Consider the following 1,153,433-nt stretch of genomic DNA (forward strand, 5'->3'; position numbering starts at 1 on the left):
CTAGTTTTGAGGGCGTCCAGAGGCATATTGGAGGGGTTTTTATAAAATTGTCCAGGGTAAACCCAGACCTATTTTCGTATCCGGGTATATTCGATTTATTGGAAATAAACAGAATGTAATAAACCTTAGTCAAAATTCGAGAAATACGGACCGGACAGTAGGTAGTTTCTTCGTTTACTGAAAACCCAGAGGCAAGCAGGCTTAAAATTACACGCTCTGCTATACACATACAGAATATTCGAAACTTGTCGAAAAAAATAAAGGAATAATATTCTAACCGGTGTATAAAACAACAACTGACTGAGTTGACTGTTTTCATTCGATTGCTTCCACCCACTGCCTTAAAAGAATGAATTAATAATTCAGCAGACGTGTAAAACTACGATGAAGGAGTCGTTTGTTTTCCACTAACGTAATTAATCGATTTTTGTCATTCGGTTCTTCTCATCACTAACGTCACCATCAGCGCCACTGTCCGGAGTATCAAAATGTGGGGCGGCAGGTTGATAATAATAATAAATCATATTATAGGTAATAGGAAATATTAGAATATTGCTCGCCATCTTTTACGAGAGCCTTAAAACTATTTCTGTGGTCAGCTAGAAAGCAATGGAGAACATACTGACCATAGTTTCCAGTCTGCAAGTCCACATTCTTCTTCAGCCCACTGAAAGAAATGTTTCTATTCTATATTTAACTAAGCAGTATCAGGGACTATGATTATAAATGAAGAGTTCTAATTGATAGATATATTTGATCAACTTTCACCCGCACAATACAGTAATATTCCTGCCTCCATCCTAAACAGCACGACGAGCAGTTCAAAGGTGACCTCTGCGGTAAGTTACCATTAAAAGGTCTTTCGCCCTGACTTCTGATAATCAAAGTAACAAAAGTCGAAAATAACTGTCACCACTTGCCACGCGGATTTGTTAACATGACGGGCGGCACACAAACAGTTCAATAAAATGGCTCTGAGCACTATGCGATTTAACTTCCGAGGTCATCAGTCGCCTAGAACTTAGAACTAATTAAACCTAACTAACCTAAGGACATCACACACATCCATGACCGAGGCAGGATTCGAACCTGCGACCGTAGCGGTCACGCGGTTCCTGACTGAAGCGCCTTTAACCGCACTGCCACACCGGCCGGCACACAAACAGTTACTTCAGCGAAATCTAAGCGGTACAGGAAGGTGTACAGTCGTCGCGAGTTCACTTCCTATTTGTACCGAAAACGTGTTCAGTTGCAGTCTGGCTGTGACGTCATCCGATGCATCGCGTACTCCAGCATCTGACTGACGTGGGCCATAAGGTAGCTAGGTGAGAAGTGAAGTCTTGCCTCTCAGGCCGTATTTGTACACGGGCACAGCGGACGGTCAAGGGAACATCTGCTGTTATCCCCTCTATGCCCACGGTAGTAGCCTCTAAACGGCCGCTTTCTCTGACACATAATATTTTATAACACTGTTGTGTATTAATTCAGAATCTTCGTAATTGTTGTATGAATGTAGATGAGTTGGTTAAAATCACGGAAAAAGTTTTAGTTCGCCTGCATTTAAACTTTGCGGTCTAGAATTGTTAGAAAGTGACAGACAGTAGAACATGACCTCTGAAGTACAACTTTAAGAGACCAGTATTTTGTTATTATTTACATCCAGGCCTTCAAACTGGTTACAGCTCTATTATTTAATAGGTTTCATCACATGCTCTAGCATTGATATAACAGAAACTTAATTACTAAAATAAGGATGTTTTTGTTGCAAATTCAATTTTCAATAAATTTCTCGAAAACTATCAGAGGTAGCTTATTGGGGTAACTTAGTTACAATTTTATGTTGTACTGAAGATTCATACAAATTTTCAGATATCTAAGTCTAATATTTACCGCCTTCAATTTTTCTTAAAAATGTTGATTCTGACCAAAATATTGCTTTAATCACATTGAGACTTGTACCAGTTCATCTGATAAATCTTAGATTTAGCAATTTCAACATTAATACACTGAAGCATGTGTCGACAACGCTTGGGAAAGCAACTTTAATTTTTAATTTCATTCTTAATTTATGGTATAATACTTGTATGCTACACACAGATGCGTTATGGTGACGTGGCGCAACTAGCAGTGATCCACTCGCTCGCCTCTGTATCTCTCAAATGATATAGCCCTTGTTTCGCCACAAACAGCAACTCAAGACAGCATCAGGACCATGCCTATAGTCACCAAGAAGAGCCAAACTCTAAAGTCATCAGTCACGCCGACCGGGGTGGCGAGCGGTTCTGGGCACTACAGTCTGGAACCGCGCCACCGGTACGGTCGCAGGTTCGAATCCTGCCTCGGCATCGATGTGTGTGATGTCCTTACGTTAGTTAGGCTTAAGTAGTTCTAAGTTATACGGGACTGATGACCTCAGAAGTTAAGTCCCAGAGCCATTTGAACCATTTCATCAGTCACTGGATTCAAATAAGACCAGAACTGAACTTAGATTTTTTTTTTTTAAATTGAACATTGTACATCGACATACACTACCTTCTATACTAAACTAGTCTAATATTTCCTTTACTACATAAACTATTGTAAACTGTTGCCCATCTTGTGTTCCTGATTATTTTTGCCACAGAGTTCCCCAGGCCTATGTGGCACTGTGACGGTGCTGTATAGTTCCTGCGTCCGAGAAAGCTTCCACACAACAGTAACTACATTAGGTTGAACGGAGCTCTCTTCCAGACACCTACATATGTTAAGCATCCATTTATTATTTCAACATCACACCCAATTCTGAGGCATGAAGGGATCACCAATTTAGTATTGGAGGGCAGTGCGGAGGGTAAAAATCGTAGAGGGAGACCAAGAGATTAATACACTAAACAGATTCAGAAGGAAGTAGGTTGCAGTAGGTACTGGGAGATGAAGACGTTTGTACAGGATAGTGTAGCATGGAGAGCTGCATCAAACCAGTCTCTGGACTGAAGACCACAACAACAACAACCCTAAAATAAACCATTCGGATAGCCACACGCGCCCACCGTTTCCAGAATTCGGGGCAGAGTACTGTCCCCACAGCGAATGAGTCTGGTGATTAACGATGAGGGCTCATCCTGGGTGTGGTTTTAGGAAGTTTGCCAAATCAGGCTAAGTGAATACTGTTTTGGTACTCACGTCCTGCCTCAGTTGCACAGTTAGGAAACTTTTCGAAAACGTTCACACACTTTCGCATGGAATAACACCTGACGCAGGCCGATGGAGTAGACCAAACAAGTCGTCAGATCAAAACTGATTTTTTGCCAGATCCGTAGATGATCTTATTTTCACATTCGCTGAATGTTTAAAGCACAGCTTCGGCTAGTTTTGGATTCGTTTCATTTCAGTTTGTGTACGAACTGCGATGAAGCACTGTTTGCTTTAAGAGTTATTCGTCTCTACTGACACCTTGTTAGCTGAATTTAGTAAACCTGTATTCGAGGAAGACCACTTAGTACGTGAATGGAATAGGTAATAAAATGATGTGAGCGCTCTGGTTTTCTGGGCGTGTTTCATTATTGGCGTATTTCCAGTTCCTCATTCGGGCAGCTTCCTAATGAACAGGGTCGGCGGTTTCCATTTAAACAAGGTCTGTAGTCCAGCACTTAGGTTACCAAAATATCATCAGCATCAAATCCACCACGGCTGCGAAGCGCTGAGAGAAATTGCGTTCCATGGAATATCAGTACGCGCTCTATAGAACAATGTGCGTCAGGAATCGAATTCACAATCGCCTATAAATAGCGGCGCCGCATTAGCAATAGTTCACAGTTTGGTTGGAGTCCATCCAGCTAGCAGGCCTTCAAACAATAGCAGAACGGGCATCATTTGCACAGGACGATAATTCCATCATCCTCATAATGTGCTTATTTACATAACCCCGGAAGTACACAATACGGTAAGAAAATGGATAACGTTAATACCATGTAGCCTCCGACAGGTACTACGCAATGACTTGTTAATATGTAATTTCTGTCGTCTTCTAATCTCGAGGTCAATAAACCTAAGCTCTGAGTCCGCATGTTGCTATTCATCTTAACGTATTACATAGACAAATAATGATGCAATAAACCGGCTGCAGTCCATCGCAATAGTTTGGTCTCAGAGTTCATTTGTGCTAAAGAATCTGTCTTCCATTCATCAAGTAAGAAGTCAAAACATGTCTCCGTATATAACATGTATTATCTAAACAAAGTGCTCATACACTGTCACTATTATGAAGAGCGATCCGTCGTGTTTTTCCAATGGTGCCGTCCTGACTTAGTTTGACAATCACAAAAAATGAAGTATTGAAAGTCTAGCGACCTGCCGCAAAGCTAAATCACACCAAACTGTCTGTTGTATTCCTTATATATATATATATATATATATATATATATATATATACAGCTGGATATATTTCGTAAACCACATCAAATATTGATGAATCGATTCCACTGACCGAACTTGAGGAGAGGGGCTAGTGTAATTAGTTAATACAAACCATAAAAAACTGCACGGAAGTATGTTTTTTAACACAAACCTACGGTTTTTTTAAATGGAACCCCGATAGTTTTGTGAGCGCATCTGAACATATAAACAAATACGTAATCAGTGCCGTTTGTTGCATTGTGAAATGTTAATTACATCCGGAGATATTGTAACCTAAAGTTGACGCTTGAGTACCACTCCTCCGCTGTTCGATCGTGTGTATCGGAGAGCACCGATTTACGTAGGGATCCAAAGGGAACGGTGATGGACCTTAGGTACAGAAGAGACTGGAAGAGCACATTACGTCCACATGCTAACACCTTTTTATTGGTCTTTTTCACTGACGCACATGTACATTACCATGAGGGGTGAGGTACACGTACACACGTGGTTTCCGTTTTCAATTACGGAGTGGAATAGAGTGTGTCCCGACATGTCAGGCCAATAGATGTTCAACGTGGTGTTGTTTATTAATGTCGTAGCGACAAAGTTTTAGTTCAATGTTCCTGTTAGCCTTCCTTCTGCCATCTTAGCAACATAAAACAATTGTAATTTTCACGAAAATTAAGACGGTAGTGATATAACGTGTAAAATGTCTCTTCTGAAAGGAATTCTTGTACTGATTTCAAAACATTTTGTATAGTTTAGTATTACGATTTATATTTCATTAATATTAATTCATCTCGGGCGCTTAGGTTACAGATGTGTAAGTAAAACGTGATCTTCCGTTCTCTAACAACAGTTGAGTTATCATATGTTTTGAAAGCAATCGTTTAACCGAAATCAGTACGACATCAAAATTTCTCTCGTTGATGCTTGACACAATTTTTGAAGTATTTAAAAACAAATTTTAAAAAAATATTTTTAAATTTTAACTCCCGCTTTCACCAGATGACGGTATATTGGACGTGATTGGTGGGGAGTGGCTACAGGGCAATGTTCAACGGTAGGCCATGTTATAAATAGTGTATGTGAGTACTTCCTTGTCTCATTCAAAAAGCTGGTTGTTTACAAGCTCAGTTGGTGGGGGGGGGGGGGTAGATTATATGAGCTCTTATCATATTATTTTTTGTGCAGATTGCCTGAGGATGCACCGATAAGTGGTGCGAAACCGGTCGCAGATTTAATAAAAATCATTGATACATCCATTGCGGAATTTTGTTTGGAAACATGTCGAAGTTCGGCTGTGGTTGCCTGCCCTACAAAACATCATTTTTGAAGCAGCCAAAAGAATAGATACGCAGTTGAACCTACTGTCATCTTAGTCATAGTCGAACATCAGGTCATGGCAGAAAAATATGAGGTGATGGACATAATTGGCTTCAACATACGAAACGTGGATATCTTCCCCAAACCCTAAAATACCACTTAATAGGAATCATATGGTATCTACAGAATTAGCAAGTAGTCTGGCGGTGTAAAAAAAAAAAAAAAAAAAAAGCCACATGTGTTTTGTGTCAAAATACTGAATCCTTCATCATTCTAAACCCAACCCTATATCCTTACCCCAAGAATATCAGTCCAAGACAGAGTCTTGCAGGACATAGAACAGCTGCCAAACCTCGGCAGCTATCTTTCAGCAAACGTAAATGTTGTTGCTGAAATACAACACCACCTGAGATGTGTCAGTGCGGCCTTTGCTCGTCTTAGGGTAAAGGTACTTGATAATCACAAAGCCAGCATTAAGACGAAGCTCTATGAATACCGAGCTTCTATTATACCATCTCTCATATACGGATGCAAAGCATGGATTACTCACAGAAGGCAGATAGGATGTCTGGAATAGTGCCATCAGCACGGCCTGGGCAGGATCCTAAGGGTGAAATTGTGAGATCGGAGCACTAACATCAGTGTTGTAGAGGAAACAAGCTTTAATAGTCTTGAAACCATAATCATCAAGCATCATCTCCGTTGAACGAGGCACATTGTTGTGCCTAAATCCCGTCTACCACAACAAATTATGTATTCCCAAATAAGGATGGTCAAAGAGAACTAGAAAGATCACAGAAAAGATACAAATCGGTATTAAAAGACAACATGAATATATCAGATAACTTCCGGGAATTCAGCCAGGTAACACTTTCAGCGACCGCCGATATTTCGGTGGGAGAACACCCCGCCATTTTCAAGGCAAACTGCAACGGACAGGTGGCGTACATGCAAGTTTGAAACCTCGTTTCTCGGACTGAAGCAGGAAAGATAACACACACAATGAACACTAGTGCCACCAAAGATGACCAAAGTCAGAGCTACCGATAGTGAGACTATGAATTCGGAGGTGAGGTAGCATTCACTCTGTCCCTCTGTTTTTTGACAAGGGAGAGAGGTTTTAGGTATGCATGTACGCCGCCTGTCCGTTGCAGTTTGCCTTGAAAATGGCGGGGTGTTGTCCCGCAGAAATATCGGCGGTCGCTGACAGTGTTACCTGGCTGAATTCCCGGAAGTTATTTGAAAGTTGTATACGCCAGGAGAAACTCAGGTCTCACAACATGAAAGTACTTCAAACTGGAACTGGCAAGTCGGCCGGAGTGGCCGATCGGTTCTAGGCGCTTCAGTAGGGAGCCGCGCGACCGCTGCGGTCGCAGGTTCGAATCCTGCCTCGAGCATGGATGTGTGTGATGTCCTTAGGTTGGTTATGTTTAAGTAGTTCTAAGTTCTAGGGGACTGATGACCTCAGAAGTTAAGTCCCATAGTGCTCAGAGCCATTTGAAACCTCTTTTTTTTTTTTTTTTTTTTTTTTTTTTTTTTTTTGGAACTGGTAACTAGGAGGAAACTACTGCACTTAATTCTCCAGTCACAGAGTCTGGAAAGAAATTCAGCACTTCGAACAACTGAGGTGCGGAACAGAAACTGAAAAGTTGAGAGCTTGAAACAACGGGAACTCTTAAAGGTAAGCAACGCTATGCAGTCAGCCCCCAAGAGAATAAACGTTTGTCAACTATATGTAAAAATTTTGAACTAGAGGACTGACCTCTACAATCACATAGGATCGCATAGGGACTGAGTTTCGAAAAGAGAAATCATACTTATCAGAGAATGGTAGCTCAATCTCAAGTATACAAAATAGAAGTTAAGTAATAACGATATAGATTACGCTCCAAGAGGCTGTTGGTACTGGTTTTGATTATACTTTAATAATCGATAATTAATCATCGGAGTATATCACAACGAAGATGTGAAGTCACATGGCAGGGATTCGAACCACACTCCTCATAGCTGTGAAGCCAGTGCGCGGAATTTAAAAGTAACGACGCAACCAGGCGCACTGCACAGTATCACGGTGAATATTTCTGACCCAATTCCTGCAGTGGGACGGTCGCCGTTTAAAGGAGAAAAGCGCCGGGAAAGGCGCCTGAATATTCAAGCAGCACCCGCACAGGCGGACGACGCTCGCGACGCCACTCACAGTCCCGTTACCCCCCCCCCCCGCCCACCCCCACGATGTTTCACTCCCTCCCTCCCTCGCTTCCTGTCTCCTTTTCATCCTCCGCTGCTCCTCCGAAGGACGAGTCATTTTTAAAAGGGTTGTACCGTTCGGCGGTGCGCGCCTACTCGGCCCACGCGCACCTTTCAGCTCGTCCATCTCCGCCGCTGCGGTAATTTGCATTTCTATGACGCGAGCGTCCGGCTCCTCGTGCCGTAGTGCACCGCTGCTGGGTCCGCGAAGGAAGAAGAGCAAGAAGCGCGCCGCGGCCGGGAGAAACGCCGCGGGCCACTCCCCGCCCCCCTAGCCGTGCTGGCGCGCTCTTCGTCCGCCTCTCTCTCTCTCTCTCTCTCTCTCTTCCTCCGCCTCCCTGTCGAGCATCCGACGCCGACGCTTAAGTGTCGAGAGGTACATTATTCACCGGGCCCGCCAGCGCGGGGCGCGCCTCTGTCGCGCGACAGACACCGTGCGCCGGGCCGGGCCGGGCCGGGCCGGCGGTATCGGGCCAACGCAGCGGCGGCGGCGGCTGGAGCAGATGCCGGCGTCGGAGGCGTCGCCACGGCGCGTGCGCCGACACCCCGGCGTCGGCGGCGGCGGCCGCGTCGGCGTCGGCGCCCCGCTCCGATGACGTCAGAGCGCGTCGCGGTGCCCGCTCGCTCGCCGCCGGGCTGTGTGCGCGGCTGCTGCGATCGCTAGCGCGGCGGCGGCTACTGGTCCGACTGGACGCGCCCGGGCGATGCTGCTGGCGTCTGCGGCGCCGCTGGGGAGGCGAGGGGCGGCGCTGCTGCCGCCCCCGTGCCGCAGAGCCGACTCGGCCGCCTCCGGTGGCCGCGCCACGCGCTGACGTCTCGGCCGGATGCTGTGACCCACTTAACGCGGCGGCGTGACGGACCCCTCCGCGAGTGCGTCGACGAGATTCGCCTCTCCATATGTTACGACGCGCGCTCGGCGCCCTCCGAATCTTGCGTTCGCGCGTCAGGACACGACTCCTGATAGACTGCTCAGAACACTCCTCTACTCAGGACTGCCCTTTTCTGGACTAAATGTGTACTTGTGCTAACAATGACAAAGTTTCTCTTTCACTTGATAAAAAACCCTGGAAGATCGTTTCTATCCGCAGTGCGTGTCCCGCGAGTGACTTTCGGAGCTTCCTGCGGCCCTCGAAGTGGTCAGACCATACTTGTCCGTCGTTAGTCGTGAGAAAATATGTGGTAGTATATCTGTGAGACCGCAAATGTACGTTAATCGTCAAAGGTGATTGGTTCGGATGGAATTTCATACGGAATCGAAGATCTGCAGACTCTAGAGTTCTAGAAAATGAGTGGCAGAAGTGGTTGGGATGGACTTCTGTTGGCCCTCGCGCTTGTTTCTTCGACAGGCCTACTGGCAAAAGAGAGTAAGTAGCCTTCTAATTTATCTATCCATAGACCTGCGCAGAAAATGAAATTTTCGTTTCGTTCAGCAAATGCCTACCATTACGCTCAACGAACCTGTTGTTAGATCGCTTACACCTGTGCGGGAATGATCAAATTTTCATTACAGTTTCTTAGAAGATATTGACAAACGCTGACAAGTTTTCGTAGATTTAGTAACGAGGAATTCTTTACTTTGCCTTTTGCCTTTCTTTTTTCACGTCTTTTAAACAGAACAGATAAGTGAGCGGTAACCGCTGCTACAAAGAGAAACAGCTTTTGAGAGTCACGCAGCCAGCCTTACGGACCTGTTGTAAGAGTTGCTGCAAATGAAAGGCGTTGCTAATCCTGCCTCGGATCGTGTTGGTGTCTCAAGTCAATTAAAATATTTTCACATTATTTTTAGTATGATACGGAGGTAATTGGTGGCTACTAATTAATATAATTCTTGTGTTTCCACATACGCTGAATACCTATCTGCCCAGTTCAGTAGTTTCACAGTTTATATTCCGCCACATACACGGCCATATAAACTACTCTATCAGTTACTGCTTAAAGAGCTGCAAGAAGCGAAAAACTGGCCAAGATTGCGGATGTGATATCGAAGTCACTGCTTCTCACACCTTTTCCATATTTTCCCTATTTATTCTCTCTATTTTGTCACTGCACCCGTTGCTTTGTCCGTACCTGTAACTCTCTGACTACCCCCCCCCCCCCCCTCTATCTCTCTTACGTCCCTGTCTCTCTGACATACACACACACGCGCGCACATATATACTGTCTCTCTCTCTCTCTCTCTCTCTCTCTCTCTCTCTCTCTCTCTCTCACACACACACACACACACACACACACACACACACAAAGAGAGAGAGAGAGAGAGAGAGAGAGAGAGAGAGAGAGAGAGAGATAAGCACATATTGTTATGGATTGAGGATATCAGTCGCAGGTTAGAGAAGATAGAAGAGGATATAATCTATACAGATGCAGGAAGATGAAGAGACAGGCAAGGTAATAACTTGGTTCATGAGTGTGTGTGCACATATATGTGGATGGGGTGAGAAGGGGGTGGAGGGGTCTAGAAGCAGAGGGGAAAGGGATAGCTAGACTGAGAGTGGCGGGGGAGGGGATGAGGGAGAGAGTAGAAGTGGAAGAGGAAACCAAGAGAATGAGCATAAGGCACAGGGCAGGGTGTTAGGAAAAGGAGACAGAGTGAGGAGTAGCAGAGAAAAACAACTATCATGTTGAGGGATAATGACGCTGTTCACTCCTCGAGAGGAAATATTAGTAGCGGTAGGTTTCGGAGCAAGTTTTTCTACTTACCTCGCAACTCACTTTATAGGTGATTACCTTTACCTTTAAGTAAGTTTTAAACTACGTTATCAAATTCATGTATGCCGATCACGTAGGTGAAAATATCGCCTCTTATGTTGTCAAACTAGACACTTTTTATAAAATTTGGCTGTCAGTAACAAACCAGATTCCTTTCAAGAACGTACAAAAACGCCGAAGAAAACTACAGTTATAGTGTTCATGTTGAAAATACCCTGCTTAGGATTGTGCACACACGCATAGCACAGCAAACAGCCTGGAATAAGGTGTTTTCACGTAACGCAACAGTTGACAAAGGCATCCAGTAAAGCGAAATATATCCGTATTGTCGATGGGGTAAAGTAACGACCCTGGAATATCCGCAGACTTGTAGCTGCTCCGCCCCGCGTCGTTTTGTCGGGAACAGCAGCAGAAAGAAATGCACGGAGCGTGTGCTCGCCTCAGACATTACGCAGCCACTCGCCGAGTTTCTGCGGTCTCCTTCCGGCCGCGGAGTTAACCCTAATACTTCCACGTTGCGGAATTAAATTCCCTCTCAAGTTCTGCAGCCAGGGGCTGGCGGGAGTTTTGTTTGTGTTTCGTTACTGCTCCGTAAGAGCTCTTTAGCTAGTTCGCTCTTTGGATTTCACCTGGCCCCGTTTCTGAGCCGTATGATTTCCTCAGACACTGGTTGAAGGAAAAAGGAGAAGCCATTGGAACAAAATTAAGGGCATTTCTTTATAAAACGAAAACAGTTACAGTGAAACTAACTGATTAAAATGCAAGCACAAGTGAATAAAGTTCACCTGATTCAATTTGTATTGTGGTATTCTTCGCTGCAACACTTTTAATTACTCCAGTCTCTGTCTTCTTACTTCCGACTCTGTAAATACATGGAATTGAAGCATGCTGGTATTACTTCCACTCAGTATTCTTCATTCCAAGTCGTCTGAAATTTTTCTTCGCTGATTGGGCAACAAAGAACACGAGTCAAAATGTTTCATATAGCTCACGGATTAACGGACAAGTGAAACGAATTGACAGGTTACTTTCTAACGATCAATTCCCGCACTAATATGAATTTGTCGAGGGAATTCTCGAAAGTACTTAACAATAAAGTTCGTTGCAATTAAAATTCATTGGAAAGACAGTTTACTGTCAGTTTTCAGCCAGCGTGATAAATAAGAACGAATAGTAAGAAAATAATTTTTCGATTGAGTCGTGTTTGAAACCAATGAGAGGCATCCGCTAGGGATTATTTCTCGTTTTTGCGGCATCACGCCTTACTATCTGTCTATGTTATTTACGATAGTAGCTTAATCTAGCGCATAGTTACAAAACTGCCGCACTATTAGGAGCTTTTTGGTGCCGACCTAGGTCCACAAAGCAGATCAGGGTTGTCCTGCAGTTCCCTTACAGAGATTTGATCTTGAGTAACATATTATACATTGCGGAACCGTATTCTTCATTCCGCACGGAACACTAAATCATTATCAGGGAACTTCAATGAAATCCAGTTCCGCCAGAATGTGACTGGATGTCACAAACAATATCTCTGGCAATATGGCGCCTTATACGACACTTTTCACAGTTTGCTTCAGTTGGATGAATGAACTGACACGTCGCGAGAAATCAAAGGTGTTATCCGGAGAGTACTGGATCGGTTATCTAAAAGACTTCAGTTGAAATTTACGAGTAGAGATAGTGTCTGCAGCGCGGATCTCAACCTGTGAATCGAAACTCATGCACCATGTCTAACGAAATCCTTATTGATTCTGTTGCAACGGTGCAAAAAAAGTTCTGGGTGCTAGTGTGTTCGATATCTGACTGGTAACAAAACTGAGACAAAAGGGGTAAGAATAAACTTCTTAGTTATACTGTTCTTTGACAAAATGGACAGAGATGGTTTATGCAGACTACAAATATAAAACGTTACGCTGACCCCGCTAACACTGGTGTGGGTTCTCGAACACAAATTAACCGTCAAACTAATGATACTGCTTAAGGCTATCTGCCCTCAGTTGAAAAGGGTTTTTAAACTACTGGAAATAATAGATCACTGTGTGCAGCTGCGGAAGTCTGCAGCAACATTCGCCGTAATTCTAATGTCATGGGCGTATCAGAAGCTGCTAGGGGAAAAAGGGGGTAGGCGCCGGGGGTCGGGGGGGGGGGGGGGTGGAGAGAAAGAGGTATGGACTAACCCATCTTAGTCTCATGCTGAGTAACAAAATATATTTGAGATATCATTCGCAAGTGCTCTGGGTACACTTGCTACATGATGTGTAATGATTACATAGAAAGTGATACTAAATTTTTATGTCGCTCTTATTCGGTAGCAGAATGTTGGTTTGTTTTGAGAAGAATTTTTTCCTTTCTTTTTTTTCTGTGGGGGGAGGAGGGGCGTGGCAGCTTTAACCGGGTGCGATATTGCTTGCGTTTTCGCTCTTCTCTACACTATTATCAAGTTCCACCACAATAAGTTGACATAGATAGTTTCTTGTACATGTTAACGAAACTCGCATCATACACTGCCAAACGAAATAGACGATCAGAACATTTCAAAGGTATGATGGCTATTTGTTTGAGTGAAGGTCGGTGATACTCTAGGGATCCCGTTTCATTTTTCTTTCTTTAATTTGAGGCTCCCGGTATCCTTGTACTATAAGTGCCTGCCATGTTTCAACACATTCCACTAAAACCTTTTTTTGCATGCTCTAAGCAATTCGGATACGCCCGCGTGTTGACTGTCTAGCGACGAATGTCGTGGAGTTAAACATCCAACGTAGAACGGGGTTTCCAAACAATTCGTTGAAACGTTTTACTCCGTTGGAGTGCGTCGCAAAATTTTGTTAATCGAGAAGACGTACGAAGCGTTTCACTTTTTAATGCTTGTTATAATAATTTATGATCTATTTCGAGAGAGCGTGCACTAGCTAGCGCCTGTAACAGTGTCCAAATGTCATTTCCGTTTGTCGGTAATCTGACCGGTGGTAAAAGTCTGGAAAACTGCTTACCTTACTCTTTCCCCTTAGTGAATACAACACTAAGGACAATCTGGTCAATTACTCAGTTACAGTATACACACGGCCTAAGTATGTAATAAATATTTTACTTCACCTTTATGGTGGAGAGACGTGTTATTTATGAGAGGAAAGCAGAATACGTTATTCATATCTTCGATAGTGGCAAAATAGTTGTGGTTTTTATCGTATAGTGGAGACTTCCATGGCCCCTGACATTTGAGTTACAACTTCATGTCTGAGAGGCCGTGGTTGATATACTATAGAACGATTTCTCGATGATTCGTCTTCGACTGCGAAAGGCATCTTTGGAGAATGACGAATTAGTTCCCCAATTGCTGGTTCACAATGATTTTATTAGGTCGTTATGTACAAACGACGATTCTCGTTTCGGCAGGTTCCGTGCCTATGAATTGTAAATTTGTTCTAAAGAGATGTGTGACACTGGAATTGATTGTGCTGTGATACGAACGTAAGTGCAAACGGAAAGGTGTAAAAGGTGATCAACAGCGCGGGAACTGTGAAATAATCTCAGTAGACACTCCAAGACAGTTTGCTGTGACATATAAAAACGTAAATATCTACAAAAGTAGAGTAGGCCATTTAACATAAACTTTATAACCCTAGACGAAAATATTGCTTATTGTATATTGCAGGATTACTTGCAAATGGCAAACTGTCGAAAACTAGATTATATACTTAAAGAGCTAATAAAATCATTCTGCAGCTGAAAACGAGAAAATACTTAATGTGTCATTCACTGACCTAAGGCGTAGTGCGTGTCCATCTGAAAACAATTTTTTGCGTCAGGGAGTACCCTAGTTTTATGTATCGATCTCGGTTTCTCAGTCCGGAACTTCCGGCGTTTACGATAACATGTTGTAAGTCATAGAAATTTACAAAATGAGTGGAAAGTGATTAATATACCACATTTTAAATATTTCCCTTGAAACCACATTTCCCGCTTTTCGTCAGCAAGTGCTTTCATCATTTAAGCCTTTCCAGATGGATTCAAATTTTCAGTGTTACATGTATTTACCGTAAATATTCGCTGAATATATTTTCAACGGTAAAGAAGTGCTTTCCTCCCATCGAATAATATATTTTACTGTGGCGGCAGTAAGACCCGACATTCTGTGAATCTCTCTCCCTCTCTCTTGTGCTATTCCAAAGTTACTGGAAATAATTTGAGCATACTTTCGGAGAACCTTCAGGTACTCAAATGTGGCATTTAGAATTTTAGTTCGTCCATGAAAAATGCTCGGTTGATATAACTATTGATTAAAGCAAACAGTAACGCACGAGGACAGGTCCGAATCCCACTTCTGATACAAATTTTCAAAAGTAAAATTTTTATTATCTTTACGAACGTCCAATGTTGACGAACACGTTTCTTTAGATTGAATAGTACGTTATTTGCAATAAGATTTTACGTGGAGTAGATGTGAAAGGAAATAGAAGCTCATATACGTTATACGTCGACCTGAAACTTCTTGAGTGGAGGACTAGGAATCGAAATAGCGACCATTGCCTTTTGCAGGTACTACTCACGAGCCATGCTTGCAGCACCAGTATCCCTCACGTCCGACCATCACGCAGACAAGGTAATGGCGGAACTTAAGCTATGAGCGTGGGTCGTGGGTCGTGCTTGGTTAGCTCGCTCGGTTTTAGCCGATACAGGAACTTGGTCGGAAGGCTAGCTGTCTGCTGTGACAAAAAGAAAAACACTGACGAAAAAAATGTCGGTACAGCAGCTACCATCAAACATCAGAGGTCCAGGTTCGATTACTGTATCGGTACATACTTTTATTCTTTGCGAATTTTCGAATCAGCACAGACTCTGCTGCAAAGTATAAATTTATTTATTTATTTCAATTTAGTCACTGATACTGAAAACAATGTAGAAATTAATCATCGCAGAGAATACTTTGACCCTCATTTTGAGTCACAAAATACATAATTTCATTAACTATTAAATAGCGTTTTGGAATTAGGAGAAAGTCCTCACATGCTTCATGCGTGTTAGAAAGCTACAAAGAATAGGACCACATAATTTGATTAGTAAGAAAAGAAGGGTCAGGGAAATGGTCATCCAACTATAGTGGAAGACGCTGAAACAGAATCTTTGTTTAACTACGGAAAGAAATATATGACTTTGCTCAGTCATAAATATTGCTTCAGTTACATTGAGCAAAGAAAATTTAAAGACTAACAATGAGACGTTTATCAAGGACGCACAGTTGAGAAGAAATTAATCATCACTGTCTTCACCTCAAGCACTAGGCTTCTTTTTTGTTTTGCCATCTCTTTCTCGGTCTGCCTTGACTTCTTCTCCCAACCGGCTTAAGTCTTCTTATCGGGAGGCGTAATAGTTCTTCAGTCATTCTTTCGAATGTTGATTCCAGTTCTCTTACTTTATTGAATTTTATTGATTACGTTAATTATCTTCAGTTCTTCCCCAATATCCGAATTTAGAAATCTGCCACCACTTGAGCATCCCTTATTGCCCTTAGCAACCTCATTACTGTGGCTCGTATGTGACTTTCCTGACATTTATATATTACTCACGATTCACTTCGGGAGGCAAACACTGAAACTGCCATTATCTTGTAAAATTTCTATATTGTTTGTATCGTCGTTTTATTTTTTAGACATCTGTCTATTGTTCCACAAATATTCCCAAACTCTGCCCATTTCTTCTTTCGTCTTCGTCATACACAAATGTGACGTCAGAGCTAAATATTTAAAATGTTTGACTTGTTTCATTGTTTTACTGTTGATCACAATTTCTGTTTGTACAGTACATTTTCCTTTGAAAGCCATTGAATTTGCCTTCTTTTTTGAAATCGTTAAATGGTACTCTTCCCAAAGTATTCTACCCAAACTTTACGTAACCCTTTCTACGTCTCTTCACTATCGGCCAGCGGTGTGGTGTCGTCTGCGTATAAATAACAATTCAAGCAGGAATTACTCGTAATCTTAATTCCCCCTTTAAGAAATTCTTCCATTCCCGAACTGCGTCATCTAAATAACCATTAAGAGTGCGGATAAAATGCTACACATTTGTCTTTCTCCTTTGTTTGTGGTTATGGGCCGTGTTAGAGTGGAGTTTATATCCAAAATTATATTCATGTGTCTGTACAGACTTTTCAAAACGTCTATTAGGTCTTATGATCACACACTTTTTCTCAAAAATCTCCACAGTTTTCTACCAATATTACCGAATGCCTTAATAAAATGAATAAACGATGAATGGGTTTCCCTATTACACGCCGGCCGGAGTGGCCGAGCGGTTCTAGGCGCTACAGTCTGGAACCGCGAGACAGCTACGGTCGCAGGCTGGAATCCTGCCTCGCGCATGGGTGTGTGTCATGTCCTTAAGTTAGTTAGGTTTAAGTAGTTCTAAGTTCTAGGGGACTGATGACTCAGAAGTTAAGTCCCATAGTGCTCAGAGGCATTTGAAACATTTGAACCCTATTACACTCACTCTGTTTATCGATTATTTGTTTTTATTATACGTTGATCCGCCAGAACATTACGATCAACCTACTGTCGATATAAACCTGTCCAGTCGATAACGGCGTCCCCCGGCGAGGAATGACTGCTAGTCAGACACTTGAACGGCGCATGCAGTAGCAATGAGCGTACTGTTTGTGTGTAGAGTGCGGACGGCGTGCATTCCATCTGAGTTCGACCGAGGGCAGATCGTGATGGCTCGGAAGCTCGGCTCGAGCATCGCGGAAACTGCACGATCTGTTCAAAATGGTTCAAATGGCTCTGAGCACTGTGCGACATCTCAGGTCATCAGTCGCCTAGAACTTACGAGGTGCATTCAAGTTCTAAGGCCGCCGATTTTTTTTCCTAATTAACTACTCACCCGAAATCGATGAAACTGGCGTTACTTATCGACGTAATTGCCCTGCAGACGTACACATTTTTCATAGCGCTGACGCCATGATTCTATGGCAGCGGCGTAGGCTTCTTTAGGAGTCTGTTTTGACCACTGGAAAATCGCTGAGGCAATAGCAGCACGGCTGGTGAATGTGCGGCCACGGAGAGTGTCTTTCATTGTTGCAAAAAGCCAAAAGTCACTAGGAGCCAGGAGAGGTGAGTAGGGAGCATGAGGAATCACGTCAAAGTTGTTATCATGAAGAAACTGTTGCGTAACGTTAGCTCGATGTGCAGGTGCGTTGTCTTGGTGAAACAGCACACGCACAGCCCTTCCCGGACGTTTTTGTTGCAGTGCAGGAAGGAATTTGTTCTTCAAAACATTTTCGTAGGATGCACCTGTTACCGTAGTGCCTATTGGAACGCAATGGGTAAGGATTACGCCCTCGCTGTCCCAGAACATGGACACCATCATTTTTTCAGCACTGGCGGTTCCCCGAAATTTTTTTGGTGGCGGTGAATCTGTGTGCTTCCATTGAGCTGACTGGCGCTTTGTTTCTGGATTGAAAAATGGCATCCACTTCTCATCCATTGTCACAACCGACGAAAAGAAAGTCCCATTCATGCTGTCGTTGCGCGTCAACATTGCTTGGCAACATGCCACACGAGCAGCCATGTGGTCGTCCGTCAGCATTCGTGGCACCCACCTGGATGACACTTTTCGCATTTTCAGGTCCTCATGCAGGATTGTGTGCACAGAACCCACAGAAATGCCAACTCTGGAGGCGATCTGTTCAACAGTCATTCGGCGATCCCCCAAAACACTACTCTCCACTTTCTCGATCATGTCGTCAGACCGGCTTTTGCGAGCCCGAGGTTGTTTCGGTTTGTTGTCACACGATGTTCTGCCTTCATCAAACTGTCGCACCCACGAACGCACTTTCAGCACATCCATAACTCCATCACCACATGTCTCCTTCGACAGTCGATGAATTTCAATTGGTTTGACACATCGCAAATTCAGAAAACTAATGATTGCACGCTGTTCAAGTAAGGAAAACGTCGCCATTTTAAGTATTTAAAACAGTTCTTATTCTCGCCCCTGGCGGTAAAATTCCATCTGCCGTACGGTGCTGCCAGCTCTGGGTCGTATTGACAATGAACGCGGCCTCATTTTAAAACAATGCGCATGTTTCTATCTCTTTCCAGTCAGGAGAAAAAAAATCGGAGGCCTTAGAACTTGAATGCACCTCGTAGAATTAATTAAACCTAACCAACCTAAGGACATCACACACATCCATGCCCGAGGCAGGATTCGAACCTGCGACCGTAGCGGTCACGCGGTTCCAGACTGAAGCGCCCAGATCCGCACGGCCACACCGAACGGCGCACGATTTGTCGAGGTTTCGAGGATTGCTGTGGTGGGCGCCTGCAAGACGTGGCGAATCCTACTGGTAAAACTTGACTGGTGGCGAACTGTGGCAGAACTAACATCAGACTTTAATGATCGGCAGAGCACAAGAGTGTCTGAACACACACAGTGCACCGAACACCCCTAACGATGGGCCTCCGCAGCCGACGAGCCATGAATGTGCCAACATCGACAACCACGGCAGAAATCGCAACGAGACCATCGGCACTGGACGTTGGCGCAGTGGCAGAGCATTTCAAGATGTGATGAATCTCAATACCTTTCCTCAGGGGCACTGCTCCTTGACACCTGTAGAGCGAGACAGAGACAAGCTGGCGGCGGTTCCATTGTCCTGAGGGGAACATTGACGTGGGCACCCATGAGTGAAGTGGAGCTCGTGCAAGGCACCATGACGGCAATGGAGTATCTTACGCTGGTTGCAGACCACGTACACCTCTTCACGACGTTCTTGTTTCCCGACGGCAGTGGCATTTTTCAATAAGGTAATGCGCCACAGCTGCAAAATACTGACACGAATTCGTTACAGACGAATGGAAAAACTAGTAGAAGCCGACCTCGGGGAAGATCAGTTTGGATTCCGTAGAAATACTGGAACACGTGAGGCAATACTGACCTTACGACTTGTCTTAGAAGATAGATTAAGGAAAGGCAAACCTACGTTGCTAGCATTTGTAGACTTTAGAAAGACTTTGACAATGTTGACTGGAATACTCTCTTTCAAATTCTGAAAGTGGCAGGGGTAAAATAGAGGGAGCGAAAGGCTATTTATAATTTGTACAGTAACCAGATGGCAGTTATAAGAGTCGAGGGACATGAAAGGGAAGCAGTTGTTGACAAGGGAGTAATACAGGGTTGTAGCCTCTCCCCGATGTTATTCAATCTGTATATTGAGCAAGCAGTAAAGGAAACAAAAGAAAAATTCGGAGTAGATATTAAAATCCATGGAGAGGAAATAAAAACTTTGAGGTCCGCCGATGACATTGTAATTCTGTCAGAGACAGTAAAGGACTTGGAAGAGCAGTTGAACGGAATGGATAGCGTCTTGAAAGGAGGATATAGGATGAACATCAACAAAAGCAAAACGAGGATAATGGAATGTAATCGTATTAAGTCGGGTGATGCTGAGGAAATTAGATTAGGAAATGAGACACTTAAAGTAGTAAAGGAGTTTTGCTATTTGGGGAGCAAAATAACTGATGTTGGTCGAAGTAGAGAGGATATAAAATGTAGACTGGCAATGGGAATGAAAGCGTTTCTGAAGAAGAGAAATTTGTTAACTTCGAGTATAGATTTAAGTGTCAGGAAGTCATTTCTGAAAGTATTTGTATGGAGTGTAGCCATGTATGGAAGTGAAACATGGACGATAAATAGTTTGGACAAGAAAAGAATAGAAGCTTTCGAAATGTGGTGCTACAGAAGAATGCCGAAGATTAGATGGGTAGATCACATAACTAATGAGGAAGTATTGAATAGGACTGGGGAAAAGAGAAGTTTGTGGCACAACTTGAGCAGAAGAAGGGATCGGTTGGTAGGACATGTTCTGAGGCATCGAGGGATCGCCAATTTAGTATTGGAGGGCAGCGTGGAGGTTAAAAATCGTAGTGGGAGACCAAGAGATGAATACACTAAGCAGATTCAGAAGGATGTAGGTTGCAGTAAGTACTGGGAGATGAAGAAGCTTGCACAGGATAGAGTAGCATGGAGAGCTGCATCAAACCAGTCTCCGGACTGAAGACCACAACAACAACAACAACAACAATGCGCCCCGTTACAAAGACAGAAGTGTGATGGAGTGGTTCGAGGAACCCAGGGGCGAGTTTCAGTCGATGTGTTGGCCCCACAACTCGCCAGACCGGAACGTGATCTAACACGTTTGGGATGTGACTGAACGTGGCCTCAGAGCTCATCAACCCCTTCACGGAATTTACTGGACTTATGATTCTTGTGTCCAGATGTGGTGCCAGTTCCCTCTAGCGACGTACAATGGCCTAATTGCGTCAATTCCCTGCCTCTGTTATTTGTGCCAAAGGGAGACATACCGGCTGTTGGATAGGCGGTCATAATGTTCTGGCGGATCAGTGTAAACACTGCATCTTTTGTCGACCTGTCTGTCCGAAATCCCATTCATTCTTACCGTAATAAACTCCCAGCTATATGTTTGACCTCCTGTTCACTATTCTTGCATATACTTCGTAAGCGATGTCCAGTACGCTGATTTCTCTATATGCTCACTGCTATAGCGATTTCCTTTTTTAAACTGTGATATCACCTTTACTTGTGACCGTATTGTTGTTTTATGAAAAATATTTTTACAATAGCGGGATTCCAGTTATCCTTTTCAAAGTGTCAGGTACAATTAAATTACATTGGTATTCTAGAGAACGGGTGGCATATATTTGGAATCAAAATATAATGAGCCACGAAGAGACAGCTTTAATTCAGGTAGAGTGTTAGTATAATATAGAATTTATGGCGCATTACAATCAGTCATCAAAAGCACAGAAATCAAGTGTTGTGCTCTGAAAATTAAAATATTGCAAAAACAAAACAAAGGCCATTCGGACCTTTATTAAGCTTGAATAGAATAAATTCGCTAAGACAAATGTTATTAAACTCAGTGATGACAGTAGCAGAGACGCAGATGATTTAAATTCATATAATTATCTCTGAATTCAACGAATTCTTCCTAACATTAGCTAAGAACGAAGGGGCAAAAAACTCGACCATGGAAAGCAAGTCCATTACAGTTACGTGTATAGGCATTTCGTACTCCTATACTCGGTAACGGTTTGGCAAAAATAATTTGGATGCTGTATCGTATTAACTCTTCGTGGTCTGGTGGTACATCAATACGTGTACAAAAATCGTATGCTAGCTTCGTAACACCGCCCATTTCCTTTGTTAATAGCGGATGAGTTACAGTGATTTTTTTAATACAGTAAAGCAGTAGTAGCTCCTAAGTATAAAAGAAGAAATTTAGTAACTAACCTCTACTTGTAGTTTCATCTAACTGTTTCTTGTCATCTCAAAAGCTTTAGAAGAGATAGCTTGCAGCTGAATATTGAACTACGAAAACGCCACATGGGAATTTTATGTTATTGTGGCCTTCCATAGCGTAGATCATTAAATTCATCTAGAAAAACTACAACGATAAGGTGTCATAGGCATTCCGCTTGCTCAGTTGATGTATTATCACAATGAAGCGGAAGGCCACATAAACAACTGATTAAACAGGAATGAGACAATACTTGAAGCGGCGAAACTTTGAATATGGTGACACCCAAAGTTTACTGTTAATCCCAGTCCTGCTCTTTTATGCTAATTCCCAAATAATCATGTTTTCCTATTACATTAGAATACTAATAAAGGACACAAAGAAGTCCATCACAGCCAGAAAAATAACGGAAAAGGCTTGCAGCTGGTTCACAGAAAACAATTTAACCATTAAAATTTTACAGGATATTCAAAATAGTTCAAGGACTGGAAGTACAAGTGAAGGGGTTCAGATAAATAATGTTCCATGTAATCCTAAATATCCAAATCGATAATAAACTGAGGAGGAATCAGTATGTTAATACAGTAACGAAAAAGCCAATTCTATTTGTCAATTACTTACAGATATCATTTATTGTATCATTATATTGACCTGCAGACTGTGTAGTGTCTATTTTTATTTAATACTATCCTTTGGAAGAATCTGGAATAACTGAGCGTAGGTCAAAAAAATATTTACTCTGCAGAAGCGCAAAATGAGAATATTGTGTCAGTTTATGCCAAATGAAGTACAAAGGTCTCCTCAGAAACCTAGAAAATCTTGCTCTTAACGCTTAAAAACAAATACCCCCCAATAGAATTTGTAGTTTTTTTAAAAAAATGGATAAAGGTGAACTGAGAAAAACCACAAGAAAATAATAGAAGTAAAAATAATTTCTGTTAAGTCTGTGGATCCTTAAATAGGGTTGTAATCAGGTTTTACAAACTTGTCTATCTCAGGTTGCGGAAATACAGAATAACATATTCCACACAGCTTGTTTCATTCTCTATAAATTTGCTTCCATGTTCGTTTTACGTACACAGAATGACTAATGGCTCAGTCAACAGGTGGATGTTTGAGTGTTTAAATCGGTTTGCGTTTTAGTGTTCTAATGTAGACATGATGTTTTCTGTAATTGCCGTTTGTGTAAAGCATAATCTGGAAACACTTACGCAGCTCAATAGTATGGAGTTGAGAACGGCTAACGTAGACGAGAGCGGGTAACCACATAAGAAATCACATCCAGGCTGACCACCAGAAACGATTCGGAACCATCCTGTTGCAAGACAGGAGTCAGAGCCACGATTCGACGATCTTGCGACTTTTCTGCATGACGATGACAGCTCGTTAACAGTTTTCTTGTTGGGAAGGGACATAAAACGAGTTTTAAGGTTATTATGTAAGTGGTGCATGTAACATACAGTGTGTGTACGTTTGGTTGCCTAAAATTGTCTCTGCAATGGAATTCTCCCGCCTTTGAAATGAAAAAAAAATGGTTCAAATGGTTCTGAGCACTATGCGACTTAACTTCTGAGGTCATCAGTCGCCTAGAACATAGAACTAATTAAACCTAACTAACCTAAGGACATCACACACATCCATGCCCGAGGCAGGATTCTAACCTGCGACCGTAGCGATCGCTTGGCTCCAGACTATAGCGCCTAGAACCGCACGGCCACTCCGGCCGACATTTGGAATGATTAAAACTATCCTACCACTGACAACCTGCACCTAGGGAATTCCATAAAACGAAGTATCGTGTTGTGCTTATATTTCACTTTAGTTTAGCACATCAAACCAATCATTCCTGGTACGATACTACAGAATCACAACTTTATACCGTAAATCTTTTATTCTCAAACAACATGCGAAGTGCAAAACATTGTATAATTAAGAGATAACATGTCGGGTTCTACCCTACATGTAATATCCAGCGTGGCAGATCATATCCCTTCCACTTCCACGTCCCCTTCCCCCCCTCCCCCCCTCCCCCCCCCCCTACCCCGAAATCTTATTAGACGCAAAGTTGGGTGAGGAACAAAAGATCTTCACCTTGACTTGCACTTTGAAAAAACACATCAGAGGGCTAGCAAATAGAACTCGACGCTTTTACTATGCGTGTTTCCTTATCCGCCGAACCGGAATTATTCCGTATTGAAGTACAGACAACACTTGCACTGCGTCAGTGATGAACTCGTTGGGGTGTTGGCCGCTATGCAGTTGATGTACATGGCTTACGGGCAATTCTCTAGCCGGTCGCGGTGGCCGTGCGGTTCTAGGCGCTCCAGTCCCGAGCCGCGCTGCTGCTACGGTCGCAGGTTCGAATCCTGCCTCGGGCATGGGCGTGTGTGATGTCCTTAGGTTAGTTAGGTTTAAGTAGTTCTAAGTTCTAGGGGACTAATGACCACAGCAGTTGAGTCCCATAGTGCTCAGAGCCATTTTTTTGCAATTCTCTGCCTAAACAGTAGACGCAATATGCCCCCTGCGAACTCCCAGGACTGAAATTACCACGGTACAAGACAGAACAAAAAATAAAGATTTCTGTTTGGTCATTAACCGGGAAAATATAATGAACTGAAGTATTCCCCGATGAAGAAGCACTTCAATGTGTGCCAGACTCCCTAGAGAGCTGAAGAATCGTCACTGGAGTAAACAGAATAACATCTCTGTTCACAGATAAATGACTTCATTTACTTTATCTGTCGCAAACAACACTTCTCAGAATTTAGCGACCAGTTTCTCTGCTGTGGTTCTCACAAGTGTGGCCTCTAGTTCAATCCCCAGAGAGAAGTGTCTTCCATCGATCCCTGTAAAGAAGTTTGCGCACAGGCGACATACCCCAGCGGCCGTTACAGAAACATAACCTCTTACTACATGGGTCATGAATCTGCCATCCAGTCACATGAAGCCGACTTCCCTTTTAGAAGATTTTTTGTTAGTTTCCATGTCCACGTCTGCATACTTAGCACTCCGCCAGTCAAATAGGCGCCTCTGATTTTCAGCAGGATGCGTGCCCTGCCGCTTTCCAAGAGAAAACTCTTCACAGATCAGTTTGAGACCGTCGTTTGTGATCCCTCGCATTCCTTTTGCCGCGATACTCTTTCTCCAGGTAAGATATTCAGGATTATTTCCTTGCGACCAGAGTGCAACCTCCTGCCCACGATGTCCTTGCTGCGGAGGTTCTGAAGCCTCCAGCATTGTATACCACCTCCTCACTCTGCTCTCTCTCAGTGCATTAATGTTTGCCCCTGCACAGCACAAGTCTCTTCCCAGCCGCCATTTAGCCAATAGCGGCTTCAACGGAACGCGTGGCCCACCTCACCCTTCCTGTCATTGCTCAGCTCTGATTTACACCCAGACATGCAGTGCTACAGAAATTGTTAGTACATGCTGCTAGCCAGTATCAGTCAATGGAATGGTTAATAGTACGATTGTGCATCGTAAACGATAATCTAATGTCAGTACAAATCGAAGATAATGTACAGAATATTAAATGTATGGTGGCAAAATATTACTTACTTACAAGCTGTGTGGATCACAGGAAGAAGGAAGATTAACAATTAAGATATCGTCGATAACAAAGTTATCTGAATTGGAACACAGGTTCGGATTGGGAAATGGTATCAAAGAAATTTTTAAATGTTCTGTTGGTAGGCGCCGTAGAAGTATTCACTGTAAGCACTTTAGGGATACCACGGAAAACTCAAATGTAAATGGCCAAATGGGGCTTTGTACCGGTCATCCCAAATGTATGTCCAATATTAATTGCGTTCCATCGCTCAGTACATGCAAATACAGATAACAGATGTCAACTGTGACTGTTGGTTGTAGGAGCATGACAAATGTTTATTATGTCCATGATGACTAATTTGCTCTTAGGGCTCCTTTTATATACAGTTATACTAGTAATTAGGGTTAATAAATGCTACGCGGTAAAATAGAAGTCTTATTTAGACCATACACGTTTCGCTTTACTTCAAAGCATTTTCAGTGGCCACTATGACAATTTGGGTTTATTTACAGATCTTTTTCCCAAGAGCCGGCTGGAGTGGCCGAGTGGATCTAGGCGCTACAGTCGGGAACCGCGCGACCGCTACGGTCGCAGGTTCGAATCCTACCTCGGGCATGGATGTGTGTGATGTCCTTAGGTTAGTTAGGTTTAAGTAGTTCTAAGTTCTAGGGGACTGATGACCTCAGAAGTTAAGTCCCATAGTGCGCAGAGCCATTTGCACCATTTTTTTCCAAGATCTTAAATAATTCTCACGATTTGCATCACTACTAATTTTTTTTTTTTGTCGTCAGTCTACTGACTGGTTTTATGCGGCCCGCCACGAGTCCTTTCCTGTGCTAACCTCTTCATCTCAGAGTAGCACTTGCAATCTACGTCCTCAATTATTTGCTTGACGTATTCCAATCTCTGTCTTCCTCTACAGTTTTTGCCCTCTACAGCTCCCTCTAGTACCATGGAAGTCATTCCCTCATGTCTTCGCAGATGTCCTATCATCCTGTCCCTTGTCCTTATCAGCGTTTTCCACATATTCCTTTCCTCTCCGATTCTGCGTCGAACCTCCTCATTCCTTACCTTATCAGTCCACATACTACTAATTAAGCAGACTTAAATTGTGGTGTCACCGCCAGACACCACACTTGCTAGGTGGTAGCCTTTAAATCGGCCGCGGTCCGTTAGTATACGTCGGACCCGCGTGTCGCCACTATCAGTGATTGCAGACCGAGCGCCGCCACACGGCAGGTCTAGAGAGACTTCCTAGCTCTCGCCCCAGTGGTACAGCCGACTTTGCTAGCGATGGTTCACTGACAAATTACGCTCTCATTTGCCGAGACGATAGTTAGCATAGCCTTCAGCTACGTTATTTGCTACGACCTAGCAAGGCGCCATTACCAGTTACTATTGATGCTGTAAAACATGTACCGTCAAGAGCGATGTTCACCAATTATGGATTAAAGTTAAGTATTCCAGAAGATACGTACGTTTTTTGCTAGTCTCAATTCCTTGTCCTGTTCCAGACCTCACGCCAGCCTGCGTGAGCTTAAACGCGTGCCTTTCGGCTTCCTCATAGTGGGTTGGCTGTCTTGCCAATCCACAACATAAATCACAATCAGTACTGCCCTCCTAATGTTCTTACAAACATATATTTTTATGTCATTGCTCTTCACCGACAGTCGATATAATTCAGTCTGGATATTGCGCAGAGGCACTTTCACCTCGTCTGCTTCATTTTGGTGCTATGAAGTGCGATCAGTTTCTGTTGGTTTCTTGCGGCTGCAGAAACCGTCTACTATTCCTCGTGTATATATGTAAGTGTGCATGTGTCTGTTTGTGTTTGTGTGTGTGTCTTTGTTTCCTGTGGCTGTGGAAAGGTCTGCTCCCTTGTACGCCTTACGAACCAATGTTGGATTTCGGAATCTTTCACCACTACGTAATCCAATCTTCTTGCGTCTCTGGGCCTTTTCCATGTACACCACTTCCTCTTCTGATTTATGAACAGCGTGTTCCTAGCTGAAATTTATTGCAGAACATTATTATTTCTCCTCTCTACTTCCTACTACCAAGCCCACAATGTATCACAATTTTTATACCAATCTTTATACTACTTATCTGTAGTGCACCATGATTATTAGATTGTTTTCTCCCTTTACATACCGAATTCCACAATCAAAAGTCTCATAGTTCTTCTCAGACTTTTCGTCTTATGCTTTCGACGTTGGCATTGTTGCTATTGTTGTTGGCTTCGTTTTGATGTCAAATTTATGAAAACAAGCCTATTACCGAACAGTTGACCATTCTCTCTACCCTACCTTTCTGTTCACGACGAATCACCTTATACAACTGTCTGCCGTCGTTAATATTATCCTGATCCTGACCAGAAATCCTTATCGTCGTTCAATTTGATTTCCTGACTATCTCCAGATAGAGCCATTCGACTCTCCGGGTCATAGAACATCACTCTTTTATCATTTTCCTCATGGTCACCTCCTCCTTGGCAGTCTTCATCCGGAGGTCCTTTGACGATTTCTCCTTCCGCCTTCTTGTGTCACGTGAGGGGAAGAGCTTGTGCTAACACTATGCCACTCCTTCTTCCTATTTGACAAGGCGGTTGCAGGAAGACGGTGACTTCCTATACCAGGATTCAAACCACCTGTGCTGATGGTTCTTTTAAAAAAATTGAACCAAGTGGCTGGATCCGAGCCCCGGACGTTTTTATTCTTAGTCAAGGACTCTGTCCCTAGACCATAAGGTACCTGTACTCTAATCGTCATACATAACGTTAAGCACTATGAAATGACTGAAATACTTTACCGATCGTCAGCCACAGGCGCACAGAGAAATAAACGTAGGGAAAATAACAACAAGCAGTGCTTTACTGTACCCGAATTTTCGGTCACTTGAAGATGTTCTTTCACAATAAAACTGTTTGTCACCTAATGAAAATACCTGAAATACACCTGCGGTGGTTTTTATTGACATTTATATAGTTTAGATGTAAAAACACAAAATTATGAAGAGTACTAATGCTTGCTCTGCTCCGTGGCTCAGCAAAGTACCACATTTTATTCCTAATTCGACTGTTGGTTCTCCTCCTCCTACCTCTAACGAACATTTGAGAAGTTCCGACATAAGTACATGTACAGAGAACAAAAAGTAGATTTGCGCAGAAGTGATAAACCTATGATTTCACCGAGTCCTCTTAAGCAAGCATATTCTCGCTAATTCTTAGTCTGCGACGCCATAGTTCTGACTCTTGCGTAACGAGGGACTGTTTTGCAGAACTTCGAAGGCTGAGTTCGTTTCACTCCAGGCATGACGTAAGAGGACCGACGTTATGATGTAACTGACTGTTTCGCTTAGGTCACTGTTTCCGTAATTCGTTTTGCTTTTCATTATTGGACCAATAAACATGTTTGTTTCGCCACCTCACGTAATGTTTACAAGACAAAGGCGTTAAAGTAGTAACAAATTGACCCAAGTTTGGTCCGTCTTGCGTGCTAGTATAGCATAATTGTAATAATACTGCTTGCAAGTAAGGACGTAGAAGACAAGTGCTATCCAGCAAGTTGGATTTAGGTATCAGAGATGTTCAGTTACCGAGGTTGTTACTTATAATTCAAAAGAAGCGTCATGACAGAAAATACACTGATGCCCATTTTGTGAGAGGTAGTTAAGGTAGTTCTTTACAATTTAGATACACTGGTGCTGAAAGAAATATTTAATTCTAGACAGAATAATGATAGACTTACCAATACAGCTGATATGTTTGTCGTACCACTAAACAGAATACTATGCCTAGGCAGAAACATGCTGGAATATGTATGAGCAGCTACATGAGCCAAACTAACATTGCTTCGAAGTCGATCCCATATGCTTCGGAAAAACCATATGTTATTCCACCTTTACGCCATGGGTGTTACCGAGGGATACGATTCATAAGTTACGCACTCCGTATCTTGTACGAGACCCTCAGATTTTACTATGAACTGACTAACAAAAACGATTGATAATGTATTTGCTCTTGACCAAACCTATTGTCAGAAAGATAGCTCATGTTTCTGAAACAGAACTAGTCATGTGCTTCTTAGGACGGTACGTTTATGAATAGGCATGAATCAATAATGGAGTTTTATATGCTTTAGCAGCAATAAAAGCAGGGAGTTATCGGTTTGACAAAATCTGAGAGGGAAGAAGATGAATAACGAAGCAGCACTCTTAAATATTCAATTATTTCATGTCACACTCTCGTGCTGTTTTACGCTACATGCTGCATTAATCACAACGTAGGAGAGTTTTCTCGCTAACAAAAGTACAGCTTTGAGTAAATTCAAGCTTTGTCGCCGTATCTGTATGTTTCACCGTATACATTGCGCATTTGCGCATTGGGTCTACACACAAATCATTTTAAGAGGCACATTATCTGATGAAGTTCAGCATCTAATAGATAAACGGTTCATACTCTAGTTTCCAATTCTGCTATCAATTAGGTATCAACTATATTTTGCCGGTAATTTTCACCCCAATAGTATCAAGTACTGATTTTCCTTAACCTCAGAACGTAACACAATCTGCGGTCATATACACTGCCCGACAAAAGAAGCGAAGCACCTGGAAGACACGATCGCTGGTCAATGGAGTTTCATTTCAGCAGCGTGCGTACCCAGTTCTATATTACTGTACACCTCGTGGGAGAAACTAACAACAGCAGTGGTTACGTTTGGGTTTTTCCTATACCCATGTTGTGATTCGGCAAGCAATTCGTGTTTTGAGAAGAAAGCTATGAACTTTTTCAATTAATTTACTGAAGGTGGGAATTACTATATAAACTGAAGCTTCTTCCATTCTTCACTTCTTATGGATGTGCTGAATTACACTTACTTTTAAGGCACTTGCATATGTCTTTTCACTAATACTGCAATTAGTTAGAAAGGTAAGGGGTTTTATGATTTCATTGGCACATATACACTCCTGGAAATGGAAAAAAGAACACATTGACACCGGTGTGTCAGACCCACCATACTTGCTCCGGACACTGCGAGAGGGCTGTACAAGCAATGATCACACGCACGGCACAGCGGACACACCAGGAACCACGGTGTTGGCCGTCGAATGGCGCTAGCTGCGCAGCATTTGTGCACCGCCGCCGTCAGTGTCAGCCAGTTTTCCGTGGCATACGGAGCTCCATCGCAGTCTTTAACACTGGTAGCATGCCGCGACAGCGTGGACGTGAACCGTATGTGCAGTTGACGGACTTTGAGCGAGGGCGTATAGTGGGCATGCGGGAGGCCGGGTGGACGTACCGCCGAATCGCTCAACACGTGGGGCGTGAGGTCTCCACAGTACATCGATGTTGTCGCCAGTGGTCGGCGGAAGGTGCACGTGCCCGTCGACCTGGGACCGGACCGCAGCGACGCACAGATGCACGCCAAGACCGTAGGATCCTACGCAGTGCCGTAGGGGACCGCACCGCCACTTCCCAGCAAATTAGGGACACTGTTGCTCCTGGGGTATCGGCGAGGACCATTCGCAACCGTCTCCATGAAGCTGGGCTACGGTCCCGCACACCGTTAGGCCGTCTTCCACTCACGCCCCAACATCGTGCAGCCCGCCTCCAGTGGTGTCGCGACAGGCGTGAATGGAGGGACGAATGGAGACGTGTCGTCTTCAGCGATGAGAGTCGCTTCTGCCTTGGTGCCAATGATGGTCGTATGCGTGTTTGGCGCCGTGCAGGTGAGCGCCACAATCAGGACTGCATACGACCGAGGCACACAGGGCCAACACCCGGCATCATGGTGTGGGGAGCGATCTCCTACACTGGCCGTACACCACTGGTGATCGTCGAGGGGACACTGAATAGTGCACGGTACATCCAAACCGTCATCGAACCCATCGTTCTACCATTCCTAGACCGGCAAGGGAACTTGCTGTTCCAACAGGACAATGCACGTCCGCATGTATCCCGTGCCACCCAACGTGCTCTAGAAGGTGTAAGTCAACTACCCTCGCCAGCAAGATCTCCGGATCTGTCCCCCATTGAGCATGTTTGGGACTGGATGAAGCGTCGTCTCACGCGGTCTGCACGTCCAGCACGAACGCTGGTCCAACTGAGGCGCCAGGATGAAATGGCATGGCAAGCCGTTCCACAGGACTACATCCAGCATCTCTACGATCGTCTCCATGGGAGAATAGCAGCCTGCATTGCTGCGAAAGGTGGATATACACTGTACTAGTGCCGACATTGTGCATGCTCTGTTGCCTGTGTCTATGTGCCTGTGGTTCTGTCAGTGTGATCATGTGATGTATCTGACCCCAGGAATGTGTCAATAAAGTTTCCTCTTCCTGGGACAATGAATTCACGGTGTTCTTATTTCAATTTCCAGGAGTGTATTTCACACAATACTCGAGGTAAGTTCTATTTTTTACCTTTCGTATTAGGTGGAATACCTCCTGTTGTCTCATCTCCACAAATTCTACTCCTGCGTAGTTCGTAATATTATTCGGAGTGTCTGGCTGTGTATGTGTCACCGGAGAAAATTGGCCGCAAGGAGAGAGAAATTGCTTGTGGAACGAATTACGTGTTGAGTTTTCAGCTTTCATTAAATGGCCTTAATTGCTTATGATGCGTGGCTCTCCTTACACCTGGCTGGAGGTTGTACGATGTCTGTTGGTTACTCATGTTGGGTGAATATTCTACTGCATCGTTGGCGAGTCAGAGAAGCCGGTGGTCCAACGGCTACAAGGACATGTAATGGACATAAACCCTACGTGGAAGGACGAGTAGGAAACTTGTCAAAACGATGCCACAGAATGACACCTTCACTCGACCGATAATCCGAGAAAATCTCATCATCGAGATTCGCCAAGAAAGCCTGCATACCCATATATGTAGCATTGCTTCTTTATTTATAAGGTCAATGCCAAATATTGTATATTCTGCAGTAATTAGGCAAGACGGAAGTTGCAATCTGGTATTACTTTCCATATGGCAGTTTATAAGTATCCAGGTTAGTTCTTTGAAATAGCACCAGTAATCAGAATGCCTTATCTTGGGTTCCACAACATTAATCCATTTGCTTTTTGATCCTTTAGCTTTATATATGTTGTTCCACCTCTCGTCTGCTAGCTTAGTTTAAAAGGTGCTAACACCAGTAATACTCAGACTCTGCTTTTTCTCAAATACTTTAGTCTTTTTCTTTACAGCAAAGCTTAACTACGCTATGAAATGACAACAGTGACAACTGTAATGGAAATCAGTACTTCCGTAGTTTACATTGTGTTTCACATTGCTGTTGATCCTCGCACAACCTGTTTTACTAGAGTTCGACCCTGTTACCCCAGCGTCAGAGCTTAATGTATTTGCGGAATTGTGTCAATTTACTGTACCTGTCAGTTTCATGTATGTTATACTACAGGAGTTTATGGCAATACTTAAGTCACCGAATTTACTAAGGTCAGTGGGGCCTGTGTGCTTAATTGGCGTGTTAAGTGCATCAAGACAGTATAGTACATAGCAAATTATTTATTCATTTATTTACGCATTTATTCTACCTGCCAAGATTAGGGCCTTTAGTCCCTCTCCTACACCTAACCAGGCATACTCAGATTGAACAAATTTCAGTTTGTACAGAATATGATGGACATACCACGTGTTATACAGTATTAATGTTAAAGAAAAAATACATTATAATAGTAGTACAAGGATAATTATAAAAATCAAAAAAATTATTATAACATTCAAGAATAATAATAATAGTAATGACTATGTATATGAAAGTACACACATTTTTCTTTTATGAATGTCAGTCCTATTGCTAGTTGGGAATTTTCTCGTTATGTTCCTGCAGCTTGTGAGTTTTTCACATCGGGCAGAGATACAAGACGATAGAATGGGGTGAAAGAGATATAGAAGAGGTATCTAGGTTAGAGGAAGAGAAATAGAATGGTAAAATTCGAAGCTATGATGGAGAGCAGAAAGAAAGAGGTCAGAGGGGCACAAGAATGGTGGCTATACCGTCCCTAAAATGTAAGTTTTGAGTTCCCTATTGAATGTTGAGTGTTTCTGGATAAGACGCAGATCATAGGGGAGCGCGTTCCATAGTCGTATGGCTGAGATGGAGAATGACACGGAGAAAGATTTTGTGTTATGTAAAGGTACAGCCGAGTTGCTAGACGTATCCGATCTGGTATTGCGGTTGTGGAATGATGATAAGTGTTTAATGTGAGAAGATAAGTATTGGGGGCACCAGTGCCTAAGAAATCGATGAAGTAAGCACATCGTGTGGAGATCACGTACCTTATGTGGGCGTATCCAACCTAGCTGGGAGTGTGAAGGACTGATATGATCATACAACCGTATATTGCATTCATCACTAGCTCGAGGCATCTCGAATTTTCGATATTTGTGCTGTGTTGAACTACATCAGAGTAGTAAAGATTAGGCAAGACTAGTGTTTGCACTAATTTTTGTTTAACATGGGTTGGAAATATTTTTTCTAAATTTTGGGATTGCATGTATGGAGGAGAGCGATTTTCGGCAAGCTGTGACTGTTTGTTCTTCCCAGTTTAGGTGTTCACCCAAGATTATTCCAAAGTCTTTTTTTTTTTTTTTTTTTTTTTTTTTTTTTTTTTTTTTTTTATGGTAGTTGGGAACCATTGAGGAGTATTTGAGGGACTGTCTCGCCAGCCGGCCGGTGTGGCCGTGCGGTTAAAGGCGCTTCAGTCTGGAACCGCGTGACCGCTACGGTCGCAGGTTCGAATCCTGCCTCGGCCATGGATGTGTGTGATGTCCTTAGGTTAGTCAGGTTTAATTAGTTCTAAGTTCTAGGCGACTGATGACCTCAGAAGTTAAGTCGCATAGTGCTCAGAGCCATTTGAACCATTTTGAATCTGTTTCGCCAAAGTACCGGCTGATTAACTTTGCATGAGATATAAGAATAACCTGGGATTTCTAAGGGTTTAGTTTCAGACCTAGGTTCTGTGCCCATCGAGAAACAAAGCAAAGATCTGCGTTCATACTCGCTACTGTGTCAGCAATGTTCTTGGGGCTTGCACTTATGTACAGTTGGATGTCGTCGGCATGTAGATGGTAGTTGCAGGAGTGAATCACTGAATAAATATCAATAATGTACAGTGAGAAGAGTAATGGACCAAAGACGGAGCCTTGGGGAACTCTAGAGCGCACGTTTTTCCATGACGACTTCTCCGACACACAAATGACTTTTGACTTCTGTTTTTGAGGTAGCTGTCGATCCAGTGTATTGCGCTGTTTGAGAAATTCAGCTGTTTCATTTTAATTAGTAATATATCAAAGTCGACTGTATCAAAAGCCTTGCTAAAGTAAAGCAGTGTTAGGATGGTGGCTTCACGTCTGTCCATAGCATGTTTAATGTTATCAGTTATTTTGATTAATGCAGTTGCTGTACTATGGTGCTTTCGGAAGCCTGACTGACATTTATCATGGGTGTTATGAGTTGTGAGGTAATCTGTCAGCTGTTCATGGACGATGTACTCTATGGCTTTAGATATTGCAGGTAGTATGCTGATCGGCCTGTAGTCACCAGGCGATTTTGAGTTGTCAGTCTTGGATATAGGTTTAATTAGGGTATAGGTTTAATTTTGTGGACAATATATTCCAATAATTTTATATTTATCTAATTCACTTGAGTGACCGTATATATCGGGCAAAACACCAGCCATTTCAGATGCTCCTTCTTTACGGAATTTCTACAGAAAGCAGATTCTTTCTATGTATAAGGGGCGTTCCCAAAGAAGCGAGCCGGAGGCATAATTACAGAAACCAGTACCTGTATTTTAGAAGTATTGACCCTGGCTGTTGAGATACTAGTCCCAGTGTGACACAAGGCGGTGAATGGCTGTGTCATAAAATTCCCGGGGCTGTGATGTTAGCCATTTCCGCACGTACAGCTGGACGTCGTTGTCCGCGGTGAATCGGAAAGGTTATGCAGACGTTCTTCCATGACCGAGATGGCCGCTTTCTGATTCACTTCCTGCAGCATGGGACAACAGTGGATGCCATGGGCTACTCGCAAACCTTGATCACCCTTCGCCAAACTATCAAATCAAAACGACCAGGCAATCTCACCGGTGGGATTATTCTGCTCCACGACAACGCAAAGCCTCATATGGCCAACACAGTCGCTGCACTCCTGCATAAATTCAAATGGAAGGTTCTTGACCACCCTCCATACAGTCTATACCTCTCTCCCTGTGATTAGGCCATTTTTGGTCACCTTAAAAAGGCTCTGAGAGGCAAACGATTCAACTCGGACGACGACGTCCAGCTGTGTGTGCGGAACTAGCTAACATCACAGCCCCGAGAATTTTATAAGACAGCAATTCACCGCCTTGTGTCACTGTGAGACAAGTGTCTCAACAGCCAGTGTAAATACTTCTAACATACAGGTACTGGTTTCAGTAATTATGCCTCCAGCTCGTTTCTTTTTGAATGCCCCTTATAATATGTTGAAACAAATATAGCCGCCCTTCGTGTCTTGGCCTGTAGTAATTATGTGCTAGTATGTAGCCATCTAATCTGTAATGTACGGATTCATTGACATACTCGTGTGGGACTAGCATTATCAGCACCATACATAATTTAAATTGGACTTCATTGTGGGCCTTCATTTAGCTGGTTGGCCGAATCGTACAGTATCCATATCTGTGAGGCTTACGGATGTGACAGTGGCCCGATGCTGGACTGATTACGAACGAGAGTGCAGGCATAGGGCCTGCTCCTCATTGAAATTCCACCACGTACGACCACCGGACGGGATGACCACCATACTGTGCACCATGCTCATCGTATCCCCTTTGCATCCACATCTGCTACGTAAGAAGAGGTAATGGTCTTCTTCCAACTTACATGTCAACTAGCAACATTGGTCGGAGGGTGGGCTAGGGAATAACCATTCCACGTGGAGACTGCTGTTAACACCACGATACAAATGCCTGCGTTGAGAGTTAGGCTGTGACTGGGAAGTATCGACTGCTGACGAATGACGTCATATTGTATTCATCGATGAATGGCGACTCTGTACTTCTCCAGATGATCATCGTCGGCAAATATGGCGGCAACCTGGGAAGATGACCCACTTCCGAAGTTCTTAGGAGAGGACAGCCGTGGCATTTCTGGTGTCATGGTGTAAGGAGCCACTGGGTATGACTTCACTTTACGGATGGTAGTGATGAGGGAACTCTGAAGGCACAGTGGTACTTCACGCACTTTCTACGTCCTCATACGTTACCTCTCATGCGATTGTATCATGGCGACATTTTCAGCAGAACAATATTCGTCGACATGGGCCTCTATGAACCATGTCATGTTGAGGCACTCCCTTGGTCAACATGATCCCCAAATCGGTCTCAGACAGAACAAGTGTGGGACCACACTGGACCTAAAACCCGTTACAGCACCAGAATCCACGATATCAGGGATCAAATACTGGTTTTAGGACACCCTGTCCCAGGAGCGGACACAGGTGGTTCTCGATATCCTTCCCACTCGAATCCACTCATGCATCCAAGCCAGACAGGGTGCTAACTGGGCTCACACAGCTAAGTTGTTTGTAATTTTGACTCAGAAATAACATCACAAGTGCTTTTAATCGGCAGTATTTAATTTCGTTTCCTCCGAATGTCAGGCAATGTACATAGAAGCCACCTTTTATTTTTAGTAACAAGGTTAGTGCTGTTCTCAATTCTCGCATCTGAAAGCAAGCCAATACTTATGTCTGACTCACACAACGCTCACTCGCAAAGACACACTACATCCGTATGACGTAGAATTATGGCCATTTGGTATTTGACGGCTATTTTACGTGAGCACAGGATAGCCTCTGTACTATAGTGATCTACGTGAATTTTAACGTAACAGAGATCTCACACTTGACACACATTTCATTTAATATTGATGTACACAATATATGCCACCGATAAGGAGCAGTGTTTTATGAGCATTGTTTTTTGAATCAGATCATTCTGCGCAGGAAAATACCATTTAACAAATACTAGACAGTGCAGAAAAGTTGCGCGTCCGCAATTTTTATGTGAAATCTTCAATATTTTTAAATTAAAGAAACGTTATTAACATTCTGCATCTTTATTCTGCATGTCTAAATACTTTTTTCTCAACATGCTCATCCTAGCGACAAACATGATTTTTCCAACGGGAGACCAGTTTCTTGATACCGTCACTGTAGAATGTTTCACTTTGGTGACGAAGCCATAACCTCACCTCTTCTTGCACCGCTTCAAGGCTACCAAAGTAATGTTCTCGAACGTGCTCTTTAAGTTTGGGAAACAGATGGGAATCGAATGGTGCCAAGGGGAAACTGTATGGAAGAGGATCCAAGGCGCCGGATTGCTGCCAATGTCGCAGCACTGGCGTATGGTCTTGCATTGATTGACATATTGAAGAAGAGAGTGGACGAATTCTTAGAATTCGAGACTCCTTAAGAGCACGCCTTAATTCACGCACCGACGCAGGAATGTTACACTCCGCCGTGTTACAATCTGAAATTCTGAGCCCTGTAGCGGCAAATGACTGCCAATATGTAGTCAAGAAGAAGAAAGATGTAGAATGGTAATAAACTTTGTTTTGTTCAAAAAGCTTTCAAACTTTTCATATAAAAGATCACAGCCCTTGCTTTTCAGCGCGCACTCGTACTTGATTTTCACATTCACAGCCTTTTCGCCGGCCGGAGTGGCCGTGCGGTTCTAGGTGCTACAGTTTGGAACCGCGTGGCCGCTGCAGTCGCAGGTTCGACTCCTGCCTCGGCCATGGATGTGTGTGCTGTCCTTAGGTTAGTTAGGTTTAAGTAGTTCTAAGTTCTAGGGGACTGATGACCAAAGCAGTTAAGTCCCATAGTGCTCAGAGCCATTTGAACCATTTGAACCAGCCTTTTCACCGACGATTTTTCGTTCGATTTCGCGATGTAAGTAACAACTTCTCGTACAATATGTACCCTCAGGTGAAACTGCCATGATTTAATTCCAAGTGCTCGACTCCTAGTCCGCGCCAGTGTAACTCAAACTGCTTCTAACGCACTGAATATTTTAACATGTTCCCTGAAGTGAATTGACGTAAAGATTGGCCCCAGTGATTTTTCCTACTGCTTAAAAATATATCCTCTAGTTTTAGAAGATTTTAAATCTTTTAGCGAAGTTTCTGTTGCCTGTGACCCATGTTCACCTGTTGAAATACACCAATTGGTCCGAAGGCCACGTAATTAATCTCATATTTATGCTGTGCAAAGGAAGATCAGCCCAGAAGCCAATAATCTGATGGTGAGCGACATCATGGAGTCTGTTGCAGAATTTCCCTGTAAGACATCTCGAAATTAACATCAGTTTCTTCGAGTCAGAGTATGATTCACCCATTGTAAATATCATGCACTGAACTTATATTGTGAGAACTTACTCGATGAGAAACTATAGAATAATATTTCCATCGCGTACAAAAAGTGAAAACTGCCTTTCCTTGAGATTTTTCTTGCGAAGACAGAACAGCTGTCACTTTGTAATTTATATGCGCAGAAAAGATAACATACAAGTCAAACCAGCACCAAGTGCTCCATCCTACCCAAGTATATAAATCATTGTGTCATATCGGAGAGAGTGTAGTTAAACATTTTCTACCTGATAAATGGCCTTAAGTTCCTAATAAAGATACCAACAATTTTGTTACAATTTTAATATAATGTTAGATGAGGTGTAATGTATTTCTCTAGTGGACTTGAAATAAAAAAAAGTCATCTAGTTGGCTTTTAATGACGCCATGAGCATAGCGAGAATATGGTTACCACTGAAATCGCCAAAATCAGAATGGACGCGGAACATCAAACAAGATTGTACCACCATCATGACCAAGTTCATTGCTTTTCTGTGATTAGCCGTATTTTACGCTCGTTTGATGCTACCATGCGTATCATCTACTGTATAGATGACCGCTAACCATTATGTTCTAGAGCTTCCTTCTTATCATGCTTTGGCGCAAAAATACTATTTAAGTATCAAACTAATAAAACTAGTAGCAGAAAGATCTGACTATCTTATAACTGTGTAATTTCATGATAATAAGAGACACATAAATGTGTTAACTACTATTACATCTTTTCTCTTATTCTACGGTATTGTATTTAAACAGCAAGGTATAGTGTGCTTGATTACTTATAGCTCCATCACGCATTTTTCAGTCTTTCAAGTCGAAATGCATGTTACTCATTTGCCAGTGAAGCATCCACATAATTTCTTTGTATAGCTTGAACTAAAGATTAACAGAGCATGAATAACCATTTTGCTATCACTTAGAACTAATAGTAAATATGTTTCCTGAAAGCCGAGCTGTGACAGAGAATACGTTATTACGCTTTCTGATTAAGATTAACAACGCCTGTGGATGTAATTACATGTCACTGAACCGAGAGCAATCACTTTGTGTGCGACGTTCCTCAAAGTGAGATATTCTGCTATTTGATTCTGGCAAAGCGATAATAAATTTCCGCGTCCACACATTCGTAATATCTTCTTTTCCATTTCAAACCAAATATACTGACTGTGCAAAGCGTAAGTAATCGTTGTCTAGTTTTCAGTTCTATGGAAAGAAAGGAAAATATTCTGAAGTAAATCAGATTTACTAAAATTTGAAATATATCTATTCCGAAAAGCTTCAGCGGTATATTGCTATGGATTACTGTACACAGATTTCCGAAATCGGGTTTCAGTTTTCGAGATACTGTGGCTTTATTAGTTAAGAAAATATATTTAAATTTTGTCGTTATACACAAAAGGCTCTAACATTTTGTTAGACTTTTTTTTTTGAGTTATTAGCCTTCTGACTGATTTGATATGACCTGCTATGAATTCTTCACCTGTGGCAACCTTTTTTCATCTCAGAGCGGCAATTCAAACTTACGTTCCCAATTATTTGCTGGATGTATTCCTAACTCTGTCTTCCTCTACATTTTTTGCCCTCTACAGCCCTCTCTAGTAGAATGGAAGTTATTCCAAGATGTCTTAACAGATATCGTACTATCCTGTCCCTTCTTCTTGTCAGTGTTTCCCATTATTCCTTTCCTCATCGATAATGTAGTTAACGTTCTCATTCCTTACCTTAGCAGTCCACCTAATTTTCAACATTATTTTGTAGCACTATACCTTACAGACCTAGAGTCCCTTCTGTTATGGCTTTTCCTCAGTCCATGTCTCACTGCCGTACAATGCTATGCTCGAAACATACATTGTCAGAAATTTCCTCCTCTGATTAATACCTAGGTAAGATACTAGCTTACTTCTCTTGCCCAGTTATGACCGCATTTCCCATTACTAGTCTGCTTTTTATGTCCTCCTAGCTCCGTCCGTCATGGGTTATTTTGATGTCAACTTAAAGCGCAGTTCTTTAACTTCATCTTCTTTGTGATCCACAATTCTCATGTTAAGTTTCTCGCTGTTCTTGTTTCTTCTATTTCTAATTACTTTTGTCTATCCTCAATTTACTCTCAATTCATAATCTGTACTCTTTAGATTATTCATTCCATTCAACACATCGTGTAATTTTCCTTCACTTTCACTGAGGATAGCAATGTCATCAGTGACTTTTAGCATGGATATCCTTTCTCCCTGAATTTTATCCGTCTTGACTCTTTCTTTTACTTCCATCATTCTTTCACGATGTACAGACTGAACAGTAGTGGTGAACTATTACAACCTGCCTTACATCCTCTTTAATTCGAGCACTTCGTTCTTGGTCCTCTACTTTTATTGTCCCCTCTTGATTCTGCTACATGTTGTATATTACCCGTGTTTCCCTATAGCTTACTCCTATATTTCCCTGAACCATTTTATATTGTTGAACGCTTTTTCCAGATCGACAGATCCTATGAAACTGAATTTTCTTTTCCATTCTTCTGTATATTATTCATGTCGGAAACTTGAAAACATGAGTTGTTAAGCAGACTGTGTGATAATTCTCGCACTTGTAGGCCCATGCTATCTTCGGAATTGTGTTTTTCCGCAAGTCTAGTGGTAAGTCGCCAGTTCCACACATCAACGTCAATAGCCGTTTTGTTGCCACTTCCCCCAAAATATTATATAAATTCGGATGAAATGTTATCTATTCCTCTTGTCTTATTTGATCTTTAGTCGTTCAAAGCTGTTTTAAATTCTGATTCTTATATTGGTTCCCCTATTTTTCCCTGTCGATTATAGTTACTCCTGTCGCATCAGACATATCTTCCCCCTCATAGAGGTCTTCAGTGTACTCTTTCCACTTATCCTCTCCCTCTCCTACGTGTTTAACAATGGATATCCCACAGCACTATTAATGTTACCACCCTTGCATTTAAATTCACATAAGGTTGTTTTGACTTTTATATATGCAGAATCCGTCCTTCCGACAATCCTTTAATTTTCGATTCCCTACATTTTTCATGCAACCATTTTGTCTTAGCTTCCCTACAATTCCTATTTATTTCTTTCTTAAGTGACTTATGTTTCTGTATTCCTGAACTTCCCTGAAGATTTTTGTACGTCCTTCTTTCTCGAACAACTGAAGTGTTTCCCCTGTTATCCACGGTTTCCTCGCAGTTACCATCGTTGTACCTACTGTTCTTTGTCCAAGCTGTGTCATTGCCCTGTTCAGAGATGTCCATTCCTGCCCAACAGAACTGTCTGTTGAGCTGTTCACCATCGCAGCATCTATTGGCTCGGAGAACGTCAAGCGCACGTCTTCATCGCTTAGTATTTACGTATCACATTTCTTTGCGCTTTGATTCTTCCTGACTTGTCTCTTCAGCCTTTTCTTCATCATTACTAAATTGTGATCTGAGCCTGTATCTGCTCCTGGGTAAGCCTTGCAATCCAATATCTAAATCGGAATCTCTGCCTGACGGTGACGTCATCTAACGGATCTTTCCCTATCTCCCGGCCTTTTTCAATTATATTTTCTCGTCTCGTGATTCTTGACCAGAGTTTTTGATCTCTCTAACTGATATTTGTTGCAGAACTCTGTTAGTTGTTCTCCTCACTTATTACTATTAACAACACCATATTCTCCCTTTCTTCTACTCCTTCCCCGAAAACCAGATTCCAATCCCCCTTGTCTGTCAGATTTTCATCTCCCTTTGCTTACTGAATTATGCTTTCAGTATCCTGATATACTTCCTTTGTCTCTTTATAGCCAGTTTGCGACATCGCCATCTATACCTGAACTAATGTTGTCGGTATTTGTTTGTTGTCAATTTTGACGAAAAGGACGCAATCACTAAACTCATCACAGTAATTCACTTGGTGCCCTATGTTCTTACTCACAATGGATCCTACACCCGTTATACCATTTGCTGCTGCTGTTGATATTACCCTATACTCGTCTGACCAGTTATCCTTGTCTTCTTTCCACTTCACTGACCCTCACTATTTCTAGTTTGAGCCATAGCATCCCTCTTTTCATATTTTCTAGCTTCTCTACCGCTTTCAATCGTCTGACATTACGCGTCCCAACTCGTAGAGGATGTTGACTTTTAGTTGGCTATTAAACCGTTTCCTCGCGGTACGGTAATTGAATACAGAGAAAAGAGTAATGACATAATATATTGTGAGATCTGTTGTAGAAATACGTAGAAATGATATGATGCTTAGTATGTAAAGAAGTATATCATGTAAAGTCTCTCGCAATGGACAGTGTAAATTGCGTGTGGAATGTAGTATTTTCGTCACCGTCTCTGCTGCTCTTAATGAGATGTTTACCTGAAATCCAGGGTCTCCTAAACTAGTGTAGCAATTTATGAGACTAGAATCATTCTCAAAAACATTTTACAGCAAGGATCGGAGCTATTCTATGTCCAATAATTAATCATTTACCACTGTACTTACATTTAAATTAGACGAATATCTAAAATACAAAAAATGATCATGGATAGTTGAAATACAAATCTGCGTCTGCAGCAATGCATATAGATTATTTAGTCATCTTTAACAAGCATAATAAATGAGTTATTTGCCTCTGGAACCTCTCAAAGATAAGTGAAATATGTAAGACAAGTGCTGCTACTGGTGAAAGGTAATGCTGAAAATCAGAAAACTGCAGGCCTATTTCTGTAGTGTCGTCACTTAAAATTAATACAATATTTTGTGAAAGATAGATTAATGGATCACTTTCATAAATACAACATTGTAAATGCATCACAATTTGGGGTCCACTGCTGAATTTACAAAAGACTTTTGATACTGTTAACCATTTGTTTAGTAATGGTAAAGGCAACAGAACGGCAGTTGTGACTTTACATAATGGACGCAAGCCTGAAGAAAAATCAAGGCCTCCCTTTTTGTATTTGTTGACCATGAAAGAGCGTTCGACAATGTGAAATGTTGCTAGACAAAAAACGAAGTTGTTGGATTATAAATGGCTTTAGACAGGGAAAGAGTCTTTCGCCCCTACTGTTGAATCTGTTCATTGGAGAAACAATGATGGAAATAAAATTATTGTTCAAGAGTGGAATTAAATGTATGGGTGAACAATGTCTGGGTGAACAATGACAAGACGGACACCTCATTGAAAGCGAAGAAGACGTACATGATCTTCCGATTGGAATGAACAGTTAAATGTGTACAGAATATGGACTGAGAGTAAATCGAAAACGACGAATGTAATAAGAAGGAGAAGAAATTAGAGCAGCGAGAAACTTAGCATCAGCATTAGAGATCAATGAAGTTAAAGAATTTTGCTGCTTTGGAGGCAAAATAGCCCCTGACGGACAAAGAAAGAAAAACATAAAAAGCAGACAAGCACTGACAAAGAGAGCATTCTTGGACAAGAGAAATCTAGTGGTACCTAGCATAGGCCTCAATATGAGAAAGAAGTTTCTGAGAACGTGCGTTTGGAGCACAGCATTGTATGTTAGTGAAATGTGGGCTATGGGAAAACTGGAAAATAGGACACTCGAAGCATTTGAGATGTGGTACTACTCAAGAATGTTGAATATTAGGTGGACTGACAAGGTAACGGATGAGAAGGTTCTCCGTAAAGTAGGCGAAGAACAGGACACACGAAAAACTATGACGTGAATAAGGAGCAGGATACCTGCTAAGGATCAAGGAATAACCTCCACTGTACTAGAGGGAGCTGTAGAGGGTAAAAATTGTAGACGAAGACAGGGACTGGAATATATCAAATAAATTATTCAGGACTTAGGATGCAAGTGCCACTCTAAACTGAAGAAGTTGGCACAGGAGAGTTATTCGTGACGGGTGACATCAAGCCAGTCAGAAGACTGATGACACAAATGTGAAATAAAGGGAAATAGCGTAAGTTTGTGCTAAGTAAGCTAGAATGATCAGGATTAAGAAATGTAGGTAATGATTGGTTCATAGTACTCGCAAAAAGTAGGGTAGAAAGAGTGTAGATGACACCAGGCTCTGACATGGCCATTTAGTGCAACATCTATCAGTGCCAAAACACATTAATAGAAAAGTACCTCATGGTAGCGTATTTTTTCTGTACGTAAATAAAGTTGCCAATAGTGTTTCCCATCGCGATAAATTCTCTTTGCGGTTCACAATAATTCTATCATTACAGAAAAATTAAAGCAACTGTGTGAATGAATATTCATTGTCAGCAGAAGTTGTTTGAAAACATAAACTTACTTGCAAACGCAATGTCATTAGCGTTTAATGCCGCATATTATCAGTGTATATACATACAATCAGTTGCCATGTACGAAATTATATTTTGGACAAGTGCACAATATATGACCACAATTTCCAAGAGACAGTAAAAGGCCAAATTAGTAATTAACCAAAACTGTAATCAAGTTCATTGTAAAGTTCTGTTAAAAACATTAGCTATTTTAACCGAACCTGATGAATACAGCTGCTAGCGTTATGTAACAGAAAAAGACTTTACAATTACTGCAATAACAGCTCTATCTATGACCATGAATATTACCTACATTTGGAGCGAGATTTTACTGTCTAGGAGTGAAGGGGTGTGTTCAATTAATTGACAAAGTGGAGTTGAATATCATTTATAGAAACTTTCTTTTGAGGTAGACTCTATAATCTTGAAGCCTACAGTAGATAGTCAGTCGAGACTGCGGGACAACCAGATTGGAAGTCAACGCAGGAAACCACCGACCCCAGTAATGGCCACAGATACTTTCCCGTAACGGAGTTCGGTATAAGAACCATTGCCCAATCACAATGTCATCATCTCGTAAATCCCGCAAGCTACACAATACTGGAGGTGAGTATTGAAAGATAAAACAAGTTCAAATTCAACATGTCCTTAAGAATTTTATGTTTAAAATTTAGTAAATACAGTATTAATAAAATTGTACAGACTTACAGAACTCTCTGAAACCCACAAATTCTTATAATTAATAAAAAGTTTCAAAAGTATTTCCAAAGCTGAAATCAAAATAGAGTTGATGTTAGTGAAGTATATAAGATTCTTTAGGAGTTGTACCTCGCGTAAGTTATTTGGACCATAGGACACAAAATAGTGGCCATTTGAAAAAAAATAGCGTTTTTGCCATCCATTTTTCGACTTCGTCGGCCAAGTAGAAATATTTACAGTTGATGGATCGAAATTAAAGTGGTACAACTCCTACAACTCGTAGACAATTTAGTTAGCTTAGTCGGAAACAAAGAATCATGCCAATCGGTTCAGTAAATTTGAAGTTACCACACCGCGCGATAAAAAGAAGTCATTTCGAGAAAAACGCGTTTGAAGTTTGACTGCATATAAATGCAATATTATGCAACTTACGTTAAATCTGCTAGTCCGGGTACATAAGTTCCTCTTCCTCATAGAGGGCGTTCTGCTCGATCTGGGCCATCCTGCGCTTCTCTAGAGCCGCTCGTACGGCCGGTGACAAGCGGTTTTCAGCCGCTAGAATCCGGTGGTCGTTCGAATGCTTGGCGAACTGCGTCGAATAGAGTCCGAGGGTGAAATCCATCGTTGACATGGTCTTCAGAATTGCTGAGTACCCTTCGTTGAAGCTGCTCACTGACAGGAAAGTTGCAATCTCCACAGTCTTCGCACCAGAATGCAGACGCTTGGGGGCTAACTTCTAAACACACGAGCTCAAACTTTCATTTGAATTTTGTGTGTTCCCTCCCACGCACCTGTACAATAACTCATCCTCCGAAGGAAAAAAACCGGTGCGTGAAATAGGTCGATTTGAGGCAGGTGCATTTTTTTGTTCAACCGCGAATAACAAACATTTCCGTTCTGTATTCGGAAAAACCGTTCCAGGGGTGGATTCTAAACACTTTTATGGATCCCAAAATGCAACTTAAAAAATCGAGTTTTTGAACCAAAAGATAGAAAACCTCCCTTAACTCTACTTTTATCAGCCTTTCGCCGTAAAATAATTAAAGGCGAGTGAATCTGTCAATTCGTCCCCGTCGACGAGAATAACTCCACAGTAACAATTTATGCCGTACGTACCAACTACTGAACCCTGGTCACCAACCACCACCAGACACAATAAACATCACAAAGAACTACTAGTGTCCAATGTACCATCTTAGCTGTACAGAGTTCATTGCTACGTTTTAGAATTAGGGGGGAGGGGGGCATCCTATCGGGCGCAAAAAGAAATTTCTGTACTAGCGCTTGTAATTACGAATTAAATACTATACTGACAGCTAGTATAGAAAGACCTCACAGACTGCGCTTTATCGCCGGCCGGAGTGGCCGTGCGCTTCTAGGATCTACAGTCTGGAACCGAGCGACCGCTCCGGTCGCAGGTTCGAATCCTGTCTCGGGCATGGATGTGTGTGATGTCCTTAGGTTAGTTAGGTTTAATTAGTTCTAAGTTCTAGGCGACTGATGACCTCAGAAGTTAAGTCGCATAGTGCTCAGAGCCATTTGAATCATTTGAACTGCGCTTTATCACGCTAACTAAGTCATTTTTTTTCCTGCTTATGCTTGATGTGGCAGACTGTGAATACAATCTCTGGTAATTTTCAGTCGAATTCATACTGTGAACAATACTTTCATAACGACTACCGCTAGCGTTGAGAGCCTTCCCCTTTTATAGAGTGAGCGGTGACTAAACTAGGTGTCTCAACAAGAATCCTAAACACGAGCATTATTAAATCTTGCACAATCAGCACACATGCGTAAAATGTTTATTACGTTTCTACAAATAAGGCCTAAAACGTCGTTTAAGAATACCCTTACAGCAGTCAACGCAGGGACTGAAAGAGAGACAACGAACAGCCCACGACTTATTGCTGACTCAACCAAGACAAACAGAATAAGAAGCTATTCTCTACGACACCGCCGGGACACACAACTTTAGCCGCACTCCACGCGAGCACATCGCCATTAGACTCAGACGATAGTGCCCTCGTTCCATGCCCATAGACGGTGAACGTGGCACACCACTACAGCTATAAAACTGCCGTAGGGTACCGTGGACTACAATAACCAAGCGCAAACTACCGTAGCTTTCCTAGTGGATTTTGTCAGATAAGATCATACCTGCATTACCTGTATCTTAGGTGCATAACATACCTATCATTGGCATTGCATTCTTTACGTAAGCATCCAGTTTCATACTAGATTATCTTAAAAACCGGAAGCACTGAACCGCCTAGAAACTGAGTGAGGATATGGAAAGGGGCGGGTAAACTACGGAATATTTTTCTTCTACATAGTTATCCTTCTGCCTGTTACGTAAGAATAAACAGTATTTCAAGCAAAACTGAAGTTCTCAATGTTTAATTCCGGTTTTATTCAAAACTTGTTGATTTGTAACGTGAAATAAAAAAAAAAACATAAGGAAAACGATACAAGTTTATCATACAGCGCTACATAAAGCAACTTCCTTAACAAAAAAGTAAAATAAAAAAGACTCAAAACAAAAACAAATAAACATCGCTTCAGTGCTTCGTCGAACTTCTATAAAACGTGATTCTGTTATTCATAAACAACTTTAGAATTTGTCAGTTTTGTGACCGCGTGGTTTGAGGCGTCATGTCACGGATCGCGCGGCCCCTCCAGCCGGGGCTTCGAGTCCTCCCTCGGGCATGAGTGTGTGTTTTGTTCTCAGCATAAGCTAGTTTAAGTAGTATGTAAGTTTAGGGGCATGACCGCAGCAGTTTGTTCCCTTAGGAATTCAAAAACACTTGAACATTTACAATTTGTCAGTAACAATAGAGCACACTTGCCTTTGATCATGATGAAGAAAGTTCTGTTGACTACAAATTAGCAACGACATTTATATTTATTTTTTATGTTTGTGCATGTTAACTGCAGTTACATCAAAAGTAATTTCTTTGGTTACATAAAATCGTAGAAGTTACGTGGTCAATTATTTCTTTTACTTATAAAATTCGATTTATATTGTGTAAGGTATAAAATATCCAATGAACTAATACTGAACGATGTGCGGTTCTAACCACGTGCAAAACAAGCAAGAAGAACAACAGCAAAAAAGAGTAGTCGTCGGCTCCCATTTTCTCTCTTACACATCCATTTACGTTCCTTTCCTTAGCAATGCCACCAGTGATTCGGATTATAATACTGCTGAATATGTCACTTATGTAGCGTAGAAAAACTACTGGACCGTACTTTCGGTAGAGCTCTACTCTACCCACCACACAAAGTCTGGAGTTAATTTGTGATGACTGCTTTACAAATGATTTGGCAAAATTTCAGTCCTGGTCACTGCTCACGCAATAGCACCTCGTCTCACTATAAGATTCATTCTACAAGCCAGTAGTGAACAGTCGCCAGAACAGCAAAGGATAGAGCCTTCTACTGACAGAAACGATGGAACAAGTTCCAACAGCACGTGCTTGCTGCACACTAAACAGTTAATAGCAGACCTAAAGTGTAACACCAACTAGTTTAACTCAATAAAGGAACTGTCTCTTTTCAATAACAGGGTTCCTCCACATGGCATCAACAACCCCGCACACTATTGCAATATAATTCCTTCAAAGCGATAACTCAGACAAGTGATATGGAAGTTACGATTGCAAAACTTTGCCGACGAGCCGTGTGGTCACGGACACCAACCATTAACACGTGGCCCTACTATTCCCGAGCCACCCAACGCTACTTCTTCAATCAAACCAGAAGATCTAAGAGTTACCATGTCAAACAGCCGACACACGGCTCCTGACCTCCACCGTATACCGCGTGTCCGCCACAGAGGGCGTTCAAACGACAGCCTACAGGCTAGTGGCCAAGCAGAGGCGCGAATTCAGATCGCCAGAACGATGGACAACCTTCACACCGTGACCTTAACTTTATCAAGAGTAAGTACATTTAAAATCGAAAACAGGGTTTTCTATAACGAAAAAAACTGGACTACAAATACCCTAAGCAGATTAAACAAATTACGAAAACATATACAAAAGGCAGTTAAAAAGTACGATATTGTCCCCAAAGGGCGACTGAACTAGCAGTGATCAAAGCCACGAGGATGCAGAAGAATATAGAAACCACTGCATCAAACACACATAAGGCTTATCCACAGGACATGTGGCTTCTGACTGGAGAATTCTCACGATGATCTTTCTATTGGCAAAGATTCCTGATTAGCTCCTCACTCGGATCACCAGAAGAGTGTTGCCAAGGAGCAGGTGGTCACGAGAAAAAGACTTAATAGACAACTAAACGGTAGTCTTCTACGATCGGTGGCGTCAAATTTCAGATGTCTGAATATTTTAAGCTAGAAAACACGAGAAGCGAAGTGCAACATCTCAGTCTAGATATACAGTCTGTTAAGTAAGAGCGTGGTCGGCATTACATAAAGGTGGTAACAGATACCAGCTTAGTTCTTCCACATCCCAATAGAGGGAACCTTGGCCCTTCGTGAAGTGTCCATAAAGCGTTCCTTGGCTTTGAATTCTTGACTTATATACACAAAAAGATACATGAGAGCAGCTTACGCGTCCCGTTTCGAGGCTGTGTTTCTGTGTAGCCACACGAATTGTGCAAAAATGAGTCACGCCGTGGTGTCTAAATATATGGGGAAATGAAAGTCATTTGTAAAAAAGTGGGTAACACGTTATAATTTAGTTAAAGACGTGGATAGTCCGCAGCTCGTGGTCGTGCGGTAGCGTTCCCGCGCCCGCGATCCCGGGTTCCCGGCTTCGATTCCCGTCGGGGTCAGTGATTTTTTCTGCCCCGTGATGACTGGGTGTTGTGTGCTGTCCTTAGGTTAGTTAGGTTTAAGTAGTTGTAAGTTCTAGGGGACTGATGACCATAGATGTTAAGTCCCATAGTGCTCAGAGCCATTTGAAAAACGTGGATAACTTTGGCCATGCGCTGCACTCGCATCGCTTCTTGTGTACCTCAGGCAAAATTTCAAATTAAACTAATGTTTTATGGACGTTGCACAGGGGACCAAGTTTCTCTGTGTTCCCCTGTGAAAGAACTAAGGCGATATCTTTTACCATCTGTGTGTAATGCTGATCAGGCTCTTGCCTAATAGAACGTAGTGGGGGATCAGTGAAGTTAAATGGAAAGAAGAGAAGCATTTCTGGTCAAACGAATATAGGATAATACCAACAGCAGCAGAAAATGTATTGAAGGGAGTAGGATTCGTTATGACAGTAGGACAGAGAGTGAGTTACCAAGAACCGTTCAGTCACAGTATTGTTCTCATCACAATCGACAGCAAGCAACGCCGACTACAGCAGTTCAGGTATACATGCCGACGCAGCAAGCGGAAGATGAAGACACAGAGAAAGTAAATGAGAATATTGACCGGGTAATTCAGAACGTAAAGGAAGAAGAAAATCTAATAATTATTGGGAATAGGAAACCAAATCTAGGAGAAAGAGAAAGGGTTACAAAAGATTTTGGGCTCTGTTCTAGCCTAGGAATGAGAGGTGAAAAAAGCTAAGTTCTGCAATAAATTTCAGCTAGTACTAACGAATACTCAGTTCGAGAATCACAAAAGGTGGATGTATACATGGAAAAGGCAATGATACATGACAAGCCTCCAGCTGAATTACATCATAATTGGACGGAAATTCCGAAACCAGAAATTGGACAGTACGGAGAACCCAGGGCTTGGATCACAATTTAGTAATGTTGAAGACCAGACTGATTTTTAAAAGTACAGAACGAGAAAATCACCGTGGAAGGAAGTGGGGCACTGAAGTACTCAGGAACGATGAAACCCGTTTGAGTACCAGTTGAAGTAGCGCAGTGGCTAACACAAATGGTTCGCATTCGGGAGGGCGACTATTCAAACCCGTGTCCGGCTCCCCGGATTTAGGTTTTCCGTGATTTCCCTAAATCGCATAAGGTACATGCCGGGATGATGTCTTTGAAAGAGCGCGAACGCTTTCCTTCTCCATCATTCCCATATCCGAGCTTATGCTCCGTCTCTGACCGATGTCGACGGGACTTTAATCTCCTCTACCTCCTCCTCCCCCTCCCCACCCCTTGCTCCTCTTCCTCCTCCCACGTTTTAACTTCTCTGAAGACGTGGATACAGTGTTAAGAAGTACAATAACAGTCAGTTCAACTGAAGAGGAGCACCCGTCTCTAAACAGAGAAATCACAGATGTTGGAAAGACATAGGAACTACGAAGGTAACTGCGAAGAAACCTTTGATAACTGAAGAAATAACTCACTTGATTTACGAAAGAAGTAACTACGAAAACTTCAGGCAATTACAGGAACACAGTGATGGGCATCACTTAGGAATGAAATATATAGGAAGAGCAGGGAATTCAAGACGAATTGTTTTTGCAGGAAAATAGTGAAGAAATCATCAAAAGGAATGACTCGGCATATAGAAAAATCAAAATAGTCTTCGGTGAAATGAAAAGCAAGGGTGGAAAAATTAAGACTGCAGTGGCAATCCCACTGTGAAACCCAGAGGAGAGAGCGAATAGGTGGAAAGAGTGCATTCAAGGCCTCTGTGAGTGACAGGAACTATCGGATGACGTGGTAGAAGAAGACAGTGGGTCGATATGGAAGAGGCCGGGGATCTAGTATTACAGTCAGAATTTCAAGGAGCTTTGAAAGCTTTTAAGACCTAATAAGGCAGAAAAGATAGATAACATTCCATCGGAGTATCTAAAATGAATGGGGGAAGTGGTAACAAAATGATACTAAAGTTGGTGTGCAGAATCTTTGAGACTAAAGAAATACCATGGATGCTCTAGAATCGAAGCATTCGCGATGTGGTGCTGCAGAGGAATTCTGAAAATTAAGTGGGCTGATAAGGCAAGGAATGAGGATCTTTCTTCACAGAATCGGTGATGGAAGAAACATACGGAAATCACTGACCAAGAAGAAACAACAGGATGAACAACATGTGATAAGAAATCGGAGAATAGCTTCCATGGTAGTAGATGTAGTTGCAGAAGGTAAAAACTATAGAGGAAGACAGAGATTGGAATACATACAACAAATAATTGAGAAGTGAGAACTGAGAACTGGCAAACGAATGAAAAGTGCTACTCTGAGAATATTAAAATTTCCCGACAGAAGTCACTATTTTATACTCTGCATCAGCTATATTTAGTTATTGTTTTTGTAGTCATACTTGGATTAGATTAGATTAATACTCGTTCCATGGAACATGTATACGATATTTCGTAATGATGTGGAACGAGTCAAATTTTCCAATACATGACATAATTAAGTTAATTTAACAACATACTTAAGTTAATATAACAACTTTTTCATTTTTTATTTTTTTTATTTTTTTTATTTTTAATTTTTTAATTTTTTTTAATTTATATCTAATAATTCCTCTATGGAGTAGAAGGAGTTGTCATTCAGAAATTCTTTTACTTTCTTACATACTTGTCGGTTATCTGTCAGACGTTTGATACTATTTGGTAAGTGACCAAAGACTTTAGTGCCAGTATAATTCACCCCTTTCTGTGCCAAAGTTAGATTTAATCTTGAATAGTGAAGATCATCCTTTCTCCTAGTATTGTAGTTATGCACACTGCTATTACTTTTGAATTGGGTTTGGTTGTTAATAACAAATTTCATAAGAGAGTATATATACTGAGAAGCTACTGTGAATATCCCTAGATCCTTAAATAAATGTCTGCAGGATGATCTTGGGTGGACTCCAGCTATTATTCTGATTACACGCTTTTGTGCAATAAATACTTTATTCCTCAGCGATAAATTACCCCAAAATATGATTCCATATGAAATCAACGAGTGAAAATAGGCATAGTAAGCTAATTTACTAAGATGTTTATCACCAAAATTTGCAATGACAATTATCGCATAAGTAGCTGAACTCAAACGTTTCAGCAGATCATCAATGTGTTTCTTCCAATTTAATCTCTCATCAGTGGCCACACCTAAAAATTTGGAATATTCTACCTTAGCTATATGCTTCTGATTAAGGTCTATATTTATTAATGGCGTCATACCATTCCCTGTACAGAACTTATGTACTGTGTCTTATCAAAATTCAGTGAGAGTCCGTTTACAAGGAACCACTTAGTAATTTTCTGAAAGACAGTATTGACAATTTCATTAGCTAATTCTTGTTTGTCAGGTGTGATTACTATACTTGTATCATCAGCAAAGAGAACTAACTTTGCCTCTTCATGAATATAGAATGGCAAGTCATTAATATATATTAAGAACAACAAAGGACCCAAGACTGACCCTTGTGGAACCCCATTCTTGATAGTTCCCCAGTTTGAGGAATGTGCTGATCTTTGCATATTATGAGAACTACTTATTTCAACTTTCTGCACTCTTCCAGTTAAGTATTAATTAAACCATTTGTGCACTGTCCCACTCATGCCACAATACTTGAGTTATCTAGCAGAATTTCATGATTTACACAATCAAAAGCCTTTGAGAGATCACAAAAAATCCCAATGGGTGGTGTTCGGTTATTCAGATCATTCAAAATTTGATTGGTGAAAGCATATATGGCATTTTCTGTTGAAAAACCTTTCTGGAAACCAAACTGACATTTTGTTAGTACTTCATTGTTACAGATATGTGAAGCTACTCTTGAATACATTACTTTCTCAAAAATTTTGGATAAAGCTGTTAGAATGGAGATTGGACGGTAATTGTTGACATCAGATCTATCCCCCTTTTTATGCAAAGGTATAACAATAGCATATTTCAGTCTATCAGGGAAAATGCCCTGTTCCAGAGAGCTATTACACAGGTGGCTCAGAATCTTATTTATCTGTTGAGAACAAGCTTTTAGTACTTTGCTGGAAATGCCATCAATAAATTTGGGAAGAACAGAGGTCTTTTAACAGTATTTGATAAAAGTAAAAAGACAGTCTTGATCGCATATACATCTACATTACAAATGGTGACTGGTTTAAATCTGTTTTAGATCATCATCAGACAACACACTGTAATAAGAGTAAAACCAGAGACCTAGAACGACCTATACAACAGATGTCTAACTTAAATCTAAAAACGGCATCAGTAATTAATTGAAGATATACCTAAAGGCGGCAGGTGGCGACGATGACACGAAACAGTAACCATATGTGAGGGGCACGGATTTCGACCGCTCGTTACCGTAAGAAAGGTATGGGTTAAGCAGAGGGGACTCCGCCCCCTGTCTTTTGGCTGATGTCAATATCAGCCAATGAAATACAATATACAGAGAAGTATGACAATAGTACTGCACTTACGTGATTAAAATACAAAGTATCAGTACAAACGGTGCACAAAATCGTGGAGGGGGAATATTATGTCCCGCTTATCTGCTAAAATTTCTATAACTATTACATACACAGCTTCTGCGTCATTACAGAAAAGAATGTAGTGGAAATGAAATGACTGTCTTAATTGAAATAACTCTCAAAGTATAATTTACATAATGTTATCTGGAAATAATTCTTTATATATAGATTTAGGCCCCTAATAATTAATAATGAGTGTTTCAGTTTTGACAATATAAAAACTATCAGCTTCCTGTCTATGTGTAATTACCGATTCAACTATCGATAGCAAAATTAGAAAAAAGAAAAATGAAAAAGGAATTTAGCTTACATGGCAACTAAAGAATAATTGCAGTGGTTTGACCGTAAAGTGGTATTTTACTCATTTAAGTTAATAATTGTGATTACTAATTTTCGTGGTTGAAGACTGATGTTGTCAAGTGGATAAATATGGAAAATTACGTTATTTTGTCAGAAAAGCAGTGTGTTGGTGATCAAATATATCCACGTTTGTCTTTAGATGTAGAATATATAATTTAAACATTAAAAGTAACTCAAGCCGAAATTTATACGTAAACAAACATTGCAATTGAAGTAAGAGAGTTCTGAGGAGGCAAACTTCATTACAGTATGCATCTGTACTAAAGGAAAAGTCACACGAAGCGGTAAAAAGTCTAATTGCTGAGATATATCACTACAGTGTAGAAAAAATGAATCCGCGATAGTGCAGGCAAAAAAACTGTATCTGGCATAGTACAGGCTTAGTGCAGGTACCACATCACTGCGCCTAAGCATTCAGGTGTTCTATTAATCGGCTATCTATAATCCATTTTTTCGTTCAAAATTCAAGCGTAAAGTCGAATTTCATACGGATTCTATTCTATAAATTTATCTTGCTGTGCAGAGTAAACCTCCGACGGATCACTCATAAAATTCCTTTCCAAAACAGCTGTCAAGTGTACTCAAAGTCCAGGCTCCCAAAAGAATTCAGTCACAAATTTAAAGTCTACAATTACCGTTCCAAACGAAAAGTTTCGAATTTCAGACGACAACAGACTTAAATATTTCAACTTCAACGAACAAAGTTCCTTCACCACTTGCGACGAAAATTTCCAAGTCTAAACAGCCATCTCACCGCCATCGCAGCAAAATCCCTACCCGACGCTATCTTACTAAGGCTGTGTCAAGATTTCCACGTGTGCAACGCGCGCCAGACGTAAACTAATGCGGTCTGCTGCCCAGGTCCGCGATTTATATGGTAATGCTTAAATAGCCAATCAACCCCCGACTGGTGACAATGGATAATGTAGGAACGCTCCGTCGAGCGTAAATCATCTCATTATCGATACCCATTTATTTACAGTTTGCAACTGCTATTCCGGCTAAAGAGTAGAATGCGGTAATGTGTGTAGCCGTTCATAGACAATCTGGAAGTTTTCATGCGGTACTGTGCCGGAAAAAAATACATATTTTTCATTAACATCATAGGGTTATTTTACCTCCTAGCAAGTGCGCATCATTTACTCGTATTAAGTATTTCCCAGTTATTGTATGTAACAAAACACCACACCTTCCCAGTTTAAAAATTTATGTCATGGATTTATGGACACAGTACTTAGACAACAGATCCAATTTCACAGAACCACTGTTAACAGTATATCAACCTCCTTGAGTTTTATCGTTTCTTGCTGCCACTTTGATTTTACAAACTGAAGTTATTCGGCTTTTTCTACTCTTCTACGTCTAAACATGTTGTTGAGGTGTTCTACCATATTTTTCCTTTCTCTCTAAGCTGAGGGCAAGTTTATATATGGTTTATGCTGCTTCTGTAACTACATAATCACTGTAGAATTCTCGATTGATTTGTTTCCCCGTTTTTTCATATATAACTGTTGTGGGCACTTTAGTTAACTGAAACGGTAAACTGATTACACCTATATTTAAGTATGTACTTATGTGTCCTTGCTCCAACAGTAATTTGTGGTGGTACAACTAGTATTTTTGATCAAGTACCGTTTTAGCCCCTATATCTCGTCCACTCCCAATTTTCTGCTTTGATTGCATGAGAATCATGCTCACCAACATTTTTTTTTTGTCACTCTGAGGGGTTTCTTACCACCATTAGCAACGTTCCACTCTGCAGCTAAGGGTAACTCTTCATCAGCAGTTAGAAGGCTAACATCATTGCCTTTTTATTTCGCTGATATAAGTTTCTTTTACTAAACGCAATGTCTGTATTTTTGGGGCTATTTTTCTTTAGTCTTGAAGTGTCTCTCATCTCATTTACGTTGCTTCATTTCTCTTTTTCTACCGACACTGACTAGTATTTATCATACTCAAAGCTATTCGTCGTCGGCAGTACTCATAATTTCCAATGTCTGTCTCTATCTTCACTTTATCTGGTAAATAATTAATTCTAGTAATCTTTGTTTTACTGTACACCGATGCTCATGTGATAACTTTTAGCCAAAGTCGCTAAGTTGTCTGTTTCCGAATACTTTTATATATTTATTTTTATTTCAGCCCACTCGATTGTTACGTGAATTTATATACAATTCTAAATACGCTTTTTAGTTTAGTATTCTTATTCCAAATCCGTTTTTAATTGCACCTGCGTTATCAGGTACAAATATAACTTCATTTCTCATGTTGTTGGATGACATTATTTATTGATGAATCCGATTCGAAACAGTGTCAGGAAACCAAGTAACGATGGGCTTTAATTCAGACAGCGTTATTTACCGTTTCACTAGCCACAAGTACTGATGTTTTGCAGGCAGAGTTGACTTGCGGAGTACTGTATCAATGACACAAAGCGTCAAACCAATGATATTTTTACCTGACGTCGCTGCTTTCTTTCTTCTTTCGTTTCTCCCTCTTTGGGGTACACTGGATCAATCATTTCTTTGTGCGTTGTTCTTTTCTTAGGGCCCAGTGTTTCTTCATTCTTTCTGATCTTCTTCTCCTTTCTTCTTCCGAGATGAAGGGTTTGGACTTTTGTGTGGATTTGTCTTGGAACCTTATGTTTTCATCTTTAGTAATTAATTTAGCAGTTCGATCAATAAGTGAATTTTCTGAAATCTTTAATTCCACTAGGTCTTTCACAGTTTCTTTAAACCAGTTGAGCTTCGTTTTTCGGTTACGGAAGAAGTCAAAGATTTGTTTAGTTAATCTGTTGGAATTCATTCTGAGAAGATTACCATAAAAATTTATTCTCCTTTTTCGCATAGAATCTGAAAGTTTTTCAATTTTCTTGTAGAGAGTTTCATTTTTGATGTACATAATTTTATTGTCTTGAAATTTTGGCCTAATGATTTTTCTTAAAATTTTTCTTTCCTTTACCTCAAGTTTCTCCATTTGGCCTTTGAAACTCATGTTAAGTGTTTCTGCTGCATACAGTGCTTCTGGCTTAATCACTGTCTTGTAATGTGTAATTTTGGACCCCCATAAAAGGGATTTTTTGTTGTATGTATTTTTTGTTAGTTGGAAGGCCAATTCAAGTTTTTTTCTGGATTCCATTGCTTTGCTTTCCACAGCTTTCCAACTAATCCATTCTCCGAGATATCTGAATTCTTTTACTATTTCAATCTTCTTTTCTTGAACTTTGAGGTATTTACATGAGTGTTTTATGTTTGTCATTATCTTATTTTTTTCGGAGGAGATATGAAGACCAATTTTAGCTGCTTGTTTCTTTAGTTCAAGGATTTGCTCCCGTGCTTCTTCCATTGTTTCAGCAAACAGGGCCATATCATCTGCAAAAGCAATGCTATTTACTTTAATGTTCTTCTTTTTGCAACCCAGTGTTATACCACTCTTAATATTTGTGTTCCATTCTCTGACTACTTTCTCAAGCGCACAATTGAACGGCAACGGTGAGAGCCCATCGCCCTGTCGCACTCCCGTTTTTATTTCAAAGGGTTCCGATAGTTCGCACATAAATTTAACTTTCGACAATGTATTTGTCGCTGCATTTAACGCCCACACTATCATTTCTCTACGTCTCACTTATGAGAACTACAAGTAACACAATAATCGTGAAGTGTCATTTATACAACTGCTTCCATCATGTGATAACCTCTCCGTATACCTCACGAAGTACGCCTTAAATGTAAGAGTGCACTGCGATAACGATAAAATTTTGGGTTGACATGTTTGCTAGAATTAGGAAAACGGTTGGATGAACTCAGAAGCAAGGAGGCACTTTATGTTAAACGTTTGCGAAACATTCTTCTGCCATCATGATGAATTTGTATCGTGATCAGCCCATTCCCTCCATTATGAATAATCATTGTGAAAATTGAAGAGCACATATTCCACTGATGTAAGAGACGACTGCCGACTGCAACAGAGATGAAATTATAGGTTGCGGTTCCAGAGATAATAGTACAGTGAAACCAGAGGATGAATTAGCAATCTTCTTATCGCACCGCTACACACTTTTCCGCGTCAATCTCTCTGAAACAGTCAGGTCTTGTCTCCATCCATGCCAGTAAAAATGCTTCGATGGAAATGAGTTTAATGTAATCAACAACACCGAAGTTTGGCTGCCGGTGATTACTGAAGAGTAACCTGCTTTTGTCAGTGACGACGTCATTTTGATCGAATGACCAGTCCACTTCTGGAGAACCGTCAAAAATCGTAAATCTACCAAAGTATTACAAAAAATGAAAATGGCATAAAGCTCATCTGTAGTTCAAGTAATGTTAACGCCACATACTCTGAGACCATTAATTAAAAACTAAAGCGCTCTCCAAGCTATTACGCCATGTCACTTGTTGAAATTTACATTGACTCTGTCTCATAGGTCTTATTTAACGAGATTATCCCGCGGTAGTGGGAAAGACTGTAGGTCACTAAGTTTGTAGAGAAGCATGAAGTAGAGGTACATTTACATACCAGTGTCCCTAATAGCGGTCTAATGCAGCTCATTCTAAAATTATTTCAATGAATCGCAGTGGGTTCAGCAGTAACCACTAGTATAAAACACAGCTTAGTTTCTAAAATCCTGAAAGGCATTCGGTACTGTACTAATATCTATAGTAACAAAATTTGTACGTCAATGACAATTTATGTATGTCATAGAATAGCGGCATGATGCCGCTACTCTTTTCAATTAACATAGATAATTTGTGAAACTTAATGCCTTATTAATAACTTAATTCATCAATAAGGACATCGTCAAATCAAAGTTTGACTGTCGCGTACGCGAGGAAAGTAATATTTTTTATATTTCAGCATGAGTCCTACCAACCAATCCCTTCTTTTAGTCGAGTTGTGCCATGACGATCAGTTCTCTGCGATTAGATTCACTGATTACTCAAACTACCATTCTAATCTTCAGCATTCTCCTGTAGGATCATACTTCAAAATCACCTGATCTCTCATTGTTTACGCTGATTATCTTCTATTTGGCAGTTCCACATAAGGCTACCTTCCAGACAATTAATTTAAGAAAATTTTTACTAACACTTAAATCTATATTCGATATTAAAATACTTCTCTTTCGAAGAAAACATTTTCTTCCGATTGCACTGGATACTCTATTTATTTGTTCACCAGTTAGGCTGCTGTCCAAATAGCAAAACTCGTCTACGACATTTAGTGTCCAATTGCCCCACCTAATTTACACAACATGGCCTGATTTAATTCGACTACATTTCTTTGGCCTTTCCCTCTCTAAATATCTCTTTTGTCAATATTTGCTCAATGTACAGATTGAGTAATATGGGGGGAGGGGGGCGGGCATGAGGGATGTGGACTAGATTCGTGTCCTTCCTCAACTACTCTCTCCCTCTGACGACCTTCGAGTATTATAGCTGCAGTCTGGTTTCTGTATTTGTTTTGGTTGTCTTTACATTCTCTGTGTTTTAACGACTTACAGGCATTTCAAAGGATGTATTCCAGCTTCTGACGAACATTTTTGCTTATAGATAGGCTAAGGACCACGTTTAAGCCAGAATATTGCTTTGTCCTCTCTACAGGACTCCGTATATTCATGTTGCTTCTTTCATCTTTTCAGCTGTTCATTTCTTTTCCTTAGTGTCCCTGCCTCTAGATCACAGTGTTCCAGGTTCGATTCTAGGGCAGGTCGGGGATTTTCTCCGGCTGGGGACTGGGTGTTTGTGTTGTCGTCATCATTTCATCATCATTCAGGGAATGGCGAGATTGAAAGTGCAAATATTAGGGCTTTGTACAGGCGCTGATAATCAAGCTTCTGAACGCCCCACAAACCAAAATCATCATCATCGTCATTTCATTTCCTGTGTATCTGGTATTGTTTTGCCTTGGAAATATCACCAGCTCTTAATTTGATTTTTATATTTTTCACTGTCTTAAATTTCTTGCTTAATTATAGCAGTTCCTTCTAGGTTCTCAAGCACTTCCTGAAGCCATTTAAGATTTTTTTAATGTTGTAAAATTTGTCCACATCTGTCTCTACATGCGTGTATACTTAGGTTACGTGTTTTATCTGTCATTCTACATCCTAGTTACTGTCTTTTAATGAAGAATTTTCTTATTTCCATCGAATATGTATGCTAATGAATGTTCCGCAGTAATATTTAACTTTTATCTAGTTGTGAACCGACTTTCTACGCCAATATGAGACACTTAAGACTAAGCACAGTCCACACAACATTTTCAAAGATATGTTACGATTTGAAAATAATTGACCTGTACGAAGAGGCAAAATATAATACCTAATGATTTACTAAATGTTTTAGACTCTAAAGGTATGAGTACAGATCCCTAAACCCACCGTCTCACTGACCTAACGACATATCTTTATACCTTTAGTTTAAAGCATTCAGTATATTATCGCATAATATTAACTTATATACATATTACACATTTCTTATACAATCCTATGACCCAAAACAAACTGAAGCTCTTCAGTGGTGTATTTTTCGTGCAGTTATATAATCTTCAGACAGTGACGTATGTCTCGAAATTAAAGAATTTTTACAGTTTGAAGTTCCCGCTGGTTTTGTGAGGACTTTTCGTTCAATCTTGAGCTGTCTACAAAGCCGGAAGCTGATACAAAACAAAATATAAAATAAGTAAATTGTGGAACATCATCGATTCATATTTCAGTTTCAAATATGCCTACGTCACTCGAAGTACAGATGGAATATTTCATAAATATCAAATCGTTTTATATTACAAACAAATTTTACGGAGTAAAAGTTTAGTCTATCGGTCGCAATCTTGCTCCGAAGGACTATTTTTCCCCTACACTAGGCTAAATGACTTCTGCTAGATATTAAATTTTTTTCTGGACTGGTGTTAGTTCCCTACGTATGACGAATTTTGACTATTAATGCAGGTCTCGGGTAATCCATTGAGCACAGTGGGAAAACAGCTCGACATGAAGTACTCGAGTAATGATAATTGAAACCACCAGCAGTATTGTAATCCAACATCGTTTATTCGAAACGTGTTACCAGTTTGGACGACAAACAACACAGTAGAGTGCAGCGGGGCCAGAACCAATTGGATCCCGTATCATCCTACAGTAACAAATGGCTCTGAGCACTATGGGACTTACCTTCTGAGGTCATCAGTCCTCTAGAAATTAGGACTACTTAAACCTAACGTCTAGAACCGCTTGGCCACCCTGGCCGGCATCAGTAACAAGCCCACCGATTTTCAGACCACTGATAGATTTATTACTAACACGAATATATTTAATCCAGTTGATTTTGACACCGCTGTACTCAACTTTGTTGATTGCACATGCTATTGTAACATTCTTCACAGGTCGTACTGTTTCTATTTGAAGACTTCGTTAGTCTTTGTCATCGTGTTTCGTACGTCGATTGTAGATTACGCTCGGGGGCCTAAATCTAACGAATTTTGACATCGAAACTGATAGCACGTTTTGATTAAACGACGTTGGACTACAGCATAGCTGTTGGTTTCGGTTATCATTATTCAGGCGTTAGCACGTGTGACCTTCTACACTGCACCCGTGTCGGTTCCCTCGCGGACAGTGAGTAAGGAGAGCCGGTGCCCTGTCGCCCGGCTGATACGTGCAGAAGGGCCAGCCAGCCCTGCGTAGCGGCGACTCGCCCTGCTTTACGAGGCCCTTAAAGCGGCCGGACAAATTATGGCCCCCAGTGCGCGGGGTCGCCGCCGTGGCCCCTTTTGTATTCGCGCCTGTTGGGCCATCAGTTTTCCTTATCACCCCATCTCGGCTCTCTCCTGAGCCCCCGACCTCCGAAGACTTATGCAAGCTTCCGATCTGACCCGCTTCCACCTCAGCCGGCCGTACGCACACCGTAGATTGCTGTACCTGTAAAACGCGGTCCACGCAATTTGTCGCTACCTCGGGCTGAACAAAGGGCCTTTAGAGAGATGCTGCGAAATAGAAGTTACACCTACCATTCCGATATTGCAGTTGGAAATCTAATATCGCTCTCTTCCTTAACTAGAGACACGATAACAACTGCCACAACTTCCTCTCCTGTGGCAATATCCTTATTACAGAGGAGCATACACCTACTATATATTTCAGTCTATGCCTTCTGCCACGGTTTTGCTCTCTAAAACTGAAGTACGATGAATATTATTATTTGATGTGTCAACATATGGCTCTCCCCGCTAGCCAAAGTTTTCTCCACATTCGTTACACCGACAGTTTCGTGGAGAACCTTCTTTTATCTTACGTCGATTTCCCACGTAATTTTCGGTATTATTCTCTAGCATCGTATCTCAAACGTTGCGATTTCCTTCTTTTACGGATTTTACGCAGGCCATAATCGACTACTTTACAGTAATACGCTCCAAATTTATGTTTTCGGAAATATCTTCCTTAAATTAATTCCTACGTAGATTACATTCACAATGCTGCTCCCTTTGCCTGTGCCAGATAATGATATTATATTCCTTTGTTTCGTCCGTCATACATTATTGTGCATCCAAGCATAATTCCCTCACTTGCTGTACTACATGGTCCGCAATTTTCTTCTTCTTCCTCTTCCTCCTTTCTTCCTAGGCTGAATCCTGTTTCCTTCAGTACGCCCAAGTCTAGCTCGAGGTTTTCAGTCTATATTTTCCTTGAATGTTGAATGTTCAACCTATTTTTTTTTTCAGAGGAAGTACTGCGGAACATTAAATAAGAAGACACCAGCTGATAAACCAATGACTTTATTTGACGAGTTTCGGATAGAGCTCATCTTCAGAATGTCACGGACTTCTAGATGATAACATATATAAAGATAACATGTAATAAACAAAATTGCTTTGGCGGATTCAACTTGTTTCTTTGTTGTTTGTTTGTCACGTTGTGTTACGTTGTGTCACGTAGCTGATCAGCAAGACGTTCACGATAATCTCAAGGTGGGTTCCAACAGAAACCCGACAAATAAAGTCATTGGTTTACTAGCTGATGGCTTCTTATTTAGTGATCAGTACAACAATTCTGCAGTACGCCTATTGATTTGCTATAAGGTCGCCATTACGTCACAATTACAAATCATATTTCTTTTAGCAGCCGGTGATTTATTCCTTAAGTTTTTCGCAATATGCCGCTCATCCATCTTGTATATATGTTCGTTCCATTCATGATTTCTCTTACGTACCGACTCATTAATGGAGGCCAATTCACTTTCATCCCTAATGCTTTCACTTCTCCACCTATTGTCTTCCCTGCAACCGTCTGTGGAATTTCCGTTTCGGTGGTTTCCAGTTCTTGATGTTTCTGCTCTTAAATCAGCTCTGTGTGACATATTTGATCTGTTTGTTGTATTGTAGATTCTTGCTCTTGCATCTTTTCCTAGATATTACTTTTACCAAATTGTATCATATAAACACCTTTCCACTTTGTCTGCTTAACTACGTTTTCACTAACCACCTTTTCGACATTTCTGTTGCTGTACAATTCAGTACCAAGGTATTTAAATATAATTTACCTGTTTAATAATTTTTCTCCTACTTTCAGCTTGCATGGAATTTGGATACACATAATAAAAGTTCAAGCATTCGTTTCTTTCAGTGGATATCACCATATTTAGATTTTTGACTGCCACGTTAAATTCACGTGAAAGTTTCCACAGTTTATCTTCACCGTCTGCTAGCAGAACTGCATCGTCAGCATAAAAGTGATTTATATTTCTTCGTAGCATGTTCTATAACCATTACCAGAAAATAGCTCCTTTCCCAACTCGTTCGTGGCTATACTACAATGTATCTGGCTCAAGGGATTTCTAATAACCACTGTTAAGTGCCATACAGCTACTTAACTTGTGACCAATCACCGCTTGGATGCTGTTCTTGGAACAATTATCTTAATTTTCTTTATAAAGTTGGAAAGAATAGCCCGACTATAGAGCAGATTTATCACATCTGATAAATAAATTCTGCATTTCATTGCAACAAAGATAAGCTGCTCTGTTATATTCAATATTATTCTCTACAACCTTACTAAGAATGAATACCGCATCTGTACTTGATTTAGTGATCTAATACCATACTGCCCCTCTGCGAGGGTTATAAAGTTTCTTATTTTATTTCCTATTTTTCATGTGTTTAAGAGCTAAGTTCAGTAAGTCTATCCTTTTGTAACTGGACTAGTCTTTCTTATCTCCTTTCTTGTACGTGAGAGTTGTGATACAAATTCTCCATTCATTTGGAATTTTGTTACGAATTGTAACACTGTTAACTAACGTCGTTAATTGTTACTTGGTATCCTCCAAAGTCTAGTAAATCATTTGGAATCTTTCCTTCCCCTGGGGATTTTCTATTTGTTATCAGACTTACAACTACTTCTGTCTCTGCATGTGGAGCTGTAACACCATTGTATACTTACACTCCTGGAAATTGAAATAAGAACACCGTGAATTCATTGTCCCAGCAAGGGGAAACTTTATTGACACATTCCTGGGGTCAGATACATCACATGATCACACTGACAGAACCACAGGCACATAGACACAGGCAACAGAGCATGCACAATGTCGGCACTAGTACAGTATATATCCACCTTTCGCAGCAATGCAGGCTGCTATTCTCCCATGGAGACGATCGTAGAGATGCTGGATGTAGTCCTGTGGAACGGCTTGCCATGCCATTTCCACCTGGCGCCTCAGTTGGACCAGCGTTCGTGATGCACGTGCAGACCGCGTGAGACGACGCTTCATCCATTCCCAAACATGCTCGATGGGGGACAGATCCGGAGATCTTGCTGGCCAGGGTAGTTGACTTACACCTTCTAGAGCACGTTGGGTGGCACGGGATACATGCGGACGTACATTGTCCTGTTGGAACAGCAAGTTCCCTTGCCGGTCTAGGAATGGTAGAACGATGGGTTCGATGACGGTTTGGATGTACCGTGCACTATTCAGTGTCCCCTCGACGATCACCAGTGGTGTACGGCCAGTGTAGGAGATCGCTCCCCACACCATGATGCCGGGTGTTGGCCCTGTGTGCCTCGGTCGTATGCAGTCCTGATTGTGGCGCTCACCTGCACGGCGCCAGACACGCATACGACCATCATTGGCACCATGGCAGAAGCGACTCTCATCGCTGAAGACGACACGTCTCCATTCGTCCCTCCATTCACGCCTGTCGCGACACCACTGGAGGCGGGCTGCACGATGTTGGGGCGTGAGCGGAAGACGGCCTAACGGTGTGCGGGACCGTAGCCCAGCTTCATGGAGACGGTTGCGAATGGTCCTCGCCGATACCCCAGGAGCAACAGTGTCCCTAATGTGCTGGGAAGTGGCGGTGCGGTCCCCTACGGCACTGCGTAGGATCCTACGGTCTTGGCGTGCATCCGTGCGTCGCTGCGGTCCGGTCCCAGGTCGACGGGCACGTGCACCTTCCGCCGACCACTGGCGACAACATCGATGTACTGTGGAGACCTCACACCCCACGTGTTGAGCAATTCGGCGGGACGTCCACCCGGCCTCCCGCATGCCCACTGTACGCCCTCGCTCAAAGTCCGTCAACTGCACATACGGTTCACGTCCACGCTGTCGCGGCATGCTACCAGTGTTAAAGACTGTGATGGAGCTCCGTATGCCACGGCAAACTGGCTGACACTGACCGCGGCGGTGCACAAATGCTGCGCAGCTAGCGCCATTCGACGGCCAACACCGCGGTACCTGGTGTGACCGCTGTGCCGTGCGTGTGATCATTGCTTGTACAGCCCTCTCGCAGTGTCCGGAGCAAGTATGGTGGGTCTGACACACCGGTGTCAATGTGTTCTTTTTTCCATTTCCAGGAGTGTATATGCTGATCACTTATATCTTTCCGTTTATTCAAAGTTTTTTTCTTATCTTTAAGGAACTCGGTTAGATGTACAGCTCGTGATTCCTCATTTATTTCGTTCACTTTCTGAATTTCATTTAATATTTTCCTCTGTTGTATGAGTCTGCGAATTTTGATGTCCTGACCTTTGATGTTTGGTTGATCGCTAATCTCATATATGATACTTCCCATTTCTTTCGATTTTCTGAGATTTAGGCTCATTCCATATTTTGTGCTTATTAAACTACTCATTATATTCGACAGAAAATTCTTGCACAAGTTCGCTGAGGATACCACTGACGTCAGCGAATCCTGTTATTGGTAAACGTACACTCTGAATACTAATTCCTTTCCTCAACATTTCTTATACTTCGTCATTACTTTTGAAACGTAAATGTTGAACTGTAAGGGAATTATATTCCAGCGTTGCCTTTCAGCTGTTTTAATCCTCTTGGTCGTCTATATTTACGTGTATTGTCGCTTCACGGACCTTGTACATATTGTACGAGAGCGTGATGAAAAGTAATGCCTCCTAATTTCTTATGTGATAAATCTAACACCTGTTTAAATAAAACAAACGTTATTGTTAACATTCCATAAACAAATATTATTAACATTCTCTTTCCTTAACACACACACACACACACACACACACACACACACACACATATATATATATATATATATATATAAGGCTCATCGGCCATTTGACCATCTTCTTCTTCTGTGAGGATGCACAAACAGTGCCCGAACTCTTACGCGAATCGGCAAAAAGCCGAGAGTAGTGAGTATAATGAGCAGGGGCACTATGAATATAGTGCGGGACAACAATTTGGAAATGTGGGCCAGAGATAAGTCCCTGCAGTCGCACAATCCTCTGTGTCCTCGGCGGCTCAGATGGATAGAGCGTCTGCCATGTAACCAGGAGATACCTGGTTCGTGTCCCTGACGGGGCACACATTTTCAACTGTCCCCCTTGACGTATATCAACGCCTGTATGCAGCTACTGAAATTCATTTCATTGTAATCTCCATGTTTATATATCTGCAGCCCTCTACCGGTAGACGGCTTCGAAGTACAGCATGTAATATGGCAGTATGTAACGTAACTATGCTGGTGGGTGAGAAACCGAGTACTGTAACCGAGTTTCAAATTCGGTAAGTTAGTTCACACACGAATCACCGCCTCCTTCAGCATTACAATGCCAAACCACACCCGCGTGCTGCGATATCTTAAACAATCCTTGGGTTCACTGTTACCGACCAACCCTCATGCGTTTCCGACTTGCCCCTTTCAGATTTTCGTCTGTTTCCAGAACTTAAAGAGAACTTCACTTTGATAGTTGTCAAGTGGTGCAGGCAGAGGTGATGTTGTGGATTTGTCAACAAAGACATTCTACAGTGACGGTAACAACAAAATGTACTCTCCTTGGGAGAAATGTGTTCGTCGCCAGGGGGAATTTGATGAGAAATAAACATGTAGGCACGAAGTATGAAGTTGTAGAATGTTAATAATATTTACTTAATACAAAAAATTCGGAGTCAGTTTTTTGAGTACCACTGGTACGTCACATATCTTTCCATGAACCTTACACCTATATTTTATGACAACTTTAATCATCTCTCACAATTTTACACTAGAGAATTAACAGATTTTATGAACGTGTCTTGTTATTTCAGAAGTCCTCCACCTTTTCGCCAAAGCTAAACTGAACGTCTTCTAACTGATATTCAGTTTTCCTTGTAATTTTTAGCATAATTTTTGTCAGCCACAAGGATGCGTTTGTTGTGAAGCGGTTTGTGCAACATTCCTCGCATTTATAAACCGTAGATATATCCAAGATCATGTCGATTCTTTCAGAAAGACTGTAAATACCATCTTTTAATACGAAAACATAGCACAAATGGCTGGATATGAACTACCACTGTGTATGGTATTCAAAGTATTTTACCTTTTGAGCCAGTCCAATGAAATGTATATTGACAGCTCTTGAGAAATAGGTCAGTCATTCGGTACCACCATCACCATCTAATTTGCAAATTAGGTCTGCCGTCTTGTTCAGGCCGAGCAGTCTGGCTCTTCCTTAATCATCCCAAACACCTTTCGCGTATCGATTGTTATAGAATAGATCTTCAGTTCTGGTGTCTTCTATATCTACATGACTACTCTGCAATTTACATTTAATTGCTTGGCCATGCTTGCTTTGAAACCACAATCATACTATCTCTTTACCATTCCTCTCCCGAACAGCGCGCGGGAAAAACGAACACCTAAACCTATCTGTTCGAGCTCTGATTTCTCTTATTTTATTTTGATGATCATTCCTACCTATGTAGGTTGGGCTCAACAAAATATTTTCGCATTCGGAAGAGAAAGTTGGTGACTGAAATTTCGTAAATAGATTTCGCCGCGACGAAAAACGTCTTTGCTGTAATGACTTCCATCCCAATTCGCGTATCATATCTGCCACACTGTCTCCCTAGTACGTGATAATACAAAACGAGCGGCCCTTTTTTGTAACCTTTCGATGTCCTCCGTCCATCCCACCTGGTAAGGATCCCACACTGCGCAGCAATATTCTAACAGAGGACGAACGAGTGTAGTGTAAGCTTTCTCTTTAGTGGACTTGTTATATCTTCTAAGTGTCCTGCCAGTGAAACGCAACCTTTGGCTCGCCTTCCCCACAATATTATCTATGTGGTCTTTCCAAATGAAGTTGTTCGTAATTTTAACACCCAGGTACTTAGTTGAACTGACAGCCTTGAGAAGTGTACTATTTATCGAGTAATCGAATTCCAACGGATTTATTTTGGAACTCATGTGGATCACCTCACACTTTTCGTTAATTAGCGTCAACTGCCACCTGCCACACCATTCAGCAATCTTTTCTAAATCGCTTTGCAACTGATACTGGTCTTCGGATGACCTTACTAGACGGTAGAAACTTCGTCCATTCTGGCAAATCAATCGATTCAGAAACATTATTTCTGTTTCCTAAATGTGATTGATAACGATGGGCTTTCGGACGGAACTGGGTCTGGCTTCTTCCATTTTGTTGAATATTTTCAGTACTTTCTCTGAGCGGCAGTTTTTCGAAAGTGGTCTCCCGATTGTGCCATTCATCGGTGAGAAAACAAAATTTCCACTAAATCAATCGCTCGTATCCATATGCGACATTGTAACATTAAAATTCAAGCTTCATTCAACAAATGTTGGTGTAGTGATGAAACTTATGTTAATGCTATAGCTTCTGCTTTAATTCGTAAGGGTGGTGACAGATTTCAAAAGGAGTCAGAAAAGAAGTTCGTGAGCACTAAAGCTCTTTTCAGAAGTTCTAGAGCAGCTCCTCAGATCATTAAAATGACAAAATGAAGTACCTTCCTTTGGATGATGAGATTGTACTGAGTACCTGTTGTGCACATAACTCTTAATATCGAATGCCAGGAAACATGTTGCCTGGTCGGACGAGTCACGTTTCAAATTGTGGACATGTACGGGTATGGAGATGATCTCACGAATCCATTGACACTGCATGTCAGCAGTAGACTGTTCAAGCTGGTGGAGGATCTGTAATGGTGTGGGGCTTGTGCAGTTGGACTGATATGGACCCCTGGTATGTCCAGATGCGACTCTGACGGGTGTCACGTACGTAAGCATTCTGTCTGATAACCTGCTTCCATCCAGTCTCTGCGTAATATTGAAAATTGACGGCCGAAAGGCGTTTAGTTTGACATCCTGCATCCACTCGTGTCCACTGTACGTTCCGACGGACATGGGCAATTCCAGCAGTACAGTGCGACACTCCATACGTGTCTCCAGTGGCTCGAGGAAGACTCTTCTAAGTTTACACACTTTCGCTGGCCACCAAACTCCCCAGACATGAACATTATTGAGCGTATCTGGGATGCCTTGCAACGTGCTGTTCAGAAGAGATCCCCATCCCGTTAGTCTTACGTATTTATGGAGAGCCCTGCAGGATTCATTGGGTCAGTTCCCACGAGCATTATTTCAAACATTAGTCGAGTCCATGCCAGGTCATGTTGCGGCACTTCTGTGTTCTCGTGGGGGACCTGCACGATATTAGGCAGCTGTACCAGTTTCTTTAGTTCTTCAGTGTAAATCCTTATGTCATTCATCATTATTGTTTTTATTATTACTATCAATATTACTATTAGTGTCAACTATTACTATTATTATTATATTACTGTTAATATTATTGTAACTATTATTACTGTGTTTTTACGAAATCTTTGATAAGTGTTGTTCCTGGTAAGAATACAGATATACTACTCCATAAACTTAACGTCATAATCTGGTTAGGCTAAATAAGCAGGCAATAACAGTTGATAATGATATAATATAAGATGTTGGGACAAAGCATTTAAGAAAGAGCAGAATATCAGATAAGGAACACAGCAGTCATTCTAGACTAGGTAGGAAAGTCTTAAAGGAAGGACTGAAGAGTAAAGACATATATGGATATGCCATGTAAAACTAATTGAAGGATGTTGTACACAAAAGTATAATAAGTTATCTTCCAATAGCGAAGATAACATTACCCAGGTCAAGAAAGAGGTGGAAAGACCAAAGAAAGCTAATAACCTCTTTCAGGAGAGGCGTACAAGAAGTAATAGGCAAAAACGGAACAACTGAGAAAAGACGAGGAAGCAACATGATGTTTCACTTGTTTGTATAAAAAAAAATATAAAAAGCAACGATTACATTTGGTCGAAATATAAATACTAAATTCAACGGTGTTTCTTGCACAGAGGGGGAAATAATCACCATCGTAAAAATACTCTTTTGACGGAAAGATCTTCAGGATGCGAAATGTGGAGCAACGATGTACACTCCTGGAAATGGAAAAAAGAACACATTGACACCGGTGTGTCAGACCCACCATACTTGCTCCTGATACTGCGAGAGGGCTGTACAAGCAATGATCACACGCACGGCACAGCGGACACACCAGGAACCGCGGTGTTGGCCGTCGAATGGCGCTAGCTGCGCAGCATTTGTGCACCGCCGCCGTCAGTGTCAGCCAGTTTGCAGTGGCATACGGAGCTCCATCGCAGTCTTTAACACTGGTAGCATGCCGCGACAGCGTGGACGTGAACTGTATGTGCAGTTGACGGACTTTGAGCGAGGGCGTATAAGGGCATGCGGGAGGCCGGGTGGACGTACCGCCGAATTGCTCAACACGTGGGGCGTGAGGTCTCCACAGTACATCGATGTTGTCGCCAGTGGTCGGCGGAAGGTGCACGTGCCCGTCGACCTGGGACCGGACCGCAGCGACGCACGGATGCACGCCAAGACCGTAGGATCCTACGCTGTGCCGTAGGGGACCGCACCGCCACTTCCCAGCACATTAGGGACACTGTTGCTCCTGGGGTATCGGCGAGGACCATTCGCAACCGTCTCCATGAAGCTGGGCTACGGTCCCGCACACCGTTAGGCCGTCTTCCGCTCACGCCCCAACATCGTGCAGCCCGCCTCCAGTGGTGTCGCGACAGGCGTGAATGGAGGGACGAATGGAGACGTGTCGTCTTCAGCGATGAGAGTCGCTTCTGCCTTGGTGCCAATGATGGTCGTATGCGTGTTTGGCGCCGTGCAGGTGAGCGCCACAATCAGGACTGCATACGACCGAGGCACACAGGGCCAACACCCGGCATCATGGTGTGGGGAGCGATCTCCTACACTGGCCGTACACCACTGGTGATCGTCGAGGGGACGCTGAATAGTGCACGGTACATCCAAACCGTCATCGAACCCATCGTTCTACCATTCCTAGACCGGCAAGGGAACCTGCTGTTCCAACAGGACAATGCACGTCCGCATGTATCCCGTGCCACCCAACGTGCTCTAGAAGGTGTAAGACAACTACCCTGGCCAGCAAGATCTCCGGATCTGTCCCCCATTGAGCATGTTTGGGACTGGATGAAGCGTCGTCTCACGCGGTCTGCACGTCCAGCACGAACGCTGGTCCAACTGAGGCGCCAGGTGGAAATGGCATGGCAAGCCGTTCCACAGGACTACATCCAGCATCTCTACGATCGTCTCCATGAGAGAATAGCAGCCTGCATTGCTGCGAAAGGTGGATATACACTGTACTAGTGCCGACATTGTGCATGCTCTGTTGCCTGTGTCTATGTGCCTGTGGTTCTGTCAGTGTGATCATGTGATGTATCTGACCCCAGGAATGTGTCAATAAAGTTTCCCCTTCTTGGGACAATGAATTCACGGTGTTCTTATTTCAATTTCCAGGAGTGTATAATCCAGCTTTACCTCTAATTTTCGTAGCAGTCGGTTTGTTCTCTGCTGTTGGTGGAAGGCCAGCTTCGAGAATACAGATATACTACTCCATAAAAATCACGCTCACCGAAGACAGTATATCAAGAGAGGTAGAAGGATGACGTAATTTAAGCGGCAAATATGTATAAAGTGCGCGACTGGAGCGATTAACTCCGTGGGTATTCTGTGTGACTCCTGTAATCAACTTCAGCAGTAATATGCTGCCGCTCTGATCCCACATGTCTTGGACACGTCAGAATCGCATTAAAACACGAAGTTATCCGGAATACTAAATACAATAAAACAAAATTAATCTGCAACATTTAACTTTTTTGTAGAAACAATTACGCAATACTTTAGGCCTCACTTTGCTGAAATTCGACTGCGCTCCAACCAAGTAAGAAATATTTGCTGCAAACGTACAATGTAAAATATTTTTATCTGACCACATATAATTTATCCTCACCTTCAAATTCTCTTTATTAATTAAAAAACTGCTCATACATATTGCCTCAGCCTTCAATTGGATGGAAGCTGAAAATTAAGGTCATGGGTCAACGTGCAGCATTTTACTAAACATTAGTAGAAGTATTAGTTTTGTCCGTTTTTAAACGGTTGTTAGACCTCTCATTGCATGGCAGTTTAATAACGGACATATTACTAATATTTTCATCCGTTCACAAAATTAAAGATTTAGTTTGGTCCGGGTGTAACAGCTACTAGGCCATGGCCTTATCTTCACTTGATAATTTCCGGATACCTTCTAAATACTGTCCCAGCTATTCTAGATAATGAAATATAGAAAAAAATTATACTTACAGCACCAGCAATCGGAAGATTATTCTATTTAAGGTGTACTGTTAAAGTTATTATTGCACAACACGACCTGCCAAGGTTCGCGGGAATCTCTAAAACAACGTTCGAAGTTATTATTATATGCTGTTAAAATTGGAGAATGTTCCTCTTTCATTTTAACAACGCACGACCGTCCTAAAAGCATCTACTGCAAGGGTTTATAATTTTTGTTTCTATAAAAGTGTTTCTAAGTTGCTTTACATTCGTATTTGCTGCCACAGCAGTAAACAAACTACTCTTTTCTTTCGATATTCCGCTGTCTTGTATTTGGACAACAAACACGCAGGGTAAGCCAATAGTAGCCGACGTTTCTTCACAACAGAACATGGCTTTCAGTTAAGCGGTGCGTCATAAATCTGTTATGTGCATTGCAAATGTACTGTGCTGATGATGAGCAAATTACGGGTTTGTTGATAGACAATTTGCCGATGACGCACAGTTCAGTCTGCTTGTTTGCATGTCCCACATATCTGTGGAGAACATAAGTTTTTCAGCAACATATAGGTTCGTTTTCCTCTTTAACCGTATTACGCTCATGGTACGTCTATCTGAAAAACCGTGTACAGTTCTGATTTTGTTATCGACTTTGCTGAAACTATCGACTTTCTTCATTCATTTTAATGGGAATTAAATACAAATAATAATTTCGTTCGCATTTTTTTAGAACAAGACCTGTTTACTTGCAATCCAGATGCTGTTCGCATGAGGCTTATTATGGTCGCTTATTCACTTATTACAAGACCCATTGGACGTTTGTCACTATTGCACCTCCTGTATCTTAGTGCGCTGCATATTATAAGCCAGTTGCTTATTAACGGAACCAGTAATCTAAATATATCTGTTGTACCCCTGATTGAGCGCTTCGCTGAAGCACTTATATTCCCAGCTGCGCCACACAGCATACCATACCTGGCTATGACGAATTATTCTGATTTTGGACTGGACGTATCTTTATCAAGAGACAAAGAGATGGAGGAGGCTAGTCACTATAGAGCAACTCCGATGCTACCTTGGGATTATTTCCTTAAGAAGGATTCATCATCATTGTGTGAGTACCACACATTCAGGTATCACTTGACTTGTACAACTTGCTGTCTTGCATACAAATTCAGTTAGACTGTTCGTGTCCTCTTAAACCTAAATGGACTTCTCCAAACGTAATTACCATTAGTATCATTATAGGGCATTCGACATTCAGTGCTGGATAAAAGCCTCCGCCAAACTTTTCAGTTACGCTCATCAGTGTTACACACCCATGCTGTATTCACGTGTTGTGTAACGTCATCAAACAACGTGGTATAAGCTCATCGTTATTATAACTGAAAAAAACACCGTTTGGATGAGAATCTCTCTCACTAATTAGTACCGATTTCGATAACCCGCCAGTTCTGATCGAGACTGTATTTGTTCACTGATTACAACAAATAAGATCACGAATCTTGAGACATAGTGGCTATTAAGAGACACGACCAACGTTCTGATCGTTTCATACGTTTTGGAGTCCATTACTGAACTTCCTTCCCGCCATCCATTCACTTAGAAATACATCTTGCTACCACGTATTTAATTTTCATTAGGTAAAATTTACGCCTTCCACTACAGATGATTCCTTTAGTGGCTTGTTTGCGTTCCTTTAGCTGCCAATAATTCTCAACATGCGTTTGTTCACTGTTAATCGAGCAATCCTCAGCTTTTCAATGGATTTCGCTATCAAAAGTCATAATCGTTAATACGCTCTGATTATATTATTTTCAGGCACATCACAAAACTAAATTTGAAAATCATATTCTATTTCCAAAAGCATTTTAGACTAGATTCGCTGTACACTGGTGAAATGGTCGTACGGGAAAATCCCCACTTCATCGCTACTTCGGAGATGCTGTGTCCCATAGCTCGTGCGTCGACTATAACACCACATTCAAACTCACTTACATACTGATAACCTTCCATTCTAGCAGTAGTAACCGATCTACCAACTGCGTCAGACAATTGTGATCTTATATAGCCACTGCCGACCGCAGCGCCGTATTCTGCCTGTTTACCTAAAGGTATCTCTCTATTTGAATCCGCATGCCTATATCAGTTTCTTTGGCGCGTCAGTGTTTATATACTACGTAAGGACTTATGTAAACATAATTATATAAGTATAGTATGTAAACATATTTGTTGTGTGGAAAACTATTATTCTTTCATCACCATTTTATTCGGTGTTCTGTATATGATCCCATAGATATAATTCAATACATTTTTTCCGGTTTTTTATAGTTAATTATTTTGTCATTCTGCCAGTTTCTCATATTTACGTACGCTACTTTATCCGTACAGCGAAAAACTTGTCCTCTTGATAAGGAATGTTCCCCATAGACCTGTTTCACTTTTCAGAGGTCACAGTCCAGGAGTCCCCAGGTTTAACACAAATATCGATGGCATAACGTTGCTCTAAATTCTGTTATTCCGTTTACGTAACACAAGCAAAAGAAACATAACTTCACTGACAGCGCTCTCAGAAATCACATGATGACTGTAGGGAGTTGAAACTCAGACTGCCGGCCGTGGTGGCCAAGCGGTTCTAGACACTACAGTCTGGAACCGCGCGACCGCTAAGGTCGCAGGTTCGAATCCTGCTTCGGGCATGGATGTGTGTGATGTCCTCAGGTTAGTTAGGTTTAAGTAGTTACAAATTCTAGGGGACTGATGACCTTAGAAGTTAAGTCACATAGTGCTCAGAGCCATTTGAAACTCGGACTAAGTATCTGGAAGCGATGAGCACACCCATCTGCATAAGTAGAACAACACAGCATTGCCAGGTCTCTCGCCGTGTTGCCAGTTTCATTACATTGCTCACACACCTCCTATTTGTGTAGGTACATTCAGCGGCATATATGTTTCTTTTTTTTTTTTCTTGTCATCAGTCTTCTGACTGGTTTGATGCGGCCCAGCACGAATTCCTCTCCTGTGCTAACCTCTTCATCTCAGAGCAGCACTTGCAACCTACTTCCTCCACTGTTTGATGGATGTATACCAGTCTCTGTCTTCTTCTACAGTTTTTGCCCTCCACAGCTCCCTCTAGTACCATGGAAGTAATTCCCTGATGTCTTAACAGATGTCCTATTATCCTGTCCTTTATCCTTATCAGTGTTTTCCACATTTCCCTTTCCTTTCCGATTCTGCGCAGAACCTCCTCAGTCCTTACCTTAGTCCACCTAATTTTTAACATTCGTCTGTAACACCACATCTCAAATGCTTCGATTCTCTTCTGTAACGGATTTTCGTCTGTGTTTCACTATCATACAATGATATACTCCAGACGTACATTCTCAGATATTTCTTCCTCAAATTAAGACCGACATTTGATATTAGTATACTTCTCTTGACCAGGAATGCCCTTTTTGCCATTGCTACGCTGCTTTTGATGTCCCCCTTGCTCCGAGTGCCATTGATTATTATACTGCCTAGGTAGCAGAATTCCATAACTTCATCTACTTCGTGACCATCAACCCTGATGTTAAGTTTCTTGCTGTTCTCATTTCTACTACATCTCTTTGCCGCCGTCGTTCTTAGATTTAGTCTCAATTCATGCTCTGTACTCATTAGCTCCTCATTCCGATCAGCAGATCATTTAAATCTTCTTAAGTGGCTCCCGAAAGGCTCAAAATCATGAAAAGTTCAATTTTTTCCTTTTTTGCGTTTTCTGAATCTGCAGACTATTACCTTCTAATATATATATAATTTAGTCAATTCCGAAGACTACAACTATTTTTAAATTTTTTTTGAAATCTGTTTTACATGGGCGTGACCCATTGTGGCGCTGTTAAACTGCTGTCAAATAGTGTTATTATTAATTTCCGTGTACATCAGGTACATTTTAGTGATGTGAGATAAAGTATGTGTTGTAGCTAACCTGTGGTGGTTCAATATATATTGCTGGTGTGATTGTCGGTTGTTTCATGTTTATTTACTCTGTCGTTATCTCGAAAATATTCGTAATTAATTCTGTTTCTTGAGTCTCTGTTTTGTTGAAGTATTATAATGAGTAAAAGTAAAGTTATTAGAAATAAATATTAGAAAAAAATACACGAAGTGTCGACGAAATGAACAAGGCTGTTTGGGCTCTTTTTTTCATACTTCTTCAACCGATGAAAATCCCCAACATGGCTTGTGTCCCAAAGAAGAAGACAGTTGGTGTAAATATAACAAAGGATTGCTAACTGGTAAGTGTACACTCATAAGCATAGTCTGCCTCATGCAATAATGGAGGGGATAAAACCTTTTTTCAGAGACTTAGCAGCACCTGAACTGTTGAAAAAGTGTATTCACGGAAAAACTCAAAACCCCAATGAAAGTGTAAATAGTGTTATATGGTCGAAAATCCCCAAGACTGTATTTGTTGGAATAGAAACACATCACTTTGGTGTGTATGATGCTGTTGCGACTTTCAATGATGGCACCTTTGTAAGGTGCAAGGTATTTAGAAATATGGGAATGAAGATAGGTTCTAACATGGTACGAGCGATGCTTGCCTTAGACAAGGAACGCCTTCGGGCTGCAGACAGGGCTGTAAAGAGTCTAGAAATACAAGCAAGAGTAAACAGGAGGAGGAACAAGAGGAAGCTGGAGGAGGAGTTTGCAGAGGATGAAGATAATCCATCCTATGGACCTGGAATGCACTAAAAAGTTAATCCAATCTTTGTCGCTCGATTCCCAAAACTTTTATTTTCTCATACTAATTACATGTTTTCTAAGGATCTTCCAAACATATTTGTTTCAAACTTTCAGTAAATGTTACACAGTACCTTCTGCATAATTTAACACAGCCTTTTTCCTAAAAACTGTATATTTTTGAATATATAAATAAAAAAATTGCAAAAAAAATGTTGTGAATTTTCATTACAATTGAAAAAAAATCATCTTTAATAACTGAACTAAAATTTTGTAAAATCCCTGTGTTAAGTTGTAGCCCATATTCCAATAAATATTCTGTAAAAAGTTCAACTTTCTACCTCAAATACTTTGTGAGGAAAGATGTAATTTATAAGCGTTATTTTAACATTGCAAGTATAGGGCGTTCCGGAGCCCCTTAACTTTCACTCAGCATAGCAATGTCATCAGCGAATACTATCATTGATATCCTTTCATCTTGAATGTTAATTCCACTCCCGAACCTTTCATCTATTTCCATCACTACTACCTCGATGTACAAAAAAAAAAAAAAAATGGTTCAAATGGCTCTGAGCACTATGGCACTTAACTTCTAAGGTCATCAGTCCCCTAGAACTTAGAACAACTTAAACCTAACATCACACACAATCATGCCCGAGACCGGATTCAGACTGAAGCAACTAGAACCGTACGGCCACACAGCCCGGCCTCGATTTACAGGTTGAACAGCGGGGGCGAAAGGCTACAACCTTGCCTTACAATCTTTTTAATACGAGAACTTCGTTCTTGGTCATCCACTCATATTATTCCCTCTTTGCTGTAGTACATATTGAATATGAATAGCTTACCCCAACTTTTTTGGAATTTTGAACATCTTGCTCCATTTTACACTGTAGAATGCTTTTTACATGTCGACAAATCCTATGAACGTGTATTGGCAGCGCGGAGTGGCCGAGTGGCTAGGGGCGCCATGTCATTGATTGCGCGGCCGCTTCCGCCGGAGGTTCGAGTTCTTCCTCGGGTAAGGGTGTGTGTGTTGTTCGTAGCATAAGTTAGTTTAAGTAGTGTGTAAGTCTAGGGACCGATGACCACGGCAGTTTGGTCCTATACGAATTCACACACATTTGAATGTGTCTTTGTTTTTCTTTAGTCTTGCTTCCATTATTAACCGCGACGTCAGAATTCAGAATTGCCTCTCTCGTGCCTTTACCTTTCCTGATGCCGAACTGATCGTCATCAAGCACATCCTCAATTTTCTTTTCCATTCTTCTGTATATTATTCTTGCAAGCAACTTGGATGCAAGAGCTGTTAAGCGGAATGTGCAATAATTCTCGCACTTGACAGCTCTTGCCGTCTTCGGAATTGTGTGGATGATGCTTTTCCGGAAGTAAGATGGTATGTCGCCAGACTCATACATTCTAAACACCAACGTGAATAGTCGTTTTGTTGCCACTTCCACAATGATTTTAGAAATTCTGATGGAATGTTATCTACCCCTTCTGCCTTAATTGATCTTCAGTCCTCCAAAGCTCTTTTAAATTCTGATTCTAATACTGGACCCTCTATCTCTTATAAATCGACTCCTGTTACTTCTTCTATCACATCGGACAAATTTTCCCCTCAAAAGGGCTTTCAATTTATTCTTTCCACCTATCCGCTCTCTCCTCAGCATTTAACTGTGGAATTCTCGTTTCACTCTTAAAGTTATCACCCTTGCTTTTAATGTCACCGAAATTTGTTTTGACTTTCCTGTATGCTGAGTATGTCCTTCCAACAACCATTTCTTTTTCGAAGACTTCACTTTTTCCTGTAGCCATTTGATATTAGCTTCCCTGCACTTCCTATTTATTTCATTCCTCAGCGACGTGTATCTCTGTATTCCTGAACTTCACGGAACATTTTTGTGCTTCCTCCTTTCATCGATCAATTGAAGTATATCTTCTGTTACCCTGGTTTCCTAACAGTTACCTTCTTTGTACCTACGTTTTCCTTCCCAGCTTCTGTGATGGCCCTTTTTAGAGATGTCCGTTCCTCTTCAACTGTACTGCCTACTGAGCTATTCCTTATTGCTGTATTTATAGCCTTAGAGAAGTTCAACCGTATCTTCTCATTCCTTAGTACGTCCGTATCCCACCTCTTTGCTTATTGATTCTTCCTGACTAATGTTTTAAAATTCAGCCTACTCTTCATCAGTACTATACTGTGATCTGAGTCTATATCTGCCTTTCAGTCCAGTATCTGATTTCGGAATCTCCGTCTTACTATGTTGTAATCTAACTGAAATCTTCCCGTATCACCCGGCCTTTTGCAAGTATACCTCCTCCTCTCGTGATTCTTGAACAGAGTATTCGCTATAACTAGCTGAAACTTGTTACATAACTCAATTAGTCTTTCTCCTGTCTCATTCCTTATCCCAAGCCTATATTACCCTGTAACCTTTTCTTCTACTCGTTCCCCAATAACTGTATTTCAGTCCCCCCTGACTATTAGATTTTCATCCCCCTTGGATACTGTATAATCCTTTCAATATCCTCATACCCTTTCTCTATCTCTTCGTCTTCAGCTTGCGACGTCGGCATGTATACCTGAACTATCGTTGTCTGTGTTGGTTTCCTGTCGGTTCTGATAAGAACAACCCTGCACTGAACTATTCACAGTAAAACACTCTCTGCCCTACTATCCTATTCATAACGAAACCCACTCCAGTTATATCATTTTTTGCTGCTGTTGATATTACTTTACACTCATCTGAACAGAAATCCTTGTATTCTTTCCATATTCACTTCACTGACCCCTGCTATATCTAGATTGAGACTTTGGACTTCCCCAATTTAGATTTTCTATTTTTCCTACAACGTTCAAGCTTCTGACGTTCCACGCCCTGACTCGTAGAACGTTATCCTTTCGTTGATTATTTAATCTTTTTCTCATGGTAACCTCCCCCTTGGCAGTCCCCTCCCTGAGATCCTAATGGGGGACTAGTCCCGAATCTTTGCCAATGGAGAGATCATCATGACACTTTTTCAATTACAGGCCACATGTCCTGTGGATACACGTTATGTATCATTAAAGCAGTGGTTTCCATTGTCTTCTGCATCCTCATACTGTTGATCATTGCTGATTCTTTCGTACCCCTAGGATAAGAGAGTGCCCTGAACCTCTGTCCGCTCCTCCGCCCTCTTTGACAAGGCTGTTGGCAGAATGAGGGTGACTTCTTACACCGGAAGTCTTCGGCCGCCAATGCCGATTATTAATCAAAATTTAAGGAGCGCTGAAATTCAAACCCGGGATTTAAGACGTTTTCATTATAAACGAAAGGCGCTACTCCTAGATCACTGATCTTACTCCTAGCTAGATATTGTCAGTGAAATACGTTGCGTATAGAGTTAATAGCAAATAAGTAATAGATTTGAATGTCATGCAGGATGCGACAATTTTTTTCACACTCTGAGTATTTATGATGTCATATCTCCTAAAATATTTGTCTGACCATGAATTCTTCTGTAGGTGAATTTTTGTGGCGCATGTGGATACAGCCTGCGAAATTTATTGCTCATAGAGCTAGTAGAGCAGAAGTAATACATTTAAACGTCATGCATGATTCCTTATATTTGACTTCTTGTGGTCCGAAACGGATCCAGCATCGAAGCTCGCTAAAATAAGCGCGTCAGTTTGTGTGCCCTTTCCTTCGAAATCCACACCCTGAACAGGACTAAAAACTTGGAAACATTGTTCAGAAAAACGCAGTAAAAACAGGAAACCAGCCATACTAGTTTAATGACGCTCTCTCTGTCTTGCTGTTCGTTTTTGAGACCACTGTAACGGTGGGGCAGGTAGGCGTTGTTTTGGATGCACGCCGTTGCTTCTTTGCCAGACGAGCAACTTTTCGAATACCAAGCGAGTCACGTTTATCCGATTTCTCAACCCCTCGCTTCTTTCTATCGGGAACTGACGGTGCATGCATCGGAAGCGAATGTTCCATCGATTTCAAGCAACACGTTCTCCGCAAATTCCGCTCAGGAAACAAGAAACCATATTCACAACATTTCTCTCCTCACTGAAAGTGGGAATATTATATAGTTCAGTATCCTTAAACTATCACGGTTTAAGAGACTGAGTACTGATTCTGTTGCACAGTTACCTGGAGTGAATAGGTAGAAAATAGAGGAACCATCCCACATAGCCGTACTACGACAGCAAACCTCGTTTTCTAAAATCCAGGAACAGTTCAGCACCGGTTTGGAGCACGACGTAACGTGTAAGTGTAATGGATATTGACCAGTAGCAGGTGTGCTCAGAGCCTTTTGCTTTTTCAAGTAGTAAGATCGCAACGAGAGAAAAAAATGACAGTGTGTAATACCCCCCTTTCTTCGTGATACCATCTATTGTCCACATTAAACAATGTCAAATCCAAGTAATTAATAAGCAAAGTGTTTTATGAACATTTGAGAGGAGTGAAGATCACAATAATCTTTCAAGCCTACTTACCTTGTCTTGTTGAGATAGCTCCAGATCTAGGGGTCTGATTCTTGAAGCTGAAAATCTCACATCAGGTCCTCACAGCTGGGTTGAACTAAATAAATTTGAAGATTGTCGTTGCAGCATTTTCTACGTAAATATATTTTCTCACATTTTACTATATCATACAGTATGTTGATTTTTCACATTAGCAAAGCCGAAATTACATTGTTCGCACAAAAATACGTCAGATCACGTAAGTGGCCAGTTTACGACTCTGACACTCTGCGGAAACAACAATATTGCAAAGAGTTTACAATTTTTATTAACGAAGGAATTTATATTTGTTTCCGTCACATTGTTAATTACCATTATTATTTCATAAATGAATCCTGAAACAAACATAGTAAACAGTACATGATTGCGTAATTAATAAGAGAAATTTTGAGTGTGCTAATAATTCGTAATTTCAAAAGTTTTTAAAAAAATAATTGAATCTGTACATCCAGAACTAGTACTTAGCGATTGTAACATCGAAACTAAAATATTTTGTGATGTAATTCCCTTTCATAAATTTCAGCCTGAGATAAACATATCGTTTATGATTGTTTTCAGAAAGCAACTGGGATAGTATCGACCTCTAGAAAATCCGAAAAATAGTACTGGTATCGACAACTACTGCTGAGGGAAAGCAATGCTATATGATGATGTCCCGTTACAAGCGTGTAGTAGAAACGTATTCATCGTTGTCAGTATGTCGCAAGAACTGACTGCCGTAAGTCTGACAACGAATTTGGTGAGTTTTTAATGACACAGCTAGAATCTATGGATTAAACAGTGACTCCGTAAAAATCAACCACCCGAATAACAGATTGGCATTTTATTTCTCGACACCCCAGAAGCTGTACATAAAAAGATGACGGTGTGTACTAGCTGCCATAAACACTGCGATACGCTCTCTCACTGTGTTTCCGTAATTAACGTGCTTGTGAAATGTTGCAACATGTGTGCGACTGGATGAAAAACGTTCTATGTAGGGGAATTCAGTGAGTCATTTGTGTCCGATAAATATGAAAATGGCAAGGTAGGAAATGCGTTTTTACCTCTCTAAAGTTTCTGCAGACGACATAATGTGCGGGAATGTAAGCTCTTACGATAATTTTAACGAAATCCGCAAAGACCTTCGGGTTAAAACGTGTCGTTTCCTAGAAAACTTGTAAGCCTACTTGCACGTAAATACATGATTAGTTTGAGGGCTTCCGAGTAAATATAACTCAGAATTCCTTTCTTCTTGGAAGGCACCGGTGTACCACAGTATGTGTTTAACTTGGGATACAAAGCTGTGTAGGACTCTTGCGACATTTATGTAAGCGCGTATTTCTTCAGCGCGTTATAATCGCTAATTACAAAAGTTCACATGTTGTTAAAACTTCAATTATTCACGCGTTTTGTGCATAACCGATCATCAGAATACCAGATAAAAGGATTGAAAGGAGTACCGCGTTATTTCATTTCGGTCTTAAAATTGGTGTACGAATTTTAGAATTGAAATGATATATACAGTACGCTGTATTAAGTTCTTTCGTTTGAAATTCTGATGATGGGATATTCCGGAAACGCGTAATTGAAAGAAGTTTAACATGAAGGACACTGTCTCGGTCCGGCACACAGTTTTAATCTGCCAGGAAGTTTCATATCAGCGCACATTCCGCTGTAGAGTGAAAATCCCATTCTGGAAACATCCCCCAGGCTGTGGCTAAGCCATGTCTCCGCAGTATCCTTCCTTCCAGGAGTGCTAGTTCTGCAAGGTTCGCAGGAGAGCTTCTGTGAAGTTTGGAAGGTAGGAGACGAGGTACTGGAGGAATTAAAGCTGTGACGACGGGGCGTGAGTCGTGCTTGGGTAGCTCAGTTGGTAGAGCACTTGCCCGCGAAAGGCAAAGGACCTGAGTTCGAGTCTTGGTCCGGAACACAGTTTTAATCTGCTAGGAAGTTTCATATCAGCGCACACTCCGCTGTAGAGTGAAAATCTTATTCTATGAAGGACACTGTTGTTATTAGTGGCCAAAGTGTCTTGAAAAAAAATTTGGGCAAATGCTAGTACGTCTCACGCACCGAGATTTCCACACAAATTTAAACATGCACATTAGATAGTTCATCCATCCCGGGAATAGAGAATTTCGATGATTTCTCCCTCTTATCGATATGGAAACTGCCGAAATATGTAATATGAACGGCTACATTTTTGACTTCATTGACGTAGAAGCTTAAATTTTGTACACCGCAAAATAATCGTAGACCTTAACGTGTGACACCCATTTCAAACATTGACGTAGAAGCTTAAATGTCGTACACCGAAAAAGGATCGTAGACCTTAACATGTGACACAAAAAATGGTTCAAATGGCTCTGAGCACTATGGGACTTATCATTTGAGGTCCCCTAGAACTTAGAACTACTTAAACCTAACTAACCTATGGACATCATACACATCCATGCCCGAGGCAGGATTCGAACCTGCGACCGTAGCGGTCGCGCGGTTCCCCACTGAAGCGCCTAGAACCGCTCGGTCACACCGGCCGGCCACGTGACACACATTTCCAACTCATACGTTTACTCGTTCCTGAGAGGAAGGGGTCTTAACAGAGGAACAGACAGACAGACAGAAAGGCGAAAAATAAATGAGAACATTTTTTCCGTATGCGGCACTTTCAAATTAACGATTGCCATTTTTTGTTTTACTTTTATTGTGAAACTTTGGTTCTTGCGAAATTTCACGGTTGTAGGTCAACTAGAAGTATCCTATAGGTTTTGATGAGTGAGATTACGAGCATCAAAGTATGTGAGATAAATGGCCGTATCTTTTGATAACATTGACGTAGACGCTTTGTTTGCACCGTTAAGCGACCACAGACAACAGTATGTGGCGCAAATTTCAACTTAATTCTCCTACCTGTTCCTAAGAAAAAAAGCCGGACAGGCGGACAAACAGACGGATATTAAAGTGATCCTTTAAGGGATCCGTTTTTACCAACCGGGATACAGAATACTACAAAAATTCTCAGTATTCAACGCAGGATAAAACGATGGCAGATGTTCTGCATATGCATAAATGATCTGTCAGATTACGTTTGTTGCTCTACGAGGATGGTTGCAGGAGACGCATTTCAGAAAAGGGGAAATGATATCGTTAGTAAATTGTTTCGACGTACACAGATATATGCAGATGATCAGCATCTAGCAAAAAGATTGGCAGCTAGCTATAAACATGGGCAGTAGCAGTGCAGATACTTCAGATAGCAACGTTAAGGACTGGCTGAAACGGGCTACACAGGTACACATGCGGGAGACAGTGGCTCTCTAGTATCGCGGCGAGTGCGGAATAAACAACGCCCAACTCAACAATAGCATCCATTATTACTTCATGTGCACCACGCAGAACGTCGACGGTGCTGGTGCTGGTCGTGGCTCGTGACATACTCTGAGATGGCGTCAGCTGGTGGCAGGAAATTGAGGCAATGCGCGTGGTCAGTTAGGTGGTGTAAGGTCAAGCAGTGAGGCATCTAGTACTGCCCCTCCTTCGTGGCGCTTACGGGAACAGCGAAGGTCCTAGGAGGTTGGATGGAGTTTTAAGTCGATGGTAGACACTGCGCGACCTCGCTACAGAGGATCTAGATTGACGCCCAAACTGTCAGAGCCAGATTAGCGGCTTCACCTAGGCGCTGACGCTGATCGATGAGGTTGGGGTAGCTTAGCGATACGTTTGAACACTGACTGGTGCGGAGACTCTGTCGGTCGGAGACTCAACTTGGCAGTGCTGCTGAGATGGGAGCATTTGTGCTCCATCTGGCCAAGTGTGTTGCGACAGGAAGGTAGGCTCTCTCATGCATTTGACTAAGGAAATACCGGTATGTGCAAGGACGTACCCAGAGGGGGTCAAGGAAGTCTGGACCCCCCCTATCACGTAAATGAAGTTACACATGACCTAGCTGCATGAAGTGAAATTGAAAGGTAGTTTGATTTTCAATCATACCACAAAGGTGAGGTACGCACTACCGATATTCAGTAAGTCCAACTGTAGATTTTAACGGTCTATACATTCATAGCATTATCATCTAAGGCACGCTCCTATTTTAGCTAACAGCAATCTTTGGCCTAGCTTGAGTTCTGTTCTTGTTATGTTAATCAGTTCAGTTCTTTCTTGCCGTTGAATTTAATGTAAGATGTGCTGCCGTTTATTTTTTTTTCTTTATTGTGATTTCATTTCCCTGCCCAATATGGTCGGGGGAGGGCTGTCAGTGGCACAATCCGCCGCTCTTCAGCTGAGTGACATGACAACTAAGACGAGAATGTTACAGATAAGGCGATAAAAATGGGGGACATAAAACAGAGCAAGAGCAGATAATGGAGGAAAAAGTACACAGACATGGAGGCATTCATGGGGGAATTTGTGCTTTGTGTCCTTGTGATACTTTTTAATTATGGATAAGTTTGGAGCAAGAAACAAGAGGACTAAACGAAAACCGATTTGGTTTTGTTCGCTAGCATTATGTTAACTTAAAAATATGTACGCGCTACTATAATACCCTCATTATGAGGGCTGCACGGAAAGATATGCACCGCATCTTTTTTCACAGCCGAAAATAATGTTACGAATGCGAAACGTTATATATGTATTATTTGAGCGTGCCAAGATTCCGTTACTTCTGACAGGTAACGTAGCTGCAGGTCGGTTTCAAAATGGTGTCCTTAGGTGATGTAAGTTACAAGCAAGGTCCTGTCATTGAATTTCTCACTGCAGAGAAAGGAACTTAGGGAAACATTTACAAACGCTTGTGCAGGGTCTATGGAGCATCTGCTGTCGACAGAAGTACGCTTAGTCACTGGGCATGGAGGGTGAGGTCATCAGAGGGTGTTTCGGCGGAGCTCCACGATTTTCAGCGGTGGGGCAGACCATCCACGGCTCTCACACCTGACTCACCTGACCTAGCCCCATCGAACATCTACGTGTTTGGGCCATTAAAGGACGCCATTCGTGGAAGACATTTTGAGGACCATGAGGAGCCGATCCGCACAGAGAAGCATTGGTTCTGTCAATAGGACAAGGATTGGTACTGACAGATAATAGACGCCCTTGTTTCGCACTGGACGAAGGTCATAGAATGGTATGGAGATTACGTGGAAAAATTGGGAGTGTAGATGAAACACCACTCTTTCGAGTGTGTAATTCTCATTGTGTTCAGTAAAGAATTGTTGAAGAAGAAATGCGGTGCACTACTTTCTGGGCAATCCTCATATCTATCTACAACAGTTTAATGTTAATACTGGTGTCGTTAACTGGAGCCTGGAAAACTTCAATGTTGCAATATTTCCGTGTTTCAAAAGGCATCGATAAATATTGGATTTTTCTTCCAAACATCCTGTTGATCAACAAGTATATTGCCCAAACGGCGATGGTTGCAAATTTGCTGACTAGTCATCATTAGTAGCCCAAATCCCAGAATATCACCGAATCTGACCAACTGGGTGGTATTCAGTTAGGAAAACCAGTTCCTATACGAATCGATGGGGGTGAGCTTGTGGAGAGTGGAAGGGGTGCGAGATAACAGAACATTCAATATTTCGCTGTATCTAAACAATTTTTTCAATGGGCTGATTCAATTCATTCGAGCCTATTGCGCCCTGCGCCCCTCCCTCCCTCTTTCGTCCAAAATCTATTTACAGTCTTGTAATACTATAATAACAGAGGAGAGCAATTCCATGTGCAATTAAATCTTGAAAGGCGAGTACGATGTACATTCAAGCACTATCAGATGACTTGATGATCATTTGCTTGAGGCCTTATTCCCGCAGCAATATGGGGTCAGCCCTTTTACTATTGATTTGGCAGTGTTAGTAGCAAAGCGTGGCAGGATGCCCTTCCTGCCGCCTACCCGAACCGCCTGGGACGAAAGTGGTGTACACCAGCTCGCTGGCGTAAAGTGTAGGCCATGGAATAGTGCGAACGTGTTTGAAATGTCTGCGAGACGAGTAACTGAGGCGGAACGTGGGGACCAGCCCAATATTCTCCTAGTGCGATGTGGAAAACCACCTAAAAACTACACCAGGCGGGCCGGCATACCAGCCCTCGTCATTAATCCGCCAGGCGGATTCGATCTGGGGCCAACGCGCCTACCATAGTCCAGGAAGCACCGCATTAGCGCTCTCAGCTACCCTGGCGGGTCTGTCAGATGACTAAATATGCAAAATTATAGGAAAAACGTGCAATGTCAGGATTCAGTCTTTTTGTTGTGATGAATTTTATTTTATCTTATTTTAAGGCAATGTGCAGCAACCAGTTTTTCCAAATTCTCCGCCGCCTGCGGGTAGCTCTGCTTGTTGAGCACCTCAGCAAGTAATCCCTGATTTCGGGTGGCGAGAGGTTTAGAACCCATCCACTGGTATATTTGAAAATGGTTTTCTGCTGTTTCCCATTTTCTGTTCAGGCAAATGCCTGGGTTGGTTCCTTACTACAGGCCACAATCAATTCATTTCTTTCCTGACAGATTCCAATTTCCTTAAAGATACCGCCCCTCTGCTTCAATGAAAAGAGCTATACGGAAGGCGAGCCGAGTGCCTCTTCGGAGACTCCTGGAACTAAAAGCCATGTGATAAATAAATAATAATCCAAATTCTCCTCTTTTAGACTCATGCATTTGCCTGCCAGGACATTCTTTAAGCCAGTCAATTATCTCTCTTACATTGCAAGAAGTGACAGATTATTACTTATATGAGGAAATTTGAGAATGTGTAAGGTTGAATAGTTCCAGATCCTTCGCATTCTCATCAACAAAATCATTGTAGCTTCTTTGTTGAGCAGAGGTCTCTTCATTAAAAATGTCCTGAGGATACAATCTCTGTGTCCCAAAAAAATTAACGCTCATGCGTTCTTGGTCACTTCCTCAGCTTAAATCTAGACTTAAAGAAGAAGAGTGTAAACTAACCTTCGAGGGTGAAGGGAGATTGGAGCATGATTGCTTCCTTAAGGTTTACCAAAATACAGCACTCCAAAGTAACGGGGTTGGTGAAAACTCCGAGATCATTTTCGAAAAAAATTTAACGTTTTTGATAGAGAATAACAGAAAGAATAAAAGACATGGGTCTTTTTAACGTTCCTTTTAGGAAATCGCCATCCCCTCCCCTTTTGGAAAAATCCTTGCTATGTCCTCGTGATGTGTTGCACGATTTAGCGACACGGTTAACCACAGTTGACAGAACACAGCATTTCAGAGTGCTGCGAGTGCATTACTGCAGTGCCCAGCTAAAGTATTGCATGGATGCGAAGACCGTCTGAAAGTTCATGTCTCAACAAAACAATTATGTAAACTGCTTAAATATAAGAAAAGGCTCTATTTAATTTTGGATATACGATCGGCAGTCCGTCACGGTAACCAGGCAATATTCAAGGGCATGGAGAGGCCTGTCTTTGGTGCGATTTCAGTTGGGAATATATCCATCTACGGACTGCGAGTCAATGTAGTTTCTTCAGCATCCACGTATATATAAGCTTATGAAATGAGACTGGAGTGTCGTTTACATATTCTGGAGAGTGCAATCTATTTTACTCTTCATATTAAGGGAGATATTAGGGTATTCATAGGTGGGAAAAGTTATTGGATAGTGATACACACATATAAAAATGGTGGTAGTATTGCGTACACAAGGTACACAAGGTACACAAGGTATAAAAGGGCAGATCATTTGCGGAGCCGTCATTTGTACTCAGGTGAACATGTGAAAACGTTTCCCAAGTGATTATGGCCGCACGATTGAAACTGACAGACCTTGAACCCGGAATAGGAGCTAGACGAAGGGGATAATCCATTTTCGAAATTGTTAGGGTGTCCAATATTCCCAGAGTCACAGTCTTAAGAGAATACCATTCAGGGCTTACCTTTCACCACGGAAAACGCAGTGGTCGACGGCCTTCACTTAACGGCTGACAGCTGTGGCGTTTTCGTAGACTTGTCTGTGCTATCAGACAAGCAAAATTGCGTGTAATAACCTCAGAACTCAATGTAGGACGTACAGCGAATGTATTCGCTATGACATTGTGCAGAAATTTGTCGTTAAGGGGCTGTGGCACCAGACGAGCCACGCAAGTGTCATTGCTAAAATCACGACATCGCCTGCAGCGTCTCTCTTGGGATCGTGACTCCATCGTTTGGACTCTAGCCGACTGGAAGTCGTTGCCTGGTCATGAGTCCCAGCTCCAGTTGGTTAGAGCTGATGGTAGGACTAGACTGCGGCGTAGACCGCACGAAGTCATGGACCCACATTGTCAACGAGGCACTGTGCAAGCTGATGGTGGTTGCTCACTAATGGTGTTGGCTGTGTTTACATACACTCCTGGAAATAGAAAAAAGAACGCATTGACACTGGTGTGTCAGACCCACCATACTTGCTCCGGACACTGCGAGAGGGCTGTACAAGCAATGATCACACGCACGGCACAGCGGACACACCAGGAACCGCGGTGTTGGCCGTCGAATGGCGCTAGCTGCGCAGCATTTGTGCACCACCGCCGTCAGTGTCAGCCAGTTTGCCGTGGCATACGGAGCTCCATCGCAGTCTTTAACACTGGTAGCATGCCGCGACAGCGTGGACGTGAACCGTATGTGCAGCTGACGGACTTTGAGCGAGGGCGTATAGTGGGCATGCGGGAGGCCAGGTGGACGTACCGCCGAATTGCTCAACACGTGGGGCGTGAGGTCTCCACAGTACATCGGTGTTGTCGCCAGTGGTCGACGGAAGGTGCACGTGCCCGTCGACCTGGGACCGGACCGCAGCGACGCACGGATGCACGCCAAGACCGTAGGATCCTACGCAGTGCCGTAGGGGACCGCACCGCCACTTCCCAGCAAATTAGGGACACTGTTGCTCATGGGGTATTGGCGAGGACCATTCGCAACCGTCTCCATGAAGCTGGGCTACGGTCCCGCACACCGTTAGGCCGTCATCCGCTCACGCCCCAACATCGTGCAGCCCGCCTCCAGTGGTGTCGCGACAGGCGTGAATGGAGGGACGAATGGAGACGTGTCGTCTTCAGCGATGAGAGTCGCTTCTGCCTTGGTGCCAATGATGGTCGTATGCGTGTTTGGCGCCGTGCAGGTGAGCGCCACAATCAGGACTGCATACGACCGAGACACACAGGGCCAACACCCGACATCATGGTGTGGGGAGCGATCTCCTACACTGGCCGTACACCACTGGTGATCGTCGAGGGGACACTGCATAGTGCACGGTACATCCAAACCGTCATCGAACCCATCGTTCTACCATTCCTAGACCGGCCAGGAAACTTGCTGTTCCAACAGGACAATGCACGTCCGCATGTATCCCGTGCCACCCAACGTGCTCTAGAAGGTGTAAGTCAACTACCCTGGCCAGCAAGATCTCCGGATCTGTCCCCCATTGAGCATGTTTGGGACTGGATGAAGCGTCGTCTCCCGCGGTCTGCACGTCCAGCACGAACGCTGGTCCAACTGAGGCGCCAGGTGGAAATGGCACGGCAAGCCGTTCCACAGGACTACATCCAGCATCTCTACGATCGTCTCCATGGGAGTATAGCAGCCTGCATTGCTGCGAAAGGTGGATATACACTGTACTAGTGCCGACATTGTGCATGCTCTGTTGCCTGTGTCTATGTACCTGTGGTTCTGTCAGTGTGATCATGTGATGTATCTGACCCCAGGAATGTGTCAATAAAGTTTCCCCTTCCTGGGACAATGAATTCACGGTGTTCTTATTTCAATTTCCAGGAGTGTAGAATTCATTGGGTGCTCTGGTCCAGCTGAACCGATCATTGACTGCCAATGGTCATGTTCGGCTATTTGGAGGCTATTTGCAGCCATTCATGGACTTAATGTTCCCAAACATCCATGTCATGTCACAGGCAATTGGTTTGAGAAACATTCTGGACAATTCGACTGAATCACTTGGGTACCCAGACCTCCCTACCTGAATTCGATCGAACATTAATGGGACACAATCGAGAGGTCACTTTGTGCATAACACTTTCGCAATAATGGACTTCTGTAGAGGCCGCATGGCTCAGTATTTTGGATGGGACTTCAAACGACTTGATGAGTCCTTACCGTGTCGAGTTTCTCCGCTACGCCGGACAATACGAGGACCGACACGATATTATTAGGTATCCAATCAGTTTTGTTACCTGCGTGCATATGAAGATGAGATGCAGGGCATGATACTGAGACAAGAATTGACGTGACACTGAAAGACCTGAGTCGGAACAAGGACCTTGGAGTAGGCGACATTCCGAAAGAACTACTAATGTCTTTCCGAGAGCCAGCCATGACAAAACCATTCCGTTTGATGTACGAGATGTAATGTTCAAGATGTATGAGAGAGGCGAAATGCCTTCACACTTCAAGAAAAGTGTAATAATTCCTATTCCACAGAAAAATGGTGCTGACAGGTACGAATATTACCAAACTATCAGATTAGTAAGTCATGGTTTCAAAATGCTAACACGAATTCTTTACAGAAGAATGGTAAAACGAGTAGAAGCCGACCTCTGGGAAGATCACCAGACAGCCGTTAAGACTCAAACAGCATGAAAAGGAAGCAGTGGTTGAGCAGGCAATAAGACAGCTTTGCAGCTTATCTCCTGTGTTATTCAGTCTGTACATCAAACAATCAGTAAAACAAACCGAAGAAAAATTTCGGATAGTAATTAATGCTCAGAGAGAAGAATAACAGACTTTGAGTTTTCCGATGTCACTGAAATACTGTTAGAAACAGCAAAGGAGTTGGAACAGCAGTTGAACGGAATGGGCAGTCTCTTGAAAGGAGGATATAAAATGAACATCAACAAAAGCGAAACAAGGATAATGGAAAGTAGCGGAATAAAATCAGGTGATGATAAGGGAATAAGATTACGAAACGAGACGCTTAAAGGGATTGATGCGTTTTGGTATTTAAACAGTATAATAACTGTATAATAACTGATGATGGGCGAAGTAGTGGCAATATAAAACGTAGACTGGAAACTCCAAGAAAATCATTTCTGAAGAGCAGAAATTTGTTAACATCCAATATAGGTTTCAGTATTAGGAAGTTTTATCGGAAAGTATTTGTATGAACTGTAACTATGTATGAAAGTGGAACATGCACAATAAATAGTTTACAGGAGACGAGAATAGAAGCTTTTGAGATTGAAACGTCCCCTTTGAAAAATTATACTAGACTGTGCTTAACCTGACACATAATATTTTTAGCGCAACGCAATCTGACTTTCAATAATCCCTACAAAACAATGGCCCTGACTAACATTAACCTATACCTTTCACAAATCACTTACCTCACAAAAATCTTCGTTACTGGAACTACTGCAATACAGCGAGCGCCACTACTGCCAGCTAAATAAAAGATTCAAACTACGGAAGGCACTAACTACTGATAGGGATAGTTAGCAAATGAAATATTTTAATAGAGAACAAACAATGTATTTACCTTAATATCATCAAAAGTCATAATATATGTAATTTCAAAACTTCGCCATTTCCTTCCACACATCCACTACTGCTGGCGGCTCACCTCTAACTGCGCAACGCTACGCGCTGTTCACATCCAGCTGCCGCTGCCCAACACTACAATGGCAGACAACAATGCAAACTAGCCACAGACTGCACACAGCACAGCCAGTGATTTTCATACAGAGCGCTACGTAACGTTGCCAATAAGAAAACATAAACAGCCTACTTACAAGATGTGGTGCTTCAGAAGAATGCTTAATGTTTAAGGGGTGGATAGCTTGACTAATGAGGAGTTACTAAATAGAAATGGGAGACAAGACATTTGTGGCGCAACTTGACTAAAAGGAGGGATCGGCTGATAGGGCACATTCTGAGTCATCAAGGGATCACCAGTTTAGTATTGGAGGGAAGTGTAGGGAGTAAAAATCGTAGAGGCATGCTAAGAGATGAATACAGTAATTACATTCGGAGGGATGTAGGCAGTAGTAGTTGTTCGGAAATACTCGCACAGGATAGAACTGCTCGGAGAGTTGCGTCAAACCAGTGTTCTGACTGACGACCACAACAGCTATAATATTAAGGGGAACTCAGTATGGGACATATGGTAACAAGCATCATCTCAATGGTATATCAACATAGAAAAGTGTTTTGTGTACTTGGAATATCCACCTCGTGATACTTTCACACACTTTTCAGCAGTGAGACTTCTCGTTAGTTGTTAATTATCTGGAAAATAATTTTAGAATACTGTTCACTTACCTGTCAGACACTGTGTATTGTTTGAAACAGATGGGTGCAATTATGTGTGCCGCACTAGTATCACACCAAACTTACGCTTTTATAACATGCAGAGGCTTTTAACGGAACTTTCGAGGATTTCCAGAACTCTATCACAGATTTTTCAGCAAGTCCACGTACGCTGAAAAAACGGAAATGCTTAACCCGAAAAGCAAATCGGAATTTCAGGATCTACCTTTCCATCATGCACAGACCGCAACAGACAGTTGCAGTACTCACGTCAAGATGTAGTATGTGGAACGGCCAGTCAATACACCTCCCTTACTTTATAACTTTCAGTTTGTGTCCGACTCTGGGAGCATTTGCTCCTGACACACCAGTGTCAAGCGTAATTGGTACTGCTACTTCTTTCCATCGCCGCTCCTATCTCGTCTCGTCCAGCTAAAAACCGATACTCCACCTGCCAATGTCCGGAAAAAGTGCGTAAGCGCCGCCGCCGATCGTATCCAGCATTCCTGGAATTGGTTCGCTCTTCGTCGTACGTGAAGGACGCTGTGTTTAAGAGGAAAACAACGTACTACTCAAAGTAGCGATATCGCTTGAACTTCGCAACATTTCATTCACTGCTTTCTAAGCGGTAAGTAATAACACACGTTTTTAGATCACCATTAAATATAATAAATCTAAAAATGCTACATGGCGCTCCGACAAAGAGACGACTGGGCCTTAGACATCGAGTAAGACCTATTAGTTTACGTTCGGCAACTACACTACTTTAGGAAAGAAATTCGGGCAAGCGCGTTATATTTCACAGAAATCGAGAGATTGACTGCTAAAAAGGAAAATTATAGTTCTCAAATCATTATCAACTTTTTGTTAAATTACGTTCTTATAACTGATTTCATTAACATCTTAAGTTATTCTTATTCTGTGATACCTTTCGTGACATGTGCTCTTATCTGGTACTAATAAGACTATGAATGTGTCCCAGAGCCGAAATCGAACCTTGTAGTAATAGTACAAGTATTAGCAGCAGTGTAAAAACCTGGATCACGTTTACAAGCATTTTAGTCTTTTTCCTCTGATCAATCCTCTGGCATCCATAGCATCCCTGATATCTCGATCTTAGCTCTTTCTAGGTTGCCAACACTTCCTTCTTTCCTTTGGAGTCCACTGCCTGGTCATCGCCTATCGTCCATCCTTTCTAGATCTCCATAACATTTTAGGTATTTCATGTGTATGGTGTCTATTACTGATTTATAGACACCCATGGCTCCTTTTATGTTGGTATTTGGTACATGGTCCAGCTTAGATATTCCACAACTTCGCTTGCCTCCAAATGCACGAGAACGTGCGGAAGTAACTTATTTTTTTTTTTTTATGACGATTGTTTACCTCTCATGTTTTTGTGTTGCGAAGTTTTCAGCCACGAACTTTATATAGGCCTTTTGGGACTTTTAGTTGTTTTATTATTTCAAACGGCTGAGCTCAGTAGTCGCACGGCCTATTTGCACTGCCCTGTTTACTCGTTGGCAAACCCTGCGTTGCCCAGGTGTGTATTTATTCCCACCTTCTGTTAAACCATCATCTCCTCTCTTCTCTCTCCGTCCATCTCCGTCCCCCAATTTCTCTATGTGTCTCCCCTTTACCCCTCTCCCCTTCTCCTCCTCTTCTCTCTATCCACCTCCTTCTCCTCCCTCTCTCTACCTGTCCCCTCGCTCTTTATCCTCCTCTCCTCCCTCCTTTCTTTATTCATCCCCTCTGTCCCTATTCATCACCTCCACCCCTTCCTGTCTCTGACCATCTCCCTCATCCCCTCTCCCCGTCAGCCTCCACCACCTCCACTCGCTTTCTATCTCCTCCTGCCCCTCTCTCTGTCCATTTCCTCCTGCCCCTCTTTCTATCCATCACCTACTCCTCCCTCTCTATGATTTTTCTCCTCTCCTCTCTCCATCTCCTACCTCTCCCTCACTCTACTTTCTCCTCCTGCCCTCTAGTTCCATTTCCTCCAATCTGTCTCTTTGTCAAGCTTTACCTCTCCTCTCTGTCCATCCCTCCTCTCCCTCGCTCTGTCTACCACCTCCTCTCCCTGATCATCTCCTCCACCTTTTGTGTCCTTCTTCTCCTCTCGACTCTCTCTATCCATCTCCTCCTCTCCATTTCTCTGTCCATGTCCTCGTGCATCTCGGTCTGTTCATCTCCTGCTCCTCTATCTCTCTGCCTGTCTCTTCCTCTCCCTGTGACTTCCATCTCGTTCTCTTTGCTTTCTCTGTCCATTTCCTCCTCTCTCCTCTCTCTATTGTTTCCCCCCTCCCCTATCTCTGCCTATCTCCTCCTCCTCATATCTACGCCTATCCCCTCCTTTCCCCTCGCTTTCTTTCCATCTCCTCGTCCTCCTCTCTCCACGTTATCACACTCATCCCCAATAGGAGTCTGGTGGTTCTTGCCGCTACAGTATTTCTTTCCAGACTGTAAGTAAAACAGATTTGATTCAAATGGTTCAAGGGATTTAGGATTAGCTTTTTACCCACGATTTTGATCTTACACGCACATATTACTTACTTTTTACACATTTTCAACACATTTAAAGCATATTTATACTCATATTTCACCTGCAGGAGTATTTCTAACAAATTTGGCCCTGCTGCTTTAACTTCACGCAGCTTAATGTTTTTTACGTCCTGTCTCCTGAACTATGTGCTGCACAATGGTATAATTTCGTGCGTGCGTCCAGTGGTATTTCTGCTTACTGTGTGCGAAATGTGAGTAAAAGAAGTAGTAACGAAGCAGTTTCTCACGCATTTGAGTGTTTGTAACGTCATATCTGCTGAACTATGTGTCGCAAAATGATATTTTTCTAGGTACATTCAGTGGCACATGTGGATGCCGTGTGTCAATTGTGTTGCGAATCGATTTAGTAGCAAAGAAGTAAGAAGTTAAAACGTCACGCATCATGTGACAGTTTTCCACGCATCCGAGTACAACACATCATATATCCTGAAAAATGGTACGTTTTTGCAAGTATATTCAGAGGCGAATGTCGACAATGTCTGCAAAAAGTTTTCCGAATAGAGTTAGCAGCAATGAAGCAATAAATTTAAACGTCATACCTTATGTGGCTGTTTTACGAAATGAACAGCGAAAATGTAGTAAACGTCAAACTTCTTTCCATTCATCACTTTGTGGACCCCATCAGCGAAACAAAATTCCGATAGGTTTGAAATTATTGTAAACTTCGTTCCACGTCTCTAAGTGTCCTAATTCTTAAATACTGGATCACTAAATTACACGAATCCACCCGTAGTGGGCTACACTGTTTTTTCATACCTACCTCCGTTTAATAGGTCGGTGGTTTAAACCCCACTGCGATTCCAGACAGTAAAAGATACGTGTACCACTTTTAGTTAGAATCGGTCCATTGGTTTAGGAGGAGAGTGGGTCATGTGTACATGGTTATATACGTACATACATCTTTATAACTTGTATAGATATCATCTTCACTTTTTCCGTTGGCTGATGTAATACACCTTAGATAAGTAAAAAGACCTCTATGGTACTGTTGCCAGCCTTCAGATACTCGATTTTTCCCCAGCAGTTGTGCGGTCTCCCCTACCAAATTCCTCTTTTAACTTCCGAAACACGTACTTAGTATCACTCTGGTTATGCTGCGATGAATTGGTCATGAGCAAAGGTACTCCCGTTCCTTCACATTTCCTTCTCCAGGATTTAAATGTTTCCTTCTCATAGATTACAACAAATGGTTTTTAACTAACACTTGACACAAAAATATGACGAAACGACATAACCATAGGTCCGGACGTTCTGCCACTTTCTAGGCGGGTGCCAGTTTAAGGTACGCTGGAAATTTTGACCCAATAGCTTCCATCTGGAACTGCCAGGTAGTTCCGTCATGTTTTGATGACAATGTACAGCGATGGGATCACCACTATCTCCGGGATTTGCGTCTTTCTTCATGGAGCACTTTGGACAGCAGGCTTTGTACTATGTGGCGTTTCGTCCGCCTTGTGCTTCCTGAGGTACGCTGATATGGCCTTACCGTGAAAATATACTGCAGCAATTCATCAAACTGGTGTCAATTCCAACATTAAATTTGTTATCGAGATGGAGAAGGGTGAAAATCTACTATTCTTAGATATTTTAGTGAGTCATTCAGCATACAAGAAACCAACGTAAGCTAAGAGATACTTTAAACCCAATAGTTTTCACCGCCCGATACACAAAAAAGCGGTCCTGAACATGTCAGTACACAGTTCGAAGATTATTTCTGACGTCGACTACCTAAAATCATAACTGCTGCATTTAAGACGCCTTTTCGGAAAGATAGGTTACAGCCAGGGAGACAATGCAAAAGCTTACAGTTGCCACTGACGAAGGACACATTTCTAAACAGGCTTTTCTGCCATACTATGGGGCAACGAGAATGAGATCATTGATCCAGGCTGCCCCAAGATACGAGCTACGCTACACCGTGTTAAAGACGACATAGCTCGTCGTGTGCAGGATGTGAATGGTGTTCCTTGCGAATGCGGGAGATTCTACACTGAATAGCCAAAGAAGCTTCTGTAGGCATGCGTATTCAAATACAGATATATGTAAACCAGCAGAATATGGCGCTGCGGTCGGCAACGCCCATATAAGACAACAAAAGTCTGGCGCAGTTGTTAGATCGGTTACTACTGCTACAGTGGCAGGTTACCAAGATTTAATTGTTTGAACGAGGTGTTAAAGTCGGTGCTCGAGGGATGGGAGACAGCGAGGTAGCGATAAGGAGGGGAGCATTTCACGAGTGTACCGTGAATATCAGGAATCTGGTAAGACATCCAATCACCGACATCACTGCGCCCGGAAAAAGATCCTGCAAGAACGGGACCAACGACGACTAAAGAGAATAGTTCTACGTGACGTAAGTGCAATCCTTCCCCAAATTGCTACCGTTTGCAATGCAGGGCCATCAGCAAGTGTCAGTTTGAGACCAATTCAACGAAACATCATCGATATGGGCTTTCGCAGCCGAAGGCCCATTCGTGTACATTTGATGACTGGAAGATACAGAGCTTTGCGCCTCTTCTGGGCCCGTCAAAACCGACATTCGACTGTTGATGACAGGAAACACGTTGCCTGGTTGGACGAGTCTCATTTGAAATTGTTTCGAGCTAGTGGACGTGTACGGGTATGGAGATAACCTCATGAATCCTTGGACCCTGCATGCCAGCAGGGGACTGTTCAAGTTGGTGGAGGCTTTGTAGTGGTGTTGGGTGTGTGCAGTTGGAGTGATATGGGACCCCTGATACGTCTAGATACGACTCTGACAGGTGACACTTACCTAAGCACCCTGTCTGATCACCTGCATCCATTCATGTCCGTTGTGCATTCCGGTGGATCTGGGCAATTCAAGCAGGACAATGCGACATCCATCACGTCCAGAAATGCTACAGAGTGGCTCCAGGAAAACTGTTCTGAGTTTAAGCGCTACGGATGGTCACCAAACTCCCCAGACACAGCACATCTGGGATGCCTTGCAACGTGCTCTTCAGAAGAGATCTCCAGCCACTCGTACTCCTAGGGATTTATGGACAGCTCTGCAGGATTCATGATGTCAGTTTTCTCCAGCGTTACTTCAGAAATTAGTTGAGTTCATGCCACGTCGTGCTGCAGCACTTCTGCATGCTCGCGGAGGCATACACACGATATAGGCAGGGGTACCAGTTTCTTAGGCTCTTCTGTGTATATACGTCAAAAAAGTCGCACTGTCGCGGAACGCTGTACTGATCACAAGAAACATATTAAACCTAGGGAGTTTAACAGGTAGACCATAACTCAAAACTGCCTGGAAGATGGACGCTAAATAAATTTTGAAAATCAGGAATTATTTCTCATACGTCAACTTATGGGGTTTCTGTTGTAAAGAGGAGGTCAAGATTTGTAAAACTAGCAACAATTAGAGGAAGGCCAGGGGCTATACTTGTTAGTAGGGTATAGGGGCCAGATTATGAATACCGGAAAAAAATCAAAGATTGCCTAAATAATTTAGGGGAACCACAGACACTTTTAAATCAGGATAGTCGGATGCAATTTGGAACCTCTAACCTTCCGACCAGAAGGCTAGTTTTATTTTTATTCATTTACACGTCTAGTTCCGTACGACCAAATTGAGGATCACATCTCCAACGTCATGGAACGTGTCAGTACATGAAACTACAACATAAAAGTAATAAAAGATAAAAATAAAACGTTTAAGAAACCGGAAAAAGTCAATCCGTAAGTTAAGTGAACGCAGTTAACAATGACACAAGAACGAGCTTAATTTGTGAAGTAACTCCTCGACAGAATAGAAGGAGTAACCCACGAGGAAACTCTTCAGTATCGATTTGAAAGCACGTGGATTACTGCTAAAATTTTTGAATCCTAATGGTAGATTATTGAAATGGATGTCACAGTGAACTGCACACATTTCTGCACAAGAGTTAAGGTAGTCCGATCCAAATGCAGGTTTGATTTCTGCCGAGTATTAACTGAGTGAAAGCTGCTTATTCTTGGGAATAAGCTAATATTGTTAACAAGAAATGACATTAAGGAACATACACATTTAAAAGCCAATGTCAAAATACCCAGCCTCGTGAACAGGGGTCGACAAGATGTTGGTGAACTTGCAGGAAGGCAGGAGTGGCAGTTTCAAACGTGGTGCCAGCACTTGTGGCACGTGACGTCACTGGTCCCTCAGCTGCGAGCTGCGCAACTCGCTTTCTCCGTATGCATCGTTTCGGCCCTCTATCGTTGGTGCCACAAACGGCTACCGTGGGAATATAAACTATATAATCATGCAGGCTCATGCAACCAGTACATTTTACTTCTGATGACGATGGAATATATAGCCGTGGAAAACTGGAATATTTTGTTCGAAACGACGCAGCTTGAGATTAAAGAAGATTTCATTTTGTCAAAACATTGTTTTGTGGTAACGTATCATAGGCATTAAGCGAATCGACGAAGACGAAAAGGTAGTCTGTCCTTTTGGAAATACTCTATTAGATTCAGTAATGTGAATACTGTCTCTATAAAAGAGGGTCCTGGCTAAAGCCATTCAGTTCCTCAGATATTTCAATCTCCATGTGTGTTATTTACTTTACGATTCTCCCATCTGTATCTCCCATATAATCGTCCTAATGATTTTATCATGACCCGGCAATTTCCTGCTCTGCCTACTTTCTTCCTTATAGAATAAAGTAATAACAGATCTTTTCTATTTCGTTGTAAAAATACAGCAACCAGCCACTTTTTAATGCGTTTTATTCATGCCAATATGCATTTCGGGTTTGCACCCAACTTCAGCTGGCAAATTACATGGATCTTCAGTTACTACAGTAGTACAATCTCGACAGCAGTTTGGATGCTGCAGCAGGACTGTGCAAAAACAACGATTCCAATCATTTACTTCAATTTCGCGAGTTTAAAGTTACGCACTATCAGTTGTTCATTTTACTTACATTCTCCTCTCCTTGTTTTTTCTTGGCTTTTCTTCTTTCTTGCAACAACACAAACACTTTTTATCCCATATTTTACACAGGCGCACTGTGTTATCCGCCATGTTGTCGACTGACAGTTTTTGTTTACATACAAATGGTTTATCTATGGACAGAGTTATATATTTTTTTTTCGAAAGTTTTGAGGTTATAAGATAAGCTACTGTTTTCTAAACATTGACTTGGGTGACAGACGTATTCTAAGTACAATGTATACTATTTCTTTTGTATTGAAGATAATAAAGTAACATAACACATTTATACAACACAGTAATTCGTACATTTACAATATAACAAAGATAGAATTAAGATTTTTATGTTTTATACTATTACATGCATTTGTTAGGTTTATATTAGATTATGTTATTACTTGATTGTGCTTAGTGAGTGGTTTGATAAGTAGAGTGTGGAAGTTTTTCAGAAATATTCGGTTTGGTAGCTCTGTATGGTCGTTAAGTATGTCAGAAGGGGATGCATGTTTATGTGAATAAATTTCGATTTCTTCTAGGAGGTTCATTCTTTTTCCTTTGTTGGCTAAGTGGAGAACTTGTAGGTTATGGGATATGTCTGTTACTTGATGTTCTTCTTCTGCTACATGTTGGGCGAATGTGGATTTATTTAAGTTTTTTAAACGAAGAGCATCCATGTGTTCTCGAAACCGTATGCTGAAGTTTCTCCCTGTTTGGCCTATGTATGTTTTTGGACAAGAGTTGCAGTTAAGTTTGTATATTCCTGATTGATTGTACGGTTTGGTATTATTTTTAATGTTATGGATAGCTTTGTCCTTTATTTTGTTATTTGTATAGTAGCTGATTATGATATCTGTTCCTCGGAACAGCTTTGCTATTTTATATGACAGCTTTCCTACAAATTGGCAAGCTTACATATTTTTCTTTTGGCTGTGTTGTGGCATTCTTTAATGTTGTTTTGTTATTGTATTTGTTTATGTGGGGATTTATCTTAGAGTTTAGTTCATCTATTAATTTTGGATTGTAACCATTATTGTAAGCAATTGCTTTGATGGTGTTTAGTTCTTCTATTTGGTCAGCTGGTTCTATTGGTATTTTGTGCATTCTGTTTAGCATTGCTCTGTATGAAGCCGTCTTATGTTTATCCGGGTGGCAGGATGATTTATTAATTGTGTTATCTGTGTATGTTGGTTTCCTGTATACTTGAAATTTGTGTTTGTTGTTGGAGCTACTTATGCAGAGATCCAGAAAATTTAAACCTACTTCTGTCTGGTGTTCTACAGTGAAGAAGATGTTCTGATGCATTTTATTCATTTCTTTTGCAAGGTTATCAATTTCTTCTGCTGTGCCATCAAATAAGATTATTATATCATCAACATACCTTTTGTAATAAATTATCTTGTTTACTATCTGGGGGTTTTCTTTAAAAAATTTACATTCTAAGTTATTGATGAAAATATCTGCAAGCAAACTGGCAAGGCAGCTACCCATAGCCAGGCCCTATTTCTGCTGGTACATTTTGTTATTAAAAGAAAAATAGTTGTGTGATAGTACTAGTGTTAATAGATCAATGAATTCATATATTTCTGGTAATGCCAAATTTTTATGTTTAAGTAAATTGTTTTTAATTATTTCTATTGTTTCTTTGACCGGTATGTTTGTGTAGAGGTTTGTGATGTCAAGTGATGCGAACCTAGCAGTATCAGGAATCTGAATTTCCTTTAGACAATTAATAAGTTCATAACTGTTCTTTACTGAGTATGTCTCTTCAAATTTGAATGTGTTGTTAAGGATCTCATTCAGTTTCTTGCTGATTTTATAAGTTGGGCTGCTCCGAGAATTAACAATTGGACATATCAGACAGTTAACTTTATGGGTCTTGGGTTGTGCTCGTAGTCGTGGTGCATAAGGGTTCATAACAGTGCATTCATGTATATCTTTTGTATTTAAGAGGAAATCACTTTTTTTCATCATATTTTTAAGTTTGTTCTGTAACTTAAGAGTGGGATCAGACTGAATTTCTACTATATTATTGTTACTGAAAAATTCAATGGTTTTTCTTACATATTCACTTTCATACATTACAACCATAGCATTGCTTTTATCTGCTTTTACTACTAAAGCTTTATTGTCGCTTAGTTTCATATTAACACTTTTAAGTATTGTAGTGTTATGGTGCTTTATACTATTATTATTATTTGCTTTCTCTATTTGTTTGGTGATAAAATTGTTAACTTTGTGGCCTATGGCAATCTGATCATTCTGAGTTAGTTTTGCAGTATCGCAGGCTATTTTGGTGCCTACTATTAATTCTTTAAAATTATTTTCAGTCAGAGTTGGGGTGATATTATGTTGAAGCCCTTTATTCAGCAAACTTACTTCTTTATCACTGAAGATGATGTTTGTTGAATTTACTAGACGTTTGGAGAATTTATGCTTAGTGGAAGGTACATTGTCATTCACCTTTGGAATTTGTGACATAAGCTTTTTCAACTTATTGTTATGCCTACATCTGACTTTATGCTGTTCTTTCATAGCTATTATACTGACAAAATCTAATGCATGGTTGAATTGTGTGGGAGTAAGTTGTTTACCTAGCTCTAAATGTAATCTATATAACTGGTGGTTTAAAAACTGCTTCGTTCTGTGTTGGTTTCGGATATCAGATTGGAGCCATATAATTTCACTTCTTTCTTTAGCTATTTTCGCTGCTTTGCTTTGACTGTTGATGTTCACTTTGACATATTTTGGAGTTACATTCGCACTTAAACACTTTTTATTGAACTTGATACTAAGAGTTGTTCTTTGTAACTTAATTTTGTACTTTCTGAAGTCATGTAAAGCTCTTAGTACCTGGCTAGGTAGTGTCAATAACAATTTGTCCATTATATTTGGACTGTTGAGCTCCGTGGCCGTGGATAATGATATTTCGTTGTAAAAATACAGCAACCAGCCATTTTTTAATGCGTTTTATTCATGCCAATATGCATTTCGGGTTTGCACCCATCTTCAGCTGGCAAATTACATGGATTTTCAGTTACTACAGTAGTACAATCTCGACAGCAGTTTGGATGCTGCAGCAGGCCTGTGCAAAAGCAACGATTCCAATCATTTACTTCAATTTCGCGAGTTTAAAGTTACGCACTATCAGTTGTTCATTTTACTTACATTCTCCTCTCCTTGTTTTTTCTTGGCTTTTCTTCTTTCTTGCAACAACACAAACACTTTTTATCCCATATTTTACACAGGCGCACTGTGTTATCCGCCATGTTGTCGACTGACAGTTTTTGTTTACATACAAATGGTTTATCTATGGACAGAGTTATATATTTTTTTTTCGAAAGTTTTGAGGTTATAAGATAAGCTACTGTTTTCTAAACATTGACTTGGGTGACAGACGTATTCTAAGTACAATGTATACTAATTTTTTTTGTGTTGAAGATAATAAAGTAACGGAACAGCTTAGCTATTTTATATGACAGCTTTCCTACAGATGGCAAGCTTACATATTTTTCTTTTGGCTGTTTTGTGGCATTCTTTAATGTTGTTTTGTTATTGTATTTGTTTATGTGGGGATTTATCTTAGAGTTTAGTTCATCTACAGATAACACAATTAATAAATCATCCTGCCACCCGGATAAACATAAGACGGCTTCATACAGAGCAATGCTAAACAGAATGCACAAAATACCAATAGAAACAGCTGACCAAATAGAAGAACTAAACACCATCAAACAATTGCTTACAATAATGGTTACATTCAAAATTAATAGATGAACCCCTAGAAGAAATCGAAATTTATTCACATAAACATGCATCCCCTTCTGACATACTTAACGACCAAACAGAGCTACTAAACCGAATTTTTCTGAAAAACTTCCACACTCTACTTATCAAACCACTCACTAAGCACAATAAAAAAATAACATAATCTAATATAAAACTAACAAATGCATGTAATTGTGTAAAACATAAAAATCTTAATTCTATCTTTGTTATATTGTAAATGTACGAATTACTGTGTTGTATAAATGTGTTATGTTACTTTATTATCTTCAATACAAAAAAAATAGTATACATTGTACTTAGAATACGTCTATCACCCAAGTCAATGTTTAGAAAACAGTAGCTTATCTTATTACCTCAAAACTTTCGAAAAAAAATATAACTCTGTCCATAGATAAACCATTTGTATGTAAACAAAAACTGTCAGTCGACAACATGGCGGATAACGCAGTGCGCCTGTGTAAAATATGGGATAAAAAGTGTTTGTGTTGTTGCAAGAAAGAAGAAAAGCCAAGAAAAAACAAGGAGAGGAGAATGTAAGTAAAATGATCAACTGATAGTGCGTAACTTTAAACTCGCGAAATTGAAGTAAATGATTGGAATCGTTGCTTTTGCACAGGCCTGCTGCAGCATCCAAACTGCTGTCGAGATTGTACTACTGTAGTAACTGAAGATCCATGTAATTTGCCAGCTGAAGATGGGTGCAAACCCAAAATGCATATTGGCATGAATAAAACGCATTAAAAAGTGGCTGGTTGCTGTATTTTTACAACGAAATATCATTATCCACGGCCACGGAGCTCAACAGTCCAAATATAATGGAAAAATTGTTATTGACACTACCTAGCCAGGTACTAAGAGCTTTACATGACTCCAGAAAGTACAAAATTAAGTTAGAAAGAACAATTCTTAGTATCAAGTTCAATAAAAAGTGTTTAAGTGCGAATGTAACTCCAAAATATGTCAAAGTGAACATCAACAGTCAAAGCAAAGCAGCGAAAATAGCTAAAGAAAGAAGTGAAATTATATGGCTCCAATCTGAAATCCGAAACCAACACAGAAAGAAGCAGTTTTTAAACCACCAGTTATATAGATTACATTTAGAGCTAGGTAAACAACTTACTCCCACACAATTCAACCATGCATTAGATTTTGTCAGTATAATAGCTATGAAAGAACAGCATAAAGTCAGATGTAGGCATAACAATAAGTTGAAAAAGCTTGTGTCACAAATTCCAAAGGTGAATGACAATGTACCTTCCACTAAGCATAAATTCTCCAAACGTCTAGTAAATTCAACAAACATCATCTTCAGTGATAAAGAAATAAGTTTGCTGAATAAAGGGCTTCAACATAATATCACCCCACCTCTGACTGAAAATAATATTAAAGAATTAATAGTAGGCACCAAAATAGCCTGCGATACTGCAAAACTAACTCAGAATGATCAGATTGCCATAGGCCACAAAGTTAACAATTTTATCACCAAACAAATAGAGAAAACAAATAATAATAATAGTATAAAGCACCATGACACTACAATACTTAAAAGTGTTAATAAGAAACTAAGCGACAATAAAGCTTTAGTAGTAAAAGCAGATAAAAGCAATGCTATGGTTGTAATGTATGAAAGTGAATATGTAAGAAAAACCATTGAATTTTTCAGTAACAATAATATAGTAGAAATTCAGTCTGATCCCACTCTTAAGTTACAGAACAAACTTAAAAATATGATGAAAAAAGTGGTTTCCTCTTAAATACAAAAGATATACATGAATGCACTGTTATGAACCCTTATGCACCACGACTATGAGCACAACCCAAGACCCATAAAGTTAACTGTCCCATACGTCCAATTGTTAATTCTCGGAGCAGCCCAACTTATAAGATCAGCAAGAAACTGAATGAGATCCTTAGCAACACATTCAAATTTGAAGAGACATACTCAGTAAAGAACAGTTATGAACTTATTAATTGTCTAAAGGAAATTCAGATTCCTGATACTGCTAGGTTCGCATCACTTGACATCACAAACCTCTACACAAACATACCGGTCAAAGAAACAATAGAAATAATTAAAAACAATTTACTTAAACATAAAAATTTGGCATTACCAGAAATATATGAATTCATTGATCTATTAACACTAGTACTATCACACAACTATTTTTCTTTTAATAACAAAATGTACCAGCAGAAATAGGGCCTGGCTATGGGTAGCTGCCTTGCCAGTTTGCTTGCAGATATTTTCATCAATAACTTAGAATGTAAATTTTTTAAAGAAAACCCCCAGATAGTAAACAAGATAATTTATTACAAAAGGTATGTTGATGATATAATAATCTTATTTGATGGCACAGCAGAAGAAATTGATAACCTTGCAAAAGAAATGAATAAAATGCATCAGAACATCTTCTTCACTGTAGAACACCAGACAGAAGTAGGTTTAAATTTTCTGGATCTCTGCATAAGTAGCTCCAACAACAAACACAAATTTCAAGTATACAGGAAACCAACATACACAGATAACACAATTAATAAATCATCCTGCCACCCGGATAAACATAAGACGGCTTCATACAGAGCAATGCTAAACAGAATGCACAAAATACCACTAGAACCAGCTGACCAAATAGAAGAACTAAACACCACCAAAGCAATTGCTTACAATAATGGTTACAATCCAAAATTAATAGATGAACTAAACTCTAAGATAAATCCCCACATAAACAAATACAATAACAAAACAACATTAAAGAATGCCACAACACAGCCAAAAGAAAAATATGTCAGCTTGCCATTTGTAGGAAAGCTGTCATATAAAATAGCAAAGCTGTTCCGAGGAACAGATATCAAAATCAGCTACTATACAAATAACATAATAAAGGACAAAGCTATCCATAACATTAAAAATAATACCAAACCGTACAATCAATCAGGAATATACAAACTTAACTGCAACTCTTGTCCAAAAACATACATAGGCCAAACAGGGAGAAACTTCAGCATACGGTTTCGAGAACACATGGATGCTCTTCGTTTAAAAAACTTAAATAAATCCACATTCGCCCAACATGTAGCAGAAGAAGAACATCAAGTAACAGACATATCCCATAACCTACAGGTTCTCCACCTAGCCAACAAAGGAAAAAGAATGAACCTCCTAGAAGAAATCGAAATTTATTCACATAAACATGCATCCCCTTCTGACATACTTAACGACCAAACAGAGCTACCAAACCGAATATTTCTGAAAAACTTCCACACTCTACTTATCAAACCACTCACTAAGCACAATCAAGTAATAACATAATCTAATATAAACCTAACAAATGCATGTAATAGTATAAAACATAAAAATCTTAATTCTAACTTTGTTATATTGTAAATGTACGAATTACTGTGTTGTATAAATGTGTTATGTTACTTTATTATCTTCAATACAAAAAAAATAGTGTACATTGTACTTAGAATACGTCTGTCACCCAAGTCAATGTTTAGAAAACAGTAGCTTATCTTATAACCTCAAAACTTTCGAAAAAAAAATATATAACTCTGTCTATAGATAAACCATTTGTATGTAAACAAAAACTGTCAGTCGACAACATGGCGGATAACGCAGTGCGCCTGTGTAAAATATGTGATAAAAAGTGTTTGTGCTGTTGCAAGAAAGAAGAAAAGCCAAGAAAAAACAAGGAGAGGAGAATGTAAGTAAAATGATCAACTGATAGTGCGTAACTTTAAACTCGCGAAATTGAAGTAAATGATTGGAATCGTTGCCTTTGCACAGGCCTGCTGCAGCATCCAAACAGCTGTCGAGATTGTACTACTGTAGTAACTGAAGATCCATGTAATTTGCCAGCTGAAGATGGGTGCAAACCCGAAATGCATATTGGCATGAATAAAACGCATTAAAAAGTGGCTGGTTGCTGTATTTTTACAACGAAATATAATTATCCACGGCCATGGAGCTCAACAGTCCAAATATAATGGACAAATTGTTATGATTTTTTCTATTTCACGGATATCGACTCCTCTTCCTATCATTTATTATACAACTGGAGGAAGATGTCATCATAACCTGAGGACCTGCCTTTATTAGCTATGTATTTATTCCACCCAGACATGGTGGTTTCCTATTTTTCATATGCTTCACAACGTCACAAATTTCATACGAGGTTATTTGCTATGTACATGATCATGGAGAAGATAAAGAAACTCAAACCAGGAATGTTACATTTGACGGAGGAGACAAACATTTATTAAGCTGTAACCACAAAAAAATAAGTAAAAGATTTTGTTCATACCTATAGTTCAAGGGCAGATTATTTCAACACAGATAAAAAGTCAGTCGTCAGCTGCACAAAACCTTTATTTGGTATAAACGTGTTTTCACACGTGTAGATCTACTTTAACAAAGAAAGAATATGTAATCAACCGTGGCCTAGTAGATACTAAGAATAACTTTGCCTGAATTAATTTACAGGAACCACAGACACTTTTAAATCAGGATAGTCGGATGCAATTTGGAACCTCTAACCTTCCGACCAGAAGGCTAGTTTTATTTTTATTCATTTACACGTCTAGTTCCGTACGACCAAATTGAGGATCAAATCTCCAACGTCATGGAACGTGTCAGTACATGAAACTACAACATGAAAGTAATAAAAGATAAAAATAAAACGTTTAAGAAACCGGAAAAAGTCAAACCATAAGTTTAAGTGTACGCAGTTAACAATGACACAAGAACGAGCTTAATTTGTGAAGTAACTCCTCGACAGAATAGAAGGAGTAACCCATGAGGAAACTCTTCAGTATCGATTTGAAAGCACGTGGATTACTGCTAAAATTTTTGAATCCTAGTGGTAGATTATTGAAATGGATGTCGCAGTAAACTGCACACATTTCTGCACAAGAGTTAAGGTAGTCCGATCCAAATGCAGGTTTGATTTCTGCCTGTTCCTATCATTTATTATACAATTGGAGGAAGATGTCATCATAACCTGAGGACCTGCCTTTATTAGCTATGTATTTATTCCAACCAGACATGGTGGTTTCCTATTTTTCATATGCTTCACAACTTCACAAATTTCATACGATGTTATCTGCTATGTACATGATCATGGAGAAGATAAAGAAACTTAAACCAGGAATGTTACATTTGACGGAGGAGACCAACATTCATCAAGCTGTAACCACAAAAAAATAAGTAAAAGATTTTGTTCATACCTATAGTTCTAGGGCAGATTATTTCAACACAGATAAAAAGTCAGTCGTTAGCTGCACAAAACCTTTATTTGGTATAAACGTGTTTTCACACGTGTAGATCTACTTTAACAAAGATGGAATATGTAATCAACCGTGGCCTAGTAGATACTAGGAATAACTTTGCCTGAATTAATTTAGAGGAACCAAAGCTGCTTATTCTTGCGAATAAGCTAATATTGTTAACAAGAAATAACATTAAGGAACATACATATTTAAAAGCCAATGTCAAAATACCCAGCCTCGTGAACAGGGGTCGACAAGAGGTTCGTGAACTTACACCACTTATTGCCCGAAACGCCCGTTTCTGAGCCAAAACCATCCTTTTAGAATGGGAAGAGTTACCCCAAAACATAATACCGTACGACCTAGGCGAATGAAAATAAGCAAAGTAGAGTAATTTTCGTGTCGAACGATCACTCACTTCTGATACCGTTCGAATAGTAAAAATTGTAGCATTAGGTCTTTGAACAAGATCCTGAACGTGGGCTTTCCACGACAGTTTACTATCTATCTGAACACCTAGAAAACTGAACTGTTCAGTTTCACTAATCGTATGCCCATTCTGTAAAATTAAAATGTCAGGTTTTGTTGAATCGTGTGTCAGAAACTGTAAAAACTGAGTCTTACTGTGATTTAAGGTTAGTTTATTTTCTACAAGCCATGAAGTTAAGTCATGAACTGCACTATTTGAAAACGAGCCAATATTGCACACAAAATCCTTTACTACCAAGCTAGTGTCATCAGCAAACAGAAATATTTCACAGTTACCCATAATACTAGAGGTCATATCATTTATATAAATAAGGAACATGAGTGGTCCCAACACTGATCCCTGGTGCACCCCCCCCCCCACTTGACCATACCCCACTCAGACCCCACATCACAACCATGCTCAACACTGTGAATAATGACCTTTTGCTGCCTGTTGCTAAAATAAGAGGTGAACCAATTGTGAGCCAATCTTCGTATTCCATAATGGTCCAACTTCTGGAGAAATATTTTTTGATCAACACAATGAAACGCCTTAGTTAAATATGCCTAGCGATCGAAACCTTTCGTTTAACCCACCCAGTAACTCACAGAGAAAAGAGAATATTGCACTTCCAGTTGTTAATCGACTGCTAAAGACGAACTGTACATTTTGTAGCAAATCGTGTGATATAAATGATCTGTTATTCTTGCATACCATACACAGCCTTTTCAATAACTTTAGCAAATACTGATAGCATAGAAATAGGTCTAAAATTGTCTATATTATCCCTTTCTCCCTTTTAAGAAACCGCTACTTCATTCGGTGTAGCCATAGTACACAGTAATGTTTTCCAAAGAAGTTATTACTCAGCGTTTGACATTCGAGGAGTTATAAAACCCCCTCCATTCATTGTCACCGCCTACTATCAGGGGTCTGGAAATGGTCAAGTTACAAACTAGTGCCACACTGCTCGTTGAATCCTTTTTCCCGAAAAAAAAAACACTACCCGACCTCACAGTACCACTTCCTTAAGCTCCTCTTAATTACCTTTTACGCGTCAAGCAATCTGTCTTGAATATCTTGTAGCACTAAAACTCCTAGAAAAGATGATAAATGGCTTACACACACGCTATGGGCTTTTATCAAGGCGAAACTTTCACTCGTCATCCTAATTCTTGCTGGGAGTAATCCACCAGGAAGTTTTCCCATATATTTATTAGTCTTACAGCAACCTGTTTTTAGAAACACAACTGTCAAGTGATGTATGCCCCGTTAACCACCACTTAGGGCTAGCACGAGCCTGCTTACCTTATACTACGTAAATAGGGGAATTATTGTGTGGTACACATCGAGCTGCATCTGCAGCCGATAATATTTACTGTTTCGGCATATGAGAAGTATTCGGAACATTTGCTGCATGCCGGACGCGGTATTGCAGCGGCCTACATGGAATTCGTATTCAGGAAGAACTATCAAGAAATTCTACATAGGCCAATGGAAATTATTTTAAGATAACAGAAAGCTTTATTTACTAAACTCACAGTCTATTTCCTACGAAATTCTTACTCAATTAATTTTGTGTTCTGCTTTAGAGGCATCCTATACGACGAGTCTTGGGGTTCTATCCATCTTTCTTCCTTTTCTTAATTCACATATGCTCGACTTGCACTATGATCGTGTCTTTAAGAGAGCGAGGTCTCGAAATAAAAGACAGGTTTTACCTTTTCATAACTAACCAATCTTTCAGCTTCGTTTGCACTCCAATTCGTCGAATATTCTGTCGAGCATTTCATTTTGACGTTCATTTATTAAAAAAAAACCTGTGTTCATCTAATCTACGTATTTCTAAGATTCTGTTCCAGTGTGTAATTAACAGTTACCGTATGGTTCTTGATACGCCTAATTAACTTTTATAATGTTTCTATTCAGAAAGAAGTCGTAATGATTTGTTCAGTGTACCGAAAGTCTTAAACAATGCAGATGGCAATACCTATGAGGTATTTTCTTCGATAATGAAAGGTGGCAACGGCATCTCTGTGGATATTAGAGTGATCTAGTGATGGTTGTGCATAATGGTTATGCTTAACAAATACAAACGAATTCGCGATTTACATGGTTCTTGAGATCAGTCTAAACAAACTAACCTGTATAAGAACGGAATTTAAGCCTTTAAAATAACAGATGTACCAGCTGCAACATTGCAACTTAAGTACATTATAATTATTCTTAGTCCAGGAAAATTCATTTATTTTTCATCTAGGCGAAGTTGGTGGTAGTTGTCCTTCACGAAATTACTTAATAACTTAGTCTGAAGTGTTTGACTTACAATAATATACTTATATAATTAATTACACTGAACAGACTAAATCATTCTCAGGCGCATCATGTGTTAATAGTGATTCACTCCTCCACACGCCCTCTATACTACTGTGACACTAACAATTGTAGGTTACTAGTCTGCAGGACGTGACAGCCTAAGGACAACTTTCTGCAGTAGCACCGACTTACCCAGAAGTACTGCAGGTCATGGGTCGCCAGATGTAGTATACCGTCTCGTATGTTTTTAGATGATGTGCATATTAAAACTATCTTTATCTCAATTATTTTCTAGGGGGCGTGAGGGGGTGGCTTGTCACAGTAGTGTATCTATGTAGTTCTGAACGAGTCTGCATACATTTGTGACATCATGGGAGCTGGTCAGTTTCCCGCTCAAGAAATCACAGTCCCCAACCCCTCTTATTTCTGACGTCATAACTCTTGTCACCACGTAACACACGCCAAGCATTGCCCCCTTCCCCTTCTCTACCCTCTCCTACTACTCATTGACGCCCTCCTTTCCCCTTTCCCCTCTCCAGCCAATCTCAGCGTAGTCTTAAAATGAAGCAGCCAATCGGAAATTAATTTCAATAAATGAATAAAATAAATTTTAAAAAGTGGGCGGAAATAGCGTAGTTGCGCTTTCTCCCCACACGGCCCAATGGACGGAATTGACTAGAGGTGTTGGAACCCTTGTTGAGACCTATGCGTCCGGACTCATTCTTGTGCATTGCTTAGTCACAGAATGTACACACGTAACGATATCATTCCATAACTTTTTGGCTGTGTTAAGACAGGGTGAACTCATGATCCAAGCCATAATCCTAAGTTCACTGCTGTTTCGATAAATCATTCTGCAGCAGTTACAGAGCGATAACATGTCGTACTGTCCTGATGAAGCGTAGTAATTTCATTAGCATTTTCTACCACCAGAATGCATTCAAATATTCTTCAAGCATTACCTCATACATAAATACATACATACAGTAATCCTTGTTCCATTGGTCATGAATACGACATTTCGTAATGATGTGGAACGTGTCACTTTAACAAAAGTTTTCTTTACACAAAATAATTAATATCTTTCTTTTTTATTTTCTTTACTTTTTATTTTCTTTTTCTTTTTCTTTTAGCTTTATTTGTATACGGTTACTACTTCATATCTAAGAATTCATCTACTGAGTAGAAGGAGTTCTTATTCAGGAATTCTTTTAATTTTCTTTTAAACGTTGGTTGGCTATCTGTCAGACTTTTAATACTATTTGGCAAGTGAATAAAGATTTTTGTGACAGCGTCATTCACCCCTTTCTGTGCCAAAATGAGATTTAATACAGAATAGCGAAGATCATGCTTTCTTCTAGTGTTGTAGCTATGCACTTCGCTGTTATTTTTGAATTAGGAAGGGTTATTAATGACAAATTTCATAAGTGAACATACGTATCGCAAAGGTAGTGGGAATATCACGAGTTCCTTAAATAAATGTCTGTAATGTGATCTTGGGTGGGATCCAGCTATTATTCTGATTACAAGCTTTTGTGCAATGAATACTTTCTATCTTAGTGACGAATTACCTCAAAATATCATATAATAGGAAAGCAGTGAATGGAAATAGGCATAGTAGGCTAATTTACTGATATGTTTATCCCCTAAATTTGCAATGAACCCAATAGCATTAGTAGCTGAACCTAACCGTTTCAGCAGTTCATCAATGTGTTCCTTCCAATTTAATTTCCCATCAATGCACACACCCAGAAATTTTGAGTGTTCTGCTTAGCAGCAGACTTCTGTTTTTTAGTCTACATTTATCAATGGTGTTATGCCGTTTACTGTACAGAATTACATAAACTGTATTTTCTCAAAATTTAGTGAGAGTCCAGACAACCATTTAATAACGTCACACGAGGTTGGGTCAGCCAGAGAAATCTGCGGTTGCTGAATACTGCCTTGACACGGGACACGGCATGAATTATGAAGAAACCAAGATCCTCTCGCATGCTTCCACATACTGGGACTCCATCATCAAAGAGGCGGCCGAAATACGTATAAGCAGTGACCTAATGAACAGAGACACAGGGTTTCACCTGAGCAACGCCTGGGAGCCAGCCTTGGCGGCACTAAGGATTCGTCAGCCGCACATTAGCAACCGCACCGAGTCAACGCAGATGGGAAGCCTCAGCGCAGATGCTTAATTCGCGCGCCAACACCTCGCGCACGCGAACGGGGTCCGTCGCTCCCGGCCGCATTTTCCCGCGCCGCGGCGCGCTTCCGCAGACCGCGACCCGTTTCTCCAGCAGAGCGCCCTGGTAGTCGACACTGTCTACGATTGGTTTTCGATGACGTTATGCCCCGCTGGCGCTTGCGCTGTTCCAGAAAGCCAGCATATAAATTGGCGAGCTTCTCAGCAACGCGACAGTAGCACCTGAAGATGGCGGGCAGTTGCCTCGCTGAAATATTGTGCGGTTTCTAAATTATTATCCGGCGTAATTCCCGGGAACCTAACAAGCATTTAATAAACTTCTGAAAGAGATTATTTACAATTTCCTGAGATGATTCCTGTATGTTTCGTGTGATTATTATACTTGTACTATCAGTAGAAAGAACTACCTTTGCATTTTCGTAAATATAGAGTCGCAAGTCGTTAATATATATTAAGAACAATAAAGGACCCAAGACTGAACCCTGTGGGACAACAATTCATCATACCCACCAGTAAGAGGACTCTGCTGATATTTGTAGACTATCTGTACTGTTAACTTCACCCTTCTCCATTGTTCCAGTTAAGTATGAATCAAACCAATTGTGCACTGTCCCATTCATACCACAATATTAAAGCTTATCTAGAAGAATTTCATGATACACATCCAAAAGCCTTTGAGAGATCACAAAATATCCAGATGGGTGATAATCGGTTATTAAATGTGAATAATAGTGAAAGCATATACAGCATTTTCTGTTGAAAAGCCTTTTTGAAAACCAAACTGACATTTTGTTAGTACTTAGTTTTTACAAATATGTGATGCTACTCATGAATACATTACTTTTTCAAGAATTTTGGATAGAGCTGTCAGAAGTGAGATTGGGCGGTAGTTGTTAGTATTAGATCTATCCCCCTTTTTATGCAATGATTTAACAATAGCGTATTTCAGTCTATCTGGAAAAATAGCCTGTTTCAATGGGCTACTAAATATGTAGCTGAGAATCCTACTTATTTGTTCGGAACAAGCTTTCAGTAGTCTCATTTACTGTACCAGTCACTGATCCCTACTGCCGGACAGTGAAGCCTAAATGCGACAATTTTTAATACTGTGCAGACGATGACAGCCTTATCTATGTCCCACTTGGCCACAATGTTCTTCACACACAGGTTCCTTAGCTTCAAGAAGCATACGCTGCACTCTCACGTACCCACTAGCTCGATACAACTGAAACTGGGATTCATCGCGCCACCCTACAAACCGATGTGTATCATTCATCAGTGACGATCTTCGTGGGCACCTTTCAGTCGTTATTTGCCGCTGTGTCAGCAAAGGTCACATCAGCTGTTGGTTACCGAACGTTAGGGGGCGAAGTTTAATCCACAACATCCTGCTTTAACAAACTGCTGGTGCCCCACAAGCAAATCGGTGGTGATCTGGCTAACAGTAGTTGATCGACTGGTGTCGCTCTGCAGAGGCCTCAAGCACTAGTGGTCGTCTTGTGTGTTGGTTTGCTCGTGTGCAGACATTTTCTCTGCTATAATGAAGACACGTAGTTCATACGGATGACTTCAGAAGCCTCCGATATGCGGTTATCCATGATCGTGTACCCAATACTACCGCACGTGCTTAACACGCGACAAATTGCCATGTTCACTACACTCTTTTCTCTAACCGGCATCATAATGATCCCGGTCTTCAGATCAAGCAAGGGAGCAATCCTTCCCATGACTACAATTGCTACTTTTTTGCTTTTTTCAATTGTCTGTTTGCTTGACCGGCTTTGACATTTACCTAATTCCCAACAGCACTTAGCCGATGGCCTCGTCAATACATAGTAGGATAGTCCATCACATAGAGTCTCCAGCAAATACTATTAGAGTCCTCCAGCAGGAGACTTGAAGTGACGAATGACCTTAGTACGTATTGACGAAGTCATCCACCATGGGCTATTGAGAATCACATAAATGTCCAAACTGGCCTAACCAGCATACAGTATACCTGAGGATTGACTGTCAGCCTCCATAGATTAAATTAATTGCTCTCAAATGGACTATACCAATAATAAGGCAGATTCGAACAGACAAGAAATAGTTCTCTACAAGTTCAGTGTGTCTTTTTAGACACAGTAGATTTTAAGTTGAATGCATCGTGATTTACAGGAATAACCTTGCGGTCTCTTTTTGTTAAATGGTTGGTATTACTTTACTGGAGAGGAGGTTAGAAGGAGGAGCATTTGGCTGATGAAATTCTGTTCGCACAAAGAGCTGTGGAAACATTTGTCAGTACTGACAGACAAGGCTAGTTCTGGTGTTATAAATGATGGAACGAGTGTTACAGCTAGCTTAGAGACGACTGTTCCGTCGCGACGTTCACCCGCCTCATTGGCACACAGCGGGCTTCAGTTTGAAGCTTTTCTTGTTTCAGAGATTTCTTCTATCCTCACATCCCTGGCGGCTGCTAAAATCCACGTTTCCAGTGACATACAACGTGTCATTAGGAATGCAGTGCCGTGACAGTTGAAGAACGCCCGTGCTTTGCGATTATTAACGACCTTCATAAGCTCCCAGCTCGAGAACCATGTGTTTAACAAACCTAAAGACTGACTTCACAGGTATTTTCCCCATAAGGCACACACACGCATATTAAATAAAGACTGTAGTTTTCAGTATCTGATAGTACGTTAAAGTGTGCTCAGAACTATCCGAACACTCTTAATATTTTGCGCCATGTTAAACCAAAAATTACGTAAAGCAGGACTTTCCTTCGTACATGTTCGATCGAAGTCTCATTTATTTTCCACATCTAAATGGTTGTCAAGTGTCACAAGGCAGGCAGGCATAGACAAGAATAAACTTACTGACTGAGCATTTTGCTTGTTCCGACAAGACTCATAGCCGACTGGACATACTGAAAAACACCTGTGGCCACAACAGCATAAAGCGCACTTGTCGATGAGAGTAAACAATATCATTACGACGTCAAAACCTCATCTCACATCAAAGTCAGTCAAACATTCATTATTATCCACATCTATGTTGCTTATCGAGTACCACAATGTTCTTCCCACATGTAAAGTAACTGCAAAAATTTGTCATCAATGCAAAATGAAGTGCAGTGTTTACGTCAGTATAGTAATGTTAATATCCGCATTACACATTTCCTTCAATCGCTGCCTAAAACATGACTATGAACTCTAAAGTAAGTACAGCAATCATATTTCCATACCTTAATAGTTACAAATAACATGCTAAACTAAAATGGGACATAACAAGTTAGCCTAAAAAATAGTGTCATGGAAGTGTCCTGATCAGGCTTCTAACATTAGCCGTCTTTCTATGAGTGACACTACACAGTGAAACTAAATATTTCCTGAACTAAATTTTCTGTAGGGCTTATCAAGACTTACAATGGTATTGCTCCATCTGACATACAGAAATGGTGGTGATGTTTCATTTTGGGAAAATGTTATTGGTGGTTGATAGAATATACAGTCATCACCTAATGTTTTTACAAGTTATTGTGTAACGTTTCACCAACAACCCAGCGATGAAGGAGACCGTGTTATTTATGTAATTTATTATTCTGATCAGGAATTATTGGTTTTTATTACAAATGATTGGGTCTACAGGGTGTTACAAAAAGGTACGGCCAAACTTTCAGTAAACATTCCTCACACACAAAGAAAGAAAAGATGTTAAGTGGACATGTGCCCGGAAACGCTTAATTTCCATGTTATGTTTCAGCCGGCGTAAGTGGCTGCCTGCGGTGCGAGTCATTGTCTGTCTCTTTGTTGGCGTGTGTCGTTATTGGGATTTAGAGTTCTAACTTCTACAAATTCACCTTGTCGAGAGGGCCCTGCCCTGTTTGAATCCTGCCAGTTCTGATGGAATTCAGGTCTGTCGTTTTGTCGGTAGTTTACGTAGTTTCTTGTTTGTCGGTCATGTGGTGGAGAATTTCTCCCAGAATCGTAACTGCGTGGTGGACCATTGCATCAGAAGTTATTCTGTCTCCCTTGATAATAATTGGTTTGGTTCCCATATTGTCTGTTTCTATGGCTATCTCTGTCATGTTCATTACTACAGAAATGCGATCTTTCTCTGTAACTATTATTCTGCCAACGGTTGTCATACGAGTGGTGTGTGTTTCGGTCACGATTTACGTTGTAAGAATAGCCTTGTCGTGTCCAGTTATTGTTTCTGTCGTCACGTAATTGTGATGGATGTTATGTGTAATTACTGTTTTCCTGTTTTCGCATTCCGCAATTGTCAGTGTCAATTTCCAATTCTTGTTAACAGTCCCTGAAATGCTTCAATGTCGTCTTTGTAACGTCCTGCCAAAATAAAATGTCGTAAATGTTCAGGCAATTTGATTAAGCAAATGCAGATGAGTTCTGAGGGGCTGTATGGGTTTGACAGGTACTGATTCTTGTGCAACATGTCTTCAAAATATTTCACAAGAATGGAAAATTCAGATTGTTCGAAATGTTTCATAATTATGATGCTATGTTTTACTCGGTCTTGTGTAGTTTGAGACCAATATGCTGAGAGGAAGGCATGGTAAAATTCTCCTTCACTGTGACAATCGTGAATGACAGATCGCATTCTTACAGCTGGTTCATTCTCTAAATAGCCACACATAAATTCTAATCTGTGCTCTAATGACCAGCTGGGAGGAAAACAATGAGAGAATTGAAGGAGCCACGCTTGTGGATGAATGTCGTTGCCAGAATTCTTAAATGTGTTAAATTTACGTGTAGTAATGAACAGCTTATAGTCAAAATCATCGTGTCGGCGAGTCGCATATCGGTCATTGTTACGTCGTGTCGGCGGCTCCATCTCAAAATTCGGTGCACCTTGCCAATTTCTTTCATAGCTTCCGAAATGCGCTGTGTTATTGTTTTGTGGCTGTTCCATATATCTATGTCCCTCTTCCCGTATTGGAGCACGAGTGTCCTCTGAAATATGTAATTTTTGTATTACTTGTGTCTACTGATCTTGTGCTTCCCGGATTTCTCTTTTGTGTCGCGTATTAATTTTATTCTGATTTTTTTTTAATTTCTTAATTTGTTCATACTCTTCTGTGTCAGTGAGGGCTACGGGTCTTGTGTCATTCAGATCATCATCTACCTTTGCAGGTAAGTTAGTGAACTGATTCGAAAGTTCGGCTACTTTCTCCGGTAGTGTAATTATTTCTTCAATGTGTTTTTCTGAACCCAGTTTCAGAATGTCCATTTGTGTTGAAATCGTATCTACTGTGTCCTTTAAGTTTTCCTGAGTTTTTGCAAGTTGCATCGGTAGATGCTACTGAGTCAATCTTAGCTTGCAAGGTCTTATGATTTTCTTGAACAATAGTCTGCAGTTCTTTTATGACTGCTTGGTGATTCTGTAATGTATTTTCATGCCGCGAAAAATAGGTTGGAAATGCTCACAAATTTGCGTTTTTACGTCATTACAGACTTTTTGACATTTCGATTCGATTTTATGTAACTCAGTAGTTAAATCTTCACGTGTTTTTTCAAGCATATGTTCCACTGAGTCTAACTTTTGAAGCTTTTGTTCCACTGTGTCTAACTGTTGCTGTGTTTGTCTCTGGTGTTGTTCCATTGTGTCTAACTTTAGAAGATTTTGTTCCATTTGTTTCTGATTTTGTTCAAGCGTTGTGTCTAACTTTGGTAGCCTTTGTCCCATTTGTTGCATTAACTGTAATAACAATGTACTGGAGTCTGAAACATGTTCCTCAGTGCTTTTCGGCAGTGAAGTTGCACCGGCAACATTCACATTTTAACAAGCAGAAAATGTGTCTTGACCTATTTGAGAAAACGGTGAGGATCCAAAACCTGAATCTGCAGTATTTGCAAGTTTGTGTTCTGTCATTCCCAATTCCTGAGGCGGGCTGTTGCCGACCAATCGATCGATAATGCTTCCCTGTTCACTAATTGTTTCACTGTCTACACCATTGTTTGCCGCCATCTCCATTTCCCTATGCACAATTCCCAAATTACTATGTTGAACATTAGTTAATTCATTACACGGTGGCGCTAACACACTGCTTTCGTCTTCACTGTCATTTCTCAGTTTACTTTGCAGCCTAGTATTACGTTTTTCACGCGCCATAATTGTCACAATATTTCACACGATAACACAGAAAAGGACAGTTAGAATAGAAAAAATAAGAAAACACATTAACATAGCACTGAAAATAATATCTAGTTAATCGCAAGCGCAGCTGCTAAATAATTGGTGCAAATCTACATGCATGCCACAACTGTTTTACTATACAACAATGAAAGACTCCAACTACAAAGGAGATTCTCTCTACAATTACGCGCTAGCAATAAACAAAAACTACACTAATTACACAAACTACAAGAAAAAATCAGAAGATTCCAGTGAGGTATCCTCGGCTAAGGGTCGACATATGAAACGTCCCCTTTGAAAAATTATACATGACTGTGCTTAAACTGACACACAATATTTTTTAGCGCAACGCAATCGACTTTCAATAGTCCCTACAAAAGAATGGCCCTGACTAACATTAACCTATACGTTTCACAAATCACTTACCGCACCAAAAATCTTCGTTACTCAAACTACTGCAATACAGCGAGCGCCACTACTGCCAGATTAATATTGTTCGAAAGTCATATTATATATATCAGTCCAATATATCCAATATTACATATTTACTGTCTCTGTCCAGATCATCCGTTGTGAAAACTCCGCCATCTCACTCCCCACATCCACCACTGCTGGCGGCTCACCTCCAACTGCGCAACGCTATGCACTGTTAACAGCCAACTGCTCAACACTACAATGGCGAACAACAATGCAAACTAGCCACAGACTGCACACAGCACAGACAGTGATTTTCATACAGAGCGCTACGTGGTGTTTCCAATACAAAAACCTAAACAGCCTCCTTACATCTTTTCATTTCAGATTTTCTAATAAGCTATGTTTCACTTTTATACTGTACTGCACTCCAAATGTACGTTGTCAGAAAATTCTATCTTGGGGCCGATGTCTGATACTAGTAGACTTCTGTTGACCAGAAATACCTTCTTTGCCTCCACTAATCTGAGTTTTGTATCCTCGTGACTTGTTCGTCATGTGTTATTCTGCTTCCAAGGTAGCAGAATTTGTTCACTTCATCCACTTCACGAGCCTCAGTTTCGATATGAAGTTTGTCGCTGTTCCATTTATACCACTCCTCTTTACTTTCATCTTTCTTCGATTTCCTCTCAGCCCATAGTGCGTGTGACCATTCATTCCGTCTGACCCACCCTCCAGTTCTTCCTGAGTTTCACTGAGGATAGAAATAGCATCAGTGAATCTTATGATAGATCTCATTTCACTTTGAATTTTAATCTCACTCCAGATTCTTTCTTTTATCTCTGTCATTGCTTCTAGTGTGTTCAGAGTCAACATTACTGATAAAAGACCTACAACCGTATATTATACCCTTTTTAATGCGAGCACTTCATTCCCAATTGATTTCTGTACATGCTGTATATTAACATAGCTAACTTCACTTTTGTCATTACACATTAGTATTTTGCATTTCAGAAGTTTATTACGATTTATGTATATGTTTTTAGGGAAAATTCTAATCATTGGTATAGACAAAACCAGAGCTTCTGACCTCTGCAGCCGGGCGAAAACTAGAGATTTCTTTGACTTCCCTGTGCATATTGCTATTACATCTTCACATTCCACTGACAACAGCATCTGGGGCCACAGTGCTGCGTTCACGCTAGCGCTTTGGGACCATGTGAGTCATATTTCATACGGCATCAGAGCCACAACAGCAAGAGAGAGAGAAAGGGAGAAGAGATGTAGCGCGGGAGGGAGGGAGTGAGGAGGGAGACCGTGGTATTAGGACGCCAGCTTACAAGGGATGCTGCAGGCTTCGCCAACGGTGTGTGTATTTCTTCCAGGACGGGCGCAAAGGCTGGACAAGGGTGGCTGTTTGAAAATATTCTCTTTGAAAATACTCTCCTATCACTTGGTCAAGAATACTTGCTGCACTTTTTTACGACCCTCTCCTCTAGTAATTTATCGAACGATAAAAATTTATAAAGTTGAGAAATGTTTTGAGTTGAGTTTAAATGAAGTACGCTACTTTAGCAATAGCATCGATAGTGAAGTACAACCAAAATGAGTAAGAAAGAAAGTCGCACAATAAAAATTCAATTTCTCAACTGTGCCCTATTGCTGCTCGACGAAAACGTGGCTCGACGAAAGAATAATTTTGGGTCTACAGAGATTGATCCAAAGTGTGGTTAAAATGTTTACATTTGTCCATTTGTGGCCTTCACTTTCAGGTTTCCACGTTGCCTGCAAAAAAAAAAAAAAATGGTTCAAATGGCTCTGAGCACTATGGGACTGTGCCCTATTGCTGCTCGACGAAAACGTGCTCGACGAAAGAACAATTTTGGGTCTACAGAGATTGATCCAAAGTGTGGTTAAAATGCTTACATTTGTCCATTTGTTGCCTTCACTTTCAGGTTTCCACGTTGCCTGCAAAAAAAAAAAAAATGGTTCAAATGGCTCTGAGCACTATGGGACTTAACTTCTAAGGTCATCAGTCCCCTAGAACTTAGGACTACTTAAACCTAACTAACCTAAGGACATCACACACATCCATGCCCGAGGAAGGATTCGAACCTGCGACCGTAGCGGTCGCGTGGTTCCGGACTGTAGCGCCTAGAACCGCTCAGCCACCCCGGCCGGCCGTTGGCTGCAAACTTTCAACTTTTTAGTTATAGTGAGTCACTGTAGTTCCACAAATCAAAACTTAGACGTTTTCCTCAAAACAAGATTTATGTAAGTGAAAGAACGTGTTAATACGTTGATACATTCTCATCTTTCATCATACAGAATCATCTGAATTCACTCACACATACAAAATCATGAAATATCAACTGTCCACATGGCAGTATGCGACAACACCTACACCGACTCCCGCCAATATACGATTTAAACTAATAACTGCGAAGGACAAAGAATGTATTTTATACCGCAAATGTTTCCAAAAGTTATCTGAAATGTTTATAATTAAAAGTTTCTTATGATGATGTCTGTAAATGGAAGTAACATTAAATAAACGAATTTCGAAATAAACCCAATTTATGTAAAATAACAAAATTATTTGAAAAATACTAAAACTCATATTATTCGTGATATTATCCGATAAGAAATGTGAAGTATCCTACAGTAAATTTATGAAGTGTGTCGGTGATCCTCTTCTGAGGCATGCCGACAAGTTCTGTACGTAGCGAAAGATGATCCACAGATCAGTTCCATCACAACTTAATACTGTCGTTCCGTCTCTTCTGGCTTAGTACACGAAACAAAATACGATGGAAGATCAGTTTGTAAGATGGAAGTATATGCATTAACTATAAATCAAGCAGAGGCTACCGAGTGAAATAAAGTGTTTTTATCAGAGACATTATGAGCGAGGTTGGTTCTTGTTTTTCTGTGACTGAAATGTCGACGTGACAACATGTTTATGACTGAATACTACACACAGGATGGGCATTAATAAAACCGACGAACTGCAAGGACGGATTCCTGATTGGAAATGGGGGAAAGAAGGTCCTAGGCACCTGTGTCCGGAAATGGAGACAGTGCGTGAAACGTTAACAAATCGATCGTCCCGGATCACAGTACAGAGCTGCATCGCGTCCAGATGCTCAAAGTAGCCCCCATGGGATGCAGATTGATTCGTACAGTGGTGCTGCTTCTCGACCGTTTCCATCTACCTAGCCGCACACAAACATCATCTCGGCTTGTTCACGACACGAATACAGGACCATAACGCTGCTTACAGTACTCAACCTGCAACACGCAAGGAATACACGGCATTTGGTCAGAGGAACTTCCGTTTGTCAGCGCCATCTACCGTGGCATCTGTGCATTTTGTGATAGACGTTCAAAGGATCTTATTTCCTCCATTTCCAGTCAAATGGTTCAAATGGCTCTGAGCACTATGGGACTCAACTGCTGAGGTCATAAGTCCCCTAGAACTTAGAACTAGTTAAACCTAACTAACCTAAGGACATCACAAACTTCCATGCCCGAGGCAGGATTCGAACCTGCGACCGTAGCGGTCTTGCCGTTCCAGACTGCAGCGCCTTTAACCGCACGGCCACTTCTGCCGGCCCATTTCCAGTCAGGGATCCGTCCCTGCAGTTCGTCGGTGTAATTGATGTTAACCCTGTATATTGCTTATATGGCCATAGCACTATTAAGCATTATTCACTTGACGTAAAGCATATCTATATGCTATGAAATATGTTCAAATGTATGTGAAATCTCATGAGACTTAACTGCTAAGGTCATCAGTCCCTAAGCTTACACACTACTTAACCTAAAGGACAAACACACACACCCATGCCCGAGGGAGGACTCGAACCTCCGCCGGGACTAGCTGCACAGTCCATGACTGCAGCACTTTAGACCGCTCGGCTCATCCCGCGCGGCTATGAAATATTAAAATTCCCTCCTACCTTAACCTCTTCTAAAATTCTGTTCGTTGTTGCTTCAGTAGCAGCCGCGTAAATTCAACTATTGCTGCAGAGTAGACCTCTTCCCAGCACTTGACAGACTCCATTCGGTACTACCGCGATTCCCATGTCGCTCCTGCTTCAAATTTGTCTGACGATAGTCTATAGACGGAAAGTCCTCAAAACTATAAGTACACGCGATTGAGCCTGTTTTCTACAGTCATCATATAGCCATCTATGAAACTGCTCAGACAATACATCTACAATTATCATCATCTTCATCATAAAAGCAACGAAGTCGTATTTTACATCTGACTCCGTTAATATCGCCTGGAAAACTTTATTCGAAGCAGATCACGTGGAAGCTGCTCCTGTCGTTCTTGAAAAGTAGAATTTCTCGTCTTGAGGCGTGGTATCGTAGCTTTAGGCATACTTTTTTTTAATCACTTCGCACTCGACTGAAAAGTGTGCATATGCTAAATCAAGACGTGTTTACTGTATACAAACTATTGTGTCTGCGCCTACGTAAATAACGGAAGGGTTAAAATAACATGTTTATAGAACCACGGATTCACATCTGGTGTTTAGACTGTGAGCGTGCAATTCTGTCATTCTGCACAACGGATTAATATGAGATGTACCCTTTACCCTGTGGCACCTGCAAGATGAAGTTTCCACCACCAGACCGTCACTCCTAACATTCTAAAGAGAAATGTCTGAAAAACTTTCAGCAATAAATATCTTCTGCAGTCGTCCGCTGTAAGCAAATGCCACAAAAGTTCACAAAATTTCTTACGTAACTAGTGGGATACTTGGGTGCTGGAGTAGCGCTAGTTAATGTAAGAAAAACATGAAACTAACGAAAATTATTATTTATTTTGCAAAAATTCTGATATATCACAATGGCACTTTCAGTTATGAACTGAACGGGTTCTTTTCAGTATGTGAAGTTACCTCTTAATAATAAGATTCGCTAATGATATTTCTATACAAAGTTTAAGATTGCTATTGACTTGTCAGCATGGCTGAGAGCCGAGCCTACTCACCTTGAATAATTATCCATTAGAATGTTGCTAGGTACGGTCGAGGCTGTCGCATGTGAAATGCAGTGAAGTGTATTGTTGTGGAGGGGGGCTCGCAAGAGCTGTAGCGCACAATACCGTAAGCTGCGATGACTGCTGTCTGCGCCGCTCGCTGTTGACAAATAATATAACTGTCGTTCTATCTGGATGACACTTGCCAATCAAACTCTCCCTACACCTTGATGAAGTCAAGGACTTAAATGGTTCAAATGGATCTGGGCACTATGGGACTTAATATCTGAGGTCATCAGTCTCCTAGAACTTAGAATTACTTAAACCTAACTAACCTAAGGACATCACACACATCCATGCCCAAGGCAGGATTCGAACTTGCGACCGTAGCGGTCGCGCGGTTCGAGGCTGTAGCACCTAGAACCGCTCGGCCACTCCAGCCCGCTGAAGTACTCCTATTCGCCCCTAGTCAAACTATTGGCGTGGTACACCAGTCAGATAACCAGTCCACCGCGACGCCACTCAAAAATTCGCTCGCAGGCGTTTAACTATAACTCTGTCTGTTCACACTGCACAATCAGTGTGGCGGCCAACACAGTGAACAATGCTTAATCGCAAGGACTCAATATAGAGTCGCACTCTGATGCGCTCTCGGCACAGGTGCTCTCCCAGTGAAGTACTGAAGAGAGACTTGTTCCTCGCTCTTTGAGTACACGTATGAGCGCACACGCTCTCATTATGTGTTCTCACTCCTAGAGTGACAACAGAACGGCCCTTCTCCATGCCAGACGTGAAGGGGTATATCTTTCGGTCTCTTCCATTACTCCTTCAGCTCAAGGCGTCAGGAATATCGTCTGCCAATCAGCATTGCTCTTATCAAACGGGAGAATGACGTTTCATTTAAGGTGACCAATCTGGAAATCTGTAGCATCGGCGTTTGGCGTTTGCTGTCTCTCTGTGAAAACCTCTGAAACTGTGGGCTATGTTTGTAAAGAATGCATACGCTGGGCGCTCACACAATGTAGCAGAATTTTCTTTTAAGCCGAACATGGGGTCGTTCTCCCCATTCACTCGGGCAAACGCTGTCCGCTCCACGGGCGGTCGCTGTCTGACATAGATAGGCTGAATCGTCCTCTGAAGGGACCGGCCTCTCGGCGTGCGGTCCGCCTCTCCCGAGCTAAAAGCTCTTGTGACCGTCATGTCTTGAATGTGTGTGTGTACGCCAGCCTCAAGTATCTCAACCCCGGTGTGCACTTGTTTCTTGCATATCGTTTACATGAATTCCTACAACATTGGCTTTATCTTATCGAGTTTGGGTTTGAATGAGGCATCTTGATGTGCGGAATATGATTGTGCAGGCGGAATATGTAAGTAATGAAGGTCAGGACACCACAACATCTTACAAGACATAAAACACTGTGACTTCACAGTAACTGAAAGAACGTAACTTTAACACGATAAATAGTAAAATGCAAGCAACACAGTAGAATTACAGTCGATCAGAAACACCTACTGCCGTTTAGAGCAGGAACACTAAACACTAATACAAACACAACTAGCATACTTCTACTGTGGCTAGTTATATCGACAATACCTGACAGCAGAAGGCACAAGAGATACTTATGGATGTAAAAAGAAATGTTTTATCAATAGCGAGTGAGGAGAGATTTTCAGAAAGACTGAATCAGTTACGAAGTTGGGGTAATGAGGAAGTTTTGGTGAGTTAGGATGCTGACTGGAATAGATTCAGGGAGGTATTACTGTGATTATGTCTTTCAAAGCTGCAGACGTTATTCATTTCTGTGATATAATCAGGGAGATCATTCAGGTTCGGGTTTCTGCTATAGTAAAGGACTTAGAAAGGGCGGCTAAGTGGTGGAATTTGTTAGAAAAGATTTATCTGTGATGGAAACGTGTATTTCTACTATCAATGTGGCAGAAATACACTTGTTCATCAGAGATAAATCCTTCCTGATACATTCAGGTCAGAGCATTAAGCTCAAGGAGACACGTGGGGAACTTCTTACGCTGTGTGATGCTAAACGAGACTGTGTGGAAATACTAAAGTTAATCAACAAGTCTGGTACTAAAATGAGCTTTAAATAAGACATAGAAAACACCATGTTTTGCTATGTTACTAGACGTAGTTCGCTGCAAATTCTATGGGACTGCTATTGTGCCAGATTTGGGAATCGTAGGACAAATCTTCATGAGGAGGTTGATCGAATGTCATCAATGCTTACTAAATTTCAATACCATTGAATCAAAAGTTATTTTCTTTCAATGAGCTTTCTAGAGACGTTCAAACTTAAAACGATAAAGAGAGTTAGGCTCCATTACTGTCTCTCTATTTAGCTAGATCATCTCACACATGCCAGAAAGTGTTAGCGTCAAGTCCCCGCGAAGCCCTTATAGCGCCGTTCTTCGCCGACTCTTAATTACATCGCCGTTGCTGTTAGAGAGGGGCATACAACCACGAAACTTTTGAGTCAGCGATACTGTAAACAAAAGCAGTGTATTTGCAGTTCATACAGGATAATGTTTCTCACTCATTATCAATTGGTGTTTCAAATAAAGTGTTGTCAGGCCGGTAATGTACTCTTCGCTTGTAACCAGACGTTTCAGTCATTTCAAAAGTGTAATAAAGCTTTAATTTCCATCTTCAAGAAATCTGTTCTACTTTTATACTTATAAGGTTGGTGCATAAGTTCGTAGCGTTTTTGTTTTGAATGTTAGTATTCCGATTGCAGCGGGGTTTATTTATAGAACGTCATTTTTTATTTACGGATCAATGTTGTTACTTGAGTTTGCATTTTGTCATTTGGAGTTACTAAGTGAAGCTGTGAACGCTAGAAAATGAAGTGACAAGTGGAAAAATCGTTACAGTTCCGTCACATTCTTCTGTTTGAGTTCAGTATAGAGGCGACAGCAGCGGAAGGAACCAGAAACATTTGCGCCGTATGGGAATAATGCTACAGGATAGCGCGCTGCAAGAAAATAGTTTTCTCGTTTTAAGGAGAATCGTTTTAACGGTAGTGGCTCTTCACGTTCAGAAGTCCTTCATGGATTGATGGAGATAGTTTAAAAGCATTAATCTACAGTTATCCACGTCAGTGTCATCGAGAACTAGCAAATGTGATGAACTGTAATATTTCCCACATCGCGTGACATTTGCATCCAATAGGGAAGACTCATAAGTCGGATGTATGGCTACCGCATGCTCTAAGCAAAAATCACAAAATACCAGCGGGTGGCCTATGTGTACCTGTGCTTGCTCCTCATCAACTGGCTCGCGAACTACACAGACCATTCCTATCCCGTATGGTTAACGTTGTCAACAACTGAGACATGTGCAGGAGCAATCCAAGAACAACGACCAAGAAGACTGCGTGGAGTGATGCTGCACCACGATAACGCTGTCAGCATTCTGGTACACTCAGAAAAAACACTGCACAGCAGTTGGGTTGGGAAGTAGTTCCGCTCCCACGTTATTCACCTGATGATGTGCTCATAACGATCTTCCTTAGAAGGATGAAAATGTGCTCCGAACTTCTTCGCCTCAAAAGCAAGTGATTTCTACAGTTGCCGAGTCGAAAAGTTAGCCCAGCTCAGACAGACGGTTGTAAATAAAAAAAAAATTTTGTTATGTGTACCTGCTGTGTTTGTTAAACATGCGGAAAAACGCTACCAACTTATGCACCACCCTAGTATAACGGTGTATATGGTTTTCGTGTTGCTGTCGAAAGTATACTCCTACATCTTCATCTATACAGGGTGATTATAATTAATGTTCTACTTTCAAAACGCTGTAGAAATAACACCTGGTCAAAATGACGTCAAATTGCAAAGGAATACTATCGGAGAAAGGAAACAAAAGAAAAATTCGGAGTAGGTATTAAAATCCGTGGAGAAGAAATAAAAACCTTGAGGTTCGCCGATGACATTGTAATTCTGTCAGAGACAGCAAAGGACTTGGAAGAGCAGTTGAACGGAATGGACAGTGTCTTGAAAGGAGGATATAAGATGAACATCAACAAAAGCAAAACGAGGATAATGGAATGTAGTCGAATTAAGTCGTGTGATGCTGAGGGAATTAGATTAGGAAATGAGACACTTAAAGTAGTAAAGGAGTTTTGCTATTTGGGGAGCAAAATAACTGATGATGGTCGAAGTAGAGAGGATATAAAATGTAGACTGGCAATGGCAAGGAAAGCGTTGCTGAAGAAGAGAAATTTGTTAACATCGAGTATAGATTTAAGTGTCAGGAAGTCGTTTCTGAAAGTACACTCCTGGAAATGGAAAAAAGAACACATTGACACCGGTGTGTCATACCCACCATACTTGCTCCGGACACTGCGAGAGGGCTGTACAAGCAATGATCACACGCACGGCACAGCGGACACACCAGGAACCGCGGTGTTGGCCGTCGAATGGCGCTAGCTGCGCAGCATTTGTGCACCGCCGCCGTCAGTGTCAGCCAGTTTGCCGTGGCATACGGAGCTCCATCGCAGTCTTTAACACTGGTAGCATGCCGCGACAGCGTGGACGTGAACCGTATGTGCAGTTGACGAACTTTGAGCGAGGGCGTATAGTGGCCATGCGGGAGGCCGGGTGGACGTACCGCCGAATTGCTCAACACTTGGGGCGTGAGGTCTCCACAGTACATCGATGTTGTCGCCAGTGGTCGGCGGAAGGTGCACGTGCCCGTCGACCTGGGACCGGACCGCAGCGACGCACGGATGCACGCCAAGACCGTAGGATCCTACGCAGTGCCGTAGGGGACCACACCGCCACTTCCCAGCAAATTAGGGACACTGTTGCTCCTGGGGTATCGGCGAGGACCATTCGCAACCGTCTCCATGAAGCTGGGCTACGGTCCCGCACACCGTTAGGCCGTCTTTCGCTCACGCCCCAACATCGTGCAGCCCGCCTCCAGTGGTGTCGTGACAGGCGTGAATGGAGGGACGAATGGAGACGTGTCGTCTTCAGCGATGAGAGTCGCTTCTGCCTTGGTGCCAATGATGGTCGTATGCGTGTTTGGCGCCGTGCAGGTGAGCGCCACAATCAGGACTGCGTACGACCGAGGCACACAGGGCCAAGACCCGGCATCATGGTGTGGGGAGCGATCTCCTACACTGGCCGTACACCACTGGTGATCGTCGAGGGGACACTGAATAGTGCACGGTACATCCAAACCGTCATCGAACCCATCGTTCTACCATTCCTAGACCGGCAAGGGAACTTGCTGTTCCAACAGGACAATGCACGTCCGCATGTATCCCGTGCCACCCAACGTGCTCTAGAAGGTGTAAGTCAACTACCCTGGCCAGCAAGATCTCCGGATCTGTCCCCCATAGAGCATGTTTGGGACTGGATGAAGCGTCGTCTCACGCGGTCTGCACGTCCAGCACGAACGCTGGTCCAAATGAGGCGCCAGGTGGAAATGGCATGGCAAGCCGTTCCACAGGACTACATCCAGCATCTCTACGATCGTCTCCATGGGAGAATAGCAGCCTGCATTGCTGCGAAAGGTGGATATACACTGTACTAGTGCCGACATTGTGCATGCTCTGTTGCCTGTGTCTATGTGCCTGTGGTTCTGTCAGTGTGATCATGTGATGTATCTGACCACAGGAATGTGTCAATAAAGTTTCCCCTTCCTGGGGCAATGAATTCACGGTGTTCTTATTTCAATTTCCAGGAGTGTATTTGTATGTGTGGAAGTGAAACATGGACGATAAATAGTTTGGACAAGAAGAGAATAAAAGCTTTCCAAATGTGGTGCTACAGAAGAATGCTGAAGATTAGATGGGTAGATCGCATAACTAATGAGGAAGGATTGAATAGGGTAGGGGAGAAGGGACGTTTGTGGTACAACTTGACTAGAAGAAGGGTTCGGTTGGTAGGACATGTTCTGAGGCATCAATCGATCACCAATTTAGTATTGGAGGGCAGCGTGGAGGGTAAGAATCGTAGAGGGAGACCACGAGATGAATACACTAAGCAGATTCAGAAGGATGTAGCTTGCAGTACGCACTGGGAGATGAAGAAGCTTGCACAGTATAGAGTAGCAGGGAGAGCTGCATCAAACCAGTCTCATTACTGAAGACCACAACAACAACAACAGAGTCATATATCTAAGGTCGTGACAAACAGATTGATACCGGACACTTATAGTCAATCAAGTCGGAAACAATCTCCTATTGAATTTTTTCTTCAGGCAGTGGTCAACAGCTCAAGTGTGTTTCACAAAAGACATAGCTGTACTGGGTTCTTTAAAGTATTACCGGTCTCAGTTACAAACCATCGTCAGGTACCCGTATCATCGTTATTAGAACAAGAGTCGCAAATATACAGGGTGACAATTATTGAACTATAAGAGATAAAATTGTCATAACTTCTGAAGTGTTTACGTCAGGACTCTCATACTGCCGGGTGTCATGATGGGAATTAGTATGCGCATGCATGGTTTGGTTTAGCGACGAAGCCCACTATCATTTGGGTGGGCTCGTCAATAAGCAAAAGTGGCGCATTTGGGGGAATAAAAATCCGCATTTCGACATCGAGAAGTCGCTTCACCCTCGACGAGTGGCTGTGCGGTGTGCAATGTCCAGTCACCGAATTATCTGCGCGATATTCCTTGATGGCATGTGACTACCGAACGGTACGTGATGGTTTTGGAAGACGTTTTCATTCCCGTTATCTAATGTGAGCCTGATTACGACAAGATGTGGTTCATACAAGACGGAGCTCGACCCTGTTAAAGCAGGAGAGTGTTTGATGTCCTGGAGGAGCACTTTGCGGATCGCATTCTGGGGGTGGGGTACCAACTGGCCTCTGGCATGGGCCTCGATTGGCCGCCATATTTTCCTGGTCCCAACACATGCGATTCCTTTTTGTCGGGCTTTATTAAAGACAAGATGTACAGCAATAACCCCCCAAACTATTGCTGAGCTGCAAACACCCATTCAGGAGTTCATCGACAGCATCGATGTTCCGATACATCAGCGGGTCATGCAGAATTTCGCTCTTCGTCTGCACCATATCATCGTCAATGACGGCAGGCATATGGAACAAGTCATAACCTAAATCTGAATATCTGTAGTGATGTTTACATGTTGAATAAAGTGTGTGCTCTCCGTAGTATGTAACTAATTTACGTTTTTTTTCATGTAGTTCACCCATTAACTGCAGTCAGTTCACCTGTATCATCGTATTCTTCAGTTGTCACTGTTGTTTTTTTTCTGGGTAGCGTAAATAATGAAGAACTGGTTGACTGTATTTTAGTAATATACTTCCGAACATATTACTTTCAATCCTATCTTAAAGATAAATGTATTCGTAAGATAAGCGTTTCATTTTCGTAGTTATAGAAATTTGCAGACTTTTTCTCTCAATTCCTCACAAACTGTGATGAAGGTGCCGTGTTTCTGTCCGGAAGTTAACATAGGCTGAAGCCAGAGTTTTCGTTGACGTCGGTGGCGTCTGTATTTTCCTTCCAGTAACAGAGCAAAAAGCAACACCTTGTCAGAACCCATTTCGTAACTGGCTCCCATAAGCAAAAAGACCTCTATTGTTATATATCTTCTGCCGCGCGGTTCAGTCGCGTGGCCGGACATTCAACTGCGCGACTCAGACGAGCGATTGTCGTACGTTGCAGCGATTGAACAACGAGGCTGAATGGCACGACGAAGTCGTCATTGTGAAAGCAGCCTTAACGTTTGAATATAAGATAGGTAAAACGGTGACTGAACAAGTGGATAATTCAAATGACCTTTACGAAACGACCCGAACAAAAACTGATCTACATATAAATTTGAATCGACTTAGGTACTGCTCTAGCCATCGTATGATGTGTGGTGGAGGGTAACCTGTTCCACTGAAAGCCATTTCCTTTCCTGTTACCCTCGCAAATGGAGTGAGGGAAAAACAAATATCTATATGAACCCTAATTTCTCGTACCTTACCTTCATGGTCCTTACGTGCGATATATGTTGATGGCAGTAGAATAGTTTGGCAGTCAGCTTTAAATGCCTGTTCTCAAAATTTTCTCAACAGTGTTTCTCGAAAACAACGTGCCTTCCGTCCAGGGATTCCCATTTGGGTACCCGAAGCATCTCCGTAACGGACCTATCGGTAACAAATCTAGCAGCTCGCTTCTGAACTGCTTCAATGACTTCCTTCATACCGACCCCGTACGGATTCAAAACACTCGAGCAGTACTCAAGCATAGGTCGCACCAGCGTCCTATGTGTGACCTCCTTTACTGATGAACCACTCTTTCCTACAATTCTCACAACAAAACGAAGTCGAACATTCGCGTTCCCTACCACGCTTCTCACATACTCATTCCATCTCATTGGAACGTTACGCCCAGATATTTGAACCACCGGGCTGGGTCAAACAGGCATTAGTAATACTGTATCCGAAAATTACAGATTTGTTCTTCCTACTGATCTGCATTAACTTACTTTCTTCTACATTTAGGACTAGCAGCGGTTCTAAGGCTTCCACTCAGTCCCTTGTTGACCAGTCTGATGCACCAGTTGATGATTGCAAAATAAAAGACATAGTTTTAAATTTCACCTTCAAGAAATCGATCACACAGGAGTTTCGTACAAACACACCGTCATTAGACAATCGGGCACACTCCCGAATGGACGACAAAGTAAGAAGCATCCCTAGCGTAGAGAAACAACTGAAAGATTTGAAAGTAAATAAATAACCAGATCCGGATGGAATCCCAGTTCGATTTTACTGAGAGTACTCTACGAGACTGACACCTTAACTAGCTTGCATTTATCACGAATCTCTTGCCCAGCACAAAGTCCCACCGGCCGCTGTGGCCGAGCGGTTCTAGGCGCTTCAGTCTGGAATCGCGCGACCGCTACGGTCGCCGGTTCTAATCATGCCTCGGGCATGGATGTGTGTGATGTCCTTAGCTTAGTGAGGTATAAGTAGTTCTAAGTTCTAGTGGACTAATGACATCAGATGTTAAGTCTCATAGTGCTCAGAGTCATTTGAACCATTTGAATAACACTGATTAATTACTTCAGCCACAGTTGAGAAATGGTTCAGCTGGTTGTGATGGGTTTCAGTTTTCAGATCTTTAATGGTCGTACCATGTCACATGCTTCACAGCATATTTCTCTCGCAGTATAAAAATCCAGTACACCGACTCCTTCGTATTCGTTCAAGGTAACCAATCGCGCCCTAACCAATCTGTAAAGGGCACTGTTGGTCCAGATTATCCCACTCCTCAATGGCGACTCGGCGTAGATCCCTCAGAGTAGCTGGTGGGTCACGTCGTCCATAAACAGCCCTTTTCAATCTATCCCTACCATGTTCGATAGGTTTCATGTCTGCAGAATATGCTTGCCACACTAGTCGAGCGTTGTCGTTATCGTGAAGGAAGTCATTCAAATATGTGCACGATTGTCGTCCATGAACGCGAATGCCTCGCCAATATGCTTCCGATATGGTTGCACAATCGGTCGGAGGATAGCATTCACGTATCATACAGCCGTTAAGGGGCCTTCCATGTCCACCAGCGAAGTACGTCGGCCCTACACAATGCCACCCAAAAACGGCAGGGAACCTCCACTATGCCACACTCACTGGACAGTGTGTCTAAGGTGTTAAGCCTAACTGTGTTGCCTCCAGACACGTCTCCGACGATTGTCTGGTTGAAGGCACATGCGAGAACGTGATTCCAATCCTGAGCGGTCCATTCAGCATGTTGGTGGGCCCATCTGTACCGCACTGCATGGTGTTGTGGATGCAAAGCTAGATCGCGCCATGGGCGTCGGGAGTGAAGTTGCGCATCATGCAGCCTATTGTGCACAGTTGGAGTCTTAACATGACGTCCTGTGGCTACACGAAATGTATCGTTCAACATGGTGGCGTTGCTGTCAGGGTTCCTCCTACCGAAAATCCGTAGGTAGGGGTCATCCACTGCAGTAGTAGCCCTTGGGTGGCCTGAGCGAGGCGTCATCGACAGTTCCTGTCTCTCTGTATCTCCTCCATGTCCTACGAACATCACTTTGGTTCACTCCGAGACGCCTGGACCCTTCCCTCGTTGAGAGCCCTTTCTGGCACAAAGTAACAATGCGGACACGGTCTAACCGGGTATTGACCGTCTAGGCATGGTTGAACTACAGACAACACGAGCTTTGTACCTCCTTCCTGGTGGAATGACTGGAACTGATTGGCTGTCGGAGCCCCTCCGTCTAATAGGCGCTGCTCATACATGGTTGTTTACATCATTGGGTGGGTTTAGTAACATCTCTGAACTGTCAAAGGGACTGTGTCTGTGATACCGTATCCACAGTCTACGTCTATCTTCAGAAGTTCTTGAAATCGGGGTGTTGAAGAACTTTTTCCATGTGTGTACAAAGACGAGATTTAATACCGAATTCTAGTCAAAATCATCCGAACCATTTCGCATTTGGGACTGAAATAAATAATGCTTCTTGGTAAGTAACGTTTGAGAGGCTTCTTGGTCTCGTCGTTAGTACAAGGACTTCGTATGTTACCGTCACGCAATGTGAGGATAATGAAGTATATTATCCCTGCCTCATTGAACGGGTAGATAAAGACATGAATGTGTACGTAATAGAGATTTCATATTTGCTTACTGCGGTGTTGCTAAGTAAACCTATAGTGCAGTCAGATTCACGAATCTTTTTATCTTCAAATGATTCTTATTTTGAAAAGCTGAATTTACTTGCGTTTTAGATATTGGGGAATTCATTTATTGTTTAATAGAGTTCGTTTTTTTACGGTTAGTTGAATATTTAAAATCCACAATGTAAAGAATTACATTATTCGCCTGAAAGTGGACATTTTTCCTTTGTTAATCGTTCATTAGTCTTTAGCATAGCGAGTTCCATCTCAGAGAGCGGTCTCCAGTTGCTTCTGCTGAAGAGCTGCTAATGAACTTCATATATTAATTATAAACTTGTTTGATTTTCAAAGTATTGTCGGTAACTGGAACATTAATGAGGCTTTAATACATTTGGAAATGAAACTGTAGCGGCTTTTGATTAAGTTAATGTCAGCATACTCATTTCGACTGCGATACGGAAGCTGTGTAAACACAAATAACGAGAAGCAACGTATTCCCGAACATTTAATATACCAGATGACAAATACCACTGTGGTATCCTCAAGTGAGGCTTAACGTCGGAATACGGTTTACATTTCTGTGTGGACTCACACGACAATACCTTCAAGATGCATCGCTGATGTTACTTCCCATGACTCCACCGTAGGGCACTCTCGGTGCATTACGTGTTCCCAACTCTACCCATGTGAGAGAACGTCCGGCATTTCTGGGAATCATCGATTTTCTGGTGCAAGTGTTACGGCGTGGGAAGTCATACGTCGAATGGGCGTTCTGACCTCAAAATCTTTGAACACGATACACTCATCGTTGAACATTATCGTGACACTGTACTCTTTCACCATATACGTCTGTTTAAATTCGCATTCTACCCCAACAAAATTTTTATGGACGACAATGTGCTCCCACATCGAGCAGCACAGGTGAAGGAGCATTGGAACTAGAGTATATTCGGCCAATGGATTTTCCTGTCCCTTCCCCGACTTACATTCCATCGAGCACTTGAGTGCATTGGGCAGACGTAGTACGTCCATATGCACCAACGACCATCAAGCCAATCGCACTGATGCAACGTCCTACAACCATAACTCCATTCCAACCGTGTAGCCAACATGGTAGCACGTTGTAGAGCATGCTTTGCCATCCGTGGTGATCACACACCCTATTAGGAACCATGTCCCACCTTTTGTAATGCCCAGCGGACTGACCTGAATGGCGGTCATGATAGTGTAATATATGGAGATGATATCTGTTCTTTCTGACATGTCCGAAACAACAGATACCATCAAATTCCCTGGCAGATTAAAACTGTGTACTGGACCGAGACACGAACTCGGAACCGCACACTCCGCTACAGAGTGAAAATCTCATTCTGGAAACGTACCTCGGGATGTGGCTTAGTCATGTCTCCGCAATATCCTTTCTTTCAGGAGTGCTAGTCCTGCAAGGATCGTAATAGAGTCTCCCTAAAGTTTGGAAGATAGGAGACGAGGTACTGGCGGAAGTAAATCTGTGAGGACGGGGCGTGAGTCGTGATTGGGTAGCTTAGATGGTAGAGCACTTTCCTGCGAAAGGCAAAGGACCCGAATTCGAGTCTCGATCCGGCACAGAGTTTTAACCTCCCAGGAAGTTTCATATCAGCGCACACTCCGTTGAAGAGTGAAAATCCCATTCTGGAAACTGATACTATCTCCTTATACACACCTGGAAATGGAAAAAAGAACACATTGACACCGGTGTGTCAGACCCACCATACTTGCTCCGGACACTGCGAGAGGGCTGTACAAGCAATGATCACACGCACGTCACAGCGGACACACTAGGAACCGCGATGTTGGCCGTCGAATGGCGCTAGCTGCGCAGCATTTGTGCACCGCCGCCGTCAGTGTCAGCCAGTTTGCCGTGGCATACGGAGCTCCATCACAGTCTTTAACACTGGTAGCATGCCGCGACAGCGTGGACGTGAACCGTATGTGCAGTTGACGAACTTTGAGCGAGGGCGTATAGTGGCCATGCGGGAGGCCGGGTGGACGTACCGCCGAATTGCTCAACACTTGGGGCGTGAGGTCTCCACAGTACATCGATGTTGTCGCCAGTGGTCGGCGGAAGGTGCACGTGCCCGTCGACCTGGGACCGGACCGCAGCGACGCACGGATGCACGCCAAGACCGTAGGATCCTACGCAGTGCCGTAGGGGACCGCACCGCCACTTCCCAGCAAATTAGGGACACTGTTGCTCCTGTGGTATCGGCGAGGACCATTCGCAACCGTCTCCATGAAGCTGGGCTACGGTCCCGCACACCGTTAGGCCGTCTTCCGCTCACGCCCCAACATCGTGCAGCCCGTCTCCAGTGGTGTCGCGACAGGCGTGAATAGAGGGACGAATGGAGACGTGTCGTCTTCAGCGATGAGAGTCGCTTCTGCCTTGGTGCCAATGATGGTCGTATGCGTGTTTGGCGCCGTGCAGGTGAGCGCCACAATCAGGACTGCATACGACCGAGGCACACAGGGCCAACACCCGGCACCATGGTGTGGGGAGCGATCTCCTACACTGGCCGTACACCACTGGTGATCGTCGAGGGGACACTGAATAGTGCACGGTACATCGAAACCGACATCGAACCCATCGTTCTACCATTCCTAGACCGGCAAGGGAACTTGCTGTTCCAACAGGACAATGCACGTCCGCATGTATCCCATGCCACCCAACGTGCTCTAGAAGGTGTAAGTCAACTACCCTGGCCAGCAAGATCTCCGGATCTGTCCCCCATTGAGCATGTTTGGGACTGGATGAAGCGTCGTCTCACGCGGTCTGCACGTCCAGCACGAACGCTGGTCCAACTGAGGCGCCAGGTGGAAATGGCATGGCAAGCCGTTCCACAGGACTACATCCAGCATCTGTACGATCGTCTCCATGGGAGAATAGCAGCCTGCATTGCTGCGAAAGGTGGATATACACTGTACTAGTGCCGACATTGTGCATGCTCTGTTGCCTGTGTCTATGTGCCTGTGGTTCTGTCAGTGTGATCATGTGATGTATCTGACCCCAGGAATGTGTCAATAAAGTTTCCCCTTCCTGGGACAATGAATTCACGGTGTTCTTATTTCAATTTCCAGGAGTGTAGTTAAGGCTAACCGGCCGTTGACCTTCTTCTTCTGTGCGGATGCACACGCATTCGAATGGCTCTGAGTACTATGGGACTTAACATCTGAGGTCATCAGTCCCCTAGAACTTAGAACTACTTAAACGTAACTAACTTAAGGATAGCACACTCATCCATGCATAAGGTAGGATTCGAACCTGCGCCGTAGCGTTCGCGCGGTACCAGACTGAAGCGCCTAGAACCGCTCGGCCACTGTGGCCGGCGCATAAGCTTTGCCCGAACTCTTACGGGACTCGCTAAGATTGTCTGCCGGGAGTAATGAGTGTAGTGGGCAGGGGCACTACGAATGTAGTGTGTGAACGTAAAGTTGGGAATGTGGGTCTGACGGGGAGCGTGCAATGGATAAATCCCTGCAGTCGTACTATCCTCTGTGCCCTCGGTGGCTCAGATGGATAGAGCGTCCACCATGTAAGCAGGAGATCCCGGGTTAGAGTCCCGGTCGGGGCACACATTTTCAACTGTCCACGTTGATGTATAACAACTCCTGTCGGCTGCTTAGGGTCTTGATTTAATTATTAGTTCAATATTGTCTATAAATAAAAGTGTTATTTCTGTTAGTTTCATTATTTCTTTCAGTTCCTCTGTCAGGTACTGGATATGAAACTTCCTGGCAGATTAAAACTGTGTGCCCGACCGAGACTCGAACTCGGGACCTTTGCCTTTCGCGGGCAAGTGCTCTACCAACTGAGCTACCGAAGCACGACTCACGCCCGGTACTCACAGCTTTACTTCGGCCAGTACCTCGTCTCCTACCTTCCAATTTTTACAGGAGCTCTCCTGCGAAACTTGCAGAACTAGCACTCCTGAAAGAAAGGATATTGCGGAGACATGGCTTAGCCACAGCCTGGGGGATGTTTCCAGAATGAGATTTTCACTCTGCAGCGGAGTGTGCGCTGATATGAAACTTCCTGGCAGATTAAAACTGTGTGCCCGACTGAGACTCGAACTCGGGACCTTTGCCTTTACTTTCTGTAAAGTTTGGAAGGTAGGAGACGAGGTACTGGCAGAAGTACAGCTGTGAGTACCGGGCGTGAGTCGTGTTTCGGTAGCTCAGTTGGTAGAGCACTTGCCCGCGAAAGGCAAAGGTCCCGAGTTCGAGTCTCGGTCGGGCACACAGTTTTAATCTGCCAGGAAGTTTTATATCAGCGCACACTCCGCTGCAGAGTGAAAATCTCATTCTGGAATCATCCCCCAGGCTGTGGCTAAGCCATGTCTCCGCAATATCCTTTCTTTCAGGAGTGCTAGTTCTGCAAGTTTCGCAGGAGAGCTTCTGTAAAGTTTGGAAGATAGGAGACGAGGTACTGGCAGAAGTAAAGCTGTGAGTACCGGGCGTGAGTCGTGCTTCGGTAGCTCAGTTGGTAGAGCACTTGCCCGCGAAAGGCAAAGGTCCCGAGTTCGAGTCTCGGTCGGGCACACAGTTTTAATCTGCCAGGAAGTTTCATATCAGCGCACACTCCGCTGCAGAGTGAAAATCTCATTCAGGTACTGGATAGATTACACAAAGGTCTCGAACGCTAGGCATTTTTTTTAATTTTAACTAAGGCATTTGAGTGTGTTGATCACAAAAGATTGCTCCAGAAGTTGGGTGATTATGGAATACGGGAAGTAGCGCACAATTGGTTCACCTCTTGCTTTAACAACAGACAGCAAAAGGTCATTATCACAGTGTTGAGAATGGCTGCGACGTAGGGTCTCGGTAGGGCACAGTCAAATGAGGCCGTCCCAGGGATTAGTGTTGGGGCCACTCCTCTTCCTTATTTATATAAATGATATGCCCTCCAGTATTGCAGGTAATTCGGAAATATTTCTCTTTGCTGATGACACTACTTTGTAGTAAAGGATATTGTGTCCAACATTGGCTCTGTTTCAAATAGTGCAGTTCATGACATAAGTTCATGGCTTGTAGAAAATAAACTAACGCTAAATCGCAGTAAGACTCAGTTTTTACAGTTTCAAACACAACTCAGCAAAACCCGACGTTTTACTTTCACAGATCGGGCCCATTATTAGTGAAACTAAATAGCTCGAATCTATAGTGTTCAGATAGATAGTAAACTGTCATGGGAAGCTCAGGTTCAGGATCTTGTTCAAAAAGTTAGTGCTGCCATTTTTACTATTCGAACGGTATCCGAAGTAAGCGATCGTTCGACACGAAAATTAGTCAACTCCGTTTATTTTAATTCTCTTATGTCATACGGTATTATGTTTTGGGGTAATTCTTCCTTTCTCCAAGGACATTCTTGGCTCAGAAACGGGCTGTCCGGGCAATAAGTGATGTTAAGTTAGCGGACCTCTTGTCAACCCCTGTTCACTAGTCTAAGTATTCTGACAATGGCCTCTCAATATACTGTCGCTTCTTGTTAACAATATCAGCTTTTTCCCAAGAATTATCAGTTTTCACTCACTTAATACTAGGCAGAAATCCACTCTGCATTTGGATCGCTCTTGCTTAACTCTTGCGCAGTATACTGCTGCATCAATTTTCAAAAACTACCACTAGAATACACGCTCTTTCAAATCGAAACTGAAGTGTTTCCTGATGTGTCATTCCTTCTGTACTGTAGAGGAATTCCTTGAAAAATAAAACTGATTGCATTTGCTTACTCTTATGGCCTGACCTTTTCTGGTTTCATAAACATTTTCTTTTATCTATTCTTACTTTGTGTTCTAATTTTGTGTACTGACGCGTTCCATGACCATGGAGATTTGCTCCTCAGTTTGGTCATAAGGAAACAGACGTGTAAATAAACCAATAGCAACAAATTACATTGTGGGCTATTCTCGTATTGTAGCAGCACTTCCTATATACGGTCCAAGTTTCACCGTGCTTGTTTACTTTGCAGTAACAAATCAGGCAAAGTTACTTTTGCATACCGGTGTAGTATGGCTTACAAAAGTGAGCTTAAAGCGTTATACAAGGAAATGCTAAGATTTGAATAGAAACTATTTGCAGAAAAGAAACAAAACCCTATAGATACACATGTAAGCTTACGAATTTTTTTTTGGGTCCAACCCAAGACGTGTATCTGAAATTACTTAAGACTTGAATTGCTTGTATTTTTCCACTGCAGAATATACCAAATCAGAATTTGAGCATTATCACCAGACATTTCATAGAAATTTAAAAGTTTGACTTGGATTCCCTCCTAGAGAGTCAAGTATCTCAGAACAATTGGCACAGCTTTCACTGTATTTCTATTTGACTTACCCATCGTTAGAGTTGGAAAACTTACGTCTTCCAACGAACGTAACGCATCAAATATAAATGGCGAAACAACGTGAACAATAACCACCTCGGTTTTGGTTATAGCAGGTGGTAATGTTGAATCAAATAACTGCTTAAGCCATTTTAGTGTTCAGTCTGATGTTTTGAAACCGAGTTTTAGTCAAGCAGTGTGGTGTAACAATGCAGCCTCATTAGCAGCACACTACTCTTGAAACACACAGTACTCACCTTCGGATTTAAATAAAAACCTGATGTATTGTAAACAAGTAGTGTTAATAGCAGTGCTATGTTTAGCTGTTTCCATGTCGCCTTTAAAGTTACTCTTCCCTTAATGGGCAGCTGAGAAGTATGTAGTACATATTGTACTTCAAATATATTCAGTATCCCTGTCATTACACAGTTTCAAAAATTTGTGTCCAAGTTGGAGGTTAACGTAACTGACACTCATACAAATTCGTAGGCTTCCATATCCGGTGTCATTTTGGGCAAAAATTACGGGTACTGGGCCGCGTCAACGTAAACTACTAAAGCAACTAAACTGCCAACGTTTCGACAGACTGCTGCGGTCCTCTTCAGGACGATTCACCTGAACCGACTTCAAGAGTATGTTTTAGTATAAGTATTTAACAATGGCGTTTACAATGACTTGGCTCAATACCCAAATTTTTTTATCCAAAAATACATTCCTTCTTTTTTTCCATTGCAACAGTAAGAGACAAAAACCAGTAGAAATGAAATGATCAAAAACCTGTAGACCAGTTACTTCACACAAGGAAAGAGCTTAAACACATTGCCCCCGTTTTACCGCCAGATGACTAAGTGAAAACTCGTGCGGAATTGATAGTCACGCCTCTCCATTGACGTCAGGGCTTGCTCCAGCGTCGATCGAGAGAGGTGCGGCAGTAACAGAATGATTAAAAACGCAATTTCCAACACCCACGTCTAAAATTAAAAGAAAAATAAACACCCGTCAGTCATAAAATTCTCAAACACTGGATTTCGTAGAATCCCGGACATTACCACTGACAGCACTAAAGAACCAGGGCTGTCTGGTATAATCGCGGACTAATGGTAAGCCTACATAGAGGCACTGGAACCCCAATCATACCGCATACATGATTAAATTTTTAAATTGGTAAGAGGCTTCTAAAGAAAAGGTACGATACAAGTTTAATATGATTGAAATGACTCTGAGCACTGTGGGACTTAACATCTGAGGTCATCAGCCCCTAGAACTTAGAACTACTTAAACCTAATTAACCTAAGAACATTACACACATCTATGCCCGAGGAAGGATTCGAACCTGCGACCGTAGCGGTCGATCAGTTCCAGACTGAAGCGCCTAGAACTGCTCGGCCACACCGCACAGCGACACAAGTTTACATGACTTCATCAGAAAATGTAGGTCATTACTCGAATACTGAAAGATGGTTACACAATTTCCCATTGTGCATCACTGTCATTCCACGTAGCGAAAATATTTCGGTCTAAGTTTTGGTGATAGCGTTTGACGTGTACAAGACACAGTTTGATGTTAAAAATTTTACCGAGCGTTGAAAAGAACCTTTGGTATTGCGCACATTTTATTCTGTCTCTCAGTTATGATACATGATGCGTGACATCAAATTCCCAAGTTCTAGCCTCGTAATCGCTTCTGTAATTCAAAACTTGAGGTCCGTCTTTTGCTTTTCACGAAGTATCTCTCTCGCTGTGACTGAACTTTACCACGACGTCATAAACCAAATGTATGGATAATTATTACTGAACTGTCCTGTCACGACGGATACGAGATAAATTCTAATTGTTTTTCTTAAATAAAACCATCCTCACCGCTTTCACTGATTTCGTCACGATTTTAACGTTTGAAGTATTGCATAAAATTGGGGACTGTCAATTTAAATAGGCCGAAATGGTTTTTCTGTAAGAAAGCTGTTGTAACCAGTTCTGAAAAATAAGGACACCACGTCGTCAAAACAACGTGTACTGGACTAATCAGCACTTTAGACGTATATTTACCAGGTTTCCATTGGATGTGAAATAGCAGTAGCGTAATAAATACAAAGAAATTGCCCAGTAATAGAACATCAAGCTACATCACAGCGAAAACACTTAATAAAATGCTGTTTCACAAGCACAACCTAAACATTTCCTAAATGTATATCGAATTGGAGCATCAAGGACACTTCGGAACCTATTTACATAGTATCCATTATTATCAGATTACATCACACTCTCAGAGAAATGACAGACAGATTTCACTACAAGGAAGGAAGGAAGGAAGAAAAGAAGATGGGATTTAACATCCTGTCGACATAGAGGTCATGAGAAACTGAGTACAAGCACGGATTGTGTCAAGGATGGGAAAGTAAGTCGACCGTGCCAATTCAAAGAAACCATCCCGTCATTTGCGTGGTACGTTATAGGAAAACCACGGAAAACCTAAATCTGGATGGCCGGACGCGTGTTTGAAGCGTCATCCTCCATAATGAGAGTGCAGTGTGCTAAGCACTGCACAGCCTCGCTCCGTAGACTTCACTACAGTGGATGTGAATTCTATGAGGTCTCGACGTATGATCTCACAGTGATATAAATCAACCCGGCGTACAGCTTTACCAAAAAGAACAGCGTGACCCTACAGTTCTACATAAACCGCCAAGATAACTGTTATTTAAGAAAACGACCGGAAACTGTAGTCGTGAAAGAAGCTGATGAATTAAATGGAGATGCATCGTTTTAGCACGTGAAGTAGATATTCCGCAACACTGAGAGGGGGACAAAAAAACCGGCGTCTGTTTATTTCTGTTGTTAGATCCCGAGAGAAATGGCCATAGGCGCTACTCTACACAAGCAATCAATCAGCCTGCTGAATAAAATATGGCAGCTGTTTCATTTATGCCACATGCACTGTGCAAGAGGGCACTCACCATTCAGTACGGGAACGGAGGTCCAGCACGTTAATTAGCGCAGCTTGGAATAGGGACCGTGGCGTACATCGGTTACAACTGCAGTGCAAAGCCATTTCTACAGCGTCACACCGCGTCAGAGAATTACATCACAATGCCTACAAAGTCACCACAGCAAACAGCTGTTAAATTTATTCTCAACTTAAGCTAAAAAATGACCTGAGTTATACCTTCAAAAATAGAGGAAGAAACATATTTGGCAGTTTTCTATAAGACAATAGGAAAGCCTAATTTCATGGAAACCAAACGTAACTCGAAGTATCTCAAAGAAATAGCACTGAGAGGTATTTCGTTCGGAAAGTGAAGTCCGATCGGGTGCGAAATGGAAACCACAATTAAAATCCAATACGGCTTTGCACAGATGTGTTGAGCAGTGTCTCTAGCATGCCTGTCGTTCGCGTGACATCGCTCTTTTCAATTCTGAGCGCACAGCGATCACATGAAGATGTCTAGCTAAACAGTGTCTCCTCCAAAGAATGAGGGCCGAGTGAGAGATTTCGCCTACTGTCATGCAGGCCACATAACATGACTCTCCTGCGGTTCCTTCTTCTTAACAATACTCGGCCGCACTCTGAAGGGCAACGAAGATGCTCCTGCAGAGTTTTCGATAGGAAGTGTTTGATCATCCACAATAAAGACCGTAACTGGATTCCCATGAGTTTCAGCTCTGCTTACATGAACCGCTGGCTTTGAAGACAACTTTTTGGCACAGTCAACGAGCTGCAGACAAGCGTAGAGAATTCGCAGAAAGGACAGGTGGCTGCCTTCTATGCCGAGGGTACTGGAAAGGTGGTACAACGCTAGGATAACTGTTCAAGTCGGAGCGGCGACTATGTACAGAAGTAGCTGGAAGGTGTAGGTAAGTGTAGCAAATAAAACATTTTTGCTTCTCGCAGTTGTTTTCATTTCGCGACCGATAGGACCTTACTTTCGGAATAGTCCTCGTATTTGTAGCTCTTTTCCGTATGCACCGTATTATAGACACCAATACATCATAGGCAACAATGTAGATCCGCATTTAGAACTGCGTCTAACGCATAGTCTTTCCTCGAATCAGAAAGAACTTTCTTACTTTCAGTAGCAACATTTATACCTCCTTAGCATTACCAGTGGCTTTTTCTTGCCTGTCTCAAGCACCGATGTAGGAAGTTTCTTTATATTTTAGTGACACATTTACTCTTCACAGCAAAGCGTTAATTTTGCAGTGAACAAATAGTACGTAGTGGGGCTATCACACTGTTGTAGAATAATTCAAAAGCCAAGATCGCTTAAATACTGTTTACTGGATAACCGGTTTCAACTCACTAAAGGTGATATATTGATTTTATATCAGATGGTCTGCCTCATGTATCGTTATATCAAAATGGTTTATAAATTTTTATCTACATTGAGATCCTATGATGGCATATTTAGTGTGTTGAAACCGGTTATCCAGTAAACAGTATTTAAGCGATCTTGGCTTTTGAATTATTCTGCAAAGCATTAAGTTCCATTGTGGTATGTTTCGCTACGTTTCTGGCCTCTGAGAACGTCCTTCACAGTCTTACCAGGTCTTGCAGAAAGAGTGTCAAGTAAACCACAAACTGCATGTTTATTAGTTCGTTTCGGTTTTAGCACGTCGACACATTAGCGCGGTTACATTCCGTACAAAGTTACGCAAGGACTTCAGGAAGTATGATACACATTGTTATGGCAGGACAAGTAGCGTTACTTGAATGTCGCAATACGCGTCAAAGTGACACAGATACGCGACACTATTTGTCAACGTGGTAATCAGCTCTCTACAAACAACGGCCGGAATGCTCTGTCAGTCGTTCTGTTACTCGACTACCGAAATCCGATCCTTGGACACGGAGCCAGTCGAGAACTGCTGGGTGAACATCCTCATTGCACTACACACCGGAAGCAGCTACTAGGGTAGCAGAGTACGTGTGGCGTGCACACGGGGGTTTTTTAGGTTAGAGGGACCCCCCCTTGGGCGAAACGATAAAATACCTGACGGCTTACCAGAGAGGACATTATCATCGTTGATAAAGAACGTCCGTCCTCAGAGACCAAAAACAGGAAAAGTTAACGTAATATTGGTAAACTGCAGGAGTATCCAGGACAAGGTTCCTGAATTAGTATCTCTTATTGAAGGAAATAGTGCGCATATAGTATTAGGAACGGAAAGTTGGTTAAAACCGGAAGTGAACAGTAACGAAATCCTAGACACAGAATGGAATATATACCGCAAGGATAGGATAAACGCCAATGGTGGAGGAGTATTTATAGCGGTAAAGAATTCAATAATATCCAGTGAAGTTATTAGCGAATGCGAATGTGAAATAATCTGGGTTAAGCTAAGTATCAAAGGTGGGTCAGATATGATAGTCGGATGCTTCTATAGACCACCTGCATCAGCAACCGTAGTAGTTGAGCGCCTCAGAGAGAACCTGCAGAACGTCGTGAAGAAGTTTCTTGATCATACTATTGTAATAGGGGGAGACTTCAATCTACCAGGTATAGAATGGGATAGTCACACAATCAGAACTGGAGCCAGGGACAGAGACTCTTGTGACATTATCCTGACTACCTTGTCCGAGAATTACTTCGAGCAGATAGTTAGAGAACCAACTCGTGAAGCTAACGTTTTAGACCTCATAGCAACAAATAGACCGGAACTTTTCGACTCCGTGAATGTAGAAGAGGGTATCAGTGATCATAAGTCAGTGGTTGCATCAATGACTACAAGTGTAATAAGAAATGCCAAGAAAGGAAGGAAAATATATTTGCTTAACAAGAGTGATAGGGCACAAATCGCAGAATATCTGAGTGACCACCATCAAACGTTCATTTCTGAGGAAGAGGATGTGGAAGAAAAATAGAAAAAATTCAGAAACATCGTCCAGTACGCCTTAGATAAGTTCGTACCGACTAAGGTCCAAAGCGAGGGGAAAGATCCACCGTGGTATAACAATCATGTACGAAAGTTACTACGGAAACAAAGAAAGCTTTATCATAGGTTTAAGAGTAGTTGAATCATAGCTGATAAGGAAAAGCTGAACGAAGCGAAAAAGAGCGTAAAGAGAGCAATGAGAGAAGCATTCAACGAATTCGAACATAAAACATTGGCAAACAATCTAAACAAGAACCCTAAAAAGTTTTGGTCATATGTAAAATCGGTAAGCGGATCTAAATCCCCTATTCAGTCACTCGTTGACCACGATGGCACCGAAACAGAGGACGACCGAAGAAAGGCAGAAATACTGAATTCAGTGTTCCGAAACTGTTTCACTGCGGAAAATCGTAACACGGTCCCTGACTTCAGCCGTCGCACGGACGCCAAAATGGAAAATATTGAAATAAACGATATCGGAATTGAAAAACAACTGCTATCACTTAGTAGCGGAAAAGCATCCGGACCAGACGAGATACCCTTAAGATTCTACAGTGATTATGCTAAAGAACTTGCCCCCTTTCTATCAGCAATTTATCGTAGATCGCTGGAAGAACGTAAAGTACCTAGCGACTGGAAGAAAGCGCAGGTCGTTCCCATTTTCAAGAAAGGTCATAAATCAGATGCGAATAATTATAGGCCTATTTCGCTTACGTCAATCTGTTGTAGAATAATGGAACATGTTTTGTGTTCTCGTATTATGACGTTCTTAGATAATACAAATTTCCTTCATCATAACCAACATGGATTCCGCAAACAGAGATCATGTGAAACTCAGCTCGCCCTATTTGCCCAAGAAATTGACAGTGCCGTAGACACTGGTGAGCAGATTGATGCCGTATTCCTGGACTTCAGGAAGGCATTTGATACGGTTCCGCACTTACTTTTAGTGAAAAAAATACGAGCTTACGGAATATCGGACCAGGTTTGTGATTGGATTCAGGATTTCCTAGAAGAAAGAACACAACATGTCATTCTTAACGGTTCAAAATCTGCAGATGTAGAGGTAATTTCGGGAGTACCGCAAGGAAGCGTGATAGGACCTTTATTGTTTACAATATACATAAATGACTTAGTTGACAACATCGGTAGCTCCGTGAGGCTATTTGCAGATGACACGGTTGTCTACAAGAAAGTAGCAACATCAGAAGACTCGTACGTACTCCAGGAAGACCTGCAGAGGATTAATGCATGGTGCGACAGCTGGCAGCTTTCCCTAAACGTAGATAAATGTAATATAATGCGCATACATAGGGGCAGAAATCCATTCCAGTACGATTATGCCATAGGTGGTAAATCATTGGAAGCGGTAACGACCGTAAAATACTTAGGAGTTACTATCCGGAGCGATCTGAAGTGGAATGATCACATAAAACAAATAGTGGGAAAAGCAGGCGCCAGGTTGAGATTCATAGGAAGAATTCTAAGAAAATGTGACTCATCGACGAAAGAAGTAGCTTACAAAACGCTTGTTCGTCCGATTCTTGAGTATTGCTCATCAGTATGGGACCCTTACCAGGTTGGATTAATAGAAGAGATAGACATGATCCAGCGAAAAGCAGCGCGATTCGTCATGGGGACATTTAGTCAGCGCGAGAGCGTTACGGAGATGCTGAACAAGCTCCAGTGGCGGACACTTCAAGAAAGGCGTTACGCAATACGGAGAGGTTTATTATCGAAATTACGAGAGAGCACATTCCGGGAAGAGATGGGCAACATATTACTACCGCCCACATATATATCGCGTAATGATCACAACGAAAAGATCCGAGAAATTAGAGCAAATACGGAGACTTACAAGCAGTCGTTCTTCCCACGCACAATTCGTGAATGGAACAGGGAAGGGGGGATCAGATAGTGGTACAATAAATACCCTCCGCCACACACCGTAAGGTGGCTCGCGGAGTATAGATGTAGATGTAGATGTAGAAAATGTGTTTCGCCCCAGGTGCTACTTCAGCTTCCAGAGAAGATGGAAATCTCATGGTGCAAGAATTGGACTTCCCTACCTGGATCCGCTACATCGGTGCTACCTTGGTCAAATAATTGGCTGCTAAGGTCGGACGCGATCTTGTCTTTGGTCCACATATCAACAGCATTTCATGGTTAGCCTGAATGTATTTTAGATTTTTGCCCTGAGGAAACTAAACTGTTCTGCGTTCTTCAACTTCGGATTACGTTCCCAGTAGCCGCGCCATTGTAGTGGGACACTGTGATCCATACCACAGCAGAATTCTGTCTTCAGGAAATTCAGAAAAAGTAGTTTCTAATTTGCTTCTGACAATGCACCTGCGAAATGGTCATAGTGCGGGATGATGTGTCTAACTTACTTTCTTAAGTCCGTATTGTTGTATTATCGTTGCCGCTGTTGTGTCCTCGTCGACACTGCAGAGTCTTGTGCCATAGGAATCAAGAGAAAGAGTGCTGTTTGAAGGCCGATAACCTCTTTCTGCGACACAACTGCACACATGTATTAACAGGGTTTTTTAATACTTGAACAGATAGATGCTACTTAACTTACACTACTGGCCATTACAACTATTACACCATAGCCTATTGCGATTGCGGTTTATCGTATCGCGACATGGCTGTTCCCGTTGGTGGAGATCCAATGACTGTTAGCAGAATATGAAATCGTTGGTGGAGATCCAATGACTGTTAGCAGAATATGGAATCGGTGGGTTCAGGATGGTAATCGGAACGCCGTGCTGGATCCCAAAGGCCTCGTAACACTAGCAGTCGAAATGACAGGCATCATATCCGCATGGCAGTAACGAATCGTGCAGCCACGTCTCGATCCCTGAGTCAACAGATGGGGACGTTTTCAAGACAGTAACCATGTGCACGAACAGTTCAACGACGTTTGCAGCAGCATGGACTATCAGCTCGGATACCATGGCTGCGGTTACCTTTGACGCTGCATCACTGACGGGAGCGCCTGCGACGGTGTACTCATCGACGAACCTGGGTGCACGAATGGCAAAACGTCATTTTTTCGGATGAATCCAGGTTCTGTTTACAGCATCATGATCGTCACATCCGTGTTTGGCAACATCGCAATGAACGCTCATTGGAAGTGTGTATTCGTCATTGCCATACTGGCATATCACCAGACGTGATGGTATGGGGTGCCATTGATTGATTACACGTCTCGGTCACCTCTTGTTCGCATTGACAGCACTTAGAACAGTGGACGTTACATTTCAGATGTGTTACGACCCGTGGCTCTACCCTTCATTCTGTCCCTGCAGAACCCTACATTTCAGGAGGATAATGCACGACCGCATGTTGCAGGTCCTATAGGGTCTTTCTGGATATAGAAAATGTTCGACTGCTGCCCTGGCCAGCACAATCTCAAGATCTCTCACCAACTGGAAACGTCTGGTCAATGGTTGCCGAGCAACTGGCTCGTCACAATACGTCAGTCACTATTATTGATGAACTGTGGTATCGTGTTGAAGCTGCATGGGCAGCTGTAGCTGTACACGCCATCCAAGCTCTGTTTGACACAATGCCCAAGCGTATCAAGGGCGTTATTACGGCCAGAGGTGGTTGTTCTGGGCACTGATTTCTCAGGATCTATGTACCCAAATTTCGTGAAAATGTAATTACATGTCAGTTCTAGTATAATGTATTTGTGCAATGAATACCCTTTTACCATCTGCATTTCTTCTGGGAGTAGCAATTTTAATGGCCAGTAGTGCAGATTCCATGTGTAATGGTACAAGATCTTCTGTAATAGTCAACGTAATTCCCACTGCTGGTAACGTACATGTCGTGCTATGTACTCTAATCTTGTCACAATGTACTGACAGATGCCAACTAGAATAGTGACTGAGCTAATGACTGAACTGAGACTGAGTCCGTGACTGAGCCTGAGACCTCTAGTCAGCGGCGGCGATCTAAATACTTGCCGTCGAGAGGGCGTTGGCGGGTTGTAGCTTGCGAGTCTGTCTTTGGCCTCTCTCCTGATAGGCGTGCTTGATCCCGTGCCTACTATCGATCTTCTTGCTACATCTTTGCATACCGGTGTGCTGGCGACAGCATACGCCAGAACAACTATGTAACTGGCTCCTGACAGAAGAAGATATTTTTGTTGGAAAAATTACTTTTCTTTGATTGCATATCTGTGCCAAAGAAGTACATTACAAAACTGAATGGAGGCTGCCGGCGTGCACCTATTCATACATTTGACAAACGCATTTACTTGTGAGTCTGTAAGCACCGACATACACACCAGTGAAATGATTATTATATCAATACTTTAAGCTGTCGACACGCGTTGATATGCATTATCGGGGACAGTTGAAAATGTGTGCCACGACCGGGATTCGAACCCGCGATCTCCTGCTTACATGGCAGATGCTCTATCGATCTGAGCCACCGAGGGCATAGAGGATTGTACGACTGCCGATATTTATCCCTTGCACTCTCCCCGTGAGACCCACATTGCCAGCTTAATGTCACATACTACATTCGTAGTGCCCCTGTCCACTTCACTAATTACTCGTGGCAGACAATCTTACCGAGTCCCGTAGGAGTTCGGGCAATTAATGTGAATCTGCACAGAAGAAGGAGGTCAGTGGCCGGTTGGCCAGATACCATCTCCATATAGTTAAGGCTAACTGACCGTGAGGTTCTTCTTCTGTTAGGAAGAACACGCATTGCACGAACTCTTACGGGACTCAGTAAGATTGTCTGCCACGAGTAATGAGTGCAGTGGGCAAGGGCACTACGATTGTAGTGTGTGGACATTAAAAGTTCGGAATTTGGGTCTCACAGGGAGCGTACAAGGGATAAATACCTGCAGTCGCACTATCCTCTGTGCCGTCGGTGGCTAAGATGGATAGAGTGTCTCCTATGTAAGCAGGAGATCCCGGGTTCAGGTCCCGATCGGGGCACACATTTTCAACTGTCCCTGTTAATGTATATCAACGCCTGTTGACAGCTTTCGGTATTGATTTAATTATCATTTCATTCTCGAGAGCTGCATGGTCACCGATGTTAGCTGTGCTTTCGGACATGTCTGGAAGAACAGATACCATCTCTATATATAGGCAAATGATTTGTGTAGTATTCGTGTCTTCCCTATGTACGTGCGACAAATGAGGAAAGTGAACTATCGCGAGATTAATACCAAATCTATTCAAAGAAGATCGACATGATGTTGTTCTTTTCTTGGCTGCCGATGGACAGACGCCGGGCCACATGCATCGGAGAAAGCTGACGTCTCTGGGGCAGCGTGTCTGTCGAAAACCTCCATTGTAGAATGCCGAACCAAGTTACACGACAGTCACGATTCGTCAACTGGAGCACCCGTCCTGAAATCCTAATCTCTCTCTCTCTCTCTCTATCCTTTTAAATTATTATTACTGAAGTCATCAAACTTTCTGGATTGAATCTATCCCCATGCGTTTATCACGTCTTCGGTCCCTTAAAGAAGCCTTTGATGGGTCGACGATTATTGTCGAACGAGGATGTGCAGCAGGCACTTATGAACTTCTTCATCCAGCAGGACACGGTGTTTGGCCAAACGGATATCTTCAAACTGGTGAACTTGTGGGATGATCGGCTTAGTGCTCACGGCGATTTTGGCTGACTGGCTTACAGATTCAGAATCGTACGGTCTTCGACGGAAACTTTTAGATTGCTCTTGTAATAGTGTCACGGTGGGGTTGTACCACGATATCCATAAACGTATAGCTTACTATATTCGTATGTATGTGGTATTCTACGGATAATGGCATTCAGTTTTTCCATATATATAACTACATCACCTTACGGTGAGTGGGGGAGGGCAACCTATACCACAACTTGTAATTTCTTTCCCTGTTCCACTCGCTAATAGACCGAAGAAGAAAGGGCTGTGTGTATGCCTCCGTATTAGCCATAATTCCTCGTATCTTATCTTCGTGGTCCTTACACGCAATGTACACTACTGGCAATTAAAATTGCAACACCAAGAAGAAATGCAGATAATAAACGGGTATTGATCGGACAAATATATTATACTAGAACAGACATGTGATTACATTTTCACGCAACTTGAGTGCATAGATCCTGAGAAATCAGTACCCAGAAGAACCACCTCTGGCCGTAATAACGGCCTTGATACCCCTGGGCATTGAGTCAAACAGAGCTTGGATGGCGTGTACAGGTACAGCTGCTCATTGAGCAACACAGTACGACAGTTCATCAAGAGTAGTGACTGACGTATTGTGAGAAGACAGTTGCTCAGCCACCATTGACCAGATGTTTTCAATTGGTGAGAGATACGGAGAAAGTGTTGGCCAGGGCAGCAGTCCAACATTTTCTGTATCGAGAAAGGCCCCAATCTGTTGACTCAGGGATCGAGACGTGGTTGCACTATCCGTTACAGCCATGCGGATAAGATGCCTGCCATCTCGACTGATAGTGATACGAGGCCGTTGGGATACAGCACGGCGTTCCGTATTATCCTCCTGAACCCACCGATTCCATATTCTGCTTACACTCATTGGATCGCCACCAACGCGAGCAGCAATGTCGCGATACGATAAACCGCAATCGCGATAGGTTACAATCCGACCTTTATCAAAGTCGGAAACGTGATGGTACGCATTTCTCTTCCTTACACGAGGCATCACAACTACGTTTCACCAGGCAACGCCAGTCAACTGCTGCTTGAGTATGAGAAATCGGTTGGAAACTTTCCTCATGTCAGCAGTGTAGGTGTCGCCACCGGCGCTAACCTTTTGTGAATGCTCTGAAAAGCTAATCAGTTGCATATCACAGAGTCTTCTTCCTGTCGGTTAAATTTCGCGTCTTTAGCAAGTCATCTTCGTGGTTTAGCAATTTTAATGGCCAGTAGTGAATGTTAGCGGCAGCAGAATCGTTCCGCAGTCAGCTTCAAATGCCGGATCTGTACATTTTCTCAGTAGTGTTTCCCGAAAAGAACGCCGCCACCCCTCCAGGGCTTCCCCTTTGAGTTCCTGAAGCATATCCGTAACAGAGCTCCCGGTAACAAATCTAGCAGCTCGCCTCTGAATTGCTTCGACGTCTTCTTCCAATCCAACCTGGTACGTATCTATAACACTCGACCAGTGCTCAAGAACAGGTCGCACCAGCGTCCTATATGAGATCTCCTTTACAGGTGAACCACTCTTTTCTGAATTTCTCCCAATAAACTGGAGTCGTCCATTCGCCTTCGCTACTACAGTTCTCACATGCTTGTTCCACCTAATATCACTCTGCAACATTATGCCCATATATTTAAACGACTGTGCGAAGCGGGACTCCGGTAACTATGTATCTGAACATTACAGGTTTGATGTTCCTACTCATCCTCTTATACTTTTTTTTTCATTTCGGGCTAGTTGCTATTCACCACATCAACTGGAAATTCTGTCTAAGTCGTATCTTCCTACAGTCACTCAACTGCGCAAACTTACCGTACACCACGACATCATCAGCTAACAGCCGCAGACGGCTGCCCATCCTGTCAGCCCAATCATTTACGTATATGGAGATCAACAGTGGTCCTACATTTCCCTGGGGCACTCCTGACGATGCCCTTGTCTCTGATGAACAATCGCCGTTGAGGGCAACGTACTGGTTTATATTATTTAAGAAGTCTTGGAGCCACCTTCGTTAACATCCGGCAATGGGCCACAGTGTCAAATGCTTTCCGGAAATGTAGAAATAAGGAATCTGCCTGTAGGCGTACATCCATAGTTTTCAGTATATCACGTGAGAAGAGAACGAGCTATGTTTCGCACGAGCGTTGCTTTCTAAACCACGCTGATTCGTGCACATAAGCATAAGAAAATTTATTATGCTCGAACTGAGATTATGTTCAAGGGGTTCTGCAGCAAACAAACGTTAGGGGTATTGGTCTGTACTTTCTCGGTTCTGTTCTTTTACCTTTCCTTCCAAACGCTTGGAACTTTGCACTGGGCCAGATTCGCGATAAATGCAAGCTAGACAAGGGGCCAATGCCGTAGAGTATTCTGTGTAAAATAGCGTCAGGACCTGGTGATTTATTTACTTTCAAATCTTTCAGTTGTTTCTCTACGCCAGGTTTGCTTATTACTGTGTCGTCCACACGATGTCCGATGATCAAATGGTGGTAAATTCGTACGATTCTCCTATGTGAACGATTTATTGAACGTAAAATTTAACACTACATATTTCGTTTCGTCATCTTCAACTGCCACACCAATCTGTCGACAAGGGACTGGGTGGAAGCTTTAGACTCGTTTAGCGACTTTACATACGACCAGAATTTTCTTGGAATCTCTACCAGATCTTTTGCTAAGCTGTGAATGTGGTAGTTGCATGCTTCGAGCGTAGCTCTTTTCGCAGATGCACGAATCTCTACTAACCTTCGCTTGTCGTCCTTTATGCGTTCCCCTTTGATACAACAGTGCAATTGTCTCTACTGCTTCAGCATCCGCCCAATTTCGTTATTAAACCATGCTCGATCTTTTCCATCCCTTATTTACTTACCTAAGTAAAACTACTATTTGCACACTGCTTAAACGTTGTCCGTAATTGCTCTACATCCATCTTACTGGAACTAAGCGATGCCAATTCACTGTCTAAGTTAGATGTTAATTACTGCTTATCTGCTCTATCCAGCAGAAACACTCCCCCAGCGCTCTTGAGTTTTTATTACCTTTCGTTATCATAGTTGCTATAACGATATCGTGATCGCTAATCCCCGTTTCTCTACTGACATTGAAGATAAGGTCCGGCGTATCTATAGGTACAAGTAATAAGATACTTCCATTGCGTGCGCGCTGCTCAACTGGCAGCTCAAGACAATTTTCAGAAAAGGTGTTCAAAGGCATTTTGCATGACTGTCTGTCTGTACGCCCCGGAATAAATCCGTAGACATTCCAGTCTATACACGGCAGGTTAAAGTCACCCCTACCAGAATTGCATGATCTATGTTTTTACATGCTATTGACCACACACTTGTCTGCTTGCGCAACGTATGTGAGCATCATTCGTCGTTTGATCATGTCAGTTCTTTCTTTACTCCCCGATTTCTTGGTCACCTGTGTCGTCAATATCCGTCTTCACATATTACCATTTCTCCATAACTGCAGTACCAGACAGGATACGTCCCACATATATGCTATATTTTGCATAAGCCTACACCTAAGTCATCACCTCCTCCACTTGAGTCATACGGCCTGGAAAAAGTAACCTGTAACATGCTTCCTATCCAGTTCAACTCCTGATTCAAGACTAGACTGAAGTTTCATTTCTTATAATAGGTACAGCTTTCCGGTCGACACATCAAGATTTTCTTTCTGTCCAAGAGAGAACCAGTATCTGTGTTACAAAGTGTTCTCTTTATGCTTTCCAAATATATTTATATTTCTGTTTTCTTCATTCCATCTCATCTGTTAGTCCCAACGGATTGTTTTTTTTTTCCTTCGCTGACAGTCAGTTTGATTATTTACTCAACCAAACTTGGCACATAAATCACCTACTGTCTGGAAATCAACGCTGTGGGATAGTGGGGAAGAACCAAATGGTTCAAATGGCTCTGAGCACTATGGGACTTACCATCTGAGGTCATCAGTCCCCAAGAACGTCTACAGGGTTATTACAAATGATTGAAGCGATTTCACAGCTCTATAATAACTTTATTATTTGAGATATTTTCACAATGCTTTGCACACACATACAAAAACTCAAAAAATTTTTTTAGGCATTCACAAATGTTCGATATGTGCCCCTTTAGTGACTCGGCAGACATCAAGCTGATAATCAAGTTCCTCCCAAACTCGGCGCAGCATGTCCCCATCAATGAGTTCGAAAGCATCGTTGATGCGAGCTCGCAGTTCTGGCACGTTTCTTGGTAGAGGAGGTTTAAACACTGAATCTTTCACATAACCCCACAGAAAGAAATCGCATTGGGTTAAGTCTGGAGAGCGTGGAGGCCATGACATGAATTGCTGATAATGATCTCCACCACGACCGATCCATCGGTTTCCCAATCTCCTGTTTAAGAAATGCCGAACATCATGATGGAAGTGCGGTGGAGCACCATCCTGTTGAAAGATGAAGTCGGCGCTGTCGGTCTCCAGTTCTGGCATGAGCCAATTTTCCGCGGGCTATGCGTGAAACTTGCCCGCACGCGTTCAACCGTTTCTTCGCTCACTGCAGGCCGACCCGTTGATTTCCCCTTACAGAGGCATCCAGAAGCTTTAAACTGCGCATACCATCGTCGAATGGAGTTAGCAGTTGGTGGATCTTTGTTGAACTTCGTCCTGAAGTGTCATTGCACTGTTATGACTGACTGATGTGAGTGCATTTCAAGCACGACATACGCTTTCCCGGCTCCTGTCACCATTTTGTCTCACTGCGCTCTCGAGTGCTCTGACGGCAGAAACCTGAAGTGCGGCTTCAGCCGAACAAAACTTTATGAGGTTTTCTACGTATCTGTAGTGTGTCGTGACCATATGTCAATGAATGGAGCTACAGTGAATTTATGAAATCGCTTCAGTCATTTGTAATAGCCCTGTACTTAAACCTAACTAACCTAAAGACATCACACACAACCATGCTCGAGGCAAGATTCGAACCTGTGACCGTAGCCGATGTACAGAGGGGGCTATGGACAGATAGAAGGGAGAGGAGGCAAATGACAGACAAAGAGGACATGAACAGTGAGCGGGGAGGGGAAATGAAAAACAAGGAGCAGAATGAGAGCAGAAAGAGGGGGAAAGAAATGGATAGAGAAAGGGAACAAGAGAAGACGGACAGAGAGATGTGGGAGGTTGAGATGGACTAAGAGGGGTGTGCGTTGAAGGAGCAGACTGAAAGAGAGAGGGGAGAAGGAATTTATGGACTAACGGAAGACTGAAATAAATACAGACCCAGGCAACGCTAGGAACTCAGCTAGCAATAAAAACACTGTGCCAGATTTTTATTAATCCGCAATCCAGATGATCACGTTCTCGCCTTTTTCTTGCAAAGTCGACGGCAGTGGATTGCGGCTGGTAACTGCGATTTTCACTCAAGCACATACTTAGTAAATGTGTGACCAGAGTTCTGCAGCCCCTTTATGGTAATGTTCAGACAATGTGGACGCTATACGTCAACCTAACTGACTAACATAAATCTTATTGCAGTCAAGTAAGTTTGTATGCCTAGCTGCTGTACAGTAATGAGGTCTGGTCCTTGCTATAGGACGTACTGGTTTATTGAGTTCATCATGTAGTAGGGAATCTTATAGTTCCTGGACTGCAGCGTTTTGGTAACCTGCATGCATTAATACGCGACTCCATTCAAACAGTGAACGGAACAGTAGCGGGTGCATCGGGAAAGAGTATGATTGAACCCTTTGTTTCTTATGTATCATGATAGTGGTCAATCAGGATTGGTCTCCAAACGCTGGTGAAGATAACATTATGATGCCTAACTTTGCTCGGAAATCTTCTTTGGGTATTTAACTAGTATAACAAAATCAGGAAGAAAATTACACGTACCAAATGCCATACACCTTTCATTCTGTTGTCTTGATCATTAACGTATTTAAACTTACTAAGTTTCTCCTTCCACTACAGTCGCTGAGTCGAGCAGTAAACGAAACTATTGTGCGTGCTTTTTACCGCTACAAATCTTTTATCGGTGATGTGTTTTAGTTATCCCTTTTCTCTCTTTACATCCGTCTCTATCCTTCACCAACAGGAATTTTAGATCGTCTATATTTGAATACAGACACCAAATTTAGAACCTTAGCTATGCCTCCGTCATAGAATGCAATTTTTGCATGACGCATGTCACGAGATCTGACCTTTTAATCCTCAAAAATCCGTCATGCATTCAACCATTCAGTAACACGTTCGGCTACTCTTCTCAAATTCACAGATTGTATTCCTAACCCCATATATTGATCTGCGATTCGTGATATTAGACACAATCCTGTAAACCTTATAGAACAAAGATGACGTAAAAACTCTGCTACAAACCAGTCACGCAGGTCTATAGAAAACATTATTATTATAATGATTTGGCTCGAAGAGCTTGTTTTAACCTAATGGCTAGTGTGCGCATAAAGTACATAGTTTCCTATTGATAAATGATCCCTACATGATATTCATAAGGATTTTACAGTGCCGTCTGCTTCACGTCTGCTGTGCAGCGAGCTACATTAATTTAAATATTAACTGTATTTTTCTTACTTGTCACTTCTTCTTCCGTGTGTATTTGCTTTTAGGAAGCTTTAATTTTCGAGTGCTCTTAATAGTGTTCCATAGATTTCGTGTTTGTTTTGAATACAGGCAGAGAGAATCCCTTTAGTCAGCCATAGTCAGTGTCAGTGTCGTCGTAACTACCGCCTGCTTTACGTCTGCTGTGCAGCGAGCTACCTTAATTTAAGTATTAACTGTATTTTTCTTACTTGTCACTTCTTCTTCCGTGTGTATTTGCTTTTAGGAAGCTTTATTTTTCGAGTGCTCTTAATAGTGTTCCATAGATTTCGTGTTTGTTTTGAATACAGTCAGAGAGAGTCCCTGTAGTCAACCATAGTGCCAGTAGTGCTAGTGTTTGTTTTCAATACAGTCCAGAGACAGGTAGTGCTATTTTCATTGTTTTCTACAAGAAGTGGCTAGCAACCACTGTTCAGTGAATAAGCAGCCGCCTTTAGTGAATTAGCAGTCTAGTTAAAGGTTGATTAACTCTCTTCAGTAAATTGTTTCCTTAGGATGGATAGGATGTGTGACTGCTGTGTACGGACGCAGGAGGAGCTGGCCACTGTTCGCGAACAGCTGAGCGTGTTGATGGCCGCGGTCAGCCGTCTTCAGGCTGCTGCCTCGGAGTGTAGCGGCAGTGGGGAGTCTGGTGCGTCGCAAGGTACACCCCAGGTGTTACATGCTTCACCCACTGTCCCTGCTGTCGAGACATCTTCGCGGGTACCGGGCGCGGTTGGGCCACCCTCTCCCCAAGGGGAGTGGCGGGTTCAGCGGCGTTCGCGGCGCACGAGGCGGAAGGTCAATGTGGAGGCTGGCCGTGTGGCATCGCCCGCTCTGCCTGTGAGGGGACATGTGGCTGCTCCTTCAGCAAGGTCCGAGCAGGCACACGGGGGGAGGGGTTTATTAGTTATTGGGAGCTCCAACGTTAGGCGGGTGATGGAGCCCCTTAGGGAAATAGCGAGAAGGTCGGGGAAGAAGGCCAGTGTTCACTCAGTCTGCTTGCCGGGGGGTCTCATCCGAGATGTGGAGGAGGCCCTACCGGCGGCGATAGAGAGCACTGGGTGCACCCGACTGCAAATTGTTGCTCATGTCGGCACCAATGACTCCTGCCGTCTGGGTTCAGAGGTCATCCTCAGTTCGTACAGGCGGTTGGCGGAATTGGTGAAGGCGGAAAGCCTCGCTCGCGGGGTGGAATCAGAGCTAACTATTTGTAGTATCGTTCCCAGAACCGATCGCGGTCCTCTGGTTTGGAGCCGAGTGGAAGGCTTAAACCAGAGGCTCAGACGATTCTGCGGAGATCTGGGGTGCAAATTTCTCGACCTCCGCTATCGGGTGGAGAAATGTAGGGTCCCCCTGAATAGGTCAGGCGTGCACTACACGGCGGAAGCGGCTACAAGGGTAGCGGAGTACGTGTGGAGTGCACATGGGGGTTTTTTAGGTTAGAGAATCCCCTCCCTAGGCCCGACAAGACGCCTCCTGAGACGCGGCAAGATAGGAGTAGGCAAAATGCAACAGGGAATAACAATATTAATGTGCTAATAGTAAACTGCGGGAGCGTCTATAGAAAGGTCCCAGAACTGCTCTCATTAATAAACGATCACAACGCCCATATAGTACTAGGGACAGAAAGTTGGCTGAAACCAGACGTAAACAGTAACGAAATCCTAAACTCAGATTGGAATGTATACCGCAGAGACAGGCTGAACAGTGAAGGGGGAGGCGTGTTTATAGCGGTAAGAAGTGCAATAGTATCGAAGGAAATTGACGGAGATCCGAAATGTGAAATGATTTGGGTGAAGGTCGCGGTTAAAACAGGCTCAGACATGGTAATTGGATGTCTCTATAGGCCCCCTGGCTCAGCAGCTGTTGTGGCTGAGCACCTGAAGGATAATTTGGAAAATATTTCGAGAAGATTTCCCCACCATGTTATAGTTCTGGGTGGAGATTTTAATTTGCCGGATATAGACTGGGAGACTCAGACGTTCATAACGGGTGGCAGGGACAAAGAATCCAGTGAAATTTTTTAAAGTGCTTTATCTGAAAACTACCTTGAGCAGTTAAACAGAGAACCGACTCGTGGCGATAACATATTAGACCTTCTGGTGGCAAACAGACCCGAACTATTTGAAAAGTTAACGCAGAACAGGGAATCAGCGATCATAAAGCGGTTACGGCATCGATGATTTCAGCCGTAAATAGGAATATTAAAAAGGCTAGGAAGATTTTTCTGTTTAGAAAAAGTGACAAAAAGCAGATTTCAGAGTACCTGTTGGCTCAACACAAAAGTTTTGTCTCAAGTACTGATAGTGTTGAGGATCAGTGGACAAAGTTCAAAACCATCGTACAATATGCGTTAGATGAGTATGTGCCAAGCAAGATCGTAAGAGATGGAAAAGAGCCACCCTGGTTCAACAACCGAGTTAGGAAACTGGTGCGGAAGCAAAGGGAACTTCACAGCAAACATAAACATAGCCAAAGCCTTGCAGACAAACAAAAATTACGCGAAGCGAAATGTAGTGTGAAGAGAGCTATGCGAGAGGCGTTCAATGAATTCGAAAGTAAAGTTCTATGTACTGACTTGGCAGAAAATCCTAAGAAATTTTGGTCTTATGTCAAAGCGGTAGGTGGATCAAAACAAAATGTCCAGACACTCTGTGACCAAAATGGTACTGAAACAGAGGATGACAGACTAAAGGCCGAAATACTAAATGTCTTTTTCCAAAGTTGTTTCACAGAGGAAGATTGCATTGTAGTTCCTTCTCTAGATTGTCGCACAGATGACAAAATGGTAGATATCGAAATAGACGACAGAGGGATAGAGAAACAATTAAAATTGCTCAAAAGAGGAAAGGCCTCTGGACCTGATGGGATACCAGTTCAATTTTACACAGAGTACGCGAAGGAACTTGCCCCCCTTCTTGCAGCGGTGTACCGTAGGTCTCTAGAAGAGCGTAGCGTTCCAAAGGATTGGAAAAGGGCACAGGTCATCCCCGTTTTCAAGAACGGACGTCGAACAGATGTGCAGAACTATAGACCTATATCTCTAACGTCGATCAGTTGTAGAATTTTGGAACACGTATTGTGTTCGAGTATAATGACTTTTCTGGAGACTAGAAATCTACTCTGTAGGAATCAGCATGGGTTTCGAAAAAGACGGTCATGTGAAACCCTGCTCGCGCTATTCGTCCACGAGACTCAGAGGGCCATAGACACGGGTTCACAGGTAGATGCCGTGTTTCTTGACTTCCGCAAGGCGTTCGATACAGTTCCCCACAGTCGTTTATTGAACAAAGTAAGAGCATATGGACTATCAGACCAATTGTGTGATTGGATTGAGGAGTTCCTAGATAACAGGACGCAGCATGTTATTCTCAATGGAGAGAAGTCTTCCGAAGTAAGAGTAATTTCAGGTGTGCCGCAGGGGAGTGTCATAGGACCGTTGCTATTCACAATATACATAAATGACCTGGTGGATGACATCGGAAGTTCACTGAGGCTTTTTGCAGATGATGCTGTGGTGTATCGAGAGGTAACAATGGAAAATTGTACTGAAATGCAGGAGGATCTGCAGCGAATTGACGCATGGTGCAGGGAATGGCAACTGAATCTCAATGTAGACAAGTGTAATGTGCTGCGAATACACAGAAAGATAGATCCTTTATCATTTAGATACAAAATAGCAGGTCAGCAACTGGAAGCAGTTAATACCATAAATTATCTGGGAGTACGCATTAGGAGTGATTTAAAATGGAATGATCATATAATGTTGATTGTCGGTAAAGCAGATGCCAGACTGAGATTCATTGGAAGAATCCTAAGGAAATGCAATCCGAAAACAAAGGAAGTAGGTTACAGTACGCTTGTTCGCCCACTGCTTGAATACTGCTCAGCAGTGTGGGATCCGTACCAGATAGGGTTGATGCAAGACATAGAGAAGATCCAACGGAGAGCAGCGCGCTTCGTTACAGGATCATTTAGTAATCGCGAAAGCGTTACGGAGATGATAGATAAACTCCAGTGGAAGACTCTGCAAGAGAGACGCTCAGTAGCTCGGTACGGGCTTTTGTCAAAGTTTCGAGAACATACCTTCACCGAAGAGTCAAGCAGTATATTGCTCCCTCCTACGTATATCTCGCGAAGAGACCATGAGGATAAAATCAGAGAGATTAGAGCCCACACAGAGGCATATCGACAATCCTTCTTTCCACGAACAATACTAGACTGGAATAGAAGGGAGAACCAATAGAGGTACTGAAGGTACCCTCCGCCACACACCGTCAGGTGGCTTGCGGAGTATGGATGTAGATGTAGATGTAGATAAGGATTTTATTCTAGTTAAAGGAACGTCAGTGTAAGGATACATTTCATGTGCGCGAACTCAGGCTGCACTTGTGGTACTATAGAGCCAAACAAGCCGACGTAACGCGAATTTGACAAAAACATCCCTCCACCGAGTATTTTTTCAAACGTAGTCTGATGCATCTCGTTTAATAACGGCATAGCTACAGCTTTATATTTTCCGCTGTTACTCCCTTAGCCCAGCGTAATTTTAAGCTCACCGAAGTGTGAATAACGAGTCTGCTCTCAGTTCACGTGATGGAAACATCAGAATGTCGACTCTTAATCCTTTGTGAAATATTGCTCATTGTTTTATTAATTTTCTCGCACTCTTTATCACCTGCAGAGATGAGAGATGATGAGCACAAAGGGAGAAATATAACATGAGATGGTAAAAAGTTCATCAAAGGAAGCTAACGCTCACTCATAAAATACTCGTATTATTTGCTACTTGGAACCGTTCGACATATTTTCTTTTAATTTTCATCTTCGGCGTTGTTTGACAGCTATTCTTAAATACAATGAAGGAGTCCATAAATTCCTCTGTCACTGATTAGCCGTGAATGTGTTTTGAATGCATTATGACATGAAGCTGACAAAATTAACACTCTTTGAGCCATACTGCAGCAAAACATGCTTCATCCATTTATCAGTAAAAATCATAATTTGACATTATTAATTGTCTATGAGTATAATAATGAAAATGCTAACAAGATATATTCGCAATGTTAATGATGTTCCATTGCAAAAATGGTTCAAATGGCTCTGAGCACTATGGGACTCAACTGCTGTGGTCATAAGTCCCCTAGAACTTAGAACTACTTAAACCTAACTAACCTAAGGACATCACACACATCCATGCCCGAGGCAGGATTCGAACCTGCGACCGTAGCGGTCGTGCGGTTCCAGACTGTAGCGCCTTTAACCGCTCGGCCACTCCGACCGGCGTTCCATTGCATCGATGTGCCGTTCTAGGAGAATAGTTTTCTATCGCTGCTGTTAGGTTTCTTCACAGGACCTAATTAAATATTACGGAATATCGTTGTGAGGATTCTAATTTCAACACACCTTGTAAACAGTAGAACTGAAATATGGCAAATTTTTAAATTATTGGCATCATTAGAAACTGTCTCACGATCATTGGAACATACATATGAACATTCAGCCACAGAAACTGTTTGGTTGTAATGTTCCACTGTTTTTATTTCCACTCTGACATTAAAACTGCACTCAGCCATACTATTATCCCAATATTTGTACCAACTTTTGCTTATTATTGTGTCTGTCAAAAGAGAGAAAGTTCCCTATCTGGCTGTCTATCAACGAATGAATTATGTTACTGTATCACCACAGCTCATACAGAAGCATTCTAACTGCTACAGAAAGTCTAAATTTAACAAAAGTAGTTAAACTGATAAGTTATTATCAGCATTGGTGTAATACCTACAAAAACAGTATGGTAAGTACTGTTACATGGATACACTCGTACACATGTCCCCTGTATCCCTAAAACACCTTTGGTCTATTTCATCTCGCTATCCCTGTCAAACTACTTCTCGAATTCAACAAACTGAATTATTACCTCCATTTAGTTTATAAAATTCCTCCTGGAAACGTTCAATGAAAACTACTGTCTCTCATTTCCACATGTCCCACTGCATGATCTCATATATACCTTCGTTCCTGTTGCAAGAGGTGATGACACATATACTCTCCCCCTGTACATAAATTCTTTCTCTCCTTACATGACTCACATCACTCAAAAATTCGCTTTCGGAGACTAATTGTCGTCGATTCACATAAAAGAGATACTAAAAAGACCGATTTGGCTCCCTGGCCACACAAGATTGTTGATGTTTCCAAGAGCTATCAGATTTTTCGCCTTTTGGAAATCGAAACTTCAAGAAGTTCTTCTTATTGAACACCCGTAACTCTATATGCCCATTTTGTAGAGAACGTAAAAGTCTATAGAAAATTGTCTACTAGTGAATTAGTTGCGAATGTGGCATCGAACCACCCTTTTAAATACACTCCTGGAAATGGAAAAAAGAACACATTGACACCGGTGTGTCAGACCCACCATACTTGCTCCGGACACTGCGAGAGGGCTGTACAAGCAATGATCACACGCACGGCACAGCGGACACACCAGGAACCGCGCTGTTGGCCGTCGAATGGCGCTAGCTGCGCAGCATTTGTGCACCGCCGCCGTCAGTGTCAGCCAGTTTTCCGTGGCATACGGAGCTCCATCGCAGTCTATAACACTGGTAGCATGCCGCGACAGCGTGGACGTGAACCGTACGTGCAGTTGACGGACTTTGAGCGAGGGCGTATAGTGGGCATGCGGGAGGCCGGGTGGACGTACCGCCGAATTGCTCAACACGTGGGGCGTGAGGTCTCCACAGTACATCGATGTTGTCGCCAGTGGTCGGCGGAAGGTGCACGTGCCCGTCGACCTGGGACCGGACCGCAGTGACGCACGGATGCACGCCAAGACCATAGGATCCTACGCAGTGCCGTAGGGGACCGCACCGCCACTTCCCAGCAAATTAGGGACACTGTTGCTCCTGGGGTATCGGCGAGGACCATTCGCAACCGTCTCCATGAAGCTGGGCTACGGTCCCGCACACCGTTAGGCCGTCTTCCGCTCACGCCCCAACATCGTGCAGCCCGCCTCCAGTGGTGTCGCGACAGGCGTGAATGGAGGGACGAATGGAGACGTGTCGTCTTCAGCGATGAGAGTCGCTTCTGCCTTGGTGCCAATGATGGTCGTATGCGTGTTTGGCGCCGTGCAGGTGAGCGCCACAATCAGGACTGCATACGACCGAGGCACACAGGGCCAACACCCGGCATCAAGGTGTGGGGAGCGATCTCCTACACTGGCCGTACACCACTGGTGATCGTCGAGGGGACACTGAATTGTGCACTGTACATCCAAACTGTCATCGAACCCATCGTTCTACCATTCCTAGACCGGCAAGGGAACTTGCTGTTCCAACAGGACAGTGCACGTCCGCATGTATCCCGTGCCACCCAACGTGCTCTAGAAGGTGTAAGTCAACTACCCTGGCCAGCAAGATCTCCGGATCTGTCCCCCATTGAGCATGTTTGAGACTGGATGAAATGTCGTCTCACGCGGTCTGCACGTCCAGCACGAACAGTGGTCCAACTGAGGCGCCAGGTGGAAATGGCATGGCAAGCCGTTCCACAGGACTACATCCAGCATCTCTACGATCGTCTCCATGGGAGAATAGCAGCCTGCATTGCTGCGAAAGGTGGATATACACTGTACTAGTGCCGACATTGTGCATGCTCTGTTGCATGTGTCTTTGTGCCTGTGGTTCTGTCAGTGTGATCATGTGATGTATCTGACCCCAGGAATGTGTCAATAAAGTTTCCCCTTCCTGGGACAATGAATTCACGGTGTTCTTATTTCAATTTCCAGGAGTGTATAAAACTGCTGCCTTCCGGTCCCCCCTAAACAGATTAAATAGTATTCCCCGACATCAGAGCCTTATGCTACAGAATTCAGTATAATCAAGTACCCTCCCGCGCCTAATAGGTAGCCGGGGTCCATAACTGAGAAATTGAATAAAGAAGTGTTAGTGAAGCGAGGGGAAGCATGGAAGGGAATCACTGTGAACCCAGTAGAGAAAAGGGCAAATTTGATAAGATGCCATACCACGAATACGGATCAGAGAGGACTGGAAAGAAACTGATGTTAAACAACTGAGTTCCGGAATTTGTTATACCAAAAAAGTTTAGCGGTAGGTCAAGGAACCGTGAAGTGTTAGAACAGAATCCATTCTCACCTTCCGGAGAATATCGTACTGTGCGATACAAGCCAGTAGTATAAGAGCAGCTAAATTGGCAGAACAAGAACAAATTTTTACACGAGATTTAAAGAACATAAGGACCTGGTCAACTGAAGGTCAGTGTAGTTGAGTCACTGAACTATTATTTGAACATGTTGGGGATGAGAAGAAATATGAGGCTGGAAGTTTATCGTCGGATGGCAGGGGAATAGTGAGCTATTAAGCTATTATTCGGGTTATTCGCAGAGCACACACGTAGTTACACAAGAAATTAGTGGAAAAACAGTATCGTCATTCTTGGTCAGTACCATCCGTTGTCGGAACAGATTATTAGTTGAGCCATTAGAAAGTCTTCTTTGACTATCATAGAGCGAAAGGTAAATGTGGAAAAGCCTTATAGCAATAGGGAGTAGTGCGGAAGTGGAACTAAAATTTAGCTGTTACTACGAGCATTGTTTATTTCACGCATTGTTAAGAAATGAGTGACCGACGGAATCATTCAAGAAAGTAAAAGGTATGTCCTGTCATCCTTTCACATCAACATTTTTGCATCTAAAATTAAAGGAACTTTGCTATACCCGACTGCAGCAAATTGAACTATTTTAACGAAGCACTAAGGAAATACACAGGGAAACCAAAGTTACACCGTTCACTAAACGCGGTAATAGCTCAAAAATTAATTCCAGGCTGTCACGAAAAACGAGTTTGAAAATGACATTCTTCAGGAGAAACCTTTCATTGATTTTCGTGTCACAACCAATTGGAAGAATGTTTCCCAAGTTGTTAATAACATTGATTTGGACTCACATAATTACCTGGAAGAGTTTTATAGTCAAAGTAACGTATTTAAAGTTTCATGTGACTTAGTCTATTTCTCCCGTACCAGGAACTGGAATTCCTTTATCTTAACCGCTGAAAGCAATAACAGAGACGTTATTTTAACTGATTAAAATGGAAGAAAGTAATAATAATATCCTCATTTACAGCAAAGACAGCACACAATTGCCCAGGATAGCAGCACCAATTCAGTCACCATTGAATTCTTATATGTCACGGTAGCTGCCGTCATCTTAATTTGTTTTGAGATCTTTGTAGATGTTAAGGAATGCAGGTGGAACAAGTTTCTTTTTAAATTGGTAATGTGTGATGATAACTTTTTGCATGCTGCTGTCAAGTACCTATTTTCCATCTAAGACTTAAGCTTATCTAATCATCCCCATTGAGACTCTTTTGAAAAACATTGTACCGTATACTTTGGTAAAACGAAGCCATTTAACATCCTTCCACTTGAATTCCTTGTATCTATTTTCGAATTTATAATGTGTCTTTCAGAACACCGACAAAATCCAAAAACTCAGTACGTGACAATTCTACAACTCCAAGTTTCCTTGCCAACTGAGAGTAACAATTGATACAAATCAAGCGCATGAGCCACTGGTACTTGCAGCGCCTTCTTTTGTTTTTCGATCAGGCCATGGTTGAAGTCACATACTAGGTGACTGTGGCCCTTATTCATGAATTTATGATCACCTATTTCGGATTTGGATTTTCCTGCATGGTGAACAAGTACATTGTAACCACGTGAGAGCTCTTATTCTGTCCTCCGCAGATATCTGAATATAGTGTCACTTGTTTCACTTCTGAAGGAACTGACATCAGTTCCCTGAAACCGCACGCTGCAATCCGATCCACCACGAGCATCCTCTGCTTCATGCCACATGTAGCACGTTATTCTGCATTTTCTTGTTTCATGCATGGTGACGTTGTATGTCGCTTGTGGCCGTTTTGTAAAAACTAAAGTATTCAGAAACGGAGTCGGCAGACATTGTTGTAAGTAGAAAGTGAAACATAGCATCGCCCTTAACCGAGGTGGAACGTTTCTTGCCGTTGTTCTTTTGAAGGAACGCATTGCCATCCTCAGTGTGATGAGCAGCTAACTCGGCATCAATTTCTTTCATCGAACCGTCTTTTACTGATGCAGATTTCATTCTACCGTGAAGAACATCAAATTTGTCACACGTATTCACTTCAGGTTTTTTAAATACAAAATGCATCTTATGGAAGGCTCTCTCATATCTTCCTATAGAAAGTGGCCTATCCTTCCTATCTCAGTAGAGCTTGTACACAGTTTGGAAATTCAGATATGACGGTAGATAGTCTCTATCGCTTTCTCTACGTGTGTAGTGCGATTTATAATGAGGAAGTGATGAAACATGATCTCCTACTTTTTTTGTATCGCAGGGGGATGTTTGTTACCAGGAGGTGTTTTTCCCCTGCTGTCATCACTTAAAATTCCAGATACATTGACCGGTCGATTGGTAACATCAAGTTCAGTAAACATCTGTGTCTCATCTAGGATATTCCTGAAACATCCTCTGCAAACGCGAAATCGTTCTTATGTTCCTCAGAAATGAAACAAATCCACGTGGTATTTCGCTTTGTCGGGATTCTATGTCCTTTTCCGTGATGTTGCAGGTGGGTTTTGGGTCAGTGATGATTACCACATAGCTTACTCCTTTGTCTCGATAGCCAAGAGCCCAATATTCAATAAATATTTGTGTCCCATACGTGTCCCGTTTATCAATGATTTTGCCTATCTTTTCTTTGCATTTCAAACGGCAGGTTTATAGAGGTTTTGAAGCACTAGCTTTAAATTCGTTCCCTTTGGCCATTATAAATTTTTGTCCTGGGTTCTGCTTTTGTTGTCGTTTCACTCTCGCTTTTCAAGATTGAGTACCTTTTACAGCATTTGGTGCAGACATTTTTCTGGTTCAGCAGCTACATAACCACCTTTTTGTGCAATTGAAGGTCGTTCGGCAGTCACTGTCTTACAAACATTTGTATCTTCACCTCACTTGACTCAATCTCTTTCGGTACATATTCTTCATCAATGTTTCAGTCGACAGATATGTCTGACAAAGGATAACTATCACTGATTATTGTATCCTCAGCATACTGGGTTACTCCTAACTGCTTCTCAGTTAGCTAAGATGGTAGATGTGAGAACGTATCTCCATGTTTTTACAGGTTAATGCTCATATTTCTTCTACTAAGTTTATTAAGGTTTGAAATACACAGAAAAAAGTTTGAACAATAGGAAATTTTGACCGTGAAACAGCTGCTTATGATAATACTACTTACTGTATTCACTACTATCAAGAACACCTGACTATTTCATAACTTTTGTTCTGTGTTAACGATTTCTTTTTGCACGTTCTAATATTTTTCATGACGCAGCAGACATCTTCAAAAGTTGTACATGATAGCTTGACAATTCATAGAGAGAACAGTTCTTTTTAAAAACAGGTGTTAAAACTATTAAAAGGGAACTGAATGAAATGTCCAATCGTCCGCTGTAGCTGTTAATTGTTCAGATCGCTTATAACCCGACGCAACCGGTTTCACAACATTTAAGTTGCATATTCTGATGCCAATATAAATGCTATGTCGTAGGTTAAAGAATGTCGGAGAGTAACAATAACAGTGGCTAGGTAAAGTTTTCTGCTCAGTTGATAAAAAAAACTATCATCAACTGATATAAACACCATCGTCACTGATGAATATCATGTCTATGTTAAGTCGCGAACTGTACATTTTCCGATTAAAATATATTCTTGTCGGCCTATGTCAAGCAACAAAATGCTCCTCATAGATGACATAGGCTGATAAGAGTATATTGTACAGAGTATATTGTACAGTCCGCGACTTAATACAGTCATGACATTCATCATTGACAATGGTCTTTTTATCAGCTGATGGTTTTTCATCAGTTGAGGAGAGCGGAAGAACGTTACCTACTCACGCCAAATGTTACTCTGCGTCATTCTCTAATTTATGACGTAGTACTTATATTTGCACTAGAATATGTAACTTAATTGCGAAAGCGGTTGAGTGGGGTTATAAGTGACCTGAACAGATACAGCTACAGTAGACCACTGAATATTTCATTCTGATTATTTAATAATTTTTAACTTGAATTTTAAAGAAATGTTCACTGTATGAATTGTCAAGCAGTCATTTATAATTATTTCAGCAGTGATTGCCCCAGTTTTAGAATTATCTGTAATCTTCAAAATTACAATGTTCTCTGTTACTGTTATTATGGCTTATTTACGTGATAGAACCACCACACATCACTATACTATACTCTAATAATAGTAAGACTCAATCTGTTTTCATATCTTAACCAAATGATTACGGCTTCTAATAGTGCTCAAAGAGGTAAAATTACGTCATAGATATTCTTTGATGGTAACATGCTTTGTGCCAAGGAGATTAAGTTATCACCTGCATCTTTTCCCATGACCAGGTAAGGCAGCACAACAGGACTTTTACTACTTTGCACTGAGGCAATAATAGTATAAGTTGACTTGCATTGTTTTTACCCAGATATATATCAACATATGTACATGTACTATTAGGAGCAAATGACGAACAGAACATTACGTTCAATTCTGACTTAAACTGCTTCGACCAGAAGATTGAAATCCGTCCCAGGACTCCAGCTGTGGGCTTTACCTTCTTCTCACTGCTTTCTGACTTATACTATTTTTTCTCTGACAACCTAGAATTCAATGTACAGCCACAAAATTCTTTGATCGCCTCCGTACAACATAATTTTTGACTGGTACTAAAACAAACTTCCTACGAAATTTAACCCATTGCACTATCTAGTAACCTGTATGTGCCCAACATATATTTACGAACATCTATAAACCGGAACGTTTTACATTATTTCGATAACAAAATCTGGCTAGTGATATACGTAACATACAATTAACCAACGATATACGTAATTCAGTTCAACTTCTTTAACGTATAATATTACTGCCATACTGTCCTCCCCCGGTAGCTGAGTGGTCAGCGCGACAGAGTTTCAATCCTAATGATACGTGTTCGATTGCCGGCTGGGTTGGAGATTTTCTCAGCTCAACGACTGGGTGTTGAGTTGTCCTAATCATCATCATTTCATCCCCATCGACACCCAAGTCGCCGACGTGGCGTCAAATCGAAAGACTTGCACGCGGCGAACGGTCTACCCGACGAGAGGCCATAGTCACACGACAATAAATAAAAAACTGCCATGTTTGGTAAAATACGTATTATTTCCAAACACAGTAACATACGAACCCCTACATTATAAACAGAATTAAAAGATCGTCTTCAGAGCAATGTGCAGCACAGTTGTCTTAGACTGTGGCTTGTCACTGATTTAAAGAACAATAAATAGTCGAAATTAGGTCAGTGACTTTAATAGTAAATTATTATAGTAAGTGGCAGTCGATTATTACAATAGGTTATTCGATTTAGTCCAGTGTCTGGAAAGATAAAAATATTTAATAGTATCATTGTCCGAAAAATTTATTAAATCCTTTGGTCGAAACCTAATTTATGTGCACCAGTTCTGACGTGAATCTTCACTATTGATATCGTATGCTCCCCCTATCAAATCAGTGACAGCCGGCCAAGAGCTACCTTCCACGCCCCCTGAATGAAATGAAACCATCAAGGCTTGTCACTATGGCGTCATTGTTCAATAGCATTGTCCAAGGACAGAAATAATCTACACCGCCGTTTTTAATCGTCACACTCTAAGATTTCTAGCTTATATTTCATTTTAGATGAGAATACTGTGAGTTACCTTTTTATTCGATGAGTGAGTCACATGTATTTAACAGTCTGTATTACGCCGAATAGGTTTTGAGTACAAGCAATGTGACCTTTGGTTGTCCGTAATAAGGTCGTTGTCAGAGTAGCATTCGAGAGCATCAAGCAGGAGGTTCTGGTGTTGGTCATGCTGCTGAGCGGTCTTGGAATAACTACCAAAAAGTGAATCAAATGGCTCTGAGCACTATGGGACTTAACTTCTAAGATCATCAGTCCCCTAGAACTTAGAACTACTTAAACCTAACTAACCTAAGGACATCACACACATCCATGCCCGAGGCAGGATTCGAACCTGCGACCGTAGCGGTCGCGTGGTTCCTGACTGTAGCGCCTAGAACCGCTCGGCCACCCCGGCCGGCGGAATAACTACCAGTTCAGGGAGATGCAAACGCATAGGATGTTCATTCTTCGAAACATGGTTTTCTAAAGACTGATTTTAGAAGTGTAAAGACACGCAGGTAATTTTGTTACATTGCTTGCTCGAACAATTCATAACGAGTTTTCGATTGTCAAGTTTTCGGTGTGATTGTTCATTATTGATTCAAAGAGGTTAGCATGAATGTCTAGATGAGATTACGCAAAGTTGCCACTCCCATGGCTGAGACACAGAGTTACAGATTCATCACTCCTTTACCATTTCGTTAATGAATTACGTGGCGGAGTTACATTTTTTATAAGAAGTGAATTATGTAAAGACTGTTGTAATAAATAAAAGTAAGGTTCATAGTACAGTTTTGAAATGCTATTGTCTAATATATGATCCAGTAAGTCCAGTACGTTCCACCATCCCCGTACTTAAGTTTTTCTTTCTAATCGTATCTCACCGCAGAACACAGTTTCTCGAAGCTTAATGTATGATGTGTTTAGTATATTTGCTTTTCCTTGCATTGCACTTCGGCAAGGTTTTTCTTTAACTGGTTTGCTATTGGGCTGCATTTTAACCCCTTAATGCCGAGTGTCGCGAATTCCCATTGGACCGCTGCTGTGGTAATAACAAGTGGGTTATTCCAGTGCCGGCAGATACATATTCTTCATGAGGCTACCAACATTTCTCACAAGTGCTGCATTCTCCTGAGTAATTCGGGTACCTCTAATATACCACGATTTTTCATTTTACCTTTCACACATAAATTTATTCATGCATTAAGTAGTTGTCATTCACCACTTTCGAGCATTACCGAGTTTACGTTGCCACAAAGTAAAGTCACGAAAATGTGTTAAGACCAGTTTAACCTCACTGTTCGGACACACTAAGATTTACAGTGAAGTTTTACTTTTCAAAATTGACGTCGGGGTCAGTTCAGTTCAAGTTCAATTCATATGTCATTTCTTTTGTCAGACATTCTTACTCTTACAGTGCTGTGTTACGTGTTTGCCTGTATGTCATTCGTTAGGTATTTTACTTAGCTTGCATACCTAAATTTGCAGGGTACTTTACACAGAAGCGCGAAGGAAACTGGTATAGGCATGCGTATTCAAATCCAGAGATATGTAAACAGGCAGAATACGGCGCTGCTGTCGGTAACAAGTGCCTGGCGTAGATAGATCGGTTGTTGCTGCTACAATGACAGGTTGTCAAGTTTTAAGTGAGTTTGAACGTGGTGTTATAGTCGGCGCACGAGCGATGGGACGCAGCATCTACGAGGTAACAATGAAGTAGGTATTTTCCGGTATGACTACGAGTGTGCCGCGAAAATCAGGAATCCGGAAAAACATCAGATCTCCAACGTCGCTGGGGCCGGAAAACGATAGTGCAAGAACTGGATCAACGACGACTGAAGAGAACTGTTCAACGAGAAAGAAGTGCAACCCTTCCGCAAATGACTGCAGATTTCAATGCTGGGCCATCAACAAGTATTAGCGTGCGAACAATTCAACGAAACAGCACCGACATCGGCTTTCGGAGCCGAAGACCGACTCATGTACCCTTGATCACTGCACGACATAAAGCTTTATGTTTCGCCTGTGCCCGTCAACACCGACATTCGAATGTTGATGACTGTAAAGATGTTGCTTGGTCGGAACGAGTCGCGTTTCAAATTGTATCGAGTGTACGGGTATTTAGACAACCCCGTGAATCCATACGTATCAGAAGGTGTCTGTTAAAGCTGGTGGAGGATCTGTAATGGTGTGGGACGTGTGCAGCTGGAGTGATATGGGACCCCTGATAAGTCTAGATACGACTCTGACTAGTGACACGCACGTAAGCATCCTGTCTGATCACCTGCGTCTATTCACGTCCATTGTGCATTATGACGGACTTGTGCGACTACAGCAGGACAATGCGACGCCCCACACGTCCAGAATTGCTACAGAGTGGCTCCAGGAATACTCTCCTGAGTTTAAACATTTCCACTGGCCACCAAACTCCCCAGACATGAAAATTTTTGACCATATCTGGGATGCCTTGCAACGCACTGTTCCCAAGAGATCTCCACCGCCTCGTACTCTTATGGATTTATGGACATTCCTGCAGGATTCGTGGCGGCAGTTCCCTGCAGCACTACTTCAGACATTAGTCGAGTCCATGCCACGTCGTCTTGCGGCACTTGAGCGTGCTCTCGGGGCCCTGTAAGATATTAGGCAGGTGTACCAGTTTCTTTGGCTCTTCAGAGTAGCAGAACCATTTTGGACACGTGTTCGTTCAAAGTTCGATTTGTAATTTTACGTGAAATTCTAACTCTGTAGGTTTTGTATGCCGAATTAGGAACACGTACTTCGACGTCATGAGTAGTAACACTGTTCATTGCGCTGCTCAATACAGAATTTCACATGATTGCATCTTTGGTATACAGTTTAATGTTTTCCAAATATTTTCCGAAAAATTTATTGCAACACAATCACATGTTGCAAATGGAATCGCTCACTGATTTCATGAGATAACGTCTATGTAAACATTACATTTGCATTGTTCAGTTGGCAGGAAATACATAATACAATAAATACACACACAAAGGGTAAGAATAGGATACCAATATACAAAACAAAACTAGCTAAACCGTTACCACATTTACATTCATTGTTTTTATTTTTTCTTATATACTGACTCAGTTCTCAAGTTTGATTGTCATTATCATTGTGTCATTTGATGAGGATGAAGGTCGACGACATATCAATGCATGGAGATTTCCACACAGGAGGTGGAACCTCTTACCGTTGTCTGTGTGCAAATGTCGTTGCTTACAGAGACGCAGGATGGGTTTTTATTTTATTTTGTGAAGCAGTAAGGAATATACCATACAGACTGAGATAGTGCCGTACGGGTAAGTGCCAAGAATGCTGATGGACGACCACAAGGGTGCGCGCGCGGCATGTTGCCAGGCAATGTTGAGGGACACGACGGTGGCATCAACGGGACCTTCTTTTTATCCGTTGTGACAACGGGTGACACATGGATGACGTTTCCAAACCTGAAACGAACTGACAGTCAGCTCAAAAAAAAATTGGATAAATGCCAGTGCTGAAGAAAGGATAGTGGCCATGTTCTGGGGCAGGAATGGCATAATCATAACCCTTGTGTCCCTAAGGGCACAGTAGTGTCAGATGCATCCTACCGAGATATTTTGAACAACAAAGTAATTCTAGCGTTGCGTAGAAAACGGAGGAAAACGCTGCATGTGTGCTTTTTCAACATGACATCAGACCAGTGCATAGGCCGAACATGACGCTGCAGTTCCCTCGTGATGACTTTGAAGTGATTTCTCATGTTCCCCACTCAGACGACTTCGCTCCTAGCAACGTTTGGCTGTTTTCAACGCCGGATGACACTCTCCTTCGTCGCGCATTCAGTTTGAAAACAGCCGGGCCGCTATTTCATTGGCGATTTTCCAGTGGTAAAACCACGCTCCCAAAGAAGCGGTGGCAGTGACTATGAGATCACGAGGTCGGCGTTGTGAAAAATGAAAGTTGCTACAATTTCACCGTTTTCGTGTGAATAGCTGGCGAGGAAAGGTATCGTAGACGTATTAACTTGAAAGCACCTCGTAAATACCAGAAAAGGATGACATGTCGTGGTGTATGGGATACTACGTTTTAGATTTTGTGGAGTGCAATATCTTACATCTCTGCATATTTAACGTAAGCTGCCAATCCTTAGCACCACTCTCGAATTTTATCCTGTTCTTGCTGAACACTTGTGCACCTTACTTCATGACAGCATCACAAAAAAAGTGTTAGAAGCTACTTCTACATATGTTGATGATTCTTGATCGAAGTTGACATACCGCGTCCACCTTAGGAAGAAATATCCAGTCGTGTCAAAAATTTAGTTTCAATGAAGAGACTACTAAACGTTCACTTGAGATCGTTAACTCTGTCTTTTGTTATTCCTCGACAACTGTTGTCTCTCTGGTTTAATGACAGATCATGGTTAGTTTTCTAAAAGGGACAGCTGATACAAAGGTCTGGAAAGTAATGTACCCTGGTCATTCTACCACGCTTTTAGTTAACTTTCGCTGTAATTCCTAGTTGAGGTGTTTTGTTAAATCGCTTACAACTGACGCATCTACAAAATTCAATTACATGCAGTCAGGATGCACTATACACTTTGAAGTCACGATATGTGAACATGCCTACTGCAGATCAGAATAGTCTGCAGCAGATTTATGTAAACGCTATTTAGTCGCGAACTGATGTGTGTATTTCAGTGATTCAGATTGTCTACAAACGTTTACTGAAGTAGTATCCTAACCCAACAGTTTCCAAGTTTCTTATCCAGTAATCTGCTGGACTGTACGTGTGCTCCTGCACGCATTCAAATTCCCTGCGGAGACGTTGTGCTATTTTGTCATTATTACTGTTCTGCAAGTAGCGCAGTGTAAGTTTCGCAATCTCTCTCGAGCTACGAAATCGGCTAAGAGTATCTTCAGAAACTTCGTGTAGCTATATAGCGTTGCAGATAATCCTCACTTTAAACTAGGAGGAAACTAGTATCCTCTTCGGATGAACAAAATTTTCGTACTGAATTGGCAAATGGGAGAGCTGTTCAGTTTTAAGATTTTCCTCAAACCCAGCGGTAGTGCTTACTTCCTAGTCGCAGCTGTTGGCGACTGTCGGTTCAGCTGCAATTTTCGCTAACTACATGTGTAGATACGTCTACGGATCTGCTTTTATGAAGACGTCAACGTTATTTTAATTGATGCCGGTATCTTCATCTCTAATATTGCATCCTTTTTACATACCATTAAACATTTTCTACTCTACTGTTACTTTAAACCTTAAGTTTTTTTTCCCTTTATTCTTGCATTCTGAAGCTGTGATCTCATATTTCCCTTGTGCTAGTCTTTTCTATAGACTCCGTCCTTCAGTTTTTCTTTGTAATACTTCTTAATATTTACTCGGCCAGTCCATTTCATGTTTAGCATCCTTCTCTCACTTCACAGTTCTAATGCTTCCTGTCTCTTCTCCAATTTACCTACATCCCTCCTTCCTACAACACGGATTTCAGATGTACTTATATTTCTGGCTTCAGCTATACTTTATAGTCTACTTTCCCGTCTAGAGAAGTGCTGTGCTTCCTCTACAGTTAAGTCTTTCTCAATTTTAGTATTAGAAACAAGACTTTTATTCTTCCTAGTTTTGGCTTTGTTTCTTCTCAACACATATTCTGTGCGGCGCTTGCTCTCCGTTTCATTCAACCGGTCTTTTAAGTCACTTCTGCTTTCGGATGCAAAGCAATCAGCCATCATCATCTAAAGAGAATGTAGTAGTACCTGGGAGTCTCTGCATCTACATGGATACACGGCAGTCACATTTAAGTGTCTGGCAGAGGGCTCATCGAACCATCTTCACAATAATTCTCTAATATTCCAATATCGTACAGCGGGCGAAAAACGAACACTTATACATCTCGGTGCAAGCTCTGATTTCCCTTATTTTATTACGGTCATTGTTTCTCCCGATTCGGGTCGGCGTCAAAAAAATATTTTCGCATTCGGAGAAGAATGTTGCTGATTGAAATTTCGTGATAAGATTCCGCGGCAACGAAGAACTTTTTTTTTTTTTAACGATGTCCACCGCTAGTCCTGTATCATTTCAGTGACACTCTCTCCCCTATTTCGCAATAATACAAAACGTGCTGCCCTTCTTTCAAATTTCTCGATGTACTCCATCAATCCAACTGGTAAGGATATCACACTGCATCACACCGCACAGCAGTATTCTAAAAGAGGACGGGCAAGCATAGTGTAGGCACTCACTTTATTAGATCTATTACATTTTCTAAGGGTCCTGCCAATAAAGCGAAATCCTTTATTAATCTTCCGCCAACATTTTCTTTGTGTGCCTTCCAATTTGAATTGTTCGTAATTGTAACTAATAGGCATTTAGTTGCATTTACGGCTTTTAGATTAGACTACTTTATCGTGTAACCGAAGTTTAACGGATTCCTTATAGCACTCATGTGGATGACCTCACACATTTCGTTATTTAGGGTCAATTTCCAATTTTCGCACTATGCAGACATCTTTTCTAAATCGTTATGCAATTTGTTTTGATTCTCTGATGACTTTACTAGACGATAAACGACAGCGTCATTAGCAAACAACAATTAACAGCCATTCAGATTGTCTCCTGAATCGAGCATAAAGATAAGGAACAGCAAAGGGCCTACAACACTACTTTGGGGAACGCGAAAAGTCACTTCTGTTTCATTCCACGACTTTCCTTGAGTTACTACGAACTATGACCTGTCTGTCAGGATATCATGCAGTCCCCAAACTGAGACGATATTCCATAAGCATGCAATTTCAGTACAAGCCGCTTGTGTGGTACAGACTCCAAAACTATCTGGAAATCTAGAAATACAGAATCTATTTGAAATCCCTTGTCAATAGCACTCAACATTTCGTGTGAGTAAAGGGTCTTTTGTGTTTCACAATAACAATGTTTTCTTAATCCGTGTTCACTGTGTTTCAATAGACAGCAATAGACAGTTGTCGTCGAGGTAATTCATAATTTTCGAACACAACATATGTTCCAAGATCCTGCTGCATATCGACGTAACCGATAAGTGTCTGTAATTCAGTGGATTACTCCTACTATCTTTCACGAATATTGATGTGACCTGTGCAACTTTCCAGTCTCTGGGTACGGATTTCTCGTCGAGCGAACGGTTGTATATCATTGTTAAGTATGGAGCTATTATATCAGCATACTCTGAAAGGAACCAAACTGGTATACAGTCTGGATCTGAAGATTTGCTTTTGTTAAGTGATTTAAGTTGCTTCACTACTCCGAGCATATCTAAGTTTCTCATGTTGGCAACGTTCTTGATTCGAATTCTGGAATACGTACTTCGTCTTCTTTGGTGAAGGAATTTCGGAATACTGTGTTTAGTAATTCTGCTTTGGCAGCACTGTTGTCGATACCATTTCCATTGCTGTCGCGCAGAGATGGCATTGATTGTTTCTTGCCGCTAGCATACTTCACATACGACCACAATCTCTTTGTATTTTTCGCCAGGTTTCGTGACAACGTTTCGTTGTGGAGAAATTATATGCATCTGGCATTGAAGCCCGCGTTAAATTTCGAGCTCCTATAAAAGATCGCCAATCTTAAGATTTTGCGTCCGTTTAAATTTGGCATGTTTTTTCGTTGTTACAGCAACTGTGTTCTGACCCATTTTCTGTTCCAATGAGGATCAGCTCCGTCGTTTGTTAAATTAATTCGTATAAATCTGCTGCCGATATCATTTCTTTGAATTCAAGTTACATCTCGTCTACAATTACATTGTTACTTTGGAAGGAGTGGGTACTGTCCCCAGGAAGGCGTCAAGTGAATTTTTATCTGCTTTTTGAATAGATATGTTTGTCGTATATTTTTCGAGAATTTGGGAGTTACAAAATTCAATCTCGCAACGACAATCCTTTGTTCATTAATACCTGTATCCGTTTTGTTGCTCGTTACTAGCTCAAGATTATTTGCTGCTAATATGTCAAGTGTGTTTTCACAACAATTTACTACTCGCGTGAGCTCATGAACTGACTCCAAGAAATAATTTTCAGGGAATGCGTTTAGCACAATTCCGGATGATGTTTCATGCGTGCCTTCGGAATTGAACATGTATTTTCGCCAACATGTCGAGGGTAAATTAAAGTCACCACCGACTATAATTGTGTAAATCGAGTACGTGTCTGAAATGAAACTCATGTTCTTTGAACCTTTCAGCAGTTGAGTCATCTGAATTTGGAGGTCGGTAAGAGGATCCAATTATTATTTTGTTACGGTTGCCGAGAATGACCTATGCCCAAACTAACTCATAGGACTAACTACTTCTATTTCGCGAAAAGATAAACCACTTCCAACAGCAACAGACACGACACCCCCAACCGTGTTTAGCCAATCCTTTCGGAACACCGTTAGCTTCTACGCAAAAATTTCGGCTTAACTTATCTCCGGCTTTAGCCAGCTTTCAGTGCCTATAACGATTTGCGCATCAGTGCTTTCTATTTGGGCTAGGAACTCATACAGTTTACCAACACAGCTGAGACAATTTACAACTGTTGGTTCAAATGGTTCAAATGGCTCTGAGCACTATGGGACTTAACATCTATGGTCATCAGTCCCCTAGAACGTAGAACGACTTAAACCTAACTAACCTAAGGACATCACACGACACCCAGCCATCACGAGGCAGAGAAAATCCCTGACCCCACCGGGAATCGAACCCGGGAACCCGGGCGCGGGAAGCGAGAACGCTACCGCACGACCACGAGCTACGGGCTTACAACTGTTATACCGATGGTTCCTGTATCTACGTTCTTCTTGTGTTAAGCGTGCACCCTTTGTGAATGAAACTCTTTTTGTGTTTTCCCGAGACTCTGTAGCCTACCAGCCGCCCAGTCCATTCCACACTTCCCCTGCTACCCGTGTATCCGCCTCCTGCGTGTAGTGGACTCCTGACCTATTCAACGGAACACGAAACCAAACCACCTTAAGATGCAAGTTGAATCTGCAACCTACACGGCCGCAGAACAGTATGAGCCTCTTATTCAGCGCCTACTCAAAAATGGTTCAAATGGCTCTGAGCACTATGCGACTTAACTTCTGAGGTCATCAGTCGCCTAGAACCTCGTAATTAAACCTAACTAACTTAAGGACATCACACACATGCATGCCCGAGGCAGGATTCGAACCTGCGACCGTAGCGGTCGCTCGGTTCTAGACTGCAGCGCCTAGAACCGCACGTCCACTCCGGCCGGCATGTCATTTTACTTCACATGAATAGGACACTATCGAAAAGAGACTATGTCGCTCACGGAATAAACATTAAATTGCTTTTCAAATTCGGAAGGACCCGTTACACACCTGGAATGCACCCCCCCCCCCACACCCCGGTACGCACACGGGGTGCACATTGGCTTTCTTCCCCATCCTGGCAGCCATGTCCCTAAAGGGCCCCATTACGTGCCCAACCTTGGTGCTGACACCTATCAGTAATTCCACCTGCTGTGTTTTCCCGGATCTTGCAGGCTGAGAGGTTTCCTCTGAAACAGGGCCTGAGACTGCATCTGGCTGAGCGACAGTGTCAGCCACAGACAGCCCTTGGATCCTGTTTGTCAGACTAACCAGGGAGGCCTTACGTGCGACTAGCTGGGAAGTCTTTCGCCGCCCGCCATGCACTGTGGCGACCTCCCAATCGACCATGGGTGAGTAGTCAACCTTAATGCGAGCAGTAACTGGGTTGGTCACCAGTGAGCACCGAATGGAGGACTCTGAGGTTGGATCCCAACGGCCTGCCCATAAGAATGGTGCCCATCCACTGCAGCTTCCAGCTGTTTAACGGAAGGCATTACAGCCTGGAGCTGAGAGAGAAGTGTCACCAACTCGGCTAGCACTCCAAGAAATAATTTTCAGGGAATGCGTTTAGTACAATTCCGGATGATGTTTTATGCGTACCTTCGGAATGAAACATGTATTTTCGCCAACATATCGAGGGTAAATTAAAGTCACCACCAACTACACTCCTGGAAATGGAAAAAAGAACACATTGACACCGGTGTGTCAGACCCACCATACTTGCTCCGGACACTGCGAGATGGCTGTACAAGCAATGATCACACGCACGGTACAGCGGACACACCAGGAACCGCGGTGTTGGCCGTCGAATGGCGCTAGCTGCGCAGCATTTGTGCACCGCCGCCGTCAGTGTCAGCCAGTTTGCCGTGGCATACGGAGCTCCATCGCAGTCTTTAACACTGGTAGCATGCCGCGACAGCGTGGACGCGAACCGTATGTGCAGTTGACGGACTTTGAGCGAGGGCGTATAGTGGGCATGCGGGAGGCCGGGTGGACGTACCGCCGAATTGCTCAACACGTGGGGCGTGGGGTCTCCACAGTACATCGATGTTGTCGCCAGTGGTCGGCGGAAGGTGCACGTGCCCGTCGACCTGAGACCGGACCGCAGCGACGCACGGATGCACGCCAAGACCGTAGGATCCTACGCAGTGCCGTAGGGGACCGCACCGCCACTTCCCAGCAAATTAGGGACACTGTTGCTCCTGGGGTATCGGCGAGGACATTCGCAACCGTCTCCATGAAGCTGGGCTACGGTCCCGCACACCGTTAGGCCGTCTTCCGCTCACGCCCCAACATCGTGCAGCACGCCTCCAGTGGTGTCGCGACAGGCGTGAATGGAGGGAAGAATGGAGACGTGTCGTCTTCAGCGATGAGAGTCGCTTCTGCCTTGGTGCCAATGATGGTTGTATGCGTGTTTGGCGCCGTGCAGGTGAGCGTCACAATCAGGACTGCATACGACCGAGGCACACAGGGCCAACACCCGGCATCATGGTGTGGGGAGCGATCTCCTACACTGGCCGTACACCACTCGTGATCGTCGAGGGGACACTGAATAGTGCACGGTACATCCAAACCGTCATCGAACTCATCGTTCTACCATTCCTAGACCGGCAAGGGAACTTGCTGTTACAACAGGACAATGCACGTCCGCATGTATCCCGTGCCACCCAACGTGCTCTAGAAGGTGTAAGTCAGCTACCCTGGCCAGCAAGATCTCCGGATCTGTCCCCCATTGAGCATGTTTGGGACTGGATGAAGCGTCGTCTCACGCGGTCTGCACGTCCAGCACGAACGCTGGTCCAACTGAGGCGCCAGGTGGAAATGGCATGGCAAGCCGTTCCACAGGACTACATCCAGCATCTCTACGATCGTCTCCATGGGAGAACAGCAGCCTGCATTGCTGCGAAAGGTGGATATACACTGTACTAGTGCCGACATTGTGCATGCTCTGTTGCCTGTGTCTATGTGCCTGTGGTTCTGTCAGTGTGATCATGTGATGTATCTGACCCCAGGAATGTGTCAATAAAGTTTCCCCTTCCTGGGACAATGAATTCACGGTGTTCTTATTTCAATTTCCAGGAGTGTATAATTGTGTAAATCGGGCACGTGTCTGAAATCAAACTCAAGTTCTTTGAACCTTTCAGCAGTTGTATAATCTGAATTGCGATGTCGGTAAGAGGATCCAGTTATTATTTTGCTACGTTTGCCGGGAATGACCCACGCCCAAACTAACCCACAGGAACTATCTACTTCAATTTCGCGACAAGTTAAACCACTTATAACAGCAACAAACACGAAACCCCCAACTAAAGATCGTGGAAAAATACACTACCCAGACAAACAGACCATCGACACGTTCTGCAGAACTCTACTGTTGACGCTGACGAAAACGCGAGAACTAGGTCTATTAAATTTTACTAATACGTTGAGATTCAGAAACCGAACTAACGAAGCACTCAAGTGATACTAAATAATTCGCCTCTGATTAGGAACCACACGGATTCTGTGAAAGTATTTGCTCCCCTTGTAACTGCAGTTTATCATAATTCTCTGGAGCAACCAAGTGTAACAAGCAGTTAAGAAAACGTGAAGAAGGGGCTTCCTACTGATGAACACAAATATATACGAGTACATATCTCGCTGACGTCTCAGCTGTTGAATAATTCAGTACCACCTTAAATGCTCACGTTTTATAACCTTTTTAGTGACGAAGATCCCTTCCATTAAAAATCAATATGGAGTCAGCGAACAGAGATCTTGTGAAACAGAGCAAGCTCAGATCGTCCATAAAATGCCAAACGTCGTGGACGGCGATTGCCACGTTGATGCAGTGTTCCTCGAATTCAGTAAGGTATTCGATACAGTTCAGTACTGTCGTATAGTGGATAAATTACATACTTACCAAATATTGGACCACATTTCTGATTGTATTCAGGTCTTCCTCGCCGACAGGACTTAACACGTCCTTAACAAGACAAAATCGACAATTATAGAGACAATTTCGTGCGTATACCAACGGAGTGGTATAGATCTGTGGCATTGTATATTGATAATATTGTGGCTAATCCTGATGACTCTGTGGGGATGTTCACGGATAACTCTCTTGTCTATTGGAACGATGGAACACCATAAAACTGTAGCTAAATCCAGTGATACCAGTAGAGAATCGATAATTATTGCAGGGACTGGCGGTTGAACGTTAATAAATACTGCGCTAAACGGGTATAGAGATTCTCTACCACTAGATGATACTCGTGGCAATAAAGCATTGGAAACAGCAACTACTGTAAAATAACCGTCTGGACCGACCAAAAGTGAAATGACTACGTCAGACAAATTATGAGAAAATCAGGTACAAGTTTGTTACTGATTCACGAAGAAAAAGGGCTTACAAAACACTTGTTCCACCGATTCTTGAGTATTTTTTAAATGAGTCAGGGATTTTTACCGTATGTAATTAATGGAAAAGACTGAGAATATCCAGGGAAGTGTGGCGCCAAAGTATTCCCGAAATTCTCGGCAAATTGGTGTTCTGCTTCATGGAGAGATTTGCTTTCCAGATTTCAAAAGAGTACATCCCACCCACATGACGAAAAACAACAACCTTAGAACTAACGCTGGTGTTTATTGTAAACCATTCTTCCCAAGCATCATTCGCAAACGGAGCAAGTAATGAAAGGAAAAGTCTGTGGTTGCAGAAGTAACCTCCATTACTCTTCGTAAGATGGATTGCTGAGCACAAATGTAGATGTACATCTACATCTACATGATTACTCTGCAATTCACATTTCAGTGCTTGGCAGAGGGTTCATCGAACCACAATCATACTAGCTCTCTACCATTCCTCTCCCGAACAGCGAGCGGGAAAAACGAACACCTAAAGCTTTCTGTTCGAGCTCTGATTTCTCTTATTTTATTTTGATGATCATTCCTACCTATGTAGGTTGGGCTCAACAAAATATTTTCGCATTCGGAAGAGAAAGTTGGTGACTGAAATTTCGTAAATAGATCTCGCCGCGACGAAAAACGTCTTTGCTTTAATGACTTCCATCCCAACTCGCGTATCATATCTACCACACTCTCTCCCCTATTACGTGATAATACAAAACGAGCTGCCCTTTTTTACGCCCTTTCGATGTCCTCCGTCAATCCCACCTGGTAAGGATCCCACAACACGCAGCAATATTCTAACAGAGGACGAACGAGTGTAGTGTAAGCTGTCTCTTTAGTGGACTTGTTGCATCTTCTAAGTGTCCTGGCAATGAAACGCAACCTTTGGCTCGCCTTCCCCACAATATTATCTACGTGGTCTTTCCAACTGAAGTTGTTCGTAATTTTAAAACCCAGGTACTTAGTTGAATTGACAGCCTTGAGTATTGTACTATTTATCGAGTAATCGAATTCCAACGGATTTCTTTTGGAACTGATGTGGATCACCTCACACTTTTCGTTATTTAGCCTCGACTGCCACCTGCCACACCGTACAGCAATCTTTTCTAAATCGCTTTCCAATTGATACTGGTCTTCGGATAACCTTACTAGACGGTAAATTACAGCATCATCTGCGAATAACCTAGGAGAACTGCTCAGATTGTCACCCAGGTCATTTATATAGATCAGGAACAGCAGAGGTCCCATGACGCTTCCCTGGGTAACATCTGATATCACTTCAGTTTTACTCGATGATTTGCCGTCTATTACTACGAACTGAGACCTTCCTGACAGGGAAGTGTGTTCAAGCGTCCGTAATTTCTTCGACAGTGTTGTCTGCTGAGGAAAAACGCTGCATGGACTATAGAACAACTATGAATTCGGAGCAGTACGGAATTTAGTACCTCGGTCGTGTATTAATTACTCCAAACTCTTCAGGATTGTGTGAAGTTAAACCTCACAGGCACACCACGCAATCGAGAGACCAAAATGAAGACAAGGTCGGAAAAACGATTGCAAAGTCTGGGTTACCCTCTTTCTTGTGCCTGTGTGTATAACATCATAATCATTGTTCTCATTTAAGATATCTTTCAATTCACTTTCAAAATGCAATTTGGATTACGGTATCACTTGACCACTACCTTGATATCAAGTGCCCAAAATGGGCAGTAAGCGCTCGACCTGTTACTCTTGTGACAAGATACTGGTTATGATGATGATTCTTAGGAGTCAAAACCGATTTATCCATCCAGTACGCTCGAGACAATAGCGCATAAAAACATTTATTTTCAAAAATATGTCACATGCTTATTGATGTCGGTGAAAACTACTATCGAGCAGAATCTGATGGTGACATTTTGATATAGCCAAGTGTTAATGTGTTTTCAGGCACTTGCTTTCGGGTCAGTTCGTTGTGTCGCAGGTGTCGAAAGAAATTGACAGATTGTATAGAAAAGTACTTAGGGTTTAACACCTGGAGTCGCAACCAATAAGCCAAGCACCAATCTCATAACCGCGCACCTGGAAATTGAAGCTATGGCAGATGCTAGTCCTACAGCGTATTCCATACTAAATGTAATCGAAGTTCGTGGGTTATAGCCACGATTAGCTACGATTGTTTTTCATTGTCGAGAGTGCTGTCTTCTAAGTTAAGACATTTGTAAATCTGATGGTGGGCAATGGGGTTATAACGTTAGGCAGGTTTTGCTATATAGTATTTAATATATGGTTATTTGTCTGCTATTATCTGTTACAAACACCGGGCTGCTTCCTGATTGCGTGGATAGAATATTTTAGTCCATTGATGCACTGGAGGACCTATCTCCTGAAAGAGATGAAGTCCAGAATGTATCTAGAAATTGGTCATAAAATGTTACCTGAATGGAGTGCTTTTTACGTGAGAGATCCAAATGGAGGATCACATAGATTAGCACCTACGCGTTACCGTGGGAAGCCATCGCCGCTGTCAGAGGTAGCCATCAGCAATTGACAGAGGTCTCGCCGTGCAATTAGTGCGGCATTCCGGACAGGTGGGATGAGATGGGGGGAGGTGGTAGTGGGGGGAGGGGGGAGAGTGGGGGGTGGGGGGGGGGAGAGAGAGAGCGGCGCTGCCACCGACGCCTACCTGCCCGCTGCCCGCATGGCGGCAGGACGCGAGCACAGCGCTAATTGGCCGGGGGTGCGCGGGGGAGGCAGAAAGTGGGGTGGGCGCCCATCGACCCTGCGTCCCTGCCGCGTGTGGGCTAAAGGTCGTCAGCACTGCTGCTTTGCAACGAGCACTGCGTGCATAAATACAACTCGTTAGCTAATACTTCACATCACACTGACTGGATATTACTACATGTAGGGAGTGGACACAAAAATTGGGGAAACTGTTGACCATCCACTTAGGAACTCCCTTCGAAGCTTTTTGTTCTTTATCCATACGGCGGCGGTGCTTGCCGGAGCATTAGTTATAAAGAAACTGAGGGGCGAAGTTGAAACATTCGGCAGCAAACTACGAGAGTTTGTGCTATCAAAAAATGTAGTAAGAGAGCAGTGATAACAGCTGCTGGGAACCTGTGAACAGTGCGGTTATGTATTAACTCCTTTGCCTTTTTAAGGCAAAAGAAGGTCTGTTGAAACATTCCTAAATCTACACTTGCCTTTGCAGCTACAACTATCTCTGTCAATCTGCTCCTCTCCCTGCATCCATGTGCTCCTTTCCTCTCTGTATATCTCCGCCTCCCACCCCTTTCTGTCCATCCACCCCTCCTGTCAACGTTTATCTTCTCCCCTTTTTGCATTCTTCTCTCCCCCTTCTCCATCCATCTCCTCCTCTTCTCTTTCTCTATTCATTTCCTCTTCCCCCTGTTTCTGTTGCCCCCTCCTCCCTCATCTATGCCTATTCCTTCCACCACCTGTCTGCCCATCTCTTCCTCTTTCTTTTCCCAGTTCATTTCCTCCCCGCTCACTTTTCAGTTCTCCCTCCCTTATCTCTGTCAATCTCCTCCTCCAATCAGTACTTATCTTCTCCTCCCCACACTATCTATCCAACTACTCGTCCACCCGCCTTTTTCCATGTTATCACATGCACCCTAATAGGAGGCTGGTGGTTCTTAACTCTACAGTATTTCTTTCCAGGTTGTAACTAACAAGTGCACCAAATTTTACCGATATCAAGATGGTTCCAATGGCTCCGAGCACTATTGGATTCAACATCTGAGGTAATCAGTCCCCTAGAACTTAAAACAACTTAAACCTAACTAACCTAAGGACATCACACACATCCATGCCTGAGGCAGGATTCGAACCTGCGACTGTAGCGGTCGCGCGGTTCCAGACTGAAGCACCTAGAACCGCTCGGCCACGCAGGCCAGCGACCCATATCACTGCATGGATTTAGGATGAGCTTTTCATCCAAGGATTCGCCCTCATAAGCACATGTGAAATATATGTCACGCTTATTTAACATATTTCACAAGCATTTGTACACATATTTCACCTGTATGTCTACGAATATAGCCCTGCAGCTCAATCTTTGTGATATCATATCTTACATGCTGTAAGAAGTGATAAATTAAAACGTAATGAATGGTGCAACAGTTACTCACACATCTCCTTGTTTTATATGTCATAACTCCGTTGCAAGTGTGTAAGTGCACTTAACTCTCAAATATTGGATGACTAATGAATGGGTAGCCTCGTGTTGTTAGCTACACTGCATTTTCAGTCCCATCCCCTTCCCTTTGACAGCTAGTGGCTCTCATCCCCAAAGTGATTCTTTCCACAAAGCAAATGATTTGAGTACCAAGTTTGGCTGAAATCGGTCCGGTGCTTTAGGATGAGATGTGGGACATACATATATATTTCCTGTGCATCTATTTGTACAATTTTTATTAATATCACGCTTTTCTTCCGTTCCATTCACCGATAGGCGGACAAAACTTTGGTAACTCCTGTGTCTATGTGCGACTAGTTGTTTTCCCGTCTTAATCGGCACAATCTATACAAGACAGAAATGAAAGGAACTGAAGGGAATTCATAGTTTCTGCCAAGAAAGATATGTAGTGGCGTTTTAAAAGCAGGTTTTCGAGAGATGTGCATCGTCTTTCTTTCACTGTTCGCCAGTTTAACACTTTAGTTGCGCTCTCTCGCCAACCAAATGAGCCTGTAGCAATTCGCACTGCCCTTACTTGTATATGTTATGTGTTTCATGTCCATGGCTGTCATGAGATCTCGGGTATATAAGTGTTTTGTATACAATCTTTTCTGTTGACGAACTCCAGTTTCCCAGTATGTTACCAATTAATCGTAACTTCACGTTTCCTTTATCTACAAGTCTATGTTCTTTCCGCTTTATATGTACGTGGACTAATACTGGAGACTATTTGTGCTATATTAATAAAACCTTGTTGCGATCCATCAATCCTGTAGTGACAGGTAGTGAAAGGGTACAGAGTCTTTACGCTCTGTGCAATGCGTAACTTACGTTTGTGTATACAAAGCCTGATAAAAAAAAAAAAAAAAAAAAAAAAAAAAAAACATGAAGCACACAGAAGGATAAGAGGAAGCGAAATCGAGCTTCAAGGACTGAGAAGGTGTGGGATATTGTTTCAGTGATTACAAAAACGAGTCAAGTTTAGAGGAATTTCGCAGTACACTGTTTTTGCTCTGAATACCCGTAATAATTCACCTGGGAGTGTTGTCGTAAGGTTGTTGTATTTTCTCCTGACGCAGCTGGGCCACAACTGATGCAAAGATCAGTGACATCCTGGATACTGGCACAGGGAACGAGTTGAGGCCTGAAATGGTCCCACCGCTGTGGTATCAACACATGTGAACTTACGCAACTCATCTAGGCGTCCGAGATAACAATATCCTATCGTTTGTACTGTTCAGCGGTGAGACTAAGTTCCAGTTAAGTAGAAATTGAAACAACGTAAGAGTATGGACAAAACGGCAGAAACATTCCATGGTCGAGTTCGGTACTCTCCAAAGCGTCGTGTGTTTTGCGGCGTTTCCCGAGAAATTATGTGGAAAAAGACGGTCACCTGAATTTGTTGGAGATCTGAATTTTACCACAATAGCGAGAATATGCTAAAGGTATTCTTTATGAACAGTACTGAGCATCATCACACTGACTCCTGCTTATGGGAGTTTTTCAACAAAGCATAGGGCGTAAGAGAGGTCTCTCGTGTTGCATTATTGGAATCCATGGTCGCATCTTCTGAAGATCGGGACTGTGGTAGTGGTGCATAAACACAGCGCAAAAAAAAAAAAGTCAGAGGTTGTTCACGGCGCCGTAAGACCACAGTTACCGCTGCCGATCTGCACAGGTGGTACCATAAATCGTTCTCCTCAGGGGAGTCAATGGCGCAACATGGGCGACAATTATTCTCGTAGGTTTTCTGACCCTGAACCGCTCGATGCACCGAATCGTCTCTGAGATAAAGACGGAAAAAACCGCAGCATCAAAAAATGGTTATATGGCTATAAGCACTATGGGACTTAACATAGGAGGTCATCAATCCCCTAGACTTAGAACTACTTGTTGTGGGTTGGCAGGAGACCAACCCGTAATAATAGAGGAAGCCGAAAGGCACACGTTTTAGCTCACGCAGGCTGGCGTGAGGTCTGGAACAGGACAAGGAAATTAGACTAGCAAAAAAGGATGTAGCTGTGGAATACTTAACTTTAATCCATAAATGGTGAACATCGCTCTTGACGGTACATGTTTTACAGCATCAATAGTAACTGGTAATGGCGCCTTGCAAGGTCGTAGCAAATGACGTAGCTGAAGGCTACGCTAAATATCGTCTCGGCAAATGAGAGCGTATTTTATCAGTGAACCATCGCTAGCAAAGTCGGCTGTACAACTGGGGCGAGTGCTAGGAAGTCTCTCTAGACCTGCCGTGTGGCGGCGCTCGGTCTGCAATCACTGATGGTGGCGACACGCGGGTCCGACGTATACTAACGGACCGCGGCCGATTTAAAGGCTACCACCTAGCAAGTGTGGTGTCTGGAGGTGACACCACACTACTTAAACGTAACTAACCTAAGGACATGACACACATCCATGCCCGAGGCAGGATTCGAACCTGCGACCGTAGCAGCAGCGCGGTTCCGGACTGAAGGGCCTAGAACCGCTCGGCCACAGCGGCCGACAGCGCAGCATCAAATGTAATGGAGGCACAGTAGTGAAAAATCGGGAATATATCTGTCTGTTTATGTGTTTAACACTGCAAGATCACAGGTTATTGCAAGTTCTAAATAACCGGTGCAATCGCCAGAATGTTGAATGCAATCGTGCATTCATTGTGTTGTACTGATGCCGGATGTCTGCTTGTGGGATGGAGTTCCATGCCTGTATCACTTTGCCGCTCTATACAGGAATATTTAATGCTCTTCGTCGATGACGCTGGAGCTGGCGTCCGATGATGCCCCATATGTAGTCCACTGGAGACGATGTAGTGATCGAGCAGGCCAAGGCTAAATGGAGCATTCTGGGTTACAACAGCGGTATATTGGTGGGTGGTATTATCCTCTTGGAAAACACCCACTGGAAGGCTGTTCATGAATGGCAGCCCAACAGGTCGAATCACCAGACTGTACAAATTGCAGCCGGATGCATGCGATAACACGAAAGTGCACATGCTGTCAAACGAAATAGCACCCCAGACCATAACTCCAGTGGTTAGCACACTGGACTCGCATTCAGGAGGACAACGGTTCAAACCCGCGTCCAGCCATCCTAATTTCGGTTTTTCGTGATTTGTCTGCACAGGAAAATTTGGAAATTTGCGGTAAGTTCAATGGAACCAAACTGCTGAGTTCATCGGTCCATAGGCTTACACACTACTTAATCTAACTAAAACTAACTTACGCTAAGGACAACACACACACACACCCATGCTCGAGGGAGGACTCGAACCTCTGACGGGGGGAGCCGCGCGAACCGTCGCAAGGCGCTTTGGCCCCCACAGCTACACCGCGCTGCTCTCTATATCGCTTCTGGGAAATGCTGGGTTGGTTCCTTTGAAAGGGCACGGCCGATTTCCTTTCCCACCCTTCGCTAATCCGATGGAACCGATCACCTCGATGTTTGGTCACCTCCCGCAAATCAACCGACCATAACTCCAGTGTGTCTAGCATGCACACAGGTTGGTCGCAGGGCCCCAGCTGGCCTTCTTCCAGTCAGCAGTCAGTAGTCACCAGAACCAGCACTTTTGTCATAAAACACAACAGACCTCCACCCTTCCCTCCAGTGAGCTCTCGCCTGACACCTCTGAAGGAGCGGTGGTTTGTGGTCAGGGGAACGCACGCTACAGGGCGTTCAAATGGTTTAAATGCCTCTGAGCACTATGGGACTGAACTTCTGAGGTCGTCCCCTGGAACTTAGAACTGCTTAAGGGGCTCCGGAAAGGCTCAAAATCATGAAAAGTTCAATTTTTACTTTTTTGCGTTTTCTGAATATGCAGACTATTACCTTTTAATAGATATATAATTTATTCAATTCCGAAGACTGCAACTATTTTTAAATTTTTTTTTGAAATGTGTTCTACATGGGCGTGACCCACTGTGGCGCTGTTAAACTGCTGTCAAATGGTGTTATTATTAACGTCCGTCTTCATCAGGTACATTTTAGTGATGTGAGATAAAGTATGTGTTGTGGCTAACCTGTGATGGTTCAATATGTATCGCGGGTGTGATTTTCGATTGTTTCATGTTTATTTACTCTGTCGTTATCTCGAAAATATTCGTAATTAATTCTGTTTCTTGAGAATCCCCAAGACTGTATTTGTTGGAATAGAAACACTTCACTTTGGTGTGTATGATGCTGTTGCGACTTTCAATGATGGCAACATTGTAAGGTGCTAGGTATTTAGAAATATGGGAATGAAGAAAGGTTCTAACATGGTACGAGCGATTCTTGCTTTAGACATGGAACGCCTTCGGGCTGCAGACAGGGCTGTAAACAGTCTAGAAATACAAGCAAGAGTAAACAGGAGGAGGAACAAGAGGAAGCTGGAGGAGGAGTTTGCAGAGGATGAAGATAATCCATCCTATGGACCTGGAATGCACTAAAAAGTTAATCCAATCTTTGTCGCTCGATTCCCAAAACTTTTATTTTCTCATACTGATTACATGTTTTCTAAGGATCTTCCAAACATATTTGTTTCAAACTTTCAGTAAATGTTACACAGTACCTTCCGCATAATTTAACACAGCCTTTCTCCAAAAAAGTGTATATTTTTGAATATATAAATAAAAAATTGCAAAAAAAATGTTGTGAATTTTCATTACAATTGAAAAAAAAATCATCATTAATAACTGAACTAAAATTTTGTAAAATCCCTGTGTTAAGTTGTAGCCCATATTCCAATAAATAATCTGTAAATCGTTCAACTTCCTATCTCAAATACTTTGTGAGAAAAGATGTATTTTATAAGCGTTATTTTAACATTGCAAGTATAGGGCGTTCCGGAGCCCCTTAATCCTAACTAACCTAAGGACATCACACATATTCATGTCCGAGGTAGGATTCGAACCTGCGACCGTAGCGGTCGGGCGGTTCCAGACCTACAGGACGTCTGGCTCGGAGCTGCCCTTGAGGTAACCGATTTGTAACAGTTCGTTGTGTCACTGTGGTTCCAACTACTGCTCATATTTCTGCTACAGATGCAATAAGATGCGCGAGAGCCATACGCCGACCTTGATGGTGTTTCCACGTTGCATTTCAGTCCACGTTGCAGTACCGAGTCCAGTCTTCTTGCTGCCTTACATTCTCGTGGTCACAGATGCCAGCAATCATGTACAATGGCTGCGTTCTTGATAAGTCTTTCTGCAATATCGCAGATGGAACATCAACTTCTCGTGGCCCTATTATGTAACCTCTTTAAAACTCAGTGAGGTGTTGAGAAGAGTGTATTTATCCACATAAGGGCGTACAGCAACTCACCATGTATGATTTCAAAGGTACCTAAAGCTCTCGATCGTTACTGCGTGTATTTAAAGCAAACCTGACCTATGTTCTCAATCTAGCGCTACTAGCCCCGCTCCTATGTAAATAATGCGAAGTGAATAAAGATCATCTTTCAGATGGAGAAACACGCTTACCAACTTTCGTTTATGTCGCTCAACTCGTTCTTTGTGTGGACATTGCTTTTACGTCAGTGTGTGTTCACACACGAAAACAGACAACAAAAATTCTTTGAACAATGTAGCTGCTGTAACGTCCGCCAGACATATTAATTAAAATTTAATAAACGATAATGGTTATGCCTCTGATATTTGATACCCGAATACTACAGTACGACGATCTCTCAACACAAGGTAACACAATACATTCACATGTTAAATTTCAAGATTTATAAAATAAGTCCGTAATAAAATCCGTGAATACTACAAAACGTTCCGATATATCTATACATTATAATTTCGTGCCAAAACCTGAAATATCACTAAGTCGTCACACCCCATGACGAGCGGTGGTTGATATTCAGTTTCGAGGCTGCGCGATCCGCGATGTTCGCCGGTGACCCACGCCATCAACATCAATGGGATCTCGGCGCTGATTTTGTCCAAATCGATTGACCACGGGGTACACTTGACATGGTGGAACGTGAATTGCCCGACGCCTCCACGAGTACAGAGTACATGTGGTTCCGAACAAATGCGAAGTTACCGTAAGCTTTTACTGTAACGACCTGTTCAAGGCGTAACTACAAACCAGTCATATGGCGTACAGAGGGGTTCTATTCCCCGTGCAGACAAGAGCTCACTCTCTCTGCTACAAAAGTAGCTGTCTATAAATAGCTATTCGTCAAACGAAGATAACGTAGGTAAGACTAGGGCAAAATAAATACACTCCGGGAAATGGAAAAAAGAACACATTGACACCGGTGTGTCAGACCCACCATACTTGCTCCGGACACTGCGAGAGGGCTGTACAAGCAATGATCACACGCACGGCACAGTGGACACACCAGGAACCGCGGTGTTGGCCGTCGAATGGCGCTAGCTGCGCAGCATTTGTGCACCGCCGCCGTCAGTGTCAGCCAGTTTGCCGTGGCATACGGAGCTCCATCGCAGTCTTTAACACTGGTAGCATGCCGCGACAGCGTGGACGCGAACCGTATGTGCAGTTGACGGACTTTGAGCGAGGGCGTATAGTGGGCATGCGGGAGGCCGGGTGGACGTACCGCCGAATTACTCAACACGTGGGGCGTGAGGTCTCCACAGTACATCGATGTTGTCGCCAGTGGTCGGCGGAAGGTGCACGTGCCCGTCGATCTGGGACCGGACCGCAGCGACGCACGGATGCACGCCAAGACCGTAGGATCCTACGCAGTGCCGTAGGGGACCGCACCGCCACTTCCCAGCAAATTAGGGACACTGTTGCTCCTGGGGTATCGGCGAGGACCATTCGCAACCGTCTCCATGAAGCTGGGCTACGGTCCCGCACACCGTTAGGCCGTCTTCCGCTCACGCCCCAACATCGTGCAGCCCGCCTCCAGTGGTGTCGCGACAGGTGTGAATGGAGGGACGAATGGAGACGTGTCGACTTCAGCGATGAGAGTCGCTTCTGCCTTGGTGCCAATGATGGTCGTATGCGTGTTTGGCGACGTGCAGGTGAGCGTCACAATCAGGACTGCACACGACCGAGGCACACAGGGCCAACACCTGGCATCATGGTGTGGGGAGCGATCTCCTACACTGGCCGTACACCACTGGTGATCGTCGAGGGGACACTGAATAGTGCACGGTACATCCAAACCGTCATCGAACCCATCGTTCTACCATTCCTAGACCGACAAGGGAACTTGCTGTTCCAACAGGACAATGCACATCCGCATGTATCCCGTGCCGCCCAACGTGCTCTAGAAGGTGTAAGTCAACTACCCTGGCCAGCAAGATCTCCGGATCTGTCCCCCATTGAGCATGTTTGGGACTGGATGAAGCGTCGTCTCACGCGGTCTGCACGTCCAGCACGAACGCTGGTCCAACTGAGGCGCCAGGTGGAAATGGCATGGCAAGCCATTCCACAGGACTACATCCAGCATCTCTACGATCGTCTCCATGGGAGAATAGCAGCCTGCATTGCTGCGAAAGGTGGATATACACTGTACTAGTGCCGACATTGTGCATGCTCTGTTGCCTGTGTCTATGTGCCTGTGGTTCTGTCAGTGTGATCATGTGATGTATCTGACCCCAGGAATGTGTCAATAAAGTTTCCCCTTCCTGGGACAATGAATTTACGGTGTTCTTATTTCAATTTCCAGGAGTGTATATTAGTGGGTAACCATTTTTAATAAATTCTGTTATGAAGGCAGCTTGTTTAACTTCATACGCGTTAAGTAACTCTACTGTACATAGTTTTATGATTTTTGTTGTAATATAACCACAATGTCATCTGTCAGGCCGGCCGGATGGCCGTGCGGTTCTAGGCGCTACAGTCTGGAGCCGAGCGACCGCTACGGTCGCAGGTTCGAATCCTGCCTCGGCTATGGATGTGTGTGATGTCCTTAGGTTAGTTAGGTTTAATTAGTTCTAAGTACTAGGCGACCAATGACCTCAGAAGTTATGTCGCTTAGTGCTCAGAGCCATTTGAACCATTTTTTTATCTGTCTGTTTTAAAAGCTAATGTAAAGGTGTCACCTTGCTCCAGTACGTGGCAAGATGAAAACTCTGATAAAAGTTAAGTAATTTTTGTTCTTGTAACGTAGAAGACAAAATTATATTACTTAATTGAACTATCGTCTGCATTTCTTATCGAATATAATTATTAACTTGTTCAAAATTATCTCTGTATCAGTCTTCCTGTCAACAAAAATAAAAAATTCTTCTCCTTAGAAATGCGAGCATTCCTCATCCCATAATTGTAAGATTCTATTCCTTCTGCTGCTACAGAGCCAACGTAGTGCACATGCTTGACGCTGCACTATACTTACTTTCAAATATTTTCTTTGTTGTTTTAAATATTCTTGATAAACTTTATGTCTTTCCTAATAAGTGAGCTTATTAAAACATTTGCACTTTGCGTAGTGTAACATTTCGACTTTTTCCACACATGGCATTTCTTTAGGCAATTGTTCAAATTGGAAATATTGAGCAATGTTTTATCTTAATGGGAGCAGCAGTTTTGAAAGTATTCGTTATTCATTATGGTCTCCCTGAAGTTCTTGAGAAGAAAGAAAAATGTCTAAGTTTCCCTTTAGGTGTTGTGCTCCGGTCAGGAGCATTCTCAGTTTTGGATCCCAAAGACGTGTTCATCACATACAAACATTACAGTCTCTACGAGCACGGTAAAATGTTATACGTGCTACTCACAAGGATGAAATAGCTTTTTATATGCCAGAATTAATGGCGGAATTACAGCTGTGAGGACGGGTCGTGAGTCGTGCATTGGTAGCTCTGCTGGTAGAGCACTTGCCCTCGAAAGGCAAAGGTCCCGAGCTCAAGTCTCGGTCTGGCACACAGTTTTAATCTGCCAGGAAGTTCATATGGTCACCTGATTCATTCGGCTAGCCGTATAAATCTATTTTAACGACTCAGCCACACAGATGCGTGCACACTGTGGACACTGTGTGTGAATTATTCATAAATACCGCGGCGCCGAAGCTGATACGTGCAGTGCCCCAGCACACGTGAAAAAGACGAAAATAGGCAAACGGAAGTTTCTCTTCTAATTTCAAAGTGTTATCCACTGTCAGTGAAGAGTCCGTAAAACCGTTCTACATGTGCGAGTTGCAGCGTGTAATTGTAACAGATTCGTAGGCGAGGCGACCTCTATATCTCCGACATTTAGCAGACGACCTCTATATCACTGACATTTAGCAACTACGAGAGGCGTGTGCCTTGCCATGTGTCATTCACTCATACGGCACTCTTCTCGACAGCTGCTACTATTTACATATTTCCTGCAGCTGTGCACTAATTTAATGGGCCTACATAAGGGACGCCGGGCAAGTGAATGAGTGGTGTTAGATGATTACTCTGTTTAAATACATTTCGGTTGCACCACCGTAATACAGAATACTAACGAGATAGGCAGCAGTAGTACTAGAAGTTGCAGGTCAGACAACACTAACACAGGCGAACGTGCACACTCAAAAACTCGGATCAAATGCACAGGGTTATTACAAATGACTGAAGCGATTTCACAGCTCTACAATAATTTTATTATTTGACATATTTTCACAATGCTTTGCACACACATACAAAAACTCAAAAAGTTTTTTTAGGCGTTCACAAATGTTCGATATGTGCCCCTTTAGTGATTCGGCAGACATCAAGCCGATAGTCAAGTTCCTCCCACACTCGGCGCAGCATGTCCCCATCAATGAGTTCGAAAGCATCGTTGATGCGAGCTCGCAGCTCTGTCACATTTCTTGGTAGAGGAGGTTTAAACACTGAATCTTTCACGTAACCCCACAGAAAGATATCGCATGGAGTTAAGTCGGGAGAGTGTGGAGGCCATGACATGAATTGCTGATCATGATCTCCACCACGACCAATCCATCGGTTTTCCAATCTCCTGTTTAAGAAATGCCGAACATCATGATGGAAGTGCGGTGGAGCACCATCCTGTTGAAAGACGAAGTCAGCGCTGTCGGTCTCCAGTTGTGGCATGAGCAAATTTTCCAGCATGTCCAGATACACGTGTCCTGTAACGTTTTTTTTCGCAGAAGAAAAAGGGGCTGTAAACTTTAAACCGTGAGATTGCACAAAACACGTTAACTTTTGGTGAATTTCGAATTGGCGACTTATGACCTAAGATGTTGAGTCCCATAGTGCTCAGAGCCAAATTGCGAATTTGCTGCACAAATGCGTGAGGATTCTCTACCGCCCAGATTCGCACATTGTGTCTGTTCACTTCACCATTAAGAAAAAATGTTGCTTCATCACTGAAAACAAGATTCGCACTGAACGCATCCTCTCCCATGAGCTGTTGCAACCGCGCCGAAAATTCAAAGCGTTTGACTTTGTCATCAGGTGTCAGGGCTTGTAGCAATTGTAAACGGTATGGCTTCTGCTTCAGCCTTTTCCGTAAGATTTTCCAAACCGTCGGCTGTGGTACGTTTAGCTCCCTGCTTGCTTTATTCGTCGACTTCCGCGGGCTACGCGTGAAACTTGCCCGCACGCGTTCAACCGTTTCTTCGCTCACTGCAGGCCGACCCGTAGATTTCCCCTTACAGAGGCATCCAGAAGCTTTAAACTGCGCATACCATCGCCGAATGGAGCTAGCAGTTGGTGGATCTTTGTTGAACTTCGTCCTGAAGTGTCGTTGCACTGTTATTGACTGACTGATGTGAGTGCATTTCAAGCACGACATACGCTTTCTCGGCTCCTGTCGCCATTTTGTCTCACTGCGCTCTCGAGCGCTCTGGCGGCAGAAACCTGAAGTGCGGCTTCAGCCGAACAAAACTTTATATGAGTTTTTCTACGTATATGTAGTGTGTCGTGACCATATATCAATGAATGGAGCTACAGTGAATTTATGAAATCGCTTCAATCATTTGTAATAGCCCTGTACAGTCACCGGAGTATTACGGAGGGAAGTATTTATTAGACAGTAATATTACGTTGTAAGAGAAATAGAGAAACAGAACAGCAAGTATTGCCACGTAGCCTAACCTAATCTAAGGAGACAAAAGTAATGTGATAGCGATATAAACACATAAAATCTGCGCTAGTGCGGCGTGCACCAGGTAAAAAAAGGCACTGCATTGGCGAGCGTCTTTTGTACTCAGGTGACTCATGTGAAAAGGTTTCCGTCGTCGTCGTGGCCACACGATGGGAATTGGCAGACTTTGAACGTGGAGTGATAGTTGGAGCTGGAAACGTGGTATATTTTGTTTCGGAAACCGTTAGATAATTCAATATCCAGAGAAATACAATCTCGACGTGTGCCGATAATAATAAGTTTCCGGCATTACCCATCACCACGGACACCGCAGTAGTCGGTGACATTCACTTACCGACCGAGAACAGTAGCGTTTGCGTAGAGTCGCCAGTGCCAATAGACAGGTAACAGTGCGTGAATTAGCCCCAGAAATCAACGTGGGATGAACGTATCCTTTAGGACGGAGCAGCGACATCTGTGTTTAACGGGCTATGGCAGCAGACGACCGATACGGGTGCCTCTGCTAAAAGCGTGGTATCACCTGCAGCGCCTATGCTGGGCCCATGACCAGGTCGGTTGGACTCCAGACGACTGGAAAACGGCCTGGTCAGATGAGTCCCGATTTCGGTTCGTAAGAGCTGAGGGTAGGGTTCAAGTGTGGAGCAGACCCCACGGAAGCCAAGCACTCAAGTTGTCAGCAAGCCACAGTGTCAGCTACTGGTGACTCCATAATGGTGTGGACTGTGTTTACATTGTAAGGATGGGTCCTCTGCTCCAGCTGAACCGATCACTGACTGTCGCTGGTTCTGTTTGGCTACTTGGAGACCATTTGCAGCCATTCATATACTTCTTGTTCCGAAAATTTTTATGGATGATATTGCGGCATGGCACCGGGGCACAATGATTATTAGAGATTCGCTTCAAGAACGTTCTGGAGAGTCGGAGCGGATGTAAGGCCACCATTCAAACATTTATGGGATCTAATGGAGAGGTCAGTTCGTGCACCATATCCTGCAGCGGCAACGCTTTCGCAATAATGGGCGGCTATGAAGGCAGCTTGGGTCAGTATTTCTGCAGGGGACTTCCAAGGACTTGCTGATTCCATGTGAGGTCGAGTTGCTGCACTAAGCTCGACAAAGGAAGTTCTACGCAATATGAAGAGGTATCCAACGACCTTTGTCACCTCATTGTATATGTAGTATTCCCGAGGCTCGAAGTATTCCTGAGATCCTTGCCCTCGGATGTCGAGTAGTAGATGAAGCACTCGCTGCCGACGACAGAAAGGTATTCCCTCGATGACAGCTTGTGGCATTCTATAGTCTTTGTGGTGTCACCGCCAGACACCACACTTGCTAGATGGTAGCCTTTAAATCGGCCGCGGTCCGTTAGTATACGTCGGACCCGCGTGTCACCACTATCAGTGATTGCAGACCGAGCGCCGCCACACGGCAGGTCTAGAGAGACTTCCTAGCACTCGCCCCAGTTGTACAGCCGACTTTGCTAGCGATGGTTCACTGACAAAATACGCTCTCATTTGCCGAGACGATAGTTAGCATAGCCTTCAGCTACGTCATTTGGTACGACCTAGCAAGGCGCCATTACCAGTTACTATTGATGCTGTAAAACATGTATCGTCAAGAGCGATGTTCACCATTTATGGATTAAAGTTAAGTATTCCACAGCTACGTCCTTTTTGCTAGTCTAATTTCCTTGACCTGTTCCAGACCTCACGCCAGCCTGCGTGAGCTAAACGCGTGCCTTTCGGCTTCCTCTAATAACACGGGGTTGGCTCTCCTGCCAATTCACAACAGTCTTGTTTCTTTTTTTCCTATCTTTGTAGTATATAAATTGTTGACTTTAAGCGTTTCCATTTTTAATTATTTTTGGGTTTAATAGTATTTAAAACTGCAAAACTGTCAAACAAACATTTCGAAAAGGCATAAGCTTCATATTTCGTATAGTTACCATTTAATATTGTGCAAACACTAGCTATCTGAGTTAATAGGTACAGATGATTTCAAAAGGCAGCAAATGAAGCAAAATGAGATAATAAACCGCACCACCATTCCGATGCTACTAAAGCTTTACGTGTTTTACAGCAGTTATTTATTCACTTCTTATTCTTTTAATCCAGTACAAAAATTCAACCATCGAGTTGGAAAAATTGACTGGAAGAAATTTACAACTTCATCAGCTTTGCATTCTACTTAACTTAAAAGGAGGTAGCAGTCGATAATCTAGGAAATGGGTTCAAAGAATGTTAGATGGAACCCAATGATGCCCTTGTGTTTAATGAGCATCATTAAGTTACGGCGAAAATCACTGACAGTCTCCCTAGGTAAGGGCCGCAGCAAACGTGGAAATGCTACTGACTGGACTACAAAAGCTAAATGGAAACCTCGCTTTTAGATATACGTTTCTCCTGCAAAGCAAGGCTTACCGTTATCTGTTGTGAATTGGCAGGAGCCAATTCACGGGGTTTGGAGGAACCCGAAAGGCACGCGTTTAAGCTCACGCAGGCTGGCGTGAGGTCTGGAACAGGTCAGAGAAATAAGACTAGCAAAACTGGAGGTAACTGGTAGAATACTTAACTTTAATCCACAATTGGTGAACATCTCTCTTGACTGTACATGCTTCACAAGATAAATAGCAAAGGATATGGCGCCTTGCTAGGTCGTAGCAAATGACGTAGCTGAAGGCTATGCTAACTATCGTCTCGGCAAATGAGAGCGTAATTTGTCCGTGAACCATTGCTATTAACGTCGGCTGTACAACTGGGGCGAGTGCTAGGACGTGTCTCTAGACCTTCCGTGTGGCGGCGCTCGGTCTTCAATCACTGACAGTGGCGACACGCGGGTCCGTCGTATACTAGCGGACCGCGGCCGATTTAAAGGCTACCACCTAGCAAGTGTGGTGTCTGGCGGTGACACCACGTTATCGTCACACAAATAATCAACATTTAAGTGCAATATCTGAATGAAATACTGCTGTTTAACACCCCTGATACATAGTGTGGTATCGATAGCTACGATGCCACGGCGTAGGTACTAGTTCTTAGGTTGGCACTACGCGAGCGGACGATCCACACCGACGACGGCTCCCTCTAGCCGGCGCTCTGCCGCTCGACGAGCGCCGCTTCAGATTCCACCCATTGATCACGAGCAGACGATCAACCAACATTGTTTCATTTTCATAGTGGGCGAGCCACTACATATTTTGCTTGTGCAACTTCTGTTAGCTTCGATACATCCGGCTTCGCGCCTACGTGCTCCTCAGTACAATTATGTATTCACGTTTACTATTGTGTTGAGATATAGTAAAACCACTTTTACTTTAATTGGAGCACCGAGAGTTCTACCTCACCTGCTCCTCCAAGCTTCCTACATTCGATCTGACTCATGGGTAGTTAGTGGATGTGGGGTTAATTATTGATTGCTTCTCCAGTTTGACTTGTGTAGCATGTCTCCAACGTTGTAGGGAGCTGGTGTGGAGTGGAAGGACACTGGGCCAGTAGGAGTTAGCACATATTTATTAAAAACATAAACGAAAATTTTTAAAACACAGAAAATGTGGGATGACAACCTAAGCAGCTATCCGCAGAATTAATTAAATTAATTACCAATAACATAATTGTTGGTAGATATTACGTAACTTTCGGATATGACTCAATGGAACAAAAAAAGTATTTTTTGAGAACATCTTTAAACTAAGAAAAATTCATAGATGCTTAACACAGAGGTCTAATCAGAACGCCGGCCTCTAAAATTAGCCTACATATTCCAAATTATCAGTTTCAAAAATATATTTAACACAGCTAACAGATAATTAACATCCCCAATTAACTAGAAGGAAGACCTGTGGTCCCAAGCAAGTAGTATAACCTTACGACATTAAATTTAAGCATTGGCATAAGTGGTTGTTGCAGAGCCAAGCAATTTCTCTTTATTCACTTGAGTGTGGATGGCGATCGCCACTAGAGACAAAGACACTCTCAGTAAAGACATTTATGGTACCTAGGCCTCTTTAGCTGGACCTACCACATAAACAACAGATACACAAAGTATCCTGTAACATACGAACCACTAACAAACAATTCGCACTGGCAATGCAGACAGACACCGTAAATGCACTAGAAGAAGCAGAACGTTGCACGTGAAGCTCCTTTTTCCAGAATAAACAATGAATTTTGATTGTAGGTGCAGCCAAACTTAGTCAAACATCCCAATCACTACTAGTTTAGTCACACACATTCACAGAAACGTAAACTGAGTGAATTTTGTATATTTTTCGCGAATGGATTGAAGGATGGCGAATTAAAATAACCACTGCCCGACACAAGATAAACAGCCATACAATAATCTGGCGTTCTCCACAATTTCTTGCTGATCGAAGTGGAAGTTGGGAAACCGCTCGACCAAGCACCCCCCCCCCCCCCCCCCCCGCCGCGCCCAATGAAGCATGGGCCTAGCCGTTGGTGGGAAGGCTTGCGTGCTTGAGCGATACAAATAGTCGTACCGTAGGTGCAACCAGAATGGAGGGGTATCTGTTGAGAGGCCAGACGAATGTGTGGTTCCTGAAGAGGGGCAGCAACCTTTTCAGTGATTGCAGGGGAACTAGTCTGAATGATAGACAGATCTGGCCTTCTGACATCAACCAAAACGGTGTTGCTCTATTGATACTGCGAACGCCTGAAAGCAAAGTGAAACTACAAACATAATTTTTCCCAAAGGCAGCTCGAGTGTATGGTTAAATGATGATGACACCCTGTTGGGGGAAATATTTCGCCCGTAAAATACTCTCCCACTCCGATTTTCGGGCGGGGACTACTCAGGGGGACGTCGTTATCAGGAAAAACAAAGCTGGAGTTCTACGGTCGGAACGTATGATGTCAGATGCCTTAATTTAGCAGCTAGGTTAGAAAATTTGAAAAGGCAAATGGATAGCTTAAATTTAGATATAGTGGGAGTTAGTGAAGTAGGTCAGGAGAAGCAAGACTTCTGGTCAGGTGAAAATAGGGTTATAAAGACAAAATCAAATACGGGTCATACAGGAGAAGGTTTTGTAATGAATAAAAAAATAGGAACGCAGGTAAGCTACTATGAACAGCATAGTGAACACATTATTGTAGCCAAAATAGACGCGGAGCCCAGACCTACCACAGTGGTACAAATTTACATGCCAATTAGCTCCGCAAATGAGGAGGAGATTGAGGTATGTATGATAAGACCAGAGAAACTATTCAGATAATTAAGGAAGCAGAAAATTTAATAGCCATAAGGGACTGGAATTCAACGGTAGGAAAAGGAAGAGAAGCAAAAGTAGTAGGTGGATATGGAATGGGGGAAAGGGATAAAAGGGAAAACCGCCTCCTAATAATTGCTAACACTTGGTTTAAGAATCATGACAGATGGTTGTAATGGTGGAAGACATCTGGAGATACCGAAAGGTTTCAGTAAAAGAAGAATGGGCAGCTTTGAGAGATGAAATAGTGAAGGCAGCAGAGGATCAAGTAGGTAGAAAGACGTGGGCTAGTAGAAATCCTTGGGTAATACTGGAGATATTGAATGTAATCGATGAAACGAGAAATTGGTCAGACAGAGATTAAGGAACCACATTTTAATTTGTAAGACGTTTTCGGGGGCAGATGTGGACTTTGAGCACAATGTATTGGTTATGAACTGCAGGGTAAAACTGAAGAAACAGCAAAAAGGCAGCAATTTAAGGAGATGGGACCTGGATAAACTGAAAGAACCAAAGGTTGTAGAGAGTTTCAGAAGGCGCATTAGGGGACGATTGGCAAGGGCAGGGAATAGGAATACAGTAGAAGAAGAATGAGTAGCTTTGAGAGATGAAATACTGAAGGCAGCAGAGGATCAAGTAGGTAGAAAGACGAGGGCTAGTAGAAATCCTTGGGTAATACTAGAGCGATTGAATTTAATCGATGAAAGGTGAAAATATAAAAATGCAATAAATTCGACAGGAAGTGCAAAATGGCCAAGCAGGAATGCCTAGAGGACAAATGTAAGTTTGTAGAAGTATATATCACTAGTGGTAAAGTAGATACTGCCTACAGGAAACCTTTGGGGAAAAGAGAACCACCTGTATGAATATCAATAGCTCAGATGGAAAGCAGTCCTAAGCAAAGAAGGGAAAGCAGAAAGGTAAAACGATTATAAAGAGGGTCTCTACAAGGGAAATGTACTTGAGGGCAATATTATGGGAATGGAAGAGGAGCAGAGGAATATGAGAAGGGAGATATGATACTACGTGAAGAAATTAACATAGCATTGAAAGACTTAAGACGAAACAAGGCCCTAGGATTAGACTGTTACCGTTAGAGCTACTGATAACCTCGGAAGAGCGAACTATGACAAAACTCTTCCATCTGATGAGCAAGATGTATGAGACAGGCGAAATACCCTCAGACTTCAAGAGCAATATGATAATACCAATTCCAAAGAAAGCATGTACTGACAGGTTTCAAAACTACTGACCTATCAGTTTAACAAAAAAATGGTTCAAATGGCTATGAGCACTATGGGACTTAACTTCTGAGATCATCGGTCCCCTAGAACTTAGAATTACTTAAACCTAACATCACACATATCCATGCCCAAGGCAGGATTCGAATCTGCGACAGCAGATGTCGCGCGGTTCCAGACTGAAGCGCCTTGAACCGCTCGGCCACTCCGGCCGGCTCAGTTTAACAAGTCACCGCTGAAAAATACTACCACGAATCTTTTACGCAAGCAGGGAAAAACTGGTAGAAGCCAACCTCGATGAAGATTAGTTTCAGTTGGGGAGAAATGTAGGAATACGCGAGGCAAAAATGACCATACGGCTTGTCATATAAGACAGGTTATGGACAGGCAAATCCAAGTTTACAGACTTAGAAAACCTTATGCCAAAGTTGACTGGAGTACTCTCTTTCTAATTCTAGAGGAGGCAGGGGTAACATACAGAGAGCGAAATGCTATTTACAGTTTGTACAGCAACCAGATGGCAGCTATAAGAATCGACGGGCACGAAAGGGAAGCAGTGATTTTGAAGGGAGTGAGACAGGGTTGTAACCTATACCCGATATTCAATCTGTATGTTGAGCAAGGAGTGACGGAAACAAAATAAAAACTTGGAGTAAGAATTACAGTCCAGTGAGAAGCAGTAAAAACTTTGAGGTTTGCCGATGACATTGTAATTCTGTCACAGACAGCAAAGGACTTGTAAAAGAAGTTTTTTTTAAATTTATTTTTTCATAACGGAATGTACATAACTTGAAAGGAGGATAAAAAAGATGAACATCAGCAAAAGCAAAACGAGGATAATGGGATTTATTCAGATTAAATCAGGTGATTTTGAGGGATTTAGATTAGGTAATGAGACACTTAAGACAGTAAATAGGTTTTGGTGTGTGAGAACAAACTAAATGATAATGGTCGAAGTAGGGGGAATATAAAATGTAGACAGGCAACAGCAAGAAAAGCGCTTGTGAAGAAGAGAAATTTGTTAATATCGAATATAGATTTAAGTGCCAGGTAGTATTTGTATGAAGTGAAACATGGATGATAAAGCGTTTAGACAAGAAGAGAATAGAAAAATGGGTCAATGGCTCTAAGCACTATGGGACTTAACGTTTTAGGTCATCAGTCCCCTTGACTTAGAACTACCTAAACCTAACTAACTAAGGACATCACACATATCCATGCCCGATGCAGGACTCGAACCTGCGACCGGAGCAGCAGCGCGGTTCCGGACTGAAGCGCCTAGAAGCGCTCGGCCACAACGGCCGTCAGAGATAGAAGTTTTTGATATGTGGTTCTACAGGAGAATGCTGAAGATTAGATGGGTACATCACGTAACTAATGAGGAGGTACTGAATAGAATTGGGGAGAAGAGAAATTTGTGGTACAACCTGATTAAAAGAAGGGTGGCTGAAACAGGTAGACAGGAACCCAACCCGGCAAAACGGTGGACCCAGGCTTCTTGTAAATTCAAATGCCGTGAACAGGTCGGTTTCCGTGCATCACGCAGAGATAGCTTTTCAACAAGCAATCTTCAAAGCCCCGTCCACCACTCAATCCCGCCGAACCGGCAGCGGCCAGAAATGCAGCTTTTAGCAGCGGGCGCTGCTCAGGGTGGCTGCGCGTTCGAAGGCGCCTTATCACAGCTCACGCGGCTCCCCCCCCCCCCCCCCCGTCGGAGGTTCGAGTCCTCCCTCGGGCATGGATGTAGGTGTTGTCCCTATCATAAATTAGTTTAAGTTAGTTTAAGTAGTGTGTAAGCCTGTGAACCGATGACATTACCAGGTTGGTCCCTTAGGAATTTACCACAGATTTCAGGACTTTTCCGCAGCGGGCCAAGGACACTGTCAGCCACGACATCATGGCGTTTGCTCCAGCTGCTGTCAGACACACTGCTCTACCACCCATCACTTTGAGAGCGCCTGCTGGCAGCTACATCGCCTCTTGGCCGCGACATCGCTAAAATTCTGGTGCACAGACCTGCTCTCAGCAAACGACAAACCGCTCGAGGAGGTACTGTGACCAGAGAGTGGGAAATATCGATATAAAACCATGCACACATAGCACAGTGTCATGATCGCAGTGTTTCTATTTCAAAGGCCACTCAGCGTAGTTACAGTGAGTGGCCGACGTCATTAATAGTCAGCTAATGTTACGTTAATGGCAGGTCGTTCCAGTCCTCCAGACTGTAAGAAAAGCTGAGGTGTTGGAATAGTTCTGGACATGGCGGATTGTACGTTGCTCCATTGTTAGTCACCCACAAATAGACCGAGGTAAAAGAGGGTATCTATGGACTTCCGTGAGAGCCTTATACTGTCTTCGCGGTCCTTACACGAGTTTCATGTTAGTTGCAGTAGTACAGTGAACAGGGGTTGCGCAGTTTGTGCCGTGTTTGTCTATTATAAAGCATCCCGTAAATATTCGATTGCGTGTTCAAGGCGTCTGCGTTAAACGAAAGAGCTATGAAGTCTCGCATTGTTCTGCTGAAACATGTCCCCTGCATCAGGGTACTCTAACGCAGAAAGTGCAATGCCGAAATATCCACTTAACGTGCACCTGCCATTGGTCTTTGAAGCCAAGAGAATAAAGCCCTGGCTATAACTGAGTCATCTTCTCCATGGCCTAAAGATGTCGACTTGCTCGATTCATTGCTTTTCAGGGCTTACGCGTAGAATAAGCTATCGTCATCTCGATATAACCAAAACTGGGATTCATCGAATCATGCGTCTCGCTAACAGTGTTTAATGGCCTGTAATGGGACTAGGCTAGTCATTTAGGTTGTAAGCCACCTCAACCTTCTGAAATAGACCTCGGGTATTCATAAAGGTTTGTAACTGTTATTCATGCCCTGAAATAAGCCCTCGAACAGAAGAAACAATTTAAGGGAACGCGATCTGATTTGAATGACGAAAAAAGAGACCAATTATAGGCAAATTAGCAACGAAATGGGGGGCAGGCGAAATTCGTTTGATACTAATGCCTTCTCAGTGAACAGTGAGCAGCTAGTTTCAGTATCTCACATGGTAACGAATAGAACGTTATGGGTTTTATCAGTTGACGTTTATTGTTCAATAAACTGCTAATCTCTGCTATTTGCCCAACATTAATAAGTACAAGTTGTCCGTCTCCACCGCCTGAAGCTCTCGCAGAAAACTTCATGGGCGTCAGACAAACTGTACGATCTGAAAATAAATTACGGAAGATAATATCAAAGGAAACACGCTAGTACGATATGTCAGATGCGTATATACAAATATGTCCCATGCATACTAGCTTCTGTGGATTAGACTTTCTAGGGTTCATTCAGTGAATTCACTCAAAATTCTATTATGGTTGCTGTACCTAGTGGAAAGTTTGTGACTCGAGAAAAGGACGAAATAAATTAATGAATGTTAGTAGGCAAATTAAATTTACTGAAGCTGTGACTGAAAACGAAATCAAGTAAACTATTCAGGCCAGGTTGCTGTGATCATGCACTGAAATGGACTATCTGTAAACGCTTTCCGTGCAGTTTTTCAAAACCACATTAAAAAATTAATGTTCCACATGTACCTTATGTAAGGTAAAAGAAGCTACGTTTAAGTCACAAGATGCTTAGGTTGCGTATCACGAACATCTATTTAGAATATCACGTCCTACAAAACAACTGCTCAATCGAAAAAAGGCCCATATTTATCACACGAAATTAAAAACCCGATAATCAGGCAAAGCTCATTTGAAAAGAAGCTACATTCAGTGTATGCCGCGATATGCATCTCACCATATTATCACGAAATATGCTACTCAAAATCTTCCATCTGGCTCACTAGACATATCTCTGAGTAAACGCTTGACACGGCGTACTCCAAACGGCGGCGAGTGAAGAATTAGAACGTCGGGCCCACCGATTTAAGACCAGCGGAGGAGGAAAAGCTTTTGTGAGCAGCGAGCCGTGTAATCCGAATAAGCGAAACTATCGCCTAGTGTTCGTTTTGATCTGACCCAGATTCCAAACACCTTAGCGTCTCAGAAGAAAACAACGCAGAGTTGCACTACCAGAGATACGCAGATCGACAGCCCCACCAAACAAATGATGAACACAGTGCGTATTGCTAATTCAGGAGGAATGAAATAGAGTCCGTTATTAAATGGCCACCTTTCAAGCTCTATGTCGAAATGTCAATAAAGGGACTAGTTAATCGTCGCCCGTGTAGTCCTGGGTTCCTGTCGCACCGCGATCAAATAAATGGTGATATGACACGACAGACAGTCGGTCACTCCGTTTGGTTTTACGTAGACCACGTGACGTCCTATCGTCATAGCTGCTATGATCGTCTTCTGCGGCAGTTTATACCGTAGTGCAAACATTGTCTCAACGACATTGAAGTTCCACTCTAGGGGCTCTTTCAGAAACCCCAGTTCTTGCTTTATCTCCCTAAGCTAAAGCCCATGCATCTGTCTACGATTATCATCTACGTCCACATTCACCTAACACACGACGTTCACTACACATCTTTCTTTAAACTATTGCTCAGATATCATCTCACGCCAAGTGGTGTAACTGCCCACAGCCTAAATCCAGCGTTTTGTAATTTTTATGTATTATTCTAAATCATATACACTCCTGGAAATTGAAATAAGAACACCGTGAATTCATTGTCCCAGGAAGGGGAAACTTTATTGACAAATTCCTGGGGTCAGATACATCACATGATCACACTGACAGAACCACAGGCACATAGACACAGGCAACAGAGCATGCACAATGTCGGCACTAGTACAGTGTATATCCACCTTTCGCAGCAATGCAGGCTGCTATTCTCCCATGGAGACGATCGTAGAGATGCTGGATGTAGTCCTGTGGAATGGCTTGCCATGCCATTTCCACCTGGCGCCTCAGTTGGACCAGCGTTCGTGCTGGACGTGCAGACCGCGTGAGACGACGCTTCATCCAGTCCTAAACATGCTCAATGGGGGGCAGATCCGGAGATCTTGCTGGCCAGGGTAGTTGATTTACACCTTGTAGAGCACGTTGGGTGGCACGGGATACATGCGGACGTGCATTGTCCTGTTGGAACAGCAAGTTCCCTTGCCGGTCTAGGAATGGTAGAACGATGGGTTCGATGACGGTTTGGATGTACCGTGCACTATTCAGTGTCCCCTCGACGATCACCAGTGGTGTACGGCCAGTGTAGGAGATCGCTCCCCACACCATGATGCCGGGTGTTGGCCCTGTGTGCCTCGGTCGTATGCAGTCCTGATTGTGGCGCTCACCTGCACGGCGCCAAACACGCATACGACCATCATTGGCACCAAGGCAGAAGCGACTCTCATCGCTGAAGACGACACGTCTCCATTCGTCCCTCCATTCACGCCTGTCGCAACACCACTGGAGGCGGGCTGCACGATGTTGGGGCGTGAGCGGAAGACGGCCTAACGGTGTGCGGGACCGTAGCCCAGCTTCATGGAGACGGATGCGAATGGTCCTCGCCGATACCCCAGGAGCAACAGTGTCCCTAATTTGCTGGGAAGTGGCGGTGCGGTCCCCTACGGCACTGCGTAGGATCCTACGGTCTTGGCGTGCATCCGTGCGTCGCTGCGGTCCGGTCCCAGGTCGACGGGCACGTGCACCTTCCGCCGACCTGCGTAGGATCCTACGGTCTTGGCGAGCATCCGTGCGTCGCTGCGGTCCGGTCCCAGGTCGACGGGCACGTGCACCTTCCGCCGACCACTGGCGACAACATCGATGTACTGTGGAGACCTCACGCCCCACGTGTTGAGCAATTCGGCGGTACGTCCACCCGGCCTCCCGCATGCCCACTATACGCCCTCACTCAAAGTCCGTCAACTGCACATACGGTTCACGTCCACGCTGTCGCGGCATGCTACCAGTGTTAAAGACTGCGATGGAGCTCCGTATGCCACGGCAAACTGGCTGACACTGACGGCGGCGGTGCACAAATGCTGCGCAGCTAGCGCCATTCGACGGCCAACACCGCGGTTCCTGGTGTGTCCGCTGTGCCGTGCGTGTGATCATTGCTTGTACAGCCCTCTCGCAGTGTCCGGAGCAAGTATGGTGGGTCTGACACACCGGTGTCAATGTGTTCTTTTTTCCATTTCCAGGCGTGTAAGTCAGTACAAACCGTTTTTTTATGCTTTGCTGTTTCTACTATATCTGCGATGGCAAAATCTAACTTTAGGATTTCGCTCTAAAACTGAAACGTCTTTTAACATGTGACGTAAGGCGTGTAACATCAAATAAGAAGAACGCCGAGTAGTTAGTGGAAGAAAGCATTGTGACTACTGTCTTGCCTAGATAAATAGATAAATAAAATTTTATCGGTGCAGTTGTAGCATCTTCAGCCGCACACTTATGTGTGCATTTTAGTACAGTTCAGCTGCTGTAAAAAGACATTTCACCCTACCTATACTGGGTATCATTGATCGCGAAGAGTGCATAATTTCTCTGATAATGACCACACAAAGACTCCCCTAAATAATTCTAGAGAATAAGTTTAAACTTCCTGTCTTTCGTCGAACACTGGTACGCAGCACGAAATAAGGACGTGTCCGTTCTGCGAAAGCAATTACGAACCTGAATACTATCGATCCGTGAAAACACGTATAAATTTTATCTCGCGATTCAAGTCATCGCACGTCTCGTATAACGAAATATCTGAAAAACAGGCGATCTTAATAAGGTACTGATTAAAACTGTTTTCCGTTGAAATGTGTAAACACCTCTGTGTGTTTGTGTATGTAAAATTTCGTTCACTTAATTAGAAAATTAACTTTTTATTGATGTTTTCATCGCCAGATATTTACCGAGCTTTACTGGTACCAATGGAAAAATAAAAAAAAAGGTCGCCTTCATATTAAGCGGAAATTTATCTTTTTACAACTGCATTTTTATGCGAGCTATATTACATGTCACCTCTCATTTATCTCTGTGCCATTGGACAGGGGATTTAATGGATGTTTTCCGTTCCCGCGCAGACGCTCCGCCCGTTTTCACACTTTTATTGCATTGTGCTTTTCGCTTAACATTTGGTTATCGGATGTTACTTGTTGCATTTATTCACATTTTTACGTGCTCTCTACATCTTTCGGAACATGTGATTATATTCTACAAATACTCGTATTTCACAGCTTTGTTCCTACAAAAAATTGTCTATCACACTTCTTGCCCATTGCTTAAGGACTGGTTTCTAGAAGCTACCTGTTACTTTCTGAGAGCCTGTATCTCACAATTACGCGGTTGGTAGATATGTACTTCCTCTTGGTGACTGGACAGCAAGGTTACGATAGTTAATGCTAATAACAATTGCATCTGATACCCTAGATCGTCTTTACATGACAACTTGCGATATTTGTGGCTGCCAGCAGTGTGTGACGTTGATAAAATTTCCCACAAATATCTTCCTTACGTCTGCATGTAGTTTCAAGTTTTGACCCGCAAGAACACAGAAAGGGCTTCGGTAGCGCGCTTTCACACAAAAATCCATTCAACAGAATAAAATGTGCAACTACGATCAGCTATACCACAAACTATGGTTCACCTGACAACAGGAAGCTGTAAATATCATTCAAAAACGCTACGCCGGTGCATCACTATTTTCCCCTTTCACCTTGATTCACGCGACAGCCAGAAACGGCGCGCTGTGGACGAGCAGCGGTCGTTGCGGCAACCGTAATGTCATGACGCGTCCACGGAAATATGCAACCTCAGCTGTCTGACATTATGATTGTCAGATTGCGTGAACTTCCCTGTCAGAGCCCTGAAATCCTGGCAGACTTCATTGTGAGGTGCAAACGTTCCCTGACGTGGTCAGACCAATCTGACACACAGGCATGATGGTGCGTGCTGAAATAGTCAAACATCAGACGGCCGACTCAGGCCGAATAAGTTCACCGTCGTGACACACGATATGTTCCCAACGATACGCAGTTCCAGTGTCGATACAGTTGGAAACTGCCACAGGCTTTTGGACCACCACAAGATACAGACCACAAGTCTAACCCACTAGGGAAAGACCTGAAGTTCTACGCCAGGGGATAACCAGAAGACGAAGTCCCCACTTTCTCCCAAGCCTCGGCATGGGAGCCAAATTGGCAAAATCAAACCGTACCACATTGCACTAACCAATCGAACTATCTTCTACTGATCCAATCTCCTCTTTTGACTGCTCTATTGGCCTGGTAACCAATCGAGACACACCAGCAGGGTCCCCACGGTGGGGAGCAAGCTTCTACTTTAAGTGTACTGAAGGAGCCAAGCAGCACCTCCAGATCTCTCTCGTATAAAAAAAAAAAAAGGCTTTAGATTAGGGAAGCGTCTTTCTCACAGTAAACATGGCCATGTTTTGGCAAAAAGCATCTACCTAGATGGGACGATAGTCTCTCATTTATGGAGTGATCTAATCTTTTTCGTCCCATCATTTCTAATTTCTTAAAGAAGGCTGTTAAGTTGCCGAGACAGTCATTCCTGTGAAATATATGTTTTTTTTTCCGCTCACTATAATAACCTGTCGACTTCCTGGCATCTGGGTGGCGATGTTACAATCCGACCTCCACTCTAGACACTAAGTCAGCTGCTCTGTCCGTATCGTCCCAGCTCCTAACAAGGGAATGCACAGAGTTTTATGACCTTACTGCTGCTCGCCCAAAAACTTGGTTTACAACAGTCTCTCTGAAATGGCTTCTTCCACCTACTTCCAGCCATCTGTCTGCCTTCTGCGATGGATTTGCACCTGGCGTAGGTAAAATGTTTTGTGAACTGTAAATTCAGATAATCGAAAGATGAATAACCAGAGAAGAGGCAGCTCGTCTTAATCAGCGCATGTCACCTGTACGTATAGCGAAGCATATCGTCTTAGCTTGCCTGTGTGAGCAGGCGAAAAAATCGACAGTAGAGAAGAGGTGTTAGATTCGTACGCTGGTTATGACACTGTTATTTTGGAACTTTTAAAACCACTACACACTGTCCAGTAACAACCAGTTGTTGGACTTTGAGGGACAAGGCACTGTCGGTGATACTAACAAGGGAACCTCCCCATCGCACCTCCTTCAGATTTAGTTATAAGTTGGCACAGGGGATAGGCCTTGAAAAACTGAACACAGATCAATCGAGAAAACAGGAAGAAGTTGGGTGGAACTATGAAAAAATAAGCAAAATATGCAAACTGATAGTCCATGCGCAAGATAAGCAACTTCAAGGACAGTATGAGCTCAGGAGCGCCGTGGTCCCGTGGTTAGTGTGAGCAGCTGCGGAACAAAAGGTCCTTAGTTCAAGTCTTGCCTCGAGTGAAAAGTGTAATTCCTTATTTTCAGAAAATTTTATCTGTCCGTCCGTCCGCCCGATGCGATCGCTTTTTTGGGAGTGATTATCACATCCACAAGAAAACCTAAATAGGGCAAGGTAGAAGAATCTTTATACCCATTCGCCAAGTGTACAAGTTAGGTGGGTTGACAACATATTCCTGTCATGTGACGCACATGCCGTCACCAGTGTCGTATAGAATATATCAGACGTGTTTTCCTGTGGAGGAATCGGTTGACCTATGATCTTGCGATCAAATGTTTTCGGTTCAAATTTGGAGAGGCACCTCCTTTCGTCTACTAATCGCACGGTTTTGCGGTGCGTTCGCAAAACACAGACACTAAACTTATTACAGTGAACAGAGACGTTAATGAACGAACGGACAGACCATAACTTTGCGAAAATAAAGAAAGTAGACTTTTCACTTGAGGGAAGACTTGAACCAAGGACCTCTCGCTCTGCAGCTGCTCACTCTATCCACTGGACCACGGCGCTCCTGAGCTCACATTGTCCTTGATGTTGCCTATCTTGCGCATGGACTATCAGTTTGTATATTTTGCTTATTTTTTTCATAGTTCCATACAACTTCTTCCTGTTTTCTCGATTGATCTGTGTTCAGTTTTTCAAGGCCTATCCACTGTGCCAACTTATAACTAAATCTGAGGGTGGTGCGATGGGGAGGTTCCCTTGTAAGCACTTTATTATCGTATGGAATGTTCCTTGCATTGTGAGTAGAAGAGTTGTGTGTGTGCCGTCTCCGCTAGTTCACAGGTTCCGCCACGAGATGTCAGTTGCTCCGCTTGTGACCGACGGAAATACATGCTATTACGCCAAAAGCTGCACACGAACTTATTCATTCATAAAATTAATGCAATCACATGAAAAGTAGTTGGATTTAATTAACTTCCCTCAGTAGACATCAGGTGTCAGCTAGTTTGGATAGTTTCCGGGCAGTCTTGTAAGTTCTTAAAGAGTTCAACTCCTTCCGAATTTGTTTCATGCCAGTGAAAAACTGGCATAGCATATAATGAAGAACCAGCTTGGGAACGATGCCCATCAAATGATCTCCGCAGCATCCAACATTAGATATTTCAAGACTTATGTGGTCCAAACTATTCAGGAAATCATAAAAAATGTCGCCCCATAAACTGTCCTCACGGAGTTCTTTCGGAAGCAAAGCTGTTATTTTTATCGGCGATAATGCTCTTCCATTTCATTAATGTTTTGTGAGCCTCTGAGTTTTTGTAGATCCCTCCTTAGGAAACGAAGAATTAAGTGCGTCCACTACGTTGTTCATACATCTATTGAATCCAGAATGAGATTTTCATTCTGCAGCGGAGTGTGCGCTGCTATGAAACTTCATGGCAGATTAAAACTGTGTGCGCCGACCGAGACTAGAACTCAGAACCTTTGCCCTTCGCGGGCAAGTGCTCTACCATCCGAGCTACCGAAGCACGACTCACGCCCGGCCCCCACAGCTTTACTTCTGCCAGTATCTCGTCTCCTACCTTCCAAACTTTACAGAAGCTGTCTTGCGAAGTATCATATCAGCGCACACTCCGCTGCAGAGTGAAAATCTCATTCTGGAAACATCCCCCAGGCTGTGGCTAAGCCATGTCTCCGCAGTATCCTTTCTTTCAGGAGTGCTGTTCTGCAAGGTTCGCAGGAGAGCTTTCCCCAGCTACCTTTTTAAAATAAAACAAACTGAAGTGATTCTCTACAGCATTCCCATTCATTTCTTCCGTCAACACTACTGGAGCGTGATAAAGAGTCTGCCATAACATCCGTCGAATCAGGTGCATATGTTATTGAAATATAAAACTCCCGAAAATATTAGATCCATCTGGTAAGACGATCATGTCTCAGTTTTGTGGTAAACAGAAACTGTAAAGCTGTATGTGTCGCTACAGACTCTTATTTGTCTACAGATTACGATATAATGAAATTTCTAGACGGCCCATGTCACGGCCAGTGCCTCTAGATCTGTCACAGAATAGTTCCGGTCACTCTTAAACAGCACCCTACTGCCGAATGTTACTGTTTTTTCTAACCATGCTGCCAACCTCTTTATAATCTTGAAAGAACTTCCACACCAAGCCTCGTCCTTGCCGCGTCTGTGATTATGCAGAAATCATGCGATAGATCTAGATTGGCCAGAACCGGTGCATTAATCAGTGCTGACTTTAAGGCTTGGAATTCTTCCTCTGCCGTCTCGTTCCATACCCAAGGTGTTTCCTGTCAACCCATACAGCCTTGGGGTCGCTAATATTTCAATCTTCACAATTTCATTATAAAAATTAATGACACCAAGAAAGCTTCTCAGTCTTTTCCTGGTGTTTGGAAAGGGAGTTTAGCAATGGTTTCAATCTTCTCTGGATCAGGTTTATTCCTCGTGCTGAGATCATGTGTTCCAAAAACTTTAAATGCAGAGATCCTAAAGATGACTTGTTTAGATTGACAGTAACGCCATGACTTTTCAGGGTTGAAAGGAGTGTCCTCAACACCACATTGTGCTCTCCCTACAAGCTTTCAGCTATCAGTATATCATTCACGTAGTTAGAGATACATTGCTGTAATGTATCATACGGTATGCTATCCAAACAACGGATAAAAGCCACTGACGATATATTTAATCCAAACAGTAGGTGTTTGATCTGTGAACACCTAACGAAAACACGAAGTGGCGTAAATGTTCATATATTTGCGACAGCATGGGTGGAGCTCTGTCTGCCAGAAACTTTCTCATAAATCGATAGTCGCAACTAATGACATCCCATTAAACTCCTGTAATAAGGTCTCCAGCCTCTCCAGCCTGTCTGCCTCTAGCCCAATTATACTCTTAATCTGCCAAGAGTTCAGCACAAGACGGATTAATTGGTCCTTATTTACCACCACATGCAAGGGGATGGTGTTAGGTGATGTTGCATGCTGGATTATTGCTTCGTTCAGGATCTTGTTCAATTCTTCACAAATATTTTTTTCCGTTTACAAGTGGTATAGCGTATCATGTTGTGCAAAACGTCTGATGGTTATGTACTTGGAATTAGTATTGGAGAGTCCTCTTATTGCACCTGTCTTTTGCAAGAATACTTACTTGTGTCGATCCTCGGCATCATTCTGTGCCCCCATTATTTCCTTAATCTTCTGATTTATCTCACACCTCATCTGTGTCTCCTTTTGTCGTAATCACCACAGTGTCCGACAAAATTCTTTGTTTGATTCTACCTTCGTTTCTGGTTCCACGAGCCATCTTAGACAACTCTCTGTGACCTCTGCCCTAAGAGCTTATTCCTCAAAACGTATTAGCACTACTTTATCTCTTTTATGCGTCCATATGCCATGTTCCGTGTCTAATGTGGCCTCATTTTCCGTTATGAAATGTATGCTGAATATCAATTCTGTTGCAAGATTATGCACAATGATGAAGTTACACTCCAGTTTATGTCTCTCACATGTAAATTCTATTCTAGCCCTCCTATTTGCTTCCATGTATTTTCCTACTATCGCCCCCTTTATGCGTGTCTTTTTTAAAGACTGCATCGGCCACTGAGACTCCATCTCATATGTTTCAAAGGCGACATCGTAAACCGCAGAGATATCTCCACCAGTATCTAAAATTTCATTCAGTTCTACCTTCCCCACTCTTATCTTAACCTATGGGTCTAGCTCCTGAACGCATTACGCTTCCTCTAGTTCCAACGTGATCTCCGACATGCCTTCGACTTGAGTAACTTTACATTGTTGGTCGCTTCCCATAACATATAAATGCTGACTGTCGATCCCCATCCTTATTTTCATTCGTACCTCTTCATTACTGACGTCGCCCTCGTATTGTGCATTTCTCCCACCATTTTAGTTCCTCCTTTGGTGTTTCCCCTCTGATATATTTACAGAATCTACAACAAGGTACTGATTTGCCCAGAGTTGTTCTGCGGGTGTTCTAATGAACGATCACGCTTCTGACATTTGCCATTGTTTATTCTGATCTGCTGCGTGACAGCTGTCATGAGCATCTGCTGGTCTAAACTCCAGCATTTCTGCTTGCTGCACACTTTCATCAGGTAGTGGCCACGTTGCTGTAAATTGTAGGTGATTGTTCAGTTGTAAATAGTTCGCTGCATTTTTGTTTGGTGGAACGTCTACAACCGCACGCTCATGTCTGGTTGTCTGTTCTGTCGTTTCTTCTGGTATTTTCCATTGCGGCGTTCAATATAAGTTATCAGAATAGCTCTTATTGTTCTCCACTTCCCTCCTTCTTTCCTTCTCCTGATTCTACATCTACATCTACATCTACATTTATACTCCGCAAGCCACCCAACGGTGTGTGGCGGAGGGCACTTTACGTGCCACTGTCATTACCTCCCTTTCCTGTTCCAATCGCGTATGGTTCGCGGAAAAAAACGACTGTCTGAAAGCCTCTGTGCGCGCTCTAATCTCTCTAATTTTACATTCGTGATCTCCTCGGGAGGTATAAGTAGGGGGAAGCAATATATTCGATACCTCATCCAGAAACGCACCCTCTCGAAACCTGGCGAGCAAGCTACACCGCGATGCAGAGCGCCTCTCTTGCAGAGTCTGCCACTTGAGTTTGTTAAACATCTCCGTAACGCTATCACAGTTACCAAATAACCCTGTGACGAAACGCGCCGCTCTTCTTTGGATCTTCTCTATCTCCTCCGTTAATCCGATCTGGTACGGGTCCCACACTGATGAGCAATACTCAAGTATAGGTCGAACGAGTGTTTTGTAAGCCACCTCCTTTGTTGATGGACTACATTTTCTAAGGACTCTCCCAATGAATCTCAATCTGGTACCCGCCTCACCAACAATTAATTTTATATGATCATTCCACTTCAAATCGTTCCGCACGCATACTCCCAGATATTTTACAGAAGTAACTGCTACCAGTGTTTGTTCCGCTATCATATAATCATACAATAAAGGATCCTTCTTTCTATGTATTCGCAATACTTTACATTTGTCTATGTTAAGGGTCAGTTGCCACTCCCTGCACCAAGTGCCTATCCGCTGCTGATCTTCCTGCATTTCGCTAAAATTTTCTTATGCTGCAACTTCTCTGCATACTACAGCATCATTCGCGAAAAGCCGCATGGAACTTCCGACACTATCTACTAGGTCATTTATATATATATTGTGAAAAGCAATGGTCCCATAACACTCCCCTGTGGCACGCCAGAGGTTACTTTAACGTCTGTAGATATCTCTCCGTTGATAACAACATGCTGTGTTCTGTTTGCTAAAAACTCTTCAATCCAGCCACACAGCTGGTCTGATATTCCGTAGGCTCTTACTTTGTTTATCAGGCGACAGTGCGGAATTGTATCGAACGCCTTCCGGAAGTCAAGAAAAATAGCATCTACCTGGGAGCCTGTATCTAATATTTTCTGGGTCTCATGAACAAATAAAGCAAGTTGGGTCTCACACGAGCGCTGTTTCCGGAATCCATGTTGATTCCTACATAGTAGATTCTGAGTTTCCAAAAACGACATGATACTCGAGCAAAAAACATGTTCTAAAATTCTACAACAGATCGACGTCAGAGATATAGGTCTATAGTTTTGCGCATCTGCTCGACGACCCTTCTTGAAGACTGGGACTACCTGTGCTCTTTTCCAATCATTTGGAACCTTCTGTTCCTCTAGAGACTTGCGGTACCCGGCTGTTAGATGGGGGGCAAGTTCTTTCGCGTACTCTGTGTAGAATCGAATTGGTATCCCGTCAGGTCCAGTGGACTTTCCTCTGTTGAGTGATTCCAGTTGCTTTTCTATTCCTTGGACACTTATTTCGATGTCAGGAATTTTTTCGTTTGTGCGAGGATTTAGAGAAGGAACTGCAGTGCGGTCTTCCTCTGTGAAACAGCTTTGGAAAAAGGTGTTTAGTATTTCAGCTTTACGCGTGTCATCCTCTGTTTCAATCCCTTCATCATCCCGGAGTGTCTGGATAAGCTGTTTCGAGCCACTTACTGATTTAACGTAAGACCAGAACTTCCTAGGATTTTCTGTCAAGTCGGTACCTAGTATTTTACTTTCGAATTCACTGAACGCTTCACGCATAGCCCTTCTTACGCTAACTTTGACATCGTTTAGCTTCTGTTTGTCTGAGAGGTTTTGGCTGCGTTTAAACTTGGAGTGAAGCTCTCTTGGCTTTCGCAGTAGTTTCCTAGCTTTGTTGTTGTACCACGGTGGGTTTTTCCCGTCCCTCACAGTTTTACTCTGCACGTACCTGTCTAAAACGCATTTTACGATTGCCTTGAACTTTTTCCATAAACACTCAACATTGTCAGCGTCGGAACAGAAATTTTCGTTTTGATCTGTTAGGTTGTCTGAAATATGCCTTCTATTACTCTTGCTAAACAGATAAACCTTCCTCCCTTTTCTTATATTCCTATTAACTTCCATATTCAGGAATGCTGCAACGGCCTTATGATCACTGATTCCCTGTTCTGCACTTACAGAGTCGAAAAGTTCGGGTCTGTTTATTATCAGTAGGTCCAAGATGTTATCTCCACGAGTCGGTTCTCTGTTTAATTGCTCGAGGTAATTTTCGGATAGTGCACTCAGTATAATGTCACTCAATGCTCTGTCCCTACCACCCGTCCTAAACCTTTGAGTGTCCCAGTCTATATCTGGTAAATTGAAATCTCCACCAAAGACTATAACATGCTGAGAAAATTTATGTGAAATGTATTCCAATTTTTCTCTCAGTTGTTCTGCCACTAATGCTGCTGAGTCGGGGGGTCGGTAAAAGGAGCCAATTATTAACCTAGCTCGGTTGTTGAGTGTAACCTCCACCCATAATAATTCACAGGAGCTATCTACTTCTACTTCACTACAGGATAAACTACTACTAACAGCGACGAACACTCCACCACCTGTTGCATGCAATCTATCCTTTCTAAACACCGTCTGCACCTTTGTAAAAATTTCGGCAGAATTTATCTCTGGCTTCTGCCTGCTTTCTGTACCTATAACGATTTCAGCTTCGGTGCTTTCTATCAGCGCTTGAAGTTCCGGTACTTTACCAACGCAGCTTCGACAGTTTACAATTACAATACCGATTGATGCTTGGTCCCCGCATGTCCTGACTTTGCCCCGCACCCGTTGAGGTTGTTGCCCTTTCTGTACTTGCCCGAGGCCATCTAACCTAAAAAAACGCCCAGCCCACGCCACACAACCCCTGCTACCCGTGTAGCCGCTTGTTGCGTGTAGTGGACTCCTGACCTATCTAGCGGAACCCGAAACCCCACCACCCTATGGCGCAAGTCGAGGAATCTGCAGCCCACACGGTCGCAGAACCGTCTCAGCCTCTGATTCAGACCCTCCACTCGGCTCTGTACCAAAGGTCCGCAGTCAGTCCTGTCGACGATGCTGCAGATGGTGAGCTCTGCTTTCATCCCGCTAGCGAGACTGGCAGTCTTCACCAAATCAGATAGCCGCCGGAAGCCAGAGAGGATTTCCTCCGATCCATAGCGACACACATCATTGGTGCCGACATGAGCGACCACCTGCAGATGGGTGCACCCTGTACCCTTCATGGCATCCGGAAGGACCCTTTCCACATCTGGAATGACTCCCCCCGGTATGCACACGGAGTGCACTTTGGTTTTCTTCCCCTCCCTTGCTGCCGTATCCCTAAGGGGCCCCATTACGCGCCTGACGTTGGAGCTCCCAACTACCAGTAAGCCCACCCTCTGCGACCGCCCGGATCTTGCAGACTGAGGGGCAACCTCTTGAACAGGACAAGCAGCCATGTCAGGCCGAAGATCAGTATCAGCCTGAGACAGAGCCTGAAACCGGTTCTTCAGACAAATTGGAGAGGCCTTCCGTTCAGCCCTCCGGAATGTCTTTCGCCCCCTGCCACACCTTGAGACGACCTCCCTCTCAACCACAGGTGAGGGATCAGCCTCAATGCGGGCAGTATCCCGGGCAACCACAGTCGTAGTCCGATCGGGGGATGCGTGGGACGAGCTGGGCGTCCCCGACAAACCCCCATCCGGACCCCCACAGTGATGCCCATTGGCAACAGCCTCAAGCTGTGTGACCGAAGCCAACACTGCCTGAAGCTGGGAGCGAAGGGATGCCAACACAGCAGTTGAAGTCCCTATCCATGCTAAAAACTGTTGTGCAAAGAACGTCTGAACTAATCTACAGAGAGCGCAAACAAATCGAAAAAAAATTTAAACGGTTATTAAAATACAAGATTGCCTAGTAAATGCAGTAATGCTGCCACTTGTGCACTGCTGACACACTGCTCGGCGGCGGAAGGAGACTAAGCGATTTTACACTATTCAGGTACTAAAACGCGATGCTACAACTCTCAAATACTGTAATACGCCCGAAATTTATGAATTAAACAATGCAAGTACCAAAAACACGCAAAGAAATTAAGAATTAAACTATGTAACAAATGAGTGAGCTAGGAGTAAACGACTGGCTGCTGCAGCTGCTTATCCAACGGCGGCAGGGGGCACACTTGCTGAAAGCAAACGCTTAACATCCGTAATATGGTTTTAAAATGATTCTGTGTCTCCGTCACACCTGCGGGCCAATTCTTGCTGGTGCCTGATAGGAAATTTCGTATATCACAATCATATGATTTACCTCGCGCTATATGGCGAGTCCAAATACTGGTTCTTGCATAAAAGATTGTCGAATAACTTCGTCGGTCTCCTCTGATTCTGATGATTCTCAATCTTCGTACATCGCAATTCCTTGCTTGATGAACTCTTGAGTTCCCTTCGACCAATGTATTGCAAAGAAAACATCTTTAAACTCCTGGCATGAGCATGTATGTGTGCCCTTCCGCTCATTCAGACTGCTGGATCGCCTTCGAAATGCGCAGACAGGATGTCTAGCTTGTTTTCCAATGGCCATAATGGTAGTAATGTTAAACTGACCTGAGGTATCGACGCTTTTGGGTGAATAGATTTGCCGTTGTCCATATACGTTTGGAATTTACGTACGGGAAGGAAGTGCTTAAAATCAAATGTTTCTTCCTCCAGAGCATACGTCCTATCAGTTGTACGTGTTTCTCTGTATCCTGGTATAGGTCCCCCGTATATTGTTGACTCACTACTTGTTCAGAAAAACAGAAAAACATGAACGACTAGAGATAGGACGTTCATTTCACAGGACATGTACATTAGTACGTTCTACAGAAATTATTAGCGTTTGAGCCACGTCGGCTCGTGGTTTGAAGGTCAACATTGATATCGCGCTGCAACACCTACCAGTCTAGTGTACCTACCGCTCCCGTTGTGGCTATGAACCAAAGCTAAAGCATCAGTGTGAATTCAGTAGACGTGAAGGATGCCTCTCACACGCATATACGAACTTTATCGTCAAATTAGTCAGTTTGAAAGAGAGCGCATCGTTGGCATGACACTGTGACGCATCCATCCGTAAAAATGATGCTCGTGTGGGACGAACTATTTCGACAGTACAACGGGTGATGCAGAATGGTTCACAGAAGGTCATAGAACACGACGAGATCGGCGACGTCGCACCGCTAAGACCCCCCCCCCCCCGCCTTCCCCCTGAGAAGGTCGACACATGATCCGAATGGCATTGCAGGACAGATCTACGTCCTCCTCGCTCTGCCGCAACAGTGCAACCGTGTAACACATCATACACTATCTGGGATGACAGCCCATTGCCGTTTATTATGGTATGGGTTAAGGGTGCGTCGTCCACTTCTCCGTCTATCTTTGACGAATATGGAGAAATATGTAGGATGCCAATGGTGTATGGAACGACGTCACTGGGGACAGGAATGGCATCAGATAGTGTTTACAGCCGAATCCAGGTTCTGTTTGTTGAAAATGGGGGCCGAATGTTTTTTCGCTGCCGACAGAGGGAGTAGCATACAGTGACTGCATTCGATCTAGACATAACAGCGCAATTCTAGGCCTTATGGTGTGGGGAGCAATTGGATACAACCACATATCGCAGTTGGGGCGAGTCCAGGGCACTGTGGCCAGTGTAATGTATGTGAATGGCATCCTGCGATGCGTTGCCATATCCTTTCTGCACGACACCCCAGACGTCATTTTTCAGCATGATAATGCACGATCACGCATTGCTGCGCGAACACGTACCTTCTTAGTGTCACAGGATGTCAGCCATTCTCCCTTGCCTGTCACATTACCAAACTCGTTTCCAGTCGAAAATGTGTGAGATATGGTGAAACGAAGGGTACAGTGCTGTGACCCAATGCCAATCGCCATAGATAAACTTTGGAACCAGGTGAATGCAGGTTAGTTGGTTATACCACAGGACGCCATTTGCTCCTTATAAGCATCGATGCCATCAGACACGGAACAATTTATCAGAGCCCATGGCGGAGTCTGGGCCTTCTAGGCAACAGGTCACATGCTGAACAGAGGTGCTTGAAATGCTAATCATTTCTGCAGAACATACAAGTACACAAGTCCTGTGAATATTAAAATCCTATCTCTAGTCGTTCAACGTGGTCTGTTTTCTCTGAACATGAGTGGATTTTCCCTTGTCACAAACTTGTTCACGTTCGCTGCATGCTTCCTCATGAGTAGAGTACAATTCAAAAGTGGCTCTAAACACTATGGGACTTATTAACATCTGAGGTCATCAGTCCCCTAGACTTAGAACTACTTAAAACTAACTAATCTAAGGACAGCACACACATCCATGCCCAAGGAAGGATTCGAACCTGCGACCGTAGCAGCAGCAAGTTCCAGACTGAAGCGCCTAGAACCGCTCGGCGTCAACGGCCGGCGGAGTACAACTATTTCGTGGACTGTCATCGATCTCCAAAAGTTGAGGTGGCACTACCGGCTCAAGAAAACCTTCCCGTTGTTAGTTCTTCTTTTCTGTGCTGTTCTGGACTGGACTTGTGATTGAGTTTCCTCATTTTCCCTTGTTGAAACAATATTCGAATTTTCAGGATTCTTGCATCTCTTCTTAATTTGAGTGAGATTAACATCTCCTTCCGTGATTCTGACAGTGCTGTGGCTTCATTTAATTTCGTGACAATGTCAGTGTCAATATTGTCCTATCTACTTCCTACTTCTACTATGCATATGTCTTGTTCTTTCTGCCTAGTATTTACTTTATCAAATTCCATTTCCAGTTCTGGAATTTGTTGTAACTGAGTATTTATTTCTTCCAGTGCTTTCTCTACGTCTTCTGTCAACTGTTTACCTGACTGCGCTATCTTCTTGGCTTCCGTTACCTCACGATTTGTTTTTGTCGCTAATCTTTTTACACCTTTCAGATTTTCGCCCAAAATGCCCCATTTTTTATATCTTTCCCAGTTACCTTCATTTCACTTATATTTCCTGTCTTGCTGCCTCATTATTCTGTTCCGTTTTACGCAAAAATTACAATAAAGCAAGTTCTGAGTTACAATGTTCATCTCTTCTACTGGGAGTTGACACTTCTGAACTCAACTGAGAATCAGTCTACAGTGATGAAATTTCCCTGCTGCTCCCATCCACCCTGTAATCTCTGATGCTTTTAACGGTGCCCTCCCGTCGTGAAGCGACCTTGGCGTCTACTTTCTCATTGTACCTGTCATATCCGATCGCACCCTCTGACAGGAAGTTCTGCATTTGTTCAATCTGACACACTGATTGTCCGTTCTGTGGAAAACGTTATCTGCTGCTCCTCCATACCTGATAATTACCTGTCATAATCTTGTTACATATTTGAAATTTCTGTTAACTTAAAAAACTCTCTAGCTACTCAATCGTTCTCCTAGTTCTCCTTCAAACACGTATTAAAAGCACCCCATGTACAGGTGCATAAATCCATCCAAAATAATTTCGATACTGTAACAACGATGATAGATCAACAAGATGTGGAGCAAAACGCACAAAAACCAGAGAATGCTGGAATACCACATACGTGAATTATTTAATTTGCGGCAGCAGATCTTCTATGACTAACGCGGATTTATGTCTCTAGAAATGTGATTACAAACCAACCTAATTTTAATTGTCAAAAATTTTACTCCTCTCTTTGTTCTGTGAACATTACATTAGGCCAAATCTTTTAAAAACATTCCTGAAAATTAAAAAGTTCATAATTTTATTCCTGACTACGTCACAAAGTCTCCCATCACTGTCGTCATCCTGACAGGGTCGACAATATTGTACTAACCCACCCCCCACCCCCTTAGGTAAATAACCTGTATCGGTATGTATAGACTGTAAACTATCATTTGCTGCGCAAGGATTTTTTTATTAACACTAAATTGTCGCCCTACACACTTCAAAAGGGTGGTGGAATACTGACACTGTAAAATAGTTATCTGACCAGGTGCGAAACGCATGTAATGACAGTCAAACCATAAGTTCTATTGTTTATTATAAACCCTCATTGAAACGAGTGCAGTAGTTGCACTGAAATATAGTACGAACGTGTTTAATTGCATCCTATTTATGGACCAATTATCACTGTTACAAGAAACAGTTACACGTAACTGTTAGCGGGGATTAGAGGCAAGGAATCGATACGTAGATTACTACATTATTAGCACATTGATCAGTTTCCGCGATCCGACGACAGTGACTGCCAAAATTTGAGTTCGTAAAGCTATGCATACCAGAAAGGCGTCTTACTTTCACTAACGCTCAAAGTTCACTGAGTACATTGCGACGCATACACGAAGAACCAGATTGTTGACCTTATTTTTTTTTTAACAGCGTGGATGTGTTGTCCGCCAGTGCTGCTGTCGGCGGCCGATGTGTCGGGTCATGCCTGTTAATCTCCAAAAGCTACCTATTGCAAACTTTACATTATTCTCCAGTTGGAGCTGCAAAGTGGCAGTGACTATGTGTCACACAGCCACTCTGCAGTAGAATTCGAAGTGATTCTCTCACTGTCAGCGAATGAAGACATTCCTTAGTTCCTCCTGTCTTCCCTCGTAACATTCTTTCCTTCTTAGTGAGCCAGTACTAGACTCTCACGAGTTGTCAACCGACGACAAGAGTCAATTATCCTGGAGCGTTCTGCAACTTCTCAATAATTTTTCAAAACTGCTTGGTCATACCAGGCCGACTAATAAAATACCCGCATTTTCGATCTCAGAGGCTTACAGCTAAGGAAAGAAATGTGTTTTGGCTCTGTTCTGTCGGTGCTTCAAAGGAGCGCTTTAGCATGTTGTTTTCTGCGACCCTCCTACGATTCCTGTCTGCTATTTATATATTAGGGGCCAGTTACAGGTACTTTTTGGGACGAGAAAGTTGCAGTCTCACACTTATACAAGCCACGCACCTCACCTGCCTTGTTCCGTGGAGAGCATAGAGCCCAAAATACTAGTAACTTTCACAAAGCCTGCATAGTTTCCATCGGTATATTATTCTCTTGTCATCAAACTGGGGCCGTCTTTCCTGCATTCTCCGTTCCAAACTCATTGTTGCCTGCCTTCCGGGACATTTACTGCACTTTAAAACGCTCTTACCTCAGAAAAACGTCTCGTGCTGAATTCCAACGAAGGCGTTACCTGCTGCTCGCTTTTTGTCGGCTCGCGACGGGCATCCCGTAACCATATCCAGTGCACACAACGGCCTTCGTGGAACGCTGGCATCGGCGTCATCTTTTATAACGTGTATTAAGTTAATGGTGCCCCATTGGCCTGCTTTGATCTGCTGTCTGTCTGTAAAACTGCCTGCCCAGCCAAACGTAATTCTCAAGAAGTAAAACGCCTGCAAGTACTTCATGTATTAGCAATCACTATGAGATAATATTTAATAAAAATAAAGGAATACCCCATAATCTACTAAAATTAATTTGATCAACACATCGCTCTATACAACTTAGATCTCAAATATCGATAATGTGGAATTCGACGAAATCGTACGTTTCGCCGTCTTGCGCTGTTCTGGAGCGTCTTGGAAGTAATTTTTCAATCCTTTTCTACATCCATTTCATATACAATGTTCACAGATGTATTTACCTATGATACCGATATCTCTATAACGTACTGATCTCTTACATTTTTTATCGGACTAATTAATTTGCAGTGCAATTCTTCAGAAAAGTCTTTCAAAAGTCAGAAGATACATACTTCGTGCTCGCCCTGTTTGTTACAACTTGCTTCATCACATAAACATAATTAACTGGAGATTAGAGCACCCTATTCCTCGTTCTGCGTAAAATTGCGGAATGCACATCATCCCATTCAATTTGGGGATGTCCTTTAAGTAAATATTATTGAAGACTGTTGAACCAGTTGCTATGTTGTAATGTTGTTACACGTTTGAGAGAAGTACTTATACGTTCTGAGTACAACACTTGTCACTGTCAGGTATTTTAATTTATCTTTTCTCACAGTCTTTTATTTTCGTGTCTAAAAACCTCCTATAATGAAAACTGCAAACACAATAGCGTCTCGCCAAACTTTTTGTTTTACACGTGTAGTTTTCCATAGTCATGGAACGAGTCAATAGGTGAATGTGCATTACAGCAAATTAACAATAGACAGAATAACTTTTACACGAATCCTATGCAGACAGCAAGTTGTTGAATAGATACTAGCATAATTAACAATGTAACACAGGAACTAGCTTAATTATTTTCCTAAGAGCTCCCTGGCGGAATAGAAGGAGTAATCAATGAAGACATTCTCCAGTTTACACCTGAAAGTGCGAGAATTATTGCTAAGATTTTATAATCCTTGTGGTAGCTTATTAAAAATGATTGCACACATTTCTTCCCAAGGGTCAGGGAGTCGCAATCCGTTGCAGATTGGATTTCGGCCTAGTATTAACTGTGTGAAAGCAGCTAATTCTTGGCAATATTGTTAACAACAAACTACATTAAAATACATAAATTTAGAGATGATTGTTAGAATTCGCTGACTCTTGGACAGGGATCGACAAGAGATCCGCGAACTTACACCACATATAGCCCGTTTATGAGCCAAGAGCACTTTTTTGTGTGTATGGCAAGATTACTTCATCAGAATATAATATTTTGCCTCATAAGCGAATTTAAATAAGGAAAATAGGAAAATTGTCACGATGGACTATCGTTTACTGCCGCTACTGTTGTAATGGTATATATAGCACCATTCAGTTTTTCAAGAAGATCCTCACATGGGCATTCCATCCTAGCCTACGATCTATATGAATACGTAGGCACTTGAGTTGTTCAGACTCACAATCATACGCGAATTCTGTATAACCGAAATGTCAGTTTTAGCTAAATATGTGTTACAAACCGTAAAAGCTCAGTCTTACTGCTATTTGCCATCAATTTATTTTCTACAACCAAACTTATGTCTAGAACCGCAATATTTGATTCATTGCCTATGATGCAATGGTACCTCATTTGCTACCAAACTATTGTCATAAGCAAACAGAAATATTTTAGAATCACCTGTCATTTTAGCAGGCCTATCCTTTATATACATTAGAAACAGTAGTGGTCTTATCACAGACCCCTGAGACACCCCCAACCCTCCCACCTCAGCGTAACCCAGGCAGACGTCACCTCATAGCCGTTTACATTAGTGTAGAGACTGACCTTTTGCCGTCTGTTGTTAAAGAATGAGAGGAACCAGCTGTGAGCTGCTCCTCTTATGCGATAAGGTTTCAACCTCTGTGGGAATATTTAGTGATCAACACAATTAAACGCATTAGTTAATGCAAGTAAGACGCCTAGGGCTCGTAACTTTTTATTTAACCGTTCAGTGACTCACAGAGGAAAGAGACTGTAGTACTTTCGTTTGTTAAAAAAATGGTTCAAGTGGCTCTTAGCACTATGGGACTCAACATCTGAGGTCATCAGTCCCCTAGACCCAGAACTAAGTAAACCTAAGTGGCCTAAAAACATCACACACATCCATGCATGAGGCAGGATTCGAACCTGTGTAGCAGCCGCGTGGTTCCGGAATGTAGCGCCTAGAACCGCTCATCCACCGCGGCCGGCTCCGTTTGTTAAAAAAATTGCAAAATCCGACGTCATAGAAATAGTCTTGAACTGTCTACACAATCCTTTTCTCTTGCCTTACAACGACATTTTACTACTGAATACTTTATTATTAAGGAAACCGATCACTTCTTAAGGCCTAAAATTTGCATCGCCTTGATTTAATATCCTGCTAGATACCACAAAATATCCTTGGGAGTCACTAAAGTTTAGCAATATAATCATAAAGTTAGTCTGCTCCTTGTCAGTATCACGGAGGTGTATTCCAGACAGCAGTCTTTGAAAGCTATATTCAGAAAGAGTTAAGTGTTTCTATTTGAAGGTAAGTTCTTATATAATTCACCTGCCATATTGAGTAGGTAATTGTTAAATACTGTTCATCAATATATCTTATTCGCTTAGTTCCTAAATTATAAAAAGTAAAATTGTGATATGCCAGTTTCCTGAAACCTAAGCAACATGAATGAAAGAACAAAATTTCAACTAAACAGCGCCAACAATGCTCTAAGCAGTTTCCTTCTATAGTTATATGTGATCGTCTGTAATAAAACTGTATACTAGATGACATATTACACTAATATACATACAATATCAACATGCATAATCCACGCATATTATAAAAATGAATGTATGTATATATGTGGCCCACGACGCACAAGTACCCATAATTTGATCATCGAGTTTTTGAGAATGAGGGCACTTAGACACTTCAACAAACTTACAATTTCAAATGCTTGTGAGACTTCTTCTCGCTTACAACACCCACGAAAAGATGAAAGTAAAAAAGTTTATCGCTTACTACAGTTTTGCTGTTCATGCAGTAAAACTTTCGCATGACGCATGTCGTTTCAGTTTCTACTTGTTTACTAAGAACTGTCTTTGTGAAATATTTTGCAGACAGTATTCACATATACCACTGAATGTACCAGAAAAATTAGATCACTGTACGAGACGTAGTTCAAAGGACATGATGCCATGGACTGTGACAGACGTTAAAAATTGCCGTTTGATACAAGACGTTTAAATTTATTGCATCGTTGCTACTAACTGGACTAGCAGCACGTTCCGCAGACAGTGTCTATATCTGCCGCTGAAGGCACTTGGATGAGTATATCATTGTACAACACATATTTCAGGCGATATGATACTATAAAACTTGAACTGCGCGAAAACGGAACTCCACAGAGAAATTCGCTAGAAATACAAGTGAGATATGTGTACAGCTCGCTAGACATACAGGTGAAATATGTCACAAATACGTGTGAAACATTTTGAAAATATGTGATAATATATCTGACATGTGGGTATGCGGACATCGCTATGGGTAAAAAACCCATCCTAAACCCCTGAAACGATTTAAATCACTTTTTACACATAATGCTTACTATGTTGAACGAAATACCATGGTAGTGAGAAGTATCAACCTCCAATTATGGTGAGTGTGATAAAGTGGAGAGCGAAGACGGATGAAAAGATTGACAGCGAGGGCGAAGGATGTGATAGGAGGAAGACAGGAAGGTGATGGACGGGAATTGGCATGGGAAATTGACAGAGAAAGGGGAGAGGAGGAGACAGAGAAAGGAAAAATAAAATGGACGACAGGGGCAGGATGAGATACAAGAGGGAGGAGAGAGAAGGAGATGAATAGAGAGGTAGGAGGAAATGGGCAAAGAAAGAGGAAGAGATGGACACAGGGAAGGGAGAAGAGGAAATAAAGAAAGAAAAAGAAGGAGGTGAACAGGGAGAGAGAGTAGGAAGGTGGATGTGTATAGAGAGATGGACAAAGAGGGTGTGGGGAGGAGTGGAAAGTAGAGGTGGTAGGAGGAGATTGATAGAAGAGGAAGGAGCAGATGGAAAGAGGGGCGAAGCCGGTTAAGAGTGTGAGAGCGGAGAACGAGATGTGCAGAGAGAGGAGAAGGAGGAGATGGAAAGAGAGTGGGGGTGGAGGTGGTGCACAGAGAGAGGGAGAGTGTAGGAGGAGGTGGACTAACAAAAGATTCGAATAAATACATACCTAGGCAACACCGCCAACTCAACTAGTCAGTTAAATAAAATTCTTAAAACTGCATTGCCGACAACCAAAACAGGGCAAAACCTGTCACTCTAACACAATCAGAGAATCAGTCAACTTATACTTAAAATAAGTGTAATGTTTAGAACTGGTAAAAACATGATATTGTATTCTAGGACTCTACCTGCGACCATATTAATCAGCAAGGATTGTTGATCGGAACGGTAACTACGAAACTCAGCGCTGTGGCTAAAGCAAAATACCTATCAAACGATGTCCTTCAAACATTGCTTCACCATACACTTGTACCCCACCACAGGAAAATGGGAACCATGCTAAACGGCTTTTACCGAGATTTGGAACCTGCAGAGCCGTTCACTCGCAAGAAAGTTCACATCGGGCCCTGCCAGTGGCTTGGTCATCTTCAACGCGCTGTTACTGCAGCCAGTGCGTAACTGCCACTTGCACGTGCAACTTTATAGAAAGTGACTGAAATAGCTCACGCTAGCGCGCTGTCCTCGGGACACACACCAGCGGTAGAGAGACGGGGGGGGGGGGGGGGAGAGTGTCAGCCATTTTCTGTACAGCAGGCACACAATAACAGAGTCGGGATTTATAAGCGATATACAATATGGATGTATACATACATATATACGCTAAAACATTACAATATGCAGACGAAATAAAATACATTAATTTTCTTATATTTATTAATGTAGAGGAAGTAATCAAATTGTAAATTTATTCTTAAAGTCATTAATAAAAAATAATAACTGCCTCCGGATCTCTTTTATTATTAGTTGTTTCTATTGTAAAAAACAGTTAAATATTTTTTATAGTTTTCTGAAAGGAACTATTTGGTCCTGCAACTTAAAATGTTTTTATATGAAGAGAAAGATCATTTTTTAAAAAAATGGTTCAAATGGCTCTGAGCACTATGGGACTTAACTTCTGAGGTCATTGTCCCCTAGAACTTGAACTACTTAAACCTAACTTACCTATGGACATCACCCACATCCACGCCCGAGGCAGGATTCGAACCTGCGACCGCAGCGGTCGCGCGGTTCCAGACTGTAGCGCCTAGAACCGCTCGGCCACTCTGGCCGACCTGAGAGTAACCTAAAATAGGTCTTAATAAACACTAATGTATTCTGGAGATTCTTCTCATTGAAAGTACTAATTGCAGCAAGGTTACTTGCCGGTCATGTCGAGCATCTTTGCCACATCTTTGTCTGATCACTGTAAAAGAGAGCTGCTTCAGTCCTTGTTCCTCTTCTCGTGAGGTTTGACTTTGGGGGTAAACGAGGAGCCGGCCGGTGTGGCCGTGCGGTTCTAGGCGCTTCAGTCTGGAACCACGTGACAGCTACGGTCGCAGGTTCGAATCGTGCCTCGGGCATGGATGTGTGTGATGTCCTTAGGTTAGTTAGGATTAAGTAGTTCTAAGTTCTAGGGGACTGATGACCTCAGTTGTTAAGTCCCATCGTGCTCAGAGCCATTTGAACCATTTTTTGGTAAACGATTATGTCGCATCATATCAGGAAATAATATTACTCTGGATGCGCTTTCACAAACATTTCTCACACACTGGAAATTAAGGCATTTAATTCTGGAAGATTTAATCGAATTTCATTCGTCAAGCAGTAAAGAGCGTGTGCTAAGCAAGTCAAATGAATTGCCTTCGGATTATGTACACCCAAGGTTTTAACAGCCTTACTAACATATGCTGCTCCATCTGTAACTACCACCATGAGCTTGTGCTCATATTCTTTAGCAAGCTACAAAACACGTAATACAACGTGAACAACACTAGCAATCGCTGAATGGCTCTTTTCTTCCAGTACCCCGGAAATAATGAGATGGGATGTACCTCGTTCAGATTCTCTCAGTTTTCCAGTGACGTGAGACGCATTAAGTCTCCCACGCGAGTCGGTTACTTACTCAAGTCTTAGTCACCGGTTTGGTCTCTTACTTCTTGTAGTACCTGGAAATAGCTATTTGTTCGAAAATTAGTGAGGGGGGAGGGTAGTTTGAGGTCTCACTTTTGGAGGGATCAAGTTTTGAAAAAATTACAGAAATACATTTTTCTATCATAAGCTGAACTAAAAACTCCGTGACATTACAGGCATTTTTATCAACACCATCTCAAGGGCAGATGTTCGTAAATCTGGTGTAGGCTGAAATTTTTTACTCGGGGCACCTATAATAGTAGTACAAAAAATAATGTAACTAAAATAGTTTCATAAAAAACAAGAGTCACTAAATCGAAAGTCGAATTTCTCTTTAAAATATTGTGAAAATACAAATAGAAAACTTACGCTCTATTCACATACTTTGCAAAGTACGGTACTATATTTCTGTCTGTTGTTAGAGTAGGAGTTCCATCAGTCCACTGTCGAAGCAAGTAAGGTTTACTGCTCTTCTCGTTTGGCATTATAAGATTCGGTCTCCTCATGCTCGCACATCAGAAATAACGAGTAACAACACGCTGGCTATAAATTTAAAAGCCAGCTGAAAATGACAGTTTTTCATTCCAGGGAATGTTGTCATTGCGGGAGACGGTTTCGTTCGTAACATAATACAAATCGTATCTAATGTTACGGTACGAAGGCCGGATCGAACTTTAAATATCTGTCGTACGATTATTGGCAACTGTTTTGTTTATGTTAAGCTCCTGAGTGGCCTGTTTCCTTATGCATATCAGGTATCGCCCATTCTCGATAGCTGTGTTCTCCTCATTTTTCGGCAACCTTTTATGAATTAAAAGACATGATAGATAATAGTCCTCCTACACAATCACACAATAAAGAAATCTGCTCAAGTCTTTCTCTTCTCCTTAAAATATCGTAGTGCAATATTTGAATTTCAAGAATCATTGTTGGAAGAGTAAAATACACGCCTGGAAATGGAAAAAAGAACACATTGACACCGGTGTGTCAGACCCACCATACTTGCTCCGGACACTGCGAGAGGGCTGTACAAGCAATGATCACACGCACGGCACAGCGGACACACCAGGAACCGCGGTGTTGGCCGTCGAATGGCGCTAGCTGCGCAGCATTTGTGCACCGCCGCCGTCAGTGTCAGGCAGTTTGCCGTGGCATACGGAGCTCCATCGCAGTCTTTAACACTGGTAGCATGCCGCGACAGCGTGGACGTGAACCGTATGTGCAGTTGACGGACTTTGAGCGAGGGCGTATAGTGGGCATGCGGGAGGCTGGGGGGACGTACCGCCGAATTGCTCGCCACGTGGGGCGTGCGGTCTCCACAGTACATCGATGTTGTCGCCAGTGGTCGGCGGAAGGTGCACGTGCATGGCGTGAATGGAGGGACGAATGGAGACGTGTCGTCTTCAGCGATGAGAGTCGCTTCTGCCTTGGTGCCAATGATGGTCGTATGCGTGTTTGGCGCCGTGCAGGTGAGCGCCACAATCAGGACTGCATACGACCGAGGCACACAGGGCCAACACCCGGCATCATGGTGTGGGGAGCGATCTCCTACACTGGCCGTACACCACTGGTGATCGTCGAGGGGACACTGAATAGTGCACGGTACATCCAAACCGTCATCGAACCCATCGTTCTACCATTCCTAGACCGGCAAGGGAACTTGCTGTTCCAACAGGACAATGCACGTCCGCATGTATCCCGTGCCACCCAACGTGCTCTAGAAGGTGTAAGTCAACTACCCTGGCCAGCAAGATCTCCGGATCGGTCCCCCATTGAGCATGTTTGGGACTGGATGAAGCGTCATCTCACGCGGTCTGCACGTCCAGCACGAACGCTGGTCCAACTGAGGCGCCAGGTGGAAATGGCATGGCAAGCCGTTCCACAGGACTACATCCAGCATCTCTACGATCGTCTCCATGGGAGAATAGCAGCCTACATTGCTGCGAAAGGTGGATATACACTGTACTAGTGCCGACATTGTGCATGCTCTGTTGCCTGTGTCTATGTGCCTGTGGATCTGTCAATGTGATCATGTGATGTATCTGACCCCAGGAATGTGTCAATAAAGTTTCCCCTTCCTGGGACAATGAATTCACGGTGTTCTTATTTCAATTTCCAGGACAATGAATTCACGGTGTTCTTATTTCAATTTCCAGGACTGTATATGCATAATATGCACAAATTGGTTAAGCATTTATGTGCACTAACATTCTTTCCACGGACTGCTCACTCGAGCTCTGTACGCACTCTTCACTTACGCTTTTATTAGCAGGTAATGTTGACGTCTTTGCTGAGGACATGCCCAACATCACGAGAAGAGCTCCGCCGCCACATGGTTCGACCTGGTTAACGTGATTTAGTCCTATCAACGACCTCCAGCAGAAGTTATCGGCTTTATTTGGCTGTCAAGTCATACAGTCCGTTTACCAAGACGAGCGCGCGTGAAATTCCTTCAGTAGCTCTATTAAAACGCATATTTCCTTCCTTGCAACCATACGTTACTCATGTTGTTTCATCTACGGCATATGCAAATAACGTCAGTACATGGAACATATAATAAGACAAAAAGGTAAGCACTTGCCCAGTCAGTAAGGACATTTGCTTATAAAAGTTAACCTAATCGAGCAAACTCACGCCTGACAGAGAGCTCACTTACATTTACCTAATATCCCATATTGCAAAAATTCTTTCCATGAATTTCACAAGACTGTTCCGCAACATGTTAGAAAACGCGAAGGTGAAAGAAATTGGATTCCCCCTCCCCCGCCTCCCAGATCTGAAAAAAACCGAACTCTGTCCATAACTGTCAGTCTTCTCGCCGAACAGGTTCCTGACTTGTTGGCCTTCCACTGACTGCATTCTAGCAGCCTACCCTCAGTTCAGTAATGTGGCACCTGTTGTAACTACGCTACGTAGCAGGTCAGCAATAAGTGACCTCGTATTTCATATTACAGTATTCTAAAAGCTTTAATCGCTGAAATGTTAGTGAAATTTGATTATAATAAATGCTGAAAATGTCGAAACGTTTCTCTTGACTCTTCAATATGCCATTGCCTTAAAACAGCTTACTTTAATAACACGCGAGTTATAAAACGAAAACAACTAAGTATTAAAATTCTTTAACCACCAAGACAATGTTTCCTTTAATTTATTACAGCAAGTCGTACCATTAACGACTCGTTCTCGAGACAGTGAGTGTGCTGGTGCTTATAAATAGCAAACACTCATAGGGTGTGACGTATAACATAAAACTGACCGAATATGGCCTTTGCTATACACGACAAATACAATATGGCGTCTCGCTCTCTGCTATAGAGAGTTCTTCCCTCTTTTTGGTACTGCTTTACGTGGCACGTTGCCGAAATATCGCAGCACTTATTTTGTCTTTCGTGTGACGAAAAGGTTCCTCAGCGTGAAATCGCAGAAAGTGACGTCACAGAACTTGTAGAACGCCACATCATTGTTGGGTATCTTATCCCATGCGGCGACGGCTTTAGTCGTTGGCCAGAGAGGTTCCTCTTCGAGACAAGCACTTGCAACCAGAACTGCCTGCGATGGATAACTGCAGCCATTGCAGTAACAGATCACTTCTGTTTAAAATAAAGTCAACTCACCTGGGTTGTCGGCTCTAATTGCACTGCTTGTACGTCCCTGGTAAATATACAGCACTTTCCTACTACAGCTACATTTTCACAATTTCACATCTCCTGTTTTCCTCAATCTTTCTTCATCTGGTGAGCATAATACTGACAATCTGAGATGTTACGTTACTTGAGAGAGAACAGATCTCACATTCGTCTTTGTGTCGGTCGTGAAAAGCAATTTTATATTCTTTATATTCTTTTGCACTGCAATCGGTTTCGTTATTTTTCCTTTCCTGGAGACAGACTTGCGTAATTGTTGCAGCTGAGACCTTTATTAAACATGTCACTACGTAAGATGATTTCAGTTTTGATTACGAACATCATTTAAGCTATCTTTACCTCTGCACGTGGAAGTATGAACCACCGGTTCTGGTGTCTCCACTTTGGGAGGAAAGGGGGAGGAGCGACAGTTTTCCCCCAGCACAGCTCCTCACCCCGTGGCAGCCTATCTGAAAGCCGGGCTTGTTTTTTACGCTCCCCGCATTCCTGATCTGACGTCTGTCTACCTACGCCTACGGTTAACTCACTGTATGTAAACATGAGAGTACGAAATTTTTAGATAATTCTGGTGGCGAATATAGTAATATTAGGTTTGCCGTGATTTTCTACAGACCTTTTCTTAAAAGAGGTGGAAAATGTTGTTAACTCTATAATTTCCGGTACGACACAGTCAGTTTTTTTTATCAGTTGGGGTTATAAAAATGGTTCAAATGGCTCTGAGCACTATGGGACTTAACATCTGTGGTCATCAGTCCCCTAGAGCTTAGAACTACTTAAACCTAACTAACCTAAGGACATCACACACATCCATGCCCGAGGCAGGATTCTAACCTGCGACCGTAGTAGTCGCGCGGTTCCGGACTGAGCGCCTGAACCGCTAGACCACCGCGGCCGGCTAGGAGGGGGGGGGGGTATATCTTTTTCGTTCCATACAGCACACCGAGCATCATCCTCTTTAATATAGAGACTGTAGGCATCTTCTTGAGACACGGTTGAGTGGAAAATCTTAAGGGAGCAATAGACGAGTAAGATTACTATTCACATGGCACCGGGCCTCCGATGCTTTCAATGTAATGCTCACTTAAACTTAGAAAGTATTACTTCAGTAAATCAGCGCATATGAGTATAACAAATTGTTATCTTTGTTCATGTAGAAAAATCTGCTCGACTTGCCGTAACTGCATCTGACGAGAACTTTATTTCTATCACGACAATAGTTCTTAAATTATACGGATATAACTTGCTAGTACACTAGTCGTAGCATCTATATCATAGTAGTAATTCCATGCACAACATAATATTCGTAGAAAATTCACGGGAATTGCAAAAGCGTTAGCAGATTATTAGTCTCCAATCTAAGATTAGCTCTTGATGTACACAATTGTAGTATATGAGATATTGTGAAAAGATTGTTTCATCCACATCATGTGTGAAAAGTCAACCACAACTGTCATACTACCAGCCGGACTCGTTTGCAGCAATTTATAATGTAGTGACCACGGAAAGCTAGTTACCAGAAAAGCACCTGCCTTGCTGAGATTCGCTGACTGAATTCATAGAAAATATATTATTCACAATGAAGGTTGTTGACAAAAGTATAGTCCAATAAATAGATTTGCAAATGGTTCAAACGGCTCTGAGCACTATGGGACTTAACTTCTGAGATCATCAGTCCCCTAGAACATAGAACTACTTAAACCTAATTAACCTAAGGACATCACACACATCCATGCCCGAGGCAGGATTCGAACCTGCGACCGTAGCGGTCGCGAGGTTCCAGACTGTAGCGCCTAGAACCGCTCGGCCACTCCGGCCGGCAATAGATTTGCATTCCTAACCAAACTGTGTCCACAATGGGTATACAAAAGCCCCAACTCACAGCATCCTTACACGGGTAAAATTAGTGTGATTGAGGCTGTGGCAGGTAAACTCGGATATTCTAAACCAATGAGTGCGAAATACATGTATGATAAGTCACAAGTCAGAGAGATGTCGAAGTGTGCGACACACCCACCCGCGTACATTCTCATCGCCCTACCACTGGACTGCAAATTATCGGACCTCGGCAATGTTCAGAGAAGCCTCCGCTCCCACGCACAATTTATTGATGCATGGAATGGGGACAGAGTGACTGGCATGCACAAAGCGCATTAATTTTCCCAGTGCAAATACATATGCAGATGTTATTCATGAAGGAGAGGAAAACCAAACTGACTACGTGTTCCGTAGCATCAACAGCAAGCAGAGTCAGATGGAACTTTATAGCCCTCCGAATTCTGAGGTGCCCGGTAACCCGGTCACCATCTTATGTATTTCAGCGCGATAGAAGAACGTAGACATGATAACAGTAGTCCGTGTAATACTTTGTGAGCGACACTTTCTAGTTTTAGGTTAACAGCACTTAAATTCTAAACTTTTACGTACCATTCCACACCTTGCCCTCCCCCTTGCCCCGCGCTCGCCTTGAAAATCACGAGTTTCCATTTTTGAAATAATTTCCGCAAAATAATGTTCTGAAATTTGGGTTCTTAAAACATAATTTCTTACAGTACAAACATCATTTAATGTAAACAACGGCGCTACCGTCTGTCCTCGTAACAGTGGCACTTTGCTCCCTAGTTCTGCTCGATACGTATCGACACAAGTGGGTATCTTCGTGATTATGGCGTCCTTTTCCCAACTCCTGCCAGCGACATTTGAACAGTAGCACTGTAGCTGCTCGATTAATTACACAACAGTATGTGCTATCTTGGAAGAACTTTCAGAGCTATTAAGGATCAGTCACTAAATCCACACCGAGGGAGGTGGTGCAGTGGTTAGCACACTGGACTCGCATTCGGGAGGACGACGGTTCAATCCTGCGTCCAGCCATCCTGATTTAGGTTTTCCGTGATTTCCCTAAATCGCTCCAGGCAAATGCCAGGATAGTTCCTTTGAAAGGGCACGGCCGACTTCCTTCCCCATCCTCCCCTGAATCTGATCAGACTGATGACCTCGCGGTTTGGTCTCTTCTCCCAAAACACCCCCCCCCCCCCCCGCACTAAATCCACAGGTCAGTGGCTGCCAAACTTCGGCCAGCGGGTCACAAGCAATCCGAATAAAATACTCGTGCGGACCGCGGCTCTCTGCTGTATTTTATAGTAATATCTATTTATCAACTAGCAGCCGTTTCCAGAAACATCAACTAACGTTAATAGATTCTTAGGAGTGTAGTTTTCTTGCTCAGTGACAAACAAAAATACTTAAATGGGCTGTAATTTTTAAATTTCTTAATTATAACTGAGATTGGTGAAGTCGTCGGTGAACTAAAAGGTTAGTCGCTTACCTTATGGGTTGCAACGTATGTAGCATGGCCAGTGTGGAAACCGAGCGAGGTGGCGCAGTGGTTAGCATTCGGGAGGACGACGGTTCAATCCCGCGACCGACCATCCTGATTTACGTTATCCGTGATTTCCCTAAATCGCTCAAGGCCAATGCCGGGACGATTCCTTTGAAAGTGCACGGCCGACATCCTTCCCTGTCGTTTCCCAATCAATGAGACCGATGACATCGCTGTTTTGTCTCTTCCCCCAAACAAGCCAACCCAACCCCAGTGTGGAATTACAGCTTGTGAGAGAGGGAATCCTTTAATGTTTGTGTTGCGGTGCTGAGAATTCACATGTGTGTGCCACTCATACCGATCAGCTACTATGGTGCAAAATTCTGACACAAAAGTGACATGCATTCGTGAATGTGCATCACAGAGATGGCCATTTCCAAATTTGGTGCAGATCGGCAGCAAGGAAAACGAAATTAAATTAAGACTGTTATAATACATCCCAATGAGGTCGGGGGGAGGGGGTAGTGAGGAAAAGAAAGGGAAAGGGATTACGGTTGATGTCAGCTGCAGCCGGCCAGGGTGGCCGAGCGGTTCTAGGCACTACAGTCTGAAACCGCGCGACCGCTACGGTCGCAGGTTCGAATCCTGCCTCGGGCATGGATGTGTGTGATGTCCTTAAGTTAGTTAGGTTTAAGTAGTTCTAAGTTCTGGGGGACTGATGACCTTAGAAGTTAAGTTCCATAGTGCTCAGAGCCATTTGAACCATTTGTCAGCTGCATCAGGTCTTTACCCGGAACCAGCGGCAAACAGTGAAAGTGTGCACCGGACCGCGATTGGAACCCAGGATCTCCTACTTACTATCATCAATTACTACGCCGGAAAGTTTACTGGTCCACGTGAATACTATGTAATTTGTGCTGGTTTTGCCCCACTGCTCGTATATATTTGAAACATGTCACACTTCAGAACAACCAAGAACTTATAATTACGTGAATCGTTATTATCTACCTGCTCCTATCATCGAATCATCTTCAAATATATTAAAATTACAGCAAGAGTGTGGGGAGATTCTCGCTGTGGCTTTACATGAAATAAAATCAATCTCATTAAACAATCGATACTGCAACGCATTTTACCGTTTGTCTCCATACTAAATAACGTTGTCACATAGATTGTTGTAAATAAGTTCATGATATCCGAAGGCGACAAAGTGTTCGAAACCGATAGTTAGGAGACCAAGCCCGAGCATAGCTCAGAACACAACTTTGTGTTAAAAAGACCGTGTCCGAATATAGGTCGGACCGAGACTTTCTCAACGTGTGAGGCACCTATAACTAGAAAACTGAACACACTCCTTATGAGAACAGTGTACAGACGTCTCGCTACCAGTCCCTGGTGCTGCCTTCTGTTGTCAGTTTGTAGAATTAACTCGGAAGAAGTCATAGCTGTCTCGAATGACTGAGCAAAAATGAAGGCACTGACGTAATTTTGCACGTGTACTCGTTAGATTTCACAGAACGCTGCGATTCTGCTACGAGCATGTCGTATTTGTTCGGTGAGTATCAACCCTTGGAAGCCCAAGTGAAACAAATTGTTCTTTTCTTTTGTAAGAATAACTGTACTTTCAGACATTATTGTTTTAAAATTAGTAATCTGGATAAGACCTAGAGTAAATATGAAAACTAAATCTTGAAGCTTTCTCTTTCTGTAGTATGTATTACATTTGAAAATGTATCAATTACGCATGTTCCAGTAACGCTTTAAATAACGGTTAAATAGCCGTTTTGCTATGTCCTATTTTCTTCTAAGCGGTTGGTAATTTTCTCCAAAAGCCCCACTCGTTTCTGTAATACGACGTTTCTCATGTAATATGCCTTTCCCATTGATCCTGGCAAAGATGGGCGCCTAGCATTCCTCAAAGACAAAGAAGGCCGTTATTGTAGGTGTAACCACAATGAAACAGAGTAAGTGTAGAGGCCAGATTAACCTATATACTCTAAACATGGGCAGAAGCTTTTTCAATAGTCGCAGGGGCAACAGTCTGCTTGACTGACTGATCTGGCCTTGTAAAGCTGATAAACAAAACCTTACTGTGTTAGTTCAAATGGTTCAAATGGCTCTGAGCACTATGGGACTTAACTTCTGAGGTCATCAGTCCCCTAGAACTTAGAACTACTTAAACCTAACTAACCTAAGGACATGACACACATCCATGCCCGAGGCAGGATTCGAACCTGCGACCGTAGCGGTCACGCGGTTCCAGACTGAAGCACCTAGAACCAAACGGCCACACCGGCCGGCTTACTGTGTTAGTATTGCGAATGGATGAAAGCAAGCGGAAACCAAACTATTATTTTTCCCGAGTACTTACAGCATTTCTATATGGTTAAATGATGTTTACATCTTGTTGGGTAAAATATTCCGAAGATAAAATAGTCTCCAATCGGATTCCCAGGACTACTCAGGAGGACGTTGTCATCAGGAAAAACAAAACAGGCATTGCAGCAAATGGAGTACAGAATATAAAACCACTTTATCGGGTAGTTTGACTAGAGATTTTAGAATGGGAAATAGATAGGTTGAAGTTAGATATAACGAGAATTATTAAAATGCTGTGAAGCGAGGGAGAGGGACGTCAAGCCAGAGTACAGGGTTATAAATACGAAATGAAATAGAGGGAACGCAGGAATAGGTAAGAATACAGGTATGCTACAACGAACAGTATAGTGAACACATTATCCTAGCCTAGACAGAAACGAAGACAACAACCACCACAGTAGTAAAAGTTTTATAATTACTATTTCCGCAGATCATGAAGAGGCTGAAAGAGTGTACGATGGGATAAACGAAATTATTCAATTTTTTAAAGGACTCGAAAACAAGAATTAGACAACAGGAAAAGGAAGAGAAGGAAAAATGTGAGTAGAACATGGAATGGAGGAGAGAGGAAGACACCTAGTAGGATACTTCACAAAGCACAAATTAATCTTTGCTAACACAGGGGTCGGCAATCATGTAGGTAGGTTGTGTACGTGGAGGAGACGTGGAGACACTGGTGGTTTCAGGTTGATTTTGTAATGGTAATACAAAGATTTCGAAAACGAGTTGGGGTCCGAATAAATTCAAAGTACTAGAGGTTGCGGAGATTTTCATGACAACATATGGAATCGTTTGACTGATGCAAGAGAACGGTATACAACAGACTGAAAATCTCATTCAAGAAACATCCCCCAGGCTGTGGCTAAGCCATGTCTCCACAATATCCTTTCTTTCAGGAATGCTAGTTCTGCAAGGTTCGCAGGAGAGCTTCTGTAAAGTTTGGAAGGTAGGAGACGAGATGCTGGCAGAAGTAAATTTGTGAGGATGGGGCGTGAGTCGTGCTTGGGTAGCTCAGTTGGTAGAGCACTTGCCCGTGAAAGGCAAAGGCCCCGAGTTCGAGTCTCGGTCTGGCACACAGTTTTAATCTGCCAAGAAGTTTCGATTTTTCTTCACTTTGTATACTGTCATATCCTTTAGTAGTTAACCAAAAGTTTTATTTCCACACTATGAATACGTCTTTTTTTTTCTTTTTTTTTCGGCTCACTTCCGTATAAACATATCCCGATGGAGGCCCTCTAGTTAAAATTATATATCAGACTCTTCATAAAATTTTACAATACAGTAGTCTTGAGACACAGATAAATAGTTTATTTCAGAAACGTTCTATGAAACATCTTTGAGAAGTACACTTAAGAAGAACAAAATATTGAACTTGTGACAATAGAAAAATAATTGCGAAAAATGAGATACAGAAAACTTAAAGTGTCAATATCATGCTGCTGCCTCAAATCCAAAGTGGTGAGAATTGGTTTATTGAGTGTCGAAATAGACATGTTGTTAAGAAGATTGTTCCAATACTTACGTGGAGTCTTTTGGAAACTACTATAGGGTTGCAGAGCTCAGCGGAATTAGAAATAATGAAATACGAGAACCACGACTGCCTATCATCAGTTAACGTTTCCATTCCATTAAATATTTTTCTGTATCTGATGGTAAGTTACACAGTATTCTTAAAGATTAAATTTTTGCAATGATCTTCCCACGATCACGGATACAAGTTAAGTTAACATTACACCAGCAATATGAGGAAAACACTGACTAGGAAATGGGACAGAATTTTAGAATAATGGTTGCATGGTACTGGAGGGAGCCGTACCGGGAAGAAAATGTGTTTGAGGGCATTGGATTAACTGCTATTCTGAGATGAAAAAGACTGGCACAAGGAAGGGAAAGGTGGCGGTCCGCATAAACCAGTCAGGAAAAAGATGATCCAGTATTAAGTCTGCGTTGACGTAATGTTTATTCGTGATTCGATAAATGTATGGAGTTCCTGTTTCGGAAAGAGACAGTCAATATTAATTATTTGCTTCTGCTAACTGCATATGCAATAAATGATAATTAAATGAAATGTATTCGCAGTTGTGAGTATAACAACCATCAGCTGTATAATTGAATGAAGACAGTGAAAATTTGTGCCGGACTGGTATTCGAACCCGGATTGTCCGCTTATCGCGAGCGGTCACCTCACCAATAGGCTATCCGAGTACGATTCACGGGCAGACCCAAATTTTTGCATGTCGTCAACCACGTGTCTACAACCTGCGCTCGTACATCCTTCATTCCTTCCTTATTGCAGGGCCGCGTGGGGTAGCCACGTGCACTGAGGCTGCCACAGTCCGTGCGGCTACCCCCGTCGTAGATGCGAGTCCTCTCTCTGGCATCTACATCTACATTTATACTCCGCAAGCCACCCAACGGTGTGTGGCGGAGGGCACTTTACATGCCACTGTCATTACCTCCCTTTCCTGTTCCTGTCGCGTATGGTTCGCGGGAAGAACGACTGTCTGAAAGCCTCTGTGCGCGCTCTAATCTCTCTAATTTTACATTCGTGATCTCCTCGGGAGGTATAAGTAGGGGGAAGCAATATATTCGATACCTCATCCAGAAACGCACCCTCTCGAAACCTGGCGAGCAAGCTACACCGCGATCCAGAGCGCCTCTCTTGCAGAGTCTGCCACTTGAGTTTGTTAAACATCTCCGTAACGCTATCACGGTTACCAAATAACCCTGTGACGAAACGCGCCGCTCTTCTTTGGATCTTCTCTGTCTCCTCCGTCAACCCGATCTGGTACGGATCCCACACTGATGAGCAATACTCAAGTATAGGTCGAACGAGTGTTTTGTAAGCCACCTCCTTTGTTGATGGACTACATTTTCTGACTCTCCCAATGAATCTCTACCTGGTACCCGCCTTACCAACAATTAATTTTATATGATCATTCCACTTCAAATCGTTCCGCACGCATACTCCCAGATATTTTACAGAAGTAACTGCTACCAGTGTTTGTTCCGCTATCATATAATCATACAATAAAGGATCCTTCTTTCTGTGTATTCGCAATACATTACATTTGTCTATGTTAAGGGTCAGTTGCTACTCCCTGCACCAAGTGCCTATCCGCTGCATATCTTCCTGCATTTCGCTACAATTTTCTAATGCTGCAACTTCTCTGTATACTACAGCATCATCCGCGGAACGCCGCATGGAACTTCCGACACTATCTACTAGGTCATTTATATATATTGTGAAAAGCAATGGTCCCATAACACTCCCCTGTGGCACGCCAGAGGTTCCTTTAACGTCTGTAGACGTCTCTCCGTTGATAACAACATGCTGTGTTCTGTTTGCTAAAAACTCTTCAATCCAGCCACACAGCTGGTCTGATATTCCGCAGGCTCTTACTTTGTTTATCAGGCGACAGCGCGGAACTGTATCGAACGCCTTCCGGAAGTCAAGAAAAATAGCATCTACCTGGGAGCCTGTATCTAATATTTTCTGGGTCTCATGAACAAATAAAGCGAGTTGGGTCTCACACGATCGCTGTTTCCGGAATCCATGTTGATTCCTACATAGTAGATTCTGAGTTTCCAAAAACGACATGATACTCGAGCAAAAAACATGTTCTAAAATTCTACAACAGATCTACGTCAGAGATATAGGTCTATAGTTTTGCGCATCTGCTCGACGACCCTTCTTGAAGACTGGGACTACCTGTGCTCTTTTCCAATCATTTGGAACCTTCCGTTCCTCTAGAGACTTGCGGTACACGGCTGTTAGGAGGGGGGCAAGTTCTTTCGCGTACTCTGTGTAGAATCGAATTGGTATCCCGTCAGGTCCAGTGGACTTTCCTCTGTTGAGTGATTCCAGTTGCTTTTCTATTCCTTGGACACTTATTTTGATGTCAGCCATTTTTTCGTTTGTGCGAGGATTTAGAGAAGGAACTGCAGTGCGGTCTTCCTCTGTGAAACAGCTTTGGATAAAGGTGTTTAGTATTTCAGCTTTACGCTTGTCATCCTCTGTTTCAATGCCATCATCATCCCGGAGTGTCTGGACATGCTGTTTCGAGCCACTTACTGATTTAACGTAAGACCAGAACTTCCTAGGATTTTCTGTTAAGTCGGTACCTAGTATTTTACTTTCGAATTCACTGAACGCTTCACGCATAGCCCTCCTTACGCTAACTTTGACATCGTTTAGTTTCTGTTTGTCTGAGAGGTTTTGGCTGCGTTTAAACTTGGAGTGAAGCTCTCTTTGCTTTCGCAGTAGTTTCCTAACTTTGTTGTTGTACCACGGTGGGTTTTTCCCGTCCCTCACAGTTTTACTCGGCACGTACCTGTCTAAAACGCATTTTCGATTGCCTTGAACTTTTTCCATAAACACTGTGTGTGTTCTCCTTAGTGTATGTTACTTTAAGTTAGATTAAGTAGTGTGTAAGCTTAGGGACCGATGAGCTCTGCAGTTTGGTCCCATAAGACCTTAGCACAAATTTCCAAATTTCCTTGTTGCAGGGGATCTACAGCTGTCACCGCGTCCCGCATCCCTGTCACCAAATGCCTCGATCTTGCCTTTCTCCCTCATCCTCTTTCATTCCTCATCTGTCTATTGCTTCTTGGACACCACTTAGCCACACTTCCCGTGGTCTTCCTCTTCATCATCTTCTAGGACGTTGCCATTAAATTAGTCTCTTGCGCCTTCTGTCTTCATTCATTCGTTTTACATACTCGAATCATCCTAGCTGTGTTTCTTCTATTTTATCTGTAACACTACAATGAGTCTGTGTCCTTTCTCTTATTTGCTTATTTCTTATGTTGCCGAGTCGTGAAATCCTACAGGCTCTTCTTAAGTGGTCCACTTGTAAACCACTAAGTCTCTTTTCATTTCTTTCTGTGAGTTCCCAGCACTCACCCCCATAGATGGATTTGTATAAACGAATTTTAGCCTATAGCCCGATTTTGAGTATCAAAACGAAGTTTTGGATAACCACCCATCCCTCTCTGATCCTTTGTTGGACATCTTTGTCACAGTTTCCATCCATTACATACAGGGTGGCGCACGAAATGTGTTACAATTTTGTTTTTGAATACAAACTTTATTGTCAATACAATATGAAAGGAACATATACTACAATGAAGAGCCGTCCATGGAGATTTGCTCTAACTCAGCACATGCTCAATATGTCCACCAGTTCGTTTCCTAACTTCCTTCAAACGAACACTGAAGTTAGTGATTACCCCACGGCGCATGTCTTTCATAATTTCACTGCAAGCTTGAAGAATAAATCTTCTGAGCTCCATTAAATCATGTAGACGTTTCGGGAAAATTTTTTCCTTTAGGTACCCCCAAAGAAAAAAGTCACATGGATTGAGGTCTGGACTATTGGGGGGCTAATTTTGTCCGTCACTGAAGCGACCTGAAAACCTGAGTGAAATGATCCGCATTTCGAAATGCTCGTGTAAAAACTCCAACACAGTGTTTGCAGTATGTGGCCTTGCTCCATCTTGCGTGAACCACTGCGTGTTGAAGGGCAAGGCAGTAGCAACAAGCTGTGGAATGAAGCTATTGCGAAGCATGCTCAAATAACTCTCGCTGTTCACAGTTTCTTCAAAGAAAATGGGTCCAATAAGCCCGTGACTGGAAATTGCTGCCCATGCTGTAATCCTCGGAGCATAATGTTATCGTTCATGAAGCACTTGTGGGTTTTCAGTGGCCCGAAAGCGTCCATTTTATTTATTAACCACAATGTTTAAATGAAAATGCGCCTCGTCTGAAAACCAGATCTTCTTGAGAGTTTCTTACCTATCCTCCGCCCACTGAGCAAACAGCAGTCTCTGCTGCTTGTGTTCTTCAGTGAGCTTCTGTGCGCAGGTCATCTTGTATGAGTACATTTGGAGGTCACTTTTCAGAATACGTTGAACGGAGCGTCTGGATATTCCTAGTTGCACTGCTGCCTTTCTACACGATTTCCCGGGACTTCTCTGTACAGCAACTCGTACCGCTTCAATATTCTCCGGCGAACAAACAGGCGTGGGCCGAGGTCGCTTCGCTTCCAATACTGTTCCTTCCTGTACAAGTTTATCGTACAACCTGTGGATGGTCTTCTTGCAAGGGACCCATCGTGTGTTAAACTGTTTTCGTAAACGCCTCGTAGTCACAACAAGGCTTTTCGTTTCATGAAAAAGTAACACAATCGCCAATCGTTGCTGTGTCGTCAGTCTTCCACTGTCAGCCATTGCTGCTTGCTAGTCTCCTAGCGGCAGTATCGTGAATTACACGTCATTTCGTAACTCATTTGTTTTTCCAAACTCTGCTGGTACTGCTCTAGAGATCCCAGTGGGATATCTAATGTGCGTCGTAAATTGTGAAAGAAACAATTGCTAACACATTTCGTGCGCCACCCTGTATATTCCTGTACAAGGGAGACAGTGCATACCCGAAGGAACTTTGCATCGTACTTCTGAACAACGCACGCGCCGCAGTATCCTATCTATCCGTCGAAACCGAGCAAGCGAATTTCAATTAAAATGTCTCCCCTGTACCACAATATACATAATGGGTGTACGATAAACGTTGTAGACACGAGATTGACGAAATACGGAAGTTTGGGTCTGGCCGTGATATGTGCTCGGATGACCTAATAGTAACGTCTTCGGTTCCCGGTCAGCATAAATTTTCACTGTCGTCATTCCACTATACACCTAATAGTTGTTCATATTCGCAACTAACAACACATTCCATGTATTTAATAATGGCTGCAGTCGTACAGTGCCTGTTCGTTCGGACATGCATGCATGTCCGAAGGAACTTAGCATCGTATTTCTGAACAACACAAGCAATCAATGCAAAGTCGTATCCTACCATCTGAAATGATAATTAAGTTTACAAACTGTGTACAAAAGTACATTTTCCTCTGCATAGAGGTGTTGGTTGCATATTATTAGGTATTGCACTGCGTCTTCTCAACTAACTTCTCCATATACTAAACGGCCCACGACAAAATCAAGTGAACAGCTTCAGCTGTAATTATTGATATCATTTGTCAGAAATGTGTACTTTCTTTAACGTATGAAACATTTCAAGAAACTACCATCTTCAGTAGAAAACCACATTCATAGAAACATTGACACTAGAAATGTATTTGTCAGATGTAATACTCTCTCTCCTACACGGTATTAAAAATGTGTTCACGTTGTCGCCAGTTGCATACCAGTTTCCACATTCTGGCTGTCATCTTAATCCTGACTCTAAAGACGAATCGTTTTCACATACTAGTGTAAGAATTGTCAGTGTCTAGTTTACTGGAGACGGTGTATAAAAATTCGGAGGAACAACGCAGAGGAAACTATCACTCTGACTTAGAGTAGCAGTAGGGTGTCAGGAGACATGTGGACAGCGAAAATTTGCAGACACAATCGGAAGGATTTATCTGATCCGAAGAGGTGAGTACCCTGTTCCCTATCTGCCTCTCGGCCTCTGGACGACAATGGTTTTTACTCGTGCGCAGTTATCTCAAAGTGTGTTCATATCTAGCATGTTAGATAACTCTGGAGTATCATTACCACCACGAAATTCTTCCTAAACAGACATGGTGGTGTTTAACACAGAACAGACAAAATGTTCAAACAATACTGCATGTTTTCTAGTCTATGAACAAGCAGAAAGCGCTGTATGCCCTCGAAATATGCCTGATGTAACTGTATAAGCATCCACGCATGTCTTTCTACTACACATTTACAATAAAATAAAAACCTGAATGCCCTGATTCAATTTTTTATAACATTTTAGAACAAAAGTCTTAGGCAACGTAAGTCTATGTAATATTAACTGTATTTAACACTTGAGAAAGTGGTTAATGAATGATTCTCTGGATCTGCGCTTTCATCTATACGTATCCATACTAATAATAAAATAGTAAAACCGTCGCGTCTGTCTACTTGTATGTCTGGACACACTGATTTCCACAACCACTAGACAAATTTTTATCTGGTTTTGAGTCTATCTCGGGCAACGAACGGGCTTCAATTCATCAAAATCCGATAACTGAAAAAAGATTCCGTGATTTAGATTTATCTACTGTCATCTGCTCAGCTTAGCAGTTCCAATGGTCAAACATTATGACATAGTACAGTAAAGAACCAATAGATGGAGATATTAGCTTTCTTAACTACAAGTGTATTTTTGTAAGTTCATGTTATTGACAGAAATAAGCGACGTAATATTATCTTTTTAATTTTTTTTTGTAATTTTGCTTTGTATAATAAAAATTTAAAGGCATTGCTTCGCTTCATTCAACAGATTTTTTTAAAAATATTATTTGTCAGGAAAACGAAATTATTTAATTCGTTTTGTGATTTGGTTGCCTAATCATTCGAATCTGATTTCGTTTTGCTAACAAATAAAAATGCCTAGAAAATGGCCAAGTCTTCCTGAATACTCCAGAATGGCTAAAAGACTGAGGACTATGTCGTCTAAAGAATCCAATAAACATCGTGAAGCGAAACTTTCTACAGCTTGAGAATATCTGGCCTTTACACGCCCTTTGGAAACTCCTTCCGAAAGGGAAGCATGACGGAAATCTGATCGAGAACATCATGCAATATCTCGCTACTGAGAACTCTTCTTTCACTGAGGCCTGAAGCTACTTCCCTTCGACGTAACGTCATAGAAACGGATTTTTTGACGGGATGTGGTGCAGGCTACGGATTTTTTGTACCGTGAGTACTCTTTCTTCTTAACTAGTTACCATTCCTCTTAAAAGGTATACAATTCCCAGTAGCTTACGCCATGACCGCAAACAAAGCACAAAGGTATGCACTACGTGTTATATGCGTAGACCTTAGTTTCAGTTGCTTGTTATATTGCCAGCTCTACGTGGCTCTCTCCCATGTGAGTGCAGCAAACAAGTCCTTTGTTCACACCAACAGCTTTGTATTTAAAAAACAAAATCCACGGGCCTGAAATCTCAGGCACAGCTATAAATAAACACCTGGTTAACTGTGGGTTTCCCAGCTAGTTTTAAATGTTAAAACGCAGTTTTAACTTATGGAATTAAATCACAGCAATATTCCACATTGAAGTTGCTAGAAGCTGCTTCCACTTCAAATAGTTCATCATATTTGTAGAATAACTGCTAGTATGTAAAATGAACATTCATCTCCCAAAATTAGCACAGATGATCAAGAACTCTGGACATCCACCTGCAGCATTATTTAATTATGCAGTGATTAAAAAAACTATACCTGTACGTATTAAACATGATTATACGCGCTTGATTATCGCTCTGCACTATCACTGAACTGTTTGGCAAACGAATCAATATTCACAAAAACCAAAAAAGCTGTTTTCTGCTTCTCTTTAATTCATCAAATACTTTATTGCAGTATTGATATAATTGTTTTGCAGGTTATAGTGACTATTGTGATACTGGTGCTTTCTCATATTACAATATTAAACATCAAACAAATGACTGTGCCACCAGAAATTTCAGTTAATCCTAATATTGCAAATTTCTCGCCAGTTACAATGTTTTCTTTATCTGTACTGTCTCCTAACTCATTAATAAGGTTTTCATAAGACGCAAGAGTTATCGGCTAAAACGGATTAACGTGGAGTCGTGCTTATTTCTCAGTCATTCAAGTGTCCGTCTTTACCTTTTGCTATATTTTCGACATAGTTAACAAAATAGCAACACATGCTTAATCGTTCATCGACATCTTGTCTTCTTGAAACTGCGTGGCCAAATCTTCAGCTGCATCTACATCCATACTCCGCAAGCCATCTGACTGTGTGTGGCGGAGGGTACTTTGAGTACACCTATCGGTTCTTCCTTCTATTCTAGTCTCGTATTGTTTGTGGAAAGAAAGATTGTCGGTATGCCTCTCTAATCTTCCTGATTTTATCCTCATGGTCTCTTCGCGAGATATACGTAGGAGGGAGCAATATACTGCTTGACTCCTCGGTGAAGGTATGTTCTCGAAACTTCAACAAAATCCCGTACCAAGCTACTGGGCGTCTCTCCTGCAAAGTCTTCCACTGGAGTTTACCCATCATCTCCGTAACGCTTTCGCGATTACTAAATGATCCTGTAACGAAACGTGCTGCTTTCCGCTGGATCTTCTCTATCTCTTTTATCAACTCTAAGGATCCCACACTGTTGAGCAATATTCATGCAGTGGGCGAACTTGTGTACTGTAACCTACTTCCTTTGTTTTCGGATTGCATTTCCTTAGGATTCTTGCAATAAATCTCGGTCTGGCATCTGCTTCACCGACGATCAACTTTATATGGTCATTCCATTTTAAATCACTCCTAATGCCTACTCCCAGATAATTTATGGAATTAACTGTTTCCAGTTGCTCATCTGCTATATAGTAGCTAAATGATAAAGGATCTTCCTTTCTATATATTTGAAGGACATTACACTTATCTGCATTGAGATTCAATTGCCATTCCCTGCACTATGCGTCAATTCGTTGCAGATCCTCCTGCATTTCAGTACAATTTTCCATTGTTACAACCTCTCGATAAACCACAGCATCATCCACTAAAGGCCTCAGTGAACTTCCGATGTCATCCACAAGGTCATTTATGTATATTGTGAATAGCAATGGTCCTGGTATTGGTAGTGGTAAAAGTACTGAGAGTGTGATGGCGGACTTAATGTGTTGGAGGACTGACAATACAGTACCAATGAATATTGAACGTCTGGGTGTCCTTATGTGCTGATGACCTCGGCAAAGGCGCGTCACGACGGTTTGAGAACGGTGATATGCGGACACCACCAATTCCGAAGGCCATCCACCGTCACAAAGGATCGGTGCCCAAACTACCTCAAAAAGGTAGTGTCCGCAAATCTCCAGAAAACACTACTGCCCACAATTCTCCTTCCCTCCATTTATCCGACATTCACAGTAAGCATGGGTTCAGAGTCATCTGGCATAAAATATGAACCAGTTGCTGCCGTACCACAGACTCAACTCCACAAATATACAATGTGTTTATAAATAGACATATAAATGTTCGTTTGTACAAAATCTTTGCCGGCCGGTGTGGCCGAGCGGTTCTAGGCGCTTCAGTCCGGAACCGCGTTGCAGGTTCGCAGGTCGCAGGTTCGAAACCTGCCTGGATCATGGATGTGTGTGATGTCCTTAGATTAGTTAGGTTTAAGTAGTTCTATGTCTAGGGGACTGATGACCTCAGATGTTAAGTCCCATAGTGCTCAGAGCAATTTGAACAAAATCTTAAATCTCCGATAGTTCTTGACTGAGTACTACTTTCCGCCCTAAGAAAAAAGCAAATGGCGCAGGACGAAGAATTATCCGAACGGAACGGAAGTCGATAGATGTGATGTGCATGTAAAGAAAAATACCTGATAATACAAACTTGCCCAACTGGCGAGAGACGGAGGCCTTCCTGGTCAGGGTAAGACAAGCAGTGGAAATTTTCGCCGTGTGTAGGCGGTTGTTATCTTGCTGAAATGTACGCAGAATATTGTAGACGTACCGCTGTGCTGCAGAGTGTCACGGATGACAACCAAAGGAGTCCAGCTATGAAATGAAATGCACACCAAGGCAATCAGACGTTGTTGTCGGGCCGAATGGCGGGCGGTAGAAATTTGGGTTTCTTAACGCTTTCCGATGCGACTCCAGACATGACTTCGGCCTGGAATCTCAATGATTGGAGAGGAATTGTCTTCAGTGGTGAATTCCGCTTCAAACTGAGTTCCAATGACCAGCGAGGATGTGTCTGGAGACGCCCCAGACAGTAATGGTGTACCAACCACGTAACCAGTAACAGTGATCTGGAGACCAATTTCTTTCAATAGAACAACCCATTTGGTTGCCATCCGCACACTCTTACAGGACAGCTATACCTCAACGATATTGTACACCCCTTTTTGTTGTCCTTCTTGGAAAGCCATCCTCGTCCTACATTTTAGGCAAGATAATGTATAATGATTGTCTTTGTGCTTGCAAACAAGGTTACCGATCATCCCTCCCTCACCCCCCCCCCCCACCCCAATAAAAAAGAACATTATCGACAGAGCCCTCTAGATAGCTTGAGATTTTGACGACCGAAGGTGCCAACTGGACAGAATTTGGCAGGATATCCCTCAGGACGACATCTAACAATTTCGTTACTCAGTGCCAAGCCGAAGTATGGTTGCTCGCAAGAGGGCTAGAGGTGGAACAACGCTTTATCCACTTGCTCAGTTTGTGAAGCTCTTTCTCTTGAGTTAATCATAGAATTTTTATGAAATTATAATCATTCGTTTATTCATCTCATGTTCATTTGTTGAAAATCTGTATTCGGTGGAAGTTGGTTACCGATTGCTTTTAAATGTTGGCACAACGTTGCATTGAAACGCGCGCTTCTTCTTGTACAGATACGTTTTATGTATACACGACTGGCCATTAAAATTGCTACACCATGAAGATGACGTGCTACAGACGCGAAATTTAACCGACAGCAAGGAGATGCTATGATGCGCAAATGATTAGCTTCTCAGAGCCGGTGGCGACACCTACAACGTGCTGACATGAGGAATGTTTCCAAACGATTTCTCATACACAAACAGCAGCTGACCGGCGTTGCCTGGTGAAACGTTCTTGTGATGCCTCGTGTAAGGAGGAGAAATGCGTACCATCAAGTTTCCGACTTTGATAGAGGTCGGAGTGTAGCCTATCCCGATTGCTGTTTATCGTATCGCGACATTGCTGCTCGCCTTGGTCGGGATCTAATGACTGTTAGCAGAATATGGAATCGGTGGGTTCAGGAGGGTAATACGGAGCGCCGTGCTGGATCCCAACGGCCTCGGATCACTAGCAGTCGAGATGACAGGCATCTTATCCGCGTGGCTGTAACGGATCGTGCAGCCCCGTCTCGATCCCTGAGTCAACAGATGGGGACGTTTGCAAGACAACAGCCACCTGCAAGAACAGTTCGACGACGTTTGCAGCAGCAGGGACTATCAGCTCGGAGACCATGGCTGCGGTTACCCTTGACGCTGCATCACAGACAGGAGCGCCTGCGATGGTGTACTCAACGACGAACCTGGGTGCACGAATGGCAAAACGTCATTTTTTCGGATGAATCCAGGTTCTGTTTACAGCATCATGATGGTCGCATCCGTCTTTGGCAACATCGAGATGAACGCACATTGGAAGCGTGTATTCGTCATCGCCATACTCGCGTACCACCCGTGTGATGGTAGGGGGTGCCATTGGTTACACGTCTCGGTCACCTCTTGTTCGCACTGACGGCACTTTGAACAGTGTACGTTACATTTCAGATGTGTTCCGACCCGTGTCTCTACCCTTCATTCGATCCCTGCGAAACCCTACATTTCAGCCGGATAATGCACGACTGCATGTTGCAGGTCCTGTAAGGGCCTCTCTGTATACAGAAAATGTTCGACTGGTGCCTTGTCCAGCACATTCTCCAGATCTCTCAGCAAATGAAAACGCCTGGTCAATGGTGGCGGAAAAACTGGCTCGTCACAATACGCCAGTCACTACTCTTGATGAACTGTGGTATCATGTTGAAGCTGCATGGGCAGCTTTACCTGTACACGTCATCCGAGCTCTGTTTGACTCAATGCCCAGGCGTATCAAGGCCGTTATTACGGTCAGAGGTGGTTGTTGTGGGTACTGATTTCTCAGGATCTATGCACCCAAATTGAGTGAAAATGTAATCATATGTCGGTTCTAGTATAATATATTTGCCCAATGAATATCCGTTTATCATCTGCAATTCTTTTTGGTGTAGCAATTTTAATGGCCAGTAGTGTACATGTGAATTGCGCTAACGATAACCTTAGATGTATACAGAACGTAAATCTAAAGGCTTTTAAATAACAATATACAAATTTTCTGTTAAATACGATTGCGAGAAAGAAAATGCCTTGTTGTAAAAATGTTTGGCTTCGTTTTCTTTCTAGCAGCCAGTTTCAACTACAGTAGCGTGGCGTTTAAACCGTCAGACAAATTGTTTCTTCCATATACAGGGTGAGTTAATACTGACGAACCGATTCCACAGACCGAACGTGAGGAGAGGGGCTAGTGTAATTGGTTAATACAAACCATAGGAAAATGCACGAAAGTATGTTTTTTAACACAAACCTACGTTTTTTAAATGGAACCCCGTTAGTTTTGTTAGCACATCTGAACATATAAACAAATACGTAATGAGTGCAGTTTGTTGCAATGTAAAATGTTAATTACATCCGGAGATATTGTAACCTAAAGTTGACGCTTGAGCACCACTCCTTCGCTGTTCTATCGTGTGTATCGGAGTGCACCGAATTACGTTGGGATCGAAAGGGAACGTTGACGGACCTTAGGTACAGAAGCGACTGGAACAGCACATTACGTCCACATGCTAACATCTTTTTATTGGTCTTTTTCACTGACGCACATGTACATTACCATGAGGGGTGAGGTACACGTACACACGTGGTTTCCGTTTTCAATTACGGAGTGGAATAGAGTGTGTCCCGACATGTCAGACCAATAGATGTTCAATGTGGTGGCCATCATTTGCTGCACACAATTGCTATCTCTGGCGTAATGAATGTCGTACACGCCGCAGTACGTCTGGTGTAATGTCGCCGCAGGCTGCCACAATACGTTGTTTCTTATCCTCCGGGGTTGTAGGCACATCACGGTACACATTCTCCTTTAACGTACCCCACAGACAGAAGTCCAGAGGTGTAACATCAGGAGAACGGGCTGGCCAATTCATGCGTCCTCCACGTCCTATGAAACGCCCGTCGAACATCCTGTCAAGGGTCAGCCTAGTGTTAATTGCGGAATGTGCAGGTGTACCATCACGCTGATACCACATTCGTCGACGGGTTTCCAGTGGGACATTTTCGAGCAACGTTGGCAGATCATTCTGTAGAAACGCGATGTATGTTGCATCTGTTTGGGCCCCTGTAATGAAGTGAGGACCAATGAGGTGGTCGTCAATGATTCCGCACCATACATTTACAGTCCACGGTCGCTGTCGCTCTACTTGTCTGAGACAGCGAGGATTGTCCACGGACCAGTAATGCATGTTCCGTAGATTCACTGCCCCGTAGTTTGGGAAGCTCGCTTCATCGGTAAATAGGTAGAACTGCAACGCATTCTCTGTTAATGCCCATTGACAGAATTGCACTCGATGTCCGCAGCTTGTGGTCGTGCGGTAGCTTCTCGCTTCCCACGCCCGGGTTCCCGGGTTCGATTCCCGGCGGGGTCAGGGATTTTCTCTGCCTCGTGATGACTGGGTGTTATGTGCTGTCCTTAGGTTAGTTAGGTTTAAGTAGTTCTAAGTTCTAGGGGACTGATGACCATATATGTTAAGTCCCATCGTGCTCAGAGCCATTTGAACCATTTGAATTGCACTCGATGATTAAAGTCATCACCATGTAATTGCTGATGTAGCGACACATGAAACGGGTGAAAGGGGTGACGATGCAGTATGCGCATGACACTACTTTGACTCAGTCCACCGGCTCTCGCAATGTCCCTTGTACTCATGTGTGGGTTCATGGCAACAGCAGCTAACACACCAACTGCACCCGCTTCTCCTGTGACGGGCCTGTTACGGACCCGTTTGCGTGCTACGACCATACCTGTTGCATACATTTGGCGGTAGATATTTTGCAATGTGCGGAACGTTGGATGCTCTCTGTCCGGGTACCGTTCTGCATACACCCTGCAGGCTTCAGCTGCATTTCGTCGACACTCGCCATAGATGAGTATCATCTCCGCCTTTTCAGAGTTCGAATACGCCATGGTCACAGTTCCTACAACACTACACTATCAAAGACCTCTGGTAATACGGTGTACTACAGTTGGTCTGCGTGCGGAGACGAATGCAGAATAACAATAGCAGGAAGCGCTACATGCGGACACTGCGACAGCTAGACCAAACCGCAACAGTGCACTACAGCCACACTCGTAAACACGGTCGTCATCGTAAACATGTACCTGCAGATGCTGCTCGCCGACCGTGGCCCGTGTTTGTTACAACACGCAACTGAACGTCGGAGGTTTCAAGCGTCAACTTTAGGTTACAATATCTCCGGAAGTAATTAACATTTTACAATGCAACAAACGGCACTGATTACGTATTTGTTTATATGTTCAGATGTGCTAACAAAACTATCGTGGTTCCCATTAAAAAAACGTAGGTTTGTCTTAAAAAACATACTTCCGTGCATTTTTGTATGGTTTGTATTAAACAATTACACTAGCCCCTCTCCTCACGTTCTGTCTGTGGAATCGGTTCGTCAATATTTGATGTGGCTTACGAAATATATCCAGCGGTAACGTTAGGTGACTCACCCTGTATATCCTTGCTCATTATTCATATTTTAAGCATAAACTTCATACACAAAGCAATGTGTTGTTTTGTTTGTTTCCTAGCTGACGGTTTTCCCATCGAATAGGAAAGTTGTAATACTGTTTTTTCGGCTTATGATCAGAATAGTAATGAAGGATCTGAATTTGCAAAAACAGTACACAACGACTAAAGTCAAAGAGGTTGGGGGGAGAGGGACAGTGGCTTGTTATGAAACTGACACAGTGGAAAGGAGGCGATGGACAGAGAGAGGGAGCAGGAGTTGGACAGAAGGAAATTAAAACATATATCCCACAGACAAACTTTGAGAAACGTGTGCTTCCTCTCTTCTTTCTTTTCCATTCCATCATACTGAACCACAGCAATGTGTGTAGTGCTTAGTGTAGTCACAAATGGAAAATGGATCGTTTTGGGAGTTCTATTTGTGTGGTGAAACTGACGTATCATATTTACGTCATTTATGACATTCAAAATAGTAGTTATGTACGAGAAGACTGTACCGTGTAACATACACCCCAAACACGTTTTAATATGAGAAGTTCATGAACTTCCTTTTTTGCTGTTGCAGACATTACTCTTTCTGCCACTGTGCCTTTTTTTGTATCGTGAAGTGATGGTAAGAGTCAGATTAGCTTGGCAGAAAAGTTCTAAATTCGCGTGATAGAAGTTTAAGACTCTTCACAGATATTTGTTTGAAATTTTTCTGACGACATTATCAGTTAGGTTTAGTGATTCCTGTCCCCAATGAAAAAGTGGAACAGCCATCCGAGGTGAGATTAGGATTCATTGATCATAGATTCGTAAATAAATTTGTGGCACTGATGATAGCACATCATAGACCGATCTCATAATTAACGTGTTTCATAACGTGCTTCATTGTTTTCTGCGACAATCGGCCAAGCACGAATTCTTCGTGAAGGGTGTCAGTTTGAAGTACTGAGGTGTGGTCATATCTTATAAGTATCTTATGGGCGAAGTATGTGGAGCTGCCGCATGCAGGAGCTTAGATTTCGTAGTCTAACTACACCAACGTCTCAGTTTCCGATTGGCTTTTTCTATAACGAAACATAGGCGGCGTTACTAATACCTTCTTACATCACCCTTCTATGCGTAGTGAATTATGCGTGTATGTGTAACAAGAGCCAAACCCCAACAAGGTCACCAAACTTCAGAATGGTTACTAGTTAGAGGTTAGATGACATGAAAACCTATTTGGATTCAACTTTCTCTGGCAAATGCTGTTTGCTAGCATACATATGTTTGAGTTCTAGAGTTTCAACATATAATGAGATCCGGAAGTTTTACTAATTCTTTCGTATATTTCTCCTTAGTATAGCATCTAGCGACTGACGAATGAACAATTTGCCAAAAATAAAGCTACTTACGACCGGATGCATACAAATGTCCTGTTATTACATGAAAGCACAAGCATGATAAGAGCAGATATACGATGCTGGTCGTTTCGCTTCTACTAAGCGCAAAATTCGTAGGCGACGTGCAAAAATACGTCAGACGTGATTTTATCAACAGAAACACGTACACATCAAGAACGCAAATTTACGTTTGGAGACAGTGACAGCGTACATCGCTTTTTCTTTCCTGTCAACTCCAAACCCCCGTTACTCGGAATTCTGCTTTAACTGCAATCAGAGTTTTCCTGGAAGCGTAAGTAAATAGCGGCTCTCGCTGCTACGAGATAGAGCACGATCTAAAAGTAGCTCAGTAACGAAGAGATTGGTATCGATTCAGGAGTCATAGCAACTTTGTGTTACACAAATTGGTTGAAATGAGCGAGCGTTCATGCTTGCGGGTGACAGAGAGAGAGAGAGAGAGAGAGAGAGAGAGAGAGAGAGAGAGAGAGAGGGGGGGGGTGGAGAGACTCGTATTCGGGAGGACGACGGTTTGAATCACCATCTAGATGTAGTTTTCTATTATTTTCCTAAATAGCTCTAGCAAATGTCGAAATGGTTTCTTTCTGAAGGAAACGGTCTGTTTCCTTCTACACTCTTTCGTAGTAGGGGCTTATCTTCCTTCCTTCTCTATACAGACTATCAGACGTGTTAAGGAAGGTATTGACTGCGGCCACAGTGCCTACGGAATTTACTGCGTGAAAGAAAGATTAAGGAGTTCTTGACAAAAACTCATGGCAGAGGATGAAACGGCAGCAGGTTGGCTTCACATGGTACTCTGGGCTTGATCGCTTAATCTTAGGCTTTTTATAGTAGTATGTTGAAACTAAACCTCAGTAATAATCATAGGTGGCTGGACGGCAGCGTTACGGGAGAACATGTCTTCAGTAGTGGAAGTGAGAGTGGCGGAAGGGTATTTGAGTTCTGTTATAAACTGCAGTTAGTGACACTGAATATACTGTAAAAAAATAAGAGGACAAAGTTTACTTGGAAAAACCTTGAAGCCAAGGGATGATTCCCACTTTAATAGAACACGAGGAGACCGAGATACCGGAATCAGATGAATGTAAGACGTAACATAAGGAGCAGATATACACAGAGACCAAAATTTAGTAATGATGAAGAGTAAACACGTTTAAAGAATGGTTTGGAGAGACAGCGTGGTAATTAGGGGGGGGGGGTACTGAAATATTAAGGAATGATGAAGTGAGCTTCAAAATATCATAGGCTGTAGATACTGGTGACAATGAATACCACAGTAGACAGTGAAGAGAACTGGACATTCTTAAAAAGGCTGGTACGGAGACGCATGGAAGGAAGGGAACTGCAAAGGAATCTTAGGTAACATAAGAAATACTTCAACTGATTTAAATAAATAGGTAGTACAAAAATAGTCGGGAAAACACAGTAATATGAGGTTATGAGGTGCGACAATAAAGTAATGAGACTGATGTGAAAAAAATGGGTGCTTACCGTTTTAGTCAAGTTTAGTGTTCTCTCCTTCAAAGTAGTTCCCCTCTGATTGCACACACTTTTTCCAGCGCTTCTGCCATTGATGGTAACATTTCTGGAACTCATCATCTGTAATATCCACCAAGACCTTCGTCACTGCTTTTTGGACATCTTGTGTTGTTTGAAAAGGGTTTCCTTTGACTACCGTTTTGACTCTTGGAAATAGAAAAAAGTCGCTCGGAGCGATATCTGGTGAATAAAGTGACTGTGGCAGTACTGAAATTTGTTTTGAGGTTAAAAATTGCTGTACTGACAGAGCAGTATGCGATGGCACTTTATCTTGATGCAGAATCCAATTACCAGCAATGTTGGCACGGAGACGAAGAACTCTTTTACGAAGCCTTTCTAAAATATCTTTGTAGGAATATTGGTCAACTGTTTGTCCAGGAGGCACCCACGCTTTATGAACAGTTCCCTTGGAATCAAAGAAGCACACGGTCATACCTCTCACTTTGACATGCGAGCTTTTATTGGCCTGGGTGATCCCTTTGAGGACCATTGCGAATTTTGGCGTTTTGTCTCTGGATTGTACTGAAAAAAAAAAAACGACTTTCATCACCAGGGACAACACGGCCCAACAATTCTGGATTGATTTCCGTTTGCTCTAACTGATTGGCTGCCACAATTTTCCGTGTTTCTCGCTGTTGTGCTGTGAGATTTTTGGGGACCATTTTTGCACAAATCTTTCTCATACCAAGATCTTCAGTTATTACTAGACGAACCGTTTCTCGATTGATGTTCAGTTCTTCTGCATTCATTTTCTGGATAACCGTACGAGTTCACTCACCCTGGCCAAGTTGACAGCTGTCCATGATGTTGATGGTCGTCCATCGCGGTCTTCATCTTCAACATTCGTTCTGCCTTCACTAAACATTTTATGTTGTTAGCAGAAACCATGAAGGTGGAGACATACACAAACCTAAAGCTAACAAGGACTGATACGTATGAAAACTATCGCACAGTCAGCTTCACAGCTCATGAATCGAAGTTGTAGAAAAGAAACATATACAGAAGAAATAAAAAGAAAACTGAGGTCCCTTTACAAGCAACCCCTTGAGGGCGATATCGCACTCATTTGGAAGTGTTGTGTTCATTTATGACAGGAAAAATATAAGCTGCTAGTAAGTCACTGTGGGCATCAGAAGGCTGACAGAAAATAAATGTCCGGAAGGCGCAGAGATCAACCTTCTACGGGATGTGCGTATTGCAGTTCACAACATGGACATCGTCAACTTTCAAGAGATGTTCAAAGCAGACCATTTACTTACGCTGTGAACACCGAATGAAAAATGACGCGTCACGGTGATCACATTGGTTCGCACCATCAGCGTCGAAGGCGAACTCCTCGGGAGTTGCAAACGGTCCTTTAGCTAGGAATCCACTGTTAGAGAATGCATATAGAATCATAATGGTGTAACGGGGTGATGAGAACTGATGGAATGTGATGGCATGTGACCGAATGCGAAACGGTCTGGCGTGAAGCTCATCGTGAAACTGACTAGTATGAGGCGTTCCTGCAGATAGTGCAATAGTATGTTTTACAGACAGGGAAAAAACAAACTCCAGGCACTGGTTTTGTCCAGTAGTTCCAGGTGTATGAATTACAATGTCTGACACTTTTCAGGAGGGATAGTTTCCTCTAATGGTGTATGAATCTTATATGCGGACCAGGAAACCGGCGAAAGCAAATTATTTTGACCAGCTATTGGCCAAAAGTAGTGGTCATACCATAGTTGCTGTTCCTTTACGCCTGTTTTCCCACTGCTGCTTGGGTAACGTAAGTATTCCCTAATGCCCTTGCAAAATCACGAACAAGGTAAAGAATCGTAGGGGCAGAGCACCTCCTCCAACTTTTAACAGCACAATAAATAACTTTCCAGCCACTTTACCATACAGATTATCAGTCGGTATATATACTGTGCGTTAAGGCACTGTTATCTGTTGATCTTGATACAAACAATCTCTAAATTACAGGGTTCCTTTCATATGCATTTCCTCTTCAAATCCCGATTCGTTGGAGTTGAAAACAAATTCCTTACTAAATCATGGGATAAGTTTGCTTCTCTCATCTACAAAGTTTCGGGCCGATTCCGCTATTTGCTGTGCTTCGTCAAGTTGACGCTTTGTTTCAAAGTTTTGCTGTCTTATGTCTTCCAATACCATAGCACTGTTTTAAGGTATGCAACGATTCACTGCCTCTCTTGAAATCACTGTCCTCCATGTTTCGTGTAATTTGATGTCGGTGACAAAGTAGCTCACTATCATTCACATCCTGTAAATTTTATCAAGCATCCTTGAAAAGCACGAACTCCAGTTCTTGTAACAAGTGCACCTTGTCTTTACCTGCTTATCGGTAGTTTTTCTTATGCAATACGCGATCATATTGCTGTGGACTTATTCTAAATCTGTTCGTAATTATTTTAATACAAATGCGGATGACCTTCCATGTTTTAATTACGTTTAGTACCCACTCGTTGGACAACGAATGTCCTTTATTACGTTTCACTGGAGATGTACTACATGTCTCGATACCTATTTCAGTATTACTTTGATTTGATAAGCACTTGTCACCTTCACTGTACTCCTCACGTACATTGCCCGCACAGTCAAGCATAAACGACACCGCACAGTCTACTGACTCACAGTGCTGAAACGCTACGAGATGCATTCAAGTTCTAAGGCCTCCGATTTCTTTTCTCCGGACTGGAAAGAGATAGAAACATGCGCATTGTTTTAAAATGAGGCCGCGTTCATTGTCAATACGTCCCAGAGATGGCAGAACCGTACGGCAGATGGAATTTTACCGCCAGCGGCGAGAATGAGAACTGTTTTAAATACTTAAAATGGCGACGTTTTGCTTACTTGAACAGCGTGCAATCATTCGTTTTCTGAATTTGCGTGGTGTGAAACCAATTGAAAATCATCGACAGTTGAAGGAGACATGTGGTGATGGCGTTATGGATGTGTCGAAAGTGCGTTCGTGGGTGCGACAGTTTAATGAAGGCAGAACATCGTGTGACAACAATCCGAAACAACCTCGGGCTCGCACAAGCCGGTCTGACGACATGATCGAGAAAGTGGAGAGAATTGTTTTGGGGGATCGCCGAATGACTGTTGAACAGATCGCCTCCAGAGTTCGCATTTTTGTGGGTTCTGTGCACACAATCCTGCATGACGACCTGAAAATGCGAAAAGTGTCATCCAGGTGGGTGCCACGAATGCTGACGGACGACCACATGGCTGCCCGTGTGGCATGTTGCCAAGCAATGTTGACGCGCAACGACAGCATGAATGGGACTTTCTTTTCGTCGGTTGTGACAATGGATGAGACGTGGATGCCATTTTTCAATCCAGAAACAAAGCGCCAGTCAGCTCAATGGAAGCACACAGATTCACCGCCACCAAAAAAATTTCGGGTAACCGCCAGTGCTGAAAAAGTGATGGTGTCCATGTTCTGGGACAGCGAGGGCGTAATCCTTGCCCATTGCGTTCCAAAGGGCACTACGCTAACAGGTGCATCCTACAAAAATGTTTTGAAGAACAAATTCCTTCCTGCACTGCAACAAAAACGTCCGGGAAGGGCTGCGCGTGTGCTGTTTCACCAAGACAACGCACCCGCACATCGAGCTAACGTTACGCAATAGTTTCTTCGTGATAACAACTTTGAAGTGATTCCTCATGCTCCTTACTCACCTGACCTGGCTCCTAGTGACTTTTGGCTTTTTCCAACAATGAAAGACACTCTCCGTGGCCGCACATTCACCGGCCGTGCTGCAATTGCCTCGGCGATTTTCCAGTGGTCAAAACAGACTCCTAAAGAAGCCTTCGCCGCTGCCATGGAACCATGGCGTCAGCGTTGTGAAAAATGTGTACGTCTGCGGGGCGATTACGTCGAGAAGTAACGCCAGTTTCATCGATTTCGGGTGAGTAGTTAATTAGAAAAAAATCGGAGGCCTTAGAACGTGAATGCACCTCGTAATATTTCAACTGCAACTTCTTTCTCACTCTGCGGAATTCCTTGGCTTCCATTCTGACGAAATGTCAACTCCGGTAACTGTTTTTGTAGATATAATGCAATGTTCGATTTGTTTATCGTTGCCATTGCTCTGCTTTGTATCAACACCACTGCCATCGTAGCACTATTGTGAGTTACTCGTCGACGAATAGGTTCAACTACTCTCTGTAGCCTCATGCTGTGCGCACAGTTTTATATTTCCATTCCGCCCGCTGTTACGATTAACAGCCAGTACTGTTGTTGCGTCGCAGACAATATGTGGCGCGTCCGATACCGTAAACATTATTGGTCTCCTGTGACATCACACTCAGGAGGTTCCTTGTTAGATGAGGATCAGGCAAAGGCTGTTCTGACGTAGCGGCTGACAGGAAGATCGAAGACCAAGAACGAAGCGCTCGGATCAGAAAAAGTTTCAGAGCGAGTTGCGGTCTTTCGCCGCTGCGGTTCAGTCTATACATCCGAGAAGTAATGACACAAATAAATGAGAGATTCACGTGTGGGAATGAAATTCGTGGTGAAATATTGCTGACATTCGCTGATGACATTGCTATCAGAGAAAATGACTAAGAATTTCCAGGCCGTTGAATGGAATGAACAGTCAAGTGAGCACACGGTATGGATGACAGTAAACCGCATAATGACGAGAGAAATGAGTAGTAGCATAAATGAAGTTAGCGACAAACATATCAGGATTAGGTACCATGAAGTTGAAGAAGTGAAGGAATTTTGATACCTCCAAAGCAAAGCAGCACATGTCGAATGAGCCAAGGAGCACATAAGAAGCAGAATATATACGTCTGAAGTACTGAACTGTGGGGAAGTGAAGCGAGTGGTACTTTATGGAGCTGCAGAAAGTAAAAATGTAAGAGAAGAGAGAGAATGGAGCATAGTTAACAAACAATTGACCGCCTCCATAGCCCGATGAATGGTGTCGCTACATTCGGTGCGGAAGATCCTGCTTCGCATTCCAAAGCCTCCTCCGATTTTTTCTAAGGTGCGGAGTCCACTTAGTCCTTACGAGGCCAAATTACGAGCTGCTTGAATACAGAAGCAATGACGTAGTGAGTGTTCATCTGCTGGTAATAACGACTGTTGGAATTGGCTACCTGCTGATCACGTGTCCCACGATCATGTTTTGAAAGCAGCAGTCGGTCCGTATGAACAGGCTAAGGCCTAACACGTAAGTGGTTTTTACGTTTTAAAAACTGACGAAATTTGGTGCGATGTCTACTCTTAGATGAAGAGGTTGTACAGGAGAGAAATTCTTAGGGAGTCGCATCAAACCAGTTGGCATATTACTCAAATTTTTTAAAAAAATGTTAATGTTAAATATTGCTGTACATCATGGATAGATACAGCAAATCACTTGCCTGGCCTTAAGCTTGTGCACTGCATTTACGTTAGTGTCTTCTTACATGATTCTTTTTGAAAATAACTACAGAAAGCCTTTGGCTGTGTAGTTACTTTTCATTTCAACATCTTACTTGTTTTACCTTGCCCACAGCGAAACTCTCCCGTACTTCAGGCAGATTTATATTTGTACGCCGCTATCGTCACCACAGTCGCACAGTTCACTTAGAACCAGCGACCGATAAAGAACACTCAGTAATGCTTTAGATCCCATGGCATCAGCTGTATGTACAGCGACACTCACAAAGGCGGGAACTTAAAGCTAGTGCGCTGCTGCCAGTTGACTTACTATGTAATTAAATCACCTTCGTCTTATCTTTAATCCTTTGACTACCAACGGGAGGTATGAGCCTCACAAAAGGTTATTAGAGAATGAAATTAGTTGGTTGTTATTGTTATTTATAAGCGTCCCACTGGTAAAGGGAAACCTACTAATGGTTAGCAGAATTCTTTTAACTACAGATAGCACCTGTAGGTGATGGTGTCCTCACGTTTCATTGTTAACCCTCCCTCGTCACCTTATTGTCACATCGAATTAGTTCGCACCTGCAGGGAGGCAATTCTATCACCAGATTCGCAAAGCAGGCTGCCTTCGTGTTTTCCAGGACACATCGCATCAGCTACTTGCACCTACGTACCCATATTGAGCACGTGTAGTGTGAGTTACAAACATGGAGGGATGCTTTGCAAAAACAAACATAATGTCTTATGGGATAACAGCAATCAGTGATTTTATAATGTTACTTAAAATCCGTCTTGATTGCAAAAAATTTTTTATTATTCATATGACCCGTTTCGGTTCATTCAGAACCATCTTCAGATTTGTAAAAACAATTATACTAATTTACTATTTCACGGAAGCAAATATTTTTCATCCTATCTAATCAACATCAAATGTACCAGAACGTACCTGATATTTGAGTTACAGGAGTAACCCGTCCAAATCCAGCAACTTTCACATGTTACGTCACATACAATTGGTTGGCAGAGTGCACGTCGTTTATATTATAACACTATAACCGACAGGTGGCGTCTGGTACATTTGTTACATTCCATTTTTACATACTGTATTCAGTAGATCTTTTTATATTAAAAATATTTGGTTAAAATATATAGATGTCAAAGATAAAATCTGTACTTGTCAGGATTAAAAAACAGTAAAATTATCATTTTTATACGATCTAAAAGCATAGGGCGATTTATATATCTATGGTGCTGGTGTGAACTTGTTTTCCTCTACGGTCTGCTGCCGTGGTTCCCGCCATTTTGGTGTTGTGCCGGGGTGCGCTCAGTCGTCTGATGTCCATCGCCGCCGGCAAGAGGGCGGCTCAGCACTCAGTCACGAATATTGAAAACAATTTAGAAATCCTGCATAGAGCTCATAAGGGGCGGTTTCTTAACATTTTGGAAGAGATCGAAATATACACCCACAAAAATGAAGATCCGGATTTAATCCTCAACGAACAAAACGAATTCAATCATAACGCCTATTTTAGCATTTACGACGACCTACTAAGATGACAACTGTTGCGTGTGGAGATCCAGGCCGAGGGATGAGAGATGGTGCGCGGTGGAGAAGCCGGAAGACGCGTGCAGCGCCTGGCGTCGTTGACGGGGCCCTCCTGTGCGGCCCTCTTGCCCGCGGCGATGGACATCAGACGACTGAGCGCACCCTGGCACAACACCAAAATGGCGGGAACCACGGCAGCAGACCGTAGAGGAAAACAAGTTCACACCAGCACCATAGATATAAATCGCCCTATGCTTTTAGATCGTATAAAAATGATAATTTTACTGTTTTTTAATCCTGACAAGTACAGATTTTAACTTTGACATCTACATATTTTAACCAAATATTTTAATATAAAAAAGATCTACTGAATACAGTATGTACAAATGGAATGTAACAAATGTACCAGACGCCACCTGTCGGTTATAGTGTTATAATATAAACGACGTGCACTCAGCCAACCAATTGTATGTGACGTAACATGTGAAAGTTGCTGGATTTGGACGGGTTACTCCTGTAACTGAAATATCAGGTACGTTCTGGTACATTTGATGTTGATTAGATAGGATGAAAAACATTTGCTTCCGTGAAATAGTAAATTAGTATAATTATTTTTACAGATCTGAAGATGGTTCTGAATGAACCGAAACCGGTCATATGAATAATAAAAAAATTTTTTGCAATCAAGACGGATTTTAAGTAACATTATGGAGGGATGCTCCGCCCACTGATGTGTGTCTGTTTTCAATATGTCTTGTAGGTTTTGCCGTGAGGTATTTATGAACATTCCGATTAGTGCTACACCCACCATCCAACTCCTAGGAAAACGAAACGGTGGGAGTGCTCTTTTTGTTTTGTTATTTACGAATAAATAACGATACGTTAATGTTTTTAAATAAAATTGATAATCAAAGGTTTAGTATCCTAATAACGGGTTAGGGTGTAGCGCACCAGAGGCTAGAAGCTGCAATCGGCCACTGTTAACCGACTATATTTGATCGTGATGAATTTCCCTCTATCGAGGCGAAGACGACGCGAAACTTGCAAGATTCTCTTTTCGTCAACGTGCTCCGCAGTGAACTCCGGTCTGGCAGCAGGCGCTCATCCGATGGTGCCTGGCAGGACGTGCTCATATCTGGACTCATGTCGGTTAGAAGTTTGTTTATGACTAATAGGCGAAAATCTAGCCCCATCCCTCCAATTAACAGGTTGAGCAACTGTCTCCTATTGATAATAATACGGACAGATACGTTGAACTAACAGGGGAGCAGCATTGAAATCTTGAAAATCCAGATTGGTGGACAAATATGTTCCGAACAAGGTCTTAAGGATGTGAAAGACCCAATGTTGTTTAGGACCCGTGTTACAAAACTGCAACGTAAACAAAAAGAGCTTTATAGCAGATTCTAGAGAAGTCAAAACCAAGCTGACAAACAAAAGCTGAACGAAGCGGAACTGAATGCAAACAGAGAAATGAGAGAAGCGGTCACTGACTTTCAAAATAAAATTGTGTCAACTGGTCCGACTGAATATCATGAGACTTTTGGGTCTTACGTAATATTAATAAGCGGCTCGAAATCGTCGATGCAGTTACTCAGTGATGATACTGGCACCGAAACGGAAAGCAACAGCAAGAAGCCATAAATACAAAATTTTTATTTATATTAGTTTGCTGCAGCAAAGCAACGTACCTAGAAACTAGAAAAACGCGCAGGTCAAACCCATTTTCAGGAAAGGTCGTAGGACGGATGCACATAATTACAGGCCTATATTGTTGACGTAAATATGTTGTAGAGTTATGGAACATGTTGAAACATCCCCTTTGAACAATTATACAAGACTGTGCTTAAACTGACACACAATATTTTTAGCGCAACGCAATCTGACTTTCAGAAATCCCTACAAAAGAATGGCCCTGACTAACATTAACCTATGCGTTTCACAAATCGCTTACCTCACAAAAATCTTGGTTACTCGAACTACTGCAATACAGCGAGTGCCACTACTGCCACCTAAATAAAAGATTCAAACTACGGAAGGCACTAACTACTGATAGGCATAGTTAGCAAATGAAAGATTTTGATAGAGAACAAGCAATGTATTTGCCTTAATAGTGTTGAAAATTCATAATATACATAGCAGTTCATAATATCCAGTATTACAAATTTCAAAACTTCGCCATCTCTCTCCCCACATCCACCACTGCTGGCGGCTCACATCCAACTGCGCAACGCTACGCGCTGTTCACGTCCAGCTGCCCAACACTACAATGGCAGATAACAATGCAAACTAGCCACAGCACTACCAGTCATTTTTCATACAGAAAGCTACGTGGCGTTACCAATAAAAAAACCTAAACAGCCTACTTACATAGCCCCCATGCTCCCCACAAAGAATTTTACAAGTTGTTTTGGGCAGTGGCCAATAATGATTTGATAAAATTTTTCATAATTACAATAACAAAGATATCAAATGCACACACTTATTGATACAATGTTAGTCAAAAGCTAAAATTTTCTCACAGTCCATAAAGACAGTCCTGATCATTCATCACAGTAAATTTGCATTGTTTTTTTGTTTCTTAAAGTCTGAGCAGTAAAAGATAATTCACACGGAAGTAATGGATTTCCATGCAGTCTTGAAGAAGTAGTGTTGTCCTTCAAACGGAAAGACAGTGCTGACTCTTGACATGCAGACAGGTAATGGGCCACAACAGAGCAAACCCCCAGCAGAGTCATTCGACGTTTTGAAGAAGATTGGTAGGTAGGTCATCACAGAGCAGACCCACTGTAGTCCTGGTAGAGAGTATGGTATTGTTGGGCCACCAGAGGTGCAGACCCACTGCAGTCCTTGTAGAAATAATGATATTGGTGGGCCATCAGAGGTGCAGACCCACTGCAGTCCTTGTAGAAATAATGGTATTGGTGGGCCATCGAAGGTGTAGACCCACTGTAGTCCTTGTAGAGACGGCCAGCAGCCATCTATTGTGACTGTGTGGGTGCACAATCACCATTGAAGAGTCTTGCGGAGAATATAGCAAGTCCATAAACCACCACTTGTGCACTCACAAAGTTTTAGGAATTGTCCTTAGAACCAGCAATGCTTTTATCCAGTCCCTTGCTGAATTATCAACACACGTGCAAACACTAACAGTCCGTGCTTCTCACATATTGTCCATATACTATGGCCAACAGAAACGTGTGCAGTGAAATGTAACTTACAAGTTACTTAATTTGATGAACTGGTGTCAATTACAACTTTATAACATAAGAATACAATTACAACGGTACAAAATACATCATTAAAGAACATAACAATACAGATAACATTTGTAGTAATACAGGCTTTACAAAAGAATAGAAATAACATATACATCAGTGTTACAGGAATTATGACATAAGTAAATACATAAAAGATCTGAATAACTTTCGAAACATCAACTTCACACATCAGCATTAAAACAGAACAGTATAAATAATGTCTAAGCATCTTTACAAAGAAAATAACATATTATCAGAAAAATTCTACAACATAATTCTTATTAGCTAAACACAATAAGACAGGAAAACTCAAATTCACATAGTGTAATAACACAAAAATACAGGACAGGGTTTGTTTTCAGTGTGACATTTGGTACTGCAGTCCACTTCAAAACTTCATTCCATATATCTTTCCTCTTATTTCCACATTTGTTTCCACCAAAACAATCCTATGTTTTCTGTATTTATATGTTCACACATTTCTTACCTCGTTATTTATTTACCATTATCTTACCTCATCATTTACTTCCAAGAAAATCCTACCTAAACCTATTGTCCCTAAACCCTACTTTTTTGGTTCATATCGTCTTTAAAAATACTTTTTTGGCCAAACCATTTTCTTATAGCTTCTTAATGCATTTCTTTCCATTCATCACAACTCGTTCTCTTATATAGCCTACCCCATCTTAAGCTAACTTAAATCTACTGAGCTCAGATGCTAAACTAAGGGACGAGGCAATGCAGCAGCACAAAACAATTAACGCAAACAGCAATGAAAATAAATGCAGATTTGCGAAGCAAGCAGCATTATAGAAATTAGCAAAGCAATTGCAATGTTACAACTAATATAAGGCACTGTGCAGCAAACAAGAAAAATAAATCAGTAGTAAAACTAGCTTAACAGAGTAATACAAAGTGAAATTTAGTAGCACTATGCCTGGCAAACAGCCGCAGCAAATGCAATAACTTATATCTAAACATGAGAAAGCTCAAGCAGAAAAAATATTACAGTAAAAATGGCCATGTTTAATACCTATGTTACATCACAATTGTGATGCATCACAATTTATTCTACAAAAGAAATTACCAAGTACTTGAAAAGAAAATTATATATGCAGTTATTGTTATCAGTCCCTTCTTATTGTTCTTTCCATTCCAAGGGCTCCTTTTTCGAAGAATGTGGATCATAAAATAATTATTTAATAGATCTGTTAACAGAAAGTGTTCACATTAGCAAATGCATCTAAGTTTATTTTATGAAACAAATGCTGCAAACAGCTGGAAACTGGATATGAAATGAAATAAGCAACTATGAAAAGCAAAGCATAAAAATATCATTCAATAGTCATGTGACATTTCATAAGGTAGTAGAAATTCTCTCAACTCTCGTAGAAAGACACTTGTCATAGTCAGGTGTGCAGATGTAAGTATCTTTCCAAGTAATGAGCGTGTCGTATTTGCGATGCTTTCTATAAAGGAATGTCAATAGCGAGGTTAATGGCCTCCTTTTTTTTCTACCTGTGCCTCTGAAAAGGCACGCACTAATGGCTTTTTCTCCAGCCGTCTGACACAGCTGGGTGCCCATGACGCATTACGTGCAGGTGGTCACTTAACTTTCTTATGGAAATATTTACGACAGCAGTTTCCGCTACAGTGACAGTCTCATATAAAAATATTTCACAGGTCAAGAATTTACGTTGCAAATACACATTGTCATCGTAATAATAGCATCATAAAAACTCAGTCAAATCTTAAAATCGTCGTAGCTTTCTGCAATAATTTCAAACCATAAAAAATATTCTCTGCTCATTTCTAGAGTGTCATCTACCTCAAACGTACTTTAAAATCATGCTCCCTTACCAAATACATCATTCAAAGCTCTCATAGTATCACAATGGTTCAAAAAAAATATGAACAGTTCACAAAGTGCAGACAGAATACAGTTTCATAAGTGTGAAGTTATCCAACTGTGTAATTGCATAAACATGTGTCACTAATGTAGTAAAAAAAATGTTTATCTCTCAGTTAAATGATCAGATAGCTGTGTAATTTATGTATTAGAGTAATATGGTACCGGTGTGTAAAGTTGTATAACCAAATACCATATTGGCTAGGGCTCCTTGTGCTTGCCAAACACATGGTACACAAAGTAAGCGTGTACCCCCTGAGGATTAATGTAATTATACCCTCAGGTGTTACAGATTACAACAATGGAATGAAATGTATTACGGAAAACCTTTGTATCATTGTACTTCAAATATCTTTAAAAATAAATGATTTAAGTACAAAATTAATCACTCAAATACGTGTCCTGTAGCGCTAAATGTGCGTCTTGTTGTACGATAATCTCTGTGGAAGTGTCGTAGTTATCGTCCTCCGAAAGCTAAGTTCAGCAGAAGCCCATGTACTTACCTCATGATACACAAAAGTGATATATGTTCCAAACATGTGAGTCTCATAGTCGTTACGCGATCGTGCAACTAACAAGCAAAAATGTACAAACAACAACACTGCGTCGTCCGTTCACTATAACAATGCATTCGTAATTTCTGTTTAAATATGTTCACTTGGTTCTTGACTGGATATTTAACTTCAAACACTGTTGCATGTTAACAGATACTAAGTCTGACAAAGAATACTGGTAATGTAAAGTGAAAAGTTACATGGCAAAGACAAAGTTAAAAAGCAGTTTATCTTTCAATAAACGGTTTTACGAGGGCAGTTCAATAAGTAATGCAACACATTTTTTTTCTCGGCCGATTTTGGTTGAAAAAACCGGAAATTTCTTGTGGAATATTTTCAAACAATTCCGCTTCGTCTCGTATAGTTTCATTGACTTCCGACAGGTGGCAGCGTTGTACGGAGCTGTTAAAATGGCGTCTGTAACGGATGTGCGTTGCAAACAACGGGCAGTGGTCGAGTTTCTTTTGGCGGATAACCAGGGCATCTCAGATATTCATAGGCGCTTGCAGAATGTCTACGGTGATCTGGCAGTGGACAAAAGCACGGTGAGTCGTTGGGCAAAGCGTGTGTCATCATCGCCGCAAGGTCAAGCAAGACTGTCTGATCTCCCGCGTGCGGGCCGGCCGTGCACAGCTGTGACTCCTGCAATGGCGGAGTGTGCGAACACACTCGTTCGAGATGATCGACGGATCACCATCAAACAACTCAGTGCTCAACTTGACATCTCTGTTGGTAGTGCTGCCACAATTGTTCACAAAAATCTGAACTAACTTCACCTTCTTCATGACAACGCAAGCCCTCACACAAGTTTTCGCACCCGAGAGGAGCTCACAAAACTTCAGTGGACTGTTCGTGTTCGTAGGCACAAAAATCTGAACGAACTTCTCCTTCTTCATGACAACGCAAGACCTCACACAAGTCTTTGCACTCGAGAGGAGCTCACAAAACTTTTCTTCCTCATGCATCCTACAGCCCCGATCTCGCACCGTCGGATTTCCATGTGTTTGGCCCAATGAAGGACGCAATCCGTGGGAGGCACTACGCGGATGATGAAGAAGTTATTGATGCAGTACGACGTTGGCTCCGACATCGACCAGTGGAATGGTACCGTGCAGGCATACAGGCCCTCATTTCAAGGTGGCGTAAGGCCGTAGCATTGAATGGAGATTACGTTGAAAAATAGTGTTGTGTAGCTAAAAGATTGGGGAATAACCTGGTGTATTTCAATGCTGAATAAAACAACCCCTGTTTCAGAAAAAAAATGTGTTGCATTACTTATTGAACTGCCCTCGTACATTTGAAATGTGGCGTAAACCTTTACTCTTCCTAGTACACAGAGTTTCAACTTCAACGCAATTATCATGTGGTATACGTCGGATTCTGTAAGGTCCATTGTAAACTAGAAAGAATTTGTGACTCAAGTGTTTCTTCTTATGTGAGAATGAATGAGCTTTAATGAGAACTTTCTGACCAATATATAATTTCTTTGCATTTGCTTTACCGTGTAGTTTTCTCCTTTTGTTTGCTGCAGATTTTATATTTTTAAGAGCCAAATCAATTATGTCTTTGTGTCGAAGTTTACGTGTATTCGGGAAAGGTAAAAGCTCTCTGATTCTGTTCGGTGGTTCTTCATTCTTTAGTACAAGAGTAGGTAGTAAAGCAGTGGAATCATGAAGCATTTCATTCAGCACATTTTGAAATAAGTGTAAATATCTGTCCCAATGCTGATGCTTTCTGTGACAGTAAAGTCTGCAAAGCTTATTGATTTCTTTCATAATCCGTTCAGACGGGTTACAATGTGGTGAGTACAATGAAATAAAAACAGGTTTGATTTTATGGTTCAGAAGCAAGCGTGCCCAAACAGCAGATCTGAATTGCGGTCCGTTATCTGAAATGACTTGCGACCGAACCGCCGAATCCTTCCATCAGTAAATGAGGTATGTTCTCAACTGACTCGGTTGTTTTAACACCCTCCACTGACGGAATGACCCACTTCCTAATTCCGTATGTATCAAACCAATACGGACTTGTAGCTGTCACGCCTTTGCGCTTACTGCTACATATTTTAACTGTAAATAGCTCAGTCCTAGTGGTAAGAGGTAGTAGTGAATTCATGTTGTTAATATTTGAATACAGCACAGCTGCCACAAGCTCAGCTCACTTTTACTCCACTCCTACCCTCGCCATTGCACCACATTAACTAAGTGCTACGTGGACCTTGCTAAATTCACTTGCGTATACATTTTTGACCGTTACTCGCCAGTATTTACCTAATGATTAGTACACTCCTAACCGGACTATTTCCCTAAGAGCTGTGATGATTGAACGGGTTCGATCCACGGCCTACAGTGCCCTACAGTTCACACGGTACCACTGCCTACCTAACCCACTTAACTTCGTAGTGAGCTTATGTATCCAATCACCACTGCTAGCAGCCGTGGATAATCCTATCAGCATGACGAGAGCAGCAGACTTACCGTCGAATCCTCCTGAAAATACTTATAACTACGGTCGCCAGTTCTGAAGGAGTAAAAGAATAGTTCAATTTTTTGGCTCGTTTCAAAGAGAAACGGCTTGAGTTGAATTTAAACTTAATTCTGATTATTACTATTTCTGATCATTCTAGGTGATTCTAAAAAGCAAATACTCTCTCAATTTCTGTGAGTTGGCTCGGTAATTACTACCAAGACAATTTGTGCAACTTGGGTTAACAAAATTCTATCCTTCTTATTTAAATATTTTGGATATTATTCTTTGGACAATTGATACAGAATTAGTTAAGTGACTTTACTTGAAAGGTTACTCAGAAAAATTTAAGTAACTATATATAGGCGCCTCATTCTGGTGTGACCATTGCTCTTTTCCACATTCTTATACGCTAAAGTATTCTACAACCAAAAGAATTGTAAATGAAAGAGGCGATGGTGGCCTCAGTCTGATTTCACTATACTATGTTTGAGGTTACTACACTTTACAATGAACAACATGCGTCGTAATTTTACTCATTACTATATTCTGTCCTCTGCACTTGCATAAAAGAAAACTGGTATTCTCCTTTTACATGTATACAAAGTTCGACTTAACAATAAAGCAGTCTTGCCTTGGGTAGACGTGTCGGTGCTGGTGGTGAGATGCATGTGGCTAACGCAGCTCTTCACGCCTCATGCCCTTAATGGCGGCTGGAACTACGAGCTGTGGCACTCATATAAGCTACTGCACGTCCGCCATAAAATCTGGGCGCAGGAACTCTTACAATCATCCCCAGTGGCATAGAGGCGGCTTCAACAACCATTCGTCGCGTTTTACTCCAAAAACGGCGACGATATTCGCCTCTTCTCTATTGCACAATCACTTTTGCGTGAGCACAGTTACGCACGTCCGATCACGTCAACACTCCCCAGGCCATTCCATTGTTCAGTCCCTGTGTCTCCAGCTACCCCTAGCTACACTCGTATCACCAAAAGTGGGGGCGTTCCCCTACCACCTTTTTACCGAAATCATTTAGTATTTAAGAATATTTATATTTATTACCCTGGAGTTCATACCAGTCATAATAATTTACTACTAGCGCTTTACAACATTAAATTATACAGTAATAACTTATAATTACCAAGAAAAAGAATACATTTTACTCAGAGAGCTTAGTGCATTGTCTGACAGGTAGCGCTAATTCCCAGTTTCGCCAATAGATGGCATCAGGGTGCACTCCCTGGCAGTCTCACACAAGCGCGCCCGTTTCCGACACGCGGGCTCCAAATTACTGTCAGCCCACCATCATTTCAGTTCCGTTACACATGCCCCACTTCTTATTGAAGTATCTTACAGTGATAATTCAATAAGAAGTCTCTCCTATAATGAATCTGAAATGTTCGTTAAGCTTTTTAGCAAGGGTTTTCCCTTTCTCTACTGATACACCTCGATACTTATATTACATATTTAAAATTAAACACCAATTCTTTCTCTCTTTCCTGCTAAACATTACATAAATGATTTACATATATTCTTTCCAATTTTCTTACTTCTAAACACAGTACACTTTAAACATCTTTTTTACAAAGTTTTAAATACACTTCTTTTATCTCAGGCAAGTGAAACACACGTTATGCGCCTATTACTTTGTAGCCCGTCCTTTTCACTTTACTTCCTCACTTTTCTACCTCTTCCACAACACTTATTTACACATCCATTAAGGCTTTCTTAGAAGCTCAGTCTTTCCCAGTCTGTTTAGTCTCTACTTAAACTAGAAGTTTCATTAGAATACTGCAATATATTTTAGTGAGCATTTACCTTTCACATAGAACAAAAGAAACCAAACTATTTACATATTGGTTTACTTTAATATTTATTTATATATTTATTTTCAATCTGGTAGAATTCGTGGTTCATACCTTTTGAAATCCACTATGTTTCGTACTCCCAGGCGTTTGCCTGTTAATGGGTACTCTAAATAATAAGCATTCACATTGGGTATGGACACTATTTTAAATGGTCCATTATATACATCTTTAAATTTGCTGATCTCGTTATTAATTTCACTTGACTTTTCATGTGTTTTACAAGAACGAGATCACCTATTTTGAATTTAGGATTCCTTATTTTTTCGTCGTGACGACGAACTCTCGCATCTGCTTGTTTTCTCATCTTGTCTTTTACTAAGTTCTTTTTACTATCATAATCTAATTCAACTCTATCTGGAAATTCTAGTAGGTCTTCTACTAGACTTTTACTTCTTGTCTTTTTCAGGATTTCTTCTGGAGTAAATCCAGTGCTCTCGTTTGTTAATGAATTCATGATTTCTTCGAATTCACTCACATACATGCCCCACTTCTTGTGGTTACTATGGCAGTACGTCCTAAATAACCGACCTATCTCACGCACATATCTTTCTGCCGGATTGCTTGATGGGTGATAAGCTGAGATATGTACCACTTCTACCTGTTTCTCAGTTATCCCATCCTTTCACATTTTTGAGCAAAACTGAACACCATTATCTGATAGTATTCTCTTTGCCTTCCCTACTTTCACAAAATAATCCCACACCATTTTATCATACACAGCTCTGGCAGTAGCTTTTCTCAAGGGATATAGCTTTATATACTTTGAGAAAAGTTCAACTGCTACAAATATGTACACAAAAACCTCAATGGTTTTCGGTAATGGTCCAAAGATATCTACTGCTACTATTTCTAATACTTCATCAGGTTTTATTGATTGCATGGACCCTTGATTAGTTGCATTTGTTACTTTCGCCTTTTGGCATAGATCACAAGATCTTATCCTCTGTGCTACCCTTCGTGCCATGTTGTTAAAGGTAATGCATTCATCTAACTTATTGGTACACTTCTGTGCACCACAATGGCCATATGCCAAGTGAACATAATCTATCAGCAGTTCAGTGTGTTGTTCCGGCCAACATACTCTCCACTTCCCTGGATTATTTAATCTTTGAAGATACAGTACACCTTTATGTATTTTATATGAAGCCCTTATGTTAGTTGCGTCCGGATTGTCAAACTTGACCTTTACTGACTTGAGTGCATCATCATCACTTTGATATCTTCGCATATTCCGACATATTTCCCTAATTTTTTCTCTTCCTTCCGCTTTTTTGAAGTAATTCACCTCAAAAACATCTTCCCTATTCTTTACACTTTCTAGTGTCTCACATTCTTCCAGTAATCTCGACAAAGCATCCGGTACTGCATATTCTTTCCCTTTAACATACTTGATCTCTATATCAAATTGTTGTAAAAACAGCGCCCATCTGGTCAACCTGTTATGTAACAATCTGCAGTCCTTCAAAAATATTAAAGCTTTGTGGTCTGTATGGACCACAGTCTTATGTCCCTATAAGAAAAGTTTAAATTTCCTAAAACCCGCTACTATAGCTAAAGCCTCCTTCTCTGAAACTGTATAGTTTTTTTCATACTTAGACATGGTTCTACTCGCAAATGCTATTTGTCTATGAGTTTTTCCCCATCTGTCATTACCTCCTGAAATATGGATACTCCCAATCCATAATCTGAACTATCTGTTGCCATCTGGAATGGTTCACACAGGTCAGGGTGCCATAACTTTATGTTTTTAGCCAAATTGTCTTTTAGCCGGTTGAATGCTGTTTCACATTCCTCAGTCCATATATACACACTGTTCTTCTTAATTAGGTTGTTCAGATGTGGGCTATTGAACACCTGATCATCCACATACTTACGATAAAAGGAACAAAGTCCTATAAACGACTTTAGTTGTTTTTTATTCTTGGGAGCCAGACAACTTCTGATTGCTTTGACTTTATTGGGATCCTTTTCAATTCCCTCTGGTGTTACTATGTGACCTAAAAACTTTATTTCTTTCTTCACAAACTCGCATTTTTTCAGGTTCAGTGTCATTCCTCCTTTAATTAAAGCTTTGAACACCCTGTCGCACAACTCCATGTGCTCTTCCCATGTCCTTGTAGCAATTAACAGATCATCTACATAAACCGTGATTAGCGAACTAAGTTAACTCCCTAAAATTTTGTCTAAAGCCCGAATGAACACTGAAACGGAAGTATTTAGGCCAAATGGTACCACTGTGTAATGGTAGCATTTGCCATTGAATAAAAATGCCGTGTACTTCCTAGACTCCTCACGTAATGGGATTTGCCAGTATCCTGCAGTTAGGTCTAAACTAGTCATGTACTTTAGACCATTAAACTTCTGCAATAAATTATCTATGTTCTCTGGACGATCCAACTCCCTCTTCACTACTTTATTCAGAGTACGAGCATCTATCACTATTCGTACACTTCCATCCTTCTTACCTACTATCACCAATGGGTTATTATATGGGCTAGAACTCCGTTCAATGACCCCACATGAAACCATTTTATCTATTTCTTTTTGAACTGCTTCTTTCTTAGACAAGGGTACATTATATGGTGGTTTAAAGAAAGGTTCATGCTCCTCTACCTCCATGCAGTACTCATAATTTATCACTCGTCCCGGTTTGTCCGAAAATACCTCCTGATTTTCTTTCAGAATTTTCCATAGATCCTCCCTTTGGGCATCAGATAGTCCTTCCGTTTTATCCACTACATTTCGAAGGAGTGTCTCCTTATTTCCATCTTCAAATATCTGCCTCACCAGAAACCAATCGAATTTTTGACCTATTCCTGAATCATGATCATCTCTAAATTCTACCCATCGCAGCTGGTTCTCTTCCATTACTCTAGATGATTCAAATGGTATTTATAATACCGCACTATCAACTTTACAAACTATTATCCCTTTGTCACAATCTATAATTACTTTCTGTTTTATTAACCAGTCAATGCCTAAAATGATCTGGGCACTGAGCTCTGGAATTACTAAAAATGTATTCGAAAATAGCTTCTTTTTTATCTTAAATTCCATCATCACTTGATGTTTAACAGGTTTACTACATCTCCCTGTCGCCCCTATCACTTTAACACCTGTTACTGGCATCATGACAACTCCTCGTTCCTCTTTGGTCATCTCAAAAAATGCATGCAAAATAGCACTTATTTGAGCACCCGTATCCAACAATACATATAAATCGTACCCACATACATTAATGGGTAGGATTGTTTGCATCCTATTGTCCTCTTTCATACTTTCTTTATCTTCCCATAATAAATCCTTTTCCACCGCCAAGTCTTGCCATATTATTTTTCCGATTTTTATACCGACCATTCCATCTGGAGGTTTCTTTCTCCTTTTCATCCTAAATTCTTTCACTACTTTTTCCAATAGTCCTTCGTCTAGGCTCTTTAATGCCATCTCGTTCTCATTCGAATCTGTCATGCCTGAACTCACGGTTGCGGAATCGGAAACTTCCTCTACTTCTTTTTCTCCCTGGATGCTTTCTAATGATTCTGACGATAATTCCTCCTCCTTAGAAACATGACCTTCTTCGGGTTCAAATAATTCTCGCAAATTATAATCCATTTCTCTAATTTCTTTGAAAGAATCTTCATCACAGTCATGTACTCTTGCTATCACTAGGTACACATCATAATCGGTATGGCTGTCTAACACTGTCATATTCGGGTCCAAATAAATCACTTGAGTGGAAGATCTTTCTAATTGTGCTGGCTGCCTTTTGAGCTGATGTACATATTCTGCATACGAGGTAATTTCTAAATCGGCATGCGTCTCTGCACTATGCCCTTTTTTCTTATCCACCCTTTCCTCTTTAATTACTTCTCGATGCGATTCGAAGACTATTCGTATGAACCTTTTACTATAAGTCACATCACTCCTCCCTTGCCCTTGCCTCTCTGCACAGATGCCATCCCTACCGACAAACAACGCCTTCTCTGACTCTTCCTTCATCAATCCGTCACTCTGACCTCGAATTGTACTTATTTCATTCACGTGAGCCTTCACATTCGACCGATATTCTTTTCCTACTTCATTTCCCTTAATAATTCCTCCCTGCTCTCTCTCCTCTGTTTGTATCCCTGCATTATACTTCGCAAAGTTTCGTTTATGTAACTGCTCTTCAGGCGAACGACGCACTATCCTACTATAGTACTGACTAGTCCGATCTTCCCTATATTTGGGCCATTTCTTTCTTTCCGCGCGCGTTAGGCCCTTGACCTGCGCGGTATTTTGTTTTCCTGATTTTGATAATGCATCCTGTTTCCCGGATAGTGTCATCTCCCTCGCTGAGAGTTACCTCCTTGACCTCTTCCTCTCATCATGTTAATTTGCGGTTCATTCCTACCACCTTTTACTATTCCATTCTGATTTCTGAAACCTCGAAACACCCTAGTTTCACGCCACCTATCTTCATTCTCGATTTTTTCTAAACATTCATTGAATGTTCGATGAGTGCCTCCTACATAACGCTTTGAATCGTCAGGTAGCCTTTTTCCACAACTCCCACACTATCTCCGATTCTGATCTACGATCTTTAAGATACTCCAAACGCTTGAACCATCCTTCACAGTATTCTTTCATGAGCCCACGCCCATGTTCTGGCATTCTGGCGACAACGAATTCTCTCCACAATCTATCTCTCTGTTGTGTGCTCCAGAATTCCTCAAGGAACTTTTCTTTGAAGCCTGTAAACTTCAAATTGTCGATATCCAAATTCAATCCCCAACGTTTAGCATGACCTGCTAAAGCGTCTATTACTAAATTAATTTTTTCTTTATCCGACATGTCTGTTGGTAAGACACGTTCACAATTTTTTATAAAATCCATTGGATGCTATCCACCTTGTATCTTTTGAGGATCGTATTTTTCCTCCCTACTCAGTATTTCCGATTTTTGCATTACCAATGGGATACCACTACAGTTAAGAAACGTCTGTTTCTGAACTTGCTGACTTAACAATTTTATCTCGTTACGCAGTGTATTTTCCTGCTCCTGCACAAATGCATCAAAACTCAACATGGTATTGCGCAGTGTTTCAATATCAGCTGCCGTTTCTTTAACAATCTCTTTCTTTACAACTGGTACTATCACCTGTAATTTACTTTCAATTATCGGTTCTAAGTTTTCACTAACCAAAGGTTCCACTGATTTCTCTATTCTCTGAATTTCGGTATCAAATCTTTTCTCTATTTCTGTGACTTTTCTCTGAACATTTGTTATTTCAGCCCTAATGCTATTTACTGATTTGTTTACCTCTGTGATACGTTGGCTTTGCGTATTCAAAATATCTAAATTGGCTTTTATTTTACCAGATAGGTTCTTATCCAATTGGGATATATGACTAGCCATTTCTGCTTTCAAACTAGCATTCCCTTCTCGAATTTGCGCCATCATCCTATTTAACAAACTTGTTAATTCCATATCCTCTCCCTTGTGACTTGCATCCACAGATACATTGGGTTCACTTTTCACTGCCTTTGGTTTCACTTCCCGTTCCTCCTGTCTTATGGGTGTGGATTCATCTATAAGATTTTCCAACCCTACAACAGTATCTATGGTCCCTAATTCTGGGTCTGACCTTGTAATGTTTTCGTCTTGCTTGTTACTATTCGACTCCATCTTATGCTGCTGTATTTCGTGCCTAATAGAAATCTTTATTAAACCAAGTATAACTTTTTTAACTCCTACTATTGGACTTTCTTTTGCTGCTTTGCAGGTTGTCGTCTTGAACTTACCAATTGTGGTGTATTGGTCTACAACAGAATTTTAAATTTAAAATTTTCTGGAAACTACAAGTTTACATAAAACACTTCTATTGCAGCCATTATTCTACAAAGTTGGTAAGTCCTGTCACGGCCGCCACATGCGACCGAACCGCCGAATCCTTCCATCAGTAAATGGGGTATGTTCTCAACTGACTCGGTTGTTTTAACCCCCTCCACTGACGGAATGACCCGCTTCCTAATTCCATATGTATAAAACCAATACGGACTTGTAGCTGTCACGCCTTTGCGCTTACTGCTACGTATTTTAACTGTAAATAGCTCAGTCCTAATGGTAAGAGGTAGTAGTGAATTCATGTTGTTAATATTTGAATACAGCATAGCTGCCACAAGCTCAGCTCACTTTTACTCCACTCCTACCCTCGCCATTGCACCACACTATCTAAGTACTACGTGGACCTTGCTAAATTCACTTGCGTATACATTTTTGACCGTTACTCGCCAGTATTTACCTAATGATTAGTACACTCCTAACCGGACTATTTCCCTAAGAGCTGTGATGATTGAACGGGTTCGATCCACGGCCTACAGTGCCCTACAGTTCACACGGTACCACTGCCTACCTAACCCACTTAACTTCGTAGTGAGCTTATGTATCCAATCACCACTGCTAGCAGCCGTGGATAATCCTATCAGCATGACGAGAGCAGCAGACTTACCGTCGAATCCTCCTGAAAATACTTATAACTACGGTCGCCAGTTCTGAAGGAGTAAAAGAATAGTTCAATTTTTTGGCTCGTTTCAAAGAGAAACGGCTTGAGTTGAATTTAAACTTAATTCTGATTATTACTATTTCTGATCATTCTAGGTGATTCTAAAAAGCAAATACTCTCTCAATTTCTGTGAGTTGGCTTGGTAATTACTACCAAGACAATTTGTACAACTTGGGTTAACAAAATTCTATCCTTCTTATTTAAAGATTTTGGATATTACTCTTTGGACAATTGATACAGAATTAGTTAAGTGACTTTACTTGAAAGGTTACTCAGAAAAAATTACGTAACTATAAATAGGCGACTCATTCTGGTGTGACCATTGCTCTTTTCAACATTCTTATACGCTAAAGTATTCTACAACCAAAAGAATTGTAAATGAAAGAGGCGATGGTGGCCTCAGTCTGATTTCACTATACTATGTTTGAGGTTACTACACTTTACAATGAACAACATGCGTCGTAATTTTACTCATTACTATATTCTGTCCTCTGCACTTGCATAAAAGAAAACTGGTATTCTCCTCTTACAAGTATACAAAGTTCAACTTAACAATTGCAAGCAGTCTTGCCTTGGGTAGACCTGTCGGTGCTGGTGGTGAGATGCATGTGGCTAACGCAGCTCTTCACGCCTCATGCCCTTAATGGCGGCTGGAACTACGAGCTGTAGCACTCGTATAAGCTACTGCACGTCCGCCATAAAATCTGGGCGCAGGAACTCTTACAATCAGCCCCAGTGGCATAGAGGCGGCTTCAACAACCATACGTCGCGTTTTACTCCAAAAACGGCGACGATATTCGCCTCTTCTCTATTGCACAATCACTTTTGCGTGAGCACAGTTATGCACGTCCGATCACGTCAACACTCCCCAGGCCATTCCATTGTTCAGTCCCTGTGTCTCCAGCTACCCCTAGCTACACTCGTATGACCAAGAGTTCCCCTACCACCTTTTTACCGAAATCATTTAGTATTTAAGAATATTTATGTTTATTACCCTGGAGTTCATACCAGTCTTAATAATTTACTACTAGCGCTTTACAACATTAAATTATACAGTAATAACTTATAATTACCAAGAAAAAGAATACATTTGACTCAGAGAGCTTAGTGCATTGTCTGACAGGTAGCTCTAGTTCCCAGTTTCGCCAATAGATGGCATCAGGGTGCACTCCCTGGCAGTCTCACACAAGCGCGCCCGTTTCCGACGCGCGGGCTCCAAATTACTGTCAGCCCACCATCATTTCAGTTCCATTACAGACTTTACTAACGTGTCCAACTTCAAGTAAAATTTTTTTACAAAGGCGTTGGATACAGACCGTCCAGTGGCTTTACGTAACGGAGAGAAAGAAACAAATTTTGAAGTAAGTTCAACAGCGACTAGAACGTACGAAAATCCATTCGATGTTCTGACAAGGGGTCCCAAGAGATCAACAGCAACAAATTCTTTTAATTTAGAAGGAATAATAGGAAACAACGGAGCACGATGTGAGATAGTAGATAGTTTCGCCTTTTGACAAAGTTTACAAATAGACAAGTCTCTTCGAATTCTCTTTACCATATTGTTAAAATAACAAGTTGTTCGAAGAATATGATAACGTTTGCGTGGACCAAAATGTGTCTTGTCGGCAAGACTCAGCGGAGCAGCGCCTCTGAGGAAGTCCAGCGCAGTCCTGGACGAAACGTAAGGAGCAGAAAAGTTCTTGGACCACGACCTCACATCCCGGAAAGTATATCAACAGCCACATGGTGGAGAATTTCTCTCTGAATCTTAACTGCGCCCTGGACCGTTTCGTCTAAAGCTATTGTGTTGCCCTTGATAATAATTATTTTGCTTCCCAAATTGTCTGTTTCTCTGATTGTCTCTGTGATAGTCACTACCACGGAGAGGTGATCTTTCCCTGTAATTATTACTACTCTGCCAACGGTTGTCATACGGGTGGTGTCTGTTTTGGTCACGATTTATGTTGTGAGAATAATCTTGTCGTGTCCAGTTATTATTTCTTTCATCGCGGAATTGCGATGGATGTGACCTGTAATTGTTGTGTTCCTGTTTTCGCGTTTCGCGATTGTCAGTGTCAATTTCTAATTCTTGTAAGAGTCCCTGAAAAGCTTCAATGTCGTCTTTGCAACGTCCTGCCAAAATAATATGTCGTAAATGTTCAGGTAATTTGATTAAGCAAATGCGGATAAGTACTGAGGGGCTGTATGGGTTTGACAGGTACTGATTCTTGTGCAACATGTCTTCAAAATATTTCACAAGACTGGAAAATTCAGATTGTTCGAAATGTTTCATCATTATGATGCTATGTTTTACTCGGTCTTGTGTAGCTTGAGACCAATATGCTGAGAGGAACGCATGGTAAAATTCTCCTTCACTGTGGCAATCGTGAATGACCGATTGCATTCTTACAGCTGGTTCATTCTCCAAGTAGCCACACATAAATTCTAATCTGTGCTCTAATGACCAGTTGGGAGGAAAACTTTGAGAGAATAGATGGAGCCATGCTTGAGGATGAATGTCGTTGCCAGAATTCTTAAATGTTTTGAATTTACGTGTAGTAATGAACAGCTTATAGTCAAAATCATCATGTCGGCGAGTCGCATGTCAGTCATTGTTACGTCGTATCGGCGGTTCCATCTCAAAATTCGGTGTACCTTGCCCATTTATTTCATAATTTCCGAAGTGCCCTGAGTTATTATTTTGTGGCTGTTCCGTATTTCTATGTCCCTCTTCCCGTATTGGAGTGCGAGTGGCCACTGAAATACGTAATTCTTGTATTACCTGTGTCAGCTGATCTATTACTTCCCGGATTTCTCTTTGGTGTTGCGTATTAATTTGTTTCAGATTTTGTTTCAGTTTCCTAATGACACTCTTCTGTGTCATCAAAGACTACCGGTTTTGTGTCATTCAGATTATCATCTACCTTCGTAGATGAATTATTTAGCTGAGCCGAAAGTCCAACTACTTTCTCTGATAATGAACTAATTTCCTCCATGTGTCTTTCTGAACCAATTTTCAGAGTATCTACTGTGTCCTTTAAGTTTTCTTGAGCTTTTTCAAGTTGCGTAACCGAATCGGTAGATGCAACTGAGTCAATTTTTGCTTGCAGGGTCTCATGATTTTGATGAACAATAGTTTGCAGTTCTTTTATGGCTGCTTCGTGATTCTGTAATGCATTTTCATGCCGCGAAAAAATAGGTTGAAAATGCTCACAAATTTGTGTTTTTATGTCATCACAGACTTTTTGACATTTCGATTCAATGTTATGTAACTCAGTAGTTAAATCTTCACGTGTTTGTTCAAGTGTGGTGTCTAACTTTTGAAGCTTTTGCTGTGTTTGTCTCTGATTTTGTTCCATTGTGTACAACTGTTGCTGTGTTTGTCTCTGATTTTGTTCCATTGTGTCTAACTTTTGAAGATTTTGTCCCATTTGTTGCATTAATTGTAATAACAATGCACTGGTGTCTGAAACATGTTCCTCAGTGCTATTCGGCAATGCATTTGAACCGGCAATATTCGCAGTTTGAAAAGCAGAAAATGTGTCTTGACTTATTTGAGAAAAGTGTGAGGACGCAAAACCTGAATCTACAGTATTTGCAAGATTGTGTCCTGTCATTTCGGATTCCTGAGGCAAGCTGTTGCCGACCAATCGATCAATAATGCTTCCCTGTTCACTAATTGTTTCACTGCCTACACCATTATTTGACGCCCACTCCATTTCCCTATGCACAGTTACCAAAATTACTACTTTGAATATTTGTTAATTCATTACACAGTGGTGCTGATAAGCTACGCTCGTCGTCACTATTATTCCTCAGTTTACTTTGGAGCCTTATTGTCACGCCATTATTGTCACAATATTTCACACGATAACACAGAAAAACACAATTTGAAGAGCAAAAATAGGGGAACACATTAACATAGCTCTGAAAATAATATCTAGTTAATTGAAAGCGTAGCTGCGAAATACTTGGTGCAAATCTACATGCATCCCACAACAACAATAAAAGACTGCAACTACAAAGGAGATTCTCTCTACAATTATGCACTAGCAATAAACAAAATCTACACTAATTACACAAACTACAAGAAAAAAATCAGAAGATTCCAGTGAGGTATCCTAGCAGGATCGCCATATGAAACATCCCCTTTGAACAATTATACAAGACTGTGCTTAAACTGACACACAATATTTTTAGCGCAACGCAATCTGACTTTCAGAAATCCCTACAAAAGAATGGCCCTGACTAACATTAACCTATGCGTTTCACAAATCGCTTACCTCACAAAAATCTTGGTTACTCGAACTACTGCAATACAGCGAGCGCCACTACTGCCACCTAAATAAAAGATTCAAACTACGGAAGGCACTAACTACTGATAGGCATAGTTAGCAAATGAAAGATTTTGATAGAGAACAAGCAATGTATTTGCCTTAATAGTGTTGAAAAATCATAATATACATAGCAGTCCATAGTATCCAGTATTACAAATTTCAAAACTTCGCCATCTCTCTCCCCACATCCACCACTGCTGGCGGCTCACCTCCAACTGCGCAACGCTCCGCGCTGTTCACGTCCAGCTGCCCAACACTACATTGGCAGACAACAATGCAAACTAGCCACAGACCGCACACAGCACAGCCAGTCATTTTTCATACAGAACGCTACGTGGCGTTACCAATAAAAAAACCTAAACAGCCTACTTACAATGTTTTATGCTCAAGATTCTGGTCATGGATTCCGCGGACAGAGATCTAGCGAAACTCAGATCGATTTGTTCATCCATGAAATCCGCAGCGCTGTAGACAACGTCTCTCAGGTTGATGCCGTGTCCTTTGACATCAGGAAGCATATGACACCGTCCGCCCACTAACGAGTAGTGAAATAGAAAACGAGCTTATCAAGTATCGGACAACATTTGTTACTGGATACGAGACCTCCTTATGCATAGAATTCCACGCGCCGCTCTTAACGGAAAAAATCGACATATGTAAAGGAGTATCCCAAGAAGGTGCGATAGGACCGATACTGGTTACATCGTATATGAATGATCAAGTGGAAAGTGTCGCAAGATTTTTAAGACTGAAATTTCGTGGCAGATTAAAACTGTGTGCCGGTCCGAGACTCGAACTCGCGACCATGGCCTTTCGCGGATAAGTGCTCTATTAACTGAGCTACCCAAGCAAGACTAGGTTCGAAGGAGTGCTTCTGTAAAGTTTGGAAGGTGGGAAACGAGGTACTGGCAGAAGTGAAGCTGTGAGGACGGGGCATGAGTCATGCTTGGGTAGCTCAGATGGTAGAGCATTTGCCAGCGAAAGACAAAGGTCCCGAGTTCGAGTTTCGGTCCAGCACACAGTTTTAATTCTGCCAGGAAGTTTCATACCAACGTCCACTCCGCTGCAGAGCGAAAATCTCATTCTGGATCTTTAAGACTGTTCGCAGATTGTACGGTTGTCTATCAAAGTAACAACGCCAGAAGACTGTATCTAATTACTCTCCAGAAGATTGATGAACGGTGAGGGCTCTCGCAATGGGCCCTGAACGTAAATAAATGTAACGTGTTGTGCTTACTTTGGAAACAAATCCACTACCGTACAACTACACAGTTAACAGCAAACTTCTGGAAACATTATCTACCGTATAATGTCAAGTAGTAACTGTTCAAAGCGACCTTAAGTGTAACAGCCACATAAAACAAATAGTAGGAAAAGCAGAAACAGAATGAGATTCACAGAACGACTCTTAAGGAACTGTAACTCATCCATGAAAGAGGTGGCTGACTAGGCGCTTGTTCGACCGTTTCTTGAGTATTTTTTATCTATCTATGATCCTTACCAGGTACGACTGATAGATGACAGAGGGAACATCCAACGAAGGGCGGCGACTTTCGAAAAGGAATCGTTTAGTCGGCGCGAGAGCGTTACAGGGATGCTCAACAAACTCCAACGGCAGAAGCTACAAGAGAGGCGCTCTGCATCACATTTACTATTGAGATTTCCACAGAGTACTCTCCGGTATGTCGGACAACACATTGCTTCCTCCCACATACTTCTAGCGAAAAGACCACGACGAGAAACTTCGAGAAACTAGAGATAATATAGAAGAACAGGAACGTTGGTTCCACATACAATTAGAAACGGCATATCTAGGTGCAGCGATCGCTCCCGGATATCTGATGATGGATGAGTTCCGAAACGCGCCGTATGCGCAATAAAGTAATTCCTGTGTCATGTATGAACTTTACCATTGCGACCCAATCAAGCTGAATTCATATTCGAGTACAGAGGCTTACCGACAACAATTAACCCACGCGCCGTTCGCGAGTGGAACAGGCAAGAGGGTCCTGTTAGTGGTACCGAAAGTACCCTCCGCCGCACGCCGTCAGGTGGCTTTTCGGAGTATTGATGTAGCTGCAGATGTAGACTCTTCAATGTAGACGCCAATTATTTAGTGGAAGTCTGCTTACAGTTTTGAAAAGCAGTATTAAGGTGGGATCCAGAAATATTCTTCAGTTCTCTACAAATTGCTCTCTTCGTTTTCGCTTCCCGAGCATGGGGTCCCGGATTCGATTCCCGGCGGGGTCAGGGATTTTCACCTGCCTCGAGATGCCTCATCATCCAGGAAAGTGGCGAAATTGGACTGAGCAAAAGATTGGGTAATTGTACGGGCGCTGATAACCACGCAGTTGAGCGCCCCAGAAACCAAACATCATCATTATCAAATCGCTCTCTTCTTCCCGCGCTGCTTACGCTAGTGGATCGGAAAGAAACCATGGCATTTACTATTATGCACAATGATTATCATTTGCCGTTTATCTTGCGGTCGATAATGAGGCAGAGCTACTGTTACTCGTCTCTCTTACTCGTGCTGTGATCTCTCTTCTGTCGCAGTCGGGTGATCCACAGAAATTAATGAAGTTGCTCGTAGTTGTTGGCAGTGCCAAAGAAATGCGCGTCGTGGCTCCTCTCAGGGAAATAGCGTTACTGAAGGGAAAATAACCCCATGTACATTCGTTACGTATTGCAGGAGGATTTATGCACCAAATAGATGATGACATTCCTACTGCATTTAAGAGCACAGGTCAGCCGGAGCTCGACGCTCACATCGGCGTCAGCGACGTAGGACGACTGAATCCTGAGACTATTCTCAGCTCTTTCCTGAGACCAGCGGACATGGTGAAGACAGCTAGCCTTAGCCGAGGCCAGCCGCTGTGGCCGAGAGGTTCTCGACGCTTCAGTCTGGAACACCGCTGCTGCTACGGTCACAGGTTCGAATCCTGCCCCGGGCATGGATGTGTGTGATGTCCTTAGGTTAGTTTGGTTTAAGTAGTTCTATGTCTAGGGGACTGATGACTTCAGATGTTAAGTCCCATAGTGCTTAGAGCCATTTGAACCTTACATCTATATCTACATCTACCTAATTACTCTCCTATTCACAATAAAGTGCCTGGCAGAGGGTTCAAAGTACCACCATCATGCTGTCTCTCTTCCACTCTCTCTGTTCCACTCTCGAACGGCACGCGGGAAAACGAGCACTTAAATTTTTCTGTTCGAGCCCTGATTTCTCTTATTTTATGGTGCTGATCGTTTCTCCCTATGTAGGTGGGTGCCAACAGAATGTTTTCGCAATCGGAGGAGAAAACTGGTGATTGAAATTTCATGAGGAGATCCCGTCGCAACGAAAAACGCCTTTGTTTTAATGATTGCCACTCCAATTCACGTATCATGTATGTGACACTATCTCTCCTATTTCGCGATAAATAAAACAATATACCCTCCTCTGTCAGTCCCACCTGATGCGGATACCACTCCGCACAGCAATACTCCACAATAGGGCCGACAAGTGTACTGTAAGCAGTCTCTATGGTAGGCCTGTTGCACCTTCTAAGTGTTCTGCCAATGAATCGCAGTCTTTGGTTTGCTCTACCCACAATATTATCTATGTGATCGTTCCAATTTAGGTTATTTGTAATTGTAATCCCTAAGTATTTAGTTGAATTTACAGCCCTCAGATTTGAGTGACTTATCGCGTAATCGGAATTTAGCTGATTTTTTTTAGTACTCATGTGAATAACTTCACACTTTTCTTTCTTCAGGGAATTGCCACATTTCGCACCATACAGATATCTTACCTAAATCATTTCGCAAGTCGTTTTGATCATCTGATGACTTTACAAGACGGTAAATGACAGCATCATCTGCATCATCTTAGTCGTGAGGTCGGTGCTCAGCTGTTGCTCTTGTGACGTGCTCGGCTATAGACTCCTTGACCAACGCACATACGTTGCTCAGGAATGATCAGTACTCCGTGAACAGCCTTTCGGAAACCAGAGTGCGTTTGGAACAAACATTTTCATGACTCGCAGTGGGAATAAGCGATCATCATGTACAGGAACTATTACAATGACGAGGTAACAATTGTGGAGACTGAGAATGTTTGTTGTTAAGTGCCACTGTATTTGCATCAGACTTCCACAGCTCATACCTTTGCTAGAAAGCGATCGCCCTCACACCACAATAGAAGTTCAGAGCTGGTTGACATCCGAAGTACAGAGTAGAGAAATTTCCGACAACACGTGTAAAGTACAACGCAGAGGCAGCATACTCTGCTCATGTGGAGGAGCGTTTATACTGACAAGTAGAAACGATAGCTATGATCGAAACGAACCTAACCGCTATCCAACGAGAACAGGAGTGACTGGGATCCGTAGATATAGGTAATAAGGGAATGATTTTTTCAGCCACCAGATTTAGACACATCCGATATAGACTCATTCAAAGATAGCTTAAAAATTATGGCACTTAAACACGCTAAGGTAGCAAACGGTGGTAAATTTAGCCTGGCCTGTATCGACTGGGAAAACTGCTCTTACATTATCGGCCGTAATGACAGTCGTTGAACGTAGTGCTGAAAACATTGTCAACAACCTCCACCATCTAGTCCGACAGCTGCCACGCTAAGGAAATGTTTTAGGCCTCCTGGGGACAAATGTAGCATAGTTTCGAATGAGTCACCAATGAGAGAGGCATTAACAAACGAATATAACCGCTATCTAACGTGAACAGGGGTGATTGGGATCCGTAGATATAGGTAATAATGGAATGATTTTATCAGCCACCAGATTTAGACACATCCGACATAGACTCCTTCAAAGATAGCTTAAAAATTATGGCTCGGAAACACGCTAAGGTAGCAAAAGGTGGTAACTTTAGCTTGACCTGTATAAACTGGGAAAACTGCGGTTACAATGTCAGCTGTAATGACAGTCATTGAAAGTAGTGATGAATACATTGCCAACAACTTCCACCATCTAGTCCGACAGCTGCCACGCTAAGGAAATGTTTTAGACCTCGTGGGGCCAAACATAACTCATGGTTTCGAATGAGTCACCAATGAGACAGGAATTAACAGTTGGAACTACTGTTACTGAAGCGACGAGTATCAGGATCACAAAGGACGTCAGAAAAACGACTGGAGTACTAGCGTTAGGTCGCACAGACAGGAAATCATTAACAACATTTATGAAGGAACGCACTGAAAATATGTTGTTCAGAACCGGTTAGGCAGGGTACTTGCTACTAAAGCTGAAAAAAGTTATAACTTCCGTCTAGGGATCCTCGTACAAAATAAAGCAGTAGAAGATGCAAAGACCAAAATTCATTTAATGGTAGCTATCCACAGTGTAATTGTATTTCGTAGCGATGAATGTTGTCCGACAGTCTGAGTCTTGCAAAGTTACGTTATACGCGTGAGATGAAAAAGCTTCAAAGTAAATCTTTTGCATTCGTCTCTTGGATACAATAATGAAGTTCGTTTTGGATTTGGGAGTGCCTTCATTACTACTTCCAGGAACATAACAATGTTTTACTTCGAAGTTAGTTCGTGCAACGAATACCGTAGTGCTAAAGTTGTGCTGAAACGATTATCAACAAACAACATCCGACACACAATTTTGACAGTCGAAAAAAAAAAACATTTAAATGCTTAAACGTGCGATTATAAAAACGCATGCACGGTCGCTCAGCTTACGCGCAGAATACCAACGCAACACCAATTATCTTTATCGTGTCTAAACACAGAATATAGAACAAAACCTGGACTTTCGTCTGTCAGCCATGCGATATTCACACAGCATTCACTGGCTCCGAGGGGAAGATAAAAACGCGTTTCGTGCGTTATAAGCTGTTTTGGCAGCGTAATGTCAGCGGAAAAGGAGAAACGAACACACAGAGATAGACGTCCGAGCTGCCGTTGGCAATCCTGCGATCACAACAACGGCACGCGAGTACTGCGGCGTCACGGAAGTGCTGTAAACATGTCACGACTCCAAAATAAACGCGTTTGCGAGGCCCAGTGTGTGAGCTCGCTAGTCAATCGGGCCATCGGCAGCCGGGAATACCGTGGGGCGGAAGCGCTGTTCGCCCGTGTGTGTGTTTTTGGCGCCGGAGAGCTGCTAAATGAGGAGCAAATATTTTATACATCGAATAGATTAAACAAGCGCTTCCGGCCAGCCAGCTACATGGGCGCGTGTGGCAACAACGGAACGCTTTCCGTTCCAGTGGACCCAGTCGCACACATGTCGGACACTTTTGTTAGCCTTTTTGCTGCTGGCGATGTTTGTCAATAGAGAGGGCACTGCACAACGAAGCAATGTGCGACAATTCATTGGCACAACTCAACAGTACAACTCGTTCGATTTGACTTCACCGCTGGCCACGGTTGGCGCCAGTCTTTGTTGACACGGCCATCGCGATATCGCTGTGGGAGAGGTGAGGTTTGGGGAGACGGTAGTTCTATAAACTACGTTAAAAATGGTTCAAATGGCTCTGAGCACTATGGGACTCAACTTCTGAGGTCATTAGTCCCCTAGAACTTAGAACTAGTTAAACCTAACTAACCTAAGGACAACACACACATCCATGCCCGAGGCAGGATTCGAACCTGCGGCCGTAGGCATTCGAATTTAGTTAGATAGTTTCATGTTCTTAGACCATTTGTACAGTAATCGTCATGGTATAATTCGAGTCACTTTTATTTATATTACTTCATAATAAAAATTACATAACTCAAGAGCGCAGTACCTGAGAAAACTAGACTGGAAATAATTCAATAAAACTTACAGTGACGCAGTAAAAGCTTCCTTTAAATTTAGACTAAGTAAATTTGGTAGTAAATTCCACTACATTTTTCGTGCACGTTCGACACTTCCCACCTTTTTTTCACTGGAAAATTAAAAATTGCCGCTTTTCGACTTGTGTCACTTTTCTTGCCGGGATGCGATATATATACAGGGTGTTACAAAAAGGTACGGCCAAACTTTCAGGAAACATTCCTCACACACAATGAAAGAAAATATGTTATTTGGACATGTGTCCGGAAGCGCTTACTTTCCATGTTAGAGCTCATTTTATTACTTCTCTTCAAATCACATTAATCATGGAATGGAAACACACAGCAACAGAACGTACCAGCGTGACTTCAAACACTTTGTTACAGGAAATGTTCAAAATGTCCTCCGTTAGCGAGGATACATGCATCCACCCTCCGTTGCATGGAATCCCTGATGTGCTGATGCAGCCCTGGAGAATGGCGTATTGTATCACAGCCATCCACAATAAGAGCACGAGGAGTCTCTACATTTGGTACCGGGGTTGCGTAGACAAGAGCTTTCAAATGTCCCCGAAAATGAGGGTCAAGAGGGTTGAGGTCAGGAGAGCGTGGAGGCCATGGAACTGGTCCGCCTCTACCAATCCATCGGTCACCGAATCTGTTGTTGAGAAGCGTACAAACACTTCGACTGAAATGTGCAGGAGCTCCATCGTGCATGAACCACATGTTGTGTCGTACTTGTAAAGGCACATGTTCTAGCAGCACAGGTAAAGTATCCCGTATGAAATCATGATAACGTGCTCCATAGAGCGTAGGTGGCAGAACATGGGGCCCAATCAAGACATCACCAACAATGCCTGCCCAAGCGTTCTCAGAAAATCTGTGTTGATGACGTGATTGCACAAGTGCGTGCCGATTCTCGTCAGCCCACACATATTAATTGTGAAAATCTACAATTTGATCACGTTGGAATGAAGCCTAATCCGTTAAGACAACATTTGCACTGAAATGAGGATTGACACATTGTTGGACGAACCATTCGCAGAAGTGTACCCGTGGAGGCCAATCAGCTGCTGATAGTGCCTGCACACGCTGTACATGGTACGGAAACAACTGGTACTCCCGTAGCACTCTCCATACAGTGACGTGGTAAACGTTACCTTTTACAGCAGCAACTTCTCTGACGCTGACATTAGGGTTATCGTCAACTGCACGAAGAACTGCCTCGTCCATTGCAGGTGTCCTCGTCGTTCTAGGTCTTCCCCAGTCGCGAGTCATAGGCTGGAATGTTCCATGCTCCCTAAGACGCCGATCAATTGCTTCGAACGTCTTCCTGTCGGGACACCTTCGTTCTGGAAATCCGTCTCGATACAAACGTACCGCGCCACGGCTATTGCCCCGTGCTAATCCATACATCAAAAGGGCATCTGCCAACTCCGCATTTGTAAACATTGCACTGACTGCAAAACCACGTTCGTGATGAACGCCAACCTGTTGATGCTACGTACTGATGTGCTTCATGCTAGTACTGTAGAGCAATGAGTCGCATGTCAACACAAGCACCGAAGTCAACATTACCTTCCTTCATTTGGGCCAACTGGCGGTGAATCGAGGAAGTACAGTGCATACTGACGAAACTAAAATGAGCTCTTAACATGGAAATTAAGCGTTTCCGGACACATGCCCACATAATATATTTTCTTTATTTGTGTGTGAGGAATGTTTCCTGAAAGTTTGGCCGTGTTGCGTGGTATACGTTGCTAGGTGTTTCCATGTCGAACTAACGATATCGTCAATAACGATTGCAGTGCGCACACCATCACTTAAACTGGTTCAAATGGTTCAAATGGCTCTGAGCACTATGGGACTCAACTGCTGTGGTCATCAGTCCCCTAGAACTTAGAACTATTTAAACCTAACTAACCTAAGGACATCACATACACCCATGCCCGAGGCAGGATTCGAACATGCGACCGTATCAACAGCGCGGCTCCGGACTGGAGCGCCTAGAACCGCACGGCCACCGCGGCCGGCACTTAAACTGGAGCGTGGATAAATGGACACGCGTCGCCTGATCGGATGGGCCACGTTTCATGCCACATCAGGTACATGATTTTCCCCCTATACGACACCATCATGGCAAACGGATGCTCGAAACATGAAGCACGCCGCGGGTATGGGCTAGTGACGACAGTATTATGCTATTTGAGACATTCACGTGACCTTCCAACGGATCTCTTGTTGTAATGGTAGGTAGAATGACAGCGGCGGACTACGCGAACCTTATCAAAGATCACATGCAGATACTCGTGCTTGATATTCCCGATGGCGATGGCATTTTCCAGTAAGATAACTGTGTCACAAGTCTACACGTTTCAGGAGCGTGATAGCGAACTCAAGAGTGTGTCTTGGCTACGAAATCCAGGTGATCGAAACCCGATGGACGCATATGGGACAGTATCGGACTCCTGCTCCGTGTGTACAAATCATCGGCTTACAATTTACCCGAATTCTATGACCTTCGCGTAGATATCTGCGGTCACATACCTCCAGGACAAGACTTACCACCGAATTGTAGAATTTATGGCACACGTAGTAGCTGCGGTGCTGCGGTACAGTTTCCGACAAACAGGATATTAAACAGACGGGTATAACATTTGTGAGAAAATCGTGTTGCATTCCCTGTCAAACCTGAATGTTGTACGTCTCACGGAGAACGGTCATAAAATTACACTACTGGCCATTAAAATTGCTGCAACAAGAATAAATGCATTCCCGGGTTCGATTCCCGGCGGGGTCAGGAATTTTCTCTGCCTCGTGATGGCTGGGTGTTGTGTGATGTCCTTAGGTTAGTTAGGTTTAAGTAGTTCTAAGTTCTCGGGGACTGATGACCATAGATGTTAAGTCCCATAGTGCTCAGAGCCATTTGAACCATTTGAAGAATAAATGCAGATGATAAACGGGTATTCATTGGACAAATATATTATACTAGAACTGACAAGTGATTACATTTTCACGCGATTTGGGTGCATATCCTGAGAAATCAGTACCCAGAACAACCACCACTGGCCGTAATAACAGCCTTGATACGCCTGGGCATCGAGTCAAACAGTGCTTGGATGGCTTGTACAGGTACAGCTGTCCATGCAGCTTCAACACGATACCACACTTGATCAAGAGTAGTGTCTGGCGTATTGTGACGAGCCATTTGTCGGCCACCATTGACCAGACGTTTTCAATTGGTGAGAGATCTGGAGAATGTGGTGGCCAGGACAGCAGTCGAACATTTTCTGTATCCAGAAAGGCCCGTACAGGACCTGCAACATGCGGTCGTGCATTATCCTGCTTAAATGTAGGGTTTCGCAGGAATCGAATGAAGGGTAGAGCCACGGGTCGTAACACATCTGAAATGTAACGTCCACTCTGCAAAGTGCCGCAATGCGAACAAGAGGTGAGCGAGACGTGTAACCAATGGCACATTATATCACCACGCCGGGTGATACGCCAGTATGGCGATGACGAATAAACGCTTCCAATGTGCGTTCACCAGGATGTCGCCAAACACGGATGCTACCATCATGATGTTGTAAACAGAACTTGGATTCATCCTAAAAAATTACGTTTTGCCATTCGTGCACCCAGGTTCGTCGTTGAGACACCATCGCAGGCACTCCTGGCTGTGACGCAGCGTCAAGGGTAACCGCAGCCATGGTCTCCGAGCTGATAGTCCATGCTACTGCAAACGTCGTCGAAGTGTTCGTGCAGATGGTTGTTGCCTTGCAAACGTCCCCATCTGTTTACTCAGGGATCGGGGCGTGGCTGCACGATCCGTTACAGCCATGCGGATAAGATGCCTATCATCTCGACTGCTAGTGATACGAGGCCGTTGGGATCCAGCACGGCGTTCCGTACTACCCTCCTGAACCCACCGATTCCATATTCTGCTAACAGTCATTGGATCTCGACCAACGCGAGCAGCAATGTCGCGATACGATAAACCACAATCGCGATAGGCTACAATCCGACTTTTATCAAAGTCGGAAACGTGATGGTACGCATTTATCCTCCTTACACGAGGCATCACAACAACGTTTCACCATGCAACGCCGGCCAGCTGCTGTTTGTGTATGAGAAATCGGTTGGAAACTTTCCTAATGTCAGCACTTTGTAGGTGTCGCCACCGGCACCTACCTTGTGTGAATGCTCTGAAAAGCTAATCATTTGCGTATGACAGCATCTTCTTCCTGTCGGTTAAATTTCGCGTCTATAGCACGTCATCTTCGTGGTGTAGCAATTTTAATGGCCAGCAATGTATAACTACACTGCTTTGCAACTAAAAGGTGAAGCACCCAAAAGGAGAGATGGAAACGAAATAAATTTCCCAGCTTGAGAGGATATGTGATGTTCTTTCAGTGATCACAAAATAGAATCAAATTACAAGAACTTGGTAGTATGAGCCCACGTATATGACGTTACACTCCGCTCTGTCCTGAATCCATGTACCAGTCCGTCTACGAAGGGTGTTATAAAGTTGTACCCCTCCTGTGGAAAGCTAGCACACAACTGATGTCCTTGCTATCCTGGATTCTTTCACTAGGACTGAGGTGACGTAGGAGCTGGTCCCACATGTGTTCTATCATTGACAGATCTGGGGAGCTTAACGGCCACAGAAGTACTTCAACAACTCGCATATAGTTCATAGAGATATGAGCCATCTGTTGACGAGCATTGTTGTGTTGGAAAACCATACTAAGTTGCCGTTACGTAAGTAATAAAACTGTAGGACGTAGAATTCCCTCAGTCACTACCAACTATGTCCTGATGTCATAGCCGAACACTCCTCACACCACTACGCTACGACTAACACCATTTTGCAAAAACAGACATAATGTCTTATGGGATGACAGCAATCAGTGATTTTATAATGTTACTTAAAATCCGTCTTGATTGCAAAAAAATTTTTTATTATTCATATGACCGGTTTCGGTTCATTCAGAACCATCTTCAAATCTGATATTTCAGTTACAGGAGTAACCCGTCCAAATCCAGCAACTTTCACATGCTACGTCACATGTGATAGAAATGCCAACTCTGGAGGCGATCTGTTCAACAGTCATTCGGCGATCCCCCAAAACAATTCTCTCCACTTTCTCGATCGTGTCGTCAGACCGGCTTGTGCGAGCCCAAGGTTGTTTCGGTTTGTTGTGACACAATGTTCTGCCTTCATTAAACTGTCGCACCCACGAACGCACTTTCGACATATCCGTAACTCCATCACCACATGTCTCCTTCAACTGTCGATGAATTTCAATCGGTTTCACACCACGCAAATTCAGAAAACAATGATTGCACGCTGTTCAGTTATGGAAAACGTCGCCATTTTAAGTATTTAAAACAGTTCTCATTCTCGCCGCTGGCGGTAAAATTCCATCTGCCATACGGTGCTGCCATCTCTGGGACGTATTGACAATGAACGCGGCCTCATTTGAAAACAATGCGCATGTTTCTATCTCTTTCCAGTCTGGATAAAAAAAATCGGAGGCCTTAGAACTTGAATGCACCTCGTCTATTTAACATGTGCGTATGCGAGCATAGCTACGGGTATAAAGCTTATACTAAACCCTTGGCAGGACGTCAGTGACATACGGAACACATATTTGCTACATTCTGGAAAGAATTACTTTAGGGGTAACACTGGTGTCCACTTGCGGTGAGTAATAACATGGAGAAAGAAAGACGAGGAGATGGACACACAGCTAGGAGAAGGGGAAAATATGCAGCATGGGTAGGAGGAGGACGAGATGGGCGGAGATAGGGGAGAGGAAAATGTACAGTCAGTGGAGAGGGAGAGATTGACGGTGAAAATAAAGTGATGAACAGAAACAGAGGCAGAAAGAGACTGGCACAGAGATGGGGGAGGATGAGATAGTTTAATATAACGCCAAGTTTCTCTGCTATTTGTATTTAAAACTGCTGAATCCTTCTGCTGAAGGCAGATTATTCTTTTTCTTCGTTATCTATAACGAAACTGAATAAATTCTCTCTTGGGCGTGGTTCTTAATTAAGCGCGAATAAGGATTCAACGAAAGCTAGTAGGAGTGAAAAATTTCTTGGCAAGAATCGCATATTATGTGAATGATGAATAATCTGGCGTATCTTGTGCACAAAAGGAATCCAAAAACTTATACCTAGAGTATAAGTGCCCCTCAACGGACCATGTGACTTTACACCACCACAAAGTTTCAATGCCCAGAAAAATAACTGTATTGATTTTAACGCCCATAGTAACAACTAATGAGTGGAAAAACAATTAGCTACAGTAGTTGCCAACTCCTCCTTGCTACAAATGCAGTTGCAAAGAAAGTAACGTATCTTCAGCGCATAAATCTGAAAAATAACGTATTGTACAATTACGCAAAGGCCTTGCCAGTAAACAGTGATCTCACCGTAATCCTGGGCGATGTCGCTTCTGCGCGCTAGTTTCAATATCATGAGGTATCCGTTAATACGATGTACGTGAGCACGTCCCAGAAGGAAAGCATAGCGTTCCGCTGAAGCAGACGCAAGCGATGTGTGTCCCCTTTGAACACCAGTCATGGGGGGCCTGGCCAACCGATTCTCTGCGCCATGCAATACCATTGGTTGTCTGATCTCAGAGTTTGAGTAGCGTGATTATGGCACTCCTTTGTAGTTCCCAACCAAAGATCAAACTGCTCTAACAAACGGAAGACTGGTTACATGTTTGGTTGAGATTCCCTTCCCGGACAACCGAATACTGTAAAGCAGATGTTCACCGTTGATTCCACGTTGTTCCTAGATGAAATTAAAACCGCCAAAAGGCTTCTGTCTATTCATATTCAGGGATTCGGACTCCAATTCGCGACCCTTCGCTGCCGAAGCAGGAAGCAAACATCCACTTCCAACATCGTGGCTGCCCTTTTAACGGTCAATATCGTAGCGGCTGCCGGCCGGTGTGGCCGAGCGGTTCTCGGCGCTTCAGCCTGGAACCACGCGACCGGTACGATCGCAGGTTCGAATCATGCCTCGGGCATGGATGTGTAAGTTCTAGGGGACTGATGATCTAAACATCTGTCATGCTCGCAGCCAAAACAGTGTCAAAAGTATGCACAGTAGTACTACCAGTTTTTTTAATTAACTTTTCTTCCATTATTTGTACTATACCGAATAGGAAACAAGCATTACTTAGTGGAAAGTGCCAACTACTAATTATTATTATTAGATTTTTTTAAAATGATTTCCTTTACTTCGTGCCTATTAAATTCTATTGATTACTCACACTATCCTTTCTGCTTCTCTTATGTAATATGACAAAATTTTCTCTCTTCTTCAGTTTAGGTATATTCTGTAGTATATGTAAAAAAAGTTTCTTCCACTTCTGCTCCACCTACCATGGTGACGTTTCCCTCATACTGTCCCACTTAACAGTGTAACTAGAGGAAGACATCAAACCAGAATACACAATGTGCCTGTGGCATCACAAGTGCATCACATACAGAAACATAAACTCAAAATCAATGCATCGATGCCAAATATAAACTGTTATGCCTGTCCTGCAATATCTACCCCCTCAAAAAAAAGACGACAAATGGCCATGTAAAAGGGTTTAAGGAACAACAATAAGAGAAAAACGAAAAAGGAAAATATAAAAACGAAAACATATAAAATGACAGTAATGTTAACCAACACTACGAATATAATAGATTAATAGAATAAAATGTCTTTTTTTAATGTATCGTTGTTAATATATGTAAATAAATATATATGGTTACAAAAAAAAAGTCCCATAGTGCTCAGAGCCATTTGAAACATTTTGTAGCGGCTGGAGTTTGTGCGTAGCATTTGAATATAACAGAATGTTACCGTGATTATCACAATCGATGCGCCTCTACCGATTGGGATGAAGTTTGGTGAAGGACCTCACACCCTTTCGCTAACAGCCACAGAGATTCTCACTTACCCGTTGACCGTGTAGACTGTCGGACTCTTCATTTACTTGCAGGGCTATAGTTGTCTAGTTGTAGAGGGGATTATAGTTGAATGCGGACGTGAGAAAGCTACGGAAGATAAGAGACCTTTTTAGAATGTAAGACGCAAATATTTCCCTAAAAGGCAGCTCTGATACACACATTATATAGACAGTATCACTATGAATGCTAATGCGATGGCGAGCTTTTTATCTTTCTGTCGCCAAAGAGACATAAACGACAAACACTTGAAATTCTAAGAAGAGATACAGTTGAGAGTTGCACTTTGGAGTGATACTGCTGGTGGGAATTTAACCTCTATCATATTAATGGCCTACCATTCGAGATGAATGAAGCAGGAGCTGAGGCGGGAAAGCGTAGCTAACTACACTACTGCCTTCGTACCCGTGAATCTGCACCGAGCCTGGAAATTCTCTTACCGGCTGTAAGCGAGCACAGTGACCGCTTCAATAGGCCAAATGGTACTCATCGTACACAGTAACTACCAAACAATACGTGAGACTGCCTCCATGTTTTGAAGGGACAGCCTAGACTAAAATGGCGGCTTCCTGCTGCTTACGAAGCGTCACGTCTTGCATCACCGAAAGTTTGAGAACGACTGGCATAGAGCTGATCTCTTCGGATTTTTGTTGAGGCGAGCATCTCCACACGCTGCATTTCCGCGATACATGAAAAGGTGTCCGGCACCAAATTAACTGGAGGGGGCATAATTAACGGTCGTGTGGCTCGTCTGAGGTTTAGGTTAGAGGGCCCGCATGGGTGCCGACTCTTCCATGACACACCGTATTGGTGTTCCTGCGCGACAACGTCCCTGCTGGAGATGCATGAACCTAACGGCTAAATAACTCTAGGCAACCCACCATCGTGTCGAGTTATAATACTAATGAATCGGGTGACGGGAAAAATTATTTATCCCCCTGCACCCGACAGTACGACTTGGAGTCGACTTCTGTGTAGTTTAATGGTCGCAGACATTTGCCTTCATGCTCAAATCAGGTGTTTTAATTAATGTACATGAAAATTAATTGACAACAGGCCCCTGCTCGGTACGAATCGACTCGTTTTCTCGCCAGCAGTATGCATCACTAGTCAGATTAACCAAAATAATTTTCTCTCACGCTCACTCTTAGTATCTGGTCCTGGAGAAGGAAGTCTTTGTTGCTACAACAACTGCTGGATCTGAACACAAAAAGTCTAACCATCACAACACGTCTGCCTCGATGGTCCAGGATGAAGCCAGTCCTTCGGTCATTACACGGAGCCGTCAGCAAAATGTCACCTACAAATTGCGGTACTACAGTTTGCGCTCAACCAGCCTCCTTTCCAAAGCTTACACACGAGCCTTTATCCTTGCAAAGCACTACGATGCTGTCTCCTAGGTGGACGCCCGAGCTGCAGTTACAAGGAAACGAGCCAGAGACGTTAAGCTAGAGGGGCAGGTATCGATAAATGCTCTCGCACAGCTCAATACGTTAAATTAAACTTCTGTTAGGATTCTTCGAACGAAACTTGGTGTTGCGTCTGCCTTCCGCATTGCTTACATCTATGTTGTCATTTTACTTTAAATGGTTTCAGCTTATGTTACACACTTAATGGCTGTGATCCTTTACTACTGACCGAACGCTGATAAAGTATCCTAACGTTAACGAACCATTTCGTCTATTTTTGTGTATTTCTTTCCATTTTCATTACATTTAGACATTTCGACTCAGCTGGCAGGCTTCACAAAAGGCACTGATAAGCTGCAAATTTCGCTGAATTTCGTGACAAATGTGTAGCACACATCTCCCTGCACATTACGACAAATCAGTACAGCCATACACAAACATCAGGAATGAAATTCCTTAGGACACTACTCTGACACACACGCCTGAATAAAATGAGAAACCGGAATATATGGAAATCAATTACAAATATCTGCAACACTGGAAAAAGAGACGACCATAGAAGTAACTGCAACGAGCATTTAGAAAGTGAAAGACGTATACATTGCCAGCGATGGGCGAGGCATGACAGAATCTCTGACCAGAGAGTAGTTTATCGTTAGCTGTTGCTAGTCTGCGCTTGACCGCGCGAGTCGACAATAGTAGCAGTAGCGAGACAGTTGTAGTAGTCGTCAGTCCGTGTTAGTCCGTGCTAGTCGGCATGCGTCGGCTGTGTGCTCTGGTCGCGACTCTGGTCAGGACTCTGGAGGATGAGTATTGTTGTAGAAGGTAAAGAAGCAGCCTTGCGCATATTTAATAATGTATGTTAATTGTAATTTAATTTGTTCCAAAAAATGCCCCAATAATAATTTTTATGATATAAAGCAACTCTTTTAAAGAAAAGCATTCATTTCAATTTAAAGAATTTCCAATGCATTATCATTGCATCCAAGAATAAAATATATATATATGCCAGCATTGCACGAAGCTGCGTCGAAAAAAATGAGTAATTAATAACGGATACAATTGCAGTTTTATTTAGGTAAGAATTTATTTTACTGTTTTTTATTCAGAATACAGGGCCGAAGGTCAGCGCTGCTGTCCTTATAAAATTTATCAGGTTACTAAACTTTTTTTTATTATTTTTGGTGTTTAGGAATTTTTCTATTCCGAACTTGACATCAAATGAGAAAAGAATTTTGTGGGAATATTAAGTGTGAATGCATTCTTTGCACAGCGACTATAAATCGGAGCCAATTTTGTTCAGAGGTTACATTAAAATCAGTTTTGTTCAGAGTTTACAATCTTAGAAAAATTCATTTAACTATTAATTCTTTGGGCAGGTTACGCTTGGCTCTATTTCCATTTAACGATATTTTGTGGGGAGTTTACATTTGGCTCACATTTCAATTTCCATTTAAATTATTTTTGCGGGGAGGTTACAAAAGAATGGTCAGTACTAGGATTCCGGAAATGGCAATGCCAGACCTACTGGCCAAAGAGACCCAAAAAGACGGAGGCGAAGATGGGCTGAGGTCGATACTGACCGAAGTGCCTAACCCCTGAGAGGATGATGATGATGATGATGATGATGATGAGCTCCCTGTACATATCTCTGTCTTCTGCTACTGTCCTCTTCCGTATTTGTGCAGACATCAGTTAATTGAAATATGATAGAAGGTACTCAGAAGTAACGTATACAGACAACAGAGAAGATTCCAGTAGCAGAGTCGTCACAGGCTAACGATGAATCACTCGTGGAAATGTGCCAAGCAATAATAGTATGTAGCTAATACTAGAGTCGGTAGAAAAGAACCGAAGAGCGGTCCGAGAGAAAGCTCGCGGTATGCGTGCTACATGCGAGGTAGCTCGAAGTTTAAACCAGGGCTGGGCCCAAGTGCCTGTCATAGCGCAATGCGCCGTAGCTTGGAAGGTTCAATGTGTTAACTACTGCGCCACCTTCCTCAGTGGAGTATAACTGTAGAAGATAAGGATTTTTGTCGAGATGAATTTACGGTAGTAACTTCGGCAGCAGAAAATAGCGTAACGGGTGTACGATGCCTTGTAAGTAGGAAAATAGGGCAGAGGCTGAGCTACTGTAGGGCGTTAGTGATAGGTTGCTCTCATCATATTCGATAGCAAACCAACGCCGACAACTACAAGTATATGTGCCCACGTCGCAAGCAGGTGATGAAGAGTAAGAGAAATTATGTGACAAAAATACATGCGTAAATCAATGTGTAACGGAGATAATAATATAATAATCGTGGAGGACTAAAACTTAGTTGCAGAGGAAGGAACAGAAGAAATGGTTATGATAGGATATAGGGCACTGATAGGGTGATTCAGCCTAGCTATTACCTGTGGCTGTGCTCACCTATTAGTAGCTTTGTTGCAACAACTGGTGGTGAGTAAGGAAGCTTTTGTACGTACAATAACGTCAGGCGTCTCAGAGATTTCCCGATTTGTGACACCCCTCTGCCCTCTCCACCCGACCTGCACACTGAGCTAATGCGTGATTCAGTGGCATGTGCATTATCGCTGCCAGGCTTTGCCCATAAAGGGGCATGGTCCGGAGTGCACATCTATCGATCGTACTCTTCAAGTAGCTATACATTACACAAAGTGTACATTATGCTATTATGTAACAAATTTAATAGTATTTTAACATGGTTTATGTTCTGTAATGTAAAAAAGATATTCAGTTACCTGCTTTACCCACTTATCGGACGATTTTCTTTTTTGCCTTTTTCTTTTTTAATTTCTTGGAAGCGAGTGTTGTTCTTCAGGATTCAAGCTATCTCCCTACCAGATTTTATGGAAATCCGTTCAGCAGTTTATTGGTGAAGACGTTACATTCTCAATTATCATATCGTATGGGTAAATTTTAAATTAAGATATATTCCTTCTTTTTCATGAATCAGTTTTCATGAAATGAATCTTACACGTTGCCCCAAGCTACCCTCAAGTTACATGTGCAACGCCATAACAGTTCGTCTAGAGCATTTAGAGAGTGGCGTGTTCATGCAAATAAAGAGAGAGACACAATGATATCACAGGCACTAGGTTGTAAGGAGTACCTAGGTGCAGATATAGACAGAGATCACAATTCAGTAATGGGGACGAGCAAACTCAATAGGAGAATCGCCCAGAAGAATCAGTGTGGAAGCGAATGGGAAACTGAAGTACTGATGAAAGATGAGACAGATTTTTGGGAGTTTGTGGTACGGTCTTGTAGGACCAAATTACTCAGGTCATCGGTCACTAAGCTTACACACTACTTACTCTAACTTTAACTGACGCTAAGGACGAAACACACACCCATACCCGAGGGAGGACTCGAACCTCCGACACTGGTAGCCACACGGACCGTAACAAGACGCCCAAGATAGCACGGCTAGCCCGCACGCCGAGAAAGTTTTGAATTTCGCTAAGGGTGTGGATGCTGCGATAAGGAATACCAGAGTAGCCTGCTCACTTGACTTGGACTGGAAGTAATCACATATATTGGACACACAGACATAGAAACAAGGAATGCAACTGCAGGAAAACATTGGGTAACAGAAAAAAATACTTGATCTGATCGACGAAAGAAGGAAGTGCAAAAATGAAAGAGAGAAATACAGCAATGTACATCACTTAGATACGAAATATATGGCAAATGCAGAGCAGCCAAGACGACATGGCTGCAGGGAAGATGTGAAGAAATCGAGAAAGGAATAATCGTTGGGACGACTGACTCGGCAATTAATCTTCGGTAAAATTAAAATCAAGCATGATAAATGTTAAGAGAGCATTGTTAATTCCAACTGTTAAACGTAGGGAATAAGAGGAAAGAGTACATACCTCTCAGAAAGTACTGTAGACGCCCTTCTTTGGTTATGATGTGTATTTATGTATTTACATTTTATTGATGTATTTTTTTTTTTTGTTTCGAACATGACATAGAAGATGTGTGACAAACGTTGATACTTTAGATTCCAGTTTGTTTAGACATCTAGAATATCAGTTTGGGCACCATCATTGTCGAGGCAAGAAAGGATGCGGCACCAGGTCCTGTGTGAAATTTTCTGTAGCATAGGTAGTGTGATTTTCTTTAATGCCTCCCAAACGCTTTGCTTCCATTCATGAATTGTCTGGTATGGTTGTTTTGCGACATGCTGCTTAATTATTCCCCACAGGGAAATGTCGCATAATTTGAGATCTGCACTCCTCTGCAGATTTATCCTTTGTAAGTAGGCTGTTTAGGTTTTCTTATTGGTAACGCCACGTAGCGCTCTGTATGGAAATCACTGGCTGTGCTGTGTGCAGTCTGTGGCTAGTTTGCATTGTTGTCTGCCATTGTAGTGTTGGGCATCTGGATGTGAACAGCGCGTAGCGTTGCGAAGTTGGAGGTGAGCCGCCAGCAATGGTGGATGTGGGGAGAGAAATGGCGGAGTTTTGAAATTTGTAAGACTGGATGTCATGAGCTGCTATATATATTATGACTTCTGAACACTATTAAGGTAAATACATTGTTTGTTCTCTATCAAAATCTTTCATTAGCTAACTATGCCTATCAGTAGTTAGTGCCTTCAGTAGTTTGAATATTTAATTTAGCTGGCAGTAGTGGCGCTCGCCGTATTGCAGTAGTTCGCGTAACGAAGATTTTTGTGAGGTAAGTGATTTGTGAAACGTATAGGTTAATGTTAGTCAGGGCCATTCTTTTGTAGGGATTTTTGACAGTCAGATTGCGTTGTGCTAAAAATATTGTGTGTCAGTTTAAGCACAGTCATGTATAATTTTTCTAAGGGGACATTTCTCTTTCATTTCATCCAAGAAAACTCGAATACGGAGAGCGTAGTGGGCAGAAGCTCCATCTTCTTGAAATCAACCGTCGGCAAGAAAGTTTAGTCTCTGGAGCTCTGGAATAAACCATTCACGCAACATTTGCAAGTAAATATGTTGATTCATTGCACCGTCAAAGAAATACGGCCCTATGAGATGCCTGCTGCACATTGCAGCCCAGATACCCCTATTCAGCTAAGATCAATAAACTGCACATTCGTCTGAGAAGAAAACTTTGCGCAGCTGTGAGAGGCCGGCCAGGGTGGCCGAGCGGTTCTAGGCGCTACAGTCTGGAACCGCGCGACCGCTACGATCGCAGGTTCGAATCCTGCCCTGGGCATGGATGTGTGTGATGTCCTTAGATTAGTTAGGCTTAAGTAGTTCTAAGTTCTAGGGGACTGATGACCTTAGAAGTTAAGTCGCATAGTGCTCAGAGCCATTTGAACTATTTTGAGCTGTGGGAGCGTCACAAACATATCGAGTTATCTCGAGCTAGCTTCATGTCTTCGCTGCATGTAACCATCAAACAATTCATTTACGATGTTGGCGTAAAAGATTTTAGTCCCACACCTTTTTTCATGTTTGTCAGCATAGCTGTTGTTGGTCTTCCAAGTTCAGAATACCTTTTGCACAATGATTTTATGTGAGGTCTGGTCACAGGATCCACCACTGCTGTATATGTTTGTTGTATTGATGGCCAACCGGTTCTGTTTCCATCCTAAAGAAAAAGTGGGTGCGGTTCTGAAAAGTTTTTTGTTGTCATCGCAGTATTGTCCAATATGGTGGAGCTTCTCTATGGAATCGTGACGGAAAATCTCGTTGCACCTCTTTTACGGTTTTGCCGGTGGGTGCACGTTCATTAGTCACTTGAGAGAACACTTTCTTCCGCACTGTACTTACTTGTGTCCGCCATCGACAAGATAGAATATACATATGATGATGACGACGTCCCATACTCCTTCACAGAGCGTTGGGGAACGATGCGGGAGAACCGCACCGCCGTAGTAGACAAGGTGTTAGTGGAGGTGGTTTGCCATTGCCTTCCTCCGACCGTAATGGGGATGAATGATGATGATGTAGACGACACAGCAACACCCAGTCATCTCGAAGCAGGTGAAAATCCCTGACCCCGCTGGGAATCGAACCTGGGTTCCGTGCCCGGGAAGCGAGTACGCTACCGCGAGAGTACAAGCGGCGGACGAAAAGACATATGGAGTACAAATATACATCAAACCAGAATTAGAGATTGTGGCAGAACTTTCGGGCCTTATTGTACACTGAAGGCCTCTAAGAGGATGAAAATTTTCTGATGTGACAGAAGAGGAAACTGGAGTCGATGTGAAAGACACAGGGCATCCAGTAGTAGAGTCAGAAGTAAAAAGCGCTCTGGAAGTCCTGAAATCAATCAAGGCAGAGGGGATAGATAAGAACCATCGGATTTCTAAACTCATTGGAGAAAGAAGCCACCAAACCGAGTTGCTTTGTAGAATCTAAAGTTTAGATTCTAAACCAATCACCCAGATCATTATGATTACCTACTTAATAGATGTCCACCTTTGGTACAGATAACAGTGGTGGTGCATCGTGGCATGAAAGCAGTGAGGCCTTGATAGGACGGTGAAGGGAGTTGGCACCACAACTGAAGCCGCAATTCCCATAAATTCCGGGGAAGGGGTGGTGAGCTCTGACATCACGTTCAGTCACATTCCCGATGTGTTCGACTGGGTTCAGATCTGGCGATTTGGGAGCCCAGCACATCAACTGGAACTCCCTACCGTGTTCCTGGAACCACTCCATTACACTCCTGGAATTGTGACATGGCTTACCATGTTGCTGAAAAATGCCACTACCGTCAGCAAACATGATCGTCATGAAGGGCAGTATGTTGACAGGAACCTGTGTATGATACTCCTTGGCCATCATGGTGCTCCTGCACTAGCTCTACTGAACCCATGGATGTCCACATGCATGTTTCCCAGTGCATAGTTAAGCCGCCGCCAGCTTGTCTCCGTCCCGCAGTACAGGTGTCAAGGGGCTTGTAACCTCCCCCTCACTTATCGACCTTAATGACAGTGAAAAATTAAACCGCGTGTACCTAATGGAAATTTGGGAAAAGCAATCGTCACCGAAGTTAATCTGTCGATAAAGAGGGAGGAAAGGGTTACATCTAAATGAAAGGAAAAATGCAAATGAAACTGGTGAAAATTAATTTTGAAAAGGGGTATAGTTAATAAAGAAAGTAAATGTGCGGCCGTTACGTTAACAATTAACTAGCGGTAATTAGATATTTGAGATTTGGGGGAAATTACGGTCGCCAGTCCTAAGGACAATTACTATAGTAACTGAAAAAGAAAGGTTATTACCCATATAATTAGCACTAGAAGCGTGGCAACTGAAGGTTGACACTTTTAGTGTGAAAACTGAAAGTTTGTCAGAAGTAATAAATTTCGCTACACTCTGACTTAATTTAGCAAAAGAATTAATAAAACCGGAAAATCGAAAGTTAATTTAGTGACTGAAGTTAATAGTGAGCTTTGTTTCTGAAGCACAACGAAATTCAGTAAAATACGGTTAGTCTTGGACTACCTCAACAATCATTTCAAAAGCTACTTGAATCTACGCAATTTAGAAATAAGAGATTTAACTTTGAACTTGATTTAAATGATTCTGAACAATTAACAATAGTACAATTTAGTATGTACCAAGCTGAGCTGCAGTCACAGGTAAGCTAAAATACGGTAACAAAACTCGCACTCTTAATTTGTGCTTGTGTAATCTAAATGTTGTAGCCAGCTATGAATACCTTAACTGAACTTGAAAATTAAAGCAGTGAAATCGAATGATGCTGGCGTTTGAATTTCAACGACACTCGGGTTCATTCCGGAAAAGGAAGGGACCCTTCTTGGTAATGCAATTGGGACAATGAGCAACAAAGGTTCATGCTACGTTGCTGTAATTTTGTGATGCAACAATTTTAAAAGTTTGAAAAGCTGAGGTCTGCCATACAGTTCTAAAACTTTACGTGCATCCAGTCTTCCTTGTTGGTTGATTGAAAGTTTGAAGCCGTCGATCGAGGAGGTGGCGACAGTCACTCATTGTCGGCCGTCGCTGTTGCAGAAGCTGGATGTTGGCGCGCCTTCATCTCGACACGGTCACCAGACGAAACGGGCTCTTGATGTGCGCCAGCTAATGCTTCCCGTCCGCGACACCATGTCATAAACTATCATCGCAATTCGAGCGCAATTACATGCTGCCAAACCCCGAAAGTGCGGCAACTCGCGGGAGCGTCACACAACACACCTGCTCCACTGCACCACCCCAGCCAGACTCTCTCTCCTCCCGCGCTCCACGCGACAGAGTTAACACTACCAAAGATCCTAAACACTTTTGTTCTCCACACGACCTATCGATGTATTCGTTCGATAGCATAGTTTTCCCTAGGCCAGACCCAGTGTACAAATACAAATAACATTCACAAAACAAACCAATTATACATCGACATAAATGCATAAATATATACAAATAGCAAAACAATTACAATATACAAAGACAGATATGTCATATCTTCAGGTGACAAAATAAGGAAAAAAAATTGCAGTGCAATAGATGGAAATAGGAGGATATGCATTTCCGGCGTTACAGGCTGTTTCTCTGGAAGACGACGGATTTTCGCCCCAACATCGGCATTGTGAAGAACGTATTGGCATTAATCATACCATGCAACTCTCTTGTCACTGCGCCAACGTCTAGTGCCGATGGTCACGTGCCCATTTCAGTCTTAGTTGCCGATTTCGTTAATAATGGCACATGCAAGGGTCATCAGCTGCGGAGGCCCATCGTTTGGAGTGTCCGGTGCACTGTGTGTTCAGACACACTTGTATCCTGCTCAGCATTAAAGTCTGATGTTACTTGCACCACAGTTCGCCGCCTGTCCTGTTTTACCAGTCTGTCCAGCCTACGACGTCCGACATCTGTAATGAAGGGTGGCCGCCCAACCACACGACGTCTTTACATACGTGGTCTCACCTCAGTTTCGCACCACGTTGAAGACACTCACGACAGCACTCCTCGAACACCCGACAAGTAGTGCTGTCTCTGAAATGCTCTTGCCGAACTCCGGGCCATCAAAATGTGTCCTCATTCAAACTCACACAGATCTTGTGCCTTCCCTATTCTACAGACGGGAAGTATGCTCACTGATATTTCATGCACCGTGCATGTGTCAGTCCTCGCCAAGTGACTCTGCCATCACTTGGACCGGTTAATATCGACAGTATGCCGGTGATGATAATGTTCTGGCTGATCAATATATGAGACCGTTGACGTACCATGAGACAGTACGCTGGTCGGTCCTAAAGCATAGACCATAAGTCCTGGACAGGGACTTACTATCATGATTTAAACCCATGATTAGTAAGAGCCCTATATAATAAAATAACTAATTTTCATCGATGTCTTGAATACCTAGCCGAGAAGCCTCTTCATTTGAGTGTCGTTTTACTAGATTAATAACATGAGGTGTAAAAAAGAGCACTACAGTCTCTTTCGGAGACTCAGTTTTTCCTTGTCGTCTTAGCCCCATTCTTTTCCCTACTATATTTCATACGGAACGCCGATATTCTCAAGATGGCTCCATAACATACGCGCGTCCCGTTTGGGCACTGAGTTCATAGCAGTTCGTATCATTACCACCTGGTGGGTTGCAATGAACCTCGTCTTCATTCTCAAACGTTGAATTACACTCCTGGAAATGGAAAAAAGAACACATTGACACCGGTGTGTCAGACCCACCATACTTGCTCCGGACACTGCGAGAGGGCTGTACAAGCAATGATCACACGCACGGCACAGCGGACACACCAGGAACCGCGGTGTTGGCCGTCGAATGGCGCTAGCTGCGCAGCATTTGTGCACCGCCGCCGTCAGTGTCAGCCAGTTTGCCGTGGCATACGGAGCTCCATCGCAGTCTTTAACACTGGTAGCATGCCGCGACAGCGTGGACGTGAACCGTATGTGCAGTTGACGGACTTTGAGCGAGGGCGTATAGTGGGCATGCGGGAGGCCGGGTGGACGTACCGCCGAATTGCTCAACACGTGGGGCGTGAGGTCTCCACAGTACATCGATGTTGTCGCCAGTGTTCGGCGTAAGGTGCACGTGCCCGTCGACCTGGGACCGGACCGCAGCGACGCACGGATGCACGCCAAGACCGTAGGATCCTACGCAGTGCCGTAGGGGACCGCACCGCCACTTCCCAGCAAATTAGGGACACTGTTGCTCCTGGGGTATCGGCGAGGACCATTCGCAACCGTCTCCATGAAGCTGGGCTACGGTCCCGCACACCGTTAGGTCGTCTTCCGCTCACGCCCCAACATCGTGCAGCCCGCTTCCAGTGGTGTCGCGACAGGCGTGAATGGAGGGACGAATGGAGACGTGTCGTCTTCAGCGATGAGAGTCGCTTCTGCCTTGGTGCCAATGATGGTCGTATGCGTGTTTGGCGCCGTGCAGGTGAGCGCCACAATCAGGGCTGCATACGACCGAGGCACACAGGGCATCATGGTGTGGGGAGCGATCTCCTACACTGGCCGTACACCACTGGTGATCGTCGAGGGGACACTGAATAGTGCACGGTACATCCAAACCGTCATCGAACCCATCGTTCTACCATTCCTAGACCGGCAAGGGAACTTGCTGTTCCAACAGGACAATGCACGTCCGCATGTATCCCGTGCCACCCAACGTGCTCTAGAAGGTGTAAGTCAACTACCCTGGCCAGCAAGATCTCCGGATCTGTCCCCCATTGAGCATGTTTGGGACTGGATGAAGCGTCGTCTCACGCGGTCTGCACGTCCAGCACGAACGCTGGTCCAACTGAGGCGCCAGGTGGAAATGGCATGGCAAGCCGTTCCACAGGACTACATCCAGTATCTCTACGATCGTCTCCATGGGAGAATAGCAGCCTGCATTGCTGCGAAAGGTGGATATACACTGTACTAGTGCCGACATTGTGCATGCTCTGTTGCCTGTGTCTATGTGCCTGTGGTTCTGTCAGTGTGATCATGTGATGTATCTGACCCCAGGAATGTGTCAATAAAGTTTCCCCTTCCTGGGACAATGAATTCACGGTGTTCTTATTTCAATTTCCAGGAGTGTAGTTTCAGTTCCTTCCCTATCATCATCCACTTCACTTTCATCTAAACCTGATTGGCTCAAGACTTCTTCAAGCAGTCTTTCAACAGAACTATCATATAAACGTTGTCTGTTCATGTTACTTGTTCAACAGCAGCAGAAACAATGAAAATGAAAACGTCTAATTCATAAAAAGATGTTTGAAAAAAACAGTACAAAATTTCGTTCCGTTCCGTTTTAAATATTTAAAACCAAAGTCTCAACTATCTGAAATCTTTCCTTGGTGTTACCGACGGGGGGGTCTGGGGATTGAGGTGGGGGCTTTTAAGGCGCATGGAGAATAAAATCAGATAAATGACGGGAGTGGGGTTGGAGGGGGTAAGATGTGGTAAAATATTTTACAGCAGCATTCTCTCGTTAATCCCATGTGCGACCGTTTTCCAACAAATGTGTGTTTCAGTTATGGTTGGCTGAGAAACTGAAGCAGATGTTAAGCCCAGCTGTGAAACGTGTAGAAAGTAACAATATTGTGACTGTAGATTAATGTATCACTAACCTAGCAGCCAAATGCGTAAGGGAGCTGGAGGGGGAAATCGTGGCTTGAACAGTTGTGGTGGAGAGGTGGGGGGACGAAGAAGGAGGAAAGCCGAGAGCGAACGACGCAAGCCGCAGCATGCACGCCCATATTCTGGCATTTGCCCAGCGCTGATTTCGACAGTCACTCTGAATGCTGCACTCATTTTACGTTGCGGAGCCGGTCTGTTTATGTACAGTGAATAACCTCAATTTTCGGACACCAAGAGATTTTTACTTTGGTGCATCATAACTGTATTCTGAATAAAAGAAAAATACTATATATCCACGTATTATATGAAGGTACATGTCTAGTAAATAATAGTGTGAATGATGTTTACACAACGTATACCACTTGTTAAATAATACGATTAAAAGAAAGCACTCTTCGATGGTCACGTTACTTTAATATCTGGACAGATGGCAGTGATACACTTGTTTTCACAGTTCACACCGGGGTAAATACTTCGAGTCGGAAGGCAAGTGTGTGTTTACAAGCGCGGTCGGCTGTCCAGACGGTACGATGCCACGCAAAGCTAATACTAGTTTTGAGATACGACAGCTTGTGATTTTTCACAAAGCGAAAGGTAAAGCATGTAGACAAATTGCTGCCACGCCCAACATAAGAGAGAATACTGTGGCAGATATTGTCAGACTATTAAAAAATGAGGACCGTATCGACTCTATACCGCAAAACGGCCAGCCGCCGAAACTGGATGCACATGACAAGAGGCGGCCAATACGAAAAATAAGGAAGGGCGCTACAGTCTGTGCACCTAGAGTAGCACCTGAGCTGCTAAACGAGACCGGCAAGAAGGTACATCCTCAAAGGATTTGCAGAGCATTTAATTGGTTACAATGGCAGAGTCACCAGGAAGAAGTTGCAGCATTAGAAAATTGTAGCGAAATGCAGGAAGATCTGCAGCGGATAGGCACTTGGTGCAGGGAGTGGCAACTGACCCTTAACATAGATAAATATAATGTATTCCGAATACATAGAAAGGAGGATCATTTATTGTATGATTATATGATAGCGGAACAAACACGCTTAGCAGTTACTTCTGTAAAATATCTGGGAGTATGCGTGCGGAACGATTTGAAGTGGAATGATCATATAAAATTAATCGTTGGTAAGGCGGGTACCAGGATGAGATTCATTGGGAGAGTCCTTAGAAAATGTAGTCCATCAACAAAGGAGGTGGCTTACAAAACACTCGTTCGACCTATACTTGAGTATTGCTCATCAGTGTGGGATCCGTACGAGATCGGGTTGACGGAGGAGATAGAGAAGATCCAAAGAAGAGCGGCGCGTTTCGTCACAGGGTTATTTGGTAACCGTGATAGCGTTACGGAGATGTTTAACAAACTCAAGTGGCAGACTCTGCAAGAGAGGCGCTCTGCATCGCGGTGTAGCTTGCTCGCCAGGTTTCGAGAGGGTGCGTTTCTGGATGAGGTATCGAATATATTGCTTCCCCCTACTTATACCTCCCGAGGAGATCACGAATGTAAAATTAGAGAGATTAGAGCGCGCAAGGAGGCTTTCAGACAGTCGTTCTTCCCGCGAACCATACGCGACAGGAACAGGAAAGGGAGGTAATGACAGTGGCACGTAAAGTGCCCTCCGCCACACACCGTTGGGTGGCTTGCGGAGTATAAATGTTGATGTAGATGTAGATGAAGAAACAGTACGTGAATGAACAAAATGATGAAATATTGTGGAACGACGTCATTTTTGCCGACGAGGGGAAATTTAACGTTTTTGGGTCGTATGGACGAAGAATGATGCGGCGGAAGAAGAACGAAGAATTTACAGTCACAAATATTAAACCGACTGTAAAGCATGGAGGTGGCAGCTTTCTTGTCTGGGGCTGTATAATTATATTTGGACCGGGAGAATTGGTGTTAATCGACAGTATTAGGGACAAATACCTCTATCTGAACATATTAAAGAACAATTCACGGAAAAGTGCTGAAACCATGGGGATATCAAACACGTTCAAGTTTTACTAGGAAAATGAACCGAAACATAAGGCTCTCACTGTGCAGGAACATTTGATGAACAGTTGCCCCAAAGTCTTACAACCAGCACATCAATCATCAGATCTCAACCCCATTGAGAATGTGTGGGGAGAACTGGATCGACGCGTTAGATAAACACCGATATTGTCCAAGGAAACTTTGAAGCGTCGATTAAAAGAAGAATGGGATAATCTACATGCGGACTATTTGAAAAAGATCATTTGCAGTACGCCGCAGAGTTTGGAAGAAGTGATAAAACGGAATGGCTCCCTGACAAGATATTGAAACATTTAATGTTCCACAAAATCTTGTCTTGAAATGATTAGTTCAGCAAAGTATCCGAATATTAAAGAAACGTGAATATAGGCCCGAGTTGTACTTAAATAGTATTATAAAAGAACTTATGTACATTATCTTAATAAAATTTTTGCTATTATTTGCAAGACACATCACGGAATATAATACTTGGTTATATGTTTTGTTTGTTTTGTTTTGAATAAAGTTATGATGCTACAAGATTAACATATCATAATGTCCGAATATTAAAGTGATTCACTATACATATCATTACCTGAGGTGTTGCGTACGTGATGTGACGAGCCCCTCTTGATGTGACGAGAAGAATACCAGCGATGGCGTCTAGACATCAACGGACCCTACAGCGCTACTTGATTTATGCAAGATTATAGTTTCAGTACTCACAAAGGCTACACATGAAGAACTATACACTCGGTTCGATTGGCTCGGTTGTCTTCAATCCAAACACATATAATCAGATAATCCGTGAGTATATTTTTTTACCCGCGACTGCAGTTCTACTGAAAACTTTGTGGGAGTCAAAGAAACACACGACCAACCTACTGAATCTCGTGGGAAAGTTCTCAGGTGAGATGATATAACTGTGTCGGCCGTTTGTTTCATTTGGCTTCCTTCCCAGTATTCTCGCGCAACTTATGTTTTCTTCCCTGGAGCTGCTGTATGCACAACGCACGTGGAAGATTCATGCGCCCAGAAAACATTGGATTCCTGAAAACGTCAGAAATTATGATTTATCCTAACTTAAAATTGTAATGTTGCATCCTGTTAGTAACTTTTTGACAAGCGCTCAATTATTCCATCTTTCACTGTGCCGCTAGCATCGAGATGACGTATAAGTTCCGAATTATAACCGATCAGTTTTAATCCCTTATGTTCTATTTTCTTCTGAGACGAAGGTTTATCAGCTTTCGTGACTTGTTCTTCTCAGGTGGCAAGTGTGCTCTCCTCATTTATCTCTTTCACTACAGCGACGGACCCACTATTAGGTCCTTTTTTTTTCCTCAACATTGTTGCGGATTTCTGTTTTTCTTCTTCCTATTCTTATGCTCTCTAGTCCTTTTGTAGTTGTTTGTTAATGTACTTCACCTTCTTTAATCCGGCACACCCTCTGTGCCTGCGATAATTACTCTTGGCTGTTTGTATTTGTGACATGGAGCTGCTTATGTTTTCCTGTTGACGTACAAAGCCCCCGTCTGCGCCTGCTTTGTTGAAAAGGTTTTCCGTGTGTTCTCTAAACTTTCCAGGGAAATGTTTCACTTCCTGCTCTTCGAGGAGGTTTCTATGTGAATTCTGAACAAAGAATCGCATCCTCTACGTACAGAAGTTTTCAGGCACGTACGATATGTACTTTTTCACCTGTCAATGATTTTCAACACCTAATGCTACTTACATATTTAAATGTACAATTTTCAGAATGTTTTATATATTTTAAGTGACACGCATTGAATGCAGATCCACACCCAGTATATTCCACAGACAAACGAAAAGCTTTAAAATAATTACAATTTCATTTAATTTTACAAACTGATATGAAACTTGATATTCGTTTTTGAAATTATATCTTTTATTCTCTGCATTCGTTCATAACTAATGAATGAGCACCATTGAGGAGTGTACTTCATTAATTTTTTGTGCTATATGTCGGAAGTGTACTGTAAAGAACTCGAGGCAACGAATTTTCACGTTTTGAAATTTAAAATTCACCTAAAATACTGTAATGGCTAATGAAAAGTACGAAAATTTTAATAATTAATGTCATGACTAAGATTTCTTTTTCAGCTTCATTAAAGTAAGAGGTGAAAATAACGGACGATGAGATCAGATGTTCGATTAACATTTACCACATACATGAAGGAAAGAAACTATTACAAAATGGCCAAGTAAATATGACTAACGGCTCATTGTTTAGATTCATTAATTATATAATAGACAAACATCCCAACAGATGATTCATTTTCTCTCCTGTTTACACACACACACACACACACACACACACACACACTTACATCAACACATTCACAGCCAGATGTATACAAGTGAAAGCAAAAACGGGGTAAGATGGTTCAAATGGCTCTGAGCACAATGGGACTTAAAAGCTATGGTCATCAGTCCCCTAGAACTCAGAACTACTTAAACCTAACTAACCTAAGGACAGCACACAACACCCAGCCATCACGAGGCAGAGAAAATTCCTGACCCCGCCGGGAATCGAACCCGGGAACCCGGGCGTGGGAAGCGAGAACGCTAACGCACGACCACGAGATGCGGGCGGGGGTAAGATGATAACACTTAAAAAAAAGTCAGTGCCACACTAGACTCCGAAAATGGCAGCTATAAAAATGTTCAGATGTGTGTGAAATCTTATGGGACTTAACTGCTAAGGTCATCAGTCCCTAAGCTCACACACTACTTAACCTAAATTATCCTAAGGACAAACACACCCATGCCCGAGAGAGGACTCGAACCTCCGCCGGGACCAGCCGCACAGTCCATGACTGCATCGCCTAAGACCGCTCAGCTAATCCCGCGCGGCTGGCAGTTATAATATCATGTTTCGAAGCAGCAGTAATGATACGAGAAACTGGAGACTTTCAATCGGCTTTCCGCAAGAGGGAAAACTATGTTTTTTTTAAAAAATAATGAATTTGACGTTAGTTTGTAAGTACCTTTCCACTATGTTATAAAAACATCCATGAATTTTTTAAGTCTTAACCAATATGTTAGAGCGAAAAAAAAGTAATATTCCACGACACACAGTGAAGATGCCTTATTAAAAAAGCAAAAGGTGTCTTGATTTATAAATTAATGTTCCACATGCTAACTTGACTGGAACGATAGAATACTTTTAAAAAAATTATACGCAGGAGATAGAGTGATAGTAAGGATCTGCAATGAGGAATCAGATGAGTCAAGTATCGTAAGACGTGTTAGACAAGGAAGTTGTCTGTCATAAACGCTTTCCAATATTTGTGCTGAGAAACTAAGACAGAAAGTATTAGCAGGAAGAACTGCAGGGAAAACAAGAGATGTAGGACAAGACTTGTGAAATGTCGAATGACATAGACGAAATTAGCAGCAGATTACGGAATAAGCACAGTACAGAGGAATGTCAGGCATTGTCTACCGTAAGGCAAATATCCCACAGAAGAAGAGCAGTTGCATGTCATAGTTGAATAATTAGCTCTAGATGAAAAATGGAAATAATTAGCACCACTGAATAATCCCATGTGGAGAATACACTTCACTAGTAGAATATGACACCTAAAATATAAAAATTATAAATAAGTGCAACGAGTATAGAGCTTTCTCGTACCATAAAGTTATAGAAATTATAGCTAAATTTCCGAGCGCCTATTATTTTGCGATCAGAGGTTAAGGGAGACAACTCAAAAGCATTTCATGCGCTATACGTGTTGAGAAACGACGTACCTCGTTGTTCGTAAAGTGGCTGTAATTAAGTGGCACACAAAATTAATAACCAGTGGTGACTAAGTTCCTGTGCAATAGAAGACTATGGCCATTCACCTTCAAACAAGAGGACACGTGTAGTTACGTCATTCTAAATCACACTGATACAACATACAAATCAGTGACCATATACTTTTCAAACGCCTCAGTCTGTTCGCGTTTTCAGTATGGATCTGTAAGTAGATATATTATTCCGCGTTCTTTCGTCCACACTAAAAATGGATATCCACATGAATCGCGTAAGTAGACATCTGGATCCTAAATTTTCTCCTGCTCAACTGTAAACACTATCGAATTCACATATTCTCACTAATTTTTATACGAGAAATAAATACACCCAGCGATACAACTGCTTGTACTATCCACAGTAACTTCACGTGGCCATCTCCCGAGACTCAACCGATACAAAACCACTATTTAACCTGCTCGCTCGTTGCTCACAACGTTTACATGCGACTCAACTCCCGAAACAAGAAAATCGTATTTCAGAAGTCGTTTCTCGCTGTCGTGTTTATATGCAAAAGCCCAAAGCGCTTTTGCTATACCGGTCAAATATGGCGACTGCAAATCAGTTTTTCCGATTTCTTGTTTAGACAACGCAATGACTCCATCTCCTTATTTAAGAATAAGAGGTAGACACCTTCGTGCTTAGTCTAATGTTTCTACTTCTCCACTGCACAAAAAGTTACTTGGTCCATTGGTTGGTTGGTTTAAAGGTGGGAGAAGGAACCAAAGTACGAGGTCATCGGTCCCTTGTTCCTAATTAAACAATGCCACAAGTCTGAGAATAAAACGAACCAAACATATAACACAAAACGGAAAGAAGGGAAAAGCCAGAAGAAAGAAGGGGAGGCAGCGAACACTAAAAGGAACACAAGAGGACCAGTAAGCAACAGAGCGGTGCTAGAAACAGAAGAGAGTAGAACATGAAAGCAGATTACAGCGGCTGGCCAACCCCAAGAATAAAAATGGAAAGCCAGCCACTCTGCAACACATTAAAACCTCCACTCTAAAAGCACTAGGGTTGAGGACACTGAGGGTCAAAGGACATCCGCTAAAACCTTTATAGAAGTATAAAACCTACTCTCACGGATAAAACGTAAAACTAAAGCTGCTGTGGAGGCATTGTCGCCCGACACCGAAGGTAGGGTTCTGGGAAAGTTAAAAGTCTGCCACAGAGCGGCTAAAAGTGGGCAGTCAAGCAAGAGGCGGACGAATGTCACTTGGGAGCCAGAGCGACACTGAGGCGGGTCCTCGCGACGGAGTAGGTAACCATGCGTTAGCAACGTATGGCCAATGCGGAGCCGGCAGAGGACAACTGGTTCCCTGCGAGAGGCCTGTATGGAAGACTTCCACACATTCATAGTCTCCTTAATGTCACGCAGTTTGTTGTGCATGCTGTTATGCCATTCCGTCTCCCAAAGCCGGAAAACCCTGCGGTGTAAGAACGAACGCAGGTCAGCTTCGGAGATGCCTATCTCCAGAAGCGGTTTCCGCGTCTCCTGTTTGGTCAGCCTGTCGGTAAGCTCGTTGCCGTGGACTCCGACGCGTCCTGGGGTCCACACAAACACCACGGAACGGCGGGACTGTTCCAGGGCATTGATGGGCTAATGAATGGATGCTACCAGAGGGTGGCGAGGGTAGCACTTGTCGACAGCTTGTAGGCTGCTCATTGAGTCAGTACACAGGAGAAATGACTCGCCAGGGCATGGGCGGAAGTACTCAAGAGCACGAGATATGGCCGCCAGGTTTTGCAGTGAAAACACTGCAGCCAACTGGCAAGGAGTGCTGCACTATATGTCCTCCATGAACAAATGCGAAGCCTACGTGACCATCAGCCATTAAGCCGTCGGTGTCAACTACTTCAGAGCCCCGGAACACGTCAAGAATCTATAGGAAGTAACAGCGGAGAGCGGCAGGGTTAACGAAGTCCTTAGGGCCATGCAAAAGGTCCAGACGAAGCTGCTGCCGAGGCGTACACGTAGAGGCGTACGTGAACCGACCACAGGTAGAGGTGGTGAAGGGAAGGGCTACAGTTCGGAGAGAAGGGACCGCACGCGAACCGCAATCGTTAGCCCCGATCTGGGCCGCCGATGCGGGAGATGGACAGCCGCGGGCGGGAAAAGGAGACGGTAATTCGGATGCTCAGGGGAAATTGGAATATGTGCTGAGTAACTGGCGAGCAGTTGCGCGGGTCTGATCTGCAGTGGAGGGACACCAGCCTCCACCAGAGGACTCGTCCTAAAAGCTCCTGTCGCTAATCGAACCCCAGAGTGGTGCACAGGGTCGAGTAAATGCAATGCTGAAGGCGCTGTTGAACCATAAACCACACTCCCATAGTCAGAGATTGGACAAGGGCTCTGTAGAGCTGCAGCAGCTACAGCGATCTGCACCACAATTGGTGTTGCTCAGGCAATGGAGGGCTTTGAGGTGCTGCCAGCACTTCTGCATAAGCTCACGAAGATGAGGGAGCGAAGTGAATCGAGCGTCGAAAACCAGTCCTAGGAACTGATATGTCTCCACTACAGTGAGTGGATGATCATTAAGGTAAAGTGCTGGTTCCGGATGAACGGTACGACGTCGACAGAAGTGCATGACATACGACCTTGAGGGTGAAAACTGGAAGCCGTGGGCTAGAGCCCATGACTGCACCTTGTGGCTGGCTCCCTGGAGGCGTCGCTCAGTGACAACAGCATTAAAGCAGCAGTACGAGATGCAGAAGTCGTCTGCACACAGAGAAGGTGAGACGGAGGGCCCGACAGCTGCTGCTAGACCGTTAATGGACACAGAAAATAGAGAGACACTCAATACACAGCCCTGCGGGACTCCATTCTCCTGGATATGAATGGAGTCATCAACTTGGAAACGGAAAAACGGAACGACAGAAGGTTTTGGATAAAAATTGGGAGTGGTCCCCGGAGACCCTACTCATTCAATGTGGCAAGGATATGCTTTATGTAAGTCAAAATGCACGGCAATCAGGTGTTTCCGTCTGGAAAAGGCTGTTCGGATGGCAGACTCGATGGACACAAGATTATCAGTGGCAGAGCGACCCTGGCGGAAGCCACCCTGACATGGAGCCAGCAAGCCACTTGACTGCAGGACCCAACCCAACCGCCGACATACCATACGTTCCAGCAGCTTACAAACAACGTTTGAAAGGCTGATGGGCCGATAGCTGTCCACATCAAGCGGGTTTTTACCGTGTTTGAGCACCGGAATGATGGTGTTCTCCCGCCATTGTGATGGAAAGACGCCATCGCAACAGATCCGGTTGAAGATGACGAGAAGATGTAACTGGTAGTCAGATGAGAGATGTTTAATCATCTGGCTGTAGATGCGATCAGGGCCAGGAGCTGTGTCGGGGCAATGTCCCAGGGCACTGAGGAGCTCCCACTCTGTAAATGGGGCGTTACAGGATTCACTGCAGCGTGTAGTGAATGAGAGGACGTTCCCTTCCAGCCGCCGTTTGAGTGTGCGGAGGGCTGGGGGGTAATTTTCCGAAGCAGAGGCTCGATCAAAGTGCTCAGCAAAGTGCTCGGCAATCGCTTTTGCGTCGGTACGTAACTCGCCATTTATGGTAACACCGGGGACAGCTGTTGGGGCCTGGTACCCGAAAAGACGTTTGATCTTTGCCCAGTCTTGGGAAGGTGACGTGTGGCACCCAATGGTGGAGACGTATCTCTCCCAACACTCCTTCTTCTGTTGTTTGATAAGGTAGCGAACACGGGCACGGAGCCGTTTCAAGGCTATGAGGTGCTCCAGGGAAAGGTGCCGCTTATGTCGCTATAGAGCTTGCCAACGCTCCTTAATTGCTTCAGCGACTTCCGGCGACCACCAAGAGACTGCCTCACGCCTCGGGCACCCTAAAGAGCGAGGGATCGCGTTTTCTGCCGCAGAAACAACTGTGCTCGTCACCTGCTCAACCATCACTTCTATGTTACCGTGCAGATTCAGCGGTAACAGCATAGGTGGAAGTTCCCTAGTCCGCCTTGTTCGAAGCCCATCTGGGCAGGCTTCCGTGCGACTGACGCTGGGGCAGTGACAGGAAGATAGGGAAGTGGTCACTACCACACAGGTCGTCATGTGCTCTCCAGTGGATAAACGGGAGAAATCATGGCCGAGTAACTACCATGAGCCACTCTGAAATGTGTGGCGGCCCCAGTATTTAAGAGGCAGACGCTGGGGCAGTGACAGTAAAGTTTCGATATCTCTGCCTCGGCCAGTAAGCATGGTACCATGCCCCAAGGGGTTACGGGCATTAAAATCTCCCAGAAGTAGGAAAGGTTTAGGGAGTTGATCAGTCAGTGCAGTTAACACATTCAGGGGTTTTGCACCATCTGGATGAAGATATACATTGCAGAGAGTTATTTCCTGCGTCGTCCTTATTCTGACAGCCACAGCTTCAAGAGGAGTTTGAAGGGACACATATTCACTACAGATCGAGTTTAGGACATGACGCAAACTCCACATGACACTCGATTATAGTCGCTACGGTTCCTGTAATATCCCTTATAGACGTGGAGGGCAGGGGTCTGCATTGATGGGAACCAGGTTTCCTTGAGCGCAATGCAGATAGCAGGTGTAGAGCTTTACGGTTGCCGTAGCTCGGCCAGGCGGTGGTAAAAAACCTCCGCATTTCCACTGGAGGATGACATCCTGAGACTGGGAAGGCATGGAACATTCAATGAGGCAGTTTACGCCTCAGAGTCATCTGCTGCCACCGATTTATTGCCTGAGCAGTCTATATCCATTGTGTTTGAGGGTGTGACGAGATCTAGGTCCTCAGCGGTCGCCAAAATCTCCACCCCATCCTCAGCCACTGAGCTTGTAGGTAGCGGTGGTGTGGGTGCCACCGCAATTTCCTTGGTCTTAGGGGTTTTCTTTTTGGATTTCTCTCGCTGCTCCTTGGGTTTCCCTTGCTGGGAGGACTTCACTGGCTCAATCTCCGGGACTGAGGATGAGTCAAATGGTTCAAATGGCTCTGAGCACTATGGGACTTAACTGCTGAGGTCATCAGTCCCCTATAATTAGAACTTCTTAAACCTAACTAATCTAAGGACATCACACACAAGCCATGCCCGAGAAAGGATTCGAACCTGCGACCGTAGCACTGAGGATGAGTCGATGACTGACGATGAAGAGGGTGAAAAACCTCGGAAAATCAACTTTATATTTAAATGTGACATAGGTGGAACACAAAGAAACTATTCGAAAGGTATGCCGAATCGAATAAATTTGTGTCAAACAATGCTGCATTTACAAGACATTTATGCATCTTCTTACGTCGTTGCCCTGGAACACGAATTACCAAACTAGGCTAACAAGCTACAATACAAAACGGTACAGATTTCGAGACCTGGCAACTACTTCAAGGTTCACGAAAAATAACTCTACAGAATTCACTGTACTCTATCAGTGAAGTGAATTGTGGCCGTTTTATGCTTAGATTATACCTTTTCTTTTAAATATTAGACTAAACCTGGATCAGCCTACAAATGATGCTCCTGTTGCATATAACGTGGCAGACCGCTCCTCATTTTAGACACAATCATCAGTATCAACGCATCAAATATCAGGTATTCACGTTCCTTTCTTTCGGGTCACCTACGGCTGTGTTTCTGAGGTTACTGAATTAATAAGATGTGTTCTGACAATGGGACTGCTAATTAACCTGCGCGCACTTCAAGTAAACTAATTAATTGCAGTGGTGCAAATAAACATTAGCACTTCAGCTTTAATTAAGTTTTCTACCTTTTACTACATTATTAATTACTCGAGAAGTGGTATTCTCATTTACTAATTTGACAGTCATCTATTGCTGACTTTGTGGAGGTCAGTCATATTGTCTTCTCGAGCGTGAAACTAAAATCGGTGCAGCAGTATTTGCTACAGTCTGTCACAAACAAATATAGAATAGAGAGGAAATACAACAAGCAGACGTTAGATTAAAAAATGCGCATGAACTTCTACTACAAAACAGAATGCAGGAAACAGATCAGTTGTACAAAAAAAGACGAAACGACGACAAACTGCTAATAAAAAAAGTACACCAACATCCTTCGTATAAACTGATTACAAATGTTGAACATCATATACACGGAAGGCAGAATTTTTCCTTTGAGATGTAGAACATTTAAATCAGCTATAACGAGACAAAGCTATAATTACTGTAATAAAAAAACAATAATGGATAAAACGTTAAAAATAATGTAATGAAACTTTTACGACAAAAATTGTATACGTAAACCATACAATAAGACTACTGATTCATTAATAGACAAGCTATAGCAGGTCATAAAGATCTAGAAAATCGTAAACCTTGAGACTTAGATAGAATGAATATCGATCTTACTGAGTATGGAAGGACGTTAGGTTTATTAAGGACTTTACATTGATTCAATGAATGCTGATGAAGCTATAAATTCAGTGTTAAATGGAAGACAGGATAGATGATCTCTGTTTTAAAAAAAATTAATTAAGTAAAATATGTGAAAATTACGCAAGTACAAGTCTTTTAACTGTAGTTTACTAAACTTACTCAAAAATATTAAATGATCGCTTGGGAGCAATATCTGCTATATTCCCTGAAGACAAACAAATTGCACTTAGAAAGTGACGCGCGCAGAACGAAAATATTATCAGCATTAAGAGAATTATAGAGAAATGACGCGGAGTCAGTCCACAAACACGTGTTGTTTTTATTGACCTCGAGAAACTTTTCGCTTCGGTGATTAGAAAGAGGCTATGGACAGTAAAGGAAGAAAAAGGATATCCTGTATATTTTATACAGACATTCAAAAGTTATATGACGGTTCCAAAATGACCACAAAGACAGGCAGCTCGAAAACAGAAGAGGTAACGCATCAGGCTAGGATTTAACTTACCAAGGACACTCTTTAACAAACTTACTCGTAATCACGTAAGAAAATGGAAGAATAAAGTAAGGTACATGAGGATGCAACTGAAAGAAGCTGCTATCTGAACGCTATGTCATATGAAACGATGTATTCATAATGCAGAGCAAGGAAGAAAACACAGAATATTCTATGTATAGATTACAGGATGTACGAATATATATGTATAGTTTCCTGTGTACCTATAACAGCTTTCCACTCAGACAATGAAGAGAGCGTAATTCACACAGTGAAAACGTGCCTAAGAGCACAGTAGAAGTGCTTTTACCAGCAGGGAATACATGCTCCTACACGACCCTGGTGTATCGAAATAGAACTTGATGGATACTATATAAAAAATAGTTCAAGTAAAACAAATGTTGAGTGGTAATGTAATCAAATTCTAACTCTTGCGAATACATGTTCTGAGGAAAATTTTATAGGGCACTCTTTATGGAACGATTGCAGTACGTACATTTATGCTCGTCCTTGGTATAACTTACAGAGTGACAATTATTGAAATATGTGAAATAAGATCGTCATAACTTGTAAACGGCCATCTTCGGATCTCCTGCAAACACTATTACTTTATGGATAAATCGCACGCAGTAATATTGTTTTCCGGAGATCCGAAAATGACAGCATGACTTTCGAAATCGCTCATGGAGGAAATAAAACAACAACTGTTACAACACGCAGGCTTAGCTGTCAAATATTCTCATTTCCCAAATATCAGACCGCTCACAGCAGCATGTGCAACTTACACGAAATACGAAAATTACGCACTTTGCTAAAACCAAGCGATGGAATGACAGAATGTGTAAGTACTAATCGTATTCAGTACTCTTAACTCGTGCGGTTCTAGGCGCTTCAGTCTGGAACCGCGTGACCCCTAATGTCGCAGGTCGTATCCTGCCTCGGGCATGGGTGTGTATGATGTCCTTAGGTTAGTTAGGTTTAAGTAGTTCTAAGTTCTAGGGGACTGATGACCACAGATGTTAAGTCCCATAGTACTCAGAGCCATTTAGTACTCTAATTGATTATAGACTCAGAGCATGGGACGTTAAGCACTGGAACGTGTCGACGCTCTAATCTGTTCGCGACGACACTAATTGTGTGAGGAGAGTAAAGTACGTGTGTAACGAGTAAGGTACTCTGAGTCCAGTTAAATACTGATCAATCAGTAATGAAAACAAATGACGTTGTGGCAGCTCCGCTCAGAGAGTTCACAACTCTCCGAATGTCACTCAGAAGAGTGAGTAAGAAACCCGTTCTGTAACTAACAGAACTGCTGACTCAAAGCTGCGCTTAGTCGGTCAGTGTCCCATTTTCCTTTGGGTTTGTAAGTGTATGTTTGCCATCGTAGACGTAATCATGTTGTTGTGTGCTTCATCGATAATTTTATTGGCAATAATTACATCTACACTTATACTCCGCAAGCCACCTAACGGTGTGTGGCGGAGGGCACTTTACGTGCCACTGTCATTACCTCCGCTTCCTGTTCCAGTCGCGTGCGGTTCGCGGGAAGAACGATTGCCGGAAAGCCTCCGTGCGCTCTCGAATCTCTCTAATTTTACACTCGTGATCTCCTCGGGAGGTATAAGTAGGGGGAAGCAATATATTCGATACCTCATCCAGAAACGCACACTCTCGGAACCTGGACAGCAAGCTACACCGCGATGCAGAGCTCGTCTCTTGCAGAGTCTGCAACTTCAGTTTGCTAAACATCTCCGTAACGCTATCACGCTTACCAAATAACGCTGTGACGAAACGCGCCGCTCTTCTTTGGATCTCTATCTCCTAAGTCAACCCGACCTGGTACGGATCCCACACATGAGCAATACTCAAGTATAGGTCGAACGAGTGTTTTGTAAGCCACCTCCTTTGTTGATGGACTACATTTTCTAAGGACTCTCCCAATGAATCTCAACCCGGTACCCGTCTTACCAACAATAAATTTTATATGATCATTCCACTTCAAATCGTTCCGCACGACTGCGCACATTTGCGCCAGAGATGTTATTGTTACTCGAAAGATAATCTCTGTGATTAAGTTCCTGACATGACCAGAGTCTTTACTACAATAATTTTACATAAATTATTCTTACTTGTTCTATTAACATACATTACATTTTCATAAACACTAGTTGCTGACAAAATTAATTCATAATATATTTACAAAAATGGTTTTAAATTCGGGAAATCAAGTAGCTGAAAATACGTGTGGCGCTAGATTACAGTATTACGATACAGCCTGTGGTACTGTTTAGAAATGGGTTGAAAATATTCCTTTAGTTAACTCCTTTGCGTTAGAACTTCAACATTTTTTAGGGTGTAGTGTCCTGTTTATGTATTGATCAAAGCAGCCGTTTGTTGTGAAGGCCGTTCTTAAGTGATCGAGCTCGTCCTCCTAGTACTATGATTCAGAGGAGAAGTTCCAGAGGAACGTATAGAAAAATATTAAAGAAAATGTTAATGGATTAAGAGAACTTCAGAACTGTTCAATGAAGATGTTGTGGATTGGCAGGAGACCAACCCGTAATATTAGAGGAAGCCGAAAGGCACGCGTTTTAGCTCACGCAGGCTGGCGTGAGGTCTGGAACAGGACAAGGAAATTAGAATGTTTTACAGCATAAATAGTAACTGGTAATGGCGCCTTGCTAGGTCGTAGCAAATGACGTAGCTGAAGGCTATGCTAACTATCGTCTCGGCAAATGAGAGCGTATTTTGTCAGCGAACCATCGCTAGCAAAGTCGGCTGTACAACTGGGGCGAGTTCTAGGAAGTCTTTCTAGACCTGCCGTGTGGCGGCGCTCGGTCTGCAATCACTGATAGTGGCGACACGCGGGTCCGACGTATACTAACGGACCGCGGCCGATTTAAAGGCTACCACCTAGCAAGTGTGGTGTCTGGCTGTGACACCACAGAAGAATAGCAAAATGAGTCAATATAGGATTCCCAAATTTTTCGCTCTCAATATACAGCAGCCTACAGTTACGCGCCGTTAGGTCTAAACCGTCGTGACAAGATATCCATGAGAAAAATGCCGCATGATGAGACTTCAGTGAAAATATGCATAAAAAACTAGGTAATACAAAATGACCCATCTCCAAAACCTGGGATTTCGAATACGTGCACTGTTTCGGACTGTAAGCCACAAAATAATGGAACACTCCTCTACATGCTGGGCGGGGAGTAACAAGCGCTGCAGCAAAACAGACAGCGAGTTATATCAACCGAGCGACCGAGTTTGCAACACTTTCGGTTAAAACACGATTTTTTTCGCACCATATTAAAGCGCGCATCACTCACCAGAATGAAATATTTTCCGCCCGGATTCACACCTGCTTTGTTCGGATGAATAATGCGGCGGCGGCGTGCACGCGCTCCGCAGCAAGTGGGGCGTGAGCTGCGGGCACCGGCCGCCAGATCGCAGCACGCGCGCGGTCGGCCCTAGCTCGCCACCGGCGCTTAATAGAGTCACGTAACGGCAGCAGAGATTGCCGGCATTGCGCTGCCCGCCAGCAAATCAAAATTGAATGCGAAGCGGAAGCGTTTCACTCTGTGTCGCCGGCCGCTTTGATGAAATTGGATTTCGGCCGTCCTTCCTCCGACAACAGTTTGCTGGGCGGCTCGTAACGGTCTGCCAGTCCGCGACGAGTTACTCCGGTCTTACTGCTGTGTGACCGCCGTTGACGTCGTTATTGTAACACGTTAACTGCAAGTGCCTCAGGCCGTCTAAATGGCTTCTCATGACGGTTGCCGCTGCTATCGTCGACATCAGTGTTTATTGGGAAAAAGCAATAGAAGTTACAATTCGTAGTACTTGACGGAAAATGATCGAGTAAAACAGAAGAAATATCCAGCGTTCCCCAAGTAAGTGCTATATGCCCACTGCTGTTCCTGCTCTACATCAACGATTTAGGTGACGATCTGAGCAGCCCTTTTAGATTCTTTGGAGATGATGCTGTCATTTACCGCCTTTTAAAGTCATCAGATGATCAAAACCAATTGAAAAACGATTTTGACAAGGTGTCTGAATGGTGCGAGCAGTGGTATGTGGTCATCCACATAAGTAATAAAATAAATCCGCTTAATTTCGGTTACACGACTAATCAGACAAATCTAATGGCTGTAAATTCATAAAAATATCGCCATTTTTTTCTCTTTTCCGTCGTTAAATTGTTGGAGGTAGGTACCGTCTTAGCAACCAATTGAAGGCAGTTTCTTTGTTGCCATACGCGTTTCGCTTCATTTATATGGGAAGCATCATCAGTGGCCAGTAATACATGTTTCATTTTTAACGTACAATAAACTTATAATGTGGTATATATAATATGCTGCTATAATCCATTTTGTCGTGTCTTTCTCCCGTTTTTTTTAATTTAAAATCAACTTTCGTTCAAATGGCTCAGAACACACATCCATGCCCGAGGCAGGATTCGAGCCTTCGACCGTAGCAGTCGTGCGGTTCCTGACTGAAGCGCCTAGAACCGCTCGTCCACCGTGGCCGGCCCAGTTTTGTAGCACAAAGTTCGTTATGTGAACTTATAGTCCGGTGTTACTTACGATTTCCAGCGCTGTTAACTCATGTGTGTGGTCCTGGAGATGTATTGGTTATTTTCCATACTCTAGCTGGCCGATTTCTGGCATGTGGGTGAAAGCCAGCTGGAATATGGTAAATCACGAAAACATGTCCACCACACATCCATATAATCAGGTAGGATTGACAGAGGGTATCGAAAAAGTTCAAAGAAGGGCAGCTCGTTTTGTGTTATCATGAAACAGGGAAGAGAGTGCCACTGATATGAGAAGCGAAAAAAAAGATGGTTCAAATGGCTCTAAGCACTATGGGACTTAACATCTGAGGTCATCAGTCCCCTAGAACCTAGAACTACTTAAACCTAACTAACCTAAGGACATCACACACCTCCATGCCCGAGGCAGGATTCGAACCTGCAACCGTACCAGTCGCGCGGCTCCAAACTGAAGCGCCTAGAACCGCTCGGCCACCCCGCCGGCTCCCCAAATAGCAAAACTCCTTTACTGCTTTAAGTGTCTCATTTCCTAATCTAATTCCCTCAGCATCACCCGACTTAATTCGACTACTTTCAATTATCCTCGTTTTGCTTCTGTTGATGTTCATCTTATATCATCCTGAAAAGACACTGTCCATTCCGTTCAACTGCTCTTCCTAGTCCTTTGCTGTGTCTGACAGAATTGCATTGCCATCGGCAAACCTCAAAGATTTTATTTCTTCTCTGTGGATTTTTATACCTACTCCGAATTTTTCTTTTGTTTCCTTTTGTTTCCTAATGGTGTGCAGTAATATATGTCAGGTTGAAAAACTGAAGTTATACAGCGATCATTCAGGGCACAAATAAATAACACTGTGATGCATTCGATCTCTTGGTGCTGTTCCACAATGCTGGAGGTACCCCTCATATTACGAGAGGTGAGGAAAACATAAGGCACCCAGGAACATCGTCGAACGTGATGGTTTTAGTGTCCTGGGAGACGTAATGTTGGAAGGCGTACCGACCTCCAAATCCTTTAACATGGCGCACTTTCCAGTCAGAGGTATTGGAACAATGTATGCCTATTACACCTGCATCTTTCAGTGTTGGACTCGGTTGTAACTTTCTTTTCAAAGGTGACAGTTCGCGACCGCATCAAACTGCGCGCGTGTGGCAGCTCTTGGAACGAGCAGATATGCGGTGAATGGACTGGTTTCCGGTTCCCCAAACCTAATTCCCACCGAGCACGTGAGGGATGCATCGGTTAGAAGAACTGCAGCATGTCCACATGCACCAATGAACATCCAGCAGTGCTCAGCCACGCTGGTGGAGGAGTGGAGGAACATCCTACAAAAATAACTCATTGTCAGCCTTATGGACAGTATGGGAGCGCGTTGCAGAACATACATTGCCATCAGAAGTGATCAGTCGCCATATTAAGAAACATAATCCTCGAGTGGACCACCACCAATCGTGCTGATTTAAGTGTAAATACGCTCTTCGAATAAAGTATCATTTCTGTTCTCTTGTCTCTTTCAGTTACCTTCTGTGCTATAAGTATACTGTAGCAGTTTGTTTCTGTGTACGATCCAAGTTTCATCGAGCTATGTTACCCGGCACTGACAAATTATGCGAAAGTTATTTTCGTACATCAAAAATGTTTAAAATGGCTCTGAGCACTATGGGACTTGACATCTGAGGTCATCAGTTCCCTAGACTTAGAACTACTTAAAGCTAAAGACATCACACACATACATGCCCGAGGCAGGATTTGAACCTGCGACTGTAGCAGCAGTGCGGTTACGGACTGAAGCGCGTAGAACCGCTTGGCCACAGCGGCCGGCTCTTCCGTACTTAAGGTTGGCTCACCAGTGTGGTTAATGTGTGCAGCTAATCATTATTTCGACAGTCGTAAGGATGATAATAAAAAGGTCTATCAATGTGAGCGTCAGATCGGTGACAGAAATCACTAGTCACAGAATTAGTGAGACGTTGCCAGGAATTAATAGAGAGCTCTCAGGTTTTATCCTGTTTACTGAGGTAGGACTGAGGCAAGTGTAAGAGCAGTCATTCAGGTTCAGTTACATTAGAGGAAGTAGATTAGCAAACAGTACAGATATTTGTTAAGAAACTCCGTACAAGCTCTTATTTCTCTTAACATCTCTTTGCGGTCCATACGCCAAATGCTCGTTAGCGACAGCAGAATCGATCTCCATTCAGTTGCAAATGGCGATACTCAATATTTTCTCAGTAGTGTTCCGCAGAAAGTATGTTTTATTCCCCACGGGAACTGCCATCTAAGTTCAAGGTACATTTCCATAACACTTCCATGATGACAAAACCTACCAGTAACAAATGTAGCAACACACTTGCTTCGATGTCTTCCTTTAATCCGACATGTTGGGGATTCCAAACATTCGAGCAGCACTCGAGAATGTACCGCACTACTAACCTTCATGGTGTCTCCTTTGTAGGTGATATAAACTTTCGCTACGGTCGCAGGTTCGAATCCTGCCTCGGGCATGGTTGTGTGTGATGTCCTTAGGTTAGCTAGGTTTATGTAGTTCTAAGTTCTAGGGGACTGATGACCTCAGAAGTTAAGTCCCATAGTCCTCAGAGCCATTTTAACCATTTTTTTTAGATAAACTTTCGCAGCATTTTCCCAATAAACCGAAATCAAACATTCCCCACCCTTACACCAGACCTTAGTGCTCGATTCATTTCAAATTCCTTTGCAACATTAGCACAAGATATTTATCGACGTTACTGAGTCAAGCAGCAGGTCACTAACACAGTATTCACACATTAAGCGATTGTTTTTCCTACTCATCTGCATGAATTTTCGTTTACCTACGTTTAGGGAAAGCTGCCTGAGGCGGTAGGTAGGTGGCTAGGAAGTTCTAATGTGCTGGAATAACAAAATAGTATGCGCTTGAACAATAGTTTATTATCAAAAATCACCTGACACTTTAATATCAATAAAATACACAATTTAATAGTGGAAACTCTGATGACTGGTAAATAAGGCGGTTAAACCGAAGGCTCACCACATTAGCGAATACTGTTCTTCATTTGCATAAGGCGATAATTTGGAAAAAAAAGTGCGTGGACAAAATTAGAATCTATTTCCTGTTTTTATTAAAATAATTTAAAGTACGAAGCAGCCACAGGAAAGACAGAAAAAAGAATAAAAGAATTAACTGCCGGCAGCCATAAGAACAAGTTTTCGAACGGGCAAAGGTGTTTTAGTATTTCCACGAAATTTGGTTAAGAATACAAGCTGCCAATTAGTAATTATTTTAAGGAACCTTGAGCTCAAAACCGAATACGACTCTTTGAACAGAATCGCTACTAGGCTTATAAACACAATCACGTACGCTACTGGCCATTAAAATTGCTACACCACGAAGATGACGCGCTACAGACGCGAAATTTAACCGACAGGAAGAAGATGCTGTGATATGCAAATGATTAGCTTTTCAGAGCATTCACACACAAGGTTGGCGCCGGTGGCGACGCCTACAACGCGCTGATATGAGGAAAGTTTCCAAATGATTTCTCATACACAAACAGCAGTTGACCGGCGTTGCCGGGTGAAACGTTGTTGTGATGCCTCGTGTAAGGAGGAGAAATGCGTACCATCACGTTTCCGACTTTTATAAAGGTCGTATTGTAGCCTATCGCGATTACGGTTTATCGTATCACGACATTGTTGCTCGCGTTGGTCGAGATCCAATGATTGTTAGCAGAAAATGGAATCGGTGGTTCAGGAGGGTAATACGGAACGCCGTGCTGGATCCCAACGGCCTCGTGTCACTAGCAGTCGAGATGACAGACACCTTATCCGCATGGTTTAACGGATCGTGCAGCCACGCCTCGATCCCTGAGTAATCAAATGGGGACGTTTGCAAGACAACAACCATCTGCACGAACAGTTCTACGACGTTTGCAAGAGCATGGACTATCAGCTCGGAGATCATGGCTGCGGTTACCCTTGACGCTGCATCACAGACAGGAGTGTACTCAACGATGAACATGAGTGCACGAATGGCAAAACGTCATTTTTCCGGATGAATCCAGGCTCTGTTTACAGTATCATGATGGTATTGGGTGCCATTGGTTACACGTCTCGGTCACCTCTTGTTCGCATTGACGGCACTTTGAACAGTGGACGTTACATTTCAGAAGTGTTACGACCCGTGGCTTTACCCTTCATTCGACCCCTGCGAAACTCTACATTTCAGCGGGATAATGCACGACCGCATGTTGCAGGTCGTGTACTGGCCTTTCAGGATTCAGAAAATGTTCGACTGCTGCCCTGGTCCAGATCTGTCACCATTTGAAAACATCTGGTCAATGGTGGGCGAGCAACTGGCTCGTCACAATATTCACAACATTCACTACTCTTGATGAACTTTGGTATCGTGTTGAAGCTGTATGGGCAACTGTACCCGTACACGCCATCCAAGCTCTGTTAGAGTCAATGCCCAGGCGTATAGAGGCCGTTATTAGGGCCAGAGGTGGTTGTTCTGGGTACTGATTTCTCAGGATCTATGCACGAAAATTTCGCGAAAATGTAATCACATGTCAGTTCTAGTATAATATATTTGTCCTGTGAATACCCGTTTATCATCTGCATTTCTTTTTGGTGTAGCAACTTTAACGGTCAGTAGTGTAAGTGTTATTTACAAAGGATCGGCTGCAGTAAAACGTAAGTGGAACTAATTATAAAGGCTCACTAACCGGTACGTATGTGGAACTATAATATAGAACGCCAAAGTAAGGTAAACACTTAATCTTAGGGGGTTACAGGTAAGCAATGGCAGTAGCCAATCACATAAACAGAAAGGATTAGCTAACCCTGATGGGAAGAAACGGAAACAAACATTTCACAATGTAACTACTGCTCAGCAAACAGCTAATACCAAAGAATGCAGATTTACTAGCATGAGGTGGCCAGCTGTGTTACAAAAATAGATCAGTTTAAACAGTTCTACGAGATATTTACAGTACCAAATATGATCTAACGAATTAGACAACATATACAGCATATAAAGAGGCCACTTTCTGGGTTCGCTCTTGAAATCGAAACACAGGTATTAAACAATGGCTAATCTATCGTCCAACACGCTGCGCGGATTGGCCGTGGGGTTTGAGTCGCCACGTCTCGGATTGCGCGACCCCTCCCACCGGAGCTTCAGTATACAATCAATCGAGCTACGCTACCCAGTAGCACGGCAAAGAGGAATTAAAATACAAAGTACATTACACCTCGGCCACAAGCAGGTTTCCTTCCTCTACCAGTCGAGAAGCCGACAGTAAAACTGCAGTCGGTGTGATGGCGCCAGAAACACTGCACAGGTTAGGTCGCAGCTTTCCAGCCACGTTCGACTCAATGGAAAGCTCCCACGTGTACGCGTGGCTGGTAAAACCCGATCTACAGCTCTCCACACTGCTGGAAGGAAGTCCCATTTACTTCTGCCGCAAACGCCCCTACGTTCCTACCTGCCACTGCTCGCGTGCCCTCATAAGGCCAGCGTCCTCCAGTGTCCCAGCGTTGGGGCAGAGACATACACTGCGGTTCTGCTATCGATAACTGAGCGCCGAGGAAGGCGTATGTGCTGGGAACACTTATTAATGTATGTAACCGTATAGAAATTCCGTCTAAGCCACCGTGTACCTCGTCCAGTCACACAACACTGACACGTTTCCATATACTACAGCCGCATCATGAAAGAGTCGCCGAATGGTGCTCTCCGTATTTGTCAGGTCGCTCATATGTTTAGAGAACGAATTGTGTCATATCACATATCTCTCAGACACTCTTCGCTATATCCTTGTCTCTGTCGAACACTCGCCGTCGACGACGACGTACGTTGCTTAGGAAGTCTTCAAGCCAATAACATATTTGAGAACCTGCCCCGTATGCCCAGATATTCCGCAGTCAGGCACAGTGGGACTCCAAAAATTGCCACATTAAAGTGTCCACACAATATATCACAGTTAGTTATTACTATGATCCACACATCGTTTGAACTATTCTTTTGGTGTAATGATGTGTAACGAGTCACGTTGCGACATATACGTCCGTGATTATTGTTAACATTAATGAACACGTTTTTTTCCCTCCTACACATGTACCTCCAACTAAAAAACGACGACCGCTGTTTTAACTAGAAATTCGTCAATGGAGCAGAAGGATTATATCAGCTTGATGCTCATTCGTATAGATGAATACTTACACATATTGGAAATTTCAAAGTTTTCTAATTATTGAACAAGAAGATTCGAAGAGCTTCTTATTTTGTAATAATACAATGCTGGAAACTGAGAGTGGCGCTTGGGCTCGACATTTTGTGTCTGGAAAAACAGAATGGACTGGAAAAATTCCCAGGGTGTTGATTGTAGTGAGTAGATCGTAATACGTTAGATTTAAAACTTGCTTTACTACCAGTCAGAAATTTTGTGTTACTGAGCAAATGATCAACAATTTTACTTGCTTCATGTTGAACTGCTTCTGAGCCACTTAGAGCATTAATAATGAGGGATAAAGGTAATTTTTCCCTCTATTATTGTAGTCATGGACATCACTGTTCGTCTCAAATACTACTGGATTATTTATGAAGAATTTCATTAGCGAATGATTTTACTGCGCTGGTGCATAGCTCCTTGAAGGAGTACGTACGTAACGACCGTGGGTGAGCACCACTTATTATTCTTACTTCTCGCTTTTGTGCAAGCAGTACTGAAACCGTGAGTGATGAATTACCGCAGAGAATTATTACGTATGTCGTTGTTGAGAGAAAATATTCAAAATAAACTGAAGTGACAAAAGTCATAGAAAGCGATATGCAAATATAATACAGATGGCGGTAGCACTGCGATTTTCTTTTTTTTCCATCGGTCTTCCGACTGGTTTCATGAGGCTCACCACAAATTTCTGTCCTATGCCAACCTCTACATCTCAGAATAGCACTTGCAAGCTACGTTCTCAATTATTTGCTGGCTTTATTTCAATCTCTGTTTTCATCTACAGCTTCTACGCTCTACAGCAATCACTAGTACCATGGAAGTTATTCCGTGGTGTCTTAGCAGATGTCCTACCAACCTGTTCCTCCTGCTAGTCAGTTTCTCATATATTCCTTTTGTCGGCGATTCTCCGGAGAAATTCTTCATTCCCTACGTTATCAGTCCATCTAATTTTCAACTTTACCTGTAGCATCATATCTCAGATCCTTAGATTCTCTTCTGTTCCGGATTTCCCACAGTCCATATATCATAACCATACAATGCTTTGCTCCAAACGTATATTCTCAGAAGTTTTTCCATAAATTACGCCCTATGTTAGATTCTCTTGGCGAGGAATACCATTTTTGCCACCGCTACACTTCTTTTGATGTCCTTCTTGCTCCGTCCGACATGGGTTACTTTACTGCCTAGGTAGCAGAATTCCTTAAATTTATGTTCTTGGTGATCACCAATCCTGATGTTAGATTTCTCGTTGTTCTCGTTTCTGCTATATCTCATTACTTTAGTCTTTCTCGGATTTACTTTCCGTCCTTATCTTGTATTGATAAGACTATTCAACACATGATGTAATTTTTCTTCACTTTGATTCAGAATAGCAACATCATTAGTGAATCGTATCATCGATATCCTTTCATCTTGAATTTTAGTTCCTCTCTAGAACGTTCGTTTTATTTGCGTCATTGCTTCTCCGGTGTATAGATTGAACAGTAGGGGCGAAAGACTACATCCCTATCTTTCACCCTGTCTTTTTATCTGAGCATCTCGTTCTTGGTCTTCCACTCTTATTGTTTCCTCTTGTGTTTTCTCCATGTTGTTATGATACCCATCTTTCGCTATAGCTTACTCCTATTTTTCCCAAAATTTCGAAAATCTTGCAACATTTTACCTCTGTCGAACGCTATTTCCAGGACGACAAATCCTATGAACCTGTCTTGATCCTCTTTAGTCTTGCTTCCATTAACAAGCACAACATCAGATTAGCCTCTCTGTGCCTTTACCTTTACAAAAGCCAAACTGCTCATCGTCTAACACTTCCTCAATTTTCTTTCCCATTGATCTTTCAGCCACTTGGATGTTTGAGCTGTAAAAGTGGCTGTGCGATGATTCTCGCACTTGTCGGCTCTGCTGTCCTCGGAAATGTATGGATGATGTTTTTCCGAACGAATTCTACACAACAAAATGTATATTCGATTTGTTGTCACTTACCCCAATGATTTCAGAAATTCTAATATAATGTTATCTATGCCTCCTGCCTTATTCGATCTTAAATCTTTCAATGCTCTTTTAAATTCTGATTCTAATACTGTATCCCTTATCTCTTCTATCTCTATCCCTGTTTCTTCTTCTATCACGTCATCAGACAAGTTCTCTCCTTCTTACAGGCATTCATTACACTGTTTCCACCCATCCGCTCTCTCGTCTACATTTAACACTGGAATATCCATTGCAATCTTAATGCTACCCCCTTCCTTTGATATCGCCGAAGGTTGTTTTCATTTTTCATTGGGCTGAGTCAGCCCTACCGACAATAATTTTTTTTTCGATTTCCTTACATTTTTCATGCAGCTATTTTGGCTTAGTTCCCTGCACTTCCTGTTTATTTTGTTCGTAAGTGACTTGTATTTCTGTATTCCTGAATACCCTGAACATTTTTGTACATTTTTTCTTTCATTGAACGCCCGAGGTATTTCTTTTGTTACTCACGGTTTCTCCACAGTTACCTTCTTTTACCTAAGTTATTCTTCCCAAATTCTCTGACTGCCATTTTTAGAGCTATCCATTTCCCTTCAACTGAACTTTCTGCTGAGCTACTGATTGTCGCAGTATCTACAGCCTTTGAAAACTTCAAGAGTAACTCTTCATTCCTTAGTACTTCCGTATCCCACTTCTTTGCGCATTCATTCTTCCTGACTTGTCTCTTAGACATCAGCCTATTCTTCACGATCGCGACAAAAGGTATAAAAATACAGTGCATTGGAGAAACCGTCATTTGTATTCAGGTGATTCATATAAAAAGTTTCCGACGTGATTATGGTCGCACGATGGAAATTAACAGACTTTTAACGCCAAGGGACGCACCATTTCGCATATCGTTAGGAAAGTCAATATTCTGGGGTCCAGAGTGTCAAGAATGTGTTGAGAATAACACATTTCAGATATTACCTCTCACCATGGACAACGCAGTGGCCGATTCCGTTCACTTAACGACTGAGAACTGGGACATTTACGAAAATTTGTCAGTGCTAAGAGACAAGTAACGGTACGTTAAATAGCCGCAGAAATCCATGGGGCGTACGAAGAATGTATCCGTTAAGACAGTGCGGCGAAGTCTGGCGTTCATGGACTATGGCAGTAGAGGACAGACGTAAGTGCCTCTGCTAACAGCACGACATTGCCTGCAGTGCCTCTCCTGGTCTCGTGACCATATCGGTTGAACCATAGACGACTGGAAAACCTTGATCTGGGCAGATAAGTGCTGATTTCAGTTGTTAAGGGCTGATGATAGGGTTACAGTGTGGCGCAGACCCCAAGAAGTCATGGACACAAGTTTTGAACAAGATACTGCGCAAGCAGGTAGTCGGTCCATAAACGTGTGGGCTTTGGAATGGACTGCGTCCTCTGGTCCCATTGACTAGAAATGATTATGTTCGACTACTTGGTGACCGTTTTTATGGATCACCATGTGCCATGTCGTCGGGCTACGATTGTTCGCGATTGATTTACGGAACATTCTGGACAATTCGAATGATTTGGGCGTACAAAGAATGTTTATGTGACGTTATTAAGATGTCATTTCATGCACACAATGTTGCACCAACAAACCTTTTGCAATCCTGGGCGGCTGTAGAGGCAGCATGGCTCGATATTTCTGCAGGGCACTTTTATCGACTTGTTGAGTCGATGCCATGTCGAGTATCCGCATTGTGCCTTATAAAAGGAGGTCCTACACGACATTAACAGGTATTTCACGTCTTTTGTCACTTCATTGTATTACAGAAGGTAGATTCGTTTGTTTCCAAGATTAGCATTTACACGAAGCGCGAAAGCCGCTGAACTCAACTGTTTGACCAGCTCAGTAATATGCTTCTTCCTGTTCAAGTTTTCATCAGTATGTACGCCTAAAAGTTGTGTGCTTATACCGTCTATTTATTAACTCCTGCCGCGCGGGATTAGCCGAGCGGTCTAAGGCGCAGCGGTCACGCGGACTATGCGGCTGGTCCCGGCGGAGGTTCGAGTCCTCCCTCTGGCATGGATGTGTGCGTTTGTCCTTAGGATAATTTAAGTTAAGTAGTGTATAAGCTTAGGGACTGTTGACCTTAGCAGTTAAGTCCCGTAAGATTTCTCACACTTTTTTTTTATTATTAACTCCTGATCATGTGCTGCATCAGTTGTTTTTATGTCTCTGTTTGTTGCACAGAACTGAAACGCTGGGATTCAGCGCAAGTTCCAAATGGAATACTCTGCCATGAGAAAGTCGTTGAAGGATTAGATCGCTGCAGTTAACAACCGGGTGCACTTGTCACATTGCCCACTGTGGCTAACCACAAACAGCATCCGTATATCTTTACTCGTTCTGGACATATTTGGCGTTGTATGCCTGAGATGTCTCACCCAGTGTAACGAACGTCAGTGACGCTCCGGACTACACTGTTCATTAGGAAAACCAGTTTATCTGCAGTTGAGCTTAGAGGTGAAGACGCGTAAACTAGTACCGCTAGCAGCCTGAATGGAGAACGGCAGTGACGTGGAGGACGGCCGGTGGAAATTAACGCGGCCGCATCTGCAACGCGGCGGGCCTTAGCAACAGCAGCAGCTAGGGCCCACCCACACACCCACCGAAATCAAGGACGGTCTGCGGCACGGCGGGGCAGCCAGCTGCGGCTCTGGCGTGTTTGTCGGCGCCTAACGACGGCGGCGCATTACGCCAGGTGCTAAGTACTCCGCCGAGAGCAATTACTGTACATTAGGCGCGCCGGGCTCGGCTGTTAGCGCGCGTCTCACCCGGGCAGGCAGGCAGCCGGCAAGCACCAGGTAGACGCCGTCCGTTTGCGCGTCCCCAGGGCGACCGCCGCGGCGGTGTTCCCTGCGCATGCGTGTTGCGGCATCGTGCAGTGCTTGCCGAGCTCAGCTGTACGTTGTGCCAGAGACGAGGCACTGTGTGTGTGTGTGTGTGTGTGTGTGTGTGTGTGGGTGGGTGGGTGTCTGTGTGGAGTACGAGGTTTCCGTCGCGCTCGCTTTACCTCTTCCCAGTTTGTGGCGTTAACTCTCCAGCCATACCTTTTATTTAGGTTAGTTTCTTTTCTGAGAATGAAGATAAATGTATTGTTGTTGCAGCGTACGAATTCAATAGATGTACCTCGAAAAGATATCTGCGCCATTTCACTGTGTATAATATGTTATTTTAAGGGGCTCCGGAACGCTCTATACTTGCAATGTTAAAATAACGCTTATAAATTACATCTTTCCTCACAAAGTATTTGAGGTAGGAAGTTGAACTTTTTACAGATTATTTATTGGAATATGGGCTACAACTTAACACAGGTATTTTACAAAATATTAGTTCAGTTATTAAAGATGATTTTTTTCAATTGTAATGAAAATTCACATTTTTTTGCAATTTTTTATTTATATATTCAAAAATATACAGTTTTTTGGAAAAAGGCTGTGTTAAATTATGCTGAAGGTAATGTGTAACATTTACTGCAAGTTTGAAACAAATATGTTTGGGAGATCCTTAGAAAACATGTAGTTAGTATGAGAAAATAAAAGTTTTGGGAATCGAGCGACGAAGATTGGATTAACTTTTTAGTGCATTCCACGTCCATAGGATGGATTATCTTCATACTCTGCAAACTCCTCGTCCAGCTTCCTCTTGTTCCTCCTCCTGTTTACTCTTGCTTGTATTTCTAGACTCTTTACAGCCCTGTCTGCAGCCCGAAGGCGTTCCTTGTCTAAAGCAAGCATCGCTCGTACCATGTTAGAATGTTATTATTTACAGTAATAACACATACCTTTGCCTTTCCAACATTTCTCCTTTTCTTAAAAGCCTTCAGAGGATTTCTAATAACTTTACTTTTACTCATTATTATACTTCAACAAAACAGAGACTCAAGAAACAGAATTAATTACGAATATTTTCGAGATAACGACAGAGTAAATAAACATGAAACAATCGACAATCACACCAGCGATATATATTGAACCATCACAGGTTAGCCACAACATATACTTTATCTCACATCACTAAAATGTACCTGATGAACACGGACGTTAATAATAACATCATTTGACAGCACTTAAACAGCGCTACAGTGGGTCACGCCCATGTAGAACACATTTCAAAAAAAATTTAAAAATAGTTGTAGTCTTCGGAATTCAATAAATTATATATCTATTAAAAGGTAATAGTCTGCAGATTCAGAAAACGCAAAAAAGTAAAAATAGAACTTTTCATGATTTTGAGCCTTTCCGGAGCCCCTTAAGTATCTACATTATGGCCTAGGCCATTTTCAGTGGTTACACTGGAATAAACAAACAAACAAAAAAAAAGAAACAAAAAAAACGAAGGGCAACGATACAAAAATTGATAACTGTAGTGTTGGCAGAAGAGCCAACACCGTGTTACTAGTGGATGCCGTAATGCTCGCGTTTTAGCTCATGCAGGCTGGCGTGAGGAGGGAAGAACTATACTGACGTGAGGTCTGGAACATGACAGGCAATTAGGATTCAGAAAGCGGACGTAATTACTTTGATACTTAACTTTAATCTATTAATGATGAACGCCGATCTTGACGGTACATGATTCACAATATTATCTGTTCAGAAGACATATAGTAACTGAATATGGCGCCTTGCTAGGTCGTAGCAAGTGACGTAGCTGAAGGCTATGCTAAACTGTCGTCTCAGCAAATGAGAGCATATGTAGACAGTGAACCATCGCTAGCAAAGTCGGCTGTACAACTGGGGCGAGTGCTAGGGAGTCTCTCTAGACCTGCCGTGTGGCGGCACTCGGTCTGCAATCACTGATAGTGGCGACACGCGGGTCCGACGTATACTAACGGACCGCGGCCGATTTAAAGGCTACCACCTAGCAATGCCAACCACTCGTGCTGACGAAAAGTCAGAAAAATCATCAAGAAAACGTCGCCCGTAGAACGCGAGACAGAAACCAACAGACTGTCAGCAAGTGACCATGAACGTCTTACACAATTTTGTCCATGGGCATTTATCTGCAGCATTGTCTTGGAAGAAATAATTGGAAGGAATAATTGTGGACTTTAGGTATAGACGCTGCTCTGAAATGAATAGATTTTCAGAGGAAAGCAAATCACAGTTTGTAGTCTAAAATCATTCGGAACGCTTTGTCCCAAAAGGGAAACCATTCCATCCCAGAAACAGACCCTTGCCCTCCTCTATGATTTAACCTCCGATGAAAGCCAAACAGTAGCGCAGTAACTTGTGGCGCTTAAACCTGTTAACAACCATCTCAGTTGGTAACACAACCATTTCAACTAGCCTACAGGAAAAGTGAAGGAAATTTTTGTGCTGTCTACAAGGATAATCGATTGTGGATTGCTACTAGGAAGTTTTATTAGTCTCAATTATTAACTGAATCGATCAAGGATAATTTATCAGTTCTAATAAGGGAAAGGTAATGTCAGCATTAAGAAAGTTATATAGAGTCCCATTTAGACTCATTAAATGTCCATGTATTCTCAGCAATACAGTGTACAGCGATACAGTATCTCCATACACTTAGCCAACGCTAAATGTACGACAAAGGTGCCCCACAAAGTAGAACAAAGGATCGTATCGAAGTTACGAAGCAAATGTAAAGAATTGCTACTGAAATACTTTGCCAATGTGTCAGTTAGCAATAGAAAAGCAAAGAGAAAAACTAAAAAGAAGACACGATTAAACTAAGAGTAGGGAAGAAGTGAAAGCGAGCTATAAATTGAAAAATCAACGGCAAGACACACTTTTCAGGGCTTAGATGGCCAACTACAGGGACTGTACGGCAGAGTTAGCGATAGACAACTTCTACCTCTTGCCTAGATGGTGGTCGCACAAATATTTTATTACATGCATCTAGATCTCCGTTAACAGATGGGGGTAAATTCATAACCTCAGTTACTAGTTCACTGTTGGGGTTACGACGGAAGGTTTCAAAAGAACGTTTCTGTACAGTAGAATCTACAGGGTGGACAAAGTAAACGTGACCCGTAAAATATTTATGATACTGACGAGAAATGGTCTCTTCTTGACTAACAGGAGAATTTCCCATCACAGAATCTGCCGTATACCCTGATATCGATGCATTAATCTACTGCTGCCACATGTCCGTACATGTGCGTCTCACGCATGCACCGTCAGGAGTACCTTTCTGTGTCATTACGTCTGAGAGCTGCTCCAGTCTGTCTGGGAGTGTGAACACGCAGGACATGCGCCAGTATGCATCGGAAAATCCCAGTCAGTTCTTCGAAGAGGCTTTTCATGATCTCAAGACGTGTTTGATACGCCATGTCTAGCGTCTGCATTGTAACAGAATTTTTTCACCAAATTCTTATCGCTAACCCGTATGTCCAGAAATTGAACAGCGCGTGGGAAAAATGAACACATTAATCTTTCCGTACGAGCTCTGATTTCTCGTACTTACTATGATGATCAGTTCTGCCCATGTAGACCGACATCAATAAAATATTTTAGCATCTCATCGCAACGAGAAATGCCTTTGTCTTAATGACTGCCTCCCCAACTCGTTTATCATTTTCGCGACACACTCTCCTTTTCCCAGATCGATCGCGCACAGCGCTGCACCCACAGCAGTGGTCGCCATTTCGAGCTTATCCTGTGGTGTTCAGTAACAAGAGTTAGTTTCGCGTCAGTCATATGTAAATATCTTCCAGGCCAGTCATAATTTTTCCGTCCGGTAGATACGATGGCAGCTATGAAGCCAGCGGAACTTCCATCTGTGAGCATCTGAGCATTAGAATTGAAGACTGTCGTGACCTCTTAACTTAGCGCGGGATTTACTCTAACGAAACGCAGCGAACGTACTGTTTATACTTTCAACAGCAAAGTGAACGACAGGAAACTGATTCTTAGGCCAGAAGTGTCTCTACAAAGGGAAAGCTTTCCAAGGTTGCTAGGCTATGATTATAACAACTATCAAAAGCTGTCTTCATTGCTGTATCCTTGTGAAAGAGGGAATACAGTTCAAAAATAATGGCCGTTGTATCTCAATTCGGCTGTCGTAGGAAAACAATTCTCTTATCTGGAATAATAACATTGATACAATTACGCCGAAAAATAAGTCAGCACTCAGTTTTAATTTAAAATGTTTTCTATCTCACCTCTATAGGAAACCTTCATAAAACATTGTTCCTTCCACAGCGTGTTACAGTTAACACGCTATAGCCATTGTCGGCAAATTCATTAGTCAAGAAAGCCAAATACCAGCAGTACAACGAATGAAGTTTCTTTTGAAAGCCAAATAGTTAACATTAAAGAGTATAGTTAAGTACATTATATTAAATTAATGAGAGTACTTTTAAGCTGTCCTTTGCTTCTTAATCTAATTGATTTTGTTTCGCTGAAGCCAACTCGCTTTCACATAATAATGTAGACCTGAATAAAGTCAGAACGGCAGAGCTAGGTTTTCCAGTCGATTATATGTGTCAGGAATACTGTTAGAGGTACTATAGACGTGTTTTCCATCTCCAGGTCTTTCAAAGCAGATCAATTGTGCTGTGTAACAGAATCATATTTTTTTCTCAAGTATTTTTCTATCAGGACAAAGACATTCAAATTTCGACCTCTACAATTGTTTGTCTCTTATATCGAGACACTGAAGTTTCTAATGTAAATAATAAAGGGAGAAAAAAATTAATCTTTTTGCAGTAGCATAAAGAGTTTTCGTTTAACGAAGGTCAACGCCGATTTGCTCTCTCTGAGTTTCTGAAACCTTTTGAAAATAGCTTCCCTTATTCTTAAAAGTTGTGATTTTAAACAGACAACAGCAATTTCGGAATTATTTTCTTGGAGATGTTTCAACAGACTTGGAAAGTGAATCAAGGGTTGTCTTTCAAAATCTTTGGTAAAAAGAGAGAATTTGTTTTCAAATGAAGAAAACTTCTTCTTTCACCTGTAGCTTACGAATAAGCTGATTAAGATGAGACGTAACGTCTATTACGGAATAAGACTTTTCGATCCACTGATTGTTTGTTAGTTGTGGATAGTGAATCCCCTTTTCAATGGCATTGACTGGTTGATTGATTTGGGGGAGAGTACTAAACGGCGAGCTCATCGGTCCCATAAGATTAGGGAAGTATGGGGAAGGAAGTCGGCCGTGCCCTTTCAAAGGAACCATCCCGACATTTGCCTGGAGCGATACAGGGAAATCACGGAAAACCTAAATCAGGATGGCCGGACGTGGGTTTGAACCGTCGTCCTCCCGAATGCGAGTCCAGTCTGCTAACTGCTACGCCACCTCGCTCGGTTTCTCTATGACAAATGCTTTTAAGTCCGTTGAAGAAGGAAGCGAAGGTGGGGAAAGCATCGTCAATGGAGGAATCTTGGGGTGGAAGCAAAGCGCTTGTGAGTTAATTAGGTGCAAATGCCAAAAGCAGTTGTCTGAGTTTTAACGAAATCTCTAGTCTTTCCTGAGCGGACACTCGCTCGGCAGTAATACAGTGTCGAAAACGATAAGTAGGTACGATTTGACGAGAGGCATGGGATTTCATGTTTCTGGTACTGTTTGCTCAGTAAGTCACTTCAGAGCGCTCGCCTAAAGATACACAAACACCAGCTGAATACTTAAAGGCAGAAATAAGAAAACGAAGTATTTTTTACAAAAGATAAGAATATATTTGAGCTGCTCGGGGGAACAAAATGGTAAGCGCCAAAATCGCAGTTTCGAGATACAGCGCATCTAAAGTTTCAATGGATCTGCAAATCTGAATAATTTTTTTTGAACTGTCCTTTTATTCTCTAGTGATTCTAACTTCTATCTTCTACTATACAGGCATAAATGAAACTCAGAACTGACTAAAACAAATGAAATATACAAAAATTACCATACACCATTAACAACACATAGTGATAGAACATTACACATTAAATTTTACAGTAAGTCTTCAACACTTCACGGAAACTGCAAAATCATTCATCACTCTCATTACTAATGTCTTTTTCATCTAAATCTGTTGGCTCTAGTGACAGAAAAAATCCATTGTGGACAGGAGGTATGTAATTTAGGAGCGACAGGACGTCAGCAACTATCTTCTTTTCAATAAGCCTTGGCCCATTGTATTTAAGTCGAAGCGTAGGAACTGGTCCTTGCCTTCCACGTTTCCTGAAGTATATTTCATGCCAAATGTCATGACAAAATGTCTCGCTGATGAATAAAGATGATGGATAATCCGAGGTCACCTTCCACCTACATACTTTCCTTAGGTTGACATCTCGATCATCAACTGTCTTCTTTCTGAAGACAAACGTTTCTTTAGAGTGTCGTATTTGATAGAAATCCTCTCATTTCATATTATATACAAGCCGACTTCTTGATGATCTCGTACCACTGGTCTGGACTGTACACATCTTGTACTTATCGGCGAACGTAATTTTCAATTGTACTTCAGGAACACAATGGTATGTACATGCACTTACCATTATGTTCGTGAAACGTACTAAAGACAGTATATTTACAAAATAACATATCCCTGAGTCATCTGAATCATTAGGAATGTATTCTGGATCCCTCTCGATGATATTAGTGTCATTGGAAGTATATTCCTCGTCTTCTGCCATGTTCACTGTTGCCATTATCTCGGAGATGTTTTTACTTGCCGCCATTCTCTCTGTCACTTACCATTATGTTTCCGCAACAGACGAACATAGGCGCTTACCATTAAGCTCCTCCCTGACATCTGTTAGGTGAATTTGGAACTACTAGTAAGTTTACTGCATTGTGCATCCTACAGGTGGTGTCATTAGCCATCTACCGGAAAATACACGGCGATGGCGCTTACCATTGTGTTGCCCCGAGCAGCTCATTTCTTTTTGTCGTTATCATCTTGCTTTTCACTTATTTCCCACTGAGAATAACGAGCGTTTCAAATGATCCCTTGTTAGTTCATTATTAACATAAACATTTTCTGTCACCCAGTTGCCTGCCGAAGTGGCCGTGCGGTTCTAGGCGCTGCAGTCTGGAACCGCAAGACCGCTACGGTCGCAGGTTCGAATCCTGCCTGGGGCATGGATGTGTGTTATGTCCTTAGGTTAGTTAGGTTTAACTAGTTCTAAGTTCTAGGGGACTAATGACCTCAGAAGTTGTGTCCCATAGTGCTCAGAGCCATTTTTTGTCACCCAGTTACATGCTTTTTTCTACACTTCAGGAGAAACTGCCCCACACTATTTAACGGAATATGCATTCCATTCACTGCTTTATTCTGTATGAACTTCAGCTAGTTAATATTTATCTCTCGCGTCTGATCTCGAAACATTATATATCCCCCTTCCCCGAACCAACCCCCCCACCCCCTTTCGAAGACATGATCGCAAGCAGCAAAAGTGGTGATGGTGAAAACGAATACACATGGTCCGAGTCCCGAGAGAGAAAGACACTTTCACCCTCACACCTCCACTTCCTCGAAACAGATTCGTATTTTGTGCATAGGCCACGAAGTTTCAGTCGTACTGTACGTGCACGTATTTTGTGAAGGAGCCATCCCCCCCCCCACCAAAAAAAATACCATTAGTGAGAGATAAACAACAAGAGAGTAGTATTAATTTAAGTTCAGTACAGTACAGTCAATGCTATAAGTAAATTATTTCTAAATTTTCATAATGCAGATTAATGTTACTGCTGTGAAAGGAGTTAAGTTTCACAGTGACTAGAATGAGATTTTCACTCTGCAGCGGAGTGTACGCTGATATGAAACATCCTGGCAGATTAAAATTGTGTGCCCTACCGAGACTCGAACTCGGGACCTTTGCCTTTCGCGGGCAAGTGCTCTACCATCTCACTCCGCTGCAGAGTGAATATCTCATACTGGAAACATCCTCCAGGCTGTGGCTAAGACAAGTCTCCGCAGTATTCTTTCTTTCAGGAGTGCTAGTTCTGCAAGGTTCGCAGGAGAGCTTCTGTAAAGTTTGGAACGTAGGAGACGAAATACTGGCAGAAGTAAAGCTGTGAGGACCGGGCGTGAGTCGTGCTTCAGTAGCTCAGATGGTAGAGCACTTGCTCGCGAAAGGCAAAGATCCAGAGTTCGAGTCTCGGTCGGGCACACGTTTTAATCTGCCAGGAAGCTTCACAGTGACTGTTTGCTAATAGTAAAGTTTTCGGATTATTTTTCATTTCCCGAAGGTACATTACGAAAGAAGTGATAGCAAAAGAAACGAGAATCGAAACGAGGTTCCATTAGTAATAAATTGAACTTGTTGTTTTTTTAAGTATTAACACCATTCACAAAGAAGTTTAACTATTGGTGTTTACTTGAAACTGAAATACTAGTTTTGCGTATAGGGGACTTCAGTAAGCAATATGCCATCGGTTTGTTCACTGAAGGACAACTGACTCTCAGTGAAATTTACTATCTGAATATTAGAGCAGAGAAGAAATACTGCTAGGTAATTGGTTATTAATGGTGGAGCACTACTAACTTGGATACGAGGATCTTTTATCGGAAAATTGGTACTCAAATCTTTGTTACTTGTTCCGATCACTGTTTCTTTTATGAGAGTGCATTTATGGTTCTAATGGCTCTGAGCACTATGGGACTTAACATCTATGGTCATCAGTCCCCTAGATCTTAGAACTACTTAAACCTAACTAACCTAAGGACATCACACAACACCCAGTCATCACCAGGCAGAGAAAATCCCTGACCCCACCGGGAATCGAACCCGGGAACCCGGGTGAGGGAAGAGAGTGCATTTACTTCTGTATAGCAGTAGTCATTTAATTATTATAGCACACTACTGTTATAAAATTGGTGGTAGCAATTCTTTACTACAGTAATTATAATTTGGAAAGCAAAGCTGGCTGAACAAACCAATCTACAACTGACTGAGATCAAGACTGAATAGTTTTTTTATAATGCAGTATGAAAAACACTATTAACACAGTGACTGCCATGATGAAATTTGACCCTGCGTTGCTATGCCACACTGAAATCACTAACATTACATCTGAAGCCAAATTGATTTTTTGCATCAGATGTCTTCTTTTGAACATGTAGAATTAAGTTACTTAATAAAATGCCAGTTTATGACTGATCTGGACTGATAACAGGCGTGAGCCATATATGGCTCACGTTGCCCAACAACAATATTTTAACACAATTATAATCTATGGCCACATGAGCAACATGTGACTCACACGATTTAAAATCACATAGGTATAAATGAAATTCTTTTTCAAGAAATGATTCAAACACTCAGTTTATATATATATATATAATATTATTTAAAATTTTTTACTTGGTCTGACAATGTTCATCAATAAAGATGTTAGAATATTCTACTTCTTCAACACAGCACTGTCAATGTCACTAAAACACTCGTTGCACATAAAACTATCACATTTATTGCATTTAGTGCACACCCTCTACACTTTCCTAGCAGCATCCTTTCTATATATTGTGTTCTTCGGAGGCATTTATAACAGCCCAAACATCATCTCTGACTGCTCTGCTTTGGTCCCTCTACTGCCACAAGGCGATGGCTGTTATCTTCGTGGATCGGTTGTAGTATTGTTAGTGGTTGTGGATCTTTGGGATTCGTCAGCAGTAGAGTCAAGCAACCCGTGAAAGGAATTATTTGTATGCGAGGCTTTGGTCCTTTGTTTGCCGAGTTGTACAGCACCTGTGCATTTACAAACATGTTCCAAAAAGGATTTGAGAAACAATCTTTCTGTACCATTTAACCGTACGTCGAAGTTAGGAATATCCATGGCTACCAATTTTAAAAATACTGAGTGCTACGAACATGCGAGTGTTCAGTGAAGCCACCACTCTTAAATCCATAGTTGAAACGCATTATCTGTGAGCCCTATAAGGTTCGCGAGGCCGCTAAACATAAATCAGCATGTGAGTCAGTTATGATTCACGTGGTTCACATTACAATGTATACGTGAACCAAATGTGGCTCACGTGGCGTCACAACCTGTGTAACTGTGAGCTACCATTGGCTCACGTGGCAGTCAATGTGTTAACTGCAAACACATAAAATTTTCATATTATTACAAACATATGTACTAAACAATGGAAAATCCAGGATGGATGTAACAATATTATGAGAAGGAAAGTTGCTAATCACCATATAGCGGAGATGCTGAGTCGCAGATACGCAAAACAAAAATAGTTTCACACTTAAAGCTCTCGGCCAATGGCCTTTGTCAACAATAGACACACGTAAGCAGACACACACACACACACACACACACACACACACACACACACAATTCACTCATACGACGGCAGACTCAGGCAACTGAAACCCGACTTAGTGTGGTTTCAGTTGCCTGAGACTGCAGTCGTGTGTTCAAATGGTTCAAAGCACTATGGGACTTAACTGCAAGGTCATCAGTCCCTAGAACTTAGAACTACATAAACCTAACTAACCTAAGGACATCACACACATCCATGCGCGAGGCAGGATTCGAACTTCCGACCGTAGCGGTCGCGCGGTTTCACACTGTAGCACCTAGAACCGCTCGGCCACTCCGGTCGGCCAAATCGTGTGTGTGAGTTACGTTTGCGTGAGTGTGTGTGTGTGTGTGTGTGCGTATGTGTGTCTATCGTTGACAAAGGCCATTGGCCGAAAGCTTTAAATGAGAAACTCTTTTTGTTGTGCCTATCTGCGACTCAGCATCTCCACTATGTGGTGAGTAGCAAATTTCTTCCTCATAGTATTGTAAACCTATACATTAATTATACCTTGAGATGATCTTTCAAGTTTACTAGACTGTAACTACTCTGATTATACTTTTATGTAGGTAACTCTGATACTGTACTGATATTTCAATAAGAAGCACTTAGATCTTTTTTTGGAAACTACACTTTAGTGAAACGTTAACTATCCTTCTATGAAAAACACATGGAATAGTTCAGAATGAAAACTTACAAACGGTAAAGAAACTGCAGAAAACTTATTAAATGACGGTTCTGTTCAATAAAATAGGATACTTGGAAATATTGCAGCACTTGGAGTGGGATCATGGCTACTCAAATATTTGAGGATAAAATACAGGCGCTCAATACGAAGTTCATAGAACACAAATTTTTAATTCGATAATGAAACACGTAACTGGTCCATACAGTTATACAGCACTGGGCTGGTTCTGTAAGGTGAAAACGGTGGCTGTGACGATTTCCTTTGGCTGCTCAAAATGTGGCGGCAAACGCATCCCTGGCTCTTACTGTATAAGAAGCTCCGAAAATTCTCTTCTTAGCGACGGATTTTCACAATACAGAGCTAACCAATGTGTACCACGAATAATTAACTTAATTTCTTCCACATCCAAGACCAAATTAAATAATCTAGTTGCTCTTATTGCCTTGTTAAGCACCCTAGGTGTGAACACTTTGCCGGCTAACCATCGGCTAACTCTTGCCACAAAATGCCTTGTAGTACGACCGCCAAACCCAACTTTTCTATTCCTCCAAGCCAGTTTCGTTGCGGAGGGACTTCTCACCATGTTTTATATGATTACAGTCATAAGTTCAATATGCATCAACTATTACTACGAAGAATGTTTTAAGATTTCCATTCTGTAATGGACATAGATAATGAAAGAAACATTTACGTAGATGTTACATCATAGAGGATGGTTATAGAGATGTCACAATAAGTAAAAGCAGACAAAGAAGTTACATGAGGTAGGCATAGAGAATATCCATATTGATGTTGCAAGTATATTCTAAAAACGCTACTGTTGTTTTTGATAACGGTCTGATCTTTGCGTGTAGAAAAAGTGCGCGGTGTGGTGTAAGCGCCACATACAAGTTGTCGACGATAGAGCATTTAGCACTGGAACCTCGGGATATCTTCTGCCCTTTGTCTCCCTAGGTCTACCGCCAGTTATAAAGCTGCATGTCTACTTGCACACTTAGTAACCAACGTACGCAGTTGATTTGCGATAGTCATGTCATTGTCTTTACTCTGTGCGGTGCCAACGGCTCTGTAGCGATGACGCAATCCAGCGCCGTGGTTATTCGATGTCTGGCACAGACTGAAGGTATTTCTGGCGGCGGGGTAGCTATTGACATTTGAGGTTGCCTGTTGAGACGATAAAGGCCAAATGTCTCACCGCCATGGGACTTCGCTGCCGCCCCGTTTGCTCTGTACACCGATTTCGGCCTAGCGGAACCTCTCTCTATCCCCCCCCCCCTTTCCACCCCATCCTCTTGTTCTTTTGCGTCAGCAGGTAACAGTTCAAGCTAAGGTCGTTGTTAAACGAGACATGTTGAAAACTTTTAAGACAATCACAAAACATAGAGCAGTTTCAGGATTTAACACTTTCATCATCAAACGAAAGTACCTCTGCAGGTACTGTAAGCATGCGTATTCCTCTGAGCTTGTAACGCAGGTACACCTCTGTTGAAGTGGCTACCTATCGCATGTTTTAAACCATAAACGACAAACGTAGGTGCGTATCGCAACAATAGGAACGGCGCCATAGTAACATTGTCTATAAAACTGACTTTTCGTACTCAGCTTCTCAGCAATATGCTATACCTACCCACGAAGGCGGCGAAATTTACCACTATCATTATCGCCGATCATGTCCGATGAGGGAACAGTCGACGGGGTGAACTACTGTAGGTAAATCTCTGTGTCGGCTACAGTTTCTTTGATTTCCTCGTCATTTTCATTTCATAAAATGCCTGTGTGGGAAGGAATATATTAGCTCACCCTTCTTAGACATACTCTCCCATAGGTTTAACTACAAACAACGCCTCTCACATGAGCTGGCACTGAAGACCGATGAATATCTCCGTAATGTTCTCGCAGTTACTAAATGAAACCATTACTAGCTGCTCTGCTCTCCTCCGGATCTACCCTAGCTGCTTTATCAGTGCTGCATGTTAAAGACTCTAGGCTGACGAAAATAAGCGAAGGTTTCTTCTATCGACAATGAAATACATTCCCTGAGGATTTTCATAATGAATGTGAACCCGAAATGTGATCTTCCTACAATACGGTCGTTCCGCTTTAGGTTGAATCTAAAAAATATTTTACAGTTTTTACTGTTTCCGGTGACTTTGCAGAACTTACGTAATCTAAAGTAAGGGTTCCTCCCGTCTTTTTTCGTGTAACACGTTACATCTATTCACGTTGAATGACTGTTGTCATCTGCGAACCGAATCTCGATCCACCCTCGAAGTGCGGACAAATAAGACAAATTTCCATCTGATAAAAATTAGGAAGAGCTGAAATTATGAAATCTTGAAGGCTATCCTGTACTTTGGGAAGGGAGTAAGACAGGGTTGTAGGCTCTCCCCGATGTTATTCAATCTGTATATTGAGCAAGCAGTAAAGGAAACAAAAGAAAAATTCGGAGTAGGTATTAAAATCCATGGAGAAGAAATAAAAACTTTGAGGTTCGCCGATGACATTGTAATTCTGTCAGGACTTGGAAGAGCAGTTGAACGGAATGGATGGTGTCTTGAAGGGAGGATATAAGATGAACTTCTACAAAAGCAAAACGAGGATAATGGAATGTAGTCGAATTAAGTCGGATGATGTTGAGGGTATTAGAGTAGGAAATGAGACACTTAAAGTAGTAAAGGAGTTTTGCTATTTGGGGAGCAAAATAACTGATGATGGTCGAAGTAGGGAGGATATAAAATGTAGACTGGCAATGGCAAGGAAAGCGTTTCTGAAGAAGAGAAATTTGTTATCATCGAGTATAGATTTAAGTGTCAGGAAGTCATTTCTGAAAATATTTGCATGGAGTGTAGACATGTACGGAAGTGAAACATGGACGGTAAATAGTTTGGACAAGAAAAGAATAGAAGCTTTCGAAATGTGGTGCTACAGAAGAATGCTGAAGATTAGATGGGTAGATCACATAACTAATGAGGATGTATTGGATAGGATTGGGGAGAAGAGAAGTTTGTGGCACAACTTGACCAGAAGAAGGGATCGGTTGGTAGGACATGTTCTGAGGCATCAAGGGATCACCAATTTAGTATTGGAGGGCAGCGTGGAGGGTAAAAATCGTAGGGGGAGACCAAGAGATGAATACACTAAGCAGATTCAGAAGGACGTAGGTTGCAGTAGGTAATGGGAGATGAAGAAGCTTGCACAGGATAGAATAGCATGGAGAGCTGCATCAAACCAGTCTCAGGACTGAAGACCACAACAACAACAACATCCTCAACTAATATTTTCTCTCAATAAAAGGTTATATATAATTAAATCCTTTGCAGCAGATGACAACTGGGGGGAAACAACAAACCGTACGGAAAAACCGTGTAGGACGCTCGTTCTGTGGGTTCCGCAGAAACATAATTCTGTATACAGCTAATGATAATTTCGCATGACTCAATGGTATGGTGCAAGCCCTTCTATTGGTCGCCACTTAGGCGACTTGCGTGTCCCTAACCTACCCCAATCCGCGAAATGGGATCTATAGTTTAATGTGTAATCCAAATCCCTGTTGTTTCCGGCAACTCCTCATCCCGTGAAGAGGAGAAGACTAGGGTGAAAAGAAAACTAAAAAATCCGTAGTTCAACCGACATTCAATCCCACGACCTCTCGGTTGCCAGGCCGCGTTTTACTGCAAGACCGTCAACCCACATGTATGTAAATACTTCATTTACAGGTTTCGGTGAGTGATTTTGCGAGAGTCAAAAAATGTCTCATTTTTGGCTGTATCCTTTGGTTAAATCGATCTAGAAGCTTAAATTATCTACGCCGCCAAGGGACCTCAGACTGTATCTGATATAAATTTCAACTTGGCACTTCCACCAGCACTTGAGAAAAAGGGATCATTGTAGAGGATAGTATCTTTTGATGTCATTGACGAAGAAGCTGAAGTTTCCCACGCGGCCGAGGGACCTTAGACCTTAGCACCTAACATAAATTTAAAACTTGGTACCTTTAACCTTTCGTGATTAAAGGTGTCTTAGCAGTCGGGCAGACGGAAGGATGGACAACAAAGCGATCCTGTAGGGCTCCATTTTTACTAAGTGATGTACGGAACCCCTAAAATGACACATATCAGTTTGTATCTAGCATCACCGAAAGTTTCAATTCTTAATACGCGTCGTGACATAGCTGCAGTGTTCGCCACTACAGGACAGGCATTTCATAACATCAGCAGTAAACTGTCACATCGAATTACTTTTCCCCTGTTGATAGGTAACCCCACACACCGATTTCAAAAGCGAGACGCTATCGCTTCGCATTCCTTGGAAGCTGCAGCAATGACTTTAATTAATTGCGCGTGCGTTGTCTTCCGCACGTAGTGACACCTGTCGCGTCGTAAGAAGTCCATGTGCAGCACGTTTAATGCGAATTAAGAATCAAGAGAGATGCTCTGTCCACTGACTTGCGTATGTGTCGTAGTTTTCAAGCTGTCGTTTTCTGATGCGAAGGAGGTACCAATGAATTATCCCGTATATGAGGGTACTGAGGCATCACTTCGGAAAGTGGCTTTCATTGATATACTGCACGAATCAGAGGTTCGGGGCTGACGTCTGCTGTACGCGATTATGTGTAGCATCCAGAAGGCAGTGTAAGATAAGTGCAAGATTGTGCCTTTGTGTGATAAAGATTAGGTACGCTTGTTGCAGTGGGCCGGCCGGAGTGGCCGAGCGGTTCTAGGTGCTTCTAGGCTCTACATCCTGCCTCGGGCATGGATGTGTGTAACGTCCTTAGGTTAGTTAGGTTTAAGTGGTTCTAAGTTCTAGGGGACTGATGACCTCAGATGTTAAGTCCCAAAGTGCTCAGAGCCATTTGAACCGTTTGTTGCAGTGGCATAGCCCAGACTGCCAAGTACAAGCAGAGGTTCGTTTTCTCTGAGAAGAATGAAACTGCTTATGTTCAGCCTGAAACTGTGTAATTTATGTAGCGAATGTCATGACCTGATGGTGGACAAAGCGATCTTTCACTCGCGATAGTCCTGTGGCAGACCAAAGCTAACTACTGATGAAAAGAAAAGCTACATCCGCCCTACCTAACGTGTGCGTAGCTGGGGCAGAGAAGTATGAAAAGATGAAACGGAAGCTCATCCGAATTTAGTTAATCGCCTTGGCATCACGACAAATTTAATTCCGTAGCGTCCATATTAAAAGTAGATATAGGTGCTATAGTTTGTTCGACACGTATTCACACAGTTTAAATGAAACCTAAGATATATTCAAACGTCAACATTTATGCTACTAATGTATAGAAAAATGTTTCTCCGTGCTCAGATGAATGGACCTTATCACTTTTTAGATGTTCATCCCATCGATTTGCCCTCGAATATAATATTTCATTCTAGAAATAATTTGTGATTTCATTCCTGAAAATAATCCGGATATGTGCGAGGACTCGTGCACCGAAGATGCCGTACAAGCTTAATTATGAATACAGACAGTCTACCCATGCCGGGAATCGTGAATCACGACGATTTTTGTCTGTATTAGATGTCGACAAAGGCAAAATATATGTCTACACGTTCCCGAGAAAATGAGGTCTTAACAAGAGGACAGACAGATAATGGAACAACAAACAATAAAAAAATATTTTTCCCACGTGATATAATTACTAATTAACTATTTTTAGATGTTTCTTCTTTACTTTTACTATGAAACTTCGTTCTTACCGAAGTTCATGATTCTAGGTCAACGGGAAGTATCGTACACGCTTTGAAGAGTAAGTCTTCCAGTATCAAAATATGTGATATAAATGGCCTTACTTGTGATTGCCTTGACTTAGAGGGCATTACATTGCCAAAGGAGTGTACACCTTAGAAAACGACATCTATTTCAGCTTCATACGTGTACCCGTTCATGAGAAAAAAAGGAGTCTGAAATGACGGATCGACAGTCAGTCGGATAACAAATGACCAAGAAAATTGTTTTTGTTATGTTATAGTTACAAGTCAACTATTTTCTGATTATTTGATTGTACTGTAAATTCGGGCTTCTTGCCAAATGTAATGATTTTAGGTCAATGGTAAGTACCCTATGGTTTCTGCGAATATCAAAATATGTGACGAAAGTGGCCATATTTTGGGACTGTATGGTCGCAGAAGCTACAGTTTTTTACATTGCCAGGGGATCTTATACCTAATATTTGTCATCAGTTTCAACTTGAGGCGTCAACTCCACAGAGGTTCAGGCAGCCGAACTTGCTAAACAGGCCGCCCCGAGAAGGAAGACACTGCGCAAATTGAGTTACCAAAATCTAGGGGCAGTCACCTAGAATGGAAGTAGATTGGCAGGCATTGTGAGATTGATTGAAACTTTGCGTCTACCCCCTTTCCTGCGTTCAGATAAAACGACACGAGAAAGAATTATTAGTCGCTCTTGAGACTTGATGTCTGCAGTCCTAATGTGTGGAGTGAAACTCTTCGATTTCAGACAACTCAAATATTCTTATGACAGCTTAAGATTTGCGTAAACACTCCTAGACGAAGGTAATATCCAATCATTTGAGCCCGGAAGAACATTTTCCTTTACAGTAGTGCGTAAATGCTGACGTTTGAAAATATGTTGGGTTTTATTTAAACCGCATGAAAACCTATGGAAGCTTACAAGCGAAAATAAACTTGTTTTAGAAATCAGTAGAAGATTCATGCTGAGCTACATTAAAAAAAAATTGTCCTGAGAATTCGAAAAATGATGTTTATTGTTCACCGGAGGGCTGGCTTAAGGACTGAAGGTGAGCATCTTGACATAAAGGTGGTGACATAAACATACATCAGGCAGTAATGATAGCGTGAAGCGTTGCAGAATGACGCTAGTACCATGTAATTGCAAACTTGATATTTCAGTATGCATTACTGATTTTCACACTCAATTATTAACGAGAAGCAAGCAGAAGGCGTCACGTCTTACATAGATGTAAGCTGAGGATTATGAATAGGGATGCAAACAATTCATCCATGGTATGAAATATCGAGATTTCGTCCATAAATATCGACTTTAGCTTCAACGTTTTGAAAGCATCAACAACAAAAGTCTAAAGGCATCGACGTGGTTCAAGAATTGATCATTCATTCCGTTCTTAGATGCTTAGTGTTCGACGCGTCGAGTCGTATAATTCGTGCAGTGCTACATCAATTGCAATCCTCGTGATTTTAGAACTTCGGTAGGTACATAAAATATGAGGTATATAAGATTATCAGTTGCTTCAAATAGTCTCCACTGGACTGTGCACCAGAATCACTGGGTAAAATATAGATGATTCTCATTGACCCAGTGTAGAAGGTGCCGAGACGACAAACAATAGAAAGCAGTATAGACGATAAGTATGCATAAATGCGCATAAAGAATGCTGAAAACTGCTATACTAACTAAGATATTTGGACAGAAACCGTGCAAAATCAGTCATTTGTGGGCATTACCATTCTTTCCAGACAAGAGCTGACAGAACCACACACATCGTTGTACATCACTGAAAAATGATAGGTATTTTCTCCAAATGGGATATTTAAATTGAAAAAGTTTCAACAATCAGCAAGCGAATGACAGCCTTGTTATGAAGATTAATCCAGACATATTTGGCGAAGGAAAGATATTCGCTTGTTTTGCCATAACGACTATTAAGTAGTGCCTAAATTCACTGATGATGCAAAACACTACACTGAAGCGGTAAGGAATGTCCAAGATATTGTCAAGTATATTACAGGGAGCGTCAATGCAAGTTACGAGATGCGGAAAATACAGGTAAAGACGGCCTGAAAGAAGGTTAAATTAAAAAGAAAAATCATACTTGACGTTCGCACACGATGGAATTCGTACTAGAGTATGTTAGAACGATTCCGTTGTGAGAGCGATAATTTTAATTAGACCTGAGGCTCCCCCAATGGTTTCTAGCAGCGAATTAGACTGTGTAAAAAAACGGCGACATTGCTACGACCATTTCAAGAATTAACAAGAGAAAATTCAGGGGCTACTTACTCAGTAAAGTGATTCCGTTAGTTAGGTGTGTTCGGGACGCAATCAAAGATATGAAACCCAGATATGAAATGAGTGTTCAATTTAAAAACGATGTAAAGGAAGAACTGACAAGAAGATTTGATAGCTTCGAACATACCGCCATTCTGGCAATTTCAAACTGTCTTCACCTGTTACCCTACTGTAATCTGGGAGAATATGAAGCCACTTTTCACGGAACTTGCGAAGGTGTTTCTTTCCACCGCTACCACATCTGTGACAAGCGAGAGCTTGTTCTCGAAAACTGGGCAAGAATCACCCAGGAAAGAAACGGGTTGCAAGGGCCAATATTATCTAACCTTCTTTTCCTAAGTTCTGTATCTAAATTGTTAAATTCTAAGAGATGAATTCTTTTAATGGTTAAAAATAAATTTTCTTTACAGGATTCTATTTATTTAGTTTCTTTACCAGATTTTTATGATGAGAGTTGATCATTTCATCGGTCAATATCATTGCGCCTAATGTAAGTTAATGTTTTCTCTTTTTTTTAATGTCGGTGGTTTTCTGTGTGGATGCCGGTGTTTCTAAGAGCTATGTTGCAATCATAATTATACACCAGCGCTTGTCATTAGATATTTATCACATCAGCATGCAACAATCGGCATTTATTCATGACTACGATACAGCCATATTCATGGGTCAAGCAACCAAACCCAAAGACGTACCAACAATGAATTTCAGCAGCGTTTGTCTACTAAAATTTATCACAAGCTTCGTAATTCAACAAATGAGATTTATTCATAACTACAAAATTATTTCCATGGTCAAGCTGCCAAAGGGGTGCAAAACTGGTTCGAACAGCCGAGGTGGAGCACGTGCCTATAAATTTCAGCTGCAAATGTCTACCAGCAGTTACCACGATTTTCGAAATGCATCGAATTCCAATTTTTCATAATTTAGCCAACTCTTCAGATTATTGTTGCGTTTATATATACTTATTTATCAATATTACGACTGAAAGAAATTCTTTTACTAAGAGTAACGTAACGTTTGCTATATTTTGCTCCTGATGAATTAAACTAACTCCATGGCTCATTTAGGGTACCGGTACGTATCGAAACTGTAATAAAATATTCTGACTTCCACCCACCACGTATTCATACATAATGTTTAGTCTTTATATTTACACTATAATCGGTTTCCTTCTGTGAATTAAGTAGACAAAAAAAGAAAAACAGGAACGCACCAGCACTTTAACAATAACTGTAAAGTGTGCTTGGTCCGATACTGTATTCAGCACTGAGTTGAATCAATATTGCACTTATAAACAAAGCGACTAGATGAACTTCCTTCAGTTTCTGCCTCCCAATTTAACATAAAATTTCCAGAAGTCTCGAATAGGAGCAAGCGTAAGTGAGACAGGAATCAGCGTTACAAACGAAAGGACTTATAGAAGTTCGCAATTTTGGATGTGTGTATTTGATAAAAAATTGATACAATTGGAGGTAAACACCGGTACTTACCTTCCGTTTCTGTCCTATGACGGCATTTGTTGTGGTTGGTGTCTGCGAGAGTACTTGTGTTCGTATAACCGTGCTGCCTCTTGCCTTTTTCCATCTGCTTGGACATACACAAACACCATCTCGGCTTGTTCCCGACACGACCTTTCTGCTGTTTACAGTTTCACTTCCCCCCCCCCCCCCCCAAAAAAAAAAAAATTGTTGCAATGTTTCAAAGAGTTTGTCACGAGTAAAAACTGTCCATCACTAACATGACACGCACTCTTTATGCTACTTTGAGACGCTGGGGCGCAAAAAAGATATATCGTGAATCTCACAACCGTAGTTCGCTCTTTCATCTGCAAGAGATAAATTTCATTTAATCTCGTACTTCACATCACTTCAACAACGACATCAGAAAGACTTAAGCTCGATACCTGGACTCTTCCAGGACTTCCCTTTGAGACCAGGCTGTACCGCAGTGCAATCATTCACGTGTTTATCAATTTAAGGAGTGTTTGAAGGAGACGTTGTGGATAGCGGATCCATCATGGTATCTGGGATGGTTTGCTGAAAGCTGTGCCTCCGATTTATATTTTTGAAAGCTCTTAAAGCATTTTAAATAAAACAAATGTTATTAGCATTTTACATCTTCATTTTTCATGTCTACATATCTTCAGCCCCCTGTCGCTAGAGGGCTGCGAATTGTAGCGTGTCACATGCCGTGAAAGTAACTTCGTTGGCGCGTGAGAATCAGACGCTACAATCAATATGCGAATTAGAGGAGTAGGTCCACACAAGGAACACTCTCTCTTTCATCATTACAACGTCAGACCACACAAGAGCGCTGCGACATCTGCAACGGTCCGATGCCTTGGGTTCACCATCATCGATCGTCTTCCATACAGACACAGCTCTGCCCCATCTCTCTGCTAGTCACACTGTAATGGCCGATCAAAAAGTTCCTATTTGAGGCCGTTGTTGCATCGTATAAGCAACGCGGAGCGACTTACACGTAGGCAATAGATTCGTGTGGCATTCGTCTCTTTCCGACATAATGTGAGGTAAATGCGGAAACGTGAACTTCGGCGACGTTATTACCAAATGTGTACAGATTGGACCAACGTGCTGTTATTGCTTTCTTAGCAGCCGAAGGAAAATCACCGGTATATCTATATCTACATCTACGTGATTACTCTGCTATTCAAAATAAAGTGCCTGGCAGAGGGTTCAACGAACCACCTTCAAGCTGTCTCTCTACCGTTCCACTCTCGAACGGCACGCGGGAAAAACGAGCACTTGACTTTTTCTGTCTGAGCCCTGATTTTTCTTATTTTATCGTGATGATCATTTCTCCCTATGTAGGTAGTTGGCAACAGAATGTTTACGCAGTCGGAGGAGAAAACTCGTGATTGAAATTTCATGACAAGATCCCGTCGCAACGATCACCGCCTTTGTTTTAATGATTGCCAATCCAATTCACGTATCATGTCTGTGACATTATCTCCCCTATTTCGCGATAATACAAAACGAGCTGCCCTTCTTTGTACCTTTTCGATGTCATCCGCCAGTCCCACCGGATGCGGATCGCTCACCGCACAACAATACTCCAGAATAGGGCGGACAAACTTGGTGTAAGCAGTCTCTTTAGTAGACCTGTTGCACCTTTTAAGTGTTCTGCCAATGAATCGCAGCCTTTGGTTTGCTCTACCCACAATATTATCTACGTAATAGTTCCAATTTAGGTTATTTGTAATTGTAATCCCTAAGTATTTAGCTGAATTTACAGCCTTCAAATTTTTGTGACTTACCGCGTAATCTAAATTTAGCTGATTTCTTTTAGTACTCATGTGAATAGCTTCACACTTTTCTTTATTCAGGGTCAATTGCCACTTTTCGCACCATACAGATATCTTATCTAAATCATTTTGCATGTCGTTTTGATCATCTGATGACTTTACAAGACGGTAAATGACAGCATCATCTGCAAACAATGACATCAGCTGGAGAATTAAGAAGGTTTATGGGGCAGCATAGATGTCGAACATCATCATTGTGCAATGGCGTTGCATCTTCACATCGCTAATGTCATAACGCAAGAGTTACGCCAACGCAAGTGGGACAGAGTCGAGCAGCCGTCCCATAGCTATAATCTCTCCACAAGCGATTATCACGCCTACTGTCCCTCAAAAAAGCCTTAGGCCTTAAAGGGTCTACGATTGACGTCGGACGAGAATGAGTAGAAGGCAGTTACGGACTTTCCCACGCATCAGGACACAGTGTTTTAACAAACGGTAGGCCGGCCAGTGTGGCCGTGCGGTTATAGGTGCGTCAGTCTGGAACCGCGTGACCGCTACTGTCGCAGGTTCGAATCCTGCCTCGGTCATGGATGTGTGTAATGTCCTTAGGTTAGTTAGGTTTAAGTAGTTCTAAGTTCTAGGGGACTGATGACCACAGATGTTAAGTCCCATAGTGCTCATAGCCATTTGAACCATTTGAACAAACGGTAACTTAAACCAGGTGCGTCGGTGGGATGGTTGTCTCAATGCCCACGGCTATTTTGCCTGATAGTCATACTGATCAAGGACTGTAGGCTCTTTGAGTGAAAACTCTTTGATCGCCCCTTGTAGCACGTAGCTCGTGGGAAAGCGATGCAAACGCGCTTATTACTATTGCCACTGGTATATACGAGGGGCGTTTGAAAAGTCTGTGCCAAGTCCGGGAGATGGCACCACCGGCGCTTATCGAGGTCATGTTTAGTTAGTAGCATCTTTGGGAAGAACACACACCAAATTTCTGCCATATTGGTCTATTTCTTTGTGTTTCCCATTCGTGTGAATCGAGGAAGTCGAGTGATTGTCAAAATATGGACCAAAAAGAATTTCGTGTGGTGATTAAACATTACTTTATGAAAGGCAAAACGCCTCAGGAGATTAAAGAGAAGCTTGATAAACATTACGGTGACTCTGCACCTTCGATTAGAACAGTTAAGTGGTTTTAAAATTTTAAGTGTGGCCATAAGGGCACAAGTGACGCTGAACGTTATGGACGCACTTTGGAGGTTACGACTCCAGAAATCATTGATAAAATCCATGATACGGTGATGGATGACAGAAGAGTTAAGGTGTGTGAGTTTGCTAGTGCTGTGGGCAATTCGATTGAACGGGTACATAATATTTTGCATAAACATTTGGACATGTGAAAGCTATCTGCAAGATGGGTTCCGCGATTGCTCATGCTTGACCAAAATGGAATCGTGTGAAGTGTTGCAAGGGTGGTTTGCAGCTATTCAGGAAGAATCCGCAGGACTTTAAGCGTCGTTTCTTCACTGTTTAGGAAACATGGATACATTACTATACACCTGAGACCAAACAGCAATCTAAACAATGGGTTACCAAGGGAGAATCTGCACCAAAAATGGTGAAGACCATTCTTTCGGCCGGAATGGTTATGGCTACTGTCTTTTATGATTCGCAAGGGATAATCCTCCTCGACTATCTGGAAACGGGTAAAACTATTACAGGTGCATATTATTCATCGTTGTTGGACCGTTTGAAAACCGAGCTGCAAGAAAAACGTCGGCGATTGGACCGCAAGAAAGTGCTTTTTCCATCACGACAATGCACAAGCACACACCTCAGCAGTTTTGGCCGCAAAATTAATGGAAATAGGATTCCAACTCGTTTCATCGTTTCATAACCCCCCCCCTCCCCCCGCCTCTCCCATTCTCCAGACTTGGCTCCCTCGGACCACTACATGTTCCCCAAATTGAAGAAATATCTGGCAGGACAAAAAATTTATTTACGAAAATTTTATAAACGAAGTGATTGCAAGAACTAATAGCTATTTTGCAGACTTCTATAATTCGGAAGGGATCAACAATTTAGAACAGCATTGGACGAAGTGTATAGGGCTAAAAGGAAACTATATCGAAAAATAAAAAAAGGTTTATGCCTACCCCAAATAAGTAAGTAGGTTTTTTTTTTGTATGGACTTTTCAAACGCCCCTCTTACGAAGGCGTGCTGAAAACTAATGCCTCCGAATATTTTATTCTCTTCTCAATAACGGTAGATAGATTACATGTCTCGACCTTGCCCAATCCGATTTTAATTTTGTTTCCGGAACGTAAACAACGGCTTCCACGATTTTACTTTGTTAGTGATGAAGCAGTGCAAGCAAAGGTGAGGTTGTGGCTCCATCAACGAAGTCAAACATTCTACAGTGAGCGATAAAGGAATACAATGTTACTAATATTCTTTTATTTAATACTTTCAAAGAGTTTTCACTTAAGAAATTCGGAGGCATTACTTTTCAGTACGTGCCCGTACATCCACATCTATATCCGGCAACTATCTTGCGGTTTGTATCGGACGGTAAGTAATGTACCACTTACCACGACGGGCTATGCAGTTTCATTTGTTACCATCACACTGCAGTCGGGTGGCCTATGTATCAGCTTGAATATCTCTAAACGAACTGAATCGTATTTCGCAAAATGTACGCAGGAGAAAGTTATTGACTGTCTGGTAGTGCTTGGGACTTAAACAGGGCTGCTATATATGATTCATGATTCATCCGTTATCAAAGCTCTATATTTTCTAAAGTATTACATTTACAAATATGATAGATACTGGAATAGAACCATAAACTTATCAAATGTGCATTTTGCGCTCTACGAGTGTTCTGTGATTGCTACTTTGGTCACACGATTCACGTCCAAGCGGTAGTCAAGTTCGTTGCATGCCTCATATAACAACATCCTGTTCTTGGTTATCAAAGTAGCCTTTATCTCTGAACTGTTTCAGTGTTCTTGGCATTGGGGATAAAAAAACACGTCTTTAATGAACCCCCAAAGGTAAAGGTTTAAAGGCGTGAGGTTATGAGACCTGGGGGCCAAGGGACCACAGCCACCTAGTCTTTACCATCACTCCCAATCCAGCGATGCTGAAGTTGGTTCTTTAGGTACGACAAAGATTGATGTGCTGGTGCCCCGGTTTGTCGGAAGGTGAAATCCTCGTAATTACCAGTCTGTTATGGAACAACTGCAGCATATCAAGGTCAGAGGTACTTTCATTGTTCTCTCACAGAATGAAAACGACCCTACAGATTCGTCTGTGACACTGCAATATCAGTTTGGAGACGAAATGTTTATTCTCAAGCGATTCGTGCATTGCAACGCAAAATTACAGCTGCCGGTCATTATCTTCCGGTTTTAATTGTTGCACGAAGTGCAGACGGCACAGTTCGAAAAATATAACAACCGTAGTAAAATTTTCCACACAGTGTGCTGCGTGTGCAGACCGTTGGGTTTTTTGAATTGTGTATTAAACTTTCCAACCCTCCCCATGGTTGACTGTGGCATACTTGATCGACCGATGCTTTTCTGTTTACAGAGACAACAGGTATCCCTAAAATGTCGGTACCAAAGCACAATGTTCTGTTTACATGGCGGTTCTTTCGCATAATTTCTTCTCAAAGCACTCCGTATTGTTGTAAGAGGTAAAAAACTCGGATATTCCAACACACCATAACTCTTATTATGCTTTGTCGTCATTCTGTCAACAGATGGGCACAACGTAATCTCAGTGAATTTACGGTTCTCTTCTTGCATCAGTCATATTTTACATACTTTGGATAATACAGAACGTTAGTAACGCGTAAATTATTTATAGTAGCCCTATATCTTGGAACGTTAACAAGTAGCATCTTCGAGAGGTACAATGCCATCTTGCAACGTCTAGCGCTGGAATTTGATGATCATTTCCATCACATTCTCATGGCTTTTAAGCAAACCAGCGTAGAACCGATCCATCCTTCTTTGGAAACCCTATACTTCTGTTTACATCTGGATCTACATGACTACCGGTACTCTATAATTCAGACGTAGGTGTCTGGCAGAGAGTTTTCCGAACCATCCTGAGATTATTTCTCTACCGGTCACTAAATCTTTCTGCACAAGCTTTGATTTATCTTACTTTACTGTGATGATCATTTCTACCTATGTTGGCAGGCGACAATAACATATTTTCGCGTTCAGAGAAGAAAGTTGGTGATTGAAATTACGTGAAAAGTAACCACCGCAAAGAAAAACGTCTTTGTTTTAATTTTATGCCGTCCCATATCATTTATCATAGCCATGATGCCCTGTTCCATATTTCGCGAAACGAGCTGCCCTTTATTGAACATTTTCCATGTCCCCTGTCAGTCCTATCTGGTAAAGGTCGATGCCGCACAGCAGTACTCCAGTAGCCAGCAGGGAGACGGCCACGCGTAGTGTAGGCGGTCTCTTTAGTAGACGTTTTGCATCTCCTAATTGATCTGCCAATGAAATATACTATTTGGTTTGCCTTAATCACAACAATATCTATGGGATCGTTCCAATATACACTCCTGGAAATGGAAAAAAGAACACATTGACACTGGTGTGTCAGACCCACCATACTTGCTCCGGACACAGCGAGAGGGCTGTACAAGCAATGATCACACGCACGGCACAGCGGACACACCAGGAACCGCGGTGTTGGCCGTCGAATGGCGCTAGCTGCGCAGCATTTGTGCACCGCCGCCGTCAGTGTCAGCCAGTTTGCCGTGGCATACGGAGCTCCATCGCAGTCTTTAACACTGGTAGCATGCCGCGACAGCGTGGACGTGAACCGTATGTGCAGTTGACGGACTTTGAGCGAGGGCATATAGTGGGCATGCGGGAGGCCGGGTGGACGTACCGCCGAATTGCTCAACACGTGGGGCGTGAGGTCTCCACAGTACATCGATGTTGTCGCCAGTGGTCGGCGGAAGGTGCACGTGCCCGTCGACCTGGGACCGGACCGCAGCGACGCACGGATGCACGCCAAGACCGTAGGATCCTACGCTGTGCCGTAGGGGACCGCACCGCCACTTCCCAGCAAATTAGGGACACTGTTGCTCCTGGGGTATCGGCGAGGACCATTCGCAACCGTCTCCATGAAACTGGGCTACGGTCCCGCACACCGTTAGGCCGTCTTCCGCTCACGCCCCAACATCGTGCAGCCCGCCTCCAGTGGTGTCGCGACAGGCGTGAATGGAGGGACGAATGGAGACGTGTCGTCTTCAGCGATGAGAGTCGCTTCTGCCTTGGTGCCAATGATGGTCGTATGCGTGTTTGGCGCCGTGCAGGTGAGCGCCACAATCAGGACTGCATACGACCGAGGCACACAGGGCCAACACCCGGCATCATGGTGTGGGGAGCGATCTCCTACACTGGCCGTACACCACTGGTGATCGTCGAGGGGACACTGAATAGTGCACGGTACATCCAAACCGTCGTCGAACCCATCGTTCTACCATTCCTAGACCGGCAAGGTAACTTGCTGTTCCAACAGGACAATGCACGTCCGCATGTATCCCGTGCCACCCAACGTGCTCTAGAAGGTGTAAGTCAACTACCCTGGCCAGCAAGATCTCCGGATCTGTCCCCCATTGAGCATGTTTGGGACTGGATGAAGCGTCGTCTCACGCGGTCTGCACGTCCAGCACGAACGCTGGTCCAACTGAGGCGCCAGGTGGAAATGCCATGGCAAGCCGTTCCACAGGACCACATCCAGCATCTCTACGATCGTCTCCATGGGAGAATAGCAGCCTGCATTGCTGCGAAAGGTGGATATACACTGTACTAGTGCCGACATTGTGCATGCTCTGTTGCCTGTGTCTATGTGCCTGTGGTTCTGTCAGTGTGATCATGTGATGTATCTGACCCCAGGAATGTGTCAATAAAGTTTCCCCTTCCTGGGACAATGAATTCACGGTGTTCTTATTTCAGTTTCCAGGAGTGTAGTTTATCGTAATCGTACTTCCTGTTTACAAAGCTCAATTGACAGCCTTACTGACAGACTCTAGATTTGAATGATTTATCCTGTAACTGAAATTTAACGGATTTCTTTTCGTATTCATATGGATCACCTCACACACTCTTCAAAGCCAGTTGTCACTTTTTGAGCGGTACACTGTTGTGTCTAAATCAATTTGCGTTTTGAATTTGGTTTTGATCCAAACGGTGAATGACAGTATCATCTGCAAACAAATGCTGTTCAGATTGTCTCTAAAGGTTTTGAACAGCAGAGGGCCTATAAGGCTTCCTTTGGGAGAGACAGGTATCACTTCTGCTGTACTCGATGATTTTCCGTCGATTACTGTGCACCGTGAACTTACTTCCAGCAAATCACTCCATAGACACGCATTTTGATGAGAAGCCTCTAGTGATGCACGTTGCAAGAAAGCGGCCAATAGTAAACAGTGCGTAAAGACAAGCTGCTAGCAGCATCTATCTTGGGTTTAATTGCATTTCCTTATGACTTTTCCAATGAATCTGCCTGACATCCGCTATACCTACAATCTGTTTTATGTGAACTCTACACTCCTAGATATGTTACTGTTCAAATTGTTCAAATGGCTCTGACCACTATGGGACTTAACTTCTGAGGTCACCCGTCCCCTAGAACTTAGAACTACTTAAACCTAACCAACCTAAGGGCATCACACACATCCATGCCCGAGGCAGGATTCGATCCTGCGACCATAGCGGTCGCGCAGTTCCAGACTGTAGCGCCTAGAACCGCACGGCCACTTCGGCCGGCTGTTACTGTTACAAGTGTTGTAAATTATGGTAAGTAATGTATCGTACTATGCTGGCGGTAGTGGAAATTATTACACCGTCAGTAATTTGATCGAACCACACAAAACTGATGCTTCAGTATTTACATGCCTGTGGGATGTTTTGATTAAACAAAGGTTTCCATATTTCAAGTGCCGCAAAGATACATTCTCACGAACGAAGAACAGTGTGAGTACAAGATGACTCTTGGCTGTGTCTAACGTTAATGTCAGTTTTCAGGTGGAGTTTGCATCACTGCATGCTCTGAGGACGTGCACCGCATCTCTGTCTGTCAGACTCTGAGAGAAATCTACTCATTTTCACGAGAGATATGAGGCTATCTCCCCAACATTTCGAACAGATAGTTAGTCGTAAATCAATGGCTCCAGAACGAATTGTGACGAGCTGCAGTCAAGACAATAGTGTGATAAGAAGAGTGGACAGGGATTCTTCCGGAAGAACTGGACCACGGAAGGATCATACAATTGCACGGCAGGCTCAGAGGAAATAGGCGGATGATAACAGCTGAAATACCACCAGGGGATCAGGCAGGATGCCAATACCTACCATCGGTTATAGATTACTGGAATCTGAGGCATTTCTTGTATTTCTTGGCATTCAGCTGGATCCATAGAACAAGTCCGAAAACGCAACTTCTAAGAAAGTTAGAAAAACTCTATGACATGGTGAATAACAACAAAGAAACCACCTTCTTAGAACCAATCACGGATTAGGTCCGAGGTCTCTTCTAACTGTTGCCTAAAAAGCAGTACTAGGAGCCATTTATTGCCGAGGATCATGTGGCCAGCATGTCACCAATCCCTCCAGCCGTTATTCTCCAGCAAATGAATCCTGGTGATGCCGTTGCTTCTTTATTCAAGCAGCTCGTCGTCTGGCTTCACAAGTACTGTTTGGAGCCAGTACGAGATTACCCTACATCCGAGAAGGTCAAAGGAGATAATGGAAATCGAACCCGAGTCCATCTGCTCCGAAGTCAGCGACCATAACCGCCTTTCTTTCCTTCCGCACAAAAGGCCTCGACAGTAAAAGTCCTTTTTTTTCAACAACTTCTCGGTTACGGCAGCAACTTTAGAACAGAACTTAAATAAATATGATATGAGAGCTATAATTTTCTTGTTTCGTTTGCCGCTGACGATACTCCAAGGAGAAGAGCCAAAGTCAACTGGGGCATTGATGGCATTCTGCGGTGTTCAGAAATACGTCTCGCTTCTGTTAGTGACGGGTCGATAGACGCAGTTGTGTCAGTGTAGGATCTCGTGGACTGTCCCAGACCTCAGCGATTCTGGAGACCGATCATGGTGTGGGAAGTTATCAGACTTAGCACCTGGACTGCCTTTGTAGTTGTTGAATGGAGGCTAAATACCTGGCACTGTATGACCCTGTTGTCACGCCCTCGTTGACCAGATTGCCAATGGCATACCCCAGTAAGGTACCATAAACGCTTTCTCTAGTATAGGGATTCCTGACAGACTTGCGCGTTTTTCTGGTCTGTCACCCTTCGATAATGTCTACGATGTGGCGAATCTATTTCACATATGGCTAGTAATTCCTCAAGATGACATTCGGATGCTGTTTGTCTCCAAACCACAAAGAATGCAAAAGCGAACTCATGTCGTTGGGGTCACAGTACATACAGATGTTGAAGCCAGATTTCGGCTACGGAAGGAAAGAGTGTTTTACACGCCTTCCATTTCCGGCCGTGGATAATGGCTATTCAAAAATGGTTCAAATGGCTCTGAGCACTATAGGAGTTAACAGCTGAGGTCATCAGTCCCCTAGAGCTTAGAACTACTTAAATCTAACTAACGTAAGGACATCAAACACATCCAAGCCCGAGGCAGGATTCGAACCTGCGACCGTAGCGGTCGCGAGTTCCAGACTGTGGCGCCTAGAACCGCTCGGCCACACCGGCCGGCGATAATGGCTCTTCCTGTCTGTTAATGTGTAAAGCATGGAATACTGAGCGTCACTGCCAGTCTACAATCTATGAAGGTCATTGACAGAAATGGCATAGCAGTCGAGCAGCAGATCCTGGTCCATAAGGGACAGTATTGGAGCTCTAGCTATTATTCGAATGGTCGTACCTGTTCATAAATCGATCAGAGGTTGCCTAGACTTCATGAACAATAATGCCATTTATAAAGCCGTAAAATTTATAGAAAAAGATGTGTCTGTGGTATCTATTGTGGACAGTACAGAGAAAACGAGTAATGTAGTATCTGAGATGTGGATTATCATGTTCTCATTTTTGTAAAATGGCGGTCTTGTCAGAATGAAATTTTACATAGTTTGCTGCATGAAGAGATTTTCTCCTTTGTGTGTTATGTCGACTGCAGGCAGTCATTCTGTTCGCCACGGAAACCGAAGTGAAGGCGCAGCTGCCATTTGAAAGGGGCGCCGGTCTTTTATTCACTGAGCATAGCAACGCGTTCATTAAGAGAATTCCAACGAGAATAGAGTATGGCCTAATCCCCCTAGCTGAAACCGAGCTAGAAGCTATGATCAAAGCGAATTCCGAGTGCTCTCGGCCGCTAGGGTAGCAAGAGTTCTGATATATACCACCGTCTCTCCTTAATTAAGCGAATGGAATACAAATGAAATACCTGTACCTGTGTGAGCGTGTAATTTAAACGCAGAGGTTCATACACTGCAATATAAATACGACAATAAAATATAAAAGAGGTCTTCCTTTAAAAAGAAGTTACACTCCAGTTGAATTACTTACAACACTACACCACAAGCAGATCTTGTACGAGGACTGCTTCAGAGTAAAAATTGGCTGCGTATTGTATGCTGCGTCTTCATAATTTATTCTTATAGCTATAACGAAGGAATCAATACAAGGAATTAAGTTCGTCATGATTTTATTGTGTCTTATCCATACATATTTAAGAAGTGGATGTACGTACCTGGGTTCCGCATCCTGATATCTTGAAAGAAATAATGCGTGGATAAGAACCAGGGACCTTCTATTGGGATGGCGGTGATACCGTGGAGAGAGAAGGGGAAAGGAGGAGCTGGATAGAGAGAGGGAGATGGGGAAATGGACAGAAATGGTAGATGATAAAGTGGGTAGACTGTGGGGGAGAAAGAAATAATCAGAGAAAGGGAAGTGGAGGAAATGGGCACAGAGGGGGGGAGAGTTTGAGAAGGACGGAGAACCTAAAAAGGAGAAACGCATAGAGAGGGGAAGGGGAGATGGGCAGAGAGGGGAAGGAGGAGATGGATGGAGTAGAAGAGGTAGACACAGAGTGCTGAGAGTATGGACGAGAAGGAAGTAGAGGGGGTGAAGCGGTAGGAGGAGATGGACTGAGGGGAAGAGGAGGAGATGAGCAGTACGAGAAAGGGCTGGTGGGTGAGGGTTGAGACGTAGATAGACAGAAAGGGGGAGGAGGAGCAGATGGATAGAGAAAGGGAGCAGTAGCTGATGGACAGAGAGAGTGGCTGTAAGAGCATGGAAGACTGAAATAAATATATGCACAGTAAACGCCGGGTACTTAGCAAGTTTCATTTACAATGATATGCAAAGTACTTATGGTCACTGCTGCAGCGAGACTAAATGCGACTTGATGCGGTAAGGAAATTACGTAAGCGAAGGATAGACGAATGGATTGCTGCCGCAATACGATCCACAAATAGGGAAAAACACTGTCATAAGCGAGCCTCGGAACGACCATGTCGGAAACGGCGAAACAGGTCTGCTGTTCATGTACTGCTGTCGTGAGCATCTATCCTTTGGAAGTCGAAGATTTTCCCATTCTGGAAAGCAGGCTAGGCGACGATCTGTGGTAGATAGGTTGACAGAGTGAAAAGTTGGTGCAAGTATTTCGGAGTACAGCGTTCAGCTCACGTTTCTGAACATGTAGTTCAGCAGTAAACGACCCTTGCGTGGCCTTTTGTTGACCCAAGGCCGTCGTCAGCTACGTCTGGCAACCATCGAAACTAGACCGTGAATCAGTGGAAACTTGTCACATGGTCGGAAGGCTCACATTTTTTGGTTAGCACAGGTGGATGGTAGTGACCGGATAGGCCGTTATCCAGAAGAACGGATGTCTGGAACTTGCACTGCGCTAAATGCTCAGGCCTGTGGTGCTAGTATTACGCTACGGCAACTTTCACCTGATTTTCCATTGGAATTATGGGAGTATCCATAGGCAGCATGACAGGTGTGGGCAACGTTAGCAGTACTGCGGACCGTCTGTATTCCTTCATGCCTGATACCTTCCTGACGGCTATGGCATCAACGAAGGCAACGATCTGTACCAAATGGCCAGAATAGTTCTACCGTTGTTTGAGAAGCATGGTAATGGACTCACGTTTGATGCGCTCGCCACTAGATTCCCCTGTTCTGAATCCATTGGAAAATGTGTGGGACGCTGTCGTGCACCAGCTCCGCCCCCACAGAACACCAGCTCGTAATTTATGGGACTTAAGTGACTTGTGCATAGACATTATGCGCCACATATCATCTGTACAGGATTGGCGTATGGGCAGGTGGTGGGCGCTATCAAATGAATATGACAAAATTTAGACAAAGGTCATTTATGGGCAAAAGCATGTTAAAAAGGGGTCACATGGGCCTAGGAAGGTGAGGGTGACCCAGAGCGTAGAGTTTGATGAGACATCGTTCGCGAAGCTAACGAAAGTTGTCTGCCAGAACTAAGTCCACAGTGCCGCAGCACCGGGAGAAGTGGGAAGGTCTACACTGCTACAGGGCGCACGTCCGACTCGCGAGTGTGGAAGAAATCAAGAGAACGGGCTCAGCGACGGGGGCCGGGTGTATTCAACCCACCACGCGGCATCCTCCGCCCTCATTGGTCCGGACCGAGAAACCCGTGGGGGCGGCAATGGAATTTTCCAGAGTGTTGCCTGCTAGGCTACGCTTTGGGCGGCGTTATCTCGTAAGCACATGAGAGAGGCGCATGATCAAGGTGCTCTTCCTCGGTGCTGTCTTCCTGTTACTAGACCGTGGGATGAAAGAATTTACAGGCAGCTAACACTGCCGGCCGTGGCTTGGCCACAATGGAAAAACGAATGTACCGTTTGGAAGCTGATATAATAAAGTAAAATCCCCTACTGCAGGGCTTAACAACTGGCCGGTTTCGAGCGCGAGTACTCGCGTCAGCTCAGGCACGTGCTCGCGAGCAGGTGCAAGGTCGCGGAGTAGGGAGGGAGGGGAGGGAGGGGAAATGCGCGCGCACGTTTGAATGTGATCTCGCGTTCTTAGCAGATTTAACTAGCCATCTGAATGCTTTGAACATTTTACTACAAGGTAAAGATCTGCTAATTACTCATTTCATAGAGCGAATACGAGCTTTTAAAATGAAATTGACACTTTGGGTGAGTCAGCTGGAAACAGGAAACCTAGCTCATTTTCCTAAATTATCATCTATGCAAGATGTTCACGAAGACTGTGAACGTTATCCACATAGTTTAGCTGATCAGCGCTTTCAAGATTTGACAGCACTAGACAGTGATTTTGATCTGTTCTCTCCACATTCAGCGAATATTTAAGAGATTCGTCCTGAGCTGCAGCAAGAAATTATTGACCTGCATTGTGACAGAGAATACAGAGACAAATTTCAGAACAAGAAAAACATTTTGGAATTCTACAGACACTTCCCTCAGAATAGATTTCCTCGTTTGCACAAACTGGCGGCTACAATAATATCAATGTTCGGTTCCACGTATGTTTGTGAACAACTGTTCTCTACAATGAAATGTAACAAGACGCACCTGAGAAACGCATTGTCTGATTGAAATTTAAACTGCACGCTGCGCCTAAAATGCACAAGAACAATTACTCCGACCATTGACGCAATTGTAAAGGGCAAAAAGTGCAAGATAACCGAGAATCCCACACTTCAGTGACACCTTTTATTGTGTAACAGTTCACAAATTTATGCGAATGTAGAGACATACACTAAGCTAATAAAATTATGTGGCATGTGTACATTCTCCTTTATTTGTTTCATTTGTCGCAGTAATAATTCGTGAGTGATATCCCTGCAGGTGGCCGCGGATTTACATTGACTGGCGGCAGCTGTTGTGTGCCCCAAGTGACTTTCCCCACTCCCCGCTCTGGTCCGGTAGTCGGGGTAGCGTGCTCGCGCGCTGCTCCGTGCTAGCGTCTTGCTGCTCACAGCTTGCTCCGCGAGCATGTATCTTGTGAAGCCCTGCCCTACTGTCTGGCTCATCCTTTACACATCGGATGAGTGCCAAGGACTTATCGAACCCATGACATGTAGAACCGTGGTTGTCCAGAGGTGGACGAAAACGATATGAAGCAGCTGGTCATAACATTTGGGTCATTCGTGTAAATGTATGTAGTCAGTGGACATTGGTTCTTTGCTCTCTGAGTAGGAGTTTGCCTTCGTACAGGGGGAAGCCCTACTTAAACACTGTCACATTAGTTTGATCACCTGTTAAAAGGCTAAATAATAGACGTTTGCCTTAGGGTTCGCTGTGAGACGAGCAGGATCAGACTCAGTGAGGTTCCGGAAGGCACGGATAGTGATGTGGAGCCATGCTGACTCCACTGCCGTGGCCCGCTAAGCAATGTTTTCGGCTGAAGATCCATGTCGCGAACCGCCCGAGGTAGGTGATACTAAGATTCTCAATCAAAATTTAATGCAGGGATTTCGGTAGTCAGGGTAGAACGGTAACATCTAGGGGTGTACATGGTTCAAAATGGTTCAAATGGCTCTCAGCACTATGGGACTTAATTACTGAGGTCATCAGTCGCCTAAAACTTAGAACTACTTAAACCTAACAAACCTAAGGACATCACATACATCCATGCCCGAGGTAGGCTTAGAACGTGCGACCGTAGCGGTCGCGCGGACCCAGACTGTAGCGCCTAGAACCACTCGGCCACCCCGGCTGGCTGGTGTACAGGGTCCCCAAGGACAGAGGCAACCATGGTGCCTTCCATAACGCCCCCTCGTCCGTCCGGTTTCCTTGTGATGATCCAACGGACTTCTGTATAATGGAGCATAAAACGTGATTACCTGGATAGGCTACTTTTCGCCATTCAGTGGACGTCCAGTTTTGGTACTGGCGTGCGAATACCAGCGTTCGTCGCCGATTAACAGCAGGCAGCACGGATGCATGAAACAGGCACCTTCTGCGAAGGCCCATACACAGCAACGTTCGATGGGCGATCGTTGAGAAGACACTGTTATTGGCCGGCCGCTGTGGCTTCTAGGGGCTTCAGTCCGGAACCGCGCTGCTGCTGCGGTCGCAGGCTCGAATCCTGCCGCGAGCATGGATGTGTCTGATGTCCTTAGGTTAGTTAGGCTTACGTAATTCTAAATCTAGGTGATTGATGACCTCAGATATTAAGTCCCATTGTGCTTAGAGCCATATGAACCAGACACTGTTATTATTCCCTTGGTTCATCTGGATCGTCAGATTCTCAACAGTTGCACATCTATTCGGCCACACCCATGTCCATAGACATCGTTCACCATTAGGTTATGGTGCGTCGTTCATCAAAGTTACCTCGGCGCGGGTTTTGGATAGCATCATTTTGCTATGAACGATACAGTTCAACCACGGCAGCTTGCGAAAAGTTTAAAACTTAGCTACTTCGGAATTGTTTCCACCTCTGGTGGTGAAATCGCTTCGTTTCCACATTACGACAAAAACTCCTCGTCCACCCTACATGCATGGTATATACACCGCTGCTGGTGGTGCCATCTGCCGTCTGTGAGTGGTTACTGCACGTTGACATGTAACAAAGGTGGTGTGACCACTATTAAAGTGACTGGACCGTGTTATTGTCTACCGCTCGCCCACATGTAGGTACAGTTGCTACTAGCAGCGTTTACACAACTAGATTTCGTGGTGTTGCTTGAATGTAAGTCGTTCTAATTTCGTGAATCTATGATTCATACAATGTTATAATGGTGTCACTAACCTTTCAGTGTTTAATCCAAGGGGCACTACTACGTTAATATTATTGATAGAAGTCCTGTTCTTTTTTTCCTTTTTTTTTTTTTTTTTTTGAGTCTAAGCAAAGTAAGGCGGTCATCGGACGGAAGGTTGGTATAAACGCCGTAATACTTTGCTCAGTACGGCCGAGCAGGAAGTAGACTTTTGCTTTCCCACTTTTTTGAACGAACTGTGACTGTGTGTGGGGGGGGGGGAGGGCTATTGGGTGACCTACACTTTTTTTCGTGGCCCTGTAATTCACAAGGGAGCATTAGGTTGTAACAGGATTTCAAGGCCAGTGCCTAGACATCAATTTTCTAACATAGTAAGACGCAGTTCTTGAAAAACTCAAAAAATTTCATTTGATAATTAGAAGAGTGCCGTAAGGGTTAACATTTTTATGGATAATTGTAATCGCACGTAGTTGTATCATCAGCTTAGTACGATACTAATTAGAATCTCACTAGTTGCATGTGGTTTTATTCTTATTTAACTTTCATTTTTAATGAGAAATGGAAATATTACTTTAAAAAAATCACAATTTTTTATAAAAATGATGTGATTTGGTTCTTAATTAGTATTGGCTGCGTGTTCCATGCGTTGCAATATCTCTCTATCTTTTTAAGTAGGTACTCATATACGAAACAAGCACATTTACACATACAAAAAAAAAACAAATATAACCAGTGATAGCGCATTAAATTAAATTTAAAAAGTTTAGTTACATGCTTTGGGATATACTACATTTCTGATCTCTCTGCCTTCTTGTGAAGATATTACTGATTATGAGAGACATTTTTTTCTTTTTCTTACTTCTTTTCTTTTGATTCATTTGCTCTGTACGTGTGTCTTTGATGGTCTAGTATATTTTCTTTTTGTTTTATTCTGTAATATGAAGCGCGTTTTTTGCTTTAGTGATATTCCTACAAGAGTCTCTTTCAACTGAGCATGCAAAAATTTCAATACATGTTTCATTTACTTTGTAATGCTTATGTGCAATGCTCTATGTAAAACCAAATGTAATGCGTTGCATTGTATAAACTGTGATGCGAGAGCGATATCGATAGCTGCAGTCCGCCAGTGAAGACAGTCAAAAGGTGCCAGGGTCTTGACGTACGTGAGGTTTAAGTTGTGTAGTAGGCAGAACCACACGATAATTCATGACGGCGTTCTTATTTTTCGGTCACGGTTTAAACTAAACTTCAACGAAGACGTAATGGAACAAAATGTTAGACTGTGTGTGTGCTGTGAGTTTCGTGGAGTAGTATAAATAGGAGTGACCACTCTTGCGCGAATTGACAGTGATTGTCTCGGTTAGAACTGAGCAGTTTTTGCAGTTAACAGAGCTGCACGGACTAATGTACTTTGAATTTATTATCTCGTGTGCAACTTAATGAGTTGTCACACGTTTCAAAACATCAACTGTCGCCGCAGGGAGTTTTAAACTGTTTGTTACGTGTGGTACTATTTTCGCCATAACTGTAAATTCGCAAAGAAAGAGTACGGACTACAACATCGCGATCAGTGAGTGTAATTGAATTTAATACTGTTTTGAAACTGTGTGTGGGATGTTGATAAAGGAACCGTGAGCGTAAGAGATGTCATTGACAAGCACATACGAAATTGGATGTACGCAACAACTACGTCTAATCAGCATGTGAGCAAAGGGATAATACAGAAGATAATATTACCGCCAGTAGAATCATTAACTAAACAAGGGGATGTACCCAGGGCAATCTCATGACTGATGGAAATACAATAATTACGCCGCCCGGATCTCCAAACCGCCGCTGACGTCATAATGCAACGACCAGAGAGACAGATATGCTGCAACGCAAAACGATGACCCTGTAAAGACTAAAAGCATTTCCTAAAGATTCAATTGCAATTTTTTTCTTATTTTATGATAAACGTTTCTCAGTATTTCCTTTCCTTACAAATAAATGCAATTTGACTGAAGCGTGTTTGTTAGTTACATCGACACTGTTGATCCAACATAAAGAGTCATTATTCGTCTTTACTTCCTCTGACTTAATCATTCGTTTACTACAGTTATTGCATGTGTTTTACGTGTTCTTTTGGAGGTTTGTGCTTTTACACACGTAGGTGATGTTTTATCAGGGGAATTTACATGTTTTGTTCTGGTATATTCCAGCGCGGGTAAATTGTTGTGCGCGCCATTAGATTCCTGGTATTGACCAATGATAGCAAAGCTGCTCGCTCGCTATTGGTGCAAGGCACGGTACCGGGGGCAAGTTTAATTATGACAGCTGTTAACTAAGTGAACTGTGTTCGCAATTGTATAAGACCTCATATTACGACATTCTCATTTGCTAATGCTCTTTCCGTTGCAAGTGAACAAAATTATGGTCATTTCCTTGATTATTATGAATTTATTTGCTGGAGTTTTCATGTAACATGTTCTTTTGGTATATGCTGCCATGCTCTTACGTGGTTAGTTTAGTTAATTTTGGATGTCAAACGGGTTCTTTATAACTTAAATTCACTGTCGAAATTAGGCAAAGTAGATACCTGAGAACCGTTTCCATGACATTCTGGCAAGGCAAGCTGACGCATCGGACAATACGATTAAGAGAGCGTTTACATTTCTTGCTTTTAAAGTATTCGAGGGAAGGAATACCAACAGGTCGATTTCGTACGTTTTCAAATCTCAACCCCCCCCCCCCCCCCCACCGCCCCATCCCTGGAGGGTACTTGAAATATCATTTTCCCCCGCAGTACTGTGTTGCTAATACACTACTGGCCATTGGCCATCAAAATTGCTACTTCACGAAGATGACTTGCTACAGACGCGAAATTTAAGCGACAGAAAGATGTTGTGATATGCAAATGATCAGCTTTTCAGAGCATTGACACACCGTTGGCGCCGGTGGCGGCACCTACAACGTGCTGACATCAGGAAAGTTCCCAACCGATTTCTCATACACAAACAGCAGTTGACCGGCGTTGCCTGGTGAAACTGTTGTGTTGCCTCGTGTAAGGAGGAGAAATGCGTACCATCACGTTTCCGACTTCGATAAAGGTCGGATTGTAGCCTATCGCGATTGCTGTTTATTGTATCGCAACATTGCTGCTCGCGTTGGTCGAGATCCAATGACTGCTAGCAGAATATGGAATCAGTGGGTTCAGGAGGGTAATACGGAACGGCGTGCTGGATCCCAACGGCCTCGTATCACTAACAGTCGTGATGAGAGGCATCTTATGCGCATGGCTGTAACGGGTCGTGCAGGCACGACTCGATCCCTGAGTCAACGATGGGGACATTTGCAAGACAACAACCATCTGCAAGAACAGTTCGACGACGTTTGCAGCAGCAGGGACTATTAGCTCGGAGACCATGGCTGTGGTTACCCTTGACGCGGCATCACAAACAGGAGCGCCTGCGATGGTGTACTCAACGACGAACCTGGGTGCACGAATGGCAAAACGTCATTTTTTCAGATGGATCCAGGTTCTGTTTACTGCATCATGATGGTCGCATCCGTGTTTGGAGACATCGCGGTGAATGCACATTGGAAGCGTGTATTCGACATTGCCATACTGGCGTATCAGCCGGCGTGATGGTATGGGGTGCCATTGGTTACACGTCTCGGTCACCTCTTGTTCGCATTGACGGTACTTTGAACTATGGACGTTACATATCAGATGTGTGACGACCCGTGGCTCTACCCTTCATTAGATCCGTGCGACACCCTACATTTCAGCAGGATAATGCACGACCGCATGTTACAGGTCCTGTACGGGCCTTTCTGGATGCAGAAAATGTTCGACTTCTGCCTTGGCCAGCACATTCTCCAGATCTCTCACCAACTGAAAACGTCTGGTCAATGGTGGCCGAGCAACAGGCTCGTCACAATGTGCCAGTCACTACTCTTGATGAACTGTGGTATCGTGTTGAAGCTGCATGGGCAGATGTACCTGTACACGCCATCCAAGCTCAGTCTGACTCAATGCCCAGGCGTATCAAGGCCGTTATTACGGCCAGAGGTGGTTTTTCTGGGTACTGATTTATCAGGATCTATGCACCCAAATTGAGTGAAAATGTAATCACATGTCAGTTCTAGTAGTGTAGTAATTTGTATATCAAAGTACTCGAGGAATTTCTGAGGCAATCGTTTATGTCAACCCTTCTCATCCCCAGCCACAGCCAAAGGGCTCCTGGGGGTGTCTGAATGTCATAGTCATTCCTTCCAGTTACACTTGCACCACGTTTGATAGAAATTGCTGCTGTTGCTACAGGGATACGTTGATATGTCACTGTCTTTGCATTGGCGGGCAAAATTAAGTACGAAAGAAACTTTCGCGTGATGTGTCACTTGTCAAGTTACATAGCTCGATGAAATGTGGAACGTACATAGAAAGAATTGCTTCAGTATATTACAGAAGACAAAAAAATAACGCAATGACATGAACAGAAATGACAATTTCACTCGAAGATAGTAACTGCACTGATTATGATGATGCCCTGGACATTACAAAAGGCGGGAAGCGACTCTTAGTATTGGGTGTGTTCTCCACGGACGGCAGTGCGTACTCTGCGACGTGCTTTCGTGTGAGATACTTGGGTGGTAAGGCGTTCTTGTGGTAGAGTTCTCCATTCCCCCACCAGCGCAATTGATATTTGGTGGACGGTGAGTGGTGCATCTGAACGTGGTGCATTATGTCTCCGTAACGCATCACACACGTACTTCATGGGGGTAAGTCGGACGAACATGCAGGCTAATCCATTCGCCGAATGTCCTTTCATTTCAAGAACTTTTCCACCTGCGCTGTCCCATGCGTTCGCACATTGTCATCCTTAAAAATGAATTCAGCACAGAATGCACCCTGCACAGATGCACATCCGGAAGGAATATGGTGTCACAATAACGCTGAACGGGAAGTGTATCGTGTTCAAACATTTGGACGCTCATGCATCATTGGGTCACCACACATTCTAACATCAGGACCTCCAAAACGATCTCGTACGACAGCGTTCCTGGGTTCAGTACTTGTTTCTGGTTCTCACCATACGAGGGCGGATAGGACACCGAGGAACCATGTCAAAGATGGTTCAAATGGCTCTGAGCACTATGGGATTTAACATCTGAAGTCCTCAGTCCCATAGACTTAGAACTACTTAAACCTAACTAACATAAGGACATCCCACACATCCATGCCCGAGGCAGAAATCGAACCTACGACCGTTGCAGCAGCGCGGTTTCGGATTGAAGCGCCTAGAGCTGCTCAACCATCGCGGCCGGCAGGAAGAATGTCGAACAAGATCGGTTTGCTTGTCCAGATGTTACAGTGTGGAGTGCCTTAAAGTTCCATGGACATCCTGAAGCCGGCCGTTGTGGCCGAACGGTTCTAGGCGCTTCAGTCTGGAACATCACTGTTCGCGTGACTCCGCGGGCATGACCATATCGTAAGTTAATTTAAGATAGATTAAGTAGTGCATAAGCCTAGGGACCGATGACCTCAGCAGTTTCGTCTCATATTCCTTACCGCAAATTTCCAATTTTACAAAAAATGGTTCAAATGGCTCTGAGCACTGTGCGACTTAACTTCTGAGGTCATCAGTCGCCTAGAACTTAGAACTAATTAAACCTAACTATCCTAATGAAGTCACACACATCCATGCCCGAGGCAGGAGTCGAACCTGCGACCGTAGCGGTCGCTTGGTTCCAGACTGTAGCGCCTAGAACCGCACGGTCACTCTGGCCGGCTCCAATTTTACACACCAGTATATAAATGACTGAAGATTCAGAGACTGGATGTCAAACATTATGTCACTGTGGTAGATGCTAGACAATGACTCCGGCCGGAATTGCTACGAAATCTGGAACATGTGCGTCAGGGTGGAAGTCACTTAATAGCCCAGTAAACGTGTCGTCGTAAATTTTTCTACAGCAGTAGGAGGGACGGTCATAAAATGAATAACTCACTGGTAGTGTAAATATGAAGTCAAAAATATCTCATCAGGAACGATTATTGCCACGTACTGTTTCAAGTTCACGCTTGAATGGTCTGTGAACACTCATTTTTAACAAAACAAAAATTGATTCGATTGAGCTGTCCTCGTGCTTACCATTCTCCTGAGAGATAAAAGTGCAATATCTTTCGTTCTCACTCTTTCATCCAGTACAAAGTACCTGCAATGCGGCCTAATTTGGCGTCGATTGTTACTCAAATGCCGAAAAACGCTGCCTCTTCACATGCAACATCCCCACAGCCGAGTTATATTCCAATTGTGATATTTCTGACGATGTAATCCGTAATTAAATTAGTCCATATCCGCATGTGAAATTACATATTCGGAGCGACCCGATAAAACAAATCCATAAATAAAGCGCTGTAATCTCACGTTCTAACCAACTCATGTATTTATGTGCTATTGGAGGATCACAGCTATACTGAGTCATCGGAGTTGTATAATATGGAAACGTTATGGACGTGTGTGTGTCCGTGTGTGTTTTTGTCTGTGTGTATGTGAGTGTGTGTGCGTGTGTGAGCGAGTGTGTGTGTGAGCGAGTGTGTGTGTGTGTGTGTGTGTGTGTGTGTGTGTGTGTGTGTGAGAGAGAGAGAGAGAGAGAGAGAGAGAGAGAGAGAGAGAATACGAGAAAGGGTGGAATGAGCACAGAGGGGAAAGAGGAACGTGGATGAGGGAGAGAGAGGTAGAATTGCTTTATTGTGTACACACGATTGTGTTTTGAGTTAGTGATAAAGTGTAACTATTGAGTAATTTGATGATTTAATCAGACAACCAAATCACATAATATTCACTCCCAAAACTCAATTAGAGCTCTAATAGAAATGTGAATTGCAGTCCAGTTTCTGCAAGCGAGTGGTTCTCTCTCATTTTAATCGAATGCGGTTTATTTGCAAAACTATCTCCGTTAATCAATATGGACGTGCTTGGTGAAATTTAGCATTTTGTTCCAATTAACTTTCTTTAATAGGAGCGCTGCAAAATTCGAATGTTTTACGTTTCAAGGGGATACGCCAAAAATTAAAGCAAAGTAATATCGGAAATCTGATACGTAATGAAAATATAAAGAACAATCTATCACAAATTAGTAAGCGACCACGGCAGAAGCCGGAATCCAGGGCCAGATACTAGTAGCAGGTTTCCTATCCACTAGCTTCTGAGGGCAACAAAAAATTTACCATAATCTTTTCGAGTAGGTATAGACCGAATTTAAGAGTTTAAAACGCTGTCATAGTTTACTCATTTAGAGATATACTCTCATATTACAAGTTTAACACAACGAGACAAGTATTACAGTTATAGACTGTATGTTGGACTTGAGGCAGCGTAAATACGCCGATTTTATTAATCCAGAATGAGAATAAAACAGTTAGCGACGTACAACAAACTTTACACATAATTTCAAATCTTTAAAAAGCTTTTTGTCAGCATCACCACCGCCAAGTAGTGAAATGGAAAACAGGCAAACATCAGCACCAGGTATGACGTTTTAATTCATTATTTCTTTACTGCTACCTCTGTTAGCAATACTCTTCAAAGACAGTAGGTACATACACTCGTATATCACAGTTGGACATTTCGTTCAGGAGATATGACGTCTGAAACACTGAGATGCGGGAAAAACTTACTTTTGACTGAAATGGAACGCAAATTACCCAGACTTTATTTGTCTAGTGTTTCACAGCGAGAGGACAACAAACTGTAAGCATAATTTAAAATCTTTTATAAAAATTTTCTCGCTTTCTTGCATAACGTCAAATAATTAACGCTTTAACTTATTTGTAATCAGACATTCGATTCAGTTCTATATTGGAATCAAATTCCTTAAAGAATCTGGCGTTTACTCGTATAACGTTATTTTCGAATATTCATTCAGTACTTTGCGCGTTATTAACTGCGCAGCATTATCTTCGAAATGTGCAAACTCTGAGAAACGAATCTAATTGAGGATAAGCTGTTTAAGCATGTTATCTACGAAGGAAATTTCAAAATGGTTCATTTACATTACTCTTGCGTTTGATTTTGATCAATGTGACATTTTTAATTGCAAATTGTGACGTACATATTTCTCCTCATATTACCTACTTGTTTCAGTGTAACTTGTCCTTTTACTTGCCCTGTCTGTCCATGAATTTATGCCATTAAAATTCAGCGTGTTATTGGTGCTTACAGGTATTAATACCATTAGGACGATGATACTGGTTCTAAAATAATGTACCATGGAACTGAAGCTGACTGTAGTCTATTGTCCATTACTTTCTTACAGATTTTCGTACTCTTTTTTAAAATAATTATAAAACATTCGTTACTGGGGTAGTTCACACTATTATTCAGAGCTCTCATCGTTCTTAGGAAAGCGATCTCCTTATTAACAGTTCGAAACTCAAACAATGGGACCGGAAAGTCAAGAAAATTGTATACCGGCTATAAACGCGCATACAAGACATTAAACAAATTTATCAAAATGTGCCAATATAGCGTACTTTTTTACTTAGGTGTTTTATGAAAGACCTATCTATGTGCTGTCTATGTCTGATACACGTGTTCTATATACCCATATTGCAATTTAAGTCTCCTGCCGCATTTCTCGGTCTGTATGTGAAGGCTAATCTCAGGTTTTACTGTGGGGATTTTGATGTGGTTTTCACTAACCGAAGGAGTGATTCACTAAGGTTTCCGTATACAATTTACTACCCTCTACGCTCCACAAGACGTCCAGTTGGCGTATGAAGCACGAGCGGATCGCTAGTTATTTTGTAATTTGTTTAGTTTAGTCTAACGATGTGCAGTAATGATATCTGCATTGTGTACTACCTAAATTAAAATCCAAAAGGATGAACCAATGTTGACTTGTTGAACTTAAAATGATGGTGTCAATATACGGTCCTCACAAAGTCGCCCTGAGATACATTTTGATATTAGGGGTAATTCTAAAATATTTCTGTTTGCTGATGACACTACTTTGCTAGTAAAGGATGTTGTGTGCAGCATTGGCTCAGTTTCAAATAGTGCAGTACATGACCTAAGTTCATGGCTTGTAGAGAATAAACTAACGCTAAATCAAGGTAAGGCTCAGTTTTTACAGTTTCTAACACACAATTCAACAAAACCTGGCGTTTCACAGAACGGGCACATGATTAGTGAAACTGAACAGTAGAAATTTCTAAACGTTCAGGTAGATAGTAAGCTGCTGTAGAAATCCCACGTTCAGGATCTTGTTCAGGGACTTAATAGTGCCTTTTTTACTATTCGAACGGCATCTGAAGTGAGTGATCTTTCGACACGAAAACAAGTCTACTTTGCTTATTTTCATTCGCTTATGTCGTAAGGTATTATATTGTTCCTTACTGTCATTTCTTGGTAAAATATTAGCTTATTCGCAAGAATAAGCAGCTTTCACTTGGTTAATACTCGGCAGAAATTAAACCTGCATTTGGATCGGACTTCCTTAACTCTTATGCAGAAAGGTGTGCAGTATACTGCTGCATCCATTTTCAATAAGCTGCCACTCGAATTCAAAAATCTTAGCATTAATTCACGCGCTTTCAAATCGAAACTGAGGAATTTCCTCGTGGGTCACTCCTTCTATTCTGTCGAGGAGTTCCTTGAAAAATTAAACTGGTTCTTGTTATTTTGTTGATTGCGTTTTCTTAAACTTGTGGACTGACATTTTTCGGGTTCGTAAACATCAATATTTGTCTGTCATTACTTTTATGTTGTAATTTCATGTACTTACTCGTTCCATGACCTTGGAGACTTGGTCCTCAACTTGGTCCTACGGAACTTGACGTGTAAATAAAGTTATACTGATGGGCCAATTAATTAGATACAGCTGGTGCGTTGTGCGACTGTGGCTTTTTGATTAAGCGAATGCGTTAGTTCGGAGTGATATGCATGTGTGACGTTAAACATACGTAGAGCTGTGACTATGTAGGTGAGATGACGGATAAATGTTTGGTGGTGGATGTGCAACGCGTTGGACACGTTTTGTGGTTAGAGAAAACGTCTCCAAGTCACTGCCCAATATGCTGCTAGTGTATAAAATTACAAATCCAGGAAAAATAACAAGTAGCGAAAGTTTACTCATTGGCCGTGTACAGTACACTAAGAGCAATACATAAATAAATCTGTTATCATTGTGGGATATAAAGTACAGGACGCGTAATTGATTACAAGGAGCAGCAGCCTCTGGCTACACAGTTGGGCGTCAATCAGTCTTAGCTTATATACCATATTGTGATACATAATCATATACTGCTTGAATCCATGTCAGAATTCATCAGAGTAGCTGGTGCCTACTGCCCTGGTTGACAATTGGTAACCAGTTACCAGATGTTTACAGTGGGTATATACAGCGTTCAGTCACACCAATGTGACCAGTTTTCAAAAGCCTGAATAGTAAAGTTTTGCAGTTCGACCGCCGCCAGATGTGGAGGAAGAGAGTCAGTGGGCCTCTGGGAAATACCGACAGGGCTGTGAAGCCACGCCGAATGCAGAGCGTGGGCAGCTGCGCTAGGTTTCTCGGTTGAGGATCCATAGGGGGAACAGCCCGACCCTGGTGGTCCCAGAGATCTTCGACTGGGTTTGAATCGGTTGAGTCTGGTGGGTAAGGGAGAGTGGTAAGAACATACAGGTGCCTGAAAGTCTCTTTCGGGTTTGCTGCCGGATACTAAAATCAACTTGACTCGATATTTCGGCGATCCAACTAGTCTCTTCAAGATAATGCTGCTTCTGCTGATGAATCCCGCTGAGAACTGATGCCAGGCTGCAAATCGACGTCCTATATAGGCCACCTTTCAGTACACGGCGCATGCGCCGCCCGTCCCGGTTGCTGCCCTCCGAGACAGGGAGGTGGCGCCGCCCTTAGTAGAACACTGCTGGCAACGATATATCGCCCTCAGGGTCGCACCGAAGAACGTTCAATTTTGATGCGAGATAATACAGGATTCCACGTCTTGCTAAGAGGAAACCCATTGTTTCTATTGATTGAATTATCCGCAAACCTAATTTCAAATGGTTCAAATGGCTCTGAGCACTATGGGACTTAACATCTATGGTCATCAGTCCCCTAGAACTTAGAACTACGTAAACCTAACTAACCTAAGGACAGCACACAACACCCAGCCATCACGAGGCAGAGAAAATCCCTGACCCCGCCGGGAAGCGAGAACGCTACCGCACGACCACCAGATGCGGGCAAACGTAAATTCAATCGCGTCTTTATAGACATTGTTCCAAAAACGAAAAATGTTAGCCACTACCACAACTTCATCAAATTTCATACCACGTCCCTCATTTAAGTAGTGTTCTACTACTGCCGATTTTTCCGGCTGTTGTATCCTCGTATGACAGCGATGTTCTACACAACTGTCATGAACTGTACGAATCGAACGGCCAATGTAAGCCTTCCCACATTGACACGGAATTTTGTATACACCGGGTTTCCTAAGCCCCGAAACATCTTTCACGGAGCCAAGTAGTGCCCTAATCTTAGAAGGTGGACGGAACACATTCTTAAAGTTAAAATTCCTGAAGATTCATCCAATCTTAAACGAGATGCCTCCAGCATAAGGGAGAAAGACCACCGATCTATGTTCCTCTTCATGCACCTCCAGAAATGGTCCAAACTCCATAGCCCGGCCGGCCAGAGTGGCAGTGCGGTTCTAGGCGCTGAAGTCTGGAACCGAGCGACCGCTACGGTCGCAGGTTCGAATGCTGCCTCGGGCATGGATGTGTGTGATGTCCTTAGGTTAGTTAGGTTTAATTAGTTCTATCCATAGCCCAACGAATCTGCTTCTCGGAGTATCCATTTTCCTTAAAAACAGCCATCAAATACGCAAGTTCTTGGGTTAAGCTGTCCGCGTCGGAAATGACATGTGCTCTGCGTACCAAAGTTCTAAGGACGCCACTGCGTTGATGTGGTGGATGACAACACTTAGAATGCAGATACCGATCTGTGTGCGTCGACTTTCGGTGAACACTGTGTCCCAAAGTACCATCTGGTTTTGTATAAACCATAACGTCTAAAAACGGAAGCACCCCAACACTCTCAACCTCCATGGTAAATCTGATGCGGGGATGAAGACAGGTGAAGTGGTCCAATAATCTATTAAGAGCATCACGTCCATGCGGCCAGACTAAAAAGGTATCATCCACATATTTTTGATTTTAGGATCCGGCAGCAAACCCGAGGAGACTTTTAAGACTTATTGGCTCTGAGCACTATGCGACTCAACTGCTGAGGTCATCAGTCGCCTAGAACTTAGAACTAATTAAACCTAACTAACCTAAGGACAGCACACAACACCCAGCCGTCACGAGGCAGAGAAAATCCCTGACCCCGCTGGGAATCGAACCTGGGAACCCGGGCGTGGGAAGCGAGAACGCTACCGCACGACCACGAGATGCGGGCTAAGACTTATTACGCCGGGAAAGCCTACGTAGTAACATCATACAGGTGCTCTTAGAAACATACACGTATATTTCGACTGTGTGATGTGTCGCATTAACGTGCTGGTAGATACCATCATGTCGAGGAAAGAAAGCCGCATGTAGGGGTGTATATGGTCTGCAGGGGTAGGTGCATACATGTATTAATCAATTTTATCTACCAGAACGTGAATAACACGAAAACATTCTCCAGACCACAACGCCGTAGCCTCCGCCTTGTATCCTTTGCTTTCAGACGTTTTACACCGTACACACCAACGACCATCTGTCCGGTGGAACATAAAACGTGATTCATATGAAAAGAATAGTTCTCGCCACTCAGAGGACGTGCAGCTGCGTTAATGGTGTGCAGATTTCACCCCTCATCGCCGACGAACAGCAGTAAGCATAGGTGCATGAATCACGTGTGTGCTATGGAGGCACATACGCAACAGCGTTCGCTGTACTGCCATCGAGGAGACGGTGTTGATTGCCCTTTGGTTCATCAGGGCACTCAGTTGTTCAACAGCTGCACCTTTATTCGCTCTTACACATCTCCACAGCCGTTGTTCAACCCTGCGTGGTGCACCAAAGTTGCGTCGGTGCCGGTTTGGATAGCGCCATTTTGCCGTGCACGGTTTCCTTTTACCACGGCTATACTGTTTAAAAACTTTGCATCCTTGGCCTGAAATCTAATCATCATGCACTCTATGATGTCAGGTAAATCGCTCTGTTCCCGCAGTGCAACGACTGCACTGTTTTCTGTGTTCCCCGATATGCTTTATATACCCTCCACTGCTAGTGCTGCCACCTAAAGTTTGTGAGTTGTTGGGCGCTGACGGTCACATTAGCGTGACTAGACCCTGCACATACTCGCTCGACTTGATAGAGGACAGTGATACGGTGCTCAATAAAAGTATATCATAATGATGTGGTCTGTAGTATGGAGTTTACTGCACTCGCAGAAAGGATCATTTAAAGATCCCAGTTTCTCAGCCGCGCGGGGTAGCCGAGCGGTCTAGGGCGTCTTGTCACGGTCTGTGCGGCTCCCTCCGTCGGTGGTTGGAGTCCTCCCTCGGGTATGGGTGTGTGTGTTGTCCTTAGCGTAAGTCAGTTTAAGTTAGATTAAGTAGTGCGTAAGATTAGGGTCCGATGACCTCAGCAGTTTGGTCCCATAAGACCTTACCACAATCGGACAAGTTTCTCATTAAGATTTTACACCGACTCACTCCATTTCTTACTCTGTGTAACCTTGTTGGAAGGCGAAAACTTATAATCCGCATCGATTCACTGAGCTATACATCAACACATTTTGTAGAGGCACTCATTGTCTAAACTGAGGCGCTGAATTTTGCAGTAGCATGAGGGCGTACTGGAATGTATAACCTCCGAATGCTTTTTGTGAAAACTCCTAAAGGTTTTAAGATAAAACTACCATTATTATCGTTCTGCGTCTTAATTCTACGTGATTACCTCTTTATTTCTCAATATAGTCACTCTGGCGATGAAGACTATTATATCTTCCAACGTGAGACCCGTTCGTAGACACTGTCAGCGTAGAATGACTTTGTTGACGGACCCACCACCTCACCTCCTCTGGCACCGTTCCATCACCTTCAGTGTGAAGTTCAGGGAGGTGTTCTTTGAGTTCTGGAAGCAAGTGAACATCGGATGGTGCCATGTCGGGACCGCATGGAGAATAATCGATGATAGCGAAATCAAGGCGTCGGACTGATGCACATGTTGCAGCGCGCGTGTGTGGTCATGGCTTTCCATTTTCATGCGTGGACGAACTCTTCGGCATATTTACTGTGGTTGGAAACTTGATTGCAGCACGCTGGCTCTGACAGCCGATATACACTCCTGGAAATGGAAAAAAGAACACATTGACACCGGTGTGTCAGACCCACCATACTTGCTCCGGACACTGCGAGAGGGCTGTACAAGCAATGATCACACGCACGGCACAGCGGACACACCAGGAACCGCGGTGTTGGCCGTCGAATGGCGCTAGCTGCGCAGCATTTGTGCACCGCCGCCGTCAGTGTCAGCCAGTTTGCCGTGGCATACGGAGCTCCATCGCAGTCTTTAACACTGGTGGCATGCCGCGACAGCGTGGACGTGAACCGTATGTGCAGTTGACGGACTTTGAGCGAGGGCGTATAGTGGGCATGCGGGAGGCCGGGTGGACGTACCGCCGAATTGCTCAACACGTGGGGCGTGAGGTCTCCACAGTACATCGATGTTGTCGCCAGTGGTCGGCGGAAGGTGCACGTGCCCGTCGACCTGGGACCGGACCGCAGCGACGCACGGATGCACGCCAAGACCGTAGGATCCTACGCAGTGCCGTAGGGGACCACACCGCCACTTCCCAGCAAATTAGAGACACTGTTGCTCCTGGGGTATCGGCGAGGACCATTCGCAACCGTCTCCATGAAGCTGGGCTACGGTCCCGCACACCGTTAGGCCGTCTTCCGCTCACGCCCCAACATCGTGCAGCCCGCCTCCAGTGGTGTCGCGCCAGGCGTGAATGGAGGGACGAATGGAGACGTGTCGTCTTCAGCGATGAGAGTCGCTTCTGCCTTGGTGCCAATGATGGTCGTATGCGTGTTTGGCGCCGTGCAGGTGAGCGCCACAATCAGGACTGCATACGACCGAGGCACACAGGGCCAACACCCGGCATCATGGTGTGGGGAGCGATCTCCTACACTGGCCGTACACCACTGGTGATCGTCGAGGGGACACTGAATAGTGCACGGTACATCCAAACCGTCATCGAACCCATCGTTCTACCATTCCTAGACCGGCAAGGGAACTTGCTGTTCCAACAGGACAATGCACGTCCGCATGTATCCCGTGCCACCCAACGTGCTCTAGAAGGTGTAAGTCAACTACCCTGGCCAGCAAGATCTCCGGATCTGTCCCCCATTGAGCATGTTTGGGACTGGATGAAGCGTCGTCTCACGCGGTCTGCACGTCCAGCACGAACGCTGGTCCAACTGAGGCGCCAGGTGGAAATGGCATGGCAAGCCGTTCCACAGGACTACATCCAGCATCTCTACGATCGTCTCCATGGGAGAATAGCAGCCTGCATTGCTGCGAAAGGTGGATATACACATGTACTAGTGCGGACATTGTGCATGCTCTGTTGCCTGTGTCTATGTGCCTGTGGTTCTGTCAGTGTGATCATGTGATGTATCTGACCCCAGGAATGTGTCAATAAAGTTTCCCCTTCCTGGGACAATGAATTCACGGTGTTCTTATTTCAATTTCCAGGAGTGTAGTTACATTAAAACACCGCCATGTTACACGCTACAATTTGGAGCTGTCTTGCAGTAGACGGTTACAACTTGCGTAAGGAAAGCAGTAAAGTCGACCCAGTAATATGGATGACATACAAACATCAAAAAAAAGTTTGCCATTACCCCGATTCCCAGAACTCCTGAAGACAGAAGTGCATTGTGAATATCGTATCACAGACTCAGTCACTTTGACTGTTGAGAGATGTCACTAAACCCGCCAAAAGATGTAAACAACCATTTATGAGAAGCGCCTATTAGACGGAGTGGGTCCGACAGCCCATCAGTTCCGGTCGTTCCACCAGGAAGGAGGCACACGGCTCGTGTTGTCTGTAGTTCAACCATGCATAGACGGTCAGTACTGCGGTTCGATCGGGGCGGCATTGTTACTTTGTGCCAGGAAGGGCTCTCAACAAGGGTAGAGTCCAGTCGTCTCGGAGTGTACCAAAGCGATGTTATTCGGCCATGGAGGAGATAGAGAGAGACAGGAACTGTCGATGACATGCCTTGCTCAGACCGCCCAAGGGCTTCTACTGCAGTGGATGACCTTTACCTGCGGTTTATGGCTCAAAGGAACCCTAACAGCAACGCCACCATGTTGAATAATGCCTTTCGTGTACCCACAGGGCGTCGTGTTACGACTCAACCTTTACGCAATGGTTCAAATGGCTCTGAGCACTATGGGACTCAACTGCTGTGGTCATAAGTCCCCTAGAACTTAGAACTACTTAAACCTAACTAACCTAAGGACAGCACACAACACCCAGCCATCACGAGGCAGAGAAAATCCCTGACCCCGCCGGGAATCGAACCCGGGAACCCGGGCGTGGGAAGCGAGAACGCTACCGTACGACCACGAGATGCGGACAATCTTTACGCAATAGGCTGCACGATGCGCAACTTCACTCCTGACATCCATGGCGAGGTCCAACTTTGCAACAACGACACTATGCAGCGCGATAAAGATGGGCCCAACAACATGCCGAATGGACCGCTCAGGATTGGTATCACATTCTCTTTACCGATGAGTGTCGCAACGACACAATCGTGGAAGACGTGTTTCGGGGCAGTTCGGTCAGCCTGAACACATTAGACACACTGTGTAGCGAGTGCAGCAAGGTGTATGTTCCCTAGTGTTATGGGGTGGCATTATGTGGGGCCGACGCACGCCGCTGGTGGTCATGGAAGGCGCCATAACGGCTGTACGATACGTGAATGCCACCCTCCGACCGATAGCGCAACCATATCGGCAGCATATTGGCGAGGATTTCGTCTTAGTGCACGACAATTCGCGCCCCCATAGTGCACATCTTTTGAATTACTTCCTTCAGGATAACGACATCGCTCGACTAGAGTGGCCAGCATGTTCTCCGGACATGAATCTTATCGAACATGCCTGGGTTAGATTGAAAAGGGCTGTTTATGGACGACGTGACGCACCAACCACTCTGAGGGATCTCGATGAATCGCCGCTTAAGAGTGGGACAGTGGGGATCAACAGTGCCTTGATGACCTTGTGGATAGTATGAGACGACAAATACAGGCTTGCATCAATGCTAGAGGACGTGCTGCTGGGTGTTAAAGGTACCGCCGTGTATAGCAATCTAGACCACCACTGAGGGTCTCGCTGTATGATGGTACAACATGAAATGGTTGGTTTTCATGAGCAACATAAAGGGCGGAAATGATGTTTATGTTGATCTCTATTCCAATTTTCTGTATAGGTCCCGGAACTCGCGGAACTGAGGTGACGCAAAAGTTTTTTTGATGTGTGTATATTCCTGATTTCTCAAACATTTCCAGCTGTCTTCCTTTACTAATTTTGTGCAGGATCTTCGAATTTTCATTCGTGTTAATAACGCTGAGTCTTTACTAACAAGGAGAAGCTTCAACACTCATTTCTTGCTTTTCTGCGCATGTTCCTTAAAGTGAAAATCAGAGAACCGAAATACTTATCCAAAATATTTTTTCTTGTAGTCTTGAAAAGTAATTTGATAGACTCCAGCTGTGCAGAATACCAACAGCCTTAATTCTTCTTAAAAATTTTATTGCCTAAGCAGGCTGTTTCGTTACTTCTCAGCGTCATCTTGAGATCCCCATGCAGAAAAGGAATGGAGACATCAAAACGTTGGGACACGTAGAATAATTACCATATATATTGAATTGGATACCGTACACCTATATTTTTTCGATGAGCACGCTTCAGATTAACGACAACAACTATGACGATGAGTGGTCAACAAAGATAGTCAGAGATGACAACACAAGATCAAGTAAGAGAGGAAAGGCATGCTTAGAGGGTGTAAATCAATAAAACTTAACGTCATCATAGAGTAAAATAAGAAAGTGTGTGCCAGTACGCCAAAGAACAAGAAAATAAACGAACAATAGAGAGAAACTTTTAATGACCTACTGAAATTGTCTTTGCGTCGGAATAATTTATTGCCCATATCTGTCACCTACGTTTCTAGCATTTGTAGACTTAGAGAAAGCTTTGGACAATGTTGACTGGAATACTCTCTTTCAAATTCTGAAAGTGGCAGGGGTAAAATACAGGGAGCGAAAGTCTATTTACAATTTACACAGAAACCAGATGGCAGTTATAAGAGTTGAGGGACTTGAAAGGGAAGCAGTTGTTGGGAAGGGAGTGAGACAGGGTTGTAGCCTCTCCCCTATGTTCTTCAATCTGTATATTGGGCAAGCAGTAAGAGAAACAAAAGAAAAATTCGGAATAGGAATTAAAATCAATGCAGAAGAAAAAGAAACTTTGAGGTTCGCCGATGACACTGTAATTCTGTCAGAGACAGCAAAGGACTTGGAAGAGCAGTTGAACGGAATGAACAGTGTATTCAAAGAAGGATATAAGATGAACATCAACAAAAGCAAAACGAGAATAATGGAATGTAGTCGAATTAAATCAGGTGATACCGAGGGTATTAGATTAGGAAATGATACACTTAAAGTAGTAAAGGCGTTTTGCTATGTGGGGAGCAAAATAACTGATGATGGTCGAATTAGAGAGGATATGAAACGTAGATATCCAATTGCAAGGAAAGCGTTTCTGAAGGAGAGAAGTTTGTTAACATCGAGTATAGATTTAAGCGTCAGAAAGTCGTTTCTGAAAGTATTCGTAAGGAGTGTAGCCATATATGGATTTGAAACATGGACGATAAATAGTTTGGACAAGAAGAGAATAAAGTTTTCGAAATGCGGCGCTACAGGAGAATGCTGAAGATTAGATGGGTAAATCACATAACTAATGAGGAGGGATTGAATAGGACTGGGGAGAAGAGGAGTTTTTGGCACAACTTGACTAGAAGATGAGTTCAGTTGGTAGGACATGTTCTGAGGCATCAAGGGATCACAAATTTAGTATTAGAGAACAGCGTGGAGGGTAAAAATCGTTGAGGAAGACCAAGAGATGAATACACTAAGCAGATTCTGAAGGATGCAAGTTGCAGGAGGTACAATGGAGATGAAGAAGCTGGCACAGAATAGAGTAGCATGGAGAGCTGCATCAAACCAGTCTCAGGACTAAAGACCACAACAACATCAGTCACCTCAGCTAGTATGAATGACATGAATTGTGATAAAATCTACACTTGTTGAAGAGTACGAGCAAGAAAATTAGGTTCCCAGACAATGTCGTTACACGTGACAGAGTGATGGAGATACAAGGTACAACAAGAAACTGGCCAAATCCTGGGTGACTTAACAATCTGTGGTACCTGAGATGACATTTTGTAGCATGTCAATAGGCATCGTCCAGTTTTTCTCATATTGAGGATGATGATGATTATTGTTTGCCGCAGTATCTCCTTCCCTCCCTCAACTGCTAGACAATCGCTCTACACACATGAGTATTGACCACTGCGCCGCGCGGGGTAGCCGTACCGTCTAAGGGCGCCTTGTCACGGCCCGTGCGGCTGCGCCCGTCGGAGGTTGGAGTTCTCCCTGGGGCATGGGTGTGTGTTGTCCATAGCGTAAGGTAGTTTGATTATGTAGTGTGTAGGCTTAGGGACCGATGACCTCAGCAGTTTATTCCCCTGTAAGACATTACCACAAATTTCCAAATTGTCCATTGCGGCAATATTGAGTTGCTAGCCTTCGAATTTGGTTCCAGGTGGTTGTCAGTATTTTTATTCGTCGTTTTTGACATATTTGAGTGTTATCAGTGTGGTCCTAATGTTTCGGGGACTTAGTAAGTGCTATACTTACATCTTATACAACGTTTCTTGCATTTTGTACTCTTTGTCGGCTTCAACTCATTTACCCTCCTGTTCCACTTCCCAGAGACACGTATTTCGCTCCAAAGTAGCACGTCACCGTCGTTGTCCCTAAGACCTTACATAGTCTAAATTCCTCACTCTTCTTTTGGTGTTTTTGTACTTCACGATTTATCTATCCACTTCATTCTGAACATCATTCGATATCAGCATATTTAAAATGTTCCCAGTATCTTGTTGAGTGGATTTGCGATGGTCGTATTTCACTTCCATACAGTGTCCTGAATCAGACGAACTATGATATCAGTGATCAGTATTCAGCATTAGTTTCTGTAATAAAATTATTTCAAGAAAGGCGTTTATGGAATAACATCCTTTTTAGTTATATCGACCACTGCTTTATCCACGGGCAGTATTCCAAAAAATTCCTTTTGGTATCTGTTCTCTTCTACTTATATTTCTTTTCCGAAAATCTCTTTCATTTTTGTTATTGCTTCTTTTATGAAGTAAAATGAATAACAAAGGCGTCAAAGTGGAATTTAGTCTGCTTCTTTCTCACCTTTCTGTAAATGCGGAGGATATGAAATCAAATGATGATTCGGCATTATACGCCAGGATACCTTCTTTGGAGTTGTTCAGCCAGCTGCACTTTGATGAACATGAGATAACGTAATTAGTCTGTCTCAGGACTGGAGCCAAAATCTTTAAACAAATCATGAATGTCTTATTCTGTCCAGTATTAATGCTGATTTCCACTAGGTACACAAAATCTTGGCTTCTATCTTGTTTTATTCCAATCTGTTTCCCATTACTATCTCTTCACCTATCGGCGAGGGATAGTGACTTTAGGTTGTAAACAAAACATGCTGGGTCCCGTTTTAGAACATCGCTACTACTTTAATTTTGAATAAAAATCATCAGCAATGGCACCCGAAGACTTCCTTTGTAGGAAGTCACCCTCGTTTGGCCAGTGGCCTTGTTAAATAGGGTGAAAGGGCGGACAGAGTTTGAGGGCAGTCTCTTGCCCTTGAGATGGGAAAATGCTCGCAAAAGGCGGAAGAATCAGCAATTATCAACAGCATGAAGATTCAGACTGCAATGGAAACCACTGCATTTAGACCAATAATGTGTATCCACAGCACATGTCTCTTGTTATCGAAGAAGGGTCATGATGATCTCTTCACTGGCAAAATATTCCGGACTGGTCTAGCATTTGGATGTCCGGGAGGGGAGTGCCATAGAAGATGGCTGTGTGAAAAAGGCTGAATAGCCGAGGAAAGGGTAACGTTCAACGAGATGGAGCGTGGACTGTCAAAAGTTTAAACGTGGTAGGAAGCCTACAAAATATGAAAAGGGAAATGCTAAGTCTCAAGCGAGATATAGTGGGTGTCAGCGGTGTGAAACTGAAAGAAGACAAGGATTTTGGGTCAGACGAGTATAAGGTAATATCAACAACACCAGAGTGGTATAAAGCGGGTAGGAATCGTTATGAGTAGGCAAGTGGCGCAGAGGATGATTACTGTGAACAACTGAATGACAGGGCAGTTTTCATCAGAATCGATACCGAACCAAAACCGACCACAATAGGTCAGGTATACATACCAACGTTGCAACCAAAGAAGTAAGGCCAGGAGAAGTATATAAGGTTACTGACGGGGTAATTCAGTGCGTAAAGGGATATGAAAATTCAATAATCATGGAGGATTTATATGCAGTTACTGGGGAAAGAGGAGAAGAAAGGGACATAAGAGAATATGGGCTTCGTAGTAGGAATGAGAGAGGGAAAACTCCAATAGAGTTCTGGGACAAAGTTCCATATAAATAGTGAATACTCTAATCAAGAATCACAAGAGCAGGAGATATAAACGGAAAAGGCAGGGATATGCGGGAAGATTCCAGTTAGATTACGTAATAGTCAGGCAGAAATCCGCAAACAGATATTGGATCGTAAGGCAATCCAGGAGCAGATACAGACTCAGATCACAAATTAGTAGTGACGAAGAGTAGGATGAAGTTTAAGAGAATAGTTAGGAAGAATCATTGTCGAAAGAAGTGAGATACCGAAGTATTAAGGAATAGAGTGATACGCTTGAAGTTCACTGAAGCTATAGATACTGTGTTAATGAGTAGCCCAGTAGGCAGTTCAGTTGAAGACGGATGGGTAACTCTAAATAGGGCAATCACAGGAGTTAGAGAGAAAAACATGGTGTAAGGAAGGTACATGCAAAGAAGCCATGGGTAACAGAAGAAATACTTCAGTTATTGACGAAAGAAGGAAATACAAAAACATTCAGGAAAAGAAAAATACAAGCCAATTGGGAATGAAAGAAACAGCAAGTGCAAGGAAGCTAAAAAGAATCGCTGTATGAAGAATGTGAAGAAATGGAAAAATAAATGGTTGTCGGAATGACTGACTCAGCTTATAGAGAAGTTAAAACATCCTACAGTGAAATTAGAAGCGATGGCGATAACATTAAGAACGCAATGGTAAATCCACATTCATAGGATTTGTCGACAGGGAAAAAAGCGTTAGATAGTGTCAAATGGAGCAAGACGTTCGAAGTTATGAGAAAAACAGGGGTAAACTAAAGGGGTTTAACATAGGCCTTGATTTGAAAAAAGAATATCTGAGAATGTACGTTTGGAGCACAGCATTCTTTGGTAGTGAAAAACGGACTGTGGGAAATACTGACAAGAAGATGGGACATGATGACAAGACATCTGTTACATCAGGGGGTTACTTCCAAGGTACTAGAGGAAGGTGTAGAGAGATAAAACTGTAGTGGAAGACAGACATTGGAATATATCCAGCAAATAATTGAGGGTATAGTATGCAAATGCTACTCGAGACGAAAATGTTGGCACTCACACACCCACACACACACCACACACACACACACACACAAACACACACACACACACACACACACGCCGCAAAGCACGGGGAAGCTCGGGGTGGTGAACTGAACTTAATCGTAATGCGCGCAAGAGCGAAAGAGAGTACGGCGTTGGATGTTATCTCATTTTTTTCGCCCTAAATCTGTTCACGCAATCTTTCAACTCGGTTTGCAGTAACCCAGAGTTGGGCCATCATTGCTTTTTACTCCTTCGTTAACATAGAGCTTATTACTAAGTGACTCGTACAATCACTCATATGCATGACTGCATATTAAAGCATGACTATAGATGCACAGCATTCCAAAGGAACGAGAGAACTTTATAAGTGCTGGTTATCTTTGTTTTCAGCTAACACACAAGCACAGAAACTGGACAGGAACGCACTTGCCCGTTAAACAGATTCTTAAGACTGCGAGAGAGTTCATCCCACAAACCTGTGTCATCAATGTAAAGGACTCAGCCTTTATTATTATTAATATTTTCGATTATTCCCATTTAAAGAGAGCGTTTGAACTTGAATTCCTTAATGATGATTGACTATGTTTTTTCTGAGCCCAAATTTTCTTCATGTGTTCACTGTGTTGTTTCTTTTGCTGCGCTGTCCATTTCCAACCTGGACTCTTCTGTGTTATGGTGTCAAATTTATGTATTTTGATGATGTTCTTGAATTCAGTTCTATTTTCTGCATCGTATACTGTTATGTGTGCTTGTCTGAGGTCCTCTTCTATTTCTTTTATCCATTTTGTTTTTCCCCTGCCTGAGTTGATGACATTAAGAATTCGCTTTGAAATTCTGTTTTCATTCATCCTGTGGATATGTCCGTAGAACTGCATTCTTCTTTTCCTTATTGTATCCGTAATCTTGTCTGTGTATTTATATAATTCTGATGTTGGTCTCTTCTTCCAGATTCCTTGCTCTTGTACCGGACCAAAAATTTTCCTGAGAATTTTCCTTTCTTGTTTCTCTATTTCTTTGATTTTAGTTTGCCCACCTATTTGTGTTGTTTCCGGTGCATACAGTGCCTCCGGAAGTACGACAGTGTTGTAGCACCTCAATTTTGCGTTAATGGATATGGACTTTTTGTTATAATAGTTCCACATGAGTTTATATGCTTTCTGTAGTTTTTTTGATCAGCCTTTATAATTTACAGTTTAACATCGACTCAAAAGTGACTCGATGTGAGCTGCAACATCATTTTTGTCTCCACTGAGACCAGGAAGTGCCACCGTTTAGCTTCTGAGGGATTCCACATGAACGCACGAGGATCTATTTAGCGCAGAGTGAGAGATAGAGATGATGTATCCAGTCATGATCACAGAGACATGGTTATCAGGTATTAAATATCCTCGAGTTTTGTGTTTTCAAAATGAACATCAACTCTGACATAAAGGAGATTTTATAACTGACACACACATAATTAATGACGAAAACGCATACAGCTGAAAGTACACGAGACTAGAAGCTAATCATTCTCAGAAAACATGGGTTCTAAAAGTCATATTTTAAAAGATTTGGGCACTTGGTCATATTCGATAATGTTGTACAAATCTCTTCTGCTGCAAGCTCTTTGCTTTCCATATTTAGGGGGAGGGAATATGGACCAACAAAAGAAACAAATTTTCAATAACAATGGAATGTTAAGTATATGTCTTATAGTGGAAGTGGATGTTTAGGAAGGTAAACGTTCCCTAGTAATGTGTACCACCACTAAATTGAGCAGTGAAAGCTCGCTAGAAACTGAAAGAGATACATCCACTAGTGAAGGTGTACCATCACTGGCTACGGTTAGTGGATATGTACCGTAGAATATTATTAACGGCGGGTCCAACCAAGGCATAGACATCGGCGTGTATGTAACCGACGTCAGTTGGCTATTGTTTTGTTGTTCAGCAGTTCAGATAGGGTTGACAGCAGTGCAGCTGTGGTTGAATCAGAGAAGTTCTACGAACATCTTAGAGAGGAAAGGGGAAACCCCAATTGTAATTGTATGTTAATCGACAGAGAAATGTACGAGTCACTTATTAGCAAGGTTAAATCACTAAAATCTGACCGAAATAAGGACGGCAATGACTATACGTTTTTGAGGAAACTTGGTATGTTCGAGTTGAATGGAATAATGAAATTAATACAACCTGATACGGAAGAAGGCAAAGTTAAGTACTATGTTTGTGACGAAGAACTGAAGGATATAGTGGAGACATGGCTTAGCCACAGCCTGGGGGATGTTTCTCATTCTGGAAACATCCCCCAGGCTGTGGCTAAGCCATGTCTCCACAATATTCTTTCTTTCAGGAGTGCTAGTTCTGCATGGTTCGCAGGAGAGCTTCTGTAAAGTTTGGAAGATGGGAGACGAGGTACTGGCAGAAGTAAAGCTGTGAGTACCGGGCGTGAGTCGTGCTTCGGTATCTCAGTTGGTAGAGCACTTGCCCGCGAAAGGCAAAGGTCTCGAGTCTCGGTCGGGCACACAGTTTTAATCTGCCAGGAAGTTTCATATCAGCGCACACTCCGCTGCAGAGTGAAAATCTCATTACGTAGAAAATATGCTAACCACATGGATGCAGGAGCACGACACCGCGGTGTTGAGCCGCGTGCGAAGGTTTGTGCGGTTAATGAAGATCAACGCTGTACGTGCTGAAATTAATAAGTCCCCGTTCGAAGCTATGTTCCTATGCTTCTTAAAAGTGGTTTCTCTTTATCAGGTTTACCTCCTGAGGCAGTGGCAACCTCGAAAATATAATCCATAAAGGGAGTCATAGCAGCGAGAAATCAACTGAAATTTTGCAGGATAATGATCATAGCAAACCTCCAGTGCAAGAAGGTGACGTACCAACAGGAACAGAGTTTGAGAACACAGAGAAATAACGTGCTCCAGAGTGTAATGAATGCTGCTTGAATGATTTAGAAATGTGAAATGAAAACACGGGAGTGAGGCCGCAAGTGTTTAGAACAACAAGCACAAAGAATGTAGCAGTGCTCAGAACGTCGTTTGCCACCAGTGGAGAAGTGATGTAACATGTAATTTCCATTTCCCGACATTTGTCGAGGAAGAGGAGATACAAAGTCCTTGAGTTTCGTCCTCGAGACAAAGGCTGATGGCGTCCGCAGCTCGTGCTCTCGCGGTAGCGTTCTCGCTTCCCGAGCACGGGGTCCCGGGTTCGATTCCCGGCGGGGTCAGGGATTTTCACCTGCCTCGAGATGACTGGGTGTTTGTGTTGTCCTCATCATTTCATCATCATCCAGGAAAGTGGCGAAATTGGACTGAGCATAGGTTGGGAAATTGTACGGGCGCTGATAACCACGCAGTTGAGCGCCCAACAAACCAAACGGCTGATGGCTTCTACCAAATCAGAGAGAGAGATTGTGTATTGTTTTTAAATATTTCGGGAAGGGGTGATACGATATGCGACAACGTTTTGTTTTAGGTAACAGTTCAGTACTTTCCCTCGTAGAATATTCTCAGAGGAGGAAGTTGTAGCTGAGAAAAAAGTACCCCCGAGAACTGTTGCGACTTCCCACTCGACGGGAAGCGAACAGGATTTCTGAAAACCCAGCTGTCAGCATAAGTGTCTGACTCTGAGAAAAATGTGCTGTGCAACTAGAAGTCCCATGGTGCTCGTCCTTGCTGCAATAAATGAATTTTATATAAGATGACTGATTCCAAACTACAGCCCATAAAATGCAACTTTGGAAAGATGACTGCTTTTTATTGCCATACCATTATTGTTTATTCGCAGTTTTGGAGTAAACAATATTTTATAGAAGTCCAAGATGAAACGTTCACAGGACTGAAAATTTATTGATTTTTACAGATGCCCGATCGTTTATCAAATAGTCATCAATGTAATCAATGTGTTGCTACCTGATAAATGTCACTGCTTGATACTCCAGCTTAGGCACCAATGTGTGTAGAAAGAAGAAACGTCCATGTAAATTTTTCCAAGCTTTCTTGATATACATGTCACAATTACATCTAAATATACATCATATGCCGCAAGCCACCTAATGGTTCAAATGGTTCAAATTCCTCTGAGCACTATGGGACATAACTGCTATGGTCATCAGTCCCCCAGAACTTAGAACTACTTAAACCTAACTAACCTAAGGACATCACACACATCCATGCCCGAGGCAGGATTCGAACCTGCGACCGTAGCGGTCGCGCGGTTCCAGAATGTAGCGCCTAGAACCGCTCTGCCACCCCGGCCGGCCACCTAATGGTGCCGGAAGGTACTTTCAGTACCACTATCCAACCCTGTTCTACTCGCGAATAGTGCGTCGAAAGAATGGTGGTCGGTAAGCCTCTGTATTGGCTAAAATTTCCTCCTCCAGGTCAATACGCGAGATCTATGTGGGCGGAAGTGATATGTTGTCCGATTCTTAACGCAAAGTGCTGTCCCCAAATTTCAATAGTAAATCTCCCCGTAATGCACAACGCCTTTCTTGTAACGTCTGTTCTGTCCGCAGCTCGTGGTCTCGCGGTCGCTTTCTCGCTTCCCGAGCACGGGGTCCCGGGTTCGATTCCCGGCGGGGTCAGGGATTTTCACCTGCCTCGAGATGACTGGGTGTTTGTGTTGTCCTCATCATTTCATCATCATCATGAAAGAGGCGAGATTGGGCTGAGCAAAGGTTCGGAATTTGTACGGGCGCTGATAACCGCGCAATTGAGCACCCCACAAACCAAACATCGTCATCATGTAACGTCTGCCAGTTTAGCATCTGAGTAACGTTCTCTCGCCATCTAAACGATCCCGTGACGAAACGCGCCGCTCTTCGTTGGATCTTCTCTATCTCCTCTATCAGTCCTTCCTGATAGGGATCCCAGACAGATGAACAGTACTCAAGAATCGGGCGAAAAAGCACCTCATAAGCCGCTTCTTTCGTGGCTGAGTTACATTTCCTTAAGATTCTTCCGGTGAATCGGAGTCTGGTGTCTGCTTTTCCCGCTATCTGTTTTATATGGTCATTCCACTTAACGTCGCTCTGGATAGTTAAGACTAGATATTTTATGGCAGGCGCCGTCCCCAGCTGTTTGTCATCAATATTGTAGCTGTACAGTAGTGGATTTGTTTTTCCTGTGTGTGCTCAAAACGTTACATTTATTTACGTCTTCGGTCAACTGCCGGAGCCTGTACCATTCATCAATTATCTGCAGGTCGTTCTGGAAATCTTACTATCATCTGGCGTTGCTACTTCGGTATAGACAACTGCATCATCTGCGAATAGCATTAAGGAGCATCCGCCGCCTTCTACTAGATCATTTATGTACATTGTAAACAGCAAAGGTTCTCTCATACTTCAGTGTGGTACTCTGGATATTAATTTTACACCTGTCGATTTAGTTCAGTTAAGAGCCACGTGTTGAGTTCTATCTGTAAGAAAGTCTTGAATCCAATCGCAGGTCCGCTCCGATACTCGTAAGCTCGTATTTTTTTTCATTAAACAGTAAGGCCCCGTTGTCCACTGTGCAGTGGATCTCATGGAGGAACAGACCGAGGAGGATCTCTGTTTGAGGAATCCATTTTGATTTTTATAGAGGAGATGTTCTTTGTGCAAAAACGTAATAATTCTTAAGCATAGAACATGTTCCATAATTCTACAACTGATTGACGTCAACGACGCAGGTCTATAATTCTGTAGAGCTGTCTTACGGCCTTTCTTAAAACCGCGAATAATCTGCGCTTTTTTCCAGTCGTTAGGCACCTTTTGTTCCTCAAGCAATCTATGATAAAATACGGAGTATCGATTACGTTAACTTCTTTCAGATGATATTTATAGAATCTCATAGGTATCTCATCTGGTTCTGAAGCCCTTCCGCTACTACGTGTTTGTAGCTGCTTTTCAATTCCGCTATCGGTTATCTCAATATCTGCCATTTCGATGTTCGTATACGACTGTTGAAAGGAGAGACAGTGTTACAGTCTTTCGCCTTGAAACAACTTCGGAAGACCGTATTCAGTATTTCGGCCTTCTCTCTGTTATCTTCCGTTTCAGTGCCAGTGTGGTCGCTGAGAGAATGATTACATGATTTTGACGCATTTACTGATTTTACATACGACCAAAATCTGTTAAGGTTTTTACTCAGGTCGGTTGACAACGTCTTGCTTTCAAAATCATTAAATGCTTCTCTCATTGCTCTCCTTACGCTCATTTTTGTTTCGTTCAGCTTTTGTTTGTCAGCTCTTGAGTCTGAGAGGAAGTGCTCTTTGTTTACGTATCGCTTTTCTAACACTGCTATTAAGCCATGGTGGATCTTTCCCATCCCTTAAAACCTTACCCGGAACATACGTGTCTAGGGCATACTGAACGATGCCTTTCAATTTTTTTCCGTTGGTTCACCAGATCTTCGTCCTCATTACCAAATATTTGATGCTGACTGATGAGATATTCTGATATTTGTATCATCTCACCCCTGCTGATCAAATATATCTTCCTATCTTTCTTAACATTTCTAGTAGGACCCGTCGTCGTAGATGCTGTCACAGCCTTATGATCACTGATGCCTTCCTTTACGTTAACACACGTCTCGTACAGTCAGTCAACTGAGTCTCCTTCCTTTAAAATGTCTGGTAACGAAACAACATTACTGTGAGGTAAGTCTGAAAGAAAAAGACAGAAAGGAAGACACCGCGTAGATAGTGTATGTCGTCGGACTTGGAAATGATGGTCACAATGGCAGTGAATCCGATGGTGGTCAGATCACGAGACAGTTATGGTTGTACAAATATTGGTTCCATAACGTGCCGCCGTTCTCAGTCTGTATCTTCGATTACAGCGCATTGAAACAAAGGTAGTTGGATCACAGAGCAACCAGTCTTTCGCTCACCAGTTGAGTGCTCGGCAGACACAACCGCAGACAGCCCTACACTTAGAGACCAACTCATGATGGTGGTCATAATTAAACTTTCGCTACTCAAGAGAACCTTACGGGAAACGAGTGATCGTTGGACAATGAAACTTTGTGGACACTCTGGAATCGACATGCGGAGGAGAAATAAAGAATAAACCGTTGAAACAAACACAGTTTAATTCCCATATATCCGCCCCGATAGCTGAGAGGCCAGCGTGAGGGATTACCTTCCGACGGGCCCGGGTTCGATTCCCGTCTGGGTCGGGGATTTTCTCCGCTCACGGACTGAGTGTTGTGCCGTCTTCATCATCATTTCATCTCCATCCGGCGGGAAGGTCGCCCAATATGTCGTCGAATGTAATAAGACCTGCACCAAGGCGGCCGGACCTGCCCCGCGCGGGGCTTCCCGTCCATTGACGCAAAACGCTCATTTCCATTCCCATATTAGAGTGTAACGTTTGTTAACTGCGTACCAAGTTTACGTTCCAGGTTACAAAAGTTGCTCATTGTGATTACCACCTGCATCCACGACACCCTGGAACTGCTCTATAGATTTCTCTACAGCTGCCCGAAACAAATCAGGTGGGACACTGGATACCTCTCATGCCATGCTCATCTCCATACTACAATGTGTGTAAGTGTGACATTGAAAAACCCAGTCCTTCGGTAACCTCCTAACAAGAAGTCACACATGTTTATATCTGGGGTTCTTCCTCTCCGCGCAATCTGAAACGGTCTGAAAACGATATGGTTTTCTCCTACTGTGTTACGGAGTAAACGAGTGACATGACAAGCAAAGTGAGCAGCAGTTCCACTGGGCACGAAAACAGTTAAATCCAAAGTATTTCTCTCCTATAGAGCAGAGGTCACATTTTTGCAAAGCAGATCACATGACGTGTGCCGCTCATGCTGCATGTCCTTAGTCCTTGGGCTCCGAGTTAAACTCAGCAATCATGAACTGTGCCGTGAAGCGACAATGAACTGTGCCGTGAAGCGACAACATACACTGACGCGTTCACTATGCAGGGTAACCTCATCAACTTTCTTTGGCGATGACAATATATATATACAGGGCTATTACAAATGATTGAAGAGATTTCATAAATTCACTGTAGCTCCATTCATTGACATATGGTCACGAACCACTACAGATACATAGAAAAACTCATAAAGTTTTGTTCGGCTGAAGCCGCACTTCAGTTTTCTGCCGCCAGAGCGCTCGAGAGCGCAGTGAGACAAAATGGCGACAGGAGCCGAGAAAGCGTATGTCGTGTTTGAAATGCACTCACATCAATCAGTCAAAACAGTGCAACGACACTTCAGGACGAAGTTCAACAAAGATCCACCAACTGCTAACTCCATTCGGCGATGGTATGCGCAGTTTAAAGCTTCTGGATGCCTCTGTAAGGGGAAATCAACGGGTCGGCCTGCAGTGAGCGAAGTCGACGAATAAAGCAAGCAGGGAGCTAAACGTACCACAGCCGACGGTTTGGAGAATCTTACGGAAAAGGCTAAGGCAGAAGCCTTACCGTTTACAATTGCTACAAGCCCCGACACCCGATGACAAAGTCAAACGCTTTGAATTATCGGCGCGGTTGCAACAGCTCATGGAAGAGGATGCGTTCAGTGCGAAACTTGTTTTCAGTGATGAAGCAACATTTTTTCTTAATGGTGAAGTGAACAGACACAATGTGCGAATCTGGGCGGTAGAGAATCCTCACGCATTCGTGCAGCAAATTCGCAATTCACCAAAAGTTAACGTGTTTTGTGATTGAAAAACCGATGGATCGGTCGTGGTGGAGATCTAGATCAGCAATACATGTCATGGCCTCCACGCTCTTCCGACTTAACCCCATGCGATTTCTTTCTGTGGGGTTATGTGAAAGATTCAGTGTTTAAACCTCCTCTACCAAGAAGCGTGCCAGAACTGCGAGCTCGCATCAACGATGCTTTCGAACTCATTGATGGGGTCATGCTGCGCCGAGTGTGGGAGGAACTTGATTATCGGCGTGATGTCTGCCGAATCGCTAAAGGGGCACATATCGAACATTTGTGAATGCCTAAAAAAAACTTTTTGAGTTTTTGTATGTGTGTGCAAAGCATTGTGAAAATATCTCAAATAATAAAGTTATTGCAGAGCTGTGAAATCGCTTCAATCATTTGTAATAACCCTGTATATTCTTGGAGTATTTATCGTGGCATGACTAAGTCATTTTTTTTAAGCTGCATAACTTTGAACAGAAGAGTTGAGCCTTTGACAGCTTTATCTTCCGTCATCGTCGGGAATAAAAACCACTGACTGCAGGGGCTGGCACAGTGTTCCGATTGTTGCAGCGTGATAGCAGTGTCTGAAGCCTTCCACTGAAGTATGCCCAGAAGAGACGCGTGCGCAGGACGGCGAGTTGGGCGGCCCATAGCAGCTCTCGCTTTCGGCAGCCCCGAGTGACATAAGATGGCGAGGGGCCGACGCCATGTTTGAAACTATCGTTTCCGCTTCCCTACAAAAGTCAAGTACTCGTCTCTGATTTCGCTCGATATCGAAAACCCACCATAATGCTTTACAAAGTGTGTACGCTAGGTGTCCATAAAACTGTTGCTGAACATTCTAGTAGTCTTGGTGGCCTCTTTTGTAGTGGAGTCCCAATTAATGACGATTGAGGGAAGTCTGTATGCTTTCCAAATTGTTTTCTATGTCCGTTTTTCTTGCACTTTTCTGCTGCGGTTGTCTCCTTGAAGCTCCTTTTGTTTAATGTTTTTTGTGTGCTCAGCACAACGGTCAACAACAGTATGATTAGTTTGACCTACATAGATGCTGCCGCATTCGCAGGGGCATGTATTACTTAGGACCTCTCAGGAAGGCGGCGGATGTTGCCATTACAACTATGTATATTGAGCACTGTCGCAGCCCGGAAATCATTGGTTTTTACCCTTGATGAAGATGCTGGAGAAAGCTTTTGAAAGCTCGAGTGTTAAAAACCTAGACATTATTTATCTGTTCTGTTTTGTTGCTCATGTGTGAAGTTGATGTTTCAAAAGTTATTCTGATCTTTTATGTAGGTACTTATAATTCCTGTAACACTGATGTATATGTTATTTCGATTCTTTTGTACAGCCTGTATTACTACAAATCTTATCTCTATTACTATGTTTTAATGATGTTTTCTGTATCTTTGCAATTGTATTCTCATGTTATAAAATTGTAATCGTCACCAGTTCATCATATTATTATCTTGTAAGTTACATTTCACTGCACACGTTTCTGTTGGTCATAGTATATGGACAATATGTGAGAAGCAGGGACTGTTAGTGTTTGCACGTGTGTTAATAATTCAGCAAGGAACTGGATAACAGCATTGCTGGTTCTAAGGACAATTCCAAAAACTTTGTGAGTGCACAAGTGGTGGTTATGGACTTGCTATATTATCCGCAAGACTCTTCAATGGTGATTGTGCACCTGCACAGTCACAACAGATGGCTACTGGCCATCTCTACAAGGACTACAGTGGGTCTGCATCTTTGATGACCCACCAATACCATTATTTCTACAAGGACTACAGTGGGTCTGCACCTCTGGTGGCCCACCAATACCACAATCTCTACCAGAACTACAGTGGGTCTGCACCTCTGGTAGCCCACCAATACCATACTCTCTACCAGGACTACAGTGGGTCTCCTCTGTGATGACGTAACTACCAATATTCTTCAAAACTTCGAATGACTCTGCTGTGGGTTTCCTCTGTTGTTGCCCATTACCTGTCTGCATGTCAAGAGTCAGCACTGTCTTTCCGTTAGAAGGACAACACTACTTCTTCAAGACAGCATGGAAATCCACTACTTCCGTGTGCATTCTCTTTTACTGCTCAGACTTTGAGAAAAAAAACAACACTGCAATTTTACTGTGATGAATGATCAGGACTGTCTTTATGGACTGTGAGAAAATTTTAGAATTTGACCAACATTGTATCAATAAGTGTGTGCATTTGATATATTTGTTATTGTAATTATGAAAAATTTTATCAAATCATTATTGGCCACTGCCCAAAACAATTTGTAAAATTTTTTGTGGGGAGCATGGGGTCTATGTAAGTAGGCTGTTTATGTTTTCTTATTGGCAACGTTACGTAGCGCTCTGTATGAAAATCACTGGCTGTGCTGTGTGCAGTATGTGGCTAGTTTGCATTGTTGTCTGCCATTGTAGTGTTGGGCTGTTGGCTGTTAACAGCGCATAGCGTTGCGCAGTTGGAGGTGAGCCGCCAGCAGTGGTGGATGTGCGGAGAGAGATGGCGGAGTTTTGAAATTTGTAAGACTGGATGTCATGAACTGCTATGTATATTATGACTTTTCAATACTATTTAGGTAAATACATTGTTTGTACTCTATCAAAATCTTTCATTTTCTAACTATGCCTATCAGTAGTTAGTGCCTTCAGTAGTTTGAATCTTTTATTTAGCTGGCAGTAGTGGCGCTCGCTGTATTGCAGTAGCTTGAGTAACTAAGATCTTTGTGAGGTAAGTGATTTGTGAAAGGTATAGGTTAATGTTAGTCAGGGCCATTCTTTTGTATGAATTATTGAAAGTCAGATTGCGTTGCGCTAAAAGTATTGTGTGTAACGTTAGTGAATGTTTGAGTTCGTTCAGTTTTGCTCAGCTGTTTGAAAAAGGAACACTGTAAGAGGTTTATCAGAACAGTAATTCATAAATTTTTTTAAGGGGACGTTTCATTCAGTTTGTTCTTATATATGCTTCTTCTTCTACAAATTTTAGGTGAAATATGGGTATGTTAATGTTCTTAAGCGTATATTGATTTCTCTCAGCTGCGTGTCATGTAAAACTGTTGTGCCACTATTCAGAGGACTAATACATTTTCTCTTCTCCTTTGTGCCGGCAGTTCCCCTGCAGCAGGTGCACGTGTTGGCTGGAGGAGACGCCCGCTTGCCGTGTGACGTGTCCTCGATGGAGAGCGGCGACGCGGCTCAGTTGGTGCTGTGGTACCGCGAGGACCTGGGCACGCCCGTCTACAGGTGCGTGGCGCGGCGCCTGTCCCGGCAGCAGGCCTTAGTCGAGTGTTTTGCACAGCACTAACCAACTTTACAAATCGATTATATGACGAATTGTACGCCCACTCGCATGTCCATTTCTTATACAGTCGAGCTATTGCTGTTGTGCATGTTGATGGTGATGGAGTCGTGTGTGGGCTATAGTCTGGCTCAATCGTATCTAGATGACGCCATTTGGACAGCTTTCTTTTCAGGTATCGTAAAGCGTAGCGCAGTGGCATAACAATGTTTCGACAATCTAGGCGTGTACCCCAGGACCCGTTTCCGTGAGGGAGTAGTTGTGAAGGAGAAAAAATGTGGAAGAAGAGTGGAAGAGTCAGGGTGAAGGTGTACGGAAGGGCAGATAGTATCGCTCATAAGCTATTTCGAAATTATAATTTATTCTGGAAGTTAGATTTGAACATTCTTCATGGTAAGCAGCATTAGGAAGAGGTATTATGCTACGATACATAATATTACTTTCATTGGTTTATATACAGGGTGTAAATTCTAAGTTGACAAACCCGAATAACCCGAAAAATAAACTTCACACGAAAAAATGTGTATAAGCCAAAGTTGATAATTTTCGAGGGGGACATCTGCTGGTGTTAAAATTAGCCCACCACCCCAGCCCTTGGGGCGTGTGGCGGGAAGCAACTTAAAAATTTCAAATGGGAACCCCCATCTCTTATTGCTGAATTACATTCTAAATAAAAAACTACGTTCATTTTGTCCTAAACATTTCTTTTGATTCTTGGTAGTTGGTGCTGTAATTCAAGAAAATCCATGTTCTAATTTTTGCGTGGAAAATGGTTACGGATAATCTTTTACTTTGTTTACTCTATTAGTTGATGAGTTCATTCATTAGCAAGTAGTATGTTTGGTTAGTTAGCTAGCTAATCAGACGATTTGTTTGATAATTAAAAGTTGTGTGGCCTCATGACCACGAAACAAAACTTAACCGAATCTGCAGAAAAAAATTAATGCAGTATTTGAGTCAACATTTGTAAAACTCTAATTCCTCTCTCTCAAACCCCACCCTATGGAGACAGTGGGACAGTTTTAGTTTTAGCGAATCAAAATTTACGAAGTCAATAAGTATTTTTTATTTATCCGTAACCATTTTCCACACAAAATTTAGAACATGGATTCTCTTTAATTACAGCGCCAACTACCAACAATAAAAAAAATTGTTTAAGAGAAAATGTATGTAGTTTTTACGTAGAATCTGATTCTGCAATAAAAAACGGGGTTCCCATTTGAAATTTTAAAGTTGCCTCCCGCCCCGCCCTCAGGGGGCTGGGATGGCGGGTTAATGTTAGCACCAGATGAAATCACCTCGTAAATAATCATCTTTACACATTTTTTCATGTGAAGCTTATTTTTCCAGTTATTCTGGTTTGTCAGCTCAAAATTTACACCCTGTGTCCCATTTTATCTTGACCATCCTAATTAACTGTTTGTCCAGATCCAAATTACAAAATGTTTCAAACAAATGTTCTTTACCCGTCAGGGGGACATCAATCAGCATGATTACCTTCGTTGTAGCTTTGTTGTCAATGATGTATTTTACAGTTGTGGCAGATTTGTTTACCATGAACATACGTGTGCATGTTTGAGCTTCAGTGTACGATTTTGGACAAACAGGGTTGTAAACCTTAATAGCTACTGAAATATAAACAGATGTTTTTGTATACCGCTAGCCGGGATTCCCTGTACGCCTCTTAGTGGTTCTGAGACACTTGCTTCTTTATGGATTTCCAGCATGTTAGATTAACTGCATGAAGACAACTTTCTATATAGAAATAGCCGAAGTTACACAGTTCACTTTTGTCATCATTTAAACAAAAAAGTGAATCTTTCTACTTTTGCTGTTGCTATATCGAGCTCGTTTCTTTCTACTATCTGGGGACATGTTATGCAAAGTGAGGCTACACAACAAAAATGTAAGATGTACATTCTACGTTTTTTTCCGTTACGGCTTTGCATTGAGGGAAAATGGAATTGGAAAACGAATAGTATCATTACAGTAATCAAGGAGACTCTGTGGCTGTGTGTTGTACCGTATTTTGAACTGTACCACACAAAAAAGCATTACTCAAATTTATAACTTTCCTTCCCTGTCAACAGAATGATTTCAATAAACGAATATAAAGACAACGCGGTGATGAGGGCTACTCAAAAAATGGTGAGGGGAAGGGAGCGGAAGCATGGCGGTGGGAGGTCTCTAGAAGTCAAACTTAGCTCTGGGTGATAGTTTCCATGATTATGCTAGTGATGGATAGGTCTCAGGTAGCTCACTGCAATTTCTATTTACTGTCATGGTTGTATGTGTTGTTGAGTGTGATGATAGCAGGAGATAAACGAAATTGTCTGCGTCAGACACATTTTTTAATAACAATCCTGGCGCATTTCAAAGAATGGCACTCATCTTCATGGGCTATAGAGCCTTATACGAGTATTTCTGCTTGCTAGTCAGCGTTGTCTGTTTAACATGTCATTTTGCTATGCTAATTTGTTTTTATCGTCATTGTTGAATGTGGCACTGAATGTAGCGGTGCAAACGTAACACATTAGGGCTCTAGCTGTTCAAATAAGCCGTCCGTGGTGGTCGAGCGGTTGTAAGCGCTTCATTCTGGAACCGCACGCCCGCTACGGTCTCAGGCTCGAATCCTGCCTCGGGCATGGATGTGTGTGGTGTCCTTAGGTTAGTTAGGTTTAAATAGTTCTAAGTTCTAGGGGACTGTTGACCTCAGATGTTAAGTCCCATAGTGCTCAGAGCCATTTGAACCATTTGAATTTGTTCCAACAAGATGTATTCTGCAGTACTACTGAATGAATACAAAAGAAGAGCTCGCCATATTCTGTAAACATGGAGGTAAGCCGTGCTTTATATGTCAAAGAGCACTGCGCAGCTGTTCAGAGATACAGATAAAATTAAATAACGGAATCTAGTGTTTCTAATAGCTATATAAATGTGAGCACATGAATTACATCTTTGATAAGCTATATATTACTGCCGATACTCCTTCACGTATTCCATGCGTCCTTGAATAGTTAGGCTGTGCGCTCGAAAGAGGACTTGCTAATTGCTGAAACTTGCTACTGTGTTCCCTGTTGGCTTTCGTCTCATGCTCTTCAGATAATGTTTGTTGACTGATTTTTCTGACGTTTAGTCGCACGAGAGTTTGTCATTGTCAGGGATTCACGACCAATTATGAAGACAGAAGAAAGCCGCAAGGTAAGCGGATCCTGGATTCCTGAGCTGCAGCGAACGACCGTCACAGGTAACAATGAGAGAACCACAGTGACAATGACAAGGTAAATGATCGCAGTCTCTGGCGCAACAGGTACACGTGCGTCAGTCAACATGGTTCAAATGACCCTGAGCTGTTAGAACTACTTAAAACTAACTAACCTAAAGGCATCACACACATCCATGTCCGAGGCAGGATTCGAACCTGCGACCGTAGCTGTCACGCGGTTCTGGACTGAAGCGCCTAGAACCGCTGGGCCACCGCGGCCGGCTGCTGCGTCATTCCAGTTCATCACCAGCAATGAAGGGTGAATCTTGGACAATGCTAGCCACTCGTGCTGGAGAAGCGCCGGACAGAAACACTAAACATACAATGGCCGAAGAACCCGAGGCAGGGAACCCGCGAAGATGTTGCCTGTCTCTATCTCTAATACTTCGGGATCGTTTTAATATTCTTCTATAACCTGTACACACGCTATCAAGTCACATTAAATAACTGCCTGACTATAGCCTCAATGACAACGATGTGCAGCATGAAAGGCTGCGAGAAATACAGGAAGAGAGCCAGTGAGGGTCAAGAAATTCCAAAATGGTTCTGGAACCATGCCGACTTCAGTGCTGTGGCCAGCTGTGATAGGTCCGGGATCTATGGCGCGGAACAGGCCGATGGAGATAGTCAAACATATTGTCGATTGGGTTTAAATCCGGGGAGTTTGGTGGCCAGGGGAGGTTGGCAAACTCATCCTGGAGCTCTTCTGACCACGCACATGCATTGCAAGGTCTATGACTCGTCCACTGTCCTGCTGGCAGATGCCATCGTACCGAGGAGATACAAAGTGTTTGTACTGGTGGACATAGTCCCCAAGGATAGATGCATACTTGTGTCGACCCATTGTGCCTCCCCGAATTACGAGAACAGCCAGGGAAGCTCAGGAAACATTCCTCGGAGCATGACGCCCCCTCCTCCAGCATGGACCTTCCGTACGATTGTTGTAAACTGTTTGTTTTCAGACATTTCAACACCGTAGAAGCCAGTCAGTCTGATGGAGCGTAAAACGAGATTCATCTCAACAGGGCACCAGTCGCCACGCAGTAAACTTCCATTTGCGATTTTGGAGTGCCAATTCCAGCCTTATTTTGGTGAACAGCGGACAGTAGCGGTGCATGAACCCGGCGCGTGCTGTGGAAATCCTTAATCAGTGACGTTCGCTGAACGGTCGCTGAGAACTGTTAGTAGCGGCTTGGTTCATCTGGGCGGCAGTTTATCAACAGTTGCACATCTATTCGCCCGTACACATCTCCGCAGCCATCGTTCAAAAACGGTTCAAATGGCGCTAAGCACTATGGGACTTAACATCCGAGGTCATCAGTCCCCTAGACTTAGAACTACTTAAACTTAACTAACCTAACGACATCACACACATCCATGACCGAGGCAGGATTCGAACCTGCGACCGTAGCAGCAGCGAGTCATCGTCCACTTCTGTAAACTATGGCCTGAATTGCACCACAGTTTCTCTGCGCGGGTTTTGTGTAGCGTCATTTTCCTATGCTCGGTATACTTCAACCCCACTGGTGCGCAAACGGTTTGGACTTAGCCGTTTCTGAAATTCTCCTTCCTTTGTCCCGAAAGGCAACGATCACTCCCTTTTGGAAATCAGATAAACATATAATATAAACAGAAAATATAACAACGATAGGACTGTTGCCCCTGTCCTCCCGTCACGCATTAGAACTAGTGTGGTGGTGACATTAGCATGACTGTACCGAGTACGAGTCTGCTCTGCAATGCACAGCTTACTGCAACAGCTTATGAGTATAGGGAGTAAGATGACAAAGAAGATTAAGCTGTTGCTGACTGAAATAGAATTTCATCACTGCAGTGTCTGTTACTACAGTTGCAAGATGGGGGTACACTAGACATGGCGTACACCTGAATAAGAGAGGAAAAGATACGTTGGCTAAGCTTCTTGCAGAAAGTGTACAGCATTCTGCTCTTAAAGCTTGTTGCAACCAGTTGGCTGCATTATAGAAAGCGTATTCTTGTACAGTTGTTGCTCAGAGCCATATTTAAAATTACAATATTTTTATCAGCCCGTGTATTCGAACATAAAAGCACCAAGAAGAAAATTTTAATTACTGTATGACAATTAATGTTAATAAACGGTGTGAGAAAATGAGACATGCTTCTTGTTACATAGAGGATTTTTTTGAATTTAGAGTAGTGTAAAAAGGAACCTAGTACTTCCAGACTTTTAGTGCAAAACACCATTTCTGAAAAAGTAACTGCGCATAAAGAACCACGCCTTAAATGGGGAAGCTTACTATTTGCATTTAGAACTAAAAAAAATTTTCGTATTCATTACAGTTTACAAACTGGTGAGTTATGCAATCAAGTCACAGCTTAGAAAATTGTAAGCAAATTATCCAGATTAAGCATGAAGAAAAATTAAGTAAGGCTTTCCTTCTGTCTCTAAAAAATCATTTGATACTAACAGATTTCAGGACAAGGAGTGTGAATCTTATAACAGAATTTTAAACAGAACTGGCATGAATCTTACAAAAGACGAAGTTTCCTTATCGGATAAAGGTTAAAATAAAATGTAATCCTAAGTTATCTGATAAAAATGTTATAGAAAATATGATTCTAGACCTAAAAACTTGTCTGGATAGCATAAAGTTGGAAAGTTCTTGCCAGAGCAGAATAGCTCATGATGTACACTATTGTAAGAAAAAATTTAGCTAATTATCAAAGTACAATTAATCGAGACAAAAAGTTAATCAAAGGCTTTATCGTAAAGTTCAAAGAAAATAATGGAATAATTACGAAATCCGTTAAAGGTGTTGCTCTAGTTGTTGCTAGCAAACAGGAGTATGTAACGCAAACTGTAGAGTCTTTTGAGAAAAACAACATTTTCGAGCTTATGAGGAACCCGCTCCTGTTTTGCAAGGAGAAATTAGATCTGCTATTAATGATGCTAAATTTCTGCTCAGACCGTTTCATAAAATATGCCTCATTAACATGAACCCTCAACTTCCAAAACTACGTTCCCAATTTGAAGCCCATAAAATAGATTATCCGATTCGACAGATTTAGAGTAGTATGAGTGCTGCTTATCACTACCTAGCGAAGTCTCTTCATGACAAATTAAAAAAGTTATGTTTTTTCATAAAAAATATTCTATTTTCAACAATAAAAATCTCGTTAGTAAAATAAAAGACTTGCATTGTTATCTAAATATCAGGGTGTTATCGTTAGATTTTAAAAGTCATTCCACGAACCTAACTTTAGATAAAGCAAAAGAAATTTTCATAAAAAAGAGATTTCTGATAAGCAAATTACTGACTTCACGAATTTAATCCAAACTATAATGTAATATAGCTATTTCGAGGTCAATGGGCAGTTGTCTTAGCAATACGACGGTCTTACAATGGGTATCAGTTAGCTGGTATTCTTGCAAACATATTCATACATTTCTTATAAAAATTTTTTTTTTAATTTTTGAGCCGCCACTCTAGGTATCCTCTCATACTCCAGATATGTACATGACGTTTTGGACACCTGCTGAGGGCCTAATACCGACACTGACTACGTCTTAAAAAATTTTTAAGGAACTTGACAAACACCGATTTCACATGTGAGACAGAAAACGAATTCCGTTAGTCAAATTATTACGATCTGGTATTAGTAGTAGCTGATAAGAAAATGTAACTGTAAACTAAAACTGAAGAAACTGAAAAAAGGGGCTTGTTTAAGTACATGGGACTTGGATAAACTGAAAGAACCAAAGGTTATAGAGAGTTTCAGAGTGAGCATTAGGGAACGATTGACAAGAACGGGGGAAAGAAATACAGTAGAAGAAGAATGGGTAACTTTCAGAGATGAAATAGTAAAGGCAGCTGAGGATCAAGTACGTAAAACGACGAGGGCTAGTAGAAATCCTTGATTGACAGAAGAGGTGTTGAATTTAATTGATGAAAGGAGAAAATATAAATAAATATAAATGCAGTAAATGAAGCAGTCAAAAAGGAATACAAACGTCTCAAAAATGAGATCGACAGGAATTGCAAAATGGCTGAACAAGGATGGCTAGAGGAGAAATGTAAGGATATCACTAGGGGTAAGATAGGTACTGCCTACAGGAAAATTAAAGACACCTTTAGAGAAAAGAGAACCAATTGTATGAATATAAAGAGCATACATGGAAAACCAGTTCTAAGCATGAAACGGAAAGCAGAAAGGTGGAGGGAATACTTAGAGGATCTATACTGGGGCGATGTACTTGAGGGCAATAGTATGGAAATGGAAGAGGACGTAGATGAAGATGAAGTGGAGATGTGTTACGGTGTCACGAGTTTGACAGAGCACTGAAAGACATGAGTCGAAACAAGGCCCCAGGAGCAGACAACATTCCATTAGAACTACTGATAGCCTTGGCCTGACAAAACTCTACCACCTCGTGAGCAAGATGTATGAGACATGAGAAATACCCCCTGACTTCAAGAACAATGTAATGATTCCAATCCCAAACAAATCAGGTGTTGATAGGTGTGAAAAATACCGAACTATCAGTTTAATATGTCACGGCTGTAAAATACTAACACGAATTCTTTACAGGCGAATGGGAAAAGTGGTAGAAGACCACCTTCAGATAGAACAGTTTGGATTCCGTAGACATGTTGGAACAATTGAGGCAAAAGTGACCCTATGTCTTAACTTAGAAGATAGATTAAAGAAAGGCAGACCCAAATTCCGAGCTTTTGTAGACTTAGAGAAAGCTTTTGACAATGTGGACTGGAATACTCTCTTTCAAATTATGAAGGAGGTATGGTGCAAACACATGGAACGAAAGGCTACTTACAATTTGTACAGAAACCAAATGGCAGTTGTAAGAGTCGAGGGGCATGACCCGAAAACAGTTGTTGGGAAGGGAGGGAGACAAGGTTGTAGCCTATCCCCGATGTTATTCAACGACACTCTAATTCTGCAAGAGACAGCAAACGACCTGGAAGAGTAGTTGAACGGAATGGTCAGTGTCTTGAAAGGAGGACATAAGATGAACATCAACATAAGCAAAACTAGGATGATGGAATGTAGTCGATTTGAATCAGGTGATGGTGAGGGAATTGGATTACGAAATGAGACACTTAACGTAGTAGATGAGTTTTGCTATTTGGGCAGCAAAATAGCTGATGATGGTCGAAGTAGAGAGAATTTAAAATGTAGACTGGCACTGGCAAGGGTAGTTTTTCTGAAGAAGAGAAATTTGTTAACATCGAGTATAGATTTTAGTGCCAGTAACTCTTGTCTGAATGTATTTTTATGGAGGGTAGCCATGTATTGAAGTGGAACAAGGACGATAAATACACTCCTGGAAATTGAAATAAGAACACCGTGAATTCATTGTCCCAGGAAGGGGAAACTTTATTGACACATTCCTGGGGTCAGATACATCACATGATCACACTGACAGAACCACAGGCACATAGACACAGGCAACAGAGCATGCACAATGTCGGCACTAGTACAGTGTATATCCACCTTTCGCAGCAATGCAGGCTGCTATTCTCCCATGGAGACGATCGTAGAGATGCTGGATGTAGTCCTGTGGAACGGCTTGCCATGCCATTTCCACCTGGCGCCTCAGTTGGACCAGCGTTCGTGCTTGACGTGCAGACCGCGTGAGACGACGCTTCATCCAGTCCCAAACATGCTCAATGGGGGACAGATCCGGAGATCTTGCTGGCCAGGGTAGTTGACTTACACCTTCTAGAGCACGTTGGGTGGCACGGGATACATGCGGACGTGCATTGTCCAGTTCCCTTGCCGGTCTAGGAATGGTAGAACGATGGGTTCGATGACGGTTTGGATGTACCGTGCACTATTCAGTGTCCCCTCGACGATCACCAGTGGTGTACGGCCAGTGTAGGAGATCGCTCCCCACACCATGATGCCGGGTGTTGGCCCTGTGTGCCTCGGTCGTATGCAGTCCTGATTGTGGCGCTCACCTGCACGGCGCCAAACACGCATACGACCATCATTGGCACCAAGGCAGAAGCGACTCTCATCGCTGAAGACGACACGTCTCCATTCGTCCCTCCATTCACGCCTGTCGCGACACCACTGGAGGCGGGCTGCACGATGTTGGGGCGTGAGCGGAAGACGGCCTAACGGTGTGCGGGACCGTAGCCCAGCTTCATGGAGACGGTTGCGAATGGTCCTCGCCGATACCCCAGGAGCAACAGTGTCCCTAATTTGCTGGGAAGTGGCGGTGCGGTCCCCTACGGCACTGCGTAGGATCCTACGGTCTTGGCGTGCATCCGTGCGTCGCTGCGGTCCGGTCCCAGGTCGACGGGCACGTGAACCTTCCGCCGACCACTGGCGACAACATCGATGTACTGTGGAGACCTCACGCCCCACGTGTTGAGCAATTCGGCGGTACGTCCACCCGGCCTCCCGCATGCCCACTATACGCCCTCGCTCAAAGTCCGTCAACTGCACATATGGTTCACGTCCACGCTGTCGCGGCATGCTACCAGTGTTAAAGACTGCGATGGAGCTCCGTATGCCACGGCAAACTGGCTGACACTGACGGCGGCGGTGCACAAATGCTGCGCAGCTAGCGCCATTCGACGGCCAACACCGCGGTTCCTGGTGTGTCTGCTGTGCCGTGCGTGTGATCATTGCTTGTACAGCCCTCTCGCAGTGTCCGGAGCAAGTATGGTGGGTCTGACACACCGGTGTCAATGTGTTCTTTTTTCCATTTCCAGGAGTGTAGTTTAGACAAGGCGAGAATAGAGGCTTTCGAAATGTGGTGCTACAGAAAATGAAGAAGATTAGATGGATAGATCACGTAACTAAAGGGAGGTACTGAATAGAATTGTCAAGAAGAGGAATATGTGGTACACCTTAACTAGAGGAATGGATCGGTTGATGGGACATGTTCTGAGGCATCAAGGAATCACCAGCTTAGTATCGGAGGGCAGCGTGGAGGATAAAATCGTAGAGAGAGAGACCAAGAGATGAATACACTGAGCAGGTTCAGAAGGATGTAGGTTGCAGTAGGTACTTGGAGTTGGAGCAGCTTGCAGAGAACGGGGTAGCATGGAGAGCTGCACCAAACCAATCTCTGGTCTGAAGACCACAACAACAACAACAACTGCAGAAGTTGAGTTTTACTACAAACACTAATTTGTACTTCCAGAAAAACTTGAAATAAAAGAATCAGCTGCTCATCTATGCCCTAGCTGTTTAATATCATCAGCAGACGCCTGCACTAACAAAACTGTTAAAATTGCGATCTATGAACCACACTTGGTGTATAAGACAACAGAGTTTAATTTAATAATTTTACACATCTATGATTCACGTCGTCTGTGACAATATTTCTCCCATATCTGAAAAAGTTCGTCAACTACGCAAAGAGTGCTACGTTTACACCAAACTAGCATTTAAAATATGATTGCCCGCTCTGTATTAAGTACTCAGTGCTATTTCCATTCCTAAACCCATGTGCCCCTTTAAACAGACATCTAAACTTAGTTATGGAATGTTAGAATCAGTATAAAACGTACTCCCCATTAATAGTTAAAATCCATTATTTGCTTAAACAGTTTGGTATGAGAATGTGAGTGAAACATACTTTTCAGAAATGAAAGCTAATGCTTGAGTATCAAATATATTAGTGATTAACGAGTTAGAGATATGTATTTGACAGAGATTAATTTCACTTTCAGTACTGGTCCGAAAAGCTTGAAAAATACGAAATAAATAAAATCAAGCTATGGTTTTAAGCTCCAGGTGCTTGGCTTCGACAGCAGATGGCAGAATGTATTCTCGGAGCTATGGACCCCATTTGATGTAATACACAGCAGGGCCTTAAAGTAATTATTATTCACTTCTTAAATTTTTCCTAGGGAGGCTGTCTCAACTTGATAAAATCCACATCATGTACCATGACGTTAAGAGTGTTGCGCTGGCCTGTGCTGATTAACCATCTGGTCCCACCGAAAATCGGCGGCAAGCCAACTGATTGGTCTGACGAGGCGCTGTGTACAAACCAATACTTGCAGATTTGCTGCACAACCAACGATTTGACTTTGATAGCAGACTACAACATTGTTTCATACAGTCTTTGTGTCTAGCGAGTGACTTAACACCTCATGGATGAACTGCATTTCTTACAGACGGCTTTCAACTTTAAAATCGATACCTGTTACTATTTAAATTCGAAGTTTAAAAAAGGGAGAAAAAAGCGCCGTTTACCGGTCTTAGGAGTGACGCTACAGAGATATATAGCATACACTCATTCCAAAGATTTTAATGATTTTGGCAAAAAGCATATTTCCAGCGATATCCTATCGCTGCACAGTGGACCAACTCGCTTGAAAACTGGACATAATAGAAAAATTGATATAAAATCTCACAAATACGTACCCTTTCTAGATTTCTGGAATCGCTGATTAAAAATCCGACATCGAAACTACAAAATTAAAAATGGCGGATCAAATCTGGCAGACCAAAAAGCATTAATTTGGCGGATTCGAGCAAAACTTCAGGTACAAAACATTGTGATGTCTCTGACAACGAACTGCAAGTCAAAATTACCATATTCAAACATTTTATTCGATACTTTACATTTTCCAACTGAAATCAAAGTCACATTCGTCCCTTGTGTCATTATTGAAATCAGAAGGCTCGCTGTTGGGTTGTCTATTGGGAGATGGTTGGAAAAGCAGATCTTTTATGTCGTGTGGCATCTGTTTATTTTCTTTAATCGTCATTTGCTAGACTCTCGAGATGAGTAGATCCAAAGATACCAGGAGCCGACGCTGTACGACGATATGCATCGTTTTCTTATGGGAATATTTGCGTGTAAAATTTTCTCGGTAACGCCAGGTGTCCTTATTCGGAGCCCACTGTGCATCTTCAGACAGTGGACCAATCGCCAAGGTAGCAGCTTCGATTATGGCATTATTCGTGCATCAAACGTACGTGATATTGGCATCGTGCATTATTGTAGAATGTTGTGAGTCAGTTGAAGTTGCCATTCGACTTCCTAGAAATATGCTTTCTGTAAGACTTCTTGATAAATATGTGTTGGTACTAGATATCTCTGAAAAAATTTGAACAGTTCTGCGGCATTTCGTGAAAGAGTAGTCCGAGATTTCGTGAAAGAAACAACACTACTCTGGAAAATTTTAATCTTGTAAAAAACTGATTTGACAATTTGGGAAAAAAAAATCTGATTCCGAATGACTCTCCACGAATTCTACAGCAATCCCTAATGACGTTTTTCGGTGCATATAATAGTTAATGAGATAATTTCTATTATTTGGAATCCACTTTTACCGTGTGGCACTTCCACACGGTAGAAAAATGACCATTGACTGAACACGTGCAGTATATGCATGGAGATATATCTGAACTCTGTAAGTATACTATTAAGGCAGCAATTCGTTGAAATCAGCGAAGAAGCCTAGGAGAATGTTTGTGCTAGATAGAGCAGAATAAGCTGTTGTAGCATCTCACTTAGACAGTGAACTAACATCACTTAGTTCCAATAAGATGAATGTAGAGGAATTATGGGCAAAGTATAAGCCGATTATAAATTGTGGTTTGTAGAGTTATGTGCCTCGCAAGTAGATAAACGGTGGAAAAGATCCACCATGGTTTAATGACGAAATTCGTAAGGTGCTGAGTAAGTAGAGGCTTTTGCACGCACGGTTCAAAAGCAAACGCGCAAATAACGACAAGTAAAGGTTAGCAGAGCTTCGTGCGTCTGTCTAAAGATCTATGGGCGAAGCATACTGCAGTTACCACTGTCATACCTTAGCCAAGGATCTGGCGGAGAGCCCCTAGAAAATTCTGGACGTATTTAAAAACTTTAAGCGTGTCTAAGACTTCCATTCGGTCCCTTGGTGACCACTGGTTTAACAGTTGAAGATAGCAAAACGAAAGCTGCAGTTTTAAGTTTAACTTTTAAGAATTCGATCACAGAAGAATCGTACAACCGTACTGTCATTTGATCATTGATATTTAACGGGCTTTCGTATGGACGACATACTAATAAGTATCCCTGGCGTAGAGAAACACCTGAAAGATTGAAAGCAAATAAATCACCAGGTACAGATGGAACCCCACTTCGATTTTACAAAGAGTATTCTACGGTATTGGCCCCTTTCCTAGCTAGCATTTATCGTGAATATCTCGCCCAGCACAGAGTTCCAAGCGACCGGAAAAAAAGTGCAGGTGACTACAGTATACAAGATGGATGAAAGAACGGACCCACAAAATTACAGACCTATATCCCTAGCTTTGGTTTGCTGCAGAATCTTTGAACATATTCTCTGTTCGAATGTAATAAACCTTCTTGAGCCTGAGAAGTATATGTCCACGAATCAGCATGGTTTTAGAAAGCATCGGTCGTGTTAAATTCAGCTTGCTCTTTCCTCACGTTACTCGTACGTCCTGAGAACTATGGATGAAGGGCAGCTGACCGATTCCATGTTACCACATTTGCGGAAATCATTTGACACGGTGCCGCATTGCAGGTTGTTAACGAAGATACGAGCATGTGTAATAAGTTCACAGATACGTGAGGGGCTCGAAGACTTCTTAAGTAATAGAATCCAGTATGTTATCCTCGGCGTCGGGTATCGTCTGGAGTGCCCCAGGGGAATATGATGGAACCGCTGTTGTTCGCCATATACATAAATGATTATGTGGCCAAGGAAGGCAGCAGACTGCAGCTGTTTGCTGATGATGCTGTGGTGTACGGGAATTTGTCAAAGGCGAGAGACTGTAGGAAGATACAAGACGACTTAGACAAACATCCTACTTGTTGTGTTGAATGTCAGCTAGTTCTAAATATGGAAAAAAAACGTAAGTTAATGTGGATAGGTAGGAAGAACAAACCATAAATTTCGGATACAATATTAGTAGCGTTCCATCTGAGACAGTGAAGTCGTTTAAATATCTGGGCGTAACGTTGCAAAGCGATGTGAAGTGGAAATAACATGTGAAAACTGCAAGAGGGAATGTGAGTAGTCGACTTCGGTTTATTGGGATAATTTTAGGAAAGGGTAGTTCACCTGTAAAATAGACGCATACAGGACGCTGGTGCGACCTATTCTTGAATACTGGTCCAGTGTTTAGGATCCGTACAACGACGGATTGAAGGAAGACATCGAAGCAAAACAGAGGTAGACTGCCAGATTTGTTACTGGCAAGTTCGAACCAAACTCAAACGGGAATCCCTGCCGGGAAGGCGGCGATCCTTTCGGGGAACACTACTGAGTAAATTTAGAGAACCCGTATTGAAGCTGACAGCCGAACGCTTCTGCTGCCCGCCAACATACATTGCTCGTAAGGACCACGAAGATAAGATACGAGAAATTAGGGCTCATACGGAGGCATATAGACAGTCGTTTTCCCGTCGCTCTATTTGCGAGTGGAACAAAGGAGGGAATGAGTAGTAGTGAGTGGTACATGGCACCCTCCGCCAGGCACCTTACGGTGGTTTGCGGAGTCTCTGTGTAGATGCAGATGTAGATGTAGGGGGGTCACGCAGAGGAAATCTCGTAGCCAACGATTTCAGGTAATATCGGTAGTAGTTTAGTTTGAAGTCGAAATACCTCATCACATCGGTTTAAAATGTGATAAGGACGCATTCTGGTGTGCTACCCATCTTATGTCATTAGCAGGTTCGCTGTCGTATATTGAAGCGGCCACACAAAAAATATCTGAAAAATGTGTCGTTGTCCAATTCACTGCTTGCCGTCAACTTTCGAGGCACGTATTGTATCGACTTGAGACTGGAATGACACCACAGTATTGGGCAGGCACGCACTAGGATGGGCATCAAAATATCGATGTATCCATACATCGGTAATTTTCCATAATAATATCGATATATATCAACGATATATAATTACCGATGTACCGATTAATCGCTAATAAATATTGACTATCGAAAGTGATACTTTTTGGTGTCTGTCTTTTACTGACCCATAGGCACTATAGTTGTCATTGGCAGATTTCTTGCTCATTCCAGTTACTACCAATCCTTGCTATCTCACAGTAAATCTCTTGCATTGGGCTTAATCTCATTTCATATTCAGGACTACAGATAAGCGCCAGATTTGAACATCTATGTATCTATACTACATATTCGTGGAAGTATGTTACTTCTGTGTGTCCATTCTACCATTGCAAATGACGGGTAAGAGGCACAAAACGAAAACGTTTGGTGTCAGCACTGTAACAGAATGGTGCAGATTTCCACTCCCTGCTTCCAACTATGAGATAGAACGTGCGCTCTCTTTGTAACCTGACTGCTAACCTGACTGCCTGGGTCTAGAAAATATAGACGTACTGTAGAAGTAACGTAGACCCAGCACAAGAGTATGCATTGGTATTTAATGGAAAAGACCTCTGGTTTTCTGAAATGTTTACGGTAGGCACAATATTTTGGGCGCAGATCACATATCAGAAGCGTTACACTACCGAGATTTCTCCCGCGTAGGGATGGGCCTAAAATATCGATATTTCAAAATATCTTTATTTTTGTCACGATAATATCGATCTCTTTTATAAATACAAATGTGATTTAAAAGGATATTTATTAAAAATTTGCATATTCCTCTTATGCACCAGTTCAATTCACACAAGGTTACGTGGGACGAAAGTCGGAATAACGGAAGTTCCGACCTTTATTTAAGTTACACCACACAGAAACGAAACAAACGTTGTCACTTGCCGTTTGGTCGGGGCTCAGCCAAACATAAAAATATCTATCGTAGAGGAAAGAACGACTTTTAGTTCTCTTTTGTGGGCTAAGCAAATAGACAGCGAGCAAGACGAAGAGGTATAGTTGTTACGTCCGCTGAACCATATGCGTTTGCTTATGTAAACTGAAACTGACAGTGAATTAACACTTTACTGTGGCACTTTGACGATCGTACACAGTTCGCACTTAACACAGAGACTTCCGGCAGTAAGGGCACTGCATTGGTGGAGCTCTCATTTGTACTCCGGTGATTCACGTGGAAATGTTTCCGACGTGATTCTGGTCGCACGACGGATATTAACAGACTTAGAACGCGGAATGGTAGTTGGAGCTCGACACATGGGACGTAGCTTTTCTGAAATCGTCAGGGAATGCGGTTATCCGAGATCTACAGCATCAGGATTGTGACGAGAATACCAAGTCACAGACATTACCTTTCCGTATAGACAATGAACTGGCCTACGGCCTTCACTTACCCCGACCGGGGCAGCTGCGTTTGCGTTGAGTTGTCAGTGCTAACAGAGAAGCAACACTGCATGAAACAACCCCAGAAATGACATCCTGGGTAGTCGGGTGTTCTGCCGGATATCAGCGTCGTACTTGCACGATATTTCGGTCACGTAGCTCGTGACCTTCATCAGGTGCGACCTGAGACTGCTCCTCGAGTAGACCTGGTCCAGTATTTATGCTTATGGCCTTCCCCCTCCACCAACGGCTGCAGGCGCTTCCACTGTGGTCCGCGCCCATTCCCTGCGACCTGCTGGAGCGTTGCCGCTCCGTTTTTCGTCTGCTGCGGCTCTGGATGTTCCCTCTGCGGTCCGCGCCCACCAGTCCCACTTCTGGGTGTTCCATCTTCGGTCTGGTGCGCCTGGCAGTCCGTCAGGGGCTCGTTTTCCATCTCCATGTCTCTGGTTCTTCTGTTTGTGTAGTGTTGCAGCTGGCCCCGTTGCTCCTTTAACAATTCCAGAGCCGGATCCCAGGCTCTGCTTAGCAGGTACCCTGTGTCACGGTTCATAAGATCGTCAGCCATTTTAATTTCTATCGATTTTCTTATAACACTGTCCCAAAATCTGGGTGCTTGTGCTAGAATCTTGGTATCCTCATACTTCATGGCATGATCTAGTTCTAGACAGTGTTCAGCAATGGCTGACTTAGTCACCTGTCTTAATCTAGTGTGCCTCTGATGTTCTTTGCTCCTGATCTCCACAGTTATTGTCGTCTGGCCAATGTAGGACATGCTACATTGACAAGATATATTGTAAATCCCTGATTTTCGTAACCCCAGGTCGTCTTTGACACTCCCCAGCAGTCCCCCGATCTTGTTGGATGGACAGAAAACACACTTGATATTGTGTTTACGGAGGATCCTACTGATTCTGGCAGAAATAGAGCCAGCATAGGGCAGATATGCCACCTTCTTTGCTTCATCTTGGTCTTCTTCAGGAACCTGTGGTATAGTGGCTGGTTGGAGTGCCCTCTCAATTTATCTGTCCGTGTATTCATTCTTGGAGAAAACTGTTTTGAGACGTTCTATCTCTATAGGTAGATTCTCTTGGTCTGACAGGGCACGTGCTCTGTGGACCAAAGTCTTCAGAACCCCATTCTTCTGTGCAGGGTGGTGACAGGTGCCGGCCTGCAGATATAAATCAGTGTGTGTTGGTTTTCGGTACACACTGTGGCCAATTGATCCATCAACCACCGAAACCCCCAAGAGCGGGTTTGGTGGGCGCGGACCGCAGAGGGAACACCTAGAACCGCAGCGGACGGAAAACGGAGCAGCAACGCTCCGCAGGTCGCAGGGAATGGGCGCGGACCACAGAGGAAAACGTTTCGCCAGCCGAAGCTTCCGCCAGCCCGGGGAGTGGAACCCACCCCGAACAGATTTCAGGCGGTTGCTGATGAGCCAGAGACAACAGAAAGCACAACACAAACACAGAACCAAGTCCCCCACCACCTCCCCCCGATTGTCGCAGAGTTCCCTCAAAACTATGAGGAGCTCTTCGAGTTGCTCAAAACAGAAATCGGGGGAGGCAGTTTCCAGGCAAAACCTGCCGGTGGAGACAAAATAAAAGTCACAGTACACACACTCGAACACTACAACACAGTCAAAACAATATTCAACACAAAAAACATACCTCACTACACATTCCCCACATCAAAAACACGAAACAGAAACATAGTAATAAGAGACCTCCCAAGACGAGTGCCCCCCAGGCGATCAAAACAGGCTTGACTGCCCAGGGGTACGTCGTCAAGGCGGTCCAGCAGATGGGCAACATCAATAGCAAGTGGCCACTATACCAGGCCACACTCCCAGACATCCCCCAGAACAAAAGGGAGATAAAGATGGTTCTGGCTGTGCCTGTCACCACTGAACCGCTGCGCTGTAAGAACAAAGCGGTGCAGTGCTTCAGGTGTCAGGGCCTGAATCACATCGCCGCCTACTGCACCATGCCAGTAAGGTGCAGGAAGTCCGCTTAGGCCCACGACACAAGAACATGTACACTACTACACACGGACCCACAAATAAGGTGCGCGCTGTGTGGCAAAAACCACACAGCGGGTTACCAAGGTTGTGAGGTCCACAAACGACACACACAACAGGCAAAGGGCGCAAAGGCCGTCCCCCACACACACAAGCAAAACACCATAAACCTACCTAGACACACAAGAAAACAAAACATGACAACACACACGGACAAGGCCTGGGTTAAACCAAGGCCGGACACACCGAGGGCGACTTATGCGGAAGTGGTTTCTCCTCCGAGGAACCATGAAAGCGTGGCCCAATCATCACAACACCAGACACTATCACGAGAACAACACCGGGAAATACACAGCAACAACGACCAGGTCCTCCATGACGGAGGAAGCTCTAGGGAACCCCATACACACTCCCCCCCCCCCATGGATCAGTTGTTAGGCGTAATGGTGCAGACCATGAACCTCGTCATGGAAATGATGAAGGAATTCAGGGAAGCCCAGAAGCAGAACACACAGATCCTCGTCGCCCTTCAGGCAACAGTCCAGCAGTCGCCCCCCTCTGCGACTTCCTCAGTAGTATCAAAACACCATCATGAATAGACGACCGAATATTCAAGGCCTGACAATGTGCGTCTTTAACGCAGACGGCATTGTTAATCAAGAGGTCGAGTTCCGAGAACTCATGAAGGAGTTCTCCATCGACATATGCATGATGGGGGAAACTCACCTAAAACCGGGAGTAAAAGCGACAGTTCCCAACTACGTTAGCTACCGTAAAGACAGGCCAACCCAAGGCGGAGGAGTGGCCATATATGTAAAAAGAGGGATGCCCCACCACCAGGTATTCTTACCAGCTACCAACAAAATCGAAGCAGTGGCGGTGGAAGTAACCACTGCCACTGGACCCCTAACAATTGTTGCAGTCTACCGACCCCCACATGACCAGATAGATGAGGGAGACATAGCTGCTATAGGGCAAATTGAAGGCAAACTCATAATAGGGGGAGACGTCAATGCCAAACATCCTGATTGGAATTCTAGAGTAGCCTCCAGAGCAGGCGCCAAACTGCAACAACTAGCGCGCACCCACCACTTCGAAACATGGGGTCCTGTCGAGCCCACACATTTTCCAAAAAATGGAGGCAGGCCCGGCGTGATAGATATAGCTCTCACTAGGAGGATCGCAGGGTTTGTAACCGCAAGGACAATCAACAGAATGTCCTCCGACCACAACCCAGTGATTCTGGAGGTCGATGTGGGAGAATGGGTAGCACTCCCACGGTACCAGACGTCGTACAAACGTACAGACTGGGAGCGATACCAAGAAACTGTCGCCTCTGATATCGCTCGCGCTCCGCCACCTACTGCCGAAACAGTAGAACAAGCGCTACAAGGCCTAACAGGCAGCATCTTGCAGGCAGCGGAAGAAGCCACCCCTCCACAAAGGGATGGCCCACCGCCGCAAATACAGCTCCCGGAACACTTGCTAGCTCAAATTCGACATAAGAACAGAGTAGCAAAAGAGTGGAAGATCACCAGAAATCAGGCCACCAGGAGGCTGCTCAATCGTCTACAGAGAGAACTGAAGGTAGCGCTCAATGAGCACAGAAACCAGCAATGGCAAAACCGCCTCACGGCTCTCAAAGTAGACGATCATACACTATGGCAAGCGACAAAACAGTTTACAAAACGACGCGCTAGGATGCCGCCACTGCATGGCGAGCGGGGACTGGTCTACAGCCATGCTGGAAAGGCCAACGCCCTCGCCGACTCCTTCGAGAAGCAGTTCCAAGCGGCAGAACCCCAGGATGAAGAGCATGAAAGAGTGGTCCGTCGTCAGCTGGCTGTCTTCCTCAATGCCGAGGAGGACCCAGAGGACGAACCCATACATTTTGCCCCCGAGGACGTGGCAAGAGTAATCAGGTCCCTCACTACAAAAAAGGCGCCAGGGCACGACAGTGTCACAAATCAGTTAGTCAAAAAACTCCCACCCACAGCGATCACACACCTCGCGAACGTCCTCAACGAGATTACTCGATCCCGTGTTTTCCCAGCTTGCTGGAAACATGCGGAAGTGGTCGCGATACACAAACCAGGGAAAGACCCTCTATTCCCGCAGCACTACAGGCCGATTAGCCTCTTGCCAACTCTCAGCAAGATCTATGAGCGCCTCCTGCTAAGACCCATACAAGAACATATTACCAGAGAGCAAATTCTGCCGGATTTCCAATTTGGCTTCCGACAGAACCACTCTGCCCCACAACAGGTCATGAGAATGGTTGAAGCAGGCACAGAGGGCTTCAACCACAGAGGCTACTGCGGGATAGTGCTACTAGACGTAGCCAAAGCCTTTGATTCAGTATGGCATAGAGGGCTACTCTACAAGTTGTACACACAAGGATTTCCCGGGAGCATAGTTCAGCTGATCAAGAGCTATCTCACGAATAGGACTTTCTCCGTCAAAGTAGAAACTGCCACCTCCACCAGAAGGCGTATTCGTGCTGGGTTGCCACAGGGATCGGTCCTGGGGCTCGTATTGTACAGTTTGTACACTGCGGACACTCCAACGGCCCCCCTGGTGCACACCGCACAGTACGCTGACGATACAGCCTTCTACACGAGAAACGCGAACAAGGACCTGGTCATCCGTAGGCTACAAAAGGTTTTAGATGACACAGAAACTTGGGCCCGTCGCTGGCGCATCACCATCAACTCTGAGAAGACGCAGGCAATGCTGATTACCCGCAGGCTCGGAAGGCGCGATCCTCCTCAACGACCCCCCCTCCACCTTCACCTAAATGGAACCCAACTCCCCTGGCGCAGAACCGCCAAGTACCTTGGCGTAACCTTGGACTCTCGTCTTACGTGGAAACCCCACATAGACGAGGTCCACAGGAAGGCCTGCGCCAGAATGTCCATCCTATATCCTATCCTGAACACAACCAGCTCCCTTCCCTGCCCAATAGCAGTAAATGTGTACCAGGTCCTGATCCGGCCAGTAATGGAGTATGCGTGCCCTGTCTGGGGATACGCGGCAAAGCAGCACCTGGACAAACTCCAGAGGCTGCAGAACCGCGCCCTCAGAAGGGCACTGCACTTACCTCTTGGATTCCCTACAGACGACTTGCACGCCGCAGCCGAAATCCCACTCCTGAGAGAGCGTTTCCAGGATCTGGCAAGGGCCTTCTATGAGGGTTCTTCCAGATCCGGAAACGCACTCATCCACTCCCTAGGTCGGTACGACATGTCCCGCGATAAGCACAAGCGCCCTATGACGATCTTCGACGACTAAGTCGAAGAGAAAATCCCAACACCCAATCCATCATCCTGTTCCTTCCCATATAACAACAAACTTCTCGCCTACCTCAGGCAAGTACCAGACACACTCACAACAATCATCACAAATCACAGACACCAAAAGCTATAGAAAAATCACATACACACGTTCACAGGGGAGTAAAAGCCGAAAGGCTACAGACTCCCCCTCACACTTCCCCAAAGAGGGGAAAGCAATAGATGAGAGCAGCAGCAGCACTCGAGGAGCAGTCTCAGGTCGCACCTGATGAAGGCCACGAGCTACGTGACCGAAATATCGTGCAAGTACGACGCTGATATCCGGCAGAACACCCGACAACCCAAGATGTCATTAGATCGCCGGGAAAGCCTGAAGAGTTACAACCGAAGGGATCATTATGGGACGTGCGACGAACGTATGCGTAAGGGCACTGCTGTGAAATTTGGTGTTAATGGCCTATGGCAAAAGACATCGATGAGAGTGTATTTCTTAACAGCACTATATCGCCTGTAGCGCCTCACGTGACCATATCGATTTTATCATAAACGACTGCAAAACCGTGGTATGGTCAGGTGAGTACCAATTTCAGTTGGTAATGGCTGATGGTATCATTCAAGTGTGCAATGGACCCAAGTATTCAACAAGGCTTGGTTCAAGCTGGTGGTGGCTCCATGGTGGTATGGTCTGTGTTTACATGGATTTGACTGTGTCCCCTGGTCCACCTGAACTATTCAGTGACTGGAAATAGTTATTTTCGCCTACTCATAGATCATGTGCCGGTATTAATTGACTTAATGTTACCAAACAACGATGGAACTTTTATTGATGGCAATGCACCGTGTCAGAACATTCTGGATAATTCGAGAGAATAGCTTGGGCCGCCCAGATTGTCCGACATGAATCCCGTCGAACATTTATGGGACATAATCGAGAGGTCAGTTCGTGCACAAAATGCTGCGCCGGCAACACTTTCGCAATTATGGACAGCTACAGTGACACCAGGGCTCAGCGTTTCTACAGGGGACTTCCAACGACTTGTTGAGTCCATGCAACTTCGAGTTGCTGCACGATGCCTGACAAAGGAATTCCACCTCAAAATGAGGAACTATTCCCTGACTTTCGTCACCTCAGCGCAAATTTTGTCTTGTTCAAACTTATTCAAATAGAAAGCATTCAATCATGTAGAGCAGGTTTTCCAAACCGTTAGGTAATTACCCCCTTGGATAAAGTCCGAACGATGGAAGCAGGAAATGCTCCATTAAGTTCACTCACGACTAAATTATGTTTTGAAATGTAGTCTCCAACGTCACCATTTCTTTAAATTGTAATACTTATAAGATCACTATCTCAGCCATTTTACATTCGCATCTCGATGAACCCCCCACCCACCCACCTCGCGTAACCTGTACTGTGCATTACTGTTTTCAGTCATGCACATCATCGCTGCTCAAGGATATTTTCTATTTCCTTCGCTCCTTCGCTTATATCGCAGTCTCGATTTTCTGCTTTTGCTTGGAATCCAGCAAAGAATTTTTCTTCGTCAATTTATCACCAGTTCACTTACTATGTGTTACTATGTATTCCATCCACCTCTACTTCACATTCAATATTCATAAATACTGGCTTCGTGAGTTGGCCCACAGTCTCGGTGTAATTTCAGACTGATGAAAATCCACCGTAGGCTATCCAGTTCCGTTACACAAGATGACCGTATGTGTATGTATGTACGACATTACTGGCCAGTTTCAACCTGTGGCTACTTTCCAGTGTATTTGTGTCGATTATGTATCGTATTTAAAACTTATTTGTGCTGCACAGGAACAAGCGTCTGTTCCCACGCAGCATTAAACGGGCTTAAAATATGTTACTCGCATCGTCGATGCAAATGCATTTCTAAATAGCCAAAGGCCGAAACTGGCCAGCCGTACCGTATCCCTGTATAAACATGGTGCAACTAAATTCATCTTGCATAATATAACCCGGAAGCCTACAGCGACTTTTCAGAATCGTTTCATAATGCAAGAGCTATAATTTGATTTACCCTTTTACTTTCTTATTTGCTGATTCTCTTAATGCGTCTCTACGTTTCTTCCCGACAAATGCTCTATTTTGAAACGTTCCCTCTTACTAACTAAAAGTTCCATTACAATTATCGAAACTGAAGACCCTTACTGATTGTAAATTTGCGCTTTCACAACAATTGTTATTTTGTCAGAAGACTTGCTGGCCAATTTCAGTCTGTTACTTGTTTCTCGTTCTGTCTTTCTAGTCTTAGTATTGGCTACTCTTCACCAGTAAGAAATTATATTGCTGCTTCTCTAATATAGAAAAATGAACTCTTGTGTTCTGTAAATTATTTAATTCATGTAGGAGCTATTGCACATAGTGACTTTCACATAGTGGAATTCGAGCTAAAGTGCAATTTCACGAAATTTTTGAATGCAACGTTCTAAGAACCCGTTTTTCACATCTTGCAGATGTGAAAGTCAATTGGCTATTATGGTGGGAGTGAAATCAAAGGCGACGAACACCATGAATCTTGGAGCATGAATTATTACGATATTCACTGGTCAACAATGAAGGAAATATAAAAAATTATTGTTAGAAAGACGTAGTATCAACAGTCTCATTGATCAAATATTTTTTAAAAATTTTCGCAGGAGAGCTTCTGTAAAGTTTGGAATGTAGGAGACGAGATACTGGCAGAAGTAAAGCTGTGAGTAGCGGGCGTGAGTCGTGCTTCGGTGGCTCAGATGGTAGAGCACTTGCCCGCGAAAGGCAAAGGTCCCGAGTTCGAGTCTCGGTCGGGCACACAGTTTTAATCTGCCAGGAAGTTTCATATCAGCGCACACTCCGCTGCAGAGTGAAAATCTCATTCTGGAAATATTTTTTAGTTCTATGTTTTCTAAGAAAACTTCCAGGACATTAGAGTTTTTGCTTCCTGGCTGATTAAAACCATATACTGGACCGGAGTACTCATCCGGAACCTTATCTATTGGGTGATATGCTCCACCAACTCTGGTGCTGAGGCCCGAATACCGCAGTTTTCGTTGTTCCTGAAGACAGTTTTCACCCGCGTGATGGCGTCATAATGTGCATAGGGATATCCACAGCAAATTGTGTATCAGCAGTTAGTCGACTACAGTACCACCATCGAAAATATGTGAGAACCTATCGCAACAGACGATTTTCTGCAGAAGACGTCATTTTGTCCAAGATCCCCTGCAAATTATAATTAATTTTACGTGCATAAAATTTGAACTCGTGATTACATGTAACTACTAGTTAGCAGTTGTACCTTCAGAGATGGTCTGACAGTATGAGAAGGGAAAACTGTAATGTTTAACGTGTAACATGAAATGGAACCTACTTATTTCTTCTGGTTGGAAAGAAATTCTTTCGGAACTTCTGCTTTTGTTGAATTTTACTGCTCTGATATATGTCAAGTTATTCTTCAGCATCTCCTTACACAAATAAATGGAGGAACTACAGTTGTCTCTTACATTTGGAAACAGGAATCTGAGTTCGTTTGTGGAACTTTTCCCCTTCCTCAGATAGTGTTGCTTTTCGTTCTCTTTCCTATCTTAAATATACACTCCTGGAAATTGAATTAAGAACACCGTGAATTCATTGTCCCAGGAAGGGGAAACTTTATTGACACATTCCCGGGGTCAGATACATCACATGATCACAATGACAGAACCACAGGCACATAGACACAGGCAACAGAGCATGCACAATGTCGGCACTAGTACAGTGTATATCCACCTTTCGCAGCAATGCAGGCTGCTATTCTCCCATGGAGACGATCGTAGAGATGCTGGATGTAGTCCTGTGGAACGGCTTGCCATGCCATTTCCACCTGGCGCCTCAGTTGGACCAGCGTTCGTGCTGGACGTGCAGACCGCGTGAGACGACGCTTCATCCAGTCCCAAACATGCTCAATGGGGAACAGATCCGGAGATCTTGCTGGCCAGGGTAGTTGACTTACACCTTCTAGAGCACGTTGGGTGGCACGGGATACATGCGGACGTACATTGTCCTGTTGGAACAGCAAGTTCTCTTGCCGGTCTAGGAATGGTAGAACGATGGGTTCGATGACGGTTTGGATGTACCGTGCACTATTCAGTGTCCCCTCGACGATCACCAGTGGTGTACGGCCAGTGTAGGAGATCGCTCCCCACACCATGATGCCGGGTGTTGGCCCAGTGTGCCTCGGACGTATGCAGTCCTGATTGTGGCGCTCACCTGCACGGCGCCAAACACGCATACGACCATCATTGGCACCAAGGCAGAAGCGACACTCATCGCTGAAGACGACACGTCTCCATTCGTCCCTCCATTCACGCCTGTCGCGACACCACTGGAGGCGGGCTGCACGATGTTGGGGCGTGAGCGGAAGACGGCCTAACGGTGTGCGGGACCGTAGCCCAGCTTCATGGAGACGGTTGCGAATGGTCCTCGCCGATACCCCAGGAGCAACAGTGTCCCTAATTTGCTGGGAAGTGGCGGTGCGGTCCCCTACGGCACTGCGTAGGATCCTACGGTCTTGGCGTGCATCCGTGCGTCGCTGCGGTCCGGTCCCAGGTCGACGGGCACGTGCACCTTCCGCCGACCACTGGCGACAACATCGATGTACTGTGGAGACCTCACGCCCCACGTGTTGAGCAATTGGGCGGTACGTCCACCCGGCCTCCCGCATGCCCACTATACGCCCTCGCTCAAAGTCCGTCAACTGCACATACGGTTCACGTCCACGCTGTCGCGGCATGCTACCAGTGTTAAAGACTGCGATGGAGCTCCGTATGCCACGGCAAACTGGCTGACACTGACGGCGGCGGTGCACAAATGCTGCGCAGCTAGCGCCATTCGACGGCCAACACCGCGGTTCCTGGTGTGTCCGCTGTGCCGTGCGTGTGATCATTGCTTGTACAGCCCTCTCGCAGTGTCCGGAGCAAGTACGGTGGGTCTGACACTCCGGTGTCAATGTGTTCTTTTTTCCATTTCCAGGAGTGTAACAATTACATAAAAATGATTAATGTGCTATGAGGTAAATGACGTTTACGCCATATTTAACAGTTTCGTTGGTCAAAAATGTTTCTAATTGGCGTCTGTCTCTCATTAGCACATGCTTAATTCCCAATGGAATCATCTCTGTTCCTCTGTTCGCGAGTAGATGCATCATCATGTCTCAGAGCCACCAGTAAAACTTCACATCGTTTTAGAGATAGGGTTGCACGAAAAACGGGACGTCCAGTACAGTCACTTGCAAAAAGTGATGCAACGTTTTGACAACCAGACTTGAAAATAGAGCGTAGAACTATCAAACCAATCGTTCCTTCAATTTCAATTATTTCTCTGTCCTTACAATTAGAGGAGGTATAGGAATGGTTTTGTAGTTTATTCCTTGTGTCTTCCTATTTTGTGTTCATATGTACTATAACCCGATGGAAAACATCACTGTTGAAAAACAAACGCCACATTTCTTCTGGGTCTGCACCAATTCCTAAATAATTGTCATAAACGCAATCTATTTTTTTAATAATATTTTAGTATGGTGTGTTAGTACCACAGCTGGGCGCTCTGGAACCCCAAGTGAGACAGCTCATCTAGCCGTGATAAGATATGTTGATTTCGACGTCATTAGCTCCCCTATTCTGATACAGTAAGCACCACCTTATTCATTTTCGGACGTGCTGAGAATATCTTTCACTTCCATTTCCAAACCACTCTCATGGTCTGAATCTCATATGAGATCTTCTAGATCATGGGAATCGTCTGGATTATAATCATCGGTTTTGTCTAATTGCTCTAAGGCCAGCTGCGGCATTCGTTTGCTTCTTAGTAACATATACCTGCACTGGTAGCCATCTGTAAATAATGAGATATTTGAAAAGAAAGAAGTATAAGACAAAAAAATTACACGTCTAAGATAGTACCCGTCTATCAGAGGCAGGAAAAATTTTACCTCTACAGTAATATCCATCTATGACACAATGGGGTTGACATGTGTGTACGAGTGAAACAGAACTGTAAGTGAAACAGTGACGTGCAGACAATAACAAGTGAAGGGTTGCTGACACATCAGATCAAATTAACAAAGAACGTATGCCAACTACACGTTGAAAGATTTTATGCCTGCCTATGAGACGGATGTTACAACTAAGGGTTGAAATATGCAGAAAGTTTTTTTTTTTGGTGTAGAATCTTCCGAGGAATATTTTATCTTATTACAGTTGTCAATGAAAATTAATGATTTTGTGCAAAAATTTGAAAATGGAAGAAATTATCTTTTGGTGGGGGAAAACGGAGGGGACTACCCTCCGTCTCTATGAGCGGGAAGGGGGCTTTTCCGGTACGTATTGCTATGCCCCATACTATAAATGTTCCGAAGGTTCAAAAGCCTATAAATTATTTCTACTATTTCCATTTTATTGACTAATTTGCCTGGGGTAGTGGAACCCGTACAGGGAACACATCTGAATAACCAAGAGTCTCAGTCATTGCACAAGTACTGCCATTTCTCATCAATAGCTGTACAGCCCGGTTCTGATGCATCGGTCTGTACGAATAATGTCATCCGTGTGATTCAGCACGTCAGGAGCATTAGCAGTGAGAAGTCGTCCCGAGCGTAGCCGATCATGGATTTCAATCTGTACACTTCAGACTCCTTAAGTCTCTTCACCCATCGACCAACAGTACTCCAATCAACTGGATCATGACCATGCACTGCACACAGAATTTTTTTCGTTGTTTACGACGGTTCATCTCTTCAGAACCAATAATTCAAATACAGTACATTACTGGTAACGAACGTCTTGCGACGACGCTATTTAGATGGTTAACTACAGCTCTGCCATCTGTTGAATATTTGAAAATCGTGAATACGTGCAGAAGAATCATCAAATCTAGAGGTCACAAAAAACTATTGTATTTTCTTGTATAAAGGGTGTTTGTATTAACGTCAGGCAACCAAAGATATGGAAAACGGCACATCGACCGATAAAAATGTTATAGGTGAAAATTTAATGTTAGTAAAGAGAACATCTGCGTGTGCTAAAACTGGCCAACAATTAGAGGAGGTATAGGAAGGGATCTTAATCAGAGGCTGAGACGGTTCTGCGACCGTGTGGGCTGCAGATTCCTCGACTTGCGCCAAGGGTGGTGGGGTTTCGGGTTCCGCTGGATAGGTCAGGAGTCCAGTACACGCAACAAGCCGCTACACGGGTAGCAGGGGTTGTGTGGCGTGGGCTGGGCGGTTTTTTAGGTTAGATGGCCTTGGGCAAGTACAGAAAGGGCAACAGCCTCAACGGGTGCGGGGCAAAGTCAGGACATGCGGGGACCAAGCAGCAATCGGTATTGTAATTGTAAACTGTCGAAGCTGCGTTGGTAAAGTACCGGAACTTCAAGCGCTGATAGAAAGCACCGAAGCTGAAATCGTTATAGGTACAGAAAGCTGGCTGAAACCAGAGATAAATTCTGCCGAAATTTTTACAAAGGTACAGACGGTGTTTAGAAAGGATAGATTGCATGCAACCGGTGGTGGAGTGTTCGTCGCTGTTAGTAGTAGTTTATCCTGTAGTGAAGTAGTTCCTGTGAATTATTGTGGGTGGAGGTTACACTCAACAACCGAGCTAGGTTAATAATTGGCTCCTTTTACCGACCTCCCGACTCAGCAGCATTAGTGGCAGAACAACTGAGAGAAAATTTGGAATACATTTCACATAAATTTTCTCAGCATGTTATAGTCTTAGGTGGAGATTTCAATTTACCAGATATAGACTGGGACACTCAGATGTTTAGGACGGGTGGTAGGGACAGAGCATTGACTGACGTTATACTGAGTGCACTATCCGAAAATTACCTCGAGCAATTAAACAGAGAACCGAATCGTGGAGATAACATCTTGGACCTACTGATAACAAACAGACCCGAACTTTTCGACTCTGTAAGCGCAGAACAGGTAATCAGTGATCATAAGGCCGTTGCAGCATCCCTGAATATGGAAGTAAATAGGAATATAAAAAAAGGGAGGAAGGTTTATCTGTTTAGCAAGAGTAATAGAAGGCAGATTATAGAAGGCAGATTTCAGACTACCTAACAGATCAAAACGAAAATTTCTGTTCGACACTGACAATGTTGAGTGTTTATGGAAAAAATTCAAGGCAATCGTAAAATGCGTTTTAGACAGGTACGTGCCGAGTAAAACTGTGAGGGACGGGAAAGACCCACCGTGGTACAACAACAAAGTTAGGAAACTACTGCGAAAGCAAAGAGACCTTCACTCAAAGTTTAAACGCAGCCAAAACCTCTCAGACAAACAGAAGCTAAACGATGTCAAAGTTAGCGTAAGAGGGGCTATGCATGAAGCGTTCAGTGAATTCGAAAGTAAAATTCTATGTACCGACTTGTCAGATAATCCTAGGAAGTTCTGGTCTTACGTTAAATCGGTAAGTGGATCGAAACGGCATATTCAGACACTCCGGGATGGTGAAGGCATTGAAACAGAGGATGACACGCGTAAAGCTGAAATACTAAACACCTTTTTCCAAAGCTGTTTCACAGAGGAAGACCGCACTACAGTTCCTTCTCTAAATCCTCGCACAAACGAAAAAATGGCTGACATCGAAATAAGTGTCCAAGGAATAGAAAAGCAACTGGAATCACTCAACAGAGGAAAGTCCACTGGACCTGACGGGATACCAATTAGATTCTACACAGAGTACGCGAAAGAACTTGCCCCCCTTCTAACAGCCGTGTACCGCAAGTCTCTAGAGGAACGGAAGGTTCCAAATGATTGGAGAAGAGCACAGGTAGACCCAGTCTTCAAGAAGGGTCGTCGAGCAGATGCGCAAAACTATAGACCTATATCTCTGACGTCGATCTGTTGTAGAATTTTAGAACATGTTTTTTGCTCAAGTGTCATGTCGTTTTTGGAAACCCAGAATCTACTATGTAGGAATCAACATGGATTCCGGAAACAGCGATCGTGTGAGACACAACTCGCTTTATTTGTTCATGAGACCCAGAAAATATTAGATACAGGCTCCCAGGTAGATGCTATTTTCCTTGACTTCCGGAAGGCGTTCGATACAGTTCCGCACTGTCGCCTGATAAACAAAGTAAGAGCCTACGGAATATCAGACCAGCTGTGTGGCTGGATTGAAGAGTTTTTTGCAAACAGAACTCAGCATGTTGTTATCAATGGAGAGACTTCTACAGACGTTAAACTAACCTCTGGCGTGCCACAGGGGAGTGTTATGGGACCATTGCTTGTCACAATTTATATAAATGACCTAGTAGATAGTGTCAGAAGTTCCATGCAGCTTTTCGCGGATGATGCTGTAATATACAGAGAAGTTGCAGCATTAGAAAATTGTAGCGAAATGCAGGAAGATCTGCAGCAGATAGGCACTTGGTGCAGGGAGTGGCAACTGACCCTTAACATAGACAAATGTAATGTATTGCGAATACATAGAAAGAGGGATCCTTTATTGTATGATTATATGATAGCAGAACAAACACTGGTAGCAGTTACTTATGTAAAATATCTGGGAGTATGCGTGCGGAACGATTTCAAGTGGAATGATCATATAAAATTAATTGTTGGTAAGGCGGGTACCAGGTTGAGATTCATTGGGAGAGTCCTTAGAAAATGTAGTCCATCAACAAAGGAGGTGGCTTACAAAACACTCGTTCGACCTATACTTGAGTATTGCGCATCAGTGTGGGATCCGTACCAGATCGGGTTGACGGAGGAGATAGAGAAGATCCAAAGAAGAGCGGCGCGTTTCGTCACAGGGTTATTTGGTAACCGTGATAGCGTTACGGAGATGTTTAACAAACTCAAGTGGCAGACTCTGCAAGAGAGGCGCTCTGCATCGCGGTGTAGCTTGCTCGCCAGGTTTCGAGAGGGTGCGTTTCTGGATGAGGTATCGAATATATTGCTTCCCCCTACTTATACCTCCCGAGGAGATCACGAATGTAAAATTAGAGAGATTAGAGCGCGCACGGAGGCTTTCAGACAGTCGTTCTTCCCGCGAACCATAGGCGACTGGAACAGGAAAGGGAGGTAATGACAGTGGCACGTGAAGTGCCCTCCGCCACACACCGTTGGGTGGCTTGCGGAGTATACATGTAGATGTAGATGTAGAACGTCTAACCGGCTCTCTTGCGTGGGCGGGGTCAAGTTGGTATTTCCAATTGGAAACCAGCCCACTTTCACTACGTGTTCGGATTCTACGTCAAAGAATACGTACGGCTTGTTAAAACCACTGTTCCGGTACGTGCCTCTTTTTGCAATTAAGAATAGACTCATTCCAATGGTTCAAAAGGCTCTGAGCACTATATGACTTAACATCTGAGGTCATCAGTCCCCTAGAACATAGAACTACTTAAACCTAACTAAGCTAAGGACATCACGCACATCCATGGCCGCTGCTGGATTTGAACCTGCGACAATATCTGTCGCGCGGTTCCAGACTGAAGCGCCTATAAGCGCCCGGCCACACTTACCGGCCGACTCATTCGATTCTACGTTTCATTTACAATTTAGATGTTAGCTTATGTGTTGTAACAGTTGATATAGATATTGGAAGTGTACTTTAGTGATGAAAATTTGATTTTATAGTACTATACAGGTAGCCATTTCAGCATCTGGTTAGAAACTACATTTAGCGTCATCCATTGAAAACGACGTGGATGCAACAGTTTCCTGTTCCCATAGGTATGCTTGGAATCAGTAAGTTCCATTGCCACTCAATATCGGGGTTCTTTTCCTTTTTCTTTTTTGTGTGTGTGTTCCCCGCCTCTGACCGCTTGGGTGCTTGATTTCTGTGAGTATCCATGCCAGCTGCGACTTTCCCTATCACATCAAGGACATTTTACCTTGCCACAATTGTTATGATTTGTAGTCCCCTGGTAGCTGCATAGCGGCCAGTGCGATACTTATGGGGCAGGATGTATACACACACCGAAATTAGTAACTCTAATGGCGGAGTTCGAAGGCGACAACCGAACAAGCATTCCGTTGGTTTGGGGACTTACCACAACGGCCCCTTAGGGAACAGGAAAGTTTCTTACCATACAAGTAGCGTATTTTCCAGAAATTTCAGTGTCTAGTTACATTATTTGTAGTGTACAATTACATTTACAATACTCAAGTAACGTTTGAACGTTTGTATCAGTCGTTAGAAAACGAAGGTTGACATTTACATCGTAAATGAAATGTCGAATAAAATGCGTCAGTTCTTAATTGCAAAAACAGGCACACCTGATATTTGCCAATTACAGCCTCATCTACCAAGAATGAAAAATAATGTTCCAGTGAACCGTACATATTTGTTTCCGTAGAATCCGAATATGCAATAAAAAGCAGGGTTCCCATTTGAAAATACGATGTTGACCACGCCCACACAGAATGGGTGGTTAGCAGTTGGCTAGTTGTAGCAAAGACGCATGTCCTCTTGCCGTCTTTACTGATATTAACTTTTCACCTTGAACATTTTTTACGTATGATGCGTCGTTTTAGAGTTATTTAGTACACTGAAGTTGAATCAAACACCCCATTTATTAACGACAGATAAAAATTGGGGCACTGTGTAAAAAAACTACGTACAGAAAATTTTACAGCGTACGGATTCAATTCGCCGAAAATGTCGTTCGCTTACATTAATGCACAACTGGCATCTGCAGTTCTCTATCTAGCTCAAAGTAATCAGGTATTACAAGAAAAATGGCTGAAGCGTATTATGAGTGTCTCGTACACCATACGAGTATGTTTCATCTCACCCCGCCTTCCGAGAGAAACCAAATATGGAGGTCAGCAACATCTCCAAAACAATATTCGTTCCGCGGCAACCTGAACAACGTATCAACGTACCCGAAAATCACTAACGTCAATACCTTCACGGATCTGTAGCAGGATACGGTACGCCTATGACATGTTATGTAACATGAGAAAAGTTTATCATTTTATCCTCTCTAAGCAGTCTAAAATTTCGTCTACCTCGTTTTTTTTTTTCACCCAAGAGAGGACATGTATCATAAACAAAATAGTTAATATAAAATTAATTATCTCTGTAGACTACAGAAAACGCCTAAAGCTACAAGACACAAGACGTTTGGCTAGAAGCAAATATCAAATTCAATTCCTCAAGACATTTAGTGTACGGGAGGAAACTGAAAACGTTACGCCATGAAGCTCCTGTCTGACATTTGTCATATTTCGAGGAGATGATCGTCCTGAATTTGATGTCCATCATCAACATCTGTAAAATGTGACCCCACACGGCCACGAGTACACTCTTGTATTCGCTGTGGAGTGAAAGGGTACGACATCCGAATGTCATCTTGAAGAATTAACTGCCAAGCATAACATACATGATGGGTGACTTCATGTACACTACTGGCCATTAAAATTGCTACACCAAGAAGAAAATCATTGGACAAATATATTATAATAGAACTGATATTTGATTACATTTTCACGCAATTTGGGTACATAGATCCTGAGAAATCAGTAATAACGGCCTTGGTACTCCTCGGCATTGAGTCGAACAGGGCTTGGACGGCTTGTACAGGTACAGCTGCCCATGCAGCTTCAACACGATCCCACCGTTCATCAAGAGTAGTGACTGACGTATTGTGACGAGCCAGTTGCTCGGCCACCATTCACCAGACGTTTTCAGTTGGTGAGAGATCTGGAGAATTTGCTGGCCAGGGCAGCAGTCGAACATTTTCTGTCTCCAGAAAGGCCCGTACAGGACCTGCAACATGCGGTCGTGCATTATCCTGCTGAAATGTAGGGTTTCGCAGGGATCGAATGAAGGGTAGAGCCACGGGTCGTAACACATCTGAAATGTAACGTCCACTGTCCAAAGTGCCGTCAATGCGAACAAGAGGTGACCGAGACGTGTAACCAATGGCACCCCATACCATCACGCCGGGTGATACGCCAGTATGGCAATGACGAATCCATGCTTCCAATGTGCATTCACCGCGATGTCGCCAAACACGGATGCGACCATCATGATGCTGTAAACAGAACCTGGATTCATCCGATAAAATGAGGTTTTGCCATTCGTGCACCCAGGTTCGTCGTTGAGTACACCATCGCAGGCGGTCTGTGATGCAGCGTCAAGGGTAACCGCAGCCATTGTCTCCGAGTTGATAGTCCATGCTGCTGCAAACGTCGTCGAACTGTTCGTGCAGATGGTTGTTGTCTGTCAAACGTCTCATCTGTTGACTCAGAAATCGAGACGTGGCTGCACGATCCGTTACAGTCATGCGGATAAGATGCCTGTCATCTCGACTGCTAGTGATACGAGGCCGTTGGGATCCAGCACGGCGTTCCGTATTACCCTCCGGAACCCCTCCGATTCCATATTCTGCTAACAGTCATTGGATCTCGGTCAACGCCAGCAGCAATGTTGCGATACGATAAACCGCAATCGCGATAGGCTACAATGCGACCTTTATCAAAGTCGAAAACGTGATGGTCGCATTTCTCCTCCTTACACGAGGCATCACAACAACGGTTCACCTGGTAACACCAGTCAACTGTTGTTTGAGTATGAGAAATCGTTTGGAATGTTTCTTCATGTCAGCATGTTGTAGGTGTAGCCTCCGGCGCCAACCTTGCGTGAATGCTCTGAAAAGATAATCATTTACATATCAGAGCATCTTCTTCCTGTCGGTTAAATTTCGCGTCTGTAGCACGTCATCTTCGTTGTGTAGTAATTTTCATGGGCAGTAGTGTATATTGCTGGCTAGAGACTGATCTACTGACGTGTAGAAGGTGAATTTCGTCTACGGGAAATATGACTTGGTATGGACCAAATTTTATTAAAAAATTCTGATAATCATGGAAACACTGGCGTAACAATTTCTTAGCGTTCAGTCAGTGTGTACTACTTGGCATTTACGTAAGTGTGCTATTCCTGTATATAAGATAAAGAGCGTACAACTGAATAATACAACGTTCTGATACTAGTGTGACTGACGAGTTTTCCTAATGGGATCGATCACTTCATCCCGTGTGCTCTTGTCGAAACCACGGTAAAATTTACTGCTATTGAACTAGGTGGAGTAAAATTTAACACGGAGAGATAAGTTTAAATCGCCGTTTGGAGGATCCTCAGCAACGTCTTCAACGCTTTTCTCATGTCTCCCAACATAGGCGATACACTTTTCTGTGATATTTTTCTCTTGATCAGTGTCTCGGTGCAATTAGTTCCAGTGGGTCTCACGGAATTTAGAATTATGGTATACAGAAGATATGCCTCTCAGGGCTATGTAGTTAGATGTCATCACATAGAGTTAATAGTTAGAAAGAGTGTGTGATTATCGAAGCCATCGATCAGCAACCAAAGGTACTTCAGTTGCAGTATTATAAGAAATTGCTACTTGTAAATAAACGTAAACGCCACTCACGGATTAGGCGTTCCGACAGGTCGACTGCAGCATACGGGGTAGAACAAGGAGCGATCTAAGATCGTGGGCCATGAGATCAGCATGTCGTCTTTCCCATCAGCTGTTAATGGCAGTGCATGAATCCTGATTTTGCCACTGGTTCTATATTCCGATATAGCTTCTCACTTGACCTCACAAGGGCTGTGTGAACCCTCTACCAGAACTCCCTGCCACGGACAAAACCTGAAGAGGAACGGGGGATCCTTCCGCACTGAAGGCAGCAGTGCTAATTTTTTTCGTTTCATCTGCCTGTTTGTTCGTCATTTTTCGTTATTACGTCTGTGGAGATGTCGTTTGACACTTCTTCAAGTTCATGATTGGAGACTTGACTCAGTTTTTGTTAATCACAGGCATTAGGGACTCTCCTGATCGAAGACCATTTGGCGATGGAAGTCATTTAGTTGGAGTAGTGCAAGGACATAATAAAGAATCAAAAAGATTTTTTTCATCACTGATGAAGTGATACAAACTGTTACACAACCGCCTGATAAGATGTGAGAAAAGCAACCTGTCACAATCTGATACAGATGCGACAAAAGTACACTTTCGTTTATAAAGGTGCGGTGCATGGCAAACATCATGTCTTTAACTGTTGACGCAGATTAGAATCTTGCCTCGGGCATGGATGTGTGTGATGTCCTCTAGGGGACTGATGACCTCAGAAGTTAAGTTCAAAATGGTTCAAATGGCTCTGAGCACTATGGGACTTAACAGCTATGGTCATCAGTCCCCTAGAACTTAGAACTACTTAAACCTAACTAACCTAAAGACATCACACAACACCCAGTCTTCACGAGGCAGAGAAAATCCCTGACCCCGCCTGGAATCGAACCCGGGAACCCGGGCGTGGGAAGCGAGAACGCTACCGCACGACCACGAGCTGCGGACAGAAGTTAAGTCCCATAGTGCTCAGAGCCATTTGAACCATTTTTTTAACTGTTGATCTAGTGGTACTCCAGGTACTGAAGCTCAGAACATTCTATAGCCACACACAACGCTGAATATGGTTTGCTATTGCACCTGGAAATGAGGGTGCTTTGATAGTCTTACCATGAGTTTTTGTCGTAACATTTCGCGAGGACACACTGGACCTCTTAATAGTATATGCACAACTGTCCTGAAGGCATTCTGAGTGCCGTGCATTCTGCTTAGTCACCACTGTAATTTTAAAAGTCAAAAAGTACAATACAAAGTATGACATAAAAGGAACTCTGCATAGAGCCCACTAAAATATCTTGGGACAGATACATTAGTAATACAGACCATTATATTAAAGCCCACCAGCAGAAACCTATAAACCCTTGGAAACATTAAATAAAAGAAAAAATGTTGTATTTCAATGGATAATCTTACTAAAAAATAATAGTTTAAGAACTATAAAACTAAGTGGTGTGATGTTAAAATGAAGGAGAAGAAAGAAAAATATTCAGAAATAGACACAAATGGCCTAGAGAACATAAAACATAACAATAACTTTGAAAGCCGTAAAAAATACAAAAGAAAAGGAATTAGATGGGATTAATGTAGATTTAATTAAGTATGAAGAATTATCATACACCTTGAACTGTTACGCTCGCTGGAAGCAAAAAAGAAACATCTTGAAAATAGAAGGAAGTGGAAGTAATGCCGATATATAGAAAAGGAGAAAAAATATTTGTGAAAACTACATACACTATGTGATCAAAAGTATCCGGACACCTGGCTGAAAATAACACAAATTCGTGGCGTCCTCCATCGGTAATACTGTAATTCAATATGGTGTTGGCTCACCCTCGCCCTTAGCCTTGATGACATCTAACACTCTCGCAGACATACGTTCAATCAGGTGCTGGAATGTTCCTTGGGAAATGGCAGCCCATTCTTCACAGCGTGCTGCACTGAGGAGAGGTATCGATGTCAGTCGGTGAGGTCTGGCATGAAGTTGGGGTTACAAAACATCCCAAAGGTGTTCTATAGGATTCAGGTCAGGACTCTGTGCAGGCTAGTCCATTACAGGGATGTTATTATCGTGTAACCACTCGGCCACAAGCCGTGTATTATGAACAGGTGCCGATCGTGTTGAAAGATGCATTCGCCATCCCCGAATTGCTCTTCAACAGTGGTAAGCAAGAAGATGCTTAAAACATCAATGTAGACCTGTGCTGTGATAGGGCCACGCAAAACAACAAGGGGTGCAAGCCCCCTCCGTGGAAAACACGACCATACCATAACACCACCGCTTCCGAATTTTACCGTTGATACTACAAACGCTGGCATATAACATTCACCGGGCATTCGCCATACCCACACCCTGCCATCTTATCGCCACATGGTGTACCGTGATTTGTCACTCCATACAACGTTTTCCCACTGTTCGATCGTCCAGTGTTTACGCTCCTTACACCACGTTAGGCGTCGTTTGGCATTTACGGGCGTGATGTGTGGCTTACGAGCAGCCGCGCCGACCATGAAATCCAAGTTATCTCGCCTCCCACCTAAATGTCATAGTACTTTCAATGGATCCTGATGAAGTTTGGAATTCCTGTGGGATGGTCTGGATAGATGTCCGCCTATTACACATTACGACCCGCTTCAATTGTCGGTGGTCTCTGTCAGTCAACAGACGAGGTCGGCCTGTACGCCTTTGTGCTGTACTTGTCCCTTTTCTTTTCCACTTCATTATCGCATCGAAAATAGTGGACCGAGAGATATTTAGGAGTGTGGAAATCTCGCGTACAGACATATGACACAAGTGACACCCAACTACCTGACCACGTTCGAAGTCCATGAGTACCACAGGACGCCCCATTCTGCTCTCTCACGATGTCTAATGACTACTTAGGTCGCTCATGTAGAGTACCTGGCAGTATGTGGTGCACAATGCATCTAATATGAAAAACGTATGTTTTTGTGGGTATCCAGATACTTTTGAGCACATAGTGTAGGTACAGGCTGAATTGATAGTATATAAACATTGAAACCTTCCCGTCTCCTCTATATCTCTTTTGTTACGCAACCTTCCCTTCTATAATAAACTATGAAACCTTTCCTTAGGATTTCTATGTCTTGCTTAATAATTACAAATGAAATCTTCCCTTTGAAATTTATTCTCTTTCTCAATTTTCGCATACAAATTTTATTGCTGCTTATTAAAAGTGATTTTCTGATTATTTCGACGAAACATAGAATGTGTAGTCGTCGTGGCCCTCAGTCGTTATCTGCAATAACCCAAAACTGTTCCTTACCTTTTTTACAATTACTGGATCGCCATCTGACGGCTACATCGAACTGCGACATGAATATACTTAGTCTGGTTTACTATACTCTATTAACTGCTGGCGGGCTGTCATAATAAGTGGCTGTATTTATTAGCAAAGCTGACGTTATTCTTTAATTAATTTGACTGAAGTTACGTAATTCATAGTTACACTTTTTCTTGACAACAACAAAATTTTTGCAAAGTTCTTCGTTGATGGTTTTTTTGGGATGGACTATAATCAGTAATGCAACATTGCTGGCAAAAATTAATTATATTCAGAAAACGTTTCTTCAAATATTTACTGCTGGTAATGAAATGATTTTACAAACGTTCAAATGGGACTTACTTTTTACAATACTCTTACAGCTAGCATTGCGCAAACATACCTTCAGTAGTCTTGAGTTTCGCAAAGAAAATAATTCAATAATATTAGTTCCTCTTATGATAATAGTTAGCTGATGTCTCTGTACATCCGTTTATAATCTCTTGTAAATCATAGCTGGTGGCTGCCAGGCACACCGCTCCTCTCAACCTCTCGCTTCAGACCTGCTACCGACCCTGCTACCATTACAAAAGGTATCAAAGCGCAGTCTTTCCCGATCTTTTCTTAAAATGTATCCATACGTGATGTCTCCCGCCCCTTTTAAAGTTATATCAATTTGCGGTCTCTCTTGCCAACAATACTTTGGTGCAGACATTCCCTGCTATCACAATTATTTCCAACATGACAAATATTAATTATTACTACTTAATCCTATTAATGAAATATAAACATCTTTCATAAGTTGTGGTTTGACAATAGACAATAGAAATATACACGGCTTACAACATTATGAAAGAATTTTAAACACAGGACTGAAAACAATAGCTGAATGATTAACAATGGAGAAATGGTCGGATAAACTTCTGCTACAGTTTCTATTTTACAGCAGCTTATTGAAAAAAAGACATTCTGTAGATTTTTAAACTTTTTGTAATTACATGTTAAACCTTATGTAAAATACCTGATGAACATCGAATCTCTGTGCAGTTCAAACGAACATACAGTTTTTGTGGTGAATACTATATGTTTTGTGCAAGAAATCTAGGCGTAAAAAGTGGCGTAACTAATTATACTGAAACGTAATTTTCATGTATAGTTTCACTTTGTAATGTGTCTACTGGGTGTTCGTACTTCACAACAATTGCCGTTCTGATGAAGGTCAAAGGATACTAGACCCCATAACGGCTTGCCTTTCGTTATAACGACACCGTGGTGCATGAAAGCACGCTCATCAAGCGGAGGCTATACAGTCTTTTCCATGGGAACTATGTGAACACGCTGCTAATTTCAGTTTTCGTACAACAGGGTGATGGTTCAGTATTTCACGAATACTAGATGCAATAAGCTTACGTCAGTGTTAAACTGAGGACATCGAATGCGCCTTTAAGTGTGCAAACAAAAGGAGAAATCTCGCAGAAGCTAACAGATAGTCCAAATTTGATCAAGGCCCAACTTTAGAGAATACACCCACTGAATACAAAATGTGGAAGTGTACAGCGCGCATATTGCAACGAGGTTAATCTTTGTCCTTGTTTGTGTAACACCGGGTAATAAATGGCAATGAAAATACAATTACTGCGTGTTAAATTTGCTCACTAGTTAGAGTTATCTAAACGAAAAGTTATTACGCTGCTGACATTTCCTGTGAACTGTGCAACATTTGCGGACCTACAGCAACGGGCGAAGGAAAAACGATAGCAATGGTGCCCCCTGATCTGGAAGATATTACACTGGAGATGAGTACATGAATGAAAAAGATGAACAAAAATGTCGTTTTCACCTTACTTATAATGCTACAGAAATTACGAACTAGTCCTTCATGACACTTCATAAAATTGTTGTAGAAACATGAGATTAACGAATACTGTGTGTTCCAACAAAGCACAAAAAAATCTAACGAACTCTCACGGAATTACATCAGCAAATGCGCATTTAAACCATCACAGAGGAGTAAAGAAAGGCTGGCCTATGTGGCCGAGCGGTTCTAGGCGCTTCAGTCTGGAACTGCGTGACCGCTACGGTCGCAGGTTCTTATCCTACCTCGGGCATGGATGTGTGTGATGTCCTTAGGTTGGTGAGGGTTAAGTAGTTCTGAGTCCTAGGGGACTGATGACCTCAGATGTTAAGCCCATAGTGCTCTTAGCCAATTGAACCATTTGAAGTAAAAAAAGTTTTCTCTTACTTTGTCAGTGACTGTGAAACATAATTATTTTCGTTTGAAGCAGTATGTGCTATGATATTATCAAAATTCAACAAAGCCTAAAAATGTTATAACTAAAATCACAAAGGTCACGAAGAATCATGACAGCTCGTTTTGGGGACACACGGAGGCCTATTACTGTCCGTATTTATGTAATCGGTTCCAGCAGGGTGTCTTCTCTGACTCGTTGTCAGCCCTGAATTCTCAGAGTATTTTGGTGCAGGTTTTGAACAATTTCAATTGCTTCAGTACCTCTTATACCAGTTGCGCTCCATCGAGAATTTGTTTTAAAAGTCCTTTAACTTGTCTTTGAAGTTCAGTGGCATTGCAGTACTTTTCATTTTCCTGGTATTTCGGCAGTTGACTCAGATCACTCGTATGAGGCTGCCAATCGATAATTTTTTTAGTTAAAAACACAAAGTTAGTTTAAAAAAAAAAACGATACCCGATTCCTGTAGCGGCAGCAGTGTTTAAAGTGACGAGGTAAATCAACAGTTCTGGTACAAAGTAACATGAACAGAAACGCTATCGGACCAAAGGTAAAATACTTTGCAGTGAAGTGTTATCGCAGTGGTAATGCATTATGAATATGCGCTCATTTTGGATACTGATGTAACTCAGATTACGTAATTCCTCCCAGGGGCAACGGTTCGCCCCTAATCGCTGCTCGTTACCTCACCTGCATCGACTGACTAATTGCTGGTCATTTAGCATCCTGTTTCAATTTGCAGGATGTTGCTGCCGCAAATTCGTATGGGGAGCAGCAATTAGCCAACACATTCCATTCTCCTGACCATTTGCGGATATTCTAAACATATCTTTCGCCTTAATAGATCCTTTTTTGACATTATAAAGCCTCCAATTAAAATGATATGATAGTTAGTTAATTAGTACTTCGCTTTAAGGTGATGCTCGAACGTCTTCAATCTTCCCATTAATTATGATGAAGTTAATATGAATTTCTCTCGATTTCATTTTCCTTTTTATATTGTGAGAAACATGTAAATACGTGACGATGCAATAAAAATATCCGTAAAAGTTTACCATTGAACAGAATTATTTCTTTACCCGATGAGAATTGAGATTTTTCACGAAATATACACACCTTCAGCATATGCTACGATTTCTAATAGATTTGTAGTGTTCAGATAAGCAGAAAATATTGTTATTTTCTTGTTCAGTATCGATGCCAGAGCGTGTACTTCCTGGAGCATATATGGTACAATACAACAACATTGCGACGTCGGTATGAGGTACGTTGCTTTTCCTTTTCTTGAACGTTTCCACCACGTAAATTATTTTGCTCGTTCTACTAAATTTTTAGGTTGTTGTTGTTGTTTTTGCTGTGGTAGTAATGGTAGTGGTCCCTAGTCCAAAGGCTAATTGGTGCAGCCTCCCCATGCAGGCAGTGAATGGGTATGCCTTCGAGAAATATAGCGGCTGTATTTTCCCCTTGCTTTCACCTTTCGCATTACCAACGTAGTGCAGCTACATTACACTCACTTGTATCATTGAGGTGTTTAAGCCAATCTGCCTCAGCAAGATTCATGTTACTTTTTTGAATTATAAGTTCAATATGTGCTTCAAATGAAACTTACATGGAAAATCCGGCGTATGAATGTCCCATAAAATACTCCTTCTGAAATTAAGGAAATTAAATATTCTCTCCAAAATAAAAACTGGTCTACACTTGACCATGTTTCCAAAACACTACCAACGACTTGTTTCCATATAATAATCAGTGCCTTTTCTGAAATATGTAATGTGTAACTAGCTTAGGGCATTTTTTCATTAAGATTGAAATATCACATTGTAAATTCTCACTGAAAGAAAGGTGATAGCAGAGATTTCAGTAGCCATTGACCCATTTAAGTACTGAGATAATCTTCCGAAAATATTTAGAAGTTGAGGTACCCTGGAACAGTATACCACCTATACCGTACTAGTATCCACAGTAAACCCTAGTTCGAATTACGGAAGATTTACCACGTTTTGTAAGAATTAAATAACAAGCAGCACCGACTGGTATTTTCACTGATCTATCTAAAGCATTTGATTGTGTCATTCATAACATTCTCGAAGGTAAAATGAGGTTTCATGGAACTGATCGTATAACCACTAGTGGACAATGTTATATCCCACTAAATGAAAGCTTATAGATGTATTTTTTAAATATTTAAACCAATATAAGTAGGGAAGATTCTTCTGACTTGTGAGAAATTTTTTGAGATGATTCCACAAGGATCAGTCTTCTGTCCAGTATTATCCCTCATATTTGCAAACTAGCATCTGTCGAATGTAGTACAAGCACAAATAGCTCTTTGTGTCTATGTAAGCAGTCGAAACGTACAGACAGCAACAGAAAACCTGATAAATAATATTCCTAAAGCTTTTATTGGATACTTGCTACGAATATCTCACTCTCAGTATAAAAAATAAACAACATATTAAGATCTGCACATCTAGAGGTACTGCAATAATGATAAGTGTAACACAGGGGGAGGAAATAAGAACTAGGTGGTAACTTCGAAATTTCATGGTCTCCGTATTAATGAGAATTTAAACTGAAAAAAAATTTAGAGCCCCTGAAATAACTTAGTTCAGCCATTCAAACACATTTGCTCTATAAATCATTGCAAATGTACGTTGATATACTTTGCGGAGTGCGTTGAATAATGTCATATGGAATAATGTTCCAGGGCAAATGATCACTAAGACACAATGTGTTCACTGAAGAAACATTTTTAAGAATAAAATGTGGTGCTCATACACAATCAATTTGTAAAACATCTTTTTAAGGGTTTAGGCATTCTGAAACTGCTTCATATACATTTTTGTCTCTGAAATTGTAACACACACAATGACGTACTCAATTACTATACCAGATGGAAAATTGAAGTTTATACCGAGTGCTGTAACCTAAATTTTTGCTCACTTATCAATTGACGCAAGATTTCTGACAGTCAGGATAGTTAAATCTGAAAACAAAGTGGAATAGTATCTCCTTGACAGCTGATTCTATTCCGTCGTATAATTTTTAGTTTGTAATCATGAAACTGCCACAATCTGTGCAACAGGTATTTAAAATGACTCGTTGCCTTCATTACAAGCAGGTGTAAAAAAAGATCCGTGTAACATGAAACAAAGTGAGTAACTAAAGAGTGTAAAGCTGTCATTAACTAGAAGGTTAATTTGAATGCCAGAGGTATAAAAAGCTTCAAGTGAATATGATTCGACTGATGTTCTTTGTTTCAAATCGTTGTAACTGAACATAATTTACCATTTAATCTTCCGGTTTTCTCTGAGGAAGTTTCTGTTAAAGTTTTGGTTAGATATCTTATAACCGTAGAATGGTATATAAAATTCAGTAACATTTGTGTAAACCTTGTGATCGTTGGTATCAGATCTTCCCAGCGCAGACTAACCCACATTTCTAGAACGTTCCGTTCCTATTCTTTTTCCACACAATGGAAACGTCTCTCACTCTGTAAGTGTGGTACATACAAGGTACCAGTCACCAGTCTTCTGTATGACATTTAAATTCAGTTATTGCTGTCTATATTATAGACACATACACACACACACACACACACACACACACACACACACACACACACACATAGACACACAGCAGTATACAAAGTGCTCGGATTTCCACCTCTTGACTACTAGCTTTATTGTGATTTATCAGTCTTCTAACTGGTTTAACGGGGGCCCGCCACGCTGTGACAACACCTTCAACTCAGAGTAGCATTTGCAATCTACATTCTCAATAACCTGCTGGATGCAGTCCAATCTCTGTCTTCCTCTAAAGTCTCTGCCCTCTACAACTCCTCTAGTACCATGGAAGTCATTCCCTCAAGTCTTAACAGATATCCTGTCATCCCGTCCCTTCTCCTTATCATTGTTTTCCACATATTCCTTTCCTCTCCGATTATGCACAGAACCTCCTCATACCTTATCAGTCCATCCAGTTTTCAACATTTATCTGTAGCACCACATCTCAAATTCTTCAATTTTCTTCTGTTCCTGTTTTCGCACAGTCCATGTTTCACTACTATACAGTGCTGTACTCCAGACGTATATTCTCAGAAATTTCTTCCTTAAATTGTGGCCTATGTTTGATACTAGTAGACTTCTTCTAGCCAGGAGTACCCTTTTTGCCATTGCTAGTCTGCATCTGATGTACTCCTTGCTCCGTCTGTAATGCTGTATTTTACTGCCCAGGTAGGAGAATTCCTTAACTTCTTCTACTTCGTGACCATCAATTCAGATGATAAGTTTCTCGCTGTTCTCAATTCTGCTACTTCTCAGTTACGTCTTTCTTCGATTTACTCTCAATCCATATTCTAAACTCATTAGATTGTTCATTCCATTCAGCAGATCATCTAATTCTTATTCACTTTCTCTCAGGATAGCAATGTCGTCAGTGAATCGTATCATTGGTATCCTTTCACCTGGAATTTTTAATTTTTATCATTGGTTCTTCGATGTATAGATTGAACGGTAGGGGCGAGAGAGTACATCGCTGGCTTACACCCTTTTTAATCCGAGTACTTCGTTCTTGGTCGTCCACTCTTATTATTCCATCTTGGTTCGTGTACATGTTGTAGATTACCCGTCTCTCCCTATGGCTTACTCCTATTTTTTTCTGAATTTCCAACATCTTGCACCATTTTACATTGTCGAACGCTTTTTCAAGGTGGAAAAATTCTGTGAACATATCTTGATTTTTTTTAGTCATTCTTACATTATCGACAGAAACGTCAGAATTGCCTCTCTCGTGCCTTTACCTTTTACGAAGCGAAACTGATCTTCGTCTAGCACATAATAAATTTTCTTTTCCATTCTTCTGTATATTATTCTTGCCAGAAACTTGGATGCATGAGCTGTTAAGCTGACTGTGCGATAATTCTCTCACTTGTCAGCTCTTGCAGTCTTCGGATTTGTGTGGATGATATTTTTCCGAAAGTCAGATGGTAAGTCGCCAAAATCATACATTCTACACACTAACATGTATAGTCGTTTTGTTGCCACTTCCCCCATTCATTTTAGAAATTCTGATGGTATGGTATTCATCCCTTCTGCCTTATTTGATCTTACGTTCTCCAAAGCTATTTTAAATTCTGCTTATAATACTGGATCCCCTTTCTCTTCTAAATCACTCCTGTTTCTTCTTCTATCGCATCTTACAAATCTTCTCTCATAGACATCTTCAGTGTATTCTTTCCACTCGTCCTCTCTCTCCTCTGCATTTAACAGAGGAACTCCCGTTGCAATCTTAATATTACCAGCGTTGCTTTCAGTTTCACCGAAGGTTATTTGGACTTTACTATATGCTGAGTCAGTCCTTCCAACAATCATTTTGTTTTCGATTTCTTCACATGTTTCATGCAGCGATTTCGTATGAGCTTTTCTGCGCTTCCTGTTTATTTCACTCCTCAGCGACTTGTATTTCTGTATTCCTGAGTTTCCCGAAACGTTTTTGTACTTCCTCCTTTTATCGATCTCCTGAAGTATTTCTTCTGTTAGATGTGGTTTCTTCGCAGTTACCTTATTTGTACCTATGTTTTTCTTTCCAACTTCTGTGACGGCGCTTTTCAGAGATGTCCATTCCTCTTCAACTGTACTGCCCACTGAGCTATTCCTTCCTGCTGCATCTATGGCCTTACAGAACTTCAAGCGAATCTCGTCATTTTACTATTTCCGTATCCCATTTCTTTGCGTATCGATTCTTCCCGGTTAATGTCTTAGACTTCAGGCTGCTCTTCATCACTACCAAATTGTGATCTGAGTATGTATCTGCTCCTGGGTACGCCTTACCATCCAGAATTTGATTTCTGAATCTCTGTCTGATTGAAAGCTTCCCGTACCACCCGGCCTTTTCCAAGTATACCTGCTCCTCTTCTGATTCTTGAACAGAGTATACGCTATTACCAGCTGAAATTTATTACAGAACTCAATTAGTCTTTCTCTTCTCTCACTCTCTGTCCCAAGCCCATAATCTCCTGAAAAGTTTTCTTCTACTCCTTCCCTTAAAACTGCATTCTAATCTCCCATGACTATTAGCTTTTCATCCCCCTTTACGTACTGTATTACCCTTTCAATATCCTCTTATACTTTCTCTATCTCTTCATCCAACTGAAACCTTTCCAAGTGTCCATCACGATGAAACAGTAGATCAACATTTATAGTCTGTATACACTACTAACAGAAGCATTCATTTGCCAGGTACTGTAAACGTCCTACGTATATACTTGTCGTGCTGAAAATTTATCCATATCACATTTTAGTCTACATAGAAAATAAAGTCCCGTTGCCGAATTTACAGATTCATTCCGTTACATGCTATTTATTTGTACATCATATTGCTGCTTGAATTAAATGATTCTATTGATTTCTTTCTCACTGCAACACCATTATATTTTGCAAGCAAATTTCGTGTATTAAGTTACTGTATACCTTATTTATGTTCCTTGCTAACTCTTGGATGCCTAATTTCACACTCAGTTATCTACTTGTTTTCCTACTATCTCCTCCAGAACAATCATCAGAATAGTTCAGGTACTACTGATCATGTTTGTCCTAATTGCGCTTATAGTTACACCACTCATTCTGTGTCTGTGGCATTTATTACTTCACTGTTTCCTTACCGTCATCGAGAAAAGTGATACTATATATCAGTGTTAGTGGTCGGAAACCCTACTTTTAACTTTCGAATTTTGAAGTTTTATGCGATTTTCGATAGCGCTATGTTTTGCGATGAAGCGTTAGCGAGGAAGATCTACTTTCAAGAACCATGTGCTCATCCAACACTATACAGTGTAAGATGTCTTTCTCTGTGATCCAGCTTGCGAGTTCTGCCTTTTCGTACTATTCCTACAGTTATCATGCACGACTGACGTACACGCAGCAGCATGCTTTTTTTAGCATCGTCTTTTGTGATGTAAAAGACGGCTGATTTCAGGTTCTCCACTGCACAGAGAAACCACTAACATACAAAGAACGTTGATAACCCTCGTCCTGATGTGTCGCAAACGATTCCATCAATTCGAGTCATCCGTATTCTGACTAGCTTGATATGGCCTGCCACCAATTCTGTCTTGCGCCAAGTTTGTCATCTCGGAGATGTCGTAAATTGTTTGTTTGATGTCTTCAAATATCTGCGTCCCCTACAGTTTTTACGCTTTATGGCTCCCTCTGAGAGCACTTGCCCTATCATTCTGTATCTCTTCTTGTCGATGATTTCCATAGTAACTTCTCTTCCCTGTGATATTCTCCTTTTTATGTGCACCTTGCTTAGTCCGTCACATTCTATTTTTGCTTTCAAGCTACCATACTTCGTCTAATTCGAGGTTCCCAATTTTTGTGTTCATTTCACCGTTAATCCTATTCCTGCTACTCCTCAATACTTACGCCTTTCTTCAATTTATTCTCAGTCCATATTCTATACTCATTAAACTGAGCACTCCATTCAATACGTCTTGCAGTTCTTCATTTTCACTGACAATGGCAATGCCACATGTCGACGTTAGCAGTGACTCTTATTATTGATCGCCCCGAGTTTTAATATCGCTCTTGAACGTTTCTTATATAGACTGAAGAGCAAGTATGAAAGATTACATCCCTGTCATATACTCTCTTCGATCCGAGTAATATGTGCTTAGCTTTCGAGTCTTGTCGAACGCTTTATCTAGGTCGATAAATCCACGAGCGTCTCTTGATTTTTCTTCAGTCTGGCTTCCACTATCAAGCTCAACGTCAGAACTGCCTTTCTGGTGTCTTGCCATTTGTTAAGTAAAACTGATGGTCATCTAACATACATTCTGTTTTCTTTTGGATTGACGTTGGCAAGATGTGGTGGGAGCCCCGTACCTCCCACGTGAGTTTTACCCTATAATTTATTAATGCATAAATCTACTTGGTATGTTCATGCTTTCACTTCATATCACTAAAACTACCTATCCAAATGTTATCCGTCAAAATAATTGGCATTCTCTGAGTATTCTCTGCTGTCTGACAGCTTCCATGCAATTAATTTAATTAAACTCATTTTAATGCAGCTTAAAGGTAGTTATCATTATCACCACTTATTTCACAGAAAAAGTTTGGTACATAGATTTGGAAAGTGTATTAAACAGTGTTTTGTCACGTTATTAAATACCCATGATTTTAAACAAGCAAGTCGTAAGCAGTATTCGGACCGACATACAGGGAGAGACTGGCAGACATATAAAAAGTTAATGCGGGAGTAGTATTAACCGTTCTGACGGATCCCTAAAAAATTGACCTGCTTTTCGTATATTATACAGGGTGTCACAAAAAGGTACGGCCAAACTTTCAGGAAACATTCCTCACACACAAATAAAGAAAAGATGTTATGTGGACATATGTCCGGAAACGCTTAATTTCCATGTTAGAGCTCATTTTAGTTTCGTCCACCTACGTTCAATGGAGCACGTTATCATGATTTCATACTGGATACTCTACCTGTGCTGCTAGAACATATGCCTTTACAAGTACGACACAACATGTAGTTCATTCACGATGGAGTTCCCGCACGTTTCAGTCGAAGTGTTCGTACGCTTCTCAACAACAGATTCGGTGACCGATGGATTGGTAGAGGCGGACCAATTCCATGGCCTCCACGCTCTCCTGACCTCAACCCTCTTCACTTTCATTTATGGGGGCATATGAAAGCTTTGTCTACGCAACCCCGGTACCAAATGTAGAGACTCTTCGTGCTCGTATTGTGGACGGCTGTGATACAATACGCCATCCTCCAGGGCTGCATCAGCGCATCAGGGATTCCATGCGACGGAGGGTGGATGCATGTATCCTCGCTAACGGAGGACATTTTGAACATTTCCTGTAACAAAGTGTTTGAAGTCACGCTGGTACGTTCTGTTGCTGTGTGTTTCCATTCCATGATTAATGTGATTTGAAGAGAAGTAATAAAATGAGCTCTAACATGGAAAGTAAGCGTTTCCGGACACTTGTCCACATAACATATTTTCTTTCTTTGTGTGTGAGGAATGTTTCTTGCAAGTTTGGCCGTACCTTTTTGTAACACCCTGTCTGTATTAAATATAACTGAACCTTTTCTTTGCAGATGAAAGACAACATTGTTTCTATCTTAGTTTGTACCTTATGACTACGTAACTTTTAATTCTCTTCATTTCCGTGATCACTAAAGAAAGTCTTGTCGGAAAAGTTCAGCTTAACTTTCTTGCAAAAATTGTTAACCTCTTGCTGGCTCGTTTGTTTTTACTTGCTGTACGCAGTCTAACGTACGGATTGCAATGTTTTTGATACAGATTCATTCTGAACACGATAACGTTGGCTTTACATGCGTTGCAGAATATCACGACTGACTGACACGCATTGATATCGACCGGTGCGGCGGGGAACTACCTGAATGAATTTGATACTTGTGCAGCAGTTGTTTCAAATCGGTTGATCTGGAGCATGCGCACGTGTAAAGTAGTCAGTATACAGAGACCCTAAAGACTGGTGCGTGAGGATTTAATGTTATATCACAAAATGTTATCCTTTATAAAAATGAATAAACTACGACTTAAAAAGTTGACATGAGATTTCCATTGTCCCCACTCCCAGACCTTAATTGGGATTCGGTGAAATTCTGCCTGATCCCTACCCCTTCCTCTCCCAATGTGAGCTCATGTAATTAAAGGACGTCTCCTTATTTGATCCCTAGTATTCCAAAACTTTGTTAAACTCTGACACTAGTACTGATCTCCTATGTTCCCATATGCACATTCATTTGTTCTCCATAACGTCATCAATAGAGCCTTCCGTTCACAGATGTCTTCGATGGACTCATTCCACACAACTGGTCTCTCATCTACATTCAACAGTGGTATTCCCACTACAGTCTTGATGTTCTCGCCATTGCCTTTAATTTCACCATGTGTTGAATCAGTCCCTGTGACTATTATTCTCTATCGATTTCTTCGCATTATTCCTGCAGGCTTTTTGACTAGGCTTCCCTGCACGCTTGTGTTTGTCTGTAAAACTTCTGCGACTGGCATTTTCTTGCCACGTCTGTGAACTGCCTACTGTACTATTCATTGTCAAGCTATCTACAGCTTCAGAGATGTTTCCGACGTACCTCATCATTTTCCGCACCCCACTTCTTCGCACATTGGTTCATCCTGATGATTCTCTTCAGATTCAACCTACTTTTATCATTAGTGAATTGTTGTCTGAACCAAATTTCTGATTTCGGAATCTTTGTCTCACCATGAAGTACTCCATCTGAAATTCTTCCTTATCTACAAATGTTATCCGTGTATACCTCCTCTTCTTGCGACTTTAGAATAGTGTATTCACCATTATTAGCTGAAATTAATAATATATCCATTAGTCCTTATTCATTCTTATTACGAAGGCCATTCTCATTGCTACTCTCAGGCCTAAATTTTGCATTAGTTCTGTCTTCTTTTACTTCCCCTACTCTGTTCCGTAATTCATTAGAATTATCTGCTTAATATGTTGCCTCTGGCTCATCATTTCATGCTTGTCACGTTGACAGGTATACGTGAACAGTTATTATTGGAGTTGGTTTCCTGTCGATTCCGACAGAACAACCCTATCGCTTAACTATTCACAGTAACTTAGCCTCTGTCCTGCCGTCCCGTTCTCAACGAATCGTACTCCCATAGTATCATTTTCTGCGGCTGTTAATATTTTTCAGTCTGCCTTTACCGTAGAATCCACCTCTAATCGATATGAAGGTATACCAGGATCTACATGCGTCTCGGATTCCGATTTAAACTGTAGGCGTTATAGTCGCTAGGATTCCTCGAGTAGGCTAGGCTATGACAGTCCTCGCACTGGCGTCCAATTGAAAGACTTGAACATGTGGTTGAACATCCCACTTGAGGGATCAGTCAATCGTACAACGCGACTATACTTTTCCTGTTCCACAACCTCAGTTTCTCCTCACTGTCGATAGAATGAGAACTTTACATCGCATTCAGTGGAGAGCCGCTTTCAAAAGAACTGCGTGTGACAGATGTTTTGACCATAGTTCAAATGGAGTGAGCAACTGAAGAGTGGAAATGTCAAACATTCTAAGTGCCATTTTTTCGCAACAGGCCTGGTCAGTGCTATTGTGCTCTCAGTTAGGTTCAGCTACTTATGCTATTAGGTTTATTGCAAATTTTGGTGATAAACATATCAGTAAATTAGCCTAATATGCCTATTTTGATTCATTGCTTTCATATGGCATCATATTTTGGGACACAAACGTCATTAGGAGAGAAAGTATTTATTGCACAAAAGCGTGTAATCAGAATTATAGCTGGAGCCCACCCAAAATCACCTTCCAGAAATTTATTTAAGGAACTTGGGGTAGTCACAGTACCTTCGCAATATGTCATTAATAACCCATTCCAATTCAAAAATAACAGTGAAATGCATAGCTGCAACACTAGAAGAAAGGATGATATTCTTGATTAAATCTCACTTTGGCACAGATTGGGGTACATTATGCTGCCACAAAAGTCTTTGGTCATCATCATCATCATCATTTAAGACTGATTATGCCTTTCAGCGTTCAGTCTGGAGCATAGCCCCCCTTATACAGTTCCTCCATGATCCCCTATTCAGTGCTAACATTGATGCCTCTTCTAATGTTAAACCTATTACTTCAAAATCATTCTTAACCGAATCCAGGTACCTTCTCCTCGGTCTGCCCCGACTCCTCCTACCCTCCACTGCTGAATCCATGAGTCTCTTGGGTAACCTTGCTTCTCCCATGCGTGTAACATGACCCCACCATCTAAGCCTGTTCGCCCTGACTGCTACATCTATAGAGTTCATTCCCAATTTTTCTTTGATTTCCTCATTGTGGACACCCTCCTGCCATTGTTCCCATCTACTAGTACCTGCAATCATCCTAGCTACTTTCATATCCGTAACCTCAACCTTGTTGATAAGGTAACCTGAATCCACCCAGCTTTCGCTCCCACACAACAAAGTTGGTCGAAAGATTGACCGGTGCACAGATAACTTAGTCTTGGTACTGACTTCCTTCTTGCAGAAGAGAGTAGATCGTAGCTGAGCGCTCACTACATTAGCTTTGCTACACCTCGCTTCCAGTTCTTTCACTATGTTGCCATCCTGTGAGAATATGCATCCTAAGTACTTGAAACCGTCCACCTGTTCTAACTTTGTTCCCCCTATTTGGCACTCAATCCGTTTATATTTCTTTCCCACTGACATTACTTTCGTTTTGGAGATGCTAATCTTCATACCATAGTCCTTACATTTCTGATCTAGCTCTGAAATATTACTTTGCAAACTTTCAATCGAATCTGCCATCACAACTAAGTCATCCGCATATGCAAGACTGCTTATTTTGTGTTCACATATCTTAATCTCACCCAGCCAGTCTATTGTTTTCAACATATGATCCATGAATAATATGACCAACAGTGGAGACAGGTTGCAGCCTTGTCTTACCCATGAAACTACTCTGAACCATGAACTCAATTTACCGTCAACTCTAACTGCTGCCTGACTATCCATGTAAAGACATTTAATTGCTTGCAAAAGTTTGCCTCGTATTCCATAATCTTGTAGAACAGACAATAACTTCCTCCTAGGAACCCGGTCATATGCCTTTTCTAGATCTATAAAGCATAGATACAATTCCCTGTTCCACTCATAACACTTCTCCATTATTTGCCGTAAGCTAAAGATCTGGTCCTGACAACCTCTAAGAGGCCTAAACCCACACTGATTTTCATCCAATTGGTCCTCAACTAATACTCGCACTTTCCTTTCAACAATACCAGAGAAGATTTTACCCACAACGCTGATTAAAGAGATACCTCTGTAGTTGTTACAATCTTTTCTGTTTCCATGTTTAAAGATTGGTGTGATTACTGCTTTTGTCCAGTCTGATGGAACCTGTCCCGACTCCCAGGCCATTTCAATTATCCTGTGTAGCCATTTAAGACCTGACATTCCACTGTATTTGATGAGTTCCGACTTAATTTCATCCACCCCAGCCGCTTTATTGCACTGCAATCTATTGACCATTTTTTCCACTTCCTCAAATGTGATCCTATTTCCATCATCATTACTATCCCAATCTACCTCGAAATCTGAAACATTACTGATCGCATTTTCACCTACATTGAGCAACTCTTCAAAATATTCCCTCCATCTTCCCAAGGCATCCACAGGATTCACCAGCAGTTTTCCTGACCTGTCCAAAATACTTGTCATTTCCTTCTTACCTCCCTTTCGAATTAGCAGTCTTCGAAAGGGAGGTAAGAAGGAAATGACAAGTATTTTGGACAGGTCAGGAAAACTGCTGGTGAATCCTGTGGATGCCTTGGGAAGATGGAGGGAATAATTTGAACATTTGTTCAATGTAGGTGAAAATACGATCAGTAATGTTTCAGATTTCGAGGTAGAATGGGATAGGAATGATGATGGAAATAGGATCACATTTGCGGAAGTGGAAAAAATGGTCAATAGATTGCAGTGCAATAAAGCGGCTGGGGTGGATGAAATTAAGTCGGAACTCATCAAATACAGTGGAATGTCAGGTCTTAAATGGCTACACAGGATAATTGAAATGGCCTGGGAGTCGGGACAGGTTCCATCAGACTGGACAAAAGCAGTAATCACACCAATCTTTAAACATGGAAACATGGAAACATGGTTCATGGTGTGGGTTCCTGTAGTCATGTCCTAGTTCATGAACCACTGGCAACGTATGAGTGGCCAAGTAAATGGTCCCGACAGTCGGGATACCATTTACTTTGGAATAAGGCTGGGCATCTCGGACATATTCTGAGTCGTGGTCACCTTTGTGCTCATACGGCAAAGACTACCAAATCCACCGGTTAGTCCCTCAACCGTTAGGGGTAAAACCCAATGGGACTCGGGGCAAGTAAGGCTAGCAACCTGCTTCCCTGGTACTTTAAATATGATGCTGGCAACAATCAGAGCAAAATGCCTCGGACCTTTGGAGGTGACGGAGTCCCACCTCTAACTGACAAACTAGGGACTCCTAAGAGACGACTTGGCAAACAAATGGTAATGAGATGGGGAGCTATTAATATCAATGGGGGCTACTCTGGGAAGAAGGTAGAGCTGGCAGAGGCTGCAAGTAAGATGGGGCTGGACGTTTTAGCTGTTAGTGACATTCGGGTAAGGGGTGAGAAAGAAGAGGAAGTGGGAGAATACAAGGTCTACCTGTCAGGAGTCAAAGCAGGAATAGCACAATGTGGTGTAGGGCTTTACATCAGGAAAGTCTTTGGTGATTTGCCAAATAGTATGTAAAGTCTGACAGATAGCCAACCAACATTTAAAAGAAAATTAAAATAATTTCTGAATGACAACTGTTTCTACTCAATAAATGAATTCTTAGATATGAAGTATTATTAATTAATTATTTTGTGTGAAGAAAACTTATGTTAAAGTTACACGTTCCACATAATTACGAAATGTCGTATTCGTGATCTATGGTACAAATATTACTGTATGTATGTATGTATGTATAGTGCTCTGTCACATGTACAAAGCCCTTTGGCTGCTGGAAACGTGCTCGCTGCATTCCGCGGAGAGCTTGGCTTTGTTGTCGGTCTGTATCGCTACTTGGGATGAGACACGGCCTGCCAACCTATACCTGTGTACTGGTTCTGCCGCACCGTCCGACTTAATTATGCTGAATATTCGTGGAGCGTCGGGCATGCCTATGTCGTCTGCCGCTCTTGGTCTCCCAGTGCTCTATACAAAATCTACATCTACATCTGCATAAACACTCCGCAAGCCACCGTACGTGCGTAGCGGTGAGTGTTCTGTACCACTACTAGTCACTTCGTTTCCTGCCCAACTTACAAATGGCGCAAAGCAAAAGCAACTGTCTATGTGCCTCCATATCAGCCCCAGTCTCGTATTTCATCTTTGTAATCCTTACGCGAAATGTGTGTTGGCGGCAGCAGAATCGTTCAGCTTGAAAAGCCGGTTCTCTAAATTTTCTCAGTAGTGTTCCTCAAAGAGAACGTCACCTTAGGTTCCCATCCGAGTTCCCGAAGCATCTGCGTAACACTTGCGTATTGTAAGAATCTACCAGTAACAAATCTAGCAGCCCATCTTTGAATTGCTCGAACGTCTTCCTTTAATCCGACCTGGTACTGATCTCAAACATCAAGACTGAAGATACCTGCCCACCTTGTCCGCCAGATCATTTATGTATACATAAAATAACAGCACAGAAAATAACAGCGGTCTTACGACACTTCTCTGGGGCACCACCGACGATACGCTTGTCTCTGAAGCAAAGTCGCCGTCGGGACAACACACTGGGTTCTATTACATGATAACTCTTCGTGACACTCACATTATGGGTACCTATTCCATATGCTCGTAACTTCGTTAAGAGTCTGCTGTGGACACGTTGTCAAATATTTTCCGGATACTTAATGATATGGTCTCTGCTTCTTTCACTTCATCCATAGTTCACGGTATACTGTTTGAGAAAAGTGCGAGTAGATGTTCGCACGGGCGATACCTTTTAAATCCTTTCTGATTCATGGACATAACCTTCTCGGTCTCATGAATATTAATTATGTTTGAACCCAGAATATGTTGAGAGATTCTGCAGCGACCCAATGTTAGGGATACCGGTCTGTAATTTAGCGGGTCCGCTCTTTTACCCTTCTTATAAACCGTAGAAGAACCAAAGAAACAGTTACTCTAACATCTTACGGGTTTTCACTTCTAACTTCCTCTAGAAATAAGTCATTATAGGGATAAATACACAGGTGTGTCAATAGTATTTCACGCCGTACAACTGTATCTTTCCCGCTGTTTTTAGTAGGCTGTTAGATACCTGTGATAAAAGCGACATTTCACATTGCATTCATCCCAGTTAACTTATTCTTCTTTCATAATTACTCTTCCATAAACCTGCAGTCCTACATATATTCATATATTCATGATGCTTTAATTAGTGATATCGCTCTAATACATCGGCAGTCGTTGGGGACCACACTAATAACTTTGCCGCTCCTCGTTTGTTTTCGTTCTCGGATTCTCAGCGACGCGATTGAGCGGACATGCGGGCCGCTGTTGAAATGTTTATCATTTGATAAAAAAAAAAGGTTTGGCGAATTGATTCTTTCACATCTTACAGTGTGATATATTCGCTCGACTTTCTTCTGTTTCAGTCATCGTCTTCTGACTGGTTTGATGTAGCCCGCCACGAATTTTTTTTTGTGCCAACCTTTTCATCTCACAGTAGTACTCGTTATTAGTAGTTGGATGTATCCAAATCTCTCTCTTCCTCTACAGTATTTGCCCTTTACAGCTCCCCATAGTACCATGGAAGTCATTCCTCACGTCTTATCATATGTCCTATCATTCTGTCCCTTCATCTTGTGAGTCCTGTCCATATATTCCTCTCGTCGACGATTCTGCGGAGAACCTCCTCATTCCTTACCTTATCAGTTCACTTAATTTTCTACATTCTTCTATAGGACCACATACTAGTAGACCTACCTTGCTCAGCAATGTCCTTTTTTTCTCTGCTTGCTACGTTCGTCATGGGCTATTTTGTTACCTAGATAACAGAATTCCTTGACGTCATCTACTTCGTGATCACCAAGTCTGATGTTACGTTTCTAGGTATTCTTACTTTTGTTACTTATAATAACTTAAGGCACTCTTCGATTTACTCTCAATCCATTTCTGTACTCATTAGACTTTTCATTCCATTCAATACAGCATGCAATTCTTATTCACTTTCACTGAAGATAGCTACGTTATTATCGAATCCTTTCGCTGATGTTCTTTCACCTTGAATTTTAATCTCACTCTTGAATCTTTCTTTTATTTCCGTCTTTGTTTCTTCGTTGTGTTGAAACATTAATACGGGCCAAAGACTACATCCCTATCTTACACGTTTTTTAATCCGAACACTTCTTTCTTGGTCGTCCACTCCTATGCGTCCCTATTTGTTCTCTCCAAATTGTATATTACATGTTTTTCCCTATAATTTACTCCTGTGTTTCTCATAATTTAAAATAACTTGCACAATTTATTTCATCTCTAAGTGGCTTGTATTTCTGTGTTCCTGACTTTCCCTGAACGTTTCTGTACTTCCTTATGTCCTTCATCAGCTGCAGTATTTCTTCTCTTACCTACTGTTTCTTCGCAGAAAAACAATTTGGCGAAAAATTTGGTTGTTTCACGTGTTGCAGTATAGTATGTTCTCTCTACATAGAACCAAACTTATTTTTGTTAATCGTCTCTGTTAATGCGCTGCATCCAATGAAGTAAGGCATTGAACGATATTTTAAGGTTTTTGCAAAGGTAATAACAAAAAAATGGCTCTGAGCACTATGGGACTTAACTTCTAAGGTCATCAGTCCCCTAGAACTTAGAACTACTTAAAACTAAATAACCTAAAGACGACACACACATCCATGCCCGAGGCAGGATTCGAACCTACGACCGTAGCGGTCGCGCGGTTCCAGATTGAAGCGCCTGGAACCGCTCGGCCACTCCGGCCGGCGGACCTAGTGATCTGTCCAAGTGAAAATTGAGCCCTGATGATGTAACACCCATCGTATCTCATAAATGGTTCAAGATATAGAAACGAGATTTCTTGCAAATAATAACACACAAAAAGGCGCGTACATTTCCGTTTGACTAATACTCGAAACTTTTTTATCTGTCGAGATACACACGTAAATATAAATTTTTTCGATGGAAAGATGTACTTCTATTAACAGTTGTGATTTAAAATGCCTCCTCCAAAGGAAATCACCTACGACCAGATGACAACTAACACTTGTAAGCTGGTATCTGTGATATTTCTACATTTACTGTCTCTTCTAGAGCACTTATCCCTTGACATCACTTTAATAATTACATCCTAAAGGCATATGCTAGTCTTGTTTTCCAACTTTGTACTGACTTTACCGATCTGACCTGTTAATGGTCTAAGAAATAAGGGAATATCTCGTAATTTTATATCAGCGTGCATCTAATATTTTTTGAAAAATTCTCAATTTTTTACTATGTGTCTTACTATTTGCAAGTTTCAGCTTTTAGCATTACATTCAGTAAAGACATAAAAGGCGAAGTCTAGATATCACGGAATAAAAATGCAGTCATTTACAGTTAACTGGCAGTTTATTCTTTCAGAAAATGAGACTGAATTATTTAAGCTCAACGGATAACAATTTCTTCTACAAAAACGTCTGCTAGACTTACCACCAAATGCCCAAAACGCAAAGCCATCATCCGCAACTCATCGCTTTACTATTCTTTAAACGAAAGCATAACGGTTCTGACCGCATGGGAAGACCCATATTATCTGTTATACTATTCAGTATCTAACCATGTATCTGTAATCTTGTTGGTAGACTGCCTTACACCGGTACAGAAAGTTGAGAGGAAGAGGGTACCTTAGAATGTCTTGTAGGAAGAGATCGTGCAATTAAAATGATTTGGAGCCGACCACTTGAATTTTAAAGTTATGTTCGAGGGAGATTCAGAAAATTAATTACATAATGTATGGCAGGCAAAGTAAGTTTTACTGAATGCTGCTCTACATTTCAAAGTGACACAGACACATGACAATACTTTTCACCATAACTGCCGTAGCTCTGCAAACAATGCTCAGAACGTAATCTACTGGTTCAGTTCTTCAACTATAGAAATTCGCTCCTGGGCACAGAGCCACTCGAGAACTACTGTATTACCGTCCTCATAGTTTTGCAATCTAGTTCACCCAGACGTTCTTTCAGCTTACGGGAACTATGGAAATCTCATGATGCCAAATCTGGACTTTCCTATTGCTCACATGTGTGTGAAATCTTATGGGACTTAATTGCTAAGGTCATCAGTCCCTAAGCTTACACATTACTTAACCTAAATTATCCTAAGGACAAACACATGCATGAGGGAGGACTCGAACCTCCGCCGGGACCAGCCGGGACTTTTTTATTAACATCGTCCACGTCTGTGTGGCCTTGGTCAACTTGTTGCCACCATGTCACCACTGCAAAGACATGAAACTGCATTTGGTCCATACAAAATTCTGCCAGAAATTCACTGCGAATCCTCGTACAATTTAGCCACAAGAATGGTACTGTCCCGTGTACTTCAGCTTCGGAGTACGTTTCCATTTGGAGCGCCGCTTCACTCCCTCACTGTGATGCACCTGTTATCCGTAGGGCAGCAGAACTCTGTCTGCAAGAAACACAGTATAGACACCCTAATTTGACAATGCGCAATTCTTGTTGTGCAGTGTTCTTAGATGTGGTATTCAAACCTACGTATCTTTCAACTAGAGAATTCTCTGTATGAACAATTTCCGTGAGAATCTCAATAACATTTCTGACAAAATAGCGGCTTAATTTTGAAACAAGATGTCCACTTTAACATAAATTATCGATCTGTGTTCTAAGACGGCATAGATTAACGAAGCGGAAAATGCGAACGCACTGCTCTGTGGCTCAAAGTACCTTTACATAGGTTCACACATAGTTAGTCATTACACATCGCATGTAGTGCACCATAACGATAAAAGCATTCCGGAAAAAAAGAAATGTCTTGCTTGGAACAAGACTCAGCAGGTCTTCTTGCATTTAAAGAGCAGTATGCATACAGAAAAGTATGAGTAACGGTAGAACAATATGAATGATATGACAAATGGGTAATGGTTCAACTACGCAAGTCTCCAAACGTCCAGTTGTTTCCTAGGCAAATGAGTGACATAAAGGTTTTACTTTACCACCGTTAATCAGTAGGAACCATGTCGAAACTGACACAGACACCTAGAAGCTCCTACATAGTATGAGAGAGAGCCACAGTCTGTTTCTTACTTTTTTCTTTGTGAAAACAGCACTGATCGAGGCGTAAATAACTGCAGTCTGGTAAAAAAAAGTGCTAGGTAGGCAGTAACAGACACATGGTATTATACGACTCAAATTTTTAAAGACAAATTACTCTTCGAAATGTCACTAACGTACCACATATTTCAATGCACCTAACTTCTTATTTTTCACAAGGTATGTGGCTAATGCAACCTCAGGAAAGGCTTTTTAGCTAACATAAGAGAATTAACCAAGAAGCTAAATTTGTTTGCTACGCACATCTTAGTTAACAAACCATTGTATATACAGAAGTAACCTATAATAAAAAAATTGCAGGACAAAGTATTTATGTGATAAATAAGCAAGACAACATGACAACTAACAAGTAACATATGAGACACTTTGGCTCAGAAGAAACTCCAATAAAGAAAATACTCTAGTTGTTAATTTAAAGAAACAATTAATAAAATGTAAGTCATATAATGTGGGAAGAGATCCGCAGTGACGTAAATAGTAAGATGGTAAATAGTCTTCCTCGTACAAACATAGGGTGTAACTGAAACATCACGTGCATACTGTAGAACAGAGGTAGCATGACTGTCCAAAGTAGCGTTTCTTCCACAAGTGTGTGGATCAAGGGATCTTTTGTCCGCTATTTCTGGTTAAATACGTGTAACTTTGGAGGTCAAGTTGAACCACTTCTCCTGCGGTCACAGATTTTGCTCAGTTCCACTGTCACACATTTAAAGTGTTATCTTTGACCAACACGCCAGCCAGAATGTACACCAGGCATGAAACAGTCATGCGACCTAGTGTCAAAATACTAAGCTAGAAAAAATTATTAATATTCATCTTAGAAATGTCTGATTACGCACTGTAACTGCATAAAACAAAGATGTCCAACTGAATTCCTACGTGCTGCAAGTGCACCAGTCAGTAAATGTCCAAAATGGAATTAAGCACATTGAAGTATTGCTGAATGGTAGCCGCATCTTTAATTTTAGAAGGCACTCAGTCAGATGCTTGGTTATGGTAGGAAAGATGCTATCGATATCATGTTATGTGCTATGAAGACTTCAGTCTGTGACTGAACCTGATCTCTCGTATTGGGAGCCCTGCCATCAGAATCAAGAGAAACTATCCAGCAACACACTGAAACATTTCAACTAAAGGGGAATCATTATGCCATTAAGGACAGATTTAAATGCCAGACCTAACCTTTTGGTGATGTATAAGTTATTAAAGGAGGAACATTCCCAGATGACGGTTACCTTATCCTATATTTTTAGATGAAAATTTCAGTTTGAATTTCGGATTCTCTCAAATAGACTGCTGATGCGCATCTGAGGAGCTGAAAGTGAGGATAAAAATGTAAATGCCGTGTGGCTAGGGTCTCCCGTCGGGTAGAACGGTCTTCTGGTGCAAGTCTTTGGAGTCGAAGCCACTGCGGTGACTTGCGTGGCGATGGGGGTGAGATGATGATTATTAGGACAACACAACACCCAGTCCCTGAGCAGAGAAAATCTCCGACCCAGCCGGGAATCGAAACCGGGCCCGTTGGTACGACAATCCACCCTGACGACCACTTTTTTCTTTTCTTTCCTTTTTTTTGTTTGGATTTTGCATTTTGTTCGTTTTTGTTCGTTGCGTTTGGTCTGGGCGGACGTCACAAGACATTCGTTCAAGTTGATCGTTAATTCCTTTACTCAGTTTTTTTTATTACTCAATTACCGGGGGCGAACAAGGAGAGAATAGGGAGTCCACAATTTATCGAGTTTGCCGGGCGATATGCCACTAGAGAGCTAATCGTTTAGAAGAGAAGGGCCCAAAAATTTTACACTGAGTTTACAGAAGAAGCTAAAAGGAGAGACGATCCCCGTGTAGCTTTTGTCATTTAACTACATGCAAAATTCGCAGATTTCACAAATTGCTGTCCATTGTACATTTTATCTGCAACGGGTGACAGCTCACATATTTTGTTTTTATGAGATTAAAAGAATAACGCACACATGCACACACATGATATTATATGACGGTTGGAACTTTAATAGTGGTAACTATTTATTTACAGCTCGTACAAAATAGATACGTGTATCAAAGTTTTACTAACCTTCAAAGTAATCACCAGCATTGTGTACAACTTGTCAGCGATGTGGAAGTCGTAGGATACTCTTAGCAGTGCCAGTTGTGTTGACAGTTCGCTTCTCGCTTCCCGAGCACGGGGTCCCGGTTCGATTCCCGGCGGGGTCAGGGATTTTCACCTGCCTCGAGATGACTGGGTGTTTGTGTTGTCCTCATCATTTCATCATCATCCAGGAAAGTGGCGAAATTGGACTGAGCAAAGATTGGGTTATTGTACGGGCGCTGATAACCACGCAGTTGAGCGCCCCACAAACCAAACATCATCATCATCATCATCATTGACAGTTCGCGCGGGGCGGTCTATCGCCCGACGAATTTGTAGCAGTTCTGAAGCGAATGCCGTGAAGTGTTTCCTTCAGTTTAGAAATCGACTAGAACTCACGAGGGCTTCAGTCAGGGGAGTTCAGTGGGTGGTATAGCACTTGGCAGCCCCATCAGTCAAATAAATCAGCAACAGCTTGCACTGTACGTCCTTGAGCATTACCCTGCAAAACGATGGTCAGGTTCTGCAGAAAGTGTCATCACTTCTGTCTCTAAGCTGTTCGAAGACTGTGTTTCAAAAATGAACAGCAAAGAGACGTAAGTGATGACACTTTCTGCAGGACCTGAACATCATTTTTCAGGACAATGCTCAAGCCTGTGTAGTGCAAGCTGTCACTGAATTGTTTGACTGGTGGGGCTGCTAAGTGCTATACCACCTACTGCTCTCCCCTGAATGAAGCCCTCGTGAGTTTAACTCTACTTCCACATCGCTGGCAACGGGCTATACTCAATGCTGGTGACTACTTTGAAGGTCAGCAAATCTTTGAAACACGTACCTATTTTGTACGAGCTCTAAATAAATAATTGCCACTACTAAAGTTCCAACTCTCATATATATATAATCACTGTTATATCCCCTTGAAGAGCGCATTTAAACTTAACTCCATGTCCATTTCCCTGTTGTTTTCTTATTACGTTCTGCCCAAACTTCCCTCACACGTGTGCTGTGTTTCTGCTTTCGTTTTTCGGTCCACTTTAGGTCGTGCGTTCTCTTCGGCTTGTCTTTTTTCCTGGTCTCCCAGTGTTCCTTCATCCTTTAGCTGTGTTCTTGTCGTCTGCGTTCGGTCCATTGTGTTCATTTGTTGTGCCGTGCTCTTATAATTTGTTTCTTGTGATCAGGTTCCTAAGGAGTGTTTTGTTTTGTATTATTTCCCGTGTGATGCTGAGTTGTTCCATGTCATTCCTTACTTCAGTCATCCACTTGCTGTTTTATCTTGTGCTAACCCAGTCCAGAATCTGTCTCGTTATCCTATGTGGTGCCGTTCTGATGAGTTGTCCGTAAAACTATAGTCTTCGTTTACTGAATTGGTATGTTATTTTCTCTATGTATTCGTATAGTTCCTCAGCTGGGCTATTTATCCATACCCCGTTTTTTTGCGTCATCCCGAATATTTTCCTGAGTATTTTTCGTTCCGTCTTCTCTATCCGTTTGATTCGCGTCTGTCCTTGTACTACTGTGGTCTCGGCTGCGTATAGTACTTCTGGTAACCCCATCGTCTCGTAGTGTCGTAGCTTGGCCTTTCGCGAGATAGCTTTCTTATTGTAGTGATTCCAAGTCAGTTTTTAGGCCTTCTTTAGTTTCGATCTTCTCTCTTCATTAGATACCTTATTTCTTCCTGTAATCCGTATTGTTTCTCCTAGGTACTCGAAATTCTCTGTTCTGTATATTGTCCCATATTTTGTGTAGTGATGGGTGTTTCTGGTTGTCATATATATATATATATATATATATATATATATATATATATATATATATATATATATATGCCCTCATCTGTTGGCATATAATTAATGTATTTCAGTAACTGATACAGGAATGATCAGCTGTAGCTTACAGAAGAAAGTGCATACTTCGTTGAGCTCCATTTTTCCAATATATATACAGGGTGAGTCAGCTAACATTACCGCTAGATATATTTCGTAAACCACATCAAATACTGACGAATCGATTCCACAGACCGAACGTGAGGAGAGGGGCTAGTGTAATTGGTTAATACCAACCATAAAAAAATGCACGGAAGTATGCTTTTTAACACAAACCTACATTTTTTAAAATGGAACCCCGTTAGTTTTGTTAGCACATCTGAATGTATAAACAAATACGTAATCAGTGCCTTTTGTTGCATTGTTAAATGTTAATTACATCCGGAGATATTGTAACCTAAAGTTGACGCTTGAGTATCACTCCTCCGCTGTTCGATCGTGTGTATCGGAGAGCACCGAATTACGTAGGGATCCAAAGGGAACCGTGATGGACCTTAGGTACAGAAGAGACTAGAACAGCACATTACGTCCACATGCTAACACCTTTTTATTGGTCTTTTTCACTGACGCACATGTACATTACCATGAGGGGTGAGGTACACGTACACACGTGGTTTCCGTTTTCAATTATGGAGTGGAATAGAGTGTGTCCCGACATGTCAGGCCAATAGATGTTCAATGTGGTGGCCATCATTTGCTGCACACAATTGCAATCTCTGGCGTAATGAATGTCGTACACGCCGCAGTGCATCTGGTGTAATGTCGCCGCAGGCTGCCAAATTACGTTGTTTCATATCCTCTGGGGTTGTAGGCACATCACGTCACACATTCTCCTTTAATGTACCCCACAGAAAGAAGTCCAGAGGTGTAAGATCAGGAGAACGGGCTGGCCAATTTATGCGTCCTCCGTGTCCTCCACGCAACTGGACGTCGGAGGTTTCAAGCGTCAACTTTAGGTTACAATATCTCCGGACGTAATTAACATTTTACAGTGCAACAAACGGCACTGATTACGTATTGTTTATATGTTCAGATGTGCTAACAAAACTAACGTGGTTCCATTACAAAAAACGGAGGTTTGTGTTAAAAAACATACTTCCGTGCATTTTTGTATGGTTTGTATTAAACAATTACACTAGCCTCTCTCCTCACGTTCGGTCTGTGGAATCGGTTCGGCAGTATTTGATGTGGTTTACGAAATATATCCAGCGGTAACGTTAGGTGAGTCACCCTATATATATATATATATATATATATATATATATATATATATATATATATATATATATATATATAGCGGTTACACAAACTAACAAGGCTCATAATAAATACTAAAATTTTTTTCTCACACAATTCGATGCAACGTATATATTTGACTTCAAGACTTTTTGGCAGCGGTTATACAAGAAGATTTCTGCGTCAGATGAAACTTCGATAAAACTGTTCAAGAGATAAGGCGATACAGTTTATTATATTTATATAATTCAGTTTATTATATTTTACATACAACACCAGATTACTTTTTCCAACACATTTGTAATTTTCGGTTATTTTTAAAGCCACTCGTTTGCTTATGCAAGTCGGTCACAGAGCTTTTGCTATGATTCTCTTTCCTACCATTTAGCTTATCCTCCCATAGCAGTCATCCTCGGTTCAGATTATCCTTCACCTAGTATTTCCGACTTCTGCGTCGTCTTCCAATCGATTTTCGTCCGGATTATGTTCATTCTAGGGCTCTAGATCTCAGTAGTCTGTCTGGCCACAGTATTTTATGTGACCAAACCGTTTAATCCTATTAATCTCCGTAATTTCTTTTAGGGGCTTGTCGGTAGTATATTTCGTATTATTTCAGTCGTTACCCTTCACGTCTTACCGAGGATCCCTTGCAGAAAGCGCATCTCTGTTGCTTGTATTCTAATCAGTTTCTTCTTTGTACAAGTCCAGCATTCTGATCCATAGGTCATAACTGGAATGTAACATGACTTGTACATTATGATCTTTGCTTCGTCAAGTATTTTCCAATTTCTAGTTACGTCCAATAGACAATAACAAAAATTTCCAACAGTTTTCTATTCTCTACGAATTTTCATTCTTGTGTTTCCTTTCTTCGTTAATTTAATCACTCGGTACCTGAAAATATCAACTTCTTTAACAACTTTTTCACTGCAAGTAACATCCTTAATTTTTTCATTTTTCCTGCTTTCATTACATCAGTTTTTATTAAGCTTATTTCCATGCCTGTTTCTTGAATTACTCTCTGCCAGGTGTTTAGTTGTTGTTGAAATTTTTTTTCTTTAATTGTTTTCACATGGTGTACGAATTCTGATTTTTACCCCAATATTATGCTTAATGATACTTTTTCTGTTTACACTAAATTTGGTTGGAATGACTGAAGCTCTTTTAGCATGGCATGTTCGTCTTGAAACCTTCCCGTCTCCTTGCTATCTCTTTTGTTACGCAACCTTCCCTTCTACAATAACCTATGAAACCTTCCCTTGGGATTTCTGTCTCTTGCTTAATAATAACAAATGAAATATTCCCTCTGAAATTTATATTCTTTCTCAATCTTCGGATACAAATTTAATTGCTGCTTATTAAAAGTGATTTTATGATTATTTCGACGAAACATAGAATGTGTCGTTATTCTGTAATAGGAAAGCTGACGTTATTATTTAGTTAATTTGACTGACGTTACGTAATTCATAGTTAAACTTTTTCTTGACAACAATAAAATTTTGCAAAGTTTTACGTTGATGGTTTTCAGGATGGATTATAATCATAATACAATATTGCTGGCAAAAATTAATTATATTCTGAATGAAATGATTTTAAAAACGTTCAAATTGGACTGACTTTTTTAAATAATCTTACAACTAGCATTGCGCAAACATATATTCAGTAGTCTTGAGTTTCTCAAAAAAAAAAAATCAGTATTATCAGTTCCCCTTCTGAAAGTATTTGTATGGAATGTAGCCATGTATGGAAGTGAAACATGGACGATAAATAGTTTAGACAAGAAGAGAATAGAAGCTTTCGAAATGTGGTGCTACAGAAGAATGCTGAATGGTTAAGATGGCTCAGAGCTCTATGAGATTTAACATCACAGGTCATCAGTCCCCTAGAACTAAGAACTACTTAAACGTAACTAACCTAAAGACATCACATACATCCATTCCCGAGGCAGGATTTGAACCTGCGACCGTAGTTGTCGCGCGGTTCCAGACTGAAGCACCTAGAACCGCTCGGCAACTCCGACCGGCAAGAATGCTGAAGATTAGATGGGTAGATCACAAAACTAATGAGGGTGTTGAACAGGACTGGGGAGAAGAGAAGTATGTGCCACAACGTGACTAGAAGAAGGGATCGGTTGGTAGGACATGTTCTGAGGCATCAAGGCATCACCCGTTTAGTATTGGAGGGCAGCGTGGAGGGTAGAAATCGTAGAGGGAGACCAAGAGATGAATACACCAAGCAGATTCAGAAAGATGTAGGTTGCAGTAGGTTCTGGGATATGAAGAAGTTTGCACAGGATAGAGTAGCATGGAGAGCTGCATCAGTCTCAGGACTGAAGACCACAACAACAACAGTTCCTCTTATGATAGTAGTTGGCTGATGTCTCTGTACATACGTTTACAATCTCTTGTAAATCATAGCTGGTGGCTGACAGGCACACCGCTCCTCTCAACCTCTCGCTACAGACCTGCTACCGACTCTTTTCACTTCTCGCTTACCGCTAACTTCCTACGAACGCTGAAGTCCGGTCTCACCCGGCAACAATGCTTTCTGGTGCAGACAATCCCTGCTACCATTACAAAATGTATCAATGCGTCGTCTTTCCCGCTCTTTTCTTAAAATGTATCCATACGCAGTGTCTCCCGCCCTTTTTAAAATTGTATCAATGTGCGGTCTCTCCTGCCAACAATACTTTGGTGCAGACATTCCCTGCTACCACAATTATTTTCCAACATTACAAATATTAATTACTGCTAAACATCTTTCATAAATTGTGGTTTGACAATAGACCATACAAATATACACTACTGGCCATTAAAATTGCAACACCAAGATGAAATGCAGATGATAAATGGGTATTCATTGGACAAATATATTATATTAGAACTGACATGTGATTACATTTTCACAAAATTTGGGTGCATAGATCCTGAGAAATCAGTACCCAGAACAAGCACCTCAGGATGTAATAGCGGCCTTGATACGCCTGGGCATTGAGTCGAACAGAGATTGGATGGCGTGTACAGGTACAGTTGTCCATGCAGCTTCAACACCATACCACAGTTCATCAAGAGTAGTTACTGGCGTATTGTGACGAGCCAGTTGCTCGGCCACCATTGACCAGACGTTTTCAGTTGGTGAGAGATGTGGAGAATGTGCTGGACAGATCGGCAGTCGAACATTTTCTGTGTCCAGAAAGGCCCGTACCGGACCTGCAACATGCGGCCGTGCATTATCCTGCTGAAATGTACGGTTTTGCAGGGATCTTGTGAAGGGTAAAGCCACGGGTCGTAACACATCTCAAATGTAACGTCCACTGTTCAAAGTGCTTCCCGAGCACGGGGTCCCGGGTTCGATTCCCGGCGGGGTCAGGGATTTTCACCTGCCTCGAGATGACTGGGTGTTTGTGTTGTCCTCATCATTTCATCATCATCCAGGAAAGTGGGGAAATTGGACTGAGCAAAGATTGGATAATTGTACGGGCGCTGATAACCACGCAGTTGAGCGCCCCACAAACAAAACATCATCATCATCACACTGTTCAAAGTGCCGTCAGTGCGAACAAGAGGTGACCGAGACTTGTAACCAATGGCACCCCATATCATCACGCCGCGTGATACACCAGTATGGCGATGACGAATACACGCTTCCAATGTGCGTTCACCGTGATGTCGCCAAACACGGATGTGACCATCATGATGCTGTAAACAGAACCTGGATTCATCCGAAGAAATGACGATTTGCCATTCGTGCACCCAGGTTCGTCGTTGTGTACACCGTCGCAGGCGCTCCTGTCTATGACGTATCGTCAAGGGTAAGCGCAGCCATGGTCTCCGAGCTGATAGTCCATGCTGCTGCAAAGGTCGTCGCAGTGTTCGTGCAGATTGTTGTTGTCTTGCAAATGTCCTCATCTTTTGACTCAGTGATCGAGACGTGGCTGCACGATCCGTTACAGTCATGCGGATAAGAAGCCAGGCATCTCGACTGCTAGTGATACGAGGCTGTTGGGATCCAGCACGGCGTTCCGTATTACCCTCCTGAACCCACCGATTCCATATTCTGCTAACAGTCATTGGATCTCGACCAACGCGAGCAGCAATGTCGCGATACGATAAACCGCAGTCGCGATAGTTTCCAATACGACCTTTATCAAAGTGGGAAACGTAATGGTACGCATTTCTGCTCCTTACACGAGGCATCACAACAACGTTTCACCAGACAACGCCGGGCAACTACTGTTTGTGTATGAGAAATCTGTTGGAAACTTTCTTCATATCAGCACGTTGTAGGAGTCGCCACTGACGCCAACCTTGTGTGAATGCTCTGAGAAGCTAATCATTTGAATATCACAGCATCTTCTTCCTGTCCATTAAATTTTTCGTCTGTAGCACGTCATCTTCGTGGTGTAGCAATTTCAATGGCCAGTAGTGTACAAGTGGTTCAAATGGCTCTGAGCACTATGGCACTTAACATCTGAGGTCATGACTCCCCTAGAACTTAGAACTACTTAAACCTAACTAACCTAAGAACATCACACACATCCATGCCTGAGGCAGGATTCGAACCTGCGACCGTAGCAGTCGCGCGGTTCTAGACTGAAGCGCCTTTAACCGCGTGGCCACACTGGCCGGCAAATATACAAGTATAACATTTCAATAATAAATGAAAAGCACCAGTTTGCTTTTGTTCTACAATATTATTTTTATTGCTAACCGGTTTTCGGCTTACAAGGCCATCTTCAGGCATTTACTGAGTATTATCACCAAAGAAGTTAAATGTTAGCAGACAACATTGGAAGAGAAGTAACACATCTAGAGTGAAGTAGAAACATACAGTGAGTAACATCTTTGCAATGAAATAGTAAAAACTGAACAGTACATAAATAACAATGGAGTAGACAGGAAAACCTTTAGCACAAAATAGGAATAGTTAATAGAAACTGTTATGTAGGCATGCTATTCCTATTTTGTGCTAAAGGTTTTCCTGTCAACTCCATTGTTATTTATGTACTGTTGAGTTTTTACTATTTCATTGCAAAGATGTTACTCACTGTATGTTTCTACTTCACTCTAGATGTGTTACTTCTCTTCCAATGTTGTCTGCTAACATTTAACTTCTTTGGTGATAATACTCAGTAAATGCCTGAAGATGGCCTTGTAAGCCGAAAACCGGTTAGCAATAAAAATAATATTGTAGAACAAAAGCAAACTGGTGCTTTTCATTTATTATTATAATGTTGTTCTACCAAGAACCGACGGAATATTCTGTTAATATAACATTTCACTTCTTAAATAGCCTTTGCATCGGCATTCTTGTAAGTCGTGAGTGTATTTGTGGGAGACGGCCCCAGCTAGCCTGCCATCCGCGTGTTGCAGCATGGACGCGCGCGGTGGGCAGCTGCAGCGCTGGTCGGACCAGGAGGTGCTGGACGGCCGCGCGCACTTCTGGGCCGACCGGAGGCCCGCCGAGCTGCTCATCAGGCGCGCGCTCGCCTCCGACGCCGCCGTCTACCGCTGCCGTGTCGACTTCCGCGTCGCCCAGACCCGCAACTCCAGGGTCAACCTCACCGTCATCGGTAAGCAGCACTAGACTTAGCATCCGCACACATTACAAAAAGGAATGTATGTACGTATGTATGTTCCACATCACTTCCTAAACCAGTTGACCGATTACAGCCAAACTTGGTACACGAAACGCTTAATGTATGGAAACAACCACCTCCGACCCAAAGAAAATCAGTTGGGGGTGAGAAAGATTGTAGCTGCACAAATGGCAAGACTAAATTCAAAAAAATGGCTCTGAGCACTATGGGACTTAACATCTGTGGTCATCAGTCCCCTAGAACTTAGAACTACTCAAACCTAACTAACCTAAGGACATCACACACATCCATGCCCGAGGCAGGATTCGAACCTGCGACCGTAGCAGTCGCGCGGTTCGACTAAATTCATCCGCTAGTTGGGAATGTGTGTTCTCAGTGGCTTGCAACAAACTTTCCGCATAATTTCAAAGCTTTTCGAGACTCTTTTTCGCTGATGAAAGGAAAAAAGTTTCTCGGTCTCTGCATTTTTTCTGTTCCTGCAGTAAAACTGCCGCATCATGCATGACGTTTTAATTTATTACTTCCTTACTGTTAACTCTGTTCGCATCACATGTAGCAGATAGTGTCCACATATGCAACTGGATGCACCTGCACAATGTCCACCTCCGGTAGCTCAGTGGTCAGCGCGGCAGAATGTCACTGCTTAATGGCCCGGGTTCGATTAATCCCAACTAAAACTTTGGCATCGCTGCCCGCAGAGCCTTACTAGCCTCCTGCTTCACAACTTTGCGCCGGCTTCCTTGTCCGCCCCAGTACTGGTATCGACCATTCCGACCCCCTTTTATTACATCCAACGATTTTTCCTGGAGTTCAGTTATGTCTACCGGTCCTTACCACTTACACGTTTGTACCTCACGAAAACAGTTTTCGAACTGTTACAACAGTGCCGCCTGTCCTACCCCATCGAACGTATGTATCCACAGTACGTGTGGCGACACATATGGAAGGCGATCCATGCGCGTTTTCTCGAATCAGACATTCAATCAGCGTGGTACATCACCGTCAATGGCAAACAAGTTAACCGACATCGTCTGCACCACATCCATCTCGCCGATTCATCCCTCTGCACCCACTGTGGAGTGGATGACACGGATGTCCACCGGTTCCACTGTGGCACAGTGTTCGACGTCTGGACACTTGCGTGGCGAATTTTGGCGTTTCTTACTCGACAGACACCGGCTCAGATCGACGTCCACATGCTTTTGTACCCCGATCAGACTTTCTACCCCTCCGCCAAAACTCACTCTGTGAATTGGATCTGTGGCCACACGATCCGCTATCTTTTAACTTCTGGCGACAAGTCTACGCTAGGATATTGGACTTATCTCAACGAAAGACACTGCGTCCTCATACGCAATCCACGCTATAAGCAATATTTTTCCAATTTCTTACGGAGGACCTTCGATGAGCCACATTGCGAAATATGGGAGAGTGTGTCACGGGAATGATACAGGGTTTGGGCTGGAAATCATTAAAAGAAAGGCGTGTTTCGTTGCGACGCAATCTTCTCACGAAATTCCAATCACCAACTTTCTCCTTCGAATGCGAAAATATTTTGTTGACACCGACCTATACGATAAAATGAGGGAAATCAAAGCTCGTACGGAAAGATGTAGGTGTTCATTCCTTCCGCGCGCTATACGAGACTGGAATAATAGAGAATGGTGAAGGTGGTTCGATGAACCCTCTGCCAGACACTTAAATGTTATTTGCAGAGTATCCATGTAGATGTAGATGTAGATTTAGATATACTGCACGCCGTTCTGCAAGAGTCAGGGAAGTGTGATCCAATTTCAGATTGGATTTCTGCATAGTATTAACCAAGTGAAAGCTACTAATTTTCTGAATAAGCTGAAATTGTTAAAAAGAAACGACAGTATAGAATAAACATATATTGAGAGGCCAATGTCAGATTACCCAGACTAAAGAACGGGGGTCGACAAAAAGTTCGCGAACTTACACCACTTATTGACCGAACCGCCGGTTTCTGAGCCAGAAATACCTTTAGAGAATTGGAAGTTACTCCAAAATATAGTACCGTGCTCCATAACCGAATGAAAATGAAGTAGACTACTTTTCTTGTCGAATGTCACTTACTTCAGATACCGTTAGAATAGTAAAAATGGCAGCGTTAAATCTTTGAACAAGATCTAGAAATTGGGCTTTCCGCGACAGTTTACTATCTGTCCGAACAACTAGAAATTTTAAGTGTTCAGTTTCACTAATCATATGCCCATTCTGTGAAATTAAGAAGTCGGGCTTTTTTGAATTGTGCTTAGAAGCTGTAAAAACGGAGTCTAACTGTGGTTTAGCGTCAGTTTATTTTCTAAAAGCCATGAACTTCGTTCGGAAAATTATTGAAATTGACTAACATTCAGTGGCAGTAGCAAGTCATGCTGGGTTCTTCTTCAGAAAGCTGTAAACGTTTCCGGCCATTATCTGTTAGGGTCTTTTATCGACCACTGTTCTGTGTTACATGGCTTCAAGTGGAACACATCACTTAGTTTGACTAAATGTCATCAGTGGTTGCGGGTCTCGTGATCACCCAGCGCACAGGATTCTGAAAAGTAGTTTGCTACTTTTAGCTAATGCTATTGCTTTGCCCGGTTAGTTTAAATGGTTCAAAATTGCTCTAAGTACTATAAGACATAACATATGAGGTCATCAGTCCCCTAGACTTAGAACTACTTAAAACTAACATAAGGACATCACGCAGGGCCGGCCAGAGTGGCCGAGCGGTTCTAGGCGCTACTGTCTGGAACCGGGCGACCGCTACGGTCGCAGGTTCGAATCCTGTCTCGGGCATGGATGTGTGTGACGTCCTTAGGTTTGTTAGGTTTAAGTAGCTCTAAGTTCTAGGGGACTGATGACCTCAGCAGTTAAGTCCCATAGTACTCAGATCCATTTGAACCATTTGACATCACACACATCCATGCCCGAGGCACGATTCGAACCTGCGACCGTAGCAGCAGCGCGGTTCCGGACTGAAGCGCCTAGAACCACTCGGCCACAGCACCCGGCAGTTTAAATGGAAATGACATTCATTCAACTCGGTGCCGGCCGGTGTGGCCGTGCGGTTAAAGGCGCTTCAGTCTGGAACCGCGTGACCGCTACGGTCGCAGGTTCGAATCCTGCCTCGGGCATGGATGTGTGTGATGTCCTTAGGTTAGTTAGGTTTAAATAGTTCTAAGTTCTAGGCGACTGATGACCTCAAAAGTTAAGTCGCATAGTACTCAGAGCCGTTTGAACCATTTGAACCATTCAACTCGGTACTGTTCAAGGATAAGTCGAAGAGTTGTATGAGATGCTTTTGTTTGTAAATTACACTTGCTTGCAAGTAGCAGTGTGTGTGTGTGTGTGTGTGTGTGTGTGTGTGTGTGTGTGTGTGTGTGTGTACGCGTATGTGTGTGTATGTGTTGACTTGAGTTCCTTGAGTTGTGGCTAGGGCTTTAGATTTAGGTTGCCACGCAACTGAGACGTGACGGCCACTAATTTTCTGCTGCAGTGCCTCCGTCGCGACTGTTGATCGAGGACGACGCCGGCCACAGGTTCACCTCCGTAGCCGGGCCCTTCTCAGAGGGCGACACGCTGCACCTGCGATGCATCGCCTTCGGTGGTAAGTCGGCCGCGAGACCGCTCTACGCTGCGCCATGCAGATTCTTTCAGATGCAGGGAACAGGGAGTGGCAACTGACCCTTAACATAGACAAATGTAATGTATTGCGAATACACAGAAAGAAAGATTGTATGTTTATATGTACGGAACGATTTGAAGTGGAATGGTCATATAAAATTAATTGTTGGTAAGGCGGGTGCCAAGTTGAAATTCATTGGGAGGGTCCTTAGAAAATGTACTTTATAAACAAAGGAGGTGGCTTACGAAACAGTCGTTCGACCTTTGCTTGAGTATTGCTCATCATTGTGGGATTCGTACCAGGTCGGGTTGACAGAGGAGATAGAGAAGATCCAAAGAAGAGCTGCACGTTTCGTCACAGGGTTATTTGGTAAGTGTGATAGCATTACGGACATGTTTTGCAAACTCAAGTGACAGACTTTGCAAGAGAGGCGCTCTGCATCGCGGTGTAGCTTGCTGTCCAGGTTTCGAGAGGGTGCGTTTCTGGATGAGGTATCGAATATATTGCTTCCACCTACTTATACCTCTCGAGGAGATCACGAATGTAAAATTAGAGATATTCGAGCGCGCACGGAGGCTTTCCGGCAGTCGTTCTTCCCGCGAACCATACGCGACTGGAACAGGAAAGGGAGGTAATGACAGTGGCACGTAGAGTGCCCGCCGCCACCCACCGTAGGGTGGCTCGCAGATTATAAATGTAGATGTAGATGTAGGTACAGGGTGCTTTCGATTAAACGTCGCTACTTGAGAGGACCGCCATGAAAAACGACTATGAAAGTGACATTTTGTGGAAACATTTATGAGGACATGTGGAAGAGAAATAACGAGTAAACCGCTGAAAGAAACACGTTTTAATTTCCACATGGGGGTCTAACGTTTGTTAATTGCATACCATGCTGACGTTTCGGGTTACAAACGTAGCTGAGTGGGCACGAAAGCCGGAACTGCACTAGATACCATTTTACAGTTATTGTCCACGGACTTTTTGAACGGTGGACCAGGGAATGTTCAACTGTCGCGACAAGGCTCGCTGTTTGAAGATAGCACATTGCGTCCAGCATTCGCAGCCATAGCAACAGTAACTTCTTCAACAATTTGTTGCGCAATTGGCCGTCGGCCTCTCTCGGGAGCAATCCCAAATCAACAGTTAATTCGAACTTCCGAATCATATTCCTCAATCATGGTGCGGAAAGAGGACCTCTTCGTAATTCTTTAATTCATCGATACCGGCCAATAGCGGCTACACTAATGCTGTGGTGTTGATGAAACAGCCTTAACGAGAAAAGCCCTGCTCAGCTTGTCCACACCAGTTACGGCAAGCACTACTAAATTTCTTTTATTTCACGTCCGTGGTCACAAACGTATAAGTCCTCAGACTACCGGTTCCGGTCAGCAATGACCGTCATCAGATCTGCAGTGAAATATAGGAAAAACACACAACTAGTTGATTGCCTGCAGCTTAAAACAATAGAACAGGCCATGATGGAAAGTATTACTGGCATAGACGTGAAAATTTTGCCCTTTAAATGTAACGAGGCACCAATGTTTCACAAAAAAAAATATCCTAATATACTGAAGCCAACTGTGCATCGTCAAATGCTAAACACAAAATCTGCGTCAGCATCGTCACAGAATTAGGGTGTTTCAAAAATGACCGGTATATTTGAAATGGCAATAAAAACTAAACGAGCAGCGATACAAATACACCGTTTGTTGCAATTTGCTTGGGACAACAGTACATTTTCAGGCGGACAAACTTTCGAAATTACAGTAGTTACAGTTTTCAACAACAGATAGCGCTGCAAGCGATGTGAAAGATATAGAAGACAACGCAGTCTGTGGGTGCGCCATTCTGTACGTCGTCTTTCTGCTGTAAGCGTGCGCTGTTCACAACGTGCAAGTGTGCTGTAGACAACATGGTTTATTCCTTAGAACAGAGGATTTTTCTGGTGTTGGAATTCCACCGTCTAGAACACAGTGTTGCTGCAACAAGACGAAGTTTTCAACGGAGGTTTAATGTAACCAAAGGACCGAAAAGCGATACAATAAAGGATCTGTTTGAAAAATTTCAACGGACTGGGAACGTGACGGATGAACGTGCTGAAAAGGTAGGGCGACCGCGTACGGCAACCACAGAGGGCAACGCGCAACTAGTGCAGCAGGTGATCCAACAGCGGCCTCGGGTTTCCGTTCGCCGTGTTGCAGCCGTGGTCCAAATGACGCCAACGTCCACGTATCGTCTCATGCGCCAGAGTTTACACCTCTATCCATACAAAATTCAAACGCGGCAACCCCTCAGCCCCGCTACCATTGCTGCACGAGAGACATTCGCTATCGATATAGTGCACTGGAGTGATGACGGCGATATGCATGTGGGCAGCATTTGGTTTACTGACGAAGCTTATTTTTACCTGGACGGCTTCGTCAATAAACAGAACTGGCGCATATGGGGAACCGAAAAGCCCCATGTTGCAGTCTCATCGTCCCTGCATCCTCAAAAAGTACTGGTCTGGGCCGCCATTTCTTCCAAAGGAATCATTGGCCCATTTTTCAGATCCGAAACGATTACTGCATTACGCTATCTGGACATTCTTCGTGAATTTGTGGCGGTACAAACTGCCTTAGACGACACTGAGAACACCTCGTGGTTTATGAAAGATGGTGCCCGGCCACATCGCACGGCCGACGTCTTTAATTTCCTGAATGAATATTTCGATGATCGTGTGATTGCTTTGGGCTATCCGAAACATACAGGAGGCGGCGTGGATTGGCCTCCCTATTCGCCAGACATGAACCCCTGTGACTTCTTTCTGTGGGGACACTTGAAAGACCAGGTTTACCGCCAGAATCCAGAAACAATTGAACAGCTGAAGCAGTACATCTCATCTGTATGTGAAACCATTCCGCCAGACACGTTGTGAAAGGTTTCGGGTAATTTCATTCAGAGACTACGCCATATTATTGCTACGCATGGTGGATATGTGGAAAATATCGTACTATAGAGTGTCCCAGACAGCAGCGCCATCTGTGGTTGAAAATTGTAACTACTGTAATTTCGAAAGTTTGTCTGCCTGAAAATGTACTGTTGTCCCAAGCATATTGCAACAAACGGTGTATTTCTATCGCTGCTCGTTTAGTTTTTATTGCCGTTTCAAATATACCGGTAATTTTTGAAACACCCTGTATATTACTTATAGTTTATAGAGGAGTCATCTTGCCAGCAGCGCTATTGTTCAAAAGAAACTGCTGCACAGGTCACAAAATGTTTGTGTTGCTAGATCGCCAGATGCCGCTACTGTAGCGTACATATATTCAATGGTAATTGCAAAATGTAAAATAAAGCCAGCCGTTGTGGCAGAGCGGTTTAAGGCGCTTCAGTCCGGATCCGCGCTGCCGCTACGATCGCAGGTTCGAATCCTGCCTCGGGCATGGATGTGTGTGATGTCCTTAGGTTAGTTAGGTTTAAGTAGTTCTAAGTGCTCAGTAGTTCTACGTCTATGGGACTGATGACCTCAGATGTCAAGTCCCATAGTGCTTAGAGCCATTTGAACCATTTTTTGTCAAATAAAAAGAGCGATAAAATCAGTAAAGTCTGTAGTGCGCTTATAAGGCGTAAAAGTAATTACAGGAATAAAATGAAATAAATTAAAAGACGACATAAGTCATATTGTTAAAAGGAAAAAATTAAGTGACAGTAATTTTGATACTCTCCAGTGGCCTCGTCTTATTATAATCGCAGCCATTTCGAAGCTTGTGACACCAACAGTATTAATAACCTAAATCCTTCAGCGCATAGTCAGAACATCATTCTTATACTGTGTGTTATCCACACCGCAAATAGTTTTTCCTATACACTGGCAGAAGTAGGAAATGTTTAGTTATAACCACCCTGCACCTAACATGGTGCAGAATATTTCCGATTGGGTCCGATGGCCTTCATCGAAGGCATGGTAGCTTCTCCACATGAAACTATCCACCAAACGGCAGTGGACATCTGTCAACGAGGGTGTGCGTGGGTCATTCAGCGGCTGTTGTCCGGGTATTCTGAACGCTGAACACCGATTTTACGTCTGCGCCTACATGATTTTATTGTTGTATGCAATGCTTTGTGCTGCGAATCACATATGCAAATCGATAACGAACAAGAAATTATTTGTAATTTCTTAAGGTTTCCGTCAGAGTTGCAAACAATATTTTTATTACTGACTAGTTTTGAACTTTCTCCTTCATTTTCAAACTATTACCTGCACTGGAAGGCACAATGTTATTAACAAAACATGAAATGGAGTATTTTCAAACATCTTGTGAGCACAGGGTATAGAAAACCTTTAAATCTTATGTGACATATGTGCATATGTGAAGTGTCACTGTGTGTAATATATTTGTTTTTCCGTCATACCAGTGTAACAAACGTCATTTGACTGTATTACTATTGTCTTCATAAATTCAAAATTCGACAGGCGCCCTTAGTTCTTCATAGATAAAAAAATTTGAAAGGCGGTCTCAGTTGTTTATTATGTAGTCGTATACTCCGTGCTTTAGAGAGCGTAATGTTGCAACCAAATACATAGTTACTGTATTAATAAAGGTGTCAACATAACCGCACTATTTTTTAAGTTACAGATATATCATAAGCTAAACTATTTACTGAATTTTGAAACGTTTTTAATATATGTTATTTATCACACTACTGTAATCTGTGCAAAATGTTTGAAAAGTTTTATTTCAGGATTTGGTAATAACACTGTGCTTTCAAATATAGGCAATGGTTTGACAGTGAACGAAAATGTTCGAAACTAGTCACTAATAAAAATGTTATTTGCGGCTCTGACGGAAACATTAATTACCAACAAACAATCCTGCTGGAGGAACATCGAAAACGAGCGTTAGAGGTTGAATATACAGCTTCAGTTGTAAGGTTGTATTTATTTGTCAGTACATAAAACACGACCGATTTCGGACTCTTACACGCCCATCATTACCAGTGATACCGGAAATACACAAGAGACCGAAGCTAATAATAATTTTTACACGCGATAGTGGGCAGTGATATATGCGAAGAACACCAAGACATTGATACTTTGTGCTGTGATCCAGGGCCCCTTGATGGACAAATATAATACTTAGTGTACCACCAGCGAGCACACAGTACGGAGTAGTGTATAGGAAGACGTACGCAATCTGGTAAGCCAGAGAGGCAAAGGCACTGATGGCCATTCACAATTTGAATTAGTGATTTACATTCAAAAAGAAAAAAAACCACAAGAAAGTTACATTAAAAGCATTAATAGTGCGTTATGAATGGTAAAGTAATATACTGAACAGGGGCAGAACAGAACTGTTGTAAAACTAACTGGTAACCGGCGACATAAAGTTTATGTGTAAATCGTAAAACACACACACACAAAAAAACGTTTTTCATTTCGAAGAATGGCATGCAAGTTTTTATTTAGTGGGGACACATACGGTAACTTGGAATAACATGCCACAGTCATGGGTTAAAAGAACACACACACGTGGCACTCCTATTAAAAAAAGCATCTCGCTACTAAACAAAATGGAAGGTAGAAAAAGCTTGAAGTCCACACTGACAAAAACTCATATACCAGTTAATAGCCAGCAGCAGTAACACTAAGGGGGCACATTAACAGTAGGAGCTATTCAGAAACAGCTAACCCAGACGGCGAGTCAAAGAGGTTTACGTGAGATTAGATGTGAGGCAGACTGCACATTTAGAACAACAGGCAGATTTTAATTTAATGAGGACACAGATAATAACGCACAATAGTGCGCTGTAGCCACAGGACGAAAATATAAAAATATGCAAACTTCCATCAAAAGAGTAGCTTTCCAGCTATGTTTAATAGAATGTGGGTGGACCATACAGTCATTACTATAGAAAATGAGTACATGCCTTATAATAGCTAAGCTTCATTAGGCCACCAAAGCAATGGCGAAAACACTGACCCGGTTAAGAAGTACACATGCGTAACGTACAATTATCAGAAAACAGGAGGAGGAGGAAATGAGGCTGGACGCTCCTTCAAAACAGAAAAGTTTCTTCAAAAAGGCTGCTTGCTTAAGCGAAGTTTGCTCATTAAAAATGTCCGACGGATCACGGTTAATGCTGAGTATAATTTCTATTTCTTCTAAAAGATTTAAAACAAGTCGTTTCGTTGATTACTTAAAATACTGCAGTTCGTGTTTATAAATGAAATGAAATAATTATGATTCTTCAAGTGATTAGTGAGGGCGGATTTAGAATTTCTAAGGTCCTGGTGCTCTGTATAGCGTATGCTAAATGAGCAGCCATGTTGGCCTACGTAGACGGAAGGACAATCACTACACTGGATGCGACAGACATTCGATTGCGTGTTGCGAGTGTCTTCTCTGGTTTTGTGGTGCTTCGGTAGGAGCCAGATCTTAATGGCGATATAGATCACTGGTATAAAGTCGTCTTTACTGAGCCATTGGCCGATCCTATCGGATGTAACATCTACGTACTGGATCCTGCAAATATTTTTAAGGATTATCATTACTAGTAGACGATATGGGAATTTGGTACCGATCGTTAGAAGAGACTTTCGATTGCTTTTGCTGGAGTGAACAACAACAAAGTTCAGTTGGTAACCATTAGCAAGTACCATATACTTAGTGATATCTTACTCATGCTCGTAGTTTTGCTTTGACAGAGGGACTGTAATAACTCGGTAAAGCATTGCACGAAGAGTAGCCTTTTTTTGTTTCGAATGAACTGGATAGCAGTCAGTAATAGAACCAGTAGTCGTTGGTTTCCTAAATATATTAAAGCGAACTTTACTGTCCTCTAACGCAATTTACAAATCCAGAAATGGGAGTGTAAAACCAGAGTCGTACATCAAATCATGACATTAAGAATAAAGAGGAGTTAATTACACACCTCACACGAGTGACCGTAAGCAGTGATAAAAATCTAGCAGGTATACGAATATCGCCGTTAAAGAGATGATTCTTATTACTGAGTCCAACTTATGGCGAAACTCTCGTCTAGATTTACAAGAAAATAATAATTTCCTTCGTTTCTTCAGAATTTTTATCTAGCTAACTACTCTGATTTTAAAAATTCCGTAAATCTACAAACTAATGAGTTAGCCATGGGAACTCCATTGCAGGTATAATAGCTAACGGTTACATCAATCACAGTGAAAATCAGCTTTTTCCAACCCACCCCCAACACCTTCAAAGAGCAGTGTGCTACAAAAGATACGTCGATGATATCATACTTTTGTATGTCTTGTTTAGACTCCCAATTTTGAATTTGGAAACTACGTTAGTGGATACTAAAGTTCACATTCATCTATTTAGGAAACCAGAGAGGACTGATAATATTGTTCACTGCTCTTCAGTTCATTGAAAGCAGTGCTTTACCGCGCGAGTAAAGTTTCTCTCTCAAAACAAAACTGCCAGCGTGAGTTGGATATCATTAAATTTATAGCACTTGCTAATGGGTACCAGCCTAACTATATTGATGTTCTTCTCCCCCTAATGCAAACAAAAGTCACTTTTAAAAATAGGTTCCAGATTGTCCTGCCATTTACTAGTAATTGATAATTTTAAAAAAAATTTACACGACACCGTATGTAGCTGTTATATCCAATAGGATCAGCTAATGGCTTGGAAACACGACATTATACCCTCCCTCTATATCGGACATCTATTGAAACCAAAGAAGACAATCGCTATGCAGAATCTGGTGTCTACTGCATCCTTCCGCTTATATTGGCCAAACTGGCCGTTCCTTTAGCATTCTTTTGAGATAGCATCAGGATATCGGCAGTTCTAAATCCGCCCTCACTAAAGACCTGAAGAATTATTGTCATACCATTTCAGATACAAACACTAACTGCACCATTCTTTATGATCAACGTAACAGCCTTGTTTTAAATCTTTCAGAATAAATAGAAGTTATCCACTGCATTAACCGTGGTCCACTGGGCATTTTGAATGAGCAAACTTCGCTTAAGCAAGCAGCCCGTTTAAATAACTTTTACGTTTTGAAGCAGCACCAGCCTAATTTCCTTCTCCTGGTTTCTGATTATTGTACGTTACACCATTTCTTATAGTAACTACTGCAAAGTCCTCCCAATTTCTATTAAACATAGCTGTAAATTTCCTCTTTTAATAGAAAATAGCATATTTTTAATTTTTCATTCTATGACTACGAGGCATTATTGTGCGTCGTTATCTGTGTCCTCACTAAATTGAAATTTCCCTGTGATTCATGACGTAAAATTTGTCTCACATCTTATCTTACGTAAGCCTCCTTGAGTCACCGGCATTTACATAGCTGTTTCTCAATTGCTCCTACTTTTAATGTGTCCCTTTACTGCTATTGCTGCTAGCCATTAATTGGTGCAGGAGTTTTTGACATTGTGAAGCTTTTGCTGCCTTCCATTTTGTTCGGTAGCGAGATACTTTTTCATAGGAGTATGTGTATGTTCTTTTAACTTATGACATGTTTATGTTCTTTTAACTATTGACTATGAAACGTTATTCCAAATCGCCTTAAATGTCTTCATTAAATTAAAAACTTGCATGTCATTCATAGAATCGAAAAAATTTTTTGGTTTTGTTTGTACATAAATTTTATGTCGCCGGCCTTCAGGTAGTTTCACTACAGTTCTGTACTGCCCCTGTTCAATTTGTTGCTTTACCGATCATAATTTACCCTTAATGCTTTTCATGTAACTTTCTTCTAATTTTTTGTCTTTTCAATGCAACTCAATATTTCAAATTGTGAACGGCCATGCTAGTTGGTCTCACGTTGTTCTTCCCGTCAACAGATGGCAGTACGTTTGCCTGTCTTGTTTACCAGTTTGCTTCCTTTTTCGTGTAGGCTACCCCGTGTTCTGCGTTCGCTGGTGGTACACCACGTCCTATACTCTACTACGTTGCTCGGGGTCAGAGTACAAAATATAACTGTCCTTGTGTTCATTGCAAATTTCTTTCCCCGGACTGTCATTCGTATTATTGTCTGCCATCGCTTTGCCATTGAATTAGGTTTTTCTGCAACTATTAAATGTTATTGTAGATTTTTTTTGCTTTTTCATATGTACTGCCTCGTATAAAAATCATTATTAGATACGGTCTAAACCTGTCGTGCTGTACTGAAAAATGAAAAGAACCCTACAAGTGAAGCGATATCTTCAAACCGTACCTTAATTAATAAATTACAAATATATTTAATTACTAATCATGATACCAACACAACGCTGGAATTGCACAAGGAAATTGTTTATCCTTATAACTTTTTTAAGCCATCATGCAGCTTCTGTGTTAACTTCTTAATGCACATTTACTTTCGCACACCCAGACGTTACTATGTATGATAGCTTTATATCGATCTGTCTGGAAGTCGACTGTCGTGATGACACAGTTTCTTCTTCATAACGTGTTGTTTCATATTTACTTGTTTCTAGACACAAGATCGTACCGTATACCCAGTTGCTACTTGTTTATCAGGAGGCCATACGTTATTTGTAATTCGATACAGCTGTATCCATGTGCTCTGTAATTTATTATCGACCCTATACATGGGCAGCATGGGCATCTTTTTTCTGCGTCAGGAGTGACAAAATTTCTCACGCCATTCAACATTGTTTTACGGGGCATGTTAACATGAGTATGAGAAAAAACAGACTGGTGATCGGAACTAGCCGGAAAGAAAGACAGAAACAATCACATGTCGGCTGACAAAACATTTTAATCAGGGCATGTACACTGCCGCTACATCTGGCATTCGATGTTCTCGAATATGTGAAGTAATCAAGCGAACATACGGGTTGACGTCACGCGCCGCACCTCGCCTGTGTTTTCCAGCTTTCAACATTGTGTGCCACATCTGCAGCCTATGACCATCGTTCCCTTACCTCTAATGGTACAAACATAGTTTCATAATTTTATTCAAAGAATGAAAGAGATTCTTTCCCTGTAAAAATAACAATGAAATTCGGTAACGTTTAAGAAGCTGTTCAACTGCAAGAAGAAATGCTAAGACACAAAGTGCTATCCATACTTACTGCAGTACACACTGATCATCTCTGTCGCCGGCCATTTGACAGTTGTCGGTGGACTACGTCATTCTCTATGATTCTTTATGTCTGTCTTTGTGACATATGAGTACATTTTTAGTCCGAAAACATTAATCGCCACACACTCTGTGTTACAGGCCGGTTTTCAGCGCATAATGGTTTGTCTTCCATAAAGCGACCCATTAAAACTGTTGCCTTATGAGTGCTACCAGTTGCTCAGAATTCCTTCTGATGTTGTGTCAACTTACAAAGGAAACCACGCAGTACTTATTGATTCTGATCCAGAACATATCCAGTTATTGGAAACTGTGTCTTGTTATTTGATCCTTACTATGTAATCCTCCATACATTGTCACTATTATAAATATTAATTCCCTTACCTTCCTTCCTACTACAGGTGTCATCCGAGACTCTGTCCTATGTCCTTTCCTTTTCTTAATTTAAACTATCGATAAGCCGAAATTACTTCCATCTGTTGACTTTTTCGCGTCCTTCACTACGGTGAGGGAGCAGCTTTCCTATCTTTTCTATGTGTTACTGCACGAATACCCGCTTTTCCTATGACTCTACCTACATTAGCTGGCGTCCACGTGTAACCAACATCCTATACACTATTCCCTCTCTCATCAATTCTAAATAAGAGCTTCTCCTCTCTTCTCCATCATGTTTACCCTTTTCCTATTCATTATATACGTTGGTTATAGGATCGAGAGACGAGAAAGGCTAACTGAGTTCTGCAATAAATTTAAGTTAGTAGTAGCAGACTCACTTGTTCAACAACCACAACAGGAGTAGCTGAACTTTGAGAAGGTTTCAAGACGTGGGAAGATTCTAGATGAAATACATTATGGTCAGACACACATTCCAAAACCATATACTGGATGTCGTGGTATGCCGATGAACACATATAGTCTGGAATAACAATTTAGTAATGATGAAGAGCAGGCTGAAGTTTAGGAGACTAATACGCAAAGTGGGATACTGATGTTCAAGGAATGATGAGTTGGCCTTGGAATTCACCGAGGCTATTAGATACTGCAATATTAAGTATCTCAGTGGGCAAATCAATTGAACGTTGAATGGCAGTCAAGCAATTTGGAATGAGAACACAGCTACAAAGAAGGTAGTGGCGAAACTTTGGGAGACAGAAGAAGTACATCAATTGATCGAAGAAAGAATGGAGTACAAAAATGTTGAGGGAAATTCAGAAATAAAGAAATATAAGTCACCAAAGAATGAAACATATATGAAACGCAGGGAACCTAAGGCGAAATCGCTGCAGGAAAAATGTGACGAAATCGGAAAAGAAATGGATGTCGGATAGATCGACTTAGCAATTAGAAAAGAGAAAACAACCTCATGTGAAATTAAAAGCAAAGGCGGCAACAATAAAAAAAGAGATGAAAGTCCAATGTAAAGAAGAGAGTAGATATCAGGAGAGAGTACATTTGATGGCCTTACGAGGGGAACGACTTGTCCGCTGACGTGATTAATGAAGAAACAGAAGGAGATATCGAAGACATAGTGATCTGGTATTAGAATTTAACAGAGGTCTGGAAGACTTGCGATAAAATAAGCCAGCAGAAACGTATATCATTAATTCGGAGTTTCTGAAATCATTGGAAAGTTGCTGGTGTGCATGTACAAACTGTGAGTTATTATTATCGTGAGTAGTAGTATTTAAATTATCATTAATCTCTTACTGTTTGACTCTAGATTCCTTAATCTTGTCATTTATCTCGTCACAAAACAGTTTTAACTTCTCTACCTGCAGCTTGAAGTTTTATTCCTGTTTGGTACTAGATTTCTTGATCTTGCCACAAAGTTCGTTGTTAAACATTTGAATCTCATTCTTAAATTCTCTAATGTTTTTATTAGATTTTCTACAGCATTCGTTATTGGATTTTCTCACAATATTAAGTTGAACTATATTAATTGTGTAATATAGTTATAGAAAGAGGGGAAGACAAAATTATTATGCTCGATAGGAGTAGACGCAGTACCTGAATTTCTCATAACAATATTGGATTGTGTCACGGTATTTTGATCATCTGAATTGCGTCACGTATGACAGGAAATAATAGCCTGTACTCTGATTACTCACAGTATTGTTCGAAAGTTCTCTGACTTCATTATGCTGAGAAGAATTTTCTCCATTTTTTCTCAAATTTTTCGACACTTCATTTGAAGCTATCTAAAGATAGCTTGTCTTGTCCATTCCTGCCCGTGCTCTAGTTTTCGTTGTCGTTGCAACAGTAAAACAAATAATATAAAATACAGAATTAACAAGAAAGTTGCCTCCGGCGCTACTAACACGATCACCGTGGGCTGTAACCTCGCATGTCGCGCGGCCTCTTTCCAGCGAAGGCTGCGCCCGCCGACTTTTGACTCCTCTCTCAACAACTGTTCGCTCGCTACTAATCGCGATAATAATATCTCACACTCAGAGTTTGGGTGTCACACCAACAGAAGCATTGGTCAACTTTGCAAAGAAACTTTAACATCCAAGTTTTAAGCTACAAATCCAAACCCACATGGTTCACCGACATTGGTATGAAAAACACGGGAATTAGAATGTGCATAATAGATAACAGAATACCTTTTAGGTAAGCAATACGAACGAACCTTTCAGAAAGGTTATTAGAATAAACAGATAACATGAAATTATTCCACAAAGAATAGGTAGAAGACTTCCTAAACATAGGAAACTATGGGACTTAACATCAATGGTCATCAGTCCCCTAGAACTTAGAACTACTTAAACCTAACTAACCTAAGGACATCACACACATCCATGCCCGAGGCAGGATTCGAACCTGCGACCGTAGCAGTCGCATGGCTCCGGACTGAGCGAATAGAACCGCTAGACCACCGCGGCTGGCGTTTACTTTTCTGGTAACCTTAGTGCAAATTAACTTCAAGTAGTTTGAGAAACCTATGTAAATGATTTTCTACACTCCTGGAAATGGAAAAAAGAACACATTGACACCGGTGTGTCAGACCCACCATACTTGCTCCGGACACTGCGAGAGGGCTGTACAAGCAATGATCACACGCACGGCACAGCGGACACACCAGGAACCGCGGTGTTGGCCGTCGAATGGCGCTAGCTGCGCAGCATTTGTGCACCGCCGCCGTCAGTGTCAGCCAGTTTGCCGTGGCATACGGAGCTCCGTCGCAGTCTTTAACACTGGTAGCATGCCGCGACAGCGTGGACGTGAACCGTATGTGCAGTTGACGGACTTTGAGCGAGGGCGTATAGTGGGCATGCGGGAGGCCGGGTGGACGTACCGCCGAATTGCTCAACACGTGGGGCATGAGGTCTCCACAGTACATCGATGTTGTCGCCAGTGGTCGGCGGAAGGTGCACGTGCCCGTCGACCTGGGACCGGACCGCAGCGACGCACGGATGCACGCCAAGACCGTAGGATCCTACGCAGTGCCGTAGGGGACCGCACCGCCACTTCCCAGCAAATTAGGGACACTGTTGCTCCTCGGGTATCGGCGAGGACCATTCGCAACCGTCTCCATGAAGCTGGGCTACGGTCCCGCACACCGTTAGACCGTCTTCCGCTCACGCCCCAACATCGTGCAGCCCGCCTCCAGTGGTGTCGCGACAGGCGTGAATGGAGGGACGAATGGAGACGTGTCGTCTTCAGCGATGAGAGTCGCTTCTGCCTTGGTGCCAATGATGGTCGTATGCGTGTTTGGCGCCGTGCAGGTGAGCGCCACAATCAGGACTGCATACGACCGAGGCACACAGGGCCAACACCCGGCATCATGGTGTGGGGACCGATCTCCTACACTGGCCGTACACCACTGGTGATCGTCGAGGGGACACTGAATAGTGCACGGTACATCCAAACCGTCATCGAACCCATCGTTCTACCATTCCTAGACCGGCAAGGGAACTTGCTGTTCCAACAGGTCAATGCATGTCCGCATGTATCCCGTGCCACCCAACGTGCTTTAGAAGGTGTAAGTCAACTACCCTGGCCAGCAAGATCTCCGGATCTGTCCCCCATTGGGCATGTTTGGGACTGGATGAAGCGTCGTCTCACGCGGTCTGCACGTCCAGCACGAACGCTGGTCCAACTGAGGCGCCAGGTGGAAATGGCATGGCAAGCCGTTCCACAGGACTACATCCAGCATCTCTACGATCGTCTCCATGGGTGAATAGCAGCCTGCATTGCTGCGAAAGGTGGATATACACTGTACTAGTGCCGACATTGTGCATGCTCTGTTGCCTGTGTTCCTGGGACAATGAATTCACGGTGTTCTTATTTCCATTTCCAGGAGTGTATATTTATTGGGCATAATGTATTTTCAAACAGTGACTGAAAATCACGATATTTCTTCACTGTCGCACCCTCATGTAGCAGGAGAATAGAACTCGAGAAACCAAAGCTCTAGTAGGAACTCTACCTGCTAACCATCCAAGAAAAAGCTTACGATAGACAAAAGCTGCTTCACCGTTCTCCTCACTTCAGAAGTTCCGATCACATTAATCGTCTTCCCTGCCAACTTCCCATTTTCTCAATGATAGCGGTTGATCGTCGTAAACTCTGCTTTGCTTACATTATCCCATCACCCACATTGCTTTGAATCTTCTACCGAATACTCAAAATTTTCCTCCCTCCTTATCTACATTGAACGTCTCCACTTCCACTGAAGAGCCGAAGAAACTGATACGCCTACCTAATATCGTGTAGGGCCCCCGCGAGAACTCATATGTGTCGCAGCACGATGTGGTATGACCTCGACTAATATCTAAAGTAGAGCTGATGGGAATTGATACAGTGAATCCAGTAGCGATGTCCATAAATCCGTAATAGTACGAGAGTGTGGAGATCTCGTTTGAAGAGCACGTTGCGAGGCATCCCAGATATGCTCAATTATGTTCATGTCTGGGGAGTCTGATGGCCAGCGGAAGGTTTTATACACAGAACAGTATTCCTGGAGCCACTCTGTAGCAGTTCTGGACGTGTGGAGTGTCGCGTTGCCCTGCCGGAATTGCCCAAGTCCGTCGGAATGCACAATGGACATGAGTGGATCAGGTGATCAGACAGGATGCTTAAATACGTGACACCTGTCAGAGTCGTATCTAGACGTAGTAGGACTGCACAAGGCCCACACCATTACAGAGCCTCCGCGAGCTTCAACAGGCCCGTATAACATGCAGGGTCGAAGGATTCATGAAGTTGTCATCATACCTGTACACGTGCATCCTCTGAATACAATTTGTAACGAGAGTCTTCCGATCAGGTACCATGTTTCCTGGGAGGAAGTTTGGAATGTAGAAGACGAGGCACTGGCGGAATTAAATCTGTGAGAACGGGTCATGAGTCATGCTTAGGTAGCTCAGTTGGTAGAGCACTTGTCCGCCATAAACTAAGGACCCGAGTTCTAATCTCGGTCCGATACATAGTTTTAGTTTTCAAGAAAGTTTCATATTAACGCACACTCCGCTGCAGAGCTAAAATTCATTCTGGTAACACCTTTTCAATCGTTACCAGTCCAATGTCAGTGTTGACGGCCCCAGGCGAGGTGTAAATCTTTGTGTCGTGCAGTCATCAAGGGTACACGAGTGGGCCTTCGGCTCCGAAAGCCCATATCGATGATGTTTCGTTCAATGGTTCGCACGCTCACACATGTTGATGGCCCAGTACCGAAATCGGCCGAAACCAGCGAAAGGGTTGCACTTCTGTCACGTTGCACGATTCTCTCTAGTCTTCGTTGGTCCCGCTCCTGAGGGATCTTTTTCCGGCCATAGCGATGTCGGAGATTTGATGTTTTACGGGACTCCTGATGTTCACGGCACACTCGTGAAATGGTCGTAGGGGAAAATCCCTACATCGCTACATGGGAGATGCTATGTCCCATCTCTCGTGCGCCGTTTATGACACCACGCTGAAACTCACTTATATCCTGATAACCTGCTATTATAGCTGCAGTAAGCAATCTAAAATGGTTCAAATGACTCTGAGCACTATGGGACTTAACATCTGTGGTCATCAGTCCCCTAGAACTATTTAAACCTAGACCCGCTAGACCTCAAGAATCTAACAACTACGCCAGACTCTTGTTGTCTTATATAGGTGTTGCTGACCCCAGCGCCATATTCTGCCTGTTTACATAATTCTGTATTTGAATATGCATGCATATACAAGTTTATTTCACGTTTCGCTGTATTATACACACAACGCTTATGCGACTACCTCAATCCTAGAGTCCACTATACTAAATAATGTCGTGTGGCTCAACGTCCTAGTGAAAGTCTTTCAATTGGATACCACCACGGCGACTTGCGTGTCCCCAACGTAATCCAGGTATCCTATCGGGAAAGACGATTTAAACTTTAACGTAGAATCCAAAACAAGTGTCGTTACTGGTGAATCCTTTCTTTACTGAGAGATGAAAGCTATGTTTGACTACGCCTTGAGGCACGACCAGATTACCATTTTTACCAATGCTGACATATTAACGAATCCAAACCACGAAAACATTATCGACATTACATCCATATACCCTACAATAACTCTACATACGGACTTCAACAGCCTTCCAAGTCCAGAGAATGAAATTCACACTACTACTTGTAGTTTTTGGCTCACCTACATCACTCCTCTATGTTCATTTTTTTTATTTTGCTCACCTTCTCTTCTCTATTTGAATACTTTTCACCTCTCTCCATAACCATGGCCTGGCTTCTAATCTAATCGCCCACTGAAGTTACTGTACAGACAATTTGCTATACATACTGTATTCAAGGTAATAAGACACAAATAATTATTATCGTCATCAGTTTGCACAACCTTTTAGCAGGTTCAAAATACATGTATGTTACAATTTTTTTTGTTAAGTTTACTTGTGACTTATTATAAATACTGTCAGCTGAAAAGCAGAACAAGGTAGTGTTTTCTGCAAGGAAATGAAAAACAAATAGAACAGAAAAGATGTAGCAGAGAGAACTTTTAAAGGATCTAGATTATTCCAAAAGTTGATAGTGCACAAGTGAATGCGGAATAAGTAACCATTAATTTGAAGAACAATATTAGCAGCGAAAGGTGCTGAAATCGTTTAATCTTCCTAAAATGTACATTTCTATCCAAAAAGTAAGGACGAGAAAGATAAAGAAACATAACATATTCATTACTTGGCGGAAGTGAATGACACTGCGGGACCGCAATGCCAGAGGCCTCCCAGTCATATACAGAGAGCTGAACGTCACTTGGCGTGAGATCAGTGTGACCTCAGCGCCAAATGTAGCTGTCTCCGCAACACGAGGCAGTTGACGGAACGGAAAAAGTGTGCCAATCGGCGAGCCGTTATGGTGCAGTTATATGCTGTTCTTCGTTACAACATGGCTCGGAAACAACATTTGGATGACTCCACGCGGGGAAAAAATCATCTGAAAATTGTATAGTGAATAGCCCAGTGTTTTGGCATTCCTTGCAGCATTCTTTCATGTGGTTGGTTGTTTGGGAGGGGGCGAGGGTGGGGCGGGGGGGGGGGGCGGGGAGAGTAGACGAAACAGACACGTTATCGGTCCCATTGGATTAGGGAAGGATGGGGAAGGAAGTCGGCCGTGACCTTTCGAAGAAATCATTCCGGCATTTGCCTGAAGCGATTTAGGGAGAACACGGAAAACCTAGATCTGGATGACCGGAAACGGGTTTGAACCGTCGTCCTCCCGAATGCGAGTCCAGTGTGCTAACCACTGCGCCACCTCGTTCATTGTTTCATGTGCATGTGGAGCATTTCATATATACAGGAACGTCAAACAGCGGATTCATTTGCAACAACATTTGAAAGGACTGTAGTCTCACGCTTCAAAGTAACACGGCGACTGAATGAGGGTGCACCCTTTGGTCGACGATCAGTATATTGTGTTCTGTTGACACCCGCACATCGGCGACAATGTTTGCGGTAGTGCTAACAGCAAACGGAATGGACCAGCCGCACATCGGCGACAATGTTTGCGGTAGTGCTAACAGCAAACGGAATGGACCTTCGAGAAGTGTGTCGCTTGCTCTTCTCGGGTAGTAGCAGATTGAGTTTGAGTAGCGATTTAGGACATATCCCCGTATGGCGAGAGATAGGTATGTAATGTACCTAGGAATATCTCGAATGTGATCTTTTAGTCGTTCTACGTTTTAAGGTGGCGAGGAGCATTAAATGAGGTGACAGAAGTCACCACCTCCTAAAATCGTGTCGCACCTCCCTTTTTAGGCGGCGTAGTGAAGCAACTCGACGTGACATGGACTCAAATAGTCGTTAGAAGTCCCCTGTAGTGACACTGAGCAATGCTGTCACTATAGCCGTCCATAGCTGCGGAAGTGTTCCAGTTGCAGGATTTTGTGCAAGAACTCGATTATGTCCCATAAATGTTCGATGGGCTTCGTGTCAGGCGATCTGGATGGTCAAATCACCCGCTCGAGCTCTCCAGACAATTGGCCGGCCGGAGTGGCCGAGCGGTTAAAGGCGCTACAGTCTGGAACCGCACGAACGCTACGGTCGCAGGTTCGAATCCTGCCTCGGGCATGGATGTGTGTGTGATGTCCTTAGGTTAGTTAGGTTTAAGTAGTTCTAAGTTCTAGGGGACTTATGACCACAGCCGTTGAGTCCCATAGTGCTCAGAGCCATTTGAACCATCTCCAGACAATTCTGGTCCGCAACTGGCTCATTATCATTCACAAAAGTCCCGTCGTTGTTTGGGAACATGAAATCCGTGAATGGCTGCAAATGGCCTCCATGTAGCCTAATATAACCCTTTCGATTCAATAATGGTTTCAGTAGGACCAGCTAACACTGCCAATTCCATATAAACTCAACTCACACCATTTTGAAGTCACCACCAGGTTGTACAGAACCTTGTTGACAACTTGGTTCCATAACCTCATGGGGTTTGCGCCAGACTCGAACCTACCATCAGCTCTTACCAACTGATATAGGGACTCAGATCACCAGGCCACGGTTTCTCTGTCGACTGGGGTCCAACCGATATGGTCACGAACCCAGGAGAGGCGCTGTAGGCGATTTCGTGCTGTTAGCAAAAGCACTCCCACGGGTTGTCTGTTGCGAGAGCCCAAAACGCAAAATTTCACCTCATTGTGTTAACGAGCAGGGTAAAATTCCTACAGACTTTGAGAAAAACGTTATGATCCCCATTCCAAAGAAGACAAATGCTACAAGATGTGAAAATTATAGGACACTCAGCCTAGTTACTCACGCCTCTAAAATATTAACCTCAATTATCCTAAAACGCATAGAACAAAAAGTCGAAGCTACACTCTCCGAAGACCAGTTTGGATTCCGGAAAGATAGAGGAACCGGAGAAGCAATATTTGCTCTAAAACTAATAATAGAGAAACGACTAGATAAGAACCTGAAAACATACATAGCTTTCGTAGATGTAGAGAAAGCCTTTGATAATGTTAAGTGGGACAAGATGTTTGAGGTACTCAAAAAAGTAGGACTAGACCATAAAGATAGAAAAATGATATGGAACCTGTACAAAAACGAGACAGCAGTTATCCGTGGACGGACAAAACAAGAAGAGGTGCAGATAAGGAAAGGTGTCCGACAAGGTTGCGCACTATCCCCTGTTATCTTTAACGTATACATTGAAGAGGCGCTGAAAAAAGTAAGGGAAAATTCACAGACAGGTGTAGTAATTCATGGCCAACGAATAGATATGATAAGATATGCCGATGATATAGCTGTCCTGGCTGAAAGTGAAGAAGATCTTGTAGTCCTACTGAATAGAATGGATAAAGTTATGGGTGAAGAATATAATATGAGAATTAATAAAGCAAAAACAAAAGTAATGGCATGCGACAAAGAAGATCAAGTGAAAGTCCAAGTTCATGTAGGCAATGAACTGCTTGAACAAGTTGATAAATTTACTTATCTGGGCAGTAATATTACCAGGGATGGAAGGAGCAAGGCAGAAGTGAGAAGCAGAATAGCTCAAGCAAAGGCTGCTTTTAACAAGAAGAAAAACATATTAACGTCTAAGAGCATCAGCCTTGAAACCAGGAAAAGATTTTTGAAATCATATGTGTGGAGTGTGGCATGCTATGGGTGTGAAACATGGACTCTCGGGACAGAGGAACAGCAGAAGCTAAATTCTTTTGAAATGTGGTGCTATAGACGCATGCTCAAAATAAAATGGATTGACAAGGTCACCAACGAAGTGGTTCTGGAAAGAGCAGGTGAGAAGAGAAGCTTCTGGAGTTTCATTGTTAAAAGAAGAGTGCAATTTACAGGCCATCTATTACGACATAAAGGACTCCTGAACACAATCATAGAGGGATATGTCGAGGGAAAAAGACCAAGAGGAAGACCACGACTGAGGTACATGGATCAAATCGTGAAAGATGTGGGATGTGACACCTATAAAGAAATGAAGAGAAAAGCTGAAAGACGCACAGAATGGAGACAAGCTGCCATTGTAGCTGTTGCAAACCAATCCTCGAATTGACCACTACAGAAGAAGAAGAAGTGTTAACGGATACGTTGTCCGTCCATCCCATATAGGTTTCTACAGTTATTTCACGCAGTATTGCTTGTCATGTAGTGCTTACAACTCTACGCAAAGGTCGCTCCTCTCAGTCGTTAAGTGAGGGCTGCTGGCCCTACGTTGTCATTGATGAGAAATACACTCCTGGAAATTGAAATAAGAACACCGTGAATTCATTGTCTCAGGAAGGGGAAACTTTATTGACACATTCCTGGGGTCAGATACATCACATGATCACACTGACAGAACCACAGGCACATAGACACAGGCAACAGAGCATGCACAATGTCGCCACTAGTACAGTGTATATCCACCTTTCGCAGCAATGCAGGCTGCTATTCTCCCATGGAGACGATCGTAGAGATGCTGGATGTAGTCCTGTGGAACGGCTTGCCATGCCATTTCCACCTGGCGCCTCAGCTGGACCAGCGTTCGTGCTGGACGTGCAGACCGCGTGAGACGACGCTTCATCCAGTCCCAAACATGCTCAATGGGGGACAGATCCGGAGATCTTGCTGGCCAGGGTAGTTGACTTACACCTTCTAGAGCACGTTGGGTGGCACGGGATACATGCGGACGTGCATTGTCCTGTTGGAACAGCAAGTTCCCTTGCCGGTCTAGGAATGGTAGAACGATGGGTCCGATGACGGTTTGGATGTACCGTGCACTATTCAGTGTCCCCTCGACGATCACCAGTGGTGTACGTCCAGTGTAGGAGATCGCTCCCCACACCATGATGCCGGGTGTTGGCCCTGTGTGCCTCGGTCGTATGCAGTCCTGATTGTGGCGCTCACCTGCACGGCGCCAAACACGCATACGACCATCATTGGCACCAAGGCAGAAGCGACTCTCATCGCTGAAGACGACACGTCTCCAATCGTCCCTCCATTCACGCCTGTCGCGACATCACTGGAGGCGGGCTGCACGATGTTGGGCCGTGAGCGGAAGACGGCCTAACGGTGTGCGGGACCGTAGCCCAGCTTCATGGAGACGGTTGCGAATGGTCCTCGCCGATACCCCAGGAGCAACAGTGTCCCTAATTTGCTGGGAAGTGGCGGTGCGGTCCCCTACGGCACTGTGTAGGATCCTACGGTCTTGGCGTGCATCCGTGCGTCGCTGCATTCCGGTCCCAGGTCGACGGGCACGTGCACCTTCCGCCGACCACTGGCGACAACATCGATGTACTGTGGAGACCTCACGCCCCACGTGTTGAGCAATTCGGCGGTACGTCCACCCGGCCTCCCGCATGCCCCACTATACGCCCTCACTCAAAGTCCGTCAACTGCACATACGGTTCACGTCCACGCTGTCGCGGCATGCTACCAGTGTTAAAGACTGCGATGGAGCTCCGTATGCCACGGCAAACTGGCTGACACTGACGGCGGCGGTGCACAAATGCTGCGCAGCTAGCGCCATTCGACGGCCAACACCGCGGTTCCTGGTGTGTCCGCTGTGCCGTGCGTGTGATCATTGCTTGTACAGCCCTCTCGCAGTGTCCGGAGCAAGTATGGTTGGTCTGACACACCGGTGTCAATGTGTTCTTTTTTCCATTTCCAGGAGTGTAGTTTCTAAAATTTATTATTCTCGACACACTCTTGACACTTTGGATCACGGAATACTGAATTCCCTAACGATCTCCGAATAGTATGTCGCATGCGTCTCGCTCCAGCTAGCATTCCCCGTTCAAAGTCTGTTAGACTTCGTGGGGTCATAACGCTGTCGGAAACTTTTTCACATGAATCACGTGAGTACAAATGATAGCTCTCCAAATGGACTGCCCTTTTATACCTAGTGTTCGCGATAATACTGTCACCCATATAAGTTGATATCGCTCTCCCATGAGTTTTGTCACATCAGTGTAATTTCAAAATGTCCGTAAATAGTCACAACAGCAGTATCAGTCTGTTTTAGTTGAGCAGTTAGTGTTCGTGAAGTCGTAGCGCCTGCTCGGTTAGCCACCTACGTCTACCATCATGGTGTGAGTTCTGATCATTGTCTAAAACAGACCGAAACCGGTAAGCTCTTGAGTTTGTGACTGTTTAAGTTCATTTTTAAGTAGTAAAAAAACTGCAGTTCTCCAAGAAAAATGTTCTCAAAAATTACCTCTGTGGAATGTTTCACAGGCGGTCTGACTCCAAAGCGCTAGGAACTTGGTACGCTCCCGGTCAATGTTCTTACGACACTGTACTCCTTTTCATGTTCATAGTTAAGGTGTGCATTCCTTCTTATATCCTTTTTAGGGTTGCGTGCCTCAGTTCTTTAAGAACGGAACCTTAATGGGGTCACTTTGTTGTCCGTCTGTTTGTCTACCTACCTCTCTGTTCGACTGTTAAAAAGCCCTTTCTGAGAAATGGGTAGACATATTAACCTGAAGTTTTCACCTGTCCCCGTTGATAGATATCAATTATAATTTATGACACATGTTTCGATACTTGCAAAACATTCCTCAGAACCTACAGTGTGCTTCCCTTTGACTTACAATCGTGAAATTTGGTAAGAAATAAGGTTTCACCGTAAAAATAAATAAAAATTCCTTAAATACTGAATTTGTAATCACGTCACATAAAAAAGTTCTATTTTGTCATCCCACAGTCTGTCTGTCCTCCAGTATGGGAGCACATCGCATAGCATGCAATGCTGTACGTGATGATCGCACACCCCATTAAGAATCATGTTTCGCATTTGCGATGTCCAGGGGACCTTCATAATTTGCGGTGACGTCCTGCTTGAAATGAGACATTCTCAGTCGAAAAACTATTTTTATTACAGGAAATGACGCGTTTCGCCCTGTTGGGCATCATCAGATTGGCGTAAAAATTAATGTGGAAAACCAACATCCATCCCTTACTGCCACATATGGCATTAAGATAAAATTTTACAGGGAACCGTCTTAGAGCCATAAGTGGGCAATAATGGACGAATGTTGTTTTCCCACGCTAAGTTTAACCCCAATGTGATGATGCCCCAAAAGGGTGAAACGCGTCACTTTCTATTAATAAAGATGATTTGGCAACCGAGACCGTCGTATTTCAAGAAATTCATAACCGTTTGCTGTATCAATCGCCCAATATGGAATGGAACCAATTTTACTTAAAGTCATTGTAATTATTGTTTTTGAGTAGCAGCTTCATTACAGAAACTTCCTGGCAGATTAAATCTGTGTTCTGGACCGAGACTCGAACTTGAGTCCTTTGCCTTTCGAGTCTCGGTCCGTCCCACAGTTTTAATCTGCCAGGAAGTTTCATATCAGCGCACACTCCGCTGCAGAGTGAAAATCTCATTCTGGAAGCTTCATTACTGTTCTTCTCATTGCGTATTTTATTCACTTACCTTCTATAAGATACTGTTGCAGTTCCTTCTCTGTATGGTTCAGGTATCACAGAGTTATGCCACTCTGCAGTGACACATCATGTGGAAATTACATTCGTCCTTACGTTTTGCACATCAATGTATACTTTCACTACCGGTTTTATTTGTTAAAACTTGTTCACCAGCGACTGCCGGCGTTAACGCTGTCAAAAGACTACGGTCTGAACTACAAACTGGAGAACTTTATGTGGAAATGTTTGGTTGTTATAAGCACACAAAGCAAACTTAATCATTGTGATGCGTACCCGATGAGTTATATGATTTATAGTTCATGTAGTCTCGTTTATAATAACTCTGAGCACTCAGTGAGTCTCCATCAATCAGTTTCGTTGTGTCATCACGATTCATAGTCTGCTATTGCCTTTCACGGAAGTTAATGTCTGGTGATTAGCTGCTTGCATTGCTGGTGACCTCTTGTCTCGACATCAGAGAGCCAATAACAGGGCACAGTGGCTTCTCAGTCGGACCTGTGTGCGTCTGTGCTGCAACTATCAGATGATTAACCTCTCAGCTAAGTGACTGACCTCTCAAGCTTAGTTCAGTACCTACGTGACCTATGGAGAACCACATAGCCAGCTTTGATACGACGATTACGCTAGCCTAGTCCACGCTTCAGCGTGTTAATTTGAAAGCTTGACACTCCATGTGGTTTCCTCTGATCTACTAGTTTTATTCATCGTCCACAATCAAGGACATAGGTTAGGCATCATCAATCAACTTACGATCGATTATCCAAACACGTATAGCTGCACTCTTTTGGAAACGAACATGAGCTGCGACTTTGATGAGACAATAGGATGACAAATGCATTGCGTTGTAAAATATTACACTTACTGACAGAAAAATGTGGAAGATAATGGATGCACATTCAGCGCCTTTCTTAGGTTCCTCCAGGGTTTCAGTAGAAGAATGTAAGAAAACTACAGGGCATACAAAAAAAGACACATATTACTGGAGGGAGCATCTGTCCTAGCTCCGATTTGTAATACACACAATGAATTGGTTCCACTGTCGGGTAGGCGTGTCACAACGGGTTGACAAGTCATCATCCTATTATAGTCGCATCGAAATAGGTCACATCTACAGATATATAACACCGTGAACAGACTTTGTAGAACAGGCAACTATCGTGCAATCCCGAGCCACTTGTGTCCGTGACTTCAATGATCTGCGCGCTTGTATTGGCGTTTGTCGCATCACTCACGATGCCCATAGCACTTGCAGTGTTAGTTAGATGCTATATTCACTTACGTGTCATTTTTCTGTACGTCTTGCAGATTTCGCGCAGTCATCTACTGAAACACCACGTATACGAACAGTCACGTATAAGAGACAATAGCTCATGTTAGAATTATGTAGAAACGCATACTAAGCTTTTAAACTCTTTATGTACATAATGATTTTAAATATTTCATTTAAATGTTGCGAATGATATTAATTATGGACTTGACGGGATGGAACTTTCTCTTAAATCTGATGGACAGGACGTTTCGTAGCACACAATGAAGCGTCCTCTGCTGGTCAGTCTGTATATTAATTTAAATATTACTAAAGGGAAGGGAACAACTATAAAACAAGTTTGTTTGCGTGGCCATCCTCCGCAGCAAGCATAGAAATACGTGTTTTGTAAATAAACCCGCCTTTTCCTGCTGCCACTTAATTTATTTATCCCAGACGCGTTTCGCCCTTTTCTTGTTCTAAGGCATCATCAATGGGTTTGATTTGCTCATCGGCGTTTCCTCTCTCTGGTCTGGAAGTCGCTCTACTACTGTATTACTGACATATAAGTACAACTTTGCGTTCTGACCTTCTTCACACTTCTTCCAACGCGTAATGGAGTTGCAATATTTACATTGTTAAAAGCAGAGTCCGTCGAAATAGTTATACCTAGTGGCAAAAATAGCAATAGTACATCACAAAAAATCAGAAACATGGCGAACAGTGTGAAGAAGGTCAGAACGCACAGTTGTGCTTATATGTCAGTAATAAAGTGGTAGTGCGACCTCCAGACCAGATGAGAGGAAACGCTGATCAGCGAATCATTCCACTGATGATGCCATAGAACAAGAAAAAGGCGAATCGCGTCTGGGATTAATAAATCTAGTGACAGCAGGAAAAGGCGATTTCATTTACAAAACAAACAATTATAAAAGTTTGTCTCCATTTCTTAAACATTCACTTGCTGCGGTTGCCGCAATATTAACATTCTGCAGTGATAACTTTCAGTACAAGTTCCCCAGTTTGGAACCAATAGTCCACCACCATTTTCCACTACCAAGGACTAATTTTCTCATGCGAAATCTGACGTTTCGTACGGCTGGATAAATTCACCTATAAACTACTACGTTTTATTTTTAATCTTAAAATTATACACCACACATACCTTTTTAAATGTTCTTTGTTATAATTACCGGCTACAGATTACATCGTCATGACAGTATGAAATATAAAATGTTAATCATACCGTAGCATACCATATTAGTATGCTATAGCATATGATTAACATTTAAATTGGTACACAATGGTGAAAGTATAAACTAAAGCTTATAGTTATAATAATAGACAAACTGCGGCGTATCATGCTCTTTAAAAATTTGTAACAGCTGTTGGTAATCGTCTTCACCTTGCCGATTGTTCATCTTCAGTTCTCAAAAATACACCCAAGGATCATGATAGGTATGAAACTCATTGTGAAGTACTACCTCGATGGACATAATCTATAGGTTACATCATAGTTAAAATAAATATCTCTTTGTAAGTGAGGAGGCGTATTAAGACGAATAATCCACTAATTAATCATATACAGCTGATGTTCCAAAGATATATTGCCCGTCACCTTTGCCGACCGCGGTGGCCACGCCGTTCTAGGCGCTGCAGTCCGGAACCGCGCGACTGCTACGGTCGCAGGTTCGAATTCTGCCTCGGGCATGGATGTGTGTGATGTCCTTAGGTTAGTTAGGTTTAAGTAGTTCTAAGTTCTAGGGGACTGATGACCTCAGATGTTAAGTCCCATAGTACTCAGAGCCATTTGAACCAACCCGTCACCTTTATCTACGACAGCGATGTAGGCTCAAGCATTGAATTAAAATTTTTACGGGCCCTATTCCGTGTAGCTGTAGTTGCCGCAGTGTCAGTGTGGAGCAACAGGTAGCGAATCTGCCTAGTACCCAGCAGACGTAGGTTCAAATGCTAGTGCTGGTACAAATTTTGATTCATTACATCAGTGTACATCATTATCGTAAGTTCACTAATTTTTTAACTTCTAAATTTCGTGATGCATTTGTATACTTGCACCTGTTTAAATCAAACCTGTGACTGCACTAGTACCTCTTTTGTGAATTACTACAAATATTTAATTTCCTGGCAGATTAAAACGTTGTGTCAGAGCGGGAATCGATCTCAGGACCTTTTCCTTGCCAGTGAAAGATAAAGGTCCCAAGCCCATCCCTGTGTGTGGCACACATTTTTAATCTTCCAGGATGTTACACCAGTGCGCGCTCCACTAAACAGTGAAAATTTCATTCTACTACAAATATTGTCACTGAACTAGTTTTTTAATATTTCCTTTGAACTTTTCGACCAGTTTGCGCCGTATGTCGCTACTTCAGACTACACCACACCGCCTTTTCCATTCACTAAACAAATCTCCAACGTGACTATTCGCCAAATTATGCCCAACATACAGACCGAATCACCCAAAACTTGCACCACTAATATAATAAGTTGTAATAATACTTAAGAAGTGTATAGCACGCATGTGTACACTAGTTATTTGGGCTCCGACCAGTAACGAGACAACTGACGGCCACAGGTTGTGTTTGAAATAACCTACGGCAACGGCAGTACACGCTCAAAGTCTGCTACGGAATGAGTGCTCCACGCGCAGGTGCTAGCATTTCAGCGGAGATATCCGAGCAGTCTGCTGTAGTACATCGTTGTTTATGATCAGTTGTAGTTGTGAAGTCCTTCTAGACAGCGTCTTTCAGCTTTAAACACAGAAAAAAAGTCTAGACCTGGCAAATCCGTGGAACGGGCCGCCTTCCGCGAGCACTCTGACGCTCTGCAAACAATGCGTAAAGACATGATGTAGTATTTCGTGCATTACGGACTGGACAGTCATCATGTTGGTTCCAAAGGTTCCTCACAATCTATAGAGGTAAGTCCTCCAGCATTCGCGGAAGATCATCTGTGACGAGGCTACGATACTTTTGCGCGTTCAGTGTTCTGTTATGAGCTGTTGGTTTACTAACCCACACCACACGCTTTCACTCAATGCATGCTGACGTTCCACCTGACGAATCCAACGGGGACTTACAGCGGATCAGATATGCATGTTTCTGTGGTTTACCTGGCTATGATAGGTAAATATGGCTTCGTCTCTAAACAAGATACATGATACACATCTGCAGTATCCTGTCTTAATGCCTATGTACAGAAGTTTCATAATCGTTTCCATGCAGAACGCGATCGAAAGAGATGTGATGGGAATGGGACCATGATGATGGAGTATATTTAGGACACTTGCCTGAATCATGCCACCTTGTGCGATTGTGCCTTCTCTTTAAATTTTCGCTTACTCGACACCTTAGTCTTTGTGTGTAAACAAGATTTTCGATAATTTACCGCTGTCACTGCAGGCACGACTGAGATCCTTAGAATCCTGTGTCGCCATGAAACAATCGGCAGCCATAGAGCTATTTCCGATAACTTGCAGTCAGTACAGTCTACTGCAATCATCGTCGCGAAGTCGTTAGGTATGATTGAAATTCGTTTCTGGTGTATACAGGCCGAAGTTTCATTTACTGCATAAGGAGCTATTATGAAATTCTTTGCAGCTACAACGGCGTTACCGTGAAATTCTGTCCTCGAGTACTTCCACCCTTCAGTGGCAAGATCGCTAACGAACGGTATTGGAACGACACTCGACGGTGACATAGCAGTTAGAATCCTCCTACCGGTAATGAAAAACATTTTATCGCTTTATCTGGATGGCAATGAGAGGAGATTTGATGACGTGAAGTTCTCGCCACCAGCCCGCCTGGACGTACCCTAATTAAAGACTAGATAACGCTTGAGAAAATAGTTGATTATTAGCTTATAGATGATGCAGCTTTCGATAGAATAAGATAATCTTCGCAGAAATGTTGGCGCTGTTCGACAAGAGCAGGTTATTATACGATGGGCGTTCAATAAGTAACGCGACACAATTTTTCTCTCGGCCACTTTCGGTTGATAAAACGCGAAATTTTTTGTGGGACTCAAGACTATTCCCGCTTCATCCCCTGTCGTTTCATGGAGATCCAATAGGTGGCGGCATTTGCAGTAGCCTCCAAAATGGCGTTTGGGTCAGAGGTGCGTTCCAAGCAAAGAGCTTCATTGAGTTTGCTTTAGCGGAGAACCAGAGCATCGCAGATATTTATATGCTCTTGGAGAACGTCTAAGGAGAACTAGCCGTGACCAAAAGCACGGTGGGCCGTTGCGCGAGGTGTCTGTCATCATCGCAGCACGGCCGCAGAAACCTGTTCTTCCCCCCACCCCCCCACCCACCCCCCACCCCCATGCCGGCTGGCCGCACACAGCTGTTGGAACGTGTGGACAGTCTCATTCGAGATGATCGACGAATCACAGTCACACACCTCACGTCTCAACTGGACGTCTATGTTGTTAGTGCTTACTCACTCGTTCACCGGTTAGCGTCCTCAAAAGCCTGTGCAAGCTGGTTTCCTCGCCACCTAACAGAATACCATAGAGAGCAACGAAGGACCATTCGTGCAGAACTGCTTGTGCGTTTCGATGCTGAACGTGACAATTTTTTGTCGAACATCGTCACAGGCGATGAAGCAGGGGTTCATAACTTCCAACCGGAAATAAAACGGCAATCCGTGGAGTGGCACAACACCACCTCTCCTCCGAAGGAAAAGTTCGAAGCCGCCCTCACCCTCCCCTCCCCTCCCAATAAAGTATGGCGAAGGTCGTTTGAGATTCTGAATGGGTTATTCTGTTTGATATCCTCCCTCACGGTGCAACGATCAACTCTGAAATGTAGTGTGCTACGCTCAGGAAACTGAAGAATCGGCTTCAGCGTGTTTGTCGCCACAAAAATGGAAATGAACTTCTCCAAGACAACGTAAACACAAGTCTCCACACGCGAGAGCACCTTGCCAGACTTCATTGGACTGTTCCTTCTAATCGCCATTACATCCTGGACCTCGCCTAGCATCAGCTTCGCGCATTGTCTGAGATTGCTCGTCTGTGTAAGTCCCACAAAATAAAATATACGAGGGCTGTCCACAAAGTACATTACGTTTTGGAATTAAAAATAAAAAAAAGTATTGGAAATTTTTTTATTATATACAGATGAAAGCCACAATTAAATACTACTTTTCTACATTGTTGCCATTTAAATTAAGGCACTTATCGAAGCGATGGGCGAGCTTGGAAATTCCTTCTTCGTAAACTTCGGCCGCCTGCGCCTTCAACCACGTGGTTACCTCTTCTTGAAGCTGTGCATCGTCATCAAAACGATGCATAGCCAACCACTTCTTCATTGCTGGGAACAAGTGGAAGTCGCTCGGTGCCAGGTCGGGATTGTACGGCGGATGAGGAAACAACTCCCACTTAAAAGATTCGAGAACTTCACGAGTGGCATTTGCCGTGTGGGCCCGGGCGTTGTCGTGAATCAGCAAGATCTTTGAGCCAAACTTTCCCCTGCGCTTGTTTTGTACTGCTCTTCTGAGGATGAGCAGAGTTTGGCAATACCTTTGAGAGTTTATTGTAGTGCCTCTTTCCAGGAAATCCACAGAAAACACACCTTTTCTGTCCCAAAAGAAGAGGTAACCACGTGGTTGAAGGCGCAGGCGGCCGAATTTTACCACGAAGGAATTTCCAAGCTTGTCCATCACTACGATAAGTGCCTTAATTTAAATGGCAACTATGTAGAAAAGTAGTATATAAGTGTGGCTTTCATCTGTATATAATTAAAAAAATTCCAAGACTTTATTTTTAATTCCAAAACGTAATGTTCTTTGTGGACAGCCCTCGTACTTTGACCACACAAAATATTTTCATTTCCGACGCGACTTTACTTGCGTAGATGTTATTGACTTAATGTGCGCAATCGGAAAGCTTATTACGCCGTAACTTTGGAGCTGACGTTCGCCGCACACCTGACATCCACGTTCCTTCTAACAATTGTTCGCCACACCACTATGCTGGGCGTCAGTGACGTCACACAACCCACTATTAGCATAGTTAATGCTTTTACGGAAGCTTACATCGCTTGCTCCATTGCATTCAAAGAATGAAATCTGACATAGGGTCTCCTACCCCTTAAATTCGTCGCTACTATTTTTTCTTGCCCTTTAGTGTTTCCTTGGACTCTTTCATCAGGCCTTACTGAAGGCGTGTCCACTTCTGAAAAATATGCAGTATTTTTGGCTTTGGATACTGTAATGTGTCAGAGGCGTCCCGACGGCGTAAGCTGAGTCCAAGTCACGGATGAGTTGCGTTTTCGTGGTAGACGCAACCCTGTTACGCGATCATGGCGGTATGTACTCACCTACGGACCGTGTGAATTGATATCAGTGTCGTGATACTCCACTTGGATCACGATGCTGTTTTCAGCGAACTCATTCTAATAAAATTTTCGCCGCTGCTCGAGTTGCTGCGGGCCACAGTGTCGCTCGCTCGCCTTCGTCACTCATATTTCGCTAGCCGAAATGTCCAGATGCGGAAAGAGAGGCAAAGTAAAGGGAACGTCGAAGTCCCGCTCAAGCCGGGCTAGGCTCCAGTTCCCGGTCGCTAGGATCCACCGCCTTCTGCGCAAGGGAAACTTCGCGGTGCGCAACGGTGCCGGGTTGCCAGTGTACATCGCCGCCGTCATGGAGTACATGGAAGCTGAGGTGCTCGCCGGAAACGCGGCCCGCGCCAACAAGAAGACGTGTGTCATCCTGCACCGCTTTCAGCTCGCAATTCGCAACGACGAGGATGTCAACAAGCAGTCGCCGGGCGTTATCGTCACACAGGGAGGTGTCTCGCCCAGCATCCAGACCATGCAGCTGCCGAAGAAGACCGGGAGGAAGGCCTAAACAGTTCTGTCACAGCCTACCGCCCCGCCAAGCGCTATGTGCACCCCTCACCCCCCCCCCCCCCCCCCCCCGCACACAACGGGCCGGCCGCGGCACGTCGGTTACGAAACAATGACGGACAACAATAACACAGATTTCGGCAATCATCGCCTTTGTAAAAGTAAAACTGATGAAAGAATACTTCATAAGACGCCACATCAAGGAGTTGCTTTTACTGCCTCCAAAAATATTTTAAATTCAGTATCGGAGGTAATAGTAGACTAATGAAAATTCCTCTAGAATGCGCAAATAATGCCACAGACCAATTAATGAGGATAACCGTCAAAAACCTGGAGAAGTTAATGAAGCTTGGGAAACGTTAGAAAACATCATCTCGAAAATTCTCTCAAACCATGTTAAAATTATAATGGGTGATTTTAATGATCAATTAGGTAAGGATAAATAATATAAGAAAACGGTAGGAGGATTTCCTGCGCGTAAATGGACAACCAGAAATGGCCAAAGACTTATTTAAACGTGAAAAAAAAGTTGACCTTAAAATCATGTCAACAAATTCTGAAAAGAACACTTTCAAACAAAAAACTTGGAGGGCACCCAATACATTTATTGAGGATTTCAAATCGATCATGTAGAAATTTCATACCCTAGGTACAAAAAATGTGTGTGAAATCTTATGGGACTTAACTGCTAAGGTCATCAGTCCCTAAGCTTACACACTACTTAACCTGAATTATCCTAAGGACAAACACACACACCCATGCCCGAGGGAGGACTCGAACCTCCCTCGGGACCAGCCGCACAGTCCATGACTGCAGCGCCACAAACCGCTCGGCTAATCCCGTGAGGCCTACCCTAGGTACAAAGAAATTTTAAATGTCCAAGTTAGGAAAGGGGCTAATATTGATTTTGAAGATTATTTAACGCGAATAAAAGTAAGCGTTCATCCTCAAAATCTCTTCAAACCTAAAAATGTTGTCGCAGAAAATGACATTGCTAATATAACTCCCACTCCAACAAGCGAACTTGACAAAAACTAATCCCACAGTTGGCAAAGCCCAAAACAAAAGTTCATCAAAACAACACAAAATTTAATTCCGCTTCGGAAGAAACAAAGACACCCTTGGTGGAATGCGGATTGGGAGACAGCAGTTAAGTCTAGGCGTGAGGCATTCGAAAACTGCAATAGTAACAGAACTGAAAGTACGTGCAACGCCTTTATAAATGTAAGAAAAGAAGCATCTAAATTAATCAGACAGACTAAAAGAAACTGCGAAAATGCCCACCTTCTAGAAATCGCAAAAGACTTCTGAAAGAACAATGCAAGAAACTTTTATAAAACATTCAAAATAGAACTAACAGGTTACCAACATCAAAGCCTTTGCTTCAAAATGAAAATCGCAGGTTGGCTCTTAACAACAAGTAAAATTGTAAGGTACTTGCTGATTATTTTGAAAAACTATTAAACTGTCCAGAACCAGGGAATAAATTCCAACCACAGCAAACTAAGAACACCAACCCTAACTCTAAAATACCTGACAAAATCGAAATAAGAGACTGAAAAACAATAAAGCTTCCGCAGAAGGCGTTATAATTGCAGAACTACTAAAATGAGCTGGCTCTAACATTATAAAAGCGATCACTCGACTAATAGGACATATCTGGCAAGCTGAGAAAGTAGCTGAGGACTGGAAAACTGCCCCAATTCATCCCTTTGCATAAAAAAGAAAATATATAACCGATGTTAATATCTACCCAGGAATTGGTCTTCTCCCGGTCAGGTACAATATTTTCTCTCAATGTTTACTTGATCGAGCCCAAGAACAGTTATAATCTAAGATTGTTGAATACCAAGAAGGCTTTAGACCAAAAAGATCCTGTGCAGAACAAATTCTTAATTTAAAACTAATTCTTGGGCAACAAAGGGTTTCGAGTAACAGTACTGTATGTACATTTGTGGATTTTAAAAAGGCCTACGACTCAGTTCATTGGTAATCTCTTTTCTAAGTTTTTAAGGAACATGGTGTAGATAATAAAATTCTAACAGTTATTAAGGAAACGTTAACCGACACTGGCGCTAAAGTTAAATTCATGGTCGAAATTTCTGAACCATTTGATAGAAAGACTGGTCTTATACAGTGAGATGGACTCTCCCCATTACTGTTTAACTGTGTTTTGGAAAAGTAATTACAGAATAGGGAGAGCAATAGTCGAGTCAAAATGCAGATCAATCAGTCAAGTTGATAATGTCTGTGCACGCATAGTAATGCATTTACATATTTCACCAACTCAATAAGTTCTCACGAGTTCGGGCTTGCAAAATGCATTGTCAGTCAGATCATGCTTGTCAATGCAACAGTTTCATATTTCACTGACTCGAGATGTCTAGAAAGGCTGTGACTTGCAAAATGCATGATCACCGAGCGCAGGCTTTCTAGTGGCTAATCAACATGTGTCTTATTAAAATGGCGAATCCAGATACCTTTAGCTATCTAAATTTCTCGTTAATATATTATTTGAACATCAAGTTTCAGCGCTACATTACACCATGTTCAGGCCTCCTCACCAACTAGTAGGAAGAATCCCGACTCTGGTCCAGTCAGAACAGGGGACAGCATTCAGTGACTGGTATACGTAGATTTTTGACACGGCGATCCCATCAGTAAGTACTTCCCGACTAAAATCGAAGAGATCGCTGTGTCAACGAACTTCAAGAATCTGCTGATATCAGACACTGAATGGTGGCTGCTACTTTGACAAGATCATAGGTGGGATTTTTCCTACACGTCTGTCAGGGGGCCTGAAGATTGGGTAACGTAACACTGAAACAGGCTGCTCAAACGAAATAACTACTGGAAATTTAGACTGCTGAAAGTGTTTGGATTCACCATTTTATATAGAACAGTTTAGGTCCGGTACCATTTGCACAAAGATAGACTTACGGAGAGTTTTGTGGTATAAGGTCAAATAGATGTCACAGCAAGACAAGACTTGTCGGAACAAGTAAAATGCTCAGTCAGTTGGAAGGCACGCAGCACTTTCCAACGTGGTTTGTAGAGACATCACGTACTATTTCGTTAAGCGTCAGTTATGAATTAACCTAAATCTGTGGTATCACCGTTGAGTACGATAATTAATGGAGAATTTTTAAAATATCCAACAAATCGTTCAGAAAAGCTTTCAACATAGTGCTAAATTACGTAAAATTTAGACCGTTTAAATACTTCTGAACACGACGAAAAATTCTGATACTTTTGAACATGACAGGCTGATACACAGCTTGCCAGTGATGCGGTGTGGGTGAAAAGCATATCTCGTGTAATCACAGCTGTAATTGACTCGCCTGTTTTCTCCGTTGAATGCTGCCGAAGGGCGTACACATATTTTGCGTTCTTAATTCAGTGACTGCTCTTAAAGCAGTTATCTCGCAAATTACTTGTTTACTGACAAATATCTACTGCAAACATTTTCTTGCAATTAATTATGGTACTCACTGTGCATAACTAAGGAATAATTACCATTTACAAACGTAGTTACCGACATATAACACTGCAGTATCCAAACTAACTCCTCTGACTTTGATATCAAGATGGCATATCTATCTTCAGCTCGGTGAATCTTGTGATTGTGTGAGCAAATCCATGTCGTGTCGTTCTGAAATTTGTCAGTGTGCCCGATCAATACCTCATTCAAAAAATACCTTTTGAATTTGCGCCTTTGCGCTGACACATCGGTTACCTGGCTTTCTGAATTTTTTATCTTTCCCCTTACGACAACTACAAATGACAGCCTTAAAAAATGCAATTCATGCGAGAACCAACAGCGTTACAAATATTTAAGGACTACATAATACCCTAGTTTTCACAATTTATTTGAAAAGCTGGGTACAGTCCTGTTGTGAATTTGTTAAATCCGCAATGTTGGCTCCACAATGTGTCTGCTTGCATTGTCTTTGCAGCTCAAACAGCGGCTTTTTATTCTCTCCCACGATAATCTGCTGCCATCATGAAGGCCGTTTATACAAAAATGACCTTGTGGATAACATCGGAAGTTAACTGAAGCTTTTTGCGGATGATGCTGTGGTATATCCAGAGGTTGTAACAATGGAAAATTGTGCTGAAATACATGAGGATCTGCAACGAATTGTCGCATGGTGCAGGGAATGGCAATTGAATCTCAATGTAGACAAGTGTAATGTGCTGTGAATACATAGAAAGATAGATCCCTTACCATTTAGCTACAATATAGCAGGTCAGCAACTGGAAGCAGTTAATTCCATAAATTATCTGGGAGTACGCATTAGGAGTGATTTAAAATGGAATGATCATATAAAGTTGATAATCGGTAAAGCAGATGCCAGACTGAGATTCAATCTATTTAGCCATTCCATTAATACATCATCACATAATCTACTAAAACACTTAACTGTTTAATGAATCAACCATTTAAACATTGCAAATTTACCATTTACTATTTGCTGCCTGCCACTTGCTGTGTAAGCATTTATCGTTTCACTGTAAAAACATAAGAATTGATTTTTGAATGCGTTTCAGGAGGTATATGTGTGGACTGGCATGGCTGAGCAGAGAAGGAGGGAGGAAGAAGGTAAGGATAGTGAGAGGGTGAGGTTGAGATGGACAGACACAGTTGTGGAGGAGATAGAAAGATGAAGGTAGGACGAGGATATGGACGGAGAGAGAGTGGTGTGGAGGAAATGCACAGAGAGGAGAGCAGGAAATGGGGGAAAGGAGGTTGACACACAGAGAGAAGAAGAAATGGACGGAGAGGGAGGAGACACACATCACCAGAGAGCCTGGGAGGAGGAAATGGACAGAAAGGTGTTTGAGGAGGAGATGGAGAGAGGTGACACTAAGAGAGAGAGGGAGAGAGAAGATGAGAAGATGGACAGATTTGGCGGACGAGAGATGAGGTTATAGGAGATGTCAGAGAGTAGGTGGATGGGAAATGGCAGGAAGAGTTGATGGACAGAAAGAGGGGGGCGGAGTAGATGGACGAGGAGATAAGAGAGGAGGTGGAAAGCATATTTTGAGCGGTGATGGACAGAGGGAGGGGGGAGCAGGAAATTGGCAGAAACAGTAGATAGGAGGAGACAGATGCTATATATGTGGCACATGGCTGAGAACGCGAAGCTGCAGATATAAAGATACTACTTAATAATTAATGATGTTTGCTCTTTTATTATCAAGTATTTATAAAGTGATTTTTTATCGATCTGTTGGATGCAAATTTTGCAGTTTATTTTAAACAAACATCCGAGTGAGCTAGAGAATTGCAATTACACAGATCTGTTTAACAATGCAAAATCTGTTCTGTACCAACCATCGTAGATTCTGAAAACATCGGTCGTGTGAAACCCTACTCGCTCTGTTCGTCCACGATATAGGAGCCCAGGTAGATGCTGTGTTCTTTGACACCCAGAAGGCATCTGATACAGTTCCTCATTGCCGACTAACGAACATAATATGAGCATGTGGAATATCAGACCAACTGCCTGATTGGGTTCAGGAGTTTCTAGCAAACGCAACATAGCATTTCATTCTACAGATGTAAAAGTAACTTGGGGCTTGCCCCAGGGGAGTGCTATAGTACCATTACTTTTCACAATATACACAAATGACCTACTAGATAACGTCAGAAGTTCCACGAGGCTTAACGTACTGCGAATACGTAGACAAAAAATATCCTTTAATGAAGTTAGATTCTTTCGTGTTGTTAGGCCGCGTCATATTTCTAGAAATGATCGACGTTTTGACACCTCTGCTCGGTTCGTCTTCAGGACCTTGTAGTGTCTACTGTTGATTGAGCACTTTCAGAGACCAGTGTAGCCTTCTCAGGAGAAGTGTGCTTATTGGTTAAAAGAAATTTAGTGACACTGGTCTCTGAGAATGTTCAATCTACCGTGAAAACCCTATGATCGTGAAGAAGATCGAAACTTCGATCGTTTGAAGAAATGTGACGTGGCCTAACAACCGAGCAGATTTTAACTTCAATAACATCGGCCACGAAATTCTGCAAACTTACATAGATCCCTTACTCTATGATTGCACAATGGCAGAAAAATCACTTCCATAAAATATCTAGGAGCATGTATACAGAGCGAACTGAAGTGGAACGCCCACATAAAATAAATAAGAAATACAGAATATCCAAAGAAGAGTAGCCTCTTCCTGGTTCCAAAGCGTACGTTCCTAAAAGAGTCGACAAATACATTGCTTCCTCCTACGTACATCTCGCAAAAGAGCTCACATGGAGGCTTACCAAAGACCCTGCACATCGTGTGTACCGCGAGGTATTCGTGACTGGAACAGGGAGGAGAAGAAGTGACACTAGTATGCAAAGAATCCTCCACCATACACTGCAGTGTGTGGCATGCAGAGTGTAGATGTAGCTGGAGAGTTAACTCGCTTTCTTGTCTATCTGAAAGAGGTGGTGCTGAAGGTGAAACGCGTCAGCCCATAGCTGAAATGCGTCTGCCCATAGCTGCAATTGCACATTTCATATTTATTTCTTCTAATTTAATGTGTCAGCAACTGTGTCTTTTCTCATACCGATTAACAGATATCTGATGCTGCTATAAATGGTATTATCACTGATTGCCAGTATTGAACCGCCAACACCCGTCTCAATTTTCACTATCTGTGTAATTATTGCCTATCCTCTGTTTCTGTTATTACATACTTGCCTGGACCATAACGAGCAGCGGAGGGGATGAGGAGAAGGTCAGTGACCCTTAACGCCCCTCTGGCATAGTAGAGAGTGAAGTTCACCGTTTACTCTGACTAGCACCTTCTGAAAAAAGAGAGAGAGGGACCAGCTCCTAAAGGGTGATCTCTATTGTTCTCGCAGGAAACTGTGTTGATCTGCTCTCTTACAAGTCTCTCCTTACCCTTATGAGTGCGGAACTGCGTCAGCCAAAGGCAACTCCATGTGGAGTGAGATCAGCCTTTATGTAGAAGAGAGGGAAAGTAATTCACTGCCTGATCTTTAAAAAAATAAAAAATGAAAGGGAGAGAGTGGAATCTAGACTGTCAGTTTCGCAGAAACTTATATGTGGAAAGAGAGTCCACTTTCTGGAGTCTTATTGAAAAATATATAACGGAGTCTTCCGATTAGTGGAGTTTGTAGGCAGCAGAGGGGAGATAGCAAGTTGTAGATCAGTTAAATTCAGTCTTCGCTTCAGGTTTTTCTACTTTTCAATGCAGACTTCGGACTGGAATGCTAAACTCGCTTTGAGGAACTTGAAATTCTGGCATGGATATGTGGTGGAAGATGACTGATTTTCCGGAGAGATGTTGCAGCTTGCAGTTGCTGACGTGTAGTTTTAAGCAGCTGACCACACAAGTCGCAGCGTTGGACTCTCCAGCATAAGAATAATGGTGAGAATCTGCACCACAGCGACATCGGAATACGAGTTGTTAGCTGTTAATAGGCACACGGTTTTGTCTTCAATAGGTTTCGTGTCTTCTTTTACATTTGGACAGACAGCCGAAGACTCATCAATGACTGATCAATTTGTGTACCTACATGTGGATTTGATATGCATTTCTGGTACGACTCAGCAGTCCCTGTAGGTACATCCACGGTCTGCTTATGAATGACTTAAGAGGTGATGATAATTTCATTTCCACTTAATATTCGCAGACTTCATCAAGAGCAAGTCTGTCGCTAGTTTAGAATTGTTATATATTTACAAATGGCAGTTTACCCTTCTCGCTGCTTAATTTCCTGGTTCTTTTTTTTCTTGTGCCATTGTCCTGCATCGGCCCAGGGTCTGCGTAGTCATTTACAGATTTCCTATCGTTAATTTAAAGGGTAGCAGGGCGCCTTTATTGTCACTATTCAACTCCTCCCCCCTCCCAAAACCGCAAACCCCAGCCTGTCTGCATGGGGTTTATTGTTTTGACACTGAGGAAAAGTTTTCTAAACGTTTGCGAATCGTGTGAGTGTGAGACAGGTCTTGGATACTAGCCTGGCATTCACTCAGTGGGATGTGGGAAACTACAAAAAGGCTGTTTGGCATGTCGACTCCCGACATTATCCGTCTGGCGGCTGGAGCGGCTCGCCATCCACAATTGGTACTGGGCAGCCGTGTCATTTCTTGTTTCCATTGATGCATTTTCTAACAGAGAATATCGCAGTAAATTGGAGTCAATTTGGCCTGGTGTTTCATTTCAGTAGTTGGGCTTTCCCCTTTATAGTTATTGAGCTTTCAATAGTTTTCATAAGGACTCACATCCAGGACTCATTTAATAGGGGCACCCTCTTTATAGTCATTATTCCATCGTGCCACAGAGTCATACTCCTGCTCCCTGATTTTTTTTTATATGGTTATCAAAACTTTTCTATTAGATGCGCAAATCGATAATGCCAATATTACTGTCGCAAATATCTTCAGATAAAAACAAAGACAAAGCATCTGGTAATTCTTAGGACAAACACGAGATCTATTATAAACACTTTGCAGAACAGACTGGTAAAACTAGCATGCCCTCACGATTCGTTTGTGAGAAATTAATAACTTTTTTGTTACCCTAGAAAATAGTACTGTAATGAAAATAATATGCCAAACAACTCAGCTTTTGGGAAGCCCAGTAACATGCTCTTCTCAGTTCAAATTCACATCAGTATTTATACCTTGAAACTTCGAGCATTCTGACCTATTCAGTGACTCATGATCACATGCTACTTTATTATGTGCATTATTTTGTCTGTTGTTCATAACGAAATGCACAGTGTTCTTAGAAATCAAGCGGTAAACCATTTTCTCCAACACTGTTAACAGGTTGTCTAATCAGATTGAATACAAAACTGTAAAGAGATCCTACTCTTCTCGAAGGATGGAAAGCACAAGGTCTTTGACAGATATATTGAACGACAGAGGTCAAACGGACCAGAGGTTTATCCTTTGGTGCTCTTCTGTTACTTCTTTAATCTTTCGTTCCACAATTATGGAGCATAGCATTTTACGTTCTGTTCTGTTGAATCTGATTTATAACAAGTAAATTTTTCAACAGTTACGTTGACAGCAAAATCTCCACACTCTTTCGCGTACTGAGTGATCAGTAGCCGTTTGTTGCTACAGTGCATCTAAAAGGTGGTACGTCAGCTCTATCCCTTGTTATACACTCCTGGAAATGGAAAAAAGAACACATTGACACCGGTGTGTCAGACCCACCATACTTGCTCCGGACACTGCGAGAGGGCTGTACAAGCAATGATCACACGCACGGCACAGCGGACACACCAGGAACCGCGGTGTTGGCCATCGAATGGCGCTAGCTGCGCAGCATTTGTGCACCGCCGCCGTCAGTGTCAGCCAGTTTGCCGTGGCATACGGAGCTCCATCGCAGTCTTTAACACTGGTAGCATGCCGCGACAGCGTGGACGTGAACCGTATGTGCAGTTGACGGACTTTGAGCGAGGGCGTATAGTGGGCATGCGGGAGGCCGGGTGGACGCACCGCCGAATTGCTCAACACGTGGTGCGTGAGGTCTCCACAGTACATCGATGTTGTCGCCAGTGGTCGGCGGAAGGTGCACGTGGCCGTCGACCTGGGACCGGACCGCAGCGACGCACGGATGCACGCCTAGACCGCAGTGCCGTAGGGGACCGCACCGCCACTTCCCAGCAAATTAGGGACACTGTTGCTCCTCGGGTATCGGCGAGGACCATTCGCAACCGTCTCCATGAAGCTGGGCTACGGTCCCGCACACCGTTAGGCCGTCTTCCGCTCACGCCCCAACATCGTGCAGCCCGCCTCCAGTGGTGTCGCGACAGGCGTGAATGGAGGGACGAATGGAGACGTGACGTCTTCAGCGATGAGAGTCGCTTTTGCCTTGATGCCAATGATGGTCGTATGCGTGTTTGGCGCCTTGCAGGTGAGCGCCACAATCAGGACTGCATATGACCGAGGCACACAGGGCCAATACCCGGCATCATAGTGTGGGGAGCGATCTCCTACACTGGCCGTACACCACTGGTGATCGTCGAGGGGACACTGAATAGTGCACGGTACATCCAAACCGTCATCGAACCCATCGTTCTACCATTCCTAGACCGGCAAGGGAACTTGCTGTTCCAACAGGACAATGCACGTCCGCATGTATCCCGTGCCACCCAACGTGCTCTAGAAGGTGTAAGTCAACTACCCTGGCCAGCAAGATCTCCGGATCTGTCCCCCATTGAGCATGTTTGGGACTGGATGAAGCGTCGTCTCACGCGGTCTGCACGTCCAGCACGAACGCTGGTCCAACTGAGGCGCCAGGTGGAAATGGCATGGCAAGCCGTTCCACAGGACTACATCCAGCATCTCTACGATCGTCTCCATGGGAGAATAGCAGCCTGCATTGCTGCGAAAGGTGGATATACACTGTACTAGTGCCGACATTGTGCATGCTCTGTTGCCTGTGTCTATGTGCCTGTGGTTCTGTCAGTGTGATCATGTGATGTATCTGACCCCAGGAATGTGTCAATAAAGTTTCCCCTTCCTGGGACAATGAATTCACGGTGTTCTTATTTCAATTTCCAGGAGTGTATCACCGTATGTACCACTTCAATAACTACATTCATCAACTGTCTTCTGGTAACACAATTCTTTCAGAACCATAATCGGTGCTGAAATAATTATTTTACCTTGATGAGCAGTTTCGTATCATTCATACGTATAAAAAATTTGCCTTGCGTTAGAATGGGAAACTCCATAGCGGACCGATTGCCATTTACTGTGCTCAGCATACATGTTGCCGATGCATATATGTTATGAGAAGTTCAGAAGCTACGCCACTATTAGATTTCTATCGGCAATCAGTGCTTTACAGAAGTACTGAATAGTCAATCAAAGCCTATCGAAGTTCATTCAAAGTCCCCTACGCTGGCGGGGAAATCCAGGACTTCTTCTTGCAGCTCTCATGACAGGAAAATCAAAACTCACTTCAGGTGTCATAGAAGACTGCGTAAATGTCAAGTATACTTAAGCACATGTGATCTGATGTAAGGTGGATGAAAATTTCGTGTTTTCATAAGAAATGAGGACTTTAAAAATTAATAAGAATCTACAAAAGATGAAGTCATATTTTACAATTTTTACTTTACAGATGCTACTAACATTATATTTTTACTAGACGCGCTTACCAAAATATGTATTTTACAAGTCTAGCCCGCTTCACTCCACTACTTGATGTAAAGTGGATCACCTGTGTATTTTCATATTTAAACAACATTATCCCGTCCACGATGAAATATGGATCATTACAAGAATTTTTAGAAGAAACAATGATGTACAGGTCCAACGTTAATAAAACCGACAAACTGTGGGTGCAGTTTCCTGACTGGAAATAAAGGAAAAATATCCTATGAATATGTGTGCGGAAATGCGTCGTTGCCATTGTAGATGGCGCTGACGAATAACAGTTCCTGTCACACGTGCTATGAGTTCCTTGTGTGTTATTAGCTGTGTGATAGATGCAGCATACCGAAAGGAGAAGGGTCCGGTATTTGTGTCAGAAACAAGCCGAGATGGTGTTTGTGTACGGCCAAGCAGGTGGAAACGGTAGAGAGGCAGCTCGGCTATATCCAAACAAGAAACGTCACAGACACCAACCACATCACTCAACATTTCAAGCCCTTTTCGGACGTTTGTGGCATTAAGGCTCCTTTCTGACAGACAATAGTGCTGGCAGGCGACGGACTGCGTACATACCAGAGTTGAGGGACCGGGTTGTACAGGATATTGTGACAAACCATGATGAAAATTCCAAGCAAGTGGCCTACCATCATAGCGTAATCAAAAATAAGATTATTTGTATCCTGCATAACAATCGCAACTGTCCTTATCACCTGCTCAGTCTGGACCCGCGCGACTGCTACGGTCGCAGGTTCGAATCCTGCCTCGGGCATGGATGTCTGTGATGTCCTTAGGTTAGTTAGTTTTAAGTAGTTCTAAGTTCTAGGGGACTGATGACCCCAGATGTTAAGTCCCATAGTGCTCAGAGCCATTTGAACGTATCAACTGCAGTCCGATGGAAGCCACTTTGAAAATGGTTCAAATAGCTCTGAGCACTATGGGACTTAACATCTGTGGTCATCAGTCCCCTAGAACTTAGAACTACTTAAACCTAACTAACCTAAGGACATCACACACATCCATGCCCGAGGCAGGATTCGAACCTGCGACCGTAGCGGTTCCAGACTGAAGCGCCTAGAACCGCACGGCCACACCGGCCGGCGACACTTTGAACATCTGTCTTGACATTAATGCGATACGGCTCTCTAATGTGTTCCAGGACGTATTATTGTCGTTACACGCACACCGTCCATTTTGGGACACATATCAATAGCACCTTTCTTCCTCTATTTACAGCCCGGAAACAGTCCCTGCAGTTTGTTTAATTAATCCTCACCCTATATATTTGAATAAAAAAATTTTTCATTAAAATTACAACTGAAAATACAGTTTGATGACCAATACTTTAAAGAAGTTGAACACAAAATCAACAACATAAAAATGTTATAACATCACTTATGGCAATTCTATCTAACCCACATTTTTACACTAATTTCAGAGACATCATATTGACCCCTCCTCAAATCTTGCTTTTTTACCTTACAGGTAATGGTTGTAAGCAGATATATCATGACGAAAAATTGACCTGTCCTTAGTTTGTTAATTTTGTTAGCAAAAAGATACTGTTTAGCGTTGTAATGATACCTGTATCATTACAGCCTGGAGCGTAGCGTATCTCAGTAGCTTCGTTCAATGCACTTGCCTGTGGAGCAGCCAGGTGCCTATTTATCGGCTTCCAGGGAGAATAATAATTTGATATGCTGCCATAACCTACTCATTAAGGAGAATAATATTCCGTGAAACGTTTAACACAACAAGACAATTATTAAAGCTAGAAACTACGTATATGTCTTGAAACTGCCAACTCATGGCGCGCTAATAACCCAGAATATACTGTTACACTGTTTGAGAGTGAGGGCGATTAGCAACCTCCAACAAACTTTACACATAATTCCATAACTTTTCGAGACTTTTCTCGCTGACAGTAAAAAAGCGAGTGAAAGTAAAAAAAAAGTTTTCGATTACCATATTTTTTGATGTTCACGTAATACAACCTCTGCATCACGCATGACGTTTTGATTTTTGATTTATTACTTTTATACCACTATTTCTATTCGCAAAATAAGGAGATATTGCGTCATAAACGGTGAGATGCGCGAGAGACCAGATTTTCTTAAAACGAGCTGTTGTATATAGGGCACAACGATTATTTAGGTAATCGGGTTGTGTCGGTGACTAGTAGACAGAGAATAGGGATTTAGCTACCCATTTATATTATGGTATGGCAAACCATACAGAAAACTGGAAACGGTGGACCACTGGGAGCTGGGAGTTTTAAGGTGTCAGATCACAAAGAACGTAACATGCCACTCAGAAAGGATACATTTATTGTATTTCATAAGCTGTGGAAGCTGTTGTGATGAGTCTTTCATTAAACGTGAAATTTGACAAGCTCTGATTTATAACAATCCACAAAAATCAGCAAAAAGATTTTACTGTTCCAAAATAGCTTAATACAGATTTCAGATTTCAAATCGTCAGACTGTGTAGAGCTTTACCTCTCTCAGGTGGTGGTTCTGTCTCAAAACAAATTCAAGTACTATTAAAACAGGCAGAAGAACATTTCGGTTAGCAAATGTTAAAGAATGTATAGTACAACCGTTACGTAGCTGAAAGGAGCGTTATGACTAGTCTCTTAAACAAGCAGCAGTTCCTTCATCAAAGAGCTAATGATTAGGTACAAGTATCCGAAAAATGAATAGGGTGGAATGCAAATCTCAGGCAAGAGAAATTGTAGTAGCGTGCGCTGTCTGATCTTAAGTTGTGATAATAGTTTTATACAAGAATGCATAGATAAAATTTAAATAAGAACGCCCACATGGCTCGAAATGGTACAGCAAATACTTGAATGGGATTTACATTAATTATGAGTACAATATTACTGCCACGTTGGCAGGACATATAATATTCAAAAATGACGAAGATGGATCAAAACCCGTTAGACAGGAACTAGACAACGGAAAATAAATACAGTACAAAGATATTTATTGTTATCATAAAATGTAATCATCCTTCGAGCAACATGAGAAATAGTAGACCTGCTTCTGTCTGTAAAACATCAAATAACAAGAAGCTCACTGAAGATATTCATACATTCATGAAAGCCATGGATTTGGGTATCTGTGTCCTCAAGTTCAGTCTCGTGTCTATTATGAATAGAGCGACCTATATTCTAAGAAATAGGCTAGGGTTTTCAGCAGGTTCAAAAAAATGGTTCAAATTGCTCTGAGCACTATGGGAGTCAACTGCTGTGGTCATAAGTCCCCTAGAACTTAGAACTACTAAAACCGAACTAACCTAAGGACATCACACACATCCATGCCCGAGGCAGGATTTGAACCTGCGACCGTAGCGGTCGTACGGTTCCAGACTGTAGCGCCTTTAACCGCTCGGCCCCTCCGGCCGGCTTTTCAGCAGGTGCGATTGACCTAAACTCTAGAGAATTTTCATTCCAAATAAATGTTATGTACGAGGGCGTACTGAAAGCAGTGCCTCTGAATTTTTTGTGTGAAAAGTTTTTTAAATGAAACAAACTTTATTAACATTCTCCATCTTTATTCTTCGTGTCTACATATTTAATTTCTCAGCACTGTCATCCTGGCGACGAACATATTTCTTCAAACGACAGACCAGTTTGTTGATGTCGACACTTGAGATTGCTTGAATTTGTTGATGGAGCCACTGTCTCATTTCTGCTGGCACCTCTTCAATAATATCAAAATGAAGACCTCGAAGGTGTTCTTTAAATTTTCGAAACAGATAAAAATCGAATGGTGGCAAATCTGCACCGTATGAAGAGTGATGGACGACAGCAAACCGAAAACGTCGGGTTGTTGCAGATGTCTCAGCACTAGAGTGTGGTCTGCTATTCTAATAAGAAAGTAAAGGGTAGTCCACGTGTGCACAAACTCTTCACGTACGTGGTTTTGGTTTTCTGAGGGTCTGTCATTTTACTTGCTACAATTCGAAGCTCTCTGACGGCAGACGATTGCAAGTCCATTGTAATTATCCGGGCTGTTATGCCGTGGCCGGTTGATGAATTCTGTGTCAATTCCCAACGTTTCGTCCCCGTCTGCGGAGGACATCTTCAAGGGGGTCTGTAGCTCGATGGAAGGTCCAACACACCCACCGGCTCGCTACTAACTACCGCTAAATTCTGTGTCCGCACGCTCCCTCGCCGAGGCGTGACGTCACGTGTTTTGAAAACGTCAGTGCAATTGGCCGCTGTCCGCTGCCGTCGATCGCCGTTGCCATCACCCAGTGGTGGACGGGTGGTGCACATCTTCTTCAACACCGGCATCCATATACCGTTAAATGTCACGCCCTCCTCCTTTCGACTGAAATTATTAGGGTGTTGGGCGATTTCGATTGCCTCCCTGTAGAGCCTTTCGTAATATCCGCTTGTGGCCGCTAGTACTTGCGTCTCCTCGAAACGAATATGGTGGTTACCTGGTTGGAAAGCATGCTCCGCAACAGCTGATCGTTCCGTTTCTCCTCTTCTACAATTGCCGTTGTGCTCTTCCAAACGTCTGTTCTCCGCAGACGGGGACAAACGTTGGGAATTGACACAGAATTCATCAAACGACCACGGCATAACAGCCCGGATAATTATAACGGACATGAAATTTCCGGCCGTAAAAAATCTACATTTTAGTATCAGACAATTGCATGTGGCGTCAGCAAAGAGAAGTCGAGGGAGCAATATGCATGACATGTAATATCTCAGTCGACAACGAGAACGCAATAAAAAGCCGGAGGCATTACTTTTCAGCGCGCTTTTGTAGATCTTAATGTAACTTTTTGTTGTGCCCATTGTATGTGCAGGGTCGCCACCGCCCACGGTGCAGTGGTTCCGCGAGGACGAGCCTCTGGGCACGTTGGGGGTGGTGCTGCCGGACGGGTCCGCTGTGCGTGCTGACGTCACTCTGGAGGGCCTCCAGCGGGCGGACCTCAACACGAGGCTCACCTGCCAAGCGGCCAACACGGAGCTCACCGCGCCCATCGAGGACTCCGTGCTCGTCGACATGAACCGTAAGAATCGATTTGTTCGGAGTCCTCTTAACCATGGGATCTTTTATAGGGGAGGAAATCGTATTTTTTTTCTCTTGTTGTTGCAACGCCGTCAATTCTCATTGGTCTGGTATATAGGTGGCTGCCGAAATTGGTTGTTGCAAATTATCAGTGAAGCCTGCACAGTTGCAACAATAGTATGTAGACGTTAAAGTAACCTCTGGCGTGCCACAGGGGGGTGTTATGGGACCATTGCTTTTCACAATATATATAAATGACCTAGTAGATAGTGTCGGAAGTTCCATGCGGCTTTTCACGGATGATGCTGTAGTATACAGAGAAGTTGCAGCATTAGAAAATCGTAGCGAAATGCAGGAAGATCTGCAGCGGATAGGCACTTGGTGCAGCTAGTGGCAACTGACCCTTAACATAGACAAATGTAATGTATTGGGAATACATAGAAAGAAAGATCCTTTATTGTATGATTATATGATGGAACAAACACTGGTAGCAGTTAATTCTGTAAAATATCTGGGAGTATGCGTGCGGAACGATTTGAAGTGGAATGATCATATAAAATTAATTGTTGCTAAGGCGGGTACCAGGTTCAGATTCAATGGGAGAGTCCTTAGAAAATGAAGTCCATCAACAAAGGAGGTGGCTTACAAAACACTCGTTCGACCTATACTTGAGTATTGCTCATCAGTGTGGGATCCGTACCAGATCGGGTTGACGGAGGAGATAGAGAAGATCCAAAGAAGAGCGGCGCGTTTCGTCACAGGCTTATTTGGTAACCGTGATAGCGTTACGGAGATGTTTAACAAACTCAAGTGGCAGACTCTGCAAGAGAGGCGCTCTGCATCGCGGTGTAGCTTGCTCGCCAGGTTTCGAGAGGGTGCGTTTCTGGATGAGGTATCGAATATATTGCTTCCCCCTACTTATACCTCCTGAGGAGATCACGAATGTAAAATTAGAGAGATTAGAACGCGTACAGAGGCTTTCAGACAGTCGTTCTTCCCGCGAACCATACGCGACTGGAACAGGAAAGGGAGGTAATGACAGTGGCACGTAAAGTGCCATCCGCCACACACCGTTGGGTGGCTTGCGGAGTATAAATGTAGATGTAGATGTAGATGTAGGCAGTGACTAGAGTTGGCGGCGTCTATAACTCTCCTACAAGGGACACCAATGACAATTTAAAATTTGTACAGCCATCAGCTGTTAGTTTATTTAGTTAAGGACACCCACAACGAAATACCCAGGAAACGTGTAGTAATCGGTTTTGATTAGAACTCAGATTTGCACTCGTAGCATTAAGTTCTCCGGTTGCACCAACTGTCTGGTGCAGCAGTAAATTATGTGCACTAACCTTCCTCATAAATAAGTCTGTTAGTGGAAACCGTTAGCTATTAGCCTTCACATACAGACAGATTATGAAGGTGGGGGAATTTTATTAATTATATGTGTAGAAGAGTATAGATCCCTGTCAAGCTTCGCTGCTCTCTGCAGATGCAGCGTCTGGTTAATCTTTACCAGCCAGATACCGTCTACTGTATAGATAAACATCTCGTAATTTGCATGCTGGACACAAGATGACACTCCAAATGACAATTCAATATGGAAAAGTTAGCAACACGTATTATTAAGCACTTGTCATTAATGGAACTTTCTGACAAATTAAAACTGTGTGCTGGACTGGGACTCAAACTCGTGTTCTTTCCTTTTCATGGAGAATTGCCCTACTGACTGAGCTATCCAAGCGCAACTAACGACCCTTCCGCATAGCTTTAAGTCTTCCAGTATATTGTTTCTGTTGTGGGTTGGCAGGAGAGCCAACACTGTATTTTTAGAGGAAGCCGAAAGGCACGCGTTTTAGCTCACGCAGGCTGGCGTGAGGTCTGGAACAGGACAAGGAAATTAGACTTTAGGAAAACGGACGTAGCTGGTGGAATACTTAACTTTAATCCATTAATGATGAGCGTAGCTCTTGACGGTACATGATTACAGTATCAATAGTAACTGGTACTGGCGCCTTGCTAGGTCGTAGCAAATGACGTAGCTGAAGGCTATGCAAACTATCGTCTCGGCAAATGAGAGCGTATTTTGTCAGTGAACCATCGCTAGAAAAGTCGGTTGTCCAACTGGGTGAGTGCTAGGAAGTCTCTCTAGACCTGCCGTGTGGCGGCGCTCGGTCTGCAATCACTGATAGTGGCGACACGCACGTCCAACGTATACTAACGGACCGCGGCCGATTTAAAGGCTACCACCTAGCAAGTATGGTGTCTGGCGGTGACACCACAGTTTCCTACCTACTTAATTTCAGAAAAGCTCTCCTGCGTAACTTGCTAGACTGGTTTCCTGGAAGAAAGGATACTGGGAGGACAGGGCTTGGCCACAATCTGGGGGATGTTTCCAGGATGATATTTTCACCCTGCAGCGGAGTGTGCGCTGATATGAAACATCTTGGCTGAATAAAACCGTATGCTAGTCCAAGACTCGAAATCGGGACCTTTGCGTTTCGCTAGTGGGTGCTCTACCAACTCAGCTACCCAAGCAGGACTCACCAGCTGTCCTCACATCTTCACTTCCACCAGTAGATCTTCTCCTACATTCCAGTCTTTACAGAATGTCTCCTGTGAATTTTGCAAGACTAGCGCTCCTGGAAGAAAGGGTATTGCTAAGATATGTCTTAGGCACAGGCTGGGGGATGTGTACACAATGAACTTTTCAACCTGCAGCAGAGTGTGCCCTGAAGTGAAACTTCCTTGCCGATTAAAACTTTGTGCTGGGCCGACACACGAAATCGGGACACTTGCCTTTCGCGGGCAAGAGCACAACCAACTTTTATGGAAGTAAAATGTGGCCCATTTCTGGCAAGTACTCTACCAACTCAGCTATTGACCTACTTTTTTTTATTTTTTGCAAGAGCTCATTCGCATTTTTTAGTCTTGAACATTTGCCTTAACTTCTTTTTTTTGTTTTTTGTAATAACCTCACCTTTACTTGAAAAGAATGATTCCATATCTCTGTTTTTATAATTCCCGTTTGACAGAAATATGGAATTTAAATTAAAATAAGGAAAAGAAAAATTTGTTGTTATGAAGAGCAGTGTAACTTATTAACAAACAATATAAAAGGAAACTTCCGGGAGTACAATATAGGCCTAAGAACGACGACCACTTGAGAACATCAGAAAATAAACCATATCTGGGCCCAATGCTCCACATATGGGACTCGTATGTCTGTTCTTAGGATACAGTCTTCTTCAGTCGTCCATGCAAGAATCAAGTCATTGTCCACCAGAATCAACTTCTCGTACCTGGTGCTACCCAGCTGCGGATACACACACACACACGCGCGCGCGCACACACACACACACTTGAATACACATTTAAAGTAATTAACAAAGGTCTGACTATATTTGGAAACTTATTGCAATTGCTCGTGTCGTTTCTGCAAGAGGTCCAGATGTCAAGCACCACTTTGAGACCGTTCCGAGAAAGGTCAAATTCCTTTGATCGAGTTAATCGTATGTTGAACAAAGTACGTCTTAACCGGGCGAAGGAGCATTGCAGGTTCGATTGCGTGAGGTGGTACTCGGAGACAGAAGGCAAGCATCTTGTGAATTAGGTCATACATCTGCAAAACGTTCACATTCCAGGCAATGTTCAACCGTGTCTTTAGCATGACACTGCATGCACATTGGAGAGCAAGCTAGAGCGACGTTTTGCAGTCTTTGTCTTGTCGGAAACTATTCGTTGACGACGAGGTTACCTATAAATCAGGTATATGTATTGTATTTAACAATCACTTTCTAAGCGTTGCTGGTGAATTAAATAATAATTTAGTTTCTACAGGGAATCATATTACTCTCTTGGCAAATGTCTTTCCGGGATTGAAGTCTGAAATACTCCTCTGTCATACAGAAAAGTGGGAGACTGAGACCGTAATTACATCACTGTAGACTAATGACTCTCATGGATATGATGAAGTGCCTAGCAGAACGTTAATGTACTGTGCTGCACATATTAGCCCTGTACTTACCCATATTCGTTGTTTTCCCTTTAGGAATGGTCAGTTTCCTGAATGATTTAAGTACGCACTAGTAAAGCTGCTATATAAAAAGAGAGAAGGGGATAATGTAGACAATTTTGACAATTTTAGACCTATTTCTATGCCATCAGTGTTTGCCAAAGTTATTGAAAAGGCTGCGTATATGTGGATCACTGATAATTTTATATCACATAATTTTCTATCAAATATACAGTTCGGCCTTGGAAGTTGTTTAACTACTGAAAATGCTATATTCTCTTTTCTCTGTGAGGTACTGGATGGGCTAAAAAGAGGTTTCGAATGCTAAGCATGTTTGTTTGATTTAACTAAGGCATTTGATTATGTTGATCACAAATTGTTGCCCCAGGAAGTTGGACCATTACAGAATAGAGGGAGTAGCTCACAATTGGTTCACCTCTTACTTTAACAACAGACAGCAAAAGATCATTATTCACAGTGCTGAGAATGACTGTGATGTAGGGTCTTAGTGGTGTATGGTCAAATGGGGGGGGCGGGGGGGGGGGGTGTTCCTGGGATCAATATAGGGGCTACTCCTGTTTATTATACATATGAACGATATGCTCTCTTGTATTATGGGTAACTCTGATGACACTAGCCTGGTAGTAAAGGCTGTTGTATGCAAAATTGTCTCGATTTCAAACAGTGCAGTTCATGACGTAGGTTTATTTCTTGTAGAAAATGAACTAACTATTAATCACAGTAATTAGTGAAACTGAACAATTCAAATTTCTAGGTGTTCAGATAGATAGTAATCTGTAGTGGAAAGCCCAAGTTCAGAATCTTGTTCAGAGAATTAATACTGCCATTTTTTCCGACACAAAGATTAGCCTACTTTGCTTATTTCCATTCCCTTATGGCGTATGGTATTATATTTTGCGGTAACTCTTCCCATTCTAAAAGGATATCTTTGGTTCAGTAATGGGCGGTTCGGACAGTAAGTGGTGTTAGTTCGTGAACCTCTTGTTGTCCCCTGTTCACTAGTCTGCGCATTTTGGCATTGGCCTCTCAATATATATATTCTTGACTGTCGTTCCTTGTTAACAGTATCAGCTTATTCCCAAGAATAAGAAGCTTTTACACGGTTTATGCTCAGCAGAAATCCGACCTGCGTTAGGATCGGACTTTTCTATCTCTTGTGCAGAAAGGTGTACAGTAGACTGCTGCATCCATTTTCAATAAGCTGGTACAAAAGTTCGCAAGTCTTAGCAGAATCCCATGTGCTTCCAAATCGGAACTGAAGAATTTCCTCATGGTTCACTCATTCTATTCCTTTTAGGAGTTTCTTGGATACTTGAGCTGATTCTTATGTTATATTGTTGATAGCGTTTACTGAAACTTATGCCTTGACTTTTTTCAGGTCCATGAACATTTATTTGTTATTACTTTTATGTTGTAATTTCATCTACTGACACGCTGCATGACCTTTGAGGTTTGTTACTCATTTGATCCAACGGAACTTGAAGTGTAAACAAATAAATAAATAAAACGTGGAGCGGGTCTCCGTCGTAAAAGGTCCAGAGACATAGTCTCTGTCCGGTACACAGTTTTAATCCACCAGAAAGTTTCATACCAGCGCACACTCCGCTGCAGAGTGAAAATTTCATTCCGGTAACGTTCCCCAGGCTGTGGCTAAGCCTAGTCTCCTCAATTTCTTTGCTTCCGGGAATTCTAGTCTTTCAAGATTCGCAGAAGATTTTCTGTGAAATATGGAAGGTAGCAGACGAGATACTGGTGGTACTGAAGCTACTTTACTGGCCATTAAAATTGCTACAACAAGAAGAAACGCAGATGATAAACGGGTATTCATTGGACAAATATATTATGCTAGAATTGACATGTGATTTCATTTTCACGCAGTTTGGGTGCATAGATCCAGAGAAATCAGTACCCTGAACAACCACCTCCGGCCGTAATAACGGCCTTGATACGCCTGGGCATTGAGTCAAACAGAGCTTGGACGCCGTGTACAGGAACAGCTGCCCATGCAGCTTCAACACGATACCACAGTTCATCAAGAATAGTGATTGGCGTATTGTGACGAGCCAGTTGCTCGGCCACCATTGACCAGACATTTTCAATTGGCGAGAGATCTGGAGAATGTGCTGGCCATGGCAGCAGTTGAACATTTTCTGTATCCAGAAAGATACGTACAGGACCTGCAACATGCGGTCGTGCATTATCCTGCTGAAGTGTAGGGTTTCGCAGGGATCGAATGAAGGATAGAGCCACGAGTCGTAACACATCTGAAATGTAACGCCCACTGTTCAAAGTGCCGTCAATGTGAACAAGAGGTAACCGAGACGTGTAACCAATGGCACCCTATACCATCACGCCGGGTGATACTCCAGTATGGCGATGACGAATACACGCTTCCAATGTGTGTTCAGTGCGATGTCGCCAAAAACGGATGCTACCATCATGATGCTGTAAACAGAACCTGAATTCATCCGAAAAAATGACGTTTTGCCATTCGTTCACCCAGGTTCGTCGTTGCTGCTGCAAACGTCGTCGAACTATTCGTGCAGGCGGTTGTTGTCTTGCAAACGTCCCTATGTGTTGACTCAGGGATCGAGACGTGGCTGCACGACCCGTTACAGCCATGCGGATAAGATGCCTGCCATCTCGACTGCTAGTGATACGAGGCCGTTGGGATCCAGTACGTTGTTCCATATTTCCCTCTTTAACCCACCGATTCCATATTCTGCTAACAGTCATTGGATCTCGACCAACGCGAGCAGCAATGTCCTGATACGATAAACCGCAATCGCGATAGGCTACAATCCGACCTTTATTAAAGTCGGAAACGTGATGGTAGGCCTTTCTCCTTTTTTACACGAGGCATCACAGGAACGTTTCACCAGGCAACGCCGGTCAACTGCTGTTTGTGTATGAGAAATCGGTTGGAAACTTTCCTCGTGTCAGCCTGTTGTAGGTGTCGACACCGGCGCCAGCCTTGTGTGAATGCTCTGAAAAGCCAATCATTTGCGTATCACAGCATCTTCTTCCTGTCGGTTAAATTTCACGTCTGTAGCACGTCATCTTCATGGTGTAGCAATTTTAATGGCCAGTAGTGTATGAAGACGGGTCGTGAGTCGTGCTTCGAGCGGTAAGCACATCCAGCGAAAGTTAAATGTCGCGTATTTCAGTCTCGGTCCGGCACACTGTTTTAATCAGCCGGGAAGTTTCATTTCAGCGCACACTAAGCTGTAGAGTGAAAATTTTATACTGCTCTCGTTATTACGATAAATATAAATTATATACGTAAAACTTGCTTGTGAATCATTAATCTGTCTATTGGTGTAAATCGTATCGAATTCTACGTTGTTTCCTGACAAGATGATGATGTTTGGTTTGTGGGCGCTCAACTGAGCGGTTGTCAGCGCCCTCCTGACAAGAGAAACTCCCCAATGCACCCACGTCGGATTTAGTGGTAAAATGGTCCAGTGGATAGGCGCGTCAAAAACTGAACCCAGATCAAGCATGAAAGCCGGAAGAACGTATACTGAAATGTGAAAAAAGGAGCAAAATAAGAAGGGTGTGCTGTCTAGCTCGAGATGTGCAACATCGAGTGAATTGAGGCACAAGGCGTTGTGGTCGTGTGGTCACGGTGTTGGATTACAGCGCAGGAGCTCCTTGGCCACATCTCTCTCACCCCTTTTTTTCCGAAAATCATTTATTTTCCATCTGGCCATTGACGGTTTGTTCTCCTCCCGTGGTCTCGACAGTTCTCGTACTACATATTGGTTACCGAATGTAAGTCACGTGGTAAGAATGTATTACCGTCGAAAATAAATTCGATGAAGCAGGCGACATGCCGCACGGACCAGTCACAGAAACGAAACTAACAAGTAGAAGGGTGTGTACTATGTTAGAACGAAGCAAATCAAGAGTTAAAACTTCCAAAGGGGAAAGCAAGAATCATAACATGTGGTACCTGTGCAGACGAAATAGAAGGTACGTATGTCTGAAGGTCCCTCCATAACACTTCGCTGTGGCGGGCTGACGTTACGATATGACGGAGACGCAAATCTAAATACAGCCAACAAACATGTCAATTACCCGACAGAGAGTTCATAATTTTATAAAGAAGGGGTATATGGTGCACGAGAGAAATTCGAACACAATTCTCCCCCTTCGCAATCCAAAATCGTGACCGCGTAACGGCGACACCAGGGCTTTTCAAATTCTCTCGATGTTGCACATCTTGAGCTTCGACCGGTCACTGTTGCTATTTTGCTTCTTTTTTTTCACAGTTCAGAACACCTTCTTCCTGTTTTCAAGCTTGATGTGCGTAGAGTTTTTGACGCGCTGTCCAATGGACCACCTTACCGCTGAATCTCAAGTGTCAAGTGTGTATGTGCAGGTCGGGGGGGGGGGGGGGGGGGGAGTGATGAGGGATTTCCCTTGTGACATTAGCGTTTATACAAAAACAGAAAAAAACGGCATGGGACTTTAATTTAGTAAATGGTAAGAGTTTGTTTATATACTTACAAACATTGAGGACGTTAAACAAGAACAGTCCATGATGGGGAAAAATCTATGACAAAATCGTTTTCATCAATTTCACTTGCTTTATCCATTAGTTTATTGTCAATTAGTTAGTTAGCTAGCTAATTGAACGTTCAATAGGACATTAAAACGATTCTTTTATTCAAATGATGTGGAATGAGTCATTTTACGGGATATGTATTCATGATTATTGTTATACTTATTGAACAAGCAATCATTTTATTGCTATTCGTGCTCCTATACCTTAAAATAAGTGTTCTTTTTTATTTAAACTGGATACCAGTTTTTAAGTAGAAATTTGACAGTGAAATGGAAGAGTGGTTCAGGACAGCTGTAGCAGTAGTTCTGCGTCACCTAGTTTCCGACTTTACGCCTTATAAGACACATCCAGAGGGAATAAAGTTCATACAACATACTTGAAGTCTGTTCACCAGATTATACTTTCGGAAATTTGCTTTTAACACTTTCCCCTACTTATCTAAAGATGATTGAACGATGTTTCAGGCAGTCCCTCCCCTCCCCCCCCCCCCCCCCCGCCCCCCTCCTTCTCCCCGGACCACTGGTACCATGTGCAATGGGAGATTCTCTTTACAACTTACGCTTTTCACCTTGAACATGTTGACACATGATGTTGTTCGACATTTCTCTTTCCCATCATTCTAAACAAATGCTGTATCACTTGCTTGGGAGGTGCGTTACACGTTACTTCGAAGTTCTCGTAATTCGTACGAAAAACAGCTAATGTTGAGTTTCGACTATTGATATTAACGTCCATTGTCTACGCGTAGTTGCGCAACTGCTACGGTCGCAGGTTCGAATACTGCCTCGGGCATGGATGTGTGTGATGTTCTTAGGTTAGTTAGGTTTAAGTAATTCTAATTTCTAGGGAACTGATGACCTCAGATGTTAAGTCCCATAGTGCTCAGAGCCATTTTGAACCCGTTTGGGGAAGTTCCGCCGGCAATTGCAAGTCTAATTTCATTCGATACCACATTGGACGCCTAGCGCGCCTGTGATGAGGATAAAATGATGATGAGAACAACACCGAGTCCATGAGCGGAGAAAATCTCCAACTCTGCCGGGAATCGAACGCGGGATCGCTTGCATGGGAGGAAAGCACGTTACCACCCAGATAAGCAGGCGGACTACAACAGGTGTATTTAGAACAGGATAAGTGCTTACCAATAATCAATCTCTCACTGTGCCCTTCACTGTTAGTACAGTAATTCTATTCCCATAGACATCATCACTCTTAGAGGGCTATATAAATATAATGCGTTCCCTCCACTTGTTCCACAATCTGCACCTGGAGCGGTGTCTTCAATGGGGAACGAACATCAATTACATTTCCCGATATCTGTGGTCCACTCTTTGAACTAAGGCAAGACAACACAAGCCGAGTATCGACGCGGAGTTACTGTGTTCTTCGCTTCGCCTAGCAGAGCCTAATACCGGCACGTACACCCTCGGCTCGACGCGGGACACAACACACAGGTCGACGGCGTACTGGTAGAAGCTCTGTGGTTTCCCCTCTACTCTTAGCAGGGAAGGGCGTTCACTCACCTGTCGCACCACGTGCGCTCGTAGCCCCTGCACTCGGTATACCCCTCCAAGGCGCTAGTCTCACTATCCATCCAAGCGCTCCTAGTGCTCAGCCTTTAAAATGGCAGTACCAGAGTTCATCTACCAAGCAGAGCTCCGAAACTATAGTGAGACATCGAACAAAGGTACCTACAGACACCGAAGCAAAGTCAAACGCGCCAATGGTTTGGTTCTTAGGCTTCGGCACCATGTTCCCTGTTACGGGCTTTTGCACCACTGACCTGTGATTTTGTAATTAGAGCTCGCCCTGCAATTCACGGCTTATGGACCTGCATTCCCGTTGTTTTGGTGACGCGACATTCAGTTCTGCAGTGACGTTTGCAGCTGTTGTCCTCTTACTTTTAGTCACTGTTATCTTCAGTGATCGTCTGTCATTCCTTGTCACCGCACGGGGTAGCCGCGAGGTCTCAGGTGCCTTGCCACGGTTCGCGCGGCTCACCTTCGTTGGAGGTTCGAGTCCTACCTCGGGCGTGGGTGTGTGTGCTGTACTTAGCGTAAGTTCATTTAAGTTAGATTCAGCAGTATGTAAGCGTAGGGACCGATTGAAAGTATCTTAGATAAAATTGTACCCTTTTTTATTTGTGAAGTATCAATGATAAGATTGTTCCAAATTAATTATTCAACAAACCTGCATCTGACCGCTTCTGTGAACTTGTTTCTTGCACTCCTCCATTTTGCCAGAAATGCAACATGTATTTGACTCAGCAATCAAGTTTAAGAGAATAATGCCGTTTGTGCAATGGCATTAAGATGGTACTGAAAAATTAACTTTTGGCCCTGAAGTTTACTTAATGAAATTATATCTTGACTTGAACAATGCTACGCTACGGTCGCAGGTTCGAATCCTGCTTCGGTCATGGACGTGTGTGATGCTTTAGGTTAGGTAGGTTTAATTAGTTCTAGGCGACTGATGACCTCAGAAGTTAAGTCGCATAGTGCTTAGAGCCATTTTTTTGGATAACGCCAGTTGCGCAATGGCATAAAATTAGTTATTTGAAATAACTTTGCTCTGATAACGTTAGTTATACCAAAATCGATTTCAAACTATGAACTGCACATATATTTAGCACAGAGGCTTCATTTTCTTTACGTTCTTTCATTGGTGGGTAACTTTACTTTACTACTCATTTTCATATTCAGTACAAGCAAAGGATGTGGATTACGATTCAGGCTGTTAGATTTAAACACAATGCTGATCTCACTATATATATTGTTAAAATTTTAAGTCATACACAAAACCTACCATTTCCGACAATTTTGTAGCACGAATCACTCTTAAAAATAATTTTACAAAACGCTTACAGTGTCGAACCTTGGACATACAAATCCTAACTCTGAACATTATCCAACAAAAACCAATTTGAAATCATTATATATCTTCTCCCATTTACGTGCTAAAGTTTGGTCACGGTAACTGCGCAGCGAGCGCGACCTACCTTGAAGATGTCACCGCACGTCTGCTTCCTCCCGGCACATAGCTGCCACTCTACGGTTTTTTACTGCTCGCACCCGGCTCTCTTAACCGTCGAAGATCCTCCTACTCAAAGATATTATACTCGTTCCACCTTGCGGTTGGCAACTACCGACTTTATTTTCTGGATCTACCCTGATCAGGTCTTAGCACATACCTTTCACGATGACCTCAACAGTTTGGTCCCATAGGAACTTACCACAAATTTTCCACTATCCATCAACAAACACTCTCGTCCACGCTGTGACTTAGAGGATGATGTTTTCGGCTTTCTCTGTAAGCGGTATAAATCTTCGAAACGATGCCTCCTGAAACACCTAGCGCTTCGTCCACCTTGGTTAGGAAGCACCCACCATCGAGCGCTAACAATTTGTCCACGCTCGAATTCACTATGCTCCGACATAATCCAGTCACTACTACACACAACGTGATTCTGATCACGACTAACACTTGCAACGCACTGAGAGCACTTCACAGGTGCAGGTAGTGTTCAAATACAACAGTGCCTGTTGCACATGGAGACAGGCTTCTCTATATCTGGATTGACGTTCAGGCATGCATTTGTCTCTGTGTTTCCATACATTCACCCCTTTCCTGCGACGTCCGATGTAAATGTTGTATCAACGGAAAACGTCGGTTAGTTTCCTGTTGTAAACAAAATAATTTTTCAAGTGGAATTTAACGAGCTCCCTCGATGGAAAGCATTCAGTGGAGTAATACTTGCAGAAAGATCTTTTCTTAGTAACAAAGTGATTTATTGACTGTTGTCCGCAGCTCGTGGTCTAGCCGAGAGTCTAGCTTCTTTAGATCACGCTATTACTAACTGAAATTTGTTACAGACCTGAATTAGTCTTTTCCTCTCTCCTTTCTTGCCCCAAGCCCATATTGTCCTGTAACTTTTTCTTCTACTACTTTCCCTACAACTTCATTCGTCCCCCATGGCTTTTAGATTTTTATCTCCCTTTACGCAGTGTATTACCATTTCACTATCCTCATATACTTTCTTATCTCTTCATCTTGAGCTTGCGACATCGGCATCTATATCTAAGCCAGTGTTGGTTTTCTGTTGAATCTGATAAGAATAACTCTATCACTGAACAGTTCACAGTAAGACACTCTTTGCCCTGCCCGACCTTCATAACGATTCCAGCTCCTGTTACACCACTTTCTGCTCCTGTTGATTTTACCCTATAGTCATCTGACCAGATATCCTTCTCTTCTTTACGTTTCACTTCACTGACCCCTACTACATCTAGAATGAGCCTTTGCATTTACTTTTCAAATTTTGTAGCTTCCCTACCACGTTCAAGTTTCTGACATTCCACGCCCCGACTCGTATAACTGGCCCTTTCGTTCATTACTTAATCTTTTCCTTATGGTCACGTCCCACTTGGCAGTCTGCTCTTGGAGATGCGATGTTGGCTATTCCAGAATCTTTTGCCAAAGGAGAGATCATCGAGACGCTTTTTCCACTACAGGCCATACGTCCTGTGGATACACGTTAGGTGTCTATAATGCAGTGGTTTCCATTGCTTTCTGAATCCCCGTGCCGTTGATCACTGCTGATTCTTCTGCCTTTAGGGGCAGTTCCTCACTCCAACGACAAGAGAGTGCCCTGAAACTGTGTCCGCTCCTCAGCCTTCTTTGACAAGGCCGTTGGCAGAATGAGTGTGACTTGTCATAAGATGTAATTATATGGCGAAATACGTGAGGGTGTACAGGAGATGAGCACATGCAGACATTTTACGTAAACCTAATGGAGCATCGAAATAAGGCTTCCAGTATATCCTGTGATGTAATTATATGGCGAAATACGTGAGGGTGTACAGGAGATGAGCACATGCAGACATTTTACGTAAACCTAATGGAGCATCGAAATAAGGCTTCCAGTATATCCTGTGGTGAGCAGTTCCCCTGTTCATTAACAAGTGTCTGTTCCGCGCCAGTCTCATAAATACACTACTGGCCTTTAAATTGTCACACCTAGAAGAAATGCAAATGATAAACGGGTATTCATTGGATAGATATATTATACTAGAACTGACATTGGATTACATTTTAAAGTAATTTGGGTGCATAGATCCAGAAAATCAGTACCGAGAACAACCAGCTCTCGCCGTAATAACGGCCTACACACGCCTGGGCGTTGAGTCAAACAGAGATCGGATGGCGTGTACAGGTACAGCTGCCCATGCCGCTTCAACACGATTCCACAGTTCATTAAGAGTACTGACTGGCGTATTGTGACGAGCCGGTTGCTCGGCCACCATTGACCAGACGTTTTCAGTTGGTGAGGGATCTGGAGAATGTGCTGGCCAGGGCAGCAGTCGAACATGCGCATAGAGGACCTGCAACATGCGGTCGTGCATTATCCAGCTGAATAGTAGGGTTTCGCAGGGATCGAATGAAGGGTAGAGCCAAGATTGTTCGAAATGTTTCATCATTATGATGCCATGTTTTACTCGGTCTTGTGTGGCTTGAGACCAATATGCTGAGAGGAAGGCATGGTAAAATTCTCCTTCACTGTGGCAATCGTGAATGACCGATCGCATTCTTACAGCTGGTTCATTCTCTAAGTAGCCACACATAAATTCTAATCTGTGTTCTAATGACCAGTTGGGAGGAAAACAATGAGAGAATAGATGAAGCCATGCTTGTGGATGAATGTCGTTGTCAGAATTCTTAAATGTTTTGAATTTAAGTGTAGTAATGAACAGCTTATAGTCAAAATCATCGTGTCGGCGAGTAGCATATCGGTCATAGTTACGTCGTGTCGACGGTTCCATCTCAAAATTCGGTGCACCTTGCCAATTTCTTTCATAATTTCCGAAATGCTCTGTGTTATTATTTTGTGGCTTTTCCGTATTTCTAAGTTCCTTTTCCCGTGTTGGAGCGCGAGTGACCTCTGAAATATGTAATTTTTGTATTACATGTGCCAACTGATCTTGTACTTCCCGGATTTCTCTTTTGTATTGCGTATTAATTTGATTCTGATTTTGTTTGAATTTCTTAATTTGTTCATACTCTTCTGTGTCAGTGGTGGCTACAGGTCTTGTGTCATTCAGATCATCATCTACCTTTGTAGATAAGTTAGTGAACTGATCCGAAAGTTCGGCTACTTTCTCCGATAGTATACTTATTTCCTCAATGTGTTTTTCTGAACCAAGTTTCAGAGTATCCATTTGTGTTGAAATCGTATCTACTGTGTCCTTTAAGTTTTCTTGAGTTTTTGCAAGTTGCGTAACCGAATCGGTAGATGCAACTGAGTCAATTTTAGCTTGCAAGGTGTCGTGATTCTCATGAACAATGGTTTGCAGTTCTTTTATGGCTGCTTCGTGATTCTGTAATGCATTTTCATGACGCGAAAAAATAGGTTGGAAATGCTCACAAATTTGTGTTTTTACGTCATTAAAGACTTTTTGACATTTCGATTCAATGTTATGTAGCTCAGTAGTTAAATCTTCACGTGTTTGTTCAAGCGTAGTGTCTAACTTTTGAAGATTTTGTTCCATTGTGTCAAACTTTTTAAGATTTTGTTCCACTGTGTCTAGCTTTTTAAGATTTTGTTCCACTGTGTCTAACCTTTTTAAGATTTTGTTCCACTGTGTCTAACTTTTGAAGATTTTGTTGCATTGTGTCTAACTGTTGCTGTAACAACAGTAACAAGGACTGTAACAAGGACTCTTTTTCAATGTCCGTTCACCGCGATGTCGCCAAACACAGATGCGACCATCATGATGCTGTAAGCAGAACTGGATTCATCCGAAAAAATCACATTTTGTCTCTCGTGCATCCAGGTTCGTCGTTGAGTGAGCCATCGCAGGCGCTCCTGTCTGTGATGCAGCGTCAAGGGTAACCGCAGCCATGGTCTCCGAGCTGATAGTACATGCTGCTGCAAACGTCGTCGAACTATTCGTGCAGATGGTCGTTATCTTGCAAACGTCCCTATCTGTTGACTCAGGGATCGAGACGTGGCTGCACAATCCTTTATAGCCATGCGGTTAAGATGCCTGTCGCCTCGACTGCTAGTGATACGATGCCGTTGGGAACCATCACGGCGTTCCGTATTACCCTCCTGAACCCACCGATTCCATATTCTGCTTACAGTCATCGGATCTCTACCACCACGAGCAGCAATGTCGTGATACGATAAACCGTAATCGCGATAGGCTACAATCCGACCTTTATCAAAGTCGGAAACGTGATGGTACGCATTCCTCCTCCTTGCACGAGGCATCGCAACAACATTTCACCAGGCAACGCCGGTCAGCTGCTGTTTGTATATGAAAAATCTGTTGGATACTTTCCTCATTTCAGCACGTTGTAGGTGTCGCCACCGGCGCCAACCATGTGTGAATGCTCTGAAAAGCTAATCGTGTGCATATCACAGCATCTTCTTCCTGTCGGTTAAATTTCACGTCTGTAGCACGTCGTCTTCGTGGTGTAGAATTTTTAATGGCCAGTAGTGTATTTCCTTGCTTGTATTTTACTGTCCAGTTTCATTTTGCCGCCCTTTAGCAAGGCTGGTGACACTTCCCTGGATCGAATCTGAAGTCGCTGCCGATAACTGTCGATGACTCTCCAACCAAGAGAACATGCTGTGTTCTTTACACCAAGAAACCCTTGATCCTGTCACAAATGTGTCACCATTAACGGCACCTCTGTTTGTGTGTGCTGCAGTGCGGCCCTTGGACGTGCGTCTGCTGGGGGTGAGCCAGCCTCTGTCTGCCGGCCGCCGCTACGACCTGCTGTGCCAGTCCTCCGGGTCACGACCACCAGCGCGCATCACCTGGTGGCTCAACGGACAGCGCCAGCAACACAGTAAGCTCACGGTGAGCCACCGCGCAGCTGACGTCTGCACTCGCCTAGTCTAGCTACTCCTCATAAAATCTGTCCAATCTGAGTACACACTCAACGGCACCACCCAGAGCAGGGGTAGTCAATCGTTTTTAACTTCCGCGCACTGTCGTATTTCTATCAGTAACAAGATGTCGTGGCCACCCACCAGTTCCACAGTAACGTCTATCTGTTAAGTAGGGAATATAAAGTACTCTACAAAATTTGCGAAACAGATTTACAGCAAGTTAAACTAATGCTTACCAAATACATTGGGTCAAAATTTTATGAAAACCTAATGAAAATGCGTCCACCATGAGAGCTGCAGAGCCTACTATATGGCGGTATTGCCGGCCGCGGTGGACGACCGGATCTAGGAGCTTCAGTCCGGAACCGCGCTACTGCTGTGGTCGCAGGTTCGAATCCTCAATCGGGCATGGATGTGTGTGATGTCCTTAGGTTAGTTAGGTTAATGTAATTCTAAGTTCTAGGGGACTGATGATTCAAATAGCTCCGAGGACTTTGGGACATAACTGCTGAGGTCATCAGTCGCCTATAACTTAGAACTATTTAAACCTAACTAACCTAAGGACATCACATACATCCATGCATAATGCAGGATTCGAACCTGCGACCGTAGCGGTCGTGCGATTGCAGACTGAAGCGCCTAGAACCGCTCGGCCACCCCGGCCGGCGGGACTGATTACCTCCGATGTTAAGGCCCATATTGCTCAGAGCCATTAACCATTTTTGGGCGGTAGGAAGCAGGTTGACTGCCACTGACCGAGATTGTGGCACGCAGCATTAACGGACCATTTTCTTCGTCTACCACTGGAAGAAATTACGGCTGACACTGGACGTGACTGAAAGGAACACCCAAATATTTCCCACCGTATTTCAGACTCGGCAGTCATGCAGACTGTCAGAATAAACCTTTGACGATGAACTTAATGCCGAGATAATGGCGTCGTGTGCTACGTAAATCTGTTATCGCCACCCTCACTCACGTTGTAGTAACGGGCTTTGGGGTTTTGCTTCTGCTATACAGATTGTCTCTTGTGAGAGTCGTCGGGAACGTTTTCTCTACTGTTTCGGCAAATAGTTGCAATTTCGTTTTTGCTGTGTGAAGCTGGGGTCAGTCCAAAGAAATGATGCTCACCACGTATTTCATGCGACGCCTGGTGTCGTAGGAAAGCGTCGATCTGTATTCCTTTGCTAACAAAATTATATTTGAAGTACACTCCTGGAAATGGAAAAAAGAACACATTGACACCGGTGTGTCAGACCCACCATACTTGCTCCGGACACTGCGAGAGGGCTGTACAAGCAATGATCACACGCACGGCACAGCGGACACACCAGGAACCGCGGTGTTGGCCGTCAAATGGCGCTACCTGCGCAGCATTTGTGCACCGCCGCCGTCAGTGTCAGCCAGTTTGCCGTGGCATACGGAGCTCCATCGCAGTCTTTAACACTGGTAGCATGCCGCGACAGCGTGGACGTGAACCGTCTGTGCAGTTGACGGACTTTGAGCGAGGGCGTATAGTGGGCATGCGGGAGGCCGGGTGGACGTACCGCCGAATTGCTCAACACGTGGGGCGTGAGGTCTCCACAGTACATCGATGTTGTCGCCAGTGGTCGGCGGAAGGTGCACGTGCCCGTCGACCTGGGACCGGACCGCAGCGACGCACGGATGCACGCCAAGACCGTAGGATCCTACGCAGTGCCGTAGGGGACCGCACCGCCACTTCCCAGCAAATTAGGGACACTGTTGCTCCTGGGGTATCGGCGAGGACCATTCGCAACCGTCTCCATGAAGCTGGGCTACGGTCCCGCACACAGTTAGGCCGTCTTCCGCTCACGCCCCAACATCGTGCAGCCCGCCTCCAGTGGTGTCGCGACAGGCGTGAATGGAGGGACAAATGGAGACGTGTCGTCTTCAGCGATGAGAGTCGCTTCTGCCTTGGTGCCAATGATGGTCGTATGCGTGTTTGGCGCCGTGCAGGTGAGCGCCACAATCAGGACTGCATACGACCGAGGCACACAGGGCCAACATCCGGCATCATGGTGTGGGGAGCGATCTCCTACACTGGCCGTACACCACTGGTGATCGTCGAGGGGACACTGAATAGTGCACGGTACATCCAAACCGTCATCGAACCCATCGTTCTACCATTCCTAGACCGGCAAGGGAACTTGCTGTTCCAACAGGGCAATGCACGTCCGCATGTATCCCGTGCCACCCAACGTGCTCTAGAAGGTGTAAGTCAACTACCCTGGCCAGCAAGATCTCCGGATCTGTCCCCCATTGAGCATGTTTGGGACTGGATGAAGCGTCGTCTCACGCGGTCTGCACGTCCAGCACGAACGCTGGTCCAACTGAGGCGCCAGGTGGAAATGGCGTGGCAAGCCGTTCCACAGGACTACATCCAGCATCTCTACGATCGTCTCCATGGGAGAATAGCAGCCTGCATTGCTGCGAAAGGTGGATATACACTGTACTAGTGCCGACATTGTGCATGCTCTGTTGCCTGTGTCTATGTGCCTGTGGTTCTGTCAGTGTGATCATGTGATGTATCTGACCCCAGGAATGTGTCAATAAAGTTTCCCCTTCCTGGGACAATGAATTCACGGTGTTCTTATTTCAATTTCCAGGAGTGTATAATTTTACTTCCTAATTCAGTACAGCGATCCCACATTAGTCTAGTGCGGTATTTTTTGTATAGATATATATTAATGATGACACTGAAACACGAGGAATAGCCAGTACTGCAGCAACGAAAGGACCGCTCTGCACTGCACTCCACGCTACCGCCATGCAGAAGAGTGCTGCTCAGTTGCTCCTGGAGTGATGCTTTCTTCATGTTGTATTGTCCCTGTTAGTTCATATCGATGAAACAGATATCGCATTCCACTAATCTGGAACCGCTGTATCTAAAGGTTACGTAAAATTATGCTTTAAAAATCATTCCTTTGTATCGGGAAACAAACTGACACTTTCCGTCAACACTGGCGTCACACACTGTAGCGCCAAAGAAACTTGTGTAGGTATGCGTATTCAAATGCAGGGGTGTGTAAACAGGCAGAATACAGCGCTACGGTCGGCAACGTATACACAGGGTGTTACAAAAAGGTACGGCCAAACTTTCAGGAAACATTCCTCACACACAAAGAAAGAAAATATGTTATGTGTCCGGAAACGCTTACTTTCCATGTTAGAGCTCATTTTATTACTTCTCTTCAAATCACATTAATCATGGAATGGAAACACACAGCAACAGAACGTACCAGCGTGACTTCAAATACTTTGTTACAGGAAATGTTCAAAATGTCCTCCGTTAGCGAGGATACATGCATCCACCCTCCTTCGCATGGAATCCCTGATGCGCTGATGCAGCCCTGGAGAATGGCGTATTGTATCACAGCCATCCACAATATGAGCACGAGGAGTCTCTACATTTGGTACCGGGGTTGCGTAGACAAGAGCTTTCAAATGCCCCCATAAATGAAAGTCAAGAGGGTTGAGGTCAGGAGAGCGTGGAGGCCATGGAATTGGTCCACCTCTACCAATCCTGACGAAACTAAAATGAGCTCTAACATGGAAATTAAGCGTTTCCGGACACATGTCCACATAACATCTTTTCTTTATTTGTGTGTGAGGAATGTTTCCTGAAGCCCGCATCTCGTGGTCGTGCGGTAGCGTTCTCGCTTCCCACGCCCGGGTTCCCGGGTTCGATTCCCGGCGGGGTCAGGGATTTTCTCTGCCTCGTGATGGCTGGGTGTTGTGTGCTGTCCTTAGGTTAGTTAGGTTCAAGTAGTTCTAAGTTCTAGGGGACTGATGACCATAGATGTTAAGTCCCATAGTGCTCAGAGCCATTTGAACCATTTGTTTCCTGAAAGTTTGGCCGTACCTCTTTGTAACACCCTGTGTAAGACAACAAGTGTCTGGCGCAGTTGTTAGATCGGTTACTGCTGCTACAGTGGCAGGTTCTTGTAGTGGTGTTCGGTCCAAAGACTGGTTTGATGGTGCTTTCCATGCTCTTCTGTCCTGTGCAAGCCTCTTCATCATAACTACTGCAACCTACATCCTTCTGAATCTGCTTAGTTTATTCATCTCTTGCTCTTCCTCTACGATTTTTAGCCTCCACAGTTCCCTCCAGTACTAAATTGGTGCTCCCTTGATGCCTCAGAATATGCACAACCAACCGATCCCTTCATCTAGTTAAGCTGTGTCACAAATTCCTCTTCTCCCCGATTCTATTCAGTACCCCTTCATTTTTTACCTGAACTGCCCGTCTAATCTTTGGCATTCTTCTGTAGCACAACATTTCAAAAGCTTCTATTCTCCTCTTGCCTAAACTGTTGGTCGTCCGTGTTTCACATCCATTAATGAGTACATTTCATACAAATATTTTCAGGAAAGACTTCCTGACACTTAAATCCATACTCGACGGTAACAAATTAGTCTTCTTCAGAAACGCTTTCCTTGCCATCACTAGTCTACATTTTATATCCTCTCTACTTCGTCCATCATCAGTTATTTTGCTGCCCAAATAGAAAAAACACATCTACTACTTTAAGTGTCACACTTCCTAATCTAATTCCCTCAGTATCGCCTGATTTAAGTCGACTACATTCCATTGCCCTCGTTTAGCTTTGGTGATGTTCATCTTATATCCTCCTTACAAGACGATGTCCATTGCGTTCAACTGTTCTTCCAAGTCCTCTGCTGTCTCTAACAGAATTACAATGTCATCGGCAACCCACAAAGTTTTTATTTCTTCTCCCTGGACTTTAATTCCTAATCCCAATTTTTCTTTTGTTTCCTTTATTCCTTGCTCAGTCTTCAGATTGAATTACGTCAGGGACAGGCTACAAACCTGTCTCACTCACTTCGCAACCACTGCTTCCCTTTCATGCCCCTAAACTCTTATAACTGCCATCTGGTTTCTGTACACATTGTACGAGTTCATGGACTTGCGCTCCCTGTATCTTACCACTGCCAGCTTTAAAATTAGAAAGAGAGTATTCCACTAAACATTGTCTAAAGTTTTCTCTAAGTCTAATAAAGGTACAAATGTAGGTTTGCCTTTCCTTAACCTAGCTTGTAAGGTAAGTTGTAGGGTCAGTACTGCCTCACATGCTTCTACATTTCGTCAGAATCCAAACTGATCTGCCGCGAGGTCGTCTTCTACCAATTTTTCCATTCGTCTGTAAGGAATTCGTGGATTATGTGGTGTTATAGTCGGCGCACGAACGATGGCTACAGCAACTCCGAGGTAGCGATGAAGTACGGATTTTTCCGTACGACTACTGCATGAGTGTATCGTGAATATCGGAACCCGGTAAAACATCAGATCTCCGACATCGCTGCGCAGGGAAAAGATCCTGAGAGAACCGGACCCACGACAATTGAAGAGAATCGTTCAACGAGACAGAAGCGCAAGCCTTCCGCATATTGCTACAGATTTCAATGTTCGGCCATCAACAAGTGTCAGCGTACGAACCATTCAACAAAACGTCATCGATATGGCCTTTCGGAGCCGAAGGCCCACTCGTGTAGCCTTGATGACTGCACGTCACATAGCTTTACCCCTCTCGTGGGCCCGTCAGCGTCGACATTGGACTGTTGATGACTGGAATCACGTTTCCTGGTCGGGCGAGTCACGTTTCAAATGGTATCCAGTGGATGGATCTGTACGTGTATGGATTCAACCTCATGAATCCATAGACCCAGCATGTCAACAGTGAACTGTTCAAATTGGTGGAAGCTATTTAATGGTGTGGGGTGTATGTACTTGGATTGATATGGGACCTCTGACACGTCTAGATACCACTCTGGTAGGTGACACGTACACAAGCATCCTGTCTGATCACCTACATCCATTCATGTCCATTGGGCATTACGATGGACTTGGCCAAATCCCTCAGGACAATGCGACACCCCAAACGTCCAGAATTGCTACAGAGTGGCTGCAGCTACACACTTGTGTTTAAATACTTCCGCTGGCCACCAGACACCCCAGACATGAACATTATTGAGCATGTCTGGGTTGCCTGAAGAGATTTCCACTCCCTCGTACTCTAACGAATTTATGGATTGCCCTGCAGCATTTATAGTGTCAGTTCCTCCCATCACTACTTCAGACATAAGTCGAGTCCATGCCACGTCGTGTCGAGGTACTTCCGCGTGATCGCGGGGGTCCTACACGATATTAGGCAGGTGTAACAGTTTCTTTGGCTCTTCAGTGTGTAAGAGACGTGACGTACAGTGTTTGTTTGGGCAGATTCCAACTACACATAGCAAAAAAATGGCTCTGAGCACTATGGGACTTAGCTTCTTAGGTCATTAGTCCCCTAGAACTTAGAACTACTTAAACCTAACTAACCTAAGGACAACACAACCGTTGCAGTCCCGCGGTTCCGGACTGTAGCGCCTAGAACCGCACGGCCACCGCGGCCGGCTACACATAGCAAAAACGGGACCACAAATATCTGTGGAGATACATCATACATAGATTTCTTCTATTTACATTCTTTGATTTCGTGGAACTCTGCCAAGGTTCCAAGAGGACTTGGGTATTTTCACTGTGAGTGTTCTTTCACAAAAGCCAAATATCTGAAAGCGAAAATTAAACTGTGTGCTACGGCGCCAGAACAAGAATGTTTCTTTTTAAGACTTCTTTTGAGAATGAAACACTCAGCTCTATTTAAGGGACGAGTACAGTTGTTTCAAACTATATTTGGAACTTACTCTTATCAAGAAAACGAAACTATGGAATAAGTGAGGAGGATGCATTGCCTTTTACGTATTGTTTGATGTGTTTGGCTTGGTTCAAATGGCTCTGGGCACTATGGGACTCAACATCTTAGGTCATAAGTACCCTAGAACTTAGGACTACTTAAACCTAACTAACCTAAGGACATCACACACACCCACGCCCGAGGCAGGATTCGAACCTGCGACCGTAGCAGTCCCGCGGTTCCGGACTGCAGCGCCAGAACCGCACGGCCACCGCGGCCGGCGTTTGATGTGTTTGTACGTACTTATTTTCTCTATAAAATATTTTCCCATTGTTCCTCTTTCCAACAATGGGAAAAATTTACCGTCAACCGCGGTGAAGAACATCTTATATAAAACCTGCTTTGGCTACTATTAAAGTCGACAATCATTGTTAGATCCTTGAATATTGTGATATTGTGTTATGATTTTATATCGCTGTGACCTCAGTTTCGCCGTTTTCTACTGGGGCAATCAAAGTGATGTTATATTGGCGTTCCACCCAGAGTGATGTTCTGTTCCGTTATCGTTTGGGTGGCGACGGGTTTTACCTATGAACTGTGCAGGCTTAGTGTTATTTTAACAATAAAAACGCAAATAATTTCTTCAATTAACAAAATTAGAAGATTAACAAAAGTGGACACAAGTGCTTTGTCCAGCTGTAAAGAAACTGCACAATAAACAAACATAAATAATATAAAATTTCCTATAGTACGTCAATCTGATATTAAATACCACCATATTGACAGAAAATTTTGGTGCAATAGCAAAACAACGTAAAACTAGCAGTACTTGGTCTCTTGGCACATTTACCATAATAAAACATATGACAAAGTCAATCACTCAGAGAGAGAAACATAGTAGCAATCATAAATTTACAATCGCGGCCCCTACACTTTGCAATAGTGTGTACATTCACTCAAAACAAAATCCTCCGATACGTCTACTAATCACTCTCTTCACTAGCTATTCACTGCTGCTAATACTACTGCCAAAGAACTAGAATTTTACCAAGAGTAAAAGCACAATAATTATGTAAATCTTTATATACGTACATGCACACACTCGTATAATATGAATCATGCTCGCAGTGTGGTGATCTCGACAAAATTTATAGAGCTCTCCTCATGACATATATTAACACACATTCACTACGTATAAGAAGCTTCCATCTAACCAAACATACGACATTGTGTTCGCGACACCTCCGTGCAACATAACACTTCGTGCAACAATTACACTAAAAGCAGAATACATGGTCTATCACTGCTCCCTGCACTAAGTTCGCACAGCACAGAATGCGACCAGTTGACTAAAACAGCTCTCAGCTACAACAGCACACTTGTAGTCCTTCCTTTCTCTTACCAGAATCGAAGCTCATATCAGCGTTTCTCCTGGAACTGTCGACGTGTCTCGCCACTGCATATTCTTAGGAACTTTGCATCTTAATTCGGGATAAGACAGGCAATTACGTATCGTATTTATCCGAAAACACTGTGCAAGCGATTTTCGAGTAAATTGTCTCCCGTGTATCCGAGAATACATAATGGACGTACTTTGGGTCTCTCCGTGTATCGTGCTCTGATAGCCTAATGGTAATGCGACTCCTGGCAATAAGAGGGAAATCCGCATTCGAATCCCGGTCCGGGACACCTCTTCATTGTCGTCATTCCCTTATGCAGCTGATGGTTATCCATATTCGCAACTGCGAATACATTACATGTACAGGGCTATTACAAATGACTGAAGCGATTTCATAAATTCACCGTAGCTCCATTCATTGACATATGGTCACGACACACTACCGATACGTAGAAAAACTCATAAAGTTTTGTTTGGCTGAAGCCGCTCTTCAGGTTTCTGCCGTCAGAGCGCTCGAGAGCGCAGTGAGACAAAATGGCGACAGGAGCCGAGAAAGCGTATGTCGTGCTCGAAATGCACTCACATCAGTCAGTCATAACAGTGCAACGACACTTCAGGACGAAGTTCAACAAAGATCCACCAACTGCTAACTCCATTCGGCGATGGTATGCGCAGTTTAAAGCTTCTGGATGCCTCTGTAAGGGGAAATCAACGGGTCGGCCTGCAGTGAGCGAAGAAACGGTTAAACACGTGCGGGCAAGTTTCACGCATAGCTCGCGGAAAATTGGCTCATGCCAGAACGCGAGACCGACACCGCCGACTTCATCTTTCAACAGGATGCTGCTCCACCGCACTTCCATCATGATGTTCGGCATTTCTTAAACAGGAGATTGGAAAACCGATGGATCGGTCGTGGTGGAGATCACGATCAGCAATTCATGTCATGGCCTCCACGCTCTCCCGACTTAACCCCATGCGATTTATTTCTGTGGGGTCATATTCAGTGTTTAAACCTCCTCTACCAAGAAACGTGCCAGAACTGCGAGCTCGCATCAACGATGCTTTCGAACTCATTGATGGGGACATGCTGCGCCGAGTGTGGGAGGAACTTGATTATCGGCTTGATGTCTGCCGAATCACTAAAGGGGCACATATCGAACATTTGTGAATGCCTAAAAAAACTTTTTGAGTTTTTGTATGTGTGTGCAAAGCATTGTGAAAATATCTCAAATAATAAAGTTATTGTAGAGCTGTGAAATCGCTTCAGTCATTTGTAATAACCCTGTATTTCATAACGGCTGTAGTCGGTGCAGTGGCTGTTCCTTCAGAAATGCTTGCATGTCCTAAGGAAAACTGCATCATAATTTAGAATAACACAGATACTGAAGTACCTAATGTTGAAAACCAAATTGACCGATAAGGAATGAGGAGGTTCTCCACAGAGCCGCTGAAGAAAGGAACACATGGATAACACTGATAAGAAGAAGGCACAGCGTAGTAGAAACTGTGTTAATGCCTCAGGGAACAGCGTCAAATGTACTAGAGGGAATTATAGAGCTTAAAAAGTGCAGGGGCAGCCAGAGATTGGAGTACATCCAGTAAATATATGAGGACTTCGGGTACAGATATTACTTTGAAATGAAGCGGTTGGTCACAGTGGACGAATTCGTGGTGGTTCACATGGAATCAGTCAGAATTGTGTTGACTAGAAATCCGTTGCTGCATCCGTGGCTGCTGTGCAAAGCATAAAAATTATACGTCTCTCTAATAAATACCAGATTGATTAACAAAATATCCCGCTACACATAATAGCAGTGCCACGTGTGCTAGGTCATCTTTACCTACAGTGAACATATTTCGGAAGTTGTTCAAGGTTTATTTATTAGTAGTTTTGCTTAAAAACTTGCGATCCTCATTCAACTGTTACAGAGCAATGATTACTATTTATTCGATTTGTTAGTCGAAATACCTGCATATCTCTGAAAATACTTCCACAAAAACAGCGAAAAATTTTTAATATGAAGTTGCCATCACTTATAACATAAAACATACGACACTCAGTTATAAGAATACTATGATGTGGTTGCAGACGCTGCGCTAACGTCTCAGCATAGCATCGTTGCACCACTCGCCGAGCATTCAGTGAACCTATTTGCAAATGCAGTGAGGTGTAAGTCGTCAGACTGAACGAACAGACGAAGAAAGGTGCCGGCAGGACAGGAGTGACGCTGAACTCTAGCAACGAACGGAACCTGCGGATGCGAGTCATTGCATACTTATAGACGGCTCAACGCAATACGAATAAACGGAAGTGTTGAGGCAGACCTCTTCGTTTTGGTCTTGGGTTCGAACGGAGGCTGTTGAAAGACTAGTGGCGTGCAGGGTCATCAATAGCCTTAATCGCAATAAGGCGCGACACCTAGTGCCCAGCCAACAGAAATCACTATGTCTACTGAGCTCGACTTCCGAGCCCCAATGTGGTGGCAGCGCTGTGGTACGGGTGTTCGAGCTCAGCATTGCGCGGTCGCTCCCCTCATCCCCACCCCTCTCCATCTCCAACTATTCGACCCGACGAGTCACGTTGTAAGTGGGCTGTTTGGGTTTTTATGTTGGTAACACCACGTAGCGCTCTACATGAAAATCACTGACTGTGCTGTGTGCAGTCTGTGGCTGGTTTGCATTGTTGGAATATGGTATTGTATTGTTGGGCAGCTGGATGTGAACAGCGCGTAGCGTTGCGCAGTTGGAGGTGAGCCGCCAGCAGTGGTGGATGTGGGGAGAGAGATGGCGGAGTTTTGAGAGCGGATGATCTGGACGTGTGTCCTTCAGAGACAGTAAATTTGTAAGACTGGATGTCATGAACTGATATATATATATACATAATGACTTTTGAACGCTATTAAGGTAAATACATTTTTTGGTCTCTATCAAAATCTTTCATTTGCTAACTATGCCTATCAGTAGTTAGTAACTTCAGTAGTTAGAATCTTTTATTTAGCTGGCAGTAGTGGCGCTCGCTGTATTGCAGTAGTTTGAGTAACGAAGATTTTTGTGAGGTAAGTGATTCATAAAAGGTATAGGTATTGTCATTCAGGGCCATTCTTTTGTTGGGGTTATTGAAAGTCAGATTGCGTTGCGCTAAAAATATTGTGTGTCAGTTTAGTGTTGATCAGAATAAGTGAAGAGAGAAATGTCTGAGTACGTTCAGTTCTGCTCAGCTGTTTGAAAATCAAATAATGTAAGAGGTTTATCAGCACAGTAATTCATTAATTTTTCTAAGGGGACGTCGTATGAAGTCTCCTTAGAAAAATTTATGAATTACTGTGCTGGAAAACCTCAAGTACGGTGATTCTCAACAGCTAGCATATATTTATAGTGGACATGCAGAAAACTGGGTGCTGTTGTTCTACAGGCTGCATCAGAAAGGATAGGACTTTCAGACTTAGTCTTGTTTCATCTTGGAGCATCTTGGAGCAAAAGAAATCAGGTTTTGCCTCATGTGGTACCCTCGTACCGAATTGCGCCTCTGCGAGTGTTAGCGGCAATTGCAGCATAGGTGGCTGCCCTTACCGGTCCCAAGCATGCTCGCTTTGTGCTGTGGCTTGAAGAGATATCTTCGAGGTCTTTTTAACCTCCTAGCGTACAGTTTACGAAACAGTGCACACCGTCACACTACTTCTCTGATGTCTGTGATTTCTTGAATATCCGCTTTCCAGGTAAATGGATGGGCCGATATTCGCCAATTGCAAGGCCCCCACGTTCACCAATCCTGACACTTCTTGACTTTTCCTTTCGGGGATTCATCAAGGATAACAGGTTCGTTTCACCCTTACCACCTTCTCTACGAGAGCTCAGAGCTAGGATCTACCTTGCAACTGACCTAGTCATGCATGATGTGTTACAGCGAATTTGACAAGAAATCCAATAATTAATGGAAGTGACATGTCTGTAAGTCAAATGAATTACTCGATACAAGTTTTCAAATTTGTAAAGTCCTTTTTGATACACCCCTTACAACTGAACATCTCCCACTATGCACAGAGAAATGCTAAGAACAGTTTCTTTGGATTGATTTCAGTTCACATTGTGATATCATAAACGTTTTTAGAATAACTTTTATTACCCTAGGAAGCAGATGTTTCGTGTCAGTCTATTATGCTGGGCGGCAGTATTCATCAGAAACGGAAGTAATCTAAGAGAAGCGTAATGGAATCTTTAACATGGTCATTATACATAAAAAAAGCCATTAGATCGAATCAATGTCAGCATCAGTTTGTTCACTGACGATGATGTTGGGTATGGAAAGGTATAGCTGGCCAACCATAAAGATATACAGAACTAAATATCCACTTTTTGTAATTAATTTAATTTCTTTTTAAGTGCGGAAAGAAGCAATAGAAAGTCTTTATGTTTATTTTTCAGACAACTTTAATGCTTTCTACAGATGATTTTTAATGGTGCTACTATGCATTTAAACCACTGTTTTAATAAATTTCACTAAATTCATCACAAAATTCATTTGCTTGCTCGATCTTCTTCCTCAATAGAAAGAACTTGGTCATAGCTATTCATTACCAAAATTTTTATTCATCCACTTCTCCGTGTCACACTTACATCTCTATTTCTTCTCCAGATTTTATTAAGTCAGTATTAATGTTATACATTACTGTACAATGTCATTACCCACATTTTACAAGAGGGCAATGAAGAAATTTCTTAACACAGTTTTAATTAGACTGACATTCTCGAAATACCATATATTCATCACCATAAGTATTACAATCTTTATGTATTATGCACATTGTAATGATTGCAATCGAACTTCGTGTATTACATATTAAACAAATTGTGATGTTAATTTCCCAGACGATGAGAGGTTAAGTAAAAATGTCTGCCTGAAATTCCTCACCTTACCAGTAGAAATAAATGCATAAATTAACGTTCATAAAACATATTTTCTCTTCTTTCCTGGATCTTCATGACAAAATGCTCGTTGACTATCAACCTCCAATCTCGAATCAAGGAGTCCACCTTAAGCAAGAAATGTGAGCACTTTCAGTCTGAGTGGGTCTGAAGAGAGCCTCACCAGAAGATATTTTTATTTGTTGTACTGTTAGAATGCAGCTAGAACCCCAACTTGTGTACTGCTCAACCATACTCTCCACATGTAGAAATGTGAATTTCACAGGAAAACTGACATTTCCATATTTTCTAATCTTCGGTGTTCTTCGTTAGACGCATTCGAAGCAATATATTCAGATCTGTGGCTGACGTTGGGCCTGTTATAGTTAAATAACCAGCCCTTACCATCACCCATCGTGATCTTGCCATGTTTGTGTCAAACGTAGTTGCTATTAACGCAAGTTAGAACTATATATACGACCAGTTTTGAGTTCAAAATCACGTCTAAATTTCATGGCGATAAAAAGATATGAAATTTGTTCGTTCTTTCGTCTTTTCAGGCTTAGTTTCCTATTGCACCACGTGTTAAATTCTTGGCTGCATGATTGAGAAATGCTCCATTTATGACTACCAGTAAAGCACTGGAAACGGTGGCGAAGTCCATCGTGAATACATCACAAACAGTAACAAGAGCAATAATAACAGTGTTAATTATAATAATGGAATATAGTCATCTTGTTGTTATTGCCCACAGTTACAGTATAAGGGCATATCGCTGAGAAAGAGGTATACATTATGTAGACAATTCACATGAAAACCACTTCTTGTCTTACGTACAAATACAATGAAAAGATGTTCAAATTCACACATAACACTGACGCTGTATAGAAAAATTCACACATGTTTCAACTCGCAAGATTATTATTACTTTTCAGCAAGCTCACTTCAACAGCTGTCTGAAAGAACTAGATGAGAGAAACAGTAGCAGAAACGTTATTTATATGCGAGACATTGTCAAACACATTACATGCGTTCTTTATGAAAGAGGCACGTTTTCCTTAGTGGGAATTATTATGTACTCTTAGATGTTATAATTCCAATCAGGTACAGGCATTTTTTCAAATTGTTCTTAATTATTTTATTATTGATAGGTTTTGATTAATGTTATATAGAATACCGTTCCGATATATGAGCTTATAAAAAACTACTTCCAGTTCTGTAGTTGTGAAATTGTCTTCTTAACACACAGAATTCCCTATATGATTAAAGGTAACACCTAGTTTCAATTACATACAGTCATAGAAGAGTTAAATTTCAAGTGCCAAAAAATGTTCTTGTATGATTTCATATCTGTAATCCCTTTTCCTTATTCTTGTTGTTCGTTCATGCATCTTAAGAGACTGGTGTGTAAAAGATGTATTGGCTTCAAAACGTAACACCACACAGTAACAAGCTATCCAGTCTTCATAGTAATTACGACATAGCGTTCTAATCTTAAGGCATCCTCTAAGTATTTTTAAACCATTCGTAAATTTATGCAACCCTTTGTTCAATAACTTCTTCCGAACCAAAACACTGTAAGCTTCGTGTAAGATGGTTGCTTAAAGCTAAACCCGTTTCAATAGGATTATCATGATACCGACTTCTCTTCTAATGTCTCTGAGTTCACACATACCATTTTCTTCTTTTTTAACGCCATAAGATTGTTTCTAAACCATCTTTCATAATTATATATTGATTTCGAAAATTCTGACACCATCGATGGTGCACTGGGCAGAGATCTGTTGTGAAACACAAGCTGTTCACAGACATGTGTCCCAAAGGGTCTGCTCATTGATAACTTCATACTCCCAAAATTGTTCATTTACGACCATTCGCTCTTTGACTCAACTTGGTTTCGGTTGTTGTACCCTACGCGTAATTTCTACGCTATTGATTTGAGTCACTCCGTGTTATGTTAAGATTATGACAAATCTGAGGTGGTCTGGGCCAAGCGTTAGCTGAAGATGGACTTTTGTTTCAGACGTCGGTGGACGGAAACACAACGACGTCAACTCTATCTTTCGTGCCAAGCAAGGAGGACGACGGCCGCTTCCTCGCTTGCCAGGCTGAGAATCCCAACGTCTACACTGACGTGCCGGAAGATGGCGCCAAGCTCACCATTCACTGTAAGTAAAGATTCCTAAGGATCTGTTACACGACTATCATTTTGGCTTTAGGAAAGCTGGATGCACCCACAGAGAAATTTCATGATGGAAGCTAGACTTACGAAAAATCAGACACATGCATACGATTTCCTGATCTAGAAAGGGCATTCGACAGCGTAACATGGTCGAAAATATTTGAAATCAAGCGAAAACGGTAGGGAAAGAGGAGTATTACGAAATGCGTAAATATACTTATTTCCCGTCTGATGATCACTGACATTATAGCTGTCTCGTGGGCCCCTACCACCACGGCACAGCGCGTTCCCAAGTTGCGGATAGGGGATACGGCCTTCAGATATGAATGGTAACTGCGAATACGAAAGACAAGCAGTGGCGGACAGCCTGTGGGAGCAGGCGATGGCGTGATGAACCATCCCTGTTTCTACTTCTCTTACTATCAAATCAAGAATCAGCAACATTAATGGGCGTATGTCCCTTTGAAGTAAAATATTCCGGAGGTAAACTAGGTTCCCATTCGGATCTCCGGGCGGAACCTACTTCGAAGAGATTCAGGCCGAAAGGAACTTTCAGGTTGGGAACATGGAACGTTAAAAGTTTGAACACGCCACGAACGTCTCAGACATTATTAGACGATTTAGATAGATACGATGTAGACATTACTGCTATTCAAGAAACTCGGTGGCAGGGGGAGGGTAGCATAAAGAGAGGTAACTATAAATTTTTCTATGGAGGTGCGGAAGCTCACAGTTTCGGAACAGGTTTCTCAGTACAAAGAAAAGTGCTTCACACAATCACCGATATAAGGTTCATTAGTGACTGACTATCAGTTATAGTGTTGTCCGGCAGGTGGTTCAAAATGGATCTGAGCACTGTGGGACTCAACTGCTGTGGTCATAAGCCCCCTAGAACTTAGAACTACTTAAACCTAACTAACCTAAGGACAGCACACAACACCCAGCCATCACGAGGCAGAGAAAATCCCTGACCCTGCCGGGAATCGAACCCGGGAACCCGGGCGTGGGAAGCGAGAACGCTACCGCACGACCACGAGATGCGGGCCCGGCAGGTGGAATAGACTAGTAGTAATTAATGTACACGCACCAACTGAGGACACTGAAGAGGTCGTTAAAGACGGCTTTTATGAAGAACTAGATCAACTGTGGCATGAGTTATCGTCTTACGATACAAAATTAACCATAGGTGATTTTAATGCGAAGATAGGGAAGGAGGAAGCATTCCGGCCTACAATTGGAAAAGAAAGTTTGCATATTTCGAATGATAATGGCACAAGGGTAGTTAATTTTGCTGCTTCAAAAGATATGACTATTGAGAGCACATATTTCAAAAGGAAGGACATTCATAAAGCAACTTGGGTCCCTCCGGATGGACACACCCAAAACCTAATTGATCATGTTCTTGTAGATCGGAGATGGCACGCTAGTATAGACAATGTTAGGACTTTCAGGGGAGCAGACTGCGATTCTGATCATTTTCTTGTAGTTGCCAAAGTTCACCAACGGCTATCTACTGCAACGTCAAGGTGTCACAATGCAGAACCTGTTAGGTTCGACATTGACTAGCTAAATGATGAAAATTTTAGAAGGTACATGATAGAAATTTGAAATACGTTTGATGCTCTCAGGACACACGAAGATCAAGACGAGGATGTAAATAAACAGTGGATCACTGTGAGGAATAATATCAAAGAGGCAGCGAAGGTACAATTAAGAAGAACAGGAGGAAACTGTGGTTTGATGAGTAATGCAAGAAATAGGTAGAGGAAATGAGAAAAGCGCGATTACATTGGGATAGAATGGGAGACAGAAAACAAGAGGAGTTCTTGAACATGAGAAGGGAAGTTGGTCGTAGGCTACGGGCAAAGAAGGGGGATTATTTGAACGATCATATAAAAAAATGGAAACAAACAGTAAAACAAAAACTGTTAGGGAACTTTAGGACATAAATGGGTATAGGAAGGGGTTCAAGGCTAGGACCAATACACTTAGAGGGGATGCCGGGGGAATACTGACAGACCCCAGTGCCATATTAAGTAAATGGAGGGCATACTTTGAGCATCTATTAAATGTACGCCAGGAAACAGGAAATGAGCAGGCGTACGAAATACATACAGCAGAACCCCAGATACCTGAGCCAACGTTAAACGAAGTAAGAGATGCAATCAACAAATTGAAAAACCATACAGCACCAGGATCAGATTGCCTAACTGCAGAATTAGTTAAAAATTGGGGACAGAAATTGGTGGAAGTTGTTCACAAAGTGATAACTAAATTATGGAACTCGGAGATGATACCTGAAGAGTGGCAGGAGTCGATTCTGATCCCAATTTTTAAGAAGGGCGACAAAATGGATTGTAGTAATTACAGAGGGATATCACTATTACCAATATGTTCTAAAGTTTTCTCGATTATTCTGCTAATCAGGCTTACACCATATGCAGATGAAATTGTGGGGTGATTACCAGGCTGGCTTTCAGAGGAACAGACCAACTATGGACCATATATTCACCCTGCGTCAAATTTTGGAAAAGAAATAGGAATATAATAAACCAGTTCATAATCTTTTCATAGATTTTACAAAAGCATATGATTCAGTATTGCAATAAGAATTGTACAGATTTCTTTTGGAACTTGGAATACCAAAGAAGTAAAATATACTTATAGTAGCGAGTTTGAAAACACAAAAGGTAGAGTACGCGTGGGGAAACACGAGTCAGAAGAATTTGTAATAAAGAACGGACTTAAGCAGGGAGATGCCATGTCCCCGCTACTTTTTAATTTAGTCCTAGAATATATTGTACGAATGGCAGCAGATAATTCAGAGGGTGTGGAGTTAAATGGAAATATTAAGATATTAGGGTATGCAGATGATGTAAACATCATTAGCGATAGGATAGAATGTGTAACAGGAAATGCGAATGCGTCAGTCGAGGCTAGTGAAGATGTAGGTCTAAGGATAAGACAAAACTAAATATCAGGTTACTACTAGAAGCCAACAGCAGTAGATCAGGAAATGTTAACAGTTGGAGACATACAATTTGAAAAAGTGAACACAGTTAAGTATCTGGGCGTGGACATCACTTCGAAAAATGAGATTGAATCCGAACTGAAGAAGAGATTAGGGGCTAGATCAGGAAATGTTAAGAGTTGGAGACATGCAGTTTGAAAAAGTGAACACATTTAAGTATCTAGGCATGAACATCACTTCGAGAAATGAGATTTAATCCGAACTGAAGAACAGATTAGGGGCGAGAAATACGTGCTACCTCTCACTGAATAGATTACTTTCATCACGGATATTGTCTAGGAATTTAAAGATTAGAATATACAAAACTATTATTCTACCAGTTATGCTGTATGGGTGTGAGACTTGGTCTCTCACTGTGCAAAATGAAAAGCCGTTTCGAGTACATGAAAAAAAAGATTTGACGAAAATTTTCGGAGCAGAACGGGATGACATTAGCGGAGAGTGGCGAAAACTGCATAACGAAGGAGTTCACGAACTCTATTAAAGCCCTGTCTTTTTTTTTTTGGTCATCAGTCTACTGACTGGTTTGATGCGGCCCGCCACAAATTCCTTTCCTGTGCTAACCTCTTCATCTCAGAGTAGCACTTGCAACCTACGTCCTCAATTATTTGCTTGACGTATTCCAATCTCTGTCTTCCTCTACAGTTTTTGCCCTCTACAGCTCCCTCTAGTACCATGGAAGTCATTCCCTCATGTCTTAGCAGATGTCCTATCATCCTGTCCTTTCTCCTTATCCGTGTTTTCCACATATTCCTTTCCTCTCCGATTCTACGTAGAACCTCCTCATTACTTACCTTATCAGTCCACCTTATTTTCAACATTCGTCTATAGCACCACATCTCAAATGCTTCGATTCTCTTCTGTTCCGGTTTTCCCACAGTCCATGTTTCACTACCATACAATGCTGTACTCCAGACGTACATCCTCAGAAATTTCTTCCTCAAATTAAGGCCGGTATTTCATATTAGTAGACTTCTCTTGGCCAGAAATGCCTTTTTTGCCATAGAGAGTCTGCTTTTGATGTCCTCCTTGCTCCGTCCGTCATTAGTTATTTTACTGCCTAGGTAGCAGAATTCCTTAACTTCATTGACTTCGTGACCATCAATCCTGATGTTAAGTTTCTCGCTGTTCTCATTTCTACTACTTCTCATTACCTTCGTCTTTCTCCAATTTACTCTCAAACCATACTGTGTACTCATTAGACTGTCATAATCAGTATTATTAAATCACGTAGGCTGCGATGGGCGGGTCACGTAGCTCGAATGGATGAGGGCAGGGCAGCGCGCAGAGTACTGGTAGGGCACCTACAGGGAAAATGTCCTGTGGGGAGACCGAGGCGTAGATGGGAGGACAATGTGAAGGCTAGTTTGAGGAGCATAGGTATTGAAGGTGAATGGAAGGAAATAGCCCAAGACAGGGACAGATGGCGAAAATACGTTGCTGCGGTAATGGACTCTCGGGTCCGGTATGACCAGTGAGTGTGTGTATGATCACTGTTTCTCATTAACTGCATAAAAGTGGCCCGTTTCAGCGAGTGTCACCAATCTCTAGATCTTTTGTCCAGTTATGCAGCAGTCAGGGTAACAAAACACTGATATATTTTCAGCAATCGAAAGACGAGAAAGAAATATATTTCTTACAGTAAGGTACACAGATAACGCACCTACCGACAAGTATGGCCCGCGTTGATAGAATGTATACGGGGTGTTCAAAAGTCTCTCCGCAGTGCCATATGATTGTTAGCCGCGCGTGCCGTATGCCGCAGTGAATACACCGAAATGAAACTCAGTGAAATACAAGTTATTAATTTATTGAATATTCATTTTTATTTACAAATTTTCACATTAAATGTTGAACGTGTCCCCCCTGTTGTTGAATACACAATTCAATTCATCTAATCATGTTTCCAAACACAAGCTGTAACATTTCTTTTCTAACAGAAGCAGTGAAAGTGGATATTGCAGTTTTCAATTCATCGATTGATTTTGGACGGTTTTTATAGACAGTTCCTTTCGCTGCATCCCAGAAGAAAAAGTCAGGTGGTGTTAGGTCAGGCGATCGTGGAGGCCAAAGTCCCTGTGAAATTATGCGATCACCAAAAACATCAGCAAGCAGTGACATTGAATCGCGAGCTGTATGCGCGGTTGCACCATCTTGTTGAAAATAACCATTCAGTATTTCACTTAACACAGTTTCTCCTATGACTGGGTACAGAATATCACTGCAGTATCGTTATGCGTTTAATGTTTCGTTGAAAAATATGGGACCCACAATCCGACGTCTAGAAATTGCAATGCAAACTCCTGTTATCACAGAATGAAGCGGTTCCTCATGAATACACTATAGATTTGCAGTGCTCCACATACGAGAATTTAGCAAGTTCATGTACCTGGATAAATGAAACCACGCCTCATCAGTGAAAAACGGTTCATTAAGAATATCCCTTCCATTCTGCTAAACGAAATATGTGAACCGTAGACAATAATGCAATCTCTTGCCATGATCAGTAATTTTCAGTTCTTGCACGACTGTCACTTTGTATGGGAAAAGTTCTAATTTTTTTCTAAGAGCTGTATGGGCCGTTCCGATACTAACATCGATTTCCTGTGCGAGTTTTCATACTGACTTGTTCTTATCAGAAATATCGAGTAGTTTATTCTCAAACCAAACGCTAGGACGACCACATCTCTGTGCCTCTGCCACTGAACCCGTACTTCGAAATTTGTTAATCAAATCTGGCACAGTATCGCGATGTGGGAGTGTTGTCTCCCGTAAAACTGAATTAAATGTTTGACGAACTGAAACTGTGTATTTACAACCAGCTTTGAACACTTGTTCTACTAAAAATACATGTTCTTCAGTGGTTAGCATTTTAACAGTGACAAGAACGAAACAAACAAACAAAGGAACTAAACTTAAACGTTCACGTCAATACTTAACGACACACACCAACGATACTACTGACGTTAGCTGAGATAAACGAAACAGGGAATGTTGGGAGAGTGCACTTGAAGGGAAGTAACCCAGGCAGGAGAACAATCATACGGCACGCGCGGCCAACAATCATACGGCACTGCGGAGAGATTTTTTGAACACCCCGTATAAGGGATTGCTGTATCTCTTGAATGGAATGAACAGGAAAAGAGGGCATTCATGACCAAAATAGATCGAAAATAAGGTCTTAATTTGAGTAATAAATTTCTTAGACTAAACTAGACTGAGGGAAAACAGGAAAGCAAGATAGGCTAAGTGGTCTCAGTTGTGACGCTACACAAGAACGTTAAACATAAATGGACTGGTGGGATTGTGGGGCGGCGAACGATTTTATGAAAATAGTTTGTTTGTTAGTTTAATAGATTGTTGTTATTTATATTGTCTTTCGCCGTTCTCAACACTGGCTCTCTCTTTGCTTTTTGGCACCCAGAAAGTGAATTAACGAAACGTGGAGCCTGTAATGAGAGTTCCTAGTGCCCACTTAACCTGAGAATATTATTATAGCTGCAGCTTATAGCTCTGAAGAAGTAGGAGATTGTTCGGGATTTCTAATCAAAAACAATTTTCCAAAATAGTTGAGTATATTCTGAAATTCACTGATAACAAACACAAGTATCCCTACAACCTAACAAACAGAGCAGTTCAGAGTCTAATTCGCTGATGCAACTATAAATGTCCGAATTGAATGTCAAAAGAATGCTCGCCAAAATTTGATGAGAAAATCTCATCAAACGCCACGCTAAAATGATTGGTAGAATGTCTGTCCCGCGACGGCACGTGAAAATACAACAACACGCAAACTGAAGCTAGATAATGAAAATCATTCCAAAAATAATCCTTCATTTGAAATGTTTTCACAGTTACGCGTATACATCGTAACTCAATACGGCACCCGAGGCAGTTTGTAGCAGCGCTACCGTAGCGAAGCGACTCCCGACACAGCTGACGTGCTATTCAGCGTCTGGAGAGAACTGGGGCCTTCCTTACTCGCGCAGTGCTCATATATATATAGCCTCGGTGCGGACGGCTAAGAGAACGCCGGCTCTAACTTGGCTCTCACGACTGGCCGCTGGGCTAGTAACGCACCACTTCAAGTTACATAATAATTTATAGCTTCTTTTGCTGATGGCTTATGAAGCTGTTAATTTAATCGTGCATTTAGCACGCAGGTAAGTATTTATAATAAAATTATGACGTGGCTAAGTTAAATATCTTGGGCGAGAGAAATAATTAAGTTACGCTGCACGCAGCAGTTGAGCTCTGAACTGGTCCTTTTGAGATCCGCTATCGCTATAATTTTATAGGTATTCAAAAGAAACTTTTCACATCTTCATAGTCATAGCGGACCTCCAACCTATTTAAATCTAAACATCCTAGTCTTATTCATTAGCCTACTTAATCTATCTTGCTTCCTTCAGTTTTGAGATGAAAACCAGAAAATCATGAATTTCCACTAAAGTCTTAACCTGTGAAATCCAAAGTACTGTTTTTATTAAATCATTATGAAAGATGAGTCTAAATATAAATTTTGAAGTCTCTAGCTCCTTTCTGTTGCGCCAATTATTTTTTTAGAAAAACGTCCAAATTACAAAAATGGCTGAAGTCATCGCACTGATATTTAATACACATTAATTTAGTATTATTCCTTACATGCTGGAAAAGTTTCAGATTATTTGCTTGAATTTTAAGGTATTGCGCAACATTTATGACGTCAGAGCTAGTTACAGCAGACTGGCTGGCACACAATGGAAACTGATGTGAATTTACTACAGCGTGAGTAGGCTGCTTCCCTACATCACCCTCTACTTAAATTTTTTGTTTATGAATGTTAATGAATGAGAAAAAAAATTTAATTACAAAAAGGGAAGCAAGAGTACAATTTAACTCCCTATAAAAATCAAAATTGAAATATAAACATGTAGAAACATTAAAGAAAACTGATTATCTACATTAATTATTTAAATTGTGGGCATGTTCACTGCCTTTTAAACAATGCCAGTACTCAAAATTTTAAGCGAAGTCACTGAAATATTTCGGCATACATTTTGCCTTAGACAAACAAACACATACGAATTGAAAAATTATGAAATCTTAGATCCATTAAATACATTAAATACATTTTTACATACACAAATTCAAAGAAAATAACATGATACATAAACAGATGATTATCTCTTAGCAGTCTTTTCTAAACCTGAAAGAAAGTTCACAAATAATTTTACACACGTGGTTGTAGCCGCTTTGGCTGGCGTCCTACACTTCCATTCACAAGGGTAGAGGGGGGGAAGTTGCTATGGTGTGCGTCCTTCACGTTCTCTCTAACTTACATGGGGGAAAGGGGAGGGTCACTGTGAGTTGTGTCCAAGTCACTCCACGCTTTCACGCAGCTACCAGGCTGCAATTATCTGGTTTGTCCTGTAGAACAAACAAAAGAGTGCCTCAGACTCTGTTCACTTAATATCTAAGGGTGGGTCACAATGAAATGGGGATATATACATTTTAACTTCCAATATATTACTGGAACAAAGTTAACAGAACCTTTTTTTTTTTTTTTTTTAACATTACTCTTGCGGTTACTTAAATGTCATAAAATCGGTAAACAAATGGCTCAAAACGCCGTTAGTCACGTACTAGAGAAAATCTATGCTCACGGCAAACAATCATGAATCCTATTTAACGTCAATTTATTATTTCTGGGCCGGAACACTGAACCAATGCTCGGTAAATTCCTGATACATTTGTATATTAAGCACTTAACTGAATCATCTTTGATTATCTTATTCTTAGAGATAGTATGAGTATGATTAGTGGTTGTTTTCTCAGCTTCTTTGTATATGTAACTTTTGGTAATAGTACAGTCCTGAGTGTTCAAAACACACTACGTTTAGTTGCCTACAAAATCCACTTATTGGTCCTCTGCTGTTGTCAGTTCCACATCTGCAATTAGGGTCTTACTTACTTTGAAGTGTATTTATGCTGAGCTAAAATTACTGTTTCACGTCTGCTATTATGTTTCTTATTTATATTGCTAGTGTATGTACCTATTTACCACTCACTCTATTAATATTTAAAGCATAGGATAGCACATTTATTTCATATTCATAGTGTATTGCGGCTGATTAGTTTGCTCACGTGGCAATCCATTTCCACTCGATCGGATGCTGAAACCTCAGGTAGTCTCTCTCGGACCTACCACTAAAGTGCATCAAATAATTATGGACGAGCGTAATGCTAAATTCCTTAAACCTATAGGACACCATGAGCTGCTCTGTCTCATCTAACATAAGGGTACCTATGGTCGCATTCACGCTTCCAACTCATAACCTCAATACGCGTAGGTGTATCCTGTCACACACTACACTAAAATAATGGCCAGCTCCAACCTTATAAATACTTCAGGGACGTGTCCTTCACGACTCAACCACAAACACTGCTCTCTTCTATTACACTGCCTTTCCTTGCTACATCAGGTGAGTTTAATCTTACAACTTATCTGCATATTTTTAACAACACTAAGCAATCTCTTTCTTACTATTTATTAGTTAGCTCTAATGTATCCACTAGGTTTCACTACCACTTCAGATCCTGCTTGTATATGAATTCATATATCTTTTTAAATTACTGTTGGTGGACCATTTCCAATAAAACAACACTTTGTACTTACTATATTACCAGGGTACTATACATAATTGTTACTCAAATACATTTGTATCTTAATTACGTCATACTTCTCTATTGTTTGTCACTATTCAGTTTATCACATTAGGTATCTTTCTTCACTGATCGGTAGATAGAATGGTAACATAACTCATGGCCTGATAGTCATGACAGAAAATTTTCATGTCTGAAAGAAGAGATCTAAATTTTGGTGGATAGGAAAGATGAAGAATGAGTGAGACCTGAAAGGGAAAAAAGATCTCACACAGCTGGGACTGCACAGCTGCCACACTGTGTAGAGGTTACAGAACAACCTCCTCCCTACAGCCTTCATTAGCTGAATGCTGACTTGATAGTCATAACGGAAAATTTTTGGTATTTGGAAAGAAATGATCGAAATTTTTGAGGACAGGAAAGAGGAAGAATGAGTGAGACCTGAAAGGGAAAGAAGATCTCACACAGCTGGGACTGCACAGCTGCCATACTGTGTAGAGGTTACAGAACAACCTCCTCCCTACAGCATTCATTCATAAACTTTGACCACGCCACGTCGATCTGAAAATACCTTATGATGCCTTTTTAGAACCTGTCTCAGTTCTTCCTTTTGATTGTCTGAAATCTTATCGATTTCCTGCAATTTAGCTTCTATTTTGTCCAAAATAATTGCTTCTTCTTCTTCTGTGTTTAGCTTACTTGTACTAGGATTAACACCTTCGTCCCAATACCTCCTATTTTTCAGAACTCGTATAGGCAGCTCCCAAGTTTCATGATCAGTTACTACATGCTTATCACTAAAAGGTACTATAATTACTCCGGTTATTGGTAAGACCATTTTTAATTGGCTGTTTTCAAAGTCCACAACACTCTGATATTTTGACAAGAAATCTATGCCAATTAAAACCTCAATACTGAGATTGTTTACAATTAAACATGGATGATCAATTAAATTACCATTAATGTTAAAGGGCAGCAAAGCTTCTTGCTTTACCGTTTTTGACACCTTGCCAGTAGCACCAATTATTCTTAGTCCTGATACTCTCATTACTGTAAGCTTGTCTTTACCAGGTAATGCATCAAAGAAGGACTGAGATATTGCACTCACCTCACTTCCACTGTCTAAGAGACAACGCACATTGATACCCAACATATTTACTATTATTATAGGATGGCTTATTCTAGGTTGTACAGGTGATTCCTCAAATTCATCTAGTAGTTCCTTTTGGATTTGCCTCCAACTAAAGTGATTGACATCTGTCTTCATTATTTTTAGGTCACAGTGTGTAGGGGTTTCCTGAATTACATTTTCAGCTGCCTTTTCCAGTCGGTCTATTAATTTCAAATCGAAACACCGCACGACTTCATTACATTTAGTTTGCTGAACATAACCCAAATTACTGTAGTCTGAGCGATTCTGCGTCTCCAGACCGGGCATAACACTAGTTACAGCTAAACCACTTTCACCACTATCGTCGGTTTCCTCCTCAAGTGACAACTGGTCACAGCTACTGGGTTCCTTGACCCTCAACAGCCTACCCTCTACATTCTCACTTATCTCCTGTCCTAAATCTATTAGTACATTATCAACATCCTGCACAGGCACTTTAGATAAGAGCACATCATCTTCATCGCAAATATAAGCATGAATTTCTTCTGCTTCTTCACCTGTCAATTCAGTATTTTGTAGCTCTTCCCTATTATTACACTGCTGCGCCTTCTCTTTCTCTTCCCACTTAGAAAGCGTTTCTAACACGGTATCTATCAAATACTGTGAGTGATCTAATATTTCTGTTGTATCTTTAGATGCTACCGACTCTTCATCCACATGTTCAGTTTGAGTATTCTGATCTGTCTTACCAATTCCCTTAACTACTGGCTTAGGAAAAGTAACCGCCTGGTGAGCGCCAGTGTCCTCATAGACGGGAACTAGTTTTCCTGCCTCGGCCTACTACTGTTTCCTTTAGTTTCATTATAATTGACTGGCACCGCATTACTTTCCGTACTGTTGTTTTCGTGCATATTTCTGTTTGGAACAAAATTATTATCCCTTGGACGCCATTGGTGGTTCTGATAATTATTTCCCCGATTCCTACCTCTCTTAGGATGGCAAACACCTACTGTTCTGATGTTTACATTGCCGTTTTGCTCATTCCTAAAACTACTATTATTGTTAGTGGCATTTCTGTTATTACGTGCCTGCTCCTCATTGGCCGCAACACGTTCTACACGTTCCAGATACTCAATGAAACGATCCAGATTGTCTGTAGGGGCAGATATAATTCTAGTTTGCCAGTACCATGGCAATTTGGCTTCAAGACCTAGTATAATCATTTCTGGCTTTAGTTTTTCCGACAAATGTGACAAACGTGAAATCCAAGACCTAGCAAATTCTTTAATTGATTCCTTGCCTGCATTGAAGCGTTTTCCACTCCAAAATTCTCTCAACACTTCGTTTTGCTTATTGCTGGACCAATATTCATTAATGAAAGCTGTTTTAAACTCCGCTAAAGTTTTACACTTCAACATAACATCAGCGGACCAACGCAAGGCGTCACCTGCTAAATGGCTTTTAATAAATGAGATTTTCTCTCGTTCAGACCAAGTTGATGGAATCACATCTTCAAAATCGTTCCAGAAATCTAACGGGTGGATATTTTTATCTGGATCAAACCGCAAGAACTGCCGACACCCGATAAAAGCGGCGTTTGCAGCTACAACTTGTTGTATACTACCATTACCAGAAGTTACTGAAGCTACTTTACTCTCAATGTTAGCAATGTTAGTACTGATGTTTTCTACTTTCATTTCAACATTATCTACTCTTTGTACAATATGAGTAGTATCACTTTTGATTGCATCTACGTCTGCTTGACATATGTTTACTTTTATGTTAACATCTTTAAATCTGTCTGAGCAAAGTTCAGATTCCGCCTCTATCTTTTCTGTTAACTTGTGCTCCAGCTTCGCATCTTCCATTTGGAAGTCTTTGCGAACCTCAGCAACTTCGGATTTAACTGTTTTATACATTTCAGAAAATTGTTGAGCAACCTTTTTCTTAATATCCTCATGGTTGTAGTCAATTTTATAATTCAAACTGTCTAGATCGTCTTTCAACTTATTGCAACTAGCCTTGAAAGAATTTTCTAATTCAGCTTTATTGGATTCTAATTTATTATCCATTGCCTCAAACCGTTTATTAAAATTAGTTTGACTGGCCACAATCCTGTTATTTACCTCAATTATATCAGATTTTAATTCAGCATTACTGTTTTTGACCTGTTCACTTATTTCAGATTTTAATTCAGCATTACTGGCAGCTATTGCTTGTAATATAATATTTAAATCAACAGCCCCAGCATCTTTGGGTTGCTCACTAGCTGGCTTTTTATCACACTCAGGTGATGAAAAACTAGCTCCAACACCAGAATCATCAAAACTAAATGAAACTTCTGATTGATTAGTCCGATCTAACTTCTCCTTCTTAAACTCTACCATCTCTGATGGTTGTTTCGTTTTTAATTCATCAGAAAAACTATCATCCAATAAATTTACAATTTCTACTTTCTGCTTTACTACAGGGGTCTCTATTATTGAATCATTACCCCTTCCCACACTACTGTCAGGAGATAATACTTCATATTTTACTTTAACATTACCACTTTTATGCATATTTACACTTGAACCGTTGTCTGGATTTACAGTTCCCTCCTCAGACATAGGTTCTGATATAAGTTTAACCTCAGTTTCTTTTGGCGGTTCCATCGCCGACAGTCTTTTAGTGCAGGTTAGAAAAATTTTTAACAGTTTTTCACTTAACTTAGTTCCTTCTGCAAGACGTTATCGGTGCGGCGTACCAGGATTACTGATGCGACGTGGCACGTTGAACTGCAGACGGCACTCCGACGGCTGTGGTGTGTTTACGTGGCCCGTAACTGCAGGCGCGACTACGGCTGCAGCGGCGGACGACTGCGGTACGGCGAAACTGGCTTCTCGCGATGCCGGCAGCACCGCTAGACTCAGTGCCAGCTCCGTCAATCCAGATGCGTTGTTAACCCAACTGCGTTGCCCACATGCCCACGTAACACTTTCACTGTTCTATTACTCAGCTGCGTGTCGCATTTCACTCGCGAATCCGAATAGTTAAAAATCACTTTCACTTAGTTGATTTCCCGGCCGATGCACCATATGTGGGGCGGCGAACGATTTTATGAAAATAGTTTGTTTGTTAGTTTAATAGATTGTTGTTATTTATATTGTCTTTCGCCGTTCTCAACACTGGCTCTCTCTTTGCTTTTTGGCACCCAGAAAGTGAATTAACGAAACGTGGAGCCTGTAATGAGAGTTCCTAGTGCCCACTTAACCTGAGAATATTATTATAGCTGCAGCTTATAGCTCTGAAGAAGTAGGAGATTGTTCGGGATTTCTAATCAAAAACAATTTTCCAAAATAGTTGAGTATATTCTGAAATTCACTGATAACAAACACAAGTATCCCTACAACCTAACAAACAGAGCAGTTCAGAGTCTAATTCGCTGATGCAACTATAAATGTCCGAATTGAATGTCAAAAGAATGCTCGCCAAAATTTGATGAGAAAATCTCATCAAACGCCACGCTAAAATGATTGGTAGAATGTCTGTCCCGCGACGGCACGTGAAAATACAACAACACGCAAACTGAAGCTAGATAATGAAAATCATTCCAAAAATAATCCTTCATTTGAAATGTTTTCACAGTTACGCGTATACATCGTAACTCAATACGGCACCCGAGGCAGTTTGTAGCAGCGCTACCGTAGCGAAGCGACTCCCGACACAGCTGACGTGCTATTCAGCGTCTGGAGAGAACTGGGGCCTTCCTTACTCGCGCAGTGCTCATATATATATAGCCTCGGTGCGGACGGCTAAGAGAACGCCGGCTCTAACTTGGCTCTCACGACTGGCCGCTGGGCTAGTAACGCACCACTTCAAGTTACATAATAATTTATAGCTTCTTTTGCTGATGGCTTATGAAGCTGTTAATTTAATCGTGCATTTAGCACGCAGGTAAGTATTTATAATAAAATTATGACGTGGCTAAGTTAAATATCTTGGGCGAGAGAAATAATTAAGTTACGCTGCACGCAGCAGTTGAGCTCTGAACTGGTCCTTTTGAGATCCGCTATCGCTATAATTTTATAGGTATTCAAAAGAAACTTTTCACATCTTCATAGTCATAGCGGACCTCCAACCTATTTAAATCTAAACATCCTAGTCTTATTCATTAGCCTACTTAATCTATCTTGCTTCCTTCAGTTTTGAGATGAAAACCAGAAAATCATGAATTTCCACTAAAGTCTTAACCTGTGAAATCCAAAGTACTGTTTTTATTAAATCATTATGAAAGATGAGTCTAAATATAAATTTTGAAGTCTCTAGCTCCTTTCTGTTGCGCCAATTATTTTTTTAGAAAAACGTCCAAATTACAAAAATGGCTGAAGTCATCGCACTGATATTTAATACACATTAATTTAGTATTATTCCTTACATGCTGGAAAAGTTTCAGATTATTTGCTTGAATTTTAAGGTATTGCGCAACATTTATGACGTCAGAGCTAGTTACAGCAGACTGGCTGGCACACAATGGAAACTGATGTGAATTTACTACAGCGTGAGTAGGCTGCTTCCCTACAGGATGATATAATAATTGAAGAGGTTCTCTGCAGAATTTGGTAAGAGATGAACGTGAGGAATATATTGGCAAGAATAATAGACAGAACTATAAGTTATGTTTCAGACATTAAGGAATAATTTACTGTGGGCTACGTTATTTGCAGCTATGAAGCGAAGATTATCCTGTCTTGAAATAGGTCCATAGACGTTCTAAATAGTTTACCTCACAATTAGGGATGGGAGAACATTAAGGAAAACACATGAAAGGTGGACCCACATATTTCGCCATTTGTTGTTCCATTGCATACTCTTTATTGCTTAACAGTAATATTGTAATTACAATTTAAAGAAAGCCTTGTTAAAAGAATCACAACGTACACAATCTTAAAAAAAGCTTTAACAGGCTTAATTGCTTAAAAACGAATTTTAAAAATTAGTACCATTAAGAGCAGGGCCTGAAATTGGAAGTATACAGTTCCCAGAGCAAAAAAGAGGTCGCACCAATTAATCATGGCTGCAAGCAGGTTCACCAAACAATTTTATCAGTGGAATGAATTACAATAACAGCCACTAAAATTACTAACAGTTTCCAAGCTCGGGTAACACAGTGCGCAAGAGGATAACGCCCATTGGAAATACAGAACAGTCACGCCACTGATTGTGGCTGTTGGAAGCCCTTAACAATGTATAAGCCTTAATAAAAATCCCTTAAGCAATAAAATACGCAATCAAGCAAAAAACAGACAAAGCTAGGATCGAATGCCATTTAAATGTGTCTCCTAGCTGGTAAATAACAACAGAAACGTTCACAATTACCTTTAATAAGCATACAGTTGCCCAAAATGCAAGATAAGCTGGTAGGACATTCAGTGTAAATAAGTCTCCCAACCGGGTACACTCCAGCAGAAACGTTGACGATGACTTTGATAAAAATACAGGTGGTCAAAGCACAAGATAAGTTGGAAGGACACGCAAAAAATGGTTCAAATGGCTCTGAGCACTATGGGACTTAACTTCTAAGGTCATCAGTCCCCTAGAACTTAGAACTACTTATACCTAACTAACCTAAGGACATCACACACATCCATGCCCGAAGCAGGATTCGAACCTGCGACCGTAGCGGTCGCGCGGTTCCAGACTGTAGCGCCTTTAACCGCTTGGTCACCACGGCCGGCTAAGGACACGCAATCTAAATGTGACTCTCGACTGGTACACACCAAAATAAACGTTGGCAACGACCTATAATGTATATACAATTGCCCAAAATCCAACGTAAGCTGAGAACCACAGTAAACGGCTATCACACCCGACAAGGAACAAGCAGACAAGTTTCACAATGAGTGGAATTAGCTAGTGTCTGCGAGTCAAAGGAAAGGCTGAATAGTTCATATTGATAAGTAAAGTGCCTTAAAGGTAAAACGCTCAGAAGTAGCAATAAGGGAGCAAGCCTTAGATGAGTAGTTAAAGTGCAGCTATAGCAAGGAGGAACTTCGGGATTGCAGAACACGCTTTAAAATAGGGCACACTGCTGTTCCCGCTTATACTGCCACGCTCAGCCGTGGCACCCATCAAACGATCAACTTTACTTAACTTGAGCCACCACGACGCAGCTGGTAGAGGCACCAGATTATCGGCCAACCCGGACGCCGTGTGACGACGGAAGTGCCGTTACGGCAGAAAGCAAACACGTCTCTGCTCCGGGCCCAGGGAACAGGAACGCGCCGTCCACTACCAACTCTACCCTGCCAACATACATCGAAAGCGAAAAGTAATCTGCGCAAATAAAGCTACAGACGAGAATGTCTAAGCTGGAAAATCTCAGCTGATCGAGAAAGCGACTGCACCTACAAGTTGTAGGCTTAATACTCGTTAAAAGTACTTGTTACTTAGAAGCGGAAATTTCAGTGCCTACTCATCTACGAAGGGTGCTTGGCCTCCGTCACAGATCATGTTACAAAAACAATATCGTCCATTCAACTTATAACAGGGAGTACACATACACTTTCACGGAATGTGGCTTGGATTACACATTGCGATCATTTACACAGACCGATGGTCATTCATACATACAGTCATTCGTAGGTGGGTTAAGAATACATGTCGACTTCCACATAACACAGGGACGGCCTTGCAGTATCAAGTACCCAAAAATAAGAAAACAGCACTTAGCTCCACTCAGGTGGGAAGGAGCCTTTACTTGCAGGACTCCAGCCGGGGTGTTTTTGCCTGTAATCTGTACAGGTGGTCCTCGTGGTGCCGTAAAATTTAAGCTTGCAGAGTAGGCCGGGAGCTAGCCAAACAAGTTGTACACGACGTCTGCTGCTCTTCGCGCAACTCGCCGCTACCAGTCCTTAACGGGGGAAACCACATTAGGAGGCTGTTTGACACAGACTTTTTGGGATGCTTTTTGGGTGGGAAGAATTAATGAAAATATAATCAAATTTTTACATCATTTCATTCATATTGCGAACAGTTTTTGTGAATTTTTTAATACTTTCAGCCAAAAGTAACAAAGCTACACTGAATGTTGGGAGTACAGTTCTCCAATTGCATGCAGTGTAGCCATCCCGATTTTCATCTGAAATCAAAAAGGTTTTTATTTAACATTAACAACTTATTTCTAATTTATATGAACTTCGGTGCTGTTGAAAATAATGAAAATTAAAAATTTTGCAGGCGTCAGAACAATTTACTTCGATTTCACCATTATTTTCTCTAATTATGCAAAGGAAAATACCCTTAGAATCATGACATCATCTCACAAGTCGGTTCATATAATTCATAATTTTATAAAGAATGATACTGTCAATTTTCATAATGATCGGTTCTACACTTTTTGAGTTAGTCTGCATGCAAAAGTGGAAAAAAGTCATTTCGAATAAAATGCGTTTGAAAAATAAATTCCCGGAAAATAGAAATTCAAGGAAGTTAACAATAATGTGAAGTGCTTACCGATTAATCTGAGATTCCAGCACCATATAGTAATCCTCCTTCTTCCTCATTCGCTTCATTTTGCGCTTGCAGCAGTGCATTCCGAGCTTTCCGACCTTCCTTCGATTCCATTGAACGACGTCGATTCTGCCGGCTCTCACGCTTGTTATCCATTTGTTCGGCTTAATTGAAGCTTTGCCTGAATACTACAATTCCTGCTTCGTTCATGACCATCAGAAGGGATGAATTTCCTTCATTGAGTAAGCCCGCCGATAAATACGATGCCAATTCAACGACATTTACTCCGGAGTGCAATTGTTTAGGAGCTGATCGCCAAATAGTGGGATTAAAACTTTCATTCGCATTTTGTGTGTGGCCACCTAAATATCTCTCCAGTAATTCATCCCTGGATAAATCTTCATATATTGGAAGAATTTCCTTCTGTACGACGGGGTGCAATGCAGTAGGGTGCGGTTAATGGACCATTCCAAGGGCCGTTCGTTTCTGCCAGTCGCACCAGCTGTCTTCTCCCTCTGGGCTATACTCGTGCCGAGAATTTTCGCCCGTAGAAATCACATGATGGTTGTTGTTGTTGTTGTGGTCTTCAGTCCTGAGACTGGTTTGATGCAGCTCTCCATGCTACTCTATCCTGTGCAAGCTTCTTCATCTCCCAGTACCTACTGCAACCTACATCCTTCTGAATCTGCTTAGTGTATTCATCTCTTGGTCTCCCCCTACGATTTTTACCCTCCACGCTGTCCTCCAATAGTAAATTGGTGATCCCTTGATGCCTCAGAACATGTCCTACCAACCGATCCCTTCTTCTGGTCAAGTTGTGCCACAAGTTGTGCCACAAACTTCTCTTCTCCCCAATTCTATTCAATACTTCCTCATTACTTACGTGATCTACCCATCTAATCTTCAGCATTCTTCTGTAGCACCACATTTCGAAAGCTTCTATTCTCTTCTTGTCCAAACTATTTACCGTCCATGCTTCACTTCCATACATGGCTACACTCCATACAAATACTTTCAGAAATGACTTCCTGACACTTAAATCTATACTCGATGTTAACAAATTTCTCTTCTTCAGAAACGCTTTCCTTTCCATTGCCAGTCTACATTTTATATCCTCTCTACTTCGACCATCATCAGTTATTTTGCTCCCCAAATAGCAAAACTCCTTTACTACTTTAAGTGTCTCATTTCCCAATCTAATACCCTCAACATCGCCCGACTTAATTCGACTACATTCCATTATCCTCGTTTTGATTTTGTTGATGTTCATCTTATATCCTCCCTTCAAGACACCATCCATTCCGTTCAACTACTCTTCCAAGTCCTTTGCTGTCTCTGACAGAATTACAATGTCATCGGCGAACCTCAAAGTTTTTAATTCTTCTCCATGGATTTTAATACCTACGCCGAGTTTTTCTTTTGTTTCCTTTACTGCTTGCTCAATATACAGATTGAATAACATCGGGGAGAGGCTACAACCCTGTCTTACTCCCTTCCCAACCACTGCTTCCCTTTCATGTCCCTCGACTCTTATAACTGCCATCTGGTTTCTGTACCAATTGTAAATAGCCTTTCGCTCCCTGTATTTTACCCCTGCCACCTTTAGAATTTGAAAGAGAGTATTCCAGTCAACATTGTCAAAAGCTTTCTCTACGTCTACAAATACTAGAAACGTAGGTTTGCCTTTCCTTAATCTTTCTTCTAAGAAAAGTCACAAGGTCAGTATTGCCTCACGTGTTCCAGTATTTCTACGGAATCCAAACTGATCTTCCCCGAGGTCGGCTTCAACTAGTTTTTCCATTCGTCTGTAAAGAATTCGTGTTAGTATTTTGCTTATTAAACTGATTGTTCGGTAATTTTCACATCTGTCAACACCTGATTTCTTTTGGATTGGAATGGTATTGGATTGGATGGTATGTCACCATATTTGCTTGTACTCGGTGCTATGCTCATAAAACGAATGTGAATTTCGCATTAAAATTTGATAATGTATTCTTGGATACTTAAGCTAACGAGTCATGCAATAAAAGGAGTCGGAATTTTTGAACCTCCTGATGTGGTGTCCCCCCTTAAGCGCGCCGGCAAGTCTTGCTCCCGACTGATTTAACTATTTGCGGATTCTCCGAGGCCCGTACTGCACGGCCAGAGTCCCCCAGAAGTAACAACTTACCAGCCATCAGCCCCCACTGAACCAGCCGTGCCAAACAAACGACACACGCCCCAACCAAAGACCCTAGCTCGTGACATAGGATCAGACTGCCGTCGAGAACGCAAGCGGGTAGTGGCGCCACGGGAGTCCCGTGCCGCAACATTAAAGCCGCCATGGTTCAACGACCGGAAAAGATTTTTATTCTTCAGCGGAGTGCACGCTCATTTGAAAATTCCTCATAGAATAAAACTGTGGGCTGGAGCGGAACTCGAACCAGGGAAATTCGTCTTTGACGGATAAGTGGTGTACCGGCTGAGAGACCCAAGCACGACTTAATGACCGGCCCACACAGCTTTCCTGCCATCAGTACCTCACCTCCTGGCTTCTGTACTTGACAGAAGTTCTCTTGCATACCTTGAGGAACTAGCACTCCTGGAAGAAACGATAAATGGGGAGACATGGCTCAAGCCGTCGGCACACGGACCGTGCATCCGAACGTTGAGCGTTTAGCGTGCCGAGTTTCTGACGTCATAGCGTGGAATAGCACGCTCGGGAGTCTTTCCGAACGTGCAAAGCAATATCTGGCATGTCAGATATTCTGAGCGTGCGTCTGAGCGTTGACCAATGAGATGCCACAACGCCACGTATGTCACAAGCACACCGTCTCCCTTCAGTACAGAGTTGTGAGGCGCCATATTGGCATTCATTTCAAGTTTATATGTATATATGGCGTTTATGAGCACCAACAAATTGAGAATCACTGGAAACCCCTTAGTTAACTGTGTGATTCGTTCCAATAAAATAATGAGACACATCATATTGGTGGCAAAAGAATTACTGTAACTTGGGTATTATGAGAGTAGGCTATTTGAAGGCAGCGACACACTGATGATCCACCCAAAACGCATTGTTCTTGGTACAATTTGTTATAATTAGTAATTAGTAACATATCTACGATTAAGGTTTTCAGCACGGAGTAACATAATATGATGGATGTGCGGCGTTAAGTTCGTATAGCGTAATGAATAGCGTCACTCCCCTCCATTGAGACGTTGCATGGGGCGGTGGTTCGCGTCGTGACAGTACCAGATTTATTTCCTAACATTCACGTTTTAATTAGGTTTTGATACTTTATTATTAGTTTCATACAAATATAAACTATAATATTTGATGTTATGTAATTTTTTTGAGGAGTGACTTCGTTCGATTGGCTTTATCTACAGGACACTTCGCGCTACTCATATAAAGATATTTTGCTCCTTTTTATTTTACGCTTCGTAATTCACATGTTGCAAAGATTCTGCTACTGGGTAGGAACAGTGATCAAGTAAGACTGACCTTGGGGCTTTACTATAATGTGGGAATGATGAAATAATGTTTATCTTATACGGAGAAGTATTCCAAATTTGTAACGCAATGCTTGTGATGGAACTTTTATAAGCCTGTGTCCTTATTGATTGGACATGGTACTTTCCTTTTCGTGGACGACGGAGGAAATGTGCGTTTTAACAGAGCTAGCGTGGGAATTTTACACGCGCCCGTTGAGTAAACAGTGTGATTTACGAACTAGAAACATTCCTCAACTGCCGCTGGAGTGCACTGCGGTCGCGTATACCACGTTGGGGCCCAAGTACCGTATGCACAAGTCGCATCGTTCCTGAGCGTTCAGCAGCACGTTGAACTTGGCACGCTCAACGTTAACGTTCGACAGCAAGGTCCATGTGCCGACGGCTTTAGCCATAACGTCGAGTACAGGTTTCAAAATGAAGGCAAAGGATCCTGGTTTGAGTGTTGGTTCCGCACATAATTTTAATCTGCCAGGAAGTTTCAGATCAGGATACACTTCATTTCGTGGCGAGAAAATTAATTCTGGAAATAGTCTGCAAGACTATGGGCAATCCATGTCTCCACAGTATCCTCTCTTGCAGGAGTGCTATTACCACGGTATACAGGAGAACTTCTATGAAGTTTAGATGGTCGGAAATGAGGTGCTGGCAGAAGTAAAACTGTGGGGCCAGGTCGTGTCTCATGCTTGGAGAGTCCGGTTTGTAGACCACTTGCTCGCGAAAAGCAAAGGCCCGAGGCTCGAATCCCAACCCACCACACACAGATTTTATCTACCACAAAAATTAAGTTCATCTCTAGATTTTAGTTTCTTTTCGATTGTATGACAGTGGAGGCTATATGTTCCTGCATATGAGGTTTCTGAATTAATCACTATCGTAGATAAAGAAATCAGTGTTCCGAAAAGATGATACAAAGAAATGCTTCAGAATTTCTTTCTTGTTTCTGGAAGACACTACGTATCTCTTGATAGTGAACACGTTAACAAACACTAATTGTGAACTGCTCAAATCGACGTAAGTATCGTTTTGTTCGAATTAATAAATTTAACACCGCGACCTAAAAACACTACCATTTCTTTTCTTGTATTTGTTCGAGAAAACGTATTTAAAAAGTGGACGGGATTTAAGAAATAGACACAATTGACGTACCTACAATTCATGAACCCCCTCTTTTCTAGCTAGTTGTTAGATAAATGATTTCACAGTGTCCAATTATACCACGTTTTGTCTGAGCCTTATTAAAGGTCTTTCTCCACAATACAGGCACTGTTTTTGATATTTACACGGATACTGAACACATAAATATATTATCGAATATCCCATAGAATATACCATAGATAAACCATCCCATCCAAAGAAATCAATTTTCATTTGGTGTTCTTGGAACCGCGCAAAATTTACCAAGAGTTGCTTGAGATAATGTACCAGTTAATACAAATGAAGGTAGCTTTCGCTGAATATATGAAAACATGCGGGATATGTTACGAGTGGTTCTAAATATTCGTTATGAGCAGAAAACATATACAATCCATATTCATTAATCAAACATTATTTGACAGTTTTGGATGCAGCAGGCTCAATGTTAAACTGGAAGAACGACCTAAGAAATTCGGTACCGCTGCCAGTCGATCCGAAATTTTCTTTCCTTTCGAACCAAGATCGATTTCAGGCAGTTACCCAATTTCAGGTAGGAGTCACACACAGGAATGTGCGGACTTTAAATGTAAAGAACCATGCAGAGAGTGTGTTGATATATCTGCTACACGAAAATGGAAATTAGGATCGAGGCGTTCTGGTTCTTAATTTTGAGAGACAATTTTCTATATTTCATTGAACATGCTGGATTCTGTTAAGATCTGATCTCATCTCATGGTGAAACAAAAAAAAAAGTGGTTCAAATGGTTCTGAGCACTATGCGACTTAACTTTTGAGGTCATCAGTCGCCTAGAACTTAGAACTAATTAAACCTAACTAACCTAAGGACGTCACACACATCCATGCCCGAGGCAGGATTCGAACCTGCGACCGTAGCGGTCACGCGGTTCCAGACTGAAGCGTCTAAACCGCACGGCCACACCGGCCGGCATGGTGAAACACACGCCCTGTATTTGCCCCTGCTTTTTCTCTTACACCATTTCTTCCATGTTATTTCATAAAATCATTCATTAAGTGCTATCAGCTAAACACTAAAATCCGGTACGCGTGTAAGTGTATTTGTCCTCAACATCAAGGAAATCTCAGCTAATGAGTAAATGTTTCAACCGGGAATTCAGGAAATAATTATATTTCTCTTGTGTTACTCAACAATACGTCATCGTAGCTTCATATTGAACGATGTAGTACTGATGAAAAAGAATAGTTGTCCATTCCCACAGCATTCTTGTTAACCCTCTGTGGCATGACTTTTGTTTGTGAAACCAGTTTCAATTAAAACAGTATCTAGAGGTAGGGTCTTACACTCAAATTAGCATGTGATAGTTTTAAAACAGGAAGTTTAACTTAATTTCTATTTATTCAATATTTTAATTTTTTGCTGTACGGTAGCACCCTGTGTGTGATAACATACTCATAATATTTTTAGTTTCTTATTTTATAAACTGGAAGAGGCCTGGAGACACTGGAAGGTTTCAGATTGATTATATGATTGTAAGACAGAGACTTAGGAGCCAGATTTTAAATTGTAAGACATTTCCAGAGACAGATGTGAACTCCAACCACAAATTACTGGTTATGAACTGTCGATCAAAACTGAAGAAACTGCAAAAGGCACCAACTTAAGGAGATGGGACTTGGATAAACTGAGAGAACCAGAGGTGTCAGAGAGTTTCAGAGAATTTATTAGGGATGGATTGACAAGAACGAGGGAAAGAAATACAGTTGAAGAAGAATGGGTGGCTTTGAGAGACGGAATAGTAAAGGCAGCAAAGGATCAAGTAGGTAAAAGGACAAGGGCTAGCAGAAATCCTTGGGTAACGGAACAGATATTGAATTTAATTGATGAAAGGAGAAAATGTAAAAAATGCAGGAAATGAAGCATCCAAAAAGTAATACAAACATCTCAATAATGAGATCGATAGGAAGTGCAAAATGTCTGAGCAGGGATGGCTAGAGGACAAATGTAAGGATGTAGTGGCATATATCACGAGAGGTGACATAGATATTGCCTACAGGAGAATTAAACAGACCTTTTGAGAAAGGACAATCACTTTTATGAATATCAAGAGCTCAGATGGAAACCCAGATCCAAGCGAGGAAGGGAAAGCAGAAAGGTGGAAGGAGTACATAGAGGGTCTGTACAAGGGTGATGTACTTGCGGACAACATTATGGAAATGGAAGAGGACGTAGATGAAGATGAAATGGGAGATATGATGCTACGTGAAAAAGTTGACATAGGACTGGAAGACCTAAGACGAAACAAGGCCCTTGGAGTTGACAACATTCTATTAAAACCACTGATAGCCTCTACCATCTGGTGAGCAAGATGAATGAGACGAGCGAAATACCCTCAGCCTTCAAGAAGAATATAATAATTCCAGTTCCAAAGAATGCAGGTGTGAAATTTACCGAAGTGTCAGTTTAAATACCAACACGAATTCTTTGCAAACGAATGGAAAAACTGGTAAAAGCAGACTGGAATACTCTGTTTAAAATTCTGAAGGTGGCAGGGATAAAATACATGATCATTTGTGAAAGTGACTAGATTGGATAGTGAAAAGAAAATGGGCCGCGTAATCAATGGGACTTTGTAGGGGCGCTGTTGACCGTGCACTTGAGCGCCCCACAAGTCAAACATCATCATTATCATCAGGGGACTGTTCAAGCTGGTGAAGGCCCTGTAATAATGTGGGGCGTATGCAGTTGGAGTGTTATGGGCCCCTGATACGTCTAGACACGATTCTGACAGGTGACACATCCTGTCCGAACACCTGCATCCATTCATGTCCATTTTGTATTCCGACAGAGTTGGGCAATTCCAGCATGGCAATGCGACCTTCCATACGTCCAGAATTACGGAGCGTCTCCAGGAACACTATACTTAGTTTAATCACTTCCGCTGGCCATGAAAGTCCCCTGACACGAACATTATTGAGCATATCTGGAAAGCCTTGCAACGTGCTATTCAGAAGAGATCCTCACACCCTCGTACGGGTAGTCCTGAACGATTAAAAACTTCAGAAAAGGAACTTAAGTGGCATAACATGTGGTACTTGTGTAAAATGAATATGAGGTACGAATGTCTGGAGGTCCCTACATTACATGTCGCTGTTGCTAACAGACGTTACATCACAATAATGACCCAAAGACAGCGAACAAATACGTCAAAGACCAGACAGTGAGTTCGTAATTTTGTGAAAACATGACGAGCATATGAAATTTGGACCTAGATCTGCCGTTTCGTAGCTAACATCGTGACCAAATATAAAAAACGCCATGGTCACTCAGTCCGCTGGATGTTGCACACGTTGACCTCGGACCGTTCACTATTTCTATTTTTCCTCTTCTTTCTATAGTTCAGTGCGTCTTCTTCCTGTTTTCACGCTTGATCTGTGTTCAGTTTTTAACGGGCCATCCAGAGGGGCACTCTCCCTTGTAAGAAGTACCGCAATTGAGAGGACAGAATTGGGCACAAATAAATTATTTAGGATCGTATTAAAAGAAATTTATTAGAAGTAAGCGTTTTATGGCTGCTGGTAAGATACTGACAATGTGTGTTCCAGAGTGACGGACTCATTTCTTGAACAAAGTGGCCTAAAATCCTTATGTAGATCATTCTTATTTCTACGACTGACGCCATGAACTGAGTTGTTGGTTTGCAAAAGAAATACAGCAGGGTACGTTGGGCGCGTTGACGAAAGGTGTAAGATATCTGAACACTTTCAGTCCAACAATCAGGTATCATCGTCATACTACCGAAGCTTGAGATGGTGAGAAGCTATAAACTAGCACAGTCAAACCTCTGCCACCTATTCAGAGTGCGTTAGAAAGTTATCCAGTACTTTGATTTACGTGTCACAATTTTCAAGTCTTTCAACATATTTGCTTATTCTTTCTTATAGATGTCTGAACAGACTATGTGCGTTTCACAGTCACTACTGATTCATGTCTTATGCTCTTTACCATTTTTAAAATAGCCTATTGGTGCAGTTTGTAGACGTTGCCTCTACTGAGCTCTGCTTACTAAGCAGCTGCAGCCGGTAATGCGGTTAGGAATGTAAGACCTAACCTTATGATCCCCTTGTGTTGGATGAGGCTCATTTTGCTGCGGCGAAAACCACTTGTCTTGGTGTTGGTATGGATTGTACCGAAACTGAAACTACTACTGCTCAGGCTGCAACACTAAAAGCTATCCCACACGACTCATTAATCACCTGGTGGCCATGAGACAAAGGTATCAGGACTTGCATAAACATCTGCTCCAAACATTGCAGAAGTATTTTCTGTTATAAGACATTGTTTAAGTCAAGGTAATGTGTGAAAAATCAGAAAAGCCACGCTACACAAAGTGCTTGTACTCGTATTTTAACAAGTTCGCCTCTAAGAGCCGATGATGACTGATAAAGAAGTACATAACATATGTAAGGGATCCGTGATCCCACGATCGTAGGTATTAGTATCCGACACCCAGGTCGATTGCAGGCAGGAGTCGATTGTCGAGCGCTGGAGGAGTCAGTGAGATTAGTGTCGAGTGAGCAACAGTACTGGGAAGACGGGCAACAATGGTGGTCGAGCTGAGTACGGTGTCAATGATGGATGTGCCGAGTGAGGAGTAAATTGCGAATTCACCGGAGTGTGACAAATGAGCGCGTCCCCTTATCGTCGTGGGGTTGACCTTCATCAATATCAATTCGCGAGTGATATAAAACCAAAAGTGTCAAGTGCCGAATTACGTGTTTCGCGCCAACCGCGTCGGCCAGCAATAACCATGGATTGCAGTGAGGATTGTTGTGAATGTTAACCATCATCATTTCGTGTTACAAAGAACTTAAAATCAGCAACCAATAAAAGATATAACCGCAACGAAATGTGTAAGGCGACGGTAGCAACTGCCTCAGAATTTGTGTGTTATTGTAGAAAACATATCAGTTTGTATACTGCAACCTTTGTGGTCTACAATCATAGAAAAACTTTCAACCATCAACTATTCCGTCTCAGAACAGCTGCACTCGGTTGAAATACCACCGAAACCACAGCAGAAAAACCGGTGGCCTTTCATCCATTAAGCACACGGTCATATAATTATAATAATTAATTGTTTGGCGGCTTCGGTAATCACACAAAGCCCAATAAATGACATAACGGGACTGTTACACATAGAAAACGAATAATTGTGACAACAAAGAAAAATTTTGGGGGAAGGTGGTAGTGTGGTTTTCTGCACGTGATTTGATCAAAGTTTACCCTACATCAGAAAAATGAGTTGCAAATGGGATGAAGACTGGTCGACTTTGAAAGAGAAAAATCTGTGTCAGATTTTTGTTAATGATCTAGAGTTATATTAATTTTCGCCGCAATAGTCCTTACATTAAATACTCTTCACACTGGCATGCGTAGTTGTCTTATAGATTTTGTACGTAAAAGGTTTATTGAACCTTTACCAGTATTTCCATATTGCCCAGTGGTCGGAGGCATTTTGCCCCAGCACCGACTAAGTTGATACTTTTGCCTTAGCATGCAAACTTGAGAAAGTATTTTTGATTTTGTTAGTGCATTAAAATCAAAATTAATTCAACTACACAACATACAGTAACTGACCGTTCTATTGATGCAAGCGCGAATATGAGTTTACTAAAAAGGTTTAACGCCTAACATCTTCATCTTCTCCCGATCTTGCCGACCTACAGGAACGGTGGATGTCCAATACGGCCATTACACGGTGAACAAATGGAGTGGACTGCATCCTTACAGGGAAAAGAGATCTGTGAATGGCCTCCTCAGAGTGTGGACGTGAAGCTAGCGGCGTCCGAAGGCCCCGTCTTCTCGGCCCACGCTTCGGCGTTGGAGTGTCGATAAGGACACAAAAGGACGTCTCACCCCACCACCCAAATCCCTTTAAGTGTGTTTCGGCACAGATACGCAACACAGGGTGGACGTTTTAAAGAGCAGCAGCAGTAGCAGCAGCAGGAGCAGCAGTAGTATGAAAATCGCACAATACTCGGCCTTTAATATCCTGGAAGAATCGCTGACCTTGAGTCCACACGCTGTCATATCTTAGCAACGTGTCAACCAGTGAAATGATTTCCATAGCCATATTACGTACATTAGCAATATATTTGTAGCACAGGTGCAGCAGCATGGGACTTTCGCTGAGACGAAAGAAATCACTACCTAAGATAAGTTCCACTATCAAGAACAGAGGACCTTGCGATGCTGCTAAGCTGCCGTATCATACACTTCCATGTGGCGTCTTTTTCACAGCCTGGTGGCAGAAAAAGAGTGAAAAACCCACAAGGCGAGGAGAAAACGAAATGAAACCTTACAGGTTGTGAGGGAATGTGGTGTTGTTGCGCTCATTATGAAACTGAGTCAAATTTGCAAATAACTTGGTAGTATTAACTCAGTTATCAGTATCATGCTACACTTTTAGTGTGGCGTGGGTGCATTAACTGATTGGGTTGGGAAGAGTGTCATAAAACAGTTGTAGACTCTCCAGAGGTAAACCCGGCCTTCAACTGTTGGAACTGGTCCTTCATACCGTGAACACTGGAGATCGAGCCAGTCCCACACATGTTCAAACAGAGTGAGATCTTAGCATCTAACTGGCCACAAGAGTGCCTCAACATCACACTGTCACTTCAAAGAGATACGTGCCATGTGTAGAAGAGAATCGCCCTCTTCAAAAATGGCACCAAGATAATGTAACATGAGACGTAACACACGAGGACTCAAGATCTCCGTGACGGGGAATTATGACGTTTGATCTGCCAGCTGTAGCCTGAAGTCACACCCGATACCTCCCCCACATCATATTGCTAGGAGCATCACCTACATCTACATCTACATCTACATTTATACTCCGCAAGCCATCCAACGGTGTGTGGTGGAGGGCACTTTACGTGCCACTGTCATTACCTCCCTTTCCTGTTCCAGTCGCGTATGGTTCGCGGGAAGAACGACTGCCGGAAAGCCTCTGCGAGCTCTCGAATCTGTCTAATTTTACATTCGTGATCTCCTCGGGAGGTATAAGTAGGGGCAAGCAATATATTGGATACCTCATCCAGAAACTCACCCTCTCGAAACCTGGACAGCAAGCTACACCGCGATGCAGAGCACCGCTCTTGCAGAGTCTGCCACTTGAGTTTGCTTAACATCTCCGTAACGCTATCACGCTCACCAAATAACCTTGTGACGAAACGCGCCGCTCTTGTTTGGATCTTCTCTATCTCCTCTGTCAACCCGACCTGGTACGGATCCCACACTGATGAGCAATTCTCAAGTATAGGTCGAATAAGTGTTTTGTTGATGGACTACATTTTCTAAGGACTCTCCCAATGAATCTCAACCTGGAACCCGCCTTACCAACAATTAATTTTATATGATCACTCCATTTCAAATCGTTCCGTACGCATACTCCCAGATATTTTACAGAAGTAACTGCTACCAGTGTTTATTCCGCTATCATATAATCATACAATAAAGGGTCCTTCTTTCCATGTATTCGCAATACATGTCATTAGTCTATGTTAGGGGTCAGTTGCCACTCCCTGCACCAAGTGCCTATCCGCTGCAGATCTTCCTACATTTCGCTGCAACTTTCTAATGCTGCAACTTCTTAGTATACTACAGCATCATCCGCGAAAAGCCGCGTGGAACTTCCGACAGTATGTACTAGGTCATTTATATATATTATGAAAAGCAATGTTCCCATAACACTCCCCTGTGGCACGTCAGAGGTTACTTTAACGTCTGTAGACGTCTCTCCATTGAGAAGAACGTGCTGTGTTCTGTTTGATAAAAACTCTTCAATCCAGCCAGACGCTAGTCTGATATTGCGTAGGCTCTTACTCTGTTTATCAGGCGACAGTGCGGAACTGTATCGAACGCCTTCCGGAAGTCAAGGAAATTGGCATCTATCTGGGAGCCTGTATCTAATATTTTCTGGGTCTCATGAACAAATAAAGCGAAATGGGTCTCGCACGATCGCTGTTTCCGGAATCCATGTTGATTCCTACAGAGTAGATTCTGGGTTTTCAGAAATTACATGACACGCGAGCAAACACGGCGTTCCTCCTCAAAACTTTGGAACAGTGGGATGTCCTATCCGGTCGCTGCTGTATTCGCCGATGATGGTCATTCAGCGTAGTGCAGAAACACGATTCTTCGTTAAACGCAATGTGATGCCTTTCATCACTACTCCATCTTCCCGGTCGCGGCGCCACTTAAAACGCAGCTGTTTGTCTGCTGTGTTAACACCAGCCTATTCATGAAGCGATAAATACCAAGCCGTCCTGCTGCCAGACTTCGATCAACAGGGAGGAATCGCACAGAATTTTCTTCGGAGTACATAGTTTTTTCTCGGATGGCAGTCACAGATGTGAAGGGATTATGAATGCTTCGTGTACGTTACTTCCATCCGTCCTCTTTGTGGTGAGACGTGGTCGATTAGAACCTTGACGACGAGTATACCGGCCGCGCGGGATTAGCCGAGCGGTCTTGGGCGCTGCAGTCATGGACTGTGCGGCTTGTCCCGGCGGAGGTTCGAGTCCTCCCTCGGGCATGGGTGTGTGTGTTTCTCCTTAGGATAATTTAGGTTAGGGACTGATGACCTTAGGAGTTAAGTCCCATAAGATTTCACACACTTTTGAACATTTTTGACGAGTATACCTGATCTCACGTTCCCATGCGATCAGTCATCGGGCTATTGTGACATGCGAATGTCCCACGCTTCTGGATACTGCATCATTAGACCAGCCAGTCAGATGCAGATCCACATTGAAGCCCATTTCGGTGTCTCAAACGAGTACGTGGGCTCTCCGTGCACTACACTATTATCACTTGATAAACGGTGCCGTTCATCCACCGTACTTACCCTACTAAGCCTGGTGACAGCACTAAACACGTACAACACTAATGCACTTTGGAGGGCGTTTCCCTGTCGCAGAGAATACCAGCTTCAATCATTCACCTACTACTAATGATATGTACATATATGAAGTTACATTGGTATCCGACCATGCCTTCCGGGTGTTTAATTTTTTATGTCGTGAAGTGTGAATGTGGTAAATAGCGGCATATGGTAAGCACGCCGCTCTGCCGCCCACTGACGACTTCCCAGACCTTGGAGCCGACTTTCATTCTGATACCTGATCAGTAGGCAACACGACGGTAAGTGTATTTCGTTACGGTTCTCCTATTAAGCAAAAATCACTGGCACTACCAGCGACTTTCACATGGTACTCACAAGCGCTGATTGGTAAGTTACAGAACCGGATTCATAAAAGAGCAAACATTTGTATCTACATCTATAATCTACAAGTTACGTTACGATATGTGTGTTCCTGTAAGGTATTTCGGGTGCCGATATCAGTACCTACCCCGTCCCCACGTCTCTTCTCCTGTTTCATTCATAAATTTTACGGGGAAATTCTTCTATCATTGAGCCACATTGTAAGCAACAACATCGCCAGTTTTCGTGTTATTCCGCAATATTTTTGAGGCAGTAAGTAATATGTTGCCTAAGTCCTCGTACAACGTTCTGACATCTACCCGTAATTTGTTATCTTGCTTATAAAGACCAACAACCCAGCAGATACGCGAATCTCGATTTATTTACAAATCTGGATTTGTTTACATTTACATTACAGTTCAAAAAATGGCTCTGAGCACTATGGGACTTAACTTCTGAGGTCATCAGTCCCCTAGAACTTAGAACTACTTAAACCTAACTAACCTAAGGACATCACACACATCCATGCCCGAGGCAGGATTCGAACCTGCAACCGTAGCGGTCGCGCGGTTCCAGACTGTAGCGCCTAGAACCACTCGGCCACCCCGGCCGGCACATTACAGTTGTTGGTCCGCCGAATGTTACACGTCCACGCTTGCATAAAATCTTTGAAGTGATTTCGAATGATTGGAAAACAAACAACAAGCACAAAACGAAGTCATTTTACTCCGCACCCACAAGGTGCAGTAAGTATTGCCGTTATAAACTGAAGCGCTAAAGAAACTGGTATACCTGCTTAATATCGTGTACTGCCCCCGCAAGCATGCAGAAGTGCCGCAACACGAGGTGGTGTGGATTCGACTTATGTCTGAGGTAGCGCTGGAGTGAACTGACACCTTGAAACCTGCAGGGCTATCCATTAATTAATCCGTAAGAGTACAAGGAGTGGAGATCTATTATGAACATCACTTTGCAAGACATCCCAGATATGCTCAATAATGTTCATGTCTGGGAAGTTTTGGGGGCCAGCGGAAATGTTTAAACTCAGAAGAGTGTTCCTGGAGCCACTCTGCAGCTATTCTGGGCATGTGGGGTGTCGCATTGCCCTGCTGGAATTGCTCAAGTCCATCGGAGTGCACAATGGACTTGAATAGATGCAGGTGATAAGGTAGGATGCTTACGTACGCCGTATCTAGACATATCTAGGATCCCATATCACTTCAACTACACACGCCCCACACCATTACAAAGTCTCCACCAGCTTGAACAGTCCCCCGCTGACATGCAGGGTCCATGGTTTCATGAGGTTGTCTCCATACCCGTACACGTCCATCCGCTCGATGCAATTTGAAACAAGACTTGTCCGACCAGGCAACATATTTCCAGCCATCAACAGCCCAATATCAGTGTTGACGGGCCCAGGCGAGGCGTAAAGCTTTGTGTCGTACCGTGGTCAAGGATACCCAAGTTCGCCTTTTTCTCCGACAGCCCATATCGATAATAATTCGTTGAATGGTTCGCACGCTAACAGTTGTTGATGGCCCAACATTGAAATCTACAGCAATCTGATGAAGGGTTGCACTTCTGTCACATTGAACGATTCTCTCCAGTCGTTGTTGGTTTCGTTTTGCACGGTCTTTTTCCGGCCGTAGCGATAATGGTGATTTGATGTTTTAGCGGATTCCTGTTATTCACGATACACTCGTGTAACTGGTCGTACGGGAAAATTCCCGCTTCATCGCTATCTCGGGGATGCTGTGCTCCGACTATAACACCACGTTCGAACTCACTTAAATGTTGGTAACTTGCCATTGTAGCAGCAGCCACTTGTATAATATATGCGTTGGCGACCGCAGCGCCGTGTTCTGCCTGCTTACATACCTCTGTACTCGAATATGCATGCCTATATTAGTTTCTTTGGCACTTCAGTGCAGTATTTAACAAAATCTAATCATCAGAACCACTGTGCTAGTAAATGGCCCAGCTAATTATACACTCTCTAAAACTGTCCACAGCATCCCATCTTCAGTTACGGCGACTTCTTTAGTGCTAGTGGTGATCTGTGTCGTCATTTGTATGGTATTAAAGAAGCCCTAACTCAGAATTTTATAGTCTTATGAGTCACATGATTATGTCTTCACTTTCTACTGGCACTAGACGCCAGTTTTCAAGAACTCGCACAGATGCCGTTTCTGTCTGCACGCAAATAATATTTAAATGTAATCACATTATAATTGGGATCTGAGGGGCGAAAACATACAAAGATGATAATCACAGCAAAAAGAAAAATGTCAAAATCAAAATGAAATTGAATGTGACCAATCACTACAAAAGACCATGACATTAACGTCTCAGGACATGGCTTACGTCTCCCATCATGCTGAATACTTTGAAAGACACTTGACTTCTTTCAGTGAGTCTTAGTGATGTAGGCAGCATTACGTAAATGTGAGTGGGTGTTAGTGACTATCTAACCATACTCCAACGATAAGAAGATAAGAACCTGAGAAATTACCCTATGAAAGCAGTTTGGTGGTTTTGCCTAGTTCGCTAGTAAATATCAATTTAGAACACAATAAGTCAATCAGAAAAACCAAAAATCACTGAACGTAAAAGAAATTACGGGACATAATACGTCACAGTCACTTTGCTCTGATCATACAAGTTTCTCTATCTTCCGTCGGAAGATACCATTCATACCAAAAGTGTTCAAATGTGTGTGAAATCTTATGGGACTTAACTGCTAAGGTCATCAGTCCGTAAGCTTACACACTACTTAACCTAAATTATCCTAAGGACAAACACACACACCCATGCCCGAGGGAGGACTCGAACCTCCGACGGGATCTGCCGCACAGTTCATGACTGCAGCGCCTCAGACCGCTCGGCTAATCTGGCGCGGTACCATTCATACCCATGCTCCTAGAATTTATCACGAATGTTTGAATTTTACGACGTCACCACTGCCTATTTTGGGTCTTGTTGTTGTTATGGTTTTCAGTATAAAGACTGGTTTGATGCAGCTCTCCATGCGACTCTATCCTGTGCACGCCCCTTCATTTCCAAGTAACGACTGTAACCCACGTCCTTCTGAACCTGCATACTGTATTCACATCTTGGTCCCCCTCTACCATTTTTACCCTCCGCCCTTCCCTCCAGTACTAAGTTGGTGATCCTTTCACGCCTCAGAACGTGTCCTATCAACCGATAGCTTCCTCTAGTCGCTATGTACCACTAATTTCTCTTTCCCCCATTCCTATTCAGTACCTCGTCATTAATTACGTGATCTACCTATCTAATCTTCAGCATTCTTCTGTATCGCCTAGTCTTTGGAAGCAGTAACATTCGTCAAGTATCTGGGTGTGACTATTCGAAATGATCTAAAATGGAATGATCAGATTACACAAGTAACAGGTAAGGCAAACTCTAGATTGCGGTTTATTGGTAGAATCCTGAAGCGATACAGTCCTTCAACAAAGGAAATAGCTTACAATACGTTAATTCGTCCAGTCTTAAGAGTGTTGTTCGTCTCTATGGGACCCTTACAAGTTGGGTCGAAATTCAAAAGTTTGAGAAGATCCAAAGAAGAGCAGCATTCGTGACTGGTACATTTAGCCAACGTGAGAGCGTCACAAATCTCATAGAAAGTTTGAAGTGGGACAGACTTGCAGATAGACGGCGCGCTAAACGGAAGGTGCTGCTCACTAAATTCCGAAATCCGATCTTCAACAAGGATGCAGAGCATAATTTTCAAATCGCTTAATGATCACCATTCGAAGATAAGGGAAATTAGAGCTCGTACTGAGGCGTTCGGACAGTCGTTTTTCCCTCACGCGATCCGCGAGTGGAACGGGGGGGGGGGGGGGATATGACTTTGGCGCAAATTGTGCCCTCCGCCACATGCAGCTTGGTGGTTAGCGGAGTATATATTTAGAAGTAGATTTCAAATGCTTCTATTCTCTTCTTGTCTAAACTGTTTTATCGTGCATGTTTCACCTCATTACATTGCTGCACTGCATAAAAATTCGTTCAGAAGAGACTTCCTCACAATTATATATTCAATGATAACAAATTTCTCTTCTTCAGAAAGGTTTCCTTGCTATTGTCATTGTTACTGATATGGATTAGGTAAATGTAAGTGGATATAAACTCTCTGCACATGTAATGAGAGAAAATATGGAGAAAGGAGGAGTAGCCATATATGTCAAAAGTTATCACTGTGCAAAAATTATAGAAACAAAAAAGTTTTGTGTAGAGAAACATATAGAAGCATGTGCCCGTGAGCTTAAATTAAATAAAGGCACATTTATAATTGTAACTATATATAGGTCCCCATCAGGAAATTTTCATCTATTTCTGAAAAATTTGGACTCCTTGTTGTGCTATCTGTCAGACAGGGGGAAGCAAATTATTATTTGTGGGGACTTCAATGTAGATTCTCTGAAAGAGGGTAATAGGAAAAATGACCTTGAAGTATTACTCGGTTCTTTCAATTTCACACCCGTTTTTGATTTTCCTACTCGGGTGGTAAAGGATAGCAGCTCACTGATAGATAACTTCTTTATAGACCAAGATAAGTTTAACCAGATAAATGCTCAGCCTGTTGAGAATGGTCTTTCTAATCATGGTGCACAGCTAGTTACAATATATGACATAGCTCCATTCAGCAATAGTAAACAGTCCTCCAAAGTAGTACGTTCAGTCAACGATTTAACAATTGCAAATTTCATGGAAAGCCTACAGCAGTTAGACTGGGATGAGGTGTACCGTGAACCTGATGCCAATTTAAAATATAATTCATTTCATGGCATTTTTGTAAATGCATTTGAAAACTGCTGCCCCAAGAAAATAGTTAAACATACTCGTAAGAAACCTTGTAACAAATCATGGCTTACTAAGGGTATAAAAATATCTTGTAACCGGAAAAGGGAAATGTATCTGACAGCAAGAAAGAGTAGTGACCCAGAAACTATCAAACATTATTAAAACTACTGCGTTATATTAAGAAAAGTTATTAAAAAATCCAGAAGTATGTGTATCATGTCTGAAATCAGCAACTCTGATAATAAAATTAAAACAATTTGGAATATTATTAAAAGAGAAACAGGTCAACCAAGACCACAGGAAGACAGTATTACCATCAAATTGAATGAACACTTTACAAACAAAAAGTCAGAAGTTGAAAATATTTTTAATAATCATTTTCTAAATGTTGTGGATATAGTAGGATCCAGGTGTTCATTAGAAGATGCTAGGCTGTTAATGGAAGAGGCCATACCTATGCAATTTGATACAATTGAAATCTCATCCACTTCTCCCTCTGAAATTAGGAAAATAATAAACTTGCTTAAAAGCAAAAACTTACATGGAATTGATGGCATTTCCAGCAAAATACTAAAAGCTTGTTCTCAACAGATAAGTAAGATTCTCAGCCACCTGTGTAATAGCTCTCTGGAACAGGGCATTTTCCCTGATAGACTGAAATATGCTATTGTTATACCTTTGCATAAAAATGGGGATAGATCTGATGTCAACAATTACCGTCCAATCTCCCTTCTAACAGCTTTATCCAAAATTTTTGAGAAAGTAATGTATTCAAGAGTAGCTTCACATATCTGTAACAATGAAGTATGAACATAATGTCAGTTTGGTTTCGAGAAAGGTTTTTCAACAGAAAATGCCATATATGCTTTCACCAATAAAATTTTGACTGATCTGAATAACCGAACACCACCCATTGGAATTTTTTGTGATCTCTCAAAGGCTTTTGATTGTGTATATCATGAAATTCTGCTAGACAAGCTCAAGTATTGTGACATGAGGGGGACAGTGCACAAATGGTTTAATTCATACCTAACTGGAAGACTGCAGAAAGTTGAAATAAGTAGTTCTCATACTATGCAAAGATCAGCACATTCTTCAAACTGGGGAACTATCAAGAATGGGGTTCCACAAGGGTCAGTCTTGGGTCCTTTGTTGTTCTTAATATATATTAATGACTTGCCATTCTATATGATGAAGAGGCAAAGTTAGTTCTCTTTGCTGATGATACAAGTATAGTAGTCACACCTGACAAACAAGAATTAACTGATGAAATTGTCAATACTGTCTTTCAGAAAATTACTAAGTGGTTCCTTGTAAACGGACTCTCACTGAATTTTGATAAGACACAATACATACAGTTCTGTACAGTGAATGGTATGACGCCATTAATAAATATAGACCTTAATCAGAAGCATATAGCTAAGGTAGAATATTCCAAATTTTTAGGTGTGTCCATTGATGAGAGATTAAATTGGAAGAAACACATTGATGATCTGCTGAAACGTTTGAGTTCAGCTACTTATGCAATAAGGGTCATTGCAAATTTTGGTGATAAACATCTTAGTAAATTAGCTTACTACGCCCATTTTCACTCGTTGCTTTCATATGGCATCATATTTTGGGGTAATTCATCACTGAGGAATAAAGTATTTATTGCACAAAAGCGTGTAATCAGAATAATAGCTGGAGTCCACCCAAGATCATCCTGCAGACATTTATTTAAGGATCTAGGGATATTCACAGTAGCTTCTCAGTATATATACTCTCTTATGAAATTATTATTAACAACCAAACCCAATTCAAAAGTAATAGCAGTGTGCATAACTACAATACTAGGAGAAAGGATGATCTTCACTATTCAAGATTAAATCTAACTTTGGCACAGAAAGGGGTGAATTATACTGGCACTAAAGTCTTTGGTCACTTACCAAATAGTATCAAAAGTCTGACAAATAACCAACAAGTATTTAAGAAGAAATTAAAAGAATTTCTGAATGACAACTCCTTCTACTCCATAGAGGAATTTTTAGATATAAATTAAAAAATAAATTATAAAAAAAATAAAAAATAAAGAAATAAAAATAAAAAACACAAAAAATGAAAAAGTTGTTATATCAACTTAAGTATGTTGTTAAATTAACTTAATTATGTCATGTATTGGAAAATTTGACTCGTTCCACATCATTATGAAATATCGTACTCATGATCCATGGAACTAGTATTAATCTAATCTAATCTAATGTAATCTACGTTTTATATCCTGTCCACTTCAACCATTATTAGTTAGTTTGCTTCCCAAGTAGCAAAACTCATCTACAGATTTAAGTGTCTCATTGCCTAATGTAATTCCCTTAGCTTCACCTGATTTATTTCGACTACATTCCATTATCCTCGTTTTGCTTTTGTTGATTTCGTCTCGTATCTTCCTTTCAAGACACTGTCCATTCCGTTCAACTGTTCTTCCAAGTCCTATGCTGTATCTGACAGAATTGCACCGTCACCGATAAATCTCTAAGTCTTTATTTAGCCGGCAGGTGTGGCCGAGCGGTTCTAGGCGCTTCAGTCTGGACCCGTGCGGCCGCTACGGTCTCCGTCTCGAATCCTGCCTCGGTCATGGATGTGTGTGATGTCCTTAGGTTAGTTAGGTTTAAGTAGTTCCAAGTTCTAGAGGACTGATGACCTCAGATGTTACGTCCCATAGTGCTCAGAGTTATTTGAACCAAAGTCTTTATTAATTCTCCTTGGACTTTAATTCGTACTCCAAATTTTTCTGTTGTTTCATTTACTGCTTCCTCTATTTATAGATTGAATAACATCAGGGATCGGCTATAACCTTGTCTCACTCCCTTCTCACCCACTGCTTCACTTTCGTGCAACTCGTGTCTTAGAACTGCCATATGGATTTTGTAGAGATTATAAATAGCCTTTCGGTCCCTGTATTTTACTTCTGCCATCTTTAGAATTTGAAAGAGAGTGACCCAGTCTTTGGTCTTATTAAGTCATTTTAATGAAATATGCATTATTATTACTTCTGTGTGTTAAGAGCAAAAAAAAAAAATAAAAGAGGTACACACAACGAAGGAATTATCGAAATGGAACTAAAATCGGCAGATGTGATATAAATGTACAGGCAAACAAATAATTACAATTTTAGAAAAACTGGATCATTTAAGAGAAAGAACTTCACATATTGAAGAATTCAGTAATGTGGTCGAGTTTTTGGGTGTGCTCCTGAAGGATGTCGTGTCAAATTCTGTCCAGCTGGCGCGTTTCATTGCCAAAATATCTAGATCGATTGAGGGCCGTGCCAATAATCCTCCTTACGTTCTCAGCTAAGAGATCCGCTGACCTTGCTGGCCAAGGTAAGGCTCGACAAGCACGAAGACAGGATTTAGAGATGTCGTTTGCGATCGGGCAGTATCTTTCTGAAATACGAGGCCTGTTTTTTAAGTAAGGGCCGTTTTTATTTTTTAAAAAAGATAGAAATACTTTTGTAAAAAAACTTTTATTTTCTGATTCTACACACTTTTACCTATTTTTTACACAGTTGCCTTGTTTATTTAAGCACTTGTCATACCGTACAACTAAGTTTTTAATTCCCTCTCCAAAGAATACGGCCGCCGGCTCCGACAGCCAAGAGTTCACGGCCGCTTTCACTTCATCGTCGTCATTGAAGCGCTGCCCGCCAAGATGGTGTTTCAGGTGCCGGAAAAGGTGAAAATCGCTAGGAGCAAGGTCGGGGCTGTATGGTGCATGGTCCAAAACTTCCCAGCCAAAAGTATCAATCAAATCCCGAGTCTTTTGAGCGGTGTGAGGCCTAGCGTTATCGTGCAGGAGCAAAACACCTTTTGTCAGCATGCCGCGCCTTTTGTTTTGAATTGTTCTGCGGAGCTTCTTTAGAGTTGCACAGTAGGCATCTAACTTGATTGTCGTTCCTCGTGGCATAAAGTCCACTAGCAAAACACCGCGCCGGTCCCAGAACACAGTTGCCATAATCTTGCGCTTTGACAGCGTCTGTTTGGATTTGACCTTGACGGGTGAGGTTGTGTGTCGCTATTCCATCGATTGTCGCTTGCTTTCGGGAGTGGTATGGGATACCCAAGTTTCATCTCCATTGACAATTTGACTCAACATGTCATCCCCTTCTTCCTCGTAACGAATCAAAAAAGTCCAATGAAGTGGCAAATATCTTTCCTTTGTGGTCCTCTGTGAGGAGTCTGGGTACCCACCGAGAACACATTTTCTTAAAGCTTAGGGTTTCAGACACAATTTTGTACAAAACCGATCTTGAAACTTGTGTAAATTCCAAAGAAAGAGTGGAAATTGTGAATCTTCTGTCCTCACGAATCTTTGTTTCGACTTCAGCCACCAAATCATCAGTGAGCGTTCTTCATCATGGACGTTTTGACGGCCATTTTTAAACTCTCTAACCCATTGACGCACTTTACCTTCACTCATTGCACTCAAGCCATGAACTTCTGTTAACTGACGATGAATTTCTGCAGCTGATAGGCTTCTCGCGGTCAAAAAACGTATCACTGATCGTATCTCACACGCGGCGGGCGATTCAATAATCGTTAACATTATAAAGTAGCACAGCGATGCGTACACGTCAGCTACAGAGCTGCAACTTGCAACAGTGCGATCGGGAAGGATGCCGGCAACTGGTGCGGTGGGTTGTTGCGGCGTCCGCGCGAACTACGGGACTATACGCGCGAACGGCCCTTACTTAAAAAACAACCCTCGTATATGCTGATTATGACATCAAAACGGGACTCATGACTGAAGACAATTATACTCCAGTCACTGAAACTCCAGGCCGAAGACGCGTCTGAAGATGCCTCCGACAAAGGTGGGATCCAAACTGACTGTCACCCGCTATGGGGCGCTACTCTAGGTTCAAATGGTTCAAAGGGCTCTAAGCATTATCGGACTTACCATCTGAGGTCATCAGTCACCTAGACTTGCAATTAATTAAACCTAACTAACCTAAGGACAACACACACATCCATGCCCGAGGCAGGATTCGAACCTGTGACCGCAGCAGCAGCGCGGTTCCGGACTGAAGCGCCTAGAACCGCTCGGCCACATCGGCCGGAGCTACAATTAGGAAAGTAGGCCTGAGGTGCCATTTATTTTCATAGTAGGGTCCTTCTGGTTGTCATCTACGGCAACCGGACACTGTAGTGGCAAGTCGACGATATTCTCCGCTCCGTTTTTCTGCCATTTACAGCGTGTCATCCTAGGGTTTAAGTTTCAGCAACACAATGCCCGCCCTCACATGGCGAGAGTATCTCCTTCTGGTCTTCGTGCTTGCCAAACATTACTTTGAACGGCAAGGTCGCCGGATCTTTCAGTTGACAATGTTTCAGGCATTATGGGCAGTGCCCTCCGACCAGCTCAGGGTTTTGACGCTCTAACGCGACAGCCGGACGGAATTTTGGTTGATACGTCTTAAGAGGACATCCAACAGCTCCATCAATCAATGCCAAGCCGAATAATCGCTGACGCAAGGTCGAGAGGTGGACCAACTAGTCGTTTACTTTCTCAATTTATTAAGCTCTTCCTTTTGAATGAAATTGTATTCCTTCGGTTTTCTATACATGTACATCGCATCTAGCGATTTTCGTCCCATTCGGGTAATTCCTTTGTGTTGCCTCACTTTTTTCTTTTTTTCTTAGAATGTGTATTTGATACGTGAGGAATAAATGGCATTATCCGTAATTAATTAAGCAAGAATCTTTAGTATTCGTCTGAAGACTCTGGGATGTGTCTCTTTCAGAGTAGATACACTACTGGACATTAAAATTGCTACACCAAGAAGAAATGCAGATGATAAACGGGTATTCATTGGACAAATATATTATACTAGAACTGACATGTGATTACATTTTCACGCAATTTGGGTGCATAGATCCTGAGAAATCAGTACCCAGGACAACCACCTCTGGCCGTAATAACGGCCTTGATACGCCTGGGCATTGAGTCAAACAGAGCTTGGATGGCGTTTACAGGTACAGCTGCTCATACAGCTTCAACACGGTACCACAGTTCATCAAGAGTAATGACTGGAGTATTGTGACGAGACAGTTGCTCGGCCACCATTGACCAGACGTTTTCAATTGGTGAGAGGTGTGGAGAAGGTGCTGGCCAGGGCAGCTGTCGAACATTTTCTGTATCCATAAAGGCCCGTACAGGACCTGTAACATGCGGTCGAGCACTATTCTGCTGATATGTAGGGTTTCGAAGGGATCGAATGAAGTGTAGAGCCACGGGTCATAGCACATCTGAAATGTGATGTCCACTGTTCAAAATGCCGTCAGTGCGAACAAGAGGTGACCGAGACATGTAACCAATGGCACCCCATACCATCATGCCTGGTGATACGCCAGTATGGCGATGACGAATACACTCTTCCAACGTGTGTTCACCACGATGCCGCCAAACACGTATGCGACCATCATGATGCTGTCAACAGAACCTGGATTCATCCGAAAAAATGACGGTTTGCCATTCATGCACCCACGTTCGTCGTTAAGTACATCATCGCAGGCGTTCCTGTATGTGTTGCAGTGTCAAGAGCAACCGCAGCCATGGTCCCCGAGCTGATAGTCCATGCTGCTGCAAACGTCATCAAACTGTCCGTGTAGATGGTTGTTGTCTTTCGCAGGCCAATTCCTTTTTGTGAATGACAAATCGGTTGGAAACTTTCCTCATGTCAGCACGTTGTAGGTGTCGCCACCGGTGCCAACCTTGTGTGAAGGCTCTGATAAGCTAATCATTTGCATATCACAGCATCTTCTTCCTGTCGGTTAAATTTCGCGTCTTTAGCACGTCGTCTTCGTGGGGTAGCAATTTTAATGGCCAGTAGTGTAATAGCGGTACTGTTTTATGATTCATGAACTAGGTTGACGTGGTTAAGCAATAAAGGGTGCAGGGAGCTGCAGGATGAAATGTTCTTAAATAAAGAAAAAAGTTACAGGAGGGGTCCACAGAGGAAATCTAGTACATTTTAAAGACAAGCTTCAATTTGACTTCAGCACCAGTTAAGAAAAAGAAGTAGTAAGCAAGGTTCTGCTAAAATGATCAAAGTTAAAAGAACTTAGACACTGTATCTTCAGTCATCATCGTACAACCACAAAAGCAGTATTCAAGGAAACGTAACGCATTTTACCGTTAGGAAGGTTAAGAGGTAGAATGAAGCATCAGCGATTAAAAGTAATAAAAGTTATCTGCTTCCCCTAATATAACCGTTAATCCAACACATCGATTAAGATAGCCTTCTTACAGGTGAGCGTATTTTTTAAAAATTGCGAAGACCACTGGTGCAAATCGGCCGTGTTTTTATCACATAAAGGAACCAGAGATAAACACATTGTACATAAATTATAACATCCAGTAAGTGGACCACGGATCATAAGATCCTTTCGGAAAATAATTTGCATGCTAAGCAATACTCAATGCACAACTGGGCATGAACATCTTAATATGTGCGTATTACCGATTCCCGTACACAATAAAAATTCACGTACACAACAGACAAAGCTTGGAGCGTGGCCTCACTTGCAACGGGTTTCAAACGAAGCAACCTAACACAAGTTAGCTTCACCACGTGGGAAACTCCTTATAAACACGTTGATAGTCTCCAGCACTTTTACTCGTCTTTTATTTCGTCGAAGCACAGCCAGGGACGTAGAAATAGATAGAATGAGTCTCCAATGACAAAACCCTTACTTCAGGTTTAACAAATGATGGTTCACTAGATGCTACATAGTCCAGTTCCTTAGGTGGAATTCCAGTACATCATCAGTGAAATCTGCCTCGGTAATCTGCAGTTAAGAGTCCAAGAGCCGTCCGACGAATTTCTACCGTCCATTACGACCCAACACACACACAGAGACGGCATGCCACAGCCAACCCCAGATGAGGCTACGGACACCGGCTTTGATCCCTCTGTTGTGTTACACGCCGCTTCAGGCATCGACGCCTGGCCGCGTACGGAGCAAGACCCAGGGGTCGTGCAACGCCCCGGCGCGAAATTTACTTAGCTCCCTCTTTGCGCGCCCCTGTCGGGACGCTGAGAAACCAGTCACATAGCGGCGAAGTGATAGTTTCTTAGGCCGCACTTGAAACTCATTCTTAAGGGCCGGTGCACGTCTCAAAATTTGTTTCTGTACCTTTTAACTGTAGTTACCGACTTAGTCCGTCTTCAGAGCTAAAACACACGACGATCGCTGGTGACATCTACATCTACGAGATTACTCTGCCATTCACAATAAAGTGCCTGGCAGAGGGTTCAATGAACCACCTTCAAGCTGTCTCTCTACCGTTCCACTCTCGAACGGCATGCCGGAAAAACGAGCACTTAAATTTTTCTGTGCGAGCCCTGATTTCTCTTATTCTATCGTGGTTATAATTTCTCCCTATGTAGGTAGGTGCAAACAGAATGTTTTCGCAATCGGAGGAGAAAAATGGTTATTGAAATTTCATGAAAATATCCCGTCGCAACGAAGAACGCCTTTGTTTTAATGACTGCCACTCCAATTCGCGTATCATATCTGTGACACTATCTCCCCTATTTCGCGATAATGCAAAACGAGCTGCCCTTCTTTGTACTTTTTCGATGTCATTCGTCAGTCCCACCTGATGCGTATTCCACACCGCACAGCAATACTCCAGAATAGGGTGCAAAGCGTGGTGTAAGCAGTCTCTTTAATAGACCTGTTGCACCTTCTAAGTGTTCTGCCAGTGAATCGCAGTCTTTGGTTTGCTCTACCCACAATAATATCTATGTGATAGTTCCAATTTAGGTTTTTTGTAATTGTAATCCCTAAGTATTTAGTTGAATTTACAGCCCTCAGATTTGCCTGACTTATCGCATAATCGAAATTTAGCTGATTTCTTTTAGTACTCATGTGAATAACTTCACACTTTTCTTTATTCAGGATCAATTGCCACTTTTCGCACCACACAGATATCTTATCTAAATATTTTTGCAAGTCGTTTTACCATATGGTGACTTTACAAGATGCTAGACGACAGCATTATCTGCAAACAATCTAATACGGCTGCTCAGATTGTCTCATATGTAGTTACGAGGTGCATTCAAGTTCTAAGGCCTCCGATTTTTTTTCTCGGGACTGGAAGGAGATAGAAACATGCGCATTGTTTTAAAATGAGGCCGCGTTCATTGTCAATATGTCTCAGAGATGGCAGCACTGTACGGCAGATGGAATTTTACCGCCAGCGGCGAGAATGAGAACTGTTTTAAATACTTAAAATGGCAACGTTTTCCTTACTTGAACAGTGTGCAATCATTCGTTTTCTGAATTTGCGTGGTGTGAAACCAATTGAAATTCATCGACAGTTGAAGGAGACATGTGGTGATGGAGTTATGGATGCGTCGAAAGTGCGTTCGTGGGTGCGACAGTTTGAAGAAGGCAGAACATGGTTTGACAACAAACCGAAACAACCTCGGGCTCGCACAAGCCGGTCTGACGACATGATCGAGAAAGTGGAGAGAATTGTTTTTGGGGATCGCCGAATGACTGTTGAACAGATCGCCTCCAGAGTTGGCATTTCTGTGGGTTCTGTGCACACAATCCTGCATGACGACCTGAAAATGCGAAAGGTGTCATCCAGGTGGTTGCCACGAATGCTGACGGACGACCACATGGCTGCCCGTGTGGCATATTGCCAAGCAATGTTGACGCGCAACGACAGCATGAATGGGACTTTCTTTTCGTCGGTTGTGACAATGGATGAGACGTGGATGCCATTTTTCAATCCAGAAATAAAGCGCCAGTCAGCTCAATGGAAGCACACACATTCACCGCCACCAAAAAAATTTCGGGTAACCGCCAGTGCTGAAAAAATGATGGTGTCCATGTTCTGGGACAGAGAGGGCGTAATCCTCACCCACTGCGTTCCAGAGGGCACTACGGTAACAGGTGCATCCTACGAAAATGTTTTGAAGAACAAATTCCTTCCTGCACTGCAACAGAAACGTCCGGGAAGGGCTGCGCGTGCGCTGTTTCGCCAAGACAACGCACCCGCACATCGAGCTAACGTTACGCAACAGTTTCTTCGTGATAACAACTTTGAAGTGATTCCTCATGCTCCCTACTCACCTGACCTTGCTCCTAGTGACTTTTGGCTTCTTCCAACAATGAAAGACATTCTCCGTGGCCGCACACTCACCAGCCGTGCTGCTATTGCCTCAGCGATTTTCCAGTGGTCAAAACAGACTCCTAAAGAAGCCTTCGCCGCTGCCATGGAATCATGGCGTCAGCGTTGTGAAAAATGTGTACGTCTGCAGGGCGATTACGTGGAGAAGTAACGCCAGTTTCATCGATTTCGGGTGAGTAGTTAATTAGAATAAAAATCGGAGGTCTTAGAACATGAATGCACCTCGTAATACAGATCAGGAACAACCGAGGGCCTACAACACTTCCTTGGGGAACGTCGGATATTACTTCTGTTTTACTCGATGACTTTCCGTCTATTACTACGAACTTTGGCCTTTCCCACAGGAAATCACGAATCCAGTCGCACAACTGAGGCGATACTCCGTAGGCACGCAGTTTTGTTAAATGGTTCAAATGGCTCTGAGCACTATGGGACTTAACAGCTATGGTCATCAGTCCCCTAGAACTTAGAACTACTTAAACATAACTAACCTAAGGACAGCACACAACTCCCAGCCATCACGAGACAGAGAAAATCCCTGACCCCGCCGGGAATCGAACCCGGGAACCCGGGCGTGGGAAGCGAGAACGCTACCGCACGACCACGAGATGCGGGCGCAGTTTGGTTAGAAGACTCTTGTGAGGAACAGTGTCGAAAGCCTTCTGGAAATCTAAAAATATGGAATCAATTTGACATCCCCTGTCGATAGCACTTATTACTTCATAAGTATAAAGAGCTAGTTGTGTTTCACAAGAACGATATTTTCTGACACCGTGCTGACCATGTGTCAATAAATCGTTTTCTTAGACGTACTTCATAATGTTCGAATACAGTATATGTTCCAAAACCCTACTGCAAATCGACGTTAGCGATATATGTCAGTGCCGTCCGGGGTTGCCGAGCGGTTCTAGGCACCACAGTCTGGAACCGTGCGACCGCTACGGTCGCAGGTTCGAATCTTGCCTCGGGCATGGATGTGTGTGATGTCCTCAAGTTAGTTAGGTTTAAGTAGTTCTAAGTTCTAGGGGACTGAGGACCTCAGAAGTTAAGTCCCATAGTGCTCAGAGCCATTTGAAACATTTGATATAGGCTTGTAATTCAGCGGATTACTCCTACTTCCCTTTTTGGGTATTGGTGTGACTTGGTCAATTTTCCAGTCTCTAGGTACGGATGTTTCTGCGAGCGAGTGGATGTATATAATTGCTAAATATGGAGCTATTTTATCAGCATACTCTGAGAGCAACCTGACTGGTATTCAATCTGGACCGGAGGACTTTATTAAGTGATTTAAGCTGCTTCGTCACTCCGAGGATATCTGCTTGTATGTTTCTCATTTTGGCAGTTGCTCTTGATTGGAATTCAGGAATATTTAATACGTCTTCTTTGGCGAAGGAGTTTCGGAAAACCGTGTTTAATAATTCTGTTTTAGTGGCACTGTCATCAGTGACTTCACCGTTGTTATCGCGCAGTGAAGGTATTGATTGCGTCTTGCCACTGGTGTGCTTTATGTATGACCAGAATCTCTTTGGGTTTTCTGCCAGATTTCGAGACAAAATTTCATTGTGGAAATTATTAAAAACATCTGGCACGGAAGTACATGCCATATTTCGAACTTCTGTAAAACTTTTCCAATATTGGGAATTTAGCGTTCTTTTAAATTTGGCATGCGTTTTACGTTGCTTCTGCAACAACAATCAGACCCGTTTTGTGAACCATCGGCAATCAGTTCCATCACTTATTAATTTATGTGGTATTGTTGTTGTTGTGGTCTTCAGTCCTGAGACTGGTTTGATGCAACTCTCCATGCTACCCCATCCTGTGCAAGCTTCTTCATCTCCCAGTACCTACTGCAATCTACATCCTTCTGAATCTGCTTAGTGTATTGATCTCTTGGTCTCCCTCTACGATTTTTACCCTCCACGCTGCCCTCCAATGCTAAATTTGTGATCCCTCGATGCCTCAGAACATGTCCTACCAACCGATCCCTTATTCTAGTCAAGTTGTGCCACAAACTTCTCTTCTCCCCAATCCTATTCAATACCTCCTCATTAGTTACGTGATCTACCCACCTTATCTTCAGCATTCTTCTGTAGCACCACATTTCGAAAGCTTCTATTCTCTTCTTGTCCAAACTAGTTATCGTCCATGTCTCACTTCCATACATGGCTACACTCCATACAAATACTTTCAGAAACGACTTCCTGACACCTAAATCTATATTCGATGTTAACAAATTTCTCTTCTTGAGAAACGCTTTCCTTGCCATTGCCAGTCTACATTTTATATCCTCTCTACTTCGACCATCATCGGTTATTTTACTCCCTAAATAGCAAAACTCCTTTACTACTTTAAGTGTCTCATTTCCTAATCTAATTCCCTCAGCATCACCAGACTTAATTTGACTACATTCCATTATCCTCGTTTTGCTTTTGTTGATGTTCATCTTATATCCTCCTTTCAAGACACTGTCCATTCCGTTCAACTGCTCTTCCAAGTCCTTTGCTGTCTCTGACAGAATTACAATGTCATCGGCGAACCTCAAAGTTTTTACTTCTTCTCCATGAATTTTAATACCTACTCCGAATTTTTCTTTTGTTTCCTTTACTGCTTGCTCAATATACAGATTGAATAACATCGGGGAGAGGCTACAACCCTGTCTCACTCCTTTCCCAACCACTGCTTCCCTTTCATGCCCCTCGACTCTTATAACTGCCATCTGGTTTCTGTACAAATTGTAAATAGCCTTTCGCTCCCTGTATTTTACCCCTGCCACCTTCAGAATTTGAAAGAGAGTATTCCAGTCAACATTGTCAAAAGCTTTCTCTAAGTCTACAAATGCTAGAAACGTAGGTTTGCCTTTTCTTAATCTTTCTTCCAAGATAAGTCGTAAGGTCAGTATTGCCTCACGTGTTCCAACATTTCTACGGAATCCAAACTGATCTTCCCCGAGGTCGGCTTCTACCAGTTTTTCCATTCGTCTGTAAAGAATTCGCGTTAGTATTTTGCAGCTGTGACTTATTAAACTGATTGTTCGGTAATTTTCACATCTGTCAACGCCTGCTTTCTTTGGGATTGGAATTATTATATTCTTCTTGAAGTCTGAGGGTATTTCGCCTGTCTGATACATCGTGCTCACCAGATGGTAGAGTTTTGTCATGACTGGCTCTCCCGAGGCCATCAGTAGTTCTAATGGAATGTTGTCTACTCCCGGGGCCTTGTTTTGACTCAGCTCTTTCAGTGCTCTGTCAAACTCTTCACGCAGTATCTTATCTCCCATTTCATCTTCATCTACATCCTCTTCCATTTCCATAATATTTATGTGGTATGTATCTCTCACCTGCTGTCGATACTATGTCTTTGAAAACATTCCACAACTTTTCTACACTTACATGATCGAATCGGAAGGAGTGAAGACTGTCTCTTAAAAAGGCGTTAAGAGCATTTTTATCAGCTTTTTTAAATAGATATACTTCGCGTTTCTTTTTGATAGTTGTAGGTGTCACGGTATTGAGCCTAGCAGCAACTGCCTTGTGGTCACTAATCCCTGTATTCGTCACAGTACTCACTGTTTGTCCCGGATTATTTGTTGCTCAAAGGTCAAGTATGCTTTCGCAACACTGGCGTCAACTGGCACTCGTTGCTACAGATCAACGTCTTTGATTTGTCTGCAGTCGAATAAATGAAACAGCTGCACGTTTGTTATTGATTTACATGTCACGGTCTGCTGTTTACTATCATCATGAAACCAGGTAATGTATTTAAATAAATTAAAATAACGCAGTAGCGTTACCTGCCCTACATTAGACAAATAATGATTTAATGCTGTCATCCTTTTTCCTACCTATCTCCATTGCCCATAACCTGTTATATTTTGTCTAAGGTATTTATGTCCCTCTGTGTCACTATTGCTCTTCCATTCGACAGCCATTTCCAGCACCAATCCAAATATCACAATTACCTCTCCCTTCTGCGGGCCAGGTTCTTTCATACACTACTTTCTCATATTCTGTTTCCTTCATTTCTTACTTAATCTGTCCACATGATTTTAAACATTCTCTTCAAATGCTTCTCCCGGCTTCCGATGATCATAGTTTCACTTCTTTACAATGCTGTGCTAGACACATAGTCGTTCTGCAACTTATTCTCCTTTTTTCTAAGTACATATGATACCAAAAGAACTGTTCTATTGTAGAAATCTTTCTTCACCTCCGCGAGATTGTTGTTGATATCTTGCTTACTTTTGGCATCATGTGTTAACTTACTTCCAACACAGAAGAATTTTGTCACTTACTCTACTTCGGTGAAATTCCTAATTTTCATGTTCAGCAAGTCTTAAATCTTTCTTCACTACACTTGAATGATTTCTACCGATTTTCAAATACTCATCCTACTCGATGGCGAGACTGAAAGCGAGCCTAGCAATAAGTCTCAGTCAATTAAATTTACGAGTTGGTGAGTAATTAAATCATTTTAAAAAATGGCTCTGAGCACTATGGGACTTAACTTCTAAGGTCATCAGTCCCCTAGAACTTAGAACTACTTAAACCTAACTAACCTAAAGACATTACACACATCCATGCCCGAGGCAGGATTCGAACCTGCGACCGTAGAGGTCGCGTGGTTCCAGACTGTAACGACTAGAACCGCTCGGCCACCCCTGCTGGCTAAATCATTTTAGATTACAGTGAATCACTGGAAATGTGTCTTCCCGATTTCACTAACTTGAATTAAAAATGCTCAGATTGACACATAAAAATAGAATACTATAAAATCAAATCGTCATTGGGAATTAGATGCACTTGAAGATGCCAGAGTGGGAAGCCGGGTGGGTTGTACTAAATAACGATGGTATCACAAGTGAAAAACTACTGAACATTTGTTCAAGGATTTAAATTAGGAAAACACCATTAACTAAAACAATAATCGCAAGAGAATACGTGATTTATAGTACCTGCTTTGTAGCCGTATCTCAACACGTGGAAAAATACATTATAAGTAAGGAAGGAACAGTTTGTCAAACTATACGAACGCGCACATTCGAACCAATTATTCACACGTAGAAGAGACCACAAGGATAACTTTACCCGTCAACCGCTTGGTCAGTAACTGTCATGGACATTCTCCGTTTCGGAAGTAAGAAAAATACGGAAAAAATTACAAATAAAGCAAATTGGCATACGACTTCTAATACAGGTTGAATATTGAACCTGAACCAATAATAATGTTCAGCTGATAGCTCACAGGTGACGTAAATTCACGTGCTATAATTCATATAATAAAACACAACGTAAAACACGGAATTCACGAAAAATATTGAACTAAAATTAAATTACAATCGCGCGGCAAGTAGTAGAAAGGTTGCAATAAGAGGGGAATGAATTACCGGAGCGGAAGTTCAATATGCCTCATGAGAAGCACCTGGTTGAAACCAGCACTTCACGCACTACGAAGAGCACGAAACTCTGGAATGAAGCCATATCGAATTAAATAAAGAGAATTATAATACCAGCTTATAGAAAATATATGGAACATTCACAAATAAAATGCACATTAACTGAAATGAGTTATGTTGGTCACGGCAACCTCCCATAGCTAAGCTACCGAAGGACAAAGAATCGAGTTACAGAAATGAAATATTAGTAAGCTTTGATGCCGCTCCCTAAAGGAAAAAAACTATACGGTATGATTTAACATAGCAACTCAACTAAACCAAGATCTGGGACGTTTCAGCTTCCTAACTTAAATCACTAGAGATGACCAGAACTGCCCCGTTCCATGATGCTGGACAGAGGCCCACAGATAGCAGAGGAAAAGGGAAAAGAAAATTCGTCCTGCTTATCCGTACCAACCTATCAATATCTGTGTACCAGACTCTTAATGTCTCTTTGGACCGGAAAAACACTACTGAAACTCTACAATAAAGCTGACTTAACTGCCACTACCATTCAAAGACCTCGTACCCGAAAACAATAGTATTTGGAAGCACTGCTCAGAAACTTACATAGTCTAGCAGACGAGGTAAAAACCAGGAAAAGCAAAACATAAATGTAGCATTGGACACAGAAATATAATAAGGGGAAGTAATAAACATGGTTGTAGGAGGACATACATATTTTGTGTACCTACAGATGTGTCAAACGTAGGATAAATTTAAGAAATTACAGAATCTGAACGTCTTTGAACCACACTAATGATACACTCTACTGTTCGTCCTCCCCAGAATCAAAAGCACAGTTACACAGACAAACAGAAGTACTGCGAGGTATAGACAGGTCGAAGGCAGCTCAATAGAGCCGATGGAATGGATCATGTTAAGACGTTTCGGTCTTCATCGCCTTCATCTTTGCTCTCTTGGTTCTTGAGTCGTATACTGTGCTAATAACGCTGCCCATTCTTTTCGGTAAGTCTCGAATTTCTCCTTTCCTTCCTGTACGAAATGCTATGTCGTTTGTGAACCTTAACACTGATATCTGTTTCCCTTGCACGCTTTCTCCGTTCTGAAATTTTCTTCCATTCGATGCACTGATTTTGCAGTTGGCAGCCTCGAACCAAAGGCGATATAAGCTGTGGTTCGTTCTTCGTAATACAGAATTGTCTTTCATTACTTTATGCTTGTACTACTCCTACTTGAATTCTGTAGATACTGCATATCATTCGTCGTCCACAAATTTTAATGTTGCGATCGTATTATGGCATCATACATAGCTGAAAATTTTCTCTGGATCACAATTTCTAGAAATGTAACCCAATTTTTACTCTGCATTCTCCAAACCAATCTGATATTTCTTAGTGTCTGTTCTTCGTTAAGAATAACCAAATAAAACTAAGACTAAAAGTAGACTGGAATATAACCGATACTCTTTGCAACGAAAAATTCCCCTTGTTAATGAGGAAGGATAACTAATTAGGGGAGATTATTTTGTCTGCTGTCTGACATCTCAGTTGTATTTCGCATGTTAAAATTGGAATTTTGCAAAAAACGTTCCCCATATGGCGAGAATGTAAATCACATGCTTGAAAGACTTAAAAGAATCGGTTATCAGTTCTTTGTTATGAATTAACGTGTTGCAGAATTAATTGCTCCACAACTTAGGTTTCTGAATCCAAGATACCAGTCTGCATGCAGGGATCATTAGAAACATCATTTGGGCACTAGTTATTTACTTTCTTTGTAGGTGGTTGTATTATACAAGATGGCCAAATAATGGCTCTCGGATATTAAACCACTTTTAGAAAGAAATGTAAGAGAATATGCTACTACATTTTGGAAGAAATATTGTGGTTTCGTTAAGAATTAATTACAAAGAGTGGCATGCAAAACTTCGAAAAAATTGCGGTACTTAGTATGAGAGAAACAACATGACATTAGCATTTTTTACGTTATAGTAGAGGACCGTAGGGTTCTGAGAACTTCTTTCTACTCAATTAAAACGTCTTTACTATAACACGCCTTTAGTGAAAGTGCAGGTATGATATACTTATGATCTACTGATATACTGACATGCTTTACTGAGTACGGAAAATTTATTCACATATACTGATTTTTATACCACGAGTAACTCCCACCCTGGCAACAGTAACTATTCAAGGTTCACCGTAACGTCTACTGTATAGCGTCGGCAGGCTATGAACACAATTAGATGTGGGGATCTGTGGAGCTACAGCGAAGTCTCTGTTTGTCCTTCCAGACGCCCCTGAGGTGACGGTCAGCCTTGGCCCGTCTCTGGACCCAACGGACATCCGTGAGGGCTCCGATGTATACTTCGACTGCCGCATCAAGGCGCAGCCCCAGGCGATCAGGGTGCAGTGGCTGCACAACGTAAGTACCCCCGATATCTCCTGTCCTTTTGATGAAGCTAAGAGCATGATTTGCGTCAGACATTTCTAATGACTGTCTGTTATTTAAGATATATGTGGTAGCATCATGGTCTCGTAAGTTATTATCTTCGAGTTTCTGTGCTGGCATTAGTAATAAAAGCGGTGACACATGCAAAATTTTACCAGGGTGCTACAATGTAATGGTCAGTAGCTTTTTGACTTACAAGGATACTAATCATAACTAAAATTATTATATTAACTTTGTGTACAAGAATTGAACTTTTGTAAATATATTATACATTAATATATTTAAATTTCATCCTTTAAAAGTGGGAGGAGTAACATGAAGTACAAAAGAATATCGGGTCTGCGGGAATCGAAAGTGAGCCGATAATTGTTAGTTCTCTTAAATCACTGGGCTACCTGCCGTTACATGAAGTGGTGCTCACAAAGCCGTCATACTCTACACGTAAATCTCTAGACAGTGATTTTACGTTTCGTCCGACACACTCAGGCGAAATATTGCACAAATTTGAAATGGCGTCAACGTACTTTTACTCACATTGTTTTATTGTATCTACAGTTTCTGACAACGGAATAAATGGAATTTTGGGAACCAACAAACATCTTTTGAATTCAGGAATCTGTGGCAAACGATTGACATCACATTAAGTAGTTACTCAAACATGATCTACCCTTTCTCAATCCACTTTACTATTTATTACTTGTAGCTGTAGGTGTCGGAAACATGCAGCAGTCCTCAGCAGTTAGGAGGCCCAAGTCAGTTGCAGAGTCTAACAGAAAGAATAAGGTTCTGCTGCTAGGTAGTTCACACGGTAGAGGTGTGGTCCAGCAGTTGCAGAAAGTGTTGGGGAGTGAGTACCGGGTCACCACCATTGTGAAGTCTAGTGCAGAGTTGGCTCAGGTGACTGACAGCATACGGGAGCTATATTGAAATTTTATGAAGGAGGATCAGGTGGTGATAGTGGGTGGAGCAGGGATTAGTCTTGATAGGGACGGGGAATATTGTGTAGGTGGTGACATGGTACAGATAGCTACTCAAACTGGTGTTACCAATGCGCATTTCGTGCAGCTGTTAGATCGTCATGATCGGCTTCATCTTAATGCGGCTCTTAGGCGCGTTAACAAGGGGCTGGAGAAGGTGCTGATGGTAGAGGGCATGGGCCACATGGCCATGGTGCCATTTGAGTCTATCAGTAGACTGGGTTTCACCAGGCATCGCCTGCACCTCAATAGTCATGGGAAGAGGAGGCAGGCGAAGCTTATAGGTGACAATATAGTGGATGGTGGTGGGATCACTCATGGAAATATTCCTGTAGTAGTTAGTGTTACAGCTGCCGTTTTTCTAGATTGAAGTCAGCTGATAGGTATACGTGCTTAAATGAAGTCACTCTGACTAAGGAATCACCTTCAGAGGACTTTCCACGTAGAGAAGAAATTAGTATATTTCAACAAAACATAAGAGGTATTGGAGATAATGTTAGTGAACTGCTTGTAGATGTTGACTCTGAAATTATTGGTATATCGGAGCACCACTTAAATAATTTGACAAATCAGAGGCTTCCTTTACCAGAATACAGATTTCCTGGCTGTTTTTCAAGAAGTTCCTTGCGGAGTAGAGGAGTGGCCATGTACGTAAAGAAACACTAAGATATTTGAGTACATCAACGTATCATGGCACTGCAATGAACAGATATTTGAATGTTGTGCAAGGACAGTGGAATTTCGTGAAACTGAACTTCTAATTGTTGTTGTTTATAGGTCCACAAACTCTGACTTCAGAGCATTTCTGCTCAAGCTAGAGAGGGTTCATGATTCACTGTGTAGGAAGTACCAGTACTTAGTTATATGTCATGACTGCAATATTAATTTTGTGTACGATTGTGCAAGACATAGGATGTTGGTAAATCTTCTAATTCATATGGTCTGATGCTGACTGTGTCTTTTCCAACTAGGGTGCAGGGGAACAGTAGCACAGTCTTAGACAATATTTTATTCATTCTTAATTACTAGATGGGCATACTATTAATAAAAAGGTGAACTGCCTTTCAGAACATGATGCACAAATTTTAACACTAAAAGGCATTTGTACTGCTACATACGTTACATATAATTACAAACTATGTAGGAAAGCTATTCCAACGGCAATATAGCGTTTTTTAAACCTCGTCAAGGAACAAGAGTGGCAGGATGTTTATAACGCTAATAACATAAATGACAAATATAATGCTTTCCTTAACACATTTCTAATGCTCTTTGCGAGTTGTTTCCATTATAACGTTCTGAACGGGGTACTAGCAGTAACAGGCAGGCTGGGTGGCTGAGTAGTGGGATAAGGATATCACGTAGAACATTGCGGCAATTATATCAAAATGTTGGAAGTAGTCACAATCAAGCTGCAGTAGCCCATTACAAACAGTGCAGTAAGGTGCATAATACTGTTGTTAGGAAGGCAAAGAGTATGTGGTATGCAAATAGAAAAGCTAATTCACAGGATAAAATTAAAACCATATGGTCAGTTCTGAAGGAAGTGTCGGTCAGCAGCTCAAGGTCGAAGATATAAAGTCAGTCCGTAAAAAAAATATTTCTGTTACTGATAAATCAGATATACGTACAGTATTTAACAACCATTTTCTGAACACTGCTAGTGAATTAAATAAAAATTTAGTTTCTACAGGGAATCATAGAACTGTCTTGGCAAGTGAAGTGTCTTTTCCAAATTGATGTCTGAAATACACCTCTATAATACAGACAAGGGGGAGATTGAGTCAATCATTAAATCACTGACGATTAAGGATTCTCATAGATATGATGGAGTTCCTAGCAGAATATTACTGTGCTGCCCATGTTAGCCCTGTACTTAGCCATATTTGTAATTTTCCCTTTAGGAATGGCCAGTTTCCTGAACGATTAAAGCACTCAGTAGTAAAGCCGCTTTATAAAAGGGAGAAAGGGATAATGGAGATAATTTTAGACCTATTTCTATTCCGTAAGTGTTTGCTAAAGTTACTGAAAAGACTGTGTATGTAAGGATGATTGATCATTTTGTATCACACGATTTGCTCTCAAATGTACAGTTCGGCTTTAGAAGTCGTTTAACAACTGAATGTGCTATATTCTCTTTTCTCTGTGAGGTACTGGATGGGTTAAACAAATGGTTTAGAACATTAGGTGTATTGTTTGAGTTAACTAAGGCGTTTGATGGTGTTGATCACAAAATATAGATCCAGAAGTTGGACCATTATGGAATATGGGGAGTAGCTCATAATTGGTTCACCTCGTACTTTAGCAACACACAGCAACAGGTCATTATTCACGGTGTTGAGAATGGCTATGATGTGGGGTCTGAATGGGGTGTGGTCAAATGCTGGACGTCCATGGAATCAGTGTTGGGGCCACTCCTGTTCCTTTTATATATAGATAATATGCCCTCTAGTATTACAAGTAACTCTAAAACATTTCTGTTTGCTGATGATACTAACTTGGTAGTAAAGGATGTTGTTTGTAAAATTGTCTCGATTTCAAACAGTGCAGTTCATGAGATAAGTTCATGGCTTGTAGAAAATAAACTAATTCTAAATCACAGTAATATTCCATTTTTACAGTTTCTAACACACAGTTCAACAAAAACCGACGTTTTAATTTCACAGAATGGGTATATGATTAGTGAAACTGAACAATTCAAGTTTCTAGGCTGTCAGACAGATAGTAAACTGTCGTGGAAACCTAACGTTCAGGACCTTGTTCATAGACTTAGTGCTGACGTTTTTACAATTCGAACGGTACCTGAAGTAAATGATCGTTCGACACGAAAATTAGACTACTTTGCTTATTTTCATTCGTTTATGTCGTATGGTATTAAAATTTGGGTTAACGTTTCCCATTCTAAAAAGATATTTTTGGCTGAGAATATATATATTCTTTAATATCGCTTCTTGATAAGAATATCAGGTTAATAATCGGCAGAAATCGAACCTACATTTGGATCGGACTTCCTTAACTCTTGTGCAGAAAGCAGTGTAGTATACTGCTGCATTACGTTAAGGATTCAAAAATCTTAGCAGTAATCCACGTGCTTTCAAATCGAAACTGGAGAGTTTCCTCATGGGTCACTCCTTCTATTCTGTCGAGGAGTTCCTTGAAAAATTAAGCTGATTCTTATGTTATATTGTTGATTGCGTCTGCTTAAGCTTATGGACATTTTTGGTTCATAAACATTTTATTTTTATCGGTTATTACTTTTAAGTTGTAATTTAATGTGTTGACACTTTACATGATCTTGGAGATTTACTCCTCATTTTGGTCCTATGGAACTTGACGTATCTCTACTCTGTTTGTCATAATCATGGAAAATATGTAATATGCAACTGCATGCAACGAAATTTCTGTGTAATTGTTAATATCTTATTTATTGCCTTTCTTACCGGAGTTCTTCTGTTTCCAGGTTTTCTCCGATATTAATTTTAGCTTAATTTTTTATTTTTGTTAGAGACTGTTATAGTCTTCTCCACTAAGTTTATATTGTTTTAATAACTTTTTCAGTTTCTTTCAAAGCTGCAGGTGAATCTTCTAGATTTTCGTGAGCGTTTGAGTATTTCAGCTCATGTATTTGTTCTGGACATTTAAGAATATAATCAAAACATTTTGCAAGTATTTCGAAATTTTCGGTGTTATGGAAGCCATGTCGGTGATCCTTGTCCCGCACTCCCTGTTCTTAGAATTACATTTGAAGTAGATCTGCTCTTTAAAACTCTCTTTTTCCTCCAATGATCTATAGGAAAAGGGCCTGTGTAGCACATCGTCTAAAGACAACACTTTCATACAAAACTCCTCGTGTAATAGCTTGTTTTGCCATCAGTGAGCCCACAGCCTGTTCACTTAAATGGTATAATCTCAACTAAATGGAAAATTTTGTTTTACATATATAAACTGAACTGATTATATGTAAATCTATGAACAAAAGTTTAACATTGCAAGGCTTAAAAATTCAATAAGAAAGGAAAGTTGATAACAGTAGGCATCGGACTTGGGTACAGGAATTTCCAGTCCGTGCACTATACCACCCAGGATGACGTCTTTACAGCAACAGCTTCCACAGTACACATCACACAGTTTCAATGAAAAATATTGTCCTGGTGCATTGAGCAACATAGCAGTGAGAGTGCTAGAAGCGATGATAACACATCAGAGCATGCGTACACTAAAACGGATAGTTGCGTCTCCTCTCCGAATTGAGCGTAGTATAGCTGACCGTTGTTTCAGCAAGGGATACTGGTTCCTAAATGTTGTGGAGAGAGCGTTACAAAACATGTCTCAGTTCTTTTTATTGGCGAATCAGCATGCGTTCGAGAACAAATGGCGTAGTTTTACTGCGATTACCGGCTCATGTTCGAAAATGAGTGGCGTAATTTTAGTGCAATTTGAGGCTCACATTCGAAGAGAAATGGCTTAATTTTAGTGCCCAGTCTACTGTGTGCTGTAGTACATTAGTGCAAGATAACCGGCCGCCACTGTGACACACAAAATAATAGAGCAAAATCAACTTCCAACGCGCTGTTAATGAAGTCAGCCGCTGCGACAGACTCCATCTTGTGAGCTGTCCGTTGTAATTTTTCTTGCATATTCACGCTAGTTTAAAATAATTATCTATGCCCTGAGATACACTGTCAGATAGAATAAACTATTCTAAAGGATAAGCAATCTGCGTTAAGTACTGATAGGGAGAGTAAGTTTACGTAAAAGTGCAAAAATAGTGTGGAAAATCTTTTAGCTATAAGTGTACATTTAGTGTAGCGGTGAACTGTTCCCTTCACTGTTTCAAAGCGTAACGAGTAGTGGAATGGATTCTCTTACCTCTAAAACGTGCAAATCTGCACTATTTACCCAAGATTAATAAGTGCACGCAGTGCTGAAGACCTCTGAGAAATTGCGTCATCGTCGAACAAACTTTATGATCTAAAATTACGAATGAAAGATAAGTTCAAAGGGAACATGTTGTAATTTCTCGCTTATGTACTAGTATATATGTGTAATATAATAGCGTTCACAGATTTCATTCAAAATGGTTGTGTCACATGCCAGGCTTTTGATTCGGGGAAACTCAACTGACAGTGTAATACAGTCTTCTAACTGGTATGCTGCGGCCCGCCAATAATTCCTCTGTTGTCCTAAACTCTTTGTCTTCGAGTAGCACTTGCCATATACGTTCTCAGTTATTTGAATCATTTGCTAGATGTATTCCAGTCACTGTCTTCCTCAACATTTTTTACCCTCTACAGTTTCATCTAATACAACGAGAGTCAGTCCATGACGTCTTAACAGACGTCCTATCGGCCTGTCCCTTCTACTTGTCAGTGTTTTCCATATGCTAACTTCCTCTCAGTATCTACGCAAAACCTTCTCATTCTGTAACACGCCCGGGAGAACTAATGTGTGGGAGGTACCATTTCATGACTTCTCGTTTCGTGACCGTTGCTTGACCGTGCGCCCTGTCGACACCACGTACCTGATAATCCCGCAGCGGTCGTACTGTTCTGCTCCACACTGCTACTGGCTTGCCTGAAATTGCCTATCGAAATATGCAAGCGAATAAGGGGTCCCACTAAACGTTGAAACACAACACTATCCTATGTCTGGTATGAACATCTATATTCTGGGACGATATGGAAACCACAGGTTGCACTGTTTACACTCTAAATCGTTACTGTTTATCCCAATTAAGAATTTTGATGATTAACAGTCCAAAAAAAGATCATTCGGACAAGCGTATGCGTAACCGACACGACGCGGGTGATTGTTGATGATACGGAAGCAGGATGATCGAACGAAAGTTCTTACGCCCGTCACACATACAGATATCTGGTAATAGTCCTCCTTGTCACTAGTAATGATATAACACTGTGCGTAAAGTTAATTTTTCAGTTCTCAGTTCTCACTTGTACGAGCGTGCGCTTAACCGTCGCGGCGCGGCTGATTGTTGATAAAGCGGAAACGCGATGATCGAACGCACGTCCTTACGCTCGCTACAAGACACTGTGACTTGACTGCACTCTTTTATGGTAACTAATGTTTACTGATTCACATCGGTTCATTCTGGGAGACCGAACCGGCGCGGATGATCGATGCTGTGCGAGACGCAACCTCCCGCAATGTTTCCATTACGTGATAGTGATTTCACCTGGTTCTCCACCTGCTGACCAACCTACTCCTTAGTCTTTCCTACATCACTGTACACCTCTTTTATTCGCCGTGCATAAGCATCCTGGTTTAGCGCAACAGCCGTTATCCTGTGTTTACAGTGTGAAACTTCCCCTTTCAACAATTATTCAAGACTGTGCTTAAACTGACACACAATATTTTTTAGCGCAACGCAATCTGACTTTCAAAACTCCCTACATAAGAATGGCCCTGACGAACATTAACCTATACGTTTCACAAATCACCTCACCAAAAATCTTCCTTACTCGAACTACTGCAATACATCGAGCGCCACTACTGCCAGCTAAATAAAAGATTCAAACTACTGAAGGAACTAACTACTGATAGGGATAGTTAGCAAATGAAAGATTTTAATAGATAACAACACTGTATTTATCTTAATAATCATAATATATATAGCAGTTCAATTTCAAAACTCCGCCATCTCTCTCCCCACATCCACCACTGCTGGCGGCTCACCTCCAACTGCGCAACGCTACGCGCTGTTCGCATCCAGCTGCCCAACACTACAATGGCAGACAACAATGCAAACTAGCCACAGACTGCACACAGCTCAGCCAGTGATTTTCGTACAGAGCGCTATGTAACGTTGCCAATAAGAAAACATAAACAGCCTACTTACAAGTGTTTCACTTCCTCACCTAATTGTTCGAAATGCCCGTCAAAAACCTCAACCTTTTTAGTAAGTTCTTCCTTCACTTCTTTGACTTCCGATTCTACCTTTTCAGAACGTTTAGTATTGCCTGTAATGTTCGCCTCAAACCGAACTGTATGTTCATCTGCCCTTTGATGACTTGACTCAGCCAGCTTCCTCAGAGCATCATTACTCTCGTCGATCGTTTTGCTGAGTCGGTCGTTCATATGTTCTACCGATCGCTTAATATCTTGCCTTAATTGTTTGTTATCTTGCTCTACTTGTTTATTATTGTGCAATAATGTTTTGAACATGTCAGCGATAGACATGTCAGACCTAAATCTACACTCATCCCGTCTAGGCGTCTCCATAACTGGTGACGACACTGCATTAGGACTTCCCATCTCTGTTGATATACTACTGTCGCCTATACCGGAATCCGTCGACAATTCACTACCACTTGCTTCTGTTTTCGTCTCCACCTGATTACTTTCGTCTAAAGAGTCTACCTTCACCTCTCTGTCTACTGCAGTTGCACCAACCTCATTATTTGCCATATTGAACCACAGATAAGTCACTCGAGCGATCAATAAAAAAAATTACAACACTCGTACCACAGAATGGATGCCAATAGCCACAATCAAACTACAACGCCGTATGCACTCAACGCTGTAATTCATGCTCAGAAGCACACATAACATACAAGATCACGTAAAAAAAAAAGAATTAAATATAAGCTAAGGTAAATATAGTTCAGCAATTGTATTAACTGTTACTATAAATTAGACTACTAAATAAGCAGGATCTTACAGTGACATTTACTTTACTGTACGATTGGCAAAGTAATTATGGCTCGTAAGTTTATGAACAAAAGTATTTCAACTGTTACTGTCTGTGATTACATAATTATAGAACGCAATCTGCACTGCCAGTTAACCACTCTCGTTGCTTCAGTTGCGTGAGCTAACGTTGTGATGCGCGACCTACTTTGCATTGTCTTGTAACTCCCTAGTCGCGGCTGTTGCGTAGCGCCGACTCAGTTGTCGCCGTCCGGCTGTCAGCACTGCGCCCTCTCTACAAAGCGTGGTAATATTTGCTACGTCGCTCCTAGGCGCCGCTCACGTCGTACACGATTATGGCTGCCAAAAGGTTTTCACTTTTTCCCATAGGTGCCACTAGCGTGTCTTCCGTAATGGCTGCCAAATAACTGTTCCCTATCGCACCTAGATGCCGCTAGCGTCGCCAAAAGCGCACCACCGTGGAGTATGTTTACTTCGTAGCTCTAGCTCCTTGCACCACCACGGATCGTTTTTTTTTTTTTTTTTTTTTTGGTTTGTGGTTTTAGGGCGCAAAACTTCTAAGGTCATTAGCGCCCATCCACCACGGATCGGACGAGTATATACACTTTGTCACAAGTTCTTTGACGTACACATACCAAAGCTCAAGCGACGTCACTCAACAATAGAATATAATAATTACTGTTTATACGCAAATAGTTCACACTCCAAGTTAACTTTGCGCAACTTCTTATCCTAAATTGCAGGTTCTGAATACACGTCGCCATGTAACATGCCCGGGAGTACAAATGGTTGGGTTACTTTTAACTGTTTGTCGTTTCGTGACCGTTTCTTGACCGTGCGCCCTGTCCACACCACGTACCTGGTAATCCCGCGGCGGTCGTACTGTTCTGCTCCACACTGCTGTTGGCTTGCCTGAAATTGTCTATCGAAATAGGCAAGCGAATAAGGGGTCCCACTAAACGTTGAAACACAACACTGTCCTACGTCTGGTATGAACATCTATATTCTGAGACGATATGGAAACCACAGGTTGCACTGTTTACACTCTAAATCGTTACTGTTTATCCCAATTAACAATCTTGATGATTAACAGTCCAAAAAAAGATCATTCGGACGACCGTACGCGTAGCCGACACGACGCGGCTGATTGTTGATAAAGCGGAAACGCGATAATCGAACGCACGTCCTTACGCTCGCTACAAGACACTGGGACTTGACTGCACTCTTTTATGGTAACTAATGTTTACTGATTCACATCGGTTCATTCTGGGAGACCGAACACGGCGCGGATGATCGATACTGTGCGACAAGCAACGAGAGGAAACATAAACACGTTTTTTCATTACTTCTTGACGCACTTTCCTCTGAATCACTTCCATATTTCATCACTTTACTGTCATATTTCATCACTTTACTGTAACAGCATCTGTAGCAACACTTCAACATGAATACTACAAACGCCTCTCACTTGCACTACACACTATACAACATAACAGTACCGGTTCCCACGGTCGCCTCACTACAGACGCGGCTGCCCGCAAAGATCCTACACAACTAAGCCAGCGATATGACAATACGCTTCAATTCGTTACCCTATCAGTCCACCTAATTTTCAACCTTCGGATGTAGCGTCACATCTCAAATGTGTCGATTCTCTTCTGTTCGGGTTTCACCTCAGTTCAGGTTTCGCTGTCATACAGTGCTGTTCTCCAAACGTATCTTCTCAGAAGTTTCTTCCTCAAATTAAGGCCTACGTTTGGTGTTAGTTGACTTCTCATGGCCAGGAGTGCCCTTCTTGTAGTGCCAGTCTGCTTTTGACGTCCTTCATGCTCGGTCCGTCATTGGTTATTTTGCAGCTTGGATAGCAGAATTCCATAACTTTATCTGCCTCGTAACGATCAATCCTGATGTTAAACTTCTCGTTGTTGTCATCTCTGCTGCTCCTCATTACTTCCGTCCTTCTTCGATTTACTCTAAATCCACATTCTGAATTCATTAGACTGTTCATTCCATTCGGAAGATCGTATAATTCTTTTTCACTTTCACTGAGGATAGCAATGTTATTAGTGAATCTTATCGTTGATATCCTTTCACCAGCAATTTTAATTCTACTCTTGAACCTTTCTTTATATCCCGTGTTACTTCTTCGATTTATAGATTGAACAGTAAGGGTGAAAAACTACTCCCTTGTCTTACCGCCTTTTTCGTTCTTTTTTTCCACTTTCATTATTCCTACTTGAATCTTGTACATGTTAGATATTATCCATCTCTCCTTATAGCTTAACCGTATTTTCTTAAGGATTTCGAACATCTTTCAACATATTACATTGTCGAATGCTTTCTCCAGGTCGACAGATCCTATGTACGTGTCCTCATTTTCCTTTAGTCGTGTTTTCATTATCAACAAACGTAAGAGCGGCCTCCCTGTTGCCTTTACCTTTCTTAAAGCCACAGTAATTGTCATCTAATACACCCTCAATTTTCTTTTCCATTCGTCTGTATATTATTCTTTTCGGCAAAATGTTAAGCTCATTACGCAATAATTTCCACACTTGTTAGCTCTTGCAGTCTCCGGTATTGTGTGGATAATATTTTTCCGAAAGTCAGATGATACGTCGCCAGGCTCACACATTCTACACACCAATGTGAATATTAGTTTATTTGCCACTTCCTCCAATGATTTTAGTAATTATGATGGAATGTTATTTATCACTTCTGCTTCATTTGATCTTAAGTCTTCTAAAGCTCCTTTAAACTCTAGTTATGATACTTGACTGGCTTCCATTTCTACATCGATACCTGTTTTACTTCTATTACATAAGACAAATCTTCCGGCTCACACATGCCTTCAATGTACTCTTTCCACCTATCTGCTCTCTTCTTTGTGTTTAACAGTGCAATTCACATTGCACTCTTAATGTTTTGTCTTGTTTCCCTGCATTTACTACTTATTTTATTCCTCGGTGACTTGTATTTCAGTATTCAGAATTTCCCTGAACATTTTTGTACTTCCTTCTTTTCTCGATCAACTGAAGTATTTCTTCTGTTACCCACGATTTCTTCGCAGTGACCATCCCTGTACCTATGTTTTACCTTCCAACTTGTGATTGTCTTCTTTTGGAATATCCGTCCCTCTTCAAGAGAACTGCCTATCGCAATATCTACAACCTCAGGTAACTTCAACCATCACTCTTTATACCTTCGTACTTCCGTATCCCATTTCTTTGCGTACTGATTCTTCCTGACTACTTTCTTCAACTTCAGTCAACGAGGTGAAATAAGTTAATAAACGTCTATAAGCAAATTCAATTGGCAGAGAGTATAATTGAATTAAGACTCAAATAGGTAACCAACTTTGGTGACTGTGCGCTAACACTGAAATTCACTCATTTTACATCTACATCTACTTAATTTTTTTATTTATTTTTATTAACTTTTTTACACCAGTCTTCTGCTTCTGACTGGTTTGATGCGGCCCGCCATGAATTCCTATGTCAACCTCATCATCTCAGATTAGCACTTGCAACCTGCATCCTCAATTATTCGCTGGATGTATTCCAATTTCTTTCTTCCTCTATAGATTTTACCCTCTAGGCCTTCCTCTTGTACCATGGAAGTCATTCTCTGAAGTCTTGGCAGCTGTCCTACCATCCTGTCCCTTCTCCTTGTAAGTGTTTTCCGCGTATCCCTTTCGTCTCAGATTCTGTGCAGAACCTTCTCATTCGTTAACTTATCTGTCCACCTAATTTTCAACATTCGTCTGTAGCACCGCATCTCAAATGCTTCGATCCTCTTTTGTTCCGGTTTTCCCACAGTCCATGTTTCGCTACCATACATGTCCGACTATACTGTCCTTTAGTCTTGTCAGTGTTGTGTTATACTCCTTTCCTCTCTGATTTCTGTGGGTATTTCACGCAGTGTTGCGTATCTGTTAGCAGTGACAAGTCTACGCAAAGGCCACTGTTCTCAAAGTGAATTCCGTCGGCCACTGCGTTGCCCGTGGTGAGATTTAATGCTTGAAATGTGGTATTCTCACCCATTCTTGACACTGTGGATCTCGGAATACTGAAGTACTAACTATTTCCGAAATGCAATGCCCCGTGCGTCTAGCTTGTTACCATTCCACGTTCAAAATCTGTTAATTCATGTTGTGCGGCGTTAATCACATCGAAAATCTTTCCACACGAATCATCTGAGTACAATTTACAATACCGCCAATACATTGCAGTTCTATACCTTGTATACACAATAGTACCACCATTTGTATATGTGCTTATCACCCACTACTTTTGTCACCCAAATATAAAATCGTATTTAACACAACTAAAATAGTCGTTCCTTAACGAGTTGCTGTAAGGAACATCATTTGCTACTTCGTAAAGTATTTAAATACACCTTACACATTTCAGTCATTTGAATGGAGGTTATATGAGAGTCGTCAGTGTCGTTGTATGTTGGAATATGTAACAGCGTTAATGACGTATGGAGTTCTATAGTCGATTTTCCTGTGATTGGGAATCTTCGAGTCTTTTATGAGAATACGTTTACTGCATTTTTTGATTTACAAAGCAGAATTTAACTGTTAATATTAGAATAAGCTCATGAAGTCAGGACATTAGAATCTCATATCTCAGTGGAATAACAAAACTAGGAAGCAAATTTTATAAACAGTCAAAGGTTTCTACGTCACGTGTCAGTTAAAGAGAAGCTTATGCATCAACAACGATAATGATAGAAGAAATCGTTAAACCAATTACCGGCTGAAATTATCACAGGAGACGAAACGCAGGATTCTAACTGGAACCAGTGTGCGCCAATGTATTACTTATATCTACATCTACATCTACATCCACACTCCGCAAGCCACCTGACGGTGTGTGGCGGAGGGTACCTTGAGTACCTCTATCGGTTCTCCCTTCTATTCCAGTCTCGTATTGTTCGTGGAAAGAAGGATTGTCGGTATGCCTCTGTGTGGGCTCTAATCTCTCTGATTTTATCCTCATGGTCTCATCGTGAGATATACGTAGGAGGGAGCAATATACTGCTTGACTTCTCGGTGGTATGTTCTCGAAACTTTGACAAAAGCCCGTACCGAGCTACTGAGCGTCTCTCCTGCAGAGTCTTCCACTGGAGTCTATCTATCATCTCCGTAACGCTTTCGTGATTACTAAATGATCCTGTAACGAAGCGCGCTGCTCTCCGTTGGATCTTCTCTATATCTTATATCAACCCTATCTGGTACGGATCCCACACTGCTGAGCAGTATTCAAGTAGCGGGCGAACAAGCGTACTGTAACCTACTTCTTTTGTTTTCGGATTGCATTTCCCTAGGATTCTTCCAATGAATCTCAGTCTGGCATCTGCTTTACCGACGATCAACATTATAAGATCATTCCATTTTAAATCACTCCTAATGCGTACTCCCAGATAATTTATGGTATTAACTGCTATTTTGTAGCTAAATGATAAAGGATCTATCTTTCTGTGTATTGGCAGCACATTACACTTGTCTACATTGAGATTCAATTGCCATTCCCTGCACCATGCGTCAATTCGCTGCAGATCCTCCTGCATTTCAGTACAATTTTCCATTGTTACAACCTCTCGATACACCACAGCATCATCTGCAAAAAGTCTCAGTGAACTTCCGATGTCATCCACCAGGTCATTTATGTATATTGTGAATAGCAACGGTCCGATGACACTCCCCTGCGGCACACCTGAAATCACTCCTACTTCGGAAGACTTCTCTCCATTGAGAATGACATGCTGCGTCCTGTTATCTAGGAACTCCTCAAAGCAATCACTCAATTGGTCTGATAGTCCATATGCTCTTACTTTGTTCATTAAACGACTGTGGGGAACTGTATCGAACGCCTTGCGGAAGTCAAGAAACACGGCATCTACCTGTGAACCCGTGTCTATGGCCCTCTGAGTCTCGAGGACGAATAGCGCGAGCTGGGTTTCACATGATCGTCTTTTTCGAAACCTATGCTGATTCCTACAGAGTAGATTTCTAGTCTCCAGAAAAGTCATTATACTCGAACAAGATGTAGACCTAATCCTGTGCATGAACGTATTGCTATTAAGCAAGAGTCCCGTCGGTTGACGTGGAGTAAGGACTCGATACACATCTAATGTTGCAAAACATTATACACTCCAGGTAGCCACAGCTGTGGAAACTCATCTTGTTAATTAAAGAACAGCAACAGCTCTTTAAACCTAGAACACTAAAGGGGGGAAAGTGTTACATTTTTAGCTAACCATCATAAATTTTGCTACACCACATTTTATTCAATGAGAAACACAATTCATAGTTTATGAACAAGTTAATTCCAGTTATAAGGTCTCCAGTTATATATCACATAAAAAATACACTAACAATACCAGACAGAGCGGAATTGCGAACTGTGGCCATGTAAAATCTAAAAAATTTACGAGGATTTAGTAATCTACGGTTAATGACCCTTTGTTGAAACTACCGGTTTTGCAGCCTATATCTGCGTCCTCTGATACACATCTGAGTACAAAAATTTGGGTAAATAAAATAAACAACATTGTCTGTATCCCAAGTTAAGAAAAAGGATGTAGTAAGTAACAGATAGGTACACTCTCATAAAATCCAGACCATGATTGAAAGGACCACCCAACATTCTAAGTGAAATGAAAACAAAACATCGAAGGAACAGCAGTCAGGTAATAAAATCGGGGGAACGATGGAGTCGACAACCACAAGTGCTAAGGATCCTACAATAAAACACGCCCAGAAAACTGATAGGGTCCATAATTCAAAGTTTCAGAATGTGGAATTGAACTTAAGGTAATTAATAAAACCGAATATAATTAGATAATCTCACCGTTTGGAGAGCAGCATATCATAGAATAGATACATTTGTCAGTAGCGTGCAGGGGAATGCAGACAGAAAACTAAACCAGACCGCCGGCCGCGGTGGCATAGCGGTTCTAGGCGCTTCAGTCCGGTACCGCGCGACTATTACGGTCGCAGATTCGAATCCTGCCTCGGGCATGGATGTGTGTGATGTCCTTAGGTTAATTAGGTTCACGTAGTTCAATGTTTAGGGGACTGATTACCTCAGATGTTACGTTCCATAGTGCTCAGAGCCATTTGAACCATAAACCAGACCAAAACCACGGTAGGGAAGGGAACCTAAAAAAAAAAAAAAGGTCCAGTATAGACACGCTAGGGGGAAAAACTGGTATAGAAGGTCCAACTAATCAAAATACGCTGAAAAAGGTCGATTTTGGGGAACTTCCTAGAATGTGAAGCTCCGTAGTCACTTATCCAAAACGAATATTGGAAAGAGCTGGCGAAACACTGGCCACGTGAGAATATGGAACCAACCGGAAATACCAGCTCTCAGACTAGGTATCATGCGATACCACTCGAGCGTAACAGAAACAATAAATGCTACAAATCACCAGACGGAGAAAGTAAGGAGGCTTCCTAATTAATACAAATATGGCAGTATATAATCAGACTCGGAACGCAAAGTAATCTTAACAGGAAATAAAAGACATTAAGTACAGTCGATAGTAATCAGACTCCAATAATGTTTAAAATACTTATTCAGAAATGTCGACGGTGTATTTAACGTATTTTAATTTCTGTTGCTTGTATGACTGTATTTTGTATTGTAGGGTCCCTAGCAATCTGGGGGTGGGGTCAACTCTATTGTTCCGCCGATTTTGTTACCTGTTCTACCATTCCTTCGATGGACGTTTTATTTTGATTTGACGTTTATCCCACGTCTGGATTTTACGTGAACTGACTGTGAGTACTCTTATCCGTCATATTCCTTAACTCGCGAGGTGACTTTTCGGTAACGTATACCACGAGGTGGTCTCTCTGGGACCCCTATGTTTAAACCGAGATTTAAGGCAAAAATCATATGAAAGTTTTAATTTATGTTATATAACGTTTACTTTTACAATTATATAACTGTTGTTTAAATGCTCCTAGTTTATTTTATTCCAATAAGCAAAGCCTGCAACATTTTTTCTATTTATCACACAAAAGCAAATGATTTTGTGTGATTCTTTTAAATAGCACACGTACAGTGTGTAAACTTTTAGATGGCAGACCTCTCCCTAGTCCTGAATCGGTAGAGGTCGGTAAACGTCGGGACGCTTCGGTAGGCACGCAGTTTCGACTGCTGCCAACATTACGTATCTGACTGAGTTGTACAAGGTAGCCATTATCGTCTGCTTCGTTATTGGTTTGCGCTGTACTGTTCTGCGTGTTTTTATTGTGCAGTTGTGCTAAACATTATCAAAATGAGTGAAGAGGCAGTTGCTGGCCCATCTCGGGAGTCGCCAACAACCCCTACCGGTAGGCCTACGGAGAACAACTCACCAAAGTTTCATTGCAATCGGACGAATGGTTTGTGAGCGCATAGTAGGCAAACATACATACATTCATTTATATATATATAGATTTTAATGTACATGACGATTCAGTTTCGTTTACGAACAACATTTAAAGCGTGATTTACTTCCAAGCCTTTCGTCTGCTTTCGTGTAAGCATGACGCGCAATTTGTAGTGCCAGCACTGCAACTGGTAGGCGTCCCTTATCCCCCCCCCCCAACGGCTCCACTCCCCTCGCCATACAATGCTTATTTCCTCCTCTCCCCGCACTCCCCTCACAACTCTGCCGTCTTACAGTTAACACACTGTAAATGGACTGTTAGAGAACTGAATTTCACAGTTTCAAAAATTATGTAATCTCTGTAGCAAATAAATTTACAAATTAACTTAAATTCCCGGGCTTAAATTTGCGCATAAAAATTCCACCTGATAGGTACAAAAAGAAAGTTTGTCAAATGGAAATTCATTGCTGAGAACAACATTTTTCTTTTCACCACTCACAACACATTCGATTTTAACAGACACTTTAAGTATTTCATTGAAGAAACAGATAGGTCCCCATCAAAACTTTTCTGAAGTTCTTCCTCTGAATTAGACTCTTGTTCGATAGCGGAACTGTGATCACTGGCTAATGTAAAATCGTCGTCTTTTCCTTTTATTTCTTCATTCATATCACTGACACCTTCCTCCTTAGACCGACAAACAATTTCATCAAACTGGGGAAACACATTTTGAGCTATAGGGTACCGTACTGAAGAAAACAGGTACGTAGCCCACGAGGCCCGGTCTAGGAGACTCCATCACCTATCAATAACACGTGCCATTGTAGGCTTGGCAATTTAAGGTTGGTACGGGGAGTATAGAAGCATGGCGTTGGGGAGCGAGTTCGAAAATTTTCGCGTGATGTCTGAGAGACCACACCTAGTGAGTTAAGGAATGTATTACTTCGTTTTTTTAATTTTGGGTGTAGACAATATCATTTCATTTATTTTTCCTCCCATTTTTCAATGCAGATTTATACCTGAGACGTAACCGGCGATTGTTTGAATAAAGGATCATTCAACAACTGTTACGGTTTTTCATTCTTCTAAAGTTGATCTTTATGTTGGAGTGATGCATTAAACTTGAAGAAATCCATAAGGGAAAGACTTTGTTTCGTCAAAAAGTTTGCCTTTTTACCCAGTAAAGTACCTTTGTTTTTTCTACATAGAAAAGGAAGCAACTGATGCCTTGACAGTTCAAAAGAAAACACAATAAGTTGGAAATGGAAAAGTCGTGGCTGGGCATTTACTGAAGGCGACGCTCCTGGGACTCACTGATCTTAACCTGCAGGAGTACTTTTGCAAATCTGAAAGCCAACTTACTGTGGCTGCGTTTCTAGTACTGCACGTTCTAACACGATAACAGGTAGCCTGGATAACAGACTTACCACAGTGTGAATTTTCTCTCCAATGAAAAAATACTACAGCTTGAAGGACTTACAGAAGGAACTGGCCAGGAATTGGTTCAAGTGAGGTCTTCTCAAAGTTTCGCAGAGAAGAGGAATACCTACATCAGTAGCAGAAGTTCTTTGGTAAAATCTGAGAGAACCATACTGTTGGTGTTAAGGTAGGGAGACTGAAGTAACCTCCTGTTGAAAAATTGGAATAAATACCGGAAGATGGGAATGATATTGGGATGGAAGTCGCAGAGCGGTAGTTGAGTATAGTATTAGATGATAGGAATAGGACAGAGAAGCGGTGAACAAGTGTCGGCTTGAGCAATGAGAAGCCAATCGACTGCCACAAAGTTATAATGCTGAACCATTTCACTCTGTTAGATGAGTATGATTGCTTTGTTTTAGACAAATCCCACTCCAAATGTATGTAAACGACAATCAAAATTGATGCTTTTTGCCGACTATTCTAGTATTATAACGAATCCCGTTAGAGAGAAACAGCAGAAGAGATTGAAGACTATGTTCTTATGATTTTTAAAGAAAACGGACTCTCTCTAAGCTATGAGAAAATACACAACAAACAGAATCACACCGACAAGTGATGTAGTACCTGAACAGGAGTCAGTAGACCGGTAGTATGCTACGAATATTTAGGTGAACATACTGAAGTGCACCCGTGGTATAGGGGTTTTGTCTTCGATTAATAATCAAAACGTCATCAGTCCTGCGTTCGAAAATCACCACAGCTACAATTTTGAGATTAATCACCTATGGCGGCTGAAGATCTCCTGCATAAGAAGTCACCCTCATTCGTCTAACGGCCTTGTCAAAGAGGGAGGAGGTTCAAGGCACTCTCTTGTCCTTGGGATGGGAAACTGCCCTTAAAGGTGGAAGAATCAGCAATGATCAACGGCATGAGGATGCAGAGGGCAACGGAAACCACTAAATGGAATACTCATAACGCATATCCACAGGATATACACTCCTGGAAATGGAAAAAAGAACACATTGACACCGGTGTGTCAGACCCACCATACTTGCTCCGGACACTGCGAGAGGGCTGTACAAGCAATGATCACACGCACGGCACAGCGGACACACCAGGAACCGCGGTGTTGGCCGTCGAATGGCGCTAGCTGCGCAGCATTTGTGCACCGCCGCCGTCAGTGTCAGCCAGTTTGCTGTGGCATACGGAGCTCCATCGCAGTCTTTAACACTGGTAGCATGCCGCGACAGCGTGGACGTGAACCGTATGTGCAGTTGACGGACTTTGAGCGAGGGCGTATAGTGGGCATGCGGGAGGCCGGGTGGACGTACCGCCGAATTGCTCAACACATGGGGCGTGCGATCTGCACAGTACATCGATGTTGTCGCCAGTGGTCGGCGGAAGGTGCACGTGCCCGTCGACCTGGGACCGGACCGCAGCGACGCACGGATGCACGCCAAGACCGTAGGATCCTACGCAGTGCCGTAGGGGACCGCACCGCCACTTCCCAGCAAATCAGGGACACTGTTGCTCCTGGGGTATCGGCGAGGACCATTCGCAACCGTCTCCATGAAGCTGGGCTACGGTCCCGCACACCGTTAGGCCGTCATCCGCTCACGCCCCAACATCGTGCAGCCCGCCTCCAGTGGTGTCGCGACAGGCGTGAATGGAGGGACGAATGGAGACGTGTCGTCTTGAGCGACGAGAGTCGCTTCTGCCTTGGTGCCAATGATGGTCGTATGCATGTTTGGCGCCGTGCAGGTGAGCGCCACAATCAGGACTGCATACGACCGAGGCACACAGGGCCAACACCCGGCATCATGGTGTGGGGAGCGATCTCCTACACTGGCCGTACACCACTGGTGATCGTCGAGGGGACACTGAACAGTGCACGGTACATCCAAACCGTCATCGAACCCATCGTTCTACCATTCCTAGACCGGCAAGGGAACTTGCTGTTCCAACAGGACAATGCACGTCCGCATGTATCCCGTGCCATCCAACGTGCTCTAGAAGGTGTAAGTCAACTACCCTGGCCAGCAAGTTCTCCGGATCTGTCCCCCATTGAGCATGTTTGGGACTGGATGAAACGTCGTCTCACGCGGTCTGCACGTCCAGCACGAACGCTGGTCCAACTGAGGCGCCAGGTGGAAATGGCATGGCAAGCCGTTCCACAGGACTACATCCAGCATCTCTACGATCGTCTCCATGGGAGAATAGCAGCCTGCATTGCTGCGAAAGGTGGATATACACTGTACTAGTGCCAACATTGTGCATGCTCTGTTGCCTGTTCTAAAATGGTTCAAATGGCTCTGAGCACTATGGGACTTAACATCTATGGTCATCAGTCCCCTAGAACTTAGAACTACTTAAACCTAACTAACCTAAGGACATCACACACATCCATGCCCGAGGCAGGATTCGAACCTGCCACCGTAGCAGTCGCGCGGTTCCGTACTGAGCGCCTAGAACCGCTAGACCACCGCGGCCGGCTCTGTTGCCTGTATCTATGTGCCTGTGGTTCTGTCAGTGTGATCATGTGATGTATCTGACCCCAGGAATTTGTCAAGAAAGTTTCCCCTTCCTGGGACAATGAATTCACGGTGTTCTTATTTCAATTTCCAGGAGTGTATATTAAGAGCTCAGATGGAAACCCAGTTCTAAGCAAAGAAGGGAAAGCAGAAGGTGGAAGGAGTATATAGAGGGACTATACAAGGGCGATGGACTTGAGAGCAATGTTATAGAAAGGGAAGAGAATGTAGATGAAGATGAAATGGGAGATACGATACTGTGTGAAGAGTTTGACAGAGCACTGAAAGATCTGAGTCGAAACAAGGCCCCAAGAGTAGACAGCATTCCATTAGAACTACTGACGGCCTTCGGAGAGCCAGTCCTAACAAAACTCTACCATCTGGTGTGGAAAATGTATGAGACAGGTGAAATACCCTCAGACTTCAAGAAGAATATAATAATTCCAATCCCAAGAAAGCAGGCGTTGACATATGTGAAAATTACCGAACTATCAGTTTAATAAGTCACAGCTGCAAAATACTAACGCGAATTCTATAAAGGCGAATGGAAAACCTGGTAGAAGTCGACCTCGTGGAAGATCAGTTTGGATTCCGTAGAAATATGGGAACACGTGAGGAAATATTGACCCTACGACTTATCTTAGAAGCTAGACTAAGAAAAGGCAAACATACGTTTCTAGCATTTGTAGACTTGAAGAAAGCTTTTGACAATGTTGACTGGAATACTCTCTTCCAAATTTTAAAGCTGGCAGGGGAAAAATACATGGAGCGAATGGCTATTTACAATTTGTACAGAAAGCAGATGGCACTTATAAGAGTCGAGGGTCATGAAAGGGAAGCAGTGGTTGGGAAGGGAGCGAGACAGGGTTGTAGCCTCTCCCCGATGCTGTTCAATCCGTATATTGAGCAAGCAGTAAAGGAAACAAAAGAAAAGTTCGGAGTAGGTATTAAAATTCATGGAGAAGAAATAAAAATTTTGAGGTGCGCCGATGACATTGTAATTCTGTCAGAGACAGAAAAGGACTTGGAAGAGCAGTTGAACGGAATGGATAGTGTCTTTAAAGGAGGATATAAGATGAACATCAACAAAAGCAAAACGAGGATAATGGAATGTAGTCGAATTAAGTCGGGTGATGCTGAGGGAATTAGTTTAGGAAATGAGACACTCAAAGTAGTAAAGGAGTTTTACTATTTGGGGAGCAAAATAACTGATGATGGTCGAAGTAGAGAGGATATAAAATGTAGACTGGCAATTGTAAGGAAAGCGTTTCTGAAAAAGAAAAATTTGTTAACTTCGAGAATAGATTTAAGTGTCAGGAAGTCGTTTCTCAAAGTATTGAAATGGAGTGTAGCCATGTATGGAAGTGAAACATGGACGATAAACCGTTTGGACAAGAAGAGAATAGAAGCTTTCGAAATGTGTTGCTACAGAAGAATACTGAAGATTAGATGGGTAGATCACATAACTAATGAGGAGGTATTGAATAGGGTTGGGGAGAAGAGGAGTTTGTGGCACAACTTGACTAGAAGAAGGGATCGGTTGGCAGGACATGTTCTGAGGCATCAAGGAATCACCAATTTAGTACTGGAGGGCAGTGTGCAGGGTAAAAATTGTAGAGGGAGACCAAGAGATGAATACATTAAGCAGATTCAGAAGGATGTAGGTTGCAGTACGTACTGGGAGATGAAGAAGCTTGCACAGGATAGAGTAGCATGGAGAGCTGCATCACACCAGTCTCAGGACTGAAGACCACAACAACAAACATGTAGCCTGTAGTTGAAAAAGTGTCATGATGCTCTCACAATCGACAAAAAATTCCGGTATAATTCCCCTTCAGGATCTCCGGGAGGGGACTGCCAAGGGGGAGGTGATCGTGAGAGAAAGACTGAATAACCACCGAAACAATAACGTTGTACGAGTCGGCGTGTGGAATGTAAGAAGTTCGAACTTGGTAGGAAAACTAGAAAATCCAATAAGGAAATCCAAAGGCTCAAACTAGATGTAGTAGGGGTCAGTGAAGTGAAATGGAAAGAATACATTTCTAGTCAGATGAGTGTAGGGTAATATCAACAGCAGCAGAAAACTGCATAACGGTAGCGTGATTCGCTATGAATAAGAAGGTAGGGTAGGGCTGAGAGTGTGTTACTGTGAACAGTTCAGTGATAGGGTTGATCTTATCAAGATCGACAGCAAGCCAACACCGAGAACTATAGTTCAGGTGCAAATGACGACGTCGCAAGCTGAAGATGAAGATATAGAGAAAGTATATGACGATATTGAAAGGGTAACACAGTACTTAAAGAGATGATAATCTAATAGTCATAGGGTACAGGAATACATTTGTAGGGCACTGAGTAAGAAAAATGATTAAGGGAGAATGTGGGCTTCGGACAAGGAATATCAATTGAGTTCTGTAATAAATTCCAGCCAGTAATAGCGAATACTCTGTTCAAGAATCACAATGGGAGGCTATACGGGAAGATTTCAATTAGATTACATCATGATCAGGCAGAGGTCCAATATCGAATGCTCGATAGTACGACTTACCCAGGAGCAGACATAGACTCAGATCACAATTTATGAGGGATGAAGAGTAGGCTGAAGTTTAAGAGTTTAGCCATGAAGAATCAATATGCAGTGAAGTGGGATACGGAAGTACTAAGGAATGACGACGTAAGCATGAAGTTCTCTAAGGCTGGAGATACACCAATAAGGAATAACTCAGTAGGTAGTACAGTTGAAGAAGAATGGACATTTACGAAATTAGCAATCATGGAAAGTGGAAAGAAAAATATGGGTAAAAAGAAGGTAGCTGCAAAGAAACCATGGGTAACAGAAAAATACTACAGTTGATCGATGAAAGTAAGGAAGTACAAATATGTTCAGGGAAATTCAGGATTACCGAAATACATGTCACTGATGTATGACATAAACAGGAAGTGCAGATAAGCTAAGACAAATTGGCTGCATAAAAAATTTGAAGAAATCAAAAATAAGTGGTCGTCGGAAAGAAAGTCAAAACGACATTCGGTGAAATAAAAAGCAAGGGTGGTAACATTAAGAGTGCAACGGGAATTCCACTGTTGAATGCAGAGGAGAGAGCGGATAGGTGGAAAGAGTACATTGAAGGCCTCTGTGAGGAGGAAGATTTGTCCGATGATAGAAGAAGAAAGAGATGTGGATTCAGAAGAGATAGGGGATCCAGTATTAGAATGTAAGAGAGTTTTGGAGGACTTAAGATCAAATAGGCAGAAAAGATGGATAACAATCCAACAGAATTTCTACAATCATTCTGGGAAGTGGCAACTAAACGACTATTCACGTTGGTATATAGAATGTATGAATCTGGCGACTAACCACCTGACTTTCTCAAAAATATGATCCTCACAATTCTAAAGACTGCAGCAGCTGACAAGCGCGGGAACTATCGCACAATCAGTTAATAGCTCATGCATCCAAGAAGAATAATAGGCGGAATAATGGAAAAGAAAATTGAGGATGTGGTAGATGACGATCAGTTTGGCTTTAGATAAGGTAAAGGCACGAGGGAGGCAATTATGACGTTGCGGTTGAACATAGAAGCAAGACTAAGGAAAAAACTAGAAAACAATACAAGTTCATGGGATTTGTTGACCTGGAAAAAGCGTTAGACAATGTAAAACTGTGGAAGGTGTTCGAAATTCTGAGAAAAATAGGGCTATCCTATAGACAGAGACGGGGAATACACAATATGTACAACAGCGATGGGGGAATACTAAGACTGGACGACCAAGAACGAAAAGGAAGAGGAAAGAAGCATATGTCAAACACTGACAAGGAGAACGGATAGGACGACAGGACATCTATTAAGACGTCAGGGAATGACTTCTATTGTATTAGAGGGAGCTCTGGAGGGTAAAAACTGTAGAGGAGGACAGAGATTGGTATACATACAGAAAATAATTGAGGACGTAAGTTGCAATCTGCTCTGAGATGAAGAGGTTGGAACAGCAGAGGAATTCATGGCGTGCAGCATCAAACCAGTCAAAAGACTGACGACTCAAAACAAAATGATGAAAACTTGAACTGGAAGAATCGTATTATTGAGCTTCTGAAACAATTAAGTTCAGTTGCTCTCCGTACAATTCCTGTTTTTTGGGAAAAAAGCTAATCAAGCTGCTGAAATACGAGTGTTTGACGTATTTTTCCTTAGTAATGTTTTATGGAATATATTTCTGGAGTAACTCATCACGTAGAAGAATATTACTGATTGCACAAACGCGAGGAGTAAGTTGGTTGGTTGGTTGGTTTGGGGAAGGAGACCAGACAGCGTGGTCATCGGTCTCATCGGATTAGCGAAGGATTGGGAAGGAAATCGGCCGTGCCCTTTCAGAGGAACCAACCCGGCATTTGCCTGGAGTGATTTAGGGAAATCACGGAAAACCTAAATCAGGATGGCCGGACACGGGATTGAACCGTCGTCCTCCCGAATGCGGAGTAAGTATAATATGAGTTGTTCACAGGGTGGTCATGTAGGTAATTCTTCACAGAGTTAGGCATTTTAGCTGCTTCTTCACAAGGCACATATTCGTTACTGAAACTCATCGTACAAAATTCATCACAATTTGAGAACAATTGTGATGTCAATACCTACAACAGTAGAAGCAAAAATGGTCTTCATTAACTAATATGGAAGTTGTGAATGAGTCAGAAAGAAATGCAGTATGCAAGAGCAAATTTTTGCCGTTTGAACAATAACTTAGAACGTCTGACTGTTGTAAAAGCAAACTTTAAGCGCAATCTAAAAACATTTCTCCTGGAAAACTCACTGTATTCGACGGATTAATTTCGGTTTAAAAATAAGTATCCCTTAACAGAAAAAGTTTTAAAGTGTATTTGCATGATTAGAACTATAGTATACGTTCATTAATTTTGACACTAATCGTGATTGTATACGTGAATCTGCGTCGTTGCGCATCAATGCGATAAAATAATCATTCAAATGATTTGTGGAACATGTAAGTAACTAAGTAAATAACTGAGTGCTTTCGTATGAACATGGTCAGTGTGTCGTTACGGTGTAATCGTATTTAATTCGATTTCTATAGCCCCCCCCTCCCCGGCCCCACACATACACATACTCACATTGTATTTCAATGTCACTGAAAACATCTGCCCAGCAATGCAAATATCGACGATATTCACTGTATTCCATGTTCAGAAACAAACTCGTTCCGTTCACGCAATTTACTTAATGTTGACAACAGTAATCCGCTCATGCTTGAAATCAGTACTGCTCCGGTGATGTTAGTTGCACTGGACAGGATTGCCGATGAAGAGTGTGTCGATATGCATTTCGTGTGTGGGAACACAGAATCAAATGGAAGAGCTGCAAAACAATGACTTGCTGAACTTTTTGCACAGAAACACCTACATCTCAATTGTTTTGCATCTGTATGCTACTCTATATTTTTGTTCGATGTTTACGTGATTCCGTGTTATAGACGTTTGCACTTGCGTGAAGATATGTTCACTGAGACATTGGTAACTGAGGTAACAAACCGATTATATTATGAATATAAATCATCTGCAACTCTGTCTGGCCGATTGAAACGAAAACCGTATAAAGATTATTTTTGAATGGAACAGTTTCGGTTGCTAAAATATCTTTTTATTGACGCGCTTCGCCTTTGTAAGGCATCATAGATTGTCTACAAAAACAAACAAGGGAAAATAATAGTTACGGTATTGTCCTATCACGCCAAATATAATAAAATATCAATGGACAGATTTAAGAACCATGGACTGAGAGACATTCCTAGAACTACTGCGTTAGAGAACGAGCATAGCTCCAGATCGAAATAATCTGTACATGATCCTAGACACGAACTGATAAGCATACCTTAAAAAGGAATAAATAATGTAGTGCTAAGCCAAATAAAAGTTAAAATACAAAACAGTTAATTAAAAATCACTAAAAGGAAGGAGCCTGGCGTGTTAAATCATTTTAGTATTTAATAGGTATCCCGTCGCACTCATTATTTCATTATTGTTCTTCATCTACAGTGCTTCTACCGCTTAGTTTCGGAATTTTTATTGTAAACCTTAGTTATGATGTGAAATCCTCTTATGAGTGCCTTCTACTTGTGTTCCCGCTCTTTAACTGTATTTGGCGCTCAGTGTAATAGTCAGTTCTATACATGATCGGCGCCTCATGTGGTTTTAATTGCACTTTATTCAGTGAAGCAAGATGTGTTCAACTCTGATAATTGTGCGTCCGTGCACCTGCCGTCATGACTAAATCGGAGGTATTGTTTTGTATTTTAATGTTTTGACTTACCACTGCGTCATTTATTAATTTTTAAGTTTTTCTTATCTATTTGTGTTCATTGTCCAGGCACATGCCCTGTTTAGCTTGATCTAAAGATATGCTTATTCCACTGCATAGTAATTCTATGAATGTCTCTCAGTCCTTGATAAAGCGATTTTGTTGATGTTCCCACTATTCCTGGTCATGCTCCAAATAGGAATTACAAAGTACCAATGTCCTTATGGTTTGTTGAGAGTAATCATGTTTGCGGTAAGATGGCTGAAGTTGTAGGTGATAGAGCGTAGCAAAAATTTCCTTAGATATATTATTGCAGCCGTGCTTGATAGGATGATACCATAACCGCCGTTATTTTCCCTTTATTCCTTTTGTAGATAATCTGATGAGGCCATACAAAGGCGAAACTCGTCATTAAAACAATATTTTCCCAGTAAAGACTGTTTTATTAAAAAGAAATAATAATGATATTATTAATCGTTAACGCAACGACTTCCTAATTAGAAGGTATTCATATGTGAGCAGTCAACCACCATAAACTGAGTATACTGTATACTCTCAATGAAATATGGAGAGAGAGCCCAGCAGTTAGTAACGCAGTTTGCATGCCTAGTGAGGACTGTGACTGATATGTGAAAAGAAGGCGGTGCTATCGAGAGAAGAGGTGGTGGAATGGATTATTCTACACAAACGTTAATCATATTCATCCAGACTGTGTTGATATTTCTCAAAAAAAATTCTAAAAAAGACGAAGCTGACTTCAGGGCAACGTTTCCCTAGGCAGAGATGCGCTATTTGTGACATTCATTAATAGTGAATTATTTTTACTTTTGAGACTGTGGTATCACATGCACACACAAACGAAAGTTATCACAAATGTCGTACACGTTCGCCAAATAGCTACCACTCTTGTTAGACTTCTAGTATGTCACAGCAGACTAATTCACCGAAGAACCGTCAGACGAAATGGAAACGTGAAAGCAATGCTCATGACGTAATCGACATCAAAGGACACAATATCGGTAGGTTGTGAGTTGTCCGTCGGTCTTTGAGTCTATGCAGTAGTATCCGGGTGACGTGCCAGTAACCAAATTATCCACAGCTGAGTGATCGTGCGAATAGCAATTTGCCCTGCTTACACAGTACACCTTCCATATCGTGGTTGATTTGGTGCTTACAGATCTTCGAAAAGCTTTTGATTCAGTACGAAATCGAAGCTTTGAAACAAGAATACGTCAACGTGTGATATCTGACCAGATTTGGGAGAGGGATCGAAAACCCTGTGACAAAGAGCCTCATCACGTTATCCTGGATACAGAAACTCTGAAGATACATATGTAACGGTCAGTGTTCCAGTGCAGAGCGCTACAAGAACCATCTGCTCGTGTATACTTTAACCACTTATTAACGTTGCATTTTGTCTCAACCAATACGACATTGATTCAGTTCTCTGTAAGAACTTATTGCCAGTGAAAATGCAGTAACAGGCAGATAAAAGTCAATAAGGTTCCAGCCGTTTGCAACGTTTATGACCATACTCTTGAAGTAGACGAAATTGAAGTTGCATGTATCAGGAAATTGTGACAGTGTATTACTACATTTCTAAGAGGCCACTAGAGTGTGCCTCTCAAACACCTACTTGCGCCAAAGAATGCGACGAGGTATTGAATGAAGGGAGCACATAGGTAAAGAAAATGGCAGGCGTGCAGTTATTGATGTGATTATGGCAACCTTCTGTTCCCCAGTGAAATAGTCTGCGTACAAAATACTTGTTCAGCGCCGACTTGAGTACTGTTCAAGTCTCATCATTCCGATCGACAGGTCCTGCAGTTCTTCGTTACTTTCGCTGAGAGAAACTACAAAAACGTCAAATCTTATAGTTGATAACCTTTCATCCTGAAGTTAATTTCCCTATGGATCTTTTTATTCCGTCATTATTTCTTCGGTTTTAATATTGAAAAGTAGGGGCGTCTGACTGCTTTCATGTCTTACACTCTTTTAAATCCGAGAACTTCGTTATTGGTCTTCCAATCTTATCGTTCACGGTTCGTTCCTGTGGATATTAAATATACGTGTCTGATTGTAAGACACAGCCAGGACCAGTTGTAGGCTCAGTTCACAACTTAGTACTGACGAACCGATGACTTAAGTTTCAGAATCAGTGTGGAAGGAAGTGCGACGGTGAAGTGCTGAGGCATGACGAAACGTGTTTAAAATTCGCTGAAGAAGTAGATATTGTGATAAGAAATACCACAGTAGGCAGGTCGGTTGATGAGGAGTGGACATCACTAAAAAGAGCCATCACAGATGTTGGAAAGACAACATAGGTACTACAGGAAGACAATTGTAGCGAAACATAGGGTAACAGAAGAAAAGAACAATTTCAGCAACGTAAATCACTGAGGAATGTAATAAAAGGGATGTGAAAACAAGCTAAGGCGAAATAGCCGCAAGCAAAATTTTAAGAAATCGGAAAACAAATGATCGTTTGCAGTACGGACTCAGCATATAGAAAAGTCAAAACAACTTTCGATTAAACAGAAAGCAGAGGCGCAGTTATTATAAGTGCAACACGGATTCCATTGCTGCACTTTCCCTAAGTGCAGATAAGTGGGATGAGTTCCCTGAAGGGCTTTAAAGGGGCAGGGAAATTGTCTGTTGATGGGTAGAATAAGAAATTAGAATCGGTATGGAAGAGATTCTGGGAGCCTCTATGAGAGTCAGAATTTAAAGAAACTCTGAAAGACATCAAATAAGGTGCAACATACAGATATCCTTCTCCCGGAATTGCTAGAATCATTGGGCGAGGTAGAAACAAAAAAGCTAATCAGCGTGGTATATAGAATCTATGTGGCTGGCAACGTACCATCAGACGTTTGGGAAAACATCATCCACACAATTTAGAGGAAAGAAAGAGGTGGTTAAGAGCGAGAACCATAGGACCATCAGTTTAACAGCTCATTTACATAAGTTGCTGACTAGAGTAACATCCAGAAGGATGTAAACGAAAATTGAGGATTTGTTAGACAACCATCAGTTAGGAGTTACGAGAGTTACGAAAGGTAAAGCAACGTAGACAGTTCTGAAGTTGCGCTTCGGACTGGAAGCAAGATGGAAAAAAAGTGTAGGCACACTTATTGGATCTGTCGACCAAGGAGTAGCGTCTGACAATATTAAACGTTGCAGGATGTTTGAAATTCTGGGAAACGTAGGAGTAAGCTATAAGGAAATACGGGTAATATACAATAATTACAGTCACCAAAAGGGAGCAATAAGGCTAGAATACCAAGAACGTAGTGGTCGGATTAAATAGGGTGTAAGACAGGAGTGCTGTCTTTCGGCCCTGCAGTTCAAACTGTACATCGAAGAGACGTTGAAGGAAGGTTCAAGAGCGGGATTAAAATTCGTGATGAAAGGACATGTGTGATAAATTATGCTGGTGATATTACTATCCTCAGTGAAGGCGAAGATGAAATTCAGTACCAGTTGAGTGGAATGAACGTTCTAATCAGTATAGAATATCGACTGAGACTAAAGCGAAGAAAGACGAAAGTAATGAGAAATGGCAGAAATGAGAATAGCGAGTAACTTAACATCAAAATTGGTGATCACGATACGGAGAATGTTCAGGAATTCTGCTATCTTGCAGGCAAAATAACTTACGACAAACGAAGCTAGGAGGACATACGAAGCAGAGTAGCATAGGCAAAATGGGCATTCCCGGCAAAGAGAAGTCTACTAGTATCAAACAAGCGTTAATCTGAAGGAGAAATTTCTGAGAATGTGTTTGGAGCACACGATTGAACGGTAGTGAATCGTGGTGTGAAAACCGGAAAAGTACTGGCGACATGGTACCACAGAAGAATATCGGAAATTAGGTGGATTGATTTGGTAAGAAATGAGGAGGTTCTCTGCAGAATCCGTGAAGGAGGGAACGTGTAGGAAACAGTGTCAAGAGGAAGGTCAGGATGGCATGGCATATGTTAAGACATAAGGAATTATCTTTCATGGCACGAGAAGGACCTGTAGATGACAGACTGTAGAGTAAATCAGAGACTGGAATACGTACAACAAAACTCAGGACGTATCGCGAAAATGCTTCTCTGAGTTGAAGGGCTTGGCGCAGGAGAGGAATTCGAGGCGGGTCGCATCAGAGCTTTCAGAAGACTGATGAGTCAAAAGAACCTGATTTTTGAGAATTTCAAACATCTTGCTCCAATTTAAAATGTCTAACGTTTCTTCTAGATCAAAAAGTCTCACGTACTTGCCTTCATGTTTCACAAATCATATCTTAGGTTGTAAGTCTGGCTCATCTTTAGTTCTATCTCTCTGTTACCTTTACCTTTCCGAAAGCTCATGCAATCGTCATCTAGAGATCCTGAGTTGCTTTTTCAGTCTTCTGTGTACAGTTCTTCTCTGTAACTTTGATTCATTATATTTTAATCTGATTGTGCAACAGTTCACCCATTTTTCTGTCCTTTCTATGTTTGGGATTATGTGGATGATATCTTTTAAAAAATCTGAATTTACATATCCAAACTCATAGATTCTACAGGCCAACCTGGATAGTAGTTTGCTTGTCAAGTGGTTCAATGATTTCAGGAATTCCGAAGAATTTTTATCTACGCTTCACATCTTGTTTTACGCAATTCTTCAAAAACCCTATCAAACATTGACCTCAGTACGGGATCGACTAAGTTTTTCAGATAAAACCCCATTTTTATCTTCTTCGACGTTGTTAGACAGTTCCTCCGACTGGAAGAAGCCTTCCCTGTGTTCTCACCACCTGATCACTCTCTCTTCTCTGCGTTTTACAGCGTAATTCCTGTCAAGCCTTTATTATTGTTGCGTTGCATTTTATTTCAGTGTAGGTTCTTTTGATTATACTGTGTGTTCAATCATTCTTCCCATTCGAATACTACGCTTTTTCCTGCAGACATTTCACCTTGAATTCCCTGCACTATTTATAACATTCCTAACCGACTTTTTACGAGTATTTTTCGTCAAACACCAGTCGTTTTTCTCTTGTCTCTGAAGGCTTCTTCGCATTTACCTCTCGTGTACTAAGATTACGTAACTATGTTAATGCATTGTACTCAGTATGCAGTTTCAGTGAAGCATTTTTCATTTTTGGAACTTCTTGGCAGATTAAAACTGTGTGCCTGACCGAGACTCGAACTCGAGACTTTTGCCTTTCACGGGCAAGGGCTCTACCGACTGAGCTACCCAAGCACGACTCACGCCCCGTCCTCACAGCTTTAATTTCACCAGTACCTCGTCTCCTACATTCGAAACTTCACAGAAGCTCTCCTGCGAACTTTGCAGAACTAGCACTCCTGGAAGAAAGGATATTGCGGTGACATTGCTTAGCCACAGCCTGGGGGATGTTTCTACAATGATGTTTCTAAAATTAAAGCTGTGAGGACCGATCGTGAGTCGTGCTTGGGTAGCTCAGTGGTAGTAGCTCAGCGTGTTCGGTCAGAGGGTTACGTGCCCTCTGTAACAAAAAAACTGAGTTATTGGACCAACAACGAACTTCACTGGACGTCTTACGACGTCCGCCCCGAGCAGATGCAACGAACAAAAGCGAACAAAATGAGAAGCCGGCACGGTAGCTCAGCGTGTTCGGTCAGAGGGTTAGTAGCCCTCTGTAACAAAAAACTGAGTAAACAGATCAACGATGAACAAAAATGGGTGTCATGGGACGTCCGCCCCGAACAAATGGAACGAACAATAAAGAACAAAATAAGAAAAAAATATTTAAAAAAAGTGGTAGAGCACTTGCCCGCGAAAGGCAAAGGTCCCGAGTTTGAGTCTCGGTCCGGCACACAGTTTTAATCTGACAGGAAGTTTCATATCAGCGCGCACTCCGCTGTAGAGTGAATATTTCATTTTTAATTTTTGTTCTGTTTATTTGGCACTGCAGTAGTAATGCTATCATAATACAGGCGGTTATTAAATGTTTTAAGTTTTCCTATGCTACTCGGTTGCTCGAAACTGGTACTGTATAAAATTGGTTTCAGGAGCAGCTCATTGTGGCTGTCAAAATACTGTACGAGTTTTTGGACGCCAGATAAGCACAATATTGTGCGTACTCTGTTGCTATCTCAATCTCCAGTGGTTACCCTCTGACAGCAGTTTCAGTTTTTCTCTTAGTTGATATGTTATGGTCAAATTCTGAATTGTATTCTGTAACTATCAGGGTTCTGCCATCCAATTAACATCCTTTGCTTTCCCACAATTTATTGTAGCAGCAAGATTACGACAATTCTCACCTTGGTATCTCTCGTAATGTAGTCGTTATGACAAAATTTGACGGTGTGAAAGTGAAGCTGTTGGCTATGGGTGTTTATTCGGGACGGGTCACGCAGTGGCGTCCGGCGTCTGTTGGCGAATATCGCCAGCTGCGGCCGCTGCGGTGGGAGCCTCGCTGTGGACACAGCTGTTCAGCAGCCGGCGGTACTCACGGCCCCAGTTGGTCCGGCAACCCGCGCTACGCGGTCAACAAGCGATACAGCAGAAGCAGGCGGCGTTTCCACTTTGCCCTCGCCACGCTTCGCTTCACAGCGCCGCGCCGTCCCTCTTTCCTTCCCTGTAATCTCCTTAGTGACCACTTACACGGATGGCTGGCGCCAGGTGGTCTCGCAGTTCCGCTCATCGTTAGCAGCGAGGCGAAACGACATTTAATTCTAAACACTCCCGTATACCCTGGCGTTTAACCGAAGGAGAGGCCCGTGGCTTCAATAGTTTTCACGCACGTACCAGTTCCTACTGTCGGTATGTTCGTCATTCCCTTCTCTGCTCAATAATTTTATACGGGGACTGATGACCATAGATGTTAAGTCCCATAGTGCTCAGAGCCATTTAATTTCATACTCCAGCCTGCAGTTATGCACCGCATGGCACAAGTGGATGTAGCTCTCTTCGTTTTATTCCTTACATGTCTCTTAGGTACAGTCCGCCTGAATTGGACTGTGAACCTGTCCTTTTGAGACTATTTGTTTAAAAAGGTGGAAATACGGTATAGAGTTCATTCAGTTAATTTAAAAGTCATAGAATACGAAGCCTTGGGCTTCTTATTTCAAGAGCTCCGCATTTTCGCGTTCTTTTTTTTTTTTGTGTGTGTGTGTACGTGTGTAGTGGGGGAGGGGTGTTGTCTTGGTGATCGCTTCCTGTTTGAGCTACGAACATGGGGTGAAAATTTGTCTGTTTAGTCATGACCAGCAGACATTTGTATAGTCATTCGAACGTCTGTCTTACTCTAGCTATGTTACAGAATATTAAGCGATGTTCGAACGACGAGCAGAGCCTGGAGCCTGTGAAATTGTGCGAATCAATGAATTTCTTTTGTAAGAGATGCTAACTGGGTTGAAAGTGATGCTAAGTAAATGGTATCTTTTTTGCCTATGCACCGTTCGGATTTTATGTTCTACTTCTGTGCTTTAAAAATGTACGAATAGGTTCATACTTTTCACTAAGGTAGATAAATGGATAATATGAAAACGAAATATTTTTTATTCAATAATCTTTAGTCGTTGACAATATACGACGGTTTTATGTCAGGTTGAATGAAGTACGTAGAAATCATTCTTACGTGAATTGAATTCGCGGAATCAGTTTAAAGTTATTCAGGTAAATAAAATCTTTGGTAAGTTAACATTGAAAACGCGCTTCCAGAAATCTGCTTCATTCGTATTTTACGTAAAAAAACAGTTTTTTGTTAGTTTTTTAACACGTGCCACTTACAGGGTTCAGAATTATGCAAATCGGTTCAGATTTTGTAATAAGACAGACAAGTACGTGGAATTTATGATCGTCCTGACGTTTTTTGAAACCTTTATCCTTTGTCGTGATATAAGCAACATGGTTCGAAAGACAATAAACAAACGTATACAGGAACAGTCATCGGCCGAGTCAGAAAAAAATCTGCATTGGTAGCCAAGCTAAGGCGGTGTGCTATCAAAATTATGATATATTACAAGTTGGGAACCAGAATGGAAAATGTTCCTATCATAAAAAACCGAACGTGACGAGGGCATAGTTAGCGACGTAAAAGAAGGGAATTAGCTTTTCTAAAAATCTGTTAGCTTCAAAGAAATTTAAATTTAAGCATCTTGACATTTCCGCGTCTTTTTACGAGGTAAACCTACTCCCCAAGCGCAGTGAGCTCTCTTAGCTGCAAGGTATTGTCACACCTGCATCTTACAATTTTGGTTAAAGTCCATGATCCTCTGCCCAAAATCCAGAACCATCGTGAGCCATGCTAAACAATATATATCAAATGGCTGATGAACATAGATGTTACAGCTAAAAAAGTTTTTCTGGGCGGATACAACTTCTGGGGGTGGATTTAATCCTGGCGGATGACATCATGTATCATATTCTTTTCCTTGACACGGTGCATTACATTACGTGACATGGTAGCTAATACTAAAAAGTAAAAATATGTCAAGATGGTTTGATTGAAATGTCTTTGAAGCTGCCAGATAGTTCGAAAAGGTAGTTCCCATCTTTTACATTCCTAACTCTGCCCAGGACACATTAGTCTCTGGTTGTTCTTTGTTTCTGATTCTGGTCTTATGAAGATGTTAGTGGCATAGAGCTGATGCGGCACACTGTCGCAGGTCATTTTATGCCGGCCGGTGTGGCCGTGCGGTTCTAGGCTTCAGTCTGGAACCGCGTGACCGCTACGGTCGCAGGTTCGAATCCTGCCTTGGGCATGGATGTGTGTGATGTCCTTAGGTTAGTTAGCATAGTTAGGTTAGTTAGGTTAAGTCCCATAGTGCTCAGAGCCATTTGATCATTTTATGGTTCGGGTAAAGATTTAGGGTAATATTTGACACCGCATTCGTGCTGCGCTACATTTCTAGAAGGTTCCTGAATTTCCTTTTTTCTGTATATTATGGAATATTCTATATTTGTGTAAACGGCAGTATACTTCGTTGACCAACTTGCTTTCCGATTTGGGCTTAAGAGTGCTTCCGATGTCACACCTCAAATCTTGTGAAGATGTTCGTCCGAAATAGGAGCAACTGCACATATCTGTAAGCCCTTTTATGTGTTCACTCAGCTCTTATGGCGAAAGGATTGTTGTTATGCTTGAATCTGATATTTGACACCACACTGGCAAATTATTACAAGCAATATTATTATGAGATGCACCATTTCTTTTATTAAGCACAAATGTGACACTGTCTTGGTTACACGTCGATATTATGGTAGCATGTGGAGCGAATTTCAGACGAAATTCATGAATATTCTAAAAATGTATGTATGTGTGAATGCGTGTGTTTGTTCCACATCTCCTCCTAAACATCGAGCGAGGTTGCGCAGTGGTTAGCACTTTGGACTCATATATGGGAGGATGATGGTTCACCCCGTGTCTGGCCATCCGGTTTAAGTTTTCGTGATTTCCCAAATTGCCGTAATGGTTCCTTTGAAAGGGCACAGCCGATTTTTACCCCATCCTTGAGATCTAGGAGCTTGTGCTCCTTCTTTAATAAGCTCAGTGTCGACAGGACGTTAAGCCCAGTCTTCCTTCCATCCTTTTCGTCCTAAACTACTTTGGAACAGAACTTGGTGCTCATATCCCTTACTGTTCTGCAACAATCGGTGACGGTATAAGAACCACTTGCGTACTGTGGTTCAGGAGACATGACATCATAAACAATGAGATGAGTGAAAAACTGCTGCATCACGTATGACGTTTAAATTTGATACTTCAGTGGTACTAACTCTATTTGTAATAAATTTCACCAACAGTATTCACGTATGAAGCTGAATGCACCTACGAAGTTATATCGTGGTACCATACACAGATTGGGAGATATGACGTCCTAAACACTGAGATGCGCGTGAAACTGCTGCATTGTGGATGATTTTTAAATATATTACTTCTTTGATACTACCTCTATTTGCAACCCATTTCGCCGACAACATCCACATATGCCTCTGAATGTACCAACCCGAATCTATCATTGTACGGGTTGTAGCTCAAGAGATACGACGTCGAAGACACTGGTTTGCGTGCAGAAAAGCCGAATTATGCATGAAGTTTTAATACGCTACCCTTTACTGCAGTGAGGTATATAATAGTTACGTATAATAATTAAGTGTTATTTATGGTTGTTCAAAGCAGAAAAATACGTAAAGACTTATTACAGGTTAAGTCAACATTTTAGAGACTTAGACCCGTTAAGCCACAATATTCGAAAGTGGCAGCGGTCGAACAAGGAAAGCTGGCACGTGTGCCGACATTGGTCACGTATCTGCCCAACGTGAGAAGGTCGGTTACCAGAGGTGTTTGCTCAGCAGCAGTCAGCACTTCCGCAGATCAACGACCGAGCAGACGGACAATGCTTTCAAGGAGAACTTCGACTAGCGCAGTTTGCACATTAGCGGCCAATGCTCCACGACCTGACACCATACTGAATGCACGTAGGTGACGTATCTGGCAATGCGGAGGAGGACGACAGAGCAATGCCCGACCATGCCAGTGTAGAGGTAAAACAGTGAAAAGGCCGTACGTGTGTCGACATTGGTCACGTTTCTGCCAGACGTGAGAAGCATAGATCAACGACCGAAGTGTCAATCGCTGTCCTATAAAACTTCGCAAAACTGGCTAAACCACAGGGCATGAGGTGGTCCTTGGAGGAGGTCCTTCGAGGGGAGAAAGAAGACACGAAGAAACGTGACCTGGGCGGACAGCCCGACGGCTAGTCAGCAGACGTCATAATTTGTTACAACGACTTAGCCGCTACGCTGTTCGACAGAAGAAGACGTCGGTACCGCGCCAACACTTCAACACAGAAGATTCCATCCCAGATGTTACAAGAAAGAAGCTGGTGTGGTACATACCCATGTGGCTTGTGAGGAGGATGGCACTGCGGCCACACCAAATGGGTCTCCTTTGAATTCACAAGGAGAAGGCCACGCCGCCGCCTCCGAGAGTCACGGACATGTACTGACCGAAGAACATGACGCCTGACGCGCCGCTGCGATACGAGCCGTCACCGTATCACCGGTCACTGGCATCTGCATGCTACGACTCCATCGATCAGCAGCCGCGAGGAAGTGAGCGAGTTAAGGCACATTTTATTATTCTGTTCGATTAAACGGCCCTACGTGCCAATAAATGTTAGTGGAACCAACAATGTTTCATTCACACCTCTCCCTATGAGCCAAGGAAAGAGCCCATTCCACAGTCCACAATGTGTTGTTTCCCCTCCCGCCATCCCTGACAACATAATGATCTTTACTCCCCTCTGTCTCTGGCTCTCAGTATCTAGTGACACTAAACCCGACCCGCTACACGACAAAGACACTCCTACAGTCGAGTCAACTTAGGGACATCCCTGACACCTTGCAGCGCTTTTGACCACTTGCGACTGCCAGGCGCAAACGGATTAGGCGAAAACGATCTCCATCTATAGAACTGTGGGAAAACGATGCCACAGAGAGATTACAAAATCGCTTTTTAGACACGCAAATAGCTGCACGCAACGTGCAGAAACTGTCCGGGAAGAAAATTATGGATCCACAGTGGCTGGAAAACAAGACCAGTACCGGGAGAGTTTCGGACATTATTTTCTTATCTCATAGATGATGAGACTAAGTCTTATCAATATTTTAGGATGACGCAGTACACTTTCTGTGAACTTTTAAAGAAAGTAGAACCAAGACTGAGAAAAAACGACACTTTCTGGAAAGCATCAGTTTCATCCAAAGAATGACTGGCTGTTTTTAAGGTAGGTTAAAGAAACGTACACAGAACACAAATAAATAAGACGTTTTAAGGACAGCATTTTTACTTTATTACTTTAGTAATTGAAAGATAAATACATAAGTTAGTAAATAATACAGTTAAATTTCTACTACCCTAAGAAAAACAAATGAGGACTATCCAGTGAATTAGTTTCTGAAGCTGATGAGAATGCAGGGGAACTTAGAGGATGAAGGCTTCGGTTATTTATATACGAATTGTTGGAATCCCTTTCCAAAAGCTGCTGTGTAGGTTCTGTTGACTCGTTTTCCACACGTGAAGGATATGGTGTTGAAACATTTTGCTGAGGAATTGGAGGATGATGGAGTGAATTGATGGACTGATAGGTCATTCATGAGTTGCTTCAGTTCAAAGTCTTGTACACTTGAAAAAATCCTACTTTTAGCTTGATGGAAACGTAGTGGATGCAACGATTTTAGGGCTGGTGCTATACCAGCCAAAAAAGCGTCAACTGGGTTTTGTATTTCTCTCTGTTTTTCATCTTATTTTCTGCCAAAATGTAAGCCATGAGCTGGCTTGATGCAGATTCTTGTGGTTTAACCTCACGCTGAAATTTTCGTCTGGGAATGCCGAGTGCGCTCTATCAAATTCTCTGTTACACTACCCTGGGTTTTAATGATCCATTCTTCATCTGCAATGTCTTCTTGTGTAGACTCTTTTTCGTTTTCAACAATAGGCTGCCCCTCTTGGGAATCTGTATTTGATTCTTGTTTATGCTCATTATTGTCTTGCGTGTAAGGAACATTGGAAACTGTTTCTCGTTCTACCATGTATGGTAGCAGGAACTTTAAGAGATCTTCATACTTAGATTTATGTTGATGAACAGCAGCTTGTCCTGAAACAGTTTTCCTTTCTGCAGGGTCTTCCTTAAATGGTCACAAACAGATGGCCATTTTTTTTTGCCTTCCTCTATTCCACCTGTAGCAAAAATATTTAAATCGCGTATTTATATTACAAGGTTTAAAATGCTGCAAATATTTTACACATTATACAGTATTTCTCATATTATACAGTTCAATTTTTTTCAGGTTCCTTGCTACAGGAGATTCCTTTAAAACTATTTCCTTCAGCTACAGGTTGGGAAAATCCACAGTTGGAGCAATCGTCCATGACACCTCTAGAGCAATTATCGATTTATTGTTAGAAGAGGTGATGCCTGTGGCGAATGGAGAAAAATGGAATGCTATAGCTGAGGAGTTTTGGACAAAATGGCAGTTTCCAAACTGCATTGGATCCTTAGATGAAAAGCACGTAACAATACGGGCTAAAAAAAAAAAAAAGAAAAAAACTTATTCTATTGTGCTTCTTGCTCTGGTTGACCCATGTTATAATTTTATTGCAATAGATGTGGGAGCGTACGGAAAAAACTCATGGAGGCATTCTAGTAAATTCAAACCTTGGAAAGTCATTGGAAAACAATACGCTTAGCGTCCCATAGGGTAAAACTTTACCCGGAACTGATGTTGGACTTCCAATGGTAATTGTAGGCGATGAAGCTTTTCCTCTCAGAACATACTCGACCATATCCTGACAGGAACTTAACAAATGACAAGGCTATATTTAATTATCGTTTGAGTCGGGCAAGAAGAATACCCGAAAATGCATTCGGTATATTGCAACAGAAATTTCTAATATTTAGAAGAATCCTTCAGGGAGATCCTAATAACCTTACAATGACTGTGACGGCTGCGTGTGTACTGTACAACTTTATTCGAAAAATGGAAGGTTATAGGGTACCCGAACCGAGGATGGATCAAAAGGAAACTGCTGAGAGATCCGGAAGATCATCAAATCTTCGAGACCTACCTCGAATTCGTGGGAGATCAACATAGGCAGCATTTTCTGTACGAGAACAACTCAAAAAATTCCTGAATTCTCCACAAGGGACTGTGGAATGACAAGAACATGTCGCCTTGGCGAAATAACGATGGCATAAACCAAACATCTGTTTGTAAAATAAAAAGTAAATAAATATCTTTCAGGTACTAAAACTTGTATAGCTTTTATCTTACTTTTGGCTTGTAGATCTGTTGCGATTGTCTTCCAAACTCTGTCCTTGTACTCGATTTTCCTGTAGTTTTCACTTCCCTGATCATAAAGAACAGGAAACTTACGAACTTCTTCTATTAGTCGTTCCACATCCGTGTTTTTTACACAGAACAGTCTTGCTCAGTTGCACAGCTCACAAGACAATTCTACCGTCTGGCCGTGTCCGTCACGTGAAAATTTAAACACGGCGAATCCCGCCCGGCCTGCCCCGGCCCGTTGACGTACCCCGTACACGGCCCGGCCAAGTGGGGCCCGCTGCATTCGTTTTAATGATGTATTTCGTTGTCCGGCTGACGGCCGATACTCGGACGTGTCTCGCCACGGACACGGTCCGGACATGTATGTCCAGACCTTATTGCAGGGTCCCCAGTTCTCAGATGGCACATGCGGATGTGAAGTCATTACGATGTTCTTGGTGCATTATACAGGGTGAGTTCAAAAATGGTTCAAATGGCTCTGAGCACTATGGGACTTAACATCTGAGGTCATCAGTCCACTAGAACTTAGCACTACTTAAACCTAACTAACCTAAGGACATCACACACATCCATGCCCGAGGCAGGATTCGAACCTGCGACCGTAGCGGTCGCGCGGTTACAGACTAAAGCGCCTTTAACCGCGTGGCCACACTGGCCGGCTACAGGGTGAGTCACCTAACGTTACCGCTGGATATATTTCGTAAACCACATCAAATACTGACGAACCGATTCCACAGACCGAACGTGACGAGAGGGTCTAGTGTAATTGTTTAATACAAACCATACAAAAATGCACGGAAGTATGTTTTTTAACACAAACGTACGTTTTGTTTTAAATGGAACCACGTTAGTTTTGTTAGCACATCTGAACATATAAACAAATACGTAATCAGCGCCGTTTGTTGCATTGTAAAATGTTAAATACATCCGGAGTTATTGTAACCTAAAGTTGACGCTTGAATACCACTCCTCCGTTGTTCGATCGTGTGTATCGGAGAGCACCGAATTACGTAGGGATCCGAAGGGAACGGTGATGGACCTTAGGTACAGAAGAGACTGGAACAGCACATTACGTCCACATGCTAACACCTTTTTATGGGTCTTTTTCACTGACGCACATGTACAATACCATGAGGGGTGAGGTACACGTACACACGTGGTTTCCGTTTTCAAAGTACGGAGTGGAATAGAGTGTGTCCCAACATGTCAGGCCAATAGATGTTCAATGTGGTGGCCATCATTTGCTGCACACAATTGCAATGTCTGGCGTAATGAATGTCGTACACGCCGCAGTACATCTGGTGTAATGTCGCCGCAGGCTGCCACAATACGTCGTTTCATATCCTCTGGGGTTGTAGGCACATCACGGTACACATTCTCCTTTGACTTTACCACACAGAAAGAAGTCCAGAGGTGTAAGATCAGGAGAACGGGCTGGCCAATTTATGCGTCCTCCACGTCCTATGAAACGTCCGTCGAACATCCTGTCAAGGGTCAGCCTAGTGTTAATTGCGGAATGTGCAGGTGCACCATCATCCTGATACCACATACGTCGACGCATTTCCAGTGGGACATTTTCGAACAACTTTGGCAGATCATTCTGTAGAAACGCCATGTATGTTGCAGTGCTCTCCGATACACACGATCGAACAGCGGAGGAGTGGTACTCAAGCGTCAACTTTAGGTTACAATATCTCCGGATGTAATTAACATTTTACAATGCAATAAACGGCACTGATTACGTATTTGCTTATATGTCCAGATGTGCTAACAAAACTAACGTGGTTCCATTTAAAATAACGTAGGTTTGTGTTAAAAAACATACTTCCGTGCATTTTTGTATGGTTTGTATTAAAAAATTACACTAGCCCCTCTCGTCACGTTCGGTCTGTGGAATCGTTTCGTCAGTATTTGATGTGGTTTACGAAATATATCTAGCGGTAATGTTAGGTGACTCACCCTGTATAGCGATCGTCTCTTGAGTGCTCAGACGTGACCGCTTGTTATCTTGACGTTGCATATGCCCGTCCTGTCGTTTGTTGGAGACTGACTTCGTGTTACTGTCGTATCCGAATGCTCCACAGATCTGGGTACTGTACGATTCGACCAGTCAGCCAAATGGGCACGCTTTTGATTTCTACACATATACTTATGTTCGCGTCTCACACGAGTATGTAGTATCTCCATGTCTTTCACAGTGATCACTCAACATCTGACGCTGTTCATAGAAGCCCGAACAACAGGGGGCTGACGTACAGGGACATGCGTTGATACCGTGAAATAGTGCATTTATAACCGCTAAGCACTAGCCAAAATCTAGATTTGCCTAATAAAACCAGAAAGAAAAGGAAGACTGATTGCTTTGCTACAGCATTTGAATGAAACCTTAATTCCTATTGTATGCAGTTGGATAAACAGTACAAATACTCGTAACTGAAAACGAAACTGCGAGGTGGCAGTGTTGTTTCGTTATTGCTATGGAAACATATCTTTACATGTGTGTTGTTAAGTAACAAAGTAACTGAAAAAAGACTGTCTGATGGAGAGAGGAGTAGTAGTGAAATACGATAGCAGTGCTTTAGAGTCATTTTAATAGAAGGAAGCGGCTGATATATTAAAAGAAATAGTTCTAGTGCTAGTGATGTCGGTTTATGGAAGAGTTTTTATTTATTCATTTTCATTAATTTTCAGAATGAGATTTTCACTCTGCAGCGGAGTGTTCGCTAATATTAAACTTCCTGGCAGATTAAAACTGTGTGCCCGACCGAGACTCGAACTCGGGACCTTTGCCTTTCGCGGGCAACTGCTCTACCATCTGAGCTACGGAAGCACGACTCACACCCGTTACTCCCAGTCTCGGTCGGGCACACTGTTTTAATCTGCCAGGAAGTTTCATATCAGCGCACACTCCGCTGCAGAGTGAAAATCTCATTGTGGAAACCTCCCCCAGGCTGTGGCTAAGCCATGTCTCCACAATATCCTTTCTTTCAGGAGTGCCAGTTCTGCATGTTTCGCAGGAGAGCTTCTGTAAAGTTTGGAAGGTAGGAGACGAGATACTGGCAGAAGTAAAGCTGTAAGTACCGGGCGTGAGTCGTGCTTCGGTAGCTCAGATGGTAGAGCACTTGCCCGCGAAAGGCAAAGGTCCCGAGTTAGAGTCTCGGTCGGGCACACAGTTTTAATCTGCCAGGAAGTTTCATTAGTTTTGTTCGTTTTAACGAGATGAAACGTCCCAGTAAAACGACAAATGGAGGTAAAATAAACAAAACAGTTCCAGAAACTGCACTGCATTGTTGTATGAAATTGGTGTTTCTAGCTTGCACTAAGGTTGACCAAACAAATGTTCAGATGCGTCAGTAGAGTTAGCTCTGGACGTGTAACAACAGTCATTAGGTACAAAGAGTACATATGTTCCTTTTGCACCAGTGGGCTTGAAAAAATTTAGCCGAAGGAAATTATTTTGCACCACTCTGTTTCTACCCACCATTTCCAACAAGTTTTGCCGCGCGGGGTAGCCGCGCGGTTTGAGGCGCTGTGTCACGGAATACGCGGCCCCTCCCGCCAGATGTTCGAGTCCTCCCTCGGGGATGGGTGTGTGTACTGTTCTTAGCATAAGTTAGTTTAACTAGTGTGTAAGTCTAGGGACCGATGACCTCAGCAGTTTGGTCCCTTAAGAAGTCACACACATTTGAACATTTTCAAACAAGTTTTTCCTCCAAGGGCGTGAGCGGACCCTCGAGGAAGGTGCTGAGCTACGGGAGACCGGTGTGTTCTGCTGCGCAGGGCCACCTGCTGCGGCCGGGCGCGGGGGTGGTGCTGAGCAACCTGAGCCTGGTGCTGCAGACTGTGGGCCGCGCCGCTAGGGGCAACTACACCTGCGTCGCCTTCAACGCTGAGGGCTCCGGCCAGAGCCGGCCCTTCCCTCTCGACGTGCTATGTGAGTACCGCCGGCGTAAAATGTCACACTGGTCCGCTAACTTTTCATCAAACACTAGCTACGCACACTGGACGTATAACTCACCATCACCCCCCCCCCCCCTCCCCCCTTCTTTGGATACCTGTAATTGATGTAAGGAGGTTCCGATGATTTCAAAGGGAGCTTTATGCAACTATTGAAACACTGCTACAGGACACAACAGAATGTGAAAGAGTAGCAGCGAGAGATGAAACACGCAATCAGCAGAAGAGCACGCAAGGATAAAGATGGCGCTCACAAGGGGATGCCACGACGGTTGGAACGCGGATTTACTTCAAACTTCGTACACTCGTGGTAGCTACACCATTAGGACAACAAAATGTGTAAGCAGTAGCGCGTACTTCTCAAGCGTTACCGAGAAAATCGCAAGATAAATTCGGTCGTCAAATACACTCCTGGAAATGGAAAAAAGAACACATTGACACCGGTGTGTCAGACCCACCATACTTGCTCCGGACACTGCGAGAGGGCTGTACAAGCAATGATCACACGCACGGCACAGCGGACACACCAGGAACCGCGGTGTTGGCCGTCGAATGGCGCTAGCTGCGCAGCATTTGTGCACCGCCGCCGTCAGTGTCAGCCAGTTTGCCGTGGCATACGGAGCTCCATCGCAGTCTTTAACACTGGTAGCATGCCGCGACAGCGTGGACGTGAACCGTATGTGCAGTTGACGGACTTTGAGCGAGGGCGTATAGTGGGCATGCGGGAGGCCGGGTGGACGTACCGCCGAATTGCTCAACACGTGGGGCATGAGGACTCCATAGTACATCGATGTTGTCGCCAGTGGTCGGCGGAAGGTGCACGTGCCCGTCGACCTGGGACTGGACCGCAGCGGCGCACGGATGCACGCCAAGACCGTAGGATCCTACGCAGTGCCGTAGGGGACCGCACCGCCACTTCCCAGCAAATTAGGGACACTATCTCCTGGGGTATCGGCGAGGACCATTCGCAACCGTCTCCATGAAGCTGGGCTACGGTCTCGCACACCGTTAGGACGTCTTCCGCTCACGCCCCAACATCGTGCAGCCCGCCTCCAGTGGTGTCGCGACAGGCGTGAATGGAGGGACGATTGGAGACGTGTCGTCTTCAGCGATGAGAGTCGCTTCTGCCTTGGTGCCAATGATGGTCGTATGCGTGTTTGGCGCCGTGCAGGTGAGCGCCACAATCAGGACTGCATACGACCGAGGCACACAGGGCCAACACCCGGCATCATGGTGTGGGGAGCGATCTCCTACACTGGCCGTACACCACTGGTGATCGTCGAGGGGACACTGAATAGTGCACGGTACATCCAAACCGTCATCGAACCCATCGTTCTACCATTCCTAGACCGGCAAGGGAACTTGCTGTTCCAACAGGACAATGCACGTCCGCATGTATCCCGTGCCACCCAACGTGCTCTAGAAGGTGTAAGTCAACTACCCTGGCCAGCAAGATCTCCGGATCTGTCCCCCATTGAGCATGTTTGGGACTGGATGAAGCGTCGTCTCACGCGGTCTGCACGTCCAGCACGAACGCTGGTCCAACTGAGGCGCCAGGTGGAAATGGCATGGCAAGCCGTTCCACAGGACTACATCCAGCATCTCTACGATCGTCTCCATGGGAGAATAGCAGCCTGCATTGCTGCGAAAGGTGGATATACACTGTACTAGTGCCGACATTGTGCATGCTCTGTTGCCTGTGTCTATGTGCCTGTGGTTCTGTCAGTGTGATCATGTGATGTATCTGACCCCAGGAATGTGTCAATAAAGTTTCCCCTTCCTGGGACAATGAATTCACGGTGTTCTTATTTCAATTTCCAGGAGTGTATATACACCTGTGCGTGGCCATTTTTACCAGGAAGCGGCGGCCACCGAGTGGGTAGCGTTAAAGTCCCGTGATCACTGGATCGAGTCCCGTTCGTCAGTTTTTTTTTATTTTTAACACAGTCATTTTCTTTACTATGTATATTACAATTGATATAATGGGAAAAATACGTGTTATCGAATGAACTTTTATTAAATTTAAAATGTTATTTGGAAGTCTACAAATTTTTATTATCATAAATAATATAATATTCACAACTTTTTTTTTGTCATCAGTTTACTGACTGGTTTGATGCGGCCCGCCACGAATTCCTTTCTTATGCTACCCCTTCATCTCAGAGTAGCATTTGCAACCTACGTCCTCAATTATTTGCTTGACGTATTCCAATCTCTGTCTTCCTCTACAGTTTTTGCCCTCTACAGCCGCCCGCATCTCGTGGTCGTGCGGTAGCGTTCTCGCTTCCCACGCCCGGGTTCCCGGGTTCGATTCCCGGCGGGGTCAGGGATTTTCTCTGCCTCGTGATGGCTGGGAGTTGTGTGCTGTCCTTAGGTTAGTTAGGTTTAAGTAGTTCTAAGTTCTAGGGGACTGATGACCATAGATGTTAAGTCCCATAGTGCTCAGAGCCATTTGAACCTCTACAGCTCCCTCTAGTACCATATAAGTCATTCCCCCATGTCTTAGCAGATGTCCTATCATCCTGTCCCTTCTCCTTATCAGTGTTTTCCACATATTCCTTTCCTCTCCGATTCTGCGTAGAACGTCCTCATTACTTACCTTATCAGTCCACCTAATTTTCAACATTCTTCTATAGCACCACATCTCAAATGCTTCGATTCTCTTCTGTTCCGGTTTTCCCACAGTCCATGTTTCACTACCATACAATGCTGTACTCCAGACGTACATCCTGAGAAATTTCTTCCTCAAATTAAGGCCGGTATTTGATATTAGTAGACTTCTCTTGGCCAGAAATGCCTTTTTTGCCATATCGAGTCGCCTTTTGATGTCCTCCTTGCTCCGTCCGTCATTGGTTATTTTGCTGCCTAGGTAGCAGAATTCCTTAACTTCATTGACTTCGTGACCATCAATCGTGATGTTAAGTTTCTCGCTGTTCTCATTTCTGCTAGTTCTCATTACCTTCGTCTTTCTCCGATTTACTCTCAAACCATACTGTGTACTCATTAGACTGTTCATTCATAACTAGCAACTAGTAAACGACCAAACGCATAAAGTGATACTGAAAATGTATGAGAAATCCCTTATACCTGCAAGGAGCCAGAAACTACTTGTTACCTTCAAGTTTTGACCGGCACAGACGGCTTTCGAAAGATGTACAATTAATCGTCGCTTTCGACATTACGAGTACAAAGGCAGGATGGTACTTTTCTTAAAAACATGGAAAACATAAAGTTAAACGGCACCAGCTGCATTGAATAAATGCTGTTTTAGCATACGCAAAGTCTTTTGACGTTTTCCGTGGAAAAACGGACCTCGTTAACATTTTCAAAAACCTCTCTTCCAGCCGATAATTTGGAAGTAAACCATGCATAACGCAGCATTTCCTCAAATATCGGCGCTGATAATTGATCATGGAGTATCGAGTGTATTTTAATAGCGTCTTCACGAGAAGCAATTTCTCGTTCTTTTTCGATTAAATACGAAAAATTTTGAAGACACGGACAAGCATACATTTTCAGTATCACTTGATCCGTTTGGTCGTTTACTAGTTGATAGTTATGAATATTATAATATTTGTGATAGTAAAAATTTGTAGACTGCCATATAGCATTGTAAATTTTATAAAAGTTCATCCGATTACACGTATTTTTCCCATTAAATCAATTGTAATGTACATAGTAGTGAAAATCACTGTGTTAGAAATAAAAAAAATAACTGACGAACGTGACTCGATCCAGCGATCAAGCAATTACGGGGCTTGAACGCTACCCACTCAGCTGCCGCCGCATCCTGGTAAAAACGCCCACCCAGAGCCATATATAGTTGACGACCGAAATTATCTTGAAGTACGCGCTACTGCTTACACATTTTGTTGTCATAATGGAGTACTACGAGTGTACGAAGTTTGAAGTAAATCCGCGTTCCAAACGTCGTGGCCTCCCCTTGTCAGTATAAATACAAAGTGTTTCAAAAATGACTTTACAACTTTCAAAATTCATTTACGTTAATTCATTGTACCTACATGGATGATTTTAAAGTCAATTTGTAGGAAATTACATCAAGTTTTGACTCGCGTAATTCACTACTGCCGAAACCTGCCGTAAGGAGCGATAGCGGCAGTTGCGTTAAAGATGGCTGAATTTACTGGACTCGAGCATGCTTGCTGTGTGTTTTGGTTTGAAGAATCGAAGTCGAGATAGTTCAGCGTAATTTGCGTACCATGTTTGCTAAAGATCCTCCTAGCAGGCCTCAAGTTTATGAGTGGCATAAATTTTTTGAAGAAACACGGTGCTCGGTAAGACATGGGAAATCATCTGATCGTCCAAGCGCATCTGACGACGTCGATGACAACCATGAGCTGGATAGTATACCTGGATATGATACAACAGTTTTTGATATCAAAGAATGATAAGGGTGACCAAGAACGAAATGTTAACTTCATGCAAGCTGCTGCACCACCCCTCAACCTGGCTGACGTCCGAAATTATCTCAGTGATCGCTTTCCAGATCAATGGATTGACCATGATGCGCCAATTGCATGACCCCCACATTCCCGTCACCTGGCACCACCCGACTTTGTTTTGTGGTGATTCATCAAAGATATAGTGTTTGTCATTCCTGTGCTGGTTTCTCTACTGAACTTAGAGCAATAATTTAGGCTGCCACTGAGCAAGTTACTCCTGCAATGTTACAGCGAGTTTGGGAAGAAACTGACTTCCGAAGGGATGTGTGCAGGATAACCAGCGGAAACCACAAACAACATCTTTAGTTTAAGGTAAAAAAATCCAGCTCTATATCTTCTTTCAATAAGTTTATTCGAATTTTTAAAGTTGTAAAGTCCTTTTGAAACACCCTGTACGTATATAACACACAAAGTATTGAGCGTAATTGAGAAAAGGATAAAATATATAACTGCAAATGGTTCAAATGGCTCTGACTACTATGCGACTTAACTGCTGAAGTCATCAGTCGACTAGAACTTAGAACGAATTAAACCTAACTAACCTAAGGACATCACACACATCCATGCCCGAGGCAGGATTCGAACCTGCGACCGTAGCGGTCACGCGGTTCCAAACTGAAGCGCTAGAACCGCAAGGCCACACCCGCCGGCTATATAACTGCAGCCAATGATGCATTAGAAAGGGAATACAAACATGATATTGAATGTAAGATCAAGATGCCAAAACAAATATTTCTGGACGAGAAAAGCTACAATGTAAAATCACCTGAAATGGGAATGAGCGTTTGGCGTCATTGGCCGTGAGACCCCTTGCGGGCAGGTCCGGCAGCCTTGCTGCAGGTCTTATTACATTCGTCGCCACATTGGGCGACCTACGCGCTGGATGGGGATGAAATGATGATGAAGACAGCACAACACCCAGTCCCTGAGCGGAGAAAATCCCCGACCCAGCCGGGAAACGAACCCGGGAACGTTGGACGGCAAACTGTCACGCTGACCAGTCAGCTATCGGGGACGACGTAAAATTACCTACATCTAGACGAAAGATAAACGTCGTTGATAGGAAATCAAGAGACCTTAGAAGAAAAGCATCTAAATCTGTACATCTACATACATACTCCGCAAGCCACCATACGATGCGTGGGGAAAGGCACCCTTTACCACAACTAGCCCTTTCCTTTCCTGTTCCACTCGCAGTTAGAGCGAGGGAAAAATTATTATCCATATGTCTCCGTATGAGCTCTAATTTCACATTCCTTATCTTCGTTGCGCCTACGCGAAACGTATGTTGGTGGCTGTACGATCGTTCTGCAGTTAGTTTCAAATGGCGATTCTCTAAACTTTCTCAGTAGTGTACTTCCAAATGAATGGCTTCTTCCCTCTAGGGATTCCCACTTGAGCTCCCGAAGCATATCCGTAACACTTGCAGGCTGATCGAACCTGCCGGTAACAAATGTAGCAGCTCGCCTCTGAATTGATTCGATGTCTTCTTTTAATCATACCTGACGTTGATCCCAAACACTCGTGCAGTACCCAGGAATAGGTTGAACATGCATCTTAAAAGCGGTCCCCTTTGCAGATGAACCACACTTTCCTAAAATTTTCCCAATAAACCGAAATAGGCCAGTCGCCTTCCCTACCACAATCTTCACATGCTAGATCCATTTCATGTCGCTTCGCAAAGTTACGCCCAGATATTTAAACGATGTGACTGTGTCAAGCAGGACACTACTAATGCTGTATCCGAATATTAACGGTTTGTTTCTCCTACTCGTCCGCATTAACTTACATTTTTCGACTTTTAGAGCTAGCTGCCGTTTATCACACAGACTAGAAATGTCTACGTCATCTTGTATCAACCTACAGTCACTTATCTTCGATACCTTCCTGTACACCACAGCATCATCACCGACCGCCCATCCTGTCTGCCTGATCTTTTACGTGTATAGGAAGTAGCAACGGTCCTATCATACTTTCTTGGGGCACTCCTGATGTTACCCCTATCTCCAATGGGCACTCGGCGTCGGGGACAACAGTGAGTTCTATTACTTAAGAAATCTTCGAGCCAGTATCTAGGACCCTATTCCTTATGCACTTACCTTCTTCAACAGTCTGTATTAATGTTACAAATGTCCAGAGCTCTGATAGTAAGCCTTTTGCGAGCAAAGAAGTGGAGGCTGAACAGTGGAAGTATTATACATAACGGATATACAAGGGACAAGAAGACCATACTATTGAAAGGGAGGAAGTAGATAACTATGCGTTGTGAGATGTGATACTGAGAGAAAAATTCCACGGAGCACTGGGAAGTCTACTTCAAAAATGGTCCCTAGAGTAGACGAATTTCTCTCAGAATATGAGCAGCCAGTCGTGTAGAAAATGTTCCACTTGAAGTGCAAATTATTTGAGACAGCCCAAATACCCCCAGACTTCCAGAAAAGTGTGATAATTGTTATTCCAAATAATACAGGTGCTGATAGTTGGGAATATTACTGAACTATCGATTGAATAACCATGGAAAACTGTAAGCAACCGACTTGAGGAAATTCAGTTTGGGTTGTGGAGAAATGTAGAAACACAACAAGCCATACTGATCTTACGACGTACCTTGGAACTAAGGTTATAGAAAAGCAAACTTTCGTTCATAGTATTAGGATACTTAGAAAACATATTTCACAATGTTGACTGGAGTACTGTCTTAGAAAGTCTGTAGTTATACGGTACAGGGTTAGAAATGTTATTTGCCATGTGTACAGAAACTAAATTGCTTTTATAAGTGTCTAAGAACATGCTGGGAAGATATTCATGGTTATAGATTTTCCTCGATGTCATTCAGTTGTGCTGCGAGCAAGCAGAAATTAAACTTCACGGAGAAGAAACAAAAGACTAAGGATTGCCAATGACTTCGTAACTCTGTCAGAGAGAGGTAAGTACTTGGAAGAGCAACTGAATGGAACGGATAGTGTCTTGGAAGGAGACTGTAAGATGAACATCAACAAAAGTGACACAAGGGAACTGGAATATTATTGAATTAAAGCTGACAATACAAAGTTCATGATATTAGAAAATAAGATACTATAAGTTGTAGAAGAGGTTTTTTATTTTAGCAGGAAAATAACTAATAATGGCCGAGGTAGAGAAGATATAATGGTGGCTGGCTGTAGGACGTACTTATAAGGGAAGGAATTTGTTAACATCTAATTTAATTTAAATGTTGCGAAGTCTTGTTTGAAAATATTCATGTGGTGTGTAGTTTTATATGGAAGCGAAACGTGGATAACATGCAATTCAGTCAGGAAGAGATGAGCTACTTTGGAAATGAGCTAAAGATTGCTGAAGAATAGATATAAAGATCAAGTAACTAATGGGGAGATACTGAATGGAATACCGGATAAGAAAAATTGCATGGAGGTTTATGTGGGAACTATCATCGAGTCGGTGTTACCAAATCTACTGACGGGCTGTTTAGCCGGATTCCGAAAGACGGAATGTTCATATACGTCGAGGAGCAAATTAGTTTCCAGTAGAGAAGATCCTGCAGTGGCAACATTTTGACTTTAATATAGCTAATTGCAAAGAGACTGAAGAGGAATTTGAGTAACGATTTAGTGTTTACTGTTCTATAGAAGGAGTATGGCACAGAGTCGCTGAAGAAAGTGATGTCCTGAAGTGGAGTGGGCTTTAAAAGACGTATGTAACAGGTACATACAACTTATACAAGTTGGCAGATTATGTAATCAAAGTGAGGAATAAAATTTCTACTCACCCTTTCAAAATTGCAAAAGACCGAGGCAGCGATGCTGCTTGTCTTCTTCATTGTTCAAAGCACCGAGTAGCTATGATTGCAGTTACGTACTTAGATCCACTGTGAGCTGTAATTATTGTATGGCAGCGAAACTTAGTAGATATGCTAACGTGGAACAGATTTACACCGGTAAAAGAATAGTTTCAGCTGTGACCACCAGGTGCAAATTGGGCGCTGTACACTGTGTGTATGACGGTTTGACATCCTCGCTGTCATTTGACAAGCCATAAAGTCAGTGAACAGTATGGCTGTCGAGATGCGAGACCGTGCACTGCTAGTGAACGTATTTGACGTGAACTATATCAGTTACAGTGCTGCACTGAGAGAGCATCGCCGACTGAAAGGTCTGGGGGTAGACCCGATGTCATTAAATAGATTAAAGAAGCTGATAATTAAATTCGAAAACACGGGTGTGCTCGGTGTGGCACCTGGAATAGGAAGGCGTCCTATTATGGTGGAAGTTATTAAGGAAGTAGCTGTTGCTGTAACTGATCATGCCAGTTCTCGTACAGTGTCATAAGAATTGTCCATCCTGTAGTCACAGTACGGAAAATTTGCGGTCTATTTGGTACTGAATGGTCCAGACAGTGCAGCAACTGAAACGTCATGATCGGCATTTCCGTTCTGGGTCTAATCTTCAGTTTCTGGCACGGATCGAAGGTGATGACATGTGGCCGGGCCGTAGTCTGTGGAGCGACGAGGCACATTTTGCACTATAGGGGACAGTGAGTACACTGAAATGCCCTGTTTCGGGTACCGTTAAGGGACCTGTTGTTCACGAAGAGTGATTGCAGTTGCCGTACGAGAGTGTGTCGTGTGGATTCACTCTCGGCCCGTTATTCTACGAAAAAAAGTACTCAGAGGGTCTGTCAGGTGTACGATGACGTACGCATGCTCTTGAGACTTGCCTGTACAGCATGTGATTCCTATTATGGTAGAGCGCACTGTGTGGAAATCACAGGTTTCGTGAAAGAGGACCCAAAACCTCAGGTCACTCGTCCAGATAAAAATCAGCTTAATGCAACCTTCCACGAACTTGTTATCTCAATTCCAGATGTGTGGCCCGCAAGATGAGCTGACCCGAATCCACGTAACTTTTGGTTCTGGGGATATCTAAAAGTACGTGTTTACCAGGGACACATTCGGTCTCTACCTGATCTGAAGCCCAGCATAAAAGGACACATTGCTCAGACTTCACTGGAACTGCTGCAAGCAATTGTTGAACATGTCGTTTTACGGATGCAGCTTCTCCTCGACGTCTCGGGTGCCCACATAGAACAAACAGAGTAAGCAGCGGTTAATAATAAAATCAACATTGTGTCTTTCTCGCTTGTCTGGCCTTTTCTGCTCACGTCCTGTTCCTAATCCGTGCATGGAAACGTTTCTATACGTATTTCTGTATTCACAGCACCAAATTGGCCGCCTGGTGGCCAAAATTGGAAATAATTTTTTTCTAGAGTAAACCGCTTACGGGTGTGAATCTTCCTGGCAGATTAAAACTGTGTGCCCGACCGAGACTCGAACTCGAACTCCCGAGTTCGATTCTCGGTCGGGCACACAGTTTTAATCTGCCAGGAAGTTTCATATCAGCGCACACTCCGCTGCAGAGTGAAAATCTCACTCTGAAAACATCCCCCAGGGTGTGGCTAAGCCATGTCTCCGCAATATCCTTTCCTTCAGGAGTGCTAGTTCTGCAAGGTTCGCAGGAGAGCTTCTGTAAAGTTTGGAAGGTAGGAGACGAGGTACTGGCAGAAGTAAAGCTGTGAGACCGGGCGTGAGTCGTGCTTCGGTAGCTCAGATGGTAGAGCACTTGCCCGCGAAAGGCAAAGGTCCCGAGTTCGAGTCTAGGTCGGGCACACAGTTTTAATCTGCCAGGAAGTTTCATATCAGCGCACACTCCGCTGCAGAGTGAAAATCTCATTCCGCTTACGGGTGTATTTATCAAGTTTTGCTGCCATACCACACTGAAGCGCCAAAGACAGTGGTATAGGCATGCGTATTCAAATACGGAGATATTTAAACAGGCAGAACACGGCGCTTTGATCGGTCACGCCTATACAAGGCAACGTGTGTCTGGCGCAGTTCTTAGATCGATTACTGTTGTTGCAATTGCAGGTTATCAAGATTTTAGTGAGTTTGAACGCGATGTTGCAGTCGGCGCATGCGCGTTGGGACACAACATCTCCAAGATAGTGATGAACTGGGGATTTTCCTGTACAATCATTTCACGGCTGTGCCGTGAACTATAGGAATCTGGTAAAACATCAAATTTCCGACATAGATGTGTCCGGAAAAAGATCCAGAAAGAACGGGACCAATGACGACTGAAGAGAATCGTTCAATGTGACAGAAGCTCAAGCCTTCCACAAATTGCTGCAGGTTTCAAGGCTGGACCATTAACAAGTGTCAGCGCGCGAATTATTCAACGAAGCATCATCGACATGGGCTTTCGGATGACTGCGAGGCATAAAGCGTTACGCCTCGCCTGGGCCAGTCTAGATCGACATTGGACTACTGATGACAGGAAACAAATTGCCTGGTCTGACAAGTCTCGTTTCAAATTTTATCGAGAGGATGAATGTGTAGGGTGTAGATACAACCTCATCAATCCATCGGCCCTGTATGTCAGCAGGGGAATGTTCACGCTGGTGGAGGCTATGTAAAGGTGTGAGGCGTGTGCAGTTCAAGTGATATGGGAGCCCTGATACTTCTGTATACCACTCTGATAGGTGACACGTATGTAAGCATCCTGTCTGATGGCAAGCATTCATTCCGACGGACTTGGGTAATTTCAGCAGGGCCATGCGACACCCCACACGTCCAGAATTGCTACAGAGTGGCTCCAGGAATACTCCTCTGAGTTTAAACAATTCCGCTGTCCGAGAAAGTCCCAGGCAAGAACATTATGGAGCAAATTTGGGATGCCTTGCAACGGGCTGTTCAGAGGAGATCTCCATCCTTTCTTACTCTTAGGGATTCGCTGATAGCCCTGTAGGATTCATAGTATCAGTTCCCTCCAGTACTACTGCAGATATTAGTCGAGTCCATGCCACGTCCCGTTGCGGCCCTTCTACGCGCTCGCGGTGGTCCTGCACGATATAAGGCAGGTGTACCAGATACTTTGGGTCTTCAGTGTATAAGACCGATACTGGACCTCTGTCAGTAGCTACACTTTTATTATAACCCCTTGTGTATATGCAGAATGCATTAGAAATGTGGAGTAGGAAATGAGCATCAATGGGTATTAAGATAAGAGAAGATCTGTTTATGTATACCTTGGGGATGATATCTGCAGCATATTAAGAAATGCGTTTGAAGAATAAGATAATAGGGCGCTGAAAATAAATTTTCAAAAGACTGAATAACTGTGCCATGGAGGAAATGCAGGAAGCGTAACAGCAAATGGCCAGCACACCTAGCGACGTAAAAATTTATGTATGACGTTAGCATCCTATAGAAAGACGGAACAAGTAATTGGGAAATGCAGCAGAGACCAGCCCGTGGAAAAACAGCAGTTCAGAACCTAGAGCTTTCGTTATTGTCTTCTAAGGTAAGTTTATAAAGGGTTCAAATGGCTCTGAGCACTATGGGACTTAACATCTGAGGTCATCAGTCCCCTAGAACGTAGAACTACTTAAACCTAACTAACCTAAGGACATCACACACATCCATGCCCGAAGCAGGATTCGAACTTGCGACCATAGCAGGTAAGTTGATAAATGGAGTTGATGCCGTATAGAAACACTGTAGTAACTACAAGACTTGTTAATTCAAATGCTGCAACCTTACTGGAAAAGATAAAAACAAATTTAGAGTTGTAGAAATGGACTAACAAGGGTGGAGAGAACATCTCTGCGAGAAAATGTAAGAAATTTAACTATTACGGACATGACCCGAGCTGAAGAAACCTCACAGACAACATAGAACAGCAGCTGGCGGGGATGCACATGTAATGTGAATCACAGATTACAGATGGCCAGATAAATCCTTGATGTACCATCGTCTGGACAGTGGGAGAGATGACCGAATGTTGCCTGACTGAAAGGTTAAAGTAGGCTATCAAGAAAAGATAAATATGGGATGCCGAGGGCGCGTGGGAAGATAGAAACAGAGAGCTACAGATATGTGGGATTCTACGCCGCATGCAGGAACCTTACAGTAACAAGACATAAACTAAAGCATAATCTGACTGAAAGGTGGAATAAGTTGATGGGATGCATCCTTAGGCATTAAGTAATTCTCGTTTTGGTAGTGGTGTGAAATGAAGCGCATTGAAAGTGTCGAGGGAGACCAAGAGTTGAAAACGGAAAGCGGGTTCATATGGATGTTGGTTGCAGTAGATATTTGGAGACAGAAGAGGCTACCACATGACAACGAAGCATGACGAACTCCGTCGAATGGGTCTGCGACCAAAGGCCCGTGATAACGTTTCAGATATAGATGGTATGAAACTCACACCAGGCGTTCATATGATTCTAAAGTACTGACGTAAATCATGACAGTGGTGTAGTGTGTATGCGGCTGAAGCTTGTATGGAATGAGCGCAGAAACACGGGTCGACGTCGAGATGTCAGGATGGATCTATTTTGTTTTGACGTGCATATGATACAACCGTGAATACAGCTGCCAAATTTTTTGGTTTGTCAAGAAATAATGTACTATTGGCATACCTATATAAATGTATCGAAATACCATAAGAAGTGTGGGTGCCCCAGTGGACCCCGTCGCCTACGGTGGACTGGAAGCCGAGCGCTGGCCTCTCCAGTTGTCAGGATGGTAGGAAATGACTGTGGACACCCAGAAACGCCAAGGAAACATTTTTAATTCATAGCACCTTTATTCCTGCCGAGTACAATGTGGCATGCGTAACACAGGCTGGCTGAACTTGGTGATATCAACGACCTTCCCCGAGTCCTCGCTGACTCGTAGCAATGACACCAGCTCTGGCCCGCGCCAGTCTTGCTAGCGCAGCGCCGCGTGCTGTGACGTAGCGGCGGAATGCCCTTACTTCGGCCGCGCGTGGCTGGCGGCGCCGGGCTGGCCGGACGGCTGGGCGGCGGACAGCAGGTTGCTGCACGTAGGAGGCTCCGGGTTGGAGTCCCGACGCTGTCGGCACGAGAAGCGTACTCGTAGTGCGGAGTATATGCTATCCCACCCCGTCTTCTTCCCTGCTCATCCTGGTGGCTCGTCTCTGGTGGACGGGCGGAACGGGCTGCGGTCCCCCAGCGTCGTCGGCTCACCCGGTTGTGGTAGTGAATGCACAGGGCCTAGGCCCCGCACGATCTCGACGACGGCTCACTGATGTGGTCAGCATTGGCGGCGAGGGAGTCTGCTGCGATGTCTGCTAATCCCGGGGTTGGTGATTGACGGTGGCAGGAGAGAGGACCAGAGCTGGTACTGTCCCCTCACGTCTGCTGCTGGATGGGCCGCCCTTACTGCAGCATCTCCTTAATAAAGATTAACATGTCGATCATCCTGCAGCATCTCCTTAATAAAGATTAACATGTCGATCACCGAGCTGAGCGCTACACAGCGACCCAGTGCACACCTAACTGCAAGTCTAACTGCAAGTGCCTTGTTGCTATAAAAGCTGGCGTATTTATAGAAGCACAAGTGACGTACTGACGTCATGCTCGTTTGTAATGACCGCATTCGTTCCACTTATACTGCTGATTCATCTGTCTTACTCGCCCCTTCGGTGTTCTTGCAACAGGGTTAAGTGTTGTTACGGCAGACTTACGCGAAATTGTGAAATGCAGTACAGGTGACGCTATACTTCTGTCTTACACTCTACGAAAGTCTCCGTCTAACACAAACCCGCGTGCTAAGCAATTCTCTCCCACCTGCTGTGTGTAACCAAGCCATTCCCCCTGCGTGTCGACACATTCCGATACATGTGAAATACTACAGAGCAGTACAGTCGATTATCGTCGCGACAACATGCAATCCAGTCCCCCTGCGTTATCTTGCTTTTCTGGGAGCAATATCTCGATCCTCAGATTAAATGAATAGAACATAATTTAGTTCATACTATTACTGCATTATGCGATCAAGGTATGGTTCAAATGGCTCTGAGCACTATGCGACTTAACTTCTGAGGTCATCAGTCGCCTAGAACTTACAACTAATTAAACCTAACTAATCTAAGGACATCACATACATCCATGCCCGAGGCAGGATTCGAACCTGCGACCGTAGCGGTCGCCCGGCTCCAAACTGTAGCGCCTAGAACCGCACGGCCACTCCGGCCGGCCATGTGTAATCCTCTTACCTCTTGGCTAACCTACTCCCTCTGGCTCTCGGCATAGGCAACGAAACTTTGACAATATTCCACGTTTCCAACTCTTTACTATTCCGCGACACTACAGATCATTACCAACACGCACCAAAGACAACTATCGCGTGTTGTCAATGATAATCGCTTAGAATGGTTGCTGTCAGTGAATGCAGGTGCATCTCAACTAATTTCCGAGTAAACATCGCAGAGAGAATTGCTTGCAATAGGCGTTAGGAATCAACAACCTCACAAGAGATCATTAATCAGTTGCTTAGAGCGGCACCTAAAGCTGCACGCTTGATCCATTCATCAGGGTCAGTTTGCTGCCTAGGTAGTTGAATTTGTTAACTTGGTCAACCTCATGATTACCAATTATGATTTTAAGTTTCTCGCGGTTCTTGATTCTGCTAGTTTTCATTACTTTCGTCGTCTTTCAATTTACTCTCAAATCTTATTGTTTGCTCATTCCATTCCACAGATCCTTTAACGCTTCTTCATTTTCACTCAGGATAGCAGTATCGATGTGAATCTTATCATTGATATACTTTCATCTTAAATTTTGATCCCATTCATGAACCTCTCTCTTATTTCTGTCACTGAATCATCGACGTATAGACGAAAAAGTAGGGGTGAAAGGCTACATCGCTCTCATATAGCATTTTAAATCCGAGCAATTCGTTCTTGGTCTTCAAGATTTATTGATCCTTCTTTATTCTTGTACATTGTGAGTAGCAGCCATATTTCCCTTTAGCTTACTCCAATTATTCTCAGAATTTCGAACAACTTTAGACTTACAAGGGAACCTCCCAATCGCACCCCTCTCAGATTTAGTTATAAGTTGGCACAGTGGATAGGCCTTGAAAAACTGAACACAGATCAATCGAGGAAACAGGAAGAAGTTGTGTGGAACTATGAAAAAATAAGCAAAATATACAAACTGAGTAGTCCATGCGCAAGATAAGCAACATCAAAGAGAGTGTGAGCTCAGGAGCGCCGTGGTCCCGTGGTTAGCGTGAGCAGCTGCAGAACGTAAGATCCTTGGTTTAAGTCTTCCCTCGAGTGAAAAGATTAATTTTTTATTTTCAGACAATTATTATCTGTCCGTCCGTCCGTCTGATGCGAGGTAACTGCGCCGTAGTATGGGGACGCTACACCTAAACAAACATCGACACAAAACATATGTTTTGACAGAGCACAGGGAAAACTGTGCGACTGTGAAACTGTTGCATTCATTTTTTGCAGTTTATGTGACAAACTCTTATGTTTTCATCACTTTTTAGGGAGTGATTATCACATCCACAAGAAATCCTAAATCGGGAAAGGTAGAAGAATCTTTTCGCCCATTCGCCAAGTGTACAAGTTAGGTGGGCCGACATCATATTCCTGTCACGTGCCGCACATGTCGTCACCAGTGTCGTATAGAATATATCAGACGTATTTTCCTGTGGAGGAATCGGTTGACCTATGACCTTGCGATCAAATGTTTTCGGTTCCCATTAGAGAGGCTCGTCCTTTCGTCTACTAATCGCACGGTTTTGCGGTGCGGTTGCAAAACACAGACACTAAACTTATTACAGTGAACAGAGACGTCAATGAACGAACGGACAGATCATACCTTTTCCAAAATAAAGAAAGTAAACTTTTCACTTGAGGAAAGACTTGAACCAAGGACCTCTCGATCCGCACCTGCTCACCCTAACCACGGGACCACGGCGCTCCTGGCCTCACACTCTCCTTGATGTTACCCATCTTGCGCATGGACTACTCAGTTTGCATATTTTGCTTAGTTCCACACAACTTCTTCCTGTTTTCTCGATTGGTCTGTGTTCAGTTTTTCAAGGCCTATCCACTGTGCCAACTTACATCTAAATCTGTGGGGCGTGCGATAGGGAGGTTCCCTTGTTAGGAACGCTTTCTCCAGGTTGGCAGATCCGATGAAGGCGTCAAGATTTTCCTCCATTCTTGCTTCCATTACGAACTTCAACGTCAGAACTACCTCTCTGGTGCCTTTACCTTTCCAAAGCACAAAATGATCGTCTTTAAGAGGGACGACATAGAAATTCACAAACACGACAATGGTATTAACAAAAAAGAAAGCCTCAAGATAAACGGAATCTGGATTCCATTCATGCACCGACCGACAGTTACAATGAGCTAAGGCCGAGTCACAGTGCTGTTGACCTGGAAACAAACTCAGATTTTGGCTTCAAAGGTACATAAAAATCTCCTGCCGCGTTGCTCTAATACTCTACCAACACCGTAGGATTCAACTTTGACATTTTCAGCCACTCGTCTTAGCGAAACGTCAGGAATATCGTCGAACAAGATCCCGAGACAGAAGCCAACACATAATATCTGAACATACTTGCGGTCCCTGCGGCCAATTTTTCCAAGCTCTTAACTTTTATTCCGAGTCGGTCGGTGTATTTAAAAAATAACGAAAGCTGTATGCTTATGTCAACACTGTCCCATATGACGTACGGATGTGTACAGTGGAATGAAATAAATGAACCAAGGTGCTCATTCGATCTGCGATCGAAAGATTCGCTTCGTTCCCAACCCCGCTGCCCCATTCGATTTCGCTGTTATCGCGTTTTCATGCCAGACCCACAGCGATCTGCGGCCTCGTGTGCGATCAGGAATTACATCGACTGATTGTGTTTCCATTATTCTGTAGGAGCACACAATAAATCAACGAACGTTGTCAATTTACGCTCCAAGGGAAAGGACAATGCGTAATAGTCTCCCGACGGGCGCACTAAATAAGCTGCGATATTAATGCGTGCTGGCTGGGAGGCTACATTACTGAAACGCAGAGCAATGACCATGATTAACGAATGAGTGGGACGTAGTGAATTGCGACCCGAAAGTTGGGGCTCCAGCAGTAATAAATACATTTTCATTTGACGGGTTCGCTATTCCGTTGCTGCTTATTATTTCACGAGGTTTCCAGCGGTTTTTATTCAGAACTTCGGCAAACAATCAGACGTGTATTTAGTGGATAGTATTCCTTCGTCTACCAAAAGCAGTTATATAGAATAATTATCTTGGAAAAACAACAATGGGATAGCGCATCTCGTGGTCGTGCGGTAGCGTTCTCGCTTCCCACGCCCGGGTTCCCGGGTTCGATTCCCGGCGGGGTCAGGGATTTTCTCTGCCTCGTGATGGCTGGGTGTTGGGTGCTGTCCTTAGGTTAGTTAGGTTTAAGTAGTTCTAAGTTCTAGGGGCTGATGACCATAGATGTTAAGTCCCATAGTGCTCAGAGCCAACAATGGGATAGACCTCACTTTCCTGAAAAAGTATGAAGTCTGTTACAAAGATAACTATACTCCCTTAAAAATAACAAGTCACAGATATCTTGTTCTTGCCTCGCCCGTTCAGCGTACTGCCCTCTTTATTTTCACACATTTGCCCCTACGGTGTTTCTACCATGCTTTCAAATACTGAGAAGTGCGTTATGAAACGTTGTTAAGAGTCCATGATGACTTATCTTTCACACATGGGGCGAAGGTACACCACACATGTCGAACAACACATGTATACACATAAACATACACTCATATCTACACCTGGTTTCACGCTTTCTGTGGGAGACATACCTTCCCAGAATTAAATTAAAAATTTATTCCATCCCCCGTTTCTGACAAAACGGTTCGGGGGTGGGGGGTGGGGTTCCTTTGGCTGTAACGGAAATGCCAGAACTCGAAACCCCGCTAATAAATTTTACCATTTGTGACTCCCTCAGCTCCGCTAAATGAAACATCACTAACTCTGTAATGGGTGTCTGCTCGAATAATCCGCTCCAACTTCTCAAATACGAGGGCTATCCGCAAAGTACATTGCGGTTTGGAATTAAAAATAAATAAAGTATTGGAAATTTTTTTATTATATACAGATGAAAGCCGCACTTAAATACTACTTTTCTACATAGTTGCCATTTAAATTAAGGCACTTATCGTGGCGATGGACGAGCTTCGAAATTCCTTCGTCGTAAAATTCGGCCGCTTGCGCCTTCAACCACGTGGTTACCTCTTTTGGTAAGGTGTGATTTTTGTGGATTTCCTGGAAAGAGGCACTACAATAAACTCTCAAAGGTATTGCCAAAGTCTGCACAACCTCAGAAGAGCAATACAAAACAAGCGCAGGGCAAAGTTGGGCTCAAAGATCTTGCTGATTCACGACAACGCCCGGGCCCACACGGCAAATGCCACTCGTGAAGTTCTCGAATCTTTCAAGTGGGAGTTGTTTCCTCATCCGCCGTACAGTCCCGACCTGGCACCGAGCGACTTCCACTTATTCCCAGCAATGAAGAAGTGGTTGGCTATGCAGCGTTTTGATGAAGACGCATAGCTTCAAGAAGAGGTAACCACGTGGTTGAAGGTGCAGGCGGCCGAATATTACGACGAAGGAATTTCCAAGCTCGTCCATCGCTACGATAAGTGCCTTAATTTAAATGGCAACTATGTAGAAAAGTAGTATTTAAGTGTGGCTTTCATCTGTATATAATAAAAAAAAATTTCCAATACTTTATTTATTTTTAATTCCAAAACGTAGTGTACTTTGTGGATAGCCCTCGTAGAAAAGGGGTGGACATTAACGAAACCTGCAAACTGTAGGGATGGGTTCACGACTGGAAATGGTGGGGTAAAGGTCCTCTGAACATCTGTCCGGAAATGCATCGCTGTCACAGTAGATGACGCTGAAGAACGGAAGTTCCTCTGACGACGTGCCGTTTTCTCCTTGTGTGTTGCAGGCTTTGTGAGTAACGCAGAGTACTGTAAGCAACAGAGTGGTCCGGTATTCACGTCGAGAACAAGTCGTGATTGTGTTTTTGTGTGACCAGGCAGAAGGAAATGGCCGTGAGGAAACAAAGCTATACCAAATAAGTACCTTCACAGACACCAACCACTTCACACAACATTTCAAGCCGATTTTGGATTCTTTCAGATAGATGAACTTGCAGTTGACTTGGGGCGGACTGAATGTACTCCACATTTGAAGGGCCTCATTCTGTAGGGTACTGAGACGAACGCTAATACAAGCTCCAGGCAAGTAGCCCACCGAAACAGTGTGAGACGAAGTAGGATTATATGTACCCTGCATAACAACAAATCACCTGCAACACAATGGAGACCACTTGAACATCTGATGTGACGTGGATGCGACGCAGCTCTGTCCTGTGCTCCGGGCATGTTTGTTGTCGTAGCACGCTCGCCGTCTATATCCGAACACAAGTTCGTAGGGCATATTTTCCTCCAGATTAATAAGCCACAGCTGCAAAATACTAACACGAATTCTTTACAGACGAATGGAAAAACTAGTAGAAGCCGACCTCGGGAAAGATCAGTTTGGATTCCGTAGAAATACTGTAACACGTGAGGCAATAATGACCTCACGACTTATCTTAGAAGAAAGATTAAGGAAAGGCAAACCTACGTTTCTAGCATTTGTATACTTAGAGAAAGCTTTTGACAATGTTGACTGGAATACTCTCTTTCAAATTCTAAAGGTGGCAGGGGTAAAATACAGGGAGCGAAAGGCTATTTACAATTTGTACGGAAACCAGATGGCAGTTATAAGAGTCGAGGGACATGAAAGGGAAGCAGTGGTTGGGAAGGGAGTAAGACAGCGTTGTAGCCTCTCCCCGATGTTATTCAATCTGTATATTGAGCAAGCAATAAAGGAAACAAAAGAAAATTTCGGAGTAGGTATTAAAATCCATGGAGAAGACATAAAAATCTTGATGTTTGCCGATGACATTGTAATTCTGTCAGAGACAGCAAAGGACCTGGAAGAGAAGTTGAACGGAATGGACAATGTCTTGAAAGGAGGATATAAGATGAACATCAACATGCCTCAGAACATGTCCTACCAACCGATCCCTTCTTCTGGTCAAGTTGTGCCACAAACTTCTCTTCTCCCCAATCCTATTCAATACTTCCTCATTAGTTATGTGATCTACCCATCTAATCTTCAGCATTCTTCTGTGGCACAACATTTCGAAAGCTTCTATTCTCTTCTTGTCCAAACTATTTACCGTCCATGTTTCACTTCCATACATGGCTACACTCCATACAAATACTTTCAGAAATGGCTTCTGGCCATTAAAATTGCTACACCAAGAAGAAATGCAGATGATAAATGGGTATTCATTGGACAAATATATTATACTAGAACTGACATGTGATTACATTTTCACGCAATTTGGGTGCATAGATCCTATACTCGATGTTAACAAATTTCTCTTCTTCAGAAACGCTTTCCTTGCCATTGCCAGTCTACATTTTATATCCTCTCTACTTCGACCATCATCAGTTATTTTGCTCCCCAAATAGCAAAACTCCTTTACTACTTTAAGTGTCTCATTTCCTAATCTAATTCCCTCAGCATCACCCGACTTAATTCGACTACATTCCATTATCCTCGTTTTGCTTTTGTTGATGTTCATCTTATATCCTCCTTTCAAGACACTGTCCATTCCGTTCAACTGCTCTTCCAGGTCCTTTGCTGTCTCTGACAGAATTACAATGTCATCGGCAAACCTCAAGGTTTTTATTTCTTCTCCATGGATTTTAATACATACTCCGAATTTTTCTTTTGTTTCCTTTACTGCTTGCTCAATATACAGATTGAATAACATCGGGCAGAGGCTACAACCCTGTCTCACTCCCTTCCCAACCACTGCTTCCCTTTCATGTCCTTCGACTCTTATAACTGCCATCTGGTTTCTGTACAAATTGTAAATAGCCTTTCGCTCCCTGTATTTTACCCCTGCCACCTTTAGAATTTGAAAGAGAGTATTCCTGTCAACATTGTCAAAAGCTTTCTCTAAGTCTACAAATGCTAGAAACGTAGGTTTGCCTTTCCTTAATCTTTCTTCTAAGATAAGTCGTAAGGTCAGTAATGTAGCAGGTAAGCATCTCAAAACATTTAGAACTAAACGACAAGACGACGCACGCCACATTTCCGTAGCATGCCACAATGTTTGCAAGACGTCGCTCCAGCGTAAACGAGGCTTTAGAGCCAGGTCCGTATTTTATGATGTATGTGATGTGTTGCGTACGAAACTAAAACCTGCAATCAGATCCAAACGTCGTGGAAAACTGCGAAGAGGTGTCATCCTGCAGCAAGATAACGCTCGCCCACATTCTGCCAAACGGACAGCCGACACAATAAAGGAGATTCGAGATGCTGGATCATCCACAGTCCAGACCTGGCTCCAAGCGATTTTCACATGTTTGGACCCTTAACGGAAGTACTACAGGGAAGAAGATTTGAAAGTGATGAAGACGTCATTGCTGCGGTGCAAAATTGGTTACAGACGCAACCGATAAACGTATTTTCTGATGAAGTAACAAAACTCGTAAAACGTCGGGAAAACTGCATTGAAGTCCAGGGAGGTTATGTAGAAAAATAACGCATGTTTCAGTTTCCTATCATCAGAATGAGTACAGCTTTTCACAAATGTGCCTTTACTTTTTTAATTCCCCTCGTATATCTGTATGTAGATGATTTTGTAAATAAGCTTTACCTATAGTGTACTTTTAAAGATGGCTTTTCTGATAGTGCTTACACGTAAATAGTGAGTTTCGGCATTAACATCTATTTATAAATAACTGTTTAACCATGGGTAACACCACGGTCCAAGCTACTAACATATATAATTATACCAACCCCCTAAGACATCCCCCCCCCCCCCCACTGGTAAAAGCACAAATCGAACACTGGTTCAAGCTCACAGTGTTGCATGGGGACACCGCATCGCCGAGGAGGACGTGTGTTGGCCAGGGTCGTTGCTGTCGACAGCAAGTGTGTCCTCTGGCATTAAGCTCTGCGAAAGTACTGAAATACGTCTATGGTTGACCAAGCCTCACCACTAAATCTTGCGGGGGGGCTTTTCTGGCGGGTCGGCCAAAATCCAGAACTCCACCAGGACCGAGACACCGTTCGCTTCCTGTCATCACAGAGCGGGCAACGTGTGTTGAACATCCGAAAAAGTTTGATTTTTAATTGCCGAATCCCATTTAAGGAAGTTAAAAAGACTGATTCCATTCCACTCTCGACCATAGTCCAGCCCTCCAGATCTACGACAGTTGGAATTAAACTCTACCCCCTAAGAAGCCTTCCAGTAAGACTGGACGGTGAGACTCGAACCCAGGACAAACTTACAACGCTCTGCCGCAGGATCTCTGAAACTAAGACCACAACCACTACCTTCGTCCTGGAAGCAACTCAGCGCAAACTTAGTAGCGGCGTTAACAGCCTAAGCTTTCAATAAACGCTTCAACTTCTGCATCGGTCCTTTTTAGCTCTCATGGGTGCAGCTTGTGCCCGAAGCTCAACTTAAACATTTTATTGGCCAGGCACATGATTTCTAAATTAAATTAACAGAACAAGTCTTTAGCAGCAAAGGTTTTAAAAGTTACCAAGCTGAAAAACCTTTATACTGGCCAAGAGCATGATTACTACCAGGGTTGTCCAGAAAGTAAGTTCTGATCGGTCGCGGAATGGAAACCACAGTGAAAACCAGAAACGTTTTATTTGCAACAGTTAGGTACACCTTCCACCTACTTCTCCACATAGTCGCCACTCCAACTTCGAGAGTTGTCGTAGTGTTTTATCAACTTTTCAATACCCTCGTCATAGAAAGCAGCCGCCTGTGCTTTCGGCGAGTTATCTGCACTGGTCTGTAGCTGGTTGTCTGTGGATATTTTTTTTCTTCATAGCCAGTGGCTCTTGTGAGCAGAGATGAGACTCAGGGCGCCCTATTACAGACTGTATTGTGGGTGATCAAACACTTCTCATCGGAGACGCTGTAGGAGTGTCTTCATTGTCCCTGCAGTGTGTGGCCGTGAATTGGCATGAAGAAGCAACTGCTCGACAGTTGCGTTATGTGGGCTGCTTGGCACAGGCCAAATCTCTAACCAGGCCCTCATACTTGGCGGGAGACGCTATTCCCTACGCATCTTTACGTGCTCGCTCTTCACTCAAAACTGAAAAGAGCGACGCGACACGATCGACGGGCATACTGGAGACACTGCCCAACACATCTGTGCAAAGCTTTACCGGATTTTCCCAGTGGTTTCCATTTCGGCACCGACCGAAACATACTTTTTGGACAACCCTCGTATATTCAAACAGAATAGGCTGAGAGGGCTTAAGCAATAAGGCTTTCAAACCTTACTACACTAAATTTAATACTGGACAAGCTCAATGACAACTACATTTAGACAATAAGCTACTGTCACCCAGGCACTCTACAGGGTTGTTACAAATGATTGAAGCGATTTCACAGCTCTACAATAACTTTATTATTTGAGATATTTTCACAATGTTTTGCACACACATACAAAAACTCAAAAAGTTTTTTTAGGCATTCAAAAATGTTCGATATGTGCCCCTTTAGTGATTCGGCAGACATCAAGCCGATAATCAAGTTCCTCCCACACTCGGCGCAGCATGTCCCCATCAATGAGTTCGAAACGGTAAGGCTTCTGCTTTAGCCTTTTCCGTAAGATTTTCCAAACCGTCGGCTGTGGTACGTTTAGCTCCCTGCTTGCTTTATTCGTCGACTTCCGCGGGCAACGCGTGAAACTTGCCCGCACGCGTTCAACCGTTTCTTCGCTCACTGCAGGCCGACCCGTTGATTTCCCCTTACAGAGGCATCCAGGAGCTTTAAACTGCGCATACCATTGCCGAATGGAGTTAGCAGTTGATGGATCTTTATTGAACTTCGTCGTGAAGTGTCGTTGCACTGTTATGACTGACTGATGTGAGTGCATTTCAAGCACGACATACGCTTTCTCGGCTCCTGTCGCCATTTTGTCTCACTGCGCTCTCGAGCTCTCTGGCGGCAGAAACCTGAAGTGCGGCTTCAGCCGAACAAAACTTTATGAGTTTTTCTACGTATCTGTAGTGTGTCGTGACCATATGTCAATGAATGGAGCTACAGTGAATTTATGAAATCGCTTCAGTCATTTGTAATAGCCCTGTATATGCTGACAGGGCCACCACCGCAACCTTAATGGTGCGTAGCCGCGTAAGCGATGACGCACACCGGCCATGCTTTAACTGTGCGGACACTAAGGCCCTGCGCAAAACAGTATTAAATAAGCCCGTGTGGCCGTCCGCAGTTAATCACCTGAGGTCAAGCACTCTTCTTGTCAAAGACCATACTCCGCAATACAACGGCCCGAAAGGGCAACATACGGACTTTATGGTATAAAGTTTATTGCCAATTCAGAGGCACAATACGATAAAATCTCTGACCATACTACGGCCTCCACTGCTAGAACATTGTGACCCCACAACACAGCTCAGTGCTGTCTCAACTATGAACGTCGTGTAGTCTGCCAGTGCAATAACCTCGTTGACAGCAGTGCGACAAGTTCCAGTAAACAGCTGCGGAAATGACCGACCTGGTACTTTCTCCTGGACAGCATATCAGATGCTGAAGTGTGGATATGTTGATGTAAAACGATTACTCTGTACTCTCATGTGTAGCCCAAGCCTTTGTGCAGTTCCGACCGTGCAGAAAATACCCTGCAGTAAATTACACTGAGGTGACAAAATTCGTTGGTTACTTCCTAATATGGTGTCGGAACCCGTTTTGCCAGGCGTAGTGCAGCAACTAGACGTGGCATGGATCCAAGAAGTCGTCTGAAGTCTCCTGCAGAAATACACTCCTGGAAATGGAAAAAAGAACACATTGACACCGGTGTGTCAAACCCACCATACTTGCTCCGGACTCTGCGAGAGGGCTGTACAAGCAATAATCACACGCACGGCACAGCGGACACACCAGGAACCGCGGTGTTGGCCGTCGAATGGCGCTAGCTGCGCAGCATTTGTGCACCGCCGCCGTCAGTGTCAGCCAGTTTGCCGTGGCATACGGAGCTCCATCGCAGTCTTTAACACTGGTAGCACGCCGCGACAGCGTGGACGTGAACCGTATGTGCAGTTGACGGACTTTGAGCGAGGGCGTATAGTGGGCATGCGGGAGGCCGGGTGGACGTACCGCCGAATTGCTCAACACGTGGGGCGTGAGGTCTCCACAGTACATCGATGTTGTCGCCAGTGGTCGGCGGAAGGTGCACGTGCCCGTCGACCTGGGACCGGACCGCAGCGACGCACGGATGCACGCCAAGACCGTAGGATCCTACGCAGTGCCGTAGGGGACCGCACCGCCACTTCCCAGCAAATTAGGGACACTGTTGCTCCTGGGGTATCGACGGGGACCATTCGCAACCGTCTCCATGAAGCTGGGCTACGGTCCCGCACACCGTTAGGCCGTCTTCCGCTCACGCCCCAACATCGTGCAGCCCGCCTCCAGTGGTGTCGCGACAGGCGTGAATGGAGGGACGAATGGAGACGTGTCGTCTTCAGCGATGAGAGTCGCTTCTGCCTTGGTGCCAATGATGGTCGTATGCGTGTTTGGCGCCGTGCAGGTGAGCGCCACAATCAGGACTGCATACGACCGAGGCACACAGGGCCAACACCCGGCATCATGGTGTGGGGAGCGATCTCCTACACTGGCCGTACACCACTGGTGATCGTCGAGGGGACACTGAATAGTGCACGGTACATCCAAACCGTCATCGAACCCATAGTTCTACCATTCCTAGACCGGCAAGGGAACTTGCTGTTCCAACAGGACAATGCACGTCCGCATGTATCCCGTGCCACCCAACGTGCTCTAGAAGGTGTAAGTCAACTACCCCGGCCAGCAAGATCTCCGGATCTGTCCCCCATTGAGTATGTTTGGGACTGGATGAAGCGTCGTCTCACGCGGTCTGCACGTCCAGCACGAACGCTGGTCCAACTGAGGCGCCAGGTAGAAATGGCATGGCAAGCCGTTCCAGAGGACTACATCCAGCATCTCTACGATCGTCTCCATGGGAGAATAGCAGCCTGCATTGCTGCGAAAGGTGGATATACACTGCACTAGTGCCGACATTGTGTATGCTCTGTTGCCTGTGTCTATGTGCCTGTGGTTCTGTCAGTGTGATCATGTGATGTATCTGACCCCAGGAATGTGTCAATAAATTTTCCCTTTCCTGGGACAATGAATTCATGGTGTTCTTATTTCAATTTCCAGGAGTGTATTAAGCTATGCTGCCTCTGTAGCGGCCCATAACTGCAAAAGTATAGCCGGTGCACGATCTTGTGCAATAACTGATCTTTCGAGTATGCCCCATCAATGTTCGACGGGATCAGGTTGCCAAAGTCATTCGCTAGAATAGTCTGTAATGTTCTACAAACCAACCACGACATACTCCATCGACTCTGGGAACGTGAAGTCCATGAATAGCTGTAAGTGGTCTCCTACTAGCCGAACATAAGCATTTCCAGTCAATGATCGTTTCCGTTGGACCAGAGGACCCAGCCCATTCCAGGTAAACAGAGCCCACACCATTTATGGTGCCGCCACAAGCCTGCACAGTGCCACATTGACAACGTGGGTCCTTACTTTCATGGGGTCTGCGTCACACTTGATTCCTGTCATCAGCTTTAACGAACTGAAATCGGGACTCATCTGACTAGGCGACGGTTTACCAGTCTGCTAGGTTCCAACCGATATGGTCACGAGCCCACATTGATTTCTGCGCTTATTTCACGCAATGTTGCTTCTCTGTTAACACTGAAGACACGACGAAACTCCGCTGCTCTCAATCGTAAAGTGTAGGCCTTAGGCTACTGTGTTGCCCGTGATTAGAGGTAATGCCTAAAATTTGGTATTCTCGGTACACTACATTGTGCATCGCGGAATATTGAATTCCTATATGTATGACAGTGGCTCCATTGGTGCTGTGGGGTATTTTTAGATAGAATGTTCTGGTCCTCTGGACCAACTGAACCGATCGTTGACTGGAAATGTTTATGTTCGGCTACTTAGAGACCATTTGCTCCCATTATTGGGCCTTGCGTTCCCAAACAGCGATGGAAATTGCATGAGGATATATTCACCTTAAAGATACCTTAAAAACAAAGTTTCTTATGTGCTAGTATTAATTATGGAAGCAGGAAAAAGACTATTGGCGTGACGTGTGGAGAATGTGGTGCTGACGAGGACCACGACTCGTTGGTTTACCTAAGTGGGAAGGCACATCATCATGTCGAAGTAATTGTGAGTCTTTCTCCAGGACTGTGGTCTCGTTTCCCGGGTGTTTCTGCTTCTCATAATAAATCCGATTATCTGCTTGACCTAATCGAAGAAATTTGAAACCCACAATTCCAATGAAACCGAAGTAGCTTTTGGCGTCACTTTAGGTTGCAATCACTGTAATGCAGTAATGTTGTTGAGATAGTTGCCAAACGACTGTCATGAGTAGACTTTTCCGTCAACGTTGTAGCTATAAATTTAATCGTCATTTCCTTTAATGGCCCTTGCCACTAGCACGATGCATGTTTGAAAGAACTGAGATTCCATCTCTTGTGAAACATTTCTGACTATAGAGGGAAATACTCAGCAGGTACTTTACCTGAGTGCAACCAGTGTAGGTGGACGGCCTTTCTGAACTAACATCATCATAAGGTGACTGCCGACCATTTCTGAATCGAGAGAACCTTCATACGTCGGGTGTAGACACATTGGACATTTCTAGGTACGTCATACGAATACAAGTGAACAAATATATTGTGCAGAGCGAGTCTGATCCGTATTTCTAAATTTTTACTTTTCTTCTTTTTCATTCAAATATTTTCCGGCGATGTCCAAGTACAATTCATTGTCATCTGCAGGGCTTGGTCACAAATACAGCAAAACCAAAAACGCAGCAGACTATCCCGTCCAGTAGTAGTGGCATTCAAAACTGTTTGTAATTGTACCGGGATGGATAAACACAGTACTCTATGGTTATCAAGGATATCTTATACCATTTTTCCCGCTAAATAATGGAAAGTTCGGATAACGATGACGTAGTTGGATAGCGATCACCTAGCCTTCTCTGTAACGTAGTCCACACAGGCCCAATAATACTGTAATCTAGTGTCTTTGGTGGCTAGGGGAGGTGTGACGATTCATCCTTGTGCTCAGGAAAACAGTCGTGGACAATACGAGTTGTGTGGGCAGCGGTCATGTCGTCTTGAAACAGAGAATCACTATTGCCGAACAAACATCGTTCTATGAAATAGACCTTATCACTCAGAAGGATCACATTATCCATGGCAGTAATACTACCTTGCAAAGAAACCATGGGTCCCATGAAATAACACGATATGGCACGATGTTGGAAACAATATGAAACTACACTCATCAGACCAAATGACATTTTTCCATTGCACCCTAGTCAAGGTTTTATGGTTTTGGCTGCGCAGTTTTCTGCAGCAGGCACTCGCATCACTAGGTGGTCTTGGAATTAAGGATAGTCCGGCAATTCTGTGCTTCTGGAACTCCCTTCATGCTGTTCTGGGGCCCACAGGGTTCACCTGTGAGATAATCAGTGGTGCAATGGCTTTTACAGCTATGATCCTCATTTTTCGTCGTAAACCTCTACAATGAGCGTCCTTCACGATCACTCAACACAAACTTTCGTCCACATTGTGATTTAACGAATGATGTTTGTCCGGTAAAAATCTTTGATATGGTGCCACTTGTAACACCAGATACTTCGGCTCTCTTTGTTACGGAAGCAGTCACGATACAAGCACCAACAGCTTGCCCACGTTCATATGCACTGAGTTCGACATAATGCGCCCACAACTGCACAGGACACTGTTCCGACCCTGACTGACACGTGCAACAAACTCAAGATACTGCACACATGTGGCCGGCCGTAGTGGCCGAGCGGCTCTAGGCGCTACAGTCTGGAACCGCGAGACCGCTACGGTCGCAGGTTCGAATCCTGCCTCTGGCATGGATGTGTGTGATGTCCTTAGGTTAGTCAGGTTTAATTAGTTCTAAGTTCTAGGCGACTAATGACCTCAGAAGTTAAGTCGCATAGTGCTCAGAGCTATTTGCACACACGTGTCGTGCATGATCAAATACAACACACTACCGCGCAGACTACCATCTACCTTTATGACCAAGAACGCATTGTTCGCGGTGTTTCCGTGTATTGTTTAGTCCCTGTACGTGCTAAGCAGTATCCACCCCTTCAGCAAAGTGGTTGTTCCTGTGGAGCATGATCTGCTGACACACTACACCAGTTCTCGGAATCCAAGTGGAAGCGTGTGACAGAGCTCACTTGTGGACTGCTGCGCCCCGGCTGGAGCCTTCGTTTGCAACTTGGACACTCTCTTTGGCACGAGCTTCGAACTAGCAGGGACGGGAATTCTCTCCTACGCATTTTTCCTGTGACTTAAATCTAATACTGGAATTAATGTCTTCTCGTGACCTCCATGACTGACAAACAGCTTCATGACCTGACCTAGATGCGCCCCTATGTATCCTGTCTACTGGATACAGAGAGTTTATTAGCTTTTAACCAGCGCCTCCATTGAAAAATAAAAAAATCCCTTGAGATGCCCACATGCCATTTACCCTGACCAGGGCCCATTGTCAATCCCTTCACGTCTCTGTAAGCAAGTTTCAGCTGCACAAACTTTTCACTAGCTTTTGCTTTCTGTGTTTTAATTATGAAACAGCTGGGATGCTTCTTCTGAAAAGGTGGTAGTCTTCCATCCTTATCTTTCCTAACTATATCGGTCCAACGACCACGTCGTCAACTCGATGTTAAAGCGTAATCTTCCTTCCTCCTTAATTAAAAATTAAGGCCCGCTTATAGAGACTTGGGTATGCTGGATTTTAAGACAAACATACCCGTGTAACGAAAAGTACAGAATTTTAGGACATAGAAAGCTGTAGCGAGGAACTCCTTTTCACTACCAGTGTAATTTACTTGCCTAGACGTCTCCTTTGAGTGGTAGGAAATTGGCTGCTGTGATCTGTTTACAGTTTATTTTAGACGACGGCTCATATTCCTTTTTCAGAGGCATGAGCTGACAGAATTTCCACCATGCTTTTTGTAACATTATACGTAAAGCGCTTAAATTCTTTTCCTGTTCCCACACTCCGTCATTCACTTCCACATATTGCAGTGCTTCGATAAGTTTTCTCAGAGACCTTTCCCTCGAATTATGGCCTACATTCGATGCTAATGAACGTCTTTTAACAAAGGATGCCATCTTTGCCAGCACTCTTTTCTGGCTTTTGCTGAGGATATCATTGTCATCAGCGATTCTTATCATTGATATCCTTTCGCCCTGAATTTTGATCCCACTCCATTAATTTTTTTTTAATGTCCCTCACTACCTCAGACACTCAGCGGCTGAAGAGTAAACTGTGCGTCCTGTTCGATCCGAACGCTTCTCTCTTGCTCTTGGCTTTCCACTTTTATCGAGCCTTCTTATTTCTTGTATATCTTTTATATTACACTTCTTCCATTTCTATATAGATTATATAGACTATATAGACTTCCATTTCTATATAGACTTATTTGTCTGAGAATTTCAAATATCTTCCACCATTTCACGTTTTCTAAGGCTTTTGGGTAGATCCACACTCATATCACTGTCTTTTAATTTATTGTAAGTCTTGTTTACATTATCTTGCGCAAAGTCAGTAAATCACGTCTTGTGGATTTACCATTAATAAGCCAAACTTGTAATCAAAGAACCCTCAGTTTTCTTTTCCTTTCTTTATCTTCAACAGCAGCACTGTTTCATCAGACATGTGGCTGCTTGTCCGATACATGTCGCTTGTATGTGCCCTTGATATCCTTACGAAAGTCCGATGTCATGATTTCTACTCTCATAATTGTTTCATATTAACTCAGATAATTATTTTTGTGTCAGTTCCCACAGATGTTTAAGATATTCGGAATTGATGCTATCAGTGCCTTCTGCCTTGTTTGATCATAAGTGCTACAGTACACAGACTATATTGTAACTGCATAAACTCTCTTACAGAGTGAATACAACTGCTGCTTTCTTTGTACTAGCAATTTGCCTGAAGCAGAAAACTACGTGCAAGCGATGTTACCAGATATGGAGAATGTACGAGCGATATCCGCAAACTAAGGACCGATCGGGCGCAAAACGGAAACCACAATGGAAAATCCGATGTAGCTTTGCACAGATGTGTTGAGCAGTGTCTCTAGTATGGCCGCCGATCGCGTCACGCCGCTCGTCGGATTTCTGAGGGCGCAGTGAGAACGTAAGAATGCCTAAAAATTTGTGTCTCCAACCAAGTATGGCTGCCTGGTGACAGACTTCACCTGACGTGACGCAGCCCACATGAAGTGACTCTCATGCATGTCCTTCTTCATGACAATTCTCGGCCCCACTCTGCAGGGACAATGAAGACACTCCATCAGCGTTTTCAGTGGAAACTGCCTGATCACCCAAAACACAGCCCGCAATTGGCTCCCCCTACGTTTCATCTCTTCTCACATGAAGCGCTGGCTATGAAGACAACTTCTTGGCACAGACAATGAGCTGTGGACAAGGACAGAGGACTGGCGAAAAGCACAGGCGGTTGCCTTGTATGACGACAGTATTGGGGAGCTGGCACAGCGCTACGGCAGTCGTCGAAGTCGGAGCAATAACTATATAAAGTAGTAGCTGGAAGATGTAGCTAACTGTTGCAAAGGAAACATTTCAGACTTTTCACTATGGTTTCCATTTCGTGATCAATCGGACCTTACTTTTCGACTAGCCCTCACAGATTACATTTTAACGTGCCTTCTACCACGAAGCTATTATATATCGGCCACAAACTGGATTGTGGTTGCAAAACGGTCGTGTCTTTCAAAAGGAACAATTTCGGAAGTCACATTATATGATACTGGGGATTCGCAAACGTACCTTCGTTGGCTGGATCAAACTTTGTACTCCACCCTCACGAAAAAGTTTCCAGGATGTGAGCACTGCCCCTACTCACAAGCTATTAACGAGAGAGGTTGCAAAGCGTCGCCATGGATAGCTGGCTTCAAGAATTAATCCGCATGTCTTCGAAGCCCAGGGTAGCACCGTGTTGGTAGAATACCGAGCCAAAGGCGTCATCTTTCAGTTGTCACTATTCTATCTGACATTAAGAAGTTCGTGGAGTGTTGATTTTGTCACTGACTCTTCCTGCACGTCGTCTTCGTTGAACACAGTGCAAACAGGACTTTGCGTCACACTCATATCGACAACCGCATCGGAGACGCTGCTATAATCACGCTAGGACACAGGACGATGATGTTGCTGATGATGATGATGCTTCTGTTACTCATGATGGTGATATTGACGATCTTACATGTGTTTTGGTGCGATTCAACAAATTTTTCATACGAAAAGTTTTAAGAGGTGTAGTTGCTTAAAAGAAATCCACTAGAGTTTCAAGGTAATTAAAAGATACCAATTCCCTAAAAACCAAGTCACAATCGTGCATAGTATTCTACCATCAGTTATCTATATATAACTCTAAAGGGAAAAGAAACACTGAAAGACGTAAAATAGAAGTACATAAATAATCATGGCTGACTGGTCACTGGTCTAAAGAGGACAACAAGGACCAACCAGCAACTGCAACACACTGAAACCTCATAGGTAAGGCATCCCAACGATTTACATTATTTTAAAGTCTGTAGCACTAGAGTATATTGGGATCCGAGAACATTGCGTGGGACGAATGCTGCTTTTGTAGGATTATGGCCGCGAGAAAATGAGGGGTGAATGTTTAGACAGGTCTGAAAAGGAATCGCCGTTATTTTTAGCCCTTATTTTTCAACAAGGGATTAAAAATGGCTCCACCACTCATCCCTCAAAACGACACAGAAATCAAAGTAGTTAGAGTATCTCTGTGGTTACGAAAAATACTGCCTGGAACACAAGTTGTGCCAGAAAAGCATTGTTATTATTAAATGGAATGCAAAAGCATTCTTTTTATTGGCTTCTTTGTGAACCAGCAAACTAAAAAACAGTAAATAGCAATCAGGACAATAAAACAACCGTAACAGCTGCTTTGAGATGTTGTTGAACATATTAAGCATCTTGTATCTGCTAACTGTTCACACATCGAACGAAATTTTCAGCCATAGAACCTATTCTGTACGGATTATGACATTCGTGAATGAATATTTTTCAGACCTTCCAGAATAGCAAGAAGGGATGGAATATGCCATTAAAAACTTTAAATAGTGTATTAGCCAAAAAGATGCTGAATTGGGTAAAGAGGATATGTCTGACCTACCAAGCCAAAAACTGAAGAAGGACAAGAGAGAACCTTAGCATAGAAACAATATTTTACTTTGAACGAAATACAAAATATCTCATAATGTTTAGCTACTGGATTTACGCATTGTTCTCTGAAGGCGAACATTGTCTTGCAAATATCTGATTAATGAGATTAGTTGAGAGCACTACTCAGTTTGTAATCTCCAGCCACAATGACAACTTCGAAACCCTGAGTTTTATTCGGTCAACATATTTTTCGCTACAATTTGCTATGCTTGCAGCAAAATATAGACACGAAAAAGATTGCTATACTACCATCGTTCACAAGGTGCGACATAACCGCGAATAAGGTCATTGACTCAGGAAGCATTGTAATTATTTCTTTACTTCTGGTCCATGTTCACAAAATTAGTTATCAGACCATCGATTTCCATCCATATGACCATCTTTACATCTTTAATAGGTATCCTGATATAAAAAAAAACGCAACTGGCATGTGATCATAGACTGGAATTTTTAAAAAAATAGGAAATCTACGCCACTATACGATGGTTTTATTTACAATAAAGAAATAAACGTCTTGTTTTAAAACAGACACCACTGAATTTAGATTACCGCCTGTCAGTGGTATCGAAAGAAAAATAATATTCATCCAGTTTCTTAGGCACAGGACTGTAAGTGGACATATAAGTATAGCTTATTTTATGTTCTGTGTGTTGAGTACTTACTGAACTGTCCACCGCATAGAATGCCAGCTATTTCCCAGATTTCCAACTTTTTATGCTAGGATATCAGAAGCTTAGGTCAATATCTGCAACCATAGTCAGCATTATTGTCTTGCATATACTGTCAGATTCATTTGTGACAATGTCATGTTCGTGTAAGAGCATCTAGTATCAACCTTCCGACTGATGAGCTTTTTCCATAGATGTATAAACTAGGCTTCACTTCCTGTGTATTACATTGCAGTGAATTAATGACATACTCACACTGGACTAAAGTGTCCTTTGTTTTAAAAAATGTTAAAATGTGTGTGGGAACTTATGGGACTTAACTGCTAGGGTCATCAGTCCCTAAGCTTGCACACTACTTAACCTAAATTATCCTAAGGACAAACACACACACCCATGCCCGAGGGAGGACTCAAACCTCCACCGGGACCAGCCGCACAGTCCATGACAGCAGCGCATTAGACCGCTCGGCTAATCTCGCACGCTTCCTTTGTTTTAGCCAACGGCACTGTGGCAAATGGTGTTTTCAGAGATAACGCTATATGTGTTCAAAGACCGTATTACCTGTTTAACGTCTTTCAAACATCAGATGTATACGGTTCTAGTACAGCGCGTTTCATGAAGGACGGAAGTAGCGTTTCCTGCAACTCCGGAGACCTAATGCACCTGTAGGCAGCCCTCAGTAACGGTACCACGCATTGGACAGTGTTGGAGGCTACTTATCGGTATTATCTGACCACAAAATGAGCAAGCTAGGAGCGAGCTTAGAGAAAACCATTAAGCCATTTAGTACGATAAATACGTGTGTCAACGGAATCTGCCCACAGAGCTATAACGAACTGAAACCTTACAAAGTAGCGGCTATTCGTGGCCTGTCCAATTAAGATACTGCTGCTCGACCTCAATGCTGAAAGTGGTTATTGCGTTGTATACTGTCGGAGAAGTTCGGACTTACCGACCCTTTTTTTACGGGGGAGCACGGCGACAACTACACCTGCACTGCACAACACAGTTAAAGGGTCAGTTTTTCTAAACCCCCTAATTGCTTGCCATTGTGACGCAGAAGTCTGGTCAAAGGTGTCTCCCTCTGCAGCCATGTAAAAGCATGACTCCCAGTGGCGTCACCTTCAGGCTCCGTAACGCTTTACACCGCAAGGTACAGAACATGCGATAAAAAGGCCAGAGCTGAGAAACTGATGTGAGGTGTAAGTTAGTTGGTTTAATGACGCCACGTTGACACCAAATTTCACCAAAACTCTGCCCAGCTCCATAGAGGACGTGTCACACGATGAAAAGGTCGTCACACCCCCCTCACTCACGTATCACGCCTTACTTTCACACATCTACGATGGATGTCATAACCGCAACGTCCATCGTTGAAATCATTAGGTTTTCTTGAGGGTGGCCGAGGAAAACATTTCAGAAACACCGCCGCTCAGAATACACGTGTAAAGGCCCAACGGGTGACGTAAAGGTCATCAATGAAACCTCACCTTCACATGGGGCGTTGATTCGTGCTTGATAGCCTTCGACACTGCTGTCACGCCCCATGATTAACACTATCAGTAACAACGCAAAGGTCACTAAGCAAAATTGTCAAGATAGGTGATACTTCATACCCAACCTAATAAAAGCAAGAAAAAAAAGAAACAGATTTCGTTAAATGTTGTTGACTTTTATTAACAACATACTTTTTCAAAAGTTGGTTATGTGTAAGAATGGTTCGAATCCTGCCTCGGGCATGGATGTGTGTGATGTCCTTGGGTTAGTTAGGTTTAAGTAGTTCTAAGTTCTAGGGGACTGATGACCTCAGAAGTTAAGTCACATAGTGCTCAGATACATTTGAACCATTTTTTTGTAAGTATGGTCAATAACCTGAAAATATCTTTTGCACACTCTTAGCAACACGAACATATTTTTAACATTGTTTATTACCAATGTGTGGGTACTTTATGATCATCACATGAAAATTTTTTAAAAATACAAATTTCGTTACTTCCTATAAATCTCTATTCACAACGTAGCTTCTTAAGAGATACCGATGTCTATGTAAGGTACAGAAAACATAGAATATGACCTTCACTGAGGAAAGAGATATCTGCAAATAAGATTTAAATTTTTGGGTTAATTTTAATCGAAAAATTACAATATTTTCAAAAGTTCTACGGTTGTCATCCCCCTCTCCCTCACTCCCCCAGGGGATTGCGAGGGTTAAACACTTCTCTAAGGAAAATTAGGGGTTGCGACCCTAATAAACGTGATCTGACCTCTTCGGAGTGTTGGGCGATCCCAATTTGTGATCTGGTATACAGGATGGAACCATTTCATCTCCATCTACATCAACATCCATACTCCGCAAGCCACCTGACGGTGTGTGGCGGAGGGTACTTTGAGTACCTCTATCGGTTCTCCCTTCTATTCCAGTCTCATATTGTTCGTGGAAAGAAAGATTGTCGGTATGCCTATGTGTGGGCTCTAATCTCTCTGACTTTATCCTCATAGTCTCTTCGCGAGATATACATAGGAGGGAGCAATGTACTGCTTGACTCCTCGGTGAAGGCTTCAACAGAAGCCCGTACCGAGCTACTGAACGTCTCTCTTGCAGAGTCTTCAACTGGAGTTTATCTATCATCTCCGTAAGGGTTTCACGATTACTACATGATCCTGTACCGAAGCGCTCTGCTCTCCGTTGGATCTTCTCTATCTCTTCTATCAACCCTATCAGGTACAGATCGCACACCGGTGAGCAGTATTCAAGCAGTGGGCGAAAAAGTTTACTGTAACCTACTTCCTTTGTTTTCGTATTGCATTTCGTTAGGATTCTTCCAATGATTCTCAGTCTGGCATCTGCTTTACCGACGATTAATTTTATATGGTCATTCCATTTTAAATCACTCCCAATGCCTACTCCCAGATAATTTATGGAATTAACTGCTTCCAATTGCTGACCTGCTATATTGTTGCTAAATGATAAAGGATCTTTCTTTATATGTATTCGCAGCACGTTACACTTGTCTACATTGAGATTCAATTGCCACTCCCTGCATCATTCGTCAGTTCGTTGCAGTTCCTCCGGCATTTCAGTAACATTTTCCACTGTTACAGCCTCTCAATATACTACAACATCATCCGCAAAAAGCCTCAGTGAACTTCCGATGTTATCCACAAAGTCATTTATATATCTTGTAAGTAGCAACGGCTCTGAGCACTATGGGACTCAACATCTTAGGTCATAAGTCCCCTAGAACTTAGAACTACTTAAATCTAACTAACCTAAGGACATCACACACACCCATGCCCGAGGCAGGATTCGAACCTGCGACCGTAGCAGTCCCGCGGTTCCGGACTGCAGCGCCAGAACCGCTAGACCACCGCGGCCGGCAAGTAGCAACGGTCCTACGACACTCCCCTGCGGCACACCTGAAATCACTCTTAGTTCGGAAGACTTCTCTCCATTGAGAATGACATGCTGCGTTCTGTTATCTAAGAACTCTTCAATCCAATCACAAAAGTGGTCTGATAGTCCATATGTTCATACTTTGTTCTTTAAACGACTGTGGGAAACCGTATCAAACGCCTTGCCGAAATCAAGAAACACGGCGCTACCTGGGAGCCCATGTCTATGGTCCTGTCATAAACATTCAACGAAATTCGAACAGCCGGTCGGGGTGGCCGAGCGGTTCTAGGCACTACAGTCTGGAACCGCGCGATCGCTGCGGTCGCTGGTTCGAATCCTGCACCGAGCGAAGTGGCGCAGTGGTTAGCACACTGGACTCGCATTCGGGAGGACGACGGTTCAATCCCGTCTCCAGCCATCCTGATTTAGGTTTTCCGTGATTTCCCTAAATCGCTTCAGGCCAATGCCGGGATGGTTCCTTTGAAAGGGCACGGCCGATTTCCTTCCCCATCCTTCCATAACCCGAGCTTGTGCTCCGTCTGTAATGACCTCGTTGTCGACGGGACGTTAAATAACACTCACTCACCTCGAATCCTGCCTCGGGCATGGATGTGTGTGATGTCCTTACGTTAGTTAGGTTTAAGTAGTTCTAAGAGACTGATGACCTCAGAAGTTAACTCATGTAGTGCTCAGAGTCATTTGAACCATATTTTTGACATTGGAACATGACCTGAAGCAAAAGAGTGCGTTTATGATTTTGCAGCCATCCTGTTTCCCAACTACCTGTGCCTCGATCACAAGGTGTTGCGACATTGACACACACGTGAATCAAACAGCAAACGGTACCTCTGAGACTCCCCAGTTCGGCAATATCTTCGGTGCTGCCCCCGCACCTTTGTTAGGCATTGAAAAATTTCCCTGTCCAGAGATATCCATTCACTGGTTCCACAGCGCCAATGTAGCAGGCAACCACTTCGACACACCTCTGCTGAGTAACTCTAAGTCGCTGTAGTAGCGTCTGCTGGCCGCATGCATCTTCAAATTGATTCGTTAGCGAATTTTGCATGACCACACTGCTCATTAACGCACTGATCATAAGATCAGTGGTGTCACGGTATGCCTCATTACGTCTTTAAGCAGTCTCTTAGATCAGTAGCGTGCCTAGAGCTGACCCTCCCATCACAGTAGATCCTGCAGCTTCCATGCCCCACCCTTCCCCGCCCTCAATGCTTGCCTCTGGCTCGGCGGCTGTCGTGACGGGCGGCAGTGTGTGGCGGTGCGCAGTCGCGCCCGTGTGCGCAGTGTCGGGCGGCGGCGGCGGCGGCGCCGGGGGCGGCGGGGGCGTGCGGACGCTGGCGGTGGGCCGCGGCGAGCGCGCCGACATCCGCTGCGAGGTGGACGCCAACCCGCCGGCCGGCGCCTTCCGCTGGGCCTTCAACAGCTCCGGCGGCGGCGACGAGCTGGCGGGCTCCGCCAGCATCTCGTACACGCCGCACACCGACCTCGACTACGGCCACCTGCTGTGCTGGGCCGCCAACAGGGTGGGCCGGCAGGCGGCCGCCTGCGTCTTCCACATCGTGCCCGCAGGTACGTAACACCTCTTCTCACCTCTTAAAGGAAAGCTACGCTGACATATCAACGATCACTACAGTATGTTCGGTTTGACTGACCCTTCCATTGCAATATAGCAATACAATGTACACTACTGGCCATTAAAGTTGCTACACCACGAAGATGACGCGAAATTAAACCAACAGGAAGAAGATGCTGTGATATCCAAACGATTAGATTTTCAGAGCATTCACACAATGTAGGCGCTGGTGGCGACGCCTACAACGTGCTGACATGAGTAAGGTTTCCAACCGATTTCTCGTACACAAACAGCTGTTGACCGGCGTTGCCTGGTGAAACGTTGTTGTGATGACTCGTGTAAGGAGGAGAAATGCGTACCATCACGTTTCCGACTTTGATGAAGGCCGGATTGTAGCCTATCGCGATTGCGGTTTATCGTATCGCGACATTGCTGCTCGCGTTGGTCGAGATCCGATGACTGTTGGCAGAATATGGAATCAGTGGGTTCAGGTGGGTAATACGGAACGCCGTGCTGGATCCCAACGGCCTCGTATCACTAGCAGTCGAGATGACAGGCATCTTACCCGCATGGCTGTAACTGATCGTGCGGCTCAACTCGATCCCTGAGTCAACAGATGAGGACGTTTGCAAGACAACAACCATCTGCACGAACAGTTCGACGACGTTTGCAGCAGCATCGACTATCATCTCGGATACCGTGGCTGCAGTTACCCTTGACGCTGCATCACAGACAGGAGCGCCTGCGATGGTGTACTCAATGATTAACTTGGGTGCACCAATTGCAAAACGTCATTTTTTCGGATGAATCCGGGTTCTCTTTACAGCATCATGATGGTCGCTTCCCTGTTTGGCGACATCGGGGTGAACGCACATTGGATGCTTGTATTCGTCATCGCCATAGTGGCGTATCACCCGGCGTGATGTTATGTGGTGCCAATGGTTACACGTATAGGTCACCTCTTGTTCGCATTGACGGTACTTTAAACAGTGGACGTTACATTTCAGATGTATTACGATCCCTGTCTCTACCCTTCATTCGATCCCTGCGAAACCCTACATTTCAGCACGATAATGCACAATCGCTTGTTGCAGGTCCTGTACGGGCCTTTCTGGATAGAGAGAAAGTTCGACTGCTGCCCTGGCCAGCACATTCTCCAGATCTCTGACCAATTGAAAACGTCTGGTCAATGGTGGCCGAGCAACTGGCTCGTCACAATACGCCAGTCACTACTTTTGATGAACTGTGGTATCGTGTTGCAGCTGCATGGGCAGCTGTACCTGTTCACGCCATCCAAGCTCTGTTTGACTCAATGCCCAGGCGTATCAAGGCAGTTATTACGGCCACAGGTGGTTCTGGGTACTGATTTCTCAGGATCTATGCACCCAAATTGCGTGAAAATTTAATCACATGTCAGTTGTAGGATAATATATTTGTCCAATGAATGCTCGTTTATCATCTGCATTTCTTCTTGGTGTAGCAATTTTAATGGTCAGTAATGTAATATAGCAATGCATTTGAGTACCATTTGACCTTACCTGTGTGGACATTTGTGATGATGATGAAAGAAGATCCGTTCAGTTATTTATGTCAAGGAGGAAAACAGGAACTTCTTTTCATTCTGTAAAATAGTTTAACCTGTCAGCTGCATTTATTGTTTCTTGTCTTAAATACTACACTGACGGAAATAAAAGACTGCAGCACCAAATAGGAACTGTGCGACACAAACGAAAGTTGGTAGGCGTGCTTTTACATCTGAAAGATGATGTTCATCCGGTTTTAGCGCCCGTCGCGTAAGAGTGGCGTTAGTAGCGCCACTATGAGGAGCCAAATCAGGTAAGGTTTAAATACATACTGTGATGGTCGAAGCGTCACATACCACTGAGACTGCACGTGGTGTGTTGAGTTTAGTCAAGAATGCCTTGAAGGCAACAAAGACGCCATTATCAACACCTCACTATCCTTCGTCGAGGCCGTGTAATAGGGCTACGAGAAGATGAATGTTCCTTTTGCGATACTGCGGAAACACTTGGCAGAAATGTAGCCACTGTCCATGATTGCTGGCAGCGGTGGTCACTAGTATGTGTGAGTGTGGGAAGACCGGCTCTACACAGAAACGTGGCATCACTATTGCATCTCCAGTAGCAGTTTGAGCAGCGGTTCGTACCACAGTGACACAACGAACTGATACTGCAAGGTGGCAACGGATGTGGCACCTCTAAAATGAGAGCAAGACCCAGATGAGAATCTTAATTGGAAAGTCATATTTTGGATCTCCTAAAGCTACTAGATTCAGCAATTTTTGCAATCAGAATAACTGCCAGTTTCGAGGATGTAGAAATTAGTAAGCTAACATACTTTGCACACTTCCACTCTCTGATAATATTCTGGGGCAACTCAACACTTAGGCAAATGTATTCACTGCTCAAAAGAAAGTAGTTAGAATAATGTGTGGGGTTCATAGTCGCTCATCTTGTAGGAATCTGTTTAAAAGGTTAGGAATTCTTACAACTGCTTCACAGTGCATTTACTCAGTAATGAAATTTTTTTTCAGCAACAGCAGTTTAAAATCAACAGCGACGTTCATGATTACAATATCAGAAAAAAGAAAGACCTACACTACCCTTTACTTAACCTATCTTTGGCATAGAAATGGGTAAAATACGTTGCTATAAAACTTTTTGATAAATTACCAGATGAAATAAAACGTATGACAGACAGCAATAATAGTTTCAAAAACAATTGAAATCATACCTCTTTGACAACTCCTTCTATACCATAGATGAATTCTTGAATATAAGTAAATAAATCCGGAGATATAATATATGCATTTTGTGCCATTTAAGGGAATGGGATGGATAACAGAAATATTTAGGTATAACACTATAATGTAAAAAAAAAAACACCTGTTTCCTCCGCGCATTTCTTTTGCATTTGACACGTTCCACATCATAACGGTTTTCCGTGCTATTGATCAATGGAACACGTAACTAACTAACAAACTAGCCCACTTTACATTTTTGAAACACAACGATGAGGGTCAGTGATTTTCTCTGCCTCGTGATGACTGGGTGTTGTGTGATGTCCTTAGGTTAGTTAGGTTTAAGTATTTCTAAGTTCTAGGGGACTGATGACCATAGATGTTAAGTCCTATAGTGCTCAGAGCCATTTGAACCACAACGATGAAGTTTGCATATGGTTGTGCGTAATAATTCTGAATATTTCTAATTAGCTTCACACTGGAGTAGCTAAGCCGGGCAAGTGGTGACTAAATGTCGCATTTCAGGCGAATAGCAAATTCTGTAGCAGATGAAAATAACGCAGTTAGCTTCGGTTTCTGTGAGCGAGCCGCAACGCGCCCTGCGCCATGGAACCGGGCAACGGCCGAGTAGGGGTGGTTTACAGCGGCCTCCACGGGCGGTCCGAGAGAACGCCGGCAGACACACTGCCCTCGGCGGGCACAGCCTTTGCACAGAACAGGGGTGGGGTAGCGCCCTCGTCCTGCACCGTAAAACTCAAAGCTGCGATTTCTCGACTACGTGTAAAGCTGGCCCGGACTCGGTCTTTTGCGGCCAAGCCGCCGATTAACACAACAGAGGTCTGGCGCCGCTACGGGCCATGTTGGTGAGGTGCACTCCTTGTAAGCCCCTCACACCCCTGCTCTTCCTGTGGGGCTCTGCAGAAACGTTCCGTTAGCGACGCACAAGCCTTCAGAACGTTTCAATTGGAAACGCTTCGCAGAAGCCACTCATTGGCTGAAATTGTGTGACGTGCGGCAGTGACTCCTGCGCACACAATCTCTGGAGATAAGACAGGGGATTGGCGGAAATTTTGTCGCAAGATGATGATTTGGCAGCCGCTGGTGCAGAGTAGGAGACACTGAGGCTGTGCTCGACCTAATAAAAGGGGATTCGTGTTCTGACTGCTTTAGCGAGCAGTCGTACCTTTTACTGTCTGCTACGGAGTACGGAGGTAGTAGTTTTACCTAGGAGCACGTTGTTTATCGTGATCGGACATCGTCGTAGTTGCGAGTCCGTCGGTCATCTACATAGGTAGCCATTGAGTATGCAGGCAGTCGACGGCAGCACCGGGTACATCTGCAGTTATTACTGGTAAGTAAGTACCGGCGTACTTTGATCAGCCTTGTTCCATATTGCTAGAACGGTAGAACACGTGACATTTTGTTACCAGTTCGTACCAGTCGTGATCTTCACTTAACGTCATTCTTTTTTTTATTTTTTTGACAGAATTGTGACAGGATGCACATAAAATCTTGTCCAGTACATCTGGATAGGGAGAATGCCAGCCGTCCCTGTAGCTATTTCAAAGTTTACTGTGTAGATTTTAACGGTTATCTTCTTATCACTTAGGCAAAACTTTTAATAAATATCTAATTATGTCTCTGTTGCACTAAATAAATTCAATAATTGTCCTGGTACTCACAACACCTACTTGTTCGGAATATCCTTTCCTTGGTTCGCACCAGTCATTAACTATGGAGGGTTACAGAAAATGATAAGGATATACATTATCTTACTTGAGGAAACCGATCACACTCAAGCTAGCTGCCGACCAGGATGAACATAGCAATGTCAGATAGCGTGTTGTTCAATTAAATATGCTCCTCTCTTGGGTTAATTCTTTGAGTTTCGAGTCTACTTGCACAATAAATTGTAACTTACTTGTGACGACAGGGTGGCCAGTTACCACCAGATATTGGTCACCTCACGGACAGTTTCGAGCCAGACGCTCTGTATCGTGCATTCCACTGACCCTAAACCCCCGCAAGTAATGAATTCAGTGGCGTCAAGCAAGAGCTCATTGGAGAGTAGGCTGGAAGTGTGTATTATCTGTAGCGCCTCCGATTTTCTTCGACAGAAGTACGTTGGATGTCACAAGGTCACATTCACCACACAGAAAACTCAGTTCCGCATTCAGTGGTATTAAAAGCAAAGGCCAGAACATAAAGACTGAAAGACGAATTCCACTGCTGAAAGCAGACAAAAGAGCAGATACATGAAAGAGTACATCGAAGGGTCCTACGAAATGGAAGAACAGCCGTATGATATGACAGGTGATATAATTGTTGCTAAGAAAGGCTAGTTGATCCAGTATTAGAGTTATAATTTGGCAGCGCTGTGGTAGTCCTGACACCAAATAAAGCAGAAGTCATAGATAACGTTTCATGGGAATTTTTAAAATGATTAAGGAAAGCGACAGGCAAATGATTATTCAGGTTAGTTTGTTGAATGTATGGGACTGATGACATACCATCATACATTCGGGAAAAAATAATCAACACATTTCCAAAGATAGCAAGGGCAGAGTTCTACGGTCACTATCCTTCAAGTGATGAATAGCTCAGGCATTAGAGTTGAGGACAAGTATGGTGTACAGACGAATGGGATAGGAATTAGGGAACTAGAGGATGAAGATCATTTTTGCTTTGCGATGGGCAAAGCACCAGAGAGGCAGTTCTGTGTTGCGCTTGATAAAGCATGCAAGATGAAGACACATTCATAGGATTTTTCGATCCATAAAAATGTAAAATGATGCTACATATTCGTTCTCAGAAAAATAAGGCGTAGGCTATAGGGAAAAACTGGTTACGTGAAATATGTACTAAAACAAAGACGGATATATGAGGACGGAAGACCGAACATAAAATACTCGTATTTAATCAATCACGAGAGCAACGACTGAAGAGAAAGAACGTTCCTGGTACGGCAATGAAACTAGGAGTAAAAGGATACAACTGACAAGATTCGCTGATGACATTCTTGTCCCCAGTGATTGCGAACGACATTCACAGGATCTGTTGACTGGAAGAAATAGTTTGATGAGTACAGAATAAGGATTGAAGGCAAACCCAAGAAAGACGAATTTAATGAGCAGCAGCCAAAGTGAGATCAGTGATAAACCTAACATCCAAATTGGTGATCACGAAATAGACGAAGTCAAGGAACTGTACTGTCTTGGAAGAAAAATACCATCAGCCGGGACGACATAAGAAGCAGGTTAACACTGAAAAACGGACATTCAAGGCCAAAAGTAATGTACTAGCATCAAACATCGGTGTTAAGGAAGACATTTCTGAGGTTGTAGCGCGGCAGTGTATGGTATTGAATCATGGGCTGTGGGAACACCGAAACAGAAGAGTTAAAGTAGTATTTGAGATACGGTACTATAGAAGGACGTTTAAAACTAGGAATTAAAAGGTTCTCCACAGAATGGGAGAGTAAAGCGATATGTGGAAAAAAACTGACAAGAAAAAGGAACAGAAGGGCAGGACATGCGTTAAAACATCTGGGAATAACTCATACGGAACCAGAGAGGGCTATAGAGGGTTGAAACTCTAAGGGGAAGACATTGATTAGAATATATACAACTAATAACTGAGAACTTTTTGTGCAAGTACTACTCTGAGATGAAGAGGTTGGTACGGGAGTGGAAGTCATGGCCGGCTGCATCAAAACAATCTGTAGACTATTGGCCAACAAAAAAATATGTATATTGCGATGCACAGCTTTTCATATATTTTTGACACCAAACCTTTAAGTTGCCACTGGCAGATTTCAGAAACTGTGAAGGCTTATCATCAACTCCAAACGAGTGATATTTACTCGGATCATTCAATTCTATGTCCTACTCTGACAGCATTGCTAGGTCACCTGTTTCTTACCGTTTTGTCCCTGCACACTGATAACCTGCCTCTATAGTCGCAGTAGCTAATTATCGCCTGTGTGGCAGTGCTTGATTTTCACTGTCAGGACTTGGCCGGCAAAGGGACGAGAGAGTAGAAATAAAGTTCCTGATCACAAATCATTGGTCCAGTGTCCTCGACTAAATTACAATCGTCTCCACAATGTCACATGAAGTGAGGGCATGTTGGTGGTGATTCTTCCCAGAGATGAGGACGTTAGGCCCGACGGCCTCCTTAGTATTATTCGAGAGGAATGGTGACACTCAGCTTCACCCTCTCCCTTTCCTTTCTTAGTAACAACTGAAATCCAACACAACGTTGTACAAGCACTCGTCACGGTAATCCACATCACACACCTACACACTTGAGACTTCATATGGTGTCAGAGGAAGGCAGTGGCAAACTACCTCCTCTGGGACCTTGCCTAGAATGGCAGCGTAGTTTATATGTACAAATAGTGATCTCAGTCATTACTGATGTCCTTGTTGCTGCAAGCATAAGAATCGAGTAACAAGAGAAAGAGGTCGGGACAGAAAGTGTACGAGTGTTTAAATATGTTTGGCGATCGTAGATATGTCAGAACTTAAGCATTGGAACCAGAGTTCTTGCTGGTGCACGAAGACAGGACGCGACCATTGTGTTCGTGCGATGACCGATCGCCAAAAGACACCGCGAAATCATGGTGGGCCTCAGAGTGGGTCGACAGACGGTTCTTGGAAAGCTGACGCAAGACTAAGCAAGGTACAAACTGAAAGCACGACGAAATTTCCGAAGGCAGACATTCTGTCGCAACATGCGGAGAAAGAAAAATATTCCATCAATAAAACACATAGAGCGAGTAAATAAATTTAAATATCTTGGAGAAACTATACAACAGATTGGATTAGAAAAATGTGCAATAGATGTAAGAATTAACAAAATAGAAAGAGCATATGGTCCGACCAAAAATATTTACAACAAGAAACGTATATGTAGAGAAACAAAACTAAAACACTACACCACAGTGGTACGACCAGAATGTTTATATGGATCTGAATGCCTAACGATGAACTATAAGATGGACAAACTAGAGGTGCTGGAAAGAAGGATCATTAGAAAAAGAATGGGCGCAATAAAAACTGCAGGTGATTGGAAAATATGAAGTAATGAGGAGATCTACAAAAATATAGAAAAAGTGTCTGAAATGGCCAAACGAAGATTAACCTTTCTCGGACATCTCTACCGAATGGATCGAAATAAACTAACAAAACAAATACTTCTATATTTATGGAAGAAGAAATCGACAATAGCATGAATTACAGAAGTAAGGAAAGATCTAGAATGAAACAACATCAAAGAATTAGAAATAGCAGAAAGAAACCGATTTAAAAATAAAATACTAAATTTGGAACGCTTTCAAAGCAGAAGAAATAAAAAAAATCGGGAACAACATGAACAGAAGAAAGGAAGAGACTTCATGGGGAGAAAATGAGGGAATACTAGAAAAATAGGAAAGAACAACAAAGGAAGAGCAGAAACTGAAGTTGTCAACATGATCCTAGTTGGTCAATACGATTGTAATAAAGGAAATAAAAAACACATTTTATAAGAGTATCAGTGAAGGGAGAATTATTTCAGAGAATGTTTCGGAAGACTTTCCACTGTAGGAACCGCCGTAAGACACTACAGTTTGGCTAGAGAAATAATTGGCATTGTGGCTTGTTTGTCGTCATAGAAGTCAAGAAATTTATAGGGAGGAGTTGTAGACTATTGTGTAGGGGAGAACACGTCAGTGCTTGACTGAGATTGCATTTTTGTCAGATGGCAGCTTACCTTAGGTAGATGATAAGCTTTGTATACATTTGGTGTAACTTATGTCTGAATACACACAGTCGGGTAAACAGTGCTTTTAATTGGCGTTTCGAAGTACATTTTTGTGGTGTCAGTATCACCTGACTTAGACGGAGATAAGGTAATTGACAAATCTTGCTAATCGTCTGCTTATGTACTGACTCATTATTGCTATGTACTGCCACTGACGGTAGTCTGTTCGCAACTGTGGGATTAGCGTGTGTTGTTTCTTGAAGAAATCGTGATTTTTGTTGTAGTCAGAATCCAGAACTACCCTGGCGATTCGTTTCTAAGTCCCCTGTGGCAGAAGATTTATGTGCGATTAACTAATTCGATTGGGCGGAAGTGTCTTTTCAATTGGAATTAGGTTCCGCCTCATAAGGTCCCTGAATTGCGATGAACGCTATTGTACCTTCTCCATAAATATATATACATATAATAACATATAACGAATGTACACATAATAACATATGTACACAAATTTAAATGGAGAACTGCGGGTCTCACGAATACATTTGATTTCACCAGATTAGTATGCGCTTTCTTGAGTGGTGTAACTACCAGTTACAGCATGCTGGTGTATTCACGCAAGGTTCAAATAGGTGGACATATGGGAGCGAGGATAAGAACAACCGCACCACACGTAAGGGTAAGTAGGTTTAAGAGGTCGAGGATGTCCGGTTGGACTTGAAGTAGGTGGATCTGTGTTGTAACTAACAAGGGAAATTCCCCATCGCAACCCGTCAACTTTAGTGGTAAGATGGCCCACTGGGTAACCCGTCAAAAACTAGATACAGATCAAGCATGAAAAGACGAAGAAAGTTTACTGAACTGTCAAGAAAGAAGCAAAATAAGAAACAGTGAACAGTTGAAGCTGAATATGAGCAACATAGAGCGAATTTTAAAAGCCACGGTGTTTCGGTTATGTGGTCAGGGTTTTAGACTTCGATGGGGAAGATCTGTGTTCGAATCTCTATCATGCACCGTATACATTTGTGTGTGTCTGTTCCCTGTATTAAAATTTGTGTCTGTAACGTGGTGTAACTTCAGTTTGCAACAGTAAAATGTGAGGGAGGGACCTCCAGACTTACTGACTCCTTATATATATATATATATATATACAAGTATCACATACTATGACTCTTGCGTTCCGTTTTGGAAACTTTGACTCTTGAATTCCCTTGTTGTAACACAGTTGACACCTCTTTATTCGTTGTTTTCTTTTCAGTGGGAGTTCTATGCAGCATCTCTCCTACTCTCACTATTCATCACATTTACCTGCGACGGTAATATATTCTTACCACACGACTCATATTCTACACTCATGCTCATAAATTAAGGATAATGCTGATACATGGTGAAACAATGCTCTGGTGGGCGGTTTGCGGGTTTATATCACCTTGGGGTATGACCTTGGAGTGCATTTGACCTGAAGTCGTCGCACGGTGGCACATACGCAGAGGTGTGTTGGTGTATGTCGGAGTACGGTGCAGCGAGTAAGTCTGCAGACGTTTTTAGACGTGCTAATGGTGACTGTGTGTTGAAAATGGCTAAAAGAACACATATTGATGACGTTATAAGGGGTAGAATACTAGGGCGATTTTAGGCTGGTCAAACACAGCAGGTCGTAGCACAGGCCCTCGGTGTGCCACAAAGTGTGATCTCAAGATAATGGCAGCGATTCCAGCAGACAGGAAACGTGTCCAGGCACTACAGTACGGGTCTTCCACAGTATACAACTCCACAAGAATACCGATACCTTACCATCAGTGCCTGTAGACGGCCACGGAGTACTGCAGGTAGCCTTGCTTTGGACTTTACCACAGCCACTGGAACAGTTGTCTCCTGACACACTGTCTATAGACGACTGAACAGACATGGTTTATTCGCCTGGATACCTGCAAGGTGCATTTCACTGACCCCTTGTCACAGGAAAGCCCGTAAAGCCTGGTTTCAAGAACACAGTACATTATCATTGGAACAGTGGTCCCAGTTTATGTTCACGGACGAGTCCAGGTATAGTCTTAACAGTGATTCTCGCCTTTTCATCTGGTGTGAACCAGGAACCAGATACCAACCCCTTAATGTCCTTGGAAGGGACCTGTATGGAGGTCGTGGTTTCACGGTGTGGGGTGGGATTATGATTGGTGCACGTACATCCCTGCATGTCTTTGATAGAGGAACTTTTCAGGGGTGCAGTGGGTCCCACCTTCCTCCGGATGGATGATAACGGACGGACCACCGAGCTGCCATCGTGGAGGAGTACCTTGAAACAGAAGATGTCAGGCGAATGGAGCGGCCTGCCTGTTCTCCAGACCTAAACCCCATCTAGCACGTCTGGGATGCTCTAGGTCGACGTATCGCTGCACGTCTTCAAACCCCTAGGACACTTCAGGAGCTCCGACAGGTGCAAGAATGGGAGGTTATACCCCAGCAGCTGGTCGACCACCTGTTCCAGAGTATGCCAAATCGTTGTCCGGCCTGTGTACGTGTGCATGGTGATCATGTCCGATACCGATGTCGGGGTATTTGCGCAGGAAACAGTGGTGTTTTGTAGCAATGTGTTTCGGGACGGTTTTCTCAACTTATCACAAATACCGTAGACTGTCAAATCTGTGTCGTGTGTGTTCCCTATATGCCTATGCTACGAGCGCCAGTTTTGTGCAGTGCCAGGTTGTGTGGCCCCACATCCTGAAATTTTACTTAATTTTTGAGCATGAGTGTATAACCAATGTATCGTATAATAATTGCCAAGACTACATAAGGAGAACATAGGCATCAGTCATCGGAGGAAGTCCATATTTTTGTGAAAAAAAGGTACTCGAGGGGGATTTTACCACGGATCTCCCGCTTTGTAGTCCAACACCTTTTGCACACTTCAATACACTTTCTTCTCGTTTTCATGACTGATCTGCGTTCTGTTTTCACGGACTATCCACAGAGGTATTTCAACACGAAATCTGTTGGGTGTGCGATGGGGAATTTCCGTTGTAAGTCACACAGCCCTGGTGGATCACAGCTTACCATTCAAGATAGGTTGTTCGACATTACGTCACAGGTGTGAGTTTTGACTGGTTCTTTCTCTTGGTGGAAACCATTGCAGGTATACTGCTGGAATAATTGATGAGTAATGTAACATAGGTCTAATTAGAATTAAGCTGCTAAAGTACCCGAGAGGCTGTCAACCGTGTTTCAAACTGACACCAAAATCGCCTCACCAGCATGCTGTAACGACTGCCACCTGCATGAGCTGACCTCTTTGCCCTGCCGCCGGCAGGTCGTCCGGACAAGGTGCAGAACTGCACGGTGGGGAACGTGACGGCGCATGCGCTGTCGCTCCGGTGCGCAGAGGGCTTCAGCGGCGGCCTGCCGCAATCCTTCCTGCTGGAGGTCCGCGAGGACGACTCCGGCGAACTGCGCGCCAACCTCAGTGCGGTCACCCCCACCTTCCACGTGCAGCAGCTGCGCGCCGGAGAGCTGCACCACCTGGCCGTCTTCGCGTACAACTCCAAGGGCCGCAGCGAGCCCGTCTTCCTCGCCGTCACCACCATGGCGGCGCTCGAGCGCCAGCTCAAGGCCGGCCACCACGGTAAGCCCACGCCCTGGGCGCTCTGTCACTACATGCTTCTTCTTCTTCACATCTAGTTGCTACGTGAGGGTCACAGTCTACCGTAGTCAGGGAAAGTTAAGCTCAAAGTACAACTAAAACTTTTAAACTACAATAATTTGCGAAACTGAAGGATGAAAGTATCTTTCACTTGATGTGCCACAGCCAAGTAACATAGCTCGAAAGTCCATACATAAAAACAGCTTCTAGAGTACAGTACACTGTAAAAAATAACTGAAAGAAACACGCAATGACATACATAAATGACACTTCCACTCAAATGTGAGAATGCAGGCTTTCTCGGCGAATCTCGATGACAAAATCTTCTCGGGTTGACAGCCCAGTCAATGTGTTGCTTTCCAGCAACATTTCAGCAAGTTTCTTTCTTGCCGTCTTCAGGCGACATACGTGACAATGTCAGTCCCTTTATATATTTGTAGGTTCTGGCGCTGCAGTCCGGATCCGCGGGACTGCTGCGGTCGCAGGTTCGAATCCTGCCTCAGGCATGGGTGTGTGTGATGTCCTTAGGTTAGTTAGGTTTAAGTAGTTCTGAGTTCTAGGGGACTTATGACCTAAGATGTTGAGTCCCATACTGCTCAGAGCCATTTTTTTTATATATTTGTATATACGATGTACAACCTATCAGATGATACCTAATTGTGTGTATTGCAGGTGAAGCCTGAAGATGGCAAGTAAGAAACTGCTGAAACGTTGCTGGAAAACAACACATTGACTCGGCTGTCAACCCTAGAAGATGTTATCACTTCCACTCAAAGTCCATAAGTAGACAGAACTCATTGCGATTTATGATGGTCACCTAGATATTAGAAAAGGTGGGACGGGATTCGTAATTCGGTGTGTGATCACCAAGAATGGCAGGTATACTCTGCTATATGCTGCCATGCTGGCCACAACACTGGAAAGGAGTTAGTGAGGTAGGACGTTCTTTTCCTCCAACAGGGCGGTTGACAGCCGATGGATGGCAACGGTCCATGGACGTGCTGAAGTAAGTCTCCCCAAGGCGTCCGATAGTAAGGTGGCTATAATTTCGCACCTTAGAAGAACTCATCCACATAATTTGCCATGATCTACAAACACAATCAGGTATCATCTGATAGGCTGTACATCGTATATATGAACATATAAAGAGACTGACATTGTCACGCACGTCATGTAAATAATTGTTAACGCTTATTTCATGAAAGGTGACGGAGTGTCTTTATTATAAAAACGGCGTAGTGAATGATTGCCTATACTAGTACAGATTGGAGCGCCAGTGGAGATGAACTCAATCTCTGGGTGGAAGGCCTGCACAGGTGCTTGTCCTGCTTAGACACAGGAAGTAGCTTGACGGAGCTCTGATGCACAATAGGGTGACGGCTGGCCGCTACTGTAGTAGGGGCCGGAAGGATAACCGAATAATACTGACGAACGCTGAAAATCTTGGACGCAGGTGAGACGAACGAAGAAGCAGCTCCTCGGAAACCACGCAGGCTGGGTTATTTCCAAGGATTTTTACTCAGAAGCACACCATTGTACGAGTGTAGGTTTCTTCCGCGCAAAGTTTCCGTGCTGGACCACAAAAGACTAAAATATAGTTGGTCGGCATTCGGAAGAATCTGTAGAGTGGGAGAATAACCGTGGATTCGGGAATATGATTCGTTTTCGGAATTACGATGGTGGGCAGCTGAGCCTTGCTGGGAAGCCAGCGCTGGCGAGACGATGTCTTCAGTTGTGAGCGCCCGTGTGTGACGGTCGCTCGATTTCAGCTTTTGCTGGTACAGACGACGAACTTGTTGTCTTTGCTCTCAGGAGAGTTTATAGTTAGAACAGTCAGGCACTGTGCTGTGGCGAACCTATACGATTCTGGACTTCACTTCCGGGTTGGAAGTCGTCGTTGAGTACGCAGCGTTCAGTAATTGAGAGCACTTCCACTGCTTATACTTACGTTGAGACGTTATCTGAACTCCGTCCCGGCTGGTCTCGGTGCGGGTTCGAGTCCTCCCTCGGGCATGGGTGTGTGTGTTCGTCCTTAGGATAATTTCTGTTAAGTAGTGTGTAAGCTTAGGGAGTGATGACCTTAGCAGTTAAGTCCCATAAGATTTCACACACATTTGAACATTTTTTGAACTCCGTCCTTGTGGCTGAGAATTCGCGTTTCTCGTCTGTAGAAAACAGAGAGGAGAAGACAGAATTAGAGTATATTAGTCAGAGGACCGCTTTCTGCCGTACTAGTGTTTGAAAGATTTTTTATTTTTGTGGCTGGAGTTCTTCAATCGATGCAGACGAGTACGAGAACCAGCACGCCGACGCTCGAGACGCAGTACATGCGGTGATATCGCAAATTTCTTCCTTTTTTCTTTCTTTTTTTGGTCATCAGTCTACTGACTGGTTTGATGCGGCCCGCCACGAATTCCTTTCCTGTGGTAACCTCTTCATCTCAGAGTAGCACTTGCAACCTACGTCCTGAATTATTTGCTTGACGTATTCCAATCTCTGTCTTCCTCTACAGTTTTTGCCCTCTTCGGCTTATTAGGGTTATAAAGCTAAACAGCTGTAATCACGTTAGTTTATTTCCACTGAGGTTCCCCACAACCGTACATCATCTTTGAAAGTAGTGTCTTCTAGTGTTTGGTACATAGACGATGTCAGTCATTTAAAGTTATTGATATTAGATCGCCCAATCATAATAAGGGGCAGATTTGGGCAATTGATTAGTAATTTGACTTCGGAAATGTAAACTTTGAAATGTAAGTTTTTTTTATCTACAATAAAATATATAAGCAGGAACACCTTTATCATTTAGTAGGATTAGTTGTCTTCATCATTCATTTGTGTTTAGATTGTAATTTATAGAATTAAGAGATCTTAAGATCTGTTTCACGGGTTGTCAGGCAGGGCCAAATCTTCATTTTAGCGTTTATAATTCTCCGTTGCGCACATTCGTTTTACACCCGCCTGGAGTAGCATCATGGAACTTATTCAATACGATTTACGCCGAGGGGACGGCAGACCTGTGGTTTCTCCGAATGTAATTTCATCCAAAGTGATCCTCCACCAATGCTGATCAATACGAGCGAACATTGTCATCCACAAAAATGAAGCTATGACGCATATAGGGACGGCGTACGGTGCCACAATATCACAATAACGTTGAACAGCTTCTGTACTGTGTTCAGGGATCTGGAGATCAGTATGCCCATGCTGTGTTATGCTCCCCACACCTTACCACCTAGATCAACAAAATGATCTATTTCGACAGTTTTTGCTCGGTCTATTGCGTTTTCCCATCTCTCACCATAAAAGGTACGCCAATCGTCGAACTTTACCGCTTTGACCATCCAGATGCTGTGTTGTGGGGAAATAGAATGATACGAAGTCATAGTTATACCCAATTTCTGACTGCAGTTCACTGACAGGTACATGTTTTTGTGACACAGTACTCCTTTCCCAAGCGCATTTCTTCAGCGATGCACTTGGCCCTGATTCCTTTTTTGTGTATGGCAACGCGGGACTGAAGGTGAAGGAACTGTTAGAACGAGAGGACGTCCAGTGAATGGATTGGCCTACCCTTTTCCCGACTTAAATCCCATCATGTTTGGGGTGAGAGGTCAGCTGAGGTTTTCACCTACCCTGTGGATGCCAGAATGATCCACATGAGTTGGACAGGCCAACAGCCAGATAGGTCTCCGTGGGTTGATATGCGTTAATGAACTGTAGTAATTGGAAATTTGTGGTAAGGTTTTATGGGACCAAACTGTTGAGGTCATCGGTCCCTAAGCTTACACAGTACTTAATCAACTTAAACTAACTTACGCTGAGGACAACACACACACCCATGCCCGAGGGAGGACTCGAGCCTCCGACGGGGTGAGCCGTGCGGACGGTGACAAGGCGCCCAAGACCGCTCGGCTACACCGCGCGGCTGAACTGTAGTGCAAGTGGTCAAGTAACAGGATAAGGATGACCATAGCAAACATGTGACACTGATGTTGCAGCTCACAAAATGTAATAAACAGAAGAATCGGCTATGTATTAAATGAAACACTCGTCTCAATAAGCCGTCGTTTATTACAAACCCCTACCCGGTGTGGCCGTGCGGTTCTAAGCGCTTCAGTCGGGAACCGCGTGACCGCTACGGTCGCAAGTTCGAATCCTGCCTCGGGCATGGATGTGTGTGATGTCCTTAGATTAGTTAGGTTTAAGTAGTTCTAAGTTCTAGGGGACTGATGACCTCCGATGTTAAGTCCCATAGTGCTCAGAGCCATTTGAACCATTTTTTGAAACCCCTACCAACAAAAAAATGAACAAGAAATAATCATAGGATTTATTCAATCTTGAAAAAGCAGAGAACACGAAAACAAACCATTGTTAACATGGAATAGCTATCATCCAATACAGAAATGACCTGGAAAAGACCAGACAGATTAGGAGAATGGAACAGAACAGAAATCTTACAAATGAGGCATGTGAAGACAAATCTGCAGTGGACACAAAGTTAATACCCTATTGCGCCAGAAGAACAAGAAACTATAACATGCAAACAACATCGCTTGTCGAGTCATAAATGAGCCATTATTCACTCGAAAGAAATATAAGATTCCCGTAACCTACTAGACCCCAACAACAGTAGTACTAAGAATGTCAGTGCTGTGGGGTAGACCGTACGCCTGGTGCTAGTCTTTCGAGTTGACGCCACTTCGGCGACTTGACTGTCGACGCTTATGAAATGATGATGAGAAGTACAACACAACACCCAGTTCCTGAGCGGAGAAAATCTCTGACCCAGCCGGGAATCGAACTCTGGCCGGTAGGTATGACATTCCGTCGCGCTGACCACTCAGCTACATGGGGCGGACAATACTTGTACTAACGCATGTGTAATCTAATATCTAATACCATGATCGCCCAAGCTGCACTTTCTCACCATCCTGTACATTCAGCACTGTGGAATGCTGTGAGTGCCATGTACTTCTGCGTTCTACAACACATCAACTTGCGATTGCGAGAACATAATTTATCGATATTTACAGGCTAAGGCGTTCCTCAAGAACTTTTCTTGACTATCCCCAACGAAAGTACTGTCTTCATGACACCCACACCAAGTATTAACTACCAAAGACCTGTCCCTCTTCTCTGCTAGTCCACTCAGTTGTCATGCACCAATGAAAAACGCTCTGCAAAGTGGTAGCCAACGATACTGTTGTAGATAAAGGCACTATTTCTACAGCTACCAAAAGATTTACAGCGTTCACCAATCGCCTATCCCCCATGAGCTCAGTTCTCAAACAGTTACGTGTTACACTCTTAGTGTCTAGTTAAGTCGCGATAGCCCCCACATATGAATTTCTTTGCTATTTTTCAGGGTTAACCAATACTGAGCCCTCTTTCAACTTCTTCGACAACATCGCGTTCATCTGGCTTAACGCGGTGCCAGGAAGTCGGCCCATCGCTTAGGAAAACAGAATAATTCCCTGAAAATAATTAAGCTATGTCGCTTCTCACGGAACAGGAACTCGTCCCCCCCCCCCCCCCCCCCTCACCTGACCAGAGCCGCATTCCAGGAAAGCCACACGTTTCCGAGAACCGGAGTTCTTTTGACCAGATGACAAAACTTGTGAAAGCCAAGCTTCTGCACAAGGGCAGATACTCGTCATTGCACGTTACATAACATCTTCGAGTGGACGCCAGAACCCCGCACTGTGTTGTAAGCAATACACGAAAAATTGCTGGAATGCGACTCCCGGACGCCCAGGGATGTTTTGGCTGTAGATTTTTACATGCCACAAGCGCACACTTCGCTTCGTGCCCCTCGCATTCCTCTCGAAAAGGGGGATAATGGAATTGTGGCGGGAGAGGGGGGGGGGGGGGGGTCCTCGACCGGACACCGAGTCACTGCCATGGGGCTCTCTGCTTACCCTAGCTCATCTAGGATGCAGCTTAACTACAGTAAGGTTCACATGCAAAACAGCCATCAGAGAACGAAAAATTATAAATAAAATGCTTAATTCCTGCAAAGACTTAAGTTACCTATTAAAAATGAACGGTCTAGAACTTAGATTGTTACAAATTTCAGTCTGTTGAGAGTGAAACGTAAGAAATAAGATTACAGAAATGAACTAAAGCGTATCACCCACCTATAAGCTTGGAAAAATTTGCACAGATGTAGTTTCATTCAAGCAGATTTTTATTAGGACCTTGTAATGGCAATGGAGAGGCTTCGTTGAGGCTATACGAAAAAGGCTCTTTGCCAAGACTGAAAATCTCCTCTGAAAGAATCAATATGGCCTCGCAAAATAGCGATCGTGTGAAACCCAGACAGCTCCGTTCGTCCACGAGGCCTAGATCACCGTACATAACGATGCCCAATTTGACGCCCTGTTCCTTAAATTCCTGAAACGTTCGATTCGGTTCCACTCTGCAGCATAATGAGGAAAATACGAGTGTACGAAATAGAAGACCACTTTTGACTGGATTCAAGGGTTTCTAGTACATCGAAACTTAGCATTTGACTCTCAAAGAAGAGAAATCTTCAGACATCAAGGAAAACTGGGGCGTACACCAGGAAGTGTTACAGGACCACTGCTGTTGACAATATATAATTTGTAAATGACCTAGCGGATGACATCGGAAATTCCGTGACGCTCTTTGCGGATGGTGCTGCTGTACTCAGAGAAGCCGTGACACAGAAAATTATGGCGAAATGGAGGTAGAGTTGCTGGGATTGGCAGTCGATCTTAACTTTAAACAAATAAGAGCAGAGTAATGCACATACTTAGGCAGAACTATCGATTATTGCATGATCACACAATTTCGGAACAATCTGTGGAAGCGGTCACAACAATAATATATCTACAAGTATGTGTATGGAGCAACATAAATAGGAACGTTACGAAATTTTGTCACAATGCTGATATTTTTGATATCTGATTTATTAGAAATGAAAATTATACCTACTGGTGCACGTGAAAACGTCCACCAGACGGGGACTCTAACCGGGATTTGGCGCTTATTTTGAGCGTTCTGCTTAACAACCTCACTTCTCTGTGCACGTTTCCAGGACCGATCAAAACGTCCATATGCTAGAGTGTCTACGCTCCCATAGCTCACAGGTTACCTGGATTCCTACAACATCGTTAATGGGAGAAACCTTTAAACGTCCCCCTTGAAAATTAAGAGTGACTGTGCTGGAAAACTTCTACGTTATTTGATTTACAAACAGCTCAGCAAAACTGAACGTACTCCAACATTTCTCTCTTTACTTATTCTCATCATCACTAAACTCACACGCAATATTTTTTAGCAACGCAATCTGACTTTCAATAATTCCTACAAGAGAACGACCCTGTCTAACAATAACCTATACCTTTCATTAATCACTTACCTTCGTTACTCGAACTACTGCAATACAGCGAGCGCCAATACTGCCAGCTAAATGAAAGATTCTAACTACTGCAGGCACTAACTACTGGTAGGCATAGTTTGCAAATGAAAGATTTTGATAAGGAACAAACAATGTATTTACCTTAACAGCGTTCAAAAGTTTATATATATATATATACACTCCTGGAAATGGAAAAAAGAACACATTGACACCGGTGTGTCAGACCCACCATACTTGCTCCGGACACTGCGAGAGGGCTGTACAAGCAATGATCACACGCACGGCACAGCGGACACACCAGGAACCGCGGTGTTGGCCGTCGAATGGCGCTAGCTGCGCAGCATTTGTGCACCGCCGCCGTCAGTGTCAGCCAGTTTGCCGTGGCATACGGAGCTCCATCGCAGTCTTTAACACTGGTAGCATGCCGCGACAGCGTGGACGTGAACCGTATGTGCAGTTGACGGACTTTGAGCGAGGGCGTATAGTGGGCTTGCGGGAGGCCGGGTGGACGTACCGCCGAATTGCTCAACACGTGGGGCGTGAGGTCTCCACAGTACATCGATGTTGTCGCCAGTGGTCGGCGGAAGGTGCACGTGCCCGTCGACCTGGGACCGGACCGCAGCGACGCACGGATGCACGCCAAGACCGTAGGATCCTACGCAGTGCCGTAGGGGACCGCACCGCCACTTCCCAGCAAATTAGGGACACTGTTGCTCCTGGGGTATCGGCGAGGACCATTCGCAACCGTCTCCATGAAGCTGCGCTACGGTCCCGCACACCGTTAGGCCGTCTTCCGCTCACGCCCCAACATCGTGCAGCCCGCCTCCAGTGGTGTCGCGACAGGCGTGAATGGAGGGACGAATGGAGACGTGTCGTCTTCAGCGATGAGAGTCGCTTCTGCCTTGGTGCCAATGATGGTCGTATGCGTGTTTGGCGCCGTGCAGGTGAGCGCCACAACCAGGACTGCATACGACCGAGGCACACAGGGCCAACACCCGGCATCATGGTGTGGGGAGCGATCTCCTACACTGGCCGTACACCACTGGTGATCGTCGAGGGGACACTGAATAGTGCACGGTACATCCAAACCGTCATCGAACCCATCGTTCTACCATTCCTAGACCGGCAAGGGAACTTGCTGTTCCAACAGGACAATGCACGTCCGCATGTATCCCGTGCCACCCAACGTGCTCTAGAAGGTGTAAGTCAACTACCCTGGCCAGCAAGATCTCCGGATCTGTCCCCCATTGAGCATGTTTGGGACTGGATGAAGCGTCGTCTCACGCGGTCTGCACGTCCAGCACGAACGCTGGTCCAACTGAGGCGCCAGGTGGAAATGGCATGGCAAGCCGTTCCACAGGACTAGATCCAGCATCTCTACGATCGTCTCCATGGGAGAATAGCAGCCTGCATTGCTGCGAAAGGTGGATATACACTGTACTAGTGCCGACATTGTGCATGCTCTGTTGCCTGTGTCTATGTGCCTGTGGTTCTGTCAGTGTGATCATGTGATGTATCTGACCCCAGGAATGTGTCAATAAAGTTTCCCCTTCCTGGGACAATGAATTCACGGTGTTCTTATTTCAATTTCCAGGAGTGTATATATATATATATAATTTTGTGATATCCAACTAAACAAATTTCCTTTTTCTGACGGACACACGTCCAGATCGTCCGCTCAAAGCTCTGCCATCTCTCTCCCCACATCCACCACTGCTGGCGGCTCACCTCCAAATACGCAACGCTACGCGCTGTTCACATCCAACTGCCCAACACTACAGTAGCGAATGTTCCAACAATGAGCCCAGCCAGTCACAGACTGCACACAGCGCAGTGAGCGATTTTCATACAGAGCACTACGTGGCGTTACCAACATAAAAACCTAAACAGCCTACTTACAACGTGTTCAACGTTAGTATTACCGTCGTTTTGTTCGTCAAGGCGGTAATAATAAACACAAACGACCTTCTAAAACTAATGTCAGGTAAGGCAGTTCCAGACTGGGTTTCACTGTAAGTCGAAGTGAAGGCCACCCGCAAAGGAGACAGCTTACAAAATCCCGTTTCGACCATTTGCCTCGTCAGTGTGGAACCCATACCAGGTAGTGTTTACAAAGGAAATAACGGAAGATCCTAAGAAGAGCAGCGCGTTTACTTACAGCTTCATTTAGCGAGCGCGAATGTATAACAGAGATGCTCACACCCAAACCTCCAGATGTCAGATTTGAGGATCGGTACCAAAGTCGTATGTCGATAGAGTATCAAACTAAACTCTGATTTAGTAACTGCTGTGTGCTGTTGTCCATTAGAAGATGCGTGAATGGTAATTAAACATATCAGCAGAACTACAGAGTATAGGCAAACCGTGTCTGTAAGTTCTAAGTCTGAAGGTCTCTGATAGGTAAGTTGGTAGAGCTTCCAATCGTTGAATTAAAAGTTCAGAGTTCGAAACCTGCTGACAGCGATTTTTTAACAGATTACACGCCAGATTATTATATGGGAGAACTTTTTTCTGTCATGTAAAAGGGCGTTTCAGAGTTTGTACCAATGTTCTTTTGGCAGTCTGCTTAGTTGAAAGTAGCGAACCTATAGCGTATAGTTGTATAGACAACACCAAACCTATCTACACAAATGCTCTTTGTAAGTTTTCGAGTACGGACGTTCTTCGTACGTACATCTCGAGAAAAGACCATGAAAATAACATTAGAGCGATGCGAGCTAACATGACGGCTTACCAACAGTGTTTTCTTCCTGAGAACCTTCGCGACTGGAACTGGAGAGAATTTAAATCGCCGTCTTGGATTTCCAACGTACTTGATGAGTATTTATACATATGTGTTGTCTCAAGATCCTGCCTCTGTGCGCTTGGCAAGTGGCTGCAAGTACCCGTGACGGTAGGCGTGCAAGATTTGGCACTCGCTGCTTGTTACTGGATACACCGGCGGTGGTCGCAAATTTTCAGCACAGCCCTGCATACTGTCGGCTCGTACAGTATTCACAGCGCTTCGGGCAGGGTCGCCAACTCGGCGCTCAGCCTCTCCACAGCTCAAACTCGCGAGTACCACCACTGCCCTGTGCGTTGTTACGGAATGTGAAATATGGACAGGAATTTCTTTGGAGCGGTAGCTTCACAGGATACAGCTCTATTCTTGAGGGCATCGAATAGCTTCAGATCTAGAGCTTACAAAAATAAGTAATCACTCTTAATTCTTTCTTTAGCTTCGGAAAATTTTGTCGAACGCCTATAGGTCAGGAGATGGGGAGTCAGTGCAAAAATTGTAAGGTTTTCAAGTTCATGAAGGCAACATGAAACACATGATGTAAAGGGGAACGTATATGAAACTTTTGTGTATTTAGATGAGATATAAACACTTTGTTCTGTGACAATAGTGTCACAGGTGCACTGTTTCACCGCTAGCGGTCCGTGTAGTTATTGACGCTAGTGATGTTCAAAGAAGATTTTCAGATGGCCGTGTCACGAATACTACTTTATATAGAGTTGTTACTGAAAATGCACAATAGGATTCTGTACGCTTCTTTTTTTTTTTTGTCATCAGTCTTATGAGTGGTTTGACGCTGCCCGCCATGAATTCCTCTCCTGTGCCAATCACTTCATTGGCGTTTGCAAGCTGCGTCCTCAATTATTAGCTCGATGTATTCCAATCTCTGTCTTTCTCTAGAGTTTTTGTCCTCTGCACCTCCTCTAGTACCATGGAAGTCATTCTCTGATGCCTTAACAGATGTCCTATCATCTTGTCCCTTCTCATTCTCAGTTTTTTCCATATATTCCTTTCCTCTCCCATTCTGCGCAGAACGTCCTCATTCCTTATCAATCCACTCAGTTTCCAACATTTGTCTGTAGCACCATATCTGAAATACTTCGATTCTCTTCTGTTCCCGTTTTCCTATGTTTCACTACCATTCAATGTTGTTCACCAAACATACATTCTCGGAAATGTCTTCCTCAAATTATGGCCAATGTCTGATACTGGTAGAGCTCACTCTGCCAGGAATGCCCTTTCTACCAGTGCTATTCTGCCTTTGGTGTGCTCCTTGCTCCGTCCGTTATTGTTTATTTTCCTGCCTAGGTACTAGTGGAAATGGAAACGAGCGTTTGGCGTCATTCTCCGGGAAGTCCCTTGCGGGGCAGGTCCGGCCGCATTGGTGCAGGTCTTATTACATTCGACGCCACATTGGGCGACCTGCGCGCCGGATGGGGATGAAATGATGACGAAGACAGCGCAACACCCAGTCCCAGCGTGGAGAAAATCCCCGACCCAGCCAGAAATCGAATCCAGGCCCGTAGGACGGCAATCCGTCACGCTTACCGCTCAGCTATCGGGGCGGAGTAAGTAGTAGAGCAATTACTTAACTTCATATTCTTCGCGACCATCAATCCGGATATTAAGTTCCTCACCGTTCTCATTTCTGCTACTTCTCATTACTTTCGCCTATCTTCCATTTACTCTCAGTCCATATGCTGTCTCATTAGACTGTTCACTACATTCAGCAGATCATACAATTCCAAAAAAATGGTTCAAATGGCTCTGAGCACTATGGGACTTAACATCGATGGTCATCAGTACCCTAGAACTTAGAACTACTTAAACCTAACTAACCTAAGGACATCACACAACACCCAGTCATCACGAGGCAGAGAAAATCCCTGACCCCGCCGGGAATCGAACCCGGGAACCCGGGCGTGAGAAGCGAGAACGCTACCGCCATACGATTCCTTATCACTATCACTCAGGATAGTAATGTCGTCAGCGAATCGGATCATTTTTAGTCTGAGCACTTCGTTCTCGGTTGTCCGCTATTATTATTCCCTCAATGCTCATGTACCTTCTGTATATTGCCCGTATCTTCCTACAACTTATCCCTATTTTCCACACAATTTCCAATTTTTGCATTGTCGAACGCTTTTTCCAGGTCGATAAATCCTATGAAAGAGTCTTGTTTTTTCGTAAGTCTTGTTTCCATTACCAACCGCAAGGTCAGAATTGCCTCTCTTGTGCCTTTACCTTTCCTGAAGCCAAACTGATCGTCATCTAACACTTCCTCAATTTTCTTTAATTGCTTAACACGCTCAAAAACACCCGGATATTTTACAAGTGTAAGTAGGCTGTTTATGTTTTCTTATTGGCAACGTTACATAGCGCTCTGTGTGGCTAGTTTGCATTGTTGTCTGCCATTGTAGTGTTGGGCAACGGCAGCTGGATGTTAACAGCGCATAGCGTTGGGCAGTTGGAGGTGAGCCGCCAGCAGTGGTGGATGTGGGGAGAGAGATGGCGGAGTTTTGTAATTTGTCATGAACTGCTATATATATTATGACTATTAAGGTAATTACATTGTTTGTTCTCTGTTAATATCTTTCATTTGCTAACTATCCCTATCAGTAGTTAGTGCCTTCCGTAGTTTGAATCTTTTATTTAGCTGGCAGTAGTGGCGCTCGCTGTATTGCAGTAGTTCGAGTAATGAAGATTTTTGTGAGGTAAGTGATTTCTGAAAGGTATAGTTTAATGTTACTCAGGGCCATTATTTTGCAGGGATCTTTGATAGTCAGATTGCGTTGCGCTAAAAACATTGTGTGTCAGTTTAAGCACAGTCGTGTATAATTTTTCAAAGGGGACGTTTCATATGGCGACCCTGCCAGGATTCGAACCTGGAATCTTCTGATCATATGAAACGTCCCCTTTGAAAAATTATACACGACTGTGCTTAAACTGACACACAATGTTTTTACCGCAACGCAATCTGACTATCAAAGATCCCTGCAAAAGAATGGCCCTGAGTAACATTAAAATATACCTTTCAGAAATCACTTACCTCACAAAAATCTTCATTACTCGAACTATGCAATACAGCGAGCGCCACTACTGCCAGCTAAATAAAAGATTCAAACTACGGAAGGCACTAACTACTGATAGGGATAGTTAGCAAATGAAAGATATTAACAGAGAACAAACAATGTATTTACCTTAATAGTCACAATATATATAGCAGTTCATGACAAATAACAAAACTCCGCCATCTCTCTCCACACATCCACCACTGCTGGCGGCTCACCTCCAACTGCCCAACGCTATGCGCTGTTAACATCCAGCTGCTGCTGCCCAACACTACAATGGCAGACAACAATGCAAACTAGCCACACAGAGCGCTATGTAACGTTGCCAATAAGAAAACATAAACAGCCTACTTACATAAGTAATGGCTGCAGCCTTAGCCAAACGGACAGCCAACTGTTCTAGAAGGTCTTCGTGTGTCTCGTGCGCAGAACATTTCATCTGCCAACACAAAAAGTAATTCATAGGAGAGAGATCGGAGGAACGTGGCAGCCACGGTACTGACATACGCTTCCCAAACCAAAGAAAGAACGTTATCTAAATGTTCTCTGACATCAACGTCAACGTGTGGTTGAGCCCCATCACGTTGGAACCATAGTCATTGCCAGACAGCAGTCGCGACATTTTGCAACATTGCTAGTGGCGCTCCACGAAGACAGACACGGTAATGTCCTCCACCGACGGTGGAGGCCCGATCAAACAATAATAGACCAAACATTTATGGTAAGTCTGCGTTGGTGAAGGGACACATGAGATGCCTTAGGTTTTTCCAGCTTCCAGATAACACTGTTGATACTGTTCAATATTTCTTGCTTTGTGAAGACTGTCTCGTCTGTAAAGGAAACACACGTTTGGAAGTTATAAATATTTACATCTGGTGTAGATTCCATTGGCAGAACTCCATGCACAGGGGAAATTCATTAGCTGATAGATGTTGTACCTACTGATAGTTCAGTTGTTTCATGCCCAGCTTGTACTGGAAGTTCCACACATTGGCACAGGACGTATTTAGTTCCTAGGTTACGAATCGTGTGCTGGTGCTGGTGTTGCCCTCATTCGTCGGGACGCAGCTTCCTCAAACTGAACTGGTCGCTCACTGCGAGGCCTACCAGTTTGGTTCAGATGGTTCTAAGCACTTAATAAGATTTAATATCTGAGGTCATCAGTCCCCTAGACTTAGAAATACTTAAACCTAACTAACCTAAGGACATCACACATATACATACCCGAAGCAGGATTCTAACCTGCTACCGTAGCAGCAGCGCGGTTCTCGACTGAAGCGCCTAGAACCACTCGGTCACACCGGCGGGCGCTTACCAGTTTCTCATCGGTTTGATCGAAAGGATCCTGTTTCACGAGCACTGCCATCGAATCTTCGGAAAGCGATGTGATTTGGTAACTTCATGGCTGGAAAGCCGGCCGCGGTGGCCGTGCGTTTCTAGGCACGTCAGTCCGGAACCGCGTGACTGCTACGGTCGCAGGTTCGAATCCTGCCTCGGGCATGGATGTGTGTGATGTCCTTAGGTTAGTTAGGTTTAATTAGTTCTAAGTTCTAGGGGACTGATGACCTCAGATGTTGAGTCCCATAGTGCTCAGAGCCATTTGAACCATTTTGAACCTCGCTGGAAAGAGTTGTGCAGACAGGCGCCTTGTCGCTCCACTTTTGAATCGTGTCTCCCCATAAATGAGATGCATGTCAGCTAAGTCGGTTAGCGTGAAACCAACTATCAAGAATTTGTAAACCTCGGTAGAAACTGTCACGCAAACACAAAGCAACATAAACACTAATAATGCGATTTTTTTTCCATGGATGTGGGCACTTTAGTAGTAATGGAAACTTAAGTTTCCTAGTAGGGAATTGGACCAGTATTGCAACTCATATTACGATGTCAGCTTGTTGCACACGAAGCAGTTAAAACAACAGTGAACGTTGCCCTTAGGGAAATACAGCGTCGTGCCTTTCAATAACCTCCAGCTGGAAACGGTGCACCTGCGACCTTCGCGCTACAAAAAAAAGTTTCTTTCAGTCTTGAATAATTAGTCCCGTAAATATTAAAAACGTAAGTTCAGGCAAAATTTTAAACAAAGAAATATTAATTGTTTTAGATCAAGCATACAGTTCCGAACTTGTGGACTTGGAGGGTGCTGACACAAGATATGTTTAACCATTACATTAAAAGAACTTATTTATTGTACTGAATACCAGAGACTTACTGAAATCTTTTGTACTTTTTGTTACCGAAACCTGACAAATGAATTTAGGAACATTTTGTTGTGAAATAGATTAACCGCAATGTTTACCCAAACTTTACAATCAATAAAGTGACGTTAAACATTCAAAACTTTCAACTTTCAAATGTTTTATAAATTTTACAATACCTTCAGTTAAAACTTTACACTAAGTTAAAAAACAAGCTGTCCAAAATTTTCAACAAAAAATTCATTTAAAAAAATGAATGAAATGGCAAGTAGGACAATCCCTTTAGCCGTAAGTGAAATCAGGAGCTTTGTTACCAAAAGGATCCCGTTTGTAAAGTGGCGTTTACTCTAGATTGGGCTGTTGACTAATACATCTTATACATTCCACCTCCATAGCTTCCAGTTTGGCCTGACATCAATTTTAGTAATAACACTTCAGCACATAGTAATATCTCATACAGCACAACAACTACTAAGCACTAACAGTAATTAGGTAACGTGAGTAAGATATTTTCAGTCCTGAAACCACCAGATCTTGATGTAATTAGCAGATTTTAAGTACAGAAGAATATTTATTACTTAACAAGAGAAGATACTAGACGGGTTAGTTGACAAAATCTACTAGCACATTTAAATATCGAAAAAAAGCACTCGAATTACTTGGCGTACGGCAAACTTTAAATTTCATGAAAGGTCTTTCCGTCGCGTTATTACACCTACGCTGAAACTAAATGTATGTCTGGTAACCCAGATGGCAAACTTCACACCGTTTCACTTTAATACGTATATTTAGAACAGGGTAGTGGTTGAGCCTGGTAACTGCGCCTAAGCCGGTGTCAGAAGACAGTGTTGAGTGGAAGGATTGTACCTCGGGTAATTTAAAACATAGTTCACCCTTAAAAGGACAAACACCATTGTTTCACACTCAGAATTTAAAACGATTGACAATAAATGTTACTGAAAGCTAAAAATTTTCTTATTTCTCTACCGTCGAAAAAACCGTGAGTAAACTCAAATTTTAGCAGACAGAAGTTGCGAGCAATCTTTTAACTGTATAAGTGAACAACTGATAGCCTCAGATTTATAGCAAATCGAAAATGCATGTAACACCAACAGCAGCCAAGGTAAAGCTGCAGTAAAATAAATGAAGAGAATGAAACAATCAGAATACTAATCCATGGAGAAATCCATCCTTTAAGGTTCAAACAAATGAAAGAAAGACAGAAACATTCGAAAAATTGTAAGATTTTTAAAATTACAATATCACTCAACTCCTTCCTTGGTCGTGGGGACAGGACAGTCAAAAAGTACTAATTATCAGAACTCGCGTAGCCGAAGCTGCGTGAAATTACGGCTGACCCTTCTAATACATTTGTTGCCTGTGTCCAAACATCAAGGTGCTGGTCTAAACTGGCCAGTAGCACTGAACGCCGACCGTGATTGCAAAACGAAATTTAATGCTGAGGTAGGTGGGCCTGTAGTGCAGAGAAAGACTCTTCGTTAAAACAATGATTGTTCAGTACCAGGTTCGATACGAATGGGCATGCTTCAGGAAAGTCATTTAAGGTAAGCTGCAAATAATGGAAATAAAGCAACTTTAAAAATTTATTCCCCGACTTTAATCACAAATGTGACAATAATTCATTAACTACATTTATGGCCGAATTAAGAGAAACTGTATCAATTAGGGTTGGCCTAAGTACACGCTACACCTTGAAACACCCCCGTTTAAATTCTTTTATTGGGTTTTATGTAATTTACCAAAGCCGCCAAACAGTTAATTATTATGATTATATGACCGTGTGCTTAATGGATGAAAGGCTATCGGTTTTTCTGCTGTGGTTTCGGGGGTATTTCAAGCGAGTGCGGCTGTTCTGAGACTAAATAGTGGAATGATTGAAAGTTTGTGTATTATTAAGGACCATAAAGGTTGCGATCTACAAACTGATATATATTTTCTACGAACACACAAATTCTGAGGCAGTTGCTACCTTCGCCTTACACGTCTACTTACAGTTATATCTTTTTATTGGTTGCTGATTTTCAGCACTTCGTCACATGCAATGCTGATGGTTAACATTCACAACAATCCTCACTGCAATCCATGGTTGTTGCTGCCCGACGCGTTTGACGCGAAACACGTAATTCGGCACTTGTCACTTTCTGTTTCATATCACTCGAGACCCCCCCCCCCCCCCCCCCCCCCCGTGATCCATGGACCTTGCCGTTGGTGGGGAGGCTTGCGTGCCTCAGCGATACAGATAGCCGTACTGTAGGCACAACCACAACGGAGGGGTATCTGTTGAGAGGCCAGACAAACGTGTGGTTCCTGAAGAGGGGCAGCAGCCTTTTCTGTAGTTGCAAGGGCAACAGTCTGGATGATTGACTGATCTGGCCTTGTAACAATAACCAAAACGGCCTTGCTGTGCTGGTACCGCGAACGGCTGAAAGCAAGGGGAAACAACTTCCGTAATTTATCCCGAGGGCATCCAGCTGTACTGTATGGTTAAATGATGATGGCGTCCTCTTGGGTAAAATATTCCGGAAGTAAAATAGTCCCCCATTCTGTCAGAGACAGCAAAGGACTTGGAAGAGCAGTTGAACGGAATGGATGGTGTCTTGAAGGGAGGATATAAGATGAACATCAGCAAAAGCAAAACGAGGATAATGGAATGTAGTCGAATTAAGTCGGGTGATGTTGAGGGTATTAGATTAGGAAATGAGACACTTAAAGTAGTATAGTAGTTTTGCTATTTGGGGAGCAAAATAACTGATGATGGTCGAAGTAGAGAGGATATAAAATGTAGACTGGCAATGGCAAGGAAAGCGTTTCTGAAGAAGAGAAATTTGTTAACATCGAGTATAGATTTAAGTGTCAGGAAGTCATTTCTGAAAGTATTTGTATGGAGTGTGGTCATGTATGGATGTGAAACAAGGACGGTAAATAGTTTGGACAAGAAGAGAATAGAAGCTTTCGAAATGTGGTACTACAGAAGAATGCTGAAGATTAGATGGGTAGATCACATAACTAATGAGGAAGTATTGAATAGGATTGGGGAGAAGAGAAGTATGTGGCACAACTTGACCAGAAGAAGGAATCGGTTGGTAGGACAGGTTCTGAGGCATCAAGGGATCACCAATTTAGTATTGGAGGGCAGCGTGGAGGGTAAAAATCGTAGGTGGAGCCCAAGAGATGAATACACTAAGCAGATTCAGAAGGATGTAGGTTGCAGTAGGTACTGGGAGATGAAGAAGCTTGCACAGGATAGAGTAGCATGGAGAGCTGCATCAAACCAGTCTCAGGACTGAAGACCACAACAACAACCTCATTCGAGAATCGATATTAGTGAGGTTCAAAAAAATGGCTCTGAGCACTATGGGACTTAACTTCTAAGGTCGCCAGTCCCCTAGAACTTAGAACTACTTAAACCTAACTAACCTAAGGACATCACACACATCCATGCCCGAGGCAGGATTCGAACCTGCGACCGCAGGGGCCACGCGGTTCCAGAATGTAGCGCCTTTAACCGCTTGGCCACATCGGCCGGCGGTATTAGTGAGGGTCAACCCCACGACGATCAGGGGGACGTGCTCACTAGTCATACTCCGGTGAATTTTACCGTTTACAACCCACTCGACCACCATTCTTGCCCGTCTCTTCCGGACTACTTCTCACGCGACCCTCGTCAGTACCAGTGCTCACTCGACACTCGTCTCACTGCCTCCTGCAGCGCTCGACAATCGACTCCTGTCTACTATCGACCTGGGCGTCGGATACTATAATCTATGTTTGTGGGATTACGGATACCTTACAAACTTCAGTCAGCTGTTAATGACTCATGTTAGCAGATAATATACACAAGAACTGTGCACTTATAAATTTGTTACCTTAGCGGCAAATTAAACCAACGAGGGCCCTCACATGTAATAGATGATATTGAACCGTGTAAGGACTTGCTAATCAAAAGATAGGTACTCAAACACCCCTAATAATATTAGCGCTTCCAACTGGCCTTAATGTTCATCGGAGCTCAAACATCGGATTTGAAATAAGCGGCATTTAAATAGTCAAAGCACATAAAGGCGTTCGACGTTTAATCCCAAAATTGCTGCAAATGCCAAATCCTACTACCTGGCCTTACAGAGAAGCACTCCGTGTGTCTAGACATTTCGCGTCCACTTTCTCACTAGCCGCCCGTGCTGGCCACAATACTCCTGTTGCCGGCGCTCGATTTTTAGCCGACTCGAACATCCGCAAATCAAAGAGAGCGTATCCTTTCGAAAATGGAATCTATAAAAGTCACCACAGCTCTATGGTAACCAGTAATCAATCCTGAACATTTTTGGAATATGTCTACTAACTGCCGTCAAGTGATGTATAAAATACATGTCTGACTACTATCAGCTGTTTTTAATACCCAGATTCTGACCTATTTCAGTCACAGACCAGCTTCACTGATTAATGGTAAAACAGTTTAGGCCACAACATCACATTTTTCGTTCCTTAAATAATAGCATGCTCTACATATGGGGCGTACCCATTATTTAAGTAATGACAGGTGTTATGTTGTGACCTAAACTGTTTTAACCCTAATCCGTCAAGATGATTGGTGAGGGAAACCGGTCGATATTTGGATTTTAAATAAAAAAGTAGCTGATGGTCAAACATGTATATTGTTCAGTAGTAAAACTCTCATTGCAACCTTCATTGCTTGTGCTATAATTCCATTCCCATATACAGCGTGTTCAAAAGGGAAATAACGAAACTTTGAGAAGTGGTCGTACTATAACACTCCTGTCTGCTACTACTGTACCATAACCTCAATGCCAGAAACAGGTTGTGACATAAAACTAATTTGTAAAAGCAACTATGGCACAAAGCAACAGAGCAGTGTTACCCTCTGGAGGAATTTTGTTATGTTGACCGTGTTGTTCCTAACGGAGGTGGCTTATCGGAAATGAAAGTCAGAATTACGTCAATATTGGAATAGTGACAAACAAAATTTTGCCTAGCTATACTGTTTATAGAATAAGGGAAACGGTCGCCAGCCTAATTAGGCAAGAGAAAGATTAACGTTCTCGTTTATGAAAGTAGGTATAAGTAACTATAATAGACAAACACAACCTAGACTTAGCCACACGCGAGTGCAATGAACTCTGACACACATATGTTTTAAGATTGAAGCTAACAACTGGAGCAGCACAAAAACTATTTGCAAAATTATAACACGTACAGAAAAACACTATCACTTTCAGGGTTTACACAGACTGATTGGTCTTTATACTGTTAATATGCACACAAGAGAGATAAACACTTAGTGATCATGAACATATAATTTCCTACTATGCAGTTTTCTACTTTTTACTACAGCGAAACACAAAGTTGACAAATTTGCAAGAAACTGCCTCACCTTTTAGAATTTACCACAGACAACAACGTGATCATTTACTTTATAAGCCTCAGTCTTAAGAACTTTTAAGTTTGAAGTTGGTAACAGCACTTTAGTAAGCAGTTTTACTAGGAAAATTATTTCAACAAGCATCATTAACTTTAACTTTCTCTTTACTATGTTCAAAGGGCATCAGTTTGAAAACTGGGTTTCAATGTACTTTCAGTAAGGTCACTCGGTAATCACTTTACTTCAGACGGAGAGGACCCTGAGAGGTGTTATGATGAGGAGTAAAATCAAGGTAGGTACATAAATTCAGATATGAATTACCTTGTATTTCAGCACACTAACACATCCATTAGGCTGATCCTTCACTGTACATCAATGCAGTATTCCGATACAATGATTGCGCAATGTGGTGGCAACTGCATGTTGGTAGGTGGAATTGCAGGTAGAATTGCTGGACTCTGTCATTTCTTGGTGGCGATGATAAATACAAATTCCAGAATAGTTCCAGCTATTTATCCGTCCATCCGAGGCCTTGGAAAGAAACAGTAAAAGCCTCTCCCTGAACCAGCACAATATGCACACTTTACATGGCAGTGCACAGTTTGGTAGCTCGTCTCCGACTGCTGGCTCGTCCCCGACTGCTTACTCCTCCCCGACTCGTGGCTCGTCCCAGACTGGTGGCTCGTCCCCGACTGACTATCAGTTCCACCTTTTCCACCTATGCCAACCACAATTTGCGCGCGCTACACAATTCCGTTCCTGAGGGGAACCACTACACCTTTTACATACGAATTAACTAACAACCCTAAGTGAAGGTCAGCAGTTTACATAACAGCAAATAAATACATTAAATAAAACAGAACATTTTCACATATTGACATTTCTACAAAAAAATTATTCACACAAAATTACAATCATATACAGTAAGTTTTGTTCCCTCCAAATGGGACAAAGAATATAAATTGCAGATACACTACTTTACATAGTATCAAATCACGACATCAAAGGTTTGACAAAGAAAAGAGTACACAATTTTATGTTATCGATTCAAACACATTTACAGACGATCAACAATATAACATTAAATAAAGCAAAATAAATCCATACAGCATAAGAGCTGTGGTGTTACAGTACTCATCTAAATAAGAAAAATAAGTCAGATATAAGGGGCGTTTCTTAAAGAAATCAGCCGGATGCGTCATTACATGAACCATTACCTGTATGTTAGAAGTATTGATCCTGGCTGTTGAGACACTTTTCCCACTGTAACACAAGGTGGTGAGTGGCTGTCTCACATTATTCCCGAGGCTGCGATGTTTACCAGTTCGGCAAATACAGCTGGACGTCGCCATCCACACGAGTGCAGGGAGAGTTACGCTGAAGTTCTTCTTTGACCACGATGGCCCCCTTCTGATCCACTTCCTGAAGCACGGAACAACAGTGAACGCTAAGCGTTACTCGCAATCCTTCACCACCCTTCGCCAAGCGATCAGATCAAAACGACCAGGCAATTTCACTCGTGGGGTCATTCTGCTCCACGACAATGCAAAGGCTCTTACAGCCAACCCAGTCGTGGCACTCCGGCAGAAATTGAAATGGGAGGTTCTCGGACACCCTCCATAGAGTCCGGGCCCCTCTCACTATCATTACACCATTTTTGGTCCCCTTAAAAAGGCTCTAAGGGGCAAACAACCAAATCGGACGACGATGTCCAGCTGTACGTGCCGAACTGGAATCTTATGAGACAGCCATTCACCGCCTTGTGTCGCAGTGGGACAAGTGTCTCAACAGCTAGGGTAAATACTTGTAACATACTGGTACTGCTTTCTGTAAAAATGCCTCCGGCTCGTTTATTTTTGAACGCCTCTTATAGAAATGGATCCGGAAACGTATACTTACCGAGATAAATGTTTGTCTATAGGAAGGGCTGCGAGACGCTTGGTCTAGAATATTAGATCAGTTGTTTAGGTGGTCTGCAGTCAGTTGTGTGGTTCGATCGTGTTGCAGACTACGTTAATTTCCGTTGTGTTCGTGCGCCTTACAGAGCATCCTTGGTGTCATGGTGTTTTACCTTCTTCCAGGCGCGGATTCACTTGCGTGTTTATCGTTTTTGCGCTGTTTGTGTTTACAAGTGTTGTATCACATTTACATTTTCTCTCTTGGACCACTTGTTAGCAATGGGAACCTACTAATCGACAAGTGACATGGCGGATATGATATTCTACGGTGTAGCAAATGGACCTAGCCTTAGAGCCCGTTCCCTCTACACTGGAAAATATCCTCAGCGCAGAGTGCCCTCAGTCAAGCTTCTCGGCAGACTTATCCAGCGTCTAAGGGACCTTGCCGTTGGTGGGGAGGCTTGCATGCCTCAACGATACAGATAACCGTACCGTAGGTGCAACCACAACGGAGGGGTATCTGTTGAGAGGCCAGACAAACGTGTGGTTCCTGAAGAGAGGCAGCAGCCTTTTCAGTAGTTGCAGGGGCAACAGTCTGGATGATTGACTGATCTGGCCTTGTAACACTAACCAAAATGGCCTTGCTGTCCTGGTACTGCGAACGGCTGAGAGCAAGGGGAAACTACAGCCGTAATTTTTCCCGAGGGCATGCAGCTTTACTGTATGATTAAATGATGATGGCGTCCACTTGGGTAAAATATTCCACCTGAGGGTATGACCACGAGGTGCATTTGACCTGCGGTCGTCGTACGGTGGTTCTGGCTGCAGTCCGCATACGCAGAGGTGTGCTGGTGCTTGTCACAGTACGCTGCGTGAACAGTTTGACAGAGCACTGAAAGACCTGAGTCGAAACAATGCCCCCGGAGTAGACAAAATTCCATTAGAACTACTGACGGCCTTGGGAGAGCCAGTCCTGACAAAACTCTACCATCTGGTGAGCAAGATGTATGAAACAGGCGAAACACCCTCAGACTTCAAGAATAATATAATAATTCCAATCCCAAAGAAAGCAGGTGTTGACAAATGTGAAAATTACCGAACTATCAGTTTAGTAAGTCACAGCTGCAAAATACTAACGCGAATTCTTTACAGATGAATGGAAAAAGTAGTAGATGCCGACCTCGGGGAGGTTCAGTTTGGATTCCGTAGAAATGTTGGAACACGTGAGGTATTACTGCCCCTTCGACTTTTCTTAGAAGCTAGATTAAGGAAGGTCAAACCTACGTTTCTAGCATTTGTAGACTTACAGAAACCTTTTGACAATGTTGACTGGAATACTCTCTTTCAAATTCTGAAGGTTGCAGGGGTAAAATACAGGGAGCGAAAGGCTATTTACAATTTGTACAGAAACCAGATGGCAGTTATAAGAGTTGAGTGGCATAAAAGGGAAGCAGTGGTAGGGAATGGAATGAGACAGGGTTGTAGCCTCTCCCCGATGTTATTCAATCTGTATATTGAGCAAGCAGTAAAGGAAACAAAAGAAAAATTCGGAGTAGGTATTAAAATCCATGGAGAACAATTGAAAACCTTGAGGTTCGCCGATGACATTGTCATACTGTCAGAGACAGCAAAGAGCAGTTGAACGGAATGGATAGTGTCTTGAAAGGAGGATATAAGATGATCATCAACAAAAGCAAAACGAGGATAATGGAATGTAGTCGAATTAAGTCGTGTGATTCTGAGGGAATTAGATTAGGAAATGAGACACTTAAAGTAGTAAAGGAGTTTTGCTATTTGGGAAGTAAAATAACTGATGATGGTCGAAGTAGAGAGGATACAAAATGTAGAGTGGCAATGGCAAGGAAAGCGTTTCTGAAGAAGAGAAATTTGTTAACATCGAGTATAGATTTAAGTGTCAGGAAATCGTTTCTGAATGTATTTGTATGGAGTGTAGCCATGTATGGAAGTCAAACGTTGACGATAAATAGTTTGGACAAGAAGAGAATAGAAGATTTTGATATTGGTGCTACAGAAGAATGCTGAAGATTAGATGGGTAGATCATATAACTAATGAGAAGGTATTGAATAGGATTGGGGAGAAGAGAAGTTTGTGGCACCACTTGACTAGAAGAAGGAATCGGTTGGTAGGACATGTTCTGAGGCATCATGGGATCACCAATTTAGTATTGTAGGGCAGCGTGGAGGGTAAAACTCGTAGAGGGAGACCAAGAGATGAATACACTAAGCAGATTCAGAAGGATGTAGGCTGCGGTAGGTACTGGGAGATGAATAAGCTTGCATGGGATAGAGTAGCATGGAGAGCTGCATCAACCCAGTCTCAGGACTGAAGACCACAACAACAACAAGAATTTATTTTCGGCATTATGATTCCCAACTGAATACAGACGGTGCAGGTACTATACAATTTGTTACTATAATAGACACAAAAGTCAAGGGGCAAAAACTCAGGAGATACCAGATAAAACGAAAACAGATAAAACGAAAACAAAGTCGTTAAAATAATCAGAGATGCTGTTAGATGGACTCTCACATAGGCGCAAACAAAGTCAACGCTTTGGATTACATGTTCGAACGCTTTGGACGCCACAAGTTCATGAAAGTTTCGAGATGTGGGATTGTGACAGGGAAAAATGCGAAATTGCTTTCAAATGTATCTCATCAGGCGATGGGTGGCCTAGAATTGTGTGTCCGTTAGTTCCAAAGTCAAACTACAACTAATGCCATGTTTGACCCTATCTTGTGCCGCTTCCGACCAATAGGCGGATAGAAAGGCTTGTCGAAACTCCCGAGTGGAGTTGCAGTGACGCGCTGCCGACCTCATGCGAATCGCCGGTTCGCCTTCCAAATAGCCACACATATATTCTATCTTATGTGAACTTGCCCAGTCGGGGGGAAGACAAAACTCAAATTGCTCGAGCCATGCACGTGGATGTATTCCTTTTTGCGAATTTCGGAATATCTCAAACTTTCTTACCGTAAGGAAACGTTTGAAATCAAATCCCCGCATTTCCTCCTGGCGAGGCCCTTGAATGTTTCTGTTTCTCTCATGTCTGCCCCTTAAATTACATTCTTCCCTGTCGTCAAAATCTCCCTCGTTGCCGGAGTCCCACTCTGCACTGTTCGTACGGCTATTTTTAGTGCTATTGGCGAGTTCGGAATCACACGCCATGCGGTTTTCCAGATGCGCCACGCGTTCTTGTAATTCGCCTGTTACAGCTTTGTGTTGTCTGTTCACTTCAAACTGTCCCTTCTGAAATCTAAGAAGTGAACGCACTTCTTCCGTCTCTGCGGCCGCTACCGGTGTAGTATTGTTCTCGCTTTCCGTCAGCTTCATCGTGCCTACAGTGTCCGCTAATGCCGCAATCTTATCATCAATTTGTCTCTTGTCCTCCGCCCCAGTCTGCTTCAATTGTTCTATTTGCTGTTCCAACGTGTGGATCGCTAAACTGTTGTCCGCTATTGTGTTGCTAACGGACGTGGGACAATGCGTTTCCGCCTCTTGGACACTCGAGATAACCTGCTGGTGTTCCCTTTGGCATTCTTCCCTCAGCTCTTGGAAATTCCTAAGTAGCCGTTCTTCGCTTTCTTTAGATTCGGTATCGCCCTTCCGCTTGCTCTGTTCTAAAGCTTGCAGACGATCATCGATTTGTTCAAATGTACGGCCTAATTCTTTCATAATATCACTTTTTATCTCACTTGCCAGATTGTTTATTCTTTGTGAGATATCATCGGACACTCTCTGCATCGACTTGTCGACTTTATTTGTCTGCTGGATTAGTTTTTTGTCTATTTGTTCGCCTAGCTCGCGGATCGATTTTTCGGATTTCTCTGCGTTTTCTTTATTTTGTTGCAATAAGGCTTTCATGAGTTCTGCTACATCAATTTGGTTAGTTAAAGGCAAATTAATTTGTGGCTCTGATGTGAGCCCGTTCTGTCTTGCATTTCGTCTGAAGTATTCCCCATTGCATTTTCGGAACCGCCCGACGCGTTAACATTCGAAATTAAATTATCCCCTTGGTCCATGTTGGTTAGGTTGTCGGACCGCTTACTTTTAGTTTGGTTACGTGTCTGCATTAGTGCAATTTATAACCGGTATGCGACACACTAATCAAAATAAATGTGTCCCACAAAAATTACGACAGTCACACGAAAGATACCCAACCTAGTACACACTTTTTCACACGCAAAACAAATTTTTATCTTTGATCGAAACAGTGGAATTTACAAGCGAGAAAAAAAAAGCACACAGACATATAAAACACACAAATATAAAAAACACAACAAGACAAACAACGCAACGCCGATCAACAACGCCGTGAATCTTTTGAAAGTCTGCTCGGAAACAACGCAGAAGTTGTTTGAGCGCTGTAGAGAAAAAAAATTAAGATTATAACACGCTCGCAATCTAACATTTCAGAGATTCCAGAGTCTAGCGGAATCACAGAACAGGGTCGCCATGTGTAAGATTGCTGCTTTAATTTTGTATGCTGATGTGTAACGTTGTAACTTTAATTTTGTATGCTGAAATGTAATATTGTTACTTTAATTTTGTTATGCTGAGATCGGTGCTAATAGACAATAAAAGCTGGGTTAAAAGTCGTGATCTGTCTGGGGACGTTAACCGTGGATTACTGGGCAACTGTTTCATCAGATATTTAGCAGACTAACATTAATGATAATCTTTTAATAGTCATACAAAACCGGTAAAATATATATATAAAAAGGAGAATTTAAATAAAAAGAAAGAAATCAGTTTATACTTGGAAATTTATTTTAAGATTGTTCATTGAAATTTCAGCATATTATACGTGAGTTATAACTGAGCTGGTGCCATATTTACGATTGAAAAGAATGTGAGATTGTAATCTTACGGAACACATAAAATATGGAGCCAAGATTTGGGAAACTGCATACAACACTCCATTCATAAAATAACACACGAAGAACATTGAAACATAAGCAAGAAGAAATTAACCACAACCAACAGATTCAGTTTTTACCCAAAGAAATTACGTTCATACCACAATCCTGTCCGTCATGTAATTACCACACACTGGTATACTAAATTCATATTAACTCTTTGTGAAGTCTTCGCAAAAAGAATAGCTGAGGGCTACTTTGATGATTACACCACATGCTCCACGTGGTCAACTTGGTTTACACAAAGCGTACAACTCCACAATAATTTTGATAATTAAAATACATTAGATCGAAAAGCAATTGACAAAAGAAAAACCTTGAACTGGTTACTAACGTCTTACTATTAACCTGATGGGTCAAACAGTTATATAAGCACGTGGTACTGGTCTCGCAAAGTACACCCCACGTGGGTTGAACATAAGGAAAAGCATAAAGAAAAGTTGCTATATTAAAAAAATATTCTCAAGACGAGACGTTATAATCTCACGCACATTCGGATTTAAGATTGATGAACTTAGTTAGAGTTACTGATCAACACGTGGTTCCACTTTACTCACAAAGTAGTAACAAAGCAACTACCGAAAAATAACCTGAACTTCACACGATAATTACACTGCGCTGCAATTTAAGATAACATCGGATATTTTAGACCTAAACCCGAAATAAAAGTGATTAAATTTTCAGTTAGGCTGAACTTAAGAAATCCATTGTCCTACGGACTTAACAGACACGCGCTTAGCCGGAGATCTTACCACTTCAGACGCTCGCCACGGCCACACAGCAACTGCCCTACTCTAGAGTGTGCTTCCTGAGGGAGGCTCACAAAGACCAACGGAAGTGGCCAGAGGGGCAGCTTCCTATACCAACATGACAATGGACGGACAGGACCATACTAAGGATAGAAACCTCTTTGCTTTTAGGAAGCGTAGCTACCTGTTCCGACGTTGGTCCTACTGTTCTCTAGCAGACAGCCTTGTCTGCTACCCTCAAGCATGCAACTAGAAATACATATGCTCATTCATCCTCTCACACAACAGGGAAGGGGGATGACAGTATCTTATCATATACAGTATATAAAAGAAAGCGGATGTATGTTCCGTATGAGACTGTGTGACATGAATTACATATAAGAATTACATATAAACTGTGCTTCAAAGTGTAGTAGTGTGACAGATCGTTCTTGTTTATGTGTAAAAGTAACACGTTCCACTGCTCAGTCTCCTCCCAGATAGTCAGAAACGCCACCGTACATTTAGAAGAGGAATTTATTCCATAAATGGCAACAGATTTAAGAAATTAAACATGAAAGGAATCCAACAGAGACCTTTCAACACAAAAGTCAAGGGGCAAAAACTCAGGAGATACCAGATAAAACGAAAACAGATAAAACGAAAACAAAGTCGTTAAAATAATCAGAGATGCTGTTAGATGGACTCTCACATAGGCGCAAACAAAGTCAACGCTTTGGATTACATGTTCGAACGCTTTGGACGCCACAAGTTCATGAAAGTTTCGAGATGTGGGATTGTGACAGGGAAAAATGCGAAATTGCTTTCAAATGTATCTCATCAGGCGATGGGTGGCCTAGAATTGTGTGTCCGTTAGTTCCAAAGTCAAACTACAACTAAAAAAAAATGACTCTTTGCTTTATGGCAATTTTTGGTATTGGTTGTTTTTTGTGACAGTAAAGACTAATTTTGTTAACAGTTTTAAATTATATTCCGAAGTGAAACCAACTCCTTAAAACAATCGATTGTTCACATTGCACCAATTTATTCTTGTGTTTGTTGCATACGGTAGCGATAAAGATCAATTATATGAAAAATTTTCAAATGAACTATTTACATTCCTCTGTCTTAAGTTGGTACAGTAGAGAATCATACAGCCATTGAATAAGTCATTTTCGGAAATTTTTCACAGCGTGCATGTCCAACACGACTCACAGCACTTGTCCTTGGATAACCATCGTAAAGTTATCGGGAAAAACGACAGAGAGCGAACTCATGCACAACATTGTTAGGTCGAAGCGATAGAGTGCGCGCTTGTCCCCTGGTGGGACATGAAGGAGGGGGCTGCTTACCTAAGCAGGCCAAGAGAATATTAGTGACACTTTCGATTTCAAATCGAAGCACCGCACGGCTGACAGTAATTCGATATAACTGTACTGCACTTTAATTCCACGTACATTCCGTAACGAAGCGACCAGTTCGATCTCTCTCTCACTTTCTCACAGTCGATTCTGTACTCTCAAACCCTTGAAAATCGTACTGCCAGCACATACAGTACACCACCAACTAATATTTGCTTAAAAGATGACTTTGGCCCCCAGTACATGTGGGACCTCGTACACCCTGAGCTCCTTGGAGAAGACAAAGGATAAAATTTTGATATTCGTACTTCAGGAACGAACAGCTCAGCGTTATGAGAAGCACAATTTTGCGGGGTACAAACACCACACATGAACCAAAAACATAGGAAATTACCCATATTCATTTTTGTGACCTGATCGTCCTGCTGTTTGTTGTTTCTAAGTGTGCTAAACGCATGTGTTATACATTTCTCCCTATATATGCTTCTCTGCACATAAACTACGTATGTGTGCCGTGCTTCTGGTCACATGCAGTGGAAGTGATTGACGGATCATGGGCATTGACTGAAGGGTATTGGGAGAGCCGAGTTGGATATTGCGATGGGGATGTGGGAAGAGTGGGTCGGGGGTCACAGTAAAATAACTAAATGAAAAATAGGTAAGTAAACGCACACATACACACACACACACACACACACACACAGATAATCACTGACAGTGCTCCACACCCACGCAGTCTCGATCCCCACCGTGGCATTGTACTCCATTCTCCTAGAATCCCTCAATTCTTTCCTATGCTACCCTAACCGGCTCTATAGCATGTGACCAAGAGCAATGTTACTCCCACTCTGCAGTGGAGTGTGCGCTGATATGAAACTTCCTGGCAGATTAAATCTGTGTGCCAGACCGAGACTCGAACTAGGGACCTTGGCCTTTCGTGGGCAAGTGTTCTACCCACTGAGCCACCCAACCACGACTCACGCCCCATCCTCACAGCTTTACTTCTACCAGTACCTCGTCTCCTACCTTCCAAACTTTACAGAACTTCTCCGGCGAACCTTGCAGAACCAGAGCACTTGCCTGCGAAAGGCAAATGTCCCGAGTTCGAGTCTCGGTCCGGCACACAGTTTTAATCTGCCAGGAAGATTCATATCAGCGCACACTCCGCTGCAGAGTGAAATTCTCATTCTGGGAACATCCCCAAGGCTGTGGCTAAGCCATGTCTCCGCAATATCCTTTCTTTCGGGAGTGCTACTTCTGCAAGGTTCGCAGGAGAGCTTCTGTAAAGTTTTGAAGGTACGAGACGACGCACTGGTAGAAGTAAAACTGTGAGGACGGGGCGTAAGTCGTGCTTGGGTAGTTCAGTTGGTAGAGCAGGTGCCCACGAAAGGCAAAGGTCCTGAGTTCGAGTCTCGGTCGGGCACCGAGTTTTAATCTGACAGGAAGTTTCAATGCTAACATGTTCAATTTTCTGCCGCGTACGCTACGTGCAGAGAAATATTTACTCGAAGAAGCCTATACCATGTGCATTTACGACGTACAGAACAACAAACGCCTGGAAGAACAGGTAGGAAAAAATGAATGTACGCAAAACAAAATGATATAATTGTCAGTAGAAACACCTAAATCTAAAGAAATTGCCACAAAATCACCACAGATGTCAAATCAGTATATGTATAATTAATAATTTTATATGTCTTATCGACCACTGTAGATGCCTAAGAGGAATAGACGAAACATACCTGATACTGAAGAACAAATCCAGTTGCAAAAACGGCAGTGAGCATCTGAGGAAAATGGCTGGAAATATTAACAAGAAACGTCAACGTTTCCTAATTTGTGGATCTGGCGGATAGAGCCCTGAGCCGTTTGTTTACGAGTGTGAACTTGAGCTAGGGAACCCGCTCGCTGCCTCAGAGAGCGCGGGCGGCGGCTCGTCGCTGATGGCGGTGTGGCTGGTGCTGGCCGTGCTCGCCTCCATGGTCGTGATGGGCGTCGGCATCGCGCTCGTGACGCGGCTGCTGTGCCGCTCGCAGCGCCACGACCACCCACCGGCGCTGGGTCCGCGTGGCGACAACGGGGGCGGCGCCGCGGGAGCAGGGGCGGTGGTGGCGCTGCCGGGCGCGCGGCCGCACTGCGTCGACAAGGCGGTGGGCGGCGCGCCGCCCGCGGGGGCCGCCAAGCTCATAGACCCCGGGGGGGCCGACGACCCCGACATCATCTCGCACGCCGCCTACCCAGGTACCATCCGCTCTTCCGTCTGCCTTGATGCGCTTAAGCTGCGACCATTATGTTCAGGGGAGGTTTACTATCGTTGGCCCGAAGAGAGCTTGTTCTTTGAGAATTTTCTTCTCGGGATGTGTTATAGATATCAATTTCAAATTTGGTCAAAATTTTTATTGATATTTCCTCTACAAACCGGAATTTTTTCGACCGGAAATGTCGAGGCGCAAAGGTCGGAACGAAACAAAATTTCGATGTATACATCCATGCGCGGTACGACACAGGTCAGCCGGCTATTCTGAAATAAAAATTAAGTTGATGTTATCGAAGTGTATAAGATTCTTTAGGAGTTTTACCTCGCTTAAGTTATTTGGACCATAGGAAACAAAATGGCGGCCATTTGAAAGAAATAACGTTTTTTTCATCGATTTTTCGACTTCGTCGGCCAAGTAAAAATATTTATCGTTGATAGATCGGAATAAAAGTCGTTCCTGGAAGAGGAACGACAGATGCAATACATGCTTTAAGGCGGATAGTGGAGAGACAAGGGAGCTACAAGCCGATCTACATATGGCTTTCATTGATTTGGAGAAAGCATATGACAGAGTCCCAAGGGACGAAATTTGGAGAGGTATGAGAGAGCAGTGCGTGCCAGAGGAGTATGTGAGGTTAGTGAAGGAAATGTACAGAGGAGCAATGACACAGGTGAGAAGTAGTGTGGGCATGACAAAGGAGTTTCCAGTAAAAGTAGGGTTGCATCAAGGGTCTGCGCTTAGTCCCTACCTCTTTGACCTGATTATGGATGTGCTGGTGAAAGATGTGAAGAAGCAAGCGCCATGGAATATTATGTTTGCGGATGATGTGGTTCTTTGCGAGCAGAGCAACGACAGACTTGAGGAAAAGCTGGAGGATTGGAGGAAGGCACTAGAAGAAAGAGGGATGAAAATTAGCAGGACAAAGTCAGAATATTTAGCACTGATGCATGTGCAGATGAGGACTAGCAAAATCCAGGACGATGAGCTGAAATCGGTCTGCAAATTTAAATACGGAGGGACGGAGGACTGGAAAGCGAGATACAACATCCAATAAATTGCGGTTGGAACAAATGGAGGAAAATGAGTGGAGTATTGTGTGACAAGAAGATGAGCACTGGGTTGAAATGGAAAGTGTATAAGTTAGTGGTAAGGCCTGCTATGATATACGGGGCAGAGACATGGCCAATCACAGTAGCCCAGGAAAGGAAAGATGGAAGTGGATTGGTTCAAATGGCTCTGAGCACTATGGGACTCAACTGCTGTGGTCATAAGTCTCCTAGAACTTAGAACTACTTAAACCTAACTAACCTAAGGACTGCACACAACACCCAGCCATCACGAGGCAGAGAAAGTCCCTGACCCCGCCGGGAATCGAACCCGGGAACCCGGGCGTGGGAAGCGAGAACGCTACCGCACGACCACGAGATGCGGGCTAATGGAAGTGGAAGAAATGAGGATGCTGAGGTGGATGAGTGGGGTGACAAAGAAAGACAGGATTAGAAATGAATTTGTTAGAGGAGCTGTGAAAGTGGGACCCATGGGGAAAAAGATACAAGAGAGCAGACTAAGGTGGTACGGACACTTATAGAGAAAAGGGAAGACGGGAAGAGTATATTGGAGACAGAATTGAAGATATAAATATTGAAAGAGCGAGAAGGAGAGGAGACCGAATATGAGGTGGAAGGATAAGATATCCGGGGACCTAAGGGAGAAAGGATGGAAGAAGGAAGAGGCAATGGATAGAGTACTGCGGAGGAGAAGGATCCAGAAGAGCAACGCCGACCCTACGTGACGTGGGACAAGGCGACGATAAAGAAGAAGAAGAAGATGATGGCAATAAGAGTAGTACAACTCCTAGACAAATTATTTAGCTTCGTCGGAAACAAAGAATCATGCCAACCGGGTCAGTAGATTTGAAGTTACCATACCTCGCGATAAAAAAAGTCATTTCGAGAAAAACGCGTTTGAAGTTTTGACTACCTATAAATGCAATATTATGCAACTTACGTTCAATCTGCTATTTCGGGTCCATAAACTAGTCTTCGTTTTCCTCACAGAGAGCGTCTGCTCGACCTGGGCTATCCTGTGCTGCTGCAGAGCCGCTCGTACGGCCGGTGACAAGCGGTTTTCGGCCGCTTGAATCCGGTGGTCGTCCGAATGCTTGGCGAATTGCGTCGAATAGAGTCCCAGTGTGACGTCCATCGTTGTCATGGTCTTCACAACTGCTGAATACCCTCCGTTGAAGATGTTCACTGCCAGGAAAGTCACAATCTCCACAGTCTTCGCACCAGAACGCAAATGCTAGGGGCTAACTTCCACACGCGTCCAAATTTTCATTTGAATTTCGTGTGTTTCCTCCCAAGCACCGGTACAATAACTCATCCTCCGAAGGAAAAAAAAAACTGGTGCGTGAAAAAGGCCGATTTGAGGCAGGTGCACTTTTTTGTTCAAGCGCGAATAAAAAACATTTCGGTTCCGTATTCGGAAAAACCGTTTCAGGGATGGATTCTAAATACTTTTATGGATCCAAAAATGCATTTTAAAAAGAATCGATTTTTTTAACCAAGAGGCAGTAAACCTCCCCTTAACAAATGTTCTGAAATTACTGTTAGCTAGTTATGTACTTCGTATTTTAAGATTTAAAAAAAAATATTTATTGATTTTACTGATTTCTTATACTTACAATAAATGTTTTAAATTTGTCAGGTAAATGTAAAACAGAAATTTAAGTCTAAGTAGTAATTATGTCTTTTCGCAATAAATTTCGTATTTGCATAACTCTAGTGGGGACAGCAACTCATTTTTAGACTGTGGTGCAAAAATAGACAGCTACAGTTACAACTAAAAAGATGTTTATTTACTCGGTGACCACTTTCGGGCTACGCACGTTCTCACACCAACCAATCTTTGGCATAGATTGTAGCAGCAAACTAAGTTCGAAAATTAGGTAGTAATATACGTATATGTACGCACTTTGCTGTTATTTTGATGGATATTTTACTTCGCAAACCTTGGGCTTGGGAATGGGCTAGCCCAAAACCGGTCGCCGACTAAATAAACATCCAATTTAGTTGCAACTCTGGCTGTCTCGTTTTGCTTCACAAATCTCATATTCATATTTTCAAGTTCAGGATCCTTCTCATACATCTATGTGTCTTTAAAAAGTATGTTGTTAATAAAACTTAACGATAATTAACGAAATCTGTGTTTTCTACAATTTTTGTGGTGGTCATAAAGTAGCCCTCTTCTCAGTCCACACATTACGGAAAATGCGTCGGTACTGCTGAGATTGTGCTACATTTTCACGTTATGGATCCTGCTTATACGTAAGTATGTTTTTAAAACGGATGTTGTTAGTAATATTTAACAACAGTTAACGAAAATTGTTTTCTAACTTTTTGTGTTGGGCATCAAGTAACCCCCCTCCCGCCCTTGGTAATACGCGTTACAGAAAATACGTTGGTATTACCATGGTTAACTCTGAGCATGTCTCATGCCATTGCATTATTAGGTCGCTGTTACATCTCTTGACGAGTTTCGAGGGTAGCCCACATTCAGAAAATCTGCCAAATGAGATACAATTGCCATGGAATTTCAAGCACGGTGAATACATGACGTTAACAGTAAAAATATTGAAAAACTACCACAATTAAGTACCGTTACCAAAAAAAAAACCTTTTAATACATATCACCGTGTCAAATAATTGTTTTTTCGCCATCAGCACTCAATGGATGGTGGTCTTCTCTTCAAAGACTAATTACCAGAATGTGCCATATGGTAAGTTTATCTTCATTAGACCACTGAACATCTTTTCCAGGTGTGGCTTATAACAACTGCTTCTAGGCGTTCGCGTTAGATTTCGTTGCTCTTAATCAAAATGTCCCAGATGTCCCGAGAAAATTATTTAACATACTATTGAAATAACTTACGGGAATGCAGTCGGGTGACGATATCGACAATCGATGATATTTCGACAGATGACTACCTCGCCATTTTCAAGGCAAAACTGCAGATAACAAGCGCTGCGCAAGTGAATTTAAAAAACTTCGGTTTGGAGAGCAATAGCGGAAAGATAAAGCACACACACACACGAATTATTTGTGTAGAAAAATTTCACAAGCTGGCAACATTCACAGCGTACACGAAAAGCTAATGAACAAATACGAACACTGCAATACTGCACTGAGCGCGGAACACATGTAAATGCAGTTCTGTTTCCATAGTGAGGTTAAATGCAAATAACGCCAACTCAGCGTAAGAAAAAATGCTTTCAAAAAAGGCGGAAAAACTGGTATGTGTAAATCTACAACGAAGTTTCTTTCCATCTCAACTTCCGCCAACAACGAAGCAAAAAACTGTGGTCTGCAGAATATGTGAACAAGAGGCAAAAACTTCGTAAGGGAATTGGACGCAAACTTTAGAATGAAATACTGATTTTGATGTATAACAACTATAATGTACTAACATTTGTATCTATATTTCCCGAATGTCCACAGGAAGCGCTCTGTAAATAAAAGCGAAACGCGCCTGGCGTAGATCTCATTTTTATTAGTTTTGCAGTAAGCTTAAGTCGTAGAAACCACCAATAATTGATTATTTGTGTGTAATTTGGTATGACTACGCACCATGGACGAAAGACATGTATCTCCACTGAATTCCGTGTTAACTGATCGGCAGCACCCGTGGAGCGAGATTGTTACTTCCTCTTTTTAATAAAACAAAAACCAAGACTTTAATGTGGCTACGAGCCTACAATGCAAATATCTCTTCAACTCTTAAATTTTCAGCGTCATTTGAGGTTGCGCTCATGAAGAATACCAAAAAGATGAGTGACTCCACACACATGATAGCTGTTAATTCAAACACAAAGCACCTATCGTGCTAGTGCATTTAAAGAAGCAAGATTTTAGATGGTTCAGCGGCTGCCTCCATACCATCTTCAGAAATCCACAGTCTACTTGACCAGCACTGTATAACATATTACCATAAAAAGTGGCCCCACAGTCTTGGAAATGTCTCAGTAGTACTTTTTGTTATTGTTACTTTTATTAATTTCAACTTTTAACAAGTTAAGTGTTTAACGTTCGGAAGGCGCCTTTGGTATTTAACGTTAACTATTTTCTGCCTGCTTCTGCTGGTCTAATTTCTTACCAAGTAAGTGAAATATCAATGTCTAAATAGCTGAGTACACAAGTCTGTGTGATTCCCAAATAATTTTTTCGATCATTTCTTTTACACTTTGGTATGATGTAGACCTATCCCTTCCTACGACAGATTTTACGGACACACTACGTTTTTATCACTACACTTCATGATGATTACGCACCAAATTACCTGACAACTGTTAACAGCTGTTGATTTTACAGATTTCGGGGCACAGAGCGTCCACCTGCCGACAATACGATCGCCTCCGGCGGTGCAACTTCAGCGACGAAGGAGCGAAGACATTTACAGGAGAACGGTGCGTATATCTGCAGCAAAAGTAAGCAGTATTCCTTAGTACTGTTCTTCCCTCTGGGGACTGCATACCGTTTATTTAAACACCCAAGAGCACACCCAGTTAATACTGCTACAAACTGGTTTATTCTTTGCTTTAATAAATGTTGTACACATTAAAAAACCGACTCCTTGCGCATGTTTTGTGCATAAGGCATCTTTATATAGCTTAATACCTGTAGTCCCCACTTGTCATATTTAAACACCGTGTAAAAAATCAGGAAGACATAATCAACCTTTTTTTTAACTGATCTCCATCACTAGGGTCCTACGTTTATCTGAAAAGTTGGATTCCTACTGTAAAAGTAGATAATAAACTAGTTTTTCTTCTTCATATTTGTCATTTTGGGCGCATAAGTCGAATGGCTGTACACGAGTCATTGAACGAAGTACATCTCAGAGAAGTGCTATTCGCGCTTGGTATAACGATCGCTTTGAGACTGAGTATTAACAACTAAAGTAACTAAATAACGTGTAAGTTCAAAACCGTCACTATTACCCATAATTTATGTGTATAATGTTAGAGAACATATATACGCTCCAACTTTTTAGTCAGATTCACGATGCCAAAGGCTACCTCCACACTGCATAATACAAAAAGGTCTTTTTAAATACCAGCCCTCTGTGGCTCCAAACCTAGCTTACGAAGGTATTTGAAAATGGCGTAATAAAGGAAATAGGCGCAATATATATTTTTACCACTGTCGTAGGTTCAACGTGCCTAATGAATAAAATAAAAGAAACTTTTTATTTTAAGGTATAGAGAACCAATCCCTGTCCACTTAATGTTACTGGTTGTACAGAGAAAGTCGGATCTCCCATTATACTAGACACACTATAGGTTCTGTTTTCAGAAAACGTCACGGACTTCACTTTGTTTTATTTTCAATACTTACAAATCTAGAATTTACTGCTTTAAGCTCTAGAAAAGGGAACTTTACTGCAGCATGCATCGTGAAATATGTCCATCGGATTGGACTGGTATTTCTGTAGCCCATTCTTACTAAAAAATCTAAATATTCACGGTTGTAAGTGCCGAAACAATCCATTATTAAGTGGAGTGATTTATCACCTATAGAAAAAAAACACTATTCTTTCATTTTTGTGTAAATGGTGTAGTTACCATGCCTATAAGCCAATTATCGTCCACCTCTGTGGCTGAGCTGTAAGCGGGTGTACAAAAATGTAAAATCTAGCTGACAGGTGATACTAGTGTGACACGTTGTCTTCAAATTTTACAATTTTTCTTTCCCTTCGTACTTATAAAAGTACAGATAGTCTGAAATATAATCATTCTATTAATAAAGCACGACTGAAATGAGACTAGTCGCATTCTAATAAAAATTGCTTTTCAGATGACTCCAATTAGTCAACGTAGGGCTTCTCTGAACTTAAAAAGTATTCATTGAATCAGCTGCACAGGCATATCTATACAGGGTGTTACAAAAAGGTACGGCCAAACTTTCAGGAAACATTCCTCACACACAAAGAAAGAAAATATGTTATGTGGACATGTGTCCGGAAACGCTTACTTTCCATGTTAGAGCTCATTTTATTACTTCTCTTCAAATCACATTAATCCCGGAATGGAAACACACACAACAGAACGTACCAGTGTGACTTCAAACAATTTGTTACAGGAAATGTTCAAAATGTCCTCCGTTAGCGAGGATACATGCATCTACCCTCCGTTGCATGGAATCCCTGATGCGCTGATGCAGCCCTGGAGAATAGAGTATTGTATCACAGCCGTCCACAATACGAGCACGAAGAGTCTCTACATTTGGTACCGGGGTTGCGTAGACAAGAGCTTTCAAATGGCCCCATAAATGAAAGTCAAGAGGGTTGAGGTCAGGAGAGCGTGGAGGCCATGGAATTGGTCGGCCTCTACCAATCCATCGGTCACCGAATCTGTTGTTGAGAAGCGTACGAACACTTCGACTAAAATGTGCAGGAGCTCCATCGTGCATGAACCACATGTTGTGTCGTACTTGTAAAGGCACATGTTCTAGCAGCACAGGTAGAGTACCCCGTATGAAATCATGATAACGTGCTCCATTGAGCGTAGGTGGACGAAACTAAAGTGAGCTCTGACATGGAAATTAAGCGTTTCCGGACACATGTCCACATAACATCTTTTCTTTATTTGTGTGTGAGGAATGTTTCCTGATAGTTTGGCCGTACCTTTTTGTAACACCCTGTATAACGGCTGCATGGACTTCCCTATTAAACATATTTTCCATTATTGCAATGTTGCGATTACAAAAATAGTACTTATTGTTACCATGATGCACGCATGACAAATAAATGAATGTGCCATATGACGTAAAACATTCCCAATAATACTTTAATATGTTTTAACTTGTAAAACAAATTACAAAGAATAAAACAATCACATTATTAAATCAAAGTATTTGAAGTCCTACTCCGTCTTCGAAAGAATCAGCAACTTTTTCAGGGAAATATTTTTAGTTAATTGATTTAAGTCAGAGTGTTTTGTAATTTATAATCTGTTTCACAAGTCTACACAACATGAACTTAGGCGATGTTTTAGTTCATAACGCTCAGCTTTTTATCGATCAGACTTTTACTTTTTAATCACAAGGTAATATTAATGAAAAATATATTCAATACTGAACTTTACACACAATAAATAGTTGTTAGCGGCTGTCATCTGAGCTGCCCACTTGCACGGCGAACGTATTTCTGCGGACTCCTTCCGAAACTATGGCGGATGCGTTAGAAGTCTGTGTCAGACACCCGGGGACGGCCTGGCGATTTGCCTTTACACAAACAACCTGTTTCTCGGAGTTGTTCATGCCATCTTCTAACACTGTCTGCTGCAGGAGGATCCACACCATACCCAGTACGAAAGTCACGGTGAACAGTTATTACGGACCCGCAATGAGCAAAACATAGAACGCAAAACTCTCTCTGTTGTCCCGAAACCATTTTTACTAGAACTGAAGTGGGCGTGCACTGCTACTACCTTGCGGGAATCACGTAAAACTCGAGATTGTCTCTTTCCAACAGTACGTTGTTCACGCACATATCTCAAATAATGTAATAGTTATGATTTTTTTTTTAAATCGGATGATTCTTTTTGATATTTCGTTCACCACCTCTTGTTAAAACAGGCTATGAGGGCGTACTGCATTTTAGTTCTAATAAATTTTTTTTTGCAGAATATTGTATAATTTATCTGAAGACAAGTGCCCACTCTAGAGAAGGATCATAGTATTTGTGGTCTAATGTGGTAATTCATGTGTTTTAAGCAAATGTTAATACGAGAGGTGTACAATAAGTGACGCGACACTTTTTTTCTGAAAGCAAGCTGGTTTTGCTCAGGACTGCAGTAGGCCACATTATTGTCCCTCTTTTGGCTCAAAACCCTATTTTTCAACATAATCTCTGTTTAGTGCAACGGTCTTACTCTACCTTACTCGTAGGGCTCGTATGCCTGCAAGGTGCCACTCGACAGAACGACTTTGGAGCCAACGTCTTGCTGCATCAATGAACTCCCCTTCATCCACACACTGCTTCACGCCGAATGTATTCTTCATTGGGTAAAACAGATGGAAGTCGGAATGCTGTAGGTTGGATGAGGAAGACCAGTGAAGTTTCCTGAGCTTCTCTTGGTTACGAAAACTAGTTTGAGGCCTTGCTTTGTAATGGAGAAGAAGGCGTTCGTTTGCATTTTTTCAGTTGTGTGCTGCGAGATGTGTGATTGTGATCCTTCTATAACGTCGAGTGAGAGAGTTCGCCCGTTCCAACATTGCGGGACTGTCAGATGCTTACGGCCTACCAGGGCGGGGAAGATCGGAGAGGTGCGACCTTGTGATGATGACAAATCCCTCGCATGACGACTCATCTGGCTTCTGTTTACTGTCCAGTCTCCATACGAATTCTACAAGGGCCTGCGATGTTCTGGTTTTTCCGCCAAATTAAACTCAGTGACAGCCTTCTGTGTTGAGTGCACCTCCATTGGAGACACCATATTGAAGGCTACGTATAGCACTGCCAGCTATGGGAACATCATAAATCAATAGGGGTTGAAGTGAGAATATTTCGTAACGTCCGAAGCAAATTTCGTAATTTTTCAACCAAAACTGTGCGAGAAATTGTGAATTTGTTACTAAACGCCCCAAGTATACTCATGCTCATAAATTAAGGATAAATGCAGAATGTGGTGCCACACAACGTGGCACTACAAAAAACTGGCGCTAATACCATAGGCATGTAGGGAACACACACGACACAGATCTGCAAGTCCACGGTATTGCTGCCTCGGGCATGGATGTGTGAGATGTCCGTAAGTTAGTTAGGTTTAAGTAGTTCTAAGTTCTAGGGTACTGAAGACCTCAGAAGTTAAGTCCCATAGTGGTCAGAGCCAATTAAACCATTTTGAACCACGGTATTGGTGATAAGTTGAGAAAACCGTCCCGAAACATATGTAGTACAAAACGCCACTGTTTCCTGCACGTGTACCCCAACATCAATATGGGGTACGATCACCATGCACACGTACAGACGCGTCACAACGGGTTGGTATACTGTGGATCACATGGTCGAGCAGCTGCTGGGGTACAGCCTCCCATTCTTGCACCTGTCGGAACTCCTGAGGTGTCATAAGGGTTTGAAGACGTGCATCGATACGTCGACCGAGAGCATCCCGGACGTGCTCGATAGGGTTTAGGTCTGGAGAACAGGCAGACCACACCATTCGCCTGATTTCTTCTGTTTCAAGGTACTCCTCCACGATGACAGCTCGGTGGGACCGTGCATTATCATCCATCAGGAGGAAGGTGGGACCCACTGCACCCCTGAAAAGGCGGACATACCGATGCAAAAAGAAGTCCTCATGTACCTGACCTGTTACAGTTCCACTATCAAAGACATGCAGGGCTGTACGAGCACCAATCATATTCCCGGTCCACACCATCAAACCACGACCTCCATACAGGTCCCTTTTAATGACATTGAGGGGTTGGTATCTGGTTCCTGGTTCACGCCATATGAAAACCCAGCGAGAATAATTATTCGGACTACACATGGACTCGTTCGTGAAGATATTCTGGGACCACTGTTCCAGTGACCAGAGCTTTACGAGATCTCCTGTGACCAAGGATCAGTGGATTGCACCTTGCAGGCCTCCGGGCGAATAAACCATGTCTGTTCAGTCGTGTGTAGACTGTGTGTCCGGAGACAACCGTTACAGTGGCTGCGGTAAGGTCCCGAGCAAGGTTACCTGCAGTACTCCGTGGTCGTCTATGGGCCCCGATAGTAGATATCGGTCTTCTTGCGGTGTTGTACACCGTGGACGACCCGTACTGTAGCGCCTGGACACGTTGCCAATCTACTGGAACGTTGTTTTTGTGGTCTTCACTCCTGAGATTGGTTTGATGCAGCTCTCCTAAACTTGTACTACTGTAGTAGGCGTGGGGTTCGTGTCTATCTTGGCCACAATAATGCGTTCACTATGCTGTTTGTAGTAGCTTACCCGCAATCCTATTTTTTATTCATTATTAAACCTACTCCTGCATTACCTCTATTTGATTTTGTATCTATAACCCTGTATTCACCTGACCAAAGGTCTTGTTCCTCCTGCTATCGAACTTCACTAATTCCCACTATATCTAACTTTAAGCCATCCATTTCCCTTTTTAAATTTTCTAACCTACCTGCCCGATTAAGGGAACTGACATTCCACGCTCCGATCCGTAGAACGCGAGTTTTCTTTCTCCTGATAACGACGTCCTCTTGAGTAGTCCCCGCACGGAGATCCGAATGGGGGACTATTTTACCTCTGTAATATTTTACCCAAGAGGTCGCCATCACCATTTAACCATACAGTAAAGCTACATGCTCATGGAAAAATTACGGCTGTAGTTTCCCCTTGCTTTCAGCCTTTCGCAGTACCAGCACAGCAAGGCCGTTTTGGTTAGTGTTACAAGGCCAGATCAGTCAATCATCCAGACTGTTGGCCCTGCAACTACTGAAAAGGCTGCTGCCCCTCTTCAGGAACCACACGTTTGTCTGGCCTCTCAACGGATACCCCTCCGTTTTGGTTGCACCTACGGTACAGCCATCTGTATCGCTGAGACACGCGAGCCTCCCCACCAACGGCAAGGTCCATGGTTCAAGGGGGGAGGAATAGCTGCCATAATCTTTACATCACACCCTGTGTAACACGAAAGGCTATGCTACGGCCTGCTGTGTTTGACCAGCCTCCAGTCTCCCTAGAATTCTACACCTCATAACGTCATAAACATGTTTTCTTTGAGCCATTTTCACAAACAGTCACCATTAGCACGGCTGTAACGTCTGCACACTAACTAGATGCAGCGTACTGTGACAAGCACCAGCACACCTCTGCGTATGTGGACTGCAGCCAGAACCACCGTACGACGACCGCAGGTCAAATGCACCTCGTGGTCATACCCTCAGGTGATTTCATCCCGCAAACCGCCCACCAGAGCGTTGTTTCAACATGTATCAGCATTATCCTTAATTTATGAGCATGAGTGTATTTTATTAATACACTAATGACCATTAAAATTGCTACACCACGAAGATGACGTGCTACAGGCGCGAAATTTAACCAACAAAAAGAAGTTGCTGTGATATGCAAATGATTAGCTTTTAAGAGCATTCACACAAGGTTGGCGCCGGTGGCGACCCCCACAACGTGCTAACATGAGGAAAGTTCCCAATCGATTTCTCATACACAAACAGCAGATGACCGGCGTTGCTTGGTGAAACGTTGTTGTGTCAGGAGAACAAATGCGTACCATCACGTTTCCGACTTTAAAAAATGTCGGATTGTAGCCTATCGCGATTGCGGTTTATCGTACCGCGACATTGCTGGTCGCGTTGGTCGAGATCCAATGAGTGTTAGCAGAATATGTATTCGATGGGTTCAGGAGGATAATACGGAACACCGTGCTGGATCCCAACGGCCTCGTATGACTAGCAGTCGAGATGACAGGCATCTTATTCGCATGGCTGTAACGGATCGTGCAGCCACGTCTCGATCCCTGAGTTAACAGATGGGGACGTTTGCATGACAACAACCATGTGCACAAACAGTTCGACGACATTTGCAGAAGCATGGAGTATCAGCTCGGAGACCATGGCTGTGGTTACCCTTGACGCTGCATCACAGACAGGAGCGACTGTGGTGGTGTACTCAACGATGAACCTGGGTACACGAATGGCATTTTTCGGATGAATCCAGGTGAACACACATTGGAAGCGTGTATTCGTCATCGCCATACTGGCGTATCACAAGGCGTGATGGTATGGTGTGCCATTGGTTACACGTCTCGGTCACCTCTTATTTGCTTTGACGGCACTTTAACCAGTGGACGTTACATTTCAGATGTGTTACGACCCTTGGCTCTACCTCTCAGCCGGCCGCGGTGGTCTCGCGGTTATGGCGCTCAGTCCGGAACCGCACGACTGCTACGGTCGCAGGTTCGAATCATGCCTCGGGCATGGATGTGTGTGATGTCCTTAGGTTAGTTAGGTTTAAGTAGTTCTAAGATCTAGGGGACTGATGACCACAGATGTTAAGTCCCATAGTGCTCACAGCCATTTGAACCATTTCTACCCCTCATTCGATCGCCGAGAAGCGCTACATTTCAGCAGGATAATGCACGATCGCATGTTGCAGGTCCTGTACGGGCCTTTCTGAATACAGAAAATGTTCGACTGCTGCCCTGGCCAGCACATTCTCCAGATCTCTCACCAATTGAAAACGTCTGGGCAATGGTGGCCGAGCAGCTGGCCCGTCACAATACGCCAGTCACTACTCTTGATGATCTGTGGTACCGTGTTGATGTTGCATGGGCAGCTGTACCTGTACACGCCATCCAAGCTCTGTTTGACTCAATGCCCAGGCGTATCAAGGCCATTATTATTGCCAGAGGTGGTTGTTCTGGGAACTGATTTCTCAGGATCTATGCACCCAAACTGCGTGAAAATTTAATCACATGTCAGTTCTAGTATAATATATTTGTCCAATGAATACTTGTTTATCATCTGCATTTCTTCTTGGTGTAGCAATTTTAATGGCCAGCAGTGTATGTTAGAATCACAATCTAACCTCCTAATGAAATGGTATTTTAAGACGCGGCACCACACCGAGAAGGATATCGATGCTGTTTACTCTTTTCCTGCCTGCGTCCTGAAACGCGTGTCGTGTCGTGTCCTGCCGGCAGCTGGAGGTGATGTCGCCGCACGCGCTGTCGCTGGCCACGTCTCGGACGTCGCTACACGCGCCAGCCTGCCGCCTCAGCGGGGCGGCCCTGGCCTGTTCTTCGGAGACGCTGCACGTGCGCGCCCACGAGAGCACCGTCTGAGCCGGCACCGCCACCGCCTGAGGACGTCTGCGTTGGCGTCGGCGTCGGCGTCGGCGCTGCAGTCTCTCTGCGTCACCGGCTGCAGGGTGACGCCGAACACTATATACTCCTGCAACTCGACATCCAGTGCCGCGTTCACTGAGCGTATCTTCAAGGCACAGGAAATGTGTCGATACACCTATTCTTACTTATCAGACACCCAGAGCGAGACTCATTAATTCGTGACAATTTTTGGCCACAAACTGAGTATCTTCAGAAGCCACTAGTTTTAAGCAGCTTCTGGTAAACACATTGTAAACGACATGGTTTCTCGTATTGTTTGCTTACAGGGTGTTCGCTAATTCCCGTTAAAGACTTGTGGGACTTGTAGAACGGAATTAGTACATAATATTTTGGATATGAACCCATGTCGGGAAATGAGCTGTTTCCGTTCTACGACGGTTTCAGGTGTTTAACCCATCCATTTCTGCTTGAGGAAACGAATCAGGCATCATGCGGTGCAACTACTAGCTAACAATCCTTTTATTAATTAAGGACGTTTGTTTGCATCAATAACTATACGCGACGTATTTACACTATTGCAAAACAAAAAAGAGCGCAACATAAGGGACGTACAGAACAATACGTAACAGCAGCTCGATGTGCCGACCACCTTCATTGTTATAGTCATTGTACCTACGAACCATGGTCTGCTACACACTCTCCACGCCACGTGGTGTCTCTTCAGTTCGTAGTGCAGCGGCCGGAACTCGTGCCAGCAGACCTCCCTCTGTCTCTGTAGTACTCCGTCGTCAGGCGACGAGTGGCCTACTGGGACCATCCGACCGCCGTGTCATCCTCAGAGAACCATGCGGATAGGAGGGGCGGGGGGTCAGCACACCGCTCTCCCGGTCGTTATGATGGTATTCTTGACCGAAGCCGCTACTATTCGGTCGAGTAGCTCCTCAATTGGCATCACGAGGCTGAGTGCACACCGAAAAATGGCAACGGCGCATGGCGGCCTGGATGGTCTCCCATCCAACTGCCGACCACGCCCGACAGCGCTTAATTTCGGTGATCTCACGGGAAACGGTGGAGCCACTGCGGCAAGGTCGTTGTCCTCTGTCTCTGTAGTAGTCTCGTAAATTAATCTTTGCATACGATGTTAAGTAGCATCAGGTGACCATCTAACGTAATAAACCCTTCGTGCCCCATTGCATACATGGGCAATCACCTCAGATTTTTCTCTTTACCCCAACAGACGTGGACACCTTACGCATCTGAATGGAAACCATCGCACAACGGAAACATTATGTTTCTGGAAATGGATTCCTATTCCAAATACTATGTACTTACCCCCATCTACAGGTCCAAGACGTTTTTAGCGGGAATATCCGAACCCCCTGTATTGCCTGAAACGAAAAAGGCTTGGTGTACTCTTTGTAAAATCCAACTACCGTCTGGATGGTTAATATTCACACACATTCGCTCACTTTACGTAACTCACTACTGCTGCAGGTACAATGAGAACTTCGGGGTCACGTTCGATAATATGTCACATACGTAGTAGGTAGTAATTCAGTGACAACGAGTAACGTACCTATTACCTGTGTTCGTGGTGGCGGGGTGATAGAGTATTGGCTGGCCTCAAATGAATAAACAATTTTGGGATTTCACGAAAAATACCTCTAGGTTCATTTGCTGCTAGTGAGTGTCCCCTACATTTCTATTTTTCTTCAGACTAATGCTGAATTAATACGTCTGCTTGGCAGAACGAATGCACGTTCGGTTTACAATTTGTAATCCAAGGGTGGGGCAAGGAGAGGTGGAAGGTGGCATCTGCTGCCCACTCTTGCCCTTAGTTGAGTATTACTTTTTTGAGAAGCCTCATATTTCAGAAAGATAAAAGTTGAAATTTTATTGCAAAATACATTAGTCCGCTTATTCACCCTCTAGATATCCACTTCACGACTTACACCTCTTCCAAAGGCTTCCGTGCCAATCTTTAGTGGACGCTCTGGATCCAGTTTCTTCCGCTTGTCATTGGATGTCGTCTGTGGCTCATCGCAGGTCGTCCGAAACTTCTCTTTGACTCCCTCGGGTACGATTGCACCACTGTTTTGGTCCATTTGATGTTGTTGCTGGCCAAGTGTTCCGCGGAACAGAAAGGCAGTCAGAGCGCAGAAATTTTTAGTTGTGTTTCATAATTATACCGCCCTACAGCCAAGATTCAACCTGTCATTTATTCTCAGCCTTGAAATATACTGCTAGTAGGCGTGCATCTCACACAAAGCGTTATAGGGTTAAAACTACCATCCAGACATTGACAACTTGAGAAAATGACTTGAACCTTTCACATATTAAATACAATAATGGTAGAAGAATGAGTTTTCGACTAAATCTACATAAATATCCTCCATGGACATTTAAAAATCTGACGAATGCTCATGAAAAGAAAATGCTGCATACTTAAAAACCGACGGATTGAAATCAATAACTAGAAGAATATTTACTGAGTGAATGAATCAGATTTTAAACTGAACTAAATTTTTCTCGTGGAATCGTGTTAGCTTCTTACTCTATCTGTATGTAAAATCCCATTACGGTCGTGTTGATTGAAGTATAACTACTGTTTTACAACTTTCCCTGTAGCATACTGAAATTTGCTACCTGTTGTTCATTCACTTTAAGTTGGAGTAAAAAGCTCAAAGTCGTTCCACTGCAGTAATCTTTATAAGGTATTTTCATTTCGAAAATATAGAAAGCGATATACCATAATGTAAATATATCTTTGCATAAATTTCATATTATTTGCTTTGAACATTTTGCGTGCTTGGTGTCGCAACAAGTTTAAAAGGAAAGCTTAAATTTTCGGCATTTCTGTTTCGGTTTAGTTTACAAAATTGTAAACGATTTTTCTGAAACCACATGAGCGCTGATAAACACATCGTCAAGCGTCAATAACACACACACAAGAACCACAAAGGTCGACGTCTTTCGTACAAGTGGTTACGTGTCTGAAGTTGATGCAGAGTGCATGACATGAACCGTAGTAAACGTGTAAAGGCGCTATGTCAGATTCTTGTTGAAATATATCGATATTGTTATAGGGAAGCTGGCTGTAAATTCTCTGGCTCGTAAGGATAGTTTTAAATCAATCGCCAACCATTTCTTAACCCGTTGTACGTACTGTGATTAATTGCTTTATAAATTATTCGTGACGATCGTACCACTTTATTTCTTCAGTGGTCTTTTCTCTGTCATTGCATGTTCATAACGACAACGTCGAACGAATTATATCTCTGGAAACTCTAACTTACTTTAAGTACCATTACAAGTTTTTTTTCTTTTAATTATGAGGTTACTCATTACTGTTTAGTGAAAGCTTCCTTCTTACATCAATGTGAAGGTTATTGGTTATGGAGATATGACTAATTTTTGTAAAAGCTTCAACAAGTTACAAATTCTGTGAAAAGAAAATCAGTGGAGATATACATCAAAACGTTAATAAATATCAGATCATTTTGTAAGTCTACTCAATCCGTGTTTTCGGAAAGCGAACGACACTCTAAATACGTGTGTCCACGCTGGTGAAAATATCTCTCAAATAATATGGTGTTATGCATGAAATTACTTTTATATACAGGATCACATGAAACACCGGTATCTCTTGTGTGACACACATAATGAGCAACCGGCGACGGCACTTCATTTAGATATAAATAAAATGGTGGGGTGTTGGCTTTATACACGGTTAATTGTAGTACACATATCTGTTATTTTCGACCAAAGGAAAGAAAGAGAGTACAAGCTCTTACACGTTAAAAGCAGGATAGAAGTAAATAGATTAGGACATACGAACACTTTTGTTCTGTTTTGTGTTGGGTGTATCTTTGTAGCTACAAAATACTTTACTTGTTATCCCTGTCTCTTATTTCACACTAATTTTGTTTCATCTGTTTTAACACAATTTGTTTCTCCTGACAGCGTTTGAAAAACTGGTTGTACTCTCAGTGTATTACTCTGTAACCGGGCGTTTGCTGACGCGCAGAAATATTGTGACATGAACCATTATGATAACAATAAGTGAAAACTTTGACACGTACCGGAACTGTTTCAAGTGATTAATTGTCCACTTAATTCTGTCCCGATATAAGGAAGAACATTGTTATATCAGACTATCTTTCATATATTCAGTGATATAAATGTGATATTCGTGTGCAAATTGCGATAAATGTGTGTCATACCCTTTCTCAAGAAAGATAAGTGTCCTTTGTACAAAATAAGACAAATATTTTAAATTCGATGTGTTTTTTCTATATGTGTTGTTGTCCGCTTTAATGTCACTTTATAGCCGTTGATAAACAATAAAATGTTTTATGATGTTCACTTTTCAGAGATAAACTATAATATTGACAGATATCAAAAAATAACACCTCTATAATGTTTCTTGCAGAAAACACTGCTTGTACAGTTCGGATCTGAATCAGAGTCTTAGTCTCACTTAAATAAGTTACTTTTATGACGGCGTCAATAGCGCACTAAGTCATTGAACTGACAACACGTTATGTACAAGAGAGTACCGTTTCTGAGCAGCTACAAGGAAATGCAAACGAGTTAGACGAATTATTTACATGATGTAGTGGATGGGAGCTTACTTCAGTTGGTCATATGTGTGAGTAATTCGTATGGTTCGGTAAAACATTATTTTTGAATTAGTAATATGCGGAGTTAGAGTGCACAGCAATATAGGTGCATTGATAGTATAGAACACTCTCCACAAGATGCCTTACTACACCGTAAAACTTCAATCATCACATAGTTGTTACTTTTCGAAACGATGCAGAATAGAAGGAACACACATAATCAGAGGTAAGAAAAGGGGGTCTAAGATTTCGATTTTTTCTGAACATTGTAATAAAGTGATATGTAGATGTAAACGTGATAGTGTGCAAGGTTGTCGTATGATCATATCACGAGTATTTGTAGGAGCCGCAACTGGTCGGACAAATACTCGATATCGAAATAAATGAGTAGAAGGTACTTGATCTGATGAAGGAAACTTTAGAGGGAAACACGGACCAGATATGGAGATGAGAGACGCTGCCAGACTGCCTCGACAGAACACTACAGGCCATTAAAACGGCGATACCAGGTTGTATAATAAATAACAATATTTTACTTAAACGGACAGGAGAAAAAATACACCAATATACGAGGGTTGACTGAAATGCAATGCCTCCACCTTAGTAACTCTTCAAGAGTTGGCAGCATTGGTATGCGGCAGGTACTGGTTTGTTCCGTAACCTCTTCTCTACAGCTCCAGTTGGCGGAAGCCTCAGCATTGAACGGTTATGTTGTTACAGTGTAAAGTATGGAACCCTGCGCAGACGGTCGGTCAGTGCGATTTAAGCAACGTGCAGTCATTGAATTCTTGACAGTAGAAGGTGTCACCCCAAAGAAGATTCATCAGAGAATGAAACCAGTTTATGGTGATTGTGTTGATGTGAGTACTGTACGTCGTTGGGCGAGTAAGTATAAAGATGGTGAGGCGGGAACATCTGACCCGCGTGACAAACAAAGAGTTGGACGTCCTGTGTCAGTGTGTGTCTGTGCGTCTTCATTCTCGTAACGCGGTAGCAGTTCCTGGCAAATTTTAAGTTTGTGCACTTTCATTTCAGGAGTCGGCATCCGGGGTACCCATCGTGCATAGATATTCTGATAGCCAAGCAAAGCAATAATGTGATCCACACGTTCTTGTGAAATGTCTATAGTGCTTGCAGATTCTCTCTGAATGATATGACGATCTTCATGAATCAATCTGTTCAAATGTTGCTTGCGTAACCTGGTGATTGCTGTCACAGGACGTCCAACTGTTTGTTTGTCACTCAGGTCAGATATTCCCGCCTCAACATCTTTAAACGTAGTCGCCCAACGACGGACAGTACGCACGTCAACAAAATCACCATAAATTGCTTCATTCTCTGATGAATATCCTTTGGGGTGACACCTTCTGCTGTCAAGAATTCAATGACTGCACGTTGCTTAAATCGCATTGACCGACCATCTGCGCAGGGCTTCATACTTTACACTGTAATAACACAACCGTTCAATGCTAACAAGGGAACCTCCCCATCGCACCCCCCCCCCCCCCGCCCCGCCCCACAGATTTTGTTATAAGTTGGCACAGTGGATAGGCCTTGAAAAACTGAACATAGAATTGAGAAAACAGGAAGAAGTCGTGTGGAACTATGAAAAAAAATACAAACTGAGTAGTCCATGCGCAAGATAGGCAACATCAAAGACAATGTGCGCTAAGGAGCGCCGTGGGCCCGTGGTTAGCGTGAGCAGCTGCGGAGCGACAGGTCCTTGGTTCAAGTCTTCCCTCTAGAGAAAAGTTTACTTTCTTTATTTTCGCAAAGTTATGATCTGTCCGTTCGTTCACTGACGTCTCTGTTCACTGTAATAAGTTTGTGTATGTGTTTAGCGACCGTACCGCAAAACCGTGCGTTTAATAGACGAAAGGACGTGCCTCTCCAATGGGAACCGGAAACATTTGATCGCAAGGTCGTAGGTCAACCGATTCCTCCACAGGAAAACACGTCTGATATATTCTATACGACACTGCTGACGGTATGTGCGTCACATGACAGGAATATGTTGTCGACCCACCCAACTTGTACACTTGGCGAATGGATAAACAGATTCTTCTACCTTGCCCGATTTATGTTTTCTTGTGGATGTGATAATCAGTCCCAAATAAGTGATGCAAACATAAGAGTTTGTCACATAAACTGCAACAAATGAATGCAACAGTTTCACAGTCGCACAGTTTTCCCTGTGCTCTGTCAAAACATATGTTTTTAACGTTTTCAAATTTTTCCGTGTGTAGACCGTCAAATACAGCATATGTCCAAGTAAATCTCAACATGTCTTGAAATTTTGGAGAGCGAAGTTGATTATGTGTGAGTGCCTAAACTTTGATAATTGTCTGAAAATAAAAAAATTAACTTATCACTCGAAGGAAGACTTGAACCAAGGACCTGTCACTCCACAGCTGCTCACGCTAAATACGGGACCACGGCGCTCCTGAGTTAGCACTACCCGTGACGTTGCCTATCTTGCGTATGGACTACTCAGTTTGCATTTTTTTTTTCATAGTTCCACACAGCTTCTTCCTGTTTTCTCGATTGATCTGTGTTCAGTTTTTCAAGGCCTATCCACTGTGCCAATTTATAACTAAATCTGAGGGGGGTGCGATGGGGAGGTTCCCTTGTAAGGCTTCCCGTCAACAGGAGCTGTAGTGAAGAGGCTACGGAACAAACCAGTACCTGCCGCATACCAATGCTGCCAACTGTTGAAGAGTTACGAAGGTGGAGGCATTACTTTTCAGTCAACCCACGTATTTACAGGTCATTTTTGACTATACAGTGTGCGAAATGTGGTGCAGAGACCAGTCTCCACTGGCAGCAGCGGTGGCTCTATGGCGCACTGTGTCGAACAGAGCCTGGATGGGTAAGTGAAGCTACGTTATTCCATGCTACATGCTGCTTCATCAATGTACCACAGTTGATCTTTCATAATGGTTAGCGAGTAGTGTCGTGCCAGTCTCTCGGGACTCCATGTCCAATTGTTTTAAATGGAAGAGTGATCCGAAGAACTTGTTGGTTAGGGCAACGATGTATCCTCTTTTGAGTTAGGTCAACTTAACAAGGCTACAATGTGGTCTTCCCTTCTATTGCTGAAAGGTAACGTTACAGGCACCTCGAAGATTGGGCATTCCTACCGGCCTCGACTAGTCAGAAATGAAACTTCCTACCACATTAGAACTGTGTGTCGGACAGTCTCGAACCCGGGCTATTTGCCTTCCCTCGGACCGGCACACAGTTTTAACACGCCAGGATGTTTCATATCAGCACACTCTGCTGCAGAGTGAAAAGTTCATTCTGGAAACGTCCTCGAAGCTGTAGCTAAGCCATGTCTCCGCAATATCCTTTCTTCTAGAAGTGCTAGTCTCGCAAGATCCGTAGGAGAGCTTCTGTGAAATTTGGAAGGTACGAGATGAGGTACTGGCGGAAGTAAAGGTGTGGAGAGGGATCGTGATTTATGCTCACTCAGTAGAACACTTGTCCGGGAAAGGTAAAGGTCCAGAGTTCGGATCTCGGTAAAGCACATAATTTTAATCTGCCAGGCAGTTTCATATCAGCGCACACTCTGTTGCAGGGGAAATACATCATTCTACGTCAGAAATGTGTTGCCTAATGCCGGAACTACAATGGGAACTTTCTTTTTGAAAGAAATTTTCGCCGCTCATTCATTTATTAGACAAAACAATGATTTCGTCTTGGTAGCCATTGCCAAGGCATAGATGAAATGCCAATAAATGTCCGACATGCTAAAATGACATGTCATTTTATGACATTTTAACTTGTACTTAGGTCATTCAGGCATATCGAACATTAGTGGGATTTCAACTTGCACTTGTGACTAGCTATAAAACCAACGTCATAAATTTGTGAAATACGTAGGTTGGGCTTAAATAGTGGCAACACTGCTGTGGAGACACTATGCAATGGAATCTACTCTTGTCGCTGATAGCCCACGCTGTTGACATACCTACCTTACATCCGACCAAATTGACTCGCCCGTCCCACATCTCCGCCGTGCGCACAGTCGAGGGAAACACAGTCACTTGTGAGCGAGCGGTCTAGCGTAACGGTGTCACTATGTTTTCGAAACAGGAACAACTGAGTTGGATCAAGATTGAATGTGCCAGAGGTCGTACAGCACGACAGTATCATCAAGATCTTCAAGAGGCGTGCTGGGAATCGGCATTGCCGTACAGAACAGTGGCACGTTGGGTAAGAGCCTTCAACGAAGGTCGCAGAACTGTGCCAGACATGCATCGGACAGGTCGTCCTAGCGTCTCTGAAGGAAAAGTGCATGCTGTTGCCTCGTTAGTGGACAGTGATCGACGCCATACGATTCGTGAGCGCGCCCATGAAACCGGATTAGCGTATGTGACTGTGCTTCGCATCCTGAAGGAACGCTTGGGCATGCGAAAAATTGCATCACGATGGGTTCCGCATGACTTGACGGAAATACTTTCTTACGCCGTATCGTAACACTGGATGAGACATGGTCCTCATCGTAGGAGCCAACACTGAAACGCCAATTCAACGCATAGCGTCATTATGGGTCGCCGCGAAAGTCGGAAGTGCGTCGGAGTGCCAGTATTGTGAAAGTTATGGCGATGCTCGTGTACCACCGTGATGGTGTTTTCCTAACGCATTACGTTCCTCCACGGCAGACCGTCAATGCACAGTATTACTTTTCGTTTCTGTAGCACCACCTGCGACCAGCTTTGCGAAAGAAGCGGCGACACTTTCTGCGCAACCCACCAATGATCTTGTACGACAATACACGGGCGCATACAGCGCAAGCTGTTGTTGCTCTGTTCGAGTGATGGAATTGGGAAGTACTGTACCATCCACCATACTCGCCGGACTTAAGTCCTTGCGACTTTGATTTAATTCCGAAGATGAAGAAACCATTTCGCGGCATTCGCTTCAGAACTGTTCCAGACATTCGACAAGTAGTAGACCGCTCCATTCGCATCATCAACAGAAGAGGCTCTGCTTACGGTATACTACGCCTTCCACATCGCTGGCAACGGGTTCTACACAACGCTGGTAATTACTTTGAAGGACAGTAACACGATCAAACATGTAACTCTTTTGTATCGGTGATGAATAAATACTTGCCACTATTTAAGTTCCAAACCTCGTAATTGAATAATAATTTACTGACAATTGGAAATTTCTTTGCAAAGCCTCTCCACGACTAGGAAATACCATTAAATACACTCCTGGAAATTGAAATAAGAACACCGTGAATTCATTGTCCCAGGAAGGGGAAACTTTATTGACGCATTTCTGGGGTCAGATACATCACATGATCACACTGACAGAACCACAGGCACATAGACACAGGCAACAGAGCATGCACAATGTCGGCACTAGTACAGTGTACATCCACCTTTCGCAGCAATGCAGGCTGCTATTCTCCCATGGAGACGATCGTAGAGATGCTGGATGTAGTCCTGTGGAACGGCTTGCCATGCCATTTCCACCTGGCGCCTCAGTTGGACCAGCGTTCGTGCTGGACGTGCAGACCGCGTGAGACGACGCTTCATCCAGTCCCAAACATGCTCAATGGGGGAAAGATCCGGAGATCTTGCTGGCCAGGGTAGTTGACTTACACCTTCTAGAGCACGTTGGGTGGGACGGGATACATGCGGACGTGCATTGTCCTGTTGGAACAGCAAGTTCCCTTGCCGGTCTAGGAATGGTAGAACGATGGGTTCGATGACGGTTTGGATGTACCGTGCACTATTCAGTGTCCCCTCGACGATCACCAGTGGTGTACGGCCAGTGTAGGAGATCGCTCCCCACACCATGATGCCGGGTGTTGGCCCTGTGTGCCTCGGTCGTATGCAGTCCTGATTGTGGCGCTCACCTGCACGGCGCCAAACACGCATACGACCATCATTGGCACCAAGGCAGAAGCGACTCTCATCGCTGAAAACGACTCGTCTCCATTCGTCCCTCCATTCACGCCTGTCGCGACACCACTGGAGGCGGGCTGCACGATGTTGGGGCGTGAGCGGAAGACGGCCTAACGGTGTGCGGGACCGTAGCCCAGCTTCATGGAGACGGTTGCGAATGGTCCTCGCCGATACCCCAGGAGCAACAGTGTCTCTAATTTGCTGGGAAGTGGCGGTGCGGTCCCCTACGGCACTGCGTAGGATCCTACGGTCTTGGCGTGCATCCGTGCGTCGCTGCGGTCCGGTCCCAGGTCGACGGGCACGTGCACCTTCCGCCGACCACTGGCGACAACATCGATGTACTGTGGAGACCTCACGCCCCACGTGTTGAGCAATTCGGCAGTACGTCCACCCGGCCTCCCGCATGCCCACTATACGCCCTCGCTCAAAGTCCGTCAACTGCATATACGGTTCACGTCCACGCTGTCGCGGCATGCTACCAGTGTTAAAGACTGCGTTGGAGCTCCGTATGCCACGGAAAACTGGCTGACACTGATGGCGGCGGTGCACAAATGCTGCGCAGCTAGCGCCATTCGACGGCCAACACCGCGGTTCCTGGTGTGTCCGCTGTGCCGTGCGTGTGATCATTGCTTGTACAGCCCTCTCGCAGTGTCCGGAGCAAGAATGGTGGGTCTGACACACCGGTGTCAATGTGTTCTTTTTTCCATTTCCAGGAGTGTATGATTGTGTCCGAGAACCAATTAACACTCCATACCACCACCCAAGATGCTAGGCCCTACGGCGTTCCTGAAAGCAGTCTGGGAACGTTCATTCTCCTCGGAGCCTCCAAACGCTAGGTAAATCGTGACGCTCTCCGCAGAACTGCGATGCCTCTCCTGTACTCAATGTTGTCATTCACCACAACACTGTCAGTGGACTGCGGGACTTTCCCTGCTGCCGCGTCAAGGGAAGCCGCAACAGTGGTGGTCTCACTGACAATCTAACTGCAGACGTAGTCGTACTTTCTGTGTGAATGCTTGTCTTGCTGGCAGAAAGCTCGCTGAGAGGCTGAAGGTACGTGATGTGACTGTACGATCGGTACGTTGGAATAAACATGTCTGTCCTCTTGAGCTCTAGTCACACAGCCACATGGCTTTCCCGAACCCATCGTACTATATTCGCATGTTAATCATGGCATCCCAACATGAGGACTAACAATATCACGGAACTGCAGTTTAGGTTGGGCATGATCCCGTCACTGACGTACTCCAGCATGTTCTAGCATAGGACTATTCACGAGACGTGTGCAGTTGCTTTGAGGTTCGCCTAACTAACGTATTACAGTACAAACGTGTTTAACCGAGCCAAGGTGGAGGGGGGGGGGGGGGACCGATTTCGGATAACAAGCCATGAACTCGTTACTTCTACAGTGATCAACTAGAACGTTAGGAAGACCGACCTGCTATCGATATAAACCTTCCAGGCGATAGCAGCATCATCTAGCGAAGAATAACTGCTAATCTGACACAGGAACAGTGCGTGTAGTATCAGTGAGCTTGCGGTCCATGTGTAGAACGAGGAAGGCGCGCGATTTGTCTGAATGTCATCGAAGGCAGACTGCGACGGCACGAGCACTTCGGAAACTGCACGACTTGTCTGGTGTTCGAGGAGTGCTGTGGTGAGTGTCTTCAACACGTGGAGAAAGCGAGGTGAAACCACTTCCAGACGGCGCGAGGTTGGGCGACCGCCCTCATTACAAATGTCGAACATCGTAGGATGGGCAGACTGGTAAAACAGGACAGGCGGCAAACTGTGGCGGAAATAACATCAAACCCGCCAGGTCTTAACCTGATCGAGCACATCTGGGATGTCATTGAACGTGGCGTCCGAGCTCGTCGCCTCCCTCCCAGGAATTTAGGGGCATTAGGTGACCTACGAGTGCAGATGTGGTTCCAACACCCTCCAGCGACCGATCAAGGCCTCATAGCTTCGTTGCCTCGAAGCGTCGCCCGCAGTTATGCATGCAAAAGGTGGACATAAAGGTCACCAGGTAGGCGGTCATAATGTTCTAGTAGATCAATGTAGCTTTGTTGGGCTGGTGAATCGGTGGGTGGTGAAGGAAGCTAACGTCAGGAATTCATCTCTCCCCGTTAACCAGAGCCCTACACATACTCGTCTCGAATTGTTTTCGCGAGTGTGGCTTTTTTTATTTGCGCTTTCCCGTGTCTTTTCGGGCAGCCCAGATTTTGGTTGACTCGATTTCGGTTCAGCGAGATTTTACAGTAATTACTCTTCACACCAATGCGATGTTCGTAACATGCGCCATCATGGCGTTGCAGTTGTAATGGGCAGGAGAGTACATCTAATGAATGGCCTAAAAAAACTTACAGCGTGAACAAAACAGCTCGTGGAAATACATACACACAGTTAACTTTCTGGATGCCGTTTGTTTGTGGGAAAAAAGAAAGAGACACACGGCGCTATTGCTAACAGCATGTATTCCGACTACTGGGACACTGAACGGCAATACTTGTGACATATTTTGGGGGCAGACTCAATTTAATTCTGAAGTATGTAGGGCCCTCGACAGTGGATGTTAATGCCAGCACTCACACTACTGTAGATATAGTTACAGAAATTGTGAATTGTAATTTGGGCACTTCACCAAGACTACGTTAGACCGTAGTGTTCCGTAAATGTGAAAGAGGAAATAGATACTATCAATACCTTGTGTTGTTGTTGTTGCTGCGGTCTTCAGTCCTGAGACTGGTTTGATGCAGCTCTCCATGCTACTCTATCCTGTGCAAGCTTCTTCATCTCCCAGTACCTACTGCAGCCTACATCCTTCTGAATCTGCTTATTGTATTCATCTCTTGGTTTCCCTCTACTATTGTTACCCCCCACGCTGCCCTCCAATACTAAATTGGTGATCCCTCGATGTCTCAGAACATGTCCTACCAACCGATCCCTTCTTCTAGTCGAGTTGTGTACAGACAAATATCACAGATCATGCACTATACGAATTTCAACTTCAGGTAAACCTATGAATTAATCATTTAGGGAGCAATGCATGTTTAAAATCAAGTCATAGTCAAAAGAAGCCAGAGAATGGATAAGGAATAAAATACTTTAACTCTCAGGGAAAATTATAATTGGTTAACAGTGGAAAAAATCCGTAGGGAAATGAATAAATACTTTGACACAAATCATTTAAAAAATTAAAAAGTATTTTGTACAAATGTGGTCTAATTTTCTTGGAAAATAAGTAATAGGATGAGGTATTCTCTAATGAGTACTAATATATGTACTTGTTCGAACATACCTCAAGCGAACTGTTAGTGTTTACCCTCAGATTGCCTCGAGATATTTAGTGCCTGTACTTATCAAGAGATCTTCTTGTCTTAAACAACATTTAAAATACAGTCAGTATCGGAATGCTTGAAAAATCAGAGCTGACTAACAAGAAATGGCTGTGATTCCGTAACATCAAGAAGAATTCTGTGGTCTGCAAAGTACAACCAGAAATACGGTCACAGTAACCGAACGCTGCCTTTCAGGAAGCTTGTCTCGCAGTGGGGTTACATGTGTTGCTCGTCAGAGCACTGTCTGTTGTGGTCGAACATCAAATGGCCGATATGAGTTCAAAGCAGTACAGGTTCGTTAATTTCCATTTTATTCAATTTATTAAGAAAAATCCAAATATATTATCGGACACCCAACAATAAAGGATATAAGGAACAGTTTACATTTTAAGCATATCTGAAGAACGAGTATGGTACATTTTACATGAATAATGAATTACTACAAGCTTCACGCAAGACGACACTTAAATTTGTGGAACGTCGAACAAGACGTACACGAATTTCTCAGCAACGTGTTCACAGTGAAGAAGTAATCCAGTAGTGTGTGTGCCAATTACTCAGTATAAATGAGAGTTCGAGCCACTGCTTCACGAAGGACGTGGATCAACACTGAGGCAACAGACGGATCTCCATATCTACTCCGTGCAGTCGATTTCACCCAGAAAGTGCATATCCCGTATTTTCTTTGTTTTTATTGCAGTGGAAGGGGTGCGAAATTGACAGCTGATTATTATGAAAGTTTCCTGGACCTAATGAATAGAAAATAAATGGTAAAAAAATGTGTTCCATTTTATTCTAGGCCAATCTATCCGCCAACAAAGATGCTTTTAAGGAAGGAGAACAGGGAGACTTGTAGTACGATATGTTGAAACATTTACCCTACTTTTCAGATACCCTCAGGCTACTGTACACCACCACTCTTCTTTCCGGTTATAATAGCTATCCACAAAATATCATCCACACCACGCAATGACTTGACACCTCGTAACAGTTAGGGGAAAACCGACAGGGGAAAACCGACAGCAAGCCAAGTGCTCTGACGAGTGTGTACTGCCTAACATAGCACTGCAGGATTCGCGTACCTGTTTGACTTTGTTTCTTACTTCTGTGAACCATATCATGATGCTGAGAGAGTGAGCTACTACAATAAGCAATGACTCAATTTGAACGTGTTTAAGCATTAAAAGCAGCGCCAGTGGTGCTGTTGTGCTACTTCTCGTTTTCTTTGAAATGCCTTTGGGTACTTAATCTATCACATTCCTTCACTAGATGAATACAAAACTATGATCCACTATACAGGGTGGAGAAAAATCGTGGCACGAAATATTAATCCTGGATAGCTGATGCCAGTAGGAGCCAAAATTACTAATGTTGTGTAGGTCGACAACGCACCATTTTTAAACTACGGAAAGTTGTTGCCACGCGCTCCGATTGGCTGTGGGATTGCCCTGTTGCCCATCATCGGTTGACGGGCATCTCTATGGTTTCCAGAATGAGATTTTCACTCTGCAGCGGAGTGTGCGCTGATATGAAACTTCCTAACAGATTAAAACTGTGTGCCCGACCGAGACTCGAACTCGGGACCTTTGCCTTTCGCGGGCAAGTGCTCTACCAACTGAGCTACCGAAGCACGACTCACGCCCGGTACTCACAGCTTTACTTCTGCCAGTACCTTGTCTCCTACCTTCCAAACTTTACAGAAGCTCTCCTGCGAACCTTGCAGAACTAAACGGAACGTAATGTGCCTCGGTAAGTCTATGAGGTGGGCGAGCGGGCCCAATCTGATGGTCTCGGACAATGCCTGCCCAAATGATGAGCGAAAATCGTTCTTAGTGTCCGTGGACGTATAAGGCGTGAGGATTTCTCCTGGCCTGGTAATGAACGTTTCGAGTGTTGTAAAGGCCATGGTTGTCGGTTCACACATATAAACGCCCGTCGCCCCGTCATTGCCCCAAAATGATACACGTGTCGAATAGTTCTTGCTGTTTGTCTCCACCTCACGTCAGAGGCATTCACACGCAAACTTCGCTTCGGAGTACAACACGTCACCTGCAATTTTGTCATATACAGTAAGCCCGGCCGCACCATATAGTTTTGAAGAACAACGAGGTATGGTTTTTGCTAATGGACTAGCCGACGGCAATGCGCATGAAGCTCGACGGTTGTATGAGGAACGGTACCCAGAACGACGCCACCCACGGCCGTAAACGTTTACAGCAGTTCACTATGGGATGCTGTATTTGAAGAGACAGTTCTCGAGCGCTTCGAGGAAGCACCTACGATAAGTACTCGAACGGTTGGACACGACGTTGGGGTCACTCATTAGTTGCTCTGGGAGGTTCTGAGGGATGACGGCCAGCATCCATTCAGTTTCCACCCTTTCCAAGACCTACATCTACATCTACATCTACATTTATACTCCGCAAGCCACCCAACGGTGTGTGGCGGAGGGCACTTTACGTGCCACTGTCATTACCTCCCTTTCCTGTTCCAGTCGCGTATGGTTCGCGGGAAGAACGACTGTCTGAAAGCCTCCGTGCGCGCTCTAATCTCCCTAATTTTACATTCGTGATCTCCTCGGGAGATATAAGTTGGGGGAAGCAATATATTCGATACCTCATCCAGAAACGCACCCTCTCGAAACCTGGTGAGCAAACTACACCGCGATGCAGAGCGCCTCTCTTGCAGAGTCTGCCACTTGAGTTTGTTAAACATCTCCGTAACGCTATCACGGTTACCAAATAACCCTGTGATAAAACGCGCCGCTCTTCTGTGGCTCTTCTCTATCTCCTCCGTGAACCCGATCTGGTACGGATCCCACACTGATGAGCAATACTCAAGTATAGGTCGAACGAGTGTTTTGTAAGCCACCTCCTTTGTTGATGGACTACATTTTCTAAGATCTCTCCCAATGAATCTCAACCTGGTACCCGCCTTACCAACAATTAATTTTATATGATCATTCCACTTCAAATCGTTCCGCACGCATACTCCCAGATATTTTACAGAAGTAACTGCTACCAGTGTTTGTTCCACTTTCATATAATCATACAATAAAGGATCCTTCTTTCTATGTATTCGCAATACATTACATTTGTCTATATTAATGGTCAGTTGCCACTCCCTGCACCAAGTGCCTATCCGCTGCAGATCTTCCTGCACTTCGCTACAATTTTCTAATGCTGCAACTTCTCTGTATACTACAGCATCATCCGCGAAAAGCCGCATGGAACTTCCGACACTATCTACTAGGTCATTTATATATATTGTGAAAAGCAATGGTCCCATAACACTCCCCTGTGGCACGCCAGAGGTTACTTTAACGTCTGTAGACGTCTCTCCATTGATAACAACATGCTGTGTTCTGTTTGCTAAAAACTCTTCAATCCAGCCACGCAGCTGGTCTGATATTCCGTAGGCTCTTACTTTGTTTATCAGGCGACAGTGCGGAACTGTATCGAAAACCTTCCGGAAGTCAAGAAAAATAGCATCTACCTGGGAGCCTGTATCTAATATTTTCTGGGTCTCATGAACAAATAAAGCGAGTTGGGTCTCACACGATCGCTGTTTCCGGAATCCATATTGATTCCTACATAGTACATTCTGGGTTTCCAAAAACGACATGATACTCGAGCAAAAAACATGGTCTAAAATTCTACAACAGATAGACGTCAGAGATATAGGTCTATAGTTCGGCGCATCTGCTCGACGACCCTTCTTGAAGACTGGGACTACCTGTGCTCTTTTCCAATCATTTGGAAACTTCCGTTCCTCTAGAGACTTGCGGTACACGGCTGTTAGAAGGGGGGCAATTTCTTTCGCGTACTCTGTGTAGAATCGAATTGGTATCCCGTCAGGTCCAGTGGACTTTCCTCTGTTGAGTGATTCCAGTTGCTTTTCTATTCCTTGGACACTTATTTCGATGTCAGCTTTACGTCTGTCATCCTCTGTTTCAATGCCTTCATCATCCCGGAGTGTCTGGATATGCTGTTTCGAGCGACTTACTGATTTAACGTAAGACCAGAACTTCCTATGATTTTCTGTCAAGTCGGTACATAGAATTTTACTTTCGAATTCACTGAACGCTTCACGCATAGCCCTCCTTACGCTGACTTTGACATAGTCCTGTGGCGGACTATGGTTTCTGCGACGTGTTGCACAAGATCCCTACTTCCCCTCCATTGTGTTGTTTACCGACGAGGGCATTTTCCATCGGGATGGCCTTTACAGCACTCGAAACGTTCATTACTGGGCCAGGGGAAATCCTCACGCCTCATACGTCCACGGACACTAGGAACGATTTTCGCTCATCATTTGGGCAGGCATTGTCCGAGACCATCAGATTGGGCCGGCTCGCCCACCTCATAGACTTACCGAGGCACATTACGTTCCCTTTTTGCAAGAAACTCTACCCGACCAGCTGGAAGACGCTCCCCTGGATGTACGGTTTCTCATGTGGTTGCAGCATGATGGGGCGCCCGCACATGACGGTCGTGCTGTGTGCGGATATTTAAATGAACTCTTCGACGGCCGGGTGATTGGCAGAGGTGCTCGTAGGACATGGCACCCTGCGATCACCAGTGCTCACGCAACCCGAGTTTTTACTGTGGGCATTCTTCAAGGTTCTAGTTCTCCCACCCGGACGCGAACCACCTAGAAACGAAGAGGAATTAATGAATCGCATTTAACATGCGGCCAGTCACATAAGGACAATGCCAGGAATCTTTGAACGAGTTTGGCAAAACGCCGTTCGACGTTACCAAGCTTGTGCCACGTCAGAGGGTCGCCAGTTCGAGCACCTGGATTAAGTAAAGAATGGCCTAGCTACAAAAAAAGGCCCATGTCAGGGCTGACACAGTTTGTAAAAGGCTTTCTGAAGGCGAGGTAACAGCTGTTGACGTGTTTGTTCCCGGTACGTCTTATCATGAAACTCCAATTTACATGTCGGGACCCCGGCGGATTCGCTCCCAGGCCCCCAAATTGGAAGGCTGGCTACCTCCGAGCGTGCGAGCCGTGGATACATCTTCTCTTCGAAGGTAGACTGAAGAAGTGAGAAAGAAAAATTAGGAAAGTGGAGACAGAGCATTCGCAGACATGCATCGTCCAAAGCATCCGGCAACAGGCCAATCCCGCAGCCAATCGCAGCTCGTGGTGCCAACTTCCCTAGTTTAAACATTGTGTGTTGTCGAACTAAAGAACATTAGTAATTTTGGTTCCTACTGGCATCAGCTATCCACAGTAAATATTTCTTGACATTATTTTTCTCCACCCTGTATAATGTTGTTGGAAGAATAAATAACTTTTAGTGCAAAATGAAAAATAAAATGAAAATGAAGATAAGCCACAGTGCACGCTATCCTTATGACATGTATTACTAAGAAGAAATTCTTTTGTCGAACAGGATAGCCATCAAAATAAGTCAGCTTCATTTGTTGACACGCCGTGCTCCAGAATAATTCTTAAACTTACACTAGCCAGGTACTGGTAGGTGTGAACGTTCTTGGTCATACTTTAAAAGTAATGTAGCAAAGTACTGACACGATAGAACAATGCAACGAATGTAGAACCCTAGCTTGGGGAACATGCAAGCCAATACAAACCCTATATCTTCTCTTCGAAGGTAGACAAGAAATGAGAAAGAAAAATTAGGAAAGTGAATTAATGTTCAGGAATCAAAAACTAAATTTTAGTTTACCAATGATATTGTAATGCTACCAGGGACAGCAAAAGAATGAGAAGTTTAGTTGATAGAAATGTGTAGGGTGTCTAAGAGAGATCAACAAAGCAAAAGAAGGCTAAGGCAGTGTAGGGTAGAACTTTTTGAGTACTGATTGTATTTGTGGATGATGATTATTATTATTCTATCTATATCCGGATCCCACTACAGATACTGCCAGGTCTTTGTGCTGACAAGTACTCTCCATTTAGGTCGGTCCTCCCACCACTTTTCTTCCTCCACTTGCTGCCAGGTCACACCTCTCCTTACCACAAATATTCTCATTCCCGTTTTGCACCGTGTTCTTGGGCGCCCTCTAGGTCATTTTCCATCCATCTTTAGTTCTTCCATAATTTTGGGGAATCTCTGCCCACGCATCCTCTTAACAAGCCCATACCATATTAATCTCTCTTTTTTTTCAATTTCTTCCGTCATACTTTCTTGTTTAAGGTTCTTTCTAATATCTAAATTCCTTACTCGGCCCATTCTTGTTTCTCCCTTATCTGCTCTGAGAAATTTCATTTCCCCTGGTTGCAGTCTGCTCCAGTCCCTTTCTGCCATTGTCCATGTTTCTCCTCCATAGGTGACAATAGGGAAGTTTTGCTTTTTCTGAAACTTCCTTATATCAAATCAGGTGTTTTATTGTTTGGTAGAAATTGCCCTCTTCTGTAACCTCCTATTAATTTCGTTGGTTATTCTTCCAACACCAGATATTTCACTTACTAAATAAGTGAAACTGTCTACCGCTTTAAGGGGTTCTCATTCAAAGTAGTATTCCCGTTGATCTCTTTGTCTTTTCCAAATACCATTACTTCACTCTTATCTTTATTTATTTTCAATCCATACCTTTTCATTATTTCCTTCCACGCAACAAGTTGTAACTGTACATTTACCTCTTTATCGCCCATTTTACGATATCATCTGCAAAAATCACCTGTTTGTCTTTTTCTTTTACTTTATCTTTAACTGCCCTATTCATTCCCTCCATCACAACATTAAAGAGTGCACGAGATAGAATACTTCCTTGTTTAAGTCCTTATCTTATTTCGAAGTATTGAGAGTTCCCCAATGCTGTTCTAATTCTAAAATTGTGTCCTCTATACATTGGCTTTATTACATTAATATATCCATCATCTATATCTACCTCCTTCATTTCCCTGTTAACTGAGACATATGCCTTCTAGATGCCTATAAAAACCATTATCACCCTTTTGTTATACGCCCAACTTTTTTCCATTAGTTGACGGATAGAAAATATCATACATGTGTTAGGAAATCTTTTCTTAAGGTACTGGTTTGGAGAGTAGCCTTGTAAGGAAGTGAACCGTATACCATCAGCAGGGCAGACAAGAAAAACATGAAACATTGTAATGCGGTTCTACAGAAGAATGATGTTTATTAAATCTGCAGGTGGGGAAACTTATGAGGAAGTGAAAGGTTTCTTTTTGGTTTTGGTTTCACAATTGTAGTACGATGAGCAAGAGGATTAAGATGAAAGTTACCATTGTGAAAAGGGCGCTCGTACCTCTTACTGACTTCTGGGCTATTGTTCTGTATATAACACGTTACTACGACAACATGAGCTTTCTGCTGTTAACCTGGGTGTTCGTTGAACATAAGTGCAATAGCCACACTGAATTATATTATTCACGAACCATCAAAGTTCTGGAGTTAAATTATTATGAGCCCAAAATAATCTTGCGTAAGGAGATAACCACAAATAGGTACGAGGTCATGGGAACTTTTTGCTTCGTTTCATGTGCTGTTTCAAATTTATCACATCTCAGATACTACGAGCTATGGTTGCAGTGGATGTGGGAACAAGATGAATGAATCTAGTAAGTAGTACAGGGAAACTCAAGCTAACAAATTATTAATACCGTGTGAACATTAGACAGAACAAGATTTTTAATACGAACTGCCTATAGGCTCCTGTCTCGGGTTCTTCGGCAGACGTTCATCTAATGATTTTACTGACGTCTCGCCAGCATGAGAGGCTAGCATTGTCAAAGCTTCACCCTCCACCGGCAATGGAGGGTGAAGCTTTGACAATGCCAGCCACTCGTGCTGGCGAAACGTCAGTAAAATCATTAAATGAACATCGGCCGAAGAACCCGAGACAGGAGCCAATAGGCAGTTTGTCAACAAGTGGCTACGAAAGCCTTAACAATTTTATATTTTTAATACGGTTTATAAGCCGTACCTATTTGTTGTCGAAAGTATACACAGTTCGCATTGCAATTAGATCTGAGACGCCCATGCGTACAGAAGGAATAATCTACTAATGGATCAGTTCGTACCCATTCAGGTTCTACACATTCTCTGTTAACAGCTGGACGAAAGGAGGGTGGTTTCTGGAGCTATATTTACAGCAGACCAAATCCGCAATTCAACAGGAATGGCAAGGTTATAGTTCTATTACATAAGATGTCTACACACAATAAAGGATTGGCTTGGCTGTGTATTTCGGTGCGTCGTGAAAGTGCTGCCTGCACTTGAAAAGGTAAGTCATCTTCTCTCCGTCGCACTTCGTCTTATAATTTTAAACTGCACTTCACATGAAGGTATTTTCCATATAATAGAACATCATGTGCTACTGAAATGTGTATTCCCCGGTATCGCGGGCACTGGGGATCTTGTCCTCGTGAGCCCAGACCGCCATACCATCATTGTGTTCCAAGGTAGCTTCTACACATAAACTTTAAAACACAGTGTTACAAGCACTTAAAAAGAATTTACTCATTTATCAACGAAATGGAAATAATTACGCTACACCTTCTATTTGAACGAGTCCATTCGACAGCAGAAGACTTGAATATTTTGAAATTGCCGTATCTGCGGCCTCTCCACCGGATTTGTAAACTCAGTCTAAGACAAGGCTAAAATAAATCAACATCTGTTGTAAGACGTGATTAAAAGTGCCTTGTCAGGCGGCTTCCACAGATAAGTGGATAACTCCATGATATACTACTAGCACTGTACATTATTTCTACAATAGAACTGAAGTTGTACCAAACATCTATATGGAAAAATATTGTTCTGAGGTATTGACGGTGTTTATGTATGTAAAGCGAATATGTTTCTTGTATTTACATTGTAAACTATGTCATACCCATTACAGAGCTCATTTTACAAGGCATTATGAGCAAAGGTACAGATGCTCTTATAATTGGCGCCGTAATATAGATTGGCAAGTAAGTTCGTGGAGGTGATATTTGTATGTTGGTGTTCCGGTTGCTATGGATTTAGTCATCGATTTTCATTTTTTATTTGTTGTTCACTGTTGCTATTTGAATTTACAAGCTGTCATTTTCTCATTTGGAGACAGCGAGTGGAGCTGTGGGCGCTATAGAGTGGAGTGACAAGTGAAAAAATCGGAACATTTCCGACTCATTCTTCTCCTTGAGTTCAATAGAGGGCCGATAGCTGCGGAGGCATCCAGAATCATTTGCACGTTGTGTGGGGATAATGCAGCTGGACTGAGCGTAGCGAGAAGTTGGTTCATTCGTTTTAAGGAGGATCGTTTTGACATTACTGACTCAGCCACGTTTAGGAAGACTTTAGTGGTTTGACGAATATCGTTGAAACGCATTAATCCCCAATGATCCACGACAGTGTACTCGAGAAATGGCTTAAGTGATTAACTGTGATGATTCCACCATTGTGCGACATCTGCGTACAGTTGAGAAAGTTAGAAAATCGGGTGTATGATCACCGCATGCCCTGAGGTAATGTAACAAAAACAGTGGGCGACCATAGGCGCATCTCTGCTTGCTCATCCTCAACTGACTCATAAACACCGACCCCTCGTATCCTGTGTCGTCACTATGAAGGCAACTAATGTGTTCATGCTAACATAAAGGAAAGAAGGATTTGTAAAGTGGGTAGCGTCTTTGATCAGTAATCATAACGTCATCGATTCAGGGTACTAACACCTCCATTGTTTAGATTTTGAATAAAAATCATCATACACGGTGGCCGAAGACTTCTGGTATAAGAAGTCACCCTCATAAAACCATCGGCCTTGTCAAGGAGGGCGGAGGAGCAGACAGAGGCTCAGGGCACACTCTTGTCCTCGGGATGGGACACTCCCCCTAAAGCCAAAAGAACGTTCAACGGCTTTAGGATGTAGAAGGTAATGGGAACCACTGTAGTAAAGACACATAATGTGTATCCAAAGGACATGTGGCTTTTATTGGCAAAAGTGTTATGATCGTCTCTCCATTGGCAAAGGACTTCAGACTATTCCACCGTTCGGATCTCCGGGAGGAGGCTGTCAAGGGAGAGGTGACCATGAGAAAAGGAATGAAAACGTTCTACGAGTCGGGATGTGGAATTTCAGAAGTTTTAACGTGGCAGGGAAGCTAGAAAATCTTAAAAGTGAAATGATAGGGCTCAATCTAGATATAGTGGGGGTCAACGCTGCGAAATGGAAAGAAGACAAAAATTTCTGGTCAGGTGACTATAGGGTAATATTAACAAAATGGTTCAAATGGCTCTGAGCACTATGGGACTGAACAGCTGTGGTCATCAGTCCCCTAGAACTTAGAACTACTTAAACCTAACTAATCTAAGGACATCACACACATCCATGCCCGAGGCAGGATTCGAACCTGCGACCGTAGCAGCCGCGCGGTTCCGGACTGCGCGCCTAGAACCGCTAGACCACCGCGGCCGGCTAATATTAAGAGCAGCGGGCAGTGGAATAACGGGAATAGGATTCCTTATGAACAGGAAGTTAGGTCAGAGAATGTATTACTGTGAACAGTTCAGAGATACGTTTGTTCTCATCAGAAACGACAGCAAACCAGCACCGACAACAATAATTAAGGTATACATGCCGGCGTCGCAAGCCGAAGATAAAGAGATAAAGAAAGTATATGAGGATGATGAACTGGTCATTCAGTAGGTAAACGGGAGATGAAAATGTAATAGTCGTGGACGACTGGAATGCCGTTGTAGGGGAACTTGCAGAAGAAATGGTTACGGGATATTATGGGCTTGGTGCTAGGAATGAGAGAGGAGAAAGACCAATTGACTTCTACAATAAATTTCAGCTGGTGATAACTATTACTCTGCTTAAAAAACACCAGAGGAGAAGGTATACTTGGAAAAGACCGGCATATATGGGAAGATTTGGTTAGAATACAACGTTGTCAGGCAGAGATTCAGATATCAGATACTGGATTGTAAGGCCTACACTGGTACAGATATAGACTCAGATCACAATTTGAGAGTGATGCAGAATTGGCTGAAGTACAAGAGAATAGTCAGAAAGAATAAATGTCCAAAGAAGTGCGACACCGCAGTACTGAAGAATGGAGAAATACACTTCAAGTTTTCTGAGGCTATAGATACGGCGATAAGGAATAGATCAGTAGGCTGTTCAGTTGAAGAGGAATGGGTATCTCTATAGAGGGCGATGACAGAAGTAGCAAAGGAACAGACAGGTACAAAGATGCTAACTGCGAAGAAACTAAGGGCCACAGAAAGATGAAAGAAGGAAGCACAAAAATGTTCAGGGAAATTCAGGAATGCAGAATACAAGTCACTTAGAGGACTGAAATAAATCGAAGCATCATGGAAGCAAAGCTAAAGGGCTGCATGAAAAATCTGAAGAAATCAAAAAAGAACTGATTGTCAGAAGGACTTAGTCAGCACGTACGAAAGTCAAAGCAAACTTCGGAGATATTAAAAGAAAGGGTAATAACATTAATACTGTAATGTTAATTCCACCATTAAATGTAAGGAGAGAGCGGATAGGTGAAAAGAGTATACTGACGGGAAAGACTTGTCTGATGGCATGATATAAGAAGAAACAGGAGTCGATACGGAACAGACCAGGGATCCAGTATTAGAACCAGAATTTAAAAGAGCTTTGGGAGACTTAACATCGAATAAGGCGGAATAAATGGATATTTGTCGATCTGAAATTCTAAAATCATTTGGGGGAAGTGGCAACAGAACGACTGTGACGTTGATATGTAGAATATATGAGTCTGAGGATGTACCATCTGACTTTCGAAAAATATCATCCACACAATTCCCATTATAGCCGGAGCAGACAAACGGTACATTTATCACACAATGAGCTTAAATGCATCCAAGTTGTTGACACGAATAGTATACAGAAGAATGGAGAAGAAAATTATGGATATGTTAACTGACGAATAGTTTGCTTCAGTAAAGGAAAAGGCACCAGAGAGCCACTCGTGATGTTGCGGTTTCATAATGGAAACATGACTAAAGAAGAGTCAGGTCATGTTCACAATCTGTTGACCTAGAAAAAGCATTCGCCAGTATCAAATGGTGCAAGGGGTACGAAATTATGAGAAAAATAGTGGTAAGCTATAGGCAAAGATGAGTAGTATACAATATGTCTAAGGGCCAAGAGGGAAAAATGAGAGTGGAAGACAAAGAACGATGTGTTCGGATTATAAATGGCGTAAGGCAAGGCTGTAGTCTTGCGTCCTTATTGTTCAATCTATATATCGGAGAAGCAATGGCGGAAATAAAAGTAGAGTTCAAGAGTGGAATTAAAAGGTGAAAGGGTACCAGTATTAAGATTCACTGATGACGCTGGTGTCCTCAGTGAATTAGAACAAAAATTACACAATTACAGATCTGATAAATGGAATGAATAACTTAAAGAGTGCTGAATATCGATTGAGAGTAAACGGGAAAGTGACAAAAGTGATGAGAAGCAGTAGAAATGAAAACAGCGAGACTTAACATCAAAAATGGTGACTACGAAGCTAAGGAATTCTGCTCCCCTGGCAGCAAAATAACCGACGACGGACTGAACAAGGAGGACATAAAAAGCAGACTAGCACTGGAAAAAAGGGTATTCCTGAACAAGAAAAGTCTACTAGTATCATACATAGGCCTTAATTTGAGGAAGATATTTTTGGAAATGTACGCTAGGAGCACAGCATTGTATCATAGCGAGACACGGACTGTGGGAAAAACTGAACAAGGGAGAATCGAAGCACTTGAGACGTGGTGCTACAGGAGAATGTAGAAAATTAGGTGAACTGAAAAAATAAGGATGGGGGTCTTCCAAGGAAGTGGCCAAGAAAGGAATATATGAAAAATCACCGATAAGGAGAATGGAAGACGTCACCGAATAACTTCCATGGTACTAGAGACAGCTGCAAATGGTAAAATCTGTAGAAGAAAACAAGGATTAGAACACATCTAGCAAATAGTTGAGGGTGTAGATTGAAAAAGCTGCTCTTCGATGCAGAGGTCGGCACCAGGTGCACCAAACTAGTTAAATACAAAAAAAAGTCGTGCGACATTTCCATCAGTGGCGAAGGTTATAGGATCGGGTTGATGAGTACTGCGTTCTCTAACAGAAAATCACAAGAATAAGCAGAAGAAATAAAAAATCGGGAACAACATAGACAGAAGAAAGGAAGAGACTTCATGGGGAGAAAATGAGGGAATAGTGGAAGAAAAGGAAACAACAACAAAGGAAGAAGAGTAACTGAAGTTGTTAACGTGATCCTAGTTGGTCAATACGATTGTAAAAAAATAAAAAATAAAAAATAAAAAAAAGCGGTTACTGATATGTGGAACTCATCAACTGGGTTCTAAACAACATTCACCAGTCCTATCGTGTACCATAACTGATGACGAGAAATGGTGTCTTTATGCTAAGATAATGGAAAAAAGGAATTGTGGAGCCCAAACATAGTAGCACCTTCTCATACCTAGACCTGGATGAGTCAACAAAAGCAGGCCGGTGTGGCCGAGCGGTTCTAGGCCCTGCTGTCTGGAACAGCGAGACCACTACGGTCGCAGGTTGGAATCCTGCCACGAGCATGGGTGTGTGTGACGTCCTTAGGTTAGTTAGGTTTAAGTAGTTCTAAGTTCTAGGGGACTGATGACCTCAGAAGTTAAGTCACATAGTGCTCAGAGCCGTTCTTTTTAGTCAAGAAAAGAAAATGTTATGTTTCTGGTGGAAAGGCGACAGTGTGGTGTACGAAGAATCGATTCCCCAAAGTGTAACCATCACTGCTGGCATTTCTTATTAACAACAGTGACGTCTTGCAGACACAGTCAAAGAACAAGCGACCAGGAAGATTGCGCGATGTAAGGCTACTGCACGATAACATCCGTCCACATTCGGCTCTTCCTTTCCGGATGAAAATGATCCCCGACCATCACTCAACGATTTCTTTACCTCATAACCACGTGATTCCAACAGCCACAAAATCTAAAAGTTTCCTCAGCGCTGGCAGACTGCTGTAAATAGTGAAGGATACTACACTCCTGGAAATGGAAAAAAGAACACATTGACACCGGTGTGTCAGACCCACCATACTTGCTCCGGACACTGCGAGAGGGCTGTACAAGCAATGATCACACGCACGGCACAGCGGACACACCAGGAACCGCGGTGTTGGCCGTCGAATGGCGCTAGCTGCGCAGCATTTGTGCACCGCCGCCGTCAGTGTCAGCCAGTTTGCCGTGGCATACGGAGCTCCATCGCAGTCTTTAACACTGGTAGCATGCCGCGACAGCGTGGACGTGAACCGCATGTGCAGTTGACGGACTTTGAGCGAGAGCGTATAGTGGGCATGCGGGAGGCCGGGTGGACGTACCGCCGAATTGCTCAACACGTTGGGCGTGAGGTCTCCACAGTACATCGATGTTGTCGCCAGTGGTCGGCGGAAGGTGCACGTGCCCGTCGACCTGGGACCGGACCGCAGCGACGCACGGATGCACGCCAAGACCGTAGGATCCTACGCAGTGCCGTAGGGGACCGCACCGCCACTTCCCAGCAAATTAGGGACACTGTTGCTCCTGGGGTATCGGCGAAGACCATTCGCAACCGTCTCCATGAAGCTGGGCTACGGTCCCGCACACCGTTAGGCCGTCATCCGCTCGCGCCCCAACATCGTGCAGCCCGCCTCCAGTGGTGTCGCGACAGGCGTGAATGGAGGGACGAATGGAGACGTGTCGTCTTCAGCGATGAGAGTCGCTTCTGCCTTGGTGCCAATGATGGTCGTATGCGTGTTTGGCGCCGTGCAGGTGAGCGCCACAATCAGGACTGCATACGACCGAGGCACACAGGGCCAACACCCGGCATCATGGTGTGGGGAGCGATCTCCTACACTGGCCGTACACCACTGGTGATCGTCGAGGGGACACTGAATAGTGCACGGTACATCCAAACCGTCATCGAACCCATCGTTCTACCATTCCTAGACCGGCAAGGAACTTGCTGTTCCAACAGGACAATGCACGTCCGCATGTATCCCGTGCCACCCAACGTGCTCTAGAAGGTGTAAGTCAACTACCCTGGCCAGCAAGATCTCCGGATCTGTCCCCCATTGAGCATGTTTGGGACTGGATGAAGCGTCGTCTCACGCGGTCTGCACGTCCAGCACGAACGCTGGTCCAACTGAGGCGCCAGGTTGAAATGGCATGGCAAGCCGTTCCACAGGACTACATCCAGCATCTCTACGATCGTCTCCATGGGAGAATAGCAGCCTGCATTGCTGCGAAAGGTGGATATACACTGTACTAGTGCCGACATTGCGCATGCTCTGTTGCCTGTGTCTATGTGCCTGTGGTTCTGTCAGTGTGATCATGTGATGTATCTGACCCCAGGAATGTGTCAATAAAGTTTCCCCTTCCTGGGACAATGAATTCACGGTGTTCTTATTTCAATTTCCAGGAGTGTATATTGTTGATGACAAAATTCTCTGTTATGGGTTTCTATCGTGTTATGGAGAAACACTACGAACTTACGCAGCCAAACCAATACGTACCCTTTACTGTGTGTTGTCAGTTCTTATCTGCTTCTCACGGTCTTCCCATAAAGGCGTCACATAATTTACTACGTGATATTTTCTGCACGGTCGTCAGAGCATCTCGAAGGGGACTTTGCTTGACAGTACATTTTGCTTCCTCGCGTCCACACTTCGGTAATTTATAAGGTGCCAAGAGAAAAGTAATCTTTAATGACTTGCTTGTGCCATGCGTACTTGAAGGTACAAACCTTCCTAAAATCATCCTACTTGTAATAACGACAGTTATTATTTGCAAATGAAGTAAATACTAATGTAATGTTATTCATTACACTGTCCTCAGTCGTCAGTAGAAGTATCCGCACTTCTACGCCAAACACTCTGTACAAATGACTATCAATAAGTGTGTTCAAAATGCTTGAAATGGCTCTAAGCACTATGGGACTTAACAACCGAGGTCATCAGTCCCGTAGACTTAGAACTATTTAAACCTAACCTACCTAAGGACATCGCACACATCCATGTCCGAGGCACGATTCGAACCTGCGACTGTAGCAGTAGCGCGGTTCCGGACTGAAGGGTCTAGAACAGCTCGGCCACAGCGGCCGGCCCAAAAAGTTTGTGTTCGAAGGCGTTGCTGCATCGTAAATGAAACAAAGCACAATTGTGGTGCGGGTATATAAGCACCGAAATGTAGGCACGGGGTTACTGTGCCATTCTTGTCTTTCCGACGTGCGCGGTAAATGCGGAAACTTGTACAAAGGCGACGTTGTTACCAAATACGTCCGAACAGCACCAACATGGTGTTGTTCTTCTCTAGGCTGCAGAAGACATCCTCCGGAGAATGAATAACAGGGCTGCGAGACTGTGAAAAACCACCATTGTGGGATGATGCGCCAAGTTCCGTGCTGATCGGAATTCGACAAAATATGCCCCCCCCCCCTATATTGGAAATGTCATAAAGCAGAAGTTAGGTCTACTCCAGAGGGAGGCACTCGAACTCGCGCCGTATAGTACTGATGTTTTCCCATACGCTTGTGTCACTTCTTTGTCCCTTAAATAGGCCTCGAAGGCTCGATGATTCCTGTCGGACAAGGACGTGCAGCAGTCAATAGCGGGCTTCTTCACACAACAGGACAAGATGTTTTAGTGGACGGGTGTTTTCAACTTGGTGCGTCGGTTGGATGCTTACCTTAATGTTCACAGCAATTTCGTCTGATTGACACACCGATTCTGGTCCGAACAGCCTTCTAACGGCAACTTTTTGACTGTCCCTTATTAATTTCTGTATTTAACACCATATACATCTACACTCAACAAGATACCTTACGGTATATGGTAAAGGGCAACTCTGGTGACTTTCTGATTTGCACATGAGACGTACGATTACTGACAAATGTTTGGGTGAAGTTCGTTTTTTACGATTTTCTGCTCGCCGTCATTTGGCATTGTGTGTGAGGTAGTAATATGTTTTCCGACACCAATTGGAACCTGCCCTCTCTAAACTACCAGCAGTGAGTCGTGAAGACTTATCTGAATATATATCATTTCGATATTCTCAATACACTGAGGTGACAAAAGTCACGGGACAGCGATAACCACATATACTGGTGGCGATAGTGAAGCGCACACAAATTATAAAAGTGCAGTACATTTACGGAGCTATAATTTGTACTAAGGTAAATCAAGTGCAAAGGTTTCCGACTTGATTATGGCCGCACGACGGGAATTAACGGACTTCGAAATGGGTGGCTGGTGATCGCTGGTGCTAGACGGATGGGACATTCCATTTCCTCAGGGAATTCAATGTTCTCAGACTGACAGAGTACCGAGCATACGAAATATCAGGCATTACCTCTCACCGTGCGCAACGTAGTGCCCCATGCCATCACTGAACGACCGAGAGCAGCGGAGTTTGCGTAGAGTTTTCAGTGTCATTATACCGTCTGGGTCAACGATACATAAAAGCAGCAACGCCTGTTAATCATGCACATGCGCACCCCGCTAGGACCGGAGTAGAATGATTTCAGTGCGAATACCACATTGCCACAGTACAATCACAATTTAATCAATTCAGAACACGCTCATCCGTTATAGTCCTTCGTTAGTCTGTCTGTGGTAGTAGACTCAATTAGGTTTAGTGGGCATTGTCTGATTGCAAATTGTTCCCTCCTCCTGTCGCTGGCCGGGTGGACGGGAAGGAGTCGAAATGATGCTTTCTGGATGGCGGAGTGCGCGCTATAGAGGGGGCTCAAGCGGTGTGTCTGTGGCCAGCCGAAGAAATTCCTGGGCTGGCTGTTCCAGATAGCTAATCCATACGGTCGGTATGGTGCTGTATGTCCCGGACAAGCTCATTCGTTATACGTGTGCAGTACGCTCTCCCATAGTCGGCAACGAACCCCGGACCTCCATACAGCAGAGCGGCCGCAGCCACTGGTGACCTCTTCCCTTCTGTCCAGCGAGTTCGTCGCTCACTACCCAGCTCGGTAGTGTGTTCGCCCACTAACAGGCATCTCCTGGGTAGACGCGCTTCCTGGCAGCGGAAGTGCACCGACAAATACCAGCAGTGGAACGAAAGCGTGTGCCGCGCTACTCAGGGGGCCAGTGAAGTGAAACTGAAAGAGTGTAAGGATTTCTGGTCAGAAAAATATAGGGTGCCATAAACATCAACGGAAAATGGTAGAACTGGATTAGGATTAATGTTGAGTACGAAAGTAGGGCAGAGAGTAAATAACTGTGAACAGTCAATTCGTAGGTTTGTTGACAACAGATTCGACTGCAGACCAAGACGACAGTTATAGTTCAGTTACGCAGATCGATATCACAAGCAGAAAATAAGGAGACAGAGAAAGTATATGAAGATACTGGACAGGTAATTCGATACGGAAAGGAAGATAATAAGCTCATAGTCGGGGGCTATTGGAAATCGGTTGTAAGGGGGTAGAGAAGGAGTAAAAGGAAAGAATTACAGGAGGATATGGGTTTGGTATTATGTATGAAAGAGGAGAAAGACTAATTTAGTTGGGCAATAAATTTCAGCTGGTAGTAGAGAATATTCAGTTAAAGAATCACAAGAGGAAGAGCTACAGTTTCAAAGGGCATAGTGTCAACGAAGGATTGCAGAAGGAATAATTCATGTTCAGACACAGATTCCGAAATCAGATGTTTAGTTTTAACGCGCACCCAGGAGCAGATACAGAACACTATCTAACAATGGTGATGTTGTGGATTGGCAAGACAGCCAACCCACTATGACAGGAAGCCGAAAGGCACGCGTTTTAGCTCACGCAGGCTGGCGTGAGGTCTGGAACAGTTAAAGGAATTGAGACTAGTAAAAAAAGTACGTAGCTGCTGGAATACTTAACTTTAATCCATAATTGGTGAACATCGCTCTGGACGGTACATGTTTTACAGCGTCAATAGTAACTGGTAATGGCGCCTTGCTAGGTCGTAGCAAATGACGTAGCTGAAGGCTATGCTAACTATCGTCTCGGAAAATGAGAGCGTAATTTGTCAGTGAACCATCGCTAGCAAAGTCGGCTGTACAACTGGGGCGAGTGCTAGGAAGTCTCTCTAGACCTACCGTGTGGCGGCGCTCGGTCTGCAATAACTGATAGTGGCGACACGCGGGTCCGACGTATACTAACGGACCGCGGCCGATTTAAAGGCTACCACCTAGCAAGTGTGGTGTCTGGCGGTGACACCACAGGTGAAGAGTAAACTTATGTCCAAGAGAATCGTCCAGAAGAACAAGGGTCGGAGGAAATGGGATACAAAATAACCGAAGTTAGACAAATAAAAGTACGAGAAAGGTAACTGCGAAAGAACTTTGGGTAACAGCAGAAATACTTCACTTGATCGGATAAAGAAGAAGGTACAGAAATGTTTACGGAAGGGCAGGACACCATAAATTTGAATAACTTAGAAACGAAATAATTAGGAAGAGCAGGAAAGCCCAGAACAAATGGCTGCAAGAAAAGTGTGAAGGAATCTAATAGCAAATGGTCGTCGGAATGGCTGATTCAGCATATGGAAAGGTTAAAGTAATCTTTGGTGAAATTTAAAGCAGGTGTTGCATCACAAAAAATGCAATTGGCACCCTACTTTGAAAGGAGACAGACACGAGACAGGTGCAAAGAGTAAATGAGCACCTCTGTGAGGAGAGGACATGTCGCATGTCGTGGCAAAAGACAATGGAGTTGATATGGAAGATATCAAGAATCTAGTATTAGTGTGACAATTGAAAACAGCTGCGGATTACTTAAGATGAAAAAAAAAAAACTGAAGGGATAAATAACGTCCCATGCGAATGTATAAAGTCACTGGGAGAAGTAGCAACCAAACAACGATTTTAGATGGTGCATAGAATCTATGAGCCAGGTAAAGTACCACCAATCTTCCGGAAAGATATCATCAACACATTTCCGAAGACAGCAAAGGCACCCAAATACGAAAATTGTCGCACTATGAGCTTAACTGTCTGACTCTCTATTCCTTTTCACATTCGTCAGACACCAACAAAAACATCCCGGGAGTGCGTCAGCGTCTATAGAATAAATGACTGGGGTTAGGAATGGACCCTTATTCTATGACAGAGCACACCAGTGTTTAGCTGTACACAATTTGTTTCATTTCAGAAATATTGTCAAAGAAGTGAACCAATTTACATAGACATTTACATACACACTTATAAGACAGTGGTCAATATAACGCATTACGTCCTGTTTAGTAGAAATAACCCTGAGCACCATAATATCAAATTTAAATAGAAGGGTCCCTACAAAATTATTCTTACTACTACACCATAAAGGTGACCAATATTAAGACAAATCATCCGATCCTGGTTCTAAGTTCGGTACTATTTGGGACGACAATCAAGTCTACGGAGGATGGTTAGTTTTTTGTGACTAGATGAGTGAAGGGTTACTCAAGGTTGCTCGAGTTCACAGTGGACACAAGATTGTGAACCAACAAGATCACACGTCTGCCAGCGGCAATTACAGTTTTTAGGCTGCATGACTGTTCTCGTCCTCTGAAAATCCTATAAAAAGCTAAACAAAACCTTTACTCATTTTATCATGCAAAGTGAACGCAGTGTTACACACAAAATTCCTCTTTTGACATCGTACTGAGCGTGATGCACCCTGTTCTTCGCTTGACTCTCTTTCAGAGGAGAGTCCCCAAGGTTTTCGGCCTTGTGTCTTTCGTAGCAAATTTCCCCCACCTGGATTCTTTTGTGCTTCATGTCACGGCTTTTTCAAAGAAATGGGAGCGTTCCTTTCATCTTGTGAAAACCACCTATGCCAATCGCTAAGGGCCTACCTTTAAACTGCTTCGAAATATCGCCTCTTTCAACTCCTTCCGAGTTCATTTCAGCCAATATGATTTTTGTGCCCGCTCTCGATGCCTAAAGATACATGCTTACATCACGAGCGTACCACAAGCATTTCACATGATCAGCTGCTTCGCTGGTCTGTTTTTATCTACCTTCGAATTTCCCAAAGCAGTTTTATAAAGAATTTCTCTGCTGCAAGCAGCGCTTGTCGCTACCTGCTCTCCTCAATGTATCGTCCGGTGCCTTCGTTGTCCCTCGGGTCATCAACCACCTTTTAGAAGCATTCTGTTGTACTCGGGCCGTGATGGCGCAACTCAAGTCTGCCCCTAAAGTAAAACATTTCCTCCAAGAGCTTTCTTCATATTTTGTTCATTGACATGCAGGATTTGGGTTCTGTGTGTTAATACCATCAAAGTGAGCGTCTTGCCTTTGCATTGCACACTGTACATTTTGATAGGCATATCTGCTCATTATCACCGAATTATGTCAGGTGACTTATTCGTCTACTTGTTATGACATATAAAACCTCTCATGTAAGGTGCGAAATTGACGTTCATTCAATCTGCTACCTTCGAACTGCTCATGTGTCAAATTTCTGATAAGAGTAATATACAGAAGTATGGAAAAGAAAATTTAGAATTCTTTTTTGATTATCAGTTTGACTTAAGGAAAAGTGATGGCATCAGAGAGCTAGTTCTGACTTTGTGCTTGATACTGGACACAAGACTGAAGAAATTCAAGACACATTCATAAGATCTGTCGACCTAGAAAAAGTACTCGACCATGTAAAATGATGAAAATGTTTGAATTTCTGAGGAAAATAAGTGTATGCTCTAGATAAAGATGGATAATATAAATATGAACAAGAACCAAGACACAAAATGAAGACGGGAGGAATACCAACAAAGTGCTCTGCCTTTTGCCTGATCTAATCAATGTACGAATCGAAGAAGCAATGACTGAAACAAAAGAAAAGTTCAGTAGTGAGATTATTATTCACGGTGGAAGGATATGTATATTAAGATCCACAGATGAGGTTGGTTTCCTCAGTGAATTTGAAGAAGAATTACAGGATCTGGTGAATGGAATGTATAACCTGAAGAGTGCTGAATGTCGATTGAGAGTAACTGGAAAACGAGAAGAATTATGAGAAGCAGTAGAAATGAAGGTAGGGAGACTTAACTTCAAAAAAAATTGTAACCACAAAGTAGACGAAGCTAAGGAATACGGCTTCCTTGAAAGCAAAACGCACACTGATGATGATGGTGATGATGTTTGGTTTGTGGGGCTCTCAACTGCGTCGTCATCAGCGCCAGTACAAAGTGTCAATTTTCTCATAGTCTTATTATTTTACAGTCCAATCTAGCCACTGTCACGAATGATTAGGATGATGATGAAATGATGAGGACAACACAAACACCCAAAAGACACGTTGACAGACGAAACCAATGAGGACATAAAAAGGAGATTAACACTTGTGAAGAGACGTTTCTGACCAAAATAGTTTTGCTAGTATCACACATAGCGCTTAATTAGAAGAAATGTACATCTGGAGCAGACCGTTGCCTAGTAGTGAATCATTTATTGTGGAAAAACCGGAACAGAAGAGAATCGAAGCGTTAAGATACGGTGCTTCAGAAGAATGTTGAAACCCAGGTAGACTGATGAGGTAAGGAATGTGTAGTTTCTGTGTCTAACTGATGGTAAAAGAAAAATATGTAAAACACTGGCAAGGAAAAGAGAGAGAATGATAAGCCATGTGCTAAGTCATCAGGGAGTAATTTGTAGTGCACTAGACGGAGCTGTAGAGTATAGGAAGACAGAGATTAGAAAACATGCAACAAGTAATCGAGGAGATAGAGCTCCAAGAGGTAATCAGACATGAAGTGGTTGGCAGAGGGGAGGAAATCGTGGCAGGCCGCGTCAAACGCCAGAAGATTGACAACTGAAGAAAAGTAAATGAGAAGCACGGGATTAATACATTGCACTTACGGCCGTTAGCAACTTCCCAGATCTTGGAACCGCTACATAGCACTCAAGTAGCTTCTCTGTTGTTCCGTTCATTTAGTTCCAGTCCTCTCGCCAGGAATATATCCCTGACAGTATCGGGAATCGGCGTCCACGTCAATCCATGTTGTCTAGCAGATGGTAATTCAAATAGCCAAGGAGTGTCGTCTTGCTCGAGTGTTATTGTAGTTCTATTTGTATCAATGGAATTTCCATGTAACCTCATATCTGATATTACCATCATGATCATTACCCAGTAAGAGACCCATCATTCTCGACAGCCAGGTCTGAGAAAGTATCTCAGATTATGACTAAGTTTGTAAGTATCTGTGTTTACTGTGCATTATAAATAGCGTACAACAACTTGAAATGATGATATTGTTCCTAATTCGGAGAAGGATAGGTGTAGTACAAGTAAAAAGCAATTTCCCGTCCAGCCATCCAGATTTAGGTTTTCAGTGATTTCCCAAAATCGCGCCAGGCGAATGCCGGGATGGTGTCCTTTGTAAAGGCACGACCTATTTCCTTTCCCAGCCTTGAAACAATACGAGCTTTTAATCCGTCTGTAACGACGTCGATGTCCAATGGATGTTAAACCCTAATCCACCTCCCTTTCTCGTCGTACAGAGATGCAGTACAGTGTGGTGTGCACTTGAGAATGACTTCGTGATTAAGCCCAAATCTAAATTTCTTCGTTTTTCTTTGTGCATAGATGCATTGCGGTTTGGCGTGCTGTTGGGAAAGGTATGGCGACTAAACTCCTAATCTACCTTCCTTCCTTTCTCCTCGTGTAGGATACATTCCAATGTGATGTGGACTTGAGAATGACATTGTGACTAAACCCTAATCTATCTTTCTTTCCTTGTCTTTGTAAGGAGATGCATTGGCCTGTGACATGCACTTGAGACTGACATTATGACTAAACCGAAATATACCTTCCTTCCTTTCTCTTCCTGTATAGATGCATTGCAGTGTGACATGCTTTTGAGAATGACATTGTGAGTAAACCCTAACATACCTTCTTTCCTTTCTCTTCATGTAGGGATGCATTGTTGTGTGGTGTGCACTTGAGAACTGTATTGTTACTATAATCTAATCTACATAACTTCCTCTCTCTCTTTCTGCTGAGATGCATTGCAGTGTAATTTGCACTGGGGAATGACATTGTGATTAAACCCAGATCTGACTTACTTCCTTTCTGTTTGTGCAGAAATGCTTTGCAGTTTGGTGTACTCTTGAGAATGACATTGGTGCTAAACCCTAACCTATCTTCCTTCCTTTCTCCCCATGCAGGGATGCACTGTTGTGTCGTGTGCACTTGAGAATGACATTGTTTCCAAACGCTAATCTACATTCCATCCTTTCTCTTTCTGCAGAGATGCATTGCAGTGTAATGTGCGCCTGAGAATGACATTGCGACGAAACCCTAACTTACCTTTCTTCCTCTCTCTTCATGCAGAGGAGCATTGCTTTGCGGTGGGCACTTCGGAACGACATTGTTACTAAACGCTAGTCTATATTGCTTCCTTTCTCTTCGTGCATTCCTACATTTCTCTTTGTGCAGAGATGCACTACAGTGTGATGTGCATTTAAGAATGACATTGCGATGGTCCGATCTCTCCAGGACGCGCGCTGTTTTCAAAACTCCCACTGCTGATCGCAGTGCGGGCTGTTGCACACTGTGCGAGTGAAGTTACGGCGCGCCAGTAAGACTAGGGGCACTACGGAATCCTCTGGCGGTGTCGAACCGGCAGACGAGTATCTTTCTTCTTGGATAAGCAGGCAACAAATGCTCATCCCGAAGAGACAGTGGTGCCGTGCGAGGGGTCTTTCACGTGCAGAGCCGCCGCCTAGCTGCGTTGCGGCCACCTGCCGAGTTTGGCATCAACAGACTGTTTTGGAGCTGTACTGATCGGCATCAGTTTGTGCGAAACAACACTTTGTACGCCTGTAACGGAAGAGCTTTTGTTTGTTTATTTGTTTGTGTTGAGGCCCTATTTTCTTATTTGGTAGCTGATTTATTGTGAAGGTGATTATTACCGTGTCAATCGGCGACCTGGCTTTGTATAAATCCGCTTATCTCGCTGCGAGCCAGTGCTCGCAAAATTTATGTAACTGTGTTTAATTCGCCGCTGGCCAGTGAGCATACGATTCATTCAAGTGTATGTCATTCGCTGTTCGTCAGCGGATAGATTTATGTAAAATTTTATAGTGCCGTTGGACAGAAGGGATAATGACAACCTTAGTTATTTTATAGATTGTCACACTTCCCTTTGATGGTCAATTATCATTAGGCTGTGAAACCGATATGCAGTTACTCGGCTACCATTGACCAGACGTTTTCAATTGGTGGGTCTACTCCTGAAAACTGAAAGGTTGGCCAAATGACGAAAGCGAGTAGGAGCAGCAGGGGTAAAACATTTCGGTACTGCGTGTAGAACTACTCTTGATGAACTGTGGTATCGTGTTGAATCTGCATCGGTAGCTGTATCTGTACACGCCATCTACGCTCTGTTTCACTCAATGCCCAGGCGTAGCAAGGTACAAGATACGAAACCGTACATATATGAAACTTCCTGGCAGATTAAAACTGTGTGCCCGACCGAGACTCGAACTCCGGACCTTTGCCTGTCGCGGGCAAATGCTCTACCATCTGAGCTACTGAAGCACGACTCACGCCCGATACTCGCAGCTTTGCTTCTGCCAGTATATCCTTTCTTTCAGAAGTGCTGGTTCTGCAAGGTTCGCAGGAGAGCTTCTGTAAAGTTCGGAAGGTAGAAGACGAGATACTGGCAGAAGTAAAGCTGTGAGTACCGAGCGTGAATCGTGCTTCGGTAGCTCAGACGGTAGAGCACTTGCCCGCAAAAGGCAAAGGTCCCGAGTTCGAGTCTCGGTCGGGCAGACAGTTTTAATCTGGCAGGAAGCTTCATATCAGCGCACACTCCGCAGCAGAGTGAAAATCTCATTCCGTACATATATAATTATTCACATAGATACTTCGTCCACATTGGGAATAAAGAATTTAGACGATTTTTGCATTATCAGTGACATTACTGACAATTTGTGACATAGTTTTTGACTGCATTCACATAGAGGCTTACTTTATCTATATCCCCAAGGGGTCAAACACCTTAGTATGTGACATATGTCTTGAGAAAAGGGGTTCTTAACCGTCGGACAGACAGGCAGACAGACAGATCGCAAAGTGATCCTATAATGGTTCCGTTTATACAGAATGAAGATATGTAACCCTTAAAATGATTACACTGCCGAAAGGATATTGGTACACCAGGAAAAAGTTTGACCCGTTGATGGCGTATACCACCTAGTGGATACCAGATGTATTGATAGTGATTTCAATCTCGCCACCAATAGATAGCGTACTGTCATAGCTACCAAAGCGCCATCTGTTTCTGTCCTTTACCGGGGAATGCTCACACCCAGAAGGGTCAGTTTGGTGCAGACATCTGACGCTATTAGACAACCATGCCACATAGATACACTCGTGCTTCCTACAGTCAAGTGAGCGAGTTTTGTAGTGGTCAAATTGTGGCAGTCAAAGTGGCGGGATTGTCTCTAGGAGAATTACCACTCAAGTTGGAAGTGCTGTGTGATTTACAATGCTGGTAACTGTGGTCACGTGAACATTCCCACGTGTGTAGACGAGGTTCTGGACGTCCACGCAGCACAGACGCCTGCCAGGTTCGCCGTACCGTACGAGCAGCAGCGGAATATCGTACCGCTTCCTCAGCCTCAGAGGGCTTGTGAGCTGAGATATGTCAACACGAACCTTTGAAAACCGCTCATGAGTAGTGAGACTGTAAGTACGCACACCTGTAGACTGTGTTCCACACACGCCACAGCATGGACGTGTATGACTCGACAGATGCCGACAAAGGATCACATTGAAGATACACTACTGGCCATTAAAATTACAACACCACGAAGATGACGTGCTACAGACGCGAAATTTAACCGACAGGAAGAAGTTGTTGTGAATTGCAAATGATTAGCTTTTCAGAGCATTCACACAAGGTTGGCGCCGGTGGCGACACCTACAACGTGCTGACATGAGGAAAGTTTCCAACCGATTTCTCGTACACGAACAGCAGTTGACCGGCGTTGCCTGCTGAAACGTTGTTGTGATGCCTTTGATAAAGGTCGGATTGTAGGCTACCGCGATTGCGGTTTATCGTATCACGACATTGCTGCTCGCATTGGTCGATATCCAATGACTGTTAGCGGAATATGAAATCGGTGGGTTCAACAGGATAATACGTGCTGGATCCAACGGCCTCGTATCACTAGCAATCACGATGACAGGTATCTTATCAGCATGGCTGTAACGGATCGTGCAGCCACATCTCGATCCCTGAGTCAACAATGGGGACGCTTGCTAGACAACAACCATCTGTAGGAACAGTTCGACGACGTTCGCAGCAGCATGGACTATCAGCTCAGAGACCATGGCTGCGGTTACCCTTCATGCTGCATCACAGTCAGGAGCGCCTGCGATAGTGTACTCAACGACGAACCTGGTTGCACGAATGGCAAAACGTCATTTTTTCGGATGAATCCAGTTTCTGTTTACAGCATCATGATGGTCGCATCCGTGTTTGGCGACATCGCGGTGAACGCACATTGGAAGCGTGTATTCCTCATCGCCATACTGGCGTATCACCCAGCGTGATGGTATGAGATGCCATTGGTTACACGCCTCGGTCACCTCTTGTTCGCATTGACGGCACTTTGAACAGTGGACGTTACATTTCAGATGTGTTACGACCCGTGGTTCTACCCTTCATTCGATCCCTGCGAAACCCTACATTTCAGCAGCATAATGCACGACCGCATGTTGCACGTCCTGTACGGGCCTTTCTGGATACGGAAAAGCTTCAACTGCTGCCCTGGCCAGCACATTCTCCAGATCTCTCACCAACTGAAATCGTCTGGTCAGTGGTAGCCGAGCAACTGGCTCGTCACAATACGCCAGTCACTACTCTTGATGAACTATGGTATCGTGTTGAAGCTGCATGGGTAGCTGTATCTGTACACGCCATCCACGCTCTGTTTCACTCAATGCCCAGGCGTATCAAGGCCGTTATTACGGCCAGAGGTGGTTGATCTGGGTATTGATTTCTCAGGATCCATGCACCCAAATTACGTGAAAATGTATTCACGTGTCAGTTCTAGTATAATATACTCAGGAACAATTGTGCTATTGAAACTTCCTGTCAGATTCAAACTGTGTGCCGGACCGAGACTCGAGCTCGGAACCTTTGCTTTTCGCGGGCAAGTGCTCCACCAACTGAGCTACTCAAGTACGAGTCACACCCCGTCCTCACAGCTTTCCTTCCTCCAGTACCTCGTCTCCTACCTTCCAAACTTTACAGAAGCTCTCCTGCGAAGCATGCAGGCCTAGCACTCCTGAATGAAAGCACTTGTGCTATTGATCTACACTACTGGCCATTAAAATTACTACACCAAGTAGAAAAGCAGATGATAAACGGGTCTTCATTTGACAAATATATTATACTAGAACTGACATGTTATTGCATTTTCACGCGATTTGGGTGCGTAGATCCTGAGAAATCACTACCCAGAACAACCACCCCTGGCCGTAATGACGGCCTTGATACGCCTGTGCATTTGAGTCAAACAGAGCTTGAAAGGCGTGTACAGGTACAGCTGCCCATGCGGCTTCAACACGATACTACAGTTCATCAAGAGTAGTGACTGGCGTATTGTGACGAGCCAGTTGCTCGGCCACCATTGACCAGACGTTTTCAGTAGGTGTGAGATATGGAGAATGTGCTGGCCAGGGCAGCAGTCGAACATTTTCTGTATCCAGAAAGGCCCGTACAGCACCCGCAGCAAGCGGTCGTGCATTATCCTGCTGAAATGTAGGGTTTCGCAGGGATCGAATGAAGGGTAGAACCACGGGTCGTAACACATCTGAAATGCAACGTCCACTGTTCAAAGTGCCGTCATTGCGAACAAGAGGTGACCGAGACGTGCAACCAACGGCGGCTCTCCATACCATCACGCTGGGTGATACGCCAGTATGGCGATGACGAATACACGCTTCCAATGTGCGTTCACCGCAATGTGCTCAAACACGGATGCGACCATCATGATGCTGTAAACAGAAGCTGGATTCATCCGAGAAAATTACGTTTTGCCATTCGTGCACCCAGGTTCGTCGTTGAGTACAGCATCGCAGGTGCTCCTGTCTGTGAGGCTGCGTCAAGGTTAACCGCAGCCATGGTCTCTGAGCTGATAGTACATGCTGCTGCAAACGTCGTCGAACTGTTTGTGCAGATAGTTGATGTCTTGCAAACGTCCCCATCTGTTGACTCAGGGATCGGGAGGTGGTTGCACGATCCGTTACAGCCATGCGGATAAGATGCCTGACATGTCGACTGTTAGTGATACGAGGCCGTTGGGATCCAGCACGGCGTTCCGTAAGACCCTCATGAACCCCGCCGATTCCATATTCTGCCAACAGTCATTGGATCTCGACCAACGAGAGCAGCAATGTCGCGATACGATAAACCGCAATCGCGATAGGCTACAATCCGATCTTTATCAAAGTTGGAAACGTGCTGGTACGCATTTCTCCTCCTTACACGAGGCATCACAACAACGTGTCACCAGGCAACGCCGGTCAACTGCTGTTTGTGTATGAGTAATCGGTTGCAAACTTTCCTAATGTCAGTACGTTGTAGGTGTCGCTACCGGCGCCAACCTTGTGTGAATGCCCTGAAAAGCAAATCATTTGCATATCACAGCGTCCTCTCCCTGTCTGTTAAATTTCACGTCTGTAGCACGTCATCATCGTGGTGTAGGAATTTTAATGGCCAGTAGTGTACAAATATAATCATTTCATGTACTCCATATGCACTGCTGCAGTAATAAATAATGACTGAATTGAAAACCAAGAGGTTAACTTTTCTTGTATAGCCGTGTAGAAGGAGGGACAAGACGCCTGGACATATGTTAAGAAAACAGAAATCAACTTCCATGGTACTAGACCGCACTGTGGAGGGCAAATGTTGTAGAGGGAGACAGACAATGGAATATATATAACAAATAATCGTAAGCTCTGATCTGGAAAGATTGACATATGTCAGGAATATCTTGCTGACCCCGTGGGACCAGTCAAAAGACTGATGGTGCCTTCCTCCCCCTCACAAAAAATACGATAATTTATCTCAAATATGATATTCTCTCTCAATTATGAACAGCCAGTGGATGTGGGAGCACCTCGGAACGCACGTCGACATTCTTCCCCCTGCCCACGTACTCCGCTGATTATCCTGGTTGCGCACCCCGTAAAAGTTTACCGGGCGAGGCCGATCGATAGGAACTTTTCACCCCCGGCCAGAAGGGTTACGTGTAATTAATTTTGCATGCCAATAATGTGAAATCCTAATAACAACACGAGGCGTGATAAATGAGATCAGGAAGGCGCGTCGGCGCCCGCGCATCGGCGGAAGCTGCTGGCCGGCCGCGTTCACTTTTGCCACCCTTTCTCTGCAGATGAGTGATGAAAAGGCCTTGTATATTTAAATTAATTGACGTGCCGCAGCGGACCGCACCGCGGCGCGCAGTGTCGGCTGCTGACAAAGAGCAATGGGCGACCTCTTGGCAGGCGCTGGTTCGTCCTTGCCTCGTGGACCACCTCACAGGACCAACCACACCTCTATCAGCTAAGGCCCCCTGTGGCTGGAACATCTGGCTCCACTCTCTTTTATCAGCACGACGCGCGTATGTAATCACCTCGCATTCTCTCATTTCCGCCTATTTCTTTCCTCCTCTCCCCTCCCTCGCCGCCAACGCTCGCACCCTCCACGGCCGTCCTTTCCCCGCCGCGGTACCACGCTCACCACCACTTTACGCTGGCGGCCACCTTTGTTTCGTTCAGTCCCACGAGAGAGAGGAAGTGTAGACAGACGCAACCTCGTTTCCTTTTTTTTTTTTCCTCCCGATGTTTCCATTCCCTTTCTCTATCTCTTTCCTCGCCGCTCCTATTTTTTTGTGTGTTCCTCCGTCCGCGGCTAGCGAGCAAAGGCACCGCGCGGGAGAGCCGCGATGCGATGCTTCGGCACCGCCAAAAGCGGGCGAGTATCTGAAAGCTTGCGGAGCGCTGGCAGCGGCAGTCTCTGATTAAACATTTTGTTATCAGCCGAGGGAAGCAGCAGGCGGAAGCCGGCGAGACGAGGGAGCCGGGCAGCCGGGTAAAATTTTTTATATCCGATGCAGCGCGATTTCGAGCAATTTATCTCTGGCGGATTTGAGTTTACAGCGGTTCGCTACGGCTATATTCACGAAACGAACGTCTCGTTCTGCTGCCGCTGAGCGGAAATTGTTCGGCGCTAGACGACCGACATGCTTCCCCCGCCCGCTCCGTGCGCGCCTTGGAGCATGTGTGCGTGTGTGTGTGTGTGTCAGTGTGTGTGTGTGTGTGTGTGTGTGTGTGTGTGTGTGTGTGTGTGTGTGCGTGTGAGAGAGTGAATGAGTATGTGTTTGTGATGCGGTGGGTGCGGAGAACGTATAGCGCATGCGTGGGTGGCCGAGCGGCGAGGACGGATAATCGCTGAGCTTTACTGTGTGCTCCGCAGATTATACGACTCCGTAAATGAATACTGGCGCAGTATCTGTTCAGTTAATTTCCTCTTCGTTAGTGTTGACGCCGGCGGAACACTGGACCCTCTATGGTATTTCCACTTCTTGTTGCCTCTCATTTCGTGATTCCACCTGATTTATTGTTGCGATTTTGTTTTGCCCAGGTGAGGACCATGTGTTGCTCGTGCGGTACCACACAAGGGGAATTAAGTATTACCCATTCTCGTGGATTCACGTTTATAAATCGGTTTAGCTACTATAGTGAACAGCCGATACTTGCCGGTCAGTGTGGCCGAGCGGTACTAGGCGCTACAGTCTGGAATCGCGCGACCACTACGGCCGCAGGTTCGAATCCTGCCTTAAGTATGGATGTGTGTGATGTCCTTAGGTTAATTAGGTTTAAGTAGTTCTAAGTTCTAGAGAACTGATGACCTCAGAAGTTAAGTCCCATAGTGCTCAGAGCCATTTGAACCAGCCGATGCATCATTGAATGATTATATTAACTGCATAGAATGTACACACAAAAGAGCAGTAAAGGGAATACTTATATACTAATGGGAACACGTGAGGCAATACTGACCCTACGACTTATTTTAGAAGCTAGATTAGGAAAAGGCAAACCTACGTTTCTAGCATTTGTAGACTTAGCGAAAGCTTTCGACACTGTTGACTGGAATACTCTCTACCAAATTCTCCAAGGTGGCAGGGGTAAAATACAGGGAGCGAAAGGCTATTTACAATTTGTACAGGGACCAGATGGCAGTTATAAGAGTCGAGGGACATGAAAGGGAAGCAGTGGTTGGGAAGGGAGTGAGTCAGGGTTGTAGCGTCTCCCCGATGTTGTTCAATCTGTATATTGAGCAAGCAGTAAAGGAAACAAAAGAAAAATTCGGAGTCGGTATTAAAATCCATGGAGAAGAAGTAAAAACTTTAAGGTTCGCCGATGACATTGTAATTGTGTCAGACACAGCAAAGGACTTGGAAGAGCAGTTGAACGGAAAAGAGGATATAAGATGAACATCAACAAAAGCAAAACGAGGATAGTGGAATGTAGTCGAATTAAGTCGGGTGATGCTGAGGGAATTAAATTAGGAAATGAGACACTTAAAGTAGTAAAGGAGTTTTGCTATTTGGGGATAAAAATAACTGATGATGGTCGAAGTAGAGAGGATATAAAATGTAGACTGGCAATGGCAAGGAAATTGTTTCTGAAGAAGAGAAATTTGTTAACATCGAGTATAGATTTAAGTGTCAGGAAGTCGTTTCTGAAAGTATTTGTATGGAGTGTAGCCATGTATGGAAGTGAAACATGGTCGCTAAATAGTTCGAACAAGAAGAGAATAGAAGCTTTCGACATGTGGAGCTACAGAAGAATGCTGAAGATTAGTTGGGTGGATCACATAACTAATAAGGAGGTACTGAATAGGATTGGGTAGAAGAGGAGTTTTAGGCACAACTTGAGTAGAAGAAGGGATCGGTTGGTAGGACATGCTCTGAGGCATCACACGATCACCAATTTAGTATTGGAGGGCAGAGTGGAGGGTAAAAATCGTAGAGGGAGACCAAGAGATGAATACACTAAGCAGATTCAGAAAGATGTAGGCTGCAGTACGTACTTGAAGATGAAGAAGCTTGCACAGGATAGAGTAGCATGGAGAGATGCATCAAACCAGTCTCAGGTCTGAAGACCACAACAACAACAACAACAACAACAACAACATATTCTAATCACAGATGTTACCACAGTCGTACACACTTCATTAGCCATCTAGACTTCCTGGCGTCTTATAGCATCCTAAACTCTCGATTTCGATGTCTTATTTGGGAGCGACTCTTAAGTGGTTTGACGTCCAAAACTGAAAGAGCTGCAGTTCTACTTTTGTATAGTAATCTAGCTAAGCACCCGAAGTTGCTCAGGTAAGTATTTATTCCAACCTTCTATTAGTCCGCCTCCCCCTTCCCGTTTTCTCTTTCCATCAGCTCCTCCGCTTTGTTTACCTGACTTTCTTTATTCTCCTCTCAAACTCCTCCACCGTAGCTCTCTGTCCACATAATCCTGCTCCCTTCTCTCTCTATCACCAGGCTATGGTCTCCGCTCTAATAGGAAGTTCGTAGTTCTGAAACCCACAGAAATACCTTCCAGATCGTAAACGACGAATGTACCAATTTCATTTGAGATTGACCGCAGATATTCCACTTATTTTTTACATATTTCACACATATTTTTTTCCTAAATTTCACCTGAGTTTCTATCGCACTTCGCAGTGGAGTTTAGTTTTCAAACAACTCAGTGTTTAACACAGCTCAGTGTTTATGGCGTCATATCTGCCGAACTACATGACGTAGAAAGGTATAATTTCGTAGATGCATGCAGTGGTGCATTACATCTACATCTACATACATACTCCGCAATCCACCATACGGTGCGTGGTGGAGGGTACCTCGTACCAAAAATAGCATATTCTCTCCCTGTTCCACTCCAAAACAGAATGAGGGAAAATTGACTGCCTATATGCCTCCGTACGAGCCCTAATCTCTCTTATCTTATCTTATCTTTGTGGTCTTTCCGCGAAATGTAAGTTTACGGCAGTAAAATTGTACTGCAGTCAGCCTAAATTTCCTCAGTATCGATTCACGAAAAGAACGCCTCCTTTCGTCTAGAGACTCCCACCCGAGTTCCTGAAGCATTTCCCTAACACTCGCCTGATGATCAAACCTACCAGTAACAAATCTAGCAGCTCGCCTCTGAATTGCTTCATGTCCTCCCTCAATCCGACCTGATAGGGATCACAAACGCTTGAGCAGTACTCAAGAATACCTCGTATTAATGTTTTATAGGCGGTCTCCTTTACGGATGAATCACATCTTCCCAAAATTCTGTCAATAAACCGAAGATGACTACCCACCTTCCCCACAACTGCCATTACATGCTTGTCGCACTTCATATCGCTCTGCAATGTTACGCCCAAATATTTAATCGACGTGACTGTGTCAAGCGCTACACTACTAATGGAGTATTCAAACATTACGGGATTCTTTTTCCTATTCATCTGCATTAATTTACATTTATCTACATTTAGAGTTACCTGCCATTCCTTACATCAATCACAAATCCTGTCCAAGTCATCTTGTATCCTCCTACAGTCACTCAACGACGTCACCTTCCCGTACACCACTGCATCATCAGCAGTTTTAATCTGCCAGGAAGTTTCATATCAGCGCACACTCCGCAGAAGAGTGAAAATCTCATTCTCAAAGCGATGTTGTTCTGACGTGGAGGAGATACACAGAGACATGAACTGTCGATGACATGTCTCACTCACGCCGACCAAGGTCTACTACTGCAGAGCAAGACCGCCACCTACGGATTATGGCTCAGAGGAACCCTGCCAGCAACGCCACCATGTTGAATAATGCTTTTCGTGCAGCCACAGGACGTCGTGTTACGACTCAAACTGTGCGCAATAGGCTCCCAACGTCCATGACGAGATCCATCTTTGCAACCACGACACCATGCAGCGCGGTACAGATGGGCCTAACAGCATCCCGAAAGGACCGCTCACGATTGGCATCACGTTCTCTTCACCGATAAGTGTCGCATATGCCTTCAACCCTACAATCGTTGGAGACGTGTTTGGAGGCAACCCGGTCAGGCTGAACGCATTACACACACTGTCCAGCCAGTGCAGCAATGTGGAAGTTCCCTGCTGTTTTAGGGTGGCATTATATGGGGCCGATGTACGCCGCCGGTGGTCATGGAGGTGCCATAATGGCTGTACGATACGTGAATGCCATCCTCCAACTGATAGTGCAACCATATCAGCAGGTTATTGGAAAGATATTCGTCTTTGTGGACGACCATTCGCGCCTCCATCGTGCACATCTTGTGGAAGACTTCCTTCGGGATAACGACATCACCCGACTAGAGTGGCCAGCTCGTTCTCCAGACATGAACCATATCGAACATGCCTGGGATAGAATTAAAAGGGCTTTTTATGGACGAAGTGACCCACCAACCACTCTGAGTGATCTACGCCGAATCGTCGTTGAGGAGTGGGACAATCTGGATCCATAGTGCCTTGATGAACTGGTGGATAGTATGCCAATAGTATGCCACGAGCTATACAGGCACGCATCAATGGTAGATGACGTGCTACTGGGTATTAGAGGAATCGGTAGGTACAGCAATCTGGATCACCACCTCTGAAGGTCTCGCTGTGTGGTGGTACAAGATGTAATGTATGGTTATCATGAGCAATAAAAAGGGCGGAAATGATGTTTCTGTTTATCTCTATTCCAGTTTTCTGTACAGATTCTGGAACTATCGGAATCGAGGTGATGCAAAACTTTTTTTGTCGTGTGTATTTTACTTTGATCAAAGTATCCTCCTTTGGATTTAATGACTGCCTCACATACTCGAGGCATACGGTCAATCAGTTTTTTAGGTATCGTGAATCTATATGGTTCCTCACATCCCTAACAATATTCAAGAGATGTTCCTTGCTGGATATATTAACTTCCTTGATAAGCCTGTCCACTTCATCCCAGACTATTTCAATGCGATTTAAATCGGGGCTTTGGGACGGCCATACCATATCATTCAGTACGTTCTGTTTTTCCTTTGATACAGTGTAGTTCTTACAGTATGCCGACCGACGTTTTGGGTCATCATCCTTGTGAAAGATAAACCCTTTTCCTACTAAGGGCAATCCACTTACTGCATGATACTGAAGTAAGCGGTGGTACTGCTTCTGATCCATACATCCTTCAATTTTTACATTGTCGCCAACTGTATCTTCGTCAAAACGTCCCCAAACCATAATAGAACTTCCACCGTGTTTAACTGTAGTCTACATACTGTACTGACTATACTGTTCCATCCATTCAGCAGATCACGAAATTGTTCTTCATTTTCACTCAGGATAGCAATATCATCAGCGAACTGTATCACTGAATCCTTTAAGTTTGAATTTTAATCCCACCCCTTAATGTGTATATACAGACAATCAAAACATATTAATTTCAGAAAAACTGTGTGATTTATTCAAGAGACTTGCCAAGTTGAGCAAGTCCGTTGAAGCCTGGTAGTGAAAGGAAGGCAGGATTCAGTTACGATTGTGGAGGGAGCCGTAATCAGTTACTATTGGTTGCCTTTTACTGTTACACAAAATTTATTTTAAACCAGTAATTCCCAACTCAACAATAAATAAGAATTACCACACGTTATTAAAGAAGGAATAAACAACTGTGTAAATAATAATGTTTTCAGTGAGTTACAATTTAGCAAATCACCATTAAATACAGATACAGCAGATAATGTTTTGAAAGCAAGCCACTGTGATCTGGGCAGAAGGCTTTACACGCCAGAAATGGCAATAAATTAAGAATTGTTTAAAACTCGCTGCAACTTACAAATTACAGGCAAGTCTCCAAAAACATAGGAGAAGGCATCAGACGCCAGTAATGGCAGTAAATAAGGTTTTAAGGCTTACTGCTAAAATACAAATATCAAATTAGAATTTTAAGGCAAATGACCTCAATCACGGCTGAAGGCCTTACACGCCAGGAACGACAATAATATAGAAAAACTAGAAACCTGCTGTAAAACAGCAAATACAATAGCAAAGGTTAATTAAAAGAAAAAAACACCTGTTCACCAAACGGGTGAAATAAGATGATGGTAAACTTTGTAACACAACCCTTAAACTCCACTGAACACTACACTGCTAGATTTGTCCCAGAAGGCGACCAGAACAACTACACATGTAGGCATTACAAGGTATTCTAATAAATAATACAATAATAAAACACAAGGACCAGTACATAAGTTCCTTAAAGGGTACTGAGGCAGATTATACACGCAGAAGGTGTGGACTGAAGGAGATTTACACTGAACTACTGGCCATCAGACCTGCTTCTAGAACGCACGTTTTACAAGAACCAAGGGACCACAGACGGTGCTCCAGGAATCGACCTCTGAGAAGGTCCGGCAACAAACACTTCCGCGAGCGATGAGATAGGTAGACAAGAGTTGCATTCACTTTACAAGATGGTAACTTAGGCTAGTGGCAGTGTAACGAATGACTAATGATAATCTTGCTGAAGCTCCCTGACGTCTGATAAACCAAATGTTACGATGGAACAATACGCCAAAGCCGGAACCGGCGGTATGCACTACGTCCTCAGAATACTGTTTAGAGCACCAGGGACAAGAAAGGAATCACTACCGCCAGAGAAGAAGAATGACCAACCGGCCTACAGTCAAGAAAGCTGTCAAAACTGCACACCTTACGGACAGCAGAGGGAAGGCGAGGAAACGTACACTGCCGTTGCCTACACTAACACTCAGGACAGGTAACTGGGCGTTAGTGGCCACAAGGCAAGAAAAATTACCGCTGGTTGAAGTTAACAAATTGTAACAAGTTGAACGCAGCAAATAGTAATAAGAACTCGAGGAAAGCTAATTAGATCCGCCTTCCCCAAGCACTCCAGTCGCTGCTCTTCGCCTCGGCGACACTACGAGCAGCAACACGAAAGTAAGACACTGGAGAATCGCGGGATATCACAATGGTGGAGGTTTCTCTACTTGGATTGAAATGAACTCATCTAAAAACTTGCAGGATCCGGTTTACGACGAGGTCGTGCACCCTCGTGACCACAGGCCTTCGATCCGGCAGTCCATGTGTGCCGTCAGCGGTCCCAGCGCGTTCTGGCACTGTAGGAGAAGGAGGAAGCATACAGCCTACTCGTCTAGAACTGACGCATCTTCATCAACAATATCACTTTTGCTCCTCCTGAGCCCCCAACCGAATTGGCCCACTCACACGACCCGGAAAAAAAAACGACGTCGCCCCAAAGGTGGGGCAACAGATCTTTTTTTTTTTTGTCATCAGTCTACTAACTGGTTTGATGCGGCCCGCCACGAATTCCATTCCTGTGCTAACCTCTTCATCTCAGAGTAGCACTTGCAACCTACGTCCTCAATTATTTGCTTGACGTATTCCAATCTCTGTCTTCCTCTACAGTTTTTGCCCTCTACAGCTCCCTCTAGTACCATGGAAGTCATTCCCTAATGTCTTAGCAGATGTCCTATCATCCTATCCCTTCTCCTTATCAGTGTTTCCACGTATTCCTTTCCTCTCCGATTCTGCATAGAACCTCCCCATTCCTTACCTTATCAGTCCACCTAATTTTCAACATTCGTCTATAGCACCACATCTCAAATGCTTCGATTCTCTTCTGTTCCGGTTTTCCCACAGTCCATGTTTCACTACCATACAATGCTGTACTCCAGACGTACATCCTCAGAAATTTCTTCCTCAAATTAAGGCCGGTATTTGATATTAGTAGACTTCTCTTGGCCAGAAATGCCTTTTTTGCCATAGCGAGTCTGCTTTTGATGTCCTCCTTGCTCCGTCCGTCATTGGTTATTTTACTGCCTAGGTAGCAGAATTCCTTAACTTCATTGACTTCGTGACCATCAATCCTGATGTTAAGTTTTTCGCTGCTCTCTTTTCTACTACTTCTCATTACCTTCGTCTTCCTCCGGTTTACTCTCAAACCATACTGTGTACTCATTAGACTGTTCATTCCGTTCAGCAGATCATTTAATTCTCCTTCACTTTCACTCAGGATAGCAATGTCATCAGCGAATCGTATCATTGATATCCTTTCACCTTGTATTTTAATTCCACTCCTGAACCTTTCTTATATTTCCACCATTGCTTCCTCGATGTACAGATTGAACAGTAGGGGCGAAAGGCTACAGCCTTGTCATACACCCTTCTTAATACGAGCACTTCGTTATTGATCGTGTATTCTTATTATTCCCTCTTCGTTGTTGTACATATTGTATATGACCCGTCTCACCGTATAGCTTACCCCTGCTTTTTTCAGAATCTCGAACAGCTTACACCATTTTATATTGTCGAACGCTTTTTCCAGGTCGACAAATCCTATGAAAGTGTCTTGATTTTTCTTTAGCCTTGCTTCCATTATTAGCCATAACGTCAGAATTGCCTCTCTCGTCCCTTTTCCTAAAGCCAAACTGACCGTCACCTAGCACATTCTCAATTTTCTTTTCCATTCTTCTGTATATTATTCTTGTAAGCAGCTTCGATGCATGAGCTGTTAAGCTGATTGTGCGATAATTCTCGCACTTGTCAGCTCTTGCCGTCTTCGGAATTGCGTGGATGATGCTTTTCCGAAAGTGAGATGGTATATCGCCAGACTCATATATTCTACACACCAACGTGAATAGTCGTTTTGTTGCCACTTCCCCCAATGATTTTAGAAATTCTGATGGAATGTTATCTATCCCTTCTGCCTTATTTGACCGTAGGTCCTCCAAAGCTCTTTTAAATTCCGATTCTAATACTGGAGCCCCTATCTCTTCTAAATCGACTCCTGTTTCTTCTTCTATCACATCAGACAAATCTTCACCCTCATAGAGGCTTTCAATGTATTCTTTGCACCTATCTGCTCTCTCCTCTGCATTTAACAGATCTACATATCGATAACCGCCGCTGCTGCCACTAGCAGAGAGGCAGCGCTTGCGAAATCGAGTGGCGCCAGTCAACACGAGAAGAAGACAAACAACTGCAACCATGCAACCAAACGATACCGCCTGGCCTCCAACAGAGGGTGGAAATCTACCAACAGCACCAACGCGAGCCGCAGCAAAGCTCATCCGTAACGCATTTTTTCATCTTTGGCACTCGTTGACATTGACTCATAGAGCGCCTGGATCTCCTCGTGAGAGATATGGTACTAAATTCTGTCCAGCTGGCACATTAGATCGTCAAAATCCAGAGAAGGTAGGAGGGTGTTACCCATTATGGTCCAAATGTTGTTAGTTGGAAGAGGTCCGGTGACCTCACTGGCCTAGTTATGGTTTATCGAGCACGAAGACAAGCAGTAGGGACTCTTGCCGTGTGCGGAAGGAGATTCTATAGCCGAAACGTAAGTCAAGGATGACTTGCTCTAAAGGGCAACGAAAAGAGGCGTAAAATGTCGTAGACGAATTTCTGTGCTGCAACTGTGCCGCTGATGACAACGAAAAGCTAAACGGCACGGCAGACCATCACCAATGATTGTGTGGCCTTATGGCAGGCGACAGTCAAGTGGGTATCCCACCACATTTCCGCGCTTCTCCACACACGTCTTGGCTTCATCGGGCCCTAGATCGAAGCGGGACTCATCACTGAAGACAGTTCTATTCCAATGAGACTCCAGGCAGGAAACCATTCTGCAAAGACCGTTGGGATATCAACCTGACTGTAGCCCGCCATACGGCGCGACAAGCAGGAGTGACAGTACGGGTGACATTTCTTTTCATAGTAGCATCAGTTTGGTTGTCATTCGCGGCAGCCACAGATCACAACAGCACGTCGACGATGTTCTACACCGTATTGTTGCCCTTGATGGCAAACTATGTTGAGCATACATTTCTACATCTACAGCTACATAGTTACTCTGCAATTCACACTTCAGTGCCTGGATGTTGGTTCGTCGAACTATTTTCATACTACTTCTCTACCATTCCATACTCGAATGGTGCGTGGGAAAAAGGAACATCAAAATCTTTCCGTTCGAGCTCTGATTTCTCTTATTTTATTATGACGATCATTTCTCCCTAAGTAGGTGGGTGTCAACAAAATATTTTCGCATTCGGAAGAGAAAGTTGGTGATTGAAATTTCGTAAACAGATCTCGCCGCAAAGAAAACCACCTTTGTTTCAACGAGTGCCACCCCAACTCGCGTATCATATCAGTGACACTCTCACTCCTATTGCGCGATAACACGAAACGACCTGCCATCCTTGGCACTTTTTCGATGTCCTCCGTGAATCGTACCTGGTAAGGATCCCACACCGAACAGCAATATTTCAGCAGGGGAGGGATAATGAAAGCTGTCTCTTTAGTGGGTTTGTCGCCTCTTCTAAGTCTTCTGCCAACAAAGGGCAGTGTTTTTATCGCCTTCCCCACAATATTATCTACGTGGTCTTTCCGATTTAAGTTGCTCGTAATTGTAATTCCTAGGTATTTAGTCGAATTGACAGCCCTTGAATTTGTGCGATTTATCGTATACCCGAAATTTATCGGATTTCTTTTAGTACCCATGTGGATGACCTCGCAATTTTCTTTGTTTACTGCCAATTATCACTTTTCTCACCATACAGAAATTCTCTCTAGATCATTTTGTAATTGAAATTGATGGTCTGATGATTTTAACAGACGTAAATTACAGTGTCATCTGCAAACAATCTAAAGGGACTGCTCAGATTATCACCTAGATCATTTATGTAAATCAGGATCAGCAGAGGGCCTATGACACTACCTTGCGGAACGCCCGATATCACTTCTGTTCTACTCGATGCTTTGCGGTCTGTCACTACGAACTGTGACCTCTCTGAGAGGAAATCACGAATCCAGTCACACAATTGAGACGATACTCCATATGCACGCTATTTGCTTAATAATCGCTTGTGAGGAACGGTGTCAAAAGCCTTCTGGAAAACTAGGATTATAGAATCGATCTGAGATCCCTTGTCGACAGCACTCACTACTTCATTTGATTAAAGAGCTAGCTGTGTTGCACAAGAACGACAAACCCGTGTTGGTTATGTATCAGTAAGGCATTTTCTTCAAGGTGATACATAATGTTCGAGTACAGTATTTGCTCCAAAATCCTATTGCAAATTGAGGTCAGTGATATGGGTCTGTAATTCAATAGGTTCCACCTATTTCCCTTCCTGAATACTGGTGTGGCCTGTGCTACTTTGCAGTCTTCAGGAACACACCTTTCGTCAAGTGAGCGTGTAACCTCCCCCTCACTTACCGACCTTAATGACAGTGAAAGATGAAACCGCGTGTACCTAATGGGAGTTTTGGAAAAGCAATCGTCACCGAAGTTAAGCTGTCGGTAAAGAGGGAGGAAAGGGTTACATCTAAATGAAAGGAAATGTGCTAATGAAACTGGTGGAAATTAATTTTGAAAAGGGGTAAAGTTAATAAAGAAAGCAAATGTGCAGCCGTTACGTTAACAATTAACTAGCGGTAATTAGGTATTTGAGATTTGGGGAAATCACGGTCGCCAGTCCTAAGGACAATTACTATAGTAACTGAAAAAGAAAGGTTATTACACATATAATTAGCACTAGAAGCGTGGCAACTGAAGGTTGACACGTGTAGTGTGAAAACTGAAAGTTTGTCAGAAGTAATAAATTTCGCTACACCCTGACTCAATTTAGCAAAAGAATTAATAATACCGGAAAATCGAAAGTTAATTTAGTGACTGAAGTTAATAGTGAGCTTTCTTTCTGAAGCACATCGAAATTCAGTAAAATACGGTTAGTCCTGGACTACCTCAACAATCATTTCAAAAAAACTACTTGAATCTACGCAATTTGGAAATAAGAGATTTAACTTTGAACTTGAATTAAATGATTCTGAACAATTAACAATAGTAAAATTTAGTACGTACCAAGCTGAGCTGCAGTCACAGGTAAGCTAAAATACGGTAACAAAATTCGCACTCTTAATTTGTGCTAGTGTAATCTAACTATTGTAGCCAGCTCTGAGACTTTAACTGAACTTTGAAATTAAAGCAGTGAAATAGAATATTACTTTAATGCTGGCGTTCGAATTTCAATGACACTCGGGTTCATTCCGGAAAAGGAAGGGACTCTACTTGGTAATGCAATTGGGACAATGAGCAACAAAAGTTCATGCTAAGTTGCTGTAATTATATTGACGAAAATGGAACAGTTTGAAAAGCTGAGGTCTGCCATACAGTTCTAAAACTTTACTTGCTTCAAGTCTTGTTGGTTGATTGAAGGTTTGAAGCCGTCGATCGAGGAGGTGGCGACAGTCACTCATTGTCGGCCGTCGCTGTTGCAGAAGCTGGATGTTGGCGCGCCTTCTTCTCGACACGGTCACCAGACGAAACGGGCTCTTGATGTGCGCTAGTTAATGTTTCCCGTCCGCGACACCATGTCAGAAACTATCATCGCAAGTCGAGCGCAATTACATGCTGCCAAACCCCGAAAGCGCGGTAACTCGCGGGAGCGTCACACCACGCACCTGCTCCACTCGCTACTCCCGCCAGACTCCTTCCCTCAGCCCGCGCTCCACGCGGCAGAGTTAACACTACCAAAGATCCTACACACTTTGATTCTTCACACGACCTATCGACGTAATCGTTCGATAGCAGTTTTCCCTAGGCAAGACCCAGCGTAAAAATACAAATAATATTTACGAAACAAACCAATTATACATCGACATAAATGCGTAAATATACAAATAGTAAAACAATTACAATATACAAAGAGACAGAAATGTCATATCTTGAGGTAACAAAGCAAGGAAAAAAAATAGTACAATAGATGGAAATAGGAGGATATGCATTTCCGGCGTTGTTGTATATGATTGCTAAGAAAGGCGCTATTGTGTCTGCATACTCTGAAAGAATCTGATTGGTATACCATCTGGACCGGAAGACTTTTCTTTCTTAAGTGATTTGTGTTGTTTCGCAACACCTAAAATATCCACTTTTATGTCACTCGTGTTAACGACTGCCGGCCGAGGTGGCCGAACGGTTCTAGGCGCTACAGTCTGGAACCGCGCGACCGCTACGGTCGTAGGTTCGATTGCTGCCTCGGGCCTGGATGTGTATGATGTCCTTAGGTTGGTTAGGTTTAAGTAGTTCTAAGTTCTAGGGGACTGATGACCTCAGAAGTTAAGTCTCATAGTGCTAAGAGCCATTTGAACCATTTTGTTAACGACTGTTTTAGCAAGATGACATCCGCTTTGATATCGCGAAAGTTTCTACCGCTTGTCTTCGTGCTAGCCAAACCCCACCTTGCCCAGTAAGGTCACCGAATCTCTCCCCAGTTGAAAAAGTTTGGAGGGTATCGACTGGGCCCTCTAACCAGCTCGGAATTGGGCATGATATCTCTCAGGACTTACAAGAACTCTGTCAATCAATGCAACGCTCAAATGGTTCAAATGCCTCTAAGCACCATGGGACTTAACGTTTGAGGTCATCATTCCCCTAGACTTAGAACTACTTAAACCTATCTAACCTAAGGACATCATACACATTATTGCCCGAGGCAGGATTCGAACCTGCGACCATAGCAGCAGCGCGGTTCCGGACTGAAGCGCCTAGAACCGCTCGCCCACAGAGGCTGCAACGCGAAGCCGAATAAATGTGTGCATAAGGCAGAGGTGGACTAACGTGTTGTGACTTGCTCGGTCACTGAAGCCCTTATCTTGAATAAACCATGTAATTATTATGAAATTGTAATCACCTGTAGGTTTGTGTTTTACATCACATTTACCGATTTCCGTCTCTTTCGGATGATTCTTTGATGGTGCGGCTTTTTTTCCCTTTTTTGTCTTAAACGTCATTTTAACCTTTTAAGTTTTCGTCGTTTGTAGTCTGATAATAATATACAACGAACGCTTCTCATTCTTTTCTACGTTTTATCTTAATTACACGTCAGATGATTCGAACAGACGAAACGATGATATAAATAAATATATTTTAAGCAATACGTAAGTTTTATTCACAAAATAACAAGGGAGACGTTATAACTTCAATTCAATTACATAACGGTAAAGATATCCATTTCTTATACAGGAAAATACAGCCGTACTAGGTCCACATTTTTCAGTTGTAAAGAAGATACGCTCAGTATGGGCAAATTTAGTAGCTAACATGTATTTTTATCTAGGGGTTTATTTCTATACTCTGCAGGCAACTTTACGGAGTGTGACGGTTTCTGCATCTCTGCCTGTTTCCTTCTTTCCTGTACTGTTCGCGAAAAGTGGTGTTAAGGGAGTCAGTAACCCTCCGTGTTAGCTCTGATACAGCACAAACAGACAGAGCATCTGTTTTAGAATCACAGGTGCTATACAGGTACGTTTGTCCTTCCTTACTTCTCCACAAACGTTCTGAGAGTTGCCCGCAGCTACCGCTTAGGCCAGTGGCGCCGAGTTGCAGTAGAAATATCTCGTCTCCCCAAGTCGGGGAGGTTGCCGGCAGCCCGGGAGGGTAAATAGCCGTTCTGTTGACTAAGGAGCGAGTGCCTATATGTGCCCGCTGAGTGAAGTGTCAACAGCAGAATCTTTTCCGGCGGAGGGTCGCCGCGGGCAGGTGAGGAAGGGGACAGCGGAGGGCGGCGGACGGCGAGCCGGCTGCCGACGCGCGCGAACGCTAAGCCCACCGGCAAACACGGTTTGCGGCGACGCACCACACCGTACCGAGCCGGCGGGCGGCGCCAGGTGTGGGGCAGGGGAGATGACGACACTCTGCTCCACCGGGGGTGAGAACCCTCTAGGAATGAAGACTTCATTTATGGACTCTCTGAGGGCGCCCTCTGATTTACAGACGGCGAGGGCATCCAGCTTCCTTGCAAAAGTAAATGTAGTCCTACAAGTGTTGGGCGCAATTCTCAAGTGACTGGGAAAATCGCTGCTAGACGCTGTGTGTTCCAAACCTCAACAGTGAGGACTGTACAGAGAATTAGAGGACAAAAATTTACCTCAGAAAAGGGACGTATGGCGGGAGCTAAATGTTTCAGGAAGTATACTGATCAGCCAGAATACTGAGACCATTTACTTAATAGCCAGCATGTCCATCTTTGGGAGGGATAACAGTGGCGACACGTAGTGGCATGTAAGCAATGAGGCCTCGGTTGTGTAACGTCGCGAGTCAATACGCAATAGCATTTTATTGCAGTAAGCTACTCTGCAGTACGGCTCGTAGCCTTGGAGCCGTTGGCGGTGATAGAAGCAGCCGCTTGCATCTTAGTGTGACTCATTCGCACCTGTCGCTAGCCTAGCCTTGTGAAGCGGTACCTGTGTCCATTCGACTACCGAATATTCAAGCCAATAAAAATCTAAATAAACTATATTAAACATTACTCAATTTACTTAAAAGTCAATGTACTGCCCTTTGTTATTAAAAAGAAGATTGTGTAAAAATCTCAGCTTTCTAGCTGGCATACGTCCAGAGTTGCAGAAAATTACATTAAATTTAAATACAAGGCGTTAACAATCAAGCTGGCGATCACCAGTCAACATATCCTGTTCAACAAGAAGTGTATCAAGAAAAATATTGATAACTTGATACTAGTGTCTCAGTTTAATGTGTACAGTACCGAAGATGATCACTATGTGACCGAAAATCCAGTCTGCTATCAATAAAACATCAATATTACGACCAACGCTGACTTTCCTTTTAACAATTACCTAAAACACCCCGAATCGACACTTGTAAGATTAAAGTCAGTTAGGATTGACAACAGTTTGTCTTTTAGTATCATTTGGAATCATTACTGAAGTTCACAAAATGTTAGGTCAATTTGTTTGATTTTTCATATATAAAAACGTTAACTATTTTTCATTTTCGTAATATAAAATTCAGAAAAGATCAGTATTTAGTTAATGTGTTGTTGGGGGAGTAAATGAGAATGAGTGAGAGTGCGTATGTCGGACATACGAAAAAATTCATTAGTATCTCATGTTAAACATTACATAACTATGTCATGAGTAAGTGTTAGGCAAGCAAGCTGCATTGAAAAATGTAGTTTCCCTACCGTGCTGATGACATGTGTCCAAGGGTACTTGCTTTTGTAAGAAGGCAGCCAGAATATCCGTTTACAGTGTAATAGTTTTCTAAATTTATTTCGAGATTAGGTTTCTTTTTGTTTGGTTTTGTAAAACATTTTATTAATATTTGCATGATGAAGTGACGTAAACGCATCTGTAAATGTTGATTGGCTTAAGTCAGTTTTAGCGCAAAAAAGAACTCGAAGGATTGTTTTGATTGGCTGATCATTTTGAACAACCAATCAGAGTTAAGCATTTCCCGCGCATTACAAGTAGTTATAGGCTCTGGAAGGAACGGCAAGAAAGGAGTCGGTAGTCAGCTATCGGACGTGCAGGTCATGTTGAACGCTTCCGTCTTCATTATGTGTAAAATGAAGAAATAATTTGCTTCTCGCGTCCAGATTTTGTGGCCGGAATAGCAGTTTCATTTACGGACAGTTTCGTGATGTTTGGAAGTTTTTGGATTGTCTTGTTGGAAGGAGAACCGCGTGTGAATTTTCAGCCTTAGTAAAAATTCCGCGTGGTATGTTTCTTATTCGTTTATGGAATATCTGGCGAGAAGTTTCTGTAAAAGAAGTCATCTGAAAAGGCCCGAATGTGAAACTCATATGTAGTAGCAAAGTATTGACTGTGAAATGACGCATTCAATCGGGTCGGACTAAAGTGCATTTCCGACTGCTTTGTGTGTGAAATATATGGCATGACTGTAAACTGAGAACAGTGAACTTTTTTAGTTAAGTAAATCCGGGCTGATGGAAAGTGTTTATTTTTGAACCTAAAGAAGTGAAAGCACTCGTTGCAGCATGTTGCCATTTTTCTAAAGAGATGAAGCAATCGCCCTCCACCCAAAATTAGTTATAAGATATTGCAGGACAGCTTGCTACCAAAGAATACGCGGACTTTGATAAAGTAACTATTGGCGGTGTTTTTCTTCAACGCTGCTTTTAACATCGTCTGGACAGTGTCTACCTATGCTGATCATACGCCGTTACTGAGGTGGTGGAACTTTTGCAGTGCACAGTACGACGAGAGTCAGTGAACAAACATTTACGCCACATTTTCAAACCCGCCTCGCCGCAGTAGGTCGTCGGAGAGAGTTGGCACCACATCTGCAAACGCAAGTCACCTAATTTCCATAAATACTGGGAGGGGGGGGGGGGCATGAGCTCTCACGCCATGATCGGTCACATCTCGAATGTGTTCGAGCAGGTTCATATATGGTGAGATGGTGGCCCTCACATCAATTGGAAGTATTGTGTTCCCCTTTAACCACTCCATCACACTCCTGTCCTTGGGGAATCACGCATTACCTAGTCGAAAATGCCTCTGCCGTTGGGAAACATGGTAATGAATAAGGTAAGTACGTGGTTTTCACCCAAGGTACGACGCTACTTGGCCATCATGGTGCCTTGCAAGAGCTTGGCACACACATGGGTCTTTGGCTGCGGAGGTCCACCGTTAGGACCGTTTGGAGGATTGTGTGTTCAGGCACACTTTTTCTCTACCATCACAGTGCGCCGACTGTTTTGTGTTGCCAGTCTGCCGCGCGGAGTGGCCGCTAGGTTTTAGGCGCTATGTCACGGATTGTGCAGTCCCTTCCGCAGGAGGTTCGAGTCCTCCCTCGGGTTTGGGTGTGTGTGTGTTGCTCTTAGCATAGGTTACTTTAAGTAGTTTGTAAGTCTACGGGCCGATGACCTCAGCAGTGATCCCTTAGGAGTTCACATACTTTTGAACATTTTTGTTGCCAATCTGCTAAGTCTACGACGTCCGACATCTGTTGAGGTTTGGCCGCCCAATCCCATCACGTCTGCATGTGGTTTCACCTTTGTTTCACTACATGTTGAACAAACTCACCGCAGCACTCCTCGAACACTCGACAAGTCGTGCGGTTTCCAAAATGCTCGTGCGTAGCCTCTGGGCCATCTCAGTCTGCCCTCGATCAGCCTCAGACAGACCACGCGCTCCCCCTTTCTACATACGGACAGCACGCTCACCGATATTACGTGCACCCTGTGCCTGTGTCTGACTAGCATATGACGCTGCTATCGCCTGGACAGGTTTATGTCGATGGTGCTTGGTGGCCATAATGTTCTGGTTGATGAGTGTACAGTACTCTTTAACATGTTCTAATATGTGATGTAAGTAGGCTGTTTAGGTTTTTTTATTGGTAACGCCACATAGCGCTCTGTATGAAAATCACTGGCTGTGCTGTGTGCAGTCTGTGGCTAGTTTGCATTGTTGTCTGCCATTGTAGTGTTGGGCAGCGGCAGCTGGATGTGAACAGCGCGTAGCGTTGCGCAGTTGGAGGTGAGCCGCCAGCAGTGGTGGATGTGGGGAGCGAGATGGCGGAGTTTTGAAATTTGTAATACTGGATGGCATGAACTGCTATATATATTATGATTATTAAGGTAAATACATTGTTTGTTCTCTATTAAAATCTTTCATTTGCTAACTATGCCTATCAGTAGTTAGTGCCTTCCGTAGTTTGAATCTTTTATTTAGCTGGCAGTAGTGGCGCTCGCTGTATTGCAGTAGTTCGAGTAACGAAGATTTTTGTGAGCTAAGTGATTTGTGAAAGGTATAGGTTAATGTTAGTCAGGGCCATTCTTTTGTAGGGATTTTTGAAAGTCAGATTGCGTTGCGCTAAACATATTGTGTGTCAGTTTAAGCACAGTCGTGTATAATTTGTTCTAAGGGGACGTTTCAGTGTACTTGTTCGAACAGACCTCAATGGAACATTTAATGGACACCCTGATTGTCTTGAGCTATTAGGTGCTTAAAATTACAAGAGATATTTATTGTGTACGTCCTGTACGAAACAATATTTAAATGCCACTTAGGACTGGATAGCGTGATCAGTTTATTAGTTCTTGAATGAGAATTACGTCAAAAGCACTTGTTTCTAAAACGGTTTGTTGCATAAGATGTAACTGTAGCCGAATCGACCATCACGAAGGCCCTGAAGAAGGGAGAAAAAAACATTGCCACACTGAGCGTCACATCCAACGAACAGTGGAAAAAGTAATATACAGACACACAATCTACACAGATCGGAAAAAGTATCTATAACAAAATAGTGCATCCGAGTACAATGAAGAAGCTACGAGAGATTCTTAAATGTATGGGTAGCAGGAAAGCTACAGGAATGCTTGGAATAAACTCCGAACTAGCTAATATGAAAGATTGTCACTTGAAAAGTATTTTAAAATTAATGCATGGTAGTTGTAAGAACAGCAAGATACCTGACTCTTAGTACAAAGTAAAAGTAATCACTCTATGCGAGAAACAACTGTAAAAACTGTCGTGACATCTGTCGTCTGAACACTGGCTATAACTGTACTCAAAGACAGGCAATAATGTATGAAAAATACCACAGAAGCTGTTACTTCCGAGAAACAAAATGGATCTACGTTAGGTCCTTGGTGAAATGAGAATGTATTTGTAACTAACGTCGTCCTAGAAAGACGCAGAGAATTTCATCTCTAAACCAAAATGGCTTATCGATCTTGAGAAAGGTTTCAATCGTGTGAGCAATAATGGCCTATGGAAAATTATATGTGAATGTGGATATCCTTATCACATAATGGAGGTACTGAAAAATCTTTATCAAAATACTCGCATTGTATTAAACACAGATAGAAATCATTTAGAATAAGTATTTGGTAAGAAGTAACACAAGGACGTGGACTTTCATCAATTCTTTTTGGTATGTACTTCATTCATGATAATGTAACCTAAATACGGGAATTATAATATGGATATAATGTCATAATTTAAATTTTGCAGAATCCTAGAGAATGTTCTGAGCTCAAACGTTATGCCTGTTCTGGGAGGAAGTAGGAATCAGCACAACTTCAGTTGCAGCATCTGAAGCTGTCTGGCAGCACTGGCGTACATCGCATACGCTTGAATATTAAGCTCGTGAAGATAACTAATTAATTCTATAATAACTGTCAATTAAGTTAATATTACACCATAACAAAGATAGAGTCTGTTTTATATCATCTGTCGAAGGTTTCACTCGTTTCAAAGCATTTCTCGAAAAAGAACAAAAATATCATAAGAGCCTGTTTCCGCGTACCTTAGACGTAGGTTTACATACAAATTTAAGAAATTTCTTTAAGTATTAAGTGAAGAATTTAGGTTGTTTTCATTAAACATGTATTTAGTAGTGCATTATCTACTCGGAGAATCAAAGGTTTTATTTTCCTTATTTTATTTCCTTTCAAAACGCGTAAAGTACGTATCGCGCATACACGATCTCACGCCTAGTTTTTCGGGTATACGAGTTTTGATTTTTGACGTTAGCTTAACTGCATTACGTTTCTATATATTAATAGTACGCACGTATAAAAGTATTCCACATAACTGTAGTGACTCTTGTGATCTGTAGTTAATAGAATATTATTGTTATTGCCTAGATAAGTTTTGTAAAAGTATTGTAAACAGCCATGAGTGAGAAGTGTTTTAGCTGCCGTCGTAAAGTTAGTTCTGAGGTTCTGTGCAGCTGTTGTGGCACGTGATTACATTGGGGTGAATGTAGTGACATGGAAATTGGGGAAGTAAATGGGTCTCTTCCATGGTATTGCAGATTATGTCCAAGGAATAGGAAAATAGAGGAACTGGAAGGGAAGATTAGAGGCCTTGAGGCTGATGTGAATAGTGCCAGGGAGGAACTGATGAGATTAAGAGGGGAGAAGGGTGAAGACTAGTGGGAAGTGGTAGCAAGAAACAGGGGCCATAGAAAGAGAATAGTATCTGACAGTTTCATCATTGGTAGAAGCAATAGATTTGCCTTGCTACATCAGTCAACTAAGGAAGAGGCTCAAGTAGATGAAAGTGAAGTCAGCACTCAACAGACTTACAATACGAAAACAAGTGTTGCAAAACAAAAGTAGAAACCAGGAGGAAAGTTCTGTTGTTAGGTAGCCATGGAAGAGATGCGGGCCAGATCTTGCAGGAAAAATTAGGTGATAGGTACCACGTCACAAGTATTTTTAAGCCCAGTTCATGTCTTAGCCAAGTGATAGAGGATATAGGATCATTGTACAAGGTTTTTACAAAGCAGGATCATGTTGTGGTAGTGGGTGGAATGGAAAACAGTATTAACAGGGATCAGGGCTACCATATTGAGTGTGACCTGATAAAAATAACATCAGCCACGAACCATAAGAATGTTGGCTTGGTTCTTGCTTTCATGCGGTGTGATCGGTCCCAACTGAATAGCTCTTTCAGAAAGGTCAATATGGAGCTAGACCAGCTGCTTTAGGCGGCTAGTTTGACAGGCGTAGGTTTGGTTCCTGTTGATGGTATTGGCAGGTGGGACTTCACAAGACATGGACTGCATCTCAATAGGAAATGGAAGGGTAAATGGCAGGGATAATAGGCAAACCTTTACGGGGGGCAATGAAACTCATGGGAGCAGTTTTGTAGGCTAAGATCAGAGTCCAGTCATCCAATATTGATTGAAATTAAGCTTGATGACAAGTTCAGAGAGGCAGTTACTAGAGACGTTAAAATATAGCAAGATTCTCATAATATTACAGTGAAAAATGATGTTAGTATGTCACAAGATTCACATAAAAGCACAGTGACAAATAAGGTTTAGAATATGGCATCAGAATATCAGGGGATTAAAAAACAAAATAGATGAGCTTCTTGTTTGTTCAGAAGATTTAGAAACTGCGGATGGAACAGATCTACTATGCCTGTCTGAACATCATATAGAAACAGATATCGAAATTGTAAACGCAGGTGGATATATGCTTTCAGCACATGCACTACTAGCCATTAAAATTGCTACACGAAGAAGAAATGCAGATGATAAACGGGTAATTAGACAAAATATTATACTAGAACTGACACGTGATTACATTTTCACGCAATTTTGGTGCATAGATCCTGAGAAATCAGTAGCCAGAACAACCACCTCTGGCCATAATAACGGCCTTGATACGCCTGGGCATTGAGTCAAACACAGCTTGGATGGCGTGTACTGGTACAGCTGCCAATGCAGCTTCATCACGATACCACAGTTCATCAAAAGAAGTAGTGACTAACGTATTGTGACGACACAGTTTCCCGGCCACCATTGACCAGACGTTTTCAGTTGGTGAGAGATCTGGAGAATGTGCTGGCCAGGGCAGCAGTCGAACATTTTCCGTATCCAGAAAGGCCCGTACAGGACCTGCAACATACGGTCGTGCATTATCCTGCTGAAATGTAGGGTTTCGCAACGATCGAATGAAGGGTAGAGCCATGGGTCGTAAATCTGAAATTTGTTCAAAGTGCCGTCAATGCGAACATGAGGTCACCGAGGCGTGTAACCAATAATACCCCATACCATCACGCCAGGTGATACGCCAGTATGGCGATGACGAATACACGCTTCCAATGTGCGTTCACCGCGATGTCGCCAAACACGGATGCGACCATCATGATGCCGTAAACAGAACCTGGATTCATTCGAAAAAACGACGTTTTGCCATTCGTGCACCCAGGTTCGTCGTTGAGTACACCATCGCAGGCGCTCCGTCTGTGATGCAGCGTCAAGGGTAACCGCCGCCATGGTCTCGGGCTGATAGTCCATGCTACGGCAAACGTCGTCGAACTGTTGGTGCAGATGGTTTTTGTCTTGCAAACGTCCCCATCTGTTGACTCAGGGATCTAGACGTGGTTGCACGATCCGTTACAGCCATGCGGATAAGGTGCCTGTCATCTCGACTGCTAGTGATACGAGGTCGTTGGGATCCAGCACGGCGTTCCGTATTACCCTCCTGAACCTACCGATTCCCTATTCTGCTAACAGTCATTGGATCTCGACCAAAGAGAGCAGCAATGTCGCGATACGATAAACCGCAATCGCGATAGGCTACAATCCGACTTTTATCAAAGTTGGAAACGTGATGGTACGCATTTCTCCTCCTTACACGAGGCATCACAACAACGTTCCACCAGGCAACGCCGGTCAACTGCTGTTTGTGTATCAGAAATCGGTTGGAAACTTTCCCCATATCAGCACGTTGTAGGTGTCACCACCGGCGCCAACCTTGTGTGAATGATCTGAAAGGCTAATCATTTCCATATCACAACCAGCTCTTGCTGTCGGTTAATTTTCACGTGCGTAGCATGTCATCTTCGTGGTGTAGCAGTTTTAATGGCCAGTAGTGTATAAGTAAAGACACTATGGAGAGAGGAGGAGTTGCCATATACATTAAAATCTGTCATAGTGCGAAAACTTTGGATGATAAAAAAATTTTGCGTAGAGAAACATATAGAAGCATGTGCATGTGAGGTTCACCTAAATAATGGTACTTTTATAATCGTAGCTGTGTATAGGTCCCCATTGGGAAGTCTTCAACTAATTTTGAAAAACTTGGACTCTTTGTTGTGCCATCTGTCAGACAGAGGAAAGAAAATTATTGTTTGTAGGGATTTCAATGTAGATTTTCTGAAAGAGTCCAATAGAGAGCTTGACCTAGAGGCATTACTTGATTCTTTCAATTTGACATCAATTATTGATTTTCCTATTCAGATGGTACAGGAAAGCAGCACACTGGTAGATCATATTTTCATAGACCAAGATAAATTTAATCAAATAAACACATATCCTGCTAAGACCGGTCGGATCATAATGCACATCTAGTTACAGTACTTGGTATAACTCCATACAGTAATGCAAAACAGTCATTTAGAATAGTGTGTTCAATTAACGATTTAACAGTTCAAAATTTTACGGCAAGCTTACAACAGTTAGACTGGGATGAGGTGTAAAGGAACATGTTGCTTATCTGAAATTTAACCTATTTCATGATAGATTTCTGAGTATATTTGAAAACAGTTTCCTAAGTAAACAGAGAAAAATAGTTGTAAGAAATCAAGTAAAAAGCCATGGCTCACTAAAGGGATAAAAATACCTTGTAAACAGAGAAGGGAAAAGTATCTTATAGCTAGGATGAGTAATGACCCCAAAACAGTGAAACATTAAAAGAACTACTCCACTGTATGAAGATAAGTTATTGAAAAGTCCAGAGTATGTGCATTATGTCGGAGATTACCTCATCTGATAATAAAATTAAAAGAATTTGGAATGTTGTTAAAAGGGAAACAGGGCAATCAAGAGCACAGGAAGACTATATTTCTATCAAACTCGACGAAATGTTTACTAACAAGAAGTCACAAGTAGAAAACATTTTTAATAATCATTTTGTAGGTGATGTTGAGAAAATAGGATCCCACTATTTATTAGAAAATGCCAGACCATATAAATACCCACGCAATTTGATAAAACTGAAATTCAACCCACATATTGTACTGAAATTAGAAAAATAATTAATTCACTCAAAAGTAAAATCTTACATGGAATCGATGGCATTCCCAACAAAGTCCTAAAAGCTTGTTCCCAACAAATAACTATGATTCTCAGCCACATATGTAGTAGCCCTCTGAAGCAGGGCATTTTTCCAGATAGACTGAAATAAACTACTATTAAACCATTGCATAAAAAAGGGGATAGGTGTAATGCTAACAACTACCATCCAATCTCACTTCTGACAGTTTCATCCGAAATTCTTGAAAAAGTGATGTATTCAAGAGTAGCATCAAGTATTTGTAAAAAAGAAGTACTAACAAAATGTCAGTTTGGTCTTCAGAAAGTATTTTCAGCAGAAAATGCTATATATGCTTTTACTGATCAAATATTAAATTAATTGAATAACCAAACACCATCCACCACCCTGATATTTTGTGGTCTCTCAAAGGCTTTTGATTGTGTGAATCATGAAATTCTTCTAGACAAGCTTAAGTACCGTAGTATGAGTGGAACAATGCACAAATGGTGTAATTCAAACTTAACTGGAAGAATGCAGAAGTTCGAAATTAGTAGTACAGATAGTCTGAAAAATCAGCAGAGCGCTCTGACTGCAGAGGTATCAAGAATGGTGTCCACAGGGTTCAGTCTTGGGTCCCTTATTGTCCTTAACATATATTAACGACTTGCCCACTCTATATTCATGAAGATGCCAAGCTACTTCTTTTTTCTCATGATACAAGCATAGTAATCGCACCCAACAAGCAAGAATCAGCTGAGGAAACTGTGAACAATATCGTTCAGAAAAATATTAAGTGGTTCTCTGGAAATGGACTCTCACTAAATTGTGAGAAAACACAGTTTGTACAATTCTGTACAGTAAATGGCATAACACAATTGATAAATATAGGCTATGAATAGAAGTCTGTTGCCAAGGCAGAATACTCAAAATTTCTGGGTGTGTGCATTGATGAGAAATTTAATTGGAAGAAACACATCAATGATCTGCTGAAGTGGTTAGGTTCAGTTACTTATGTATTAGGGTTATTGCAAATTTTGTTGATAAACATATCAGTAAATCAGCCTATTATGCCTATTTTCATTCACTGCTTCCATAACGCATCGTATATAGGGACAATTCGTCATTAAGAGCGGAAGTATACATTGCACAAAAGCGTGTAATAAGAATAATATTAGGTCTACAACTTTGCTTCGCCCGTATTGTGATTGAAGGCAATAGCGGCAAGTGGGGTTCAGGTGGTTGGTCATAGGTGTAATACAATAAGCTTAGGCATCTGTAAACATAATGCCATGAAATGAAATGAAATTTCGTATGGCATTGTTGGCCGGGAGGCCCCATTTGGGGGAGTTCGGTCGCCGTATTGCAAGTCTGTAAAAATATTAGTAGATTTTTGATTGCATCAAGAGGATATTCTTGATTACGTACGTCAACGTACGTACCCATTTCTCGCCATTTGAGGCATGTTTTAATTTTCTGGTTTAAAGTGACGAAAACGGCGGCTGTGGCTCTTAAAATGCTGGGTAAGGCCAATGATGAGATAAATAATAGTGGAAGAACTTGCAGAGAATGTTTTCAACACCTTAAGAACGGTGATTTTGATGTCGAAGACCGGCATGGTGGTTTCGTAGCTACTGAAACAGACATGTCGCAAAATCCGTCAAAATATACACGGAAAAGTAGAAATGAGAGGCCCTGTCCCTCCCGCCGTATTCTCCAAACGTTTCTCTCTCTGACTACAACCTGTTTTGATCAGTGGCATATAATCTGTCTGACAAGCACTTCAGATCATATGAACATGTGCTAAATTGAATCGATTCATGGATCCCCACAAAAGACGCCCAATTCTTCCGCCATGAGATTCATATGCTATCCGAAATATGTGCGAAAGTAGTGGCCAGCGATGGGCAATACAATGAGTCATAATTTTTTTGGATGTTTTTCTCAATAAAGCCCCGAACTTCGAGAAAAAACGCCGGAAGCTAAGTTGTTGATCAGGTAACTGGAGCCCACCAAAGATCACCTTGTAGACATTTATTTAAGGAACTCTGGATATGCACAGTACATTCGCAATACATATATTCACTTATGAAATGTGTCACTAAAAACACATTCCAGTTAAAAACTTAACAGCGAAGTGCATAGGAAAAACACTAGAAGAAAGAATGGTCTTCTCTATTCTGGATTAAATTTCACTTTACCACAGAAAAGGGTGAATTACGCTGTCACCAAAGTATTTTGTTATTTGCCAAATTGTATTAAAAGTCTGACAGATAGCCAACCAACATTTAAAAGCGAACTAAAAGAATTTCTGAATGACAACTCTACTCAATAGATGAATTCTTAAATATGAAGAAGTATATGTAGAAAAATAACTAAAAAATAAAGAAAGTAGAATAAAAAATAAAAAATAAGAAAATTTAACAATTGTTTTATGTAAAGAAAACTTATGTTTAAGTGACATGTTCCTCATAATTACGAAATGTTGTATTCATGATCTATGGAACAAGGATTAATGTATGTATTTATGTAATGAGGAAAAACCGATTGTGTGAAACACAGCATGCTTTATTTATATGTGTTGGGAACAGGTAGATTACGTCTTCTTAGGTTTGCGAAAGATATCCGATACCATACCACGCTGTCTGTACAATACCAGCTGCTACTAAGCAAGACACCATTGATAAAGAGTGGCTTGAGATACATATCAGTCGCTGAAGGATGTTCTTAATTAATATAGGGTGTTATACTTAATAGCAAATATTCTACATGAACGAAAATAAAACGGATGTGTCCCAAGGAAATTTATTCAGACCTCTGATAACATCGCTTGGGCAAATTCAAGATGGCAGCACCTGACACGTGTGATGAACAGAGTCAACAAAGAGACTGTGTAATAGTCTTTTGTGAAATTAAATATTAAAATATTATTGCAAAACTAGGCCAGATTATGTAAAACGAAGCCAATGTCAAATGTTTCGAGGCTCAATATGAGGCGACAATTAGCTTCTTCAGTATTTTAGTTTTTATGAAACTTTTAAAGGTAGGTAATAAATAACTTAGAAAGGTGCACCTTTGGAATTAGGTTCCATTTGTTATAATAATCTTCAGCAGAAATGTTCTTGAAGCTACCTCCTTAACTTTTTAAGTTATGTTGTGGAAAACATATCACATTTACCCCAGTATGTAAGCTACAAAACTAAAATGAGAGTACTACATTTGCTGTAACTTATAATGAAACTGTACCAACTTTCACTGTGACACTGTAGTTGAATAAAAGGTACAGAAATTGAAAAAGAGACAGTTCACAGGCCACTGCCTGGAACTTAGAATTTTATACAATGTAAACTGAGTATAGATTTACTTGAAGAAAAATTAGGTTCGTTGTAAGTCATTATCTAACTACGGTATAAATAATTTTGTAGTCAAAAAGGGTGCCGAATGAACATTGTTGCCGACGCTGTAACCAGTTTTGGAGCATCTGGTTACTTCACCGTTCGCATCCAGTATATACGGAAACGTTCCGAAAAGTTTGGAAGGATATTGTAGGGTAGGTTGCACTAAGAACCAGTTTTTAAGAAAAAATTCGAAACGAAGCTCCATTTTCGAGATAATTAGCTTTGAATTTAGCCAATCTGACCGTTGCTCGCTCAAATTCAAGTTGTCTGCCAGAGATGGTGTCCTTCGTTTGGATTCCTAGAACCGAACAAGAGAGGGATACAAAACTTAGTCATAGAACAGTGGTAAGAATCGAAGCTGAAGCTAAGGCAGGCGAACTTCGTTAGCTATCACCTACCCTGAGATTTATTCGGTCGTAGTCAATCATACGAAGCATGTTACACTCCGCTGAAAAATGTGCCGTGATTCTGTTCATGTTCGAGACTACTTAGCCTTGGATGGCGTTAATGATAACTGACAAACTCTTTTTCAGTCGTATGAGAGATCGCGCTAACCCAGTGCAAATGTGTCGAAATGAACAAACTGATCACTCACGGGCAAGCCTGTGTTTCGTTTTCGATCTTCTATTCCGGGTGGCACCCGCTAAATTACAGAAGACCGCATGGCAAACGTCTTGAGATTTTTCTCCATTTTTAAAGCGAACTGTTAATCTCAAATAATTAGGAGCAAAGAACAGACATCGTCCCTGAACTCTGTGAAGTGCTGAGTGTAACAGAACAAGTATTAATGATTTTTGAAACTAACTCTTGCATTGTAAACTTTTGTCACGATACACCGCTCACTTAAACGAAAGTAGACTGTAATTTATCGGTGTGCTTGCTGCCTCCTCTGCCTTACTATGAGAGAAGGTTTTATTTTAGTTTCGGCGAGCTGAATTATGGACCTGAGGACTATAGATGATGAACAGTATGTTCTCCATTGCTTTCTGTCTTGTAAGAGGCTGTAGTATGCCAAAATCGCACAAGGCCATCAAATATTTCAACGTTCAGAAATGAATGAACGAACTAAGTTAACTTTTTCCCGTCGGCCCAGAATATACGCTGAGTAACCGCGTTGCATTGGTGAATGATGATGATGTCCTCTAAAGGGAAGACTTCGAAATTGTGACAAGAATTTCTTCTAAGCGTAATGAACATTAACTCTCGTTAAACGTGGATAGTTGATGTGATAACGTCTATGACAAAGAGAAAAAAAAACCTTAATATCAAATTACGTTATTACATAACTAAACATATTGAGCATGACGCATCTTGGAAGCATTTAGAGGTAATACTAAATTCTGTTTACACAATTGATTTCACTGGGTAAGCTTTTACACAAATTCTGCTTTCAATGGTGGTCAGAATTACACATATAAAGGGTTCCCGCAGAATAGAGAATCGAAAGAATGTAAGGTAGGGGGCCCAGATTTCGTCAACTTTGTTAAGTTAGGACCTATGTACGTCCTGAAAGGTTTCGGAAAAGGCTGAAAACTGTTACATATATTCCTGAATTTACGCTCCACTAGAACGCAAGTTACAATGAAATTGTTGTAACATGGTATAGTCAGTATTTGACATAAACTTTAACACTGCAAGAACAAAATTACAAAAAAGTACTCGTAATTTCGTTCCCCATGATATCTCACTAAAGTACAATAAATTTAAAAGGAATTTCCTGTCTAACGTTGAAAGACAGTTTTAGTACTGTGAAGCACTTGGATGTCTTGAATGAATAAGCCTTCCAATGATGTGTACCACATGAATGTGTGTGTCTGTGTAGATTAACATCACGTTTCGTGATGACAAACTAAGCATTTCGTGCAAAGAATCTGTTTCTCTCCCCTTGAATTTTCCGACATAGAGAAGTAAACTAATCCTTGTAATTAAGAAATGAAATCAGTGTTTAAAAACAGTTCCAAATTTCGTCCCCAACACAAAAATAGGAAAATCGTGGGAAACGAAATTAAGAACATCCCCAGATTTACTATACTGGTTGTTGCAGCAATATAGGCTATAACGAATACGCAGCAGGACGCACAACACACGACTGAAATACAGTCCAATATTTGAACGCAAATCAGTGCTCACTGTAGGTGCTGCCGGCTTTTAATTTGACTCCTACATTAATTCACCTCAGTACAAACAAATGAGTTGCTTCGTAAACGAAAGTTACACGTACTCCACACAAAAAACTCTCTCAACAATTCAATGGACAGAGGTCACGCTTAAAGGCGCAGCTAAACATTTGTTACGATCTGTGAAAACCGAAAATTCCTAGGGGAACGAAATTAGGAAAGGAGACCTGAAGAGACATCTAATAAATTTTCACAACTGTATGTATTTAAGAATCCTTAACATTGTGCAACCCTGTCAGCTACTGTGATAATTGAACATGTAACACGTCAGCCTCAGTTGCAAATAGAAACCAATTTTTACCCAGGTTTCAGCGAAAATAATTTGGCCTTCTTCAGAAGCCAGTGACACTAAACTATTGCATGCCAAAGTTTGGCCATGTAAAGTATGAAACTGTAGCACCATAGTAACCAGTCATTATTCTACATTACTATAGTTTGTACATAAATCTGCGGCGCAGCTCTCGTGGCCTACCTACCTCGTCCGCGCAGTGGGGCCTACCGTTTCTCTTCAACCCAAGTAATATAGATTTATGACTGGTTACTATCGTGCTACAGATTTATACTTGACATGGCCAAACTTTGGCATGCAATAGTTTATTGTCACTGGCTTCTGAGGAAGGTCAAATTAATTTGGCTGAAACCTGGGTAAAGATTCGTTTCTATTTGCAACTGAGGCTGCCATGTTACACGCTCAGCTTCACAACTGTAGCTGTTATATAATTATGGAATACGTTTCATTATGGTTTTTTTCACATCACGGAACACCGAAAACCTAATACGCAGAAATACGCATAGATTCCAGGAACAATGATCTTGCGAAACCTAACTCGATCTGTTTCACACGAGATGCAGCAGGCTGTAGAAAATCGGTGCCCAATTTGACGCCGTGTTCCTTGACGCTCAAAAATGCGTGTGAATTCAAAAGGACCAAACTGCTGAGGTCATCGGTCCCTAGACTTACACACTACTTAAACTAGCTTAAGCTATGAACAACACACACCCAAGCCCGAGTGAGGACTCGAACCTCCGGCGGGAGGGGTCACGCAATCCGTGACATTGTGCCTCTAACCACGCTGCCACTCCGTTCGGCCTTGAATTTCGGAAGAAGTCCTACATGGAGCTATACTTTAGTTAATGAAGAAAACAGGAGAGCACGGAATATCTGACGACCTTAGCGACTGAAATAAGGAGGTTCTAGAAAATTCAATGATCAACGTATTTCTTAACCAATAAAAAACTGTTCTAGTAAAATTACTTTCCTGCTTACCCCACTGGAACGTTACACCTTGCTGTTCACAATATGCATAAATGACAAAGTGAATAACGCCAAAATCTCCCTGTGGCTGTTCGCGGGTGATGTTGGTACGTACAGACAAATCACAGCGCTAGAAATCTGTAACGAAATGTAGAAATATCTACGACGCTTGCTGCAACGATTCCCATCCTAGACCGTCAACATATATAAATGTAAAGATTTTGCGAAATCATCCTTCATTGTTTGATTACATGATTGCCAAATAAGCACTGGAAATAGTCACATTCGAGGGTGGTCCATTGATCTTGACCTGGCCAAATATCTCACGAAATAAGCTTCAAACGAAAAAACTACAAAGAACGAAACCTGTCTGGCTTCAAGGGGGAAACCAGTTGGCGCTATGGTTGGCCCGCTAGATGGCGCTGTCATAGGTGAAACGGATATCAACCGCGTCTTTTTAAATAGGAACCACCATTTTTATTACCTATTCGTGTAATACGTAAAGAAATATGTATGTTTTAGTTAGACCACTGTTTTCGCTTTGAGATAGATGGCGCTGTAATAGTCACAAACATATGGTTCACAATTTTAGACGAACATTTGGTAACTGGTAGGGTTTTTAAATTAAAATACAAAACATAGGTACGTTTGAACATTTTATTTCGGTTGTTCCGATGTGATACATGTACCTTTGTGAACTTATCGTTTCTGAGAACGCATGATGTTACGGCGTGAGTACCTGTAAATTCCACAATAATGCAATAAATGCTCAAAATGATGTCCGTCAACCTCAATGCATTTTGCAATACATTCCTCTCAACACCGAGTAGTTCGCCTTCCGTAATTGACAATGCGCTGACGCATCTCGTCAGCCGTTGTCGGTGGAACACGATAGCAAATACCCTTCAACTTTCCCCATAGAAAGAAATCCGGGGAGGTCAGATCCGGTGAACGTGCGGGCCATGGTGCTTCGACGACCAATCCACCTGTCATGAAATATGATATTCAATACCGCTTCAACCACATGCGAACTATGTGCCGGACATACATAATGTTAGAAGTACATCGCCATTCTGTCATGCGGTGAAACATCTTGCAGTAACACCGGTAGAACATTACGTAGGAAATCAGCAGACATTGCACAATTTAGATTGCCAACGATAAAATTGCGGCCAATTATCCATCCTCCCATAATGCCGCACCATACATTAACCCGCCAACGTAACTGATGTTCCACTTGTCGCAGCCATCGTCGATTTTCCGTTGCCCAATAGTGCATATACTGCCGGTTTACGTTACCGCTGTTGGTGAATGACGCTTCGTCGCTAAATAGAAAGCGTGCAAAAAATCCGTCTTCGTCCCGTAATTTCTCGTGTGCCCAGTGGCAGAACTGTACACGACATTCAAAGTTGTCGCCATGCAATTCCTGGTGCACAGAAATATGGTACGTGTGCAATCGATGTTGATGTAGCATTCTCAACGCCGACGTTTTTAAGATTCCTGATTCTCGCGCCATTTGTCTGCTACTGATGTGCGAATTGGCCGCGACAGCAGCTAGAACACCTACTTGGTCATCATTTGTTGCAGGTCGTGGTTGGTTTTTCACATGTGGCTGAAAACTTCCTGTTTCCTCACATAAAGTAACTTTCCGGCGAACGGTCCGGACACTTGGAGCCGATCGGAGTGGCCGAGCGGTACTAGGCGCTACAGTCTGCAGCCGCGCGACCGCTACGGTCGCAGGTTCGAATCCTGCCTCGGGCATGGGTATGTGTGATGTCCTTAGGTTAGTTATGTTTAAGTAGTTGTAAGTTGTAGGGGACGATGACCTCAGAAGTTAAGTCCCATAGTGGTCAGAGCCATTTGAACCCTTTTGAACACTTGGATGATGTCGTGTAGGATACCGAGCAGCGTACATGGCACACGCCCGTTGGGCATTTTGATCACAATATTCATACATCGACACGATATCGACCTTTTCCGCAGTTGGTAAACGGTCCATTTTATCACGAAGCAAATAGCGTCCGCACTGGCGGAATGTTACGTGATACCACGTACTTATACGTTTGTGACTATTACAGCGCCATCTATCACAAAGCGAAAAAAATGGTCCAACTAAAACATTCATATTTCTTTACGCACTACACAAATATATAATAAGAAATGGGGGTTCCCATTTTAAAAAAACGTTGTTGATATCTATTTGACCTATGGCAAAGCCATCTAACGGGCCAACCATAGCGACATCTGGTTTCCCCCTTCAAGCTAGACGAGTTTCGTTCTTTCTAATTTTTTCATTTGATACTTATTTAGTGAGATATTTGGCCCGATCACTATCAACGGACTACCCGGCACATATACGGGTACAGAGCGTTTGTCCTGTCAATTTGTGATCAAAATAGCCGTTATCGAAAAAAAATTCAGAAGTTTTTTCTCAAAAGCGCTATACGTTATTTGGGGTACTGAATCAAAATTGTAAGTTTGCTGCCTTGTGGAGGTGGGCTTCTCAACGAAAAACGCGAAATACACACCACTTTAAGATTTTTTCATGTTTTTGCTTGTATCTCGAAAAGTATAAGTGTTTGTAATGTGACTACTCAATTCAGATTTAGAGTAGTGAAAATTTTCTACGAAATGCGCTAGACAGTTTGAACTTCTGATGAGCGGCGTAGGCAGTACAACACGATGAAGGGAAGCGATTGCTGTGCCAATGAACTCGACAACGTCACGTAGCACCGTTCAGGGATTGTCCTCTATTCTTTGCCTCGAATGTTTGCCTGACGTCAGTGTCGGACAACGGCACTCAGTTAACTTCAAATGAATTAGAAACATTGTGTAAACGCAATGGAGTACAGCATCTAACTACAGCAACGTTCCATCGATAGTCCAAAGGCGAAGCGGAACGTATCGTTAGAAACTTCAAGCAGCAGATGACCAAACTTCGCGCCACACACACCAAGGATCAAGTAATGCAACTGTTTCTGGCCTCATGTACTTCGCACCCTCGAGATGGACCATCGCCGGCGGAACTGCGTCGTGGCCGCAGCCACCGAGACCTCCTCCACTTGCACCGCCCTCCTCAGCATGCGGCGCCAAAAAAGGCCGCAAGTATCGCTTCTCGCCGCGTGATATTGCTTTTTCCAGGGTTTTTAGCAGAGGCAGACGGTAGGCGCGAGGCGAGATCCTTCGTCGACTTCGTGCATGCAAGTATCTCACTTCAGGCCCAACTTGATTCCGTATTTCTAGATTTCCGGAAAGCTTTTGACACCATTCCTCACAAGCGACTTCTAATCAAGCTGCGGGCCTATGGGGTATCGTCTCAGTTGTGCGACTGGATTCGTGATTTCCGGTCAGGAAGGTCGCAGTTCGTAGTAATAGACGGCAAATCATCGAGTAAAACTGAAGTGATATCAGGTGTTCCCCAGGGAAGCGTCCTGGGACCTCTGCTGTTCCTGATCTATATAAATGACCTGGGTGACAATCTGAGCAGTTCTCTTAGGTTTTTCGCAGATGATGCTGTAATTTGCCGTCTAGTAAGGTCATCCGAAGACCAGTATTAATTGCAAAGCGATTTAGAAATGATTGCTGTATGGTGTGGCAGGTAGCAGTTGACGCTAAATAACAAGTGTGAGGTGATCCACATGATTTCCAAAAGAAATCCGTTGGAATCCGATTACTCGATAAATAGTACAATTCTCAAGGCTGTCAATTCAACTAAGTTCTTGGGTGTAAAAATTACGAACAACTTCAGTTGGAAAGACCACATAGATAATATTGTGGGGAAGGCGATCCAAAGGTTGCGTTTCATTGGCAGGACACTTAGAAGATGCAACAAGTCCACTAAAGAGACGGCTTACACTACACTCGTTCGTCCTCTGTTAGAATATTGCCGGGTGGTGTGGGATCCTTACCAGGTGGGATTGACGGAAGACATCGAAAAGGTGCAAAAAGGGCAGCTCGTTTTGTATTATCACGTAATAGGGGAGAGAGTGTGGCAGATATGATACGCGAGTTGGGATGGAAGTCATTAAAGCAATGACGTTTTTCGTCGCGGCGAGATCTATTTACGAAATTTCCAGTCACCAACTTTCTCTTCCGAATGCGAAAATGTTTTGTTTATCCCAACCTACATAGGTAGGAATGATCATCAAAATAAAATAAGAGAAATCAGAGCTCGAACAGAAAGGTTTAGGTGTTCGTTTTTCCCGCGCGCTGTTCGGGAGTGGAATGGTAGGGAGATAGTATGATTGCGGTTCGATGAACCCTCTGCCAAGCACTTAAATGTGAATTGCAGAGAAATCATGTCGACGGATTGCAGCGCAGACATCGCAATCAAACTCGCCACAGTCATGTGCACAGTAACCCTTCTATATATCTTCTCCATATTCACGGATCCCCAGGACAGCGCGGCCACAACAGCCTCCAGAGGGTGTTGTCACAACACCGCGGGACCACTCGATTGAGATGGAACCTTCTCCTCCTCCGCCTCCTCTCTTCCTACCAATGGAGCTGGACCCGCCCACGCCGCAGTGGTGGACACCTGCATCGTGGTATGAGCCTCAGGAGGTGAATGCGTACCCTTCTGGGCGTTTTCTTGCTGAAGCGTCCACCAGAGCTCACTGACGTCTGCTGCCGCCGTAGCTTCCGATCCATCAGAGCGTCCACGCTCCTGCCGCCCCTCCCATTGTCGTGCGCCATATACGACAACGGTCCGTTGCTTTGGGGGGGGGGGGAGAAATGTTAGGCGTCAAGTGTAGCTCCAGCACGCCAGTCGGAACGACAGGGAAGAGGAGGCTGTGAAAAGAAGTCAGCCATTTGCACGCTGACTGGACCTCCGTGCAGGACGACAAGGCGATAACAGCGGCCCCTATGTGGACGGAAGCGCCGCGACCGACTGGTGACGCTCCAGTTCAACAGCAGCCTCAAGATTAGGCAGTTGAATAGCAGCGTCAACTTTAGGGAATTTGACAGCAGTTCAGGAAAGACTTTAGTCAGTTAGAGATCAGCGGTCATTGCAAAAACTGATCATTTCGAATGTCGCGATTTATACATCTACATCTACATGGATACTCTGCAAATCACAGTCAAGTGCCTGGCAGAGGGTTCATCGAACCACCTTCACAATTCTCTATTATTCCAAAGTCGTATAGCCCGCGGAAAGAATTAACACTTATATCCTTCCGCACGAGCTCTGATTTCCCTTAATTTATCGTCGTGATCGTTCCTCCCCACGTAGGTTGGTGTCAACAAAATATTTTCGCATTCGGAAGAGAAAGTTGGTGATTGGAATTTCGTGAGAAGGTACCGTCGCAACGAAAAACGCTTTTTTTTTCCAGCCCAGATCCAGTATCATTTCTGTGACACTCTCTCCCATATTTCGCGATAATACAAAACATGCTGCCTTTCTTTGAACTTTTCCGAGGTACTCCGTCAGTCCTATCTGATAAGGATCCCAAATCGCGCAGCAGTATTCTAAAAGAGGACGGACAAGCGTAGTGCAGGCAATCTCCTTAGTAGGTCTGTTACATTTTCTTAGTGTCCTGCCAATAAAACGCAGTCTTTGGTTAGCCTTCGCCACAGGATTTTCTGTGTTCCTTCTTACTGAAGTATTTGTATTTGTAATACATAGGTATTTAGTTGAATTTACAGCTTTTAGATTAGACTGATTCATCGTGTAACCCAAGTTTAACGAGTTCCTTTTAACACTCATGTGGATGACCTCACACTTTTCGTTATTTAGGGTCAACTGCCACTTTTCGCACCATTCAGATATCTTTTCTAAATCGTTTTGCAATTTGTTTTGATCTTCTAGTGACTTGATTAGTCGGTAAACGACAGCGTCATCTGCAAACACCCGAAGATGGCTCTCAGGTTGTCTCCCAAATCTTTTATATAGATAAGGAACGGCAATGGGCCTATAACACCGCCTTGGGGACGCCAGAAATCACCTCTGTTTTATTCGATGACTTTCCGTCAGTTACTACGAACTGTGACGTCTCTGACAGGAAGTCACAAATCCATTCACGTAACAGAGATGATATTTCATAAGCACGCAATTTCACTAAGAGCCGTTTGTGTGGTACAGTGTCAAAAGCCTTCCGGAAATCGAGAAATACGGAATCGATCTGAAATCCCTTGTCAATAGCACTCAACACTTCATGTGATTAAAGAGCTATTTGTGTTTCACAGGAACCATGTTTTCTAAACCCTTGTTGACTGTGTGTCAATAGACCGTTTTCTTCGAGGTAATACATAATGTTCGAACAGAATATATGTTCTAAAATCCTGCTGCATATCGACGTTAACGATATGGGCCTGTAATTTAGTGGATTACTCACACTATCTTTCTTGAATCATGGTGTGACCTGTGCAACTTTCCAATCTTTCGGTACGGATCTTTCGTCGAGCGAACGGTTCTATATGATTGTCAAGTTTAGAGCTAACGCATCAGCATACTCCGAAAGGAACCTAATTGGTATACAGCCTGAGCCAGAAGACTTGCTTTTATTAAGTTATTTAAGTTGCGTCACTACCCCGAGGATATTTACTTCTACGTTACTCATGTTGGCAGCTGTTCTCGATTCGAATTCTGGAATATTTACTTCGTCTTCTCTTGTGAAGGCATTTCGGAAGGCTGTGTTTAGTAACTATGCTTTGGCAGCATTGTCTCCTATAGTATCTCCATTACTATGGCGCAGAGAAGGTATTGATTGTTTCTTTCCACTAACATACTTCACATACGACCATAATCTCTTTGGATTTTCTACCAGGTTTACAGACTAAGTTTCGTTGTGGAAACTGTTATAGGCATCTCCCACTGAAGTACGCGCTAAATTTCGAGCTTGTGTAAAAGATCGCCAGTCTTGGGGATTTTGCGTCTGTTTCAATTTGGCATGTTTGTTTCGTTGTTTCTGCAACAGTGTTCTAACCCGTTTTGTGTACCAAGGAGGGTCCCCTCCGTCGTTTGTTAATTTATTTTGTATAAATCTCTCAATTACTGCCGATATTATTTCTTTGGTCTACACTTATATTATTAATTTGGAATGAGTGGAGATTGTCTCTTAGGAAGGCATCAAGTGAATTTTTATCTCCCTTTTTGAATAGGTATATTTGGGGATTACAGTATTCAGTCTCGCTACGACAACTCTGAGTTCACCAATCCCTGACTCGGTTTTGATGCTCTTTATTAACTCCGGATTATTTGTTGCTAAGACTAGTGTGTTTTCACAACCGTTTACTAGTCCTGTGGGCCCATGAACTAACTGCTCAAAATAATTTTCAGAGAATGTGTTTAGCACAATTACTGATGATATTTTATGCATACCTCTGGAATTAAACATGTATTTTCGTCAATGTATCGAGGGTAAATTAAAGTCACCTCCAACTATAATCGTATGAGTTGGGTATGTGTTTGAAATCAAAGTCAAGTTTTCTTTGAACCTTTCAGCAGTTGTATTATCTGAATTGGGAGGTCGATAAAAGGATCCAATTATTATTTTATTCCGGTTGCCAACAATGACCTCTGCCCATACTAACTCACAGGAAGTATCTACTTCAATTTCACGACAAGATACACTACATCTGACAGCAACAAACACGCCACCGCCAAACGATTTTAGCCTATCGTTTCGGAACACCGTTAAGTTCTTCGCAAACATTTAGGCTAAGCCTATCTCCTGCGTTAGCCAGCTTTCAGTACCTAAAACTATTTGAGCATCAATGCTTTCTTTTAGCGCTTGGAGCTCTGGTACTTTCCCAACACAGCTATGACAATTTACAGCTGTTAGACCAATGGTTCCTGTATCCACGTTCTTCCTGTTATGGGCCTGCACCATTTGTGGCTGAGGGCTTCTTGTTTTTTCCCGAGACCCTCTAACCTAAAAAAACACCCAGTCCACGCCAGACCCGTGTAGCAGCCTCCTGCGTATAGTGGACACCTGACCTATTCAGCGGAATCCGAAACCCAACCACCCTTTAGCGCAACTCCAGGAATTTGCAGCCTACGGTGTCGCTGAACCGTCTGAGCCTCTGATTCAGACCCTCCACTCAGCTATGAACCAGAGGTCCGCAGTCAGTGCTGTCGAATATGCTGTAAATGGTCAGATCTGTTTTCATCTTGCAAGCAAGACTGGCAGCCTTTACCACTTCTGTTAGCTGTTAGAAACCAGAGAGAATCTGTTCTGATCAAAAGTGAACGCATATCATTGGTACCGACGTGAGCAACCACCTGCAGTTGTCCGCACACTGTGCTCTTCATGGCATCCGGGAGGACCCGTTCCACATCCGGAATGACTCGACCCGGTACGCACACGGAGTGTACATTGGTTTTCTTACCCTCCTTGTCAGCCAAATCACTAAGGAGCCCCTATAAAGCGCCTAAGTTTGGCGCTCCCAACTACCAATAGTCCCACCCTCTGCGATTGCCCGGATCTTCCAGGCTGAGTGGTTTCCTCTGAAACAGGACAGGCGACAGCATCTGGCTCAGCGACAGTGTCAAACACAGACAGCGTCTAGAACCTATTTGTCAGACAAACCGGGGAGGCCTTACGGGCGGCCGCCCGGGAAGTGTTTCGCCGCCTGCTTCGCCCCGGGGCGACCTCCCACTCGACCACAGATGAGAGGTCAGCCTCAGTGCGAGTAGTAACTGGGTTGGCCACCGGTGAGGACCGATCGGAGGACTCGGACGTGCTGGACGTCCGTTGGATACCCACGGGCGGCCCACAACTGTGGTGCCCATCCACTGCAGCGTCAAGCTGTGTAACCGAAGCCATCACAGCCTGAAACTGAGAGCGAAGTGTCACCAACTCAGCTCGCATCTGGACAAAACAATCGCAATCCCTGTCCATACTAAAGACGGTGGAAAACTAAAATATGCAGATAAACGGACTATCGACAAGCGCTGCGCAACTCTGCTCTACTCCCTGACGGAAACGCGCGAACTGTGTCTAGTAATACACAGATATTCGAAAACCTAACTATCGAAGCACATCTGCTGTGACACATCTGTGCAACTGCCAAAGTATTTTATTTTATTAATTGTAATAAAACTCATTAATACAACTTGTTAAATTGTTTGTATAGCGAACTGAGTATACAGTCTTCTTAGCTCCTACACTCAGATATACATATCAAAAAATTTTTGCATCATCCCAGTTCCCAGGACTCCTGAAGATAGACGGAGACTGTGAATACTGTATCACAGACACAGTCCCTTTGACTGTTCAGAGATGTCACTAAACCCACCCAAAGATGTAAAGAACCATGCATGAGCAGCGCCTATTAGACGGAGGGGGTCCGACAGCCGATCAGCTCCAGTCATTGCAACAGGAAGGAGGTACACGGCTCGTGTTGTCTGTAGTTGAACCATGCCTAGACAATCAATACCGTGGTTCGAGAGCATCCTCTCTTCACCGTTCTCTTCACCGATGAGTGTCGCATTTGCCTTCCACCAGACAAATGTCGGACACGTGTTTGCGGGCAACCCTGTCATCCTGAACGCCTTAGACATATTGTCCAGCGAGTGCAGCAAGGTGGAGGTTCCCTTATGTTTTGGGGTGGCATTATGTGTTGTCGACGTACGCCGCTGGTGGTCATGGACGGCGCCGTAACGGCTGCCATCCTCCGACCAATAGTGCAACCATATCGGCAGCATATTAGCGAGGCATTCACCATCATGGACGACAATTCGCACCCCCATCGTGTACATCTTGTGAATGAATTATTTTAGGATAACGACATCGCTCGACTATAGTGATCAGAATGTTCTCCAGACATGAACCCTATCCATAATGCCTGGGATAGGGTGAAAAGGGCTATTTATGTACGACTTGACCCACCAACTACTCTGAGGGATCCAAGCCGAATCGCCGTTCAGGAGTGGGACAATCTGGAAAAACAGTGCCTTAATGAACTAGTAGATAGTATGCCACGATGAATACAGGCATGCATCAAAGCAAGATGACGAGCTACTGGGTATTAGATATACCGGTTTGTACAGAAATCTGGACCACTACTTCTGAAGGTCTCGCTGTGTGGTGGCACATCATGCAATGTGTGGTTTCCACGAGCAATAAAAATGGCGGAAATGATGTTTATGTTGATCTTTATTCCAATTTTCTGTACAGGTTCCGAAACTCTCGGAACCGATGTGATGCAAAACTTTTTTTTGGTGTGTTTATATATGTGTGAAACCGTTATCCACGACCATTTCTTCGCAAATGAATGTCATAGAAACATGTCCCTCCTATTTATCAATTCCCACGTCTCAGAATGATGTCGAGTACTAGCTCATGAAACATTGTGTGTGATATTGCATTATAACAAAACAAATCAGTTGAGATAACTGTCCTCGAAGGAACATACTACATTAATTTTAGCAGTCTCTCAAATTTGCATTCAGTGTGCAGGTATTTAGCATATTTTCAGACTTCTGCTTCAATATCATTAATGACTCTCATAAAATGATGTCACAATCATAATGAAAGATTTGAAAAAAAACTGCATGAAGGTGTTCACATACTACTACACTTTTTGTGAATGTCTCTTGTCCAGAATGATTAATAAGAAGTGAAGAATAATTTTCAATTTTTTTTTATCCTATACTGTTGAAATTTACTTTTCAGACTTCTGAAATACACTCCTGGAAATGGAAAAAAGAACACATTGACACCGGTGTGTCAGACCCACCATACTTGTTCCGGACACAGCGAGAGGGCTGTACAAGCAATGATCACACGCACGGCACAGCGGACACACCAGGAACCGCGGTGTTGGCCGTCGAATGGCACTAGCTGCGCAGCATTTGTGCACCGCCGCCGTCAGTGTCAGCCAGTTTGCCGTGGCATACGGAGCTCCATCGCAGTCTTTAACACTGGTAGCATGCCGCGACAGCGTGGACGTGAACCGTATGTGCAGTTGACGGACTTTGAGCGAGGGCGTATAGTGGGCATGCGGGAGGCCGGGTGGACGTACCGCCAAATTGCTCAACACGTGGGGCGTGAGGTCTCCACAGTACATCGATGTTGTCGCCAGTGGTCGGCGGAAGGTGCACGTGCCCGTCGACCTGGGACCGGACCGCAGCGACGCACGGATGCACGCCAAGACCGTAGGATCCTACGCAGTGCCGTAGGGGACCGCACCGCCACTTCCCAGCAAATTAGGGACACTGTTGCTCCTGGGGTATCGGCGAGGACCATTCGCAACCGTCTCCATGAAGCTGGCCTACGGTCCCGTCATCCGCTCACGCCCCAACATCGTGCAGCCCGCCTCCAGTGGTGTCGCGATAGGCGTGAATGGAGGGACGAATGGAGACGTGTCGTCTTCAGCGATGAGAGTCGCTTCTGCCTTGGTGCCAATGATGGTCGTATGCGTGTTTCGCGCCGTGCAGGTGAGCGCCACAATCAGGACTGCATACGACCAAGGCACACAGGGCCAACACCCGGCATCATGGTGTGGGGAGCGATCTCCTACACTGGCCGTACACCACTGGTGATCGTCGAGGGGACACTGAATAGTGCACGGTACATCCAAACCGTCATCGAACCCATCGTTCTACCATTCCTAGACCGGCAAGGGAACTTGCTGTTCCAACAGGACAATGCACGTCCGCATGTATCCCGTGCCACCCAACGTGCTCTAGAAGGTGTAAGTCAACTACCCTGGCCAGCAAGATCTCCGGATCTGTCCCCCATTGAGCATGTTTGGGACTGGATGAAGCGTCGTCTCACGCGGTCTGCACGTCCAGTACGAACGCTGGTCCAACTGAGGCGCCAGGTGGAAATGGCATGGCAAGCCGTTCCACAGGACTACATCCAGCATCTCTACGATCGTCTCCATGGGAGAATAGCAGCCTGCATTGCTGCGAAAGGTGGATATACACAGTACTAGTGCCGACATTGTGCATGCTCTGTTGTCTGTGTCTATGTGCCTGTGGTTCTGTCAGTGTGATCATGTGATGTATCTGACCCCAGGAATGTGTCAAAAAGTTTCCCCTTCCTGGGACAATGAATTCACGGTGTTCTTATTTCAATTTCCAGGAGTGTATATAAAGTGCGTGAATGTTTATGTTATCTTTACAAAAAGCAGAAAATCGATAGATTGAGAGATGTCCTGTTTCCATACACCTTACTACTATATCACTTACATTTTCTAGAAATATAAACTTTAAACTGAACGCACTCTTAAGTCTATCAATTGTCTAGCATACTCGAAGCAAGAGCATCATGGTGTGACACTTGCTTTTTTCTTTTGTTTTTGCAGAAATGAGGAGTACTATAGTTGCTGGCCACTTACGTTAGGCATTTGAGTGTGATAAATAAATACGGAAATTTTTGAAAAATGAGCTTAAATAAACTGCAAAATATATCTTATTAACCTTATCTACATTCTCCATATGGGATAAAATACAAATATAAAGAAGTGCGCAAGTTTTTAATTCTTATCTGTATTTCTCAAAGGTAAGTTGCATAGTGAATACTAGTATGTAGAACATGAACGAAAAACCTTAGAAAGTTGTGAGGGCTTCATAGCATAATGCAGTTGTAAATCCCGCTTATGCATGGTCTGCTTTTTGTGTTTCTCTGAATGAACTATTTGGAGGCTCTTCAGTTGTTAAGGCGGTGGGTGCGAACCAGCAAGCTAACTACTGGTTGTAGCATAGAGACTGCACACTCTGAAACATGTAAATTCCTAATGTTACTACTAAAATTCGTTTGTAGCTTTCAGCCATTTGGTCTGAAAAACGTAAATGTTAATGTAAGTCAATTTATATTGTTACCACAGTACTCTTCTTGTTATTTATATAACAGTTTTACTTATACATAGCAAGCGAACGACTTCATCAGTAGTTTGGATACCTCTGGAGACGTAGTAAGCAGAAGAACAGTTACAAAGAAAATAATATGACGTAGGCATTCAGCGGGTAACTCAGTACGTAATGGAGGACGAAATCCTGATAGACACAGTGGCTCTGAAGGCTGTAGTAGGGAAGAGAAAAGAAAGAGTGACAGGGGAACATCGGTAGCAGACCTGAGAGAGGATTTCTCCTCATAAATTGTTCTTAAGTTCCACAATAAATGTGAACTAGTAATAGCTAACAAACTGTTCAAGAATCACAAGAGGAGGGGGGGAACACTTGGAAGAGGGCCAGGAACAAAGAAAGACACCTGTTGGATTACATCATGGTGATGCAGAAATTCCTAAATCAAGTTTTGGAGTGTAAGCCTTACCCAGAAGCAGATATGGACTCAGACCACTACTTAGTGATAAAGAAAAGCAGGCTGAAGTGGAAGAGAACCGGAAGGAGGTATTAATTTTCTTTTTGAGTTGTCAGCCTTCTGACTGGTTTGATAGGTCCCTTCCTGTGCGCCTTTTCATCTCAGAGTAGCACTTACAACCTTTCGTCCTCAATTATTTGCTGAATGTTTTCCAATATGTGTCTTCATCTCCAGCTTTTACCCTCTACAGTTCCCGCTGATGTAATGGAAATCATTCTCTGATGTCTTCACAGGTGCCTAATCATCCTTTCCCTTCTTTTTGTCAGTGTTTCCCATACATTCCTTTTCTCGTCGTTCCTGCGGATAATCTCCTCAGACTTTACCTTAGAGGTCCACCTATTGTTAAGCATTCTTCTGTTGCACCACTCCTCAAGTGCTTCGATTCAGATATTTTGCCGTTTTCCCAGAGTCCATGTCTCATTGGTATACAAAGCTGTGCTCCAAATATATATTCTCAGAAATGTCTTCCACAAATTAAGGGATATGTTCGATTGCAATAGACTTCTCGCAGTTCTCATTTGTGCTACTTCTCATCACATTGCTCTTTCATCGAATTACTCTCAATCCGTATTCTATACTCATTAGACTGTTCATTCCATTCAACAGTGGTGTAATTCTTCTTCACTTTCACTGAGGCTAGCAATGTCATCTGTGAACCCTCAAACTCAGTACCAGTCTTGAATATTTCCGTCATTGCTTCTTCGAAGTATAAATTGAACTGCACGGCCGAAAGACAACATACCTACCTTAGACCATTTTGAATCCTAGAACTTTGTTCTAGATCGGTCAATCTTATTTTTCTCTCTTGGTTTTTGTACATATTGTATGTTACCTGTCTTTACATGTAGCTTACTTCTATTTCTTTCAGGATTTCGAACATCTTGTACCATTTTACATCGTCGAACACTTTTTCCAGATCGACAAGTACAATGGATGTGTCTGTGTTTTTCTTCAGTCTTGCTTCGATAATCAGCCGCAATGTGATAACTGGATTTCTTGTGCCATTACCCTTCATGAGGCCAAACTGATCGTCTTCTAACACATCCTCAGTTTTCTTTTCCATTTTTCTGAATATGGTCAGCAACTTGGATGCATGAGCTGTTAAGCTGAATGTGGGATAATTCTCGCTAGTGTCGGCTCTTGCTGTCTTGGGAACTGTGTGGACAATGTATTTACGGAAGCGTGATGGTATATCACCGGTCTCATACAGTCTACACACCAATGTGAGTATTTTTTTTTTTGCCACTTTCCCAATCTCTTCTGCCGTATTTGACTCTAAGTTTTCCAAAGCCTTTCCAAATTCTGATTCTAATACTGGACCTGCTGTGTCTTTCGTATCGACTCTTGTTTCTTCTTCTATCACGTTGCCAGATACGTCTTCCACTCCTAAACAGGCCCTCCTCAACGTACTTTTCCACGTACCCCCTCCCTCATCTGCATTTTTTGCCACGCAGGGTAGCCGCGCGGTCTCGGGCGCCTTGCCACGGTTCGCGTGGTTCCCTCCGTCGGAGGCTCCAATCCTCACTCGTGTATGGTTGTGTGTGTGTTGTCCTTAGCGGAAGTTAGTTCAGATTAAATTAAATAGTGTGTAAGCTTAGGGAACGATGACCGCAGTAGTTTGTTCCCATAAGACCTTACTACAAATTTCCAAATTTTTTCATCTGCGTTTAACAGTGGATATCCCACCAGATTATTAATGTTACCAACCTTGCTTTTAATTTCACCGCAGGTTGTTTTAACTTTTGTACGAGCGGAAGTGAAAAAGTTTAAGAGACTTTTGAGAAATGGAATATTTATCCTGGTAATAGAAAACTGAAACATCTATTATTTTTCCTCACAACCTCCCCCCACTACAATGCACTTTATCCAACGTTTCACAGGTTTTTTGTTTCGGTCGGGAGACCAATTTTGCACCACATCAATGACTTCTGCATTGGTTGCAGATCTTCTTCTCTTGAGCGCTTCCATCAACGGCCCATCATATGGAAACCGCTTTTAGCCAGATATGAACTGTATGGCGCGTGTTTCAGCATTTCGAATCCCAACTCCTTTATTGTTACTGCTATCCGTTTGGCAGGATGCAGCCGAGCGTTATCTTGCTGCAGGATGGCACCTTCTCGCAGTTTTCCACGACGTTTGGATCTGATTTCTGGCTTCAGTTTAGTTCGCGACACATCACAACAGTTCTCACTGTTCAGTTTCGCCACTTGGGGTGAAATGAATGGCTACCACACCTTACACACCACAGAATAATGTTAATATAATTTTACGAGTTGATAACTGACTTTACATACACTCCTGGAAATGTAAAAAAGAACACATTGACACCGGTGTGTCAGACGCACCATACTTGCTCCGGACACTGCAAGAGGGCTGTACAAGCAATGATCACACGCACGGCACAGCGGACACACCAGGAACCGCGGTGTTGGCCGTCGAATGGCGCTAGCTGCGCAGCATTTGTGCACCGCCGCCGTCAGTGTCAGCCAGTTTGCCGTGGCATACGGAGCTCCATCGCAGTCTTTAACACTGGTAGCATGCCGCGACAGCGTGGACGTGAACCGTATGTGCAGTTGACGGACTTTGAGCGAGGGCGTATAGTGGGCATGCGGGAGGCCGGGTGGACGTACCACCGAATTGTTCAACACGTGGGGCGTGAGGTCTCCACAGTACATCGATGTTGTCGCCAGTGGTCGGCGGAAGGTGCACGTGCCCGTCGACCTGGGACCGGACCGCAGCGACGCACAGATGCACGCCAAGATCGTAGGATCCTACGCAGTGCCGTAGGGGACCGCACCGCCACTTCCCAGCAAATTAGGGACACTGTTGCTCCTGGGGTATCGACGAGGACCATTCGCAACCGTCTCCATGAAGCTGGGCTACGGTCCCGCACACCGTTAGGCCGTCTTCCGCTCACGCCCCAACATCGTGCAGCCCGCCTCCAGTGGTGTCGCGACAGGCGTGAATGGAGGGACGAATGGAGACGTGTCGTCTTCAGCGATGAGAGTCGCTTCTTCCTTGGTGCCAATGATGGTCGTATGCGTGTTTGGCGCCGTGCAGGTGAGCGCCACAATCAGGACTGCATACGACCGAGGCACAGGGCCAACACCCGGCATCATGGTGTGGGGAGCGATCTCCTACACTGGTCGTACACCACTGGTGATTGTCGAGGGGACACTGAATAGTGCACAGTACATCCAAACCGTCATCGAACCCATCGTTCTACCATTCCTAGACCGGCAAGGGAACTTGCTGTTCCAACAGGACAATACACGTCCGCATGTATCCCGTGCCACCCAACGTGCTCTAGAAGGTGTAAGTCAACTACCTTGGCCAGCAAGATCTCCGGATCTGTCCCCCATTGAGCATGTTTGGGACTGGATGAAGCGTCGTCTCACGCGGTCTGCACGTCCAGCACGAACGCTGGTCCAACTGAGGCGCCAGGTGGAAATGGCATGGCAAGCCGTTCCACAGGACTACATCCAGCATCTCTACGATCGTCTCCATGGGAGAATAGCAGCCTGCATTGCTGCGAAAGGTGGATATACACTGTACTAGTGTCGACATTGTGCATGCTCTGTTGCCTGTGTCTATGTGCCTGTGGTTCTGTCAGTGTGATCATGTGATGTATCTGACCCCAGGAATGTGTCAATAAAGTTTCCCCTTCCTGGGACAATGAATTCACGGTGTTCTTATTTCAATTTCCAGGAGTGTATTTTATCTTCTGATGATAATGGGTGTTTCCAAACTATGCTCGCAGACTTACCTTCTGGTTCGTGACGATGCACCGACGTTTCGTCCACAGTAACGATGTGCTATAAAAATCCATCTCCTTTGCGATGATAAAGGGCCAAATGTTACCATGAGATGTACATCCTTTGCGCCTTATGCTGCGCTGAAAATTCTTTCAGTACTCACCTTGCACACACTTTCCGAAAATTTAGCCTGTTGTGTAAGATGGACTATGCTGCACCGTGACTGATATGTAAAGTATTGGTGATTTCGTCCACTGTGATTCGTCTGTTTTCTATCACCGTACCCTCAACGATTTCCAGATTGTCGTCAGATGTTGACGAGATCTACCCGATCTTTCCTCGTCGCATAAAGAAGTTCTTCTGGAGCGCTCTATCCATTCGTAGATCTTACTCTGCCAAAACAGCTGTCACCATACAGTGGTTGCATTCGACGAATAATTTATGCTGGTTTAACACCTTCGGCAAACAAATAGCGAATCGCTGCTATCATTTCCTCCTTTGTGCAGATCGACATTAGAACTGCCATGTTTCACAGTATGCTACACTACAAAGACTGACGAAGAAATAAGAGTGACACGCTGTATGGAATTGTTGCAGACGACAATGCTTCAGCCCTGGAGCCATTTGAACCATTTTTGACCCTCCTACTTGTTTCCTCCGTAAGTGACTTGTATTTCTGTATACGTAAATGTCCCTGAACACGTTTGTAGATCCTTCTTTAGTCGATCAACTGAAGTGTTTCCTCTGTTATCCTTGGTAACTTGGCTGTTACCTTCCTTGTTCCTACGTTTTCCTCTACAGCTTCTGTGATTGCTCTTTCTAGAGATAGCCATTCCTCCTCATCTGAACTGCCTACGTAGCTATTCATTGCAGCATTACCTACAGCCTCAGAGAACTTCAAGCGTGTGACTAAATTCCTTAGTACTTCCGTATCCCACTTCCTTGCTCACTGATTCTTCCTAACTAGTTTCTTATGCTTCTGCCTACTTTTCATCATCATCAAATTGTACCTCAGTCTATATCTGCCTCTCGGTAGGCCTTACAATCCATTATCTGATTTCGGAATCTTGCCTGACCATGATGTAATCTAACTGGAATCATCATTTATCTGTCAGCCTTTTCCAAGTATTGCTCTTCCTCTCTTGATTCTTGAACGGAGTATTCGCTATCACCATTTGAAATTTATTTCAGAATTCAATTAGTATTCCTTCTCTTTCACTGATAATACCAATCCCATATACTCTCGTAACCTTTGTTCTGCAACCACATGCCAATCCCCTATGGTTATTAGATTTTATTATCTTCCTTTACTACTGAATTACCCATTCAATAACCGCATGTACTTTCTCTATCTGTTGTGATGTCGGCACGCATACCTGAATTACTGTTGACGGTGTTGGTTTGCTGTCGATTCCGATGAGAACAGCCCTGCCACTGCAGTGCTCACGGTCACACACTCTCTGTCCTACCTTCCTATTCATGATGAATCCTATTCCTATTATACCACTTTCTGCTACTGTTGATATTACCCTATTCTCCTCTTTCATTTCACTTAACTGAAGCCTATTATATCTAGATTGAACCTTAGTATCTCCCCTACAAGATTTTCTAGATTTCCTAACACGTCCAAATTCCTTGTATCCCACGCCCCGTCTCGTAGAACGTTATCCTTTCGTGGTTATTCAGTCTTTTCCTCATGGCCGCCTCCCAGCTGGCAGTTCTCTTCTGGAGACCCGAATGGGCGACTAGTCCAGAATCTTTTGCAAATGGAGAGAACATCAAAACAGTTTTTCAATTACAGGCCACATGCTCTGTAAATACAGGTTCTGCGTCTTCAATGAACTGGCTCCCATTGCCTTCTAAATCATCATAACGTTAATCATTGCTGATTATTCACCCTTTTAGGGACAGTTTCCCACTTCAAGGAGATGACAGTGACTTGAAACTCTGTCCGCTCCTCCACTGTCTTTGACAAGGCCTTTGGCATAATGAAGTTGACTTTTATGCCGGAACTCTTCGGGCACCATTGTTGATTATTTTTATTCAGAATTTAAAGAGTTTCTGGGTTCGTACAAGGGACCGAGGATATTTTGATTACTGGTCAAAGACGCTTTTCCGACCACGGGTGCCGTGTTAGTATGTAATAGAAATAAACACTGAAGAGCTCAGAGTTGACTATGAGAGTCTGAAATCATCCGAGGCTATAGAGATAATGAAAATATATATTAGAAGTTCAGGTGAAGAGGATTGGGCTTCCAAAAAATGACAGTCATAGACGGTTAACAGATAAATATAACAACAACGAAGGTAACGATGAAGAAATCCTGATTAACAGAAGAAATACGTCAACTGATCGACTGATGAAGTAAATACAAAAACAGGCCTGGCAACGAAAGATACCGAATAAAATGCGCACGAATGCAGAGACTAAACGATGGCAGAACAAATACGAAGAAATCAAAAAGAAAATGCAATCGAGAGTTCTGGTTCATCTGCTTCCAAAACGCTAAGTCTCGTTTCTGTAGCGACAGCTTCCTCTCTTTAACAGTCCTCTGCATATCCGTGTGTGTATAACATCCCGTCTCACTTATCATATTTTTAAAGAGGATGTTCTCGGTGGTTCACTTCTGTTCCCCTTTGATTTTACTTCTGAAAAGCGTCTATTGTAGAAGTGTATCATGTATAATTAGGTCTGGAATGAGTTTTGCGTTTTGCGCTGTCCTGAAACTTTCTTTAGTCCTTTCTTCTCTCCTACTTCTTGTGAAGCTATCTCATTCGTTCTTATGTGAGTCCATCTAGTGCTTGTAATTCTCATCCAGGTGCTTCAGTCCGGAACCACGCCGCAGGTTCGAATCCTGTCTCGAGCATGGATGAGTGTGATGTCCTTAGCTTAGTCAGGTTTAAATAGTTCTAAGTTCTACGGGACTGATGACCTCAGAAGGTAAGTCCCATAGTGCTCAGAGCCATTTGAACAATTTTTTTTTGCTTTATTGTTTACATCTTTGGGCCGGTTTAGTGACATTTCTGAACAGTGAAAAGGACTGTGTTTGTGGTACAATATTCACAGTTAACGTCTATCTTCAGGAGTTCTGGGAACCGGTGTGATGCAAAACATTTTTGGCGTGTGTATATACCGCATTGTAATGTATTCTCTTTTATCAGGTTTAAAATTTAATTGTGAAGATAAAATGTTGACGAAGGAAAGATATATCACGTAGTCGGTAATAAGAAGGAAACATTGTTATAAAATTTACTAATTGAGCTTCCTACTTCAAGCTGTCTTTTTGTAACAGGAACTGTTTGTACAATCATAATTTACCTTTTCTTACCATACAATGACAGTGTCAGAGCCAGAGGTTACAACTGGAAATCAGTGATCCTGGTGTTACAAGACTATGGTATTGTTTAGTATTAATGAGAGGAATTAGTTTGCATAATGCTTGTGATTACAATCGGACTTCATTAGAAACATAGACTGCAGACTCGACTTACAAATACTGAAAGGTGAAAACGACAGCGCGCTAATGGTACGCGACCGTTGCGTCAGTGAACCTAATGGAACCAACAAACTGAACATGCTAAAAAATACATGAAAGACAGAAATGTATATATCATTACCGAATAAAACGTAAATGAGTTACTATTGGTCACTGTTTCACATCATTTTAATTACAGGTAAGGTACAGTATTATAGTAGCCTTGCTCAAAGAACAAGTAGGAAGACTACGATCAGCTTTTCTTATTTTATAACACCAGAAAAACGAAGGCGACAGTTAATAAAAATCTATGTTGGTACACAGGTTCGCAGCGTTTCCCATGAGTTTCATAAACACAACAGATACAAATAACAGAACTTTGGTGATCAATAATACTCTCCTTCATTACTTATAACAGTATTTCAAGTTTGGGGTAACTTTTCGCTTCCGCGACTGCAGGAATCACGTGGTTTTGAGGCGTATAACTCATCGAGCCATGCTCGGAGAGCATTGTCATCGGCAATGCTTGTTGCTAGAAGGTTGTTCGGTAAAGAGCGGAAAAGATGAAAATATGAAAGGTCAAGATCAGCTGAATCAGGTGGGTGCGGAATGACTTCGCAACCCAACTCCTATACAGTGTTTTTGTGTCTAGAAGAATGCGTTCTGCCGTTATGTGGGAGTAGCATCACTTCTCGCAATCTTCCGTGCCGTTGTTCTTCTTCTACATCTGCAAGGCTTCTCAGTTGTTGACAACAAATGTCAGCAGTGGTGGTTACACTTCGGGAAAGCTAATCTTAGTACACCACACTGCCGCCGTTCCACCAGAAGCATAATATTATCTCTTATGGATACGCGCAGGTGTTTGTAAGGGAAGTTGCTGCTTTGTTTGAGTTCAAACATTCCTTTCTTTTTCTCGTGTTGGAATAGAGACACGATTTCTCGTCCCAGTAACGAAACAGGATAGGAATGGCCGGTATTGTTCCCGAGTCCACTGATGACTAGCAAGCTGAGATGCATATATGGCTACTCGTTTATTTCATGTGTTTTCGGGTTAGAGCATGCGGTACCCAGAAAACTAATTTTAGAACCTTCCCCAGTGTAAGCAACTGTAGCACGATGGTGGAATAATCACAGTTTATGATGCTGGCCAGTTCTTCATCACATTTACGTGGATCGTAGTGGATTAATGCGTCCAAACGATCTTCATCGAATATCTTCATGAGCATGGCGAGACACTAATGTGAAAAGGACCCTCCTAAAAAAGGGAAAACATTTTCTTGCTGTCCTCTGTCCAACAGTATTATCCTCATACACAGCGCAAATGTTTTTAGTCTGCGTCCGCTGCTTTTGAACAAAAAATGGTTCAAATGTGTCTGAGCACTATGGGACTTAACTTCTGAGGTCATCAGTCCCCTAGAACTTAGAACTACTTAAACCTAACTAACCTAAGGACATCACACACATCCATGCCCGAAGCAGGATTCGAACCTGAGACCGTAGCGGTCGCGCTGTTCCAGACTGTAGCGCCTGGAACCGCTCGGCCACTCCGGCCGGCCGCTTTTGAACTCATACAAAAGAAAATGACAATGTGTAAACTCAAACTGGAACATTAGACTACATATAAAACATGAGAAGCGATAAATAAATCCATAGCAACCGGAATACCATCATCACAAACAAAAACTCTGCGAACATACGCACCATCATAATATTGACCGAAAGTTAACCTTCTGCGATATAGTCCCGTCTCTAATATCGTTGAAGTACAATATTCTGCGTCAACATGTGTGGCGCTGAATCTTGACATTAAGAATATTATGAAGTGTGCAAAAGTGATTTATTTACAACATTTACACTGTTTACAAATCGCTAATACGCAGATCTTCCTGAAAACCGTGTGGACCTCAGCAAAAGAAATCTCCATCCCCTGGAACCTATGTAAGTGAATACAACAATTGCTCATTACAGGTAAATAATTGCAAGCACCTTGGCATGTTTTTTTTTTCCATTAATGAAATAACTTCCGCTGTCGTGGTCTCGCGGTAGCGTTCTCGCTTCCCGAGCACGGGGTCCCGGGTTCGATTCCCGGTGGGGTCAGGGATTTTTCCTGCCTCGAGATGACTGGGTGTTGTTGTGTCGTCATCATCATCATCATTCACTCCCATCACGGTCGGAGGAAGGCAATGGCAAACCACCTCCACTAGGACCTTGCCTAGTAAAGCGGTGCGGGTCTTTCGCATCGTTCCCCTACGCTCTGTAAAGATGCATGGGACTTCGTTTCCATATTTTTTAATGAAATATCTTGTACATCGAAGAGGTTGAAAAATAAGCCAATCAGTTTCAAAACTAAGTTTTATTAGTCCTTGAAGTAGGTTTCTATGTTTCTGAAATATGTTCTTCAGATGGTGTGAACATCGTTACATCACGTGATGGTGTATTAGATTAGATGAAGCCGAGAGGCTCTTGTCATATTTAAAATTGATAAAAGGACAATTATCCCAAGCCATGGCTTTGATAGCAGCCACATTACCTTTATCGTACTACAGAATGAATCTTCACTAGCAAAAGCCCACAGGTAGAGGCTCTTCTCAACATAGAATTGTAACAGGTGTTACAGTTGGCCGTAGTCTCTGGCATAACTTATGCAAATACTTTATGATGTGACTCCTGTTACAATTTTATGTTGACAAGAGCCTCTAACTGTGGCATTTACTAGTAAGTATTCATTCTGAAATGCGATACATGTAATCTGGCTGCTATGTAAATGTGTGTCTTGGGATACTTATTGTTTTGTCAATTTTATATTATGTCTACAACAATGCTTCCGCCGTTTTGCAACAGACGGCAGTAGCGGAAAGTGGGGTTTGGGTGGTTGGTCACAGGTGTAATACAATAAGCTTAGGCATCTGTAAACATTATGCCATAAAAATATTAGTTGATTTGTGATTGCATCATAAGGTTATTCTCGATTAAGTACTTCAACTTGCGTACCTGTTTCTCGCCATTTGCGGGAAGTTTTAATTTTCTGCTTTAACATGAAGAAATCTGTGGCTGTGGCTCTTAAAATGATGGGTAAGAACAATGGTAAGGAACTATTAGTGGAAGAACGTGCAGAGAATGTTTTCGACGCCTTAAGAACGGTGATTTTGATGTCGAAGACCGGCATGACGGTGGAAAACAGAACGTTTTCGTAGCTACTGAAACAGACTAAGACAGTCACAGGATATCATTATCGAAAGCAATTGATGCGTTCGAACCCTGCACTGAAACACAAACGGCCACAATACAGCGATAGACACGTAAAGGTAATTTTGCTGCATGTAAGTGCTCGACCCCATGTCGCAAAACTCGTCAAAATATACGTGGAAACATTGAAATAAGAAGTTCTATCCCTCCCGTCGTATTTTCCAGAGGTTGCTCTCTCTGACTACCACCGTTTTCGATCAGTGGAATACAGTCTGGCTGACCAGCACTTCCGATCATATCAACAAGTGCGAAATTGAATCGACTCATGGATCGCCACAAAAGACGCCCAGTTCTTCCGCCACGGGATTCGTATGCTATCCGAAAGGTGGGAGAAAGTGGTGGCCAGTGATGGTCAGTACTATGATTCATAATTTGTTTGTACGTTTTTCACAACAAAGCCCAGAACTTCAAGAAAAACTGGCGGAAGCAAAGCTGTAGACCTAGTACATGACAAGAGCTGCATCTAATCTATTGTACCATCATGTGATGTAACAAGGCCATCTCCTTCTGAACAAGGTATTTTTAGAAATATTGAATCCCAGGTCAAGGGCTAATTGACGTTTGGTTTGCAACTAGTTGGCTGATTTTTCAATCTCTTTAGATTGATACAGTTGGTGTTTCACAGCCGTATTTAAGATTTTGGTGTTATATAGTAACACTAAATAGTCAGATGTTCTTGTGCGGTACAGGAGTAGATGACATGCTATTGACCAAAACATCTATGCATTGAGAAGTATTTGTGGCTGGTTGATCTTTTACCAACTATCAACGAGGATAAAATAACACATTTAATTTAATTTCGTGGAAAAATCAGGAACAAAATGTACAGCCCCTGAGGTGGCTGCTGTCTCACGAACTGCCACAGTCCACACAAGAGGACGCAAATGAGGGTGGGCCGGCCAAATCGACAATGGAGCGCATCAGTCGACGCAGGCCCCACCCACGACCTGCCGTACCGCAGGGCGAGGCGCAACCAGTTACAAACAAATGGCAATAATTCCCCGTCGGCAGGAGTTCAGCTACACCGACCGCCACTGCAAATGAGTTCCCCGCCGTGTGGCGAGCCAGGCGCTCCGTCGCGCTGGGAATCGACCCATTACCGTGCAGCGGCGTAAACAATGGCCGGCAGATTCTGTCACCAGTCACATGATCGCTGATGGATATTGCGCACCTAACACCCCGATTAAAGCGAACAATTAGCCGAACCTGTAAACTCCGCTCGCAGGGTACGGTACCTGTGTGTGCGTGTGCAGGCGAGTGTGTGTGTGTGTGTGTGTGTGTGTGTGTGTGTGTACGTGCGTGCTCGACTGAAACAGATCCGTGATTTTCAATAAATCATATCCTCGTTCTGTTTCCTCACTCCCGTTTTCCACACTGTGTAGGTCGCGCTGGTTCCCTGAAATTGTCGCACAAGTGCTGCAATTTGTCACTTTGACGGAGGGCGGATATACACATATATATATGTACCTTTTTTTCGAATGCGGAAGAGCTGATGGACGTTAAAGGGGGGATGAAAGAAGGGGATGAACCGGATCTGAAGCACGTCTTCTTTGGATGATTGATCTCGGGTGTTGCTTGACCGCCGAAACGTGAATGCTCGGAGGCAGATGGAATTCGAGCCTGAGAGAACCTTTTGTGTACGAGTAGGGCGTCTCGAAGGAAATGGTTGGGAATCCACTGAAGAGAAGTGAAATATTTTAATAGAGTTTTGCACCATGCCGTAGAAGCACTTCGAGCCTAATACCCCATCAGTGCAATATAATGCAGATATATACATCCACGTACACGAAATATGTCTAGGATGTAGGCGGTAATACTGTAGATGTTTGTGTCATATACCAATGAATAAGTCTGTGGAAGGAATTCTTCGTCTATTTTAAGTGTATATAACGACGCAGTTAGTTAAACAAGACATCGCCCCACGTTTTCATACTATTTAATTTCTTTTCTCCTTCATGGTCCTACTTTTCCTCTGCTTTATGGTCTCAGTGAACTCTGTACTTTGAAGTATATTACGTAATTAGTCAAATGAGTTTCGTCTTTGATACTCTTGTTGGCTTCACATAATATTTTAAGCTTCATGTCTGTCAGATGATCCGGATTAGTAATAAGCTAATAACACATACAGTCTCTGTTTCTGTACTTCCTAACCTTTCCTTACAATGAGCAGTGCATGTTAGTCAAATATTCAATAGTCGTTAACATATACAGGTTCACAGACGCTGTGAAAATCTTTAGGGAAATCATGTTCCTGCGTTGACTGCTTTTATTTGATATATAATCACATTATTTCATGGTTCAGCTATTAGACGTTGGAGTTTTGTGCTTGTCGGTTTCTTCTTTCCATTTATTCATAAAATATCCGAGAGAACGTATCTGGTCATCAGAAGTAAATAAATGAAATGCAATGTGCTGTCTGATTAATTGTTTTTTACTCTGACGCAAGTAAGAGAGCTAGTTTGAAAATGCCCAGTGGAACGAAATTAGCTAATAACTAAATTATGAAATAACGTGATTATTTCAAAAATTAAATAAACTTACAAAAGAAAGTTACTTCGCTCAATTTTTTCAAAAGTGAATATACATTTTAAATATAATGTCAGCTGTGCTAAAACTGAACCTAACCCTCATTGTTTCTGAGATGGCAAGATAATTTTTTAATAATCGTTCAAATGCGATATCAGCTGTGTGTTTGCATGAGACTGATTTTCAAAACAACCCAGTTTTGAAATAGTCAACGCTGAAGAACAGGAAAGAGGAGTTTCAAACTTTAAGTAAAATCACCAGCTGATGATAGTTGCAGCTAGTTCGTATCTGAGTAAAAAAGAGCGAATAATCATCACATTGCTTTCCGTCGATAGTTTCGGAGAACGTTAAACATAATATCTGCAGCGTAACCTTACATAGTGTCGGGGTTCATGTTCAAACTTACTTTACTAGGCGCATCTGTTTTTGTATTGCAATTTCTTAAAGATGTAATAGAGTAACGGACCATCGGATGTAGAAGTGTATTCTGCAATTGCTAAACCTGTACTCGAAAGCGTACATAAATACACGCGTACAAGAAGTCTTCATTCAAGATGTAAGCATTTAAAATCAGACTAATTATTCTCATTATGAGAGTACTAAATGGCGAACTGTTTTAATTTTTCAAAACTATCCAAAAGTCAAGATCGCATAAAATATTTTTTATTGAAAACAACTGGTTTCAACAGCCTTATCTGTCATCAGGCTCTGAGCACTATGGGACTTAACATGTATGGTCATCAGTCCCCTAGAACTTAGAACTACTTAAACCAAACTAACCTAAGGACATCACACAACACCCAGTCATCACGAGGCAGAGAAAATCCCTGACCCCGCCGGGAATCGAACCCGGGAACCCAGGCGTGGGAAGCGAGAAAGCTACTGTCATCAGGCCTTAATCTTCTTTTTCTTTTTTAGTAAAATGTGTTCATTTCACGTTAACCTCATGCACAGATGTCGAGTGGATAAAACTAAGCACATTATAAACGTTTGCCATCGCTAAAATATTTAAAAATACACAGAACCTCGTCCAAAACGCAATGTGCATAAACATACTGCTCACAGATGCTTGTTACATGATACAAATATGGTACACAGTAGCACACACAGTAGCACATACACACAATAGCATATGCTGGACACATTTCATTCCAGCGTATGTAAACAGATGTGCTAATGTGTAGCGTATTTGTATCATGTAACATTCTAATAGTTCAAATGGCTATAAGCACTATGGGACTTAACATCTGAGGTCATCAGTCCCCTGGATCTAGAACTACCTAAACCTAACTAACCTAAGGACATCACACACATCCATGCCCGAGGCAGGATTCGAACCTGCGATCGTAGCAGCAGCGCGGCTCCGGGCTGGAGCGCCTAGAACCGCACGGCCACCGCGACCGGTGTAACTTTCATCTGTGGGCAATATGTATAAGGACATGGCCTTTTGGACAAGGTGCTGTGTGTTATTACATATATTAGCGATGGCAATCGTTTATATTGTGCAGATTTTTATCCATCTGACATCTTGTGCATGAGGTTCAGCGTAAAATGAACATGTTTTACTACAAAAATATTTTAGGACGTCAAGATGACAGCTAAGACTGTTGAAGCCGGTTGTCTTGAATAAAAAATATTTTGTGCGATCTTCGCTTATGGATGGTTTTTGACATTTCGAATCCTTTAGTGGAAGAAATTTTGCTACCTGTTTTTCTGTAGAGAGACTATAGTCAAAAGAAGTGGATAAACACGACCTTTGTGCTGTTTAAGAACAAACAAGTTGACATGTCACTGCCTCTCCTTCTATTAGTTTATCAACCATTCATTAAAACAATACAGCCGGTCGGGATGGCCGAGCGGTTGTAGGCGCTACAGTCTGGAACCGCGCTACCGCTACGGTCGCTGGGTCGAATCCTCGGGCATGGATGTGTGTGATGTCCTCAGGTTAGTTAGGTTTAAGTAGTTCTAAGTTCTAGGGGACTGATGAACCCAGAATTTAAGTCCCATAGTGCTCAGAGCCATTTGAACCATTTTTTTAAAACAATACACCTCAATTTTCCGCCACTATTGTGAGCCCTATGTAAGGTTTCCGCAGTCCGTTACGCAGCGAATTTGATTGTCCACTGACACATGTCAAGTGTAGGTACAAAGTGCGATTATCGAAGTCGGATCACTAAAAGTGCTGTGTCGGCGATAACAGTTGCTGACAAGTAGAGTCTTTCTTAATATTACGTACTGTACGAAGTGTCAACGGACGAAGTAGAGGCTAAGAGCACCCCCCTCACCGTGAGTGAACCCCCATTAAAACGATATAATTATGCTGCTTGATAAAATAATGCATTTTTTAAAATTAAAGTGAATTTCCGCGCTTACAATGGAAATTATCAGTGTTCACGTAAACAGCTCCAGCTAATGGATTACAGTGTTAACCAAAAATGGTCCAAATGGCTCTGAGCACTATGGGACTTAACATCTATGGTCATCAGTTCCCTAGAACTTAGAACTACTTAAACCTAACTAACCTAAGGACAGCACACAACACCCAGTCATCACGAGGCAGAGAAAATCCCTGACCCCGCCGGGAATCGAACCCGGGAACCCGGGCGCGGGAAGCGAGAACGCTACCGCACGACCACGAGCTGCAGACACAGTGTTAACCACGTTGGTGTGCCATCAGAATAGCGCGTGACAACATCTCATTTTATTTGTCTGTGTTCAAAGTAGACGTGGGTAATCTGGAAGTCGAAGTGTTGACTGTCACCATTGGATTTAAAAGTAACGCATTGCTTCATGTATTACAGACCTAATGATGACCTTGATTAAGACGAAACCTGTGTTAGTGCTCATCCAAAGGTTTTTTGTAGTATCTCCCGCAACAAAACCGTTAACCCATACAGTTTAGGCATGGTCACAGTAAGGAGACGTTATCCTATTTCACTGTATTCTGTTTCTTTGGAAATCAGATATTCGAAAACGCGCCAGCGAGTCCTCACAATGTATACTGGATACGCCATTGTTTCTCTCGAGTGCTGTACATGGTTTACAAAATATACGCGTTAAGACTCCTTCTTTTATCAGAGTTCGATATACGATAGTTTTCAAGTATTATCCCAAACAAAAGTCGAATTCAGCCAGGAGAACTTGGAGGCTAGGATATTACAAGGCCTCTTAGTATCCATCTGGCAAGGAGTCACACTGACAATTAAGTTGAGAATTAAAACTTAACCAGATGTAACAAAGAAGTATCTTATAATATTTCGTGTGTGGAAGAATTTCATTTAGTATCCTGATAAATTTCGTTTCTGTGTTTTCAATGGTTTATGTACTAAGAAGAGTTGTACTACACAAGTGAACAAAGTGTTCAGTTCTCCATACCGTTGCCGGTTAAATTACAGATATTATCAGCCATAATTTGTTTTGATATGGTAACTATTATAGACTTCCTGAGACAATGGTTTATTGACATCATATACGATCGATTTGGAAGTGCGCATTTCGTCATCATATGTATTAAATATATACTGGCTCAGAGAAAGGACATCTGATAAACACCATTACTGCACCACACTACTTAACCACGTATATAAAATCATCTAAATCTTTTAGGGTTCTGTACCTCTCTCGGTAAAATCGCAAACCTTATAGGATCGTACCAAATATGTGTGGTGTCTCTTCTGTCGGACATCTCCGACGGAACAGACACCACAAAAACGTAGCGTACCTGTAACCTTGACTACAATGATATCCTCACTGGCGATAGGACAATAGAGTCCGATCATATTTCGGGAATACAGTGAACGTTGCGAGTAAATGGGATAAATAGACAGGGACGTTATATATTAGTAATGCGCAATAAGTCGAGAATTTGGATCGATGGAATGCTGCTCGGATAGCCGTAGCGGGTAAGGTGACTGCTCATGCAAAGTGGGATATCCGTCTACTAGTCCTGGTCTGCAACAAATTTTCAACTTTCTCCATAGAATTAGTACAGTGCCCAGTTGCCACTGACGTCGGCAGCTCCCTGGAAACCTTATAGCATCATTTTCTAGTCGGTTTGTCTGTCTGTCCGGCTTTTAAGACCAGTTCTTCTCAGGTCAGCGTAGAGGTTTCACATCGAAAGTTGCGTCCGGTTCTTTGATGGTGTAAAAATTTTAAGCTACTATGTCAATGTAATCAGAAGATACTGCCACTTGTGTCACATATTTCGATACTTGCAAAATCGCTTATAAAAACTGTACTGTGTTTCTCGTTGACATTCAGTCACAAAATATATTAAAAGTAAAAGTAAAGAAAACAACCCGCAACAAGTAATTTGTAATTACACTACATAAAAAATTGTCGTCAGTCTGTTTAGATTCATTGTTCCGAGTGATGGGTAGAGGTATTTGACTGAAATGTTACTCAAATAGTAAGGCGAAGTAAAATATTTAAGCTTCGAAGTGCTTCTAAATCAATGCAACCAAACGTTACGGCCGTCTGTGCAGATCCCGTTTTCTCAGAGAACCGCCGGCCACCATTTCCTCTCCTATACCAACCTGTGTATCATAGTAGTTGAGATAGAGATATTCTAATCTCTCTCTTCCGTTACAGTTTTAACCCTCTACAATTCCTTCCAGTAACATGGATGTTGTTCACTGAGGTCTTGACACATGTGCCACCGTTCTGTCTACCCTTCCAGTTAACCGTTGCTTATTTCATCAGTCGTAATTTTCTGGGAAGTTGTACAACAAGACATCTCAAATTTGTCGCTTCTAATCTTCTCCGGTTCCCTCACGATTCAACCTGTGCTCCAGACGAAAAGTTGCAGAAATTTGTTCTCCAATTATGACACCCGTTCGATGATAGTAGAGTTCTTTTGGCCAGGAATGCCCTCTTCATTTGTACTAGTCTCCTTTCATGTATTTCTTTAGTTTGATTCAAAGGTGGCAAAATTCCTACACTTCCTTTATTTATTGGTAAACAATTTTGGTAAGTATATTATCAATCTCATTTTCGCTACTCCTAATTTTGTCTTTCATCGAATTCCACATAATCCATATTTCGCGCCAATAGAGTATTCATTCCATTCTTTATGCCCTGCTCTTCTTGCTCGTTTTCACTGAGGATAGCAATTTTACCTGATACGGCTGTACTTAAAACCTGTTTTGTTTAATCTTTAAATCTAAAGGGGGTGGAAGGGCTGATCCAATAAAGTGAACATTTCAATTCCAATGGGTTTATTAGCGACCCAAAACAATCACATGAAATTTCACAGGTACCGCTCGGGCAGTATTATTTAAGAGACTTACATTAGATAAAATCGAAAGCACGTTAATAAATCATCTCTCATATACATTGAGAACCGCCAGTCAGGCAAAATATTTAAGAAACTCTCATTACACACCGAGCGAGGTGGCGCAGTGCCTAGCACACTGGACTTGTATTCGGGAGGACGACGGTTCAATCCCGCGTCCAGCCATCCTGATTTAGGTTTTCCGTGATTTCCATAGATCACTCCAGGAAAATGCTGGGATGGTTACTTTGAAAGGGCACGGCCGACTTCCTTCCCCGTCCTTCCCTAAACCGATGAGACCGATGACTTCGCTGTCTGGTCTCCTCCCCCAAACAATCAAATACTCTCATTACATTAAATCATAAACAAGTCAATAAACCTTCTCACACGATCTCGTACCAAAACTGACAGACACCACTAAGGCTGAATTAAATCATAACTTTAACAAACAACTCTAGTTAAGAGACATTATTTAAGACCCTTCCAATTTCAACTTCAGGACGAATACTTGAAACAAATTTACTAAACGTAAGTTGGGATATTTTGCAGGGCGAACCAGAAATTATTGAAATGGCCACTGACTTGTAACATGGACGTTTACAGCATAGAAAGTTACAACTTTACAATGATAGATGTGTAACAACAGAAGCAGGGTCCAAGTTTGTAAGGCCGAAGTTTAACCACAAACGGTGGAACCGACTGAGAGAAGTAATACTTAACTTCGAACCAATACGTGGCTCCGTTTGCAACCCCACGTCGAGTAGGCCACCAAAATGTAAACCAAGCAAACGCTACCGAAGAGGAACACACGAGATCAGGCGAAGTCCACCGCCTGTAAGCCAAACTTGTAGCCTAAAGGGCCGGCCGCTGTGGCCGAGCAGTTCTAGGCGTTTCAGTCTGGAACCGCGCTGTCGCTACGGTCACAGGTTCGAATCCTGCCTCGGGCATGGATGTGTGTGATGTCCTTAGTTTAGTTAGGTTTAAGTAGTTCTAAGTTCTAGGGGACAGATGACCTCAGATGTTAAGTCCCATAGTGAAAAAAAATGTATAAATAAAATAGTAATCTAAAGGGAAGCTCTGCACTTTAGTTGCCCGCTGTCTCAGCTCACTGAAAAACAATCCACACCCGACAACTGGAGGCAAAATAACTTTCCTTAAATTTAACAATTAAGATTGACCAGTGAATTAACTCTATAAAGGCTAAACAACAACTAATTTCGCTCGCAAGTGTTTCTTTTAAGTAAAACTGTACTTGATAAACACTAAGAGTGGGAAATTAACTGGCTCCCGAGAATCGACACTCACTATAACTTAATGACACACATCTGCAAATACATCAATATTATGCAGAAGCAGAGCACACACTTAGTAAGAGGCCTCAAATGAAATCAAACATAACCTCACACGCATTGCAACGTCTTACTGTACCAAGAGAAATCATAATCACAGTTAACTAAGCGCTCTTAGTAATTAGCGTTCTTAACTGGGTGTCTTGATGCTGGGACGAATTTGCGAAGATGTCTGACCACCATATCGTGAGACCATAACAGTGTGTCCGTCCAAGGAAGCGGGCACATCCACAGCTCACGAGGTTGCTGGAGAATGCACAGCGCCGGCCAGCTCCCGCCGACTCCAGTACAACCACGTGACAACCGCCGCCAAGAGTCAAGTATGCCATCTTCGCTTCTCTCCGCCAGCCAATCACCGACTCGCGAACCGCCGCGTTCCCTTCTCAAAGCGTTAGTCCTCCCACTCTACTCGCGGTCGGTACTCCCTTATATCTCGAGCTGGCCCAACCCCAAAGAGAAACCCCTACACTAGGAAATCGATCGTCCTCAAGTCGGAGGTACTACCGGCACCAGAATTTTAATCCTCAACGCAACATCTGTTTCTGTCACTGCATGGTCGACAGTTTGGGATAAATGTTGTATCCATGTCTTAAACAGTTTTTAATGCGAGCAATTCGTACTTGGTCTTCCGTTGTTATTGTTCGTTATTGGTTCTCATACGTATCGTGTATTACCCCACAATGACGAACACTTTCCAGCATTTTACGCTGATGAACGCTTTTTGTAGTTCTACAAATCTTTGGAACGTACCTTGATTTTTCTTACGAAGGTCTTTCTTTATCAAATGCACCATTCCCCAAGCAAATTAATAGTCATTTAAGAGATCTTCATTTGCTTTTGCGGTCGCAGGTTCGAATCCTGCCTCGGGCGCGGCTGTGTGTGATGTCCTTACGTTATTTAGGTCTAAGTAGTTCTAATTCTAGGGGACTGATGACCTCAGATGTTAAGTCCCATGGTGCTTAGAGCCATTTGAACAATTTGAAGATCTTCATTCTTGTTTTCCATTTTTCTGTATATTATTCTTCTCAAAAACTTGGGTGTATGAACTGTTCATCTGATTGTGCAGAAATTCTCGCGCTTATCTACTTTTGCTATCTTACGAATTGTTTGGATGACTTTTTTCCCAAAGTCTCTTTTTATGTATCTCGTCTCAAAGGTTCTATACACGAATGTAAATGGCTTTTTGGTTGCCATTAGCGCAATGATTTTAGAAATTTCGAAGGAATATTATCCATGAAAACTGCATTATTTGATTACAGACCTCTCAAAACTCTGTTAAATGAACTTCCATTCCTCCCTTAACCAGGGCTGCAGACAGTTCCTCCCCCTTCCCCCTCCCCAATAGAGACCTTCATAGTATTCTTTCCACCTATCCGCTCTCTCCTCTACGTTTAATAGCGAAAATCCTCCTCCATCGTTAATGCTGAATTTCTTGGTTTTGATTGCACCTTAGGATATTTTGAATTATCTGTATGCAGAATATGACCTTTTTCGATTTCTTTTGCCTTACGAATATGAATCGGAAACTGACCTTGAAATATAGCAATCAGTCAGTTTGTGTTTCATACGTATTACAAAACAGAAGGCCACTCTTTGCGTAGATTTATGTACGATGTAGATTGGTGTGACTTTATATTAATGGCTATACGATGTGCGTGCATGAATCTATTTGACTGAATAGGTGTACATGTAATTGATTTCCCAGATGCACCTAATGATCTACTTTGTATTGGGAAATCAGCTACGTACATTGTACGAATTATCAGCTTCAGTTAAGTGTTGTCCGAGTAATTCTGAAATCTTCCAAATACTAAATAAAAGTAAACAGAGGGTTGCATCCATATCCTTATTACATCACTTTTCCTCTAATTGTGATAGTTGTGTCCTCAACGTTTGGCCGCAGCTCTTAGCTATTGCCTGTTTGTGGAAAACCTTTATCCACACAGTTTTGTTCTCAAAGAATAAAGGGATTTTTGTTTTTCCCTGACTGCCATTGTATGAATATTTTTCGTGTGGTTGCACAAGCTTCGAGTGGCATCTTATGAGGGACCTGTATGTTGCTTCCATTTTAGGATGGCTCCGCCACTGATGCATACAGAAGCCTTGTTGAGTTTCAATGACGTTGGTAAAAACAAATCGTCCTGAGCAGCGCGACAGCAAAATCACAGTCCTGCTGTTCGCTGTCCCCCATTTACCGCTCCACCCTCTGTCCTCTCCCCTCTTTTCGACGTTCTTTCTCTTTTTCGATCAGCTGCATTATTATCATAGTACCGTCCCGGAAACAAGGCGACCGACAAAAGGAAACAGCTGCTATTGTTCAAGGCGCGCACAAAGGGCGTGCTGAACTCGCCGGGCGGCGGACGGTGGGGGTAATTACCCCCTGCCCTCAGATGGGAGCGGCGCGTGCCCCTGCCAAATCCCGCCAGCGGTATCGCGGAGCTCAAAGCGCACCGCAGCCAAGCTGCCTCTGTGTGCTGCAGGGCTGCCTACCTGCAGGCGCACCCGCGTCAACATCTTACCACTGACTGTGGAGAGCTCTTTGACTTTCAGCACACGTATTCCCATAATCCCATAAGCTTCCGCAAAGGGGGGTTGGGCGGGGGGGGGGGGGGGAGAGTAGGGGCAAGAGGAGGTAATTGTCACCTCTTGAAATCTAGGGTATAGAGTTTCCATTTTTTGATTTTTTTTAAATGATTGAAAAGCCACGATCGCTTCAATATCGTTTACTATATGACCGGTTTCAGCACTCTGAAGGTGCCATCATCGGATCTGTGAAGGTATAACATAACAGGTTTGAGGGGGGCTTACATGAGTTAACTATACACATTACAATTGTTATAGAACAACGTATCTGAAACATTGATCAACATTTATAAAACCATATGGACACAATGGCACATGAGGCAGACCATCTGATAAAAATCATTATCACAACCAATAAAAATAATTAAAAACTGCTCTCATGGTCGTTCTTTCCATAAAATATAAAACTGAAGTCATCAGATGAAACTAGCACTGCTCGCCTAACACCGGTCGGTATCATGACTGCCCTATCTACATCTACATCTACATTTATACTCCGCAAGCCACCCAACGGTGTTTGGCGGAGGGCACTTCACGTGCCGCTGTCATTACCTTCCTTTCCTGTTGCAGTCGCGTATGGTTCGAGGGAAGAACGACTGCCGGAGAGCCTCCGTGCGCGCTCTAATCTCTCTAATTTTACATTCGTGATCTCCTCGGGAGGTATAAGTAGGGGGAAGCAATATATTCGATACCTCATCCAGAAACGCACTATCTCGAAACCTGGCGAGTAAGCTACACCGCGATGCAGAGCGCCTCTCTTGCAGAGTCTGCCACTTGAGTTTGCTAAACATCTCCGTAACTCTATCACGGTTACCAAATAACCCTGTGACGAAACGCGCCGCTCTTCTCTGGATCTTCTCTATCTCCTCCGTCAACCCGATCTGGTACGGATCCCACATAGATGAGCAATACTCAAGTATAGGTCGAACGAGTGTTTTGTAAGCCACCTCCTTTGTTGATGGACTACATTTTCTAAGGACTCTCCCAATGAATCTCAACCTGCTACCCGCCTTACCAACAATTAATTTTATATGATAATTCCACTTCAAATCGTTCCGCACGCATACTCCCAGATATTTTACAGAAGTAACTGCTACCAGTGTTTGTTCCGCTATCATATTATCATACATTAAAGGATCCTTCTTTCTATGTATTCGCAATACATTACATTTGTCTATGTTAAGGGTCAGTTACCACTCCCTGCACCAAGTGCATATCCGTTGCAGATCTTCCTGCATTTCGCTACAATTTTCTAAGGCTGCAACATCTCTGTATAGTACAGCATCATCCGCGAAAAGCCGCATGGAACTTCCGACACTATCTACTAGGTCATTTGTGTATATTGTGAAAAGCAATGATCCCATAACACTCCCCTGTGGCACGCCAGAGGTTACTTTAACGTCTGTAGACGTCTCTCCATTGATAACAACATGCTGTGTTCTGTTTGCTAAGAACTCTTCAATCCAGCCACACAGCTGGTTTGATATTCCGTAGGCTCTTACTTTGTTTATCAGGCGACAGTGCGGAACTGTATCGAATGCCTTCCGGAAGCCAAGGAAAATAGCATCTACCTGGGAGCCTGTATCTAATATTTTCTGGGTCTCATGAACAAATAAAGCGAGTTGGGTCTCACACGATCGCTGTTTCAGGAATCCATGTTGATTCCTACAGAGTAGATTCTGGGTTTCCATGATACTCGAGCAAAAAACATGTTCTAAAATTTTACAACACATCGACGTCAGAGATATAGGTCTATAGTTTTGCACATCTGCTCGACGACCCTTCTTGAAAACTGGGACTGCCTGTGCTCTTTTCCAATCATTTGGAACCTTCCGTTCCTCTAGAGACTTGCGGTACACGGCTGTTAGAAGGGGGGCAAGTTCTTTCGCGTACTCAGTGTAGAATCGAATTGGTATCCCGTCCGGACCAGTGGACTTTCCTGTGTTCAGTGAGTCCAGTTGCTTTTCTATTCCTTGGACACTTATTTCGATGTCAGCCATTTTTTCGTTTCTGCGAGGATTTAGAGAGGGAACTGCTGTGCGGTCTTCCTCTGTGAAACAACTTTGGAAAAAGGTGTTTAGTATTTCAGCTTTACGCGTGTCATCCTCTGTTTCAATGCCATCATCATCCCGGAGTGTCTGGATATGCTGTTTCGAGCCACTTACTGATTTAACGTAAGACCAGAACTTCCTAGGATATTCTGTCAAGTCGGTACATAGAATTTTACTTTCGAATTCACTGAACGCTTCACGTATAGCCCTCCTTACGCTAACTTTGACATCGTTTAGCTGCTGTTTGTCTGAGAGGTTTTGGCTGCGTTTAAACTTGGAGTGAAGCTCTCTTTGCTTTCGCAGTAGTTTCCTAACTTTGTTGTTGAACCACGGTGGGTTTTTCCCGTCCCTCACAGTTTTACGCGGCACGTACCTGTCTAAAACGCATTTTACGATTGCCTCGAACTTTTTCCACAAACACTCAACATTGTCAGTGTCAGAACAGAAATTTTCGTTTTGATCTGTTAGGTAGTCTGAAATCTGCCTTCTATTACTCTTGCTAAACAGATAAACCTTCCTCCCTTTTTTTATATTCCTATTAACTTCCATATTCAGGGATGCTGCAACGGCCTTATGATCACTGATTCCCTGTTCTGCACTTACAGAGTCGAAAAGTTCGGGTCTGTTTGTTATCAGTAGGTTCAAGATGTTATCTCCACGAGTAGGTTCTCTGTTTAATTGCTCTAGGTAATTTTCGGATAGTGCACTCAGTATAATGTCACTCGATGCTCTGTCCCTACCACTCGTCCTAAACATCTGAATGTCCCAGTCTATATCTGGTAAATTGAAATCTCCACCTAGGACTATAACATACTGAGAAAATGTATGTGAAATGTATTCCAAATTTTCTCTCAGTTGTTCTGCCACTAATGCTGCTGAGTCGGGAGGTCGGTAAAAGGAGCCAATTATTAACCTAGCTCGGTTGTTTAGTGTAACCTCCACCCATAATAATTCACAGGAACTATCCACTTCTACTTCACTACAGGATAATCTACTACTAACAGCGACAAACACGCCACCACCGGTTGCATGCAATCTATTCTTTCTAAACACCGTCTGTGCCTTTGTAAAAATTTCGGCAGAATTTATCTCTGGCTTGCATACCGCAGATTTAGAGCTACCAAATGCAGAGCGAAATTGAATTGCTTGTACAAATATTACGGTACTTGCGTTAGTTTAGTTGTCAACTATTCACTGGAAATTACATGGTTTTCTTCGCTTGGTGGCTAAACCGTCAATGTTTTGCAGTGAGAGGAATGTGACTTCTGAGGTGCAACTTCAGTTCAAAGAATTACTAAGAAGGAGCAGTTGCAATAGCGGCACAATAACGGGTCAAACAAGACGCTTGAGGACCGTCTATGATCTGTCTTTGCGTGATAAAAGTCGCTTCAACCGACCAGTCTGATTGTTTTCTTCGAAAGCGCCCTACATTCATCTCTGTCAGGTCTGTCCACGCAGGCTTACCTGCTGTGATTCTAGCGGTTCACAACAGGCCACCAGATAGCGCTGTCCAAGCAGCGCACACACAGTCCCACAGTATTGCCACTCATTACTACTAAAACACAACTTTACTGTAACTGCATGTCACATACCCATGCAAAGCCCACGTTTGCGCATACATTTCCTATACATTCTATAATCCCTACAAAATACGGTAATTTGAAAGTAAAAGCATCTGAGTCACAGACATTATCCATTAGCGCCTTACAAAACTACATATTATAATTTACCGTTATCCATATAAGGACGTCAGGAATATGCACACAGAAAACTGTTCATAACGTGAGTTAGGTACAATGTGACGAGCGATTAAAACCTGTATGCTGGGCTTTACCTGTCTAGGCATTATCGTCTTAGGTATTTTAAGCGCTAGAAAAGAACGTATTAACTTGCTATAAAGTCTCTCTTCCTTGTGAGCAAGGTACGAATCAATTACGAAAACCTGCATAAGCATGTGGAATTAAGGAATGCCAGGTCAGAAGCAAACCGATGGGCATAGGAACAGGGAGGGGGGAATGACATGAGGACCAAGGTGCACAGTGACTCCACGTACGCTCCCATCGGCATGGCACTCGTTTCGTCCATGGGCCTCACTGAATGGGGAATACTGAAAAACCATATCACTATGATACTTTGTTTGTTTGTGAATTTCAAGTATTCATTGAAATGATTGTAATGCCACTGTACCGCAGATTTGGGGCTACCAAATGCAGAGAGAAATAGTATTGCTTGTACAAATATTACGTAACTTGTGTTAGTTTAGTTGTCAACTATTCACTGGAAATTACATTTTTTTCTCTCTCTCTTGGTGGCTAAACGGCCAATGTTTTGCAGTGAGAGGACTGTGACTTCTGAGGTGCAACTTTAGTTCGTAGAATAAGTAAGAAGGAGCAGTTGCAATAGCGGCAAAATAACGGGTCAAACAAGACGCATGAGGACCGTCTATGATGTCTTTGCGCGATAAAAGTCGCTTCAACCGACCAGTCTGATTGTTTTCTTCGAAAGCACCCTACATTCATCTCTGTCTCTTAGTCAAAATTTACCTAAGTAAATGTAGATTTCTAAACACATTTTAACTCTTATTATAATAGTTATCGAATACAACTTTATTACGCTGTACCACATTAAAAATTAGAAGGCCAGTTGTAAGGTTTTAAGAAAAAGAATGGTGCTGAAGATGGGAATAAAATTGTATAAGATTTATTAGTTTATTCTCTATTTATGCACTCCAGGAAGAACTGATAAGGGATATTCTTTGCTAATTGTTTATGTTGAGATTTAACGAGATTGACTTAATCGATCTGATTTTTTCCACTTTCCGGTTTATACTGAACTGAGAGCGGGGAATTCTCTGGTTTTTCCTGTATTCCCTTATGGTGTTCAAACATCCGCAGTAACTGAAAGGGATCGCAAAGAGTTGACGCTTTCGAGATGTGACGTGTAGGAGGTTGTTGACAATATCATGGATTGACATACGGACGAAGAAATTAATCTTCCAAGAAAGCCGGGTGGGTATTTATTTCGAGCAAATCCCGCAATTCTTCGGTCACACGGTTCAACGACAGCAGGATAACTTGGAAAAGACGATCGTGGAAAGCAATGCGAAGGTAAAAAATTGCAGGGAATACCACAGAGACGATAGATAGCCCAGATGAAGGAGAAGACACACCAAACTTGGGGTCAGCTAATCCGAGAAGCAGAAGACGTGGAAAAACGGAGAGGAACTGTTAAGAGGATTGTATGGTGGGTCAGCGATTTTTAATTATTAAGCGCGGTGTGTTGATGATGTCAGTTCGCTTTTCGGTATAAACATAATCCACTTCCGTAATACTGACTGGACAACTACTGAACCTCGGAGATACAGTAAGTTTTATACGTTTACAAGAGTGTCAATTGTTTCGTTACCACTAGTTGACAAATTGCGTGTTGGCTTCTGTCTCGGGTTCTACGGTGGATGTTTGTTCGATAATTTTTCTGATGTTTCACCAGCACGAGTGACTGGCATTGTCAAACCTTCACCGTCCATTGCTGGTGGTGGATTTCCTGTTGAAACTGTCAGTAATGGCCTTTTTAGAGTCTTGTCCTCTCTTGGGAAAATATCTGCTGACTCCCATGCGTGTTCCATGCTATTACGTACGGTCTCAGCTAATGTGAATACTGCGAGAGCTAAAAATAACACAAAATGACTTGTCCTTTTTGCATTTTCACCGACTAAACAGTATTTAATTTGTTAACGTCGGCGGTGGCCACGCAGCTTGATTTTACATCAGTGGTTCCAAACATGGAGTTAACTCGTAGCTGTGGGTTAAAATGAATTTTGCTGAGGGGTAGGAAATAGTAAGGTTCGGTTCTGTATATCATGAAACTAAATTTCTTCTAAAAGATCATTACTATAATCACTATTTCATAATACTTTAATACTGATTACATACGTTACCAATTATACATATGTTACATTCTAGCATCAGCAGGTGGCAAAGTTTGTTGGAGGCTACAGAGCCAGAAACGAATGTTTGAACAACGTATACCTCATACAGTGCACACGCTATACACATGCATTGTGCTTTGTACGTAAGGCACTAAAATTGAGACACATACGTCACCTAGGCCTACATATCTTACGAAAATGGCTTCTCCAAATGGTAAGTTGTACCCAAGTGGACCAGAAATACCTTCATTAATCAATTCAAAACAGATAAATGAACTGATTGACAGCACATATCAACAGTAAATTAATAGCTACTACATTCATATGGGGCCTGCGTAATATTATTATTTATTAACATTGTCACTGGCATTCTTCATATGCAAAGGATTGGCAGTCTGAAGTCTTCCAAGTTTTGCTAATTGAGAAGTAAGGAGTCCCGCAATCAAGTGATTTACAAACCGTTAATATAGTGCAATCATTTTAATTTGGTTAATTTTAAAAGTGGGTGCAAGGTGCAGGTTTAGCAAGCATCGCTAGGGAGAGGGGTCGTGCAGAGGAGGAAACTTTTGTAACATGTGGCGATCGTCAATCTGGACAATTATCTTTCTTTCTTGAGAAGGAATTGTAGGTAGCACAAGCTATGCACTGAAAATTACTGCGTCATCCTACTGCAAAAAGCTGTTAGAAGTAGGCAGAATTTTGGTGAGTCATATGCTCGTGGATTAATAAAGAACTAAAAAATTAGGTACCGTTTATATATTGTAATTTTAAACATAAAAGTGTTTAAAGAAAACTCTTTTCCATTCTGAAATTTTTTTTTAGCAAGTAATGATGATAAAGATTGCGGAGGGGGGGGGGGGGGGGGCGCTGAAACAGCTGGCTTTTTACATTCAGCTTAATGGTCCCAGAAACACTGGCAAGCACTGTCTTACATGGTATGGATTCGTCTCCTGTGGCGAGCCCCTCAGTATAATGAAATAATATTCCAGAGAACATCCGCACGACCCTAGACTTTACGCAAAGAAATGAAGTACTAATTTCTCGTCCTATTGGATCCGGACTTCAGACAGAGACTGACTGAGTTACAAGTACGTATTTCTGTTGACTTTTGGGTTTTAACCTACAGGGTTTTCTGTATTTCTACTTTACCGATGAAATCAGAATAAATTTTTCTTAAGGAAGGCAAGCACAGATACATGTTGGTACTTCTCCGATCTGAAAAAGAACAATATGAGTTTTCGTTTTACGAGGATTGGAAGTTTCTTAGTGGAAATTATTTATTTACAAACTATCCAAAGTAGATACATGTTTCCATGTTTTCCTGTCATTTAGTCACCAGTATTGTAAATAACCTTTTGCCAGCGAAATGGAAGTCGTGGGATACCCTTAGCAGTGCCAGTTCTGTTGATAGTTCCGGTGGAGCGGTCTATTTCCCGACGGATCTCTATTACAGTTTCAAAGCAAATGCCTTGAATCGCTTCCTTCAATTTAGGAAGAAATCTGAAATCACAAGGGATTAAGTCCGCGGAGTGTGGTAGGTGATGCAGTTATTTCTTTCTTCAAGCTGTTCATTTCTGCAATACAAACCGCAACCAGCTTACGCATTTGCACGCACAGCCATCTGTGTCACACAGTTTTTGGCTAAAAATGCTGTGGTTCCGCTGCCCCACGAACCTTACTCGCCTTAACTGGCTCCGTGCGAAATTTTCTTATTTAAGAGTATGAAAGGAAGCGATTCGAAAAGACTGAAGAAGCTAAGAAAAAGGGAGGTAGGAACTGTCAGTCATTTCTAAAGATGACTACAAAATATGTTCCGAACCGTGGAAGCACCTATGGGACAAGAGTATCAATCGTAATGGATTAGTAATTTCAAGTGCATAGGGTTGTTTTGTAACTTTTCGGATATATATATATAGTGACCTGGCCAAATATCTCACTAAATAAGCATCAAACGAAAAAACTAAAAAACTACAAAGCACGAAACTCGTCTAGCTTGAAGGGGGAAACCAGATGGCGCTATGGTTGGCCCGCTAGATGGCGCTGCCATTGGTCAAACGGATATCAGTTGCGCTTTTTAGAATAGGAACCCCCATTTTTATTACATATTCGTGAAGTACGTAAAGAAATATGAATGTCTTAGTAGGACCACTTTTTTCGCTTTGTCATGGATGGCGCTGTTATAGCCACAAACGTTTAAGTACGTGCGATCACGTAACATTCCGCCAGTGCGGACGTTATTTGCTTCGTGATACATTATCCGTGTTAAAATGGACCGTTTACCAATTGCGGCAAAGGCCGATATCGTGTTGATGTATGGGTATTGTGATCAAAATGCCCAACGAGCGTGTAATATGTATGCTGCTAGGTATCCTGGACGACATCATCCTAGTGTCCGGACCGTTCGCCGGATAGTTAACGTTATTTAAGGAAACAGGAAGTGTTCAGCCACATGTGAAACGTCAACCACGACCTGCAACAAATGTTGATGCCCAAGTTGGTGTTTTAGTTGCTGTCGCGGCTAATCCGCACATCAGTAGCAGAAAAAATGGCCCGAGAATCGGGAATCTCAAAAACATCGATGTTGAGAATGCTACATCAACATCGATTGCACACGTACCATATTTCTATGCACCAGGAATTGCATGGCGACGACTCTGAACGTCGTGTGCGGCTTTGTCACTGGGCACAAGAGAAATTACGGAACGAAGACCGATTTTTTGCATGCGTTCTATTTAGCGACGAAGCGTCATTCACCAACAGCGCTAACGTAAACCGGCATAATATGCTCTATTGGCCAACGGAAAATCCACGATGACTGCGACAAGTGGAACACCAGCGGACCTGGCGGGTTAATGTATGGTGCGGCATTATAGGAGGAAGGATAATTGGCCCCCATTCCATCGATGGCAATCTAAATGGTGCAATGTATGCTGATTTCCTACGTAAGGTTCTACCGATGTTACTACAAGATGTTTCTCTGCGTGACAGAGTGGCGATGTACTTCCAACATGGTGGATGTCCGGTACATGGCTAGTGTGCAGTTGAAACGGTATTGAATAGCATATTTCATGGCAGGTGGATTGGTCGTCGAAGCACCATTCCTTGACCTGTGCGTTCACCGGATCTTACGTCCCCGGATTTCTTTCTGTGGGGAAGGGTGAAGGATATTTACTATCGTGATCCACAACATGCGTCAGCGCATTGTCAATGCATGTGCGAACATTACGGAAGGCGAACCACTCTCTGTTGAGAGGAATGTCGTTACACGTATTGCAATTGTATTTAGGTTGACGGACATAATTTTGAGAATTTATTGAATTAATGTGGTATTTACAGGTAATCACGCTGTAACAGCATGCGTTTTCAAAAATGATAAGTTTACAAAGATACATGTATCACATTGGAACAACCGAAATAAAATGTTCAAACGTACTTACGTTCTGTATTTTAATTTTAAAAAACCTACCTGTTACCAACTGTTAGTCTAAAATTGTGAGCCATGTGTTTGTGACTATTACAGCGCCATCTATCACAAAGCGAAAAAAGTAGTGCAGCTAAAATATTCATATTTATTAACGTACTACACGAATATGTAATAAAAAATGGGGGTTACTATTTTAAAAAACGCAGTTGATATCCATTTGACCTATGGCAGCGCCATCTAGCGGGCCAACCATACCGCCATCTGGTTTCCCCCTTCAAGCTAGACAAGTTTCGTTCTTCGTAGTTTTTTCGTTTGACGCTTATTTCGTCAGATATTTGGCCCGGTCACGATCAATCGACCACCCTGTATATATATGAGGGCGTACCCGAAAAGCAAATCCGGAATAACATATATAAAATGTTTTGCGCGCGCACGTGTGTGTGTGTGTGTGTGTGTGTGTGTGTGTGTGTGTGGCGATCCATCCATCTCTCTAAAATATTTCCGTATTTCCGTAAAGATACATCTCCGGCGGTAATTCAGTTGAATACCGCCCTTCGATTGTGCATTTCCGGTACCAATCGAAGCGATAGGTGTTGCAGGTTCCAGCCAGCCAGCCAGCCAGCCAGCCAGCCCGCCGGCGTGCAGCAGTCCAGCCAGCAGCGGTCCCCGCCAGCAGCGGTCCCTGCCAGCAGCGGTCCTCGCCAGCAGCCAGCAGCAGTCCACGCCAGCAGCCAGCAGCGTCCCCGCCAGCAACACGCAACGGTCCTCGCCAGCACCGGCACCGGCCCCAGCCAGCAGCCAGCAGCCAGCAGCCAGCGGCCAGCAGCAGTCCCCGTCAGTGGTCGCAGCCACCAGCGGTCGCAGCCAGCGGCCAGCAGTGGTCCTAGCTGCCCCCACCATACGCCAGCAGCAGCAACAGCAGAGGCGTCCCCACCGGCCAGCCAGCCGGGTCGCTCCCCACCCCTCCCTCGCCAGCGGCAGCAGAGTGGGGCTTCGGCCCCAGTCTCCTTCGTCATTCTCCGTCCCTTTCTCCTCTGTGTCTCTCGTCGCCCTGCCCGTCTCTCGTTTGCTCCTTTGTCTAGTACTGTGTTTTTTTTCCCCTTATCATAATGTCAATCCCCACCACCTCTTCTACAGCCACCACCACTGCCATCATATACACCTCCCCCTCTGCTGCTGCCACCACTATCACGTGGTGTGGCGCTTCAGTCCCTCCTCAGTCCATCCTCCCACTCCTCACTCTATCATCTCCCTATTTGTCACCCCATCCCTGGCTCCTCCCTCCCGCGCCTCCTGTGATCCCTTCCCTCCACTCCCTCCCTCAGCTCCTTCCGATTCTGCGGCCCCAGCCAGGGTGGTCACCCGGCGGGCTACGGCCCACGCCCCACTCTCCCCTTCGCCTTCATCGTCATCATCTTCACCGTCGCCTTCGCCATCGCCCTCACCTCTCCGGCGCCGACTCCAGCACCGGGACCTGCCACTTCCCGCCACATTCCAGTTGTTCCCATCCCCCACACCTCCTCCGCCGCCGTCAAGCGCCCTAGTGGCACCCCTGCCTCCTCTACTCCCAAAAAGGCTCCTCCTCGTCCCCCTTCCCCCACCCATGATGCCATGGATGTCTCACCACCTCTCCCTGCCCCCTCCTCCTCCTCCTCCTCTACCCCCTCCTCCTACCGCTACCTCCTCTCCCGTCCTGATCCCTCCCTTCTTGAAGCCCTGAACCTCACCCTCTTCCTTCGCCAGAATTTTCCTGGTGCCCCCATCTCCCTCCTCACTCCTCGCCGTGATTCGGTGCTCATCTCCTCCCCCAGCCCTACCCTCCACACAGACCTCCTTTCCCGTATCCCTGTCACCCATTTTGGCCCTCATGCCTCCCTCATCCCTGCTCCTTCCCTGCCTCCCTCCCGCCATCCCCAACCCCCGCATCGCCTGCCGACCCTCACTGCCGTGATCACTCGGCTTAGTCCGACGATCACGGACGAGGAGGTGTTGGCGGAGCTTCAAGCCCATCTCCATCTGGAGGTGCGTGTGGTTCGTCGCATCCACAACGCTGCCGGCCCCACCCGCATTATGCGAGTCTTTTCCAGTCACGCCCCCTCCATAGACCTTCTCCTGAAGGAGGGTGCCCTCGTTTTTAACCAACATTATAAAGTAGACCCCTCCCGTTCCCCTCCTCAATCCCTCCACTGCCAAAGGTGCTTGCGGTATAATGCGCACCTGACATCTGAGTGCCGCAAGGCCCCCCACCTCCTTCCTGTTACCCAATGTGGCTTTCGGCCGTCCTTCTCTTCCGATGACCTTCTCCTTCACCTCACTCATCTCCTTTCCGACCAGCTTAATTCCCGTCGCTCCGTAATCTTCCTCTCCCAGGACCTCGAACGAGCTTATGACCACGTACGGTCTCCTCTTGAAGCTCCAAACCTTCGCCCTTCCCATTAACTATGTCTGTCTGATCGGCTCCTTTCTCTCCCGCCGTCCTTCCTATGTCACCATCCATAACACAGATTCCTACACCTTTTCCTCCTCTGCCGGTGTGCCCCAAGGCTCCGTCCTCCTCCCCCCTTCCGTACCTTTTGTACACAGTGGACATGCTGCCGCCGTCATCCCCCGTCCACCTTCTCCAGTTTGCCGATGACACCGCCTTCCTTGCCCTTGCCCCCACCCTGCAGCGCTCCCAACACCTTCCCCAATCCCATCTTGACCGGTTCACTGCTTGGTGCAACAAGTGGTTGCTCAAGGTTAATCCCACCAAAACCCAGGCGATCATTGTAGGCAAAACCACCCCTTCCTTCCACCTCCTTGATGATGTATGTGTCTTAATTTTAGTGCCTTACGTTCAAAGCACAATGCATGTGTGTAGCGTGTCCACTGTATGAGGTAGACGTTGTTCAAACATTCGTTTCAGGCTCTCACTCCCACCCTTAAATACCTTGGTGTCACCCTCGACCGTCGCCTCTCCTGGACTCCCCATCTCCGGACAATCCAAGCCAAGGCACGCTCCTGACTCCGTCTCCTCAAGCTCCTTTCCGGCTGTACGTGGGGTCTGGACCCCTCCACCATCCTCCACACCTATAAATCCCTCATCCGCCCTATGTTTTGTTACGCCCATCCGGCCTGGATCTCCGCCCCCCCTACCTTTTATAAATCCCTACAAATACTTGAACGCCATGCTCTCCGCCTCGCCCATCCCATCTGTCTCCCCTCCCCCACGCGGATCCTGTATGATATCATCCCCTTCCCCCACCTCCTCCTTTTCCTTGAAAGGATCCTGTACACCTCCCGCAAACTCGATCCTCCTCATCCGCTTGTCTCACTCATCCTCTCCCACCCCTGCCCGTTGCCGCACCTGTATTCCCACGTCCGTCCCGGTCTCCATCTTTCCACCCTCCTTACCCTCTCCCAAGGTGGCTTCCGCCAGCTCCCCCTCCCTTATGATGTCCTCCTCTCCTCCATCTAGCCCTCATATCAACTACGACCCTGCCACCCCCCCCCACTTCCGGTGTCCTTTCCTTTAGGCACCCTCCCTCCCTTCCCTTCCCTTCTCTTTCCTTTTCCCCCGTCCTCTTCCTCCACCCCTCTTCCCCCAGGCTTCCCCTGCCCCTTCCTCTCTCCCCATATCTCCCCTGCCCATGGCATCTCTGCTCTCCCCTCTCGCTCTCCCGCTCCCCTTCTTCCTCCCCCTCTCTTGGCAGGTCCCCGGACTCGCACACGCACAATGAACATTCGCGCGCCGGAGGTCATCGCCATCAGTGTCTCGTGTGTGTGCCTTCGTTTGTGTTTAGTGTTTGTTCGCCATCGCGCCGCCACTGTTCACGTGTACTGTCGCCATCATCCATGTTATGTGCGCCGTGTCAAATAGTGTCAGTGACGTTTTCTCGTCCAGCGTGAACGGCTCTATGTTTTTTTGTTTTGTTTTTTAGTGTCTACATTTTTTTGCCCGCCGTTTTGATTGTATTCTCTGTGCCCCTTCTATGTATTACTTATTGTAAAACTCAAAGCTGAAGAGCGGCGTACTCTGCTGCTGACAGCCCGCGTTGTGTAAGGTGATAAAAATCACAATAAAGAAAAAAAAACCAGTAAAGATATTGTAAATGCCTTTGTGACACATATAATTCACCAGAAAATCCTGACTGAACAACATTACAACTGGCTTCAAAACTAACTGCACACTCGAGACACGTACACGATTCAGAGGATATTAATGCTATATTTCCTTTGTGTGCCTTTTATAAGGGTAACGTGCCAGTGGATTATACTGTTTCCTTCTTATCCAGCACGGCATAATTCCTTATTTGGATAGGACATTACAAACGTCCGTATGAGCCGCCAGCAGATTTCGTGTTCAAAACACAAAATTCCTGTTTTGAATATTGTAGCTGCTCCGAAATTAGTAATAAGAAATGCCGATGAATTCGTCTCTTTCAGAACTACCATACTAACGACAAATACTTCACCTGTAAAAGCAAAGTTCCTACCGATATATCAATAACTGATACAGCTGGTTAAATGATGATAGCGTTCTGTTGGGTAAAATATACCGAAGGTAAAATAGTCCCCCATTCGGATATCCGGGTGGGGACTAGTCAAGCGGACGTAGTTATTAGGAGAAAGAAAACTGGCGTTCTACGAATCGGAGCGTGGAATGTCGGATCCCTTAATCGGGCAGGTAGGTAAGAAAATTTAAAAAGGGAAATGGATAAGTTAAAGTTATATATATAGGGAATTAGTGAAGTTCGGTGGCAGAAGGAACAAGACTTTTGGTCTGGTGAATACAGGGTTATAAATACTAAATCAAACAGGGGTAATGCAGGAGTGGATTTAATAATTAATAAGAAAAGAAGAGTGCGGGTAAGCTACTACAAACAGCATAGTGAACGCATTATTGCGGCCAAGATAGATACGATGCCCACCACAGTAGTACAAGTTTATATGCCAACTAGCTCTGCAGATGACGAAGAAATTGATGAAATGTATGATGAGATAAAAGAAATTATTCAGATAGTGAAGGGAGACGGAAATTTAATAGTCATGGGTGACTGGAATTCGATAGTGGGAAAAGGTTCAAATGGTTCAAATGGCTCTGAGCACTATGGGAATTAACTGCTACGGTCATCAGTCCCCTAGAACTTAGAACTACTTAAACCTAACTAACCTAAGGACAGCACACAACACCCAGCCATCACGAGGCAGAGAAAATCCCTAACACCGCCGGGAATCGAACCCGGGAACCTGGGCGTGGGAAGCGAGAACGCTACCGCACGACCACGAGGTGCGGGCGTGGGAAAAGGGTGAGAAGGAAACTTAGTAGGTGAATATGGATTGGGGGTAGGAAATGAAAGAGGAAGCCGCCGAGTAGAATTTTGCACAAAGCATAACATAACAGATTTTAAATTGTAAGACATTTCCAGGGCAGGTGTGGACTCTGCCCACAAGCTATTGGTTATGAACGGTAGAGTAAAACAGAGGAAACTGCAAAAAAGGGTGAATTTAAGGAGATGGGACCTGGATAAACTGACTAAACCTGAGGTTGTACAGAGTTTCAGGGAGAACATACGGGAACAATTGACAAGACTGGGGGAATGAAATGCAGTAGAAGAAGAATGGGTAGCTTTGAGGGATGAAATAGGGGAGGCAGTAGAGGATCAAGTAGGTAAAAAGACGAGGGCTAGTAGAAATCCTTTGGTAACAGAAGAAATATTGAATTTAATTGATGAAAGGAGAAAATATAAAAATACAGTAAATGAAGCTGGCAAAAAGGAATACAAACGTCTCAGAAATGAGATCGACAGGAAGTGCTAAATGATTAAGGAGGAAAGGCTAGAGGACAAATGTAAGAATGTAGAGGCTTATCTCTCTAGGGGCAAGATAGATACTGCCTACAGGAAAATTAAAGAGACCTTTGGAGAAAACAGAACCGTTTGTATAAATATCAAGAACTCAGATGAAAAACCAGTTCTAAGCCAAGAAGGGATAGCAGAAAGATGGAACTAGTATATAGAGGGTCTATACAAGGGCGATGTACTTGAGGTCAATATTATGGAAATGGAAGAGGATGTAGATGAAGATGAAATGGGAGATACGATATTGCGTGAAGTGTTTGACAGAGCACTGAAAGACCTGAGACGAAACAAGGCCCCAGGAGTAGACAACATTCCATTAGAACTACTGACAGCCTTGGGAAGGCCAGTCCCGACAAAAATCTATCGTCTGGTGAGCAAGATGTATGAGACAGGCGAAATACCGTCAGACTTCAAGAAGAATATAATAATTTCAATCCCAAAGAAAGCAGGTGTTGACAGATGTGAAAATTACTGAACTATCAGTTTAATAAGTCACGGCTGCAAAATACTAACGCGAATTCTTTACTGACAAATGGAAAAACTAGTAGAAGCCGATCTCAGGGATGATCAGCTTGGATTCCGTAGAAACATTGGAACACGTGAGGCAATACTAAACCTACGACTTATCTTAGAACATAGATTAAGGAAAGGCAAACCTACGTTTCTAGCATTTGTAGACTTAGAGAAAGCTTTTGACAATGTTGACTGGAATACTCTCTTTCAAATTCTGAAGGTTGCAGGGGTAAAATACAGGGAGCGAAAGGCTATTTACAATTTGTACAGAAACCAGAGGGCAGTTACAAGAGTCGAGGGACATGAAAGAGAAGCTGTGGTTGGTAAGGGAGTGAGACAGGGTTGTAGCCTTTCCCTGATGTTATTCAATCTGTATATTGAGCAAGCAGTAAAGGAAACAAAAGAAAAATTCGGAGTAGGGATTAAAATCCATGGAGAAGAAGTACAACCTGTGAATGTGAACCACATTCCGACAAGCCTCGGTATGGGAGCTGAATTAGCAAAAACGGAACTGCCCCCTCATTACGACCGCTACGGTCGCAGGTTCGAATCCTGCCTCGGGCATGGATGTGTGTGTTGTCATTAGATTATTTAAGTTTAAGTAGTTCTAAGTTCTAGGGGACTGATGGCCACAGATGTAATGTCCCATAGTGCTCAGAGCCATTTGAACCTTTTGAACCCTCATTACACAAACCAATCTAATTATCCTCTTCCCACTGAATCTCTCCTTTGTCAGATCTGTTGGTCTGGTAGCCAATCCAGAGACAGAAACGGGGATTCCACGCTGTATGAGCAAGCCTCCCCTTTACATTTCCTGAGAGGAGCCAGTCAGCGACTACAAATTTCTTTTCGCCGGAAAAGGAAGATTTTAAACTAGGGAGGCGTCGTTCTCAAGTTAAGGATGGCCATATTCTGATGAATAATATCTAATTAGATGAGAACACTGTCCGTCATTTATGGAGAGATCTAATCTTTCCAGCCAGACCATCTCCAGTTTCTGAAAGAAGGCTGCTATGCTTCCCAGACAACTACACCCATAATATATATATATATATATATATATATATATATATATATATATATATATATATATATATATATATATATATATATATCAGATGGATAGAGCGTCTGCCATGTAAGCAGGAAATCCCCGATCGAGTCCCGGTCGGGGCACACATTTTCAACATGTCCCCAATGAAGTATATCAACGCCTGCTTGCAGCTAGGGTGTCCATTTAATTATCATTTCATTTCTAGCAAAGCTGCATGGTCATTGACGGTAACTGTTCTTTCGGGAACAGATACTACCGTCATATATATATATATATATAAAACATAAGAATTCAATGTGTTTTATGACCTTCCCATTGTTTGCACAATGGATTAGTCAACATCATTTTTTCTTAAAAAGCTTCCTCCAAACAGTTTCCACTCTCTGCCCAACTTCACAACTGACTGCCACCTGTTTCAGTTAAAATGTTTTGTGAACTGGCCGACCATAAACAGAAGCGGGAGAGGGCTTTAGCCGAAAGTCCCTCTGCACATATGATCCACTGAGCGCTGCTTCCCAGATTCACTTACATAACTAGTTCATCTCTCTTCCTCTTCCCCGTTGCCTCCACAGTGCCCCATCGGATACAAGTTCCCTACAGCTTACACGAGCAGATATACGAACATTCTGCCCACTGTTTCTCCATCCAAAGAAGTCATAAACCGCACATACCAAAAGTAGTACCGGTGAACACCGTGATCATGACCTAAAATGTGGATGCTAATCTGACTATGTTTATAAAGTGAGAGAGTGGCTTGTCACCTCTCAGTGTAGTTGCAGGGTTTATGAAAATAGAAAACTATCAAAATCGGAATTACTGTTATCTGTCATCACGCTTTGTGTAGTGAGTTTATGTCATTTATTTACACGATAGGGACACTTTCAGTTAGTAGCCACCGCTCGGTGGACTACCAGTACAAAACAATTTTCTTATGAGAGACTGACATTGCTAATATGCTCATACCAGTTTTGCTATTACTTGTGTGGGTTTTTAAGTTTTCCATTGCTGTATACTGTTTTGATCCAAGCTCATATGTGCATGAGATCGGAGACCAGTGTAACCTTTGCATAAAACATGGCAAGTGATCCATTTTCGAGGGTTTCGTTGCCACATCTTAACGTGTTGTTAGAGGATTATTGTCTTGAAATCTTCGGTCGACGTCGTTTAATGATTTTTCTGTCGTTTTTAACTACACTGAGTGTTTAATATTGTCTAAGATAGATTAAGCGTTGTCGGGCTTGGAGAGATGACCGTTCGAGTCTGCCGAGGGTTTTTAGCAGTTGAGGTGCACTCAGCCGCTGTGAAGCCAGTTGAGGCGCTACTTGATTGAGGAGTAGCGGCTCAGATCACGGAAACTGACAACTCTCCGAGTGCTGCCAATAAACCCTTCCATATGCTCATCTGGTTATGCGTATTGGTTGAAGATGAGAAGGCTGTTTGTCGGTACCTTTGCGCTTTCAAGGCCTGTTCGGACAGAATTGGTTTGTTTTCACACTGTACTTCAAAACTCTAATCAACGTCATAACACGTTCCGAATTTTGGTAATGTAAAATTTCTCAGCATATGGTAGAGATAAAAAGCTGCTTTCTTGAGTGTATCACTGTTGTGACACCACTCAATACCACTTGTATGGAGTCGCCTTGGAATCCGCAAGGGGAAATGTGATTCCAAATACTTTCAGGTGGCACTTCGAATGTCCACCCAAAACCAAAGCACACGTTCCTCTACATCGGTGATACATCCATGCTATGAAGGCGTGACTGACTGGCACTCGATGTGTTCGAGGTTCGCTTAAACAGCATCCATCGAAACATTGGATATCTGATGAAGCTATAAGAGAATGGGTGTCAGAATTTCTTGAGTATTCTAATAAACAGAGACCGTAACTTTGGCAGAACGGCTATTTTAATTTGTTAACCCAGTCATATACGATTTTCTGAGAGGAGGTTTGTTGGGGAATGCTATTATTTTTAACTTATAGTTTTGTTTTTCACGTTCACACAATTCTTTACAAAACATGAAGCAGTACATCGTCAAATATTTGTCCAAATAAATGGCCAACATACACACCTTATGTTCAAAACCGGTTTGCCCAACTACGATGTGAGAATGGGAGTGTACAGTATTGCTTCAGTTCAACTGTTCTACATCTGCATCTACATTTACACTCCGCAAGCCACCCAACGGTGTGTGGCGGAGGGCACTTTACGTGCCATTGTCATTACCTCCCTTTTCCTGTTCCAGTCGCGTATGGTTCGCGGGAACTAGCATAGCTTGAATCAGCAACCAGTGTTTGTCCTGCATGTTAGTTTGCTGCTCTTACAAAGGACTCAAAAAACTGCATTTTACCGATTTATTTTGTCCCAGACGCCGTAGAAACGTCGCTTCTATTTCGGATGTTGCATTTGTTTTGTGATGTTTAGTTAAGTTGTGACAGTCCGAACGAGTTGTCTTTGAACAGCTCGCTACACGCATTGTTATCATAGCGACAGGCGTGTTTTTTCTTCACCACGCTTTGTTGCGTACCGGTACTTCCAGTTTGCCCCTCATCCAAAACGCTACTGTGTTCATCCTTTTACGAAGTATCAATTGCAGTGTCATAGTCTGCACCACTATTAAAGTCACTAAAATCCCTTTCTTCGATAAAAAGCCGAGTTTTCGCGGAGTTTGCTTCGTAGGAGTCATGGATGTTGTCGCTCACTGTGGCTCATAAAACAGACTAAATGTATGTAACCTCGTATACAACCTCAATAACACAAACTTACAATTAGTGTCATATAACGATATGGCAGTAGGGCAATTACATGAAAGAACGAGGTACAGCAGAGTCGCATTATGATTATACAACGCTATGGCGAGTGTACTCGTCACTGTACGTGAATGAGTTCAATCTGTTTTCAGTTTGATGTTAATTTGATCAGTTTACATTTCTGTGCTTAAAATGCCGAAGTTTTATGTTTTCTTTTTATTCGTTTTATGTAAATATTTAATAGCTGAAATAATAGCTATTTTTTTACCTTCTTTACGTTTTTTATTCTTTTATTATCAAAAATAACAATGACTGTAACCATAAAATGAGTTAACAGAAGGTATGAGTTTTAATTATCAGTTTTGTTTACTTGTGCTTCTATCAAATCATAAGCTCTCAAAAGAAATAATGGGTGCAGGAGCTAAAACATTATTTGATTATTCTTTTATATTTCTTTTTCTTTCACTTTCATTGTGACGCTCTTACGTAAAGTAGGCCTAGATAGTAACATGCCGAAATTAGGTGTTTCTTTACGCAGTAAATGGCAAAGTTATATCACGCATTTTCTACTGACGGCAAAACACTTCTCTGCAATATATGTGAGCACTCAGTGAACTAAGAACTTATGTTCCAGCATATCAGTACAGCGAACACAAAAACGCTATTTAAAATGCTATGGCAAAGAAGATTACTTTCCCTCCATGGTTGTTACAATATCGAGTAGAAAATCGTAATTTGCCCTCTACTTATGTAAAGAGATTATTGAATCTGGAGAGAAGTATACAGATGAATCTGTGCACAGTGAGTCAAGTATTGGAAAACAGCACTTAAGTGAATAATGAGAGAAAGTAACGAAAATGGTTACATGTAAAGTAAAAGATAAAAATACCTTGAATTCAATCAACGGGTCAACTGATCCTGTGGGTTTTATTGCAAATGTCATATTTGGATTATTAGTTTTTTCAGAAGGTCGAACAATAAAAGCATTCCTGCTTACAACACAGTACCTGGAAAAAGTTCTCTAGCTCAGTTGTTTACCAGCTCACTGAAGTAACTGAGTGGTGAAGAAATTAAAAATATCTGTGTAATATTTTTCATCTCGGGTACAGGATCATACATGAAAAAGGACAACTTTAAATGAGTAGTATTTGCAGAACATATTTGTGTAAATTATGACATTTTCTAAATTACGTGTACCTGTATTTCACGTACCACTATCAGACATTATTGCATTCGGTATCCTAATGAATGTATGAATAATATTAATTTAGGGAGTAAAGATTTTGTGTCAGTAACGGTAATCGTAAAAACCGAAACCGGTAAGGATTGAAGTTGAGTGGGAGCACCTAAGTTATAAAAATACTTTTCTTCAGATATTTAAGAGCTGTAACAAGCTACCTACGCAGAGTACAAATAACTTATTTGATCTTAAAGATACTGCTGAAACACTGTTTACATTGCAGAAAATGAATGACCTATAAGTGCAGTACGATTAATGTGTCCCATACTCATTCATCTCAAATGGCCTTTAAAAATTCATTGATACAGAAGAATGTAAAAACGACAGAGTACTTCAAAAAAGGCCATGGCTCAGAACACAATGATGTGTACTCAGCCATGTTTATCACCCACAAAACATAAAGACTTGTTTATGATGTTACCATTTTTCCCTCAACAGCACAGGGATTTCCATAGTATATTTCAAACTTCCTTTTTTCTTAAATTTAGTTAGGTTAGTTTCTCGTCATAAATTTAAAAGAAAGGTGGAATGGCATTTGTCGTCTAAACTTCATTAGTTAAAAAATATATATTTTTGAACCTGTATTATCATCGATAAAACGTAATAGCTATGTATTAATGACACTTTAAAACTTTTTTATTAGCACTTGGAACCATTCAATTCATGGTATGGTACACAGAACAGTTTTGATAAATTATTTATTTTCTATTTTATCTCATTGTTTTTGTAGACGTCATAATTATGTGGTATCAGAAAAGATCCTGTCTCTGGAAAAAAATAAGTTATGTACAAAAAGAGATAAATTGTTTTTTGGTTCTCGTAACATATGTGAAATCTTCAGCTTTCAGACATACGTAATGGCAGAAATAGAGAGTCGCCCGTATTACATATCAACATTGCCTTAGTATGATGAGTAAGACACTCGTAAAACGTCGCGATAACGTAATATTACCACCTCACAGAAAATACTTGAGCTTTTCATAACCTTCCTCGTTGTAAGACACAGAGTAGAGGTTAGAATTGGCTCTTTATTTCCAGACTTCCAGAGCGCCACTCAGACGATCAATAAAAACAGTGTCCACTCGTCGGGCTCCGTATGGTCGGGAACGAACCGTCGGTGATTCCCCCCGCCCGCCACTTGCGCAGGTCCGCACAGGTGCCGTGGTCGATGCCAAGTAACAACCAACCAGGGCAGTCGTCCAGCGAGACTCATTTGTTTTCATTAGCGGACAACGAGGCCCCGGAGGCCCACCGCGGCGCCATAACAAGCGACCGAAATGCCTGCGTCCGATCCGCGGCGCAGCCTCCCAAACGCCATCACCCCAGCGCCCGGGTGGGCGGAATGGCAAACGGTGATTAATGGACAGCGGATGGATTAATTGGCCGCGTTGCAAACGGAGGCCGACGACAAAGCGGCCGCGGCCAGAAAGCTCTGGCAGGTGACCGCGTGCGCCCCGCAACTGCTGCAAAGATTTTGTTTTACCGCGCTGAGCTCTCTGTTGTTTCCAGTGCGTGCTGCGGTGCACAGTCACGAACATTTTTTTGTCTCTTTTACATCCACAGTAGCATCAATACCATTGTATTATAGGGAATTCACTGTAAAGGACATGCGACAACTAGTGCAATCAATATCCGTTTTCGATACGATATTAATTTTAATTAATGTGGCTACATTTAACCTCATGGAAATACCTTTCTCGAATCTAAAGCTGTATGAAGTGATTAATTCCGATTACATTTCGAACACCATCAGGTGCCTGTAGACTAAGAGGAACGTAAATAGGATGTCCCCGTGAAACTTGCGTAAGTGGGCTGCTTCTGTGTTGGCAGCGCTGTTGTAGCGCTTTGCATTGGATCTCTGACTGTACTTTCCTTGTAAGAGACTCTGTGGTTGGTTGGCCTCGTTGTTGGAAGTTAATCTCCGGTCGTGTTGGGCAGATGGAAGTTGGTCGAAAGCAGAGATGGAAGTATTGTTGGGCAGTTGGAGGTGAACAGCCAGCAGTGATGGATGTTCAGTGTGAGAAGTTAGCATTGATGGAGGGTAGAGGTCTGAAGTGTTAGCGTAGGCTCACGATCTAGAAGTATCCGACTTGGAGATTGGAAATTATTCATGATTATATATCTTCGTACTGGATGTCACATTATTGAGGTAAAAAATACATTATTTGGTTGGCAACAAAATATATCCTTTACTAACCACATGCTTACTAGTAGTTAGTGGCTTTAGTAGTTAGAATCTTTTATTTAGCTGGCAGTACTGACGCTCGCTGTATTTCAGTAGTTCGCGTAATGAAGATTTTTGTGAGGTAGGTGCTACATGAAACGTGTATCTTATTGTTAAGATCTCTTTTCAGTCACGGCCATTCTATCGAATTAATTATTTGAAATCTGATTGTAATATATTTGAGCAGTCAGACTGCGTTGCGCTAGAATATTGTGTGTCAGTGTTGGCATGATAAGGAAAATTAAAGGGAAAGTAGCCTCAGTACGTTCAGTTTTACTCAGCTGTTTTAGAACCAAATAACGTAGAAGTCTCATCTTCTCAGTCATTTACCAATTTAGGTACTGGCACACACATATAAATAAAGGAGTTTCACTTGTACACGGAATAAAGAAATACTAATACTTCTATTGTCACTTGCCTTTCATTTGTGAATATCGCCACTTTATCCTGTGAACAAATGCTACTAATGAGAACTTTAAACTTTCACCGCATAGAGACATACAAAATTGCAAGAGAACTGTCGGCTGCGTATAACCTGCTGCTGTTACGTATATTTCCCCGCGAAAACGCCTGGCCATCTTCGGGTGAATACTCCACGCAATGATGGTCAGAAGACTCTACCCTGACATATCATGGCAAAAAAGTTACAGACATTTGACAGGTTTCTTTATATTTCGTGGAACAAAGACTACGACCCATGAAGCATAACTGGATGACGATTGGAACTTGCAAATAAACCTTTGGGGTGCCACGCTCCTACCAACTGAGCTGCATCTCATGTCCCGCGACTACAACATCACTTCGACCAGTACACCGTGTTTCGATCTGCCAGCAAGTTTCAAACCACAAAATCCGCAGCATACTGAAAGATTTAGTACTGTTTATTTATATGTGTTAATCTGCGACTGTTAGATACATAGTGTGTGTGTCTTGCTTCGTGTTGAGCGGTTGTAACACCACAGCTCTTATGCTGTATGGATTCATTTTGCTTTATTTAATGTCACATTGTTGATCTTCTGTAAGTGTGATTGAATCGATAACATAAAATTGTGTACTCTTTTCTTCGTCAAACCTTTGATGTCGTGATTTGATTCTATGCAAAGTAGTGTATCTATAATTTAAAGTTCTTTGTCCCATTTGGAGGGAACAGAACTTATTGTATATAATTGTAATTTTGTGTGAATAATTTTTTGTAGAAGTGTCAATATGTGAGAATGTTCTGTTCTATTTAATGTATTTGTTTGCTGTTATGTAAATTGCTGATCCTCACTTAGGGCTCTTAGTTATTCTGTATGTAAAAGGTGTAGTGGTTCCCCTCGGGAACGGAAATGTGCAGAGCGCGCAAATTGTGGTTGGCATAGGTGGAAAAGGTGGAACTGATAGTTAGTCGGAGATGAGCAACCAGTCGGATACGAGCAACCAGTCGGAAAGGAGCTACGAGTCTGTGCACTGTCCTTGTAAAGGTGCATATCGTGCAGATTCAGAGAGAGGCTTTTCCTGCTTCTTTCTAAAGCCTCGGATGGGTGGATAAATAGCTGGAACTATTCTGGAATTTGTATGAATCATCGCCATGAAGATACGATAAAGTCCGGCAATTCTACCTGCAATTCCACCTACCAACATGCAGTTGCCACCACATTGCGCAATCACTGTAACGTAATACTATATTGATGTACAGTGAGGGATCAGCCTAATGGATTTGTTAATGTGCTGAAATATAAGGTAATTCATATCGGAATTTATTTACCTAATACCTTGATTTTAATCCTCATCATAACACCTCTCAGGGTCCTCTCCGTTTGAAGTAAAGTGATTACCGAGTGTCCTTACTGAAAGTACGTTGAAGCCTAGAGCTTTGTTAAATAATGCCTCTTGAACTTATTAAAAAGATACTTAAAGCTAAAGTGGTAACAGAGTGAGTTAAAGCAAATGTTATTTGTCCAATAATAATTTTCCTATTGAAACTGTTATTTAAAGTGCTGTTACCAACTTCAAACTTTAGGCTGAGTCTTATAAAGTAAATAATCACGTTGTTGTCTGTAGTAAATTCTAAAAAGGAGAGTCAGTTTCTTGCAATTTTGTCAACATTGTGTTCCGTTGTAGTAAAAGTGAGAAAGCTGCAGTTGTGAAACTTTACATTCTCATGTATGCCAAGTGTTTGTCTCTATTGTGTGCATGTTAACAGTATAAAGACCACTCAGTTTGTGTAAACACTGAAAGTGATAGTGTTTTTCTGTACCTGTTATAATTTTGAAAATAGTTCCTGCTGCTCTAACTGTTAGTTTCAATCTTAAAATGTATGTGCGTCAGAGTTCATTGCACTCGCATGTTACTAAGTCTAGGTTGTGTCTGTTGTGTTGTCCATTATAGTTACTTATACCTACTTTCATAAACGAGAATGTTAATCTTTCTCTTGCCTAATTAGGCTGGCGACCGTTTCCCTTAATTTTATAAACAGTATAGCTAGGCAAAATTTTGTTTGGTACTATACAAATATTTACGTAATTCTGACTTTCATTTCCGATAAGCCACCTCCGTTAGGAACAACACGGTCAAACTAACAAAATTCCTCTCAGAGGGTAACACTGCTCTGTTGCTTTGTGCCATAGTTTCTTTTACAAAATTGTTTTAATGTCACAATATGCTTCTAGCGTTGAGGTTATGGTACAGTGGTAGCAGACGGGGAGTGTTATACGTGGCGACCGTGACAGGACGTTGTTCAGTTTACACCTACAGACGGAAAAAATTATAAGTAGTTAGCATTTTACACACATAGAGTGAACATAAAACGTCCAGCGGCATGAACCTGTACATTAGTTGACAGAACTAGTAGTGAAAGTTCAGTTTAAATTATAAATAAAAGGTATCAGTACTTAATAATAGCTAAAATGGACAGGAAATTAGAAATAAATGTAGACACACGAGAGCAGAATGCAACCGAGAGCAGTTTAGGCAGCACACCAACAGATGGCACGACGCGCGAGTTAAATTACGTACGTTATCACGCAGACGTTAATAAACAGATCGAAGCTATGTGTGTAGCGCGTACTAAGCAAGACAATGTAGGCGATGTTATCGAAGACAGTGGCTATGCTGATGTATCGAGGGATATGTTTGAATCACCAAAAACTGAAAGGAAAGTAGAACCTGCACACGAAAATGCAGCAGAACATAAAAGTGAAAAGAATTCAGATATGATAGATTTGTTAAAAATGTTGTCTGCACAAATTACAGCACTGGGGCAACAAAACGTAGAACAAAGACAGCTAATTGCAACACAGGGTAGTGATATTAGTAAACAGATTGAGAAAGTTGATGTAAAAGTAGACATTGTGAGTAATGAAATTAAAAACCTTAAAAGCGAAATTACTGTCATCAATGACAATATTGCCAACATACAGGGACAAGTTGATGACATTAACGAAAGATTTGACTCTGAAATAATTAAAATTCAAGATCAGATAGAACCCTTAGTCTGTACTAAAGTGGATGAAAAGGTATTCGGTATTAAATCCGAAATACAAACCGAATGTAACGCGGAATTTGCCCAGATTAAACAATCTGTAACAGAAACAAGCAGAGCTCTAACCAAACAGATTCTTACTTGCGAAAAGAAGTGTGAACATAACACTTCACAAATCCAAGGCAAAGTGTATGACTTGGAAAGGAAAATACAAACCGGACCTACACATTTTACTGAAAGAATGCCTCTCAGTAAAATATTAGAGGGCGAAGAGAAATTCGACCCTGCAAAGAGGCATAACGGATGGCACCCCCTAGACTTTGTAAAGAACTGCGAAAGAAATTTTCCTGAATATTTGTCTGATCAGGAAAAAATTAATGTTGTAATCAGTGCATTAACGGGAGAAGCAAAAAGGTGGGGGTTGAATCTTGATACTAACCAGATGTCTTTTGAAACGTTTAAACAAAAATTTATTGACGAATACTGGTCAGAACAAAAACAAGACCAGTTGTGGCGTGAATTTCTAATGGCCAGGTTGTATGACATCAGAGGTAGGCAAACCATGAAAGAATTCTGCGAATCATGGTACAGAAAACTGATACATTTGAAGACTAGAAGAACTGAAGCTGAGATCGTTTGGGTTCTTTGGCAGAAACTGCCTGAGGATTCGAAACGATATGTTGGGAGTACACACAGTAGTTTTTCTGCGTTCTTGGAAAGGGTAGAAGATGAAGATCACTGGCGAAGAAATCGCGAGTACCGTCCCCATAATAACAATAATTATTCGCGAGAAAATAATGACCAAGCTGAACGACAGGAAAACGATAGATTTCGTGTAAACACGATTCAAAGAGGTCGTGCGAGAGGCAGGGGAAATTATACGACGCGCGGCAGAGGATACATAGCACGTAATTCCCAAACCAGAAACGAAATGGAAAACTGAAAACCGCGTGTGTTACGGGCCGGATTCACGCGGAAACCGGTTTTGGGCCCAAACAAAAGATGCCAAAAATAAGATTCGAGAAGGAAAGATGTAAACTATGGGGCAGGAAGGTTAACGGCGCGCCTATAGCAGACGGGCGCGGAGTGATACATAGTGGCGTTCCCAGTGCGAAGTCACGTGACCGTTCGTGCTCGGGCCAGCCGTTGCCGAAGCAGCGTACATTGCACTTGGCAGCAGACACAAATGGCAGACGTCAGAACAAGATGGATGCCGTAGAGAGAGACAGAAGAGGCGGGATCGGACACTTCCGATGGCCGGTTTCAGTAGTAGATGAATGTAGAAATGAAAATAAAGTTAATATGTCATATGATAAAGATAACTCGGTATCGGAATCGTGCGAAAAGACTTTATTAAAGAATAAAAGGGAGCCAGAAAAGGCGAGTGGAAAGGAGAACATTTGTACTGTTAATGATGTGTATGAAGTAAAAGACGTAAATGTGGGGGAGGTTGTGATGAATAAAGAGGAAAGGGAGGTAGAATATGCCACGCAAAAGACGTGTGCACAATTAATAATAGGTAAAAATGAGGTAGAGGAGGACGTTAATAATCATGACATTATGAGCAGTGCAGACGAAATCATTGTTGATGGAAAGGTGTTTAATAATTTTGATGCAGAAGGGTCTGGTAGGGATTTCGCACGATTATCTGAAACTGATAATAAAGGAATCAGTGAAACGAAGGTTATCAATGTGTATGATGAGTATACTATGTACGAAACTAAGGCTGAGATCGTTCAGAGTAATTCAACAGAAGTATCTGAGTGTCCAAATAGTGTGCATTGTGTAGAAAATGAGTCGAAAAACGAAGTGGCTGAAAAAACTAGTGATAATCTGCTCCACTGCCTAAAAGTTGCTTTCCTGCTCGAATCTGATGACGAAATAGAACCTAGTGATAGTTCAGATGATGAAGGGTACATGAATACAGATAAGAATGAATATTCTAACTTTCCCTATTGTTCAAAAGTCGAGTACTTAAGTGAATCTGATAGTGAGGAAAAGAGTAGTGGTGACTCCAGTGAAGATGTATTCTCAGGTGTAAATGAAAGTGAATATACTTTTACTGAAAGGGGGTATGAGAAAATTAGTGACATTTTTCCAAGGCAAGATACAGAAAGTGAATCTGGACCAAAACCGAATGAATTATTCAGTAATGTAACACAGGGGCATAGTTTGCAGGAACCTCCAGATGATACTATACTGGGGCAAGCCTTAACAAATGTTTTAAGTAAGTGTGAGGCTCAGGAACAAAAAGAACCACCTGATAAAATAACAGCAGAACAGGAGATGTTGTATCTTGCTAAAGACTTTGAAATTCCAAAACCTAAAAAGCCACCTGATGAAACAAAACGTTGGCAAGATCTGAATGGGTTAGTGAAAGATGTAGCAAACAGGAGGCCTAAAAAGCCACCAGATTTAAGTCACTGTTTATGAACCATAAAAGACTGCCTTGTTAATAAAGTGACTAGGGGCAGGATGTATGTGTATATACTGTTAATTTAATGCATGACTTTATTATTATTATATCTGAGTGTTATCTGAAAATGAATTATTGTTCTGTTGATCTTGAGGCCTGTTGGAGGTTGTTGCTTATTTATTATAGTGTACTGTTTGACTTTGCTTAGGAAATGTTTAATTTTAATTGAATACTTACTGTTGCCAGTCTAATTATGAAAACAGGGCCATGTAGTGTGAGAAGCCTGAAAACTTTATGAATAATTATGCTTATGGTAACTTTATGCAAGTGCAATGAACTCCATATGACAATAATTAATTTCTAATATACTTAAAGATCAGAAAGAGCTTAGGTTTGCACCATGTTGAGTATTTAAAGGTACATGTCCTCAGATGAGGGTTGTTAAACCCTCAGGGGGCAATGCACTCTTTGCATTGTCAGGTGCCTGACGAGCACCAGGGACCCGAGTCGTCGTCAGCACTACTTCCATTTCTTTTCGTGCTGCCAACCTTCCTCTTCATCATTCAGAACTTTTACTATCTTCTTTCCTTCTTCTCTATCAGAGTGTGGAAATAATGTAGAATACTATGTATTGTTTGTGGACAAATAAATGGATAAATAATATGGGTACACTAGAAAATGACCAAGAATAATGAAAGTATGGTGGGTATTGTTAAAGAGAAAATGTAATGGAAAAGCAATTGGAAAGAGAAAAATGGATGAGAAAAGGTAAGAATATTGAAAAGAAAAGGTAAATTAATACTATAATATAATTAAATGTAAATGTTTTTGAGAAAAAAGGGGCAAATATGGTGTTGATAAACAGAATATGTATTTAAAACTGAGGAGATGAACCTGGCTAATGTATGTGAAATAGGTATGTGAGGTATGTATCTAGTGCCAGCAAAAGGGTTGGCAGAAATCACTTGCAACAGGATATGAAATTATTGTCCTGATCTTGATGTATGTAATGACCTAACTGTGTGTGGAAAAGCAATGATAAAGAAGTAGTAAGAAATACTTTATCCTAACTTGATCCTGAATATGACATTTAATTTTTTTTCTCGATTAATGTATATGTTACCTGATTGTGTCATTTGAAAAGAAATGATTTTGTTGCCAGTGTCTAATTACTGTTTCAAAGTTGCAGGTTTTATGTTTTATACCATTAATGCAAATTTTACCAAAGATGTGACATAAAGATGAAAAAACCTAAAGATGATGACAATAAACTGCTCAAAAATGTGTTGATGGGCAGTAAAACAAGACAAAATAATAAAAATGCTGTGGTCCTGAAGCTAAGGACTACAAAATATACTATGTGAACAGTAGCAAAAGGACCTGCCATTGTGGGGCAAGAAGCTGATAAGTGGTCATGAACTGCCAAACCTAGAGGATGGGGCAGTGTGTCAATTTAAAAATGTGTTTTTTGTGTATTCTTAATCTAAATTGTGTTTTTGTGCCTAAATGTGTATGTAAAAAGACTGCTAAACCAATAATGGGCAGAATGTGTAACATGGACTGCTAGTGCTGAGGCAAGCAGTGAATTAAGTTAGGTTTTTTGAGCAATATGTTATGAACTGACTATTCTTATTGAAGTCAGTGAAAAGTTATTATAAAATATATATGCAACTTATTTAAATGGATGTAGATGTTTTTGAGACTAAGTTTTCTTGGATAACTTAAAGTTTTGGACTGCCTTGTTTTAAAACACAGCAGTGATGATTAAAGATAGGATCTGAATATGTTAGTGTGTTTATGTGCAACAAATATTTTGGACTGCTATTATTGAAAAGCAGCTTTAAAGTTAATTATTTTGAAACAACCTTGCAAAGTTACTTTGGTACTTAAAGGGTCAGTTGGAAAAAGGTTCTCATAGTTGTTTGTGTAAATATTTGTGCATATGTGGATGCAAACTGATATTTTCAATATTTCATTAATTGCTGAACCTTGTAAATGTACTGTGGTCATTAATATGCTTGTGTGTCTGTGAAATTTTACATTCTTTTAAAATTATTGAAAGACTAATTTCTGCTTTGTTAAGTTAAAATGTTCTGTGCTATTGTATATGTGTTTATTCTTTTATTTTATGTTGAAGGCTATACCATATTCTACTAATATGCAGATTAATTTTGTACTGATTGCCTATTAATTGAACTGTGTGTGTATGAAATGAACATGCTTAAAAGTATCTTGTGTAATGTTGAAAATTAGTTTCCTTCAACTAGTGTGAAATTGAAAATTGCTTTAGATGTCTTATTTTGAAAATATTTTGGAAGAATGTATGCAATTTCTTAGTGTATATACTGTATATTTGTAATGTGTGTGTTTTTTTTTCTCCCAACTGAAGTTGGATGGAATAATTTCTTTTTTTTTTTTTTTTGCAGCCAGCACCACTTAGGTGTTATGGATGTTTCCTTGAAGTATCCCTGACAGGAAACTTCAACGAAACATGGGGCATGTGTAACACCACAGCTCTTATGCTGTATGGATTCATTTTGCTTTATTTAATGTCACATTGTTGATCTTCTGTAAGTGTGATTGAATCGATAACATAAAATTGTGTACTCTTTTCTTCGTCAAACCTTTGATGTCGTGATTTGATTCTATGCAAAGTAGTGTATCTATAATTTAAAGTTCTTTGTCCCATTTGGAGGGAACAGAACTTATTGTATATAATTGTAATTTTGTGTGAATAATTTTTTGTAGAAGTGTCAATATGTGAGAATGTTCTGTTCTATTTAATGTATTTGTTTGCTGTTATGTAAATTGCTGATCCTCACTTAGGGCTCTTAGTTATTCTGTATGTAAAAGGTGTAGTGGTTCCCCTCGGGAACGGAAATGTGCAGAGCGCGCAAATTGTGGTTGGCATAGGTGGAAAAGGTGGAACTGATAGTTAGTCGGAGATGAGCAACCAGTCGGATACGAGCAACCAGTCGGAAAGGAGCTACGAGTCTGTGCACTGTCCCTGTAAAGGTGCATATCGTGCAGATTCAGAGAGAGGCTTTTCCTGCTTCTTTCTAAAGCCTCGGATGGGTGGATAAATAGCTGGAACTATTCTGGAATTTGTATGAATCATCGCCATGAAGATACGATAAAGTCCGGCAATTCTACCTGCAATTCCACCTACCAACATGCAGTTGCCACCACATTGCGCAATCACTGTAACGTAATACTATATTGATGTACAGTGAGGGATCAGCCTAATGGATTTGTTAATGTGCTGAAATATAAGGTAATTCATATCGGAATTTATTTACCTAATACCTTGATTTTAATCCTCATCATAACACCTCTCAGGGTCCTCTCCGTTTGAAGTAAAGTGATTACCGAGTGTCCTTACTGAAAGTACGTTGAAGCCTAGAGCTTTGTTAAATAATGCCTCTTGAACTTATTAAAAAGATACTTAAAGCTAAAGTGGTAACAGAGTGAGTTAAAGCAAATGTTATTTGTCCAATAATAATTTTCCTATTGAAACTGTTATTTAAAGTGCTGTTACCAACTTCAAACTTTAGGCTGAGTCTTATAAAGTAAATAATCACGTTGTTGTCTGTAGTAAATTCTAAAAAGGAGAGTCAGTTTCTTGCAATTTTGTCAACATTGTGTTCCGTTGTAGTAAAAGTGAGAAAGCTGCAGTTGTGAAACTTTACATTCTCATGTATGCCAAGTGTTTGTCTCTATTGTGTGCATGTTAACAGTATAAAGACCACTCAGTTTGTGTAAACACTGAAAGTGATAGTGTTTTTCTGTACCTGTTATAATTTTGAAAATAGTTCCTGCTGCTCTAACTGTTAGTTTCAATCTTAAAATGTATGTGCGTCAGAGTTCATTGCACTCGCATGTTACTAAGTCTAGGTTGTGTCTGTTGTGTTGTCCATTATAGTTACTTATACCTACTTTCATAAACGAGAATGTTAATCTTTCTCTTGCCTAATTAGGCTGGCGACCGTTTCCCTTAATTTTATAAACAGTATAGCTAGGCAAAATTTTGTTTGGTACTATACAAATATTTACGTAATTCTGACTTTCATTTCCGATAAGCCACCTCCGTTAGGAACAACACGGTCAAACTAACAAAATTCCTCTCAGAGGGTAACACTGCTCTGTTGCTTTGTGCCATAGTTTCTTTTACAAAATTGTTTTAATGTCACAATATGCTTCTAGCGTTGAGGTTATGGTACAGTGGTAGCAGACGGGGAGTGTTATACGGTGTTCACAAGAACTTGTGCTACGACAGGTTGATCACGGTATTATCGGAGCAATGAAACGAGTGTTGCCATCCGAAGATAGACAGATTTGCCAAAAACGTTCACAACAATAAAACAATGATTCTTTGTTTGTTTGCAGGCTCTGTGAACAGTCATCGATTGAACGGGTTCCAACGGTTCTGATTTCTATGTCCTGAATGAATCTTTACCATCTTTTATTCCATTAACCGGTGTTTAAGCAGAAGAAACAGCACTCTACAAAAAACTGCAAAACTTTCCCTAGCTTCTATTTCTACCGTTTTCTTTCACAAGCAGTATTGTCACTGAGAGGCAAGTTCAACGAGCTCTCTTTGTCTAACGTAGTCTTATCACAGTAACGGCAAATCTATCTCGCCTCTGTTTTTGAACTAGCTCCACTTTGCAGTGACAATTGCTATCCAAGGCTACCTGTTAAATAAACGCTCGACTTGTAAAATTGTTGTTGATATTTTCTTTCCCTAAGAAATAAACAGCTGTTGTATACTTGAAGCTTAACTAAGCTGCTACTCACTGAAACAGTTCCGCCGGCCTGAGTGGCCGAGAGGTTCTACGCGCTTCAATCTGGAACCGAGCGACCGCTACGGTCGCAGGTTCGAATCCTGCCTCGGGCATGGATGTGTGTGAATTCCTTAGGTTAGTTAGGTTAAAGTAGTTCTAAGTTCTAGGGGACTGATGACCTCAGATGTTAAGTCCCATAGTGCTCAGAGCCATTTGAACCATTTTTGAAAGTGTTCCTGTGTATCCAAACCTAGACCTAAGTATCTGACGACATAATGGAACACTGATGTATGGCCGCTAGAGACAAAATCACTTCCGACCTGCTTATTATCCTCCAATATCAGCAAAGTTTGCGTCAGTACAATACAAACAACAGAGGAAGAATCTAGTTCAAAAATGGTTCAAATGGCTCTGAGCACTATGGGACTTAACTGCTGTGGTAATAAGTCCCCTAGAACTAAGAACTACTTAAACCTAACTAACCTAAGGACATCACACACATCCATGCCCGAGGCAGGATTCGAACCTGCGGCCGTAGCAGTCGCGCGGTTCCAGACTGCAGCGCCTAGAACCGCTTGGACACTCCGGCCGGCGAAGAAGCTAGTCCTTACCATCAGAAATTATAATTTTGTAATGGTGAAATGTCGTGAAAAGTTTGCACTGATGATTGTTGACTCTGACGGAATATCAGTGCTGCTTTTATGCATTGAAAAATGGTTCAAATGGCCCTGAGTACTATGGGACTTAACTTCGGAGGGCAGCAGTCCCAAAGAACTTAGAGCTACTTAAACCTAACTTACATAAGGACATCAAACACATCCATGCCCGAGGCAGGATTCGAACCTGCGACCGTAGCGGTCGCGCGAACTGTAGCGCCTAGAACCGCTCGGCCACCCCGGCCGGCTTTTATGCACTGATTTGAGAAACCAGACTCATAGCTCTTAATATTACATCTAAGAGTGTGTAAGCTTTGAAAACATCTGCTTGTACGAACTTCGTAAAAACGAAAAACTAACTACATTTACTGGCAAATCATAAAGTATGCTTGAAAAAAATGGCTAAAGTAGGTGTCCAAGGAATTCTGTCATTAGCAATAATGACAGTTATGCAAAATATATATTTAAATTGACCGAAAAATAAAATAAAAACAGCAGCTAAACAACAGGTTCATTGATAGTAAAGCTGAGAATGTATGCTGTTTATAATTTGCACTAACTTGGACCAAAAGTGAGACTACCAGATGTACCAGAAAGTAAAGTTGTGTGAACTGAAATGAAGTCTCTTTAAATAATTTTTTACACATCTGAAGTCACTGCACTTGCTGTCAGAAGACACCGTAACGGCATTCATAGCGATATTTACTGCTTCGATGATTTTCACAAAGCTTATTCACACATTGCACAACTTAACGTTTTCAAAAGTTTAAATCTGTCCTAACAACACGGTAAAAACAGCTTCTTTAATGAATCATACTTGTATTCGTACTCTGGAGCAACACTGGTAATGAAATCGTCAACGAGGCAAGTAATCAAAGTTCGTTATACATACAAACAAATATGCATAATACGAGTAGATGAACAGAGCAGCCTCTTACTAATAAAGCGCGTGAGTCATAATACCCTATACATCGCGCAGAATTAATTAAAACTCCAATCATCAGCCAGTTGCACATATAATATAATAAATAATTAGAAGCTGTCTTTGAAGGATGAAGTTAGCGCTCATTTTCAAAATGCTCATAAATATGGTTCCATGTTGTGCAAATTGCGTAATTATTGCGCATTCTTCTTCTCCGGATATGATATAAATTGCAATTATTATTCCAGCAATTGTGTGGGATGTAATGATGAGGCTGCTAATTGGAACAGAGAGAAACATAACCACACTTCTAACAATCTTCTCGCCTATAGCATAAAATAATCACATGATTACCAGAGCACACAACATCGCCAATTCGGCCACTGTTGTCATACGTTTCCTCACAACTACTTGTTAGCAAAAATTGTTACCACAGAGCATTGTTCTTTCATCCACTGTGTGCGTACGAGTCTGCGAGCTGCCTCCCTACTATTGTGCTTTTGCGTACACACTAACCTGCCACGTCTTTCCTCGTCATTGGCGATTCCCTCTCACAAGGATGCATTAACATTAATCCTGCACATGATGTGATGCTAACAATATTTTACAATCATATGTACTTTGACATATTTCTACATAGTTCTTCTGCTACGAATTTAAGTGAAAGAAAAGACAAACGTGTGGTTCCTGAAGAGGGGCAGCAGCCTTTTCAGTAGTTGCAAGGGCAACAGTCTGGATGACTGACTGATCTGGCCTTGTAACACTAACCAAAACGGCCTTGCTGTGCTGGTACTGCGAACGGCTGAAAGCAAGGGGAACTACAGCCGTAATCTTTCCCGAGGGCATACAGCTTTACTGTGTGGTTAAATCATGATGGCGTCCTCTTGGGTAAAATATTACGGAGGTAAAATAGTCCCCCATTCGGATCTCCGGGCGGGGACTACTCAAGAGAACGTCGCTATCAGCAGAAAGAAAACTGGCGTCCTACGGATCGGAGCGTGGAATGTCAGATCCCTTAATCGGGCAGGTAGGTTAGAAAACTTAAAAAGGGAAATGGATAGGTTAAAGTTAGATACAGTGGGAATTAGTAAAGTTCGTTATCAGGAGGAACAAGACTTTTGATCAGTTGAATACAGGGTTATAAATACAAAATTAAATAGAGGTAATGCAGGAGTAGGTTTAATAACGAATAAAAGAATAGGAGTGCGGGTAAGCTACTACAAACACCATAGCGAACGCATTATTGTGGCCAAGATAGACACAAAGCCAATGCCTACTACAGTAGTACAAGTTTATATGCCAACTGGCTCTGCAGATAATGAAGAAATTGAACAAATGTGTGATGAGATAAAAGAAATTATTCAGGTAGTGAAGGGAGACGAAAAGTTAATAGTCCTGGGTGACTGGAATTCCATAGTAGGAAAAGGGAGAGAAGGAAACATAGTAGGTGAATATGGATTGGGGTTAAGAAATAAAAGAGGAAGTCGTCTTGTAGAATTATGTACAAAGCATAAATTAATCATAGCTAACACTTGGTTCAAGAATCATGAAAGAGAGTTGTATACATGGAACAATCCAGGAGATATTAGAAGGTATCAGATAGATTATATAGTAGTAAGACAGAGATTTAGGAACCAGTTTTTAAATTGTAAGACATTTCCAGGGGCAGATGTGGACTCTGACCACAATCTATTGGTTATGAACTGTGGATTAAAACTGAAGAAACTGCAAAAAGGTGGGAATTTAAGGAGATGGACCTGGATAACCTGACTAAACCAGAGGTAGTACAGAGTTTCAGGGAGAACATAAGGGAACAATTGACAGGAATGGAGGAAAGAAATGCAGTAGAAGAAGAATGGGTAGCTTTGAGGGATGAAATAGTGGAGGCAGCGGAGGATCAAGTAGGTAAAAAGACGAGGGCTAGTAGAAATCCTTGGGTAACAGACGAAATATTGAATTTAATTGATGAAAGGAGAAAATATAAAAATGCCGTAAATGAAGCTGGCAAAAAGGAATACAAACGTCTCAAAAATGAGATCGACTGGAAGTGCCAAATGGCTAAGCAGGGATGGCTAGAGGACAAATGTAAGGATGTAGAGCCTTATCTCACGAGGGGTAAGGTAGATACTGCCTACAGGACCTTTGGAGAAAAGAGAGCCACTTGTATGAGTATCTAGAGCTCAGATGGAAACCCAGTTCTAAGCCAAGAACGGGAAGCAGAAAGGTGGAAGGAGTGTATAGAGGGTCTATACAAGGGTGATGTACTTGAGGACAATGTTATGGAAATGGAAGAGGATGTAGATGAAGAAGAAATTGGAGATACGATACTGCGTGATGTGTTTGACAGAGCACTGAAAGACATGAGACGAAACAAGTCCCCGGGAGTAGACGCCATTCCATTAGAACTACTGACTGATTTGGGAGAGCCAGTCCTGAGAAAACTCTAGCATCTGGTGAGCAAAATGCATGAGACAGGCGAAATACCCTCAGACTTCAGGAAGAATATAATAATTCCAATCCCAAAGAAAGCAGGTGTTGACAGATGTGAAAATTACCGAACTATCAGTTAAATAAGTCACAGCTGCAAAATACTAACGCGAATACTGTACAGACGAATGGAAAAAGTAATAGAAGCCGATCTTCGGGAAGATCAGCTTGGGTTCCGTAGAAACGTCGCAACACATGAGGCAATACTGACCTTACGACTTATCTTAGAAGAAACATTAAGGAAATGCTAATCTACGTTTCTAGCATTTGCAGACTTAGAAAAAGCTTTTGACAATGTTGACTGGAATACTCTCTTTCAAATTCTAAAGGTGGCAGGGGTAAAATAGAGGGAGCGAAAGGCTATTTACAATTTGTGCAGAAATCAGATGGCAATTATACGAGTTGAGGGGCATGAAAGGGTAGCAGTGGTTGGGAAGGGAGTGAGACAGGCTTGTAGTCTCTCCCCGATGTTATTCAATCTGTATATTGAGCAAGCAGTAAAGGAAACAAAAGAAAAATTCGGAGTAGGTATTAAAATCCATGGAGAAGAAGTAAAAACTTTGAGGTTCGCCGATGACTCCGTAATTCTGTCAGAGACAGCAAAGGACTTGGAAGAGCAGTTGAATGGAATGGACAGTGTCTTGAAAGCAGGATGTAAGATGAACATCAACAAAAGCAAAACGAGGATAATGGAATGTAGTCGAATTAAGTCGGGTGATGCTGAGGGAATTAGATTAGGAAATGAGACACTTAAAGTAGTAAAGGAGTTTTGCTATTTGGGGAGCAAAATAACTGATGATTGTAGAAGTAGAGGGGATATAAAATGTAGACTGGCAATGGCAAGGAAAGCGTTTCTGAAGAAGAGAAAATTGTTAGCATCGAGTATAGATTTAAGTGTCAGGAAGTCGTTTCTGAAAGTATTTGTATGGAGTGTAGCCATGTATGGAAGTGAAACATGGACGATAACTAGTTACGACAGAAGAGAATAGCAGCTTTCGAAATGTGGTGCTAGAGAGGAATGCTAAAGATTAGATGGGTAGATCAAATAACTAATGAGGAGGTACTGAATAGAATTGGGGAGAAGAGGAGTTTATGGCACAACTTGACAAGAAGAAGGGACTGGTAGGTAGGACATGTTCTGAGGCATCAGGGGATCACAAATTTAGTATTGGAGGGCAGCGTGGAGGGTAAAAATCGTAGAGGGAGACTAAGAGATGAATACACTAAGCAGATTCAGAAGGATGTAGGTTGCAGTAAGTACTGGGAGATGAAGAAGCTTGCACAGGATAGGGTAGCATGGAGAGCTGCATCAAACAAATCTCAGAACTGAAGACTATAACAACTATAACATCGATTATAAAATAGTTTAAGCAATTTTAGCCCTACGAATTTAAGTGAAAGGATAGGTAAGTAAAATAGTAAACATTAATATTTCTATAATTAAAAATATATCTTAAACAATTTTAGCAAAATTTATAAAAACACATACGACAAAACAAATACAAAAATGTCTTACATGTAAGTGTGTGGATTTTTAGTGTAGTAATGGGTGTAGTTAGTGTTTTACATTACGTACAATACATGCCTTAGGTTTTAATTTGTGACTTGAACCTTGTAATAACAGTTTGTTCGGCACGGTTTCTTAAGCTAGCTTTTATTTTGGAGGATTTACTACACCATTCTTTCATAAATTAATTCGTATTAAATATTTTTTTAACGACAGCACGTGCACTTCCTTGCGCCACCTTCCACAAATTATGTTTTATCCTGGATCAAAGCAAAACCATTATAGCTACCTCCACAGAAACGAATAATAGAACATCTTTGAAGTACATCCTAAGATTAAAGAAATGAAAATAATAAGCCCACAGTCTTAATGAGTATCTCAAGGTCGTTTCCCCGAGTAACACTACTCTGAAAACAAAATGAACAATACAGGCTGATTTTTACTCTGGTATACTGCTACATTTCATTACCAGGAGAGGGAGAAAGAGGGACAGAGAGAGGGACGGAGAGAGACAAGGGGGTTGAGAGGGGAGGGTGGGGGGGGGATAAAGGGAGTCTATGTGTGTGCTTCAAAAGTGTGATTTTTGATTTTTCCGGGTGCGGATTTAGTGGAATTTGTCTTGATAGTTCTTGCCCACACTCAGAAATCTTGCTTGAGTATAATTCCCCCCGAATGTTCCTGCGCATCCTACTTACCAGCTCGTATTTTTCAACCGACCAGTCAAACGTTTTCATGGACCTTTTTCTTCTTTTCTGTAGCATAATGTCATCCTTTAACATGCTTTTTCTGAAAGCTTCCCTGTATATAGGGTGTTACAAATAGGTACGGCCAAACTTTCAGGAAACATTCCTCACACACAAAGAAAGAAAATATGTTATGTTGACATGTGTCCGGAAACGCTTACTTTGCATGTTAGAGCTCATTTTATTACTTCTCTTCAAATCACATTAATCATGGAATGGAAACACACAGCAACAGAACGTACCTGCGTGACTTCAAACACTTTGTTACAGGAAATGTTCAAAATGTCCCCCGTTAGCGAGGATACATGCATCCACCCTCCGTCGCATGGAATCCCTGATGCGCTGATGCAGCCCTGGAGAACGGCGTATTGTATCACAGCCGTCCACAATACGTACACGAACAGTCTCTACATTTGGTACCTGGGTTGCGTAGACAAGAGCTTTCAAATTCCCCCATAAATGAAAGTCAAGAGGGTTGAGGTCAGGAGGGCGTGGAGGCCATGGAACTGGCCCGCCTCTACCAATCCATCGGTCGCCGAATCTGTTGTTGAGAGGCGTACGAACACTTCGACTGAATTGTGCAGGAGCTTCATCATGCATGAACCACACGTTGTGTCGTACTTGTAAAGGCCCATTTTCTAGCAGGACAGGTAGAGTATCCCGTATGAGATGATGATAACGTGCTCCATTGAACGTAGGTGGAAGAACATGGGACTCAATCAAGGCATCACCTACAATGCCTGCCCAAACGTTCACAGAAAATCTGTGTTGATGTGATTGCACAATTGCGTGCGGGTTCTCGTCAGCCCACACATGTTGACTGTGAAAATTTACAATTTGATCACGTTGGAATGAAGCCTCATACGTAAAGAGAACATTTGCACTGAAATGGCGATTGACACATTGTTGGATGAACCTTTCGCAGAAGTGTACCCGTGGAGGCCAATCAGCTGCTGATAGTGCCTGCACACGCTGTACATGGTACGGAAACAACTGGTTCTCCCGTAGCACTCTCCATACAGTGACGTGGTCAACGTTACCTTGTACAGCAGCAACTTCTCTGGCACTGACATTAGGGTTATCGTCAACTGCACGAAGAATTGCCTCGTCCATTGCAGGTGTCCTCGTCGTTCTAGGTCTTCCCCAGTCGCTAGCCATAGGCTAGAATGTTCAGTGCTCCCTAAGACGGCGATAAATTGCTTCGAACGTCTTCCTGTCGGGACACCTTAGTTCTGGATATCTGTCTCGATACAAACGTACGGAGCCACGGCTATTGCTCCGTGCTAATCCATACATCAAATGGGCATCTGCCAACTCCGCATTTGTAAACATTGCACTGACTGCAAAACCACGTTCGTGATGAACACTAACCTGTTGATGCTACGTACTGATGTGCTTGATGCACTGTAGAGCAATGTGTCGCATGTCAACACAAGCACCGAAGTCAACATTACTTTCCTTCAATTGGGCCAACTGGCGGTGAATCGAGGAAGTGCAGTACATACTGACGAAACTAAAATGAGTTCTAACATGGAAATTAAGCGTTTCCGGACAACTGTCCACATAACATCTTTTCTATATTTGTGTGTGAGGAATGTTTCCTGAAAGTTTGTCCGTACCTTTTTGTAACACCCTGTATAGCTCAGTTTTGTCTACAGCATTCACCTTGAGCCATATTGATTGGTAATCCATCTTCCTCTCATGTTAATTGATTGGGCATTATCGCTCATACTGTAACAAAAACTGTAAAGAAATCTGAACCTCACCTACTTTGTTGTGGGAAGGGTAGCCTGGGATGCACCGACTGGGGAAATGCCTTCTTCTATGTCATCGGAATATGGTGATTCACTCGTAGGATCGTATCTCACAGCCCCATTCTTAAATCATCTATAATTTACGTCAGCAATATTTTCTCAAGAAGAGGAATTTGTTAACATCGAGTATAGATTTAAGTGTCAGGAAGTCGTTTCTGAAAGTATTTGTATGGAGTGTAGCCATGTATGGAAGTGAAACATGGACGATAACTAGTTTGGACAAGAAGAGAATAGAAGCTTTCGAAATGTGGTGCTACAGAAGAATGCTGAAGATAAGGTGGGTAGATCACGTAACTAATGAGGAGGTATTGAATAGGATTGGGGAGAAGAGAAATTTGTGGCACAACTTGACTAGAAGAAGGGATCGGTTGGTAGGACATGTTTTGAGGCATCAAGGGATCACAAATTTAGCATTGGAGGGCAGTGTGGAGGGTAAAAATCGTAGAGGGCGACCAAGAGATGAATACACTAAGCAGATTCAGAAGGATGTAGGTTGCAGTAGATACTGGGAGATGAAGAAGCTTGCACAGGATAGAGTAGCATGGAGAGCTGCATCAAACCAGTCTCAGGACTGAAGACCACAACAACAACAACAATATTTTCATGCTTTCAAATCACAGTGGTCTGTAAATAACATTCTTTCAGTGTCCCACAAACATTACCGTCACCCATCTATTTGTTTTCTGGGTTATGAATTGAGTGGAAAATACGAATCCGTCAGCTGTTTTCTGAATCTGTGCATTTGTAATATGTTCGTTTTATTAACTCTGCACTTTTTTTTCAATTAGCATCAAAATTGTGTCAAAATACAGTCCATAACAACATGAGAAAAATGTAGATATTGGCATCTTATCAAACTGCATGACAGATACAATGCTGTATTCCAAACGTACATTCTTAGGTACGAAACTGGAAACATAGTGTGAGTGCCCCTGCTTTTGTATACGTGTCACAAATACCTACAAGAAAGTAACCAGATAGTTACTTAAACATTGTACTTTGATTCTTCCATGGCTGGAAAATTAGACACATTAGGTTCAAATGGCTCTGAGCACTATGGGACTCAACTGCTTTGGTCATAAGTCCCCTAGAACTTAGAACTACTTAAACCTAACTAACCTAAGGACAGCACACAACACCCAGCCATCACGAGGCAGAGAAAATCCCTGACCCCGCCGGGAATCGAACCCGGGAACCCGGGCGTGGGAAGCGAGAACGCTACCGCACGACCACGAGATGCGGGCAGACACATTAGGATCACAATCATGCGACGTTACCCATATTAGTTCACAGAACCATTTTCACTGTCGTCGATACTAATATTACAATACTGTCACTGCTTCCACGATACAGAGACTGTCTTTTTCTATTCTAAATGACCTTTTTCTCCGCTTTGGTTCAAATGGCTCTGGGCACTACGGGACATAACATCTACGGTCATCAGTCCCCCAGAACTTAGAACTACTTAAACCCAACTAACCTAAGGACATCACACTACACCCAGTCATCACGAGGCAGAGAAAATCCCTGACCCCGAAGGGAATCGAACCCGGGAACCCGGGCGCGGGAAGCGAGAACGCTACCGCACGACCACGAGCTGCGGACTCTCCACTTTCATAGTTGTTTTTCGGATGGTACTGTTGGCCATACAGACCTTCTCTTATAAGAAGTATCCTTTCAGTTGGCTGTCCTTTCCGTACTTACCATTACAGATCTGATTCAATCGCCCATTTTGTTCAGTTTAGGACACCCTATTCTTCTTCTTACACGTACTTATGTGAAAGGAAACTGGAAATATTTGACTTGTGTTGTTAGCAAGGAATCTTAAATTTTAAGTGCAAAGGTAAAGTAGGAAACCTAAGCGAGTGGCTAATGGGGTATCTCCAATAGCAACCACGTACAAGTAACATCTGCGGGGAAGAAGCAATAAAGGAAAATGTCAGCAAAGTCGTGCCGAGAATAGAATATTAAAAACAGGGGAAATAGCGTGTAATGGTTACATAAAGATAAAATGTTAGTGCATCGTAGGAAAGATGGAAGACAGAGTAAAATGTACAGTGCAGTCTCATGTATAGCGTTCACCAGTGCATGTATCTCTCAATGCCTTCTCTCACTACCGTCAGTTGAGAAACTGGCGCTTTCCTTGAGACACTGTTTCAACAACCCACCCGAACCGCACATACACCTCCATTAAAGTCGCCGCTACTTCTTCAGTTAAATATTACAGCACACAGCTTCACCATTATTATAAATCCTTTCCTACAGAAAGGCGTCATTTCGTCGTAGGAGAGTATTATGTCTAAGAGAGTTTTGACGCAATGAGCATTTCCAAACGGATCCCAGAGTATCTCACGTGCCTATACCTAAAAAATTAAATTTCCAGGATGCTAACCAAGAATGTAATTTCGCAATTCCCCACACCCTCAAAACCTCATTTCCCTATATCGAAAAACTAAATTCTACATATATGCAATGGAAACAAAAATAGTGAACAACGTTGAGTTATTTAAAAAAGCTTAGCAAATTGTAGTAAAGGAAAACTTAAATTAAATAAAAGAAAAATACAAAATTTTTAAAATTAATTCGAACTCAATAACTTAAATTGGACGATCTTTATTTACTTTTTTTTACCTTGATAAACAAAATGCAAGTTTACAAATTTATCTAATTTATCTAGTTTATTTTAGGGTTTTAGTACATCAATCTGGAAGCATAATTTTCTATTTTTCATCTAAAAGTAGTAAAATGTTATCCCCAATTTACTAGGAAAAGATCAGCTTTGGATATTTATGTTCCTCAATTTCTGATAATTTAGTGAACATTTCTGAACAGCCATTACTATAATTGTTAAGTACAGTTAATAGATTTTCAGTGCTGTCGATCATGGACATTTTTATTTATAGAAAAAATTTAAAGAATAAAAAAATTAAAACGTTTAGACAAGAGAAGAGAAGATGAAATTTTCCCGTCTCCTTTATATCTCTTTTGTTATTGATAACCTTCCCTTTTACAATAAACTATGAAACCTTCCCTTAGGATTTCTATCTCTTGCTTAATAATAACAATTGAAATCTTCCCTTTGAAATTTATTATCTTTCTCAATCTTCGCATACAAATTTAATTGCTGTTTTTTAAAAGTGATTTTCGGATTATTTCGACGAAACATAGAATGTGTCGTCGTCGTGTGGCCCTCAGTCGTTATCTGCAATAACCTAAAACTGCTCCTTACCTTTTTTATTGTTACTGGATCGCCATCTGACTGCTACATCGAACTGCGACATGAATATACTTAGTCTGGTGTACTATACTCTATTAACTGCTGGTGGGCTGTCATAATAAGTGGCTGTATTTATTACCAAAGCTGACGTTATTCTTTAATAGCAAAGCTGACGTTATTCTTTAATTAATTTGACTGAAGTTACGTAATTCATAGTTAAACTTTTTCTTAACAACAAGAAAATTTTGCAAAGTTTTACAATGATCGTTTTTGGGATGGATTATAATTAGAAATGCGATATTGCTGGCAAAAGTTAATTATATTCTGAATGAAGTGATTTTACAAACGTTCAAATGGGACTTAATCTTTACAATAATCTTGCAACTAGCAATGCGCAAACATACCTTCAGTAGTCTTGAGTTTCTCAAAAAATTGATTCAATAATATTAGTTCATCTTATTATATTAGTTAGCTGATGTCTCTGTACATCAGTTTATAATCTGTTGTAAATCATAGCTAGTGGCGTGCTGGCACACCTCTCCTCTCAGCCTCTCGCTTCAGACCTGCTACCGACTCGCTTCACTTCTCGCTTACTACTGACTTCCTGCGAGCGCTGAAGTGCGGCCTCTCCTGCCAACAATGCTTTCTGGTGCAGACAATCCCTGCTAGCATTACAAAATGTATCAATGCGCGGTCTTTCCCGCTCTTTCCTTAAAATGTATCCGCACGCGGTTTCTCCCGCCCATGTTTTAAATTGTATCAACAATACTTTGGTGCAGATATTCCCTGCTACCACAATTATTTTCAACATTATAAATATTAATTATTCCTACTTAATCCTATTAATAACATCTTTTATAAATTGTGATTTGACAATAGACAATAGGAATATACACATCTTACATAGACAAGAGAAGAGAAGAGAAGAGAAGAGAAGAGAAGAGAAGAGAAGAGAAGAGAAGAGAAGAGAAGAGAAGAGAAGAGAAGAGAAGAGAAGAGAAGAGAAGAGAAGAAGAACAGGAAAACATTCTTTTCTGTTCTGTTCTGTTGTTTCTGCGCAGTACCGGTGACGAAAGGAATATGTGGGAAAGCACTGACAAGAAGTGGGACGCGATGATAGTACATACGTCAAGACATCATGGAATAAGTTAAATGGCACTACAGGGAGCATTAGGGGGTAAAACCTGTAGAGGGAAACAGGAAACGGAATACATCCAGAAAATAACTGAGGACACTGGTTGCAAGCGCTACTCTGAGACGAAGAAGTTGGCACAAAAGATGAATTCCTGGCGGGTTGCATCAAACCACTCACAAGACTGATAACTTAAAAGAAAAAAGTCTAATTCACGTTTTGTGTCCTCAGTGTCTTTCGTGGTGGTGTGATTCAATTAAACCTTCTCGCATTACAAGCCGCGTTATTTCGTACAAAACATACCAAGCTTTCGATAACGATTCCGTGCCATCGTCATCAAGAGTTAAGAATCAGTGGCTGAAGGGGCTGGTACGGTGATCCGCTTATACAGCGTCTTTCGGAAATACTTGTTCAGGTTAATGCAGAAGGCAGACATCAAAACAAATATATTTCGACAAGGAACTTATGGTAACCTGAGATGATATGGTGATAGGGTACTTTTTTTTGTTTTTTGTTTTTTTGTGGAGTGGTCCTAAGCTTTTCTGTCGGTGTCGCTGACTGGGAAAGTCCTCTAGCGGCATATGAATTAGCTGGTGCACGAAACCGTTGCAGAAGCAGAAGAGGACCTCTCCGCAGGAATATCCGTCGCTGCTATGCCACTACGGTCACGCCAGGAACCTTCGAAGACGGACCCGACAGTCACTGGTAAGACGATGGACTGCATGCATGCAAGGCAATGGTCGCGCACTCCAGCTGTTCCTGTGACTGCCACTGCTGTAAATATTGTAGCATGCTAAAAGAACCATGTTTCTAAACCTTCCCCAACATCAAAAACTGTCGTCGAGGATTGTATGTACCATAACTAAATACACTCCTGGAAACTGAAATAAGAACACCGTGAATTCATTGTCCCAGGAAGGGGAAACTTTATTGACGCATTCCTGGGGTCAGATACATCACATGATCACACTGACAGAACCACAGGCACATAGACACAGGCAACAGAGCATGCACAATGTCGGCACTAGTACAGTGTATATCCACCTTTCGCAGCAATGCAGGCTGCTATTCTCCCATGGAGACGATCGTAGAGATGCTGGATGTAGTCCTGTGGAACGGCTTGCCATGCCATTTCCACCTGGCACCTCAGTTGGACCAGCGTTCGTGCTGGACGTGCAGACCGCGTGAGACGACGCTTCATCCAGTCCCAAACATGCTCAATGGGGGACAGATCCGGAGATCTTGCTGGCCAGGGTAGTTGACTTACACCTTCTAGAGCACGTTGGGTGGCACGGGATACATGCGGACGTGCATTGTCCTGTTGGAACAGCAAGTTCCCTTGCCGGTCTAGGAATGGTAGAACGATGGGTTCGATGACGGTTTGGATGTACCGTGCACTATTCAGTGTCCCCTCGACGATCACCAGTGGTGTACGGCCAGTGTAGGAGATCGCTCCCCACATCATGATGCCGGGTGTTGGCCCTGTGTGCTCCGGTCGTATGCAGTCCTGATTGTGGCGCTCACCTGCACGGCGCCAAACACGCATACGACCATCATTGGCACCAAGGCAGAAGCGACTCTCATCGCTGAAGACGACACGTCTCCATTCGTCCCTCCATTCACGCCTGTCGCGACACCACTGGAGGCGGGCTGCACTATGTTGGGGCGTGAGCGGAAGATGGCCTAACGGTGTGTGGGACCGTAGTCCAGCTTCATGGAGACGGTTGCGAATGGTCCTCGCCGATACCCCAGGGGCAACAGTGTCCCTAATTTGCTGGGAAGTGGCGGTGCGGTCCCCTACGGCACTGCGTAGGATCCTACGGTCTTGGCGTGCATCCGTGCGTCGCTGCGGTCCGGTCCCAGGTCGACGGGCACGTGCACCTTCCGCCGACCACTGGCGACAACATCGATGTACTGTGGAGGCCACACGCCCCACGTGTTGAGCAATTCGGCGGTACGTCCACCCGGCCTCCCGCATGCCCACTATACGTCCTCGCTCAAAGTCCGTCAACTGCACATACGGTTCACGTCCACGCTGTCGCGGCATGCTACCAGTGTTAAAGACTGCGATGGAGCTCCGTATGCCACGGCAAACTGGCTGACACTGACGGCGGCGGTGCACAAATGCTGCGCAGCTAGCGCCATTCGACGGCCAACACCGCGGTTCCTGGTGTGTCCGCTGTGCCGTGCGTGTGATCATTGCTTGTACAGTCCTCTCGCAGTGTCCGGAGCAAGTATGGTGGGTCTGACACACCGGTGTCAATGTGTTCTTTTTTCCATTTCCCGGAGTGTATGTGTATTTTGATATTGTCTACCTCCTTTATGAATATGAACGAATAGTTTCGGAACACCCTGCACAGGTGCGACAGTAGCGACTGGAACGTTCCACAGAGTGCCAAAGTGACACAAGAAGAGAAGGCAGGATGAGCATCTCAAAGCAGCCTCGCGGTATCGAGTGATGTCAGATAATATTAGGCACGCAGTACACGCGTCACTAAATGATGTTCTAGGCTTTGAAATCATTCTTAATTAAATAGCAAACAAAGAAGTGAAGTAGGAACTTCGAACAACATCGTGACAATTTCTTTCTTTTGAATGATCTTTCACACCTTAATAAGAAGCTAATAAACGCCTCGTGGCTCGGGCCTCCCATAGGGTAGACCGTTCGCTGGTGCAAGTCTTTCGAGTTGACGCCACTTCGGCGACTTGCGTCTTGAAGAAGCTAATAGTAATTAAGGAGAGCGAAACCACGAAGAGATAAAGGAACTGATGAAGTAAGAGAAGCGTAGTGAATATTCTGTATTCTGTGATTGGAAATTTATTAAAAGGTAGAGATTGGCAGGTAGCTCTATAAGGCATATGGACTGGAGGATGCAGAGAGGATTCTGCAATTCATCTGTGACTTTGAACTTGTCGTAGCGCACATCCCCTTTCCAAACCACAACAGAAAACAAGTCAGTTATGAAAAATCCATCAGAATTTCAAGAAGCGTAATTGAAAATTCCATCAGACTTACAGAAAAGCAGTATCCTCAGGACACCAAACAAAGCTGGAACATTAATACGTCAAAATTATAGACATTTATTCTGATGACATTAGTAAACAGAAGAATAGAAGAAAACCTGACGATGTAATTTTTTGTGTTCCATGGGCAAAAGGTACCAACAATGTAATGCTGCCATTGTTTTAATGCATGAAAGGTAGCATTGTAGCCATTGCGGACTTAGAGCAAACGTTTCAGATTGTAAAGCGAAAATGACGTTTAAACTCATAGTAGACTGAGGATAATGTAGAGAGATAGAACAATAATCCACAAGAATCTACAAAACCACATTGGAAGTAACGGTAGTTCATATGGAAGGTAAGAAATGACAGCAGTGATAAGGAAATCAAGCCTACTTGCTGCTTATTATCACTGTCGTTGAACGTCCAGCAAAATCGTAAGAGAAATAAAGCTACTTGGGAGAATGACCTGCTGGTGACACGGCCCTTAAGACGGCTTGTGGAGATTTATCAGACTTTGTACTGCTTCGGAATTCTGTCAGTATGATTTGTACACGTAATCTCCCTCCAATCATGTCCCTCACAGTACTCAACAGTATATGTACTGACACGCCACTGAACTTAATAACTGCAACTGCCAAAACTCTGCGTACTGTCCCCCGAAATAATATTTAATTCAGCGACTGTAGTAGCACTTCAGTACTTCCTGGTCACAATGTGCCGACACTCTGTGTACTATGTTGACTTTAATGCCAATACACATAACGACTATATTACTATTAGGAAGTATTTCATAGGTAGTCAACGACTTTGTACGTAAATGGTGAGTAGATAACCTGCTGGAGTCGTATCTGTACCTTCCAGGTACGCGTTTTAATTAAGTACGTACATACCACGTTACAGAATTTTGCATCTGACTGATATCCTCCAAAAAAAAAAAAAAAAAAAAAAAAAAAAAAAAAAAGTCTAGAATTTTATTCTATGCAGTCTCAGGTACTGATAGCAATACAGTAATGTGACTAAAGTAATAGGATACCTTCTAATATCATGTCAGACTTCCTTTTACCTGGCATAATCAACAGCTCGACGTCGCATGGACTTAATAAGTCATTGGAAATCCCTGCAGAAATATTGAGCCATGATGCCTCTATAACAGTCCATAATGACGAAATAGTTGTGGGTGCTGAATGTTGTGAGCGAATTGACCTCTCGTCTATGCCGCATTAATATTCGATGACATTAATGTCCGGCGAATTAGGATGCCAAATCATTCGCTGGGTCAGTGACAGCATCGTTGGTTGACTAGTCTTGCACATAACTGCTCTCGTAAAGATAAGCGTTTAATTGAGTAATAACAATTAATAAATGTAATATTACGTCATAAATAAGTAAACTAACACCTGTTGTAAGCTATCAATTGAAGATTTGACATTTGTTGTGTATTTTTTGAAAAAAATTTAATATGTGCGAATTTTAGACTAGGATTTGATTACGTTGTGATATACTGTAAGTTACGTGATTGCTTTAATAAAGTAAAGTTTGTGTTGTTAGTGCTATCCATTCGATTGTCTAGTAAGTAGGGGAAGTGAAAAGTTCCGAAATAAGTGAAAAGTTTATATAGTGTAGGCTCAGTTCTTTGTTTACTTTTTGTTTCGTCACTCAAACAATACAGGTCATATCTTTTTTGTTTCTCCAGAAGTTTTGGATTAGTATCCAAGCTTTAGGTTTAAAATATCTGAGAAATTTAATATATTAGTTAAGTAGTCTACGAAGTTATTCTTGTTTTAACTTAGACTGAAGATAAAATTTGTTTGCTGTGAGTGAGAAGTGTATGACTTGCCATTGGATTGTTAGTTCCGGGGTGTGGTGTGGGGGTTGTTGCAGTCTCTTCCATGTGGTTGATGTAGCAGCGTGGGAACTGGGGAAATAAACAAGACTCATTGGTTGTGAAGGATCTGCTGTAGAGATAGGAAAATAGTGGAACAGTGGGAGAAGATTGCTGCATTCGTGCAGAACTAGGTAAAGTGAAACAAGATCTGGAAACGTTAAGGGGGGGAGAACGGAAACGAGAGTTGGGAAGTGACAACAGGTTATAGAAGAAGCAGGAATAGGACGTTCTCAGACAGTGTGGTTGTGAATGTGGAAAAAAGTTTTAATCTGTTGTCACAGTTGGCGACTGATGAGCCACAAATATATGTAGGACTAGACAGGACACAACAAATTTTCAACAAGAGTTTGAAAAATAAGAAGTCAGAAGAAGCTGTGAAAAAGAAGAAAGATTTGTTGTCAGGTAGTTCACATGGCAGAGGTGTTGGACAACTGTTGAAGGATGAGCTAGAGTCAGGTTACCAGATCACAAGTTTTTTTTTAAACCTAGAGCAAGTCTGGGTCAGGTTATAGCGGATGTAGGTTCACTGTGCAACGAAGATACCATAGTAAAAGTGGGTGAGTGGGCAACAGCATAGACAGGAACCCTAATAATTCCACTGAGTGTTACCTGGTAACCATAGCTTCAGCAACGAGACATACTGGTGTTATGCTTGGGTCTGTTCTGAGCTGCCTTGACCGGCCTCGTTAAACTCTTCTGTTAGGAGAGTTAATTTAGATGTGGAACAGCTGCTTGGATCAGGTATGGGGTCTCATATCTGTCTGGTGCCTGTTGACTCTATCAGAAGGTGGGACTATACTAGGCATGGCCTTCACCTCAACAGGAAAGGGAAGGGAAAACTGTCTGGGTTAACAGCAAATAACTTAAGTGAGGCACTGCCACAAGTGGTAAAGTACCAGTGGTTGCAAGTGACAGATCACCAGTTTTTTTAGGGTGGGTAGGGCAGAAACAATAAACGTTCAGAGACAGGCTGAAAATGACATTCACATTTATAAAACAGGAAGCTGGAAAGCAAATTTTAATCTACACAATTCATGCAAAAACCGTCTGATTGAAACAAGAGATATTAAAAAAATGGCAGGAAAATTAGGTTCATCCAGTTGTAATTCAGTCAGTGCACAAACCCAGCCATAATTATTGCATAAGATTATCCGAGGACTAAGGGTTAAGATTAATGAGTTGCTTATTTGTGTTGAAGAATGAGAGTCGAGAAAACCAGTTATATAATCTGCCTCTCTGATCATCTTGTAACCATTGGTATGGGTATGTTAAATGTTACAGTATTCAAGTTAGCTTCTTACTTCTGTAGAGATAATATGGAGAAAGGAAAAGTACCCACATTAGTCAGGAACTATTTTGATTTCAAGAATATTGATTTTAATAGATTTTGTTCAGAGAAGCATTTAGAATCTCGTGGAACTGAAGTAGTATCTCATAAAATGTTCTTTATAATAGTAGGTATATACAGATCACCTTCAGGAAATTTTAACCTCTTCATAAAAAATCTGGAAGCTCTGATGTCCCATGTCATGGTAATAAACAAGGAAATAGTGGTTGCTGGTGATTTTAATGTGGATTTATTGAAACGCTCTGTCAGTGATGAGTTATTGCAGTCAGTAACACTATCATTCAATTTAGTTGCTACTGTGAATTTTGCTACTAGGATATGTGACTGCTCTGACACTGCCATTGATAATATCTTTGTAGACAAATCTAGGGAAAAAAGTCATAACAAAAAACCAATAGTAAATGGGCTATCTGATCATGACATGCAGCATGTTGTACTAAATGTTGAAACTCGTCAGGTTAAAAAACTATTAAATCTGAGTAAAGGAGGGTAACAAATAAGTAAAAAACTGAGAAATTTAGGAAACTGCTCAAAGACATGATCTGGATCAACATCTACATCTACGTGATTACTCTGCTATTCACAATAAAATGCCGGGCAGAGGGTTCAATGAAACACCTTCAAGTTGTCTCTCTACCGTTCCACTCTCGAACGGCACGCGGGGAGAACGAGCACTTAAATTTTTCCGTGCGAGCCCTGATTCCTCTTATTTTATCGTGATGATCATTTCTCCCTATGTAGATGGGTGCCAACAGAACGTTTGGGCAATCGGAGGAGAAAACAGGATATACGTTTACAATATTTCTGTCTCAAATGGAAAATACAAAGCATTCATCAATAAAGTTTCCTCCATTTTTGAAAATTATTTTCCCGCAAATGTAATTCAAATCACAGAAACTTTCTGCTTTTAGATCTTTGATAGATAACGCCTTTAGAGCCCCTATGAATGAAGAAGACATAATGACTGAGCTGAACATCATGAAACAACTAGCCAGAAATAACGAATATCACCAAAACGTTGTTAATAAATTAATACGACAGAAACAGCGCGCGAATGCAAGGAAGAATACCGCAAATAATATTACGAGAGTCACAATACCATACATGGGTGATATTTCGCAAAAAGTGGCTAACATTTTCAAACCTTTTAAAGTTCATACCGCTTTTCAGACCAATAATACGCTGCGGTTTAAACTAAGAGATAACTTACAGCAGGATAGCGATAAATATGAGAGAGATGCGGTCTATAAAATTGAGTATAGCACGTGCAAGGCGAGCTATGTAGGCCAAACTGGTAGGTCCTTTAAAGTACGTTACAAAGAACATAGCGATGCTCTCCGGCTTAATAATTTTGAAAAGTCAGCGGTAGCCACGCATATTTGGGAAACGGGACACCTCATGTTGGGAATAGATCAGGATCTCGTAATTTTACATAGACAGGACAAAGGCAAAAAGCTGGACCCACTAAAACAGCTGTAAATTACGATACATAACGTGGATAATCAGAAAACACTGAATGAACAGCTAACTGGTGATACAAATAACTTCCTCAAACATTTCACTGGTTTCTTTTTGTAACTACATTTTTAGCAATTGGCAGGATACCATCAATTCATGAGGTCCTTGGAACATGTATACGTTATCTGTTTGTATATACATCTCTGTGACTTCCTTGTTTACGTGCACGTGAGCTCACTCGCGTTTCAGTGTCGTGTTTGGCTACGTGGTGTGTAGTATCAACGAAGACGCACGCGCGGTTTACGACGATAGAGGAGTGAACAATGTGGTTAGATGTTGAACACCATAGGCGACACCATTTTAGAGTTTTTTATATTTTGACGACCTTGGAAGACACGTCTGCAACAAGGGAAGTAGCCACGATGTTTTAAATTTATTATCAGTTTTATTGTGCCTGGTGCATGTTCCATTTTAGCGAGTTTTAACAGGTTCTTTTACTTTTTGTTATTCTGAGGATGGAAGCTTGACTTCCGAAACGTGTCAATCTTAGTGTTTTAAACTATAAACAAGTGGTTAGCAGATATATTTTTTAACATTGACATTCACAACCACGACCTCTCATCCAGTATGGATATAATCAATATACTTCATTCATTAGATAGTAAATTAAAGGCTACTGGTATTTTATGTCATGTGTCAAAACCCTTTTCCTGCGTGAACCATAGTACTCTCTTAAGTAAATTAGAATATTATAGTGTCACCAGCAGTGCTGCAAAATGGTTTGAGTCTTATCTATCTAACAGTAAACAAGGGGCATCATTGCGAAATACCTGTGCAGTAAGCAGTCCCTATTCATCTGACTGGGAATTAATTACATATAATGTTCCGCAAGGTTCCATTTTGGGTCTACTGATTATTCTCGTGTAACTTAATGATATCTCATCTGTTACATTGCCAGATGTTAAGTTTGTTTGGTTTACAGATGACACAAACATTGCAATAAGTAACTAGTCAAGTTCAGATTTAGAAACAGCTGATATTGAAATCTTCACTGACATTAATAAGTGGCTTAAAGCCAATTCACTGTCATTAAACTTTGAAAAGACCCACTATTTGCAGTTCACAAACTGTAAGAGATTTCCTTCCAGTATGTGTATAACACACGAAGACATGCAGATTGTGAGGTTGATAGTATTAAATTTCTATGATTACAACTCGATATTAAATGCAAGTGGGAAGGGCATACCACAGAACTCCTTAAGCACCTAAACAAGTCTGTATTTGCAGTGAGAATGATGTCAGATCTAGAGGTATAATTTAAAAAAAAACTTGTGTACTTTGCTTACTTTCATTCTATTATGTCATATGGGATCATATTCTGGGGAAACTCATCAAACTGAGCAAAAGTTTTTAGGGATCAAATGCGTGTGATAAAAATCATTTGTGGTGCAAATTCAAGAACATCATTTAGAAGCCTGTGCAAGGAACTTTGTATTCCAACCACTGCTTCTCAGTATATTTATTCCTTAATGAAATTTGTTGCAAGTAATATATCTCTGTTTCCAACCAAAAGCTCAATACACAGTATCAATACTAGGAATAAGAACAATCTACATAAAGACCTAAAATCTTTTATCTTTGTCCTAAAAGGGGTCCACTATTCAGGAACACACACTTTCAATAAATTTCCTGTAACCATTAAAAACTTGGTTCCAGACAAAGCACAGTTTAAACAGAGTTTGAAAGAGTTTTGGATAGGCGGCTCCTTCTACTCTATAGATGAATATCTTAACAGTGACTGTTAAGCCGAATTAAGTAAACATGTCTGTAACATTTCAGTTTTGGAAGCACTAGGTGACAAGAGTCAAGATTAGATATTTTGTGTATGATAAATTTATTAATAGTGCGTAACAAAATTTCATTCTGACAGTGTATTAATTCTGTAAATATTAGCTGTTCCATTTTACCACATTGCATTCACCTATTTCGACAATCTCCAGACAAATTATCAGGGTAGTAACCATTATATTCAAATGTTTTGTGTTTTTATGTTATACTTTCTGAGATGTTCCACAACCACGACAATCTTCTCATTTTTTGGGTCTATGGAACTAAAACTGAATCTGATCCAACCGAAATCCAGAATGTTGTTCAAACCAATCGAGATCACTTGTGGCTGGGTGACGTGACATCGATGTTCAGGAACATGAAGTAGGTGAATGGATGCTAATGGTCTCCAAGAGCCCGAACATAACCGTTTCCAGTCAATGATCCGTTCGGCTGGACCAGAGGACCCAGTCCGTTTCATTAAGCACAGCCCACACCACTATGAAACCACCACTGACTCGCATAGTGCCACGTTGGCAACTTGGGTCCATGGCTTCGTATTGTCTACATGACACACGGACCCTCCTATCAACTCTTAGCAACTGAAATCGGGGTTCACCTGACCAGGTCACGGTTTTCCAGTCGTCTAGGGTCCAACCGACATGGTGACCACCTCAGGAGATGTGGCAAAAGATGTAGTGCTGTAGCAAAGGCACTCGCGTCGGTCGTCGGCTGCCGTAGTCCATTGAGGCTACCTTTAGTCACACTGTGCTAACGGATACGTTAGTCGTACGTTTCACATTAAATTCTGTGGATTATTTCACGTAGTGTTGCATGTCTATTAGCACTCCACGCTAACACCGTTACTCTCGCTCGTTAAATGAAATCTGTTAGCCACTGCGCTGTCCGTGGTGAGAGGTAATGCCTGAAATGTGGTTTTCATGTCACACTCTTGACATTGTGTTTCTCAAAATACGGAACTGCCTCACGATTTCCGAAACTGAATGTCCCATGCGTTTGGTTCCAACTATAATTCCACGTTTAAAGTCTGTTAATTCCCATCGTGCGGCCACAATCTCGTCGAAAACATTCTCACATGAAGCACCTGTGTGCAAATGACAGCTCAGCTCTGTCGAAAAGCTGTCTTTTTATGCCTTGTGTACGCGAAAACACTGTCATCTGTGTATGTGCTTTTTGCTGTCCCAAGAGTCTTCGTCACCTCGGTGTGTATGGCTCTGAGCACTATAGGACTTAACTTCTAAGGTCATCAGTCCCCTAGAACTTAGAACTACTTAAACCTGACTAACCTAAGGACATCACACACATCCATGTCCGAGGCAGGATTGGAACCTGCGACCGCAGCAGTCGCGTGGTTCCAGACTGTAGCGCCTTTAACCGCTTGGCCACTCCGGCCAGCTCGGTGTGTATCTCTCTTATATACGTAAGTTAACACCTATAATAGACTTAAATATTAATCAGTATTTCTGAAAATATTTTTGAGAAGCTAACATATTTTAGTGCTATTTATAACACGCAATTACCCATAATATGATTAGATAGCAATGTTATTATTTAGTAAGTCGTAATTCATGTCTCAATTACGCTTGGCTGCATGACACTGCTATTGAATCGTGGACCCTCCCTTATCGAACATTCCAATTATAACATACGAGACGTTACAGAAGTTGATTTTAAAGCGCAGCTGGACATCTACTATATTGCTCACCTGTACAGATAATACAGTTAATTTTCATTATTTGTCACTAAAAATTAGTAACTCGCTTATTTATGGTTAAAATGCTGAATATTTGGGTAAATATTGTGATAAAAATATCCTTTTAGTTACAATTTACCAAATAATGCCTACGAATTTCGTACCTTCTTTTTCTTCTCTTATACATTTTGCAAATTCCAAGCAAAGATCAAACAACCGCCAGGTCAGAGATATCATATTAGACTTCTCTTTGCTATTTGATAGTTACGAACTACTATTTCTCTAAATTTATTTTCCTATTATAAAGATTACTATCAAATTCTTATCCTACATTGAAAGAAATATCAAATAATAATACGTGCAGAGCAACTAGGGTGAGCTAAATGAAAGAAATGTACACAATGTGGATTTCCGGAAGGCTTTAGATACCGTTCCTCACAAGCGACTGTTAATCAAATTGCGTGCATATGGAGTATCGTCTCAGTTGTGTGACTGGATTTGTGATTTCCTCTCAGAGAGGTCACAGTTCGTAGTGATAGACGGTAAATCATCGAGTAGAACAGAAGTTCCTCAAAGTAGTGGCGTAGGCTCCCTGCTGTTCCTGATTTACATAAATGATCTAAGTGATAATCTGAGCAGCACCCTTAGATTGTTTGCAGATGATACTGCAATTTACCGTCTAGTAAAATCATCAAACGATTAATTTCAGTTACAAAATGATCTAGAGAGATTTTCTGTATGGTGCGAAAACTGGCAATTGGCACTAAACAAAGGAAAGTGCGAGGTCATCCCCATGGGTATTAAAAGAAATCCGATAAATTTTGGGTATACAATAAATCCCTAAGGGCTGTCAATTCGACTAAATACCTACGAATTACAATTACGAGCAACTTAAATTGGAAAGACCATATAGATAATATTGTGGGGAAGGCGAAACAAAGACAGCGCTTTGTTGTCAAAGACTCCGCTTTTTTGGCAGAACACTTAGAAGATGTGACAAACCCACTAAAGAGACAGCCTACATTACACTTGTCCGTCCTCTGCTGGAATATTGCTGCGCGGTGTGGGATTCTTACCAGGTAGGATTGACGGACGACATCGAAATAATGCAAGGAAGGGCAGCCAGTTTCGTGTTAACGCACAATAGGGGTACGAGTGTCACTGATATGATATGCGATTTGGAGTGGCAGTCACTGAAACAAAGGTGGTTTTCTTTGCTGCCTTGATCTATTTACGAAATTTCAATCACCAACTTTCTGTTTAGAATGCGAAAATATTTGGTTTACACTAATTTTTTTTTTTTTGTCATCACTCTACTGACTGGTTTGATGCGGCCCGCCTCGAATTCCTTTCCTGTGCTAACCTCTTCATCTCAGAGTAGCACTTGCAATCTACGTCCTCAATTATTTGCTTGACGTATTCCAATCTCTGTCTTCCTCTACAGTTTTTGCCCTCTAAAGCTCCGTCTAGTACCATGGAAGTCATTCCCTCATGTCTTAGCCGATGTCCTATCATCCTGTCCCATCTCCTTATCAGTGTTTTCCACATATTCCTTTCCTCTCCGATTCTGCGTAGAACCTCCTCATTCCTTTCATTATCAATCCACCAAAATTTCAACATTCGTCTATAGCACCACATCTCAAATGCTTCGATTCTCTTCTGTTCCGGTTTTCCCACAGTCCATGTGTCACTACCGTACAATGCTGTACTCCAGACACTTACCTACCTAGGGAGAAATGATCATCATAATAAAATAAGAGAAATCAGAGCTCGAACGGAAACATTTAGGTGTTCCTTTTTACCATGCGCCATTCGAGAGTGGAATGGTTGGAAAGTAGTATGAAAATGGTTGGATGAACCCTCTGCCAGGCACTTAACTGTGAATTGCAGGGTAACCACGTAGATTTAAATGCAGATGTAGAACTAAACATCATGACACGGTGTGGTAAGTGAACGAAGTCTAGTACTGCGCTGGCAATGTGAGTTAATGTAACCTGAAGGTTACTACGAGGTAGGATCATATGAGCTGTTGGAGGTCGATTTATCTAGATATGCAATTCAATATTCGCCAGATGACAGAGCATCAACGATTAAAACAAACATGAAGTAATATTTCCTATGGTCTGTAGGCTGATAGAAAGCTATTTGTAATTTTAGGAGAAAATACCCGACGCTTAATCGTCATTGGAGAGCAATGTCCTTCGTGTGTGGTTTCGGCTGATGGCCTTGGTTAATCTGTACTGAAGTGATATTCAGAGGAATTCGATTAATATACTTTGATTTCATAAATATATGCATACGTGGGAAAAACTGAACATAACGAAGGACTTCATTCAAAACTGTCATGAAAAACAAAGAAGCTTGAAATAGTTTTCATTACAATTAGTGCATGTAATGTGGGTCTCCATGTTACAGAGGCATAATGTAGTAAACAGGGGCTATTCCCAAAGACTCTGACTGAATATAATTTTTATTACTTGGAGGATAATTACATTACTCGTGGCGTAAAAATCAAGATATACGCACCAGAATTAATACAAGCATCGCGCAAGTTAACGAGCATGTCAATGCTTATTTAAAATAAACTGTACCAGAAACAATAAATCGCAAATCGTGAGAGAATATAAATGGAATTTAAAAAAAAAAAACATTACTTCAGTTAAGAGAAAATTCTTCACTTGACCGTAGGGGTTCTAAATTGAACACGATGTTAAACTTGGTGAAATTCCTAGCGCATCAGCGGAAACACTCGCCTTTTTTAGCTCCCGTCTCGGATCTCCAACAATGAGTAACTGCTCGTCACTCTTCTCTTTCTCTCCCTCCAGTGTAACGTTGGAATTACTTAACCACATTCCGAAAGGAAAACTCCTCTTTACTGTACCACTCTCCGAAACTGTAGTACTCTCCGGAATTTATTCCTTGGTCGATTAAAAGGAGAATCAAATTATCTATCTAGATTTTAGAAAAAGGAGCAAATTGCAAGGGTAGTTGTAATGTTTCTGTACTGATCACACTGGCATTAATTTTGGAAATAAATCTTAACTGACTTTAATCAATGAAGCCAGGTGTCTTGGTCTGAGACACATGCCAGAATCATACCATGTTACTCTCTTGCTAATTTGTCCTTCGTTAATTGTCGTCAAATTGGATTTACACATCAGGTGGAGTAGGAAAGAAGTGAGGAGTGCGAACCCAGGCTATCATTTACTAATCATGCAAACCGAAGGAAAAAGTGGCACACTCGTATGTGATTACGTAGATTTTCCCGGCATTGATGTTCTTCATAGGCATGCAGCAGGATTTCATCGCCCTGTCGTCACATCGATTAAAACCGGCTGCATGCACGTGGAAAGCGTCAAAGTCAGAAACTTGTTTCCAAGAGGTGCCACTAGCTAGTGGCAAAGGCGAATCAACATTTTAGTAAAAGCTAAGGTTATGAGATCTTATAGATCTTTCTCAATGTATGTATGTATCGCAATTACCGATTAATTAGTTCCTACATATATTTCTGAAATAATAAACAGATGGTCATTAACACGTAGATAGATGCACAAGACAAATGTATGTTTAAACCAATACTCTAATATAGCTAACAGAGAATTACTGTCAGTGTACTCTCTTTATGTTTCGATTACTGTATTATATCGTTTTTCCTTCTTTCTTTGGGACTTAAAACTAATTACTTCCGATGAGAAGACAGGAGCTGATATTTTAATTTTTCACTAAACAAATATTCACTTGATACTTTTCAGTTTTTACTCCATTTTGTCGTGAGATGTAAACAAGATCTTTTTCTTTGTCTTGTTTGTAGAATCATCAGACTTCTGAATGGTTTGACGCAGCCCGCACGAATTCCTCTCCTGTGTCTACTTTTTCATTTCAGAGTGGCAATTGCATACAACGTCCATAATTATTTGCTGTGAATCTTTCTCTTCCTCTACAGTTTTTTCCCCTGTACAACTCCATGTATTACCCGGTGTCGTAATAGATGTGCTATTATCCTGTCCGTTCTTGTTGTCGGCGATTCATAACCGATTCTGCGGAGAACCCCCGCATTTGTTAAGAGTCCATCTTATTTTCAACATTCGTCTCTAGCACAACGTTTCAATGCTTCGGTTCTCTTCTTCTCGCGTTTCCTCACAGTCATGTTACATTGCCATACAATCCTGTGCTCAAAACGATCGTTCTCAGAAACTGCTGTTACACATTAAGGCCTATGTATGATACCAGTAGACTTCTGTTGGCTGGGAATGCCCCATTTGCCAATGCTTCTCTGCTTTTTATGTCCTTCCTGCTCCGTCCATCATGGTTTGTTTTGCTGCCTATGTTGCAGAATTCCTTGACTTCTTCTAGTACGGGATCAGCAAGTTTCTCACTGTTGTCATATCTGTCACCTCTCACTACTTTCGTCTCTCTTCGTTTTACTCTCAATCTACGCTAATTAGACTGTGCATTCCGTTCAACAGATTCTGTAGTTCTTCTTGGCTTTCACTGATGATAGAAGTATCATCAACGAATGTTATCCTTTCACTTTGAATTTTAATCCCACTATTGACACTTTTTTTTTCGTATTGTTTCTTCGATGTATAGATTTAACAGTATTGGCGAAGTACCACATCCCTGTCTTGTAAACTTTTAAACTGCAGCGCTTTGGTCTTGGTCTTTCACTTTTATTGTTCATCTTGGTTCTTGCACGAACTATGTATTGTTCGCCTTTCCCGGCAGCTTACACTCATTTTCCTCAGAATTTAGAACAACTCGCAACATTTTAAACTATCAAACATTTTTTGAATGTCGACAAATCCTACGAATGTGTCTTAATTTTTATTCTGTCCTGCTTTCATTACCAAAGGCGACGTCAGAACTGCCTCTCTTGTGCATTTACCTCTTCTAAAGCCGAAACTATTGTCATACAACAGATTCTCTGCTTGCTTTTTCATTCCTCTCTGTGTTATTCTTGTCAGCAACTAGGGTGCATGAGCTGTTTAGCTGTCTGTGCGACAGTTCTCGCACTTTTCGGCTGTTGCATTCTCTAGAATCGAGTGGAAAATGTTTCTCCAAAAGTCTGACGCTATATCGCCAGACTCATATATTCTAAACAACAACGTGAATAGTCGTATTGTTGTCACTTGCCAGCACTCTTACTTTAACCCTTGAAAATACTCAATCAAATCAAAATTATACCTGTTCATGCTATGGAAAATGCATCCCACACACTCATCCCACGCATGCCGTGTGGGGAAACTGAAGTTCCCATTTAAAATCAAATATTGTGCAACTGAGACAACATCTCGCTCAATGCAGTTCACCATACCAATCTTCAATACGTATACAGCAGCCACTAATTACTTTATACAGGGTGGTCCGTTGATCGTGACCGGGACAAATTTCTCAAGAAATAGGCGTCAAACGAAAAAACTACAAAGAATGAAACTCGTCTAGCTTGAAGGGGGAAACCAGATGGCGCTATGTTGGCCCGCTATATGGCGCTGCCATAGGTCAAAAGGATATCAACTGCGTTTTTTAAATTAGGAACCCCCATTTTTATTACAAATTCGTGTAGTACGTATTCAAATATGAATGTTTTACTTAGACCGCGTTATCGCTTTGTGATAGATGACGCTGTAATAGTCACCAACATCTGGCTCACAATTTTAGACGAACAGTTGGTAACAGGTAGGTTTCTTAAATTACAATACAGAACGTAGGTACGTTTGAACACTTTATTTCGGTTGTTGCAATGTGACACATGTACCTTTGTGAGCTTATCATTTCTGATAACGCATGCTGTTACAGCGTGATTACCTGTAAATACCACATTAATGCAATAAATGCTCAAAATGACCTTCGTCAACCTCAATGCATTTGGCAATACGTGTAACGTCATTCCTCTCAACAGCGAGTATTTCGCCTTCCGTAATATTCGTACATGCATTGACAATGCGCTGACGCATGTTGTCAAGCGTTGTCGGTGGATCATGATGGCAAAAATTCTTCAACTATCCCCACAGAAAGAAATCCGGGGACGTCAGATCCGGTGAACGTGCGGGCCATGGTATGGAGCTTCGACGACCAATCCACCTGCCATGAAATATGGTATTCAGTACCGCTTCACCCGCACGCGAGCTTTGTGGCAGACATCCAGCATGTTCGAAGTACATCGAAATTCTGTCATCCAGTGAAACATCTCGTAGTAACATCGGTAAAACATTATTTAGGAAATCAGCATACATTACACCATTTACATTGCCATCGATAAAATGGGGGCCAATTATCCTTTCCCCCATAATTCCGCACTATATATTAACCCGCCAAGGTCGCTGATGTTCCACTAGTCCCAGCCATCGTGGATATTCCGTTGCCCAGTAGTACATATTATGCCGGTTTACGTTACCGCTGTTGGTGAATGACGCTTCGTCGCTAAATAAAACGCATGCAAAAAATCTGTCATTTTCCCGTAATTTCTCTTGTGCCCAGTGTCAGAACCGTACACGACGTTCAAAGTCGTCGCCATGCAATTCCTAGTGCATAGAAATACGGTACGGGCGCAATCGGTGTTGATGTAGCATTCTCAACACTAGCGTTTCTTCTCTCTCAGTTTGTTTGCTACTGATGTGCGGATTATCCACGACAGCAGCTAAAACACCTACTTGGGCATTTGTTGCAGGTCGTGGTTGACGTTTCACATGTGGCTGAACGCTTCCTGTTTCCTTAAATAACTATCCGGCGAACGGTCCAGACACTTGGATGATGTCGTCCAGGATACCGAGCAGCATACATAGCACACGCCCGTTGGGCATTTTGATCACAATAGCTATACATCAACACGGTAACGATCTTTTCCGCAATTTGTAGACAATCCATTTTCACACGGGTAATGTTATCACGAAGCACATACCGTCCGCAGTGGAGGAGTGTTACGTGATACCGAGTACTTATACGTTTGTGACTATTACAGCGCCATCTATCACAAAGCGAAAAATGTGGTCCACCTAAAACATTCATATTTCTTTACGTACTGCACGAATATGTAATAAAATGGGGGTTCCTATTTTTAGAAAACCCAGTTGACATTCGTTTGAAATATGGCAGCGCCATCTAGCGGAACAACCATAGCGCCACCTGGTTTCCCCCTTCTAGGTAGACAAGTTTCGTTCTTTGTAGTTTTTTAGTTTGATGCTTATTTCGTGAGATATTTGACCCGGTCACTATTAATGGACCACCCTGTACAGTGCCAAATGGGGCCATTGACCACAAGATACGGAAGAAATCCAATCCCCGTCCAATCTCAATAAATTTTCGTACCAAACTACCAATAGTAGTTGGTTGCTCAAAAGACAGTTCCATAAGCACAATTCTGCAATGATCTATCAAATTCATATATGCTCTGGATTGGATTTCTGGGATCAAAGTAACCAAAGAACCTGGTCATCAGTCTTTCCATCCTATTTTGGCAATGACAGGACGAGTCCTCACAGAGAAAGTACACAGACAGCAAGCCCTGAGGAACCGAACTTTAATGCAGGGTCAATGAACATCAGAGACAGAAGCAAGCAGAAGTGAGGGAAAGATAAAAGGATGACGGAGGGTGAATTGCTCAGCTCATAATCAGCTGGAGTCACCCAGCACCTATTATGCAATTCGAGACACATCTGTGCATCTGACCAACACAGGGAAGTGACAATGCGAACGAGTTGATAAAATCTCATGAAACAGAACAACAATGAAGAGACTATAAACAAACGACAGATGTAAATGAATAAGTGGAATTAAAAAGGTGAGAAGGCAACAGCCAGTCTGGACCATCAAGCAAAGTTTGCCCTGTGGCTTCTGGTTCAGACTAGATGACGATACAACCGTCCAAACGCTCAAGCGTCCGACGAAGACGATGAGCTCTACCTCACAGAGAGGAGAGGAAACCACCTTCAGATATAGTACGTAAAAACATATCATCCGTAAAAACATATCATTCAGTACGTTTAAGATAGTGCCTAAGGTGGCCAGATTAGGGGGGCCCGTAGGATGTGCGCAATCATCAGACGAGCACAGTTCCAAGAGTGGGATGGATCCTCATGTCATTTTTTCTTCTTGGCGTCAATCTTCTGACTGGTTTGATGCGGCCCGCCACGAATTCCTGTTCTGTGTAACATCTTCATCTCAGAGTAGCACTTGCAAGGTACGACCTCAATTATTTGCTGGGTGTATACCAATCTCTGTCCTCCTCTACAGTTTTTGCCCTCTGCAGCTCCCTCTAGTACCATGGATGTAATTCCCTCATGTCTTAACAGACGTCCTATCGTCCTGTTCCTTCCCCTTATCAGTATTTTACATGTATTCTTTTCCTCTCCGATTCTGCGTAGAACTTCCTCATTCCTTACCTTATCAGTCCACCTAATTTTCAACATTCGTCTATAGCACCACATCTCAAATGCTTCGATTCTCTTCTGTTCCGGTTTTCCCACAGTCCATGTTTCACTACCATACAATGCTGTACTCCAGACGTACATCCTCAGAAATTTCTTCCTCAAATTAAGGGCGGTATTTGATATTAGTAGACTTCTCTTGGCCATAAATGCCTTTTTTGCCATAGCGAGTCTGCTTTTGATGTCCTCCTTGCTCCGTCCGTCATTGGTTATTTTACTGCCTAGGTAGCAGAATTCCTTAACTTCATTGACTTCGTGACCATCAATCCTGATGTTAAGGTTCTCGCTGTTCTCATTTCTACTACTTCTCATTACCTTCGTCTTTCTCCGATTTACTCTCAGACCATACTGTGTACTCATTAGACTGTTCATTCCGTTCAGCAGATCATTTAATTCTTCTTCACTTTCACTCAGGATAGCAATGTGATCAGCGAATCGTATCACTGATAACCTTCCATCTTGAATTTTAATTCCAATCCTGAACTTTTATTTCCATCATTGCTTCCTCTATGTCAGTTCGAACAGTAGTGGAGAAAGGCTACATCCTTGTCTTCCACCATTTTTAGTAAGAGCAAGTCTTTCTTTGTCGTCCACTCTTATAATTCCCTGTTGGCTGTTGTATATGAAACGTCTCTCCCTATAGCTTACGCCTACTTTTTTTTCAGAATTTCGAACATCTTGCACCATTTTTGATTGTCGAACGCTTTTTTCAGGTCGACAAATCCTATTAACGTGTCTTGACTTTCTTTAGTCTTGCTTCGATTGTTAACCGAAGCATCAGAATTGCCTGTTTCGTGCCTTTACTTTTCCTAAAGCCAAACAGATCGTTATCTAGCGCATCCTCAATTTTCTTTTCCATTCTTCTGTATATTATTCTTGTAAGCAACTTGGATGCATGAGCTGTTAAGCTGATCGTACGATAATTCTCGCAATTGTCAGGTCTTGCTGTCTTCGGAATTGTGTGGATGATGCTTTTGCGAAAGTCAGATGGTAAGCCGGCAGACTCATACATTCTACACACCAACGTGAATACTCGTTTTGTTGCCACTTCCCCCAATGATTTTAGACTTTCAGGGTGGCATGTTATCTACCGCTTCTGCCTTATTTGACCTTAGGTCCTCCAAAGCTCTTTTATAATCTGATTGTAAAACTGGATCCATTATCTCTTCTAAATAGACTCCGGTTTCTTCTCTATCACATCAGACAAATCTTCCCCCTCATAGAGGCCTTCAATGTATTCTTTCCACCCTTCCACTCTCTCCTCTATATTTAACAGTGGAATTCGCGTTGCACTCTTGATGTTATCACCCTTGGTTTTAATGTCACCGAAGGTTGTTTTGACTTCCCTGTATGCTGAGTCTGTCCTTCCGACAATCATATCATTTTCGATGTCTTCACATTTTTCTTGCACCCATTTCGTCTGAGCTTCCTGCACTTCCTCCTTATTTCATTCCTCAGTGACTTGTATTTCTGTATTCCTGAGTTTCTCGGAATATTTTTGTACTTCCTCCTTTCATCAGATAACTGATTTCTTGTGTTACCCATAGTTTCTTCGCAGTTACCTTCTTTGCACCTGTGTTTTCCTTCCCAGCTTCTGTGATGGCCCTTTTTAGAGATGTGCATTTCTCTTCAACTGTTCTGCCTACTGAGCTATTTCTTCATTCTCTTCATCTTTTGCTTGCGAAGTGGGCATGTATACCTGAAATATCGTTGTCGGTGTAGGTTCGCTGTCGTTTCTGATAAGAACAACCGTATCACTGAACTATTCACAGTCACGCACTCTCTGCTCTACCTTCCTATTCATAAGGAATCCTACTCCCGTTATACCATTTTCTGCTGGTGTTGATATTATCCTATACTCATCTGACCAGAAATCCTTGTCTTCTTTCCACTTCACTTCACTGACCCCTACTATATCTAGATTGAGCCTTTCCGTTTCTCTTTCAGATTTTCTAGTTTCCCTACCACGTTCAAGCTTCTGACATTCCACACCCCTACTCGTAGAATGTTATCCTTCCGTTGATTATTCCACCTTTTTCTCATGGTAACCTCCTCCTTGAAAGTCCCCTCCCTGATATCCGAATGGTGGACTATTCTGGAATCTTTTGACAGTGTAGAGATCATCATGACACCTCTTCAGTTACAGGCCACATGTCCTGTGGATGCTAGTTACTTGTGTTTATTCCAGTGGTTTCTATTGCCTTCTGCGCATCCTCGTGCCGTTGACCATTGCTGATTCTTCCGGCTTTACGGGCAGTTTCCCACTCCTAGGGCGAGAGAGTACCATGAACCTCCGTTCGCTCCTCCGCCCTCTTTGGCAAGTCGTTGGCAGAATGAGGGTCACTTCTTATGCCAGAAGTCTTCAGCCGCCAATGCTGATTATTAATGAAAATTTAAGCAGCGGCAGAATCCGAACCCTGGACCGAAGACGTTTTGAACGTGAATCAAAGACGCTACCCCCAGACCACGAGTGCATAGTACATAGCCAACGTAAAGCTGACAGAGCATGGAGATTCCCTGTAATAAGCATGAAGGAAAGACTGCTGCATTATTGTGGTCTGCTTTATACTTTTCAGTTGGTTTGGAGAAACCAAGGCACACCAACACATATTCTAAGCTTCCAGCAATTGACAGAAGGTGCGATTGTGGGGCTCCATCTCCAATGTCCTGCTAGCCAAATTGGACAACTGCGCTGTATGTTTGTTACGTGGAATCCCAACGAGACTGCAGTCCAGACAAAAATGATCTACTGTTGAGTTTCATGGAGGTCAGGAAGGAGAGTCTGCACAGCTACGACTAGTGAATACTGAGAGTAGCAATGGTCAATAGCCTGAAGGCTATTCAGGAGGTCACTGTCGATTAAGAATGCTCGCCAGTGCAGGAATGAAACTGAGGTCCTGGCCATCAATTCTGCATTGAATACACTGCAGGGAGTGTTGTTAACTACGCCCTACATTTGTGTAGGCAACACTAGTTCCGAACTTGGAAATGCGTAGAGGACGGCCAAACAAAGGCGGCCATAGGGTCAACAGAGCTTTTCAGCCCAAGGGACTGGGCAAGACAGGTTTAAACGGGTGCATACCATGAGGGCATAAGCGATTAATCCCATACAACAGGCAACTGTGGGGCAGTTAGAGTTGAGAGCAGAGACATTGTACACAAACTGGGCCTCTGTTGTGAGAGGAGGATCTGTGCACTGGGAAAAAAGGAGCAGCAAATAATGTGTATCACATTATTGAGCTGCAGTTGTCGGCACGTAATCTGTAGTTGAGCTGCCCCAGCTTCCACGAGTAACCTGTTCACAGGGTTGTTCCGAAAGTCACCTGATGCAAGTGCATCCAACAATGGTGTGTCTGATCGAGCATGAGGAAATTCTAAAGGCGCTGCTGACCTGTATATCTGACTCCCCATAATCAACATAGAGCACTATCAGAGCTCTGTAAAGTCGTAGCAGTGTAGATCATACTGTGCCATAGCTGGTGTTACTGAGACAGTGAAGAGTTTTAAGGTGTGACTAGCACATGTTAATAAATTAGTGAAGACGTGAATTCATATCAATTGGACATCGAAAACCAGTCCTAGAAAGCAATACGACTTCACCACATTGGGCAGCTGGTGGTCTGGTTGTTGATGGACAGTATGATAGTAAAAGTATTGCTTGGAAGATCTCTTGGGATCTGTAAGTTGGAAGCCATGGATGACAGCTCAAGGAATTGGGAAGCTACAGTTTCACATCGCAACAACATTCGATCATCTTACCATTTTCAGGCAACTGGTTGCCTTCAGGGGCCAAAATCAAGGCTTCAGTGTGAAGCACGTTGTTCACTAGTCCCCACTGGACATGAGGGACGAAATTCACACCCTAGCGCTACATGCTGGCGTGCAACTCAACATCGGCTATGAAAGTACGTCGCAGTGGAAGTTGAGACCTGGTACCTTACTGAGACTGTTAAAGGCTGCTGATAGTTACAGAAATGTCACTCAGCTTGTCATAGGCGAATAGCGCCTGCGACTGAGTGGGGAATGCTGCTTTAATCAGCACTGAACTAATTTTGAGTTGCTAAGTCGCTGCTAATTCCTCAAACCTATCCTCAAGGTTTTCAACAAAAAATAGTGATTTTGCGGTCAAAATGGAAACTCCATCGATCCTAGACCAAAATAGACGTTGTGGGAAATATTTATCCCCTTGTATGCTAGCCCTATGTTCAGTGAAAAATGGGGAAGAAATCATCTCTCCTGATGGTATCCGAGGTTTCCTTTAGAAGAAAGTTTGGTCCACTGCATTTCTGATTCAGTTGCCTTTGTGTCAACCATACCCAAGGGACTTTTCCTGTGGGCACCACCCAGCCACAGCAAAGGCACCCTGTCCCTTTAACCATCGTTCAGCCACGGGAGCGCATACCCCCTGCATACACAGGGAGTTTCTTGCTCTGGCATTAGCAGTGTGACTGATTTGTGGTTGCTGCGGGCTATCAACATACAGGTACCTAACGATTTCGCACAGTGGGATGGCTAAAGTGTAGAATTTTAGATGCATTACCTTTGATAGAAAAGAAGGGTGGAGTGTATACGCCATTGAGAGATCTTCCTACACGAAAAAAAATTTCTGTAAAATTTGGAAGAGGTATGGTGGGTCAAACCCAACAATGGGGACATACAGTGAAGAGAAAAGTTGTGGAAAGTTATAGAAGAGGGATAAACTGATGTCCAAAATCCTAAACCGAATTCAAACATGGTCGTACAAAGAAGACCATCCAGTGGCAGAGGAGAAACGCGAATAGTAGATGTGCAGCACAGAAAGGGAAGTGTACTGCTGCAAGGGCTGGGACCCTATTGCGGTCTAGCATACAGACACAAAATAGCTGTAAGCCAGCTATCGACATATACATCCTGTCTCTATAGTATTATTTCATAAGATCTCACTGTATTTATAATCCTGTCATGCATTTGAGCTCTATTCTAGTGAAAAACTGCTGATTTCTGATTACTATAGATGACCAGCTGCTTTCATCCTCATTCTCTTTTCCGTGTTATGGCAAGGCTCAGATACTTCGCTGATTGGAATGTCCCTTACCTTGCAAAGCGTTTTTCCCATTTCATATAATCCACCATCGTCATTGAGTGGCCACTGTTTCCCTGGTTTACACGCCCAGTTCACTCTAGCACGGGGAGCGCGCGCGTACCCGCTTTGCTCACTAGCAACAAATCTGCCTCATCCTGCACTTGTTGAAAGTGGCAGAGTCTCGTGATTTTCCTTATTGATTTATATCTGGCCCCGTTTGAACGGGAGGAGAGACTGTGCTCCCTTACTAACCCGGCAGCGACGGGTTTTGTACGATAACTGTTTAACGGCGTTAGCACTTCTACCTGATCTGCCAGTTTATGAATTTCCCCTTCCTGCTTCTATACCAGACTTGGTTGTGATCTGGAAACCTTATTAAATTTTTAAGGGCATTTCCTACTACGGTACAGGTAGAAGCACTGTCGAGTTGTAGCTCCTTCTACGAGCTGCTTAAACATGCTCTTTACTACCGTACTGGCGCCTCTATCTCCCCCTGCGAACTTTATTCGAAAATATTTTTTTCGATTTCAGGTTGTAATCACTAGGCGGTAGACCGGCCTTCAACAATAAATCCATTGATTCATTTATTTTGCTTCTTAAAGGGTTTCTCGAACTTACGGTTTTGTTCGTAGTCAACTTGTGTAGCTTAAGGTTCGTTCTTCATTCCGTGCTTAATACTCCTGGTACTGAAGCCGTGCTTCCGTTTTTGCAGTTCCTGAATCCGTGTTACAAATTCATCATTCTCTATCTTGAATAAGAAAGATTACGCTAATACAATAGCTCCCTACTTGGCAATCATGTACAACCGCTCGCTCAACGATAGATCTGTACCTACAGATTGGAAAATTGCGCAGGTCGCACCAGTGTTTAAGAAGGGTAGTAGGAGTAATCCATCGAACTCCAGACCTATATCATTGACGTCGGTTTGTAGTAGGGTTTTGGAGCATATACTGTATTCAAACATTATGAATCACCTCGAAGGGAACGATCTATTGATTATTCAAACATTATGAATCACCTCGAAGGGAACGATCTATTGATACATAATCAGCATGGTTTCAGAAAACATCGTTCTTGTGCAACGCAGTGTTTATTCGCACGAAGTAATGGCCGCTATCGACAGGGGATCTCAAGTTGATTCCGTATTTCTAGATTTCCGGAAAGCTTTTGACACAGTTCCTCACAAGCGACTTCTAATCAAGCTGCGGGCCTATGGGGTATCGTCTCAATTGTGCAACTGGATTCGTGATTTCCTGTCAGGAAGGTCGCAGTTTGTAGTAATAGACGGCAAATCATCAAGGAAAACAGAAGAGATATCAGGTGTTCCCCAGGGAAGCCTCCTGGGACCTCTGCTGTTCCTGATCTATATAAATGACCTGAGCAGTTGTCTTAGGTTGTTCGCAGATGATGCTGTAATTTACCGTCTAGTAAGGTCATCCGAATACCAGTATCAGTTGCAAAGCGATTTAGAAAAGATTGCTGTATGGTGTGGCAGGTGGCAGTTGACGCTAAATAACGAAAAGTCTGAGGTGATCTACATGAGTTCCAAAAGAAATCCGTTGGAATTCGATTACTCGATAAATAGTACACTTCTCAAGGCTGTCAGTTCAAGTAAGTACCTGGGTGTTAAAATTACGAACAACTTCAGTTGGAAAGACCACATAGATAATATTGTGGGGAAGGCGAGCCAAAGACTGCGTTTCATTGGCAGGACACTTAGAAGATGCAACAAGTCCACTACAGAGACAACTTACACCACACTCGTTCGTCCTCTGTTAGAATATTGCTGCGCGGTGTGGGATTCTTACCAGGTGGGATTGACGGAGGACATCGAAAGGGTGCAAAAAAGGGCAGCTCGTTTTGTATTATCGCGTAATAGGGGAGAGAGTGTGGCAGGTATGATGCGCGAGTTGGGTTGGAAGTCATTAAAGCAAGGACGTTCTTCGTCGCGGCGAGATCTATTTACGAAATTTCAGTCACCAACGTTCTCTTCCGAATGCGAAAAAATTTTGTTGAGCCCGACCCACATAGGTATGAATGATCATCAAAATAAAATAAGAGAAATCAGAGCTCGAACAGAAAGGAATAGGTGTTCGTTTTTCCCGCGCGCTGTTCGGGAGTGGAATTGCAGAGAGATGGTATGATTGTGGTTCGATGAACCCTCTGCCAAGCACTTAAATGTGAATTGCAGAGTAATCATGTAGATGTAGATGTAATCTAAAATTGTTACACTACGTGATCAAAAGTATCCGGACACCACTAAAAACGTACGTTTTTCATATTAGGTGCTTTGTGCTACCTCCTACTGACAGGTACTCTATATCAGCGACCTAAGTAGTCATTAGACTTCGTGAGAGAGCAGAATGGGGTGCTCCGCGGAACTCACGGACTTAGAACGTGGTCAGGTGACTGGGTATCTATACGCGAGATTTCCACACTCCTAAGCATACCTATGTCCACTGTTTAGGATGTGAAGTGGAAACATGAAGGGACACGTACAGCAGAAAACCGTACAGGCCGACCTCATCTGTTGACTGACAGAAACCGCCGACAGTTGAAGAGGGTCGTAATGGGTAATAGGCAGATATCTATCCAGACCGTCACACAGGAATTCCAGGATGCATCAGGATCCACTGCAAGTACTACGACAGTTAGGCGGTAGGTGAGAAAACTTAGATTTCATAGTCGAGCGGCTGCTCATAAGCCACACATCACGCCAGTAAATACCAAACGACGCCTCTCTTGGTGTAAGGAGCGTAAACATTGGACGATTGAACAGTGGAGAAACGTCGTGTGGAGGGACGAATCACGGTAAACAATGCAACGATCCGATGGCACGGTGTGAGTATGGCGAATGCCCGGTGAATGTCATCTGCCAGCGTGTGTAGTGCCAACAGAACTTTCGGAGGCGGTGATGTCTTGGTGTGGTCGTGTTTTTCATGGAAAGGGCTTGCACCCCTTGTTGTTTTGCGTGGCACTATCACAGCACAGGCCTACATTGATGTTTTAAGCACCTTCTTGCTTCCCACTGTTGAAGAGCAATTCGGGGATGGCGATTGCATCTTTCAACACGGTCGAGCACCTGTTCATAATGCACGGCCCGTGGCGGAGTGGTTACACGACAATAACATCCCTGTAATGGACTGGCCTGCACAGAGTCATTACCTGAATCCTATAGAATACCCTTGGGATGTTTTGGGGCGCCGACTTCGTGCCAGGCTTGACCGACCGACATCGATACCGCTCCTCAGTGCTGCACTCCGTGAAGAATGGGCTGTCAATACCGAAGAAACCTACCAGCACCTGATTGAACGTATGCCTACGAGAGTGGAAGCTGTCATCAAGGCTAAGGGTGGGCCAACACCATACTGAATTCCAACATTTCCGATGGAGGCCGCCACGAACTTGTAAGTCATTTTCAGCCATGTGGCCGGATACTTTTGATCACTTAGTGTATGTAAGTTGCCAGGGTGACAGGTTTCAGCACAACTTGCTTTGTCATATGCAAATTCGCATCTTGTGCAATGTGCTGCTCCTTCTTTGAGGCCACAACCTTGTTATCAATACCTAATAACAGACGCGACACACACTTCCCTATGTTACTCATCTCCTGACATCACAGTTTTCGGTCACCTGACTCAATCTCTCTGTGCTAATTTTTAGCTCCGTGTCCTGGCGGACCTGCATCCTAATTACTAGTATCTACCCGGCCTCACTTATAATGGACCTTAATTTTAATCTAACATATACTGGCTTACTAGTACATGTTATGGCTTTTAATCTCCCAAGTATTAGAACAAACCGAGTAACAAAGTCGGTGTATGACTACTTTAATTTAAATTTCCTTTGATATTCATAAGTCATTTCCTTCACATAATTGACACAAATTGAACACAACGTCAGTTTCCCAAAATTCTCCACAGAGGGCATCACAAATCTAAAAGAGCTGTAAGACACCAATTCTGGTGAATCGACATATGCAGAAATGTGTAACCACTGAATTAATAAATGTATAAATTAGTAAATGCTATACTATGATTTGGCTATTTAGCAGAAGCTCAGAGCGAACAGACAGTTCAGGCAGGGTCACCATGTGATAGCTGTTTGATTTTGATGGTTGACGGCTAAGGGATTAATTACGAACATGACAGAGATACACATCTGAAGCGGAATCGCTGTTACTTGCCGCATAGCTCACTGGCCGCATGGGAACGAAGGCACTCTACCTTTAAAATTGAAATCAGCGTAGCCCATGGCATAAATTGTACTTTAAATTTCAGAGGTAATAATAAGAGTGAGGACTGCTTGGTGTTGTGAGGTGCTTTAAGTCCTAGCTTAAATTAACTATAAATTTCTTTTATTAATCACATGAAACAAGTTAAATTACACCAGAAAGAAAGGATCGTTATAAACTTCAGTACTTTAAGGAACATGCTTGTAACAAGAAAAAACACCAAAACTTCTTTAATTATAAGCTAAGACACAACCCAATGAAGCCCATGGTCGTAGAGGAGTGGGTACCATTTAATGTTATAAATTTCAGTACCACACTAGGCACGCGAATGGTGCTATTCACTGACTGAATCATAATCAAATTCTGGGCTGAGAAGAAAACATTTTCAATAGTGAGGGCAAGTGGGTTGGTTATTACAACGTACATCGGTAAAAATTTAAACATATATCTAGTCAGGGAAGATTTACCATAGAGGTACGTAAAAACACTCTTTGTTTATGCGATTACACTGATGATATTCAAAAAAGAATCAACCACGCTATATTCACTCTGTTGGTCAGAATCGGGAGGAGGGGAGTAAGGACAGAGTTCGGGGGCGTCTCTGAATCACCGAAACTTATGAAAAGGCTAGCTAATTTGGAACCAGGCTACTGAACTGTCGTAATTCTAATGAGCTGGTTCACAGTCTTATAGCTCGAAAAGGATTTGGGGCAAGGCTGAGGACCCACGACTTTCAGTTTAGAGGGTGAGTAAGTCAGAAGCCGGGCAGAATACGGTGACCTAATGCACACCATTCACTTCAGGATAAGACAGGCAGTTGAATAAGCATGTTTTGTAATGGAAGACCATGTACTTTAATTACACGTTGTTACAGATTTCTCAAGATGCGCTTAAATTCGGATAGTTATATAATAATTCGAATGATCCACCGGAAAATAAGTGCGTGCCATATCCTCTTGACTTTACGAAGAAATATGCTATTGTACGCAAACAGTCTTAAACGGATAGCACATGTTAAAACAGTTATCATATGTTTTGATGCAAGTGGTGACTCAAGGTCCGAGATTCAACAAAGAAAAGTTTACCGATATTCGATGAAATATACGGATAATCAAAATTCTACGGAAGATAAGCACAGGGGAACCACATTCCAGATGTTTAACGGATATTTTCATTAAAAAAAGCCCGTGCTAACGCAAGTCCACAAACTGATGAAATTATGCAAGAAATGCAATAAACCCCTGTTCCGTAGTGTGATTCTAACTCATAATCGACATAACTTCAGGGAACGCTTCGTCCGAAGGCTCTATGCAGATAGGTCCTAACTCACCTAAATCCCATCGACAAGTGTCCTCTTTGTGCTCTCTAGCGCATCCAGCACCGTGCAGACGGGGAGGGGAAGGAAGCGGAAGCAACTAGTGCCAACTTGTACAGCAACACTAATACTGGAGCGACCGAACTCTGTGCAGAAGCTATCTGCCTGACGTACCCCAACATTTAGGAAATTATTATGGAACTAACAGCATTACAGATAACATGTCATCAGGATTTCTAGAATCATTGGGGAAAGTGGCAACAAAACGACTGTTCTCGTTTATGTGTAGAATGTCGAATCCTGGACCATCAGACATTCGGAAGAAACACAATTCTAATGTCATCAGACATTCGGAAGAAACACAATTCTAATGTTTTCAAAAGCCGTCAAGTACGGGAATAGTCGCACAATCAGCATAACAGCTCACGCCTCCAAGTTTCTGACATGGATAATATACACAAGAATGGAAAATAAAATTGTGGATGCGCACACATAAAAAACAGTTATACATCTGTCCGGTTCACAGAACTCCTGAAAATAGACGTTGACTGTGGATATTTTATCACAGACACAGTCCCTTTGACTGTTCAGAGATGTCACTAAACGGGCCCAAAGATGTAAACAACCATGCATGTGCGGCGCCTATTAGACGGAGGGGGTCCGACAGCCGATAGTTCCAGTCATTCCACCAGCAACAAGGTACAGAGCTCGTGTTGTCTGTAGTTCAACAATGCCTGGATGGTCAATACCGCGGCTCGATTGCGTCCGCATTGTTACTTTGTGCCAGGAAGGGCTCTCAACAAGGGGAGTGTCCAGGCGTCTCGGAGTAAGTCAAAGCGATGTTGTTTGGTCACGGAGGAGATACACAGAGACAGTAACTGTCAATGACATGCCTCGCTCAAGGGCTACTACTGCAGTGGATGACCGTTACGTACGGATTATTGTACGCCACCATGTTGAATAAAGTTTTTCGTTCCACCACAGGATGTCGTGTTACGACTCAAACTGTGCGTAATATGCTGCATGATGCGCAACTTCACTCCCGACGTCCATGGGGCGGTCCATCTTTGCAACCACGACACCATGCAGCACATTAGAGATGGGTCCAACAACATGCCGAATGGACCTCTCGGGATTGGCACCATTTGCGGTTCGTTGATGAGTGTCGCATATGGCTTCAACCAGACAATCGTCGGAGACGTGTTTGGAGGCAACCCGGGCAGGCTCAACACCTTAGACACACCGTCCAGAGAGTGCAGAAATGTGGAGGTTCCTTGCTGTTTTGCGGTGACATTATGTGAGGCGGACGTGCGCCGCTGTTGGTCATGTAAGTTCGCCGCAACGGCTGTACTATACGTGAATGCCATCCTCAGACCGATAGCGCAACCATATCGGCAGCATATTGGCGAGGCATTCGTCTTCATAGACGACAATTCGCGCCCCCATTGTGCACATCGTTTTCTGAATCAGTTCTTTTAGGATGACAACGTCGCTCGACTGGAGTGGCCAGCATGATATCCAGGCATGAACCTTATCGAAGATGCCTGGGATGGATTAGAAAGGGCTGTTTATGGATGACGTGACCCACCAACCACTCTGAGGGATCTACGCCGAATTGCCGTTGAGCAGTGGGACACTCTGGAACAACAGTGCCTTGATGAATTTGTGGATAGTATGCCACGATGAATACAGGCGTGCGTCAATGCAAGAGGTCGTTTTACTGGGTATTAGAGGTACCGATGTTTACAGAAATCTGGACAACCACCTCTGAAAGTTTCGCTGTATGGTGGTACAATATTCAATGTGTGGTTTTTCATGAGCAACAGAAATGGTGGAAATGCTGTTCATGTTGGTCTGTATTCCAATGTTCTGTACAGGTTCCGGTTGATGTGCATATTAGATGATGATCAGTTTGGCTTCAGGGAAAGCGAATGCACCAGAGAACAGTTCTGGCGCTGTGGTTGATAGTGGAAGAAAGGCTGAAAAAAAATCAAGACAAGTAGAAAAAAGTGCTTGTCAATGTCAAATGATGCAATATGTTCGAAATTCTGAGAAAAATAGGAGTACAATGTAGGGAAAGTCAGTTAAAATATAATACGTACAAGAGACTAGAGTGAACAATAAGAATGGAATGAAAAGAACGAAGCGCTCCGATTAAAGTGTGTGTAAGTCAGGAAAGTAGTCCATCTGTTCAGTCTATCCATCGAGGCAGCAATGACGGAAATAATAGAGAGATTCAAGAGTTGAATTGAAATTCAAGGTATAAGCACATCAGTGATAAGATCCGCTGACGACGTTGTTATCCGGAGAGAAAGTTAAGAAGAATTACAGGATGTTTTAAATGGAATGGTGTAATGGCTAAAGAGTGTGGATTGAAAGTAAACCGACGAAATAGGAAAGCAATGTGAAGTAGCAGAAATGAAAACAGCGAGAACCTTAACGTCAGGTTCAGTGATCACGAAGTAGATGAAGTTAAGTAATCTGCTACCTAGGCAGCAAAATTACCCGTGTCGGACGGAGAGAGGAGGAAATCAAAAGCAGACTACCAGCTTCCTAAAAGCCGATTTTGACCAAGACAAATCTAACAAGTCAACAGGTATCAATTGTAGTCATTAGTACGAGGAAGAAATTTCTGAGAATGTCCGTTTGGAGCACAGCATTGTATAATCGTGAAACATGGATGGAACAGTAGAGAGTAGGAGCATTTGAGAGTTGGTGCAACAAAATATTTTTGAAAGTTATGTGGACTGATAAGATGACGAATGAGGAGGTTCTCCGCAGAATGGGAGAGGGAAGGGATGTGTGGGAAACACTGACAAGAACAAAGGATAGGATGCTAGGATATCTTTTAAGACATCACGGGTTAACTCGCATGGTGCTACACGGAGCTCTAGAAGAAAAAAAAGTGTATGGGAAGGTAGAGACTGGAATACACCCAGAAAATAATTGAGGCCGTATATTGCAAGTGCTACACTGAAAACAGCATACATTTGACGATGCCCTCTGCTTGTCTGGGAGGGTATTTCAAACTATACGTACCTTCACAGCTACACAGAGTACGGAGACTCTCCCACAAGGGCAAATGGGAAGAAAACGGGCTACGTCTTGATATGGATTAAAAATGAATCGAAGAACACACACGCATTCACTCTACACAAAGCTTGTGTGGGAGGGAGCACCAAAACAACCATACCAGCCAAATACTGAACTCATTGCTGGTATGATTTAGGCCGAAATGGCGCTCATTGTAAACGAAAGTGAGTCTTATTGTAACCTTTGGCCGACAATGATAATACGAACCAGCTCTACCGTACTTTAACCATAGAGAAACTCAAGAAGCTACCAAATTTCTTACTACTCTTGCAAGATACTTCCCGACAATGTCTGGCTTCCTGGGTATGTATGATCAGTACCAAATTCGAACTCGTGAGTACGCAAAGCTACTGAAATCGATGACGAACCTTTCTTGAGCCGTTAAATATAAGGCGCTCTCATCAGTTTTGACAATTATATTGTATTATTCAGCGTGGGCACCAGTTCACCTAGTGGTCAACTGACTCGTGCTATAACGTCTTTGCCGCTCCAGATGCTATTAGGCTGTAGGCAATCGATGCGCGATTTCTCAGCGGCTCTAGTTCATTTTTATTCACACCATATATTTGAACAACAAAATATACGCAAACGTTCATAATGTCACATCAGTAGATATCGTTTGCTTGCTGGATACATCTTGTGTTGAGCCAACAAGTTGATGCAATTACGAGGTGCATTCAAGTTCTAAGGCCTCCGATTTTTTTCTAATTAACTAGTCACCCGAAATCGATGAAACTGGCGTTATTTCTCGACGTAATCGCCCTGCAGACGTACACATTTTTCACAACGCTGACGCCATGATTCCATGGCTGCGGCGAAGGCTTCTTTAGGAGTCTGTTTTGACCACTGGAAAATCGCTGAGGCAATAGCAGCACGGCTGGTGAATGTGCGGCCACGGAGAGTGTCTTTCATTGTTGGAAAAAGCCAAAAGTCACTAGGAGCCAGGTCAGGTGAGTAGGGAGCATGAGGAATCACTTCAAAGCTGTTTTCACGAAGAAACTGTTGCGTAACGTTAGCTCGATGTGCGGGTGCGTTGTCTTGGTGAAACAGCACACGCGCAGCCCTTCCCGGACGTTTTTGTTGCAGTGCAGGAAGGAATTTGTTCTTCAAAACATTTTATTAGGATGCACTTGTTACCGTAGTGCCCTTTGGAACGCAATGGGTAAGGATTACGCCCTCGCTGTCCCAGAACATGGACACCATAATTATTTCAGCACTGGCGGTTACCCGAAATCTTTTTGGTGGCGGTGAATCTGTGTGCTTCCATTGAGCTGACTGGCGCTTTGTTTCTGGATTGAAAAATGGCATCCACGTCTCATCCATTGTCACAACCGACGAAAAGAAAGTCCCATTCATGCTGTCGTTGCGCGCCAACATTGCTTGGCAACATGCCACACGGGCAGCCATGTAGTCGTCCGTCAGCATTCGTGGCGCCCACCTGGATGACACTTTTCGCATTTTCAGGTCGTCATGCAGGATTGTGTGCACAGAACCCACAGAAATGCCAACTCTGGAGGCGATCTGTTCAACAGTCATTCGGGGATCCCCCAAAACAATTCTCTCCACTTTCTCGATCATGTCGTCAGACCGGCTTGTGCGAGCCCGAGGTTGTTTCGGTTTGTTGTCACACAATGTTCTGCCTTCATTAAACTGTCGCACCCACTAAATCACTTTCAACACATCCATAACTCCATCACCACATGTCTCCATCAACTGTCTATGAATTTCAGTTGGTTTCACACCACGCAAATTCAGAAAACGAATGATTGCACGCTGTTCAAGTAAGGAAAACGTCGCCATTTTATGTATTTAAAACAGTTCTCATTCTCGCCACTGGCAGTAAAATTCCTTCTGCTGTACGGTGCTGCCATCTCTGGGACATATTGACAATGAACGCGGACTCATTTTAAAACAATGCCCATATTTCTACCTTTGTTCCACTCCAGAGAAAAAAAAATCGGAGGCCTTAGAACTTGAATGCACCTTGTATATTACCATAACGGTAAACACCATGAAATCGTTTGACATGTCACAACTGCCTGACATGAATGGAATGTCGGCTTATCTCAGAATACTGTTAACGAGTAAACAAAAGCAAGACGACCGTGAGAGTTCTAGGATCACTTTCCTTTTGGGGGTGGGGAAGTGGGGCGGCCACAGTCATCTCACTTGCCCTTCCTCCTAGCAATGCGATGTTCTGTTGCCTTGGTGGATGACCTTTCCGGATACAGGTTTCCTGTTGATGTTTATTTTTCTCCTCTGTACCTAAAAAATTGAAGACTTCATAGGGTTCCAGGGGAAATATGCACTGCAGATAGAAACCCCAATCCGAAACCGTCGTCTACCGAGGCAAAAGAGCTACGCATTCGTGGAAGAAACTCCCTTTCTACGGAGCAACTATCTGCCATTGCAAATGGTGCCGACCACTGAATAACGAACCATGTCGCGAGATGTTCCAACTGTGGTCAGTCAGCGTAGAAAGTCACGTTTGCTGCTGGAGGAATGGCCTAATGGCATGCGCCTCCACGTGCAACTTTGATGATTTGCAGCGTTTTTTAATGATATTACGGGACATGGACTAATATCCTCGATTTATTCCTCAAGATACCCTCAATAACCCCTCGATGTGTGTCGCAACTCCTCTGAGACCCCCTGTGAGGTGTAGACCATCGGCTAGCTCTGCTGTGGTATTTAAGCGATTATGCCAACACCAAATCGATACATATGGAAGACAACAAACAATTTTTCTCCCTCAGGCGTTAATGTGCCCCATACCATATTGTGAAGATTCATATACGGTTGGATTAAAGCTGTTCCTGTATAAAAGAGGAGATTGTTAGACGTTAAGTCATACACCTATTCAGGTAAAGGCTGTGGTACGAATTACACAACTGGACCATGACAAACTGAGGCTATGTTGGGAACTACGCCTGAAACACTGTTTCGGTACTTAAGAAGGTTAAACAGATACTTTACATTAGATAGGGCTATCAATATGTCATGCTGCTAGTGTTTACAGGATGCCTCGAACCATTTGGGTCAAAATGAAACTGGTCATAGTGGGTCCACAGCTGATTATATTGATACATGGAACCAATAGTCGGAAATTTATATTTATTATGTTATGGACAAACCCAATGTATACCACATAACAACAACATAGTACATACTAATTATTCAAAGTGATGACCACTAGTCTCAATGTATGCATGGTTTGGGAGCATGAAGTTCTGCTACGCTCTCTCAAAGATCCTTGCTTTCTTTTCTACTAGGGGATAGGAAGCATGAACATAGGAAGCAGGTCTTCATCCATTTATACTGAGGTTCCATATACCAACAACTTGACACAACCCCAAAGGAAAAAGACCAGAGGTGTGAGATCTGACAGTCGCACTGGCCCTGGGGCAGGACACACCCTTCCTGTCCAAATGGTTCAAATGGCTCTGAGCACTATGGGACTAAACTTCGGAGGTCATCATTCCCCTAGAACTTAGAACTACTTAAACCCAACTAACCTAAGGACATCATACACATTCATGCCCGATGCAGGATTCGAACCTGCGACCGTAGCGGTCGCGTGGTTCCAGACTGTAATGCCTAGAACCGCTCGGCCACTCCGGCCGGCTTCCTGTCCAACAAAGAGGGTATGTGTTCGTCAGGTGCTCGCCGACATTAACATCGAAGTGGGAATCTTCGTGTTGAAACCACGTCCTTTTGCGGACAACAAGGTGTTGAATCACCAAGCACTGTGGCATCACATCTCGCAGGAAAAAAAGTTAACGTGGAGTGGTCATACGGGAGGCACGTAATAAGATCCTATTAGGTGATCTTGGACAATATACCCCCATACTTCGACAGAGAATCGTTGCCAGTGGCCAACGATGAGGGTGGCGTGGAGACTGTCCTCATTCCAATCATGGGTGTTGCATCTGTTGAAAACACCATCACCGATGAATGAGGTCCCGTCCGTGAACAATACAAACTGTACAAAGTTCGACACTACAACACTGTGATGGATAATCCATTTACAGAAGGAAATGGAGGGTTTGAAATCTGTTGACAGCAGTGCTTGTACGCGTACTCAATGATAGAGTTGTAATATCTGTTCACCAACCTCTCAACACCGTTTTCTTCGAAGTTGCGTAACACGGACAAGTTGACACGTGCTTATTGCTGGGTGGTCGACCACACGATTCAGTTCCATCTCCTGAAAGTCTGGTGTGCGGACATATCTTTGGTGGCAGCCTAGGAGCTTTCTCTGTGGCGCGAATGACCCCACATCTCCACGATTTCAGCTTCTTGCAGGTTAGATAACGCCTGCCGGGCAAGCGTTCTCTGTATATCCGTGCTGTTTTACGGGCGCTACATCCTACGGACCGTACGTTAAATGTGTGTCTCACAACTCCCGTGACGATTAACGTTCCATCTTTGACTACGTGTCATGAACTGTAGACAGCAAGACACCTTACCATGGACACATCACAGCTGTCTGCTGCAATGGAAAACTGACAGCCAGGATAGTGGTGGTCGTACGGCACAGGCTAATGGGCCGGAGTGGTCGTCACGAAACACAAAAATTAGGAGTTGTCTACAATTTGTCTGTTTGGTGGTGAGGTGTGTACGCTGCTTACACTCGCTACTTCTTCCAGTGTACGAAATACACCCAGGATCCTTGCGAGAGTGCGACAGAACTGTATGTGCCGTTTTCTATACATGCACTGATGCAGGGCGTCGTCGCTATAAGCAATTACTACGAGCTACGTTGTTGTTATGCAGTGTACGCTGCAAGTGTCCATAACACAATAAATATGCATTTCTTCTCTGCCTCATTACGATCATTTTTGTACTTCTTATTGCCTCTTTTAATTTCACCTAGAAGGTTTGAGACACTCTGTAAGTACTTGTCGTCCGGAACGAGATATATGTCCTTTAATTTTTTTGTATTATTCCATGTTACACAGAAAATCGATATCGATAACGGCGTTTTAAATGGCTCAAATGGCTCTGAGCACTATGAGACTTAACATCTGTGGTCATCAGTCCCCTAGAACTTAGAACTACTTAAATCTAACTAACCTAAGGACATCACACACATCCATGCCCGAGGCAGGATTCGAACCTGCGACCGTAGCAGTCGCGCGGTTCCGGACTGCGCGCCTAGAACCGCTAGACCACCGCGGCCGGCTATAACGGCGTTTTAAGGCGTTATATCACAAGAGAATATTTCTAACGTCACCATATTTGTTTTTATTCTAATATAATTTTCATTTCTTTACTTGCACGTTATTTGAATGTGACACGCTACTGCCAAACGCCATTAATGTTTGGAATGTTTAGCTAGTGTGTGTATGTGTGTGTGTGTGTGTGTGTGTGTGTGTGTGTGTGTGTGTGTGAGTGTGTGTGTGTGTGTATGTGTGTGCCTATGATGGATGGTAGGAGATTTTGATGTAGAGGATGTTTCGGAGGAGGATGGCAAAATACACTCCTGGAAATGGAAAAAAGAACACATTGACACCGGTGTGTCAGACCCACCATACTTGCTCCGGACACTGCGAGAGGGCTGTACAAGCAATCATCACACGCATGGCACAGCGGACACACCAGGAACCGCGGTGTTGGCCGTCGAATGGCGCTAACTGCGCAGCATTTGTGCACCGCCGCCGTCAGTGTCAGCCAGTTAGCCGTGGCATACGGAGCTCCATCGCAGTCTTTAACACTGGTAGCATGCCGCGACAGCGTGGACGTGAACCGTATGTGCAGTTGACGGACTTTGAGCGAGGGTGTATAGTGGGCATGCGGGAGGCCGGGTGGACGTACCGCCGAATTGCTCAACACGTGGGGCGTGAGGTCTCCACAGTACATCGATATTGTCGCAAGTGGTCGGCGGAAGGTGCACGTGCCCGTCGACCTGGGACCGGACCGCAGCGACGCACGGATGCACGCCAAGACCGTAGGATCCTACGCAGTGCTGTAGGGGACCGCACCGCCACTTCCCAGCAAATTAGGGACACTGTTGCTCCTGGGGTATCGGCGAGGACCATTCGCAACCGTCTCCATGAAGCTGGGCTACAGTCCCGCACACCGTTAGGCCGTCTTCCGCTCACGCCCCAACATCGTGCAGCCCGCCTCCAGTGGTGTCGCGACAGGCGTGAATGGAGGGACGAATGGAGACGTGTCGTCTTCAGCGATGAGTGTCGCTTCTGCCTTGGTGCCAATGATGGTCGTATGCGTCTTTGGCGCCGTGCAGGTGAGCGCCACAATCAGGACTGCATACGACCGAGGCACACAGGGCCAACAGCCGGCATCATGGTGTGGGGAGCGATCTCCTACACTGGCCGTACACCACTGGTGATCGTCGAGGGGACACTGAATAGTGCACGGTACATCCAAACCGTCATCGAACCCATCGTTCTACCATTCCTAGACCGGCAAGGGAACTTGCTGTTCCAACAGGACAATGCACGTCCGCATGTATCCCGTGCCACCCAACGTGCTCTAGAAGGTGTAAGTCAACTACCCTGGCCAGCAAGATCTCCGGATCTGTCCCCCATTGAGCATGTTTGGGACTGGATGAAGCGTCGTCTCACGCGGTCTGCACGTCCAGCATTGAACGCTGGTCCAACTGAGGCGCCAGGTGGAAATGGCATGGCAAGCCGTTCCACAGGACTACATCCAGCATCTCTACGATCGTCTCCATGGGAGAATAGCAGCCTGCATTGCTGCGAAATGTGGATATACACTGTACTAGTGCCGACATTGTGCATGCTCTGTTGCCTGTGTCTATGTGCCTGTGGTTCTGTCAGTGTGATCATGTGATGTATCTGACCCCAGGAATGTGTCAATAAAGTTTCCCCTTCCTGGGACAATGAATTCACGGTGTTCTTATTTCAATTTCCAGGAGCGTATTTACGACTAAGGAGGGGTGATGCCTGGTGTTTTTAGTTTACTGTACAGTTATTGTATTGTGCCAAATAGCGTTTCATTGCAGCTTGAGTGTTTTAGTTTAGACTTCATCTTCCCTGATCTACTGACGCCTGAATATCACCACTGTCTTCTATTTCTAATCCAGTTATAAGTTATTGACAGTGTAAAGTAGCATTCAAAAGGTTTCTGTTTCGTTTAAATGTTGATTCTATTACTTAGGCATTTAATATGGAGTAGGAGCCATTACTTTCTAATGGTTCAAATGGCTGTGAGCACTAAGGGACTTAACTTTTGAGGTTATCAGTCCCCTAAAACGTAGAACTACTTAAACCTAACCAACCTAAGGACATCACACACATCCATGCACGAGGCAGGATTCCAACCTGCGACAGTAGCAGTCGCGCGGTTCCGGACTGTAGCGCCTAGAACCGCTCGGCCACTCCGGCTGGAACTTTTTAATGATCCGACGTGTTCTGCATGTGTCGCTCATAGATTCTTACACGGTTCGCCAACATATTTTAAAATTTGATAGCAATGGCAAATGAATTGTTGGATACTACACTGGCTATATTTATTAGTTTTAGTGGTTAGACTTAACAGTTTCTTTTTTGTGTCGTGTTGTTAATTCGGTACACTATGTTCATTCCATTTATTTTTAATAATGTTGCCTATCCTGTGTGTGACACTGTTCTTGTCTGAGAATATGCTCGGTTTGTTTCTTAAAAGGCTAGAGAATAATTTTGTTTGTATTGTTACGTGTTCGTCAAGGCGTGTACCTATTTTGCGTTCTCTGTTTCTGTACTTCATTGTTGGTATTAATGAAATGGAGCCTGTCTTCTAAACTTTGCAGTTGAGAAGCTAATCTTTTAACAGTAAACTGCAATATCTACGTCTACATTTACATCTACATAATTACTATGCAATTCACATTTAAGTGCTTAGCAGAGGGTTCATCGAACCACAATCATACTATCTCCCTACCATTCCAATCCCGAACAGCGCGTGGGAATAACCAACACCAAAACCTTTCTGTTCGAGCTCTGAATTCTCTTATTTTATTTCGATTATCATTCCTACCAATGTAGGTTGGGCTCAACAACATAGTTTCGCATTCGGAAGAGAAAGTTGGTGACTGAAATTTCGTAAATAGATATCGCCGCGACGAAAAACGTCTTTGCTTTAATGACCTCCATCCCTACTCGCGTATCATACCTGCCACACTCTCTCCCCTATTACGCGATAATACAAAACGAGCTGCCCTTTTTTGCACCCTTTCGATGTCCTCCGTCAATCCCACCTGGTAAGGATCCCACACCGCGCAGCAATATTCTAACAGAGGACGAACGAGTGTAGTGTATGCCGCCTCTTTAGTGGACTTGCATCTTCTAAGTGTCCTGCCAATGAAACGAAACCTTTGGCTCGCCTTCCCCACAATATTATCTATGCGGTCTTTCCAACTGAAGTTGTTCGTTATTTTAACACCCAGGTACTTACTTGAACTGACAGCCTTGAGAATTGTACTATTTATCGAGTAATCGAATTCCAACGGATTTCTTTTGGAACTCATGTGGATCACCTCAGACGTTTCGTTATTTAGCGTCAGCTGCCACCTGCCACACCATACAGCAATCTTTTCTAAATCGCTTTGCAACTGATACTGGTCTTAGGATGACCTTACTAGACGGTAAATTACAGCATCATCTGCGAACAACCTAAGAGAACTGCTCAGATTGTCACCCAGGTCATTTATATAGATCAGGAACAGCAGAGGTCCCAGGACGCTTCCCTGGGGAACACCTGATATCACTTCTGTTTTACTTGATGATTTGCCGTCTATTACTACGAACTGCGACCTTCCTGACAGGAAATCACGAATCCAGTTGCACAACTGAGACGATACCCCATAGGCCCGAAGCTTGATTAGAAGTCCCTTGTGAGCAACTGTGTCAAAAGCTTTCCGGAAATCTAGAAATACGGAATCAACTTGAGATGCCCTGTCGATAGCGGCCATTTCTTCATGCGAATAAAGAGCTAGCTGCGTTGCACAAGAACGATGTTTCCTGAAACCATGCTGATTACGTATCAATAGATCGTTCCCCTCGAGGTGATTCATTATTTTTGAATACAGTATATGCTCCAAAACCCTACAGCAAACCGACGTCAGTGATATAGGTCTGTAGTTCGATGGATGAGCCCGATCCGCTTCAGTAGTGTCATAAGAGCAGCCGCAGCTACAACTGCTAGCGTTTGTTGCTGCCTAAAACACGAGCGAGGCTCTGAGCCCCGCCACTACACCCGGTGTTAAGACGCTGTGTTCTCTGTGTCAGAACGGGCCCGCTGTATCACGCTACTCATAAAAAAGAGATAAGGCAACTGGGTCGCCACGCTGGCGCATGAAACGCACCCCGTGAAAGGAACTTCCCCCGCGTGAACTAAAAGACTTGTAAATGAAAGGGGGACGCACCAGAAAGAGAGCTCGCACACACACACACACACACACACACACACACACACACACAGCCTTCCTCTCTGCAATCTACCGGCGCAACCATAATGGACCACGTTTTATTATCGCCTTCCTGCTTCAGCCCGTCCGCAGTAGCGTGCTAAGCGAGTCCTACAGGCACTACTCCGTAGCCTCTTCTTGCAATACGCAGGTCAGAAAGAATGCCTTTGATCGGAGGACTACAGTTTACCGCGACTGCGCAATAAAATACGTGACATTTTTCTCTGGCGTCGTAAACAGAAAGGGTCTGCTTCGGCCGGCGGCCTCGAAAGAGGACCAGAGAGACAGTTGAAAAGCGGCGGTACTGGCGGGGTCGCCAGCCGAACTGCGGCCAAGGTCCCCCGCCGACCTTTTATCACAGTGACCGGCAGTCGACATTCTTTTTACGAGCACTGGGCACGGTGTACGAGATCGCCCGATGACCGCCCGTCCGGTTACTTTATGGACACAGCTAAAAGTAACGCAACATGCCGTGTTCTCTGCCACCACTGCCGCCTAGTTCAAGAATGTCGACAAAATGGCTTTGTCACGCGAATGTGCTGTAAATATTTCTAAACCACTGACGTATACAGGAACCCCCTCACTTTATGCTTTCCTATATTATACTGCAGACACGTAGAAATAGTTGTCTGTAAAGTTGTATGTTATTTCCGATTAAGTTGCATGTGGTGGCGCGCGATTGAATTGGGACAAGTGGAGTGATGTTTTCGCTCCTTCAAATGTTCGTTAGTTATATTTCTTTGTAACCTCCCCCTCACTTACCGACCTTAATGACCGTGAAAAATGAAACCGCGTGCACCTAATGGGAATTTTGGAAAAGCAATCGTCACCGAAGTTAATCTGTCGGTAAAGAGGGAGGAAAGGGTTACATCTAAATGAAAGGGAAAATGCAAATCAAACTGGTGGAAATTAATTTTGAAAAGGGGTAAAGTTAATAAAGAAAGTAAATGTGCGGCCGTTACGTTAACAATTAACTAGCGTTAATTAGATATTTGAGATTTGGGGGAAATTACGGTCGCCAGTCCTATGGACAATTACTATAGTAACTGAAAAAGAAAGGTTATTACACATATAATTAGTACTAGAAGCGTGGCAACTGAAGGTTGACACGTGTAGTGTGAAAATTGAAAGTTTGTCAGAAGTAATAAATTTCGCTACAATCTGACTTAATTTAGCAAAAGAATTAATAAAACTGGAAAATTGAAAGTTAATTTAGTGACTGAAGTTAATAGAGAGCTTTCTTTCTGAAGCACATCGAAATTCAGTAAAATACAGTTAGTCTTGGACTACCTCAACAATCATTTCAAAAGCTACTTGAATCTACGCAATTTAGAAATAAGAGATTTAACTTTGATCTTGAGTTAAACGATTCTGAACAATTAACCATAGTAAAATTTAGTACATACCAAGCTGAGCTGTAGTCACAGGTAAGCTAAAATATGGTAACAAAACTCGCACTCATAATTTGTGCTTGTGTAATCTACATATTGTAGCCAGCTATGAATACTTTAACTGAACTTTGAAATTAAAGCAGTGAAATATAATAATATTGCTTTAATGCTGGCGTTTGAATTTCAACGACACTCGGGTTTATTCCGGAAAAGGGAGGGACCCTGCTTGGTAATGCAATTGGGACAGTGAGCAACGAAGGTTCATGCTACGTTGCTGTAATTTTGTGATTTGAACAGCTTTAAAAGCTGAGGTCTGCCACACAGTTCTAAAACTTTACGTGCTTCCAGTCTTCCTTGTTGGTTGATTGAAGGTTTGAAGCCGTCGATCGAGGAGGTGGCGACAGTCACTTATTGTCGGCCGTCGCTGTTGCAGAAGCTGGATGTTGGCGCGCCTTCTTCTCGACACGGTCACCAGGCGAAATGGGCTCTTGATGTGCGCCAGCTAATGCTTCCCGTCCGCGACACCATGTCAGAAACTATCATCGCAAGTCGAGCGCAATTACATGCTGCCAAACCCCGAAAGCGCGGCAACTCGCGGGAGCGTCACACAACACACCTGCTCCACTCGCTACTCCAGCCAGACTCCCTCTCTCTGCCCGCACTCCACGCGACAGAGTTAACTCTACCAAAGATCCTAAACGCTCTGGTTCTCCACACGACTTATCGACGTAATCGTTCGATAGCAGTCTTCCCTAGGCAAGACCCAGCGTAAAAATACAAATAATATTTACGATACAAACCAATTATACATCGACATAAATGTATAAATATATATATACAAACAGTAAAACAATTACAATATACAAAGAGACAGAAATGTCATATCTTGAGGTAACAAAGCAAGGAAAAAACTAATAGTACAATAGATGGAAATAGGAGGATATGCATTTCCGGCGTTACATCTTTACGCTGTACTAGCTAATGATCTTTCTGTAAATATTGTCATACGCCCTTACAGTAGGCTAAAGAAACGAAGAATAAACAGCAGGCAAAAGTACACTCTGCCAGAGGACAGAACTAGTAAAGAAAGAATGCAAACCACTCCAATGAAGTTCCACACCAATACCTTCCAGCAAAGAGAGAAATGCCTTTGAAAGAATAATCTTTTTTACTAAATACCCAGTTTGATTTATTTGAACTTCTTCTTCTACAGTTATTCATTCCCCTTTATTCTTATATCGTCTTCTCGCTCCAAATAGGCAAGGGGGTCAGGGGAGTGCGCCTGTCAACGATTCAATTTTCCACTCTTGTACTACAATAATTTAAAAAAAAATTAACAAATATGGAAATAAAAAAACTTACTATGGCTATCTTTCTTTTTTAAATTACAAACAACAGATGAAGAGCTAAAAACCGAAAATATATGCATTTTGAAAACACATCACCTTTACCTTTAATCGAAATAAATACAGATTCATTAGGATTGAGTTTTCTTTTGTTACGTGTATACAATACAAATGAACTCGTAGAGTCATAAGCGGATTTACCAAAGTCTTTATTAGCAATCTCAAACATATGGTACGTACGATAGGCAATTACTTCTCTTTCATTAAAACTTTCAAGTCCAGGTACACTAGACACTCCACTACCACCTCTTACTATGGCAACGGTGAACCATCCATTTCCATGTGAGAATGTGTCGTTTATATCCAAGCTAAAATTAAGTGAACATCCAAGAAAGACACAAGGTCCATCGAGGAGGGCGTGGGCTGCAACACTCTTGACTGGAATGCGGTTTTTCTTGTCTGCTGATGTTGTAGTAAGTTCAATATTTTCTATATTTTTGTAAACTGTTGTGCGACGACGACGTCATGACCCACACATTTTGTGGCTACTGTACTGTGGTTTGTTATGAACAGTAGCGCTGTTGACAAGATGATTCAGACGACACTGTGGCCTGGTGTATACCATATTTTAAATGCGCGATAATGCTAAGCTGATGTACGCATCTTTTGAAGATATCATTATATTTCATTCAGTTAGGAAAGTTTTTCAAGCAAGCATGTCTCGTCATATTTCACTGGCTTAGTTTACCCACGTATATCAGTAATACGCTCCATTGAGGCCTACTTTATTACATTAAGCTGTAGACAGTGCACTATTTATATTTGATTGGTTTATGGTTTCGTTGCAGTTCGGAAGATGGACATCACTGATCGAAACTGGTAGGCTAAAGGCCAGCCAGTTTCGTGATCATAGATGGAAACATACGAAATCAGTATGATGCCCGGTGGATGCTACATGTATAGTGTGCGACAAGTTGAGAATTTTGCTTTACAATGAAACGATATCCGGATAGCGGAACGGGACTGCTCGCGTAAAGCAGAGCACCTGGGTCCCAGTTCTCGTCAAACACCAATTTTCACTTGTCTCCATTCAGTTTAATTCAATACCAAATTGTATCTGAAATCTTTATTTCCCTTAAAATCATATTTCCTAAGTTTAAAATCCTGTTCAATGTGTGTAATATTGGAAATTTTCAGTATCATTGGTTTTTTCCTGACATTAGAGCATACTTTCAGTTTAAAAGTTTAAACGAATCCCTCACCTGTCTGATGTTAAGGTTTAAACAAAATACCTCGCACCAGTTATCTGATATTTGAAACGCCACAGCTGACATGTTCAAAATTATTGTCCATTTGGGCTGTGCTCGCACTTTAAGTTTAAACAACTCTCACCACTGCTGGGGTAGTACAGAAGTGTCTATGTCTTAATCAAAGCAAATAACGCAGTGACACAGCCTCCCACATCGCACCAAGTGCAGCTGATTCGTCCACATGCTGACTTCATAGTTGCAGACGCTGAGGCTAATGCTGACACTTAGCGCTCTCAACTCTCCGTCGTCATGACTCCGGCGAGTCAGATTCGATAGTGCTGCCGCCGTTACGAGGTGCATTCAAGTTCTAAGGCCTCCGATTTTTTTTTTCTAATTAACTACTCACCCGAAATCGATGAAACTGGCGTTACTTCTCGACGTAATCGCCCTGCAGACGTACACATTTTTCACAACGCTGACGCCATGATTCCATGGCAGCGGCGAAGGATTCTTTAGGAGTCTGTTTTGACCACTGGAAAATCGCTGAGGCAATAGCAGCACGGCTGGTGAATGTGCGGCCACGGAGAGTGTCTTTCATTGTTGGAGAAAGCCAAACGTCACTAGGAGCCAGATCAGGTGAGTAGGGAGCATGAATAATCACTTCAAAGTTGTTATCACGAAGAAACTGTTGCGTAACGTTAGCTCGAAGTGCGGGTGCGTTGTCTTGGTGAAACAGCACACGCGCAGCCCTTCCTGGACGTTTTTGTTGCAGTGCAGGAAGGAATTTGTTCTTCAAAACATTTTCGGAGGATGCACCTGTTACCGTAGTGCCCTTTGGAACGCAATGGGTAAGTATGACGCCCTCGCTGTCCCTGAACATGGACACCATCATTTTTTCAGCACTGACGGTTACCCGAAATTTTTTTGGTGGCGGTGAATCTGTGTGCTTCCATTGAGCTGACTGGCGCGTTGTTTCTGGATTGAAAAATGGCATCCACGTCTCATCCATTGTCACAACAGACGAAAAGAAAGTCCCACTCATGCTGTCGTTGCGCATCAACATTGCTTGGCAACATGCCACGCGGGCAGCCATGTGGTCGTCCGTCAGCATTCGTGGCACCCACCTGGATGACACTTATCGCATTTTCAGGTCGTCATGCAGGATTGTGTGCACAGAACCCACAGAAATGCCAACTCTGGAGGCGATCTGTTCAACAGTCATTCGGCGATCCCCCAAAACAAATCTCTCCACTTTCTCGATCGTGTCGTCAGACCGGCCTGTGCGAGCCTGAGGTGGTTTCGGTTTGTTGTCACACGATGTTCTGCCTTCATTAAACTGTCACACCCACGAACACACTTTCGACACATCCCTAACTCCATCACCACATGTCTCCTTGAACTGTCGATGAATTTCAATTGGTTTCACACCACGCAAATTGAGAAAACGAATGATTGCACGCTGTTCAAGTAAGGAAAACGTCGCCATTTTAAGTATTTAAAACAGTTCTCATTCTAGCAGCTGGCGGTAAAATTCCATCTGCCGTATGGTGCTGCCATCTCTGGGACGTATTGACAATGAACGCGGCCTCATTTTAAAACAATGTGCATGTTTCTATCTCTTTCCAGTCCGGAGAAAAAAATTGGAGGCCTTAGAACTTTAATGCACCTCGTACCGGCACCGCAGCCATTGCTGGCGGCACCGAAATGCCGGACCATGTGTCGTATTTTTAATTTATTATATTTTATCACTGTAATAAATTATACGTCTGGAAAGCTTACTATAGGCTTTACCTGTGGCACTTTGGCATTTGTTGCATTTTGTAGCGTTATGTGAGTGACGAATATGTGTGAGATTACAGTAGCGACATCTAACGAGCGTATGACACACACATTTTGTAGCCACTGTACTGCAGCGCTGTTGACAAGATGATTCAGACGACACTGTGACCTAGTTTATACAATGCCAATGGTGTGTTGGTGACGGCGCTAGTCACAGCTCAAGTGAGCTAACTAGGAGGGAAAACTTTAAAATGCAAGAAGCACACATATACGTTGACCCACTTCGGAAAGCAAATGGTGAAAATCTGAAATTATCCTAAGTTTGCCGGTCGTGGTAGCCACCTGCAGTAGGGCGTCTTGTAACGGTCCGCGCGGCTCCCTCTGTCGGAGGTTCGAGTCCTTCCTTGGGCATGGGTGTGTGTGTCGTCCTTATCGTAAGTTAATTTAAGTTAAATTCAGTAGTGTGTAATTTTAGGAACCGATGACCCCAGCACTTTGGTCCCATAAGACCTTACCACAAATTTCCAAATTTTTTTTCTACGTTTACAATGAACAATAACCTACACATACTCTAATGAGAAATTGAAAAAAAAAATCAGAAGCACAGTAATTTTCGCGGTGAAGGAGTAGGGCGGCGGGGGTGGGAGGTTGGGGTGGGGGGAGGGGATGTTGGGGAAGACTTACGCAGTGAATCTGAGGGAAAAATCGGAATGGTTTAAGTGCTATAAAATTCACCACAAAAATTTCCAGTAGAAAAAAAAAACGCAGTAGTTTGCAAAAACAGCGTAATCGTTGTTGATACGTTTCACCTTTTTGAGTCATCTTCAGAATTCGATTAGGAACTGCTGAATAATGCATTAATCATAAGACGTCAAACTTTCGGTGCTCACCTACGTCGCCGCGCGGGATTAGCCGAGCGGTCTTAAGTGCTGCAGTCATGGACTGTGCGGCTGGTCCCGGCGGAGTTTCGAGTCCTCCCATGGGCATGGGCGTGTGTGTTTGTCGTTAGGATAATTTAGGTTAAGTAGTGTGTAGGCTTAGGGACTGATGACCTTAGCAATTAAGTCCCATAAGAGTTCACACACATTTGAACATTTGAACACCATCGTCGAAGGTATGTAGCTGTGCTTAGACAGGGCCACCCTTTTATTCCCTAACACAAATATTGATATAGAAATCGTAGTGCCTTGAATACATGACCCCATGTGCAAACTCCACGCGAGTGTATTATGCAGTCATTTATTCACGGCCATTACAATTTGTACACCAATATTTGTAGTCCAGAATGAAATTTTTACCCTGCAGCGGAGTGTGGGCTGATATGAAACTGCCTGGCAGATTAAAACTGTGTGCCGGACCGCGACTCGACCTTGGGTCCCGAGTTCGAGTCTCGGTCCGTCACACAGTTTTAATCTGCCAGGAAGTTTTAATATTTGTAGTATTCATTCCACGCCATCGTTGGGTGATTGATAAAGCAACCGATTTTCATGATAGTATTGAGAATAAAACAGTCACGCTTGCAAAATCATTTCCATTTAAAAATAACTCATTTCGTCGCATCATCATATTATGTGAAACTCTCAGCTGAAACCTTGTTAGACGTTGCAATGAACTTCATCTGACTGTTTTACATAATATGATGACGTCTAACAACGACGAAACCCTTTATTTTTAAATGAAATAACTTTGCAACCGCCACTGTTTTACTTTTTGTATAACAAATATCTGTGTCAATAAGAAGTGCGGCCCTATCTGAGCATAGCTGCATGCGTTCAGTGGAGGTGTACACCAAAATTTCGTCTTCTCATGTCTAATACATTATCCACATTTCCTAAACGAATTCTGAAGATGCGTTAAAAAGGCGAAAAGCGTCAATAAACTTGTGGTGTCTCTGACAGCTATTTTTTTTTTTTTCCTGATTAAAATATATTGCGGTTGCCGTACCACGGCATGTAGTGGGAGGGTTTATTTCACCACAAAAAATATACTTGGGAAAGATAGCTTGTACTAAAAGAAACAGTAACGTGCAAAGGTAATAGGTATTCAACAGTACGCTTTAAAACACTACTATCTTAATTACACCATCATGAATCGAGGGTATCTTCAGAACCAAGCTCAGTTACTCGAAGCAGTAAGTCTGCCGTAATCCTAATAAAAATCAAGGAAATATACAACGAAAAAAGTATCACATTTCATGGGAGCAGCGTTTTCTAACCTACTTGCGTGACATATTTCTAGACAGAAAAACTCGGTTATCATCAGTAACATTTTGCGACGCTATCTAGTGAAGAGATGTTGAGCGCAGTAGTCTCGTGGTACACAGTAGAGCAGTCTGTTCTGCTACCTGCATCCACAACAGTGCCCAACCGCCCGTAAATTGATTCCCGATACAAACATGATGCAGTCCAGCCAGCGCCAGCGTCGACTGATGGCGTGTCCCATTCCGTTGTGGAGTTCATAGCGCAGCAGCAATCGAATTTGTCGAAGGTTGTCCTGGCCGCAAGCGAACGGTGAGAAGTGATAATTATGACCCCTAGCAAGTAGGATCATATGCTGTATAGTACATACACCGTATCTTTTCATAATGAAATCAACGAATATTGTACGCGATGTAACCAAACTTCTACCTAACTGCCGGCCGGAGTGACCGAGCAGTTCTAGGCGCTGCAGTCTGGAACTGCGTGACCGCTACGGTCGCAGGTTCGAATCCTGCCTCGGGCATGGCTGTGTGTGATGTCCTTAGGTTAGTTAGGTTTAAGTAGTTCTAAGTTCTAGGGGACTGATGACCTCAGAAGTTAAGTCCCATAGTGCGTAGAGCTATTTGATTTTTTCTACCTAACTCAGTAACTTTCAAACAAAACTTGCTCCCTGTTGTTACACATTCGTCTGGATTACACTACTAGATATTTCCCTGGAAGAGGGTCTCGTTCGATAAATCTTGTCACACTCATAGCACTCCAAGCAAACCACTACATCATTCGATAATTGTTGACGTGCTCACAGCACTCCAAGAAAACCACTAAAAATAATCATAATAGCATCCAGTGTACTATTTCCTATACAGTACATGACATGTTGCGAGGACGCTTCCCACAAATAGCCTTCCACCCGCTTTTCCTACTACTACTCGTATTTTTACGTGATCCTGTAATTTTGTTGCTTCAAATTTTCTCCTTATGTTACACCTTCCTGTGTACTGTATAGAAATGTTATGATTATCATATGCTCTACAAAGAAACCTCTAGAAGGGCACTGATCGCATGGGGCGCTTTAGAAAACTTATTCGTTCCTAGAAGATTTCTAAACCATTCTGAGAACAGAAGACATGTATTCTCACTTGTGAATACGACACGATTTCTGCTGCACAGTTGATTGGTGACGTATGCAAATTTGTGCTAGCCTGGGATTCGAGCCCAAATTTCCCACTTAACGCGGATGGCCACCTTCACCACGTCGCCTACCCGTGCACGCCTCTCAGACCGACCCAAGCGCCGTATGTCACTGTGTCTCCACAGCCAGCATTTGCACAGTTGCACTGATTCCCGGGCAGGGAGCAACATTTATGTTATTGTCACGACTTGTCTCGGCTTGTTACACTCCTTTGAAGTGTCTGTGTTTTATGGTGTGCTATGCAGTGTTCTTCAGACATGCATGCATGACGATAGTCCTAGCCACCTACAGGCAGGCAACTCATTGACACCCCTCCGATTCCGCATGCAAGAGCGGCAACATAGCCTGGCTGTTAGACGACTAGGACTCAATCTTTCTCTGTGCACAGATACGTTTTTGAAGTGCTCAGCAAAGGCTGGCAGGTGGCACTGAGACCATTACCGAACTGGGTGGTCTTAGGAGGACCTCTTGGCGATTTCTTGAGGCACGTATTAGTGTTGCACCCCTTCATGATTATATCACAGGATGGCATGAACAAGAAGGATGAGAAAGCATAGACACCTTTTGCTGCTTCGGATCTCGTTCAGATTTCGTCTACAGATTTTCAGTGGTCCCTAATGGTTCCGTACTATACACCGGAGCTAAAATTTCTGTCGCAGTGCCCTCGAAAGTGTTACCACGATATTCCTTATGGCTGATGGCTCACGATATTCTTAGAGAGGGGTTGAATCATCCAGAGGGGTGTCCGCAGTATCGAACGCTGTCAAGAACGTTTGCCAGTTGCTCATTGCACTGTGAACTGTCGCTTTCAGTTACTAAGTGTGAGGGCATCGCCTCCCCAAGGAAAGGAGCGGTGTAACTGATGACTTTTATGGCATCCGGTCGTGCCTTTCCATCGACTCTGAGCAGTGGAGCGTTTGAAACTTTCCCCTCTGCCACCTAGAGGAAAAGTGCGTAATTTCGATGCTGGGCGTCACGGTTCTGACCTTAATTGCAGAGGCGTCAAAAGAAGTGGTGACATATAGATAACGGAGGGTGCCATGACCTTCGCATCGTGTGTCACATCAACGATGACATTGGGGTGAAATTTTCCGCTTATGTGACGTCATTAATCCACCTTACACCCCATATCAACTTCTGGCATTTTCTTTCGGCATGTATCCACACTTTGCAGGTTGAAACGTCACGGAGCCCGAGCGTGGCAACGTAGGGCGCCACTCTTTAGTACCATTACAGAGAAACTTTTTAGGTTCCTCTCTGCCAAATACAAAGTTCTACGTTGCAATAGGAGACTTAGGGCGTTTCCAAAAATTTTGCCTTTAATTGTGTTGCACAACGTAGCTATGACAATGAGAGAGCAGCTTGCGAAAACTGGCCATTGCAATGGATATAAGGTCACTCTAGATCTGTGGTTTCGATAGAGGCAGAAAGTTCGCTGACCAGAAGGGTAACGTAATTATTTTCTTTGATGAGCAGAGGTTCGTAGTGGAGCATTATGGGGCCCTGGCTCTGTCGGTTAGGAAAAGAGAACGTGCAGTAACTCTGCAGGCTTAATCAAGATATGACCAACGGTTACGTGGATGCTCGGCTATGAATGTTCATGAGAGCTGAGGATGTTAAGAGGTGAATTTAAATAGCTGCAGTCAATGATTTCGCAGTCTTTTCCGCCTTAAATATGCTTAATCAGTGTTTTCATGCTATTTTTCAGTATTTAGTGATTTTAAGCTCACTAGCTATTATGATAGCAAGCACGGGTGGCCAGGAGGACATTGCTTCAAATAATAGGCTTTTGAAATGTATAACATTTGATATTCACATACAGATTAAACTAACGTTTCTACGACATTAATAATATTTCACAATCTTAGTTTCCCTTCTTTCTTTCTACAGTTATACCATGATATTTTTGTTGTGTAATTGGACTTCATGATAGCAACACCCTCACGTCATTCTGATCATTCGAGCAATTGCATAATGTTCCTCCCTCACTTTAAATTTATTCGATGGTGCCTTCTAACCCACTCAGTGATTTCGGTAAGTAAATTCTTGGAATGAGGTGTACTTTGCTTGTGCCGTTGCATTACACGGCAATTCAAGTTACTCTTGGAACCAAGTAGAACCTCAAGGTTTTCTTAAATCGATCAAAAATCCAATCTAATGTTATGTCTTAACATCCTTCCGTGCATTATTTGAAATCTTACCGAAGTTCTTGACAAATGGCACACGTGGTACGACGACGATGGTGTGCTGGAAAGTAATTCCTCCGAAATCCTTATGTGAAAACTCTTAGAGAATTTCAAATAATAGAAATTTTATTAACATTCTACATATTCATTCTTCACGTTTACATATTTATTTCTCAGCATAGTCACACTAGCGACGAACACATTTCTCTGAACGACAGACCAGTTGGTCGATAGCGTGACTAGAGTGTTTGACTTCGCTCACTCAGCTTTACCGTCATGTTTGACTGCACCACTTCATCAATATCAAAGTGAAGTCCTGAATGGAGTTCTTTAAGCTTTGGAAACAGATGAAAATAGGATGAGGTCCAATGGGCACTACATGGAGGATGATCGAGGACAGCGAACCCAAGGCGTCGGACTGTTGCAGAAAACGAGTGGTCTAGCATCCTCATCGGTCAACTCTTTGAATCCGTGAAATCCGATTACGGCACGCTATTCCTCACTCGCCGACGTAATTACGGTGCACACCGTGATGTTATGTGCAATAATTCGGAGCCCTCTAACGGCAAAGCGTTGCAAACGTGCGTCAGGAAAGCCGGAAGTTTGTCCGAGTAATATGCATTACATGTGTTACGCCAAACGATGTTGAGAACAGAATAAAACATTCTGAGGTCTACTTCTAATCACGTCCTCGTAGACTTGTATAATTTGTAAGTTGCAGAGACCGAGAGATTTCGTTCGCTCCTTTCCTAAGAATTTTCGAAAATGTAACAGATCGCTCGCGATGTTCTTGGTGTTTCTTCTATGTGGGCAACAATGTGCGAGAGAGAAACCGATTGTCAGTGGTGAACTATTATTTTCTCCAGCTTATAACCACATGCATCCCACAAAACACACACACACACACACACACACACACACACACACACACACACAAACGTTTGCACGCACTGCAGAATGATTAGAAGGCTTACTTCTACACTACTGGCCATTAAAATTGCTACATCAAGAAGACATGCAGATGATAAACGGGTTTTCATTGGACAAATATATTATACTAGAACTGACATGTGATTACATTTTCACGCAATTTCGGTGCATAGATCCTGAGAAATCAGTACCCAGAACAACAACTTCTGGACGTAATAACGGCCTTGATACGCCTGGACATTGAGTCAAACAGAGCTTTGATGGCATGTACAGGTACAGCTGCCCATGCAGCTTCAACACGATACCACAGTTCATCAAGGATAATGACTGGCTTATTGTGACGAGCCAGTTGCTCGGCCACCATTGACCAGACGTTTCAGTAGGTGAGAGATCTGGAGAATGAGCTGGCCAGGGCATCAGTCGAACATTTTCTGTATCCAGAAACGGCCGTACAGGACCTGCAACATGCGGTAGTGCATTATCCTGCTGAAATATAGGGTTTCGCAGGCAGCGAATGACGGGTAGAGCCACGGGTCGTAACACATCTGAAATGTAACGTCCACTGTTCAAAGTGTCGCCAATGCGAACAAGAGGTGCCGATATGTGTAACCACTGGCACCCCATACCATCACGCCGAGTGATACGCCAGTATGGTGATGACGAATACACGCTTCCAATGTGTGTTCACTGCGATGTCGCCAAACATGGATGCGACCATCATGATGCTGTAAACAGAACCTGGATTCATCATCCGAAAAAATGACGTTTTGCCATTCGTGCACCCAGTTTCGTCGTTGAGTACACCATCGCGGGCGCTCCTGTATGTGATGCAGCGTCAAAAGTAACCGCAGCCATGGCCTCCGAGCTAATTGTCCATGCTGCTGCAAACGTCATCGAACTGTTCGTGCAAATGGTTTTTTCATGCAAACGTCCCCATCTGTTGACTCGGTGATCGAGACGTGACTCCCCGATCCGTTACAGCCATGCGGATAAGATGCCTGTCATCTCGACTGCTAGTGATACGAGTCCGTTGGGATCCAGCACGCCATTCCGTATTACCCTCCTGAACCTACCGATTCCATATTCTGCTAACAGTCGTTGGATCTCGACCAACGCGAGCAGCAATGTCGCGATAAAATAAACCGCAATCTAGATAGGTTACAATTCGACCTTTATCAAAGTCGGAAACGTGATGGTACGGATTTCTCCTCCTTACACGAGGCATCACAACAACGTTTACCAGGCAACGCCGGTCAACTGCTGTTTGTGTATGAGAAATCGGTTGCAAACTTTCCTCATGTCAGCACGTTGTAGGTGTCGCCACCGGCATCAACCTTGTTTGAATGCTCTGAAACGCAAAGCATTTGCATATCACAGCATCTTCTTCCTGTCGGTTAAATTTCGCGTCTGTAGCACGTCATCTTCATGGTGTAGCAATTTTAATGGCCAGTAGTGTGTGAGTAGCAAAGGCACACAGAAAACATTTTACCATCTGCTACCCTTTGTCCCACACCTGAAGATTAGTACTAGTATTGTGTTATGAGTGATGTTTCCTTAAACAGTGAACCAAGACCCAGGCAATCATCATAGGCCACACCACCCCTTCCATCCGTGTTCCTGATTTCTACCTCACCGTTTATGGTCGTCCCATCCAGCTCACCCCTATCCTGAGATACCTGGGCCTCACCCTCGACCATCACCTAACCTGGACCTCTCATCTCCTGACCATCCAGCAGAAAGACCATACCGGCCTTCACCTCCAGAAACTCCTGTCTGGCCTTCACACTTACAAATCCCTAATCGGTACTATCATTTGATATGCCAGCGTTGCCTGTATCTCCACCCCACCCTCGCTTTTATAAAGCCATCCAAATCCTTGAATGCCATGTACTCTGCCTTGCCTTCCATACTCGACTTCTCTCCCCCAGACAGATTCTATACGAAATCGTCCCTTTCCCCCACCTCCTCCTTTTCCTCCAACATAGCAGAAACCTTTACACTGTCTACTGGCTTGATCCTCCCCCTCCCCTGGTGTCCCCCTTTCTGTCCACCCTCCACCAGTTGTGGCACCTCTATCACTGTATTCCAACTCTCTCCACCTCCACATCTTTCATATCCAACATCAGGGAAACTTTCAGTACCTCCCCCTCCCAGACTATAAACTTCGCCATAACGTCTACTCTTCTTACAAACCGAGCCCAGCCTTGTTCTCCCGCCTCCGCAGGGTCCCCCTCTCCCATCCCCTCTTTCCCCCTGAGCAGTTTCTCCTCCTTCCCCTTCCGTCTCTGCACTATCTCCTTGGCTGTTTTCCTCTCCCGTCCTTCCCCTCCCTGGCCTCTTCAGTGCCCCCTCCCCCACCTCATCCTCCCTCTTACTTCTCTCCCCTCCCTTCTTGCGTCGCCCCTTCTCTACCCCCCTGTTCTCTTCTCTCTCTTATCCCCACCCCTGGAAGATCCTGGCAGATTTTATTCATCGTCATGTGTGCTGTGTCACTGTTCTGTTTTGTGAAGTTCTAAAGTGTCGTCTTTTGATGTCTTTAGTCGTGTGCTCGACTTGTACATAGTTTTGACGTCAGTGGTTTTTCGGTGCTGCACCGCCAATCACGTGGCTGTTTTAATAGTTATGAGACTTTTCATGTTCCTACCACACTTAGACTTGCGTCTGGTTAATTCTCACAGTGTGTGGTTTCTATGTAAAAAATTCCTTTTTCATCATTTTACAGTCGCCTCTCCTTTTTGTATACTTTCTACCATTTTGTTCCACCTTGTTTACGTTAAATCATGTTTCTCCTTTTTATTGTTTCAAATGTCCTCCCATCCCATTGTGAAATCTCTAGGCTGAAGAGCAGCGCCTATGCTGCTGCCAGACCGCCCCTGACGGGGAGCTGAAATTACAATAAAGAAAGCCGGCCGCGGTGGCCGTGCGGTTCTGGCGCTGCAGTCCGGAACCGCGGGACTGCTACGGTCGCAGGTTCGAATCCTGCCTCGGGCATGGGTGTGTGTGATGTCCTTAGGTTAGTTAGGTTTAAGTAGTTCTAAGTTCTAGGGCACTGATGACCTCAGATAAGTCCCATAGTGCTCAGAGCCATTTGAACCATTTTTGGAAGCGTATTCGAATTTTCTGAAAGGCACTGAATACTTCAGAGTTATTGGTAGGCGTTTATGCTCAGTCAAATTTAGTATCCAGATTTTTACCTTAATTTTTACATTAACTTACAACTATTCCATGATTTAAAATTTTAAGATGTTTTAGCTTAAAGTTAAAAAAGAAGGCAGATATTATTGGGGCTCTGTTCATATGTGAAATGTAATCTTAAATTTTAATCTGCTGCAGATGTACCTGCCTTTCTATCCGAGCCTGTGCAGCCTATTACGCAATACTGTTACTGCGACTGGGTCCTCAGGTTGTTCTTGTCATCGAAGGCACCTACGTAAAGATCCTTGTTCTAAATATCTTTATGTAAACGGTACAACCAAACTGATTCTTGTCGCCGAAGGCAGATATTTAAAGTTCTTGTTCAAAATTTCTTTTTGTAAGAGGTTTATAATCAAGATTTAATTAATTTTGCCATGAGTGGTGTGGAAATTAATTATTTTAAATAAATGGTTATTGAACTTTGTGATTTAATTGTGAATGGTGTTTGAAACATAATTTCCGTTTCCTTGTTGTTATCTGGCCTTCCTACCCAAAGTAGGACACCCAGTTTGAACCTGTGTTTGGATAAATGTTCAATTATTGTTTAAAACTTTCTCACCTCCACTTACTTACAGACTCACTCCAAGTTTCCCTTGAATCGATCATTACATTAAATAGGAATAGAAGGTCCATTATTCTAATAGTTTAGGGCCTATAAAGTTGAAAACATTTGTAGTCTACAAGCTGGAGCAATAAATTAAAAAGTGTGGCACCACCGAAACTTGAACCTATGACTCTTGCTTACTAGACAGATATGGCAACCAATACACCAACTTACAGCTGCACGGGGTAAAAGTCAAATTCCCTCCCTAACACAAACTCCAGTTTACACCTTCAGCCCATATTACCTTTCTCATATCGTTAATATTGCGGAGGCTCTCCGACACTGGAATAGCACTCCAAGTTTTTACCTAATGGGGAAATCCTGTCTGTACCTCAGAGGTAGGTGACCTATTGATCTGATGGAATTAAACTTTTGAGGAGACTTATGAGTCTCAACTTTGTCTTCGATAAGGATAAAAGCTGAAGCAATCAATTAAAATTTGAGCAACAGCCGGACTTCTACCTGGATCTCTTGCTTACTGGGCAGAGGTGTTAACCGCTAATTTAACCATTCCGCTGTGGTGGTGTAGCGGTTAGCACATCCGCTATCAGGAGACTTGGGTTCAAGTTCTGCGTATGGCACAAATTTTATTTCATTGCTTCAGCTTCTATCCCTGCCGAAGATAAAGCTGAGATTCATAAGTTTCCAGAAAAAATGTAATTCCATCTAATTTTTAGTGGTTACATACTGGAATAGCAGGGAATGTAATGGATTTTCCTTAATCTAGCCAGTACCATAAACAAGATGGCGATATGGCCAAGGCTCAAGCGACCTCATGCGTTCTGCACACTGACTGACATTTTTTTGGACATTTGGATATTTTTCGTACAGCTGCCATGATTTACAACGGATCAGCTCACTGCGAAAGTGGTAGTGCATGCAACATCAGTAGAGAGTGTTGTAGCTAGAGGATACTGTGTCCAAGAACACATGACTACTTTGGTCGCTACTTCGCTGCACCCTAGAGGACATAGTTTCCGACATTTATACAGTTATTGTTGTTACAAGTGAGGATGTGTTTTGGGTGGTATATATAAGTGTTTCGCATTCTACACTTTTAATGTTATGTAATCTATTAATGCTCTTTGGGAAATGCTGTTAATTCTTCAGGTACAGAATCTTATGGAGAGTAAAATGCTATACATTTTCTGAATCGTTTAAACAGTGAAGCGCCAAAGAAACTGGCATAGGCGTGAGTATCCAAATACAGAGATATGTAAACAGTCAGAATACGGCACAGCGGTCGGCAAAGCCTATGTAAGACAAGTGTCTGGCGCAGTTGTTAGATAGGTTACTACTGCCACAATGGTGGGTTATCAAGACTGAATGAGTTTTAACGTGTTGTTACAGTCGCTGAACGAGCGATGGGACACAACTCCGAGGTAGCGATGAAATTGGAATTTTCCCGTACGACCATTTCACGAGTGTACCGTAAACATCAGGAATCCGGTAAAACATCAAAACTCCGACTTCGCTGCGAACGGGAAAAGATTCCGCAAGAACGGAACCAATGACGACTGAAGAGAATCGTTCAATTTGGCAGAAGTGTCACCCATATTGCCGCAGATTTCAATGCTGGGCCATCAACAAGTGTCAGCGCGCGAACCATTCAGCGAAACACCATTGATTAGGCCTTTCGGAGCCGAACGCCCACTCGTGTACCCTTGATGATTGCACGACACAAAGCTTTACCCCTCGCGTGGGCCCGTCAAAACCGACATTGGACTGTTGATGACTGGAAACATGTTGCCTGGTCGGACGAGTCTCTTTTCAAATTGTATCGAGCGGGTGGACGTGTACTGGTATGGAGACAGCTGCATGAATCCATGGACCCTGCGTGTCAGCAGGGGACTGTTCAGGCTAGTGGAGGCTCTGAAATGGTGTGGAGCGTGCAGTTGGAGTGATATGGGACCCCTGATACGTGTAGATATAACTCTGACAGGTGACACGTACATAAGCATTCTGTCTGATCACCTCTATCTATTGATATCCATTGAGCATTCGACGGGCTTGGGCAATTCTAGAAGGACTATCTGACATTCCATACGTCCAGAATTGCTACAGAGTGGCTCCAGTAACACTCTTCTGAGTTTAAACACTTTCCGCTGCCCACTAACTCCACAGACATGAACATTATTGAGCAAATCTGGGATGCCTTGAAACTCTTACGAATTTATGGACAGCCCTGCAAGATTCATACTGATTCCCTCCACCCCTACTTCAGACATTAGTCAGGTCCATGCCATGTCGTGTTGCGGCACTTCTGCGTGCTCGCGGGGGCACTACACGATGTTAGGCAGGTGTACCATTTTCTATGGCGCTTTAGAACACGTGGACAATTGGTCTTGCACCATTGGCTCTGAGCACTATGGGACTTAACAGCCGTGGTCATCAGTCCCCTAGAACTTAGAACTACTTAAACCTAACTAACCTAAGGACATCACACACATCCATGCCCGAGGCAGGATTCGAACCTGCGACCGTAGCAGTCGCGCGGTTCCGGACTGTGCGCCTAGAACCGCGAGACCACCGCGGCCGGCGGTCTTGCACCATTTTGTACCTTGCACCAGAAGAGGGTCATTCGCTATGAAACATGTGATACTAGCAAATGAACGAGTTTCTTTGATGTCTTAACAATTTTACCTCACGTGAAAACTGTAATTTTTGTTAGTTTCTACTAGCTTCTGTTTCAGATTATATTTGACTCCTAACAGGTTTTGATAACAGGCCTGCTTCATTTCATGTCACTTACATATGTTCGTGCATAATAAAGTAATAATGTAAAAGGCAGACGGTTGAACATGGAATTGACAGGATTTTCACGATTCAAATAGTTTTAACTTTCAATAGAAAATTTGTAAGTAAATGACCACGTTACTCCTTGGAACATGTTTTCACATTGGACGAAACTATGTTTCCTGGCTTATTTTTCTTTTTATTTTCAGAAGAGGCTGCATCTCTTAAAAAGCCATAATTTCAAAATGGAGTATAAAACCGCGTTTAACTTTTATTACAGAGGGAAAACTTTGAAAAGTGTGTCAAGATACTCTCGTGTACTGTGAGACCTGATCTTATATCAGAATTGGCTGTCATGTATCTTCCAGCCCTAATGGTAAAATCGGAAAATCCAACTCAGCCTGCAGTTGCACAGTATCTCTCTCCTTGCCTTTCTCTCGCTATATAAGCAAATCAAGAAGCCGCCCAATTGCCATGCTAGGTGAGTACATCCGCATAAGTTATGGCAAACATTCAAGAGTAAAATGGTAACTCAAGTAGAATCAGTTCAAGACATATTACTAGATTTTATTCCGGCAGTCCTGAAATTATACGTTTTTTAACCTCCAAATAATTTGTTGCACTACTAAATTGTGATGACTGATCAGCCAATCCACAGAAATTTGAAGTACACTCACTAAAATTAATAAGATTATATATAATACCATAGTTGTGACTTTGCTTGAAATAAAATGAATGCGATGCGGATCAAGTTATTGGCTCATATTGTCAACAATAATTGATGGGATGTTCTTCATATTCCTCTTCTTTCTTTAAAGGCCTGCTCAAGACTATCTTTAATCGACAAACTTAGTTTTCACTGTCTCAAGTACTTTATCTGTTCACTTTTTCGGCCTCTCTAAAGGTGACCACCCTTGTCAGACATATTTTATGTAAGAAAGGTTTCATTATCTTCATTATGTTTTTGTATTTTATTCAATGTTGAATTTATGGATTACTTATCAAGGTTCTTCTGTATAACGGTGATCTTCAAAATCATCCCCTTTTAATTCTGGATATAGTGTGTACAATATTTTTAGCTGTCCTCTAATACTAACTATTTGGATGCGCCTATTGAATACTAGACTCCTTTTTTCCGCTTTCACCTGTAATTTCACTATTACCATAATTTAGTGACAATATATCTCTTGTTCTCTTGTCACATAATTTCCCCACAACCTCGATTTCCTTTCTCCTTGTTATTTTATATTTTTGTTCCTAAAATCTGTGCTTCAGGTGCACACTTGCACTCATACTGCGTTAGAGTTTTTAAATTTTTGTTAACTTTTAGATTTTGGTTCTGACCTCTCATAGAATGAGATGCTAATTCCATCTTTAATTTTCTTATGACGATAGCTTCGTTTGACCCTTTGTTTGTATTTATTTTTTATACTAGGTATAGTTTTTTACTTGATACGTTTTTTAGTTTTATGTAATTAGACTACTTATTCTACATTTAAACATTTATTTGCTGTGCTCTGCACTGGCTTAAATACGGCGCACCAATTTTGCATCAGGGCATGGGGAAGGAAGGCGCTGCTTGGTGTGTCTCCATCATTTCTTCATTTAGTTCGCGAGGATAATATGTCTGCAGCTCGTGAATGTTCCAGTAGAGCAATGGACCAGAACGTCATATGTTTCTAATTTTACTTCACGACTCTTGTACGACTAAGTAAAGTAGGTAAATTTCTCTCTCTCTCTCTCTCTCTCTCTCTCTCTCTCTCTCCCTCTCTCTCCCTCTCTCCTTCCCATCCACCGTCACACACATACACTTAGACACACACACTCACACACACATACATACGCACACACCTCGTCGGACCACACGTATAGCTCCGGAGCAAGAGACGGAATGGTAGTCAGGCTTTTCGCGAGACACATCTAGCCACATCACTCATCCGTAATTAGTTTCAATTAATTGAAGCCGCAGCCGTGCTTGAGTGATTCTCGGTCGCTAATTAACGGCTTCTGGTCACGGACAGGTTTCAGCGGAGGAGGGGGTGCGGGAGTGTTTATCGCGGCCCACCAGCTGGTCGCTGCTGCTGATGGTGGTGGTTGGTGGTAGTGGTGGTGGCGGTGGTAGTGGTGGTGCCGGCGCTGGTGCTCCACAGGGACTGCCGAAGAGTGGCGGCGCAGTGCTCTGCGATTCACGCAGCGGCGATCGCAGCGTTCCACACTTCAGAGCCCGCACCTGTTAGGTAATGGGCGTGAAATGACGTTTTCTACACCACTCAGCGATCTGTTTTCAGCAGTAATTGCAGTTAATTAGTTTCGAGAGCACCAGTCCCACCCTTTTTGCGGTCAGGGCCGTGTCCGCAAAATACTCGCCAATACGCCAGTTGACCGTTGTGCCGAAGAGTTATTAAGGCTGCTAACAGTTCATTACGCAACATTAATATTTTCATTTTGACGGAAATAAAAGAACTGACGCTCTCTTCACCGTGAACAATTTGTGGTCGTTAAATTAGTGCGAAATAGTGAATTTCAAATTGCTAACTACCTTTTGTTTATTATTACGCATGTTTGCAGATATGGCTGTTTTAAATTATGTTTGACAACCCAGTTGATTGAAGAGGAAATTTAAACGTCAGGTCATTGAACTACAGAGTCGTTCTTGGTGTGGCTTAAATGACAACATTGCAGCTTAGAAATAAACAGGTGGGCTGGATCAAGACAGTGTTCTATATTTATGACTAGGTTCCTTCTACGAAATACTATATACAGGGTGGCGCACGAAATGTGTTACCAATTGTTTCTTTCACAATTTACGATGGACATAAGATATCCCGCTGGGATCTCTACAGCAGTACCAGCAGAGCTTGGAAAAACAAATGAATCATGAAATGACGTGTAATTCACGATACTGCCGCTAGGAGGCTAGTAAACAGCAATGGCTGACAATGGAAGACTGACGACACAGCAACGATCGGCAATTGTGTTACTTTTTCATGAAACAAAATGCCTTGTTGTGACTCAGAGGCGTTTTCGACAACAGTTTAACATACAATGGGTCCCCTGCAAGAATACCATCCAAAGGTTGTACGATAAATTTTTACATGAAAGAACAGTATTGGAAGCGAAGCGACCTCGGCCTAAGCGTGTTGTTCGCCGGAGAATATTGAAGCGGTACGATTTGCTGTACAGAGAAGTCCCTGGAAATCGTGTAGAAAGGCAGCAGTGCAACTGGAAATATCCAGACGCTCCGTTCAACGCATTCTTAAAAGTGACCTCCATATGTACCCATACAAGATAACCTGTGCACAGAAGCTCACTGAAAAACACAAGCAGCAGAGACTACTGTTTGTCAGTGGGCGGAGGATAGGGAAGAAACTCTCAACAACGTTTGATGTTCAGACGAGGGGCATTTTCATTTAGACGGTGTGGTTAACAAACAAAATGTACGCTTTTGGGCCACTGAAAACCCACAAGTGCTTCATCAACGACAACATTATGCTCTGAGGATTTCAGCGTGGGCAGGAATTTCCAGTCACGGACTTATTGGACCTTTTTTCTTTGAAGAAACTGTGAACAGCGAGCGTTATTTGAGCATGCTTCACTATAGCTTCAATCCACAGCTTCTTGCTACTGCCTTGCCCTTCAACACGCAGTGTTTCATGCAAGGTGCAGCAAGGCCATGTACTGCAAACACTGTGTTGGAGTTTTTACACGAGCATTTCGACATGCCGCCGTTGGATAAGCAGCTGCAGCAGCAAGTCGTATACTCCTAGCTCACTCATTTGTTACATAGTTTAATTCTTAATTTCTTTGCGTGTTTTTGGTACTTGCATTGTTTAATTCATAAATTTCTGGCGTATTATAGTATTTGAGAGTTGTAACATCGCGTTTTAGTACTCGAATAGTGTTAAATCGCGTAGTCTCTTTCCGCCGCCGAGCAGTGTGTCAGCAGTGCACAAGTGGCAGCATTACTGCACTTACTAGGCAATCTTGTATTTTAATAACCGTTTCAATTTTTGTCGTTTTGTTTGCGCTCTCTGTAGATTAGTTCAGACGTTCTTTGCACAACAGTTTTTAGCATGGATAGGGACTGCAACTGCTGTGCTCGGATGCAGGCTGAGTTGACATCCCTTCGCTCCCAGCTTCAGGCAGTGTTGGCTTCGGTCACACAGCTTGAGGCTGTTGCCAATGGGCATCACTGTGGGGGTCCGGATGGGGGTTTGTCGGGGACGGCCAGCTCGTCCCACGCATCCCCCGATCGGACTACGACTGTGGTTGCCCGGGATACTGCCCGCATTGAGGCTGATCCCTCACCTGTGGTAGAGTGGGAGGTCGTCTCAAGGTGTGGCAGGGGGCGAAAGACATTCCGGAGGGCTGAACGGAAGGCCTCTCCAGTTTGTCTGACGAACCAGTTTCAGGCTCTGTCTCAGGCTGATACTGATCTTCGGCCTGACACGGCTGCTTGTCCTGTTCCAGAGGTTGCCCCTCAGTCTGCAAGATCCGGGCAGTCGCAGAGGGTGGACTTACTGGTAGTTGGGAGCTCCAACGTCAGGCGCGTAATAGGGCCCCTTAGGGATATGGCAGCAAGAGAGGGGAAGAAAACCAAAGTGCACTCCGTGTGCATACCGGGGGGAGTCATTCCAGATGTGGAAAGGGTCCTTCCGGATGCCATGAAGGGTACAGGGTGCACCCATCTGCAGGTGGTCGCTCATGTCGGCACCAATGATGTGTGTCGCTATGGATCGGAGGAAATCCTCTCTGGCTTCCGGCAGCTATCTGATTTGGTGAAGACTGCCAGTCTCGCTAGCGGGATGAAAGCAGAGCTCACCATCTGCAACATCGTCGACAGGACTGACTGCGGACCTTTGGTACAGAGCCGAGTGGAGGGTCTGAATCAGAGGTTGAGACGGTTCTGCGACCGTGTGGGCTGCAGATTCCTCGACTTGCGCCATAGGGTGTTGGGGTTTCGGGTTCCGTTGGATAGGTCAGGAGTCCATTACACGGAACAAGCGGCTGCACGGGTAGCAGGGGTTGTGTGGCGTGGGCTGGGCGGTTTTTTGGGTTAGATGGCCTCGGGCAAGTACAGAAAGGGCAACAGCCTCAACGGGTGTGAGGCAAAGTCAGGACATGCGGGGACCAAGCAGCAATCGGTATTGTAATTGTAAACTGTCGAAGCTGCGTTGCTAAAGTACCGGACTTCAAGCGCTGATAGAAAGCACCGAAGCTGAAATCGTTATAGGTACAGAAAGCTGGCTGAAGCCAGAGATAAATTCTGCCGAAATTTTTACAAAGGTACAGACGGTGTTTAGAAAGGATAGATTGCATGCAACCGGTGGTGGAGTGTTCGTCGCTGTTAGTAGTAGTTTATCCTGTAGTGAAGTAGAAGTGGATAGTTCCTGTGAATTATTATGGGTGGAGGTTACACTCAACAACCGAGCTAGGTTAATAATTGGCTCCTTTTACCGACCCCCCGACTCAGCAGCATTAGTGGCAGAACAACTGAGAGAAAATTTGGAATACATTTCACATAAATTTTCTCAGCATGTTATGGTCTTAGGTGGAGATTTCAATTTACCAGATATAGACTGGGACACTCAGATGTTTAGGACGGGTGGTAGGGACAGAGCATCGAGTGACATTATACTGAGTGCACTATCCGAAAATTACCTCGAGCAATTAAACAGAGAACCGACTCGTGGAGATAACATCTTGGACCTACTGATAACAAACAGACCCGAACTTTTCGACTCTGTAAGTGCAGAACAGGGAATCAGTGATCATAAGGCCGTTGCAGCATCCCTGAATATGGAAGTTAATAGGAATATAAAAAAAGGGAGGAAGGTTTATCTGTTTAGCAAGAGTAATAGAAGGCAGATTTCAGACTACCTAACAGATCAAAACGAAAATTTCTGTTCCGACACTGACAATGTTGAGTGTTTATGGAAAATGTTCAAGGCAATCGTAAAATGCGTTTTAGACAGGTACGTGCCGAGTAAAACTGTGAGGGACGGGAAAAACCCACCGTGGTACAACAACAAAGTTAGGAAACTACTGCGAAAGCAAAGAGAGCTTCACTCCAAGTTTAAACGCAGCCAAAGCCTCTCAGACAAACAAAAGCTAAACGATGTCAAAGTTAGCGTAAGGAGGGCTATGCGTGAAGCGTTCAGTGAATTCGAAAGTAAAATACTAGGTACCGACTTGATAGAAAATCCTAGGAAGTTCTGGTCTTACGTTAAATCAGTAAGTGGCTCGAAACATCATGTCCAGACACTCCGGGATGATGATGGCATTGAAACAGAGGATGACAAGCGTAAAGCTGAAATACTAAACACCTTTTTCCAAAGCTGTTTCACAGAGGAAGACCGCACTGCAGTTCCTTCTCTAAATCCTCGCACTAACGAAAAAATGGCTGATATCGAAATAAGTGTCCGAGGAATAGAAAAGCAACTGGAATCACTCAACAGAGGAAAGTCCACTGGACCTGACGGGATACCAATTCGATTCTACACAGATTACGCGAAAGAACTTGCCCCCCTTCTAACAGCCGTGTACCGCAAGTCTCTAGAGGAACAGAAGGTTCCAAATGATTGGAAAAGAGCCCAGGTAGTCCCAGTCTTCAAGAAGGATCGTCGAGCAGATGCGCAAAACTATAGACCTATATCTCTGACGTAGATCTGTTGTAGAATCTTAGAACATGTGTTTTGCTCGAGTATCATGTCGTTTTTGGAAACTCAGAATCTACTATGTAGGAATCAACATGGATTCCGGAAACAGCGATCGTGTGAAACCCAACTCGCTTTATTTGTTCATGAGACCCAGAAAATATTAGATACAGGCTCCCAGGTAGATGCTATTTTTCTTGACTTCCGGAAGGCGTTCGATGAGGATGATGAGATGATGTTTGGTTTGTGGGGCGCTCAACTGCGTGGTTATCAGCGCCCGTACAATTATCCAATCTTTGCTGAGTCCAGTTTCGCCACTTTCCTTGATGATAATGAAATAATGAGGACAACACAAACACCCAGTCATCTCGAGGCAGGTGAAAATCCCTGACCCCGCCGGGAATCGAACCCGGGACCTCGTGCACGGGAAGCGAGAACGCTACCGCGAGACCACAAGCGGCGGACAGGCGTTCGATACAGTTCCGCACTGTCGCTTGATAAACAAAGTAAGAGCCTACGGAATATCAGACCAGCTGTGTGGCTGGATTGAAGAGTTTTTAGCAAACAGAACGCAGCATGTTGTTATCAACGGAGAGACGTCTACAGACATTAAAGTAACCACTGGCGCGCCACAGGGGAGTGTTATGGGACCATTGCTTTTCACAATATATATAAATGACCTAGTAGATAGTGTCGGAAGTTCCATGCGGCTTTTCGCGGATGATGCTGTAGTATACAGAGAAGTTGCAGCATTAGAAAATTGTAGCGAAATGCAGGAAGATCTGCAGCGGATAGGCACTTGGTGCAGGGAGTGGCAAATGACCCTTAATATAGACAGATGTAATGTATTGCGAATACATAGAAAGAAGGATCGTTTATTGTATCGTTATATGATAGCGGAACAAACACTGGTAGCAGTTACTTCTGTAAAATATCTGGGAGTATGCGTGCGGAACGATTTGAAGTGGAATGTTCATATAAAATTAATTGTTGGTAAGGCGGGTACCAGGTTGAGATTCATTGGGAGAGTCCTTAGAAAATGTAGTCCATCAACAAAGGAGGTGGCTTACAAAACACTCGTTCGACCTATACTTGAGTATTGCTCATCAGTGTGGGATCCGTACCAGATCGGGTTGACGGAGGAGATAGAGAAGATCCAAAGAAGAGCGGCGCGTTTCGTCACAGGGTTATTTGGTAACCGTGATAGCGTTACGGAGATGTTTAACAAACTCAAGTGTCAGACTCTGCAAGAGAGGCGCTCTGCGTCGCGGTGTAGCTTGCTCGCCAGGTTTTGAGAGGGTGCGTTTCTGGATGAGGTATCGAATATATTGCTTCCCCCTACTTATACCTCCCGAGGAGATCACGAATGTAAAATTAGAGAGATTAGAGCGCGCACAAAGGCTTTCAGACAGTCGTTCTTCCCGCGAACCATACGCGACTGGAACAGGAAAGGGAGATAATGACAGTGGCACGTAAAGTGCCCTCCGCCACACACCGTTGGCTGGCTTGCGGAGTATAAATGTAGATGTAGATTTCACTCAGGTTTCCATGTCGCCTCAATGACGGACAAAATTGGCCCCCCAATAGTCCAGACCTCAATCCATGTGACTTTTTTCTTTGGGGGTACCTAAAGGAAAAAATTTTCCCGAGACATCCACGTGATTTAATGGAGCTCAGAAGACTTATTCTTCAAGCTTGTGGTGAAATTACGGAAGACATGTGCCGTAGGATAATCACTAATATCAGTGTTCGTTTGAAGGAAGTTAGGAAACGAAATGGTGGACATATTGAGCCTGTGCTGAGTTAGAACAGAGTTCCATGGGCGGCTCTTCATTGTATTATATGGTCCTTTTAGATTGTGTTGACAATAAAGTTTATATTCAAAAACAAAATGGTAAGACATCTCGTGCGCCACTCTGTAGTTGAGTTTGACGACAGTTATTCAGTGAATGCTACAAACACATTTTTCATCGTCCACCCCGAAAAACGTTTATGCAGTTCATAATTGTTCCAAAGTGTCACCCACGTTGCCCAAAAGTGTATCGTAGCAGCAGTGGTTCTAGTAGTAGTAGTAGTGAAACGTCCCCTTAGAAAAATTATACATGACTGTGCTTAAACTGACACACAATATTTTTAGCGCAACGCAATCTGACTTTCAATAATCCCTACAAAAGAATGGCCCTGACTAACCTTTCACAAATCACTTACCTCACAAAAATCTTCGTTACTCGAACTACTGCAATACAGCGAGCGCCACTACTGCCAGCTAAATAAAAGATTCAAACTACTGAAGGCAGTAACTACTGATAGGCATAGTTAGCAAATGAAAGAATTTGATAGAGAACAAACAATGTATTTACCTCAATAGTGTTCAAAAGTCGTAATGTATATAGCAGTTCAAGATATCCAGTATTACAAATTTCAAAACTCCGCCATTTCTCTCCCCACATCCACCGCTGCTGGCGGCTAACCTCCAACTGCACAGCGCTACGCGCTGTTAACATCCAACTGCCCAACACTACAATGGCAGACAGCAATGTAAACTAGCCACAGACTGCACACAGCACAGCCAATGATTTTCATACAGAGCGCTACGTGGCGCTACCAATAAGAAAACCTAAACAGCCTACTTACAGTAGTAGTAGTAGTAGTAGTACTAGCCGCAGTAGTTTTATTCATCCGCAGATCTTTTAACCAAGCGAAGCAGCACAGCGGTTAGCACATTGGACTCGCATTCTGGAGGACGACGGTTGGAACCCCCCTCTGGCCATACTGATTTAAGTTTCCATGATTTTCCTAATTCGCTTATGGCAAATGACGCGATAGTTTCTTTCGTTTCTCACGTGTCTGAGATGACCTCATTATCAACGGGACGTCAGACGCTAACCTACTGCTCCTCCTCCTCCTCCTCAAGATCTCTTCTACAAGAGCAAAGGACATGTCATGGTATTATAGTTTAAATACCACGAAAATAAAGTAAGCTACGTGTACAGTTATTTACATAGCTCCAGGTCTAGTAAGAAAGGATGGCGCTATGTTAGGAATCATCACGACAGTTGCCTGAAGTAATCTATAGACACTGTAATAAACTTAAATCAGGATTGTTGGATGAATACCGATTAAAAGGCCACTCTGTTTTCAACTGTGCTACCTCATTTGGATTATTCCTTGTCTACATTGCTGTTTTACAAACACATTATTTAATCACGTAAAGTGCTAATGCTGCACTGTTCATTAGTTTCACACTCTCGAGCACGGCACACACTACACAAACTGTACGGTTGTTTCGTGACGTAACAGGACACACACTGTTCGCTGATTATTACGTGTAGCGCAGCCTCCCAATAACTAGACTGAAAAAGTGAGTCAGCATCCGTCCGTAACGAGTGGGATGTTGAGCACAGAAAGAGGACAAAGTGTTAGTACAGGGTGAGCCAAATGAAAGTGGGCCGGAGAACAGAGTTCCAGGTAACACAGCAACGCAGCGGAGGAAAGAAAATACAGAACTAACCTGACTATGGCAGAAGTTTAAAGTGACCACTACTCATATCTTGTCACTTTCGGGCCCTTGTCAGAAAGTTGCTGAGGGTGATTCGAAGCTGCACCGCTGGAACTCCCGCAATATCATACGAAATATTCTGCTACAGTTTTCGAAGATTGTGAAGGTTCCCGCGATATACCTTAGAATTAAGGGGTGTAATCGAACACAGACAGATAAGGTGATGATGAGCGTTTGGCGTCATTGGCCGGGAGGCCCCTCGCGGGGCAGGTCCGGCCGCCTTGGCGCAGGTCTTATTACATTCGGCGCCACATTGGGCGACCTGCACGCCGGATGGGGATGAAATGATGATGAACACAACACAACACCCAGTCCCTGAGCGGAGAAAATCTCCGACCCAGCCGGGAATCGAACCCGGGCCCGGAGGACGGCAATCCGTCACGCTGACCACTCAGCTACTGGGGCGGACACAGATAAGGTGAGCTGGGTGCACAGCTGGGGCCGCTACCAGGCTGACCTCTGCCGACAGCTCTGTCAGGCGTGAAGACTGTGTAAATGTGCTCCAAGGTTCGGCCAGCTGCATGGAAATTTTCTCCATTCTGTTGAAAGTAACTTTAGATCTGAAATGAGACTTCCTGGCAGATTAACATTCTGGAAACTTTAGATCTATTCCTTCTCTGTTAAGGCTGCCACACGTTCACGTCCAATCGTGACCACTCGCCCACACCAGTTTTATTTGCCCCACTTCGTTTCTTACTTTGCGCAGCTTTGGGAGCAAGTTTTCTGCAGAAAAGGAAAAGAAGGAAATTATAGTGTGGAAATATTATGTGGAATGATAGACGTTTTATTATTATTACTATTATTTATCTGTGTTATATTTTTACCAAAAACATACTCTGTGTTAGCAAAGTAATCCTTCAGTCTATGTGATGTATCGATTAACAGGCATTTTTAATTGCCTTCTTGAAGAAGTATGTTTTAGTAATTTCTTAACCCTGTTTGGTGGTTAAGTGTACACTTTTATTGCCAAGTAGAAGATATTATTCTCAGAATTATGTTTTATCTCTGTTGGTATATGTAAGTACAGTCTACATGTAGAAAGTATTCAAACCGATAATAGAAACTAAAATCGCACAGTCGAAATGAGTTTTGAACTCACGACCTTCCATCTACCAGTTTAGTATCATAACCACTACACCACGGTGTTGCTCGGCTCCTTCTGCTACAATATTTTGTACATTTGTCTCCCTGACAAAGATATCATAGGTAAGGACTGAGTATAGATATGAATAGTATGTAACTGTTACACACTGATGACAGAACCCTAAGGGACAGGGTGATGACATTCTGTCTACAAGTATCTTCGTGTGTTTGTACCACTTCACCTGAGAATCAATATTCACCCCTAGAAATTCTGCGTTTATTAGACAAACTGTAGAGGGTACCATCTAAGTTTAATTGAACAGTTCCATTTTCTCTCGGCAAACTGAAATTCATGGCACTATTTTCATCTGTGTTCAGTGTCAATTTTTCGGCTACTGATCAAATGTAAACTTCCTTTAATGCTTTATTTATTTTCTTCGCATGGAATGCTCCTCTTTTCTCATAAACTACAGTACTGCTGTAATCAGCACAGAGAATATTTTCTCTATGACTAACACCGTGGCGAAAGTGAGTGATTTATATCAGGAACGGTGTTTATTCTAATCTGCTACCATGAGAACTCCGATACTGATGGATTTTGGTTCTGATTGGTGTTTCAATAAATTGTTAGACTTATTTGAGTTATGTACTACCTCTACTCTTTCAACCTAGTTTCTTAGATATGATTGGAACAAATCATTAGCTACCTCTCCTTTTCCCAGCGCTCTTCTAGTTTAGTTAATAGAATCTAGTGGTCAACAGTACCAAAGACTTAGAAAGTTTTAAGTATGCCTATGACACACAGATCTTTGTCAAGAGCATCAAATACCTCTTTCGTGAACCCTACTATGGTTTACTATGTACTTCTACCACTACCGTACCAAACTGTGATACAATTATACATTTGTTCAAATAATTCACTAACTTCTCTTTCATAATAATTGTGATTTTATTAGTTTCGAGAATGGTGATGACACGGAAATGGGCTAGTAGTTCTCAATGTCTTCAGCCTTTCTTTAGCAGAGGTACAGCTAACAACTGTTTAAAATACTGTGGATATTTGGCTGATATAAGGAATTCGTTTATTATGTTTGTTAAAGGAGCTTCTACATTCCCTATACATTGTTTCAATAAGAACTAATATTTCATCTAAGCCTTGTTGACTTCGTCCAATGCAGTTGGTAGTAATTTGTAGATAGTATATCATTATTTAAATGTGTTGTATACATTTTGGGAATTTATGTTGTAACCTCTACATCTACATCTGTACTCGGCAAACCACTATGAAGAGAAAGGCAGAGGGTATGCCCATTATATCACTTATTAGCGCTTTTTCCTGCTAGATTCCCTTACAGAGTGCGGGAAGAATAATTGTTTAAATATGTCCATGATTCACCAAACCCTGTCCTCACGATGTAGGGGGTTGCAGCATTTCTGTGACCCTCTCCCGCGGATCAAACAAACCTGTAACTATTCATTCTGCCTTTTCCTGTATATGTTTAACGTTCCCTGTTAGTCTTGATAGGCACAGGTCCCACATACACGAGCAATATTCCAGAACCGGTTGAACGAGTTATTTGTAAGCAATCTCCTTTGTAGACTGATTGCATTTCTCCTGCATATTATCAATAAACAAAGATATTCCACCTACTTCACCCAGAACTTAGCCTATGAGGTCATTCCACTTAACATAACTACGAAGTGTTACAACCAGGAATCAGGTAGCGTTAACCGACAGCAACTGTGTCTCATGCATATTATAGTGATAGGATACTTATAAAACTTTTCATTTTGAGAAGTGCACAGTTATACATTTGTGCAACATGTAAAGCAAGCTGACAATCTTTGCACCAATTTGAAATATTATTAAGGTAAGACCGAATATTTATGCAGATTCTTTCAGGTAGTACTTCGTTATGGGCAAATGCGTCATCGTCAACAAGTTTGACGTTACTATTAATATTGTCCTCAAGATCAGTAGCAGCAACGTTCCCATCACACTTCCCTGACACACACCCGATGTTATTTCTGCACCTGTTGATGATTCTCCATCCGTCATAACTTGCTGCGTCCTCCGTGCCAAAAAATCAAAATTCAAAATTTTCGCAATATTAGTTCAAATTTAAAATTCGCTTCTATAATGTAGGAAAGTATTTCCCAGCTGCAAAACCCGCATCCGACTCATTGTCCTTACACATAGTCGCAGACCCTGAATTCTAGCTCAGAGTGACACCAGTTTAAGTAACCTAATGTAGCGAAGACTGCCAGTGCTCTTTCTCACCGGAAAATGCGCAAATCACTCATTGGGCTCCATAAGTACACTGTGACAGTAATGTCTGTGTGTAAGCAATGCATACGGATTGTAGAATTTAGTGGTGCTCTCTCTTCCACTTCTGTATACAATATGCCTGACCTAAACGTGCCTTTTCATCATTACAGACCCTGAACCGTGCAACATCATACTGACAACAGTAATGTGCTGATACTGACAACCTCACTGTTCGTTTTACCTGATTTTGTAATCATTTAAATAAAACAACATGATCTTCCAGTGGGAGACATTTCGGCTCCCTTTTCCTTCTTTGCCAATAAGCTTTTTGCCTTCCAACCAGCGAAATGCGGCAGAGTACGGCTGCTAAACATTACAGGCCCTGGGCAGTGCAACATCACACTGACAATAGTAATGTGCTTATACTAACAGCCTGACTGTTCTACAATTCCAACTTCTGCCGATGATTTTTGATAGGGAGAGACAGATTCTATTCTCTTCTGACTACGCCAAGTGAAGAAGGTATAACTGCATTGTGGTCTGAAATTCACATTAAACTTGATATTCCTTCTCGACCAAGTAGACGTTAGGTTGTACCCCAATAGAGTGCCCGCATCTCGTGTTCGTGCGGTAGCGTTCTCGCTTCCCACGCACGGGTTCCCGGGTTCGATTCCCGGCGGGGTCAGGGCTTTTTTCTGCCTCGTGATGGCTGGGTGTTGTGTGCTGTCCTTAGGTTAGTTAGGTTTAAGTAGTTCTAAGTTCTAGGGGACTGATGACCATAGATGTTAAGTCCCATAGTGCTCAGAGCCATTTGAGCCCAATAGAGTCAGGAGTGGCGACATGTAGAAACTCTATCACTACTAATCTTTCTTATACTAGTTATTTATTTCTAGTGACGAAACAGACGCTATGTTGAGTCACAGGACGCTTATTCCATCATTTATTTGAGCTTCTGTATGTTGATGAAATTGATTCTGAACTGGGAATGCAACTCAGACCACCCTGAACAATTAATTTGATCCTTTCGTGACAATACAGCTCGAATACACTTTGTTGTTAGTTTAAAACCGCAGATTCCTCAACATCCCCTCATATTACGCGTGAATGAGTTCGAATCCTGGCCCGCCACTAAGTTTTTCATTCTGTATTATCAAGCTCTAACATGACAACACCTATCTGCTTATGGATAACAATTTTGATTTTTAATGTATTTTCATTCGTTGTCAATACTTACGATATCTAATGTTTATTACTCCCAGTGAAACACAGAACTATTTACGAGATCACTGCAAGTTCAAGGATGTTATTCCGAGCAGCTGGTGGGGCAAAATTCGGTAGCTGACGTCTCTTTGTGTGTAGTCAACAACGATATGTGTTGGGTTCGATTCCCAGTCAGCACTGAACTCTTCGTCATATTATTTCTGGTTCAAATATGCTCAAATGTCGCTGCTGGTGTAACAAACCCATATTTAACGTTCGTTTCCTTAGAATATAACAGCAATAGGTGCCGCGTTGGAGTCCTGGGAAGGAAAAAATTTATGTTTCGTCTCGTAAGAGCCTACGGAATATCAGACCAGCTGTGTGGCTGGATTGAAGAGTTTTTAGCAAACAGAACACAGCATGTTGTTCTCAATGGAGAGACATCTACAGACGTTAAAGTAACCTCTGGCGTGCCACAGGGGAGTGTTATGGGACCATTGCTTTTCACAATATATATAAATGACCTAGTAGATAGTGTCGGAAGTTCCATGCGGCTTTTCGCGGATGATGCTGTAGTATACAGAGAAGTTGCAGCATTAGAAAATTGTAGCGAAATGCAGGAAGATCTGCAGCGAATAGGCACTTGGTGCAGGGAGTGGCAACTGACCCTTAACATAGACAAATGTAATGTATTGCGAATACATAGAAAGAAGGATCCTTTATTGTATGATTATATGATAGCGGAACAAACACTGGTAGCAGTTACTTCTGTAAAATATCTGGGAGTATGCGTGCGGAACGATTTGAAGTGGAATGATCATATAAAATTAATTGTTGGTAAGGCGGGTACCAGGTTGAGATTCATTGGGAGAGTCCTTAGAAAATGTAGTCCATCAACAAAGGAGGTGGCTTACAAAACACTCGTTCGACCTATACTTGAGTATTGCTCATCAGTGTGGGATCCGTACCAGATCGGGTTGACGGAGGAGATAGAGAAGATCCAAAGAAGAGCGGCGCGTTTCGTCACAGGGTTATTTGGTAACCGTGATAGCGTTACGGAGATGTTTAACAAACTCAAGTGGCAGACTCTGCAAAAGAGGCGCTCTGCATCGCGGTGTAGCTTGCTCGCCAGGTTTCGAGAGGGTGCGTTTCTGGATGAGGTATCGAATATATTGCTTCCCCCTACTTATACCTCCCGAGGAGATCACGAATGTAAAATTAGAGAGATTAGAGCGCGCACAGAGGCTTTCAGACAGTCGTTCTTCCCGCGAACCATACGCGACTGGAACAGGAAAGGGAGATAATGACAGTGGCACGTAAAGTGCCCTCCGCCACACACCGTTGGGTGGCTTGCGGAGTATAAATGTAGATGTAGATGTAGATGTAGATGTCATTTCAGTTAAGACATCTAGCTGCTGCCGAGATTATCCGATATGTCACAGTTGATTATGCTTCGATAACAATCCGATTAGGGTCTGGGTTTGAATCCCTGTCCAACACAAAGCTTTACCTCACGGCATTTCGAGTAAGTTACTAGTGAAGAAGCAATATTTAACATCTCTCGTAGTTAGTTAACAGGGATAATAGATGCTGCGTGCTAATTCGCGTCCGTTAAAATGTTTGCGTTATGTAATTTAAAGTTGATGTTTGCTAAGTGATACTGTCTAAAATCGAGGTATATCACTCTCTGTATGCCTAGTCAGGAATGACTGTTAGTTTCCGTCAGTCACTAAATGTACATGACCTCGGTTTGAATCCTCATGCAGAACGAGACGGTTTGTCGTGTCATTTGAAGTTCATACATATTCTCAACTATCTGCTCATAAATAACTTAAACTTTTAATGTCATTCTGTGCTACATAATAAGTATGTTATGTTACTTTGAAAAGGAAATCATAAACACGACGAACTCACTACGTGCATTACCTATCTCACGTAATAATAAGAGTTGTAACATTTCAGGTGTGTCAATTATTGTGATGAATGTGAGCCTACAAGCCGTTAAGACAGTCTAATCTGCGATAAGGTGTTCCCTGATATTTTTAGTATTGTGGTATTACATGACATCTTGTGTTATTGCGATACAGAGCAGTGTTTTCTAGTTGTGACTAGTTGGAAACATTTTCATTAGTGAAACGACTGTACCGAGGAGCGATTAGAGGCCCTTTTAGAATGCTGCATTACGCGCGTTGCATGCGAATCAGGCGAAAAGCAATTCAGGTCTTTCGGATACTTTTGAGCACGACTGTACCTATGAAAATATGCACAAGAGGAAGAAATACGATAATGTGGATAGATGAGTGCACCGTGTTGGCCAGTTAGTTCATGCGATATTATGCTCTCAAACACCATACTAGGCGCATTCAAGTTCTAAGGCCTCCGATTTTTTTCACCAGACTGGAAAGAGATAGAAACATGCGCATTGTTTTAAAATGAGGCCGCATTCATTGTCAATACGTCCCAGAGATGGCAACACCGTACGGCAGATGGAATTTTACCGCCAGCGGCGAGAATGAGAACGGTTTTAAATACTTAAAATGGCGACGTTTTCCTTACTTGAACAGCGTGCAATCATTCGTTTTCTGAATTTGCGTGGTGTGAAACCAATTGAAATTCATCGACAGTTGAAGGAGACATGTGGTGATGGAGTTATGGATGTGTCGAAAGTGCGTTCGTGGGTGCGACAGTTTAATGAAGGCAGAACATTGTGTGACAACAAACCGAAACAACCTCGGGCTCACACAAGCCAGTCTGACGACATGATCGAGAAAGTGGAGAGAATTGTTTTGGGGGATCGCCGAATGACTGTTGAACAGATCGCCTCCAGAGTTGGCATTTCTGTGGGTTCTGTGCACACAATCCTGCATGACGACCAGAAAATGCGAAAAGTATCATGCAGGTGGGTGCCACGAATGCTGACGGACGACCACACGGCTGCCCGTGTGGCATGTTGCCAAACAATGTTGACGAGCAATGATAGCATGAATGGGACTTTCTTTTCGTCGGTTGTGACAATGGTTGAGACGTGGATGCCATTTTTCAATCCAGAAACAAAGCGGCAGTCAGCTCAATGGAAGCACACAGATTCACCGCTACCAAAAAAATTTCGGGTAACCACCAGTGCTGAAGAAATGATGGTGTCCATGTTCTGGGACAGCGAGGGCGTAATCCTTACCCATTGCGTTCCAAAGGGCACTACGGTAACAGGTGCATCCTACGAAAATGTTTTGAAGAAGAAATTCATTCCTGCACTGCAACAAAAAGGTCTGGGAAAGGCTGTGCGTGTGCTGTTTCACCAAGACAACGCACCCGCACATCGAGCTAACGTTACGCAACAGTTTCTTCGTGATAACAACTTTGAAGTGATTCCTCGTGCTCCCTACTCACCTGACCTGGCTCCTAGTAACTTTTGGCTTTTTCCAACAATGAAAGACACTCTCCATGGCCGCACATTCACCAGCCGTGCTGCTATTGCCTCAGCGATTTTCCAGTGGTCAAAATAGATTCCTAAAGAAGCCTTCGCCGCTGCCATGGAATCATGGCGTCAGCATTGTGAATAGTGTGTAAGTCTGCAGGGCGATTACGTCGATAGGTAACGCCAGTTTCATCGATTTCGGGCGGGTAGTTAATTAGAAAAAAAATCGGAGGCCTTAGAACTTGAATGCACCTCGTAGTACCCGGATCACATTACTGTATTTCAGAAGTTACTGGATGCACGACGTACACTCATATAGCGAGAGTTGGGAGCAGGTAATGATTGTACTTAAACCTCCATATTAGCTCTAATACCTAACATATTCTCATTGTGATCATCTCGTGAGACCTACGTGGAGGGGTGTAATATGGCGCCCAAACCTTCCCAGACGCTGCTCTCTTTGATTTTCAACAACAGACCTCTTAGTGGTGCAAAACACCTCTCTTGTACCGTCAAGTATTGTAGTCTGTGTAGCATCTCCGTAACGATCTGGCAACAGCTAAACGACCATGTACGTGCCGCTCTGCATTGGATATTGTCTAACTCTTCTATCAATATGACCTGGTAAGAGTCCGGCTATGTCGATCAATACTGAAAATTCGGTCCACAACTGTTTTTCAGCAACATTCTTTATGAATTAATTATATTTCATTAATATTATTCCATTAAAACTTCACTTATATCTGGTCATCCCATTTTAGTTCACCCTGGTTGGTTACTTCCAGCTATTTAACGATTTTACTGTTTCTAGTTATTTGTCTTCAATAGTATAATTTTACAGTGCTGGATTTCTCGACATATATATGTGCTCTACGCTACATTAAGTTATATTTATTGTCAACAGCCTGTACCAATCATCGATTCTGAGCTGGTCCTGCTGCAATATCCAAGTTAGTTATAAAGTATTACAAACGTGCCTTCTTGTTATAGGAATGGTCCTCTAGAAACTCGTGGATATTCCCAAGCGGTGAATTGGTTAGCAGTCCCTGTGTTATCACTGTATTGATTAATGTATGTTATATATAAGTGTTTGTTCGTTTCTTGCAGAAATTTTAGAACTGGCACAACGTCTGTCTTGTCCACAACTGCTACCCCTTCTAGAGGAACGTAAGATCTCCATACAGGACTTATACTTTCACAATTTCCAAGTAAGTACCAGTCTTCGTTTTATGTACAACAGTTTTTAACCATTTATTTGTTTTTCAACACAGTACTAATATATGAGGACTGGCTTTTTTTTCTTTCTTATTTGTTCCACAGCCAGCACAAATCATGTGTCCTGTGCGGCAGACACGGTCTTCATTGCGTTATTGAGCTTCAAATTCTGGGTGTAGCCGTCTCCGCACGCTGGCTGTTGAAGATGGTTAACACCATCACCAACACCCATACATACATAGTTAGTAAAGACCGGTTACTCATGGTAGGTGTCGCCACCCCTCACGTCAACATCTCCAGGATCACAACTTGACACCTTAAGACGGTCTACACCTTAGTCAACGTACGCAGTTCCATTTGTGGAGGCTATAGTGGCTATAAGGCCAGAAGTGACTCTTCTCCCCACTCTAATAATCATAAACCAAGCCACATTTTCACAGTATTGGTTCAAATGGCTCTGAGCACTATGGGACTCAACTGCTGAGGTCATTAGTCCCCTAGAACTTAGAACTAGTTAAACCTAACTAACCTAAGGACATCACAAACATCCATGCCCGAGGCAGGATTCGAACCTGCGACCGTAGCGGTCTTGCGGTTCCAGACTGGAGCGCCTTTAACCGCACGGCCACTTCGGCCGGCATTTTCACAGTATTCGGAGACCTGAGGTGCTTGAGTCGAGACTACGTTTGGGCATCGTGAATGCATGCAGAGCTGTTTGCGAACAGGGGATTTCTAAAACGATACAAAAAATTAACAGTATCGTGCTGTTAAACGTGAATTTTCAATCCCAAACTGCACATTAATGAGAGAGCAGTCGTAGTTTTGTGGAGTACAATCAGTATGATACCTCACGGCACCTCACATTCTGAATGGCATGGAAAATACTCCTATAAAGGTTTACAAACGAGACTAAGGGATATCGAAGAGTAAGAGTCAAGTGAAGCGTTAATTAAACCATTATATCTAGGTGTCTCACGTACGTCTATAACCCATGTACCTGGCAGTCTTCGTATATTAAATTCCCGATGGATATAGATTTAAAACACGCTGCTATTAACGTTAAAGCAAAGACGAATTTTGCTTTGCGTAGTACCTTCCGGCCAGCGAGAATATCTTGAAGCACAGTCCTGAGTGTCCTGGTAGCTATGAGTTGTATAATGTTCTCACGTATTATAAAAGTGACCGAATAAAATAACGCATAAGAATTCGGGATTTTGCTAATATTGGAAGGCTGAAACCTCGTGTATCTATTCACATATAGAGTTTGGATCCACACAGGACTAGCGATAAAAAAAACTGCATAAAAACAGTCAGTCCCTTCCACTTCTACGAATTCGTTAGGCAGTGGGAGAAACATGCAGACTAATTCCTCACCCATGATGGTGACAATGAAAATTAGTTTCGTATAAAGAATATGTCGTGCCTCAGTCAAGCTATAGTTTAAAAGAGCATCAGCGAGACCTTAAAAAGTTTTGGTGAGTGTAAATGTGCCTACAGAGGATGATAAATTCTCAAAATTTTATAATTTTCTCCGCAAGGCGCGAGTATCATTTGCTGTATATCCCGACAGAGTGCCTTCTAATACCTGTGGCAAACTGTGAGGGCGAGCAACTGTCTCACAAACCACCATTACAGATCAACATTTACCATTTGGTGTCACGTGTCAAGTCGTGTTTTCATCTAATTCAAATCATTTCGAATCGTATACTGGTAAAGATCCAGCGAGATGTCTGCTCTCTGAAATTTAAGATCTTGCAGTGAGAGTTGACATTTATAGTAACCTGGTTTCTTGAATCAAGACGCCAGAAGTCAGTCATTGGATGTGAGTGTATCTGATTGTTATTTTCGTGTCAAACCACTAAATAGAACAGATGACACAGTGAGTATTAATCTTTGTTATTTAACAGGTAAATTCCGCAGCGTAGCACATAATTGCAGCGATTCGAACTGCAAGGCTACCCCCCACATTCCCTACTTTTTCCACAATTTAAAAGGGTGTCATGCTCACATCCCCGTCGAGCTCTCCGAATGCCAAAGTTTGGTAGTCACCACCAAACGATCGTCGGCGACGAGTTCAGTATTTAACAGCCTCTCAGTACGCCACTCTTCGGGCCCTTTTTGACCTATAAGCCTCAGCAGTATGTCACCAGAATAAATATACTTCGGACACATTCCGATATTTCAACGCTCCGCTACTTTACTTACAGGGGAACGGTAGCAGGAGACATGTCGAAACCTGCCCAGAAATTCATTATACTGGAAGAGTACACCAAAGGAAGCACCATGTCATAGTGTTTGCTGTTACGACACACACAAAGTTCTTAAAAAGAATGTTGAAATTGGCCACACTTTTAATCTCGCCAGCAGGCTGCAGAAATGTAAATCCTTACGTAGTTGTAGCAGATAGCACACGTGCAACACTGAAATGACATACCCTTATTTGACAACACGCTTATGAGTAGATAACACGGCACAATGCTATCGTAATTTGTAACGCGAATTTCGGTTTCAGTTGATAGTTTCACTGTTCACATTTACTATACCCTGGAATATGTGACTCATTTGATATACATAATTATTAGAAGTGCCACTGTGTTATCATTAACTGTTAACAACGCAAAAATATTAAATTAATTTTCATCTTGTTTTCTTCGTATGCGCTTGCTTTGAGCCAGGCTCCAGAGTTACACAGTTATGAGGTATGTAATTCGTGTTTTCATAGAATAGGAAGAACTTGGTATGCAGTGGAAATCACGTACTTCTCCTGAAGACCTAGGTATGTTATTTATTTGATAGTTTCTTGGACATTCATTCGAATGATGTCGACATCTCGTTAGAAACTTAGAAAATATTTGAAGAAAGAGGAAGTAACTCTGACGGTTCAACGAATTGTAGCACGATTGGTGACTGTTGTACTAATTAAAGAAACTCCAGAACAAAAATAAAGTTCCTTCCTAGCCCGAAGGAAACAGGAAGAGTAGTAGCAATCAGTGAGAAAGAAAAGGCTGTAAGTTTTATGGTTAAACGAAGCTTGGAGAAAATGCTTGAAGTTAAACAGTGCAATGCCGGTATTGTTTCGTAAAATCTTAACCTGATTTGTTTAAATGGAAGACATGTTTCCGTACGACATATGCGCCAAAATGATACTAGCAAAAGTGTGAAAGAAAAACATATTCGAATGACTCATAACTGCTTGTGAGAGACAGTGTACCGTTGCCAAGGGGAGTCTATGAAACTAGACCTTCTGTATTACAAGTGGGATGAAAATGCTAATTTCTGGGCTTCTTCGACCTGGTTAAAATGATTCAGACATTGATATGGAAAAGGACGTCGCAAAAATTAAGAAGTTTACTTCAAGTAAAGGGGCGAAGGTGATGTCATTTATAGGTACTACTAAAGAGAACTTAGTTTCTTGTCATCTCCTTAAATGCTGTGTACAAAGCTAATTACGTCACGTTTCGTGCAGGAGGTGCTTGCTAACAGCATTTTATAATTTCGAGCGAAAAAGAGACACAGTTACTTGTGCAAATCGATGAAAGCTGTTTCTGCAGATTTGCATCTGTCTTAAGTACCTCAAGTAAAATTAGGGCCAAAAATGCAAAAAAAAAGATTGTTTATTTGCAAACATCTTGTAATCAACCAACCAAATCTGGAAAAGTGGGACAGAAAAATTTTCAATACTACATTCGAAATGCCTTCTCACCACTGCTTTTATCGGACTATTGGCTTGGAAATAACGACACCTTTATCACCAGGAGGAGGCCGAAAAGACTGTTAATATAATTCGGATGCCATCCGAAACTACCAGTGTGATCCAGCCCCTCTATGAAGATACATTTGGACAGTTCAAAGCATTATTCAGAAAATTCTCGTAAAATATACACGGAAATACATAAAAAGGACGCATCACGAAGGGGTTAACCGAATAGAACGGAAATCGGCAGATCTAATGTACATGTACACAATAAGAAATGATAGCAATTTCAGAAAAATTTCAGAGAAAGATAGCCCCAGAAGGTGATCAAGACAGTCGGACGCTGGTCCATTTCTTGCCCTACTGCAAGTAGTTATTATGATTGTCATTGATCGTCAAGGTAACTGGATGTCCTCTTGAGCGATATCGTGTCAAATTCAATGAGACTGGTGCGTTAGATGTTCAAAAAGCTGAGTTACATGGAGGGCCCTGCTCAAAGTGCTCCAAATGTTGCCAGCTGGGAAAAGATCTGGCAACCTTTCTGGCCAAGGTATGGATTTCCCAAGCACGAAGACAAACAGTAGAAATTATCACCGTGTGAAACAGGGAATTATTTTCCTGAAATGTAAGATCAGTATTGGAGCCATGAAATGTAACAAAACTGTTCGTGTATTTATAGGTTGACTCTTACGCTGAGTGTGTAATTCGTGGTCTTACGGTGGCGTACTCGATTCGCGCGCACGGGGTCCCGGGTTCGATTCCCGGCGGGGTCAGGGATTTTTCCTGTCTCGAGATGACTCGGTGTTGTTGTGTCATCATCATCATTCATCCTCATTACGGTCGGAGGAAGGCAATAGCAAACCACCTCCGCCAGGGCCTTACGTAGTCGGTGGTGTGGGTCTCCCGCGTCATTCCCTACGCTCTCTGGAGAATGGGACCTCATCTCTCTTACACAGAAGATTACAGCAACCAACCAGTTTCTACAATGCTATTTATTTATTTAAACAGAGCTGTTACCGGTTTCGAAACGATACGTTCATGTGCAGACTCTTAGTTCACGTTTTACATTACATTTCGTGTTTTGTTTCCCCACCCGACGAAACTTCCCTGGGGTGTTGATGCCCTGCAACCAAAGCAAGATGTGAGACAATGTGATTTTAATTGTAATTGTGCCTCACAACGATTTTAAGTGATGTTAACAAATTATTATTATTAAATGGAACATGTTTCGGTTACTTACATTGAAGAAAGTGTACCATAACGCTCCACTGCAGGTTGCTTATCATCTTACATCATCTAAACCTCTAAAATGCACTTTTTCTATATGCACATAATATAACGCACCACTCACACACTCAGAAGTTTCTTCACTTGGAGTTATGTATACAAAAATAGCAATATTACAACCTAAACAATGTCAAAGGCTTCCACTCTGAGGGATATTTCATTATGTACGTGTATATGACAGTAGAAATTTACCAATTGCTAGTTTTACGTTACTTACTATTTATATTGAAAGAGAACTGATTAAAATTGAGATAAACAAATAAAGCAGTCAGTTATAAAGTGTTACTGCAGTGATATTACGTAAATATTATGGTATGCATTGGAGCAAAAGTAAATGAAAAGAGCCAGATGTAGATAAATAAATGTTACAACTATGGGCATATGTTATATATCGAAAGCACTGTAAATGGGTTGGGATTGATGTGTGTATATATATATATATATATATACACACACATCAATCCCAACCCATTTACAGTGCTTTCGATATATAACATATGCCCATAGTTGTAACATTTATATATATATATATATATATATATATATATATATATATATATATATATATATATATATATTACAAAAGCTGACTTATTTTCTTTATACTTTAAATTGGAAAGCAGGTGAATGAAATTTTGGAGATAGCATACATTGGCTAACTCGGTTTTTTCGTTGAAGAGATTTTGTGGTAATTTGCATTTATGTACATATATTTCAATCTCCTCAAGCAAATTCATAATGCTACCTTTCACAGCATGGTGAAATACCTGTACATGGTCTTCAGTGGTCTTAGTAGTTGTGCATATGGCAAATGTGGATTTTGAAATGTTGTTCAAACGTATGGCATTTTTAAACTCTTTGAACTCTGTCTCAATGCTTCTTCCAGTTTGTCCTATATAGTAAGAGGCGCAACTTTGACAGCTGAGTTTGTGTATGATAGATTTTTTGTATGTGGGACTGTTATTTTTTAAGTTGTGAACTGCTAACTGCTGGAGGTTGTTGTTTGTTTGGAAGCTTATTTTAAAGTTTTTCTTTTTAAATTGGTTGCTTATTTTATAGTATATGGTCCCTGAGAAAGATATTCAACATATTTTCTGCTTTTTGTTGGCTAATGGTTTTTGCATTTTTTGTGATAGTTTGTCTATCATGATGGGGCTGTATCCATTGCTTGAGGCTATGGTTTTATTGATACTGATTTGTTTATCTTTTTTAACTGGTTCAAGAGGAATTTTGTATAGGTGGTTCAGTGTGGATGTAAAATATGCCATCTTATGCTGGTTTGGGTGACAAAGGGAGCTGTTGATACATACATCAGTGGATGTTGGTTTTCTATAAATCTGAAAACTATGTTTGTGGTTTTTGTTGGTGATTTTTACATCTAGGAAATTCATGCTGTTGTTGGTATCATGTTCAATAGTGTATTTAATGTTTTTGTGCATGCTACTCAGATTTGTTGCTAATATGATTTGTCGCTGTAATTTTATGTGTAACAGTCAACCTATATTTTGTACACAGCCACAGGCCCAAAATGTCAGTTTCTGGCAAAATAGCATGAGAATGTATATATTTTATTCCTTTTATTTTCTTACATCAAAAGTATTTGAAATATAAGATGGCTCAAATGCTTCTAAATGTAGTATCAAATACTTTTTATTGTTATAGTATTGCTGGTGTGCAGCTGTTGATGCTATTTTAAGTAATATATGGAATGTAATGTATAAAAAAATTTCTGAGGTTATGGAGAACTTAACGATTTACAATTTTTAAAGAATTCGATACAATTAGTGTCTATCTAGTTGAGGAGAATACTATGTATACAGTGGAGATGCCAAAAAAAGAGATACAGAGAAAAGGTGTAACACAATGATTGTGGTGATAAAAAAGTCCCATATGTAGAGTTAAGTGATATGTTACATTTGCACATGTAATAAAGTCTAAGTAGTTCATTGGTTGATAATAGTCTATTTCTACCTATTTCAGGTGAGAGGGACTCGGTAGAACCTCGAGCTATTCACATCTGAAATGTGCTATGTTTGTATGTGTTTATTGTTTTTGTGCATATTGATATATTACTTGGACTGTTGCACCTAGGTGACTATATGATATTCAGTAGTTGTTGCTTTGTCTATTTGTTAGTAGTTGTTGTACATTCTATGTGATGTCTTAGATACATACACACCTGGTGTTATACAGATTATATACTGATTAGCATTTGATACCAGAAATACTTGAATTTTAGGTCTACATGAAAAATAAACTTATAGTTGTAAATTTATTAGTAGAAATACTGTGTAGTTCACTGCTATCTGAGCGCAGTTTTCCTTAAATAATTTAATACACCAGGTTTTTAATTTTATGCGTAGTTTATGTGGAAAATATATTTGATATATAAAATACACTGATTGTAGCTTTACATAACGAAAAGAATATACTACTGATTACACATAATAAGACGAATAATACAATAGTGGTTATATATAGTGTACTGTAAACAATATGCAATATGCAATTGAGGAAGAGGAGCTTCGGAATGAAACTTCATCGAGCCTTCTGCTCACAAGCGACGTTACCTTATTACTAGAGTCTTAGCACGTGGTTTCACTGCTTGCGTTGATGCCTTGCTTGTTTTATGATTGTTACTGCCGGTTGTGTTGTTTGTGACTGTGTTATGGCATGCAGTGTCATGTGTTGTTGGTTTGGGTCCCTTACGTCTTGATCCATTCTGAGTCACGTTCACTTAATGTGTTGATTCCTTCCTTGGTTTCGGGATCTGTGGTCGTGCTTCAGTCCTCCCTCGCCGTTTGTTGTGTTATCTGTGCTGATCTAGACCTCCTTCCTTTTTGGGTATTGGCGGTTGTATTCTTCGTGCAGTGTATTCGATACAATATCGGCTGCGCTCTTTACTGTGTTCCAGTCATCGGGATTACGTAATGTTCTAGTGATGACACTGTCGTTCTGTATAGGTTTCATATGTATTAGCGTGTTGCATAGTAGTGTGACATGGTCTGGTGTCCCAGTTTCTCCACAAATGCATATTTCACTGTAGTCCCAGCAGTTTAAGCGTACTATATACTGTACTCGTCACTGATGCTATTTCTTACTGTCAGTTCTTGGCTGACGGCGTCTTCTACTGATCTACCTTAACTGAAGCCAAATTAATGAGGTGTAAGGCCACAGAGGCGTCTTTGTGATTGTAGGCGTTCACATGGGGAGCCTTTCCCGTACCTTGGCGAGAGTGTTTGAGAGGCAGATCGGTCGGTACCTTTTGTGGTATGTTGTCTCTTTGCCTTTAAATTTCGTGTTTACTACACCAGCACCAATTTTTCCAGAGATTTGGAATTCTGCCTGTTAGTAGAGACCCGTTGAACACGTTCGTAAGAGAAGGTTTGGTATGTGTTATTGTTTGTTTTAATGTTTCTGAAAGTATTTTGTCTGAACCTGGTGCTTTTCGGTTTTTAAGCCAGCTGAATGCCAGTGCGACCTCCTCTTCTGAGAGTGGTATGGTTACACTGTCATTGACGTATGATGCCTCATCCTGTTTCTTAGGTCAGTGTAGTATCGCTCATCTTGTGTGGGGTCGTCATATGAAAGGAGTCTGTTCAGGAGGTATTCCGCTGTACTTCTCCATCCTTTGGTCACAGTCCCATCAGATTGTTTTAATGTTGACAGAACTTTCGGCGTCTTAACTCGTTCTGTTTATATCTTGAATGGTTGTCCCCCTGACGTCGTTTCGTAATTGGGTTTTGAAGAAATCGGTCGAATAGTCTTGCCTTTGTGTCTTCAGTTGTTTTTGGCATTGCTCTTTAGTATCAAGGTACAGGTCGAATCATACGTGTCTTTCAGGTGCTGTCTTTGTTTGTTGGTGGTACTTTCATTTATTCTGTGAATCCCTCCTTAATCTTGACAGTTCTGTCGACCATGGTTTCCTCTGTCCCCACCCAGTTTTTTCCCATGGTATAGCTGCTTCCTGTGCTCTTTGTAGGTCATCTGTCAAAACATACGTCTTGTAGTCTATAGTGTATAGTGACAACGCCTCAACAACGTCTCTAACTTTTTGCCAGTTAGCCTTTCCTATGAGTAGATGCTGCTGTTCATAACCCACGTAATGAGTATTGACACGTTTGTTTGTGTTATATGACCATTGCGTTATGGTTGCTGTGTGTGTGGCTCTATCTGATACACCCAAAGTGTTGACTACTGGAAGAGATTTTGCGTTTCCTAGAGAAATATCTGTGTTCCTTCGTCCACCGGTGTCTCCGCATTAGGTAGGTGACTGTGCCTCCCTGTTCAGTACAATGAGGTTACATTCGTTTACCACGTCAACCACTAGCTGTCGTCAGTTCAATATGAGTTCCACAAGAGGGATTTTGCTTTGATAACGGCTACAATGAGAAGCCTTTTTCTTTCTGAGTGTAATGCAATGTTCTTTATTTTTGATACGAGTATTGAGCGTACGTCCACGATGTGAGCCATACATCCTGTCCGTCTGTTATTTGTGCTGAGCTCAGAACAAAACTGGGTAATCTGTGTTACTATGAGATTTTTATTAACTAATATTAACGCGGCTTTCGCATTTGGTGTTTCTGCTTATGTAATGTAATGTAAAGGGAGCTCTAGCATCTTCCCGCCTCTCAGAAAGAGTCCCAGAAAACAGGCGGTGTCTGATTTTGCTTCCTCTAAGAGCCTACCTATTTCCATTTTTACTGCGGTACTACTCTGGCAGTTTAGTTGTATCACCTTCAGAAGGAGTACTTAGTGAAGGAAAAAATACTTAGGTGTGGTTCTTTAAAATCCATATTCACATGCCCATGTGCCCTCACGAAGTCCTTGTATACTTTTCCTAGGTTTAGTCCCTCTTCCTTTCGGCCACATGCCTCCCCTAAAAGCTTAACAGTTCTTTGGGATTCTCCGGGTGATTTTCAACTCTTAGCGTCATTCTGTCAGTTTTTCTGTAGTGGGGAAGCAGATTTCATCCCAGTTTTCGTGCTTAGTTCGTATTACATAGCGAAGAATGCTTGAAAATTGTCGTTGCTTTCTAGTCTGCTGTACCGTAGTTAAGCTTTAAGTTGTCGTAGTTAACGTGATTAGTGGTATTCAGCTTGGGATGTGTTTTCGCTGACCATTACTCTTCATAGTGACTTGTGTTTGATCTCTACTGGGGACATTTTTGTTCAGCTACCTTCCTGTTTTGTTTTTCATAGTGACTGGCTGTACTACTCCTGTAGACAAAACGAACTGTTTTAACATAGGGTCTAAAATTGTTAGTATTATATTCTACTTATTGCCCAGGTAAGATTCAGTTGTCTTTGTTTGTGTTGGCATGTCGTGTTGTATTTCTCGTGAACACTGTGACGCCTTCGTCCTCAGGATGTTCAAGGATGTCGTTATATTTCTCTTTTTTATCCTCTAATATTTTGTCCTTCAGTTCGTAAAAACGCAAAAGGGGACCAGCCTGGAAGATGGCCCAGTCAAACATGTGATGTTTTGGTAGCCTGGTCACTTCATATTCAATGGCACCCAGCATGCAGATGTCGTCTGTATAGTCGGTAATGCTAAAGTACCTATATTATATTGTCTGCCAGAACTGAGGCATTACGTTAGTATTAATATTTGCATTTGCATGTGATGCCGCAAGGAAACGGCTTGCCGCCAGCCTCTCATCCTACGCGTCGACGATTTGCACCTTTGCTTGTTGATGTTATTAGTTACGTCTGTTCCTATGCGTGTTAGGGGCGAGGGGCTTCTAACAGTTACAGTAGCACTTCTTATTTAAGGGCCCCCTCCATTGTCGCATGTTCTGTTTCTTTGTTTGCATGGTTTACAACCTACAGGATTCGCCTCCCTGCATTCCGACATTTTTTGTCCCGGTTTAGCACATCTCCCGCATACTGGGTCCTTGTCGCAACGCTTCGTTGGGCTACCGAAGTCAAACAGTTAAAACATTTTTTGTACAGCAACAAAGTCGTTGATATACGAAGATTAAAACTAAATAAAAGACCTTTCTTTTTGAAGCAGCAATAATTTTTTTTTACTGTCCTTCTGTCCTTTTTTAAATTCTATTTTAATCTCGCTGTCGAAATCGGCAATAATAATGTGTTCACTAAGGTTTATGTTGTATAGATCTTCTAAGAATTCGTGGTCAGTTAAATGACATGGTTCACTGCCAGACGGGGTCTAACTTCTTGGTTTCATCATACCTAATGTCCTTAAACTGTGCTACTTTTTCTACAGTCTTTTTCTTGTCTATTTTTGATCCTATTTCAATTATTACAGTGTTTGCTTTTGACCTGACTGATTTAAGTTTTCATTTGTTTTGTTTGAGCTTAATTGTTTTATTGATGGTTTATCTAATGGTTCAGGCATCTAGGTTGATTTCTGATTTAATGAAAAGTGTGCTGGACTGTTTAGTTATGTTTGTAGATTGCGTTCTTATACTTTGCTTTTAGGTTTTGCAGTCCGACAGGCAGCCGCAACTGCTGCAAATGTGAGTGAGAGGGGATTACTATCTGACTTAAGTCTCTGATTTTCTTGCCCCAGACGCTGAAATCGTTCATGGCAGTGGCTGATACAGAAAAACCTCAAAGAGGGGGCGCTAAACATATCTTGGGCTACCTTTGCTTTTGCCGTAATAAAAGATAACTAAGTCACATGCAAAGTTTAAGAAAGTTTTATTTAAATTGACTATACACATACACAAGTCATCTTATGGTATAAAATAGTTACAATTGTGGTTATCTTCCTTAAATGGTGAATTCTATGCGCTTATTCTTCCTGGCAAATTGGTTAATTACGTCGTCAATCGGACAATCAATGTCAGGGTGAATGTTCAACAGAGCTAAGCCATTAAGTCGATACTACTTCATTGTCGACCTCAGCCATGTCTTTGTAAGCCACAATGTTGAAAAACCTCTTTCTACTGTAGCAAGAGATGCAGGTAAACAAGCAAATATTTTCTACAGCCTGCGCAAGGTAGGATAGATAGATCTGGGACAACGCACAACGCTTGCATAACAGAATCGCGATCATTAAGGGCGTTTATGCTCGTTGCTAGTATTGAAGGATATCTGCCGTTAGTCTCTGTTTAATCACAGAGAGTGATTCTTCTTCAAAGGACGGTAGTTCAGTTAAGCACTGATTCAAATTTACGTGCCAAATCATTTCCTCCATGCTTCAGAAGTTGTGAGGGAAGAAGTATGTTGAATTTTGAATGATAAATATTTTCTTTAGCAAAACATTCCCTCATGGCAGTCGTTACATTATCCAGTGTTGGAATAAAAACAGTTCCTTTCCAATATGTAACAGCATCATCATTATGATCACAGTTTTCCCCGTGTCTTTGTCTGCCTGTAAAACGAGGAACACTCGTCTCCGCGTCTAACTCTTCCATAACTGTCTTCGCCTCTTCAACAATACGAGCAAAGTTGCTGTCAGCGTTAGCTCTCATGCCGTCGTACCCTTGAGCGTCGAGTCTAAGTTTGCTTTACCCAACGCGACGTCCAAGCTAGGATATTGTAAGAATTTGATGACTGATTATGTTATGCTCATAATGTCACTCAGTGTAAAAACAGTGATAGTAAAATCGCAATTAGAGGGAGCTCGAAAGAGAATATTGGCTTTAGCAGCCGTTGTTCTATCCCTTCAACACTATTTTTTGTTTAAGAGCTTCGCAAACTGTTCCGAGATCAGCTGCGAATTGAATAACAGCATCATGTTCCTCAACCCATCTCGTTTGACAACGTGCATGCAGCGAGAATTTTAGGTGAATCTTCAGTGTTGAGTACCACTCAATAGACCAAGTGAGTTTCTCACACTTGTAGCTTTACAACTGCGAGAGACAGCGAGGTTGAGCTGATGACTTTGACATGGTACTACATGTGCGTTGATAGCTTCCTTTTCTATTATAGCCACAGCTCTTTTCAGTTTGACATATTAACTGAGCAACCACCACGGCCTATACGCACACAATTCTCCAGTGCCAGAGAAAGCCTTTCCATTCTCCGTAGAATCGTAGCACCTAATACTTCACCATTAACGCTACGCTCTTCATCTTGACTCCATTGAGGTTCATCGTCAATGTTTCCATTGCAATAACTGTCTTTATGGATGTCAACGAAACCCAAAAATCTTTCGTGTGATTTGTCGTCACCATCAACATATCTTACAGCTAGACTCAGTTGGGCGATGTGCGCTATCCGTAGTCTTATCGAAGTTTATACGGTAATAATGAGAATCTTTGATTTCCTCCAGTATTCTCGGTAACTTCATGTCTCATTGCATGAAACAAGTTCGTTCTACATTATTTTACTTATGTAGATGGCGTTCGCTTTAGTGGTCTCAAGGTGATGTTTTAGTTGCAAGTTTCCAGTGTCAATTCTACATCTTAGAAGAGCTCTAAAGTTTCCCTCGTTCCACACTATACTTTCACGATCATTTTCGTTTTTTAATGGACTCTCATCACCTCCATGCCCCCGCAGAGGAGTTTGGCAAACTTTGTTAGTGGTTCAGTCACAAGTTTGTTGGCGATAATGGATTTCTTTCCTCCAACCATTTTATTATTCACAAAGACTGAACAGTTAATGCAAATAATTCTCTTTTAAACTTGTTAGAAGACCAGCCATAGATACGGTTTAAAGTGATTACCGTGCACTTGTCTGTGTTCAACCCATCCCCTCTTGTACTCGGATGTAAGAAAGATATAACCTTTTTCAGGTATCCTTGGAGCTGTGAGAAGCTTGTATTTTATATGTTCATTAATATTTCCTGACGTTAATATCTCCAAATAATTGCCAACATCCGTTAGATTAAAGGAATCAGTCGATGAACTTTGCTGTGGGAATTTCTACATCTACATCTACATCTACATACATACTCCGCAATCCACCACACGGTGCGTGGCGGAGGGTACCTCGTTCCACAACTAGCACCTTTTCTCCCTGTTCCACTCCCAAACAGAACGTGGGAAAAATGACTGCCCTTATGCCTCTGTACGAGCCCTAATCTCTCTTTTCTTATCTTTGTGGTCTTTCCGCCAAATGTAAGTTGGCAACAGTAAGATTGTACTGCAGTTAGCCTCTAATGCTGGTTTTCGAAATTTCCTCAGTAGCGATTCACGAAAAGAACGCCTCCTTTCCTCCAGAGACTCCCACCCGAGTTCCTGAAGCATTTCCGTAACACTCGCAGGATGATCAAACCTACCAGTAACAAATCTAGTAGCCCGCCTCTGAATTGCTTCTATGTCCTCCCTCAATCCGAGCTGATAGGGATCTCAAACGCTCGAGCAGTTCCCAAGAATAGGTCGTATTAGTGTTTTATAAGCGGTCTTCTTTACAGATGAACCACATCTTCCCAAAATTCTACCAATGAACCGAAGACGACTATCCGCCTTCCCCACAACTGTCATTACATGCTTGTCCCACTTCACATCGCTCTGCAATGTCACGCCCAAATATTTAATCGACTTGACTGTGTCAAGCGCTACACTACTAATGGAGTATTCAAACATTACAGGATTCTTTTTCCTATTCATCTGCATGAATTTACGTTAGCTGCCATTCTTTACACCAATCACAAATCCTGTACAAGTCATCTTGTATCCTCCTACAGTCACTCAACGACGACACCTTCCCAACACCACAGCATCATCAGCAAACAGCCGCAAATTGCTATCCACCCTATCCAAAAAATCATTTATGTAGATAGAAAACAACAGCGGACCTATCACACTTCCCTGGGACACTCCAGAGAATACTCTCACCTCCGATGAACACTCACCACCGAGGACAACGTACTACGAAGCACTGGGCTCTGCCTGTACATTTGGTGGTGTTTTCCGGCCGAATGGTGACCGTAATCTTCAGATGTTTCTACTTTTCTTTCTCTTATTACATAACAATCCACTTTATTGTACTGTTACGACGCAGTTAAATTAGATGGCAATTATTTTTGAATAAACACTTTATTCGCACTGAAAAATGCAACATTAGTACTGAAACGTCCCCTTAGAACAATTGTACACGACTGTGCTTAAACTGACACACAATATTTTTAGCGCAACGCAATCTGACTATCAAAGATCCCTGCAAAAGAATGGCCCTGAGTAACATTAAACTATACCTTTCAGAAATCACTTACCTCACAAAAATCTTCATTACTCGAACTACTGCAATACAGCGAGCGCCACTACTGCCAGCTAAATAAAAGATTCAAACTACGGAAGGCACTAACTACTGATAGGGATAGTTAGCAAATGAAAGATATTAATACAGAACAAACAATGTATTTACCTTCATAGTCATAATATATATAGCAGTTCATGACAAATTACAAAACTCCGCCATCTCTCTCCCCACATCCACCACTGCTGGCGGCTCACCTCCAACTGCGCAACGCTAAACGCTGTTCACATCCAGCTGCCGCTGCCTAACACTACAATGGCAGACAACAATGCAAACTAGCCACAGGCTGCACACAGCACAGCCAGTGATTTTCATACAGAGCGCTACGTAACGTTGCCAATAAGAAAATATAAACAGCCTACTTACAGTACACTTAGCCCTAAAACACACACGGTCACAGTACGCTTGTTTCAAATATTGTAGGCAGCCGCAAAACGCGCGGTAAATTCTGTGCTGCCTCGCTCCTTCCACAGTCCAAACGAATGCATATCACTCGTTGCTAAGGAAGGGTGGTAAAAATTAAAATACATACATGACGGCTAAAAGTGGACTGTATTTGTAGACTACATTGAGAAACACAGTTACAGAAGCGTGAGCGCTGCTGGGCAATCACGGCCCGTCTCCCTTTGTCCCGGCCAGTTCGGCCTTGCATTGTGTGGACGGGCGGGCACAAAACATCCTTACCTGCAGCACGTTGCACCATACAGAACTTTCCGCCCAACTAATTTATATAAATTACACTAAATACAAATAATCACATGCAGCACAAATTACATAAACAAACAAGGAAATAAAATGATTGAAGAAACTGACCACTTTAAACAAATGAAACACTTCAGTTAGTAATTTGATAGTGATGTGCACTAGAGTCTAAGTTACTTGTGGAACTATGCAGATCTTCGACAGTGATCGTTTATAAGTTCCCATTGCTGCGCGCAATGAAACAACTCGTACCGTACCATGAGGACCAGGGTGTGCACCAACAATGACCCCAGACTGCCACACGAGGGGTGGCAAACTGTCTTCCTTCTGTAGAACCAATGTACCTGGCTGTAGAGTGTCCTTTGTTGACTACCAGTCAGTTCTCTGGTGTAGTTGTGATAGGTAATCCCTTGACCACAGTTTCCAGATGTGCTGCTGGACTGCTGGTTGAGCTGCCATCTTGACAACCTGAATGATGGTTCTGAAAGCAAGCCTGACTCTGCGATAGGTGTTTAGGATTCACCAAAAAGAAAATGGCATGGAGTAAGGTACGAGAATTCATCTAGGTTGTCAGGAGGCTTGCTAACAGCAGCTGAGATCCTGCATGCAACAAATGAAGATGCTCGCTCATGACTGTTAGTTTAGTGACATGACGATTAGGAGGGAGAATCGTGGGTTGCTGCTGACTGTAAGAAAATTTTGATTGTTCCAATCTGCTGCCCACCCTTAACAACTGTTCCTCGGCCAGAAAGGTATGAAGTGAGTTCAGGTTGCCTTTCTCTGGGATTGGTCGGCCAAGTTGTAATTCTTCAGTTACCTTTTAATAATCTGGCCGTTGCACCATGCGAATGACTGCCTTCGGTGCTGTGTGAAGCTCTCCTGCTGTTAGGTATCCACTATGCCTCTCGGTGGGATGCCAACTAAGATTGTTTATACATCTCACATTAAGCATGGAACGTCAAGGTCTGAAGAAACTGACGAGTTATAGGCTGTGGAATATTACGTTGATAATAATCTTCTAAAATTTATCAGTAAAATTAGAAAACCTTCTTCTAATAAAAGTAATCTAAAAGTGCTCTTAAAGGTATGCAGTTCTATTAATGTAGAATGCTGAAACATTGAAACAAACATGCACACTTCAGTAGACACCTGGACTCATTTCCATGGTATTTCTATTAAGGTTTTTAGGTTTTGCAACTGCAAGAAATTATTTCTTGCTACTTTATAAACCAAATCAAATAACCAAGCAAAATAAAATTCTCTTGATGTGGCCTTTTTTATTTAAAATTGCCTAATACTCTGCAAGATGCATATGACGTGCAGGTACGATAATCACTAAAACTTGCAGCAGCAAATCCTTCTTATGTGCCACGTCAAAATGTTGATAATGAGTATGTACTTGTTTACAAACAGTCTTCATTGTTATTTCTCCGAGGTTAGCTCCTTCCAAAATTTCTTTGACATACGACTTTATTTCTTCATCTGTAGATGGTGCCTTTGTCTTTTTTGAGAGGGGTTTGTCTTTAGATGAAGATCCGTCATCACTCTTACGAGAGGATTTCCGTTTTTTAGCTGAAGATTTCTTCTCAGACATTTTGTTTGGAGTATTTTTAGCATTAGCCTTCTTGGATGCATGTTTTAGATTGCCTTCTGCGACTTTCCTTTGATTTGACTGGGATTCTGAATCATCACTGCTAGCATCTTCATCAGTTCATCTTGCACATCTTCCTTATCTCTTTCATTTTCTATGTCTGTTACTTTATTTTCAATTTCGGAAGGTCCCTTTTTCTTAATCCATGTTGTCTTCGTCATGCAATGAATCTTCCCTTAAGCTGAAACTTCCTAGCAGATTAAAACTGTGTGCCCGACCGAGACTCGAACTCGGGACCTTTGCCTTTCGCGGGCAAGTGCTCTGCCATCTGAGCTACCGAAGCACGACTCACGCCCGGTACTCACAGCTCCACTTCTGCCAGTATCTCGTCTCCTCCAGTATTCGCAGGAGAGCTTCTGTAAAGTTTGGAAGGTAGGAGACGAGATACTGGCAGAAGTGGAGCTGTGAGTACCGGGCGTGAGTCGTGCTTCGGTAGCTCAGATGGTGGAGCACTTGCCCGCGAAAGGCAAAGGTCCCGAGTTCGAGTCTCGGTCGGGCACACAGTTTTCATCTGCCAGGAAGTTTCATATCAGCGCACACTCCGCGGCAGAGTGAAAATCTCTTTCTGCTTCCCTTAAGCTCTTTCTACGCACTTTAGCCCTCTTTAAACGTGGTATTTGTGTTTCTGTTTCATTTTCCTATTCTGAATATCTCTTGTTGTTGGCCATTTGGGCTGTAGAGCGCTTTGGTCTGTTGTCAGGAACAGGAGCTCCAGAGCCTTTGGGCTCTAGCAAAAATGTTAAAATTCTCTGTACAGGTTCATCACATTTTCCTTTTTTCTCGACGTCTAAAATACAACAAATTGTATTCAAGACACTCACTTTCATCTGCTCAGAATGTGTTTCTTCTTTTCATACTGGTCTGACCATTTTTCAAAGTCAAACCAACAGAATTTCCGTATGTTGTTTCCCACAAGAGTGACTTTCCCAACTCTGTTGAACAGAAATCTGTGAAGCTGCATTAGAGCAGCAGCCTTGAATTTGTTGAGAAACGCGTCAATTCTTGGGATTTCACCCAGGGGAGTTCCTTTCCCTTTTGGTATTTCAATTGCCTCTGTTTCTTTAAGCTCATTGAATTCTTCTGTGAATCTTTCCACCTTCTTTCTCTCTCTTGCAGCTGATATTTCCAGGGTTCGATCCAGTAATGGAACTGTTTCATCCCTCGACTTGTTGTTTTCTTCGTCAACATCCTCGTCATCCTCACCACCATCCTCTTCTTCACTTTCTTCTTTTTTGTGCACAGCAACAGACTTCATTCTTTCTTGCTGCCAGAACCTTTCGACCTGCGTGCAAGGTATGACAGTACTCTTCGAGCATTGCATTTAACTTTCCTGACACAATCCAACCAAATGGTGTTTTCTGAAAGGTTGGGTGGTTATCTCTTTTCAGTTGACCAGGCTGCAGTGCATCATAGAAGATCGATGCTCAAAGCTGAAGATCAATCTCACCAGGTTTGTTAAATGATGGGTCTGCTGAAATTACATGCTTAGGAAGCTGCCAGGTGGAGGTTTAAAGGAATGTTGTTGGCAAGGGCCTGTTATATGCGGCAGTAATGAACAGACAGCATGTGTGCCGTAGTCAGCAACTCTTGAGGAAATGTACACACTGCAAACTTGCGACGATTCTGCCGTTTGAAAGTCCGGATGTCGATTATTGGCATCAAATGCCGACTCAGCTGTAGTCCAATCCGATCTGCTAAGCTCCTAGACATAAAGTTCATTTGTAAGGCAAGAAGTGCCCAGCATTTGTAAAACTTCCCATTTTTTTCGGCGATGTTTACAAGTGCAGTAGATAACAATACTTGTGCACGTTGGTGGTCTCCTTTCACTGTGCAGTATGTTTTCTGTTGTTGTACATCGGTTTCTTGGTTTCTACTGCACTTCTACTGACTTGTTTCTTGTGCAATAATGTGTTGTGGTGCTTGTTACAAATGCGTCAGTTGCCGGCACGGCATTCCTTCTGCCTGTGCTTCGCGCCCAAACAGTTGAAACAAAGTTTTTGTCTGTTCACGAAGTCTATTCTGCTAGCTGTGTCGCTCTCTTTGAACTTAGGACACCTACTTAGCTTATGCGTCTAGTTGCAAAATGCACAGTCGGGAGCAGTCGCGAGAAATGGACGTCGAGAACTGTTCCCTACTGCCTCAATATGCTTCGCATGCCGGCTGCTGGCACTGGGGCACCATTTTGTCTGGATGAATGGGCTCTAACGTCTGACAGCTCGTTTCTGGAAATGCCACCAGATCTTTCAGACGCGGAAACGTGGTCTCAGCTGTTTTACATTCCCACTATTTCCTTAGAGTCACACTAATATGATCCAACAAAATGTGCGAGAGCAGTATTTCATGCAATGGATTGCTGGCCCTGCATTACCTCAATCGCGTTCAGATTCCTCCTCAACTAATTAGTTAACAACCGTAAGTCCTTAGCAGATTCAACTTTGACGGTGGGCAGATTCAGAAGTTCTTTTACAAGCAAATCAACAATTAACATGGGATTGTTATACACTCCTGGAAATGGAAAGAAGAACACATTGACACCGGTGTGTCAGACCCACCATACTTGCTCCGGACACTGCGAGAGGGCTGTACAAGCAATGATCACACGCACGGCACAGCGGACACACCAGGAACCGCGGTGTTGGCCGTCGAATGGCGCTAGCTGCGCAGCATTTGTGCACCGCCGCCGTCAGTGTCAGCCAGTTTGCCGTGGCATACGGAGCTCCATCACAGTCTTTAACACTGGTAGCATGCCGCGACAGCGTGGACGTGAACCGTATGTGCAGTTGACGGACTTTGAGCGAGGGCGTATAGTGGGCATGCGGGAGGCCGGGTGGACGCACCGCCGAATTGCTCAACACGTGGGGCGTGAGGTCTCCACAGTATATCGATGTTGTCGCCATTGGTCGGCGGAAGGTGCACGTGCCCGTCGACCTGGGACCGGACCGCAGCGACGCACGGATGCACGCCAAGACCGTAGGATCCTACGCAGTGCCGTAGGGGACCGCACCGCCACTTCCCAGCAAATTAGGGACACTGTTGGTCCTGGGGTATCGGCGAGGACCATTCGCAACCGTCTCCATGAAGCTGGGCTACGGTCCCGCACACCGTTAGGCCGCCTTCCGCTCACGCCTCAACATCGTGCAGCCCGCCTCCAGTGGTGTCGCGACAGGCGTGAATGGCGGGACGAATGGAGACGTGTCGCCTTCAGCGATGAGAGTCGCTTCTGCCTTGGTGCCAATGATGGTCGTATGCGTGTTTGGCGCCGTGCAGGTGAGCGCCACAATCAGGACTGCATACGACCGAGGCACACAGGGCCAACCCCCGGCATCATGGTGTGGGGAGCGATCTCCTACACTGGCCGTACACCACTGGTGATCGTCGAGGGGACACTGAATAGTGCACGGTACATCCAAACCGTCATCGAACCCATCGTTCTACCATTCCTAGACCGGCAAGGGAACTTGCTGTTCCAACAGGACAATGCACGTCCGCATGTATCCCGTGCCACCCAACGTGCTCTAGAAGGTGTAAGTCAACTACCCTGGCCAGCAAGATCTCCGGATCTGTCCCCCATTGAGCATGTTTGGGACTGGATGAAGCGTCGTCTCACGCGGTCTGCACGTCCAGCACGAACGCTGGTCCAACTGAGGCGCCAGGTGGAAATGGCATGGCAAGCCGTTCCACAGGACTACATCCAGCATCTCTACGATCGTCTCCATGGGAGAATAGCAGCCTGCATTGCTGCGAAAGGTGGCTATACACTGTACTAGTGCCGACATTGTGCATGCTCTGTTGCCTGTATCTATGTGCCTGTGGTTCTGTCAGTGTGATCATGTGATGTATCTGACCCCAGGAATGTGTCAATAAAGTTTCCCCTTCCTGAGACAATGAATTGACGGTGTTCTTATTTCAATTTCCAGGTGTGTACATTTGAACGACCAAATCCCATGCAATCTTAAAGTTACTTTCTGTAACTGGCAAGTTGTCAACCAGCTTACGAGGTTCACCAGACTCACATGACAAGAAATAATAATATCGCTGGACATCAGTTAAGGCTTCATTGCTAATAACTAATGCCTTAAAGGTATCGAAGAAGTGCATGAATTTTGCTATGTTACCATTAAATTTTGGTAATGAAATTGCTGGGAGCTTTATTTCACGTGCAGTGCATGAACTCGCAGACTTAGGTTGCAAAACAACATTTGACTGGAGCAGTATCGCTATCATTGATTCCATATCTAAGCACAAGTCTTCAAACGACTCCTTGTGTGCATAATGAGATTCTTCTACATCGTTAATCTCTAACTGAGTTTGGATGTCGTTGTATTCATCCTTGCTTGTATTTAGCAGTGTCTGCCTTACTCTGATGTCGTTGAGATTGGATTCTTCTTGAAAGCTATTAACAAATGTGGAGAGTCTAGTCACTCGTGATTTGATAACTGCCCATGTCTTAACTAAATTTCTTTTCTCGAAAGGATCCATGCTTCAGGAGATTAGCGCAAAGGATAATAGATTAAGGAACGGCCTGGCTGTGTTACCACGTCTCCTGTCTTGTGGTGCACTTCACAACACGATTCTCGCGGCGTTTCTACCGCGGAGAGCTCTAGCACGGACGTCTATCACTGCTGATGCTTGAGAGGCACGTGGAGCGTACGGTAATCTCGAAGAATCACACAAAAAAACCCGATAACCGGACACTCGTAATTCACGGTACATGCAATCAAAGCACATAACGTTTGTACTGGAAAATGTTCGACTAGTTATATCCGCTCCCCGGAAGACCAAAATGTAGGCATTCGGAAAACACGCGCTTAATTCTGTGCTGCCTCGATCCTTCCACAGTCCAAACGAATGCGTATCACTCGTTGCAAGGGAAGGGCGGTAAAAATTAAAGTACATACATGACTGGTAAGAGTGGACTGTATTTCTAGACTACATTGAGAGCTTTTGAGCTTGCGCGCTGCTTGGCAGTTACGGCCTGTCTCCCCTTGCCCCGGCCAGTTTGGCCTTGCATTGTGCTGACGAGCGGGCGGAAAAAAATTCTTACCTGCGGCTAGCGTTCTGCCGCTGCTGCAACCTTGTGGCACGTTGCACCATGCAGAACAAATATCACTAAACACAACACTGACTGAAGTTGGTGGTAATATTCAATAATCGCAGTTGTTCACTTTTTATCACTTCCAAGTTATAACGACGATTGTAGCTTTCAAAATGACTACCTGGCAGACTCAATGCCCAGGCGCATCAAGGCCGTTATTATGGCCAGAGGTGGTTGATCTGGGTACTGATTTCTCAGGATCTATGCAACCAAATTGCGTGTAAATGTTATCGCAAAAATGGCTCAAATGGCTCTGAGCTCTATGGGACTTAACTTTTGAGGTCATCAGACCCCTACAACTTAGAACTACTTAAAACTATCTAACCTAAGGACATCACACACATCCATGCCCGAGGCATGATTCGAACCTGCGACCGCAGTGGTCGCGCGGTTCCAGACTGTAGCGTCTAGAACTGCTCGACCACACCGGCCGGCATGTAATCGCATATGAGCTCTAGTATAATATATGTGTCCAATGAATACTCGTTTATCATGGGCATTTCTTCTTGGTGTAGCAATTTAAAGGCCATTACTGACCGAGATTGTGAACCACTAGGTGAACGTTAATACGACATAGGGTGGATGAAGTACAGAGCTTTTATGGCGATATGTTGATGCTTTTGTAAAAGCCCGTACTCTTTCCTGGAAGAGGCTATGGCTTTCACTTCTGCAGCCCAGGCAATGCCTCCATGCCGTTCTTACTGACACACAAAATCTCTAGCGCCACGACTATTGTTCCTGACGGCAAACCAAGTCTGTCATTCCCTGTCACACCCATAATTAGTCGTCCTGATCGTTCACTACAGTGCTGAGATGGCTGCAGTGCCTCTGCAGGGACCACATAATTAACAAGAAGTGAAAGGCGGCGTACCCACAGAGTCGCCACCTTCCAACTTCTCCCTTATTTTAAAGTTAAATATCTCCAGTCTGTATACTCAGATCATTATGATGCTTTACCATCCTGATTACATTCCTGCACAAATGAACAGGTTTCCAACTAATTAGGTTTCTGAATTATCATTTTTAATTGTTTAAATAGTTAAGTATCAACTTGAGCGTGTTAAGTGTTATGACAACCATTCCCTCGTCTCATACCGACTACGTCCTTATTAAGTCAAAGACGACACATCAGCTGTGCAGTACGTATAGTCGTGAGAAGAATTTATAAGATGAATATTAACATTGGTAATGGGATGTAATCAAATAAACCTACGTAATACCGCTGAAGCACGTGATGCCATATTCTTCTTCTTCTTCGAGGATGGATCACTTAGGACCACGCGTAATCAACATTTGTTGGCCTTCCTTTTTGCCCAGTATTCCTTCATAAACGACGAATGGGCTAGCTTTCGTTGCGTAGACCATGTATGTCGGTTAGTTTTTCTCTCTTCTTCCTCAAAACCCCGTGTGTTTATGATTTTTCTGATTTCATTTCTATCATGTAGATTTGGAGCCCCTAATTCTCTCAGGTCTTTTTCCGTCTGTTTGTACCAGTTCGGTCTTGTAGTTTTGTTCTTTAAAAATGTATGGATTTTGTGCGTTAACCTGTTTGAGTCCATTCTTTCTAAGTGCCCCATGAATTGGATTCTTCTCATGCTCATTGTGTCTGTTATTTTGGAGATATTTTTATATATTTCTGCATTGGGTTTTGGATAATGTATCCCATCTTTAGTTCTTGGTCCTAGGATTTTCCTCATTATCTTACGTTCTTTCACTTCTAATTCCTCTTTTAGTGTTCTGTGTTGAAGGTTTAGTGTCTCAGCTGCGTAGAGAGCTTCGGGTCTAATTACTGTTGTATAGTGTCGTATTTTGCAGTTCCACGAGAGACTCTTTTTGTTGTAAACGTTTTTTGTTAACTGAAACGCCGTCTCCATTTTCTGGACTCTTGATCTGACAGATTTCTTTTCATTACAATTTTCTGCATTCCATTCACCTAAATATTTAAATTCTTTTACTCGAGAGATGTAGTTATTACCAATTTTGAGATCAGAAGGTGCATCTTTGACGTCAGTCATACATTTTGTTTTTTCAAATGAAATTTGTAATCCTATTTTAGCTGCCTGTTCTTGTAATAATTCTAGCTGTTTCTGTGCATCGGTAATGTCTTGTGCGATCAGTGCCATGTCATCAGCAAATGCTAAACAGTGTAATTCTATGCCCTTACGTCTTGGTCCCAGTCTGTGAGCTGGTGCACCTGCTTTTTTCCATTCTCTAACAACATTTTCAAGAGCGCAATTGAAGAGCACTGGGGACAGTACATCCCCTTGTCGTACCCCTGTGTCTATTTCACAGAATGATGCCATATAATGTTATCTATGACAAATTATTTTCAAAACGATCGTTTCAGCAATCATGGGCGCCTCCAGTAGGACTGAAATGTCCATCTTTCCACACCTGCAGTGTTAATAAGACATTTGTGCAGGTGTCTGACCCAAACGTAGCGTTCTATGGAAGTGAAACGTGGATCACAAACAGTGTAGATTAACAAACAATATAAGTCTTCGAAAAGTGGTTGTATGGAAAAATACCGAGGACCATATGAGTAGATTGGATAGGTAATGAGGAGGCACTGAATCGAATTGGGAATCGTTGGAATATGAGGCACAAGTTGATTGAAAGGTAGAAATCGGCTGATGAGACGCATTCTGATGCTTGAAGGAACCGTCGAATTGTATCTAAAGGGAATTATGGCCAATGACTTTTATAGTTGTTTGGGTAAACGAAGGTTTAACTAAATCGCATTTAGATGCATGTAGGTTTCTGTAGTTATGAAGAGGCTTGCAAAGGAGAGCTGAATAAATAAATGTCAAATTTCGTCAGACTACCTTGGGTAATTTAACTGTATGGCATCACAAAATCGTTTTCCCATGGAGTATATTGCAAGCGATGATGAAACCGGATACCAACAGAAACTGACAGCCTAACCTCAGTCAGCATGAGGAAATCATGCTGCAGGTGGCACTCCTGTCAGACGTTTAGGTAAATATTTATTGCATACCACAACCATTGCCAACGCAGCAAAATAATGAATACAGGAGTGTGTCACACATCTAGAAACTTATACACAGATTTTTAAACAGGGTTCTTAAAGTCGAAACAGGAAGTCAATTCACAAATAAGACAAAACATATAGGGCCACACTCGGCACACTGAAGCATTACACGAGCCATCGTTTGCAGACAAGCGTAGGCCAGACCAAACAAATACTCTAAAACAGGACCTTGCAATAAAATTAATTTTACCTTTTTGTAATGAAAAGCTGTCCAATTTTAAAATGTAATAAAAAATCACAAGCAGTGTAAAAACAAAACTTTATAATAAAACCAACTTTTTATATTTGCTTCATGAAGATGTTGTCGTATTTTAAAGTAAAAAATCGCAGGAACAACCACTAACAACATTAAAAAAACATTCCGCTTCTGATGGCTTATAACGTGTTAATCAACACATTTTTCCATCGTAAGTCGGACCCTTGTGGCCATAATCACAAACAAGAGCATTTTTTTATTTTGCAACCTTGTTTCAGTAATGCAAGTTACCACCACAGGTTCCAACGAGGAATGACAGTAGGAGGGAAGAGAACAGATCAAGTACTGTATCACATAGACTAGTGAACCAAACCAAATCTACGTTTATCTTCTTACTCAGAATGAAGTTTAATTTACTTATAGTAATATGCCTCGAGAGTAGCACCAATTACCCCAGCAAAACACAAACACTCATATGCAGTGGAAGAGTTGCAATCCTTCAAATCTGTGTCATACAAGAAGCATTAGTATAAAAGAATGTAAGCAGATATCAGAATAATTACAAATTAATTAAAAGAATGGAAAGGGACTACTAATAAGGGGGGGGGGGGGGGATTGGTTGGGTGGAGGAAGGTCGGATTTTCTACTGTCTTTTCCTGTCTACATCCTAAAAATCCATCCTTCCACATCTGCCTGAAATAGAAACTTAGAATGTCAACCTCATTTTTCTTCATAGACCTGCTACAGGGAGGGTGAAAAGTAGAGACGAGAAGCGGAGTTAAGCGACACGAGGGGGAAGGGAGATTACATCTGTCAGTCATCGGAGAAAGGAAGACTGAGGAAAGGAATAGGCAAAGGGGGATTTGTAGTAATCGTGCAGAGGCACCTACCGGATTGATGACAAGGGCATCCGATAATGACTGGGCTAAACGTCAACAGGAGAGCCACCTGCAGGAAAATTTCCTCCTGCTGATTGGGTTAGGATGTTTCGAGTAATATTTAATCCGACTGGATGGTATGTTTTTGATACGTTGTACATTGAAATTTGTGACAGGCATTGTCTATTTTGTACTTTATGTAACAAATTGTAGTTTTATCCTCTTGTTTCACAGGACGAATGCCGGCCGGGGTGGCCGAGTGGTTCTAGGCGCTACAGTCTGGAACCGCGCGACGCTACGGTCGCAGGTTCAAATCCTGCCTCGGGCTTCGATGTGTGTCATGTCTTTAGGTTAGTTAGGTTTAAGTAGTTCTAAGTTCTAGGGGACTTATGACCTCAGAAGTTAAGTTCTATAGTGCTCAGAGCCATTTGAACCATTTGAGCCACAGGACGAATAAAAATCCGAAACTAGTCATCATCAAGTAATAACACAAGCTTATTTTCAACTTTGGCTGTTTGTCTTATTGCCCTTTCAACATCCCAGCATGCTGGATAACCGTAATAATCGTATTTCGTTTTGAGATATGCACAATTCCCTGCTGGGCGTTGTGGAGAATTGTTGTACGAAAGAACGCACTGTTCTTCGTGGTATTTTTCATTTTATGTTGACAATTTTTGTAAGGCAGTGGGTTTATTCGTGACAGTATTGTCCTAAGAGGAATGGCTAGATTCAGTGGCAAAGAGAAGAATGCTGCAGCGGGAGAAGGTTCCCCTGCTCCTAGGAGGGGCATAGTCCCCGTATTTCACTCACCGCAGCGCTATTAATTCTGGCAAATAACAGTATCAGCACAATTATTCGGCTGCGCAGGCTGCAAGCTGGCAGATTGCACGTGGCCGGTCAGCCGTGCGGCCGCACTGTGTTCGGGGAAGTCCCTCCCCGCGCGCTGCACCCCCCCCCCCCCCCCTTCCGCTGCGGCGGCCGGCGCGGGCGACCTCGTGCCTCGCAGCTCCCCCCAAACCCCTTCCAGCAACCACCACACGGCCCGGCCAGTAATCACGAGTGGGAAGTTGTAGATTACCGCCGGGGACGGCGCGCCGCCTCCGGCCGGAAGCGCACCGCCATTCACGGTTTCAGCGCCAGCCGAGGCTCGTCTGAGTCCTGAGGACGGGGTGAGCGCCGCAGCGCCACCTCAGCGCTGCGCACGCGTAATGCGCGGGGGCGGCGGCCGGGGCGGCAGCAAGTAGTGGTCTGGCGGTCGTGTAGAGCCGGCGGACGGCCCTCGTTGTCTGGCGCGGCTATTCAAGAGCTGCGGGGTGGGCTCAACTTGGTAATAAGCGCTCGCCTCCACTGGGTGGGTCGGAGGACGGCCTGCGCAGGAGTACAGCAACCTGCTGTCCGCGGGGCGGTCGGACGCGGCGGGGTATCAAACACTGCTGCTGTCGTTTATCTGCTGGTGCATCAGCACAGCCACTAAAATAGACTTCGGACATGGAGGTGCCTCCCCCCCCCCCCCCGGTTCCCTGATGTACAATTCCTAAGGACGAAAGTACACTACCGGCCATTAAAAATGCTACACCAAGAAGAAATGCAGATGATAAACGGGTATTCATTGGACAAATATACTATACTAGAACTGACATGTGTTTACATTTTCACGCAATTTGGGTGCATAGATCGTGAGAAATCAGTACCCAGAATAACCTCCTCTGGCCGTAATAACGGCCATGATACTCCTAGGCATTGAGTCAAACAGAGCGTGTACAGGTACAGCTGCCCATGCAGCTTCAACACGATACCACAGTTCATCAAGAGTAGTGACCCGGCGTATTGTGACGAGCTGGTTGCTCGGCCACCATTGACCAGACGTTTTCAGTTGGTGAGAGATCTGGAGAATGTGCTGGCCAGGGCAGCAGTCGAACATTTTCTGTATCCAGAAAGGCCCGTACAGGACCTGCAACATTCGATCGTGCATTATCCTGCTGAAATATAGCGATGTCGCCAAACACGGATGCGACCATCATGAAGCTGTAAACATAACTTGTATTCATCCGAGATAATTACGTTTTGCCATTCGTGCACCCAGGTTCGCGTTGAGTACACCATCGCAGGTGCTCCTGTCTGTGATGCAGCGTCAAGGGTAACCGCAGACATGGTCTCCGAGCTGATAGTCCATGCTGCTGCAAACGGCGTCGAACTGCTCGTGCAGATGGTTGTCTTGCAAACGTCCCCATCCGTTGACTCAGGGATCTACACGTGGCTGCAGGATCCGTTACAAGCATGTGGATAAGATGCCTGTCATCTCGACTGCTAGTGATACGAGGCCGTTGGGATCCAGCACGGCGTTCCGTATTACCCACCTGAATCCACCGATTCCATATTCTGCTAAAAGTCATTGGATCTTGACCAACGGGAGCAGCAATGTCGCGATACGATAAACCGCAATCGCGATAGGCTACAATCCGACCTTTATCAACGTCGAAATGTGATGGTGCGCATTTCTCCTCCTTACACGAGGCATCACAACGACGTTTCACCAGGCAACGCCGGTCAACTACTGTTTGTGTATGAGAAATCGGTTGGAAACTTTTCTCACATCAGCACGTTGTAGGCTTCGCCACCGGCTCCAACTTTGTGTGAATTCTCTGAAAACCTAATCGTTTGCATATCAGAGCATCGTCTTCCTGTCTGTTAAATTTCGCGTCTGTAGCGCGTCATCATCGTGGTGTAGCAATTTTAATAGCCAGTAGTGTAACCTTAGCATGCTCTGTCAAGTCAAGTAACATAGCTCGCCGAAACCTCACCATACAAGGTGTTATGGGTATAACTGGAGATATTTTTATTTTTCCACTAAATACAGTGTTTTCAACAATATTATAGTAGAATTCGCTTCAGTTACGGACTAATAATTATAGCACATAGTAGTATTATGTCTTTGGTTGGTTAGTGCCTCCATGTGGGAAGAGGAAGCCATTAATGATTAATATCCCCTGGACACCAAATAAGGTGCTGAAGTGTGGACGCATGGAAGCAGAGCGGCTAGTCTACACTGACCGGCATAGTCCATTTACTGGTGGTGCTACGACCATGCAGAAACCATCACTTGAAAAATAATGCGATGTGCTTCATGGAAGGCTGTTAGATGCAGAGAAATATCAACTAATACACTGAAGTGGGTACATAGTGAGGTACCAATGATCACAATATCTGCTCTTATACCCCTAACACCCTGTATTGAAAAAGAACTGTTACTGTTTGCTACAGAAGCTAACTGAAAGTTGTATGCTATGAGACGTGCTGAAATGCCACTTTTATTCAGACAACAATTACACTGAAGTTGCTGCGATTCATGATGGTCGTCAGGACCCTATAAAAGGCGGAATATGGATTTTAATATGGTGTGAGATCACCACAGCTAGAAATGCCTGTCTGAAACGTGCCCCATGCTGGCCAAAAGGCTCTTAAAGTGTTCTTATGGTAGGGCATTCCATTCCTCAATCAGTGCAGTTGAGAACTCTTGGATGATAGTTGGTGCATGCTGACTAGGTGTATCAAAAATGGGCTTGATAGGATTTAACTTGTGGGAACTGGCAGGCCAGCGACTAGCAGAATGCCCACTTGCTCCAAGAGAGTCCCCAACCCAACAGTGCTGTTCGATGCTCTCGAGCATTGCCATCTACAAAAATCATTTTAACCACACTGCCGTGGGAATGGAATGGGGTATTACGAGATCTCCTCAGCAGCCCTGTTGCCAATGTGGTAGTACATTTGAGAGTATCCACTGCCGTCCTTGGTGATCACACAACCTTTTATGGACCACTGAAAAGACATACAGGGCGAATCTGTACTCTGGCACAATAATGTTGCCTCCCAACACCAAAAAACCTGGACCACCAAGACAATTATGTTTCACTATGGTCTGCGTGCACTATGTGATGCCATCTCTTGCCATATGAAGGCACGTGCAGCACTGCCTACACTGACCTTCAAGTCTAAAGACTTTACATGCTATGGTCTACGTTACTGAGATACTGTACTCCGTCCCCATGTGCGTCTTTTCAGAGGTGCAATAGGTCTTGAAGTCATTTTTGTTGTTGACAATGAGCAAGCGCATCGTGTAACAGATTGGAGAAACTCTCGACTCTCGGCGAATCGATTGGTCTGCTCGTTTCATCGACTTAAATCCCATCGAGCATTGCACTACCTTCACATGCACCAGTGACCATCCAGCAGTGGTCTACCTGGCTGGTAGTGAAATGGAACGCCATACCATAAGAGTTCTTTACTAACCTTGTCGTCAGTATGGTAGTACATTTGTACTTAAGATACAGAAAAGATTCCACTTTATATGAAATCTAACCCATGAGTAAACAAAACGCAATTTACTAACTTTACTGTATGTCTTTTAAGGAGTGGTAACTTCTAATATCGCAATGGAAAAATGAAAGGGAGATTTACGAGGCGTGTTTTTTAAGTAAGGACGTAATGAAATTTAAAAAAGACGTGCTAAGATATCTCAATAATTGTATTTTTACACGAAAGCCTGTACCTTAATTTACTTTTCTACATAATTTCCGTCAATACTGAGGTACTTGTCACAGCGTTGTATCAGTTTTTTAATAACCTCCTCATAGAAGTCTGTTACCTGACTTGTTAACCACTGCATCGCCACTGTTTTGACTTCGTCATCGTCTTGAAGACGCTGACCGCCCAGGTGTTTCTTCAAGCGCAGGAACAGATGGTAGTCACTGGGCACATGATCAGGGTTGTACTGAGGATGATCTAGAGTTTCCCATCAAAAAGATGGGGTGAGATCTTTGGTCTGATTCGCCACATGCGGACGGGCATTGTTTTGCCACAAAACGATGCCCTTGCTCAACTTCCATGGACTGTTGCTTTGATTCTGGTGTGACGTAGGCCACCCGTGTTTCATCGCCCATAACAATTTGGCTTAATAAATCATCACTGTCGTTGTAGTACCGATCAAGGAAAGTCAATGCACTGTCTAAACGTTTGGTTTTGTGCACATCCGTCAACGTTTTCTGCACCCAACTTGCGCTCAATTTTCGGTAATTCAAGTGCTTGGTCACAATGTCATAAAAAACACTAGGAGAAACATTAGGAAAGCCACCCCGCAAGGAGGAAATCGTAGAGCGTCTGTTTTCTTTCACCTTATTGTCCACTTCCTGCACCAAACTTTCACTAACGACCGATGGTCGCCCACTCCGTTATTCATCATGCACATTTGTGCAGCCATCTTTAAATGGTCTCACCCACTTTCTTACCATTCCGTCACTTATAATGTTTTCTCCGTAAACGGCACAGATCTCACGATGAATATCGATCGCTCTTAGGCCTTTAGCACTAAGAAATCTTATAACAGCCCGTACTTCACAGTCAGCGGAACCCACGATTATCGGAGGCATCTCAAACACTCAGTACACAACGTAAACAAGAAAGAATTAGATTGTAATGGCGTCAGTGCGTAGATTAAGGTACAGGCTTTCATGTAAAAACAAAATTTTTGAGATATCTTAGTACGTCTTTTTTAAATTTCGAAACGGTATTTACTTAAAAAACACGCCTCGTAAGATTAGCTAACTCAAGATAAAGTGAAAGCATCACCTTTGAAACAGTTCATACATGGCTACTCAGCATATGTATTATGAATCATGGCTTTTAGGTGTCATTCGGGCAATGGAAATGGATTCGTATGGAAGCCAAACAACGACGTCATCGTCTTTGCCAAACACATGCCTTAAAGCGACACTCACATAGTCAGCTGAAAACTTCACTAAATAAAAGTATGTATCGTCTCTGAATGAAGTTTATTCTATCTCTAGTGAACGATCATCTTACGTTAGCGTATGTAAGGATTTGAACAAATGTCAGAGGAGTAAAAACTAGCTTCGTAATTGAACCGTGGATTGACTTTCAAAACTTTTTTTTAAAGAATTTACTTTATTTACTAGCGATTCATCAAGAACATTAACACATTTAATCACACTATGTGAGCGTGGAAGTGGTTGCCAGTGGGTAACTGATGAAAACAAATTTCTTTCAACAAATGGAAATTTTATTCCTAAAAACCATTTCATTAAAAAAACAGATTTAAAAACTGTGATCAGAAAGCGCCATCTAAATATCAAGTTACAATTTATTCAGATGCAGGAATAACAATTTTTTTTTAATTTGAACAACTCACACAGACACACAAACTGTGCACCCCATAGGAGGGATGGAAATGGTACAAAACACTCACATTAAAAAAAATTACTTGCCACCGGAAGTGCAAATTGTTTTTAATAGAAAACTCTAACGATGGAAGGGTGGCAACTTTATATACTATCTTTTATCGGGATACTGACATGTTAGATGGTAGGAAGCTCCAGAAATTGTTTGAATACTCACGTGTCGGAATAACAAGGATTTTCATAATACAAGTTGTGCGGTCACATATCAGATTTTATGATCATGATAATGAAGTTTTACTAGACGGCCTAGTAATTTTGGAGGAAAAGTATAGGTAACAATAATGTTGACAGAGACAGGACTTTTTACATTTCCATACGCCTGTCGGCATAATAATAATAACAATAACTGTTGCTAGTAAAACTTTCACCAGGGTAATAATAATTATTATTTTTGGTAACAAAACTTTCGGTGTCTTACATACAAGCGCCTGTAAATTGACCATGTGACTTAACATAAGCTTAGATTTACAGAAGGCAGAGAAATAATAAGAATTCTAGTAACGACTAAAATGCTATTTAATGAATGGAAAAACAACGAATAAGTATCCAGAATGAGATTTTCACTCTGCAGCGGAGTGTGCGCTGATATGAAACTTCCTGGCAGATTAAAACTGTGTGCCCGACCGAACCTCGAACTCGGGACCTTTGCCTTTCGCGGGAAAGTGCTCTATCATCTGAGCTACCGAAGCACGACTCACGCCCGGTCTCACAGCTCTACTTCTGCCAGTATCTCGTCTCCTACCTTCCAAACTTTACAGAAGCTCTCCAGCGGAACTTGCAGAACTAGCACTCCTGAAAGAAAGGATATTGCGGAGACATGGCTTAGCCACAGCCTGGGGGATGTTTCCAGAATGAGATTTTCACTCTGCGGCGTGTGCGCTGATATGAAAATTCCTGGCAGATTAAAACAGTGTGCCCGATCGAGGCTCGAACTCGGGACCTTTGCATTTCGCGGGCAAGTGCTCTACCATCTGAGCTACCCAAGCACGACTCACGCCCGGTCTCACAGCTTCACTTCTGCCAGTATCTCGTCTCCTACCTTCCAAACTTTACAGTAGTTAGACATTGTGTGTTAGACATTGTGTGTCAGTTTAAGCACAGTCTTATATAAATAGTTCAAAGGGGACGTTTCAGCTTATGTAGCGCCTGCGGTGGCGCATGTACATTTGCGCAAATTTTTTGTATAAAGTTTGCGATATCAACTAGCAATCTGCGGCACAAACTTTCACCTGAAGATGGGTGAACGTTTGCAGCCGAAACACCGTGGTAGAAAGTCGACGTCATCCGGTTGCAACCCCCATATCCGATCTGCCTAAAGCCTGTATTGGTGCAAAAGCATGGCGCCCTACGACGTCACCCTCAGACTCGGCGACGCTTCGAACATCAACGTGTCGATACATGCAAAAAAAAAGGTCAGAGCTCAGAACTTCTTGTGAGCTGTAAAGGTGGACCACATTTTAACACAACCCTTTCGAACGCCCTGTGGACGTGTTGCACGATAGAAAGGTTGTCACACGCGGTATTACATACATTTCACTTCTAGTGTCGTCTTCATCATCATCACTTTCACCCTCATCGAAGCGCAAGTTGCCGAAATGACGTCACCTCAAATGACTTGCAGCAGGCTATCGGGTCTACCCGGCGGGAGGCCCCCGCCACACGACTTTTCATTTACCCCTCTTGATGTCTGTAGAACGGCCATTGTGGCCGAGCGGTTCTAGGAGCTTCAGTCCGGAAACTGGCGTCTGCTACGGTAGCGGGTTCGAATCCTGCCTCCGACATGGATGTGTGTGATGTCCTTAGGTTATCTAGGTTTAAGTAGTTCTACGTCTAGGCGACTGATGACCCCAGATGTTAAGTCCCATCGTATTTAGAGCCATTTGAACCATTTTTTTATGTCTGTAACATGGTGGTCACATTCGCGACGCCGAACGTTGATGTCACATGGTTCTCTTGTGAGTGGCCGAGGAAGACATCTCAGATACACTGCCACTGAGAATTGACTCGGAAAGGCGTGAGGAGGTGGCAATATGAGCATCAATGAAACCACTCCTTTTCTTGGGGCGTTGACTGCCATGCGTTTCGCGGTCGAAAATGACATTTCTCTGTCGACAACGAAAGTTCGCAGAGCGATGAGCAATAGGACGACTTTCATAACAACCTCTGACCATTACGATAACCCCTCCCAATCCCCCCTTCCCCTTCCTGGACAATTAAACCATTCTCCAAGGGCATTGTGGGTCTGAAACATCAATTAATGTGGTCGTGATCGCAGCAGTTTTGAGTGAAGTGCGACCGTAATTTTTGCTCTGAATTGCGTGATGGAGCCACTAGGGGCTGTTCGAAACTCTGACGAACTTTGAATGTGATCAGAAGTAGAAAAATGTGTTCTGTTGCTTGATCACAGAGGCGAGGTCAGGAGCGAGTGGGGGTCTACGACATTGACATCCCCCGTTTCGGTAACACCTTCGGTGCCAACTATGCAAGCTTGTTGGGTGCTTTAAAAATGTAGAGAGAGAGACCCATTCTCTGATTCCTAGGTGCTGGTGTGACAGGCAGTCATTTCGTCACACCTCAGCTAAATTTCACTACGTCACTGAACTTGCGCCTGTTGGCCGTGTGCGATATCTAAGGGGATTCCTGTCACGCTGGCGCCTACGAATGAGTGTACAGGGGTATTTTTAAAGTCACGCCACATCACAGAAAGGCTGAAAAAGTGCCAGAAAATCCTGCTAGGACAAATGTTAGTTGTGGATTTGCCGCCTGAGCATTTCTGTGCCTGGATATTTAAAGTTGTGCTAATTCCGCTAACTTCAGGTTTCCGTTTAGCGCTCTGACCCATTTTGTTCTTTAATTTTAGCTTCACGGCGACTTCCAGACGCTTCCCAAATCTGTCTTGTTGATCTAATTTGTTCCAATCGAACAATAAACCCAGAAAAATTTTCCTTACGCTTTTTCTCCGAATAAATATTGATATTATTCTCAGTTTCATTATTTGCTGTTAATTGTGTGTTCTAACTTCAGTATTGAGAGAGGCTAATTTTTTCATAATTATTGCTCAATCAGATAATCTTGTCGAGTTAACAGCCGAGACGAGGCATCGTTCTACGACAACGTATCGACACAGGTTTCCTCGTCATCTTCAGGCGAACTGTTGGGTTCACGTACACTTCGTATCTTTATAGACGCTGGAGCCCAGGCTCCTCTGCCTCGTCAGTAATGGCCGGGCGACTGTGCGCCTCCGGAAGTTTCATGACGGACGGTAGTGGTCGGACGGGTTGGCTTCAATCATGGACGATTTTGGAATGGGAGGGGCGAAGGGGGGAGGAGGAACGCTCCAGGAGTGTTAGAGGGTCTTTCCGTCGAGTTCTGATGCTGCCTGTCTATTCTATCCACTACCTTTTCTGTTTTCACACCACATCGCTGTATGCGTATTCTTGTTAGCGCTACATCCCATGTACAGGGCAATTGGATGCCACTGCTTCAGTTGACAAGACCATCGTGGACCTGTATGTCAACTGCCTCTTTGACAAAGGAGGCGAACGGTTCTCATATTTTCTGAGCGACGCTGCATAACATACCGTTACATTTGGTCGATATATTGCTTGCGACATTTGCAACTGATGCTGTAGACTCCAGATGGTCGTAGCCTTTGTTTGCCATTGATTAAGCGAATCACGTTTATCATTTTTGCCGATGGGCGGAAAATGGTTTTACCATTGTTTGTTTCCAATACTCTGGAAATCTTGACCATCGGAGGCCCAGAATACAGAAGGAACGCCAGACGTTTTATATCTTCTCCCGGATCGTCTTCTGTCTGCTTCCTTGGCTGGGGAACGCTTCGTGTCTGGGTCTCCAAGTGGCTGTTCTTGCGAAAGGTTTTCCACAGATGCTGCAACCCGTTATATAGACTCTCAGCCCAGATATACGTTGTGGTGGATGGAGGCAGCTATTACCGTGTAGGTACAGGTCAGTGTGTCTTTTTTCCAATAGAGAGAATGTCATAGCCATCAGCTTTCTTTCTGATCCTGATAAGGAGGCGAACTTTGTGTTTTCGTGTATGCTGTTAAGATGATCACGAAAGTCCTGCAGGATTGCTTTGCCAAGCGACTTCACCAGGGATGTGTTACCCATATATCGGTAGACCGTCTTTGCTTATAGATGCGTCGTTCTGAGAGCGGTTTCGTTGAAGTGTTCCATAGTTAGGTTAGCGATGTGTGGTGCAAGGGGGCATTCCATAGTAATTTCGTCGAACTGCTGATGGAACTCTCCAACACAGTGGTAGTAAGTTGTAGCGAACCCGTGATGGAACAGTTCCACAATGTCTACGTAAAAGTGGCTCCTCAGTAATGCCGAAGACGATCACTAGCGGTGCTTGTGTGGAGAGCAATGTGACTTTAAAACCGAGGCCACCTTTGTTCATGTCTTTCTTCGTATGGGTGCTGTTAGTGGACTCCTTGACATTACTAGGCAGCCATTTTGACGAAGAATCGGCGTAACTGCTCCACCACGCACCCTCTGCTTCTACCGTAGTGGGGAGCCCTACCAGCAGAGTCGCTGTCAGACCCCCCATTGCTCCGAGCATCGCAAAGATTATATATAAAAAATCGTGATGAGGCTGCATGGCGAAGAAAACAACAGGAATTTATCGACTACCTTAAGAGCATATACGACAATATAATGCTCATCATGCAGGTAGAAGAAAACGGATGTCTGCCTTTCCTGAATATCTGGATAATGAAGGAAACCAATATCACGCTGGGAAATTCTGTCTGTAGGAATGACGATGCACACGGACCTGTAACCAAAGGACAATAGCTGCCACCCTCCGGCACAACGAAAATCTGTGCTCACCAGCCTGATGCACTGAGTACGATATAAATGTGACGAGGGAGTCTACCCACCAGGTAGCAGCATATGACGGAAACCTTTCACAAGAGTGGTTACTCACAGATGCGAAGCGCTCTCCGACCAGGCAGGAAGAAGAAAGAAGAAGACACAGAAGAAGACATAAGACATCTGGGGTTACTTCCGTACGCTGGACCGCCAACGGCCAAGATTGTGAGGATATAGGAGAATAACAATGAGCCGTGACGGCTTTAATCATGGCGGCGTGGGAATCCTTGAGTAGCCCGTTTGGATCTGATTGTACGTCGTGGCTAGGGTCTCTGGTCGAGACGTGTGTGGTTGGTTTGGTGGGCCTGTTAGAGTTAGATGGCTGGAGGGCACGTTGCCGAGCATTGTTGCTTTTGCGGGACTCCGCCTGTCCGATATGGTCTTCGAGAAACTGTGAATGGTTAAATCGGTCGGGAACCAGTCTTCCCGGGTCGCTGAAGGACTGGAAGCGGCGTGTTGCAGGAAGAGTAGTGGACGTCGCGTGTACCCTGGTTGGCAAGTTCCCGGCCTACTCTGCTAGCTTAAATCGTACGGCAGCTCGAAGACCAACCGTACAGATTCAAGGCAATAACACCCTGTTTGGAATCCTTCAAGTTACGGCTCCTTCACACCAGAGTGGAGTTAAGTGTTGTTCTCTTATTTTTTGGGTACTTTATATTGCAACGCCATGTCTGTGTTACGATGAATTGGATCTGTTATATTAACGCTCCTACGAGTGACTGTGTTTGATCATTGGTCAGTGTAACTGATGGCAGTTTATGTTCCAGGCCATATTCCGTGCAAGTGCATGAGTTGAAAAAATGGTTAAAATTACTCTGAGCTCTATGGGACTTAACATCTGAGATCATCAGTCCCCTAGAACTTAGAACTACTTGAACCTAACTAACCTAAGCACATCACACACATCCATGCCCGAGGCAGGATTAGAAACTGCGATCGTAGCGGTCACGCGGTTCCAGACTGAAGCGACTCGAACCGCACGGCCACAAGGGCCGGCAGTGTAGGAGTATTTTGTGCTATAAATTCAATGGCGGAAATTAAATTTGTAACATAATCTGTGTCAAAGGCAAAACTCCCTTTGTAGATGAGTTTATCTACATAAATGCATCTGAAGGCGCTGATATTTCCGCTTCTAAATAACAAGTAATTTTAACGGGTTTTAAGCTAGTAACTCGTACGTATAGTCGCTTGCGCGATTAGTTGGGATTTGCTGCATCTTAGGCATTCTTGTCTGTAGCCTTATTGGTGCAGGTTACTGTTCTATTTTGGAGTTTGTTCGTCGTGTAGCTTTCCTGTTCCCTGGGCCCGGAGCAGAGACGTATCTGCTCTCCACCACGGCTTCACTTCTGTCGTCGCCTCTACCAGCAGAGTCATGCTGGCTCTAATTAAGTAAAGTAGACTGTTTGATGGGTGCCACGGCGGAGTGTCGCCAATTAGTCGAGAACCAGTCGTTTGCCCTATCTGTTAAATTTAGTAAGTTCATGACAATTAAGCCCCGTTTTGCAATCCCAAATTTCCTCCTCATTATACCTGCTTGTAACTACTCATTTACACCATGCACCCTTATTACAATTGTAATTGTTAGATTTAAGGCCTATTACTTATCGATATAAACTATTGAGCCTTTCTTTTAATCCGCAGTCAGTTCTAACTCCATTCATTGTGAAACCTGTCTGCTTCTTCCTTGTTGTTGTGACCACTGTCTGCTGTAGTTATCAGCTTACCTTGAAATTTGGGCAGTTGTACATTCATATAAGGTCATTGTCAACGTTCTGCTGGTGTGTACCAGTCGGGAGTAGCATTTAAATTTAATGTCCCCCCAACTTCTCTTATATTTTGGCATTTGTATTTTTATGTTAACGCTCACTGCAACGTTTGCCGGCCAGAGTGGCCGAGGGGTTCTAGGCGCTTCAGTCGGGAACCGTGCGACCGCAACGGTCGCAGGTTCGAATCCTGTCTCGGGCATGGCTCTGTCTCATGTCTTTAAGTTAGTTAGGTTTAAATAGTTCTAAGTTGGTTATGAACTGTAGATTTAAACTGAAGAAATTGCAAAAAGATGGGAATTTAAGGAGATGCGACCTGGAGAAACTGAGTAAACCAGAGGTTGTACAGAGTTTCAGGGAGAGCATAAGGGAACAATTGACAGGAATGGGGGAAAGGAATACGGTAGAAGAAGAATGGATCGCTTTGGGAGATGAAGCAGTGAAGGCAAAAGAGGATCAAGTAGGTAAAAAGACGAGGGCTAGTAGAAATCCTTGGGTAACAGAAGAAATATTGAATTTAATTGATGAAAGGAAAAAATATAAAAATGCAGTAAATGAAGCAGGCAAAAAGGAATACAAACGTCTCAAAAATGAGATTGACAGGAAGTGCAAAATTGCAAAGCAGGGGTGACTAGAGGACAAATGTAAGGATGTAGAGGCTTATCTCTCTAGGGATAAGATAGATAATGCCAACAGAAAAATTAAAGATACCATTGGAGAAAGGAGAACCACTTGCATGAATATCAAGAGCTCAGATGGAAACCCATTTCTAAGCAAAGAAGGGAAAGCAGAAAGGTGGAAGGAGTATATAGAGGGTCTATACAAGGGCGACGTACTTGAGGACAATTTTCTGGAAATGGAAGAGAATGTAGATGAAGACGAAATGAGAGGTATGATACTGCGTGAAGAGTTTGACAGAGCACTGAAAGACCTGAGTCGAAACAAGGCCCCGGGAGTAGACAACATTCCATCAGAACTACTGACGGCCTGGGGAGAGCCAGTCCTGACAAAACTCTACCATCTGGTAAGCAAGATGTACGAGACAGGCGAAATACCCTCAGACTTAAAGAAGAATATAATAATTCCAAACCCAAAGAAAGCAGGTGCTGACATATGTGAATATTACCGAACAATCAGTTTAATAAGTCACGGATCCAAAATACTAAAGCGAATTCTTTACAGACGAATGGAAAAACTGGTAGAAGCCGACCTCGGCGAAGATCAGTTTGGATTCCGTAGAAATATTGGAACACGTGAGGAAGTACTGACCCTACGACATATCCTAGAAGCTAGATTAAGGAAAGGCAAACCTACGTTTCTAGCATTTCTAGGCTTAGAGAAAATTTTTGACAATGTTAACTGGAATACTCTCTTTCAAATTCTGAAGGTGGCAGGGGTAAAATACAGGGAGCGAAAGGCTATTTATAATTTGTACAGAAACCTGATGGCATTTATAAGAGTCGAGGGACATGAAATGGAAGCAGTGGTTGGGAAGGAAGTGAGACATGGTTGTAGCCTCTCCCCGATGTTATGCAATCTGTATATTGAGCAAGCAGTGAAGGAAAGAAAAGAAAAATTCGGAGTAGGTATTAAAATCCATGGATAAGAAATAAAAACTTTGAGTTTCGCCGATGACATTGTAATTCTGGCAGAGACAGCAATGGACTTGGAAGAGCAGTTGAACGGAATACTCAGTGTCTTGAAAGGAGAATACAAGATGAACATCAACAAAAGCAAAACGAGGATAATGGAATGTAGACGAATTATGTTGGGTGATGCTGAAGGAATTAGATTAAGAAATGAGACACTTGCAGTAGTAAAGGAGTTTTGCTATTCGGGGAGCAAAGTAACTGATGATGGTCGAATTAGAGAGGATATAAAATGTAGACTGGCAATGGCAAGGAAAGCGTTTCTGAAGAAGAGAAATTTGTTAACATCGAGTATAGATTTAAATGTCAGGAAGTCGTTTCTGAAAGTATTTGTATGGAGTGTAGCCATGTATGGAGGTGAAACATGAACGATAACTAGTTTGGACAAGAAGAGAATAGAAGTTTTCGAAATGTGGTGCTACAGAAAATGCTGAAGATTAGATGGGTATATCATATAACTAATTAGGAGGTATTGAATAGGACTGGGGAGAAGAGGTTTGTGGCACAACTTGACTAGAAGAAGGAATCGGTTGGTTGGTCATGTTCTGAGGCATCAAGGGATCACCAATTTAGTATTGGAGGGCAGCGTGGAGGGAAATAAATCATAGAGGAAGACCAAAAGATGAATACACTAAACACATACAGAAGGATGTAGGTTGCAGTAGGTACTGGGAGTTGAAGAAGCTTGCACAGGATAGAGTAGCATGGAGAACTGCATCAAACCAGTCTCAGGACTGAAGACCACAACAACAACAACAAGTTCTGGGGGACTGATGACCTCAGTTATTAAGTCCCATAGTGCTCAGAGCCATTTGTCAACGTTTCTGCTGGCCCGCAGGAGTGTACCAGTGGGGAATCACATTTAAACTGCGTGTCCCCCCCCCCCCCCAACTTATTTTGTGTTTTCAGCAATTGAAAGATTATGAATGGTCATTGTCGATGTTTCTGCTGGTTTGCAACAGCGGGGAGCCACAGTTAAAGTGTATGCCTAACCCTCCCCTCCCCCCGCTTTGTCTTTGTTTTAGGGGTTGTATAGTTTACTGTTAAAGTGATATTTATTAAGGCTTAGGCATTGTTAAGGGCTATCCAACAGCGACAATCAGTGGTGTGACTTTTTATCATTTCTGTATTTTGGATGGGTGTTACTGGTAATGGTTACCCAAGCTTGGAAATTGTTAGTACATTTAGTAGTTGCCGTTGTAATTCATTTTGCTCATAAAATTGTTAGTTGAAGCTACCTGCAGCCACGCATAGTTACTGTGACTTCTTTCTTGTTTTAGGGAATTGTATACTTTCGGTTTCAAGCCCTGTTCTCAATGGTATAAACTGTTAAATTTGTTTTAATGAACTGAGCCTGTCCAAGTTTTTGTAAGATTGTGAGCGTTATAATTCTTATAACAAGGTGTTGATAATTGTAATGATAGTATTGTTATTAAGCAGCAAAGTGTATTATATGAAAAACCAAGTGACGAAATATGTGGGCCCCTATCCCATGTGTTTCCCTTATATGTATTCCAACCATAATTGTGTGGTACCAAGAGGCATACGCAGAGCGTGGTTACATTCTGTTTGGTAGGAGGGGTGGGGGGAGGGGGCGGATTACAGTTGTCTATCCTTTGACACAATTTATTGATTCTTATGTTCACAGTGGTGATGTATTTCTCCCTTTAAAGGTATTGTACGCATGCCTTGTCATTGTTTTCACGAGGACGCGACTTCTCTCGGATTCTAGGGGGAGTCCTGGAATCTCACATCTGAAAAATGCGTTCTTGCAATACGAACTCCGAATTCGTCTACTTCCAACCGAAGGTAGCGTCCAGGAATTGGCGACCAGTTTGTGTGCGGCGTTGGACACGCCATTTAGTCTTTCCGTGAGTATCATTGCAGATGTAAGTACCTCGCTTCATAACTACTGAGCTGCGTTAGGTGACGTACAACGAAATCTCTCCTTCCTGGAGGATAGCCAACTCACAACTAGGACGGCCGGTAGGATTCAAGCGCATCTGGTGCATTGGGGTATTGCTTGTTAGATTTCGCTGTGTTGAGCTAAACGATCACGAGTAACTGAAAGTCCTTGGTTTATCCCAGTTATTAAACAATTGAGTGATTTATCAAGGGACTTGCAGGTTAGGACGGCATCCCTGAGTTTAGACAGAGAGGTTGTACGCTCTGGACAGGACATTTTAAGTTGTAACCTACTCAATGATAATCTACATCTACGTCTACATCCATACTCCGCAAGATACCTGACGGCGTGTGGCGAAGGGTACCTTGAGTACCTCTATCGGTTCTCACTTTTATTCCAGTCTCGTATTGTTCGTGGAAAGAAGGATTGTTGGTATCCCTCTGTGTGGGCTCTAACCTCTCTGATTTTATCCTCGTGGTCTCTTCGCGAGATATACGTAGGAGGGAGCAATATACTGCTTGACTCTTCGGTGAAGGTATGTTCTCGAAACTTTGACAAAAGCCCGTACCGAGCTACTGAGCGTCTCTCCTGCAGAGTCTTCCACTGGAGTTTATCTATCATCTCCGTAACGCTTTCGCGATTACTAAATGATCCTGTAACGAAGCGCGCTGCTCTCCGTTGGATCTTCTCTATATCTTCTATCAACCCTATCTGGTACGGATCCCATACTGCTGAGCAGTATTCAAGCAGTGGGCGAACAAGCGTACTGTAACCTACTTCCTTTGTTTTCGGATTGCATTTCCTTAGGATTCTTCCAATGAATCTGTCTGCCATCTGCTTTACCGACGATCAACATTATATGATCATTCCATTTTAAATCACTCCTAATGCATACTCCCAGATAATTTATGGTATTAACTGCTTCCAGTTGCTGACCTGCTATTTTGTAGCTAAATGATAAAGGATCTATCTTTCTGTGTATTCGCAGCACATTACACTTGTCTACATTGAAATTCAATTGCCATTCCCTGCACCATGCGTCAATTCGCTGCAGATCCTCCTGCATTTCAGTACAATTTTCCATTGTTACAACCTCTCGATACACCACAGCATCATCTGCAAAAAGCCTCAGTGAACTTCCGATTTCATCCACCAGGTCATTTATGTATATTGTTAATAGGAACGGTCCTATGACACTCCCCTGCGGCAAACCTGAAATCACTCTTACTTCGGAGGACTTCTCTCCATTGAGAATGACATGCTGCGTCCTGTTATCTAGGAATTCCTCAATCCAATCGCACAATTGGTCTGATAGTCCATATGCTCTTACTTTGTTCATTAAACGACTGTGGGGAACTGTATCGAATGCCTTGCGGAAGTCAAGAAACACGGCATCTACCTGTGAACCCGTGTCTATGGCCCTGAGTCTCGTGGACGAATAGCGCGAGCTGGGTTTCACATGACCGTCTTTTTCGAAACCCATGCTGATTCCTACAGAGTAGATTTCTAGTCTCCAGAAAAGTCATTATACTCGAACACAATACGTGTTCCAAAATTCTACAACTGATCGACGTTAGAGATATAGGTCTATAGTTCTGCACGTCTGTTCGACGTCCCTTCTTGAAAACGGGGATGACCTGTGCCCTTTTCCAATCCTTTGGAACGCTACGCTCTTCTAGAGACCTACGGTACACCGCTGCAAGAAGGGGGGCAAGTTCCTTCGCACCGAGGCCCGCAGTCTAGGTGTTTGTCCTCTGATCACTGTGTAATCCGATTATGTGCTTTGTGGCCGACATTTCTGAATTCTCTGTTGATAGTTCAAGTCAAGTAAGGCAAGCAAAATAAAATATAAAATTTTGATACATCCTGATACAAAAGGTACAACAAATTAAACCTACTTCAATAAATTTAATCTAATATTTCATAGAACAATTACATTGTCGATAGACTATAATATAAAATTCCATTTGTGTAAAATATACTAAGACAGTGTAAAACAACAAAATTATTTCTATAAAGTAATTAAATAAACAAAAGAGTATAACATATTAAATAATCAAGATATCCTGACAGGCTTAGAAAAATTTTCAGTATAAGTTGAATCTTGTGGTTGCTTGTGCCGCTTGAGTCTATTGCTGATGCCTTACGCTTACCGCACCACGTGATCATGACCTTGCTTTATACTTTCGCTAAAGGAACATTGGCAACCTTCCTTCCCGATTTTATAGGGCAGCTCTGGGCTCTTACTATAGACAGAAAGGTGTCGCCGCGTATGCACAGTGAGCTTGAGCGGAAGTGTTATTTGCTGGTACAGACATCCTCAGAGTCGTTGAACCAATATTTCCAGCGACTGCGAACGGCTATGCTAGCCTTTGGTATGTCCGTTACCGAGCACGATAGCATTTCCAACATCTTAGATGTCATGCACCCAGAGAATCGATCACGTCTAGTATTTGCTCGCCGCCCCATTAACTTTGATGAATTGGATGAACTAGTTGATTCTCTTGAGGTCCTCGCTCCACTTAATTTTCTAAATTCGCGTGTTGCATCTTATCTCAAGTACCTCGGTTCTCTTCTGATCCAGTTTTTCCACAGTCCAGGTTTCACCACAATATAGTGCTATGCCCCGAGCGTACATTTTCAGAAATTGTTTCTTCAAATTAAGACCTACATTTGATGTTAATAAATTCTCTTGGATGTAAATGTCCTTTTCGGCAGTGTCAGTCCGCTTTTGATGTCCTCCTTGCCCCGTCTGTCATTGGTTATTTTGTTGCCTAAGAAGCAAGCCGTAACTTCACGTACCCCGTGACCGTCAATCTTGATATTAAGTTTCTCGCTGGTCTCGTTTCTGCTACTCCTCACTACTTTCGTGTGTCTTCGATTTACTCTCAATATCCTGTACTCATTAGGTTGTCAATTCCGTTGAGCACATCATGTAATTCTTCTCCACTTTCACTCAGGAACGTAATCAGCGAATCATAGCATTAATATCCTTTCACCTCTAATTTTAATCTCACTCCTGAAGCTTTCTTTTATTTCCGGCATTGCTTCTTCGATGTAGAGATGGAAAAGTGGGGGCTAAAGACTGCACCCCTGTCTTATACCGTTTTTAATCCGTGCACTTCGTTCTTGGTCGCCCACTCTTGTTATTCCCCTTGGCTTTTGTTCATATTAAATACTACCCATCTTTCCCTGCAGCTTACCCTTATTTTTCTCAGAATTTCGGACATCTTGCACCATTTTACACTGTCGAACGCTTTTCCCAGGTCGACAAAGCCCATGGACATGTCTTGAATTTTCTTTAGTCTCGCTTCCATTATCAACCGCAACGTCATAATTGCCACCCTGGTGCCTTTACCCTTCCTAAAGCCAAACTGATCATCAGCTAACACATCCTCAATTACCTTTCCTATTCTTCTGTATATTGTCATCAAATTGGATGCATGGGTTGTTCAGTTGATGGTGCGGCATTTCTCGATCTTGTCAGCTTTTGCAGCCTTCGGAATTTGTCGACGATATTTTCCGAAAGTAAGATGGTACTTCGCAAGACTCATACGTTCTACACACCAACTTGAATAGTTGCCTTATTGCCGCTTTACCAATAATTTTAGAAATTCCGATGGAATTTTATCTATACTTTCTGTGTTATCCGATCGTAAGCCCTCTAAAGCTCTCTTAAATTCTGATTCTTAGGCTGGATACCCTGTCTGTTTTAAATCGGCTTCTGTTTCATCTTCTGTCACATCAGAAAAACCCTCCCCCTCATAGTGGCCTTCATTATACTCTTACCACCTATCCGCTCTCTCCCCTGCGTTAACGTGGAATTTGTGCTGCATCCGTGACGTTACCACCCTTCTTTTTAATTTAACGGAAGGCTATATGCTGAGACAGTCCTTCAAACAGTCATTTCTTTTTCGATTTCTTCAGATTTTTCATGCAGCCAATTCGTCTTATCCTCCCTGCGCTTCCTATTTATGTCATTCCTCTGGGACTTGTATTTCTTTATTCCTCAATTTCACTGAATATTTTTGTGATTCCTTCCGTAAACAAATCCAAAAGCTGTTACACATCATAAAAACGTTATCCATGTCCAAGCAGTACCATGTAGCAAAAGTCTTCAGCACACTGCACGAACACAGTCTGAAGCGCATCGGAAACCTAAATTTGTGCAATGAAATGTGAGTCCAAACCACAGAATCATAGCAACATGCAATATTTGCAAACGAGCAGGAGGAAACGCGAGTTAACACTGTGAAAATACGAAACATAATCAATGAATAAGAAAGTGCACGGAATAGTTCGCCAAACCTAAGCTTCACAAACCGTTTACCTATGTCCACAGGTTCAGCTCTAGTACACAAAAACACCTTAGGCACAGAAAAGGAAAGTTGTCACGCTTCAGGACGAGACAAATATTACAATAGCAAGGGAAAAAACGTGAATATACCACGATTTTTACCTGACCATATATTTTAAGGGGGGTAGGACGTCAAACGAGCCGACTTGGAGCAGGAGAGGCACCACAGGACATTTTAATTTCCACTGTCTATAATTTAGTAAGTAAATTCAAAAAACTTTGTCGGCATGATCAGGAAGGATTCAGGATTCACACTTGTAGCACGGAAGTTCAATAACATTAAAAGAATAATTTATTTACACGTGAAATTTCATCATTTTTTTCACTTACTATTGGCTGCATTTGTTGCTATAGGTAACTTTTCTTCATAAGTAAGAGAGACTGTTCCATTAATTTTGCACAGCATGCAAATCATACTTACAGGTGTCTGAAACTCTAGGATATATTTATTTTATAAAAAATGAATGAGCTGTTACGTTTTAAACTTTATGTTTAGAAAAAAAATCAAATTTTGTAGTTAATTATCTCAATTTTAACACAGTTTTTCATAGATTTGGAAAAGTCTAGAGTTTCTTAAGCCTGTAAGTATTGTTTGTATGCTGTGCAAAATTCATCAAAGAATCTCTCTTACTTGTGAAGAAAAATGTACGTATAGCAACAAATGCAGCCAACAGTAAGTGAAAAAATGATGAAATTTCATATCTAAAAAAAAATAATTTTGTTATGTTTTTGCACTTCGATTGCTATGAGTGTGAATCCTGAATCCTTCCTGGTCGTGGTGACAAAGTTTTATGAATTTATTTGTAAAAGTATGTTGTTGTTGTTGTGGTCTTCAGTCCTGAGACTGGTTTGATGCAGCTCTCCATGCTACTCTATCCTGTGCAAGCTTCTTCATGTCCCAGTACCTACTGCAGCCTACATCCTTCTGAATCTGCTTAGTGTATTCATCTCTTTGTCTCCCTCTACGATTTTTACCCTCCACGATGCCCTCAAATACTATATTGGTGATCCCTCGATGTCTCAGAACGTGTCCTACCAACCGATCCCTTCTTCTCCTCAAGTTGTGCCACAAGCTCCTCTTCTCCCCAATTCTATTCCATACCTCCTCATTAGTTACGTGATCTACCAAAAGTATAGAGAGCAGACAATAAAATATCCTGTGGTGCCTCTTCGGCCCGTTTAACGTCCTACCCCCCTTAAAGATTGGATTATAAATAGAAAGTCACAAAAATTTAATGCATACGATTTTCTAAGATCCCTCGTATTTGCAGATAACATGGTACACTACTTTAGATCTGTGGCTGTTTGCAGTTGGTAACCAGAGTATCCACATAATCTAAAATAAAACGTCGAGTACCTGTATAATTTCTACAACAACGAAATGTAGCACAGTTCCTGACACAAACATAACTGTGTGTGTGTATTTCAGGAAACTAAAAGAAAAGTCACACTGGGGATGACACAAATGTGCTGAAACATGTTTGGTCGCTAAAACAAAACAATAATTTGTATAACTGCAAGCACAGGAACTGAGCTCAGAAATGTAGTATGATATGTGAAGATATTCAACAGCAACATTCGAATATTTCTGCAGTATCTAATGGCTTTGTCACAGCCAATACGGGAGTCTGTATGATAAACTTTGGAAGGATTTGCGACAAGTTGCCTTCTGGCACGCAGAGTCGTAAGGTAAATTAGCGTAATGTACTGTAGCTGGCAGCGGTACGTAGCACAGCGCAGCGCCGCCTCGCTTTAAGCTGCTGTGTCGTCGTCTCCGAGTTCCTCAGATCGATGTCCGCAGGCCCTGGGGGAGAGTTACAGCCAGCGGCGGGTCGCAGATGCTGAGCGCAACGGGAACAAACAAATTGCTGTTGCGGTCCTCCCACGCAGCTCTCAGGCCTCGCTTTGCTCACGAAGGCTGCCGAGAAACACAGCATTCCAGGAAGGACCAGAGAGAGACGACACCTGCAGCGCAAGAGCCGGTTCGCATTTGAACGAAATTGTGTGAGAAAGGAATGTGCCCCACTAGAATTGCGTCTACTGAGGAGACACACATTTTTATTTTGCAGCTGTCTTATAAAGTAATTGAAATAACCGTATCTCTTTTACAACATTTTTCGCTAATTCCAGTACCTTAATTACGGAAGGATCTCTTTGCTTGACTGGCGGACTCATTGTCTTCTCATGTTGGTGCTCTGCCACCTGAACATGTGAATAAAAAATTCTCTAAACTGAAAAACAGGATCTCTGTCACATCTGATCTTTGGTATTAAATGTCTTTCTAATGCAGCAACAACTGTCCATTTTGACAATTCCCGAAACTGCAGAGCGTGCATACCACAATATCTACAGATTGTAAAAAGCTACTTTCCAGATACGTGACATCCCGTTTGCTTATCAGAGTAAGCGATAGAGCCATTCGCTGGCAGATAATAGCTGAAAATATTTATTATCAGAAGAAAAGCACAAACCGAAATTAGCAACAGTCCTTTTATGGTACATTGTATTTAGTTAGACGAACAATTACAATGTGCTTTGGCGACAGTTACCATTTTAGTCCGTTCACACCTTTTTGTTTAGTTGAACTTGAGTTTTAGGCAAAAAATGGTTCAAATGCCTCTGAGCACTATGGGACTAAACTTTGAGGTAAAAGGACATCACACACATCCATGCCCGAGGCAGGATTCGAACCTGCGACCGTAGCGGTCGCGCGGTTCCAGACTGTAGCGCCTAGAACCGCTCAGCCACCCCAACCGGCAGTTTTATGCAGATTCAGACAAGAAACCCGGCGTTACCAGGGTTATTTGTTTATAGCTATTCACGTCTGGAATTTGTTTTTGACTTATAAGCTTCTTTGCACACAACGTGGGATGCAGAAGACCGGGAACATGAACGAAGATATTGTTTGCCTCTGTAACACAGGAGAGACCCATGTACCGCTGGAAAACGCGGAAAACAGCAGACAGTAAGCTCCACACCTTTCGAGGGAAATCATAAACTCACAGTGAACTGAACACGTTTAAAGCGATATAGTAAATTGTTAGGAATAAGTGGCAGTCGGGGTAACACACTACCCTGTGTCACATCCCGTCAAAATTTCCACTTGTATGATGTTATTATGGAGATACACTCCTGGAAATTGAAATAAGAACACCGTGAATTCATTGTCCCAGGAAGGGGAAACTTTATTGACACATTCCTGGGGTCAGATACATCACATGATCACACTGACAGAACCACAGGCACATAGACACAGGCAACAGAGCATGCACAATGTCGGCACTAGTACAGTGTATATCCACCTTTCGCAGCAATGCAGGCTGCTATTCTCCCATGGAGACGATCGTAGAGATGCTGGATGTAGTCCTGTGGAACGGCTTGCCATGCCATTTCCACCTGGCGCCTCAGTTGGATCAGCGTTCGTGCTGGACGTGCAGACCGCGTGAGACGACGCTTCATCCAGTCCCAAACATGCTCAATGGGGGACAGATCCGGAGATCTTGCTGGCCAGGGTAGTTGACTTACACCTTCTAGAGCACGTTGGGTGGCACGGGATACATGCGGACGTGCATTGTCCTGTTGGAACAGCAAGTTCCCTTGCCGGTCTAGGAATGGTAGAACGATGGGTTCGATGACGGTTTGGATGTACCGTGCACTATTCAGTGTCCCTTCGACGATCACCAGTGGTGTACGGCCAGTGTAGGAGATCGCTCCCCACACCATGATGCCGGGTGTTGGCCCTGTGTGCCTCGGTCGTATGCAGTCCTGATTGTGGTGCTCATCTGCACGGCGCCAAACACGCATACGACCATCATTGGCACCAAGGCAGAAGCGACTCTCATCGCTGAAGACGACACGTCTCCGTTCGTCCCTCCATTCACGCCTGTCGCGACACCACTGGAGGCGGGCTGCACGATGTTGGGGCGTGAGCGGAAGACGGCCTAACGGTGTGCGGGACCGTAGCCCAGCTTCATGGAGACGGTTGCGAATGGTCCTCGCCGATACCCCAGGAGCAACAGTGTCCCTAATTTGCTGGGAAGTGGCGGTGCGGTCCCCTACGGCACTGCGTAGGATCCTACGGTCTTGGCGTGCATCCGTGCGTCGCTGCTGTCCGGTCCCAGGTCGACGGGCACGTGCACCTTCCGCCGACCACTGGCGACAACATCGATGTACTGTGGAGACCTCACGCCCCACGTGTTGAGCAATTCGGCGGTACGTCCACCCGGGCTCTCGCATGCCCACTATACGCCCTCGCTCAAAGTCCGTCAACTGCACATACGGTTCACGTCCACGCTGTCGCGGCATGCTACCAGTGTTAAAGACTGCGATGGAGCTCCGTATGCCACGGCAAACTGGCTGACACTGACGGCGGCGGTGCACAAATGCTGCGCAGCTAGCGCCATTCGACGGCCAACACCGCGGTTCCTGGTGTGTCCGCTGTGCCGTGCGTGTGATCATTGCTTGTACAGCCCTCTCGCAGTGTCCGGAGCAAGTATGGTGGGTCTGACACACCGGTGTCAATGTGTTCTTTTTTCCATTTCCAGGAGTGTATGTAGCTTCAAGCCACTGTGCGTGGAGGATTCTGAGCAACGAGGTAATGCGTAAAGATCTTGGTCACGTAGCGCTTCGTTTCCGTAAAGAGTTTCCATATAGCGAGTTAAACCCTAACGTTCTCCAGCCACAGAAAGTCTTGCCTAATGCAGTGGCGTAGCTAAGGGTGGGCGATTGGGATGGCCTGCCCCACGCACCACCCGTATATGGGTGTAACACGTATGGGAATAATTTCTTTTATTACTAAATACCTTTGCTCCTTTCTTTTCATTAAAATTCTGTACGTCACATCGAGACTAGGTAGTATACTGTCTGTGTATCTCCACTCAAGCGCCAAAGAAACAGGTACAGGCATGCGTATTCAAAAACAGAGATATGTAAACAGCAAGCATGCGTATTCAAAAACAGAGATATGTAAACAGCAATACCTATATAAGAAAACAAGTGGCTGGCGCATTTGTTAGACCGGTTGTTGCTGTTACAATGGCAGGATATCAAGATTTAAGTGAGTTTCAGCGTGGTGTTATAGTCAACGCACGGGCGATGGGACACAAAATACCCGAGGTAGCGATGAAGTGGGGATTTTCCTTTACGACCGTGTCACGAGAGTACCGTGAATATCAGAAATCCAGTAAACATCAAATCTTCGACATCACTGTGGCAGGAAAAAGATCCTGGACGAACGGGACCAACGACAACTGAAGAGAATCCTTCTACTTGACGAAAGTCCAACCCATCCACAAATTGCTGGAGATTTCAATGATGGGTCATCAACAACTGGCAGCGTGGGAACTATTTAACGAAATATTGCCAGTACCGGCTTTCGGAGGCGAGGGTACACTCGTAGCCGGCCGTTATTGTCGAGCGCTACTCGGCGCTTCAGTCCGGAACCGCGCTGCTGCTACGGCCTCAGGTTCCAACCCTGCCTCGGGCGTGGATGCGTGAGGTGTCCTTAGGTTAAGTTAGGTTTAAGTAGTTCTAAGTCTAAGGGACTGATGACCTCATATGTTAAGTCCCTTAGTGCTTAGAGCCATTTCAACCAATTTTGGTCCACTGGTGTACCACTGACGACTGCACGACGCACAGCTTAGGGCCAGTCCTGGGAACGTCAACACCGAATTTGGACTGTTGATGACTGCAAATATGTTAGCGCTGGAACGAGTCTCGTTTCAAACTGTATCGAGCAAATAAACGTGTACGGGTATGGAGACAACCTCGTGAATCCATGAACTGTGCATGGCAGTAGGGACTGTTCAAGCTGGTGGAGGTATGTAATCATTTGGAGCATGTACAGTTGAAGTGACATGGGATCCCTACACGTCTCGTTGCGACTCTGACAGGTAAAACGTACGCAAACATCCTATCTGATCACCTTCATCCGCTCATGCCCATTGTGCATTCCGACAGACTTGGGCAATTTCAGCAGGACAATGCGACTCTCGATACGTCTAGAATCGCTGCAAAATGCCTCCAGAAACACTCTTCTGAGTTTAAACACTTCCCGTGGCCACAAAAGTCCCCGGACACTGAGCATATCTGAGATGCCTTCCAAATTGCTGTTCATGGACAGCCCTGCAGGATTCATGGTGTCAGTGTCCTCCAGCACTACTTCAGACATTAATCAAGTCCGTGCCACGTCGTGCTACAGCACTTCTGCGTGCCCACGGGAGCCCACACGATATTAGGCAAGTGTATCAGTTTCTTTGGCTCTGCAGTGTATAATGAGCTCACCGCCGTCAAGTTTTTGGAAACAGTGGAGAGACTACATCCAGTCAAGGACTGGCGATGCAGGAAGCAGCGTCTCGTGCAGTACTAGCATCTCAATCTTCGTGCTGGTTATCTTCTATGGTAGACGTATCTCACGGAACTAGAAATATTGTGTAAGTGTAGTTTAAGAACTCTCGCGTTTAAATGTGGTACAGCATGGCAGCCACAACATACACAGTTCATGTGTCACACATCATACCACAGTCATTAGAATGCAGTGACTGAAGTTGGTGTTGCAGTGTTGAACAACTCCCTATAATTTTGCACTTCATATGTTGCGTTTTCTTATATATATTTATTTGGTACAGTTACTCTAATACGTACCATGAAATATGTTACTTTTGGTCTTACAACACTGTTATCTCGTAGCGGACTCATAAACGCAACTCGATTCGAAGCAAACTCAAGGGGCGTGCCGTCATACTGCATGTCTCTGATGCACAGAGCTGCCCATTTAACTTGGAACACGGTTGAGTAAAGGCCTGTCTGTAACTCCTTGTAGCTCTGCTTTGGCTTCACTGGGCGTTGTAATCGACCATGTCCTTAGGTTAGTTAGGTTTATGTAGTTCTAAGTTCTAGGGAACGGATGACCATAGATGTTAAGTCCCATAGTGATCAGAGCCATTTGAACCATTTTTGTAGACCACAACAACAACAACAACAACAACAACAACATTGTATTAAAGTGTTGATCATCGATCTGAGTGTATCAATGGATCATTTTCTGGGTCCCCATGCTAATAGTTGAGCCATATTTAAGTATCATATTACAATAACAGTAAAGAAGAATAAACAACTGGCTACAAATATTCAAACTATACTACATCCTAGTGTCACATGTTCCACTTGAACTGAGTAATAGACGGAAGTGAATACTCCTTGAGAATGCAAATAATAATCAATACACAAGACATAATTCTTCACATCTATCACTGCGTTAGCAATTTCCTATAACTGAACTTCTAGAGGGATCTCGTGTCTGTTCCTGCATTAGTAATTATTTACGAGTAATCATTACTATCTTCGTGCTGTAGTTACACAGTGCCTGTTACTGACAGACAGTTGTTGCCCAAACGCATTAATACTGCTGTTGTGTAGTTTTAAGTCACATCACTGGTTGGGAGTTCTATGAAAAAGCTGTGGAGTAGCCATGAGCTCGCTACTTGCCGCCAAAACGGTTAGTCTCTGCATCAGCACTTTGAGGATATTGTACTAAAAACCACACGGATCATACTTAAATACTTCTTCCGTTACATGGATTTCACCTTCATTGTAGTGGAACAAGGCAGGGAGGATCTAAATGAGTACCTGTACCACCTGAACAGCATCTGTCAAAACAAGCACTTCATAATGTAGTTGAAACGGAATGCATGTCCAATTTTGGGATTTTGATAGGAAGAAAAGCAGATGGTACCCCACGACGTACAGTCTACAGAAAGAGGACTCAGACATATCTCTACTTTCATACCAACAGCTGTCATCATCCGACTCAGTGGTACACGTTTATAGCTACTCTGGTACAAAGGGCGTGTGTGATTTGTGACAAAGACAGCCTCTTAGCTGAGCTGCAACATCTTAGAGAAGTGTTTCTCCAAACTGGGTACAGCGAAACACAGTTTAATAATATACTGAAGAAATTGAATGAAATAAACTTCCACAAAGAAGTGGTAGAGTAAGAGGAAGTGAGACCTGCCTTCGTTCAAAGTATTTGGCCGCCACGAGCCAAAACTGCTAGAATTATCGGAAAATAAATATCAGCGTCATCTCTCGACCCCCACAATAAACGATAATCGGCAAAGGACAAAATACAGCTACAAATATATATATATATATATATATATATATATATATATATATATATATATATATATATATATAGCATCCCTTGTGAGTGTGTCAAACAAAAATACTCCTTCCCGTGATGCTGTTTGGAAAGAGGTGGGGAGAGATTGCTGTCGCTCAGGTACATACTGCATGTGAGACGCCCTTAACATCTCGACAGCTCCACAGACGATGCTGAGAACGAAACCAATGAAAATGTTCGATGCAGACACGCACATGGAAACCCGAGGAAGTTTGATCAACTGCCCTTCTTCAACACGAAGTTCTGAGTAGTATCAACAGGGAGTTCCAAACTGATTCCATATTTCTGTATTTCCAGAAGGCTTCTGGCACCGTTCCGTAGAAGCGACTTCCAATCAAATTGCATGCTTACGGCGCATCGTCTCAGTTGTGCTGCTGAACTCGTAATTTTCTGTCCGGAAGGTTGCAGTCCGCAGCAACTGACGGGAAGTCATAGAGCGAAAGAGAAGTGAAATCTGGCGCTCCCCAAACGAGTGTTATAGGCCCTCAGCTGTTCCTAATACGTATAAACGATTTAGGAGACAATTTGACCAGACATGTTAGACTTGTATTCAGATGATGTTGACATTTACCGTTCCAAGGACACCCGAAGATTAAAACCAACTGCAAAACGATTTAGACAAAATGAACGGATAGTTGTGGTCACCATAAAGATACTAAGACGTTATCTACCACTAAGTGGATGATGACGAAGATGATGTTTTGCTTGTGGGGCGCTCAATTGCACGGTCATCAGCGCCCTTACAAACTCCCAAATTTTTCACACTCCAATTTTTTACGAAGTCCAACCTAACCACTATCACGAATGATGATGAAATGATGAGGACAACACAAACACCCAGTCCCCAGGTCGTCAAGTGGAGTATACGCCCCAGAAGGAGATACTGACACTAAACACTTCTATGATATCTTGCAAAGAAACCTATAAACGATAAACAAACTTTTTATCTGATAATGGCAGAAGAATTAAATTCAATGTTGGGAAACACTCTCAAGGAATATGTTATTAGTTCTGAAGGGAAAAATGTGATAAGTAATAATGGATGTACATTGAAGGAGTTACTATTACACAACAAGCTAAAAATGACGTACACATTCTTAAGGCATGGAAAGAACCACAAATATACCTGGTCATCTAGAGACTGTACCACAGTTATAGACTACATAACTGCCAATAAGAAGACTTGGACTTAAGTGCAAGGTACAAGGGACTCTATATCTCCAGATGCCTCTCCAGATGATTTCTTGCGAGTCTCAAAAATAAAGCTATTTAAGAGGTGGAAGACATATCCCAAACAGAAATCAAATAATGGGATGCAACATTCAAGGCATATTTACTTCACGAAGAGAGTATTTGGTTACTATATGAGAAAAGGCTTGAATTATACATAACTTTAAACGTAATATAGGCTAACGTCGACAAGCAATGAAAGAATGTAAGGGAAGCACTTATTAAACCGACGTCAGTAGCACTTGACATGAGAGAAAAGATTTTTAAAAAACGAACCGGCGATACTCAGATGATGAAACACGTAGTCTAACTGAAGATAAGAATCATGCTTGCTTAAAAATGCTGAATTCCTCAGACGATCGTGATCTGAGAGTAGTTTATAAAAGGAAATTAACTCTACTCAAAAGAAAAGTCAGGCAAGTTAAAACCTTAAGAGTAAAATGTATTACATATATCGAATGCAATCTAAATGGAAAACAAGACAAAGCATACGAAATAATGAAACTTTTCAATAAAGAAGATACGGACAAGTGCTAATAAACACTATACCTGAATCTAATTGGTTACAATACTACAAAACACTCCGGACAAATATGCAAGATACGCAGGTGGTTCGGTGTGAACCAGATAGGAACGTAGACCTAACAGCGTCGGAGAAATTAGAGGCAATAATGTCTAGCAAGAACTGGGAGATTCCAGGGTGTCACAAAATCAATATAGAACTGATAAAATACGCACCATATATTGCAAAAATAAGAATACTCGATTTTATGAAAATGTTCTGGGAAATTTTTTATACACCTGAAGAGCGGAATATAGCTCAGATATGTCCAGTTTCAAAGAAGGGAGACAATCATGAATGTCATAACTGCAGTGATATTAGCCTTCTGAATTTACATCGTAAATTGTATGCTAGAGTATTAAAGAAACAACTATCGCCTGTCGCTGGAACTGTGTCATCTGATGCCAAACATGGTTTTCGAAAAGGCAGATCAAGTTCGCATTGTATCTTCATCATAACAAACATCATAGAAAAACATTGTGAATTCAGTTTAACAACTTTTCTTGCGTTCACTGACTACGAAAATAAATGGAAATAAAGGGTGGGAAGTTTTAACCAACGGAGGGACTCCATCTCATCTTATAACAGCTGAATAAGAAAACATAAATAAAAATAGCACACAGAAAACGTAATATGGCTGAAATAAAACAGAGTTAGACAAGGGCGTGCCTCTTACCCACTCTCTTTAATATGAATATCGACGATGTAACCAGAACTTAGTTACAGGCAATAAAACACTTTGAAATTCTTTATTTGTGTGGACGTGGTGTACGTAGTTGCTTTATAATTCTTGAGGGTATTTTTGGTCTGTCGTTGCAATTACAAAATGCGTGATTTCTTTTCAACAGACGATTTTCGCTTTGTTGAGGCAAGCATTATCAGTGGTCTGTAATTAAGTTATTTATTTTTATTTGCTTTTTAGATCGAAAAACACTTCGTTAAAAATAGGTTTATTTGTACTTAGGGTGATTTTTCGGCTAATTTCTCGTTTACATCGTGAAATACGGTCTGCTAACACATCGATGTTTTTCTGTTTTTGATACTGATAATTTTTGTGTAATTATTACATGTTCTACAGCACTACGCGTTTCTCACACCACACTTTGATGCACACCACTGTATTCTGTTTCTTTTTGCACTTCAAGTACGTGTTGTTGTTTGTGTTTCGTAGTGTTGCCAACATAGCCTTTCCACTACTTTGTCTTTCACCTACAACTTTATTTTTTTTCGATTTGATTGTTGTATGTTTGTAATTCTATTTAATTACGTTTCAGTGTATTTATGTACTGTGTAAGAGAAGAGAAGCAATACCAATGTAGGTATTTATTATGATTATGAGTATTATTATTATTTTTATTTCTTATGTTTTATTTATTTATTTTTTAAATGAGGGGAAGCTATGATGAGTTATAAACGATGTGGATTTTAGAACACTACTTTTTGCTGACGACCAAGTATTTGCTAGAAAGAAGTAAAGTGACTTACAAGAAACAGTCCTTAATTTAAGCACACTAGCCAGAAAACAGAAATTGTACATCTAAACCTCAAGGACATAATTAATTGAATTTTTGAGGCACCAGCCCATGCGAGTTACATTGAAATTGATAAATAGATCACATAGCAAACTAAAACATTTAAATGTTTGGATGCAGTATTACCTACAGGGCAAATAATTTTATATTAGATAAGCTAGACCTATTTAAATATTCTGTGGAAGGTTACACTGCAACTGCTCTATGCATATGAAAACTGGACTTTTAAGAAGAGAGATGAAAAAAGAATTGAAACATGTGAAATGAATGTCCTTAGAAAACTGGCTAGATATTATGTGATGGATAAAAAGAGAAATGATAACAAACGAGCGGGACTGAAAATACGAAACGCAAGTCACGTTATATAACAAAGTAATTTATTATGGAAAGAACATATAGATCTAAGTCATATGCAAGACTCACGAAAGTCATAGAACAATGTAAACCAAGAGGCAAAATATCTTTAGGACTGGTGAAAAGACGGTTAGACCAATCTTGAAGGAGATCGAACTGAGCAGAAGGTCCAATCCTTGATGTAGATGATGATGATCTGTATTTTACAAAAAGTGACCGACGACTGTAATTAATGAAAAGTGTGCAGTCTACAACTTGAGTAAGCAATAAGTCACACAAATACAAAAGCAATTAATTCAATTACATACATAGGGACTACAATTAGTAATAGCTTTAATTTGAAGATCACATTAACAATGTTGTGCGAAAAACGAACCAAAGACAGCGTTTATTGCCAGAACACGTAGAAGAAGCAACTGGGTAACTATAGACACTGCAAACACTGCGCTTGTCAATCCCCATCTGCAGTACTGGTGCACGGTGGGGGATCCACATCTGGACGTGAAACAAGCTCAAAGATGGGCAATTACTTTTGTATTATCGCCCAACAGGGCAAGAATACCACGAATATGACAGGCAATTTTCTGTGGCAATCGTTTTAAAACGAAGATGTTTACCATTGCGACACGATCTTTTCACCATTTTAAAACTCCAGCTTTCTCTTCCGGATTAGAAAATCGTTTTTAGCTCCCACCTACACAGGGAGATACGGCCTTCGTAATAAAATAAGAGAAATCAGAGGTGACACGGAAATATTGAAGTATTCGCTTTTCCCACCCGCTGTTAAACAGTGGAACGGTAAAGAAAATGCTTGAAGGAGGTTCTATGAACCTCGTGCCAGATACTTAATAGTGATTTGGATACTAGTCATGTAGACGTAAATGAAGTTGTAAGACTACACCGCAATAGGCTGCTATAATACTAATTTCTGATTGAAGGACGAGAGAGCACAGCGTGCATAGGCTTTTAGATGTGTGAACGTTTAACATTTCTAAGAGTTATCTTGAGAGCAGGACGAACACACCTGCGTGAAGCATGAGCCACGCTGGGTATGCTGGCACGGTTAGACACGGCTTGCATGTTGCGTTAGGAATCTGGGGAACAAAGGACCCTGTGATATTGTGGTAACGATTTCTGTAGTGTCTGCAAGGGTGAGCCGCTAGCCAGTTAGGTATTCCCTGGACTGCCGGTAGAGAGAGAGAGGTTTCACATCCATGCACAATCCCTAAAATGACGTGGTGCATATTAAGATAGACTTGTAACGTCAGTATAACATATGGTCCATTTATCTTGCGCGGGCTGTCCCCAATAGCTGCGGTTGATGATAGTTCGGAAGCAGGGGTGAGCTGCTAGGGAATGAGGCCTTTGCTGGACTGCCAGTAGAGAGAGGGTTCACACTCGTGTGCTGTCCCAAGGATGACTTGGTGCATATTTACACTACTGGCCATTAATATTGCTACACCAAGAAGAAATGCAGATTGTACAAATATATGATACTGGAACTGACATGTGATTACATTTTCACGCAATTTGGGTGCATAGGTCCTGAGAAATAAGTACCCAGATCAACCCCCTCTGACCATAATAACAGCCTTGATACGCCGTGGCATTGAGTCAAACAGAGCTTGGATGGCGTGTACAGGTACAGCTGCCATGCAGCCTCAACACGGTACCACAGTTCATCAAGAGTAGTGACTGGTGTATTGTGACGAGCCAGTTGCTTGGCCATAGCTGACCAGTCGTTTTCAGTTGGTGAGAGATCTTGAGAATGTGTTGGCCAGGGCAGCAATCGAACATTTTCTTTATCCAGAAAGGCCCTTACAGGACCTGCAACATGCCGTTGTGCATTATCCTGCTGAAATGTAGGGTTTTGCAGGGTTCGAATGAAGGGTAGAGCCATGGGTTGCAACACATCTCAAATGTAGCGTCCATTGTTCAAAGTTCCGTCAATGCGAACAAGAGGTGCCCGAGACGTGTAACTAATGGTACCCCCTACCATCACGCCGGGTGATACCTCAGTATGGCGATGACGAATACACGCTTCCATTGTGCGTTCACCGCGGTTTCACCAAACATGGATGCGACCGTCATGATGCTGTAAGCAGAACCTGGATTCATCCAAAAATATGATGTTTTGCCATTTGTGCATCCAGGTTCGTCGTTGAGTACACCATGTCATTCGCTCCTGTCTGTGATGCATTGTCAAAGGTTGCCATAGCCACGGTCTCCAAGCTGAGAGTCCATGCTGCTGAAAATGTCGTCGAACTGTTCGTGCAGATGGTTGTTGTCTTGCAAACATCCCCTTATGTTGCCTCAGGGATCAAGACGTGGCTGCACGATCCGTTACAGCCATGCAGATAAGATGTCTGTCATCTCGACTGCTAGTGGTACGAGGCTGTTGGGATCCAGCACTGCGTTCTGTATTACGCTCCTGAACCCACCGATTCCATGTTCTGCTAACAGTCATTCGATCTTGACCATCATGCGATAAACTGCAATCACGATAGGCTACAATCCGACCTTTATCAAAGTCGGAAACGTGATGGTATGCATTTCTCCTCCTTACACGAGGCATCACAACAACGTTTCACCAGGCAACGCCAGTCAACTGCTGTTTGTGTATGAGAAATCGCTTGGAAACTTTCCTCATGTCTGAACGTTGTAGCTGTCGCCACTGGCGCCAGGCTTGTGTGAATGCTCTCAAAAGCTAATCATTTGCATATCACAGCACCTTCTTAGTGTCGGTTAAATTTCGCGTCTGTAGCACGTCATTTTCGTGGTGTAGCAATTTTAATGGCCTGTAGTGTAGATAGACAGACATGTAAGGTCAGTATAACATATGGTCCACACTGGCTTGCACGGGCTGGCCCAGATATCTGTGGTTCATGATAGTTCGGAAGCAGCAGTGAGCTGCTAGGCTATTAGTACTTTGCTGGACTGGTGGTAGAGAGAGGGTTCACACATGTGCACAGCCCCGGTGATGACTTGCTGCATATTTAGATTGACAGATACGAGATGTCAGTATAACACAACTCTTGCACTGGATCACGCTGGCTGGCCCTGATAGCTGCGGTTGATGATATTTAAGAAGCATTTTTTACATGAACTGAGTGTATGTGCACTGTACTTTTTCCCTGAAATCTAAGTGCTGTGAGTGTTAGACATACAATATGGTTTGAGGATTTAGTAGTTGTTTTGGTGTTTGTTGTATTATTTTCTGAATTGGTGTGTAGCACATGATTTCGAACGTTGACAATTAGTAAGTGTGTTTGGGGAGTCTTTTACATGGAGTCGACTCTGCCGCGCCCTTGGAGCAGCTGCGCTGTGCATATGGGTTTTCGCTCATGTGAGGTCGCGTCAGCAACGCTGTCTAGGTGATTACTGATATTGAGAGGAATTTCTGAGTTGTTGGGTAGGAAATGGGTGACCCCACCTTATGCTTGCAGGACCTGTTTGTCGCTGGTGGTGTTGGTGCCTCTACCCGACTTCTGGGAGCTTGTGCGGTCCAGTGGACAGGTAGCGGCAGGTGGTGCCTGTATGTGTCTGTTACATTATTTTATGAGCAGGCTTGTAGGCAACACTACGTGTTATTTGGACAGTTTACGAGTACTGAGCGTGTCTACACACCAGTGTGCTGCATTATGTAGGAGCAGTATGCATGTCTGTGTGCTGTGTATTGAAATTATTTCGCTGTAGTTGTTTGCATGTGTGTAAGCTGTGAAATGCCTTATTTTGATACTCTACAATTAGTAAACGTGTCTGTTGCATTATTTATGAGTAGTTTGCAGGTCTGCAGGCTGTGGGTTGTGACACCAAGCACATCAGGGCGAGTGTTTTGTGTCAATGTGATAAATATACTCCATCCATAAATAAATCGTTCCAAAATAAATTAAGTACACTCCTTACTTACTCTCTCCAGCAGCCCAGCGCAGGCCGAGTCATTTTTACACCATTTTCCCACTCCAGACCACCATCTTGTATTATGTTATAGGAGGAATGACAGCACTCTCTGGTGGCAGTTCTGTGTACTATGTCAGTTTGACTCTAGATCTCAATGTGGAGAAACTCTCTGCAAAATTAAGACTTATGTCCAGCACAAGCAGAGTCCTTCTCCTGCCATTCCCCCCCCCCCCCACCTTCTTGGATTATATCACAGGAGGGATGAGAGCACCCTCTGGCAGTGGTACTGTTTACTAGGTCAGTTGGAGTCCAGAGCACATGGCGATAAACCTGTTTCCCGCCATTTCTCCCAACATCTTGGATTACATCACAGAAAGGATGACAGCACCCTCCAGTAGTTGTACTGTGTACTAGGTCTGTTGGAGTCTGGGTCCCTTGGGTCCACACTGAACAGTGGTAGTGCCTCTAATTGTTCAAATGAAATAGTGCACGCAAAATAATATTTACATCCAGCACAGGTCGAGGTCCATGCCCCCCAATTCTTAGGAGGTGGTGGTGGGCAGGTAACTTAGGTTAGTGGAGATAACCTAACTGCTCTCTCTTTTCCGACATTTTCTTAGGTTAGTAATCATGGCATGATGCGTTATCCTGTTGGAATTTGAATGTCTCGCCATTTTTCTGGGGTAGGGGAGGGGAGGGATGTTAGGCTAGTTTAGATAGCCCTATTGACCCATGTTCCCACCAAAATTCCAATTTTCCACCAAAATCCGCCATATTGGATGACGTCACGGCCGCCATCTTGGATGACGTCATCGGTGGCATCTTGGATAACAGTACTTTCGCGCAGAACCAGCTTTGTCCCAATACTCCAGTACAGACAAAGTATGTCGTGTATCTTTTGCCGATCTTAAGCATTCTTTTATCTTCCTGATGGGTTTGAAGAAGTTACCACACAGTACTCGCTGAACAGTTTCCCAATGCCTTCTGTAATCATAGTAATGAACGGAAGGAAAACTTTCACTGTGTGCCACTGTTGTTCCTCACCCTTCCTGAGTCTCTCCCTAGAGCGAAGTACTCTCTCTATCTCCTTGGTAGCATAACCATTCTTCTTGAATCTCAACTGTAGATGTCTTTTAAATAGGTTGGTTCAAAACTTTCGTGCGCCCTACCTACCAAGAGAAGAATTGGAAGGAAAACAGAGGATGTGTCAGGTGGCTATCAATTTGGCTTTATGGAAGATAAAGGCACCAGAAAGGCAGTTCTGACATTGCGACTGGTAATGAAGGCAAGACTTCAGGAAATTCAAGACACGTTCATAGGATTTGTCGACCAGGAAAAAGATTTCGACAATGTCAAATGGTGCAAGATATTCGAAATTCTGGGGAACATGGAGGCAAACTAGATGGAGAGGAGGGCAATATGTAACATGTATAATAGCAAAGAGGAAATAATAAGAATGAAACACCAAGAACGATGTGTACCTATTAAAATGAATGTAAGACAGGGAAGTATTCTTTCAGCCCTACTGCTCTGTATTTACACTGAAGAAATAATGACAGAAATAAATGAAAGCTTCAAGAACAGAATTAAAGTTCAAGGTCAGAAGATATCATTGATAAGGTTGTGTGATGGCAAAATAATTACAGGATATGCTGAATGGAATAACAATCTAATAAGTACAGAATATGGATTGAGAGTAAATGGAATATAAGCGACAGTAATGAGACATAGCAGAAATGAAGACAATGAGAAACTTAACATCTAGGCTGATGCTCAGAAAGTAGGTGAAATTAAAGAAGTTTACGGCCTAGGCATCAAAATAATCAATGACAGATGGAACAAATATCAACCAAAAGCAGACTAGCAGTGGCAAAAACGGAATTCCTAGCTAATAAAAGTCTACTAGTATCAAACATATACCTTAATCTGAGGAATAAATTTCTGAGAATGTAGGTTTGGAACCCAGAACTGTTTTTTAGAGAAACAGGGACTGTTAGAAAACCGGAAAAGAAGAGAAGTGGAGCATTTGGGATATATTGGTACAGGATTATCTTGAAAATTCAGTGGACTGATAAGGTAAGGAATGAGGAGGTTATGTGCAGAGTCAGAGAGGAAAGGAATGTTTGGAAGATACTGAAAAGAAGAAGATACTGAATGGCAGGGCATCTGTTAAAACTTCAGGGAATAGCTTCTGTGGTATTAGAGGAAGCTGTAAAGGGTAAAAACTGTAGAGCAAGACAAAGATTGGAATAGATCCAGCAGAACATTGAGGATGTAGGCTGCAAGTCCTACTCTCAGATGAAGATGTTGGCAGAGGAGAGGAATTGTTGGTGGGCCGCATCAAACGAAGCAGGAAATTATGAAGTCACATATAGTGGGAGTTAGTTAAGTTCCATGCCAGCAGGAACAGAAATTCTGGCCAGGGGAGTAAAGGGTTATAAAGACACTGTCAAATAGGGGTAATGCAGACATAGGTTTAATGATGAATGAGAAAATAGGAATGTGGATAAGCTATTATGAACAACATTGTGAATGCATTATCATAGGAAAGACAGAAACGATTCCCATATCCACCATAGTAGAACAGGTTTATATACCAAATAGCTCCGCAGTTGATAAAGGGATTGAAGAAATGGAAGATGAGATCAAAGAAAGAATTCTGATCGTTAAAACAGACAAAAATTTAAAAATTATGATGAGGGACTGCAGTCCTGTCTGGGGACTGAGGGAAAGGAATGGGACAGGAAGCCACTTGGTAGACTTAAGTATAGAACATAATTTAATCATCGCTAACACTTGGTTCAAGTGTCATGAGAGTAGCTTTTATATGTGGAAGAGAAATGGAGCCATCTGAAATTCTGGTAACCTTGGGAGGAAAACAATTTCATCTCTCGTGCAGGCGAAATACCCTCAGACTTTAACAAGGATAAAAAAGCCCAGTTCTGAACAATGCTGTTAGGTGTGAATATTAGCGAACTACAAGTTTAGTAAGTCATGGTTGTAAAATACTATTGCGTATTCTTTACAGAAGAGTGGATAAATTTGTGGAGGCTGACTTCAGAGAAGATCAGCTTGGGATCCAAAGAAATGTGAGCACATGCAAGGCAATACAGACTCTACGACTAATCTTAGGAGATGGGTTAAGAATAGGACCTCTTACGTTTATAAAATTTCTACACTTAAGGAAAGCTTTTGACAATGTTGACTGTAATACTCTTTTTGAAATTCTTAAAGTAGCATGGTTAAAACATGGGGAGCGAAAGGCGGTTTGCAAGGGTATGAAAAGGAAGCAATGACTGAGAAAAGAGTGAGACAGGTTTGTAGGCTATCCCCGATGTTATTTAATCTGCTCAATGAGCATGCAGTAAAGGAAACGAAAGAAAAATTTGGAGTGGGAATTAAAGTTCACAGAGAAGAAATAAAATTCTTGAGGTTAGTCGACAACATTGTAATTCTGTCAGAGACAGCAGAGGAGTTGGAAAGGCAGTTCAATGGAATGGACACTGTCTTGAAAGGTGAATATAATATGAACATCAAAGACATCAACACAAGGTTAATGGAATGTAGTCGAACAAAACTGGTGATGGTGAGGGAGTTATACTAGGAAGCAAGCACCTTAAACTCATATCTGAGTTTTGTTATTTGGACAGTAAAATACCAATTGATGGTAGAATTAGAGACGATAGTAGAGATGGCAGAAAAGTTTTTCTGAGGAAGAAAAATTTGTGAACATCGATTATAGATATAGGTGTTAAGAAGTCTTCTCTCAAAGTATTTGTGTGGAGTGTAGTCATATGTGGAACTGGAATATGGACGATAACCAGTTTAGAGAAGAAGAGGATAGAAAGTTTTGAAATGTGGTGCTACAGAACAATGCTGAAGTTGAAATAGATATTTCATGTAACTAATGAGGAGGTACTGCACAGAACTGTGGAGAAAAGAAGATGGTGGCACAACATGACTGGAAGAAAGGATCGGTTGATAGAGACGTTCTGAGATATTAAGGGATCATCAATTTACTATTGGAGGGAAGTGTGTGGGGCAAAAATCATAGAGGAACAGCAAAGAGATGAATACAGTAAGCGGATTCAGAAGAATGTAAGGAGCAGTAGCTATTCAGAGACAAAGAAGTTTCCACAGGGTAGACTAGCTTGTAGAACTCCATCAAATCAGTCCTCAAACTGAAAACCACAACAACAATATTTTTAATATCTATTGTCATTATTATCATCTTTCCTTTCTCAGACTTTATGTCTGGTTAAAAATGGAAAGTGACACGGATCTTGCTCAAGCGTGACTTCCTTTTAACTGTACGGTATATGTTACATTGCATTTAGCAACTTTCAGGTAATTGAACATGTATGAATAATTACAGATTTCTGTAGTTGTATATATACGTTTGGATGTAGCTGTATTGCGTTGATGTACTGGTGGATATTGTGTGGTATGACTCCAGTAGTTGATAGTATAATTGGTACAATGTCAACTTTATTCTGATGCCACATGTCCTTGACTTCCTCAGACGGTTGGATGCATTTTTCAATTTTTTCTCCTGTTTTCTTCTGTATATTTGTTGTATTGGGTATGGATATTTCGATTATTTGTCTTAATTACTTCTTTTTATTGGTGAGTATGATGTCAGGTTTGTTATGTGGTGTTGTTTTATCTGTTATACTGATTCTATTCCAGTATAATTTGTATTCATCATTCTCCAGTACATTTTGTGGTGCATACTTGTATGTGGGAACGTGTTGTTTTATTAGTTTATGTTGTATGGCGAGTTGTTGATGTATCATTTTTGCAACATTGTCGTGTCTTCTGGGGTATTCTGTATTTTCTAGTATTGCATCCGCTTGTGATGTGATCTACTGTTTCTATTTGTTGTTTGCGAAGTCTGCGTTTATCTGTTGTGGTATTGGGATCTTTAATAATATGCTTTCTGTAATAGCTGGTGTTTATTGTTTGATCCTGTATTGCAATCGTGAATCCCTCCATCTCACTGTATATATTGCCATTTCTTAGCCATGTGTTGGGTGCATTTTCATCAATATGTGGCTGAGTTAGATGATACGGGTGCTTGCCATGTAGTGTTTTCATTTTCCTATTTACCTTCTTGTATCTGTTGATGTTATGTGATCTAAAGGGTTGTAGAAGTGGTTATGAAATTGCAGTGGTGTAGCTGATGTATTCATATCAGTGACTGCGTTGTGTATTTTGCTAGTTTCTGCTCGTTCAATAAAGAATTTTCTTAAATTTTCTACCTGTCCATAATGTAGGTTTTCTATGTCGATAAATTCCCTTCCTCCTTCATTTCTGCTTCATGTGTATCTTTCTGTTGCTGAATGTATGTGATGTATTCTACATTTGCGGCACTGTGATCGTGTAAGTATATTGAGTGCTTCTAGGTCTGTGTTACTGCATTTCACTACTCCAAATGAGTAGGTCAATATTGGTATAGCATTAGTATTTATAGCTTTTGTCTTGTTTCTTGCTATCAATTCTGTTTTCAGTATTTTTGTTAGTCCTTGTCTAAATTTTTCTTTTAGTTCTTCTTTAATATTTGTATTATCTATTCCAATTTTTTGTCTGTATCCTAGATATTTATAGGCATCTATTTTTTCCATCGCTTCTATGCAGTCGCTATGGTTATCCAATATGTAATCTTCTTGTTTAGTGTGTTTTCCCTTGACTATGCTATTTTTCTTACCTTTGTCTGTTCCAAAAGCCATATTTATATCATTGCTGAATGCTTCTGTTATCTTTAGTAATTGGTTGAGTTGTTGATTTGTTGCTGCCAGTAGTTTAAGATCATCCATGTATAGCACATGTGTGATTTTATGTTGGTATGTTCCAGTAATATTGTATCCATAATTTTTATTATTTACGATGTTGGATAGTGGGTTCAGAGCAAGGCAGAACCAGAAAGGACTTAATGAGTCTCCTTGGAATATGCCACACTTAATCTGTATTGGCTGTGATGTGATATTATTTGAATTTGTTTGGATATTAAGTGTGGTTTTCCAATTTTTCATTACTATGTTTAGGAATTGTATCAATTTAGGATCTACTTTGTATATTTCCAATATTTGTAGTAACCATGAGTGGGGTACACTATCGAAAGCTTTTTGGTAATCGATGTGAGCGTAGTGTAGCGACCTATGTTTAGTTTTAGCTTGATATGTCACCTCTGCATCTATTATAAGTAGCTCTTTACATCCTCATGCTCGTTTGCAACAGCCTTTTTGATTTTCATTTATAATTTTGTTCTGTGTTATATGTGTCATTACTTTCTGTGTAATGATTGAAAATATTTTGTATATTGTTGATAGGCATGTTAAGGGGCGATATTTAGCGGGGTTTGCTGTGTCTGCTTGATCTTTAGGTTTCAGTAAAGTTATTCCCTTTGTAAGTGTATCAGGGAATGTTTATAGGTCTGCAATGTAACTGTTAAATAATTTAGTTAGATGTGAATGTGTTGAGGTGAACGTCTTTAGCCAGAAATTTGCTATTTTGTCTTTTCCAGGGGCTTTCCAATTGTGAGTAGAATTAATTGCTTGGGTGACTTCATGTTGCAAAATTATCACTTCAGGCATTTGTGGTATCAACTTGTATGTGTCTGTTTCTGCTTGTATCCAACGTGCATGCCTGTTATGTTGTACCGGGTTTGACCATATGTTGCTCCAGAAGTGTTCCATGTCTGTTATGTTTGGTGGATTGTCTATTTTAATGTGTGTGTTATCTAATGTCTGGTAAAATTTCTTTTGGTTTGTGTTGAATGTTTGGTTTTGTTTCCTTCTATTTTCACTTTTTTGTATCTTCTAAGTCGTTTGGGCAATGCTTGTAATTTATGCTTCTTTTCATCTAATTGCTCTATCGCTTCTTCTTGTGAGATTTTACCCAACCTTTTTCGTTTTCTGATATTTCATTTCTTATAAATTGTATTAGCTGTCCGATGTCTTTTCTCATTTTTTCTATTCTGATCTGTAGCCTGTGTTGCCATGCTGGTTTTGTGGGTTTCTTCTGTGTGTTGTTTGGTTCTGATCTCTGCCTAGTGTGTATATTTAGTGTAGTGAGTGTTCCTATATAAACCAGTAGTTGTAACTCTTCCACAGTTGTATTTTCATTTATTTTTTGTGTATGGTTGTGTTGATAGTTGTTATTATTGTTTCGACTTGTGGGTTATTTCGTTGTCTATGCAAGATTATTCTAATGTCTGTCTTTGTGTTCTATATATGTCAGCTGAAATTTTTCTTCTATATCTGACATGTGTGTCACTTCATGTTCTATTTGTGCTTGTTCTGGTGGTTGTCTTAAGACTTCGTTTTCCTCTTATTGTTTAATTGATGCGTGTTGTTCTTTGTTTGTTTGCTCTGGGATGTTTGATTCCATTACTGTATTTTCTTCTTCTGATTCCACATTATTTTGTTCCAGTATTTGTTGTACTTGTCGTTTGATGTTTTCTAATTCTGACTGGGATATCCTGTTATTTCTGATTATTACACGGATCTGATCAGCTAGTCGTTGTTCTGTTAAAAATTTTAATTCTGGGTATCTGGTAATAAATGTTGTGTATATTTGTGATCTGTATCCAGTTGTGTTGGTTCCTAAGTTTGTTGCTTGGTAATAATAGGACGTGAGGTGTCGGTTAACTTCATCTGACCATCACATCCTCTGTCTTTGTTTTCCTTCTAGAGTAGTTGCAGGAAGCATATCCTGCAAAACACCTCTTTTTGGATTTAAATCATTTCCTGTGTGGCTAGCAGTGTCGTTACCACTGTGGACGGGCATAGGGTTCAAGTGTCGTCCCCGACCATGACAGCGCTTGTCCGAGGCTTCATTAGTTCTGTCTTGAGCCAACTAATCACACTAAAAGGGGGGTTAGCCCTATTAGTGGTCTTTTCGTCGCATTTTATGACTGGCAGAACATACCGGAGGCCTACTCTTTTCCCAGGCATCCATGGGGTTATTATTATTATTATTATTATTATCCCTCAACCATAGTTTATTTACTGATACGTTGGGATTTTCACCGAGTTCCGTCAGTAAACGTCAGGCGTAGCATTCTCTCCACACTTGTGCTGTAACTGGAGTGCTTCTGGTTCAGCCATACAACTCGTTGCGTGCAGAGGGATCGTAATTCCATCCGCTGTAAGATAAGAGCAGTCAGAGTAAGGAGCTTGAATTTTATTTCAGTCTAATAGTGCTTCTCTGTGTGAAACGGTTCCGTCTCTCTTCCTGTGGGTGTGGATGCGCGTTGAAAGAATTCTGCTGCCAGTTATTTCCATGTCAGGAAATTTTCTCGAGGCAAGGAACTTAAGGCGTGATGTGGCGCTTGCCGCTACATTTGAAGACAATACTAGCGCGAACCAGGGCTTCAAGGCTGCAGTTATCCTTAACACTAGATGGTAAATGTCTGCATCGTCATGAATTCATATTCACTAACGATTCGGGTCTGGATGCAAGTGACCGTCATTTGGGTTATGTTCCTTCTGCTGTTGTTTTGACATTCAGTTACAATGGATGTCACCTGGATTCGTGACCGAAGCATAGATCAGTATGATTACGTGATGATGCAGGAATAAAAATTTTACATATATAAGCAACATTTTGTTTGTATACATAAAGCTTTTATTGGCTATTTAAACGTTTAACTACTAAACTAATAACATCAATACTATTGTTTAATCTACGTAACTACTTATTATGTTGATCAATTTCTGTGAACAAGCTAGATTCATTATTTTAGATTGTAAGTAGGAAGCTCAAGTGAAGTACAGTATGTAGCCTATTCACTGGAAGGACAATCAAGTACCGTACTTATCCTAATGCTGCAAAAGACTAGGTCGATTACCTTCCTCTGTAGCTGATCCTACAGATTTCTTCTTATTAAGATGCACAGACCGGTGGATGTGGCTAACACAGGTTCCAAACAATGAACTCTGTAAAGTTATCCACTCAATCCACTCATCCTGTCAAATTTCGCAAGCCATTGCTTGCTTTTCACTTGTGCGAAACTCTCTCCGTCGATCAGGGGCATATTCATTAACTCCAGTTTCATCTCAAACTGAAACCTTCGCTCAGTGTCCCATTTCTAAGGCTATTCATCGAACCCTTGCTCCAGACCGTTTTCCAAAGCAACCCTTTAGCGTTCGGCTTTTTTCTTGTTCACAAAATGTATACCAGCGGTGCAGATGATTCATGAAAACCTACAAAACGGCGAATCACCATAAAACTCACCTTTATTAGACGACTCGAATGGAGAGTCGTTTTCTTTCGTGAACGAGATCCGGGTATTTATTTTTAAAGCTCTGTCAAAGCTTCGTCAATAATTTCATTTACTTTTAGAAAGTTGTAAATAGTGTGTGAAAAATCTATTGCTTATATCCTTTTTGTCTCACAATAAGCTGATGTAGTTATCAAGTACTACTGACACTGGCCCACAGTGGTAACGTTTCTACAATGAAACATAAGGAACAATACTATTCTCTCTCTTTTCTAGCCTCTGTCACGTGATACGGTAAACCCTGGACCACTGTTTACATGATTTGGTTTGTTTTTCTATTCGTTTACGTTATTTACTTTTGTAGCCCTTCTTGTCACTGAAGTTGTCAGTTAAGCTAAGACTGAGAAGTCCTATGTGCCGTATCTCTTTCTATTGTTTATACTTGGTTTTTTGTGTGGCCGTATTTCGAATGTGTAGCATATTTTTTGAGTCGTGTAATCCCATTAGTATGTAGTATCAGTTACCTTTATTATACCAAAACATTCTGGGACTCAGGAATAAAGTTGATGAACTACTCACTTGTATTGATGAAATGAATTCATCTAACCAAATTGACATAATCTGCCTTTCTGAACATCAAGTGACCCCTGGTATAGCTGTTAGACATTTCTTTATTTAAGCTAGCTTCCTACTTTTGCAGAGTAGGTATGGATGGAGGAGGAGTTGCCACATTTATTAAAAACTGCCATAAATTCAAGAACATTGACATTAAAAAACTATGTTTAGAGCAGCATCTAGAAGCACGTGCAACAGAAGTAGAGTGTCATAATAAATCCTATATTATAGCAACTATTTACCGAGCACCTGCACGAAATTATAATCTATTCATAAATCATCTAGAAGCTCTTTTCTTTATTTAACAGGAAGAAACAAAGAATTTTTGATTGTTGGTGACTTTAATACAGATTTTCTAATGAAATATTACAGTAAGCATTTACTGCAGTTAGTAATGTTGTCTTTCAATCTAACTCACACTGTAAACTTTCCAACTAGGATCACTAAATCCTCAAGGACAGCCATTGATAACATTTTTATAGACAAATTAAAGGAACAAAATCATATCATAAAACCTGTAATAAATGGACTATCAGATTATGACATGCAGCTCCTTGATTTAGATGTAAATTCTAAGCAGATTATCAAGACTGCTAAATCTGAGTACAGGAGAGTAGTCAATCAACCAAAAATTGAGTGTTTTAGAAAACTGCTCAAAGATATGAACTAGAAAGATGTTTATAGTGCTCATGACATGAATGAAAAATATAACACATTCACGAACAATGTCTGTACCATGTTTGAAAACTGTTTTCCCTTAAAAGTTACTCAAATTAAACAGAAGTCTATAATAATACTATGTATTACACAAGGAATACAGATTTCCTGTAAGACAAAAAGGAAAATGTATCTGTCGAAAAGAATAGCTCCAATGCTGATGATTTAGCTAACTACAAGGAATACTGTAAAATATTAAAAAAAGTAATTCAGACATCTAAACAGATGCACTACGAGAAGAAGATAGCAATGTCAGGGAACAAAGTAAAAACAATATGGGATATCGTGAAAGAGGAGACTGGTAGAACCAGAAAGGAACAGGAGCAAACAGCATTAAGGGTAGATGACACATTAGTAACCAATGGGCATACTGTGGCAAATCTATTTAACAAGTACTTTATTTCCGTTACTGATAGAATGGGATTGTCAGGATCAGTAAATAATTCCCTTGAATATCTGAAACTAGCCTTTACAGAGAGCTTCAGGTACATGAATATGTCACTCACTTCACTAAAAGAAATAACTTCCATAATAAAATCTTTAAAAACAAAGCATTCCAGTGGTTATGATGAAATATCAACAATGTTAATTAAGGCATGTTCTTGTGAGTTTAGTACAATTCTAAGTTTCTTCTGTAACCAGTCAGTTACAACTGGAACATTTCCTGACTGGCTAAAATATGCAGATGTTTAGCCTCCATTCAAGAAAGGGGATAAAGAGACACCATCAAACTACAGACCGATTTCACTTTTGCCAGCATTCTCAAAAATTTTAGGAAAAGTAATATACAGGCAGCTTCCTAACCATCTGACCACAAATAACATATAATCGAGAACACAGTTCTGAAGGGTTCTGATATCGAAAAGGCTATTTGCACCTACAGTGAAAAGGTACATAATTCATTAAATAACAAGTTACAAGCAGCAGGTATTTTCTGTGATTTGTAATAGGCATTCGATTGTGTGAACCATAACATTTCTTAGGGCCATTGCTTTTTCCTGTGTACATTAATGATCTCTCATCAGTTACACTGCCAGAATCAGAGTTCGTTTTGTTTGCAGATGACACAAGCATTTCAATAACTTGTGCAATTCTATGGTGTCATAGGCAGTGCTGCAAAATGGTTCAAGTCATACCTCACTAACAGGAAACAAAGGGTGTCAGTGCAAGGGACTAGTGAATTAAGTCATCAGTCATCATCAGAATGGGCAGAAACTACATGTGGTGTCCCACAAGGATCCATCTTAGGGCCATTGCTTTTTCCTGTGTACATTAATGATCTCTCATCAGTTACACTGCCAGAATCAGAGTTCGTTTTGTTTGCAGATGACACAAGCATTTCAATAAATGGTATGTCGAATGTAGTTCTAGAAAGATCTGCTAATGATATTTTCATGGATATTAATAAATGTTTTAAAGCCAATTCATTGACATTAAACTTCGAAAAGACTCACTATATGCACTTCAGAACCTGTAAGAGGTTTCCACCCAGCATATGCATAAAGTATGAAGAAGAGCAGATAGAAGATGTTGACAGTCTTAAATTCCTGGAACTATAACTTGATAATAAATTCAGTTGGGAGGAGCACACCACAGAATGGCAGAAACGCCTTAACAAATCTGTACTTGCAATTCGAGTGTTAGATAACATAATGCGACACAAAAATGAAACAAACTTGCATACTTCGCCTATTTTCATTCCATAATGTCACATGGTATAATATTTTGGGGTAACTCTTCAAGTCAAACAAAAGTTTTCAGAGTCCAAAAGCGTGTAATATGTATTGTTTGTGGAGTGAATTTTCGGATGTCCTGTAGAAACCTCTTCAAAGAACTGGGTATACTAACTACTGCCTCTCAGTATATTTGCTCCTTAATGAAATTTGTGCGAAATTATATATGTCTTTTTCCAACAAACAGCTCAGTTCATACATACAATACCAGGAGCAAAAATGATCTGCACAAGTTTTAGTTCAAAAAGGGGTCCCCTTCTCAGGAACACTCATCTTCAATAAATTGCCAGCAAACATAAAAAATTTAGTTAAAAATAAAGGCAGTTTAAAAGGAGCCTGAAAGACTTACTAGTGGCCAACTCTTTCTACCCCATAGACGAATTTTTTAATAGCAACAAATGATGTATTATATATATTCATACTATGAGTATTGTTATTTCAGTTAAAAAAAAATTGACGTGTTCCACATCCACGAGGACCTCCTCAGCACGGATATATGGAATGAAACACTAATATAATCTATCTAATCTAATCTGCACATCTATCCAAAATTTGCATACAAGAATGCTGAAAACCAGGTAAAGCTATACTCAGGTTGGTCGTCATTAACCCCTCACGAGAATTCAGTCCGGTGTTTATCATCTCTCTCTCTCGCAAGCTCATGCGTTAAGCTGTACGAGAAGGTGAACATCTTATTTTAAACTAAAATAAAACATTATCTCCGTACCTGCTTCTATACAACCTATCGCCAAAAAGATCAAATAGCCGTATAACATAGAATATGCGCTAAGCAGATAGTCAAAGAGCAAAGAATAGATACTTCTCTCCTCACAAAAGCGAAGTGGCACGATAATGAATACTTTTTAATGCCTCTGTTATTATAAAAAGACGAAGTAATTTTGACCTCAGGAATTTTCATGGTAACCCTAAGTCGAAAACGAAGTTGAGGTTGTAAAGGGATATTTGGATATTCTGCAAACAAAATAACGAGAGCGTTCCTTGACATTTTCTGATATGCAGCATTGTAGTACTCCATAAATCTCCAGTCAACACTGTACACGACCTCGCCGAATCCCGAACGCCGAGACATTGTAATTAGTAGCAAGGACAACATTGCAGCGGCAGTAGATGAATTTTTCAATAATGGGAGAAACCTGCAGTAGTTAGGACCTAAACTAAGAAGTTTCCGAGGGTCTGATAAGAACTCTGGTCTTTTTAACAGCTGCAGGTCCACTTAACAGTTACAAGGGAGGCAACTGACAGGACATAACGCACAGAAGTAAAAGCACCTGTTTACTAATGAAGTGGTAAGGCGAGCGATGAGCGTAACAGAGGACACACTCTGTGATTCGAAACTCCGAATGTGATAGTCATGAAGTGTGGAGACGGTGTGAATAAAGATCTTCGACCAATGAAATCAGTGTTTCAATGTGGAGCATGATAGTAGATGTCCTGGCCGGTAAGACGATAATTTTTTTATAGCCGTAAGGAAGTTAACAGCAACTTCCATCCGAAAACAGCTTATTTGGTTTTTTGTAATAGACCGGGTACATGCTACCACTGTACTGGAAGTTAAGGGAATAGTGAGTAACTGCTGAATTAAACTATCAAAATGAGATACGTAATCTAATAAGCAACTGAATAAAGGTGAAGGAATATTCTTTGTGTCATTAGTATTTCCAGAATACTGATAAACACTGTCAGAGCTACGGAATGTGAGCCAAACCACGCACAGTGTGCAACAGGATGTGCTATGCGCAGTAAAACGCGTAATAGTGACCTAAAATAGTATGGAAATAGGTACATTGTTGATCTAGTACTTACAGCAGAACACTTGGGCACATGAAAACTACGTAGAAATGAATACAGTTGATGCTGGCTAGCATCAAAAGGCGACACAAATTTGGTAGGCACAAACAAAACATTCAGTTGTAAGAAGCGGATTTTCTCTCATTGTGTAATTAACTGAATATTATTCCAAATCATGTTTTTCCTTTGCAGTAGTTTGTTAACGCTTTTTCTCCTTCGTGCCATAGCGCCCACTCTTGTGTGATTGAGGATGTTCTTCTTATATCGCCGATCCAAAGGCTCATTGGAATTCCAGAATGAGGTACTGTGGGGTTTTAGGAAAATATTCACATGGGATAGCTCATGTGTTTTGTGTTTTTGAACAGAAATTGATTGTGGAAGTGCCAGTTTATCATCTACGACTTTTTCAGAGAGACAAGACAGGGTACTGTGATTGATGTTTCATGCTGTACATTGTTTGGAGACAGTATTTTAAGAGACCTTGGTAATAGTAATGGTACTAAGAAACTAAAAGTAATCATCACAAGGGAAAAAGGTTTACATGTCAGCTAAAGCGGAAGACGAAGGTTTGGGTAAAAGATGGATAGGTCAGAATTGCACTCGAATTCGTGAATAGCGGGATTAAATTTCCACCATCCATGCTCAGTTTCGGATCGTACTCCATCCACAATAACTCATCGATAATCTTATATAAGACCATCTCCCGCTTTAGCTAACATGAAAACTTGTTCTCCTTGTGACGCCATCTTTTAGTTTCTTAGTACCACTATTTTTACCAATGTCTCCTAATATAATGACTTACACAGGAAGCTAGAATTTGCTAATAAACTAAAAAGTCTATTTTCAGACTGGATCTTTCACTTTGCAGTTGAGTCTGCGACGATTTTTAATTTACTGACAGGTTAAAACTGTAAACCGGAGTGCGTTCGCGAATCCGAAATTTGTCATTCATGGGCAACAGTCCCTAGGTTGTGGTAAGACATTTTCCGTAACATTCGATCTTCCAAGATTACTAATTGAGCAAGATAATAATCGGAGTTCCTGCGAAGTTTCAAAATCAGGCGAGACTTGCAGGCAGAACTGAAGCTGCGGGGGAAGCGTTCGGGGTTCGAGTCCCGCTTCGCATTATAGTTTCAATCCGTTAGAGGGTTCCAAACCTCTGGTAGCTATACATTATCTATCAACAGAACAGCACTATTCAAATAATGGACGAATAAACCGTAAGTAGTAGATTACCAACATTCAGAGCGTAGGTCGCTGCTATGTTACACTAAACTATGTCGTTATCATCTACCATCTGTCATTAAATGGTGAATTAAGGCATTCTTTAGACGGTTGATGTTTTATACGCTTTAGCTGCACGCATTCTTGTTTTACCCACCTGTTTTCTAATGCCATCCACAACAGCAGTACTAAACTTGGGATTACATTGCATCGTAATTTCAATATAGAACACCGTATTTATTACATCCCTGGTGGCAGCATGTTCTTCACCCTGCGTCCATCCATAAATATCTGCCACGGAAATTAACTTCGGGCTCCCTTGAACCACTGGATGTCCACTCACCTCGAGCGTTAAAAACGGAAGTCTGAATGCCAAAGATATTGTGCGACCAATGTACATATCCTCAGTCTGAAAATCTCCTCGCACCGTTCGATGTTTCCTAGTAGTTATCTGCTGAGTAGCGCCTCTCTGACGAGTAATCCATACGAGCTAATTAGTTTGGCAATTTACATGACGTTCCTCGCACTTTAGGTAAATGGGCAATGCAAGGATTTTTTTTTTTAAATAATGGCTCGATAATATCATGAGGTCAAGCTGCACACATCTGCCCAGCAGCTAACTCGCTGCGAATGGTAATCTACAGCTGGACTCCTGTAGTCAAATATTTTACGCATTATCTAGAATTGATAATTAATAAAATACACTAAAATACACAGAAATATAAGTAAAAGATAAATGAATAATATAATAAAAATGGTTCTAGTCTAACGTCTGCAATTAAGGTAGTCCACATCAGAGAATTACGTTGAATAATGATTTATCATTTAAGTATACCTGAAACGAACGGGAAGTTGTTCTACGATATCCGTGTAAAAATGCAGAAAGTAAGTAAGTTAATAAAATTCAGTAAAACGTCTTTGAGAGCGTACGAGGATGGTAGCGAAAGCCTCAAGAAAGTCCATTTCACTATACATTACACTTAACATTCGCCAGCTCAAAATAGCTCCGAATTCAACATGATGATGTACAAATTTACACACTTGAAATATCGCGTAGAAACCTGTGCTCAGTTTATTCTCAGAACTTCACTGCAATCAGAAGCAGTTAAAAGTACTGTAGCAGTGCTGCACCACACAATATCAGTCAGCTACACGATCAAATCAGCCACGTTACCACAAGAAAGCCTGTCTTCTTCCAGAAAGAACATAAAAGTGTGCAGGATCGCTGGCTCAAATTCTTCACTTGAAGAGAGACCGTCTTCACTTAAGCTATATTCGGTGATTGTCCGCTTTTCCATTGGCTGAAGGCCACCCCAACCAAAAATATATCACTCTTCCATTCTACAGACGTGTTTAGACGCAACTTGACCACTTCCTGGACTGAATTAATACTTTATGTCAATATTTAAATTAAGATGTGTTGTAAACATTTAATCACACTCAGACCATTTAAAATAAATATAAATAAAGATTTGTTAATAAATAAATAGGCCTAAGTCAGTATTCTTGTGCAAGTGCACTTACACATTTCTGTTAAATATTATTAAGCCATTTAAGGCCTGCGTGACAGAATCATATATTGAGTCAGTTTAGAAAGGTGGTGTCAGCTAACATATGCAGTTAACTGGTGCTTAAATTATCACCCTTTTTTATTAGCAATTCTAATCAGTAGTTAAATCTATATCTGGCAAACATAGTAACACATTAATTACATAAATACACAGATAAATACGAATTATCACAAGACATGAGGTATCCATTCTGCATTCATTTTCTGTGTTACTGCGTCGAAACTACGACGTTTTGACACATATTTGCGTAATCAAAAGATATATAAAAGGTAATAAATCGAGAAATAAACAGATACATGACTTTCAGGAATGATAGCTGTAGTGCAATGCTATCATCTGAGATATGGTTTGTTCAAATCGCATGACTTGTTTAAAAGTTGTTACTTCTGAAAGTGCCTTGTCCCTGAAAAGCATAGACTTCCGTAGCTTTAAAGATATTCAAATTATTGTTGTATTACTGGATGCACCTCCTTCATCTGAGATCGGCAATGTATTAAGATATGCTGTACTGTATAACTGCGATTTATGGTCGAATTTCTAATAGTTGTAACCTAGCCATCTTTCAGATCGTCTCAAAAACCGCCCACTGCTGGTGCTTTCCGCATTCTTCTAAGAGAACGACCACTGTTCAGTTCCCACTTCAGGGATTTTCTATATTTTTAAAACCACGCTGCTCGTCTTTATACCTGGCTGACTAGTACCATTCGCTTAGCCGAGCAGACCACGGCGCATCCTCCGCCTGGGACTTCCAGCTGGCATTTAGCTGTATAAGCAAATTCACCTTACCTCATACTATCACTAGGAGACCGATATTCTCGCCTGTGTGTGCGTAACATTACAAACAGTATGTGTTATTGATTATATGGCATGTCAATGACGGGGACATAACGGGAAAAACAGAAAAGAAGGTGGATGGAGACCAAAATTAAAAATTGGTGCACTAGTTATCACTCAGGCATTTTGTTCCTCGCAACTGAAATTACATGTCAAAGGCAAGCTTGTATTCTGTCATTAGATTTAGCAAGCAATAAAGGAGAAAAAATTAAACTTCAGAGAGAAGAAATCAAAAAGTTTGTCAATTACATTGTAATTCTGTCCGAGACAGAAAAGGGCTGTGGAACAGATAATTTCTTGAAAAGAGATTATGAGATGAATATTAACAAAAGTGAAACAAAAGTAGTGGAATGTAGTTGAAATAAACGTGTCGATGTGTGGGTACAAATTTGGAAGTGAGACACTAAAAGTGGTAGATGAGTTTGGCTATTTTGACAGAAAAATAACTGATGGTAATGGAAGTATACTGAGGACATTGACTATAAAAAAGAAATAATTTTTCAGAAACAGGACTTTATTGACACTGACTATACATTTAAGAATAAGATAGGCTCTTCTTCAGATATTTGACAGGAGTGTTGCCTTTTATGGAAGCGAAACGTGGACAAGAAGCGGTTTGTACAAGAAGAGAATAGAAGCTTCGGAAATGTGGTGCTATAGGAGAATGCTGACAATTATACTGGTAGATAGCGTAACTAATGAGGAGACACTGAATGGAACTGGGGAGAAAGAAAATTGTGGCAATACATGACTAAAATAGGAGATGGGTTGTAGGTCATATTCCAAAGCATGAAGAAATCGTGTAGAAGTTACCGGGGAAAATTTGTGGCGTTAAAATTGTAGAGGGAGACCAAGCGATGAATACAGTAAGCATGTTCTAATGGATGTCAGTTGCAATAGTTATTGCTAGATGAAGAGTCTCACACAGCATACACTAGCGTGGAGAGGTGCATCAAATCAGATTTCGTATTCCAGACTTCAACAACAACATCTCGAGGAAACGTTTGGTTATAAAACCGATGATTTAATTGTAGAGGAGTATCGTCTGCCCGTCTAGACGTATCTCAGTTCCTAGATCATTCGTCGAACATTCATTTTTTTTTATTGGGGCTTCGAAATAAGTGTTCGGTAGTGTGACTAAGACTGCAATACCTACTTGGATGCTGCCTTTGATAGTTGGATCATATTGTCATTGTGGATAATATGAAAATGTCCTTCAACCCCACAGAAAATGGACGTGGCCCTCTCATAGCTTAGTTCTTGTACTTCGAAGGGGTAATGGTTCTTTGATGTGATACATTGCTATTAAGAGCTATTCTGACGTCCAGGACTTCGAGTGTGAAACAGAGCACCCCTAGAGGCAGCTCGCACATAGTGCCTTTATCCTTCATAGCATATAGTCGGAAAGCACGAGGCGGCGTCTATAAGGAAACGTGATGTTACTTACCTAAACGCAGCTTAAAGCTATACTATTAGGTATCTAATGGCCGGCGTCGTAATCATCAGTTTTGTAAATAAAATCATAATCAAAATTCCGGTATCATTCCTACATAAAAGAAATTCATTACAGGACAGAAACTATCCTTGGTGACTGTGAGAGGAATTTGACACTGGACGCTGACATCGAGAACAGACGAATGCTGAAAAATGGCATCGCTGTACACGAGAATCTAAACAAACCATGTCTCTCCTACTTTATGCTAGCAAGGTTGGTGCTGCAAAGGAGATTTAAACTGTTTAGTGAATTTCAAGAAGATGTTTCCGTGGCTGAGTCGTCAGAAAAGTTAAAAATTAACAATAGAATTTGAAATTTGGGAAATGGTCAGATGCTGTTTAAAGCTTTTGTATGACTCTACCAAAAAAATGGAAAAAGAGAAGCTGACAGCCTAGCACCATGTGGAAACAAGCAGCCTAAAATGACTAGGAGATGCGCAACGCTGAATATGACTGAATGGGAAGATTTTGCTAATCGGGTACCGCAAAAATAGAGGAGCAAATGGAGGCAGACGAACTTGAGATGCATTTAAATAAGACCCGCAACTGGAACCATTTATGAGAAGATGGATGTAACTAAACTCTTTTTGTGGTGGATTTAACTTAGCCTCACTTAATTCTGAAATTTTTTGGTAATTCCATTTCATCCACTAAGTATTAGGCCTTTAGGCTGTCTCTATAACTTCAGTGATTTGCGTTTACATGTATGTAGTACGTAAGCAGTAACATTAATAACAATAATTACACAAATAATAATAATAATAACAATAATAATGGAACAGTTATCACTAAAGTATGCATGTTGTGTGAGAAGTATGTACTACCACTACGACTACCACAAATAATAATGATAGTAATATTCATTACGTAAGATATAGTACGGAATATATAGTATTTCAGATATTTCACTGTAAGTAAGATCGTTTCCAGTATTATCCAAATTATGTAATTGGCTGTCGGTAATGTATCAAAAGTCTGATACGGTACTACCGAAGAAATCAAATGTATAGCTCAAGTTCAGTCTTCAAGGAACGAGCGAGAAATAATAGAATAATGCTATCTAATATGTTGGTAAAAAGAAAACAGGAATTCACAGGAACGAGCATAGATAGCATTTTCTGTGGGGACAAAGATACTGGTTCATTATTGGTAAGAAAGACAGCTAAGATATGCCAATGGGGAACGTTCACCGAGGATAACAAATAAAACTTAATCTCTTCTCAAATGCATGGTAATTAGTGGGAAATTTGTTCAGGGGTGAAATGGCCCAGTATTGCGAAAGAAGTGTAGAAAAATGTACTGTTACTTATAGGTGCAGCCACAATGTTATATAGACTTTAATTATAAATAAGAAGTATAATATATAGCGTGAAGCTTATGTAAACATGCTTCAGTTACAGACACAGAGTAAAAACAAGAAAATCTTACCTTTAATGAAGAAAATGCTAATGACTGTAAGACAACAGCAACAACAATTACGTTTTCTTCATGTAAACTGTGTTTGCATAAAACGAAGTTACATGATCAACTAATTTTTATCACGTATAAAACTCTCTTCATATTTTGCTGGGATATAAAATGCACAATTGACTTACTCTGAACGATGTGTGGTTCCAATTATGTCAAAACAAAAGAACGAAATACAAATAGAAGTCATCGGTTCCCAGTTTCTCTCTCACATATTCACTTATGCTTCCTTCCCTATCATTTCTACCAAGAGTACTGGTCATCCTGTCGTTTACTATGTTATGTATGTACTGTATCAAAACTACCGAACCGTAGTTTTGCTAGAGCGCAGGTCTATGCTTATGACATTTAGAGTTTTAGTGCTACCTTTCTCCTCTCAGCTTCAGTTTTATCCCATGGATCATTTTTCTCTACATGAAGAAAAAACGCATTTCTCCGCTTCCATCCCGGAACTTTAACACAGTAGTAAGTAATGAGCTAATTTCGCAACAGCAATTTTCATTTCCAAGAGGGACTTTGGGGCAGGAATGAGAAGTTCATCCCGTGAAACAGTGACCTTAGTTTCCTGCAATAAATAAAATGTAGCCATGAACCAATTTCAAAGCCTGTTGTTCTGTTGACCTCGACTATCGATTGATACTGTTGAAAGACTTTATTTTTTGCGTAGTAATGGGTGGTGTATTAAATGCCACAAATAAAGCCGCTTCTATTATGAGCAGCACTGTAGCGACGTCATTGAAAGGTTATTAAAAGAAAAGCACCAGATTCCACTATTTACGCAAGCTAAAACCATTATCCCTATTTGTTACATTCTTCGCAAAAAGAATTTCAACTGCTTCTTTCACCACCGAGTCCGAAAGATATGAAGCCGACGCCAGCATTTCGAAACTTTTGTAACACGTAGATTAACCGTTGTCGAAGAAGTGCTCTCTCACAGCCGATTTATTGAGCTGTAAGGGACAGGTGTACCTACGGTGTTCTGTGCAACTTTTGTGGGCTGTAGGGGTCTTCTGCAGATTTACGAAAGACCAAGCACGCAGTGGACATTGTAAATACCAACCGTTGATTCAGTGTAGGTGCCTTTTTTGCGCGAATGGAACGTGATTTGGCGCTCGTCAAGTTGACATAATACTTCCCATATATGGCAGAAGAGCCATGAGTTTTAATATTTCCATGTCTTTTTCGTCGTTGGTGAGGTTGCTCATGATTTATTCAGAGCACCTTATGTATATGTTATGGAGAATACCCGTTTGTTAAAAGTTTCTTGTAGCAGCACATTTTGCATTAACTTTACGTCAACAGTGCTACGTGCTCTGGGAAACAAGGCCCTGAAAAAGCTCATTGGCTGTTCAGGATAAAACCTATAGTAAGATATGACTTAACTCCGAAAATGTCCTTCAAGCTGAAAGTCTTAACTAGTTATCAGGGTTTATCGTCGAAGGGTAATAGAATGTCATCTGATCAATTGTCCGTTTCTAACTGTTCAAGGAAGCTTTCTTTAGTTTCTTGGGCCTGGCTCTTAACGAGTACCTTGTTCATCAGATTTAGGATACTATGCATTCCCAACAAATAAAATTCTTTGAATTTCTCTGCTGCGTGTTTCTGAACTTTCATGCAGTGTTGTTGTTGTTGTTGTGGTCTTTAGTCCTGAGACTGGTGCAGCTCTCCATGCTACGCTATCCTGTGCAAGCTTCTTCATCTCCCAATACGTACTGCAGCCTACATCCTTCTGAATCTGTTAAGTTTATTCATCTCTTGGTCTCCCTCTACGATTTTTACCCTCTACGCTGCACTCCAATACTAAACTGGTGATCCCTTGATGGCTCAGAACATGTCCTACCAACCGATCCCTTCTTCTTGTCAAGTTGTGCCACAAGCTCCTCTTCTCCCCAATCCTACTCAATACTTCCTCATTAGTGATCTACCCATCTAATCTTCAGCATTCTTCTGTAGCACCACTTTTCAAAGGCTTCTATTCTCTTCTTGTCCAAACTATTTACCGTCCATGTTTCACTTCCATACATGGCTACACTCCATACAAATACTTTCAGAAACGACTTCCTGACATTTAAATCTATACTCAATGTTAACAAATTTCTCTTCTTCAGAAACGCTTTCCTCGCTATTGCCAGTCTACATTTTATATCCACTCTACTTCGACCATCATCAGTTACTTTGCTCCCCAAATAGCAAAACTCATTTACTACTTTAAGTTTCCTGTAATTTCCTCAGCATCGCCAGGCTTGATTCGACTACATTCCATTATCCTCGTTTTGCTTTTTTTGATGTTCATCTTATATCGTCCCTTCAAGACACTGTCCATTCCGTTCAACTGCTCTTCCAAGTCCTTTGCTGTCTCTGACAGAATTACAATGTCATCGGCGAACCTTAAAGTTTTTATTTCTTCTCCATGGTTTTAATACCTACTCCCTATTTTTCTTTTGTTTCCTTTACTGCTTGCTCAATATATGGATTGAATAACATCGGGGAGAGGCTACAACCCTGTCTCACTCCCTTCCCAACCACTACTTCCCTTTCATGTCCCTCGACTCCTACAACTGCCATCTGGTTTCTGTACAAATTGTAAACAGCCTTTCGCTCCCTGTATATTACCCCTGACACCTTCAAAATTTGAAAGAGATTATTCAACTCAACATTGTCAAAAGCCTTCTCAAAGTCTACAAATGCTAAAAAACGTAGATTTGCCTTTTCTTAATCTAGCTTCTAAGATTAGTCGTAGGGTCCGTATTGCCTCACGTGTTCCCATATTTCTACGGAATTCAAACTGATCTTTCTCGAGGTCGGCTTCTACCAGTTTTTCCATTCGTCTGTACAGAATTCGAGTTAGTATTTTGCAGCTGTGACTTATTAAACTGACAGTTCGGTAATTTTCACATCTGTCAACGCCTGCTTTCTTTGGGATCGGAATGATTATATTCTTCTTGAAGTCTGAGGGTATTTCGCCTGTCTCACACATGTTGCTCACCAGATGGTAGAGTTTTGTCAGGACTGGCTCTCCCAAGGCTGTCAGTAGTTCTAATGGAATGTTGTCTACTCCCGGGGCCTTGTTTCGACTTAGGTCTTTCTGTGCTCTATCAAATTCTTCACGCAGTATCATATCTCCCATTTCTCCTTCATCCACATCCTCTTCCATTTCCATAATATTGTCCTCAAGAACATCGCACTTGTATAGTCCCTCTATATACACCTTCCACCTTTCTGCTTTCCCTTCATTGCTTAGAACTGGGTTTCCATCTGAGCCCTTGATATTCATACAAGTGGTTCTCTTTTCTCCAAAAGTCTCTGTAATTTTCCTGTAGGCGGTATCTACCTTACCCCTAGTGAGGTAAGCCTATACATCCTTACATTTGTTATCTAGCCATGCCTGCTTAGCCATTTTGCACTTCCAGTCGATCTCATGTTTGAGAAGTTTGTATTTCTTTTTGCCTGCTTCATTTACTGCATTTTTATATTTTCTCCTTTCATCAATTAAATTCAGTATTTCTTCTGTCACCCAAGGATTTCTACTAGCCCTCGTCTTTTTACCTACTTGATCCTCTGCTGCCTTCACCACTTCATCCCTCAAAGCGATCCATTCTTCTTCTACTGTATTTCTTTCCCCCATTCTTGTCAATTGTTCCTTTATGCTCTTCCTGAAACTCTCTACAACTTCTGGTTCTTTCAGTTTATCCAGGTCCCATCTCCTTAAATTCCCACCTTTTCGCAGTTCCTTCAATTTTAATCCACAGGTCATCACCAATAGATTGTGGTCAGAGTCCACATCTGCCCCTGGAAATGTCTTACAATTTAAAACCTGGTTCCTAAATCTCTGTCTTACCATTATATAATCTATCTGATATCTTCTAGTATCCCCAGGTTTCTTCCATGTATACAACGTTCTTTCATGATTCTTGAGCCTAGTGTTAGCTATGATTAAGTTATGCTCTGCGCAAAATTCTACCAGGCGGCTTCCTCTTTCATTTCTTAGCTCCAATCCATATTCTCCTACTATGTTTCCTTCTCTCCCTTTTCCTACTCTCGAATTCCAATCACCCATGACTATTAAATTTTCGTCTCCCTTCACTACCTGAATAATTTCTTTTATCTCATCATACATTTCATCAATTTCTTCGTCATCTGCAGAGCTAGTTGGCGTATAAACTTGTACTACTGTTATAGGCGTGAAATTCGTGTCTATCTTGGCCACAATAATGCGTTCATTATTAAACCTACTCCTGCATTACCCCTATTTGATTTTGTATTTATAACCCCTTATTCACCTGACCAAAAGTCTTGTTCCTCCTGCCACCGAACTTCGCCAATTCCCACTGTATCTAACTTGAACCTATCCATTTACCTTTTTAAATTTTCTAATCTACCTGCCCGATTAAGTGATCAGACATTCGACGCTCCGATCCGTAGAACGCCAGTTTTCTTTCTCCAGATAACGACGTCTTCCTGAGTAGTCCCCGCCGGAGATCCGAATGGGGGACTATTTTACCTCCGGAATATTTTACCCAAGAGGACGCCAACATCATTTATCCATACAGTAAAGCTGCATGCCCTGGGGAAAAATTACGGCCGTAGTTTCCCCTTGGTTTCAGCCGTTCGCAGCACCAGCACAGCAAGGCCGATTTGGTTACTATTACAAGGCCAGATCAGTCAATCATCCAGACTGTTGCCCCTGCAACTACTGAAAAGGCTGCTGCCCCTCTTCAGGAACCATACGTTCGTCTGGCCTCTCAACAGATACCCCTCCCCCGTTGTGGTTGCACCTACGGTACGGCTATTTGTGTCGCTGTGGCACGCAAGCCTCCCCACCAACGGCAAGGTCTATGGTTCATGGGGGGTTACAAAATTATATTCTTTATTTGTTCTTAATACGATTAAGAGCTAAATAATCATGCAAGATATGACGGGAGACTGAGTGTACATGTCGGTATGAAATTACTGCTACTACCATGGTGAACTGTGGAGCTACTACACACAATTTTGTCAGCGACGGAGCATCAACTGGATCACTATTCATCTCATACCAGACCCCAGAAATGTAATTAGCACCTCTTGTTTGTTTCTGAACACGGTTCACCCGCGGGGGTTGCCACTGGTCTCTAACATTCTCCACTCGCGAGCGCCGAGCTGCTGCAACTGCTACCTTCGTCCATCAATCAAGCAGCGAGTTTAATGAATCAGAAGTGCTCTCGTTCCACGACATCAAAATCAATGGTACGGTTGGAGAGGCTACATAAATCAGTCAGACAACCTCTCTAGTGTTTATTACGGCTGGCTGTGTTCACGTGGTTTTCACAGCGATCCAGATTACTGCTGGGTGCGTTTGACAAGTCTGCCTGTAATGTATTACAAAATCGTTATTTAGCGTGACTTGAAGTCGTAAATTCTAGGAAGTGGTTGTTGTGTTGCCGATCCAATTATCGCCGTTAATGTCTAAGTACGTTCAGTGGATCTGAAAACCAAGTGTGAGCTCAGTGTTACAATTTTTATCGGTTCATTATTTTAGTGAAAAGAGGTCATAAATTAGACAAAACTGAGAAATAATAATCAGGAAAATATCCAGACTCAGACATGAAAACTAGATATGTACATCTGAAAGTGACATTTTAAGACAGTACGTCTATAATTTATTTCAAAACAATGGCAGTCCATATGTAGATTGTTTCTTATTTGTACAGGAACATAACAATTTTTAACTTTTTTTAGTTGCATGCAATGGATGTGAAACGAATAACAGTTTTGAATAAGTTCTAAACTTGTCTTCTGTCCTCCGTGAAGCTCAATATCCAGAATGTTCGTTAACATTTGAAAATTCAGTACTTCACAGATAACGTAGGTAGAGCGGTAAAAATTGACACACGTGTTTGAAACGACAAGGGGTTTTTAGTGAAGCCTAGAAGACAGAATGTTAAGCAGATGTCGCTTCCTATGTTACAAAAGCAAAAGTTGCCATATTAACTGATGTTTAGCAAAGACAATATTCCTTGTAAAAAAGGTCAACATGTCGACTGCCACATATCTCTGTGGGACTAAATTGTGATCAGCACCGTACAGCAAGTAAGTACGTATGGTGAGAAGTCGTTAGATGTTTTTTAGCATCGCGATAGACTTGCGACTTCTAGTAATCACACAACCAATAATGACTCCCAGTGAAATCTGGGGACTTGGGAGGCCGAGCATGATGTAAGTGGAGGCTTAGCACGTAACCAACTTCAAACAATGTTCGCAAGAGATCTTTCACACATGTAGCAATATGGGTGAAATGCCTTCCTACATAAAAGTCGTGCCTTCCAACAGGTCTTTATCAGTTAGACTAGGGATGATACGATTCTGCAACAAAGGCGGAAGAATTAGCGATGATCAACACCATGAGGATTCAGAAGGAAATGGAAACCACTGTATTAAAGACACATACCGTTTATCCATAGGACCTGTGGCCTGTTATTGAAAAAGTGACATGATGATCTCACCATTGGCAAAAAATTCCCGAATAGTCAGTCCCCTATTCAGATGTTAGAGAGGGGACAGCCAAAAAGGAGACGACCACGAGAAAAAGATGGAATAACCAACTAAAGGGAAACGTCCCACGTGTCGGGAGTAGAATATCAGTAGCTTCAATGTGGTAGGGAAGCTAGAAATTATGAAAAGGGGAATTCAAAGGCTCAGTCTAGGTACAGTAGGGGTCAGTGAAGTGAAATGGAAAGAAGACAGAGATTTCTGGTCAGATGAGCATAGGGTAACATCAACAGCAGGAGAAACTGGTATAATCTCCGTAGGATTCACTACGAAGAGAAAGATAGGGCAGAGAGTATGTTACTGTGAACAGTTCAGTGACAGGTTTGTTCTTATCAGAATCGACAGCAAACCAACACCGACAGCGATAGTTCAGCCGACGTCGCAAGTTCAAGATGAAGAGCTAGAGAAAGTATATGAGGACACTGAAAGGATAAAATGTAAAGGGAGATGAAGATATGGTGGTCGTGGGCGACTGGAATGCAGTGGTAAGGAAAGGAACAGAAAGAAAGGTTACAGGAGAATACTGGATTGGGACAAGGTTTGAAAGAGAAGAAAGACTAATAGAGTTCTATAATAAATTTCAGCTAGTAATAGGGGATACTTTGTTCAAGAATCACAAGAGGAGGAGGTAAATTTGGTAAAGGCAGCGTCATACGGGAAGATTTCAGTCACGTTAATAATGGTTAGGCATAGAATCCCAAATCAGATACCTGATTGTAAGGCATACTCAGGAGCAACTATAGACTCAAATCACAGTGTAGTACGATGAAGAGTAGACTGAAATTCAAGAGATTAATCAGGAAGAATCAATAGGCAAAGAAATGAGATACTGAAGTTCTAATGAATGACAAAATACACTGAAGTTCTCTAAGGCTACATGTACAGTAATAAGGTATAGCTCAGTTGGCGGTACAGTTGAAGAGCAATGGTCATCTTGAGAAAGGGCAATCACAGAAAATGGAAAGGAAACAATAGTTAGAAATAAGGTAACTGCGAAGAAACCATGGGTAACAGAAGAAATACTTTTGGTGATCGATGAAAAAAGCAAATACAAAAACCATCAGGGAACTTCAGGAATACAGAAATACAAGTTACTGAGGAATAAGGTAAACAGGAAATGCAAGGAAGCAAAGAGGAAACGGGAACACTAAAAATGAGGATAAATCGAAAAAGAAATGGTTTGGTAGTCAGAAGGACTGACACAGCATATAGGGAGTTCAAAATAACCTTCGGTCAAATTAAAAGCAAGGAAGGTAACATTAAGAGAGTAACGGGAATTAGGCTCTTAAATGCTGATACGAGAGTGGATAGGCGGGAAGAGTACACTGAGTGGCTGTATGAGAGAAATATTTGCCTAATGTTATACAAGAAGAAACAGCGGCTGATTTAGAAGAGATGGGGGATCCAGCATTAAAATCAGCATTTAAGAGAGATTTGGAAGACTTAAGCTCAAATAAGGAAGACAAATCAGATTCCACCAGAATTCCTAAAATCATTAGGGGAAGTGGCAACAGACCGACTAATCACCTTGGTGCGTAGATTGTATGAGTCGGGCGACATACCATCTGACTCTCGGAAAAATATCATCCACACAATTCTCAATACTGCAAGATCTGGGAAGTGCGAGAATCATTGCGCAATGAGTTTAACAGCTCATGCATCAAAGTTGCTGGTAGGAATAACGTACAGAAGAAGGAAAAAAAATTGAAGATGTGTTAGACGACATTCAGTGTGTCTTTAGGTAAAGTAAAGGCACCAAAGAGGCAACTCTGATGTTGCGGTTGATAATGTAAGCAGGACTAAAGAAAAATCAAGACACCTTCATAGGATTTGTCGACCTGGAAAAAAGCGTTCGACAATGTAAAATTTTGCAAGACATTCAAAATTCTGTGAAAACTAGCGATAAGCTACAGGGAGACGTAGGTAATAAACAATATGTACAAGGGCCAACAGGGAGTAATAAGACGACCAAGAACGCAGAGCTCTAATTAAAAAGGGTGTACGACAGGGATGCAGTCTTTCGCCCTACTGTTCAATCTGTACATCGAGGAAGCAATGATTGAAATTAAATAAAGGTTCTGGAGAGGAATTAAAATTCATGGTGAAAGGATATCAACAACGAGTTTCGCTGATCACATTGCTATCCTCAGTGAATATAAAGAAGAATCACATGATGTGCTGAATGGAATGAACCGTCTAATGAGTACAAAATGTGGACTCAGAGTAAATTGAAGAAAGACAAAAGTAATGAGAAATAGCAGAAATAATAACAGAAGGAAATTTCTCATTAGTATCGGTGGTCATCAAGCAGATGAGGTTAAGGAATTCTGCTATCAGTGATGAACAGAGCGAGGAGGACATCAGAAGTAGACTAGCGCTGTCAATAATGGCATTCCTGGGCTTACTTTGAGAAGGAAATATCTGAGAAAGTACGTTTGGAGCACAGAATTGCGTGACAGTGAAACATGGACTGTGGGAAAACCGGAACAGAAGAGAGTGGAAGCATTTGAGATGTGGTGCTACAGACGAAAGTTGAAAATTAGGCGGACCAGTAAGGTGAGGAATGACGAGGTACGGTGGAGAATTGGAGAGGACAGATGTAAGACATCAGGGAATGACCTACACGGTATTAGAGGAAACCATAGAGGGCAAAAACTGCAGAGGAAGGCAGAGTTTGGAATACATCCAGCAAATAATTGGGGAAGCAGGTTGCAACTGCTGCTCTGAGATGAAGAGAGATGAATTTGTAGCGCGCTACATCAGACCACTCAGAACAATGAAACCCCCCCCCCCCCCTCAAAAAAAAGAAAAATAAAAACATACCAGCGTACCTAGAACCACTCACGCTCACAGTTTTAGAAGCAGAACCCAAATACGCTCGATGAAAAAAGGCCTGATCACAACTGCTGTGGTAAATCCACAGCACACCGTAACTTTCTCGTCTTACAGTGGGGTTGCCACGGCATTTCTAGGATTTTCGGTGAATGAATGGGTGTCGACAGATCCTTGGAGGCCGAATGGGCTTCGTCGATCGACAACCCGATAGACAAACAATCGTCATCTTCCATCATTTGTTGAAGCACCCACACCGCAAATGCTCTCCGCGCCTCAAAATCGATGGGTAACAGCTAGCGATGACGATGGAGTTCGTACGGTTAGCATCGGGGGGCAACCCTTAGTGCTCTCCAGATAGTAGTGTGTGGCTTCACTGAAAAACAGTACCTTTTCTCGTAAAGTCAACATACCGCTGGCACATCTGACTCCCTCTGTCACGGCAGCTCTTTTTATACTCGTACACGATTCTCACGCGGCGTCACTGACGTGTTGGCATCCAGCGCCATCTGTTGACCAGTTTTTGCCCTCGTTCTTGGTTTCAGTTGTCATTTCGGGCATGTCTGTCAATTTTTACCTTTCTACCCACATTATTCCGTGAATTAGTGCATTTTCAAATGATAACGAACTTTTGGGTCACCCTTCACATTATGAGCAACATAACTCATGGCTGACCAAACACCAGAAAAATATGAAGCCACTACAGTCAGAGATAAACAAATCGCATTCATTCGGTGACTCTGTATAATACTGTCGTGTTTTGAGACAAAAAATAGAGGAATAGAAATTTTAAATGGTTTTATCAAAGTAAACCGACTGGCAAATTAAATTTGGGATGTCTGTATCGACGGGAATTAGGGAGCTCCTTTCCATATTCACTGAAAGCAGGCACTCTAAACAGAAAGAAAAGTCCCATGATAGGTAAAGCTCGAATTCCGATAACACTGGTGAAAGAACTAAGGATTGTTAGTCTTATTTAGAGAGGTCAGTTGGTCTGATTTTGACTAATTTACGTTGATTGGCAACTGTAGCAGAAATAGTCAGTTGCAATCGTTGCGAATTAAATTTTCGTTCGAGAACTTGGGACAAGGTTGTGCTCTAAGCTTGGAGTGTTTATGAGAAGCGGCTTTCTTTGAGAATATTCGTAAGGTGCGCCTTCGGTTCTGTGAACTGGCGTAAGTGAATCAGCTGAGGGGCTCTTAGGCCTATCGTTATAGAGATAGTAATGCTCACTAACGGTAATGTGATTTTAAAACACAACACTGACAGTTATTAAAAAACATCCAACAGCCTAGATTGCATGAAATATTTCTTAAATAAAGAAATATTTTATCCAGTTTTGGCTGATGAATGATTTTTAGCAAGTAAAGCAGATTGTACCTTCACTTCTCTAAAAATGAGAAAATTAATTTCATTGGCAGTTACTTATGTTGCCGTGTGGTAGCTTCCATATGAATCCTCACAGCAAATGAAACAAACGAGAACTGCATTTAGGAAGGTCAGAATATGTTCATCGTGGATCGAAATTAATGATTGATTAACAAACATTGTGGTCTGTGACTGGATTTATAATAAAATAAAAAATAAAAGCGTAATTTAACTTTTAACAAATCAACATTTTAACTAGCGCCATTTAACTTGAATATTATTTAGGTTATTGTCTTGAGCAACTCATTTCGTGTAGCTTCTGGTGTAATAATTACAGGGTTAATAATTTCTTGCGAGGATACTGTTTTTAGTCGTAAGACTGTCCGGTGAGAATGAAAAGGCACACTGTCCTGAAGTGGACATCCCTTACATGTAATAAATACCATTAGTTGAGCTTGATTCTTTGGTAATGTGTAGCACGAGGTGACATACAAATAAGCGGATTTAGCAACAGTCATAAAGAAAGGAGCGGCGAAAAATAGACATGCTAAACATTTAAACGTTGCAGTTCACCTGCTGACCTATCGATGGCCCACTCGTATGTGGGCTCCACGTGTGCCTTGAGTTCCAATTGCCGCTGACAATTCTGGGCCTGTTGTTGCCACGAAAGGTGCGGAATCCAATTAATTTTGCGTCGCTGTATACGATCATGTTTACTGCACATGCAGACGGTTGTGGATGGCATGTTAGGCTTGGGGCCTGAAGATAACACCATTTTTGGAAAACTAACTACGACCCGCTTAGAGACAGATGTGATGACACTTGCTGCAGGACCTGACCAGCAATTTGCAATATAATGCTCAAGCATGTACAGTGCAAGCTGTTACTGATTTGTTTGACTGATGAGGCTGCTAAGTGCTACAACATCTACTGCACTCCCCTGACTTAAGCCCTCGTAAGTTCAACTCCATTTCTAAACTGAAGGAAACACTTGACGGCATTCGCTTCCGAACTCCTACAAATTTGTCGGGCAGTAGACCGCGCCGCTCGAACTGTCAACACAACTGCCACTGCTAAGAGTATCATACGACTTACACATTTCTGGCAACGGGTTATACACATTGATGGTGACTACTTTGAAGGTCAGTAAAACCTTGAAACACGTATCTATTTTGTGCGAACTGTAAATAAATAGTTGTAAATAAAAAGTTGCCAATATTAAAGTTCCAACCCTCGTAGAAACACTTCGGGTGGCGATAAAATTAAATTGCTCCACAAACTATCTTGAAAGGACACTACAAACCAATACATAAAAACAGATAAAACAAATTATAGCATCACGCTCTGAACGACAGCTAGTAGCAGTCACTGTAATCAACTACCACAACATTTCATAAGCGATGGGCTCAGTAGTCTGCCTCGACCAGTAACCACTTGCCAGCATTCCACACTCCTCTCCACATGTACACCAGCATTAAACATCAGTCGTTGGCTGCGTCGTTGTTTCTTATTCGACCCACACAAGAGAGCCTACAGCCGTGAAGTTGCTGTTAATTGGCTAGAAACACGCTCTTATTCTAGCCAGTGCCTCGCTGTTCACTCTTCAAGGGTCAGGGATCTCCCAGCCTCTAGTTCACATGCGCCAAGTAAATGGAAGACCAACCAGCAGGTGATTTAAAGTCGCCACACGCCGACTTCTCTGCATAACAGCATTAGGGGATCTCAAAACTGTCCTGCTCTTTCTCTGATATTCCCAGATTTGCACCACTTTCAACCTGTGTGGGAGGAGTCCGTTCGTATTCCACAAGTAGGACAATGGAGAATTGGACTGAAACGTAAACAAGATAGTAACTGGAGTTTGTTTATGCGTCTCGTGAGCCCCGGTATTAAGAGAAAAGAAAACCCACTGCAAGGAACGGTCACAGAGACAGCGACCACGGAGGGGGTAAGCTATAAGCACCGAATTCAGATTATAACTAGCCCATTCTGTGAAGGACACTATGTATACTATGGTGTGATGATTACTTTTTAAGACATCTTTCACAAAACAGAAGACGCGGAACATGTTGAATTTAAAGGCTGTTGGATTATCCGAAACCAGACACCCGGGAGGACCAAATGTTGTAAGTATGAACTGCAAGCAAACAATAGTACTCCTCATCATAGACTCCCATGTCGGGAGCAATCAACAAAAACACGTGAATACGTCAGTTAAAATCGATTATCCTATTTCGAAACTGAAACGGTTCCACATAAGGCAAATCTTACCACTTTGAAATGCAGTACACTGGACGCTCCTAATACTTCGCTAGTATTCGTGGCACCTTACTCAATTCACTAAGCTTACATCCTGGGACCAACGCTTCAACGCCTTTCTTTGTCAGTCCTCTTCATCTTAGTATGTTCTTCAGTTGCTACTGGGTCATTTGTTCACCCGCCCCCTCCCCGCGCCATCCTGGACTTTTCTTCATCAGCTTAAACTAGGGGCAGGACTGTCAATATAAAGCTGATCCGATCGACCAGGATTCTCAAAGATCTTCACTCATCTGCGATTGGTTGTCTCCCCCAAACGTTCATCTCAACATATCAGCCACAGTACTCTCTCAAACCATGGTCTGCTGAACCTTAAATCGGAAAGTCGAGATCGTAATGGTCCCTTTGACAGCACAATAACCTTTGGTCTGACAAGTGTCCGACTAAGGTCGTGACTGACGGTTTGAAAAATGAAAGGACGGTGTTCTAAATACATCCGGAATATTTTCAGGTAAAGGAGAACAGCTAACGTCTGCAACTAAGAAACAAAGTACTTGGGCCTCAAGGCAGACAAGGCTTGCGATTCGTAAGACGCCGGATGCCAACCCCGTTTGGAACAAAGCTCGTGTGTCCATTCAAGTATGAAATAACTGTATTCAGTAGAGCTACCGAATGTCAGAGATGTTGGTTCGTTTGTTTTGCCCGTTGTTTCAAACGAGATGCGGCAGGTTGCCTAAACGTTAGCCAAAGTGAGAACATGGGTATTATAACCGTATACGGCAGTGATCACAGCATGCTCGTCATGAAAAATTACAAGAAAGGGCAGTATCTGTTTACCGAGACTATTGTGACAAACATACTGGTTGAAGTTCGCGGTAACCTGAATAGATGTACCCCGGTTAAGTACGAAAAACAGCCTCAAAACATCACGTAACGGTCTGTGGCCTGAAATGACGTATACCGTTCATTGGGCGGTAAATACACTCGACTCCCTGCACGATTTGAAAAGAGGCAGGACCAATGTACATCCTTCTAGTCTACTACTGTCCATTGAATACGCATATATATTATATGTAACTGTGAGTAGCTGCCTTTTCCAAGGCGTCGGATTCAAAATGTCCACTCCATGAAGTTTCCTTTGCAGTGTTCGTAAATGTTTAGGAAATACCCGGTTTCACTGTCAGCTCCCATACCAGAGGAGCTTAAAACCAATTGTCATTGCATGGCTCGAACAGTCCCTGTCGGATAGCGTCTCTTCTGGACTGTGGTTTTTCACTCCCTATTATGTGGTTGCGAGTGGTGCCTCATTCCCCGCTGACATGTTCGACAGTCCGTGCTGGTACATCAGCAAACCGCGCAGTTAAATTCGCGGTGCGGCCCGTATCATTCTGCCAGGTTTCATTGTCGAATCATCTTACTGCGCTGATTACAAGCAACCAACTGTCACAGATACAACGCATTAATGCAGTGATTTAAGTCAGAGCTGGAGGGACTGTTAGCAGCTCTACACACTCTACAGCGCTCCTAAGCAACCAATCTATTCTCTTAAACGGTGAGAAATATTTTGTCTGGTGAGCTTTTCACCTCAACAGTATTCTACCGGAAAATTGTGACACTCATTTGGTCTATATATACGAGGTGCATACAAGTTCTAAGGCCTCCGATTTTTTTTCTAATTAACTACTCACCAGAAATCGATGAAACTGACGTTACTTCTCGACGTAATCGCCCTGCAGACGTACACATTTTTCACAACTCTGACGCCAAGATTCCATGGCAGCGGCGAAGGCTTCTTTAGGAGTCTGTTTTGACCACTGGAAAATCGCTGAGGCAATAGCAGCACGGCTGGTGAATATGCGGCCACGGAGAGTGTCTTTCATTGTTGGAAAAAGCCAAAAGTCACTAGGAGCCAGGTCAGGTGAGTAGGGAGCATGAGGAATCACCTCAAAGTTGTTATCACGAAGAAACCGTTGCCTAACGTTAGCTCGATGTGCGGGTGCGTTGTCTTGGTGAAACAGCATACGCGCAGCCCTTCCCGGACGTTTTTGTTGCAGTGCAGGCAGGAATTTGTTCTTCAAAACATTTTCGTAGGATGCACCTGTTACCGTAGTGCCCTTTGGAACGCTATGGGTAAGGATTACGCCCTCGCTGTCCCAGAACATAGACACCATCATTTTTTCAGCACTGGCGGTTACCCGAAATTATTTTGGTGGCGGTGAATCTGTGTGCTTCCATTGAGCTGACTGGCGCTTTGTTTCTGGATTGAAAAATGGCATCCACGTCTCATCCATTGTCACAACCGACGAAAAGAAAGTCCCATTCGTGCTCTCGTTGCGCGTCAACATTGCTTGGCAACGTGCCACATGGGCAGCCGTGTGGTCGTCCGTCAGCATTCGTGGCACCCACCTGGATGACCCTTTTCGCATTTTCAGGTCGTCATGCAGGATTGTGTGCACAGAACCCACAGAAATGCCAACTCTGGAGGCGATCTGTTCAACAGTCATTCGGCGATCCCCCAAAACAATTCTCTCCACTTTCTCGATCATGTCGTCAGACCGGCTTGTGCGAGCCCGAGGTTGTTTCGGTTTGTTGTCACACGATGTTCTGCCTTAATTAAACTGTTGCACCCACGAACGCACTTTCGACACATCCATAACTCCATCACTACATGTCTCCTTCAACTGTCGATGAATTTCAATTGGTTTCACACCACGCAAATTCAAAAAACGAATGATTGCAAGCTGTTCAAGTAAGGAAAACGTCACCAGTTTAAGTATTTAAAACAGTTCTCAATCTCGCCGCTGGCGGTAAAATTCCATCTTCCGTACGGTGCTGCCATCTCTGGGACGTATTGACAATGAACGCAGCCTCATTTTAAAACAATGCACATGTTTCTATCTCTTTCCAGTCCGGAGAAAAGAAATCGGAGGCCTTAGAACTTGAATGCACCTCGTACAGTAATATAGACAGCAGAAGCTCCATAGTAGGACTGTTTTGGGAGAGATTGGTGTCGTCCGAAATAGATACGGATCACGGAGTGAAATACCCGCCCCCGTACGAGTCTGCATGAAATCCAATAACAGCTCGTGTACCGAGTTCCTGCGGAAGACAGCTTATATTTTGCAGCCTGCGGGACGTAGACCTATCCTCCCCCCCACCCCCCCTCCCTTCCCACTAGCTCACGACAACCCGTAATAGCGGCTGCCACTTACAGCTGCAACGGCGCCCCGTGGGTTTTCGCCTTCCCCTGCAGTCGCCTATTTTTTGCGCCCTTCACATCCAGGAGAACACTTGTGGCACAGATATCACCATCCGTAACGAGCTTTAGAGTCGATTAAATTCGTTTAAGGGGCTCCGGAAAGGCTCAAAATCATGAAAAGTTCAATTTTTACTTTTTTGCGTTTTCTGAATCTGCAGGCTATTACCTTTTAATAGATATATAATTTATTCAATTCCGAAGACTACAACTATTTTTAAATTTTTTTTGAAATGTATTCTACATGGGCGTGACCCACTGTGGCGCTGTTAAACTGCTGTCAAATGGTGTTATTATTAACGTCCGTGTTCATAAGGTACATTTTAGTGATGTGAGATAAAGTATGTGTTGTGGCTAAACCTATTTTCAGAGACTTAGCAGCACCTGAACTGTTGAAAAAGTGTATTCACGGAAAAACTCAAAACCCCAATGAAAGTGTAAATAGTGTTATATGGTCGAGAATCCCCAAGACTGTATTTGTTGGAATAGAAACACTTCACTTTGGCGTGTATGATGCTGTTGCGACTTTCAATGATGGCAACATTGTAAGGTGCAAGGTATTTAGAAATATGGGAATGAAGATAGGTTCTAACATGGTACGAGCGATGCTTGCTTTAGACAAGGAACGCCTTCGGGCTGCAGACAGGGCTGTAAAGAGTCTAGAAATACAAGCAAGAGTAAACAGGAGGAGGAACAAGAGGAACCTGGAGGAGGAGTTTGCAGAGGATGAAGATAATCCATCCTATGGACTTGGAATGCACTAAAAAGTTAATCCAATCTTTGTCGCTCGATTCCCAAAACTTTTATTTTCTCATACTAATTACATGTTTTCTAAGGATCTTCCAAACATATTTGTTTCAAACTTTCAGTAAATGTTACACAGTACCTTCTGCATAATTTAACACAGCCATTTTCCAAAAAACTGTATATTTTTGAATATATAAATAAAAAATTCCAAAAAATGTTGTGAATTTTCATTACAATTGAAAAAAAAATCATCTTTAGTAACTGAACTAAAATTTTGTAAAATCCCTGCGTTAAGTTGTAGCCCATATTCCAATAGATAATCTGTAAAAAGTTCAACTTCCTACCTTAAATACTTTGTGAGGAAAGATGTAATTTATAAGCGTTATTTTAACATTGCAAGTATAGGGCGTTCCGGAGCCACTTAAGGTTATTGCAGTTATGTAAATTGTCTAAATATCGGTCGACTGTTAAGCTAAGCTGAATAACGTTACTCGACAAAGCTGATGAATGGAGTTGGCACGCAGAAGTGTTTGTGGTTCAGTTTTCGAAACGTAGAATCGGAGCACTGTTCATAAGGTACTTCAAATACGAACCAAAACGGTAAATACGCTGCTTGCTAAAAATGGTCGAAGCACCCAGAAGACATGGCCGGCTGTCATGACTTCGTATACCTACGCACTGTCGACGGGTATGAAAATATTTGGAGCTGATATTCTCTGTATCAGATACAACAGCTGCCGGACTGCACTAACGTTCTTCGTGTTTAGTATTTTAGCAGATCTGGCAGGGTATATGAGGGGCGTAAACATTGTGAGATGTTAAATGATCAATGTGAAAGACACGGAAGAGTGGCGTCGTACTCATGTGAGACAGTTTTATCAGCGGCTGATAGTTTCAAAGGGGTCTCAAGCTAGGTCTCCATTTGCCCGACTTTTCGAATCGAGCAATATCTAAATGAGTCATTTGGATGTGACGTCGCCTGATAGAGCACTGTATGAGAAAGTCAGGGCCGGCGTAGTCGTCATCAACGTTCCGGTTGGCCACATCTGATCATCACGAGGTAATATCGTCGTATTGTACACCAAACACATATTAAATGCTTCACATCTGCAACTCCCAAATGCCAAGTAGTGAACTTCTGCCATCAGCGCCATTTGTTGGATACTACCAGCAGCCTACACACCACATGTTGGCGGTCATTAACGCCAATACACAAATGGCTCCATTTGGACTGGTGTTGTGACCGTCAAGCATGGTCTGCTAATGATCAGCAATGAATAGCGGTGCCACACTATCATCGCTGATCATTGGAGGTGATCACGGTGACGAGATGGGGAGACAGGCACAGCGGTGAAACTCCTGGTGCCGGGACTGGGTCCAGCTAGCTGGTAGTGATAGACGCAACTCTGACAGCTCGATGGATAATCATGAACTTCCCACATCATGCATTATGACTCATACGACAGTACCCTGGTGCCCATTTTCAACAGGATGATGCTCGTACACACATGACACGTGACCCTGCAAAGTGTGTGCATGATGTTGGAGGACTCCCGTGTCCAGGAAGGCTGATATATAGTGTCTTCATATGGTTTACTCTTGCTGACCCATATGTCCTGTCTTACTCACCATCACTGTGACGTTTAATGAAACTGGGGGTTGCGCGTTCATCTTCTTCTTCTTCTAGGCCTTCTTCTGGTCTTCTGCCACTATCTGTAGTCTTTGAGAGCCTTTTAAGATTTTCAGTTACTGGTTTAAGCTTTTCTGAACTGAGTGTCTCTTTGTACTTGTCCTAATTTCAACAGTTATAATTTTTGCTGAACACCTTCCTACGCCGTGATAACTTCATATTTGTCTGTCGTATAATGAAGTGTAAACCTTACAAAAGTAGACTATTTGATCAAAACTATCCGGACACCTGGCAGAAAATGACTTACAAGTTCGTGGCGCCCTTCATCGGTAATGCTAGAATTCAGTATGGTGTTGACTCACCATTAACCTTGATGACAGCTTCCACTCTCGCAGGCATACGTTCAATCAGGTGCTGTAAGGTTTCTTCGGGAATGGCAGCCCCTTCTGCACGGAGTGCTTCACTGAGGAGAGATATCGATGTCGGTGACCGCTGCAGTTGCAGACTCTAATCAGGCCTTGGGCATGGATGTGTGTGATGTCCTTAGGTTGGTTAGGTTTAAGTAGTACTAAGTCCTAGGGGACTGATGACCTCAGATGTTGAGTGCCATAGTGCTCAGAGACTTTAGTCCATATTTTTTTACTGCCAGAATTCAAACTCGGCGCTGGTTCCTAGGAAGAGGTGGCTAACTGGTCCTCGAAAAGTAGTAGAAATTAGGTAGTTGAACACATTTGCATACGTATAATGGAATTGTAAATTTAATTATTTAATATGATTAAAATCGAAATGGAATTAAGTACTTAGGTATTTACAGAAGACTATGTCCGTTGCTTGTATGGAGGGTGTGTGACGTAAGCGGGGCGGCGGTGCAGTGATTGTACAGTTATTACGCAAATGCAAGAGCGAGTCAATTAGCGAGCGTTCTAGTGCGGACCAAACATGCTGTTATATAGTCATGGCGGATTCCACTGTCGAGCAAACTTTGCCTTCAAAAGTGTAGTACTGCGTTCTAGATCGCACAAAGACACGTGGTGGACGGTGAGCGATCAGCGTCGACAGGTGTGAACGTACCCAGGGAAACAACTTTCGCGCCAAAAGTGTGGCAGGGAACGGCCGACCACTGTGTGATTCAGCTCCAAGACAAACAATTTTGGCGGGAAACGTGCGGAGGCGACGAATACACGTGGTGAGCAGACAAGGGGCCGCTGTGACGTCAAACTATGCAAGTTCCAGCGTGTCCAGCGAAAACATGTTTACGACGTGGGAGTGATCGCTGGGCTCGCCCCCAGTGCGAGTGGCCGGCCGCCCCACGTGACAGGCGTCGGCATTGTCTCCGCGCACTGGCCAGGGGGTGGCGAGGATTTGAACTAATTCACTTGGAGTGCGGACGTTGTGGCGACTGCACTGTGATATTAAAGATGTGTGTGCTGACTGTGTTGGAGAACAAGTGATGACTGTACTGTTTGAAATAAAGTCTTCAGTCCCTTCCCCCCTACAAAAACAAAGGACGTGACTTACATTACTATAAATGCAGTTTATTATCTTACGCGATAATGACAGGCTACCAGGGACAAAAAAAAGGGACGGAGAAAGTTCGTACGTGTGATCAATTATGGTATTGGGATTTGAACTTGTGATAGATTTTTGTTATGGATGTAAGGAGAAAGGCTTTCTCGCCGATAAAATCGGACATCTTGAATAAATAATTAATGATAATAATAAATGAAAGTACAGTTTTCGAGACATTATCGTGTTGGAATTTGAATTTGGCGCAATTTTCTAGTGGAGGTAGGCCTACAATAATAAATAATAATGAATGATAATAAATGATAATGAATGATAATAAATGACAATGAATGATAATGAATGTTTATAAATGATAATGAATAATAATAAACAAAGTAAGATTTTGCATCCATTATCGTGTTGGAAATTGAATTTGGAGGGAATTTTCTAGTGGAGGCAGGTCAATAATAATAAATAACAATGAATGATAATAAGTAATAATAAATGATAATAAATAATAATAATGGATAATGAATGTTAATAAATGATAATGAATAATAATAAAGGCAAGTACGGTTTTTGCATGCATTATTGTGTTGGAACACAAACTCCCCACCATTTTTTTTCTTCTGGAGGCATAAGTTAGTGGATGTAGCCCAATTGGTCTATTTTCCCGCCAAAATTCAAAATTCCCATCATTTTTTCTTGAGGTTAGGTTAGTAGACATAGCACAATTGGCCTATTTTCCCGCCAAAATCCGCCATCTTGGATGACGTCATGCGCTGTTGCCAAGTCTACATCTTGAATAAATTTGGCAACATTGAAGAGTGGGGTGATGCGAAGGTGGTCTCACTACTCACAGTAGCACGTCCTCTTGCATTGATGCATGCCAGTATATGTCATGGCATAGTATCCGCAAGTTCACCAAGGTACTGTTGGTCCAGATTGTCCCACTCCTCAACGGCGATTCGACGTAGATCCCTTAAAGTGGTTGGTGGTTCATGTCGCCCATAAACAGCCCCTTGCGTTCTATCCCAGGCATGTTCGATAGTGTTCATGCCTGGAGAAAAAGGTGGCCACTCTATTCGAGCAATGTCGTTATCCTGAAGGAAGTCATTCACAAGATGTGCAACATAGGGTTACGAATTGTCGTTCATGAAGACGAATGCCTCGCCAATATGCTGCCGATATGGTTGCCCTATAGGTCAGAGGATGGCATTCACATATCGTACAGCCGTTACGACGCCTTCCATGACCACCAGCGGCGTACGTCGGCCTCACATAATGCCACCCCAAAACAGCAGGTAACCTCTACCTTGCTGCACTCGCAGGACAGTGTGTCTATGGCGTTGACACCGATCGGATTGCCTCCAAACACGTATCCGACCATCGTCTGGTTGAAGGGATACGTGACACTCATCGGTGAAGAGAACGTGTTGCCAATTCTGAGCGGTCCATTCGGCATGTTGTTGGTCCCATCTGTACCGTGCTGCATGTTGTCGTGATTGCTTAGATGGACCTCGCCATGGACGTCGGGAGTGAAGTTGCGCATCGTGCAACCTACTGTGCAGAGTTTGAATCGTAACACGACCTCCTATGCCTGCACGAAAAGCATTATTCAACATCGTGGCGTTGCTGTCAGGGTTCCACCGAGCCATAATCGTTAAGTAGCGGTAATGCAGTAATAGCCCTTGGCCGGCCTGAACGAGGCATGTCATCGACAATTCCTGTCTCTCTGTATCTCATCCCTGTCCGGACAACATCGCTTAGGTTCACACCGAGACGCCTGGAAACTTCCCTTATTGAGAGCCTTTCCTGGCTCAAAGTAACAACGTGGATGTGGGCAAACTGCGGTAATGACCGTCTAGGCATGGTTGAACTACAGACAACACGAGCCGTGTACCTCGTTCCCGGTGGAATGTCTGGAACTCATGGGCTGTCGGACCCTCTCCGTCTAATATGCGTTTCTCCATCAGGGTTGTTTACATCTTTGGGCGGGTTTAGTGAGATCTCTGGCGAGTCAAAGGGACTGTGTCTGTGACACAATATCCTCAGTCAACGTCTATCTTTAGGAGTTCTGGAATCTGGGGTGATGCATAACTTTTTTTGACGTCTGTGATATGGAATGGGGATCAGCAGTTTAGACATTTGACGGCATAAGACGCCCATGAAAGTGTTGACTTCACAAACACCAAATATTTACACAATATAAGGCTCACAGGGATTGGCTGACAGAAATTTACACCAGGTTAGACAAAAACATTGTTGTGCAGACAAGAACTACATCATGCCTCACAGGGAGATACAGAGAGGGAGTGAGAATACTTCTGTGTAAAACAGTAGAGCGCGCGTTACTGTTTAGCGTAATTTCGGATGAGGAACTAGCATGTTCTAAGGAGCAATACTAGTCGTCGTTCAGAAGATCCAAAGGCCAGTGACGGATGTGAAATGCAACAGTGCAATGTATCGATTTAGTAAACATTCAATAAGAAGCTACATGATTTTAGTAGTGTTCTCCACCGAGAGACGCAGCTGACGGTCTGCCATCACCAAAACTGATGGCGTGCTATAACCAGATCTAATGATGGACTGATTTGCACTTTTTCTTTGTTGAGGGCCGTTGGTGACACCAATGACTAATTCTGCAGCCTCTATAGCAGGGATCCCCAAACTATTTTGGACAAGTGACCTCTTTTCCAAAATGATCTGTTACCTCAGACCCCCATGGCCCAATTACCTACTTTTAAGATCAAGCCCCTTATTCATAATGGTCCGCTAACTTAAAACAGCTGCTACAGAGTGTTATTTTTCATTCTGACTTAAGTCAATAGAGGAAGACAGAGTGAGAATTAGCAATGCTTTAGTTAGCAGGCTATTATGAATAAGAGGGCCTATCTTTAGTTTTTTCCTATTGATACAAAATACCTAGGTACTAAGGTAAACTTTGCTTTTGGTTAAGTGAGTAAAGTTGACTTCATTTTCTCATCAACATTTAACAAAATAAAAAGACATACAATTCAGTAAATATCAAGTTTAATTTATAATGATTATTACAAATTAAGTACTTAAAGAATCTTAAGTAGGTAGGAAATTATATTTAAAAAAGTATTCATTCGCAAAGAGAAAATAAAACATTCAGTTTGATGGATGAACCTGGCGACTATCTACCAATCTAGCTACATCCGGTTCAATATTGGTGAGTTGCAGCCTTAAATCTCCACGTTCGTTGATTTTCAAACGGTTTCTTTGTTTCGTCAAGATGTTTGTTACCACACTGAAGCCTTTTTCAACTAGGTGTGATGATGGAAAAGCGATAAGATATTTTTCAGCAATGATCCACAATGTAGGATACTGTGTTTCAATACCTACCTATCTTGAAAGTTTTATATAAGAACTTGTGTTAATTTAATAGGGGTCGATTGTTAGGCCTCGTCGACCCCCAAAATGTTTTCGTTTATGTCGACCCCTAGGAAACCGATATCGACCCCAACGGGTCGATATCGACCACTTTGTGAATCCCTGCTCTATAGGCTCACGTACAACACTAAGTTGAGACAGAGGCACAGCTATGAGACAATACGTTTCCTAACATTTCGAATGCTTCATGTTTAACTATGAAGACATGCATTTTAACCCAGTGAAGAGTCAGCTTTCAACTCCTATCATAGGTGCGACGTAGTCCCTTCTGAAGTGGTATCTGCTTTTCCATTACCATCACGGCACTCTCTGTAGAGTTCGTGATATCAATTGAGTCACTTGCATGATTATTAACGTTCTTCCCGCAACCCCTGTGTCAGATGTACCAAGGTTTCATTATATTAATATTGCCATTGTATGTCAATTGTTCTACTGAATAACTTTACCGGAATAAACCAAAGTAACTACGATAGTTCTCTCATTTACTAGTTGTAAGATTCCTAGTTCCTTATTTTGGAGAGGATTACTTAACATATGACAGTATTTCTTTCGTCGTATCACATACACACATGCTCCCTCTTTTGACTGTCAGATTTCCCCCAAGCTTCCGTATATTCCTCATCCACTTACTTCAGCTTCTTTCTCTTTCTCGGCAATTGCATGGTAATCAGAATGGCGACGATGTGATTATCGAGATGGACCAGATTCATTCAAAAGCAATTCACGTATCTATGTTGGCATTTAGAGGTGGTGGTGACGGGTTGAGAGGTATGCCACAACATTTAGAGAACACCATTATCAAAACCTTAAATACGTCAACTGACAAATCAAAATCTAGACGTGGATCCCCATTTCTCCTTTACAGTTTAGTAACTCCTCTGACAACAAGCCCAGTGAACGTCCTTTAAAAAAAGGAAAATACAGAATACCACCAAATCAACAAATTCTAACTGTCGCAGTATTCACCTGTAAACGCCGCTATCAAAAGAAATATATACGATGCTATCTATATTTGCCTTAAAACAACTTTCATTTGAGATAGTCACATACGATTTCTAGTAACTACCAGAGATTTGAGGGAACAGTGTGTAGTCTGAACGGGGCCAGTCAATAAACAAAAAAAAAAATTAAGAACATAGACGGCTACCGGTTATGACAGACGCCCTTGGAGAAGCCCACAACTGCCTTAAATCGGCAGCCGGCACGGTAGCTCAGGGTGTTCGGTCAGAGGACTTTGCGCTCTCAAGGAATCAACGATCAACTTGAACGTATTTTTTGTGACGTTCGCCCAGACCAAACGCAACGACCTATAGTCGACACGGTAGCTCAGCGTGTTCGGTCAAAGGCTTAGCAACCCTCTGAAACAAAAAACTAAGTGAATGGATCAACGTAGAACCTAAACCAGTGTAGTCGGACGTCCGCCCCTGTCAAACTCAACGAACAATATACACTCCTGTAAATTGAAATAAGAACACCGTGAATTCATTGTCCCAGGAAGGGGAAACTTTATTGACACATTCCTGGGGTCAGATACATCACATGATCGCACTGACAGAACCACAGGCACATAGACACAGGCAACAGAGCATGCACAATGTCAGCACTAGTACAGTGTATATCCACCTTTCGCAGCAATGCAGGCTGCTATTCTCCCATGGAGACGATCGTAGAGATGCTGGATGTAGTCCTGTGGAACGGCTTGCCATGCCATTTCCACCTGGCGCCTCAGTTGGACCAGCGTTCGTGCTGGACGTGCAGACCGCGTGAGACGACGCTTCATCCAGTCCCAAACATGCTCAATGGGGGACAGATCCGGAGATCTTGCTGGCCAGGGTAGTTGACTTACACCTTCTAGAGCACGTTGGGTGGTACGGGATACATGCGGACGTGCATTGTCCTGTTGGAACAGCAAGTTCCCTTGCCGGTCTAGGAATGGTAGAACGATGGGTTCAATGACGGTTTGGATGTACCGTGCACTATTCAGTGTCCTCTCGACGAACACCAGTGGTGTACGGCCAGTGTAGGAGATCGCTCCCCACACCATGATGCCGGGTGTTGGCCCTGTGGCCCCGCATGGCCACTATACGCCCTCGCTCAAAGTCCGTAAACTGCACATACGGTTCACGTCCACGCTGTCGCGGCATGCTACCAGTGTTAAAGACTGCGATGGAGCTCCGTATGCCACGGCAAACTGGCTGACACTGACGGCGGCGGTGCACAAATGCTGCGCAGCTAGCGCCATTCGACGGCCAACACCGCGGTTCCCGGTGTGTCCGCTGTGCCGTGCGTGTGATCATTGCTTGTACAGCCCTCTCGCAGTGTCCGGAGCAAGTATGGTGGGTCTGACACACCGGTGTCAATGTGTTCTTTTTTCCATTTCCAGGAGTGTAGATCAAAATGCGATTTTTCGGCGGCACGGTAACTCAGCGTGTTCGGTCAGAGGGTTGGCTGCCCTTTGTAATACAAAAAACTGAGTTAATGAATTACCGACGAAGTGAAACGGATATCTTGCGACGTCCGCCACGAGCAGATGCAACGAATGAAAACGAACAAAACGAGATTAAAAAAAGAAAAGAGACCACAGTATAGCCTACAACAGTGAATAACCAAAGAAACTGGCACACCTGCATAATATCGTGTGGGCCCCCAACGAGCACACAGAAGTGCCACAACACCACGTGGCACGGACTCGACTAATGTCTGAATTAGTACTGGGAAAAATGACACTATGAATCCTGCAGGGCTGTCTATATATCCTTAAAAGTATGAGCGGTCGGAGATCTCTTCTGAATAGCACGTTGCAAGGCATCGCCGATATGCACAATAATGTTCATGTGTGGGGAGATTTGTGGCCAGCGAAAATGCTTAAATCCAAAAGAGGGTTCCTGGAGCCACTCTGTAGCAATTGTGGACGTGTGGGATTTCGCATCGTTCTGCAGGAGTTGCCCAAGTCCATCGGAAAGCACAATGGACATGAATCGATGAAGGTGATCAGGCAGGATCCTTACGTACGTGTCATCTGTCACAGTTGTACCTAGACTTATCAGGGATCCCTTATCACTCCAACCGCCCACGCTCCACACCATTACAGAGCTTCCGCAGGATTGAACAGTCCCCTACTGACGTGCAGGGTCCATGGGTTCATGAGGTTGTCGCCAAACCCGTACACGTCCATCCGTTCAATGCAATTTGAAACGAGACTCGTCCGACCAGGCAACACGTTTCCAGTCATCAACAGTCCAATGTTGATTCAAAATGTGTGTGTATTCCTGAGGGACTAAACTGCTGAGGTCATCGGTCCCTTGGCTTACACACTATTTAAACTAACCCACGCTAAGAACAATACACACATCCATGCCCCAAGGAGGACTCGAGTCTCCGAAGGGTCCAATGTCGGTGTTGACAGGCTCAGGCGAGGCATGAAGTTTTTTGTCATGGGACCATCAAGGGTACACAAGTGAGCCTTCGGCTCCCAAAGCTCATATCTATGATGTTTCCTTCAAAGGTTAGTACGCTGACAATTTTGATGGCCCAGCATTTAAATCTGCAACAATTTACGGAAGGATTACACTTCTGTCACGTTGAACTATTCTCTTCAGTCGTTGTTGGTCCCTTCCTTGTCGTATCTTGTTCCTGCCGCAGTGATTTTGGTGATTTGATGGTTTACTGGATTCCTGATATTCACGTTACACTCGTGAAAAATGGTCGTATGAGAAAATCCCCAAATTATTGCTTCCTCAGAGATGATGCGTCCGATTGCATGTGCTCCGACTATAATACCACGTAGAATCTCACTTAAACCTAGATAACCTGTCACTGTAGCAGCAGTAACCGATGTAACAACTGCGACAGACACTTGTTGTCTTATATAAGCGCTAACGACCGCAGCGTCGTATTCTGCCTGTTTACATATCTCCGTATTCGAATACGCATTTCTATACCAGTTTCTTTGCCGCTTCATTGTATAATCACAATTTTAACAAAAAGACCTTCGTAACCCAGTTCCGCTTCCACACATTAGGTTCACAAAGTAATATGCCTGTTGCGAACGCAGTAGAGAAGTAAAATATCTGCAGGTCAAGGCAGGTTCAAATGGTTCAAATGGCTCTGAGCACTATGGGACTTAACTTCTGAGGTTATCAGTTCCCTAGAACTTAGAACTACTTAAACGTAAGTAACCTAAGGATATGACACACATCCATGCCCGAGGCAGTATTAGAACCAGCGACCGTAGCGGTCGCGCAATTCCAGACTGTAGCGCCTCGAACCGCTCGGCCACCCCGGCCGGCGGTCGAGGCAGATGCCACTAAAAATACATCCCAATGGTGTCATGGTGTTTACTGTTTGTATTTATGTTGGAAACTGGGGACCTACACGTACTAGTGTACAGGTAACACGCTCGTTGGCTGAAGCGTCCGTAACGATTATAGCCACGCTTTTCACAGAGAGAACACTACAAAGATATTTATGTCAGTAGTCAATACTGGTAGAGCATGAGTTTTGCAAAACTTCTGCAAAGACTGGGTCTCGAAATAAAGTATTTTAAAATTGAATGTGACTTGTTAACAGGTAACTTTCACGGTGTAGCTGAATATAAACTTGTAACCCGTGTGCTAAGATTGGTTACCAATTTATTTTCAGAAGGGATTTGTTGCTTTTAACACACAAATTACGGAAACTAATATACCTACACACTGAGTCTGCACACGTGACGTCGTTGGTGGAGTGGTAGCCAAATGTATGAAGAGTTTAAACAAATATGAGGCTTCCGGTTACTGATGTCTAGGAAACAGTATTGATCCACCCACTGCACAGAGCAGGTGATACAAACAATGTGAACAACAACGGATGCTTTTCTCTCTTGCCAGTGACCTACAAAGTCTTATCGAAAATCTTATTAGCTATGGCGGAAAGACAACTCAGTTCCCAAACTGGTGAATATCACAGTGGTTTTAGAAAGAAAGCATGAAGTTCAGGTCAGACTCTGAACTTAGTCAATAATAACGTATCTGAAAAGATGATATAACAGATCCTAATCACTTTTGTTGCTTTCAGAAAAGCCCATGACTCAGTTTATGGGAAGTCAATATTTGAAATATTCAATGAACTGGCCCTAGCTAAACCGCAGCTCCAATTCAGAAAACACTAGTAACCCAAAATCTAAACTGAAAATTAGAGGTGATATTTCTAAAAGTTTTGAGTTCAAAACTGGAGTGAGGCACGGAGAGGATCTCTCTCCACAGCTCTTGAACTCTGTTCAAGGAAAAATCAAAAGACGTGAAGACTGAAATTTGGAGAAAGTCAAATCAGTGTGTGAGCTATATTACGATACAGAAGGGATAACCCGTAAGCACACTGCTTAGCATTTGTAAATAACCTAATAGATTTTCCAGACTCAATGGAAACAGCCACTATACAAACATAACTGCTCAAAGAAAATGCTGAGTAAGTCTGTTTACAAATCTCCTTTGTGAAAAAACAAATTTATGACAAAAATTAAGGCAGTCCCAAACATAATGGGAACTAAATACGGAATAAGTCGAGGAACTAGAAATCTCTGGAGAAGTAATTGAACAAGACATATCAGTGAAAGAAACCAAAAGTCAGAATCCATAAATTCTAAACATAAACGCTGCTCTACAGTAATTCACCGAGAAGCAATACAGCAGAATTTTTATCTCTGAACAAAACGACTATGATTTAAGCACTGTAAATCACATGCAGAATAGTACTTAGCAATGTTTTCCGGCAACTTAAAGAGGAAACACAGTAGAGAAGACGTCATAATTGTGGACACATATTACCGGCCGGAGTGGCCGAGCGGTTCTAGGCGTTGCAGTCTGGAACCGCGCGACCGCTACGGTCGCAGGTTCGAATCCTGCCTCGGGCTTGGATGTGTGTGATATCCTTAGGTTAGTTAGGTTTAAGTAGTTCTAAGTTCTAGGGGACTGATGACCTCAGAAGTTAAGACCCATAGTGCTCAGAGCCATTTTTTGTGGACACATATTGAAAATATCACAAACATGATTAAGGAAACGATAACACCTTTCTGTTACCACACCAGGGAATGAATTTCGACAGACTGACAAAGAGACTTATCAATTACGTTGATAAACTGAAGAGGACAACAAATGGTGTAAGAAAGTCTGCCACTCAGAATATACAGAACTCCAAAGGTTCTCAGGAAAACCCCAAGTCGAAAAGCCACTTGAGCAGAAGAAAGAAGAGAGGAACACTAAGAAATGGCACCAAGAAGTGCGGAAGAAACGGTAGAATAAACAGCTGAAATAACAGTAATAAAAAACACCTCATGTGAAAGAAGAACATTTGGTTCGAAGTTAAGGATAATTTCCAAAGCAAACGTAGGCGTCCACCGCAATGGAGACAGCCACCGTTGCAGATAAAGTCCACATAAACAGCCAATGGTCTCATATTTTTCGAATTATTTGTCTAATTTCCCTTACAGGACGAAACACCATTACCTGAGGATGTATAACTATATAACTATATTACCATATAAAATAAAATCGTCATAATTACTGAACGGTTTGCGTTACGAAGTTCAAACTACACGGTTGACTACGGAGAATGATGTGAATTAGTATGCGCTATATGGTTTACTTTAGCGAAGATGCCCACTTTAATTGGGATGGGTTCGTCAATAAGCAAAGTGGGCGCATAGGGGGCACTGACAATCCGCATTTCGTGATGGAGAAGTCTCTTCACCCCTAAACGTGTGACTATGTGCTGTGCAACGTCCAGTCATGGAGTAATTGGCGCGATATTCGGTGATGGCACAATGGCTACCGAACGGTAGGTGAAGATTTTGGAAGGTGATTTCATCCTCATTATCTAAAGTGCCCCTGATTTTGACAAGATGCTTCATGCAAGACAGAGCTGGGTCTCATTGAAGCAGGAGAGTCTTTGATGTCCTGGAGGAGCACTTTGGGAATTTCTCTCTGGCTCTTGATTACCCAGAGGCCAGTGGCAGGGGCATCGATGGACCGCCATATTCTCCGGATCTGAACACATATACTTCTTTCTGTGGGGCTGTATTAAAGTCAAGGTTTGTAGCAATAACCCCAAGCCACTGCTAAGCGGAAATAGTCATTGAGGAGGTCACAGACGGCATTGATATTCCTATACTACAGTGGGTCATGCCAAATTTCGCTAGTCGTCTGCGCCTCATCATTGCGAATGATGGAATGCACATCGAATATGTCACAATCTAAATTTTAATATCAGTAATAACGAATGACTTTTGCATGTTGAATAAACTGTGTGCACGCTATAGTTTCTAAGTAATTTACGTTTTTTTTTTCCTTAAAGTTTTACGGCTTAAAGTCAAGCGTGGGCACGCCAGTCGGGAACGAGAGTGAAGAGGTACCTCTGAGAAGAGGTAAGCCAATTGCACGCTGACCGGACCTCACTCCAGAACGACAACGTGACAGCAGCGTCCACTAGGTAAAGAGAACATAGTTAGGTTTAAGTAGTTCTAAGTTCTAGGGGACTGGTGACCTCAGATGTTAGTCCCTTAGTGCTCAGAGCCATTTTGAACCTTGTCAATACCACTTAACACTTCATTTGCTTAAAGAGCTAGTATTGTGTCACAAGAACGATGTTTTCTAAATCCGGGTTGACTGTGTGTCTTCGAGGTAGTTCACAATCTTCGAAGACAATAAAGGTTCCAGAATCCTGCTGCATACCGACGTTAATTGTATGTGCCTGTAATTTAGTGGCTTAGTCCTACTACTTTTCTTGAAAATTGTTGTGACCTGTGCAACTTTCTAGTCTTTGGTTACGGATCTTTCGTTAAGATAGTGGTATAGTAATAAAGATATCAATGTTCTCAGGGATCAGCTTAGAGTTTTATTGTGTCTTATCGAGAAGAGACACAGACGGAAATTAGACAATATTATTCCTTAAGTAGCGCACAAGTCTCTATGGTATTCGTTTTAATGTAATATCTTTTGATGCAATATTATTAATTTGCAATATGACTGTGACCGTAAGACAACAAACCAACGGTCCAATGAATTCTGAAATCTGAACAAGTTATCGACTGACGAGCAGTGCTATAAAACGAGCTAATTGTGTTGTGTTACGCTGGTTTCTTGCCAGGCTCGATCTATTGTGATTTTACCATTAAAGAAGATCTTGTAATCAGAATATATGACAAATAATTTAAACGATGCTGTGGTTGTAACATGAATGGTTGAAGGAAGCAGGCACTAGATGCTGACATTATAGCAGTCTTGATTGCTTGCATTGGAAAGTGAGCACCGAGCTGCGATGATGACGATAGTGGAAGGCATCTAAAGCTTTGGTGTTTATTTAAATTTGAGGCGAGGAGTATCGTAAAAATTTTATTCAGTGATAAAATCACGATAAAAGCCACTCCGATATTTCAGCTCTTTCTGCTATCTACCTCGCTTCCGTCCTTTGGCAAGTACTTTTCTTACAGCTTGTTTTCTAACATTAGACTGCGCAACAGCTCTGCTGAAACTTTAGCTGTTGAAGTTATACATTTTATGTGACACCACAAAGTTAAAGTAGCGGGTTCCTTCTGCTTGTTCCATAGTTGATTTGGCCTTACCTATGTTCACATTTTTGCTGAAAAATTTCGATTTTCTTAAGTAATACTTTAAAGTTCTCAGCCTTCCAACTGGCTCTTTACTACCCCACATCCCCACTTGCGTAGTCTTAGTATTACCACTAACGTCCTCCACTACCTGTTTTACGATATGTAATGGCTGTCTACCTCTATGATATCATCTCTTTCTTTAGATTTGTTGCAGTATCTCGTGAATTTTGTCGCTGTCGAGTCTTGGTCTCCCTCTAAAGAAATGTTCAAATGTGTGTGAAATCTTAAGGGACTTAACTGCTAAAGGCATCAGTCCCTAAGCTTACACACTACTTAACCTAAATTATCCTAAAGACAAATACAAACACATATGCCCGAGGGAGAATTCGAACCTCCGCCGAGACCGGCCGCACAGCCTACGACTCCACCGCCTCAGACCGCTCGGTTAATCCCGCACGGCTAGCCTCCCTCTCAGCACACATCCAACAGTAACTAAATTATTCATTCCTTTCTTCTTTATTGCTCATTAATCTCCGTTCGGGCCTCTTTGTGACTTTGCTTATCCAAAGTGATATTAATTCCACAGGCTAGGAGGACGATTTGCGAGGCATAAGTACGTGACTCCGAATAAAAAATTACTACGAATATCTAAGACGTGTGATAAAATCATTGACCTGATCCGGTGCCTGACTAAAAATATAAATTTCCAGAGATTGTCAGTTGCCGATAAGTTTTACAAGGCGAGCGATGCACGCATTAGTTTCGTTGTGATTACACAGAAAACGAAATCTTAATGCAGATTTGTTGCATGGGTCTTGAGCCTCATCAGCAGCAGTGGAACCGCGATTAGCTGTGCAGCTACGGGAGGATGGACAATTGTAATGACGACGCGAGCCGTAATTACAGCGGACACCGAATCGATGCAAATTCGCACTTCGCGTGTGTTCCCCTGGTGGCGATAACGGCCGACGCCCGTCGCCTGGAGGCGCCTGGAAGGCGTATGAGATTGCCAGGTTTGCAGTCCAGGAGCGACTGACGTGCAGAGGGAAGACAGAGTGGCTGGGAGGGGATAGGAAGGCACGGAAGGGCGGCGCGCGGCTAATGCACGTTCCGTGTTGCCGCCGGCGTGCGCCGCGGGTGGCCTACCGGCCAGGAGCGGGAACCTCTCAGTCAGTCAGCCTTTCAGGGGGTGACCGGCGCGGGCAGATAAGTGCCGCTGTTGCCCTCCAAGCAACGCCCGACAGCGGCAGCTGTTAAGTCAGTCTAGCTGTCAATTTAGTGGAGTATTAACTGCCAAATGGTGTACAGTCGGCTTAATTTACCCAAGCTCCACGCACAGGCTACATAGACGCTCTCTCACATGATCGACACATGTGGAATTTTAAGAAGGGGATTATGGTTTTTCATTGGACGTTTCATTATAAAGGGTAGTCATGGAGGACTGAAGGGCTGGCTGGAGCCGTTGGCTGCTTATGAAAAAAAAATCTGAAATGTAACATTTCTGACACTGCCCTGTGGCCAGTTTAGACTATTACGCCATTGTCCAGCAGTGTTTGAGATACGTGAGGACTGGTCGTCAATCTGTCCAGAAACTGGTATATCGTGGAAAAACATGAAACATGTGACAAGTGGTCATGCATAAAATTGTATGACCACTTGTCACAAGTATAATGTTCATCCGCCACATGCCGAAGGCCTTACAGCTTGGTGGCCTTCCTCATGCGTGTAAAATACTGCTTGAAAATTTCATATCAGACGAGAATGGGCAATAATTTCTTTCGTACAGTCTACATTCAGGTTTTCGCGCCATTGTCGAGTACAGTGTTTTTAGATAATTAACATCATTTAGCTGTGTACTTTGCAGTTTTATCAGTACTACGCAGTATACAGAAAAATGACGTTATGGTCTAAGAACATTGCTACCGACAATGGCGTGAAAGCAAATACCTAGATTACTCACAGAAAATATGCAGAGACATACAATCAAATGGCGGTGTATTCCTTAAAAAATACTGTGAGACAGTTTCCCAGTACCATCAAAACGTTTTTATGATAAATATGTCGCAAAATCAGAAATTCTGTACGAATATGGAATCTGCGCGAAGAAAAGTAATCGATATTAAAAATACAAACATAGTTTTACAGTAAAACTACACTAATGGCCATTAAAATTGCTACACCAAGAAGAAATGCAGATGATAAACGGGTATTCATTGGACCAATGTATTATGCTAGAACTGACATGTGATTACATTTTTACGCAATTTGGGTGCTAAGATCCTGAGAAATCAGTACCAAGAACAACCACCTCCGGCATTAATAACGGTCTTGATACGTTTGGGCATTGAGTCAAACAGAGCTTGGATCGAGTGTACAGGTACAGCTGCCCATGCAGCTTCAACACGATACCGCAGTTCATCAAGAGCAGTGACTGACGTATTGTGACGAGCCAGTTCCTCGGCGACCATTGACCAGACGTTTTCAATTGGTGAGAGATCTGGAGAATGTGCTGGCCAGGGCAGCAGTCGATCATTTTCTGTATCCAGAAAGGCCCATACAGGACCTGCAACATGCGGTCGTGCATTATCCCGCTGAAATGTAGGGTTTCGCAGGGTTCGAATGAAGGGTAGAGCCACGGGTCGTAACACATCTGAAATGTAACGTCAACTGTTCAAAGTGCCGTCAATGCGAACAAGAGGTGATCAAGACGTGTAACCAATGGCACCCCATACCATGACGAATACACACTTCCAGTGTGCGTTCACCAGGATGTCGCCAAACACGGATGTGACCATCATGATGCTATAAACAGAACCTGGACTCAACCGAAAAAATGACGTTTTGCCATTCGTGCACCCACGTTCGTCGTTGAGTACACCATCGCAGGCGCTCCTGTCAGTGATGCAGCGTCAAGGGTAACCGCAGCCATGGTCTCCGAGCTGGTAGTCCATGCTGCTGCAAAAGTCGTCGAACGGTTCGTGCAGATGGTAGTTGTTAGGCAAACCTCCCCATCTGTTGACTCAGGGATCGAGAAGTGGCTGCACGATCCGTTACAGCCACGCGGATAAGATGCCTGTCATCTCGACTGCTAGTGATACGAGGCCGTCGGGATCCAGCATGGCGTTCCGTATTACCCTCCTGAACCCACCGCTTTCATATTCTGCTAGCAGTCATTGGATATCGACCAACGCGAGCAGCAATGTCGCGATGCCATAAACCGTAATCGCGATAGGCTACAATCCGACCTTTATCAAAGTCGGAAATGTGATGGTACTCATTTCTCCTCCTTATACGAGGCATCACAACAAAGTTTCACCAGGCAATGCCGGTCAACCGCTGTTTGTGTATGAGAAATCGGTTGGAAACTTTCCTCATGTCAGAACATTGCAGTTGTCGCCACCGGTGCCAACCTTGTGTGAATGCTCTGAAAAGCTAATCATTTACATATCACAGCATCTTCTTCCTGTAGGTTAAATTTCGCGTCTGTAGCACCGTCATCTTCTTGGTGTAGCAATTTTAATGGCCAGTAGTGTATTAAAACAGTATTTCTACCAAAAGTAAAACCGCTGGTGATGACAACTTTGCTTGCGTTCTGGTGTTGATGTATATGTTGCTTCTGACATTTTCTTGGGACAGGATACTGAAGGTGTCCGTATGGAAGGAACATCATGGAACTAAGTCGGTCCTTATGTTTATCATAAATGTTCCCCCATATTCAATGCATAGACTGCTTCTAAACCATTATGAATAGTACCATTCACATTATAATCTCTAAACCATCATGAACACTGGCACGAAGTTTGCTCTCATATTCATGACATTGCATGCTTTGGTTGAATACTTTTCGAGCCGGCCGCTGTGGCCGAGCGGTTCTAGGTGCTTCAGTCCGAAACCACGCGGCTGCTATGGTCGCAGGTTCGAATCCTGCCTCGGGCATGGATGTGTGTGATGTCCTTAGGTTAGTTAGGTTTAAGTAGTTCTAAGTCTAGGGGACTGATGACCTAAGAAGTGTAGTCTCATAGGTCTTAGACCCATTTGAACCATTTGAACACTATTCGAAGTCACTCAAAAAAGTTTCGATAGTGAATCATTAAAAAGTAGATAAAACTTAAGAAGGAGTTTTTTAATAACCCAGGTGTTCTATATTGCCTCCCGCACTTGGAGTACAAAGCAAAGATAGTTTATACAAATATGTTAATATGTGAGATATGTTCTTCTTTCAGCTGTTTTACGTCTCACGCGTCACACGGGCTTCAATTCCGGTTATTTTGTCAAACCGATGACTCTTCAATGTGTCGTTTTGTGGAAGGATCGTACCTATAAAAGCAATCCTTATGAGCCTTGATGATTTCTTACAGAAATGAACTGCCAACGTCTTGCATTTCAGTCAAGTAGTGGGGGGTGTTGTTTTTGTTTGGGAATTAAGGTGTGCGGGACAAACTTTTCACCCAGTTTTTTCTTCTTTAGGTCATTCTGGAGATTATCTTAAACACCTGAATTAGAGGTTGTCTCCCACTGGGGTTTCTGACACAACAACGTTGAGACACTACGGATGCACGTCTGCTGCTTAACACTGCCTGCTCACATCAGACAGGTCGAATGCACATCTGTCATTTACAGTTGTTAGTTGAAGCTCCCACAGTAGTTACTGTGCCGACAGAGCTTCTGCATTAGAAATAAAATTCTAACGGTTTGCAAGCCTCAAAATGTACGATTAAGACTGTCGCCTTCATTTAGTACGATTAAGACTGTCGCCTTAATTTAACAAATTTGTTGCCGTAGTGCCCACTTAAAAGAAGGTGTCATGTCAGTATAAAAAAGCACGTGGTGACATCAATCTGAGAAGATCATATAAATTATAAATGAATAAAATAAATACATAGGTACATTGTGTGAATTGTGTTTGTGCAGTCCATTAGTTATGTTTATAAACCAGCTGAGATTACAAAAGAGAAATGAAGTGATGTGAGGGATCTATTTGAGACATTCCCTTAATGAGAACATGATAAGCATTCAACACCTTACATCTTGCTTGTAAGGACAGAATTAATTTCCTCTGAAGCAGAAACTACTTCGAATAATTTTTTCTTAATTATCCAATTAATGATTAACCCACATCTCTAAATCAAAGTGTTCAAGAAGATAATGTGAAATTACAGGAAGTACTCTAAAAGTAACTTCCATTTTATAAAAGTGCTTTTTTAAATGTGTTAACATTAGTATTATCACTATATTTGCCTCCATGAGATGAAAATAAAGCAATAAAAATATTTCATAGCAACAAAGGGCACAGTTTTAATCTGCCAGAAGTTTCATATCAGCGCACACTCCGCTGCAGAGTGAAAATTTCATTCTCTAAAGGGCTGAACTAACTAAAATCAATAGAGTATCTGCTGCATAAAACTAGAATCATTTCATACACATTTTTGTAACTTAAACAAACAAAACAGGGGATTTATTGGCATTGTTTGTGGAAATGAATTTGCATTCAGATACAAACAGCTACTTCAGCTTAAAACCTGCGTTAAACGTTAGAGTATCCATTGAAATAACCTTTGACTGAACTATCATTACCCTTGTCGTGTATAAGATGTTTAAGAAAATTACGTCAAAAAACGACAACCCATTGCACCAAGTGCACCTCACAATTACAATATGTCGCCGTAACTACAGTTTCTTACCAACTTGTCGATATTTATCCACCTGCTACATTAATAAGGCACGCCAATCAGGTTATCCCATATTTCACTTGGGCGTATCGCGTCGCTGCATAATATAATCGTCAAGCTGTTGACAACATAAAGTAAGAAAATAGTATTTCTAGAAGCATCTCTACCAAACCTGTTTTCAGCAGGCCAAAACTTACAAGGTGGCAAATGAGACATTTTAGACGGGGAATGCTGATTTTGTATGCTCGTGTCTGAAAAAGGAAATTTACATGAATATATTTTAAGCGAGCAAATAATTTAGTACAGAGCAGTCGCATCGACACGCAGTTTTGGACTAGTTACTAAAAGAATAATGTAGCTAGCAACACCGCAGCACTAACTATATTGCCTCAGAACTGGAAGTTATTTCCCGACAGATACTACCGTATTGACGTAAGTACCCACGATACACATAGATGTGAAACATAGACAGTATATAATAACTTTGAGACAGTAAAGCCGTGCTGGTGATGAATGTTTCTCCTGTTGCCACAACTAATGGAAGGAATACTTCGATGTGCCACGTGCCAGACTAACATCGTATATTCTGTTCACAGTGATCATAAAGGCTGAACACAAGCTGAACAAAGTGTCATATGTCAGCACACTGAGTCACATGGGGTCCTCATTCCAACTTCGAGGTCGAGTGGGCAATAGGACCATCCCGTGCCACCGTGTTAATGGTGTACCAGGAGCAAAAAGCGTCAAGCAAAACCGTCGTCATGTGAATCATTTTCCATGGTTATCAACGTGATGAAGAAACCGGTAATCAGAATGGTGTACAGCAAATCATAACACTTTTCAGTTCTTAATGTCATCAACCGGTGAGTAGACATACGGTGGAGAATTAGCTTCTCCCTCTGATATGCTGACATCGCCTTACGCATGTACCCATTCTCACCATATGGCACTGAGAACAGTGATTAGCATGATCTCAGTAACCTTATAATTGACGCTCAGATAGCAGAATAGGTAGCCTATACTGATCAGTAGTGGTAAACGTGAGTACCCATGTCAAGCTGAAGGGAGAAGCTACATGACTTTGTCAACAGTGTGACGTTCAGGCAGATGACTGAATTATTCTTCCCTGGGGGACACCTTGATATTTATTACGTTGTCTCACAGGCAAACGAAGGCAGTCATTAGAATTTACTATGGAATCAATACAATCACATGTGCAGAATACAAATCAGAAAAATGCCCGTGAATGGTGAGGCGGATTGCTTGTCAACGGTATTTCTATCGCTCCCTCCCCACCTACAAGTACCTAAGGTCAGTGGCATTGGTCACTAGAAAAACGTTACCCTATTGCAGGTCGTCTTTATCAGCTCTGATGTTTCACGTTTCGTGTTTCGTCTTCCATAATCAGTCAATCTATGAGTATATTTTCTATTTTGTGGGGGTCGTCAATCTGACTGGTTTGATGCAGCCTGCCTTGCAATACTTTCCTGAGCGAAGTTCAGAATTGGACTGACAATCTAAGTCTCTCCCTGTTTTTTGGATGTATTGAAATGTATGTTTTACCCATTTCTTACTCTAAGATACTGTGAAATTAATTTCCAGATGTCTTAACACATGTTCTGTCATTCTATCCCTTTTTCATTCAACGTTAACATATGCTTCTTTTCTTGTTGATTTCTGGGAAAGCTTCCTCATTTCTCATATCATCAGTCCACCGAAATTACAATATCCTTCCATAGCATCAAAGTCTGTGTTTCACTATGCTGTGCTATAGGGGCTGATTTTCAGAAGTTTTCTCCTATCACGGCCGATGTTATTTTCGCCTGCAATGCCATCATTGCCTCTGTAAAGGTGCTTTTCACGGTCTCTGTCCTTCTTCCCTCTTGTGTTATTATGCTCCCAAAGTAGAAAAATTCCCCAACTTTCTCTGTTTCATGGTCCCCAATTTTAATGTTAAGTTTATCGCTAAATTGCTTTTATTCTCTTCTCAGGTCTGTCGTGAGGGTCTGTTATTCCTTCCGACATCAGGTTCTTCTACTACATTTACTTCTTATGTAGTAATGCATGGGTCCAAGCTACACTGGCAACTGCACCTGTTAATGTCTGGGTGCCACCACTGGTATTCTGTACAGGCTGCATCAACGCATATGCAAAAGATTGCACGAAAGTACATGGCTACGAAGTCTCAAATGCTTTCTGCTCATCAGGATATAAGTTCTGTTACTTTAATCTTGTGGATTATTTTCTCTTCTGCGAAGACAAGAATTTCTTCGCTCCAAACTGCGTGGACCTAGGAGCAATTGAAACACACGGACGAGGCACTGCATAGAATACCTAGTTCGAGGACCACGAAACCGCATCATCCACACATAGCCTGACCGACATAACCCATTGGTAGTATGACCAAGCGTTGATAAATAAAACAGCGTATGTGATTACGTACATGGGTCCTGAGTTAAAGGCAGAAAGAGACTGCCAGAGTATATTCAGTTAATGTGATTCGGTAGAGAGTCTCAATGAAGGGCATAACATGTCGTTTAAAGAGACGCAAATTACTTCTCCAGCTTCGTTACTGGGACTGTGAACGAATCCATAGAAATACGATCATTTGATGACATTGTTAATAGAGATTAAGATTCTCCTTTAAGCAAGATACGGAACCCTATTTTTTTCTGATATAAGGCACCAACGATCTGGTTTTAGACCCACTGCGTCTTAACTGGCGACTTAACAGTTTCGCCAGTTTCTACCGTCAGCGGCGCTGCAGTTCTTTGCTTCGTAGGAGGCAGCTCTTCTGCTTCTCGCGCAGTCGCAGTGGCTTGTACCCGGGGTATAAAGGAGCCACCGTTTGTGATGTTCATTCATATCCAGCGTGACTGTGCACTCGGCGATCATATCTGAAAATGCCAGTCAGACGGATCGCCGAAATATCGCGTAGTGAAGACGATCTTATCCGGCAGCATCCTGTGAAGAGCATAACATATATTGAGTTAACTTTGATAAACTGTAAATCCGGATTCCTCCCATATTCACTCTTTCGAAGAATTCTCTTCCAGCTCAGCCTACTCTTCGAAATTAGTAAAACTGGACTTGAGTCTGGCTATATTCTGGAGTATGCCTCACAATCCAGTATCTGATTTCGGATGTCTGTCTTCCCATTACCTAGTCCTACTATAACACTCTCGTGATTGCATGCCTCTTCAGTACACACTTCCGTATTTGATTTTTGGCATAATCGCTAGTACAAGCTGAAATGTATTGCAGATTTCAAAAACACTTTACCCTGTCTCCGTCCTACAACAATTTTCGGAAACACCTAGATTTACTCCTCCCCTAACCCTGCAGTACCATCACTAATGATTACTAGATTATCATCCCCTTTCACATACTGAACAATACTTTAATTTTCCTCATATGAACTGTCTGACAAGAAAAACGCGGATATGGCCGATCGACAACGTAATTTGGTGCACGTACGTCGGTGGATATGTATATAACTAAACTTGCAATTCTCCGTTACAGGTAAAATGTAAAATGGTCAAAGGAGTTCATTTTTCGTAACGAGTTCGTTTTTTTCGTAAGGAGTTCGTTTTTAGTATAGTTACAAGGACTGGCACGGAATATAACGGACATGAACAGCGTCAGACGTTAAGTGATCACTTCGAAGGACACGAAGAGGACACATACTCGAGTGAGACAGAGTTACTAGTCCATGGAAGACTTTGAAAGGGGTCTTATTAGGGCCTCAATTGGACCGTTTGGTCCAGTCGTGCAATATCCTCATCTGCTGGGAATTCGACGCGACAGAAGCTAGACTGGGACTGGACTGCAACAGAACGTGAGGACAGTCATATACGTCTAACGCCTAAAAGAGAGGATTGCTTTATTTCACGCCAAGCGCATAGTAACGCCTTCATATCTGAACCTGTCACCCGACGAGCAATTGACGCTCAGCAACATTCTCAGAAAGTAGCAGCAGCCGGTCTGGAGAAGTACAGGCCCATACGTAGCTGCCATTAACACGACGTGGAATGGCACCATGACCAACATGCGTGGATTGCGGACAAATAACGGCACGTTATATTCAATAATGAGTCTCAGCTCTGTACTATTTAGATTGACTATCGTCGGCAGGTACAGCGATGATTTGGGGAGAAGTCCCATCCTTCCACTGCTTTGGGGAGACACATCGATGTTACTCCTGGGTTCTTGTGTGGGGAGACATCGGGCGTATCATCAGGTCACAGCTTTTAGTGATCGAGGGAGCTGTGGCTTCACAACAGTAGGTCATCGACATCCTGCTACTCGTGTGTTACATCTGAAGTGACAGTATCGTCGTGCCATTTTTAACAGTACAGCCTCCTTCTACACCAGGCTTGTGTGTCTGTCTACTGTCCGCATGAATCTGAGGTACTTTTGTGGACAGTGAGATCCTCTACCCGAGTTAGATCGTACGTGGTGCGAGATTGGACCTAAACTCCATCCCAGTGCCACTATACAGGACTTCAAGGACCAGTTACAAAAATTGGGGGCCAAATTGCTCAAGGAAAATAAGGCTTTATGACACCGTTTCCAACAGAATCGGTATTACCTCCAGACCAGAGCGAGCGTAACGTCACGCTTATCAGTTGGCTCATACTTTGTGAGTTTCACTCGATATCGCAATCGTTTAAATAACATCATACATACTCTCAGCTCAAGACGTTTCATGTCGTTGTCTACTCCCTTCTGAGTGCTTCACGTCTTGTATCAGGCAGTTGAATCTCTTCATTTTCCACTCGGTTTGTTACATGAATTACTGTTGCTGGTGTTGGTTTACTTTCGATTCTGATGTGAATAATGCAATCACTGAACGATTCACAAATACTCTCTTTGTATTCATCCCTGCTTTTCATCTCGAATCCTACTCGCTTTACACCATGCTCTCATGCTGATGGTGGTACTCCGTATTCGTATGACCAGAAGTTGTTATCCTCTTTCCAGTTCACTTAACTGAGCCTTTGCATTTCACTTTCATGTTTTTCAGTCTTCCCTGGTTCATTCAGGCTTCTTACATTCCTCAATCAGACTGTTACCGTTCCGTGGGTTATTCACACTTTTTCCTACTGTCGCCACTTGTTGTCTTCCCCTTCCAGCAATCTGAATGAGGTCTAATCCAGAATCTTTCGGTAAAGGGTAGTTATACTGTAGGGTTTTTTCAATTAGAAGCCACATCTCCTGTGCGTGAACATTATGCGTCTTTAATGAAGATTTTTTCAGTTCCATCTGCATCCTCATGCTGTCGTTCATTGCTGACTCTTCTTGGGAACAGTTTCGCACTACAAGGGCAAGACTGTGCCCTGAAGCTCTGTCCGCTCCTTTGACCCCCTTGAACGAGTGTCATTTCTTATACAGATTGTCTTCGGCTGCCACTGCTGATGGTTTTTATTCAAAATTTAAACAGTAATAGGGATCTAGCCCTGGACCCACGACGATTTGGTCCGTAGTTAAGTTGTTACCACTGGTCGATTGATATTGTGTGATTATAAATAAGTATGTACTAAATTGTGGTTGTTTGTCACCATATACTTGCCATCGTTGTCACTCAGAACTTGTATACGGTGGTTGCCTACCTTTTGATTTTTTCGCTTCCGAGGCATAGGTTTCCTTCTTGTACATTTCACACAAATTGTACCTCATCCACTAGTTTTATTAGTCTATGTTATATTTACATTATCAGTGCAAAAACTAAATAAAGATAAACTTTCAATCAGACAATAGAGTTTACTAAGCAAGAAATAGATGAGAAATTTCCCTCCGTGTAATGTAGTTATATCTGAATAAGACGACACATGTGTTATGCCAATATAATTAACTTCAGCACTTGTATGCAGTGCAATAGAATTGATAAAGTATTTATCTAGAAGGTATCGATATTATGGCCACACAAACGAAGAATTTAACCGTTAGTATTCTGGAAGTATCGGTAGGCTACAAAACTGTAATGGTACAACAAATTAACTTAGCTCGCACTCAGAAAACTCGATCAAACAATTTCACTAACGATAATGTTTGTACAACCTCGCGCAATACTTTGCTCTAGACTACGTCACATTGCATACACAACTGGCTGCCATTTCTCTGGTACGTAAATTCTTCTCAACAGAGGACGGTTTGTCGCCTACAGCACTCTGCGGATAACCTGTACCGCCAACAATTGTACGAAAAATTACGTGGTAATCGGAACGGAACACTGAACAAAATAATGATGATGATATTAGTCGGAACTTCTCAGGGTCATCTGATCTGATATAAAGAATTATAATGTGGGTCGCCAGCCAGGTTGAGTGATAGGCAGCTTGCCTACGCAGATTATGCACGGATTCATCATATTTGTCCCACGAACACATGTGGCGTTTCAGTTATTTACAGGTGCGGGAACACTGATTTGAACTAAAGCCGCAGCTTTCGCTCACTGAACGCTGGATGGATATAATAGGTAGGCTCTGGTGAAACATCCATCAAGCAGGGGGCCTAATACACCAAATTGCCCATATTGTACAACGGATAATTGCTTAAGCTGCCTTTTTGTGGCTCAAAATGTTCATCTGGCTACTTAAAACGTGTATCTCTTCAGACTGTAAATTTTGTAACTCATGTTGTGATCTAATTTTACGTAGTATTCTTCAAGTCAATAAATAAATTGCACTGCGTGTAGTAAATTAAAAAATCACACAGTCATATTCTCTCTAAATGTGAAGAAAGAAGACGAATTAGTGGAGTAATTCAAATTCCACATACATTCCGATAGTATCACAAGCAGTGCGCCTAATATCCTTTAAATAAATCATTTCATGTTAATAACAATATAATTCAGATATCTAGTCCGGCGCAACTAAAAGTATTACATCAATCTGAGACAAATGCAAAAAAGTGACTGGCGTGTACTCAGTTTAACAGAGATTGGCTTTAAGATAGCCACGACCGGGAAGCTTTTTGCTGGTTGCACAATTTCAGGTTCCCATCACCCCGCACTCTGCAACACTACCTGGCGTGTCGTATTATTGCATGGCGGCAGGTAACTTGACCATAACAGTTTTGAGACTAATTAGTACAATGATTACCCCACTTAAAGCTTCAGTTCTCTCGGTCGGTAAATATTTACCCACAACGTCCTAGCCTTATTACCCTGCAAGAGGAGATAAAACTGGCACATGTGCGCCCGACATTGTCGGATTACGACAAACGTGAACTGTTAAAATAAGAAAACAAAATCAAAGAAAATAAATACTGGATTCATAGACTGGCATGCTTTCTCACATATCTTAGAGCACATGACAATGTGGTGACAGTAAACGTATAGAGCCATGGAGATAATAGAGTAACGGTATCCAGAACGGGTTTTTTGTCTTTATTTATAAATAAACACGTTTAATCTCAGGAGAGCCAGCTGAATTAAATGATAAAGGTCATTTGATAAGAAACATACTGTACAAGTAAAAGAAAATTTAATCATGACATAGGACTGCATTTACAGGTGTCCGCTATGAAAAGTGTGGCACAACCAACAGAATAGTCTACAATACTAAAAGAACATTCCAAATATATAGAAAGGGAACCATCTACAAAGGCTGGTATGAAAGACGGTATTGGGTATATACCTGCAAGTGGGATACACATTTATGAACAGCTGAATATAATTTGTAGCGTTTTTTGAGCTTTATGTAACATTAGTTTGATGAGAAAAAGCGCAAGTCGGTAAAGATATTATTTACATTACTTAAAAAGGTTAACACGCCAGAAGGCAGAAGTAGAGGAGGCCGTATGGAACAGCGGTACTAACCAAGGAACGGACTTAGTCCTGGGTTTTACTGCTTAAATTTTGATTGGCGATGGAATACATACTGCGTAAGAAGTTAGTCTCGTTCTGCCGAAGGCATGAGGATCCAGAATCCAATGGAAACAACTGCATTTAAGGTACATGGTGTGTACTCACAGGACATGTGGCCTGTAAATGAAAAGAATGTTGTGACCAGTGCTCCATTGGCAAAAGATACCGCAATAGTTCCCCATTCGCATCTCCAGGAGCAGACTTCAAGGAGGAGGTGATCACGAGAAAAAAATTGGCTGACCAAAGAAAGAAATAACGTTCTACGAATCAGGGCGGCGAATGTCAGAAGTTTTACCTTGATAGGACGCGTTCGAATTTGGTATCATTAGATGTGCCCCTTCGAGACTAACAGATTTTGACTATAAATTGTTGGAATCTGACGTATAGTTTTCGAGATATTTCAATGTCTTCAGTTAAATTGAACACCCTGTATATATGTACGGAAGTAGCTCTGAAAGTAGGTTGGATGAAAACTCTTTGATACTTACCTGTTTGCATAACATTTATGGTTGTGGGAAGATTAAGACAAAGGACCGAAAGACGGAGAAACATCGACCGGAAGTCAGAATAAAATAGAAGGAACAAAAACTGGAAGACGTCACCATGCAGAAGAGAATGTAATCTTATCATTTCCGTGTCAAATGCTACAAAAATAATACCACGAAACCTATTTAGTTATTCAGGAAGGCTTCTCGCGCTCAGCCCATTTTGTGTCTGGACAATATCCAGCCCTCCAGTGCTTTTATTTCCGCATGGCCTCCAGATTTGTGTCTTCCCTTATAGTGCATTCAATATTCATTTTGTATGCATTCTCCACTTATTGCCGAAGAAGTTTGGTTTATTGATATCGCTAACACCTTCTCCTCCTTTGTATGCATATGCAGAGTGGCCAAAGTAAATTTGTAGCGGAATATATTTACGAAAAGGCTTGAGCAATGTTATTTGTTGTTCAATCTCTATTCGGTTCGTTACGGGTTTTGTATGCTACAGGGCCCGTTTCATGCCATTATCCCACATCGCTTTTCATTACAGTCTTTACTTGAGGTTCTTTACTGGAGGTTTTTCCAAAACACTTCTAGTCCTAAAGTCCTGCACAAAGAGTTCCGCACACGTTGTGTGAACTGTACTTGGCATAACACTCGAAAATTAACAAGTGTTGTGTTATCATCAACAACAATTTGTGTTGCTTTCAAGCAGCCACTAAGTAAGACATGCTCATCGATGTCACAGGTTCCACCATGTACTGTGGTGGGCTTCTTTCTCCTGTCCATTAACAAGTATCAGTTCCACATCTGTGTTATACATAATTACCAGGCGATTAATTTTGTCTGTCCGGTGCAAATGACTGAGATGACAGACATTGTAGAATATAAGGAAGGTCTTGTGAAGACTTACTGAGTAGATAAGCGAAGGTGAAACAAACATGTACTCCTAAAGTTATGGATCGGATGGTTGTCTAAATTACTATATATCTTGCCAACGACATTATCTGAAGACAGATCTGTTCGTCAGGTATGAAAACAAGTCATAGCAAATATTTACCTGCAAATTCTTGCACGTTTTCCAAACGACAGTTCCACGTTCTAAGAAGTCTATCTCAAGTCCAAATGGCTGATTGAAGTTACTTATAATGAAAAATGAGAAGCGCTATCTGTACCCATTGTCGAGAATTTTTTTAACTATGATATGGCTTTCAAAACTATTTTCAATTGATCGATTTTGACAAGTAGGATTCATCTTCAGACCTGTAGCATTGTACATTTACATATACATCACCTACTATCATTATTTTTATTAGACAGTACAAATGACGAAATGGCATTTGTACACTTATATACACTATAGCAAATCAGAAGAGTTCTCAAATGCTATACTGTTAAAGAATTAGTTATATGAAAGAATTCTTCTAACTATAAATGTAGAGAAACAGGATTTCAGAATACCTCCATAAGAGCCCTGTAGTAGTTGCAATTATTTGCGTGCCTTTTATTTTCATCAATGCCATACAGTAGTGGCACGTATTTCGAGTGCGAAGGTTCCAAGATGTGCTTCACGTGTCATGTAAATGTCAACATTGACATAAAAGTGCTTCTTTATTATATATTGTAGATTTTACCAACTGAAAAACATCATAGAAGTGCTACGAATGTAGACATGTCGAGTTCCACAAGGTGTATTTTATCTGCGTCTATTTTTACTTGTGAGAAACCTATTTGTAATTTTATTTTCAACAAAACGGTGTCGAATATCCAACACATTCTCCACTAAAATATTAACAAGGTGTGAATAATGAACCTACAGTGGAACGTGACGTACAACCAAGAAAAGTTGTAAAGTATGTAAATGTGTAATGTTTAACAATCGTAATAGCGGACGATGTAGTGTATGTGAGCGCATAATGTTACAGGTATGAAGAATACAGTCTTAACTGTCAAAAGCAGCCAATAAAAATAACAGTTTTGATCGCGATCTTGGCTATAATAAATTTCTTCAAATGGCTGAGTTTTTCTTTGAGTCTGTTAGGAAATCTGTATGACCCGAAAACAATTTCAAGCTCTTTATTCATCACGTCGTACTTCGTAAGTTAGTTCATAGCGTTCCTTTGGGAAACTACACACTGAGAAATTAAATTACGTGTGGAATTCATATTCATATCCGTGATGTAGTAACTCAATTTTGAGTGCTAATAATCCATTGAACTGTACACTTTCTCCTTTATTGATTGCTAAAAGTGGTTATGAGACAATAGTCTTTTCGAAGTCGTCATATCTCACTTAATCACAGCGAACTGCAACTCAGTATTGCATCTATGAGATTAAAAATTGATTGTTAAAGCATGAAATCAAAATGGAAGAGACGAGGGTATGTTAGTAAGTCGGACAAAATCAATATTTCTGTTATAGTTACGTTGAGGTAAATATTTTGGATGATTGAAACCCAAATATTCTCCATTACAGCGCTGGAACGAACCTTCATCAAAAGTATACCGGATTGAGGAAACATGATACACAGCGCTACTGGGCAAAATTCCCGGAATTAAGGTCCACCAATTAAACCAAAAGCACCTCAGAAAAAAAGTTATAGCGCCCATAGTACATTTGCTCAACACGTAATAGCCTAAACCAGTACTCAACTGAACCGAACAGAGGGTTATCAGTATTTAAAGGCATCCATAGTCTTTATCGAAAGCTTACTATAGAAGAAAATTCAATGTAGAGAAAAGAATATCAGAAGATACACTTAACATATACGACTACGTTAATTATGCAGTACCACATTCTTTGTCGCAGTACAGGAACTATATAATAAACACGAAAGGGAAGAGCAGTAATAAAACATTAACACACCCACCCACCCTCCCGCCCACCCACACACACACACACTGTGCTGTGAAGTACATAGACAGAGAGATAGATAGAGGGAGGGAGAGAAAAGGACACGGAGATAGAGAAAGCAAACACACGAGACGCCAGGACGGGAATGAATACAGATGACCATCAGCAGGCACCAGAGACACAGAAGAATAAATATTGTGTCTTGGGAAGTTAGACGTTATAACTAGCAAAAGTAGTGCAGTAAAAACATGTGACGCCTGTCTACATGTATGTCTACAAGAGGTGAGCGTGCGGATGGGGACAAGTTCCTGGTAAACAACTTTGAGCAATCGCAATATATAGCCATGAAGCACCTTCGCGATAACAAAATTACGTCAACGCGCCAACCGATCTCATATCAACATCATTTCACATGAATTGCTAAAATAAATGATAATTTAAGGAAGGTAACTAATAAACTAAAATTTTAGCCAGCAAGGCAATAGTCAAGCTACTCATAAAGTGATCTTAAGTTTAATTTTCTTTCCAATAATTATTATTCTAGTTTTATTTTGAAGATGTATATAAAATCACTCATCAATAACATACAAATTTGCTGAAACAAGTCTAAGCTACAAGAAGAATGGTTGTTAACATAACAGGTCGTTCAGATTCTCTTAAGTTTTTGTAAGTATATGACTAAAACCGTAGTTGAATAAACAACGTCTACATATCACTTAAAAACAAAGATATGGATGATTTCTTAATTTTTTCTGTTCAAAACTTGGTGAACTACATGAATTGGAAATTTCTGCTTCTGTGACGATGGAAGACGGTGGTAACGTTTGCAGATAAATTGAGTATCGGAAATTGTTGTTGCACTATGCTGTCCCAAAACAAACAATAGCTCTAAAACACCTGTGTCTATTTGCTATTTGCCATAACGAGAAATAATCATTACTGAGACCTTATGGCAACTTTACGGTATAAATGGTCAATTCAATGAATATTTATGTCCTATTTAAGGCAGTGCTGATGAAATCAATTTACAAGTAATTGAAAAATATGATTTCGTTTTATGTAATACAATGGATGAAAAAATTTAGAAAAAGGTGTTGCAAGAAACTAGCTGTGAACTGACACTTTCTGATGCATTCATCAACAGTATTTCGGTTATGAGGGGTGTCCGCTGGTTCAATTAATGCTATGAAGGATATTCCCTCTAGAGTCTTCATTGATATCTCACTAGTGTATGATAACGAACTAAATATTTCACCTAAACACAACTGAAGATGCTCTTAACTTACTAAAAATATGAGATAAATAAATTAGCTTAGTAGCAAAGGTCGATTATTTCACTTGTATGTTGACGTCTAGGACGGCAGTATTAAAGTGTGTTTACACCCGTGCGCCTTGCATCTACTCACCGTACGCCTGTGCTTGCAGCACACACAAATAGAGGCACGCGTGCTGGTTGCAAGCCTTTTCCTCAACATGTGGATGCCAGTGATTCCATTCAAACCTGTATTCACAATGCCTCTATTTCCGTGTGGGGCAAGCTACAGCCGCATGGCGACTACCCGCAAGGCGCACAGGGGGAAACGAATCTTTAGGAAACACCATTGCTGCTATAATGACAATGGTTCAACTGCCTTTAACGCATTCATCTTCAAGACTGCTGATTTGCTGGCTTGTATGTATCAAACCGTCTTATGTCGGTTGTCAGGTGATAAGCGACGCCACGATCTGGTGCATGTAACACAGTTAGAAGTCAAGACGTTTAGAGAGGGATGGCAGTACTGTATGTTATGCTACTCAATCAGGTGACTAGCAGGCAGCTATAAACCAGCAGCTTTTAACCACTGGCAGCGTTTTGGAACCATGGTATGTATTCGGTTATTTTTTTCTCATATTCGAGGCGCTTGGTTGGTGTTCCCTATACGATCACAGTAATGTGCGGGATGTTACCGTTGTGTTAAGACTAGGAGGGGTGACGGTATTGGTTGGACGATAGTCTCTGGTCAGCGACGGCAAGCCACGCTGCGCTGGCAATGAGAAAACAGACGTGGTCTGGGCCAGCAGGCTATGCAGACAAAACGGTGTTCGGACTCCGTGCGGGTGTCGGCAGCGGGTTCGTGGTGTGTCACGGAAGGCTCACGGACAGATGTACGGTATGTCGATCTTTGGAATATCTGAGGCTTTGTGACAGTTCGAATTGAGGGATCTGGACTTATGTCCCATAAAAGAGTGTGGGAATATTAAAGAGCGTAGTAGAACTGTGTTACGAATGTGCTTCATTTAGAATCGTG

At 42.7% G+C, this 1,153,433-nt stretch overlaps 1 protein-coding gene and 1 long non-coding RNA gene across 2 annotated transcripts; both read left to right on the top strand.

The window, feature by feature from the left end:
* Window positions 1-8,832: 8,832 nt before the first annotated feature.
* Window positions 8,833-733,564, top strand: LOC126188387 (hemicentin-2-like). Its single transcript, XM_049929987.1, has 11 exons — window positions 8,833-9,314; window positions 425,757-425,889; window positions 498,111-498,310; window positions 501,843-501,953; window positions 549,986-550,192; window positions 566,508-566,659; window positions 581,732-581,876; window positions 636,749-636,879; window positions 681,788-681,941; window positions 721,098-721,382; window positions 733,197-733,564. The coding sequence occupies exons 1-11, from the start codon at window positions 9,236-9,238 to the stop codon at window positions 733,562-733,564; spliced, it is 1,965 nt and encodes a 654-aa protein (XP_049785944.1). The 5' UTR covers window positions 8,833-9,235.
* A 31,932-nt stretch (window positions 733,565-765,496) lies between these two features.
* On the top strand, window positions 765,497-779,372 carry LOC126187320 (uncharacterized). The gene is made up of 3 exons (XR_007537707.1): window positions 765,497-765,525; window positions 770,910-771,004; window positions 779,262-779,372. It is a non-coding gene; the product is annotated as an uncharacterized LOC126187320 (long non-coding RNA).
* The last annotated feature ends 374,061 nt before the right edge of the window (window positions 779,373-1,153,433 follow it).

This window comes from Schistocerca cancellata, chromosome 5 (genome assembly GCF_023864275.1).
Source record: "Schistocerca cancellata isolate TAMUIC-IGC-003103 chromosome 5, iqSchCanc2.1, whole genome shotgun sequence".
NCBI classification, from domain to species: Eukaryota; Metazoa; Arthropoda; class Insecta; order Orthoptera; family Acrididae; genus Schistocerca; species Schistocerca cancellata.

What these genes read in the sequence shown, in the direction of transcription:
- LOC126188387 (XM_049929987.1), top strand. Translation starts at nt 9,236, where the DNA reads ATGAGTGGCAGAAGTGGTTGGGATGGACTTCTGTTGGCCCTCGCGCTT. An exon ending in CGTGCTCGTCGACATGAACC is followed by an intron (nt 550,193 to 566,507) that starts GTAAGAATCGAT and finishes TGTGTGCTGCAG; the next exon opens with TGCGGCCCTTGGACGTGCGT. An exon ending in AGCAACACAGTAAGCTCACG is followed by an intron (nt 566,660 to 581,731) that starts GTGAGCCACCGC and finishes CTTTTGTTTCAG; the next exon opens with ACGTCGGTGGACGGAAACAC.